The 1116145-nt window shown below is 43.5% G+C and overlaps 6 protein-coding genes and 4 long non-coding RNA genes across 13 annotated transcripts; 8 read left to right on the forward strand and 2 right to left on the reverse strand.

Moving 5' to 3' along the window:
• The first annotated feature begins 365 nt into the window (after positions 1-365).
• Positions 366-22736, forward strand: MAPK4 (mitogen-activated protein kinase 4). The gene is made up of 6 exons (XM_050912848.1): positions 366-1032; positions 11139-11283; positions 17312-17473; positions 19575-19776; positions 21628-22311; positions 22672-22736. Exons 1-6 carry the CDS (start codon positions 487-489, stop codon positions 22682-22684), a joined length of 1752 nt encoding a protein of 583 aa, XP_050768805.1. The 5' UTR covers positions 366-486; the 3' UTR covers positions 22685-22736.
• Positions 22737-48644: 25908 nt separating this feature from the next.
• ME2 (malic enzyme 2) lies at positions 48645-77767 on the forward strand. The gene is made up of 15 exons (XM_050912849.1): positions 48645-48762; positions 58312-58445; positions 59848-59997; positions 61929-62004; positions 62771-62932; positions 63462-63565; positions 63909-64018; positions 64128-64225; positions 65274-65387; positions 65478-65592; positions 66762-66904; positions 70503-70605; positions 71233-71303; positions 72032-72130; positions 72509-77767. The coding sequence occupies exons 1-15, from the start codon at positions 48655-48657 to the stop codon at positions 72656-72658; spliced, it is 1737 nt and encodes a 578-aa protein (XP_050768806.1). The 5' UTR covers positions 48645-48654; the 3' UTR covers positions 72659-77767.
• A 654-nt stretch (positions 77768-78421) lies between these two features.
• ELAC1 (elaC ribonuclease Z 1) lies at positions 78422-83621 on the forward strand. The gene is made up of 5 exons (XM_050913285.1): positions 78422-78468; positions 79060-79298; positions 79991-80168; positions 81566-82033; positions 82650-83621. Exons 3-5 carry the CDS (start codon positions 80012-80014, stop codon positions 83111-83113), a joined length of 1089 nt encoding a protein of 362 aa, XP_050769242.1. The 5' UTR covers positions 78422-78468; positions 79060-79298; positions 79991-80011; the 3' UTR covers positions 83114-83621.
• Positions 83622-90280: 6659 nt separating this feature from the next.
• Positions 90281-119602, forward strand: SMAD4 (SMAD family member 4). 3 transcript variants are annotated; one of them, XM_050913726.1, is made up of 12 exons: positions 90281-90343; positions 99949-100314; positions 101224-101398; positions 101822-101851; positions 103456-103671; positions 105461-105580; positions 105712-105822; positions 107653-107703; positions 110392-110575; positions 111557-111725; positions 112991-113129; positions 114369-119602. In XM_050913726.1, the coding sequence occupies exons 2-12, from the start codon at positions 100066-100068 to the stop codon at positions 114578-114580; spliced, it is 1656 nt and encodes a 551-aa protein (XP_050769683.1). In that variant the 5' UTR covers positions 90281-90343; positions 99949-100065; the 3' UTR covers positions 114581-119602. The 3 variants fall into 3 exon arrangements, with proteins under 3 accessions (XP_050769683.1, XP_050769684.1, XP_050769685.1); XM_050913727.1 differs by lacking the exon at positions 105461-105580; XM_050913728.1 differs by lacking the exon at positions 99949-100314 and having other exon boundaries at positions 90299-90343.
• A 7116-nt stretch (positions 119603-126718) lies between these two features.
• On the reverse strand, positions 126719-144763 carry MEX3C (mex-3 RNA binding family member C). The gene is given in 4 exon segments (XM_050913342.1): positions 126719-129841; positions 144089-144124; positions 144127-144393; positions 144742-144763. Coding segments are annotated over 4 exon segments (1551 nt in total). The 3' UTR covers positions 126719-128615.
• An 87112-nt stretch (positions 144764-231875) lies between these two features.
• On the forward strand, positions 231876-233325 carry LOC127027662 (uncharacterized). The gene is made up of 4 exons (XR_007767822.1): positions 231876-231948; positions 232918-233039; positions 233123-233201; positions 233287-233325. It is a non-coding gene; the product is annotated as an uncharacterized LOC127027662 (long non-coding RNA).
• A 9438-nt stretch (positions 233326-242763) lies between these two features.
• LOC127027552 (uncharacterized) lies at positions 242764-261374 on the forward strand. The gene is made up of 4 exons (XR_007767808.1): positions 242764-242871; positions 256981-257280; positions 260607-260826; positions 261209-261374. It is a non-coding gene; the product is annotated as an uncharacterized LOC127027552 (long non-coding RNA).
• A 114-nt stretch (positions 261375-261488) lies between these two features.
• On the forward strand, positions 261489-263937 carry LOC127027553 (uncharacterized). 2 transcript variants are annotated; one of them, XR_007767809.1, is made up of 3 exons: positions 261489-261621; positions 263147-263276; positions 263472-263937. It is a non-coding gene; the product is annotated as an uncharacterized LOC127027553 (long non-coding RNA). The 2 variants fall into 2 exon arrangements; XR_007767810.1 differs by having other exon boundaries at positions 263223-263276.
• A 105948-nt stretch (positions 263938-369885) lies between these two features.
• On the forward strand, positions 369886-950142 carry DCC (DCC netrin 1 receptor). The gene is made up of 29 exons (XM_050913130.1): positions 369886-369976; positions 583818-584138; positions 638428-638712; positions 652885-653035; positions 653406-653542; positions 720368-720522; positions 722094-722214; positions 769219-769375; positions 781736-781890; positions 798345-798493; positions 799717-799855; positions 808926-808975; positions 855012-855153; positions 857798-857908; positions 862986-863180; positions 878754-878849; positions 882800-883038; positions 887192-887330; positions 891917-892024; positions 894826-895020; positions 900131-900163; positions 909773-909838; positions 912184-912346; positions 918848-919074; positions 921555-921671; positions 925890-926054; positions 934436-934648; positions 947963-948105; positions 950053-950142. Exons 1-29 carry the CDS (start codon positions 369886-369888, stop codon positions 950140-950142), a joined length of 4353 nt encoding a protein of 1450 aa, XP_050769087.1.
• A 128109-nt stretch (positions 950143-1078251) lies between these two features.
• Positions 1078252-1085317, reverse strand: LOC127027712 (uncharacterized). The gene is made up of 3 exons (XR_007767830.1): positions 1085172-1085317; positions 1080868-1081083; positions 1078252-1078712 (listed from the first exon to the last, which is right to left on the reverse strand). It is a non-coding gene; the product is annotated as an uncharacterized LOC127027712 (long non-coding RNA).
• Between the last annotated feature and the right edge of the window lie 30828 nt (positions 1085318-1116145).

Consider the following 1116145-nt stretch of genomic DNA (forward strand, 5'->3'; position numbering starts at 1 on the left):
CCCACGGCGTGGCTGGCCAGCTGCCCTGGCACTGAGACGCCAGGGACGTGGGGCCAGGCATCTGGCTGCACCGCCAGCCCTGCGCTTCGGCATTGTCTCGGGGACATCGGAGAAGAAAAACAAGAAAGTGGCTGAAAAATGTAGCAGCGCTGATTTTTTTTTTTTAGTCTCAAGAAAAATAACCTTTCTGTTTTGCTAGAGATCTCTGGGCTGCGTTTATCCATGCTGCTTGGAAAGTCTCTTCCAACCCTTGATTTCTCACCCAGTTTAAAACATTTTATTTGTGTGTGTGCTCGCATCTATTTTCACTGCGTCTGCATGTCATCTTGAAGCAATGGGCTCAGAGCGGGGACCCCCCACCCCAAGCATCTGTAAGTAATAATGAGGCGCTTGATTTCAAACCACGTTTGTGATCTGGAAGCCCTTCGACTCTCCCAACTTTTCAAGTGACGAAGAGGAAAAAGCCAAAAGAGGACGGAGCCCGCAATGGCAGAGAAGTGCGACTGTATCGCCAGCATGTACGGGTACGACCTGGGCTGTCGCTTCATCAATTTTCGCCCCTTGGGCTTCGGGGCCAACGGGCTGGTGCTGTCAGCCCTCGACAGCAAGAGCTGCCGCAAAGTGGCGGTGAAGAAGATCACCATCGGCGACGCGCGGAGCATGAAGCACGCTTTCCGGGAGATCAAAATCATCCGCCGCCTGGACCACGATAACATTGTAAAGGTGTACGAGGTGTTGGGGCCGAAGGGGACCAACCTGCGCGGGGATTTTTTCAAGTTTAACATGGTGTACATCGTCCAGGAGTACATGGAGACGGACCTGGCGCGGCTGCTGGAGCAGGGGAAGCTCGCCGAGGAGCACGCCAAGCTCTTCATGTACCAGCTGCTGCGGGGGCTGAAGTACATCCACTCGGCCAACGTCCTCCACCGCGACCTCAAGCCGGCCAATATTTTCATCAGCACGGAGGACTTGGTGCTGAAGATCGGCGACTTCGGGCTGGCCAGAATCGTGGATCAGCATTACTCGCACAAGGTAGGCGATGCCGAATCGACGAGGCCGGTGCTGTTTCGGTGAGCTGCCGGCCGGCACGGGGAGGCTTTGAACACATGTAGGGTGAAGCGGTCGGACCGTGGTGGGTCTTCTCAGGAGAAACTGGTCCTTGAGGCTGTTTGGGCAGCTGTAAGCCCTGCCGGGGCGGTTGCTGCCGGGGCGGTTGCTGCCGGGGCGGTTGCCCTCCCTGCCCCAAGGCAGGATGTGTTTCCCGGGTATAGCCAACGGGTTGAGCTCTGCCAAGCGCGCCCCAGGGCTCTCCAGCGCTGCAAAGCAGCGAGCAGGGCACAGGAAGGGTTCAAGTGCCATTCAGGTATCTTTCATTGCTTTATATCATATAGATCAAATATATACTGATGTATTTTATTCCATCCCAGCAATGGACTGTGGGGAGGCGTGCGTTTGCTCGCTTTACTTAAATGACTAAACTCTGTGTTTCTTGCTTTGCTGGTTTTATAAAACACGAGGTGCCATTCATCCCCACAGTAGAAGCACGTGGAAAAGTACCTGGCTCGTCCGCAGCCACTCTGCTTGTCTTTGTCCTCACTTCTGTGCCAACCTGCTTCTTAAAAACCCAACTCTGTCTGAATTACACTTATTTAATCGTAGGGAAAGAGGAATGGGTCTTTGAGATACAGTCATATTCTTTCATCCGAGGTCAAGATCCAAATAACATATAAAATTTTTTGCTCTTTGGTACTTACATACTGTGTTATAATGCAGTAATAATTGTGAGTGGCTGGGTGCAGTCCGGGGCAGCCTGGCGTGCCCCACCGCTGCCCTGCTCGGGGCAGGGGATGCTCAGAGCCCTCTGGGCCCCCCAGCCTGGGCATCATCCCCTGCGATCCCGTCCATTGGTCCATGCACGCCTTCTTGCGGCAGTCTGGCTGGGATGGAGAAGGAGGGAAAGGAGGAATGAAGCAAAATGCAGGAAAACAAATACCTGCCCTTGAGTAGGGGAAATCATCCCCTCCTCGAGGGATCTTTGGGACTGACTCAGTTTTCGTCTCCTGCTGCTGTCACCAGCTCCTCTCCATCTGCCCAAGGAGGGCTGAAACTCCCCCAAAGCAGCACTTTCTACCAAGGAATTAGTGAGCCACAGGCTGTGAGCTCCTCCGCAAAGGGTTGCATTCCCAGGCAGCTGCCAAACCCTGCAAAATAATTTAAGGTACTGAAAACAGTTCTATACTCAGGCAAAAATGCAGCTGTTAAAGGAACTGCATTTTTTCCTCTAACAAATTTAATTCAGCATGGCAGTCTCTTGCAGCAAAACCCACCTGGTGGGGTAGCCCTGGATGTGATGTTCTCTCTTGGGACAGGAGGCTGGGGAGGGACCCGGCATCCCACGGCCACCGCGGCCGGGCTGCCCCTGGGCTCTCCTGTGCCCTCGAGAAAGGGAGGTTGGAGCTGGGAGCAGCTCGTGGTGGCTTCGCTGGTGGAGCCGCTCAAGGTGGGAGTGATGGCTGTGCTGACAGCGGGCAGGCAGTGTGGGAGGGAGGGAGGCAAGGAAAACGGGTGAGAAGTGTCTGTAACACACAGTCGTGATGCTAATGGATTTTCTGAAGGGAGTTGCAGATGTTTAATGCAGGTTGCCATCCAGGCTGGAGGTTTGGAGCAGGGAAGGAGTGCGGTGGAGGCTTCATCAGCTCGGAGATTCACGTGGTCCCAGGAGAAAGCAAAATATCGTGTGCTCTGCACCAGTAGATGTGATGCAGTCTGCAGCTAGTTTCTGGTTAAAGTTACTTTTTGGTATTGTAAGATAAGATAAAATCTATTTTCTTGAGCTGGATGTTTGTGTGGACGAGTTCAGTGTCCCCCATGGACCCGCTGTTGCGCCTGTGCCGAGGTTTAAATACACTTTGCGTTTACCAGTGGGTTTGTGCCCAGCGCGGCTCTTATTTGGGCACCGTTGCTTTGCGCAGGGAGGCAGGAAAGGGGATTGGGAAAAGGATGGTGAAAAGACGATCTCCTGATCCTGAAGCTGAGCCCTGATCTATTCTGGTTTTGAGTCTGGGGTTTGGGGAGAAACAGAGCCTGGGGAAAAGGAAGAAGGTTGCAAGGGACATCGGGGAGTGAGTGCGGGGTCCTTGTTACTGCTGCCTGCCCCTCCTGTGTTCCCTTCCTCACCGGTTATTTATTACCCAGCTCAGGAAGAGGCTCCTGGCTTTTTAAATGTGTGTTGTTTTGTTTGGGTTTTTTTTTTTTTTTAAGTCGTGTGCCTTCAGAGACTTTTCCCAAGGGAACATAACTCCCAGAGAAAACCCTTGCAAACAAGGTAGTCCTACATGAACGCAGAAAGTCACTGATTTAAGGAGCATCATCTTGTCAGAGACTGCGGGATCAGGGTAGGAGTCGTCTGTCTGTGTCTGCTGCAGAAGTATTGTTATTTCTAAGCAATTCTCCGTCGCCTTAATAACAGCCAGTGCAGTGGGAAAGAGCTGTCAGGAGGATGGCCAGGGCTGCGGCTTCGTGGTAGGACGTAACTTTGCAAGATGTCATTGCATGAGCATCCTCCGATTCCTCCCAGGGCTGGGAGGCTGGAGCATCAGCGCAAAAAACCGGCAGATCCCCACTGTGCAGAGAGACCTGGATACCGCTCCGGAGCAGAGCTGAAAATAGCAGCGTTGTGGTGAGCATCCAGCACCACAAATAATGTCAGTTATTTGTAAATTCTGGCGATGGGGAGGACTGTGTTTGCCGAAGCTGGGTGACAGATACTGCAAAGGCAGAGGTACGACAGGACGGCTTGGATGGGGCTTGGGTCAGTCCCGCCTTTGATTTCCAGCTCTTCTCAGATGACTCAGAAAAATCAATTCCTTTCCATATTTCTCTTTCAACCTCCGCTTTTCTCAAGGGCTCATACAGATTTATAAGCTCCTTGGTCTGTGCTCTCGCAGAAAGCATCAGCAAGAGGGAGAGGACCAGAGCATCACCGTGTCTGAAGCTGCTGAGCCTCCACCCTGCTGCTGACCGGCATTGAGCAGAACAGGGATCCTTACACCCCGAATTTTGGTGCTACCAGCAGGTGCTAGTGCAGAGCTGCCCAAAAGCAAATGAAATCCTGCTGTAAAGACCCAGCAGATCCAAACCTCTGAAGGCAGTGCAGAGCTACACCTCTACCGTAATGTTTTCTTGCAAGCCTTTGCAGTGAGGAAGGGTCGTCTAAAGCGCTTGGATTTTTTTCCCTTAGGGTGTTTTGTATCTGGAATATGCTTAGACTGATGGCTGGGTTCTGCTAACACAAAAAATTGCAGGTTGTGTGTTCTTATTCATCTAAAAGGTCACAGCTCTTCTGACCCGATGTTTCTCAAATCCCAAACCATCCTGCTGAGTGTTAAAATGGCAAATAATAACTGTGGTAGATTGCGAGCAGAGTTTTAAACACAGTTTAGTAATACATATACCACCTAAATAACAGCCTTTACTTGGCACTGTGTCTCGTTTACATGGCTTGCAGCAGGCAACCGTTTAATTAGGATAATTTGGTGGGAAAGGGAGCGTTCTCCAGCTCTGGGAGATGCCCTGGACCACAGCGGGGTGCTGGCCTTTACCAGCTTTGAAGCAAAGCAGCTTCGCCTGCATTTCTCCCGCCATTTAGCCGGTGTTTGCTGCTCATATCCCTTTCTCCATGTGTAAGAGCAGCATGGGGGCATCTGTTCATTTGAAACTTCCTCATAACAAATGAGATGAATTTCATGCTGCCAAGGTCACGTCCAGATCTGGGTCTGCACCTTCACAGGCTGCTTAGACCTGATGGCTTAAATTTTAGCCCTGTCTGAGATAAACATGGTTCTAAGCTCCCTGGGTGCTCACATACTTGCAAACATCTCTTTAGGGCACAGAATATCAGGTCTAGCAGGAGAGGACCCTCGGGAGATGATCCTGTGCGTCCCCCTCTCTCTGTCACCCTGTCCCTTCCCCGATGCTCTCACCATCCAGCCGTGCAGGCTCTTTTCTCTTCCTTCTCACTACGCTTTTTATCCCCGGGAGTTGCTAATCCTGCTGTTTATCCCTCTAGAACATCTCCACATTAATCCCTTTTTCCTCAGCCGCTGCTGTTTGTGGTCTGAACACTTTGCCGTGCCGCTTGGTGCCCAAATGGTGAGCGGAGGAGTGTTGGAAATGAAGATAAGGGGCAGCTCCGGCCTCCATGAGGTCCTTATCCTTATGCAAAACAGTCAAAGCCGAGGATTTCTCTTTTCATAAACCACCTCCTTATTGAATGCAAGCATCTCGCCTTCACCATGGGAGCGCTCTGCAATGCCCCCTCCGTCTGCAGCCTCGTGGTCCTGCCTGCCCCCCACCTCGCTGCCTTCCCCCCATGGTCCAGCCCCTGCCTGTACTTCTTCAGGGGCTGCCTGGGTGTGTTTAGCTGCCCATCTATCCATCCATCCCCACTCTTATGCCCTAATAAATATCTTTGGCTCCAAATGAGAGTCCAGATGTGATCTGCCCCAAGTTTGCGGTGGGGAAAGGAGTGTAAAAGTGAGATGCTGTCCTCCCTTGAGCACCCTCAGCTCGTGGTGGGCAGGAGGGATGGGAGAGCAGGGGAGACAGCAAAGTCAAGCATTAAAAATTGGGATAAATACCAATGAATGTCTAGACTTAAAAATAATAAATGTTTTGGAGGGCAGACTCAGCCCTGGCCGTGCATCCTGTGCGGCGTGTCGCCTGGCGCTGGTCAGAGAAGGAGCCATTGGGTTAGGTGGTCCTGTCTGGAGAAGACAACAGAAATGCCTGCTATAAGGGGATACGGAGACTTGCTGAATCTCTTTACTCGGGTGACGAGACAGCGAAGTGGGACACTCCTTAGCCTGCCTGTGTTGTACAAGATAGTCAGATTACCTTTTCTGGGAGTCTGGGGGCTCTGCCTGGTGCCCCAAAGCGCTTGGGGGTATCTGCATGGGGCTGCCAGGGGACCCTCTCTCCCTTTCCTTATTGTTGACATCAATTACAGAATTAATTGGCAGAAATTCCACACTAAGGGGGATGCAGCAGCCTTTTTAGGGGGAGATCTCATGGTAAATAGTTTCCAGAACACTTTCAAACCTTTGAAGTTCTCCCTTCATTTTGTACTTGCTGAGCAGTGCAAACATAATGGCTTCCAGTTCATCCAGTAAAATAATAAAACTCCCAGGTGGGTCATCAGGAGGAGGTCTTCAAAGGAGATGAGGATGTGGGACGTTGCTCCGTACTTGCCCCGGAGGGGACCACCCTCCACGTTCAACCCTCGGGCAGCTGCCCGTGGCCCCGTGCAGCCAGCACCGAGCCTCCCCGCTGTGACCTCGACTCGGTTATTCTCCTTCTGTGTCCTCTGATGAAGCACGTAATAGTCTGCAGTCCTGAAATAAATGCACTCTGTCACCCCAAAACGATGAGAACACACGTCACGTTGCTGGAGCCATGCACGACGACAGTTTTATTATTTTATTATGGAGCAACATTCCTGCAAACCCGGCATCTTTCCTAGCCTCTCCTAGAATTGCCCGACCTACCTTTTAAAAAATAAGCTTAAAAAGCATGCTGTGAAGAGGCACCAGCCTGCTGCTGCACCAGGATTATTCCGAAAGCTTGGGGTTGTTGCTATTTTGAGTCCCCCCCTCCTTGGCACTGCGGCCGCCTGCAGCAGGAGCTGACCCGGCTCCCATGGGTGCAGCAGCAGGAATCCCGTTCCTGGCTGTGGATGGAGGCACAGATACACAGGCTGTGGCTCGATTCTGCTGGCTTTCCAGTTTGTGGGCACCTGGTCTGCACCTCTGCGGCTTTTTGAGTGCAGAAAGATGGATTTTGGTGTGAAATATGCTCAGGAGAGGTTTTGGGCTGCAGTGTTAGGGGCTGCTTGGTTTGCGGTAGGTGGGATCCTGACTTTCGGCGTCTGCTTCAAGGAGATGTGCCCTTGGTCCCTCCAGCTCCAAAGAGGAGCTCCGGGCTTGGGCGACAGTTGTTTCGGAGCACTGGCGGGTCTTGCTGTGCTCCCCACGTGCTGCTGTGCCGTGTCCGCTTCCCTCAGCGTGCTCGGAATGCAGGCGGTCCAGCGTGCTGTGACCACTGTGATACCGGAATGCAGCAGCACCCACCCGAAATTGTTTCTCCTTCTGGTGTTACAAGCAACGCACAAAATCCGCGTTGTGTAAAGATTAGAAAAAGCATTCATTTTTCTTTGCTTTTCAGTTTCCTTGCTGTGCTGTTTGATAGAACTTGACGCTTATCCTACCTGTAGTGAATTCATCACCTTTATAGATTGCCTGAGCTGTTCCTGCGCACGCCACAGGAGCAGAGGAGAAGCAGGAAAATGATACTTGAAAATTGCAAAAAAAAAATAGCATGGGAGGGCTTGAGAGCAAGCCTTGGACTTGAAACTATTTCTGGTTTTAAATTAACTCCATTATTTTGGTTTTTAAAGAGACTCCAGTGGTTCTTCAGTTCAGAAGGGGCTGTGCTGAATCCACAGAATATTGTCATGAAGATGTATGTTCCATCTTAATTAGAACTAATTAATATACTTCTGCTCTTGGTCTTTCTGTCTGGTTGAATCTACATAAATGGTGAAATTCTTGTGCTAAAGCCCATGCCTTGTGTAGGTGATGGCTGGAAATTCTTGGGCTCTCCATCCTGGCACGGCTGCTGCCCTCGTGTAAGTCTTGGCACCGCGGGTAAGAGCTGAGCCCGTACCTAAGCCAGGTTTAGGTGGATCCTTATCCAAGCATTCTGCGGCTGTGCCGACAGCTGCATGATCCCGGCTCCCAAAGCTGTGATGATATTTCTCCGTAGGACTTGATAGTCCACAGGACTGTAGTTACTTCATCCAGGTGGTAGGACAGGAACTTATCTTATGTGTTTTATAAAAATAAAGATCTAGCCCGTGTTTTTATCCACCGTGGAGGCAGAGCAGATGTAGGTGTCAGGACTGGGGTGCTGTGCTGCCCAGCCAGGGAGCACCCCCAGCCACTCTTGCCAAAGGACCTTGGGCCAGGTCGGAAAAGTCTTGATTTTTCAAACCTCCCATCAGCCCTTCCCGGTATTTTCCCCCTGAGGAAGAGGAGGGATAACCCGGAGCCCAGCAGCGGAATGCCACGGGAAGCAAGGCGGGGGCCAACTGTATGGTCCACGAGTCGGTGGGATGGAGAGAAGCCGTAGGTTGCTCCTCTCCACGGGACCTTCGTGGGCTTGGTGGTGGGTGACCCAATGGTCTGGGTTATTCAGCAGGTGAAAGCAGGGAGACGACAGTCAAGTACACGGTGATGGGTAACAGAAGAGGGAAGCACAATGAGAAGCGCTGCTAATTAATTACCACCAGTAACCTCACACAACAGGGGAGGGGTTGAAGATGTTTCCAAAATATTCGGTGAGTTTTTGCAGGGCATTTTCTCCGATACATAAGAGATGCCTGGGGAAGAAAAGGATTGGCTTGTTGCAACATATAGATATTTGCAGTATATCGGTCATACATTTTGCATGGTGCACACACCCCCAAGAACTCAAATCCGTCTTGCTGTCAGAGAGGAGAAACGTATGAGGCAAGTGTTAAATCTCTAAGGAGAGTGGCATTCCTTTGCTGGGAAAGGGAAGAAATTGCTCCAGCCATTAATTGCCCTGGATCACTATCCCCAAAGTTTATTTTCTTAGGATTTTCCAATAACTACCAGCGTCTCCATTGTTGGGAACAATTGCAGTAGCTGAAAAGCAGCGGCCTGATCGGATAACGCCTGGGGGCTTTTGTGCCGGTTCCGATTCAGCAGCATTAGCAAAAATATAACAGCATTAAATGAAACTTCTCAGCTAATCAGTCTCTCTTACAACTAATCTTAAGAAGACCAAAATTAAAATATTCTTTTAAGAGCAAACCCTTTCTGATTAAAAACTCGACAACTTAAACGTTTGGAAATTGGAACAAAAACCTGCATTGGGGAGAGAGGAGCATTAGAAACCTTGTGATGGTGCACAAAGAAATTCCCCAGGTGCCGTGGGAGGAGAGGCGGGTGGGATGGCACATCTGCCGCTGCGGAGGGATGCTCGGAGAGGCCGGCCCGTGTGCCTCGGGAAACTAGAAGGGTAGAGAGTCCTGTTAACATCTTTGCTCCGGCCCTTTTCATCGTGAGCAATAAAGAGCAAACAAGGAATTGGGAGTAAGAATTAAAAAAAATTGACCTAGTTGCATCATTTCTGATGGGAGAATTGTGGTTATGTTGCAATTGAAAACAGTTTATGAAACTATATCGGTTAGGATGGAGTTTTTGACTGAGTTTTTATGCTCTTACTGCATTTTGATACCCTCCAAATGTTTCATGGCATTTAAATGCAATTCAACTTTATAATTTCATTTTATTTTGTCTTTTTTACTGTGTTTCAATCTACCTCGTTCTGTTAATGCGTTATACTTAATATAGAAAATACCACTTACGAATATTCCAGCGTTATCCTGATGAAATAACCATTCATGTCCAACCCCGGCGTGGCACTCGCGCATCCGGAGCTTGGCCGGCGAGCGAAGCCGGGGGCGCTGGGACATCCCTTACGATGCCAGCGTTATTTACAGGCTTGAACGCATCCCCTTGATTTCAGCGGGAGCTGCTGAGCGCTTGGCACTTGTGATAAATCTCCCGGGTGAGTTCAGGAACGGGAGGGCTGTGGTCCAAAGAGCCGACGGCGCTCGGTCTTTGTCCCGTGGGGTGCTGCTGAGGCCGTTTCCTTTAAAACCAGGTCAAGCATCCCAACCGACCATCCTCACTGTAAGCAAAGTAGGACGGGGGACGGGGAACGGGGACCTGCCCCATGCTACCCGGCTGCCGGAGGCGATGCTGGGGCCCCAGCAGCTGGGTGGCAAGGGAGGGAGGCGATTTTATTAGGCAAGACTCAGGCTCAGTGCAGAAAGGGCAGGGTTTCCTAGCTCTACATCAGCTAGCTAATCCCCGAAAGGGCTTTCCCACTTATCCCATGGTGTCTTATTTTCAAGAGCCTTGGCTAGGAGCCCTTGTGGGGCTGTGTTACCCGTTCAGCGATGCTTTAAGACATCTTGCTGGTCTAGGAGGCTTTCCTTCCACGCGGTAGCGATATTCCTCCCTAAATCTGTTTTTCTGCTCGTTGCCTTGTTTTCCTCTTTATTACGAGATCCCACGCCTCACCCCTGTGAGATGCCGCATGGGCTCATCCGCATTTCCCAGCACATACCCCAAACCGAAGCGGGGTTCACTGCAGCAGCATCCCGAGGATGCAGGCAGGGCGAACTCGCCTGGCTTCTGCGTGAGGCCGGATCCTGCTGAGCGCATCCTCTGGGCGCTGCCCGCTTGGGAGCCCCGTGCGCTCCCCGTGCCACCTCTGCTCCGGTCTTGTGTCCCCCCTGGCGCTCGCTGGGCTGACCCACGGGCAGCTGCTCTTGCGTGGGCTCCCCTGGGAGCTCCTGCCCTTTAAAAATTCATTTTCAGCATCAGTGCTGGGAGTTGGATCCATGGGAATTTGGCGCTACGTAGCTTGCTGTTACCGGCGGTTTAGGTGCTATGGAGGGACTATAGATACAGGCTTCACTAGAGATGGAATCAGCAAAACATTGCAAACTGGTAACGTTTGGAAATCCAAGCACTGTGCTTGCGGGTACTGAGCTGGCAAAGGCTTCCTTCACACACTGGTGGGTTATAGCTGGGACCCAGCAACGTACTTAAGTAATGTGCTTACCTTCCAAAATGTCTCAGATGGTCAAATTGGGATTTATATAATACATCTAAGTTCTCTAACAGTGACCTGGAATAACTTTTGCAGGTATGATCTGCAAATCTGTGCTGTTAAAGCCATCTATCCTTTGCAGAAGATGCTTCGATACCACGGTGAGAAACAGCAAATAAGTTTTTGGGGAGCAGCAAGTGCTTTGCCTCCTGGAGCGCCGAAGCATCTCTGTTTCCAGTGGTGTATTTCTCACCTCTTTGCTTCCTGCAAGATATACAACCCCAGCCTGCCAGAGATGCAACACAAGCGCGGTGGGCAGGTTTCTCTGCAGGATCCGATGGGGGGGCCACGGCGGGCAGTGAGGGCTGAGCGGGGCAGAGCGGAGGAGCTCTCTTGCAAGGTTGCTGACGTCTCTTTCTCTGCTTTTTCAGGGTTACCTTTCCGAAGGCTTAGTAACAAAATGGTATCGTTCCCCCCGCCTCCTCCTCTCGCCAAACAACTACACCAAAGCCATCGATATGTGGGCGGCCGGCTGCATCCTGGCCGAGATGCTGACGGGAAGGATGCTCTTCGCTGGTAGGTTTCTGGCTCCCGTTGATTCATTTTTTTCCCCCCTCTCTCCTTCCTTGCTCCCCAGTTCAAAGGCTTTTTAGCATGGCAGAGGGAGTTCCCCTCTCTTTGTAGCCAGCATCACTACAGGGATCCTACGGTTGGTTATTAGACATAAGAGCTGTCTCCAGAACAAACTTCACTTGCACAATCTCTGCTATTAGAGGGTCTTTTGGTTGGTGCAAACTTCCCTGACACAGGCAGGTCCTTGGGGAAGGAGAAGAGTTACCGTCTTGATTTTCACTCAGCCTTCTTGTGCTTGCCTGGGAAGGCACCCAGTGGGAAGCCACCGGCTGGTGGGGTGCCCGAGGCTGGCCGAGGTTGACGGTGCCTCTGTGCCGAGCCTTGCCGGGCAGGGACGGTCTGCTGCCTAAAGCAAAACCCCAAACAAAGAACAATTCTGATGAAACAACAAAACTTTTTTCTGTTTCTGGGTTTCCAACAGAAAATAAGACCTTCTTGTTGGGAGGGAGGATGCTAAAAAAATATCATAGGGTGGAGGATAAGGACAGGAGATAATGTGGCCCCGTCCCAAGAGGTTTGTACTCTATGCCGTGGATTTGAATTGTGATTGGTGTCTTCAAGGTATTCCTTTTCTTTGAGGGAAGACATTTGAATGCCAATACCCATTTTCAGCCATTTTCAGGATTCTCCTGTAAGTGAGTATTGGAGTTGTAAAGGTGCAGTGCAAGGTAAAGAAGACAAAAAAAGCACCGGCAAGGAGCGCATAATTATCAGTGCAGCATTTGAAGCTCAACTCTGATGTTCTTGAGAAGCAAATCTTTATTTAATACAATTCCAAAAATGCTACCGTCAGGAGCAAAGCTGTGCTTCCCAAGCTGGGACGTTTCATTCAGGAATGAAGCAGCCGCTCTCTGCCTGTTGAACAAGCTGCCTCCCTGCCCAAGGTCTGCAGCAATGCTCCTCCTTGGTTCTCTCTCCGTCGCCCATTCGTGTTTTGAATGACAAGGTCTAACGCATTTTGTGCGCAGCTGTTCGCAGAGTTGTGTAAATAAATAATTAGACCCATTAATAATGGAGAAGGACATTTTCTTCACGAATATTTCAGTGCACCGCAGAGCTCCGCAGCCGATGTTTGATTGCAGCTGCTGTGTCGCTCCCTCCCCACTCCTGGTTGCAGCTTCTGTATTTCTTTTGTGAAAGCTGAAAATTAAGCAGTCGGTATCATTTCGAAGAGATCATTAAAATTGCCTCCCTTTCCTTCCTTCCTCTTGTCCTCGGACTCCCCTGTCCAAAACTTTCAAGCCCAGGGACATCACCTCTGAAAATTATGCATCAGACCTGGCTGCTCCTGCCACCTCCTCGGGATGTATTCCAGGAGCAGGGACATCTCCACATGCCGCTTGTCCCTGCAGGCACAGGGTATTTTCTGGTCTCGCTGGGAGATGCTGCACGTGAGTGAGCTCCCGAGGCAGCTCTGCCAGCCACCTGCCCTTGCCGAGCCGTGGTTTTGCACCATGGAAGAGTCTCTGAGCTTTTTGGGAGGAAGCAAACTGGACGATGCCTGTCCAGGGCAGAGCTAAGGCTCTGCCAGTCCAGGGCGCCGGACCCAAACTAGCCCCAAGTAAACCAGAGCAGCAGAAGCAAACGCCAGCGCAGAAGGCAGGGTCCAGGTCCTGCAGGAGTTGCACCAGACCAGAGCAACGCATCGCCTGGTATTAAACTGGGTGTAGGTGGAGCCCCAGGGAAATCCTTTTGGATTCGTAAGTCAATCTCTCTTTTCCTATACTTGCTCCTCATGTCAAACAGCAAAATAAGAACGGCTTGTCCAGGTCCTTCTCTGGCCGGCCCCATCAGAGCACCCAAGTGCTCATCTTTATCCTGGTTTTCCAAACTGTGCTTGACCCCTCTCTCAGCCCCAGCTTGGTTTTCATTCTGTTTGTGGACCTCAGGCGTAGAAGCTACGTTGGCTGACACCAGCCATGTACCGCCTAGGTGTCCGAGCTGGTCCCTAAAGCTCCCTTCATGGTCAAGGCAGAAGCAAAGGCAGCTCCAGGATGTGATTCATCTGGCCTCTGTTAGCTGTCTGCCTTCAGCTGAGATTGTGCCTTAGAAATCTTTATTTTTCCACTACTGCTCATAAAAAGCATCTGAAGAACAAGCTGAAGTGCCCGTGCTGGTGTTGCACCTGGCTGCAAGTGAGATCAGTTCTGTCCCGGCTGCCCAGGCGAGATGCCCCGGAGAAGCCATACAGCAACCTACTTTGCGGGTTGGTTCCTGAGAGTCCACAGCAGGTTAGAGATCAGGAGATGGGATTTGGCAGATCACAGACTGGGCTCAGCTGGACAAGTGCTGCGAGCATCCCCTGCTTCTCTGCTTTCCAGTCCTGTGCAATCGCTTAATAAGCCCCCAGATGACGGCAGGGTACTTAGTTAATGGGTGGAGATCAAAACCGAAGCTCAAAATACATATTCCTTTTGGGTTGCTTTAAAAATAGTCTGTAGAGTTGTTACGGGAAGGTCCTGGCCCTGTGCCCTGTTTTCCTGGCCGCCTCCTATACCAGTAAGTAAAGAAGAGCCAGGGTGGGAACCTGGCAGCGGGGCAGGGTGCCCATGGTGTCCCATGCCACGTACCGTCTTTCATCTGCTGGTGTCCAAAGAGGAGAATAAAACCCAACCACTTAGAGTAACTAAAACTGGCAAACACTTGCATGACAGCATGGGTTCATCTTTGCTTTTGCTTTTCTCCTCTTTGCTTGGGAGAAGAAGTTTGCCCCCGGCCAGCTGCAGCCCCTGTTGCTGCAGGATGAGACTTTTGGCGAGTCCTGCGTCATCAGCAAACGCCCCGTGGGAAATAACAGCGATGTAGTTCCCAGAAAGTTGCAAACCTCCGGTAATTGCCTCACACTGGATAAATTGTTTTTTTGAGTATGCGTCAGCGGCACAATTTAAATTGAGTGCTTAGCATAAGTCAATATAATTAACTCAGTAGTCTATCTGGGGTGCTTAAGCAACGCGGTTAAATTAAGGTGATCGGTTATTAGGAATAGATGCCACTCACTGCTTTCATTCTCCTACACGAGTTAATGAACACCCAGCAGAGAGGGACGCCCAGCCCCCTTGCCCTCCCCGCAGCCCCCTCTCTGGGTGGTGCGGTGGCAGGAGCAGCTTTGGGTTTGGCAGAGCCCCAGGAGGACACAAGAAATTCGGCTAGCCCAAAGCTCACAGGAGCGTAGCATGTCTCCAACAGCTAAAATCTCGTTCGCAGACCTTTAGAGAGCTCCCCACCATGAGCAGCATGGAAAACAGGGAAGAGCATCCGTAACTGAGCGGCTACAGCTCCCTCCAGTGACTTTTCCACCCTCTGCTGCCGAAGCATATCCAAAAGCATCGCCAGTGGAAGCAAGAGAAAATAGGAGAAAAAGAAAAGCTGCCTGTCCTCGCAGATCTCCGTGGAGTTCACCAGTGGGGCTGTGCCTGTGACCAAGAGCTAGGAGGTGGCGCAGTGGCTTTTCCCATGGGATCGGTGCTTGCTCCCAGAGGATTCGGTAGCAGGGCTTGGGTCCTCACCTGGGACTTGGTTGTGAGCCTGGGGAAGGGTTCGCTTTTCCAAGACACGATGCAGAGCTCCTCGTTCTCCCCTCGGGTAGCGACAGCACATTGCGTTTATTCAGTCTGTAGTTTGTGTTTTTCTTTTCAGGAATTAATGCCTCCAGAAGGTCCCTAGGAATTACATAAATAGAGGATAACGGTGGAGAATTGGGTTCCTGAGAGCCATAATTCAAGGCTTCCAGCGTTGCATTAGCAGTTTCTTTGTGTGACTAAACACAGTGCCTTTCGGCTGCCAGGTACCTTCAGTGAGCAGCGGCTGGAGCTGCACTGAGAGGAGAACAGCCACGAAGCCTTTGTGACTTTTAATACCCTGTAATTTTGATCACAGTTTGGGAATTAGCCTGACTAACAAAGTGTTTGTTTCCTGATGGTCATCTTTAGTTTCTTCTGGAGCCATGCTGCGAACCTCTAGATGACCTAAAATTAGGTTTTCTATAGGAAAAACTAATTTGCCCAGGTTTGATATTCAGAGGGTGTCCCTCTGTCTTTTTTGCTTTTCCTATTGCTCTGTCGTCTTCTGAGGCTTTGTTCTGAGCGGCCGTGTGGTGTGATGGTGACGAGCAGTGCTAATGTCAGTGTTGCTTTGAGGTTCTCTAAGTTCATTGCCGTGTCCTGGCTCGGAGCTCTGCCATTCGGGATGAAAGTGGCCGCGACTGCATTGAACCAAACCTTCGTGGAGTGATGAGGCCGTGATGGATGGAGACCCTTTCCCAACCTCGACGTTTGGACCTACACTTGCCCAGGGAGGGTGGTTTTTGGGGTCAGCTCCATGGACGTGAGTCTGGAAACCTCCTGCAGACCCACAGGGAGCTCTGGGCTGGGGAGGGCAGCCCCTGCGAGGTGCCAGCGACCTCCAAAGGGACAGGGTTGCCTGAGGGTATGAAGCCAGCAATGGTCTCCACCGTCCCCTACAAGTTGGCCTCTCCATCCTCCCTGCAGACTGATCACAAGCGCTGTGCCGTAAATGAGGTTCAGTCCTCTGCCCGTGGATCAGCCGGGCGCTGCTTGCCAGTGAAGCAACCTGAAATCCGTGACTCGGACAGCTGGGACTTGGTAGCCCAAAAATCCCTGTTGGTTTGTCTGCCCCAGCCAGCTCGCTGTCTTAATGGATAGTCCTGCCTCTAACGACAGAATATTTACAACTGGCGTTTCTGGCAGACAGAAAATCAATAGTGCGACTCGCTGTTTCTGCCAGGCTGCTTCTCTGTACACGTAGGAAGCTGGAAATTAGCCGCGGAGTTCTTAGTCACATCCAATAGTGCGCTAAGGAATGGGATTAACGTTCATTAATGAGGTGGTTGGCTCCGCTCCACTGGCACTGCTGCTTCTCTCCTCTCACTGACTGGTAGCCAGTCCTGAGCGGGGGCTTAGGGATGCATGGATAAATATGTCCTGAAGGAAAAGGATTAAAAATATATGATTGCTCATAGCGGTTCTGGGGATCGTCACCATCAGAGCCTTGACTTGGTGCCCAGCAGGCAGCAGGAGCCAGTCAGAAAACATCTTCCCCGTCGGGAGAGCGCGGAGGTCGGGCACTTGCATTCATTTCAAGATGAAGCTTTGCGACCCCTGGAGCTGGATTCACGATGATCTTGTTATCGTTGGGGTTGTGGCAGCACTTTTTGTCGCTGCTGCGCAGAGGGGCTCTGCTTCTCGGCGTAGCACAGCACGTGGCAGGGACACGTGGTGACAGCATCGGGCACTGCCCTGCCCGGCTGCAGCCGTGTGAGCTGGGATGCTTCTTTTGGGGTTGTGAACGAACCCAGCCATGGCATTACTTAAAGAGAGTCGTCGGTTTTCAGGCCGTTAGAGCCGATATTGATCTCCTTCCATCACGCAGGATGGCGTCCACCAATGGATAATAGCTCCCACCTCCATGATTTCGGTTGGGTACAGTTTCTGCTCAGCCTGACAGCCTCAGGGTGATATGCCAGGAGGGCAAATCATCTAGGTTAACTCTTTCACCCTTAAAATGAGGTGACCCAGCTGGGAGTCCCACTGACACGAGTGGGAGAGGGACGTATGGGGGCTTTGGGAGCTGCACGGCCTGCGTGTGTGCAGATGGAGGCATCTCACCTGAAGCTCTGCCTCGGACGTGCCTGAGCGGTTGCTCCGTGTGCTGCTGTGTAGAGGGAGAACCAAGAGGTGAGCTCTCAGGCAGGAGACGGGATGGGAACAGAGGGGCAGGGAAGTGACCTGGGGACATCGTTGCACGTGGTTCATAAGAAGGTGGCGAGGACGTTCTCCTTGGAGCAAAGAGCGGTGGGTAATGCTGGGAAGCATCAGAGCAGAGGGGCTGGTGGGAGATGCGGTGCTGCGGTGACGTGGCTCATTTCAGAGGGGTAGCTGATAATACCACCAACCCTCCCCCCTGCAATTGAACTTCTGGGTCTCATCTCACTGCCTGTTTTCTGCCCGTTTAGGGGGTCACGAGCTGGAACAGATGCAGCTTATTCTGGAGACGATCCCCGTTATCCACGAGGAAGACAAAGAGGAGCTGCTCAAAGTGATGCCCACGTTCATCAACAGCACCTGGGAAGTGAGGAAGCCGCTGCGCAAGCTGCTCCCCGAAGTGGACAGTGAAGGTACCGTAGCGCCCGCTGGCTTCGGCAACGTCCTTCTCCTGGGACTTCCCCCGGCTGCCGTGTTTTCAGACCGGTTTCCCCAGGGGGTCACAGGAATCGTCCTCTAAGGCCAAGTGCATGAACGCTGGTGAACGGGATTCAGATATCTGGGGGTTTGCAGTGCATGCTCTCACCTGTAGCTCACGCGTCCCCACCACTGTCCCCCCCCAGGTCCTGCTCGCTGTCCCACTGGGGAAGGTGTGGGCTGCAGGACAGCATTCATGATGCAGTGGCTTTCTCGCAGGTAGCTCGTACAGAAGTAAGGGTGAAATAGTCTTCCAAGACACTTTCAAGGTGCATCCCTGCCTTCCTGTGCCTTTTTTTGAGCTGTAAGTGAGGGTTCAGCCCAGAGGTTATTTTCAAGCCCCGTTCATTTTCTTGCTGTGCTTTTATTGCATGAACGCAATTGTATAGTACAAGAAAAATAAATGCTTTCACTTCACAAATATCTGAACTCCGTGAGATGGTTGCCACAGGCAGAAACGTTGTCCACGGGCTCCAAGCGAATACCACTTCAGCCACTTCCCTCCTTTGGCTAAAGCTTAAAAAAAAATCAGCAGTGTGTTGTTGCGAGGGGGCTGCAAACCACAGGCTTTTGGACCTGACCTTTTCCCTGGAGCACCGTTGTAGGCAGCGAGAGCTTGCGGGGCGGCAGCCAGAGTTGAGCAGTGTGGACCAGGGCACGTCAGCTCTTCTGAGCTCCTTCCAAGGCTTAAACCGGGCTGGTAGACCTGGCCACCTCCTTTTGGGAAGACGTCAAGACCAAGCCCGGCTTATGTTCGCTGGCATAACTCTTCATTATAAGACGTCCGCTATATGGGCTTGGCAACCATCGGCCTGGGTTACCCAGGGACTGCGTCAGCCTCCGGCAAGCAGGAATGGATTTATTCCCTGTCGTTACGGCGAGAAGAAAGGTCACCTGCGCCCCTTACATAATTCATCGACATTTTCCTGCCTCTCTGACCCGTAATATATTGTAATATATAGCTCATAATATATCATTCCACCGTGCTTCTTGCCCGCAGTCAGTGACCTTATGAAGCTATTGATTCCTTCCTACTTAATTAGTCCAAGCAATGAAATAATCTCGTGGGAGACAATCGGATATTGGTTAATGTTTAAGTACTGAGGCAATAGGTATGGCCCGCCCTTTCTGCTGAGTGATTTTGCCCCTAAAGAAAGTGTCCCATTCACACAATTACATCTTTAATGGGGATATTTCTGAAGGTACAATGCAAAAGTTGTAACTGAAGAAAGGCATATTCCTGTTTGTATTATCTGAACTCTTAAGGGGCTCTTCCACGCACCAAGAATCAGCTGAATAAACAACATCTTTAATGACAGGATTTGATCCTTTCGCATAACGTCAGTAAAAGGAATCATCAAAGAAATCACAACCAACCCTCTACATTTAGATTTAGTTCTAGTCACTTTAATTGCGCTTGATTTCCTTCTTCCTCATTGCAGAAAGAGTTCATGCTCCACAGTGTTTCTAAAATAATTTTAGGCACTCGGAATTCTTTAAATATTAATGGATAAAATAATTTCATAGTGTTGGTCATGCCGAAGACTTTTAAAAATTGCACTTTAAATCTAATCCCGCTTCAGTTGCACATAAAGATGTGAAATCAGTTTTCTGAAACGCAATGTGCTTGTCGAATGGATCTGAGAGCGTGGAATCAAATAAATCCTGACACCGTCCAAAGGGATTTTTTTGGGGTATGAGCTTAGCGTTCTGGCCGGGGATCGCAGCACCGGGTACAACACGTATATGCTGTCCTGTGGAGGTGTGATGCTCTCACAGTCATTTCTCCTGCCTTGCTAGATGAAGTGACACCTGCAAGCTGCAGGACTGCTCCACTGCAAGCACACAGCTCCCATGGGCGGTAAGATGGATGCAGCAAGGACAGAAATGTCCGTTTTAGATGCACACGGGATGTGACCTTTAATTCCTTCCTTACTTCAAGGGGATTTGTTATGGGGGACTCACAAGGCTCAGCCTGGAAAGGAAGCTGGTATTGCTTTTGAGGAGTTAGTGAGCTTGTTTCTTTCTGCTTCACAGCTATTGATTTTCTGGAGAAAATACTGACATTTAACCCTATGGATCGATTAACGGCTGAGATGGGTCTGCAGCATCCTTACATGAGTCCGTATTCCTGCCCCGAGGATGAACCAGTGTCTCAGCATCCGTTCCGGATTGAGGATGAGATTGATGATATTTTACTGATGGAAGCCAACCAGAGCCAGATGTCTAACTGGGACAGGTATGGCACCCAAGGCTGGGCCAGAGACCAGATACTGGCTTAAATTCTTTAGGCAGAACTTGCCTGGTGAGTCTCTGACCTGCTCTTGATTGGGTTCAGTCACGCATGTTCCAGACCCACGAAAGACACCGTCTTTTCCTTCTTTATGCCATATTGTCATTCCAGCCCAAGCTGGCACCTTGCTGAAGCCAACAAGAGGTTCGTCATTGATTCCCACAGGGAGCAGATGTTGTGTCTGCACGTTCCAGTTACTGAGTATCTTTCTGCTCTTGATTTTATTCACAGCCAATATTGTCTTCATTTGAGTTAAATCTGTTTAAGTGACGCTACGGTTCTTCCCTCTGTCCTCTGGCCCTATAATACAAGTTCTAAAATAATGTAATTCTTGTACCTTTTGGGGACCAGGCCTGATTTGGAGCTCTATATTTATCACTTTTCAAGGTGCGTAAGCCCCAGAGGCCACAGATCTGGGGTCTTGGAGAAAATCCTTAATTGTGTTGACTTTTAAATGGTTTGCTGAAAGTTGTACAGGAAGTTTAGAGCAGATCAAAGCCTTGAGGTGAGGTCTCTCATGTCCTAGATGATTACCCCAGTTACTAGGCCAGTCCCAGTACCAGAGCAGGTAGGACAAAATAAGCAGCTAAGAATTAACTAGGTTCACTTTCCTATAGAGCTCCTTCCAGCTGAGCGGGGTGAGCTGGCTGAGGATGTCTGCAGCATTGTTCCTCTCTGCATAGCAATTAAATCCCCTCGCCTTCTTACTCCGCTATATTTCACCAGCATTGTAAAAATAATCTAAAGAAATCCCTTGCCTTCACTGTTATTAATCTCTTTGCCTGGGTGAACAAGTATCAGGGTGGAGGCTGGGGCGGACAACCAGGTAAATTAGGTAAAGAGGAAAGCTGGAAGCTTTTCTCGGGATATCTATCTTCAGTGTATCCCCACAGCTCCGGCATCCCTGCCAGTTACAGTCACCAAAGCAGCAGATCAGTTGCTGGACGTCACCTTGTCACCCTTTTATCTCTTGGCTTTTATATTTCTTGGCGCGACGCAAGAAGCCAGGACCTAGGCTGTTGGTCCTGCCGCCTAGCTGGGGATGTTTGCTATAGGGCCCTAAATTTTGCAACACAAGCCAAGTGTTTTAGAGACGGGAAATGATTTTGCCTGTGTGTTGTGGGACACCTGAAGAGCGTTTCATTGCCAGGACATAGAGCCCCAGTACCTGGGATAACATGTCTTTTAAAGGCAGCTCGGTTAGGAACCGGTAAATTAGATGTCACTTTGAAAACGGTGTCTAAGAACGGGTGTTGTCGGGTAATTGCAGTCGAGGGAGTTCGACTGGCTTGAGAAATTATCACTTAGCAAGGAGACCCTTCAGGGATGCTCTTGGTCCACGACGTCAGAGTAAGCTGGTGATGTCCAATCTCAGTGGGGATTTAAGCTCATCTTTTTGACTTTTATGGCAACAAAGAAGGAGCACTCACACTGCAGGTACTTGTCTGTGGGCTGAGGGACAGTTTGATTATTAATATTGTTAATCATTTTTTAATCCCAAGTGGAGGGAAAGTGATGAAGGGCTAAACAAAGGGGCCAGTTGGTTTGGTTGTTGGGCTTTTATTCCCGCTACTGGTCCCGCCTCAGACTCTTGATAAATTACTCATCCGCCCTGCCTTTTTTTTACACACAAGAAAAAGGTCTCTAATATTAATAAGAACTTAAAGATCTGTAGGTAAGCGGCATATCAGCAAGAAAAAGGTGAAAATAGCAGCAGCAGCGAGCATATCTGTTTGAGCATTGCTGTTTCTAACGAAGCCATCATCTGCGTGTCTAATAGCAACGTGTCTTTCGCAGGTATCACGTAAGCCTCTCCTCTGATTTGGAATGGAGACACGATAAATACCACGACATGGATGAGGTTCAGCGGGACCCCCGGGCGGGGTCTGAATCCATCGCTGAAGAAGCACAAGTTGATCCACGGAAATACTCACAAAGCAGCTCGGAGAGGTTCTTGGAGCTATCCCACTCATCCATGGACCGAGTATTTGACGCCGATTGTGGGAAATCGTGCGATTACAAAGTGGGGTCACCTTCCTACTTGGACAAATTGCTGTGGAGAGACAATAAGCCCCATCATTACTCAGAGCCCAAGCTGATTTTAGATTTATCCCACTGGAAAAGAGCAACCATAGCACCCGCAGCTGAGCTGTCGCTGGAAGAAGAACCATCCAACCTTTTTCTGGAGATTGCTCAGTGGGTGAAGAGTACGCAGGTGGGTCTCGAGTGTCCCAGTCCTCTTCCAGAGATTCAGGAACGGAGCCTGCCATCTTCTCCTCACCATCTCCACAAAGAACCCACGGAGGTGAACAGTGAAACAGACCCTGAGTTTGACTTGGACGTCTTCATCTCCAGGGCACTGAAACTTTGCACAAAACCCGAGGATCTTCCAGACAACAAGCTCAGTGACATCAACGGGGCCTGCATATCTGAGCACCCCGGTGAGATTGTACAAACAGAGGTGTACCAGAAAGAGCGATGGTGAGGAACCCGCACCCGGGAAACCCCGCTGTATCTCCCTGCTCCTCTCTGATGGTGTGGCCATTGCCCGAGGCTGAGTGGCTTCCGTCTGTCATTGAGCATCCGTTTTTTACGCTATACCGAATGCCTTTTTCTGAAAAGGCAAGCACAAACCACATGCCCCTTTTGATGCCTTAGAAATACCTTTAAGGGAATCAAGAGGTGTGAATGAAATACTGAGTTTCTTATACTGCCTTAACACTCTTGCCTTGCAATCTCTGGGACCTGTTTGAAACTTAAATGTACGAGGGAAAGGTGACAGTACATGGTAAGTTTACAAACAGAAGTCAAATCAACTTCTTTTCCTTTCTTTTTCTATAGCATCTTAAAATGACGAGGACAAAATCAGCATTTTCATTATGGTCAGATACGCTCCTGGTTTGACGGGTTCCCAAAACGCCAAACTTGGAGCTCCTCTGAGGAACCCGTGCGAGTACAGGCGGGACGGAGAGAAGCGACGCCAGGCAGTGTCCGTGGTCAGCCGTCAGTCAGCAGAGAATGGAACTAGAGGTAGAGTCTGGCCATCAGACAGAAAATAACTCTTGGAGAATGTTAACGGGGAAGGAATTCGACCTACAAAATATGGGCCGCTTGGGATTTTATTTTATTTTTTCCGATTGGAAGACAAAGTTTTTGCTAAGCGCATTCTCCTTGTTTGGTTTCTCGCACATAAATTCTCCCTGCTGTTGCACGGGGTAGCTCTGAGCTCTCCGAGTACTTAGGAGGCCCCATACGATGCATTTCAGTGTAACAACCTGGTGCTGCGAGCCCCGTGTCGGGCAGCTGCCCAGCAGACCAGCAGATTCCAGTGGTAAGGAGTCGAGAGCTAGAAACAGGGTGTCTCACGGCACGATGCTGCCTGGCACCACCAGCTACTCAGACTCAGCAAGGGCACCCACCTTTGCTAATAAAAAAAAAGAATGAAAGTACTACTATTTTACCTTCTGACAAAGATGATGTGAAGAAAACAACAGTTCCTGTGGCGTTAGATTCGTAACTGGCCACTTTGCTTGCAGCTTCTTTGGAAGATGCTGGCATCAGCAGGCAACCGAACGCGGTTTGTAAATAGACAAAACCACAACTGATCTACTGTAACTTCTGTTTTCATCCACACTTCTGAGCACCTTAATAATTAATCAGCTAACAAGAGTTTGTATATGGAAGAAATGTTCTATACTTATATTTAATCAAACTCGGCAGTTTTTTAAATGGAAAATCTGTAAATAGTGTCGTAAAAGCCAATCTCCGCTTTCCTTGCCATCGTGTCACTGTGCTCTCCAGCACGGCGGCGCTACTTTCCTTTGTAAAAGAGAAACTACTGTACTTAGTAACTCCAAGGTCCATATTTAACTATTGTTCCTATATGAATTATTTCTACCCTTTTAACAAGCGATCTACTAAATGTTCTGAGATGTGAAGAAAACTCTTGCGAGACTCGGATGATACCTAACAGCAGCATTTACTGTATTAACCCTGGTTTCTGTTCTTGGTGGGATCAGGTACAGGTTTAGCTGTAGGAGAACTTGTGCTAGGCATTGGCAAGCCCGAAAACTTGTTCTTCTTGTGAAGATCTCTCCTTAGGCTGATTGAAATGCCGTTACTCCAGCTGATTAGCAGCATAGGTGTGAAGGCTGCCGGCTGCGTGGATGGGATGGGGTGGAAGTCCTGGGGCAGGGGTGGAGAAGGCATCTGGGAAGGCAAAGCCATTGGAGAAGGCATCTGGAAGGCAAAGCCGTTGGGCTCTGGTCTTTGCTTCGAGTGTTTGGACGTCCCCCACAGTGGTTTAGAAAGGGGAACCAAGGGAGAAACAGAGGGTTGGTTGCCAGTGTGTTGCAGATAATTGATATACCTCAACTAAAGCTCAGCACTTTTACCGGTGGTGGGAGAAATTCAGATGCCGAAGAAGCGGCCACCCCTGCAGCGGAGCGGATCCAAATCCGGTCCCTGCAGCCCACGACTCACCGCCCGTGGTCCCGCTCAGCTTCACCCTGCGCCCGGCAGCAGCCAGCAAAGGCTGGGAACGGGATTGCCGGCGCTCGAGTGAGTGTGTGCCGAGAGAGGAGGAGGAGGAGGCAGCAGCGGCCGCAGTTGCGTCCCATCGCTCGCAGGTGCCACCCAGGAGAAGAGGAGCAGATAACGCCCAGCCTCTGATGGGAGGTGCACAAACACTGCAGCCGGAGGCATCAGCTGAAAATGAGATGTTTGGGAGCCGACGGAGTTTAAACCTAAAGGATAAGATCAGCAATGCGAGAGCTGACTTTTAAAACTCTCTTCTGACAGATTCAGCAACTATTTGCTACCGTTGGGTTAAACACGGAGACACGCTGACATGTGCAATCAGCAGCCATCAAACCACGCCAGCGTTTTCCTCGGCGGACGTCCGTCGCCACGTCCTCTGAAACCAGAAGCCATTTTCCATGGGTTGTTCGGACACAGGCTGAACGTCTTCACCAGAGGCTTACGGGACTATTTATTACGGCCATGAAAGTAACAGTTTTGCTTTTGAATATTGTCTTCTAAAGAGGAGTGGGAGCTTGAGGGCCCACAGTTTAAAGTGTAATATTAACTTCACAAGAAGTAAACGGGGCGTATTGCCGCTGCTCCGGATTTTCCATCTCTGTTCGTGAGCTGTTATTTAACGTTGTTCCAAAACCTCGGCGTCACATGCTGGGAAAGGGGGGGAACGAGAGGGGTGGCTTTAATTTGTTACCTGAGTGTGCTCAGCCGGTCACAAGCCAGATTTCTTTCTCATCTACAACAATAAAATTTAAGGCCTGAGCCTTCCTTGCTTGGTAGCGTGTAATTATTTTTTGCTTATTGTGAGACTTGAAATGTTTCTTCCAGTACTCGCATGTAGGCTTCTTCTGCAAATCATAGAATCATTTAGGTTGGAAAAGACCTTTAAGAATGATCACGAACACCTGCATTTGCACATGCATCGCATGAATATTTGCATTCTGGGGTCATTTGGTGTTGGGTGGCTTTTCACCGAGCTTTGCTTTGGCTGGTGCAGGCCGTCTGAGCGCTCAGGGTCACGGGGAGGGAATTTAGACCTCGTCGCCAACACGGTGACTTCTGCAAACTGCTGCTTCTTGCAGTTGTTTGAAGAATCATTTCAGTGCAAGGTTAACCATCAGGTATTTCAATAAATTTGCATGTGTTATTTATTTGAAAAAGAAAAAAGGAGCATTGCTATCGTTAATAGCACAGAGGGTGTGATGGGCCACCGCGGCCACGTGGCAGCGGGATGGGTGGACGCCCTGGCTTTAGAGATGTGCCGGCGTGGGTGTGCTGAGCAGAGGCAGGAGGGACGGAGGGAGCTCGTCGTGATCTCCAAGGCTCAGGAGCGAGCGATGTGGTCCTGTTTGGTGACGTGGAGAGGCACCGCAGTGACAACGCAGGGGACATCACTGACAGAAGCAGAGGGACTGCAGGCGTCTCCAGGAGGACCTCGAGTTTAGAGGCTGGCGTTTCAGCCAGTGATCAGGTATGTAAGTGCCCCCCCTGGGTCCCAGCCGTTATGGCCAGCCTTTAACGTGGTTTTTATTTGAAGAAGAACAGAGGGAGCGGCATCCCACCGCCCTGACCCCGTGGGAGCCGCTCGTGGTGGGCTCCATGCAATGGTCTGTCCTTCCGCTACGGCCACCCACCGGCCACAAGTTGGGGACTGGGAATCCATCAGGGAGAGAAGGGTGCGGCTGCCGGCTCTGCTCTTAAAAACACCTTTAAATGTCAGTGATGCCTCCAACGGTTCAGTTGCTGGCCCGGTGATTGTTCTTCCCCAGTCACAAATACGTGACTGGTTTTACTGCCATTTATTTTTCATCGTGTTGGGATTCAGCAGCTGTCACACCATCAGGGAGCTGCGTTAACCAGATCTTCAGAGCTTTACCATTAGAGTCATGAAAAAATCAGCTTCGCTTACTTTTACATACGGTTTTAGGGGCACCCTGGGAAGTGTTTCCTATGCAAATCACACCTGGATCCCAGAGTAAAGCCACAATGTAAGTGTCAATGAATATTACAAGCAGAGGTATTGGAGACTGGACTGCTAATGATCATTTCTGTCCCTTTTAACCCAGGACAAACACATATTTGAGCAATTTCATGCCATCATCTGACATTTTGGAGAGCTTGCAGTGAGAACACTGTATTAATGTGGCACGCAGTCATTTCAGGTCTGAAATGTTCTTTTTTTTTCCCCGTGGATTGTAAGAGGAATTGAAGAGGACAAATACACCATACGGTGTTTGCTCGTGAATAGTTGCCTTTGACATTTTCAAAGGCAGAGTTTGATTTTGAAGTAGTACAATACTCGGGTGAATGTAGTCCTCTCAAAGTGCATCTTCGCTTTCCGAGACCATGCTCATTTTGAACTGCCATCTGGCCGCTGTCGGAGCTGGTTTATAACAATCGCATTGCTAAATTCAAAGAGTAGGGTTTTATTTATCAAAAAAAGGAGAATCTGTCTTAAAAAGATGACCTTTTCTCACGAGGGCTTACTGTGTCAGCTCTTGGGTTGCAGCAGAATAGATTGCAACAAAAGGACCTCGAAAGGGTTGCTTTGATTAATCTTGCAGTGCAAATAAGTTGTTTTAGGAAGTCTGTATAAATTTTTATTGAACTTTGGAGAGAACATACCCAAGTACATCTTTGACAGGACAGACTACACCTAAAAATAGAATTCCTGTGATCTGTCACTGTTGCATGAAGTGTTTGTGTGTGCACACAGATAATATATTGTTTTAAGTTGAAGCAATATATAATATTCCTCCCAGAAAATGGCAATAGATGTAGGTAAAGGTGCTTCAAGGTGTGATTTGAACTCTCTGCTTACCCTCTGTGCTTCAGCGTCTGTGGGTGAGAACCACGCGGGGCACATCTGATGACCCCTTAGTGCTTGGGCGCTGGCTCTGTCCTCACAGGAATTCCTACCTAGGTCATACTGGTGGTGGTATAAATATCTGGGGCAAAATCTAGGGTAATTAATTAAACAAAACTTCGATAGTCCAGGCTGCAGAATGGAGCAGGTAAGAGTAACGGTGTGTGGGATTGGCTCTGTGATCAGGGATAGCAGAGGGAAGAGCAGTGATTTATTTGGGGGTTGGTTTTTTTTTTGAAGACTAAGGAGTTTCTCACGATACCCTATTTTTATACAGCTCTGCGCTAGAAGGACACTTTATAAAACCGATTTGAACAGCCTAAGTCCAGTGCCAAATCTAATGAAAACAGTCCGCAGCGGAGCAGCCTGAACCTCACAGCTTGGCTAAAACCGTCACAAACCAGCTCCTAAAAATGCAAAATCTTCAAACTCGGCGGAGCTTTCACCCCTCTCTCGCATCCCCCATTGGCACGGGCCGCTTGGGCGCCGGGGCTGCCACCTCCTCGTCCGTACCGCTGTAGACACCCATTAGCGACTGCCAGCTCTGCCCGGGTGCACAGGGAGCGGGAGGGAATGAGCTGGTGGTGATGCCCTGTCTTACTGCCATGGCCCATGCTTTTCCATCCCTCGCGGCCTGTTAACGGCAGTTCCTTCCATCCCTGCCACCAAAAACCAGCAAGGCATCGCTGGGCAATTGTTAAGACTATTTAAAAGGAGGTGGTCTACATTTCTTAACTGTATGCACACCAGCTTGGGTTTTGACTCACCAAATACGGGTGCAATGCCGACCGTGTTCACGTTTTTTTTTTCCCCTGCCATTTCTCCTCTGCTGTGCATTAACATTTCAGTGCAAGAAGGGCAATGCCGGGTGAGCGAACACCCTGGGAACGCCGCGCTTCCGGCAGCAGCGGTGAGCTGTGCGGCTCCGGGATGGAGCAGGCAGTGCCGGGCTGGCTGCTTCTCCGTGGTTATTGCAGTAACTATTTTAAAATCCTGGGGCACTTCTGTTAGTCCCGCTGGCACTTCAGGAGGGAAGTGGAGATCGATGGAACAGCTTGAACTCAGCCAGGTCCAATTATAACGGGAGGTTGAGCTCCGGGATGAGTAACCATCTGGCTGCGAATGGGGCTGGGCGATGGGACAGGCAGCACCGTCGTGTTTCTGTGCAGTCACCCCGCTGCTCTTGGAGCAAGACTAGGGTGGGTCGATGTCAGATGGATAGGGTGAAATAGGTTTTGGAATGACGATTTAATAAAGAAAAATTCCCTTTAAAAATATATGCTGTCTGCCTCCAAATCCTGCTGGCCACTGTTAACTGCTTCAGTGCCAGCAGGAGTGCGCAGGACAGAGCCACAGTAAAAAGCCTCTTGCCCTACACAAGTTTAGTGCTGCATCTCCCCGCGTGAGGAGGAGGACAGTGAAAACACGCTGCTGATGGGAGATGGGTTGGGGAAGAGAGCACGTGAGCATACAGAGGTGATAAAATTCCCCTGCCGAGCAATAACGCTCAGTAAGGGAAGAAAATGGTTTCAGCTCGAAGCATTTTTGCTCTGTTCTGCAAGGGACCTGTGCTCATGAGCGGCTGGGTGCCGGGAAGCCGCCGGTCATCCAGGTGAGTCCTTCTCTAAAACACTCAACAGCGTTGCAGGAGGTGGAAGGCGAAAAGAAACACGCCATGTGTGTGAACGGGGCTCAGCCAGGCACAGCCGATCTTCTGTGCGCGTGTGCACGTACAGAAATGCACGTGTTTCATGCGCTGAATGCCTGGGGGAGCCTCTGGATCAGGCCTCCGGATTGGAAAGGTTTGTTTCCATCCTTATAGTTCCATCTTTCCCTCTCATCACAAAGCTCAGCCACATCTCTTCAGCCTCCTTCCCCTCTGGAGATGTGAATTCCTTCTCCATGATGACAGCTTCTTGGCACTGTTGTAGGAATAAAAACACCAGGAGCCCGGCATACCACAAAGCAAATGCAGAGAGGATCCGAGCTGTCCACATACAAATCATCTGCTTTTTCAGCTTGCTGGAGGTGGTTGATACTTGAGTTATTCCAGCCCTCAGTGAGTAGCCCCTATTTTTAGGAGTTTGATGAGCCTAACCGTGTTTGTGGATGGGCAGCGTTCGCATCCTACCAAGGAAGACGCATCGGTCCCCAACGCAGTCGCTGCTGGTGGGGAGGAGACCTTCAACTGAGAAGTTCTCTTCAGGCTCGAGAGTCAATCGTTTGGCACAGCCGGGTGTGAGGAAGGCTAGGCAAGGCAAGAGGGATGTGCGGACTCCTGCCGTCTGTCCGGTGTAGATAAACAGTCTCCAGGGAGGTCTAGAAACAAGAGACAACCCTCCTGGAAACAGTTAAAAATGATTTGGAGAGGCCTCCAGCTTTTCCTTGTGTAAACCAATGCAACTGTCAGCTGTGAAAGGAAGGAAGAAGAAAAGCCTCTCTCTCCAGAGAAGATGGTATATGATGGTTATTCATCGCAGGCTGAAAAGGCTGTCACTGCAGCAAAACAAGGCCTTGCATTTGAGTGCTTCTGCCACTAACTCAGCGTGCGGAGCAGCTGGAGCCCTTTGTGGTCCCACCAACCGAGATAGCTCATTATTCTCTTCCTACAAAAGGATGCAGAGAAATTAGCTTTTCTGGCCAAAATTAGTAGTAAATCAGAGGCTCAGGCCGCCCGTGCGTGGTCCACGCCGTCTCTCGACTGCAGCTGCTGCACATCTCATCCCGCTGTCTGCTTCTGGAGCCGCACACCACCACCTTCCGAGTGCCGCCGGAGCCGGACGGGCTTTGCCTGGTCTGGGTGGGCTTCTCCGTCCTCCCACGGCAGAGGGCAGGCTTGGCTGGGAACAGAGACGGTGCTGGCACGTGGAGTTGTGGATCCGCAGAGAGCTGGCAGTGGCGGTTTGTGTGTCGCCCCTTAATCCTCAGCCAGGCTGCGCCTTCGCTCAGTCTCCGATGGAAAAACAAACGGGAAACTGAAGGCAATGGTGGCAAAAATGTCAGCCCGTGAACTGCTGAGCAACAAACTGAAACATTTAATCACAGAGCCGCTTACGGAGGGGCTGAACAGCAGGAGCCTTAGTTTCTTCCTTTGGCTGTGACTCCTCTGTCTCCAGAGACACTGACGGATGCTTTGCACCAACTGAACCGGCTCATTAAAACCCAGACACAGGCAAGACCTGTTTGTCATCTCTCCGCCGGGCCAGGGTTTGTTCCCGCAGCAGGTACTTCGTTGCTCTAAATGATGTTCCTCAAACCCACAAACACAGGAGCTGCCAGTAAATGCTAAGATCTTCCATCCTCTCGCCTGCCACTTTTGAGTTGTTCTCCCAGGAGCTCTGTGGTCTCTCTGTGCTGCTGCATCTTCAGATGAGCGTCACTGCGCACATACTCCGTTTCCATTAGCCAGCCCTTATTTCCCGACTTGCTGGTTAGGAGCAAGGCAGAACGTTGCTCTGGGACTCGCTCTGCAGCCTGCTCCTCCCTGGTCTGCTGAGTGCCCAGGGATAAAATCGCCCCAGCTCTGTGTGTGTGTCCTTAAGCTCACCTGTAAAATGGAGGGGACGCAAAAAAATGCTTGAGACTGGTTGACGAGAAGAGTGAGGTATCCTCTGGTTTTCTCCTCCGATCGTTAAGCTTTTATAGAAGCATAGAATGGTTTGGGTTGGAAGGGACCTTTAAAAAATCATCTAGTTTAGGGCAGTGACGTTATCATGAGTGGGCTGAGTGGCAGCCTGCAGGGAACTCACCTCCTGCACCAGCTCATCCAGGGCGAGGGCAAACACTGAGCCCACGCGCCCCAGCTGCTGTGACTCCGTTTCTGGCTGAGGTTCCTGCTGGACCTGCTGAGCTGTTTGCTCAGCAGCAGCCATAAAAGAGCCAGGATCTGCTCTTTGAGGAGATGGAGAGAGAAAAGAGAGGGTGGAGGGAGAAACCGTGGGAGATAGGAAGCCATGGGTAGGGAGCTGAGCAGGCAGATGGAACAAGTGGAGCTGAGTGGCGGATTCAGGGACTCCCAGCAGGTACTGGAGGCCTGTTTGCATCTGGGGTGTCTGGGGTGTAGAACTGCAGGCAGACGAAGGTCTCCTTCGAGAGGATGTCCCCAAGCCAGGGCTGTGGCTCTGGAGGACAGCTCTTTCCCAGCCACTGGGAAGAATTGGGTTTCCTGGTTAAAAGTCTGTTTGACTTCAGAGTTGTGCAGCTCTTGGAGCTGCGCGCTGTCTTAGGCGAGGACGGACCGCCCTCTGCAGGGGAGCTGATAAAAGTGGGGGTTCCCGGCCTTTCCAATTCACTGCCTGGATTAAACCCTACAGATCAACCTCACAGGGGACTCAAACTGATGACACCACGCAGGACGAGAGCCCCACCGTGACCTTACATCCTCCAGCAGACTTCCATTTTTACTACCCGGGATGTGCAGAAGAGCTGCAGGGCAAGGGTCTGCCAGCAGTTGGTGATATGACGTCAAGCTTTTCCCTCTGCAGGCAGAAATAACGGGATCACACCTATTTGGCATACGTGTGAGCAGCGAGGAGCGGCTGTGGGTCTAGGCGTGCAGGGTGGTGAGTGTTCCCCGCTCCTGTGAATGAAGCCAGGAGGTGCTTTGTCTTGCTGAATCGCATCTGGTAGGTTTTCTCCAGCAAAGTATTTAAGCACGTTGTCATCAAGCAGATCAGCAGAGTCATTTAAGTCCATGGGGATTATTCTTGCGCTTTGTTGCGTGCACGCATGTGGCTAAGCGCTTTGTTCGCCTGGGTTGGTATTTAAGTAACAGAGGTTAGAAGAGAAAAGGAAATTCTGCTGTTTCTGGTGACCTGAGTCCACACTGCGCCGGCGCTGAGGCCACTTGGATTGTATCAGCGTGTCTAAAAAATATAAATAATTCCCATCTTCAGCTTTGTCAGTACATTCACTGCACCCTCCGACAAAGGCGGCAGAAGGGAGGAACCTCTTCCCACGTGGGACTGAATGCTAGGTGTACCCGCTAAATTAGGTGGCTCTTAAAACCCAAGAGGCTCACGCTTCGTAGCAATATTTAAAAAATTATGTTGGAGACTGCTTTTCCTCTCAGAGAGAGAAGCATGTGATCTATCAGGGGAGCTCAAAATAAGAAGTCCACATCTTTCTGAACAGTTAACTTGGTGCTGCCACCAGTTTGCTCGTTAACTCTGCACTCCCCCCCAGATATTGGGGACAGGGGTAACGTACAGCTCACATTCACACGAGTTTATCAGCGGTTGAAAAAGTACACTGTTTTGTTGTTCAGGCCTTTGTATGCACTGCTGGCAAGTCAGGCAGTATCCAAAAAGCAACGCGTACAGCTGCCAGCCCTGTGAGTATTCTCCGATGGCTGCAATTTGGAGTCTGCCGGAGCTGCGGGGAACGACTGAGACTGAGGGAGAGTAATGAACTGACTCTCCTGGGCTCAATCATGCAACAAATACACACTGACTGCAGTCCCGCACGCCCGCTTCCAGGTCTGGCCACACGCTTTCCCTGGGGACTCGGAGGGAGCGCTGCGGTGAGGGTTGGCATCTGGAGGCTTTTGCTTCTGACAGCGTCTAACAGCTTCTGCTGGCGGTTTTCCGATTAGGGACTGCCAGCACCTTTTGTCTTCAACTGATTCCTGGAGCGGTGGGGGAGCAGCCCTGGGAGTGCATTAAATGAAGGCATTAAATAAAAGCAGGGGTGCAAAGGGACCCCAAAACCCTCCTTAGGACAGAAGGGATTGCTCGAGCCTGCAGGTCAAGCAGCCTAAGCTGAGGTCCTGCAAAGAAAAGGGAGCAAATCCTCCAGGACGCCATTTCCAAGCACCTGAAGTGGCTAAAGGTGGTCGGGGACAACCGACATAGATTTGCTGAGGGTAAATTGTTCCTAACAGCTTTCTGCGACGGCTGCCTGATGGCTTTCTTCTTTCAGCACGCTGCCTTTAGACTCTTTCAGCACGCTGCCTTTAGACCTGTGGCCAGCAGGCTCGGAGCAGAAGTAAGATCTGTGGCTTCTGCAGCTCTGGGTCATGCCATCTTTTATCCTCAAGTGCCTTTCGGCAGCGGCTTCATTCAGCCTCAGCCCACGTGATCCTTGGATTGAAGAAAATAAGCCTAAACTGGAAAAAACCTTGTTAGCTAAATAGGTCTGAATTTTAAAAAGACTCCAGTTTCCCTCGCTCTCAGAAAAGAGAAAAATCTTGTTTGTGGAAGCTGTCAAGAAGCGGAGACTTCCATTCACAGCAGTGCTGATGAAATCTTGATGGAGTTAGGTTCTCTGTAATTTAAACTACAGAAGAGCTTCTGAGTAAGTGCCAGAGCTCGCTTTATAGCAGAGGTTTTGTAGCTGGCTCATAACTCTCTATCCGGATATCTCATAACTCTCTATCCGGATATCTCATAACTCAGACGTCTGACACTGTTCCAAATCCAGATGTCTGCGCATTCGGGAAAGCGATACGATGCACAATACGATGTAAAGGATTTACGGCTTTCATTGTCTGTATGAGATGGAAAAACTCATCGTGTAATTGTTTCTCCTTGATCATGTTTTAGTATCAACCTTCTTCTGCAGGAGGAGTTAGATTTTATGATTCAGCTAGCAATACGTGGCCAGTGAGAGCACATGTCAGATGACAGATGACTTAAAACGCAAAGGAGTCGAAGCAGGACACAGATGTAACATCGTGGGTCAGCAGCTACCGCACTGCTTTAGCAGGGCCCCATGGATTGCTTTGCCTTTGGCAACGTTCAGCGGGCAAATGGTAGCTCCAAAAGCAAAAGCCGTTTCTCTTTAGTGCCAAGCTGGTGCTCTGCTTATCAGCTCATAGTCTCTTGTCTCACTTTTTGTGTAGGAAACTAAGTTGATTTGCACTGGTTAGGATGCTATCCTTTGCTAGCCTTATCGAGAAGTCAGGGTGGAGATGATGATATTGTGCTAACAAGTACAGAAAATTCACTCTTTGGCCTCTCAAGCCAGTACAATTTGGAGACCTATGAAGGTTAATGGATCTTTTTGGGCAGGTTTCTCTATTATTTTTGTCCGTCACTGCCATATGGAGAAAAAAGCACACTGTTCTCATTAGAGTGAGTTTCAAGCCTGAGACACCAGCGTAATGGCCTGGGAGCCCGGGCTGAAAGCGTGGTGTCCATCAGTTTAAAAGCAGAAGCAAGAGTCATTGAGTGTGTGTATGCTGATGGGACTCATCCTTTAACTTTCATGTCTCACCACTGGCTCTGATCAGTCCCTGCGAGGTCCATTCTCATTCTGCAGCACACACACACACTGTATTAGATGAGAGAGAGACCGAAAAGTGCCATATGCCGCTTTCAAGATCTTAAACCCAGATGGAATGTCACCAAACCTTTACTGATGGGGTTAGACTCTCCCCTGAGGTGTCTGAGTGACGCCTCTTTCCAGCTTAACTGAAGTCAGTGGGACTTCAGGACTGCTAAACTCATAGTGAGTTTAAGTTAAGTTTTTGGTGCTTTTTATACCCGCTTTGGTCAAACAAAGGCATCACAATCCCAACTTGGTATATACTGAGCGATCAGAAGAGGGCAGTCCTTCCCCTCCATACTTGCTCTACTTTATGCTTGAATTAAGAGTCTCAAAGCCCCAAGTTGACATTGCAGACTTGCGCTGATATGGTTACGGCGATCGGGGATGGGATAGATGCAACCCCTGAATGCCATTGCTGCGCTGGCGTAGGGCCCACCGCCAACACAATTCTATCAACAAAGCTGCACCTTCACCTTACTTACTATTTTCACTGCAGAGCTGCAAGGATGGAATATCTGCGAGGATTATGTTAGTCCTCAGCCCCTTCCCGGATAATTGCACAAAAGGGAGACAGAGTGATAAACCATTCGAGCCTCATGATGAAAATTAATTGGTTACTTCTGCGGTTAAAGGAGGCCCATTAAAGACATAAGGTTTCTCTCCTGAGCCTAAGTTGCCAGCCCTGTGTCCTTCCGTCCTTCCATCAAGACAGTTAAAGACCTCAGCCACTTGAGAAGAAATATAAGAAACGTGATGTCAAGGAAGATGATTCAAAAAGGCAGAGGTAGGGTGCTGTAGATGATCTCTGGAAAAAAGCTCCCAGTTATGAGGACGGTGTAGGAAAGGGTCACTGTGTGTCTGCACCGGAGCTGAGAGCTGTGACCACAGCACGTATTAATCTACCTGGTTTTAATGCAGCTAATACAACTGATGGCGGTGTAGAAGAGGAAAGGGTTTGCCCTGATTCCCAGCAGAAAAGTAGACTTATTAGGGGATGAAGGCACCAAAAAGGCTGTGGCTTCCCCCTGCGAAGGCCGCTCGGCGTGGTACCTGTGGTCTCTGCCCCAAGCGGCAGGGCAGGAGCTGGGCAGCCTTTCCTTTACATTGCACTTGCTTCTGGCCCCACCATGGTGGCCAGATTAGCTCCGGTACAGGTAAGTCTGTGCAAAGTGCAACTGTTATCTTCTACTTGCTGTGTGGCTCTATTAATGGAGCAAAAAATGAGGAGGGAGGAGATGGTCATTGGCCAGGATAAGTAAAGTAGCGTGGGGCAGTGTTGAAGGTGGACTGAAGAAACTGAAAATTGAAGGAAGCGGAGGAAGAGCCAGAAAAGCAAGATGAAATACCGCCTGGTTAGACCACCTCAGGTTTTGTCACCACGTCCCTGGCTCTTCAGGAGCTCAGCAGAGTAGAAGCAACTGATGATCTGAGGTCAAAGGGGTCACCAGCCTAAAAAGAGGCTCCAGATCAAAAGCAGGGAAAGTAAAACATCATAAAGTAAAAAGCAGCAAATGCCAGACCTGTTAGCCTACAATGACAGTTGTATCAGTCACTCACAAAGGAATTCATCAGAACTAGGGCGAGGAGGGACCTCTATCCATGCACACCGAAGCTCCCTAACTGGGAAGACTTACAGATGCGTATGTATATATGTTTAAGCAACATCATCCCTAATCAAGACAGATTTAACAGTGCCACAAAATGTCCCCAGGAGCTGGAGCTTTGCCATCTACACTGTTAAATCGTTAGCACAATCCCAGGCATAGTTCTGGATCAGGCCAGCTAGCGTTTTCCCAAACAATTGCTGGAGACAGTGTGGGAATTAGCACGCTGTTCGCAAAATACAGTCTGCATGTGAATGTTGGTTTGGATGGTAAAGCACTTCAATAGCATGGATGTGGGCTGCTCCCATGCGAGCTGGTCTCAGAGCCAGAGAATAGTCTGGACAAGTTTGATTGCGAAAACACTACATGTGAAATTTTAAGCAGAATAACTTTAAAAGATAGAACAGAATTACTAGGCAGAAGTAGAATCAAAATAATGGAAAGAGTGTAAAGGTAATTGTGGAGAGAAGTAATAGCTCTTAGTGGAATTGGTCTAATAAAAGATACTATTTTTCTTCACAAACCTTGCCTTGAGGTAACGATCGTCTTTCTTTACTGCCTAGTTCCTGCTATAGTCTCATAATGTAAATGAGAAGAGTCAGTAGGGTCATCTCTCTATACGAGGATTAGTCTAAACATATAGTTAACCCTCAGTGCTTTTTAACAGAAATAAAGAGCGGAAAGTGAAGATGCCAGTTTTTATCAAGCCACATAAATTTTCTTCCTGGGAGATGGCTTGTCTGCCAGTCCGTACTGTAAAACTTTCTGAGATTGGAGGTAGACAAAAACTAACATGACTGCTTCAATAATTATTTGTTCAGTAGCTGTGTATATATAGCCACATTATCAGTGTATTTGTGGGAGTGACAGTGTAGGTGTTGAGGCAGCACTATGGAGGGAAGGAAAAGAGCCCTGGATCTAGGTGAGTAGAACACAGAAGTGATTTTTTTCTTTAAATTTACATTAAGAATCAGTGATATAAAACCCAAGAACAGCGAGTACGGCTCTGATGATGTTGCTTTGAATAGGATATTTGAAAAACTGGAAAAGTTACAGAAAGGAGAGACAAAATTATCTCAAGGATGGGAAACCAAAGTCTTCTGTTTAATTTATCAGACAGACTCGGTTACAATCAGTAAGGTTTGTCATGAGAAAAATGAAACAGGAAGTATCCGACTCTGTGATCTAGCAAAGAGAGACAGAACCAGCAGCAAATGATCGAAAGTCCAGGAAAACTCAAATGGGAAATACAGCACGGTTTTAGGAGAGTGGAAGTGATTTGAGAAAATCACCCTGATGCACACCTTCAAACTGCGATCGGGTGACTTTTGGGAGATGCATTTTACTTCAGCACAAACCGCTGGCTCCCTCTGAAGAGGAACCCCACTAAAATGCAATGGCCTGTATATGCGGAAAATCTGCTATTCTAATCCAATAGTCTCCTGTTGTATTAAAAATTTCTGAATGAATTCGCGCCCTGTAGCAAGTGAGCTGTGAAACTGCCTGAGGCTGCTCCCGTACAGCCGAGAGAGAGAGAGCAGAGCCGTGACGGTTGGCTTTAAGGGGCTGAGAAATGCCAAGGGCTCCCAGTTGTTCTCTTGGCAACAGCAAAGCATCAACATCATGTGTGCCAAAAGAAACTCTTCTGTGTTGAAGACCAAATATGGTGATAAAAGTCCTCGGCAGGAAGAAGAAACGACTGCTGCTCTTCTTCTGTAGCACAGGCGGTTGCATGAATTAGCTGCAAACGGAACAGTCACTCGGTGGCTATGTGGCAGCGTGAGAGGAAGAACGGGCTTGAGAAAGATTGGGATGGGATTGCTGTCCATATAGATGAGCCGTAAAGCATGCCCGTCGTCTTAGGACAAGCCAAGTTTGGGTTATCAGGTAGTAGGCTGTAGCATGACACGTCGCCCCAGGAAGCTGCTGCCCACCTGTACAAGACTGGGGTTGTGTTAAGGCATGAAGCATGCTCCAGACCTCCTCTCCACAACGACCTGTAGCTTGAAAAAGCTTTGGTGGATTGGAATCTGGATTTGAGAAGGAATGTGACTGATACCAAAGAGCTGCTGGGAGAAAAAGCTGGTGCAAAAGTAGTGGGTGTGCTGTCTGGAAGTGAAAGCTCTCCCTCCCATTAAAAATGGTTGCTGGGAGTTTCACACTCTGCAGCCCTGCCAAATCCCATTCCCTGGGGTGGAGGTTTTTCTCTTCTGGGACTAATTACAACACAGCTTTCGAGACAGTCATTCTTTCACAAGGAAGTGTTACGCAGTATATTTCAGCAAGGCGTTAACTGTTCATGAGATATATTGGGCAAGATCCTCAACCAGTCTAAAATGACATGGGTTTACACCAATACTGATTTATGCTACTCGGATATGAAGTCCGGCGTTTTTAAATGCCTTCAATTTGGGCTATTTTTAGCCAGGCGCAAAGTCATGACCTTGCATGTTATTTTAGCAATCTCCTTTCTTTATAGGTGCAGCACCACATTATGCAGAAATGTTTCAAAGCCATCACGGTCGTGCTGATGGGGGGGAAAGCAGCAGAATACGCAGTTCATGACAGGCCTCAAAATCATGATTAGAAGAGGAGTTTTGATTAAGTGGGCTTATATATTTATTGTTAGAGTTACTATAGCAACTCTGCTTCTTTTAACTGCACAGCGCTCATTCGTACATCTAGCAATTTAAATCACGTTAAGTGCCAGAAGAGAATTAACAGCCTCGCAATTTGTAACGCTGGAAAACATCTTGGAGTTTGGGCTGGAGAGAGACGGACGAAGTCTCAGATGAGCTGAGCGGTCACGGTTCATACCATCGTACCTTCCCTCTTTGAACACTCTGAAAGCTTAGCTGGGGAGGAGTATCATTTCTATTAAGAAGGTGAGACCAGCGTTAGGACAAACAGGCCTACGTTATTACGAAAAGTGATGCTTTTTCAGACTGCGATTCTTTTCTGGGCCTGGCAATTTTAGTGCTGCCCCGCAGCATTAGCTGCCTCGCCGTCTTCTGCCAAGTCTTCTGTTTTAAGCCTATTCCAGCCCTTCAGGCTCTGTATGGCAACACACGAGTCAGAGGTGAACTCCTCAGTGCTGTTGCTCTGCGTGTTCTGAGGAGCCCTAATCGGTGTAAGGGATCCAGCCCTGTGGCCCTGGCCTTTGGGAAGCGGCGTCCATCTTGCTTCAAGTAACTATACCCGGGGGGACGCCGTTTCCCCGTCAGCAAGAGACCCGCTCTCTGCTACCTTCCTCCTGCTTTGCCTTTCCTGCCTCGCCCTCCTCCCCAGCGTGCCGCCCCTCAGCAGCCGCGGCCCCCCGCCATCCCGGCTGCCACCCTGCCGCCCTCCCGGTCCCGCTCCCGGTCCCCGTCCCCTCACAGCCCCGGCCGCCCTCACGGTCCCCTTCCCCTCAGAAGCGCCCGGCCCCTCCCGCACCCCCCTCGCCCCGCCCTCTTCCTGGAGCACCGCCCCTCGGCGCCGGGCTCCGCGCCCCGCTCCTCCACGCTGATTCGCTGTTGCGCCTGGCCTAATTAACATATAACAGGCCGCGCCCGCCCGCGCCTGGCCCGGTTTCCCCTCTGTCAGGGCGGGGAGCCGCGGGGAAGAAGGTTCATTGGCCGAGAGCGGCTGTCGGCCGGCCAGCCGGCTTCCTTTTCATTGGCTGCTCGCCTTGTCAGTCATGGGGAACACCCCGCCCTCCGGGGTGTCCCTCCCCGGTGCCTCCTTGTTTGCTCCATTCAGTGGCGGGTTCTGAGGCGGACGGAGCTCCGGCGGATGGGAGCTGCTGTTGCACAATAGAAACAGGTCCTCGGCCAGCATCACTCAGAGGGCAGCAGCCGCAGGAGGAGGTAGATCCCGTTCTGGTAACAATTTTACAATTGCAGTGGCGTACGAAAGGCCTCCGTCTCTTTACAAACCCGTATCTTGGGGGCGTTTTCTCCAGAGCCTCGACCCTTGCTGCCTTTCCTCCTCCAGTGCCTCCCCCCTTCGAAACCTCTCCCCCGGCCCTGCCGCCTGCGTGTTGCCAGGGTGAGGAGAGGGCGTTCGCTTCGTGCCCTGGCCGAGCGTGCCACCGAGCTGTAGCCGGAGGTGTGCGGTGGGCAGGACCGGGGCGGCACCGGGGCCGGGAGGGCCCGGGCGTGGGGCCAGCCCCGTCCTGCCGTGAGGGGACAGGAGGCCCACCCGGGAGCGGGGAGGGGGATGGAGGGAGCTCCGCGTCCCTCGGTCTGGTTCCCTCTGGGGCCGACTGAAGTCGTACCAAAGCAAGCAGCTCGACCCCCGTTTGTTGGGAGGCCCCGAGGTTCGGCCTGCTGCGGGGAGCCCCACCGGGGGTGGCCGAGGCCGCCTGCCTGCCGCGGCCCACTGCCCTCGGTCCAGCCGGCCCCGGCAGCAGGTGGAAAACACCGAAGGCGGCTGTTTTGCTTCAGAGGAAACGGGACGTGTGCTGCCTAAGCCGTGCAGGGGTGTGTGTTTACCAGCTGTCAAAATGGGTGACAAATTCAGCTGCCACCCGCCGAGGACAACCCCCCTCGCCGGTAGCAGCTCCTCGGGTCAAGCCTGGGAGGATGCTCCCCCAAACTCGCCAAATTCAGGGCGCAGCTGCTTCTGCAGCTCCTCAGCGTTGGCCGACGGTCCCCGTGCCGGCGTTCAACCTGCGGTGAACTTTTATGGCGCGGCCCGAAAAGCTAGAGGGTAAAAGTTGGGAAGTAGCAGAGCTGCTGGTGCGGTGTTGGAAGAGGAAACGCCGTCAGGCTGCCTGGTATTTTGAGAGCTAGTCTCTGCGGTCCTTGGGTTTCGCCTCGTGGCTATTTGGTAAAAGAAGTGGTGGTGGCTGTTTGAAATGCCACCATCGCAGGTCCCACGTTCCTCTTGGCCTCGCTACGCCATAACGTTAAATGGTACTAGGTAAGTGCTGGTCTCTGAGCAGCTTGGTGTGTTATTTCATGGCACGAATCTCTTTAACTGATTGAAGAAACCCGAAAACTTACAGCATGTTGATAAAGGGCTGATAAAAAAGGACGATCTTGCAGCCAAGCAAGCTGTTAATTATTTGGTATCTTTGTGTTCGCAATTCCAAAATGCTAGTAGTGAACAGCAAAGGGAAATTTTCTGTATATGTGTATATACACATGGATAATACAAAGAGCTAGGCAGGATATGAAACTGCAAGTAATCCGTGTGTGTGTGCAGCCAGCAGTGTCTAACGTGATGTTGGCTCTACTAGAGGTGATAAGGTCTGTAGAAATTTAGTCTGAGCTTGTATTTTAAGAGAAAGTGTGTGTTACAGTCTGTCGTGGTTTAACCCCAGCCAGCAGCTAAGCACCACGCAGCCACTGGCTCACTCCTCCCCGTTCCCTGGTGGGATGGGGAGGAGGATCGGTGAAAAAAAGTAAAACTCATGGGTTCAGATAAGAACGGTTTAATAACTAAAAATATAATGATAACTATAATAATAAAATATAATAATAATAATTGTAATGAGAAGGAATATAACAAAAAAAGAGAGAAATAAAACCCAAGAAAAGACAAGTGATGCACAAAGCAATTGCTCGTCACCCGCTGACCGATGCCCGAGCAGCGATCTGCCCCTCCCGGCCAGCTCCCCCCATTTATATACTGGGCATGAAGTTCTATGGTATGGAATATCCCTTTGGCTAGTTGGGGTCAGCTGCCCTGGCCATGCTCCCTCCCAGCTTCTTGCCACCTGCTTGCTGGCAGAGCATGGGAAACTGAAAAGGCCTTGACTTAAGATAAGCGCTACTTAGCAACAACTAAAACATCAGCGTGTTATCAACATTATTCTCACACTAAATCCAAAACGCAGCACTGTACCAGCTACTAGGAAGAAAATTAACTCTGTCTCAGCCGAAACCATGACACAGTCCCAGGACAAAACTTCTGATAATCCTGTGCGGTAGTGTTATGAGTCAGCAGCGTGAGTGCAGACAAGATTTGAAGCTTTTTCTTCTGCAAACTAAGAAAGAAGCTGTCAAAATGCATGGTAGTGTGCTGTGCTTGAGTGAGTACTAATTGAACGTTCATGTTTACTACTAGTGGCAGCACCTTTATTGCAACAGAAGGAGCACTTCGCTGTTGCTTGTGCTGGTAACTAATTGTGTATGGATAGTTTTTCAGATTCTTCTGTAATTCAAGCAGGATTTTTTTTTTTTTTTTTAAGTCCGAACTGTAGTGCACACCAAGGTTTATGAGTGGTTGGCAGGCTTATACTTCACCTGATCAGCACTGAATTAGCAAGCAGCTCAGTTTCTCCGTGCTTATTGCTGAGCTGTTGTCCCAGGAAGCATTCCCTTTTGTAAGTGTGCAGCAGTTGTTGAAAACATCCTTGTTTTTCTCAACTTATATCAAAAAAAAAAAAGTCTGTATTTTTGAACTGAAGAAATCAGCTCTAATACAGAGATGTACCAGTCCTCCAGAATAAAGCAACAGTGGCTTTCTGTTTATTTCTGCAATCTGTCTGAGGATTCTGCAGGATAAGGCCTTTGTCCTGCATACGTAGATGCACTGACCTTTACTACCGGTAGCCCTCCCAGTTAGACAAATGGAATACAATCAAGAATGTGAATACATCTTCTTGCTGGAGTAGGCCAAAAATACTGCTGCTGCAGTTTCTGTGGTACAAGATAATGGACTACTTTGATGCTTAAGGGAAATATTTAGGTTAGATCCATTAATGTATGAACAAATAGCTCTCTGATGTTGTGTGGTAAGAGCTTTTATGAACCAAGACTCCAATACCAAACAATTTAGTCCTACTTTCTAGCTGTGCTGTGAGAAGTTTTCTAATATTGTAAGTTAAAGTAATTCAGAGAACATACGCTCTTTTTACAAAGATGTTCTGAAATTTTTCTCATTTGAATTTGCCTAAGTGTTCTTTATTTGCTGAATGTTTCAAGCCTGAAGTTGTGAACTTACTTACTGTACTTAAGTACTTGTCCTGGTTTCGGCTGCGATAGAGTTAATTTTCTTCCTAGTAGCTGGTACAGTGCTGTGTTTTGGATTTAGCGTGAGAATAATGTCGATAACACGCTGATGTTTTAGTTGTTGCTAAGTAGCGCTTATCTTAAGTTAAGGATTTTTCAGTTTCCCATGCTCTGCCAGCAAGCAGGGGCACAAGAAGCTGGGAGGGAGCACGGCCGGGGCAGCTGACCCAACTAGCCAAAGGGTATTCCATACCATAGCACATCACGCCCAGTACAGAAACTGGGAGGAATCGGCCAGGAGGGGCAGATCGCTGCTCAGGCATCAGTCAGCAGGTGGTGAGCAATTGCGTTGTGCATCGCTTGTCTTTTCGTCTCTTTTTTTTTTTGTTATATTCCTTCTCATTACAATTATTATTATTATATTTTATTATTATAGTTATCATTATATTTTTAGTTATTAAACCATTCTTATCTCAACCCATGAGTTTTACTTTTTTTCCGATTCTCCTCCCCATCCACTGGGAGTAGGGAGGAGTGAGCCAGCGGCTGCGTGGTGCTTAGTTGCTGGCTGGGGTTAAACCACGACAGTACTTTACATCTAACTTTTCTCCTTGTTGAATTGGTTGCCTCAGAATAAGAGGGAAGAAAAGTAGTTTCAAGATGTGCTTCCAAAATGATCTGCTCACTACTGCTGAACATTTTGTCAGTAACATCCCCCCCATACAATTGTTCATTTTACTTTGCAGATCTCAAGGTACTTTAGAAATAACGTTTAAAATGATGGCTCAGGACTTTGCTGGAGGGAACCTGAAATGCTATTACCAGCATTTTCTGCTAACTTCCCCCAACAGCATCTGGTCAGCTCGGGGAGTCAGAGGTGCCGAGTCGCTATGCAGAACTGCGTCGCCCAGGCTCGTCTCTCTGCTCCTTCCTCCGCCCACGTACGCACTGGGGTGCTCCCGTTGTAAAATGGAAGTGGCCCCCTTCCCCCTTGATCTGCAAAGCACCCACCACAGTGCTGCAGGGTGGCAGGTGCAGGGAAAGCTGCTTTCTTTAAGCAAAGGTCTCACTGGGAGACGCATTTATAGTTGATACTTGCCTAATGTAATAATTTTAGACTGCTTTATCATTACTGAAGTGATGAAGCCAGCTAGTGTATGCCTGGTTTGTGTCATGCTTGGGTAGGCAAGGCTTGTCTGTTTATTTAAAAAAAAAAAAAAAGAGAATAGAGTGCAACGGTGCGTCCACACCAGACTGGGGATAGTGCAGACTCACAGGATAGATTGCTCTGTGTGTATAAGAGAAAATGTTTGTTGGCCCTAGAGCAGTGCTGCTTAAAAAACCAAAACCATTTCAGGCCAGAAAGATTGGAAACTCTGTGAGGCCTATATGGTCTTGAATTACTAATTCCAGCTTGTGTTATCAAAACCAAGTATCTGTTAGCACACAGGTCTTGGTAGTTTCTGTACATGAAAGAAATACTGGAACTGTTCATTTACACAGGATTTCAGGAATACTTGAAATATATTTATGTTTAGCCATCCTTCAAACTGAAGGAAGACTGCAAAGTCATCAAGCGCAAGTTGCTGTCCACTGAGAAATACTCCTTAGTATTAAGGTATAATGCACAAGTCAGGCAGCCTGTGCAGTAATTGAAGCAGACCTTGCTTTAATTGGCACTGAGCTTCCTGACTCTCTGAGCAATGTAATTGTACCTTTTAAAAGCATGATGAACCTTTCCCTTAAAAGTAGCTTTTGCAATTTAACAAATCCATAATTGCAGCAGCAAAACATTTGCTCCTAGATAAGGGCACTTGTGCAGTATTGGTAATTAGTTTGACCTGGCCAGATGCCTCCTGATAAGGCACAGCAGAGAGCTGTCATCTGGTATGCTGAAGAATTTAATTCTCTTAAATTGTGACACAGCATGTATGTGGTAATAAGTCAAAAATTACCAGTTGTATTGGATTAAGTCTAGTGGTGCACTGCAGTCTTGTTTAGTCCTTACCATTGTCAAGTACTGAAAGAAGAAAACAAATCCTTGTTCTGGTTATGCAGACACATGTTTTAGCGGGAATTTTATTCCTCTTTCAGTTCCTCTGCTTTCTTCATGATTCCTCCTCAGAAGACATTGTATAACCTCAGTCCTCTGTGTATGTTTTCACATCATGCAACCCCTCATTTTTCCCTCAGTTGACATCTTTCCCCCTTCTCTATCAGCCTCTACTGTCAAAATCATCTCTCCTTTTTCTTACAGTTAAAGTACCACCATCTCAAGCCTGGCCTCTTTTCTACAAAACCCATCATAAACCATTTAAAAACCTTCCCACAAAGCAGCATGACCCAACCCTTTCATCTCCTTGAAACCAGGTATCGGTTTGGGGACCTTTTTTTCCAGACCTGTCCTTGCAGCTTGCTGCCTGCTCCAAGTGCTTCCCAGAAACAGGGCTGGCAAATACGACCCACCGGGCATGAGACTTCGTGTCCCTTCTTCCTTTCCCACGAGGGCAGAGGAGAAACGGTGCTGCCCAGGGCAGCTTATGTACTGTCAGTTGGACCATGCTGCATCTAAAGTATTTTTATTATCTGGTGGTATCTTGCATCTGAGAAGCTGTTAGCTGTCATCCCAAACTCCTGGTGTGAGCTGTTTGTATGGCTACCCCAGTGCTGCATGTGGCTCAAGCCATCCTGCGAGCCTCGGCTGGGGGTGAGCGGAGTCAGCCTGGGAGCTCTGTTTTAAAAAGCATTAAACTACTAGTGGCACGTATAGATGTAGCCTTGATTTTTAATCGTAAGGGTTACTGGATTGTCCTGTGCATATATTCTTGAGGAGGAATTAGGACTTTTAAAGCAGAAGGACCCGGGCAGATGAGTGGCTTGTTCTTGCCAGGTTGGTGGCCAGCAGAGCTGGGAGGAGAGGGCAGGTGAGTCACGGAGGGCCACCGCCATGCGGGCGAAGCACAGGGCTCTTGGCACTCGTACAGAGGAGTATGGACAGGGGATGGGGAAGGACGCTTGCTTTGTGGCTTCAGGGTCGGTCATGTTAAGGTGAGTTTTGGAGGCAGATTCTTGCTAAAACATGTTTAAAAGTCTGCGAGAAAAGGAGTTAGAGGAGATGTGCGAGACGGGAGATGAAACAGAAATAGGAAACAATTAGAAGAGCAGGGGAAGGAGAGCTCAGGACTGAGTAACCAGTCAGGTTTTATGCTGGATATAAATTAAGTGGGATCGTATCTCTTGGAGCTAACCAGAGGGACTGAGTGGAAAATGAAGCTTGATTCCTCCCACTTGCTTTGTGCATCTGAGATACCTCCACCAAGAGAATCATTTTAGGTGCCGATATGGCACCTCAGAGGAGAGGAGCAAGTCTCCTCTCTCGCAGAGGAGAAGAAAGTAAGGTTTGAATCACACCCCTGAAAAGTCTCTTTCTCTCTCTCGTTGATTAGAGAGTTAATTGGTCAAGTTAGGAGAAATCTGGGCCACAATCTTGTTTGGTTCTTAAATGCTCATTAATTGCAACAAAGTAATTTAAATTTAATTAGAGTAAGATAAGATGTGGTGTTCGGCCTACTTTTTAATTCCTTGTTTAAGGTATTTGCTCATGACAAATTGAAGCTACCCTAACACCAGACTGATGGGATGCGGTTTGCTGTGACACTGTAATCACAGATCATTTTTAGCCTCACATGCATGAGGAGATGGACTCGCAATTGTGTAACGATGGCAAGTGAGCAGCCAGAATTAAAAACAGTTAACACTGAATTTGCCATTCCTAAAGGCTGGTTGTTTTGCAGCACAAATTTAGTTTTGTTTATCTGATCTTGATTTTCCACTGCCCTGAGTTCTGGCAGACCAGCTGTGTTTAGTCCACTGCTAGCTGATTTAGGGAGGAATTACCATGTTAAAAGCAACATTTGTTTGTAGTGCTGGCAAGGCTTCCATTCATCCTGTCTCCACACAGTAAATTTACGTTCTTTACCATGAAACAACTAAACACATGGGTTTTGAGTGGAACTTTTTTCAATTGCAAGGGCTAAACAAACAAATAAAGGGTGAGAGAAAGGGACCCTGCTGAATGTCAGTGCTGCTTTCCTCTACGCTTTATAATGGATAGAAGAGAAACTCGGGTATAACTGATGATGAAAAATATTAAATGTTTGCATGTTCTTTTAATGCTTGGAAAGATTTTGAAGAAAATCCTCAGATTGTAACTTGCAAGATCAGTCTGCCATCTTAAAAGCTGATTATGTGTAAATTTGATTATAGAAAGGTCTTCTGAAGTATTCAGGCTATATTTAAGATAATGAAGTTTTGTTCCTTAATCTAATTTTGGCTTCCATCTGGAAGAAATTAAAAATCCAAACCATGCATCATTTCAGTCCTTAAAAATGTCTCATACCTGCTGTACTGTCCTTGCGTGCATCTTGGATATGAACGTAGAGCTGGGCCAGGGGATGATGGAGCACCGGCTGCAGGGGTCCCCCAACCACCCCAGCTGCAATGGAGAGGGAGAAGGGTTCCCTGCCACGCTGATCCTGGACCTCTGCCTCCCTCCGCTGACTGTATAGGCCTGTTGCTAAAGGGATCTATTTTTTGCCTCTCCCATGTCAGGATTCTGCACGATATTGCATCAGAGCTATGTACGTCTGTCCTTTCTGGCTGGCCATCTTAATGTGTCTTCATACAGGCCATGGTCCTGTGTAAGGTCTTGCTGTGATTGCTGTTGTCTCTCTGTGTTGGTGAAGTAATGTTTAGAGACGAGTCCAGTACACATTTCCTGGTGGTACTGCGTTATACAAGCAGGTAATAAATGATAATTTCTGCTCCAAAGAGCTTGCAACTAATAGTTGACTAAAATGGGTTTGAGAGTGGTTATCACCTGGTGAGATTAAGAACTAAGATTTTCAGTGGTACTAACAAATTTTTTATTTCATTAGGGAGACATATCCTTTATTGAAAAGGATATATTCTCTCTGAAAATAACCTTTTTTTGGGGTTTGGAATTTAAAAGATCTGAGCATGGAATCCAGAGTTCAGTGAATTTTTGACCATTTTAATTCTACGTTTTGTTCTAATCTAGTTTTAATATGCTAATAGACACAGTTTCTTTCCTTTCTCTTGTCCAGGCCACAAGATTTCATTGTCAGAAAGCTATGGGAGAAACTCAGCTTTCTTGCTGCACTAGCCCAAGTCACTCTGTCCTCCCTGGTATTTGCACTGGTGCCAGTTGCATGGGTCACCACGGAAGGTTAATATTTGCTAATGGCAATTCTGCTCTGGGTTTATGGTGCAGTTGTAAGACAATACCTAGTGAATGCTGGCTGACTGCAACCCGCAGCATAATGCTAGCTCACGTTAGTATTCCCTGTATGTTCTCTCCACTCATTCATGCGCTCTCATTGTTGTAAAGCCTTCCTTCTTTTTCTTCCTCCTGGCTGCCACAAGGCAATTTTGGGTTATTATCACAGTGTTTGAGCAGAGAGTCTTATCTAGCAGGTACCTATTTCTTTTACAACAGATGGCCTACAAATATGAACATTAGTTCCACTGCCTCTGTATCTGAATGATTTTTTTTTTTTTCCTTTTCCCAGGTGCAGTATAAAAAAAAATGTTCTCCCGACTACGAGTAGCTGCCACTCCCTGTGCGATAGCATGTCGCAGTGCACATACGAAAGAAAAAGGCAAGCCACTGATGTTAAACCCACGAACAAACAAGGTTGGTAGTGTGTGATTATCAAAGATCTTATCTTCATCTGGTAATCGTCCAGTGGACCTTGTTCCAGGGTTAAACTGCCTCCAGGAGGTGTACTGGGCCACAGCCAAAAAAGGGTACAGAAGATGGAGGAGTCAGTGATCATTTCAGGTTTACTACCTGGACACCTACAGTACAAGGACTTCCAATAACACCTTCTGCTTCTGTCAGCCTGCGCTTCCCCTGGTTTGCTGTGGTTTACACAATCAATACTGCTGCTTCCTTGTGCCACATGGAGAGTCGCTGATTCTTGCTGATTACTGGCTTAGTTTTTGGGCTGGTTGAATTGAAGTAAAGCTTTAGCAGATAAGGAGTCGTATTTCATAGTTTGCAAAAGTTAATTCTGAATTCAGTCTTGCTAGTGATAGAAAGTGTTAGCCTCTATGTCCTAGTCCTGGCTTTTTCCTGCAAGACTGAATTGGGACCGAGCCATATCAGTAAGAAGCATCCCTGTGCAGAGAGTCGGACAGAGGGCATCTAAAAATAAGCCTTGAATGGAGCCAGCTGGGAGGTAGAGACATTGTGTTAATTCCATGCATTGGGAGGAACTTCTCCTAAGAAAGAAGGGTGTTTTTTCCTTCACAAAAATTTTCCTATTTCCACAACCCATCCCCAATCTCTTTTTTTTCCCAGAGTAGTAGTAGCCTTCAGGAATATTGAAACGGTTAATGTGTAAACTAAAACTAGTAAGAAATGAGATGAGCGCTTTTGGTAGCTGATCCAACATGTCTAAAGTGGCCAAGAAAGGTGACAAATCTAGCTGCCTCTGACAGGGTATTTCATGAGCAATGGAGCTATGGAAGCTGGACTTCCATAGTTTTATCCTATGTTTTTAATGTCTGGCTTTTCTCCTCTTCCCCATTCTCTGATTTTCTTTTTTTCCTCTCCTCTAATGCCTTATATTTCCACTTCACTGTAAATTTCCTTGCCTTCCTTTTCCGCCCATGGCCCTGACTCCTCTCCCTCTGTATTCCTAGCTCCTTCCCATGTACCCTGCCACTGCCTAGACGCAAAGAAGCACGTGCTGCTATAAATTGGCCAGCTGGCAAGCCAGACACATAACCCCGAGCCTTTCTCTCAGCAGAAGGGCTAGGCTGGCTCTTTCCTCTGCACAGCAAAACCTTTTGGTTTTTTTCCCTTTTCTTTTCTTTGTCTCTCTTGTCAGAATTAGAAGTTGGCCAGTGGGCTCAAAATATCTGGGGAAGATATCAAGCTAGGAACTGCAAGCTGCATCTCCTTGTGTCCTGCCCATAACTACAGGGAGAATTGCTCATGTTTCTTTTGGCAAAAGTGATTCCTGAGTGTCCTGAAAAGAAAGGAAGAAGACACAATGTAGACCTGCAGTGATGTTTCTTACTATTTCTTGTACAGTATAGCGTAGCATGAGATGCCTTGATACTGCATGAATGAAGGTTGTGTATGTAGAGAGCGAGCCGTAGAAGTTAGAGACTGGCTGACTGCAAAAATAAAATCGGGATTGCTGCGTTGGGGAAGGAGAAAAGAATAGATTGGTGTGATTTGTCAAGGTCAGATTATCTCGAGACTTTTCTGAGCTATAAACACTTTGACGTAACAGTGGAAATTATTTCAAGCCCTGTAAGCTTTTCCAAGTGCTGATTATGCAACAGTGTTCAGAAACAAAAACAATAGGTCATTTCTTATTGTTTTCCTAGTGGTAATATCTTTCTAATTTTTTTTTTTTAAGCCCGGAATTCTCTGGTGGACTGAGCACAATGCAGTATTTTTTATGGGATTTTTTGAGGAGGAGGGAAAAGCAGAGAGCTGCTTATTAATAGCAGTTGATTTTTTTTCATTTTTGAATGTCTCCAAGAAATGATACTTGTGAGAGGAAAAAAACTTTCCACATTTGTTCGGCTCTGTTGTGTCAGTCTGTCGTTAAGGCTGACACCTGTTTGAACGGATCTGTAAGCTAGTTAAGTGATACTGCTTGATATTGGATGCAGTATCTGTATAGAAATGTATTTTGGAAATTCAGCAGAGAAAGAAATGATTGACTAAATATGCAAAGTACTTTACCCTTTGTAGTTTTCTTGCCCACAGTTCCTCACGTGCCTATATATATCATGTGCATACAGGCACAGATAAAGGGCTTTATCTCTTGCTGGCAGCTTGTTGAGGTTTTATGACTCGTGTTTTTGTTGCTTATGTTTAGTTTTTACAGTCCCTATCAACTCTACAGAACATTTGGTCCCCTTTAATATGCGTGGGCCCTAAAATAAGAACTGCAAGATGGCAGCATCACTGACAAAAAACCACTCCTTCCCCTTGTGCAAATTAATCTGCTCTTGTTCTTTGCCATTGGAGTAGGTTTTTCTCTTACCATTTGTTTTTTTTCTTTTCTTTCCCATTCTTACCTGTCTTTTACAGGTACATACTACACCTACATCAGCTGGTTTGGGTTTTTATGTTTGAAGGCCAGCTTTCAAGTGTTTATTGTCAGGGCGGCTCAGAAAAGGTCAGGAGCTATATCAGTAATGCCCTTGCTGTTGCAGCCAAACAATTGCAGAACATACTGTATTGCTGGCATCCATGTATATTTATGATCTTCCATGATGTTTGATTTCTGCTCTGTGACAGGGATTCAAATTACAGTTAATTGGTGTCAGGACCTTTTATTCTGCTGAAGATCCCTGCTGTGCCAAGGCAGCATTTTAAGCTTGTTGGGCGCTTAGAACACCGTTAGGACAATCTCATTTGTTTAGTACTGGCAATTAAATTGTTATTTATATTGTGGTAATGCTTCGGATTCTCACTCAAGGGCCAGGATTTCTTCTTCCAGCACAGAACAGATGATGCATGAGTAGGTGAACCCTGACCTTGGCGACGTCCATTCTGCCATGTCGAGTGGCATCAGTACGTCTTTATCTTCACTGAAAATGCGTGACCTGTAACATTATTTGTATGTTTGCTTTCTGTGTGCTTGCAGCAAATTTGTGACTCTGAATAATTTGTGACACTCTCTGTATTTTAGTTGGTGATTTTTCTGCCTTGTGGCGTCAGTTCTTCTTGTTACTCTCTAAGTGCGTGACTGTATTTTGTACAGTTGATTCCATTACCCCTTTTTCTGTTACTCTGTTCCTCAATATTGTTTGGTTATTTCATTCTTTAATATCTTTCTCCTGTACTGACAATGCCTCTAAAATTTGTAGCTTCAGCAAATATCTTTAGGACATTGCATTAAACACACACATGCATGCACACATATTTGTATGTATGTATATGCCTGGGCACATGTGCGTGGGAATACATGATAAATCTTAAAAAAGAATTCACTGACGGTGTCACAAGTGGCAGTTTAATCCTAGACTGATTCCTGAAGAATTGTCCCAGTGTCTGTCTTCTGTATGGGTGGTCATCTTCTCATATGTTGTATTTAGCTAGACCATTAATCACAGTTTCATATGTATTCATTCCCAGCTTTTTCAGCCCAATTTATTTTCATCTATGCCTTACTGAATACTTCCAGAAACTCTGATAGATTACCTTTGTTTAAAGAATCAGTTTTCTTAACAAAGATGTATGTGACCTCATGGACTTCTGGCAAATACTGAACAGTATGTTTCCAATTCAGAATAAAAAACAAACAAACAAACAAAAACCCAACCCAAAGTTAAAGCTAGTTGGACAAAATAAATAGGATAGGACAAGAGAATGTGAAGAAAGATTGTATGAACTTGAAGATCTAAAAGCAGATGCTCCCTTCCCCTTCCACTGCCCTTTCTCGCCATGCTGTTTTTTGACACATTTGATTTCTTTTATTTTAATACTTTTTAGACTGTGTCAGTTGGGTTGAGCAGCCAGGGTGTAGAATACGCAATGCCCGTCTGCCTTCCTGGGGAAACCAGGATAAACAGGATGTGGAGCTGTACTGCAAATGGTAATTGTCATGTCGCTAAGAAATGCAGTGCTTGAAACACTACCAGCAGTTTCTGATCAGTCACGAAGAAAGATCCTAGAAGGCAGGAAACTGATAGAAACTCCTAGTTTCCTTGCACGCACACACACCCAGCCCAAAAGTCCCACCGCAAGTTTTGTGTCCTGCCCAACTGGTTTGGAGATGGAGGACTTGCTGGATGGAGGCTGCATGGCCATGCTTCTGCAGCTTTTATCAGCTTCCTTGAGATCTGCATGCTTTTACAGGGAATTAAATGTGGAAAGATGGAACTGTTTAATCTGTAACCAGCTTTTATCATCTCTGAAAAGGTGCTGTAAGTGCTAGAAGTGGTAGGTAGTATTGCACCTCATTTAACTTAGATCAGCTGTTCTGCTCAGGACTCGTGAGCTGCTGGGATGGCGGGTGCAGGAAGGAAGGAAGCTGTCTTGTTTTTTAATTTTTCCGATTTCTTTTTTTTATTGTAGGATTAGTGCCATTAAAGGTGAACAAAAGCAATGGCATCTGCTTAGTTAGAAAAACAGCAGTTTAATGAAATGTCTCTGAGGTGTTCAGTTGATGCTGTATGGTGTAGATGAACCATTTCAGTCCATCATGCTCATGATTTGCAATGTACAGCTTGACCATAACTGTTGATGCTTGGAAACAAACCCTAGAGAGGGTGGATGACTTTCTTGCCGGTGTGTAAAGGCTTTCTGTTTCTGACTTTTTCCCATTTTCTGCAGGGGAATGCTTTTAGTTGAAGCCACATCATTAGCAAATGAGAGCTACTGCGGGTTAGCTAAGTCTGGTTCAGCAGCCGAAGTGATTTACATCTGGTTCCACACATACGGAGGCGGTACAAGAACTGGTGGCATCTTTGCCTGCAGAGAGACTAAGGTCTTTAAAGGCTGAATAAGCTGGGGAAGGTCTGGGTCACTTCAAAGTTCACCACGCCTTCCAGTATATATACTATGCTGTTTCTGGAAGAAAAAAGATAGGAAATTGAGTTTAAAAAATGAAGGAGGAAAGAAATCAAAGGAGATTTCCATATTCTGCACTGTTCTCATAAACACAGAGAAACTTTGAATCTATGGTTGAGATAGCAAATACACCTTTGATTCATATGAGTGAACTTTATTAATTTGCAGTGGAGACATGTTGTGCAATACTGAACTTTGTGATTAGCAAAAGGAAGCAGAGTTAAGAGAAGCAGCCCATAATCCAATGTAAAATCTACTTTATTTTAAAAATGTTTATGATGCTACTTCAAAGCCTATGATATACTGCTGAATATGTTATAACAATGATGAGAAGTTACATGAAAACCATTTGATTAAATCTTCCCTGTGAAGTAGGCTAACTCATTTTTCAGACAGTGGCATGTTTGGATATATTCTGCATTTACATCTTTACCAGGGGCTTTGAGTGGGTTATTTGTTGTAAACTGTACAGGTTTTCAGAATGCTTGAGAGTATTTATGGTATCAGGTAAAAGTATCCCCTCCTGTATATATGCCTGCAAGACTTTGCAGGTGGGGAAAAAATTATCACCACTAGTACTTCTCTGCTTATAAACCTCTCGGTATTACCTACTCAGTGGTGCAAGAAAAATCATGCTTGCAGGATTCAGGTCTCCTGTTCACCTTCATGCAAAGCAGGCAGCTAGAATTTTTATATGCTGATATTTATAGCACCACTCGCTTTGTGTAGTAGAGCCCAGTTGTTAGGGCCGAAGTGAGGTCCCAGTGCCAGATAGTTTGTGGATTAAAGGCACAGTACGTGGTGATTCAGCGTGAGCTTGTCTTGACTAAGAAACTGTCAACACTTCATTTTAGTTGCCTTTTTTTTGGTTTGTTTTTTTTTTCCCATGACAGTACGTTGGTTTTGTTGCAATAAATTTGTCCACGCATATTAATTCGTTCATTTGTGGTCTTTGAAGCGTGCTGGGTTTTCTCCTAGATGTGCTCCCTGCTCTGTCTGTACTATCTTGGAAAGGACACCTGTGTTTTCTGAGCTGTAAAGAGGATTAAGGAAACTAATCTAAGTGAAAGTCAGGGCGTAACACTCAGAGAAAGGACACCTAGCACTGTGGGTCAAAGGAAACCAAAAAGTGACCCCTGTAACTTAAACCCAAATTATTACAGTATTTAGGTATTTAATCCGAGTGGAAACCAGAGGGACTTTGGCCCTTAAGTAGGTGCTGGGATCTTAAGTGCCTTTGAGAACATCAGTCCGGCTGCTGCGAATTGCTGAGTGCCTCCTGATTCACTGGGACCTGATCGCTGGTTCTGTCAAACTACTGGGTTTATAAAATGAGGGAAAAGGCTAGGAAATTTGTAATACTGCAGCTCCTAGGCACACTTGTTTAAGGAAAATCTATGTCCTGTGAGGTGCTGTATGGGGAACAAGCCGCAATCCCAAATCCAAAACAAGAGGCAGCTGACGGCCATGGACAAAGATAATGAATGGGAATACAGCAAGCGTTGGAAGGGCTCTGGGTTTTTTATAGTGCTACTCTGGACTAAACTTGTTCTGTTCTAGTTGGAACGAGGATTAAATTTCTGTATGGATGTTGATGGCATTCAGGTTCTGAGTTAGGCCTGGGCAGAAATGAAAGTGTCTTTTACTGCGGTAAGATCTAATTGTCACGTAAATAAACAGCTGGAAGTACTTAGTGCCACTTAAAAATTCATGGTGTTTAATGTTATTGTAACTCCAGATACACTGAAAATCCAGGTTGATATTATTAAGGACCCAGGTAGTTTAAGGTCACTGGTTTCACTGTACAGTGAAATTAAGGAAAAGCCATGTCCCAGTGTCATGCTAATAGTGGAAATTAGAAATAAGGTAGAGTTTATTTTTAAGGGACTTGAGAGTTTCTGAGGGATGTAGGTTTTGCTAGTGAGATACTTCAGCTAGTTTAGAATAAAATGTCAGTGTAGCTAGTATGGTACCACTGAAGGAATTCTGGCCTTTGACGTGCCTTGAACTAGTGATATTAGTGGCTTTACTGACCAGTGTTTATATATCTTCTGAAAAGAGACTAAGCTTTTTTTTTTTTGCTTCTTCTTAATACAGTAAATCTTTTGGCATGGTTTTTGTAGTGCCTGAAGTAACAGTCAAAATATTACAGATGTTTACCAGCTGTACTCAGGATTTTATCCTAAATCACTTGCACTGCAAGTACAGTTTGTGTTGAGAAACGGTTGTTTTAAAAAGGCATAAACTGCTGATGGTAACAAATTAGGGGGTAGTTAAGGAAAAGGGGAAGATAGCTGAGATGTGTGCTTGCATGGTTTGCTTCCATGCAACTTTGGAAGATGCATTTACATTCCCAGAGAATCTTTCAGTATTTCTTGTGAAGTGTGCAGAAATGAAACTAAAGTAGATTCTTTGCAGTATAGGAAAAAAAAATGGCATTCAGTGTGTTCCTCGTGGTTTGTTTCTCATGCCGGTGCTGCTTACTGGTTGTTTTCTCAGTGGAAATTTTGGATTATTCAAATCAGTTTTCAGAAAAAATTATCACGTGGCTGAAGTGACTGTCACACCCAGCAAAAGACCAGCAGCAAGGGTAAAAAGTTCAGGAATAAGCTGTCATCTGAAATTTATTTACAGACAATGTTGGAAGAATACTTGAGAAAAGCAATTACATTAGGAAAGAAAAAAATGGTTTGTGAATGACTCGCAGACAGTAGAAAAAGGATATAAATTGAAGTCATATTTAATGTCAAATCTACTACATGGAAGGTTGCCAGAAATATGAAGCGTCGATCTATTTTAGGGTTAAATACTTACAGTTTTTTGCAAAAAAAGTATTTTCAAGTGTTTTTTGCAAAACACTGAAGTTTTTTGTTCTTTTTTTCCTGGCAGTAGCTTGCCTTTTAACTCTTCAAATATTTTATTACTTTAGAATGTAGTATAGAATTAGTATGGAAAAGCAAGTGGACTACTTAAATCAGTGTAGTCAAAACAACTGATGTTAAATGTGATTTAAATAAGCAAAGAGAAAAATTACATAAAAATTATTAATAATTTTAATTATTTTTTTCCTAAGGAGTAGTTTTCTTGGTTATAAACCATTCAAGTATGCTGAATTACACTAAGTATAGCCTCTAAACTAGAGATTTTTTGTTAATGGGCATGCTTTCTATAAATACTTGTGAAAGCCTATTCAAACATAAGCAGAGGTGAAAATATACAATCTTAATTTCTGGTTTTTTATTCTAAAGTGGGAAAATATTATTTTTTTTTCTTGTGATTTTTCTAATTGCAGAAGGAATTTGGAATGTAATTACAAGGCATAGAACAAACTTCAGAAACCTTTTTGAAACCTTTTTTTTTTTAACTTGGCAGTAAGAAGCTGCTTCCAGCGTGGGGAAATTTGAGAAAATGTGCTCTTGTTTTTTAATCTAGCTGCTTTAGTAAACAAAGGAAGTGTTGTTTGTGAGCAAAACTGATGTTTCTTGTTTCCATCTCTTTCAAAACATTACAACTAGCAGACCTTTCCCTTTCTGATTCTGCTTTTGCTCACAGATCGATGCACAGCCTTGGCACAGCAAAGGCTTTCCTCCGTTTTCAGCTCCTGCACTCGCAAATATTGATTTAATCATTCACTGAACTGACCCAGTTGGATAAACTGAAATAAGGAAAGTTTATCATTGCTCTTTTGGAAGCGGCAAACTTAAAGTGGGGTCAGTTGTTGTCAGAAGTGGGGTCAGCACTTTGAGACAGGTTGGCTGTGAATCCGGACTCGGATCAGTTAACGTTTTGCAAAGTTACACCTAGGAGTTAACTGCCCCGTGGAGATGCCTGTCAGTCTCCGCTAGCAGGTAGCTCACAGCACGCTGTTTTGTGTACTAAGTGAAAAGCCAGTTTTATTGAATGTTATTGTTAAATAATTCAAATTAGTATTTAAATAACAATAAACTCTTCATCCACCTTGAAACAGAGAAGAATGGAAATGGCGGGAAATTTTTGCGGTTTCACTCTTCTGAAACGTAATTTGTTACAAATGAGGCTTTTTGGTAGTAGACAACTACAGTTGAAGACGAATAGATTAGTTCTAGCCCTAAGTAGAAGTGAAGGATTCGAGCTGAATTGTGATCTCAATAGAAGCATTAGGGCAATTCAGTAACTTTGGGATCTGGCTGGATTACCGAAAGTATGTAGAAAAAAGCGGCAAACGGAGCGATTCAGATAAACCTCTGTGGACTAAATGTTACTGTCTGTGATTGTAGGGACCCGGCTGGGTGACCCACATGTTCTTGGTCAACCTTATGTTCCTATGAAACAATTCAAGAAGCAGCTGTTATTTTACTTTTAAACCTTAGCCTGTCTGCAGTGGGATCTCTTAGTTGTTCTCCAGTTTCACAGAGGAAAAGGAAAATCTGGCAAAGGGCATGAGGACTCAGAGATGTGGAAAAGCTGTGGTCGAAAGGGATACCTACAAAGGATGAGGAGAACCCCAGCAGAGGCAAATATATCCAAACCCTGCCAGCTGTGGCACCTGCCATGAGAAAAGGATGCAATGGATAGTCAGAAATGGCAAATAGAAATACATTATAAACAGAAATGCTAGGCGAAGAACTGCTAATTATTTCTCACCTCTCTTGTTTTCAGGGTATGGCCTTTACATTACACGAACGACAAATGCTTGGGTTGCAAGGACTTCTGCCTCCTAAAATAGAGACACAAGACATTCAAGCCTTACGCTTCCATAAGAATTTGGCAAAAATGACTGACCCCTTGGAAAAGTAAGCACTCCTCTGCCCTTGTTTTGTCATGCAAGTGAATGGAAATTGCTGCAAAATATTGGATGGGGATAACCAAACAAGGTTTCTATGCCTCCACTGGGTTTTTCCATTGTTGGAGGTTATTTTCACTTTTGCACAGAAAACTGCTTTCATCAATCATGCATTCATAATGTGGCTAAATGAGGTTGGGGCGCTTTCTTCTTATATTCCATAGTCATAAGGTAACGAAAAAGAATGTGCACAAATTAGCCAGTAACAAAGCTGTAAACCTTGCTGTAATATGTAATATGTATTTCTGTAATATATGAGATTTGGGTGGCAGGTTGTTAGAGCACAGAACTATTGGGAGGGAGGAGGGGGAAGCTAGCGCATGCTAGAAAAATATGTGAGAATGAAGGTAAATTGAGGGTTTGATAATTAGGTATGAAAAACAGTGTTTGTCATACACAGTAGTTACTGCTAGAAAGGAATTACAGGGTTAGACTTTTGAGTCTCATAATGTGTAACTTTTTCAGATCAATCTTTTTTTTGTTTAACCCACTGGTTTGGTGAGAAAAAAGTGAAGGATTTCGATCTTTTTTTTTTTTAAAAGGCATGTTTTTAGCATCCTGTTACTGTTTTCATATAAGCTTATGTATATCTGCATGTAAAAATATGCAGTCTCCTAAAGGCGAGAGGAGCACTGGAATGGTTTGAGGCTTACTGGACCACATCAAATCTCTTTTGTCCTCATGAAAACCAAAAGATGACTTTTAAATCCACATCATGTCACTTGCTAATCTGAAACAGTCACGTCATCTGTATTGGCAAAGTGCTCGGTTGCTGTAGCCTAAGACGAATCGCTAATTCATTGTCTTTATGTTGTCGGGTCAGCAAGACGGAATATGAATTGGTAGACGGTAGATTGGTAGGTAAATTTGTAAAAACGCAGGTTTAATTTACACACCTAGGTAAGTCCTTCAAAATGAACTTTTTGTTAGGAGTTAATTTGTTTTACAACTGTGTTAATGTTAGGATTAACAAGACCTTACTGTCAGGACGTTACTTTTTTGGATGAAAAATTCTTTCACTGATAATTTTTTTTTTAACAGTAATGAGACTCCCAGCTGCATCCTGTAATAAATGCATGGGTTATCTTTTATCGCAATGCATGTTTGTGCATTAACTTGTTAGCGTGCATGGTATGTCATATCCAGTATTTTTATTTCAGCTTTTTAGTACTGCTACTCTCTCTTTTCCAACTTTTATTTAGTGCTCAAAGCCCGACTTGAGTGGAAGCAGGAATTTCATGAAGAAATAATATGAAGCAAGTTTGTTTTTTGCTTTGATGTTTTTCACATTGTTTTAAATAAGCATAAATGTGAAACAATAAGTGCTTTTTTTTTCTTTTGCTTAATTTCAGGTATATCTACATAATGGGAATCCAAGAGAGAAATGAAAAATTATTCTATAGGGTATTGCAAGATGATATTGAGCGGTTAATGCCAATTGTATACACACCAACAGTAGGCCTTGCCTGCTCCCAGTATGGACACATCTTCAGGAGACCAAAGTAAGAACAATAGATATATATTGCTGCTACTTTTATTATCATTTTCTCTGTATACTTGCCTGAGGTTTGGAAATGTTTTATTTCATTTTCATTTGGATTCAGCTACACAAGACTTGTGCCAATTCAGGGCAGTAAAAGTTCGTTAAATAAAATCTCAAGGCCCAGTTTATATTGTAAAACAGAACATTTGAAAACAGAAGTGGTAATGTGTCACATAAATACCACAAGTGCAGGGCTTCAGCCCCATTTCCAGCTCTTCCTAGATGCCATACAGTTCTTTAATTCCGAGAAGAGTGCTGTGGCTTTCTCCAGCTCTCAGAATCACATCTGTGAGTCTGAGGATCTGTATCAGGACAGAGCATTTGGAGGAAAGTGTAGCTTGAAAGGGATTTCTGGAGGTCATCCGGTCTCACCCTCTGTTCAAGACGGGTAACTTCAGGTAGATTCATTAGGTGTATTTCCCTGTGTAACCCAGCACGCAGCCTGCACAGAGGCAGAAACACGAGTGCACGCACGCCCGTACAGCAGATTTGCTGGAGGAAGCTCAGGCTAAGCGTGGCTCTGGCAGACTCGAAGCCGTGACCAACATGTTCCTGCTGGTGGCAAAGGGTGCCGGTGCTGGAGGGATTCTCACGATGCTCTGCAGAGCGGCACAGCATGACGTCTTGGGCGCAGGAGCAGAGGCCAGCGAGCAGTGTGTGAGGAGAGATGTTGGCAAAGCGGGAAGGGAGAGGCTTGACTCATGGTAGCTCAGCAGACTCCGTTGGGTGCAGATAGACCCCGTATTAAAGCTGTGCTGCTAGGAGTAAGCTTTCAGTTATTCTGACACAGTAAATACCCTTGGCTGGGATCTGGTTTGGGTTCAGCAATGCCTTCAAAACAACCATTCAGGTTATTTGCTCTGTGTTGAGGAAACCAGTTCAGACTGGCAGTCATTTCAGCTCATTTCCATGGTACTCTCACTGCAATTCAAAGTGTATTTCTAGAGTCCTCTCGCTTGAGGGCTTTATTGCTGTGTGGAGGAAGGGCTAATCCTTCGCTGCCATGAGGACTCGGCTGCGCAGTGTGGCTGCTGTGATAAAGACAGTAAGAAACTCATGGTTTTGCTCCTGATCTGGGGCAGGGGATGTGAAAAGATGTACTCTTCATTCTCACATACTTCCTTTCCTCTTCATGTCTCTGTATGTATTATAGACCAGTTTGAAAACTGTCCCCCTCTAGAAATTGTCTGTACAAGAAACAGCAGCATGGACTGGAACTTAGGATGTGCCCCTTTCTTTCCGAGAACCAGCACTTTCCAAGTGTTGGTAATTTATGTTACCACCTCTGCTGAGCCTTTCATGCCCCCTTTCCTCCTAACAACAGAGGGCTTGCTTGAGCAGAAGAAATACAGACGCTTCACCTCTGCTCCTTTGCCTCCCCTCCCATGTTCCCATGGAGGAGCACTCAGCAGTCGGAAGCACTGTTCTTCTCCTGGTCTTGGTGAAGACAGTATGCTCAGTCCTTGTCTTTCTCTTTCCTTTCTTTTCCCTCCCATCATCTTGTGTAATGTCGTGAACGGAGATTCGCTAAGGTAAAGCCAGGCTTAGGATCATGTTCCCTTCTCATATCCTTACAGGGGAGCGTAGATCCTGTCATGTCTGACGCTAACACCAGAGGTGTTTTGCCCTAGAGGAGTATTAAAGGTGAATATCTGTAGTAGTGTAAAATCCAGGTAGCGTCATGAAAAGTATTTTTGCTGTGTTCTTATTTTAGAGTGTCAAAGTAGCCAAACCTGTGTATTAGAAATTGTCCTTTGAGTGATTTATGTCAGTGATTGCAACGCTTTCAACTTTAAGAAAATTGTACTGTTTGACATGTAGTTTTACAAAGCAAGGTGAAATTTCTAATTGCCACCTACAAAATACTTCTGTTTGGTTTTTTTCTTTCAGAGGATTATTTATTTCTATCTCAGACAGAGGCCATATAAGGTCAATTGTGAACAACTGGCCAGAGAACGACGTTAAGGTACTACCACTGTATAATTTTTTTTCTAGTTGTTATTTAATCTCAGTTGAGCTTCTTAAGATTTGTTAGTATTTGATGGAAATGTAAATACTAAATAATGCATCCTTGGCTGTTTGATGATGATGGCGAAATACAGCTAATGAAGATAATGCCTATTTTGAAAAGCAGTGTTTTATCCTAAATATGAGGTTTCTGGTTTGAGTAAACAGTGATGATGAGAACTAGACTTGCCAAACCTTTTATTTTACTTCATTATTCCACCTTTTGGGGAGGTGTTGAGGGATGCATCTCTGGGTGTTACTCATTGTGTTACATAGCAGTAGGAGAGGTGATCTTGTCCTCAGATTACGACACAGAAGTGGTAGTTGAGAGGCCCAGATTTTGCCATTAAATCCTGTATGATTGGCAGCTGGGTCAAGAACCACAAGGGCAGATGAGGTGAATGATACTTATACAAACTTTTTGATGTCTGGATTTACAAGTGGAAATCATAAACCCCAGTTACAAGCTGCAGTTCCACACGGCAGCTTGGATCCTTCCCACTTCGCTTTCAAGGATTTGGGCAGTGGATTTCAGCAAAGAAAAAGGAGCATAGCAGATTCTAACATTAAGCATCATTGCTTCAAGTAAAATATCCCTTGTAATCTATTCTTTGTTTGGCTGCAAACATAGCTGAATTTTTGCCTGGAAAAAACCACAACTGGTATTGCTCTAAACTTTATAAATTTCAGTGATCATATACGGTTTCACCTGCTTTTGTTTTCAGGCTGTTGTCGTCACTGATGGAGAAAGAATATTGGGTCTTGGAGACCTAGGTGTGTATGGGATGGGAATTCCAGTAGGAAAACTGTGTTTGTATACAGCCTGTGCAGGAATACATCCAGATAAATGCTTGCCTGTGTGCATCGACGTTGGAACTGATAATACAGTGAGTTTGACTGAACTTTGTCTGCCATAAGTTATCCCTATGAAAAGTATTTATTTAAGAGTATGTAGTACTATAAGAGAAGATTTTTATTTGAGCACTTTTATTTAAGATAAAACCAAATATTTTATGTAAGGGTAAATGATTTGGAATTCACTATAGTGTTACATATCAGTGATTGAAAAACGCCAGTTAATTTGTCAGTGAAATGGTGCATTTGGAAGTAATTTGAATGCTGGAACACTGTAAAATAGACAGTCAGGTTGACCTGACTTTAAGAAGCTGGAAATGTGAATCAGATTTATTAAAGCAGTTTATTGTTCACGGTATTGATTTGTTCCATTTTAAAAGAACCCATCACCAACCTCAAGTGCCAGCTGAAATGACTGAACATTGATATAGACTGGAGGCAGTTACAGTGGCTATATAAATGCAGTTATCTTTGGTGTGAAATGTGCTACTGTGAACTCTGGAAAGTGTATATTGAGGAAGTGATTCATCCTGCTGCTGTCTTTGATTTATTCTTTTTCAGACACTCTTAAAAGATCCATTTTATATGGGCCTATACCAAAAAAGGGATCGCTCACAGGTCTATGATGACCTAATTGATGAATTTATGGAAGCCATTACAGACAGGTATGACACTGAATATTCTGCACGGAAGTATGGCCAAAACTGCTGGCGAAAAACCTCCATAACACACTGTCCTTGAAATAGTCATTTAAGGAATAAGGATAGGACTAGAAGTCAAGAGACATGGCTGTATTTCTAGCTCTGTAGTGATTTTCTCTGTGACCTGGAACACGCTGCTTGTAGTTATCTGTTAAATGTGCACAGAATGGAGATGGAACTGTTTTAAGCAGTGAAAGGCTTGAGGATGTCCTCTTTCCAAAGACAACTGATAACGTGCAGGATTTGTTTTAGAAGGATTGTATTTCTTTATGCGTCTAGTGACAGGAATATTTGCCATGTTCTGCAGGTATGGCCAGAACACACTTATCCAATTTGAAGACTTTGGAAACCACAATGCTTTTCGGTTTTTAAGAAAATACAGAGAGAAATATTGCACCTTCAATGACGATATTCAAGGTATACCTTTTGTTTGTGTTCCTTCATGTATATGCAGAAACTTTGCCTAAAACCATAATCTGCCATGTAGATCTGTTCAGCTCACCTTAGATTTGTGCTGCTTTTACAGGGACAGCTTCAGTGGCCTTGGCAGGACTGCTGGCAGCACAGAAAGCCACTGGTAAACCACTTGCAGAGCAGAAAGTTCTGTTCCTTGGAGCAGGAGAGGTGAGTTAAGGGCTCTAGAGCAACAAGAGATTTAACTATATATTTTCCGGTTCTGTAGGACTTGTGGAGATTCACATTCTCTGAATTCCATTGCAGAACTTTTTATATAAGGCCAGCTGAAATACATTAACAGAAGAGACTACCTGCTTAAAGATGACTATTTGAAAGGTGTTTAACATTTGCAAGGACTCAAGTTTTTCACTTCCTTACATGGACTTGAAAAAAGCATCAGGGACTTGCATGTAGTTGAAGGGGAATTTACCATAAAATTATGATTTAGTAAGAAAGAGGGTAAGAACATCTTGTTAATTTTTATAGCATTGGAGAGAAGTACACAGTGGTTTTCTCAGCAAGTTAAATCCATGGCTGTTTGCAGCAGACACTAATTAGTTACTGGGGCAGCAGTGTCAGGACCAGCACCGTGCTTCTTGGTATATCAGCAAAATTGCTTCTCTGGGTGCTGACAAAGTAACTTAATTAGCTGAAAATTTCTCGAACTGGGGAAGGTCCTGATTGCAGTAATTGGCCAATGTTGTGTTGTTGCCTGAGCGCTGAGCCCTGCTCTGCGCTTCCCTCTACCTTATTTCTCCTGCCAGACTTAGCAGCATGTGCAGTGAGCCAAGAGAAAGGACGTGGATGGAAGCACTGCCAGCATCTACTTTCTGCCCTTTGTCTGCAAGGCCTTTATCATAGGCAGCAGGAGCAGAGAGAGGTTTGGAAAGCAGTTGGGCACAAAACACTACGCCGTGGTTTCTTGACCGGAGGGCTGCAGCACTAACTTGTTCTTACTGTCTGGTTGGGCTGCTTTATTGTGGCTGCTGAACTGGTACAGGCATGGGGGCACAGTACCCAGAAAAGCTGCCCCTCTCTTTTGCTTGAAGACGTGACACTGTTGATCTCAGGAGTCTGCCCCCATCTAGGCAAAACTTGCTTGTGTTTCAGAGCTGACTTACTACATGATTCTTGTGGGGATCTCCAACAGGGTGGTGTTTGTGATGACAGACCTCTTTTGTGACTTGTTAAAAATCAAAGTCCTTTTATCCACAAGGCCGCCTTGGGAATTGCAAACCTCATTGTTATGGCTATGATGGAAAGCGGTGTTTCTGCTGAGGAAGCCTACAGGAGAATATGGATGTTTGACAAATACGGTTTACTGGTTCAGGTACGGGCGCACCATGCCTTGAAATACCACAGTACAGAAGGCCAGTGCTTTCCATGTCCATCTCACAAAGAATCAACTTTTTATCTATAGGGCCGAGAACAAAAGGTAGATTCCAATCAAGAACCATTTACGCATCAGGCTCCAGAGCAGATACCAAAGACATTTGTAGAGGCAGTGAATGTACTTCGGCCTTCAGCTATCATTGGTAAGTAAGGTTATTTTTGTTTCTGTGTTTCCATCATTTGGTTATTTGCTGCATTTAATTTGCTGACGTGGCTCCAAGGAGGTTGGTGACAGTGATCTGCATTTCTGCTGGTGTAAATAAGATGAAAATGTGAGGTCAGTTTTCTGCTCGAAAATATACTGAGCTGCAGGTTAGCTCTCAGTGCATTCTTCATTGCAGCTGCAGTGCTCCTTCTGCATCTTGTGTCCTTGTTAACTGCTTCCTCTAGTCCTTTTCCAGCTGGTGTTGGACCTTTCTTAGATAACTCTGAGCATGTTCTCAGGGACTGCATGGCCACAATGAACTGAAACTGTAATGAAGGGCACTAAGAGTCAGGAAGACAAAAATACAACCTTTTTTGCAGACGCATTCCCTACACCAGCAGCAAGGGTGAGAGCAGTTACAAACACCGCATTTTCTGCTTTACAGGAGTTCCCCAACTTGAGTAATTTTTTTTTTTTTTCTGACCTTCCTTCCCCCAGTTAGCTTCTCTGGCCAGAATCTGCCAGCAGCATGGCTTGAAGGAGCTGTTTCATACTGCAGATCACCCATACCTGTTAGGTCACTGACATATGTAGGTATTGATTTATAACTGTGGCTGTCTGCAGAGGTCAGGTGGGATTACAGGTATTTCCTGGTACAACTCTGCAATTTCCTTTGCACATGATTTATTTCGAAAAGAAAAGTTTTTCGGCTGAGTAGCTACCCTGAAGTTTGTAGCCGGTGTACAAATGTACACCATTTTTATGTATTTGTACCTATGTGTTTGGGTGTGGTCTGAAGTACCAGTATCGAGGGAATATACGTTGCACAGTTAACACCCAGCTAGGATGAATCATCTGGAAGAACATGGAGTTCCCACTTGCTTATCCAGGGCAGCGATAAGTGTTCTTTACACGGATCAATACAAAAAATCATGTAAAATAGGCTTTTGGAACACATTAATTAGATGTTCCTGTGAAAATGAGAATTTTAAGCAGCCACGAACAGAGCAGTGCCTGGTTTGCACCTCCTGCTGCTAGAAAAGCCTGCGATGCTTTGCTCTGAGTGGGAGACTTCAGGGGTGACATGAACCTAATCTACAGTCGCTGTCATCTGCCCTGAGGCAGTCAAGTATTGATTCTATTTTTATGTGTTTCCATTTACTTCAGGAGTTGCAGGAGCTGGGCGACTTTTCTCTCAGGATGTGATCAAAGCAATGGCCTCTATCAATGAGCGACCCATAATATTTGCACTAAGTAACCCTACAGCGAAAGCTGAATGCACAGCAGAGGAAGCATATACGTTAACAGAGGTATGTAACGTTTAGAAATGCTGACGTATTGACACTTAGCGATAGAACTGAGTGTGAGAATGCAAGAACTCAAATGATTTTATTATTACTTGGACTTACTGACATAATAATACAGAACTTTCTGTCTTCTGGCAAAAGTAAATGGAGGCGATTTGAAAAGAAGTCTTGATTTTTAAAGAACGACATTCTGCAAAGCTTAGAATAGCCTAAATCCTTGTTATTACTTTTTAAAAGAATGACTGCTACGTACTGTTACCCACTGTTACCCACCATGCTTTTTAGTTATTTTGGGTTTAAAGAAACATCTTATGTTAACATCATAGTAGAGACTACGTGCAACCTTTAAAAGGTAATGGCTGACTAAAGTCCTTAAAGCAGGTAATGTCCTTGCATCAATCCAGGAATTCTGCTTTGTATTTAGTCATTTCCTAGTGTCTGCAGGTCAGAACTCGTATCATTAACAGTGAGCCGTGAAGATTGGTGCTTCCAGTGCAGGGGTCGGTGGTGGCCCTCTGTCCTGGCGCTCCCCTCTCGCAACGTCTGTCTCTCGTACGCTGGCACCACCAAACGTTGAAATGAGTGAACCAAGAATAAACGCACCTCGTTCTGCGCGGTTACCTCAAAGCCATTACACTGTGGGGTGCTTGGGGGGGGGGGGGGGTTTGGAGGTTGGGGTTTTGGGTGGTTTTTTTAATAACGCTATCACCAGCACATCCAGACCTTGGTTTTGCCTTTAATGAAGCAAGTCTTTTATCCTTCTGCACAACTTTTTCTATAAAACTAATCATCTTTGAAGAGAGCCTGAGGGGAAGGAGGTGGGGGCAAGGGAGCATGAGGCAGACAGAGCGCTAGCTTTAACACTTTGAACTGGCTGGTAATGCCTTTCCTTTACATTGTAGACTCCAGCTCGCTGTGATCTCTCCCCTGTCCACAGGGCCTGCCTGCAGACGTCAGGGGTGGGGCTCATGAAAAGACGTCTTTTTTCCCTTTTTTTTCCTTTTTTTCCTTTTTTTCCCTTTTTTCTTTTTTCCCTTTTTCTTTTTTTTTCCCTTTTTCTCTTTTTTCCCTTTTTCTCTTTTTTCCCTTTTCTCTTTTTTCCCTTTTTCTCTTTTTTTCTTTTTCCCTTTTCCCCCTCTTTTTTCCCCTCTTTTCCCCTTTTTCCCCTTTTTCTCTTTTTTTCCTTTTTTTTTTTTTTTTTTCCCTTTTTTCTTTTTCCCCTTTTTTCCCTTTTTCTTTTTTCCCTTTTTTCTTTTTTCCCCTTTTTTCTTTTTTTCCCCTTTTTTCTTTTTTTCCTCAGTGGTGTTAGGTTCACACTGGGAAGGGTAGAACTCCATCGTCTCCAGCTGGCACCCAGATTCTCTTCCGTGTTACTGGGCCCATCAGCTCAGAGGAAACTCTTGCTACAGAGATTTGCAGGTCCAGAGTGAGCCCTAGGCAGGAATAATAGCCTCTAGACAAAATCTAGACCTTAGCTTTTAATAGTAAATGAGAACGCTTTTAAATGAAGATGGTTTAATATCTCTCGGATATCTTGCATTAGCCAGAATCGTGAGTTGGGCAGTGTTTCAGTATATAAAATTAAATTTGAATATCTTGGATAGAAAGTAAACAAGAGTTAGTTATACAGCCAAGCTTTTAGCTGGCATAAATAAATGTAAAAACTACTGGTATCTCTGATGGCTGAAGGAGGCCAGCAGCACTATTAGAGGGAGAATCAGCCTAATTTTTGCTTGCACTTTTTATAGAATATCAACAGAGCAATAGATGTTTTAAGGGAAGAGGCTCACTTGTTCCCCGTGGCTGTGCGTTGAGTCCCAAGGAGTTGGTCCTCAGGGTAGTTGTTGCTATTGGATGCAGAAGCAAGACAGTGCTGGTTAGATTCAGGTGTGGTAACATGTCTTCACTGAAGCAGCTGTGTGAGCATAGTGCTATTTAAAAAGTTTGTGCCAAATGGAGAGAGGATCTGTGGTTTTTTCCTGTATTGGATCCATATGTCATTTTATTCATGATTTTCCATAAGTTATTATTTATAGACATGGGTTATTTGGAAAACTAAATATTACTGGTCAGTAAATGAATGGGTGTAATTTTGTTCCAGTCCTTATTAATAAATTTTGTAATGTTTCTGGCTCTTTAGACTCTTCTCCATATCTAATGTTTGTTTTCAGAATGCTCTTTAGTTCTCTGAAATGTGCTCAGTTTACCCATAGCTTGCCCTTCAAAATGTATTTTTCCCTTCAAGATACAGTAATTACCTAGAAAATCCTCTTCAACTTTACTTACTTTGTCTTTTAACTAACGAACTTTATTGTCAGGCAATTAGGGGTCAGAGCTGTCAGCCCCATGTGTCTCCCAGCCTTGGGAATAGCCTAATCCTGGCTGGTGTGAAATCGTAGGCTAAACTAGGAAGTCAGTAAGGAAACGAAGATATCATCACTAACGTTTTATTCCTTATTCTTCTTCCACTAGATGGCACCTGTAAAAGCCTGACAATGCTTTAGTGCCCTCTGCCACTGTGTATTGTGTGGGCTTTTGTTGTGTTTTAATTTTCATTGTCTTTTGGTCCTGTCCTCAAATGCATCCATACGTTTTCCTCCCTACATAAAAAGGCTATTGTCATGGGTATCGCCCTAACATTCAAACATAGTTCCTGAGTCTTTAGCTTGTTTGGTAATTTGTTCTCAAATGTAGTGGTCCTGGGGAGCCTTAAATATTTTGAAGTAATGTTATTAAACCTGTTACTCAAAAGAAAGTCAAGATTTTTTGCTTACAGGAGTTTTACTGCTTGAGGAAAGGGTCATTTATCTGGAGGGTATATTTCATACTCCAAACTCTGGATTTGTTTTAATATTACATACTGATTAAAATCCTTTTCAAAAGAAGGATAAGGAAACTGCATTATTCACTCCTCTCAGAGCTCTCAGCAATGCGAGTATGATACAGCGGTCCCTCCCTTCACCCTCCCACCTTTTGTTACTGTACTTCTATTTCAGTCTCCTTTTGGAAGTGGCCATTGTTCAGCTGTCTTCGTACGGTCCCTACGGTGGTGGGTCCTGGCTTGTGACCATGGTTCCTGATACATGGTTACGGTTATAATAATGGTTAACACACAAGTACTTTATTTTGTGTGTGAGTAGTTCCTCCAAGTCATTGCTGCCTTCAAGAACAATGAACGATAAAACAAATAGATTGCTTCCATTCCTTAGAAAGCTGCACAATTCAATATGTATGCTTGCCTCTTTTGCTTTCCAGGTGTTTGCTGCAGAAACATTGCGTGTTCTGCAGTTGCAGAAACATGCAGATGCTTACTGATTCTTGTATCTCTTCCAGGCCCTACTGGAAAGGGTGGGTTTGGTTGTTATCATTCTGGGGTTGTCGAAATTGAGTCAGCAAGGGATTTAAGTATGTGCGTTGCATTCAGTAGTGCCGTTTGCCTTTTTGCATTTGGCTGTGTGCTCCAGTACCTTCCTGACTCAGTCCTAGAGCTGACTGGGAGCTGTAGGACTCTGGTGTCCCTGTATTTCATAATGACTGTATTACTCCATACTGTTGGCTCTTTAGAAGCTGCCTGACTGGGATTATTCCTCTGTTTTAACAGGGCCGTTGCTTGTTTGCCAGTGGCAGTCCCTTTGAGCTGGTGACTCTGAAAGACGGAAGAACCTTCAAACCAGGCCAAGGAAACAATGCTTATATTTTTCCAGGTAATAAATAAAATTGTCTTCTTTTAATCTTTAAAACTAGGCTATTAGCACCTCTTCTTGGGTTCCCTTGCTACATTAGGCACAGTTAGTGAAGCAGCATGAAGAGGTGTTACCAGCATTTAAAGCTGAGAACTCAATCAGAAGAATGAATGAAAGAAAATCAGTTAAGGATGGATGTTAGGCATGTGCAGCTACATTTGTGACATGCACACAGTGAGCTCACCCAACTGGATATTTCTAAGAAAACAAAAGGGTGTTATTAAAGGCTTTGAAAGCTGCTGCATTATGGGTTCTTCTGCTTGTTTTGGGGGGAAGGAGAAAAGGAGTGTCAATATGCTCCTCTTGAAGTTATGTCTGCACAAGTGAGGGTGCAAAAGAAGCACTAGGGATATTTCTCTGCCTTCCCCTTTCTCTCCTTTTCCTCCCTGAGCTGCTAAGCTCCAACCCCTTGTCAAAAGCCGCCTATTATGATAAATGACTAGCACACATGGTAACAGTTTCGCGATTGTGTGTAGAAGGCTATGGGAAGATTTTTAAAAATAACATTCTAGATGACTCGCAGCTTCTCAGCAGCAGGCTGCATATTTTAAAATGATGTGGCCCTAATTGGCAATAATTTTATTGTAGGCGTGGCTCTCGCTGTGATCCTCAGCAGTGTTCGACATATTAGTGATAAGGTTTTCCTAGAGGCTGCTAAGGTAAGTGTGGAAGCAGAGTAGGCTGTGGCTTCTGACACGATGGTGGATGACGCGATGGGCAATTTCTCAAATCTTGCTGAAACTCTATGGTTTCCTGTTTGATTTCTGTTGGATTTATCCCTCCCCAATGGAAAAAAATGGATTTTGATCGAACAAAATCGTGAAAAGTATCAGCTTCCGTTGCAATTTTAATTTTTTTCATCCAGAAACCAAACACCCAAATAGGAAATCTGTCCATCTGTAACTTCCTTCCCAGCCTCGTAGGTCTGGCAGCAGGCCTGCCTCCTCCTCCCGCCCCGCTCTGGGTTCCACAGCTGGCGGTGCGGCCAGGGATGCACGTGGCCCCCAGGCTCCCGTCCTCTCCTGCCTTTCCGTTCTGGAGCAGGAGCACTCTCCGCATCGGAGTAGGCAGTGAATCAACTGGCCAAACACATGGGCACTCCTGCAGGCATGTTGCGCTCTTATAACTTCCACGGTTATGGGTAGTTCAGCCTCCAAAAAAACCCAGGATCTTATTTTGCTAAATGCTTACAAGCAGAACTTGGTGATACGGGCACAGATTGAAGAGTTGATCTTTGAGAACACTGAGATTTTGACTGCCTTATTCTAGTGCTTTGGGAGCACTCTAGTAGTAAGAACACTGCAACTTGTTTTTCTCAGGTGTTTTAGCATGTTATTGATCCTATTTGGGATGCAGGAAATAGAACTTGTTTGTTTTTCTAACTCAGGCATTGGCAGAACAGTTGACCGATGAAGAACTTGCACAAGGAAGACTTTATCCTCCACTGTCTAATATCAGGGAAGTTTCTATTTATATTGCTGTCAAGGTGAGTATGAAGCATAAAAGTGGACTGTACTAGAAGTGTTTTATGTGTACATTAACCTGCTGAATTGCACGGTATGACCCTTGAACGCTAGGTGCTTGGGCACAAAATACCCAGTTCTTTGTGCCTTTAATAAGAGACACTTACAAAAATTCTGAGTTTGTTGGATGCTTCAGTTTGGCAGTGATGATGGGCCAAAATTATGCTCCTTTGATTTCTGAAATTAAGTTTTCAGATCCCTGGCAAGGCATTCGGAATTGTAAAAAGACTTTGGTGTTTGTCTTTATCCAGTTTGTGAGTCCTAAACATACCACAGTGGAAGCGTGGATGTTATGTGAATGTAGTAAAAGGCACAAACTGCATGGTGATTTAACTTTTCAGGTTATGGAATTTTTGTACGCGAACAACATGGCTTTCCATTACCCTGAACCTGCAGACAAGAACCGTTACATTCGATCAAAGGTTTGGACCTACGAATACGAATCCTTCATGCCAGATGTGTATGACTGGCCTGAATCTAAGGTTCACTGATGCATCAGAAGATGGCATGCCTCAGGCAGTATCTTCTACTCTGCAGGGATCCCTTTTTCAGACCAATTTAAATCATGATCTTTGAGTCCGGTAATTTATTTTCGCTCATTTTGTTGTCTTTTTTTCCCTTCTGCCCTGTTTTTCACTTGACGTAGATTTCTCCCCACTCTCCTAAGTACCTGATAAACTGTATGGACGATGGCATCCATCACAGGAATGAGAGAGCTCTCCAAAATTGATTTAAATAATGACATTGCATTTCTAGCTTAGAGCCGGCACCACACTAAAGAATTCCATTAATGATGTTTTAGATATGTGCGTTTGGTGGTGAACTATAGTTCTCTCATCACTGCTGATTTCCAGAATGATTTATTTCTGCTTTTAATAATCAGTCTTCTAATTGTCCTAGTGTTGTCACACTGCATTATCTGTGACATCACCAGAGAGCATTTGTCAAAAAAAAAAAAAAAAGGACAGCTTAAGACAAATTTAACAGTCTAATAGGCTTTCTGTTTTGTCTGATGTTTAGAGATGCCCATGTCCAGACTTCCTTGTGGCATTGGCTGCTCTGTTTCTTTGAATGTGCTTTGAGGAGCAGCGTGGTGTGCACACGTGGAATCTGCAGCAGTGTTTGTATTTTGTGTTTTCATCGTTGTGTGAAATCTGTTATCAGGAAAAATGTGAACTAGTTAAAATTATCCTTGGAAAGCCTGAAAATAATACTAATCACTTAATAGCTTTTAAAAACAAAGCTACACTGTTGCATAATAAATTCTATCACGTAAAGGCAGGATCTGAAGTAATTTACAGAAATCCTTTAGAGATTTTACAAGGAGATTTTCTGCAGTGGACTCCAAGGTGATGTACCAAAGGATTTTTGTTTCATTTGTTAATTTTTTCAAGGTTCTCTTTCTTCTAAGCTAAATTGTTTTCTCCCTTGCATACCCTTGTTCTCACAAAAAGACTTGTGTGTGATGTTTTCATGACATCGCTGACTCAAAAACTCCTAAGCGGACTCACTTGCCACTTCGAACAAACGCCCCCCAGGCAGCTGATGTAGCTGAAACAGAAAGTGTTACAGGCAGCTATCGACACACACATTTACAGAAGTTTGAATGTTTCTTGTGGTCTCAGTCCAGTATATTCAGTTCAGCTTGAATACAGGACTCGAAGGATCTGATGCTTAGAAGCTCTAAGCTGATCATTTTCCTCACTCCGTTTACAGGTTTAATTTGTCAGGGTTTTTGTGTGAAAACAAAAATTGCGAGTTGAATTTTTCCTTGCAATGAATAGTACTGCACATTTGATACAGATACCACAATGTGCATTCCTTTTCATTTTGTTCATACCTGGTTTGAGTGCCCTCCATTACTTTGTATTAGCAGGCAAGGACACACAGTTGATAGTTTACAGTCTGTGACTTCTCTAAATCTGGTCTGTGTGACAAGAACAATGGTATGTCAGGAACAGAAATAAATATTACGTGCTGTTCCACAGTTTGCTGCATCAAGGCAAAAAAGGACAAAAATAAAAAAAAAAAAGAGAGATGTAAAAGGGCTATACTGGCAAACTTGAAGCCGGAATCCGAAGAGATGAAGTAAAGCTTGCTCAGGCAAGCACCTCTCATATCCTCGTTTATATTGGAAAATGGAGGCTCCACAGAATAGGCCCAAAATAGGCCCCTTACCCCTTAGACATGGTCTCTGTTGCTTACTGCCTAGTCTCTGGTTTTAAAATTATGTTCATGTATTAGGTAAAAAGAACAGTAAACTTTGGGAAGGCTTTACCTAAGTGAGGAAAGAAGACTGATTATATAAACACAGAAAATAGTGATGTGGGGAAAAGACTGCGTATTCAAACTGTGGTAAAGTGCTGTCTGGTGGGGCTCGAAATGCTACGTTGCCAAGTTGGGCGACGTACCTGGTTTGCAACTTGTAAGTATATGTACAAAAAAGACCAACACACACATATGATGTTTTTACAAAGAATGCTTTTTTCATCTATTTTTGCTATGCCTGGTTTTTATTGTATTTAAATTTGTGATCTTACTGAAAGATTATTTATTTAGTGTACAAATTATTTTTACCTTCTGAAAATTCAACTCTAGCTGAAGCCTGTTGCAGTGTGTCAGTGGAGTTCTGCATCACTGGATTCAAGCATATTGGGAACGCACACTTCCTCACTTCTGCCAACATACTAATTAGGCAGATGAGTAACAAAAATATCTCATGCACTGATATTCTGTCCCGGCTGAGAATGATCACAGAGGCAGGGCAATCGGTCTGTAAATATGACTCTGACTTAGAAAATAAAGATCTGCATCCATCTATTCAGTCTGATTATTTTTTTCAGGCAAGAAGTGCAGTCATGGTCCATAATCAGTGGGCAGCGATAGTACTCAGGAAAACCTGGCGCTTGGGAAAACAGCGTTACCTGCGCGCAGCAGGAGTCTTGCTTGGGGCAAGAGTGATTGCGGTTCCCAAAGGGAGCTCCTGCGCGGGAAATTCGCAGTGGCTGCTGTCAAACGGAGGGAAGGTGCCTCTTTAGTGAAGTGCAGTCCTTTCCCTTCCTGGCACGGGCTCCCTGCTGCCTTTAAGCAGATGCCAAGAGGGATTGTTCGGAACTGGCCAGCAGTGGGATTTTCCCCAAGTACAACTGTTCTTGCATAATTTTTCTGGAATTCCCACTGCACAGGTGAGGAAAAAGCAGTCTTGAACTGACTCGGAGGCTCTGGTTACAAGACAGCCGTGCCCTGATGGGGCTGCAGATGTGTCGGAGCTCTAGAGTAGAGAAAGCCTGACTGTCTCTCTAACCTGTCCCAGTTACAGCAGCTAAGTGGTACCAGTTAGACTTCATCTGTGCATGTGCACTTGTGGACATGGTTTAATCAGGTTCTGTGGATCATCTGTAGCTTGCAGTATAGACGTGGCGGAATTTTACCTTTAATGTACAGCCATTGTTTTCCGTTAGCAACGTCAGCTCACAGAGTTTTAAGTGCATTTTACTCTCCCTTTCATCTTTTTCAGTTTTTTTTTTTAATAAAATATATAGATTCATCTTCAGTTTTGTGTATTCTTCAGATCTAATTAATCTTTGAATTAATTACAACTGCTAATCTTGCCACTTAGTAAGGAAACCACAGTATCCTTTTTCGTATTCCACTTAACCTGTTTTTTTCTATTTGCTGGCTTATTCAAAAGCATTTACAGTTTATCAATACAGAAAATTCTCTTACGCAGTACGCAAAGGGAAAAAGGGGTCACCAGGATGCATTTGGTAATGCTACATAGCGTAAGTTAAGCTTACACTGTTCTTTAAAAAAATCAATCACCTAAAGGATGATTAGTGTTCTAGCTCTTCACACAGCCCTGGTGACTTTTGCCCTCCGAATGATATAGAAGTCTGTCTTACATGTCTCTTCTGTGAGGATACTATTCTGGATGTACAGAACACTTCTGAGAGGATCGGAAACTCCTACTGAGGTCACTAGCTCAGTCTTTTCCAGGGCTGGTGCAAGACTTGCTTCCTTAAAATCAACAGGAGCGGGCCTGAGCCTATTGGCAGCAATGTATAGAAATGTCTAGGGGAGGAGAAGAAAGGTAGCTAAGGGAACGCAGCCTTTTTTTTGTAAAGTATGTGTGTTCTTGTTCAAAGATTTTACAAAGGTTTCTATGTTCCTGAAGCGTATGCCCACGTGCCAACAATTGACATGTAGAGGAAGACTGTTAAAATGTTGTATCTGATAGATTTTAAAACCCAAATGTGACTCCTCGCATAAGTTCTTGGTTATGTTTGTGAACAGTGATGTTTCATGATGTTGTGTTTGTTTTCCAAGCTTAAAACAAAGCAACACTTTACGTGCAGGTTGGTGTTTAACAGGTTTCCTGTGGTCGGTGCGTTGTCTTCTCTGTACTGTTGTTTCCAGCACGCTGTTTTGCGGGAGGGGGTGAAGTAACTCTTTGTCACACTCCTCTGGTAGTAACTGCAAAGACAAATGATACACCTTTTAGTTTTTCATTCGCGGCCCTATTTGGTGACTACTTTTGTAGGAGAGGATCACTATTGTACAGCTACAACTGTGAATTTTAGTTCAGCTGACTCTGGGCCTAAGTAAATCCGAGTTGTCTTTCATTTGGGGTTTGCTCTGGGTCTTCTTGACTTCGAAGGTGCAGATTTGAGCACCTCTTTCATTCGGATAAACGTATCCACGAGACTCTCCGATCGGACTGTGAGAACAGTACAGTTTGGACTCCAGTTCTGTCACGGCTATAAGTGCTATTCTTGAGTTTAAGAAAACCACTGTTGTTTTTGAACTCTTTTTAAGATGACATGTACTGCTATCCTGTTTCATAACAGCTGTACATAATAGGCAGGGACTGGTGTTACATTGAACACTGGAGCAAGGAGAAAATCTAGAGCAAAGCTCTAATTGCACCCACTTGACAGCTGAATTTGAGCAATGTAATTCAGTTGCCGCTGGTGAAGGGACATCTAATTCTGTATGGATCCACCTTGACCTACCTACCTGCTCCCAAAATACACATTACCATGGTATCAGAAAGCCTGCAGATGGTCTGGGTGAACCGTGAGGAAAATCCAGCCCGCTTTAGACGTCTGCTTCCTGCCCTCGCTTCCCGAACCGCCGCACTCGGTGAGGATGCAGCTTACTCGTGCGTGCTCCGGAGGGAGATGTGCAACAGCTCGATGGTACATGGGGAGTGCGGTACCTCGTGGCACGGTGGACCGTGGCTACAGCTCATGCAAAAAGCTCTCTTGCATCAGACGTTCGACTCGCGGTGCAGGAACCCTGTGGTGTGCGTTCATATTCCCCGCGCACGAAGTGGGCGCTGGATTGAACTTAACTCTCCGAGTACCTTTGATTTTACCCATCCTTTCAGTAGTTCCTTTCTAATGGAAATAAAAATACTTTTAGGACTACACAAACGTAAGATGGCCAGTTTGTTAAGAAATAAAATGTCGAAATAATTTACATTTATTTCTGTCTTAAACATATCTACCTGACACAAATAAACATAAGTCTATGAGAGTGCTTGTGAGAACAGTTCTAGCCTCATCTGTCTGGGGTTGACTTTACCTGGGAGGGTCATTGCTCAGCTGAAACTAAAATTGTATTTAAATGTGAACTGGTTGGGTTTTTTTCCTCCTTTTATTATAATGTAATTCTATTGAAATGTGTGTTCTGGTGTTCTATTTTCTTAGTAAAATGCATTCCCTTTGCCTAAATTACATTAGATTGTTTATTCTGAAAAAATAACGCTTGACCTATAGAGAATTGGTACGCAATTGCCTAAATCACCGATGTTGTTGGGTTTTTTTATTCCTTTTGTCCCTTGCAAACGATCAGCAAACCAAACCGGTACTTAGGCTGTAGGTAAAGCACGTACAGTTTCATCTCGAGACGGGTTTTCTAGAACACCTGGCTGTTCGACAGCCCTTTACAAAGGACCTTTAAAAGGGCCTTGAGGACCTACAGCCCGTATTTTGCCTTATTTTCCCTTACTTTCCCAGACACAAAAAACCTGAGTCTCGACAGCGGCTTGTGGCATCCCCTGGCAGAGCAGGGTCCCCTCCCGCCGGCCTCGCCCCGGCCCCGCCGCCCGCCCAGGCTGCGGCCGCCGCGCCTCGCTCCCCCGCGGTAGCGGGGCAGGGGCGGGCCCGCTGTTGTCCGCCCGCCCTTCCCGGCCTGCAGCGCCGCTTGGGAGAGCGCGGAGGCGGCCGGGCCGGGGCAGGCCAGGCCGGGGAGGAGCGGGCCGCGCAGCGCGGGCTCCGCCTGCCGCCGCCCGGGGGAGGTAGGCCGGGCGGGCGGGCGGGAGAGGCCGGGGAGCCGGCCTGTACGTTACGCGCTTTCTGACTAAACCCTGCCGTCCCCGGCACCGTGTCCCTCGCCGCGGCGTAGCGGCCTCCGTCCTCCGCGGCCCCCTCCCCGCCCTCGGGCCGTTCCCCACAAGCGCGCTCGGGGAGCGGCGGAGGGCCGCGGCCCAGGGGAGGGGAAGGCAGCGGGGCGAGGCCCGGCGCGGTCGGTCGGGCGGTTGTGAAGGGTTTCAGGAGAGGTTAGACCTCGGTGGGTCTCGGCGTTACGGCTGGCCCCACGTCCCAGCCCACGGACACGGATTCACGGCGTAAGGCCCGAGGCCGGTTCAGCTGAGAAGTTGTTGATCTGCTTTTACACTGAGGAATAGGAAGCAAAATGTTTATTTCTGCCTTTTGGGGGTGAGATGGACGTTTTTCCTGCCCCCCAAGGTCAGGTAATTACATGTTGCACCTTGGTGTGCTTGGGAGGACCCTGCTAGCACACCAGGGAAAAGGATTGCTCCCCTGTAGAAAGTTGTGGCAGCTTCTCTAAAAGCAAACTGAGAAATGGTAATTCTTTTGCTTGAAAGGTAGCTGAAGCTGTTGAGGTACCTGGAGTTTGAAATGAGGTGGAAATACATCTGAAAAGGAGGGAGGAACTGAGTCCGGCAAGACTAAGGCTGGAGAAAGCACACCCCGTAAGGCAAGGCAGCGTCAGTCGTGCACGTGGAAGTTCTGCTCCTAACGCAGCTTTGGGAAGGTTGTCCTGCTCCTACAGACCGGCCAGGCTCCTCATCTGGACAACATAGCAGATACATAAACAACTGAGGTATGGCAGCTGATTGTATAGATCCTTCTGCTGCAATAGATGTCCTGTGATCTGTCACACAGCCTTCGGGCTACGTAAAGGTTTAGTGGTGGTTAATTTTGCACTTAACACTGATGAGAAGTAAAACATCGATCGCTTTCTAGGGTGCCGTTGCAAAGGCAAAGTAAATGGGGTCGCTTCTTCCTCTTGTGGTCTCTGAAGTTGTTTTGAGGGGAGCGAATCTTTCCCCTCTGCGTTGCTGCGCTGCCCACTCCTGATGTCCAGTAACGGCGCTTAAATGTCAGCAGCGGCTGTTTGGTGTTAGTCATGCCGAAAAGGCTGTTAGAGGAAAGCGCATGCAGGAAAATTCAAAGTTTAAATAAAGTGAAGAAAAAGGAACAGTGGGTTTAAAGATTAGAGCGTTTCCAACTGGATAGGGCTATTTCCTTAGGTAGTGAACAAAGGTCACGTCTTATGTTTGGGCTGCGTGTTTGCAACCTTCCACTGCCATAAAAAGGAAATCTGCTGCTTGTAAATACTGTGTTGTCTGAAAGTCATACCCTACTCCAGGGAGGTTTTATTTTTATTTTTTAAGGGAAGGGGAATTTGATCCTCGCATTAAAGTACGTAGGATGCCTTCACTGAAAGCAAAAATGTTTCTTTCTTTCCCAGCATAAATACATATGTTCAGCAGCTCAAAATCTCTCTTTCAGGTACTGACATACATACTTAAAATGTCGATGGATATAACTTTCCTTGGCACAGGCTCAGCGTATCCCTCTCCAACAAGAGGAGCATCGGCGTTAGTGCTTCGCAGGGAAGGAGAGTGCTGGCTCTTCGACTGCGGAGAGGGAACTCAAACACAGTTCATGAAGAGCCGTCTCAAAGCAGGTTTGTGCTGTTGAAAGGTATTGTGATGAGGGAAGGGGAAAAGTTTCATGAGATCTAAACAAAATACTTTGTCCTCGTGCTCATGGTATTTGAATACGTACTAAACATGCATGAGCATCTGAAGGTGGTGCGTGAGGGTGGCAGTTGCTGAACCTGCTGTGCAGTAATCCTTGATTGCCCTTTGGTAAAGAATTGTGTTCGAGAACCAAACTCTCCTGAATTAATCTCTTAGGCTTTGTAATTTCAAACGTGGTCCGCAGACCAGCTTTAAACTGGCACAGTTTGTGTTTGTCTGAAGACAGCTCTAGACAATACCTGCTGAGAGTCTTCCTGTCAATAAATATTGTGCTTTTGTTTTCAAGTAAAGTTGTGTGTATTCGTGGTAACTTTTGCATTTTGGCAAATAAAGTAGAAACCGGACTTCCCTTCAGTTGCAGTCTACAGCGGCCAGAGCAGACTTCGGACTCTCAAGTTATAAAGATGGAATTATCAGTTATAAACAGAAAACCGACCTCCTGCTCCTCCAAAATCTGAAGCTATCAGGGGATTTAATGACCAAGTGAATAGACTAATTTTTACTAAATTTACTGATTTTTACTAAATTGTTCTTAAATCAAAACAAAGAGATTCTGTCCTTCCTATTGCTCGGTCCTAACAGATGCTGGAGAAAATGCCTTACTGCAAGGGAGCAGGAACTCGGCTAACAGAAGAGACTGAGGCAGCCTGAATGAAGTACACGTGTCTGTAGTGAGAGAAAATTCTGGGCTTTTTTAATCTAGCAAGGGCAGGGCCCAGTGCCTGAGAGCTGGAGTGAGACAAACTCGGACGTGAAACAAAGCCCAAATCTTTAAGTGCCATTTTTCATCTGTTCGAAACAAACCAGTCTGGAACCGTGGGGTTCTTGCCTTTTAAAAAACTTTGAAATCAAACCTGGATGCTGCTTCTTTTTTAATTATGATCATTTCCTGTGCTAAATTCAAAACTAGGAACAACACAAATTCTACTTTATGTTTCTCATTACAGTTTCCATGTAATGTACGAAAGCGCAACCACTTTGCAGCACTTCTTTGCGTTTTAATACGCAGATGTCGCCAGTCGATTCTGTTCCCTGCTTGTAGCACGTTTTGCTTAGAAGCAACTAAAACTTCTGTCTCGGCAGTCTTTTCTTGACAAATCAAGCCAAAATAAACCTTGTGTGGAAACTTATCGCTACTGTGGAAAAAAAATACTTTGTGGTTTGGGATTTATTTCTTAAACACTGGTTTTATTTTAATTTCCCTCCTTCCTTATTTCCTACTTCTTGCCAGAAAGTGATTATTTCTGAGTTGTTACGGTGTTCATTTATTTTCCTGTCTTTTTCTGGTTTGTTTTTCTTTTCCTGTTGTTCTGATCAATAGGCAGAATTACCAAGATTTTCATAACTCATCTTCACGGTGACCACTTTTTTGGACTTCCTGGCCTGCTGTGTACGCTTAGCCTCCAAAGTAGCCCTGACGCAAACAAACCATCTGTTGATATTTATGGACCGTTAGGACTGCGAAACTTCATACAGAGGAGTATGGAGCTCTCCCACTCGCAACTTCTCTTTCCCTACACTGTTCATGAACTGGTACCTACACGGGAGCAGTGCCCCGCAGAAGAATTTAAAGAGTTTTCTTACTTGGACGGAGATGAGGTATCTCCCCAGGGAGCACGAGGGAGAATACTTCACCTGGATCCAGTAGAAAACTCTTACTTGTTGGTTGAGGATGAGCAGCTGGTTCTGAAAGCATTTCGCCTATTTCATCGCATTCCTTCCTTTGGCTTTGTGGTAGAAGAGAAGCCCCGGACTGGTAAACTCAATGTACAGAAGCTGAAAGACCTTGGTAACTACTTTGACTTATTTTTCCTCTTTTTAATTTTTTAAATGCCAAAATGCATGTGTTCAAGCTGAGTAGCGACTCTGATTTTCAGCAAATGTAACAAAATTGGGTTCACAGGCAGCTGAAATCTTTTTATGACCACCTTTCTAGGGGTTCTAGCAAATACAGCTGATCTCACTGCAATCCATTTTAATTCAATTTTCCATTTTCTATTAAAGACATTTTCATACTTCATGCCAATGCAGCAGTGTGAATTGGTGTGTAACACTAGTGCCAATTAATGTTGCAGACCATTCTTATACTGGGAAGAGCAAACAAGTTCAGATGTTAAAGTTTAAAAAGCACAGCGTGGCTTTCAGGGAAGTGTTTGGCCAGTGTATTTGCATGACTTTATTGACTTTAGTATGAAGAATATAGCTTTTCTTCAAACACACTTCCTGCTAGCATTCCAAGCTCTTTATTTATATGAAGTATGTGAAACACCAATTGCTATTTATATTGAGGTTGTATTTTTTCAGTGAGACAGCTGTATATATAGCGTATCTCTTAAGTGATTTTTTTTTTTTTTAAACCTGACACTCATCATAAGACCTAGGGCTCTTTTGCTTTTATTTACCAGGAGTTCAACCAGGTCCTATATATGGGAAACTGAAGAATGGAACAGCAGTTGTTCTAGAAAATGGAGTAACGATTTCTCCTTCCGACGTCTTAGAAGACCCTGTTCCTGGAAGAAAAATTTGCATTTTGGGGGATTGTTCGGGGGTGGTTGGAGATGCGGCCATGAAGCTTTGCTGTGAAGCAGATGTACTGATCCATGAAGCCACGTTGGACGATAGCCAAGAGGAAAAGGCCAGAGAGCATGGTCATAGCACTCCAAAAATGGCATCGGATTTTGCAAAATTGTGTAAAGTTAAGAAACTGGTTTTGACTCACTTCAGTCAGCGGTATAAACCAGCTGCTCAGAGAGGTGAGGGCGATACGGACATCACCGAACTGAAGAGACAGGCAGAGTCAGTGTTAGATGGTCAAGAAGTAACACTAGCCGAGGATTTTATGACAATAGAAATTCCAATCAAAAAGTAAGAACAGTAGTGTTAGCAAGCTCTGTATGAAGACATAAAGTAGGGTGGTGTTGGATAGGACTTAAAAATAACGGTAGGGTTTCGGTATCCAAATTAATTCTCTTCTGTGGCACACGGAGAACCATTGCAAACTGGAGAGAGTACCAGGTACAGTTGGCGTTGCTTTTGTAAAGCAAGAAAAAAGGATACTCAAACATCTGGAACTTGGAATAAAGTCGGAAGTGATGGTTTCGGACACGTAGCCTCCCCAGAAACCGAACGTGTAGGCTGGCGCAAGCCATCACAGCCCAGGGGTTTTCCTTGGACCGCAGGTTCCTAGACCAGAGCACTGAATCATTTGGCTTAATGCAGCCCTCAGGAAGGTTTGTGTTCTGCACCAGAATTTAAGATATCTTGCCTGTTACAAGCTTTTGAATAACATCTATTTCAAACTTGTATACAGTATTTTGTAACTGTTATCCGATTTCTATGTAAGAGGACTATTACACTGAAACTAATAAAGTGTTTGTAACTGGGGGTGTTGCTGTGCTCAAGGTGAGGAGCTCTTACAATTCTCCCTTTGCTTATGAAGTTTTCTCATAAATAAATATAGTTTGGGCTTCCTGTCAAAAGTGAATCACTCTTAACAATTTGATTCATTTAAAGCTGTGACATGTGAGCCCGAAGTTTGCATACCTATTCCCTGCATCAGTAAAGTTTTGGAAGTACGCTCTGGAAGTCTTTAGGCAGATGACAAGTAGCCTTTCCTAAAGTGTTCCTCCAAGTGCATTTTCAAAGACAAATTATCCTGATAAAAGCATATTTGTGTTTGTAGAAATACCCCTACGGAGGAGTTTCACCTATGTATAGCTCAGTCTGTTCCTGCAGTGACTTTATTCTTTCAGTTAAGGGACATGTAGACCAACTTTATCTCCTTTTCTTCCCACCTCAAAGCAAACTAGAAGTTGGAGTTTCCCAAATTTTAGCTCAGTTTTCTGGTCAAAAGTAAAATCAGTGTTTTTGAAAAATCTACCCTAAATATGTTTTCCCCTAGCATGGATTCCTGAAAGCTGCAACACTTCATAGCTTTCTAATAAACACTGAAAACTCTGGCAGGTTTAAGTACAGCTGCTAGAGTTTGTGCTTGTACTTTTGTTGAGTTGATGGTGATACAGATGGAAAATGAATCGGTTTTAATCTACAATTTCCCTCCCTGCTTTAAATGTAGAATAACGAAGCTCCAAAAAACGAAAACGCTCCCACTCTTTCAAGATCTCTCCCTTGTAAATGGTGCACCGCTCAAAGGTGGTTTGTGTACAGTGGTAATCCTCACCCAGACCAAGCTGGTGAGATGAGGAAGTTAAATCCCGCAGCTAATTTTTCTATACTCTTCACGTTTTCTTCACTAAGAGTGTACGTGGCTGGAATTAAGCAACAGTCTGCAAAGAAAAAGAAAAGGAGTGTGATTTCCTGGTGTTGGACTAAATGGATCGAGTTGAATTTGATGACTTATCCCCACCACTCAAACAGACTCGGTCTTACCTGCAGTTACGGTAACTCCGAACTGAGTTACACCAACATTAATATTTCGTGCTGCAAATATCCTTCAAATGTAGAGGAAGTCTTTGATTTCTTTAAAAAAAAATACTGGGAAGAGTTGCAAACTTGAAGAACATGACTTCTGGAGCAGAAACTCACTGATCTCTATGGCTTCTCTCTTAAAAACGGTGTAAAGCGGGCAGAGTCTACAGATCAAGCAGTGGCACGTTCTTTCCCCCCGTAAATTGTTTTTCTTTTGTAAGATAAAAATTAATGGCAGGTGCAGAGATCTGGATATCACACTCAGCTTTACGTAGTCAAAAGCTGGGCAGACTCCAGCTATTCTATGTTTCACACAGTGAAAGAGTAACTTTGTTGTCCTGACCTGCTCTGCTACATCTGCTTCCACACTGGAACAACCGAAAATTCCTATTTCTAAGGCATTCACAGTTGTGACACGAAGTTCAGGGGACAACTTCAAGGCTTTGTGGAAATTCACTGGATACCACCTGCAAATGGCAAAATCAAAGGATGGAAATAATAACAAGGGACAATCCAAAAGCCTGTGCAACCTGAAATGTGTTCACCCACCGCTGCAGCTCATCTTCCCACGGTGCTGGATCGTGCTGCTCCAGAACTGGGTTATCCATCCCAGCGGTAAACACATTTTTACATTTGTGTGGTTAGTTAATCACTGGGAATTCAGGAATATCTTCGGTTCCCATTCAAACGACGGAGGGTGCAGGTAGATGTGTGAGATGAATCGATGGCACAGCCTCCCAGCGTGGAGCGAGCCTCGCTCCTCCGTGCGCCGCGGTCCCGGTGCCCCCATGGTCCGGTGCAGCGTGCCGGTCCAGTGCTTGCCTGGCTAAATAACCACTGGTTCTTGCTAGCCCAGAAGAAAACTGCCTGCTGGGCTAGTTTTCAGTTGAATTACTGAGCAAAGCTGTCTTGCTGCACGACTTGTACAAGGGCTGAATGAAGGAGGGTGCAGAAGCGGTTGGCCAGAAATGGGGACCTGCTTGGGACCCACCTTTTTAGCCGTAGCGAGCTGATACGTTGGGTCAGTCCCCTTGCCTAACTCCAGCCTAAATACGGTTTAGGATCTGAATCCTAAATAAGAACGAGTCTATTTTGGATAAAGAAGAGCAAGGGGAAGAGTGTTATCAAATCGAAGGAGCAGGCCAGGTCCCCTTCAAGTATTAGGTCGGAGGACTTTGTTGCACAGAGTTGATGTGTTAGTGCATTTTTTTATGGCAATTTATTCTGTATGGACAGGGGAGGCAATGCGTGTTTCATCTAAGCTGAGAAGAAAAGCTGCAAGCTGCCCGGTCTACATTGAACGCCAGATCAACTATATGGCTGTCATTTTTTAAAATGGTTTCTTTTTGGTCTGTTGGTGAATGAGGGTACATTTAGTGCTGGAATTACGTGAAATTCCTATATTTTCAATTTAATATACTTTAGTATTTGTAATCAAGTTATAGTTGTCTCTTTCTTAGCAGACCCATGTGTCTTTGCTTACCGTGGTCCACTCTTCTCTCTAGCTAAGTCTGGATACTAAATTACTTCATAAATCTGACTGCTAGTGAGACTTGAATTAAATTAATGGGAACATGTGTGCCAGGAAGGACAGAAAAATTTGGACCATAAATTGTCTCTTTTTGCAATGAGTTTATCTTTCCATTAACCATTTGTTAATTACCGGAGGACAAAATTCTTTTCATTAAAATATATCTGCCTGAGAGTATTTTGTCTGACAGCAGGAAAAGGACTCCGGTCTGGTCCTGTAGGGACCGGGAGGGTGTTTTAACAAGTTCTGGGTATGTAGATGAAGATTTTTTTTTTTTTTTTTAGCTTTGAATAACTTATTTTAAACATTCTTCTGCTTTCCTGGAAGAGTTCCTCTAAGTTTGGTTCCTTTTTTAGCTGGTACCAGCGGAGGGACTTGATAAACTGCGAAAGAAGCTTTTTATGTTACGGGAAAGAGGAGGGGGGGAGGAAATAAGACGTGAAGAGTTTTGTAACAGCAGAGATGTTCCTGAGTTTTACATGTAGCTGATGAGCATCGATCAAACAGAGTGAGGGTAAATCTTCCTTCTGCCGAGATCTGCATGAGCTTGCAAAAAAGGTTGAGAAATAAGTTACGTACGTGCTCTGAGCGTGGTGCAGTCTGTGTCGAGGATGGAGAGCCCGAGATCGAGTCTGGGCTCTAAATCCATCTGGGAAAGGGATCCTTGATGCTAGAGGTGGTTCAGCCTTTGGTATCAACCTCTCCCCATGGCCCACGGTGGGACTCTTCCTCTGTCTGTGTAGAAAAAACACGATCTTCATTTGGGAGCGTTTTTATTTTTTTTTTAAACAGACTTTTAAAATAATTTGCTCTTACTGAATTACGTTCATTTATAAGGAAAAGCGTATTAATTATTTACCTCGGATGGTTTCATTCTAGAAATCTAATTTCTGGCGAGGCTGTAGGACTGATCCAGGTCTCACTGAAATCGGTGGTTTGGCACGTAGTCACGAGAACAACTTAATGCATTTTTTATTAATAATAAAAACATATTGATTGGGATCTTGAGGTAGATACAAGTTGCAGAAATTTGATCAAAGTAACATTTTGGAGAGGGCGGCGGGGACGGATTGTAAACCACATGTTAAATTGATCCTGCTAGTACCAGCATTTGATATTTGAAAAACGTTTGAGTTCAAAGACGTTTAGGTGGTTGGAAAAAGTACCATTTTGTCGGACATGGTATCTCTGCAGCCTTTCAGAATCTCCTTAATGGCCCACAAAGGTCCTTCCCAGGACTAATTGTTGCTGGAGCTGTTTGGCTTTGGATAAACATAAGGCAGCAGCTCAGCATCTTCCCTGGTGAAGCACCTACCCGGTGGTCACCCCAGTCCCTTTACAGCTCCAGGTCAGTCCTTTCCCCGTGTGCTGGTGCTGGCTGTGGTGGGATTCGCCGCGTGTCCCCAACAGCCACCGCGCACGGAGGCTCGTGGACACCGCATCGAGCTTGGGACACCGGAGACTGACGCGGGCACCCGCTCGACGGCTTGTGTGCACCCCCAAATTCCACGTTTCACCATCCGGTTGAGCAGGACATCGCAATGATTGCTTTATGAACCTCAAAACAGACATATGTATAAACACAGAGTTACCGTGACGCGTGCAGTACTTTCAAGATACCTAATTCAGATCCTTTCAGATTTCAATACAACATTTACACTATGGAGGTGAATTAATCACACTACCCCATAACCCAGCTGCGGTGTCATCGCTGGGGATTTCCTTGTTGAATTTGCAGCTTGTTCCCACCTGCTTGTGAAATAAGGTGAAAGATTGCACCGAATTTCCCAACACCCTTTCATCTCCACTGTTAAAAACAAAATTTTTGCCTATAAAGACGGCTGCCTGTTGAAAAGATGTTTAATCCACTGTGTCAGTAATGGCAGTGCGCTGCATCCCAGCGGCCTAGGTGGGGCTCTGGTTCATGGTGTGCCTTGAAAGCAAACTAAGGCTATTGCCAATGGAAGGAAATTTAACATATTATATTTAGACTTCTTATTTGCCGTTATAAAACCAATGGGAAATCTGAAAATTATACTGCTTTGCGCTCAGCATTAACATTTTGCAGCTTTCATCCCCGTATTTGAGCAAATCGTCTCCCTGGATGAGGGGCTGCAGCTGGTTCTGCAAGCACAAGGGGGAAGAGACCGTGCTTACAAATTGCAAATTATTTAATGATTTTTTTTTTTTTTTTTTTAAATTATATACCTTGGAGAGGGAGGGGAAGCGCTGGTGCATAACTTGCCAGCAGAGAGGCTGGTGTAGGCAGCCTGTGAGCACGTGGATTTGCCGTGCCGTGGTCCACGGGTCCCGCACGGGACACGCTCCCCGTTGAACTGGAGCTCTGATCTCCCATCCGTAACACTTCAAAAACTCTAGAAATAAGATAATTTGCCACGCACTCAGCAAATCCTGGTGTGAAGAGGCTTCAATTACATCTACCCAGGAAAAGATGACAAATAGAGCAGCGTTTTACATTGCTTTTCATCACTAAGATCTTCTTAAGGATGTGGAAGTGACTATAAATGACTTAATAGTGTGAGCAGCAAATTTTGGTATGGCAATATAACAATTTAAAAAAATTTCCACCATTCTTAGTTCTTATCAGAGTAGCTGCGATAGCACACCAGCACCTTGCCAAACGCTCCACTTATTTAGCAAAAATATATTGCGTTTTGCAGTGGATATGGTATTTCGTGCACCTTTTCGCTTCTGTTTTGTGTTCTCATGGTGGCCCAATACCACAAAGGTAGAAAGATAGAACCTTTTTGTTTAAAAAAAATTAATCTTTTCCTTTTCAGCTGAATTTCTTTGGAGAGTTTGCTTTTGCTGGACGAGGTGATGAGGAATGGGAAAAGCAGTTGCATTTGCGGCCCGGTACATTTGTTGGGGTTGGATTTGTGGGGCTTTGCACTTTTGGAGGTTGCATTTGCAGGGCTGTGCGTTTGTTGGGGTGGCATTTGCAGGGCTTTCAACTTCTGGGGGTTGCATTTGTGTGGCTGTGCATTTATGGGGGTTGCGTTTGTGGAGCTCTGCATTTGCAGGGCTGTGAGTTTGTTGGGGTTGCGTTTGCAGGGCTTTCAACTTCTGGGGGTTGCATTTGTGGGATTTTGCACTTGTTGGGGTTGCATTTGTGAGGCTGTGCGGTTGTTGGGGTTGCATTTTTGGGGTTTTGCACTTGTGGGACTGTGCATCTGTCAGGGTTGCGCTTGCAGGGCTTTGCACTTATGGGGGTTGTATTTCCAGGGCCATACATTTATGGGGGTTGCAGTTGCGGGGCTATGCATTTATGGGGGTGGCATTTGCAGGGCTGTGCATTTGTTGGGGTTGCATTTGCAGGGCTTTCAGCTTCTGGGGGTTGCATTTGTGGGGTTTTACACTTATGGGGGTTGCATTTGTGGGGCTTTGCATTTATGGAGATTGCATTTTCGGGTTTTTGCACTTACAGGTGCTGCGTTTGCCGACCTGTGCATTTGTTGGGGTTGCATTTTTGGAGCCGTGCCTTTTTGGGGCCGTGCTTGCGGTCCCAGGAGCTCTGCCTGCCCCGCCCGCCGCGCCGCCGCCGGACGCCAACCACAAAAATAAACCCCGAACGCGCCCGCCCGCCTAGCTCTCCGGCTGCGGCGGCGCGGCAACCGCGGGGCGGCGGGCGCGCAGGCGCAGTGGCGGCGGGTGGCGGAGCGGGGCGGGGGGGGGGGCTGGCGGCGGCGCGGAGGCGCTCGGCTGTGGCGGCGGCGGCGGCGGCGGGGGGGGTGTGTGTTACCCGGATGTCGCGCATGCGCGGTGGCGGCTGGACGTGTCGGCGGCGGCCGCGGAGCGCGAGCGGCCGGAGCCGCGGCAACAACAACAACAACAACAAGAAGAAGGCGGCGGTGGCGGCGACGGGGGCGGCCGTCACAGGGCGGCCGGCTCCCCCCCTCCCCGCGCCGCGGGCCTGTGAGCGCCGACCCGGCCCGGCCGCAGCCCGGGGAGGGGAGGGCGGGGGGGCGGAGGCCTGGCCCGCTCCGCCGCACCGGGGCCGGCTGAGGCGAGGGAAGGCTTCCCCCCCCCCCCGCCCCCCCGCTGTCGCCGCCGCCGCCCCTCACCACAGCCGCAGGCCGCACCCGGAGAGCGGCCGCTCCGCCGCCGCCCGCGGCCCAGGTAACATCCGCTCTCGGCTCCCGCCCGCCCGCCGAGGCCGTCCGCAGCGCGCCCCCTCCTCCCGCCCGCTTCCCCCGCCGCGTCGGCCCGCGGGCGCCGCCGGGCCGCGCCGGGGGCGTGCCGGCTGCCGCTCCGGGGAGCCGGGGCAGCGGCCCTCCTCCCCCCCCCCCCCCCCCCCCCCCCGCCTCACCCGCCGCCCGGGGGCTTCTCCTCGGCCCCGCTGCGCTGGGTTCCCCTCCCCGGCTCCTTCCCCACCTCCCCCGCTTTCCCTGAGCGAGAAAAAAATATAATCCCTCCTCCCCCGCCCCCAAACTTTTAGTATTTTTTTTTTTTTTTTTGAATCTTGGTGCCCTTTCTAGAGGCTCTCCAGCCAGCCTGTCCCCAGTTAAACTTTCCTCCGCTGCCGTTCGTGCAGACCGCTCTCTTCGTGCTCTTTCCCACACGCTGGAAAATGCCCTGGATGGTTTTGTGTGAGCCGCTTCACGTTTAGTTCTTTGAAATCTGCCATCTTATTTGCAATAACAGAGAACGGTGCTTTTAGCTGATACTCAGGCAGCGCGGGGCTGCTCAGCACAAGGGGTGTTAATTAAAGATTATTCCTTCTTTACTGTTTTTCCTTCCCATCCCCGTTTCTGGGGGTGTGGGTTTTTGGGGAGGTTTGTGACTTGCTGCGTAGTTGAGTCTTATAGGTTTTACCACGGAAGGCTGGTTAATTTATGGGATAATCTAGTTGTGGGTTAGGTGTGTTATTACTTAGAGCCCAAATTGTACTACTGCAAACCAATTGTTGTCAAACACATACGGTCGGAGTAGGATCGTGGTGTCTTTTACCACCGCTTCTCAAATTATCTTGGTTAAGAATGGTGTGCCACTGTCAACAGGCAAGAGGGATTTCAGACTCGGCGATAGCTGTCATCTTTTAAATTGTAAGACTCTTGTACTGTTGTTACTTTGTTCAGTACTGTAGGTAATTCCATGCAAGGTTGTTGAAATAGCTGTACTGCCCTATAAAACTAAACCTGTTTTCGTACTCCAGCGTCATGATAAGTAGGCAACTTGTCCTTCTGGCCCTCCTCTTATCTTGGCCGGCTTGCTACTGGAAGGAGTTTCTTCTCGCTTTGCATTCATGAACCTCTTTTGATTTGCTTGTTGCCTAAGCATGCGTGTTTAATATTGATATAGAAACTTTATTTCAAAGAGCTGAAGCCTAAAGAGAAGCAGTAAGTGTCTCAAACTGATTAGAATTCCTTTTTTAAGTAGATGGCTCTTTACATAATGCATTCAAGCGCAGCTAACACAATAGGGATGTGAGTTTTGAGAGGTATCAACAGATTTAGTGGAGAACAAAGGTGCTGAGAGCAGATCAGTCGATCCTCGTTCGCGCCGTGCTGTTGTTAAGGTCCTGCTGGAATTTTAGGACTCTGTTTTCCTATGTTGTTAACCTTGTGAAAAACTCTACTTTTGGTTGGGGCTGGAATTTTCCATGCTTGCTTTGCCCAGAGGTGATTTTTTTTTTTTTTTAAGCTCAAACAAATGCAGAGAACATTATCCCTGTGCAGATTACAATAGAGAACAGATGTTATCTAATACACCTCTTGCTAGGGTATCGAAACATTACGTACAAGTGAAAAATCACAGCACTTCTGCCTGAGCAAGGTTTGACTCTTCCTTTTATGGCTTGGCATAGCCACAATTGTTTCCTCTGTTTGTGAGGTTTTGACAAATTACTATTTGTCCTTGTTGAAGGAAGCCTTCTGCAAGAAGATGGGTCTTGCAGGATACTCTGAGGAAGAGTTCAGTTCAGGTTTGTTCTGTTGTTCTACGGCAAAGACTTCCACCACCTTCTGCTTTCTGAACGTGGTCTCTCCTGCCGTTCCCAGGTTTTCAATCCCTCCTCACCCCTGGGTGCTAGGATGAGGAGGGGGTGACCTCTTGCTCGGTGGGACACCAAGGGTGCCCTCTCGGAGGTGAGGTAGTGCGAGGTGCCTAGATCTGTGTTGTGGAAATGGATCCAGTTGTAGAGGAGTTTACTGCCCTTCCCACTCTCGCGGTGTAATGTGCAGTGGTCTTCCTTCTCTGACCATACAGAAGCCTGTATTGAAAAGAGGAGTTGTTTTCAGCTGTATGCTTTCTCAAAAATAAAAAGTAAAGAGAGGGAAGGGGAACCAAAATGAAAAATGTAACTTTCTAGGATTTAAAATGTGTGCGTATGTAGTCACATCAGCATAGTAGCGCTACCTTTTTCATTGTGTCCTGCCCCCCACGCATTCAAAGACAAGATAAGGTTTTGGATGTTGTTTTTTACTGTTGTATTAGTTTCTTGAATGAGATTAAAAAACCTGGAACCTTGTGCAGCAGAAATGTTTGCTCTGTTTACAGGATCAGTCTGTTGCATTTGTAAAGTGCTTTTGAAAGCAGTTGAAGTGCACAGGTGGAAGCTGAGAGGAGTAAAGATGCTGAGAGCTGCAGTTGGGCAGCTACATCAGATCAGTTTCTTCCACAAAGAAATGGCTGCTCATACTTTTTAAGCGTGGATTTATGTTAAGATGAAAGAGTTGCCACTCAGAGTTGTCTTAAAACTCTTCTCCAGTTCCTTTTATGCTGTCATGTGTCTTAAATTTTTGTAGCTACTGACAGTGAGATGAGCAGAATTGATACTGATGATTCAGATGCATGCACAAAAATAGTATTCTGGGGAATGTTAGCTCTTACTGTACAGAACAGTGCGAGTGTAGTACCTTCTTAGTACTCTTTCTCGTGCTCTTTAATGCTAATTGTTCTTATGTCTACAAACATTTTGTTCCTGTTCACCCTTTGGGCAAGTAGATAATAGTCTAATGTGCTGGAAAGTATCTGCAGTTTAATCACTTATTCATATCTTCATCAAATCATGAGCTGCCTTTTGTTTTATTGGTTTATGGATTTTTCTTTATCATCTTTATCATAAAACTTCTACCACTGCATTATTAAACAGCAAAACTCTGTAGTAATGTTTTGGTGGTTAAAAGCTATCAAATGTATATGCTGCTTTTCTGACATCTTTGTGTTTGTCTAATTTTGGAGGCAACAGCTTATGCAAGAGCCTTTCTTGTCCTTTATTCGTGTGAAATGTTCTAGCAAGATGTCAATTTGTACGCTATTCTAATTAGCCAGTTCGTTAGCATTGCGTTACTGCCTGGTATCAAAATGCTGGAAATCTGTGACTGGGATGGCTGTTACTGGTAGATCGTGCTCCCAGAGCATCAGGGGCAGCTTCAAGCAAACAATTCTTATTTTTTCTTAGATACATTTTTCCAAAAATTACCTTCATCTTTGCAACTTGGAAATACGTTTTTGGTCATTAGGATATTTTTTACATTAATTCATTTCCCTCCTTGCCCCAGTATATGACTCCCCAGAACTGTAGGCTGTACATCTTTCTCTTTGACATCATACGGCACCATAGGCCTTGATCTGGCTGAGGTCTTTCTTTGTTACTGCAATATACGTGTTTTTTTTTTTTTTTTTTTTTTACTTGGAAGCTCAGATGTTATGAGCTTTTTTTTTTTTGAAGACCATAGTGGTAACATTCACTTAAGTCATGGCTCATCACAAAGGATATTCTGCCTGCAAATTTGCTGACTTGCTTAGACCCTTCTACAGTATGTTAGAATGGGTAACAGCCAAGTTACCTTAAGATTCGTAGCGTAGCTAGAAATGCTGTGTTGTACCTGGTGAATGCCATTAGGCACCCTTACTTGCCTTACGTTATCGTCTTTAGCATCCCTGTACGTGTTTGTAACGCCAGCCCTTACACGGATATACCAGTACTAAAAATTCTCAGGCATAATATTTGCGTGCATCATAGAGCATTTTTGCATAACTGCTGCTAAAAGTCTGTGTTCGTATTATTTAGAATGGAATAGTTCAGTTGGGAAGGGACCTAGAACGATCATGTGTTGACGATCATTTGAAATGCTCTAAGGTGACACAGGACCGGTATCTGCTCAGTTTGTACAAAAAGATGGCAAATCTCTCTCCGCCTTGCTGTTTAAAGGCTTCCTGAGCCCCGAATGTGTCATCTGATACTTAGCGTGTGTAGAATCTTTTTTCTTTGATTTTAACTTTGCAGGCTGGTTGGATTTCCATCACAACTGTTTGTTTCAGGCTTCTTGTGCATGCAGTTGCAAATCTATCTTGCATTCTCCCTTCACTTCTGATCTGTCAGTGTATGCTGCATGTTCCCTTGCCTCCCCTGTTTGGCATGTTTATCAGCCTTCCCCACCAGCATCTCTGGACCTTCAGCACCGTGTCTGTATCTGGAATCTCTTTTCTGAGCTGATCTGCAAAACTGCTTCCCTTTCTCCATCAACAGCTTTTCAAAGGGCCATTGCTGCCCTGACACCTGCAGGAACTATTTTTCCAGTTGTGCCAAGGCTGTACTATATTTTAAAACGTTTTTTTCTTTAAATACAGCACTTCACAATTCTTAGCATCTTAGTTTTTAAAACAAAGTGTTACTTGCCGACTCCTAATCACACTACTTCTCGTGTAATTTGTCCTGCAAACAACGAAGTCTCCAAGAGTCTCAAGTCCTCTCTTGTTTGGAAAAGATCTAGTTTGCTGTAGAAACTTAAGGAATAAAATATATGCCAAGAAAGTGACACGGAGAGGGTTTTGGCCTTTTGCCCATATCTTGAAGTAATTATCCAGTGGCATTTGGACTGTCACATTTTTAGACTGAGTTTCTTGGTGAATTTGATCCCTCCGCAGCTGCGATTGGCTTAAACCCTACTGTAAATGAATAGGGTAGTGTATCATATCAGCGTCGGGCCTGGATTAACCGTCTTGCCCAAGCTGTTGGATTGCTGATTGCCTGGATCGTATTCCCTTGGGTTATGTCCCTGACTTCCAGCTCCATCCATAACCGCCTGGTTTGTCTGTGTAAGCGTATTATTTCCTTGTCTTGTTTGGGGTTGATTTTTCTCCCCAAATTGCAAAGTGTGGCTTTTGTGGGAGGCGAGGGGGAAGATAAGTGACTTGTGAGTGTAAAAAGTATTCATTTAAGGTTGTTCTTAGTATGTCAAAAAGAGTGTGAGTTCTTTTTAAGAAATCTGGATTTGTAACTTCTCGGCAGATTTCAGCCGCATTAGAGTATTGGAAATGGCAATGGTTTGGAGGAAGGGATTTTTCAGATAAGTTTCAAAATTTGCTTGGCTGACTGGCTAGGGCACGTTGACTGGGGTTTAGGTGAAGTCTTTGTACTTTTTTAGCAGCCCCTGCCCTTACGTCTCAGTTGAGCTTCTGTACGACTGTAGTTGTACCTCTGTAAAAGCAAGGAAATCAAGTCCGTGTGTTTTTTCTAACCATGAAAAGCAGAAAAACTTTTTTCTCTGTCTAAAACCCTTGTACCTTCTTCAGACTGTGCGTGTGTGTCTGCCTACGTCTGTGTGCGTCTGCATGCTTTTTTGATGAAGAATTTCAAACTGAAATATACCTCAGCAACTCTCAGGCCTCGCATGAGGCCTTCCAAATGATCGTATCTCTTAAATACCTAGTATGCTGCCTGAAGAGTTGCTGCAAATATTTGGAAGTCATGGCTCACGCTGTTTTTGTTACCCTTGTTTTTTGGCATGTAAAAGCACTTGTTCTTGAGCCGTGCTAGCTTATAATACTATCTTGCTGGTGCAGCTGAAGGGATACTGGCAAACAAGGTGGAATATTAATTTTCTGTTCCGTAAATGCATTGATTATCCCTTTGGGTGAGATCTCATCTGCTTTTTGTACTTTACTCAGTTTTTTCTAGTTGAACAGGAGCACCTTGCTTCCACAAACGGGAATGCGCTCCTGGAGCTCTGAGCTAGCTTTTGCAGAAGATGCTGAACATTAAACCCGGTCTCCCTTTTGTAGTCATGCTAGTAAAATGATCGCTGTTTTGAGAGAGAGAATGTAGCTGTTGATCTGGGAACAGTGGAATAGTTGGAGTCGGTACAGTGCTTATTTTGCTTTCCTGCCCATAAGATAAATGTAAGTGCAATGAGGACACTAGTGTGAGAGCTCAGTAATGTTACTTCCACGTAGATAAGTCAATAATATATTTGATGTTAGTTGTATGAGGTAGCATACCATTATAGATGCCTATCTTTTTAGAATCTACTTATATTGTTCAGGTAACCATTTCTGGCAGAATTATCCATAGACATGAAAATGAGGCATGTGGCACCAGTGTTGCATTTTTAATTTTAGACAGCTGCTTCATGTTTTGAATTTCATTGCACAGGCTAAAAAGATACATCACCCTTCAGCAAGGCAGCCGTGGGGAAGCAGGATGTACGGAAGAATTATGGTGTTTGTTCAAGTCTGCATTAGTCTTGAAGGAAGAGTTTCAGTTAACGGTTACTTACCAGTTCTCTGAGATAGGAGCGCGTTTGCTACAGATCATCAAAGGTGTTTTTAATTATCTGGCAATTTGTCTTACTTCTTTTGTCTTTCAGATTTATCTCCTCTTCAGAGGATCTTATTCTTGTTCCACTATTTAGACTATCGCAGAACAGTAGTTGTTGTTCACTTGTTTTGTAACATACCTGTTAATACTTAGTTATTGAAATAAATTACTTTCTATAACATAATGAGGTACTTCTCTAACTTTGTAACTTGCTAGCATTTTACCTTAGCTTGTCCCATTTTTTTTTTCTTCTGTGTTCTGCTCGCAGCACCCTATAGCAAAAGGGAGAGAAATACCTTTTTGTTCCTTGGTAGGCGAAGCTGAGAGCTTCACTACAAGCGCTGTCTCCTGCTGCTGCTTTTCTCGTGTTCCCTGTCTCCTCTCTGCCCCTTTTCCCCCGAAGCGCTCTCTCGCCCACTGCTGTTTCCGTGAAATTCCTGGGTGGAAGGAAGTAAGATGATCTTTGCTCAGTATATTTGGCCCTGCCTATTCCACTGCAAATCTAAGCTTGAGCTGTAGTGTGGGATCACCTACTTGGGCGGGGGAGCGTGCTAAGGAATGAATTTGAAGTTTCATGCTCGCATCAAGTAAACGTTAAATCACACAAGCATACTGTTGTTTTGCAGAATATCTAGCACTCCATGTCTGAGGGCATGCTGGAACCTTATCTTCAAAGGCTATCTTCTAAAAATATAATGCATTAAGATTGCATTTTGCTTTTATTTGCACACATGAAAGTAATATAGTAAGAAAGTGTTAAGGCACCTCTTGAATGTGTGACTCAGTCAAAGATAGGCTTGTAGAGCTATTTTGTGAGAAGCTGAATTTGTGGAATGTAAAAACTTGGCTTGTCTGCAAAATATACTAATACTTCTGGTGCTTCAGAAGAAATACGTCACAGCTTTTATCAATATGTGCCAGATTAATAGCCGCTGGCCTCACCCCCTTTTTCTGGGGATCAAAATTGCGGGATTAAATACAGGATTTCTGTAGAGGGGAATTCTAAAGGGAGGCTCCTGAATTACCGTGCAATTACGCACCGGCAGTGTGTAACAGTATTCAAAATCCTAAACAAGTGGCCCGGCTTTCAAAAGTGCTGAACAGTCAGAAGCTCCTACTGAGCGCAGTGGCAGCTGAGGGGTGACTCAACATTTCTGAAGATCATTCCACTTAAATAAGGATTTATTTGCTTGATCCTAGTCTTCTGAAAGCCAGCAAGCAAAATTCTCATTCATGGTTTTAGGGGTGTAGAAGATAGAGCTGCATGTCTAATTTTAAGCATCTCTTTATTTAAAGCTCTTTTGGCTAATAGCTTTATCAAGTCACTTATTTATGATTACTTATGCATATCTATCTGGGATGCTGTTTTAAGGAAAATGATGTTCTATTCTGTTTTAGCTGGCAAGCTTTTATGGATTTATGCGAGTGCGAGTTGCCATGGAGAATGACTGGCAGGTTAAGCTTGACTTTTAAAAGAGGCTTATTGAGTTGAAGCACAAAAAAACCTAGCGTTGAGGGAGAAACTTCAATAGCTAGGTAAAATGATCTTACTCAAACTTTTAGGTAATTGTTTTCTTTTGGGAGAAATTAGGTCCAGGAATCCTTACAAAGGAAGAAGACTATTGAAAATGGAGGGGCGGGGGGGAGAGCATTTGCGATGTGGGTTTTTTTTTTTTTTTTCAAGTTGAAATTGGAGAAAATATTAAATAGGGAAGACTTTGTTTCCTTTTATAATTGTGCTGGATTTGTGTTACAGTGTTCCTTTTACAAGAAGGGAAGCCATGCATTCACACTGTAATTTGTGTGATGTGTTAACTTTCTAAATTAACATCCCACTCTTATTTTTGTGCAACGCATTTGTTTCCAATAAATAGCTGCTACTATTGTACCTCTAATAACATGGAAAATTCCAGTGCAGTAACAGGTCTTTGACTGGATGTGTTCCTCAGATAATGTGAACAAGCTTTTTTTCCTTAACTATTGAAATCAAATGTATTTTATTTACTTTTCTGAGAACAACACGTTAGTTTCAGAAAGGCTTATATTTTAAGCTTACTCAGAAAATGTAAATGTAGTAAAATCACTTACGTGTATTTGCTGCCAGTGTCTTAAGTCAGACCACGTAGTTGGTAGAATGGTGTTAGTGGATATAACCAGAGCTGCTTGAAGAACCAAAGCAGCTTTTTGACAACATTAGACTCCTTTTCTGTGAGTGTGCAAAACCTGCTGTCCTATGTTTCTGGATAAAGCAAGATAAAGCGTAGTAATTAGCCCATTCAGAATTGAGAAAGTCAGGCCGGCTCTTCTTCTAATTGGTGAATTAAAGGAAACTTCAAAAAGATGAGGTCTCCTGGCTTTGACAAGAATGACTTCATGACCAGAAACCGCTGCATGTTCTTAACAAATGGAGTTTAAAGGCCAAATGTGTTAGGTGGGACTTATTCCTTATCTTATATTTAGTGTCATTAAGGCAGTTCTGTTTGAGACAATTGGAAGTGATTTGATTTGTCTTGATCCAGAAGAAGCTGGATCCAAACAAGTAAAGAGAAATGTGGCAGTTGGGATTTTCATGTACAAAGATACACACAACACTAATTTACATAAATGTGTATTAAGCTAACAGCCAGGTACAATTTTTGCCTTTCTGATTAGCAAAGAGAAATAGAGTTAGTCTGAGGTCAGACCACAGCTGAACTATTTGAACAGGATTATTAAATAAAGATGACAGATTATTCTGGTGTGCATTCATGCTTCTTCACTATTCAAATTTTGTTTAAATCAATGTCCCTTGATTCCCAGTCAGTCTTTTCACTTGGTTTCATCCTACCAGTATAAAACATAGGAAATCATTGTCACCGTTCTCCTTTTCCTGATTCAGAGCCTGTTCATCTAATAAACCCTACCTTTCTATATGTACATACTATGTGTACATGTATATAAACTCTAATCTTTATTTAAATATTGTTACTAGGGGAAAAAAAAATCTTATATCTAAAACTGTGCAAGCAGTGTCTTAAGCATGTTTTAGCTATCATGGGACAAGCAATGCAGTTTTTTCATGTGCTTTTAATATCCTGCACTTAGCTTGAAAATAAAAGAAGCAAAAAGCCACAGACTTCCTTAGAAACATGATCTGCAATTTGTTAAAAACAATTCTAATGTAGATATTTTTTCCTCCTAGGTTTTACCAAGAGACAGTACATCTAACACTTAACTTGGATCATCTCTTGTTCATCAGCTTGAAAATCATAACAGCCCCCAAAACTGACATTTGATCTGAAAGAAAAAGCTGTGACAAATGGACAATATGTCTATTACTAACACACCAACAAGTAATGATGCTTGTCTGAGCATTGTTCACAGCTTGATGTGCCATCGACAAGGTGGAGAGAGTGAAACTTTTGCAAAACGCGCAATTGAAAGTTTAGTTAAAAAGCTAAAGGAGAAAAAAGATGAATTGGATTCTTTGATTACAGCTATAACCACAAATGGAGCTCATCCTAGCAAGTGTGTTACAATACAGAGAACGCTGGATGGGAGGCTTCAGGTTAGTACAAGTGAAAATCAGATGTTTTCCTCCTAGTGAAGCTGGAGCAAAAGTGAGTGACGCAGGATCCTAGAGTGTTGAGGAAGAGTAGCTCTTCTCTTGCATCCCCCCTCGCCCCCATTTGTAGGCATGTTTTGTGGCTGGAGCTCTGGACTGCTGCAGTAGTTGATTATTTTTTTTCAAAAGGAGCAGAAGGCGTTGGATCAGCCGTTCTAAACGAGTGTGTGTGTGGCAGTAAAAAGCAGGGTCACGTAACAAATTCGGCTGTTTATCCTGGTATTTTCACTACAAGCTTCTGTTAGCTCTGTGTTGGTCAGCAGTGTGAAGAAAGACCTATGATCCCTTGCTAAGGTACTCCAAGGAGTCTGCACTGAGGATTTATGTTAGCCTTATATCGTCAGTACTCAGTACCTGTATAGCTTGGGTTGCGATTTCCTTGTTCCAGGACAGATGTCATGTTTGCTGGCTAGCTTTCTGTCTACACTAGAAGCAATTTTTTTTTTTTTTTTTTTTTTTCCAGTATAATGGATTGGCATTCTTCTACTTGTAAATTCCTTATAGTGTAGCTTAGTGCCTCGTTCCTCTTCTTCTGGGGCAAAGCTCCTTCATCATCCATGGTGGGGAAGGTGACCATACATACTACATTAAGCACAAATTCTGCTTCTGCCATTTTGTATCCAGTATTTTTTCTTAAGAATCAGAGTGTTGACTTAACCGTAGCAAAACCCTAATAGAAATTTATTTCTGTTGAGTACAGAACTTGGGTAAACTGTACACCACCTTTTTTTTCATATTTTGATGATGGAGAGAGGTTGTGGTGGTGTTTGTCCTCTTCCAGCTTTGCTCCTCACTAAGTAAAGCGCAATGTCTTGCTACTTTCCCAATCAACTTTTGTGTCTAACTTTTTAGGTGGCTGGTCGCAAGGGATTCCCTCATGTGATTTACGCTCGTCTTTGGAGGTGGCCTGATCTTCATAAAAATGAACTCAAGCATGTTAAATATTGTCAGTATGCTTTTGACTTAAAATGTGACAGTGTCTGTGTAAATCCTTACCATTATGAGCGTGTAGTATCGCCTGGCATCGGTAAGTAGACTCTTGATTTAAAATGGAACAGTGGGAATAAAATGTAAAATGTTTTCCTTTTGAGTGTAGAAAATACAGGCCTAAATTAGAAACATTAATTTTTAATGATCTAATTATAAATTACTCTCATATGCTCTTGTCCATCTTCTTAATGGAATTATTCTTTTACCTTTATGCCAAATTTGAAAGAACAGTTTGTGGCTTTTGTTTAAGCCTTTCTGTTGGCTTTGCACACAGTTCTTAAGTTAATGTGTATCCTAGGAATAACTTAGCATTGAGACTTGTGTTGTGGTGGAGGGGGTATAATATGTAGAGTCTGTAGTACTAATTTGTAAAGGCTTATAAACTTAATGTTCAAACATTGTTGAAGATCTCTGTGTATATAATCCTCCACACCCCCTTTTCTTTTTCTTCTTCTGAAAGATCTCTCAGGACTGACACTACAGAGTTCTGGTAAGTAGTTCTGTTTACTATTGCATTGCTATGGGCACAAACTCTGTTAAACTCTTCAGTATGTACACAGTTTATTCCTGTGTATCGCCTTGGGAGGGAGTAAAGAGAGCAGATGGAAATGCATTTGTCTCTGTGGTTTTGGAAAACCAGCTAAGTAGCATATGAGAGGGAAGTATTGATAAATTCTTTAAATTGAGGCTTCAGCTCAGCTTGTAGGTATGTTCTGTTTTCATTGCCTGCAACTTATAAACCCCAACAAAAAAAAGAAAAAAACCTCACTGTTGAATGCTGCTAAGTAAAAAAAAAAAAAAAAACAAAAACCAAACACCCAAAAACGTGTGCACCTATATGATATACTAATTAATTGAATTGGGAATAATAGATGCTTATGATTTAATAAGTATTTTAACAAGAAAATAATAGAAATTCTGTAATTAATATGCAATCAAATGAAGCAGTCTAATATTCTTGCTCTCCCTGAAACTTCAGAGAAATTGGACATTAAATGTCCAATGAACATTATTCAGAAATCTGAGATTGTGCAGCTGGTAACTGCTTTATTTCAAAACTGAATTTTTTTTCCCTTCTAGAAGAAGTTCATAGAGAAGGAAATTTGGCTAATCCAATGTTTTTAGCACATTATTAGAGGTATTCAAGCAAAAATGACTTAAAAAAAAACCCCAGACAACCCAACAAACTGTTAACTTCACAAGCTTTAACTTGTGTGCTCATCTCTGCTAATTTGCGTTGTTACCTGTGTCTTCTGAAAAATGATCCTTTTGTATGGAAGCAAAGCTTACTAGCCAGCAGTTAAATACATAATAAGTGTTTCCTTGTTGTGCTACTTTTTTGCAGCAGGAAAACAGAAAATTACTGTCAGATTTTAATATATTTAAGGCTGCTTTGAAAATGAGCATGGGAGCTAATGTAGTGCAAGAGCTTTACTTGAACATGCTCAATAGGATATATAGAAATAAATTCTTGTAGTGGTGATGATAGTAATTTCCTTGCGCTGTATGTGGAATATTCTGAATTAGTGGCTACATTGTTAAACATAGAGTAGCGTTATATTGTCGTTGAATGTGAATTTGATGTTTCTAGTCAATTTGGATGGGAGTTGCTTAAAGTTACTTGAGGGATGCATGAAGTTTTTCAGGTGCTGTGTTTATGAATTACATTTTTCGTAGGAGCTTTATGTATGTTCTTGTACACTAGGAATTGGTTTGTTAGCTACTGCATTAACATATATTTAGGTGCTTGACAAAAAGCATGTTTTTCCCTTTTATTAACCATGTCCAATCACACAATGATGGACTAGAAAACAAAATGCTATTGGAGTCTACTACTGCGGGACTAAACTGCTTGTTTGACAGCAGTAAGCAAAATAAAGTTTGCTTTTCCATCCAGTTATGCTTCAAAATTTCCTGCTGCTGACTTGAAGTGTTTGTCATTTACAGGGGTGCTTTAGCAATGTTTATATAGGTTAAATCCTGCCCCCCAGTAGTTTTAATAGCATTGTTATTGCTTGAAAGTAGTAGTGCAATTTGTAGTTAAATCTTGAAAATAGATTTGCTTTGCATATTTAACCGTTTGCTTCTTCACAGCTCCATCAAGCATGTTGGTGAAAGACGAATACGTTCATGACTACGAGGGGCAGCCGTCATTGTCTTCTGCCGAAGGTCATTCAGTCCAAACCATCCAGCATCCACCAAGTAACAGGGCATCTACAGAGCCTTATAGCACCCCAGCCATGTTAGCTCCTACTGAGGCTAGCACTACCAGCACCACTAATTTTCCCAACATTCCTGTGGCTTCAACAAGTAAGATCATCGAGATTATGTGAAATACTAAACTGTGAAAATGTGAAAGCTCAAAGATAACCACTGATTTTTGCCAAAGTAGATCTTGCATTGGAACCGTGCTGCTGCCACGCTACATCGATAAAGTGTGTGGCAATATGATCTAGGCAGTCTCGTAAGTGTTAACGTAAGATTTTAACTTGGAGCGTAATTTGAGTAACTTTTCCTGGTGACCCAGTCTTTTTTCAGTGAGACTGACCCTACACGAGTGTTACAAGACTGTTTGGGATATGCCAAAGTTTTAGTCATACAATGTTAAAACAATTGACCACTGACAAAACATTATGGCTATTATTGGAATAATTGCTGTAGGTATGAAGGAATTTTATTATTTCATTACAACAGCGAGCGGGACAACAAACGGATATACTGTAAGGTGGCAATATCGAGAGGTGTTCAGACAATTCTTTAGTGTTTCACAGCTGACAAAACGAGTCTTCCAGTTTTAACTTGATTATTTTTATAGTGGCCCACTGTACTACCAAAGTGGCAGCCCTAATTAATATTTTCATGAGTCTGTTGGAGTGCTGCGTTGAAGTTTCTCTTACTTTTCTGTGGGTTTTTGGTACAAGTGGAAGAGTCTGGTTTACCAACATCAAACCTCACACTTCACTCCAGCAGGACAGTAAAGCAGTTACGTATGCGGTGTCCTGCAGCCCTAACGGAGGGAAACCATGAAGTTTGGAGGGGTTTCACATACTCTTTGTCACTTTGATATTAAAGATGTGTGAATATAATGGATTTCCTGTTATCAAATTTGAATTATGGTGACATGGTGTTTTGATCATGTTCTTTCATTTTAGCTGACAACTCTTTTGCTAAAACTAATGATGGTTTTGCCAAGCTGAGATACGATGTCTGTATTTGTCTCCAGCAGAGAAAAAAGGATAAACAGTTTAATTGTATTGCCTTTGCACAACAGTTTATAACTTTTTCTCATCAGTGCTATAATTGTTGGAGCCAAGTGGACAGGAAAAAAAGCTCGTTTTTAGGTTTTAGTTCAAGTTTTCAATGCATTAAATTCTGCTAGCCACACCGGTTTGAGAGTGCGAGTGTACTTGTGCAACTGCTGATCAGTTTAGTGTTAATGGCTGAGCTGAAGCCTTTTAAAATCAAATTCTGTTAACCTGTTCTGAAATATCTGTAGTTTTACTTTAAAGCTTAGACAATTCTTGAAATATTTATTTGGGAGAAAAAAAACCCAGCAGCTTTCTCAGGAAGGAGTGCAGTGATGTATGCAGCTCTATTCAAGCACTATTTTAAAAAATAAAATACTGTTCGATATGTTTTGGAGGAACGTGAATTTAAGCAAGTGTCCTCCTTAGGAACAGTGGTTATAACATGCTCAAAATAAGCAACTTATTGGACCTACTGTTGGCCTGTTTGGATTCATACCAAATCTACTCCAGCTATGTTATTCAATAAAACCTGTGACATCTCTTCTTCTTTCCTTTCAAACTGAAAAATGAGATGTGAACAAAACAAAGATGTGGTTGATAAACAGAGTTCTCTGCATACTTCTACTCCTAACATATTAAGGGTGTCAGAGTCAAAATTAGCTGATGCAGAGCATCTTGCTTCAAGTTTCCTAAGACACTCTGGTGGGTGGAAAAAAATACTGAAACCAAACTTGTAGGAACTGTGTATTGCAGTGCCCTTAGTTGGGTGTATTTTCCTACCCAGTAGTGCTGAGCTCTTCTTAATTAAAATTTTGGAACGTTCATGAATAGGTAGTGTGTTCTTTTACCAGGTCAACCTACCAGTATATTGACAGGTAGCCATAGTGATGGACTCTTACAGATTGCTTCAGGGCCTCAGCCAGGAACTCAGCAGAATGGGTTTACAGCTCAGCCAGCTACTTACCATCACAGTGAGTATATACATATGTGCACTCTTCTTAGTTTTCTAAAACCAGTTTCCAAATGTTCAGGAGAAATAGAGGATTAGAAGTGAGATGCGGAAAAACTCCCTTAAAAACCAACCACTCCTTTCTTTTTCTAGATAGTACTACAACTTGGACTGGAAGTCGGACGGCAGCCTACACACCTACCATACCTCACCACCAGAATGGTCATCTTCAGCATCACCCACCTATGCATCCTGGACATTACTGTAAGTAGTGCAGATTTTCAAATCACTTTGTTTTCAATTTTGTTGAATGGTGGGGGCTCATTTGTGATTATTCTTTACCCTCAGATCCTTTTTTTTTTTTTTCTCCATTGTAGAACTACCATTACTGTGTTTAGCATATTCTGACGGTTAAATGTAAGAGCTTGATGGACTTTCCTCCATTGAAGCAGCAGAGATTAGAATTCAGATAGCTATAGTGATACCATCTGTATTATAGATGTCTTACTATACCTAAGAAAACCAGCATTTCCTTTCTAAACCTCTGTTTTTAAAGCTTTGCAATCTTGTAGTAAATATTTCCTTTGTGGAAAAGGAAGTTGATTCAGAATGTGGTGTTTGGATATTTTTCTTTCAAAACTTGGAAGTTCCTGGCTGTTTTTATTTTCTAGAAATTTTGAAGTCATGTCTTAATGATGTAACAATCTACATTAAGCTTTGGAAGATGTGTGTCCATGTACACTAGGCAGTTTAAAAGAACTTTGTGAAAGCTCGTGCAGTAAAGTACTTGTCAATAAAGTGGTCTTGCCACAGCCTGATTCATGAGTACCTTTGGGACACAAACTTCAAAATCTTTTTCATCTATGAAATAGGACCACAACCTCTTGTTTTAAGGTACAGGAGATGGGAAGAAAAAAACAAAGTGATCAAACTTCTAGTGTGTCTGGCACAGTATATGCGTTATAAGAGTATAGTGCAAAAAAACCCCACCCAAATTAAAGTTTTTCTAAATTTTGTGGCAAAAAGCTAGAACAGTTCTTTATTTCCTAATACAGTACTTAACCAGATCACCTGTTCGCAGCAGTCGTCGTTAGTGGAGGGGAGAATATACTGCGAGTTACTCTTAGACTGACTTTTCAGCTTGTCTCTATCAAGAAAATTGTGGTTTAGATATGGTTATTAAGTTTCATTATTTTGTCCTGTTAGGATCCCACTTCATTTGTCATCTTATTTGCCAGAAATACCAGGATGTAAAAACTTTACTGGTGCTGTAGATACTCTATAAATGTTTGTCAGTGCGTGTATCTTTCCATAATTAATATTTGTAACTGGCTGGTGATACCACATAGAGCTTTTCTTGGCTGCTGCCTCTTCGCACTTCAGAAAGTCGCATGTTTTGACACCTACCAACGTTGTGCCTGTTTTGACATCTTGTTGCAAAAGCTGCTGTTACTTATAATGCTATGTTTAAGTCTTTCCTTCTTGTTCTCTGCTGCCTCTAAGGGACCCAGTTAGTTTATAAAAGTGGAGAGAATAAACTGACTGATACCAAGACCGTATTCAGTATTTTTTTCTTCAGAAAATGAGTTCTCTAGAGCTTTCTTCCATCTTCAGGGAGTGTTTCTTATGGTCAAGTCCACAGCGTGCTGGGCAACTTGTTCTGTGATTGATGAAACTGATGAAGTGTGGTTTCTGGCAGATTTATATCACACGCCTCTCTACAATGATTCTCTCCTTGCCCAACTTGGGGGCAGATGTGAAGCCTAAGTCCTATTTCTATTACATCTCCATGCTACATCTGGTTTCTGCTCTCTCCTGGAGCTGGGTCTGGCTTGGGCAGCATGCAGCCTTTCCTCCTGGGATCCTAATGGGGCTCTTTGCTCTATTCAACTTCTGAATTTTTAGGAAACCTTTAAGAGTGTAATTCTTCTGTGGGCATTTTTCTCTCCTGTCAGATTTGGCCAGTTGATTCAGAAATTACTGGGATTTGTACCATCTGGCATCCTCACAAGTCTTTTTTTCATAGGAAAACAAGTAAAGAAAGAAAACCTTATTTTTCCTCGTGTAAAACAAATTGCATGTTTTCTTTTAAAGGGCCAGTTCACAATGAACTTGCATTCCAGCCTCCTATATCAAATCATCCTGGTGAGTAAAATCTAACATGTAATACTAATATTGTGGAAGCTAATAACTTTCTGTTTTGAGTCTGATTTTTTTTTTTTTGGTGTGTCAAGTACTCTGAAATTTGTGAGATATGTATTCAAAAGGGGAGGAAAGAAGGAGAGGAACCATTTTGTGATAAGTCTTCTGAATTCGGGCATCTCTCTTGGAATGGTGACATAGGCTGCTAACTGAATTTAATTTAGATGCCTAAGTCAAAAATTCCAATCCTCAAACACCCGCTGAGCTGGTGCCTACCCTGGAGGTGTCTGAACTCTGAAGGTCCTCGATCCTAAACTTTGCAGGGTGCCTGAAGTTGTACTTTTTGCCTGCTTAGAAACATCATGAAGCTTTGGTCATGCCAAAGCCCTCTTGGATCCATGATCTAGAAGTCCATCATTACAGCCAGATACCCCGAAAGATAGGTATTGCCCTTCTTAGCATTTTGGTGCTGAAGTTCCTCTTTGGACCTTTGTATAGAAGCTTGCTCTTTCCAAGAGTCTTCATTAACAGTAGCAGTTCACGGAACCAAGGAGGTCTTGTCTTGCAGTACAAGCTAGCTCCGTTGCAGGTGCGAGGTGGTATTCTGTTTTTAACAACAGCAAAGCTGTTGCCTGCATAGGGAGAGCTGCATAGTTGAAAAGCCTAAGAGTTTAACTCATTTATTCATTGGCCAGTGACTAAATCAGTACCAGAAATAAAACTGTTGATAATTGCTGGCTGAACTTAACTGTAGCTAAATTGTATTTCATATTATTTAGTATGTCTCTCTTGCCCAATTAATTCACCTATTGATTTCATCCTATTCAGTGCTCAGAGACATGAGTATTTATTTGAAGATAAAAAAAGGAATTCAGGCACCTTGGTTTATTCTTTTCTAATAAAAACAGAACAACAGTTTCTTAAGACAAGTAGGTGTGCTGTTGGGTGCTGCTATTTGTAATGGATGAGTACCAGTTATGGCACTGGGAGACCTCTTTTTCCTGTTGGCTGATCAGGCTGCTGTGTTTCGGTCCTATCACGTTAGTTCTTCTGCTTCCCCTCTTTCGAGTACACTGTAGTGGTGATTTTCTTTGCCCTCCTGTCGTGGTTTAACCCCAGCCAGCAACAAAGCACCACGCAGCCGCTCGCTCACTCCCCCCACCCAGTGGGATGGGGGAGAGAATTGAAAAGAAGGAAAACCTCGTGGGCTGAGATAAAGGCAGTTTAATAGGACAGAAAGGAAGGAAAATCATGATAATGATAACAATAATAAAATGACAATAATAATACTAAAAGAATTAGATTATACAAAACAAGTGATGCACAATGCAATTGCTCACCACTTGCCGACCGATGCCCAGTTAGTTCCCAAGCAGCGATCCGCCCCTCCCAGCCAACTACCCCCAGTTTATATACTGGGCGTGATGTCATATGGTATGGAATATCCCTTTGGCCAGTTTGGGTCAGCTCTCCTGGCTGTGTCCCCTCCCAACTTCTTGTGCCCCTCCAGCCTTCCTGCTGGCTGGGCATGAGGAGCTGAAAAATCCTTGACTGAGTATAAACACTACTTAGCAACAACTAAAAACATCAGTGTGTTATCATCAACATTATTTTCCTACTAAATGCAAAACGCTGCACTGTACCAGCTACTAGGAAGAAAATTAACTCTATCCCAGCTGAAACCAGGACACCTCCACAACAAGCTGCCTAAGTGCCGGCTGTGTTACCCTTTTGTGGAAATGGGCCAGTGACTTAAGCTTATGGCAACTTTAGGTTTTAACATGTCTGAAGAGAGAAACTCTAGCACTTAAAAGCAGGCACAACAAACCGTGCAGAAGGCTTGATTAGCCAGTTGCTCCCAGGTAGCACACAGCAGCAGATACACAGATACAAAATCACTTTGTGTGCTTTGTCAGGTTTCCTCACTTACTTGAGTGTTTGGATTTGAGTAGCATCCTCTAGGGAGTCAGGGTTTCCCCTCCTCACATGGTAGCTTCTTCCAAGTACCATCTTTCCTTTGTAGCTGGTTTTTCTTTTTAAAATGGTATGAGTTAAAAGGCACCTCTTTGCTATTAAAACATGCCATTTTGTTCTGCTCCCTTGCTTAATACTTCCTCGTTTTATCCCATGCCTGACTTTCTTGTGTGCAGACAAGATCAGTATGTGATCTTTGATGTTTTTCCCCCATTTTCCTGCTTTCCAAATCCGGTTTGCTTTGCAGGGAGGATAGAGAAAACTGACTTCACCTAGGAGGTAGTTACTCTTGTATCTTAAGCCAGATCTGTTTCAGAGTTAGTTTCCATCAGCCTAGCCATGAATAGGCATATATGTATTACTTCTTTATGCTAAAGGAAGACAAAATCAAGCTATAGTCATAAGGTGCAGGAATGCAGATGGCTTACAAATTCTGACTGGAATTATAAACTGTACAAAGACTTGTAAGATCTTAACTACAAAAAAAACCCCTGGCATTGATGTGTGCTCAAATAAAAACGACAAGCCCATGTTCATTGTAGTACGTAGTATTTTTCTGTGCTAGCAGACCTGTCTTTGTCTATCTGAACTTGCTTATGTGAATGTTCACTCTTACTCTGAATGACAAATGCAGTTGCAGAAGGCTTAATTGATTGTCTGGAATGGGTTTTTAGGTTTCTTGTGCCTTTCAGTCGGTTAATTGTATGTATTCTTTAGCTCCAGAATATTGGTGTTCAATCGCATATTTTGAAATGGACGTGCAAGTTGGGGAAACATTTAAGGTCCCTTCAAGCTGTCCAATTGTTACTGTTGATGGATATGTGGATCCTTCTGGAGGAGATCGTTTTTGCCTGGGCCAGCTTTCCAACGTGCATAGAACAGAAGCCATTGAGAGAGCAAGGTATTCTGCAGATCCCAAAAGCTCCAGCTGTCTGTGGTATTTGATAATATTTTGTTTTGCCTTCAGTGTGTGCCTCCCTTTTGAAATGACAAGTGTGGTATGTTTCTTTTAACTGAATTAACTATAGCAGAGTGTATCTTTCTAGGCCACTACTGTAATGCATTCAAAATGTGAACTGTGCGACAAAGACCTTCAGTGCTTTGCAATAGCGCATTGCTTTTCACTGCTTTCAGAGGCTGTGCCTTCAAGGATAAAATAAGCAACTCGTGCCATTATGTATGCAAGCTGAATATTAGCTCTTCACACCACCGAGTGATGTGAGAATAACTGCAATATATAGATTTGTCAAAGGAGCAAAGGAAGGTTGATAGAGAGCTAGTTGGATTTTCATTCATTCTCACCATGCATGTGCTTGGCTTTGATGTGAAGGCATAGAGAACGGAAGCAATCTTGCAACTTTTTTTCTTCTTTGAAACGAAAAGGAAGAAAATGATTCCATGTCTTCAGAAATGTTGCCTTGTGACAATCAAAATGCTAGATGGCTGTAACGCGATCCAAACGAACATACAGTTCTGCATTAAAATGTGGCTTTGTATATGTATTTGAGTGGCTTTCTATACTAGAATACTTGTGGGATTTTACGCTTCTGAACAGAACTGAATGCGTTTGGTATCCTAGCTCTGTATTGTCAGTGAGTGCGGTAGTTGCTACTCGAATATCATTGCTTCTACATTCTGTGTTTCCCATAGATTTTTATATGGTATTACAGATGGTTTTTTACTTTACAGATTTTGTGTAACTATATACTAACTTACACCTAAGATAATAACTACAATTTCAAGTCCTTGTATGAGGGGAGTGTAAATTAAGGTATCACAGATGACTGTAAAGCTGGAGAATCGTTTATGGTTTATTTAGTAAAGGTCTGATTTATAGTATGTATGCACGCACAGGTGCATTGGAACTGTTTTTCTTTTTAAGGTTGCACATAGGTAAAGGGGTGCAGTTGGAGTGCAAAGGAGAAGGTGACGTGTGGGTTAGATGCCTCAGTGACCATGCGGTCTTCGTTCAGAGTTACTACCTGGATAGAGAAGCAGGGCGCGCACCGGGGGATGCTGTTCACAAGATTTACCCAAGTGCATATATAAAGGTTGGTTTGGTGTTCCTAGATGAAAATTGTGGGGGAAATAGCATACATTTGGTTCTTGTAAATGTTATGGAAGCTATAAGACACTGAAATAAATGTAACTTTCCTTTTGATTCTCCTTTAAAAAAACCTAAAGCTTTCCATTTGACAAGTCACTTAAGATGACTTCTTAAAGTGACTCTAAACTGAAAGTATCATCTAGGTACTATGAAAGTAGCTGATTTTGTATTTCGTCACATACAATCTTGATAGCAGTTTTTTGTGTTTTTAGCCTTACAGTTTTAAATTAGCTGCTACTAAAATTTTTAGCATAGGTTATCTGTTTCTTTACTCTCCAAAACAAGAAAAGTTGGGAAAGTATGTATAAATGCAGTAGAAGTGTAAAGTGTGTGTTAAAGTGTTATGAATGTGAAGTGATCCAGAGGACACAGAAAGTTGCATGGAAACAGATTATTTTCAGGAGATTCTTGCTTGGACTTGCCTCTGCCAGATGTGAAACTTTATTTAGGACAAGTCACACTTTTAAAAAAATCATTCTTGAATTAGAGATAAACTGCTTGAAGTTTGCAGGGATTTTTTTTTTTTTTTGAATCCTTAGTTTTGAAGGCAGGTTGTGTAATGAAGGTGAAAGAAACCACACCGGCCTCTATGTACGAGCTTTCTAATATGAGAACAGAATTCCTGTATATATTAGTGCCAAGCCTGATCACAAAGATACAAAATGCCACCAACCTGAAACTTAACTGCTGAAACTTCAAGCCTATCAATTATTGGTATTTCTTTTAAATAAACTAACACATTTCAGTAAAGCAGTGAAAAAGGATAAAGTCTGACAAAGTTAAGCAGGACTTGTTGGCTTCCATTTTTATTTATGTGCCTATTTTCTGGAAATCTTGGGGTTTAAGTAAAAAGTCAGCATTTTGTTAGCCTGTAGCATCCTTCAGACTTTGATCCTGCAGTCAGTTCCGCACAGGGTACTGCTTTAGCCTGCTCAGCTCAGCCAGGTTCTGGTATTGCCAGTGGTGGTAACGTCATATGAGGAGAGTCTCTAAGAATCAGCTTTAATGGATTATATCTGTTAGAAATTAAACTAGTCAGGGAAGGTTTGCGTTTACCCAAGTGTAAGGTAAGACTGTAGAAGTTGCTTTGGGAGAGCAGAGAGGTCCAGATTATTGGGGATGGGAGTTGAGGAATTCTTTCCTTCATTGATTTCGCTAAGTCTACATAGTTCGGGGGTTTTTTTTTGGTTTTTTTTTTTTTTTTTAAAGGTGTTTGATTTACGCCAGTGTCATCGTCAGATGCAGCAGCAGGCTGCCACTGCCCAAGCTGCTGCTGCTGCTCAAGCTGCAGCAGTAGCCGGAAACATCCCTGGACCAGGATCAGTAGGTGGAATAGCCCCAGCCATTAGTAAGTACATTAACTGCTTGGTCTCCTTCTTTCCTTACCTGAAAACAAATAGCACAGCTCTCCCTCATAACAGCACCCCCCACCCATCCACCCACTGCCCCTGCGACAGTACAAATGAACTTGGAACGAGGTAGCGGGATTGGGGCGAGGTGGGGCTGGGGTGGCATCCTGGTAAGTCTGTACTCATTCACTTTGTACCTGCTCCACACACCAGGTTTCGCTCTGTAGTCTTCAGGGAATGTTGGATATGGAAGTGGCTGCTTACTGTACTGCAAGAAGTGTGGCAGTACAACAGAAAACTTGTTATATACGAGGTCAAATAGCATAACGCTATTACTTTAAACAGAGATACTTTTGGCTGCTTAGACCCGAGCTTGAAAAATGATCTTTGAGATCTAAGCTCATAAAAATGTTACTGAAAACAATGGGGATTACTGGGCAACAAAGTCCTTGACTAGGTTTAGGGAAACTTAATATTAAGATTCTTGAGAAGAGGAAGAAGAGAGTGTGAGGGTGGTTTTCTCTCTCTTTTCTTTTTCCTTTTTTCTTTTTTTAAAGTTATTCTGGGCTAGAGTTTTCTCAGTTACTAAATTCTAGATCCTTGAAATTGTACCTAAGTGCTTTCAAAAGTATAAGCACTTACATGTCTCAGGCTGCTTTATGTGCCATAGTCTTTTCTGGATTCCTTGTATTGCCATGTGGCTCTTTCCAGCTATCCTACAAATTGCTGAAGGCATTTTGGGGAATGTATTTAACTTTTGTCCTAGCCTACTTGCAATTTGAAGTTTGCCAGCTGTATTCCTTTTTTATTTTATTAGATGTAAGTAGTGTAACTTGTTAATCCGGCTACCTGCAGGTGGTCAGTCTGAGTTCTTATGCTGAAAATACAGCATTTGGCAAACCTCAAGAATAAGTATTTTTTGACTGTATTTGCTAAATAAGGTTTACATGCATTGTATCACATAAGAGATTGGGTTTCATCATGTCTGCTTTATTATAAGGAGTTTTCTATTTCAGCACCCTTTCAAGATTGCAGAATGATGAAAAAAAATCTAATTGGAAGAAATGCAAAATAATTGCTGTGTTCATTATAGCAGAGATCTAGAAATGTGGATTGGCCTTGGCTGTGGTGAGAGGGAACTGTACATGAAGAAAGAGCCAAGCAAACAGGAATGGCTAAACAAACAGATGATAAAAGAACATGTCTGTGAACACTTACTTGAAACCTCTCCTGTTTAGGTTTGTCAGCTGCTGCTGGAATTGGTGTAGATGACCTTCGCCGCTTATGCATACTCAGGATGAGTTTTGTAAAAGGTTGGGGACCTGATTATCCAAGACAGAGCATCAAAGAGACACCGTGCTGGATTGAAATTCACTTACACCGTGCCCTCCAGCTTCTAGATGAAGTACTTCATACCATGCCTATTGCAGACCCACAACCTTTAGACTGAGATCCCTCTGCTGCACTGCTGTGGGCCATTATATTGTGAGGATGGTGGATTGTAAAATACAATTCTGTTTATAACCTGAAGATATATTTTACTTTTGTTCTGCTTAATCTTCTAAAACCAGGTTTTAAAAATGTGTTTGCCGCCTTGCTCTTAGCAGAAAGAAACTGAACATGCAGAATTTGGATTTCAGTTATTTTCAGAACTTAATTGTCATAACACATGGCTCAGGGCTTAAAGTGAAAGGTAAACGCCTTATAGAGACTTTACAGTATTGGGTTTGTTCCCTTTGAAACTTTCCTTCTCTATTATGGCATCTTGGTGATAAGCCTCACGGGAGCCTTTTGTACGCAGAATATATATTATATATATATTTATATCTGAAAATTCCTTCTAATAGTTATAAACATTTACCTTACAGCAACTTTAAAATTCCAACTGATTTGTGATGTTCTTTTTAGGGAACAATAGTTAACAGAAGACTTCTTTATTTTATTGACTATCTTGTTATGATTTTTCCAGATTAAAACGTAGAAGCTGCCAAAAAGTGAGGGATGAGACATACGTTGTTGGCATTGATTAAAAATAGCGAGGAAAAGAAATGTGGCTTTTCCTTCACTAGTTTTTAAAAAAGATATCTTAGATTTTTATTTATATAGACACGTGAGTTTTAAAACACTAAAGGAAATGGATACTTTCAGTGCTGGCACTCAATTTAAATATAACATGAAATACCCAGTCTGCAAAGTTGCCACTGAAATTGCATAATGAGTACCTAATGGCAGGAACATATTTTCATAACTACTACTGACTTCTATGATTTTACTCAAGTAAAACTTGGCAGGTATTTTAAAAAGTTGCATGACTTTTTACTTCCATATACCATTAAATCATGTGTAATACTACATCAGTATTTAGGATCCAGTTTTTGTATCTGTTCACCATTTCCACTCAGGGCAAGATGGCAAACTTGTTTTTATACCTCTCGGTTATTTTAAGCCCTATGCCATCAATGACCGTATCAATTGGCAATGACTTTGTATAGAGAATTTATAGTAGAAAAAATGCAAATGTATTGACTGTATGACAGATACAATATGTATGCTTTCTCTCTAGTTAATAGTATAAATAAAATTATGAAAACCCTGATTTTTATAAATTTAGTTTGCTTCTATTATGTAATTCTGCACCTTGAAACCATTGATCTTGAGTGATGGATTACTTTCCTTTGCAAGACCGGCGGCAGCAGCAGCAGCCAGTAGTGGTAGGAATTTTTGTTCGTTTAAACTTGCCAGGAAGCAAGGCCGATTTTTCTTACTTTCACTGCTTCTCAGTAAAAGCATGTCCTGAGGGTATCTCTCTTGGCTATTTGATGGGGTATGAAGAGGGAGCAGGAATTCCTTATTTTTCAGCATGCGTGTAGGGAGTTGGAGCTTAGTTAAACTGGCTTAGAAGTACGTAGACTCCGACTTAAGTCCTTCAAGCGCTGCCAGTTTGGTCTGCCTGCCGTGCTGTACTGAGCCGGCCTGGCAGCACAGCTGTAGTGGTTAACATAAGTAGAAGTCTTTGGAAGAGATTATTCAGAAGCTTTTTGCCAAGTTTCTTGCATAGTTTCAGGAATCTGTAGAGGGCTATGACACACGGTGTTTAGGTATTGCTTCCCCCATACTCTGAAATTCTTACGAAAGAAGTCAGCAGTCGTTGTTTCTGTCTCAGGCGTGGAAGCGCAGAAGACAGATGACTTCGGAGTGATGGCCAGAAATGGATGAGTTTTCTCTGTATTTTCATTAACAGTGTTGCCTTCTTCAGACTAACTTCTTAATGAGCTCGCTTTTTTTTCCCCTCTTATGTGGCAGCTTCTTGATGTTTGGAAAAACAGCGTTTGCTTTTCTCAAGGCCTTTAGTTTAAAACCTTTTTCATTTTCCTTTCTCTCCTAATGATCTAGTTTGTGCGAAAAGCAAGCTTCTTCAGATTCTTGACGAACGCTTTCAGTAGAGGATTCTGACTACACCCTCAGAGAAGCTTATTAACCAGCAGCTCGGTTACTCTTCATCCACAACAGAAAACTTGCTTCGGGGGAAGAAATGAAAAGCCTGACTACACGTTCTTCTTGCCAACCTCCCTTTTGAATTGTTGGCCCTGCTCTTACTGCTGGGTTCGAGGTGCCTCGGCTTTTGGGAAGCATCTGCCCTTCTGACTGATGAATGGCTTGTAACACACCGTTCATTTGATTAGGAGTCCATGAACTTACTCCCTGTTTAACTTTGTGGTTTTGCAAGGTGCTTATCTGGGTGGATGACTGATCTGTATACGGCTACTTCACAGAAAACCCTCTGTACCAGTTGCTTACCTTTTGATTGTGTCAAACTTTGATAAAATAGTGAAAGATTGCTTCTGCCTGTTGGTGTTCTTGCCTGTATTACAGTCTGAAAGAATTCAGCTGTTAAGACTAGGGTTTTTTTGCAGATGTTTTGCAAGTCTCCTTAAGTCCCTACCTTCAGTGAATGGTACCTACAGTGTAGTATTTACACGGCCAAAAACCTTCAGAATAGAACAACAAAATAATATCAGATGAGTTTATCAGAACCAAGAAATCACAGGCTCCACATCTGGAGAAGTCTGAACGTTGTGTGAGGCAGTAAAAATACTGAAGTGGCATTCATCTTATCCAGCGGGCACGTACCGATAAGATGCAATCGTAACTGTTCAAGGGCAAAATGAGAGACTCGCATTCTTAGTTTTTAATATGCCTTTAACTTAATTTTTGTACTTTTATTTCTTATGACAAGGCGCAAAAGGCAGCGCATAATGGATTGGAAACCCTTCAGCAGCAGCACATTGAATCTTTGACAGTCTTGCATTTATGTCTTTTTCTGAGATTCAAAAAAGAGCTACAGCTCCTTGGCAGCCGTGACGATCCCCATACGCACTGTAGGCAGGGATGTCAAGAATGCCAGAATCGCGTCTCCTCTTCAGCTCTGAAAAATCTCAAGTTCAGTGAATTCAACAAGTATTTTTTCAGCTAGCAATCTCTTCACGATCCCGTTCCCATGTCTGCTCTGCTTAGTTCTTTCGATGAAGTAATTACCCCTGTGTTTCTCACCCTCAGTTATGCGCTCCTCAAAAAAGGCATTGTGCTGGAGTACTTTTGTAATGTCGCTTCATGTACTGGAGAGCTGGGATTAGCACCGGAAGGTTTAGACGGCTTTAGCCGTGTTATTGTTAGTTTTGAAAGCGAGGGCGTTTAAAGTTAACAGGGTAGAGATGTAGGAGAGGAAACCTTTTCGCTGGAACGGTTTAAAAATACACAATTCGAACAGGAATCCCTTGGACGGAGCTGTAACGGCTAAGCGGTGCTGGTTAGAAACGGTTGTTCCTTGCGTCGCTCTTCTGGGCTTGATGAGGACGATGTGCTGAGGGAGCTGACCCCACTGGCTGCGATAGCAATCGCTTCATTAAGGGCTCTGGCGTACCGAAGACCTGGGAATTACTCTGGCTGCTTTATAGAGAGGGACCGAAAGCAGGAAGGAGACAGCGGTCTCCCCCAGTCACCCAGCAGGTCTGTAGCAGCAGTAGTCGTTGAACCTGTGTCCAACTCCTGTGCCTTACCTTTTGAGACCATCTTACTTCTCGTGACACTTTCCGAAGACGACCGTGTCCTCTCTGCGTAGCTCAGGAACGACTGCCTCAATTCTTTTACTAGGAACCATTAAAAAATTCCTATGCCAGTGTATATAGGGGGGGCTTCTGCCTCTGAACCCTTCAAATGTTGTTTACGTCTTGATGGTGGTCTTTATTGAGACATCTTTAATCTCTTCTTTGAAGAGTAAGCGCTTTAGAAAGGACTGTCTCCTTGATTTGCATTTTTACTCTGCTACGCGGAGTGACTGGGATCGCTGGTCACTTCTTTAATGCAACCAGTTAAAGACAGCCAGATGGGTGTTCCTCTAAGTGGGATTCAGACTTCATTTAAGAAATCCTCTTCCCCCCGCCGCCCCCCTTCTCCTGTCAGGCCCCATGCTACTCAACATCTGCTCTGTAAAATGGTAAGACGCTTAGTTGTCAGGTATTGTTAAGGACACAGTTTTTGAGAGGTTACTTTCTCTTTGTTTTCTAAAGTAAGACTTAAACATGAGAAGCGACGGTCTTGCCTGGTCCTGCTGATAACGGGAGCGTTTCCATGACTGCTGACAGGTTTTTGAGGACCGTGGCGCTGTTCTTGGGACTGAGATTTGCAAGTTGCCTGTCGTAGGGCATTTGCGTTATTCACGAGCACTAAGCTGCTTGCTTCTGCCCCTGACGCGGCTGCTCGGCACTTTGGTCCCGGACAGGGAAACGAAACCACTGGAAAGCACTTCTCCACCAGTCACGTAGGAGCTGGATGCTGAACGTGTCCTTGCGTTGTGTCATCCAGCTCCAAAACGCCCTTCTCGATCGTGCGTTTCTGAAAACGATCTGGGAGGCGCGACCGCGCCGAGTCAAAGCTGCCGCATACGATGCTGCTGAGGTCCCCAAGAACTGGCTTGGCGCTTCAGTGCTGTGAAAGCTTCACTTGGTGAGAGCTGGTGGAAAGCAGAACTGCTGCCGACAAAATCTCAAGAGGTTTTGGCGCTGTTGGCTGCTGTTGTGCCTTGTGAGTCATACATCGCTCCTAAATTTACAGGACTTAATTCTTTCAAGCTCACCAAAATCACCTAGCGCTTTCTTGCTCCAGTACCTTTTTCTGTGTCTTTGTGGTGAAGTTTGGTAGCACTACGAAGTTGTGATTCGGCTGGATTGAGAGCTGCGAAGTACCCGTAACCCAAAACTCACCGTGAGAGGGTTTTTTGAGCATGAAAGCCTAGTTAAGCATTTCTTCTTTTAGCCATTGCCTTTTGATAAGCGGTCAACAGAATTCCCAGTAGTTCCTTTGTAGCTTACTGTATGTTTTTCATTAGACCTAGTTTGTGGATAATATACTGTAGTTAACTTTCCTGAAATTCTGTAACAGAGTATGTTTTTGATTAAAAAAGGTAAAGATTCAAGTCTTTGGCTTCTTTATTTCCTTCAGTGGAGAGCTTTCACCCTGTTTCTGGCCGGCTATAAAAACTGCTAGCTGCAGTCTTGGACTGTGTCGTGGCGAGGAGAGCTCTCCGGGGCAGGACTGCGATTTCAGAGGATCCTCTTCTCGGAGTCCCGTGTGTCAGACACGTGGGTGCAACCAGCATCGAACCCAAAGCCAAGTGCAGCGTCCAGCGTGCTAGACTCTCTGGGCACCTGAAGGCACGCAGGTACCAGCCTGCCTCAAGCTGGTGGGGCACAACAATTTTGTGGGTGTTCATATTAATGGCAATCACTTTTTTTAAACCACCAGCCAAGCTCTGCGTGGGTGTGTGGTGGTCTTGGAGCAAGGACCAGAGACGAGAGCGAGTACCAGGTCTCTGCAGCCGTATGTGTCGGTGGGTGATCGCTATCCTGTGTTAAAAGGTGCACGGGAGAGCTCTGCTCCATCCGCTCCTGCAGTCGCCGGGCTGCAGAACTCCTCCCAGTAACCGAATAAAATACCAACCACCACAAGTCACGGGATGTAGGAATGAAGCAGGAGACAGGCGATGCGTTCGCAATGCTCTGGGTCTCTGCTGATCTCAGTAAGCAACTGCATCCCAAGGTGGAGAAAGGGAAGAAAAGGCAAAACGACCCTCTGAACCCCGATGATCTATGAGCAGGAGGCAGGGAGAAGATTCCTCCTTAAGCGCAGAGCCGGTGGCCTGTTTAGCTCCGAGCAGGAGCGGGTACGTCGGAGCGGCTGCAGTGCGCGCCCGCTCTGTCTGCAGCTGGGGCTTCACAGGTAGCTGCGGCGGGACGGAGGGCACCGGCGCAGAAGTCTTCGCGTGTCCTGAGGTGCCAGACTAATAACTGTAACGCAAATGGTGATACTTGTCCCCGAAACATCTTCCTGGATGTACGGAAACATCAAATACTCAAGTTCTCCCCGCAGATTAATGTCCTGTTGCCAAGACTCTCCTGTTCAGTTGCACAGTCCTTCTGTAACCTCATCGGTCGCCCCCTTAAACCAGTTGTAGCTCCTTACCCCTCCAGAAAGCTTTCCAGACTCGCCTTCCTGGCGCTGTTAGCAACCCTTTTGTAACTGCTGGCTGGTCGTGGCCAACGTAAAACCATTGCATCTGACACTGGTATTAGCCTCTAGAGCACTGAGCAACTATGTGCCGGCACACGATGCTGCATGTTTAACTCCCCTGACGTGACCGTGCGGCCGCAGGCTCAGCATAAATCCATGCCACAAAGCTAAAGCGAGACCCAAAAAGTCTTAGTCTGAGCACCAGCTCCTCCTGACCCGTCATCCTGCGGGTGAAGCGCGGGCTGCCCATTCTTGGCAGAAAGATCACGAGTCTGGATTGTATTTTTTTGTCTTTCCTTGGCCCGCACACACAAGCATTGTAGAAACACGTAGTTTTTTCCCCCCCTGCTGATGGCATGCACGCTGTACAGGGTGGGGGAGATGCTGTGCCGGGTGGGGAGGATGGAAGCACTGGGATTAAACTGCCTGGTACTCCCAGCTGAGCCCTGGCCCCGTTGCCAGCTGACGGTACAGCATATGCCCGCAGCAAAAATCCTTCTTTCAGCCTCATCCGTAGCCTTGCTGTGGGTCGATGCGGTTCCCAGGCCCTGCTAATGCCCTGCTTGGTCCCGCTCCCCAGCTGCAGCCCGGAGCTGCACAAAGCTGGGGAGGTTTGTGCTGGCAGATGTCACCAGCGCTTGAACTGTGACCCTTCCTAAATGGGCTCGTACGCTCACGGTGTTCGTGCTCGGCTGCGCCGGCAATTGGAGGCAGCAGATGGCCGGGGTGGCTGCGAGACCCCCGCGACGTCTCGGGGTGTTCAACAGCTGGGGGTGCACGAGTACACCCGGCTTTGTGCTTACCCGGCTGCTGGAGGGGGGGGGGGACCCCAACCCGCGCTGGGGCGGAGGGCAGGGTGGTGCCAGCCCGGCACGGTGAGCTGTGGCAATTTGAAATCTTGCAAAAACTAAGGGGTTTGGGGTTTGTTTTGGGGGGGGCATTGGTGGTGGTGGTGTGGTTTGGTTTTTTTTTTTTTTGCTTTACTTGCAGCCACACCACGGCAGAACCGGAGCTGCGGGCGTGCTGCTCCATAGCTGCTCCATAGCTGCTCCTGCAGCAGGGTGTGCGGAGATGGTGTCACGCGTGTGCGTGTGTGGTGTGTGTGCGCCCTTGGAAGCCTTTAAGGGACACGGGGCTGGTGGCTCCTGCGGCTGCCGGGGCCCCCTGGCATGGAAGTGCTGCAGCCGCTGAAGCTGTCCCGAGCTGACGAGCACGGCAGCTCCTCAGTGATACCCTGATGGCCGTGGCACTGTCCCACCTCGCGTTTGTACCTCTTGTCTGGGTCAAGAGGGCTTCTGCGCTGCCGGACGGGCTGGGGACGTCCCCGTCCCCACGCCAGCCCCCTGCCCACCCTGTTGCCTTTCGCATTCCCATGGCGGGGGCACTGGGGTGACCCAAGGGGAACAAGGCCGCCCTGCCGGGGAGCCTGGCCAGGGTGCTGCCTCAGGGCCATGGCCGTGCCCCGGCGGGGTGGTTTTTGGGGCTGCTGTGCGGTGCCGGACGCCTCGGGGCCTCCGGGGTGGGTGCCGCTAGATGTCCTTAGTGCTCCGTCTGCCACCGTGGGAAGCAGCTGCTGTGAGTGGGGGGAAAAAGGGGCCCGAGCCCACCCAGGGCCACAGCAGCCCCTCAGGCCCAGCCGAGGGGGCTCGCCGTGGCGATGGCGTTGCGGGGACCCGGTGGCTTCGGGAGCGGCGGCATCCCACAGCCGGTGAGGGCCACGTCCCCTTTCAGTCACGTTCTCCACGGCCATAGGATGTTAGCAGGGGATGGGGACACCCCCAGGTCAGCGCCTGACACTTTGGGGTGGTTTTGTTGATTTGAGGAGTCGGGGCGAAGCTCTTTCTCGCAGTAAATGCAGACAAAGCGGCGTTAAGCAGCACGGCCACGCTCAGGGCAGGCAAGCTGTCCCGCAGGCCTGAGGGTGACGGGTTTGGGTGCTGGGGCTGGCCCCGCAGCGCTCGGGGTGAGGCTGGCCCCCCCGGGCGCAGGGACGTGACCAAGGACACTCGGTATGGCGGTGGCAGAGGTGGGAGCGGCGGCGGGGGGTGGGGACCCATGGGGACACCCGGGCAGCCCGGGGCAGTGGCAGGCAGAGAGGAATGTGCCATCGAAACACCGCTCTCAGGTTAGCACGGGTTGCTGGAGCAGCCCCTGAGGAGGGGGCGGGCAGGGAGCATCCTCCCTGGGTGCTCCTGGGCAGCCGCCCCGATCAACTCGATCCATATATTTTATCTTTTTTTTTTGTTTGTTTTGTGTGGTTTTTTTGTCCCTTGAATTATGGACACAGAGTTGGTTGAGGAACCGATTTCACTCTTCCCCTGACTTCAGGCAGCCTGAAGTGCCCGGCTGCGCTGAACCACGGCTTCAGCCTCCACCTGCGCATCGTTCCTCCTCAAAGCATCGCGTTCAGAGAACAAAGCTGAGACTTTCCTTTTGCTTTTGCAGCTTTGCATTCCTCCCCGCCCCATCCCTTACACTCCCATGCTGTATTTCATGCCACGGAGCGGTCACCTGCCGGCCTCAGCGCGTGGGATTTCCTACAGCCCCTTGGTGCAGCTCATTTGCCCCTAAACCCGTTTGTTTTCTTTGCGACATCCTGCACCCCCAGCTCCTTCAGCTCCTTTTGCATTTATTATTTTAAATTTCACGCAAGCAGCTCCCGGAAACGTGCTGCAACTTCGGAAAAAATCGGGCCAAGGATATTTTGGGAAAAAAACCATGGCCCTGCTGCCAGCTGCCTGCACCTTGCCAGCACGACCCAACCTGCCACCCTGCCCACAGGTCCCAGCCGCAGAGGAAGGATGGAGCCTCTCCTGCAGCCTCTGCCACCAAAAAAATGCTCCCCGCCTTACCAGCACCGGCGGTTGTCCTGGTACCTGGTTGTCCTGGCAGCTCCAGTGAGCTGAACTGCTGCAGGACGGGGATTAGGAGGTGCCCGTGGGCAGGGAGCTCCTTCCTGGGACACCGGGCAGAGGCAGGAGCTCACTCACCCACGGGCGAGTTTCCCCCCCAAACTCTCCATCCCAACCATTCCAACCCCAAGCACCAGCTCAGCTCCTGCATCTTGATGCGTTGGCGGTCTCATCCCAAGGGAAGCATCGCCCTTCTACCTCTGCCAGAGCTACAGACGAGATAAGCATCCTCACTAGGCATGGAGAAGGGTGTTTTGGTTCCAAGGAGGGAGAGGATTTCTGAGTGCGGCTCCCTGCCCCAGTGTACCAGCCCAACTGCTTGCAGAAATGAAAGAACAGCATGAAGCACAAACGGGATTTTTTTTTTTTGTTTTTTTTAAACTTAAAGCATTTTGTTGCCAGCTCCTGAGCTGTACCTACTTGTCCCCAGCAGCAAGTTTAAACCCCGTGGATAGCTGAGCAGGAACAGCCTAACCCTGGCTGATTTTCAGGACCCAACGGGAGATGCTGAGCACGGGGACGTGCCGTTCCAGGCACAGCCTGCACTGCTTCCCACCCCGAGGTTCATACGACTGCTAGCGAGCAATATCTATCTATATCTGCAACACGAAGCAGAAAACAACCCCGAGTTCCTTCCCCAGCAGCTGGGAGAGCTTTCCCATCCCTCTTTCCCCCTTGCTCCCAACAAGGAGCCAGAGGAGGTTTCCCAGGGCAGGGACCGGGCGTTCGGACCAGCCAGATGCTGTTGCAGGAGGGCAGGGCTGAGAGACACCCTGCCAGATGAAGGTCCTGCGGGGCTTCTGCTTGATGCCAAACCAGCCTCGCCGATGCCAAACCAGCCTCGCCGATGCCAAACCAGCCTCGCCGGAGCCCTCCCTGCCTGGGGAGAGCTGCTGCAGGAGCTCCCGGGCCAGCGCAGAGCCCAGCCGGGAAAGCTTCAGGGGCTGAAAGGAAAAATTCAAGCTTAATGCTTCCTTAAAACTTCACTTTTTGAAATAAAATTGTTTAGCTCTCCTAACCAGCCCGGCTGGCAGCGGGGCAGACTGGCTCATGCCTGGTGGTGAGTGCTTTCCTTTCCATGAACAAGAGTTAAAATTCCAGGCGGGTTACTCACTCATCACAAGTGCTCCTGAGCATGGAAAAATAAATTCACGACAGCAAATTGAAGAAGTGGAGTTTTTTAAGCCCATGCCTGTCTTATGCAACTCCAAAGTAACCGCAGTGCTACTTGCTCTGCTAAATAAAACATGTTGGAGGGGTTGGGATTTAAGATGGTTGATGCACATCTAGAAGTAACGAGGTTACATCTCCCCGCTGCCTGAGGTTTTATGTCTGAGGCCTCTTGCTGCAACACTAAAACCGCCCCAAGACCCAAGTGAAGTAAATTTAACTACTCTTTGATCTCTTCCCAAGACTTACTATTAAAAAGGCAGTTAAAAAGAAATATTCTCCTCTCCGTCCTCCTGAAGAAAGTGAACAGAAAGTTTAGATTTGAGGACACGAGCTCCGGAGCGGTGGCTTTGAGGACCACAGGCTCCACCACCTCCGTATACCCCAGGGATGTTTGAGCAGTCAATGATGAAGGAGGGGTGAAACATCGCCCAGGCAAAGCGGCCCTCGGGCATCTAAAATCCTCGGCCAAGCAGGAGAAATTCACGTCAGTGCTTTTGTGCGTACTGCCAGGGAGGAGCAGCTATTTTTTTTTTTCTTCCCCCCAAAGAATAATCAGAAATAGGTTCTGGCAAAAAACTTAGCAGCACCCCATCGTTCCTACCCCGCCATCGAGACCCAACAAGGGTCCCCTTCAATACCTCCAGACCGCAGGAAACAGCATTACGAGCAGTATTTATAAATATACGCTTTTGAAGCCAGATGGCCTTAAAATGCCTTTTCCTATTCACTGCTGTCACTCTCCTCCATCCCAGGGAAGAGTCCATCAGCGGTCCAGGTGCTCTGCTTTGCTGCAAACCTCCTTCCTGGAGGGGAACTGCTCCCTCTCGTAGGTCCCCGTTGGTGACAAATGGGGAAGGATGCAACAGGGAGCAAGAATAAATCCGTCTGAGCATCACTAAAGTATCCAAATACATCACAACGCCAGCCAGCGCAAAACCCGGACTGAGGAGACCGCAGCAGGGCTCCTTCCAACGGCGAAACCAGAGTTGAAAGAGAAGGCGGCCCGTAGCGAAGAGGGGACATGATGGCTTTAGAAGGAAACATTAAAGCGCTCTGTACCAGGCACAGGGTGCAAACCTCCGTCGGACTGGGAGGAAACACAACAGGAGACCCATGCAACTTGACATCAGGAGGAGATCCTTTTGCAACACTCCATTGGAGCAGGTCCAGAGGAGGCCACAAAGATGATCAGAGGGCTGGAGCACCTCTCCTGCGAGGACAGGCTGAGAGAGTTCAGCCTGGAGAAGAGAAGGCTCCGGGGAGACCTTATTGCGGCCTTTCAATACTTAAAGGGGGCTTAGAAGAAAGATGGGGACAGAGTTTTTAGTAGGGCCTGTTGCGATAGGCCAAGGGGTAATGGTTTTAAACTAAGAGAGGGGAGATTCAGACTGGATAGAAGGAAGAAATTGTTTACGCTGAGGGTGGTGAGACACTGGCACAGGTTGCCCAGAGAGGTGGTAGATGCCCCATCCCTGGCAACATTCCAGGTCAGGTTGGACGGGGCTCTGAGCAACCTGATCTAGTGGAAGATGTCCCTGCTCATGGCAGGGGGGTTGGACTAGATGCCCTTTAAAGGTCCCTTCCAACCCAAACCCTTCTGTGATCAATTCCTGCTGCTGGTTGATGCTCGCACGTATGAGCGCATGGAGTTGATCCTGCAGCTGCACTGCAAGAACTCTGAAATGCGAGTTCCTGAGCATTGCAGCAAGACCACAAGCTGCTTTTTAAAGGCAGCGTGTAAAGCCAGAAATTAAGAGAAACCAAGATTCTTCGCACGTGAAGTCACCCAGCCACACCAAAGTCAGGTCCGTGGTGTATTAAGCACTGGGAAACCCCCTTGGTGGGTGGGAGGGAGGGAGGGAAGGAGGGGTGTCAGCCAGCCCCAGCCTCCACGGGCTGCTCCAAGTGACAACCATGAAGACAGCAAAACATTCAAGTTAATGGAAACAAGTCTTTATTAAGTAACTTTTAATATCAGAAAAATAAAACTCTTATAATTCTCTTTACAGCAAATATATAATATCAGTGCTTTGGCCATCATAAGTTAAAGGCCCTTTATCATAAAATATATGGTTTTTAAACTTTACTCAAATTGAATTTATAATCCCTATGACCTCCCTACATATACATAACAAAAAGTGTAGTAAAATTAGCAAATACTAAACTATATTGATAGTTTATCATTCTTAGTTTGTGGTTTATAGAAATGGTACACGCACCTAATGTCTGTCGATTCCTTGGCTTATTAGTTGCAGTGTACGATGCAATAAAATACAAAATACATGCTCGGTGAACATTTGTTCGTATCTACAAGACTGCAGCTAGAGATTAGGTTTCAATACTGACATGTAACTATTCTACAAGCAATTATAGCATTAAAGTTATGCAGTACATAATATGCCGTCAAGGCAACTCTTATACTGAAAATCATAAAATAAAAACCGTTATTTGTAAACTTTTATACGAAATGTAACTCTTCAAGTGGAAATAAAAAATAAAATTTTCTGTATATTTACTAGTTCAATACACATATAATTTCTTTTTGTTATACTGAGAAAAAAGCTTTGTCTTGTCTTGGGAAAATAATGCTTCAAAAAAAAATAGAAAAATCCACCAGAACTCCACTTTGTGTCTTTTTTTTGTTTTTGTTGTTTTAATATATGCCAGCACAGATTTGGGAACGTACTGAGGATGAAAAAGCTAGAAACATCCACAGGTTGAAATGTAAGAAGCGCATTCAAAAGACACTTTTTTTTTTTCCTTATGATTGGAAAGACAGTTTTGAAATGAAGTAAACTGATTGCAGGGCCACTGTCACAGCTGCTGTCATGAATAATACAAGGGCACGTACGCAACTCCCCCTTTTTCCTTTTCCTTACTAAAAATAAAATATATATTTATATATGTGCAAGACAAATATGGATTGAACATAAAAATGCTTCACATTTTGAACTATATACTCTCTAAAAATGTAATTTAAGAACAGCTTGATCGGACTAATGAACGGAATGTCAGCATCCTCACTATTAGTCGAAGTATGTGCATCCCAAAGCCCTTACTGAAATGGGATGAAGCCAGCCAGACTTTTCCACATTACATTAAGAAAAGCAGTGGGTAGGAATTCACAAATCGAGACGTTCCTGATCCTCTGAACATACTGCCCTTAACACGTCGGGCGAAATGGAGGCGCGTCGGGCAGCTTCTCTCCTCTCCCTCACCGTAATTTATTATCCGAACCTGCCAATAACACAATCCTTTTCAATAAATCAAACTATGCTTTTAAAAAAAAAAAAATAAGGTATTTGCAATGCTGAAGAATTAGGCATAAGTTGTCACACAAAGCAAAAATAATTTCCCCAAACCTGTTTTTCAAAACTGGCAGTGTAAAGAAGGCAGCATTGGAAGTGTTGTTTGATATATTGATAATGCCACAAACCCTCCACAGCAGACGAGCACTTCTGCGTTTAGGCGACGAGGTTCATTGCTGCCAGCACACAGAAGTCAAACGCTTAACAGAGATCCTTTAGAAAGCCTGTAAAATTTGTTTTTTTCAGTTGTGTAATTGATGAAAACTTCCCCTCGCTGTGCCATAACATCACACCAGATGTATCTCTGCTAACCATGCCATCTGCTTACACTGAACCGGACAGAGACCACCTAGGTTTAGTGTTACCGTAGCAGCCTTTTGAGAAAGTAGAAATTTATTAACAACTTCAGCCTAATCCCAAGAAAGCCCAACAGTCAGAATTCATTAGGAAGTTTACTAGAGGGTACCATTACACCCATGCCTTTAAGAGTTTTAAAAAGTCCATATATAATAATATCTATATATATTTAAGAGTGAATTTGGATTGCCTGAGTAACAGCTGTCTGGCAAACGGGACACGATGGCGTTTCCTTTTCACAGATTTTGTTGGCACACTCCATGCAGAAGAGATTGTGGCCGCAGGGGACCAGGGCCGCAATGACTTCGCTCTCGAAACAGATCACGCAGTCGTGCTTCCGTCTCGACTCGGGGGGCGAGCTGGACGTGGAGCCGCCGTTGGAAGAGGAATAGCTGTTGGTACCATTGGAGAAAGCGGGGATGTAGATGGGAAGGCCGGCTTGGTGGCCGGTGCTAGGTGGGTCGCTCCTCACTCTCCTAGCCAGCGGGTGATCCAGACTTTCCGGAAACGTGGGCGACAGGCGAGGAGTAGATGGCTGGCTCCCTCGGCGCTGAGGCTTGGCGTTACTAGCAGGGTCGCTACCAAAGCCAGAGAGCGGGTTTACAGGTTCAAAAGGAGTCCAAATGGTTTGGGAAGGCGTCGGTAAGGAGTCGTACGCAGGAGAGTCGACCGCAAGGTCTTCCGTGCCCACCGAAGGCAGCGTTTCTCCAAACCAGAAGTTGCCTGTGCTGAACGGACTCGTTGGGCTGAAGTCAGCCAATCTATTGCTTCCAAAATAGGAATCTGTGGAGCCACTTCCCAAGGAGCTGGAGCTGTCATTTCTATAATTAGAAATCATTCTGGTGCGGCTAGGAGGGACAGGATTAGAAGCAAGCCACGCAGACCCGAGAGTGCCTCCTTCAAAGCTCACATCCGTACCGTTGTAATGGAAGTCGTTCTCCTCGTTCAGCTCGATGTAGTTCCCGGTACGCATGGCTATATGCATCTCGATCTCCTCGCGCGCACGGTCGACGTTTTCGGGCATTCCCGTAACTTCAAAGACGGGCTCCTTGTCTCTGCTGGGAGTGACTATGTAGGTATGGGTCTGCTGCTGAATTCTTTTGATTGTAGCTCCTTTCGGTCCAACCACTAGCCCAACTACACGGTAAGGCACCCTGACTTGGACTGTCGTCTGACCCGGCAGGTTAGGGGTACATGGCAAGCCTCCCAGGGCAGGACCGTTCTTGTTGCGTGACGCTCTGATCATGGAGAAGTGTTCAGCAGCTGAGAGAATTTCCCTTTTGGCCATGGCTACGTCCTCTTTTCGTCCAGTGACAACAAAGATGGGTTCTTCTCCACGAACGGGGGTCTTAATGTAAGTATTTGTCTTGGCCCTTAGTGCTTTTATTTTGCAACCTGTTTAAAGAAAACACATGCAAGTTTAGCAAGACATCTAAGTTTAGAAAGCCACAAGAAAGCCATCTATTTTAAGCTGTTTGAGAGTTTCAAGAAACCGTAGCGTAAAACCAGAAGCAGCTGTTTTTATCTCTGCAAGCCACATTAGAGAAAGCGGTAACAACTTCTACCTATTATTTCCAAACAGACCTCTAACACTTACAGCCACAAACTATTTTAGCAACGTTTCTTGGGCTGGTTTAGCCCATCGTCTCCTCAATTGCTATTAGATGGTGAATAAACGTGGATGGCTTTTCCTCTACGACAGACACGTTCATGGTTATCCCAGAAATACTGCTGGGCTTATATTTCTTCCATTGATTTGGTCTCCTTCAGTTATTTCTAAGATCCTGCAAAAGGAGCAAAGGCTCACACATACACACACGTAAGTCTGCCGATAGGCTGGCCTTTCACTGACAAGCGTGACCTAAAAGCAAATTAAACATTTACAAGCGCGAGAAGGGTCGGTATCACAACCTGTGTAGGATATAGATAAAATTATTGATTTACTGAGAACTCTTCATTTGCTTCCTGTTATCAATAAGTGTTATTTAAACCTTACTCTTCCCTGTGGGATGAAGGAGCCACTCCTTGAACTGTCAAGCAGGAGTTCAAGCAGTTTGTTGCATGCAAATAAAGGCTTACTATGTAACATTACGTGCTTATGTGGAATTTCTCTCGTTAACTGGGTAAATACAGTCTGAAAGAGAAGCAAAAAGTTAATGGAACATTTGTCTTTGATTTTTGGGGACTGAATTACAAAGTTTGCTAGGACGCAGTGGCAGCAGGCTCTTTCCTAAGATGCTTAAGGTGCTTTGGCATGGTGCCTACAGAAGCACCTTTTGCCCATCACAGGACCAGAAAAGCAGGCAGTGCGAAATTAAGAGACACAAGCAGGTCCATGACACGCAAGACCGTCTACTGGATTCAGTCTTAACTGAATTTAGCCTACATTAAAACAAATCCAAAAGCATGTCACGCTAAACATCATTTTATAGCAAACCTCATCTTGAAACAACTATAACCAACATTTGCAGATCAAGTGTTTTAAGCATCATTTCACTTGCAGAATGAAATTTGTTCCCATTTTCCTCATTTACTTTAAGTATCTCATAACTGTCTGGATACACAAAATAGTCTCTTGAAATAGTGTTTTGTCAGTCCCTTGCACCCAAGGTACCACCAGCGATAACAATTTTACGGTTAGAAAGCCACTGAAGAGACGCACTTTTTTCAGGACTATCTACTAATAAAAAAAAAATATAGCAAATACGCAAATGCTGGTTGGAAGAGAGGAAAGGAAGAGCTGCTTCTTGCAGGGCCCCTGCACACAGCAAGGACAAAGGCTGAACACAACAGCCCTTTGTTTCCAGGCCACAGCTGGAGAGGAAGTTCATTATCTTCAACAGCTCCTCGGGAGGGCTCTCGGAGGCCCTACCTCCACCAGAAAGCGCAGGGAGCAGCACGGGAACGCTCCCGGCAAGGGAAGGAGTGAGGCACGGGCAGATCTGCGCAAAGGAGGGGATGCAGACCCGAGAACTGAACAAGTAGTTCGGCAAGAAGAGCAAGTTATCTGCAGGAGAGAACAAAGCCGTAAGCCTCAACCTCCCGCTGCAGCCCACCGAGAAGTGCACTAGTGCTCTACTAGATAAAAAAAAAAGGGGAAAGCACAGGCAAGAGATGCCTTATGGAAGTATCGAAGCGCGCATCCTTTGAAGCCATGCCATTTCCCTGCTCCTAACAGAGAGCAGCACCTCACTTCGGCAACTGGCCAGAACTGGCCAAAACTGGCCACTCTCTCCTCTCTTTGCCTTTCTCCCTGTAAGTAAATCTGCTCGCCCGTTCCGCTTCCCATTCCTTCACGGTTACTCACAAAAGATAGTGGGCTCAAATCTTAAGCCCACAAGGATCCCTAAAACGGTGCCGCTGAAGTTTTCACACCAATCAAGCCCTCTTTACTGGAACACCTAAAACCGAAGTCAGTCTCCTGATGCGTATCAATTATTCTCCAATTTACACAGATTACTTTCATTTACTCCATTCCACCCAAGCATATATCCTTATTTCCTAAAATTTACAGAGGCAGCATTTAAAGAATACTAGGAGCATCTAGCACAAGACATACACATATATAAATAGCTACACAATTCTTTATTATATACCACAGTTCAGAGCCTACTTAATCCTAGATTCCACAGTGCCTTACCAATTCTTATAGTTTACATTTTAGACAAGATTTTGCTGATGTTTTAGAAACTCAAATCAAGTTAGAAGTCTGCACCTTCAGCTCCATTCCCCATTTCAGCCACAAACTCCCAGAGATTGCTTTGCCAGAGCCACATTTCCAAACCATTCCGGCGTGAAGAAAAGCCTTCTCACCTTTCTTCCTCAGGCTGCAGAACAGCACAGACTAAGGTGGGCAGAGATCTTCTTTTAAGGTATGAGTCACATACCTAGAAAGCAGAGGCCAAACGCTGCCTCAACTCCCTGCAGGGACAGAACAAGACTTTTAAACATCGGAAAGCTGGCTTCAATGGAAAGCTGACTCCACAGACCGTCAAGGTCAATTCAAACTTTATCTGGAAAGTTAGAAAGAACTGAAGAAAGTCACCACATACGAAACCCAACATTTCTGAATGAGTCAGTCAATACCCACTGGGTTTTGTCTGCAAGGAGTGCTGGAAAACCCCACAACAGACAGTCATGTCAAAACACAAGGTCAGTAGCCCATTATACCACGCCAGCAGCATGATCTTTCTATTTGCTTTTACTCAGCTGCTCTGGTTTCCCACCCTCCTCCATTAGTCACTACCGAGGCGATGACATGAAGCACGGCTGATCCCATCCCCTCTCCGACAATTCACGGCATCCAGAGGCACTGCGGCCACGATGACACGAGGTCGGCCAGCTATGAAGTCTGTGGCCAAAGGATGAATCAAGAAGTTTCCCAGTCTCCTGAGCTTAGACACAGAAAGGCAAAGGAAAAGAAAAATACACCGCCCCACACTTTTGCAATAAATCATTAGATCATTATATCCAAGATTTTGAAGTATAGAGTTAAAAAAGCCTGAAGAGGGGACTTCTAGACTGGAAATTCAGTTTAATCAAACCTTTCAGAGTAATTTTAGTTTTGGTATGATAACGGAAGTCTATTCAATACAGGTTACCGTACCTGGTTCAGCAGTATAAGCATTCCTAAGCAGCACACTCAGCCATAAGTACATACTGACATAGTTAAAGCAAAACCCTTTAGTTTTGCTTTCGTTTAGGCAAAGATTTAGTACCTGCCTGCCCAGGTACCCGACGAGGAGCCAAGCCCATAGCGAGCCCTGCAGGCAGTGTTCATCCTGTGCCGGCTGATTTGTATCATTCTTCTCAAGCCTCCTCCCCGTTTTTCCCTTAAGAGGATTATTTGACTGAACATTTTAAACACACTACAAACATTATACTCCCCAAGAAACTTAAGGGTAGCTCTGAAGGAATTGTTTACCTCATACACTACCAATTTTAAATGATCAAATACTTCCTTATTAAAAAAAGGTGATAGGAAGACAGATTCTTTTTTTTCCCCCCTCCTTGAAGTGAGAGCTAAGCACAGCAGCCACAGCACCCACAGTCCTCACTCATCACGCAGCGACGGCCAGCTAAGCCTTCACTCCGACTTTCACCTTTCGTCATCGCAAACAGGACGAGATACATCAAATCCAGTCTCAGGCCATTTACTCCACGAGGGAAACTCCCCGACGGAGCCGGCAGAGCCAAGCGACCGCAGCGGGAACCCTGTGCACGCCTGCCTCGCACCACGCCGGCCGACCTGCTGCCGTGAGTCAAGAACCACCCGAAAAAGCATCCCACAGACTCCTCCTCTGCACAGCCACGGCGGTAGCCCAGGAGAAATAGAACCTTCCCCCCCCCGCCATTTCTTTCTTCTGCTGAATTCGCCTCAATACCACACACTGGGAATGGGACAAGGATTGATTTACAGATGAGGATCCCTTCGTTGCGTGGTCTCTTCCAAAGAGCTACACCAGGGGAACGAGTCCTTCATGCTTCTCAGTACCAACATGAGCAAAACACAGCCTGTCAAAGCAGGGACACACACCTCCTACCCACGTTCCTCCTGCAGCTCTTGCCAAGCGCCGTGAAACTGGGGTTCAGGCACGCACAGGAACCCAAACCTTCTTATCACCACGTCTGTACAACCTTGCCTCCCCAATTACACAGGGCTTGGGGAAAAAAAAAAAAACCCTGAAAAAAAGTTTATCTAAATAGAAGCCTGGAAGTCACGGTGGGTAAAAATTCAGCGAGCAGCCCCTGTGAACCACAATCAAATGACAATACCAGTTTGTTCTCCTTCCCTGCTCCTGATGAGTACCTAGCTAAGGGGATCAAAACTGAGAACCTCCTGCAGCTCTTTAGACATGCAAATCCTCTGGGAAGACACCAGTACTGCCTGGGCTGTAAGAGCAGCAAGCAGGCTGAAGTTGCATGAGCAGCAACTCATCTCTTATGCAGGAGGCAAGGCTGACGAGCAGCCCTGACCAAACCTGGCATCCTCCAACTCGGCCCCAGAGCAACCCCGGGCACAGCGGAGATCTCACAGATTGGCCTCCACAGCTTGTTAGCACTAAAGAGAAAGCCATAGTTCACAGGAATATATTTTTCAGTAGCTTTGCCGTTATCTGATGAAAGGCAATACTGTATGACAACCTCCACTCTGAAGCTGTCTAGCACTCTGACCACTGGTTTTGTAATATGCTGACACCAAGCAAGGAGGTGGCGACAGAATAATCGGTGACATCAACCAGTAACCATGAGCTGCTAGCAGAGCCATGGCTAATTCCTTGCCTAGAAAGTAAGGGCAGGGTCTGGCACAGCACCGCCGGGCATGCCAAGGAGAGAGGGGACTGCACAGGGATTTGGTGTCTGTGAACCTGCCACTGTTGCGTATGGACACAGCTTTAAAGGTGGAGTCCGTTAAGCCAGCACAGCCCTTATTTCATTGCCAGGTTGCCACAAGCTTTTAATTGGAAAGTGAGAACTCCTGCAGCTAAGGCAACAAAGGATTTGCAGAGACTGAAATACTGGATGTACCATAAGGCGAACAGCTGCCGGGTCTGCAAAGCATAACACTGCCCACCTGATTAACAAACAAAGAAAAATTAATCTACTTCATTAAGAATGGCTGCTCTACATATTTTTCAGAAGAGCTGTTCGTTCCCACTGGTGGTACAAGCTGCATTCTTTTGCTTAAACATAGAGTGCTTCCTCTCAGTTGTGACACAGCTAAAAATATCTATCCAGTTTGTGATTATACAGTAGAAAACTGATATATGCCCTATTTATTAAGCAGAGATGAAACTGCAATGGGACAGAAAATGAAATCCTACTCTGAACTGTTTAATGGTTAAACCTCCTTAAGCAGGCTGGCTACACAAGAAAATTAAAACCAGAACATTTTTGGCACTTCACTTGGTTATTAAAGTCATATGAAATACTACCTGTTGTCTGGTCAGTCGATAGACTGACTCTGGTTACTATCACCTTTCACCTAAGATCAATTAATTCGTCTCACACCTTGTTTTAATTCATGGACTGGAAAATTTCAACTCCTGACAATTTTTTTTTCAACTGGCTGTTGAATATAGTTAGTTGATTCAAGGAAGATGAAGAAAGTAATTTCTCTGCGCTTGCAAAAGATGCTGATCTGCACAAAAACCTAGATCTACATACTCAGGCAGCTATTTATAACCCCTCCAGCATTTTGATTTTAAGAATGGAGGCTGTAAAAATATTGCTTTTAAATTTTATTTTTCAACAATTTTAAGAGACAACCTAAACTTGGATAATAATTATCAAATAGAATTTTTTGAAAGCAAGTTTTCCTTTATTTTTATGCAGCTTTCTCTAAAGCCAGAGGTAAGCTGAGAGACACCTCACCACGGAGGACAGCATCCATCCTGAAGACAGGACCAGACCAGCCACCAACAGCTTTAACAGCTCCCCAGTAGCATTCTATAGTACAGATAACAGTCTGATCACTATTTGGGTTAATTAGCTTGTAAGATTAGGGCTCCCGTGTGACAATTAGACATGATACATGTCAGAGAACTAACAAATATGAATACACCAAGAGACAGGCGCAGCTTGCAGCTGGGATTTGCTCAGGCTCACAGGGCAGGTCGCTGGCAGGTTTGGAAACAGAAGATGACAGTGCCCAAAGAAGAAGAGAGCGGGCTAACCGCTATAAATGGGGACACGGAGGAACGCAGATTTTAAGCAACAGCTGTTTTGTTCACACAACAAACCACAGCAATCTCCTCCCTGGTGGTACCCAAGCTGCGGTTCCTTGGAGGCGGCCACTTGAAAGACACACGTAGAGTTGTGAGATCAATGTCTCTGGGCAAAGACTTTTCCCGCAGGCTGCCCAAGCGCTTGTATGTGCTCCTGCCCTTCATCAGGTTGCATTTTTTTTTTTCTATTTATCACAGCAGAGATGCTTCATAATGAGAACTCACCAAGCAGAGCTTCTTCTCAAATTTACGATCCAAAACGCCATACTGATACCATCACAACCCAAAACTTGGGAACAAAGTTCTAGCTCTCTGCCCTGGAGCGTGGCTGTATTAATGGTTTCAGCCAACGACTGTACCTCAGAAGTGCTGTACACAGGTAATAACCATCTTTCACTTCTAACTATAACGACACTACAATAAGCAATGCTACAAGTAGGTAAATTAGTGTGTAGAGGAGAAAAACTCAACTGACAGCCACTCTGATAAAAAGTTATCCCAAGAAAAGGAAAGATGACATACAAGTCTTTCTAGAAAAATAAAAATTAAAGCATTTTCTACCAAAGACATTTCTCCCTGCCTCCTGACCCCCTCATTAACTCACCACTGCAATCAAAGGCTTTTAGTTACGTGGCAGTTACCAAACCCCTGTGCCTGCCTGTGGAACATTTCAATATGACTCATGCTATATATAGCGACCGAGACTGCTCCCATTATAATTCCATCACGCTTACCCATTTCTGAGGAGCAACTGACCACTTACTTCGCTTTGTATTTTTTACATGTACGAATGCTAAGATGCTACATGACTTTCCTACTTGTCTTCATTCAGCTAGAACTGCAGAAGGGTTTTTAGACAAGATACTTTCCCAACAAGCTCTTCAAGCTTGAGTGCACCAGATGCTGGAGCCGCACGGGTTCGGGTTTGTCGAGGTACCAGGAAGGAAGACAACCTGGAGATCCCAAGTACCTTAACCAAAAGCCAAGGAATCACGGTCAACCACTCGGCTGTGCCAGCCACAGGGAGCAGGACTTTGTTCAGCCCTACTGCTGCCAAGCTAACGGATGGGAAAAGAGGGGAGCTTTAAGAGTCTCTGATGATGCTGCAGAAAGCTTCCCAAGGGAAGGCTGCTCTCACAAGCTCCGGGGGACATTTCCCTCTTCTGGCAAAGAAAAGCCCTGGTTCAAGAACCATGTACAAACTCTTTATTAAAGACTTCTTAGGTATGTATCAATTTATCAATTGATTTATATATCAATCCAGTACAGAATGAAGTACTCGGCCTGCACACTGTTTCCTTCTATATGTCAGGCTGGGACAATCTATCAAATCAGCAGTCTCACAGGCAGAGGAATACTCCAATTCTCAAGACAGATGGCAACTCAGTAAACAAGTTACATGCAGCAAAAGAGCCAGAGGGCAGCAACTCGTATTATTAATTACTTGCACTATGCAGCACCAGGACTAAGGTAGCAGCTGCTGAGCAAAATCAGAAAGATACAGTAGTAGAAAAGCAATAGTTAGAAGAGAGGGAGTACGTCCAACAAATAAAATAGCTACAGGAAAAAAGTTGTTTTCATTAAGAACATTGATCCAGTGAATGAAGTGATCAGTGTGAGCAACCACGGTGGGAAACCTGACCTGCACAAGGCAGATATTAAAAAGGACCACCATTCAACGTGCCACGCAGCATGCCAAGACGGCCAATGAAAGGAAGATTGCAAAAAAACCACGCAAATCGTCACCTACACCAAATCCCCGATTCAAAAATGCTGCTAGAGCTGTGGTTTTATACACAAAATTCCACAGTATATTGTCAAATGTAAAATGAACTAGAAAGTAAAAATTAAGAGATACTGTGTCTTTGTTCAAAGGAGCAGCAGAGAACTTGGTGCAGACCGCAGGATTACTGACTCACACCAGTGAAGGAAACAGAGATCTCGGACGCTGGCAAGATCTCATGAACTTAAAGGAATACCTGAAAGAGAGAGAAGAGGAAGACATTCTTAAAGAGTAACCAAAATTGGAAACAAATGCTTGATTTAGAGCTTTTTGGCCTTTTCTTTTGATTACATAAAAGTGTTCTAGTGCTTAGGAGCCTTTTTTTTTTTGTTACAGCAAGTTTGCAACTCTATCCCTGTTAAATTTTTTGCCTGCAATGGAGAATTGGCCCTGTGGGGTGGAGGTATTGCATCAAAAACAAATTTAAGATCGTTGAGATATCCAACACTTTGTTTAGAACAAAGTTTCTCTTCCAGAAATTCAGACCACAGTGTACTAGAAGAGAGGGTAACAGGGGCTAAGACAGGGAAACACACAACATCTGTTGACTTTCCTAACAGCTTAAAAAAAAAATTCATCACCGTTTTCTCATGCCACAGACAAGTTAATCCAGTGCAGTTGAGAAGCACATTAATCAGGATTTCTTTTTTATCTGTACGTTATAAACTTAAAAATACATACTCTTTTAGAACACAGCAATTTTACAAGAAAAACAAAAGGACCAGAGGATTAGAAATTAGCATTTTACATCGCAAGATTTTTATTAATTTCAGCTTCATCCAAAAAAATCTTACTTATGCAGGTATTCACTTCTGGTATTCATACGTTAAAATCTACAGAATTTCTGGCAGACTACACAAAGAGAAAAATCTCGCGAGTGTGCACTGCGTTTGGTGTGCTTCCCACCCGACAAACCAGACAAGAGCAGCATTTATGACTGAGGATTTACGATCCCAGCTGGAGAACCTGCACCCTTCTGACACACTCTGCAACTTGAGTTAGATCTTCGCACAGCACAAACGACAAATAGCAGAACTGAAATGATGTTTGTTATACAGTATCAGAGCAGTAGGCCACTGAAACTTCAGCAGCGATTTCAGACCGTGCCAGGCCACAGCATGCTCACATGTTTCAGCTCCTGGAGTTCCAGGCTCTAAAAGTGACGAGACTTCAACTTCTCAGAAAAAACAGCTTTTATACTGGATTTCAATAAATAGCTCAAGTTTTCTTTCAGTCTTTAGAACAAGCCATTTAATATAGCATTTAATAACCTGCTTATTATAGAAGATGCAAAAAAAAATCTGAAGTGTAACTGCCCTTTCAGCTTTCACTTAAAATAAGTTAGCTGAACCTGTGGTCTTTGTTGTCTGTGGCAATCAGCTGACACCGAGATATGTGATGACTTCAGTCATGCAAATTAAACTTATTCATGAGAGTGGAAACCTTAAGCATCCAGTTAAAAAAAAACAAATATGCAATTCAGACTGGTTAGCTATGCTTATGCTGACTACTTCTTACAGGTCTGCAATTAATAACCAGTCAAGGCTATGTAAGTGTCATCAGTAATTCAGTAACATTATCATCACAACACAGAGACATAAAACTAGACATATAGTTCTTTTTGAAAGGACTACAATTATCCTACTATAGGACATCTATGTACTGTACTCAGCTAACACAAGTATTTGCTCCAGGATTGTTTTAGCACTGTTTCCACTCCCCAAGAGTGATAGCTATTGTTTTTATTTGGCTGTTCAGCTACGCTAGACAGTTAGCTACCAACGTATCAGAATTATTTTTTTGTTTCAAGTTACAGGACTATTTTAAGCAAAGTAATATTTTGCTCAAGAGTCCACATTCAAAAATCAAAGAGCAAACAGGAGTCCAAGATCATTAAATATGCATAAAAATGTTATTTTAGTTGCAAGGCTGTCTCATGCAAAGCAGATTTGTCATTATCGATTTAATCAGTGAAATGGGATGATATCATTCCTCCACCTCTTACTCATCTGGGGTTTGGAGACTGCCCTGCCCGTTTCAAGTTCTGCAGCCATCATCTGAACTATTCTTACTGAAGAAAGAGAAGCATCAGGCTTTAGAGTTAAGTTGCTCCAACTCGAGTGATGTCTTAGGGAGAAAAAACACTATTGTCAGATTTATTGAGGATATAAACATTTGGAAAATCATGTTACTTGGACAGTGGAATGCATTAGCAAATATATTCCAACAATCATCATCTGAAGACAGTTAATACACTCAAGGATGAAGCATCTCTCTACAGGACAGACTTTTGTCCCTTCCAGCATCTTTCAGGTTCTCCTGTTCATGTTTTCAGACACCACCCCTCTTATTGCATTATTCAAAAGAGCTTTTAGTGTTTAAATATGTCTTTTTTTTTTAGTGTAAAGAAGGCAGCGGGGGGCACTGAAGACTCCAGTTACACTTGTCAAATCCTTCTCAAGGCCCACCAGACCATGGCAGCATTGCCACAGAAGGTCACCATCGTGAGCTTTACGTGTAAGAAACAGTTCTCAGGTGATCCGCAGCAGACTTTTACAAGTCCTTCACATGATTTAGAGATTAAAACAAAGCCTCCCAACTTGGATCTCCAGAAGTTTTTTTTAAGTCTGGATACACGCTTATATAATTTTGGGTATACACCCTATGCCAGCTTTTCTCAGGCAAACAAGGTCACCTCCTCAGCAATGCAGCTGTCTTGCTACCACTTCTCAAGAGCACTTTCTCCAACTTTATTTTTTTAAACCAATGCAACTTTGTGTACATGGGATTTTTAGCTGCTGACAGCAAAGGAAGTCACTTTTCTGATCAGCATGATGACTGGCCAACTTACCGAAGGTTGGATTCAACAGCCAGTTCAAATTCATACAGGAAGCCTGTACAATGCCATGAATGGAATCTAGTTTTCCTGGCTCCCAGTCACATGCCTTAACAAGAATAAAAGGATACAAATATCTTTTCCTTTGTTGTTCACCTTTGAGATTCTTCCACTTCAAAGACTACAAAGAATTATATTACACTACCCCACCAGTGTCTGTCAGCTTCATTTTGGGGGGGGGGGGCAAGGGGAATAAGAAAAGGTTGAGAACATTTAAGATTTAAAAAAACAACAAAAAAGCACAAAAGCCCGTCAGGTTCCAGAAATACTACAGGACTTTTTTTTTTTTTTTAAAAGAAGGAACACCTACTATTCATTAGAAGAAAATCTTACTTAAAACCTTTTCCAGTGCCTTTTACAGTGATGTAAATTTTTCCAGCAGCAACACATTAAACTACTGTCACAGTAACCCAGCAGCCTCCAACGTAGCTTCACGAGAAAACCACAGGGTACATTTCAGGCACTCCACACCTTCTATAGCTGCGACATCCCACATCTGTGTGCGGCGACCAGCACAGATTTGGTAAGCGCAGCTACCCCACGTGGGAACCTGCAATACAGCGACCTACAGCGGGGCCTGTGGGAGCACCACTTCACTGCCTGAAGTGCTATATTTATTTCTGAAACTTGCACATAATTGAAAAAAAATAAATGTTAAATGCAAGCGCCATAAGGTTTTTGCTTGTTTACGGCTCTCTTAGGAATCAGGAGCTCCTTCAGTCTGATAAATAGTGTCTGGAAATTCTCTTCCTCTGTGCAAAAAATTAAATTTGGATAAAGAATACCGTGGAATTCCGGTTATCATTACTCTTTCAGTTAGGGGGTTAGAACTTACAATAAACATGCTTTCAGACACAGCAGTGAGGCCTCCAGCAAAGGCCAGATCAAACTCAGCATTCCTGGTATTTCAGAGCTGATGTTTTTGGGCTGCAGACATTTCAAATTCTTTTTATACCTCACGAAGACAGCAACAGAAAGAATATAAACTTAATCTTCGTGAAAATCCATCAGAAGTAACATTCCAATTGCATCACCCTTACATAATTATATATATTAAAGTATTACAGCACAGAGGAGTCTGGCATAAAACTTAAGCTGAATTCGTTCAAGATAATGCAACCAGCTGGTTACGATGTGTGCTAGGAAGAGAATATGCAGCCTCTTCATTTTTAGAGAGAGCAGAACGATCAGCAAAGGATGCAGCTCCGGCCAGCCTTGCTCGGGGCAGACCAAGCTGCACTACAGCTGACAACACTTCGCTGGGCTAGAGCACAGACACACACAAAGCAGGTGGAGGAGAGAGCAAGAGCCTCTAGCCCATGCAACGAGCCAGCACGGCTCTGGGCCATAAAAGGCTATACAAGGACTAGTATTTCTAAGAAATCTGACAAATATTTAGTGGAACTAATACAACTTACATAAGTCCGTCTCTAAGCATACATCTCCCCCGAATGAGACTTTTGAAGGACCTCCTTACGCAAAGCTTTCACGCAAGTGCATTTGGTAACAATTTTTTTTAGCTCTCCCTCCACTCCTTCTGCTCCTTCCCCTTTTGTAGCCTTAATTCTTTTTATCATACAATCCCTCCCCACCGAGGCTAAATATTTTATCACAAGCCAAACAGTGTGACATCAGATAAGAAATAAAAGCAGAAGCAGCAAATGAACTCTTCAGGAACAATGATCCTATTTTCATGCAAACTCCATTATCTTGTTTTTAAGTGACTCAAAGTACTAAAAAATATACTACAGAGAACGATCCGGATCTGGTGGAGAATAAACACAGCAGCCTAATCGGTCCTCAAAGCCCAATAATTTGTATTTCTCTTTTAGAGGACTGTAGCAATAACTGTTTTCAGTTCTGTTTTCCACCTCTCCCCCTCCCCCCACCCACCATCCCCAATGACACATAAGCAAAGTCTTAAGACATTCAAACAGTATTTCTTGGAAAAGATATTTTCTGCTTCTGAACAGAACAGACTTCTCTGCATCAGAGGAAGCTACCTGCCAATTTCTGCAGCGCAGTCTTTGGTTCTCCTTTGACACACCCAGCAAAAAACCCACCCTTGACTGCGAGAAGCCTAAAATAAATGTAGGAAGAGAAAACAAAAGTCTGCCTAAGCATCGGTGCTCAGTGGGCATTTCTTTAGTACCACATTGGTTCAGACCGATTTTACCATTTCTTCCATACTCAAGAAAAAAACCAACAAAAGCCACATTGATGTAGAGAGACCAGACAGCATAACTGCTCGTTATCAGAGCCGATCAGCAAACGAGACACACCACCCCCAAACCAATAAAGAATAACACAGAAAGGGAAGAGGAAGAGAGCAACTTCATTGTCTGCATTTCCACACCTACACTTGACACTGCTCAGCGCTTCTCTTGATACATAAAAAGTGCTTTTAAAATTAGGTTCACCGACAGAAAGCTGGCGTGAAACGTCATCTTTCTAACTCCTCCAAGCACCGCTCCCACGAGACCACGTGAAAGGCCAACAACGAACGTGACATCACCGATATGACCTTATCCTAACGGCGTAATAGAGACCCACAGAGTGTAGCAATAGCGATCAACAGGAAGCCACAACCCGAGCAGAAAGACAAGGGCTTTCACACAGAAGAGGGCTGCACGTGGCTCCTTTCTCCATCTCGCTGGCTCCTGAGGTCCCACTTTGTCTCGGTGAGCGCCGTGGAAAGCTGTAGGAAGAGTGTCAGCCCACACCCTGCTCTGCAAGGCAAGCAAGTTAAAGTCCTTCACCCAAAAGTCTTTGTAAAACACGGTTCAAAGCTCCTACGGTGAAACGCAGCTTCTTATTGAAGACCACAAGCCAAGTGTCACTGAAGACCAAAGCCTGTGCCAACACCTACCTGTACACGGCCAGACTATATACTGTGTTTTACAGCTCAAATTAGCAATAACCGAAGGTCTGAGCTAACCCAGTGCTTGCTCTCACCTCTCGGCTTCTCAAGCAGGGCCGGCCTGGTGCCGGCACCCTGTCCGCTGTGGGGAAGCCGGGGTTTGGGAGAGGAGGCCCCAGGGGGCACGAAGCTACTACCGAGGCGAGGGGTTCCTCCCGCCGGCACCGAACGGGCACATCCCGGGGGTGTGCGGGGAGAGGCCTGCCACGAACCCCAGGGGAAGGGGCAGCAGGCCCAGGCCAGGCCGCTACACCGCACCGCCCCCCGCCCAGGGACTGGGGGGGGGTGTCCCCCCCAGCCCCGGTCCCCCACTCACCCTGACGGCCCACGATCTCGGCCACATGCTCGGAGCTGGCACGGGCACGCACTCGGTGGTGTTGACGCTCTTTCGGCGGAGCAGCGCCGCCTGCTCGCCGTTGAGGCCCGCCGCCCCCCCGGTGCCGCCGCCCAGGCCGCCGCCGCCGCCGTAGGCGTGGGACAGCATCGCCGCCATCATGCCCTGAGGATCGTCCGCCCCGCAGAGCGCCGCCGCCGCCGCCTCCTGCGCATCGAAGGAGGGCGAGAGCAGGACGGAGCCCAGCGCCGGCAGCAGCGGGAGCGGCTGGGAGGGCGAGGAGGACGAGGAGAGCAGCAGCACCGCGGCCGGGTCCTCCTCCTCCTCCTCCTCGTCCTCCCCCGCCAGCAGCTCCTCCTCTTCCACCTCCAGGTCTCCCTCGTCCCCCGCCGCCGCCGCCGCCTCCTCCTCCTCCTCCGCCCCGCCGGGCCCCGGCTCTCCGGGGGGGTCGGGCGGCGGCGCCAAGCCCGCCCGCCGCCGCCGGGCTTGCCGCCGGGCCGCCCCCACCCTTCCGCCGCCGGCGGGCAAGCCGCGGTCGCGGAGGCCGAGGCCGGCGAGGCGCTGCTGGAGCAGCAGCAGCGGCGGGTGGGGGGGGAGGCGCGGCGGCTCGGCGGGCTCGGCGGCGGGGGAGGCCGCGGCGGCGCTGCCGCTCGGCATGGCGAGGGAGGCGCTGCGGGCCGGGCCGGGCCAGGCCGGGCCGGGCCGGGCCTAGCGGCGCGGGGCCGCCATGCCGCAGCCGGGCACCGAGCGTGGCAGGCGCGGCCTGGGCGCTGGGGCCGTGCTCCTCAGCGCGCCTTTTGTCCCATGGCGCTCCCCTCGGCGGCGGCCGCGGGCGGCGGCGGCGGCGGCGGCGGCGGCGGCGGCGGGGGGCGGAGGGGGGGGGCGGCGAGGAGGAGGGGGAGGAGGCGGTGCGGCCCCGCCCCGCGCTCGCCGCCGCGCCATTGGGCGGCGGAGCCGGTTCCTGGGCGGGGCCCGGGGTGGGCGGGGCCTGTGAGGCCGGGGTGTGTGAGGCGGCAGCGAGGCGGGAGAGGGCGGGCGGTTGCCAGCGGCCGTTAGCCGGCCCTCAGGCCCCCTCAGCCTCAGGTCCTCGGAGACCCCCCCCATCCCGGGACGGGCAGGGGATCTGTGAGGAAAGCCAGCCTGGTCGGCCTGGGTTTAAATTCACCCAGCCTGGTGAAACGGTGTAAGCCCCAAAAAAAGGTAAAAAAAAAAAAAAATCAGAAGCCTGTGATGGATGCCCGCCTTCCCCTCATATTTTGTCGTGCGCTTCCGCGCTGAGGTGAAGGCTTTTTGATGCAGGAACTCGCACGAGTTAGAGCTGTGCAATTTCTCATATCGGTGTGTGTATGTTCAAGTCACAGGTGAAAATTTTCAGGCAAAACATGAAGAAACTTGTTTGAAAATGTGATTACGCTGTCGTGAAGAATCAGAAATGAGAAGGGACTTCTTGACCCTGAAGTGGAATGATGAGCAGGGAGTGAAGGCCGCTAGCTCCTCTTTCACGTGCCAGGGGAGAGAGCTGAGAGAGGAACACAAAGCAGAGGGTGACATGGGCCTCCACAAAAACAGGCTAGAAAATGGTCTTCAACAGCGGCCTTCAGGGTCGGTGTGAGTGGAGCAGGGGTGTTCTTGATACAAGCAAGGAAAGCCACGTGCAAATGGTTGAAATATGAATGTCGGAGCAAGAATTGGGGCGGCGTAGCTGCTCCCTGAAGATGTTACGCTGAGAAAAGGTTCTGGGGAAAAGTCCAAGTCTAGGTTAGAGATGCCAGTGTCGTTCCCAGTGCTGGCAAAGGGAGATGTCAGGGTAGGAGCATGGGCTGGCAGGGATGAAAAGTTCTGTATTCACCATGTAGCTGTGAGCTGGCAGACAACCATCAGATGCGAGAGGGACGGCAGATCTTTAGCTGGGGTAGAAAGGCAGAGCTCTGCAGTAGAAGGATCAGTCTGCGCACTGTCAGCAAGGGAAGGGGAGATTTCCAAGAGAAGAGCATGATTTACTGTGCCACAGGTGGCTGATGGGTCCAGGAGAAGGAGGATGGGTCTGGCAAGCGTGGCAAAGCCCGTAGGGTGCCGGGGTGGAAGACTTTTGAAAAGAAACGAGGTCTGAATCAGAGGAAAAGCTTTCCAGACAGCAGCAGTTGGACTCAGCGCGTGTTGTTCTCAGCAGCCAGATGTCCACGCCATTGCAGTCACCGGGGGTGTTGATCGGCACCCGAGTGGATGCTGCTGGCAGCGAGACCAAAGTCCAAATTGCCTTGCTGCTACCACTCCATCAGTGGGAGCCGACACTTGTCCTTGGAGGTCCTCCTTCCAGGTCAGAGCTGAGTGGAGCTCCTGGACCTTCGTGGAGATGGTTCTCTAGGTCACTGTGCTGGGGCATAGCACCCGCACTGAGCTCCAGATGAGCGGGGGCCTTCGTTTCCCCTTTTCCCCTCGTAAAAATGAGGATTAGATAATTGCCTGCTGGAGCCCGTAGTCAAGACAAAAAGTGTTCTTGGAAATATTTTTTGAGCAATGGGGGCTGAAAACATCATTCCTACCTCGGGTCAGAGGTAACAGCCCAAAACCCTGGATGCTGTCAGAGAGGCTTTTATTCCCCTGCTCACATTTGCTCCATTAGGCTACACAAATACTCAGTAAAGAGTATTTACTGACACCACTGTTAGACTTCAGGTTGTATTTCAAAAGCGTCACTAATAACCAAAGCTCTTGATTATTTTGAAAACCTCCAGTAACCTTTTCCCTTTGTATATCTTTGTTTCCAAGTGTAAATTACTGGAATTATAAATGCAACTTCATGAAACTGCCTATAATGGACTGATGTAATTGGCTTGAAACAATCCATACATTAAAATTGTTAATTGTGGTGAGAAGGGGTTCTTGTGCTATGAGGGAGGTGAAAGTAGGGTTGAGGAAGAGAGAGCATAGAGAGATTGCTGCAGGGATGAATCCTCCCCAGGCTGTTGATAAGGCTCACACAGGCTGTTATGTTCTTGTTGCTTCTTTTTCCTGTCTTGATAAAATCAGATGTAGAGAAAGGCTCAGTTGGGCCTTTATACTGCATGGAACATGTTGTGCAATGCCACCACTTATGCTTTTCTTAATAAATCCCACTCAAATTCAAATGCTTCCCTCTTCTATTTCATTCTAGGTTAAATTTGGTGTTCTGTAGCATTCATTTTTAAATCTAAAGTCAGGCTCCGTGGGAACTCTCCCACTTGTACTTAAGCACAAGTATTTACAGGCGTAGGGTTGTGGGGTTCAGGGGTGCACCCAGCCTTGGGTGACCTGCTGTCCTAGGGTGACCTCATGGCTGGAGCCTGGAACTCCTCTTCCGTGCCACGTAAAATCCTCCATTCCTGGCGTTGTCTGTTCTAGGTGACTTCAGATTTAATTAAAAAAAAAAAAATGATTTGTGAAGGAGAGAGGTAACATGAGAGGAAGGGAATGGTGAAATAAATGTGTTTTTCTTATGTTTCTCTGGGTGGGAAGGGCAGAGGTTTCAGGTACACGTGAGCAGAAGAACTCGGCAGTTCAGCTTGCCTTGAGCTGCAGATCTTGGAGCATCAAAGGGATGCCTCTTCCTCCAGCCCCGTGCATTAACATGCTGATAGTAAGGACACCTGCAGGGACCTTTTCTGGGGGGTTCTGGGCTTTCCACATTGTATTTTCAAACACTCCTTGCAGGTGCTTGGGAGGTGTCCAACAGCGCGGGGGGACAAGCAGGGCAAGACAGGACAGTTTCCTTACGAGGTTGGAAGGAAGAGAAACCAGAGGCTCCCTCTACGTGGTGGGTTTTTTCCATGATATACCTGACAGTGCTGATTTCTGCGTTGTCCAGACATGTTGCAGTGCACGGCAGCTCCCTTTGGCCTGTTCCCCCAGGTTTTCTTCCCGTGGGAAGGGGAGTGCTGCGGGGAGAGGGCAGGGAAAAAGAGGTAGTTGATGCATTCGTAGGTCTTGCTCTGAAAATAACATCACAAGGCAGCCGGGGCGTTGGCCCAAGCCGAGGAGCTGGAGAGTGTTTCTGGGTGCCCTGGTTTGGTGGTAGTCAGAGGAACCTGTTCAGCCGCTCCCTGTGCTCCCTTCTCTCCCCATCCTCCTTCTGATCCATCGGCGTGTCCCCTCCATGGCAGGAAACTCTTGTGCTGGAAAAAGTGCAACTGGGCCGTAACTGTACATTATATATAGTATTTCTTTGTGACTTCAAAGACTTGTTCTTAAGTGGAGTAAATGGCAGTCACGTTCTCTTCTGCAGACAAGCTCTGCTATTTGGTCATAGCTATTAAAACCCTCTCAAGCTGATAAATAAATGAAAATTTATTTTGGCAGCATTTGCAAAAACATTGAGAAGAGGATTAAATATGCGACTAAAGGGGAGCAGTAGAGTCTTCAGCTTTTGATGACCTGAAATGAAGAATAATGGATCTCTATAAGATATTTATACACGAATTACTAGGTTACAGTCGTGGTAACTGGGTGAAGTTCTGCGATTAGATTTGATGGCCTGAAAGCTCCTTTTTTCTGATGAACTCTGTCAAAGTTTCCGTGATTTCATCCAGTTCTGCCCATCACTGCTGGTTGGGAAACAAGTGAGGAGCACACAAAGAATAAGCGAAGACTCTTGTTGGATTGAGCGTTGGTTGCGCAGCAGTGGATGTTCTCCAGACCATTTCCTTGCTCTCCATCCCTCCTCTGCGCTCTGCCCATCACGTATTTTGACCAAATCTTTGCACTAGTGTTGCCTAGAGCTTTTTGGATTGGCTGAAGGCTTTGGGGTGGCTGTATTTCCAGTTCTCTGGAAATGTCTCTGGATATCGTGGTGACTTGTAGACAGTATTTTTCTTGTGTTGTTTCCAGATTGCATACCAGATGTTAGAGCTGGGCTGTCAAGCTGTTTCACAATGGTTTGCTTTCTGTTTACTAAACATTAATTTTCTTTCTGTCCATCCTAACTCACCAGGTAGGAGTGGAATCATAGTACCCTTTGATCTCTCACTGCAACATTTCCTTCACCTCCACTATCAAGACCCGCCAATTTGTCGAGCATCAAACTAATTCCCATCCAGAAGCTTTTACTTAAAAAAATCTCTTGGATCTAAATCCATTGGTGCCAGCCCCTAAATCAGGATGTTGCTTTCCCAAAGATGAAGGTTAACCTTGGTGACATCTGCCCAGATGTTGCTTATCTCCTTACAGAGGTGTGTTATTTGCCCTGCTAACAATTTTGCTGTTTTCAGCATTAACCTTGTAGCTGCCTCCCTGAAACCAGTGCTCAGGGTGCCCGAGGGCTCCTAGCCATGAGAATTGACTCCTGGGGGAAAAGAGGTTTCTTCTCCAGTTTCTGTGGAGCATCAAAATTGATCCCTTGTCTGTGTAGCTGAACTTTGCTTTTCGACTGGATTTATTAACTTTCTTACCTCCTGCCCCGACATGCTGTCTCTGGCTGCTCTTCACAAACTGTTCCCTGCTCCCTTCTCCCAAATTCTCCATGCTTTTTTCAGATTTCTCCATTTTTTCCCCTTCATTCCTCTACTCCGGTGGTTGTTTTCTCGGTAGCGCCGCAGGATGCGCATAAGGCAGGCAGCAGGGGGAGGATGCTCAGGTTAGAAAGCCCCAGTCCCACCGGCTGCCAAGGGCAAGATCTCACTAGCAGGAGGAGGAGATGGCCGGAGGCTACAAACATTTCTGCGGCGTAGGAAAGGAAGGGGAAGCTAACAGCTCGGGGCTGCCAGGTGTGCTTCGAGCAGCCCAACACTGATCGCATCCTCATCAAAGGCTTGGAAGGACTACAAAGCCGATGTCACCTCATTCTGTTCCTGCCTTTGTTTGGAGATCTAGGATGAAAATGCAATTCCTTCTCGGTGTTACCGTCGCACCCAGCGGCCGTAGCCCCGCGGAGGGGGGGGATGCTGGTGGGTTATGCCATAGGAGCCTCCCCTGCACGTGCAGAGGAGTGGTGGCAGGCGGGGGAGCCCGAATGGTGCCTCCACGAAGCTGCTCTCCAGAGCGTCTTTTGGACTGGAGGGGGGGGTGTCACTGCCTAGAAGTATGGGACACATGGGGGAAGAGCATTTTAGGATTGCACAAGACTTACAGGATGTTAAGAGGCGGAAACAAAGGCAGGGATCAAGGTGTTTTGGTGGGGAACAAGGGTGGGAAAATAGGATGAAAAAGGCTGGTTGTGTGTAAGCAGGTCGCTGGTCGGCACCCTTGGCTGTGCCCTGCGTGTGAGCAGTGCGGTCTGTCCTGTGCGCTCATTAAAATCCATTTCTAATTATTTCCCGGGTGAGGGACTCTCTTCTGTGTGTATGGGGGTCTGAGTGCCAGGACTGCAGTGGGACCACGGGTCGAGGGCATGAGCATGGGTATGCCAGCCAGCGTGGGTTCGCTAGCAAACACCAAGGCAGCCTGGTGAAGATACACCTGTATTGTATATATATGTATATTATTTCCCGCTAATGAGCCTTTATCCTGCTCAGCCAGAGAGGGGAACAGGATGAAGCCGTTGGTGCTGTTTTGTGGTCATGTGAGTGTTTCTGTCCGTGTGGATACGCAGGATGGCGGTGGAGCTCTGGGGGGCAATGGGAGCCTGCTGGGGCGAGAGGCGATGCCTCCAGCACGCGATGCTCTGAGCATCACCCCCTTCAGGGCGTCCCAGAAGAGGGGTGCAGAGGAGTCAGGAAGTCATTTGGAGTCGGCGTTGGAGGAGACACAGAGGAGCGCTTCTGAAAATTTGGGGGTTGGATGTTGCTACCTGGTACCTACGGGCAAAGCAGAGGAGGGATGGGGGTTACAGACTTTTCCAGCATCTTTTTGGCAGCGAAGGTTCAGGGACTGTGTGAACTTAAAGGAGCTGTGAAGCCTGTAGGGTGAGAAAACCGTTCCTACTCACTTCTTTCAGAAAAGAGGCAGAATTTCAGGGAGGTTTTGCCTTCTGAGAGATCTTGTGTGGGTATGAGGAGGGGTGAGCTCTTTGGAGCATTTGGGAAAGACTTTAAACTTAGTGGGGCTTCTGCATTTTTGAGACCAAAGCTGCAGGTAGCAGGTACCTGAGGAAATGCTAATGAGTGACCTGATTAAAAATACCTTGGTTGAAAGCCAGACCCGCTCCGCTGGAAAGAGAAGCGTAATTCTGGCTGGCTGTTGGTGTAAACATGAAAACCATTTGGCCAACCACCTCTCTGTGTGGATCCAGTTACACGGCCAGCAACCAAACTGGTTTCCTACCAAGTGTAGACTGGGATTATGCCTGGGAGGCAGATGGTTTCTTGTAGCAAAGAAAGAGCTGAAATAGCTTCATATTCTTCAGCTTGCAGATTTCCTTCTGCAAGGCTGCAGCACCAAAACTGTATTAAAAGAGCCAAGCAAGAAAAGAAATAAAAAGGAAAGAAATTGTGTAACATCGGAGCCTGCAATTGATTTCAGTGGAAAAACAGGGATAAAACGTTTATATTGTGTAAGTCAGCTGGCACCATTTCATCTCATCATCTCATTTGGACCTGTTGAAAAATTGTGCCTGGTTTTTCTGTGCGTGTGTCTCTGTGGAGGGTTGATTTTTTTTATGAACAGCGGGTCCTTAATTTTTTTGCCTGAAGATCTATTTATATACAAATTAATATCCGTTGATGAAGCGTATGGATTATTAAGGTTGATTATTCATCGTAGGTGTGATTTCTGTCACCCGGGATTGCTTCCTTTCCTGTATTGGACAGCTAAAGGTTTTATAGAGTTTATTAAGGTATAGCAAGCAATAAGCATGTTTAAATGCTTGCAAATGCAGGTATTTCCATGGGAAAAAAATGCTCTTTTCCAGATAGACGTGCAAAAACACATGCATCCCTGCAAGGGCTCCTAAAAAGGTGAATAAAAGAGATGATTCGAAGTCAACTGTTGCCCAGAAAGGAAAGCAGCAGCACTGTGGTGACTATGGGAGGCTGCTCCAGCGCGGGGCGATGCCTGCCCGCATCCCTGCTGCGCGGGCTGGCAGCGGGTGCGGGCAGCAGCAGCTCTCTGCGGGGACAGCGGGCTCTGATGCCTCTCTCTCCTTTTCTCACCCTCGGCATGATAGGAAAAGCAGCAGGTTTTTTGTTGCTGGGCCACTGATATCCTGGAGATGCACAGGCTGGGCGTTTGTCTGCTTGGTTTTCAAGTGAAAGAACCACAGTCACATCGCTTAACGTAGCCTGCCTGGGCACAGGGTGGGTCAGTAGGACAGGCAGATATCTTTTTCCATGATGTTTCAGTCAACCTCCAGAATTGGCTTAAAACCAAGCTCCAATTCTGGCTTAAAAATGGATGTGTGTGTGTGTGTGTGTGTCTCTTAAAAAAAACAGCTTTTGATTTTTCAGCCAAACTCCACCAGGTTTTGTTGAAGCCACTTTTCTGAGACTCTTCCTTGCAGGCTGTGCTGAGCCAAACCCCGTTTTGGTAAAAATACGGCTCAGATGGAGTTTTAGCTCAGCCCTGCGCGTTTGTACAGGGCTGAGCCTATTTTAAGTGCTTGATTAACAACGCTGTGCCCACCTTCTGTGTAGCCTGAACAGACTAATAGAGCCCACCAGTCAGAATATTTTTCAGGTAGTCTAATTCATCCTGAGCTTCGTTTTAGTCTACCATGTAAATGATGTAGAAGATATCCTGATACAGAATATAGGGATGACTATACATTTAAGCACACACCACTGATGAAAACACCTATTTTGGAGACTTCTTGGGGCACTGAGACAACATCAGTGCCAACTGAGGAAGAGAAAATGTTTTTTTCTGCCTTCAGGCGGCCGAGCATCTGAGCACGGCTTCCCACAGAGACGGTGACCTTAGGCGATTTTCTTTGCCATCCTAATGACCTGGGGCAGTGATGTTGTCTTGACATCACCTGGCATGGAAACAACTGTTATCTAATATATTTAATAGATTTCTGAGGTCAGAAGAGACCGTTACGATCATCTGGCTTGACAGTTACTACGATCAATTGTGATATTTTGGGCTCCAGCCAGCAGCCTGCGAGGGTCAGGGAGGACTTTTTCCCCCCAGTGCACAATCAGTGGGTATTTGCTGGGTTTGGTTTATGAGTTTGTTTTCCTGTTTTGTTTTTTTCTGGAGGCATCCGAGGCTGGTTGCAGCTGGAGATGGGGCCCGGCAGGGCCCTGTGGTCATGTACAGAAGCCAGTTCCCCCGGGGTGGTGATGTCTTCTCCTGGAGAGGCTAATGTGCTGGCAAAGCAGAGAAGCTTTTGGATATCGTTTCTGACCCCCCAGCTGCTATATTGACACATGACCTGGGTCAATCCCATATAAGATACGGGATCAGAACAGAGTTTTTTCCCAAATCAGATCGGAAGGGGCTTTTTGCTGCCTTCTGCAAGATGTGGCGCAGGGGGCCGGATCCGGTCCCCCAGGCATAGCTCGTGCAGCAGTGTCCTTGCTGGTGCAGTGGTCAGGCACTGCTGGCACTTCAGCCCGTCTTCTTTGCCCATAGCACCCAAAAGTTCAGTTTCTGGAGGATAAAACCAACTCAGCGTGGCAAGAATCAGTCACTGCAACATAATCAGGGAGGAACTGGGTGGATTACGGGGAATGGGAGATGAGGTTGGTTGATCTAATTGGCTTCATTAACCTGAAGGCTGAGAAATGACTGATACTGGCTGTATTATTTGACCTTCTGATTTATTCTTGGGCATTATGGAGACATAATTCTCATCATTAGAGTAAAACAGAGCAGTGGGGTGGCCTGCCAGCAGTGACCTGGGAAGGCAAGGAAAGCTGTGTACCACCCAGCTTGCCGGGGAGTGGGAGTTCGCTGTGTGTACTGCGAATATAAATAACTGGATCAGCCCAGAATCAACAGTTTTGTCAGCTGTGTACCGGTGCTGTGCCAGCTACAGACTCTACATATGTAATTTTTATTATAATCCTTTCTCTTACACCGGTCCCATAATGATCTTGTTGCATAAGGAGGGAGTTTTAATGGAGTTATAAAAGGGAAATATTTCTTCAAATCCATTGCCAGTGGAAGGCTTTGTGGAGGATGGACCACCCCGCTCCCTTCCTAAAGCCAAAGATTTATCCCTGTGTGTGCGCTCCTTCATTCCAGGTGAGTGAAAAAGGATTGCTGGAGACCCAGCCAGGAGCCCGGGCTCGTGTCTGTTTTGTGGCAGCGAAATAATGCCTTGTGCTTGACACTACAGCTGCTGTTTTACACCTCACTGGGTTTAATCTTATGAATAAACAGTATACTAATTGTTTCAGCTTTCAGGGCAGCAGGGTTTGCAAGGCAGCCTAGTCATGCCAGGAATTTAAGTTTATGTAATTCAGTTTTTGCTGTGGATTGCAGGCATGGCCTCTGGCCAGCCGAGGCGTGAAACGCCGTGCGTCGGAGATGCCCCGTGCCGGGCGAGAACCTGCTCGGTTCTTATGCCGCCAGAGCATCCTCCACGGGCAACGGATCCCATCGCACTGCGATGCCAAGGGACCAGCTCTGCCGGATGCCACCCCGCCACGATGCTCCTGCTGGGAAGAGCGCATGGAGCAGAAGCCAAAGCAGCTCCGACAGCTTTGAAAGCAATGCTTTCCAAGCAAATAAAAGCAGGGTGAGCTGTGCCGATGATAAGGGTGTGCAGCAGGAGAGAAGCACCCCGTGGTTGAACATACACTTCACGTTCGTTTTTCTTCCCACATGAGGTCCAGAAGCTGCCACGATGCTTCGTGGACGTGGCGTGGATAAAGATAGGGCAGAGGAGAGGCTGAGTATCTATATAACAAAAGGAAATTTGGGAGTGGTTTTAATGGTAACTTGTATGGATACAATCCAGACATGTCTGGTATTTGCCCTGCCCGACTGCATTCGGCGTGGTTTTAGTCCACGCTTGGGGGGGGACACACCACCCCACTGCCCGCCGGCCCCAGCGGGGATGGGAGCACCGTCTCTCAAACTGCCTCCCCTGCGCCGCCGTCTCCCTTCCTGCAGAATAAACCCAAACACGCTGTCTCCTTCGGTTTGCGTTTTCAGCTCCCCCTCCCATCTGCTCATCTCTCCTCCCCTGCTTCCCCGAACATCCCTCTGTGCTGTATGGTCCCTCTCTCCTCGCGTGCTCTCAGCAGCGCTGTCTGGTCCTCTTCCCCTCTGGGCACCCTCAACCTCGCCAAGCCCCAGGATTTTTCTTGCAAAGCTCGTGAAACTTGATGTTTTTAGTGATGTCCCAGCTCCTGTGATGATGGCTGGATTGCAGCTGTTTTCTTTTGTCTTCAAAAACAAAGTTTCCAGACCCAGGGCTTGCATTTGAAATGTTTAGTGCCTTGGGAGTTTTTAAACTGATCAGGTGGGATTTCTCCTTGATCTTTGAAACCCGCTAAGCTCTCTGGCTGCCTTTTTCCTCTCTGTTTCAGGGATATTCTCCGTTTACCTCATTCTTTTCAACCTTCTGCTGACCAATCGGATCTGCACTCCAGTTTGGAGTGGATTTTCCTATTTCATCTCCTCTTGTTATTTAGCAGCTAGGTAGGCGTCCAGCTTCTTCTGCAATGAAGAAGGACATTTTTACAAGCAGTTGGAGTAAGCAGGAGGAGGTAACGCAGCCACGCATCCCTGCCAGCCTGGGCCATGCCTGCTGGCGGTGGAGCCTCTGCTGCAGGATGGGCACTTCCATGGGAGGTTTAATTTAGAGGGTCACCGTGATGTGGCGTTGCCGAAGGCTTTCTTTTGATGAACACCTTTTATTGATTTATTTTGGGACATTTCCTATCAGTCTGGGACCAGCTCTAGTGCTGGTTAGAAAAACCCAGGTTGTGCCCATGGAAGCTGCGGTGCTGACAGAAGGAGATGGACAAAGGGACGACGGGTTGTCCTGTCTGCTAGGGCGTGCAGTCATGGCCAGATATTGAGGCTGAGAGAGGGATCCAGACAAGCCCTTCACGCCAAGGAAGTCAGGATTTTTGGCTTGTCCTACTAATATAAAAGTGTATATGCACAGTTGCCACGGAGTTATGCATTTTGAAGGCATTTAATCTGCTCTCGGACAACTGATTCAAAGGGAAGCCATCACACGCTGCTGCATCCCTGCAGGATAGTGGCCATCCCAAATCCACCATCTGCCTGCTTTGTTTGTGGATGCGGTGTCTTGTTTTTACAGTTACAGATGGCTTGAAAAGTTAAATCAACTTGACACAGCCATGGCACAGAATTTTTCCTTCCCTCCCACTCGTGCGTGTCAGTGCAGCCCGTTACAATCCATCAGCCATTTCGGTGGTGACGGATGGTTATCGCCAGCCAGCTCGGGATGCTGGAGTCAAGCATCCTGCAGCCGCATAGAAAACCATGGTATAGAAAGCAAGCTTCAACATCCTTATTTTCCAAGCAACATCTGAAAAAACATCTGCTTGTGTATCTTCATCAGTAAAAGTCCTAGATTTGGAGGTTTGGGTTTTTTTCCCAAATCTGTCTGGCCTAGAGCTGTGCTGGTGAGCAGACACAATCCATTGCCTGTGCAACCAGCAACCAGCAGAAAGCAACCAGCAGTGATCCAGGTCTCATCCCACCCTCACCGTGGTCTATATTGAACTCAACAGGAGGCTGAGTGGCTTCTGAATGAAAAAAGACCCCAAATCCTTCTTTTTAAGAGCAAATACTACTCAACTGCTTTTATTTCTTATTCCATATTACTATATTATTTCTTATTATTCCTATATTATTCTATATGATTTCTTATTCTGTATTACTTACTGTTTTTTATTTCAAGTCCGTGTGTAACCGTTTCAACCACGCTAGTTCAACTCTGGTCTCATACATGGAAAGAGCAGGGGATGGGGATGTCTTCTCGATCCATTTTAATTAGGGTGCCATCACTGCTAGGCAGAGAAGAGTCCTCACCTCCAAAAAATCATGCTCAGTCTTTGCTTTTGGTTTCCAAGTGGTGGCTCAGGGGGATTTGAATCCTTGGGATCCGGTCCAGTAAAAGCCACGTGTGCACAGTTATCGCATCTTGGCCTCCAGGTAGGCGACAGAAACCTAAAATCAAGAAATTCAGAGTCTGGCAATACACGGATTTGTGCCTACTGTGAGTGTAAATACATTCACCTCCTAATGCGTGGGGAGGTGAAGAGGTTAATTAGAGACAGCTAATCAAGTGCTCCACTGAAGCAGGCTCCTAGGGGTTGATTGCGCTGATACTTAATTGGCACCTTTAAAACAGGGGTTCCAGTCTGCCCTTAGAAACAGGGTAAAAATGAACTTAAATGGGCTATTTAAGGGAGTATATATACAAGGGAGTGAAGTGGCTGTGCAGTCTGTGATAAACAGGTGCTAATGTCCAAACGAAACCCATTCAGGGACTTATTACATATATTATTTCTATTTCTCCTCCCGAAAGTCCCTCTTGATACCTGCCCTCATCTTCAGCACCTGGAGCGGTGGTGGCCTGGCCTGCTGGCATGGCAAAGGGAGGTGGCATTGGGTCTCTTGTCCCAGCAGACACGACCCTGCCGTGGCGGTGCCCGAGGTGGCCGCGGGAGGACTCTGCCACCCGTCCCATGGCAATCTGCGTGGGGAGAGTCACCTCCTCGTGTCCCCAGCGTTCATATTGTTTCCAGGTGCCATCTTTCTACATCGTGTTTTATCCTGGTACGGATAAGTGGAAACACAGATAGGAGATTGATGGGATCCCACTGTAAATTGAGGAAACTGCTATACAGGACACACAAGTCAACCGGGTTTTCAACGGATAAGTAAAGCTTACCACCTCCATCCAAGATGCCATGAAGAAAATACTGCCTTGCCTAGGCTGATTGGAAATCTTTGATAAATGAGTTGTTTTGAGCCAAGTGCTGTTCATTAGTATGTTTGGGAGAGCCATGTTGAGTGGCTCGTTCCTGCTAAGGAGGACTTACGCTGTGGTGCAGGGGTGAGTGAGGATATTCGCGTCTGCATACAGGATTTTGAGCTAAATCCTGAGAATTACACCCTAATGTAATTATATACTTTTGAGATGTTGCCGGTATTTGCATAATTGCTCAGTTTTTCCCAGGTTGCAGGTAAGGATGATTTTGCCGTTAGCACCAAAATCCCAGGAACTGGCTAAAACTCTTCCCTCCGTGCTGTTGCATGAGGAGGTGTCGGGGTGTCCCAGCTGACCTGGCGCTGGTTCACTTGTTATTTGGGTTGAGAGCTTGAAACTCCCTGAGACACACTTACACGAGCTGTGAGAGGAGTCAAGCACATCTCCAAATGAAGAAATCCAAAGAATTTCTGAGCCAAACTCCTTTTGCACGGTGCTGGAAGAGGGAGCGCTTCTTAACAGCCTCATTTAAGAAGGCACTTACCCAAATCTGTATTTTTTTTTTCTCCTAAGAATAGAAAATTTGTTCTTCCCTAATATTTATGAAGATGCATAAACTTATGCTGCCTTATGAATATGCAAACTAATAACATCATGTAAACCGCGTGTAAAAGCGGTGATTTGTGATGCTGACTTTATACAAATAGTTTAGTTTTTAATGAAGACATAGGTCCAGTGTTGCTGTCTCCCTATTTTGCGTTGCTCAGCGGGGATGTCAGAGGCTGGGGAATAGGAAACCTCACTTGAAATCCTTTTTTAAAAATAGGAGAAAGAGGATCAGGACATTTGCGGTACGTGGGAGATGCTGGTTCCTGTGGGAGAACTCCCTCGGGGAGGCGACCACTCTGATTTCTGTGATCTGAGATGGCCTGTTCGTTGCTCACGTCCCCTCCTGACGCTGTCTTCAGGAGCTGGCCATGCTCAGCATACGCCGAGCTTGGAAAACACAGCGGTAATGTGAAATTATTTTGAGAAATGAAGTGGCAACCGGCGTGAACAGATGTCCCCGGGAAAGAACCACCAGGGAGATGGGGCTGGACCGACTGTCTTCTCCAGCAAGCACGTAGCCCTAAATAATTAACCCGCATCGCTGAAACTATTGCTATGGCTTTGACAGCTTTTTGGGATAGCTTGGTAGCTGCTTCAGCTCCTCGTAGGGGCTGATGCCAGGTCTGCTGGGGGAGGTGTAAAGATTCCCCTTGACTTCAGTGGGATCTGCACATCCCTGGGAGGTTTGTTGCATAACCCGCTGAAGTGATGGGACTCGTTCCCATGAACCCCGTGGTGTTTGGGTCAGATATCTCGTTTTCGGGAGATAATCATGAGCAAAATGAGTTCTGAGATAGGGATCATGCATTTGGGCACTGTCCTCTCTCCTCTCATCCAACAAAGCTTCCTCCTGAGCAGCGGCCAACATGGCAGAGGTGGAATAGCCTTCAGCAGGACACACATTAATCATAGAATCATAGAATCGTTTAGGTTGGAAAAGACCCTTAAGACCCTTATGGGCATCAATGTTTCAGTAAACTGTGAAACTTAATAACCAACAGCAAACCTTTGTTACTAAGTGTCTTCCAGTCCTCAATGGGAGACACTTATTTTCTTCATTGCCGTGTGCAGCCTCTTTGTAGATATTTTGGCCAATGCTAATGTCATTTCTTCAGTTGTTGAATTTCCCAGGGCAGAGGATGAGCACTGAAAAATATATATGTGAATACATCTCCCACGTACGGGAGGATTCAGCCGCGCACGGTGACTGGTTTTGGGTAGCGGATATAATGGTGAGGAGGAGGAGGAGCAGGCTGGGCACGGCCGTCTTAAAAGCTGCTGTTTTAAGAGTGAAAAGCAATTCTCCAGCTCCAGAAATGAGTAATAGCGTTTTCCTCTGCTCCTCTCTGGCGGGTGATGGGGGACGGCGTACAGAGCGTGCTCTTCTCCACGCTGCACCCCGAGGACGGAGCTGCTGGCGAGATGCTCTATACGCTCCCTACACGCTTTACGTGCTAACATGGTATTTTTATCTTTGACTTCAACTTTTTTCTAGTACATCTTTTCCATCTCTGGCTTCTCGACTGCACACTGCGGTGCCAGAACGGGCAGGAAAATAAATGCAAACCCTGGTACTGTAGTGCTTCCCCCCAGGTGAAGCCGAGCTGCAGATATAGCAATATAAATCTTACTTATTTTACTTATTAGGCTTTTACTTATTTGGAGTCCTTTGACAGCAGCCAATAAAGATGGTTCCAAACAGAGACAGCTGGTATAAAAGTGTGGTTGACAAGCATAAATAAATAAAATTAATTGAAATAGAAAGACCTTCTGCTTCTTTATGGTGACAACTGAAGGGCTTCACTAAAAATGGATCGACTGCAAAGAAGCAGAAAAGAATTAAGAGATGCTGTAATAAGCTGGGGAGGTCGCTTTCTCTTGGAAACTTTTTTTTGGTGGAGAAGTGGGTTTTCAGTCCGATTTTTTCACTGGCCACATTGATTTTCTGTAAAAGATTTTTTTTTCTGGAAAAATGTGAATGCCTCATGTCCTAAAAAGTGGGGTTTGGGGCTGTAATCTGGAATGTGGGAGGCTGTAGTTTGGAGACTCGGCTCTGTTCCTATACCTTATCTCGTGGTCACGCTTCTTTTGCTGGCACAAGGAAATAACTGTACCTTCTACTGCTTTATCTGAAATATAAAATTCTGAGCAACAAACCAGGCTTTCTCTCCTCAGACAATTGCCTCTGCATATCCTTGCTCTGTGTGCAGGAAAAAAAGATACACCGTAACAGCTGCAGATAACTGGGTGAATAAGGACAGATTTAAAATAAAACATAAATATCCTAAAAAAAGCTGTAAATATTCTATTCCTGACCTCTCTGCTGAATGTAGCCTCATCCTGATTTTATTTGCTTTGGTCAGGGGTAAGTTAAAGCCTCCTTATTTGGGCACAGTATTTTTAGATCCAAAATACAGAATACCCGTTGTGGGTAGTGGCCTTGCCCTCAATTTATTTTATTTTCTGTCTCCGTTGTTCCGCCGCACTATAATCATCTTGTGGCTTGTGTTCATGGCGTGCTTATATTTACCATGCAACATGCAAATTGGTATCTTGTAAAATACCCGATGTCTTTCCACTGCCTGTCACAGGAAGCACTTGGTTGGCTCTGGAAAATAGTGGGGCAATTAAAAACCAACCCTACTTATTTCATAATTAAACAGAAGCACCTCCTGTATGAATTTTGCACCGCTTTAAGAAGTGGGCGAGGACATTCTTGTGAGCAAAACGACGTGCTGGGTGAAAAGCGGGAGTAAATTTGCCCTCTCCTCTTACTTTTGCGAGTTGGCATCTTCAAAGGCAGTGTGATGGTGGCCAGGGAGAGCCGAGAGGGTGGTTGTCCCATCTCCAGGACCATGCCCGAGGGTTTCCACCTACCCTCGAGATGCTGGCCACTGCGTCAGCAAACCCACATCCTCCCTTGCTGCAGGGACAACTAACTCATCTTCTCCATCGCTGCAGCGCAGCCATCTCTGTACAAAGTAATTAAGCAGTTTGAGTTCTGACAAGAGGATGATAATCCCGTCCTGGAGCGAAGCTTCATGTCACAACATGTCTTTGCACGCTATCCAGCAGCTGGCTTTCCCCTTGGACATCAGACTCGTCAGCAAAGCCTACAATGAAACTGCTGTAGGTTCCAGGGACCCACAACCTGCGTTGTGCGGGGAGAGATGCAAGGGGCTCGGGTCAGCCCACCGGCACGGCCCTCGGGGCACGCTCACAGCACCAAATCCGAGGTGAAGAAGGCAGAGACTGGATTTAGCAACAGCTTAAGTAACGTCAGGTCCGCCCTGGCTGGTCTGCGCCAGGCTGGCGTTCCGGCCCGTGCAATGATGGGTAGTGCTGGGCTGCCGCGTCTGCCCTCGCCGGGAGCGTCGCAGGACCTCTCCTGCCTCCTACATCCCTGATTTAGGAAGAGATCATGTTTCGAAAGCAACCTGATGAGATTTAACCAGCTTTTCCTGGAGTGATTAATTGCATGCATATATTTTCTCATTGCACATAACCAATTTGTTTTTACTAAGTGTAAATATATTTACCTCCTAGCTTGCATCCTTGGGAGGCATCAGTATGAGTACGCCCAGTTAATGGTGGCAGCCTTCCTCCTGCTGTTCCCGAGGGAAATAGCCATTCCCACTGCAAAACAGAGATGTCAATATATATATATATGTGCTCACTCCAAGTTTCTAAATGATCCTGTTTCTGAACTTCCCCAGGAGAAAGGGAGGTGAGAGATAAGTCCGAGCCTGGGGACAGCCGCGCATCCTTCTGCATCCCTTCCCAACAGTGCTGATGCTCCAGCTCCTCTGCTCGGTAACCCGATGTCTGAACCAGGCATCTCAGTGTTTTTGAGACTCCTCCTTGTCATAGCGTGGATGGACCTTTGGGCAGTGTCCAGCTACAGCGTGTGCTAGGCCAGGATCATTGTCCTGGGTGAAATCCCAGGAGATAAGTCCTGGGATTGCTTGGGAAAGCACAGCTTGGACCTCTTCTGGAGCAGGGTGTCAGGGGGCTGAGCCCGCGTTCCTCCAGCAGTGCTGGGGGAAGGTCACGCCACAGCATACTGGAGGTTTTACTCCTGCTGCCTGCGTGTTCCTTGGGCTGTTGTGCTCTCTGGGAGGCGTGATGGAGATGGACTCCACAATCCTGGTGCATTATAAGCTTTTTTTTAGTAGATTAGCTCATTTAGAAGCTAATAACCTACAGGATGCTTTTGAGGAGCAGCAGTTTTGCTCCTGGTGCTGTCCCTGGGAAGAGAAGGACATTGGGAGCGAGGTCCTGTTGCACGTATCTGGCCTGACAGAGATGATGTCTTGTGGTGGGAAGGGGTCCTTGGGTGCCATCAAAATCTGCTCCTGGGAGGCTCCGAGGGCCACCAAGCAGCTTGCACCAGGTCCTGAGCTGCTGCTGCACCTCTGACGGCCGCGGTGCTGATGCACAGCTGGGTGCAAGGTGACACCTCCTGGGTGGGATACCTGCAGAGGGACAAGCCCCAGATCTGACATTTGACAGAAGATGGTTGCTCTTTTCTCCCTTACTCTGCTGGGAGCTTGAGCCCTGGAGCTGATTGCTGGGGGGCTGCACGAGACAGGCTGCTGGGAGCTTGTGGGCTTGAGAGATGAGGCGTCAGGCTTTACAGGATGCTCTCCAGCCCCCAAAATAATTCAAATTTTATTTTTTTTTTTTTTTAACATCTGCCTACTTGTTAGATAAAATTCGGAAAGAAACCTGCCAGGCTTTCTGGCAGAATTTCAATAAACCCAGTATGGTCCCATGTTGTGCTTTAACTACAGATACATTGGCAAGTGGAAAATAAATGTTTTCAAACCTTCCTCGTGGGCTCTACACTGGTGACTCACCACGGCGTTCTCAGCCAGGATGAGGTTCGACCAGAAAACCTCCCCATGCCACTGCATGGGAATGATGGCTAAATGAACTATTTTATCAATCTAAAAACACTGTAAGAACGGACTTTGCATAGGAGCAGAGAGAATATAGTCGCCTTTCTCAAACCCCTGCTTTGACTAATGATATGCCGATTTTCCAGGAAAAGGTGAAGAAGAAAAATACAACTTTGACCTTTACCATTTCTAATCACATGTGCGTATTTATCCACAGCACTTTGTACAAGCATTTATTTATTATTCTTTTTTTTACTGGATAAAGCTTCTTGCATTTCAGGGAAATTTTTGCTGCCAGCCCTTGGCATCAGGACAGGTCGTGACAGTGACATCCTTATGTTACAGGGATCCTAAGTCAGATCACTGCAGGATGCACTTGAGATGAGTCCTGGAGATTATGTGACCTAAAAGTGGGATTTTATGTTGGCTGATTACCTAATGAAACAGGTCTATTATGGTGTGGGGCTGATATGTGGCAGCCTGCAAAGAATAATGATTTCTGCCCATAGCTGCGTACGGGGAAAGCCAAACATACAATGTTGATGAACATCTTTGAAAGCAGATAAATGTACTTCTAATTTGTTAGCATAATTACCACGGCTTTGCATAGCACTCAGCCGGTAATTCCTTTCTCAACAGATTATAAGTCTTAAACAATTCTCCTGGAAGATTAATTCCTCCTCCTTGTATTTGGACACATCTCTGAAGTGTATTTGCAGAACTCAGTTGGGTGTCATTAACGTCCCTGGGTGATTGCTGTGGTCGCGTTGTGATCTATAAATGTCCCTCTGGAGCGGCTTCTGCGGATCCGAGTATGGAACATCAATCTTCCTTTTGTAATTACATCCTCAGGACAGGAGCGAGGCTTCATCTTCCCAAAACAACCTACTACCAATTAGCAGTTTTGGGTAGACACCCTGTTATCTGTCTGCTTGAAAACAGAGTCCGTGTCTTCACCCTTTCCAAATTATGGCTGTAAAAAAGAGGTACAATGTAGAAGATTGTAGATGTGGTCTCCGCACTGAGGGTCTTCACCTTCTTTGAAACTGCTTTTACTTCTCCTGCAGACATTTGTGTGTTGGAACAGTTCAATCTATGAAGCTCAGTATGAATTTTGGATCAAGAAACCTCCCTGAGATTTCTAGGCCTGTTTTTCTTCTTTTTTCTTTTTCTCATTCCCACTACCAAAGTTGCTATCAAAGCATTACCTGCTCCAGCTTCTCTTACATCAGTAGGAGAAACAACAAAGTCCCAGATCTGTGGTGGACCAAGCCCAAGCCTGGTCTGGGTTCTTCCAAAACAGAGGCTTAGAAATCTGGGTTTGAACAGCAGCCTTTTGCCGTCTTGGAGCTGCACTTTTAGTGCCGGGACACCACTTTAAAGCCAGTCTTGGATCATTTGTGTAGGCCATGATGGTCATCAGAAGAAGGTGTGCAACCTCCCGTGAGCAGGGAGTCCCCTGGAGAGACGGGACAACGTCTCTGCTGAGCCACACAGCGCAGTTTGCTTTCAGAAGGTGTTTTTAAATAGGTTTTCATGGGCATTTGCTTAGCTAGATGTGTGTATATAAATAAAATGCAAGTGTGAGACTGCGAAGGCATGTGTCACCATTACCCTTCTCCTTGAATTTTACAATACTTCTGCTCTCTTCCCCAATTTTACCTGCTAGCTGTGGACCTATGGGACAGCCTCTCATCCCGGACAACATTCGGATCAGCTGAGGAGGCTGATGGTTTATTTCCCTGGATGGTAACTGCTGACTTTAATCTCACCAATCTGGCTGTTCCCTGTTTTTTCAGCCCTTCCAAGACCTCAAGGTACCAGGTTTCTTTTCCTCAGCCCTTGGCCGCTGTTGGACGTTTGCCCCAGAGCTGCTCTGGCTTGCAGCAGGTGACTTGTCTGACTGATCCCAGGTGTCTACACTGGGATGAGAAACCCCCAAAACTCATTCCCAAGAAGTCTCTGTTTCTTTCTCACCAGCTATGGAGGAAGTTGGGGTGCCCAGTTTGGCTGTAGACGCTGATATGGTAGGCAGGGATGGCCTGACTGCTCCTGCTGCTGTTGCAGTAGGGTCGGTGAGCTGCGAGGATGCCTTGTGCTGGAGCTGAATTAATAAACCTGACATTTTTTCAAAGCAGGGTTTCATTAATCGAATCCGTTGCACCGTCTCTGGAGATGCATTTGCTGGTGGCACTCAGCTGCTGGACATGGCTTTGAGGCTGGCGATGGGGTGACACTGGAGGTGAGGGTGCTGGTGGCCCTACCAGACCATCATCCCAATTTATTTAAGAATATAAAAGCAAGTTGGGAGGATGCTCAGGGATCTCCAGGGGAAGGGATGGTTGGTGATGCTTCAAGAAGAAATGAGTGATGCCGACGAGGAAGGGGCTGCCCCTCTCCTCGCTCCTGCTGACCCTGTGCTGGGGCTCGATTCAGCCATGAAGCATCGCTGATCTTCCAAAAATGAATTGGGAAGGGTCTCTCTGGATAACCTCCTTCCCGCATCCCTGGCTATCGAGCTGCTTGTTATTTGAGGAAACCAGAGGCAGGACTGTGTGCTGTTTTGCAGTTCCTCAGTAGATGAAGCCTTTGTGTAGGATTTGATTGTTTCAAGCTGTAACTGCAGCGTCAGCAAGAGAGGTTTTTATTTTTAACAGTGTTACTGATTGCAGCCTTCCCTTCGAGGGCGAGCTGGCTCTGTGTGGCTGTTCCTCTCTCACACTCAGTAGCTGCTTTAGCTGTGTTAGAAATGGCTTTTTATTCTTTGCTGCTCTCCTTATGGTTCAGAGGATGCCCTGGTGCCACGCTGGCAGCCCTGGGACCACAAGAAACCTGCGGGTCCCATGCAAACCTTGCACAGCCGTGCACGACCATCATCACAGTCTTCACTCACAGAGTACGTCCATCCGTGGTCATCCTGGCGCCTGCTCAAGTTGATGGTGTAGAGGCTTTGGTTTGTGTCTCAGATCAGTTGTTGGGTCAGTGCCTGCAATCGAGCCAGCTCCCCTACGTCTCTGTCTCTCTCCTTTTTCTTCCCCATCTTCAAAGGAGGTGTGGGGAAGGGGAGTTTGCCTCCCTGTACCAGTTACCCCAGCTCAGACAGGTTTATCCTGCGTGGGTGGGACAATAGCGCTGAGAATTGGCTGTGGCACCCGAGAAGGAGGTTTTCCCAAGAGCATTGTCCCCACGCAGGGTTAGTGACATGAACCCCAGCCTCCGCCGGCCACGCTTGCTGCCGGACACCCCTCCTGAAAAATACAGAGTGGGAGTGACTGTGGTCCCTCTCGTCCCGATGATGCTGGGGGAGCATCTCCCTGCGTCCTCGTGGCCTGGGGACGCTGTGGTTGCCACCGTCCCCAGTGCGTAGGGTGCCATGGGGAGGCAAGCATGTGTGGACTTACAGTTGGATTTTCGAGTGAAGCTGGGTGTCATGGTTTAACCCCAGCCAGCAACTAAGCACCACCGAGCCGCTCCCCCCCGCCCAGTGCGATGGGGAGGAGGAAAAAACCATAAAACTCATGGGCTGAGATAAGAACAGTTTAATAACTAAAGTAAAATAAAATATACTACTAAGAATAATAATAATATAATAATAATAATTGTAATGAAAAGGAATATAACAAAAAAAAAGAGAAATAAAACCCAAGAAAAGACAAGTGATGCACAAAGCAATTGCTCACCACCCACTGACGGATGCCCGAGCAGCGATCCACCCCTCCTGGCCAACTCCCCCCCGTTTATATACTGGGCATGAAGTTCTATGGTATGGAATATCCCTTTGGCTAGTTGGGGTCAGCTGCCCTGGCCATGCTCCCTCCCAGCTCCTTGCACACCCGCTTGCTGGCAGAGCATGGGAAACTGAAAAGGCCTTAGCTTAGGATAAGCGCTACTTAGCAACAACTAAAACATCAGCGTGTTATCAATGTTATTCTCACACTAAATCCAAAACACACTGTACCAGCTACTAGGAAGAAAATTAACTCTATCCTAGCTGAAACCAGGACACTGGGGAGATGCTTAAACCAGTTCTCCAGCAGCAGCATCCTCTGCTTTGTGTGGTTTAAACAACCTTGGTGCCAGTCTGTGGAAAATGTCCAGGGAGGATGGCAAATGTCACTGATTTCACAACCGGTTTCATCAACTTTTTGCTTTTATTTTTTTTCCCTTCTGAAACTTGGAGATTCGCAAAGAAAATATTTTCTAGCCTTTGAAATCCAGCATAAAATAATTGGGGTTTGATGTTTGCGGGCACAGGGTTGGAGGTTGCACTGTCATCTGGCAGCACCCGTGTTGCGAGGCACGCTCATGGGGCAACCAGAGCCTGGTGAAGCTCTTGCTTTATCCTTATCTGGTGCTTAAAAAGAAGGAGAAAAGAGAAATTTCCCCAGACTAGATGCTACCTCTAAAATCGAGGTGTCATATTGGGATGTGCCTGGCTGAGGGACTCTCGGTCCCTGCTTGATGCCCTTTTTCGAGCTTCCCTTTGCATGGGGGGAGACGTAACGGGGCCCCGCGGTCCCACGGGAGCTGCCCTGGTCTCACCCCACGAGCCTGATTTCCAACCACATGAACAACCCCAGTGCAATGCCCCCGCAATATTAATTATTCTTTTCTCCACTTCCCAATAACAGGGAGGTTTTGGGTAGGAAATGCTTCTTTCCTTTCCAGTTTTCGTTAAGAGGTTGTTTCCAAGGCTAATACGAAAATTCTCATTGAGTGCTAAAATGAAAAAGATAAATCATCGGGATGGAGAGGAGAGCCGCTCTCTGGCAGTTTTCTTGCCGTCCCCTCACCACCTTCAGCAAATTTTTTCGTTTGTTCACCATATTAATCCTACTAAATCTTTTCCTGTTAGCAGTTGGCGCAATAATTCAAGCATGTACTAAGTGCCTGTAACAAATGTTAAACCTCACATCTGGGACAGAAAATATTAATTTTTCTAGTTGTAGGCAAAAAGAAATGGAGTGAAGGAAAACAGAGAGATGGCACCTGGTCGGTGATAGCACCCGAGCCCTGGGAAGCGTGTGGGATGCTCACAGGGCATACATGTATACGTTATATATATATTTTACATTATTACTATATACATTTTTTTCATTTAATTATAAAAGTGGAGGGCTGGATTTGACTTCAAAGTAAACAACTATAGCCGTTACACCTTTCAAGGTGCTTTCCTTATTAATTTAAAGCCCATGAAATGGGCTTGACAATATGGTAGGACAACATCTTGACAATAGCGGTAGGACCCGTCTGACCGAATGTGAGAAACCGAGATTTCTAGGTGCCATTTATCTCATCCCGCAGAAGACATTTAAAATAGATTCAGTGAATCACTCCCTAAAAGTGCCTGTTTCTCTTCGCTGACTAAAGGAAATGGGGGGTGATTAGCTCTGATGGAGACATCTACGCCGCAGATACCTTGAGTCAAGGGAGCTGAATCCTGCTCTGGCTGATGATAAAGCCTTTATTTTCCCCTGGGTCCCCACTGACCTTTTGGCTCAGCGACTTGCCTGAGCTCCAAGTAAGCAAACTGCTGGGAAGCAATAGTTCATTTGCGATAACTGATTTATTTGTAAGGTCTCTACTCCGCCGGCAAGCGTTAACGCGACGTTGGAGGCTGCCGTGGTCGAGTGTGCATCTGGCTTTTGTCTCCTGCAACTGTAATAAGGCATTTAATGATGTGTCAAATGGCAGTTTGGTGAGGTAAATAGGTCAGCGTGGTCCAGAAGAAAGTCTTTTAAGGTAGGGAAGGGCTGGGTAGGAAATTGCCATTGGACAGTAGTCATCAGTGGCTCCCCGTTGAAATGGAAGCAACCTTGAGTGTGTTTGGGGGTTACCCAGGGCTGTCCTGGGGTGGGCACTCATCTCTGCCTTTTGGGGGTGATATTGGTGGTGCAGTAACACGCTTATCAAATTTGCAGGTCATCCCAGACTGGGAAAAGCCCAAAAGGGCTAGAACTGGAAAGGATCTTGGCAAATCGGAGAAATGGTCTCAAAAATGATGTGGTGCTATTCAGTAAGGTAAATGCAACGCACGTGGATCAGCGATCCCGTGTGAGATGGGACGTAACAGGAGAGGTGAAGGCTTGGGGGTGTCATAGTCCCCAACCGAACCTTTGTGCTGGAGGTGACCGTCACCCTGGCCTGCCGAAACAGGGATATTGCGAGTATCCGTAACAACTCGGGGACAATCCTGCTCGTCTCGGTGCTGGTGGAGCCCCAGCTGGTGTCCTGGGTGTGGGGCTGAGCACCGGTCCGGAAGAGAGCAGTGAGGAGGAGCGGAGAAATGGGGTCCTTCAAGGAGCATCTTGGGGGCTGTGTGTCCTGTGTAACTCCGGAGGTGGTGGAGGAGAGACACGGTGGTGGTTTTGCAATGCACAGTGTGACGAAGGAAGGGAATAAATTGTTTTCTGTGGTTTTTTGTGGTTGGGACCTCTGAGTAATGTGAGCATCAGCGCAGGATGTGGTCTTTCAGCTGCATTGGGAATTGTCGCCCAGATAAGGGCTGTCCCTGCATGAGCCGGGCATGGGTTGAGGCATCCTTATGGCCCTGCTTTCCGATAGCCACGTGCAGTCGGGCCCCTCTGGGCATCCACAAAAGAAAGATAAAACGCCAGTGGGAAGAGCAGAGCTTGTTTCGTCCCACCCAGGAGCCAGGGCTGGAGCGGAGACGCGTGCGGTTCGTTAGCGTGCTTAGCAATCTGCATTTTCTAGATCTGCAGCTAACTAATCCCATCACGCCCCTGCAGGGGATGTAGGTGGGTGAGAACGATTATCCCCATTTTCAGATAACAGGATCACAGGGGTTAACTGATTTCCTAAGGCGCCTCGGTGGCTGAGCGGGGATTACAGCTCAGCTCCAAACTCCTGCTCTGTGCTCCCTTCCCTGCACCGCAGGCTGTATCCCGTCACTTCTCTCTATTTCCCCTTTAAACTTTCTGTGTTTACATCTGCAGGGTTGGGGTTTTTTTCCCCCCATTTTGCTGTGTTTGGGGTGATGGCGAGATGTATTTTTCTTTCTAACAAGGGCATTTTTTTCCTAGTGTTAGCACAGCATCGTTGACCCGATGCTTGACAACACGTAGGCCTGGCTGAGCTTTTGACTGCTGTGTTTTTAATGGCTCGACAATTTATTCGCCTACCATGGCAGAGCTGTTTTTTGAGCGAGATGTATGACTTTGAAATGTGCTGGTCTGGCAAGTCGACGCAATGACTGCTCTGTGACCGGCGAGGAAGTCGTTACCCTGCCACGCTGGGAGATTTCAATTGCTAAAACAGATAATTACTGCCAAGGATGAGCCGGGAGGTCCGGGCAGATGGCTCAGGGCTGGGGTCCCTGCAATGGTCCCCAAAGATGAGCATCCTGCCCTTGCCCGGGGCTGTGGGCTCTGGCTTAGCCCAGGCTCCCCCGGGCATCCCCTCCAATGTCCCCTGGAAGGAAAAACCCCAAATCAACCTCTTGACTCAACGTTGGCCTTCTTTTGGGCTGCTGGACTCGATGGAGACCACTCGGTTGCTGTAAAATAAGTGAAACTGGATCCCCCGAATGCTTTTCATGCAATATCTTCTCTTTTATAAATATATAAGGCCTGCCTTATAAGTTGTTTTCCAAGTATTTTCTTTTGTATACAGAAAAACTTGCCTTCTGATGTCTGTAATTTCCCTTTTGAGGACCTGTCACTTTGTCCAAGTAGGCAGTTGTAATGAAGGAATTTCTCTTTCCCTTCCTTCTTGAGCCTCGTAGTTTTGCTTCTCCCTCTGGTTTTGTTTCCCTGTTGCTTTGAAAAACACGACCCAGGTTATTTGCTTCTTTGTTTCTCTTCCCTCTTGACCCACCGAAGTGAGTGGTTTTTACGTCCTCACATGTGCTGTGTCGTAGTTGGGTTTCGCAGTGGGCAGATTTGGTAAGATGCTAATGGGAGGAAGCAGGTGGAGTGTCTTTTTATGTATGTATTTTATGTATGTATTTTGCATTTACCATAACTGTGGATCTTTTGACTCAGCAGCTTAGTCAAAAATATTTTTAAAAATTCTGTTTTGGTTAATCAAAACATCTCATTCAATCCTATGTGCAGTACTTCTTCGTACTGCACTTCATGTGTACCCTAAGTGTGTTGCTTCTTTGCATGGCTGAGCCTTTTAGAAACCTTATTTGCGATAAAGTGCATCCATTTCAGAATTCAAGTATCACCTTCAGAGAAAAACGAAACATGAAATTATTCTTAAAAATCTCTCTCCCCCCCCGCCCCCCGCCGGCTGCAGCTCTCGGTTCGATTTGCCTTAGGATTAAGCCTGGGTTTGGCCATCCTCCAGCTGCGCTGTCATGCTGGGTGGTCTTCCAGCCAAAATAACCTGCAAGTTCCTGCAGCCCCAGTGAGAGCATCTCCCCGTTAGTCGCCCTTCTCGTTAGTATTAAATCTTAGTGCTTTTACTTAAGAAGTGCCCAGTGCCTGGAAAATCAATCTCTCAGCTGCCCTCCCCGAAGTGATGTCCTGGTCTTGCCGTCCTTCCCAGATGATGCTCAGAGCGCCAGGAGAAACCCAAGAGGCGGAGAGTCCCGCTGATGCTCCCGTTAAGCAAGGGAAGCTGCTTCTCTGCTTTGGGAAACAGGGATGACTTGGGCACGAAAAGTTCTCATTTTGAAAAGACTGCCAGGCTGAGAAGCTTTCATGAAACCATTTCAAATGATTTTTTGAAACAGTTCTGACAGTGACGTTCAGGATTCATGTGTATGATGTGCACAAAGCAGCCATTTCCCGCAGTATTTCTGTTCCCGATGTGGTGGGAAACACCTTGCCTGCCGTACAGTTGTCACAAACACATACTAACAAAAATATTAAAGCCAGCAAAAACTAGGCGTACGCTGAGTTTCATCTCAGGGATCCTGAGAGGCTGGGTGCCAATTTGTGGATTTTACTGTTTTCTGCCGTTTTCAAGGTCTAGATGGCTGTTTTCAAAACCTCACAGGGCTTAGATGCGAGCCGTTTGCTTTGCACGGTCTGTCTGAAGGTTGCACCGATAAACTCCTCTGCAGCATCTCCTGGCGAGGGTGGTGGCATGTGGCAGGTCCGGTGCCCGCAGCGGGGCAGTGTCGGTCCCCCAGCGCTCGGGGCAGACTCCTCTGCGTGCCCAGGCTGACGGCACGCCGGGCTCTCGGCGAGTATAACAGCACAGACCGTCCCGTTGCAGTGCCTTGTGTTCCCTGGCACTGCTTCGTTCCCTGGCACAGACGCCGGCTTTGTCCCCTCGTCCCCTGCGCCGCCTGCGACAGCTCGACAATAGTCGGGCGGCCGCCGCGCGCTGCTTGTGATGCTCCTCACAGGCATCTGTTGCCTTGTGCTTCCCCATCTGCTGCTCAGATCTGCTCCTGTTTTCTGCAGAAATCACGGGGGCAAACGCTGCCCTTTCGTCGCTGGAGAGTTCGTCTGCTCCTGGAAGGGTTTTCACATGGGGTGGTGATTTCACTTGGCGAACGGAGCATCATAGAATCACAGAATGGTTTGGGTTGGAAGGGAGCTTTAAAGGTCACCTAGTCCAACCCCCCTGCCATGAGCAGGGACATCTTCCACTAGATCAGGTTGCTCAGAGCCCCGTCCAACCTGCCCTGGAATGTTGCCAGGGATGGGGCATCTACCACCTCTCTGGGCAACCTGTGCCAGTGTTTCACCACCCTCAGCGTAAAGGATTTCTTCCTTCTATCTAGTCTGAATCTCCCCTCTCTTAGTTTAAAACCATTACCCCTTGTCCTATCGCTACAAGCCCTACTAAAAACTCTGTCTCCATCTTTCTTCTAAGCCCCCTTTAAGTACTGGAAGGCCACAACAAGGTCTCCCCGGAGCCTTCTCTTCTCCAGGCTGAACAACCCCAACTCTCTCAGCCTGTCCTCACAGGAGAGGTGCTCCGGCCCTCTGAGTAATGGGCTTGTCTCTTGGGTATGCAAACACAGTCACACCTCCTGGGAAAAGGTCGTAGCAATGCTTTGTGTCCCCTTTGGAAGGGTTTTGCGGGGCAGGTGAGCATGCACAACCCAAGCAGAGAACCATTTCGGTTAGTCTGCACTTTGGGAATCAAGGCTCGGGCACTGCAGCATTTCTGCAGTGCTCAGATACCCTCAAAGCAAAGATGAGTATTGAACAGCTCCAGTGCTCTCGAGTATTTTGAGATGAATCATGGCATGCAGCTGAAGAAGAGGTCATAGCAACCCCAAATTTCCAGCTGGGCATTGCCCACAGGTGGCCAACCCAACTCAACCCAATGCATGGACAGGCTATCAACAGCTACTGGATGGTCTGGGCATTATTGCTGACATATGGACTTGGAGTTATCATTGACAATAACTCATTTAAAGCTTGACAAGGGCATTACACATGAAGACGACTGTATTTTTGGAAGAAGAGTGAGCACTGGTGTCACGGGTAAGGCCCTACCCAGCACTGTGACATGCTCTCTCCAAGGAAGGGTCTCAAAGGCGGGCTGTAATTGCATAGAATAACTTTACCGCTCCGTATAAATCTAATCCTGTTTTCTGTGCTAAAGCTACACCTACACACTGAAGTGCTTCTCATCAAGTATGCCAAAGATATATGTAATAATTAAGTAGTCTTCGCATATAATTTTTTTTTTCAGGAGATGTACTTTCAAGACGTTAATCTTTATGATGCTGCTAAAACTTGCATGTAAAGAAAGCAAGTGGATGTCTTCTGAACAGTATGTCCTTAGGGACAAAAAGTCCTATTGCAGTTCAAGAGGGCCAAACAGTTTCCAGCATAAGACCATACTGCTGAGCGGACAATGAGGTATGAGAAGAAGACAAAGGCTTTTTTGAGCTGTAGAGCACCTGGAGGCTGGTTTTCCTGGGGGAACTGGAGTGGGCTCAGTGCTCGGAGCTGCACACAAGGGATCTCCATGTTATTATTTCATTTTCTCCCTGATGATGTTGGAAGAAAGCAGGAGACATCCAAGCGGCTATTGTATGGGCATCACTCATCCGATAAAACCACTGGGTGAGGAATGTTTTCTTAAACTCATGGACATCTGCTACAGGCAGGTTAACCCTCCCTGAGTGTGTAGGGTTGGAAAGGGAAGAGAAAATGTTAGGTGAAACTTTCATTTTCACTTTAGGTTTCTAGCATAGCTTTCTGTGGCCATGAACCCCGGCCAGTGGGTGCAAACGGGTCGAAGCCACATAATTCAGAGGTTTTGCTCACCTGAGTCCAAGGGAGGAGGGGAGTTTTTAGTTTAGTCTCAGCCTTGAGATTAACGGGTGGATGCAGCATCTCTGCTTTGGGGAGAGCCAGCTTAGTCCCACCACGCAGGGGCCCATCATACCGTGAACCATCTTGTGGTCCACCAAACGGTGATAGGTATTGCAAGTCTGGTCTCCCATTAACCTCTACCATATGTCACAGGATAGAGTCCCTCAGGTCTCCAGGAAAGCAAGCTGTGTGCCAGGGAACTCCTCATTAACCAAGTGTTATTACACATCTGGCTCCATTTCCTCTTTTAAGGTTATTTACGCTTTTGTTTAGAGCGGTGTGGCTGGTGGGACGCTCATCAGCATCACAGAATACCGCCTGCAGGTAGGAAATGAAAGCAAAATTGAAAATACTTGTGACTGTCAATGAAAAAAAAAAAAAAAGCTGCCTCTTATTGTACTCCAAACTGCTTCTTACTGGTTTCATCCTCTGTCTGCGTTTGTTTCTCTCTTTCTCGGAAAGGAACTTGCACAATACCAGACTTCAGCACATCACAGGCAGAGAGAATGTATTTCTGGTGGGAAAGAAGTGCAAAGACCGTTTGCAGGGAGGAGCTTTTCCTCCTCTAGACTGGCTGAGAGAGCTCTGCAAAGGGCTGTTTAAGGCTCTCCCCACACAAGGATGGGTAACGCGCTCCTGTTTTGTAAGGGAAAGTATGCAAGGGATGCCGGGGTGTTAAAAAAATCACAAATCCAAGGTGAATGGGCAAAGGGGTGGGAGGGAGAAGATATTTTAGGCTCATTCAAGAAGAGCTAATGACTCTCTCTTCCAAACCCACCCTCACATTACCTAAAACAGCATAGTCGGGATATTTCAGGACTAAAGTGAAAACATCCGTGGTGCACCAAGTTTCTGGCTCCAGCTGCTTGACACTATCTTCCTTTCTAGCTGGAGATAGCAACGCTCAGTTTAGGGTAAAATTCAGCAAAAAGATAAACTCGCCACTTCTTTCTTCTTACTGCAGTCAGGAAAAGGGATTAGGCAGCTTGCCTAGCTGGTGAGACCACTGACACAGGTAAAATACGTATAGTATGTATATGTACATATAGCTTCAGTCGTGCGTCAGCTTGAGCGCTGCCATGGGCATAAAGCTGGGCTCGTGCTATCACCACATTTGGGAATAAGGACTTTTGGGTACGTGGCGGTAATTATCTCTTATGAACTTGGGCTGACAGCACTTTTACCCTGGGGCAGCAGGGCTCAGCGCTGCTCAGGGTCGCCCTAAATACACCCGACAGATCTGCTTGCCTATTTTTCCCCTGAAAATCCGACGTGCCCCGTTTAAAGGCAAGGCTTACCTGGATCCTTCTGCCTGTGATGCTGTAGGAAGGTTACTTAGCATGCAAAGGAGAAGGTAAAACATCATGGTGTGCTGTGTTTTGCCCATCGCTGCAGACTCGGCAGGAGCTCATGGCTTGGGCTCCCCCGTGTGGGACGGGATTTTCCCTTTAGGATAAATGCTGCCGGGGTTTTCCAATAGACAGGCAGCCAAATAATCCCTGAGACGTTGTACCGACAATATTTGTCAATACCCACCTGCTGCTGGAGAAAACCTGCAGCTCCCTCGACCGCTCGGAGCCTCAGTGCGATAGCAATAATGTCTATTTGCAAAGTTGGTGAGGGACAGGAAAGTATGTGTTTAATTTAGTTAATTAATACAAACGGCAATTCAGCCTGCAGCTCCAGCACAGATACCTATGCAGGTGGCTTTGCCCTCAAACTGCATTTTGAAAAGCTTTTCCCAGTTTTGGGTTTTGTAACTCTGGTGCCTCTCACCGCTCTGGAGGTTTGCTGTGAAATGTGCCTGACGGGCTCATTTCTGTTAGTCCTCTGCAGGGGAAATCAAGTATTCTCTTTCAGTCTGCAAAGATTTCCACTTTTTAAAGAAAAAAATGTGCACGCAGAAAGGAATTTCAAGGTGCCACAATTTTATTAAATGCATTTGCTAGTGTGATAGCATAGCAGGATGGAGCAAATAATTTACAGTGAATAACTGAGTCAATTAATTTGGCTTCATCTTTCTTGCCTCGCAATCTTTCTAACCAACTAATTATAATTATTATTTTATTTACCTGAAATTTTAAGCACCAGATAACTTCAGTGAAAAACCTTCACCATATACCTATTTTATAGCTATTTCATGTTATGGGCACTTAAGAGACATTAATTAACCTTAGCAGACACCCGTGTCGCACAATATTGCATCTTGTTTCTGAATGGGTTCACCTGGGGTTTGGAGTCAGCTCTCCACAGCAAGCAGTTGTGGATCCTAGTCTGAAAATGTAATTCTCAGCGACTTGTCTCCAATAATTGTCTCCTAAAATTACCTGTTGTTGTAAATATGCTCAACAACAAATCCACTTCCTAAAAAATACTCATAGAAAGCAAACCAAAAAGGGATGAAAATGTGGCTGAAGCAAATTCTGTAGGATCTTCTGAGTCTTTGCTGGTGCTTCCCCCCCGGTGTAAAAGAGCCAAGGTGGCCCCATCTCACGGGTTTCTCTCTGTGGGCCCATGCCTCTTCCTTATGGCCCCGTTTTGGGCTAGGGAGTTATCTGGTGTGATGTACGGTCTTCAGGTTTGCATCAAGAGATGAGAGCAAAGGGATATCCCCTGGGACATCCACTGGGAGTCATCTTAAAACATCCATTGGGAGTCATCTTAAAATGGAGATCCGAGCTGATGTGCAGCTGGTAGGGCTGATGGGCTGGAGCCATCCAGTCCTCACCTGCCTGGTCTGACCCCGAAACTGGGATTTCTTGGAGCAAATATATACCAGTTGCAAATATACAAATATACATCAGTTCCCAAGAACTAGGCCTCTCCAAAATAACTGCTCTCCTTCCTTTTCCTGCGGTCATGGGTTCACCATGCTGTCCAGGACAGCCCAGGAAAACCCTGATGGACTGCCTTGAACTAGTACAGCTCTCAAGGTGTGCTATAATAACTTCAGTAATCAAAGAAAGGCCACAATGTACACATTCAGCATTCAAAATCAGCATCAAAAATCATGAGTCATATGCCAGAAGAACTTGACGTTTCTCATGAAGTGTTTTTGTGTTGTTTCTGGTTTGGGAGCTTTTGGGTCACATTTTCTGGATTTCCCTTTGAGTCACAAAAGCGTGAAAACTTGTACTTGTTGTAGAGTTCCCAATTCTTATGATTTTGTTATGAATCTGCTGCGATGGGGCTCTTTTCTGTAGCTTCACCTCCTGGAGTCTGGGGATACTGGAGAATATTAGAAAAATCAACGAGTGAACCACAACTCAACAAAAGATTGATGGCCACGATGTCCTGGGGACTGTATCCATGTCCTTTGGGTCCCCAGGGGAGGGGGACAGCTGGGGATGGCTGGGAGCGGCATGGGGATGAGCCTGGCATGCAGCAAGGCTTCGGCTGTGGCTCCTGATATTCGGGGTCCTGCCGAGCCGCAGCTCCTGCTCTCACCCCAGACCTGTCCCCGTGCTCGTGTCGTCCCTTCTCAAGTCCCTTAATTGGGGAATGCACATATTATTTAAATTCTGAAAGAAAATGTGAGAAGCCTGAACCCTCCCTCTCGGCTCAACAGAAATGCAGCTCGGCTTTTAATGATGTTCTTTAATAAAGTAAATTCCTTCAGCCGTGATGGGGGTAAGAGTGAAGCAATAGGGGAGGGTAGAGGGTTAAAATCGCTTAGCTGGTGTGAAGTGAGCTGTGGGGAACAGGTCCCAACAGGCCCCCACGTAAGTAACTCGTTCTTCAGACTTAATCTTCCCTCTCAGTTTACACTTAAGCACATAATCCTTCTTGCTTTAATATTTCTACCTCACTCTGGCTTCTCTTTGTTCCACCAAAGCAGCAAAAAAAGGGTAAGACTGGAGTAAGAGATTCAGGTGTGTGTGGACCTTGTGGGTCCCTCTTCTTTTCTGGGAGGAGGTCCACTTCTGGTGTCACGGGGGGGCTTGGGATGGGATTACATAGCTCCAGGTCCAGGACAAACCTCCCTGACCCCATATGCCAAACCAGCTAAACAAATCAATCCCAACAATTTTCGGTGAGACATCATTTTGGAGAACGCTAAGGAAACTGGGACTTCACTTTACCTGCAGATGTTAGAAATATGGCCCTCCTGGGGGTTTTAAATGCCTTTGAAAGGACTGGAGTTGAGCAGGAGAGTACTGGAAACCAGACACCGTTAATCCGCGATCCAAAAACGAGCCAGTTATTTAAGGGTGAGCAGCAGGATGTGTCCCCCCGAGACTCCCCAGAGTCGCCATGTAGGATTTATGGGAAGCATTTGTTGTGCGTGAAGTCACGTTGCTGCCGTGGCAGGGACGGCCCTGAAGCTGTGAGCTCATTTTGCCATTCAAAAGAGCAAAGCGAAGTGAACCAAGAGGCAGAACTTCAGCTACGTCAACTGGCCTGCACCTGCGTATACATTTGATACAGCCCATATTCCTTCCATACTGCCTACACCTTCAGACAATAGATTTATGTAACTATTTTACAACCAATATGGACAGAAGTTTAGAGAATTACACATTTTTTTATGGACTGTAAAGTCGTTATACAAATCTATCACCTAAAATATGAGCACCGTGGAAAGAACTTGATACTCCTAAAGCAGCCTTTATAAAAGCTTTATTGGATTTTAATTTGTAGCATGGGCTATAAATTGTGCAAGCTGCAGTGCTTGTACCGTGTCCCTGACGTGGCATACATTGGGCTGCCCTTGAACCAATGACAGTGACGAAGATGCTCTTTTTAATAAAGTAACTAACTCCATGAGAGGTCTCCTTCAAACACTTTATTATGGTTGTATTAAGCTGTCCACAGCCAATTGCCTTTGCTTTTAGCGTGGAGAGGGTAGATGAGCTCTATTAGGGATGGTCAGATTGCAGATCTGGCAAAATATTTTTTGAGGGTTGACACCTTTCCTGCCTGTAGTTAAAAATGTCCTGTCTCTAGAGCTAATATAGGGCTCCTAACTCATGTCTTAGGGTGGTCCTTAAATCCCCTCACTTTAACTGGCCTGGATATATGGCATTGAAAAATTCCTGCGTGTGTTGCCTGCTTGTTATGTGCTAAATTCATTCTAGCCAAGCGTTTAAGCTGGGGCTTAATTCTGTCCCTGTTTATCAGCGTACCTGTGGCCAGATGATTGCTTTTAATATTAACAACAATAGGCACAAAGGTGGGATTTTCAATAAGCTGAAGTAGAAATCCATCTAGATGCATTTTAGGTGTGTAAATATTTTTAAAATACCTGTCTCAGAGCAGTACTTAAATGCCATGGGTGGCCAGTAAGGTTTAAGCAAATTGTAAAGGGCTCTGCTCAGTACACCGATGGATGGTGCATGTGGGTCTCCATGGAGGCTCTACCTTAGAGGCACGTACGCAGGCAGATAACTTGTTTTTCCGAAGTATTCTCACTGGCTGCCCTGGGCAGGACTCAGTGGAGTAAAATTAGTACATAGGTACTTCCAGGACTAGGTCTCTTGAAGACAAGCAAATACATATTTTAAAATCAGATGAAAACACTAAATGTCCACATGGAGATTTCAGAACGATCGTTTCCCGTAACACCTTGCCACGCTCCATGAACCGCTCGCGCGTGCTGCCAGTGATCTGGTGAGTGACTGGCACACATCAAAAGGCATCTTTCTTTTCATGTGTACGGTCCATCTTTTCCCATCATTACTGGTGCTCCAGTACTGTTGTGTGCCGCATGCCCATAGATAATGTCATTTAGGGACACAAGAACTGTTGCCCTGCAGCAGATACGGTACAACAAATCCATTTGCCCAGTCGTTTTTTTTCCTAAAACGGTGCCGAGGACAAAAACCATCAGAATTGAAAGTGTAAATGTACCTCTGTTGAAAAATATACAGTAATATGCCCGTAAGAAGTGTCTTGCTGACTCCAGTTATTTCGTAGTTGAAGCCTTAAAGACTTCAATATATGTGAAAACTATGTCAATCTTTATACACAGAGCAAGAGGTAGCTGTAGGTCTTATTCAGACAACTCAGCTGTAGAGCTTATTCGGGTCTGAGTAGATCCAGGAGTAGGTGCCCCTTGGGCTGCATCGCTTGGGGAGTTCATGAAGGTGACGTGGAGCCAAGGAAAGAGCAGCACCAGGTTTTTAAAATACAGGATGGTCGTGGACTCCTGAAGCCAGTAAATAAAACACCGTGAGAATTTCTGATCATGATAGATAACCATCTCTAACGGCAAAAGCCCCCGCTCCACCCAGCTGTCCTGCTTTGGGGACTGTGATGGAGGAAGGTGAAGTGACACTTCTTTGGGATTTGTTTCCTGCATCTGGAAGACATCACAGCCTAATTACAGTCACTAGAAATAAAGCTTCAGAGGGAACCAGCCATTCCCAGGAACGTTGTTCCGTGGCTCACATCTGACGCACGGTAGTTGGCCTTGCGCATCCCCCAGCACCAGTCACTGTGAATGCGAAAACTGCAATAAAATGAGGAGGATTGGAGCTGTGTTTGAAATTTAGATCTTTCTCAGACTTTTCTTTAATAAGACTCATTTTTATGGTGACGAGAATGGATTTTTGTAACCACCCAAACTCAGGCTTAAAGAGCTGTGAGATACAAATCGAGTTGTAGATATTGCCCTGAGCAGGAAATCTGGCAACGTAGCAGGAGGGGTAACACATCTGGAGACATTAAGAAGAAAGTTGAAAATAAGCTGGGAAGATATTCATCAGCCTCAAACTTGTAGCAATTTCAGTTTGCCTTGTGATTAATGATTTTAGATCATTTATTTTGCAATAGGTGGTTTGATTTTGGAACTTCTCCAGCCACTGCTGGTCCTGATATGGATCCTGGCACACAGCGCTGTGAGGGATACACCCCATGCTTCAAAGATCCTGATTTCCCAAAGCAGGGGAAAGTGATAAATTACTTTCCCTGGGAAGAAAGTATAAGCAAAAGGAGTAAATAAATCCTGGCTGTTCTTTAAGAGGAATCTACAGGATTGCCAAATTGTGCCTCTAGAATCACGGAAGGACACAATATTGTCTGCTCGCGAAGCGAAGGCCGTAATTAGAAATAAAAAAGTGCCATTCAAAACATGAAAAGGAATTGGACATAGCACCCGTTTTAATGAGAAGATATTAGTTGTAGAGATGGATAAGGAAAGTTTTCATCAGTGGGAAAAAAACCCCACTGGGATAGCAAAAGACAATAAGGAGTTTCTATCGAGTGTCCTGGGAAGATATTCCAGACCCAGCAAAGGCAACCAGGGAATTATTAATATGATGATGAACGTGAGGACCTTCCAGTAATTGCCTGTGTGCTGCCTTTTGAAAGAACCGGGGTGATTTCTTGCGTCACGTGAGGATGGCAAGGAAATTTCCAACCCGTTAGCAATCGTGGAAGATATTAAACACCAGCGAGCGGGGATGAGCGTGTCTAAATCTGCAAGGCTGGGCTGTTTGACCTGGGCAGGAGAGCTGGTTTGGTGACCACCCGCCGGTGCCCCTTGTATGAACATCCCAGGAGGAGATGGGGAGCGTTGCCGTGCCGGAGCGGCAGATGAAGGCAGGGCGGGCAGGAGGCTCCGGGTGAACATCGGTTGGGCTGCCTGACAATTTCTGGGTGAAAGAATGGAAAAGGTGACATCAGATGTGATAGATAAAGAATTAAAGCACAGGAGTGTAATTAATGCCAGTCAAAATGGTTTTATGGAAAATAGATCTTGTCAAAGAAATGCGATTTCATTCTTTGATGAGATAACACATTTGGTTGATAAAAGTGACTGTGTTGAGGTAATAGACTCCTCTAAAGCGGTTAGTGCAGCGCAGGCTGACACTCTGATTAACATTTATCGTGGTAAGCTATCAATAACGAGCGCATTAAATGGATGGAGGGCTGGCTAACTGACAGGTCTCTGAGAGGGGCTGTCAGGAGGAAATCAGCAGCAAATGGTGATATTTCCAGTGAGATTCCTCCGCCGAAATTGGTGCTGCAGGCACCCGTGCATGGTGTAAGGGGTGGCACGGCGGCTTTTAACCGTATCCCCAATCGCTGCCCCATGAACACCAGTTTCTGTAGTTTTATTTTATTCATGTAATGTAATTACCCAGTGGCTGAAAGGAGGGGGAGCATCCCAGTTTTACGGGCGTCTTGAACACCTGGAAGAGCACCAGCGAGGGGATTTTATTCAGGTTTTGCGCTTAAGGTGCGAAAATGAGAGGAGAGCTCGGAAGGGATATTTAATTGGTAACTTTTTTTAAGCACCTACTTCTTGGCATCCTTCATGGGCGATGTTCTGTAACTCTCCCGAAGACTGAACTGATGAAAGAAACTGGAGCAAGAGCACATGAAGGACAAAGCCAGAATCCAGATTTTAATGAAGCAAACATAACCTTTTACTGAGGCAAACTCACCCTGAGTTCGTCACAAACCTGCTTAAAGCCTATACAGCTAATTCAGTGCGGTGTTTAATTATAGCTCAGCCCACGAGCCCCCTCGGAGTTAAGGATTTTCAGGATTTCTAATAAAATTTCCCTTTCCTTCTTAGGTTTTTGGAGGCTTATAACTTATTTATAATGAAATACGCTTCAGGCTGAAGCTTGCTGACATAAAATGATAAGCTGGTTGGTGCCCACCTGAAAGTGAATTTGGGGGATGTCTGAACAAAACCCCCCACAGCTCTTTTTGTTTTCCTTGATTTTTTTTAATGTAGGAGACACATGGGATAATTTTCTTACTTGTAAAACTTTTCCGATCACCTTTCCACTACCTGACCCCGAAGTACAGAGAACATCGGAGAAGTTGAGAGGTTCACACCTGGGAAGCCACATTGAGGGTAAAAGCTCTTTTTATTGTGAGAAATGGGGTAGGGGTATAAATACTTCTTGTCTTTTCAGGTCCGAATGTGAACATTTGCAGAAAATCAGGGAAAATCTCCTGCTGCCAGCCGGGGAACCTTTTAAAACCTTTTCCTGGCTCGCGCTTGGGCTTAGGGGCAGGCAGGAGAAGGCAGCAATTTCGGGAGGAGGCAGGAGGAATCGTGACAAAATTATTTGAAAAATCGCTTCTATGACTTTTCCCATTTCTCCTGAGCTGGAGTTGCGGGATCGGGACCTTAATTCTACCCGCTTCAAGTTTATTGGAATAACTTCAAGACAGCAGCCACTTTTTAATTAAAAAGGGCTTGTGCATTTTTGCTTTAGCATTATTTATTTGTTAAATGAGTTTGCTGTGATTAACATGCACACGGGGAGAGGGGCAAAGCACTCTCTTTACTCTCGGATCCAATAAATCTTATGCAAAAATACATTGATTGCCTCTGCCGCCAAATTGCAGACCCTGGTTATTGCAGTGAGAACGGGTGTAATTGTGCACGTTAAACATCGTCTCCTTGCTCACTCAGCAGAATTGGCCACCGTATAGCTGCTCCAGGTCCTTCCTCCCTTAATACACTGATTTTATTATGTATGTCTGAAGTTATAAGCATTTTCCCCTCTGAATCTCTGCAAAAGTATCAAAGTAAACCATTAAAAAACCAGAAGTTTGATTTTTCTCTTGTTGCTGTGCTCAATTCACAACAGAATGTAGTAATAATAATAATAATAATAATAATAATAATAGTAATAATAATAAAATATTTGAGGGAAAAAGGCAAATCTTTCCCACCTAGTGAGGAGGTGAAAGCATCGAGTGCCCTGTTCCTGTGCCAGGACCAAGACCTGGGAAGCTGCAACTGGGTAGGGCTGGGAACAACAGTCAAATTTTGCCCCAAATTAATAAGGGAAGGAATTTCTTTCGTATAAGTACAAAAGGCTGTAAAAGAGTTGGTGAGAATTTGAAGTGATGTTCGGGGTAATTTGTTAATGCAAGGAAGCAGTGAAATAAATCCTAGCAGTCCTGGTAAGGGCTGAGCAGTGCTCCAACGCCTGCTTTTATCCAAAACGCTTTGCTTTGTGCTGTAGGATTTTTCACTCACCGATAGATTCAGAGGGGAAAAAAAAGCAGCAGCCTTTAGCATATTTTTTACAGCTGCAAGCCCAGAAGTGAAAAGGATCAAAAGAAATAATTTATCATCTTCTTGCATGCTTACAAAAATAAATGCACTTTCAAGTTGCAGAGACTTTTCCCAAGTTTCCCTGCATCACAGACTATTTATAAAGGCTGAGCGCTACTTACTTTCTGTGGAGGTTGGAATTTTTCACTTCAACAGCAGCTTCTATCCGTGGATCTCCAAAAACTTATGTAAATAGCAATGGGTGGTGGTTACCACTGCTGCTGCGGAGTATTAGCTCCCTTTTAGATAGCATGAGACAGGTATAGAAACATGATGTAGCTTACTGCAAGTCATGTCTGGATACTACTATAAATAGCCTTATGTGATGCTGTCTGCTGGCTATGATGTGATGGGGGTCTAAAAATACCTGCTCTGGGCTGATTTTGCAGCCTGGAAATTTGCTGGTGGGAACTAGGTCTTGGGCAATTGGCCACTGAGGGGCTCCCGCATGGTAGATCTCACATGCATTTGTTCACGGATTGCTTTAATAAAGCCATCCCAGCGTATTTCTCCAATTGCAAAGAGGTCAGACGTGGCAAAACGCATGGCACAAACTGCTTACAAATAACTGTGTGTCCCCAGTGTGGTGGGTACTGCCGTCTGCCTTGCACTGGAGCATCCCACGGGCCAGGCAGACGGCGATGTGCGAGCGAGCCTCCTAATTGTCTCCACATGATAGAATTAAATGGTGCTAAACGCATCCGTGGTGTTAGTTTCTGGGTGGTGGTCACGTTTCGCTGCACAGGGAATTAATTTGGCTATGTTAGAGAGACCTAAGAGAACAAATCTCCATCTCTCGCAATGTTGGGCGTGTTGAAGTTGAGGGGATCTATACGTAACATGGCGCAAACTATATTCAGCTTCCACGAGCCCACCTTGGGACAAGAGAGACAAGCTTCAAGGAGACAGACTGCAGAAAGATGCAATCCTTAGCAATTAAATGGATACTTAGCAATTCTGTGGCGGTTTACTTCTTCTAGTCTTGCCAAGATGAGAAGATAACACCTAAATCTAAGGTCTGGAAATCCCGGCTATAAACTGGACAAGTGTTACAGCTGCGTGCAAGGCGTTGGGGATGGGTACCGTGAGGCTGCCGATAGCCAGAAGGAGGTTTGAACCTGCTATGTTATTTAGGCAGCTGTTGGCTAAGAGTCTTTGTTCGAGTGCGTTGCTGGGGAAAGGCAGAAAGCAAAGCCCACGTCGTCTCGTGAACCTTTGTATGCACGCCTGCACAATCCATCATAACACAGAATTAAACCTGGGAAAGCCGTCGTCTCTTTTTTACATGGAAAAGGAAAACGGCTTTGTGGGGTTTCCCATTGAAATTCTCGCTTTGGACACTCCCACCCACAGCAAATCTGGTTTTGAAAGACCAACCTCAAAGCTTTTTTTCAGGTTTCAGGAGAAAAGGTTAGCGCTGAGGAATCACATGTTCCTGGAAAGAGCATTCTCCAGCTGAAATGTTTCATATTTTTGATTTTTTTTAATTTGAAGCCTTGGAAATTTCTAAGATGATGCTATGAAAATTTCCATTTTCTTCCCAAGGCCATGTTTTACCTAAAAGATCACACAAAATATTAGTTTCCTCAGCTGTAACTGTGAGCACAGGAGTTTTTACTCCCTTCAACAGCACCTAGGGCCTTATTATGTACAATATTGGGAAAACCGAACAAACCCCAGTGAATCTCATTGAGAAAATGAGTAGCCCAGACTGAAGCGTTGTCCTCCAACATCGTGATTCTCTGTCCATCTCTCGGGTGCTCAAGCCCGGGCGAGGTGCCTTTGGGAGACGGCCCTTCTCTGGACTGGCCCCACTGTTTCTCCAAGTCCCTGCAGTGGGGACCGTCTCCCATGGCTCTGGTCCCGGATATCCTCAACAGGGATTCCATGAAATATCTTCTCTGATGGTGAAGTAAGTGGGAAATAGGAGCTCGCCGAGCTGTGCATCTCACAGCTACTGCAGAAGTTGAAGGGTGATGAAGATCAGCTCTGAAGCCTGTCGGAAACGAGGAAGCCTCTCCTGGTGGGACCTTGCCAGGATAGTTACACCCTGGTAGGGAGCTGATACAACATGCAGCCCTTTGCAGTCCAGAATAACAAACCTTTTCTCTCTTTTCAAAGCAATACAAGTGCGATTAGCCAGCAACGGGCTGGAATGACTGCCCTGAGCAGCTTCTGAACGCACAGCCTGAAGTCCCACGCAGCCTGGCACGACTCCTGTGCTCCCAGAACGGACAAATCAGTCCGAAATAACCCAAGTAACTGTGTTTATACACAGTAAGAGCTATTTGCATTTACTGGAGGCTAGGAGGGGGTTGATAGGCGGCCGTACCCTGGCTTCTCATGCTCTTCCTGAGGCAGCCCGTGGTCTCAGACCGCCTGGAGCAGGCAGCAGCAGGTCCCTGCTCCGCTCCCGGGTACCGCTGCGAGAGCTGGGACTCATCACCCAGCGTGCCATGTAATCAGACTCATTGGCAAGTGCTATCAAATGGTAATTATTGCGATTTGCATAAATATAGGTGAGCTCATCGGCGGCAGCTGCTCCTTCCGAGCCCGGGCGCAGCGTGCACGCGTCTGTGCTGAAAGGCAATTTTGGGGGAAGAACGGGGGGAAACGGGGGTGGAGGAGGAAGCTGCGGAGTTGTGTGGCATCGCCCCTCGCTTGTCCAGGGAGCTGCCATGCCCCTTGTCCCTCCAAGATGCCCCTTTGGGGCTGAATTGCTGAGCAATAGATACGGACGTCCCCAGCCTCTGCACTCCCCCCCTGTAACCTCCTCAGGCAGATTTGGCGTTTCTGCACCTCTGCCCTCTCGTAGGGTTACTCACCTGCACCCCGATGTGCTGGGCAATGCAACCAGCTGGTGAAATGTTCACAGTGTCAGGGTGGGAATTTGATAAACCAGCAGCATTTTGCTGCCTACTCAACCCTTAACAGGCTTTTAAATCCACCTTTATTCAGTTTTAACCCCATTTGAATATGCTCTTGGTTTAAGCCCCTGGCTGGGGCGTTGCTCAGGGATGATGCTGAGACTTTTGAGCAGAGACAGGGAAGATTCTTCTGTCTTCTTGCTGTAACTGGGAACTTTTTCTTTTGCTGCACAGGTATCTGTTATGGGCTGTCGGTGACAGCAGAACCAAAGGTTATAGATGCGTGCAATTCTTTGTTTTATTTGATTTGGAAAAGGAGAAGAGGGAGGTTAAAAAAAAAAAAAAGAAGGCAGTTTAAGTTTTTAAATGAAAAGAAAAGGAACCAGCAATTCATCGAGTTTTGACAGAGCACTCCATCATTTGCTCCTCTTCCAGGAACAAAAGCGATATTGCAAAAAAATAAAGACAATGGGAGGTACAAACTTTTTCCAAAGGGAAACATTTCTCTATTGTTTTAACAAATGTGAAGAATGAGTGCAAACACACACAGACATCCCCGGTGCACTTCCTCTGAGCCATAGCTTTTCCTCTCCGTCTTCCCAAACGAATGCGAGGGCACGGACACGTGCGCGCCCTCTCCTCCCCATCCTCCACCCCACCAGCTGCTGGTACCTAACAGCCACTTCTCCTTTCGAAATAATTACTGTCTGTAGTGGTTTTGGAGAGGGCTGGGGTTACGCTTCCCATAATAATTAAGGAAAGAAAGGCGGTCGGTGGTGAAATCCTTTCCTGGTGGCACCAAGCATTTGTTACATTATAAAATGATACTACTGCATATACACCCTTGAGTAGGTATGTTTTGAGTGTTTTCTTACTGCATAAATACCCTGACTACATTAGGAAAGTAGCAAGAAGGTTTCCATAGGTTGGGCTTTTCAAAAAACCCCTGAGAATAATGATTTTTGCTTTGGCCCAGTTTCTTCCTGCTCTTTCTTCTGCAACAAGCGGCAGCTGGAGGACAGCATGTTGTCCATAGCACCTATGTATTAGCCCCTTACCGAGAAGTCTATGGGAGAAATGAGTTGTTATTAAAGTATTGGGTGGAGATGGCACTCAAAGGTTTTTTTGCCTTCAGCAAATCTGTGCTGATAGCGAATCCCAAGGCTTGGCAGCGGAGCGAGGCTGTAACGCGGCGTGTAACCCACGCGTCGTGCTGATGGATTAAAACTGATGGGCGATTGGATTCGCGGGATTGGAAATTGCATCTCAACGATCGTCACAACCATCCGGCTGCTCTCTAATGAGCTCGGCCTGATTGCGCTCCGTGATGGGCACGTGCTTTCCGGAAAAACCCCGACTTCTGCAAACGCCTCGGGGCAACGCTCAGGCTGAAACCCCAAAGCTGGTGCTAAGCTCAGCTAATTCTTGCTTTTCTAAGAGATGCTCACGTTAGATCAAGTTTGCCGCCAACCCGGATCTGGTTTTCAAGCGCAAGCTTTGTATTTTCCCCCGTTGATGAGAAATTCATGCCTCTGAGAAGTTTTGGCATGGCAGAAGGTGCAGGCTCTCAGGGTTTTGCTCTGTTTTCCTTTGAGCTGCTGGGTTCTCTCCAAGCCCACGTCGGGAAGCGGCTGTGGGAAAAGCACGGCTGAGGCACCCTGGAGGATTAGTGCTGGAGGCCTTGATAAGCAAAACCACGGAATATTGCTCAGCTCAGCTTGCTGGGGTAGTTTGAGCTTAAAAGTCTCCGTGAGCTGTGTGCTGGGCATGCTACAGGGCATCAGAAACAAAAATCCTTATGAGAGGCACAGCAAAGCTTGGTCTCTCTCCAGGCTATAGATACACAAATATTTTGAAGGGAATCAGAAACACAGCGGACTTTTCATAGCCTGTAACTAGGATATCCGTTCATTCCTGAAAAACATCCCAACTGACACGGTAATATAATATCCATTAATAGCTGCACGCTCATTTAACCTCCAGCATCTCTCTGTTGCCCAGTCCTCAGGGTCGGGGCTGGCTCTGGCTTCCCTCCCAGCCCGCCCCGGGGCTGCAGGCTGGCGTCCAGATGGACAAACTCCACGGCATAAAACATCTACAAATTATTCAGAAGCGCAAAATAATGAAATACCTATTTTTAATGCTTTAGGGTATTCCCAGAGTCAGTAAAAAAATTATAATTCCCATAAACAGAAGAGGTCCTGCAGCGGCTCTACACGATATCACTAAAAGGCAAAGAAAGCAGAGGTAACTACAGCCTGGGACCCCGCTCTGCATTTCACAACGTATATTTTCATACATAACAGTAATAACAGTTGTCATATTTTATTTATTCCGATAGCACAAGGTCCCCATTAACTTCAGGACCTGCAGGTAGTAAAGTTGCCCTTGCACGGAAGGCACTGAGGTGTTGTAGTTTGATCCACATTCATTTAAATGAGTGAAAAAAGGCATTTGGAGTAAATACTACCATTAAATTTAGCACCGTAGGCTGGGTGCTTGCCTGAGCCCACCCAAACCACCCAGCTCTGCCGGGAGGGAGGGCAAGAAGCACCGGGGAGGTGGAGGAGGGATCTGACAGACAAACTGCACGACTCATTGCCATGGGAAAATGGCCAAAAATGTATACAATGGGCCAAATTCCTGCTTCCCACGGACATCTTCCTAAAAGCCCATCAGCAGATGCTGGCGGTGGAGCCGGGCTGCTTTGCACGAGTCTAACTGGGAGGTGGATAAACCCGGCTGATATAAAATAACCGACTGCTGCTGTCAGCTGGGGCGAGCCTGGATCCGAGCGCGGAGTTCAGCAATATTTTTGCAGGAAGGGGTTATTTGGTCTCATTTCTCCCCAAATGGCAGAACCCCTCACAAAGTAAAACTCTGGATTACTATAAATGTAAATATGCGCTTTCGCAAGCTGTAATGGATTAAAAATGCTTATGGAGCTTTTATGAAGGAAAAATCACTATAATCATCATAAAAATCTCTACCTTACAGACATACTTAATGGAAATGTATTATAAGCACAGGGAACGTTTACTTACTCTTTTGCTTAAAACTGCTTGTGTGATGCAGAAATATTTAATGGAAATGTATATTATACACGGAATTCATTTACCATTTCACTTAAATAATTCCTTCCATAGAGCAGCAATTGTTAATGGCAATGTGCTGGAAAGTTGTTTATTATAAAAGATAATGTTTTCATGTTTTTCCCCCAAATGCTATGTGACAACCAACATTTAATAGACCTTTTTCTGCAGGGATCTTTGCAGGGCTGGTAGGAGTCACATCCTCAAACTATTTTATCGGTGACCACCTGGAAGGACAGCGTTCACCCCGGGAGTCGTGGGTCAGCAGTGCTGAACCGCAGGGATACAAAAATGAGTGAAAAGCCAATTTTTGCAGGGGTGAAGCATCACTTCGCTTTTGTTGGTCTTCCGTTTGCTCCAATGCAGCACCAAATTTCAGCTTTGGCGGCTGGGGGAGAAATCTGGAAAGCATAAAGGGCAAAAAGCCCCTGGTCTGATGGGAACCTGCTGCGACAGAGACCGGCCGGAGGAAAAGCTTTAAAATTTGGCAGTGGCTTCACTTGTATTTCACAGCCACAAGACTCCTGACAAGGTAAAGCTCCTCTTGACTCCCGCTCCGAAGACAATTCCCATTTCCTCAGCAAATGTGAGGAAAACAAAACCATTTGGAGTTACGTGAGTGTGTGTGACAAATCCCAGTACCGTGGCTCTAATTGATTTAACTTGGGGCTGGGGATTGAATTACTTGAAAGGAACTGGAAAAGCTGTTGGGTTTTTTTTTCCATCCGTAACTACTAGCTTAAATACACAGCACATGTAACAAAACAGCCCGGGCGAGCACTTGGTAGAGTGATTTAGATGATGCTCAGTAAAATAAAGAAGCTAAATTAAAAGTAATCATACGTAGCAACCAAACATGTATTACACCGTTAATACTCTTTGGACAGGGTGCAATTTTTTAGAGGTGAGGAAGACGTTAATAAGTGTAATACAAATATGCGATCATTGCTTTTTAGCGGATAATTGAGTGCAACAGCGTTTTCCTGTCTAATTTTCATGGAGCTCCATTTGTCTTTTCTCCAGCTCCTGAGCGCTTTTCATGCTTTGGGTCATGTTATCTCCATCAGTCTCAGCGTAACCCAAACCCTTGTTTACCATATGGACAGGTGTCTGCCTTCCTATAAGACACCGCGGTTTGGGGCATGCAGCTTGTCCCCCATCCCTCCCTGCCCAGCAGCCCCTGGACACCGGGCAGGAGAAGCCATTAACTGCTTTTTCCAGCCTGAAAGCTGGTGGGAAAGGAGCCCGGTCGCATTGCTGCAGCAATAACCCCATGTGTCCCTTGAGTTCCAGCATCTGGATCCCCGTGAACCTCTCCACTTGCATTTTGGAGTTGGAGACACATGCATGGAAGGGTCGGCACATGTCCTACCAGCTCTGAAACAGGGAGCAGAGGAAGAACTCAAAATGCACAATTAAAAAAGTAAAAAAAAGGTGTTATGTGCTTTTTTTTTTTCTGTGCATCAAAACTCTCATAGCAAAAATTCTCTGAGCAAAGTATGCTCTGGGGACGGAGAACGCCAGCTGTTTCAAGGGAAGTGGCGTTTAACAAGGGTGACCTGACATTGTACTTTGGAATCGGGCTCCTGCTTGGCCATCAGGTTGACTTCGTTGCTTCTAACAAGCTGATCCTGCTCTGCCCTGGGGGAATGAAGGCAGGGCCCAACTCAGCGCACATGGGTGTAATTAAGTCAGTTTATTTAATAAGAGTAGGGAGGGGGCATGATCTTCTTGTGTTCTGGAAGGCTGTGGTGGTTTGGTTTCTTCCCTGGGTTGGTGAGGAGCTGCTGCTTGCTTGCAAGGTAAGAGTGAAGAGCTTTGCAGAGGCTGCAGTTGCTCTGCACATTTCTCCTGCTTCTTTTATCTTATATTGTCACTGCAGGAGAAGGATTAACAACCTGAGTCTGGGTTGCATGAGTCTAAATTAATATCTGTGCTTCGGGCAGAGAACAGTTGGGCTCACTGGCTTTAGTGGAGTTGCTCCTGACTTACATGGGTGCAACTGTGATTGTAATAGATGCTTATTGACTTTTTTCCCCTTGTAATGCAGTATCTTTGGGCTTGAATTTCCTTCTGTGCTAGTTTTGTACCCTGGTGTTTTCCCTGAGCTCTATGGGTTTGCTCTTGAGGTGGATGAGTGTATGAGGGGGGAGTCAGACCATGGTCCTGGTTACTGAGGTATTACAGGCTCCTACTGGGAATACAGTGGCCCGGGTAAAACATCCATTTGCTCACCCTGCCTGTAAAGATGATTAATACTGAAAGTAGTGATATACGATCTAATGTTATTTTACATGACCTGTCCAAAAAAAAAGGCTATTTGCCTGGAGAAACTGCTGGGCAGGAGCAAGGTCCTCACCAGTTGTCACCTGGTGTAGCTCTGTGTAGGAGCTGAGGATCTGGCCCACAGAAGTTAGCACAAGCAATTTTCCAGTATCTTTCAACATACTCTTTCTGCCTAGTGCATGGCAAGCTTATCTTTTTTTCTGATAAGCACAAAACTGCAGAGTATCTCCGAAAGTTTTCCATCCTTGAGTGGAAGTATGGAAGAGATAAATAGGTGCTGAGTAATTGCTTGGCAGAACATAATTGTAAGAAGCACTTGGAGGAAAAGAGCTGCGGAAAACAGCAGGGCTGGTGGGGGGACAATGATGGCCCAGGAGCCTGTTTCAGCTCAGCTCCAGCCCTTTCCAGGAGAGAGGGTGAAAAAGAAGGATGGCGAAGAAGATGACTGTAGAGGTGGTGAATGACTGAAGCAGCGAGTGATCTGTGTGGGAATAATACCAATACTTGGGTTTTGGATTGTAGCAGGCTTACGGGCAGCACTTCACTGGTTTCCCAACTAGCAACCTGAAAATGGTGTGGTCTACTGGCTGCCTCAATGGAGAAGGCAACCTCAAGATCCTGAGCACAAAACTAAGTCAAACCCAGAGCAGCATGAAAGTCGTGTGTGACTATTAACAGGGACTGGGCATGTTCACATCTGAAAAGAAATCCAGTGTGGTTGGTGTGAGAGGCAGTGGGTGGTTGGTGAGGTGGGTTATGTGGTAGGGGAATAGTCTAGTGACTACAACTTGTTCGTAGGGACTGGATGAGGAGTAAGGATATTTTGAGACATGGTTATCTGCTGTAGTGTTATAGGCTGTTCAAAAATTGTGGCATGTCAAAAGGGTTTTTTGAACAGAAAATCATGGTTGATGTTAGTAACCCCAGGATGGGGTAACTGATACAGATCCATGGATCAGCTGTGGGGCAAGCTGACTGGCTGAACTCTTAGGCTCTGTCCAAAATAGGGGAATTTAATCTGAGGTTTTTATGCCACTTAAACCTGGGAACACTTGCTGGACCTCTCAGGCCCTCAGTGACAAAGCTTTCTTAGAAATCTTGAAATATGATGCTTTTCTAATGTGGAAATTGTGTACTGAACTCTGGATGATTGAATATTGACCTCATTTCAATAGACAAAAAGGTGATGACTGGTTGGAAATCTATCAGCTCAACTGGTCAGGTTCTATCAATGCTTCCTTTGTGCAGGAAAGAAAATGGCATTGACCACTGATGCATAATTTTGGGACTGTTAAAGGCTGAGTTACCTAAAGCCTTAAATCACTGTGGATGTGAGTGAATGGAAATTAAATGAGAAGTACTGGGGGGGGGGAACTGAACTGAGGAAGAGCACCCTACTGAGTGCCCCCAAAACCTTGAGCTTAATGGCAAATGTATGGAAACATTGTTATGGAAGTGCATAAAAGGGGAAAGTGGGATAAATGGTAACGAATGTGGGAATAGGTTCAGATCTCTGACATGCAGGAGAAGGTAAAGGGCACTGATGAAATATGTGGCCAATAGGTTATGATCTCCATGAAACAAATAACTGAACTACGTGGGGTCTAAACCTATAACTCCATGTGGACAGTATAGACTGACTGGGGATTGAGAAGTGATGGGAGTGTTATGGATGCTCCTGGTCTCTATCTGGATTGTAATGGAAAGCATGGGAAGAGGTGAGGAGGATTCAGATTAAGTCATATGCTTGTGTAGCAAAGGAGAGTTTTCCTGAGTTATTTTACACAGTATAGATAATATATGAAATCTGTAGTTTAAAAAAAGATAAACCCTTTTGCTAGAGGGCATAAATTGATCACCAGTTGCATTCTGGTTAGAGAGAGCAGAAGCTCTCCTGCGTGCAGGTGTTTGATATTGGTCCACTTGGCTGGTCTTGCTCATTTAAAGGGAGACAACTGTCACTGGTGAGACTTCAGCTTAAGGAACTAACCTCCACTTCACCTTTTTCTCCTGTTTACGTCTTGTTATCTCAGCAGTTGAATTCCTCTGAATTGCTTCCAAAATAACACAAAATCCAAAGTTGATTGCTCAGCTTATTGGAATCGGATCTGAAATGCATAGACAACAATAAAACTCATGAAACATCTGAGAAGCTTCTGTAGCTTAGGTTTTTACCAGAGGAAATGGTCAAATTTATATCGATGAAAACACTTGTAAACAAACTCCCCCAACTTCTGTCAACTTTCATCCCTGAGAAAGTATTTAGAGCAAGGCTGAAAGCCCGTTGCCCCAGGGGAAGGGGCAGAGGGAACTTTTAATGGCAGTGTTAACCCGACCTTATCTACAGAAGCTTAAATGTGCTGCTCTAACACTAGATACAAGCAGAGCGAAATGTCAATACCCATCAGTGTAATGCACGAGTGGTTTCTGACATAAGAAAGGAGAAGGATGGTTGATCTTTAAGCAATGTTTTTTGTATGACAGACTTCTGCTTGGCGTTTGACAGCTCCTTGCAGCCATCTTCCATCATCCCCTGTTGGGATCTTGCTGGCTTTTCTACATGCTGTGGAGACAGCTTGGCTGTTCTGGATAAGTTGGGTATGCCTGTGCTGTGTGGGAATAGGACTCCAGAGTGCTGCCCAGAAGAGCTTGTCCTGAAGAATTGTGTGGTCTTGTGGCAGGATGACAAGAGGTTTTTTGTGTGAGCTTCTGTTACCCAGATCATCTGCACCTTGGGCAGCCTTAAAGCTTCTTGCTCTGGCCCTGATCTTGCTTGCACCAAGCATGGCTGGGGTTTGTAAGCTAATTGATCTCAGCCTGAGTTTGTTTTGCCAATACAGAGAATGTTAATGCTTGGAGTCTGTTGTCAGGTGATCTTCAAGTGGTTTCTGGGACCAGGCAGCTCAAATGAGTGTGTTGTAGGTCTGGTGGCTTTTCTCCTTGGGAAAGGAGAGAAATAGGACTGCATGCCAAAGCTGAAGGTCGTCTTTTAATTCTTCTCTAGGCCCCAATGTATTTACACGGAAAGGGAAAGGTGCCTAAAGGGGTGAAGCCTTATGCCATTAACTTTCTATGGGAGAAGGGCATCTGCAGGTAGAAAAAGAGCTTGAGACTCCAGGGCAGGTCAAGGATGCACAGGACAACAGATCTACAGATGAAAAATTATTTCTGGGTCATCTCTGCAAAACTTCTCGTATTTAGGCTCTTCTGTTGCTGTTCCAGGAGCTGCTGGTACTTATCTGCCGTGTGCTTTTTGTGGCAAACTGGTGGAAATGTGTGTGTGAACACTAGTGTTGTTTCCTATTTCTAGTAAACCTAGTGCCTCCATCAGAGCAGATGCAATCTGCTCAAATATAAAAATGGTCTCTTCTGAAAATCACGTAGACAGGCTTGAAATAGCTGTGCTGTTTGTGCTATGAAAGAATAAATTCATTCTTGAGCTGAAATAAAAATTCCTGAAATAGAGTTGTGAGCAGAGGTGTATCAAGGCAGCAGTTCTGGCCAGGAAAGGTGGCAGCTGGGAAGGAAGATGTGCAGTTTGGTCTCGAGAGGGGGTCCCAAAATGGAGAAGGGGGTGTGAGAATTGTGTATCTTGCATCCATTGCTCTTGCCACAGCAACCCAACTGCTGTGTCCAGCCCTTGCTGAGTCCTGTACTGGGGCATACAGGGGTTTAGTTGTCCTATCCCTTAACCAGGATCTTCTGTGCCGGAGCATGAGGGCATTCTACCCTCCAGCAATGGGCAATCGCTGATTTAGTGACTGCTTCTTTAACAGTTACAGCACTGGTGTACACTGCTACACATGCAGTGGTTGTGTAGGGATAGGAGTATTTTCCTCCTCTCACCTTAAACTATGAGTTCACATTATCTTTATTAACCACTGGTGAAGAATGTGTATTTTCATAGTGGCCTTAGAGCTAAGTGACCCTGCTTTAAAAATCCAGCTATAATCTGACTCAAATGGCATCATTTCTTAGTGTGGTGGTCTCGAACAGCAGGCAGAAGGAAGGCTCCTTATTGCAACAGGGTTGTAGGAAAGGTATGGTTTGGAATGGGCAGCATGGGAAAGGCAGTTTGGCTTCACATCTTGCAGTGTGCTGCTTTTCCAGCCCTGAGGAACAAGGGGAGCCCCAAGACAGAGATTTTATAGACCTGACATTTAAAGTCATTAAGACTCAATTAGATTCTTGTTGAAATTATTTTATCCTGATTTTTGTCCCAGACTGATTATTGGAAATGATCTCATTTCCCTGAGAGGGGGGACTCCTGTCATGGGAAAGGCTCCTCCACAAGTTGTGAGTTTCAATATTCAGTAGAACCAGCCTCAGATGAATTTTTTCCTCCAAAAGAGTGGAGGAAAATGTACAGAGGAGAGATGAACAAATACCAGCTCAGCTGCTACAGACCTGTGGCTTTTGTGTGGTGGTACCACGCTAATGTAAGACATGGAAAAGGTGGTGGTGTGGGAAGGGATGTCTGAGTTGCCTTCATAGGCAATTTTGCTGCTGACATGTGGGAGAATCTGGCCCACAAACCAGGGTGGCTGATGGGGACAGTAGGGTCCCTCATGAGGTGACCTGCATGGGGTTTAGCTGTGGGTCCCCAGAGCACCCTACTAGTCTTTCTCCCTGGTTTTGAGCCAGACTGAGGGTGGGTAGAGATCACCAAGCTGATGAATCCACTCAAGTGCTGCAGTCCCTCCTTGCAGGATTTGGAACCACATTGCCCCCATTGCATTCAGGTGGTCAAAGCTATTGCTGCATGGTTGGTGCTGGCTCCCTTTACTGTAGGGATTTTTCCCTGCAGGTCTGAAATTTCTGTAGGTTCTTTATCCTGCTTACTCCAAAATCTTTATTCTATTAATGAAAACTTAAGTATTTAATTTTCCACCTGGTTTGCACTTCTCGGCTATTTGGCTGAAAAACTCTGTTGGGACTTGACTCCCTTCAATGGTAAGGTGTGCTTCTCTAGCACATGGGACTTGCAAAATGAAGAAGATGGTTCTAGCTTCCGTCCTTCTTGGAGGACAGGGCTTGCTTGATGTGGCTGTATTACCCAGACGGTAATAAAACCATATGACTCCTGTGAAGGCGGGCAGACCAACTAGGCTTTCTGTAAAGTGTGGGGTATATTAATTCTGGGATGCATAGTTTGGAAGAGAGAATGAGACTGGGACTACAACCTCCAGAAAGCATCGAAAGGGCAGGTTTTGTGGTTTCCTGAGTGTGGCACCTAACGGGAGAGCTTGGCTGTTGAGCTTGTTCAGATGAGGAACTGCAGCTACGGCTCCTGGAGTAAAGGCATTTAAGGTTAGGGAAATGCAATTTTGTGTTGAGATGACTTGGAACAAATTGTATTTGTTTCACTCTAGGAAACCAGGACAAAACATTTCAGTTTGAGGGCTTCTGAGATGTTTTATTTGGGATGAAAGGTTTAAAAAAAAAAAGATTTCTATGTATGTCTCTGAAATATTTTGTTGTGTTCAAATTGCCTCTTTAGAACTTGACTTATCTTTCCAAATCATGAATCTCAGGATGCTTCTGTATAAGGAAAATAACTTTCTCACCAGGCTTGTGGATCCGAGTGGGTGCCCCATTCAGTGATGCCATTGTGAGAACAAGACTTGAACAGATCACAGGACTTGGATCAGCCAAGGCTGTTACAGTAACACTGCATCCTCCTCTTGTGTCTGACTCCCAAAGGTGCCAGCAAGCCAGAAAGGGACCAAAAGAGCCCTGGAAAAGTGGTTTGTGCTCCATTAGAAAAAAGTCTGTTTGGTTTTCCTGAAAGAAAAAGATGGATGAACTTGGTTATAATCTTCCCAGGAAGGCGTAACTTCTAATGGGGACAATGCATCATAAAAATCAGAAGTATCACTAAAGACAAAGCTTGAAGCCAGTAATTTCAGACTAGGCAGAGGAGGCACTTATCATGCTGTGAGGGTAACTAACATAGGGAATGTCCTTCTAGGGTTGTGATGAGATTTGATCAAACCTGGAGCTTAATTTCTTAAAATAAATTCTGTAACTGCATCCCAAACTGTGGTGCAATAGAGGAATTGCTCAGCCCTATAAAATGTGGAAGTCAGTTTAAGTGATTACCAGTTTCTTTCAGCATAAAATCAACAAAGATTTCATCTTATGAGTGTGAGCAATATCACAAAAGGAATTACAAGGGACTGAAGAGAACCTGATGTTTGCCTGATGTGAGAGTGCCATTATTTTCCCTGCATGGGGAGTAAAAACCAAACAGACAAAATAGATTGGCAAGTATAAATTTCCATTCATTACAATACTGAGATACAATTTCTCACAATTTGTCCTGTTCAGAGCTTTAGATGTTGGAATCAATTTTCCGTTCAGGGGGATACTACAGGAAAATGAACATTAGAGTTTGTAGTTGTCCATGAGCACAAACCATGCAAACGCATAAACTGGACCAAAGAAGAAATTTGCTGCTTGAAGCACCTTCCTCTTAATAACTTTGGATAACTCTCTGCTATCCCCTCTCTCCTGTCCTTGGGGATGTGTTGCGCTCTCAAGGAGGGAGGCAAAAGCTATTTTTGGCTGTATGATCCAGCAGCCTTCCTCATGTCTCTACTACGTGGTGCAAGTTATCTGTCAGCAGGGCTGTTCTTCCAGTTTCTAATGTTGGGGAGTACCACAGAACTGGATGGTGTGAGGAAGCCAGCTTCAAGTTACTCTCCTGTAGAGTAAAACGTCTAGAGGCTATTAGAATTAATATGCTCCTGATAATTGCATTGTGTAATAAGTGTTAGATTGGGGTCTTGTATGAGGTTGAGGGGAAAGGGGAGGGAGTTCCCTTCTGAGAAAAATACAGAGGAGAGAGAAAGTTCAGAAAACAGGGTTTTTTGAAGGATTCCCTCTGAAATTCTAGCCCAGCTGCAAACACCCTTTGTACAATGCCATGCAGAAGATACTGGTGAGAAGGTTTCTTTCCCCCTTCTGGCTTATCTGCAGCTCCCTGGGCTATTTCCACCCTGACTTCACTGATCTGAGGGACAGATCTGGTTTAGTTTCTAAAGAACATTCCACCTGTAGGAAGTTTGGGGGTTTTTTGGAACCGAGGTTATGCCACAGGCAAGTGCTTACTGTGGTTCTGCAGTAATGACTGCTGTGCGACATAATGACATCCCAGGTGTGAGGTAAGCTGTACAAGGCAGAGACTGTTTCCCTCTCCTGGGGTGATGCTGAAAAATTATGGTCTGGCATAGAAGCACCATAAGAGGTCTGGAAGAAGTCAAGAAGAAACAGCAGATGCTGGGGCTCTGAGTCAGGTGTCTGGAGAAGCAAATGGGGATGCTGGTATGCAAGGTCATCACTGGCTGGACCCAAAAGTCCTTGTCTTGCCATCACCCTAGCCCTGGTACCCTCTTTTCTTCATGGGCAGCGAGTCCCTCCAGCACTTTTTGGGCTGCTCTGCTAGATGGTGCTGTTGTCCTGGTTTCCGAGAGGAGTTTGTGAGCTGGTCCTCAGCAGATGGTCCTCGGAGGAGAATTAACGCTTATTCAGTGAATGTCCACTGTATCAGCCGGAGCCTGTGGAAAACATGCTGTGCTCCAGGAACTGCAGAGAGCTGGAGCTGCTCAGAGCACGTCTGCGGCCAAACTGCCCTCCTCACCAGCCAAAACCGTGCTCTGAGATGGGCCAAATCTGCTGCTGGACTGGGAAGCTTTGCCGATGTGAGTGTACGGTCTCGTGTGGTTTGAACAACTTGTGCTGCTGTACAAGCAGCATCCTTAATCTCCTGGTATTAAAGGAACAAGGAAAAGCAAACTCTACGGGAATGTCAGGAGACTAGGACAAGAAGCAACCACTGTTGTGCAGCCATTAAAGTATTATTTGAGCTTGATTTCAACAGTAAGCTGGGAGATCTGAGGGAAAACTGCTTTTAAATTTTATCAGGCAGAAGTCAGACCTGAGTTATTTCTCTGCAAATCTGGAGGAACTTCACTGCACTTAATTATGACGGTTAATATTCATGTGAGTCCTTTCTTTGACTAATATCCCCGAACACTTCTTGAGCTATACAGGCAGTGCTAGGGAAAGGCACTCATTGCTTGGGCAGGGAAGACTAATGACTAATATGCTTCCCAGCAATTAAAGCGACAGCAAAATCTTCTTGGGGGACCGAGGTAAACATTTGAAAAATGTTGAGATCTTTAGGACTGGCAAAAAGCTGAGGCAATATTAGAACTAGAACTACTAAACATCCCTAAAACCAACTTTTTAGACACCTGAGCCCAGTATTCAGCCTGTAAGTGCCAGAAACACATTGCTGCTGCTGCTGTTTGCTCAGCCATCCAGGGTCTGCTGCAGGTAAGCATGTTGTGGCTGAACCCAAACTGGACCTAAATGAAGCATTTTTCTCCTAGCACAGCTACCATGAAGGCCAGTCAGGCAGACTTCTTGTATTTATGGGGCACAGAAGTTGTGTTTTTTCCCCTCTGTCAAATTTAAATGGTATCTTGGTGAACTCCAGCATTTCCCACGTGTGCGCCTTGTTCCCATGCATGCTCCCAGTGGGACTGCTGCTCAGTCAGGATAAACTAAATCCCATCCTGGTGCTGGGCTCAGTGCTTGTCAGGGAGCAAGTCGGGGTGCCTGGGTATGCCCCCCACGTTGTGCCTTTCATGATTCAGGCTGCAGCTTTGCAGGGTTCAGGCCTGCTGGGAGCGGGTTCTTCTGAACACAAGTCCAGGGCAGGAGGGATGGATGGAGGTGGCCTTTTGTCTCTCCTGGTGAAGCCCTTCTACCTCACCCAGCTCATTAAATATTAATTGCTGCAGTGTTGAACCCAGCTCTCCCACATCCCAGCTGACTGCCCTGCCTGCGGAGCTGGAATGCTGCTTGCTGGTCTGATAAATATTTAATTACCGCACAAAGCGGAGCAGCTCTGCTGTGCGGTGGCTGAGAGCGTCAGGTCAGAGCACTTTGGGCAGCGCTGGGGTGCAGGCAGCATCTGAGCTTCAGAGGTGGCCTCTGGCTGCACAGGAGGCAGGACTGCCCATGGTCGGTCTCAGTTAGATGAAAACCCAAGCAACCAGGCAACTCTTTCCTTGTGTTCTCCACCCAAAGCGGCAGGAAGGTCAGAGTTGGGGAATGATGTTGTCTTAGAGGTGGCCCAGAGATGCCAGGGAGCAGAGGATGCCTTACGAGCAGCTGAGCTTTCTGGGTCCCCGTTTGCTGAGGTTGATGTGGCTGGGCGGGAAGCAGCAGGGGACTCGGGCACCTTCAGCAGCGATGGAAAAATGGTTTTAAAGTCTGGGAGCGGCTGTTTTGTTAGCTGCCGACACCGGAGGGAACCGAGGTGTAGGTAGGCAGTGGCATCTTTCAGCAATGGGCTAGCAGGCTTGCACAGACCGACCTGTGTGAGGGCAGCGTGGCCTGGGCTGCCTCAAAATATGCCTTGGCGAGCCTTGAAAGACCTTACAGCCTGAGCCAAGGTGACTGCATGCACCTAATTTGGGTGGCACCATGGCCACTAATCCTGGGTGCCTGCTGCCCTCCTGCTTGGCAGGATAAAGGGCTCCAGGGGACTTGTCTACAGCCCCACAGAGTTTCCGTGGAGGAGCTGGAAGCTTGAACCAGCTTTACTGCACCCAACCTCATCAGCATGCCACATTCCTTCCCAGTGGTACTGGGCTTATGAGAGAACAGCAAGGGGAAATTTCAAGCTATAGAAGTAGGATACCTTAAGCGTTTCTGCATGCTATAAACTTGCGTGTAGGGGAGATGCATGGAGGACCTGGTGGTTTGCAGAAGAGTAGCTATTATTCCCTCGAGAGCCAACTTCCCTTGGCGCTTGGGAATAACACTGGTCCCCAGCAGACCAACCCCAGCCACCGTGCAACCGAGACATCGGTCTGCAACATTCGATTTAACAGGTACATTTATAGCAGGCTTAGCTGCAGACTACAGCGTCTTTGTATCAGATTTCCTTACATAATGGTGATGTTACAGCACCTCGGGTTTCTCCTAACAGCGAATTACAGCTAATTTCTCTCCCCCATGTGCCTGAAAGGAATGGGAGCAGCAGGCTGCAAATCTCTTCACAAGAGTAGCTGCAATGGTGAGAGCAGGGAGAGGAGTTACTGCTGGGGAGGGCAGCCACTTGAAAGCAGTCTCTGAATCTCAAGTGAATATTGTAACAATGCTCAAGTCCTAGCTCTGTGGATAAAATGGCTTAGTAATCATTTAAAAAAAAAAAAGCTTTGGACAGAAGTGTCTGGGAATGATAGATTGAGAGAATCTTGGAAAAATATTGGGTTTCTGGTGCCGTAGCTGATCTCTGAAAGCAGCTGCACCTTGAAAGCAAACCCTGCTATCTTAATTTTCAGAATAACTGTTTTAACGTATGTGTTTGCAGCATGTTTCTTTAGAAGCAACTAGTGTATTATGTTGAATTATTTGTGAAATTCCTGTTGAACTCAAGCCCCGAGCAAGCCTGTAGTGGGGTGGGCAATGGAATGCTATGTATTTCCCAAACAATCACCTGAAGTTCAGGAACCATGCCCTGGGGGGGGGTGAAAATGTGTTTATTGCCTGCTCTAAGGTAAATCAGACCAGAACAGGCAGTGGGTAGGATGTCAGGCTGATACAGGGATCGCAGCCTCCTTAGTAGCAGGTAGCATTAAGCATGCTTTATTAACTGTGCACCGGTACTTCTGATATCGTGCTCTTACGATTCCTATAATTTTGACCAATTAGTATGCCTATTAAATTGAAACTTACTTATTTAATATCAAGCTAATGTAATGAAGCCCGATTCACTTGTTAATCCACTTGCAGGTAATTGCAATGATAATAAAGTTGCTCAAGATTGCTGTTTCTGGAAATGCACCCTTCTGCATTGCCCTGGAACTGAGTGGTTTTGCTAATTTGCTCAAGTAGTGGTCACCTGCAGATTAGATGTGGAATGAAGAAGGCTTTTAAATAGATTCCTCATCTTTAGTATCCATATCTGTTTGCCAGCTTAAGACATCTAAATAAATAAGGAATTAATCTGATGCAAGCTTTGTGAAAACAAGTAATTTCTTAACAAGAGCCAAGTGAGTAATTCACGATGAATAATTTATCTGACATCTTTTTCTGCTCATGGAGCTTCAGCAAACAGATTTCTGCTTCCTTCAATTAACAGCAGAAAGCTTTTGACAAATTTGGGGTGAATGTTCGCAACAGGATGGCTTACTTGCAAAAAAGCCTCTCTCTCCAGGATCCAAAATTGCAGTTTCACAGCTTTTTTTCCTTTTGTGAGGAGCCATGTGCCAAGAGGGATGAGGACTGGGGAGCAGGGCAGAGCTGGTGGCTTGGGGCTGCAGCATGGCACCTGCCTTGATGCAGGAGGTAAATGGATTTTTCTAATTGCCCACTGTTTTTTTTCTTTTTTGTTAAAGCCAGATGCTGTTTAGATTCTGGAACTTTACCTGGGGTGTGTGGTATCATTGTTTTGAGTGTAGAGAGGCTGCAGTGATGGCTCTGGAGTGGGAGCTGCCTGTTGGGTTCTTCTGCCAAGGAGTCTCAAGACTGTCAGTTCACGGCTATTTCTTTGCAGAGGAGGGGGGAAAAAAAGGCAGAAAAACTGTACTATTTTCTCCACTGCTGTGTTGCATGGCTGTGAAGGCAAGCGAGGTGGGAGCAGCCCTGTGGTGGGCAGAGATCCTCTCCGTGGACATGGATAGCCCACCAGGAACTGGCATGGTGGCCAGGTCCCACAATCTCCTAGTCTTTCTCTACTTGGCCAATGACTTGAGTTTGCTGGAAGTGGGTCCCTTGTGTCACCAGGTTCACAAGCAGAGCTGGCAGGGCCACGTGGAGCTGTGAGAGGTTGGGCTGGCTGTTGAGGTCTTCTCTTGCAGCCTGTGAACTTTGAAACAGGAGTGGATGCCAGAGTGAGGTGTGTGATGCGCTCCCTCTCAGCTGAAATCAGGTGTTTGTGCTTGCTTGTTTTCTTCCTTTCTCTTTGCGTGGCGCACGTTTCAGCCTAATTGCAGGGATGTGCGTATCCTCCAAACCTGACAGGAGCAGAGCTGTGCTGCTGGCAGCTGTCTTCAGCCATGAGCTTGTAGATGTTGTAATCAACATTACATGAGTCACTCATTTTCATATGTGGCAAACCTTGACTAACGACTCCCTGTCTAGTGCTCCCTTGGCTTCCTCATTGGCGTCTCCCACGTGAATGTTGGACAGCAAAGAAAAGTTTAGTTATTAAGGCTGTTACTTGTAACACATTTTCTTCAAGCTAAAACAAGCTGTTTGTTTACAGAATAGAAAAACTTGCAGAAAGGAAAAGATTTGTCAAGTCCTGAAATATAAGAGAGCGTACAACCCTCCGTTTGAAGATGCAAATGAAAGCATTTGAAGTCCTGTGGTGGTTGCCTTAAGATATAGCCACCACGATACCCCAAAGAAATTATTTTAAGTGGCTTTTCCCCGGTTCTTGCTGGGAGCTCCTCCCTGCTCGTAGCAGCAATGTCTATGGATCTGTGCCTCTGTTTTGATGGCACAGCTGAAGGTTCAGCCTTGCTCCAAATCTGACCGTGTGTGGTCAGCACCTGACTTGGGTGCAAGCACTTGACAAACTGTCCCGTGTGTTCACCTTGCTTTTATTCATGTTTTGCCCTCCCATCTGATATTTATTTTCCCAAATATTTGAACATCATATATTTTAGAAGTCGTACTTAAATCCGTTGAGTTTCAGTGGATGAGGAAAGTGTGTTGCATGCTGTTGGTAAATCAAAACATGCCAAAGAAATAAATTGGAAACTGCGTTGGGAAGATACACGGCCAAGAAGACAGATGACTCTCTGGATGGTCTTCATTGCTGGAGCTTTGGGTCAAGTGAGACCCTACCATGGAAATTTGACTTTTCTCAAGCTAAACTCTTGCAATTATTTATTTGGATATTTTGTTATAACAAATCTTGATTGGCAACTTGTATTGGGTATATGAATTTCTCTTAACACCGAAGTGATGAGGCACTTACTTAAACCAAACTTATTCTCTCAGCCTAAATTTTGAAGAGCTCGCAGTGATTTGGGGTCATGTAGGCACCCTCGTTTGCCTGAGAAAGTTTGGGTGCCTCAAAGGGAATGCTCTGCTGTTCCTGAAAATGAGACTCCTTTGAATTGCACCAAAAATGGTAGCACTTAAATTGCTGGATACCTTTATATCTAATTTTGAAGTGAAAGCCTTGTTTTCTGACACATTTTACTGAGATTTAAATAGGCAGTAATTGTCTTTTAATTATTAGATCAGTAATAGGCTATGTATCTTAATCTGTTATGCTGTGATTCCTAAAACATATTACTATTCATCCCCCGGAATTGATTATATTTAACATGCATTAACTGTCTTTTTAAATCTCTGTAATATGTCTATTTAGGAATCTTAACTTATGCATTTAAATTAGATTTAATAGGAGAGGATTTTGTGAAGCTGAAACTTTGTCCATTAAGAATATCTCTGAGGCTGTGGAGAAGAGAGGTGCGCCATCGGCATCGCTAATTGCAGAGCCGGATGATCTTGCAGAGCCGGGTTGGAGGCTGAAAATGTCACCATAAAACTGGTGACTTATGCCAAGGACGGGTTCTGCCCTAAATCTCCCGTTTCATCCCTCCTCACACATGTACCTGTGGGGATGCTGAAGGACATGGATCCGGGGATGTCCTATGGTCAAAAAAACCTCTTTGAGTGCCCGATAGCCTGGCTGCTTTTGCCACCTAACAAATGTTTGTGGTGGGGACTCCTTTTAAAATCTCCTGCTGAGTAATTGTACATATTTAGGTCTGATTATGAACTGTAAACCTGCATTTGCAGGAGGTTAATGGGGAAAGTGTTTCTGACTTATTTCCAAAAGTACTCTGGGACTTGGCAAAGATGAGTCACTAAATTATTCAGTAGCAGAATGAATTTATTTTTAACCATGTGAGGAATGGGTCATATCACTTATGCTTTGAGATTTTTGGGTTTTTTCCCCCAAAGTCAGGTTATAAATAAATTTGCAACTTGTCAGCGACTTGTCTCTGTGCTACGTGCGTCTCCTTTGGGATAATCCTGGGATTTTCCTGTTCAGTTCTTGTTATATGTGGATTTTCTGTCTACCACTAAAAGGCATGTTAGGATGTTGTCCTGTGGGCCAACCTCAACACCAGCGCTAAGGGGCTAGGCAAGCATGCCTGAGCCCTGCTGGCAGTGTTTTGGGGGAGGATCACCCCAGCGCTGAGGCTGTCCCTTCTGTAAGGGGTTGGGCGCTCTCTTCCCTCTCCCATCTTTCAATGTATGCATGCATTTTCCTACGTGCTCCTTGCAGCCCCGGTGAAACCAGGCAAGTCCGTACATTGCTGTATGGCTTCCATGTAGAGCTGCTATACTTAACAGGGGAGAAAAGCCCGCATTTGTAGGATTATCATCTTTATGGCTTCTTTCCCTCTTTCTTCTGTGCATTGAGCTTCTTTTCCAATCCCAAATTAAATGTTGTTATATCAGGTTGTAGGAACCTAAGACATAGGGTTGGAAAACAGCATTTGTGTCTACTCCTGTATTGGCCAACACTGCTGCACAAACTGCTTTGTAAATTGATTGAGCTATTCCTTAAAGCTAATTAGGTTTCTTTTCTCCACTAATCTTACTGGAAGGCTGAACCAGAACCCAGGTCCTTTAATACTTAAATTTGTTTTAAAATCGGAAGACTTTGTGAATTGGTAGCAAGTCTACATCTTTTTCTTTTAGCAACTCTTTCTGAGCCAAAAGTGCTAATTTTTCCCATCTGATTATCATCTTTTGAAGTGTAATTGTAAGAATTGGTCAGGCATGTCCTGATATGTCACTCTGCTGATGACCAGGCTGAGTTTTTCAGCATCTACTGGTAAATACATCTTCTGTATGGCTCTGATGGATCTTTTGTGGGCTTGGTCCAGCCTGGATCCATCTCACCTGCACCAGGAGGGCCAGTTTGACCAGTGACTTTTCATGAGGGTCCCACCACTGTCTCTTACCATAGCAGGAATGCTTCCTGCAAGTTAGAAATACTGTGTGGATTACCTCTGATGTGCCTTAGGATCACGCTGATACTTTTCACAGGTGCACCGTGCTGGTGGCCTACAGTTTTCCTGGAGGAATGTGCCCATTGGTCTGTCTCCAAGAAAACTGTAGGCTGCCAAGTGAGATCCTGAAATACACTGGACAAGGTAGTCATTTCAATTCTTCTGTTACAGCTGGAATCCCTGTAGTTAATACCAGTTTTGCACATTATGCTATTAATTTGTGCCTTATTTTTCCAATTCGGTGTCTAATATTCTGAACCTTCTCCACACTGTTGATGCTTCCCAACTAACCATTAAAACTCATCCCTGTGCTTCTATTTTTTCCATTAAGTTCATTAAAACAAACATTAAATAGAGCAGTCACAGGTTGGCTTTCCTCCAGGTTCAGCTTTAGCCTCCATCCTCTCTTCCAGCACAGCCCATCGTGATAAACTTCCAGTTTAGTCCCTCTCAAAGTCTGTGTTAATCACTGTTTTTGCTGTCTTACTAATGGTTTTCCCTGTGACTACATATGAGATGCTTTATGTTTTCTTAAGCCTTGAGTGGTAGTATCTGCCATGTTGCTTTTGTCTTGGAAATAGTTTATCCTAGCAAAGAGCAGTATGGGGCTGGACTGGCATGATGTTCTTTTGGAAAAACCCACACTATATTTTTCTCGTGTTTTCCAGATACTGTCATGATTTTAATTGTTCTTTCTATGCTCTGGTGAGAGATTAGATTTGTTGTTATCCAGATCACACTTTCCTCCTTACTTAAATGCCTGATGTTGCCCACTTTACAATCCAGTGGTCTCGCCCCAGAGCTGAGACCGGTGTTGCTAGAGCTGAGTATCATGCGACAACTATTTTGGTATTTGAAAGCGGGGATTATCCATTCCTTCCAAAAGCTCAATTTGGAAGGTCCTATACATTGAATTTTCCTTCCTCTGGGGATGTAGTTCCGACTACAGCATGGGAGACTCATGAGTTCAAAGCTTTTCCTCTTCACCCTCTGCAGGAGTCCTTCCGTGCCCCCCTCCTGCCCTGTGTTTTGCATCTCTTCTGATTCTTCCTTTGCCATGATCTGAGCAGCAGCGGGATCCTCCAGTGCAGCCTGTGCTGCTGGCTCTGCTCGGGGTCCAGCTGGGATGGGAAGGGCCTGAGGGCAACACTGGGGTGATGGAGGTGGGAAGGGACCTGCTGAAATAGTTTTGCTGAGGCTGGTGCTTGGCCACTGCTGCCTCCTGGGGTCCTCAGGGCTTGAGCTACTGGGTATCCTGGAAAAGTAAAAAATGGAGGCTAAGGGGCTATCCAAGGTGAAACCAGTACAATTGTACGTTGCAGGAGAGAAAACCTTGAACCTGGCCTTGAAAACAGCCTGTCTCTTCTGTATTGCTCTTTTAAATAATGAAATTTTCAATCTGGGTTGATTAAATCAGCTGAGAAATTAAAATCTCTTTGCTGTGAGTCCTTCACACAAGTGTACTTGTTCCAGATGAGAAATTCAGGGGGTGCTAAGCACAACCACCTCCAGGTGGGTCGGGGGGCTCTGGAGCAGGGGTCTATGCATGGCTATGGATGCAGCACGACTGGCTCCTTCCCCCTGTGGCATTTCAATCCCATGCTGACTTGTTGCTCCGGCTGGTCTCTTGGATCCTGTTTCTCCAGGTTTATTTTTTTTTTGGAGGGGAAAAAAAAACCCTAAAAAGAAAATGCTTTTTTTTTTTGAAGGCACTAATGATGTGGCTGTAGGAAGCTGGAGATGCTGTGTGAGCTCCAGGGAATTTCTTGAAAAGCAAAATGAAAGGCTGTGTTTTAAATCTGGGATCTCCTGCCCTGGGAAGAGGGGGGATGTGCTTACAGCACTGAAGGGGGAATAAAGAAGGACCCCATTGTGCAGTCTGCAAAACAGTAAGCAGCTTGCAGATGGATCCTGCCTTTTGGTGTCTTAATCCAGGACTAAATCATTTAATGAGCGGAGGTCTTGGGAGCAAAGCGACTACCCACCAGGATAACCCCTTAGACAAGACTGGTGAATGGTGGTGGTTGGGAATGAAGGCACTGCCCTTGTGAGTAATTGTGTAAAGCAAGCATATACATGTGCTTGCAACATTTGCTTCCCCTTGCCAGGTGAGTTTTGAGCAGGGCAAGACTTTAGGTTAGATGTTTTTACTAATGACTGCCCTAACAAGGGAGACATTGAGTTTGTACCCTGTTTGTACCTTCATGGTGGTGTGGAGCCTTTCTCCTCCTTCGTGTTTAGCTTTTTTTTTCTGGAAAAAAGCACTTGGAGGCTATGCTTTGTATCTGAACACGGTGGGAGCCCCAGGTTGTCCTGGAGGGTTTAATTCTGCAGCAATTAAAATCTCTGGGGAACTTAGGCTGCAGCTATTAGCATCCCCTTTAGAGATCAATTGTTTTAACTTTCTCAGTTTCGATTTCTTTTTTGGGGGCTTGGCTCACCTCTATCCCTTGCAGTGGTGCTCAGAAAAACTGTACAATTCTGTTATTGGCAACGGGGCCTGGTTGAAAGCCTTGTCTAAAATGTGTGTGTAGGGGAAGAGTGGTTTGGTTTCAATTCCTTGGTATTTAGCCATTGCCAAATAAATAGCATTCTCCACAGATGCTCTTGGCTATAACCATCTACGCATTCTAATTATTTTCTGTTAATATTTTTAATTATATCAAAATACAATCAATTCCACTATTTTTCATTAATTCCTCAATAACTTCTCATTTTTCATAATTCAACCATTTTTCATGACTGATCATTTTTTCATCAATCGTTCCCTGTCACGTGTAGTACTAAGTGAATGAAACCGGAGTACTACATTGTAGCACTTTATTTTAAGGTCCTCCAAATATGCTTCTTGTCCGAGACAAATTAACTCCCGTTTCCCTTTGCATGGTCTGGCTTAGAGACAAAACCCTTAGAGACCTGCTTGACTGTGTCAGGAAAGCTCTTGCATTTTAGGACCCTGTAGAGACTGCAGCTTATAGAAAACACTTGCTTCCCTAGACCCCCACTGGTGCCCTGTCCTGACCTGAGATGGGAGAGCCACAGACCTTTCCTTCTTCATTTGTTCTCACCAGCTGCAAGTACTGGAGCTTCATCAGAAGTATTTGGGTCCATATATTATTTTTTTAAAGGCAAAAATGACTCCTGAAATAAAACCTGCGAAATTGGTGAGTGGTTTGGTGAAGTCAGTGGGGAACAGCTCATCACCAGCTTTTTTGACATGGGGATTAGGGGACAGCAGGTGAAATGAGTGGGTGATATGCTTAATAGGAATAAAATAAAGTGGCTCTCATTCTTAATGGGGTCTATCTTCTTAAAATGTTACCATTGCCATCAAGTGGTTTTTGTGTACAAGACGATGCTCAGGAGCCCTCGCAGAGCTGGTACATCTTTGTGTACAAGATGATGTTCGGGAGGTCTTTCCCCTCTTTATGTGCTTTTGTGTGGGTGCCTGCAACAAAGGTCTTGTTTTCACGAAACTCCCGCCACGCTGCGTGAAGCGGGGCGACTCCGGCCCCCAGTGATGAACAGAGCGAAGGGTTTGTTCCCTGTGCTCAAGGGTGCTGGGAGAAAACACCTCTGCATCTGAGCGGTGCCCGTCCCTCCCTGCTGCTGCGGAGAGTTTGCTCCACACAATTGTCTCGCTTAACCTCTTTGTTTAATATTTTTAATGACTTCTTTGGTCTGTGGATATTTGTAACATTAACATAATTATCTATCTTAACATACTGTATTTGCTGCCTGCTGGGGATGAAACATTGAAACTAACACTAGTAGCTCATTAACAATAATGCTACTAGCTCATTAACAATGTTGACCCAATTACATGTTGTGTGTCCCAGAGACAAATAACTGTAATTGCAACTCAAAAGTGATTTCATAAACACTGAGATTCTTTTTGAAATGCAAAGTAGGGCGCATTATTTGAATTTTCAGTATAAATACAGGTTTAAATTAAATAGAACCAATCATCCCACTAAAACAAAATTTCTGTCCGTGCAGACTTCTTAAAGGCCTTTTGCGAAGAATTGATCCACGGTGCATCTTGTTCGGCAGGAATGAAACCATTTCCATTTTTGTGCAAAAATTATACCCGTTATAGACAACAAAAGCCAGACATCTGGTAACTGGCAGCCACTCTGGCTATCAGCAGGTAGCAGTTTTCTTTTGAAACCATTTGGATTATGTGGTGCACCCAGGACAATAGGAATCTGATGAAGCCTTTGATATAATCTGCTAAGATTTTTTTTTTAAAGCTGCCTGGATGAAACAGAGCTAAAGAGATTTGCACGAGATGATGCCCGCGAGCTGCATGTGCAATGCTGCGCATGCAACCTGCTGCTGTGTGATATATTGTGAATGGAAGGGAATGCCTTTAAGTGGGGAAAACGACTGTAATCTAACAGTAGTGGGGCATATGGATCAGAGCTCGGGATGACTCGTTGCCTTCCCAGAGTCTGGCGTGGGATATATTAAGGGATGCTGGGGCTGGTGGGGAGAGCCCAGTTGCCATGGGATGGAGCTGAAGCTGGCGAGGGTGACTTCCCTCTCCATGTGTGCTGATGTCCAGCAGCGCTGCCACTTGCTGCTGTTGCTCTCTCATTAATATTTTCTTTGTAATGTTCTGCGTTTCAGGTTACTCCCCCTTTGATACAGGGATAAGGTGGCCTTTTTTCGGGTTGCTTGTTCGTCCTCGTTGCGTCCCCGGCGGGTTTGCACACTCAGCCATCCCTGCAGGCACTCTTCTTTCTGGAAGCGGGATGGGGTAAACTTGTTATGCGGACAAATTTCATTGAAGAAAAACACTCTGAGAAAAACAAAAGGATGTTATTTACTGGACCAAAACCAGAATATTTTTTTTTCTCTTTGTATATAACAAGAGGGCTCTTGCAAAGCAGAAACTTTGTGTTGCAGACGAGCAATTAATGCTCAGGCTCGGGAGCACCCGTTTGCAGAGCTATTTGCCCACAAGCTTCTATACTGCTGCCGTGGTCCTGGCCAATTCGTGGCATCGGGGCGTTTTCTTTTTTCCAGGATATTCCCCTATGTAGCTTGTACGGTCCCTGCTGGAACAGGGCATGAGGAATAAATAATTGCATCTTCATGCCAAAGCAAGGATGGGTAGGGAAGGTGGCAGACCCTTTGAGAAGAGGTAAGGAGCCCCCGACTCTTTGGGATGTGGGGCTCTTCACCAATGTGGTGCCTCGTCCTCTCATGGTTGTGCTTCTCCCTCAGCACTGCTATTTACTGATGGAGCGAGACTTACTTTTAAAAAGCAACTTCAGTGCCTCTGCCACAATATTTAATGACGTTATCAAGATGGCTAGGAATGGATTTTTAAGCTTGAAAGGAGATGACAACCTCATCATGTGATATGCCAGATGATGGGTAAATTGAAACTTCTCATCATTATTTATTGAAAACAGCTACTATAGCCTACCCAGAATTTTCAGCCTGACAGGGCTCATTTATTTCATATTTTAAACATTAAAAAAACAACAACTGTCATTAAGAGATCAGTGAATCAAACCATTGAATGAGGTAATTGTTCACCAAAGAGGAGTTAGCTGCATTTTTAATGCAGTGTCAGTGTGGCTTAGAGGTGAAGGTTGTTGAATTTACGACATTTTATATGCAATCATATCATTGGGAAATGTTGTATCAAAAAGGCTGGTCAAGTATCTTTACTTACCTCCAGCCCCCCAGATAATTCCCTGGTCACCTCTGGGTTGTGTGGCAATGCCCGATACGGCTGCGGGATCCTCTCTCGGTGTTTTGGTTCCCATCGTGCTGAAGAGCTGTTTGGTTTCTTTCTCGTTTCAAAGGCTTCAAGACTAAGGTCACATGCCCTGACCTCCAAATCTTACACACTGCTTTCTGAGAGAGACTCCCTCTGTGCCTAAAGGAGGGCAACCCAGGACAAGTCTTAAAGCAAAGCCCAGCTCCAGGTTTGCTAATACTAACCATGGAAGCAGTTCAAAGGAGGTATTAAGTCCCTTAGGTAGAGTTTTAATATATATTTTTTCTCATTCTGGCCCAAGAGCTGTGGTTGGAGCAGAGGCTCAGAAGAAGACAGGATAGGAGTCTTTAAAACCATGCTCTCAAAGAAAAGGAGCAAAGAGGTTGGACCTCCCTGGGCAGGGAAGCACCTCTTCTGCAAGCTCATGGCTTTGCATGGCAGATGAGGAAACCCCTCTGTTCTGCTGAAGTTCTTCAGCTGCAATCAAGGGGCTGATTTCCTGGGTAGAATCTCTCCTGAGCAGAGAGAGAAATTCAAGTCCTTGATGGTAGGTCTGCTAATGGCCAGACAAGCCTACGAGCCCCTATTGACATGGTGAAGACTTCAGCAAGACTTATGAAGACAGCAGCTACCATGTGCTGCACCTCCTGGGGCAACTCCTCAGCTGCCCCAGCTCTCCCCTTTGAAGGGGTACATTTTTTTAAGTCAAGGACACAGATTTTTGTATGTTCTTTGACTATTTCCATCCCCTATGTCAAAGTGAAGTGTCCTTGCAGGCAGCTGAAGCAAATACTCTCCCTGTCTTGCTATGCTTAGTGAGAGTCTGGGGTGACTGGAGAAGCAAAGGAAGACTTCTAGCTATATCAACCCCAAGAACCTTCTGCATCCTTTGAAATCATTGTTTTGGTGGCAGACACCGGTGTCTGCCAACTGCCCCAAGACTGCTTTTGCCCATTCCCTGGCTCTTTTGGGGCTGGATTTACATTGCTGCCTCTGCCCACCCAGCCCTGCTCAAAGCTCCTCCCAGGAGAGCTTATTCCAGGGAGAGTTTTGATCCTTCATGAATCTTGAACTGAGAGATGCAGTACCTGCCCAGCCTGGGGAGGGTTTTGTTTGGGTTTTTTCCCCAGCTCCTCCTGGTCTCTGAGGAGACAGGACACTTTAATACATTATTAGGCTCAGAAGTCCATCATTTGGGAAAATCTTGGGGTATCCCTTTTCTCCTCAGACCCTGTTGTACAGACAATGTGATGGGATGCATGCCCTGGAAGGATGGCTCCTCCTTTCTCGGTCCCAGGGCACATCCCTGCCAGTGTCGATGCTTCTGGACACAGGACTGAAGGAGGGGAGAGCTGAATCCGGCCCCCCTGCACCCCAGGTACCACCCTGGGGGTACACGCTAGTCCCTTGGGCCATGAGCGGCTGCAGCCTGGGAGCTCTCTGAGAAATTGCCTGTGGGCTGGGACGAAAGCTGTGCCAGGGACTGGGTTAATAACTCAGCAGCGGTGTCAGCTGGGAATATCGCTTGCCATGGCTTTTAATATGTGGGTACGGATGGAGCGGGATGGCTTGTGTATCTGTGGGCATCGTTTCCCTGCGTGGGGTGAAGGGCTCTGAACTTGGCCGCTCCGGGAGCGGTGGTGGAGGGAGCTGAGCTCAGCTTCCCGTGCCCTGTGGATGTGCTGGGATGAAGAGCGCGGTGCTTGAGCCGCTCCTGTCTCACCGGGCATACAAAAAACCCAGGCTTTTCCTTTCCCCTAGGAAAGCGTTATTTTTTCTGACCTAGAGGGATGGTTCAGCATGCCGAAATTGTGCTTTGAGTCTGTAGCAATTCGGCAGCGCCGGCAACAAGCTGAGTTTCTTGGTGAGGCTGGCAGGGCTGAGCTAACCTGACACAGAGCAATCCGCCCCAGCACTCGCTGCTCTCACATACTATGACTTGAGAACAGTGAAACTCCAGCCCTGAGCTGGGTTGGTTTGGTTTGCTGGCAATATTTCACAAGTTGGCTGGCTGCAATGTTTCCGAAAGAGAAATTTCACTGGCGAGCCTGAAAACGGGGCGTCAGGGATGTATTATCAGAGAGCCCTCTGGGGTGTTCAAGAAAAAACAAGAGGGGAGAGATTTGGGTTTTTTTTCCTCATGATGACAGGAATTTGGGATATGGGGCTCCTGGCACGGTTGGGCATTTGATGATGTTGATAGCAAAACTGCAGATTGCATGGGTCGCAAATAGGGTTTGCATGGCATCGCGTGCCACCCTGCCTGGTTTTGGCATAGGCACCAAGTTTTAGGCTCCAAGTGGAAAACGATATGTGAACTCAGCTGTAATATCTGTATGAGGAGGGGAAAAAAGCCAAAGTTGGTGGTAGGATGCTGCCCAGGCTGGTCACAGGTTTGTTGCTTTGCCCTCCTGCTCTTCAGGAGGTGAGAAGGACCTGCCAAAAAGGATGGCTCCTATTTCATATTGTCAAATGCAACCAGATGTGGGCTGGGGAAGGTGTTGTGCCCTCGCTGTGCTTTGACAGTGGGGCCTCATCTGCCTGGACTTTCATCCCATCCTCTGGAAAATGGGAAGTTTTGACTGTGGTGCTTCATCTCCCAGGGTTCAACCAAGTCTCATGCCATGCTCCTTATCTCCAGTCCAGGCCACGGCTGCGGTCACCAAGAGCCCCTCGAAGCCTGAGCGACTCCTCGGCATCTCCCTTTGCATCTTACACTGGAGATAATATCCCATTTAATCTGCAGATCCAGGGGTTTCCCAGCAGATCTGATGAGAGGATTTAGCCTTTAGAAATATTCAGATGAGAGATCTACTGCAATAGTCCTGGAAAAATGCAAATGTTAGCAGATCAATTATCTGTTACAAAGAACAACTATTTTAAACCATTGCTATTCAGCTAGTTTGCTCCAGTGAGTCTCTCAGCACCTGTGTGAATTCCGAGCGATTAGCAGAATAAAGTCTGCGATGCTTTTATGCTCTCCCTTTGTCAATGTTGCTATATAACCCGTGCTGCCTGAGTCTGATGGAAACCTGATAGGAACAGGGATGGTTTTAGTGGTGGTGTCATTTTGGTGCTGAAAAAAGGAAATAGCAGGAGAAAGCTGGGTTTTTGTTTAAAAAAAAATCTAGATAAAACTCTAGGTGTAAACCTAGGTATAGGAAAGTGTTTAACTGTCTGCACAGTGGTGGTAGTATCTTCCACCTTTTGCATGTGGGATTTACTGTGGCAAGCCTCCTTCTGGGGGAGCGATGGGAAGGGGGGGAGCGAAGGGAAGGGATGGTTTAAAAAAAAAAACCCCGACCAACCATGTCAGCAAAAGGGGGGACGACTTCTCTGTCCCCCTTGGGTGATTTCTGTCCCTGCCCGCAGAGCGAGCGGCTGGCTGGGGCCCGGTGTTCCCCTGCCAGGGTGAGCGAGGAAGACTCACTTAAAAAGGCAGCTATTGATTTACTGATTATTCCCATTGACAGGACATTCGCAGCCCGTGAGATCTAATCTATGGCACATCGAATTGCCTCTGAGCTCAAGGACCTGCTGGACTTTCCTTATTTCTCCTTTGCCTTTCCAGCACGGGCAGCTCTTTGTCTTTGTGTATTATTGCTGGTGTGTGCGAGAGCATGTCAGGAAATGAAAACTGCTGATATCCCAATTATTTTTTCAAAAGCCAGCTTTACAGCTGAACAAATACCATTTCGGGACCGTGGTAAGCAGGGGACCGGCCACGATCTGCACGAGTTTGTGGTAGCCCCGGCACCGGCGGCGAGGGGGCTGGCTCCTCGAAAGCTGCACGTGCAGCACATGCGAGCTGACAGCAGAATCAGCTGCCTGCCAATCACTCAGTTTTGATCAGCGCTGACATAACCAAGCGAGCTGGGAACAAAAGAGGGATTTTTTCAGAGTTCATGGTTATTTCATTAACTTATTACAGTTATTATATTCACTTATGACTTCTGAGCAGCCCCTGCTGCTGCGCTGCAGCGGGACAAGGCACTGCTGAAGCAGGCAGAAAACCTGGTGAAATAACATGGTTGGTTGTTTTTTTTTTTCTTAATATGACTTTAGTTGAACAGAGCTAGGTGTGGTGGGATGCTGCTGGGACAGGATCCTTTCCATGGGGCTCGTGATCCCCAAAGCTGCTGCGAAGGGCAGGCTGGTGTGTGTGTGTACCACGCAGCAAGAGCAATGGCAGTGCTTTTGCTTTGGGAAAATGCATCTGAGCTTTAAGTTATGTGTATACACACATATGTTGTCTTTTATTTCCATAGATGTTATGTGCATATATATTTTATGCATGCTATGAAACATCTCTGCTGGTTCCCATTGGCTCCAGCCCTTTCTGCAGACCCTGAAGATCACGATTGCCTTTCCCTCAACCGGTTAATTCTTTTTTTAAGCCTCCCCCTGCCAGAGACCTTCTTGCTGCTACAGCGTTTGGGCAAGATTGAGCTAATAATTACCTTCTGTTAGGAAAAACGATTTGGCACAAGAAATCTTCCTTGGCTTCTGCTGGTGAGCTTCTGAGAAAGGCTACTTTAATATCCGCCTTGGAAATTGTCACTTACCATACTGCAGGAGTCTGTGTCGGAAAGCGGGGAAGGGATTGTGACACTAGCGCCATTGGAAACCAGATTTAGAGTTTATTTTCTCTGTGGTATGAGGAGATAGCTCCAGTTAACAGTCTGAGCTGGATTATATGAACCTGGTCCCTGTGTAGCATTTCTTTTCTGGAGATCTGGAAGTAATTCCCTGATCTGGGTAAATAGGTATAATAGGTATTGCACAGGCTTCCCCGACCCCTTCCACAGGCATCCATCGTATTTGGGTCTCCTTAATGATAGCTCTGTGTTATAGACCTGGCCAAAACAAGCTATTCTCTGACAGCCTGACACGAATAACAAATATGGCTTTTCCAGCCTTGTGCAAGGTCCTTTGAAGAGTTTTGTCTTCATCCCAGTGAAGTCCACAATTTAACCTGGAAAGCTTGAAATGGTTCAAGCAAAGCGACAGCTCTCCATCCTTCCTGCTGGAGCAGAGGACAGCCTATTTAAGGGAATCACAGAATGGCTGAGGTTGGATGTACCTCTGGGGATTGTCCAGTCCCACCTCTGCCCAAGCAGGATCAGCTACAGCCAGCTGCCCAGGACTGTGTCCAGTTGGATTTTGAATATCTCCAAGGAGGAAGACTCCACAAACTTTCTGGGTGACCTACTCTGGTGCTTGACTATGCCCAGAGTATGTCCAATATGTCCCTGCCTCTCTCGTACTGGGGAGCCCAGACCTGGACCCAGCACTCCAGGTGTGCCTCACCAGTGCTGCGCAGGGAGGATGCTCATGTTCATCCTGGTGTCCACCAGCACCCTAGGTCTTTCTCTGCAGATCTGCTTTCCATCCGGTCAGCCCCACCAGGTGCTGGGGCATGGGGCTGTTCCTCCCCAGGGGCAGGACCAAGTGTTTCCCCTTGTTGAACATCACGAGGTTCCTCCTGGCCCCTTTCTCCAGCCTGCCATGGGTCCCCTGAATGGCAGCTCTGGGGCTCCACCACCGCTCTTGCCATAAGCGTCCCCTTCACTCCTGGCCAAAATAACCAAGCCTGTGTCTGCCCTATAGATTTAATAATCTCAAGTCTTGCTTCTCCTCTTGGCTTTTAACTCATTTGCCCATCACTTCATCAGTTTCTTATCGCTACATAAATGGGAAAAAGTCTTATTTACTTTTGCTGTTAACATTATTTTCACTTACTGTGCAGACTGCTGGTAAGTTTTATTAATATACTATTTGTCAGAGTGCTTAATGCATGTTTGTAAAATGGCTTAGAGGTAATTTGCTGTTTCTATTTAATTTTTAATAAGGTAGCGCTCTTCATTACGCTGTCTGCTGGAGAGGTTTTATTTAGAAATATCAAAGCTGTGACCATTGTATCTTAATTCTATAATCCATCCAGCCGTGCTGACAGCAGTGCTGCTTTGCCACAGATATCTCCTGTGCTTGGCAATTAGCGCTTGTGCTGAGGCTGCGGTGGGCGGCGAGCTTCGTGGCTCTCCTCTCCGGCTGCCAGGCTCTTCGGGGTGCTGGCCCCAGGGAGGACCTTACCTTCCAGGCTGTCACAAGGGGACCTCAGAAATGTCATCTTTGCCACAAACATTTCTATGAAGGGTTTGGGTTCGATGCACACTTGTTATCTGGTGTGACAGCATGGTCAGAAAAAGCTAGACCACCCCTATTTCTGGCCAAAAGTCATAATTCCCAGTTCTCCAGGAGGAGCAAAGTGGGGATGGGATCCTGCAGCCTCCAGATGCACTGGGATGCTGTCACTTTGCCTAGCTGCAGCTTACCCATCCCACCAGGCTGTCCTCCCAGAAATGTGTTAAGCCTCTAAACCTTCCCGCCTGGTCAGGGTGAGGATGTAGCGCTCACGGATGTGCCAACGGTGGCTGCTGGACAGCATGCAAAGTAGTGATGAAACGTGCAAAAATCAGCAGGATGAAGTCGTGCCTGGCACCTCTCTTTCCTGTTCTCCCTTCTATTTTGTTTTCATTCTTTAGTGAGAGGTTTGAAGGCTTCTTGGAGGGAGGGTCTGTGAGCAAAGAGCTTCCGTAAGGAGGAGGAGACCTGTAGGAGCTGATGTGGATTCTCACCGCTGGAGCATCATAGAAAGAGGCTGGGAGGGGAAGGTGGAAAGCACTGTGAGGATGCCTGTTTACAGAGGGCCCTTTGATACCACTTTCATTACAGAAAAGGCTTCTGCGTGTACAACAGTTAAGCCTAGAGTGTTCACTTATATTTTTAAATTGTGGCTGTGACCACTGAAACCTGTACTTGGAGAGGTCAAGCTTTAAATGCTCCATATTTTCAAAGGCCTTTAAGATGCCCGTGCTTTGCCACAGAGGTCTTGGCTTGTTTTATCAAGGCATTTATTGGAATTGGTCTACTGAGCCCTACCGAGAGCCAGCGGGTGTTGGGAATCTCTCCCCCACCTTAAATCTCAGCCCATTCCTGAACCTCAGCCTGTTGCAGTCTCTTTGCATGACATAGTAGTTCTGCCCTTATAACTAAATCTTATATGCCTTAATGATTATGCCTTTTTTAATTTATATGCAAAATTGATTCTCTTAATCAATACCCCTGTGGGCTGAGAACCCTGGGCTGCAAGTGGAGCTTGACTCCTGCTGCAGGAATTTTAATTGTTGCTCCTGATGACTATTTGAGCTTAAGATGCAACTCGGCTGGTTTCTTTTGTTGTTTGTTTCTTCTAAAAAAAAAAAAAGCCTGAATTTGCTTCAGTATCAAAATCTATAGTAAACAGCAAAGTAATTTTCTTCCAGAACCCCTAATAAAGTAGGATTAATCACATTTGGCTTCATCTCAGGTTTGCTGGAAATGGTATTTAACTTTGAAGCTCCTTCTAAACCTGTAGTAAGTTTGAGTGCGACCTCTTATATCAAGTGTAGAGAGCTCCTGGTTCATGTTCCAGCTCAGAGGGTTACAGCTGCTGCTGTTAAAGATGCCTTTGCATTTTTGCTTTTGGATTGCTGTTCAGACTGCCCTTCGGTTTTGATGTTGTGCTGAAAGAAGAATGCAAAATGGAAACATAAATAGTCAAAGGCAAAACATCCGTACACATCCCTGCCTGACAGCAGGGAGATGTTGAATGATCAGAAGCAGAGTCGAGCTTGGAGGTCTGTCTGGCTTTAACAGCAAACTCCGTAGTGAACTTGGATAAATCATATAATTGCCTTGATCTGCATTCATCCCTTAAATTGGCACAAATCAGTGCATCACCGATGTTTAATTTAGCAATAGCTCCCTCCTTAATGATCGCAGCTGATATGAACTGCACCTCCTGTCTTGCTAAAGACCCTTGTACTGCAGCAGGGTTTGTTCCAAGCAGGTTGATACATTTTCAACTAATGCTTTTGCGACAGAAAATGCTGAAGCTTGTGTTGCACATAAGCTTTGCCGAATTTTCCAATTACTTGAGCATTTTGGGAAGAGATATGTCCTATTGCAAAAGGCATTTCAAAGAAGCTCCACTCACAGGTTCAAAGTGACTCCCCCTCGTTGAGAAGCGTGAGCTTAGTTATTTCAAAAAGGTGAAAAATCAGTGCAAAAAATCTGAAGCAAAAATTTATTTTGTGTATTTACTTTATTAATACTTGTAATTTGGGGTTCATCCAAATAATTGAAATTTTTTAACTCTTCATCTCGGAAGGATCAATCCTAGACAAGTTTTGGGTCAAAACCCATTGCCATCCACTTACTTTCTGGTGCATTTAACAAATTCATTGCTCCGGCTTCGTTTGGGGTGTGCGATTTCTGCAGTGAGGGTGGCAGAGCCCTTGGTGGGGTGAGAGCAAAGGGAATGCTGCAGAGGTAGCTTGCTGGGTATGATGCACGTGGTTTTCTTCGGGACAGATAAGGTGCCTGGTGTCAGGGTTAGCATCGCTGCCAAGGCTGGGAAGAGCCAGCCCGCACAGTCAGCTGTGTAACATCATATGGCGTTCATCACGGACAATTGTCTTCAATTTTGACTTGACCCCTTGAAGCCCTTCAGGAGACACTTTAAGGCAAACATCTGACACTGTAAACTGAGGGAGAACAAAAACAGGCACCAGTCCCTGAAGGGTGGAGCTGTCAACGTCAAAAGCGTTTTGCAGTGCTGAAGAGTCACTGTTAGGTGACCCTGTGTTTTAAGTAGAAAAGATGAGAAAATATCTCATGAAGGTGGGGATTTGTCTGCACTGAGCCTCTCCTTGGAAACCATCCCACAAGGAGGTTCCTGCTGGTGGCCACCCCGAGGCACCGCAAACTCAATTTGCTGGTGGAAAATGTTTTTGCTGGGCTGATTTTGTACCAGAAAGTGTTATACTTGCTTAAGTATTGTTTTTCTCCAGTTCTTATCCTGGATCAGGTTTAATCTTCTCTCCAACTAGCACAAAACGCTTCAAGCTAGCCCCAGCTTTCCGCTGTTTGCTGTGAGCCGCTTGCCAGGGCACCCAGATCCAATATTAATGATCACGGAGCAGCAGCTGCGAGCCTTGGCTTCCCAGGCACAGCTCCATTTGGGAAGTTCAGAAAGAAAAAATACCCTTTCATACAGTCCTTTTCTCTCTCTGGAGCTGTATTTCAAGGGAAGCTTTAATTTTTTAGTTTTCAATGCAAATTAGAAGAAAAAGCATGTCAGGATCTCCTTATCGCCAGTGAAGTAGTTGCTGCAGAGCTCCTAGTTAAGGTGCTTGCTGGGGGGAATACAGGTTTGCTGGTTTTCCTGGAGCTGATTATTAATTGCCTAGCAGATTGTGAGTACTACGTAAATAATAGATGGGTAAGGATAAATAGATATCCCTTTCTTTCCTTGCTGTGTCTGCATTGTGCAATTTCAGTAAAGAAGCTGGACTTTTTAGCAACCATCGCTGCAAACTAAGGAAGCTGTTTCCCTGCCAGGCTCTGGAAATCAGCCCTTCTTTGCTTGGTCTCTCCATGCATATCCGTATTTTTTTGCTGTCGCTGATCCCAGACCGGCTTTGCTGCTGCCTGGCAGCTTGCAGAGCCTCGTGCCGTCCTTGCAGGTTCATGGGGTGAATGTCTCTGCTGGGGGGAGCTCCCTGGGAACCGGCTGTGCTTTGCAGAGGTGGGACCAGGATGGGAAAGACAAGAGGTTTCCTTCTAGCAGCAATCCCAGCATCTCAGCACTTGTGCTAAGGGCACCGCTTAAATATCTGCGTGGAAGTTGGGATCCTGAACGCATCCTGCTCAGCAATCCTGGTGTTTGCAACCTGGAATACTGCTTTGTACAAAATCCTGCTGTAAAGGTTGTGTTGCGTTGGTTTTTCCTCCTCTAGCTGTAACCCTTGATCTATTTATTGATCGCTAGCAAGATAATAGCTTTTGCTCGGGCTGTGCTCAGAAACGGGGCTGGGGAGTGTGGATGCAATGCAGTGACTGCAGCAACAACAGCGCTAATAAAAATATTCTGTGTTTCTGGTGAAGGCAGGTCGCTGCTGGGGTGGCAGGGGTGTTGGGGTGGCATTGACCGGTGAGCGGCCCCAGCCGATGGCAGCGGTGTGGAGCAGCCCTGCTGCAGGCATCACTGCTGTAGTGGCAGAGGGGTTTGGGGCTGAACTCTTGTTTCTTGTCTGTTGGTGTAAATCATGGAACGGTTTGGGTTGGAAGGGACCTTCAAAGGTCACCTAGTCCAAGCCCCCTGCCATGAGCAGGGACATCTTCCACTAGATCAGGTTGCTCAGAGCCCTGTCCAACCTGCCCTGGAATGTTGCCAGGGATGGGGCATCTACCACCTCTCTGGGCAACCTGTGCCAGTGTCTCACCACCCTCAGCGTAAACAATTTCTTCCTTCTATCTAGTCTGAATCTCCCCTCTTTCAGTTTAAAACCATTACCCCTTGGCCTATTGGTCATCCTTGCGGTCCCTGCATCTGTCTGTGTCTCTAAGCTGTTGCTGGTCTTGTTTTATTAATTTAGTCTGTTCACTGAGGCAGAGCTCAGCAACATAATGCGATGGCTTCAGGGTACTAGTAAAAAGCTAGTAACTCTACTGTATGATATTATGTTATAGAGTTTGCAGGAGGGATCTCAGCTCCTCTTTGGGTGCTTGGCAGCAGAAAATTCCTGGGTTCCTTTCAGCGTTTATTACCTTAGTTTTATTGCTGGGCTAAAGACACAGCTTCAGTGATAAGTGTTTGCTAGCATGCCGATGAGCATGCAAACATCCTCACGTTGGTGTGAGGCTGCCAGCCCCTGCTTGCTGGCACAGACTGGGACCAGCAATGCTCCGGGGTCACTTCGACTCTTCTGGCAGGACAAGCTCGGTCCCCATCGCTGCTTGGGAAGCCCTCTCCAGCTGGGATTAATGTTTCTTGCAGATGGATGGCAGTAACTGCACAGGTTTGCTCAGATGAGGTCTCTCTCACCCAGGCTATGGACAAGGGCGTAGCTTCTTTCCTCTCTTAATGGGAAACATCTCGGCTGCTGCGCCGTGAGCCTGTTTGCCTTTGCTCGGCGTTGAGCTGCGTTGCTGACTTAAGTTCCGCAAGTGCCTAAGGGACAGCGCAGAGCAGCCTGTGTCCCACCAGCTGAAACGGGGAGGGACTGGATGGTCCTGATGGCAGCTTTAAATATGACTTAAAAAAAAAGTATTCTTTCAGCTCTGTCAAAACCCCTTCAAATTCTCGTGTCTTTGACGCTGTACACGTAGTGGCATCTCGCCCACGAGCCTTTGTGGGCTGCGGGAGGGCTGAGAAGACTCTGCAGCACCGGCATTTTACAGGGAAATAGGGAAATAAAGGACAGTCCTGCCCTGGAGAGCTGTGTGGGAGTATGAGGGATAGAGGGTCAGAGGGTGACATTTTGGGTTATCGGGGCAGCGGGGAGGGGTGTGCAGGAGACAGGACCTGGTGCTCCCACCCAACTGGCCGGAGGGGTGGTGGACCCCCAAACACCGGGGAAGGAGGGTACGTACCTGTGAGGGTATGCTGCGGGGCCGTGCACACTCCTGTGCATATGTACACACACGCATATAGGTGCTATACTGCAGGCCCTTAATGGTGACCTGGTGTCCATAGGCTATAATTTCTGTAATTTCCTAATTTGTATTTTAAACTCCTAATGAAGAAGCGGGTGGAAAGAGGGGGAAGGTGAGTTTGATGGCTAAATTACTAGGTGCCTGTAAAGAGCTAGAAGATAACACGAAGGCCTCCCTTCCCATGGCAGGGCTCCCCAGTCCAGCTGGGGTTTGGGAATCGGCTTTGTTCCACACCAGAAAAGAAAACGCAGAAAATTCCCCCAGAGAGGGATGTTCTGGGTCACTTATAAAAAATGGTCTTGGGTAAAACCAAGCTGTTTCATTTCCATTTTGACCTTTCAGAAATGCTACTCTGCAATCATACTAGAAAATATTTATATTAAAAACCAGCTTAACATGAAAGGTCAACATCTTTTATGGAGAAAGGGCGGGAGGAGGCTTCTCCCCGACACTGCTGCTCCGGCGAGGCTGTGGGCACGATGGCCCCTGGCAGGTCAGCACTGCCGGAGGTCCCTTCCCCTCTCACCATGAGTTGGACCCTTCTCAGGTCACGCAGGGGCAGTGGGAGCTGCAAACAGATGTGAAAGCCCCCAGGAGATGCTTGCTGGGTGAGGGGCTGCAGGGGTCAAATACCAAAGTCATGGTGCATGTCACCAGTTTGGGGATGTTAAAGATGAAGTGATCCAGCCGGGATGAGTGCTGGCTGAGCCACAGCAGGTTTACAGTGAGATTGCAACTGAAATGAGATAGAAGAATACAAATAATACTGCTAATAATACATAATATCTAATAAATAATTCTAACAACAATACATAATACTAATTTGAACTTGTGGAGGGTTTTCCAGCTACCTCAAGACCCTTGCAAGCCGCACCAGCAGCAGTGAATCGCTTTGCTGGGGTTGGTAAATGCGGTGTCTTTTTCTGTGCAGTGGGTTAGATGGTTAGATCCCAGCATAAATAAAAGAATTGGGGGCCAGCATGGAGCAAGGGGCCAACAGCTGCTTTTGTCAGCCCAGTTAGATGCCCTGAGTTAGGGAAAATCAATATTGGGGGTTCACGGAGCTGAGTGCTCGCTGGTTGGGGTCCCATTGCCATCCCCTGCTATCCTCCATCCCCCTGTGCACGCAACACTGTGACTTTTATTGCTATTTTTTAAAGATCATCTATATCTTCCAGCGTAGGAACATTTCAGCCTGGCTACGATCCCTGCTCCCACACAGCATTCCGAACGCTTGGGGTGACCTCATGAAATTAATAGAAGTTGCACCCTAAAAAGAGAGCCCTGGATGGGAAAAGCTGGATGCAATTAAATCGGAAAGCAGCCCCATTGCTCTTGGCGGTTGGAAAGCAAAGCCCTGTGTGTTTGCTTGCTGATCGCCCCCGTGCAGTTTGCTGTGGCTCCAGGCTCAGAAGGAGGTACATAATGGCTTGTCCCTGCAATATGTCATGCTGATGGTCTGTCGGTCACTCCCAAACAAGTTTTACATGCAATTTTGTTTCCCTTCAGGGTAGCTGCTCAGCACCTAGTTGCTTGGGCTTATAATCGCTTCGAGGAAGGGACTGCCACAATAAATAACTCACTCGGTACTTGGAGTTGTTAGCTTTCGCTAACTTTTAGGACTTCTTTTATGCTTGCAGTTTTTCCTTCTTCACGGCTTCATGTATCTTTTGAGGGTGCCCAAGAAAGCAAATTGCTTGGAAATGAGATGCCCATATGTCTTCATTGCTCTGAGCGTGGCTGCGGGAGTGATACATTTGTACTGCTGGCTTTCTGAGCCGTGCCATGATCCAGCTCTGCCATAGTTTTATTCTAGTCTGTTTGTTACCGACACCCTAGTGAGGCAGTGTGATGGTCATGGCCTTCCCTGCCTGGTCTCCAAGGTGCGATGGCATCGGTCATAGGTGGTGATTTCTCCTTCGCTGCCTCTGCGGATAAAGTGTCACGATAAGGGATGTTGGTTTGGAGAGCAATGCGTAAAAGGAACTGGGAAAATGCATTCTCATCGGGAATAATGCAGCAGGTCAGCTGCATTCAGTGGAGCAAACCTGCGGTGTGGAGGTACCTGCAGGGTGTGAACTGGCCGTAAGGTATCCTACACGTACGTCCTATGGGGAACAGCCTGCAAAAGCTGTAAGCTGCCCTTCAGGTGAAGGTGGAGATTAGAAGACAAGTTTTGATACTGAACTGTATGTAGCAGATCTGGTAGGTGACTTGTAAATATATAATTTTTTGCTCCATTGCTGACAGAGCAAAGAATTGAGGTTCATTCAAGGCAAAGAATTCTGGTTCACTTCCACGCCTTTAATTTAAGCCTGCCTCAGTTTCCCCAGTATGAAGCTGGGCAGACCTTGCTTGGGGCTAATGCAATTAACTCTGAAGTCTCTAGACATGCACGTTTGAGTCCTTTAGAGTCTTTCTAATCTGGCAAGATACTTATTGACATATTCTCTACTGCTGTTTAAAAATGTCTTGCTTCCCCTTTCCCTCTTGGCAGCTCTTTCACCCTGTGCAGCCTCCCGGGAAAGTTTGCAAGTGCTTTTAATTGACTGAGAGCAGTTTGTGCTGCGCTCGGATCCCCGGGCACAGCCAACCGGCTGATGAGGCTTTGCTACGATACATTGCAGCAGCAATGGCTTTTTCCTTTCAAAAATCTGCTGTATTGGAAAAATAATTAATATGTTGTAAAATCTGGATTGGACCGAGCCGTGTTGATGAGGTTTCTGCGCTAAGTGGCTTTATCCTTGCTGAAAATGAACATTTCTGCCATAAAAACAGAGAAGAGCCCAAAGCATCACCCACTCCTGGGGTCTCCCCCTGTCTGGAGCCCTGGGGACATCCCAGCTTGCGGAGTCCCCCAGAGGTCACCTCTTTTCCTCGCTCCAGGCTTTCTAAGACAGGGAAAATCCTGGTCCTCCACCGATGGTGAGAGCAGCCTTGTAACGGTGAGAAACGATGTAATTACGAGGGATTCCCATTCCTTGTAATGGGAAATGCACGAGGATGTGCTGTCAGCTCTTCCCTGAAGACTGAACGGAAAAGTAGATCCAAACCCATCAAAAAAAGCCACAGAAACCATGAAGTAAAAGCAACTCCCCCAAACGATTACCTGCTCCCACATTTTAGATAAGAAATAAAGCCAAGAGCACTTAAAATTCCCTGCGCTGGATGGGCGACACTGCTCTAACACTTGACAACGCGTTTCAAAGCATCATCCGCTGCTTCAAGTCCCAACACTTGGATCAGCTTCTTCCCAAAGCTTTTGCTGCCTCTGCTCCTGGCTGAGGAAAATACGTATTCTGATTCCTGAGGGGATTTACATCCCCTTGTTTGTCGATTCTGAATGTTAATTCCTAATGTGAAACTTTTGCTCGGTCTTGCAGAACGGGCGGATTTGGTTTGATCAACGTGCTAGTGATGCCTTGTAAACATATAAGGCTAGAGTACATAATCCCAACAGTTTGTTGGAAAATTGTACTTTTTTTTTTCTTTTTTCCCCAGCAGAAATGAATTCAGACCAATCAGAGCATTAGATTAGTGAAGCTTGACCTGCTAAATTGAATCAGACAGTTATACAGCATCAAATGTTCACTGCATTGACCTTTTTAATGAGAAATAGGTCTATTAGATCTGTTTTACTCTCGGTAAAATATTTTATGAATCTGAGTAGTGCTTTCCATCACTTAGGTACGTATCAAGTTACAGAGGGTAGGTTACGAGGCGACCAAGTAAAATTAGCTTTTTGATGGCTTGTCCAGGTGGAACATGTCTAATTTGTTAACTTGCTGACCCCTTTTCTCCCTGTGCCAAAAGCCTCAAAGAAAGCAGACGCCAACGAACAGCCTTTACGAGGGGGAGGAAAAGGCGAAGGTGTCCGGCAGAAGCTGCTCTGGCAAATCTCCAGCAGCCTGTGCCCTGCCAAAAATAAAAATAACAAGGCAAAGCCCCAGGACTTCTCACTTTTGCAGAGTTTTGGGTTTTTTTTTTTTTTTGAGGGGAGGTGCCTGACTCCAGAGAAGTGGCTGCGCTGTATCGGATGCTCCCATCCTTCGTTCTCTCCCTCCTCATTTGATGTGAATATTTTAACCAGCTCAAATTAAGTAATTGCTTTGAATTATTTTTAACCAAGGTGCAAATTAATTCATGTGTGTCGTCTTTGGGGTTTGAAGTACTGAATGCAGAATGCATTCTGCACAAGTTAAGAGCTTGGTAAACCCAGCTTTCTTTAAAAGCTGTTGAGACGTTGGGCTATTTTAGAGGAATTCATGGGGATTCACCAATTTCCCCCACAGTCTTTATGGAGAAAGGAGGGTGGAGACAGATGCTGACCTGCTCAACACGCTTTGTGCTCTGCTCCTCGGCCTCTGCGCATCCTTGAGGTCAGATATCTGCATTGTGCTCCTGCGTCATCCATCAGACACTTTGCCTAAAATTAAAGGTGCTTCAAATCGGAGTCAACTGTCTAAATACAGGCGTTTTGTCCTAGTTTAGGTACACTGTGATATCCTCCTTAGCTGCCAGTTCCCACCCCAGGGATGTCCCCTCTAAATCCCCTGTCATGTCTGCCAACCCCTGTGGATGTCTTGGATGATGGGAGGTCACCTGAGATGCCAGCAGATGCTCACCACAAAACCGCTGACTTCTATCCATACATGAATATCCATGAAATCAGGGACTTACAGGCAATATCTGTTTATAAAAAGCTCCATTTACCCAGGCTTGCTCTTGACGTTGATCATTCAGTGTCTTTGGGAAAGACAGCTGATGCTATTAAATTAATTTTTATCTTTGTTTTTACGCTGCGCTCAAGTAAAATCCCTCACAAGTGGCATGTTCATGGTGAACTTCAGTGAGACCTTGTCTTTGCCAAGATGCAGTTTCCTCTTTGTTCCCTAAACCAGTTAATAGCAGTTTATTTTATAAAAATGGCCAGGTATAGACTTTTCCTATAATTTGACAGACATCCCTGGATGGGGACACAGTCCCTAGATCTTTTGTGACAAATAGAAGAAATTACCGTTTTCTAGAAAGTGAATAGTCAATATTTCATTTCATAGTTGCCATGTACAATTTTCCCCGTTATTTGGAGAAGATTAAATGAGAAAACTCAATTCATTATTACATTTTAAAATATGCATTGGATTTCTCTGGATTGTTATTTTAGGCCGGCTCTTCCAATGCTGTTCCTTGGCAGGAATAGGGTCAGGGTTTTTTTTCTTGGGTTTTTTTGTGTGTGTGAAAGATTAAGGACTCATTTAAGCTGTTATCATTGAAAACATGTGTTCTTGCTGATTCACACCGGGGTTCCTGTTAGAGTGTCATCTGCTGAAATGCTGTCTCCGCTTTCGGCACGTCGGGCATCAAATATCTGTTATCGCTCTCCAGGTGTAGTGGCCAACACGCTGGGATTTGAAAGAAGATCTCAGGCACGTTTTCTGTGGAGGTGGGAGGATTTCCCAGTGCTTGGAGGGAGCAAAACCAAAAAAGCTTGAAGGAAGCAAAAGCCAGTCACGAAGGCAGAGTTTCTCCTTGGAGGAAAATTGCAGCTTTTGACCAATTCTGTTCAAAAACTTCCCCATCTGCGACGGCTGCGCCTTCTCTGAGATCTTGTTGACTTTATGGCAGCTTTGTCATCCCAGGAGAAGTGTCGTGGGCCACCCAGCTGAGAAGACAAAGCTGCGCTGGGAGGTGTGGGAGCCCGGCTGTGCCAATCGCCTCTCCGGCGGGGCACCGGCAGACCTTCGACCATCGGCCTCTCCATGCCTGCACGCCTGCTTCCAGCCTGCCCATCCCCAGGAGTTAGCCTAAAAAAAAAAAAAAGTCTTTTAAAAAAAGGAATTTAGAGGGATAGAAATGAAAAAGCAGCAACTAAACCCATCTCTGTACACTTTTGCAACAATACGATGAAGTAAGAAGAATTAGAAATGCCCTGTACCTTGCAATCCTGGCTTTTGCAGACATCAGCTTGGAGCTGGATCTGCACGATCTACCTATCAACTCTTCTGTTATTTTTTAGTATGAGGGAGAGGGATATTTGCAGATGGCGAGGGCTAGGTCTGCTCTGTCCTCGTGTCCGTGCCATCCCTGTCCCTTGCCACCAGCTTTGCTCCAGCTCCTCCGAAGCCCTCCAAGAAACGCAGGAGGTGAACGTGGTCTCTGCAGGCTCCGCTCAGGTCACGCAGGGGCAGTGGGAGCTGCAAACAAGCTCCACTCTCTCCTGCTCGGCTGTGACCGGCATGCAGAGAGAAAGAAATGCAGCCAGCCGAACCCATGCGCAGCAATATGAATCATACCCTGCGAGCAAGGCGACAAACAACTTATCCACGTCTGATCTGCTAATACATATTTATTCTGTTAACAAGTAATTCATTCCTGAACAGAAAGCTCGGGAGTTGATTTATATCACAGTCAAATCAAGTCTGAAAAAGCTGCTAAATTCACCTATATAAATCACAACAATTTTGTTTTTGCTGTGGGCTGTAGAGAAAATGGGAGCTGAGCAAACATGACACTTTGTGACTGTTAATAATTAATAACAGTTAATGACCAGCATAAGCAATGCTCTAGTATTAAGATTATTAATAATACTGATTATTACTTCTGTATTACGACAGCGATCATTCATAATAATAACAACGATGAACGATAGGCAACTTGGAGTGCCCTCACCACCCCGAGGACGCAGGTAAGCCGCATGGTTGAATGAGCGTAGCAAAGGGTCCACGTTCCCCTTTGCAAGATGCTGTTACTCCTAATTTGTGGTGGGTGTCAGAATAAATGCGTGTGTGGGTAGAGGCTCCCCATCAGCATCGCCCCCGGAGAAGTAGATCAGTGTAAGTCATTCCCAGGTTTAGGTGTATTTACCTAAAACAACCATGTTGTTTGTGTGGGATAAATACACACTGCGGGGAACACGCTCAACTTGAAATATTCTGTGGACTAAAAAACTCAGTATTTGCTATATTTTTTATATCTGCATTATTTTTTTTTCCTTCTTATTAAATTAATTTTTCTTTAGAAGGTTATGTCTCTCCTGTAACTTTTGTGTATCTTCTGCCTCTGTACAAAGTAAAACTACTTTAGCTCTAATTTCTATCATTTTAACAAACAGCAAATAAAATGTATGTGGATTTCCTGGGAGGGCAAAGCGTTGGGAGCAGGAATTGCACTAAAGGTTTAAACTCCCTTCATTAAGTTTCCCCGAGAGTTTTAAGTGAGCGTGTTCGTGTTCAGATTCGAGTCAATCTACGGTTTTTCATCGACGTCACGTTTTAAAGCTCTAAATCCACGAAAGGCTTTTTTGAGCCTTCTGCCTTGCTGTGGCTGCCCAGCGACGGTGCTGAATTTAATGCGTTGATGATATATTCAACCCAGCGCGCTATAAAGAGTCGCTAAATATTCAGCAGAGCCTCGGCTGCCTCCTTGCACTGAGGCCCAACACAAGCTCAGATGGTGACATTTTCCTCCCTAATCCCTTTACTCCTCTTCCCGTGCAAGAGATTTTCAAAGGATGCTAAATGTCACTAAAGGCCCTTCAAGCTTGCAAAACTATTTAAAATTTGGGTTGTGGGGTTTTTTTTTCCCCAAAGAGGGTACAGCGTGTGGTGCCACCACCCTCTGGAGAAGAGCCTAGTTTTGGTGGCATCTCTTCCAGCATCCTTCCAGAGGGACGTGAAGGTTGCAAGCGTGCTGTGACTCCACGTCAGGGCGAAGCCAATGTGATGCTCAACTGAGGATCGCGACTTTCTTCTCCAGAAAACTGTGCGAGATTATGGCGTGATTAACAAAATACAGCCGCTTCAGGCAAACATGTAAACTAGGCTGAAGCTAACGAAGCTGATTGCTTCTGCGTCTTGCAGGCTGGTTGGCGCCAGCCTGAGTGTGAACCGTCGCTTCGGGGGAATGGCCTCGCATGGAAGAGGACAGGAGGATGATCTGGTAATGTTGTATCTGGTGTTTACTTCAGATTCTTGCACTGAAAGGAGGGGATTAGTGCTTTTAACTAGATACTTCAATTTTCTAGGATGGAGGTGGCCTCTGCACCCCAGTTCCCACATGCAAGGTGAGGCAGCAGTACTGGTTTACCTGCCAGAACCGACACGAGAGTAAAACATTAAAAATGTAGCTCTCGGAGATGGGGACCAGAGAGGTTTCTGTGGGATTGAAAGCCACAGCAGAGTCCATGGATACGGCAGTTATGGCCAGCACAGCTCCCCTACCCCAGCCAAAAATTAGTTTTTAATTCGTGAGGCTTGAGAGCGGTCCATAACGGGAGATGCTACATCTGTGCAAGGCTGTTATCTCAGGTGGGTTTTGAGGTGGGGAATGAGTATGAAGAGGAAAAGTGTTATAAGTGCAGCAGTTAGTAGAAGTAAAGAACCATCTTTCCATTCCTGCAAATGTTCAAGTTTTGAATGTTTTCCTGAGGTAAGTACGGAAAGAAGTTGAGTTTTGTGTGAACTGGCAATTTAAACCAAAGATGGCATCCGTCTGCATTATTTGGGCTGTTTCCATTCAGTCAGTCTGAAAAACATTTTTAAAACAACATAATCAGCTTAAATTGAAAACCAGTATTTCATTTTAAGGATATTGTAAAAAGAGTTTTTCAGCGTTTCAAAGCTTTTTTTACCAGGAACTTGCTGAAAACGGCTCTTTGCAATGACTAATTTTGGTTTTGATGAACAAGCGTCCTTAGACCAGATGAATTTTGCTGAAAAAGGCCGTCCAGCTCTATCCCCCACGTCCTGGCACAAGAACCACCTTGTCTCATGTCTCCTGGCAGCCGGTGAGCTGGGTCAGGGAGAAGGGCTCAGCTTTGCACCCAGCCTGGCACTTGGGGATTGCTCCGTAGTCCTCCGGTACAAACCAAAGTCAAACGTTGTGCAAAATGTTTTATTCTATCCTGCGTAAACATCAGTTTATGATGCGTAGAAAGCGATCACTGCATATATAAGAGAAGATTTTTTTTTTATTTCTTTTTTTAGGTTCATCCCAATCAAGTCTCAGTTTTTTAATTGTTTGTACATGGAGAAGGTTTATTGACCATATTTCTCCATGTTTCTTAATTGTGAGCACAGATGAATGTACTGAGCATAACATTTCAACTGCCTTATATGAGTTCATAACATTTTGCAATAACCCTTGCAATATTTGTTTAGATGAACACTTGAAGGACATCTGTTGGTGCCAGAAACAACGATGCGGGTTTTTGCTTTTGTTTTTTTAATTGCTATTTTGTCGGAGGAATAGGCACGCTTCTGTCACTTGAAATGAAAATCCTGCTAAGCGCCGACAAAGTCTGCTCCGTGTTACCCCCATCCCTCCTTTCCCTCCTTAACTGGTGGAATTGCAAGAACGACTGAAGGTAAAGTTTGCTAACACATATTTTGGAAATTGAGATCAATATCTTGCTAAGCCATATGCACGTCTCTCCAGGGGGTTTATTTAGCCAGTTAGTATTTGTGTTGATGATAGCACCATGAGTTCTGTTTGATGTCAGGTTTGAAAAGGTACGCAAATAAGCGACGGCGTGAGCACCGAGCTGGCGTTTGCGGGAGAAACGTGCTTCATATGCTACAAATCTATGAACAAGAAGTCGTGCAAAGGGCAACTAAAACACAGGACTCAATCAGATGGTCTGCATTTGAATCTAATTTTTGTCCCCAAGGTGGGGAAAAAAAAAATCAGCTAAAATTTTTGTAGGCTCTGGTCCTTTGCAGCAACTAAGCTCACTAGGGATATCCTTGCCAGTGCCCTCTATGGATCATGCACATGTCTGGTGGACCTGTGGGAGGTGAAGGCTACCCCTTCAGCTGGTGATGGAGATGTGTGGAGCTCCAGCAGGAACTGCAAACCCTCCTTGCCCTGGGGCGGTCGTGGATGCCCACCCTCCCTGGGCAGGGGCAGAAGGGGATTGCTACCACAAGCCTGGAGGGCTGCATCTGGTCACCTACACTTGGATTTCGTATCCACTGTCATGATTTATCATCCATGTGCTTTCAGGGCCTGATTCTTATTTTGTCATGTAAAACACGAACATTATTCCAAAGGAAAAAGATGTTCATTTTCTCAGCTCCCTCCCCCTATCCTTCCCTCCCTTCCTCTCTCTCTACTTAAGTAATAACATTGGGATAAATAGTTATACCTTTAACAGTGCCTGGCTTTTGCTATATTTGTCCTTCATTCGCAAAGCATGACTATACAGTTTCAGCCAGAGTGTTTTGTATGTGATGGGGACAAACACCCTAAAGCAAAAACAAGTGAGAAAGTGATGTCTCCATGGAGCAACCTATGCCAGCTGCCTCCCAAGGTGGCAGCAAACACCTCCTTGTTTAAATGAGGGGAAAAAAAAAACCAACCCTACAGATGCCTCCATCTCAGCCTGATCCACTCACATGCTTGTAGTTTAGGAGAATCTTCCCATTTCTGCATCCCCTGGTGATGGAGGTGAGGGCCAGGCAGGAGGCTGGGGGTGCCACCGCTCCCTGGGGAAGGATGGCTGAGGTGGTAGAGCAGACTGACACCCAAAACACCTTGGAATTTCAGGTCCAGTCTTTTTCTGTTTCTCCTATGTGACCTCAGGCGAATCACTCAGTATCCTAGTACCTCGTTTCCTCATCAGTAAAATGAAGATCATAGAGTCATAGAATGGTTTGGGTTGGAAGGGACCTTTAAAGGTCACCTAGTCCAACCCCCCTGCCATGAGCAGGGACATCTTCCACTAGATCAGGTTGCTCAGAGCCCCGTCCAACCTGACCTTAATCACTCTTTCTTCCATCACTAGGATATGAAGATGGATATACTGAAATCTGTGAGGTAATTAGCTGTTGTGGCATTGGGTCATCTAGTAATTCAAATGAATCTTGCAGGAGAGATTAAACACCATAACATCTGTTTCCTCTGCTCTGAACCAAGTAGGAAAATACTTGATTTTTGCAGGGAGAACTTCTGTCCAGGGTGACCTTGGTGCAATTCTTTTTCTGGCTGAATTTTGACTCTTAATGGCTTGGAAAAAATAGGAAGGAAACCTTAATATATTTCTCCAGGTTGTTAATTGGACAAATTGATTTGAGATAATGCAGGTGCTCTTGATGGCTTGCTCTGCATTTTGGTTCATTTTAATTCAAGTAACTAACGATGCAGGAGCTGGTCCTACCCTCAGCACAGCTGTAACAGCTGGAAGCGGTGCCTATGTTTTGCTTTGTGTTTTTGTGTGTCCGTAACAGCCTAAAAAAGTGATGCCTTTACCTTGGACTCCTTTGCATTTGGACAACGCACGGGATGGGGGTCACCGCTGCAGGCTGCGCAGGCTGCCACAGCGCAGGAACAAGTTGTCTGGCCCATCCCAATTTCCTTTTGCAAAGCAGGTACCAGGGATCATCAAACATGAAATCTGGGGACAGGCTTTTTAGTAGGGCCTGTTGCGATAGGACAAAGGGGTAATGGTTTTAAACTGAAAGAGGGGAGATTCCGACTAGACAGAAGGAAGAAATTCTTTACGCTGAGGGTGGTGAAACGCTGGCACAGGTTGCCCAGAGAGGTGGTAGATGCCCCATCCCTGGCAACATTCCAGGGCAGGTTGGACGGGGCTCTGAGCAACCTGATCTAGTGGAAGATGTCCCTGCTCATGGCAGGGGGCTTGGACTAGATGCCCTTTAAAGGTCCCTTCCAAACCATTCTGTGAGATCTAGCTGGGTGGTTCAGAAGCTCTTCTGAGATGCCAAATTGGTTTTGATCTTTGCCCCTGTGGCATCATCCAGCAATGTTAAAACTGAGGTACTCTCCCCTCCTGTGGACTTACCAGCAACTTCACTGCAATGCAGTTACAAGGATGCGTGAGTTGTGTAGCACAATATTGTTGGTGGAAAACAAAATATTTAGCGTAATTTTTGATGAGTGCTAGCACAGTTACTGCAATGGTAAATTTTTTTACCTTTAGAGACTGCAGGTCTGCTTGCCAGGTACTATTCAGAATATTACTTTGAAAGTACCTCGTGACTTTTCCCTAGCAAGCCATTTAGGAATTAGAAAACCCTGAATCATCTTTTTATTAAGTTTATATACTGGCCCAGCATGCATTCAGGCTGAACATTGAAAAGTTTGCCAGCCAACGAAATCAAATCAATTAAGCCCACAAGAGTTGCGATGCAGGTCTTTGGGAGTTTCGGGGGCTGGATTCGCTGGCCTTTTGCCAAGGGCACAGAAGGAAAAGGCATTTTTACCTCGGCTATTTCAATGTGCAGGTGGAGAGATGCATCACTGGGGCGAGCAATGTGAAGTGAGCTGGGAAGTTCTGCTCAGAGGTGTTGGGCTGCGGGAGGATTCATCCCCTGGTCATGTCTTGGGGGCTGCGTCTTTTGGGACAGATTTTCAGAGGGCCAGTTATATAGAGATAGATATATATTTGATTGAAATTACAAAGGAGGTGAAGGTATCTTGGGACGTACTGCCCTTGGCATCTCTGTGATAATATGTCAGAAAAATTGGGGCAATGATGCCTGCCTTCGGACAGGCGCGGAGTTACGGGCAGCATCGTGCATGGGCACGTTGGGAAGTGTCCTTTGAACAACTCCGTCATTCCCAAACCTCTGTCTTCTCCATCCATCCCCACCACCTCCACCTCCACAAGAGGCTGAGTTTTCCTAACAGCGATCCAGACGTTTTTCAGAATATTATCCGGTATCAAATGCGTATGAAAAGTAACCTGAAAATTGCCAAATTAGAAGGGTTAATTAATCATTTAATTATAACCAACTACCAGTAAGTCCATGCACAGTTTAACTTCTCTTTCCATGAGTCACCAAAAATGGTCAAACTTGAATGGTACTGGGCAGACGCAAAGTTACTTTATAAAAGAGATTTGTATGCCTATTAAATGATGAGTTTTAATGGAAAATAGCTAGTTGAAACATTATATAAAAGCATTGAATGGGGCAAGATACACGCCTTATTACCTCTGAGCGTATCTACATCTCTGTTAAGCTGACTTGGGCTGACCTCAGCAGGCAGGTCAGCAGAGAGCTGGCTGTGTGGGGAGGGGGAATTGTCTTTTTTCCCCCAAATGGTAACTTTTGAGTGGGATTTTACGTGACAGCCTTCCTTGTCTACTTCTCTAATATTTCCATTGTCATCGTTTTCTTTTCCTACACACAAATCGCCTCTGGTTGAAAGCCAGGTTTCCTTATTGTCATTGATCTGCTACGTGAATCTAAAATTACCTAAAGCTGTTCCTGTCACTCCTTCACATCCTGATATGGTTTGACTGCTCTCCCAAGTGACACTTTTCAGAGCTGCACTTGCCGTGTTTTCATTCCTTTAAAAAAATGCATCTTAAAATAGTTCTTGTTTCCCTTTGCAGTTTATCAATTACAGTCTGGCAATTTCTGGTCCCAATCTTGACAAAACTTTTGTGATATAGGGTTGATTATTAAGAAAAATTGCTGCTTCTCCAGCTGCTACACCTCCTTGCGTAGGACCTGGGCAACACTCGTGCTTCTTGCCAGGGAGAAATAATCAGAGACCTACAGAGTCGGCATAAAGGGAAGCTTTTAGTGAGCAAATATGGGCTTGTAAGAATGAAAAAATAAAGATAATACAGGTGCTATGTTTTGCGGAATGTTGCTAAAGCTCTCAGCGGGTTCGGTACTCTGGATGCGCTTCCTTATTCTTGCCTTTGTGTGTGCTGCACGGCACCAGCACCGGCTCCGTTGAGCCCTCACCCCTTTCAATGATCACTCTGTCAAAGGAAGGGTTTCACATCTCTGCCGTATTGCAAACGGATCGCGAGACAGATTCAATCTGCGCAAAGGAGGTAGAGATTCATCTGAAAAATATGCAGGTAATGCTCCTGGGGAAAGCGGTGCCTGAGGGATGCATGGGGAGAAGCAAGTTGTACCGGCAATGTGAAGGCAGCAAGGAATGGGGTGAAGATGCAGCAAAGGAGAGAGGGGCATCAGTAATACTGAAGCAAAGTTAAAGAGCAGCTAATTTCTCTGATGAATAAGTGCGTAAAGGAAGGGAATTAAACTCATAGACTGGGGAGTGCAAAAGCACCTCCAAATAAATAAAACAGATGGCTATGTGGAGGTGCAGAGCTTGTGGTGGTTATTGTGGGGCTTACAGGTGCTTGGCTCTGCACTGGGAGCCTGTAGTGGGACAAGAGGTTTAGACTGGATATTAGGAAAAATTTCTTCACTGAAAAGGTTGTCAAGCATTGGAACAGGCTGCCCAGGGAAGTGGTGGAGTCACCGTCCCTGGAGGTATTTAAAAGATGTGTGGATGTGGTGCCTGGGGACATGGTTTAGTGGTGGACTTGGTAGTGTTAGTTAATGGTTGGACTCGATGATCTTAAAGGTCTTTTCCAACCTAAATGATTCTATGATTCTAAGAAGAGCTGAAAATGGTCTCCAGGCTGAGGGTGGATGTCTTCAGGAGCTTAAGAGGCTGTTAAGAACTTGTTATGACATTTGAGGAAAGCAGGATCCCTCGCTGTCATTAGCAGTAAGGCCATTTTGCCCAGCGAGCAAGCTGAAGGGCATCAAAGTACACAGACGTGGGTGCTTGAGGATGCTTAAAAGCCTCTTCACTGTTTCGGCGTGGTGGAGTGCAGCCTGAGCTCCAGAGAGACTAAAAACCTCGTGGGCCAGATCTGCAGCTGGCACCCATCACTTGACGCTGCGGAGCTCATTTGCACCCGCGAGCACCCGAACTTACACCGTCATGTTAAACCATCCCAAATCAAAAGGTACAAGGGGATGCAGGAGTAATGGGGGACTGCGGGAGCTGCATGAAGAACAGTGCTCACCTGAGCCAGGCACGGCTGCTGCTGCAGCGGGGCGGTTTAATGTTAAGTAATTTCCTCATGTCAATCAAAGTGCAATGAAGAAAAGAATAGCAACAGGTATTTTATGGGGAATGGCAACAGATAAAAAGGCAAGGAGGGACAATCAAAGCTTTGGCGAGCCATGGGAGACGGCACAGGCGTTATACAGGATGGTATCGAGAGCTGTGATGGTGGAGCAGCCCTGGACGCAGCCCTGGATGGTGCGACGTGCGGGACAGGGGATGGAGAAGGGGCTCTGGCGTGCGGCACTGCAGCATCTTTGGCTTAAAATCTGCGGGGGGGCCGGGGGAAAAATCCTTGCTCGCTTGCCTGCTGCGGACTGCCCTGGCGCTCAGCAGAACTCGGGCTCCGTTTAACTTCATACATGGCAGTGGCAGAGGATGAAACGCTGCAAAGAAAGCAGTGAAACCTCTGCGTGCCTGAAAGCATGTCAATAGGGGAATTGCTCTGTTCGGCATATTACTGGGCTCCACAAACTGTAGTTTTTGGGGTAGTTTTATAACCCAGCGTGAGCCTGCCCCGAGTTGCCCAGGGGAAACGACAACATTTTGGGGGTACACAAGAGGCGAAGCATCCGTGTGGCATTTAAGACGTAGGCAGTTGTGAGCGAGGAAATTGATATTGCTGAAAGGCTGTGTGAATTGTGTCTTTGCTATTTATGGAAGAAGAGTAAGGTCACTTCCCCGGCCTTCGGGATTCAATTTGCTTTCGGAGAGGAAGGTGCTAGGAAGAAAAAGTGAAAAGCCTGCTTGTAACAGAGCAAAACAGCCAGTAAAAGCCTTAAAAGTTGGCATTGTTCTTTGAGCTGTGATAAATAATGTCCCTCGGACTGTGAAGAAGGGATTGAGAAAACCAGGAAAGCTTTCAGCATGGATTTTAATAGCACGGTTGGGTGTACTGTGGAGGCTGGGTATAGCAAGGCACCACGTCTTTAGCTTTTGTCCAAGTCTGTGGACTTGGAGCTGCTGGGGACCTCCCTTTGCAGGGCTGAGCTCTGGAGATTACACCCGTCGCTTCACATAATAAACCATTTGGGAGCTGTGACTTTGAGGCAGCGTAAATCAATCTCAAACCAAGGCCGTGCCGGCTCTGCCAACGCAACACTGTGAAGGCTTCAAAGCCGAGCACCCCAAAACCACAGTGTGACACCGTGAACGTGCCCCTGGGGACAGAATTATTATTTTTCTCTCGGGCTTTTCTCCAAAACTCATCCCAGTTGAGCTCTTCTCTGGCATTATTTACCTGCAAGGTGCCACAAAGGAGCGGGAGGTGCTTTGCCTCCTTCCACAGAGGGGGACTTTGGAAGATGCTGCTGCCAGGAGGACACCTAACCCTGCCTAACCAGCACCTAACCTGCTGCCTAACCCTAACCATGCCTAAAGCAGGGCTATCACGGCACTGACTGGGGCAGGAAGCCTGTCAGAGAGCCAGAAACCATCGTGTCATTAAATATCACATTAAAACCTTACAGAAAAGGTAGAGAAACTGTTATTGTACAGACCATTTGTCCTGAATTTCCCAGTCTCCCAGCAAATCCAAGTTTTCAGATATCCCGCCCTGTGCCGTCAGGTCAAGCTTGTTCATCAAGGAGACCTTCACAGGTCTGGTGAGGGTACCTCAGATGGCACGGGCAGAGGGTCACCCTCGCTGGGGGCTGGTGCTGCAGCAGGACACGTGTGGGCAGCAAGCACCATGCGGGAAAGGAAACCCAGATATTATATACCTATATATGCATTATACACACCCTCATAGCTGCTATCTGCAGACTCCAGTTTTATTTCTGAGTTTCCTAATGTTTTCCTAGAAGAAAGGGTGACTCCTGGAGAAGCCAGGGTGGTTCCCTGTGTCATGCCCCGGTGGGTGCGGGTGCACGGGTGACTCCGCTCACACACGCGTGGGTTCGATGCTCGGAGAGGTTCCCCCAGCCCCGTGCCATTTGCTGGCAGAAGCCCATCTGATGCAGCAGTTGGGGTGACGGAGGGGAGCGAGGGCTGGCAGGGAGCTCCGTGGCCAGTGCCGGAGCCCATGGCCCCACTGGGAAGGCATCTGCTGCTCTGCTCTCAGTGGCTGTTCAAGTTTTTTCTCAAGCATTTGTTGCTAACACAGAGCGTAATTTACTTCACGTGCAAAGGACCCAGGTTTTGCAGCTCTGGCTGTTTTGTTTGGGCTTTTTTTCATGCTTTTGATTGTTGTTTTGACAGTGACTGGGTTTTTTTTTTCTGTTGCTCTCATTTTCCCTTCCTCCCCACTCTGATAAACAGTTTACCTGGAAAGAAACCGGCTCAGGCATTAGGTTTGGCACTGAGAAACTTCTGATCACTTCTTACCCTTTTTCCCAGGCAAGGCTAAAGTAGCAGAGCCTCCCCAAAATTAAAAATGCTATGGGGGCATTCAGTGATCCAGCCTTAATACTGATGGACCTGTCAGAGGAGATGTAAAACCGGCATGCAAAGCCCTGGAAGCAAACGAAGTTCCCACCACAGCTCGTTTATTGGAGCAGGGTCACAAATTGCAGTAGCTGTAGGAAAATCAAGCCAGAGTGATCCTCCCTCCAGCTGAAAGCTCTTTCCTGCTCCCAGCTGCGTATATAAGTTTTCCCTGCCCTCTTGCCCATGTTTTGAGGGACTTTGTTCTCTGCTGGTGTTGCTTGCAGGCTCTCCCTGGGCTTGTGGTACACTGGATAAGAAGCTCCTGGTCCTGCTGGTTCCAGTGCACCCCAGGATGGAGGTTTTGACTCAAGATGGAGTGAAGCTGTTGGACAAGCGGGTATCTCTGATACAAAAGTTAAGTGGGACGATGCTTTCTATTGAAGTGTATATCATCATGCTGTGCTGTAAGAAATGTCTTTTACATCAGACTTACGCTTGCTGGTTGTAGATTATTGTTCATCTTGGCTGAAGAAGCTGCTTCTCAGGCTGCTGTGTTGTTTACTACTCTAGGCTCCCGTGCGCTAATCGGTGCTTATTTCTGAGTTATGCAGGGATTTGGGGTGGGTCTGGCTCTCACTGGTGCTTCAGGTGGAGAGGAAGAAGAGAGCTTGGAGCACATCTGTATGTGTGGGAGAAACTAAACAGGAGGGAATGACTAATTCAAATATCCTTTCTCTTCTGACAGTCTCAAATGAATCTTTGTTTTGGGAGCAGTTGAGAGATAGCTCTGTTTGGGAAATTAATAGCACTTGCTCTAAAGGACCCTTTGTCAAAGAAATGCCAAAAAAATATATGGTCTTGAGCCAGGCCATGCAAGTATTGAATGAAGAGTGTCAATACATGGTCTTCTGTTTACAGCTTTAGTGAAAGAGGCTTTTCAGACAGACTATGATTTGTACCAACTCCTACCCGCAATTGATCTCAAAAGGACCAATTTAATGCAGGATCTGTTTATTTTAGGAGAGTGCTAACAGACCTTTGAAAGGGTCAGCAGTGAAGCCAAACAGATTTTCAATATCTATATTACTGAAGAAAAGGCTTGCTCTCAGTTGTGCTCTCCAAAAATGGTGGAAGGCAAATACTAGACACTTATACCCCAATATTACTCTGTTACACAACACATTAGAGCTACAGGGCTTTTACACAATTGCAATTAATCTCTTTCCATCTGATTTCAAGGCTCTGGAAATTCAGGCTTATGCAAATTGTAGTAAATAACTTCACATGCTTTGCTGTAATAGGACAATTGCAGTCTTTGGCTACTGGTAGTCAAATACGAGATTTATTTTTGTTGAACAATGGCAAACATAATGTAAAAATTGCTCAAGAGACCAATAAATAAATATTCCTCCTTTGCTGGGAGTGAAGGAAAAATTAATGTCCAAGCAGAGAAAGCAATTTCTCAGTGGAGGAGCTGAGTTTCCTGATAAATGCACTCAAACTTGCACATCAAGTTTGGAAAAATGAAGCTGCTGGTCGTGCAGAGCTTCAAAAGCCCCAGTTGCCCCCGCACCCTGGTAGGAGAGGAGGAGCAGTAGCCCTATACCCACCCCAGAGCTGCTTGGGATTGACCCCCTTGCACAACCCTTCGTAAAATCTGAATTCTCATGCACGTCTGGGTGCAAGGATGAAGTCTCCTGCTGTCAGTCCCGGGTGCCACCTCGTCATTGTGGCGTGGATGCCATCTGGCCTGGGAAAAACACAGAAGTGCATTTTTTTAGACACGTTTCCTGGATGTATCCACTAAAGTTAAGGCACCCACAGTAACCCATGCAGCCCGTGTTTGGGACATGAAAGGAAGGACTTGTGTGACCAGATGTGGGTGTGCAGCAAAGGCTCCCTCTCTGCCACCCCAGTCCTGCCAGCGCAGGACTCTTGCATCCGTTCCCCATATATAAGCAGTAAGTCAGCACTGGGCAGGTCTCTGCATCCCAGCGCCTGCGATGGTGACCATGTGCTGTGTCCCCTTTCCTCACGCCCTCGTGCCCGCTGCCTGCTCAGGGAAATATCCAGCTAGCCCTTTGCAAACGCGGTGAAGACAGCGTGCAGTGCTCGGTCCCGACTGATCAATACTCTTCCTAAAAGGCTCTTCATCTTCCCCTCACCGCTGCCTGACAAAGGGTGCCAATATTTTTCCACTGGGCTGCTGGTCCCTACATGCATGCTGTTTATTAACCGCAGTGCTTGGCATGTAGCTGCCTTTGCCCTCTTGGTCTGTGGGCACCCCCCCTCCTTTAATTAATGCAGAATAAATATTTAGATAGTGGGATAAGGGTCTTATTCAATGTAATTAGTGTTTTCTTATGTGTCTGTTAGATGAAATATTAAAACCTTCATTGTTATTCTTATTTACTTATATTAAATTGTTGCGAGTGACTAATGATCTTCCTTCATACATGCATCTAATCTGTGAGCAGCTATTCTGGGAGGGGTATAAGAAACATTTATTTTGAAATAGTATGAATTGACTGGTTCAGGACCATGTTAGTGTATGTTGTGCTCATTTTGGTACTATGGATGAGTTTCGTGGTGAAGGAGAATGTGATGCTTGCATACTATGGGCCAGTAATTTCCAGGCTTTACCTAATTTTCATTAAGTCTCAGTAGGAATTTTGACTATCCTACCAATGCAAGATCTGGTTAGTTTGTGTGTGAGCCTGTAGGAAGTGCAAAAGTTTGTGGAGAGAGACCTGTTTCCACCTAGTCTGCAGCTCTTGTACCTGGAAGCTTTGCCAGGCTTCACCACAGCCCATCAATGAGTTAGGACATGTTCTTCTTCCTCACCTGCCTGTGGATCCTGAGCTGAGCCTTCTGCATCTGTGAGGGGCAGGAGCCTCTTTGGTGCAAGGAGCTTGGGCTGTGGGAAATACACATAGTTCCCCTGGGGAGAAACTTGCTCAAAGCATGAAAAAGCCCTTTGTTTTATGAAAATCTGTCTCCTTGTGCATATGGTGGATTTGGGGGGTTACTACCACAGCGATGCCAAGCAAGGCACTGAGCAAAGCCCTGGTAATACTCTCACCCGTTGTGTCAGTGCATATTCTCTGTAATGTTGGCTCGTGGAAGTTCTCGTCACTGTGACCACTAGAAAAATAACTTGGGTTACCACTGAGCTTTCAGCAACTTTGATTTACAAACATATTTAATACAGTACTTCTTCCATCTTGGTACCCCCTAAAACTTGCTTCCCGAGCAGTTCAACTTGTTAATTTTACATGGCTCAACCATAGCAATATATTTAGGTATTAATACAAAACAGTTATTCACCAAGGATATTTGAGCAGCCAGTAACCAACTCTCCCTGAACAACATGGAAGGTGTAAATGGCTTAGCAGCTCAAGAAGTTTCAATGCTTTCAATTCAGGAAAAAAAAAAATCTTGCTGGTAAAACTACTTAGCCTATTTGGTGCTAGTTTCTACACTCTGCTCTCTGCTAACAACATAATGGAAATGAACGAAGCTATGAGGTTTCTTACATCTGTCTGTAATTTTTCTTTTTCCTTTTCACGGCCAGGTTTTGGAGTGGAATTGCACCTTTTTTCCCCTCAAAGACTTGTGTTTGCTGATTATGCAGCAGAAAGCTTTTTCTGGTAAATGCCATGCTCCTTTGTGCTAATGGGGAACTGAGTCCGTCTGAAGATGGTCAGATGAATGTCTAAGGAAGAGATGTTGGAGAGACTGTTGAAAGAGTCTCACGATCCCCTAATTTCAGGCGTCGTGTGCTGTCATCTCAGTGAGATGAACAAGACCCATTGGAGAGATCTGGCTGTTATCTTTCCCTGCTTGTTCCACCCTTACGCTCTTCCTGCTGCTGAAGGGGTCTGTGGCAGAAATGCCTGAACACTGGAGCTGGCGGGGATGTGCAAGGCTGACGGCAACGCAGAAAGCGCTTGTCTTCTTGGGGAGCTGAAACCATTTGGGATTAATCAGGTGACACGTAACAGGCAGGGGCTACACACAAACCAAATTAACCAGGTTGTTTAATTACCACGTTTTAAAGCTGAAATATTTCAGTTTCACTTCTGTCGTCTTGTTTTCAAAAATGCTTCCAATTCTCACCCATTTATATTAAATAAGATTTTAAAAAAGGATAATCCCCTTATAAAAAGACTTAGACCTCTTGTTTTCTTTTGAAAGAACATTTTGTTCAACCACAAAAAAGAAAAGGGAAGGTTTTAAAGGATTTTCTATTGTTATTTTGGAGAGAGCAGCAGTATTCTCATTTCAGGTTAATCCCAAACTATATCTATTCTGAAATATCTTTTTGCCTTGGCAGAGCTATAACAGTGATTATTCAGACAGCTTTGTTTGCAGTATGAGTTCCAAAAATCTTTTAATTTCATTTATATCTTAATGGCTTCAGAAGAAGTATTTCACTTAGGGAATGGAGAAGAGAGGATGGGTGTGTGCAAGCTAGAAAAAATTAGGAAGCCTACAAAAAGGCTGTGGGGTAGAAGGGAATGTTCAGATGTGGGAGACGGGATCAAGTGAGCTGTAAATCTGTTGCATGTAATAAGAATAAAAGGAATAAGGAGGAAAGCACCAGAATGTAAAAGAACCGGTATCGGCAAAAGCAGAGCAAATGAGACATTGAGTTTGACGTGGATGGCTGGAAGAAACCTGCAAAGGGACGTGAGGAGGGGAGGACAAGGCTGGAGCAGCTGGTAAGAGCATGACGCTGTGCAAAGGCAGTGGTGCAGGCAGGGGAGGCAGCACGAGCCCTGGTGAGGAGAGGCGTAAAGGAAAGGCAAGGGCTGGGCAGAGGATGCCTTTTCACGGTATTGCTCAAGCGCCGAACAGAAGTTTGTCCATGAAAAAAGGACAGATGCCCCAGGTGATTGGGTTCTTGTATCCTTGTGGCTGTTGCTCAGCTCCTTTCAAGATGCCTTGAAAGTTTATAGCTTTCCTCATGTCAGTCCATGAGTTAATTTTCTTCTGTGAGGCAATTCAGTCCTGGGGCAAGGCACAGAGACTGCTTTCCTCCCCTGCGAGACTGATGCTGGCTGGTCCCAAGTCATTTATTCCTTGTCCTCTGCCTGGTCTCTGCTGGCCGTGTGGGCTGTGCTGCCAAGGGAGCAGAAGCTGCAAGCCGTGAGCATCTTGATCTCTGCCAGCCGATTATCCTGTGACAGAAAGGGAGTAATCTATGAAGATGGCTCTATAAACACATTTTCGCCGAAGTGATGTTATTACCGTAGTTTTGCCAAAAGCAATTATTTTATTGAATAAGTTCATTGTGCTGCCAGGGGTCTGGCTGTACTTTATGTGGCTTAAATGAGGTTCCTTGCTAAAGGAGACTTTCAGAGAGCTTTAATTCTATCCAGCCTCTGACTCATTAGCAGCAGTATTTCTCCTTGCAATTGTATGTCCCAGATAGAGGATGCGAATAAGGATGGCCAGCTCCCACGGCTGCAGTGCTCAGCACAAGGAGTGGAAAGGTGGCCCTCGCATCTCTGATAAGGGTGGAAGAACCTTTTTTAGGGGATATTTTCTGTTTACCAGGTTTGGAGCAGGCCCTGTGAGTTATCTGTAGGTGGTTCACCTAAACGGGCATGACTGGAGGAAATGATTCACCATGGCACCGGATGGCTGATGTTGGCTGGGTCTGATAAGCGGAGTGAAACACCGGAGCATTGCCGTCTCTGACAATAACCACCCTCCCTGGGGTTATCTCGTCGGCAATGCATTTTCATTTTTTTTCCATGGTTCGCACACAGTGGGATAGCCGAGGAGCTGGCCGTGAAGTGTGCCAAGGTTTTCTTTGTTGTCTTGATAGACCTTCTTGGGGTTGGTGTTTTGAGACATATGCTGGACTCTTAAGAAATGTGGGGTTTTTTTTCTTATTCCCTTCCTCCTCAGTCAGGTCAGAAATGTTTCTGCCACGCAATGGCAGTGATGCACGCAGCGACTGGGGCTGCTCTCTCTGCCATGGACTGCGTGGCTCCTGCTGAAAATAGCCGGTCAAGGGCAGAACGGGGCAATGCAGCACCCGTGACCCTGCCCTCTTCGTCCCCGTGTTACCCACCCCGAGGTTAAGGGGAGAGCAGCTATATCCAATCCTTGTCCATCCACGATGCTTCCCTGTGTGTTTGTTAGTTCCAACTCGTTAGCACTGAACTGGTACTCAAAGGAGTCTTGCAAGTGCTGTTATCAGCTTCAAGGTGACTTGCTTGAAGCTGTAGCTCGTATCGCTGTCTCCCTTGGACGGTGGATGTGACCCAACTGTTTTATCAAATCTCGTGGTGGGGGGGAAGAGGACTCCTGCCTGTGCTGTTTGCAGTAGACATGAAAATCCTTTATCTGATAACGTGATATTGTGGAATATTAGGAAATAAATTTATCTTCAACTGGCATTGTTCAAAGCCTTGGGAAGACAGGCAGAGATGAAGACAGGCAGAGATGAAGTTTTCTATCTCTCGTTTGGCACAGACCCCCAGGTAAACTAGAAGGATTATATGGTGTGTAAATGCATGCCATCTGGTTCGGAGGGATTAGGACCACGTTCAGCTTGTGGGCCAGTGTCCCTCGGGTCTTTTTATGATGGGCTGATGGTAGCAGTTTAAATTAAATGTGGAGATAAATGGTGTCCAAAGGATTTGTAGGCAGGCTGCTGTTCATTTGAGCAGGTTTGGATGCATTAGTACATTAAATCCAAATACCTGGCCAAAGAAATGCAGATTCCTCTATAAGCCACCCTCTGTTTTTTACACTGCTTTGGAGATAAGGTGACACTTCAGATAAGCCCTGGGCAATGCCTGTCCTTTCTAACCAAAGGAACAGCACTTGGTCTGGCTTTCCCTGGGCTCACTTTTTTTTCCAGTTCAGCTTTTTATATGCCATATCCTGGCTGAAAGCTCAATCTGCTGAATTCTTCCAAAGACTTTGCCCGTCTTCTGCTACTGTGTGCCACAAAAACACAGCGGGACTTCCCTTCGCGGTTACAGAAGTTGATCTAACTTCTCTCATGGTGCCTGTAGCTTTGCCTTATATATAGTTGGGTTAAGAAAAATCGCTGTCACAGAGGAGCCCTCTGGCAGTGCTCAGTGGTGGCACCTTTCTTCAACCTGATACCTACTTATTAGAGGTGATCCTGGGATACTGAAACCCAAATTTTCTGTGTAGATAATAAATCAGCAGCTCTGTGCAAATAACCTGGTAGTGGCTTTGCACTGCCTGACCGAGGCTGGGTTGTGTATGTCCTCTCTCCTGCAGTTTTTATCGGCTCCTGCATGTCTGCATTAGAGAAAAGTCTTCCTTTGGAAAAAGGACTTTAATCCAAAACTTGGATTTAGAGCCAGATTCAGTTTCTGGCACATACCTGTCATTTCAGTTAATTAAGTGGTTACGTGGAGAGCAGTTCGGAGAACTGCTGTGCTCCCTGTATGATTAATGGAACTAAGTGGTTTGGATCATTTTACGGGACCACATTGATAGGGCAGCGAGGTGCCTATTTCATGCTCATAAATCAAGTATCTAAAATGATGTGAATACCCTCATCAGAGCTTTATGCAATAAGAGGATCATTTCTGCCTGCTGAAATTCAACACTGCAAATAAAATGCACTTTTGAACCTGCTGCAGCAGAAGACACTGGGACACGTGAGCCGGGACTGGGTACGTCTTTATGGCCCGATAAAGAAGTCAAATTACTGATGCTGCAAACTCCATCCCAAGGTTACTTGCTTGGCTACGTGGCTGCTGTTAGGAGCCTTTTCCTGAGTCTTCTCAGCTTTGATGGCAAGAAAGCTCTCCCTTATTTTAACACTGCATGAGTCCCTTTCTAATTTAAATGCTGGTGCAGGAGCCTGTGGGTATTTTTACCTGACCGAGCTCTTCTCATCCCTGGTCCTTAAAGAGGATGCCAAACCCTTTCAGCTCTTGCCATTGCTAGGCTCAACAAGTGACACTTTTAGAGTTTCCTTTTGCATGATAAAGTAGGCTTTTGCCTCCTTTTGTAAGCCTGGGAAGCCTTCTCTGCACCTGTACAGGTTGGAATTAATCTCTCATGGTCATGAGGGACCTGAATTGTGTGTCCTGTTCCAGAGGAGGTCTTCCTCATGCCTTGTTCGGTGAAAGGCATTAACGCTTTCCTGTCTCTGGGGGAAGTACGTGGTGAATTCCAGAATTGCTTTGGCCTTTTTGAAGGCTTCAGAGAATTAATTGGGACTGTAATGTTGCAAAGAAAAACAAAGCAACAGTGACATGAATCGAGCTAGCGCAGCAAAAGGAACCTTATTTACAAACCGTGCTCGTTCTTCGGCATTACTGGCTTCGCTTTCTGATCCCTACTTCAAGCGCAGTGGTTGAGGACTGACAACTGCCACCTCAAAAGCTGTTTCAGCTTTGAGGAGCTGTGATTGCACCCTGTTAGCATGGGTGCATGGCGCTGGCAATGGTGCTGGTGAACGGCTGCAGACTGCAGGAGCGTGGCCAGCTCTGGATGCTATGGAGGGTGAGGAGTGGAGCAGAGCAGTCAGAACTGGGAAAATAGACCTGCTCCAGAGATCTGGAATAGCTGAGAAATTAATGTATTGCTGCCTTCTGCCATGGGTGCAGCGAAGCCAGGAGCCGCTGGCTCAGTCCTGCCTGCGCTGGAAGAAACCAGGCTGCATCGCAGAGACTGCGATGGGTGTTGCTAGCAGCGTCCTGTGGACAGGAACGGAGGGTTTTCACCGTGCACTTATAAATTATAACGGCAGCAAAAGCGACCCCTCCTCCCTGCCGTGGGGGTGAACGCGCACACCATTTCTGCAGGCAGACCGTGACGTTTCTGTACCGGGCAGCTGTGCTTGTTGACAGGTTATAATCAATTCTATCAAACCTTTTAAGTAACTTAATTCCCCAAAGCAGTGCAAGTTCAGTTCATAATCAATTCTTCTAATCCAATAATTGGAGGGCAAATTATTAGAAAGTGACAGCAAGGGATGTAGCTGGGAAAAAAAGATTCTGCCTCTTGCACTGCCCTCTCCGGAGGGGATAAGGCTCAGCAGCTCTCCTTGCTTATAGCACATATGTTGTTGCACAGCGGTCAGAAAAGTGCTGGCAGAAACAACTCCGCTCCTGAAAATGTCTCATTTCATTGCAAATGGTAAAAATGCATTGACTTGACATAACAAAAATGGTATTGCAGATGGGAGGGGTGGGCTGTGATGCCCCAGACTTCCCCTGCCACCGGGAACGGGGCAGGGGCAGGTTCCCAGCAGGCAGCGGAGAGCGGCAGTTCTGCCTCGCAGGGGTGTCTGTCGGCACATATCCATCAACGACTGAGAAATGCTCAAATACTTTTGTTCTGAGTTCCGTATAGATCGTGCTGATACACCAAACACAAGTTTTAAATCAAGCTCCACTTGACTGGAAGAACCTCAGAGCTGCAAGACTGGTTCATAGACTTGCATTTCCCCAGAGATCAGGAGCTTTCATATTTTGGGCTGTGGACCTTGCCATTAAGGGTGACGGGTGCAGCCCAGAGTTTGATAGTGGATAGTCCCAGAATGAGTTTTGTTCACAATAATTCAATCTTGATTTTACTGCAACTCTTCTCTGGCTCCTGTTCATGAAACATGTATCACTAGGAAAAGTTTCTATAAATTTAGTGAATATTCCCCCCAGTTTTGGGCAAATATGGAACTACTTGACGTTTTTTGCACTTTAACACAGAAAATCACTGAAATTTAAAACATGAAGTAATAAGCAACCTTTCAAGCACAAAGAAAATCCTCTCCACTTCTATCTTTTTCCATCATCTTTAAATTTGGATACAACCTACTGTGACCGAGTTGGAGTTTTAACATCAGAAAGAAATATTCTGTCTGAAATGGCTGAGACTGTGCAAAACAAGAGATCTTTTGTGTGGCTGGCATAAATCCCTTGCCCTGGCTGTTCTTTGCTCTGACCTAGGGTCAGATCAGCTTGTTATTTGGAGGAGACCAAGGTCCTCATCTATTCCCATGCTTTTATTGTGTGTAGCTGCTGCATCCGAGGTGTGGGGAGGTCAGAAATTCCTCACCTGAACTTCCACCGTGCTCATTTATTAACCTGTTGCTCATGTAATCTGCCGATATGTCTCAAATCTGTGAGATAAATATGGATGTTGGGCAGTTTAAGCCATAGTACGCTTTCCAATTAGCGTTAATGGGACTTGCACAACCAGAAAAATCCGCAGGTTATGAAGGTTCCCACCATCTGAGTTTGTCCCTGCATCCTGTATATCCTTTTTTTAATAGAGAGAAGTGCTGATGTACTGCACTTTTGGAGGTTAGTTTTTGACGACAGAAGTAAATATAACTCTAGCGCACTGGAGCATTGACTTCAACTTGCTCTGTCAAGGACTGGTTTGGCTCATAGTCATTCGTTTTATCTTTTGCACTTAATTATAACTTGAGGTCATACGAGGGCCTGAAACCATAGGTATCCTGCAGTCCTTAAGATGTACAGCTGTATAATTGGACCCATGTTGAGCATGGAAACGCTTAGCAGCAGCTGTGATACAGCCTCTGGATGTGGGCAAAGCAACCTCCCGGGCTGGGAGCCCTGCACCGAAAGTGCACGTCTGCAGCTCCAGCCCTTTGAAAACTGAGCTGTGCACCCTTGCGTGCCTCTCCCCGACATCAACTTCTGCTGTCTGACGGGAGCCAGTTTCTAGGGTAAGTGGCAACCAAGCCGTTGAGTGCTTTAAAGGTCATAAAAAGACCTGCAACCAGCCCGGGACGCTAATCGTGGCATCCCCAGAGGGTTGGGTTGCTGCTGCTTGCTGGACCGCCGGGCTCACGACGGCTGCCGCAGCACAGCTGAGCCCTCGCATGCAGCTCGGGGATGGGAGTAAGCATCTCGTGGCCTCACTGAAACAACAGATTTGCTCCCCATCCCCATGAGAAGCACGCTATATTAATGAAAACCATCTAAGCAAGATCTTCAGCGGTGGCTCGCGGGTGTCGTTAACCGTAACTGCGTGTTTTTCCTGGACCCCAATGCCGCCTGGCATCACAAACCAAGGCCGCTTGGGTTTTTACCTCTTGCTTGACCCAGGAACAGCCAGTGTGCAGAATTGATGTCAAACCCTTCATTACTGAAAGAAAACATCAATTAGTATCAGCTATGCTGCATTCATTATTGTTTCTAAAATTAGTATAAATGATCAATCAAGGCTATGCATAATGAGCAACAGCAATACCTGAATTATGAAGCGTGTGGAAATAATAAAGGTGACAAGCAGAAATAGCTTTCCTCTGGGAGAAAATATTAGGCTCACAGCAATAATTTACTACCTTCCTTTGTTTGAATACAGATTTGAATTTTACACCAAAATACTATTAAGAGCCATAGGGAAATGAAGTTTCTATTTTTGTTTGGTATTTCCAAAATAAAGGTGCTAACTTTCTTTATAAGGTCCTGTTCTGGTCATATAACATCATTGGGCTCAGGAAAACTAGTGTGAGTGTGCTGGGTTTTATTCAGTAATGAAAAATGTGTCGATGTAGCTATGCATGAAATTTATTTCAAATAAATATGTAGATGATAGTGATGCAGGAAAAAGGGAGGAAGTTCTTCTCTGGAGTATCTACTGTTGGAAAATTCAAAGGTTTAGTTTGAAACCTTGAGGGTTTTTTCTTTTTTTGTTTTTGTTTTTGTAACTGGGGAGAGGGGTATTTACTATTTGGACAAAACAAAGCTCATTTTGACTTATCTTCTGCTTGGGAACCTGTATGGAGATGATTACAGAGGCAAGAAGGAGTCACCTTTGCTGTGTTTCCATTCCTTTTGATTTCCAAGGGATGGGGGAAGTGTGGAGGGCCCAGAGGAGGTGGCAAGGATGGTCAGGAGTTAGTGACTGTGAGGAGGGGTTGAGGGCTGTTTTAGTGTGGTGAAGACAGAGCTAAGGGTGATCCCACAGCAGCCCACCAGCACTTGAAGGGCGGTTACGAAACTGAGGGAGACAAACTCTTCTTGGTAGCGTCAGATATAAAACAAAAGGCAGGGGTCACAAATTGTGACTTGGGAACTTCAGCTCAGATACTGGAAAATGCTTCTTGATGAGGAAGGTGACATAGACCTGAAGAGGTGGCATCTCTGTCCTTGGAGGTTTCCAGGACTCGGCTAGGCAAAGCTGCAGCTGCTGGCCTCGTTGCTGCCAGGAGTCCTGCGGGGAGCAGGAGCTGGGACCAGAGACCTCCGGAGTTCTCTTCCAACTGCTGTTTCTGTAATCCTTGGATTTGCGTGCTGCTGTGATGTGCTGGGATCCAGCAGCCTCCAGCTCAGGGGAGCGTAGCTAAGAAGAAACAGCAATCGTTCTTGACTCGTGGCAGGGAAAGGCAATGACTTGGGGATGTCAGAGCACTGCAATAAAAATAAAAAAAGGCATTCAGAACAAGATGCAGAATTCTAGCATAATTCAAATTCATAAGCAAATTCAAGTATAACCATTTCCCATTTTTCTCTTTTGGAAGCTGTGATGATCCATCCTGGGGTCAGGATTCTGGAGCATACTGTTTTCCAAGGGATTTCAGTCCTACGGCATCGTGGGTGCTGCAGATGCAGCCCTGCCGAAGATGCTCATACCTGGCGATGAATAAAACACACAGCGAGTGCTGGAGCTGTGCGTTGCTTCTGACGCCGCGGGTCGTGCCACCCCTGCGTGGAAACCTCTCTGGAGCAGACAGCAGCAAACCGCTGCTGTTTGTTTGCAGCTCTTCGCTGTAATTCTGCTCCAGGATGCCTTGGGATCTCTGCCCCGTGCCCCTCTCTAGCTGATCTCGTGTGCGGCTGGGGAAGCTGTGTATGTGTTTGATGGCTCTTGTCTGAATTTTGAGGGGGGAAAAAGCAAAACGAAGTTCCATGTTCCTGCCGTGACTTGCCTCCCACCTTGCCTCCCGCTGGCAGAGGGAAAAGGCAAAGGGTGGAGGAAAGAGCGGATTTTTCATGTGTAAATTCGTGTATGTGGTGGGGTTTTTTTTGCAAGAGGCTGAAGCGCAGGTTCTTCAGGGCTTTCTGCGTGGGGCCACGCACATGCTAATTCCCAGTTGCCCGCTTCCTTGGCCCCAGTGAGCGCTGCCTGGATGCGGCCGCTGGGTTCCCACAGCAGCCTGTGCGGGTACCGCCCGTTGCGCCTGCTGAAGCATCTGTTTTCTACACATTCAAAGGCTCGCGGAGTGAAACTACTCTCCTACATTAACACCACAGCCTGTTCTCAGCGTTCAATTTAATTGTAAGCCCTTCAATTAAAACAAAACAACCACCACAACCGTTGAATTACAACAGCTACATTTTAATCAGAGCAATGATTTCCCATCTAATTGCATCACTTCACAAGAAATATTCCCAGACCGGAACCAAATACCAGAAAAAATACTCTTAAATCCCTGGAACAGACTTGAAGTTGTTTCGTTTCAGTTGACGAGAATAATGGGTTTGTTTGCTTATAATAAAATTTATGATAGTCTTAAATATTCTCATTATGTCCTTACCTTTAAGTGCAGCACAGGTTTTGTAAATGTCATTGTTACTTAGCAACCTTGACTAGTTTTTGAAACACTTTTTGATTTTGGAAGTATAAAGAGGATACAAGCATGAATGGTATGTTTTTCATAGAGCAAAGCACGTATTTCTCCATTGAGGCAACTAATTTTAGATTAGAGGGAAACAACAATCACAACCGTGGAAAAATTCTCCAGCAAAAAGATCACAAAAATGAATGTTTTTAGCTTGTGAATCTGAAATGAACTGTAGCTACAAGATTAACTGGGAAGGGACAGTGGGTTATATTTAAAATTGCGATATCAATCAGGCAAAATGACATCTCCTTTTGGTTATGTGGTTGCATATATCACAGCAGGCAGGCTTATCAGGTCAGGAGGAAAAGGATGTGTGTGATGCCGATGTGTGTTATACAGAATGGGAACCCGAATTAATAAAAATTTGGGTATTCAGTCAAATAAGGGTACGAAGAGTAAGTATATCAGGCTTTGTGGAGGCTGTAAAAAGAAAAGAGGGAGTTAATATTAACACTGGGTGAGATAATTTTAAAGGGCGTTCCCTTGATATGTTGCTTTCTATATTTGTATATATATACACATATAAATACTCAGAGCTTTGCAGCAGAGGATTTTCTTTGTGTCAGTATAGAAAACCTGTCTCAGTATAGTCATTAACCAGATGGCTGGGGCAATTCTCTTAGACGTAGGAGACCTCATGATAAGATCTTGACCTGGATAAAGGTATAACAAAGATTCGTCTTTACAGCGGTGTCCCACCACTCCATTCCTCTGGGGTGGATCTGTCTGTAAAAAAAACCAACCAAACAAAAACAACCCCAAAACTCAAAGCCTTAGCTTTCTTGCTGAATAGGATACATTGATTTCTTATGGAAATCATCATAATTTGATGATAATTGTCATAATTATGTCTATGATAATTTAGAAAATCCCACTCTGTGTGTCTGTTTTTCCGTCCAGGCCTAATAGCTTTTGCTCCTGTTTGGTGGGAATGCTCGGATGAAGGAGAAGAGCCCAAGTGTGTCCGTAGGAGGAAGGCGACTGCCATCAGCCTTCAGCCCTTATCTGAAACCAGAGAGAACACGAAGGAGAAAGCCGCTCAGAATGAAAAGCTCCGGGAAAACAGGCTTCATGTATTTCACGGCTCACAGAATTACATGTTTTCAAACTTCTTTTTCTTCTGCATGAACAGAATTCCTGGTTTTTCAGCCAACTTTAATGAACACTTGACAAAAAGCAGAGAAAAGAGGCGACATAAAAGTAAGGCTCTTTGTCAAATGTACCAGTACGCTCTTATTGACTCCGGCACAGATCTTGGTAGCACTTTATACCCATCTTTTCTTTCTGTTGGAAAAAGGGTCTGTTTTCTGGAGGGGGAAAAAAACCCACCTCCCCTTACCATAATCATTATGGTGAAAAACATTTTGTCTACTGTGAAGTGCTCCTTGCCTTTCTCAATGTTTAACAAGCTTTTTTAACTCTGAAAAAACCTCAAAAAAAAAATTCTGAAGACCTACTTTTTTTTCCTTTTTCATCACTTATTGATATTTTACAAGTAGTTTTTATGTCATTTGTGGCAAGGTGCTTTTGATGAAGGTGTAATTGAGCTGTTTGCAAAAATTTGATAAGTTGGTCCTCTTTGGATGAAAATAGGAAACTGTTACCTTTTTTTTTTTTTTTTTTTTTTTGGTCCAATTTTAATCTGATGGGAATTCTCCACTCGGGACCATGGGCTTTGCTATAGGCTAATCACATTCCTTCTATAAGTTTGTGTTCAGTAGGGTTATATAAGAGATATATTTAGGTCCATATAGTTAAAGAATAAATTTAGAGAATCAATGTCCAGCTCCTAATCGGTGTCTAAATGGGAAGTGCTCTTCACAGTATTATCGTAAAAAAACAAAACAAAAAACCCCTCAGGGTTTTTCAGATTAACCCCCAAACTGTCTTCACTGCAGCTATGCGCAGCGCATAAAGCGAAGCAGATGCGGCAGTCGCTGCGCTGTCAGGATCCCTGGTACCGGGAGAAGGTCGGTGCGAAGAGCAGCATATACTTAGCGGTGTATTTATACCATCAAACTTTGGCTCTCGGGATCCCCCTGCCTGGAGCTACGCGACTCTCTCTGCTGACTGCGCAGGAGCTTGAATTACATGCTCGAACATGTGTAGGTTAGATGTCTAAGGCGAGAAAAGTTTTATTCTACCTCTTTGAAGATTGCTGCCTGTCCTCTTGTACTTGCTATTAATTATATCCTTATTTCCATTATACGTCTGTTCATTTGTGTCCCTGGTTCTAATCTTTTCACTTCCAGTCTCTCAAGAAGCCCCTCTTTCCTCTTCTGAATTGGAAAAACAAAAACAAAAACCACAACAGCTTTCCAGTTGAGGGCAAGACAATGTTTTTCTGGATGGTGCTTTAGCACTTCCACTGCTATTTTCTGCCCCATTTTTTGCCATAGCACTCTACCTGCCTGTACATGACACAGACCTTCACTGAACTGTGGTTTGTGTTGTTATTTGTTTGCCCCCCCCCCCTTTTTTTTTTTGGTGGAATGATGGCTGTAGCACGCTCAGCGTTCAGCAAGATGTGTGGATAGTATGGGTGGGGTCTTCCAATGCACGGTGTGTTTGCCAGAAATTCCCAAATCTTTGTCTGCATTTACGTGGTTCTTTCACCTAGGTCCCTCTTTAATTCTTTTGCTTTCTTTTAGGTAAGTGAAATACTTTGGGTCAGCTGCAGTTCTTGCCATCTTATTGTTTATTTCTCGTCTCGAATAATGAAGAATTAAAAAAAAAAACCAAACCAAAACAAAGACCTTACAACAATGCACAGGCAACCACACTGACAGAATTTACTTAGATTTTTCATAACACTGCAGTTCCACAGGCTATTTCAATCAAACCCAGCGATATATGGCATCAGTTTAGTCAGTATTAGATTACAATTTATTTATTGAGTAGATGAAAATAGCTGTGATAGGGAAATTCTCATCTAAAGAAAATGTTTCTCCTGGAGTTGTGCAGAAATGCATTCTTGATAATGTACTCCTAAATAATCGTCACTGATCCGCAGGAAAATACAAATGTTGCTGCGCATAAAGCGTGTGGGTTCTGCCAGAGCTGGGTGGAATAGTAAAAAAGGTGGCTGGGATATGACATCACCTGGATGAAGCTGGAGTTTGGGGTGGCAGAGGTGCCTCGGCAGTCCTGGACGAGCGTTCCCGGGGAATTGAGGTTCTCCTCTGCCGCTGGCAGTTCTTGAGGATGAATATCTAGGGCAGCAGCCTTCCAGGAGTGCCACCAGCAGAGCTGCTGCTGCCTTGGCACAGGGGGATGTTCCAGATGATTCCTTGATGTTTTGTGAAGCTTTCTAATTTATTTTCTCGGAATCAATGATTACCTCATTATGATGACTTCACATGCCTTAATTTTTCTGGAAATTAATGATCATTGTCTCTCGAGTTTCCTGGGGACTATTTCCAGGTAACTATTTATCCTGTTCTTATTCAGCTTCATATGTGTGACTGGAAGGGAATAACCATTCTGATTTTCATGATGCAAATATAAATGAACACACACACAAAAATGTATACATTCACATATGTATACACGCATATGTGTATACACAAGAACAATAATACTTCCCAATGCAAATGTTCAATTTTTTGGAATCTGGCTTTTCTAATAGATTTTTTTTTTTCCTTTAGAAAATATCAGGCCAGTTCTGCTGGCAGCTTTTGGTTAGATTAAAAAATTGAACATGTATTCATGCTCCTTGGTTTCTGTCTTTTAGCTAGTTTCTATGACAATACTTTACCTTTCGCCCCATGTCTACTTAGCTTCCTTAATAGCATCTCATGAGGGGAGTTGTCAAAGGTTTTCTGAAAGTCCGTGTAAACCATCTGTCCTGTTTACAGAGGGGTAGCTGAGAAAAAAAAAAAGAAAAAAGCAGGCAGAAAGGACGAATTAGTTGTTCAAAGCCAAAACAGCAGGTTGGTTTCAGAGAACCAGGGAAGGAACCCTGGAGCCTGGCTTCTCCTCAGCTGCTCATGGCATTCGATGCCACTTTCCCTGCAGAAACATGAGTGCACTAAGCCAAGCAAATGCAGGTAAAAAGGAGAACAGGATGGGTGATAAATGAGTAGGCTCATTAGTTCCTGGATCAGCAAGCTCCAAGCTGCTTTGGAACCCGCTTCCCGAAAACAAATCTGCCATTAATAAGGGACCTGCAGCTAAGTATATCATTAGAGTCAGATTAGCAGGAGTTTAACGGTCCGCGAGTTCTCTGTGTGCTGCGTGTTGTTCTACATAGAGACAGAAACCGCAGTGAGGAGCAGGGGAGGCAAAGGGAATTGTGGCGGAGGAGATGAGGTGCTGTTGGGGACTCGCTGCAGAAACCGGCAGCACTGCGCAAAGACGGAGGCCATGGAAAAGGGCTCAGGTGCACAGCAAAGAGCACACGAAATGCCTGGTTCCCGGGAATGAGCATTGATCTCTGATTAGTTGCTTATGTGACCGATACCAGCAACAAACTGACTGGGTCGCTCTACTTATCTTTCCGTGTGTATATTGTACTTTGCGTGCAGGTCAACACATCAGGCGTTGGGCTGGAGGAACCTCCCCAGGCAGAGATAGGAGGCTGCAGGACAAGCTGAAGAGAGAAGATCGCCTGGCCACTAGTATATCAGACTCACATAATTCATGGCTGAACACATATCTACCTGTCTTTTGATGTTTTCAAGCTGTGGGGAATGCAAGAGCTTTCTGTAAAACATGTCAACAATCACAAAAACCATTAACTGTCATGTATGTGATTTTTTTTTTTTTTTTTTTTTTAAATTCTGAGCTTTTGGAGTCGAGCGATTACACAAGACTCCTGTTATTAACCAGTGAAAAATGTTTCTAGCCATAAAGAAAAGTCAAAATGGCTTCAAAGCATGAACTCCAGAAGGTCACACACCAGAGAGCAGTACAGGCAATTCCCTGAGTCCTCGAGGTTGTTGAGGGTCTGTGGGGGTGGCTGCGCTGCAAGGCAGGATGACTGTGCTATGATGCAGAGGTGGTGTGAAAATCAATTAAAACTCATTAAATGGTTTGGAAAAAAAACCCCCACATTTTGAAAGGAATGCAAGATGAAAATGTATCTTTAGACTATCATAATTATACAAATATTTCCTTATTCTGGCAGAAATACATGAGTCCAAATAGATTCATCTCCTCTGATCTGACTGTTTAAAGCTCTTTTTCTCCATTGAATGAAGCGAGAGGAAGGCACGGAGAGACGCTGGAGCTCTGCATTTCACACTTGGTCTGCCGTCCTGGGAGGCTTGTTGGAGAAGAGCAGAAAAGCAAACATGAGGCAGGTTCCACGTCGTTCTGTTTATTGTGCCTCCACGCTTCTCTCGGGGAAGAAGAGGGACCAATTTTTAACCATCTTTTTGGCTTGCCTTGTCCTGCCAGGTCTAAATTAACGAGTGACTGGACTCAACGTGCGGCCAGGTTTCTGCCCCGTGAGGACTGGTACTGGCTCTTTCAAAAAGGCAAGGACTGGCAGTGACTGTCTTCAATATTCCCATGACCGGAGCTTTTCCTGGCACTAAGGTAAATGCCGGCTTCTGTCTGGTTTGGAAGATGAATTTTAACCTCCTCTTATTTCCTAGGAGAGTGTCTCAAATGCCAGGTCACTTTTTATTAAGTTTCCCTCCTTCTTGCCTAGTGATATTGTTTCAGATTTTAGGAGCAGTGGAGCTTTCCCTGGTTCAGACATGAGACTATATCTGTGCTGTTCAGGAGCAATCTCAAGACCGCATTTTCCAGCTGTCCAAACTGTTTACCCTCAGGAGGGTCATGGGAGCTGGATTTAGGACAAACCCCTGGTGCACCAGGACATAGGATGGATGGATGGGAGGAAACCTCAAATATATGCCCTGTGGTTTTGTGAGCATAGGAGCGTGCACCTTCCTAAAGGGCAGACAGGTCCTAGCACGCTCCATCTGCCCTGCGGTGCCATCACATGAGCAACACCATGTAGACAAGATGATCTGAAGCCATTCCTGACCTGGTCTGCTATAAGGTGACATGGGGTTTGTAAAGAGCCTGAAGTCGTCCTGTGGACCCTTCAGACCATTCTGAAAATAGCCCCTTTCAGATACCTTATAGGTGTAGCCCCACAGTCTTGCTGCCCAAGGGAGGTTGTTATTTGCAGAGGGGAGGGCATTGCAATCGGAGGAACTGCGTGAGGACCATAGCGCAGGGCTTACATTGGGGTCTAAGTCCCTAGCAGAACTGCCAGACACCTTGGTTTGGAGATCTGTCACAAACTGGCCAGGGATCTGCATTTGGGTCTGGTTTCCCGCCAGCCGTTAACACAAAAATGCTTTATTTTTGCTCAGTGCATCCTTAAGGTGATCCATGCGGACTGGAGCAAAAGGAAGGGCAGCGCAGTACAAGAGTGTACAACTCTCACAGGCAGAGGGATTGAACCAAGACCTACCATGCTGTGGGTGAACCCTTGGTAATCGGAAGCGGTTAGGAAGCCGAGCTATTGGATGCAAATGGGAAAACATTTACGGGAGCAGTTTTTAAAACACTTTCTTCTTTTTCTCCTTGTTTTTCAAGTTCAAGTTGTTTGGAAATGCAGCTAGAATCTCCACAGTTTTGGGACAGTTGGAACACTGTTTTCCAGACAAATATGTATTCACAGAAACTTGCTTGACTCTAGCGAGTGGACAAGAGGAGGACTTTTGCATGACACTTCTCTGTGTTAAGCACATTAAGGGAGCTCCCAAATGCAGCAGAGTACAGGACCTGGGGATTTCTCCTTCCAGCTGAAGCCCAGCCGGAACATAAGCCACAGGGAACATAAGTACAGATGGCCCAGACCCATCCTTCCTCTCCAGCTGATTGGGATTGAAGGAGAAGGGAGAGATCAGTCTGTCTTACTGTATTTTTAGTTGTTACGTATATTTTTCCTGTTCAAGTTTGTATTTCTCTCCATCTGCCTCCCCTCTCCCTTTGTGACAGGCTGCTCAGTCTGGGTGTGGGAGGGAACCACAAATTCAGCTCATCACCTCCTCCACCTTTCTTGACATGTGTAAATTTTTGTTCATTTTTGTTTGCTACCTAGGTCTGGAGCCAAGCCTCGCAGAAAGTCTTGGTGATGGGGCTTTAGCTAGACATCTTTCTTCTCTGCCTTTCCTCAGATGCAGCGGTCCTTGAGTTGCAAACCTGAGCAGAACAGCGCTCATCCCAACCAGGTGTGAAGTTCCTGCATGTTTGTGTCAGTGGGTCTGGTCCACTCACGCAGTCAAAGAGCCCAAGAAAGCAGCCGGGTTCTGCCCTCAGGGCAGCGATTAATTTTTAGATACTTTTCAGATTAAAGTTGTACATAAATTGAAAATTAAACAGGGTCTATAGAAATTCACTACTAAAAATACTGTATTGTCCTGCAGCTCGGCTCGCTGATGGAGGTGTTCAGATGGGAAGAGTCACTGGCAAATGGCAAACCACGCTGCCAGAAGGGAAGGGGGTGCCCAGAGTTGGACTGGAGACACCGTAAAGGCAGCGCTGTCTGTGCACCTCTGAGGTGGCAGGGAGCTGTGAGCTCCTCGCTCCGTACCTGGAAAATGAGCGTGTGCTGCCCCGAGGCCAGATGAAGGTGGTTGTGGAAACAGGAAAACAAACTAAAGCCGGACTGCTTTCACTGCTGGGCAACATTTTTTCCACCTCAACTCTTTCTGCTATCACATTGCGATCTTACAGGTACGTTTTCCCCATGTGCGTTTTTGGGGAGGATTAAAGAGAACTGATTCTTTAAATATGGCAAAGCTGTAAAAGCAACTCGCTGAGTTTTGCTTTGCTCTTTTTCTCTTTTAGCTGCCAAGTCATGTTAACCCCTGATAAATTTGCTTTTATTTCTGCAAAGCTGGTTTATTGTCTCGAAGCATTTTATTTTCAAAGTCGCAAACTATCTTAACTGCACTGCCTTTCTCTCATGGGTTGCACCAAAGCATTGGCATTATGATTCCTACACTAGGGACGATGCTTCGGCTCAAAGGTTGACTTGTTGAAGGTCTATTTTCTTTCAAAGTGCTTTTGATATGAGTGCAGCAACAATATGGTATATTTTAAAGCCATTTGGTCTCCCCAGATGCTCAAGCCTGTTAATTGTATATTTTTTAGATATAGCCTGCTAACAGCTAAATGGAGTTTGGGCATTACACAGTTTCTCTGAATCATATTTTCCTGGCAGCCAGCAAGAGTACGTGTATTTTTCTGGTTTTGCTTTTTAAACTGAAAGCTCATCTAGAATTGGACTTTGACTTTTACAGAAATGGCTTTTCACATTTTTGGAGCTGAGGGTCACTTATGAAAGCTAGCAAAGCCCCAGACCTCACTGAGTCGGAGCGGTCCTTCTCCTTTTCCATCCTTCTTCACCTCAGCCAGCTTTGGATTGATGATTTCCCTCCAACCTTTCTCTCTCCACCTTCAGCTGCTGACACCATCTCCTCTTGCTTTTGGCGTATTTCTTTTTGGCTTTAGCAGTACCAGTAAATTTGTCCGACTCCCGCAGACTGCCGGGAACCTCTGTAGCTCAGGAAATGCCATGTGGAAGCTGAGTCTCGGCGAGGCTCTCCCTTCGTCTGTGCACGGGGTGGTATGGCACCCATGAGGCCACCTGTGTGGGGTGCAGGAGGGGATTTCGCACTCAGGTTTGCTGCTAGAACCAGCACTAGTGTTGCTTTTTAGGTATGAACGTTTCTGATGCGCTGGTGAATTAGTCCCGCTCCTGCTGGGCTTGGTTTCCCCAAAGGCCAAATCTACCTCAAAGAGTTGAGATGGAAGAAGAGGCACAAAGATGCAGCCAAAAGATGCTGCAGGGTGCCCTGCTTGAGAGGTCATTTAGCTTCCGAAAGGGGAAAGCTCACACACTCCCAGGCCAATCAGATAAGAAGGAAAATCAAATTAAATGTTCTAAGGATGTTTTATCAAGTTTTGTAAAAGCAGATAAACACCCCCCCCATCTAATTCCGAAGATAAGTGCCAAGCGCCGCCTGTGATTCACCATCCCAGCACTGAAGTAACGGAAATGAGTAACAGTCCTGTAGCTCTGGATCGTAGCTGATTTTAGATGTTTTCTATAAATGTGCTTTTAAACAAATTGTGTTTGGAACCTATTTTTTTCAAATATTGACAGTTACGTGTCTTGCAGTGGAAGAGAAGACAATTCACTTGAAAAACCCAATTTAAGCTGGTCGGTTCACAGTTTTGCTCTCCATTGAGCAAACCTAGAGCTGCTTAGCTGTGTACCCTAGATGTTGAATTGCTGGAAGTTGATGAAGAGTTGCTTTCAGCTATTCACAAATATGATTCCTGTGGTTATTATGGGATGTGGGCTGGCCTAATAGTAACCTGAAAGGAGCGGGGCCAGACTGCAGCTGCAAAATGGGAAGATACTTGATCTGGCTGAGCCAAGTGAGGAGGAGGAAGGTCAGGGTCCTCAGGACATCAGGTTGAGGAGATGCTGCAGTGGTGTCATTCCAAAGCACAACTCACACCACCCTGTGCATTGTCCTGAGTCAGCTCACCTAAGGTCATTTTGGCACTGGGAGTCCTCGGGTTTTTGGGAGGCTGTGGTAAATGTGGCATAGCTGCTGCCTGGCTGCCCTGGGTGAAGCTCTCCGGGGGGGTCCTCCCCCATGCTGGCACGAGGACAGCTTTCTGAAAAGAGCTGCTTCTTCCTGAGGCGAGACGGGTCCTAGGGGATGGAGAGAGATTCATAAATTTGATAAAGCCTTTGACTGAAAATAGTTTTTGCTGGTCACAATAACATTGTTTACAAAGAAAGGAAAGAAACAAGAAGATCTCTTGCCAGATGTTTGCCGATTCCCCCTGAACGCACTACGGGAGTTACACAGGGACATTTCTTCCTTGAGAAAACATTACCCTTGTAGAGCAGCCAAGGTCACCGCCTTGCATGAATTAACTGTCATGTCAGCTCTGGTCAGGGGGATGATACGAACTTAAGCACCTGACTTCTCTGGTGATCTCTACATTTTGCCTTCACACCTGAGCATATCTTGCCCTTCCATGCTGCCTCCTCTCTACCTCCCCATCACTGTTCAGAACTGCATGTTGTCCTCACTCGTACGCAGACGGGATGGACCACATGGGCCAAACCCAGGGGCAGAGGCTGTGAAACATGGGAAGGAGCTCTGGGACTCTTTGAGGATAAAAATAAATGATCTGGCTATGAAGGCAGGCAGGGATTTAGAAAAGCTGAGCTCAGATTTTGCTTTGTAGGAGCTCCCTCTGTGACGCTTCAGCTCTCGCTGTGCCTTTGCTGTCATTTTGTACGGATGTGACAGTAACACTCCTGTGCATGCCTGGCTTTCCTGTGCCTGGACCCAGTGATGCTCACAGCCTGGAAGGGTGAGGCTTTGCACTGTAGCCGGACCTATTTAACTCCTTCCCAGGCATTTTGAGTCTTGCCTTCTGCCAGCCTGAATGCTCATTTGCCATCCTCAGTAAGCCAGTTCAGCTCACTAACCCAGCAGTAAGGGAGAGTCTGGGAGAGGAAAAAAGATGTTTTCTGCTGATTTAGTGAGTTGAAGGAAGAAGGGACATGTCCCAAGACACAGTAGGATTTCTCCTTTCAGCAACCACCTTACGGCCGAGCAGATCTGAGGCATCATACAAAGGACAGCATAAGGCCCGGAGGTTGTCCCAGACAGCAGAACAGGGGCCCTCCTGTTACCATCACCTCTTTCTGCACTGCTGTTTGCCCGTCCTGGGCATTGTCCTTCTGAGAGCAGCATCTGACCAAGGGATTTGTTTTGGTCACTCATCTCTGCAGGCCCCTCACCAAATGCAGGGGTGCTCACCCTTACCTTCTCCCCTGCAATGCCAAGTCTTTTTGTGGTTACTAATAAAAACATGGTGTGAACTTTGAAGGGGTTCTTGCTGTTAGCAAATAGGGCTCTAAACACGAAGCCACAGAGCAGGAAAATTAAAGGTAGGAAGCAGATGCAGGGAGGAAAAATGAAATGGTGCTACTCCAAGTGCAGTGCAAGGCTGTTTCTGGGCAATCCCGCAGCCTGTGATGCTGCCTTTCTACCATGGAAGCTGTCAGGGTTGGCTGGCCCCTGCGCACTCTGCCGGGCTGAAAATGGCCCCAGCCCCAGGATTCACCTCTTGCTAAAGTCTCTGGTGACCCTGTTCCTCCCAGCATGGTCAAACATCTGCATGGATCCTCACCAAGGTGCAAGGAGCCACTCAGTGTTGTGGCTGACCTGCCCTGGGGTTACTCAGCAGCAAAGCAAAAGGCACTCAAGTATCCTCAGATATCTTATGTAGGATTTTTCAGTGAGGCTCTTTCCTTCCAGCACGTGGTAGTCAAAGGTGGCTGATAAACCAGGGCAGCTTGCCCACGCACAGGCATGCTGAAACCCCATCTTCCCAGGTCTAAGGGCTCCTCCACCCCAGGAACACTCTCCCCATTGTGTGGGGGCTATTCCAATGCATAGAAGGCTCTGAGCTCCGACGACTCTTCATTTCCTAAATTGCAAGAACCTGATGTAATTCTGAGCAATCTCAGATTGCATTAGTCTTGCCTCAAAGTCCTGCCCAGTTTATTAGCTCAAAGGAAGGTAAAAGCCACATTTCTATCCCCTCTATTTTGTTGGCTTTATCAACAAACTTCAAGTGCAGAGGAAATTCTGCTCAGGAAATATTTTAATGTAACACTACATATATATATATGTTTATTTCCCAGGTTTTTGTTATTACTCTGTGCCTTTTCACAAATAAGGAAGGAGTACACTGTCAAGTGCTGCCAATTGCACTAATGTAAGAAGCAAAGAGCGTTGAATTTTCCCCAGGTTGATACTTGGGAGCAAATTCCCCTCAGCTGGAAGAGGCAGCCCTCTGCTTGTACCAGCTCAGTGGCCAGGTGTGTAACTGACATTTAGGGGATGCAGGGCTTTCTCTAAAAAGAGAAGGTGAAAAAATTAGGGGTTTCTCCTGTCCGTAGATGTCTTGTTTCAAGTGTGGCCATGAAGTCAATGTTCATATCAATATTTGTGACTAACCAGAGTCCATTAAAAAAAAAAATAATTAAAAGAAGAGGGGTGTGAGTGCCAGCAGATGATAGTGTGCATGGGGAGCTGCTGGGGCAGCAGGGGAGAGGGGGACCTTCCACCGGGGAGGCCTTGGTATGGATCCTCCCTGTCTCGTTGCCTGCAGCGTCACACCAAGGGGTGAAACATGACATTTTCAGGCAAAACTTAACCTTCCCTCACACCACTGTGGGATTTGGGCCACCTCCATTGTCTTCATTCCTAGTGGATAGGAGGGACAGGGGAGAGGAGCCTCTCACTCCTTTGAGGAGGATGCTCCCCGTGTGCTACAGCTGAGGCTTCGTCACACAGCGGCCTTTGTCAGCATGGCCTCAAATGCCCAGCGATGTGCTGGGGAGCCCCGGGGCCATATTTGAGGGATTTGTGGGGGCGAGCGTGCCTGCACGGCTCTCCACAACGGACACCCCTGTGATTGCCCCCATGTCACGGCACTGCCAGGGGGTGACCGCCTCCATGGGCCCCAGCATGGGGTTGCAGGGCTGTTTTCCAACATCAAACGCAGCTGGACCCAGGTACAAGCAAAACCCCAGCCCCAAGCCCCCAGCCGCACCCCAGAGGCCCTCCCATCTGCTTGCGCTGCTCCTTCCCGGGCCGGGCAAGGATCTTTCCCAGCTTCGAGACCTCCATTCAATTTTCACGCTTTGTCTTTTATTATGGATATAACCGGAATAAAATAAGATAGACTTTCCCCGTTATTATTAGAGGTGATAATTTGCAGCCTAAGTGTGTTGCCATGGAGATGTGAGAAGCCCCCAAAGAGGGAGGCCGGGAGTTGTGGCCTAATCCTGAGGTGATTTTCAATAGCACCAGCTGTCCCGGGGCTGAAAGGCATGGCAAATTACACCATTATTGGAGGGAAACAGGGAGGCTAAGCTAATTATTTGTGGGCTTTAGACACAGGTGTTCATAAAAGCGAGGCCGTGTGCTCCTCATCAAGGCCGGCTTGGGAGGGGGGAGGCCCGGCGGGAGGCCCTGGCCCTCATTTCAATCACAAATGGGTCGGCTGTGGGCCTGCTGCCGCCATGGGGCTTTGCTGCAGGTAACTGTGCCTTGGTGGTGGCGCTTGCTGCTCTCTGGAGAACTGTCTTTTTTTTTTTTTGGTTTATGCCCTTTTTTCCTAATGTTTTTCTGGGAAATGGTGTTGGAACCTGGTGCTTTGGGGGTGTGCTGGGGCTGAGCTTTGGGGGGGCTGTGTGTGTGTGGTGTGTCTGGGCAGTTGAGGCTCCTGGGGAGGGCCTGGTGCTGTGCCGTTATTGCAAAAAAATAGTTATAAATCAGTGTTTTGGTCTTTAAAACCAGGCAGATCTGCTGGTATTGCTTTTGGGGGCTTGGTGAATAACATGTGCATAAAACTCTGCTAGAACAGCTCATGCCCTTTTATCTAAACTGGTGTAACTTTGCCTGGTGAAAGCTTCGGTGTTTATTTTTTTTGCCTTCAGTGGATGTACTGATGAGTGCAAGATAAGCATATACAACCAAAATGTTTTGAGACTAGAAAATAAGCAAGCTTATTACAAGCAAAATAAGGAATCTGACGCAGGGAAATGGCATGGTTTCTCGGTGAGGAACATGCTTGTCTACATACCATGTTTACGTGTGCATATGAAAATATTTTTATGGAAATATACTGGCTAGGCTCATTATTGCTTTTACTGAGTTGTTCTGTGCTTGAGGTTTTAAAGGCTGCTTCTGAATCCTGAAACAGGATTTAAAGTACCTATTTTGGATACTGTAAAACTTACTTAAATATTTTGGGGCGTTCTGACATTGTGATATTAAAACATGTGAGGCTGGGAAGCTTGCAACTCCACTCTGCAGGTGAGGAACTCAGTAACGGAGGCTAAAACTCAGTGAAGTGACCCCTGTGAGCACACGGCTCAGCCCCTGCCAACGTGGGGGGGCCCTGGTGCTCCCAAAGGGGGAACTCGGTGCAACATCTTGTGATAGGTCCTGGACAAAAATGTATTTTGCAAGAATTCAAATATGGCCAAACCAAAATGTTGTAGGAACTTGCATCTATTTCATTGAAGAAGGGCAATGTTAATTTTGTCAAAACTGAGCATCTTCCTAAAGAAAAAACTTGAAACAAGCTTTTTAAAAGTATGGTTTGAAGTTTCCTTTGCCTTTAAAAAAAAAAAAAAAGCTTTAAGATTAATAACTTATGTTGATTTAAAAAATATTTTAGCAAGTAAAAAACAAATTCATTTTGGCTAATTGCCAGATAAGCTTTCTGTTTGTTGCAACCCTAATGAGTGCTTCCTGAAAAAAAATGCAGCCTCTTAAAAATACTTCCGAGAAAAATACGTTGTCTCTTGGTGCAATCTTGGCCAACAAAGCTGTACCTTACTCGATGTCTGACCAAAAATCTCTGGTGGCACAGGGAATTGAATCTGAATTTCCTAAAGCTGGTGGCTGGGCTTCTCTTACCAGAGGATCGTTGTTTTTCAGGTGTGATTTCAGCATGTCTGTGCTAGGTGGGGTGTGTGTTAGGAGTAAATGTGAATGTTTGCAGGCTGAAAGTTTACTGGCTTGCATAAACCTAGGAGAGCATCCACTGGAGAGCACAGCAAGGAGAATTTGCTCTGTCTCGGACAATGTGTTTACTGTGTAAATGTACTGTCTCTCTTGGCTACAGCTTTCAGATGCATGGAAAAATAAAGGATACCAGGGACTGGCAACATGCTTCAAAGTAAAAAACTTTTTTTTTTAATGTGGTGTATTACATTTTTTTTTTAATAAGATAACTTTATCAGAACACTGAATCTGTTGCTGTTGGGAAGAACCCATGACCATGCAAGTGTACAGTCAGATTGTATTGTAAGTTAAGTCCACATGGTATTTTATGTTTCATCTTTTTACTGTCTTTCAGAATAACACTACAGAATTGATGTGAGGTCATGTATCTTCCCCCAAGGTTAACAATTGAATTTACTAGTACAACCTATGATCATCTCTGATGTATCTTTTGAGGGAGGAATTCAATATCAAGTTCAGGATAGATTATTCAAACCAACAGTTGAGGCTACAATTTCTTACACTTTGTATTTTTATAGCCTTTTAAAAAATAAATGAAAACGTTGCATATTGTTAAATGTCAAAGTACCATAAAAAAGTTCACACTTGATAGCTTCAAATAGCAGAGTGTAGGCTGATATGGCCAATTACTTGTCTTCCAAATAATAATACCATAATGGATTCATTACCTTGCTGCTGTGATACAATGAGGAAGTAAGAACCGTTGTCGTTTTTATGCACTGTGTAACACAAATATATTAACAGTGCAATAAGATTAGTACTGGTAAATGTAGGCGTTTATTATATACTCGCATGCCCCTAGCACTTTGTGAGTAGCCTTTAAGCATTTAGAGCAGTCTCTTTTGTAACTTCTCAGACAGCACTATTGCTAGCTTCCAGAGAAGGGTGGCTGCTGTTGATGAAGTGAGGGAGATACCTGAATCTTTGAATAGAGGCTGTGTCTCGACGGTGCTGAATGTAGTTTTAAGTGTGGGTTTTTGCATGCCCCCAGTTGTAACTGGGACCTCCGCAATCCTTAATACTAAAAATAATGCTGAAGTTCCCAAATGGCCCTCAGCCAAGCCTGCCTGGGCTAAGCTTTTGCGAATAGTGCTGGCTTGGATTTTCAGGAAGGCTGTGAAGGAGAGCAAGTGAGATTTCTGGGTTGGAGGTGTGCCCTGTGTGTCAAGCTTTGCAGGCAGAAGCAACTTGCATATTTCTGTATCTCATAGTTTGGAGCCCCGTCAAGAGAAATCTTAGCTTATGTTCTTACTCTCTCTGTATTGTTTTCCTCTGAATTATTGGCTATGTGCATTTTATTAAATTGGGAACATCTGAAACAGGCAGGAAGAGAGCATGACATGAGCTGAGAGGAGCTAGTGGAAAGCTGTGTCAGGTGAGTTCTTGCAGAGTTCATCAGGACAGAGTCTGGGCTTTGAAGCCAAGTTCTTCACCATGGTATTGCTTTACTGCTGTGTCACATATGGGCACTTAGAGAAATAAGGGAAGGAGGATTTACAGCTGCTGTTAGGGTGGCAGATGCTCTTTTCCTGCACTCTTTTGTGTTTAGCGTAGCGTGTGCAGTTCTTATAATGTTCTTTTATAGACTTCGAGATGTTGTAGTAGATGCCAGATAAAATCATATGTTAAAAAGCAAAGGTGTTTCATTAGAAAAAGAAAGAAAAACGCAGTAAAAAGTGATGAGCTGGCATGTGGTGCTGTGGGGGGGCTGCGATCCCGTTAGGGGCTCACCATGTAACAACAGCCCACGCACGGAAACGGGGAATTGGCCCTTCCAGACGTGCACGGCTGAAGGGGCAGGATAAGCTGTGGCAGCTGGGACCCGGGGCTGTTCTCTGTGGGAAGCCCCTGGGAGGGCAGAGGGGTGCTGGAGTAGTGGATGCTGCTTTGGGGCAAGTCACGAAGCACTGGAGCTCAGCCTCACTGAGGCCCTTTGGACCCATTTGAGCCTTGGTGTGACGTATCACGTGCGCAGTGGTCTTTTAGTTCATGCTTTGGTCCTTCATGCTCTGGGTGGTGATGTCCAGGGATGGCCCCTTTTTGGGTGCCAGCCATCTGCTGACTTCAGCAGTAGTGGATTGGCAGGAGACTAATTCCGTGGCAAGAAGAAAAAGAAAAAATGCTTTGTGTGGATGATAAACTGTATTTGGTGCTGGTGAATCCCCAGGGCCTCGTCCCTGCAGGCCCCAGGCCAGGCTGCCTGTGCCTCATCTGTGCTAGCGTCGTGCCACCCAATTCTGCTCCGTGCCCAGCTGGCCTTCAGCTGCAAGCCCCGCATGGGGAAACCTAGGGAAGGCAGGGCTGCCGTTGCAAATTAGAAGGGTCCTGATGACAAATTTCTTTGCAAAGTGCAAAGCCAGCGATGGGGACTATTTTGTGGGCTCATCAGTGCGGCACAAGCTGCGGTCTGGCTTGGCGCTCAAGTGCCTGGGGAGAAATGAGGGGGTTCCTTTGAAACTAAAGGCCCTATTTAAACCCAATTCATTGTACTATTATTGTGGTTGCTCCTTATTATTGGGCCTTCTGCTGATTGCATTCAGCCTGATAAGCAATTATTGTTAAAATGAGCTGTGAGACAGCGTGCAAGTGATGAACGGTGCTTGCAGGTAGATGGCAAAGCTACAGTACTGGGCAGTGGTTAGCGTTTTATTTGTCTTTACTTAAATGTGAATAGCTGACACTAATCAGGAGAACATTCTGCCTCTAGATATGCTTTCAGTTCATTACTTCTCTGGGCGCAGCACAGTGCTGTTATTGTTTAAAGAATAAATCAATTGAGTAGTGTTGCTGGTGGTTTTTATCATTTTCTTCACTATGAGAACATATCTGAAGGGCACTGCTTTCTCTGCTTTCATATTTCAGCCTGATCTGGAAGGAGAAATCTTGTGAGATGTGATTCTCTGCAGTTGCGCAGGGTATGTATTTGCTTACTGCTTTGCAAGGTTGATGTGGAAAGCCGCATCTCTTTTTTATTTTTTCCTATTTGGGTAAAGACAATGCAGAACAGCAGCAAGAATCATGGGATTTGCATGCTAAATGCTACTTCAGTGCTAGTGGAAAAGTGAGAAAACCATTACTGAGTACTAATAAACAGAAATATAATCAGCCTTATGAGTGATAGAAGGCAAATAAAACCTAAAGCCTGGGAAACACATAGTGTGGTGACAGCAAAAGAGCAGGTGTTTGGAGGATCCTGGCTTTTGATTGTGGCTCTGACACTTTGTGTGATTTTTCTGTAAAGTACTTGACCTCCTCCTGCCTAGTTAACCCAGCTGGAAAATTAGGGAAAGAAAGCAGAAGCCTCGGTGAAACTCGGATAGCACATCTGATCTGAAGCCTCCTGGGAAAAGGGTTTTACAAAAACTGTGGTGATATTAGATGTTCATTCTTTAATGCTTCCTCACATAGTATTGCATGCCTGCGAGCAAGAGGTTAGACTCACCACGAAGAAACATAGAGAAGCAATTTTTAAACAAGCCGTCTGATCGGCTGTGGCTACTACATCAAAGTCACTACCTAGTTTTAGCTTGTAAGGATTTCCTTCCCTACTGAAGGGTGAGCCTCTGTAGGTTTTGTTTTAATGTGGGGTAAGTATATGCAATTGATTGACCCTGTGGCAGATGCTTCTTGCTGTCATATTTGACACAAGGTTGACTTTTCTCAAATTTACAAGTTGGAAACAGCAGTTTTCTATAATGCGCCATAGGCAAACATATATATCCCAAGACCAGCTGCTGCTGCTGTTAATAGAGGCCGACGTGTCCGTGCAGCCGGGTGCATGCGTACGCATATCCCCAGGGAACTGAAAAATAATGACAGCTAAACTACAATCACTGTCCCAGCGTTGCAGCTTGGCTCACTCAAACCACTCCCTAATAATAGTGTTACTTTATCTTGGACCATTTAATCTCATTTATAATTTTAAATGGGAATAGCTAGTTAAAGCCACGGTGTTCTCATTTGGTGGATGCAAAGCTGTGGTGAGCTGCTTTGCCAGAAACGCGGTATGGTGTGTACAAAAAGCTATTGCTTCTCCTACTGGAACCCAAGTGGCACATCCATATGGCTCGGGGCTGTGCTGCTTTTTGTCTCTTCCCATGCTGGTAATAAAACAATACCTAATTTGTCCCTGGTTGGCTTTCATCTGCAGCCTCATTGACATGAGACCTCAGAATGAAGTTGTGGCTTCCATTAGAAATAGAAAGGGCTCTTATGATGGATGAGGTGGAGACAACTTGAGAGGTAAAATTGTTTGAAATAAGCTCTTAGCCAGGTTGAAATAATTGTAGCAAGTAGAATGCTCATGGTAGGGCACCTCCTTTGTAATTTGCAAAGGACAATGACATTTAAATGCTGGGAAATACGAGTAGCCAAAAACTAAGCGATGGCACAATTTAGGCTGAAGCTGCTGGAATTGGTGAACAAATACAGTGTAAGCACGTTTCATGTGGCTCTGAAGAATACAGATGGCTCATAATTTTCCCTAGCTGCATCTAGAATCTACAGGATGTGTTTTTTAGCTTAGTTGTATAATTTTTATTCTCAGTACCAAGTTTTGATTATTGCTTGAAGTAGTACAGAGTCAAATAACTGAAATTTGAGAGGCTGTATCTGCTAAAAAAACCCTAAATTCTGAAGAGTGCTGGGGGGTGGAGGGAAGGTATCGTGAAGGGGCAAGAGGATGAGGGCTAAAAAAGCTGAGAAAGGCATACTGTAAAAAAGGGGTTCTTGAGGGATTGAGTGTATAACAAGTTTTGTCTACATAAGCAGTTACTGGAAGTATGGTCGTTCTGGGGTGGGAGTTTCATGTGTGGGACACTTGCTCCAGCATGAAAGTGCATCTTCCTGCTTATTTCATCTCCCTGTGTCCAAAAAAATCCTTTACTCTTTCTGGACATGGGAGTATTCATGTTTATATGAAAGTGATACTAGTAAGACAGCGTTGGGGTATAGCATGCTCTCTCTAAAGCTGCAGATAGCATGGAACAAAACGGGAGAAGGTTTTACTGGGATGTCCCTGTACATTAGTGATTTTTGAGCAGTGGGCGGTTGGTGTCAGCTGTGTATATTCTCACCATTATCTAATAACCCAGGAGCTCAAGCCCGAGGAAAGCACAAAAACGCTTCAAGAAGGACAAATGCCAATGGACCTTTCTGATGCCAGCTACAGCTGAAAAGCTGAACCTGCTCCTTTGCTGTTGTTTGAGCGGCGTCTCTTTCTTTTTTTCTTTTTCTTTTTTTCCTCCCTCCTTGTACTCACCAAAGCAAGTCTCAGCAAATCCCTCCTGAACTCACAGTGCTGGCAGGCTTTTATTTTATTTCATATTTTTCCTGAAACACCCTCTTTGTTTCTCTTGCTTAACTTGAGGGAAGGGCAGCTGATGCAAAGTAGGTTCAAAGAGGTCTCATCCTGCCTATAAGGTGTTGAGTATGAGGTTGATTTTTGGGTTAAGACGCTGGCCTGTCAAACACCTCTTATGTTCCTCTATAGTTACCGTGGTTTGTCCCTGCCAACAACTACAGTGGGTGATTTCTTTTTTCAACTAATAAGACCTCAAGATTTAGAGAATCATCCCCGCTGCCTCCCTCATGGGAGCTGGGAGGGCAGATGTGGGCAGAGCAGCCAGCGACATTTGAGTGTGTCAGGAGTCCCAGTGTGCAGGCGGTGAAACCCAGCCGCCGTCCCCGTTGTGGCAGTGCCTTCTCCCAGCTGGCAGCTTCTGGTGCTGCTGCATTCATGTTTGTGCAACGGATTAGAACACATGCAGGCAGGTGCTGGAGCCAGGCTAACCGGTGAGCTGGCTTTTCTGCATGTCGGCAGCGCTCGGAGTCGCAGAAGGCAGGAGTTTGTCCTCGAAGGATGTGGCTGACTTGTGCTGCATGCTGGACCGTTGCACTTGTACCACAGGCATAGTAGTCTGCTTCTAGAATAGAACAGTAGAAAGGATTATCCTTCAACGTGAAGTGTCAACCTGGAATATTCAGGAATAAAAGTGCAACTTTTTGGTGGGAAGGAGGAAGAAAAAAGGAAAACAGCATGTTTTTGTTTAAAAGCCTAAAAAAAAAAGGGAAAATATTACCTAGAAACATTCACAAAGAGGAATGTGAGCATAACTGAGGTGATTTTGTTTATAAATCTAAACAAGCACTCATGGAATTTCATTGCAGTATTCCCCCAGCTCTAGTTGTGGCTGACCTATAGGTTCACAATAATCATTCTGCAGTCAAAACATGTTTATCTAATGCTGAACTCCTTGATCTCGCTTGCTGAGTACGCTGGAACTCCTTATAGCGAATTAATCATTTCGGAGAGCAGCTTTGCTCTGAGAATTTCCCTGTTACAGGAATTGCATTTTATATGTTGCAACGCACAGAAATGGTTTAGGGTTTTCTGTTTTCTTGTATCACAAAGTTACGCTGTTACCTGCCGCGTTTGTTAGCAGTGCGTTTAGACCATCTGTGAAAGTCCCTCCTGTCCTGATCGCTGCACTGATCTGGAGCAGCAGTCTCTGCCACGCAGGCTTGGAAGACCTAAGCCTAATAGAAACAACAAAGGACAGGGAACAAATCTATGTTACGGTATTCAGTCCGTACGTTGTGTTAACTATGGCAAATGTTATGCAAGACCCACAGTTTTTTATCACGTACCTTGTTTTAGTTAAACTGATCAAAGTAAATGTACAGTCAGCAGCAGATCCCTGTCAGTCCAGCTGGCCAGGCTTCCATCACAGAACGGGGAAACTGAGAGCAAGAGGAGATGAACCTTTCTTGCAGTAAAAGGAAAGACTTAACCCCTGCTAGACAATACCTTGCCTGCAGAAGTTAAGACAAGAAAATGTTTAACCATCATCAGCATAGCAAAGTTTGTCTGTTTTGTCTGTCTTTTTTAATGCTAGGGTAGCAAGTTCAGGAAAAAATAATTATTTGTGCAGCATATGCTTAAGACTCATGAGCTGAACTCATTCATTTTACAAAATCTTACTGTAATTGCGTGTAATTTCATCAGTCTTCAACTGATTGCTAAAACTCTTCTGCTGCTAAAACAAGCCTCATGTGCTGCAGACTGGATTTTTAATGACTATTTCAACAGGAAGGATTTAGGCATTTGAGAATCATTTTTTGGGGGGAAAAATACCTTCTTTCATTTAATAATAATCTGCAGCTGGCCAGCAGATAGGATTTTGTGGTTTGTACTTGTTGTTGTTTCCCTGGCAATATCTGTTCTGGACATTAGGTATGAAGCTCTCCCAGGGAATCGGTCTCCATGTTAATGTATGAGGCTTTAGTAGCTGGAGCCTCTGAAGGTTTCACACTTGAGAATCAGGGGCCCGAGTCTGTTGTAGTCCCACCCAGACGGCACAGAAAGGGATTAGCCAGGCTGCTTGCCACCCGTTTCGTGAGCTGACCAACAACATGGGGAACTGCACTGGTGCTGATAAGGACAGCAGGGTGGGAACAGTGCTCTGGGGCATGGGTGTGATAGTGGGATCGAGTGGGCAATCAGATGGGAGGCAGCAGGGAGGAGATGTAAGGCCGGGGAAAGCAGAGACCTCCATAACAAGGAGCTGCAGGTTGCCATAAATCAAGGTGGGCCAGAGCTGAAGACATCAGCTTTGGTGAGTACAGGGCTAGGCTATCTACCCACTCTTGCCAAATGTGGAATTATCAACTCCTGTCAATAACTGCCTGTGAAACCCCTTGGGTACGTCTTGGCCTTCCCTCTCGTTTACCTCTGCTGATAACTCAGTGTCTTAGCCTGTTCTATGGAGGTACTGGTGTTCCAGCGCGGGGAATCCAATGAGACCCCCAAATCCTAGGAGACTGCATCCAAAATATATTTTTAAAAGCTGTGAAGTTACAAAGAGGTGCTCAAAAACTAAAAAGTGCCAGAGCAAATATTTTCTGGAAGACAAAGTTGGCTTCTTGCCAGCAAGCACTGGGATACAAGGTGGATTTTGTCTACTCTAACTCTACCACCCCCTTAAAATTTAGCTGTTTAGTCTCCCACTGTAATGGAGAAAAGTAGGAATCCCTAGAACATTATTAATTTTTTTTAATGGATTATAAATCGCCTAGGCAGCTAGTTAGACAGAATACCTATGGTGTGGATCGTGGGACTAGCAGCAGAAATCTATAGGGTTGCCTACGGTCCCTTTATAGTCAGCAGAGAGCTTGTTAAATTAATAGCAGACCATCTAGAAAGGGTCAAATGAATCGCTCCCTCGAAGTGCCTGCTTCTCTCCGTTGACTAAGAAGTTGACGTAGGAATGTGTCAGAAGGAGGAAGCTGAATCTCGGTGAGGCTGGCTCCCCCCAGGCTCTGCGGGACCACCTCGTTCTTCCTCCGCTGGGTGCCCGTCTCCCCTGTGCATGGGATGAAGGGGCCGGAGCCATGTGTGGCTGACGTCTATCAGCAGGACTCTGGCATCCTTTGTGGCCCTGTCAGAGACATGCGTTAAGTGCAAGATGCTTGCCAGGAGCAAATGGATAGCTTTGCGTGTGAGACTGGGGACTGCCTTGGAGAGATTGATCTTGTCCCTATTGCTGCTGTTGTGTTCAATGGCATGAGGGGAAAATTGTTTAAAACTTGCCTTTTATGGGTATTTTCTCCTTTTTGGGGTGCGTGTCCTGATTTAAGGCTGCAGGATCTAATTGAAGTGCCACGTTCCAGGAGCTTTAACTAAACTTTGCAGGAGCCATGATTCAGACACCCAAGGCGGTCTGTGATACTGGGGTATTTTGAAAAATTATGTCTTGGGCAGCTCGGGCTACATCCCAAAATAAAGCCAATTTTTCAGCTTGATCTCTCTACCTCAGCGAAGCAGAGATGCTAACAGCCTCTAGCCTCCTTGGTTGTTGTAAAACTAAATAATATTTGTGAAGAACTTAGTGTAGTCATGAGCATGGTGTAAAAGCTGTGAGGAAACTAATAATCCTGTCTTCAGGGTATTTAATAAAAAATGGAGAAAATGCTATAAATGGGAGCACTGCAGCTCAAATGCATGTAACAAACAGTGATAAACACTGCTTCATCCTAGAAACATTTCTCTCTTTATATTGTTTAATAACTGAGTAAGACATGGGCAACTTGAGTTGTGTTTATCACTACATATTTTACTCAGTCTGATTTTTTTGTTTGTTTTGTTTTGGAAAAAGAAAACAACAACAAAAAACCCCAACCCACAAAGGTATGCATGTATCGGTAAGTAGGAGTGTTAAGTGTTATGTGTTTTTGCCTCTGTCAGCTTGAGAATTACAGCTTCTGAAAGGTCAGATATAATGCGCTCCAGGATTTTGCCCACAGCCCGTGTTACGGTTTCAAGAGATGCCAGTCGTGCCTGGCAGCAGGGCAGGGGAGGCTGGGCTGAGCGAGGCTATGACCAGGAAAGCGTGTAGGCAGGGCGTTGGGAGTATCCCGTGGGAAAGGATCCGCTGGGACTGGACTGCGTGAAGAGTGGCACGGACTGAGGGGCACTAGTTTCCCAGGGAAATGCTCCCCATCTTTCCCTGCCTGTTAAAATACGCCTGTGGGTATCATAGTCATTAAGTAGGTGACCTGCCATGCAGATTCCTTCGTTATCTGGAGGAGGACTGGCATCCCTCACGAAACACTATGCCAAGTGGTTATCGCAGAAGTGGAGACGGCTTTCAGTCACTCGTGTAGGTTCAGAAAAATGGATCAGAAATCTGTAACTACTAAATGAGCACTCAGTTTGTGCGGAGAGGTCCTAGTACCAAGCTGGTGAGCTTTCGCGGCAAATCTGGAAGTGTTACTGAGCTGCTGCAGGTCTGATGGGGAGTGCTCCTGACCGTTTGGATGCTGCTATGGGAGTAAGAGATTTGCGGACAACTCCTTGGCAGGCAGTGGAGATGAAGGTGGGTCTTGCCCCACGATAACCCCACCTGGCTCAGGAGCACTGTGCTGTCCTCTTAAACTGGTGCGTGTTGACTGGAAATTCACTTTTTTCAGTTAAAAAGTATTTTGGTACTATCTCACATAGTTTGGTACCTTGTTTGCCCTTACTGCCAGCTGAAAATATTTCACACTGTTTGGTGCCTGATGCTGCTTCTTAGTGAGGAGCTGGTAATGTTCATTCCTGTGCTTCACTTCTCCCAAAATTGTTGTGTGCCACAAGGCAGCGGATGCAATTACCTCAGAGATGGCCCCGTTTCACAGCAGTTGCAATGGAGCCTGGCATATAGCTTGTACCTGTCTGTGTTTGTGGATCCTTTGAGCTATATTATATTTATATACATTTAAGAGCAGGTATTTATAGATGGAAGTTGATAACATAACTGACTAAGGGTAAAACTGCCAGAAATATTAAATTGCAGTTCAGACCACTGTGCCTGGTGTTCGTAGTGATGCTTCAGCTGTTGACTGACTTAGCAAAGATAAAACGGAGAGGCAGTGGTAGAAGTGCATTTGCAGTCACTCCATATCATCTTTACAGGTAGATGTGAGCAGTCGTAAGTTGGGCACAGTGCCTCACAAGAAGAGAAGATGAGTTGCCTGTCAGTGGTTCTCATTACCTTTTCCACTAGAAAATGACACTTCTGATGTACACTGTACGCTTTTCTGATGTGAGTATCTCAGTGCTAGAGTCTGCTCCCGGTGCGTGTTGGAAGGGGGACCTCCTGGGGAGTAAGGCGTAGGGGAGTGTGTGTAAAGGGAAAAAGGCTGATGCTGGAGGAAGGAATTTGCAATGTTTTTCTGCAAAGGGATTAATTTGAAACCGGGCAGTGGCATGGCAGGGTGATGGGAGGGTGTGCAAAAGAAGCTGGAAGAAAACTGAAGTTTGAGAGATTGCACAGGAAGTGAACTGGAGCTTGAGTTGGTTCCCCCACTGGTTTGAGTGGCTAGCCACAGTGGGTTTGTTAAGACCCAGCTTAAGATATTAAGTATTTGACTTCTTATAATCAGATCCACTTCTTTGAGCCCCTGTTTAATTACAGGAAGATGCACACCAGGCTCTGTTTCCCTCAAGGCAGTGGAGATGGCTCCCTTGCAAACCCACACCTATTGCTCCGGGAGGTTTCTCTGCCCCCGCATCATTTTCCTCCTGAGGTTTTCCTCTCCCTGCATGCCCCGGGGTGCAGTGAGAGCTGCTCAGTGGCATTCGAGCGCAGGCAGTGACGCAGTGCCCTGCGGCCACCCCGTGGCACTGAGCTTGGGGATCTCCCCTCCTGGCTCCAGCTCAGCAGTGGGGTGAAGAACCTTCCTGAGGGGTCACCCTATGGGTCTGTGCATTGTGGGATGAAAAACCAAGTTGTCCAAGCTCACACCAATGCCCTGTGTGCTGCCTCCCAAGAGGGCAGTTATGTTTAAGGGAATATTTATTAAATATTCATATACTTTAGGCATATGACTCGTGTAAACCAGAAGCCTCAGCTTGCAATTTGGTTGTCAGAAAAGATAGTCTTCTGAGTCACCTTCCAGAGAGCCTGCTTTTCTCCATGGTCTATGTATGGGCTCTGTGTAAATATATATATGCACATATATACATATATATGCACACATGTATATGTGCACATATACACACTCTGTGTGTATATACACATATATATAAGCATGTAATGGTGAACTGAGTTTGGCTGGGATGGAGTTAATTTTCTTCATAGCAGCCTGTATGGTGCTCTGTAAGGTTGTATGTATACATACGCGCACACACACACACAATCCTTAGAGATTTGTAAATCCTTCCTTTACTCTGAAAACTCTTGTTCTGTAACTAAATTGCTTTCCTATGGTCAAAAAAGGAAGAAAACCCAGATAATATTTATTTTAGAACATGGTTCTTTGAATTGGTGATAGTTAGAGGGTAAGAAGAGCCAACGCAGTGGTTAGATGTATAGCGCTTCGGTGTCATACACCTGATTGCCTTCCGGGTGCCTTGTGTCCCTTCAGCAGGCAGTCCCTGCTTGCTCCTGTGCTGGCCTTGCCTGGGGCCGTCCCTGCTGAGGGACTTGGGCTAAAGACAGGTCTTGGCTCCTCTTCCCCACTGTGTCCGAGGCTGGCTGTGTGGCAGGCTATGTATGTCATTCCCACAACAATTTAGTGAGGCTGCTGTTGAGGTACCCACAGCCTGGAAGTTTTATTGTCTCTGCATTTTCTATTTAGCTTAAAACTTCTTGCATGCATACACCTCAGGCTCCTGCTTTTCTGCTCTCCCCACTGCAGCTGGAGTGCCCTCTTGCCATGGTCACTCCGGGGAATCCCTGCTGGTCCTCGCCCTGCTGGCACATTTCTAAGTCAACAAGGGGAGGTTTAACCTTTATGACTGTATACCAGCCTTCTGTTGTCAGATCTGATTCCTCAAATATTTTCCATGCTCTTTCTTTGTAAAATGACCTTACAGAGCTTTAAAAGTACAGCTAAGATGCAGAGGACTTTGTGGCAGTTGTCCAGCCTATTACGCTGACTGTAATATTTTCTCATAACATTTAGAAAATAAGCTAGAGAACAGAGCTTTTGGTCTCTCTCGACAGAGATGTTTGTGTTCCCTTTCTTATGCATCACAGCATTTTTTACTTGTTAAATAAGAATGATTACTTTAGTCTTTCAAAGATGAGGAGGTGGAGGAAGAAGGGAACCATAAAGCAACAGAGTAGAGAGGAGGAACAAAGGGGAGGGAAATGCAAAAGTCAATGTTAGATGTGTTTAGAGCATGTTTTTTCATAGGTGCTATAAAACTCTAATTAAATGCAGTATCTTGAAAGTACTTTTATGGGTCACAACAAAAGTGTGGCGGTGAAAGCAAATGCTATTACTATATTATGTTTTACTTCACCCATGTTGGACCAATTTATGGCTTTACTTTCAGACTTAATTACTGCACCATGAATCAGGGGGAGGTCCGTCACCACTGATTGTTGTTACCCTGATGCAAAGCTGCAGTAACGGGGTTGTCTCCTATTTCTAAGTGACCTGGAGCTACAGCCTCCTATTTTAGCCACAATCGGTTACAACCCGAGTGTTTTTATGTGATACGGCTCTGTTAAGTTTATCATTGTCTAGGATAAAGAGTGACTGGATAGTTAATTTTTTCCCCACCCCTTTTAAATCTACAAATAACAGGGAAATCATTCGCGAATTTGTGAGTTAAAGAGGTTCTTTTAAAAAAAAAAACAACAAACAAACCACCAAACAAAAACCACCACCTTGTGAAGGAAACTCAAAACTGAAGAAGAAAGCCTTGACAAAAGATGTAATAAGAGCTGTCTCACTCATGTGAGTGAGAAAGTAAAGGTTAGGTTGAAGTAGCGGAGGCTGGCTGCCCTTCCTGACCCTGTGTGTGGTTTAGAAAAATCTTCACGTGGCCAAGCTCTGCAATGCACCGAGCTCAGCGAGGCAGGCAGTGAGCAGCCCCGGGTGGGGATAGCCATCGCTCCTCGGGGCTTTCCCTGCCCTGGGGAAAGGTGGGGCTGGGCGAGATGTACGGCTGGATGCCCTGGAGATCCCTTAGCTTGGGCTTGGCAGCCTTTCCTCCTGGGGACGGTGTTCGGGTTATTTAGCATCCCCTGAGTCATCATGGCCCCATGTGAGTCATGTCTTCCATCTCCCACATGCACAGCGTGTCCAACCTCAGGTAGTGTTGGCTGTTATCTAGCCCTGCAAACAGGATGCAGAGTAAGGAGCTAGTGCTTTGCCAAATAACAGGTAGGGAGATCTCCCTGATGGTTGCTGTCTTAACTGAAGCTGCTGGAAAAGCAGGAAGTTTTGCAAAGGGACTGCAGAAGATCTCGGGCAGAAAGCGAGTTGTTGCTATGTAAGCAGCACTGTAGGATTTGGGGTGTGTGTGTCATGTGGAGGCGGAAGAGCTGTCCCTGTGGCATGGGGAATCATTAATTATTTCCTTATCCGCAGGTCTCTGTCTCATCTGTCCCTGTGAGTTTGAAGCGGCTCAATGTGCTTTATACATTAGGACTGTTCTCGAGATACTGGCTCATTAGCAGGAATTACAATTACCGCATACTTTGAACTGATTAAACAGTCTAATGATCATTACTAACAGTAGTAGCTATTCTAGTTAAGAGTGCAATTGGTGCATCAAAGTCTTACATTTTTTGGAGGTGTAATTCTGCCCCTGGGAAAAAAATGTTCCTACTTCCTCCCAGGCACGACAGACCATACCAACTGTATATGGAAATGGCATGAAAAGGATTATTTTCCTTATCAGCATCAGCTATTGGCCATTGCAGAAAGGCCGTCGGATGGGCTGGAGCAGTGATTTGAACCTGTGTGGCAGGCCTAAAGCGCCTACATAACGCTGCCTTAAGAGTTATAGCGGTAAGTGATGCTGATGTGAGCAGGCTTGATGGGCTGGTGTCTGTGCGACAGCAAGGATGTGTCGGCATGCACAATTTGAAGAGACAGCACTCTGGAAAATCTATGTTGCTTTCCTCGGTTTGCTGTAAATGGAGTTTATTTTTGTTAATGATGCGTTGTTTGGATACCATAGTTTCTAATACACCTGTCTAAAATGTTAAATCTTTGCCGTGTAGATTTTTGGACTGATTTAAACAAGAACCACCCTAGAGCAGCTAATGTGCACAGGACTTGTATTATTTTCCGTGTAGGTGCCTGCAAGTGCATGCATGTTAATATAGCGACTCTGTGCCTGGGACTGCCAGCATTACTGCAGTATATTAGATATTAGAATTTTTGTCTCGGAATATTTACTTCTAATATTTCATGTCTGGATTAATTTTAGAGTTAGATTCACCTTGTGATGGAAGTCATACCTGTAATGCTATTTTTAGACGTTTATGTCTAGTGCCATGAACTGTTGCTTGTAAATGCTTCAAAGGGTGGACATGCCTTCCCTTTTAAAATGTCCTGGGCAGGAGACATTTGCTGCAAGGTCACGTGTCCTAAACTTAACTTTTCTTTCTGTCCCTTTGCACGTGTACATTTATTGCTTGGGACGTGAAGACAGTGCTTGTTTCTCATTGTTAGTATACTCATTTTTTGGTGAATTACTTTGTATTGCAATTCTATCTCATTCCGTATTGCTGTAATAAAGCCAGCTGAGATGTAGAATGATATCAAGTTGGAAAAATAGTTGAGCGCTACATTATGATACAAATGTAAAGAAAGCTATTTTAAACTGCTGAAGGTACAAGAGTTTCTAATATCTGCAATAATCAAAACAGTAAAAAAAAAAAGAACAATTTTCAGGAATAATGCGGCAGTTAAAATGCTTATCTTTGGATATGATGATAGTTAGCATTAAAGTGGTGTTTTTACATCTTTTAAAATGCTGTACAAATATTTACTGATTTGTGATACTATTAGGAGGAAGACAGGGCTGAGATAAAGGTAACATTCACGCTGGGTCCCTATGTGCTCCAGAATTTCTTTCATCATTAATGAAAATTGAGAAGCGCTTTTGTCAAATACTTAGGATTAGATCCAATAAGGATTTATGTATGTAAAAGGTGGGTGCCGTGATGCCCGTGGCTCATGCGCCTGACCACAGGGACCACTGGGATCTAGAAGTGTCTGTGGGACTAGGGGCTCCATATTCAGCACTGGAGGAGCTTGTTACGGTCATGTGAAATCTGGATGTTGATATTTAGCAGTCACTAAGTGCTCGCATGAAGCTCTGGACCCCTCTGCTCCCATGAACCCTGCGTGGTTCATCACTGTGTGCCCACAACAGTGGTTACAGCCCATGGAGGAACAGGCACGCATTTCAAGAGGGCAGGATTTTTTTTCCTAACAGAAAACCCAGACCAAGTATGTTGGTTGTTTTTTTTTCTTTACACTTGGACTTTCTGTTGTGTCGTGCGGGCTGTACCCGGAAAGATCTGCATGGAGGGTGAGAAACAGGCAGTCAGTATGCCCAGTGGCTGCATGCATAAATGCACTGCTACCTTTTGCTATGAAACAGTAAGGTTATTTTTCAAAGGCACCAAAGAACTCGGGGTTTCTGAGCGTAGCAAGAGCCTTAGATAAGTCCCTGGTTTGAGGCAGTGATCAGATGCAGGAGGTCAAGGGCCTGACCGCAGCTTTGCACCCGTGGGAAGTTAGTTATCTTTTCTAGCTCGGTGCCATAAGTTCTGTGCATACGCAGCACTATAAATAGCATTTAGCAGGATTGCGACGATCGTTTGAAGAAATGTGACATATTGCAGAGTGCCACATGGCAGTATGCTGTAATACCCTGTGATAATAATGGAAATATAAGCAACTGTGAACAGTCTATAATTTTAGTCAACGTACTTAATCGATAACGTGTTGGCTTCACCTGTGGTGAACCAAAGCCTGCTCCAGAAACAAGGAGGGCTTAGGAAGTTGTTACAACGCATGACTAGGTAATGAGGACAACAGCACCCAGCAAAAAGTTTATTTAGTGAAGATAAAAGTGCATCTCCCTGAAGTAACTTTGCTCTGTGTATATTTTTATGGATGTGTATGACAACTTTACTTTGCAGGAATCTCTATATAGTAGTAAAACCAGAAATTATGTTGCACACCAGGAGCTAAATTGTCCCATATATTGTCAGATGGGGTAAATGTTTTCAGGCTGCTATAATTTTCAACATATCCTATTTATTGCTGCAATTATTGTTTCACTGTTAACAATAATTTGGCTCAGGGTTTTGTTGCCAGGTACTTGCTTTGTTTAAACACCAGAAAATGTATTCCATAAAAAAAGCCTTTGTATTTCAAAGCATTTGCTTGCAAATTTGACAACCCTTAAAATACTGAAATGCCTTTTTTTTTTTTTCCCCTCTTGCCTTGACCTGTTTATGAGGAGAAAACGCTAAACCTTGATAAGCTCTTTGAATTCATCTTGTCCTGCAGCTTGGGAGATGCTGGAATGTTTGCTTCTCTCTTCTGTACTTGGGCAGGCCCTGTGAAAGTGGAGTGTGGGCCCACAGCCTGACCTGGCAGGCTCGGAGAGGTGTGCTAGTGAGCACAGCACCCCACTCCCCTTTCCCCCGTCTGTGTGCGTGGACTTTTTCTGATCCTGAGACTGCTGTGGTCTGTGACTAGGGGAGGAAAAAAAGAATTTGCAAGCTCCTCAGGAGCTCTGGAAGCCTTTAATCAAGCACTATTGTCAGTGCAGACAAACTCAATTTACATTGTTTCCCAGACTCAGCTTTGTGCTTCAGTTCTGCAATAATTTTGCAAACACTGTCTGTAGGTTAGTGTGACCTTCCTGCCAGCCTGGCTCACCCTGGCCGACGTGCCGTCCTGCCTGGGGGAGATTTGGGGAAGTTTTCTGTGAACGGTGCAGGTTTCTGGTGCGCTGCTTTTCTGCGCGGGCAGGGCCAGGACCAGCAGGCTGGGGCAGTGAAGAGATCCTATGATAGTTAAAGGGAAATCCTAAAAAATCAGCATCTGCGCACCGCAGCCATTCACAGGACCTAGCTACCCAGCGTCCTGGATGGGGGCAAGCTTTAATGCTCTCTGGGTCTTTATTGTATGGGCAGAGCAATGAAATCTCTCTGCTGTAGAGCATCACGGCTAAGATCTCCGGAAGGTGAGGTATGGAAAGCCCAGGCTGGGGGTGGGACACCGGGAAACTGCAAGCTGAACCAATACCTTTAATTTCACCCTGTCCCCCCCCGTCCCCTCCCTTGCGCAGAGGTGCCCTCCCATCCATAATTTTGGTAGATGGCCTTCACTCAGCCAGGGATATGTGGGCACGGGGACAGCTGCCTCTGTGGGTACAGGTCTTGCTGCTTCTCCCACCACCATGATGTAAGCAAATGTTTTGCTAGAGGTGTGGGGGACAGGGAGAGAGACCGTTCCTGTTCGTGGAAGGCACTGATACATTAAAAAAAAAAAATTACTTTTGGATATAGTTTCATACTAATTCATAATAAGGAGTTACTTACCAGTCCTGGAGTCCCTGGTATGAGAGCTGTCTGCCTGGAGGTCTGCCCCGAGATGCAGGTGCCGAAAAATTGGGCTGTCTGCCTGCCAAGTGAAGTAGCTATGGGGATGCTGGGAGCGCGGCTGGATAGGAAATTGGGCGGAAGCCACGGATGATACAAGAGGTCTTTACTGCCAAAGTTATCCGTCAGTAAAGGTCTGAGCTTTTGGGCCAAGACTGGCCTTTTCTAACTTTTCTCTCAGAACGTATCTGCATTAAAAGGAGGAGGACCTGCATAAGGCCAGCTGCATCGCTGCTTCTGTCGGCGACAGAAGAAAGGGCAAGCCTCGTCCGTTATTACCGAAGGTCCACGCTAACCTCATGGCCTCCCACCATGACGGGAGAGGCGATGCTGTGCACCCCTGTGCTGTGCCCCCTGCAAAGGGCTGTGCAGCCTGCTAGATATGGTGCGGTATCAAAACTGCGCTGTTAAGTGGTCTTGGCAAAATCAAAGGTCTTTGCAGGTTGGAGTCAGGTCTGTAGGGTGTTGCTTGCTTTCTTTTTAAAGGGTTTTCTCTTTCGCAATCTGTGACTGTAACTACCTAAGATCAAGGTGTTACTCTTTCACTGGAAGATGTTTCACTTCTACAGCATTCCTTTACAACAGAGTAGAGACAAGTTTGTGCTCTAATGATGGGCGCAAGTGTTTTAGAGAGGGAAGCTACTGTTAGCATAAAAATCATAGAATCATTTAGGTTGGAAAAGACCTTTAAGATCATCGAGTCTAACCATTAACCTAGCACAAAATGCTATATACTGTTGGCATCGAGTGTGTTACTCCCCCTGGTTTCTGAATTTTGTACTTCAGTGTGCAGATTCCTAGAAAGTCTGTGCACATGTGAAAATATTTAAATAGTGCATATTTTCCATAAGCGCTGAGAGGCACTGAACAGATACACTGTGATGAAGTTTAATGTTTTAAATATTCCTCACTGAATAAATAGAAGTAGATCACCCATGAAGGATGACTGTTTATTCCACTGATGAGAAGACCTTGTTCATATATTAATGAGGAGTATAATACTTAACCTTCAAGGGTGAGATACCCTATATATATGCAAAATCCCACATTGCCACACCTTGAACTTTGTATAACAGCCAGATACCTTTGCTGCACTCCTAAATATGTCCCGTATCTATTTGCCCCGTGTATGCCTGCACTTGCATTATAAGGTAATAAATAATGACGTCTGGGGGTTAAAGAGTCTTCGTAAGAGCTGCTCCGGATCGATTAATCAGTAACTATCGATTACCAGCATGTTCTATTAATTTCATTATGATGTCTAAAGGGCAATCCATAGCAATTAAATAAAAAGTCATCTGATAGCTTGCGGTAATTGAATTTGTAAATTTATTAGCTTATGTTCGTTCACTCCAAATACGAGTAATTAATATTTTATGCAACTGTTTTGAAAGTGAGAATTCTTTGGGGATTCCTGTAATTGGGGCAGGCAAACCTATTTCACTGGGAACCCCCAATACTGAGAAATGCTAATGATTTTCAAATAAAGGGAGGAACTTGTAACTAAGCTTCCTATGCACAGTATCTTCTGTGTACGTGCAGAGAAACAAATAGACCAATTACTGATTTCCAAAGACTTTTCTGTTACTGTAAACATTTTCTTACCTTTCTTTGTATTTCTCATAGGCTGCGTTCGATTTTAGTGTAGTGCTTCAGCTGTTAATAATTTAAAAAGGTTTTTTTTTTGTGGGAGGGGGCTCTGGTATGTGACTATGCCTTCTGATTTCCAATGCAAAACCAGCCTGAACTTTGAAATGAGGTGGGAAGGAGATGGGGAAACAGGTTTCTCCAAGTTAGATGGACATATATTTTCATGGACGTATACTGGGACATACATTTTCAGCATTGATTGTAACTTTACACAGTCATGCTGATCGCATGGAGAGAAGGTCTACTGTTTGGAGTAATTATTCCTTTGAATTATGCCATAAATACGCCTGCTAGGTGAGGAAGGAAGAGCAGTGTTTCTCTTGGAGCTTTCAAAAGCTTTCCGATTTTTGCTTTCCTTGGGGAAGCTAGTAACTAGTATAGAGACAAATGCAGACATTATCGGGCAAAATTAAGGTATAAATCACCAGAGAGAGAATCTCCGCGTCGCTCCGCAGCGGTCGGGGGAAATCTGATTTTGCACTCTGCATTCTGTCATGTCTGTAACTCTGTCACAGCCCATTTGTTTGCCATCCCTGGCACCTCGTTCTTCTCCACTTGAGCGTGCGGCTGATAATGACATACTGGGTTAAGGGGTATCGGAAACTCTGTCTGCGCTGGAGGAGGCAGCCATCGGTAACTGGCCCGCAGGAAGCGGGCTGCGGTCGCTGCCGGTTGCGTTGGCTTCGTGCCCACAGTTGCAGTTCAGGTGCAGTTTTTGCTCCCGTCGAAGCTTGTTCTTTGACTTGTTCTTGCGAGGAGGTTGCCATTTCTGTGTCCGGATGTGTTCTACCATTCCTCTTCGGAATAATTAAGGGTGGTGCTGGTCATCTAATCGTGAGGGCAGCGCTTCTCTTCTGCAAGGCCGTGTGCTGTCTGCAACCTTGTTATGGAGAGGAAGGATGGGACTGTGGGGCTGTTATGGCAAAGGCAATCAGGGCTTTCTTTTGAAATTGGAACAAATGGAATATTTTAGCTGAAATCTCTACTCCTTCCAGAGAGGGATGCTTACGTCAGCTTTGACAAGGAAGGCTTTCCATCCCCAGGATGGAACTCCTGGTCAGAACAAGAAGTGCTGCTGCTTCTTGTACAGCACTCAGGTTGGACACTCATCTTAGTATGGGAGGTCCAGATGAATCTCCTGCTCTGAATGAAATGGTGAACGGATGTGAATCTGGATCTTTGGCCTGCTGTGTGAATGCCCAGTCCACTGAGCTGTTATGGCTGTTCTGTGGCAATTGTTTCGGTGATACAAGTGGTTGCATTGTTTCTGCATCTGTGAGTTGGCCATGTTCACCACTGGACAATATACTCCATGAGACTGAGTCGTCCCTGACTGTCCAACTTCCATTATTCGTTTGGTGACTTCGGTTTGTAACCTTTCCTTGAACCGTCCTCTATGAAATGTAAGGAGAGAGACTCCTTTTGTGTCTTATGATGAAACGTGGTTACTAATTCCTTAATAATTATTTTTGTTCATCTCTATTCTTTTTCCAAACTTTCTCTTCTGAGTTATGGCTACCAGAGCTGCCTACAATATTGAAGCAGTGCTCCAGCTGGCTCTTTTTCAGGATTTTTCCCACTCACACTGAAAAAACAGCTTTAGCCTGGTGGGGCACCAGGTTGCAGTGTCGGTTCTTTACTCAAGCTGATGTTTCCTGCGCCGCAGGACGGACCGCGCTCCTCCTGCAGCCCCCCGTGCTGCTTTGGCTGGGCCACAATGGGAAATGCGTGCTGCACAGCTTGCCAAATTATCTAGATGGTGTTTTTTTCTGACCTCTCCTATTATTGCGCGCTCATTTCTGGTGGTACCTGGAAACTAGAGTTCCTGACCATTTTTTGTTCCTTTGTTCTCTTTTCCTCAGATTCCAAAACCGCTGAACAGTATGTTCCCAGGAATGGCCGATGTGGAGCTGCAGTGGGAATGCGCCTGCTCCACTGTCAGAGAGGATTCCCTTTCTCAGGTATGTCTTTAATCCATTTAGCATGGCCTAAGCTGATTTTCTTTTTTTGTGTTGTCCTCCTCACTGAATCAGACATGCACTACAAAGTGAAATGTTTAAGAAGGATATCTTTGCTGATAAATAGACCTTAATGCTGGCAAGATACTCTGGAAACTAAACACTAGTTTCTCTAAGCTCCTGTTGACAGGCATTAATAAAAGATGAAGTTAGGGTAATATGGTGTACTCTTTCATAGCTGATATTTTTACATTCCAAAAGTAATTGTGATGACGTTGTGTATTTCATCCTCTGATAGCCATATGTTGACTGGCTCTTTCCCAGATGTGGGATGTGAGTATTTGTTGAACACTACTGCCTTTTTCTATTATCAATTCTAGCACTTGTGTTTAGTAATGGGCTATAGTAATATGGATAAATCCACTAAATGGATTCATTTGCTAGTAAGATGTAGGTGGTGTCTTTGAAAAGAATAACATCCCAGATTGTTTCAATTATGTCGGTCACAGACTTCTTTTTATTGTCCTTTTACTTCCCTTATCTGTACTCTACAGTTCCCAGATTCTGTCACATATTGATTACCATTAGCTCCCTCTTGAGTTTTTGAATGATAATTAAAAATATTTGGTTTAGTTGCTTTCCCTTTAAGGAAGACTGGCAAGACTGTTATAAAGCAAAAATAGAGATGTGTTCTCCTTTTGTGAAACCGGTTTGGGGATCTAGGTGTGGTTTGTTTGTGGGGTTTTTTTTGTTGTTGTTTGTTTGTTTTTTTTAAAAAACACATGATAACAGAAAATAATTTCTATTTATAGGTTTTTTTTATCCTCACTGATTTGACTTATAATCATTTTGAGCTTTGTGAAATTGGCCCTTTCGAAGCTCTGTGTGTGTGATTACAGTGTAGACTATCCTTTCCTTTCACATAACAAATGTAATCAAGTCATGATCACTTGCACTCAAACAGCTGATTTCCAATTTTGTGGTAAATTCCTTCTTATTTGCTAAGAAGATTAACAACATGTGACTGTCCTCCTTTCCATACCTCCATCATGGCTGTAATATTGGGTTAAGAAATGCAAATCTATAAATTTTTTGTCTTTGAAGGCTCTTTTAATACTGTTACATGTACTTGAAATTTTTGCTAACTGAAGACTCCAGTGACAGTTGCATGGGCTGTGCTTTCTCTGTTAGGACACTGCTTCATAACTCAGAATTATTTCTGCTGTCTTGCTAGGAACTTGAACCAGCAATATCATTTAGGAGTGTCACTTGTCTTCCCTGCCAGACACTTTCTTAAATAGCTGTAAGCAGTGACTCCGTCTCTGCACCCATGGAGATCTCGCCACGCGGTGTCCTCGGTACAAATCTGGTTAGGACTGGGCTCCTGTGCGGCTCGCCTGCCCTCATGCTGTGCACAGACAACTGAGGCATGGGGTTTCCGTGGGTTGTGTGCTTTGTTGATTAATGTTTGTCTCGTGCTGTAACCCTGTGCAAATGACTTTTTGCATGGGTTCACTGGCTTCTGCAAAACACCTTTTGCTGTTTGCACGCTGTACGAACTGTACCTCCCTTCTTTGCTCAGAAGGGACTTGGCCTTTCCTCTTGTGCATCTCTGTTCTTCTTCCACTTCCTGGCTTTTGGGAAATCTAGCTGGGATATTCCTGTCCTGATTCCTGCTTTGCTTCTGGTGTGAGAGAGTCCAGGAACCCTCTGCAGAGCTCTTGGTGTCCCCCAAAGACCCTTTGTGCCCCCTGCAAGGTTGGGCTGGGGCTCAACCCTGCCTGCTGCAGGGGCTTCTTCCTAGCCCTGTCCCTGGGTCTGGCCCTTGGAAGCTTCCTCTTCCCCGCTAGTCTTTCTATCCCTATTTAAAAGATATGGTCCTCATGTAAAAGGAAGGAAGCAAAACTCAAGGATAAAGGGCCAGGGCTTCCCTGCCCCTTGGGAAGGAGGGTCCTGGGGAGTTGGGCTTGCTCTCCCTGCACCCGTTCTGGGAGCTGGCGGTCCCTGGGTTAGGTCCCCTGTGGACGGCTTTTCCCTCCCACTGTCAAGGGGAAGAAAAGCAGTGAGGCATTTTTCTGGGTTGGGAACTGCTGGATAACAGAGGGCAGGAGGGATGGAGCTTGCTCTGCACTTATGGATAGTATCAAACTTGGCAATTCTTCTTTGAAGCTTATATTCAGTGAAAGTTTTTATGCTAACTGAGGAAGGCAGTAGACAGAAGCCATAAAGATGAGCAGAAATCTTTCTCCCACATCCAACACTGCAATCTGGTCTTCTACAAAGTCTGAAAATACATAAAAAGAAAAAGTATTTATTTTGGGGATACAGGGGAGAAATGCGAGACTCTTCACAAGCTAAATTGCCAGGTCCTTGTAACTTACAATGCGTGTAGATAAGAGAGGTTTCTCTTTTCTCAAGGAAGTCATACGGCAAAAATTTCCTTTCACTTATGAAAGCAGCATTAGATAGTCCTGGCATAAGACTTAACAAGTGTTATCAACCCTACAGCCAGAAAATGTTTACCCTAAAGATTTGTCTATGAATTTATTTTTTCCCCTAGCATAAGGGTGCCTGGATAAGCCACCACCTGTGATCCATGCTGTCCAGGTCAACAGACTTCAAAGCGGTGTTGGGGGACAAGATCTTCTTTTTGCATCTATGCATACAGAGGCTGAGATTAGCCTATTTGCAAAATCCTTTTATATTCCCTTCCCTCGACTTCTCCCTCCCCTTTTCTTTTTAAGACATCTGTTTAAAACTCAGCATTTAGGCCAGACAGGGGTCTCTTGATTGCACGAGCATGCTCCTGCTCTCTGATTCAGCCAATTAAGGGCTCAGCTAGCTAACATTACCATTTTAATGCTACTTATTGGGTGGCACAATTTGCTGCATGTGAAGAATAGAGTTCATGCCCCGCTATGTGCAAAGTGGCTTATTTGGCACGTTTGTTGTTAAAGAAATCTTTAATTAACAGTGGTTGCAGTATTTGTTTTCTCTGACTGAGGTGGGGATGGGAAAATGGAAACAAGCAGCAAACACAAGGATTAATTGTCAAGTTAAACTGTTTATACTGTTTTGCTTAGGGTCTTGTTACAGTGCTCATCACTGGAACATTTTAACGGTGTTGCTGTTTTCTTGCATAGATTCTAGGAAAATATGGGGTCTGATACTGCTGCTTTTAATGTGAGAGTTAATCAGAATTAAGTAAGTTACCAGTTGAATTGTGTTGGGGTAGGATTGGCATAAGCTTTGGAAATAAAAAAAGGAGCTTTGTGTTACACTCAAAACGTTGTCAATAGGCAAAAAGGAACACACCCTAAATGCAGTGTTTTGAATATGTTAGTCTAATAAAAGTCTTAATCTTATCAAAATACAACTAATGGGTATTATTAGTCCAGTGACAATGATATGCACTTACAGTTCAAATCATCTAGTTAATATGGAAAAGGCTCATTAATAATAGAGCCAAAGGCGTGCTGTTCCTCGGAGGGCAGGGACAGCAAGTCAGGCCAGCTGGGCTTCAGTGCTGGAGGTGGAGGTTATTTATTCAGAATAGCTGCAGTCTTATTTATGCACTACATATAAAAAAGCATACTGTATGTGGGGACTTGGAAGAAAACTGCATAACTTGTAGCACCAAAGGGCTGGCTCCTGGGCTTGAGCAATACTGGTTAAATGTAAACCTGAACAAAAAAATACAGATAGTTGGACTTGAGAGCATGATAGCCTGCAAACACATTGCGGATGCCAACTCAACCTGTGTGTGGCTTGGGTTAGAGGTCTCAAAAGTATGACAGCCATAAGTAGGGGGGGGGAAAAAAGTGTGGGTTTTTTTCTTTAAAAGATTAGCCTGGATGTTGGGAACGTTAATGAATTGAAAGCGCCTTGCTGAGGTCAGGCTGTCGGCAGGTGCACATCAGCAGCTCTCCATAGGTGCAGCGATAATGATTTGTAACTACAGAAAAAAATGAACCCTGCCGGGATGCCGTACCCTAGAGCAAGGAACATGGAGAACAGGGGACGGTGCTCGGATACCTTGGTAACGGCTGTGTTGCGAAGGGCTGAAATAGGCTAATTTAAAAAAAAAAAAAAAACAACCCAAAACCACCACCCATCTTCCCCCCCCCCCCCCAAACATTGCCTGCATTTCTGCATGGGTTATTAGCATGCGTTAGAGCGATGTGTGAGCATTCACTGCACAGGTTGCTGTATGCCTGCATCCCATGTTGACGGTAGCTTATCCTGAGTCTTTCTGTGTGGCTCTGCTTACTCCACTTCGAAAGTGGAGCAAATGTACTGCTGCAGAGAGCCACTCCTGGTGCATATCAAGAGCATTTAAGTATTTTCTGTGTTTACTAGCCTTGAAACAGCTGAATAACCTCCCATTACGATGTCTTATTTATTTATTTTTTTTTTTTGCTTCGAAGCCTGTGGCTTGAAGCTGTGCTGGATAAAATTCTTCAGGGAGTCATTTAGAGCTGGCACTAAACTAAACCAGAGAAATTTATTAGCTTTTCTGCCTCTTATTTCTATAATTTTTTGGTCATTGCTGTTCATGAGAGTCAATGCGTAACATCTTCCCTCAGTATTGTGAGGGAAACAGCTTCACGCTTTTTATTTTGGAGAGGAGACTCTTTGTTAAGAGAAAGCCAAAAGGGAGGTGGCAGGGGCTGGCCTTGCTTGTGTAGAGCCTGCAAGCGGGGTCTTCTCTCCATCCCCCTTTGCTCTTCAGGCTGAGCTTTGGCACAACATGCGGCCTGTCCCCATTGTCTGCAGCGCCACAAAAGCTTTGATTGTTCCTTCCGCGGAGCTACAAAACGGTGTGCTGCACGCCCCTTGACTTGAACAAAGTCAGGCATGCAAGACCCGTTGCACCTCTCGAAGTAGCAATATCAAACGTTTATTCAGTATGACACACCATACAGAATTCATAAAACTTCCTAATAAAAAAATATATTGGTGATGCCAGACAACAGGGAGGATGCGATGGCGAGACACTTGGTGTTACGAAGCTTCTCGGCAAATTAAATGATCGGGGAGGATGTGGGGGAGGTTCACGGTTCAGTTGTTCAAAACAATGTGGGTTGATTACTTTTAAAGGGTTAACAAACCCTTAGGGGGGAAAAGGTTAGCAGCCTGCCCAAAAAGAGATGGAGGTAAAAACCAGGCAGTACAAAGACTTGTTTAAATGCAGGGTAGGCGAGAGGAATGGGGTAGGGGAAAGGCTTTGAAATTCGGAGAACGTACTCAAAACTGGTTTTGTGGGTATAAGCTTAGGTCGCAAATAACCGTCACAGGTGGGTGCCGACAAAGCTGGGGAAAGGCAGGAGAGCCATATGGGCAGCGTGACACGGGCAGGGACGGAGGGAGGGGGCTGATTTCTGTGCTCCCTTTTTCCATGTCTCTTCGTGCTGCCTTTTCTGCTGGTGCTGCTTGTGCCCATGCAGTGACCTGGCTTTGCAAAACGGCGTTCCTGCCTGCAATTCCCTGCCTGTTGGGGGCAAGGACACTTTGTTTCTTGGGATGCGCAAGTTCAAACCCAGGCGGGCCAGATCCAGCCCTTGGAGTTCCCGTGGTAGCTGGCTGAGGTACAAAGGCATGCATGTCCACTGAATTTTATGGAGGGCAGGGAAGGAAAATGACCCGCTGACCCATACCAGGGACATAAGGTCCAGTGGGGCGGTCAGGTACTGAATCTGTCTGACAGAGGTTTGCAACCGAGCTGGGTGACAGCCAGGACTTCAGGCATGTTGTTCTCTGCTGCTCCCCCCCCTCCCCCCCCCCCTTCATTTTCTTCTTTAGCTGTTATGGCACCCAATCAAAATACCACTTGGGTACCTTGCTTTCCTCCAAAAAAACAAGATTTGGTGCAAATTCCTGTAAAGATGCTGTTTAGATGGTCTTTGTCAGAAGCCCTTCCCCAAATTCCCCTACGAGGCAGGGGTAACCGGTGACGGTGAGTTTTGACTGCTCATATGAATTGATACAATGGGAAGCACGAGGGAAATACTTTAGAGAGCTGCATGTCTGTACCAGGACTTGTCTGTGGAAAGAACATCTGTCAAGCCAAGCTATAAAGCAAGAAACTTTCATTTAATTGAGAGCATAACAAGAAATAGTGCGAGGAAAGAAAAGCCCTGTAGTCAGAGCTGAAGCATCCAGGTAATGCTCAGCCCCTCAGAAAAAACAGCTGAAATGTGAGCCTTTCAGAGAAGTGGGGAAAAAAATACAGCTTGCTTTATTCTAGCAATTCATTTACTTTTATAGAACTATTTAAAAAATGGTAGCAGTGAATTACCAGAACAGAGCTTTATGGCAACAAGCTAATGACTTCAAAACCCAATTCATTAAAAAAAAAAAAAAAAATTACAATCACTGTTCCCTTGGGTTTGTTGTATATTTTATTTGGAATGTTTGTCAGTAAATTATTACTAATTTGAATTCATCCCTCTCCTTTTCTCTACACATGAGCAAGCAATGCCTATTTAAAAATGAGATGCTTCTAGAAGTCAGGCAAAAAGGAGTTGTGTCCTTCTCTCCCCCAAATCACTGACCCAAGAACTGGTGGCAGAAGCTCTCCGGGAGGGTTTGGATGTTAAAGACAAATCAAGGCAGAGATCTGACCTGGTTTATGAGCAAACTGACCTCCTCCTTGAGAGGTGCTACCCAGAAAGCTGCTGTGCTCCAGGGAGCTGGTTTCAGTGCTAGCCAGCATCAAGCATGTTGCAGTATGAACCCCTGGAAAAGTGGAGGAGGATTTCCCACCTCCAGCTACAGGATGCTGCAGGGGCGTTATTGCTTGCAGCAGTTTTTAAGGATCTCAGTTTGCCAATGCAGGCTGCTGTGAGAGGGTGAGCAGGGCTCAGACTCTCTTGGAGGAAAAGGACCCATGTAGCCTGGATGCTGGGAGGTAGAGAGTGCCCTTTGCTGAGCCACGCAGTGTTGCTCGGTGATGGAAGAGGTGTGGGATATGCTTTCTTCCCACCCCAACTCTCTCTGGGCTGTTGGGAACGTCATTAACCGTTGGCCAGTCCTGGCAGCTTCATGAATGTTTGCACCGACTCATTTTCTGCTTCCCTCCATAGCTCATGTCTGTGTTCCATCACTTCTTTGGTATGTCGGTCTAGGGCAATTGGAGAGCCTGGCTTATGGGCTCCTGTTGACCTGCAGAGTGTGGGTGTCCCTGTGCAGTTATTGGAGACACAGTAAAAGGTGACCTCAGTCACAACTCTGGGCCTCTATCCATCTGGTCACTGCTCTCCATTCCTCCCCCAAAACATTGCACTGTACCCTAAAGCTTACACCTGAGTGCGGATGGGAGTGGGATGAGGGAACATGGTGTGACAGTCCAGTCCCATGCCCCGACTTCTGCTAACGTTCAAGGATGCAGCAAAAATAAATGCTGCCATATTGCCTAAAGAGGACTGTAAATTCGAACCATAAATGTAGAATGAATGTGAGATTTATCTGTGCCCTGCGAGACAAAACACAGGACGTTTCCATTGAACTGCCTGTCTGACTGGACCTGGCTGAAGGTTATCTCGCTTTCTGGCACAAAAACCTCTCCAAAAGTACACAAGTGCCGAGAGCCACGGCTGGGGCTGGATCTGCCTTCTGTTGTATCGATCTGTAGCAGAAGAAGGATTTTCCCATGGAAAAACAGCTGTGCAGGGGGTGACTCTGCCAACTGTGGTGTGGGGCCAGCATGCATGCAGCTATACATGGAGAGTCATGTGCATCTATTTGTAGAAATGGCGTCTGTACAAGTGAAGGCAGTGCTGGCAGCCTGCTGAAAAGGATTTCTGAGAAGTTTGTACCACAGCTTGGTACTTGTTGTGCAAAAATATGCAGACTCTTAAAGATGCAAATAGGTACTTAAAGTCATTCCCTCTCTTTCAAGCCCCAGCAAAGCTTTCAGATACTTTTTTTTTTTTTTTGGAATCATGTCTATTCAGTTGTTTCCTGGTCTGCAGTTACAGTGTTGTTCATACTTCTACATATACACACATATATAATAAATGTATCTCTTTCTGAACAACATTTTGCATGTTCCTCTTAATTACATCCTCTTTCTCCCAAACCATTTGGTTGGAAATGCTGATGGTGGTGGATTTCAATCCTGCAGAGTCCCTTCCTCTCCTGGGGTGTCTGAGGGTCTGTCCCTGCCACCTGGGGCTTCCTTGGAGAATCCCGAATCTAGCTTGTAGCAAATGGAGGAGGAGGAGGAGGAGGCTGGGACACGTACCTCACATGCAGCACTTTTGGTCCTGCATCCTATTGTACTTGTCTTTTTACAGCACTGTGTCATGAAGGACACTAGAGTGGATTCAAAAGCATATAGCTGTGTTCAGTGTGTTGTATTCTCCTTGGTTTGTTTTTACTTTCTACTATGAACCTTATTTTCTCTTTGGTATTGCAAACTGAGCACTCCGATAGCTGCTTCTAGAATCTTTAAATAGTTGGAATGGAGTGGCTGAAATAATCGCTTGCTTTTCTAAATGAAAACAGTATTTACTTCATGAGGTTGTAGAATCTGCCGATGGAGGTTTTTAAGGATGGGTTAGACAAACACATACTGAATATGATTTTGCTTTAGATGAGGAAATGGAAATGCATTTAAGGGCTGGCTCTGTTTGCTAGGATTCCTGATAAGCAGCTATCTTCAAAAATTGTAAGTGAAGAGGGAAATCCCGGAGGACTGGGGAAAAGCAATGTATGCCTATTTTTAACTATCCTTACTGTTAGAAAGTTTTTCCTGACGTGTAATCTAAATCTTGCATCTGTAGCTCTGTAACTTAAGCCTGTGACTTCATATACTATCTGCAGAGGACAGGAAAAAAAGACTTATTGCCATTTCCTTTGCATCGGCATTTTCCCTATTTGGAAAGTTATTATGCATCTCCATAGATTTCCCTTTTCTGGACTAAACTACCTCTCTTCTCATGTGCTTTGTTTATGGGCCATGTTTTCTATATTTCTGTTCATTGCTGATTTTTTTTCAGTTGTCTTAGATGAAACTGGAGCATGCTGACTACTTTTACTGTGTTATTCACCCTTTCCATAACAGCAGAAACCTATTCCTGTTTGGCTGATGACCTGCTCTAATCCTTAGGTCCTTTTCTGCAGAGCTGGTGTTCAGTCTCTCATTCCTCATCCTGTATTTGCACAACTGATCATTTTTACTTCCATGCTGTACTTCCACTGCCACTTTGAATTGCATCCTATTTCTTTTTCTGCACTGTTAATGCAATTTGAAAAAGTAATTCTGAATTCAAATACCACCCTGCAAAAGACTTGTAGCTCTGTATAGCCTGGTGTATTCTTCACAGTTTGATAAGAATACTCACAATTTAATTGTTGCAGGCATTAATGAAACTATGAGATAGCTTGACAGAAGGGGAATCCCCCCTTGATACACAGTTCTGACTTTGCAGTGAGCCACTAGCAACTACTCTGTCATTAGGAATCAGATTTGTACCCACTTGTAGAAACTGCAGCTAGATAGTTTTCTAGGTTGCTTTACAAGAAAGTGTGAGAGGCAAAACTTTAAGGGTCCTGGTGTCTGGAGCTTTTCCCTGACTGCAGGGTTTCTTGTCACGGGAATAAATCACTGAGGTTCAAGTACCAAAGCTCCAAATTGAATTTCATTATACCCAGCTGAATAGATATTCTCTAATCTCTTCCATAGATTTGGTGGCAAGTTCTGTCTCCTTGTTCCAAAAGCTGCTATTAAATACCTGAGCGTAACCTAACCTTCCTCTCCTTTCATTTGAGTTTATAGTTTCTCTTCTTTTTGCCTTTTCTGTCCCTTACTCACTGAAACATTGATTATCTTTTCTCCTTTTGCCTCCTATGCATCTGCCATTACTCTGTCCTGAGGTAGTTTGGGTCCTCGATTCCTCTCCTTGCAGGACTTCCCCGCCTTTCCCTTTCTTTTTGTTCCAGTTGTGAAAGCCACTGAGGAGGTCCCTGAAGCTGCCCCGGCTGTCCCCTCCTGTGCTCTGCAGCGTGGGGCTGGCTTGCCAGCATGTGTTTCTGTGGCCTGTCCCTGCCTGCTCTGCTGCCTTCTTCCACACCATCTTCCCCAGAGGTTTCACTACCAGATTGTTGAATGACCCGAGACCTGCTTTTCGGCACTCCATTTTCCTTCCTTCCCTGCTCTTGCACCATTCTTCAATCCCCAAACTCCGTCGTCTCACCATCGCTTTGGCTCAAATTACCTTTCTGTCTTTTAGATTCCTAGCCAACCCTCCCCTGTCAGACTAGGGAGCTGTTTTATTGCAGGCTAGTCCAGCAGAGAGGAGGAAATAGACTGTTGAAACTTTTTTTTCCCCTGCCACCTGCACAAGGTAGTGCTGCCTTTTGCTGTTCTCTGTGGATTGCCTGTGTACACGCACACTCCGACTTAGAGAAGTGGCACGGAGCAGCATTCACGGGGCTGCTTAGTGAAGCAGGACAGCAGATGTACACAGGTCTTGGCCATGAACAAGTTGCTTGCATCCAAATAAATGATTAGAAAGCAATCTAAGTGAAAAAACTCCCTAACGGCAGAGGGCTGGCAGGTTTGTGAAGGAGGTAATATCTTTTGTTAGACCAATTGATACAGTTCAGAAAAACAGGAAAGCCTGAGGCTCACAAGTGGCAATGTTCAAAGCTAGATACAATTTGAAGACTATTGCTCTGAGTTTAACCAGATACGATAATCATTTGGACTGTGGGAGAGGAAAGAGATGCTGCTTGGAGCAGCAGTGGGGATTAGCAGGTGAGGAGGAATAACGTGGCTCGCTCTGAGATGGAGAGGGAATTTATTGCTATCAAAACTTGCGAGCCGAGTCTCTGCTCCTTGCCATTTAACATTTTAACTTGTCCTTACGTGTTAGGCCTTTCTGCCTCCCAAAAGACAAGGGGGAAAGCAAAAGCAATTGTTCCCGCTGTGGAAAGCAAAGATCTGCAGTTTGCCCTGCGTTAGCACAAACGGTCGTTCTCCCTTGACCGCAGCCCGCTGGAGCATCAGGGATGCTGCTGCCCGGGAATGGTTCTGCGTGGGACGTGGCTGAATGGGGCTCGTACACACGGAGCAATGCAGCTGTTTGGTAGGAACAAAATTCTCCCTTCTGCTTCCAATTTCGTATCCATATAATAGCTAGATTAGCCTCAACAGCCAGGCAAAAATAATGAGCATTTTGATTAAGACAAGCTGGAAAAGGGCCAGACACTAGTAAAATTAGAAAGAACCTGGCCTCTTCAAATTAAATGAATTGTCTGCGTAATGAGAAAAAAGTTTAAATTAGCTAACCAGTACCCCAAAATGAAGCATTAGTAATCTTTATTACTGGAAACCTGTAGAATCTGAAAACAAATTGTTCTATTTTTCATTAATGCTTAATTTAGCTGATAAGCATGGAGTTGCAAAATCATTTAGCGGAAAGAGTTATTACAGGAGCTATGTTGAGGCCTCCCTGTTGTCCGCTGCTGTTTTCTGGCGTGGCACAGAGTTTATAGCCCTTCCCGGGGAAGCGGTCCTTTGGGCTCCTTCCCTCTCTGCAGATGAGCATCTCCCTTTGCTCAGCGTAGGCTGGAGGGGGCTGGAAGTGCATTACATTATGAAGGTGGTTGTTGAATACAGCCCACAATTTCTTCTGCAAAGTTGTAGAGAACGTTAAATGTCTTAAACGCAAGCCTGCCGGGGGCTCGGTGCAGTGACGGTGGCTGTCGCTGGAGCTTGTGTGGAGCTGGTGGGGATCAGGGGAGCTTCATGGATCAATGGCACTCAGGATATGGGTGAAAGCAAGGGGAAAAGTCAGTATTTTGGATTAAATGAATGGAGCTCACCTCTGAGCAAAGCCCAGCTTGATGCCGTAGGTAGTAAGCCGGAGAAGTGGGAGCCTTGCTGCTGAAGGATGCTGACTTTGCAGTAGCTGGGAAATGATAAAGACTGTATTAAAATACATTAAAACATACGTGTTCAAACTCAGAGTCAGGTTCTGTCAAACTTATGAGGCAAGGCAGAAATTCACTGAAAGCAATTTGACATCTCTCTCTGAAGATATGGGCAGATTTTTATTTTTTTCTTTTGCCTACAGAGGAAAATACCCTTAAAAGTAGTTTAAAGACATCTATCGTGCCTGTAGTAGCTGTCAGTTTGATACCCTACCAAAAATCTACCTAATTCTAGTATACCGATAGGAAGCTGGTTTGGATAGAAACACATTTCTTCAACATTGTTGCGGCAAGGACTATAATGCTATTAGAGGAAGGGGAGGGCTAATCTAAAGACTCAAGCTAGTCCAGGCTTAGTAAGGTGATTACTGTTATTAGAGCTCTGTCTGAGTTGGACTTGCACCTGTAAAGTGACTATGGGGAAATGGCCTCTTTACTCAGCAGGTTCCCTGCCTTGGTGCGCTCAGAAGCGTCTCTGCTGTGGTGAACAGTAAATGCAACCATTTACTGCTTTTTTTTTTTTTTTCCCCCTGCCGTTTAGCCATGTTTGTTCTGTGGGGTGGAGGGGGAGAGCGAGCTGCGTGTTGATGCTCAGCCCTTGCCAGGTTCAGTGACTGGCACATCTAGCAGGCCCCAGCGAGCAGTGGGACTGGTGGGCATCGATGGATAGGAGAGGGAACGCTTTTCAGCTGCCAGCGGTGTTGGAAAGCACTGTATGTTAGAGAGGAGAGATTATGGCATCCCCACCCTGAAAGCCTGTATTCGCTGGGAACCAGCAGTCAGTGGCCGTCTCTTTCCTCTTCCCCAGCTGCTTCCCATGCAGTTGAGACCAAGCAGGGTTCCTGCCTCTGTACAGGGAGGCGGTTTCTTCCCCGCCTTTTGTGTAGGACTCCTTGCATCGATTGCAAAGTAACTTGTGTTCCTGAGTATTTTACACTCGCTCTGAAGTGGTGCAAATAGTCACCCAGGGCAATGGGAACATCAAGCGAGGCTCAGGTTTTGGCAGCGAGAGCACTGTGACCGCCAGCAACCCATGCCAGCCAGAATCATTGAGTAGTTTCTTTATATTCCCCATGTGTTTGTCACCTGCTGCTGAAACTAATAACTCTCAGGTGAAACCTCTTCGTTGTATAGTTGTGTAGCATTTAGTGACAGCAATGCCCCGTTTCCTAGCTGCTGCCCGGGTGTGTGTCCAGCCCTAAGCGGGAGGCATCTGTCTGCCAAGCAGAAGCGGCTCCTGCAGAGGTTTTACCTGCAGAGCCGCAGGTTTCTCTGGTTTTATGAAACAAGCCTTTACTGCTGTCCAACCTTGTGAAAACTGTTATCAGAAACTAGCAGTGAGTGCTCGGATTCAGACAACAATAGTATTGACTGCAAAGTGAAATGAGGTTTGATTTAGCTGCCAGGCAGCAATATAGCCCTCTAACAAATTAAAGTAAGATGATGTGACAGTTAAAGTGTTAAATCACATTTCTTGGGGATGGTGGTGGACACTGCTATCAGCATCTAACTTTAATGAATATTGCTTGTTTTCTTCATTATGTGGGTGGCGAGGCACTGGCACAGGTTGCCCAGAGCGGCTGTGGATGCCCTCTCCCTGGAGGTGTTCAAGGCCAGGTTGGATGGGGCTTTGAGCAACCTGGTCTAGTGGAAGGTGTCCCTGCCCATGGCAGGGGGGTTGGCACTACATGATCTTTAAGGTCCCTTCCAACCCAAACCATTCTATGATTCTGTGATATTTATTTTGTATGTTCTAGTTGGCGTTGGGGCTGCCTTTGTGAGCAGCATTGTTGTTTGAAGTGTTGGTTTCAATTTTCTGTGTCATTATATTGCTACATCTGCCACAAACCAGCACCTGAACCTGAAATGATGGCTTTGGAGTGGGAGAAATTTCTGTGCAGCTCAAAAGAGGCAAGAATGGCTGAGAACTAGAAAAATGTGTTCGTTACCAGCTGTCATCAGCGCCGTTGTCTGTTTCCTTAGATGCTTTGGGAGAATTTTACTTTCAACTGATAAGAGTTTTGCAGTATGTACTTCCTGGAAAAAACCTTCATGGAGGTGCATCTGTTTCAAGTCAACTTCTGATTAGAGCTTTAAAGATTATCATGGTACTTTGTCAACTTCTGTTTAATTCATCTGTGACTTGGCTTCCAGGTGAGGCTATTATTTGCTTGTTATTTGTTTTTTTTAAAATGTCTTTTGTTTGAGTTGCCTTTGAAATGAATGCACATTTTTAATTATGTTGTCTGTTATCTTTTAAATGAGGCAGGTGCTGCGTGTTGGAAACAGCATATGTGAATTTGGTACCTGGAATAGGGAAATAACAGATGTTGAGCCATACAGCTGTGCCTACAGGAGAACTGTTTTAACGCTTACTTTTACTTCTGCACAGTGACAGAAAGGCTAATCTTTCCTCTTCCCATTAGTTTAGTTCATCAAACAACTGGAAAAAACCTGAACTTTTCCCGCTTTCCTGATTCTTGTCTCCCCAGACTGTGCTCCAGGTTGTGAGGGAGCTCCGAAGACTTCCAAGTCGAACTGCTTATACCAGGTCGTGGGTTAATAACAGTGTCTTTAGCTGTGACAAGCAAATAAGGGACATGGCAATTAGACAGTGGCTCAATTAGATGTCATAATGCTAAGGATAGGGTGGTGGAGGGAGGTGAAGAGCAATGCCTCCAGCTATGTGGGAACCTTTACAAAAGACAGAGTTTACAGAAGACTCTCTTTTTTTTTTCTTTTTCTTTTTTCTCCTCCAAATAGACATCAGTTTATGTCAAATGATCAGGGCATTTAGTCTAGGCTGTACTAGGCAGGGAAGTCCTGAATATACTGCCCACCTGTAGCATACTTAGGCAGTGCTTAAATCTGGTCCCTGGTGGCTAAATCCAGCTGAAATCGATGGCTGGTGTGACTTAAGAAGCTGTTTAAGGGTTATTGTGGATGGGGATAGTGATGTGAATCAAAGACCAGATGCGTAATGCATTGGGAAACTTTTCATCCTGACTTCAGCTCTAGTACCTGCCATGGCACCTCTCAAAGATGGAGTGAGGTGTCTGTCACTCCCCTGCCCATAATTGCTCCCAGAGTGACCGATTACTGACTGAGAGGTGATGGTAATGAGCCCCATGCGTGAATCCCTGTTATACGATTGTATGCCGCGCGGCTGCTGATGGGTGGTACGAAATACAAAACGCATTGTGCGAAAGGGCATCGCGCAGGATTTGTGCGTGGCCCTGCTGGGCAGGAGGGTGTTTGACCTTGGGAAAGGTAAATGCCTTGTGAATAGCTCGCTCAAGTGCTGCAGTAGTTGGTAGAATGGTAGGAGGAGGACTGAAACTGCCTTCTAATTAAGTCAAGGAACAAAATAGCCTGAGGGGAAAGATTTTGAATTTAAATGGAGCCCTAAGGAAACCTGCAAGAAGGGATTAGATAGAAGAGCAAATGCATTCCCAGTCTGGGGTAGGCTGCTGTAGTGCAGCCTGTGGAAGATGTAAAGCTTGCAGAAAAACATGGTTTTAAACACACAGCTAGGTAGACATCTAAGGCTTGTGATCTTGGTGAGAATGGGAGAAGCTGCTTGTGCTGGGATCAAAGACAAGAAACAGCATCTGAGACCATGTTATCTGGATTTTGTAAATAATTCTGGATTTGGCCTGACTTATGTCAGGCTATTTTTCATTTGCCTTTGTATTTAGCAGTCTTTCTATCCTCCTTGTAGCTGGACTATATTGGAGGCGCTTTGCATCCTGCCTTGCTTCTCCAGGGCGCTGCAAGGCAGGAGGAAGCACCTCAGCAGAGGTGTGTGGGGTTGGAGTTGGTAACGTGGAGGTCTTCTGGCAGGGGTTGTCCTCCCATCCCGCTTACTATTCTTCTTTTCTGTCACGTACACGTGGGGACTGAGTTTCCGCCTGACGAAGGTTGGCTGTATTTTTGTTGGGAGCCTGTGGGCTGTGTTCATGCCATGGCGAGGAGGCTTACTGCAGCACGTGGATCTTGACTGCGAGTACTGTGTTTGCCCAAACTGTCCCACATTGTCCCCAAATGTGATTTAACTAAGGTTGTATCTTGCTGGTACAGTACAGGTGGTTACTCTAAATATGATGATTTTGCAAGATACGATGATTTTACCAAACGCTCCATTCTCTTCATCTTTGATGAAGAGGAGGTAACCTGGAGATTTTTGCAAATCTTCCCTCACATAGACCATCAAAATTATTCTGGAGGACTACTTGGAGTACTGGGTGCTCCTGCCTGTCGGGTGCTACAGGGTGTTATTTGCTGCAGTAGTGCGTGAAGGAAAAATAGAAATGCATTTCCTTCTCACTTCTTATTTTCCTGTCCTTTTCTGAAAGGTTCATTTCTCTGTATATACCTGGAAACTTTGGAGATTTAATTTTCCTTTTAATAGAAGTGCAAGCACGCACATCTTTCCTCTTATCTCCTTGCCGTGGGAGTTGTGTATAGATCTAACATGCTCAGATAAGAATGCACTCCAATGGATTCTGTAATAAAGTGAATTAACTTAATTTTACACAGTCATTTTATAAATAAATGAACGAAGGGAAGAGGCTAAACCTGGCAGGGCACTTCTAAGAGCAAGTAACATGCAGAACGTGTTAAATATTGTCTTCTCTTTGTGCTTCTGTTGGGGAAGGAAGCCTGTTTCTCTTATCCATTGTTGTTATTTATGTAGTAATGTTAATTAACAACGAAAGGAGCTGTTATTTCTTTACGAGTGTGGGAATATATAATGGTTGCTAGCATGTGTAGGAGGAACTCTTGTGTTTATTTCACTTTGAAGGCAAGGCACAAATCTGAGTGTCATGATGGTGGGTGCAACGTAACATGGCAGAAGCTGGTGGGCGATTGACTCAACCAATCTTTTTTTTCTAGTCGTGTCTGATTCCTTGGATTTGTCTGTAATTGTATACATTAATGCTGTGCTATGGCTTTAGAATTTACTGCATCATTAGTTCATGACTGCAGTTGAAAAACCTAGGAATAATGGCACTGTACCAGGCCAGGGAATTGGTGTTTTCTCTTGAGTGGCCGCTGGGAAACAGATGCTTTGAGAAACATTGCGATGAAGTAGTCAGTTAAATAAAACATTTACTGTTTGTCCCAAACTTCCAGAGGATATTTTTCTGGTAGATAAGCATGGATTTTAACTATTCAGATAAAAGAGCATCCTTAACAAACATGCTAAACTTAACACCTCTGACAACCCATCAGTCCTTTTCCCATAGCAAAGCTGAATCTCGCCACTTCGTTGGCAAAACATGGGAGAAACAACAGGTGGTGATGTTGGTGAGAAAAGAAAATAAAAGAGGATTAAAGCAAAATATATTTTGCTGCAGGGATTCCTACCTGTTATAAAAGTTACGTTCAACTTAATAGCACTTCTCACAGCTGATAGTACAGACACGCAAACAAAAGAGCTAAGTGCACTTGGAACAGCTTGAAAGGAATGTCGAAATGGCTTAAAATAGGGAGAGAATATTAACTACCTAGATTTAAAACTACAGGACTACACTGTGTTAATTGCTCAAAGTCAGCCTTACTGCAGCGTCAACACTGCCTGGCATTTAAAATGTCACAGAGGGAACCACCAGCGCCTCTGAATATCCAGTTTTCATTTAGGTATCTAACCGGGAGCAGAAATCTTCACAACATCTGGCCTCAGCCGCACATGCGGAGCACTTGAAAAACCTAACGCTGAGCAAAAGGGAGGCAAACATCCCTGGGGAGCTTCCCGGTGAGAAGGGAGTCTGTGCAACATCCTCCGGAGGTGTGAGGCATGCTGGTCGGCATAGGAAAATACAATGTGCTGGCTCTGTCGTGTAGGGCTGGGAGATGAGAGCGGTCCTTTGTCACTGCCACGGGTCTCCCGCTCCCTGCAGCGGTGGGCTGGGCTCCTGCCAGCTCTTATACAAGTTTTATGAGAGGTCTGTTCTGCCCCCACACATTCGGCGCACATGTAACCAGCAGGCAGGCTCTGGCCAGCAGGATTTGCTGTGTTTGCCAAAACCCGTGTACGGTTCTGTTCTGGTTTATACCACTTACACAACTGTAAGTCTGGAGACTCAGCTGAAAGCAGTGAGCTTAGCTGGGCTTTGTGCTGGAGATACAAATTTGGACTCTACTTGACTCATCAAGGGGATCAAAATACATTCACTCTTCCCTTCGGTAACCATGATGAAACAGGTCACCATGAAGACTTATTGTTCAGTGCTAATCACTGAAGAGATTAAGAAATTGAACTAAAGCCAAACTGAGCATATGGCAAGCTAGTCCCAACGTACTGCAGCCATGAGCTGCCGCTGTTTGGAGAAAGGTGTTTAAATAGAGTGTCTGGTTACAAAATATTTGGTATTAAATTGATCATCTCCAATAAAGCATGTCCATTTAAACTGACCACAGTGGTATCCTGGGTCCTTAGCTGCCATCTGTCCTGAGAGCAAGTCAAGAGCAGGAAGGGATGGACTACTGGGAAACACGCACAGTAAAACCAGTGCTCCTGAGACTATTCGTACTGTCAGCAGAGCTGTGCACCAGTCTGTGGGGCGAGCGAAGGGGCATGGCTGCAGCGTTAGGCATTTTCCCTTCCACAAAGGACACAACACTGAGCACCGTGGGGCTGAGTGGGGTACGCAGATCTGCCAGGGCTTTGCGCTCAGGTCGCCGCCTTCCAACTCATTGATTAGCAACTAGTGGTTCAAGTGAAAATGTATCACATAAACCCGCTAAAAATGTGAATGTACATTTATTTTACAACAACTCCACCAAAAAGCTCATCTTTTCGCAAAGAATTCATCAGATCATTTTCTGCATCTCAGAATTGTTTTTTTTTTTTTTTTTTTTTATCCACTGTGCTTAACAGTGGCAACGGGAGAGCTATAAACTTTGTTAGGTAAAGTGCTGAGCCTAATCTGTGGCAACTGTGCTGGTCAAGGCCATATACATTGGCTGAAACTCTTCAAACATTATTGCCTCCTTCATGTAAATTAGCATTGCTCATTAGAGAAACTTTGGAAAATGTGATTGTAGGGAGACCTGCCCCACTAACCATTAGCCTAGGTTCTTCTCCGTAGAGATTTATTGGGGGTTACTTTCCTTCTTCATCAAAATTCAGTGTCAGAAAGACGGACTTTTAACAGTGCATGGATATACCAAAATACCTTTACTTTGTATTCTTTGTGGTGTAACATCTTTTCTAATTGCGTGTTACTCTGTGTTGCCTCCTGAAAGGGAACAGACTTTTCAAACTGCAACAATTAGACTTCATATTCTTCTGTAATGCTTGCGGATAATACAGATATAGGAAACATGGAAGTCACTTTTTGATGCATTGACGCTATCATTTTTTCCTATATTATGTTTATTGGTCCAGTGTTTTGAGATATCTCATGTGAGGAGGTTTCTCTCTTTTGTTTCTGGGGTAGTATGCACCCACTTTTTATTATTGAACCTAAAGGTCTAATTCTGAGTGTTGACCCTCTAAGGGAACCTTCGGGTGTTTGAGACATTTAAGAGAAATGTGAGTAATAGCATGTGTGAGACCGAAGGAGATTTATCTGAAAGGTGCGTTACCAGGAGAGGAATAAGAGTGATATGAGACATTTATACCGTGTTGGGGGAAAAAAGAAGTTTTTGATCTAAAGAGAGTACTGGCCATGGTTAGCTGCAAACCCAGGGAGCACGGCTTCAGTCAAATGCTGCTCAATGGCTGTAGCTTCTCCTACTGCGCTGTCGAAATCTAGTGAGGGAAGGGCAACATGCAGATACTTAAAAAGCAAGAGGAGTATGGAGCAGAAGACACAAAAGGGCAAGAATGGCCTCTGGTCGATTCAGGGGCCAGGCAGCCACTGTGAGCAGAGCAAACGATGCTACCAGCAAGCCGGAGTGTGCGAAATCCATTTGCATGTATGATGCTCCCTTTTGTCAGATAAACTGCATGCGGCAGAGTAGCTGTAACAAAGAACGAAGAAAGATGATTAGGGAAGGCCCAACACATGGGCCTTTGAGCGTAGCTGCTTTCGCTCCAGACTTGGGATGAAAGCTTCACAGAGGATGAGCGTCCCTCGCCCGGTAGGAAACTGTCAGGCTGTAAAAGAAGTGAAAAGATGTGGGTGAGCAGGGAGGAAGGAGGCCTGCTGGCAAAGGCAGGCGAGAGAATTAGAGCTGGAGTGAAACGTGTGAGGACAAGCACTAAGGAAAAAAAAAAAAAACAGGAAGGAAAAGTTTGAGAGTGAATAGAAAACAAGCTATCACTTTAAATTTGGATATATACAACTGAGCTGCACAGACAAAAATAGGAGGAATGCAAATAACAGTCCAGACTTTAAGAGCGCAGCTCTCCGATATGTAAATAGAGAGAGTATGTGGGGGATTCAACTATATCAGTTCCTCCTTTTAGTCGTCTCCCTCATTGCCGTGACTTCCTCTAGGTTGCAAACCCTCTGTTTTGATAAAGTTAATTTCTTCAGTGCTGGGATTTCTTTTCCTGAGGTTTTCAGGCAGCAAAGTGTGTTTTGGATACCGAAGCTCAAACACACAAACATGATGTATTGGGTGGAAAGTAAAATTTGATGTTGGTGCTATTCTGGGCTGTTTAAACTGACTTTTCAGGGCAAAAAAATCTCTTCACTGATGTCAATGGAGCCAAATTAGCTACAGTAATTGAGATCAGAATCTGTCTATTTACCTTTCTTTATTGTTTGGAGCTCCGAATACAGTCATTCTACTGTAGAAATGCAGCGCCAGCCCAGCAGTTTGCATCCAGGTTAAATAACTTCTGCTCCTGTGGCAATTTTGTCTCTCCCTCGGAGGAATATGCTATAGAAGTGGTGCTGCTTCCACAGTGGCAGTTAAATGGGATTATAGGCTGTTGCTATTAGTTGCATTATTTTTACAACTTATTTTTTTCCTCAATCCAGATAGGTACTTATAATATTCTCCACCTCAGAAACACCCTTCTGCGTTACCCCAACCAGCATAAAGGCCTCTCGTTGCTATCGATCTCTCCCAGAATCCTGCTATTTCTAAAGCATTTTAATATGAGCTAACCAGAGCAATCTGCCAGGACAGTAACAGGCCAAGACGGGGGGCATACACCATCAGTAACTTGAAATGATAAACCTTACTGCCCACAGATTTTCCCAGCTCTTGGGCAACAGTATCTGACACCAGGAAGGTGGAAAATTGGGGTACAGGTGGGGTTACAGCTGTAGCGAACATGCTAAGAGTCCTTGTCCTGGGGGATGTAGAAACTGAGCTGGTTTTTGGCTGTGTCTTCCCACAATCCAACCCCAGCCACCACCTCTACTGGAAGGAGCTTTAGTGCCGCTGCCAGCAAGATCACCCAGTGCTTCCTGATGCTTATCGTTCCTCTTCTGTGGCTCCTTGTTGCTCTTGTAGATCATCTATAAAAACAGGGCACATTAGTGCCTGCTGACTAGTAAATCTTTAGAAGAATTAAATAATCATTCAGAGGTGACTCAGACTCATGGTAGTTTGCTTAGAAGAAGAAAACCACAATGTAATAGATTTTTGCGTGTGTCAAGAGATGGCCTCCAGCCTCACTGACCTTTCTGCTTGCTGGACTAAAGACAGCATAGGAGAAACATCAGTGAATTCCATTTATGTTGATGAATAACTGACAGTTATTTCTTTTCCTAAATCATTTCTGTGGTTTGCCTTGCTCTGTGCCTTCTAAATATTTACCTAGCTCCCTAGAAGGGGTACTTGAGAAGTTATTTTGCTTTTCCTATTTGTCAACTTCATGATTGCTCATCTATTCCAGTACTTCTTTGAATAGTCACTGGCTGTGTCAGGATAGGCACGCTCCTGTGGCTGTGTCAGGATAGGCGCGCTCCTCAGGAACAGACTTTCTCTTTGTGTCTCTGCTTCTGCAACTTAATTTACTATGAAAAAAACCCTAGCCACACAGTTGCATTTGCATGCAAATTTTGAAGTCTTTTGCCCCTTCAGAACAGGACTTTGGTTTGTTAATCTCCACTTACGACCTAAAGAAGAAGGCAGAGACTTAAGTAAATCCTTATTTTAAAATAAATGTAAAGAATCTTTGTTTCACAGATTCTTAGTCAAGTTTAATCTCTGTGAAAAGTGGACCTGTCAGCAATCCATCAGGCTGTCGGCTATCCTTGGGTACCTGGAGCAGCGAGATCCTGCGTAAGCCAGAGCTGTGCAGGGAGGGGAGATGCTGATATGAGCAGAGGTGGGAGCATCAGGCTGCGAGTCCATGCACGGAAGAGCCAAGGGCATAACCCTTTGCAGGGGGGTTCTCCCCTCTCCCATGTGGTAGTTTTCTTCTGCACGGACCTCTTATGTTCTGCTGAAATACAGCCCAGTCTACGGACAAACACCAAGGTGCTGGACCACATTCTTCCTAATTTTTACATTTTATTTTAATGTTCCTCCAATGTGGAATAAAGGTGATTCAAATGTATTCAAGGCACTTTGGGGATCTTTCTGACCTGACTGGGATTTCCCTCTTGTAAAGCTCTAACAGCTCCTTTGTCATCTGGACAGGAGAGAAGAAACACAAGTTGTCCTTCCCCAAACACAAAGGCTCTTTGTATTAAATAACAATCCCTATATGGCAGCAATGGCGAGACTGCAAGTGCCCGCGCTGTGTGCTGGCATGTGTGCTAGAGCTGTTTAACCTCCGCAAAGCAGAGCGCAAGGCGCTGAGCGGGCGCAGTGATGACCCCGATCTCCTCTCCTGCAGCTGCAACCGTGGTGATTTGTTTCCTGCAAAAAGGGTGAGATGCTGAACGCCAGGAGCAGATCTTAGGTGCTCAGCTGAGATCCAGTGTGTAGTCAACAGAGCTGTTTCCACCCTTTTGCATCTCACTGCTGCCTTTACAGCTGACGAGGAAAAGGACCCGACGACTGTGTTGCCCGCTGGACTGCCAGCAGATCCAGCTGGCAACAACCTAAGCGGTAGTGACCACACGGAAACTGGTGCCATGGCTTGTGAACCATGCTCTTAATCTGTGGTGAGACCTTCAGATTCCCGGTGTGGGGCTGAACCCAAACCACCTGTTAAAAACTGACTCAAAAGCACAGCATGAAAGAGTTTAATAGCTGGGAAAAAAAAAATCTCTTGATTCACCCAGAAGTCGTCATTTCTTGCAGTTTCTCTAACATACATATTGCAGATATTCTGTGTCAAAATCACTTATTGTCAGAAGTAGAGAAGTTAAAAGGAAAAATACACACTGTAATGATACTCCCACACGCACTTTTACAGAAACCAGCTCTTTTCCTGGATCACTGCACACCTTGAATAAATGTGTATTTGTGACACAACTGTTGGAAAAGCTACACGTTGGAAACAAGGCGTCAAAAGGGTATGGCCGTTTTTCAGGTCAGCTGCACAAACGAAGGGGAAGAATGTAATGAAGTCTACAAAGAAGCCCACATTCACAGTCTGACACCACGGGTTAACTACTGCTGCAAGGTTGACTTCATGTTCTATGGTGCCAGCTCCTTTCTCCCTCTTTCACTGTCAAAAGGCAGTGCTTTACAGTAAAGCAAAACCTTGGCATCATTTGGTTTTTTTATCTCTGCTATTGCTTAACTGTGTTTATGTATTTCATCTCATAAATATTGAAGAGCTCATAATATTAAAGTGTCTCATGAATTCTCAGAGTATATGAAAAACATTATTGAAAACTCCTTTATCTCATTGTACTGATCAAGGAAAAAAATGGCAAAAGCTTCATAATGATACTGATTCACTCAGACTGCCCTGTTTTGGACTGTAATGTCGTGATGCCTTCTCAGAAGATGTGCTTCAAAGAGGAATTACGGAGCTTATTATAGTGGTAGCCTGAAATCCTATGGCATGTGTTATACAGAGGTCATACTAGATGATTTAGCAGTCCTTTCAGGAAAATCTGTGTCTAACCAAAGTGTATAGATCCTCTTTGAAGACTGCTTGGATAAAGCACTAATCCCTTTTCCTACTGATGGATGAATCGGTGATATTTTCTGCAAGTGATCTGCAGCATAACAAAGATGGTCCAGCTTTAGAGAAACAACTTACTCTATAAACAGCTCCCTATATACCCACTCAGTCTAGGAGAAAAATGTATTGTCAGTAATTGAGGTATAGTATGATCAAGAAAGGAAATTTCAAAGTGAATGTTTTGGTCTGCATAGAAATCGGTTTGATCTTGCTCCTCCTAACTGAAAATACATTGAGATAAAATGTATTTTAAAATTTTGCTTTTGCTGGCTGAGAGAAGCCTTATTTTTGGTGAAGAATTCATTGCCCTTTAGAGCTCAACTTTTCTGTTCCGAGAACAAATCTAAACGTTTCTCTGAAATACATGACTTTTTTTTTTTTTTTTTTCTTCTCTCACCTTTCTTGCTCACTGTAAAACTTGTCAGGGGCATGATGGTTCTGTTTTGTGACAGATTTTTCAGCTTCAGGTTTGTTTGTCCGGTCTCAGAATGCCATAAAAGAACTCATGAGCATGTTGTGAACTGGACTTCAGTGACAGGGCCCGTTGCGTGGGGGGTGTATGCATGCTGGTTTCCTGCTCCATCCATCTCTTCCACCCAGTAGATTTCAGCAATAAGCCATGGTGGCCAGGTTTCCAATTATCCAGAAGCTGGTAACAAGCTTCACTCCAGGCTTTAGGAACTAACTATGCAGACCCTCTAATCCTGGCGTTAGCTTTGTTTGTAACACCTATACCACAAGGAATTACCGTAAGGCATATTCCTAAAAACAACAGAAAGACCCAGCACTGTGCAATGTCTTGAGACTATGACCTTTGAAGTCCAGTATTGAAACAGCAACGTGAGCTTTGAACTTCTAGCTCATTTCTGTGAGCTCCTCTCTCATTCTAGAGTTTACTAGGGATTATAACAGCAGGGACCAGTGCTGTTTAAGGTTACCATTGCCCTAAATGCCTTCCTCCTTCCTTCAGAGATAACCCTCTTGCTTCAGTCATGTTAGGCAACTGTAGCACATACAGGCGTTAAAGGATTACTGTAGAAGTCACCCACTAATACAAAACAGTTGCTCAACAGAATCCACAATTACCTACTCCCCATGCAACTCCACTTTATAGCTTTATTTTGCATGACAAAATGTTCTTAACTGATCTAATTTAGATTGACAGCACATGGGCCGCAATTCTTCACAGACGGAAAAATAAACGAGCACACGTTTATTTATGTATAAAAAGCAATGTGAACACCTTGTCAGTACTGCGACAGATCAGAATTCTGAAAATATATGACAGTTCGGCAGAGATGAGCCAAGAAGTCTGAAGCATCCCAAACGGCCACATACTGGAAGCAGAAATATGGCCTCGAGAGCAATGGGTGCTGCACTCTGAATCTTCAAAGTTCTGCAGAGCAAGACCTCGGTAAGGGCTGCCTCTCCTCCAGAGAAATATGCTGCACAAGTTGTTGAAGAATGGAGAGGAAGAGCTACCTTCCAGTGGCTGCTGGAAGCAATTGATCTCCCAGTAGCTTTCCAAACTGGCCAAAATCAAGCCAAAGCCTGGCTAATTGGCTTTGTGAGTGACTGCGTCTAGATGTCTGATTGGAGCTTTTTGTAAAACACAAAACTAGTTCAACGTGGAGCAGCAGGCAGGCAGGACTGTAGAAGAGAGCTTCTTTAGGAGCATGAGAAACAGAACCAGGAGAAAGTTGCAACCTGAGTGAGCTTGGATGAGTCACTGGTTTGGGCAAAACTAACGCAAAGCTATGTAAAGGATTTTATTATTTTTGTTTTCCCCCTCTTGAATGAGAACATTAGTGAATGAAGATATAACTGTTCTTTGGGCTGCAGAGAAGACACTGAAGTGGACTTGAGTTAGCTGACTTGGAAAAACTAAGTAGGCAGATTACCAAACTTGTGAAGGTGACAAACTGTAATTTAATGACTAAGGACTTCCCGCTGATGCGACTCACACCGGAAAGCAAGTAGCAGAATCCAGATTTCATCTCCAAGTGAACTATAATGCCCACGGCTGCGGGAAAGGGTCTTCATTCCTTTGTCAGCTTCAGCTCCCTGGGATAAATAATTTCCCAGTAATACTTCAGTTGGTCATTGTTAACATTTATCATAGCCCAACATATTCTTGCCTGGTATAAATTAGGGTAACTCCTTTAAAAACATTTGACCTATACTGATCTATACCTGCCATTGACTTGGCTCTGCCACCGATTTTAAATTCATTGCTACTTCTGACCGTTTTCCCCTGCTCTCTACTTTATTCTTGATGAAATTTTTTTCTCTGACTTTGTTCCCATCAGATTCTGTTTTACCCCTACAGATGGGTTCAGAAATGTTATGCTGTTATCCAGATTATGCTGGGCTGGAATCATATAATTCTCTTCATTTCTCCCCAGTTGTTCTTTAGTATGTCGGTACATTTGCATGAGAAGAGGATCTTTGTGATCTTTGTTCCTTAAGGGCCCATCTGCTCTTGCTGCTTATTCCCCCCACCTGAAGTCATAATCCTGCTTTTGATATGACAGTAGCGGGGAAGAAATTATAGTGATGTCACAGAAGGAGGATTACGGCACTTTCAGGTACAGGAGCAGATGGACTTTACACAAAAAAGGTGGCAAGGTTCTCACTCGTAGAAAGCAAAAGGAAGGGAGAAAATGCAAGAAATGCCTGTAAGTGTTCTGCCGAAATGGGTGTGTATGTTGCTAAATGGACTTTTTTCTTCCAAAACAATTATGATGCTTTCTTAGTTCTTGATCCAACGCTGATTAAAGCAGAATAATTATTCACAAGGCAGCTGTTTTATTAATTTCTGGAGGAACTAAGCAATCTCAAAAGGAAGTCAAAGCCTCAGCATGCTACATATGGAATACAGCCATGGTAAGAGATTGCCCCTGTCATTAAAAATTTGTGAAAAAAATTTAACACGCTGGTGAAAAAGAGTTTGTTTTGTTTTGGTTTTTTTTTTTTTTCCCCTCCCAGTGTGGTTGCTGAGGCACAAAGGAACTTTCAGGAGTCAATGGAGTCAACTCAGGGTATTGCTCAATATGATATGGCCTTTTGCTTGTACAGGTTGGTTGCCTTTCTCATGCACAGAAACTCAGGAGAAAAAGCCAGTTTCCCATGCCAACATCTTGATCTGCATGTATCTTTCTTCTCTGCAGTATGCATCCTCCTCATGTCTTACCACTGTCTGTGTGGAAGCAAATTCTCTCCTGACACTGATCAGAAGTTAGAAGAGCGATAAAATTCCTCCTAAACTTCGCTCCTGATAATTCAAGCTCTTGCTGTCCTTTAGTTGTCATTGGAGCTACCCTCTGCTGAGAGTATATATTCTTTTCATTCCCATAGTCTTGATCTTCTGGAAATGTTCTTTTTTATATTTATACACATATTTCATTTGTTATTGTGGTGCATTGCTTATGAACTAGCCCCAGAGCAATACTTTTGACAATATTTTAGGCTTTGATGATATTATCTGTTCCCTGAATAGAGAGAGAGAGAGAAAAGCTAGTGACTTTGATTTTGAAGGATAGCAACTGTATTATCCTGAAAGCACACAAAGGTCCTTGCTCCCTTTCTTAGACACTCCCTATGGTCATGGTAACATCTGAAATCAATGCTCCTAATTCATCCCTGACATAACTCAAATGATGGCAGCTGGCCTCACGCCCTGTTACACACGGATATCTCCTGTACTGTCTCTGCTTACAGAGCATGGAGAACTCACTATTTTGGAGTCTCCCAGTCCCACAGTTTCACCATCAGTAAATGCCAGTAAATCCTGCCCTCAACACATTTTGTTCACTCTCTTTTTTTGAAGTAATCAGATAACAAACAACATTTGAATTGAAAATAGACTAGATGGCAACAGAGAAATTTTTCACATGAGTAATACTGGCAGCTTTGGGAGGATAAAATTTGCGAGGCTCCATCCATATGCTTTGAGGCTTAAGACTCATTGCCAGACTCAGAGATGCAGAAGTTCTCCCTTAGGGGGACTCTATGCCGTAATTTTGGCAAACTTTAGGGGATTTGCTTCTGTTTGCGAAGAATCCAGGATTTGACATTGTTGGATGCAAGATATGCAAAGGATTATTATGGCAAATCCTGTGATCCAGCTAATGTGACTCCATATGCTTTTAACAGAAGGGTGGAAAGTTGTCTATTGTTGCCTCCAAAAAAATCTTCCCCAGTGCTAGGCTGAGCATATTTGCACGTTTGATTCATGCTGACACAACCCAGAGATCCGATCGACCCCTTCGACTCAACTTGCAGTGGTTTTGTGGACTTCTTACAAGCAGGGACTTTCTTAATTCTCTTATGTGAGATGGAAGAGGGATTTCTTTCTTGAGTTTTTGTGGTTGCAGTCACACGGTGAGCTAAAAGGGAATGGAGCTGTTTGGAAGGAGCTTTATGTAGGGAGGAATGACGAGCTCTGGATGTAGGTATCTGCAGCCTCTGCAACAGAAATGGCAGGAAATCAAAGGGAAAACTTAGGCTGAAGGTGAAGGCAAAGGGATAGTGTATGGTTTTATCAGTGGGGGAATGTTTCTCACGCAACAACCATTCCCCCACTGACTGCCATGCTCTGCTTCTTGACAGAGTGCTACAAAAATAAGTCTGGAGAAGGGGAGCCAGGGAACTGAAATTCATAAAGTAGTATCGACGGTCCTTGAGTTTGTAATAGAGAGAATGATTTTTATGATACACCTTAACTCTCCTATCCTATTGCTCTGCCCTGCCACGTCTGGTAGTGGACTTGTCAGGGTTCAAGTGCAGAGATGAGAACAGGGATCTGGGATTTCAGGAGTCCACTTCTGTTACTCACTCGTGGCACAGCTTTGAATAAGTCATTTACACCTCTTGGTGCTTTAGAGTGCGCTTGATTAAAATGGGAGGAGAGCCTACTGCCAGCCTTGCAAGACTGACTAGCAATGTTTTGTCAAGTGATGCTCAGGCAGGGTGCTGTATGCCTATGCAGTTTTCAGTGTGCAGAGGTTATTTGCCTTATCTTCTTGTTTTACCCTGGAAGGGTAGGGGACAGCTGGTTCCTTTTATCCGGGCAGCCCCTGCTGTTACGGGGTTTCTCGTGTGTGAGCAGTGGACCACTTTGAGACAGCTGTGATTTATCTGAATCATGTATGCGTGTTGTATCTCTTTTGAAAGCAAAACCTCCTCTAGGCATGAGCTGATCTACCACTGGAGGGAAGATACATTGCAGACTTTTCTCCTCCAGTTAATTTAGCAGCCATCCAAATTGCCTCACAGGCAATCCATGTCCCACTGGGTTGATATTTTCCAGCTGGAAAGATACAGCCTGCAAATAAAAATGGAAAAGAGAAGGAGAAAGAGAAGTTGGCTAAGCAATTACTAGGGTAGTTTGGGGCCCAGGCCTCTGTTTCTGCTGATCTTGAGTAAGTCACTGAGGCGACTGTAAGAGAGGAGCCAGTGTATCTATGTACTCTGTTCTTCCAGCTCACGTTCCTTGAGCACTGTCGTCTTTGGTTTTCCCTAAATTCTTCATTGTCCTATATAGCTTGGTCATCTTACACCTATGATGCAACTCCTTCACCAGCCGGTAAGGGAGCCAAGGAGAGTCTGCTGTGGCAAGGAGTCTCTGAACTACTGTAAAAACACCAGCTCCAAGTACACATGTCCATGGCTTAGCAAATGTGCAAGTACAAAGAGGAGATGAACCTCGTTCTTTAATGTACTCTTTAGGTCAGATTCCTGTAAAGCAGCTCCGAGGAAATCGATAGCATTTGTGTTTGTGTGCGTGCATGTAAGCACTAGCCACCCATTGCTCAAACTTAAATTTGAGCAAATGCCATTCGGTAACTGTGTTATTTATTGCTCTTTATCTGCAAAATCACTGGGTCTCTATCCAGAACTGTGCTAGGGAGAGTAAAGACGCTTTTTCCAGCCCTCCAAAATAGAGTTGTCCAAAATCAAAGACTACCTGGAGGAGAGCAAAAGAACAAGAGAGAGACTGAACTGAAGTCTAAAGATGAGTAGCAAGGTAGGCAGAGCCCATTTCTCTCGTCATGGGGGTAAATGGCCCAACACGGTTCATGTGCAACCTAATGGGAACAGCCCTTGTTTTCTTCTGTCCCTTGGATCCTGCTGGGGCACTGCTCCGTGCTCGTTTCCCTGGGCCAAAGCACTTCCAGGAATCAGGCTAACAGCTGAACTGTCTGGATGACTGCGGGTCAGTGTCCGAGTCTCTGCTGTCAGCCTGGTTCGTGTACTGCTGCAGAGGTAGCCCTGCATGATAAGCTGCTCTTTTATCTGCTGGATCGCATCCTGCCCCACACAGTCTCAGCAGCGAGCACCAGCCAACTTCTTTTGACACATGCTGATTCTTGGTGTACTCTGGCTGCTTAGCACTGATCTGACAGCACAGAGCAGCCAAAAATATGTTTAAATGGCTCTTGAAAATTACCTTTGTGCAAAGAGGATCTTGAGAGCATAATATTGCCAAAGCAGCTTTCTAGTAGAGGGGGAAAACAGGACTTGGCAGTAATCCTCTTGCCAGAGCACTTCCTTGGAGCTACAGCATCCAGCCATAAATCTGATTAATTTTCTGATTGCTCTAATTCATGTTGAGATGTGGATGAGTCCCAGTTAGGCTTTGGTGTAGGAGAGCCCACTGGTGGCTTTAACTTCTCACTCTCTGGTCAGCCCACCACATCTGGACACTGTTTGGACAAAGCAGAAAGTTCTAACTCTTCATTGTCTCCTTTCTCCTCCTGCTCCCACCCCAGCTGTAACCCTCCACTGTGGGAGTCTGCAGGTACCGGCTCTGCCCCGACTTGATTCAGCTCATGTGGTGATGGTGGGGAGGCATCTCCATGCCTGCCTCCGTCTACCTTGCCTAGTTTAGATGAGCCTTTTGAGACACAAACTCTCTTGTAAGTCCATCACGTAAGATACAGAGCCCCTGTGTTCTCAGAGTGCTGTAATCTGAGAAAGCCAACGAGGTATGCATTAAGAACGTAGGAAATAAACCAAATTATTTAACTTGGGGCTGGGGGGAAATGAAAACACTGAAAAATATCAGGTTTCCTTAGGAAAAATAAAATTCATCCTTAAATCACACCTTGTCAGAGGAATGCTGCAATCTCAATCTTTCAGCAGCAGCTGTTTCCAGTTCAGTGTAAGTGATCATTGCAGCATATAAACAAAATTGTCCACTAAAACTAACCTGCTATTTTGAGATTTATTTTTTCCCTCTCCTGTTGTAATACTTAACTCTACTTTCACCTTAAGTCATTCCCATGTTTGTTCTCTTTTATGAATAAATAGGCATAGAAACAGGTACCATGCAGCAGCCAGTGCCTGGGAAACTGCCGTGGCGGTTGCACGCTCAGGGCAGAGACCTGCAGGCTGAGGGAGAGGGGCCGGGATGCTCAGCCGTGCCCTTTGTACAAGGGGTCCTGTAGCAAAACAGGGATGCCTTGCCTTAGCGCCTGTGCCTGGCCTTCCCATCTCTTGGATGAAGTTGGAAAGTCTGTTTCAAAAAAAAGGAAAAGCGATGCTGTCCAGGTCTAATCATAGGTCTAAATCCTTAGGTCTAGCATCCTTATCCAAAATTAATGGCAACGACCTTCAAAATGTAAGGGAGCTATGGGGGAGCTGGGAGGAGGCGGGTGAGAATTTCATTGAAGAGATTTGGCACAGACACAGCAAAGTACTTCGAGCATATGTGTAGCTTCACTCATGGCTCTCATGTTAAAGTTCAGCACATGCTGAAGTGTGTTACCAAGTCGACACCTTAACGACGGTGATGAGTGGTGGGATGCCCTTTTCAGAGCAGCACTACAATTGCCTTTCTCATCATATCTAAGATGAAACTGGATGTTTGGTGGCAGACACTAAAGTTCCTGATGGCTCCTCTCAAACTTCCTCTGTTTTTATTTCTCTTCCTATAGAAAAAAACAAACCAAAAAAATCCTACTGTATCTGAAAGCATTTCCTAATTTGTAGGGTTTTTAAAAAAGCTAGGACTATTACCTAGCACAGCAAGGCTAGTGAATAAAAAGCCAGTGGGACTTTTTGTAAGCAAAGATCCCCCTTGGATGCAGTGTGGACAAAGATGCAGATTAAAGAAAGTCTGCTTTGTTAAAGGAGCCAATGCAAAACCAGTTTGCAGCGTATTTCGGTAACTGGGGAGGAATGCAAGGGAGTGAGCATGGGGGTGAGATGCTGTTTATTGGGCAGCTGTGTCTCTACTTAAGGTTTGCAAGGTACAAAAGCAGGTATTAGCACTGGGCTGTCGAAGGTGAGGTTGGCAGGGCTGCAAGTGTGTCTGGTCCAGCGGGGAGGTGCCACGGGGAGGACAGCTTGCTCAGCATCACCTCCGCAGGAATGTTATAAACCCACCTGGCTGCTCAGACTAAAGCAGAGAGATCAAGCTGACCTTTAGCTGAATTGATCCCCGCTAGATGCAACGCCCCAGGAGGAGGAGGGGTAGCAGGACCGGACGGCATGGCAGGCTGGAGCAGTTCCCGCAAGCGTGGGGGCTTTTTCTTTCTTTTTTTTTTTCCTTTTAATTTGCAGGTTTTCTCCTTCTGTCTTGGTCTGTTATCACACTTGCTGTGAGTCAGTTAACCCACCACGTTGAGACAACTGGACTTAGTGCACACTCGGCAGGGCCAATTCCAATCTTTTACTGTAATAGCATGTCCTCATAGGGTCAAGAAGTTTCTTCAGAGGCATTTATTCTACTTGTATTGAAATTAAAGACATAAATCCTATAATAAAATCAGTTTTGGATCTCAGACTGCTTCTTAATGGGTGAAGATGATGCACGGATATGATGTATGCTTAGGAAACAAAGAGGGATAGAAATTAAACCTTACTCTGATTTATTTTCTCTAAAGAGTTATCTGGATAAATCAAATAGTTCTTCCAAATGGACTGATGTCCTGTTAGCAGTGTCTTGGGCATGGGAAGATCCATATAGGATCAGCTCTGCTGTGTGCTGCATTGCTGAGGGTGGACTGATGGACTTGCTTCGTGGTTCAGAAGTGATTCGTTTGTATGAAACACGAAACTGGAATAACACTTTCCTTGTTTCTTTTGGAAAAAAAAAAGCTGTAAACTCTTCTTTTTACAAGTAAGCTTCTAAGCGCTTGGGTTAAGGACAACATTTTCCTGGGGGTGAGTTGGTGAGCGGTGACGTTGCAGCATCACTGCCACTGTTTGGTCTGACTCCTTGGGCAGGACAGAGTACAAAATGGCCACGGTATTATTTTTTTCTTCCAGTTCAATAGGAGTGCTGAGATGAAAGATGATGTTACAAAAAAAAAAAAAAAGTACCTATGCCAACAGAATTAATGTTGTCAATAGAGAACCCACCACAGTCCTTGCTAGCCTGGTCCCGTGGTTACATTACTGTCACTCTTGAAAACTTGTGCCATGCTTTAGGTTGGATTTCCTTTTGTGGCCAGAACTTCCAGCTGCTGATTCTTGTCACAACATACTGCACGCTAAACTGAGAAGTCCTCTATTAATTTTGAGTTCTCTGTAATAAGTTATCCTTATTTAGCCCTTAATCTTCTTTCCGACGAGCTGAATATTACAGCTTTTCTTATTCTCTAATTAGTCTTGAGGCTTTTGTTTGCATCTTCAGTAGTTTTCCCGTACCCTTCCTGACTGGTAGCACAGAGTAGGACACAGTGGTGTTACCCCCAGAGCCGTTCCCAAAGGTAATTTCACTCCTCCTACTCCAAGATTATTTAGTTTTGGCATTCTTAGTCATTCTTTTCTTTTGTTGTTCACTCCAGGGTCATACAGAGACCTCTCATTTAACAGATTATCCACCATGATCCCTTCCTAGGTCCTTCTAGAAGAGCTGGTTTGCAGGGGAAACAATCCTGCCATGCAACTGTATCCTGCAGTATTGGGTTGGATTTGTGGAAAATGGCTTTGTGCTGAGCCATTGGTCATGTTAAAGCATCTGTGCCCAGGTCACCAGGTCTTTCTGCGCTGGTGACTCGCTTCTGCCGCCGTTGACCGATTCCTTAAATGTTTTGTCAAAGGCAGACTTTGTCAGATACTAATGGGTATGTTTGGTTGGAGATAATAAATGTCAAAGTGCAGTTTAGCTGAGAGCTAGTTATTATAAAACCTTCTTAAAAACAGAAGTCAATGGGGTGAGCGATGCCCCATCTACAGCTATGCTGGAGAACTGTCGATGGGTTTATCTTGAATTGGTTTCCAAAGGCGACCTGGAGCTACGTGGGCACGTGAGTTCATAGGTTGGTCATTCCTGATGGCGACCGAAATCCTCATCATTAGTTACCCAGGGTCCTTTGTCTCCAGTCAGTGATTTGCATTTTGTATTTTACGTTTCATCTGTGCAGTTTCACCAAAAAGCGATGGGAGGAGGAGGTGGTCAGCCCAAGGCTGTAGCCGGCAGCAAGCCAGCAAACAAGCTGCATGCCGCCAAGTGCCACCCATTTTGATGCTCCCAGGTAAACGGTGTGACCTGAGCTGTGGCCCTTGCAGCTGGCTTCTGCATGGCTTCAGCTAATGTCGAGGTCTGACAGCAGCGACTGAAAGCCGATGTTCATTATTTAAAACACATAAAAAGCTACCGACATCTGCCTTGACTCCATTCAAGTATCGTGCTGAATCAGTTCCCGGAGAAAAGGCAACGTGTTGCTGAGAAGGAAGCGGGTGGTGACAACCCCGTCCTCCCATGGAATCCCTAAAAATAAGTCTTGTCTGACAAATCTGATGTAGCCGTCTGAGGGAATAAATGAGTTAATAGATGAAGGATGAACAGCTAATAATTTATCAACTGCATTGCTGAAAGTGATATAAATCCGCCCGGTGAGGATTTTTCTTTCCATTTTTTTGGCACATTTTAGGAATGTGAGACCGTGAGGGCTCTCCTGCTCTGCTGAGTACCCTCCCTTGCTGTCTCAGACTGTCACATAATCATCGTTTTATCTGCGCTTTTTTATAGGAGAAATTGAGGCTGAGTTAAATGATGCTGCACTTTAACGGATCCACACTGCGTAGGCGGTTGTTGGCCTGGTGGTTTTACAGACGACCTTAGCAATGGGACTCGGCAGAGTCCTGCCTTCAGAGCTCCCTCAGCTGGGACCATTTTCCACAGAGATGGGCAATGTCCAGAGCCTGACACTTGTCAGCTATGCAGCTTTTCATATTCCTGGTGTCTGTGAGCCTGTCTTCTCTTTTCTCTTTAAGGGTTGTACATGCATATCTGTGTATTTATGTGCATATTCAACCAAAAAAGACTTCTGTTTTGTACAGGGGATACAAAGGTGGATTGTAAATGACATGGAAACTGGAAATAAGGCACACATTTCTAACAGTGAGGGTAATTAACCATTGGAGTAACTTACCCCCTTTCAGAGTATCCGTTTCCCAAAGTATTTACTTGAATCTTCTCAAACACAGACTATAATTCAGTTAGCGGTTATTGGGCTTACAGCCAGGGTCACCAAGTGAAGCTCTGTGGCCTGTAGCATGGAAGAGGTCGCCCCGGGTGATGACAACCGTCCCTTCGGGCAATGATAATGGAAACCCAAAGAAGGTTGTGTTCAGGAGCCTGAGCTCTGCCGCTTGTTAGTGCAGCAAATGGAAATTGTGGGGTAGTTTTATTTAGATATAAACATGATATTTTTTAATGAACCAAATAGACAACTGGATAACATAATCAATGCTGTAGACCCTTCAATCATATTTGTTTTACTGTGCCGAACGCTTCAGCTTTCTCAATACGCCAAAAATGTTTGTATTGACAATTTATCACTGTGAAATCGCAGCTGGAGGTTTTGGAAGGGTAGAGACAGATGGGGTTTCTAACCTCTGGGGAGGCAATTTGAGATGGAAAAGAAGTACGTTAACAGAATAAATTCTGCTAAAATTATGGTTAAGTGACTAGCTAAGAGCGTTGACCTTTAAATCACCGTATTTAAGCTTTGAAGTCAACAAATGATCGGGATAAGTGAGGTGGTGCTGAAGGGAATGAATTATTGTTGTAGGCTGTCTGCAGACTCAGGAAGACAACGCAGTGTTGATGAGTTAATGTTTAAAACACTTTTATTCTGTCAAGTGAACACGTTTTTAAGACGACGCTTAGATCTGCGACACAGTGCTAGAAATTGCAATGCATGTGCAGGTAAGGTGAGGCAGCTTGAAGGAAAGGAAAACGTGCTTTGAATAACAGATGTGCAAAAACAGCAAAGGAAGGAGACTTAGGGATAAAAGCATGTGATAATTAGAAGGTAAAGATCCAAGTGTGTGCCAGATGCAAGAGAAGCTAATCAGGTCTTACTGCGAATAAGCAAGAGGATTAGTTAAAATCAGGAGAGAGAATGGTTTCATTATACAAAGCCTTTGTAAAACCTCATTTGAAATATCATGTCCAGCACTGGGCAGCGGGTTTAAAGAAGGATATTCACAATACCACCAGAGTGTAAAGGCAGTGTTACAAGGCTTATCGAGGCATTAGGAGGGCGAGCCCGGGAAGAGAGGCTCCAGGAGCCACCTTGACAAAAGAGGAAAGAGAGGACTTGATTGCATTTTGTCAGCAAAGAGGCTCAAGAGCCTGAGGAAGGAATCCCAGCACGCGAAGCTGTGGCAGCATGAGAGGTTGGTGGGTAATGAATGTTTAGGGCCAGCTGCACGAGGGATCTTTTCTGGCTGTAATGCAGCGGTATAAAGAGCAGGTGGGTCAAAGAGCCGGTCACCATCCTGTTGATGGTCACAACCTCAGCCTACCCAGGGTCTTTTGGAGACGGCGGATAGAGGGCGAGAGCCCAAGGCTTGTCTCGTGGATAGGCTTCTCAGTATTGATGTATCGAGGCCAGCTGTTTTAAAAATAGTCGCAGCCTCCCATGGGACAACCTTGAAAGCTGAATGACAATTAAAGCATAGGGTTGAGCAAGAGCGTAAAAGCACAAATGCCTGTAGAAGCACTGCTCCTGAACACAGGGCAAGCGTAGGCTGTTCATAAAGATGGGAGAGGAGCAGTGCCAGGACCAAACTCACCAGCGTTGCCTCCTCCAGCACTTTGAGAGGTGCTCGGAGGCACCGTCCCCCAGAGTCCTTTGCAGGTGGGAATTATGGCAGAGCAGGAAAGGTAGAGCTTGCAGCTATAAACAATGGAGGATTCAACACTGATTTCTGTGCTGGGGAGTGAGCTTGCCTTCAGTGATGAGAAATATGATTTCACAGAAGAAATGCGGTGAGAGGGACATCAGTGATTAATTCAGCTTGTGATTAGAACTGGTCATAAAGCAGAAACTCCAACTAACGTGTGCTTTACAAAATAATGTATTGGTTTCTCCATGGAAATTCATAAGCCAGAAAGTTGGGCCATGGTGACCCGGTGACAGCAACAAATAGGAGATATCCAGATCCAGTTTGTTGGACTGGGCATCAAGTCTGGTCACTGGTAAGAAGAAGCCTCATATAATTAATTGCTCTTCCTCTTCATTTTTTGAGGAGAAAGATATATATTTTTCTTTACTCCAGGGCAGAAGGCATAGACATTAAACAGTGCAGGTATGTCACCGCTCATTTCAGTCTTAATGCAAACATATTGGAATTTTGATTATGTTTGTTCATTGTTCTTCGAGCCCTTCATGCAACCTGATGGAATTGAGCTTGTTTATGAAGATGGAAAAGGAGGGAGAAGAATCATTATCATCTTTATGAGGTATTACAGTCCCACCGATCAGCAGCCTGTTCAATTCTGAGTGGTAATCGACACGCGCCTTTTATCTTTTTTGCTTTATGCTTTTACTGTGACCTATTGTCTGCCAGGCGTGGGCATGTAAAACAGAGAATGGGCAATTAATAATTTGCATTAGCTTGCATGCTTGCAGTATTATAGAAACACGCACGTGCATGCACAGAAAAAAACAATGCTCCACTGGTCCCCAGGGCATCCACCCATGCAATTTTTCATCCCTTTTCAAAAAAAATAAACTAAGCCTCATCTTTGAATCCCACGTGGGACAAAAGCAAAGGAAAACCTGGCCTATTAGAAAAGTCAGGAGATGCCTGTGAATAGCGTCCACCGTTTTTTAAAGTTACTATTTTTTATGCTAGGTACACAAAAATACACACAAATGTGAATACTCAGATTAATGAAAGCGTTGTCGAATAGCCTGTAAGATGGTGTCTGCTTGTTAAAACCTAGACTTTAGTGTGTGCTGAATTGAGGTATTCTCAAGCTATAACTACATAGAGCAGTAACATTTTGGGGGAGAAATTAGAAATCCAGGTAGGGCTGGTTCAGTCTAAGCCAGGACTCTAAATCATCAGAGTTGGAGTGCCTGCCCCAAGCCCAGGGAGGAGTGTGGGACCTCGTTCCCTCTTCCTCCTGGGTCTCCCTGGAATTTCGTGCCGGGGAATGATGCCTGGATGCTTGTGAGCTGTCTGATGGCAGGGCCTGCACTGCGTGAGGGCTGCAGCTCCTCGGCTCTCTGCAGGCTGAGGGAGAGACATTTCCCATCTGAGCAGCATCATCTGGATATAGAAATGCCAGGCAGCGGCTTCCTGGGACGCTGGGATGTCAGGAAATCTGCAGGATGGCCTCGTCCAGCAATGAGGAGGTGAAAACCTCCCAAGTGGGGATGGGGACATACAGCCGGACTGATAAAAAGGGATTTTCAAAAGAAGCCAGAGGAATTCAGTGTGTTTTAGAGAGGTGCCTTGGCACCTTGGCCTCAGCCCTCCCAAATTTTTCTCCTAACTTGGTAGTTCTGAACAGGAGCCACAGATTTTGTATTCAGCAAACAGATCTCGTGTTCAGCATCTTGTGGCACAGACCTGAGAGTGGGAAGCCATAAACACCCCTTGTAGGCGCCGGTCGCTGCAGAGCAGCCTGTCACTGCCAAACTAGCACCTCTTGCTGAATGCATCTTCACAAACACTGAAGTCACTTGCAGCGAGATCACAGGCCTTTGCACAGCTGGAAGTTTTCAGCAAAAGCAGTGCAATTTGGCTATTACAGAAGTATTTACAGCTCCCATTGGCGGCTGTTCTAATTCCCTCTCCTATCTCTTGGAGTTGCTCACGAAATATTCTCCAGTACAGGAGAGCAAAAAGTTTTCTTTTTTGGTAGGAATCTGTGCTTCTCCACTGCCATATAGAGGTGTGCATATAAAAATGCATGCTCATGAATACAAAAATCAGCAAAATAAAATACAGCGAAATGAAATACAGATCCAAGAAAAAAATCTCTTTTTCTGAAATGAAGGGATTCTAAAGGGCTTTTTTTTTGGTTTATGTCTATGAATACATCACAGAAGAAGATCAGCCTGGGATGATATACATCCTGAAATGAAAGGGGTTTTTGCACATTCATCTCCAGACCATGCATTAGAGTTATTAATCCATATGCTTTTAGGTGGATGATGCACCAAGCAACAAAGCATAGACTGGACTGGCAGATCCTTTCGAAGGGCCTGTCCACTGCTGGAGCAATATTTGGAGCAATGGCTCTTGCTTTTTCTCTCAAATTGCTCGAGACACTGCACCATACTGACTGCTCCTTTATAGCAGGATCAATGTGTAATACTTTAAAGATGCTGTTTCTTTTTACCCCTTGAAACACGAACACTGGCACTGTTGGCTTACCTCTGCAGTGGCGATCCCGTGCCTCTGAGACATGTCTCTGCTGGACCTCGGCCAGAATATATCCTTTGCTGTGTGCAGGCTGCGTTGCAAGACATCTTTATTTGGTTTGGCGTTGGGTGGACTGTCTCTTGCTGACGCCTGAGCTGCTGGTTTTGATGGCAGTAGTGGAGCGGTCCTACACTGGGCTTCCCAGTGTGGCATCCTCAAAGCTGAGTGCAGGGAGGAGGTGGGGGGGGACACACATGCAGAGAGAGAGGCCGTAATCTGCTGGGGATGCTCCACGTCCCTGCGAGCAGGGCGGCTGTTTCAGATGTTGCACTGGAGATCTGGGTGTTGGACTTTAGGGTCCAAAGCTGCAAACTGTTCTTTCTGTCTGTTTGTCGTAGAGTCGGGTGCTGTGCAATAGCAAACCAATCCCTTCTCTTTCCTCCAAAGCTGCTTACACAGTCCTCACTGCTCTAAGGTCTGAGGAATTCACTGTCTTTAAGGGAATTATCTGTGTAACTGTAGGGTGAAGCAGAAAGTGCTGGTTCTTCCTATGGTAGAGCTGGGATGCTCTTCAGACACCAGCTAGTGTTGACCTTTTGGCTTTTCCCTCCTCACCAGCATCAATTATCATCTGTCTTCCACTGGATTCCCATCTTCTCAGCCCTGGCAAGGGGGATGTGATAGTGGAGCGCTCCAGTCAATAGGAGGAACATGGTAATTTATATATCCTGCTGATGCTGGTGAATAGGAAAGTAAATTTATGACTTGCCTATCCACATCACTTCTTTGACAAGATTGGTAGGGCAAATAGAGCAAAACTCTGTCTGCAAGTCCAAGGACAGTGACTGCCTGGCCTGCAGCGTCAGGGACTGGAATAAGGCTGCAGCACAGAGAAATCATCATCTAGCTTGGTATCTGAGGATGTTATCCCAAGAGTAGTTAATGCATTCATGTTACTGCACTGTCTTCTATTGGATTCAATATATTAAAGTGTTACTCAATCTATTTTCTATTTAGTTTGCAGTAACCTCTGGTATTAACCTTTCCTTCTTTAGCATGTGCTGGAAGAACAGAACAGACAGCAAATAGAGACCTGCCTGAAATTAAGTGGCGTTTGCTAAGAATGTAAATCTCTTTGCCGATGTCTTGGAACAAACTTTGAGTGGGTGGAGTTAGCTAATAAACGATAATATTCATCTTTCTTGTCGCTCAAATAGTTGAATTTAACTTCTTGCTAAAAGCAGTTGATTTTATGCTGCATTCACCTTGGAATCCCTCATTACTATCAGGGAACTGAGGCATCAGTTACTAAAATGAATTAAAAGAAAATTTAATCGTTTGCTAATAAAAGAATTAAAAGAAAAATGTGCTCAAGTATGAAAGCCACAGCCTATGCTACACATGAAAGTGTGGAGACCCTGCTGTGAGTGGGAATATGTATCCGTGCTAAAAAAGCACTGCTCCAAAGCTGTTAGAATTTGGAGCCACATTAATCTGGAAATACCCAAATACCAATCAATTTTTGCTTTATTTGCTGGTTTAAAATAATTTCTTTAGGCAGATGAAGCAAATAATATCTATCCCCAGTAGCTCAAGTAAAAACAACTGGCTGAGAGCGCATTATTTTGTCAAGAAGTCATAGTATTATTGAAATATTGGTGAGGCAGCGATAGCCTTGAACAAGGTGATCACAGCTTTCTTACCAGCTCTCCTGATGGTTTCCCATTGTTCAAATACAATCCCAGAACCCTTCGGGTCCGATCGTAGTGACATCTGGCATACAGTATCAGAAACTTTTTTCCAGCTATAACTGTTGAAGGTAGTTTTGTTACTGGGGACTCTACCTTCTTTTTCAAATTATTTTTTCAAGTAAATTATATAATAATACTTTCCACCTAGAGTGCTGAAAATTGAATTGCAGAGAAGTGAAACTGAACTTTTTGTTGCATGCATCAATTCTGGATAATTATTGCTTTAGAATACGTATTTTCCTGCATTGTTGAAAAAGAAACTGTCATGGAAACTTTTGCAAGAGAAAATTTCATTATCCTGGAACAATGTAGTCGGAGAAAACAAAGAAAAAAAAAGAAAAGTGGTAATTAGTACAGAAACCTCACCAGGAAACGTTATGCAGTCATTTATTCTCTCCTACGCACCGTACACTGTCACGTGGTTCTTCATATTTGCCTTACAGACAGTACAATAGAGTGCCCTAAAAAAGAAACAGAAAGCTTGAAGGGCCAAACAGTGAATTTGGACGTGCTCCAAAATTGAACCTATGCCTATTTGCTTTACGGCAGCTGAAAAAAGTCCTTGCGGTTTTGATACCTGTAATTTTTCATTGCAAATCCTTCCCTTCTCCTTATTCCTAAAATACCTCATTACCAGGAACCACACAGCACAAAGGTGGTATTGCCAATATTTTTAACTAGGGGTTTCAAACAAAACTGTTAATCAGCCACCCACGACAAACCTCCTCGTACTGACAGAAGGGAGTTTGTTTCTTTCCCCATTTTAGACAAAAGCTCTTTCTCAGATCCAGGATCCAAGTGGGCAGGGTAATGCTACTGGGCAAACAAACATATGTTTTACAGACTTGTTGGAAACCTTCCCACTTTGTTCCAAAAAAATATTGTATGTTGGGGATACAAGAGAAAGTTAAATGTACCTCTAAGGGAGCCAGTAAATTCCTGTCCTGGGAAATCTTTGGGAAATGTTGCTGTTTGCTGCAATCTGTTCTGCACCCAGGGCAAGAGAAAAAATATGCTCTTTAGAAGTAGTTCTGCGACCCTCCGGGCTAAATCGTCACTGGCACTGATGAATTAGCGATATATTCAGACAGGGATTAGCATTACCAGAGGCAGGGAAATCAGCCCAGCCTTCCTTCCAATTTGGTGATGGGATTTTAAAAAGGCGTTTTAGTGAAAACACTGGAGGAGATTTCAGTTGCAGTAAAGTGATGACATTGAATCATGCAGAAAGACAAAATGATTCCTAAACTCCATATAAAAAGGGAAAAAACACCTCAAACCCAATGAAACGTTTTGATGATATTTATTCACGCGTATTACAAAACCCCTTGAAGATTATTTTGGCAAAAAGATGCTTTTGCCGTATTCTGACAATTTTGTCTTCCTGCTTGGATTTGGTGCTCATCCGTGCTGGAAGGCAGACGTCAGTCTTTGTCGTCTCAGACAGGTTCTCAGGGTTAAAGGGTCGAGAGTCACAGATTGGAAGCCAAAGCAAGACGAATCGAGAAAAAATAATGTGCACAATTTTAACAATGAATGCAATTAACTGTTGGGGTAATTTACCTCGGAGTATGATGGCTTCTCCATCACTCGAAGTCTTTAAATCATGACTTGAATGGTTGTCTAAATGATGTTGTGTAGCTCAGAATTAAATTATGTTGATGGAACGGTTGAATTTTGATATAGTAGGGAGTGATTATTTGTCCTTTAACGTCCTCTACACATGTGTACGTATATATAGAGAGAGACACATATACATAAATATAAATATAATACCCCTAAAAGGTAAAATGCATTGAGCACATCTCCCATGTTGGGAAAACATAAGGCTTCTCTGCTTGTAGTTCCAGAGTTATATAATATTAGCATAAAATTCACATCCTACCCACTCCCATACGTATATGCTTTCATTGTAGATTAGTGTTTTCCCCATAGAAAGCTGTTAGAGAATAGCTTAATCCAGGATCTGCAGTCCAGCAGATTTGCCTGCAGTAAAGAATCTCCGGTGTCAAAAAGCGGTTTTAAATTTTCATAGTCCTCACTGTAAAAAGAGTCTTCTCCTCCGCTACAAACATTTAATAAATATTGCTAAAATGCACAGTTTTGATTGAAGAACAAACTACTCTGCGCTGCTATGTGATGAAACGGGCCAAACTATTTCTTGCTGGAAGAGAAAATCTTAATTTTTCCTGAAAACTTGGCTCATATTTTAATGACAGGCATAGGTCAGGTTCGACTAAATTCACGACCTGTCTAGCTGCCCAGGTATTCGGTGCCACTGGGGAATCGGTTCATAGTGCTTACGCAGAGCCGCACTGCAGACGAGGAGGGAGCTCTTCTGCAACAGCTTCACCACAATCCCTCGTCTGCAATAGCTTTCCCCATATGTTCCTATTGATTCATCGATCGATTGACTCCACAGGGCCTGCTCACGTTTGATATTCGCTTATCTTTCCGGGCATCATCCAAATTTACTTCGAGAGGTGCAAGGGGAAAGTACAGACTGAGGGGCAGGGATCCTCTGCTGCCAAGTGAGCGACGAGGTATGTGGTCCCCTTCGTGGGAGCCTGGGTGACAGCTTCACTCCAATGCGTTAGGCATTTGTTCAAGAAAGACAAGGTACTGCTGACGCTGCAATTTCAGCATCGTCCTAAGGCTTGATTTTATTTGATCCTTGTTTGATGGGCTTAAGCATTAGGGAGTAGTAAAAATATTGCGGTCCTCACCAAGATTAAGGATCTTCTTACCCAAACATAGGCAAGACAGGACGGCTATTTCAGCCTAGGGTTTCCACTGACTGTTAAGGTTTGTTTGATGCAACTGTCGCTGGTTTTGCGAGGCTGCGAAATGCTTCACTCGAGAGTTTTTCTTCCTCTTCTTCACCTGCCCTCCTTTAATAATGTCACCACGTAAATATACATGTACATTACTGCCATTGACACACACTGAGGATTGGATGCAGAAGGTTTTGACAGCCCAATCCTTCATGGTCTGAGCTGGATAACTTGAGTAAAATGAGGTGCCTGCCAATCAGTTTGAATGAGCTGTGTATTGCAGCAGAGGCTGTCCGTGTTGTCAGTACAAGTCAGATCAATTACATTTGAAACAAATCTTTTATTTTAAGCTTAAATGATCTGTTTAGGTCAGCACCTTAGAAACTAATTCTGTGCCCTGGCTGTGCAGCGGGTCCTCACTGCACACCACTTACCCTTAATAAGAGTTTAGATGCATTTTTTATATTTGCAGGCTGAATGTCCTCAGCGTGCTTATGTAAAGTACCTAACTTTCAGATGATCAGTTGCATGCTAAAAAAATGCAGCTTCAGCACTTTCTAACTGTACCTAGCAGGTAGTCACTAGGGAAAAATACGTAGTTATGCTCAAAAGAGGATGAAAAATATTCTTTACGTTCCCACTGTTGCCACTTCATACTGTGGCCTGCAGGCGTATCACTTTCTTCTACAGCTGCTCTGTGAAGCAGCGTAAATCGGGATTGCCTCGAGGCTTGCGCAGGGATCCGGCCAGCCAGGCACGGGGCTGTGCAGGTGGCAGCAGGAGCATCTCAGCCGGTCAAGGGCAAGAATACACTGGGTTAGATCTGCTGCCTACCCAGTCCAGAACCCTTCTTCCACAGTGTTCAGTGCCAGATGTCGCAGAGGTATAAAAAAAAAAAGTTTGAGAGTTATTTTCCTTCTCAAACAGGTTATACCCTGAAAATCCAACCAGCTGGGGTGTTCTTAGCTCTTCAAGTGTCCTGTCCTCCTGTTGCGTTGTTTTAAATGTCTCTCTACTACAAAACATCTCCTGTTTTCTACTTGTATACAGCATTAATCACGGGGGCAATTTTATTTCTAATTTATCTTTATTGGTATAACAAAATATTTATAAGCAAATATAGCCTGTTAATAATACAGTATTTAAAATTAAATTGAAAAATTGAGGTCTTGATTGCTTCAGATGGGAGCATGTTTGGGTCTGGATAGTGGTGTTATTCTGATGTCCAGCTTTGGATAATCGCATTCCCCATGCCTGCTTTTCCTCTTCCTTTTGTGTTTGATTGGGAAATCTTCCCTGACCTATGCTAACTTGTGGATTAAAGTGTCTGAGATGTTTGCAGCAGTGAAAGGTCTATGAATAAACATTTTTGTCCTCCTTTGCTACGGCTGACAGTATTCTGGGGTCATTTGAATAGAAGCATAAGTTATTTTTATAGCTGGTTTGCTCCCGTGCATATGACAACGGCATATCACAGTCCAGTAGTCTGCGGGACACAGAGATCAGGTGGCCTCGGTGTTTTGTTTTTTAAACATCCCTGCTGTGTTACAGGTTGTATAATGCAAAGATACTTTTCCTACTTAACTGATTTATAATTGGAGGGAACCATTTTCTTGGCATAGGAAGAGTTACATATACGGGCAGCAGTGTGCAGAGGTTACTGTTTGTCCTTCCAGGAGGAAGGGCTTTTTGGGCACGTGCAGGTACCTGGGACGGATGTGTACAGACATCTCTCTCTGCTCTGCTGTGCTGTGCTCCCCGGTGCAGCGGGCTCCCGAGGCATTCTGCAGATCAGTGCATCCCAGGGAAAGCCATACTTTGTACAAATGCTGTGCCATTGCCTGTTTGACTGCGTGTCGTGGATCTCTAATAGGCGTGATGACAGAATGCTTTCTACCGGTTTGTTTTTTGTATCATTTCTCTGAGTAGAGCCTTTTAATATAACACAACTTGGTTGAACAGAGAACTGTTTTTACATTACTTCCCTCTATCTCTCTTCTGAGTCTCAGCATGTTATTTCTGGCTGAACTGACAAGTTTATTATGTGAGTGGGAGAGTGAGCATCCCTGGAAGAGCCCAAATATTTTCTCTTCTCCATCTTTAGCACCAGAGGCTTTAGCAAAGGGCATTTGGGGAAAGGATGCTCTGAGGGACAAAGACCTTTTTGCTCTCCTCTCTGCCCAGCTATGTAAAGAAACACCACAGAGCTGGGAACGGATATGAAAACACAACCTGCTCACCAATTTTACTAGTTTTTTTGCTCTTGAATTATGCAATTGCATCATTTTCTCAGTGTGCGTTTTACATGGCAGGTCTTTTGAACCTAAGAATTATGTTTGAGCAAGGTCCTATGGCCCCGCATGTGTGAGTAGGTTGTACATAGCTTTTATTGCAATATAGAGTTTCAGCATTGTTTCTGAAAGAAATGGCTTATTGGGTAAACATAAAGAACATGAGACCCAGAGCAAATAGAGAGAGCGCAGTAGTAATTCAAATATGAACAAACAGTAGCATACAAGACAAAGATGGAGCAGATAGAGGTGTTTACATACTTTGCTAGCAAGATAGCAGTATGAAGTTGTTTACGCTTCAGCTCGTCTCAGGGGTATTCAAGGGATAAGTTCTGGCTGCTGTTAAAGGGTATGGAGAGAAGTTCCTCCAAGTGGTGGCCATTTGTATTTCTCATGTGCATATTTGCTCGAACAAGAGGTATCCCAGGGAACTCACGGCATCAGTTTGTACCCTGATACTGGTTTTGAGTGAAAAATACTGCATTGTGACTGACATGACCTGGGGCTCCCAGTCTAGTCCCTGGGCAACAGGCTCAAGTCTGTGGCAGAGGAGCTTCATGGGCAGCAGGACCAGCCTGTAGAGTGAGACAGCTGGTGCTGAGGACTCGATCTTTACATTGCATACTTGAGGGAGAGCTTATTTCAGACTCTCTCTGCTCTGGTCCTATGGTCCCATTAGCAATCTGAGCTCATTTTCTGCTGAATTTTAACCAAAAAGACTCTAGTTTGCATGCCCTCCGCAACGAAAACCAAAGCTTGGTTGTGGATATGGCCAGAGACCACCTTCCTGCCCCAAACTAAAACACTGTTGTAACCTCCTGCAGGTACTGCCGTGGCAGGTTGGCCCTGGACCGGTGTCTCCGCTTGTTCCAGCACGGCAGGGTGCTGAGGGAAACCTGAAGCGCTCACCTGCTCCCGTGCACCGTTTGCTCAGGGAGCCCGAGCCTGCTCGAAAGGCCATCAAGAAGAAAAGATTTTCCAAGGATTAGTCCTGTGCTTCGTTGTCTTTTGCTGCTGTTGATGGCCTCTGGATGCTCTTGATGCTGCACCTGCCCGTGAACGTAGATGCAGTATGGCTGGATTTCACTCTGAGACCACGGGGGGACATCTGTGTCACCTGTCACCGGAGTTGCCTAATTTTTTCAGACAGCAATTGCACAGAGATGCAAAAAAAGACCTGTTCAGTTACAGCATCAAAGGCAACAGGAGGAAAAAAGGATCCCAAACTAAAACCTTCTCTGCTGACTCGTCAGACGAGACTGGGAGCGATGGCTGTATTCTGCACCTGGATGACAGGTAATCCTTTCAAACATAAAACGACTACAGTGACAAGGCAGCTTGTGTAGCTGTGTACAGTGCCAGAGATCCCTCTCCAGAGCCTGTGCAGGGGCTTGAGTAAAGCTGCAGTGTGTGCATATTGATAGCAAGCAGGTGAAGATTGTTACCATTAAATTTTCTCCCTTTGTTGACCAAGGAAATAAACTTGGTCCAATGCTTGCATGAGCAGAACGAAAAACTGCAGTGTGATTAATGGAGGCTCGTGATTATGCCTCATCTCTGCCATATGCAATATTGGATCCCAGACTGCGCTCCTCGGTGTATTTAGAGTAGTGGAAATCCCACCTTGCTTTGAGCAGGGGAGAGCAGAGCTGGACGCGTACTGCTGGTAGTTTCCAGCAGTGATTAGTCCCTGCTGTACGTTATTGGTGCTGTGCTCCCCGCGCAGCTTTGGAGAGGGAGGCAGAATATGAATTTGTCTGGGGGCCTGATCCAGAAATCTGGACTCACGTCCCTCCTGGATCCTCTTTAAATACCCATGTTTGCTGTTAAAATTGTCTCATATGCTGAAGTGATCTCACTACAAATGTTTGTTTAAGTGAAGGCTGCTTTTTCTAGAAAATATTTGCTGTTGGCGTAATTCTCCTGTGTTTGCGGGTGTCTTGTGAGCAGGGGTGAGCCTCCTCTGCCGGGTGCCCGTGCGAGCCGGGCACACGCCAGCTTGGCACTGGGGCCCAAGCAGCTGCGTGGCTGCAGGCAGTTGCTTGGCTGGTGGTACCTTCTTTGTGCTTCTTCTAGTGCCCTGCATTTGAATGTCACAAAGTATTTCACAAGATAATAACTACGGAAGTTTTATAAGTAGTTCAGTGAGGCAGCCGCTCTGGTTAAATGTTTTGCTGGTGGGTGAACTGCAAAAGTGCTGCTCCAGCCAAGGCTTGAGAAATTAAAGTGTGACGTGTTGCTGAGCCCTGTGAAACCTGGAGGAAAATAAACCATCTCTTCATCTCTTGGGAAGAGAAGGTGAAGAGGCCAGCGGCTTAGAGCATGACTAATCTTAAGGGCAGCAGAAATTAGATTATTAAAGTAATATTCAAATGAATCTGAAATAGTTTCACTTTCGGGGCTGTGACCTGAAGTCACAGAAGTTTTGACTTGGTTATTATATCGAGGTCTATTAGCAGTGTGAGAGGAAGACAGAGCACAGTCATCACTGAAGTCATGGAAGTGCAGGGGTGAGAATTAATAGATTAAAAGGGGAGCAAAAGCACAGGGTGCAGGGGGAAGCCTGAAGTAATGCACATCAATGGGACTCTTTGCTAGCCCTTGTGTCCTGGCCACGCGTCTTGTCTTTTTTCTCCTTGAGCCAGGGGCTGTGTCTCTCCAAGGTCTTCCCTTGCAAGCAGGTCTGCTGTGACAGATTTGAAACTGTGCTGCTCCTTCCTCATTAGTAATTTTAAAAGTTGTACCTTCCAAAGCAGCTTTTCTTCTCCTTCCCTATCTCCTCCTGCTCTGTACTGCTCATTATGGAGGTGACAAATGAACTAGAGGTGACTGAGCCATGGACCTTCAATTGTTCATTGACCTACGCTGTCTTTCCTCTGAACAGATCCTAAAATTACAAATTACAGATCTGCTATGATGCTATTTAGTTTAATTGGTATGTTCATTTTATGGAAAGAAGGCTACTGAACTCTCGACACTCTAGTGTCAAAAATCTACAAGCTCCTGACACCCAAATGACTTTGCATAGTGAAAAGAATAATCCACCATTACTATGCTGCTAACATTTATTGTTGCTGCGACTCACATAGCTCCTGAAACTGCGGAGTTAAAAATGATGAAGTGGTGATGGTTATGGTTTTAATGCTTGCTTCTTTGTAAATTGCTATCTGAAGTGTCACTGAAACAAATGATTTGTAAGCATGATGGTGCACTTTGCCAGCTGAGCATCTCATTAGCATAGTGGACTGTAAACTGCTTTATCACTTGCTATGGTTTATAAGTGCATTCTAATAGCTTCCTCCTCTCAGGGAGGTAATGTTTTGCTTTGTAAATGTGAGCCTATTATATATTCATGTTAATCAGCAAAATCAGTATTCCCTCTTGAGAAGTATGAAGATACCTGATTGAGAAAATACTTGCAGGTTCCCTTGTATTATGACCCTTTTCTCGTTGCCACAGGAGAGCAGAGTCAGATGTGCTTTGCATGCATCACTTTCCTGTAACTCAGCAGCTTGGTGGGGGAAGAACTTCCTAAAGTCCAGCTCTCTGTTATCACAAGCAATCATGTTGTATAATCCCTCGCTTTCCCCTTGACTTGCTCACCCTCCTCTCCATAACGTTTGGCTCCTCCAAGAAGCTCACGTGCTTGGCTGGGCCGTAGTTGTTCTTGTGCCAGCCTTGCTCTCTAGCTCCAAAGGTTTTATTCTGCTCAGTGCTACCCCCAGGGGCGAAAAATAGACACAGATTTGGGGGTTTGGTGTGTGCCTTGACTCTTGGTTGTCTTATTTTAGGGATGAAATTTTTGGCTTTGTACTTAGGTTCTCACTCTGCTCGTTTTTCTGCAAGCAGCATCATCTCTCAAGGCAGTTTGTAATGCCCCAGGAACACTGGGCATCTGCAGCCACTGTGGCTCGGCGGAGCTCACGTGCTGAGAATAACAGGAGACGGCAGTCCCTTCGATGTAATTTGGTGACAAAATTTCATTGACAATTTTTACATGTGTTATTTTTACTGAGCTGCTATAAGTTCTTTAATGAGCTTTCCATAAAAAAGATCTATTTATGTGTGCATATATACACTTCGCCTTTGTGCTTTTCGTCTTCGGACAGAAAATTACAGTTGTGTTGCATGCACTGACTTCTTTTTTCATTCTTTTTTCTTTTGCCTAATTATAGAACAAAGAGATGAAATACAGTCACTGAGAATCCTATGTGGTTTTTTAAAAAGTGGCATGAATCAGAACGAAGAAAAGTATGACTGTACAACTTACCTTTAAATGGGGTTTACCTTGGCTAAATTCCAGGCCATAAAGGAATAATCAGTGTTTGTGAGTGAGTTACCATCACCGCAGTCTTAATTCCATCACTCTGTTGGCACACAGAAGGCTTCTGCTAACGGCTCCATAAATTCTTCTCATTTTTATATTTGCGATAATTACTGTCATGTCATAAAGGGCTACGGACAACATTTCTAAAATCAGAAGCTTACCTTCAGGCCTCTCAATCTATATTTCAATGGACTGTTTAAGTTAATAGATAAAGTAAAATCTTAACTTTATCCTAAAAGTTAAGAAGTGAGACAGGTATCGTAGATATAATAGACACATTCAGTAATGCTTAAAACTCTCAGGGGCCTTGTATAAATGACATTTTTTCAGGCTTTTACATCGGTGCACTTTGGAAAAGAGCAGACCGAAGCACAATGCCACACGATGCACAAGGCAGTGAAGCACAGTATGAACATTTGGATGAGCTAAATGGTTGCCTTGTAATTGAACGCAGTGAAGTTTGGGGTACGCTAAGCCTCTAAATATCAGTCTGCTCTACTGTCCACAGGCTTGGAAGTATAACTTGAAGCATCCAAGCCTTCAAGGCTTGGATCCAAAAGCCCCATGTTTCTACTGCTGAATAACAGTCGATGTACGTAGGTAGGGAATGTTTGTATGTATGTCCTTTCTTCCTAAGTTAAATGCAATAGACAATAAAATGATGACTGAAAATATAATGACTAAAAGAGTTTACATTTTTTACCATCTATCATCCGTTGGCATCCCAAAGTGCCTCTGTTTGATGGCCAAAATTTGCTCTTGGATTAAAGCATAGAATTCCAAACAAAGTCAATGGGAGCTGGACACACACATGTGAGGACAGAAGTTGGCCCTACAAGCTCTACATATGGTACCACTGAAAAGCTGCCAGGCACCTTTGGGATGCAGGACAGAAGGCAGATGGGTTAATAGTGCATAGCAGGCTGCCTTGCAGCACGAGGAAAGAAAATGTTGGCTGAAGACCTTGGGGCAAACCCAATGTCACTACTGCGAGAAAGAGCAGGGATCTGGATTCACAAATGGCAGGGGACAGGGTCTCTCAGTGACATGTCCTCAGTGTGCCGAGTAATCCCAAAATCTGTCATAAGCATAACAAGGATTAACCCTTCATGGTGTGCTTCCCAGCTATTTCAATCAGCTTCACCTGGAGCCTGAGCGTACCCAGGCTGTGCCAGCGCACCAGCCAGCTTCAGGAGCTCCGCTGTCGAGGCTGGTTGGCAAAGTTGGTCTCAGCCTGAACGTGCTGTGTGTTCAGGGACCCAAGCGCTGCACAGCCGCGCGTGGGACCTCAGGGAGAGCTTCCCCCTGCTTTCAGAGAAGACAGCAAGTCTTCTCCACCGAATGAGTGAATTTATGATTTTCAAGCAATAATAAAGCTGAGAGTGCAAATGAAACCAAGAGCTGAAGCAGGAGTAGCTGTTGCGTTTGGTGCACCATTGGTGCTCGTAGTGGGAAACATGAGAACACATGGGCTTTGCGAATAAAACTCTGCTAGTGGTGGGTTTTGGGGAAACTAGTCTCTTTTGGAAACTGTAGCAGCAGGCTGGAAGTGGTATCCTACACAAGTGATTGGGAAAGTGCTTTGGAAGTTGATTTTTGGACGTTTCCTGTGTCATAGCCTAATCTGTTAAGTCACCAACTCTGATGTCAGGAAATTCAGAGAGGCAGAAGTGGATGCACGTTTCTCACTTGTGCTGTTCTGAAAATGTGACTGCAAATGCCAAGCAGAGCAGTTATATACTTCAATATAAATTACTGGGCAACTGCTTGTTTCTCCCGGATCATACTATTTTGAATGGACTCCCAAGAGAAGCCTGAGCTTTTTTGAAAGGTAGAAGAGGAATCTCTCACCAACAGATTAAAGTAGCTGTGAAGTGCTCAGGCCAAGGAAAAGGATTTGGATTTTCCTGGATTTGGTTTTTTCAGCTGTGGAGGAAGGGAAATGTTTCCGGTCAAAGCGTAAGCTTACATTTTTCCATTTTAAAAGCACTATATTGTAACAAGTATCCTGCCAGATTTGACATATGCATTCAAGGTTTTAGATAAGGAGGACATGATAGTTTTGTATGTGAATTTTTTGGGCAGATCTACTTCAGCAGAGCTGTGGTTGGTGGAAGGTATAGCGGGTTCGTGAGAAGAGAATGGAGACAAATGTGGCTCTAGGAAAGAGCTGATTTAGAACAATCTGGGCCCAGCCTGAACTAAATCCAAGTTGTCAGGTAGCAGCTGGTAGGAATTAGAGTTGAACCACATATAAGTACAATTTCTTCTTCTTTCTGAAAGGGCCAGAAAAGAGAAAGCAGGTGACTGGGGGCTCTGTGCTCCCCAGCAGAAATCCTGGATTTAAGGAAGGTTTGTAGTCAGTATTATGCGACCTGAGTGTTCCTGCTGATTTTTTTTTCTTACCCTTGGTCATGTCTGTTTAGCTTTTGATCATTATGTGTCAGGGATTGTCTGTGCAATAGGGGCTTGCTTTTCTGCTGAGTAGATCAGTAATATAATAACTTATTTTCTGAGCAGATGTGTGCATAGGAGAGGTTTCTGTTTTTTCAATAGATCTGTGTCTCCTGGATAGGATTCTCTACTGACTATTAACCTCTGACTGAAGCTTTTCTTGCTTTAATGTGGGCTATTTATAATATTTTTCTATTCTGTCAAATTCAGTTCCAGGGAACGAACATCTTAAAAAAAAAAAAAAAAAGAGAAAGGACAGAAAGACCAATAAATGGACTGTGTTCCAATAGTCCTTGCTTCCTTAAGAAACCACATTAAAAACATACAAAAGGATGAAATAATCTTCAATTGAACCTTTTCTATCAATTTACTATTTTACTGACAACACTTGAAAGTGAAGACCATTGCCAGCTGTCCAGGTTTTTGCACAGCACTGTGGTATGTGATTGCTGCACCTTCCTGAGGTCTGCCACAGCTTCATCTGAATATATGCAAATTGATTAACTAAGCGTTAATCCTAAATATGTCACATGAACTTGTGGAAGTCTTGACAGTTCTTCGGTTCTCTGTAGAATGAGCAAGTCTGGGAGAAAATTTGTTAGGACAGCACAAGGTCTTATCTTTTCCTTGGTATGCACGGGTACCCCGCGACAGGCGTGACATCTGTTGTGGATCTATGACCTGGGAAACCTTTCACTTCTGCAGCTCCTAACTCCCACCACCTCGCACATTGCTTCTCCAGCAGTTCCAGGTCAGCTGCTGGTTCTGCCCACGTGTCCCAGGAAGTCCTTCAGAATGAGTAAAAATGGCAGCAAAATCACACATGTATTCCTTGCATTGCCCTTTTCTGCCCAGTTGTTGCTCAGCTGACGCATTCCCCTTGGCTTTTTTTCAGTAGGTTTCCCTATCAGTACCGCAAATGTGCCAGTCCCTGTGGTGTCGATGCTGGTTTGCCAGGGGCTGGACTGGATGCACCAGGCATTTTTGAAAAGCTTTAGATCTACTCACCTTTGGGGTAGTAAAGAATTTAAATTACCACTGGCTGTGCATTTGGGAATGTGTTGTTAGACTAATGTTTTGCTCTGCTGGCCTTCGGACAGCTCTGGTTTTTATTTATTCTGAACCCTCTCATGCCGTTGTGAGGTTCAGCTGGGACATCTGTAATGCCTCAGGAGTAATCACACCAGCGTTTTATCTAGGGCTGTCGGTAGGAATGGGTGTCTCACTGGGAATAATTACGGGAGTCACAATACCTCCCTGCTGAAAGACATCCCTTCCTGCGTGGGACAGACCAGGTTTCTCTGGGTACTTTGAAGCAGAAGGTCAGCTCAAAGGGCATGGATTTTTATTGCCTGCCGATTTCCATAGTCCCAGATGAGAGGGCAGTTGCTCTTTCAATAAGTAGGAAATTGCATTCTCCAGGTATTTGTAACCAGCTATTTCACCAGTTCCAGACTACCAGAATTGCAGGTGGGAGCAGAGTTTAGATAATTCACAAGCAACCACCTAGCAAGAGTTTCTCAAAGATTGTACAAAATGTAGAATGGACCCCAAAACCAGAGGCGAAATCAAAACAGAAGGTAACTGGATATATTTCAGCAGACACTGTTCCAGCAACCAGTGATCTGATTCTCAGGTGGACAAGACATCTGTATCTGTCCAGGGGATGCCCAGAGGCATTATCTCCCCCGTCTGGTTGGGGTTTCTTGGTGGTGTTACTCTGCTCCAGGCCCCTTGGTTTGCAAGGACACCAAGCATCTGAGGCCCACTGTGAATCCACTGAGCAACTTCAGATGCGCACGGCGGCTGTCCTCACTCGCAGCTCTGCTGCGTGATAAAATGTGCCTCGAGAACAGCCTGGCTTTTTGCATATTCTAAGTTTTCTTTGCACTTGCTCAAGACGTTGCACATAGATTGTGCCCCGGGCTCTATGAATCTCAAGAAAATCCCTACCCTGAAAGCCACATTTTGTCTTTCAAATGGGTTTATAAATGATGTTGGATTTGACACAGAGCTTGAAGTAGGTCAGAAATAGCTGTGACTGTGTCATCTACCAGGAGAGACAGAGAGGCTGGGTGGTAGAAGAATGAGTAAAGTTGTTACAGGCAAATTTGTCAGACATGGTAAAGGATTCCCACATGAAAAACATCAGTTCCAGTTTCAGTAAATGGACTGTGTAAGCAGTTACTTCCTATACATGGGAGTAAACGGTCCCTCTTGAGACAGAGTCATGGGACCTGGCAGACCCTGTGAATGAAATTTTGGAGGCTGTGAGGTGGGCAGCTTCCTTGGCAATAGATACAGAGGGAGGAGAGAGGGACTGTGCCACCAGCACACTGTTTGGTTTAGCTGTTTGGTATGACAAAACCAACGCCGTGATTTGTTTGTCTGACAAAACCAAATGTCTGAAAGTTGCTGTTTAAAGTTTCTCCTCAGATCTACTTGGACTGGCCATGGTGTCTTTTGCGGCACCTCAATCGATGCACATCCTTTAAAATCTTTGTTGCTAATAAATTTTTCTAAAAAAATACTGTAATTGCATTTCTTCAGGTGTTAATTGGAATTCTGTACATAAAGGTGAAGTGATGCCTGAGGGCTAACGGGTTGCTACCATCGTGCTCCCAAGGAATGGTGAGAGATGTGTGAGCCTATAACAAGAAACTGGTTAGGTTTAATTAAGGGTTTCAAATACCACTAGTGCCCATGCAGATTTCATCCACTTCTTTAACAAGTGTGCAGGGGGGTGATTACCTGGGAGGAGTCTTTAGTGAATCAGTTGTGAAAATGTTGCATTTTTGCAAAGACCTGTAAGTGAAACCAGTGCTGTTGAAACTTTCTTGGATTTGTCTGCAGTCCTTCTGAGACATGACATAACCTGGAAATTCTTCTAAATACTGTTCAAATGGCCTTCTTGAAAGTTGGTTTGTGGAGGTGATTGAGATCCTTGAGGGTTACAGTACATTATGGGGAAAAAACCCAAATAGATTCCTGAATTCTTCATTAAAACACTGACAAGTGATCAGTGTGTTGGATAAAGTTCAATACGGCATAATCTTATATTTAAAATGGCCATGCCTAGCCTGGGTGCCCATCTGTCCTCTTAGCTCTTCTGGCTGAATGATGCTCCTCTGAAGTGCGATCTTTTAGAGGATTTGGATCTCTCCAGCAGCCTGGAGGGCAAGAGCAGGGCTGCCTGCCTCCCTGTGCGCACCAGCCACTGCCGCCGGCGAGGCCAGGCAGCGGCTGAAATACTCAGCTGGGTTCTTGGAGAAATGCTCCTTCAGTCTTCCCTGTTTGGGTTCCAGCTGGGAGTAAACACTTCAGATATAGAAACACAGAGCCGGGATGGGGGTCCCTGGAGCAGAGGGAATGTGTTCCCCCTGCTTTTAGCAAATGCGTCCTCACGGACAGACCACGTGGACCACGGCACCGCTGTTTTAAACATTAACCTGTTGTGTCCGGGGGATTTCTTTTTTTCCGCTTTCTCCAAATGGTACTTTCTCCTGTTTTCCCAGATTTAGTTTTCCCAGATTTAGTTATGTGTTTTGAGCCTCTCTGATTCCTGCTCTCCAACACGTCTGGCTGCTGCCGTAGCTCCAGGAAAGGCCATTGCGGTCGCGGGATGTAAGTGCGTGCCGGAGGTGGCAGGTTTTCTCCTGAACTGGGATGCTTTCTGAACGTGTCGCTGGTGAGCGATTAAATTACCCATTAAACACAGAACTGCTTGTCAGGCAGGATTACTAGCTGAGGTTTGGATTAGCCCAGCTTTATTTTTTAATGTACCATGGTGTGTAGTCACTTGCAGTCCCACTGCATTCTGGCAGGATTTAGTCCCTCGGACAGAATATAATTAGCATTTGAAAGCCTATAGGTCTCTTGCTAGTTTTACTGGTGAAAGTGGAATCCATTCTTATGTATAAATAAAGAGCAATTTGTTATCTCAAGACATTTTAGACCTCAAGGAAAATCTTTGACTGTATCGTTCTGCTCATTACAACAGGTATTATAATAGACTCCCATGGAGAAAAAGGCTTGGGTGATAACATTCAAAGGAAACTGATTGGAAAATCTACATGATTTATAAAATACCTCTTGGTAAAGCACATGAGAAGTGTAATGAAAGCATAATAGTAATTATATGAAATCCATACAAGGGATTCATGCTGATACGGCATTTTGCAACAAAAATGAATTCATGTGATGAAAGGAGAAATGAGACAAAGGAATATGGTTGTAAAAGACAGCGTTGGGGGAACCTGGATGTTCTGGAGAGGCTGGTGTTGACTGAAATAAAAGGTCAGTTCTTGGTTTTGTCTGGAGCTGGCAAACTGCTGAGCCAAGCTGGCAAACTGCTGAGCCAAGCTGTCGGAATTGCTCCGGGTTCCCTTGGAGAGTCTGCTGTGGGCAAGTAAAATCAAGCAAACTTTGCTAGGAACAGAACTGCTGCTCGACAGGAGAGAAGCAAAGCTGTGTTTGGGTAGATGGATGGGTTTCAGACACTCATTTCTGCCAATGGTATCGTTCAATTTTTACCACTTGCAGTTTTGTAGTGACCTCGATAGTTGGCTTTTTTTCCTTTTCCTAATCTTTAAGTGTTGCTGGGTAATTAGAAAACATATCAGAGAGCCCACAGCATTCAAACTATAGCTGAGGCAAATTTAAGTCCATCAGTATTTCTAAAACCTCTCATGTCATTTTTTTTAATGAAATTTTGCTTGAAAAGGTATTATATGGTTTATGCTCATATCTCTCTTATTTTGCAATGTGCACTGAGTGACAAACTAATAGACTAGTATTTCTGCCTTGGTATTGCTTCACGCATAGCTCTACTACCTCTACTTTATTTTTGCTCTAATGACAACAGCCTAAAAGTGTTATTTCATTTTATTGGAGCTGTTTTAATCCAGAAAATAAAGCAGCACACTTCAGTGAGCACCAACTTGCAGCTGCCCTTAAGTATTCAGAATACAATATTTTAACTATTTAATTTTAATGCTATACCATGACATCAAAAGACGTAAAGTAATTTTAAAACACATTATTTACACTTGTATAACTTCAGAATATAGGTGGCTGTTTTTCCAATACAAAATTTTCTATTTTGTCTCATGAGATTTTTTTTTCCTGTGTTGAAAACATTCCTTTTTTTTCAAAATCATTGCACTGCAAGGAGAAAAACAGAATGAGTTTCAGTAAAGAATTCTGTCTAGAACAATACCTTAGACCCAGCTGTTTTGTAGGAATGCTGTGAAAGTCCAAATGAGGCTTTGTATAGTCCTGTGAAGGGCAATTCATCTCGCCTTAGACAAGTTTTAGGCTACGTCAGGTGAATTGCCTTTAGAAGAACCTGTATCTGTGTGTTACCATTACGGAGGGCTACAGTGCTGAGCTTGGGCTAAGATAACTAATTTTCATATGCCGGATTTAGGACAGATAAATCCCTTCTTTAAATTTCTGCAGCACGCCTTGCTCTACTGTGCCGGTTCAACACACAGCGCAAGAACGGGGAGGGAATCAGTCCGGACCTGGTTACGGGCTCAAAACTTCTCGTACCCCTGAGACTATTTGCATCAAAGGCTGGGGCTGGAGCCACGTCCAGTAAAACCTTCCTTTCGGCAGTTTCACTGGGCCGTCTTTGTGAGATTGCTGCAGAAAATGTATTCCCATCTCGTTCAGCGGTGTGGGAAATCCAGCCTTCCCTTTCAGGCATTTAGAGAGAGGGCAGGACAGAGGCAGGATGAAATGAGGGAGTTTATCTTTTGTGTATGAGATGTGGTGCTGTGATGAGTAGGTGTGTGGGTTTTGTCTGTTTGTTTCTGAAGCGCAGCCAGTGTAAGTTATTGCCACGTTGCCGTTTCATAATTGGGAATCGGCGAATAAATAACTGCCGGCCGGTGAACGCCGCTCCCTGGCAGATACAGATTCCTGGCACTAAAGGATTAATGGCTTGAATAACTTTTTCAAATACCATTCTGCTGAGGCAGCACAAATGGGGCTCATGGTCACTTTTTGTCACCTAATATGAGCCCTAAAAGGTTCAGTAAATGACACTGCTGAAATAGAAAACCAGATTAGCTGTCCTATCTCGCCACCGAGCCCGCTGTGGGCTGCGGGGGAATGGGTCCGGGCTGACTTATCTTCCTTAAGCCACAACCAGCGCAGACCTTGTGGTCAAAATACAGTCTCTAATTTCTTTTTCTATCTTTAGTACATATTTATTTGTGTGTAGTTGAATGGTTTCCTTCATTCTGATTTCATTATGGTGAAGTAATTGATACTAAGAGGAGTGCATTGGGCATGACACGATTGCTGGTGCAGCATGTGATAACGCGTGTCTGGGACGGACAGGTCGTACGGCTGTAATAGCAGGCAGAGCTTTTCATCTCCGTGTCGGATTCAAATCCCTGACATGAAATGAATTAGGAGGATCAGTCTAGCCTGTATCCTAGTGGACTGATGCCCTTCACAAAGCACATTATTACTCTTGGTCCCAATTTTCACCTTTGTTGCAAACTCAGCCCGCAGTCCAAGAGCCTGAACAGACATGAAAACAGAAAATGAGCTTCCAGCTTTATCCCACAAGCTCTGGCCCAGGCCACTCAGGATCAAACAACATCAAGGAGAGAGTACAGGAAAGCTTCAATTGCTGCTGTCCTCGGTGGAAGCATGAAGAAGCTAAAGTCAAGGTTTAATTTCCCAGGAACTACCAATTCAAAAATTACAACCATTGAAATTAATAAGAAATTGCACTCCTATGTAGTTCTTTTGGTTTAAAATTTCCCAGGGCCTCACCTGGGAAGCCAGCATCATGACCTCATTTTACAATTTGCAATTGTAATTGCAGTTTTACAATTTACAGTTTCCATGGGGAAAGCAAGGCAGAGATGAAATGAGATATTGCTGCAAGGACGCGGTGCAGAGGTGATTATATGCCCCCGTTGCTGAGCCCTGGCCCAGCGCTCTGTGCGCTGGCTGTAGTGCAAAATGACCAGTAGTTTGGCTTTACAGGTTGCCCAAAATAATGAGTGTTCAATTCTCATGAGAAGACATGTGTTGCAAGATGTTAGTAGACTCTCATCTCCCAGATCCTTTGTACTATGCCAGAATCTTTTACGTCAAGCTTTTTGGAAGCAGACCTGTTGCTTTGACATACAGTTATATATGCCTGTTATAATCCCATCTGTCAGTTACAACGTTTACACAAGTGCATTCAGACACAACTAACTGAAGAGCTGAGGGTTAATTTTCTTCTGTTTAAACTGAAGGTAAAACTTCTCAGTACATCAGTGGAGCTGGCCCTTAACTGCTGGTGCCCGCTTCAGATAACGAAAGCCTGCTGTTTCTTCAGAGCCATCTGCAGATTCACTTCCAAGCTATGAGTTTGCACTCCTCCATTTTCATAATTGAGTAATCTGTTACAGTCCACAAGAATTTGATTTCTGACTGTCAGCACTATATAAATCCACAAGTTTCTCTGCAGATCTCTGAACGGACGTGGTTTCGTTTGGAGGGTTTACTCTAGCCCACGCCGGAGCCCTGGGCTGCAGCGCAGTCATGAAAAAGGGGGATTTGCATGCCTGCAGTGGGAAGAGGCAGAGATATTTGTGCTGCTCTGGTTATATAGGCTCCTCGAAACTAACTTATCTCCTCCTGAAAACAAAAACTAACCCTAACTGATGTTCAAATCGTTATAAAGGATCCAGATCCCAGTGGCCTAAATGTGGAAGTGGGATTCAGCATATTCACTGTGTAACTTGGGCAGGTCACTTAATCTCCCTGTCCCTTACTTTCCCCTTTCATAAATCTCAGCAAATTTGAGAGGTGTTATTTGGGAAGTGCTGTGAGATTTAGAGATGAAAAGTAGTAGCATTTGATGTGCCTACAAATACACATTATAATTGCAACATTACTATATAAAATGAATATTTAAGCAAAATATCCATATATAGATATCAAACTCTTAAATATCTCTTCTAAGTAAATTTATTTTGAGCCTATATGGAAACAAAAATGGACAAAATTTGCTCTTTTGCCTTCATCCCTAGAAAGCCCATTTTATTGAGAACATGCCGTATAGGGGCAGGGGGTCTCTCAATTTGGAGACAGCAGGTTTCCCTCAATGGTAAGCAAATAACCAAAAGTGAGTTAATTGCACAATGGAATGAAGGTACCAAAAGAACTTATTTTATACGCCAAAAAGAGGGGAAGGGAAGCAGAAAATAGGAGAAAATATACAATAAAATAGGTGTAGACAAAAGAATCGTAATTAAACAAATTACTACAATAGAAAAACGTCTACAGAGAAGCAACAACATAGGTAACATGCTAATTTCCAAAAGTGCTAGAAGACACAAATAAAACTCCATTTTTCCCAAGCAGTTGGTGCAATGAAAAATGTGTATTATTACATGTGTCTGGCAAAGGGAGACCTTGTGGGAAAAGAAGTCATCGAAGAATTATAATATGCCATTATTATGCCCTTGGAAACATAATGGGGAGCGTGCTCCAAGGAGCGGTTTGGGAAGCAGGGAGGAGGGTGTGAGTTATTTGCAGGTGTAAGTCCAGGCCCGTGGACAGAGCGGTCCCCCTCGAGGGCAGCGCGATGCAGCGATATTGGTGCCCTGTAACTTATGGAATATATAGTGACCTCCTGTAAAGTGGCCGGTGCCTGGCTGATCCCCTGCCCTCTGCCTGCAGTGCCTCCATAAACCCCCAAGCCAGGCACATACCACTCCGCACGCTGATTACCAGTGCTGTAGGTACAGTTAGAGATAAATAATGAGCAGCATAGTAATAACAGTCCTGATAAATAAATAAAATAAAACCTGCTTGTTGTCATAAAAATTGTAGGCTCCTGGGAATTAAAATCTGTAGCTTGTCCTGTACAGAACCTGTGCCTTTTTATCACTGTGCCCCAAGATGAAATGTCTCTTTCCTGCTTTTATTTTTTTCCAACGTTGCTCTTGGACTGCATGTAATTATTGCAATTTGCATGTTGCATGATGTGGGACTGTACCTTTCAAATGCCAGCATGTAGCTGTGAAGCCTAAGGGAAGCCTGGAGGAATCCTAGGAAGCACATGCTGACCCCGCGACCTGCAATTGCTGCAGTGTCAAATGAGTAACAGACTCATTTTTGGTCAAACTTTCCTCCAGTTGGCAAGGATTCCAGTAGAGGCCAATACAGAAAGCTTCTGAAAAAGCCGTTTCTAATTCCCACATCGCCCATCTAATTCCTCTGTGCTCCTCCAATTTCTGAGAGGGTCAGTCGTGCTGTGCCCTGGCTCTTCATTGAATGCCGAGGCAAACGGAGTTATCCCCGGAGACGTAGGTGGCAAAGGTTAAGAGCTGGAAAGGGGGTAGATGGCTTTTTGCTCTACCTGTTTCTGCATTCCTGAACACCATGTAAGTTCCTGTACATGAGCATGGTGGTAGCTCCATAACCCTGAACAACTCCCGGCAGTATGAACAGGAGCTACATTGCACGTGTTGTGTATTGTCCAGCCTGAGTTCCAGCTGAACCCTGAGAGCTTTTACTGTTACACACACACACACAATATTTTATTGATCTGCCAGCCATGGTTTCTAGGTCATTGTTGACAAACTTCACTTCAAAAGCCCAATGATTTGGTTGTCGGAGAAGGTTGGAGTCAGAGGGTCCCTGGGTGCAGCTCCAGGCGCTTCCTACCCAGGGAAAGGACTTGCCCGTGGAAATACAAGCCCTGTACCGTGCGTCACGTTCATCCCAGGAGACAGCGCTGCTATGACCATCACTCGCCATCTCGCAGTGATAAGTAAATGACATCTTGGGGTTAAACGTTTAGTGAAACTTCAAGTTTGTTATCTTAACAACTTTTACTGGCATCTGGCACCTAACACAGACGCATGAAATTTTGTTCAAGCATGCGAAACGTTAACAAAGCAAATTGCCTCTGCTTGTGTGTGTGTTTCAGAAGCCCTTATTCCACAGCTGTCCTACATCTTACACTATATATATGTACACACACACATATTTTTGCTGTGGTTTGTAAACTCTCTTCATGTCTGCATTTAAATAACAACCTCTGGTCTAACTAAGGGGGAACATTTCACGATGTTCCAAGCATTGGCAGTGACATTAAATGATCTTCTACAGCAGGAGAGAGGGAAATAAAAAACCAGCCTTGATAACACACTCCCTTAAAAAGCTGCATGATGAATGCAGACCACAAGGACCGCTCCGTTATGAAAAGTATTGTGCACCGTTGTGTATAGGTACAAACCATTTCAGAGAAGGAAGCGTGCCAAGTGAGCTCTAAGACTGACATTTTAATAAGGGAAATATCTCATTTTAACTGTGTATAGATTATTTCCCCCTGAGGCTGATACTTTTATTTTATTTTTTTCATATAAAGGAAACAGGAGAACTATCGGCAGCTGCAACCAGCGTATATGACATTTTAGGGCAAACTCCTATAGTATAGATCAGAAATACAGTATTTGCTTAACGTTGTATTAATAAATATGTACTTACTCATACATTCTCTGATAAGGTCTTCAAAAGCATAATGAAATATGGTGATAGAGTTCATATGAGTAGGAGGTTGGTGTAAACTCATGTGTGTAGCTGAAGAAAGATGTACCTTTATAAGAAATGGCCAAACTGCACTGCTCTTGTTCCTGGTGGGAGCAGTGACGTATTTCTGCCTATACTGGCTGGACGAGCTTTGCTCCTTGTTCTGTGTAAGCAGGCAGCGTCTCCCATAGATGTTCTGCCGGTAGGCAAGGGACCAACCTGTGATGTACCTCAGGTCCCCACCATCAGCCTTCTCTGCCAGGTTTCAGACTTCATCTCAACCTATGCTGTCCACCCTCGTGTTAATTCTCCTTCTCTTCTCCCAGCTGCTTCTTCCTGTTTCTCTGATTTTCCCTTGCGTATCAAGACTGCAACTCTGCCACGTCTTTCTGATAGCATCTCCTCGCTGCTGTGTACCATTGCTCTAAGGACTGGTGTTTTCAGAGCCAGCGCAGTCATTTTTCTGCCCAATCTCCAGTAAAATCGGTTGTGTTTCTAAAGCTGTCAGGAGACTGTGAAAGTTGTACCTGAGTCTTCAGAGCCAGCTGGGTCACAAGTTGTTCCTGCTCTCAACGGGACAGCATCACAGTGGTTTATGGTCCTCCTGCTCCTTTCCACCTCATCTGTCAGGCAGGATTTGGATTACCTCTTCATTCACTGCTGAGGAGCAGGAGACCCTTGGAGATAGGACCTGACGTCCACCTCTAGCAGCGGCCAGTACCAGTTGCTTCAAAGAACTGACTATTTAGCACAACTGCTACAAGTGCTGTGTGGTAATTTGGTCTTCCCAGAGTCCTTCTTCAATCCTCTAACATCCTGGTTTAAGACTTAAAGCAAAAAGTTCGAGGCATGCCTCTAGGCGTTCTTATTTTTTTTTTGATTCACTCTGTGTCTAGTCATGATCTCAGACTGAAAAGGGCTTTCTTGTGTATTGTCTTGAATATGTCTGCTCTGCTTCTGCACCATCTTAAGCATCTTACCCAAAAGCTTTTTCTTTCTTCCTGCCTACTCTTCAGATTTTCCTGTTACTTACTTTTTTGTCCGAACTCTGTAACTAGATATGATCAAAAAGTAGTGTTGGCAAAAAAACCAACCAGCCAACCAACACATAGAAGTTCGTCTGTTGAATTCATTTTCAATGCAAACTCTGTCAAAAAAATCATGCATTGGGTGTTTTGATATCAAGCATTCCTGAAGGAGGCAATGTATGTCATGCTATAGTCTATATTTCCACTTTTGGAGGTTGTATATTCTGTTTCAGTACACAGGTGTAGCACAAATGGAAATCCTGTACACACACAGCTACTGATAGTTATCCAGATTTCTGGAAGCTCACATCTCTCTCAACCCACTGTTTCACTCTGCTCCTGAATGTCAGCTGTTGCTGCATACATCCTTTTTGAGAGACATAAAAATCAAAAGCTCATCTTTAATATCGGTATAAGAGATGGATTTTTATGTTCTGTAGGTTTCAGTTGCTTACTCAGTTGTTATGCTCAGATATTCAGCGGTAAGCTTTTTATTGCATGCCACAAATTCCTTGAAAGTGTTACTGTTTTGTGATCTGGAAGATTTACAAAATACTTTTATTTGACATATGTCACCCCAGGACATTTCTTGTCGCCCCTGGCATGCAGGACTGGTTATTGTATTGACTTGATTATTGGGCATTTGATAAACCTAATAAAGCACTTCCCAGCATCTGTGGAGCATTAGAAGTAAGTTAATCCTGACATCAGGAGATGATAAGACTTTTTTTGTAGAGTGATTCCCTGAGATCAGCCTTCATGCTGGAAATAAGTGAAAGCTAATTAAAAACTACAGTTCTCAAGCAGGGATTATAGAAACCTTGGCCATTTAGCATGAATGACAGTACAGTGAGACATTTCCCTAGCCAGCTTTCACCGCCAGAGCTATAACTATGAGGCAGGGAGGATGATTTTCTCTTCTAAAGCAGAACATTCCCTTGTGCTGTACTCCTCTTGTCCTCTTGCTGGTTACATCTCTCAAACTATTATGGTACTTCCATTATATTCGTATGATAATTTGAATTAACATTAAAAGAAGTGGAGAGGGATGAGAAAACCTGGAATAGAACTTGATATGAATTGACATCTAGGAGCTATATTGATTTATATTCATTGAGAAATATAATCTAAATACAAAGAGAAAGGAGCTAACAACATGTATCGCTTCAAATAGGTTATAATATTATCTTTACCTTTTACTTCCTGTATCACTGCTGAAATTTGAAAGGCTCTTTTGCATTCCTGGTCTTCTCTTGCTGCTTGTTGCTTCTGGTTTTGGATGAAGCGATATGATCGATTTATCGAAATAAATAGAATAAATTAACAAATTAGAAAATAGTGGGTTTTGACAGAAGATGTGTAAGTGCTTGGATATAAGTTAATGAGTTTCACGTGCTTATCTACTTGGAGTATTTTGGCATCCATTTTGTAGCACTGAGACTGCAAGCTGTGCTCCGATGCTCCGACGGTAAAACAGTGATAGCACTGGGAACTCCCTTTGGTTTGCTTTGGTTCAAAGGCTCTGGACAGACTGAGTGTGAGAGTGTCCGTCTTAGTGAAGGACGTATCGCATACTTCATTCAGCAGCAATGTAATGTCTGGAATGCCGATTTTGAGAGATGTTAGGCAACTCGTGTCATTAAATTATGATTAGAGCACTCAGTATTTCCTAGGAATGGCCCCTGGGGACGGAGAGTGAGAGTGAAGATTCCCACCTCTATTTTAGGCAGCATTAGGCAACTAATTGAGTTGTGTTTGAACAAAGTCAGAAGCCTGATTTCCTTACGGAGCCAGTGGAGAAAAATTAGGTACCTTTGGGGATGTGTCTGATTCAGAATGTCAAAATGCTCCTAGAAGAAATATATCCTATAGAAAAGGGCCATTATCTGTAAAAGTCAGGCCTCCGATAGGTTTTTTTGGGGTTCCAAGATCTGTTTCAAGTCTCAAAAAACTTCTTCTAGGTAACTTTCCAAAAGTCAAGGAAAAGAAGTTTTAGCAGCAGTATTCAACCTCCAACGCCCTAACTCCCAGTGCCAGTGTAAGACACAGAAATGTCTTAATAATAAAAGATTGATCTAAAATATAGAAAAAAAAAAAGATCAGTTTTAGGAAGAGAAATGTTATTTAGCATGCTCTCAGGAGCATGTGGCAGATTTCGGTTGCTACAGCTGCCTTGTAGACTGTCAGCTGTTGTGTCTGGGGGGGAAAGTGTGGACGTCTCCTGCCAGCATGGAGTGACCAACGCTGGATAGTTACATGGAGAAACGTTAAACCCATGGCAGCCTCTGCTAACTGAGATAGCTGCAGGTGCTGAATTTATTCCAGCAATGGGAAAGTGTAACTTTGAGTAAGTGGATTGTTAATGACCGATTCTTTGGCAGCCCAACAATAGTACAATGAGATTAAACAGATGTAATGATAATTTGTCTGCAACTATCAGTTTACTTTCCATTAAAAAATATGGTAGCTTTTCAAGCTGCAACATGGATTTTAAAACAACAAGGGGTCTATAGGAAAAGGAGGTTTTGAAGTGGCAAATAACTACTGGCTAACATTTGGACTAGCATTAAGCAGCTTATTCTGTTTCTCATTGCGAGGCATGGCTCGGTTGGTGAGCTGAGCTGCTATGGGCTATTTTTCCTTTCATTGTAATTTTGTCTCATCTTGGACACAGTCCTCCTAGTAAAGGACTTCATATTTGAACAAATTGCTTCTCAGTCTGAACAGTCCAACACAGAAAAAAAAAAAAAAAATGACCAGATGCTTGTCTCTTTCCCAGAGGGAAGAGCGCAGTGCTCTAACCGTCAAGTTTGACATACCTAATCAGCAGTTCAAGCCCTGGCAGTCATTCAGTGGTAGATAATGCAGACTTGATATTTTGGCTGGGGACTGGATAGTGTAAAGAATTAGGCAGAGGCAAAACAGTTTCCAAAGGGAGGTGACAGGAGATGAAAACAAAATTTGTTCAGTAGTGTAATTTGTTGTCAGCATGACTGCTCTGAGTTCGCTGGGTGTTGAGACAGGTGTCTTCTGAACCATGACATGAGAAAATCCAGAGGAAGGCAGAAAAGAGGCTTAGCTCATGAAGCTGGCAGAGGGCAATCTGCTCTGCAGTCACACAGCCCTGGTTTAACCCATACTGAGCATTGCGCCTGCCCCAGCCCGGTCGGGCAACGTTTGCGTGAGATACGTGAGAGGATCTCGGTAGCTTTGACAGTCTGTAGTCAGTAGCAAGGAGTTTTCCCAAAGTGAGCCCTAAGTGCACCCTGTGACCCTGTGGTCCTCTGCCCAAGGCAGAGATGTGGCTCTAGGCACTCACTGCAGGGACCACCTCTACCTGGGGGTAGCTAATATCCTTTTTGATCCCATAATTACATACTATGAGTGCTGTCGCTTTTCCAGCTGATTTCCACAGGCACGGGTTCAAGGCCAAAGATACACAGCCAAGAGTAAAACTGGGCATGTGGCTTCACTTCCATTACTGACAACGTCTTGGAATCACTGATAACGCTAACACAGGGTTTGAAGTCATAGCTACCGTAAAGGTTTCGTCTCTTCTACAGGTCGGGTGCAAGAGGAGAGTGTGATTGTGCAGCCTCGCTCACAAAGATTAGATGCTGTCAGTCAGACAAGTGTGCCCTGAGGTGTCAAAATCAGTTGCTGCCCCAAGCAAAGGGACTAGCGGGCCACACATACAAGAGTATTGGGTCTGTCACAATTCAGCAGTAAGGTGTTGCCAATTATGAATTCAGCTGGATCTAATGGAAATCTCTTCCATCTCTGATTTATAAGAGTTGCAGGCACTTCCTTACAGAATTTCTGGCATTTAAATTTAGAGGTCATAAATGATTTTCTTATTATTTAATATTAGCTATAAAATATCCATATTTTAATATATTAGTGTAGCATTAGCTGTAATCCTCTGAGACCTACTATTGACTGAGAGTCTGATTTAGCGAAGCTTTTCAGCTCTTGCTTCCTTTTGCTCTTGTGACTAATCTGTTGACATCAGTGGGGCTTGTCTGTTTGTTCATGCACTTAAAATCAGACATGTCGCCGAGAGTCTTTTGGCAATTTGTCTACGAGTAACTTCTGCGCCCTGTTAGTTGTATAAAAATGGCTTTGTTTCCAAACAGAGGGTCATCTGGCTGAGCATGAGGGTCAACAGAAAGGATTAGGCTCTTCCAGAGTTTGGATCACCTGATCTTAAAGGAGGCATCCAAGAGTGATGCACTGAAACTGTGTTTTTTCACTCTGTTGACTGTAATGAAGAACCTCAGATGATTAGGTCAGGTGGAGATATCTGCATTTTACATGCCAAGAATTTAAGGCAAAAGAACATTGCCAGGATTGTGCCAGTACGTGGGGAACCCACCTTTTGCTGTCAGCACTGTCGCTTATCTCCCAGGGCAGTTTAGGACAACGGGTTAGTGATGCTAGAGTTCCTCCAGCACCTTCTCTGGGGAGCAGCGGCATTTGCTGAGGATGAGGATACAGTGATCAGGATTTGCTCTGAACTCTAAAAAACTCAGAACTTGAAATCGTGGGGGGGTGCCCAGGTTCCTGAAAGGAAATCAGTGCTTGTAGGGAGAGGTGCCTGTGGTGGGCAGGACTAGCTAGGGCTATGGGAGTCCGTCTGGAGGAGAGAGTTGGTAAGAGGAGACACTGTGGCTCAGAAAGCTTTGCTCCCTGGAGAGCAGAGTACAGAAAGGGCATCTGGAACCCAGGAAATATACTGAACTGGTTCCTGAAAGGTGTCATAAAATAGCGTAGTTTCCAAAATCATTAAAAATGAAGCAAATTCACTCTTCAACCTAACTCTTACAGGCAGCTTTCCCCTGTAAGCATGAGGATTTCTCAAAGGGCATGCTCTGATTTCAGTAAACCATGGGGGCAGGACACAGTGTGTTGGGCACAGGTAGACTTCAAGACAACCTTCAGGAAAATGCAGAGAGAGAAGCCGTGCCTTTTGCAGAGGAAGGCATGAATTGCTGATTTTTTGTAGCATGTGCTGACACAACGTACTCTGGACTTTTCCCTCACTCTCTTTAGGGAAAACAAATCTTTCCAGGAGACTTCAAAACTGCTTTAGGAGAAGAAACATCTTGGCAATCCATCAGAGAACATAATGCACCAGAGGCACCTGAACATCTGATGGTAAGTCACTGAGAATTTCACAGCTACATTTTACTCTGAAAGAAGGTCACTTTCATAAATTTATAAGGCTGAGCTGACTCCCACATGGCTTGATGTCCAGAAAAGTCCACAGTTCATCCAGCTGGGACAGGACCAGTACCCACTTGCGTAAGAACAGAAAAGTTGGCAGTTTTTGTTTGTGATCCTCTAGAGAAATGCCAGTTGTACCTTCATGTAATTTCCAGAAAGGAAACTTTTCCTAAGAAAATGCCCATCTGGAATTATAATGAGGATCAGTGAAAATGGAAGAGTGCTGACCTTGAGAAGAGCAGCATATGAGTGAACTTTGCTGAGACATCTCTCACTGCTTGTGCTTGATAACTTTGAGAGGATCTCGGCTGCTGAAGTCCAGGATCATCAAAGGAGGAATGACTGGCATCTTTAAAAGTTTGGATATTGCAGCAGACAAACCATTTAATCCTGTTTGTTACAGCAGATTTACTGTCCTTTTTTCAAGTTACAAAGTTGTTGTGGGAGGAAAGGGGAAGAACTCATTTATTTTGATGAAATAAGGGAGATAACAGGAAGGTCCAAAATACAGCTGCATCCCTATAACCTGAAAAGTGAACTCCAGAGAAGTATGGCTGGTATCCACAGATTGTGGTATCCTCTCTGCTGTTCCTGGCAGTGCAGCGGTTGCAAAGCCTGTGTGATAGATCAGCAATTACCCCTTGCTAGGTGAGGTTGCCCGTAAAGTCGGAGCTTGGCTGAGGGTGCATGGGATCTCCGAAGGGCTCTCCGGACCAGCATGGATATATGATGCAGGCAAGCGGTCACCTTCTCCCAGCGGTGAGAACAAGGGATGGTACCTGACTGACCGCGCTCAGCCGCAGGGAATTTAAAAGCACGGAGGATGTGTGCTTGTGGGAGGGCCCGACCACTGGCAGCAGCCCGGTGCATGGGCACCTTTACCTGCGACGATGTGACGGTTTTATTGCTCAGGATGGAGTTATTTCAGCTTAAGAGCTGTGCGGACACTTATTTAGAAGCTGCTTGGTGCACAGGAGAATGCGAACCAATGCAAGGACTCTGCAGAAGGGAAACAACATTTAGATTTACCAGCTTGACTCACAAGTGGCAAAACAGGAACGGTGATTAAACTCTAATCACAGGAAAACAAGAACTTATCATACAGCTGTCATGGTTTAACCCCAGCCAGCAACTAAGCACCACGCAGCCGCTCGCTCACTCCTCCCCGCTCCCAGTGGGATGGGGAGGAAGATCAGGGAAAAAAAGTAAAACTCGTGGGTTGAGAAGAATGGTTTAATAACTAAAATAAAATAAAATATAATAATAATAACAATAATAAAAATATAATAATTGTAATGAAGAGGAATATAACAGAGAGAGAGTAATAAAACCCAAGAAAAGCAATGCACAATGCAATTGCTCACCACCCACTGACGGATGCCAAGCAGCGATCCGCCCCTCCCGGCCAACTCCCCCCAGTTTATATACTGGGCATGAAGTTCTATGGTATGGAATAGCCCTTTGGCTAGTTGGGGTCAGCTGTCCTGGCCATGCTCCCTCCCAGCTTCTTGCACACCCGCTTGCTGGCAGAGCATGGGAAACTGGAAAGTCCTTAGCTTAGGATAAGCGCTACTTAGCAAAAACTAAAAACATCAGTGTGTTATCAGTGTTATTCTCACCCTAAGTCCAAAACGCAGCACTGTACCAGCTACTAGGAAGAAAATTAACTCTATCCCAGTGGAAACCAGTGTTAGAGCTAGATTTCTCAAGGCAGCAAATCCAATACTCTACTTTCGAGGAGGGTGAAGCCACAGATACACTGCTTCCTTCAAAAAACGTGCCAAGGCAATTGATGCAGTTGCTTGTCTTGCCAAAGCAAAAAGCATTCTCTCTTTTGCATGAAAACTAAAAACTCCTGCTTTATCTCATCTGTCTAATAAGTTCATTAATTGTAAGCCATTTAGTTAATTTAAGGTTCTTTGTAAGAGGGACTAAATTCTATTCTGAGGTATGTTGCTGTACTTCTGGAGTAACATCAACGTGGCTGTTATTGTGGCTACTTAATGCTTACGTTAAGAAAACTGTGAGCTAAACAAAAAGAACAAAGAAATTAAGTTAATTATAACAAAACAAAAAAACCCCTCTGTGAGATGCATTAGGTGGCACTTCGTAATGGAAAGATGCCACCGACATGGAAGAACATACACAGGATGTTTTGATCTTTAAAAGCATTCCTACTGTACCTGGTGGGAGAAGGTACACAGGTGGAGACGGCAGGTTGCCTGTGCAGTGACTGGGGCACTGGTAGGAGGAGGGTCACCAGGCTGACATCGGAGAGCCAGCTAGGAATGAGGCCCTGGGATTGATGGGAGCCGGCATCAGGGGGAGCAGCACATTGAGGGCTGGTGGGAAGAAGAACAAGTAGGAAAAGAGAAAACTTCGCTGCGGCTTAGTTTGACTTGCACCAATTTTCTAATTATGTTTAAAAGGCACTTCAGTAAGTGTGATGAAATTATGTGTTCTGATCTACTGCATAGTTGGATGAATTCATAAAGGTGTATAAAATATTCCTTGTAACAAATGAAAGGGGAGTGGTAATTCTGGAGAACAAAATTACATGAGAAGGAGGTAATTGCACATAATCTTACAGTGGATAATAGTACCTTAAACATGGTTATTGGGATGTAAAAGTCAGTAAAAGAAATGTTCAAGTTTTTGAACAGGTCTCTTGTGATAGAATGAACCAGATCCTAGAAAAAGTAGTAATGTGTTACAGAGTAAACTCTGCCTGGAATAGTCCGTTGAGCACTGCACATCATGGGGGTTAGAGAAGGAAAAGCCTACTTGTTCGTACCGGGTGAGATGTACAAAGGAAATCATACATGATGGAAAGCATCACTGCGGAGCTGAACTCCTGTGGCCCTGGGGCAGACTCCACGGTGCGATCAGAGTATCGGCTGTAGCCAGTGACCGGTGGATACGAGATTTTAATTTCGTGGACAGGAATGGAAATTCCTCCAGCCTAGTGAGTGCTTTTAACCCCTCACCTTCAGGGTCACGCTCACTCTTATAAGTTCTCAGCTCATGAATCTCTAGGTTTTTTCCTGGTACAGTAGAAGGGATGGGTTTCGGCTGAGGAAGGCAGCAGATTTTACTGGAGAAAATGTATGTGCGAAAAAGCCTGTTGGCAATAAGCCTAAAAGGAAACCCAGGGCTGATTTTTAATCTTCACTGCAGGATCTACTACAGTTTTTAGGATCTGGATCTGACTTGAAGACCCTTCCCAGGGCTTGGCTCTGGGGCGTAGGCAAAACAGCAAGACTTTTCCATAGCCTAAGGGAAGAGGGCAGCTGAGCGACTCAGGCAGTTGTCGCCCATCTTGCCACAGCAGGGTGCAGTGACTGACTGGGCAGTTGTTTGTCCCAAGACCCAGATTTGGCTTTACGGGTCGCTGTATCCCCTTACTTCCCGAAAGACCAGCGATGCTTACTTCCACTGATGTGGAGCCTGTTTGTTTTAAGGCACACTCCAGCCTTTTATCCCTCAGGATCCGCATTCAGATTGAAAGCAAAAAATGAGTTTAGTGGTGAAAACCTGCTCACCCATTTGTGAAGCTCATAAACCCCCAGTGCACAGCCCAGCACAATTGGCAGTCTGTTCCTGAAGAAGCTCAAGGCAAAAATAAGAGAGATCACACGTCAGACGAAAGCACAGCGCTTGCCTATTTTCTGCTTGGTTCACATCAGTTCTGTTTGTCCTCCACTAACGTTCGCTCAGAAGTTGGAAAAAGTACACAATTGCCATATAACTCTGCCGGACAGCTTGAGAGAGAACGGCTGCTTCTAATACTTTGTCTTTGCTCATTGTTTACTTTCATATGCAATTCACCAAGATTCAGCTGTGTTTTTACTACTAGAATACATGCAGAAGTTAAATAGAAAACCAAGACACGTAACTTGCAAATTGCAATGCAAAAACTCTCAGCGATGCCTTGAAGCAGCTCAGCTGCAATGGCATGGTTGTACCAACAGTCCTGTTTACTCTTTAGCCTTAGGCTGACCAATTCAAATTTTATATGTCTTTTTTATAAATTAGAAAATTTGCCTGCTTCGCCCTGACCACATTTTGCTCTTCAGGTTTCACATAGCACATAAAGTCATGTGCTGGGTGATAGATTCCAGTCCAGCTTGTGGTATTCTTGGTCACATAGACTTGCACCTGCGGATGTTCCCTGTGCTTTGAAGTCCATCGTGCCGTGTCTTACGGAGAGGTCTGCTCCCCAAAGGACTGGTAGAATCGCAGAGAGAAACTCCCATCTCAATGTAGCTACAAGTTGTAACTAAGATTATCGCCATATGTTGCTCTGCGTGTTCAAATAGGAAGGGTCTTGGCCACATACTGGCAGAAGTCTTGGTTCTGTTTAAAACAGAAGCCTGCGTTTGCTCAGCTTGCTATTTCCTTGGAGCTAAATCCGTATTTAGAGCTAAGGCTTTTTTGTATTTGTAAAACTAGGCTTTGCAGGATGAAAAGTGTTTCTGCTGCATGAGCAGGCACTCAAGGAAAGGCTGATTTTGGAAGGGCAGTTTTTAGAAAAAAGGTTGTGAAGAGCCGCTTGGAGCTCACGCTGAGAACAATGTTGCTGTGTAGCGCTGCAGCATTCCGGAATTGCATGTTGGAGCACGCCGGGAAAGCGGAAAGGAGAAAACCCATCCCCAACTACAAGAGCCTGCTACACATAGTCCTTTCCCTTTCCATAAGGGCTGCTCTCTTTTAACCTTCATACTAATGGACCAGATGCAACTTATCGTGCAGTTATCTCACATTGCAGAATACTTGCTGAGAATAGAAGATGGAGCGAGGCTGCTCAGAGAAAATCCCTTTGTGCATCTGTGGGAATCCAGAGCATGGAGGTGTCTGACCACCAGTAAGAAAGTCATCATCGCGAGAGCTGCGTTGAACACTCAGGCTGTAATTTTGGTGCACATGCAGAAGTAGCGATGGTGCTACTGAAAACAGAGAATAAAGCAGGTTACGGAGGAAGTGAGGAAAAAGAAAAGACCAAAATACGAGCAAAACCAGAGAACAGCAGAGGCAAGTTGCACGCAAACAGCAACAAGTGCCACAAATATAGTCTTTGCAGAAAGAGATGTCTCGCAAAGCCAGAGCAGAGAATTTGGTGTGTGAAAGCTCCTGGGGACCACAACGGGAGCACCCTTGAGAGCAGGGAATGGTGAGGGTGGTGGAGCAAGGTCAGTCCGTTGTGAGGAACAGGGTGGCAGGGTGCCTTCCCCAGGGCCCCTGCCCTGAAGTCTGGCCTGAGTAATTTCTAGACAGAAACCTTCCACGTGCAGAAGTCTATAGGCAGGTAATGAAGGCATTTCCAGAAGACTTGTGCCTGACCACTGGAAATTAACTCAGTCAATTAGTTGTCTGAGCTCCTCCGCTTTCATTTCCTACCCAACATGTGCTTTTTCCAGTAGCCAAAAAGTTACTGAAATGCGTGTGGCAGCTCGGTATGTTCCGCTTGCAGGAAAAGCGGGTGGAGAGCGGCCAAGTAAGCTGTACAAGGTTGGGGTTCCTTGGCTGCTGGCAATGCTTTTGCTGCTGTGGAGACCACAGTTTGACCTAAGGCATGACACGCTCTAATTAAGCCAAAGCAACGATTGCAGCAGAGCATATTGGTTTGCTGATTATTTTAGATTATTCTTGCATAAAGTCATGCTGAAAGTCAGAATCCCAGAAGAAAAACATCCGAGCTGCAGACTTCTTCCTGGGATTTGAATCCTGTTTCCCCTGAGGTGCACTTTATGTAAATGTTGGAGCTGTTGATTCTCACTCATCCAAAATTCATGCTCAAGAGAAGACACAGCCAGTGCCACCACCACGGCTGCGTGCTCTTTCTCTGCAGGAGAAGGCTGCCTGGCCGTGGCCCTGGCCGATGAAGTACGGCCTCCATCCCGCCTTCACGCGCAAGCACGTCCAGCGATGCCGCAGCACGCTCTCATCCCTGACAGCCGGCGACTGGGGCTGCTGCGGGGCTGCACGGGGTCTCAGCACCCGACTCCCAAGCGTTCAGCACTTGTGAACTGCGACAGGTTACCCTGGAACAGCCCGAGAGCGCCTCAAGGTCAATTTAACTTCTTAGATCTGGCTCGTTCACTGCCTGGTTGCAACTGGAAGCGCTCAATCCTTTTTTCTTAACGTTTCACCCCGAATTATGGATTTTCTAGGTTACATCGTGTGTATCCAGTGCTGTATTTGGGCTGCCATTCAGCCACCCCCTAAAGTTTAATATAGCCCTTTTAGCTGCTCCGGACCCTGCATCCTGAGCCCTGGTATTTCTTGCTTTGGAAGCATTGGTGCTGATCCTCAGCTGCAGGATCTTCCCAGGGCTCTGCTGACCTCAGGGCTGACTGCTGTGGTCCGAGCCTCCAGTCTCCTGGTTTTGCTTTCTGATTCTCTCCTCTTTAGGTAATTTTTTTATTTTTCTCAGGCGCAAAGTTAGATGTTTGGGAGTGTCCTGTCTTCCTCGCTGAAAACAATTCTCCGTCCTAGGAGAACTGTCTGTGTGGGTTTCTTTAACCTGAGCATTTGCGCACGCCTGTTGAATAGCTGTAATAACCCAGCTGCGATGGCTTGAGGTGTTTGGAGGAAGCTGAGAACATCCCGCGGGAGAGAGGAGGAGATGGCTTGGGTGGTGGGAACAGAAGAGGTGCTGCAGGAGTGGGGAACTGGAAGGAGAACAAGGAAAAAAAAAAAAAAATAATAAAAAAAAAAAAGCAAGGACAGCAGTAGAATTGCCCGATTATCGGGACAGAAGGAAGCGAGGCAGAGGTGGGACCGATTTCAGAGCTCCTGGCGCAGAGCAGCCCGGGACCCGCGGCGGGTTCTTTCTCTCCCGCAGCGGGGCGGCTGCACCCCTCCTGCCCGACGGGGCAGCCCTTTTCTGCCCGCCCCGCTCGCTCCCCGAGGCAGGGCGGCGGGCAGGGCGGCGGGCAGGGCGGCGGTTCCCCGAGCGGCCCCCAGAGGGCGCCCCCGCTCCCCGGCGGGGCGCTGCGGCGGCCGCTGCCGAGCGCGGCCCGGCCCGTCCTCCCGCGGCCCCCGCCGCCGCTCCCGCCGCCGCCGCCGCCTCCCCCGCTCCGCGCCCCGCCGCCCCCGCCCCCATGGCCGCCGCGGCTGCACGTCCGGGCTCGCAGGCTGCGGGCGGCAGCCCCCGTAACAAGTGAGACGCCGCAGCCCTTCCTCCGGCGGCTGCTTGCGGCGCTGCCCCGCGCCTGCCGGCAAGGAGGCAGAGCCGCACGCTCCCCGGGTTGCGCCGCTCCGGCTTCTTTCTACGCGTGCACCGGGGCTTCCCCCCCCCTAATTTTTATTGGGTTTGGTGTTTGGTTTTTTTTTTTTTTGTACTTTGCACGGCGTTGGACATGGAGCCGCCGCGACTCTTTTGATGCACGCCGGACGGCTTTTTTTTTTTTTTTGGCAGGATTTTCCTCTGTATGGTTTTCCAGCGGTGGGAGGACCCTTCCCCATCCTTCCCCGTCTCCTTGAGTTAGTTCCCTGCACGCTCGGGAGCCTCGGAGCCTCCTGGACTGAATGCAACTTTTTTTCCTCCCTCCGTACCCCTTCCCCCTTTGCTGATCCCTGTCAGCAGGGACCGAAAAAAAAAAAAAAGAAAAAAGCCCCGGCGAGGAGGAGGCAGAAGGGGCTGTGCGTGCATGTGTGGTTGCTGCTGGTGCCCAGGACCCGAATCTGTAGGTGTGTGTTGAAATATGGAGAATAGTCTTGGATGTGTTTGGGTACCAAAGCTGGCTTTTCTCCTCTTCGGGTTTACGCTGGCGAGCCTGCATCCTCGAGTCTCCGGTAAGTCAGCTCTGCCTTATTTCCCTTTGCGCTCCGGGGCGAGGGTGATTTTTCTCCGCATCCCAAAGCAATGCGCCTGTTTCTCTTGTGCTAATGGACTTTTCTCACCCTCTGCAAGCATGATTTGGTTTTTCGGGGGGTTTTGTTGTGGTTGTTGCTGCTCGCCAGTGTGAGCTTTTGCATCACTTCCCACAGATGGGAAGGGGGAACCGGGGTTAGAAGCGCCTTGCGCAGCCTTGGAGAGAAAGGGCAGCGCTGGAAAGAAGGAAATCCATGGAAAATGAAGGAGAAATGTGGCAGGAGGTGGCATAATAGGTGTGTAAGCGTGTGTGCTGTGGCGGTGGTAGGGTTAGTTCCCATTTTCTTTTGCACCTGATCCCGCTTGCGATTGGATATATTCGCCTGTAGCTTTTTGGGTCTATGTGCTGAAACCAAGGGAAGGGGTTGCCTTTACTGGGTAAAGGAATAAAAGCAGCAGATGAGTTAGCACGGCAGGAAACGCAGTTATCTGCAAAGCATCTTCCAACTCTATTAGGCTGCGATTCTTTGGGGCTGCACCTCTCTCGCCGCACTTGGCAGGCACATTTTCTAATTAAAAATGGCAAAGCCAGTTGTGTGTGGAACCGGGGTAGGGAGGAATGGAGGGAACTGACACAGCGATGCTCTGGGGCTCCTTGTGCGGGAGGTGGAGAAGGGCTCGGCGGTACACAGTTCTCTCATTCAAAAAGAAAGAAAAGAGAAATGGGAGCGTGAGCCAAGAAGTGTTAGGAACTAAGAAAGTGGTGCTTTGATTTGCAGGAGGCTCAGGGTCTGAGTGCATGGTGGAGGGAGATGCGTGCAAGGAAATACCGTTCTCCAGTGCTCATTTAATTTTCTCCAAAAGAAAAGGAGGAGCACTTCAGTAGGAGAAACCTTGGGAAGGGGGAAGGCTGGAAAATACAAAAAAGGATCCAAGCACACGTCTGTGCACACTGCTTTCGCAGCGGCGACGGAGGAACAATGGGAACCAACTCCCCACACCACGCACACCAGCACTAAAGCAGGTTTTCGTGATGGGGAAAGTGCTGCATACGAAGCGTTTTGCAAAAAGACCCTCGCTGTCTTCTGGCAAAGCTCGGGTTATCATGTATGCAAATGGCAATCGCCCATGGAGGTGGTGCTTCCTTTACACGAACGGGCGTATCTTTCGATTGTCCTGATTTTGGGGAGTTAGCAAGTAAACTGGAAGATGCTTCTCTGCCAAACCAAGAGGTTTATTTTGCATGCGCGTGTGTGCGCGCTTGTGCACGCGTGTCCCCAGCATTGTCCTCTGCAATTACTTGCGTGGAAGGTGGGACCCGGGCAGTGGGAGCAGGATAACGAATAGGTGTCTCTCTTGCCTTTCCAGCTTAAAGGCTGGGAGACATGGCAGTGATCCTCCTTCGTGAAAGATGATTGACTTGCAGGCTGCTTTGCTGCCAAAGGAGGGGATGGAGTGAGAGCCTCTGCGTGTGAGTGCCTGAGGAGCGAAGGAAGCTGTGTGCTGTGTCAGGGGCCAAACGTGCTGCAAACCCACAGCATCGGTATTGTTTTGTGGTACATGGAAGAAACAGGCTGTTTTCCAGCTGCGCGTATTGGTTGTGCGTTTCACGCCCCATCTATGATACACAGGTGTTTATTGCACTGATTTTGAAGGTGGCATCTTTGCGTTGCACCCAGTTCCTTGTGTCGCGCTTCACAAGCTGCAAATGGGCAAAGTTTTCCCAGCGTCTCAGCCCCGGGGGCAGTCGTGAGTTTGTGCTTTCCTGAGCATCCCTGTCGCCATCCTCAGTCAGCCTACAAAACTGAATAAAGCAGATCTTGTCCCTTTCGGGCAAGGCTGCGGCCTCTGCTCGCTCACCATGGTGTTTCCACTTCATCCGCGAGCTGGCGCGCTGTGGGCAGGAGGTGCAGGCAGGAGGTGCGGGCAGCGTGCTGTGCCTGGCACGGGTCCCCGCGCAGCAGGGCATGGGCAGGCGGTGAGCGCTGCTAACAAAGGACTCCTGGAGATGCTGCACAATGGGGCCGGCTCCTCTCTTGCTCCCTGCCCAAAGGCCGCAGCTGCTGTGGGCTTGCAGGGGTGTGTTCAAAACTTTGGTACCGAAGGGCAGCGGCGCATCCGTGTGCGGGCAGGGACACGCTGCTTCTGCGCCGGAGTCGAGTCCTGCGCCTGTCGTTTGCCATTGTGTGTGAGGGGCAAAATGTTTTGGGGGATGAGACAAAAAGTAAAGCACGACGTCAGACTTTTCCTGGTTAAAAATGTGTATACGCGGATGGAAGAACAGATGATGGGCAGTGTTTGCCATTTTGGAAAGAGACGATGGAAAATGTGTTCCTGATAAAGGCAGATGTAAATTATGTAGTGGTTGATCATTATGGTGCTGTACGGTTTGTTCTGTGTAGGTATTAAAGTAACCACAAAATACCTTCCCTTTTTTTTTGTCTGTAGGTGGGAATTTAAGTCAATCTCAAAGGTTTTTTGTGAATGGATTCTATGTTTGGTGTCTTTGACTCCCACTAGATCTTGGTGAGAAATTTAGTGTTAGTGCAGCATGTCAGAGCCCAGCGACGTCTGGGTACTCTGGCAATCACTTCTGTGAGTGGTGCAGTATAAATCACCAGTGACCTGCCACAGCATCCATTTCACATTTGCTGCAGTTGCCCTCTGTGTTACGAGGCGTGTGAGCCACCACGTGTATTATAGGAGTGGGGTAACCTCTGTGCAGTAACCTCCGTGCATTTGCGAGAGTATTTTTAAAAATGGAAATGAGCTGAGTTGAGGATGAGCACTTTACATTGGAATACTCTTCTTTCTATAGTTTGTTGAATATTTTTTGTATTTAGCTCTTCTTGTTTTATGTCTTTTTGTCCTCACTCCCCCCCTTCTCCACGTCCATATGGATACAGGACCAATGCTGACTTCAAATACACAGTCAGGAATGTTTGTTTTCAATGAGATTATGCCAAGAGTAATGATGTCCAGATTTCACACTTGGCACATTTATCCTTGACTGCTACTCCCTTGTCCTTCCCAATACAAAACTTAGCATGAAAGATCTGTTCCAGGGCCCAAGACATGGCAGCGCCGTCAAGATATTCTCCTTTTATTTCTGTGTTTGTCTGAACCCATCTTTGATTGCCTGTTTTATGCTGGGACAGTCGGATCTTTGGGGCAGGACTGTAAGTGCTTTGCTATGCAGATTCACAGCAGGATCGTGGTCCGCAGTGAGGGCTTCCAGGATCAAAATGATTAATAAATACATCTACACTTCTCAAACTTAGAGAAGAAAACCTGTGGGATTCCTTTTCCAGACGCAACTTGCAATCTAGACGTGTTCTTCACATCATCTGACTGAGCTTAAGTTCAGAGCTAGTGCACCGACCTTGCTCTTTGCATTTCCCTGGAGCAGCCCGGGTGGAGATGGAGGAGCAAGTGCTGCCTTCTCCCAACCCACCCGGGCTTTCACTCCGCTGCCAAGGAAGCGGAGAGCCTTGTTTTGCATCCCTGTCCTGTCTCACATTTTGACTAGCAAAAGACTGGTGCTGTACGTGGGCTGGTATTTCCCAGTAGCCTGTTGTTTAACACCATCCTGCAATAATCTGGATTCTGCCTGAGCTCGGCCCCTGAAGCGTGTGTTGTATGTGACGCCTGGGTTGGCCTCTTCGAACCGGAGACTGCTGTCAATCCAGTGACATGACAGCTAAAATAACTCTTTCAGAGTCATTCATCAGATGCTCAGCGCATGGATTTTCCACCAGATGTCCTTTAGAGGGCCAGTACTGATTTTTTAAGTGTTATTTTTATGAGATAAAATAACGCCACAAAATTGAGCGTTGCCTATGCGCCTGCTTGCGTGGCATATCCAGCTGCAAGGCTAAAACTCTGCAATGGGTTTGCACCTCCGTTCTTGGTGGAAAAGGTTGTTGTAGAGACTTCAGCAAATGTGCTAATGTGAGTAGGCTGTGAAAGAAGTTTGGCCTTTCCTGGTATTTTAACATCTTACCAGACTAAAGCTCACTGGTTCCCCTCTGGGCTAGCCTAAGAGAAGGCTTAGCTGTGCCCCTGTGCAGGTGTGGGGACACTCAGACCCGAAGGCTACACACAAGCCAACAGGTAGAGTCTCGCCTCAGGTTTGCTGTTGCAAATTCCTTGATTGATGCGATTTACAGAAGTTAGTCGCTTCGTGTATTGAAAGAAGCTGATACTCAAAGAGGGGACCACGTTTTCATGTGCCTTATTTTCCCTTCTGCTGAAATGCAGATCTGTAACAGCGTGAGTCAGTGCAGCCAGTCTCTTTGTTGTAATACAAATAGATGGGTATTTCTTAAAATGTTGGCCTTGCCTGAATAAAAAGTATACTAACAAATTCCATGGAGGCTTTCATGATTAATTAAGGCAAAAAAATTCACTTGCTCTGTTAAAATTATCCCTTGGGTGAAACATTGACCTAAATTTTTTATTTCCATTGGAATCCAAAGTAAACACGCCGGCCCTGTCCTTGTTTCCCTTACATCCCTCTTACCGCAGCCATGGTGCCCCGGGCTGGACGGAGGTGCTCCAGCCCGGGAGCGAGAGCATCGGCTCGGGAGGCAGCACCCAAGTCTGCAGGGTGCAGAGCGGTCCTTGCTCCTCTGGAAGGCATCCGCCACCAGGTGCTGTTTGCTATTCCCCAAGTCTCTGAAAACCCTTACTTTTAATTTGCCCAAGTGAATTCCTTTCTCCATGCTGGCCTGAAAATTCATCTGCCAAAAAATAGGGACCACAACGTTCCTCATCCGAACTGTGAGGTTGTGCCGCAGGCAGAGCTGAGCTCAGGTGGTTTGCAGGGAACTGGCTTCAGTACCGGTGTTTCTGCCATTTTCTGTCTGACTCCCTGGTGAATGTTTCTGCTCCTCACTTTAAAGAATTTCTTCTCAAATGTTTGTTGTGGGGATGGCTTAAATTGTTACTGGTTCTGGTCCTTGGGAAATAAATCTACTCCATGTGTCCATTACCTAACTTCTCCTTGCCATCCCCTTCTATGAACATCACAGACTCACCACTTCTGCTGTTGAAAAGCACCAGTGGTCTCCTCTGCAAGATAAAGGATGCTTGATGCTTGGGAATCTTTTTTTAGTATGGGTGGAGAGCTTCAGGCATTTGAGATTTGCTCCTTTGGGTCTTCTGCACAGCCTCCTGTAAGGAAAACTATAAAACTATGGAAAGCAATGACTGAAAGTGAAGTGTATCTCCTGATTTCTGACAGTAAATTCACCGGTAAAATAGAGTATATTATTCCTGAAAGATAACACAGCAGATAATTGTAAACCTAGCAGAATTGTTTCTTTCTGACAACGTTTCTCAATTTCAGCTTTGATGTGAAGGGCTACAGCTAAATTGGGCTAATGACAGAACATCTCGCTCGAGAGTTTGGAGATGTCTGCACTATAAAGGAAACTGTATTCTCAGAGAGGCACGATAAATGCACGGTTAAATGTCTCAATTTCTGTCTCGGTTGATGGCAGTCATTTGTCGATGGTAATGCCAATATGTGCTGTAATTTTATAAATGCTCTGAAGTATTCAAAATACATTGAAAACTACTTTAAATTGCTGCCCGAAGTTTCAGCAAAATATTAGTTGTCAAACAGAGAAGCTGAAGGAATAGTATCTTCTTGGAAATCACATTACTGGCTGAAAACTGGGTATCTTCTCGCCCTGCGAAGTAGAGTTTAAAACAGGGAGACTACTGATGTTTTGATGATTTTGTTTGCTTTTATGGGGCTTTATGAACAATCAGATTCACTGGATTGATCATGTGCACCCAGCCTACGGTCACGCTTTCCTGGGCTCGAGGGCTCACAAGGTGCCTCCTCTCGCAGCGTGGAAGCAGACGGTGAACAACCACCAGCTTTGTCATTTCCAAAGCTTTGATACCAATTTCTATCTGTTTTGGGAAACAGCGTCCTGACCAGCTGAGAAGTTTGACTTGTTGAAACAAATACTCACTGTCGTTTTCTTCTGGGGTCTTACAGCAAGAACAAAGGGTGACAAAAATAGATAAAGTGTAAAATAAAGATACTGGAAATTACACAGAGAAGCTCCTGTTCTGTGCACGGAGCTTCCTGGACAGTGAAACAACCCCAGCCACCAGTGCAGGTGTTTATGAAAACATTTATTTTAGTTGGAGAGGGTAGGGTAGTTGGAGGCTTACTGTGACGCTGTGTTACAAAACGCAGAACTTATCCAAATCACGGAGGTGGTGCTTGGCACGACATGGATGTACCATGGCATGAGGATGTACCGTGGGAGGTGAGGCTGCTCGTTGGGGAGTGGATGGAGAGCTTTATAAATTGCAGGGTTATGACTCTTTTGAGAGGCTCTGTAGATTAGCTGAGCTAAGGTCAGCTCTTCAATCACCAGAAGAGCTTTGCAATGAATGACAGTCTACTAGTTCATATTTTTATCATTTATATGTAATAATAGTTTCACAGCCTGGTGTCCACCTTCTGTATACCCTGTCAGTCAACGGGGGCTTCATATGTTATGCTGACAGGGACTGTGTTTGTCCTGCACAGGTGAGGAGCTACATTTCTGTGTTTCCGAGTTGCCTTTGCTTACTGCTTTCCCTTTTTCCCTCAATATCATAGCTCCGTTCTTGTCTCCTATTTCTCAAGTTTTTGTTTACTCCCACCACATACCTTGCGCTGTCTCCACAGTTGCCCCATGTTCTATCAAATCTCAGTGCAGCACTGCAAGTACAGGCTGTTTTAGTAGAAGTAGCAGCAAGGTTACTCTTGGATATATGGGTAGTTTCTACAGCGAAAGATTAAGAAAGTAGAGACATTATAGCATTACAAATTGGACTAAAGCTAACTATTATTTTAGTTCCCTGCTTGCTCTTGGGTACACTGAGTAGAGAGAGATTGTCATAAAAAATAGCGGCATGAAGTTTGTATCCTCTGCCTGGCTGGTCACAGATGTGAGTCTCAAGGCAAAGCAACTAAGGAGAAGTCCTCACTTGAGCCCTGTATATGATACACTTGTGCACGTGCTTGAGATCTTGCGGCCAGGATGGGAACAGATAATGTCACTAAAAGAGGAATCATTTCCTCGTTTAGTCTGTTCTGTGTATGGACAATCCATATAACTTCACCTATTTACCTGTGATGGGCTGGAGAACATTCTCCCTTGGCATATCTAATTGCATTCACTGGGTTGCTTTTGCCTTGCTTGTTTTTCCTTTGTTTCTCATTTGAATTTGCTTGGCTTCAGTTTCTTGCCACTGGTTCTTGCTGTGCCTTTCCCCACTAAATTCTCCCTGAGAAGGTATGAAGTACAGTGAAGGTACATCTTCATATCCTTTCTGACAAGCTGAACAGATTGATCCTGGATGGATGCTCCGGTGCTGCCCTGAAGGGCCAGGCAGCCTGATCTGCCTGTGCTGCTGCCCGCACAGCCGGAGCCTGCACCCGTCCCTGGCCCATCCCACGCCGATAGCTGTGCTGCTGGCAGGAGCAATCCTAGTGAGCCAGAGGTGGTTTTTGTTGGCATAGCTGAAGACCGACCTCATAAATATTTGTTTTAGAGGCTTAGTCCAGGTTCCTTGTCTCTTTTTCTTGGAGTGTATTTTGAGGAGGAACATAAAAGTACCCAGCAGCCAAATCTGGTTCAGCAAATCTGAGAAATCTTGGTTCAAAAAGTGTCTGAAGGTTCGTGCCTATGTTAACCGTGTGACCTGCAGCTGAACAGGTGGGCGTTTCTGTCTGGCTGTCAGGGTCTGAGAGCAGGAATTATACGAAACATGACAGCTCTGGACAAGGTCAATTGATATAATTGCATAAAGTGTTTCTTTCTAAAGGCAGAACTCCCCAAAGTGTCGCAGTTAAAAGCTGAAGGTTGCTTCCCCAGGAGTGGAGTTGACTTATGAGCGAGGAGTGGGCTATCTTGGGGCTGGCAGCAGGTACCGAGCAGAGTTGGGTGTTTCATCCTTAGTGCACAGCTACCCAAAAGGACTTGTTCGGTGCAGAGTTCATGCATGAACCTCCTTCCCCCTGAGTCTCTCTCCAATACTCTTCCCCTCACTAGCCAAAGACTAAAAAGCATTTTAAAAGCATTCTTCTGAGTTCCTATCCACAATATTCATTCCTTTTTTCCCCTTAGAAGCATCAGGGGAGGAAGACAGACTTTTAAAAAGGCCCTGAGGGGCCTTCGTCCATATTCCCTTCCTTTTTTTTTCTCCCTTCTCTGCCTTCTAATGCTCAGAAGAAGCGGAAAAGAGCCCTTAAAACTTTCCCTCTGCTCTTCCCTGGTGCTGAAGACACGCAACAGACAGCGGTCGTGGTGAGACCCAAATGCACCAACCTGTTGACTGCTGAAGAAGCCTTTTTTCTTGCTCGGGTTGAGGTTTTGATTGTTGTTGTCTTGGTGGCGGGCGCTTGTGTCAGATGCCAGGGAAGGACCGATGCAACTTTTCTGTAGGGCTGTAATTAGTAGTCATGGTTTTGTCTGAAGTTTGTGCTGAACCACCCGCAGAATGGCCTGGGCGAGGGCCATGGAGGAGGGTGGTCCAGCAGAGGCGGGGGTGTATTTTAGGAGATGGGTGTAGATGGCATTTCATGTGTGTATGTATATATTTCATGTGGTTGCGGTGATGTGGGGTTTTCCCCATATTCATCAAATACTGTAAATTTCATACCCGTTTTCCAAACGTCATGGTGCTTGTGTTTCTCTTATCCAAAGTAAAAATGCTTTTTCCTAGTTTGTCCCTCCTTTGTTGTATTACAGATGCTGCTGAACGTCCTATTGGCATGACTGGTTATCCTAATATCCTACATGTTATTTATAAATTTGGCAAAAAGGCCCACAGTCCCCCATTCTGCTTTGGAAGGAAGCTTCCTACATGGTTTTCTGCCTAGAAGATTGAAAAGGTTTAGATGAATTATTGAAGAAGAGTCTGTCATACATATGAAAGTAGTTAATGGTCTCAGATTTAGACTTTGCTGTTAAGAAGGACATTGGGATTTTTATGTATTTATTTACGGGGCTCCGGACCTTTTTATTTTCCCTGGACACAATGAATACCGTGTCCTGTGTGAGAAACAGCGTGAAGCGAGTTAAAAAAAACCCCTGAATCTGACACTCTTGTTTTAGCGTTCGTGATTAGGAGGATGCAAAACGGAGACACTTTCATACCTCTGGATAGTGTCAGAATGGCTTTTTTCAGTGTCCACAGAGATTTATAAACATAGAAATTTTCTGTGCCTGTGACAGAGACGCCCAAAGGGGCTGATAGCTCCCATGGTCCAAGTGTTGATAGGACATTTAGCAAACCAGCAGTATAAGGACGCTTAGAAAAAGGTACTCATGCGTAAGATTTTAAAGTGCTGTAGGACTGAGGGTGTTGTACATGCAATGCTTTCTGCAAAAATCATGCGGTTTCATGTTTTTAGATTTCTGGTGCTAATTGTTTTGGACGTTAAAAGTAAGGAGATAGTTTGTGGAAATTAAAACAACTGTGTGCTTTGGAATAGCAGGTGCGTGTTGTAAGAAATATATTCAGTTCTGGTGAAGACTGTTACACGTGGCAGTTTGCTGTGATCTCCCTCTCACACAAATGTTATTCATTCTTTGTTTTCATTAATCTGAAATAAAGGTCATCTGGATGAAAGATTCAGGAGAAAACTGGGTAAACAGCTGTATCTCCATACTGCCCACACAATTCTCTAAGCCCACAGTAATGGAGAATAAATCAGATTTTTTTTAATCCATCAAATTTTAATGATTTAAACAATTATAAAAAGAGAGAGAAAGGTCGTTTCAATACATTAGGCCAAATTCTCAACCTGAATAAATCTTCCCTGACTTCCGCGGAGACACCTTCACATCAACAAAATCCTCCTAAACATAATATGTTGTTGATCATTTGCATTCCTTATATGCTCACATAGACGCTGATTCTCTGCAACCAAATAGCTTTGCTATAGCAGGTGTATTGATATTAAAAGGGTTGTTAACATCTCTCCAGAGGGGGATATTCTGTTACCAGTAACTCTATCAAGCTTTTCCATCTGTGTAGGGAATTTGTCAGAAGCTGGTGTTATGTTATTAAAAGTATTAGTTGTCTCTTGATTTGCGTCTAATTGAATTACATCATTAATAGAACTCAATTACAATCAATGGAAAATGATATCACCGCAAGGACAGTGGCCACTCGAGGTTGTAAGTAATGCTTTGTGCTCAACCAACCAGTCACAAATGGGGCAGCACCATGGCTCTCTTAATGAGCGAATTTTCCGATCCTGACCGAGGGGAGGTTTCCTACTTAAATGGGCCCGCTGGCTTGGAGCCACCCAAATCCCGTGGCACCATTGCCTCATTGCAAATTGTTTTTTGTGAATCAAGTATGAAATGGTTTTAATCTCAAACATGCAATAAAATAATACTCTGGCTTCCCCCCCACCCCTGATGCTCCTTACATAAGCTTAATCTGTCTTGATCACAAATTCTTGAAGTACTGTGGAGTGAGGCCATCGATGAAGAATCACAGGAGGCATCCCCGTGTGTGCCAAGTCCGGGCTGTTGGTGTTGTGTTGTTACTCACATTACTCCTCCTTTTCATATCAGAGCTTGCAGAACATCCCAGGAATGACAAGTGCATCTGTCAATAACTACAAAACTAGCCAGCTTTCTAAAAGACACCAAACCCATGAGACTTGGGAGAACAAGCTCAAATCCAAACAGAGAGAAACCGGAGCAGAGTCCAAAGTGGCAGTATCAGAGCGGTGGATTTCCAGTTTCTTGCTGAGCTGGAGATACTGGCCATACAAATGAACCATTGCTCCTCAGGGAAGTGGAAAGAAAGGTGTAGACTCTTGCTTGGTTATTTAATTTGCTGCCCACCAGAGATGGACACTAACTGGTGGCAGCGAGACCTCTGGCTGCAGCAGAAGTGCGGAAGAAAGATACTACAGTGTCAGTACAGAACAAACAACATTATCCATCACCCATGAGACTCAGAGAGCTATACCATCAGGAGTATGTTATAGCAGAACCCTGGGCTATATTATGCCATTCATTTTTTTTAAAGTAATACTCTTGACAGGTTTTAATGGGAAATTCCACTTACAAATCAATGGTGTGATTCAGTCCTGTATTTATTAACACGTTCCTCAGATTGCAGATGAGTGAAACTACCTGAGTACAATTCAAATGGCCCTTAAATGTGGAGTGTGATAGTATTTGAGTGTCCAATAATTTATATTGCCAGACGCCGTCTCAGTAAATGAGATCTGTCTCTGTGCATTAATATGCCAAATACCTGATAGCAATAACTATTTCATTAGTTCTGATTGTTCCTGACGTCTCCTACTTCGTCAGGTGTTTCCCTGCATCACCCTTTGCTGCGCTCCAGGCTTTGCCACTAAATGCTCTGTTCCCATGTAGTAGGTAAATGGGTTGTGTCAGAAATAAGTAAACCTTTACACAAAGTCAATCTGGGTCATTGCGTGACTAAAAAACATCCAAAAATGTAGCCAGACACTCCTGGAGCTGGGGTTAACGTTCCCTGTTTTCTCAGTCAGGTAAATGAATGCTGATGCAGAGGTTTCCATCCCAAGTGCTTCTCCTTGGCTGAGCTGTAGAGCTAAAGGTCCTGTGGTCCTTCCCGTGAGTAAACCTGATGCTGAGGCCAGTCCCCTTTGAGATCCATTTTTTTTCTCTAATTTTCTATTAGGTTTTCAATCATACCAGTTCTAAAATCTCATTTTCCCAAACTGCTCTGTGATGCTGCCACAGCCTTGTAAGCATCCCGTTGCCGCTTCTCCACAACGTGAAATGAGGATGGGGAGGTGCTTATCAAGTTAAGGCTAAACAACTGCAAACACCTATGGAGGATGGTAAAACGCTTTGAGATTCCTGTAGTAAAAGGGTACGACACAACTGTAATGTATGGCTGTCATAAAATGCTGATCATCCTAACGCTAGCAAGCTCCAAATGAGACTAGAGTTAGCCTGACAATAAATTAGATTTTAAAAGGTAATTCAGTGAACGTATGATGAAAATTTGGCCTCTTAATATACGATCTGTCAGCAACTTATCTGAATTTGTTTCTTATTTTTTGTAGAACATTTCTTGATGGACTATATATTGCTCTGTAATAGAAAAAAAGCGAGCAGCTAACAGTTTCCAAAATCCAGCCCTAGGAATAGCCTATTTGGCTCCTGGGAGGAAGCTGGTCTTCTAAAATTATAATCAGTAAACATTTTCCCAAAAATCTTTGGCAGATGCCTCCCAAAACTATGACTGAAAAAAACCATATTCCTTCTTTGTGGTCATTAGTCTTAAAATGGTAAGTGCTGGTAAGTGCTGAAGGCCTTCCCTCACCCCTCTGTTACTACGTGAGGTTACTCCGTTCCTGGCATTTGCAGCCCTAATAAGCTGAGGAGGGGATGAAAAATACCCCTCTGTGTTCCTTTAAGGGGCAACAGGTGACTTCTTGGCATTGCTCGTGGTGTCATTTTTCTGCTCATTAATGGCCTTCCTCAGCAGATGCGTGGTAACCTCGCATGAAATAAAAATGGCAAGTCAACAGGCAAATAACAAAACTGGAGGCAAGTATCAGCTATTGCTTTACGATTTGTGCTTCAGAAATAACGATAATGTTTCCAGCCCAGGACTTAATTGTCAACTGTCGGGACTAGAAGGGCTACAGCTAATGAACACATCCCATCCTCTGCTTCTACCTTCTTGTAAATCCTGCTTTGTACTTTTTTTTTTTCTTTTGGTCCTGCGGTAGTTTTGTTCCTCATGACAGAAAGTCGATTTAAGCGGAGGAGAAGGGAGCAGGACAATACAGCACACGACAGCGCTGCGCTTAACGTGTGCTGTAAAGCCCGGTGAAGGCTGGACTCTCGATCCAGCCCCGCAGCTCTAAATGCTAGAACGGCTTTTTTGTGTCTTGTAGCTTTGGGCTTTAGTTTGGTGCATATCTTTAAATATATTACAAATCTACATCTGATATCTAGGGGAGAAAACTCCTTCAATGATCACGAAAGAGGCAGGTTGGAGGAAGAGTGGAGGAAGGGGCCATTGCAGTCCTGCTAGCATCAGCCCTTGCAGGTGCCTAGCTGCCGTCTTCTGCTCGTACACCCACAGTTAAAACAGCTGCCAGATTTGGGATCTGAAGGGAATTCTTCCGTAATGGTCAGATTGCCAGGGACTATTTTTCCCCCCTTTCCTGTAGAGTGGGGTCTGCTGAACTTCCTAGCATCTTGTGCGACATTCAGGGACATCAGTATCCCCACGTCTCCTCTGGTAGTTACAGTTTCTGGTCTTTATGAGGTCTTAAGAAGGGTGCCTGAAAGTATTTTGGGGGTTCATAGCATGCAGTGAAGCTCTGTGGACCTTTCTGCAGTAGGTGTCCGTTGTGTAGCTCTTCTGTGGAGTGGGCTTGATGACCTTGGTTGTCCCCTCCCATCCCAAGCCCCATGCGGGATCATTCCTTCTACATGTTTGGTCAAGTTGGAGCCCTGCCTGCTAGGACCTCCCCGCTGTGAGTACTACCCGGTGGGAAATAATCTCTTTTAACTTCACATTCCTGGAAGCTTGTCATCTAAGGCATAGTAACCTATGTTAATCTCGGGAGAAGAATAGTCACCCCCAGGTGGTGAATTGTCTGACCTGCCTTGATATCTATCTCGGGATAATGCTAACCTTCACAAGGTACCTACTTTATTCCTCCGTAATTGAAATTCATTTCTATGACTGTATAATATTAAGAAAACCTTAACATCAGTATTAAAAAAGACAGTGACTTTTTCAGCCTTGTGCAAATGATTTCTAATGTGGGCTTGGTGTTGAATTAACAAAGTGACCTTTGTGGCATTTACCTAGAGCACAGAGCACGGGCGAACGAGAAAACGGAGCCGCTGTAATTAGGGGCAGTGCAGACAGCAAGGCTCTTCTATCAGAGCTTGCCTTGGGGCATCGGATGCCTCAAGCAAGAACCTGTAAGTGGAAGCAGAGGCAAGGAAATGCTTATCATCAGAGGGTTAGGGCAGATCCTCTTGAAACTTTGTTGTCTACTAGATCACGCTAAAGAAAAGGAGCTGAACGTCAACAAACTCTCCTGTACGTTAGAAAAGAGCAAAAGGCAATTTCTTCTGCCAGGTGTTTTCAAGCCATTCCTGCAACACGGCTGAGAGTGACCTGTTTGCTTCGAGAAGGACACCCTCCGCATTTTAGGTAGTGAATCAGTCAGGGAATTTTCTTTTTTTTTAATGAAAGACTTTGTAAGTGTCCCATAATAAGAGATGATTTATTTATTTTATTCTTTTTGTAACAAATTAAATGTAAAATAAAGAGAAATATACTTTCTGCCAAACTGGACCAGGACATATCCCTCCTGCCAACGTCTAAAGTGAGACAACTTACTGCTAATCTTACCGCGGTAAGCGGTGAGTGTGGATCGCAATGAAGACAGTGTGTAATTAAAACACAAGCACGCAGATTTTCTCTCTCTTCTCTTCATCACTGAAAGGAAAAGTAATATTTGAGCAAGTCATAGCTGTCAGCGCCTGTATCCTCACAGTGCGTGCAGCCCTGGCTCCCACCCTGCCTTTCTCCGGCTGTTAGCGGCTGTCCCGGGCTGATGTGGATGGTCGGCAGTGGATGGCCAGGCAGTAGAGCAAAGCCGGCGGAGGCACTCGGGGTCTTTGGCAGCTCCCAGCCCTGGAAGGCGGCCTCACCCTGCAAGGAGTACGTTGCAGGCCATTTCTCATACTCCTAGCATGCAGCACACTGGTATTTAGTGTGTCAGGAAACCAGTTCTTTTCATGACCTGATGGAATAAATGGATGTTTGGATGACTCTGCACTTAAGCAGATTTAAAAAAAAAAAACCCAACAAGTCCTTAGCCTACTGTATAGATAGGTGCATAATTGTTGGCCATATGCTGAAGCTCCATGTCACTCTTAAAGCAGCTTGTAATGATTCCGAAAATGCTTGTTTTCTGGTAAGACCAAATGATGTACCAAAATACCTGTTCCTCTTCTGAGAATGAATGTGGCAGGGCAGATCAGCTCCACCGGCACGATCCAGGAATGACCACTGAGATTCATGGAGCGATGCCCCAGGCACCTGATTAGACAAAATCCTGCTTTAATTCCTGGTGTTCGTTAGGGGCCCGACAGTCCCTTCAGAGCGCGTGGGCAGCATTTTGCCATCTGTTGGCTTCTGGGGGTGCTGTGCACGTGTGGATAGGGGATGAAATGCAGTCCTGTGAATAGAGGTGCTTTAAATACTGTATATGGTGAAGTGAATATATATATATGTATGTATTTGTACATATGTAAGTAGGTATGTTTGCGTGCGCATTGCTGTACTTGTGTGTATTTTTGTATCTCAGATATACCTGGGTGTACATGTATAGGTACATAAGTGTACGTATGTGCACATACATTTATATAATGTATGTGCACGCACGCGTGTATCTACAGTGAGAGAGAAAATGCACGTTCTTAGTAGACTAGTTAGAAAACCAAACCAGCTTGCTGGAAGAGCTGAAAGAAAATAGTCATAACATTATTTGGACTTCTGAGAATCGGAAGTTCAGTGCCGGATTGAACACGTCCTAGCGATCCTTTGCCACTGTACACAGATGCTAATTTTGTAAACTGAAATAATAGCGTGCGTTGAAAGCCATAGAGATGGCCATCTCCCTCCCCCCCTAGAGAATTAGAAAATTTCACATAGTTTTGATCTATAGTGTAGATTAGGCCTATAAAGTGGTGCGCTACGTCTTCATTAAAAGAGGTAATCTTGAGACCGTGTAGCGTGATGGTGCGGGGTTTTCTGTTGTTCTTTTGTTGCTGGGTGGGTTTTTTTTGAATCGCAACTGCTGAATATTAGTTTTGCACTCATGCAAAAATATGACTTTGTGAGCTAAGTATAATCAACAGAAGCATACACACTGAAAGATGTGCTTTGTTAAAATATTGTCTATTCATGATCAATGCATGGATTCCTTAAAAATAATTTTTTAAGCAGAAATTTAATGTCTTCTCCTCTAAGTTATAATAATTAACAGTACCCAGGGACAGATTTTATAGGGATAAATCAGAATTATGACTTCATGCCACCTTTTGGCCCCCTGGGGTTTTCTATTTTCACTTCCAAACAGCGGTAAATTACGCGTTTTACATACAATTAATGTGTTTTTAATGAACAATTAGAAAATTGCTGTGGGATGAAATTACTGTGAGGTAAACTTTGACTTTTAAAGGGAAAACTACCCTCTGCATTTATACATGTGCCAAACTTTTTCTGTACAAGTTTTATCGTCTTTGCAATCTCTTTCAATGTTTTTCCTTGCACCTTTAAGTCTGGACCTCTGTAAAAGCTGCTTCTTACGTGATAGGAAAAAAGCTGTTGATGTTTTGAGGTTTCCTGTGTTGGAGCGGACTTTGGGCACGGGCTGGAAAAAATACCTTGGAAAAGCAGAATCTGTCGTTCCCTCCTGTTCCTGCAAATCAGTAGTCGCCTTAACCCAAAGTGGCCGCACACGTAGAAGTGCTGGGACAGGAATCAGGTGCCCGAGGCATAAATTCTGCACCGTGGTAAATCCCCGTCACGCCAATGATCTCAGCCGAGGTTGAATTTGGGATTAGGATCAGGGCTTTAGGCTTGATAGACACTTGCAGAGATTTCAGCTTCTGTCTAACATGGATTTATTCTATTTGATAGGATTTGATTCCACCCGACTTTTTGTAGAAATCAGAATAATTTTCTCACACCTGTGTTGCATGAGATGATTGACTTTATGTGAGCAAAGAAGGTAATTGTGGAGAGGGGAAGGAGAAATATTGATTTGTAATACATTAAGCCTGAGCTTTACATACGTAATTTGGCTCCTGTATTTTGTGATGGAAATGCCTGTCTCACAAGAATGTTTGGTTGTAGACATTCGGTATTTTCCAGATTGAAATTGGTGATGGGTGGGTTTAGTGTGTTGTATGAACATGCTGGTTAATATTCAGCCTGACAGTGGAGTTGCTGTAAGGAGAAAATCTCTTCCCGTTTTACTGTCCTGTAACTGTGAGGGTGACAACACGGCTGCAGCCGAGCAGCACTCATTGCTTTTGGTTTGCACAACAGCAGGGCTAGGTTTTCAAGCACTTAACATTCAGTTTGCACTTAAATTTCTTCAGTAGTTCAACAACCTGAAGTTCTGGCGCTTACAAGGTGAAACAAAGACGCAAAATCTCTCATGTTCGTGAACAAATTAAGCACTTGCTTAAATCCTATTCTGCACGACCCAAATCCTGCACAGGTATAAAAGCTTAAGTAAACGTCCCTTTAGAGTGCGCGAGCTGCAGGAGCGCCTGTGTGTGGTTAGCCGATCCGTGCCACGGTCGAGGATGCTGGCAGCGATTCAGGCTTACGTTGCAGTAAAGTAAAGTTTGCAATGCTCTGTCTTCCCACTTCTTCATAAGGATCTAAAGGAGCTTTCTTATGCCGTAGAAGCTGGTGTGCAAGTCTGCGTTTCCACCAGATTTGGCTTTGAGTAATTAGAAGGACAGAATAATTGATTGGTTATGTTTCTATTTCTGGGTTGCTCATTATTTTAAAGTGAACTACTGTAGATGGGCAATCAATATCAGAGCAAAGGTACATGACATCACCTTCTGTAACTGCGGATTTCTCTTCCTTTGTTTTGCCTTTTTGTCAAGTCAAAGGACAGGAAAACTACAGTCAAATGTCTGCCGTGACCAAACCTCTAGAAAATATCCTCTCTTGGCCTGAAGCCCCCCCGATGTGCTGGGGTCTTTCCAAGAATGGTGAAAAGTCCTTTGGCAAACTTGCTGGAAAGGGCTCAAGTTAAGTGGAGACCACATTATCCAGATTGGTTTCATCTGAATTTTTGAGCTCAGAGGCTCTTTTTTGATCAAATTTGACTGAGGGGTTAAACTGCCAGGGAAATGGGGTGTTTCAGACCCGTAGATGGTTATGAAGAGCCGCTCCAGGAGAGGCAGCAATGTCTGTACGCTTCTTGGGAAACAGGAGACGCAAAATCGAGACACCAAGCCAGGCTCCAAAACTTTGGCTGCTGCCAGATGTGTCTGTATTGGAAAAGAGTGGGAACAGCATCATTCAGCGCAGTACTCCTCTGTCCCAGCAGTGGCTGCACCCCTGAAGGGGCTGTTTGAACGTAGTATCAGCCTCAGAACAGAGCTGGGCTTCCAGCTCTTGCTCGTCCTCTGCTTTGCAGAAGACCTGGATTTGGTTCCGGCTGTTGCTGGCCCACCGCCAACACCAGTGGTTTATTTAGTAATGAGACGAATCAGACATTTGTTGTGCAACTTTACAAAGTTAATCACGGTAACAGCAATATCCAAAATCCTTAAAACAAGCCATTTTTAACTCTTTTAAAAAACAGGACAACGTGATCCTGTCCAGGGCCAGCCGGAGCGCAGTAAAAAATTTCTGCCAGCTCTTGTTGTCTCTAATCGAGAGCAATGATGTCTTCCTTCCCCCTCACACGGAGGATTTGCTGCGGCTCCCACTGGGCTGTTTGTATTAGAAATTAAATGCAGTCAGACCTGGTTAATCCCCGTCTTGCTCAGCCATATGCCTGGGTGACCAGAAGCCCTATGCAGCAGACACGGTGAGGATGCGCCCTGTGCAGGACTGGACTCGCGGGGCCAAAGAAGCGTGATGTTTACGCCAGTTTGGATTAACTGGGCTGGATGGAAATGGAACAGAGTCTCCCCTGCTCTGTTACTGAATAAAGCAGGAAGGCGACGGGTGTTTCGGTGTCAAGGCCTCTTCTCCATTCCGTGACTTGGGCGCTTTGATGGCTTTTGCATTGTATGAAAGGCAGGAGCGTGTCGGGGCTCTGAAGGACGGAGCATGGTTGTTCACGCTGGTTCTGCCCCAGGATGACTTTTCTGGTATTTATGTTCCTTTTCTCCAGGGAAAAAAATAACAGTAAGAACAGCAAAGACTGAATAATAAACATAATCTCCATTTACTGTAAAACACCTCTTCTTGAATATACCCTTCATTTCTTTTAAGGCCAAAAGCACTCAGACAGAAAGGTCCACAGAAGAAGGAAAGGGGGATTTAGTTGGCCTTTATATGCCCTGGTGGGATAGATTTGCAAGGAGGAGTATTTTCCACCCTGTGGAGGTGGGCAGGAGGTTCAGTAAGTGTTTCGCTTTTCCTTGATTCATCTTTCTTCAGTTCTGAAATTGGGTCGATCCTGTAGCATTTATCTGAGATGGCGTTAATTGGGCGGATCCTCTATAATCTGATCGTGGTGGCAGGTATCGGTGAAAGCTCTTCCAGAAAAACTTACGGGGGCAGTTATTTCTAAGTGAGTTGTTGCATGAGGTGCTCAGAAGAAAGGGAAAGAATTGCATAAAGAAGAAAGTCAGAGAGAAACTGGAGAAGAGATTTGGATGTCCGAATTAAATGCAACAGCAGTAAGTTTTAACATGAAAGAACCAATTTATAGGAAGCTAGTGAAGTGAGAAGTGAGGCGAAATAGTGAGAAACAAGGCAAATTGCAAAGCACGAGGACACTGCCTACGGAATGGAAATGTGCGGAGCGGCCTGGCAGGTTAGAGGAGCACTGCCTAAATGAGGAGGGATACCCTTGTGTTAATACAGTAGGAATGGGTGTGAATATGCATGTGTACATCGCACACTGTAGGCATTGTATGGGACAGAATAACCAGGGAACAGCTACACGTGTTACACTGAAACTGTAACTCCCCCGTTCTTAAATACAGTCCCTTGGACACTTCTGTTTCCACTCATTAAAGCACATACACATACACTTTCAGGTCAAATTCAAGGAAAACTGGTGAATAGTTTCAGCTGGAAAAAGTACATTGTCTGCATATTTCACTGTTGATTTTTTTTTTCCTTTTTGTGCAAAACCATCTTTGTCAGCCTAATGTTTGTGTTTGCATTCACTGACCCACAAAGCAATTATTTGCGCATGTCTACTAAGAGATCTCAATGACAGAACCTTTCTCTCCACCACCCCACACATACGTGTGCACACATGGGTATGTGCGCTCCATATAGCACGGGATTTCCAAATATACGTATACCCTGTGTATTTCTTTTCTGTAGAATAAGTTGGATTCTTAAAATATGTGCGCTTTCAAGTACTTCAAAGTCATATTTCCGTTTTTTACTTGAAACTTTAGGTTTCAATTAGTTGGAGGTTTTTCTGGTTAACACCCAGCTGAAAACAAGTGCTCAAAGCTGTTTGTCACTTGTTTCAATTTCTGGTAATTGCAAAGAGATTGAAAAGATTTTATGCAAATTTTTTTCTAAAAATTAATCACCCTCTGCAAGAAGTCAAAACATGATGTTTTTTAAGAGACCTGTTTTGAATCTTCAACCGTATGCATGCTGGGCTGCCGTGATAGATGAGCTCAGGGCTGTGCTGTGACTCCGAGCTCAGAGATCAAATGTTTGATGGATGCTCATACAGATGTCTGATGCCTAAATAACAAACTAAATAGCAAAAGGTTCGGAGTATGACTTCCAGAAATGACCAGTCCTGTGGGAGAGTGGGGACGGTGGGATGTGAATTAATGATCCGTCCCTTGTGCTGTTTAAGTCAATGAAAAGCCAGGACTGACTGACATTTACGTCCTGTTTGTCCATACAGGGAAAGGATTTCTAGAGGAGCAGTAGATTTTGCAAATGAAAATCAGGGTGCCTTTTCCAGCGGTGCTGTCACTGGTGATTAGAGGTAGGGAAGGATGTGCAGTAGGGATGCGTGCAAGGATGCGCCTCTGGAGCAGGGAAAGACGGTGGATGTTGTGTGCGGTACTGGACACAATACCAGAAGCAGAAAATGCTTCTTGGGTTGGTGTCGCTGGAGGACATTTATCTCACCAGAGAGCTGGCTGCGCGTCGTCCTGCCCTCCCCCGGTCGTGGGAGGCTATGTTGGTTAGCATGGTTTATCCAAGAGCTGAATCCAGCCCGAAATCTTTAAAATAAATACAGTGTCAAGTGTATAGGCATTTATCAAGCATGGGCAGATGTGCCTTTTGTTGAGGATCATGAACATCATACTCCTAACATCAATGCCGGGCCAGCCCAGAGGCTGAATTATTTGTGCTCTTGCGGGGAGCTGCAAAGCTTTTCAGTGCTTTACTGCAGCATAAATCCTGTTATTACCCTGATTTACCTGCGCTCTTTTGAAATGTGAAAAATATTTTCCCACTGACAGGAATATTTTCCCAAAAGTTCCCTGTTTATTGATGGTCAGAAGCGAAAAGTACTCAGTGTGTGATAGAGAGGTCTGGGGAAAGGAACGGTGCGCCTCTGAGGGGCTTGTGTGGTAAAACAGATCTAATAACTTTTCAAGGAGAAATTGCTTTGGATTTGCTTCCAAGGATGGGAAAGGATCAGGTTTTGGAAGGAAAACCAGTGTTTGGCTTCTCATATCTGAGCTGGACAGATACCAATCGCTTGTTTGTTTGTGTGGATTTCTTGATCCAGCTGTTCATTTTCTGTCGGTCTGAGGGCTGTTTTGGGAAGGGAAGGTTGCATCCGTGGCGCTTGTCTGTGGGAGATTTTTATGTTCGTGGAAAGCTTAAGGAGGCTTTTGAACATTGTCCCTCGGTTGACTGGAATGCTTTGGCTTTTTTTCATTTTTGTTGTTGTTTTAAAAAAGGTTTGTCCTTGAAGCCAGAACACAGAAATAATATATTTCAGTAAATCAAGTGCATAGTAAATATGTGCATGTAATTATTCCCACTTTACTTTCCTCATGAGTATTTGCTGCTATCTCTTGCAAAGTTATGCCTTAACTAAACGACATGGATGAGACACTAAACTATTTAAGGACACAGGTACTGGGTGTTCCCCCACCCCAGTACTCAGCTCCAGTTCAGAAGTAGTGCTGCCTTCTGCATTCACCCATGAGGATGTGGAGGGATGAGGACAGCTCTGTGCACTTCTGGGAATGGCCTCAGTTTTCTTGTGAGCATCATTTCTTTCAGTGTACGCTGCCCTTTTATGCACAGGTTATGATGGCCCAGAGTCATCCAGCCTAGCTTGTGGTGTCTGCCCGCTGTGGGAACACAGAGCCGGAGCCCGTCTGCCTCCCTTGGGTATTTGACCTACCCTTAAATACTAGGTGCCCAAAGGAACAGTCCTTCTACAGCAAATGCCTAAGCTCCCTCTTTAGTCACTGGAGAAAATGAGGTTACTTTAAAGACCTCCAGAGGAAAATCCTGTCTGTCACGTTAGTGCCATGAGCTAGGCAGGCAGGCTGGCCCCGCGGGGTCTTGAAAGGCTTCGGGCTGCTGACTCCTTCAGGAGCCACCAACATTCACATGCGTGCTAGAGACCAAATTAGAGGGACCGGATTTCCCTGGCAGACCCTCTTCTGCCTCCTGAGTGAGCGGTGGGTGAAGGAAGATGGACCCCACCAGGACTCGCTATTGATCCGACGGCCCCTCCGAAGGGGCCCTTCGCTCTCCGTTAGCAGCAGAGGAGCAGGAGGGGCAGGGCTGGTGAGCAGGCACCTCCGCTGGTGCCCACTGCTAGGTGAACCGTAAGGTCATGGTGAAACGTCTCACAAGCTGTTTAACTGAACCCGGCAGAGAATAATTGCCAAGGCAGATGATATGCAGTTCTCTATATGAATTACTGATGTACGTACGGATAAGGATTAGGCAACGTCTGTACCCTAATAGACCCTGTGAATGTCATGCATACCTGTGGCCCTTTATAGATGATTGAATCTCGCTGCTGAATGTCTGGATTTATAAACCAGCCTTCCCTAGGAGTGAAAAATCAGAGGTACAAGCAACTTGTATAATGCAAGGGACAGCATTAGCTTTAGCAACAAGCGCTGCGTATCTTTTGACTTTGAGCTTTATGTCATGGGGCAGTGTGGAAATCACGGAGAGCAAATGACAAGAAGCTAAGAATGATAAAAGAAAACCCATCCGAATCAATTCAATATTATTCAGTGAGTGATGGGGAAAGTATATGAGGATCCTAAATTTGTGTCACTTGTCTTATGAGAGTTTAGCGATAAATTGCTCTCCCCTAAGCAGGACCTTGATTGCAGTGATGGACAGGCGGGTGTGGAGACTGGAAATCAATAGCTGGGATAGATTCAGACAGGAATCATTAGTTTGCAGGCAATGGAGACCAAGATCTGCACGGCTCAGTCACTCAGAGCTCACGTGGCTTCAAGGGGACATATTTTCTTGCAAGAATGGCAGGATTTGGCCCTTACAATTTTCGTAAGTACTTTCCAGAGGATTTATGAATAAGCTTTGGGTCCAATTTTATTAGTAGTAATTGTATAATACATCAGCTTATTATGGCTGAATATTTCTCCTTCTAATGTGTGGTCTCGGGGCAGGAAAGCCTATTTACTGCGCAGCCGAGATGCGCTAATTTTGTCCATTAACCGAAGCTTTTGGTTCTCTCGGGTACCTCTGTCCTTCTCTGTATATCCAGGCCCTTTTGCTTTGTCTTAGGTCGAAAGATTCATGTGAGGACAGGACAGAAGGAGATTTGAATTTTGCTCTGGAAAAATCCCACGACTCCATTCCCTGCGGTAAAACCAGCAGCGGAGAAGTTGTTGGCAAGTCCCAGCTGGGACCTGTCTGTGCCGGGCGCTGGTTTGGTGAAGTGACCTCAGGAACTACTTCTACAGTAGAAAAACAGTAAAGAAAACGAGCTTTGCTGAGAGCCAGAGGTGAACCATCAGGTCCGTAACGGGAGCGCAGCCAGCCTGTTTGGGGGAACCCCTTCCCCCTGGGTCCACGGCCCTTGGAGCATCTTCCACCTTAACAAACTGCTCCTATCGACAGCTAGGGCTTCTCTGTGCCCTGGAGGGTTTCCGAAGTCGAATCAGATTTGAATTGGAAGGATTAGGCCAGAAAACATGCCCTTACTTAAAAAAAGCTAATTTCACCAAGGGACTGGGAGGCAGAAAGGACTGGTTTTCCCTTTGTATTTTTATTTTCTCCTGAGCTAAGTTCACTGGCCTCTGTTTGCAAGTGGAGATGCTCAGAATTAGCCCTCTGGTATTTGTCAGTGCCTGCCAGACCCTGTGTGGCACTTGGATGATTGCATTTATGAGCAGCTTGGTTAAAAGTATCTTTTTGTAACTTTATATTTGATTCAGAGCTATTTGGGTACAGATAAATAGGTGTAGGTAAAACCCCATATACATACACACACACAATTACACGCTTATAGTTATCTATAGATAGATAAGGGACCCTGGGGAGATTTTTAGATACTGGGTTACTATCAGAGGGACATAGGTACCAAAGTCTGATTTGTGTGAATAAATGTATAACTCAGTCAGTTACTGCAGAAGAGTCAGAATAAAACGAGAGGCTCTAAGAATGTGAAAAGTATTTCCAGAAACCTAAAGTATTTTTTTAGTCCAAGATGTGGTAATGAATAAGACAAATGATGGAGGACTTGAATTTGGCTCATATTATAAAATTTTAGAGTTTAATTAGTTATAGCACTTCTGTCATTTCATATTCAAGCATTGTATTAACTGAACAAGTGTTCAGTGATGATCTCCATATCTTGGGCTTAAAAAAATTAAATAAAGTTTTAATGCAATTTTTTCTGAGTAGAATTAACTGTAGGAGAATTTTGCTGCCAGAGCTCTAACATTATATCCAATCCTATAATAAAGTTTTTTTTTTTATTATTAACAAAATAATTTCACATATTCAGTATTACTCATCCTGGATATAAGGCTCTTGTATCCTACACAATGTTATTCTTTCACAGAAATTCATTTCCTGACCTGCATTTTTGGGACAATACGGCTTTAAATTCAGCAGAAAACCCCCAAACCCCTAACAACCTAGCTTTCAAGTTTATGAGTTTTAAGTTACTGTTATAATTTCGGTGGGTCTGGCTCCCGCTGAAGAACAGAAAGAGGAAGGGTTGCACTGGTATGTACAGAAATGCAAATTCAATCACAGGTATTATGCAACAGATAGTAATAGCAGATGTTAGTATTAGGTAGAAGCTATTGCGTACACCTCTGTTTAGTTATGTCTGTATTAAATCCTGTAGGTGTAACTGACGTTGATAAATGAAGTGGCTGAGCATCCTCACTCCCACTGTTCAGGAGAGACTGAGAGAAGTGCAGCAGAGCACGATCTCCGCTGCCCTTTCCCTGCTCTGAAGAGCTGCCCACTGCTCCCTGCGTGACCAGGGGGTTTTGCTGGGTCTCCGCTGTCCCTGCGGCGGCAGTCCCTGCAGAGCCCAGCAGCGCCGGGCTCCCCTCTGCAGCGCTGGGAACCCAGCACCCCCGTGCCGTCTGCCCAGACCCACGGAGATGCTGCCCGGGTCCACCGGCAGCCCCCCCATGGGTGCTCAGCCTGCGGTGAGGGGCTGCTCCCCGGCTCTGGTCCCTGATGGTGCCTGGGCCGTGCAGGAACACGTCTACAAACGTGTGCTGGATAGCAGGTTTTTTGATCGATCTAAAAGCAGAACTTAATTAGCTGTTGAGCGTTTTCTGTACTGTTTGAGATCATTACAGGATCCCGTACCAGATGTCTTTTGCAAAGTACCAGGCAGTGAATTAAAAAAAAAACCCAAACCTTAGTTAGTAACACTGAAATCAAGTCTCTTTGATTAATAACTGCAGATGAAATCCTGGCAATTGTCAAGAAATCATATTTATTTGCCAAGCACTTCTGTGTTGTCTTGAGTCTAGGGATAACAAAGCATGGCATAATTAAATTAATTTCACAGCATCGCTGTAAATGAAAATGCACGATCACTCTTGCTGTTTTCAAGACGGTAGCTTGGGGCTACACGGGTAAGGTTTTGAGATCAGGCTGCAGAGTTTTAGCTGAGAACCTGACAAGTGAATGAAGCCCTCGAAGAGAAGCCTGGCCAGCGCTCTGATTTACCAACCACTCCTGCAAGTCTGGGGGAAAAGGGGACTTTTCCAGGATCCCCTGGGGCAGAAGCTCCCCTTCCCTCTCTCTTCCCTTGTGCCCAGGACTGAGCATCTGAGGAGCTGCGTGCCAGGGGCTCCCCAGTATCCATCTCCTACGTACAACTCAGGTCGAGTGGAAAACTGCATAGAAAGTGGATTTTTGGTAGTAAATTGGGCCATAAAATAAAAAGGTTGGTAACTGACATGGGGAGGTTTCTTGGGTGCCCATTCCCACCCCATGGGCAGAGTCCCACACCCCATGAGTTGTGACAGCTGAAACATCAAGTCTTTTTGCCAGAAGGGTGAGATTTCTGGAAGGGAAGCAGGCTGACGGTAAGGTAGTCCTTGAATTGAATTCTCCAGGACGGTTCAGGAGACCTCTCCCACTTCTGCAGACACCGGGTCCCCATGCTACCTCCTCGCTAGAGCCCGTCCTTTCTTCCTAGAGAAGCTGGGACCTATTTTGGGGACTCTGGACTGATACAGGCTGTCACCGAGAGTTCATGTGACTTTTAATCAAGTGATCTTGGGGCAGGGGCAGTGTGAGTCTGGGTTGGATTTTCTGTTGGTATTTTGGATTTCTTCGATCGACAGTAAGGGGAAGAACTCATATTACCTGATATCCGTGTTCCCACAAGCCACCTGCCTACTGAACATGTGGTTTAATCAAAGTGACAAATCTGGAGCCAGTGAAATTGAACGAATTAATTGAACTCCGTGGATTCTCTCCCAATTTCACTTAGGTGAATTTAGACCATTAGGTTATTTTCCATTCTAAATCTCCGGCAAAATATCACAGGAAGCTAGACAGCGATGCTGGTCCCTGTAAGGAGAAGAATGAAACACAGTAAAAGCCTTAGGGAAGAGGGCACCAGTGTTTTCACAGCTAGAGTGGGCTCTTTGGTGTAAGAGGTAGTCACGTGTTTCAAATTCTCGTATTTCTATTGTAAGCCGCAGGGACTTCACTTGGACCTTCACCTTTCCTTAAGTTGTATTAAATAGAGTGTCTATCTGATATAATATTTATGCCTTTCACTTCACAGCTGAGATTTAAGTACTGAAGTTGTTATATCCATAAAAAGTGCAAATGAAAACAGAATATTTACAGATCATTGCAAACCACGGTGCATTTCCTTCTGGATTACTTTGGGGTAATCACCAAAGGGATATTTTATAACTTCTGAAATAGTTTCTTCTCATTACTTGGTATTCAATGCGATCTCCTTGTCAGCTTGTTACTAAACGATTTTACAGCTGAATTTTTGTGTTCGCAGACCATTTATTTTTTTAGTTAGATTTCACTGAATTCAAGGCTAGAAAAAGCTGGTGTGGTCATTCATTCCGGTCTCCCGTGGTGCCTCGGCCGCTGCATTTTCCCCGTGGTTCCTGATTGGAAACTTGTTGGTGGTGCCTGGAGCGGCAGAGAGGTTCTGCAGGGTGTTGGTGACGGCCAGATCGTGTGCCTTGGTGCGTTGGTGCATGGTGGTTCATGCCTCTGATGGTGCTTTGGTTTTATGGGGTAACTGAGAACGAATTTGAGACATAAGTGCTGTAAAATTGAAGGCACAACTGTATGGGCCTTGCAGCCAGTGGAGAGAAGGTGAGATAGAGGAGAGCGGTGACAGTGTGCATTGTGCCAAGTTGGTAGATGATCTTTCAGAGATGAACTGAAGGTGAATCTAGACATTTCACAGGGATTTCCCTGGATTCAAGTTGTGTCATTAAGTACTTACATGGAAAGAAACAGCAAATCCTTTATTTCCTGCAGTTTGGAAATAAGAGGCATTCAGACTTACTGGAAGACCGAGCTCTTGTATAAGCTGGGATCGGAGGAAGACACCAAGAAGGCAGTGCCGTCTCTTGGGGAGCGAACCCGCGTGCAGCTGGGAGAGGGGCTGCTGCCTGGGCAAGGGATTTCTGTTGAACATCTCTGACACTTTACCAGGTGCTTGAAAGAGACTGTCTGTGCCAGGACTCTCAAGTTGTGCCCAACCTGCTTGCTTGCGACTGCTGGAGAACAGCATAGAGTTGAGGTACCATGGGTGGCGGTGGGAGGAAGGGTCCCGTTGATGTCCCAGCCCACTGCGGCTTTGCTCAGTGTGGGTAGAGGCAATGGCAGCTTGCTAGTGGGGAAGTTTGCAGGCTGGGCTGGCTGTTGGTGAATGGAGAAGAAGTTAATTGAACTTGAATTGAGTAGCAAATACCTTGGTAATGCCTTTCCTGCTTATACTGAGATGGCTTTTCAAAGGTTATGTCATCTGCTGCTGCCTGCTAGCAGGAGGTGAAGTTCCTAGAGAGTTAAATGCAAATTGCTCACTTCAATATATGCAGTTCACTGGCACTGGGGGAGTTACACATTCTGACTGGAGTCAGAATTTAGCCGGCAATATGCATATTCAAGGCATTTTCAAAAATCAGAGTCCATTCAAGGGGCTGCTTTAAGGCTTTGCTAGAGCCGAGGCCGAATCCAGCGCAGCTGCCGCCCTCCCCGCCCCCATCGCAGCCGATCAGTAATTGTCGGAAACCCAGAAGCGAACAGGTAGGCACGAATCTCTGGCAGCCCAGGATGCACCTTGATTGACAGCAGGCTACTGATGTCTGTGAGATTACAGGCTCTGACTTCTAAAGAAGAGCTTAATTAGCTCCGCTCCAAGAGGTCCATTCTCCCCTTCGTACGCGTGCATAACTCCAATTGACATTAATGTGAGTTATATACCGGGAGGAGAATAGACCCAGAAGAACGTGGGGGAGGTGTGGGACAGAGAGAGACAGAAAACGAGATGGTGGGGGAGGAGGAGTGAGAGAGAGCACAATGGAAAGAAAATGTTGGGGGAGTAGGTGCATGCCCAGGGAGGAGAGGCGACCTGCCTCGCTGGCCGTGAGGATGCTGGGAGCGCGGGGACGTGCTCTTGGCTTCCCACTTTTCTTGCCCGGGGAACTAAGACCCTGCAGATGACTGAGGACTCTTCCCCAAGGGTAAAATCCTTGGGAAATCTACCTCCCTCGCCTCTTTTCCTTCAGAGACTCCAATTCCCATCTTGTTGCTCCGTGAAGCACATGACAAAATTCCCCCCTGGTTTCAGCAGCAGCCAGATGTGGGACAGCCAGATGTGGGATGGACATGTAGGGATTGGGGGATGGAGGAGAGGATATGCATGTGCTGCGGGTGGGGGGGCAGGTGGCTCCTTTTTGTAAGGGGGGGAAAAAAAAGGGAGAGGGTTGGATGTGTGAACAAAAGCTCCTATTTAAACTCCAGTAAAGACAAGAGAGAACTGAAATGGAATAAGACATAAACTATAGAAATGATGAATGGCCGCGTTTGGTATGTCTATATATGGGAAAGGAGCTGCTGTGCATAATTAAACAGTGGATAAATGGAAACGTACATGGTCGCTACTAACTAAAGAGCATGATAAATGAGTTATACTCTGTCATGTTCATATATTGCCTGCTGCAGGTTACTAGTGATGCATTTGTGCTATTTATTCTACTTTCATTGCTTCAGCCAACTTATTTGTGGAAGTAAACGAGACACGGTTTGATTCCTCTGCCCAACAGGTCTGCGAGTCGGTGTTCGTACAAAGTCTCTCTCTCTCCCCCCTGCTGAAACTCTCTCTGGGACACAGGAGAAATTAAAGGCTTTTCTCGAACCCCCTTTCCCCCCCCCCCAGAACTGAATAGGCTTTGTGTGCTCAGACTTAAACGAGGAGAATTGATGATAAACCTCCCATTAGGGAACATACTGAGATCAATAAAAAAATCACAAAGTGCAGCTTGCCATTGTAACCTTTGCCAGGCGCCTGGAACCAAGGTACTAATTTGAAAAGCAAGAAAGAGTCCCTAATTATTTTAAAATAGTATTTTAGCATGTGGAGTCCATAGATGGACTTTCTTTTTAGCGCTGTTTCTTCAAACCTCAGACAGTGCTGAAGCAGCTGAGATGTGGGATGGCAAAGCTGCTGCAGAGAGCTGCGGCCATCGCAAAGCCGCGTCTCTTATGCACTGGAATAGCTTGGTGATTAGCGGGGCTCACAGCTGTCGCGAAGGACGGACATCCGTGTCGATAGATGTCATCTTATCCCTTGCTGAGGAGCTCTCAGGGCAGCCGAAGCCATCATCAAAGGTGTTAGGTCCCGGTGGCAGTGGGATACAGAGCTACAGTTGGGCATGGACCTGCACACCTCCCTGGTGCCGTGCTGCCCACCTACCTCCTGGACACCAGCCTGGTGGTTCACCAACTCCCTCTGATCCGGAGGTGGACGTGGGAATTTGGGTAGTGCATGGGGAAAACGGGTGGAAACTTGAGAAGAGATTGAATACTCATGGCCGAATATTAGAGGAGACCACTTGATTCCCTCCTAAATTTGCTGGACTGATCCCTCAAAGCCCACGTAGAAGAGCCATGCAGAGGTTGTGTGCAATGGGGTGGGTCCCCCTTCCGTGTGGGGACCTGTGTGGGCCAGGGTCACTTGCTGGTAACACAATGCAAGTAATAAATGCGTATGACGCAGAGGAGCAACCCTGTGCTGCAAACGAACGGGCTCACTGGCTCCGTTAGGCTGTTCTCTCTTTGTGGTCTGCGAGCACGTGCTCGGAGAAGAAACAAAACAAGCCGAGAGCTGTAGAGACGGTTGTTAAATGTATTGCCAGATTTGAGAGCAGCGTCATTGGATTCTCATTCTTTCTTTTTCCTGCCAGTGAAAATAATATCGTGCATCAGGGCAGCTTATATATTATCAGTGTGTGTCCTGATGTATTTCGAATACCTCGAGAGATGCCTGAGGTAGTAGCATGTTTTGGTGGAGGTGGCTTCCTCCCACAGCCTCCATTCATTAATAATTCTGCAGAGTACCAAGAGATTAAATCACTGCAGTAAAAAAAAATATTTATGGGCGTTAATTAAGGTCAGAAAGATATTTGCCAACTAAGGGAGATGTGTCTGTATTATATTAAGGCCCCAAATCTATATTTTTCAGGTATTTTGACTTAGCTGCTTTATGACATCAACACAAAGTGCCTTAAGACCCAGAGGAAACTAAATTTAAATTCACAATAAAAATACATACAAATGCAGATTATATTGAGCTTTCCATCTTCTATTCTTCTACTTCTATTTTTTATTGGAATTTGATTGAAAAACACAATAAGTATATAAAGTGTCTCCTCAGAATAGAATAAAAGGTGGGATTAATTTGCACAGATAGCATTAATGGATATGTTTAAATAACAGATGTTTAATCATAATGTACAGCCCTGCTACAAACTCAAGTTGAACTTGAAATACCTTTACCTGTGGAAGAAAACCCCAGATAACAGTGACTCCAAAAGCCAAATTTGCCCATAATAGGCTTGAGAAACGTCCCTGTTAGGCTTTTTCACGTAGAGAAGTTGGCTTTGCAACTTAGGATCTGTGCATGTTAAAAAAAGCGTCAGAGGATTCACGGGGCTCAGCTGGCTTAGATGTGACAACACAAGCGTGACACGACATGACAGCACGGGCACTTTTGGAAGGGCACATGCTGTTGCTGAGGTTGTTTTTTAAGGCTTTGGACCTTCCTGCTCCATCCAGCCTCTTCACGCTGTTGTCATTTTCACCATTGTCCTTCCAACCAGAAGATGCAGAAGACTCCTTGGACTGTGCTTGCCCGGGTAGCGTTGCGGTGCTCAGCGAGCCGACCACGTCGCTCTGCCTGGCTTCACCCGTGCCCTGAGCAGGCGTTGGACCAAAGGACCTCCGCAGGCCCTTCCCAGCCTAAGTCTTTCTGTATGTTCACCTTGGATTAAAAGGATACGGAGCGATTGCTCCCAAGCCCAAGCCTCAAAGGTTGAGCGAGGAGCAATGCGGTAAGGCTGGGCTGTCTAGAGGGAAGTGAAGAGCCTCAAATTCCCCACGTAGCTTCTGGAGGCACCTTGAAAGATTGTGGCTGAAAGCCAACCTTCTTCGGCTGGGACGGGAAGCTCCAGAAGAAACCCTGAGCAATGGCAGGATTAGGTATGGGGCAAGTTTTGATGTTTCATTGGCTGTGTCTATGTTACGTTTAGATTCTGTAAACCAAATCTGAATATTACTTTCTTTTTAAAATCTAATTCCCTCTGACACAGGCTGCTGCTGCTGCTAACTGCAAAACCTCCTCCTTTTTGGCTAAGTCTGTATCTTAGTTTCTGAGCTTCACTGCTACCTGACAATCAAGATATAGTTCATTTTCTTCTGAGAACAAAATGTTATGAGGAGAATATGTTTCTCTTTTCTGGCTAAGATGAATGCACTTTTTTTTTTGGTAGCTGAATTCTGAAGGCAATAAACACTAAACAAGGGAAAGAAAGGAAAAAGACACATTCAAAACCTGCTCACATACTCTGTGCTTTCTGCTGTTATTACTTTGCATCAGGTTATAAAGAGTGCCATGGATGGGGACAGATTTTGAAGGGTGATCGACATCTACCAGCTCCTTTTCTTCTCCAGGTTTTCCCCAAAGAGCAGGACAGGACACGGTGGGCTCTTTGCAAATTCGTCTGCTTGCATGACTGCAGTGGAGCCCATGGGAAATCGGCACATCCCCATCTGTGCTCTCCAGATGCGTAACGGGAGCAGAGGAACCTCTCCGTTTTGATCAGGACCGTGATGCTGACAGTGTCCTGCACCAAAAGCGGGTCACTTAGCTTTACCGCCTTCATTTAGCCTGGTAATAATCCTCCCCTCTCTCTCCACCGCACCTTGCTGTGCCGAGGCAGTGCTGAGTCCCGTTAGCAAAGCACACCTTTCCAAAGACGTTTGCTGAGACACGAGAGGAATAGCAAGCAGCTGCCGCACTTCTGCTCCCTACCCTCTGAGCCCAGCGATGAAGCTTCTTTATCAAAACTGTGAAAGCTAAATAAATAAATTAAAAATTAAGGAAGTTATTCCCCCAGTGGAAGAATCAATCTTGAGCAAATGCACTGGTGAGCTGCGTTAGTGCGGCAGATAGATATCTGCCCTTTAGCCGTAGTGGAATGAGGTTACCACTGGGCTTGTGCAAAGAAAGGATCGTATTAGGGACAAAGCATGGCATTTGTGGTTTGTGGAGCTTATCACGACAATTCATTGCAATGGCATCTTCCAGGAAAGAAGATGTGGCTTTTTGGGTGTTGTAGGTGTCCTGTAGAAATGTGCAGGCTTTGAGAGCACCGTCTGGCTGTGATGAGGATCTTCTGAAGCCAGTGCAGCTTTCCTACGTGTTGCTTCCCAACTTATAAAGGGGACAAGATATCTAAAGAGTTTCAAAATCAACGAGGAGAGAAAAGAAATGCTGGGAATGCCACAAGTAAGATCTAGGATGCAGGTGATTTCAGGCTGATGCCCAGAGAGTTTCCCATGTGATCAGATAAATGGGATTGTAGAATCATTTCCTAATGTAAAATTGTTGAAGATCTCACTACAAGAAAGACGTTGAGGTGCTGGAGCGTGTCCAAAGAAGGGCAACGAAGCTGGTGAAGGCTCCAGAGCACAAGTGTTATGAGGAGCGGCTGAGGGCACTGGGACTGTTTAGCCTGGAGAAAAGGAGGCTGAGGGGAGACCTTCTCGCTGTCTACAACTACCTGAAAGGAGGTTGTGGCGAGGTGGGGGTCGGTCTCTTCTCTCAGGTAGCAAGTGATAGGACGAGAGGAAACGGCCTCAAGTTGTGCCAGAGGAGGTTTAGATTGGATATTAGGAAAAATTTCTTCACCGAAAGGGTTGTCAAGCACTGGAACAGGCTGCCCAGGGAAGTGGTGGAGTCAGCATCCCTGGAGGTTTTTAAAAGACATGTAGATGTGGCGCTTAGGGACATGGTTTAGTGGTGGACTTGTCAGTGTTAGTTAATGGTTGGACTCGATGATCTTAAAGGTCTTTTTCAACCTAAATGATTCTATGATTCTGTGATCTATTGCCTTGATCATTTAAAACTGAACACCAGATAATGGCAGTCTTTGAAGTAATGTTCAGGGTTGTCTCAGATCACTAGGTAGGGTAACCCTGCTGTAGCTGTCTTTGCACGGATGTGGGACCTCATGCGTGAAGGTCTGGGACCTGGTGCCCCATATCCAAGCTGGTGTCTGCCGTTGGAAATTAGTGGGATTGCCAGAAGATAAGAATAACATTATAGAATTGCCAAGATTTTAAAAAGGAGCTTTTTTCCTTCCGTGTCTGTCCCATAGCACTATTAATAAAAGGGAGCCGCATCCCGGAGTGGTTATTCAGCCAGGGGCTGCGCTGCCTGAACAAGGCTCGAGCGAGGTCCCTTGTGTACAGAGGAACGGCCGAATCTGGGCGTTTCTTCTTTGATTTTGCTCACCCAAAGCAGGGCCAGGCTTGTACTGAATTGGGCTGACACGCGATTGCTGGCTATCGTTTGCTTCTGTTGTTGGGCTGCCTAGAGGCAAGCACGGCACTGGTTTGTAGGCTGATAAAAAATATTTGAAATAGCGATCCTCCATGTAAAAATGTTGTGTGCTAAATCAGGCCGAAACACAGGCTGTGTCACAAGTGGCTGGAGGAAAGCAGGGGAGAAGAAAATGATCCGTTAGACAGGTAATAGCTGCACAGCAAGCAATATCCAATAACCCCACCGATGTGAAGCATTTTATTGTCACCATGGCAAAAATAACTTTTTAGGAGGGATTCAGTAAAGTGGCGGGAGCGGAGGTCCCAGGTAAACGTGTGCGTGTCATGATGGATGGCAGGGTTTGGGTAGATACTAGCTAATTTCGCTGAACTTTGGGCATGTAATTCACTGCGCTGAAATATTGATATTGCTCCACCTAATGACAGGAGCTCCACACTGGCAAATGTCTTAAGGTTTGTAGTTAAATGAGGAGCAATCATGTTAACAAAGGTAACACAAACCATTAGGAAATCTCTATGCCGCATCTCTGCATGGGGATGCTATTAAAGTGTCAACTCCGCATGAATACCAATATTAACAGTGTAGTCAAACTTTAATGATTTATAACAATAGGTGCTGTATCAGCACTGAGAGCAACCAGCAAAAGGAAAAGCAAAGCTGGAGGGAAACAAATGATGAGAGGAGAAGATAATAGAAGTGATGGAACTTGAAATTAAAGAAAAGCAAAATAGGGGCTACTGCAGTAGGGCAGCTGTGCTTTTGTGCGACGTAGTAGAGGATTTTTGAGCTGAAAACTTTTGAGTGGTACCCAGATGCTGGAAATTTTCTGTTCTTTTCCCATTTTGATGTCATAGCGCTGCTAAAATAGCATGTCACATGGCAAAGCACATCCAAATAGAAAATTTAAACATGGCCTAATTATTATTTAGCTGCGGGGATGGTCTGTCCATATGGGAAAGTTGTCCCTAAGACCTTGCAGGTTCAAGGCTGACCCTGCAGTGATGTCTGTGGCCATGTTCCTGCTCTGTCTGGCTTGTTCTGTATTGTGCCGGCGTTTATTTCTGGTGTGACTCCAGCTTGCTTGGCAAGGTAAAAGTTAGAGAAATGGGAGGTAGTGGAGAGCAGTGCGAGGAATGAGTTGTTAGGTCTCTGGTCTGTTTAGTTCCATCACTCATTTTAAATATTAATTCACCAACTCATGTTTAAGAGACAGTTCTCTCTCCCAGCATCCAAACTACACTATCCCTCCACTGGTCCTCAAGAACAAAAACAAAAGAAAAATTGTGTCTGGTACGTGCGTTTTTCGGAGGGGAGCTGATGAACACTGACAGCAGCTGAAAACTTCTACACCACAGTTTCGTTCCAAACAGGCCATAGCCATGCCTGGTGTATCACACACTGCTCAGATGACAGAGGGGGAATAAACATCCTCACTTCTGCTGGAACAACATTCTTCATTGCCATGTCCTTCCCATTTCAGGTATTTGATCTTCCTGTCCTCGCCGTATCAGGTTAACAAAGGGCTGGAAGATGTCGTGCAGTTCCTCAGCTGCAGGGGCAATCGGCGGTGCCTTTGGTGGTTTCTGGTGGAGAAGGCATCAAAGCCACAGCAGCACTTCAGCTTCTCACCTCCACATCTACCATAGGCCTGGCCGCTGCACTGGTTAAAGTTTTGTGCTGCTTTCTTGGTTGGGTTTTTTTTGCCCATAGAAGAGGTAAACTCCTCTGCAGTTTGCAGTAAAATCAATTTAGAAAAACAGCAAGGGATGGGGAGCTATAAAACATGTGGACAATAAGCACGGATAGTCAGCGTGCGTCTTGCCATCACACTGTGGCATGAGTGTTATTCCATCGTAGTCTGCCATGGGTGTTTCTGAGCAGTTTGTTATTTTGCTGTGTAAAATATCTAACAAACACAGCAGTTTCTTCCTTCAGATGCACCCATTCTTTTACAGTGATTTAGGATGGTGTTAGAGAGCTGTTTTGGAAAAGCAGGCGTGACATGAGGAAGTAGAGATATGAAGAAGGAAGAGATCCACAGCTTTATGGATCCCTAACTGGTATTTTTTGCCAGGATCAAGTGCGCTACCAGAGGATATATATAACCGATCTGGGGAACTCTGGGACACCCGATGAAGATGCAGAAATTGGGGGTGTGCAGGCTCCGCGGTAGCCCAGGGCGGTGATGGTGGGCAGTGCCGGCTCCCCCTCGGCGCTGAAAGGGAGCGGAGGGTGACTCAGCTCCTCGTCGAAGTGGCACCATGAAGTGAGGCGAATTACCACGTCTCTCATGAGTGACCTTTTCCACTTCTGATACCTTCCTGCTTTTCTCTCTGTTCATTAGCACTGCCTTCTTTTAGCAGCTCTCCACTCGCTGCCTTTGCAAACAGCCCCAGTGCCACGGCCATCCCGTTCTGCCTTGTCCCTGCGCCCAGGCTCAGCCCATGCAGTCCCGTAACGGGTGGTGAACGTCTTCCCCCAGCTTTCTGCTGGGGAACAGCCGCCTGGCTTCTTCCTTCCCTGCCACTTTCACAGCATCACCGAAACTCCAGCGTTTCTCTTGCTTTTCACTCTCCCTCTCCATTTACTTGACTCCGTAATTGCATTATTCAGCAGCAACCCTGCGAGGCATTTTGCGGTGGCAGTGAGAGGGCACGGCAGCGTAAGCAGCAAAACCGCACCGCCTCGCAACATCTGCATTTGTTTTTCCCTGTTGCAGTTTTAATAAGGGCTGGTGCTGCGGTTGGAGTCGCAGAGTGTCAGGAACCGTGCGCAGGTTGGAGGTGAAGAGAGCACATTTTATTCTGACTGAATAACTTCCTATCGTTTCTGATCGGGAGATTTATAACATCTGATTGTAGTAACACCATTACCCATGCAGCTGCTGTCTGCACAGAGTAGCAGAGCCGGCCAATTAGCTCAGATATTCTGTGTGTGTGTGTGTGTGCACGTGTGTGTATGTGTGTGCGTGCTGGCATCAGTAAGAGCCGCTTGTCAGCTCGGTTGCTGGACACGAGCCCTGAAGCTACAGCTTGCCCCGGGTGGGAATGCAGCTAGATTTTTTTGTTTGGGGTTTTATGCTATTTATTTGAAGAACAGTGAAGGGAGCTTTGCTCTCTTGTTGCTTTTCATGGTCATGGACTGATCCTGCTGCCCGTGGCTCGGCCCCACGTGCCTCCTCTCCTTCCTCCTCTGCTCACAAAGGAGCCCCAGTTTAGCCCCTTTCATAGAAAATTCCCAATTTTCCAGAAAATACCCCTAGAAGGCACATATACATGAAGTTACGGATATTTTGCATACCTGGACTGCTATCCTCCCAGCATACATTGGCTTGTATGTATAATCCAGTGGGAAGGGAACCTGGATTTTGGCACCAGCTGGCGGCAAAGCTGCAGCACTTAATGGATTGCGAGAGGTGAACTGGGACGGGAATTTGAGACGTGATAGTGATTGCATTTAGCGCTCAGAAGAGACTTTCCTAGAGTTCTTGGCTGGTGGTTAAAGAGCCCGCTGACTCAGCGTAGGTAACCGTGATTACCCTTTTTTATAATGAGAGGTTAATTAATAAATGGCTGAGTAAGGGAGAGAGGGATTTGCACATCTCTTCTCTCCGGTGGCTGCATCAGCAGGCGGGAGGTAACAGGTCTACCCAGGGGTGCTTCGCATGGGGCTGTATCCCTGAATCCGAGATGAGAGCTGGGAAGGGACGGACAGCTGCTAACGTGTCGCTGGTGTTCGGTGAGAAAGCAGGGAAGCAACGTCCCCGGCCCGAGATGTGCATGGCAGTCTGGTTAAAAAACGAGTCCCCTCTGACCATGGAGCAAATGCTGCGTTATCTAGTGTGTAACATAGCGATGGGGTAAAAAAGGTTCTTAAATACCACTTAGGGACTAAAGAACAACCCAGAGAGGTTTTTTACTGGCTTCAACTGACAATGGCATTGAAGATAGTGTATCAAAATAGACTGTAATCCAAGCAAACAGCACAGACCAGCGATGCAGATAATCCCCCTTCTTCCTCCTCACCTGCAAGCGCCAAGGGCAGCCCATATATCCTAAATCTGCTTTTATTGCTGAGAGCCAAACATTGGGTTGGGTTTAGATATGAAAAAGGTAGAGATAGAAGATAATCATGCCAGAAAGTTTGAAAATTTACTTCCAACATGTTGCTTTGGAATTGTGACCCATTTTCAAACTTCTCATTTTGCTCAAACTGGGAATTGTGTCTTCTGTGAACAGAGAGTATTTCACCAATGTAGTTATTTAATATGTTTTGGAAAAATGCATCCTGGCAGTGTCCATTTTGGGATGGGGAAGGGTTTGGTTTTGTTACTTTTTAAGGCTTTTGGAAAAAAACCCCTGTGAAACCTTTCTAGCACAAATATTTTAGTCTGTTCTGAGGATCAAGCCACTAACAAATGCATTTGAATATGGCATTCATTATCCAGCTGCCTGTGTTTGCATGAGCAAATGGGAGGTGGCGTCTCTGCTGTAGCAGCGAGCGGAGGAGCAGCCTTTCCCTGCAACAGTGTCTGGGCAATGTTTCTCACACCGAAGGCAGAACAAGCACCATCGATCCTAGCTATGCTCCAGAGGCTCAGAAGGGAAAAGTAAAGCAGCATTGATTTGGAAATAGTAGTAATGGAATTGGGGGTGTTGTTTGCTAGGAATGGATAAAAATGAGTGACCTTTCTGGTGCGCTCTATCTGCTTAAATCAAACCGTAATAAATGAGGCAGCATTTTCGGACAAACTAATCAATAGGCCAGCGTAGTCAAGGAACCTCATATCACATAAGCTAACTGGGTTGGACTTCATCATGTGAGTTATAGCCTTGTGTGGCTCTGCGTAGTCCTTGGAAGCCTCAGGAAAGCGCAAAGCATCCAGAGAAGGGAGGAAGGCTTCTGTGGGAAAAGCAGCTCGTGCCATGAGAGGCCCTGGGGAGTGTTTACTACAGCCCCCCGCCCCGCATCGCCTCTCAAATGACCAAGTGGATGAGGTGCTGCTAAGAGAGTCAGGACTGAAATCTCTTTGAGGGGATACTAGAAACACAGCTTTCCTGGGAAATGTTACTGAGGAGGAAAACATGCCGGATGGCTGCGTTTTCCTGATGTCCTGAGCATGCACACCCTGGATGCACGCGTGCTCATGGTCTGCACAGCCTACAAGATATTCTGGGGATTGGAGGGAGTCTGCTTGTTCAAAACCTGTAGGGAGCCGTGGAGAAAAAGCCCTTAAATAGTAATTATCTGTCTCAGTATAGGTGGAATTGACCTGATTATAGACAGGGGAAGGCTTGGAGTGGATTAATTGTGGCAATGCAGTATTTTTGTATTGAAAAGGTCTCAATATAGTTAATATTAATAGTTAATAGTTAACTGTCTTTACACACTACGAAGGTGCTCCACCCCTTCATGTGAAGTCGTCTCTCAATCCAATTATTTCTTTTTTGTGGGGAGTTCATTAGTGGATGCAATTTTGCTGTAAAGGCTTGCTTTTCTGGGAACTGGTTTGCTAGCCACAACTTTTATTGTACGATGTTTGAAATGTTCTGCACGATAATAGTAATAATACTTTGCACCTCTGCAGCAGTTCTTTCACACAAAGAACTGAGAGTACTTTAGGGAAATTCTCAAAGTATACGTGACAGTAAATCAAAGCTAGCTGTCGTATTGCTACTTGTGCCTATCAAAAATTCATAACAATTATTAGCCTGTGTTTTGCAGATAAAGACATTGAGAAAAGGGTCCAGATGATGCACACTGCATTAGTGGCTAAGATCAACTCTACTTTGCTGGTTTAGACACAATACCAGACGGTCTCTGAAAGGGTTTTTCTGCTAGTTAAGCTTAATTTATCCTTTTCTGTCTTGCTGTCTTTCTGCCTTTCTGTCTTTCTGTTTGTCTGTCTGTCTGTCTTTTTTCCTTTCTATCTTTCTGTCTGTGTTTCTATCTGTCTTTCTGTCTTTCTTTTTCTTTCTTTCTGTCTTTCTGTCTTTCTTATCCATTTCCTCTGTGTTTTTCTGCCTAATTATTAAGAGTAATGTCACACCCCTTTCCCCAGCAGCATTCTACATGCTGATCTTCACTGTAATTATATTTTGCACTTAAATAATAGTTTTCACTCAGATTTGAAAGTGTTTTACAAAGGTGGTAAAATTTTCTCTGTGCAGCCTTAGAAAGTTGCACGTGAAATGCCCTGAACGCAGAGATGAGTTACGAAGTCGGTGCTCCCCCAAGACGGGAGTGTGCCCATTCCAGGCAGAAACGGAGCTGCCATTTCACAGCTATTATTTCCCCTGCTTCCCTGAACAGGCCCTTTCTTTTACACTGTCATGGAAATGGGATCCTACAGTCTTCATTCTGGCTGCCCGTAGCTTACACACATCCTTTCTCTGTGTGCAGTCCTTTGGGTACCGCTCAGCCCCAGCACACATGCAGCAGCTGTAGCAAAGAGGTTCACCTACTCACGAGGGCTCCAGAAACTGGTCACTTCTTTTGAGTTTATCCTAAGGACTGCACAATTTGTTTTCCCCCGGTTTCACAGGCAAAACACCTGTCTGTAGGTATTTCTTGCTGCTGAGCACTGTGGGGTATTACAAGAGAGAAACCCCAGAGCTCTTCCCTTCCACACAAGTTGTCATCTGTTCTTCTCCGGCACAGGCAAGGAGTGCCAATCCATGGACCTGTGTTATTCTCTTCTGTCTCAGCTCCTAAATGGCCAGGGAGTCTCTCTTACGACTTCTAGTCACTGTTGTCAGACAAATTTCTGTTTAGTCTTATTTTGGACGTGCCTAAATCTCCACAGAAGGACTTCACCGAAGATGCGCTGTCCATTCACAAATAAATAACCGGGTAACTCGTTCCTAACAGAGCCTCTTTGGAGGAAATACATACTTGCCTTAAAATAGCAATAATAATGGGGAAATAATTCAATGTGGCAGAGTTAAGGTGTGATAAAACATTTATTCCTTCACACATGACAAGAAAAAATGTGTTTATGTTTATGTGGCAGCATAAGATTTATGATATCATTAACTATTCATTTCCCTGGCTTTAACTGCTTGGGGTTTCTAGATGATGTGATAGACAATTGCATTGCTTTCATTTAGCAGCCTTAAAAGTTAGGTTTTCTTTTTTAAATGGCATTTTGGGGGCATTGGATTTTATGAAAGGATAATTTACTATGTTGAGGAGAGAATAAACTTGCCTGAGGTCGCCCACTGAGTCAGGAACAGATCCCGTCTCTCCAACTTGCTGCGACAAGGATGTTGGGGACCAGTCTCCCCTTGCACGCTAACAGCAGCCTGATAGTTTCACCTTCTCCGTACATACAGCATAACCTTCATTTTTCCTCACAGTCCATTTTCTTCAAACCTCCCAACATCCCATGACTCTAATCCTTCTTCACACTGCTTTCTCCATGCCCCTTTCTATGCCCATATTGTACTCAGCAGGCGACGAGGGAAATTTTCCTCCTGGAGATGGGCTGAAAGGGTGAGGAGGGAGTTGGCATGGCTGCGTGCGTCTTAGACGTTCAAAGCATAACTCAGACCTAACTAATGCATTCGCTGCTAATTCAATAACGTATTTCACACCCCAGAAGTGCCTTTTTGTCAGTGCTTAGTCTCAGCACCTGCTCTCCTAAAAGAAGGCCTCTTTAATGTATATTTTATGACTGTCATGCAGCAAAGGAGAAGGCATTATTATTTGGAAATCTCTATGTCAGTACACATTAAATTGGGACTTAGTCATGGGTAATTAGCAAGCATTGACCCACACGGTGATTTATACCATATTTTGTGAGCTAAAAATAGTCATTTTCCTGAAGAACAAAAGTCCTGTATATTCGAGGAAGGACAGGGCTGGCGGGATGCTCAAGCTGAGCGAGAGCGGCTGAAGAGGGGTGGAAACATGATTGTTCTCCGAGCCCTTCAGGAGCGGAGACACAAACCTGAGCTGCAGCCCCAGAGAGCAAAACTCAACTTTGTTCACTTAAACGCAGAGGATTGCTAAAACCTTTTATCCTCTTTAAAGCAGGAGAGTAATAATTTACGTAGCGCTGAGATGTAATGAATTGCAATTAAACATGCATCATTAAGCAACTGACCTTCCAGACGTAGACCAAGCTGGTTGGTTGTGTCAGAAGGCTTCTGGGGGGAAAAAAAAGAAGGTGCGCAAGTATGCGTTTGTGTGTGCGCATGTGTGTAAACAAGCTGAAATGGTAATTATTGCGCCCTTGTGCCAGTCTTTTTTCTGTCTGTCCCACTGAAATCGGCAGGGAGGTGGATTTATTCTAATCCCGATACTTCAGAAGAAACAGGAGGGGAGAAAATCAAGGTGTGATGTCACTTCTATTAATAAGATTGTTTCTCTTGCCGTCACTCAATAAGACAGTCAATAGGCAAAAACACTCTGAGTGGCGATATACCCTAGCAAAATGTTGTGGTTGTATTATCCTAGCTGTGAAAATAGATGTAGGGACAGTATTTACACTCAATGCCTTGTGCTATCTATTGATGTACGCACAGAAAATCAAATGGAAAAACAAAATAGAGACTAAATTTTGGGGTTTTTTTTGCATTTGGCACAAGAATAGACACAAAGTCAGTCTGGAAATGCTGCGTTATCTGTGCCCATGGCCACCAGCAAGGAGTGGCATAGACAAGGTTTGCATGCCGGGGAAGTAAGTGAAGGTCCCTGCTACAGCTTGGTAGCAGTTTCTGCCCTTATACCTTTGGATAGCAACATATTCCTTTGAAGTAGAGCTGGAGTAAAACTTGGTCGCGGTTTACATGCCAGTGATAAGTTTCCCCGTCTAGGTTGAATGTAATCTTTAAAAATGAAGAAAAAATATTGAGGTGTCTTTTTGTATTCTTGATTCACCCGAGTCCAGAGTGCATTGGGTTCCTTCGACATCGTATCGTGGGCAAGTTTTCTTCCTGCCAGTTCCTTTGCTGGATTATGCATTTTAAGCACAAATTGATTCCTCTGATTTTCCTGAGTATTTTCTTTCTATCAGTGCGTCTCCTTTGACATTGCATCGCGCTCCTCAAAGGCAGCAGTATACAGTGCTGCAGCTGGGGGGTGATTACTAACAAGCAATTACTTTTGCAACATTGTTTCTTTCAGTGGGATTAGGTTGGTATTTGATCTAACCAGCCCTAACTCTTTCCAGCTATAAATGACGCTTTATTGCCAGGTTTGAAAAGAAGCTCTATGTCCTGAGTTATGGATGCAAAGAGCTTTCATTAATGAATTTTTCAACTTTAGTAACCCAGGAAATTGAAAATGGGGGAAAGAGAGGAGCAGAGAATATATTCTTGTTATGAAGCAAATGCATCTAGGATCCAGAAATAAAAGATTGTAAATTAGCTACTGGGTATTTTATGTTCTCTATTTTGACTTGTCTCTTTTCCAGCTTTTCATAAATGAGACTATCTTAAAAATTATAGCCCCATTCTTACAGTAACTGCTATGGATACCCGAACGATATGCCAAATATATCTGAGGGCTGGGAAAAAAACGGAGGCACATGGGTAGCAGATGCATGTAGCACTTTATTCTGGTCTTTTTGCAGTGGTGGGGCAGTGCCGGCAGCTCTGTCCTGCTCCGTGCCCGGACAGATAGGAACGGCTGCAGCCCGAAAATGAGCAAAGTCCCATAATTTTACTGGGAGCTTGTGACACCGTTTGGATTCATTCTGCTCTGGGCCTTTAAGAATTGTTGCAGGCTGGTTTTAGGTCCAACCCAGATGACCAAGGCTCCAATCGTGGTTTTGCCCAAATCACACAGTCCAGAAATCCCAGGCTGCGAAAGGCAGCGTGGTTCCCATTTCAGCTGCATAAAAAGCCCCTCTAAAGAGGAGCTGCCAGCCCTCAGCACTCCTGAGTTTATCCAACTTTTTGACACTAGAGATTGAAGAGTTTAGCCTTGACGACGTCCCTCACCGTACCGTGTGAATAATAATAATCATTCACTCAACGGGAAGGACTTGCTGGAATCCATCAGCAGTCAGTGCCTGGAAAGCCTGCAGAGCTGGAAAACAGCTGAAGAATACCAGGTCTATTTTTTATAACAAAATGAACCAACTTATGCTTTTCTCAATTTTAAATCTTATTTGATGAGGCAACAAAAATACTACTGCTTTTCAGTGATTTCACTGTAAACAGCAAATCTGTGGGTTTTTTCAGGTTATGTCTAAGGCGCAGGATTAAATATTGCATGCAGGGCATGTTTCCCCGTTCCTCGCCTTTTCACTGTTCCCACTGCAGGCGGTGGTGAGTTTTGAGTGGGTAAAGAGTGGGAGGTGAAGTCCCCTAATACAGGAGGAGAGTCCAACGTGGCTGATGCGAGCCCCAGGGAAACGCCACGGGGTCAGATCACCCAGGCGGGCTTGGTAAATTGTGACTCATTGAGTTTTGGGTTTGGTGTTACCTGTTGTTCCTCATCTTTGGTCCAGTATTTGGGGCCTCGCTGGTTTGTATGACTGGGAGAAGAAATTAAAGGTATGAGGTAAAAATAGAGATAAAGAAATGCTTCTTTGCGCAGCAGGGAAGGAGTTTCTGGTCATAGCTGCCGGGGTTGTTGCGGAGGCAGGTGATGTCGGGGGGAAAAAGGGGTTTAGACTGATTCATGGATGGTGGCAGGTCCATAAGCGAGTGGTAGGGGACTAGGTGGGTTGTAACCTCTACCATCACTCGTACAACAGTTGTGGGTGCTGAGGTGTACAAGGCCTGACTTGGCTTGGTCAGTGTCATTGAAATGTTGGGTCATTCGGTCTGACTCAGAGCGGGACTGCCATTAGCGGAGGTCCCCCCGGGTGATGGAGCCTTCGCCCTGCCCTGCCCCAGCCCCAGCAAAGGCTGGTGACTGCTGCGGTGGGCAGACGTCCTGGCTCCGGGAGAGCTTGTCTGCTCTCGGGGGAGAGGAAAGCTTTGCTACAGCAAAACCAAAATTATAATGAACAAAAATACTGAAGCGTGAATGATGTTTGTTTGCAGTTGAAGATCAATGTAGAAGAGTATATCTTATGTTTACACCAGTGAGGGATTAAGGTGTTTTCCTGAGAAGAAGGGAAAATAGATCAAAACTCTTAAGTAGCTTTTGCCAAAATCACAAGAAACTAATTTTTTATTGTTTTAATTTAGCTGTAATTAAATTGTTTACTTCAATTAAAATGCTCTGCTGAAGTATTTCACAGACAGTGGCAATTCAGTTCCCATGTATTGGCTTTTCCCTTCTGATGCCTGGGAGTTTATTATGGCTTGTATCTACCAGAACTCATCATTGCATGGACATGTGTGTGTGCCCAGACATCAGCAGGTAGTAATGCCTAACCTGGTAGGCGTTACTGTCCGCCGGCAATGCGAAATCCCCCGGGCTGTCTCTTAGCCAGCAAAAGACTCTAGTGAATGCACTGTTAAAATAGCCATGTGATTTCTTTACAGGAGGATCTTCCTTTAATTAAAACTCTGTAGACCGATATTATTAGCACTGAAATGCAAGCTGGTGTAAACCAGGGTCGATTGCTTCGAAGAGAAACGGCTGAAAAAAGGGTTTAAAAGTACCATTTGGGTAAAGACGCGAGTTTGCATCCCTAATGCCAAGTCCGTTAAACCATTTATAACGCCTTTTTTTTTTCGGCATGGTGGTTCTTTATTTCAGTCTGCAGCTTGAACTTTGTAAAGGTTGCCTAATCCTTTCCTGATTAAATATGTGATTGCAGGCCCTGATTATGTGTGTGCGCGCATGCTTGTTTGTGTATAATCTAGCTTTGGTGGCAAGGTGCCCAGAAATCGGTACAAACTAGGTTTTACACAGAAAACCTGCCTGACAGAAGAGGACTTCAACTGTAGCTGAAGAGTAAATTAAGAAGTGCTGGTACATCCTCAAATGTATGAGCACTTGTACATAACAGGCGCTCTCATAAGTGGCCCATTTATACCGTCTTTCCGAACAAAGCATGAGAAATGGCCGCGCTCTGTCCTTGCAAGTAGCAGCTAAATTTAAGCCCTAAATCTGAAGGCAGTCGGGGGTTACAGAGCCCCTGGTGCTGCCCGGACCCCCGGAGAGCAGGAGCTGCTCCTAGCAGGCAGCCCCTCGGCCGAGCGGCCGGGCAGACCCTCTCGCTTCCTTCTGCTTTACCGCATCACAAACCAGCTTAAGCTATTGCAGGCTTTTTTTTTTCCCCTGGGGACAATCCGGGCTCTGCGAGGCACGTGGCAGTGGGATTCACGATGGGTCATTCCACCGCTGCTATCCAGCGAATGCGTCCTATCAACGAGTTTATTCAAAACAGGAGTAATTCAAGGGCCTGTTTTGCAAGGAATGGATTTAAGCTCTATTGACAGAGCTGACTTTTATCTCTGAATTAGTCCCACATAAAATAATTGCATTTAAAAAGGACTCAGCAGGCTGCTGTTATCAAAACCTTTTGAAAGGTCTGTTCTGTTTGATATTGCTGTTTGGCTTTTTTTAGACAACATCAAAGAAAAAAAGAAAAAGACAAAAAAAAAAAGAAAAAGAAGAAAGAAATTGATAAGAGACATTGTAGTGCACACGAGCTTACCCATGTACCCTGCTGTTAAAATATGTCCGAGCAGGCTCAGGACACCATGTGGCACTCCGTACTCCGCTTCAGAGCGGTTCCGGGACAGATGCCGTTTGATGGCGTGCTGCATATGGAGCCGCGTGTGTGGACTGTATCGTAAGAAGGAATAACGAAGGTTCACCAAGAAAGAGATTTGTTTGTGTCTCTCTCCGTCTTTTTTAATGAAGTTCTTAGCCGAAGGATTGTCTGCTGAGAAGCATTTCTCCACCTGCTGACCCAAGGAGATGGTGGGTGAAGACGCATCTGTAGGTAGCCAGCACGGCTTTAGTTTTCAGGTTGGCCAGCTCTTGGCTGCCTGGGCTGACGAGGAGGTTGTGGGAGCTCTGTACTGGCGTGGCAGTGGGTTTGAGTCGTGAAGAACAATCAGGAAAGGGGATTGTATCAGGAATGAACTCCCACAGCCCTCCTGGGAGCGAAGCTTCTTCAAGCAAAGCCGGGAGCGACCCTGCGAGGTTATTCTGGAGGTGGAAGTGTACCAAAATTTGGGCATTTCTCTCCTCTGTCCATGTAAAGGTAAAACTGCGGCTTTGCACACAAAACAACAGCGTACACAGTATTGAGTGCCCAGGCCTCCTGTCGCACAGCCGGCTCTTCTGCGGGCTGCACGGTGGGCAAGCCGACGTGGAGATCACACCTCTGCCTGGCTTTGGTCACTGCTCTGGCTCTGGCTTTCCCTCTTGCAGGTATTCCCAAGAGCTGGCACACCTGGAGGAGGTATTTCATCGCAGCCCAGATCAAAAATTCACACAGATTTAAGTGCTTTCTAAAAATACTAGCAGAATAAGAGATGAAAATTGGAAAGATATCCTGGGTTAATAGGCACCATCCTCTATTGTGCCATACGGGGATCTCGTCACAGCAGAATCCACGGGGCCTTCTCCGGTTGGGAAGCGTTTGCATCACAACTGTCCTGGTTCAGCAGCTGAAATGGAAAGAAAAAGGGGGTTGGATCAAACCAGATTTAAAATGTATCTTTTTTTCTTTCCTGATAAAAATTAACATCTGAAAAATTCAATTAAAGTCAAAAGAAATTTTCTGCTCAATCCACAGCAGCGTATTACACTCTCAGCTTTTCTGAGAAATGAAGGACGGCAGAAATGACTCACTGAGGAGATGGGGAGAGAGCCGGTCCTTTTCATCTGACAGCCTGCGCCAGGAGCTGTGTGGTGGTGGGACACACCGAGGGGATGGGGTCGGTCCCCTACCCCATCTGGAAGCGCCCCAAAACCTCTGGGAGTGGAGGGGCTTTTGTGGCTCTTCCCACAGAGCTTTTCCATGTCTAGTTGTTTGAGTATTTAGAAGGGAGGGTAACTCCCTGTCCCTCTACTCGCCATGTGATGGGAAATTAAAGTCCTGGACTTGGGATCAATGAGTATTACTTTGCAGGACATCTGGCATTGCCAGCAGCACCCAAAATATCTCAGAGCCTAAAAATGATGACATTTCCCTGAGCAGGAGGCGAGGAGGCTTGTGCTCCCGTAGGCAGAGGAAGGAAGCCAGCACCATAACGGGACCAAGAAGCCTTGACATCACCTTCTTTCTGTTCTCCTTCTTTCTTTCTTTCTTTGCATTTTCTCCTTCAAATGCAGTAGGAAACACAAATTGTTTCCTGACTGCCCACATCGGCTTCTTTTTGGTACATTCACTGCTTGCCAACAGTTCCTCTTCTTTAGCTTTCTATGGACGTTTTAAAGTAATTAAATTGAAGCATTCAGTAGTACATGAGCTGCCTGGGGTCAGGCGGGAGTGGAGGGCTCCTGCCAGTGCTCGGTGACAAACAAAGCATCATTTGCCTTCAAACAGCCCATCCCCAGGAGCCCAGACCAAAACCTCGTCTTTGCACCTTATCACACCGCTCAGCGTTTCATCCGTCCCCGCTCTGTGTCACTCCTCTGCCTGCTCAGCTTGCTGCCACAATTGCCGAGTTAATAAAGGGTCGCTCAGTGGTGAGGAGCAAGCTGTTTTAAAGTGGATTTCACAAAGAGAAATCTGCTGAGAGTTTCCTGAGTGGCTCAAAAACTCAGCTCCAGAGCTGTGAGAAATGTGGCAAAAGTGTTTTAATGGAGCACCGGGTGACCGGGGAGGGCACGGCTACATTGAGGCTAGAGAAACTTGCATCACCTACGGTCCTTCAAGGAATTGTATATTCATTTTTATTAACTTTAATTATAGGAGCCCTATAAAATTTTCCCATTTTGTGTTGCATGAAAAATGCAGCAGTTAATTGCTCTTGACATTTCACTGGTTTGTGTTTCCCTCTAACGCGATCTTGTACTCACAATAGAGACGAGGATACCAGTTGGCTTGTTTTAGAGATCGGAGGCTATGATCACACCATGAAATTAGTATTTTTGCTACTTCTCTCATCAGCTTACAAATATGGGTGTAAATGTGTGTGTTTTAAGAGAGTGTTCTTAGATTTATGGTGCTTGGCTTGCTAAATACAACAGGCTTCCTTCGCTCTACCTACCCAGCCAGGTCTGCATTGTTTTTTTTTCCCTTTCATCCTTTCCTTCCTTTCTTTCCCCACAGATCTGTCAGTTTTTTCATCCTTGTTGTAGGTTTCAAGCCATCTGGACTCATAGCTGTCTTTATTTTTTTATTTTTTTTCCAAATGTCATCTCATCTGCTGTAAAAAAAAAAAAAACCCAAAAAAGGCATACAGCATCTGAATATTACCAGTTATAATGTCTGATGGCTGGATAATCTCTGAGCTCAACACGGCAGCCGTTCCCTGATCCCGGTGGCAGCCAGGCACTTTGGACTGCATCCATTACCTGTGATGATGTCTCGGGATCTCCGAGAGGGGAAATGATATGCAAAGCAAACTAACCTGATGGTGATTTGGAAAGACAGAACAATGCAGAGAGCAGGAGACCAACGGCGCGCCCGCTGCGCTTTGAAATGGAAAGTTGATCTGGAAGGAAAGAAAAACGTCAAACGTCGCCGCCGCTGCCTCCTGACCGCGGCAGAGCGGCACTGGCAGGGCCGGGGTGCTGGCTGGGCGCGGGGTCCGGCGGGAGCTGGCGGAGCACCCCTGCAGCAGAGCGGAGCATCACCTCTTGACGTGTAGACGTGGAGCTTAGGGACATGGTTTAGTGGTGGACTTGGCGGTGCTGGGTTAACGCTGGGACTCTGTGATCTTCAGGGTCTTTTCTCATGTCGGTGATTCTATGATTCTAAAAGAATAGAGGTACATGCCTAGCAGGCTGGTTTCTTCTAAGAATTGCCCAATTCAACTTACTTGGGTAAAAAATGTTTAAAATTAAGTATAGAATAGATTTGAGTGGTATCCGAGAAAGGTAATCACTTAGGTGTTTGTCTGTAACACAAAAATATTTTTCAACATTGTTATGTTAATGAGACGTTCAACCCCCCAGCTCCGTAAGTACAGAGGACAAAATACAAGGTGTATCTTGAAGGTTGTGAAGATGCAGAGAGAGATCTCCATAAATATTAATATTGTTTTATTTGTTTTTAAGGTATGGAGATTAAGACTAGAGAGACAGATAAACAAAAATAAAAGAGACAACAAAGCTGCTACTAAATCCATCTCTTATGCACAAATCAAAATCATCATGAAAACATGGATGTGAAGCCATGGAGGTTTTTATTGAGTAGAAGACTATACCCAGATAAACACCAAGATCTGGAATTAATCTAATGAATTAGCTGTTAATCCTACCATAATGTAAATTTATTCCCTTTGCATTTTCTGAATCTTTGCAGCTGAAGTGTACTAAATGCGACATTTTTAGTCAGGTCATATTTTCATCTTAGGCTTCAGAGGAGAAAAAAATTGTTGCTCTACAGTACTGTTGAGACCAGGAGAATATATATACGGAGTAGGTCCATGTAAATAAATAAATAAGTAATATTAGCACTGTGATGTGAAATGAAGGAAAAAAATGGAATGGTTATTGAAATGGCACTGTTTTCTGTATCATAAATTTCCTGCTCCCGTGGGTTACCGTAGCATTTCAATCTGAGCCGCGTGCTGGCACAGATAGCCAGGGAAGAAAGAAAAAAAAGGGGGGAAAGAAAAAAAAGAAAAGGCTCACACTCATCTTACAAACAATGTTGTAGAGAATACCAAATGCTCAGCACAGCACACCTCATCGGGATGAGGAACGTGCCCGGCTGTGGCTCGTCCGTGCAAGTGAGCTGCCAAAGAGCAGCGGGCGCGGGCTTGCGTTACGTGGGACGGCTGCTGGAGCCGGAGCGGAGACTGCCACTGAGTTACACCACCCCGAGAAACTGTTTCCTGAGGTCTTTGCGGCACTAATCCAGATAAATTACTCTTTTCCCCTAGGTGTTGTATTTATTGTAACACACGATAAGTTTGCAGCGTGCCTGACGCAGGCTTGGATGGAGCTGCCCAGAGAGGAGAGGCTGTGGCCGTCCTCCACTCGCAGCATCCTGCTTGGCCACGGGATCCCCGGGTACATCTTCTTTACGTTGCAGCTCTTCTGTCCGCCTTGTGTTACTTTCACTTTAAATGACTACAATTTCGGTTGCAAGTGAATTTTCTATCCTTAGTTCAGGATCAAATATTGAAATTTCTCAAGAGTCAAGCAAAAATCCTCAGGACTTGAGGCTTTGATATATAAATACATACTACTGGTAGTGTGCAAAATTAGGGCTATTAAAAGAAAGGATTTAGATAAGAACATCTTTCATTTTTCTGAACTCTCTCTGAAGAACAGCAATCAATTAAACCTGTCTGAATGAGGGGATTTGGGTGGGGTTTTTTTTAAGAAGCCATGATTGACTGTTTATGCAATAAAATTTAAATAGCTGGCAGCGGTGCAGGCTGCGGTGTTTTTATCTGTAGACCCATCGTATTGCAGAGAGCTACGCCGCGAGCTTCGCCTCATTGCCCTGCCAATGAACTTAGCCATGTATCTATTAAGAGAGTTGATTCACTCACCGCATTAACCTAGTTTTGGCCCTCGGCGGTGCCGATGCCGGTGCCTCCAGCTGCCGAGGGTTCTGCACCACACCGGCTGCCCGGCTCTGCGGCCAGGGGCCTGCACACCTTCAGATGCATTTTGGGATCCATTTTAGTGCATTTTGTTTTAAGTTTGTACTGTCATTCCCTTCAGAAACATCATTGTATTATATTTGTATACATATGTAGTTTATGGATTGATTTTTTTTTTTTTTATGATCAATAAAACAGAAAGAGTACATGAAGGACCCTGAGTATTACAAATATCCTCCGAGCAGTTTATGGAGTGTCAGTTTTCTCCATTCCCCAACTGCTTCTCTGAACAACGTTAGAAGGGCTCCAATCTCAGGCATTAAGGCTCTGCTCCCTGGGGGGTACAAGGGCATTTTTAAGAAGTCGGTTGCTTCAGAGCAGAAGAGCAAAATGTGGTATTTGCCCACCAGCTTGGGTGGGCTCCCTTGTGCTCCTTCCCCTCTAGGCTCCACCAAAACGTTGAATGTGTTTTGGGTTTATGTCAACTGCTGGGACCTTCGGCATTGTCGCGGCGATTCTTCAGTAGGAAGGAAACCAGACGGTGGTGTAAAGATCCGTTTTATTTTGTAATCATTTTAATGGTAATTTCTGTATGGAAAGTTCACAACTTTTTAGTTTTATAACTGCCGGACATGCCAAAATAGTACAATTTCCTCTCATTCTGGTTCATTCTGCACTTTCTGATGTTGTTTACTGGTGCTTCATCAAAATGAGAACTCTTTTCAAGGCTTTTATTTTCTTTGGTCAAAGCACATTGATTTTCTTACATTAAAAATTGAGGAATGAATCTCATTTTGATCTCGGTTCTGTCTGGTTTTCAGCTCTGAAACTGGCACTGGAGTATGACAGCGCGCTTGAAGCATGCTTTGGACGTTTCCTTTAGGTTAAATCTGTAACATGAGTAAAAGAACTTGGTGGCTAATCCATGTCACCAGCAAAATTTGGTCTTGTTTTAATCAGAACAGTCTTTGCTGTCGGGAAGAACCTTGGGTAAGCTACGTGCAGCCTGCCTTGCTCGTGGGGGTGTTGCGGCACAGCAGCCAGGAGGAGAGTTTGCTCTTCTGGTAGGAACGTGGGAATTTATTTTAAACGTATGCCTTGCTCCTCACTTTCTTTGCCTGATGCAGACAGGATTCATTGCACTCGCCATCAGAGATGTCCGAGGCAGGTATCGCTGCTGGAGATGTCCTCCTCAGCTCCTCTTGCAGGCAGAGAGAGCAAGAGCACCTCTGAAACTGTGTCTGCACCAGCAAATTAACCACACGTCCACTTGTCCTTTACTTTTGTACGGGCCTCTTTTGCTACTGTTTGTAGCTCCAGTAATTATTGTAGTTATAATAGCATCACGTTTGAAAACCCAGAGCTGTTTAAGGTGCACCATAACGCTCACAGTTTGCAGCGCTGGGCTGCATGTGTATTGCTCGAGTGTCCTGAGCTGATACAGGTAACGCTAACAAAAATGTCGGAAGGGCTATGAAGTCTCTTACTTTGGTTTCTAACGATTGTACCTGGGGATGAAGCAGGGATGGAGCGAGGCATCTTTGATCTTCTTCAAACGCATCTGCTCCTGTTGTCTGCTTCAGACGAGACCCTGGGCTGCGTCTGATCTGGTGGTGTAATTCCTCTGGGACTCTATCTGTTCCCACGACAGGGACAGTTACAGGAGACTGGAAATACTGTGTTAGCATAACAGGCCTGGATCATACTGACAGCATTTCTAAGGGAGTCATCGTAGGAGCCACATGAGTAACTGTTGCTAATGCCTACAGCCCGGCTGCAAGTGCATGGCGACTTGGATGAGAGTAAAAGGATAAAACTTGCTCCATGTGTCAACTCCTGCAACAGGTTTACTGTAAAAATTAGAAGCTGGTGGTTGTGCGTAGTTAGTATGAACATTTTGTTACTCATCTCTATTACTCATGTCTTCTGGTTGATCACTGGTTTTGTTTGTCCGGCTTATGTGGCTTGGAGAGAGGAAAATCTGTGACAAGCCCAACTGAGCAAGGAGAGAGCCAAGCTCTGTCATTTCTCTCCAGGCTCTTTCACCCCTTTCTTCTGTTTTTCACAGCAGGAAGGAATTCGTCCTCAAGGTTTTTATTTCATATGCAATGTCAATGCCAAAGTGCACAAGCTGATCTAGACCTGAATTCATAATTTATCTTTTTTTTATGACTTTTCCCTCAAAACCTGATTGTCTCAGCAAGGGATAGACCTGCAGCCTCAGGTGCTGTGAGCCAGTGTCAGCTCTCACTCCCCAAGTATTTTGTTTCAGATGTCAGCTGGCACTTGAAGGGAGGTGTCAGCACCATCGCTGCGGTGGTTGGAAACAGGGTGTGTGTGGTGTGTGTGTGTGTGTGTGTGTGTGTGTTGCCCTCTCTCTTTACCCCACAGCTGCATGTAGCATATTATATTTCTTTTCTTGCATCTGGACATCGCTGGGGCAGGGACTGATGCCCCTGGGCTGGGCTGAAATGGGGTCCCCCCATGGGCAGGGCTGGGGGAGGCCTGGGGGAGACTGGGCAGGGACATTAGGGCCAGCGAGTGTCCTCGGGGCCAGGACACCTTGCTTGCTTGCTTTTCCTTTGATCGCTCGCTTTCTTTGGAGGAAGGTTCAAGAATTACATTCACCTAAGGAGTAGATGAAAATCTGCACAGGTATCGCTGTACCAATGTAGCTATAGGTACATAGGCTGATGCATAGAGAAAAGACGTGGATCATATTCTAGGTAAATACCTGCTGTGAGTTGATAATTTCTCTTGAAAAAGAAAAAGAATTCTTCCTATTTGCAGAGAAACAAGCGAGTAAGTCCCCGGCTGGAGGATCCCCTCTCCCCCCTTCTCCCATCCCCCAGGCTGGCACATCCTTGCTCTGGTTTAATCCCTGACCTACATCCAGCATCCAGGCTCCCACTTCTCCTCGTTTCTCTCACCGTGAATATTCTTTTCAAGAGAAGTTGGCTGAAGGATTTCCTTAGCATATTACGAGACAAACAGAGTAATCTTTCACACTGCTGATCTGGAACCAGGAGAAAAACCCTCTACAAATCTCCCCACTGCTCATTCCTGTCACGTCCCTGCAGCTCAATTGTCTTTCCTCGTGTCTTGGCACACATCTTCACTTCTTCCTTGGCCTTGCATTTTGAATGCTACCTTCCTTATCTCCTTTTTTTATCCACATTCACTTATCTTTTGTCCTCTATCCACAAACCATCATCCTTCCATGAGCCTTACTACGACCGAGTGTGCCTCCCTGCATAGTTATTAGCCATCTAATTTTTCTGCTTGGTAACACCCAGAACCTTATTTAGTGGAGTCATTTTGTGAGCCTCATCTAGGCAGGAATTACTTTAATTAAAAAGCTGTCTGCTGTTTGTTGTTTTGGCTTCACGTTCCTTTTGTATTTAGTAAAATTCATGAGGAACATAAATCTCAACTAGTCTAAAGATAAGCTCTGCTCACTTACTTTTATTTATTTGACTATTTTTTAAGAGCAACAGAGCTTTAAAAATACCCCAGATAATAAAGCAAATAGAAGTGCCAGTTGGAAATCATATTTGACTGAACTACTCTTTGGAAGGTCTGTTTTAGACTGGGACTTTGTACTCACTGATAAGGAGGTGGAGAAGCAAACCATCTTCACACAGGTATGAGTAAGTTCACCTTTTTTCTTTTAATCAGCACACCGACTATATGACAGTAGGTGGTACTGTAGTCAAATAGATTTCCCAGATTGCTGGACTGTGCAGAATCGTATCCCTGGTGTTGTACGTGAAGAGGTCTCGATGGCTGCGTCTTGCTCTCTTGAGCGCAACGGTTACAGAACTTAGCAGCACCACCCTCCCTCCCTCTCCCCCCTTACCTTACACATACATGGGTGAAGAGCTCAAGGGACAGAGTGGGTAGTGAAGGAGGTTGGGTAGATGTGGAAAATATATTCCCTTCTTGTTCACGTAAACAGTTCTGTAAATAACTGTTTTTTCAGCCCACTTGCTGGTGCAGAGGGATGAAGGACTGAACAGTTGTTGGAACGGGAAATACTCGGCGTTTTGGTTCACTCCATGTGCAATGTTCCATTGGGCTCCAAATCAAATATTCAGTGAAAATAATCCAACAAAGCAATTAAAAGGCGGCAAAACTGCTGGAGGAATATCATTGCTTCTTTACCCAGTCTCTCCGTAGGCTACTCACTTTGGAGGCTTCAGACCAAGGTTCAAATTCCTTCTCCTGCTGGAGAGAATGTGAAGACACATCTCCCTCCTGCTGCGAGAATGGCCTAATTGCTAACCTGAGGAGTAGGCTGTGGCTGAGATCTCACCGTCTCCTTTGATGATGTTCCAGCTATATAAACTGTTAAATAGCAATAAAAAGAAGTGTCTAACCTGGCAGTTATCTGTATGTCTAAAAATACTTCTGGTTTCCTCTTAGACATCCCACTCGCTCCGTTTTCAGCTGTTGCAGTATTAGCCCGCACTTTTTGACCTCTGAAATGGTACTTTCTTTGCCGGTCCATCTCAAAATTATTCCATCTTATTAATTCTTTTCCTGAGGTGCTTATTTAACTAGACAGCTCTGGACACCCTTGCCAAAAGTATTTTCTCCTTTGTTTGCCGGGGATATACATTCCAGACAGCATTTGCACTTGGCATTTAAATTCAAGCCCTGCCTACATTGAAGTTCACAAGATCTTTAAGGGCATTTAGAATTGACAGACAGAAGAAAGTCTGTCTTTATAATGTTTTCTGTAGTGTTTTCTCTAAAGGAAAGATCTTTCTTCTGAAGATATTTCCAGTACAGCTGCAACCAGAGGAGATAAAGTTATCAAGGTGCTGTTGGAGGCTACTAAAGAAGATGGATTTGGCAGGGTCCTGGGAGTCTGTGTTGTCTAAGATGCTGAAAATGTTCTTTTTTTTTTTTCTCCTCTGCTTTTCCTGATCAGACTTGTGCATTTGTGTCAGAAAAAATGCTCTTGTTGGGTCATCAGAGGCTTTGACTTTGTTTGTTTGGCTTTTTTCTTTCTTTTTTTTTTTTTTTCTTTTTCTTTGCTGAGGCATCTTTATACCCTATTAGGGTCATCAGAAAGAGCTGTAATTGTCAAGTGTATATATATATTTTTTTTCATCTCCCGTACTCTTCAATGGTCCCCTCCTCTTCTGAGAGCTTCGTGGGACCTCCAGTCACTGCAGAGTAATGGAGATGCTCCCAAGCTGGTTTCTACCCGATGAGCAAAGACACCTACAGCCACAGGGACGCAGAGCTTGGCAGAGGCTGTCCAGAAAGCAGGGTTTGCCTTCCTTGGGCACAGTGCTGTCAGGCCGGGATGATTAGCCGGGCCGGAGCTGCTGGGTTGGTGTCAGTAACGAAGGGAAGGTCCCATTTCTGTAGCAAAGAGGTTATACCTCTGACTGAAGTTGTCATGGCCAAATGAGGGTCTTACAGAGGGTCCGACAGCGGGTGGAAGGAGACCCTTCAGAATAATTTCTGTGCAAGCTGTGTTGCTGGGCTTTTCTGGGGCTCTAGTTGTGATGCATCATTCATCCCAGGAATAACTGCAGTCCTTTGCCATATTGTTTCTTAATTTATCAGTTTTCTTTTTTTCCCAGCAAGTTGTCTGTACTCCTCAAGCTGGTTCAATCCCTTGGGTGGGAAGGGGACGTGGGTTACATGTGCCTTTTCTCCCTCTCTGTGCCTGGGGAAACTGCGCTGGCTGAGGTCCAGACCTTCAGCAAGATCTTCAAGTTCTGCTTTTGGGCTTTTCCTCTGGGGTTAGGAGAAGCTGTTTGGTTTTCCCCCTTGCCTGTTCCCTCTCACTCAAGATTAGGGAGGACAAGAGAGTCTCTGTGTACGTTACCGTCCATTTTTTGACTTGCATACGAATTAATCCAGGATCCTGCTGACAATGTATCTAAGTATCAAGTCTCCCTGCTAGAAGAGACTATGTTCCCTGGGAGGAAAGGGAAGCTTTTTATCTGAATCATGTGTTATAGGAAGCACAAAAATAATGTAGATATATGGAAAGGCTTTTGCTGTTAATGCCTCTGGTAGCTTTTAAAAGCTGATGCCTTAGCACCTGATTAGTGCCATAAATAGGGGGTGAGAACCCTGAAAGCTGAAACCGTCCTTACAGAATGATGAACTGTCTCGGTGTCATCCTGTCTGCATTTTGTAGCAGTGATGTTTCTTGTCTCTCAGATCACACCTTGTGTATCTTTCCAGCCAAAGCAGCACTACTAGGGACGTTGCACTGACTCAGGTGGGGAGTTTCTTTCCCATGACAGTGTTTGTCCTTTCAGTCTGTCCTTGCCTTGCTCACCATGAGCCCTCGTGCTATATCTAAAACAGGTATAGAGGTGTACTGCCAGGTGGGTAAGTACTGCTTTCTTTTCTGAAAGTTACTTATTTTCCTTGCCTCATTTCCAATGCCACTTTAAAGCAGAGGAGTAACAGTCTCCCAGTATTGTACAGGGGAGCTCTCCCAGGCAGAGTAGTCAGATTTAGACTGATGTGATGAAAGCACTGAAACAGATCCAGTTTAGAAAATACAGGAAAAGTAAAACAGGCTGCATGAAACCTTTGTGCATCATCAAAGGGTCAGTGGATTAGTTCCTCCTCAGGGTCTTTGAGTGTATTCAGAAGAGCAAAGGATTGGCACTTGGGGACTTTTTTCTTTTTTTAAATAATCAGTCTGATCTCATCTGCTGTTGTTATTGCGTAGGCAAAGGAAAGTCAGTTAAGTCCCAATTCTACATAAGGGTGATATGCATAGTACTATCTTAAGCATCCTTTCATGAAATATTTCAAGGTCTGGCGTGCAGAACTCCCCAGCAGGACCCCTGGGGTAGCTGAGGGAAGTTTTTGTAGCTTCTTGAAAAACAGGAAAAATGGAAATGTGGAGGTAATGACTCCTCCTAACCCCCCTTCGCTCCTCTATCCCCCTGTCCCACTCAAGGAGAAGTTTTCTCCTGCTTCTTTTGTTCCCCCTGCTCCCCAGCAAGGTGATGGCTGTGCTCAGACCTCAGCAGAGCATGGCTGCAAAATCAGGAGACAGAGTTTCAAAAGCTGCTGAGTAAATCTTATACTTTAGATTAAAAAATCTTCATTTTTCAATTGCATGTTTCTCCAAGAGAGAAATGGCATCTCTAGATAATCCACTTCCTCTATAAAGTATTTTACTTCCCAATAAATATATGACTGAGGAGCTGCTGCCTCTTTTCTGTCCTCGGTGGTTCTTGAATTGCTACGTGAAACTGCTGGCACTAATTTATCTTGTGAGTGCCGCTTTGCCGATTTGAGGAAAATTGCTAATTGTTATCCTTCTATGCAGACTCTTTCTAGGACATGTCTGCACTTTAATCAGTTCCATTGCATCTTTGATGATGATAGCAATCACTGCAAGATTCATCTACAAAGTGCTGTGAGTGCCCTTCTTTGCAGTAAACTGGTCCTGGCTCGCTTGGCTGCACAGTGGATCATAAAGATGCTTTTCAGCTGCAGCCTCGTTGTGTCTTATAGCTTCAAGTCCGTAGAGCAGCGCACAATCTCTGTGATTGTTTCTGATTTTTTTTGCAAGAACATCATCTAATTAGAATGGGGATAGTACACAGACAGTGATTCCTTCTGAGTTTGGATTACAAATCTCAATTCACTCCTGATGCCAAAGCTTCTCCCCCCGCCCCCATATTTATCGTCGGTGAGTCTCAGACCCTCTTCTGCTCCACAGCCTTTCTGATCTTTCCCATCAGTTTCCTGAATGATTTTTTTTGTCTCTTTTTCTAAGCCTTTCAAGTCTGAATCAGTGGTCTCCAAACATAACCTGCTGTGCCAGCTAGCTGCAGTCATTATAGTCTCGATTGGTTACTGCAGCGAAAGTGGTTAGATGGTTGCACAATGGATTTTTAGGCTCAGAAGGGCTCAAATACGTTTGAAGCACAGCAAGTAATAGCTTGGGCTGGTTGGGATGGCCAAAAATACTGTATTCACAGCTAGTATGGCTTGAGGGGAATTGCTGCGTGTGTGCATTTGCTTCCTTTACGTTCCTGTTTGCCAGATCCTGTCATTCATAGTTACTCGCTTACAGCGAGGGCAATAACGGTATGACAGTGACAGCTCCTGTCCAAAGCAGAACTGGCACATGAGAGGGAAAGGAGAGTGCGTTACACCAGGAGGGTCATACCCTGCTGCGGTGGTTTATGTTGATGTAGAGATCAGCGCGTGAGGCCAGCTCCTGGTGCCAGAGCCAGGGTAGCTTTGAACCAGCTAGTCCTGGTATTGCTAAATCCCAGGCAGGAGCCTGCTGAGCTTGTCCCGGTGCTGTGCTGCTGCTGCTGGGGCTTGCGGGGACCTCGCCGCCAGCTGAATTGGGCAAATCTACTCCTGTAGCTGCTGCACTGCTAGCCAGCGCCCCGAGTCGGCTTCCAGAGGTCTTGTTTAGAAATGGCAACAATCCGAAAGCTGTGGCTGCTCCTGCCTTTCCTTCCCATCCGGAGCAGTGTGATTAAAACTGGTGGGAATCCACTTGTCTGAGAGAGATGAGCCAGGTTTAAGTCCTGCCTTGATGCTACCTCGTGTAAATAGCACAGCTGGGGAAGGGCTGGGTGCCGCAGGAGAGCTCCGGAACAAAGGGGATCCTCTTGGCGCCGGCACATCTGATTTGATCATTGTGGCATTTAGCAGTCGTTGTAGCACTTTGTGTTATCCTTGTCTAGCATTTTTTTGGGTAATATTTATGATCCTTTTTCTTCCAGACACTGAGAGGATTTTCTGGAGTGCCTATGACATCAGTACCCTATTTAAATGCATGGAAAGCATTTTCATATGAAATGGGAGCGTACAAAGGAGAAAGAAAAGCCTTGGGCTCTCCTAACTGGGCAGATTTGCTCTCCATCTGATGCGTTTTGCCAGGGAGAAGCATATATCTGAATATCTCAAGTCACTTGATGAATCTTTTACTTGGCAAAACATGTGAAGGTGACAGAGACTTTGGTTTCCAAGCTCTCGTGGCATGGTCCTTTTAAGCTTTGCAGCAGAAAACATACTCTCAGCCCTTGACATCCCTGAAACCTAAGTGCATTTCAGCAGAGCATCGGAAATGTCAGATCTGCCTTTGTTGATTTCCCCTCTTCCCTGTTTTATCTGCGGTTCACTTTTGCTGCCCTGTTTACCACTTTTATCTTTCTCTCCCTGACAGGATGCTTTTTCCACTGCTGTCCAGGCTTTGAAAACATCGCATCTCCCGTTAGCTGATCCTTGTACCTCTCTTGAAATTTCCATTGACCACTGCTTATCTTCGATGTCTTGCATGCCTGCTTTTAATGTTTCTTTAGTAATGCATTCGCTCCCCCGATCCAGCCTGGAGATGCCCATGGGGTGCTAAAGTAAGATGGCACTGTGCCGTATGGACTCTGATTCCTTTATGTATGAGCACATTTTCTGTTCGGCCACAGACTCCAGGTGCTTGGTGCACCTTATTAGTCTAATGCACATGTTTTCCTCTGAAGTTGAAATCCTAACAAAATAAAACCAAAAAGTTTGGGTTTTTTTTTTTAACTTTCATCTATTTTCTCTTATCTAAGTGCCCTATAGTGGCATTTATAAAATTGGTCTTTCTTATTCTTGGGTATATGGCAGGATTTGGCTGAAGCAAAAGCACCGGGCTGCAGAGGTGATGGTGTTGCTTGTCATCTGTTGTGACACCAGAATAAATCCTGCCTTTGGTGGAGCACATGCAGAACAATAGAAATGGGATCTTGAGGGTTCCTCAATTCTCCATAAAGTCTTCTCATGTCCTTTTTGTTCTAATCTGGTTTTAGTCTCCACTTATTAAAGGCAAAAAAAAAAGTAAAATGCCTCATCTCTTCCAGACCCAGACAGCAGCACATCCAGAACAGACTTATTTGAAAGCCCGGGAGGCTTCAAATCCTTCAGTTCTTCCTGGCTCTTAGCTTCATCGAATGTCTTACCAGTTTAGATAGGATGGAGGTCATTAATATAAGCGCTGTGAGAGGTGGTGCAAGCAGACCTGCAGATCCTATGTGTCTGTATAAGTGCAAATCGACAACAACCACTATTTGTTATTAATCGTGACAGGTCAGCATTGAACTTTTTCCTCCAAACTTTTCCAGGCTTTGCAAAGATGCGGTGTTACCCGTTCCCTCATGCCCCGGTCAGCTTTGCCTCTGCAACTGTTATTAGTTTTCCTGCTGTTTGGTAGACAGATCCAGCTCATCCCACCATTCCTCTCCTAGCTGAGCTCAGAAGAAGGACTCTCTGACTTTTTCCGCGCCTTGCTGTTGTCATCTTAGTGTCAAGTAGCAATGTTGATGCTTTTTCAGTCTTTTCTGTAATCTGCTAACCTGCTTACCCTTCCCACTTAGAAAATTGCTGCTCCAAAAATTGTCTCTGCCAACTGACTGATTGCTTTTCTATACCGGAGCCTTCAGAAACTCCCTCTCCAAACTGCCTCTATCCATGCCCGCCTGTGTCTAAGTAGGAAAAAACATCTCTGCTTCATGAGGCTGTGTTCTGCAAAGAGCATCCATTGCACTCCCAGCGGTGGAAAGATTTGTTTTGTTTCTCTGCTGTTTTTTGACGGGTGGCAAAGGAGATAAAAGCACTGAAATAGGGAATCTCTGTTCTCTCCCTTTCCCTGGCTCCTGCAGCCCCGTTGGGTAGGGTCACGGAAGAGGCTGGGAGAGCTTTACGGCGTGGCAGCGCTGAGATGCCTGCAAAGCTCTTAGTTGTGATTCTGCAGACGAGGGAGTTGTTCCCCGTCCTACACCTGTAGCGTTGGGGAGAACTTCCCATTCATCACCGTAATGATAGCAATCCGCTTTGCTGGCTGCCTCCTCTTGGGCGATGCTTCCTTTCTAGCTGTTGCTGAGATTGATACTTGCCATTCCCTATGATCCAGATTATTTGGGTTACTGTAGACACATTATCTAAAATGAGTGTTACTCTGTCTGTGGGAGATAGAAGAGCTACTCCATTTCCCCACCTCTGATTACCATCCTGGCCCCAGCCCACCCTTTCTCTTGCGGCTTTCAATACGCTATTCGCATCACCACCTGAGGAGCTCTGTCAAAAGGAGATACAGGGATAATAAAAATCAGAGGCTTGCCTTTTTCTTTGCCAAGCTAAACCCATCCTTTGTTGGGGTAGGAATTTGAACTGTTCCTGTGAATCACACAGGTTCATAGAATAATAAGGAGTCGAGATAGAGAGGGTATTCTGGTCAGCTAATCTACTCCTCCCTACCTGTCAGCGCAGATTTTTTTCCCCATTGTGTGTTTTTCAGGTGCCTTTGTGGTGTGATATCCAATTCAGCTTCAGCTGTCCCAGGCAATAATGTTCTTCCTTCTTGCCTTGTTACGTATCCCAGCGAGACTCAACTTCCTTCAGTGAAACATGACCATTTACGTCTGACAAGAAATCATTTCTTTTAGGTAGAGGATGTAGTGCACGGCATAGATGATTAAAGCGCGCTGCTTTTTCCATCAAGATTACCTTGTTAAAGGAAACTAATCCAGGGCTTTTCTATTCCTTACACTTGCTGCTTTTTTTCTTTGCCTCCTGTTCCATTGTGCTGACGGTGCAGTCAAATGAGATGCAATCACACCTTTGCTTCATGCAAAATGAATGCAGCCATCCCGAAACACCCATCCTCCATTTCAGCTCCTGGCTTTAATCAGCAGAATCCTAGAGAATTCCTCCTGCGGATGGAGCTGAAGCAGATGTTGGTTTGGGTTGCGCAGAGGGCTGTAAAGAGATCCTTCTGCACCTCTGAAGCACAACTTTATTAATTTTGTGCATTATTGCACCCCTGCTTTGCTCACCGCATCTCTTTGCATGGGACCAGTCTGTAATATTCAGTAATCCACTGCAATCAAGTGCAGACTACAATACATAAAACCCTTGAAACAAACGTTTTTAATATAAAACACAGAAATGAGATCATTTCGGAAATCATAACCCTTGCTCAAACCGGTTTGCATGAAGTGCAGGCTAAGAGATCATTTCATATCAATAATTAATATGATGTGTGGCCTTGGGTGGAGTATCTGAAACCAAAGGTTATGCTTCCTGACAGCGCTCAGGAGACGGAGGAGCTCGTTACTTACAGGGCTTGTGCTCCTAACTGATTTAGGGATAGAGCTTTTGGCATCCCACTCTCAGTCTACATTTTTCTGCTTTCCTGCCTCGTGTCCTTCAATCCTGAAGAAGTAGAAGCCGAAAATACCAGACGTGATGAATTAATGATGAATTAGTCACTATAGTTAGATATTGTGAACCCATGGGATGCGCGGAGAAGCTCTTTGAGGTGGGTGAGTCCGAAGCGGTGGTGAGATTCATGGGCAGTTAATGGGCTGCGGTAAGCAGACCCGTGAGCGGGGCTGTTTGCTTGTGCTCGGGGTTTGAGTTATAGTGCTGACATTTAACGGCGTAGTCCATCTGTCAGCTGCCTCTCTCTGCAGAGAAAGGGAATTGTTATGTTGGTTTTGGTTTGGGCTTTTTTTTTTCCCCCTTAAAAAATGGGGCTGTTTCTGACCTGCAACATTTAGCAGTGTGCTTTTGATTTTGTTTTTATGTTACTGAGATTTCTGAGCTTTAAGCACTGTTGCTTTATGGACAGTTCAGGCCCTTCTGCAGCTGACAAGTCCTGATAGATTTATGGCAGTCATAATACAGAATGAATTTGCTGATACCTGTGTTTATAGTAGCACTGCTGCTCTAAGAGTATATTTGGGTTGCATGAAACAGTGGTAATACATGAAGCAGATCTGCGTGTGATACTGTCATAAGGAGACCGCGGAAGCGTGGCAAGATTTATTACGGGACTTGCATTGAAAATCCCAAAGCTGAACTCACCAAGAATATTACCGGGCATATGACATTTGGGTAGGACATTTTTGTGCGTTCGGAAGAGTGCTGCAGTGATCTGTGAGCGCTGTGACGGCTCGGGGGGACGTGCGGATGCCCTCGGTGCTTCGGCATCCTCCGGGGCTGGTGGAGGATGCTCTGGGTGCGGTTAACTTTGGTCTACGAATTTGGTTTTTCTCACAGCTCCCAAAAGAGTTCATATGAATTACTCTGAAAGAAGTGGGCCCTTCATTCAGTCTACGTGTGAAGCCCAGACAGCACCTTCAAAGTGTTTTAAAATAGATGTTTGTTGATAGAAACCACCAAGAGGTACTTATAGGAAGAAATGACTGCCTAATCTGCTGTTCATTTATAAACAACAGTTCAGGAGTCCATTAGCCGTGTTTAGCTTTGCTTTGATTGTTGGCTGAGGAAACAGCCTGACTGCTGATTTATTTCTTGGGGATTTCCCAGCGAATCGTGGGGTGGCAGTGCCTTGTGCCGGGAGTTTTGAAGCGAGTGCTCTGACCGCAGGAGGATGATTTGTCCAAAGACATTTCTTTGAAAGACCAGAGGTTCTTACCAAAATGCTGCAGGGTCAGAAAGGTTGGTGTGGGAGCCCTGTCGAAATGCCACGGACCCGTTCGGGAGGAGGAGTGCAACTATTGATCTGCCTGTACGGAGCCCGTTGCTGCACAGGCTTTTACCAAGTTGCATCCTTCCTTCTTGGCTGAATGAACTGCTGTTCCTTACTCCTTTTTTTCTTTCTTTGTTAAAAACAGTTAAATCGTCACTGTTTTAAAACTGCTTGTGCCTCACTAATAGTCGGAGACCTCCTAAACCAGTTATCCGCACTTTCATCTTATTTTTCCTCAAGAGACACATCTGACATCTTCTGCTAGCAGCATCTTTTTTGCATCTGCTCTTCACTGACATAATCAATGAAGTTAAGTTTCTGTCTGAGAGGGTATTTTTGTCTTGGTTTTGTTCTCCTTCTCCTTCCTTGACCTTAAAAACATAAAAAGAAACCTGCCTGAGTTTTCAACCTTTGAGGCAAGTTCATGTTTCATAAGGAACAAAAGTTCAGGATGTGTCAGGCCCGCAAAGAAAAACTGAATTTATTTCTCGACACAACAAGATTAGGAGGTGGTTCATAAATCCCAGCTCGCCCTCTCTTTCCTCTCCCTCTAATAAGTTCAGCATGCGGTAATGATACAGAGGCCTTCATCAGGATGCTGCCGGTGAAGGAGGACTTCCAAATTCTGCCTGCAGATGAGGTGGGCACCGTAAACCGTAGCCATCCATCACGACGAAGTAGTTTGTGCCGAATAAAAGGCTGGTTGGGCAGAGTCGATGAAAGGTGCGTTATTAGAGCTCAGCGCTCCTGCGTCCTTTGCTTGGGGTGAGGGGAAGAGGGAACCCGGCCACGGCACGAGACATTTATTCATGCCGTTGCCCTTTCCGAAAGCTAAGCCATAATGCAGAGATGGACCCGTCAGATGCAGTGGTAATAGCCTTTGCTGTAAAAAAGCCCTTGCCCACATTTTAGCCTATTATTGCTTTCAGCGTTCATTAAATGGCAAATGCTACAACTAAGTAGTGTTATATTAAAATCAAAGTTCATGGTCTGTTTGCTATTAATGCTACATAAGCCAGTGTTTAGAAAAACCCTCTGGGCACAGCGTGTGCTTCCCCATATCCCTGCAATGTGGCACGGCGTAAGCCACCCCGGCGAGACGTTCCTTTTACACCCCAGGATCTCTGCACGTGAGAATTAAACGGCCTCAGTCCCCCATTCGGCAGGTTGAACTCTAATCTGTCGGAACAGAAAATCCCAAGTTTCCTTAATGCAATTCAGTGGCATTATTCCAGATTTCCGCTGCTGCCTGAACCTGCTCTATGCACTTAGGTAAATGTTTGCCTACATTAAGGGGCCATGGGATTACTGTTGGTTTCCAGTGTAAAATGGGTCTTTCTGAAATATATGAAATATTATCCAGCTCCTAAAGTTGCTTTAAATGAGGGCATTTACTAATTCTCTCGCCGAGGATTGGCAATAGCAGTTTCCCTGCTCAGTGGGACTGGTTCATCTGCCGCCTCTGCTGCTACCCCAACCTGCCATGCTGCTCTGCAAACAAAAAATGCCGCGAGGAGCCGAAGTTAAAAGTCAAAGCAAGAAAGGAGGCTCTCCAGAATGTGGGATTGGAGTAAGGAGCACTTGACTTTCATTGAGAAAAGATTGATGAATTGTTGCTAAACAGTGCCAACAGCGTTTCTTCGCTTCAGATTACTCAGTGATGAGATAAAAGAACTAAATGAAAGATCCAGCTTTTCTCAAAGCCTTCTAATCTTATGTTTTATGCATCTTTCTTTATGTTTGATATTATGTTAAATTATGTTTGTTAACCCCCTGAGAGAAAGGTTAGAAAAATAGTTTTTTCCTCTAAAATAATAGGTAACATTAAATTATTTTTTTCCTATGATTTATTTGTTCCTGAACCTGGGGTCATATATTTATGTGGCATCTTGTACATCTATCAAAGAATTCTTCATGCTCTTGAATTTGAACTCCTGACCAGTCTTTACGATGGTACTAAAAATATTTGATGGCTGTCTTTGAGCTGTGGGCCAAACTGAAAGACAAATTACAATCAGCTAAAAGCAGTATGCATTTTATCCTAACATCCCACACAGAAACACCCCGTAAACAGCTCAGGACAGTAAGCTTCCATGCAAAGCCCCTCGGATGTTGGGTAACACAGTTAAAACAGGCTGTGCCTTCAGGAGCCCGGCAAACCCCCACGTTACTGCGCATCGAAGTCAGCACATTGCGAGAGTGCAAGTCCTGACTTTGTACTAACACAGGCAATTATTTACATTAACTTCTGCTGAGTCCAGTAAAAAAATCAGGTTTTAGCACTGAAAATGTGTGTTTCTAGCACTGTGCCAATTTTGTCTAACAAGCCTGTACCCAGAGCTGTCTTCCCCCTGGGGAGGCACCCGCGGAGCTTGCCTGCGCTCCACAAAGCACCAAAACCTGCCGAAACGGGGCAAGAGCATCCCGTCACGGAGTAAAAGTGAAATCCTAAACTCAGGAATTTCTGTCAAGCCATCAAGTATCGAGTGAGGTAGCTGGGACTGCCAAGCTCCAGGGCCACTGTAGAAATGAAAGCCCTTTGGGTCGAGCCGTGGGGCTGGGGTCTGGCAGGACAACAGGGGTTCAGCTGTCCCAAAGCGTGGTGGGGTCAGCGGCGGGGAAGGGGATGATGTGGGTAGACAGGGATGGTAGAGCAATGCCCTACTATTTGCAGGGCAGGGCAAAGGGAAGGGTCAAAGGAAGGTATGTGAATATCAGAGCCCCTAATACAAGTAATTTGGTCAAATCAGGCCAGGAAAATCAACCCGAGAGAAGGAGGGGGCTGGCAGCGGGCTGCCCTGATTTCCTTTGCCGCCCTTGAAAGGGCTGACTCATAAACGAGCGCGTTAGACCCGGCCGGTACTGGTGGTGCTGCCACAGGCACAAATCCGAGGTCGTTTGTCTCCCTCGTAGTTCAGTCAGGAACAAGCCCAGCACGATCGCGTCTCCCGGCGGAACGGAGGGTTATATTGCACACAAGGCCCAAGGAGGCAGTTGAATTCAGCTGATTGATTTTTTGGTTTCATGCCCTGGGAAATCCTTCATCCCGCTGCCATCCCCTGCCTGGCACGAGCAAGGCTTCGTGACTCCCCACCGTCTCCGGGCCTGGCCAGCGTCTGCGCCGGGTGACGAGGACCTTTACAGACTATTTAGCATCACCTTAAGGGCTGCTTGCTAAGACAAAATTAGGCTAACGCTTTTTGACTTCAGAAAGTATTTTTCCCCTTGGCAGTTCCGTGAGTGAACGGCCAAACTGCCGCCGCTGCAGCTAACGCATGCGGGCAAGGTGAAATAACTGGTTGGAATATGTGCAGCCAGTGCCCAAGATTGGGCTGAAGACCGTTAATGGAGTGAAAGCTGAGTATCTTCTTCGGAAGCACCTGGATGACAATAACATACAGAATTGCAAATTCCTTCTTCACCCAAGTTAAGTAATGCCTGAACTTTTAAATGCAATAATTTAGCCCAAGCTAAGTAATACAGTCTGGTCAGTAGTAAAAGAATGATTTAGTTCAAGCTTTGGTGGAACTGGATGCAAACATTTTTGGCACAATCACTATCATTTTCCGAATGAATCCTGGGATGTTGAACAAATGTGCAGTCTCTGCTACATTGTGGCTCATGAGGTGAAGCTGAATGCAGTCAAGTAACGTAAGGAGAACATATGCCAATGCATGGAAACAAATGACCTAAATTAACTTTATCACAGAAATCTCGGAGGAACGCCTTTGAACAGCCTTCAAGGGAACAACCTGCTCCAGCAACTGAGATGTTTGTTGCTCAGATCAGTGTAATATTGAACAATTTTAGAAAACCAGGTTTCCCCAGTGGTAGTTTTGCATGCTCAGCATTTATGAGCCTACGGGAGAGATAGAGAGGAGCATCCTGGAGGCCTCCCTGACTCCTGATTCATCGGCGTTAACAAACTTCAGTTAAAGTCAACAAGAATTTTGAAGGAGTAAGTGTTCAGCAGTGGCTGTGGATGCTCCTGCCAAGGAAAGGCTCATGAAAGTTTGTGATTATTTTAACTTTTCTTCTCCCCATGGTCTACATTTTGTTTAGAAATTTGGAAGAAAATGATAAACTGCACTCATGCTTTGAGGCTCTGATGATGAGATTTGTAAAAAAATTTCTTTTTTGATTTTATGGAGACATAAGACTCTCTCCATTGCTTTGAAAAACTGTATTTCAGATGAGGTGGAGTCCTTATTATTGCCCTTTTAAAGAACATCAACAAAAAAAGAGAAGTATTGACAAGGACGCAAGGCAAGAAAAGTATAGCCTGCCTTGATTATTACAATATCCTTTATAGCCTTCTCTTCCTGTTACGGCATGGTTTAAACGTACGGCTTTTTGCAGCCCAACCATAAATATCTTTCTTGTGCTTCTGATTGCATTTTTGATGGGATGACACACATGCCGCATGTCTGCTCTTGAGATGAAGCTGGCTGTGATATATCTACTTGCTTTCTCTGCTGCAATCAGTATTTTCTTTTCAGATGTTTATAATTCATCTTAGTTAAAAAGACACCATTGTGGCTGACAGAAATAAAACCTAACAGGCCTTAAAAACCACAATAAATATGAATTCATTCTTTCAATTGTTCCCCTGAGGCCTGACATTGCAAAATGGTGAGAAACTTGTATTCATACTGAAAGCAATGGAGACTCCATGAGCCACCCCTGCGACATGTTCTAATCTATGAAAATACTCCTCTTTTTTCAGTTAAATTAAAAAAAAAAAAAAAAAAGCTGATAGAAGACCCAAGAGGGAAAAGGTGGAGGGAGGAAGGTAGTTACAAATATATTTCAAATTTTCTTTCTATGAAGATACCCTCAGGCTGAGGACTTTAACGAATTGCAGTTTGATGGGAGCTGGGACAACGTTCAGGGGAGGTATTTCTATAGGATTGCCCTGTATTTCCCAATGTTGTTGATGATCAGAGACAGGGTGGGGGCTGGATGGACCTGTGATCTGCACCGGTGCTGGCGTCCTTCGGGAGTGTGGGTTATCGGAGATGTTACAGAGCGGTGATGACTCAAATGGACAAGACAAGTGAATAAACTTAGGGGAAAAAAACATAAATAAAATACTAACGAGTGTTTTAACTTCGGGATAACATCTTATCTCTCCTCAATGCTTTTTCTTTAAAGATAAATGGATGGATATCGTCAGGTAGTTACCAGCCTTTGCCATTATCTGCCACCTTGTTTCATGCAATTGCTGCCGGGAAAGTGAATCGGGATGAATTAGAGCTGAGGAAAAAGGGCTTTTCTGCCAACGAGTCCAGAAAAGCGATCCAGGCTCCGGAGTGCAGGGAAATGCCGGAGCGGTTTCCCACAAAACTGTGGTGGGTCATAAATGGCTCAGGGACCTCGTTGTCCTCTCTGTGGTGGGGCAACCCGGCCCCGCTGCAGGCTGCAGTCCCAGAGGCAGGGATGCTGCTGCTAACCTGCCGTGCAGATGGAAGATGTGAAGCAAGATCGTGGCTCCAAAGCTTTCAGGTCAGCGGTGTTTGGTAAGGATAGTGGTGGAACGAGCGCTCATCACTCATTAATCATCCTGCTGGGATTAACTAATAGAGGTTAGGAGCCGCATTCTCAAAACATCCATATGCGGCTTTTAGTTATGTTAAAGTTGTGTTTAGGGTATGGGCAATTGTTATGGTACTAGGAGCAATTAGGTGACATAAAAGGTAAGAGTACTACGTATATGATAAGCATGTATCCTTTTCCTTCAGTTATGCAGGAAATAAATTGTATATTACTCCCAACTTGGCTAACTCATATGGAATATTAAGACAAAATGAAATACAACACTTCTTTTTTCCAAATTTGCTTTTAATTTTTCAACTATGTAAAACATGATCCCTCTCCTTAAACTTTTCATGCAGATTAAAGTTAAACCTATAACATACGGTTTAAGTGTAGCGATGGAGCAAAGAAATGGAGTTCCTGTTTAAGTCCTTCTTCTGGTCAGAGGAAGTTTAGAGTCAGGATTTACCCCAAGGATGGAGAGGGGCCTCTGAGCGCTGGATCTGCGCAGAAAGTCTTAGGATAACAGAGCTGCAGCAGTCTTAGTGGGCAGAATAATAACAGGGGGATACTTGGCAATATTTCTTTCATTTCTGCTCATATCTGAAACAACGTGAAGCAGATAGGAAACTCAACTGGAGTCGGGATTATGACCATTTTGTCCTTCCCTGTGGTCTCCTTCACCCTAAAAAAACTTCTTGAAGGATGTAGGTAAAAAACTTTGTCATTTTCGTATATCGTTGTTCCAGCTTTGTTGCCACTGATAAGATATTTTATGATGGATTGGTGGTTATTATGCATTTGTGCCCAGGTACTGAGGTTTTGTATATCTTGCAGCATATCGCATCTCAGACAAAGAAAGTAGAAAAGAGTGTTTTAAGAATGTGAAAAGAAGTCAAAGTAAAAATTTAGATGAGGCAAGTATATAATAAAAATGCACAGAGAAGCTCTAGAAAGGTAAAATTAAGTCGAAATCATGATACCTCGTTAATATTTTAGTGATCAGATACTGATAATTAATCTATGCTGTGTTGGGCGAAGGAAGGGATGGATTGAAGGTTCCTCTGTCTTCACCTAGGGGAGGCCTCCGTCACTCTCTGAGTTTGTGAAATTAATCTCTTAATCTCATAGAAGAAGCAGAAAGAGCTTTTTGGAGACATGCCCCACTTCAGAGCAAGTGGGAACCAGGTATCAGAACATCGAATCTATTTTGACACAGTTTTGCCTTTGCAGTGCCAAGGGACTAATGAATTTTGTTTATTTGCCTAACCAAAAAGAAATAACACTATAGTAGAACTGAAATGAAATTTAGGAAACACAGGGTCGGTATAGTGAAATATTTAAAATTGAAGTAGTTTGATTTGACTTGCAATCTTTTACTGGCCCTAACACAGAGTTTATTTCATTTTGTTAACATGTTGACATAAACCCGAACATTTTTGTTTTCCTCTGTGCTGTAGGAAAGTGTGACATTTTGTGAATACCTGATGATAATCGCTGTGTGTGTTAACTATATTGCTTTCAAGCCAAGAATAACAATGCAGGATTGGAAGGACTGGTGTGTTGGGGAGGGCCAGGTCCCTGGAAATGCGAGCTTTTTGGCGCGGATGAGCCCACAGAGCTCCTCTCCACATCCCTCAGATACCCTGGGGCACAGGGCAGTCCCTGAAATGTCTGATAAACTTTGCCTCTATCATAAAAGACCAAAAGCCCCAACTATCTTTTGCTGCAGGAGAAGAGTAGGAGAGATTAAGAGCATAAAAGCACTTTGCTAGCATTAATAGTTTAGGTTCATGATGTCCGCTTCAGAGCAGGCGTATCTAGCTGTTCTGTGGTTAAGAGAGCAATAAAGGAACTTGGACACTTGACTGCCCAGCTTTTCTGTGAGCCCATGTCACAGGGATGCCTTTTAATCAATGGGTTGCAGTGAGATCCTTTCAAAATATTGGGGGGATAAAAAAGATGAGTGAAATGCAGTGAAAAAATGCAGTGAAATCCCTTCAAAATATTGGAGGGATAATAAAGATGAGCTTTGATGGCTGCAGCATGCCCAAGGGACTTTGTAGCATGGGTGCTCATGCTGTCCCCATCCCAGAGAGCTGCAGAAGGTTTCTCGTTGAGACTAAGGAACCCAACCCATAGCGCATCCGCCTTTCCCCCATTACATGGCATAATCCTGACAGAACGGGAAGCATAGCACTGGTCCTCTGATGTTTAGTGCTGTGTTATCAGTGAAAAAAGCTATCCCCCCTCCTCTGCAAGAAGCATCAACCCTAGAAAGCTTCCCCATTATTAATGAATAAATATGATGCTGACAGCCTCATCATTGCCAGCCATAAGATGAGCTGCGCTCTGTAATGAAGTCTAATGACATCTGCTCCATTTTCCACCGACGCTGCTCCTAATCAATGGAAAGGGACCCATTAAGCGGACATCTCTGTGCAACCCCTCTCTGGTTGACAAGGCGAGAGAGGCTGGAGAAGGAGCTGGCATCTACAAGATCGTTTAGAACGCTGCTAAATTAGAAGGCAGTGGATGATACGGTGTGCTCTCGCTTTTAGCCAGAGCTTTCTCCTAAGGTGCAGCACTTCACCTCATTGCCATACCTATTGCTGCTCACCACCGCCTGCCCCGTTAGCATGCAGATTAAGATTCATTGTTATCTTGGGAGTAAGAATTCAACAGCCTTCTCTGCAAGATGCCACTGATGGGAGCAAACGAGCTTTTTTTTTTTTTTCCAGGGGAGCTGCAGACTTCTTTAGGTGAAATGTTATCTTTTGGCATAATTAGCAGTTGATTTTTGATGTAATTAGTTGCTATTTCAGTCTAATGGCTGGGGCATGCATGTGGGATAGGGACAAGTGGGACAATTTTTCTGCAGGATTAACAGAATGGCATAAAAAGCTTCTTTCCTTTCTGTGAAATTTATTCAGGGCTGCAAAAATGCCTGCCTAATTAATAAGCAAGTCCATAATAATCTTATCTTGCAACAGAAAGGTTTTACATGAAACCATTAGTGAAGTTAAGACTTCGCCTTTTCAGCTGAACCCATCATTGCTGCTGGGGAAAACCTGCATGGTGATGGAGTGACGAAGAGTTGTTTTGTATTTTATCATTTGGAGTTGTCATTACAATTTCCACAGATCAGTTACACTTCTCCAAGGTTTATTAATGATCTCTTTATCTAACCTTAATTCCATAGTGCTGACGTATAAGAAATATATTCCGCTGTACAGGAAGGAGTTTGAATTGTCTGAGCAGAGCTCGTGAATGACTTCCAAGGAGCCATCTGAAATTCTGCAGTTGTGATTGATACATAAAACAAGTGTTGCATGAGACCAGATGCTCTTTGCAAGCCAAATTTGTATTTGAACGTATGCAGAAACCTTAGCCTCTACAAACAGCTGAGTATGCATTTTACAGCTTACGTCCACAGCATGTACAGTTGATGGAGTCTCAGATATGTCTGGGCAGGTCTCGTACGTGTACTTAATATAAATTGTACTTCTTTGCTCCGCTGTGAGCTGGAGTTAGTGCTAATATTTAGGTATATGACTACAACTGCAGCAGAGCCCAGAGACCTCATTAAGGGTCTCAATCCACTGTCACCAATGTACATTACACATTGGTCCTCACGTCAGAGAGGATACAGGGGTGTTCCAGCTCTTACTCAGAAGACTTAAATCTTCAGCTCAGATTGCAACATATTACTGCTTTTACCTCTGAAAATCCTCAGTTTAGTCCCTGACGTTTTGTCCTTGATGGCCATCGTACAAATGGCTGTGAACATACAGGCCCAGTACTTGAAAAGCTATTAAGTGGCAACTACAGGTGAGATTGCAAAAGAATACATAAAACGTGTGTGTGTTTGTTTTTGCATTTCTTGCGTTAAATTAATAAGATTTAACAAAAAAGATTTCTTTCCATTTTAAACCATTTGAATCTGTGCCTCATGAGCTGATTTCTTGCTTTAGTTCTGCAGCACAATTTTGTTTTTAGGAGTTGGACCTAATTTTGCAAAGCACAGTCTGGGCATAGCTGCAGGGACGAAGGTAATTCCATGCCTTCAGGGAGATAAAAACCACTCCAGGTCAGAGACACAGCTAAACTTAGAAGAAATGAGTTAAATTCCTGGGTATTTCACTGACCCTTTTGAGTCACTTCACTCTCTGCCCTCTCCTCTCTCCTCTTCTCCAGCAAAACCACTGTCTCTTTGGGATGGCACAGCCCTAATGCATCCAAGTGGTCTCAGTGGGGACATCTACTGTAGTGACACTAAGAAATTCCCACTTATGTTTTGCAGGGCCATGAATTGGCGTATTTAAATATACGTATCTTCTCCTTTGCCTGTTGAGGGACAGCTCTTACCAACCTCTGCTAACCTGGGGTGGCCGAGAGGATTGTACATGCAGTTGGGCTGGGTGTGGAGGCTCAGCGGTGTGATAGAGAGACTATAGGGTAAAAATACTGACAGAAAGACAAGGCTCGAAAGGGTAAGTATGCTGCAAGGAAAGTTAAAAGAAGGGAGATTTAAAAAATGACAGACTGAGAGCAGTTAAATCTGCATGAGAGTATGGAAACCAAATCCATGAAAAATGAATGAACAATAAGTGCATCAAGATACGAGTTGAATAAAAAGAAATGTGAGAGGAGGAAGTTTCAATGAGAGACACAACATGTTTCCTGATTTTTATGCAATGTTAATGGTAATTTTGCCTGTCTTACCCGTGTCAAATTCCAGAAATATTGTCAGCTACAGGAGCGCTTAGCATAGCACCATTTACTTGCTCTTTTTGGATGTGATGGAGCGATGCATGAGCGCTTACAGCTCCCAACAACCCTTTACACATGCTAACACAAGGATCTTGGTTTCTGTGATGTGGAGGCACGAAGGGCTCTGCAAGTCTATGTCCCAGCCTGCAAGGCAATGTCCCAGCCTGCAAGGCAATCCATTCCTGACTTCAGATCTACTGCAAAACAATAGATTTCTACCCCAAAACAGTAGATTTCTACATCAATTTTCATCTGAAAAGCTTCAAGGTCTGCAAATGTGTTATTTCAAAATAAATCTTTGGGAGCTGCACACAATTGTACCTTTAGCACTTGATTTTCATAATGGGTAGAAATCGAAAGTGACTTCGCATTAAATGTACAGACAAAGGGATGGAAGCAGCTTCTCACCATTGCATTGTCTTTATAAGTTAACTCAATTAGATTTGTCTTAAATTCTCCCTGTTCAGTAGCTAGCACAGCATCGTGTTACACCCGCATGTTTGAAAATGAAATGAGTTCGAATAATGTCATTTATTACCAGCAAAACTAACTGGCAGCACTAAAAAGTGGCAGAAGGATTTTTGGTTTGTGTTTACATGGGAAGCGTGAGCCAAACTCTCCCCAAGCAGGAGAGAAACCTGCAAATCAGATCCTGAATGTCCCAGTCCCTCTTGGAGCTCTGCGTTGTATGCGTGTGTTCATCCTGCCTCCGTGGCCTTGGGGTGGAGAACATGCGGCTGTTTGACTTTTTCGAAATTAATCTGATGAAGACAGCTTGCCTTTTGGTATTTAGAATGACGATGGCAAGCGATGCTATAAAAAACCCTGCTAAAAGTGACAGGGGAGATCAGGTCGTCATGAGGGCCCTGGGGATTAGTGATTGCTGTAGAAATGGTTGTGGGGCCTCAGACAACGGTGGATTTTCCTGTTCTTCGCTTCTGGCACCGAGTTCAGTCGCGTGTGGTTTGCGATGCTTTAATGTAGCTAAAATCTTTGGGCTTAACGTAGGTGTAAGTCAGTGAAACTTAGTGGTGTGTGACTACAGACCAGACAGTGTTAACGCTCCCTTGTCATCTTGAGCTGAAACTATGGAGAACTTTACTAGTTCAGTCCACGTAATTTCATCTGCTGCTGTAAGATTTCTTCATACAAGTAATATTCGCTCCTTATTTAATATTTTGCGCCTGTATGATGGCATCAGCACATGGAGGCTGGCCACCCTGCTCCGTGGAAAAGGAGTCGTGGGTGATGGAGACCCACTGCTGGAGACTAAGCAAGAGACGGTGGGTATCCCTTCAGCTGAACAAATTTTCACTGGATATTTTTGCATTTGCCAGATTTTCTCCCCCTCTTTTCATGCTTGAGGTGTGCGGAAGTGAACACAGTTCATTTTTTTCCCACTGTAGTTAGGCAATCAGATATATTACAGGGCAGGATAAGAAATTTCTGGTCTACAGGCTGAATAAAACCTGCAAATTCATTTTGCATGGCTCATGGCTGCCTGACTTCTTCAATGTTTTTTAACAGCATTTGGGATAGCAGTAAGGCGTGCGTTAACCTGCGCTGTGTCCCAGTCCTTCGAAATGCCTCTTCGCTGCCAGCAAGGGAAAGGCTTCCCACCTGTGCGGCGGTAGGAAGGAAAGCTCGCTCATCGCCATCGATTCCCTTTGCACAGGGCTACAGCCCAGAGGAGTCGTTTGGCGTCGTGAATGCCTATTCATAATAAACGTCAGTGAAATCTTTAATTAAAAAAAAAAAAAAAAAAAGACACAATCAGAGCAGAGAGAGTGGAAGAATTGGACCCCCGTGGTGCGGTGCGTGGAGCAGACATTAAGGGGATAAGCTGCGTTGCCTGCTTCGTCTGGCAGCTGATAAATCACCGCCGCAATCCCCGCGCCAGCAAGCAGGACGAAAGGTTTGACACCAGGATGCTGCGTTCGTGGAAAGTGCGGTGGGTGCGTCTGAGGCTTGAAGCGCCGTACGTGGGCCACCAAATGGGAGCTGAGCTCCTGGAGAGAGCCGTATGTGAACCTTCAGGGGAAGCTAGGGAATGCAGAGAGTGCTGCGAGATAGGGAAGGAATCAGCCTGTTGAAATTCGGGCCTCTTTGGTGGTGTTAAATTGAATTCTGGTCCATTAAGCAGGGAGTTTTAATTGAGTAATACTGCTTTGCAAATACTTATGAATAATATCTATTTTTAGTACATCTGGTTGGCAGAGTGGCTGAAGAACAAAGCTAAAACAGAAAGGCTCTAAAATGAGAAATCTTTTGTTTGTTTCTTTTTTTTTTCTGAATGCACTGTCTTGTTTCAATCTGTACGCACAATATTTTTTCTTGAATCTTTATCTTTTTAAATTAGAAGCATATAAATACAGGAATTACCGGCATTATTTTTAGAGGAAAGAAAGAGTATTGTACAAAACCAAACATTACTGATTTTTTTGTTGGTTTTGTTTTATGTTTGCATTCAGAAAATGGGATACCATTTCCCTAAAAAGAAATTAGTCCCCAACTTCTGTGCATAACAGAATAGGAGGGGGTAGGAGAAAGAGCTTTAGAAAGATGCAGCCTCTTCCTTATCGTGGAAGAAGAGCTTGTATTTGAGTGACTAACACTAGTAATGTATCCTAGATAATCCAGACTGTTTTTGTAAAGCACTACTACTCAGATACAATTACAACCAGTTTATCTTTTGGCAGAATTGCATAGCTGTCAGGATCCCTGTTTGTGTAACTCGTAACATTTAAGATAATCGAATGGATACGCCATGTGTAAAATCTTTGATTCAGCAGAGTTTCTGGACCTTTCAAAAAGCTACAGAAATTTTCTATTAAGGGTACAGCTGATGAATCCTGAAGGTAAGAATTGACTGTGTGGACTATTGGCTATTAAAAATGATAATAGGTTTTCTATAAGGATTTATGTCGCAGTGGTAGGGGATAAGTGAGATATATCTCACCTTTGTGCTCTGTGAGAGTGTGAGGTGTCTTGGAAATGTTTAGTTTGCAGCTAGGTCCCGAATTTGGCTCTGCTGTCATGCAAGCGTAAAGAGCCAGCTGATTTCAGTTCTCCGTATGCATATTTAATTTAGCAGAGTATAGCAAGGTAGGGGATCTGATAATTTTTTTATTAAATTATAGAGCGAAAAAATTTTGTGTGCGTGGAGCAAAACCAAGGATTAGTTTTTGCTAGGATGGTTGTGCCTTGCTCAGCCTATACTCTCTGACCTTAGCACTGTCTGGAGACTGAAGTATGGGATTTGATTTGTAAAGGTCTGAGATCTTGGGAAAACTCCAGCAGAGCATTTAAACACCTAACATAGTCTCATTAAAACAATCTGTTCAGATGTGGAAATGAATTTGCAGTGTTATCCTTGTCTCTGGGCTAAATACTCCTCTCCTACATAATGGTAAGAACGTAGACTCAGGAGCAGAGTCAATTATAGATGGACACGCTGTCCCCGGGGGAGCGAGGGGTTGTGGAGCTACCGAGAAAGCAGGAGGGCAGATGTCCTTTGATTAATGGGACACCCCATGTATTTTGGGCATCTGGCAGGCAGGCGGATCCTCACTGCTGCTACTTAGGGACTGCGGCCCCCGGTCGATGCCGTAATTGCTCGGCCCCTGGGTTACCACCCAGCCGCTTGCCTCTGCTGGAGGGGGAGCGGGAGGGCACGGCCGGCCCCGGTGCCGCGGGAGGCAGCTCTCGGTCCCGCGGCTCCCTGGGGCGCGGTGGGTGCCTCTTCTTTGTGCCGGGCAATGCCCTCAGCTCACGAGTCCCTCACCGTTGTGGTCAGTCAAAAGGATGGTTAAAGATATGATTTCCCTGGACCTGGCCATTGTGCAGCTCATAGGATAGAGAGTTGCGTGTCGGCTTTTCTTTGCCCGAGAGAGCAAAGGTGATGCAGACGTGGCCCCCCGAGCAAGCCGTTCCTCAAGGCACCACTTGCAGCCAACACAGGTCCAGGAGGAGTCCACAAGCTCACCCGGGCACACGCGGGGAACATTGGCTGCAGGAGGACGGGCGTTGTACTGCATCCCTGCACCACAGTTCCCATTTTTTCCCATTGCTTTCCTAACGCAGGTGGGTTTTGGTCCCCATAAAGAAAATGAGTCCCTCGTACTTAACCAAAATGCTGCTTCGAACAGCAGAAGGAAACGACACCGTTTTCTCTGGCTCCTTTGTTGCCCGAGTGAAAAGCTGGGGAAGATAGTTGGGTCACTCTGCGTACAAGAGGTGCACAATTACCCCATTTCCAATTTCTCTCTTAAAACATAACACAGAAAGGGAAAAAATGCAGATGCAGCTTACTAACACATATGTCAGCATTTACTTTAAAACTCTGAACATTAGTGGGTATTTTTAAATGTGAGCAGCAGGATATTAGCTTCCCAGTATTATGTATATGGAATTACTTACGCCGTTGTCTTTTGCTAGCTGACTCATAACTACCGACATTTTAGTATTCACATAATTAAGTTTTATAAATAAATAGTAGAGTGCTGTTTAACTTTTTGTGGTGTAAAAGGAATGGATTTAGGTCTTTGCTCATTCAAGTGATGTATATATATTTTTATATATGTGTGACTCGGGGCACATTGTGTTACACAATGAAATATATTTTTATATTCTAGGAAATAGTCCTATTTTCCTTAAATTTAGAAACACCAGGATGTAAATCCCAGCAGACCTCCCGCTGCTCTTTTGTACTGCATGCCCTGCGGGCAGGAGAGCCCCCGAGCCACGGCCGAGGGCGAAATAAATGGGGAGGACATCGGTGGTCTCGGCCGGGACGGCCGCACCACCACCGCGAGGGCTCTCGGGGGTCTCTCGGCGTGGGACCCCGCATCTGCCAGCGCCGGGCCGGGTCGCCGGCCCCCGGGGCTGCCGGCAGCTGCCCGCAGGTGCGGGGCCGGCGCGGGGCCACGCTGCGCTGTCGGACGCACACAATAGATGCATCTTGTCGATGGGAGGAGGTAGTTTTTTAAGCGGTCCCCGGGGGGAGCCGGGCAGACAATGGCTACCTAAAGAAGCCATAGGGGCTTTATATGAGAAAAAGAAGCATCTGTTTAAGGTCTAGTCCTTGGAGTGGCTCTATTCAACCCACTGGAGTTGGGCTCGTCCTTTTTAATTACCCCTCGTGTTGTTTAGTGGGAATGTAACACTTTCTGAAAGGGAAAAGCAAGGAAAGTTGATTTTTTTTTTTTTTTTTGGGTGCATGTGTCACTTTTGCTGAGCTTATATCCACGAGTTTTCTGCTCCTTAACTGCCTGCTGCTGTGTCCGACGGGTGTCTAATGCCGAGCTAACAGGAGGAACGCTGCAGGAATATCCAGAGCAATTTCATTTCTTTCTTGGCTGTCTCTGAACTATGAAGCTGGCTCTGTCCTGGACTGCACCAGCATAAATATGGACTGAACCCCTGGTAACTCTTCTCTGCTCATGCTATTGAACAGTTATTTGCTGGGCACTCTGGAGACCACAGACAGCCAGGTCAAGATCGGGCCCAACACATTTGGGCTTGCAGCAGCGATCAGCGGGAGAGCTGCTTTTTCATGTATTTGTCAGGTAAATAGTAAAATGCCCACTGACTGTCTGAGCTCTGGTTGCTCTTCATCAGTGCCCACCGTAGCGAAGCTGGGGCTGGGGGGACACAGCCCTGCGCGGCTCCTGCCACGTCGCAGGAGGAGCAGGAGTCCAGGCAGTGATCCTAAGCTGGGAACCTGGTTTTCTTTGAATCTTCTCCCCTGCTGCACTCAGGTACACCTTATTTCTCTTCCCACCCTCTCCCCGAGGTATTTCTTTGCCAGCCCTAAATCAGCATCACACTTAGGACATATACCCTTGTGCGCAAGGGGGATGACGGACGCTGAGGCGTTACACCAAAGCACTGCTGCTTCCCGAGGAGGTTTGGGATGAGCAAGGAGGCACCCTGGGACCACCCTGCTCCAAATAGCTCCTCTCCTTAAAGCTCCCCTCTGGGTTCCCAGGGTGGCCGGTGGAGCGAGACAAAGCATCTCCACCCTGTCCGATGCTGAGGACGGGTGAGTGCTGGAGATCTCCTGGGCCTGGTGGGCATGACAGGGGGTTTCTCCCATCCCAGCCTCCTCCTCGCTTCCTGCCTCTCTGAATTACCTTGTGTTCAGAGGCTTGAAAGCCCTTCAGAGGTCTATGAAAGGGCGCACCTTGGAGTGTATTGACATTAAATGAATATTAATTCCTATTTGCATTGTATCAGTAGAGCTCCACAAAGCTGATCGACAGCTCTGAAGACTTCTCCTGTTGCACACAAAAGGGTAAACCAACAGGGTGTGCTGGTGACTGATGTGCAGCCATACGGGTTTGCCTTCCCCAAAACAGCATTTCCTATGACGAGCATTGTCCCACTAAACAAGCAAAATTTAATAGGGGAAGAGAAGTGCAAAGAATTAGAGAAATTTTCCTGGGTCTCGTAACAGACCAACCTGAGGACCAAACTCAGGACTTTTCTATCTTCTTCTAGTGTCTCTCCTTCAGTGCATTGCATTTCTCCCACGTACACTGGCTTCTCACCATGATTAGCATATTCCTAAGCCACTTCATTTCTGTTCTGTACCTCCTGTGAAATACTACACATGCTCAGACCTCTTTGTGAGAAAGCTGTGTTGCTTTATTGTGTTTCCCACACTACTGTGGTTAAATAGAATGTATAAAAAGTCCCTTTCACTTTGCTAGGAGATAAGAATATTCTGCTCTAGTGGATGCTGCAGAATGCTGTTTTGAATATTTAATTTGCATTTTTGTTCCAAGCTTAATAATAATGAAAAAAAAAATCCCTGTTGCTTGACAACAAGAATTTCTTAGTGCTTTAAAGCATGCTGAGAGTGTAGCGAACATATTTATCGCTGATGAAGCAAAACAAGGAGCTAAGCACACACTTTGTGTTGAGGTTTGTTTGCAACAGGAGCTTGGGTTTTTTTTGGCCATTTGGGTGCTTTTTAAGTCAGTTGGTACATGATCCTTCCTCAAAACAAGCTCTGGGGATCTGCGAGGTATTTTTTTTGTTAGCCCTAAGTACTGACCAAATGGTTTAGCAGTTATTATTAAATGAGGAGGGATTAGGAAGTCATGCATACACTTCCCAACAGGCTGTCTGTCCTTTTGACTCCTTGCCTAAACGAAGCGCTGTTTCCTCGATGGGACTATTTAACTCTTTAAACTGAGAATGGAAATTCTTTGGCTAATTGGAGATGGACACTGGCACGAACGGCCTCAATCCGCTTACGCTCTCATTAACATGCAAACTGAGGTTTCCTCTATCACCAACAGCCTTGTTCCAACAAACAAGAAGGAGCTGAACTAAGCAGGGCTAATCTCACTGCCCAAATTAGCAACCTCGGAGCACAGCTGTTTGGAGGTGGACTGGAGATCAGATGCGAGTCCTAATGAAGAGTATAAAAAATTCATTGTCTAAACTTCAAAGGCGTCAGTTCAGAGTGAAAACAAAAATATGTTGTCTCTGTGAACTTCCAAAGATGTTTTTATCATGGTTCTCATGCAAGTAACGTGGCCAAAACCTGCTCGGTGTTGACACGTGCAAGGTGGGCACTCGCAAACCCACAACGCTGTTCTGCTCGAGTTTGGCAGATTTGGGAGTTAATCCATGCGTGTGAAAAGCTTCATCGCTTCATGGTTTTATTTGCAGGAGGCAGCATAGTTATTGCCAATACTGAAAAAAGCCTGGCTGTTTACCCCTGAAAATACAGAACGTATTTTTAGCCCTCGGAAATGAGCCCTCGGAGGTGCAACGCGAGGAGGCAGCCTGTCCTGTCCACGAGTCCCCCTCGCAGCTGTGGGCAACAGACCCCTTTCTCTGACCACTTGCATTGTGTTTGATTAGACCAGGTCTCTGAAATCTAAGAAGTTCTCATGGGTTTCATGAGTTGGGGCATGTTTGTCACCTCTTTATACCGTACGTAATGCTGGTATCCAGAAGGATGTCAAGGAGTTTCATGCATCTTGGGATAACACTTTGTCTTAGCACAAGGGTTCTCCAACAGCACAATTTTCTGTTTCTATTCATTTAGTCTGAATAACTTGTTGTAGCTCATTAGAACAGGTCCCTCTGCTGCAACAGGTAAAGACCAAGACCACACCTGGTGGGTATGGAGTGGTGGCCTTGATTTAGGGCTGTTCCTTCAGCCCATTGTGTTTGCCCTTACTCTGAAGTCTCTTGATTTCTTGATTTTAGGAGAGTTGGCCCTTGTTTTCACTTACGCCCTACGGATGTGAATCTTGTCTCCCTTACAACATTGTAAACCAGGAGTAACTAATGGGTCCTTGACCCCGCGTACTCTGATGAGGCTGGAGGAGGCTGGTGCAGACCGTGCGATAGCAGTTTTGGCAGCACCTCATATCTCACTTTGCTTTGGGAGCCACCGAGAGCTTCCCAATCTTGAAAACTTCAGTCATCTCTAAACCGCTTATATTCATCTCTGACCTCTTACTCGACTTAGGGAAGCGATAAAACAATTTTGGCTGAGGAAGTAATGCCATTACAACCTTCGAAATGATGCTAAGAACATTTAGGACTAATCTCGTTGAATCTTTGAGAGGGCTGACAGCTGGAGCCCAGCCTTGCGCAGGGGAGGGAACTTAGGCAGGAAAAAAATGGCTTCAACTTTCCATAGTTAAATCCTAATAGGCTTAGTAGGAGAAAATAAAAGCAATTCATTTGATGTTACACTCGTTTAAATGAAAAAGGAACAAGTGGGGACAGAGAAAAAGAGATCCAGCCTTTAAAATTAGCCAACGTTTCACGCCTTTTTCTCTTCACTGTCCTCATTTGCTAATTTCAGGCTTGTCAAAAGCATCGGTTTGGGCCTTCAATCTTGTGACAGCAATGAATTTTCATGGCAGTCCACGTGGCCTCTCGACACGGGGTATCAGCCAGGTCTCCTTCGCCGACGGGGCTCGGCCGGCACTGGCGGGGCAGAGGGGCCACCGCCGCCCCCTGCCCCGTGCTGGCCTGGGAGAGGCCAAATTAAATTTCAAACAATGAAAACAAGTGGAAAATTCAACTTGTCTGGGGTGATGGGGGGAGGACGGCTTGCTGCCGTGCTTGGCAAGTGTAAGTCTCTGATGGCTTTTCTTGATTGGCTTCTGCTCCGTCGTTATAATCCGACCTGGCTCCCTTAATTTGTCTTTGTGACAAAAATTGCTGTGCAAAATAATAATGTTGCTCCCCTTAATTAATCTGCAAGATAGCCCTGCACAGAGCGGGTAAATCTGAGTTCACGGTCAAGGTTGTATTTGTTGCCAAGAGATGATGTGGGTTTTCATTCTGTTTGTTGTTTAAAATAAATACGTACAATGGAATGGCATTTTTGCTTTATGGTGATTGCAAGCAAAATAAAAACAAATTATTAGCAGTGAGGTTAGGTATTCTGATAGAAAACTACTGGAGGTTTTAATTAGAGCAGAAAACAAAAGGCATAACAGTAAATAGTGGTTGTCATTGATCAACAGTTATTGTTACTGTGTCTGTTAATAAATGCTTCCCATTTTCCAACTAAGAATCATTAATGCAAACTTAACTTTTAAAGCATATTCTAATTCCCACAGAATTTTCTTTTGGAAACACTGCAAATTCTGCGGAAACCTGTAAACTCTGGAGAGACCCGCATCTTCTGCAGGTGCAAAGGCACAATTTTCACCCTGCTCAGCTGGAATGGGAAATAACTGATACCAGCTTTGGGGCAGGGGGGACACAGCCTGTCTGCGAGTTTGCCTTCTTTCGTTGAGACCACTACACATAAGTAATAGCAGAGTTAGGTAGTTATGAAATGCTGCTTTTCTGGTAATAGAGTAACATAAAATGATATATTTGTCCTTTGAAGTTAATGGCTTTTTTTGCCATTAACTTCAGCGACAGGAAGGTTTTTTTCTGTGGCACTTATTTTAAAACTCATTCATTTCTTCTCTTCTTTCACACCGTAATGAAGAAAGATAACACTTACCTACTAAATCTCTATCTTACCCACTTTGGAAGAAAGGACCTATATTTAACATTGCCTGAGTACAGCCTCCTGCAAGGCAGTAGGGTACTAGAATTCAGCAAAACCTTCCAAAATACCTGCTTGTTTTCCTTGCTTGGGCCTTCCAGTTCCAGTGCTGCTGCGAAACGCTGAAGCGTGATGTGAATTTCAAAAGAAAATGATGAGAAAAAATATTTGCGGTCAGCAAGCAATTAACATGCACAGATTTTTTCAGAGGGGGACTAATTCTTTCCTTTCTAGTTCATAACCATTTAGCATGCTGTGTTATAATAAAGCAATGTTGCTGCTTCCACCCGTTATAATCGACAGTCATTATCCTCAATTCCACAGTGCTTCAAATAGAAACCGAGTTCTCCACAGAAGATGAGAAACTACTGGGTCCACAGCCAAGTTGCGAGGCAGTAATTAATGATCTTCATATGCATCTCCTGAAGCAATAGCACTTGGGGCTCCAACGAGATTTTGTCTCTCAAGCTGAGAGACTTGTATCACTACTTGCATAAAAACTTCCCGGAATACCCAGCAATAAGTTATTAGCATTGCAGAAGGCACGCTCTGCCCTGATTTATTATTGAACTGGTGTTAGAAGGCTCTGTGAACGTTAGGAAAGTTTTAAATTCACAGGTTTCATGACTTCCAAGCACTAAGGCTCCTTGGTCATTTGCCCCCAAATTAGCAGTAGGTGTTACCTCTACCTGCCCTGTGTTGAGTAGATACTGGAGAGTTTTTCGTTTTCCAGAGGTGCTGGGATGCTGGGGTTCAGACATGGCAAACATATGCAAGCTGTTTCGCTCTGTTATTTGGTCGTTGTGCAGTGTGGTGTGGTCGGGGCAATAGTGTTTTCATCCTCTGGTTGAAGCATATCTGACTGCACGAGAGAAGTGCTGCGCGCGGTCCCCAGCTACCTTCAGAAGCAACGGTGGGGACTGCTGCCAGCCGTGCACCATTGTCATCCAGTCTTTGCACGATGTGCAGAATGTGTGGGATCACTGCATGGTAAACATGCAAGATGTTTGCCCTCTCGCTCTACAAAGCAGCTGGCAGAATTGTAGGGAGTGCTGTTTGTGACTGGCCATGGTTGTGTTTATGCAGAGATGCTGCAGAAATTGCAGGCTGATGGGAGCTACGTTACTCCTTTAGCGCAGAAGTCTCATCCCGCTTGTTCTCTTGACTATGTTGACAGAAATCTAAATTTCACTGAGTTTTCCCTTGTGAAATCCAGACATGCATTTGCTGGTAATTCAGTAAAGCTGTCAAAGACACGGGCATCCTTTGAACAGTCCTCACGATGCTTTATACACCCTGACAGAAGGGAAGAACAAATGGCAGTACCGAAATGGGGCTTCTTCAGCTCCAGAGGTTCAAGGTCTGTTTTCACATGCCATTGACGTTAGAGATAAAAGGATCACGTGGTAACTGTGGCACTTAAAATGTATAAATGGGTTCCATTTTTTACTTGCTTTCTCAGTTTTAGGTTACCTTAACTCTGAGAAGCCACTTTGAAGTGGTACTTTGGAAGGCCATTTTTGATGATTGACACAGCTCCCGTATCACACTGCCCGTTTACAAACTCAGACTCATCCTGTCCGTCCTGAGAGCTCAGAGCAGATTCTTTGCAGCTTAAACACTGTCGTTGGTGGTGAAGATGCTGCACGACAGACTCCATTAATTTTGGTGCCCGTATCTTCTTTACTGGTGGATCGTTCTGCTCGTTTCCTGGGCTGACTCTCAGCAGTCCTCACTTTGGGGAAGTCTTACTGTGATAAATATAATTAATGGAAGGGACAGCCATGGTGAGCCTTTAGCCAGAGCCCATTAAAGTCAGAAAAAGGTTCCTTTGGGCTCATGGGATGAGACCAGGACAGTGCCCAGTTAGTACCTGTGCAGCAGGACGGTGCCGTGGAGGAGGAGAGCACCGGCGGCAGTGTGCCAGTGCTGGGTACGAGGCATCCGTAATCACTGAGGCTGGATTGCAAAATTATTTTCCAGAAGTGCATGGTTGGATCCAATCTGTCTTCAGGAAATGCTGAAAACCAACCTTCTTTTCAGAAATGCTTTCCCACTGTTGGAGGGTGTGACGCTCACAACACAGCTTGGTTTTCCATCTTCCATAAAACAAACTATGGGACGAATTAATAATGCCAACTCAAAGCCAGCCCAGTTGGTTTTGCACCTCCTGCCTTCCAGAACAACAACTGTTCCAGAATTCAGGTCAACTACAGCTTATAGTTTGGCTAAGAAGCACATTTAGATATGGAACATAGGATGTAGAAAATACTCAAACTTACGCATTATTTTAAAAGCTTTAAAAGTTTAAATTTCACATCTTCCAATGAAACTTTTAAGTATTTCATTCTAAGCAGTGCTTTATGTTCAGTGGGAGAAAATGTCAAACATAAAGGTTAAATAAATTCAATGTGTAATGAAATACGCAATTTTGGGTGAAACAGAGCGTTTCACCTCAATGCAAAATAGACGTTTGAGGGACAGCAGTGGGAGGAGCTCATTCTGCAAAATGCTTCGAAGCTTTCCATTTCAATTTTACCAGAACAGCTTTTTTTCCTGTCATTTTAAACATTTTCCCAGCAAAAACTGAGAAGTCTGTTCCCTGGCCATCTCCGGGGCTGGCGAGAGGTGCACGCCGTGGCACACCGCGCTGAGCGCTAACGTCTTCCACCCGGCTATCCCCACAACCTGGACTTCATATTCTTCTCCTGCTAATTCCAAAATTATGTTTGCAAAGATTTTTTTTCGTCCCATAACTAATCCATTAAGCCAGAGTTGAAGGATAAATACCGACAACATGCTCTGTTAGCTTGAATTTGATCTTTGCTGTCCTAACATGCCTGCAGTGGAAAATCAATAGAGGAAATAGAGAGGAGCAAGAGAGACCCCCCAGCGTGGTGGGGAGTGCCTGTGTCTTCACCGTCTTTTGTTATTCCAACTATCCGTAAACTCTGTGTCGTGTTCTAGAATATTATAATTGCTGTTAGTCAGCATTCATGTTCTTGGGTACATATTTTGAATGGAAGAAACAAAAGAATGATGGTCTTTTCATCGCGTGCTGTTAATTAATTACAGAGTAGGACTGGTTCAACAGCTCAACACGTGAACTTCGCCTTTGCTATTGTGTAGACTTCTCTGCGAAAACCCTTTACAGCACAATGGAAAATAACTTCTTAATTTTTGTTGCGTTTACTGTTAAATTATACCCCTGCACAGAACTCCGTACTTCACAATTTAATAGCGTATATTAATTAAATTCTCAGTGTTTTCAGAAAGTCAAATTTCTGTACAAACTTAGTCATTTTCCGCAAACACTTACTGGCATCAGTCCCATCAGCTCGCTTTAGCCTTTTCTCACCGACATGGTTTTATCGGTAGGTTTTACCCCTGATTCAGCATCACAGGGACTGATCCCGTAGTATTTTGAAATGCCTGTCGCCGTCATCGGGACTCCAGCCCCGTTACGACTGCGACATCAGAGCACTAGAGGTGCACATTAGGTATCCGGTCGGGTGACGGGGCCGTCAGCCGTTGGGGAGGTGAATCCCTGAGGACACTGACTCAAGAGTGGGGAGCGCTTTATTACCATTAGGGCACTGCCCATTAACCTCCCTCACTGCAAAGAAAAGAATTAGGAGGAGAAGGGCCGTTAGGAAGGTTTCTAGGCAAGGAATCCCTACCGAGAGAGCAAGAGCAATTAGAAGAGAAAATCTTCTGACTATCTTTCCCTGTTGGTGGAATATATTTCTTACTTGCCCCTCACTGGGATTTTTTTCTCCGTCTCGCTCCATCTCCTTGTTTGTCTCCAGGTTATATGCCTCTCTTGACCTTTTCAGCAGCCAGGTATAACCTACCTTTGGATTGCTAGGGGTTTTTTTTTTTAGTGGTAAAAATGCACACAACCACATATAAAAAGGAGAGGCTCACAGTGGCTAAAGGCACAGATAGCTTCTTGGGGGAATACAGCGAGGAAGGGAAGGATGGAATGTCAGCCTGCTCCTTCCACCTCATCCTGCCTTGCACTGATTTCCGTTTCTCCCAGGCCTCTCTATAGATTTATATCACTAGATACATATACATGAGAATTATTTATAGTGTTATCAAATGTATCCAGTCAGTCAAATATGATGGAGTTTCTTCATTCCTACTCTAACAAGCACTGTAGCGGGAGGTGCCCAAAATCCGGAGGAGATCCAGAATCTGCAATTGCTGTGCGTAGCACCATTTAATTTTTCAGGCTGGAAATTAATTTCCAGTAGGCTGTATGCAATCATGGAGTATCATCTCAAGAGAGAAGTCCCCAGAGTCTGTCTTAAGAAAAGTCCTTTATCTAACCTTTATCTAGCTAGTCTGTTGGGGGCAGAGATGTTTTCTTTGCAAGCGCGTGTGCCGCGTGCCCACTTTGCAAAGGGATGCAGCGCAGGAGGAGCTGTGTTGGCGTAACCATCTGCAGGAGCCGCGAAGTTTCCAGCTTGGCCATGGACCAGCCCCGCCAGCTCCTCCCTGCAGCAGGGATCAGTTGCCTTAGGAGACAGATCTCTGCATCCTAAGAGACAGCAGCTTATCCTCTCTTTTTAAAAAAAAAAAACAACCAGAGCAAACAAAATCCTTTTGAGTTTCTGCATGCCAAAAAAACTGAGTAGTCACCTCCCACAGGTCTTTTTGTTTCCGTGCTGCCGAGGAAATGTGAGAGACTTCAAATTATGCTCAACAGGCTTAAACGCGAGCTTTTAACTTCTCCAGATTTCTAGCCACATCTTGGAAGAAAATTAACCTTCAAACAGAAATAAATAACAGTCAGACTTTGGGCTTTTCCAGTATTCTCTTTTACTTTATATTCTCTTTCACTGTATTCATCTTTTCGCTTTGAGCTTCTGTCCAGAAGCTCTGACAAGTACAAAAATTACCGGTTTTGTATTATTTGTAGACTTGCCAGAATTGAGAAAGTCTCTTGATAACCTTGTTTATAAGAATTTTAGCTAGGCTGTATAGGTAAATGCTGGATAACAGGTAGGGATCAGATAAATTTCTAAAAGATTTCTGTGTTTAGGAGCTTGAGACCCAAGGCTGTTGATGCTGAATATAAAAAAGTCCCAAAGCTAGTGGTGTCTCAGCTGTGTTGATAGCTAGGGATGATTTTGGAGCCTAATTTTCACTCTCTGTACTGAAATTCTTCACAAGAGGGATAAGAAATGGAAATAGCACTCCCTCTTTATGGACCTGTATATAGGCAGAGCACAGGACACAGGCAGGGTTGCAATGCATACATGTGTATTGGCCAGGGCAAAATAAATATTGGCTATAAAAATCATGAAGTTGTCTAAGGATATCAGAAACAGTGTAAATTGAAAACGTAGACGGCATCTGCCTGGGGATTGCTGGCCCTGCGTCCTGCAGTGCAGCGGGGGTTTCACCTGGATTAACCCCTCCAGACTGGGCTTGTCCATTTATCTAACATAAGTTGTGGTTCAGCTCTTCTGTGCTCCTTGTGGGATCCTGAGAGCTTAAGACATGATAGTACTTTTTTTCTTTAACTTCAAAGCCCTGCAAAAGGAGGCACCAGGCGACAGGGCACTGGAACGATGTGGAGCTGAGGCCTCGTGTTGCGTGACCTGAGATGCAGGAGGAAGGCACGTGTGGGAATGAGCATCCAAGGCATGCCGGGATAGTGTTGGAGGATTCTGGAGGTAGTCAGGGGGAAAAAAAAGGCTTTTTAAAATTTTTTTTTTTACCCTCGTGGTTATCAGCAATGATCCTTAGAGCAATTTATCTGCAGATCCACAACCAGACTTCATCTTGGAGGGAGTTAGTGGTTTCACTCCAAAAGAGTGTCCCCCAGTGAAGCAGCATCTCTGCACATGGCTGACCAGGGCCAGGGAATAAACCCAGGAGCTACGTATTTAATGGCTTGTAAATCCCCATCATATACAGGAAAACCTACTAGAACTGACAGAGCAGACTAGCTGCAGCAAACTAGCCCGAGCTCTGAAGTAACAATTGGTAGAAAATATGGGGAAAATCTCATTTTGCTCTCTACTGGATGGACCAGTTACACCAATGATATGGTGTCTTCTGCAGTTAAAGATGTGGGCAGTATTAAATACAGATTGTAGAGCGTAACGCAGCAAAGAAAAATCATTTTCAATTTAGGAAAATGTTGTGCTATGTGATTCTGCAAGACTGACCCCAACATGCCAGATATTAAATCACTCCCTGATTATTCCTATTTCAGATTACACAGAAATCTCAAAAGGGATTGTGCTAAAACCTCCTTTGCATTCGGCAGTGCAGGACCCATCCACCGATGGGCAGGAAAGCGGCTTTTCCCCGGGGTCTGAACAGACAAGCGTGAAGGTGCATATCAGTGGGGCCAGCTCCCGGGGCTCTGGGACCTTTCCTTGTTAGTTCACGGAGAAAAAAACCAGTATTTTTCTCTTTAATCATGGTGCAACGCGTGAGGACTAATGCTTTTACCGCCTGACCCACCGTCCCATGTCAGTTGGCTGGGCTAATAAGCGAAGACGTGTTGAAAGCCAGGTTCGTTATGGGGGTTGCTGGTCTGTGGCAGCTCACGTGCCACCCCTGCCCCTCCGAGGCTGCCTTTCGGCCATGGTCAGATCCTGCTGCAGAGGCACAGCAGGTACGTGTACCCTGTCAAAGCCAAACCCAAAGTTTTCGTCCACTTCAAAGCGGCCACATTAGTGCAAAGCTGCTAAAAAGGTCTTATCTCGGCCTTCTACAGCTTGAGAAGCTGCTTTTGTGGATAGAGACGGCTGTGGTTGACGTACATGTGCTGTTAAGTGAAAATGTAAGGGCTGCATATTCTGGTAGTGGTAATTATTTGCCGTGATAATAGTTCCATTCTCTCAGAGCACTGGAGATAGAGACATAGTTTTCTTGAGGACAATGTTTCTTCAGAAGAAAAGATCTTTCATTTAAAAGAAGCTAGGTCTAGCTATCTTGTCTTAGTAATTACCCTGATATATACTGTTACAAATGAGTCCAGAATCATCCCCAAAGGGAGGTGATTCAGAGACAAACAGCGATTTCAGCCTGCAGAGCCTGAGATCTATGGAGCACCTCCATCCAACACCAAATGCATGTGTGTATATATCCAAAAGCAAAAACTATGTTTCAAGGAATCTGACATTTTCCAGTATCCTAGATGAGATTCTAAATTACCAGATTTTATGAATTAAATTCTTTTTTTTCTTCTTTCTTTCTTTCCTATGTTGGCCATGCGTACTTGGACTTGAAAATCTTCTATAATAGGAGTTTCATTAAAGATTCATACTTTCTAGTGAGCATTTCTGATAGTGATATATTCACACTATCATATAAAAAGCATTTTCTAATGGAGAAGAAAAAAAAAAATCTGACACTGTTCAGGATACTTGTCTCATGACCAGTCATGCTACAGTACCAGCGGCTGCAGGGGCGGCGCGACCAGCTTTTGTAGCCTGAAAGAAATAAGGCCGTTCTGTAACTGCAGTGGGACCGAAGTTGAGACGGGATCTGTGGGCCCGCTCGGTGCTCTGTATTTTAATGACTTACCGCTGTGCCTGGTGAGAATTGTCTTGTAGTCAAGGACATCAACATGATTGTATTCGTACTATTTGTATTCTTTTTATTGCCTGGCAAAGGGCCAAAAGAAGATAGACTTCATAGGAAATTTGTTTCCACTCTGGATATTCAATCTGTTTGAATAAATAAAGCCGCTGGAGGAGTCCGTCTACATCCATTGTCTCTCGATGGTGCCACGTAACATTTGCTCTGCTCATGAGAAGCAGGAGCTGGGTTTTCATTTCCAGCCGCCGGCCGTGCACCCTCCCTTGTGGGACTGGATGAAGTCATGCAGTTGTCTTTTCTCTCCGTGTATTTTGGCCACTAGCAGATATAGATACAGTAAAAATACACTCATTTCTAAAGCTTTTGGGGATCTGCGGCTCATGTTCAGAAGAACAGGCAATTTTGCAAGGCTCCATTGCAAAATGCACGCTAGATACCTACTTATTCTGTACGTGCATTTGTTGTGATTGCATATGCTACTCACATATATATTTAGAAGCAGGCATCAGTTAGGTGTCCCATTTAGCTGGGAAATCTTATGCACAGATGCCCTATGCATATAAATGTATATTTATGTATTGCAGCACTTTCAGTACCATTTTAAAATTGCTTGAATGTATTCATTATTTTCTGGTATTTCAACTATTTCAAAGGAACGTCAAATTGAATAGATACACGAACTGTAAAAATAATAATTGCATTCCCTGTTCATCTTTTTGCATGCACAAGTTTTCAGATTCATGGTTTTGTACTTTGAAACCTCAGTCTTTTATACGAAGACGTTATTCATTCATGCAGTTCAGTCATTTAGTTGTCTACTAAACATGCATCCAGGAAAAAATTAAAGGGAAGTTTTTCAGAAACAAATTCAGTCTGGTTGCAAACATTGTTTTGTGAAAAGCTCTTTCAGTAGTGTCCTTTGAAGTTTCTGTATGTGCTGGGAAATTACGCAAGTCGGGAATTAAGATGCCAAAACATGGAAGAAATACCTCATCATGGGTATGCAAGGCTCAAAAAACCACTGCCTATAGACAGTTTGGGCTCTCGTGCCACAGAACCCGGGTGTAGATTTATTCATCTGCCAGAAATCCCTTCCAACCCAAATAATCAGTGATAGTCTGACCAGATTATTTATTGATGCCCTGTTTCCCATTTCTACAGCAGAGGTATTAAGTTTTACATCTTTCACTCGTTTCTTTTTTTCTTTTTATTAATGAGACTCTTGATACCGTTGCTATAACATCACCTGTTTCAGTCCATTATTTTTTCCATACGCATTGGTAGTTAGATATAATATTGTTATGCCTCTTAGGATATGTAAGATTGATGAGGAAAGTGGGTATTGCTTTTTTCTGTGATTTGCATACTGAATTATGAGGGTCATCGCTTCTTCCATGAAAGCATTTCCTTTTAGCAGCGATATTTACTGCAATTCATTTAGGAAACCAATAGCTCTAATTTTTTAGAGTGAGGTGTGGGGTTCCAACCGCGTGACTCTAATTAAATTCAATAGGAAACTTTCAATAATTAAAACCTATTTTTCATTGGAGTTGCACCTCCATTGCGGAGGGAGCAAAAAAACCTAATTAAGAAGAATCCTGATTCACTGAACTCTTGCACACCATTAGACCACTGATTAGCAGAGTTACAGCCATGCGAGCGAGCGAAACCCTCTTACACTGCTCTTTGCTGCCAGAGATAGGGATGAAAGGATAAAGTGAAGGCTAAAAAGGAAAGGACAGCTATTCCGACTACGTTGACATTTATGGATGAGCTAACCTGAATAAACCGATCATTTTGAGGAACACAAGACAGTGAATATTTAGCTGGATTGGTTACGAGGAGCAGAGAACCGGGAGCTTATTTAGATTGTACATACTTAATAAGTCTAACTGGCCTTCCAAGTTTTCCTTGAACTGCCATTAGAGTGATCAAATAAAGGCTGTGATATTTAATTGGAAAGACTAAACACTGATCCACATCTTTACTCTTACTCCAGTATTTCTACTTAAGGATATGTGATGCTGTAGAGGAGACTGGACGAATTTCGTTTATCTGGACAGGCGTGCAATGGAGTAACAGTTTTGTTCTTGCTGTGAAGGTGTGAGCCTCGTAATTCATGCAAGGGGTGACATTTTCACCATCAGTCGAAATGGCTTGTTTTACATTTGTACCAGAAGAAAATGAGCAGAGTGGCTTTAAAACCTTGTTAACCTCTCATGTAGGAGCACATTTCTGTTTCAGAATAATCATAAAACGTTATCCTCGATCCTTGGGAAGGCTGCAGAAATCCCAGGGAAAGAAAAAGACGGTCTCTTCCAGGCGGGTGATGGTCGGAGGATGTGATGGGAAGATGCGTGGAGCCAAGGCAGCAGGTCGCCTTGTGTACCCCCAGCAAGTAGCCAACGTTTTTTTTTCTAAGAACTCAGTGAATTTGGTCTCTTGGGGCCCAATTTCTGAGGTTTTAGTGCCCATGGAGTGATGACAAATAAATATGTGTATTTATAGATAGGAGGTTGAAAATTATTTCTGCCTCCACCTAGGCGGTGCAGGAAGGCATCCAGGTTTTTATGGCGAACGGGGATGTCCTCCATGGGGAGTGGGTCCGGGTGCGTGCCCACCCTCCTCCTTCCTCTCTCACTGCCCAGCATGAAGCCTTGCGGAGCCCTCTCCAGCCTGGCTCCCTAGTCCCCGTCGGCATTTCTGGGCTCGATGGGAGCACTGGGACTGAGAGCAAAGGACAGGCGGAGGGAAAGAAGCAGCGCCACATCCACATCTTGTTTTACCTATTGCTTTTGGATGAATTTCTGCACCAGTGAGCTCCTGAGCAAAGGTTTCCCCATGGCAGGAGCACACTGGTCCCACAGAGGATCCCAAGGCAATGAGATGGTTGTCTTGTAGAGTACAAAAATCGGCTTTTTGGTGATGACCCTCAAATGTTTCCAGGTGCTTTGGGTTTTACACTTTCTTTGGGTAACAGATTGCAGCTTATTTCTGTTATATTTGTCGGGAGGTGGATTATATAAGCGCAGACCCAAATCTCCTAACTGCGTTCATTTGGCATGTCTTTGGACTGCTTATTAAACACGAAAGCCCGCTGCCTGGCATTTCTAATGGTTGCCCCTTCCCCCAAGGGGTTTTAATGACAGAAGAAATCTTCTTGTAGTTCTGTAACCAGCCAAGGATTCCTTAATTTCTATGCCCAAGTCTGACTACGACTCCTTTTTTTTTTCATTGATACTCTACGAAACACATGAAAACCAGTCTGATATCTTTCATGAACTTTCTACGTCTCCTTGCTGGGAGGTGCAGGAGCCCAGGCAGGAGGAAGGAGCATCTGCCCCGTGCCTTTGTGGGAAAATATTGCCGGCTTTGATTCCAGCCTGTCCCGACGAATGTACGCCGCAGTCAAGAGCATCGCTGCAGCTAATACGGTACAGCCGTTATTGCTGTAATAACATTAAAAATATAAGCTGTAATGATGACACCTGTCATCTCTGCATCGCTAGCAAAGACCTGCCTGAAAATGACCCACATTTTCTAACAATCCAGGCTGACAAATCTAAAGCCCTGTGATCATCTTCTCTCTGTGACCTTATCAGGGGCATTTTTTTTTTCCCCTTTATGATTTCCTTTTATCATAAATTCAAGCCATTAATGCTGCTTTTTATACGTACATTTATTCTGAACACTGCAAATATTTTGACAAGGTATTATTCTTTCATAAGGTTTCTGTAAATACAATTAGACTAGATATAACTCAGCATGATGGTGGTCCTTCCAAGATTTTCTAGACTTCCCGTGGGTGCTGTTTAGTCCTTTAATTGCTTACTAATGTAAAAATATCATTGTTAGTATAGTATAAATCATGACAATTTTGTCCCACAAGAGGCTAAGAGCAGTGCAAGATGCCATAATTAAGATATACTAATAGATCCAGCAATTTATGTAACAGCGGCTTTTAACGAGGTTGAAAAATGGTCTTGCTCATATTGTACCGGAGGCAGAAAAGACAAAGAAGAGTAGTTCCTGTTTTGCCACAACAGGGTGGTTATCTGAGTTTCAGTACTTGTGGGAGACATCATCTGGGAACCATTAAAGCTGCACATGTGGATTTTTCTGAAGATACCCATGTGCGTTTGGCTTTGTAAGTCTCAGATATTCTTTAAGAGGTGCAGTGAAGACTTTCAACTAGGACCTCCTGAACGATGTCAAAATTATGCTGGATATCTCCTTATAGGTTTAGAAAATGTAAGCCTTGTGATCCACCTCAGCATTTAGGATCATTTGTGTCCCTATCAGGAAAGTTTCAACCAGCACCAAGAAGTAAGTCGCTTGCCACGGGAGCAGAGAAGGAGCCGAGTAGGGGGCTGGCATCTGCTCCCCTGCGGCTGGCAGACTTGCAGGGGTCTGCTCCCAAATTCAGCCCCTGCACCCGACAGGAGAGCCTGACCACATTTCCTGGCCCCGCAATAAGCACATTTCTTTGTCTTAAAATAAGCAGGGAAACCCGGGAGAAGAGCGCATATTGAAATTATGCCTCTTTTGCCCGAGGCCAACAGGCCCTCGACTGATTGCTGTTTGTGCTCCCTGCCCGTCAGTTGGGGGTTTAAGACCGTACTTTAGGCAGGAGAGCTCCAGACCCTCCCCGGGAACCAGAAACCTCCAAGAGTTTGGGAATCCAAACCGATTCCCAGCACTGCCCCGGAGCAGCGGAGCTGGGACGTGGTCCCTGTCCCCAGGCCATGCCCTGGCAGGCAGACCCGGCGGGGAGCCGAGCTGCCCGGGGTGCCCTGGGGAGCACCGGGGTGGCCGTGTGCCGTGCAGGGAGCCCTGGAGCATCCCGGGAGCCGGGTTGAGGTTTGCGGGGTGCCTCACGCTGGGGTGTGTGCGTCTCAAGTGGGGCTTAGGAGCCAGTATCCAAAATAGATATTAAACCCCCAAAGACCCAGGGTACTATAAGCCTCTATTCCCCAAATCTCTGCAGATTTCTACAGGCTGGACAGCTTGTCACTGGCATCACAACTACAAATTGCTTTTACAGTGTACCTTAAACTGGCATTTTATAAAAATCTATTAACAATTCCTGGAGCAGCCTTGGGACTCCCTTTTCTTTCCTTCTCTGAAAGAGGACTGCAGTTACACTCCAGCTCTCATTCCCTCTGGACCATCAAGTCTTGACATTTTTCCGTGCAAAGCTGAACGACTTCAAAACGCGGTTGGCGAGGGGCACTCACCCTTCTTACGCACCTCGGTCCGAGCAGCAGCCTGAGACCTGGGGATGCTCCTGGCACCAGGGACGCACCCGCCCAGCTTGGGTGACCTCCCCCCTCCAAGCGATACGCCTTAATCACTTAGATTTTTTTATGGATTTCTCTAGCCTAAATGATGGGGTTTATGGTGCATTGTTGGATGCCTTAATCACCATGAAAATATTTTACGACAACAAAGGTGGTAAAACACCAGCGTTGCGTGAGGTAGCAGTAAATTCGGGGCTGTAAGAGCGACTACGGAGAGTTGTATACTTTCATAGATGCCTCCCTGGGTGGTGCTCTTAGTCTGTGTACCAATAAGAGCAATTTTATAACGTAAAAGCAGTGGGAGTGAAGTGACTGAAGCGAATGGTGAATCTCTGACTCAGGACTCTCTGAATCAGTCCTGTAACAGCTCATTAAGAAACGCTCTATAGTTTCAAGGCAAGGACTGCAAACTCAACAAGGTTTTATTTGATTAAGAAACGGTTGGATTTTCTCTTTGGTTTCTGGGGTAAATGAAACTAGCCCAGCCAAAAAGAAAGTCTGGAGTCATGGGGATGATTTCCATGGTTGGAATTGTCGCATGGCCACGCTCTGTTTCGGTCAGCAGGAGCACGGGACAGCACCAGGATGGGGTTGTCTGATGAAGGTGATTGTGCCCTGTCACTCTTAAGCAGCAGCTTTGGTAGAGACCAGAGCTACCTGCCTCTGCTCTGTGGTGACCTGCAAGACCTCCCTGCGTTGCCTGCAGAGCTGCTTGGGGCCAGGTGAGGCTTGTCCTCCATCACACAGCAAGGATTTCAGGCAGAAACCTGCCCCAGTGGCACCTCTTCTGGCCCTGCTCTGCTGCCACGTGAGTATGCTGGAGGGACTCGTCCTGATTTATAGTCAAATCCACATTTGACTTTAAACTCCATTAGTGTTTACAATTTGTGAGGTCTTTAGTAACCTTCAGCTTTCACTTGTAATTGCTACAGTTTTGTTTTCTTACTGTTTTAAGGGATTTGAATCCCCTTGATGCAGTGAGGAGCACAGGAGAGAAAGCTACCGAGTGATGCTTGGAAGAACCACGAAACTGTGTGTGCAGAAAATCTGCTCAAATGCAGGAAAGCAAACACAGAGGGAGGTGTTTTCCCCTCTATTTGCTTTCAATTATGGCAAAGCTAGGTGTTATTTGTTCTATTAAGTTAAACAATTTCAGACCAACATACAGGTGATATTTAAGTTGAGGCTGTTCCTTTTAAGAGCTGTGTAAAGGTAAGAGATTTCATGGCAGCTTCAGAAAAGGACTTCTGAATGCAGGAAGGAGTCAGGTCACATAACGGAAACTAAACACATTGCCAGGTTCTTTGCTGTTGTGAATTAGTGCATGTCCATTGGCTTCAATGCAAGGATGTCATGTTGGACCAGAAGAAGCCTGGCATATAGTGGATGCAGAGCTGTAAGCCTGGGATACAGACCAGCAAGCCATGAAAAACCAGAGTGAACGGAGGGAGAGGGCAAGAAGGAAATTGGCTGGTTTATACCTGGTTCAGACGGTGCTTGGCACAGGGAGTACTGTCCCGTGCTCAGCATCTCCTTGCTGGTGGCACACAGTCTTGCCTGGAGCCCTGCACTGATTTTATTTGCAACACTGAGTAATTCAACTTCCAGTGTCCCTTGGTGAAAAAGCTTATCCTGGTATTTTAAGATTTCATGGTGGAAATAATCCTGGGGGCTTTGAGTCTCAGGGATGCGGAGGTATAAAATGTTCTCCTTTTTCAACTGCCTGGCAGTCTGATTTTAGAACATCTCTTGATGAGTTTATATGAAACTTAAAACCAGATAAGCTTTTGAGTGCATCTGCACGGACTGTGCCTATGAGCATCCCCTGCTCAGGCAGCGCAGGAGGGGGCTGCCGGGCTGGGGCAGGAGGGCAGGCTCGCTGGAGCCAGGACACGTGGAGGGATGTGCAGGGCTGAGCCTCCCTTCCCACTTCCCCCTGATTTTTTGCAGTGGTATTTGCACTTCATTTCACTGAACATGTATATCTGATTCATTGACATCTGTTAAGGAGGCAGTGGAGATTAAGCCGTGCATATGAAATTTCAGTGAATAACGTCTGCATTTCAATGAGCCGGAGCTGTTGTTACCTAGTCATTTATTATGTGGCCTTTGGGGCTCTGACAGGCAACACCCAATCTGTTTCTCATCAGTTTAAATTCCAATATTTACTTACAATTGGTTCACTATAAGGACTTCCCTTAAGGTCGTGCGTGTCAGCTTCATGGTGAAAATGTCTCCTCTCCAAACCCGGTCTGCAATTGTTTGGACATTTAGATATATCAAAGAGGGAGTAGCAGAGAGGAGCTGGAGGACAGAAGCTGATGCTGAGAGCCAGCGTGGACATAATTATGCTCTCTGCTGCCTCTGAAGACAATAATAAAGGGCCCACAAACTTCAGCAAGAATAAAGACTGGCCTCAGCAGTGGTAATAGGTGTCATCAGGTGCTCGGTGTATTTTTTAAATCCTGATCAAAGCCAACCATTTTAAACAGCTTTTTAAAAAAAAAAGAAAAAAAAGCAGTACACTTTGGGAGGATGTTATTCAAGGTGCAAGAATTCATGCTTCATGTCAGGAGAGACAAGAGCTGGTGCGGTGGGGATGCTCAGGGGTGGGGATACAAAGATGCTGGGGAGGCAGCGTGTGTGGCCAGGGTTCGGGGTGTAGCTGCAGCCAGAATAAGCCACTCTTGCAAAAAAGAGCAGGTTGGACTCTGAGATGAGTTGTGTTGTTTGGTCTGCCTTGTTCCTGAAGTATTTTCAGAGATGGCACTTGCATCCCTGTCCTAACTCATGTTTGGTGGCAACTGCCTGGAAATACAAAATCTGTTGAGCGTCTGTATGGTGTTTTCTCAGTTGCCCCGATGCAATCTGGCTCGAGATTGCAGGGTCGTTCCCAAGTACAGGGCTGCTCACACTGGTTTCCCACAGCAAAAAGAGTAGCGAGACAATCTTGAAGGGCGCAGCAAGCCAAAAGGTGCACAGAGCTTCCAAGAGGAGCCCAGGATTTCCAGGCAAGGAGCAGCTTAGCCCAGCGCCGGTCGCTGTGGATGTAACTTGGGGATCCTTACGGCGAAGAGGCATTTTGCCCTGCAGCGGTAGCGATGTACGTGAACGCTCTGCCGGTCTCCCTGGGACTCTCATCAGCAGGTTATGCTGTAATTTGCTTGCCATGGAGTTTCTTTCCCCTTGTTTCTTCTCAACTGGCAAGGACCGTCAGCTGTTGGAGGCAGACTGCTGCACGGGATGGGTTTTACCAGACCCGCACAGTCGATATTAAATTCCTATGTTGTATTTTTCACTAAAAGTGAAAAGCATTGCAATAACGCTGCGGGCTGGTAGCCAGACTTTCCATTGATGCTTTCGTGTCGGCTTGCCTGGGAAGGTGGTAGGTGGCCTCGTTGCTTGCGATATTGAAAAGTGGGCTGAGCCAAGAACTGGGGAACGTATGCCAGGGAACACTACTTCTTTGACAAGGGAATGGTTGTGTTGATGGGAGATCCCTACAAACACCTGCTCGCTTTACCAGTGATTGCCGCTATGCTTCAGTAGGAGATTTTCCACCTGTGATGTGTGCCCCATATATAGTGACAGTATAATATTAACATAATTGTCATTAGTTTTCCTGTCTCTCCGTGCTGAGGAGTATCATTGCAGGTGACAGAGAGCAAGTGTTCTGGTTGCCTTTCACCGGCTCAGCAGAATGACAACACACCTTTTATTTTCTCCATCCTACGTGCACAGTCGATGCCTGTAAAACATCCGCAAACAATGCCGCGTGGCATTCCTCTGGTAATGCATGGGTGCATGTGAAATATTCATGAATTACAAATGAAGACTTGGAACAGAGAATCTCTGACTAGGTAGTAATGGATTAGCAAATTAGGATGTGATTTGTTACATAGAAATTTGCTTCTTCCTATTTAATTTATAGGATTTATCATTTTGTGAAGGAGGCGCTGGCCCTTAAGGCCTAATGTAAAGTAAAATAAAAGAGAATGGTTTTACAGATGTCATGCGTGATACAATAATGGATTTTTGCCAGGGAAAATATCATTTAAATATTCTTCATACTATGAAACTAAAGCACCTTCAGACTCTTGAAGTTGTGTATAAGCTCAGGGACAGAATGTAATTGCACTCCCAGATGGAATTGCTACAGTTTTATGCCTGAGCAAGCGACAACTGAACAATGGGGATGCGCAGACTGGCATTTTCTGAGGTCTCTTTTTGAGTGTCATGCTAGAGAAATCTAAACTATAAAAGACTGTTAGAAGAAACAACCATAACTCCATTGGAAACCAGTTTGCAGGAATCCCACTGAGCAGCACTCGTAAGAAGGGGTTTTGAACATTTGGGACTGTATTTTCTGTGCAAGACAACGGGAGAGTTGGAGCCACATCTCCCGGCGGGCTCTGGGTGCTGTAAGCAGTGCAAGGTGCCGCTAGCTTTGGGTGACAAACAGCAGAAAGTATGGGCTGCGGGGTCTCTCCCAGTCCCGGAGAGGATTTCTTCCCTCGTCCTAGCTGGACCTGCTTTCTATCTGCATCTGGATCCAGTCCCTTCCATTTGCAGTCATCACATCTCCCAAGGCAGGGTTTAGGATGTCCTTCAGTTGCAGTGAAGTTTTCAGCTCATCTCTCCAGTTTGGAGAGGTGCTTTCCTGCCTCCTGCTCCAAATACTGGGTGCTGCAGCATGTGGTCTGTGTCTCTGGTTGCCGTCAGACCTGGAGATGGTTGTTTCTGAACTACCACAAATCCTTCCCAGCTTTTATACCATCATCCTAAAAGGAGGAGTTACTCCATTTACTCTGGATTATGAAGACTGTTTTTGACCTGAATTGTAGTGATGGAGTATTGCCTTTCGAACGGGATGGAGGGAGGGAAAGTGTGCTGCTCGTGTGAGAAAATGTCTAATTTGTGTTTGATACCATTAAATTGCCAGCAACAGTTCAAGTGAAGCTCAAGACTCCTCCAGAGAATTATCAGGCACTTGCAATGGCACTTGTTTCAGGGTTTCTCTGGCGTGCCGTGAGAGCCCAGGTACTAGAGAAGGAGGGTAGCACTGGAGTCGGGACTCGTCCCTCTTTGCCATCTCTGAAGCTGACTTGCAGCGTGGCTGCGGGCAAGCGATTTAACCTCTGCTTGCCAGATCCTCTTCTCAGAAGTGTTGTCAGCACTTAAGATCGTTAAATGCTCAGTGCTCTTGTGGGAGTGCATTATTGCCCTTGAAAACCAAAGGAAAAGTATTCACGGCTCCATTTTAAAGACCATATTTGCACCCTGTTTCCCTAGCATAGGATCTCTGTCCAGTGGTGGTTACTAAATAGAAACAAACCAAAATATAGTCACAACATACATGGGTCATCATATTAAGGCATATTTTCAAGGTGGGACTTCATTCATCTGTGGGCAGATGGTGGGTCCTTCTTGTCTAAACCCCTTGAGCTCTCAGTGGAGTAGGGGTTGGTGACAACCCTCCCTCCTGCCTCTTTATTAGACCTCACGGTCCTTTGCTCTCACAAAATATCATGTATTTTATGTAAAGCTAATGGTGTCCGTAGGAAAGACTAAAGACAACCTCATCCTTGTGACAGCTGGGGTGCATTTGTGGGTGACATGGGTATGAACACTCCCTGGCCCTGGAGAGCTCAACTGGAGGTACCCGATGTTCTAGGCAGCTGCCAGAGCCTTTGGGCTGCTGGAAAGGATGATGGGGCCAAGGTCATCCTCAAGTTAATCTAGTTCAAACTTTTGTGACGAACATGAATTATTTGGAAAGCTCAGCCCAATGATAATTTATTTACAGATAAAGAAGATTATTTAATCCAAGCTTATTATGCAGAGAGGAGGACAGAAAATACTGCCTGCTACGTGTAATGGCGTAATATTTTTGCAGCACACTTGCAGGGGCCTTACTGCTGCCTGGCTGCGCTGACGTGATATTGCCTGAAGTTTTATATGCGCAGCACGGCTCAGTACATCATATACTTCTGGGGAGGTATGGTGGGGCCCCAGAGGCACAAATTCCTACATATTCTGATTTCTGTGTTCCTATTAACCAGGCCTTGGGGAGATTTCTGAGCACCTGAAAATATCTTTCTTTCTCCATCTTCCTCACGGATACATACACCCTTGCTGTTTCATCCTCCCCGCTTTAATGGCAGACTCGTCTAGAGGTGTCTCCAGCAGCCAGGTTCATCCCTGCAGTAAGACCTTTGGCCTTCACAGTTTCATGCCAAGGATTCATTTTGTCGCTAGGTGTCAGATAATTAAGTGAATAATTATGTTATTGTCATTTCCCTTGAAATGGGTAGAAGAAAATTCATTTTTGTGGTCTGCTCTTTGTTGGTTACCAGGTTTTGGTGAGCTTTGTGCTTAATTCAAACTTCCTTCTGATGCCGACAGGTAATGTGCCTGTCGTGCAGTGCCTTTCTGTGGGAGTGCAGCTCTTTATTATTGAGAGTCTGTCATTTATGTAAATCCTTTCCCACATTATCATTTCTAAGCGGGGAGAGAGGATTCCCAGCTCCTGGAATCAGTATCGGGCGGGTAGAGATGATCCAGGTATGAAAGCGCCTGAGACAGGTGGGAATTCTTCCGCTTTTATCTACTCTTTGCAGCTGAATTTCTCCAGGGCTGATTCATGTAGGTCCAGGAGACTACGTACTGCTTTATAGCTAGGTACCGCTGTCAAATACTTCCTTGGCTGACAAGCTGGCAACTTCCAGGTTTTGAAGGATACTAAATTAAATTAGAGTTGCAAGATCCCAGTCTGTTCTCTATGCAACAGTGACTGCATCAATCTATCTGGATTTGAATGCTGTTTCCACTTGCACATACTCACGATATCCCTCTCTGACACTTTGCCAGCGTCTCCCCGGCTTCCTCTGATGCCTGCCGTTACAGATAGACTAGCGAATTTCTCAGCTTGCCAGCGGTAGATCCGTCAACCATTTCTTCTTCTTTCAGCCATAGAGAGAGAAAAAATAGCTGGGTGGCATAGGATGTACACAGCGGCAGTGATTGGGAAAAGGTTTCCCAGGAAGATCGTTATTTTGTCAGAAATCGCGCAGAGGGAATTTGTTTGATGTAGAGGCTGGGCAGGGGCTTCTGAGTAAGGGATTAATTCAGTTGCATAAACCTAGGGCTGATCTATGATACTTGGCTGCAGAAGGGATCTGGGGGGTTTGGGGTGCATGTGAATTGGTGGCAGGCCTGCAGCACGGTTCCCGAGCTCGCCCTCCGCTCAGCCACCCCGTCCCGTTCCGCTTGGGAGCCCCACTGCACAGCTCGAACGCAAAGATGCCAAAAAACAGTAACGAGATGTTCCTGAGCAAATACGTTTGACACATTACAGAAAGCAGAGAGCTGTTCCTCTCCAGCCCTATTCCATTAGTGAAGCTACATTATACACTCAAGATACGACATTAGGTTTTCGCAATCCTATATTAGTCATTTCTGTTTTGCTCACTGACCTGGAGGAAAGAGATTGGCTAACTTGGACGAGCACCGGGGCTGCTTTTGAGTGGGCAGCATCAGGCTTCAAGGTACCGTATGTGCACATGTAGGTAATTGCAGGCAATTATGGGCTATTCTGCTGCTGTACGAGTTTCTCCTTGTTCCTTCTTTGTCAGCCCGATAATTGCTGGTGGTTGTTGACTCAAGCTGTCCCTGACCCTCGGCGCCTTAGCACTGCCTAGTCCCGGGCGACACCGTGCCGCAGCGAAGGCGATAGGAGTATTGCCACCGCTGGGAATGGGGACAAGTTGCACCATTAACCGAAAAGGTGACATTTGCAAGAAGCCTTAAGATGTGCTTTTCCTCGGGGTGTTGTGTATCCCTACGGCAGTTAAATTCCTTGGGGTCTTTGGGATAGCCTGAACTATCTGGAGTTATTTATATATATATATATATATATATATATATATATATATATATATATAAAAGGAGATGCTGCTCCCTTGCTCCTCAGCGCTTTGGGCACTGTCCTGTGAATTGGGGGGCTTGGGTTCAGTCCCTAACTCCCTCTTTGCCCCAGGCGGGTTCCCTGCTCCTGGGATGTCAGACCTTCCTATGCTGTAAAACGGGATCTTTATAATATAGTGAGATGTAAGGGGAGAGGAGAGAGGGGGATGGACCTGAGAGCTATTGTTTTAAGGATCTGAAGAGCTGTATTTTGTTCTGCAAATTGGCCTGAGCATCAGAAATGATGTCCAACTGTTCCTCATTTTGAAGAAGGGGGGAAGAAAAAAAAAAATCAACAAAAAGAAAGAAGCTGTGAAACATCTGTGATACTTTAGATGGCTTGCTAATGCATATGCCAGTCTGTTAAAGAGGCCATTTATAAAAACTTGCAAATTTTGCTGGCAGGTAGGGTGGGCTGAGGCATAGGTACCCCCGCCCGCGGTGACCATGTTCACTTCTACAGCTTGGAGTTTCTGCAGAAACTGTATATATTCATGTGCTTGTAGCACCTTGTCTGATTTTTTTCTGGTCTTGCAGTCCAAAACTCCCAAGGGATGAGCACTAAGCCAATAGTCATAATCTTGCCATGTGAATAACTTGTCTGCTTTTATTTTATGGCATTAAGATTGCATAAATAACATTGATTTTGAAAGCACAGTGTGCAGTTCACAATGCTTCAGCTTAATGTTTCTCAATTTTCTGTTTCTTTCCGTGTGACACCTATACCAATCCCTTCCCATGGTGTGGTTTGAGTTCACTAACGGCTTTTTCACCTATTGCACTGAAAAATCTCCACTGAATAAGTACAGGCTGAATAAAAGATCCTAACATCTGTGCAATAATTATTAAATGATTAATGTGAATAATGTTCTCTGTAAGTGAAAGATTTGGAGGTGTATTATTATATTAGCAGTGTTTATAGCAAAACAGGTAATAGCATCCCAATTAATGTCACAGTGTGTGCTCATTAGGTTTTCAGCTGATCTTAGGGAACTTCATTCTTATGACAAATAAGAACTTTCTGGTGGAAGAATAATAATATTAATAAAAGAATTGCCCTAAATAAAGCCTTGACAGAAATAGTGTGTAGACTAAGAAGTATACATAGCTGGTCTTACTATGCTCTCTAATGCTTTAAAGATTTATGCCAAGGTATAAAATACACTAGGGCTTGTCATTTATATCAGAATAAATGAGTTGCTGCAGCCCAATCAGTGGAGTACAAAGCCCATAGAAACGAGGGGCCAAGTGTGAGATACTGCAAGGAGAGGACTTTGGGTTCTCCGCTGAGTTCCTCCCAGGTCAGGAGCTCGCAGGGTGGCTCGGTACCGCAGGGGCTTGGTGTTTGCACATTCCTGAGCTTTTCTTTCCCCCCACCGAGCAGGGAAACAGCGTAAGCAACTTGCCCGAAGGCTTTGTCAGCGACAAAGCTGGGAATAAAACCCAGCTCTCATTTTCTAAATGACTAGGAAAGTAAAATAAAAAGTAAGGTTAGCAAATCTGCAGGTGTCACCAGCCTGGGAAGAACCTGGGAAGGAAGGAGCCAGACTTGATACTGGAATGATAGCTTGGAGAAATGATACCAAATTGACAAGATAAAGTGAAAGAAAGGGGAGAAGATGCAGGCAAGAGACCCCCAAGAGCATGGGTACAGGTTGACAAAGGTTTGGGCTTGACAGCACTGTTGCCAGAAGAGGATCTGGGAGAGATGGTGGATCCCATAACCACAAGCATGATGCTGTCATGAAAAAGGCCAATGTTGCTGTGTTAACTGGAGTGTCACGTGTAGCAGCGCATGGAGGGAGTTATTCCTCTCCACTTGGCACTGATGAGGCCGCAGCTGGAGAACAGGGCTTAGTTTCGGGCACTGCACTTTAAAACTCTGCAGACAATCTGCGGCAGCCCGGCGAGTCTTTAGAGGTTTGGGAAACGGTGACCTTTAAGGGAAGGTTTAAACTCTGGGCTGGTTGAGCTAGAAAGAGAAGGTTGAAGCATGAGAAGATCTTACAATAAAGAAAATCTTGTTGTAGAGAGGATGTTATCAGTTATTTTCCATATTTACTGGGGACATTGCTGGAAGAGGCCAGCTTAATAACCAGCAAAGGTTTAAGCTGGATGCTAGGAAAAAGCTTTCCAAATAAAAAAACAATTACGGAAAAGTTTTCTTTGGAGGTTCTTAAGGACAGGAGAGGCAAGCATCGGTCAGGGGTGCTTCAGGTCTCCTGCTTCTTCCCAATACCCTGCTGAGGTGCTTTCTGCCCCCGTGTCCGTGTTTCTCCCCAGACCACCTCCAGCGCTCAGGGCGATCTCTATTTAACAACAATTTTGCCAGCCACTTGAGTGGCTGCACAGGCCAGGATTGATTGTGTTTGTCTCCGTGATAGATGCTTTTCAGCAAGTATTTTCATGAGGGAATCGGCAAATTAGACCACAGTGGTCTTTACGCTTTAAAAATGTGTCACGGGGAAGAAACCTTGGTGCAGCTTGTTGGTAGCAACCACAATTAATGACTGTGCTAATTTGTCATCTCTTCTTGCTCTCTCTCTAGCCATCGCTGTAACTTCTTGTCCCTACCGCACCCCCTGCATTTCAATGAAATATTCAAGAGCAATCACCGACGATAAAATGTATAGGTAATCTGAAGTGACAGTTGTTGTATGTGAATCATTGATATTTTAGATAATTGCATTTAAAGTCCAGTCTCATAATGGTTCGTATTGATTGGGGGTAGGTAGCCAGATGTACTGTGGAGCTGCACCGGCAGCTGGATTTGAGATAGCAGGAGAGCTTTTCCATCTGGGAGTGTTAAAAACGTGCCCCCCGGGGCTGGCTGCTGGCAGGGCAGGCTCAGCCGCGGCCCCTCCATTTGGGGCCTCCGCAGATCTGAGCAAGACCTGTCCCGCTGAGCAAAAGTTCAGGGATCCTCAGGGCGTTTTGTAAAACGTCCCATTCTTTTCAGCTTTCTGCGGGCAGCTGGCTCTGCAGCTGCAGCATGGGGAATGAATTTGCTGGTGGGCGAACGTGGTCAACAGGATGATTTTTGGTTGTCACACATTGTGAGCGTCTCTCGAGTTTTAAAGGGCTGTCATGAATGGATACACCTACGCTCTATGTATCCGAAACATTTTTGTTTAACTGAAAATGATAAATCTAATGGTTAAATGCCCTGGACTAGAGGACTGGTTTGCTTTTATTCAGTGGTCTGTAACTCTGCAATCTTAGCCTTCTCCATCAGCATAATGTAAGGTGATGCGACCAAGAGAGGTAGAAATTTTGCCAAGACTTTAGCATTTGCCCGTGACCGAGATTATAACAAGCTCAGGACTGTCTCATGGTCCCCGTGTCTGTCCCTTTCCAACCCCTGCACCATGCTGCCTGCTTGTCAGAGCAAATAAAAATTAAAGATGTCCGTAGCTCAGGTACCCTGACAAGCAACTGACTTGTTTAATAAAGTCTTTGATTGCAGTTCAGCTGTCTTCCTTTTTAATGCAAACCAATCAGGTTTAACTAATTACTCGCGTCAAATGTGTCAAAATCTGGTAAGCAAGAAGACGGGAAGTGGGATGTTATTTCCCCGTCGCTTTTTTGAATTTTCAAAACACAGCGAAGCATGTTAGTTGAGTGTTTGCAAATACGATGCTGTCAGGAGAGCGGGCAGCAGGCCGGAATGCAGAATGCGTGGCTGGTCTGTGTGTTGCTGGAACAATTAATACAGTAAATGGCAGATGAAGTTAGGGACACAATACAGCAAGCCAGCACAGGAGATGCTGCATTTATTTCCCCAGTGTTTTCTTTCTTATGTTACCAATAAGCATTGTTTTGGGATTATGAGCTACAAGAGAGGCTAAAAATTGAGTACTATAACATGGAAGTATGGGCAAGAAGAAACTAATGTCCTTGTGCAGATCTGCAGGGCTCCCATCTGCAGTCCCGGGGGTGAAGAGGGGTTTGCTGGGCTGAAGAGGAGTTCAGAAGTGTGATGCCACGTGGGGCATTGGTTTCTTGCCCTCGGGGCTCCCCCACGGGCACAGGCGTGGGCTGGGGCAGCAGTGCAAGAAGCTGCTCTGGGGCAGCTCTTGCAGTGCAGAGGTTTCTGCGATGGGGGTTTATTTGCTGAGCTCTGTACAGATGTTTGCCTCAGCCCAAATCCTAGCTGGACTGCGAGCCTGGACAAGATAAACGCATCCTCCTTTAGATACTTCCCATCGCTCCAGGACTGATTTCCCCCCTCCAGTTGCAGCAAGATCCTATCTTCTTTACCTTCTCCTTCATTTCTACCCCTTCTCCCAGGCAATGGCTATATTCCTGTTCTGAGAGTCTCCATCACGGCCCATCACTCCATCACGGTCGCTGGGGTTTTCTGCAGGCAAGATGGTGCAACGCATGTGCTGTGCCACGAGCAGAGGTTACCCGTGCTGGGGGCTCAGTGAAGACATCGCTCTGCCCAGCCTGGGTTTGGGAGCTCTAATGGGATAACCAGGCTCCGGATTTAAATCTCTGTGAAATGCCAGTGTCTCATGGAAATCTTAAAACTTCTTAAAACAGCTGTCGTGACAGAGTTGAGAAGGACACCTCATATGAGGCTTCCAACAGAGCACGCAGAGTTTTAGGTCCTATCACTAGCAAAATATCATTTTCATGCTTCTCTCAGGTGCTTGGGCTGCCTTGGACTCAGCTTAAAATGAAGATCTGGAAATACATTATATGCACCCAGGAGCTCCCTGTCTGTGTCCCTGTCCCCCCGCTCCCCGCAGCGCTGGGACGTAGCTCTGCTCGGCTACGGCAGGAATGAACCACCTAATTTCTCTCTTCCTCGATTTCCCTATCTGCCCAAGAGGATTAATAATAATAAAAGCTGCTTTTCTCACGGGGCTGTCCTGAGGTTCAGTTCATTAATGTTGATAAAGCGCCTTGGGTCCTCCAGCGGGACGTGCGAGGTGGAATGAGCAAGAGGGGAAATGAGGCATCTTTATTTTAAACCGTTGGTGGCGTGTAAGATGTCAGTGGCAAGAAAGAAGACTCTTTGTCTCTGTAACAGGCTCCGTATGAGAAAGAAAATGAGAAGAAAGGCACTTTTAGAGAATCACTTTTCAGGTATTAATCATAGTCTAAGTATTTACAGAGTGTCGCTGTCATATTTACTTTCCATCCGCAGTCTATCTTTTGTTCAAGCTGCTGATTAATTGCCTGTCTGGGTATCTGAAGTACTGATCAATTGATGACCCAAATGATGACCCAGAAATACTAACTAGCGTGCCCCCGTGCTTACATGCTTTTTTTATATGCAAAAGAAAACCCTCACCAGGCATATTTGGTAGGCAAAACTGGAAAGTTTTCCTCTGTCTTTAGTATGGGATTTTGCTCCCTGCGCGGATGGGCGAGGCGGAATTTTTATAAAACAAACTACCAGAAACGGAAAATCATAACCCTTTGGGTTCGAAACTCAAAATCTGCGTATGATATTTTGTTTTATGCAAAAAACCCCATTACTTAGTGCATTTTCCATTTGATGTATGACTCCGTGCCTCCGTGCAGCCTGTCGCCCTCCCATTATCAGATGTTAATCTCCTATGCCAGTATCGCAGGAAAAAAGCGGAGAGCTGTATGCAGAGCTACAGAGAAGCGTGACAAGGAAAAATAACTCTTAGCTAGGCTTTTATAATCTCCCCAACCCGCTCTCGTTCCCAAGGAGAAGTTAAAGAAGCAGCACTCGGGTGCCAACAGGAAAGGAGACAGTGTTTAGCTACTTCTCCATCGTTTTGGTCTCTCTTCTGGCCCTCCTTCAGGCTCCATGCAGGTTTCTAAAGTGGAGTCCTGGTGGGATCCTCTGCTGTAATTCTCTCTTATCGTGCAGTGCCTAAATAATGTAGAAGTGAGGAATGGAGATAATAGGACTGCTGACATCTGGCTAATTGCCATGCTGGCTGGGGGCTGCCTGGCAGCTGAGGGAGGCATGATTTGGGGATGAAGAACTTCTAGTGAACCGTGATGGAGAGAAGCCATCAGAGAGAGACAGACAGAGAAAGAAAATACATGGGGTTTTTTTCTCTCTAAATGGGTCTCAGTGGTAATGCCATCACCTCTGGTATCATGTGGCTTCAACCTATCAAAGATAACAGCTTCGAGGATGGGAAGGTGCGGGCACTGTTTAACAGTTGTAATATACTGGCTTGCAATTGTTGCAGCTGAATTTCAGCATTAAGTCAAGACACTGTCACATGTTTTCTGCACATTTTCCTATTGAAGACTGTAATTAGTAGTGGGGAAATTCAAGAAAGCTCCACTTCATTTTTTTTTACTGCTCTAAGAATTTGTTTTTTCCCCTTTCTAACATGCTTTTAGACCAAAAAAAAAAAAAAAAAGGCAAAAAGACCACTATGCTTTTATAAATTCACTACACACTTACAAATGATGACCATGGTTTGAATGACTGCCTTCTCCTCCTCTCCTATATTGTTCTCTTAGATTTGAAGCTCTTCCAGGTAGACATAATGTCTCTGTACGCATTTGGCCTCTGGAGCACGACTATGCCATTAGTATGAATAATCTTTCATTTTCAACTGTACGCATTGGCAGAAATACGTATCTTTAAAAATATGAGTTCCATTTACAACCTTCTGCAAAGAAATTGTAAAGGGACTTCAAAACCACGTGTGACTAAAGATAGTTATTTTGGGCACCTAGTTGTGCAAGGAGTTGGTTGAATGTGGCAAAATACGTGTCCTGTCATTGAATCTGCAAAATAAATTAGTTTTTCCAAATGGACGTAACTCTGCCAATGGAAGTAGAGGCTCTTCAAGATGAACAAGCTGTTTGGAGTAGAAATATTATATAACTTTTTTGGAAAAGATCCAAATTCTCTTTTATTGATTTCATTAATTTGGTCATTTCAAATCAACCCAAAACTTTCAGTACAAGCACTGAATTTATTTCAAAGGGAATAAAGATTCTGATACTGTATTCAGGATTTCTGACATCGCCTGGACATTAGATACTGTTGCTTGTGGCATAATTTGAACTCGCTATGTTTTTGGATGGCCTGGGGCAGCAAGCTACTTTTCTTTCTTAAAAATGTAATAGTTACCAATATCAATATTCAGTAAATAGGGCTAGATATAACATCGTCTACCATTTCTATTTACATATCATGTTCAGTGAAATACTGAAAATTTTCTACTCTTCTGCAAAACCTGTACATTTCTGAAGAACATTTTTGTACGGCAAAGATTGAAAACATCTGGAAAAAGCAGCAGTATTTTGCAAAGCGGTGGACATGTGTACCTGCAGCGCGCTCGCAAACACCCACTTCTACACACATACTGCTGCGTTGTAATTCAATGTTTGTGTTTGATGATGGTTAAAATTTTAATGTACGGTCTCCGAATATACAAAATGTTCAGAGGGTAAATCTAAACTATTACCTTTACATTATGAATGCCACTGGCTACATGTTTATTGTGCAACTTAATCTGGAAAGGTTCTTTCATGAATTTTCATCAATTTTTCAACAAAGCCCTGTTGCAAATGGTGAATTATGCATTAACATATGTTCATGCTAATTTATACAACGCTGACAGCTTTTAGGCATTGGATCAGTGACTAACATTTATATTGCTAAAGTTTATTTATTGATAATATCAAGGAAATTGGGACTCCACCTGGAGCACTGCATCCAGCTCTGGGGACCCCAACATAAGAAGGACATGGACCTGTTGGAGCGAGTCCAGAGGAGGCCACAATGATCAGAGGGCTGGAGCATCTCTCCTGTGAAGACAGGCTGAGAGAGTTGGGGTTGTTCAGCCTGGAGAAGAGAAGGCTCCGGGGAGACCTTCTAGCAGCCTTCCAGCACCTAAAGGGGGGCTACAGGAAAGCTGGAGAGGGACTTTTTACAAGGGCATGTAGTGACAGGACAAGGGGTAATGGCTTTAAACTAAAGAGGGGAGATATAGACTAGATAGAAGGAAGAAATTCTTTATGATGAGGGTGGTGAGGCACTGGCACAGGTTGCCCGAGAGATTGTGGATGCCCCATCCCTGGCAACATTCCAGGTCAGGTTGGACGGGGCTCTGAGCAACCTGGTCTAGTGGAAGATGTCCCTGCCATGGCAGGGGGGTTGGAACTAGATGGTCTTTAAGGTCCCTTCCAACCCAAACCGTTCTATGATTCTATGATGACTCCCATTCAATAAGAGATAAGGCATCTTTTCTTTGATTGCTGTTGGGTTTTTAGGCCAAAGTCATGAGTAAAGAACAGAGTCATGGACGCGTTTGTGGGTTCACAGTACAAACCATGGCTTTAACAGATGTCAGATGCGTGATTTATAAACCAGGTATCAATTGACAGTTTGACCTATTTAACTTCATAATGTTGGTAGTTTTGTTTAGCTAAGGAAGGTAATAGGCCTGTCAGTATAAGGAGAGTTTTGGTGCTTCGTGGCAGCGCTGGACACCACATCCCTGGATACAGCATTGCTCGTGCCTTGATCTTTACTGGGTTTTTCTGCCCTTTGCCACAGGGCTAATTGCAGTTTTCTGTAATTTTAGGAAGAGTACACAGAATTGCTTGTTTTCAAGATGAAAAATTCAGTACGCTGTAAGCTAATGGCAAAACATGGACTCGGCTGATGGGTCAGGAGGATTGGAAATGTTGGTCTTTTTGAAAAATATGCTCTTGTTTACTCTCATGCAAAATAGAAAGATGCATTTGGAAATAACAGGGTGGTAGATAATGGAAATTAAAAGCAAGCATTTGTGTCCTTCTAATGGGAGAAGAGCTAGAAAGCTTAGAAAATAGTGGATTATTTTTTTTTAACGTGTGCTTTTGCAATTTTTCTCATGATGAAGTTTCACTGGCCTGAGACATGCTAGGTCCAGCGCTAAAGGCTGAACATAGTTATTTTAAACTGTGTGGAGTATACATGATGGAGAAATTTCTGGTTAATCAAATAAGGGGCTACTGCTGTAGTGAAACGCCTTTAGATAATAAGATGGCATGTCATAAATATGGTAAGAAATATTCACATAGGAGACCAGAGGTACACTGAAATAAACGCCAGTATCAGGTATGCATTATTGTAGTCCATTCCTTAGCTGTTTTAATTTGATGAGTAGCCTCGTGAACCGCTGGATCAATGGATAGATTGTTTTGTTCATAGAGCCCAGTTCCCAAGCAGGAGTTTAATTTTTTAAACTCAAAAGTCTATTAAAAAAAGTCAATTACATTAACATTCATACATTTCTTTGGCTCCCTAATCTGTCTCCACTTAGACTCTCATGCTCTAAACCCCTTAGGACGTTCAGTAAATACCTCTAGGTAGGCACAAGTTTAGGGGCTAGAGGAAGAAATCTTGACCTTACCAAAAAAAAAGGGTAAAACATAAGCAGGCATTTAAGATGGAAAAATCCATGCTAGGATTTTTCCGAGGAGCCAAAGAGCAGCTTAGGCACCGCTTCCCGTTCCCTCTTCTTTCTCTGATATTTCAGAGCCTAATTTCCCTAGCTTCTTTGGAATTGTCAATTATTGACTTTAAACTGTGACCTTGTGCTTTTGGGGGAAAAGCACCATCCTTTTGTTTAGTGCTGTTGCAGTCTTTAGCGCAGCGAATTATTGGACCATTTCTCTTGGGTTTATAGACACTTGCCGCGGTACAAATGAATACATCCCAATCTCAAATTTAAATTTAAGGGTTTTGTTTGTTTGGTGCAAAGTCTTTAGTAGCTGCAATTTTTCCTCGACACCTTGATTGTATTCTCACACCTGTTTGTCTCACAGATTAAATATCTAATGGTTGCAATAGAGGTGTTACGGTTATTTGTCTGATGTGATCTTGTTCAAGGCTTCCCTGCTCTTGTACAACACCTCTCCCCCATCCCTCCCTTTGCCGGCTTGTACTTATTAATCTTTTCTACCACATGATTAGGTTTTCTATAAATACTCTATAAATAAACATACTTAATGATGCCACTAATGATTAATTGGTTCATAATGGTTTACTGGTCATGATTTATGGATGACAAGTTTAAACAATTATTAAGCTTAATTATACTTAATCGATGGGGTATTATTCCATTGTTTATCGCAGCATTTGTTAGCAATGTGAATGAAAATAAATGTGGTAGGAAAACCTGGAGTTCAGTAGTTGTTAAATGGGTGTATTAATTCTTACGTGTGTAACTAATTAAATGTACTAATGTGCGCTGAACACATGGCTGAAGGGGCACCGAGACTGCACCTTCCATAGCGTGTTTGGGCAGTAACAGGGAAAAGATTTAAGACAGAACAGTTTGATTTTGAGAAAGAAATTAAACTATATACTGTATATGTGGTGTATATATTATATATATATGTGTGTGTGTGTATATGTATCTGGAGATACATGTGTATGTATATATACATATATAAAAAAGTGACTGGCCAGTACTGATGCCACCTTTTCTTACCAAAATATGAAATGATATAGCCCTCCTGAATGCATACTGTTTAACCATGCATGACAGCGTCATCTCCTTGGTGGTCTGAAGGCCGTATCTTGAATAAATGGAGCACGTCGTAGTTGCCTTCATCTCTCTGAGCACCAAAGGCTTTGACGGAGCCGATGTTCCCCCCTGTGATACATTCAACAGAGCCTAAACTTACCTGAAAACTTAGGTGACACATGATGAATGGCCAACAAGAAGTGATAAGAAGTTTTCCTTTGCTTTGTTAGTGTAAGGGTTTCCATTGAGACCAGTATGAGCGTGGATTCTCTGTTATTTGTAATGCTCCTGGTGTTATGCACAGAGTTTGAAGTTACTGTAAAATACAGTGCTTTGTGCTTGCTTTGTAGGCTCTTCAGCAGCTGTCAGCTAATGCAGATCCTCAGAACTGTGCTTGTCATCATCTGATAAGGGTGACAGACAAATAAAGATGTTTGTTTATAACCGGGTTACTTTTCAAAAGTTGGATTTAAGTCAAAGAACTATGTTAATTCAGGCTGCAGTCAGAATGGAGGAAAACAGTTTGTTCGCCACATAACAGAAGGACAAATTATTTCCAGTGAACAAGAAAATGCTGCTGAAAATGTCTCTTTAATCTAAGCATTGGAAAAAAAATCCCCAGAACTTAAGAAATTCCTACAATAAAAATGTTTGAAGGGTAGGCGTTGGGGTATTAGAGGGGAAGTATCAGATCCATTTGCCCTGTTCTGTTTCCTAATGCCTGCTAAAATTGTCTTGCATTAGGTGCTCAAACGGTGATTTGGGTTGCTCTGCTGGCTTGCAGCAACAATTGGTATGGGAAGAAGTTTTCCGTGTAAATTATTAACACAGAATAGAAGAAAAAGAAGGAAGAACACTCAGCACTTGTTTGACATTTCAGGGAGAAAGGGTTTTATCTTCCTCCTTGTTATGCCATATTAATTAGTGGTTATTTCCATGCATTATCGCGGCATGACAAAATACTGACTCTGTATCACTTGATATTTCAGCGAGTGAACAGCTGACTCAGTAGGAAGGCAACTGTCCCAGTCATGAAGTTGAAAAGAGCAGAATTGCTCTACTTTCATCCCTGAATAAGCGTTCCTGATGTGGAGAGGTGTAAAATCCCAAAGGAGCTGGGCATGCCAGTGTTGCCTCGCAGGTTAAATCCTTGCTGTCCCCAAGGCGGGGTGGCGAAGGCCCCGGGAGGACGGCGGGTGCCGGCTTTCCCGCAGAGCTCAGCCCCACGTGTACAGGGCTGCCCAGGGGGATGGTCGGGCTGGGCGACTCTTGGTGGGTCTTTGCGTGGTCTCCCGTGGGTTTTCAACCTGGAAGGTGCCCCAGGAGCTGTGCCTGCAGGCGCCGTGGGGCGTGAGCCCCAGGGAAGGTCCCTGCTGCCCTAAATCAGGGCTCCAGGAAGGGGTTTGTCCCCTCCTGTGCCCACCTGAGCCTGCAGCATCACTGTGCACCAGCAAAGCCCCACGAGTGCCTTGTAGTGGGGGGTATCTCTGTCTGCAGAGGCATTTAGCTGGTGCAGCACGCACCCACCACACCGGAGCGGGAGGCAAGCTGTCTTATCAGGGGCTGCATGAAGGAGTTGTAGCCAATTTCATCGTGGAAGCGAGGAGATGATTGCAATCAATAATCAATCAAACCACTTGTGACAGTAATCATACATCACTTTTCAACATGGTGACTCCGTGCTGCTGTTTAAAATTATAGATGCTTCTCTTTAAGCAGATTTACTTCCCTGTGTTTTTCTTTGTGTTCTGGAAAATGCCAGCAGTCCTTAACTTTTAGGTAATGTTTTCAGCATTTCGGAGCGGCAATTAAGGGACTAACAACAAAGAAACTCAGTTGAATATAGAGCATCAGGGCTGGGCTTGCTCTGCCTTTGAGGGTGGATATCCTCTGTGTCAAAGGCAACCTTAGCACCTCGGGCAGAGCTGCACGGCAGCTCTTTGCTGCCCTCCTACAAATGATCCCTGTGTGTCACCGCACACCATTATTCGCAGCCTTAGTCCAGGGATTTTGCAGAGGGGCATGATTAAAATGGTCCCACGCATCCATCTGCATGGAAAGTCTCCGAGGTCTTCTCGGCGCTGGCGTTCGTCTTTGAGTTTGGGAAAGAAAAAGCCACACATCACGGTGAGCCTGCAAAATGTGGCATCTTGTCTCCTCTGTGTTGTTCCTCCAGCTGCAGGAAGAAAGCAGCGCTGGGGTTTCGTAGCTCTCCTTTGGTCTGCTGGTAATGAGACTGGATGGTAAACATGTTTGTGTCTTCCTTTCGAAGAAAAAAAAAAGTAGACTGGAATATTATTATTTTTCATTATACATTTTACAGTGGCAGGAGTATTTGGCTACAGTTTTCATGGTCCTGTCTCTTGAGTGCATGCAAGGCGCTGAAGTATTTTAGTCCCTGAGCACAGGACAGGACTGCCCTGGGTCACACCCGCTTTTTGGATGTGGGGTCGTGGAGTGACCCCTGGGTGCTGTGCTGGCGATGCCTGACCGCGGTCCCACCGCGGGGGAGCACGGTGCAAAGTCCCTTGTGCAATTATAATCCTTCTTTCATGAGAGCTATGTGTATAGGGGCAGCTATTTCCTTTTCATAGCTGGCATTCGATAGTATATGTTTACCATTGGGATTTGTACTCTGGACCATCGCTGGAAAAAACCAAGTGCCTATAGCTAATGTTAGAAAGCTCTGTTCTGATCTAGTCTCTTGGGTTCACATGTGCATCGCTTCCCGAGTCAATCCTCGCCGGATTTGAAATGCCAGTGTTTGATGTTTATTCAGACTTGATTATGCTGGAAAATTTCAAGGCAAATCCATCCAGCCTTCTAAGACCTGTGACATGGTCACAGGAAAAAAAGGTGGGGAAAACATTTTTCTCCTTTGGAATAAATAAAAAGCATCCTAAGCTCACATCCTGTCTAAAAGTTTGCAGATGAAAATGGACGCTGCTGAAAATATAAACTGGGCATTTATTATTAATTACTCCTAGTTTTTATTTATTCATACACCACTGCACGTTACATACAAATGAAAACCTTCCCCTTAGGAGTCCTAGGGTGCCTTAGAGATATGCATGCGCCATCATGTACGAAATGAAGACATGAAAAAAGCCTGGGAAGATGAATTTATACAAAAAAGGTCATAAGGTAACTCGGTGTCACCTCACCTCTCTGCTGTGGTTTCCTGTCTGGGAAATGTGTTCAGCTGACCCCTGTTCCATCAGAATGATGGAAGAATGAATTAAGATGGATTTTTCAGAGATGCTTGAGGAATTAATAGGAATTAATGAGAATTCTGCAAACTTGAAAACTCCCATCCCTAATTCTTGTGGGCGCTTTGAACGTGCGAGCTCGTAAAAAAAAGACAACTAAAATTTGTTCTGCTTCAACAACTTAGTTCTGCAGGAGCCATTTACAAACACGTGGAGATTTTCTTATTTTTGTTCTGCTCTTGGCTAGCCACGATACCAGAAGCTCAGATATTACTACCCAGTTCATCTTTCTAGGATTTTCTCTTTATACTGTGGAACTGGTCTTTGTCTTCATTGCCTAGAGAGGTTTTCTGGTAAACTAGATGTACTCAGAAAGTAAGAAAAATGTTATGGTAATAGTAACCAGAGCCACTTTTGAATGATCTCCTACTGATTTGAAGAAGCTGGTTTTACTCTTGCAAATCTTCCTCTTACAACGTTATGTATACCTCCATTTACCCTGTATGTACATTAGGACAAGACAGTAAAATTGTTAGTTTTCCTGTCCTGGGTGCTCAAATTGATTTGTGTGTATTGCAATTAAACCCTCCAAAATAAAGTTTCCTTTTGTGCTACTGCGAAGTAAACTGAGCTCTTCGTAGCGTCTGTATCGCCTGTGGGCAATGATGCAGCTAGCAGAAACCTTCGCCCATCTGTACGTCCGCTGGGACTTGCACCTCTGAGGCTTCTTGGGGGGCTGTTCAAGGCAGATATGACCTAAAACACTCTCAGTGTTTAGCTCAGAAGAGTTTAGAAATGCCTGTTTCTGCACTGTTTGGTTTTGGAAGCAACAGTGAGAAAGGAGGTGTCATGGTTTAACCCCAGCCGGCAGCTGAGCACCACGCAGCCGCTCGCTCACTGCCCCCCCACCCCTGGGATGGGGGAGAGAATCAGGAAAAAAAACCTCGTGAGTTGAGATAAAGACAGTTTAATAGGACAGAAAGGAATGAAAAACAATGATAATGATAATAATAATATGACAATAGTAATACTAAAAGAATTAAACTATACAAAGCAAGTGGTGCACAATGCAATTGCTCACCACTCGTTGACCGATGCCCAGTTAGTTCCCGAGCCGCAATCCCCCCTCCCAGCCAACTCCCCCCAGTTTATATACTGGGCATGATGTCATATGGTATGGAATAGCTCTTTGGCCAGTTGGGGTCAGCTGTCCTGGCTGTGTCCCCTCCCAGCTTCTTGTGCCCCTCCAGCCTTCCTGCTGGCTGGGCACGAGAAGCTGAAAAATCCTTGACTGAGTATAAACACTACTTAGCAACAACTAAAAACATCAGTGTGTTATCATCAACATTCTTTTCCTACTAAATCCAAAACACAGCACTATACCAGCTACTAGGAAGAAAATTAACTCTGTCCTAGCCGAAACCAGGACAGGAGGGGAGGCGGAGGTCCTGCCGAAGGAGTAGCTTTGCGTGATCACCTTTGTCTTGAAAACTGCACTGAGAAAAACAACTGCACTGAGGTACAAAGTCATCGATTTTAAACCCTTCATAGACTTTTAACCTCATGCGTCTTTTTGCTTCTGTATTTTAAAGTTCTTACAAGTGTGTGCCTTGCGTGAGCGAGATGCAGTTTTGTGCCGTACAGCCAGTGCCAGGCGGACAGATGCCCTGATTTTGGCCAGTGACTGAAAACGAGGACTGTTCCTCCCAGTGACTGATAGAAATGATGACTGACGGAGTCATGGCCGAGGCTCTCGGGCTCTCCTCCAGGGCTCGGGCAGCGTTCGGATTTCAATTGTCGTTTGCTTTGGCAGCCACTTGCCATGTGGGCTGATCTGATCATCTGTGGTTTTGGAAGACTTTTGCTCTTTGAAAATGATATACCTAGTTACACTTCTGAAGTGCTACAAGTCAGTTGTGTGAGAGAACAGAACCAGGAAAAGCAAAGGGAAGAAAAAGATTGGTTAATAATTTTAAGATATATGTGAGATAAGGAAAAAAAAAAGCCTGTTCAGGTTTCTGGTGCCCCTTGTGTGCCCCTTGTTTTGCAGGTCTCAGTCCTCAACTGGGACTTTAAGGAAGCAATTTCCCATTGACTTGTCTTTTAAAAAGTAATTTTAAAAAAAAGTGGTTCTTTGTCATTATTCTTTTCACAGCTGTGCTTGCTCATTTGTGATTCGGCTTACCAACACGTGTGCTGCACGAGCAGGGTGTGATTTTAATTAACTAGCTGTTTTGATCCTTGAGTAAAAGGTACTGCCATAATTAAATGTTATTTGCAATTGTCTGCCCCTGCTTTTTGATTTGCATTGGAAAAGATTATTGGGAACAGATCTTGAAAGAGAGTCTTCATTTTCAAGATTGGATATACCAGCAGCGATGACTTCCCAAACGCCTGAGTTGCCATGCTCGGTGAGCTGAGGAATCGCTGGAAATAATCCCCGAGAGGAACGAGACCTTTGCCACCAGTTCCCTAATCACAGTAGGAGAATAGGAGCCATCTCCAACTGGGTGCACGAGGAGGGAGGTATTTGGAAAAGAGAAAGAGTTGCCGAGGAGCAGAGAGGCGAGGCAAGGAGGAAATCGGTGACGGCTCAGGGCCGAGAGGGCTTTATGCAGCCGGTGGGGTGTCACCACCTCAGCGAGAGCCTCCGCTGCTTCCTCCTGCCACCACTTCTGCTCCGCACCCACAAACTCCTTAGCAAATTACTGACTTGCCCTCAAAACACATCCTTATCCTCCTGCTTGAGATCCAGTGAGAACAAGTGAAAACCTCAGCTTAGAAAGTTTATCTCCCCTAGGGCTCTGAGGCTGCTCGCAGCAGATCTGAGCCGGCCTGAAGTGCCCTTCGGACGTAGCCACTCATCCGAATATTGCCAAATATTGCATCGTGATCCATTCACTATTACTGCTAAAGGGTTGCAGAAAAATTATGAGAGCATTACAACTTTGAAACCTTCTTATTATCTTGAGTGTTTCTCCCATCCACCCCCAAGTTACTTATTTATTCAAGTGTTAACTCTGCTCGGTGATTTATTATTTGTCATTTGATTCGATCTTGATTAAAGCTGTAATATCACTATTTAAAGGAAATCAAATCAGTATTGCAATTCTGCAATCAATCATGAGTCTCCATGGGATTTTTTGCTGGCCTCTCTCCCCCACTTCCCATCTTCTTGGAAAAGAGCTTTCCATTGGTGCTTGTTTTTATAAAAAGCATTGATCTTCTGTCTTGCATGTGGCAATAAGGTATTTTTTTTAATGCATCGCCTAAATATGGGTAGGGCTGGTTTGGTTTTTTGCTTTTGTTTTTTTAAGATACAGTATTTTGCATTTATGTAGCAATTTCCAGCCAAGGACTTCCAAGTACTTTCAAAGCATAAATACATTCAGCCTTGCAGAAATCCAGGAGGGAGGAGAGGTAAAGGGGAAAATTGGTCTTCCATGGTTTTTATGGGATACAGAGAAGCCTGGGTTTTGACTAGCCAGAAGGACTGACACATGTATATTCAACTCCTGATACAGACTTTCTGATTCCAGAAGGCACTGAAAATACCTGTGAGACATTATACCAGAATGAATATATGGTTCTTTAAATTTGTACTTGGATGTATTCAAGCAGGAACCCAAAAAGACCTGGGCACCAAAACTGGAACTACGTTTCACTTCATACAGAAAAGCTCCAGAACAGAGCAACCCTTATGGGGGATGAACAAAGGTTCAGTTTCTTCATTGCTTTCTAAAAAAGTTAAACCCACAGTCTGGTCACCTTGCAGCATGTCTCAAGAGCAGGCTGCAGCTGGTTTTGCAGTGGTTTGCATGGAGCTTGGTGAGGCCAGACGCACGCCTGCGCTACACTGACAAAGCTGAACCTCTTTCCAGAAAAATATTTGTGGTTTGTTGAGCTACAGGCTTGGGGCGAGAGGAAAAACGACTGTTCAGACTGCTTTGGAGGGTGTGAAAATCTATTTTCAGTCCTCCTGTTTTGTTGTGTTTCGTTGTATACAGGATTTAGAGTCAGGCGTTGAAACCCATATCTTTCCTGTCCGAGTAAGTGTCCTAACCTCAAGAGCTTTTCTTCCCTCTCTCCGCTGTCTAAACCTGGATTATTTCCAGTAAAGCTGAAGAATTGTGATGCTGTGAGAGAGGGAATCACCCCGTCCTCGTGGGGCACCCCGGGATGGGGCAGCCTGGTAGAGCCGAGCCTGGGTGCTTCATAACACGAGATGTTTTCTGAGCTGCTGAATAAAACGGGAACTTCCCTGATTAGATCTTAAGAAAAAAATCAGGTTTTAAAGGGAAGAGCTTGGGGTCTTAGCTTCAGAAGAGAGTGGTGGGCTGCCGGTGGGACACAGCCATCCTGGCACATCCCTGAGATCGGATTTATTTCACGCTCACGTCAGCATTGCCTCTTTGGCCAGTTCAAGACAGCTTCCCGCTCAGTTATTTCACCACACATTGCATTTCTGGGATTGCATTTTCTGGCACCTTGCTCTCCCCTTGCAATAGAAAGAGATCTTGGTGCCTAACAAAAATGGTCTTGATTTTATTGTGAAAGCCAGGAATCTGAAATGGAGGAGATGCAAGACGTTGCCTTGTGGCCACAGTAAGAGGAGATGCCTGGGGATCCTGCTGACTAGTCTCGCTAGACTACATTTTTTGTCCTTACAAAACACAGTCTTTTCAACTAGTTTATTACTACTAAAAAGTTTTGCACAGCATTGGTTGTAATTCAGAGCAGTTCTCGCATTTAAACTCTGATGCTTGTACAGCTCTGATAGGGAAAATTAAGGCCCCCAGTGATGACTTCTACGGTGTTTTGGATAATGAGCATAACGTGGGGTGAGCAAAGCCTCTAACGACAAAGCAGCAGATGCGACACTGGGGAGGAGAGCTCCATTTTGCAGATGTGAGTGTGTCAGCAGTGCACGGCAATTTCGTTCCTGCAGCCCCTGCTGAGCAGCGTGTGAGGGTTTGGGGAGATGGACGCTTCCAGCTGAGGGCAGAGAGACGGCTCCTGGGGATGATGGCTGGCTCTGTGCTGCGGGCGAGGGGCTTTACAGCCGAGGGAGAATAGCAGCATGATCAGCGAGAGGCTATGGGGCTTGAGCATTCCTCAGTTTATCTCTGGATCCCGTGTTATGACCTGCTTCCCCCCCAAACATTAAAAATACATAAAGATGTGTCCCCACGGTGTTAGCGCAGGCACAGAGAGCTGGTGCCTCTTTCTCCATCCCCTGGGCGCCCACTCCCACCTCCTCGCTTCCAGCTCTGCTGCTGGGCTGCCAGGTTGGCTTTTGCTCTGCCTGTCAGAGGACCCTCTAGGAGCTTTCCCTCTTCTCCCGAGGAGCAGGCAGAGCGGCGCAGGCAGAGCAGCGGAGAGTAAACAGCTCTGCCAGCCGCTGGAAGCAGGTCCAGCCCCAGTGATACACGATACCTGCCCAGTCCTGAGGCTGGGGCAGTGGTCAGGAGATCAGTCCTCCCCTGCAAAGCCTCTGATGCCTGCAGGGCAATATTGTGCGTGTTTTCTCTTCTCTAGCTTTCCTCTCAGAAGAAGATGGAGGTCAAGGGCCTACACACTCATACCAGAGTCCTCCTGTACCCTCCATGCGGTCAAACGGACCCCATGCACTGGAGAGACCCGTATGGCTCCGGTCATCCCAGCACCAGTTCACTAGGCATATTTCTGCACCCCCCGGACACTGGGATGCCTCAAACCCAGCTCAGAGCACAGGTTCATACCTGGACTCCACCCTAACCAAGCCTCAATTTCTTCGTGAAAAATGCTACACTTGTGCAGCAGCACGGGCTGATCGAGGGCAGGAGTGGGACAGGCACGTGACTGCTGATGGCCTCAGTTCCTCGTGGGGTAAAAATAACAGGTTTTCCTCAGAAACCGTTCAGAAGTCTACTCATAAAAAAGAGGTCTTGTTGTTCTCACAAGCACATTGTCTGTTCTTCAGAGCTGCACGGCGTTAGCCATGCTAATGCACCCATCTTGAATAACAACTTTAGCAAATACAGGGGAAACAGTGTCTTTTAGGTAATGGCCAGAAAAGAACAAATGACCTGACCTGTATTATCAATTTTGTAATTAAATTTTCTGTGTGCGTATGATCAAGAGGGCTGACTCCCTGGTATTTCATTTCCCCATCTGTAGAAGGATAATGGCTCTTCTGTGCAGGAGAAGAGGCAGCCTGCGTTAGCTCGCAAAGAGCTTTGCACTGAGCAGATGAGTCTGTTGCAAAGAGAAGTCCTTTCATGCTGTAAATACCAACACGCCCGTATTTTTGCTGGGGAAGTTAGAAACACGATGGCTGCAGTACTTCTTGCGTACAGCGAGGCTGCCGCGGACTGCCGATGATTCGGCTGTCAGGACCTGCAGAAGGGGAATCCATCCCTTTCCCCGACACAAACGTAACTCCCTGGGATCTGAAGCAAGGCTGGGGACACTCAGAAAAGAGAATCCAGACTTTTGGTGCACGTCGACAGGAGGCTGGAAGGGGTGTAGGACAGGAAAAACATTTTCTATGGGGCCAGGCGCTGCAGTTTCTAGGTACGCAGTGTTTTTTCTGCTGCTCTTTCTTAGTGCTTTGTGGTTGGGTTGGGGTTTTTTTCCCATTTTTCCCTGGAGATGTCTGTGTCTGCTTGCTGCCTGACACCCTTAACCATTTCAGACCTTTCTTTTCTCTGCTTCTTTCTCCTTCGCATTTTATAGTATCTTTTTCTTTCTTCTGTCACTTACTGTCCCATGAGACTCTCAGGACCCCCTGTTAGTTTCTTTCAGCAAAGAAAGCTTTTTGACAGGTAGTCTGAGTCCTACTCAATGGTGTGATATAAAAAAGAAGCGATAATAGGCCGTTTTCTCCCATTTTCAGATCATTTTCTTTGGCATTTCCTTCTTTTTTTCTCTTCACCCCTTCATTTCAAGATGTTCATCTCCTGCTGAAGCCCCCCCACTGTGATAAGCTCAGGTTGTCATAAGGGTAACGCGTATCTGCAGGCCAGTCGGTGCGGTAAGCCTTGACACTGCTTCCCCTTCTGCTTTGTCACCTTCATTTAAGGGGTGGGAGAAAAAAAAAGGTCGTTTATTTTATTTTATTTTATTTTATTTTATTTTATTTTATTTTTAAAATTTTTTATTACAGAAGTATTTCTGTTAAAGAAATAAGTGGTCCAGAGCATCTCTTCACTGGCTTTTACCCTTTATAGGGGTAAATGAGTAGTTTTGTGGTAGCTGCAATATTACATAATTTTTTTTTTCCCAGCAGTAATTATCACAAATTTGCAGTATTGATACAGAATTTAGAACTGTACAAAACTCACCTCTGTTTTGGGGTTCATCAGAAATGTACAACTCAGAGGGTGCTAGCGGAGAGCAAGCATTTCTGAAGATGTGAGGCAGGAGATCATGGAAACTGGTCACGGCCAGGTAGTACCGTATTGCTGCCTTCTTTCATTGTAATGCCAGATAACACTGGGGGCTTTAAGTTGGAATTCCTGGTGAAACTTCTGAAGATGTGTATCTCCTCGCTTCCAAGCATTCAAAATGCTTCTCGTCTCAGACTGCCTGTGCACAGCTCAAACTCTGTCTTACCCTGTGTTTAAAGATTATGGCTTCATTTTGGTAGCAATTGGAGAGAAAACCCAGGGACCGAAGAATTTTGTAGTTGGTAGCAAGTTAAAATGCACACATCTCACTGTGTATGACTGTAGGTTTATTTTTGCACAGTTTTCTCTAGCAACTTTTAAAGGTGATTATCCAAAAATTTGGATTTCAAGTTTGTTATAAGTAAGCATGAAAATCCCCTCTGCCTACATGTCTGAACTGCTTGAAAATATGCAGACTGGACAGAAAATCTTGCAAAATTAAATTTTGGGCTGATATCCTTCTCACACTGCTTCCAGTGCTGTGCAGATACCATGAAGAGAGTCTTGCTCGCGTTATTTCACTATTTGCACATTTTGCTTCGGAAAGATATGGAAAGAAGGAACATGCATGGCTCCATTTTTAATGCAGCACGAAACCAGATAATGGTGGGAGAGTCTAATGTTTTTTAAACTGATTAATCCTACCTTATTTGAGACTGAAATTAAACAAAACGTTCCTGGGGGTTTTAGTTACAGGGGGGTGCTGGAGGAAAATAAATACTTAGGATTCCAATGGGTGATCTGTAGGGAAGATAAAGTCCTCAATTAAATTTAGCGAGCAAGATTATTCTTTCCCTGAGAATTATTTTACCCCTTCAGGAAATATTTTTTCTCTGTATTTAGTTTATCATATTATGTAAGATGATTAGCTGAAATTGGAGTTTGTTGCCTATAGAGTTAAGAGCCAGAATCCTGAATGACAATATCTAGGAATGGAAAGATAGCATTAAAATGGACTCGTAAAAAGAATATAAGAAACATTCCCGTAAAGACAAAAGAACTAGAATAAAATGGGATTTCACTGCTGTTGAAATGGACTGCCACACTATCATGAATTGAAATTTCTGTATTGCTTGAACTGTTCTCTCCCTACACAGACAGCCTGAAGCAGTCAGATCCACAGCAACAGAGGGCACAAGAAGATCTGATAGATGTGCATGCCTGTGTAATTTTTCTTTTGCTGTGTCTAATTTCCAGTTTCTTGTGGATGTTAAATATTGGTGACTGCTGTAGCTGTGCTGGTCAGGCTTTTCTCTCCACTTGAATACTGAAATCAGAAGGCAGCCAAGTGTCCTGCTGCTTGAAGTTGAAAATTTTCTGACAACTTTAATCTATAAAAATTGGATGACAATCGAAATGAAGCTTTGGTATTCTCTGCTAATGTCTCATTTAGTTTTCAAGGCACGGTATGCAGGAATTTGTAGAATTCTTATAAAAACCTTTGAATGTGTTTTATCTTTGCTAGTCTTGTATTAGTGAAGGAGAAAAACTTCACTCATTTTGATCACTAAAATGAAAAAACCTAGGAATACCAGGATTGCATCTTGTGTCTCTTCCATGAAATTATTTGGAGCTTTACCATATAAGCTACAGTTAGGTACAATGAAAAAGGCTCACTGTCCAACAGGTTCAAGCAATATGTTTATGTTAGTTGGGCAGAACGTCTTGGTCAGGCTTAGTAAAACTTACAAATGCATCTGATTTTACCCTCTTCTTTTAAGTTGACTTTCCATTCTGTAGCTGTTTGCCATTGCCCAAAGGAGGCCAAAGGAGACTTTGGAGCAAATGATGCAAAGTCTGGACAGCCCACTGGTAATTCAGTCACTTACAAAACACTTCGGAACCACGGAGGCTGAAGCTGGTGCTTCCTCTGTCACTGAAATTCTTTTCTTTGTCTGTTTTAGAGTACAAGACTCTTAAACATAGAAGCTGTTCATTTTACGATTCTATTATGCAAAATGATGTGAAACTTGGTGATTGAAAGCTCCTGTCATGCAATCATCTTGTCATACAAGATGATTCCTCAAAGATGGGCAGAAGAATGAGGTCTTGTGAAGGTCCTTCCTGACGGGCTATCGGGACAGTTCTTTCTGCAGTAATATTTTGGTTCCATGCATTGAGCAAGGAATTTTGGAGCTCAGTATAAGCTGTGCTATAAATAAAATATTTTATAGCATTGGGTTAGAAGAGCAGCATTATACATCTTTTCTTACAAAACGATATTGGCTGGAGTTCAGTCCAGAGTGGCTTGGATCTAATTAGAATGTGTTTTGAATTTTGAAATAATGTGTTTTGACGGTTGCATAGAAATTTGAAATTAGAAGAAATAGTTCTGGATTCAGCCCCTCTCTCTAATTGCGTATCTGAGATATTTTTCATCTTCTTCTTGCACTGTGTCCCCTTCCTGAACATTAATGTTTAACAGGTTACATTCATTTTGTCTTAGAGAAATAGTGAGCTGTAGAAAGAACGAGCAGGAAGAGCGTGGCTCAACAAACACTGTACTGAATGTTACATATTTGTTATAGAGCTTTACCAGTTAAACCATTTTTTTTCAGTGGTTTTAGATAAGCTTAGCCTGGCACGCCAGCTTGGACTCTGCTAATTTAATCGCTATTTATCAAACACATTTATTTAAACAATTCAGTTCATAAAATATTACGGGCTAATGATGAACCTCCAATTGTGTATCGACTAATTCAAGAGACAGTAATTGCACATCCTTTCCATTAGATTGGTAGTTGTGGTTTTTGGATAGTCTGTCCTGACGACGTGCTAAATGGTACTTACATTGAAATCGCTGATGGTTTTGCCTGGTGACGTGGAGCAGCAGTTACATGTACAATAGGAGTGTTCCCGTACCAGAAATGAAGAGAAGTGCATACCAAGCATCAAATCGATTTTAAATGGTACCGCAGTTTGTTGGTTCTGCATGAAATTTTAATGGTAAACAAGCTGTAAACAAGCTGTAAACAATTCTGTCCCTTGATATTTCTGAGGAAAATGTCTTTCTGAGTTTACTGATTCTTTGTAGTAGAATGGTGCAGAAAAATAATTAATAACCGTGATCTATTAATTCCTCCATACTGCAATTTATAATGACCATCTCATTCTGGAAAGGTATTAAGAATTCATACATGATCTTATATTTTAAAAAGTTTTTCAGTTTTTTTAAAGCTTTTTTTGAGGAGGAAGTTGATTTTAAGTAATTAAGCACTTAGAAAATTTCTACCAAAGAAGTAAAGTATCTTTCATTCCACATGTGCAGGTGGCATAGCTGCGTCGAATTCAGAGGAGCAACAATATGGGCGAAACGTAGCCCTCGTTCTCATTTTCCCTTTTATTTTGCATTTCACATTGTAAAGCACCTACTCCAACTTAGCAGAAGTTTTTTCTGCAGGCGTCTTTCTGCTGGAAAGCAAACGTCTCTTCTAAGAAATGTCAGCAATAATTGGAGACTGAAGGAACGGTAAGGTTGCCCACAGCATTGCTTGACTTCAATTGGCGTTTTAGGGATCTGAAAACTTTACTGTATTTCCAAATTTGGAACTGATCAAAGATGTATTTATCATGTTACATATAAAAGACAAGAGTCCAAAACCATAATTATCTGATTCCTATACAGTTGAATTTAGTGATTATTATGAGTGACTGAATAAAATCGAGGTGAATGTTGGGATGAAAGTCACGGAAATCACTTTCCTCTTCTTTGTTGTGCTGTTGATTTAAACTGTTGGCCTTTCAGCTTCGCAATGTAACACAGTACTAATATTTTCCTAACAGCACTGATTTAAAGCAAAACAAAATCCTCAAAAATGCTACACAGTATATGGCTGCACTGGTGTTCCGCAGAAATTGCCGAGTCTTGTACGGATGATGATTTTATACACGTGGTCTAAGCGTGGGTTAACATGGCATTCAGTTTGGGATTTTTCAACAGGAATGACTGCATTTCTGCTTAATAGGTTATGACATGAAGGCTAATTATATACAGTATGCATTATCAATTAGTGAATAGTTAGGAAAGATCAATTGAAGGAGCATGATCTTTTCTAGGGACACATGCGAAGGGTCATGCTCACATGGGGAGAACCCTGCATACTGTAATCTAGTATTAATCCCTTTGCCCTAGAGTATAAATAAATAATGTATGTCACTGATCCACTTAGCAACTGTATGTTTTTAATTAATGCATTTTCTTCTTCTTCCATACGTAATAAACTCACACATAAACATGTTTCTAATTAAAATCCTTGGAACTGGAACGTTTTCTGTTCTTACTATATCACTGCCGGCTGTAATCCAGTGAGAATATGTATGTGTAGTATTTCAATAAAACAGCGTATATTGAAATTTAGGAACATCCCTCCTTATCAAGGGTTTACTTTTGTTATTTTTTTGTTCTACACGTGTTCATGGTCGTGCTATTTGTGTGTGCTCATGGCCATCTTTCTGCTTTTTTAGGTTTTGTGAGTAAAGCTGTAGAAGTGCTGTTGATTTTTTGTTGAATCTTTTGTTGAGAAATGTTTCTTATTTCCTGCAGTGAATTTCTGCTCAGAAGCAGAGAGGGGGCATATCATTGAATCCATCTGTCATTGGCTTGGTCTGGGGTGTGAATTTTTTTAGGTACCAACCCCTTTCCTCCTAATTCAAGCGAAATTCTTGGACTTGGGTTTCCTCAGTCCTAGCAAAGCACCTTGACTACAATGGTTACTTTGAGATTTTATAGAGGCTTTCTTTCCTTTAGAGCATATCTTTGACAGATGATGTTTTATTTTGATTCTTTTTTTTTTTTTCCTGAAGCAAAGTGGATTTTTTTTTTTTTTAAATTGAAAACTGTTTCTGAGATAATAAAATCTTTTCTTACCCAGTTTCCCCAAGGCTTCTGGGGAGTATCAGCAATGGTCATATCGGCTTGCACCTGCAGAGTAACTATTATAGCCTGTATCTGAAATTAATTACAGGCACAGAAAGGTAGCACTGATATTTTACAGAGAAAAAAATGTACCTTTAAAGCCAACAGAAGCTATACAGAGGGCTATGTGAAAATCAAGTTCCTCAAGCAAAATCATGCTGGCTGCAGCAGAATTCACAACATCTGTACGGTTTCCAAGTCAATTTAGTTTTTTAGCAGTAATTCTTTCCAACATCTTCTTTTTTTTCCCTTAGCACCATTTCAACTCATACACAACCTTCTTCATAAATTGTTAGGCACAGCAATAGTTTCTAAAATCCGAAATGTGGAAGAGTTCAAGAATCTCAGGGAGTGAATTATAAAACTGGACAGATTTAGGTTTAACAAGAAATCTCATGGAAATAAATCTAGTCCACCAAGTCAGTGCTTTCGTGGATTTAGAATATTTCAACACTATAAAACTTTCAGAACTCCGGGGCCCTGGGAGTAGGGGATGAATTCACTGCAACAACTCTGTTGCTTTTTTTCTGTCATGGTTCACTGTGTTTAAAGATACAAACTGATAGTCAGTCATCTTGTCCTTTGCTGTCAAGAGGTAGGCTAAAGTTTTTTCTTTTGTGATGCAGGTTGTAATAGAGTAGACAATACATCACTGAAGAGCCACAATTTACTGACAGTACACCCTCCCCTATTTGAACAGTTTTACTGGCAAATATGCCACCTTTTCAATGAGTAAATCAAGGTGAATCTCGCCACGCTAGTAATAGGCTTCCTTTGGTAATAATAGTAGATATTTGTGCTCATTCACTACACTGTCTCTGCCTCTCTCTCTTGCATTATTTGTGTTAGCCACCCTCAGAATCTGTTATCAACATGATCACGTTTTAAGCTGGTGATATCTTCATTGATTCTATGGAGTGATGTACTTTTCTCTTTTGTTTCTTCTTCCTATTTGTTCAAGAGGTCTTTAATCAGTACTAAGACGTGGTTTTCAGGGGAGAAGACAGACACTGCTAGTAAAAATGAGGAAATTGCAGTTCTCCATATGGTTCTTTCTGACGTAATACAGACTGAGGTTGCTGTATTGGATTTGTTCCAACGGTGAGAGTTAGGTCTGCAGGCTCGGAAAATTCCTGTTAACTTCCTTGCTATACCTGGACCTCCTCTTCCTTAGTCATAGATATTTTTAGGCAGTGAGTAACTAGAATAAAATCCATGGCTGGTACTGGAAGCGGAACTCGGGTCTCCCCTCCTTACAGCTTTATACAGAGTAAAGCTCCTTCTTGCCTGCTCTGCCTCTACTCAGAAGGGTGCTGCTTTGATTGCTGTGCAGTTGTCCAATTTCACATGAAGGTATCCCGACGCAGAATACTCTGCACCAAGTAGTCTTCGTTCTGCTGTCTTTGGAAGTGGGAGATAACGAGCTAGCATTTCTGCAGGCTGAGAGAATTAATTCCAATGTTTCTGAAACATGAATACAATTTCTGACTAGCAGGCTATGCCACAAACAATGGGCACGTCTTTGAAAGAAGCAAGCAAGCAACCAATAATCCAACCAAATACTAGCAAACAATTTTGGCTGTACAATGCCTGCAAAACCGCTACGGCTGGGAGCTGTGGCTACTTCGGAAGTTGCCAGGAGCATTTGGGAAGACATGGGCAAGTTATCCTTGCCAGTGACCAATGTGGGAAGAGCTGAAACTGTTGTAGATGTCATAGAAACTGTTGGGGATGCTATTGCTGCAGCTGCTCGCCCTGCACTGAAATGCAGAGTTACGCAAAACTGGATGTGAGGGTTGAGAACCAGTGTAGTCAACATGGTCCTTTCTGGTTCCTGTAATTTCCAAAAGCTTACATCCAGTGACCTAGATACTTGCCTCTGCCTCGTGAGTGCTCATAATAAAAGTGGAAGGGAGAGTAAGTCGTTACTAGTTGTGTAGTCAGCCATAAATTCAAGATGGCTGTAAGACAGCCAGAAATTTGATGAGATTAAAAAACCTGTCTAGGTCAGTAGCCTGTCTGCTGGGATGGGAAGCAATGGGCAATTAAAGAAGAGACAAGAGACAAGGGTAGAGCGGTCTTGCCTTGGCGTGTCCTCCCTCCTTTGGCAGTTGGCATGCAGGAACTGACAGAGCTAAATGCTGCTTTCAGTCTGTCATGTTCAATAGCATCATCAGCTTGTCCCTCTGTGTTTGTCTCATCTCTTTTTGAACCATTTGGCTCCATAACATCCTGCAGCTCAGAGTTCCAGAATTTAATTATGCATTGCACATACAAATTATTCAGTTTATTTACTTAAAAAATTCAGCAGTGATTTCACTGTCTTCCAAGGAGTCCCAACCTGTTGAGTCCCTCCTGGGAATGAAAACCACACCGTATCTCATATCATTCCTGTCATCCTGCTCTAATTTCATAAAAGGCCTGGTTGCTCTTGTATCAGTGGTCACTTTGGAGGCAACATTAGTCATTAAAAGCATCTCGGACTCCCTCCCTCTTCCTGTTTAATCATCTCTGTTTTGAATTCAGATAAGCATTTCTAAGTGACTTATCTTGACCTCACTGCTCTGGTGGCTTTGTTGAACTAAAGATAAGGTCCTTTGTGCAAGTGTCATCTTCTGCAGGAAAAGAAAAGTGATATTTACTGTTGAAGATTTCCTGTCAGTTTTGTCTTAGCGATCAATTTTTTCCAGAAGCTTTATGTGTAACATACTGGGGGGGGGGGGGGTGAAGAGTGCCTGTCTCAACATAGTTATTAAGTTAACATTCAGTAAAGAGTTTTGAATCAGAGCTTAAAATTTTCCATAGGTGGACAGTTTGGAGACAGTACTGAAAAAATGTTGTTTACAAAGGCCAGTTTGGTTTCTGTGTTCACAAAGTGAACTTTGTCTGTGCCAGATAAAGCCAGTGTATTTATTTTACTCTAGCAGGATAAGATCTCTGTGAAAACAAACAACCCCTGAAATACATCCACTTACGAGCTACAAAAACAGAGCTAGTGTATTCCTACCAATGTACACCCAGTGCTAATTTCCATTAGTTACATCTCTGCATCCATTCCCACGTCCAAACCAGTATCAACCCTTTTCTTCTCTCACAAAGAGAAGATGTTGTTGACATGAACGACTGAACCTGTGAACATCACTTAAAAACACTGAGATGCGAAAGCTGTCTTTCATTATTGGTGAAGGTGATCCATGACAAACGTAAATGGTTTGTCCAACATTGGGCAGGAAATTTGTAGCAGAATCTAAAATAGTATGTAAGTCTCTTGATTCGCAGAGCCAAGCCTGAGTTAAAAGATGATCCCTTTCACTCTGTTCTTATTACATGATACTTGGTATTTTTAAAACTGCAAGAAAACAAAGGAAGAGAAAAATGACAGCCTGTGAAGCAGCATGGATAATTCTTTGACAAGGTAACATGAAAGATTGGGTTTTACAGCTTTGTGTCTTTCAAGGATAGCTGTTCTTTCTGATTTGCTCCGTAACGTGCACTGTCATTACGAAGACTTTATTTAGTATTTACTGTTGAAACTAAACCCTTACGAAACCCTTTAACACTGCCCGTAGTCTGCAGTTCAGAGAGGAAAGCAGAAAAGCATTGGTTACTCATCTTTTGGAGCACAGGCTCTGTGCTCTCCAAGGTTGGTGCAGACAATCAATTACGACTTACTCAAGTAATTATTGATACACAAATAAGGCAGTAATTATAGTTCAGAATTAATTTGCGGATGGAACAATGAAACAAGACTGCTGAACAAGGAACAAGAGTCCTGGCTCGGCAGGGTTTTTTCCAAGGGGAGGGGGAATAATCAGGATGTTTTCTGCTGCTCTGCTCTAGCAAGTGGTTCTGCTGAGTGTAAGAAAATGAACGGTGAGCATTACTTTAGAAACTTCTATCACAAGGATTGAACATGAACCTCTTCAGAGATGTAACTGCTGTTAAGGAAAGCAGTCAACCTTATAAGAATCAACAAGGTGGTTGGAAAACAATTGCTGTGTAAGTGCTGGGTTAAGGTTGTGGTTTGTGTCTGCAGCTCTAGAGAACTCCCAATTTCACTGTCCTCTCAGGTATAAATTTACATCCCCCAAAAACATGTATCATGCAAAAAAGCCAGGCTGATACCATTTTAAGCCAGGAGACGGTATGAAATAAACCCTCCCACTTTTATAAATAAATTAAACTTAACGTTGGGAAAAAATCACGGATAGATAGGTGGGGAATCAGGTTAACTGTATTAATCCTTGACATTCTTCCAGTTCCAGTGAGTCAGTAGGATAATGTGAGATATATAAATCCCCAGAGCCAGTTTAAAGAAAAAACATAGCATAACGGGCCTGAGTGATTGCTAATTCAGACATTTTGTTTCTGATTCTGCCAGGTGTATTTTGTGAGTCTTTGGATAAATCAGTTATGGTGGGATTGGTCTCATCTAACTTTGGCTTTGACTAGATGGCTGATAGTCTAAGCTTCCTCCATAGTCAGCAATACAGGTACCATGAAAGGGTGATTAATCCTACCCAGAAATAGATGGGAAGCTTGCCATATGGAAGTGCTTCTCTGTTAAAGATAAAGGGAATGTGCATAGCTAGCTTAGACTAAATGTACAACTTCTGGACAGTCCTTTTTGCCCTTGGTGCAGTGTTCACGCACATCTCATGCTCTGAAGCAGTGATTCTGCTCTCCACACTTTTATATTTAAAAATTGTCTTGTGCTCTAAGCACAGCGGCCATTTTGTTCTCACTGTGGCTCCGACTTACACTGAAGAAGACGCTCTGCTCTTTCGTAGTCTTTACATGCGTTGCCCTCTTCTACATCAGAGTTCACAGTACAGGAAAAATGGTGTCTTGTGTTCTCTGGATATATCATCAGAACAGGAGCTCTGGTGACGGCCATACAGGATAAAACAACAAAAAGCTCAAGACTCCTCTTCCATCCTCGCTCATCAGTGATGGGGTGTCAGCCCTTGAAAAGGAAGAGTTAAATGAGTGTTTATGGGAACAGGAAAAGTCTGAAGATTCATGGAAATGAGAAACAACAACTGAACACATTTGATCAGGAATTACTGCAAATATTCTTACTGTGAGAAGACATTCAAGAGTTGTTTTCTTGGGAGAAGTTTCAATCCCGAGTTTTGTTACAGGTTTTTTGTGTAACTTCAGCTTTTAAAATCTGCTTAGATACAATTGTCATTGATTCCTTTGAGGGTCTGCAATTTAGGTTCATGCTGCTGTTCCTTTCTGCAAAAGAAGTATAATAACATTTCACTTATCATGGGGTTATTCTGGCATGTCAAGTATAAATAAGAGCATAAGTTGAAATAGAAAAGAAGATATCTGTGCCTTAACATATTTCAAGTTGTTCTGAGGCACTGATGAACCCTTCTGAGATGCAGACTTGAAAGACAGAAATTGAAATTATTCGTACACAAAAGCTGTTTTCCCCAAGATAGGAGAGGTCCTTTGAATGTCCTTTCAACATCCAGGGACAGCTGCAGTCCCTGAAGATACTGAAATAATCGTCATTTATGCTGTACCCCTTTGGTCAGGATGCTTTGGTCCTCAAAAACGGCAGGGCAGAGGCAGAACGGTAACAATTACTTTCAATAAAAAAATATATGTAGTCAGTGGCACCCACTGCAAACACAGCCTTGCAGTCCTACTGAGTGACAGACTGCCGGGGAATTCAGGCTCGTATTAGAATTCTGCACAGTGGCTCTGATTAAACAGCAGAATCCTGCTGCGAGATGAATATTGAGAATTATTTTCATTTGAGAGATGAGAAAAATGGAAGCACGGGAAGGTCACTCAGGGTGACCCAGGGTAAGTCAGGAAAGCTGAAAAGAGAACCTGCCCTTCCAAGGCCAAACCTTGGTACTGTAACCAGGAGGAATATTTCATTATGAAATTTCTTAGTACGTGATCGTGAGAACTGTTTTGGCGGTAGATGAAAATAAAACACTTTCAATCCTTCTCTATTTATTAGATTGGCTTTACATTTTTCAGTTTCTGATTTTCATTACAGCTGTCTAGGAGGTGGCTTCATTACAGAGAACACAGGCTCTACGTTTTTATTCTACAGTGTCTGTCAAATGGTGAAAATGGGATATAGTAGGTGGGAGAAATGATGAAAATATGTTTAGGACATCTAAGCTACCTTGTAGGATTAGCACAACATAATGCCATTACAGCCGTATCAGGGAAACCCCATTTGAAATCATCTGACAAGGAGCAGGATAGCCATTTAAAAACTTTAGCTTGTTTTATTAATTTATCACAAAATAAACCACTGTTTCTTTCCCAAATCTGAAACATTTTAAATTTAATTGAAATGCTGCTGCCTGATTTCCCTAATGCCTTGCTGTAGCTTGATGAAGAAAAGCCTCCAAAGATGGATGGTTAACGAATAATGTTTTTTAATGCTATCCAACTAATACTGTTTGTGTTTTCATATGATTAAAAAATTAAAAAAAAAAAGCTTCTAATGAAGAGAAATACCCTGGAAAATGGCTCTCCAGGGCTTGCTTATAATACAGACTTAGCTTTCAGCGGGAGGCCGGACTGTGGCTCTGCCGGGACGCGGCGGTGACTGGCAGCTGGTTGTGTTCAGCAGCGTTCCCCGATCACTCTCTGGACACAATTTCTCCTGTCACTTCACAAGCCGGTACGCCATCAAGTATCCATCTGAATTTTACAGCCTGCTGATTCATCTCTTTTTTAAAAAAAAAAAAAAAAGCAGCAATGAGCAAAGGTGGGGTGTGTGTTGTGTGTTAGGGGGATGTCACCTCGGTGCCTGGCAGGAGTCGGCATGGCACGTCCTTTTTTAATACTGTCTCCTTTGCCGTACTACTTTTCATGTGTAAGCGGAGCATATTTCACCCAGCGCTCGTGTCAGCCGGGCAGATGATGACCGAAAGCTGGCTGTTATTTTTAGTGGTGGTGTCCATCTATCAATACAGCACATGCTAATGCGTGAGCTCTCTACAATAGGGATTTTTCTATAGGTAACTAGAGTATGTATTTAAAAATCTAAAAAATGGGGAATAAATAGGAAAGGTGGGCTTGCTTCTGACAAAATTACCATGCACCTGCTGTGCCTGGGGCCTGTTTTGATGGCAGCAGCATGGGCCAGAGCTCCCTGGGTTTTCCAGCACTGCAGCCTTTACAAATGGGACCTAGGAAAAGCACGTCTAAATAAACACAGAGGCGAGTGCTCTGCTGGCACATACCAAAATGCCTCAAAATCGGTAAAACCTGGCCAGCCAGTTGCCTGAAAGCAGTTAGTGCGCTTCAGCTTGGACATCTAATGCCATGCTTAACACAGGGCATCCAAAACATCTCTGCAGGGGGACACTTCAGAAAGGTGCCACCATGGCGCCTGGTTATAGGGAGCTATGGGGCCAGACCTGGCGTGTCCTGAGGTCCGCAGCCCCACACAGCGTGGGGGAACCGTGTCCCCCCAGAGAGCCAGGCTGGGCGCAGCTGGGGATGGCAGTGGAGCTGAGCTGAGCTGAGCTGAGCTGAGCTGAGCTGAGCTAGGCCCATGGAGCCCACCTAGAGTCCATGGCTGGCCCCAGCTGAAACGGGGCTGGGGGGGGAGCGAGGCCCAGGCGGGGCTGCTTGGGGCAGTTAATCCCGTTAGCGCTGTGAGGGCCCTCACCTGGTGCCATTTGAAACCCCCACTCTCTCACCTGTCAGCTGCTAATGAGCCAGAGCTCATTAATGAGCCTCACCCACAGCTGAGGTGTTTGGGAGGGAAGGGGTGACTGCCCCACAACGTGTGCAGGGGAGAGGTTGTTGGCTGAGCCTCGGCGCTGCTTGCGAAAACACAAGGTAAAGAAAAAAAGCTGCTTTTACTTCCCAAGTACTTTTATTTTAGCTTATTGTGATAGCTGAGAAGCGGTGAGGTGTCGTTGCAGTGGTTTTCTTTAGTTGTGGGTAAGCATGGATGAGTTAGAGGGGGGCTTGCAAGTTAATTTGCTGAGAAGTCAGCATTTGAACGAGGCAAATGTGTCCAAATGTTGTGTGGAAGGACTGTGTGGAGAGGAGAAGCGAGATGGACGTCTTTAAAATAATCACTGTGTGCCTGTTTTGGTGGTGGTGTAGCAGTGGGGGATTAAACATCCAGGTTACAGTTACAGGAGTGCTTCTGAGAGGGAGGTGAAATGAGTTGGGGAGAGAAACCTCGTCAGGTAAAAATTGGGGAAAGGGTTTGTTTGGTTTGCTGGAGACCCCTCATTGCAGAGCACTCCCCTCGGTCTGTTGATAGGATGGTGTTTGTGTAGGGATCGCTCGCCTGAGCCCACCATGAGCCTGGTGTCTGTCCTCATTGTGTTTTGGCTGATCATGTAAAAAGAGGCATTCTGTTCATATTGCTGATGATTATCATTGCAGGGAATGTTAAGGTATGCCAAAGCGGTTCGGTGAATGATGTTATAGTCTAATATGTAATGCTTTTTCTTTTTTTAAAAAAAAAAAAAAGGAAAAAAGGTAATATAGAGTAGGTAAAAGCAGGTGCTAGGCTGGTGGCCATGGCAGCCCGGGAGGGAAGGACAGGTCCGTCAGCCTGTGATGCTTGTTCACGTCTTGGTGCTGCTCCTAGCAGGACTGTGCTTGGAGGTGGTGGTCGGCTGTGGGATACCAGTGTGTGGTGGTTGTGATTTCACATTGGCTTCTGAGCCCGTGTGGATTTAAACGGTATCTTCTTATTGGTATTGACTTGCTTTGGAGCCAAATAGCTTACAGGTAAAACTGGTATAAAAATGTTTCTATTGACAGTGCTCTGAACATTCTTTTTGTTGGGTTTTTTGGTTTTTTTCCCCCTACTACTGTGTGATAGTTTCCTGCTGATGATTTAATCTAGTCTGGGAGAGAGGAGAAAAACTTACATTGCTCCTCCTTGTGCAGGTGTTCTGCTCCAGGTTTACACCTGCAGAAACCTCACAAGTGTGGTGCATAGGCTTTGTGTAGAAAGTGTGTCTGCCTGATCATGGTCTTGAAGCCTGGACAGATTTCAGTTGACTTCAAACTAAGTTACACCTACATAAAGATGTATTTTGGTCTTCAAAGGTACAGGTCTAAACCTGAATGAAGTATGAAGTATTTTATTTACACGCAGGAAAAATAATTGTGTAAATCTTTCCTTCAGTTTAGAGTTGGTCACCTGCCTCATGAAAATATTATATATACTTTTGATCAGCAAGATCTTGGTGTTTAAATGGGTCAGGTGGTGTGTCTGTTACCAGTGATTAGTGTAAGATCTTCAGCTGCTGTGGTTTCCACAGGAGGCAAAAAAAAAAAAAAAAAGAAAGGAAGAGTAGAAAAGTGTAGGTTTGGAAAATGAATGTGACCTGACACCTCCAGAAATACCAGCTTAAAATGTTTTTCATTAGGTCCTGACAAGAGAGAAATGAATTCACAAGAACAGAACCACAGATGAAACCAATTTCTGCTTTTATAAAATGAACATATAGCATTCTAGAGCTGAAGAGAACATAAATCTCTCCAGAAATGACACCAAAAACCTGCTGAGTGTTTGCAGCTGCTTGTCAGGTCCTGCTGAATTGTGGGGGCATTCATGAGCAAGACAATACGGGACACAGTATTTTGATGCTTCCTAGAACTGCACATGCATAATCCTCATTTACTACTTGTCACTATCCTAATCTGAAAAGTAAAGCAGGATAGTGTGGTGTTTAGTCATGCTTCTTAAATGTGCTTTGTAGACTACTTTGCTCTGTTCTACTTAATGATATGCTGCTAACATCCTACTAAAATGTTAAATACAGCTCTGAAATAAAAGGACCATTTTCATTTTCCTGTGTTTATAATGCCAATCAATTGGTGCCTTCAAGCCAATTATTGACTAATTAAAGACTATCTCGGAGAAGACAGAAGAAGCATTAGGAGCTCACATGTGGCACTAAACCATTTCATAATATTTGCATAGTGCCATAAATGGAAGAGCAAATAGAAATTTGTTGAAGCTTTTAGCAACGAAATTGGAGTGCTGGTGACCAGACAGAACAAATCTGTTACCAAAGTGGGAGCCCTTCATGCTTCTTAATCCTTTTAAATGTTACATACAAATGAGGTTTCGGCATTGAGGCTTGCCTGTGGAGCTGTGCAAGGATATACATCAGCTGATCATATATACTGCTACCTGCTTGTTTAATTTAGAGATGGAATCAAAACTCAGCCCTGGAATTTAATCACCCCATGGCGAAGGGGTACTCAGATCCAGGGCATGCAGTATGATCCTTTTAGAAAGAGGGAGGGAAAACCATGTGCAAAAAATCACCTGCTCATGTTGTGTGGCTTGTTTGGGTGCGGGCACAGTTTCAAACATAGAAGTTCTGAGAGATTTGATTTCTGGTGTCCTTTTATTATTATTTTTTGGTTTATGCCTAAGCTCTGTCTTTTACTACAAAAGATTCTCTAAACCTCCCTGACCTTTCAGACAATCATAGGTCATGCTTCAGAGCAGCCTGAGTTGATTTATTGAGGTTTTTTTTTTTTCTTCAAAATCATGTGAACTTCATAGCCTTTCAGAGGATAAAGACCAAATCCAGTGGTTTTCTTTTGAGCTTACGGAGTCAGTTGAACTGGCAAAGCTGAAAGCAAAAGTTAAGAAACGATAAAACCTTTAGATGGTCAAGAACCTATGAACAGTTTTTATAACTGCTTGCAACTCTGCTTTGTAAACATTTAGAAGTTGAATCCTCACAAGGATCTTGTGCAAGGAAATACATTAACATCGCTGCCGCCAGCATGGTTTGTGCTAGCATCTAGATGCCAAACTGAAGCCAAGTGCCTGTAGTCCTTCCGAGTATAATTCTTTGTGTGATATGTAGGCTAAAGTCTGTGCCTTGAAGAGTTTGATCTCTAAATCGACATAAGAGAAAGAGGATAGGAAGATAACTGATTATTTCCCTTTAATTATGGCAAGTGAAGAACAGGAGACGAGTGAGTAGCTCAGTGTTACTGTGGAAAAGCTTGTATCTGAACTTCAGTCCTTTCAGCCAGAGGGCAAGGTTTCCTTGTGCAACACCATTTTTTTTAAAATGGGTATTTATTGACTAATTCAGAGTTATTTAAGAATCTCACTGGAGTAAGTAGAAAGACATTTAATTCCCTCTCTAGAGACTAAGCCACCAAGCCTTCATTTCTCTAATAAATTACACATTCATTTTTTTCTTAATCCTTGCTCCAATTAATTAATCCCAGTGTCCTGATTAAAACACAGTTCAGTTCATTTATCCCAGTCTACTTTGAATGTCCCCTGTGTTTTCATCCAGGCAGGTGGAATCTGAATCCTTGCTTGGCTGCAGTCGCTGTGAAGTTTGTCTTCTGAGGGTGTTCTTTTCCTTTCCTATCAGCTTGGTGGGTAACTTGTGACAGTTTTAGCAGCATTTCAGTGGTGCTTCACCTGGTCTCTGGTGCACCTGGTGTGGTCTGATTTGAAGGTCTGAATTCTGGAAATTTCTATCTTTACCTTCAGTGTAGTTTTCCTGACTTACCCAGCTCTGTTTTAACTCGGATGGAGTTTGCACAGCAAAGTTCTTCTGGATGAAGATTTGCAACTTGAAAGTACTTTTTTATATATTAAAAATGTTTACGAAAAAGGTTTCTGATTTAACTTTTTAAACAGCTTTCAGAAGAAGATGAATAAGTGCTACACTTCTTAGATGCTCTGCCAGGCTCATAAGAACAAAAAAGCCTCCAGTTCTATTCTTTTCAGTAAGAAGATGCAAATACTAGCTTAGAAATCTAAGAATTTGTACCCAAGAGGATGTCTGTCTTTACAGAGCTACAGGCCTTATTATTAAAGGGTTTGTGTGCAGCTGCATGACTCCCTTTTTTCTTTTTCCTAGGAGTTCTAGGTAAGTAGAAATAAACACTGGAATAAATCTCTCCCTGGAGGCTACAAGAACAGTTGTACCAATAAGAAAACATATAAAATATGTATCCATGTTGGTTACATTTAATGTTGTTGGGGTTATTTAATTGTTTTCTTAATAATGTAATGCACAGCTGATTTGAGTCCTTAAATAGTCATTAATGGACTTTTCAGTAAATGAAACAAAAGCAATGAGAATTATAAATTATTCTTCATAATCAGTAGTCAGTCATTCCCAGACAGGTCACCAATTATTCACTCGTTCTTTTAATAAAAAGAATATGCATTAGACAAGAAAAGTAGTTTTACATGCTGGTAGAACTTGTTTTATACTTATAGATCTGATTTCGGAAAAGAAAGAAGAAAAAAAAAAGAAAAAATTGCTTTCCCTATCTTTGCAACATGAGGGACTTTTTTATTACTTTAAAAAGTCTTAGCAAATCTAAATGGTTAGACAAAATATCAGGTTCTGGAAAATGGACATGGAAACTTAACTGTCTCAAAAGGAAAATGTCACATACTATTTCCAGGCCTTTCCAGTTAATAAACTAATAGCTTTGAGGGAGGGAAGGGGAAAGCAGGAGGGGAAAAAGGGAAAGAAACAGAAACATTTGTGTTGCAGCCACAGGGTTCCTGGCATTGTGTGGCTTTAAGGTGTGCTCACAGTCTCTTTCCAGCCTATTAAAGATAAGAGACAATGAAATGCAAAAACGAGCTCATCAAATTTTAGCTTGTTCCATAACATCTGGAAAAAAAATTCTTCTTGTTGTGCGGCCTGAGCACCTGCCAGGGATGGAGCTGCTCCCCTGGGGTCTGCTTGTCCTGCCGGCTGCTGCCGGGCTCTGCCCCGGAACAGGCGGGTTCTCCTCCAGTCCTGTAGCGTTCGGTGTGCTTCAGAGTAAGAACTGTAGTCTCTAACTCCTCTTATTTGTAGATCTCCAAGTGCTTTTTAATAATTGGTATGCAATAGAGCTGTCCCTGTTTATCTCGGCTAAGGATCCGCCCGTTGACTGGGGTTCACGTTCCAAATTGAAGTTGACGAAGGTTGATGAAAGTCTCCACAGAGACCGCAGAGTCCAATTTTGCCTTGTTTGGCATTGCAGTAATATGAAGAACTAGGCGGCTCTTAGTTCACAGGCATTTTACTGGAAAACATTCCTTTAATTCTGGCATACTTATTTGTTAAAATCCTGCGTGGATTTTTAGCTCTGAAGTACAAATGCACAGCAGAGTAACAGATCTGGGATGCTGAAAAGAAACCTTTGGAGACCAGAAATTAGCATTTATTTTTACAATGAGGTCTTGACAAAGTACTTCCTGTAGAAGGATACCATTCAGATATTAATGAAGTTAATTTTTTAACTGTAATTAAGACCTACTTACAGAAGACTTTCTGGAAGTAGCATTGTCAGCTGACTGACAGTACTGCTTCTGAATGGAGCTGTAAAGTTTAGCAGCATTCAATTCCTTTTTTTTTTCTTGCTGAAGAATAATTTTTGTTGACCATGGATGGTGTATGGTGTGAGTCCAGTCAGGAGGAGCCCACTCAGGAGGGTTTCTTAGGGAAGCTGTCGTACAGTCCTGTCTGCAGAACTCCGGCTGGTTTTGCTGCAAGAGCCTTCGAGCACCTGCATCTCCCACGTGCTTTGCCGGCCAGTTATGATCTCGATCAGCGTGGCTATGGCTTGTTTGGATATTTTGGGGATGGGTGCCAGGAAGTCAGGGCTAAATGCAATTTCATCTACTAACATCAATTTGCTGTGGATGCCTGAGAAACATCCTCTGAAATTTGTGAGCAAATGAGGTTTCATCTCGCTGCTAACAAGGTTGTGCTGCCAAGCCTGTCGCTGGTGGAGGTGACCGCTCTGCTCCAAGAGGACTGTTACATTGCCTGTTCCAGCTGGTGCTATTGGCTGTTAATCAGAAGTGTTTATAATTTTTCATTCTCACTTGATTTCCACTTTCCCTGCTTGACTTTGTATTCAGAGTTGGTTCATTATGAAGTATATTGTTCCAACCCTGTCTTGACATTTCACTGTCAGCTGGCAGTGATCGGTCAATATTACTGCTGTCACTTCTCACAATGCAGAAAATATGCTATCACACCAATTAGGATGTTTACTCAATCTTATCTCTGCACTCTTTCTTGCTGGCAAATGTGGTTCAGGATTTTAAAACGGGAAAAGCATGTTAAAAAACCTGCTGGCTGGAGTTTCTGAAATAACTGGCATGGCTGCAGCATTACCAGCTTCTGTAGAGTGAGAAACAAGATGGTGATCAAATTCTGCTCTTGCAGCCTTGTAGGTCTGTAATAAATCCTCTGGGTTACATTTTGCATTCACTTGTGCTAAACATTATCTCTTTTCGTGGGGTAAGGGTAGATATTTACCTCATTGACTGGAAATTAAAACAAATTACAATGGCGTGACTGGGAATAGAATTTAATTTGTTGACCATAACGAGCAAGAATCCTGTTCCCTCTCCCCACTTCAATATCTCATACCTTATTTAATTAAACACACTGATTCATATCATCAGTGTGGAGGCAACAGAGACAGCATGTCCTCGTGGCACTGTGCAGGGCAATTTAGATGATGGAGCTGAAATAGTTTCCACGAAGTGTACTGAGGTTCTTGAGCTTTGGATCCCAGAAGTGTATCTTTTTTTGTTTGTGGTAGTAGTGAATTTGACCCAGACCTCATGTTCCTCCACTTCAGTTTAGGACATAACGAAACAAATGTATAAATGTAAAACATGTATGCATTTTCCTTCCCACTGCTGGGAAGGATGTGTGTAAGAGGCAGTGAGATATGTGCTGTGGATTACCGGGGAGCTGTTGGTATTGTTATGATTTGGATTTAATCTTCTCTCTTCTTCCTCTTCCCAGTAACGGTTGTAGGGTAGAATCACTAAACCTGAGAACAAGATCACTGAGTATTGCACTATATGTTTTAGATATTTGCAGTGAGAGTCAAAATAGCACATTTATGCATAAGGCTCATTGTGGAGGAAGTAGCTGACTGTCACGGCATGAGCTGGGGGATTGGTTAAAAATCTAACCAATGTATTTTAGAAGCAATCAACACAACTTTTTGTTCTCAGAAAATAAGCGTAATGCCTCCAATGCAAACCTCAGAGTTCAACTCTCTTACCAAAGCTGAGAATTGAGAGGCTGATCTCTTCCAGAGACTTGGTGTGACTCCAGCTCAGTTTTGAGGGCACCAGTCTGTTGCGGATGCTTCGGTCATACCGAATGTGCTGGCAGGGCTGGGCTTATCAGTGGTGCAATTCTGCTTTAAAACACTACAGATGGTGATGCAATCTTTCTCAGCAGTGGCATATGGGAAGACCTTTGTTAAGGGTCTTAGATCAGGGTTTTTTCTGACCTCTGTGTGGTGGCCTTTAGCTCTTTTAAACAAAATGAAGCTCTCTTAAACTCTCTTAACAGAATTAATTCTGTTGTAGTGAGGGGATGTTTGAGGAGAGGAAGAAAAGGGAGCGAATTCCCAGGAAGTGACTTGGTGACTTTTTTCCAGCCGTTTGTTCTCTTACTGCAGCTCGTGTTGGCTGCTGTGCTGAAGTACGTGCTGCCTGGCTGTCGGGATAAGGCACGTGATCTGTAGATTGTTTTTATTTCCTCTGCATGAAATTTTGATGAAATGTAATTGTTTGAATTAAATGTGTGTGTAGGCCCTGTGGATAGGAAACCTGTTTTTTTGTCCGTCTTTGCAAGCAATGCATAGTGTATGCTTAATTGCCTGTTTCAAAAAACTTAAAAAACCAAAAAAAACCCCCCCAAAACCCTGAAAGCCCAAAAGAACAAAACTGAGAAACAAATGAAAGATTGCTTCAAAAAGAAAATCCTTCATCTTGAAATGGAGAAGGAAAAAGGCAGGAGTGAACAAATATTGCCCTTGAAGTGGGAGAATAAATTTCATGCAAAATAAAATAAAACTTTCTTCAGAGGGTGTGCATGAAGCTGTATAATCTCTTATTTGCAAGTTTACCAACCTGGTTGTCTCATTCTTTGTTTACCCATCAGGTTATGAATGTCGTCTTAGGAAAGAAAAGCTTGTTTTCTTTTGAATTTTTAATTCGGTCCCTATTTGCAACTAAGCTAAACGGAAACTTAAGCTGTCACTGTTCAAAAGGCAGATAGCGATGTTTAGGTTTTTCTGTTTGTATGATCAAATGTAGCTCGTTAGACTAAGGCAAATACCGTGCCATTCAAAATAATGAGTTTGTTTAGTAAAAACCTGCTTTTTTCAATGCACGCTTTGTAGTGCAGTATCTCAAATTGTCATTGGCAGAGGTTGCTTTAAATTAAGTTGTCATTAGATTGTGCAACATAACTTTTGTCTAATAACTCGTGACAGTGTGCAAGTGTAGATACTTTTTGACTAGAAAGAAACTAATCGTAAGTTGTGATATGAAAAAGTTGAACTTTTTACTGCTTTTTACTTGTTCAGGTATTACTGAAATGGTGAGTAGCTTAGGACAATGAAAGTACATAAAAAATGTAGGATGCAAGTAATCATAAGCCCAACTCGATAGCAAATGGATGAAATGCCATAAAGCAGGTTCAAAACTGTGCAGAGCCACCAGCCTGCAGTGATGTGTATTGGCATTTCTATAATGCACACTTTATTCATAATTCTCTCTCTTTAACTGACTGCTGTCTGGCTCTGGTCTGTCAGATTCTAGTTTGCTTCCTCGCTCCAAATCTTTCACTGCTGTGTCTTGACTTGATTTTGGATGTCATACAGTGAATGTTACATGATTAAAGACATAATTGATTAGGGATAATGGGAGTAGTTAAATTTTAATCCAGCACTCCATCCTGCTGCGGTATCCTTCAGAAACCCAATCAATACAGTTGCTTAGGTCTTCTCTGCGGTAATGATATAGGTTGCCATCGGAGGTCAGGGCTCTTGTCTTCTAGCAATTAGAGAAAGGCTGCGTGGGAGTCTTGCAGCAGTTTATCATAGTAATTGTGATGACTGTGTTTTATACAAAATACACAAATGTGTATGTGGAAATGTGCCTTATATGGAAAAATAGAACTGTAATTATGTTTCAGGTAAGCTAATTAAATACCCTTTAAACTGCATTTAATATTGATTAGGAGCGGGCTCCTGTGCCATTTTTATCAGCATTATATGGTGCTCAGGCACAGTGTTTAAAGCCCCAAGTGGTTTAAATCTACTGAACGTATCTGCATAGCTGCCTGATGATCAGAAGCCCAGAACAAAAATGTGTATCTGAGAGCCGAGGCAGAGAGTTAGCGTCAATAGTTTATCTCTGTTAAAATCTGAACGTATTTTTCCTGCTGTCATGTCAGGCACACTTTGCTCACTCCTTGCCAAAATAATACAGACTATATGACAGTCCCTTGACAGGGTCTTAATTCAGCTACTGCTGTGTCTCTTCACTTGTTTTCTCTGCTGGGGAATTCATTGTCTTGTTTGTTTGTAATTTCAGCGATGTTCAGGCGGTTGTTGTAAGGTCACTTTACTGTAGCTTTTCAGTAGCCCTTATTTCAAGTCTGTGTTACCTGTTCTGGAAATGGGTAACTAAGGCAACATGTCCCAAGAAGATTATACTAATTTTGCTTTTAATGTCATGCTTGAAATATTGAATGCACTTCAAAATTGTCTACTTCTAATTGTTTCACTTTTCAAAAATTAGGTCATTGTGGAGGAAATACTGCACAACAGCATGTCTCTACAGCCTAGTTATTAGGGCTGGTTACAGTTTACTAAGTACCAACCAGGTGTTAGTAACAGGTAGATATTTTTTATTACTAGAGTTTTAATGTAAATCCTTAATTACTTTGCCTGGGGTTCTAGTATCATTTATCCCTATTTAAAGGTGAAGAAACAGACTCCTACAGAGATTTGAAATGTCATGCTCACGATCACCTAGCAGTGCGGTACAGAGACAAAAATAAAGAATGTCTTTGGAGGTTGTGAGACATCAGTAATTGGCATCAATAGCCAGGTCGTTTCTAAGGGCTTGTACGTGGCTGTCACTTCAACGTATGGTAGGCAAATAGCTGAAGAATGCAACTGTGGTCATCCGTCAGGGACTGTTTCACCACAGGCTAGTTCAGGCTGGGAGGGACCGGGAGGCCATCTAGTCCATCTTCTGCTTAAAATTCAGGGATTAACCAGCTGGGTCTTCAAAACCTCCAAGGATGCAGGCTGCCCAGCCTTGCTGCGTAACCTGTCCCACTGCCTGACTATGACTTCTGTTCTGAAAATTGCAGCTACGAGTGGCATCTATCTGCAAGACGAGGAAAGTGCTGAAACATGGAGAATTTTTAATGGTGCCTACGGTGCTGAGGCTTTGGTAGCCTGGGATGAAGTGTTATCATAAATACTTACACTGAGTTGCAATAATAAGAGTATGTGCCTGGATGAGAGACTTGCTTAGCATCCGTAACTTCCACTGGGGTCATCCAGGGCTCTGGGATGTGTCTTGTATTCCAGGAGTTACTCATTAACCTCTACTCCACTGGGAGCTGGTACTGCAAATTACTTGGCAGAGTTTGTTTTGAAACAAAGATTGAGTACCCAGTCCTGCGAATTGAACTTCAAGGGCATTTTCGTAATTGGAGCCAATTTTCTAAAGGGTTCTTTTTTTGGGATGCATGTTTGCTTACTGTTTGGCAATGTGCAATAAAGTACATTGGGTTCAACATTTACTAGCAGCATATGAATTATCTGTGTTAAATTCATGGCTGTACATTGCTTTACTTAATATTTTACCGGTATAGGCAATTACATAAAATACATATAAAGACACAACCCTTTTATTGCTTAAAAGCAACATTACGTGTCAGTTATTAAATATTGGTGGGCATAAGGAAAATTGGGAATTGATTACTTAATTCCCTTAGGTGCTAGTAAAAAAAAAATCAGAGTGGAAAATACTGTGTGGTGAATGTGAGGAAGAAATTTCTCAAATAAAATATTTTTGAAGAATATTAATAAGAACTCATCAGAAGACATAAAAGGCTTAAAAAAAAAAGGGAGGGCGGATTAACTGATAATGCTGAGCTTTCACCTCCTTATCTTAGGGAAAGATATGGATTCAGACACTGATTTCCTTTATTTTGACATAGCTTTAAGCAGCATTGGTTTTTTCCCCTGTAAAGCAAAACAATGTTTTTATATAATGATGGGAGAATACTTTTGCTTTTATTTCTTTATTAGAAGGTAATAATAAAGCTATAATTTAAAAATAAAAACAGTTCTCTCTTAGCAGAGCTGTAGGTTAGTTAAGTGGCTCTTTTAAGCTACCATGAAACCCAGGCAACTGGGGTGCCTCATCCTGTGCGGTCCTGCCTTGCCTGTGCACGGCTCTGAACAATCTCTGCTGCTGATTTCATTAAGAGCCGAGGAGGCTGAGTATCTGTCAGGAGCGGCTCAGTATCTTGAAGAATAGTCCCTTAAGAGCTAAATCCTCCTATCCAAACAGCAGGGTGGATCTCTGATAAGCAGCTCAAATGAAGGATTATCTTGGCTGCAACGCAGACAAGTTGATCTGCAGGATGCTTCCATGCTTCAAGTAAGGATTAAAGCTGCTTGTGCACCATCTCCGTGGTGGAATTGCTGTGGATTTTCACCTGTTGCATTTACGGGCCAAATTCAGATTAGAGTAACTAGACTGTTTAATTTGGTAGGGTTTCTTGTAGCCCTGACTTGCGTGGGAGTTCATATCAGATTTAATACTGTTGATTTAGAGGTCTGCTAACATGTAGCTAAAGGTCTGATATGAAATGGCAGTCTCAAACACATGGATCAAAATTAAACACTGAGGGGTTTAAAGTTTCATCAGGTCCTATTTGGCTTCTAATGGCAGTGGCCAATGGAAGATAGCGGGGAATAAGGCAAATAAATAGGAGACCATTAAGAAACAGAAATACCCATGTGGTTTGCTCATGTCCGCGTATTTGCATGCGATCCTGTGGTTTGGCAACAGACTGGCTCATGGCGTCATACCCTCCTAAGAATAACACGTTGGAGGACGCTTGTTGAGAATACATATTCTGACTTCTTTTCCCTTAGGGAAGGGTAGGGGCAAGAGTCCTTAAATGACAAGTGCTAGGTTTCAGGTCATTTTGCATGTGACTTCTAAAGAAGCAATAAGGGCACTTGAAGAGCAGCGCTCAGCGAGTGAGCAGCTCTTTCCCGTGCGCTGAATTACAGCCTGATGCAGCATGGGGCTGTAGCTTCACAGCTACTGTTTGTAAAATGACTGTGTGCCCACAAGTAGCAGGGCTGGGCAGACAAAGCAAACCTGGGGAGTCTGACCTTTTGAAGTTGGTGCTCTTTGCAGAACTTCAGTCCTAAATGCTAGCGAAGTTCATTACCTGCTGCCACAGTTATTTCCACTGTCTTGATTACATGCTAGAAGAGGGTTTTGCTATCACAACTGTGTGTCTATAGCCAATTCTACATCCACAGCTGTAGTCTTAGCGTGGCTTTTGAACCATTTTTCATTGCATATTAATTTTGAGTACAGCAGACTTTCTACAGCCCACTAAAGAAGAGGTAGTGGTGGTTCTTTTTTTTAATCTGTAAATTCTGTTTAATGTTTTCCCAATGCCTGTCATATTTACTTGCCTACTCGCAGCCCAGCTATAGTGGTTGAAGGAAAAAAAAATAATATATCCAGCAAATAGCGAAATCTGATGAAACTCAAGCTGGTTTACATAGATGAAAACCAATGTATTTACTTGCATCTTGCTTCTTTACATCCCTTCATACATTTGAGTCACTAAGATATCTAAACTTGGTGTAATGTAGTTCAGATCAGTACAACACTGCCTCGGAGCTGTTTTACAAGACTGCAAGCATGCATTATAGTATTATTACCCAGCAATATTGAGGGTGTTCCATGAGTCATTTTTATATAGAGAATAAATTCTGCCCTCAAATATGTTCAGCAGAAGTGCAGACCAATTGTGATAAATGAAGAGGAAGCAACTGCTGGAAAACTTCTACCAGAGATCTCTAATGGCCCTGCCCAGTGTGAATGGCAGTTGATGAGGGGCCACGGACGTTCCTAGTTAATTGCTTTTACGTTCCTCCTGAATACTTAGACTAAAATAAAAATTAGATTGGAGCAGCTCTGTGGTGATCTATGAAAACTATATTTCCACGGGGCTGTGGGGAATTTTTACTGTACAAATATATTGATTTAATTTGAGCTGGGTGTCAGGAAAAAACAAGTAGCAGGAGAAAGAACAGCTTAAAATAAACTGTTCTTTGGTGAGCACTAAAGTGCTAGTAAATAAAAGTATTGGATTTGTAAGATTTGATGATTTACACACACACACCACACCGCCCCCCCCTGCCCAATCCCTGTCCGACTCAAAACTGATTTTGTTGAGAAGGATCAAAGGGTTTGTGTGAAGGATTGATGTTCACAGGTAGGTGCCCAACTGGGGAGATCTCAAAATCGCAGGTCTGCTCTGGTTATTTTCTGGTATAGTAAGCATTAAAGGAAAATACAGATGCATAGATTCACCTTTGGTTTCTACTAAATGCTTCATTTTACTGTTAAAATAAATACTACTTTGCTTTTGAATGTTATTTTTGAAAGCAGTCAGCACTGATGAGATAAAAAGAAGAGTCAAAGATAGATAAATTCAGATGAAGAAGTCGGATTAGAATAGTTCATACGAGGAATACAGTATTTCAGAAATGTATGCCAGAAGTGTGAGAAATTGGAAAGATGAAAGCAATTTGTATTTAAAAAAATACAATGGGTGGGAGTCTGGGTTCTGTATGCGTAACAGTATGCTCTTAATACTGGCACTGCAATGTCTGCTGGAAAGTTACTTGTTGCTTAGTTAAGTAGAAAGTTGGGTTATGCCAGAATCATGTTAACATGTGCAATTACAGAGCAGACCTAGGATAAGGCAGGAGCTCGGTGGAAGGAATGGGCATGCCGCTGTAGTCGTGTATGGTGTTCCCAGTGGTGCTGGGAATGCTGCTTTGCTGGGACTATAGACTTAACCTGGGAATAGGAATGCCCGTTTATTTTTGCAGGCTACCAAATTTTCCTAGGCTGCGAAATGCCAGCGTTTCCTTCCATCGTTTTCCCTGCTTGTCTTAGCCATGTTGCAGAACAGCACAGGGCAAGAGGGGCCCCTTCGCTTGCCTGTGGGCACTCGCCTCACTGCAACTCGAAAGCCTGCTGCAAACAGTAGGGTAGCCAGAGCTGCTCAAAAGTAGTTGTTATGGCATTTTATAAGCAAAAGAGGTATGTGGTCTAATCTTCAGGCTCCCCTAATACAGTTTAGTACTTTCAAAGGTGGTTGGATGGGTGACTAATTTTTAGGTAAGGTATTTTGTGGTTTTTTTCTCTTATTCTCTTGACACTTTTTTTATTTCACTAGTTATATTCACAGTAGAATAGATCACTGCTTGTACTAAGAAGTCTTCAGTTCTCTCTTGTTCCTTTCCTCCTGTACCCTTGACACTCCTTTTTCCCTTAAGCTTGGATTACAAAGCTATATTTGTTCTAGTAGCAGAACAGCAACTGCTGTAAAAAAGGTTAGTATCATTTCTATGAAACACTTTCTAGAAATATAAACAGTTTGTACATGAAGCTTGAGGAGCTGTTTCAAAAACAAAGTTCTCATCTTTTGCAGAAAAAGAAAAATGTATACCCCGTTAGCAAAACTGGTGTGGTGACTGTAAGAGGACAAAAAGATAACTTGAAACTGAATCTCAGTTGCTCCTTTGATAAGAAAATGCAAATGTAGTAAGAACTCTACTAAGAGTTGTACCAACTTAGGATCTACACAACAGCTGCACCAGCATCCACGAGGAGGATGCTACTGAAATACTCTTTCTCAAACACAGGCTTACAGCTAAATAAAGGGATGAGCTCTGTCCTGTTCAGTAGAAAATGTTGCTTAATGTCAGATTTCCACCTGCCTGACAACAGCTTTCATGAAAATATAATGTAGCCCAAACACCACTGAAATGTCAATTCTCAGTTTAAAAATATCAAGGCTTTAGGAATAGTACATGTGTATTGGTGTGAAAGTTTGGCAGGGAAAGGCGCTTGCTGTCTTCTGGAACAGTTCAGATCTTTTGAAAGTCTTTCTTCACTATAGATGCGTGAAAGAAGTTGAGGTGAATGGGACTGATTTACCTAAGCATCTCTTTCTGTTGAAAGCTGATTTCTCTGGACCACTCACCTCCTATCTGTTCTGTTGTAGGCAATTGGCAAGTGATTAGTTTTTGGGGCTTTTTGTTTTTGTTCCCTAGTGTGACAGCAGGACAGGGTAGATATCTGTATGAGAATGCAGTGATGATTATAGTGTCATTATAGCTTTAAAGAAGGTAATACAGTTTAAAAATCTTTGTTCTAGTAGGACAAGATGTTCATTAGGTTTTGGATGACTTCAGTGAGTATTACATGAGATCTGAGATTTTGTCTGAGTAACTTATGAAGTTGTGGAACACACTGTTCTATAAATTTGTGTAAATTGTAAGGTGTCTATTATAAACAAGGGAGACCTGAGACTATAGGCTGTAAGTCAGAGTTGTAACAGCTGCTGGCCATTGAAGTGCAGAAAACATTACACAGTTGTGACCTTTAGACATTCGGGTGGTTGTGGTCAGCATCCTGAGTAATGAATTTGGAGGACTTTCTCAGGGTCATTAGATTTAGGATATCGTAAGGCATCTCCAGCGGAAGTAAAGTCCACATATGGGCAGCCAAACTGTGCTTCTAGAAGCTGGGCAATTAAATGGGTGTCTAGATCTTGTTGGGTTTTTTTAGTTGACTGTAATTGGAACTTAGGTACCTGGTTTGCATGCGGATGCTTAAGCTACACCCCAGCTTTGCTTGCCCCAGGTAAAGGATTCAAGCTGCCAAAGTCTTTGTTATTCTGCTGATGTTGCGATAAGTCAGTCTTCCTGCTAGTCTAAGCATCTCATTGATATTTTACTTGTTTGGATATTGAATTCAAACTTTTCACCGTCACAGCACACTTCTTGAATGTAGAAAGCCTGAAATGGAGGACACTGTGATAAAGACCCACAGTGAGAGGCAGAAGAAGAACAATGTCTGCAAGAGTACTAAAATACCATAAATTGCCTTATTTTGGGGGAAAAAAGCTAACTCTTCAGTTTCGTAATTATTTTTATTTACACTTTTAGCACTTTAAAATGTGAGGAGTATATATTGTCAGATAGTGATGTGCAAAGAGATGAAGGGCAGCGGTCGCTGTCTACCTTGGTGGATGGGGATCTTGATGGAGAGAGATCTGAGACTGACAACCTGCTGCTATGAGCAGGTTCTGCTTCTGTGCTATATGCTTTTGACGAAGACCGATGCGTAATTGTCGGAGAACAATGTATGTCAATGAACGTTGATTACAAGTAAGGAAGCAGGGGACTTGATGCCTGTGGCCTATTTTGGCAATGTTGTCACCTAGGAAAGGAGAAAACCCCACAAAATACTCCTTAATGATCAGCTGGGAATATAGTGCTATTTAAGGCGAAAAAAACCAAAGGGGGGAAAGAAGTGGTTTTCTGGGAACCACTTTTTGAGAGCGTAGGAAATATTCATTAAGAGCAATTAGCTACTTTGTGTACCTTTGAGAACTAAATAACTTAACACATAATAAAAATACCATTAAGAAATAAATGAGGCTAGGGAAACTATACAAAATGTGCAGAAAAGTGAGGATGCATTTGTATTGCCGCACAATCTTCCTACGTAATTGCTCTTGACTTAGAAGTAGTTAACATGGTAGTTGTCCATTTAGGGCTTTTTGTTTTAGACTTCTTTTTAACCGTCCAGTTCGGCAAGCTACAGCTGGGCATGTTTGTTTATGTGGTTTAATCTCATTACACAGTTCCTCTGCATAAAGCCTGTAAGCTAACGGTTTGTAACGGGATTACATACGTTGGCTTATTTTATGCAATTTTCTAACAAGGGTATTCAAGGATACTGTATTTGGATAGAAACTTTTTTGTAGCAACTCTTTCATTTTCCTTACAGTCAACCTTTCATTGTCATGTTTTCAAGTTTCTGTCTGTTTCCCTCACCTTTTTCTTCTTGTCTAAAAAAAAAAAAATATAATTTTCTTGAGTTTGGCAGTACAATGTATCATCTTTTCATTGCAAGACTGCTCTAAGGCTTATCGTAAAGTCAGGGAGGACAGTGGAATTAATCAGTGGTGCAGAAGCATGCATTAGGTACATGAGGGCGATATCCCCCTCCCCGCCACAATAAACCAACCGGAGGCTGCTCAGGTCATGCTGGCTTTTGTTGTTGTTGTACTTGAATTTGCTGGGTTTGCTCAGTCCGGCAGCAAATGTGTTGCAGCCTCCCATGGTCCCCAAACAGAAATTTCACTTCGAGGGCAACGATTTGGCTCTGGCATTAGGGGAAGGGAACACCACCCTGAGAAGCCTAAATCCGTGTAGTAAATTATGAATATGAAATTCTCCCAATAAAGCATTTTTAAGTGCTCCAGTGCAAACTCTGTTAAATGAGTGCGTCCTCGTAAATCCCAGCAAGAATTAAATGACTCAGTTGAGACTTGCATCCTGTAATTAAAACTGTGAAGGTTCCTCTAGACCTAAATATAAATTGACACTTCTATTTCCTTTTTTTATGTGCCCATATTTTCAGAGATGAAAGATGCCTGTGTGTATGGGAATGGGGTAGTGGGAAATAGCTCTCTTCACCACCAAGTGTTTCTCAAAATGAGGGCCAAAGGTCCTTAGTGCAATCCTAATAGCAATGACTTCAGATAAAAATATTTTTGTAACAAAGGAAGTGTGAAAGTGAAAATCTCTAAGATAGGGGAGCCTCAGGTCTTTAAAAGAAACAAGAAATATGATATTAGTATGGCACTGTTTGAAAGCCCAGGGATATTAGTGGTCTTTAGACTGGGATCTTAAAAGAATATGGCTTGCTGCGAAGGGCTTGGAGGGCAGAAATTGCTTTTTGTGCTCCTGGATAAGCAGCCCCTGGAAGCGCTGGAGCATCTTTGTTCCAAAGCTCCAGAAATGCCGTTGGTGTGTAACAAGCTTGACCCCTTCGTTTTGTGATGGGATTAATAACCATGGAGATTTGAAATAATCTCTTTTCTTATCAGCCGTTCGCATGCTGACGGGCTAATGATGGGTTTCATTCCTGACCCAGGTGCCACATGCGGGGTCAGAGGATATCTTGGTTACCATATACTCTGTGTCCTTCAGTCTTCCAAGGCTGCCTGCAAGAGAGCCGGTTTCTGCTGGTGGGTTTTAACGTTGCCAGTTGACTTCTGCAGCAACTTCTCTCTGCTGCTTGCAGCACGGATGGACGAGACAGGCTGCTGTTGCTTCCTAATTCACCTTTCCCTCTTTAAAATGATTCCAGCTTACAGTCTGTTGCCTTGACAGTGGATCTGTCAAAAGTCTAATTGCAGCTGGGGAAACCCCCGGCCACTTTAATTTGCAAAAGCTTGAATTTATTATCTTACCAGGCATAAATGTTTACCGTATAACCTGCCCTGATAACTCTGGTTTAGTGGCTGATTAAAACTCCATCAGTCATTACTGAAACCCAGTCTCCTTCTCTGTAGAGCTGTGCATCTTGTTTTCTGCTCAGCCTTCTGAATAATCAGAGGAGGTTCAAGGTGCCATTCAGATTTTTCAACTGGAACTAAGTCTTTCTGAAAAATAGTTAGGTATTTTAACCTTATTTATTCTCCTAAACTCCTCTGACAATAGGTTTGCTGCTTTGGGGAGAACATGCACAACTCTTGTTTTCCACATGTAATAGTGGAAACAGTAAAATAAAACCCTGAACTCTTTGAAACTTTGTCCTTCCTTGCACCTTCCTGAAGGCTGTAAAGATCTTGGGAAAGTTAAAAATGACCAAGTTGTTCTGGAGGTTCATTTAGAGAAACTGAATTGGACCACAGTAATTATGTCACATCATTATTTGGCTTTTATTTGGCTACAGTTCATCTACTATAATAGATGGTATTAAGTAGTTTTATTGACAATAATCTTGAAACACATTAAAAAACTGTTTCATTTAGTGTTTTGTATTTCAAATATATGTTTCCCAGATATAGTCTCTGATTTATGTATTTCATTAAAGAATGTGTTCTGAATTACAATGAAAATAATATTAAACTGAATTGTATTACCCATTATAGTTATCTATATCTGTGGATTCATGATCTCTCTGTACACTTCTGGCTCTATGAAGAAATATAAGAAAGTATACAGGAAATATGTCCTTAATGGTTTTGGTTTCAAAGAGCTCTAGAAGGCGTCTCAGCTTTATAATATCAATTTTATTACATTCATGGAACTCCAGAAGTTTATTTTGAGAGAATTGGCACCTAAACCCTTTACTCTTACATCTGAAGGACTCTAATGAAATAAATAGGAGAAAATCCCTGCTGAAACTACAGTATTTTACAATGCTTTGGATTTAAATTTTTGAAAGTATTTTTAGTAAATCTTTGCTACTTATTCTTTGGAGTGTGATCTTTAATGTTGATAGACATCTTTCAACATTGTAAAATAAACCTTAATAGCTTTCATTTTATTAATGTCAACGTTTTTATGCTAAAGGAACAGGACTCCCAAAAATGAAAAGTATGAAAGTTCCTACTTTTATCTTCAAATATTTTATGTGTTCTCTTGTATCACTAAAGCATATATATTTTTGGCTTATTTGTCTCAGATTACAGTAAACCCGCTTATTCGGTGATTTGGGCACACTGGTTAGTTTTTCAAACATTAATACTATTCATTTTTGGCTTTGTATCATACTTGTGTTGTGTTGCCTAGGAGGCTCCATCTGTAACCTGTGTTCTGTTGTGATAAGGACAACGCAAAAATACCTGGAAAATGACAGCATTTAAAAAAAAAAAAATCAAAGTGATCAAGTCAAATAAGCTGATAATAAAAAGTACCTGCTGGAAAAACAATTGTATCTTCCTATTTGGTTTTCATCAGGCTTCTCCATTACTGCTAGTGGAGCTATTGGCTGGCATATCTTCCTGAGCGAGGGATAATGTTTTCTCCAGACAGCTTCAAAGTCATTGAAAAATATTAGTTAAAGGACTATTGAATGAAGCGGTAACTTCTGAGCATACCCTCCTGAGTTCTTCTGATTCCTGAAACAGGCACTTGTGCGTTTTAGTACATCTGGTGAAATAAATGTCTGGAAACAGTGACTCTGCATTCAGCATTTCTTTGTTCTGCTAAAGATCCTTAAAGCACAGTTCATCTTATTCCGTAGATCCTCAGTACCCTTTGCAAAAGTTGTTCGTATTTTCTGTAAAGCTTTATGATTGATTATGCTCATCTCTCTATCTCTGCTTAACCATGCTGGTCTTTGTTGCCCTTTTCATTTCCTAAGCATAACTACAATGAATTTCAATTGAACTCATGCCAGATGTCATCTTAAATACAGAGTTTTCCATCCTCTCCATCTCCCCCCCCCCCCCCCCCCCCCCCCCCATACAATATAGCACAACACATGTGTGAGGAGTTGTGGTTTTGGAGTCTGAGCTCAGTCTTCTAAACATCCATAAAGTGGATCCTTATTCAAACCTTATCTGACCTTAATCCACAGTGCAGCTCTGGATTGCCATAGTCATGCTTTGAAAGAGAGTTCATGAGCTTGTGTAACAGGCCTAGGAGCACTTGGCACTGAGATGCTACAAGTGTGGTTGTGTCTGTGCTGTGTCGGTATGTCAGTGTATACCAAAAGCTGGAAAACAGGTTTCTTCAGAGAGTGTATGTGGTTTCCAAAGGAATTTAGTTCTATTGTGCCAATAATGTTCCTGCCTTTTTTCCAGTATAATTAATATATCTCAAATAAAATGCTGATTCTGCAAATACTTAACTTTGAAAATGTTTTATCATAATGCTTTTCTTCAGGTGTTCCTCCTCTGTTTTAGAAAGGAAGCATTCATGGAATAGATAAGGAATTAAATGGTGACATCAGTTTATTTCAGTTTGACTTTGTGACAGATTATTTTAGCAAGCTGCCTTTAAAATTAGGACAATATTTTATTTCTGCATTGTTTTTTCTGTTCTTGTTTTCAGACTGAAATCTGTGCAAGGCAGATACTTCTTTTTTTATTACAGGTGCATCCAGTGCCTAGTATGACCAGAATAGAATGACCAAACCAGCAATTAAAATACTGCATGTTCCATATAAATCTGTCACTTTGGGATGCTATACCCTTTCAGTTAATCCATAGTTTGTTTTCACTATTGAAACTTCTATTGTTGGCAGACACTTCTGCTAGGAAGAAAACCTTTCCTCTTGGGTTCTTTCTGGATGACTAACTTTTGCCCTTCAGATGTTTTCATGGGAAGTATCTTCTAAATGTCTTCATTAATTGTTAAGGGTTTTTTCCAGACCCTTCAAAGGCATCTGAATGATCCAGTAACTGGTGTGAATGCCAGTGTATGAATAGTCTAGATTGTGCAATGTTTGCAGGGAGTACTATCACTGGCTATAAATTTAATTTGATGGCTACTTTTCAAATTTATTACTGTTTGTCAGTTGCTCCTTTTGGCAGGATATTGTCACAAGCCTCATGAATAATGTGTCTAGTTTCCACAGTGTTTTTATGGTATCAGCCCATCAAATACCTGTCTGGAATTTTGCAAATACATTGTCAAATATATTAATAAATCTAGTAAGAAACCTATCACTGTATATATGGAGAGAGAAATAGAAACATGAACATTAAATGTTTCACACATGTGGTGGGGAAAATGATAGTAGACTGTGTAACAGTTCAAATGCCAAAGGTTTATTAGCACGTGTATTAGAAATCTAGTTCAATGGCTGAGCTCAGAACTTGGACAGGTTGTCACTGTAGGCCAGTGAACCTGTTTGAAATGTCCTGCTTTCTCTCTCTCGGATCTCCAAATGCTTTTAAGAGTGTTAGATTCAAATTTCACAGGCAAATAGGCGCTCATATTCTTCTTCCAGTTACGCCACTATAATTTTGCATAACTTCATTGTCTGCAACATAGCCTCGTACTTAAGTCAGCAATGTGATTCTCCTCCTCCAGTGAAAGGGTATTTCTGCATCGACTTCAGTTGTCACCCCTCATGTAACTTATGTGGTCCTAACCCATAATTTACATGTAAAAGGACAAGTGACTTGAGAAGCTCTGTGGGAGACCATAGTGTTTCAGAGCTGCATGTGTGTTTATTAATGAAGGGCTCCTTTCAAAGCACTTCATAGCCTTGTGCTGTGGCTGCTAGTCCATCCTATTGAATATAAATGGCTTTGCTTGATTCCCTCTGCCATTAATGAAACATTTAAGCTATTGGAAGATTTTAAGTCCTCCTGCCTGGCCTCAAAGAACACATAACCAATAAAGCCACAATCAGTGAGTCTTTCTTGGCTTTGTAGGTTGGGCTGTGCCAGACTTCCAGCCCTCGTAAACTGGATCCAAGGGGAAGAGGAGAACGTGCACGTGTGTATGTGTGCATGCTTGCCTGCTCACAGCTTGAATGTGCAGTGCCCAGGTAGATGCAGTGGCATCAGCTTCTACCTGGTTACAGAAGGTTGAAAGGCTTTGTTCCTGAGTCAGCAAGGGCAAATGAAATGTTGCTAGGTAATTTCTTTAATAAGTGCATTTCTGTTTTTCAAGGAAGTCTGTGTGATAAGACAACAATTTTGTTGTCTCTTGTCAGAGTGAAGCAGTAGGTGGTGGAACAATAACAGTGAAGTGTCTAAGTCCAAGTCCATGCAGAACCATCCTCACCCATCTGTTCTCTAGTGTTGTTCAATGCTGTCTGGAAAGACTGAAGATACAGGCTCCTCTTAAGCTGGAGGAATACTTGTAGCCATTCTTCCTTGGCAGAAGCTGATGGAGGTTCCTGGATGTAGAGCTCTTTGATACTCTGTGGAGCCACAATGTTTGAGAGGGGAAACATTTTTAGTGTCATGACAGAGGTGGCTGTGACCAGCCCACCATCAGCATTGCTGTGTAGCAAATTAAGTGTTAATATGCCCCTCCTAAATAGGGAGAAAATGGGACACAGAAAGGTTAAATGACCCAATGCAGTGAATTTGAGATGCACAAGGTACTGCTGTTTAGTTGAGTGGAGGATGGTGCTTGGAGTCAAAAAGACCTTGTTACAGTATTGATTTGTTGTGTGATTTTAAGAAAGACATTTCATGAAGCCTCCATGTCCCCATTTTTCTCCCTGGGGCCAATAATATTTACCTGCTTCGTGGAGGTGTTGCACGGCTTAACTAGATAATGTTTGTAAACTGGCATGTGTGTGAGGAAAATTAAGGCTAGGCAGTGGCAAAGGTGCCAGGTTATTACAGCCCAGTGATCAATCTGCTACATCGCATGGACTCGGGGACAATCTTTTTCTTCTGCTTGTTTCAGTCCTGACATTTCTTTGTTTTTTTCAGCTTACCGTATTTTCTGTCTTCCATAGAACTTGAATAGATGCAGCACTGCGTTGAGCTCAACTATTAGAACTTGCATATAAGTCTTCATAACTTTTTTCTTACAAGCTTTGCTTAGCGCTCTTTCATAGGTTCCGAATACTGTTGTATGGAATCTCTCCTGAGAATGATAATATTTTCTTCTTTCCTTGAATATTTTCTTTGGATAGTTTATTTCTAGTTGTCTTGTGCTCTTTCAGTGTCCTGAATTCATTGAAGCTTTTGTGCAGTGTAGGGGAATTCAGAGACTTTTTCTAATGTCTTCACAGTAAGACATGATGAGCATGCTATCCTTTTTCCTCATTTGTTCTGCCTTTTTATTTTGCAAATGTGAGTGGTGATTGTTCTAAACAACAGGAAATTAAAGAATAGAATCATAGAAGGGTTTGGATTGGAAGGGACCTTAAAGATCATCCAGTTCCAACCCCCCTGCCATAAGCAGGGACATCTTCCACTAGACCAGGTTGCTCAAAGCCCCGTCCAACCTGGCCTTGAACGTGTCCAGGGAAGGGGCATCCACAATCTCTCCGGGCAACCTGTGCCAGTGCCTCACCACCCTCACAGTGAAGAACTTCTTCCTTACAGCTAATCTAAGTCTATCCTCTTTCACTTGAAAGCCATTACCCCTTGTCCTGTCACTACCTGCCCTTGTAAAAAGTCCCTCTCCAGCTTTCCTGTAGCCCCCCTTTAGGTGCTGGAAGGCTGCTAGAAGGTCTCCCCGGAGCCTTCTCTTCTGCAGGCTGAACAACCCCAACTCTCTCAGCCTGTCTTCACAGGAGAGGTGCTCCAGCCCTCTGATCATCTTTGTGGCCTCCTCTGGACTCGCTCCAACAGGTCCATGTCCTTATGTTGGGGGCCCCAGAGCTGGACGCAGTGCTCCAGGTGGGGTCTCACAAGAGCGGAGTAGAGGGGGAGAATCCCCTCCCTTGACCTGCTGGCCACGCTTCTCTTGATGCAGCCCAGGGTAAATAAAACATTATTTAGGTACATACTGCAGGACTCTGTTTGGGGCCATCTGTTAAGAATAGCTTAAGTTTGAGGTCCCTAGAAGAGAATAATCTGCAAATTTTGTAATTCTGCCTTTGCACTTCTAGAGGCAAAGCTGAAAAGTGGCTATTAGAAGGTTTTAAAATTTCTCTGCTATTGCTGACTTTTTGATTGGGATGATTATTATAATGTTAATTGGGTGAGACACAGGAATTAAATAGCATGGCTTCCACCCTCCCCAATATCACTGAATTAAAGTACAAATAGTAATAACTAAGACTTGAAATCCATGGTCTTCTCTTGTGCAATGCTTGAGAGCAACAAGGCAACCACTAGAATTCCCATATGTGTTTGTGTAACGTGGCAATATGGAACTATACTTGAGCCGCGAGGTCCCTGCGTGCAGAGGTACAATTGCACGTTTCCACAATTGAAACTTTGATTATCTCCAGGACTCAAATTACTTTTTTGCTGCCTGGCCAGCAAGTTAGATTTGGGGATATTGTTTGCCTTCCCTTCTAATGCTGATCACAGTCTGCTGCCATGCACAACATAGTCTGTCTTGTTTAAGCAAGGTAGACTCTAGTGGGCTTTATTAAACCAAGGTGATAAAGTGTTTGGTTCATCCCAGTTCATCATCTGCTGCTATTAAAATATGGATTTATTTTAGACTCTATGTCAAGTAAAGTTTTTTCTTTCTTTCTTTTTAATAGTGTTTTAGTTACAATAAGGTATCTCCCAGTGAAGTTAGTTGTTAGACCTTGAATAATGCCAGTTATCTGTGGTATCTCTTGGAAATTAAAGTAGCATCTTAAGACTCGCATGGCATATAGGTTTTCCTGCATGGGTAGATTATACCTCATGGAAATACATATTTTTAAAATTTACTAGGGTCTTGCTGTAGGTTAAAACTTAGAGCAAAATAAACTTCTAGTGTTCTTTATATTTGTTGCCAGAAAACATACTGCATAAACATTCAATAGATTTTTACTAATCATGCACTTGCATAATTGTGTAGCATGCTTATGGATATTTTATCTTTAGTCCTTTTGCAAAGCATTTTAATCATCTAGAAACTCTGTTCCTTTGAAGTTTAAAGCATTATCAAACAGTAACGGTACTTCAGTCGCAGCCTGTGCTCATAGGTTTGTCTAGAGCTCTTGAAAAAGAGGAGAAAAAAGTGTGTCCTTTAGCGTGTACAGTTGAGAGCAGTAGACAACACATCCCTTCAAACCTCTCAAATCAGTGTTTTCTACTAGTCTAGAAACACGCATAAGAAATCTGCCAGCCTCTGAGCAATAAGGGATTTTTATGTTTTCTTTTGTTCAAAGCCATGGAAAAATCACTCAAACAAGGAGGAAAATCAATGTATCCAGTCAGTAGTGGTGTCTTGACAAATTTAGACTGCTTTGGTCTTAATCTGTGGGGTGAAGCTGAAGATGGAGATAGTTAAAAGGATGCCTACAGAATGCTACTCCGCTTGTGTAGAAGGTTATTTATTGCAGCTTAGTTGCCCCATTTAATTCAGAACTTGTGGTGGTGCTTGACACTCCGGAAGGGTTAGCAATCTCTTATATTTTGACATGGAAACTAGGAAGCATGTGGTATTATGCAAATTACCGGGCAACTAAATTGTCTGTCTATACGCCAAATCCTTTGCTAAGTACAGTTTGGCAAATGCCAGTGGCAACCTGTTTTAAAGGGATCCCTGCTGTGATCTCTGAAGCAGTAAGAGTAGAAAAATCCAAATTGTGTATTCTTAGGCTGAATAAATGTCAATTCCCAGGGTTTCTGTTTTACATCCAAAGGCACTCGAGTGGTTAAATGACCATGTCTATTGATAACCATGGAATTTTAGTATTAGCCAAGGGAGATATTTTTAAACCCCTTCTGGGATACAGAGCAGGCTTTTTTAATACATTTACTTTTGTGCTTAAATGATTTTGAATAAAGGTGTTCTCTTTAGAGATCTTGCTAGGTAAGCTTTTTTAACGTTATCTCTAAACATGGTATCAGTCTGTGAGGACTTGGGGGAAACATGAAATGTGCCTCACTTAAAAATCAAACCACCCCCACCCCCTGCGAACCCCAGACAAAACCAAAAAGCAAAACCACTGAGGATCTTAGTGAAATTTTACAAACAGGAAGTTTCCAGAGTTAACTTAGCTTTAAATGCTTTATTTTTTCTTATTCCTTTAAATCAATAAATTAGCTTAAAGTGAAAATTTGCAATGTAAATATTATGCTGCTTTTGTATTTTGTTTTTTTACTATTTGCTATTAACTTTTTACAAAAACTGTGCACCATGCTACCCTTGGGTTAGCGCTGTAGCTGATTCTTCCTTAGGGTATGTTGGAAAGAATCCCTTATGTGTTATCTTTATTGATGTAACTATGAATAAAATCACATTGTTGCAACTTTGGGGCCATACGTCATTAAACTTTTATTAGATGATTATTGCTGACTAGTTTGATAAAATACTGAACTAATCAGGTCCATTTAGTATCAAAATGCAATTCTGGGCGTAAGGTTTTCTGGAACATCACACAACATAAATTATGTATACAGTTCTATCCCAGTGATTTTTTCAGAGATGGCACCATCTTGTTTCCTTCTGTGTTTTGGGACAATTGCTACAGAAAGCAAATGAGGGTGTGAAGGAAGGAACAGGGAAGAAATTAAAAGCCAAGTGGTAAAGAAAACCCTATGTACAGTGAGACACATTTGTTGAGCACGCTCTTCAGGCTATATGTCAAGCGATTCCCATGTGACCTGCACTAAAACCAATCAAGCTGTGATGCATAGTTACGCATATGCAATTTTGGGTATTTCATCCTGTATTTGCAACTGACAAATCTTTCACTGAAAAAAAAAATCTCTCATCGCTTTCATGGGAAGTGTGTGTGTGTTCCTGCACAACTTGCTTCCTTACAGCTCATGCTGCACTAAGATGATGGACACGTACCCAGGGATGTGTTAAACGCTCTCCTCTCCTGCAACCAGTTGCCCATTACTGCCTGGCTCAAGCTTTGCATTTCCTCTGCCTCTTAAATGCAATCAGCCTTACTGTAATTGAGGGAAAAATTATGGTGGGGATTTTTACTGAAGGTAACGGCTAAAATGTTTCTCTTTCAAGGAGGCAGATCGAGTTTGTCTTGCACAAAAGAAAAACCCCAGGAAGCCTTCCCCCCCCTTATAATATTAGGGCAAACCAGAGGCCTAATAGTATTTGCAGTCATTGTTCTGTGAGTGATCATGCTCCTGGCTGTTAAATCTTGATGGGAAGGCAAGATTTGTCACGGAGGCTCAAAGAATTGTTCCATCTAAGACAGCCTCTTGAAAGTAATCCACAGCATCTGTAACCTGGTGTGGTGCAGAATAGGAAGACGGCAGCACCAGGGAACATTACGTCTGAGTACTCCCATCTGAACACTGCTTTGGCTCTGAGGATATTGAAGAGGCATGTCTAACGAGTGTCTTAGTTTTAATTATTTGAGCACTATTTATTATCTGTGGTGCTTATTGGAAGGTGTCGGTTCCTGAGGAAATCTGTCCCTTTTCCCTCTGGCAACTTTGAGGGAAGGAGGGAAAGATGTACATACCTCTTCGAGCGGAACAGGATGTCGTTTCTGAGTCTTGGAGAGCTGTAATCTTCCGATAACTGATCAAATGGGCACTGGCCTGATGCTGCAGGTGATGTAGTTCTTGGGTCTATCGAGATTCACCCATTCAGCATCACAGCACTTGTGCTGTTTCCAAGCTGGAGACAAAGCGAGATAGCTGCCAGTATCACAGAGGGAGCGAACGGCATGAGAAGCGTTTTGGGAGATACAAGAGCCTGTTGCCAAACCTGCCTGCATGCTGCTTCTGGACAAAGGAGGTTGGATCAATTTGGGAAGCCTTTTTGAAATGCCTAGCTCAGGCATATTCAGATTTAGCATCCTTTAAAAAAAAGTCCTCCTTCTATCCAATATTAACAATGATGTCTTTATTAGTATTGTGTACTTAATAGTGGGTTATCATTACTTTGTTGTTTTTACCATGGTAAACATAGTAGAGAGCTACAAGCCTGACTTGTGGGTTGGCAAAAAGGTCTGCAATGGACTTTTTCCAGTTCTCGGTGACTTGAGAGGCAAAATGATGACAAAAAGGAGAAAGTGCCAGAAACTAGCGAGTTCCTAAGCCTAATGCTGAAGAGAATGTTGGGAAGCAACAGCTGGAAGTTAAAATGAGACAAATGCAAATGATAAGCAAGATGGACGCTTTAAGAGAGGTTGGCTAGCTACAGGAACAATTGCCGTGCTCTCATAACACCTGCCTCCCTTCTTGTACAATATCCTTAGTTCAGAGCCAAGTTCTTGGAATTCATAAATCACTAATTGAATGGGCTTTGTTAGATAGCTGAACAGATGAGAAGATCCAACTGCCTCGTCCAGCCTTAGGGTCTGAGTGGTACCATAGTTATTAAATGCACTTGTTGATGGAAAATAGTGCATACTTCTATATATATATATATATAGCTATGGGTTTTCTCCTAGGATTTACAGATGCACTGGGGATGTACGTAGGTAAAAAAAGAAGCGAAGATGAGGACATATAGGAGTGAAACAATTTATAGATTTCAATGGCAAAAATCTCAGTGTAAACTTGGATTTGAATTTCATGCGATTTCTCCAACTGAGCAACTGTTTTGTATTTCTTTTTCAACATGTGAGCGGTTGTAACATCACATAGTTGTTCTCAGCTAGTTGTCCTTAGCCATTAGCTGGATTTTCATCTCTGGCTTACCTGCTCATATGTTATTCCACAGAATGGGTTCCTCAGCGTACAAAGGCAATCTCATCTCAAAGAATTCCATAAATTTAAAAAAAAAAATTGAGGGATGAAACTTTCCTTCTAAAACTAGCATACCAAATTTTGGTCACTACATTCAGTGTGAAATCCTTGAATCATAAACAGGAATCTGAAATGATTATTTACAGAAAATTGAACTTGAAATGCTTTAGTGACCATATTTAAAACTTTTGGATGTCTGATTTCATAGGAAGTTTCAACCCTTATTTTCTATTCTAATTAAAAGAAAAAATCAGATGGAGATTTCAGTTCTCTGGAAGTATTTTCTCAAGCAAAGCACCCTTACCACCTGTGCGATGAAACTGCTTATGTTGTTTATTTTGCAACATGCCATAAATACAAATCTGCCAGCCTTAAATCCTCCATGCGTGACTGCAGGAATAAATTTTCTGTGCTGTGTACTGGAATTGAAGCACTCATAAAGGGTGAATGCACCATGCTGAGCAGTTGAACCCTTGCCTTTTTCCATTAACCCATGTACCTCCTTTTCCTTTCAAACAATTACCTTGAGTTTTTTAAGGTTGATGCATTCAGCACTATAAATTAAAGCTCATTCAGCAGAGTTGTAGGTGATGAAGCAATAAGACCTCTTATTTTTCTTCTGTAAACCAGAAGGTTTTACACTCCAGGTGATACAATGCAGGAAAAACTTATTCAGAATTGTTAAGGTATGCAGCAGGAAAATCATAGCTCTCTTCTACTCCCCAGCCCTTCTCTCTCATTTAAATAACTTATGTGAGTACAGTACATGAGTATTCAGTGAAAAAGTGTCTCTACTGTAAGTGTCATGTAGTTATAAAAGAAATATACTTAAAGTGCAAGTATCATAATCTGAAAAGCTATTGTTATTGTAGGGGGAGACCAGAGCTGAAGTAACTGCTGGAGTGGGTGTTGCTGCTGGTTGAACCTTAGACCTCTGGGACTGAAGAACCGGGCATCAGCTGATTGAGCTCAGAGATTAAACCCCTCATTTTTCTGTTGTAATTTACCCACATTTTGTTGACTGGATGTTGAATGGATGTAGGAGGAGACATTTAGTACATATGAGTATCTTGTCGCTGATTATTATAGCTCTAGACTTCTGCTCCGAATTTAAACCTGATATGATGCTAGTAACTTCAGTCCTTGTTAGATAAGTATGTTCCTTGTTGTACACTTCTGAATCTTTTACAGTGAAAATAAACAACAGCCTTTATGTTCATTCTTTATCATTATGGTCTCCAAGCAACAGAGCTTCCTCTTAAATGACCTCTGCCACTTTGGAAGGTTTGTATCCAAGACGCTTTAAATAACCTTAATTCTTCTTGCTGTTTCTGAAACTTGTACAGAAAAAGGTTTGATTTATGTTTGATTTCCCAGGAAAAGATGTGTTATTTGCTCAGACTCTTGTCAGGATAAACCAATGTTTTTGTGTAAGACAGTTTCCAGAGAAAGTTGCTCACTTCATAAATGTTTCAGGAATTTGAAGGTAGCAGTTCTTACTAACTCAAGCTCATTTTCTGTTGATCGTAGACACAAATTCTGCTTGCAGCAGCTGGAATTCTGTCTGATGTGTTACTAGTGTAGGCGCGCTGCCTGTAATTAGGGTTAGTCAAAACTTTCCATTGTGGGATACTTTTTTTTTGTATTACAGTCTGTTAAACTCTTCACTGTGTGACTTGTGCTCCTCTATTTTGTTTTAGTTTTATTTTTTAACTTTGGCTTGTTTAAATCAGGCCTGAAATCAGAAAAAGACCTGAATCAGGCCTTTCAATAGCTTCCTATGCAAGTTTATTACAGAGCTCATGTGAAAATAAAATTTAGTGGTGTAAAACCAAGAGTAATTCTTCTGAAATACATGCATGAGACTATAATCAAATTATATTTGTAACATGTAATGTCACAGTTCTTAACAAGCTCTGGGGTTTTGGTGCTGCAGCTGCTGCCATGAAGAGCGTATGTGGCTCTATTTAAAGTAGGAGGGAGGCCTTCAGTCTATGGGTGGCTGTGAATTCTTTTTTTTTTTTTCGTATTGCATGAAGCTATTCTGAAAACTTTGTTTTGGAGGGTTAGTATTTAATCTTACTGAGCTAAGAAATATAGTAGTTTGGTTACCTTCAAGTAAGGTGATACAGATGCAAATCACAAACTTAAATCTGGAATAAATCTATTCGCTTTCTTTGACTTATCAGTACAGATGGGATCAGGCTCCTAGCTATTATGTCGGTTATACTGATTAACTGTAACTCGCAAATAAGGAAGGTCACTTTTTGATTGAAGAAACTATTAATTTAATATTTTATTTGCTCCTACTGCTGGTTTTAGATTCTTTGTAACGGAATTAAGTTAGTAATGCTAATGCTATGTAGCTGAGAGGTTTGACAGGTGAATTAGATCATGGTGATACTGGATGGACTTGGACTACAAAACTTCTTGGTGTCTCAGTAGGTTGACCAGGTCCCGTGTTCCAGTTTTATGCTGCAGTTTCATCATTGAAATCAGAATACTTTCGTGGGCTTAAAACTCTGATTCGGTAAAATACTGCATTCGTATGCCGAGATGCAGCTATTTCTAAGGTAATTCAACAATCTGCCATCATACCATCATAGTGGTAATTCACCACTATGCAATCCCCCAAATGGTAGGTAAGGAATACAGAAAGGAGTTGGTTTTGCAGGGGGTACTTATGAAAAAATAGAATGCAGCCTCAGTGGATTGAAAACATGAAGTAGGAGTCAAACGAGTGTCTCGAAACTTAAATGTTTTTGACGATTCTTAGAGGATACTAAAATACCACCTAGCAAACTAGTGCAGAATATATTGGGGTGTGGAATACCATGCTTGTTTAAAAGCAAACAAAATCAGCTAAATGTTTTTGCTATAAAGGTGGTTTTTTTCCTAACTAAAATTAGATTCACTTAGTTTTCTAGATGTGCTGTAACAGTAAAATCATTCCTATAAAGAATGGAGCAGGATCTTCAGCCTCACGTGTCAGGGAGACAAGTGCGACCCTGGACTATGCCAATACCTAGAGGTCCGGAGAGGCAAGGGTGGTGGTATTAAAGTACCCAGGGGCCCAGTGGCCTGGTCTAAATGCCAGGCTCATTTTAGACTTGCCCCTCAGGCTTGTTTAAAAGACTCCCAAGAGGTCCCTGTCGGGGTGGGTGTGGGAAGGGTTTCATTGTGCTTGCCAAAGCAGCGGAAGAGGAGATGAGCTCCATAGTTAGTGAGTAGTGGTGCATCTACTTACAGGGCTAACCCCTGGCAAATGCAAGGAGGAACGATGTAGTTGAGCCTGAAATGAAATAGGCTTAGGACCATTTATATAACCTTGTATTTGCTATAAACTAGGACACTCACAGGCAGCTTACCCTATGTCTACTGACATACAGAAACTTGTTACGTTTAGGGATTTGACTCTTGATCAAGTTACCCTAACTAGAACAAAACTTAAACTTGAAATATGGAGGGTATCTGCAAAATGAAAACTACCTTTTCTGCAACTCTGTAGATCAGGAAATGTAGAAGTAGGTTAATGGTGCAGGACAGTCGTGGTGAGGAATTGACGGCTACTGAATCCAAGTTATCCATTAAAGAAAGGAGGTTGGGTCATAATATACAATACTTCTGCGGTCATACAAAAGCCGGTAAGAGCTTTTTATTAGGTAACTACCTCGTAAATCAGTCCGATAGAACAAAGGCCTCAAAACTGAAATCTTACTGACACCTCTTCATTGCTATTCTTGGTGATATGACATGGGCCATTAGTTTAAGGGCAGAAAGTCTTCTGAGATGGTGCTGGTGAAGTTGCACTGCATGCATCTTCATCATGCAAATGTGAGTTTAAAAAAACAGCACACTCAGGAAGCAAAGGTGCAGCTATAAATAAACGAGGAAACAGCCACCAAGCAGCTGCTCTCTCGGCACTGCATGCTAATTAAATTCCTGACCTGCTGAGGTTGGCAGGTACGCAGCCCTGGCTCCGGCTGTGCTGAGTGATGGCATTACCTGGGAGCTCTGCCCATCTCCTGGCAAGCGGGGAGAGCGGAGGAGGCAATGTTCTCGTTTGTGAGCGCTGAGCAGCCTGTGCGGAAAGCCATTAATATTTGTAGCGACGTGCTCGTTGGCGAGGGAAGAGCATATGTAGAGAGAGAAGCTGCTGAATTGGGATGTTTCTTTGCTGTTCTGTAGTACGGTTATTTAACAAATACTGTTAAGTGTGTATGGTGATACCATTCACCAAGCTGGTTTTTGATCTAGGGGGAAAAAAGTAATTTGTTGACATTCCAGCAATTATAAAATACTTGCCTCTGAGAACACAAATGTAATGATATTAAGTTTAATTACATATAATTAATTCTACAAAATATTTAAATTGTTGTGTTGAATTGTGCAGCATTGGTTGCTGTACATTTTGTTAATGTGTGGAGCAGATGTGCATGAAAGAGTCTGGAAGTGATCCAGAAGTTGGCAATTATTAACTGGGTAATCTGATATTGATTTATTCTAACACTGGTTAACGTACCTACATAAATGTCTACATATGTATGGAGAGTGGCTAGATGTAGACTGTACAGGTAGAAAGGAGAGAATTCCATGTAATGATTTTAATTGCTAGATCATAATTAACATCGGTGTGAGTCCACATTCCCAAGAGCCGATCCCCCTTTTCTGTTTGCCAGTGCTTGGCATTATGTTATTTTTGGATGCCTGTCTAATGAGATATTTCATATCACAGGATTATATGACTATATCTGCAAAATAATACCCAGTGATAATTAATCCTATTCGAAGGTGCTGAGAATTTAGGTGACTTCTGTATTATTGGACACTTGTGTCAAGTCAGAAGGAGCTGAAACTTATCTCCTTCTGTGAGCTTAACCAAAGGTCTGTATAAATCAAATATGCCATCATTTAAATACCCAGTGAATTTGGGTTGTCAAATGCAGCCAAATGGCAAAATGTTTAACTGTAATGACCACCGCGGGTGATAGGGGAAGGGAAAGGAGGAGTGAAGAGAGGGCTCCCATTTTCCACCGTGCACGTTACCAGGTTGGATTCTGTGCAGGACTAAATGGTCTCTCATTTAGCACTGGTGGTATAATGAAGGAGTGAGTTTGGGCTGTATTTAGAGCCCTGTTACTCAATTTCTGATGCAATTAGGTTATGAGTCCTGCATCTCCAACTGAGAAAGGAACGGGGCCGGCCGAGACTGACAACCTTTTCTCCCCATGCAGTCTGAGAAGCAGCCGCTCTTCCTTCCTTCTGCTCTTACATTTACTCCCTTGCAGCTGGCTGCTGAAAGACTCCGAGCTGCCTGGAAAGCAGCCATGGCTGGCCACAATATTCATTGCCCTCTCTTCTTCTCTTTAGTATTTAATGTACTCTTGCTGTCATCCTACTTCTCTTTTTTCCCTAAGCCTCCAGGATGCTGTGAGGAGCATGAAAAAATAGTTTTGTTCTTCCTTTTAAACAGGAGGAAAAAAAAGCCTGCTTAGTGTTGGTCTCGTAATATAAATCCAGGATTGACCCTTGGGATGGATGGGCAGGCTGCTACTGGGAAGGGCAGTGACTGCGTGCCTGGGAAAGCTACTGGCTCCCTGCCTTGGGCAAGGAGAGGCGCAATCCTGTTTCGCTCTTCCAGCAGCATGTATCTGGGTGTCTGCAGCATTGAAGGCTGGGCACGAGCGGGTAGAGCTCATGTCCGCACTCCAGCATGGGGCCAGACCAACGTTCTTTCCGTTGCAGGGCAGCCATATATCCCTCTATCCGCTGTGAGCGGAAGAGGTATCTGCAAAGGGTTGTGTCCTTGCCTAGTGCAAGAAGAGTAGCTAAGACCTTTTTTCTGCTCTGCAGGCCTTACACTGCAAAGTGTGGACCCTTATTCTCTCTGTCTCCCTTGTGGTATGGCATGCTGAAGAGGTTCTGGTTAACGCTTTCTAGTGGGATGCACTTTTGATGCTGTGCCAGCTTCGAGCCTTTTGCTTTGTTCTACTGGATTGTGAAGCTAAGGAAGTTGGGTAGCGTATTTAAAGGTGGATATAGAGAAATGAAACTAGAACATCCCTTACAGCTATATCTTGTCTGGCTTTGGCAGCAAGGCGATTTCAGTGTTCCCTGCTGATAGCAGACTCTCCAGTCAAGGTGGCTTGCAGGGTGATTTGAGCAGGTCCCTAAGGCTGAGATTTGGTCCTTGAGACAGACTTATCATTGGCCTTTGCCTGTCCTGAGCAAGAGCTCATTTGGAGTGAACTCTCCCATTATATCACCCTTTCTCAGCAGGGTTTCTCTGAGCGTAAAAATATCTTTGCAGTTCTCAGTCCTGAAACTGAATCGGAGCACTGACGTGGTGTTGGACACTGCTCTGAAGACCTTTGGCTGGTCCTCGCACCGGGGCAGGCAAAGCGAGGTCTGCAGCTGAGCTGCCAATGGCAGCCCTGTCCCCACGGCGCGTGTGTGCTTCAGAGCTGGCAGTTAAGCAAAGAGTATTCATCTGCCTTGAATATGCATGAGGGTAAGGGCCTGTTTCAGAAATACTCGGTATGCAAACATAGGAATGTGAACTCAGCAGCTTGCTGTGGTAGCTTTGGGTAAATGGGACAAGCAAATGTGAAATTGTTGTGGGTAAGTGACTTCTTAGCGAAGAGGGACTGATAAAGGCTCACTGTTGTCAAGGCCATTCTGGAAAATGAAGTATATTGGTTATATGGCATGGATGTATGCATTGACTCATTTACCCAAGAAAACTTGTAAGAAACTATAATTAGTGGAAATACTATAGAATTAGTTCAGAATAAAAACCTTACATATTTGTAATATGTCCTTTGGAGGAGGTGGGTTCAAGTACTTAACTGATGTATTTTTTCTGAAATACACAGTGAATGTGAGTCATAATTAATGTTCTCACAAAGTCTAAGAAGGACAGGATGGCAGAGTCTTCATCACACATCTTGAACGATTTCACTGAGATCAAAGCTTATCTTCCATTTAACAAGACAAATTAATTTCCTGAAGAATTCTAGTGTCAAATGCCCTGATAACATTTAGATTTGTAGGCCTTATAGCAATATTAAATAATTAATAAGTCAACAATGTATTATCACTAGGGCAATGTATTTTGGATCTAAGTTATTACCGTAAAGAAACTAGATGTCTAGTGACATTATTCCATAATATCTGTAAGTGGATGCTCTGGGCTCAGATCTTCCGGTACAGAATCATTCATTCCATTCACAGAAAACAGTGGAAAATCAGTGATTAACCCTAATTTGGGGGGGGAACACCACAAAACCAGGCAAAAAATCCCAAACACTTTAGTGCAAGAAAAAGAGCCTAGAGGTTTCCATTTTCTGCCTATACAGGAACAGATCGCATTATAGGTGAAGAGTCCAATTTCAAAGTTTTTCTTTCCCTTCAAATTGTGTTGGAAGATATGATTTTCAAATCAATTTAGGGATTTTTCAGAAGCATTTTGAGCAGTTACCCCACTGAAATTGAATGAATTTGACTCTTCATTTCAGAAAGGGTAGATTTAGGCTAACTTGTGACATTAGATTTTTTGAGATTTTTTTTTTTTTTGTTAATAAAAGAGAGAGTTTGGTATAGGTTCCTTGGAATAAGGTGCGATATTCCCATTAATGTAGTGGAAATGTGGTCAGGCTGCTGGACAAAGCTGTGCAGCAGGTGGAGTTTTCATGAAGGACTTGATTTCAAAATCTGGCTTAATTTTAAAATATTAAGAAGCTAACATATCAAAATTCCCCACATACAAAAATGTTAAACACCTTTGGGATGATTTTTTTTAAAAAAATCATTTAAATATCTTGTATAAAACACCTTTGTCTTAACTCTGACTATTTTTGCCTCCTCCCTACAGCACAAAGCTGATTTCACTCTTCTGCCTACCAGCAAGTCCTTTTCCCTGCCAATAACTTTTCAATACGTCGTCCAATTTCAGCCAAACTTGACAGAGGAGCAGGTGTTTAAGAAATATTGAGTTCCTACAGAATTAATGAAGATCAATAGCTGAGTAAAAGAGAGATCCAAATGAGTGCTGCCCCTGAAGAAAAGGTGGGACCGAGTGTTTCAGTGGTGCTGGGGGACAGTAGCCGAATGTCCCCTCGACGTGGGTTTGGGGGGAGACCGTGGCTGGTGTCCTGAGCAAAGCCTGCTGAGGCTTTGGCAGGCAGCTGTGGTGCTGGCTGGAGGGAGAGAGCTGGGGTATTGGAGGTGACTCAATGGGGAGAGGAGGAATTAATGAGGTGGCAGTGTAAGAAAATGGGATGTAATTTATCAGGAAATTAAGTTTCTAGAGTTCTGGTGTGTGCGAAGCAATATGTTAATATTGTAATGATGTACAGTGTAGCTTTCCTTATGTGATGCAAAAAATACCCTTGAAAATGAAAAATGGAAATGTTTCATTCCAAAATGTCAGGACATCTTTTGATAGTGGCAGCTTTTCTTGGTCTTTTTCTTGTGAAATTACATTGATAAGTCTGCAAGACGTTTTGGGTTTGATGGGACTACAATACCTATGGAATACATGTAATTATAAAAACCCCAACAAACTCTTCATGGCTCTTTTTGAACATAATGTATGCATAGACAATGTGTACTGTACCTGTACAGTGTCCTGTGGACAAAGGGTGGGGAACAGGTTAACCTGTGCAATTTATTGCAGTTATTCCTTCATGCCCATCAGTTCCTAATAAAGTATTATTTTGATTGGCATAAAAAATGATCCGAAAGATCTGTATTCAAATTGTTATGTAGGAATTAGCAATCAGATGCAACCTGCTGAAGACTTTGTATCATGTTCTCAAGTCAAAGAAGCTGCAGTGTAGTTTACACGCTCCCGTTTGAGGCATTATGTACTGGTGTGCTGTGGGCAGCTAGTAGAGCCAGTAGAAAACTGATAATTTTTTTGTTTGTGTTTAAGCAAAGTTATGGGTGTTTTGGGGGGGTTTTGTGGGTTTTTGGCTGTTTTCCCCTGTACTATATATTTACTCTTGCTGTGTTTGGGAAATCCATGGGATGTACGATGAGGGGGAAGCTGATAAGTAATCTCAGGATATTATTATTTTAATCATGTTTAATTCACATTTTTGAGTTGTTTGAAATTTCACTTTGGAAAGACTTCTTGATTTATCTTCTGGAACTTTCTTTGTTATTTTAGTGGGAAGGGAAACTGAAATGTGGGGTTTGAGGGGTGAGGGCGAGATTTACTTTTGGCAAATGGGAAAGATTTTTATTTTTAAATTAGAAAAGCATTTCAAGGATGCTATATTTTGCTTTGGCCCCAGATTTCTTGGGAGAACCAAATTGCTTTTCGCTCTTCAACCTTTTTGCTTCTGTTCCTTCTGCATACTAATGTCCGTGGCTGTAGATTGCTAGTAATTTCCTCCTCTAGTATCTCTATTTTTAGCCAGGCTGTCTAGCTGTGAAGTGGTAGCAAGATGCAACGCTCTTGGGTCAGACTTTCTTTATGTATGCATGTATGAATCAGAAATGACTGTATTCAACTAACTGGGAGTGTAATGTTTTTATGCTTTGAAAGCTTTCTTCAGTTTGTAGTATAAAGCAGATGATTATTTTTTTTCTTCTGTTCTTATGTCTAATAGTTTTGGTTAAGCAGAATTTATTCCAGTTTACACAAGAAGTGGAGTAAACAAGTTGAAGGATGCTCATCTGAGCTATGAGTGTCATCCAGTGATGGTCTGAGTTCTTTCCTGTTCCCCTGAAAATTGTCTCCCAGAGGAGTAAATGATGTATTTTGGCTACCATTTTACATCTACTTTACACGTACTTTTGCTAGTTTGTTATGCAAGTGCAGCATCTTAGCAAATGAAGTACAAAATCTTTAGGTAAATGTGTTAAAGTCAGCTTAGAGCAATACTGGGTTTTGTTCCTTTTTTAAAAATTTCTCCTTTTTTAAACTAGCATCAAGACTGAACCCTACACCCGCCCGTGGAAAACGCAAAACCTGTCTTAAAAGCCATAGGCATGTGGCTCAAAACTCTGCTTAGATACATGTTGCAAGTTTTGAGACTAGAAATGGGTTATTTAGAGCTCTGTCCTGATGCCAGATTTTCTTATAATTTTTAAATTCCTATTCCAGAAGATGATTCTGCTAGATATCTGCAGTCTCGAAGGCAGCTGTGGGTATGTGTGCGTTTTATTATTACCATCTACCAAGCATGGTTAGGAGTCGTCAGGACAACACCCTGGCAGGAGGTAGCATTTGCATCTCTGCCTCTGAGCAGCAGTGGCGTGTCAAAGCTCATCTCGGAGCCCCCTCCCTCCGTTTGACAGTTGTGGCAAATAAGAACAATTTATTCCTGACAGCTTTAGTAACAATATCAACTAATTTATGCAGAACTTCTCCTGGGATAATTGGGATGCGGACATGCTCTGCATAAAAGCCAAGGGGTCTGAGGAGACCCCCGGCTTACCAACTGCTACTCCCAGGAAGAGGCTGTAGGCCAAGCAGATTGCCCCTTTTCAGTAGAAATTAAGGGTGATAAGGAGGTTGGAAGACAAAGAAGCGAGCCCTGGTCATCTGTCAGGAGCCCTCCATAGAGCCAGGGAGGAAACAATGGGAACCACTTCAGCTTAAACAATGCAACTTAGAGAAATGTGGGGTTTTAGTAGAAAAGGGAATAGAAATGTTGGCTCTCAAGCACTTTCACTGAGAAACACCTCATTTCCCCCTTTTCAATATAAAGCTCAAATAAAATTTACTGAGCAGAAACTTCCCTACCTCTTTTTTCTGTGTCTTGTTTTGGAAAGATCAGCAAATAAATTATTCAAATTGTGGCTGACAAAGTGAGGTTTGTGGAAGGAGGACATGCTGTGTAGATGGAAAAAGTGGTGAAGATGATGATGCCAGTTTTAAGGGATGATATTGAAAGTTAAAGGATCTTTTAAAAAGACACTAATTCCCTGAAAATTTTCTCTGATCTTTGGAAACATTAAGCTTTATATTTAGATAGCAGACACAATGAGACAACTTTGCCGTGATTTTTTTTTCTGAGAGATTGGGTCCAGATCTACAGATGGTAAATATTTGCATAATTCTGAAGTCTTAGGCCTAAGACTTCAACTATGCTAATTTACACCAGCTGAGACTCTTCTGCTTTTTGTGATCCTGGAAAAAAGAAAACCCAAATCAAAAAAACTAGACCATAAGAAATAAGGACAAGAAGAGACAAAGTTAAATTGAATTTCATATGCCATATCTGATGGGCACCTGCTGATTTGGAATTTGTAGAAGTTGTTCTGTGTTAATGATGTGTTTATTCCTTTGCTCATAAAGCTGAATCAGTCAGGTTTGACACAGAATTTCCTTAATGACTTTTGCACAAAGAATCTACATTTTAAGGGCATCTATGCAAACATAAGATTAAAAGGCAGGGAAAAGTTTTTGGAAGAATAAATACCCATGCTTTATTGTTATTTCATATTTGTTATTAATTCAGTGACCCCTACTGGGGAGGACTTAGATAAACAGAGTTGGGTATCTCTGTTTCTTTTTATGAAAAATAGTGTATTTTGGGCTGTATGATGAGTCTTTGTAAAACAAGATTAATAAGACAAACAATCCACCCTTTTCACTGCGTCTTTCTGATCCTAGGCCATTGAATAGCAATCTTTGGGGAAATGACTGTTGTGCCGGTCACACGAACTGAGTGACTGCGTCTGTGACCAATTACAATAGGACATTTATGGTAAAATGTAATATCTCCGACTGGTTCCTCTTGATTCCTTCTGATGAGCTGAGGGTCTTTGTTCCATGGAATATGCTAAGTAGGATTTCTGATCTGCTTTTCTATTGTATTGTTTCTTTTTCAAAAAACATTAAGGTGATGGCGTTTCTTCTTCTGAATGCTACTTGTCCTTACAAGGGGTATCATTTAGGTATATGTGCCAGCATTTATTTCTGTAAGCAGGGTATTTAAAGAGGAAAAAAATTCATAATGGAGAGAAAGGAAGGAATGAGTGGAAACTTCAAGTTTGTTTTCTTACCCTATAAATCCACTAGAATAATTTAACAATTGCTATATGTAATATTAAGTGGTTTTCTTACAATGTTATGGGAAAACCTCCTGTTTCCCTCCTCTACTATACAGGCATATCCAAAGAAACGTACGAAAAAAGATTGTTTTGAAGACTGAGCTGTCTTCTCGTGCCGGTTCTACAACAATTTCCTGTGCAAGCATAGGTGTGAGCAGGTAGTAGTCGGTGGCAGTTGTGACAGGCAGACCATGTGTGAGTTGCTCCGTGACCCTGGTCCGTGCTTGCTCCACATCTGTGTGCACGGAAGATTTGGGCAGCACTTTGGCACTTCTTGCCTCTGTGTGCAGGTAATAATTATCAACAACCAGCGTGAGAGGAACTCAAGTTTCCCAAGTGCTTTGCATTACCTGAGGTCAAAAAGGGTTACCTTGTTTATCTGTAGATTTATATTCGGCTTCAAAGCTGACCCAAAATACTGCTTTTCCTTCACCTCACCCCAAGTTGTAGGTCTTTACACTCTGGGGATCTGAGCAACATATATCAAGAGGAGACAGGCCAGCTACAAATGTGGCATTTTTGTTTGTTAAAACAGTATTTTTGTATCTGGAGCCTTTTGGGAAGCTTTTGCTCCTTCTTGGCCCATAGGGGAAAAACAATAATGTGAAGGCGACAGATGCTGGACACTGATATTGTGTAATCGCGTATTTCACGGCTGTCACTCGGTTGTCCCTGTGGGAGGAACGCATCTCACATCGGTGCGTGTCCGGCAGGTGAGATGGAGGGGATGCTTCAGCCTGCTCCCTGCCTGCACTTGTTGGGGGAGCTGGTGTCATTGGGGGTTGTAGCATCTGGGATTTATTGTTTGGTTTTTTTTTTCTTTGCCCAATGCTTCATAATACTCAGAGCCTGTTGTAGAGATGACTTTCCTTGGCCCTCTTCTGAGTGGCGGCAGGGCTTAAATGATAGAGATGTGGAGCTTATCAGCGAAGTAGAATTGTGGCACTCGCTTCATCTGTCTCCCCTCCACCCTTCCAGGAGAAACACTGGCACTCGAAGGGAGCTGTGAGCCCAGCTCAGCCATTTCTTCACTGTTGACCTTGTGGTTTTTCTGTGATTGATTAAATACCTTCTCCATAGCTGGAAGGGTGTGATGGCTGCCTCTTTAGAAGATGAAGCTATTATGATCCATTTTGAGGCTGAACAAAGTAGCTTGTGATACTGTGTTTGGATAGCCTTATGTGTTTGCATATGTCTGGCAAGAGAAGAAGGAAAGATCAGCTCTGCAATGAAACTGCATCCCTCAGTTTTGATTTTACACATGAGAGGTTCCTATTCAAGCATGCGAGAATCTATGAATGTTGGCATGTTGTTTAGGGAACAAAGTACAGTAATTTTCCCCTTTTTCTTCCCCTCCTCCTGCCCCGCACCTCTTCCAGCTCCATCGTGTACAATTATTTTAGTAGCAGGGGGACTCTATAATTTTCAAAATGCATAAATCAAGAATAGCGTTAAAAATTGATCTGTTACTGAAGATACAGTCAAAACAAATCAGAAGCTGGATTCAGGGTTTTTTGTTCTTAAATTGTCCTGTTTTCACTGAAATGGGATGACCCGCTTCTGTGCATCTTAGAGGCTTCTGTGGGTGCTGATGTTATTTGTATGGATTTCCATCCACCAATTGCTGTACCATGGTGTTTTCCTTGATCATTCTGGGGCAACTTAAATCTTTTTGTTTTCCATCATTTACAGGCATAGTAAGGGTGGTGAGGCTTGGCTGGAAGCGGGGCTAGAGAAAATACTGCTCCTGTGATGTTGCTCTTGACCTTTGAAGATGATACTGTGCAAGTTCACTATTTCTTCAGTTTATAAAATTGTGTTCTTTAAGCTCTGGAGAAGTAACTTGGCTGCTCTATCTGAACAGATTTATGCGTGCAGGTCTGCACAGATCCTTTCTGATAGCCGTAATCCTATGTTATAAGATTTCTGTTGTTGTTTAAAGGAAAGAAATGCCTCCAGTAGTTACAGACCAGACAGAAAGGGACATGTCTAGCGAGTAAGATTTATTTGCAGGTCAACTGCTATACAGTTGCACCACTTTACCTTTCAGAAAGTGAAGTGGTGATTTATTGTGGGGTGTTTTTGTATGCACCAAGTATTTTTGAGACTGGAGTCTCAGAAAAGGGCACTCTATATATTTACATTAGGAAAAGTGACTTCCAAAGTAAAAGTCAGCAGAAGATTTAATTAACCTTTTCACTATAAATCTAACTCCATTGATTGTCTTCTGCTTCCTCCTCCCTTTCCTTTCTTTCTTGTTCTCTTTGTGGTAGACTGATTTTGTTGCCTGTATTTAGATATTGCATGCATCAACTGCTTTTGCTAGCTCTAGCCCGTCTCTGTCTCTGAAACAACCTTATTTTTTCATCTCTGGGTCTCCCATAGTGATTTTGGCTGCTTTATTACTTCCTCCAGTCCTGATAAATTTTTAATTGAAAAATCAATATAGACCCAAGAATATAGGGTCAGCAGAGAAGTTTTGTAACCTACCAAGGATAAAACTTTAAAATATTAGTTTTACCTCAGGGCTGCACAATTTCCCTTGAAAGAATATTATTTTATGGGAGTGAAGGAAGAGAGAAGGTGTGTTCTAGCAATTGGAGTCCTGCTTTTGAAGGATAATCAGAATTACTTCTAGCATTTTGATTTGCTCCCCTATCTAAAAATATTTTAGATTCGGAGAGAGTTAACAAGGTAGCAAGACCACTTCTGCCATTTCTTCCGTACCTGTTTATACGAGCTGCCTGACGAGCTTGTGCCATCAGTGTTCAGCCAAATCCTTCTCCAGAAGTCAAGCTGGACCCAAATTAAGCGCTCACTGAGATCCAAACAATATTTTGATTGTTCTCTGTATTAACCCTGCTCTCCTCCTAGATGATGCTGGAAATAGAAGCTTGGAGAACTGGGCGATTAATCAAAGAGCACAGCAAGATCTGTGTTTTGCATTAGCAGGTTGAGCAGCACCAAAGCAACACAGCTGGTGGAGAGGGTCTGGTGTCCATGCTATGTGCGTTTGGGAGGTTTTCCTTGAAGAAGCTGTAGTCTGATCCCAGGGGCCTGTGGGATGCTTACAGCACAGCTTCAGGTTTAGCTTCAGCTGGGAGGGATCCAGTTTACGTGCTCGAAGACTGCTCCACCACATGGATCGAGCACAGTAGGTTGGAGATACAAGGAGCTCTGGAAAGTGCCATTGAGATCCAAGCCGAAATGCTAATATGGGTGCTTTCCATCTGTCCCTGAAGTACCATAATTCTGAGAGATCCCAGCGCTGTGAGATTTCAGCTGACTTCTGTATCTCCAAATTTCTGCAACAGATGAACAATGTTTTGATACAATATCGTGTATGTTAGGGTTTCGGTCATTAAAACTGTTTTGTCAAATGATAACTCAAGAAAAACAATGTTGTTTTCAAGATAGATCATCTCACTTCAGCGCACTTTTTAGAAGCGCTGTCTACAACAAATTGTTGGTCCTTTTTTTACTGTAGAAGTTTAAAATGGTATGACTTTGTATATATTTGCACTAATACCAAATACAAGAATCTACCTAGTTCTGCTAACGGTGACCAAGCATATCACAAACTCAACTATGTTGTAAACTCGGGTTAGTCTGATTCTTCTTCAGGCTTAGTAAAAGCTTCAGACATGAGCTGACTTACGGATTCCTGTCAAAACCAGGTGACACATGTGCAGGATTTTTTTTACCGCAATCAAAAATTGCAAAGTATGGCAATTCAGACAAAATAAAAGTAATGTCAGAAAGATGTAAAAAGCTTAGAAAGTGCTTTATATGTTTTGCATCAAAATTGGAGAAGATATTTTTTGGCTATTTGCAGTAATGGGTTATGAAATTGAGTACTGTTGGCAGTAGACAAGATGCTTAAACCTTACTGTTCATCTAGGAGGCTGTCCTTGAATAAAGCAGTGGTGCGTCTAGCTTGCCCTATTATTTCTAGAAATAAATCGGGCACATTTTGAAGTCTGCGCACAGCTCTTAGGGCAAGCTCCAGCTGGCTCGGTGTGAAGTGCCTTGGAAGGCCTTCAGATGAGTTCCCGTTGTTTCATTCTATTTAAAAGCCAAGAACAGGAGTTCTGGTGGTACTACCGATCCAGCTTCACTGCTGCGGGGAGGCCAAAGGCAGGCAGCCCTACTTGGCTGAGTCGGAGGCGAGTCAGAGCCCTCAGTGCCAGCTTGTTCTGTAATGTGATTAACCATCGCACGGGGGGACGCAGCTCACGACCGCACGCAGGGTGGAGAGCTGCTCTTGGCTTTTTCATGAAACCCACAGGAATGACAGTAAGTTAAACTATATGTAGTGCCTTTTTTTTTCTCTCTCTAGTTAGGCTGGAGTTTACTGCCTGTGCTTTCAACCAGTTTTGCAGTGACAGCTTTGAAAGTTGTAACCGGCTTTCAGATGGATGCATTCAGTTTTGTAGATGCTACTAACGTGCAATTAGTAAATACGTAAGAAGTAGAGCTGTCTGTGTTTTACACAGGTTTTTGAATTGGAATGTCTTGAACCTGAACTTATCTATAAGAAATAGTGCAATAGTACGAATTTAGTTGAAATAAAATTGCTGTGACTTGTTCAAACATTTCAAAGAACAGTAAATAGGTCACATCATTCCAGTGAGGATGCTTGGGACCTATTCGAAGATAATGATGTCAAGTTGTAAATTGTAAATCTTATTTTTCCTTAACAGTAACAGAGTTTTCTCTTAATATGCATCGCAAACAACTGTTGACCAATTACTGAATGGCTTTGATGCAGTTGTATACTCAGTGATGCAATTCCCTTTGCTGTGGGATGCTTGACTAGCATTTGAATAGAATTTCTGCTGTAAAAGATCCTCTAAATGCTGTCTTTTCTCATGGATCTGACAATAGTTTTTCATTCACCTGCAAATTCATTTGTGTGTGCCTGCATATTTGAGAATCAGGGTAAAGACAGTTATTCATGCTTGACTCTTGTAGAATAATCTTGTAGAGTAACACTGTGGTTTGAAGGAGAGAAAAAGTCTTCATGTCCAAGCGACAAGCAGGGTTTGGGTGGTGTGTGTTTGGTGGTACTATAACCAGTAATTTAAAAAATGTGACTGGTTTCTTCCTTAACTTAAATCTTTCATTATACTACTTCAAAGCTAATTTCTTTCTTATTTTCCTGAATGGTAACTTCCATTAATTTCACTCTAGGTAATGATACAATTATATGTAATCATTGACACAATTCAGTATGCAATACATCAGTTCCTTTGTGCAGCGATTGTGCAGCCTTTTCAGCTGCTTGAATTTGGACGGTTTCCATCTCCTGCGTTGCCAAGAGCAGTTCTGGAGTCTCTGACATTTTGTCTGACATTAGTCAAGACTAGTAAAGCAAGGTTCCTTGGCAGTGGTTCTGCAAACTTGTCCATTTTGTAGGTGTTGATTTGATGTTCAGGAGAAAGGGATGAGCCAGCTAAAACCCCCGTATTTCCCATATAAAGTAATGGCTAAAGTATTTATCTGAGATAAACAAGAACTCATCTAGGAAGAAGTCTCCTGGAGATGCAGGCGGTATATCTGTTTCAAGTGCTAATGACAAAAAAAATTCATATTCGTTCCCTTGAGCTATGCTTTTGAAAACAGAAAGTGAATATTGATTAGATAAATCAAAAACTTCTCTATTTTTTTAAATGCAGTCCATGTCTGCTGGCCTTACTGCATGAATGAGGACTGCAAGACTGGCTGCTCATTTTGTTTATCCGAGCCAAATTTTGCCGCTTATTTAAAATGAGTAAATCACTTATGTTTTATTTGATACGGATCTTTACTAATGTTACTAATCGGAAGGCATGCTGTTGAGCCCCAGAATCTTGACCTTTTTCCACAAGAGCAGGCACGTGAACTCATTGCAGATGCGTGGGTGTAAGCGGGATCAAAAACTCAGCCCCTGCAGAGGAAATCTCGGTCCTGCGGATTCCAGCGGTGCACGGTGATGCTGTGGGGCTAGCAATGAGATCAAGGTGTTGCTAAATGAGAATCAATAAATGCATGACTGTCTTGAGCTCCTTCAGGAATGCGAGTCGGGAATCTCCTGGCATTTTGAAGAACTCTATAAAGTGGCAGCGTTAGTGGCGTGTGAGCGCTGGGGAGTCTCAGGCGGTGGCTGGCAGATAAGGCGATAATGATTCCTTGCACTACGGGAACGAAGGAAACCGTAAAATCCATCTCCTTTTCTTTTCGCATGTTGTCTGATGTCTTTGATCATTCAATTTCAGTGTATTCCTCTATAAGGTTTGCCCCTTTTAAAGCTGCCTTTGATATGATGCTGTTCTATACTTCAGTGGAGTCCCTTGTACGCTACAGATGTGCAGGAGCCGAATTATCTGCCACCCACCTCAGCCCACAGGCTTGGATACCTCTGCTTTCGGTCGCTTCAGAGGTGGCTAGACCTCTATTTTCTAAAGAATTTGTTGGAAAATATTTTGCTATCACTTTCCTCTTTCCTGTAGGTTGGCTGTTCAATGCTGCTTCGTCCTGCCAGGTACAATAAATCGCAGCTTCAGCTGGGATGCATGCTGAGTGCATTGGGAGGGTAGGGGCAGGGAAGAAGTGGGCTGTGCTTTGTAACCCCAAATGTGCCATCCACCGAGCAACTAAGGCAGGCTTATAGAATTAGCTGTTAGTTAGGAAGAGATCTGCTTGCCTAATAAGGTGCTAGGTTACTTGCTGATAGTTGGGACTTGCTTTTTTTTTTATTGCTGTTTTTCCTGATGGTAAAAGCTCTGCGGTGGTTCCCTGGGGATAAGAGCCTTTCTATAGATATACAGGACTATTTTACAGAATTTAAGACCTTCTTTCGAAATAACTAACAGCAGCCTTCCCTAGCCTATAGAAAGGTGCTCAGTTTCTATTAAATTCTGCAAGCTTTTAGAATAACTTGAATGAAATCCTGTTAGTTTAGCTCCTGTGAAATTCTGTAGGTTAATTCCAGTTGGGCATGATGACTGATATTGTGCTGATTGCTGGTAAACTCGCACCATAAGCAAATTTGGTGCTTCAAGGCCAGAACAAACAGTCTGTAAGGAGCTATGGCAGCTTGTGCATTTAAGTGCAACATTGATATGCAGATTGGTTCCAGCTTTTCGACTTCTGCCAAACTCCTATCACAGCCCTCCTCTGTATGTGATGAACCCCCAGTTTTGGAGTTGTCTGGTAGGTACCTTTCAACTGTGTTAATCGGCTGCTAGCTGAGGTACATCCACCCTTGCCTGTGCTGCCTCTTCAGGAGTTGCATCTGCTTCGTCTTGCTCTTGGTCGTGACCAGCTACATCTCTCTCATGAACAAGTGCGGTGTTATCGGGGTTTGTTTCTTAAAAGGGAAGAAACTGGCTCCTTTCAGTAAAATTTTGGTAATTACTGTGGCTTCTGCCTGCCCCAGGTAATGCTGCATCCGCAGCAGGGGCAGGGGTTGGACCTCCTGGCATTCCTGAAAAGCTGCGGACTGCAGTGCTAATTACAGAAGAGACAATAGCTTCCTTTCTCTTTGCAATTAGTGGCCAAACAATAGGAAGCTAACTTGTGATCAGCTTGTGGAAGGAGTGCTTTGCTTTGGAGTGTTTATCATGGATATGTGGCTCAGATGAGATGGTCCTGGAAGTGTACTTACTTTCTACCAGTTGATAAAGATTTGTTTTAAGAACTTGAAACAAAATACAGTTTTACATTTATATGGATTCTCATCATATTTTAAATTGTTTTAAGCATTGAACAGAAAGTACTAACCTCAGTAGGACTGGTTTTGAGGTTATCTTTTTAAAGACAATATTTGCAGTCTTTCTTATGTGCTAGATGCATCTGACTCCCATTTAATGACAAAACAAAACCGAGAGATGTCTAGACACAGTGGACTTTCGTAGCTGTTTCTGTGCCCATGACCATGATGTTACACATCTGTGCAATTTCTTTTCTCGGTGCATTTGTATTGTGCTTTTTTGGAGGGTGGTTCTTTTTGTTTGGTTTGTGTGTTTTCCCCTCTCAGGGATGCTGCTGCATCCTTCTCCCCTCTTCCTCCTTAGGGGCTGGTTGGTGGTATGGGCTGCAGTTGTACTTACCTGCTAGTTATTTGTTTCCCCGTGCTTTATCTTTTCTGTGCATTTTTCAGTAGTTTTACTGTTGACAATCATGTGAGGAAGCATGGCTTCTCTCCCTGAGGCTATGGAGGGAGATTACAGTAATCAGGTGGGTAGATGACAGCCGGGAATAAAGAAGGGTTTGGACTGAGCCCCCCACAAGAGCCTGTGGAAGTGACAGTCGTGCGTGTCCCCAGGCTGCCTGGCTGCCTTTGGAGCTAGGACAGCCTGAGCAAAAACCATAGGCCTAACTCTGCGCAAGGGCAAGGGACACCTGAATTAGCAGAGGACGAAGTGGCAGCATCTCAGGTTAGTGTTTTGGGTATTGAAGCTTTCATGCCTACCGGTGGTCCAAGCCCCACTCCTCTGGGGAGAAGTTTTTCAGTACCAAGACTAAGATGGTAAGGGCTTATTCCTCCTGTGTCATATCTTTTTTGCTGCGTTGCTGTTTTTGATGGATAGCTTTGTTGCTCTAAGTAGCATCACTTGCAAAAATCCCTGCCGCCACCACTGTAACCATTGCTTCCACTTCATTCTTAGCTCAAACATGGCACCTGCCAAACTGCTCATCTTTTCAGGTGTGGTGTGATGCATGTAAAGTTTGATATTCTGGGGGAAGTTACAGTACAGAGATAAATTATTCTGAGGACAGATGAATCTCGCTGACTGGCATTTTACTGCTGGATTTGACTGTTGAATAATAACCTGGTTAGTAAGAAATGGGCTTGTCACTCAATAGGCTGCAGGAGTTTTCAACATCTCTAATTATGAAGAGAGAATTTCCTCCTAGCGAAATCAGCTTTCTGTAATACTTATCTTCTAGGATGTGTGGCATTTAGTGTATTCTACATATCCTTAACACAATGTTGTTTGGGCTTATTTTGACACTTGTTGCCTTAGCAAACCATGTATTTTCACTGTACTTAATTAAGAGAACTAATGGCCATTTGAGAACTATATATTTATTCAGTCAGTCTTATGTAAAGTAGCAAAAAAACCCCTCAGGTACTGGTAATAGGGAATTAATGTGAAGGCTGTAGCCCTGGAATAGAGAACTGTTCCTTTTTTAGAGAATAGTTCCTTTTTTAAAACTGAAGGATACTTTGAAATCGTATTGTTTCAAAGCAACCTGCTTTTTATTTGCCTTTAGAGGTACTAAAGCTTGCATTTTGCAGAAATGATGAGCGTACAGGTTTCCAAAGAAGGGTTATGTGTGAATTGCCATATATTACACAAATTTAAAAGATCACAATGCCCTTTTACTGTTGTATTTTCCCTGCAAATACAGGCCCTGGAGTGGCACTTCTGGTCTGGGATTGTGGAGGTCCAGACCTCAAACATTTGCTATGCTGTACATGTAGGCCAGAAAAAAACTTAGGGTCCTGCCTCAAGTTTTAATTTAAACCTCCTTTGATGTTCACATTGTGATTTTTTTTTTTTTTTTAAGATATTCTTGACTAGCTTCTCCTGTGGAAGCTAAAAGCTGGCAGAAATTTGGTCAATAAAGGCCAAATTTTAAGCAAATGCTGAATTATAAGCATATATTCCTAGATTTCTTTCCTCTTTCAGTTAATCAGCAAGCCCTGGTCTTCAGAGTATCCTGGTGATGTTCCACTCCTTACTTCATTTGGTGTTGTTTATTTAGAGAAGAAAGAGAGGTCTTGCAATTCAGCTAGCAGGAGATGGTGCCTTTCTAATCTGGGATAAGATGGTACCTTTTAGGCAGGCAGTCGTGGTGCCCCTGAGCTCGGACAGTCTGTGATTTGTATCTACAAGTACAGAAGAGAGATGTTTGTGAGACAAAGGGACAGCTGCCGCCTCATTCTATATCTGGAGTGGCTTTCACAGAAGCCACGAGTAAGGACTGGCTTCATGCTTTGTCATTTATCTACCTATCTACTTAAGCGGACCTCTTAATTAGTCCTGTCTAAACCCCCTTGCGTAGTTGACCACAGTCAGCTTATTCTTCAGAAGTCCACTAACACCTGCCCTGTTTGAGCTCCTGACATGTTTAAGCTGTAATTTAAAAACATTTTGCTTAAAAGATCTGAAGAATTGTTTCACTTGACAACTTCCCATTTGTTAAGTGACCACTTCTGGCACTTCATTTGCTGTTCCTGCCCTAGAGATTTCTCTCATCTGTCATTTTCTGTCTGTCCTAGGGCCTGCGGGTTCAGATTTCTCACATCTCTCTTCTTTAAGCAACGTGATAGAGATCCAGAGGTTCAATGGTCAACACATTTGGCAGGGTGCTTCGTTATCTGTTGGCTCCTGGACGTGTCTCAGAAGCAGATTCACACGCAGCACTATCTGTGGGCCACACAGGTTTTGCAGCCTCAAAGGCTTTCTTTTTTTTCTCGCCTCGCTGTGGAAGCAGAAACCTGTAATGTTTCTGTAGCAAGTGGTGAAATTCAGTCTCCATATTTGAGTGCAAGGTTTTGAGTATAATATCAAAGTATTCCAGGGCATAATGCCCGAGTGATCTTAAACATTATAAATTGTAGCCTGTCTTTTTAGAGAGCTGCAGACCATCAGTATCTGTGCTTTTTGCTGGATGGTTTTAAAATCCTGCCATAAATACTCCCTTCCCACTGTCCTACAGGTTGCCTCACTAAATCATACCAGATGCTGTGAGCTGGGTTCTCCAGTCCTGCCCCGCGTAGTCAATTCTACCTGTGTAAAGTGGGTGTCAAGCACTGCCAGATGGTGTGGTTTCATTCTCCGTGAGCCCGAATCACTACTGCCCTATATCTTTTGCAGTTGTCCACATCAGTGTGAAGCAGGTATAAAACATTACCAGCCATATATTATATTAAAGCTGCTTCTCCAAAGAATGATAAATGCATCAGTGGGAGGCAAGGGAGCCAATTACTCAGCATGATTAAAAGCAAACAAATGACCTATAATTGCATTTCATAATTAAAAATTCACTGCATATTAATATATTTTTATTATTGAGTTTATTAACACTTCATAAAACTGTATAACATGCATTACTAATAGCAGCTATATAATTGCAATATATTGTAAGTTTTCAGCTCTAAATGTTTTTGAAATGGGATTTAGTACAAAGGCAGATAGTGGTTTTGGTTAGATAATGTCTTATGACTGTGCGGCTCTTGCTTTTAATTCAGTGTCTGCCTATTCAAAGGACCCAGCAGTGAAATATCTAGTCCCAGACTCTGGCCATTCCTTCTGATCTATATCACATCTTTCTAAAAAAAACCTATAAGCACTGACTCATGAAAGTTCCTGGTAGTGACAAGACTGCTATATTACTTAACGTCTTTCTTCACTGATTGTATATCTTTCTTCAGTGCTTGTACATCCAAATATTGAATAAATGGGCTGTAGCAGAGCTGTGAATGAATGATATTGGTGACTTATGTGCTCTGAGGTACCTTAAATGCTGTAGGGAAGAAAAATTAACAATAGCAATGCAGAAAATAAACAAGAAATAGATCCGAAGTTTTGGAAAGAAATGTCCTGGGGCTTAAGATTTGAGACATCTGCCAAAGCAGGTTTTTGTAGATCTGTGAAAACAACGTTTAAGGATGCTCACACCCCACGCTGTGCATGCCGGGGACTTGGCTGAGGTAAGGAAGAGCAGCAGTTGTACCAGAAAGCTATCGCTGAGCTCAGGCTCATCCCGCGTCTGCGTGGGCTGCCCTGTTGGCCACAGCAAGCAGCACCTTGAAATCCCTGGGACCGCCTGGGGATGCTGCTGTAAAATCTCAATAGCCTTAAATTCAGAAAACTATTCAGCAAGCAAAAGGGTGCTACCTGTATGAATTATCACTTTTTTATGGAGGGATATGAATAAAGCTGAGTATTCTGGAACAAAATGTTTGTAAAACATGGATTGTCCTCATCCCAAACCATACGGGACTGAAAACTCATGTCTCCTCACCCCCTGGGATCTGGCTTGATTACAGTGATGGCACTGGGGAAGGTTTAAACCTGCAGCTGTTCAAGTGGGAAAAACATGCCTCTGACTGAGCTGTATTGAACATATGCATCTGCATATTTATATCCAGTTGAAGCTAAATCATAAACACAACGATAAACATTTTTGTGGTGTAAATGTTATGCGATATGATCAACAGCTACTCTTCTGAATGATTTTCCTTGAATTTTCTGAATTTTTTCTTGATAACTACAGGCTTTTCTAACTGAATTTTCTGACATGAGATTATTGTGTTACTTTGAAGTTTAACTTCAAACTGCTTTTACTCTTGCGTTCAAATATTTATATAACTGCAGATTTCATTGTCAGTAGATTTTTACTACTTAAAACATATTTCTGCGCAGTGAATGCAATTGCATTACAATAGCAGCAGTGACGCTGTGCATTTTGCTTAGAAAATACGCAGATTTATCACTTGTAGTAGCTGGGGAAGGAAAGGAAAGAAAAAATAGCATCTAGACACGTTTTCTTCTTCTGACATCCTCTTAAAATGGAACAAAACGTTCCTTGTTTCACTGCAAAGTGTCCTGAAAGCTAGCCTGAGTTACGCAGTCATTGCAAGCAGCCACTTCATCACCTGTGTGCTACAAATGGCTGTCCTGCTCAGCAGATGGTAGGTGTGAAGAATGGGTGATGTAGTGTGAGAGACACTTGTGTTGCGTCCTCCAAGGATTCCCTAGAGCCAGGCTGGAGCAGGAACAGATGGATAATCCATCCTCTGGAGCGGGATCAAACGCTCCCCGATCCAGCTTCTCCAAGGTTGATGTCCAGATGGGCTCTGACTTTGTTGCCTTGCTATAATAACCTGTCCTGAAAAACCAGCTGCCGAGAGGTCTGTTTGGTAGCTCCTGGAGGTCTGGAGCCTGCTGGATACAGACAGGACTATCAATACGCAAGCGGACGTGACAAAATACTCTTTTGCCCTCTTTTGGTATCCTACTTGTAGTTGCCTGTCCTACTTCTGCTGGTTGCTTGTGCTTGATTTTAAAAAAAAGAAAAAGTTTAAAAACCTGCAGGGTAAATCAATACTTAAATACTTTCACTAGCTAGTATTTTTACCATAGCATTTTGTATGACAGCTGAAATCAGTGTAATACAATACAGAAAAGACTAGGGAGGAAAACCAGAAGATGCATCCAAATTGTATAAGATATGGGTAGCTTTTTAATGTGACTGACTTCACAAAAGAAAAGGCGTTGAATCAAGTTTTTTGTCTAAAAGTCAGGTCAGATATTGAACAAATAGAAGGACTAAAACCTGTACTTGGAGGAAGAAATGCAAAGACTGAACGGATTAAATTCTCATCTGATTCACTGCAATGTGCACTCACATATCCACACTGGATTCCATTATGAAAAAGTTAAATTGAGGCAAAAAAAAAAAAAAATCAGTTCTACATGATGATTGTTTCAAACTTTGTTTGAAATGGATGGGGTGTCTGCCATAAAATATTCTGAAAAAATATTTGTGTACCAAAATGTAAAAATGAGAAACTAAATACCATTAGTCACTACAGAATGGCACCCTGGACTCCTAGCAAGCTGTCTATGCCCTCTTTTTGTCTCCGTAAGTAGAGACAAATATGTTTCTCTTTCATGTGGGTGTTTGGAAGGGGACCTGGGAGACAATATTCTTGCATGTAAACTGAATTCTTTTTTTTTTTTTTAAAACAAAGCAATTAAACTGGAGAACACAGACGCTTTGCATGCAACGAAGCTTTGCACAGAAATTGCTGTAATTCTTAAAGACAGACAAGCTATATAATTATGTAAGTTTGATTTTTTTTTAAAATTTTTTAAGAATTATCTGCAATTTCCATGGCATTTTTCTTAAGTGGGGAACAACTTCTTTTCCCTTGCCAGGGTTCTGCTTTAGGGAGCCAGAACCAACTCTTGATGGAAGCTGTCTTCTCAAACGGGCTGTGTCCATGCTGCACACGTGGTATGGTGGCTTCAGGAATATGTGAAATTAAAGCATACCACAGTATTTGGCATCCATAGCATCTTGTGAGCAGTCTACTCTTTGAAGGAAACTAGGCTGGGTAACTTTTCTTTCGGTTGCCTGTGGCAGACAAGACTTTGTGGGGCTTCCCCTGTGCCAGAAGCCACCTTAAGGTGGTATCCCATAGGTGGTCTGCTCTGGCTGCTTTGTCCCCCGAGGCTCTCGCAGCCTCCGTGGGGCTGTGCACAGCCCGTGTAACTTGGTGCGGCGCTGGGCAGCTCTTGGGTTATGTTGTCCCAGTTACGTTGAACCCAGATGTGTGTGTCAATGCAATGTCTGTCGGCGTACAACCACCTCGTACTACTTGTATCAAAGTATCTCAAGTCTCTGACTTTCTTAGGAGATCTTCAGGGTAGGTGTGGTGAAGCCAATCTCCTTTGTGGGCTCAGAGTTCTACACTGCATGACAGAGCTTAAAAAATAAAATAAAATCGTGTCTGGCTGAAGAACAAACGTACCGTGAAGGCATGGTCCTGTCTCAGCTGGGTGCCCGACATCAGGCTATGGTCACTGCGTGCTGCAGCGAAAGCTTGGCCAGCTTGAGAATCTGGCCAGGAGATGCTTGCCCCAGTGATGCTTGCTGTGCTTTGCTGCTAACGATTGTGTGTAATTTAAAATACAGCCTTTTGGGGAAAGATACAGTCTAAGTGGAAAAAATTTTGTTTATTATTACAGTGATAGTGTTAGTATTTCTAAAGAAGTCTCATCTGAAATTTGCTAACAGAACTGGGATTTTTAGGGGATACTTCTACTTAATTGTAGAGGAACATCTGTTCTCTAATAGATGATTCTTCCTGATCCAATCATTAAATAAGTTAAAATATGAGGCATGGTATTTGCTGGCTTTGAAGTGAGTACTCTTCTGACAGCGAGGGCAAAATACTAATTGGAAGTCATTATAGATGGTCAAATTGGAAAAAAAAATTCCTCTTGTACTTTTTTAATGTGGCTGCATCCATATTTAACACAGAAATGGCAATTATTTCCCGTCGCAGAGGAGCCCTGTGCAGACAGGTTTCTGTGGAGTGTGCAGGAAAGAGGCGACGAGGAGCGGTTAGGAACCATATGTGCTCTAACTGCTCCATTACACTGGCTGTCAGTCGGAGTATTTTGATGGATACTTATTAATGTAAATGGCTTTCCATTCTTCCTATCTTTGTTCGTAGAGAAACCAAAGCACCTCTATTCCATCTTTTTTTTCTAATTAATTGGCATAATTGGTAGAAATGGGCCATTTGGGAGTGAAAACCCCTTTAGTGCCTAACTGAAATTACTAAATACTGTTTATCTACACAAGTGCCAGTAATTTAAATTAAAATGTTTGGTCCTAACCTTTATTCTTTCCCTAGCAAGAGATTTTATTCATATGTTCTTTCTGTTATAGTATCCTCAAGTTTTTGTATTTCGTGTCTCCCACGTTCCCTTTTATATAGGAAGCCAGAGACCATCAGTATTTACATGCTTTTATTTACATATAGCAGTCAAGGAACATGGGGAACCGAGTCTCCAAGGGCTTTGCCCTCAATGTACTGGGCTTTGAGAAAGCTGTTGTGGAACTTACAAAACAAAGCAAAAAAACTGAACATTTAAATTTGTTAATTAAAGATGGAGCTTTTAAAGTGATGATGTTTTTCAAGAGCAGGCTCATGGGGTGTTTGGTATTTGCTCTTTCTTTTCCTTAATCCTGGGCAAAAAAACCCAAAACAAAACAGAGGAACCTGACTGAGCTGCGGTTGTGTGGACTCTGAGTTCTCCTCGCCCTGCTCGGTGGTGGTTCTTTTGACGTATGTTTCTATGTCAGAAAAGAAAAGGAATACTGATGGACTAATAATTTAGTTAAGTAAATGATGATAGTGTCTGAAATCATGTTAGTGCTGTGATTTCAAAAACATACAAGTCTAAACCTGTTTTGTTCTTCTGCTTTTAATTTGTGAATCAAGTTCAAAACAACTTTATATGATTAATTATGCCGTCCTGGCGAGGGAAGCACCGTGGAGTAAAAGACATCCTGATCTACTGATCACAGGAGCTAGATGCTCTTGGGTTCACCTAGTTTCTTTTTTAATCTGATTTTTCTTTTTGTTCTGATAAGTGTGAGATATTTCTCTACTTAAAGATTGTGATGGTTATGTTGATTTTTTGATGTTGTGTCCTAATCAGGTTATTCAGCACTTAAGAGTTTTAATAAACCTGCAGTGCGGCGTTACCCCAATATTCATGCATCGGGTGGATTTCTCTTTTCCTACTGGGGAAAGAAGACTGCCTAGCAGGAGGATGATGTGTCCTGTTTTTAAAGGGAGTTTTTAATGACCGAGTTCTACCGTTAGACATGCAAAAACAAAGTCAGAATGGGATGTTTTTTCAAGTGTGCAGCTCTAACAAGCAGACTAGCGGGCTTTAATTTCATTAATTGCCGTGGTTAGTGTAAACTGAAGTAGGCAATTTAAAAAGTTGCAGACTTGCACTCTGCTCTTGGCAGCTGCTTCTCAATTCAGCATTGTCATTTTAGTGATTTTTAGCCTAGAAGATGTCATCCCCAGTTGTACCAGTGCGGTGGTTTGTGGAGGCTGGGCTGTAAAGCGGAGTCGCAGCAATTGACGGCGAACAAACCTGCTTTTCAAGCAGAGTTTGTTTCAGAAAACTTTGGAAACTTTGCAGCCGGAGAAGACGTAGGGTGGGCTGATGCCCTGAGGGTTATTGGTATTCAGGGCAGCCAGGGTAATGCTTGTGGCTTTCGCTCAGCTGCGGAATACTGCAGCCCACTTTCTGTAGGAGGTTCAGTGAATAAGGTCCGTATTGTGCGCTCGCACAGCGCCTGCTACAATGGGCCACTGTTTGAGGGCTGCCGGGGTCTCGAGGTACCACTGCAGCCGCAGCGTGCGCCGATTTCACAATTTGCATTTAAAAGAAGCTGTTACCGATGGCAAAGGTTATGAAACAACGTCTGGGGCTCCCCCCCTGCAACTGTCTTGCTAAGTTTGTAATTGCATTTTTCACAACTTCACTGAAAACTATGACAAATGTTTCCTTCTCCTGTTAACCTGCTTCTCATGTAGCTCAGGGTTTGGATTTTTTCTTTTTTTCTTCTCTCCCCCGCCCCCCCCCCCCCCAAAAAAAAAAAACTGTGTGAATTGAACCTTTGCCCAGCTTGAATCAGGTGGAGAGCTGGAAGGTGCCAAAGAGAAATGTTAAATAAAACCCGTCTTGTCCCGGCTGGTTGTGAGAGTTTGCTGTGGGATATGCCCATGTGGCTTTCTGTAGCTCGGCCAGGATTTGTCTGAACAAGCAAACAGGGTGCAGAAACCAATTACGCAGCCTTAATGGCAAAAGAGATGTGTAGAAACTGTAGTGTAGAGTAAGAGAAAGCAGGTCAGGAACGGGTTGAGTGAGGGGAGGCAGAGACTGGCTGTTGTCTGTGAAGCAATTGGCACATTTGATTATGTGCTTAAATGCCTCTTATAGCTTATTAAACCACAGTTCAGTTTATAATATCACTGAAGTAAAGAGCCTTTCCAATCTGTAGTAGAGCTGGAGGAAATCCTCTTGCGTAGGGTCAGAGTGACGCTTTTTGCGCAAGTCAACTTCCTCATGTAAAGGAAAGAGCAATCAGAGGCAGGAATGGAGATCTGGGAAAAAATACTTCATTTTTAAACACTTTGACATTCTTTTGGGCTGCAGTGCTTCCTTTGGACCAATTTAGCAATTCCCTGTTTTACCTGGAGGATACGCACCATCTAGCCTGACGCAGGCTTCACCTCCCTGGTCTGTGCATTTGGTCTGGCACCTTGGACGAAGCATGTTTGTGGGAACAAGGTCTGCAAGGTTTTGTGTCTCTATGTTCTCGTGCCAGTGTGTGCTGGGGTGGTTTTGTTTGGTGGTTTTGGTTTACAAGGCTTGATTTGTTTTTATTTACTTTGATCCTGCTTTTTGTTTAAAAAACAACAAAACAACGCAAAAATCCAAAGCCTCGCAACCACAGCCTTGGTTTTTGATTTTTCCAGAACCTCAAACAGAGAAACAGGTCAGACATACGGCTACAACGTAAGTCTGAGTCCCTAGCTAAGGGATATAAATACTTTTGATATATAGCCTCCCCGCTGCCGCGCCCCCCCCCCCCCCCCCCCGAAATACTTGTAATCAAAAGGCATTTAGCTGCAGGGGTGGCCAAGAGCAGGCACAGCCTTGGCAAAAGGCCCCAAAGCCACTGCCCCATCTGCATAGTATTATCCACATGAGTAGGTTTTCTTCATCAAAATCAACAGGACCGTATGGCAATATTCAGATCTGAAATTATTTCAAATGGATTCCCATGTAGTTACAACTCCGTGTTTGCAATCTTAGCGATTTCAATTTGGAAACTCGTTCAAGTGAATAATATAATGTCGGACCGCTCCTTCTGTTTTTCCTTGGAGCTGGCAAACTTCTAAAAATAACTTTATTACGAGGAAACTTCTCAGGTTGGGAATAGGACATCAGGGTGTTTTGGATTTACTTGCTCCACTTTTAAAATTGAGTGGAAGTTACTATTATTGCACAGTGTTTTAATAAGAGTGACTGAATTTTGTGCTCTGACTTCCAAGCTTTTCCTAGTCTCAAAAGATGTATTTAACAACTGAGTTTTTTGCGTAGTAATTCTGTTATGGTTATATGGGTGAAGGACCTCTCTTCCTACAGGTGCTGTGCTGCTCCTCTTAACCTGATCGTTCTTAAAGCACGCGTTCAGCAGAATTGGAAATGAACTTGTACAATATCCTGAAGAACTTTATGTCCAAGGGTCTTGAAGAGTGATAGAGCTTTATCTGTTTAGTCATTACAGAAACGGGTGTTTCTGTAGTGAGGTGAGAAAACAGTATCCATGGTTAAACCAAAATTGCACAGCAAACTCGGCGTATGCCTTCCAGGCATTTTGAGCCTCAGTGCACACCAGTTCTTGGGCCAGCTTGCCCGAAGACAACAGGATGCTCTGTCTTGGTCAGAGTGACTCTGCGGTGATTTGACAGCAAGGTGTTTTCTTCAGCAGACCTGCCGTAGGAATTGGGCATAAATCAATGTAATTCATACTGAACCGCTTGGGCTCCAATCGAGCATCTTTGTGCAAGTGGCCAGGGAAGCTGGGTGCCAGAAGTCCTGCTTCTTGCATGGCCAAGTGACCAGTGATCCTGGCAGGAGAGGGGCAGAAGGGCTCTTTGTGTACTTGTTCCTGCCCCAAGTGTGTGGCAGATGCTGGGGTGGATACTTGGTGGTGCCTTGACTTAGCTTTTTAACTATATCTAGGCTTTTTCAATGCTTACTCAGTGCTTTGGTGGTAGGGGGACCTGAGGGAGTACAGTCTGATTCCTTTGTCGGACGTGGTTAGATAAGGGACAGAAAAATGATCTGGCTCTTGAGGGGTTTGAGGAGAGCATTCTTCAGCTGTTGCAAAAGCTTGGAGGGAGTATCTTCACCTTTACAAAAAGAGATGGGAAGAGGAAGAGAGATGAGTAAGGCACAGTGGAAAAACTTTTGGTTGGAGAGAGCCTGAGACTTTTTGTCCTGTGGAGTACAAGTAGCTCAGAGCAGAATGAGGAGAAGAAAATGTCCTTTGAGTTGAGTTATGACTGTTCATCAGGAGACATGTACACCAAGGAGGAGAGGGAGCAGTAAACCTTACCTGGGGGTTTCCTTTGTGCTCTTTGCTACCATTGAAATACTGCATATGTTCAGGGAGTGAACAGGAACAAAACACTTAATAAAAGCTATATCCTTTCTTACAATTTGATGAGAAACTTTGCAAGTGCATTAAAATAAATGTTGTAGCTAGCCCAGTGCAAGTGAATCCATTGTTCTAGCATGTCTTGAAGTGAGAAGGCTGGAGGGCTCATTCAAGGTGTTTCAATTCCTGGGCAGAAGTGGTTTCTTTTTTCCCATAGAAGCTTATTTTCCTTGAAACCTCACTACTAACAAGGAGAGGTGGCTGCTTGATTACAGAATAATCATTTGGGATTCCTTATCCCCTTCCTAATCCCAAGTGAGAATGACTTTTCAGTCTTTGCTGGAAGCCTGCATTGCACAGCCACCAAAGCCGAGGCTGATGAGTTCTGCTGTTTTCTGTGCTCAGTGATCAAAATTTGCTGAGTTGATTCCTTTTTTCTTTTTTTCTTTTTCTTTTTCTCCTTGTTAGGGAATGCACTGTTAATTGGTAGCTGGCAGAGAATGAGGCTTGGGCTTTGAAGACATTTCTGCCTGAAGGACAGGTGTGATGAGAAATACTGCTTACTGTGTGCGGGTTGCAGAAAGCCGATTTCCAACTAAAAACTATACATCCTGCAAGTAAACTCACGTTGACAGCTTTGGATGTTATTTGGACGATGTCTCTTCTAGGCTTTATGATATCTTTGAAATGCAGTGGTATTTAATACTTTTTCATTGGACCTTTGTGAATGACTCAGGATACGGATCTGCCACAAAAGCTGGTCCTTTTATTTTGTGCTTTTCAGGAAAAGCTCTCCATCATGTCATGTTGCAGACTTCAAAATATAGGTCCAGATGCTTTGTGGATGTAAATTAATTTAACATCACTGTCCAAGTCAAAATCTGACCCATCGTATATCGGGCTTGATCTCCAAAACACGCAGAATTCAAGTTTTAGTAGTTATGCTTATCCAGCAAAACAAAAATCAGGCTTCCAATGCTGGTGCAAAACTGAAAAGTAAAGGATATAGGGATATGCTTAAATTATAACGTGCTCCGTTGGAGACAAATCCATTGTCCTGGGGCTTGTGATATGTGACAGACTCCCAAAGGAGAGGTTCATTTTCTAGCCAGTGATTTTTTTTTTTTTTTTTATTCTTTTCAAGGTCTGGGTTCTTCCTGGGGTTGTGGGGGGTGTTGGCTTTTTTGTCTTTTTTGTTGTTGTTGTTGGACTCAGAATAGTTTAGGTTGGAAGGGACCTCGGGAGATCATCTAGTCTAGCCCCTCTATTTTTCTGCTACTGTAATTGAGACACAGACATGGAGTTAAAAGAAAGTAAAACAAGGAAACTGTGATTTATTATGAAACAAAATTGAGTGTTTTTTTTTCTCTGCTGGAAAGGCTGATGCATTAAGGGAGTGAGATGGGAGCAGTTTGATATTCATTGGTTATCCCTCACAACAGCAGTCTCGATTGCTGTTGGATGTTTTATGACTCAGATTATGCTCAGATTAGACTTTTTTATCTTAATTCTTTTGGGTTTTTCAAAAGCTGAAATGATGCATTCAGGGCACACAGTCCATCGGCTTTGCTGTGTGCTTTCATTGTGCAAAGAGGGAAGGGCTCTACATCTGCAGTGAAGTCCCCATTTGTTTCTTTAATGTTCACATACATTATTGTAGCACTGCAGTTTGTTTCCTTAATGAACACCATTCTGGTGTTCCCAGAAGCCTTTCACTAAATAGAAGTGGGAGAATTTTAATTTCAAGGATTGAACAAGAAACTGTCTTTCTCTGTTTCATAAATGGGAGTAGAGGGAACATTATAATTAGGATATTGTACGCACAGTAATGGGAGGAGGACACAACCGATCCTCCTGTTACCTTACCTTGGGCGCTGGTTTGCTCTATGCATATGTCAGTCTTGGGTATGAATAAGGAGATGCAGGCACATTTGTGAGGTCTTTTTGGTTGCGGAGCCCTGGGTGGTCCCTCTGTACCATGGGACCTGCCCTGGCAGCGGGGCACCCTATGACACAAGGCACAGCGGTAGCATCCGATATGTTGGAGATGCTTTAGAAGGCTGCTGATGAGAACTTAAGATGAGAAGCAGTCTTTGTAAAGTCATTGGAGTTTGCTGCTGGAGAGTACGCACGTGTTATTTTTGGCAGCTATATTACCCAATATGTGGACGGAGATAACCCACCCTGGGTCGGGTGTGCCAGGTCAGTCCCGCTCATCCTTCAGTGCAAATGCAGCTCTGGTTTCTGACAAACCCAGGAGAAAACAATTTGTCTGCGTATCATTAACATAATTGATATTTATTACTTTCTTTGTAATTTTCTGAGTGTTTTTTGGTTTTGGATGCCGGGTTTAAATCACACCCGCAACAGGCACTGTTGATGTGTTTGTGTCTATTATGTTGTCCTGATAAGCTTGGGCAGTGGCTTTCACCTTCCTGATGCGAGTTATTGAGATTGATTGAAGCTCTATGCTTGTCCTATCCAAAATGCTATGTAATTAATGTTTCATTATGCTAATGCATGCAAATTCAGTAGTATGCATTTGATGGGGAGGGGAGAGAACAAAAAAGGATTAAAGAGTTCACTCTAAAGTACAAATTAATTTATTGCATTACTAAATGGCCTGCAAGGAAGGAGGAATGCATTTAAGAAATGAACAAATATGAAAACAAAAAACCCCCTGTCTAAATGTTTTGTCTTCCCGAGAAGTGGCTTTATTCGGAGCGCTGCCGTGTGTGCTTGAGCATACTATTTGTGCTATAGGCTGTTCTGAGCTATAATGCTCTTAATTCAGCACAGAGTTCTCATTCATGGAATCTGGGTTTTCTTGTCTTTTTCCATCCCCCTCACTCTTGCTTCTTCCTCTGCTCTTTTTTTTCCCTAAATGCATCACCATCTCAAAAAAATCAAACTGTGGAAATACTGGCTTTGTTTTTGCTCCTTCTGCCTGTGTCTCTAGCTTAAAGCTCTTCCAAGGGATTTCCTTTTTCAGCAACTGATGTGTTCTTTTGATGTTTTAACTCAGTATCTCTCGCTCTTCATTATCTTTTCATCCTCCTCTTTATTCTCTCTCACCTGACTTCTTTCTTTCTCCTTTACATACGTTTCCATGTCCTTGCCCTCCTTTGCCCTTTCATCTAAGCACGGCTGTCTACTCTGTTGGCTCATGTCTCCTTCTTGCAGTCTGATTCTTTCCACAATGACTGGTTAAAAACCTGCATCTGGCCAGATCTGTGGGCCTTTTCTTGTTTGTATTCCACTCAACTCTCCCCTTTCAGCCCTTTTCTGCTTGGCTTGGATTCAGTGCCAGATTGATTTTTTTTCTTTCTTTTTTTTTTTTTCCCCTTTTTCGTTCTTTCTCCCTGCTTCTTGACTGTTCCTTCACTGCTGCCCTGGGAGATTTCCTCTTCCTTCTCATGCTTGGTATCGCTTACTGCTCTGCTGTGAACCCCTCATCCCGTCCCCATGCGTTTTTATCTAGGTGATTTAAATTAACAATAATGTAATCTAATAATTTAAGTGATTTTATTTTGTTTCATTTTCTGCCTCTACAGTTATATACCCCAAATTCTCTCCTCTTTGCTCTGTTTTATTTAGTCCCGTATCTGTAGCCAGGCACTTCTTGGGTGCCTCTTCTTCATTTTCTTCTGCTGGTCTGGACCATGAAATGCATCTAGAGGATGCAGCAGACTGAAACACTGGCAGAAGACGACTGGAGCTTTGAAGATTCAGTGTAGGACTACCTCTTTTGTAACTGACTAAATGAGAAGGTTGCACTGTAGGTCTCTGAAACGTGAGGGAGGGTGTTGGTAGGCAGCTTTTGACATACTGTAGCTGTCAGGATGGAGCTGACTTTTCAGCCTCGTTCTATAGGGCCACGCTCGGCTGACTCCTCAAATGCACTATTTTGGAAAACAGACCATTTCTGATAGGCAAACCTGAAATCTGGTATGTCTTGGATATGTATTTAACAGTTGTGAGAGTAACTTCTTTCATTGTCAGAAAGACAGAAAGCATCTGCTGGGGAGAACGCTGAAACCAGCAACACGCTGGTGTTGTAACGCACCTTGGTGAAGCGAACTTAACACAGCTTCTTCTCTGCTGGAGTCTTCTGCTGAGAGCTGTTTGAAAACTTAATGGGATTGTTCAAAATTATTGGAAGATCCTAGCTGGTAATACCACTTTTAGACACCTTAAATCATTGTTATTCTCCACGAATTTGCATGTTGGCTATGCTTTTACATTTCCCTAATCTTGAAAAGTATATTAAATCTAATATATGGGAAATATGGAAAGTACCAACAACGCTGTGCTTCTGTCTGTAGGTATGGTGCCATATCTTTTTTCTTTTCTCTGTGGAACTCCTTTGTACAAAGTGGCAGGTGCAGATACCGGTTATCTTGAGGAAAAGGGAGGAAACCCAGCAAATAATACGATTTTCTGATAATGTAATTAAAGCGTTTGAAACAAAAGCACGTAGGAAAAAATTGCACTGCTGAGTCAGTGCAATTAACCATTCAGCAGTCTCCTCTGGATGCTCAAAATGAAAATCCAGTTTGCCGCCTTCTCCACTGGAAGAAAACACCAGGCTCTGTTTGGGTTTCCCACAGACAGGGAGGTCTGCAGCGGCTGCTACCTGAAGTTCTGGAAAGCTTTAGACCAGAAGAGATGCTGTATCCTGCTGTGTTGTGCAATTCTCAGTCCTCCTCCAATACCACCCATACTTTTTTAATGTAGCCAAATAGCCTTGTGCCGTACATCCTCTGTGCCGTGCAGGAAGCAAAATGATTCTCTCATTTCGTTCCAGGGATTACTGGACCTTCTGAATTTGTTCCCGTGAACTTGTAACTTAAATCGATTTATAAGCCTGAAGAAGCAGTGTATACTGCCGGGCTTCTTGGCTGGGGAGACTAGATTTTGTTCATCAAACTGCATTGGCTAAAATTAGGCAATAAGATTCACTCATAGTGTTTTAAGGCAAGCCTGCCTACAGCTGACATCAGATGATCTCAGCTCTGAGGACCTGAGTTCTGTCTCTTCCAGAGGCTGCCATAGACTGCGTTTCACTGGGTGCATGAGCAAAGCAAGCAAATTGTGGGTGCGTGTAGGTACTTGTCCAAATAGTTTTATATAGGCTAGCCAATGTCGTCTCTGCCCAAACCAAATTAACAGCAGGCAGCTGCCAGAAGACTTGATCTCTTTTTTTTTTTCTTCCTCAGCCCTTGTCCTCCAAATAGTTGTGCTCTTGCCCTCTGCCTTGTGTTTTATGGTTCAGTTACAAGGAATCTGATCTGACTGAGAAGAGCGGTTTTCTTTTGAGGGTCAGTAGGTCAAGCTGGCTCTTGTGTTTTCCTGCTTGCTGGCGCCAAAGCGAGGGCAGCCCCAGGAGCGTATGGCTGGGGCTGGAGGAAGGGAAGCAGTGCCCCTTCCGCTGCACCGTGGTCAGAGATCAGCTTGGGTCAGCCATAGAGCTGATCTCCGAGTTAGCGGGCTATCCCAAGTATCTTTGGGAAAGGAGTCAAATGGGTCCAATCAATAAACAGTGGTTTTAGAGACCTCAGTAGTCAGAAGGGTAGCGGAAAGGAGCATCTGTGTGTATGTGTGCTCTCATCTCTTATCCCATCAGAGTTCGTTGAACATCTGCAGCCTGACTAAATCTGAGCGCTGAGTGTGTAAGGTGATGTGACAAACCCATCTGTTGCATGGGGTCATTTATTCTTCCTTTGGCAAGCACAACTACACATGAAACTCAGCTTGTTTGGTTTGATAAGGGGTTAATTTACTCTTTTTATATGACTGATTTTACACTAGAGGGATGGCTTAAAAGTGCAACAGAAGTGATGACGGATCTGCTCAGTGGTCTCAGACTTGGCCCGGATAAAGCCCTTTTTCTAGGTGTTGCTCATCAATCGCACCCAGCAAAAGTTCTTTAACTGATGTTTTGAGCACTCTGGATATAAGCAGTGGGGTACTGTGGTGTGGAGGCACTACCCTTAGTGATAAATCACCCAAAAAACCTTATTTTTATCAAACTAAATCTTTAAAGTAAAAATCAGACAGCCAGTCACTATGTGTTCCTAATGATTCATTGAATATGGAGGAGTTAAATGGAATTGTTACAAGCACTTTGAGTACAGTCTAAAAATCATGTGGTAGCACCACTTAAAAATTCAGTGGTTTGGAACATCGTGATAAAGTCCTGATAAAAAGTATATGTTCATTTTTATATAAAAATTGAACGATGCTTCCATGTACCACGTGCTTGTGTGTTGCATTGTACATTTCTTGGAGCAGGCATCTTTATTCCCACATCTGAACATCAAATGCAGGCATGAGGCTAGATTTTCAAAATTTCATAGAGCTGAAATGAAATATTTAGCACCTCAGAAGGCACATCATAAGTTATAATAAAAACATTAAAACAAGAGTTCTCCTTTTAATATATATTAAGCTTCGTATTAGTGTGTTTTGTGCAAACAGATAAAACTGTATCAAGTTTTGCTGTATATTCTACATTACCTAAGGATGTAAATAAATGCTTATTAGCCTGGCTATTAAGCTAATTTATGCAGGCCCTTAGATGAAGGGGGGGAAATCCTCTGAGAAAATGTATACTCTGAGTGTCCATAAATACACTTCATTGTAATAGACTTAGTTCAGCTACAGTGCTCTGCTACCAAATTTCAGTTAGACTGGGGGGTATTTCTGTATTCACAGATTTCAAATGGTCCGTGTGCAAAAGTCTTATTTCTTAATGTTTATTTCAAAAAGAAGAAAGCTCCAGGGGTGGCCTGGTGAAATGCTTTTGCAACTGTGACATCTCTTCCCTCTCTATAATGGAAGCAACTGATGCAGAACATGAAGGAAAAAAACCCACCCTGGAAGATTACATTTCACAAAGCTGGAACAGAAAGTGGAGGATTCAAAGCAAGGGTCTGATTAAGAAGCACATCAGAGATCATCTTTTTAAATGTTAATTTCTTCTGTGGCCTGGAGAATGATAACCTTGAAGTTACTCTGATGTTACCTGTCAGGGCGAGAAGCCCATTAGTTTTATTCCTGTATCACAAAGCAGGTCATCACATTGGGTAATGTCTTGGTTGCTAAAGCAGCAAGGGGCCAAGGATGGGGTCTTTTAGCTTCAAGTTTTCTTCTCCTTTATTTGGCTAAAGGACGTGTGGGCTATTGCCAAGAGCACTCTCCTTGACCTCAGAGCTTCAGATCTCCAAGCAGTGCTACAGGCTTGTTTGATGACATGGATGTGCTCAGAATAGCTGACACGGTAGCTGTGTGTAGGAGGTATTTAATCTTTACAATGCTTCCATTCAAGTTTTTAGTTAAGCTATAGATCTCATAAATCTGTGTTCGTAGTTATTTTGTGCACGCTATAGTCAGAGGGAAAAGGAAGCAGTAAGGTGCCCTGGACCCATCGGTTTCAGCAGCCTCAGGTTTGCAGGACTCTTTATTTCCTTTAAGTCTGTTTTCCTCAACTATGAGAGTGCTGGACCTCAAATGGCAGCATGCATGTAAAAGGTTGAATGTGTTTACTGCAACAGAGGAAGCAGTTATAACAGCACTTCCCTCTCTTGTTCTGGCTTGTAAAGCCTCTGAGAGGTAAAGAGCCTGGAAGCAAGTCCCAGGGAAGGCAGGGTGTCCCGAGGCAGCTGCGAGGATGTCCTGGCTGTGATGCGGATGATAGAAGAAAACGTTAACCGCTATGCGTGTAGGTTGGTTTTTGCAAACCGTACTGGGGAACATCAAACCAGAGCTCAGTGTAAATGTGAACAAGTGCTTTCTCCACAACCTGGTGACTGGTTTTAGCTGTTCAATGTCTTGGAGCTCTAAGGGATTGCAAGTAAGTCCAGATGAAAACTTAAGGGCACTAGCAAAAATGCCAAATAAAGGGGGAGACTCATTCCCACTGAGAGCAAAACTTGGAAACAGAAAACACAAGCATGTTTTACAGCAAGTTTTAGAAGAGCTCTTTATCTCTTATTTCTCCTGCCTGGCTGCCTTCTTTTTTTTTTTTTCTTCTTCCCTCCTTGCCTTCTGTTTCAGTTGAGCTATTGCAATAAGGATTAAATTGTAGGTTTAGCATCTCTGTTTTAAAATGAGTCCCCTACCCTGCTTATGAAAATGGCAAAGTAGCTTACCGTTGCAGCCGTTTCAGATACAAGGTGCTTACTGTAACACACAACAGCAAAGAAGCTGCCCGAGGACTAGGAGAGAGATTAAAGAACTTGTTTGTTGTCTTCACGTTTCCAGCTATTGAAAACCTGTGCAATAGGTAGCTGGAGAGACGGCTGTCTGTCTAGGCTCTGCTTTGCAAGCCTGATATTCAGGCTGGAGACTGAAAGGCTGCTCCTGCTTCCTTGGTTGCAGCTACTCGGGTTTCACCCTGGATTTCCACCACGCAGGGGTAGAGGCACTTGAGTGTTTTGGAGACAGCGCTCCTGCTTTTGGAGAATACAGAAAGAGAAAGCACGCTGCAGTGAGTGCCTCGAGAGGAAAGACCTCCATAAGCTGGAGCTTTGCTTCATTTTGGTCTTGTTCTCAGAGCAAGGGGGTTTTAAGCAGTGGAACCCAAAGGATCTATAGGAGCAGTGTAAGTAGGGGCTGTTCTGCCCCACTTTTTCAGCTGGCTTACCCTGGGGTAGCAGTTGCATGGGTGGCGTTTGGCTTAGGCTTGAGCGTGAACTGAAATCCTGACACTTTTAAACAGGATAGATACTATATAGGAGAAAAGGGATCCAGGGAAATGCTTTTGGACTCTGACTTAGGCCTCAAAGTAAATGTACCATTAAGAAAAGTTGCTGGAGAAATTGCACTCACTTGTGTTTTCTACAATGTCTTAAGAATTCTTTCATAGGCTCAGTTTTGTTTCGGGGGGGGGGGGGGGGGGGTGTATATGCACACATGTAAATACACGCTGTCCTTAGTGAACATACAATGAATACAGAAATGTTCAGACAAATTACATTCCCCTGGAAAGAACTCCCCAATAATAAGAAATGGTAAGTAAGCATTTTTTAGTGGCAAACTGTATTGAACTAGTCTTGTAGAAATTGGGCTGCATCTTGTGGCTACTTGTCCTCTACAGCGGCTGAAATTTCCATCAGCCTGGTTAGAGCATGTTCAACGGGCATTGCATAAACTGTGCTAGCAGAGTTAGTTTCTTATTGCAAGTAAAGCTTAAACCTTTTCTTAATTTGGTATGTGGATCTTGTGTTTCTTCAGGTGACAGTCCTTAGTTTTACGCATATAGAAGGAAGGCGTGGAGGTGTGTTGTGGTCTGATCAAGTCTGGGGTTTGTCTCTCCCTTAATTCAACAAAGGCTGAGTTTGTTTATCCTGGGTTATACTGTGAAATTCCTTGAATGTTTTCTTTTTTTTCCAGGTGCTGAAATAGGTTTAGGTATTAGATGTAGTGTATTCCTTCTTATAACCTGGTCTAGAGGAATCAGGTTTAGTGTTTGCTGCTTGAGGTAGAAATTAGGGAGAAAATTTTGTGGAAGTCAAGGGTGCAATCAGATGACATGTTATTGAGAGAGCTCTCCAGGCTGCCCTGACTTCAGGTGTAATGTTGCAGCTGGTCTTTCTAAACTAAGCTAATAGTTCAAATATGCAAATGGGTACTAATGAGATTTTCAAATACTTTTCTACCTTTCTCCTTCAGCACCTACATTTTACAAAAACATGGCCATTAGATTCTTATCCTTCCAAGTAATCTGTTCTGAAAATACATGGTCATTTTCTTCCGTTTTTAAGATGTCACCATTACTTCTATCTCCAGGAATAATACTTCCAAGATGATCTGAATTTTCCTCCTATTCAGAAAGCTTTCCAGGTTATTCAAGCTGTTAGGTTCCTTGTAGTAAAGCAATTTAGGTTAAATATGCCTTTTGCAAAGGATGTGAATAGCTGAAATGGCAACTGAACTGCAAGGGTAATTGCATGAAAAGAAAGTTAATCTTTGTTTAACTTCTGTAACTTCTGCATTTGCTGCACTGGAAGCTGTCATAACCCCATTTCTCCTGCAGAAGGGGATTATTTACTTGTGATAATAGCCACATAAAATCATTAACATGCTGTCATAAACAGCTGTGTTAAACTGTGTTATAAGTGTTGGTGACATAAATAAGATGTCCAACAAGAAGCTGTGATGTACAAACAGAACACAGTTGCCTTTGGGAGAAGGGAAAGGAACACATGTTTTTAAAATAACTATTCTTTCATGCATTGTAAATACACCTCTCTAACGTTACCCATGATCGATGGCAAAAGGGCCCTGTGCCAATGTGCAGCTTTTGGGCCTAATTCTGATGTGCTTCCTCCAGTAACTGAAATGAGAGCATTAAGACAGATGAAAAACGAATCAGGATTTGACTACTCTCCTTGATGTTATTAGACAATACGTTTTATTCTAAGTTCTTATGGTGCTATTGCTATTGTGCCTGAAATACTCTACAAGTTGAGGCTTCCAACTCTTGCCTTTTCCCTTGCTAAATTTTATTAATTTTTTGAAGCGACAACTTTTTTGTTTATATCCTTTGAAGAAAAATCTGGTACTTAGCTACTTCGGTTAGTGTACGGGTGGAACTAAGTACTTGACAATAAAATTAATTTCTGTAAAGAAAATGCCAAGTGGCTGTTTATGCGTTGTTATACATACATTCATAGAAAGCTTTGGTTTGAGGTATAAAATAGAAATAATTAATCTTTCTTAGGACTAAAAGGTTTTTTGAATCTCTTTTTATCATGTAAGTCTTTGTTTTCATTTTCTCTAATGAGGTGAAAGCATACATTTGATGAGGAAGAAAAAAAAGCCATTTTTGCATTCATACGCAGCTGTTTCAAAACTCCATTCCACATGCACTGGAGCGCAGAACGGCGGCACTATCGCTGGCACGGAGTTTGGTGGAGGCTGGGGAGCAGCCTGTCTGTCTGGGAACCAGAGGTCTATATCTAAACCTGGAAGCACTCAGAGGTGCTGCCCCTGGACAGGATGGGATAGGCAAGCCAGTGATGTGTCAAACTTTGATTTTATTTTGATATAGTGGAAACTACTCTGATACTTTCTCACTGAAGTATAGTCACTGAGACTTGAGAAGACTGTGTTGTCTAAAAATACAAGTTGTATGTGCTTTTCCTGTTTATAAATTATTAGAAAATGCTTGATGCAGTAGAGAAAAAGGACTGCGTTATGTTATGTTGAGTTGTGCCCTTTGGTGTAACTGCATCCGCATGTTCTTAAGCATTCTAATGATTTTTCTACTCTTTAGTAGACCTCATATTGTAGCTCTGCTCTGAGAGCGTCTCCTTCTGCCTTTACTGTCTGATGTATCTCCTAACTACACAAAATTGGTTGGCGTCCTGTTACCGAAGTGACGTGTAAGAATTTGGCCTCTGCGTTCTTGCAGCAGGTGGAAATCTCAGGTCTTTGGTGCCGTGGTAGGGATGGTGTGCAGCTTGCAGAGTTGGCACTCTCAACACCTCCCCTGCCTCTTCTCTATACAAAGGACATGCTCGTGTGGTTTTTCTCTTGCTGCCTACCGGAGAGCAGTGGCCAGACTAGTTGGTAGTGAGGAGAACGTTGTTTTGGTGAGGTGGAAGGTGATCTGCCAGGCTTAAGGTTTGGCAGTGTTTCTGATAGATGGTCAGACTGCAGCCTTGCATGCTTTCCTCCCACTTGTTTGCTAACAGCAAACAAAGCGAGGCCCAACGCTGGTTTTGTGCTTGTCACGCTGAAATGCATCTCAGTGCCTGTGGCCAGAGGAGGTCCCGTAAGCACTTTAAATTCTCCAAAGAAACCTCAAGAGGTATGGTGGTTTTATGCTAATCTCCAACTCGGGCGTCTGTAGTTGTACAGGTTTTTAGCTTTGCTTTATCTCCATGTTTTACATATAAAAGATCTATTTATCTACAAATATTGTTTTTGTAGTGATGGGACAAATATAATTTATGCTTGTTTTTTTGTGTGTGTGGTAACAATTTGCAGAGAAACATAGCGTAATTTCTTATAATGTTTGCCAGCCATATCTGTGGTGCCTCTGGGGGTTGTATGGTAGCTCCTTATACTGAGTTTCTGTATCTAATATAGTATGTTTCTTCCTCCATAGAAATATATAACCAATATTTACTCCTCCTCTCATGGTTTTGCTGTTTCAGGTTCACAGATCAAGACTTTTACATCATTGAGGTTCTTGACTGAGCCTTCAGATGCTGTCACCATGCGTGGAAGCAACGTGCTGTTGAACTGCATAGCAGAATCAGATCAAGGAGCCCCAGTTATCAAATGGAAGAAAGACGCAGTCTTCGTAAACCTGGCGGTGGATGAAAGGAGGCAGCAGCTGGCCAACGGATCACTCTTGATACAAAACATAGTCCACTCCAGGCACCACAAGCCAGATGAAGGTCTCTACCAGTGTGAAGCATCTCTAGAAGGCATCGGAGCGATCATCAGTCGGACAGCTAAGGTCATGGTAGCAGGTAGGGAGAAACATTCCTACCTTTTGGATTGCTGGAAATACTCCTTGTGAGAAGCTGCTTTGTTTAAAAAATAACAGCAAAAAATGTACATAAAAGCACTTCAAGTGCTGTGGGTTTTCATTTTTTTCCCCTCTTCAAAAGTAAAGCTAGATATGACAATTCCGCGACAGTAATTTATTTCTGACAAGGTGGTATTCTTGTTTAAATATGTGTAATCACCTCTTTGTTGCTTTATCTGCTGCATATTTATTGTCTTCAAAATAGATGAAACCTCTGAAGTTGGAAATTAACTGTTTTTCTGATGAATTGAAGATTCAATTGAAGATCACAAATAAGCGCCAAACTTCTGTAGGGCACTGAATGTACAGATTTTTCTGGTTTAGGAACTTTTTCGTAGACAAGAATTCATTATGCAGTTTATTGGAATTGGCAGCCTCTTTGTATTTCCTTTAAAGCACTTGTGTAGGTATACTGCGGAAGGAACAGAAGTTCATTACCAGGCATCTGAGAACACTTATGGCTTCTCATTGACTTAACAAATACCTTTGTGAAAGGTGTTTGTCTGAAGTTTTAAAGGGGTCTTTTGCCTCTTCATCAGTCTGCAGAAGGATGTAGCGAGTCCTCAATTGTCTAATTATTGGGGAAAAAATTGTTTGGAAATCCTTCAAATAAAAGCTACAAAGGAACCCAACATCACTTGGTAATTGATACCAACTAGAATGTGCTAGAGTTCAGAATAATTTTCTTGATGATCATTATTTAAGAATTCTGCCAGTTCTAAGGGGATGCTTTTTGTTTCTGCTCTTTGTGTGGATGGAGCTACCGTGCATTGCTGATCGCTCTGACTTAGACCTCTTAAAGAATGCCCTGGTTGCCTTGCCTTGGCAAGGGTTGAGCAGCCATCCACAGGTGCTAACTTAGTAACCTTGGGAAAAGAGGATAAAATATTTTTTTGTCGGGGAGAGGACTGATGCTTAGGGCCTTTAGTGCACAGGCGAGCAATGAGGTTGCTCAGGCGCATTGGTTATGTAAAGGAGCAGCTTGTGCTTACATTAAGGAAGAGTTAAAAGGCGGGCTGTGTCGAAGCTTTTAGTCTTACCTGGCTGTGCTCACATAGTTTGTCAGGAGGAGATGCATTTTTGTCCAGGTCTCCGGGCATCCAGTCTATGCGCTACCTAGTCTTGCTGTCCTGCCACGTTTTGAACAACATGGGGATGTAAAATAAAACCGAATTTCGATCCAGTTCAGTCCAGGAGCTCTACAACTTTTTGCCATCCTGTGTCTTCCTAAACTCCTACCAGTTATACTGGGAGGGAGTCCAGGCAGCTCGCTTCTCAGCTGGTCTCTCCAGTGTCCCTCAAACTTGGTGCCTTTTCCAGTCTTAAGGTCCTTTAAACTGCAGACCACTTCCTCTCCTCCAAACCCTTCTCTATCAGCTAGAAAAGCTGTGTTTTCTCATGGTGTGTGATTAAAACAGGTAATAGTCTCGGCTCTTTCCTAATGTACCTCCTCCCCGCCACTTTTCTGTCTGAATCTCTGGTCATTTAACCTCCCAGCCTCAGCAGTGTATGTACTCCTGTGCTATGATTCCTACCGAAAGTGATGGAGAGCCCCACAGATGCGAAGAAATTGGTCATTCTGTATCAAGTCACCCTCAGAGGGAGCCTGCAGAGCCGCTCTTTGCCAAGTAGGGCTTTTTGCCAGTTCAAGTTGTTATTTGGCCTTGATCTTGGTTGTTGGCAACCACTAACTAATAAAATCACTCCAATTATTCTTTTTAAGTGAATGCACATATGTGAGTATTCCCTGTTGCGCTGTGCCCAGCTCTGTAATTTTGAGCTTTTCATAGGAAGAACTGTGCTTTGCGTGGCAGATTTTGATCTCATATCCCTGCAGTGATGGTGGGAAGTTTGGGGGGGGTGTGGGCTTACTCTGTTTAAGAATGATTTGGCTGAAACTGGAAGAACTGATAAAGATTTCTCAATTGGAAAGACAGTGAAAAGGACAAGAGGCAGTGTGCACAAACTGAAATACTGGCTATTTGTTTAAACATAAGTGTTTTTCCTACAAGGGTGATCACACAGTGAAATGGGTTGCCCAGGCATACTGTGGAGTCTTCATCTTGGAGATATTCGAGACCCAGTTGGATGCAAACCAGCACAACCTGCTGGTAGCTGCCCCTGCTTTCTGCAGGGCGCTGGACTTAAACGATCTCTGTAGGGGCCTTCTGACCTTGGTGATTCTGACTTTTTTTTGGGGGGGGTTGTGTGAAAATGGTTCCTGTTATAACATGGAATATAAGGTGTACGGCATTTAAAATTGGTAACAAGTTCTTCAAGCAGAAGTGGTATTTTGCTCTCTGAAGGACACATATTCCTGAGCGAGCAGAATTTTTGTGGTTTGTGGTTTTTTTTTGAGGGAGTCACTGTGCAATGTTGGCAGAACATCGTTGACTTAAGGCACTGGCAGATGGAAACACAACAGAGTAAGGGAGAGAGGGCAAGAGGAGAAATGAAGGTCTCGCGCTCCAGTATGTTGTGTGAAACATTGCTTGGCAAAGCAAATAAACTTCCTATGTTCAGAAAAGCCTCCTTTTATGGAGGTGAGGACTGGGATAGGATAGAGCCATGTTTAGTATTACAACGCTTGAAAACCGAATCTTTCTGATCCGTCGTATGATGTACAAGGTATCGCTGCTAAACAGACTGTTTCTGGACAGCCTGATGCTCTCATCCAAAGGAGGAGATGATGGTATTTGTGACTGCACTGTCCTGATGAGTGGAAGATTGTGTTCATGTCAACAGTACGTGTCCTCATTTCACTTAGTCTCCCATTTCTGTGCAAGATTTCATTCTTGCAAGATTTTAAAGGAAGGATCATGAGCTGTAATATTTCAGGCAGGTTTTAGGAAGAGATTCATCCACTGAATTACAATCTAATCTTGGGTAGTGTCACTTTTAAACTATAGGTCTGTTCACAGCATTTTAAATACTTACTGTGCTGTTTGGCAACATAGAATACATCAGCATTTATGTCTTTGGAGGTTAAAATTGCCAGACCACTGGTATGCATAAGGGGCATATATCTTTCTCGCAGTAAAGACTCTGAACGTGATTTCACCACGCTTTTTAAAGTATTAACAGTCAATAAAGCAGTCACCGCTAAAAGGTAACAGTCAGCTCTGTGTGGAACAGACTGCTCAGGGGTACTGAAAGTATATTGCCCTTTTAAAACCCTTCCCCTTATACTTTCAAGGCTTAAAGTGCTTTCAATAAAGAAAATGTAGCAAATGAAAACTGTTTTTAATCAGTTGAGAATTTTATGCATGAAGCCTGCCATGTATGGGGAAAATACACGGTTTCTGAGAACTTCTCAAGGATCCTTATGGCCCTGATGTGCTCCAGCTGTAAAAGTGTTCCAGGCTGAAATGGAAATGAGAGCGCTGGAGAGAAACTAAGAGCTGCTTCCTTCTCCAGCATCTTACTGAAACTGTAACAGACTACTGATTATTGGTATTTCTAGTAATTGGTGGGATTTCAGATAGAAACCACGCTACCTTGTCTTATGTCTCTATTGACTGTTGCAGGATCAGTCCTTCACGGGTTCTGGCTTTACTGTTAATCTGAAACATCGATCTTTCAGAGGATGATAAAAAGTGGAATCCAAGGTTACTTTATAGGGAGATCCCACATTTCAGCATCCAGCCCCTTGGTGAAGACCAGCTCTCTGACGTGATGAGACAGGAATTTTTTGTGTGTGCTCATAATGATTTATAACTAGGAAATGATTTATGCTGAAAGTTATTTATAATAACTTTTTTCTTTTAAAAAAAAAAAAAACAAAAACAAACCAAAAAAAACCAACAAACCTAACCCAAACCAACCAACCAATGGATAAGCTACATCACAGCTATGGATCCATTTAGACCAATGTCTTGGCTTTGGTCATCACCAGTAGCAGATGTCTAGAGACTATAGGAACAGTGTATATCCATATAGTTCACCTGAATACTCTGTCATCAGTTGTCAATGTGGGCTGTGTGTCAGTAAATTCTTGAGTCATGAGTGTAGCATTTGGACACTTAAGTGCCTTTTAATTTTTTTTTTTTTCTTCAATAGATTTATCTTCCTTAACCCATATATACTTTCAGCACTCCATTCCTTGCATGGGTATACTGCCACTGATTCAGTCCTGGCTGAAATCAGAGGTTATTTTGGAGGATGGAGGGGGAAAGTCTCACTAGTCTGACTGAGGGACAGTCTCACTAGACTTCTCTTTTATTGTGGAAGGAACTTTCTGATTGTTCTGGAGGTTAATATCCAGGGAAGAAAGAGGGGAATCTCAAACTGCTGTTGCAACTGTGTTTATTCTGGGGCTAAACTGTATGTGGTGAGCAAGTACCATGGAAGAAACAAAAAACATTTGTCATATTTCTCCTTCAGCTGAAAGTCAGCCCATATGCTCCCCCCAAAGTGTCAGCAAAGCAGCGACTTATTTCTTCAAGAGCTTTAAATGATTTAAAAGATATTTTTAGATGGTGTTTGACACCATCAGTGTATCCCTCAGTGTTGAACATGAGACTGCTGCTGATGCCACAGTGTTTTAACAGGTTGCTTCATCAGTATTAGAAAAACTAAAAAAAAAAAAAAAAAAATCCAGGGAGTGTTCTATAATTGCGCTGGTGAGAATCAAAACTTTGCTGTGTACTTGTCTAGACAGAACCCCAGCAGTTTCCAAAGAGACAAGGTAAGTGGACTTAAAAATTACAGCCTCGTATTTATTGCGATTGCACCTTGTGCTGTGTTGCTGTTTCTGTAATGGCACTGCCAGACTTCACGTAACAGAAGACTAGTTGCTAGGACAGCTGTCGAACCCAAGGTTAAAACGTTGCAGCTGCGAAGAAATTTTAATCCCCACTTAGTGTTACAGCTTCATTGTTTTCCTAAAATATTTTTTGAATATTATAAATCCACTGGAATTCTAAAAGATCTGTTTAAGTGCACACAGAATGGCTAAGAAATTATGAACTATAATGTTAGGTACTATTGCTTACCAATATTTTGGGATTGTAATGAACTGAGGATGAAAATGAATCGTTTGGAGTGACACAAGGAGGGATCGCTTTTAAGAAACTATGGGATAAACACAGGAAACCTGCTATACTAAAATATAGGAAATACTATATTGGACAGAGTAAACAAAACATGGTCTAAAGTGTTGCATAGTTCTTGTTCCCTGATCTATGATTGTCACTTCCTTTTTTTATAAAGGAAGCAAATTACTTTCAGAAATTAATCGTTTGGGAGGTATAACTTGATTTTAACAATTAAAATCAGCCAATACTGACAATCTTTTTTTATTCCTACCTTTTTTGATTCCTAATCACAGGAGATTTTTAGACTATTTAATGTGAATTCATAAACCATAATAAAAGTAGTGAACAAAACTAAAACTCCACTTCCCTCCAAACTCATTTTGGAGCTCCAAAAATTGGTTTTCTTGATAAATGGCAAGATAAAAAACAAGTCTTAATAACTGTAGAACAGGCATTATAGCTGGAAAACTTCGATTATGAGTATCACCCCTTGACAGTGAATTCAGCAAAATGGATGGATGTTTATGAACTTTCGGCCAACAGGTTTTTCTCTGATATGCCTTTTTATATTTGCATTTTATATGAATACATACAGCGCACAGTGCGTACTGGTGCATAGGGTACCACGTAGCACTCTCTCAGGAATTGGTTAAGTCCGGTGTTTAAGGACTAGCTAGTCAATTTACATTTTTTTTCTTTTTGCTACATGCCATAATAACGTATGCCTGTGGGACTGCTTTTTACATCACTTGATGACCTATAGTGCTTAATAGTCTTTTTGCTTAATGGAACGGACGATTCCGAGTGCTCGCTCCATGCTATCACTGCTTAATGTTCCTGTGTTGTATTTTTAAGATCCACATGCACCACTCATGCACAAAGGTATACTGTCATGCCATTAAAGCTCATTAGCACATTTGTATTTAAAAACAGATATGAAATGCGAAAGGAAATATCAGGAAATCAGAGTGGCATGTAGAGAGTCAAATATTTACCTGTTTTGGTCCCAATTTTTTTTCACTGTCTTGTGCATAAGATGCACCTACTTTTCTCTGATGTAAATGGGGGTGCAGGGAGGTAAGCAACCAAAAGAACCCCAAACAAAATGCCCAGCATATCCAGTAAGATAGTTGTCCTTTTGATATGGTCACTGATTTTTTTTTAAATGGTAATCTTCAATGTTTTTCACTGATTTGACCATATAAGGTGAAAAGCTATGGGAAAGGTTTGCATGTTCTGCATGACCGCTCTTGTGCAACAGGCTTTGAGTTTCACATCCGTTAAAGCTGGGACGAATGCACAGAGGAATTAATCTTATGGAAGTTAAGTGGCTCCTCTAGATGCCTCGTGTACAGAGCTGCTGCAGGTCGCTCTACTTTTCCCTGGTGAGCTGTGGTGGGATCTCTCATTGCAGGACGTGAGCTGTAGGTGATGGTTTTACTTCCTTGGGAGTAACTTTAACCTACGGAAGAAGGCCAGATACTCCTGCCTTCCCTGCTTCGATCCTTAATTGACCATTGAATATCAGAACACTTTGATCTCAAATATCCACTCCAGTGAAAATTCAGGAATAAGTAACTGGCTCCTCTTGGTGACTGGCTGTTCCTCGTAATCACAGTTACCGCTAGGCACCAAGTGGTTTTCAGGAGAGTTAGCAGCTTTTCATGATGCATATCTAGTGCCTTCTAGTGCCAAGAGAAATGTGGCAGCCAGCTTCTGCCCCATCACTTAAAATACCAAATTCTTCATTTTGAACGGGTAGAAGGAATAAAGACGCTTTAGAGTATTTGGAGCCAGTCATCAAAGCCTGTTGGGTGAAGAATAAGACAGAAAGCGGGCCCAAAAGGCAAGAAGTAGAGAAGGCTGAGCGTTATATTGGCTATTATTTAGGTACAGTATAGTCTAGGTACAGTACAGCTAATCAGATGTTTTGCTTAACCTTCACTTTAAACATGCTACTTAAATATTTAAAGATAACAAAAATACGACAGTTACTTAGGTATTTTATTTTGCTATAAGTAATGATTAGAAGTAAAGCCTCTTCAAATGTGCTAAGAATCCAGCGACTTGGGGTCCCTTGGAGATGAGGGCAAAGAGACGCTTGTCTGTGACAGCGCCTACGGTGTTCAATTAACACACAGCTCTGGCTTTCGCTCGTTTCTCTATTCCAACTCTCTGTACATCCTCCCTACTCTTCATTGGTTTTCCTGGGTAGGGTTTTTTGTTGGTGTTTTTTTTATTTCCACAGAAAATCAACCTTTCTAACACTGTACCTTTCCAGTAAGCAGACTGACCTGATCCCCACCAGTCTGAACTGGGAACAACTCCACCACAATATTCCACCGGTTTTAAAATAGCGAGTGAAGTAGTAGGCCATGTCTGAAGATATGTGTCTCTGCTAATATCCCGCCTTATGTTTAAGTACCTGAACACCAACACAATAATTAGCAGAAACACTTTCATCAGCTTTTAATTTTACTTTTGTTGTTGACTTTAAAATTACTGTAGTGAGTGACTTGGGAGCAGCAGACTCCCGAGGACCGCTCCAGCCACACATCTCTTGATGTGTATCCATGCGCGTTGCTCTTGAGTGTGCTTTCTGTCAGGAGGAGGAATAATCAACTCTACATTAACACAAAAATAAAAAGCTATCTCTTAATCTGCATTAATGCTGCAAGTCCTCCGGGACCCCCGAGGCAGCGGGTGGAGGCATACCCAGGCGCTGGCCCCTGTTCTGTCACTCCAGCAAAGGTGATTCTGGATTCATAACCGTCAAGGCTCTGCTCTGTGTTCCCCTCTGCTCCCCTCTGAGGACTGAGCAGAGACCCAGTGCTGGGTAACAGATGCTTTGAGCCAAACTTACTATTTCATGTGCTTATTTGCCACTTTTGGCAGAGCAAAGGGTATTCAGCAAGCTTCCATCAGTGCAAGTGAAACACCATGTGTCATCCTGTTTTGCCTCTCTGGTTGCTTAGTGCTATCTTCTGCTGGCTTGGGCAGTTCCTCCCCATGAGCTGTGCTGCTGGGACATCGCGTGGCCAGGGATTAGAGCTCTGCTGGGAAGGTGCCACCAAGGAGGTGGCCGGACAGCCACAGGGCTGCTGTTTCCACAAGCTTGAATTGTAACCGCATGTATTTTGTCTACCAATATGCTGCAGTCCGTCCTTAACACCCTCCTTTGCAGCAAGACGTACGAGTGCTGAGATAATGCTGAAGCAAGTGCTCTGAAGCGATGCTCCTTCTGTTGCATGGTATTGTCTCATTGCTTCACCTTGCTCTCTTACCTGCCCATCTGTGTCTCAACTTTTATAATAGGAGATATCTTTGGACAGAAGCAAGTTTTTTTATTTTGTTTTTTTATGGCCTCTTCCAAGACTGAGGCTGTTGTTCAGTACTCCTGTTCGTCATGCTTGGCATCTCTTGACTGCACGGTGTGGATGTGCCTTTATTCCTGTTCATGGTGTTACACCGTTTCTGCTGGCTGCTCTTCTGCAAGCTTCTGCAGTACAGGCAGTGAATGGCAGTAAAGCCCTGATGGCAGCAGCCCTGCGAGGGGACTGCCTTTCTTTTTGCAATCCCGTGTTCTCATATTTTTAATGGCAGGATTGCTGATACTTATGACACCTAAATAGCTAGGATAAAATGGGACCTTTGTAATTTTTTAAATGGACATCAGTGAGCCAGAAATTATTTTGCTCATAAAAATGGAAGTTTGAAATCACTAGCTAAAATTATGAAATTTGTGTCAACACACTGATTCTTTCATCATTTTAATTTCCTGAGTTTATCAACCTGCAGGAGAGCGACATTCCAGAGTAAAAAAAAAAAAAGTGTTTGAGAACTGCATTGCTATACAACACTCTTTTTTTGGGTGCAAAGTGACAACAGAAACACTGTCTCTTCTGCACTGTATTCCTTTCTACTATCAGGTTATTGAGAAATCCTCAGTGGGAATGCATGCCACCACAATTCCTGCACTTCCTACCCTTGTGCTGCATAGAAACATGACTTTAAGCAAATTTCATTTAGGAAAAAGGTTTTGCTTTTGTTTTTAGTGCCTGGCAGAGATTTACTTAGACTGAACTTGAGGAGATTGGATTGAATAAGGAGCAGCCTTGGTTAGTGAGGGCATGCAGTTTCAGTGAATTAAAATAATGGGGTGTAATAGATCATAGGCACTGGAGGTGGCCATCAGCCTGTAGATCATCTGGCCAGTTTACCTTCCAGGAGAGGCTTGTTCCCACACCGTGTTTGCTGATCATCTGTCTGCTCTGGTTTTACGAGCCCTAAGCGATAAGACTCCTACAGCCTCCCTTGGGACTGTGTCCTACTGTCTAATAGATCTGTCAGGATATTTTTTTCTGGAAATTAAACCTCAGTTTTCTTGGTGTCATCACTTTGTCGTTTATTGCGCAGGACAAAGGTGCTGTTGGGCTGTAATGTTCTAAGCCTGAAAACAAAGGCTTGACTTATAAGTTCTTTTGGGGTATAAACTAACTTTTTGGGGTTTTCTTCCTGATATAAAAGTACCTTTTAAATCGCTTGTGTTCCCAGGGCTCCTGTGACAGACCAGGTGATAACTGATGCAGTAATTTTTGGGGGGGGGGGGGGGGGGAAAGCCTTTGTGATTCTAACCCTCCCAGGCCTGGCTGCTTGTCTGAGACTTGCTGAAAACCTTTTTACTCTTTGCTGCTGTTTTAGTGTCTCGACTCCTCCTCCCTCAGTCCATCTCCCAGCAGCAGTCATTTGAGTGAAGGAGGACCTACCTGCATTTAGTTCCCGGTGCTGTCAGCTTCAAGTTCAGTCTTTTGGAGGTAGTTTTTCATTTAGGAGCATTTCTTCTCCCTTTCCTTTGCTGCTGTGAAGAACCCCCCTGCCCGAGGCCGGTCTCCTGCTCTCGGCGGGCAGCTGGCAGGGCAGGCTGTGCTGGGTCTGAGCAGGGCAGCAGCGCTCAAACTTATGGCACTGTTCATGCCTCTGGCCTTGCTTGCCTCCAATTGTATAATCTATGCTTTCAGGGGCTCTGGACTTGCTATTTTTTTAGGCAAAAAGGATTTTTTTACATTAAAAATTGTAGTTTAAAATGTCTCTTTTTTTAATGATCTCTTTTGTTTTCTGCAAGTAGCAATACTCATACCTGAATTTGCAGGGGTCAAAGTCCTCCTCCTGTGTTTCCTATGAGCCTTTCTTGGTGTGATATACAAGTGCTTCAGATGTATTTGTCAGCCTATTGCTACAGAAATAATGCTATCGGAAACAATGCTACCCCAGTTTTACAAATGGAATAGATTAAGAAAAATGAGATGAAGGGAAGCTTGCTTCTATTTAGATGCTGCCATTTAAATTTGCTGCCCTGAAATTCCTGCTCAGCTGCTGTCTGACCGTGGAGGCAATTAAAGCCCAAAGTTACGGTGGTTTTGATCTCTGCGTTTCCTCGGTGTCTGGTTGCTCCATCCTGTGCATGTCTGCTCAGCCCTGACAGCACGCAGGAGCCGGGTGCCTCTCTCCTTTCTTAGCTCCGTGGGAAAGGAGGCATTCACCTGCCTTTCTTCCCTGGATACTTACGGTGTGATGGGTAGTCCCAGCACGCCTTGTCTGTGCAGGCAGGATCAGGCCCTCTGTGGGAGAAGTGATGGGCACCAAAAGCAGGAGGAGCTGCCCCTGCCCTTCTGTACAGTGTTCCAGGTATTACAGTACTCAAAATGATAGTGGAGCAATCAACGGCCTTATCCAGCCTGGTTTTGTTTCAGTACACTAACAGATTTTCTCATGTCCAACCTACATCTTCGCTAATATTAAGGAATCTGATCTAATCCTTCTATTTATGACCACCAACAACAGAGGGATCATCATTTCTTTAATTACAATCTAACGCATTAAAAATCTGTTGAACCTCTTGCTCAGAACCCTCATCCTTACTCTTTCTGGACGAAATAAACCTGATTAAACTGACACATACATCATCTTCCCGAGTATCTTGCTGGTTTTGTTGCTTGGTTGGATGTCCAGATTATACACGCTTATGTAACAGTAGGGTCATTAGTGTCTTATGGCACAAGGTAGCAGGAAAGGAGTGAAGGATATTTGTATATGCTTGAACAATACATGTTATGGGGAGGTTCTTGAAACTTCTTCTAGGCGATGTGTAGCGCAATTATTACTTACAAGCGTTAAAAAGTAGACATCTTGCATGCATGACTAATATAGAATAAACAATCAGGACTTTTTCCTGGGGAAAGCCTAGAGTGTAAAGCCAGTAAAAATGGATAATTTTATAGCTGTATTTATCTTATGAGATTATGGAAGAACAAAGAGCTATTCCTTTGGAAAAGCTTTGGCTACATTTGCTGAAATGTGTTATTTTCTTAACCATGAGCAGTTCAGTGTAATTTGATAGTTACACTTCAAACTTGGTGTCATGTAGTTTGGGGTAGTTGAATATAATATCTGGAGTTCACAGTGAAACTAGACTTAAATTGCTCACCCTGCATATCCTGAACATTAGGGACCTGGCTCTGGGAATAGCATTTATAATGATGAATTGGATCCTAAGTGTCATTTACAGTGAATGGGGAGAATTAAATGCCAAAGAGTGAGATTTGTAGGAGCTGGCGTGCTGAATGCCAATGTCCGCCGAGGAGGAATGTGTCTGCAGTCTCATCTCCTTCCTTTACTGAGCTCCAGAGCTGGAAACTACCTTCTGTACTTAAAATAGCACACCCTTGGGCATAGGGGGAATGATCTTTCTTGTTATAGCATCGTTAGAGGAAGAAGTAGCCATGTTTATTTTGTTGAAGTTCTTGCAAATGAAATGGGAGATTTGAGTTTCAGATCCATTTTGGTGGAGAGGTGTGAACCCGTTGCACCCATTCTTCAGGAGAATATTTATTATCCTTCCTGTGAAACTGCACCACAGTCCAGCCAAAAATACTAGTTTGCAAGAGCATAGGATGGGGCCCATTTTTATATGTTTTTAATGAAAGTGACTGTAGAGCACGTTGGAGACTGTCGGATGTTTCCTTGCGTGCCTGGAAAACTGGGTGGTTCTGTGAATTTTGTCTATCTCAAGGAGCATAAACTCATAAGTGTTCAGAGAGCTGGGTCAGCCAGAGCAGAAAAGCTTTGGGATATACTCGGCAGTATCATTTTAGGTACTAAAGTACATTTTCTAGTGACAATTTAGTCATCTATACCACTTCATTTGCTTAAGTGGGTCCTGCAGAGTGTTTTTTGGCTTGCTCTCTTTCTAGTTTAGCTGACCAAGTTCTGAGTAAGCATATTCTTTGGATGTCTAAGTGCTATTTTGCCTGTGGTGGTGTTCTGATCCCTGTTTTGGATGAGTGTGCAATGCATTTCAGGATGAATACAAATGCAGCAGATTTTAAAATGTGTCTCCATGTGATTTATTTGCTTTATGCTGACATCTGTACTGGTAAAACTGCAGCAATTGCTCATGAAAAGTGAATGTGAAACATAGAACAAACATGATCAGGTGGGGGGGGGAGGAATTAAAAAGTGGCAAGGCTTTCTGGGTAGCTGGTGCTTTGCATCTTTTTTTTCAATAGGTCTTCTCCTATGTCTTGATTTTACTTTTGTCCCTAATAAAAGTAATGAAGATGTAGTCACCTTCAGGGATTTCTTTAGGTTAATTTAATTTTCTGACTTGGAACAATCTTGTGACCACCTTGCTTGCTCTCTTGTTTCCAATTTAACCTTTCTAATGGTTTCTTGACCTTGCTTACTCGAAATCTATACACGTTTCTGAAGTGATGTTTAATAAGATGAGAGAAGCTGTTTACAACCCTCTCATTTGTCCTTGATGACCTCTGTTGGGCAAATGAGAAATAGGTCGGTTGTGATGCCACCGTGTCACTATAGGGGAGAGAGATTTAAATTAGCTGGGTCAATCGTCAAGTTCCATAAAACATATCGTCCCAGCAATTTAATTAAAAGGGGTCGGATTTCTCTACCCTAGTTGGTGCCCGTATCTGACCGAGAGAAGTAGTTGATGTATGCGCTAGTTTGGGACTTGATTGACGCGCAGCAGTGCAGAAATGTAGGTTTCCAAATTTCTCTGCATGCCGCGATTGATGTAGGATGATTATGGGTTTACAAGCTAACATGTATAATTCTTAAACCTTCGTATTCCATATTTACCAGCGGATGATACAATCCAGCACTGACAGGGGATTGAAGGGATGCCATATAGGTCTCTTCCATCTCTAATCTTGGATTCTATGCAGACCTTTAGAATGTAAATTGGAAGCATGTTTTATATTCGTAAATGCAAAAATACTCTTGAAAAGCTTTCGCTTTGAAAAGATTATAATGATTAGCATTTATTATGCTGTTGTCTTCATGCAAAAAAGAAAATCCTGCCCAGATTTTACTCAGATTGAACTTTTGTGCCTTGCATAATAGCCCTGCTTTAATTTGAATAAGATTCAGAATAAAGTGGCCAGATAGGAAGTTAAACACTGTAGAGAGAAAAATCCTAATTTAAGCTGCTAAATGCATGTGTTTTAATACACGGACAAAAATGAGGATGTTTACAAGTAAGTGGTATCACAAAGGGCACACCAGAAAGTCTGGGGAAGAAAAAGCAATTTAGTGGAGAGCAAGATGTTAAGTTTCTTAATTTTCTCTACAGCAATAAAATTTGGTAAAACGAGGTGAGTGATTGCATTCATTTTATTACAGTGGTTCCCACTAGTGTAGCTGTAGCTGAGAGTCTGTCAGCATTTCCATTATAAACTCTTATTTTCATGGGTTTATAATTCAGTCCTAAAAGCTCACCTGGGCTGATGTCTGGCCATCCAAGACCTTAAGTCAGAAATGAGTATTTCGCACACTTGGAAAATAACGTGTTTGGCTAGATCTAAATTAAGTAGGAATTTTAAAATGGACATTGCCTCTCTTCCTTAGTGCTATGCTTGCGATCTTGTGGAAAACTTTGAATACCTCGTTTTTGAGTCACTTTGTTGTTGTTAGTGACTAAGGTTACTGGTGAGATCTTATACAAGAAAAATCAAGGGAGAGAATCATGCCTCAGGTTATAGAGTAAGTAATGAAATCAAAAGTTCAGCAGGGATATTTCAGTTTCCAGCCTGGCTTGTTTTTTCTCACTTTCTTTCCCTCTTTAGCTCATTTAAAGCCAACTCAGACACCTTTTATATTGCACTACGCTTTGCGATGCAATTTTACCTACCGAGGTGTATGAAGGGAATGACTCCAGCTTCGGGGCTGGACAATGAGTCATTGAGGTTTAGACTCTGCTCTGATGCTCTGCTCGAGCAGAGAAAAATTAAGTGGTCAAGATCTAAGAGGATTCTGCCCAAAAATGTTCAGTAGCTTGGGGCGGGGGGCAGTGACTTGGAAGGCCAGGCCAGGTGAAATTGAGTTCCCGGAGGGTAAGACCTCTCATGTACTTGAAGGTAATAAGGACATGGACTTGCTGAGTAAAGAAGAGTAATCACAACTTCCAGTCTGCGCTCTAGCAAGACCTACCTAACGGATTTGATCTGGATTTCTGAACTGAATTGTGGAAGACAGAATATTTTAGCTGGTTTTGGGAGGCAGAATAGGGACATAAGTTATTTGCTTAACTCTTTCTTTTGCCTAACTTCATCCAGAGAGCGTGTATATGCAGAGTCCTTAAATTAATGAACAGAAGGTGTGTGTGCCCTATCACGTTTTCAGATATTTAGAAGGTAAACATTTGAAAAGTTTAAAATATATAGGATGTTTCCAGGAACACCCAATCAGACAAAAAAGTTTGCAGCTCTCTGGGATCTGAATACAAAATTACCTGGTTGTGAGTAGCACGCACCTCCTCCTGTGGTGCTCTGCTCAGACATTAAGCAATCGTTGGCTGGACAGCAAAAAGCTATGAAATTGGCTTTAAAATATGAAATCTGGTTGAATGCTTTTTATGTGTTGTCTGGCTTTGGAATTGGACATGCACTTGTTTCAGCTTTTCCACAGTTGGTAAGACTAGAAATAATTGATTTTGAGAGAGAGCAGAAAAGAAAATGAAGCTGTCCTTCAAGTTCTTGTTTCCAGAAGCTGTTTTTTTACATTTGGACCAGAACTAATGAGTAGCTGTTTTGCTTGGTGAGTGTAGATTTTTTTAATTGGCATGTTACACTGTAATCAAACATCAATTTTTTTATTTTATGAAGAACAGTAGTGACAGCATCCATAGCTGACTGAAATGAATTTATTTCCACTGTAATCTGTCTTTTCTCTTGATAGCGTCTGAGATTCAGAGGAAATGTTTCTATGCTATTGGAAGCGACCAGCAATTTGGCCAAATTGTCTTATGGAAAATGAATTTTTTTAAAAATTATTTTCATCATCTTTCCATCTCTGAAATGTTTCCTCTAATTCTCTGAATTTGTAGCCTGAACTTTAACACTTTTGTGTGTCTTCATCCTTTATTATTTATGGATGCAGCTTCTCGAATCGGATTCAGCCTGCGAGCTTGTTCGTTAAGTGCTTTTCAAACACTGAGTTTCCCTTCTACGCTGCAGGATGGGCTCTACTTAGAGGGAGACGTTACAGCAAAGAACTTTTAGGCAAATAAAAACGATGTCAGGCAGGACTGAGCGCTTTATAGCCTGGCAGTCCCATGTTCACAGCTATCCTTTCAACAGGGTTTCATTTTACTATGATTAAAACCAGCCAGTAAACCACGAATATCAGGAGGATGATAACAAGAGGCCAGAAAGGGTACGTGGTGAGAAACAACTTATTCTGAGAGGACCCAGTTAAAGCTGTCTCTGTGGATTGCTTAACTTTATGGCAGAAACGATATAGCGATTGGTGTTGCAGTTTAATGGTCCTAGAGCCTCAAATTTGTGTTCTGGAGTGTGGATCCAAGGACGACCCTCCAGGCTGAGCTGGTGGTGTGTGGGCTGAAAGCAATCCAAGGTAACCCACGAGGCGGGGTGCTTGACCAGCGAGGGCAGGCAGAAGCCTGCCCGCCTCGGTGCTGGAGGAACGCGATTCACAGCAGAGCTTGCTCTGTACCACACCGCAGGAATGCGGCCGGTATCCAGACCGCTGTGGGCTTGTCCAAATTTTCACGTTGGCGTGGGACTCTCCTTGCTCTCCAGGGTGGTAGCTGCAGAGGAGGGACCTCAGGGGAGCTGATGCTGGAATCCGTGCATCGCTCTTTCAAGCTTTTCCCAAATGATGGAGCAAAGGCATGTTTTTCTGCGTTTCCTTTTCCTGGGGGTAAATTCTTGTATGTACCAGTTAAATAGGAAATGCTTCACCAGCCTGTGCTTATTAGTGCAAGAAAAATCCTCTGGATATGGGATTGCTTTTGCCCCAGCAAGATGCTTCTGGTTCATTGTTTGGAAGTCTGAAAAAATCCTTGGAGTAGGATGAAGGAGACTTTAAAGGAATGGAAGGAATTGTTAGTAAGGGATATTTCCTTCCTTTCAGGGCTACCTAGAAAAAAATCCTGATTAAAAAAAAAATCAACGTCTTAATAAGGATTTTAAAATTCTTATTCTTAAGATAAGCAGGAACTATGTCATGACATCCTACACTACGATGTCCTTTTGCATGAATACCTGATGAAGGCAGAAGCCTGGCAAAAGGATCAGATCTTCAGTATCTAAAAAGAAAATACAGAGTTAAAACAGAGCTGCCAAAGGTAGAAATCTGTTTACTGACTGTATTTTCTGTGCTGCAAACCAAAAAGTACTTTGTCAACACAGGAAGCCTTTATATCAATGCTTCTCGAGAGCAATATTTTTGAAGTGCATCTTTCTTCACGATTAAGTGGTTGTGTAAAAATGATACTTTCTGACTAAACAGCCATGTTCTTTATAAAAGTTGGGAATTATATCTTCAGTGACAAAAATAAATGTTCAGTCCTTTCTATGTACTTTAAAAGTGCGAAGCTAAGGAGGAGTCCTTTCTGTTATGCGCATGTAAACTAGTAACAGTAGCGATGCGGTGGCGTGTATCACTCAGTAGGACTTGGGTGGAGATGGTGGAATGATTTAAGTCCTGAGAGTAGGATTTAATTTGCTGCTTGATGATGTCATCACGAAGGGACAAGAGACCTGGAGTTTGCTGGGTGCGTTGGGACCTGCACAGACTTGACCGTGTAATGTTGCTCTGATGTTGTGGCAGGTAAAACATCTTTGTACAACCCTTGCCGCTCGAAGCAGTGCATATTGCTAATGAAACAGGTGATGCAGAAGGAGGAGAGAATACAAGTTGACTTCTCATAGCTCCTGAGTGACCCAGGAGATGCCAAAGCTCATGAGTTACCATGACAGCTGGTTTAAAAGAAGCCTGTGGCCATGTTGGGAAAGCAAGTAACTCTTTCAGGTGGTAAATCTGAAGTAAACGCTTCGTCTCCTCTTAGGTCCCTTTGCGCACGAGAGAAGCAGTGTTTCCCTACGTGCCACCAGCACTGCTTGTCTTTGGGATGAATGTTTTTTCCCCTCTGTGTGCAGCACTTAGCGCCAATGTTTCTGATTCATGGTTAAAGCTTTGAGTCGCTATGTAGTACAAATAAGAGGGTATTTTCAAAGGAGAATATTTCAAAGTGGGAAATCCAGTACAGACCTTCACAGTTTAAGGTACATCTTATTTCAGTGATGGCTTTGAGTGCAAAACTACCTCTCAATATGTTTGGTGTTTTGTTTTTTAAAAAAAGTTTACAATTTTTATTAATTGCTGAGCAATTTGGCGCTGCTGAGATAAATGAGTCCAAAGTGTAGTGGTGTAGTAGGCAATGAGATGTAAAATTAATTTTATAAAGTCTGTTTCTCAGAGGGTATGAGGTTTTTTTTTGCCGTGTCTTATCTGCCAGCATAACACAAACACGGGCTGTTCGGAGGCCGTGAGTATGGGAGAGCTCATCCGCTCTTCCTGTGGTGCCTTATGAACAAGCCAGCGACTTTTAGCATGGTGTGTCATACGCATCCTGGCTAGCTTTGGAGTTCACAGCTGATTTCCAAGCAGGCAGAGCGCGATGCAAGGAAAGAGCATTTTCTATGTGAAGTCCAACAAAAAGGAGATGAAGCAATAGGAGTTGCTGTGTTTGGCGTTTTTTGTTTGTTTGCTTATTTACTGCTTAACTTGAGAAACTGAGGTGAATAGTGGTGAAATCTGGTCGCCCTGTTTCAGCAGGGCTGCAATATATAACTCCTGGAGAGGAAATGTTTTTAGAAATAATTTCATTAGGGATTTTGAACCTGTGGCTCAAAATTAATTTGGTAGGTGATGCTTTGCATTTATTGCTAGTGATTTTATAAGAAAATATTATTCAAAACAAGCTTCTAGCTGCAGTAACGCTGATTTTTGGTAAAATTGTCCTTAGATCAGTTATTTTATAATTCAGCTCTGGTCAGAATGCTAAAGGCTCCTAAGGCAGTAGGGGAGAGCCTCCTTAAACTCTCATCATTGTTGGGGTGACCTGACCCCGGGTTTCCCATCCCACGGTGGCACTGGGCAGAGCATCACCAGGTTTCTCTTTCCTTCCAGACCCCAATGAATAAAAAATGGAAGCTTCTTTTTTTGTGTTCTGTGATAACTAAAATATTTTCTTTAAAATTGACTCCTTGTTTCACTGTGTGTGTGGAACATACCAGCAGTTTAAACTTATTTTCTTCCTTATGTTCAGTACAGTAGTAAGATGTTCAGTACAGTAGTAAGGTTGTGCTCTCCAAGGCCCAGGGCATGGTCCGCGGGTGTTCCTGGAGGACACCAGGGAGGACAGGCAAAGTGGAGCTGAAACTCCGCAATTGCAAGCACGTGCTGGTTCCTTGCGGCATGCTCCGAGGTTTCTTGTGGAAAGAAATGGCTTGTTATGTACCCGGTAACAAGAAGGCAAAGTGAACGTGTTAGGAGAGATGAGGAGAAGCAATGCAGAGGGGAGAGAGAGCCCTAATTGCGGCAAAGCCTGCAGGGCAGCCTGGTGCTGGCTTGCTGGTGCTGCGCTTGCAAATCACATCGACAACAAAATGAAGCCCAAAGACTGTGTACTTGCAGTCTGTGCCCCAAAACAGATTCGACAATGCACTTATTTAAAGGAAAAAATAATAAAAAATGAGGATAGTTATCCTCAAAGTGAGGTAGCCTTTTTTTGGTGTGCTGTCTGTGATAGCATACATGTGAATTTGATAAAAGCTCTTTGCCAATATTGCCAGATTATCTCCAGGCTCACCCTGCGAGGAAGGCACGAGGCTTCATTAGCGACCTGACGCTGGCTTCCCAAAGTGTGCCATGGAATTGTGAGACTGCCGGTGTGATGTTTTGCTGTGATCTCGGGGGGGAGGGAACCAAAACACCAGGAAAACCTCCCAACAAAACCACAACAGCTCATCATAAAGCTTCGGGGATAAGTGCAAATCTATATGTAAACATACATATGATAGAAAAAGTAGCAGTTAAAGAATAAAAGGGAGTGGGGAAAGTGGGAGTACACTACACTTATTCATGTTGAGGCGTTTCTCTCCTGGGTTAAATGACAGTATAACCCCATTATAAACATCCTCTTAGGAGGAGTGGAGTCCCTTTGTAAAACAGTGTCGTTTCAGTAGTAGGTTGGTTGATGTTGCTTGGGGAAACCATGATGCTGTGTGGGTTTGTAAAAGTAATAACAAGACATTCCTTATCTGAATTTTAAACACATGTATAATAACAGGCTATCTGTAGCAGCCATGCCTGATTATTACAGTGTTTAAGATGAGTAATTTTATAGTTAAGGATTTCTATGTCCTACATATGTTATGGATCAAGTGCAAACTGCTGCTTTTTTTCAGACAGATGTGACAGTCTGACACTTTGATCAGCCTGACACAGCGCAGTCATATTTATGGGCTGGCAATCATATGTATTGCAGCAAGGGCAGGGGAGGGAGGGGACCAGCTCCGGCAGTAAAAGGCACATCAAAGTGCTGATATCAGCTTAGGAACAGACAAGCGAGGGGGGAGAAAGGCAGAGATGCTCCAGGCTGCGGGGAGAAGTGGAAGCATTATTATAACGTTGTCTCAGAAATCTCACTTTTCATTAAAATCAGTCAGAGAAAGTCAATTCCCCACCATAATCCTCCCCTCTGCCTCTGGAGTAGTTTTGACAAGATCCGTAATAATCCCGGAGCACTGTGTAATTTTACAAACTCTGACACAAACAAGTGTTTATCCCAACCTTTGGTAGGCTCTGGGTTTTAATATAGGTGCAAGTTTAAGAGTTTAATGTGAGGGGTTTTTTTTATTATTTTTTTTTCCATTAGTGGTTAAAGGCTCATCCTGTTATGTAACAACTATTTCTAATCTTACTTAGTATGAAAAAAAAACCAAAAATGTTCCTCTTAGATGCATCTTCTAGGCCAATGTGGGACTGCCCCAGTTTTTCTCCCAAGGCAGAAATATTGATTTGATGCTGTAATAAAATAGCCAAAAGGTCATTGCATTACGATTCCCATGGCCACTAATGCTTTGGGTTGCTAAAACTCTCCCTTGCGCTTTGTGGTTGGGAAGTGACTTGTGGCCCCCTCGTTATGTGGTGAACGGTAAGTCCATAAACAGGGCTCAGGAGAGACGGAGCCGCGGATCCCAGCGGGAAGCAGGCGGCAACCGCAGTCCTTCTGGCCTCTGATGGCGATTAACAACAAAGTGGTGTGTCAGACTAAAGCTGACCATTGAGGTCGATTAAAAGTTGAGGAATTTATATAGATACACACAGACACATATTGTATTGGAATAAAAACTTGTGGGAATACCAATTAGAAGACAAAAAAAGCCAATTTAAGAGAATCTTCTGTTTGGGAGACCCCAGTGGGCAAGCGTGTTGCTTTGGGTAAGAAAAGATGATGGTTTATAAAAGGAAATTTCCAGGAGCAGCATGAAATGTTGAAGTGGTTTGGAATGAGGGGCGGCGGGTGGGGGAAAACAGATGGCATTTGACTTGTAGAAATTGAATCTCATTGGTTTTATTGCCAGTCGGGATTTTGCAGAAGGTTACTCGGAGGGGGACAGAAGCAGCAACAGGTCAGGAGCAGAGAGGTGACTGTACATCTGACCACTAAATTGTGGATGCTGCTACTGGAATCTGACATTCAATAGTCACACTTTTAAAAGTTGTGAAGTTTGGGATAGAAACACAATATTTAGAGCTGAAAGAAATGGAGCATAGCCATAAAAAGCTCTCTGTTCAGTTCATGAAGGACTGTCATGATGATGAGTTTTCTGCATCCGTGGAAGCAGAGTTGGGTGGGTGTCTCACCATCCCCGTATCCTCGTGTCTCACCACTCCAACTGCTATTTCTTCCATGAAAACTGAGAAAAGTGGGTAGGTTGGGTGAACAGTTTGGAGAAAAGGAGGCCTGGAGCCAGCAGGGAGGAGGAGGGAGAGAGGCAGACAGTACCGTGCTGTGACACATCAGCCTTGTTGCTGGAGCCTGTGTCTGGTTCCCGGGAGCGGAGGAGCCAGTGCAGAAGAGGGTCAGCATGTTGTGTGCGCAGTGAGGGGCTGCAAATGTTGTGCTTTGGAAACAGAAATGCTTCAGTATGAGGAGGAAGATGGAGCTTGAGGTTGGTGCTCAAAGAGGGGCTGAGCTAGTGAAAACATCCGACTTCCTCGGTCTTTGCCTAATGAATCGAAGCTTACCGCTGGGCATTGGCCAAGTGTGTGTGTGCTGAGCAGGGTGGGTGCTCGCACTGTGCTCGTTAAGCATTAGTTAATGCCGTTTCATCCCACTTGGATCAAGGGGATTTGGAGAATTGGTGTTCTGATGAATTCTTGAACATGTCTTCCAGGAACAAATGCAAGATACGAAATACAGTTACTGAGTTTCATTGTCAACTCTTTGAGCAGCTTGATTAAAGATAAACTTAAATGTACTGTGTATATGGCGGGGGGGGGAACCCTTAGTGTTCTAGTTTAAAAAAAATAACCTTTATAATGGAACTACAATAGCTAATTTGCAAAATTAATGAATACTGTAGGTAGCACAAGCAAGATGCATAGTACTGATTTGGTGAGAAAATGTACAAGTTGGTACTAATTATGTCAAGTAGAAGGCTGTTAAACCATTTAGTAGTTCATTGAAAAGGGCGTGATCGATTTTTAATTTGAACCAAACAAAGAAACAAAAGAACCTGAAAGCTGGGAGATGGGTTGGTGAAGAATCGTGTTGTGCCTTTGCTCCTTGCCATGTCCCACCTGCTGTGCTTGGGGTCCCAGCTCAGCCTGCTGTTGTGGTAGCACGCACACACCCACACCCCCCCCCCCCCCGATATGTAGCTTTATTTTTTACATGAAATAAGTGCATATTCTTAGAGCTAGTAGATGTAGGAACTTTTTCCTGGTGGAATATATTTATACGGAGGGAAAGTATTTTTGTTCAAGAAAGCTTAGAAAACTAAAATAAAACTTCATCCTGAAATACTGAAATGTAAACGGAAATGTTTTAATTAGGCAGTATTACTTTAATGCCCCTTTACAATTACAGTATAGGGTATTCAGGCTACGGGTCTATAAGCTAAACTTACTGACCAGACTTTGTTTTGAGGGACAGTATCCCGATAATTGAATTCCCAAGATCTTTGATTAGGGGGTGTGATGGGAGATGTGTCTCATATACTAGAGGAGCTTTTGTGCAGGGGGAAATCCAAATGTAGCTCCCATGAAGCAGCGTAGTAGGATGTTAACATTATTTTTACTGTCAACCAAATGCTCGATGGAACACTTTAGTCATCTAGCTTCTTATGAATGTTTTGAAACATTTTAATATAATTTCTGAAAAAAAAGTGGTACTTATTTGCAGAAGGAATTTATTTAGTCAGAAATTAAATTTTCTAAAGAGAAAATGTTTTGGTGGGAAGGTTTTTGTCCAACCCTGGTTATTCTCATTGTTTCTTTGGAGCTGTCTGGAACATCAGGGTTTGACAATGCCCATGATGATGTAAAAGAAAATATTAAAACTGCCAGCAAACATTAATTTTATTGAAAGTTCTGTGGCAGGTTCATTGCTTTGCTTTGTCGGAAAAGTGAGGACCTAATTTTTTTCTGTAATATTTTTTGATCTCTCTGAAGACATTTAGTCTCCTTGCCTTGTGGAGAATCTTTATTTTCTTCCCAATGCATCATTCAAGAAAGGAGAAACATTGCAATCAGCTGCGTATTCACTATGTGAAGAAATAATATATCTAAAGCTATACTGGTTCACCTGAGTGAAAGACTTAATTAAGAGGTAAAAGCTGCATTGCATTTGAATTTACTGTCAAAAAGAAATGGTAAAGAAATGTTGCCATCTGATCTCTGAGCAGGTGAAATGTACCACAGTTTGAGGCTGTAGTTTTTTTGATGTTGCAAATTGGAATAAGAGTAGTATTTAAGTGCCATTTAAAAACAACAAACCACAGCACAAATGTGTACAATACTTAAATACTTGAGAGGCTTTTTTCCTTTAGTATAGTTGCTTTATAGATAAGCAACATAGTTTAAGATTGTCTGAGCTGGACTGTAGTAGATGAGAACACGTAATTCTGGAGCAACTGGGTAGCACGTTTTCTACCTTTGAAGGGAGAGAGAGATTAATTTTCAATGCCAAAGTTCAACTAAACAAATTTTTGCATGTTCTGTGTCGCATGGCTTTCGTCAAGTAATGGCATGTGGAAACATTATCTGTTTTATCAGAATTATTGTGAGTGTGTTTCCATTCTGCCTGTTTCCTCTTACGTTAATTGGTGTAATCGTGGCTTTTCAGGAAATATTAATTGAATGCAGTGGTCAAACTTTTTTGTGATTGTCATCTCATTAAATGATTTTTTAGATGCAGTGCTATATGATGTTTCAAGTGTGAAGCTCATTCGTTATTTGCAAGTCTTAAAATAAAGTTACTTTATATTTTTGGACAAGGTAGGTCTTTAAATTTAAAGATACTTAACACCTAAAATGTATATTTTGGTCATGGATATTCAGCTTCTTCAGTGTCCTGTAATCTTAATCAATTTCGTGCATAAATCCCCAAATGTTTCAAAACAAAAAGCAAAACTTCTAAATATTCTAGTGATGCTTGGAAGAGAGGAACTCTAGTGCAGCCTAACACACTGCCATTGTAGGTTAAGCCAAATCTTTCTTCTCTGGATGGAACTGAAAATTAATTTATGAAATAAGAATAATAATCAGTTTAGGTATGTAATTGCCTGCATTAGAGGAAAGTAGGAAGAAGCCTGAATTTTAATTCTCTGTGGTTTTTTTATCTGTTGAGCCAAGTTCCTCTCATCTTTCCCTAGTTATTAGTAAATACTCCAGCAGTTCTAAGCAGTCTCTGAAACTCTCCAGAACTTCAGAGGAACTTCATATAATGAACTGATGTTCCACAGATTCGATATAAAATTGCTAAGACAAAAACGTAACGCTTGGGCTCTGTAGTGCCGGAACAGCAAGCGAGCAAGTCGGGAAGTTTCAGCACGCTGCGTAACAGCGACGTCTCGCTTGCAGCCGAAGTCACATCTGTGCTGTTGGATGGCATCCGTCACTGCTGGATGTGATGGCAATTTCTACCCAAATAAATTCTTCGTAGATATTGGATAATAGCTTTTAAGCTTCTCTTTCCTCTGAGTATATAGTGTAATAAGTAACAACTGAATTAAAAAGCTCATTGCGCTTCTGACAAAACACACTGGAGATGTGGGGAGTTTGTAGGATTTTTCTAATGACCTCAAAATAATTGCAGTTATTCGCACAATTTTATATTTCAGTGAGCTTCAAGTTTATTAGTTTCTAAGGTTAAAAACAAACCAAAACTGCACTCTGTTTTCCTTAATCATAATTTATCCCGTGGGTCAATAGGTCTCACTGGTCTTGTCCATGTTTGTCAGTTATGTGCATGTTATTTAAAATACACAATGACTACTATTAGACAGCTTAAAAAAAAAATCACTTCTGACAGTAGAATTGTGACTGATGTACACCCTGAGTGGGAAAACAATGCTGGTGTTCGGGTAAAAATACCTGGAAAATAATGTCCTTACACTCTAGCTGCGTGAACCTACTTGACGTATGTATACATTTGTGTGGAGGGAAGCTCCTCCTCCTATTTCTATATTCATTACTGAGAATAAGATAGAGTAAGCATTGGTGGCTTTGATATACGAATCCCAGAAGAAAGTTCTGGTGACTTTCTATTCTCTTGTATTAATGTCACAGGCTGGCGGCTCTGGGGATTGCACTGCAAAAGGAATATTGTTGTGTTACTTGATGTGTTCTCATTAAACTGCAGATGATGACAATATGATGGAAAATTGGTAGCATGATGAAATCTGTATAATACAGCATTGCAAAAGTCGCAAGCATTTACCAGGCACAAAATCTGCTTGTCTGATTTTTCTTTCCTGTGATGGTTGAGAAGAATGCAAACAAGTAACTACTGGCTACTGATCTACTCAGAAGAGTTAGTTGTCATGTGTAAATAGGCAAATGTTGGTTTAGGGCCCTTTTTCTGCATTCAAGCCCTGTTTTAATATTGTTTAACAATGAGGGTGCTGTTCAAGCATTAATGTGGGGGTATCAGGTAACATACAAAGTAGAATAGTACAAGCTGATAATGGTGTTAACCTGTTGGCAGATGTTCATGCCCCCACTTTGAAGTGTTTTGCTGTAGGCAGAGTGGTAACTCCTGCTTTAAGACCCTAAATTCTACAATATGTACTTTTTTAGCTTTTTCTGTGTGTGAATGGTATCACAGGGATTATTCACGCGTGGGAAGTCAACAACTCCTCTCTTCCCTCTTCCTCTGCCCTTTGCTATCTTGGCTTCACTTCTGTGATTCTCATCCCTCTCTGTCCCTGACTCTTTTTGCCCTTTACTCATCAGCTGAACTCTCACCTCACGGTCCGTACCCCGTGTGCCTGTTCTTGCAGGATTTATGACTATTTGGACTTCTCTGAAATTATTTTCCTATTTTAAGGTTGTCATCATCTAAGCAAAATGATTGACCGTATCCCTTTAACTTTCGTGTAAAGGTCCAATGCCTGTCCTTTTCTTAACTATGTTGTTCTTCAAAGTCTCTTTTTCCCTGCAGCATCATCCAAATCCTGATCATCGCTCCCTTCTCTTTTCAGTGACCTTTACAAATGCAGTCTTGCTTGACTCGCCACATCACAGTAGAGTTGCACAAATAATTTTTTTGCAGCCTGTGGTTTTGGTCCCCAAGATCCTCTTCCTTTCTGCCTCTTGTCCAGGGGCTGCTGCTCCTGGAGCTGTTAGTTTTGCTCTCAGGGCCTTGTCTCCTCCTCTTCCACTGTCAGAAAATCTGCTCCGCTTCTGATCAGACTGAAATGGGCTGGGTGCACCGCAGCAGTCTAGCTCAAACTCATGCTCTTGAAGTGGATTCTGAATTTTACCTCGTGATGATGGCATATACATGTATGCGTATGTAAATGTGTATATGCACACAGAGATGGTGCTTCAGGTGGGATTTAAAGGTGGGAGATCCATGTTATGATCTGACAATTGGGCTGCTCTCTGCCCTGAAGGCATTCCCTCAGTGCCTCATTTACCCCCAGTACTTCTGACTGTCCTAGGCTGCTTTTTTACCCCCTCCCAGTGAGAATCTGGAAATTATTGTTCCCCTACCTATAGTATCTACTCATAGCATATAGAAGTACCTCAGTGTGCCTGATTGTTCCATCTTGTTCAACACCATTAGCTGGTGTAGAAGATGCTGCTACTAGATGCTCTTTGATTTTGGGCATTATCAAGAACCAGCACCAGACCAGTCATCTGCCTGCTTCCTTGACGGTGTCCAACCCGCCCTGTTCAGTGGTCCCAGCCTGTCCCACTCCTTTGTAGCATATATTCCTTTTTTTCCTGATTTCTGACCATGGTTCTTAACTGTGCCCTTTGGATTCCGTGGGAAGAGTAGCAGGAAGATCCCTTCTCCAGAGCATGTCCCCTATCCCTCCCCACCAAGGTACCTGGAGGTCGCTTCTATGCCGGGCCACAGGCCGCATCTCCTGCGGGTGCCCTCAGGTACGTGGATGGGAACTGGCCCGTGTGTTTGTGTGTGGTGTTAGCCCCAACTGCAGGTTTTCCAGCTGATGCCCCACTCCTTTTGGTCTAGGAAGCTGCTCTTCTCCTTGAAACTTGTAGGATCTTTTCTCTTTGAGCCCTACAACTCAGACTTGTTGACAAGTGGCCAACTTGTCAAGTAGCCAATGAATCGGCTGTTGGTTAAAAGTGGGATGTTTGGGATTTGTGCCTGTTCCTTGTGCTAGGATGTATTTCTAGCTGACAGTTTTTCCGTGAAAGCGATGTCTTATCCTATGAATCAATCAATATCAAAAATCCACGTGGTGTTTACCTGAAAACATCTGCTATTTTGCTACCAGTCATATCACAACAGAGGATTAACCTGTATTTTGTGATTCCTAACCAGATTGTTTTTTAGTTTGAGAGAATAGTTGTGCTTTTTACTTGTCTCGTTTTGAAGTTTTCCAGATTAAAATATTGAAGAACAGAAATCGGATACAGAAAAATCTTTTTAGAGTGTATTATGAAGCGCAACGCTCAGCTTATGAAAACACATTATGTGCTGTCTCTGCACGTTTGGAAGATGAAGCAGATTTTGGAGACACTTTACTGAGGCAGAAGTAATTCTCTAATTATTGTAGGGTCGCTTAGACATGGTAGGCTCAGGTTGAGCACTCCCACTTTCTTGAGTGGGAGGGAGAAGTTGGGTTCAGCAGAAACCAGATGTTAAGCGAGTGACCGTGGTTAATGCCCACAAGGCTGCGTGTGCTAACAGGATCCTGTCTGAGTCTTAATACGTCTGAGTAACAGACAGGGAAATCTTATTTAAAAATGTAAACAAGCAAAATGAACCAATCTCTTAAGGCTCCTTTTTTAGCTCCTCTTGGCTTTCAGCTTTTCAGTACCCCAGGAGGAGATTTTACGAAGCCGTATGTGATTTTAGCAAGTGGGATATCAGCCCTGTATGGCAACAGACTCTCCATTCACCTGCAGGGGAACCCAGCAGGGATTTCAAAGCCTATTTTGTAAGAGCGCAAGCGTCTTTTTGCTGTCACAAACAACACTGAATAATTTATTTGGGGGAAAATCAGCAAGATACCTGCTTTCCTAACGATGCTATTGTTTATCAGCCATCAGTCCCACTTTCCCCGAACACTTTTCTGTTCTCCCTTTACCAATCCTTGCTAATGGGATGAACCAACATTTTTTTTTTCCCTTCATTCAAATCTTGCATGTCCCTAGGATGTCGCAGGAGATGGGTGCGTGCATGCTGTAATCACCGGCTACTGGGATGTTCAGAGCCCTTTCCCTGCTGCAGCCTCTCTAACAGCAGGAAGACTGCAGTGCTTTTTCTGTTTTGCCACAGCTTGATAGGTTTTGGAGTCCCTTTTTGTTCAAGGACAACCGAAATGTATATTTAAACATGGTTTTTGTAAGAACAGGAGTTGTACCAGAATAACATCTCTTGGACCATAGCCCGTCTGCCTTACTTCCCAGGTCAGTGCCCCTAGCAGGGGAGGTGAGGAGGGTCTCTTCCCACAAAATCTTTGCCAGAACAGAAGTGTCTTTTCGAAACATTTCTTCTCTGATAAAACAGTCTATTGCAGCAAAATGCTGTCTACTGTCCTTCTGGGCCGTAGCCCTTGGGTTTGCAGATCTCTGACCAGCTGTACAGCTAAATGTATCAACAGGAATGTTTTGTGCTATTGCTGTTTTTATTGTTACTTGAGTTTAAATATTACTGTATGAAATGCAGGGGTGTTTTATTATTTTCACATTGGCCAAATAATTTGCTGGCTGATAATTTTTGATGATTTGTGATGTAGGCAAATTTAAATTGCCTGCCTTCGTGGCAGCCCCAGAGCAAACCTAAACCCTGGGGTTAATGGAGATCTTGTCGGGAGCTGAATTTAGCCCTTTTTCTGGGGTAAGGTTAATCCACTGCCCTCTGCTTCATCCTAACAAGGCAAATACCTGTGGAAAGCAGTGCGGTGCTGACACACACAAGCTCATTTGATCATGTCCTCCCCAACTTAAGATGGAAAAAGTGGACCATGGTGTGGAGCTTAAACACTGCTGTAGAATCAAGTTTGTCTGGTATTGCTGGCAATAAATGTGTTTTTGAAGAAAAGCTTTAATGCAAAGGCAAGCGGGCAGGGTGCTGGAAAGAAGTCTTTTTTTGGTATTTAATACGTTGGAAGGCTATTCACCCATATAACCTTTGTAATGCTGCTGGGCTTGGAGAGACCTGTTGTAATGCAGTGTAAGTGCTGGTGAGACCAGCTTTAAACACCTGGGGGCAAATACGTGGAGCCAGAGGGTGGGATCTTAATGGTAATGTTTAATGGAAGATACCAAGTAAATTCCCAGTATGCTGGTGAGAGAACCCCCGAACTGTTAATTGTCCATGGGGATGTTTTAATCTCTTACTCCTTCTCTCTCCATTTCAATTTGGGCACTTCTTCATGACGTGGTTCCCAGGATGCACGCAGAAATACCAGGGACACAAGATCCTTGTTAGCTGGGAACTAGCTCAGTGATGCTGCTAGTCTTGTTTAAGAGCTGAAAAAAATCCAAAATATTGTTAGCTGACAGTAAGGGTGAAATAGGCGTCCAAGTCATTATCCTTGTACATCAAATCAGATAAAACACGGATACTTTGAAGGCACCGTGGCAGAGCAGATGGGCAGTGAAGCTTGGTTTCATTGCTCAGTGGCGTCGCTGAAAGCCAGCAAGCGCAGAGAGCTGGTGACTGCTTCATGCTAGAAACAAACTCCCTGCGAAGCTGGTGACGCATAATATGAAGTTTCTGTGCGTACATACTTCATAAAGGGTTAATGAATGGTTAACATCTCTTTAATGAATAGTTAATCAGCTCTTAGACTATTGGAGTCTTGCAAATTAACCAGATGCTTATAACCATCTGTAATACCTCTCACTGATGAATTTTACAATAATCTGCTACATGTTCTTCATATTTGAGTAGGTGACTGGAAGGTGTTATCAACACTCTGTGTTTTAGAATGTAATTGTTGTAAGTATCACTTCAAGAAAAGTTTGACCGAAATGCTTGGATACCATAGGGAAAGCATACTTCTGTGTTTAAAATGAAGAATAAATTGTGCTGTCACACAAATATAGACTTTAAAAAAGCCTTAAGTGTTGAATACATACCATCTGGTGAAAAAATACAGCCATGCAATTAGAACTTTCAAAATACAGCTTATTAAGCTGAGAAACTTCTTTTTTTTTACGCAGTGTAGAAGGAAGTCTTTCTAGCATGAATTACTCTTAATTTGAAGCTCATTCATAAACTGAAACTATGAGAACTGAAGCATTTACTCTGTCTGTACCCCGCTTCGGCATCCTGTCACCAGCAGCGCCAGCGGCCCCGTGCAGAGCGGTGCACCTCCGCAGGGGACTGAGCCTTGTGTTCCTCTGTCAGCTTGCACCACATGTGCTGTGGGGATAACTGGGAAATCAGCTGTTAATCAAGTGGTAGCAGGGGGTCAGAGGTAAGGGGATAGGGCCAGATGGCCAAACAAAATAGTTAACAAGTAATTTCATATGTGGTGATGTCTTGTATAAATATAAATCTGTGAGAGACCACGGTGAGTAGGAAAGATCTGATTTACCTGCTGGACTAATGTTGAATTATTTTGAAGAGATCAAAATCCTGTTGTTTGATATATTGGCCCGTTACTTGACCTACCAGCTACGGTCACCTGCTCTGTCGCTGTAAATGGCACCAAAGGATCATCTTTCCCCAGCTTCTGCTCCATACATCCACATCCTGCTGCTTTTTCCTCTCAAATTTTTCACCATTCCATTTAGCTCTTAAACTCCTTAGAGCTGCTATCTCCACCCAAGTTGCCCTCCTCTCCTGCCTTAACCTCTATGGCCGCCCTTGCTTTTAGTCCGCCAGATTCAACAGCCTTTTTCTCCGGTCTGCAGGTTAGCAGAGAAAATCTTCCCTTCTTTTCAGGTTCCCCACTGGTTCTCCCTGTTTTTTCACTAGCTTGTGGAATTTTCAGCTTTCAGATACTTTTAATATCTCTACTACATTTTTACACAACACTTTATTAAAAGAATAGTTTTATGAACTCATACTCTCTCATTCTTCAGATTCCCTCTTCGTGATTCATTGAAGCTATAAGAAATCAATTTATGAAGCTATGACGGGGAGCAGCCCTAGATAGCTGACATAATAAGTATCATACTCATTAAACTGAAGGAAACGTATAGGCGCATACAAGCACTTTTTATACCCAGTCACTTTTGGATGCCGCTTGTTACTTTGAAGCTTGATTCTGCATTAAATTTTGAGGTTTTTGTTCGACTAATGTGATTCTCAGATGCACCTAGCATAGCAATGGAGTCTGTCTCTTCATTTCTGCTTGTGTGGTTTCCGGCACAGCATTATTCCCAATAAAGGCGTTTGTGTCTGAATCAATATATTATTAGAATTTTTAATCTGCGCCTTAGATTTGTCTTTTACAAGGTTTGTCACTTGGCAATGCTGCGCAAGTTGTAGAGCGGAGGGCGGGAAGGATGCTGCTGCCGCTGCTCTGGTTTCAGGCTCTCTGAACCAAAAAGCAAAGGTTTGGTCATCTTGGGACCCGATCACCAAGAGAATTAGTACGTGGAGCACACAGGCTGATTTTCTAATGAACTCTTCACTAATTCTGAAAGTATGGAAAACGGAGCATTCCCATAAATATGCCTGTGTTTTTATGCTGGTGTCTGCGAAGGCAGAGGGTGTACCAACAGGAGTACAAATACAGCCAAAATGACTCGCTGGTTCCTATCAAGAGCTGCTGAATCCTTCAAAAATCCCAGTTTCAGATGTGTAGAGGGGATTCTTTCATGAGATGTGACAGCGTCATATCCGCAGAAATGCTGGTTGTATGTCTCGGCTGGGTATTGGTTATATTGGTCTCTAAACAATTTGTGTATATTTATGTGTGTGTGCATTTATGTTTCCTTATATAACTTAATGCAAATACTATATCCTAACGTAATGATCTTGAAAAGCAAATTAAAAATATCACTAGATACGGCTTCCTCTCATTATTGCTTTTAATGGTGACTAAAGTTTATTGGGACCAGAAAATATATTGTGAAGAACCATGGGATGTTAAGGTATTTGATTCAAATTTTATCCAAAAATGAAAATGCAAAGAGAATATGGAAAAAACGCAAGTTCTTCTGGCTTATCTGAATTCCAAAAGTAAAATTGTGGGAAAAATAAATGAATAAATAATTGCAGATTCTAGTTGTGTGATTTATCTGCTGGTTCCAGCTTAACTAATCAAATAACTGTGTAGTCTGACAGCATTTGTGGTCTGGATTGTAAGCTGCTTTTCTGGGTTTTTTGGTGGGTTTTTTTTTTGGCAAGGGAAAAATATTGACTCAGTAGCTTGAGGAGCTAAAGTATCTTACCTCGCCTTCCAAATCAAAATGAGATAGTTGTTATTTTATTTAGTGTCTCATTCTTAAGTTTTATTCCACTGAGCTTAATACTTTCAGCAGTCCTGTTGTGTAGCACCTGATTTACAGGTTTTTTTGTCCTTCAGTGTGCAACCTTACTGTGCAATAGTCTTTTGTACCCACGCTATGATACTTGGGGCTAAATATGCACATGCACCTCCTGTTTAAACTTAAACATATAACTGCAGGTTTTGCCTGTCTTGTTTCTTACGTGCGCTTTACTAAGTAGTCTGATACTGCCTTTCTTCTCCTTACCCCCGAGAGAAATTGTGCAGCCATTTGCTGATGCTGTCTGAGATACAGTTATTAAATCTGGAAACCACAAGCATAAAGCAGCTCATGCAAACATTTTCCTAATGATTGAACAAAATAATACACTTAAATATAAATGAGTTGAATACTGTGACTGACATTTAAATCACCCAAAGCATTACAGGTAATATAGTATATTGCTTTTTGTGCGTTGGCTCATAAATGGTGCTGTTATACCTTGATTAGGCAGTGGAAAGTCCTCTCTGCTCCTTTACATTCCTTTTTGCTCCATTCCTTTCTTTCCTTCTTTTTTCTAAAGCACAATATTTTTATTACAATATTGCATATGGGCACAGGGGCCCCCCACATGTAATGCCAGAAGCAGGCGAGCGGGTTCGACGTGGCACGCAACCTCGCGCAGAGCGGGGACGTGCTCCTGCGACCGCCACCGGCGTTGGTCCCTGCTGCCTTTATGGTGGTACCAGTTAGAAGGCGGCCTTTGGGAACTCCAGTATTAGTGAAACAAAATCAAATTAGAGGTTCATTTAGTGGTTTGGGGGCTGAAGGAGTACTGTTTACTAGTGAATTCACGGAAGTTGCTTTTGATGTATATAAACTGTGCTGTAGTCCTGCTGACACAGTCTGGCTTGAAGTCAGCCAACTGATGTACCCAACGCCCGGTAGCTATGGCATGGGTTGTAAGCTGCTGGCAGTTTGGTACTTGTATATCTATATGCTTAGCTATGCCTAATTTCTCTGTGCTTTTAATTCCCAGTAGTCCTCCCTTCCTGGTCCCAACCGCTTGCCTGTGTGGGATATCCACCTCCATCATTACTGGATCCCGTGGGGCTCTGCTGGGTCTGGTTTGGGATGCTCTTGTCACACCTGTATTTTATTTAGCTCTTCGTGTTAAAAGTTTGAGTTAGTGAGTAGTGATGTGAGACTGTTGTGCCTGGCACTTATGTCTGTGTTGAAACTTAAATTATGAGAAGGCATCTCTGAGATCGTTGATCAAGGAAGGAATTTAGGTTGTATTTTCTACGGAAGTGCAGCCGTGTTTCTTTGCAAAATCTGGAGGTACTGCCAGTTCTTAAGGAGGACAGTTAATTAATCTAGGTACTCACCACTTCTATAATTCCTAAACATAAGTAGTCTTTAACTTTAAAATCTGTTTTGAAATTATATTCAGAGTAATATTTTAACTGGTTACTCAGTCAAATGATGATTTTAAGACTGCATCAGTAGACTTTCAGAAATCTTCTTTAGTAAAGGTCTTTAAAGAGGAGTCATTTCATTAGGATGACTTCAGAAATACACTATTTTATTTTGTCTAATGCATGGGCAATAAATTGTCATTTACTGAGAGTAAACAGATGATTTTGGTACTGAGCAGGAAGGGTATGGATATGTGCATACACTGCTGTATGCCAGGAAAAAGACAAGGATCCTCATGTTGAAACAGCTCTCATCCCTTGAGTACAGTAAACTTCTGAAATTTGATAACTGAAGTTCAGCACAAGTTCACATCTTCATAAAATTAGGACTTGATACATCATATTAAAATTATGAGGTAGAGTAAGCACTGGGCCCTTAGCCAGATACGTATTCAATGTTAGACTCTGTTATCAAATGTCTTTATTTAGAAGATCCAGTTTAACTTCTACTTCATAGTCGTATCTTTCCAAATTAAATTCTTCCCACTTCTCTTGTACGTCAGCTTGTGAAAAAGTTTCTGGTGACTTTTTCACTTGTTTCTACAGTATCCAAGAGCTCCAAAATTATTTTCTAGCAGAGACCGGCTTGGTGCTTTCAGCACCCAAAGCTCAGATATTTTCTATAATAGCTATACAGGCCTGAAAATATCAATTTAATAAATATAGGAGAAAGACTGTTTACAGAAAATATTAATGTTCTGTAGATGTTCCATAAAATTGTTTGGTAATGGAGAGGGTTACTAGATGGTGTTTGAGTATAAAATGAGTTTCCAGTGTAAAATTAGAAAAAAAGAAAAGAAAAAAGTAGGTGCCTTTAAAATTGTCAGAAGGCATGACTATTGCTTTTTTGGTAGTTGTAGGTAAAATAACATTGATGAGAATGACCCACTTATTTCTCTATTTCTAAACTACTTGTGGTGATTAATATCTCTGTTTCCACAGTAACTTTGTTCACATACTGCCTTTCTGGCATGACATCTGTGTTTGGTTTGGGAAGTAAATACATTTGTTGGTATTGTCAGAGACAGTGAAGTAGAAACAGTAAATAATGTTCTTGAAGGAGCGCATCTGTGAATGGAAGGGGATGGCATGAAACAAAAACCACGGGGTGGCAAGTCCCTTTCTGCGATTTTTGGGTTGGCAGAGGAACGGTAGTGAGCAAAACCAGCTGGGAACAGAAAGACCGAGACCTGAGGTGTGCCGTTAACATTCAAGATGTGTCACCTCCAGCAGTGGAGCAGACCTTGTGCTTGGTGGCCCCAGAGGAGATGCTTGTGCACCTTGCGTGCTCATGGTGCTGGCACCCTCTTGGCATCCGCGGTGCTCTGGTTGTGTTTAGTAAGTAATTATAATTCAGCTGAAATTCCTGACTCTGAAAAACCTTCTGCACCAAGCATGGTAGGGACTGCTTTATTTTTTTAATTTAAAAAAAAAAAATTTTTTTTTTTTGCTAATTATGGACAGTCACACACAGCAAAGTCCCTTGGTGGTTTGTGGCTGAGAATCCAGCTGTGGATGCTGGCTGGCCCTGGCACCAGGAGGCACAGACATCATCGTAATGACACTTACTAAGATTTCAAGTTTTCCTTCTACGTCTATGATGATGAATATTTTGACCCAAATTTTCATTTGCTTGCCTCCTTCCCTGACTTTTAAGTCCCTGCCCAGGTTGTCTGTTCATACTTACCTATATGTTAAATACTTGAACCATTTCAGGTGCTTTAAATTGCTACCTTGGACCCTCCTTTTTTCATTTAACTTGAGTTGGCTTTTATTTTTGCCTTCAGTGCAGATTTGTTTGAAAAGAAACTGACGGTTTGATGACTTGGGGGATGACAAGGGGGAGTTTCATCTTAATTAGCTTGGAAGAGTCATTAATGTTAATAAGCTGTTTGGTTTCTGTCTTCCTTTTTTTTTTCTTTTTAATAGAAAATAGTGAGTTAAATATAATGCCAAGGATGAAAAAAGTGATCATGTAAAACTAGTCTTGGCACTAGTTTTCAGTAATTCTGGTAGCATTGTGAAGCCCAAGGAATAATGTCTCCCAGGCTTTCTGGGAATGTCGTGGGTGGAGGCAAGCTAGCGAAAATACAGGTCTCATCTCTTCACAGTCAGCCCCTAATCCTTCCTTGATCAGCAGTTGCTAAAAATGCCCCTGGGCCATAAGGTAAATGCATCCTCATTCAACAAGTGGTCAATGAGGAATAAAATAACTTGTACTACTTGATAACAAATGTACAGATCTTGTCTATTCGAACACCTCATGCTGAACTGCCACTGCTGAGGGTAGATTTTATTGGCTTACAGAAAATAAATTGTCTCCAGAACAATAAAGCTAGCATTTACTATGTTTCTCTAGATATTCTGCCACCTTTATTTCTGTAAAGTATTAATCCTCGCTACAGTGACTTCAGTGAGACTACATAAGGGATTAAATTATGTTCAGTATGTGTAAGGACATTGGAAACTATTCCCTGTGAGTAGTTGCAGCATTGTTCTCGTATTAAAAAACTCAGAATATGAACCACTTCAGAATTTGAATAGTATATTCTCTGTGTTTTCTTCCTAAGGACCGCTAATTTAAATAAAAAGTCTTGTGAGAAGGCGGGGGGTAAAATCCATGTTCTGCTGTAAGTAGCTATAGGGACATAAACAGTGCTTGGGCAAAACAAATAAACCAAACTTCACTGTTAAGTTCTGGTGATAATATGAAGCTGTATGATGTACAGATGTGTTATGGATGCAGATGGAGTTGTAAAACTGGTTTTAGTGACTTTTCTTACAAAATATTGGGATGATAACTATACTAACAAAATTACTCTGCAGTTTTCTGTATTTGTTTTTGAAATAGTAGATATCATAATCTTAATATATACTCCTGCAAAGACTTTGGTACGTGATTTGCTGCCTCTTAAAATATTTAAACCCATAAGGCAGAATTCTGTGAACATCCTGGCAATGATATGGTTGGAGGCATTAAGAAGATATAAGCTGGATGGAGTTAGACTGTTCTTGCTAGACACTTCTGTGATATATTATATAATTAAAATCAAACGCTGTTGTCTTAAGGAGCCACAAATATGAAGCATGGCTGATGTCCTGAGCAATCACTAGGCATGATGAGAGGCAATTTGTTTGCAAGCTCCTTCCGTAACCTGCTGTCTGGTAATTTAGTGGTCTGTCTGTGCCTTGTGATGCCCTGGTTCCCTATGGAAACACCTGCTATAGGGGATGCTGAGGGCTGCGCACCCTTCATGGGTGTTGAAGGTGCTGTGTGTACAGCTTTTGGGGGTAGGCAAGTCTTGTCTTCGAAGTAGAGTAAAAAATTTTACTAGCAAAGTCATCAAAAAGGTTACCAGCTCTCTCTGAGATAAAGAAAAGTGATTAGAGCTCTAACGAGCCAGATGAGTACCAATAAGAAAATAATAACAATCTTGTAGTTAACGAACTAAACATTGATTGTAAGTAACTAAATCCTTTTTATATAATTTAATATATTGTGAGATGTATTAAATATATATTGGAAGGAAATAAACTAATATTTTAGCTTTTTCTTTCAGGGAAGAATTAACTGAGTCTTCTGAAGTTTGATTCAGTTGGAAAGTGTTGTGATCTGTTAAGTTGTTATAGTCCGGTGAAATACAGAAAGGTATAGGGAAGTAATTTCTAAGGTGAAGATGTGCCATCTTGCTAGATGCTGAACGGCATGTATTCATTTTTTTTCTTTTCCTAAGGGAAAGACATTCCAGATCTGTTTTTCCTTCCTCCTGGTGACTTTTTGGCTGATTTAAACCTAATTTGACAGAACGGTAGTGACTTTAAAGCCTGTGAAACTCCTATGACTTTTTATTTGGCTATAGAGATAAATGGTGAAATACAAGTAGAGATTTCTGCTTCGTGAACATTAGACCAAGGGGAAACTAACAGGAGCACTGTTGCTTGGCGAGCAAAGTTGGAAGTGCAACGATATATGAAGGAGCAGGTATTTTGTTGTAACTCCAGGAGGCTTTGCTTATGGCGGTCTCACCCTTGCCTGTGTGCAACATTGTAATTTCCAAAGGTAAAGTAAAAAAAGACGTTAAAGTAAATCAGTTTTCAACTTTACAAGCTGCAGTTCTTGACTTGCAGGGAGCAGGGAATGCAACTCTAATGCCTTAATGTGAGAGTCGTCGTCAGAGCCACCATCTTAAAGCTTTCTTTTTTATCATCTTCTAGGGGATTCTGGCCCTTTACATCAGGGAGACGGAGGTATTTACGTTCCTGGTTTTGTACCTTGCTTCTCCTTTTCTGTTAACTACAGTAATAACTTTGTGGGCTTTCAGTTCTCTTCCTTTTAGTGTTTCCTGATGAGGTGAGACAGCTTTGTAAGGACTCATGGTAGAGAGCTTGCACTGTGGGCTATCAAAGGATCATTTTTGGTGTAACACAAGACTAGTGTGGGTATATTAAATAAATTTCTCAATGGAGTCAGTGGTTTCAGGAACACGCTGATTTTTTTTTTTTTTCCCCACCCCAAGGTAATGATTTATAAATTAAAAGCTAGAGATTTAGTTCACAAGATTAAACAGCTTTTTTCCAGGTAGAAGAACGGGTTCAAAAACACAAATGCGAGAGTGCTGGAAGGAAGCAGTCAGGAGGATGTTTTGACAGATAAGGGAGCTGCAAGAAGGAGCTCTGCTGTGGTAAAGGCAAGAGGGTGTACGTGTATGACTTGGGGGTTAGTGATGGGGAAGGAGTTGGGAAGATAAGACAGCCAGAAAGAGAAAGGTGGGTAGGTGACGGATCTTTAATCTGGGTTATGGATAGCTGAAGTTATGGAGCAAGGTCTTGCGGCTCTTTGTTTTTCAGTAGTTATAACCACATATTTTCTGGACTAGGAACCTGTATCTGCCAGACCTAGCAATTACACGTATATTTGAACTGGCATTAGAACAACATAATCGTACTTCTTTTCTTAACTCAAACCTGTGGCTATGTTGCATATTCATAGTAAATGAGCATTTCCAATTGTAAAAAGATACTTTTGGAAGTTGGGATATACAATTACGTTTATCCATCACATGGTGCAGAGTCACAGAATGCTGCTTTTGCATATCCTTTCTGGGTTTTTAAGATGAAGATCGAGGCAGTCTACTGCAAAATGTGATTGAAAATGTCAAGCAAAATCAGTTTCCTGCAGATGATACAAGTAAACTCAACTGGAGGGGTATATGTGTGGGGGTTTGCTTTGGATTTCCTTGGTACTACTGAACAATATATTTCTCTGTCTCCTGATAATGTGGTCATGCAGGCTGCAAAATCCTGGCAAATTGTATTATTTGTCAGTAAAAAGTAAGAAATTTTGTATAATTTCCGAGTTGCTTAAAGAGGGTCAAAGTCACTCTGCTAGAGTGGGCCAGCAGGAGTTATGTCCCATAAACTCTTTGGTTTTGCAACGACTCTAGGTGAATTCGGAAAATGTAAAAATATTGTTTCAGACAGGAGAGAAGCAGACGTACTTCTTTCTAACGGGGATCTATATTCTAGAGCAAGGGAGGCTTTTAAAACAGGTTTACAAAGTGCTTGGTTCCACTTCAGTAGCTTCGACCAAGAAGAGAAAACATGGAGGGCACAAATGCGGATCTGAGGCCAATTACTAGAGGCAGGGCAGGTAAAGCAGTAACGTGGTCAATCTGGGGGCAATATTCTGAACCTCTTCTGTTGGCAAAACCAGATTTGACATGTCTTTGAGAGCCCTCTTCCGTGCGCGGGCTGGATACGGCGGCTTCAGTGAGCGCACGCTGTTCGCTCTGGTCGGGTGAGTCGGCTCTCGCTGCCGGCCAGGGTGGGATTCCTGCCAAGAGCAAATTGGAAGCAAATTTCCCTCTTCCCTGTGTCCATCGCTACGGCTTTTCTGGAACGTGGAGATTTCTGTGTTCTGGCAGGTGCCAGTAAACAGCATGACTGTATTGGCATGTTTCTGGCTTTTAATTGCAAGTAAATTGTCGCACAACAGGCACCATCGTTCAGCGGTGACTGGGAGGTAGCTACCCCGTGAGTTAAGCGTCTTAAATGGAAAATCTTTTTTTCTTCCTTTGGTTTCAGGATAGAGGTAAGATCCCCTGAATCTTAGGTAATGCCTTTCATCAGGAGATGGCACAGCAGTTTATCAGCGAGGTTCCTGTCCTTGCTCCCGGTTGTGCAGAGGAAGAGCACGAACCACAGAGAAGTGACTTCCCTGAAGTCACCTCCCAAACCAAAAAGGGAAGCTAAAGTATCATGAGTGCTGCAAAACATCAGCCCACAAAGCACCGGTCTGTGCAGGGAATGCTGCGCTGGGAGTCCACCTCCCTCTTGCCCGTGTACACGAAGAGGTTGCTGGAGTCGATGCTTGTAGACTTGTGATGTTGCGATATAGGAGTCCAGGGGACACGCAGGGTCTCTGTCTTGGAATAAATTGCATGACAGGGCTCAGGTATCGTCAGCCCCACAGCTCCCGAGCTGCCTGCGAGCTGTTGGGCAGGAGAGCTGACGGGAGCTCGGCGCCGTCCGGGTCTGTGCTCTGCAGAATCGCCACTGACCAGGTGAAAAATCGTGATGAGAAACCATCACGCTGAAAAATTCCCAAGCAGCTCTCATGTAATATAAATGGTGTTTTTACTTTTTCTCCCAGGGGAAAATTGCGAAGCTTCATGAGTCAATTAACACTTTATAAATTATTTTGAGATCAGTGGATAAATAGCCTTGTGTAAATGCATCGCGTATTACCTGCAAAAGCTAAAAAGATGCCGCCATGCCTTTTAACTGCTCTCATCCTGTTTTCACTCTCTGATTTGATTTATTTGCACTTAACATCTTTTTTTGATGTTAGAAGGCCGATTTTGAACAGCTCCTTCCGAAATGCTGAAATTCCCACTGGGGGAAGGAAGGAAAAAGACTGCTTTTCACATGTTATATGATTTTCTCCTCTGACTTGACAAGGCCACCCGAGTTGCACTTGGGGCAACTTTCTTTATTTTGCACTAAGTACCTCTGGTACCACCGCAATATATCCTCGTCTAACCCTGACATACGGAGTAGAGAAATGCAAACATGGAGCATATAGTATTCTCTGTATGGTCATAAAGAAGGAGGGGAAATGAGGATAACTGTGCAGAAAACGTAACACTGCGGCATTCGCTGGGGAAGTTTGGTTTGATGTAACCTATCCTGTGCTACTGATAAAAAGCAAACTTGAAGTTGGAGATGCTACACTATAAAATATTCAAGTTACTTATTGGTGCTGAAGGCTACTGCTGATTTATCTTAGATTTGTGGTAAGGCATGACAATGCTGTAGTATTCAACCACAACAGAGCTAGCAGGTTGCTGCATTTTAATGGACTTTAGTTTCCAGTGATGTTGTTACTGTTATCATTGTTATCTTTTTCTTTCAGAGGAGAGCTAAGCCCTGTCAGAACAGACCATTTTATCAGCAGAGGTTTGTTGGTGCTATGGGCAAGAAAATGGCCCGTGATGGAAAGGAGTGTCCCATTACAGTCAGTAGTGCTTAAGTCATTGAGGCTGTGTACATAAATAAAGCAGGATTTGACTCCTTGCATACAAGACTTTCAAGAGGAGCCAGTGGCTTTTGCTGGGTGCCAGGACAGTGTTTGATCTCCTGAGACAGAGCTTGCTAGACCAGGGCCAGGACAGTATGCAGCATGTACCGTTTTCTGGCTGGATCCCACCCCTCTCTTCCTCGCTGGCTCTGCGGCAGCGCAGCGCAGTCGGAAACGGGTATGTTGGTCACTCCTGTTTGCTAAATGGTTTTGTGAACTCAAATGGCATACGTAGTAAAGCCTGAGGTAACCTTGTTAGTCCTTAGTCCCTGTAGAAGGAGGAGGGAGAGGATGCTGTGTTCGAGGACACGTGCCAATGGAAGATAAAGCGTGCATGAAAGCCGGGAAAGCATTGGGGACCGGATTATTCTGCAGTTTATGCATTGGTGTTAGATGGTTTCTCCTGGTATAATTTTAATACTTTTTTCTCCTACTCTGTTTCCAGATTTTTTTCCAGGCTATTGCTAAAATGTCTGTTTCTTGTCTTCAAGGCAATGCATCTGTAGGGCTTTGACTCGCTGCTTCTGTTTTGTCCATGCTAGACAGACCTGCTTTGGCAAGTAATGGCAGATGTGAGCTGGAGAACAGTAAGGACCAGTTTCTGGTCCTTTCCAGTGAGCTGGAAAACAGTAAGGACCATGGTCTGCAGCTGTACCTGGTTGTGTGAATCATTTGCCTTTCTGCCAATGCATGATCAAACAAGCCAACTTAAGCAGATGAGTTTGCTTTTCCACAGGTAGGGGCAAGGAGAGCTCCAGCAGCCTGGGAGGGGTGGGAGGAGGTTGAAGAGGCTGTTTTGTGCCACCCCACAGCTGATGGAGAGCAGCAGGTTGCTGTAGAGGAGGAGGAGCTCCCGGCTTCCCGAAGGGCTGAAGTTTGAGCTAGAATCTACCATCGTCCAGAGCTAGCGGCTGATGTTCAGCAAACTAGGACACAGAGCTGGGCTCAGATATGGCCTAAAGTGGCAGCGTGGCATACACTTTATGCATAAATTGTAGGATAAAATGGGGAAAATATGAGCAAATAATGTCCATATCTGAGGATGTACAGCTTCTGGCTATTTTCTCTCCCCAGGCCCGGCTCTGGCATTCGGTCAGGAGCATTTTGATGGCGTGGTGCTACGTTAGCCGGCAGTTCTCACCTCCCTTTCCTTGCACCTTGCTCATTCTTTCCACTTACATGTGCAGTGCCCCGTGCCTACGCTGCATTGAACCGGTCCTGTGTGTGTGTTTGTGTGTAATAATGGGAAGAACAGAGCCGTAACACCCACTGGGGCTCCTGGGAATTGCTGTAACACAAATACCACTGCTGCTAAATGGTTGCTTATACACAACGATAGCCGGTGATTTAGGGTTGCCTGCTAATGTTCAATAAAATGCCAATTGGGTCTGCATTTCTCAAGTTGGTATTTGCCTCTGCCTGCATTTCTTCCAGTTTAATGGCCATAGAGAGTACGCCGTGCTCAGTTAATTCATTTATTGCGCTGTATTTCAGGATTGGACTTCAACATGCTTTTACCAAATTTGTCTCATAAAAAGATACGTCACATGATTCAAACGCTTTACTGGCCTTACAGATACATTAGTAAATCTGTCAGACCCAAATTACTAGCTGGTTTTAGTTGCTTTCCTGAGGAAGCCACTGATTTCTTGGGGGTAGAGGCTATAGTAATTTTGCTAGTTTTAATGATTAGGAAAAGAGGGTGGAGGCTGAATCCTAATGTGTGGAAAAGCACATTTAAATAGATCTCCCATAAATAAATAAATACTATGAGCTTATGAGGAATTGATTATTTTAGAAAAATATTGCTACCTATAATGGTAAAACAGTTATAACCTAATTCTTATGTGTTCAGCTGTGTAGTGTGTGATGCCTTCCCTAATATGGATTATATGCTGTTGCAATTTGTCCTTGAAGACAAATTAAAAAAAAAATCTTTTAGCCAATACATTTTTTTTTTTTAAATTTAACCAATTCTTGTATTTTGGGCACAATTCTAATAAATTAGCATGGGGGTATTTTGTCCTTAACCTTTAGCTTTCTGATCTTATCATTAGAAGAAAACACAGGATTTATACTATAAGGCAAAGAATATAGCCAAAATGAAAGATCTTAAAAATATGAAACTAAGTTCAAAAGTGTTAGCCAACTGAGAAAAATCATTTAACATCCCATTTAATGTCTCATTTAGGTCTTACATTATTTCTGATGTGTGGTTTGCTGCATGACTTTGAGTTTTTTGGATGGGCACCATAGTATCACGTGTAATCTCTCAGAATTGCTTTTCCAATTAATTTGTTCTCTCTCCTTTTCTCTAGTTTTTTTGCTGTCAGGTAAAATGTCGTGTGGCTTATATCCTCGTATGAAGAGGATGTAAGAAGAGAGGAGTTAGGTTATTTGAGGCGAAGAGCTGTCCCGTGGGTGCATGGCTGAAGCACGCTGTCTCCAGATGCGTTGCCAGTCCCTGTAGGACCGTGGTCGCCCATTTTGACCATGGGCTGAGAGGAATTCCCACCTTTCAGGGATGAATAGTCACGTTCGTGATACTCGGATCGCGCTGTGACAAATCCACTGGGAAGCGGGTACGATAAATAAGTTGGTGGATATGCTTTGAACCTTCTTGGTGTCTGGAATGAGACGAGACAGAACTAAAGCACGTTTTCATGCAGCATGTCAGATAATGGTCTAGAGAAAAGAGAAACTTTTAGGTTTTTTTTTTTTTCCTCCTTGTCTTTTGAACTATGTTGCAGCACTTGAGAGAATGAATACCTCCTTTGGCATAGTTAAACCTATCAAGGATTGAGCTGCTTCACATCCCGTGGGTTTGAATACAAAGTCTAAACATCCTGTTGGTCTCATCTTTATTAATGATGTAAGATATTCCTAGCCCATGCTTGTGGAGTCAAAGGCTTGATGTGTTCATACTCTTGGAATTTTGTCCAAAAAAAGTTCCCTGACCTGTAGTGTCCCTTTAATCACTAGTGGCATGTCCTGCCCCGAGGAACTGCAGCCAGCTTTACCAGAATAAGTGGCTTTCAAAGATTTTTCACTAGGCAAGAGCTCTGAAAATGGATGCCCACTGAAACAAACCCTAAAAGCATCTAATAGCTGAAAGTAAGTAAAATGGACAGCAGCCAGAACTTCTCAGGTGCTGCATTTGCATCTTCTACTTCAGTGGTCCCCATCTTCATTTGTTTGTCACCGCCTTGCACAATCTTCTGCATCTTCTCCCAGGCAACTCCAGTGCTGGGGCTGTCTGGCCTCTTTCTCTGCGTTCAGGCATTTAAGAAAGAGCCACATATACCTTGCACACTTATATATCACACCCTGTGTGTGTGAGGTGCCCTATGCTTGCACTCTATGAGTTAAAATAAATTTCTCCTTGTGCTTGCAACTGAAGCTTCTGAAATCTCTGATTCTTTCTTCTTGCAAGAGTTTGCTCCATGGTCTGTCCCAGTCCTTGAGAAAGTCTGGTCTTCAGCACAAGTGAGATGAATGTCTGCTGAAGATGAGCAGTATTTGACAATTGAGAGTTTTAAATTGATCTTTTCTTTAAATAGACATAATGAGCCCATGCCATTAAGTGCCTTAAACTAGAGGACTGAGGCCTTGAACTTGATTTGATCTTCAATGGGTAGTTGGTGGAGGAGGGAGCAGAGAAGCAGCTTTTTGCTGTGAGTTGCATTAGTAGTAAATTATATATGTTCTGGCTCTTCAAAGCACTGTAGAAGGATAGTCCATGAACTGGATTAGAGGAGGGGAAGGGAATATACATAAACATCTTTGCTGCTGCCTAGGGAGAATCTGTTATTCATGGTAGCATGAATAGCTACCCCTCCTTTCTCTGAACAGGTTGACTTTCGATATGTCAGAACTGGTGTGTCACATCAGAGACATCTACTGCTATCATTGGAGAATAAACCACAGTTCACGTCACATTAGGCATTTCAGATTTCTGGAAGATGAGGCTCAAAGCAGACAGCCGGATTCAGAAGCCGCAGTGGATGGGGTTTGCATGATAGAGAGAGGTTTGTGGTAGTCTTATAGACCACACTAACGCTTACTGCGTCTGCTGGGGTAACTAGGGCTGTCACGCTGTGCAAGCTTCACTTGGCTCATGGCTTGCCTGTCCATTCGGCTCCAATTCATCAGGGTTTCAGCTCTGGCTGCTGTTGTCCCATGGTACCGCTCAGCTCTGTGCTGTTGGTGGTAGTCCAGCAGCAATCCCTGCTCGTTGGAGGCAGGGGCGACTGCATTGCTTGTTCTTTCTTTCTCTGGAGCCGGGGATGCCTCTGTCCTGCTTGAAGACTGTGTTCTTTTATTGGAAGGTGTGGCTGGAGTTACACCTAATTACTCTGAAGATCTTTTCAAGGTGGTTCTGAAGTACTTTAAACGAGGCAAGTCACAAAAATATCATGTTACATTTATAGACTGTTACATCAAGAGATTGCTGGTCCGCTCAGGGCTTCTTTATACTACTTCTGCAGTGCTTTATGAAAGCAAAGTCACTGCTTGAAGTGCAAGGCTTTAAATATAATGGCCTAAACGATGCTAGCACCAGCAAACTCCCAGTGCATGGCGCACAAATGAGAGAGCCTGTGTTTTTTATTGTTTTAATTAGAGATTTTGAAATATGGCCCTTGTTAGATTCTTCAGCAATAAAAAATGGCCTATTTTCTTCTTGCTTATTTCCTGTTTGAGCAGCAGATTTGATGATTTCATTGGCGACTGGCGGGAAGCCTGTTCTGCTCGCTGGCTGCAAGCCACAAGTGCTGGCAAGAGCCGCTGACAGGAAGATGAAGAGATTTACACCCTCTGATTTGTGCATTAACAGGGGCAAAGCAGTAGGTGGGCTTGTCGGTGGATGATAAAAATTTAGGGTAGTATTTCTTTTCCCCACACAGGTGTATTGTGCTACTGGGAGTGACAGGGAGTTACACTCCCAGCGATTCAGTGTATCATGTAGGCTTGTTAATATTAGCATGGTTGTTGCTTTCAATATCTACTCTGCTTTCGGAGTAGATAGAAGGAAAAAATTGTTTACGCTGAGGGTGGTGAAACACTGGCACAGGTTGCCCAGAGAGGTGGTAGATGCCCCATCCCTGGCAACATTCCAGGTCAGGTTGGACGGGGCTCTGAGCAACCTGATCTAGTGGAAGATGTCCCTGCTCATGTCAGGGGGGTTGGACTAGGTGACCTTTAAAGGTCCCTTCCAACCCAAACCCTTCTGTGATTCTGTGATTTTTTTTTTTTCTCCTTCTCTTTGAGAAATCAGCAAATAGTCTTAAGCTGCAAGCTGTTGGCTGTATCTTGTAAAAATTGTGAGAGAGGAACTAGATCCAACCCACTGACTTGAACAGCCGTAGAGGGCTACGGGTGGGAACTCTGGAGATTCGTGTTTTGCCTGTGGCTATAAGAAGGTTGTCGTTTCAAGCCATGATCTTGAAGAATGACAAACTTGGCTCTCATGAACTCTGAAATGCTGACAAATCTGTAGAATGAAGAGAAAAGCAATCTTGAGGGTTGTACTTGGATGATTCGGTTAAAATTGAAATTTCTGTTCTGAACGTATCCTGCATGTGTGGGACATTCAGGCACAACAGCTTTGTGCTAGTGCTTTGAATCAGAAATAAAGATCTGCGAAGACTAAGTAGAACTGACCACGAAGCCATTGAATCCTTGATGAAAATCCCCCTACAGCATAAATATGTGGATGGAAAAAATAGATTGTTTCCATGTGTTATGCTGAGCGAAGCCAGCAAGCGAGCTGCATAAAAGGTGACAAGTGAATTAGATTTTAAAATTCTTGCGGTTTTGATAATCTGAGCTGACATCAGTAACACAGGTTAGGGAAAAGTCTTTTTCAGAATAAGAAGTTCATTTATTTCCTGTGATAGGTAAGAGGCATCAAAGGGCGGATCCTGGCTTCATCTTCCTTCAGCTAGCCTTTCCTGGTGGAATTAGATTGCTGCCAAGAATTGGTGCTATAATATTTGTCATGGACTGTACATGCTGGGAGAGAAAATTGCTGTGCTGGAGGAGACCTCGATGTGCCCCCGTACTAGAAAAGGAGAAATTTTCTTCCTACATGGGATGTTCTGAACTGTCTGTTCATGAGTTACGGTTTCTATCTCATTTACAGCGAGTTCAACAGCACTTGTGTGAACGTGTCCACGTGAGGGTAGGGCTGATGGAGGAATAGATGGCTTCTGACCTTTCTCTCCATGTGTTTAAGAGGAAACTTGGTGGCTCTCCTGGCATTTTATGAAGAACCTGACCTAACAGTAAACTATCAGGATTAAAACCTCCTCAAAAGGTGAGGATACAGGGGGAACTGGGGCACTTCCATGGCTAAGTAGCATCAGGCTTGCAACCCAGCTTCGGTGTTCAAGCCTAAACTCTCCCCTAAATCCTCTCTTATATATCTATTTATATATAGACACTATTGCTTTTACAGTCAACTATAAAATCTGTGCCTTGTTTCTTTGATTTCGTTATAAGTTGACCCGGTACAGAGATTCCCTCCGGAGCTGTGCTACTATTTGAGGTCAAATAATTATTCTCGTCCCAAAAGGGCTGCAGAGAGAGAAGTGCAGGGACTGCCCCTTTTGGTCTTCACAGTGGAGCTCTGAGGGCTGTGTAAAGAGTAGAGGACTTCACAGCAAGAATGCCAAGATGCGTTTTCCAGTATGATAGTTGAATGCTAAATACAAGTTGCAGAAATAATTGTCTCGCCCTTAAATGTGTAGGCTAAAAAAGCTGTCACAGTTTGGTTCTCCCGAAATGAGGCCAAATGCTTTGTTTGGCTTGGAGTTTGGGATGAACCTGACTGAAAACATCTAAGCTCCTTTCACTCCCCTGGCACAAAGGAGGATGAGTCACTCCTCAATCCAAAAGCAATGAGACATGCTAAGAGGACAGCAGAAAAGCATGTGAAGTAGATATTTTTTTTGACACTTGTTCAATGAATATTAAACATAATAGTGTCTGTTTAAACTCTTGCTTTATTGTTTTATTTTTAGGGTATCTGGTGATGGTGGTCCCTAACTTTTCTTTGCAGGAAGTACATTTTCAACCCCTCTTCAGTAGAGCCCACAGGCCTGAATGGTACTTTAAGCTCATTCCCTTACGAGGATTTTTCTCCTTTCCGCTGAAAAACTGAGAACTCAGCATGAACCCAACCTTCCTCTCCCTCCTGGGCTGTCCCTGAACTGTATTTCAGTTTGTTTCAGTTTGTGGGTACCCCAAAAGAAACTCCCTCTCAGTTTTATAGGAAGGCAAGAAACACTGGTATATTTACAGGAGAGCTCGGGAAGGCCTCCTGGCAGGTTCAAACCCCTGCTTACCTTGGATTTTTCCTGTGACCTTGAGCAAGCCAGTCAGTCACTGTAGCATCTTCAAAAGTGCCTAAAAAGCCCGAGGAACTCTCCTCAGTTAGAAGCTGCCACATTTTATAAGCTAGTGGGATGCCAGTTTCTGTGGCTTTGCTGCCTTTCAATATTTTAACCTGTATCGTAGACTTGGTTCCTCATCTATGAAATGGAAATGATATTATCTCTTGCTTACATAAGAATGCAAATTAAAGACTGTGATGCACTCAGATTTTTTTTTAATATATATAAACACACACACTTATATAACAATAATTGAAATAATTGTGTACATAACTATGTAACTAGCTGTACTTCGGTTAATCTGGAGCTATTTGGACCTGCCTGCCACTGTGCTTCATAAGTAATTATTTGCATCTCAATACACAATTGTAATGCCAAGCCCACGTCAATCCTTATGTCCTGCAGACAGGGCCATAGACCAGAGTCATCCTTGTTGAAGTCTGACTTCTTAAATCAAACTTCCAGACTTTAAACTGTGTCTGTTCTCCCTTTGGTTGCAGCTGCTGGGTGCTCAGCGGCACAGACAGCTGCATTTTGGTATCTCCACAGGGCTGCGATGGTGGGTTGCTGCAGAAATAACACCTGAGACCCAGGGAAAACAAAAGATAGCAAATTAGAGTTGTATAAGTTCATTTCTAAGGATGCTGCGTCGCGCTCTTTCTCTGAAATTCTCAGTTACTTTTCAGTATCTTATTTTTTGATGGAACAGTATAGGATACAGTTGATGTGTGATGTTGACTATGTTGTCATTACCCATAATTCATGTTCTTTCAAACAGCCATGTTAACTTCTACTTAAGTTTGCTTATGTGCATCTCCACAGTCAGGAGAAATCAAGGCAATCGTATGTTCACATCATAAATCACAATCGGAGACCTGCATATTTCCCTGTTTCACGGTGTGTTTGTATGTGATGTGATCTACCAGCGGGGACCGTGTCTGTGCGTTGCAGTCGGAATTGCAGTACTTTGTTCAAAGGTGAAGTTTGACAGGATTTAAATATGCTCTGCGTAGTCAGAATACTGAGTGTGGTTTGTATTTAAAATAAGAAAAAGAAAAAAGATTTTCCTGCCGTATTTGTAGTGGTCATGAGCTCTTAATTGATTAATCCCATCTGGGTATTAATACTATTAACATGTGGTCACCTAATTTAGGTAAGCCCCATGGGTTCCGCAGCCAGGTGAAGGCAAGAGGGATTCCTCTCCTCTGCCTAAAGGAAAGCCCCACTCTCCACACTGAGTACATAGACCGCACATCTCCTGAGGCTTCCTAATTTAGGCGTAAAGGACAAATGCTCACACATTAACGCTGTTTATTTTTTTTAGCTTGGACCTGTGAATTTGATGAAAATTGAGTGCTAATAAGAGGAGATCATCCATGGTCTCTTGTATACCATGCCAATGGCTGAAGCAAAGAGAGCAGCTGGAAACTGGGACTGTGGAGCAAATTAGCATCTCCTTGCTAAGATTTTGTGTTTCTTCTGGCATACTTTGAGTGTAGTCCCAGCTGGTGGTTGATAAGTGTTACTTGAAATATTCAGCTCCTAGCAGGATGAAGTATTTCCAATATCAGACACAAGTTTGAGGAGCGGTTGAACTTTTCTCCTGTTGAAAATAGGTAATAGTAAATAGGCCTATGATTACTTGATGTGTCATCTTCTGGCCTCATCTGCTCTTGAAACACCGGGCAGGTTTCCATCCTCGGCTTCTCAGACAGTAAGGCTCCTCTCCTTCACTTCACACCGAGGTGCCCTTTGTGGCAAATTGGTTTAACTTCCATCTACATAAACCTTAACTGCGCAAATTTCATATATAAAAAATGCAAAGGCATAAAATATCTTATTTAGTATTCATTTTATTGTAATATTAAAATCCTTCCCTTTGAAGCCTTTTCCTTAGGCTGACAGCCAGTACTAGGAGTGACTGCCTGGTACCGTACTGCAGGAATTCCCCAGCTGGCAATATTGCTGAATGCATATTGGTAACTTGATTTCCCCCCCTCGATTAGTTTCTTCTAAATCAGAAATCTGAGTGTCCAGCTTTTCATCAGTTTTATCTCCTCTGAGATGTACGGCTTCCAGTCCTGTAAGATGGGATTTGCAACAAGAAGGGGAACAGTTTGTTTAGCTCCTGTTTGTGTGAACGGACCCGAACAGCGTGTCTGTACTTGGATGATTTGGTGAAGTCTGTAGGTCTTGTTCTGATACTTCTGCTGCATGTTACTTGGTGCAAATCTTTTCAGAATTGTAAACTAGAGCTAGCAAATGAAGAAGAACATAGAGTAACTAAAGTATAGCACCTTTTTGGAAACGAGCATGTGGAAGAGAGAATTAGACAGCAGTTTCTAAAATATTTACATTTCCAGATTCACTCACCCATGCTCTCTCTCTTTTTCCTATTTTCTGAAGCAAGCAGAAGGAAATCACTCTATTTCATTACCTTGGTTTCTTGCCCTTCAGCTATTATGTGAATTGAAAGTGGAAAAAAAGGTCTTGTCTTGATGTTAAGTAACCTTGCAGACTTTAATTTGAAACAAACAAAGCATTTAAAGCAGTTCTTCTCTGGGGGATTGTACTGAGTGCTACTAAATTGCTGAATATTTAATAGCTAAACATGTTCCAGACCCTGAGGTCTGTCCCCCAAATGATAAGCCTTTTTATTAAGTGAACTTTAATTGCTTAATAATTGGGTCTTCTGTAAGGAAAGATGGGGATCCTGATAGGCTGCCAACCAGACTGCATGGTAAATCGGAGTTGGGTACCGCTTTCAATTAAGTTTCCCAAGTAGGTTTGGGTATAACGCAGGGAGGTGCGTCTGCGACCCTTTGGCTACAGAGCGAAGCATCACCGAGGAGCTGCAGTGTTTAATTCCAGAGTCTGTCTCGGAAAGTGACTTTCTCAGAATGTATTTGCTGGTCTGTTCCCTTGAGCCAGCTCCCGACAGTCCAAACATCTGTGTAGCTTCAAAATCTCTTTAAAATAAATCAGCGTAAGCCAGGAGAGCTGTAAAGACCCAGTGATAGTTTTAAGATCTCATATATTATGGTCCTGCAGAGAGATGAATGAGTTTTGAACATAACCATGGAAAAAGGTAGTTAGTCTCTTTTCACTGGGACACAGCAAAAGGTTTTTTGCAACATCCTGATCTGTTATGCATAGATTTTATTATGTTTTTTTTAAACTTTAAAAGAAAAAGAGTTTGGATACCTGCAGAAAGGGAGACGGTGCAGAGACGGGGCGAAGCGTGAGCTGGCTGTGTGCGGGGGCATGGCAGGTACGGTGCTGCCATGGCCAAGAAGTCCCTCTGTGGCAATTGTTTTAGTCCTAGTTTTTACAGTAAATTGTTAGATTTAGCTGTCTTTCCTCCTGGAAAAATCTGCAGTTTTCAACAGCTTTCCATCACTGTTCACACAGTGTTTATCTTCAAAAAAATTTTTTTTTTTAATTAAAGCGTTGAACGCCTCTGTTTTTCTAGCTTACACCAGCTTTGCTGGGGGTGAAAAGCTGTTACTTGTGCGTCTGTGCCAATAGCTCTGCTGGAAAGTAACATCCTCGCTGTAACGGGGAGGCGTGCGAGGGTGCAGCGGGTGGCAGGGCTTGCGTGGATGGGGTTGGGAATGACTGCCTTTTCTTCACTCCCTTTGTTCATAGGGATAACTTGTGAACATGGCAATTGGGAAATAACCACTGCCCGCGCAACCGTAGATTCACGTAGGCTCTTTTTCACGTGTGGAAATGCCGTTAGGAAGCCTTCACTGAGCCAGTTTCAGTCTTGCTAAAGAATTTCCCTGCTTCAGCTCATGGCAGCGCTTCACTCAGGTCACAAGATCTCATCCTTGCGGATGCTCTGTGAGACAGGAGCAACGTGTTTGAGGAGAACAACGGAGACAAGAGATGGGGGGCCAAAATCACACCAGAAAATAGGTGTTTGAACCGGGGAACAAATGTGGGGCTCCCACTCAAATGCCTTTCCAGTACACGGTCATTCCCCAGTACACTGATTTGCTGCCATTACAGGTGGCATTTTAATGCCTAGAAAATTGGGGTCTTTATTCTTTGCTTCCTCAGCTTCTTAATAGCATTTAGACAGCTCCGTTTTGAAAACCTTCACTGTATACTGGCTGACATAATCTAAAAGATACTTGTTTCCTATATACTTTTTGGTGGCTTTTAGTGTCATCTTTTAAGTTTTTTTTTTTTTACTCTGTCAAACACTCAGTGCATGTTTGCACACACTTCGGAGTGATTGTATTTACTGGTATGGCTTCAAATAGTGCCTGCAGGCAGGCGAACGTGCCCTGCCGGGTTGGTGGCCAGTAGGGTCATTTCTAGGGACTGGCCAGGACTGGAGCCAGAGCAGGTCCCCAAAATATGTCCACACCATCTCTAGCACATCCCTGATCCAAGCAGTTGCTTCAGCCTGTCTTCTTGATTTGTTGTCTTTATACTTGGCTGGAAAGAGGGCTGATTTTTTTTTTTTTCCTTTTTTTTCTTTTCTTTCTTTACAAGTTTATCTATGCTCTTTGTAAAGCAACGATGCTTCCAGGTAATAAAGTTCATGATCATGACGTCATCTTTCATTTGCGCTTTGAATCTTGCAGACCCTGTCCTGTTCTTGCGGGTTTTTCTTCTGTAGCGCGTGAAGGACGTGGTCGTTGTGTTTTTGTACCGAGTGAGGCTGGGGCATCGGGGGGTTGTGCAGTTAAAGCTCCCAGCTCTGCTCTCCTGCCCTTGCGAGTCAAAAAATGTTTCATGGAAAAACAGACACAGGCCGTTCCCTGTTTGAAATATTTTGATTATGTGACCCAAGTAACTTATTTAGCAGAGGCTTTTTAGAGTATTCTTCCTTTTATTTGGAGGGAAGGAGAAATACAGCAAGATGCAACTGTAACAGTTTCCTAACCTTACGTAGGTTTAGTTGTGCTTTCCTTTGAATGCCACCCTGTTCTGAGCAGTTAGGATTGCATGACAGCCTATCCGAACTTTGTTCAAGTTGTTCCTGAGTGGGTTTGTAAGGAGCAGGTGCAATTTGTTACTCTTTATGTTGATAACACATCTTTTTGTTGCTGTTAATGAATGTAAATTACAAAGGAAAGTGTTAGTCACCCCGCCACTATAGCAATCTCCAAGTAGTTTTCAGAGTATCACATAATTTTTTTTTTTAGTCTGGATTGTTAACAAAATCCAAATCGGCATGGAAACAGCGTGCGACTTCTATTTTCAGCAGCTATATAATTGCTTGTTTTGCTTGTGTTTGCAGGACCACTGAGGTTTCTTTCCCAGACAGAATCTGTCACGGCTTTTGCAGGAGACACCATTCTGCTGAAGTGTGAAGTTGTTGGGGAGCCCATGCCTGTGGTGCACTGGCAGCGAAACCAGGAGGACTTGTTCCCGAGCCCGGCCGACACGCGGGTGGCCGTCCTGCCCTCCGGAGCTTTACAGATCAGCAGGGTTCAGCATGGGGACAGCGGGATCTACAGATGCCTGGCGAAAAACCCAGCCAGTTCGAGAACTGGCAATGATGCGGAGGTCAGAGTTTTGGCAGGTAAGAACCGGCCCCTTCTACACCGCCTTTTGCTCTTGTCTGGTCATGTCCTTTGGCTCTCTGAAAGAGCAGTCGCTCCTCCTGGGGCAGCTAGGCTGATTTATCCCACCTTCATTCCAGTTACTTTTACAAGCTTCCAAGTTCTTCACATGGAAGAGCCTGGAGACCTTTAGAAGCAGTTGGATGCGAAGGTGAGGAGTTGACACCTTAGGAAAGTATTCACGCTGCCTAACTTCAAGTACCAAATTTAGATACGTATGAAGCTGGTCTCTTTTATGTGGTCAATGGAGAGAGAGAGAGAGAAGTACTTCCCATCTCACGGTGTTGGTGAGAGCACTGGAATTATTTTCCCAGAGCACTCTCTGGAAAAGCTCCTCTCGCCCCATTGACTAGAAAGGCAATCTGTTGGGGCTAGCTGCTGAATTTACCTACTTAAAGTTAGGTTGCTTGGATACTTCGGTGCCTGATGTGATCCACCAAGTTGCCCAGAGCGCAGTTTTGGGATCTCACACAGTTTAACTGTGACAGGTAATATTCCTAAATTTGTGGCCAAGTGAGCATCTTGCTCTCCCTCTTAGTAAACTCATCAGCTAAATAGATGATTACCACTGCGGTATAGCATCAAGAACTGAGCACCAGAAGAGCGGCTTGAAAAAGAGATTTGCTGCAAAATCTCCTTCCCTTCTAGTTCTACATGCTAACATGTAACCACTAATTAAATGGGACAGAGATGTTGTATTTTTAGAAATTTTTTCGATATGCATTTTCTAGACAAATGTTGTTGGTTGGCATGATTTCTCACTGAGAGGTAACTGAGCAGGATTCTCAGACTTCTGAGATGGTCCAAATGCTATAGAAATCAGGAAGGCCAGGATCCGTCTAGTGTCCTAACACAGGTGAAGCTTGATGCGTTCATCCTCACCTCGAGGAGTGGGATTTATTTACTCTGGGATTTATTGCTGTGGAATTTGGGGGATTACAGTTCCTTCTTTGTTTGGGATTTGACACCAAAAAACCGAACCGCCCTCCCCACCCCCAACCTCTAAACCTAGGCTTACAAACCAAAGCCCATGTCCTCACTTTCTGCTACCATAGTAGGTATTGATCCTTTTTGGAGTTGCAAAGCAAAATAACAGCCGGAACGGCCGGCAACAGGGGAAGACCACATCACCTGGAGTCCCCTGCGGGTTTTTCCCTGTCTTTTTGCAGACCAGAGCTTGCACCTGACCTCTGTAGCGTGGACCTGTTCCCCATCGGTTTGCTTGTCTAACGGGCTGCCCCGGGATGCGTGCTCTTGGGGCTTCCAGGCTCACCGTGAGCCTTAGAGCCTGTGTGCTGTTCCTTATGCATTGGGCAGCACTGAGGCAGTCCTGCCTCTGGGGTATTAATAGCAATGAGATCCATGGGGGGAAAAAAAAAAAATTTTTCAGATGTCTAGATTAAAATTAAGAAAATCACAAAACTTCGTATTTTAGACAGACCTGGAAGATTTCTCTCAGCCCCTCAGAGTGTTGTTAACTTGCTGTGCATCTACATTTCTGATCGTTTGTGGATGGATTGATGTTTCTTCCTTTTCCCAGTTTGTCGTTAACATCCTGGCTCAATGGCCTCTCTCAGGCTGTCTATAGGAGAGAGAGGAATTAATTTATCTCTTCCTAGCATGTTAAAATTTTATACCAGGGAGACACTGGAGCAAATAATGAGGAAAATAAATAACAAGGAACTAGTGGAGTCCGTCAGACTTTGGCTTAGGGCAAGCAGCACAAGGTCTGATTTCGGGATAATGTGAGCAGACAGCAGCTCTTGTAAGAAATGAGTGGTGCTCCTGAAACAAAAATTCAGATCTTATTGAGCCTCTTGGGAATCTTGTTCTCGTGTGCACGCTTTGATGGTTCAGAGCTATCTGATACTTTGCTGCTAATTCTGCCTCTCCTGTTTTTGCTTGTTGGTAGAAATCTGTATTCAGTTGCAGCTCTCCTCTTCCATAATTAGTGAAGGCAGAATACTCTTGTTGGCCTTTTTCTCCTGGTTGGTGAGGAGAAAAAAAAAAAGAAAAAGTCTTAAATCCTATTCAAAGGAATAGGCAACAAAACAAAAAAAAAAAGTGTAGGTAGTATATCATAATTCTGTATTTTTTAAAATGCTGCTTCTTCCACAGGTAGTGGTTGTGATTTGTTTGAACACACAGCATATCTGTCAGGATTTGTGGCAAAACTGACCCCAATCCTGGCAAATAATTTCTAATCTTCTCTACAGCTTCCAAAGAGAATGCAAGAAAAAAGAACGCGGGATAAACATCTTTTGTCATTTAGTTTCTTTAGTCGAAGTGCCTGTGGCTTAAATATTTGATTCAACATTATGGTGGGTCTGGAGATATCTGTATGTCCTCTTGATAGAAAAATTCATCATCCAACACGAATACAGGTTAGAAAAACAAAATATTTGGATGAAGGAATTGCTGATTTCCTGGACCGAAAAAGTAAAATTCACCCTACCAGAACTCGCTGTGTAAATGAAGGAGTAGTTGAGCCTTCAACCTCCATTAACAAAGAGCAGTAGTTCATAGGTGCGTAATGTGTCTAAAAGGTGGGGCAAGGCACCGAGCATGAAGTTTTTACTTTGATAACTAAAAGACCCTTTACAAGCGACCATTTGCAAGCGTGTTTCCTACGTGCAGTTTGATTCTGCCTGGGGAGGTTCTGGAAGGGGCTGATTCTCCTCCCAGCCCATCAATAAACACAGTTTACAAACAGCTCCAGCCTCGCTGAATCCTCCATCCGAAACCATGTGCCTGTAGAGGTACACGGGCCATAGGAGAAGAGATTTTGAAGAGCTTTTATAAAAAAGCCCAACAAACCTGAGTGAAACTCTTGAGGAGTTTTTAATGTGTCAGGTTTTATCTATTGCTCTTAATTTTAAGAGTAGCCATTGCAGCTTTTTGCAGAAAGCTCATTTCAAATGCACATTTTTTTCACCTTTCTAATTGAAGTGCTCTTCTTTTCCAGAAACTTAATCCCAGGTGAAAAGTTTCAGCAAATACTGAAAACATGAAATACATATTCAGATGATAACTACATGCACTCACCTAATTAGAGGGAATAATGCTACCGTACCAAAAAAGGCAAAAGATCTTACACAAACCAGTACTAAAGGATTAATCCTTAGTTGAATTCATTGCTTCTGTAAATTAATGAGTAAGTTTCTTTGGGAGGTCTGTACACTTCAGAAATACAGATGATACTTTATAGGCAAAAGTTGAGTAGTTCCATGCCTGAAAGCTATTAATTCTCTATTTATAAATAATAATCCTACATTTATCATTAGCCGTTCAAGTAATCTGCCACTGTACTATTGTCTATTATGGAGGTTCCTTCTCTGTCCCTGAGCTTGTCTGCTGAGCTGCAGTGCAAGATAACGGTAACAATATCATGTAATTCCTTCATATTTAATGCGAAAAGAGTTTGGTTGCTGCTGCGTGATTCAGCTCCTTCCTCACGGATGCGCTTCTGAGGAGAGAAGGATAACAGCAGCAAAAAGGACCGCACAGAAATGGATCCCACGAGAAGGAATTAGGAAGGAGAGGTTGATTGGTTGTGTTTAAGTAACTGCATGCAGCAGAAGTTACCTCATGAGCCCTGGCTTGCTTTGATGCTTAAGTGACTCCACTTTTTTTAGAAGAAAAGCAATTGCGGTGTTAGACTTATTCAAATACAGCGTAACGTCGTGGTACTGACAGCGTTTTGCAGTTACCACGGTCTTAGCTTGATTTTGAATAGTCATGTTAATACAGGAAGCATCTTGTCTGAGGACATCTGATTTGGTAAATGTCTGTATGGGAAATGAAAGGGGTGGAATATACCGAATTATGTTGTTTGGTATGAGTTTGGTGTTTAATATGAGTTTTCTGGTTAAACTTAGTCTTGAGGAAGGTCTGGCTAAGCTGAAGCACGCAATCTCTTTGAAGCTCAGCCATCAGTTCCTCGTGCAACACACTGAGCTTATATCAGGTGCAGAGATAAAGATTTCTTCCCGTCTTTTATACCCTGGGAGGATCCCTGTGTTGATGTACATTTCCGAACAGCCACTAATTGTCTAAGTCAAGTCTTTACCTTATTCTTAACCTCAACAGCTAGTGCTTAACAGTGTTTATTCTTAGATGAAAACAGATTTCCAACAGATGTGGCCCATTTAAAATAAATACTGAGCTTGTGAATTTTTTTTTTTTAAATCTAACCAATTTCACATTTATGTTCTCCAGTGCCTATTTCCTCCAGGGATGCCTTGCCCTAATTCTGATTAGTACATATAAAAACCAACCAAACAACAAATAACCAAACAAAAGCCCCAGCAAAACCAGTGTCATTTGTAGATGCCCAAATTGCGGAGGTGATGCACGATACTAGAGATGGATCCCCTCCACAGATGGATCCAGATCATGGTATGGGCTGAACTCGTTTGCACCATATGTATTTTGATGCTTGATTACCAACGAGGTGATGCACGCGAGTGTGCAAAGCCTCTGTTTAGAGCTGAGGATGCTTTGGAAGGGATTTCTGTTACATGAATACCAACTACATATGAGCTTCCAGTTTGAGGCGGTAGCTGAGGGAGTGAATGTTGATAAATTAATAATAGTTCAGAAAAGAATTATAGTGTTTACTGTACATAGCCTGTCTTTTGGTAAACACATGGGAAATTTTGCACTTTATCCGGGAGATCTTTATAGACTTGCTGTTAGTGTGCTCCGTAAGCACTTACTTGGGGGAAGAGGCTCTTTAATCTGCAGTTTATTTATAAACTACATGAAAAACTAATGACTAGAAACCTGAAGCTATATTCTTGCAAGCAGAAAAAAGTTAAACGCTTAAAACCAGTAACAGCCATTGGAACTGTTTATTTTTGTACTGAATTTTCCATCAATTGCATTTAAATCAAAGCTGGTTTTTTAGTCACTGCTGCTCCTGCCTTTCCAACCGAGCAACAAACTGATCGAAAGCCTTGTCCTGAGCAGCGCACCCGGCATAGGCATCACTTGTGCTGCTGAATTGGGATAACTTCTAGTAAAGGTTTCATTTTTACCTCATTAGGAGAGAACCATTTGGGTGGGGTATGCCCTGTCACAGAACATGCCGTGTTACTTAGCAATAGCATAATTATTCTGATTTTTAAATTAGTAGTAGTATTTGGACAGATTGGGGGGGGAAATATTTTCTTGTTTGGTAAATATATCCTCCTAAGGTGTCATCTGTTAAAGTCGAGTTTGAAAACAAGGCAGCAGTGTGAGAGTATTCACACGTGCACATGTGCTATCGTCTTTCCGCGTGTATTCTTACAAGGTAAATTCCTAGTCACTAAATATCCATGTAATAACTTCCAGTATCTGCATTATCCCTACTTGCAGCTGCCCAAATGAATACCATTGCTGAGGTCGCTTTATAAGCTAGCTATATTCTGACCTTTAACAAAAACAGGTTAAATTTAAAATGCTTATTAATAATCCTGGGGAATGAGCTATTTTGCCTCTCTCCCCTAGATAAATCTGATTAGTGCTTAAGTAATCTCTTCCATAATGCATATAAATATCAGTTTCCCATGTTACGGCAGCTTGCCTAGTTGGAAATAAAAATGAGCAGGCAGAGACGTACTTACAGTCAGTGTGTCCTCTTAGCGAGAGCTGATCTCAAGATCAATGCAATCACAAGAACAATAACTAATATCTACTAACGAGCTGTTTGCTCAACAACTCCCTGGCTAGTTGCCAGATTAGTGTGTTTATGAAATATGCATAGAGGTTTTGGTGATTGCTCTAAATGGAATTGGTTTTAGGACTGACTTGAAGCACAGATTGAGTTCGGAACAAGGACCTTAAGAATATTATGTCATTTATTTCTGAATGTATTTGAAAGCGTAAATTGTTATTGGAAGGTTCCTGGTATATGATTAACCTTATGAAATTGAGCTAGCTTGAGGATGCTGATACTGTCAACTAGTGGACCATAGGCTGGCTTGCAAATCTGGGTATACAGAGAAGAACAAGGTGGTTCACTTCAAATTTGTCACTGATTCTGCTCTCAAAATGCAGTCCCCAAAGAATCCCAAACAAAAGGGAATTCTGAAGTGGTGGAACAGCCTTTGCATTCCTGCTTTGAGACTTGTTTTATACTAAACAGTGGCACTAGAGCTTTAATATGGAACATTATTTGATACTACTAGTAATTATAACTAATAACAACATACTATAAACTATTAATGACTATGACTATTACAGATCCTAAACATCTCTGGCTTTTTATGAACTTGCAGGTTTTTGAGGTTTGTTGGGTTTTTTTAATTGCATGAAACACATTGCTTTCTTCTCTGGCCATGAACCCAATTTGCTAGCAAAACACAGACAACTGTCTCATCACTGCTATATTTCATAAAGTTATCTCTGAAACCAGAAGAGAATTCCCCTGTGCAGGAGTCAAGTTAGAGGGCAGAGAGAATTTGAGTGGAATGAATTAAATGGCTATTGGAGAATTGCAAGTACATTTTATATGTATAATACAATGATTGTATAACATACTGAAAGAAAAGGCAGTCTTAATTGCGACCTTAGTGCTACCCCCAGCATTTGGTTACAAAGAAATCAGAAAAAATTGAAAATTGGAGCAAGTAATCTGATAATAGTAATTATGAATTAAAAAACAGAATTTGTGGAGAGTCAAAGGAATCAAAGACACGGAAGATATCAAGAATTAGTAAAGTTCAGGGTACAAATGATTTTCAAATATAACTGAAACAACATTACTATGAGTGGGTGAAAGCGGTAGAACTTGTTTCAATATTTATAAGGCAGAAAAGTAAAAAAAAACCCAAACAACAAAACCAAAAAACAAACAAGACAAAAAACCTAGTTTTTTAAAAAAGTGCTTGTATGTATGGCATTGATTATTGAAAGATATTTTTATATTAAAAATAAATAAATTTAGTACTATCTTGACATGAGTGGCTTAAAAAGCTTGTCCAAAACCAGGTGTTTTCAGGTCATTATATCCAAATAAAAAACGTAGCTCCTGGAGGAGCAGAGAAATTCTCAGGAGCATTAATTCTTGCCCATAAATTTTGAATGCTGAAGATTCCAGTGGTCTGGAACAAACCAGCCCTTGAGTAGCTGGTGCTCTGTCAGGCTGGCGTCTTTGAGACCCAGAATAATGGGATGGTCCCTGCAATTAAAACCAGTCAATATCAGCGTATGAAAACAGAAGATGTCAGCATAAATTTTTGGTGATAATTTATATCGTTATAGTAGTTTTCTGGGAGGATTTCTTGCCTAAGAAATTAGAGAAATTGAAAATAAAGATTGTATCTATATGCTAGATCAGATTTGTAGCCATCAAGTCTCCAAGTAGAAATGGTTACTGAGCAGATATTTTCTAGTGGGAGTCCTCACCAAGAACCAGGGATATATTCTTGATCCTGTACTCTCTAATATACCATATAACAATAAAACTGTAATTGAAGGCATATGCATGCATCACAGAGGTAGCAAATACTGAAGAATGTGGATCCACTGCTCCTTAATTGCTTATGTCTTTGCATCTCAAGGACAGCGTACGTCTAAAATAATGTCTGCCAAAGCTCAGCTCAGCTGAAAGAGTGTGAATGTGTTGCTACTTTCTCACCTCAGCTCTAGTCTCCATTTTCAGGATAGAAGATAATGTAGTTGTGGAGCAGTTCCTCATTCTGTTTCAATTTTGCCTCTAAAACTTTAATGGCTAGAGAAAAAGCTTCATCCTTTTCTCTTGTAAATACAAACCAGCAATGTCCCTTCTCTACCCCTGCAGTAATAAATTCTATATTCTCCTTTTACCTAAGGATCTCAAAGAACAAGTCAAAGGCCTATAAATATTTTTGTCTTCATTATGGATGAGGAAACTGAGTGTCTCACAAGAAATCATTATTAAAGCTGAACGTAGGACCCCTGATGTATAGTCTCACGTTCGAGCAGCGACTTGGCACAGTTTTCCTTGCACTTTAGTTAATGTATTTTGAAGTTACTACAGTAAGAAGAATGTCTTCAAGCCCTGATGCGTGTCGGTGCTAATGATACAATCTTTGTGTGTCCTTATTACTTAGATGCTCGTGGTCATGTCACATCCCAGAGCTCTGCTGAGCCGGGCTTGCATTTTTGGGGAGGGGAGGGCAGAAGGACTGAAGCAGAAAAATGCTAGCAAGGGGATTGGGAGGTGGAGGCAAAAAAGCAAAATCCCAAAGTAGTAACTGCATTCTGGTTATACATTTTAATGCATTCTATATATTGAGAGATCGGTATCATTTTAATGACAGATTTCTCTAACGCTGTTCACACATAACCCTTGCTTTCTCGTGGGATTAAGTGTTCAGCCTCTAGGCATGATGGTGAGATCAGGTTGGGGAATTTTGCTGGCCTTTCTTCACTGACAGCAGAGAGCAAAATTGGGTTTTATTTGGTATAAATCTTTATCTCTTTTAATCGAATTTAGGAATGTGACTATGAACACTTAGAGATAGTCTGTCACATCAGTGTCACACTAAAGGCATCTCAGTTCTGTAATTTGCAATATAAAAACTACTGCAATAAAAAAATAAAATTGTACTGTCAAAGTACAGTATTATCCAAATATGTTCAGAAAAATTTTCATGGGTGTGATATGATGGGAGTCTTTCGTCAATTGAACAACACTTACAAGTGCACTGTAGCACAAAGTAGCTTAGCACAGTGAGATGCTGTACAACAAGATGCAACGCACTTTTATGAAAGCCTTTCCTTTTTTTAAGTGTATAATGTAGCTAAAATACTGCAGTAACATTTTTCTCCTCAAGCGCTGAAGAGCTGCATCTGTATTGCTGAATCCAAATGAACTGCTTGCAACTTCATTTTCCTTGGAAGACAGAAATAAATTTCATTGTCTTGAGTTCCACTTGCTTAAGACCAATTTGGTATGAGAGTGAAATACATCCTCAACTCTTATCAATGCATATTGACACAAATCTGAGGGTTTTTGAGAGAATGATCAGTGATTGACTATAAAGTATGCTGGTAACATGTGGCAGAAGCTGTGCCTTCGACATAAGAATGAGGAAAAAAATTAATTTGGGACCTTTCCCTGCTGCAGAATACCTATATGTCCTTAGTGACATCACAAAATATCTCAATTACTCCATTAACCATCTATAAAAAGGAGATAAAATGACTTATCCTGATAAGGCTTTGTGAAGGTGTAATATATGTTTTTGCAAATAGTGTGGTATTCTCAGATATCAGTGTAATGGGGACTATTGAAATCACATACACATTCGCAGATCCTGTTTGTGGTTTTGAATTTCAACTATGTGGCATTGATTTAACGAGCGTGGAAAACATGTGTCTAGCTGTACCTCATTATTACACATTGTGTGCTCAAGAAAAATGCTAAATATGAAACGAGAGGTTTTGCTTTGTTCAGGGAAAATAAATTCTTACAGCTCACCGCTTTATAATTGGTTTTAGGGGTCTCTGTTCATTCTTAAACGTTAATATATAGAAATTTGTTGAAATAAAATCAACACATGCCAGGAACGTGGTAGGTGCTCTGCAGGCCTGGGAAGTCAGCGTAGCCCTTGCTTGCGGCTGGTCCAGCGTCAGGCTCCGAGCCTGAGCGTTGTGAGCGCAGGCAGCGGTGGGGCTCTATGGCCCGTAGGTGGGAGCAGCTTGCTCGGCGTAGTCCCCATCAAGCAGTTTGCTTGAAAAGCTAACACTGCGAGAAGGCCAAGAGGTGTCCTGTCGTGTTCCCCATGGATGGGGGCATCGCAGCTGTGAGCTCAGGCCACAAATGATACGTTGGTGCATGAGAGATTAAATCATGGCTGAAATGAAGTCAATGCCTCCAGTGGAGCCAGGGCTTCACGCAAAGAATTTCTCATCTGCTAAAGCTAGTCCATGGTTGGTTGATTATGTGGGCTTGATTATGGCATACAAGTACCTTGTCAGGGAGAATACACTGAGTGCTCTTTAATCAAGTGGAGAAGGGCATAACAAGACCTTGGATATCTTTATAATCAAGACTGGATGCCTTCCTGAAGAATGCACTTTATTCAAACACGCTTTTGAACTCAGGATGGGTGTGATTCTGTGGCCTTAGACAAGAAACAAGATTTAATGGCCCTTTAGTCTTAAAATCTCCTCACTCTTTTTTCTGTTCTCTCTAATGTAAAAATCTAATTTGATGGACTGATCTCTTTTATTTCTCCGCTGGCAATAACTGGTTGCAGTGGTGCAACAGTGAGGAGTTTTATCAGACGAGTCTGAATCAGATGCTGGAATTGCTGCCTGCGCACTAGATGCGTACTGCTTCCTTAAGCTCACAAAAAGGCCTGAGTTCCTCGCAAGGTCTGTTGTGTCACTGATGTATATTTTTGTAGGGTTTACTCAACATGTTTAGCGATTATTTTTAAATTATTTTTTCCCCTGCCAAGCCTAAGTGGGTGGAGACTGTACCACCTTCAGTATAACTGCTGCAGAGGTTTGCAGTCTGTGGTCCCACAGACTTTTTGGTCAATGAATTGTTTTAACGTCCAACACCATGCCATTGTTCAAGGCAGACAGCAGCTCTTTGAGAGGAAATTGTGGATGTCCACCCTAAGGAAAGGGTGCCTTGGGAAACTCCTTGATTCCTTGTAAGGTTATGGTTAAGTAATTGTAGCTTCAGATAACACTGCCTTTCATGTCCTGGTTACTGAGCTCTGGTTTTAGACCACCTCTGTTTTTCGGAAGGTGGCACAAAGCCAGAGGTTGTGATATGCCAACTTTAATAGTCTGTGATAGCATGTCAGTCCTCCTTACTAACTAGCATTTCGTATCGTGAAAGCTGTGGTTTTGCTTCTTGATGCTTCAACAAAAAGTGTTTGTTATTCTGTCCGGACCCCTCTGGTAGTAAAACATGATGCCAGCCTTTACCGCATGGATGTAAGGGCTGACTGCAATTGTGATTTGTCTGGGCTGTGTTTGGTACAGTCGGTGCTGACTGCCACCCGTGATGCCCGAGGGCACAGGTACCACCTCCTGGGAGGCTCAGCCCTCGCTAGGGACTTGCCTGAATAATGTGCAAGTTCTGATCTTCGTGGGTTTGAAACCACAGCTCTCTCCCTCCTCTTATTTTCTGAAAAGAATAAGATATTTTCTTCTTTTTTTCCTTCCTGTAACAGATATTTTTTTCAACTCTCTATGTGGCTTTAAGCTGTACTCTCTGTTCAACTGGAAATCAAGGAGCAAAACGTTGCTTCACAACTGACACATTTGGTTTCCATCTGCTTTTGAGCTGTCTTTCTGGATGAAAGAGGGATGTAGAGAAGATGCTACCTTTTCAGCTAGCAGCTACATCATTAGGGAGTTCAGAGAAGGTCAAATACAAGCTTAGGCTTCTGTTTGTAAGTCTTGAACGGGGCAAGAGGTGGAAATGATGAAGAGCAGGTGATAGCAGTGCCATGGCAGAGCACGGGGCCCTCTCCTGCCTCCAGGCGATGGTGCATTTCTCTGCAGAGCAGGTGAGCAGCAGCCAGCCCACGGCAATGCCACGTTACAGGCACAGTTGGCTGCTGGAGGCAAAAGGAGCCATCCTAAAAGAGAATAAATGTTGGAAAAGGGAGCTAAGCAAGAGACGAGAAGATGATTATTAAATCTAAGCTTTAGTGGGGATGAAAGCAGAGATATGTTACAGGGATGTGTAGCAGTGGTATTTTCTCATGCTGAAATTATATGTTAGCTACCCATTAAATACAAAACTAATTTGAAATACATCTTAGCCTAAAGCATTTTTGACAATTGTAGGTTAATTAAGAGATCCTAAAATACTTACCTACCTTTGAGCCCGTCCTCTGTCACCTACCATTATTGTCTAACGATTTGAGTCCCAATTTGGTGTTGGATGCTGACTTTGGCCTTCCAGTGTTCAGCACTTTTTCATGTTGGTACCCTCTTAGTTAAACCTTGGGCTTGGTCTAGCTGTCTGCCTGCACACCTTAATGCTAACAGTTTTGCTTTCATTGGGATGTTCGTTCAATTATGTCCCTCGGGAACATCCAAAATTTTGCCAGGCAAATTACAGGAGAGAGGACAAACCCCAAATAAAATACTGTTGTGTTTCATTTTGGTTGAAGTATGGTGTTGCTTTAATCTATGCTAGTTATTTACTGATCTTCAGATTGTTGACAGTTACAATGAAAACATTATTTTAATTGGAGAAGTTAAGACAGCAGTGATGTCTCACTAACGTTGTTTCTAGTCTCCAGTACAACAAAAATGTATTTCATGTCACTGTGAAATGTGAATGTGCTATCCTGCTTTTTTCCAAGTATGGAAGAGTAATACCTATCGAGTTACTTTTGTGTAGTTTAGGATTTTGCAGCTTTGTCTAATATCCAGCCTATACCAGCTTTGGAATTCTATTTATTCCAGATGTATTTGAAGAACTCTCTCAGCCAAATGTATTTTATTAAAGCCTATGGTTTCAATTATCAATCATCTCCTAACTTCAAATTTAATCTTCGTTGATGTAATTTTCCCTATATTTTTATTGCTGCGCTTCTTACTGCTGCTCCCATCTTCCATCCTAACCAGGATCATTATTTTAATCAGATGACCTCTTTGTGGTTTCCAAACTAGTGCTTTTGAAGGGAAGGAGACACTCCTGTATTCAGATCTGGATGCTATTTACAGATTTGGTTTGCTTTCTGGTTTTGCACGTCTGTTTTCATCTTTGGACAACTGACTTTAAAAAAAAAAAAAAAAAAAACACAAACAAAAAAAAAAAAAAAAAAAAAACCCAAACCAAAGAAAACTAAAGAAAAAAGCTTTGGTTTTCTGCTAGTTAGCTACCATGTATTTACTTGCATACGTTAAGGTAATATGTGTATTTGTGGTTATTGCAAGAGACACCGTGCGATTCACAGGCCAAAGGCATCACTGTGATCAGCTAAGATGTCCTCACAGATTGAAGCTGTTGAGTTGTGTGCGACAACTTCTGCATCAGTTGCACTTACTGAGGGCTGGAAATTGCATGTCCCTCTGGTTACAGTAAGAAGTTGAAATATGCTGTTGTTGTCAATCCATAACAAATGCACGCAGCTAGTTACAGTTTGTTTCTACTTGTATGGGAGAACCAGCTAATTACTTGGAGATGATCCTGGAAGATCTTGTAGTTGTTAATTTGGTGAGAATATTCATTTGTATTGTGTAATTTGTATGTTTGTGTCGGGAAACAAGGAGTAATGTTTAATGGCTGTAGTCCAGCACATTTGTTTCAACATCTGTGATAAGAAAATGAAGTCATTTTCAAGAGAAGGAACAGACTCATTTAAAAAGCAAACAAACCCAACTGATTTCCTTGGCGTATGGTTCTCTTTGCTGGTATTTCAGGCACAACGGGTGGGATTTGGGTCTGGGTTGTCACCTGAATGTGGGTTGTCCCCTGGTCGGTGGTGATCCACCCATGGCAGTCAGAGGCAGGTGTTTAGCTGATCCTAAAGCAGGCACCCTGAGCTCGGCTCAGTTGCCCACAGGTAGGTGTCTAGGGCTGCCTGAGACGGCCTCCGACACGTGGGAGGTCCGTGTGGGCACCTTCGGTCAGGCAAAGGAGAATTTGGGGCACTAAGCTTTCTACTTATGCCTTCTCAATTCGGATTTTTCAAGTTATTTCATTCTTCATTTTCTGTGTTTCCTTGTCTTCTCTCACCTGCCATATTTATGAACTTCCCTCTTGCAACTCCAAAATAGTGTCGTTAATCCAGTACCACTCTTAACCTTATGTATATCTCTGTCTCTTCTTGCCATGACTGTGCCTTTTCCCGGGGCTTTCCAGGACCTGACTTTAATACCAGGCTATAAACAGTCCTTTCTCACTTTCCCAAAAGCTGGTATTTTTCTGCCTTCAAATTGCTCCCTTGGGTTCAACCTGTAAGCAGCTCGAAGATTGCCGTTTGAGTCACTTCTTATATGTCTGTACTATGATTTTCTATTTTTCCCATCAGAAGGAATCTGTGAAAGCTGTGGTCTCTTGGGTCCATTATTGATCAGTCATTTTATATTCCCCATTCCCAACAAAAAGAATGTTGTTTTGTTTTGCTGGTTTGTTTTTTTTTTTTTTTTGTGGATAACTGTCTCTCTTGCTCTCGTAGATCCAGGTTTGCACAGGCAGCAGTTTTTCCTGCAGCGTCCATCGAACGTGGTGGCCATGGAAGGGAAGGATGCTGTTCTGGAGTGCTGCGTTTCTGGGTACCCCCCTCCCACCTTCACGTGGCTGCGAGGAGATGAAGTGCTCCCCGTCAGGTAGCTCAGTCCTTCGTGGGTCGCGTATCTAACGCTACGTTTCCTTGAGCCAAGTACAGGCAAACCACTGGGTAACCTTTTAAATTCGGGGGGGGGGGGGGCGGGATTTGGAGGCCATGAGATTTTTCCTCCTAAATAATAATGAGACTGGATGTGTCTCTTAACCTGCTGCTATAACTCATCTCTGCACCAAATCCGAGGGTGGAATTTGATCATAAATGTCACCTGGCTGGTATTTAAAATGGAAGTGTAAAGCTATTAACAGCAAAAATCACAGCTGAGAATTACTTACAGCGTAATTTACTATGTGTATTTTCTAGATAGAGATAGCACCTTAACGCACTGAAGACATGTGTTATCAATGTTTCAGGTCCAAAAAGTATTCGTTACTGGCTGGCAGTAACCTACTCATATCAAACGTGACTGACGACGATTCTGGGACATACACGTGTGTAGTCACCTACAAAAATGAGAACAGCAGTGGCTCTGCAGAGCTGTCAGTGATGGGTGAGTACATGAACTACGCCCACTTTGCTTTTCCAAGAACACTTTTAATTATGCCCTTTTCCAGAATGACTTAATTTTCAGAACTCCAAATAACTGCAAACTGTGCGAGTCCCTTCCCTGCTTTGATCAGGTATTCACACCCGTGGAAACAAAGGCCTGTAAATGTTTGGCTGCCCCCACTGTGCCCGGTAGCCTTGCTGTTGCTGAACATCTTATGGTATCAGATGCTAATAGCTACTGCCTTCTCTGTGTGGTCCTTTCCCTTTATTTCTCCTTCCTGAGGCCTTATTTTTGGCATTGCAGTGGATGTCCCTGTTGTGCATAATGTCAAGCACAGTGGGTTGAAAATCGGGTTTGTAGCTGCTTTTTTTTATATATGTCATGAACAGTCAATATGGTGAGATAAGAAAAATCAATGTATTTAGCGTCTCGTCACCAAATTAACAAAAGTCTGAGTAAATTCATGGAAGTCCTCACTCAGCAGTGATGCGCTGGGGGTTCCCACTGTTAAATCTTAAGAAAGCGCCCTTCCGACAGAACCTGCTTTCCCCCACGCTCCTTCCCCATGGCAAATATTAATGGAATCCAAAATACATTTAAATCTAATAGTTGCCTTTTTTCTTTTTTTTCTTTATTTAAACCATTGAACAATAGCAGAGTACATTAGTGTTATTCAGTCAGATCTAAAGAACGACATCGTTAATACTTAGTCAAACAATAACATATTTCAATGTGCTGTTCATTTTGCATTCTGGCTTTAAAGCTTATGTGTGAAAAATACTTTCATTAGTGAATAGAGCCTTAATTTGGATTATGGGATATTCAGTGCTTGTATAACAATATCCTTTTATCAAGCCATAACAAAATATAGTAATTACTGGTGATGGAGAGTTCAGTTCTATTTCTTTAGGTACGTTAATGTAATACATTGTTTTACTGGATAAAAATAAAAATGTGGCTTTATAGTTGTGGAAGCTCATTTATTATGGAATTGTTTTCATTATAAGGAATCAAATATTGAAGAGGCAGGTAAGTTGTTGGGCAGTATACTTTATTTGCCTTACTGAAATGTTGATTTCAAATCTAGTGTGCAGTAGGTGACTATTTGTTGTTTGAGAAGTAGAGATAAATTACGCTGATAGTTTTCCCCAACAATAGATGGCAATATCTATAGGTAAGAGCAACTGTGGCTGGAGGATCGTTGCATAGGTTATTGCAGAGATCATTTCTGACCATGCGGTTCCCATGGAAATTAGTCGGAGTTTTGCATCTAAGTGCTTTGTACCTTTTGATAAATTTATTCCTGTCTGCATTCAGTCTGTGATGCATCTAGCTTTGGCTTCATTATGCCTTCTGCTGTAAGTGTGTCATGTGGAAATTAAAGGTACATAAATTTTCATGCACATTCAGAGGTATGTGATGGCAATATGACTGTAAGGATGAATATAAGATGATGAAGATCTCCAAGGGAAGAAGACAAAATGCCAAGATAGTGCTAAGCATGAAACTAGACCGACACAAAGATGAAAAATGCCACAACTGCTGACTCCTTGCAGTCTCAAGGGGAAACCAAAACTGCATTGCCGTGGCACAATGCAGTTGTATTCACCCTGTTGTAGACCAAAGATTTCTTTGGTAAAGTTTCTGTTCTCATCTGGAATTCACAAATATGGAGCAGATGAAAAAAACCCTAGAGCTGTAACTTAGGCACAATGTTGACGTACGTTTCTTATTTTCGTGAGTAGATCACTCATTTGTGACAGACTTAACTGAAAATGAAGCATCGTGTTCATGTGTGTTTGTATTAATAACAGAAAATGTTCAAAGGATTCAAAGGAAATTACATGACTAAACTGGAGAGATGATGACAGCAATCCCCTGATATCTGTCTTTCCAGAGCAATGTACCAGGGCTACTAACTTGCTCAGAATCTGTTTATTTGTTGAATCCATCCTTACCAGTAGGAAACTCTCAAATGCACTAAAGTTTCTCATGTAATCATTATATCTCATAAACAGAATAATTGATAGTTTTTTCTTCTTCTTTGGCTACATACAAATGCAGATATTTCTGTGTTTCCTTGGAGTTAATATGCGTGTTTATTTAACAAACTGTAAATTGCTCATCAGTATTTTGTTGCAAGACTCGCTTTTTTAATATTGATGTAATCCTTTAATTGTTAATGTATCTGTAGCGTGAAGAGGGATAAACAAGACATTTGCAGTCAGAGTCCAATAATTATCTCCTCTGAAGCCTGAGTAGACGACATCAGATCAAAGTTAGTTACATCGCATGGTAGCAAGATGCTTTTGATCTTTTAAATAATGAGGCTGTTTGCAAGAAAGAGTTTCACAATGGAGTTCCTATTAGCTCTTTTAAAAAGCTAAAAATAACCCCTTCTGTGTTGGGCATAGGCGTAAAATTGCAAGAGGTGAATGAATTTGCACGAAGAGATAATATCTTTTGCTACATTTTAATTTTGTATCATGGCCTTTTAGCAATATTTTTGCCACATCTCCCTGTGTAATGAAAATTGAAAGGTCCGGTGCGGATTACCTAGTTACTATATAAATCATCTGCATGCTCGGTAGCTTTAGAGAGCTTAGTGTTTAAACAAATGTTTGAAGATGATTAAATGTGTTAACCAGTGTCAACTACAATTATTTTCTAAATATTTTCTAGCTTTCAGAAGTGTATTTTGGGCTTGTTCCCTTTTGGCCTCTGAGGGCTGCTTTTTTTTAATATAGCTTTTTTGTTTCATGTTTTGTTAAGCGAGACTGAAAGTCTACCTAGCTGTCTTAGCAAAGAAACCCCCTACCCCAACTCCCTAAGCGTTCGGAAAGTGACATAAATCTGGAAAAAAGTCTTCCATACCCTATACCTACTCGTGGGATCTCACTCTGATTGCAGCCTGGTTTGGTGGTGGCATAGATGCCTGGGATTTCAGGTCCTGGTAGAGATCTTGGAGAGATCTAATTCTACAAACCCAGTTTTCTGTAGGTGATCATAACTGAATTGATAAGATTTGCTGATATGCTGTCATACATCACTTCTTTTTTTTCCTGCTTAGTATTTGGAATGTCCCTTAATTGTATCAAGGAGCAAACTATAATTGTACTGATACAGTAGGGGAAGAGCATCGCATCTTCTGAAAGCTGAGAGATTTATCAGCTGTTCTTTGCATAATAATGTATATATTCAGAGTTACACTGTCAATGCCCGTGAATCAGGCAGCTATTTTTAAATGGATCAAGATTGAGGTAATATATTTTTTTCATTTTCTCTTCCTAAGATGTCCTTAAGGAGGAACAAGAAGGGAACAGTTTTCCAGTAGTGTTGGGTCAGGAACGCTGGTTAGAGATTCTTCTAGGTCACTGACTAAAGTAAGAGCAAGTAGTAGCAAAAAGCAAAAAAACCCTGGATCTGAAAGATAGTGTTTGCAGAAAAACACTGTTGTTAACTTTTACTGAGCATCCATATGTATAAGCTACAAACGACTGCAATTTGGAAGCATTTTTTTCGATGCAAATGCCTTTTACTAGGGAGTTTTTTAATATGAAGTGGCTTTAGCACTAGTTTTGTTTGCTATTGCGGAAGAAAAGCTACATCAAAGGTAGAACCATGTGAGACAAGTGGCTTATGGAATCACCTAGGTCTTTTTGACAAGAATGAACGATTGTAAGCAGTGTGCATCTTGGTCAAATCAGTTTTACTTCTGACTCCGCTGCGTAAATTCCTGTAGCAAAATGGTTATTCAGAGATCAAGGTCATGGGAAGTACCGAATAAAGCAGGCGTGGATCACGTTGTTGTGTGTGAATCACTTAGGTAGAGAGGAGTATTAAGAAGGAAGCCTGCATCACCATAACATGGTTTGACGCAGCAATGGAAGCATGAAAAATGAGAAGCCTTCTAACGTTTCCTTTGTGAGTGCCGCTTAAGCTGATCTCGCCAGGCCTGAAATATTTACAAAAGCCGTTATAGTCTATTGCTAATGTTCAAATTCAAACCCAGTGACGTGCCCTATTGGTATATACTGATTGAAAAATAATTTCCAAAATACAGATTTTGGAAGATTACCCACTAGTATAAACCTGTAGAGAAGCAGGCAGATCTTCAGTGGATGGTCATTGCAGCAGCTCTGCAGAAGCTGGTGAACCCAAGAAAATCTGAGTAACCTGAGAATATGTTTATCTGTGATCCCACGCTGTGGGATAAGTTAATTTTGCTCATGTCTGGCTATCTTTTTGAAGAAACCAAGCACAGAATAGACTATTTAATTATCTTCTGCTCTGAGTTTACAGTTCTTTATAGAACCGGGCATGTGTATATGTGAGCTAGCAGGATAAAGCAGCACAGTAATCTACGGTAAATCTCATGATAGTTTACTTTAGGCAAAGCTGAGACAAATGAGCATTAAAACCCGATCTCTCCCCAAAGCAAAGACTGCCTCTCTCCCATTCATTTTCCTGATAAGTTTCAATACTGAAAGGTTCTGTGTCAATGGAAACATTGATACCATTCATTGTATTTCTTGCAGGCGTAACTTTGAGTCTGTGACATGGCAACGTAGGTTTTCCATCCCTACAGCTCCTCTGTCAAGTCAAGCAGACAGAAGTGTCCAATGTGGTGTTCTTATGCCCCTTCCCAGAAGGTTGATGGAGCTGAGATATCTAGTTCTCGCTGAGATGAGAGAAAATTAATGGTACTGTCACCTGAAAACAGGAAAGTGAAATATTTAAATTAGGCTTTGGGAAGAGGCTTCTTTTTCAGGGTATTGATGCGGGACAGGCAACCCAAACTGTTGGAAATACTGGGTTTACCTGCTGAAATGTAACGAGGCTTTCTAAGATGAAGGGGCTGGACTAGATTAGATGGATCAATAACTCTTTCTGCGTTCACTCCCCTCTATTTAGAGAATTTGAAAAATGTACTACCTAATCAATAGCGTTCAGTGGCTTCACAGAAGCCAGTTATATTTTCCATCCAGGAAAAATACATTTGGAGAGCGTTTAAAATGAATTTTATGCAACTGAAGCTGAAACATTTCCCTTTGAAATCAGTTACCTACCGTTGCATTGCTAACAGAGAGCACGGTATGGTCGCATGGTGCTAAATACAAGTAGTGACAGTAAAATAATGTTATGGGGGTACCCTGTAGCTGATCTCAAAACGCTAGCTACTCCCTTCAAGGATTTTTTTTCTTAATAGTTAAGAAATTAAAAATGACAGTACTAGCAGAGCTGCGTAACCCTATGACAGAAATGATGAATTCTTGGCACTGCCGTGGGTCTGTGCTGGCATAAACAGTAAACTGCAAAGCACCACGTAGTGCCACGGGTTTTCTATGGCAAAGCTGTCTGAGCCCTGACAGGTTTTTACTGGAAGTTCCTCTGTTTCTCTTGATCTCAGGTTTGTTTTGCCTTCTGGAGGGGTGCAATTGAAGAGAGGAAAAAACATAAGGCTAGCAACAGTTTCAAAGGATGGTGGGGGGAAAGGGGCTGTCCTTGCTGAGTCTGATGTGTGAAGAGTATTTTATTAATAGGACACTTGAGGATGGGCTACAAGATAGCATATGCATAGCTAAATGCCTGGCACTTGTGCAGTCATGCTGAGTCAGTGCAAGTATTGGAATCAGAGGAGTTTTGCAGAAATTTTTGCAGTTTTCCTTTTACGTGTGAACATGCTCGACATTCTGATGCATTTTTTTAATGTATCTTAAACTACATAAAGCAGTTCAGCCAAGCGGTCTGAGCAGAATGAGTGGCTTATCCAGCACCCTCCATGAGTCAAGAAACTCATGTCATGACTGAATGCCCTTGAGACAGACAAAATATTTGACTAGCCGCAAGTGCTAACATCACTGCTGCAAATTTAAAGCTGATGAAATTATTTATTTTTCTCTTTTAAACAGTGTTGTATTAGTCTGCGGAGCTTCCTATCAGAGTATAGCATTGGGACCAACAGATTTGTAGTTTGATTCAAGATTTGGCATTGTTTTATTGGATATGGGCGTATTGAACACCAAAGAAAATAGGATTTCAACAGTCTTTTCTGTGTGTCTGTGTTTTTATATAAATAGACAGAAGATACATGTGTATATGTATGTGTGTAGATATATTTGTGTGTGTGAGCTTCATGGCTGACTTAATCCTTTACAGGAAGAAGCATCCGCTTCTATATAATACTATAATATAATAATTATTATATTATAAGCATATATTATTCTGTACCTATTTACCAGAAAGTTTCTCCCAGCTTATTCTGATGCTGTTGATACTGGTGAGTACTGGCAGTGAGGCTGGACTGGAATGAACAGCGGTCTGATCTTTGAGAATTTCCATATAGGTGGGGTTTTTTTTTTTGCCAGTCCTGTTTGATATGTTATTTTGCTTTTAGAGCAGTTTGAAGAATTTGTTCTGAGTGATTTTCCTTTAATGGAGTCTGTGAATAATGAGGTGAATGCCTACTTGCAGGTAAAGGGAAGCTCATCCTGGTAATGGTGTGCTATTTGAAGGACAGTCAGCTAATTTTTATTGCCATGGATGGAATGGGAGTTGAGTGCCTAATTCAGACCATTTTGGAAATGTGATTCTTCTCAATGCATCATGAGTATCAAATACTTATTCAGCACCTGACAGTTGTAAAAAGCACTTGGGTGAAACTCCAATGTTGCCATTTTCTGATAATGGTATTTCAATTCAATCCTATTAAAAATAAATATACCTAACAAGCTCTGTGATACCAGTGCTCACTTGGCTGATCATAGGAAAATTGCTGTGTCTGAGTATGATCTACAGGTTTATGTTTAAGGGAAAAATATTCATGCCGAAGCCCCTTTGAATCCACAGGAGGATGAATGTTGGAAAGCTAACTCTACCAGATCTATGCATAGTCTGATTATTAAACTTTTAATTTTGTGGATCAGCCTGCAATAAGTTGCGGAGATATTCTGCCAAATAGCTTGCTGAAGAAGCTGTTTTCTCTCTGACGAGGGAGCTTTGCTGCTGCCGGAAACACCGAGCACGGTGGCATGTTCCCGTGCGGAGCCATCGCAGTGACCGTGGGCTGATTTCCTCCCGGGGCCATGGAGGGAGTTGTGCCGTGCACGGTCCTGCCGGTGTAGCTCTTGAATATGGCATGGGACCAACGGAGATGTTCTCCATCCCAACAGATGATGGCACGGTGTGCTGCCCCAGCTCCCTACTTCAGCCATCTCTAACTGAAGTTTTCTATTTTGACTCGAGGCGTTGTAGGATTTTGCACGCATTCCCTAATTGATTTTTTGCTTATGGGTATAGGTGCTAAATGAGATTTAGAGAAGTGCCTAAATAACTTTCGGAGCCAATTCTGATCGTGAGCAATGCTGCGAAGCTACTTACCCTTTGGAGACAGAAATATTTTTATTTTTTTCTGTTTGCTTGCTTGCTGCTTGGTTTGTTTTTTAAATATTACCTTGAGCTGAGCAACGTGCAGGGGAGTCGTGAAGCGTGTCTGCAAAAGTTACTGTTGACATGGACTCAGTGAAGAGTCTTCAGCGTAAAAATGTGGGTTAGCTGTTGTGGGTCAGCTTGACCTTCAGGGAGGTTTGGGAGCTGAAGTGCCCGTTTGAGAATCTCCTTCGTAAGTCCAAGGCATTTTTTTTGAAATTTTACCGCTCCTTTAAAATTGGGTTGTACAGAAGGGTTCTGAACAGTGTTGAGGTGTAAAGCTCAAAGTGGAGGATGTGGATCCTTTGCATTAGAGGTGGTGGGAAAAGCTTAGCTTCAGTGATAGGACTGAGCCATATATGATACCAGAAGACCTAGAGGTGCTGTTTCACCAACTTCTAATGTATATTGGTATTAAAAAAATACGTATTTTCTTTATAAATTCCCCGTTTTTCAAAAGCACTAGCCTTATTGCTTTATAACTCTGTAATTGTTGCATAAGACTAGTTACTGCATTTTGGTGTTTACGTTTAAGTATGAATTTAAGTCTGAGCATTAAACAGGGTAACACAAAACACAACGAAGCCTGGAGAAGTAGTATATTTTCTTTCACTGTGCAGTTCCTTAGCAATGGCATCTGCTTGTAGCATTCAGCTGGTTCTGTGAACGTCTAATAATAACGCTAGGAATCTTTCATAGTATGGTATTATAATTAATATATTAGCACGGTTCAGCACCATGCTATTTCCAATAAGGAGAGCATGTTATATACTTTCCAAAAAAATTGAAAACGACAAGTAAAGATGACACAAATGAAATGAGAGTTTCCCCATATTGCTGGCTGGATTTAAGAAATAAAAAGAACAGATGTCTACATACATTTTAAACAGCTTGTTTTAAACAAAAAAAAACCCAAAAAAACAAAAAACAAAGCTTTTTTTTAAACTAAATGTTTTAAGCAGAAAGCTTCCTCCGAGAGGAGTGGTTCCCAATGCTTAACCTGACCCTTGGCTGTTCAGCTCTGACTTTCTAGTTTGTCTCAATGGAGGGAAGAGCCTACAGCTGGGTTACTTCTGAGGACCATCTTTTATCTCTTGTACTATAAATTGAGAACTGCGTGAATATGTATTGTAACAAAAGAAGTGGTTTCTCTTGCCCTTGGAGTCGTTTGCTCTCTATTCCCGAGCTCTCCAGAGTACTTTCTGCAGCAAAGTGCTTCAGAGTAAGCCACCCTGGTGCTTTCATGAGACAGTCTACGTATGTAGATCTCATTGCAAAGCACACTCATGTCATTTAAAAATAAATAAATTACTTTTTTTGTCTGTGTATTACACCTTCTTTTAGTTTACAAACACGTGTGTAGTTTTTAAGAACAGGTTGCGTGGGCAGTTACCAGGCATGTTTAAATGAAAGCGGATCCTGCTGTGGGGCAGTGGGGTGGGCTGCGATTTCTCAGGGTCCCTTCCAGCCTGATTTTTGTCATTGTTAGCAGAGTAGTTTTGTTGATGGAGGGCAGAATCTTTTTTTTCCAAAATGTCACATCTTTAAAGTCAGAGTTAGGGCAGAGTTTCACAGGTAAGAGGAAAGTTGGCATCACTGTGCTTACATGCCGTTGCAATTCCCTGCGCTCTCTATTTATAACACGAGATGAATGGCAGCGTTCATTAGACCTTTTTTTTTTTGTTCCCTTTGCCTTCTGGCTCTGGTTTGATTCAGCGTGACAAGAGTGATCGGCCATCGGTTTGATTAATGGTTATAAAAGGTCCTAAATGAAATGAATGGTGAACTGCACTCAGTTATGGAGTAGTTCCCATTAAACTACATAGTTAACACGAATTAATGCAGCTGCCAAAATTCAATTATTAAAAAAGAAGGCAGGAGAGTGTGCAAGACTGAAAAATGTCTGTTACTCATAACAAATGTATCTAGCGCTATTCCCATGACTTTAGCCAGCTTTTGCTATTCTTCAGATTCCTAAAAGTGTTTTATGTTGGCTTCAGTGGTACGCTTGCAGCTTGCTGGGAAGGTATTTACAGCTCACAGTACTGGCGATCCGTTAAAACCACTTGGGACTTTGAGACTACTCAAATTCAGCATGTGAAATATGTATATTCCAGTTGCGAGGGAGAGGCTCTCAAAAGTCTTTTGAGCAAATGGTTCCGATTAGTTTAACTAGAAAATATTGAACAGAGCGTAGAACAGGCTTCCTACGAGGTGGCTGGGTTAATATGTACATTTATTAGCTTAGACAAACAGTTCGCTATGCCGGGGGAAAGAGCGAACTCAATTTAGACACTGGCTGCATCATCGTTCATAGGGACTGCATAAACAAGCTGGCACTGAATTCGCTATGACTGCTAAATAATTGCGGCTTTTGAAATAACAGGATTTCTTTTTTTCCTGCTGCCCAAGGGAGATGTTCAACACAAGCACAAGTTCTTTTTCATAAGTATATTTAGATATATAGTTATGCAGTTAACAGAAAATTACTTTTGTTGTTCTTGTAATTCCGTATCTTATTGCAAAGTGGGACTGTAACATGGTCCTGGACTCTAGAAAAGCTGCTGAAGTGGCAAAGTTCGCCAGCGGAGAATGAATGCAGCCAGACAGTGCATGGGGATAGTATTTACCATATATATACCCGCACAGCCACTCAAAATTTCTGTGAAATGCCAACTTCACTGAATATTAGCCCCAGCAGCAGAGTGATGTTGAGGATCCCGACCACATCACCCGAGTAAAGCTTGCTTTATTCTCAGCTATACAGCAGCTACAGATATTTGAAACAACTGCTGCCCATTGCGTGGGAAGGGCTAGAAATAGTAAAAGCACATGCAGTCAAAGCCAGATTTTAAAATATGCAGCGTTTCTGATGTACTTCATTTAACTTTGACTTTAGTTTTGAAGGACTTGTCTGGCTGACATCTGTGTTTTTTACTTCCTTTTAAACCTTGGAGGTGTATTAGATGTGCACAGCATGGGGTTTGTGAGCAACATTTTGTCACAACTTATCTAATTAAGGCATAGCTGTAGGCCAATTAGACACAACCATCAGTGTTCTTAACCACCTTTTTACACATAAGAGAAGAAATCATGAACTTGAATTTGTTTTCATGGAGAACATAAAATCTTCCAAATGAACTGCGAGGTTTGTAAAATGGAGTTGAAATGATATTTAAAAACGCTTGGAGCTCTTTATGTTTTGGAAGCGGTTGATTTCAGTGTCTTGTCACAGATGATACGCAACAGTTGAAGGTAAATCTGTGCAGAAGCTCCTCTTTTGGGCAGTTTGAACCTGAGCTCTGGGTCGAGAATGAGCTTGAAGTAAAACTTCACTTCTAGTGTTTGTAAAACTGGACTGAGAGGCAAGCCTTGAAAAAATGAATGAGTCAATAAGCTTGCATATTTGGGTTCTCCATGGGTTTTGCAAACTTGTGAATGAAATAGCACAGACTGCTGAGATGCGTAGTGCTGAGATTCACACAGGTTTCGGGTTTGGGATAAAAGGACGCGGACCTCATTGCTGTGATGATAGTCTATCTACATAATGTTTTTCTAGGGCCTTTTGTAAACAGCCAGAACAAGAGAAAGAGGAAGAAGAATATAAATGTTTCATTCAAACCAGTGTCTTTATTTGCATGCAATTTTGGGGAAGAAAGAAGAGAATGGAGATGGGGAGGAGCTCTCGCTGCAATTTTTAAGCTGTTTCCCTCTGACCCTGGTAGACAACCATGCACAGAAAGGAAAAGTACGGCAAAACCAGAAAATGCAGCTTTTCTTTCCGGTTCTGACCTGTACTCATACCCTCTCTGGGTAGGACCGTGCTGCTCTATCCATCCGTCGCTGAGACCCTTGTCCAAGGGTGAAGCTATTTTAAAAAAATACTTATTTTAGCTGCCTCTTTCCAAGCAGAAAAGATCATTAGAAAAGGTTGGCTGTTCGGCCAAGTTGCACTTCTGGAGGGAGGGTGGAAGGAGGAGGGGGGAGGCTTGAGGATGGGCAAAAGCAAACCCGCAGAGGGTGAGGAAAGACCCACAGCACTTTTGGTAACGCAAGATCTGGTTTCTAGGTGGTGTCTGGGATGGAGCGATGTGTCCTCTCAATATTCAGGGTATTTCTCAGTCTCCTGGCTCGTTGGCATCATTCTGGAGCTGGAGGCCATGGGGAAGGTTAGCACACTGGCATTTTCCCCATGAATCCAATCTTCCTTCCCAAAATAATATCTTCAAAATAGATCAGTGCAATAATCTGCATTTCTATTACTCTTTCCACCAAATGTGGCTTAGTAAATTGTCTGTCTGCAGTCCTGTTTACCAGAATGCAATTAGCACGGTCTCACAGCGCTGTGAGCTGGGCTCTTTTTTGTTTAGCTAATTTTCATTTGTTTATTTAACTTTTGAACCTGCCTTTTATAAATTGCTTATTGTATAAAAAAAAAAAAAAAAGTTGGACTTCTACTGCGTTGAGCTGCTTGAAATGTAGGTCTCCACAAAGCAGGATCTGTTTGAAGTCTGCAAATTAATCATTTATTAATAGGTGCATAATAAAATTGTATTAATTTCAGCTAATATTTTTTGTTCCAAATGGAGAAGTCTCGGAGGCTGCAAGTTGATTAAGTTGGCATGGGGTCTGTGGCAACTGTACTTCTTTTTCCCTCCGCTATCTTTAAATGTTGGAAAAGTGTATTCCTTCATGTTGCAGATGCTTTTGATACTTAAAGCAAGGAAAGTTTTAAAACTCAATTATATGAAACTGTCAAATGCTGTTGAGCAGCGTATCTTTTTTTAAAATAACGTTTTGAATATTTTTTCAATAGCTTTTTGCTCAGTTGGTTCACCCTAGTCATCTTTTTTCCTTTCTTTTTCCTTTTTTTGTTTTTATGTTCCTACCCATGTATCATTTGCCTAAATCTTCAGTCTCTAATTCACCCTAATTTGCAGCATGGGAAGATTTTTTGGTCATTTCTATGTACCAGCGCGTGGACATCTTTCTAGTCAATATGCTCTTTATTGTGAAGTTATTTCTTCTGCGACCTCTTCAAAATCTTTAGTTAGTTAACTTCCATTTTCCTGTTCTTCTTCCCACCGATTTGTATGGATTAACTGGAGAAGAGTTGGCTATTATGTGCAAAAAGGTTACTTTGTGAAGATAACAGAAAATGATTCCCTTTAAAGAAAAATGGAAGTAATCTTTTTTCCTGTTAAATCAGGTTGCTAGGAAAAAGGAGGTCAGCCTGTGGGGTGGGAGCGGGTATGGCGGTAAGTGCCAGACCGAGCAGGCTCCCGCTGGACACCTCGTGTGTCGTCTGCTCTGCGAGGACTTTCTGAACTCCAAGGATGGCAGGAGAGGCAAAGCCCTTCAGAAGAAAGCTTGATATTTATTGCATGCAAACGCAGAGGATTGTGAAGCCAGCGATTGTACGTAGTCAGCTCTATCCAGACTGTTACTGTGCCTTATAACTAGGGAAACTACAACTCAGAAAAATCTCTTTTCGGTGCCTACCTACGCAGATCATTTCTTGAGAGACTTCAGACAAGCCACTGCTCCCTGCTGTTTCCCCATGTGAAAACCTGATGTCCTTTGAGAAGTGTAAGATGCTCCTTATTTTGTGAGTACGGCTGCTGTAATAACTCTTCTCCGCTGATAAAACGGTAAAAGAGCTTGGTCGTTTTCTTTTGCAGACAGTAGCTGTCTGAGGTGCAATAAGATGTGATCTTTGAGCCCTAGGCTGGAGCTGGAGGCTGCGGTGCTGCCCCAGTGTGAAGCATTATGCAAATGCTGCTGAACCGCTGTCGAGGCCAAGCTCGTGTGTCGCGGGAAGGTTAGGAGAAGCATCTGAAAGATGCATTTAGGGAATAATTATAAAGATAGTGGGAACCGGGCGAGAGCAGGGTCACGGAAACCACCGAAGGATGAAATTTCCAGAGGAGGAACATGGCCGACAGTGCTGGAAATCATCGACAAGATCTGTGGGCTAGAAATAGCTTCCACCTTCGCTTTTCAGTAAACACTAAAGATTTTAATGATTCCCCCACTATCTTTCCTCCTCCTCTGCTGTACAAGTAGCTTGTTTATTGCAAACCATTTTTTCTTTTTTTTTTTTTGCCTTCTGATTTCCCATTAATAGTGTCAGTAGAAGAGGAGTGAAAAGAAAAACAACCCTGTTGGATAAAGGGTTAAAGCTACGCTGTTCCACACCAATTTTTGTCTTCTGGAGTAACGCTTCCTTCTGCAGACGCTGTGCCGCAGCGCCTGCGGTACACCGCAGCGTTGTTTTGGGCTTCTCCTCTTAAAAAAACCACAGCACACTTAGATAATTCACAGCTTTAAGCAGTCCCTGTCCTGGAGGCCATCAGTTAATGCTTAATGGGGACAACTTGTCCTTGCTTATGTCCTTTTCTAATATTTCTGTGGATAAATAGAAGCATTTTCTAATTTGAGCATTAGGTGCACGAGTTGCCTGTTGAGTTCTGTTTGCCAAACAAGCTGGGACTTTCCCTTTGGTACTGTAGGTGCCACTGCAAAAGATAAGTATTTCTCTGTGAATATCTAGTACGGATCTGTTGCGTAAAAACAATGCCAAAGGTAGGTGTTGCAGGATGGTGGGAATGTCCATGCTGGGGACGGAGGAGCTTCGCATCGTCTTGAAGAGAGCACGAGCTGTGGTAAATGCACTGTCTTGTATAGCAGCCGTAATATTTACAGGTAAATACCTTTGTTCCATTTAGGACCTCAATTTGTAAAATCATGTAAAATGGCCACGAGCTCTCAGTTAATGATACAATTTTGGTTGCTGTTAGAATCCATATTTACAAATGGATTTGGCAGGTGGGGCTGGCACAGAGACAGCCTTGCCTGCGGTATGTTTTCGTGCAGCGTTGTTGCAGACAGCTGAGATGATTGCATCTATTAAATAATGGTGCTTTTATTAAAAAAAAAAAAAAGCCACACAATTTGGACTTTTTTCCTGGAAAAAGTGAGATGAAATGGTTTGCTTAGAAATACATATTTTAAAACCAAGATTTTTGCAAATGAAATTAATGTATCAAATTATTTAGGAAACTAAATGTGTTTCATATCAGACTGTCTGTATGATATTTTGAACACATGAAATGCTTTCCTAGATGTATAAGTTGATTTGCCTGCACCTTGCTCTGGTGTTTCCAATAGAAGAGGTCTTCATATCGACTGACAAATATGAAGGGATTTAGCATTTTTCCCAGTGAGGTTTTGGATTTTGTTTTATTTCTTAAACTTACAACTGTGAAACCATAAAAAACCATCTTCTAAAGCAAAAAAATCAATGGTTTTGACATGGGTGGAGAATGTATGGGACTAAGGTTAGAACTAGCCATTCCACTCATCCTTCGGCTTTGGCTGTAAGCTATAATAGTTAAAATTTGATGCAGGTTAGTAGTGATGGGACATCCCTAGGATCTTGCATCCAAACGCTGTATAATTTGGTAGTGGAGGGAGGAACTGCTCCTCCTCATGGAGCAGTGTCAGCAGGTCCCCTGAAGGACTTGGGGCTGACCCTGCTTTGTGGGTGCTGGTTGTCGCTCGGCCTTGGGACAGCGGGTGGGAAGCCTGTGAAGCTGCCTTGCTGTCCGTGAAAGGCTTTATTTAGCACCATATACAAGCGCAAGTCATGTCTGTAAAATAAAATCATCCTGTGAGCATGTTTATGGGACTGGTATACTAGTACGTTACTACTGCTAAATGTAGACAGGGATAAGTCACTATTTTTTCTCTTTTCTGGTGGTGGTCTCTCTTGGGGGAGTGGAATGGGGGCATGTTGTTTAGTTTTTCTTTGTCCCAGAGACATTTCTTTAATAGCTTCTACTGAGAGAACCGATTTTCTGTACTAGACTTGACTTTTAGCAGAGCTGGTTCAGATCTTTTTTTGTATCTACTGTTGTATTTATTCTGAGCTCTCCATTTAAGAGCCTTCATGTTCCGATTGATTAGTCGATTTACAAGGTGTCGCAGTTTTGCTGCTCCCCAGCTATCCGTTGGGAGTTACTGACCGTGTCCCGAAACCCCACGGGCTCAGCACCACTGGAACTGTGGCCGGTTTAGCACAGGGCATGTCCAGATTCCTCTGTTTCCCAGTGAGCTTCTAGCCGTTCCCAGGGGAAACCCTAGAGAAGCGTGGTTTGGCTGACTCCTGAAAACAGAACATATTCCAAGGAAGTCATCTGAGAGAGATCACACCGCATCCCTATGGTTTTACACAACCAAAATATCCAGAGATCAGCGGGAGCCTTGTTTGTATCAGACCCGCAAGGTTTGAACCTTTATCTTCAAGCAAGGGTTGAATCTTTATCTTGAAAAGAGAGGGATAAAAATTCTGAGCAGCTTATATATGTGTGTGATAAGAGCATCTTTGTTGAGGGGCTCTTGGATAAAAGCTCTTTTTCAGAGGAAACCACAATCTAGCATAGTCTCTCTTCCCTTTTTCCTGCTTTTCTGTTTTCCCGTCCCCCTTCACACAGCATCCTCTTTGCATTTGCCTTTGGCCCTGGTAAGTTCTTCTTAAAAGCAGAAATGGTATTTATTCAGCGTTTGTAGTTAAGTCTGCTTTGTGTCTTTGTTGTGCCACATTGGATTCAATGATGCATTTGAAGATAATGTTGAATGTCTCTTTGGCTGTATATCTTTTTTTTTTTTTATGTGGGGCAGCAGACTGTTAACTTTGCGTCATCTGCATTCAGAATGAAATGAAGCCGAGGAGGAAGAAGGAACAGTTCAGCCGAGGAGAGAAGGATTAGCAAGCAGGGCAGTGCTAAATGCTGAGGCTCATACTTTTCTCGTCCCTGCACATCAGTCCTGCGACTCGAATAATACTTCACAGGACTGCTTCTCTCGAGTCCACGGTGTCAATTGACTAGTAAATCGGAAAGAACAGGTCCTAAATGTTCTGGTTAGGGGGAGAAGAGACATCCCCACCTTATTCCCTGTCGTGGTTTAACCCCAGCCGGCAGCTGAGCACCACGCAGCCGCTCGCTCACTGCCCCCCCACCCCTGGGATGGGGGAGAGAATCAGGAAAAAAACCTCGTGAGTTGAGATAAAGACAGTTTAATAGGGCAGAAAGGAATGAAAAACAATGATAATGATAATAATAATATGCCAATAGTAATACTAAAAGAATTAAACTATACAAAGCAAGTGGTGCACAATGCAATTGCTCACCACTCGTTGACCGATGCCCAGTTAGTTCCCGAGCTGCGATCCCCCCTCCCAGCAACTCCCCCCAGTTTATATACTGGGTGTGATGTCATATGGTATGGAATATCCCTTTGGCCAGTTTGGGTCAGCTCTCCTGGCTGTGTCCCCTCCCAGCTCCTTGTGCCCCTCCAGCCTTCCTGCTGGCTGGGCATGAGGAGCTGAAAAATCCTTGACTTAGTGTAAACACTACTTAGCAACAACTAAAAACATCAGTGTGTTATCAACATTCTTTTCCTACTAAATCCAAAACACAGCACTATACCAGCTACTAGGAACAAAATTAACTCTGTCCTAGCCGAAACCAGGACATTCCCCCAGGGCTTAAGGTCTTCCTTGTCTTCAGGGTGCTGGTGGGGAAAGGGGGGATTTGGTTTTCTTCTTGCTGCCTTTCACTTCAGGGAGAGAAAAGGGGAATTGCGCCCTGCATGTGGACCTCTGCTGAGCACTGCTTGCTTCGGCTGGTGGGAGGGTGGTATGTAATAACTGCGTCGTGTCTGGAGAAGCAAGAACTGCTTCTAGGTCGTGTCTGGAGAAGGAAGAATACAAATTGCCTAGGTGAATGGATATATTGAACTTGTGGTTTAGATTTAATATTCCTATCTTTAGCATATTGGATATAGAAAACGGGAGGAGTACTACAGATTCTCCCTTATAGAACAGCATTTTGTCCTTTTACTCTTAATACAAGTGATTGCCATGATATCTGGGCATATAAATACCAAACATTATAGCATCTGGATGTCAAAAACAATACTTGAAAAGTTCATAAAGAAACCTTTTATTTTTTAATGCTTCATCTTTGGTTCAAGGATCTCAGCCTTTTATAACACAATTAAACCTAATTAGCAAGTCCTTAACCTTTACAAAAAAATAATTACTTTTTTCTAAAATCATAATTGTAAGGTCATATTAATTATTTGTGGATTTATTAGACCTGAAAAAATACTTCTGCAATAACAGAGATGCAGAAAAATTATTTACTTATGAGAGTTTTCTCACTTCAAAAAAAAAAAAAAAAAGTTGAGCCTAACAGAGCTGAATGCTTTGCAGTTTTTTTTCTCCACTGTGTTTCACACCTTGGAAAGGGCCCTTATTTTTACTTTTTGTGATAGCAAATTCATTACTGCTTTAGCAGCAGAGATGCACGTGTGTGTAACCGCATGCTTCTTGACACACCGTCCCGCTTTTGTTAGTTCCGTGCTATTGCTACTGTTGCGGTGATTTGGTTTTTGTTTGTGGCTGCTGTTGCATATAATAAAACAAAGAGAAAAATGCAGTCTAGCCCACAGATATCTAGAGGGAGAAAAAAAAAATAAGGAAGCTTTGTGATGCCGTAAATTTTTCTTCAACAGGCAGCTACTGAAAACATCATCTCTCAATTAGCAAGTTGACCAGAATAAATTTCATAGGTGCCATGTTCATCTTCCAATATTTTGCAATAGTTTTCTTTATGGATTGTGAGTAACAGGTGACCTTTTTGCATAGTGTGCTGGCACTGCGCAGCGTGTGGCGCTATGGAAATGAGCGCATGGAAACATCAGTCCCTTTATTAATAAAAATAATAAAAGCTGGATTCAAATCGGAAGGGCTGCTAACAGGTTCGTGCAGTGGCTCCTTGTGCTGCATTGCAGTAAGGGCAAGTGGAGCCTTCACTTTGCATACCTGGCTGCCAGCTTTTGCTACAGGTCAGTACAGGTTTCCCAAAGGTCCCGCGCGATATTTGCCCACATCTCGAATAATTTTGAATGTTACAGATTGTCCTGGTTTCGGCTGGGACAGAGTTAACTTTCTTTTTAGTAGCTGGTACAGTGCTGTGTTTTGGATTTAGTGTGAGAACAATGTTGATAACACTCTGATGTTTTAGTTGTTGCTAAGTAGCGCTTATCTTAAGCCAAGGACTTTCCAGTTTCCCATGCTCTGCCAGCAAGCGGGTGTGCAAAAAGCTGGGAGGGAGCACGGCCAGGACAGCTGACCTGAACTAGCCAAAGGGATATTCCATACCATGGAACGTCATGCCCAGTATATAAACGGGGGAGTTGGCTGGGCGGTGCGGATCGCGGTTCGGGAACTAACTGGGCATCGGTCAGCGGGTGGTGAGCAATTGCATTGTGCATCACTGTTTTGTTTTTTTTTTTCTCCCCCCCTCCTTTTTTTTGTTGCATTCCTTTTCATTACTATTATTATTATATTTCATTATTACTATTCTTAGTATTATATTTTACTTTAGTTATTAAACTGTTCTTATCTCAACCCACGAGTTTTACTTTTTTTTTTCCTTTGCTTTCCTCCTCCTCACCCCACTGGGAGGGGGAGGGGGAAACGGCTGCGTGGTGCTGAGTTGCTGACTGGGGTTAAACCACGACACAGATGATGCTTGATGCCTCTGTTTAAATATGTGATTCCCACCCTTATTCATCAGCAGAATTTTCCCTAAAATGATGCTTGTTGCATTGACTCTCGTTTACACAGAAATGTATGCCCTACCTGTGTGAGTCAACCCCCTGCCCAGGGTTCCAGTTTGAATACTACACTTTGACCCGGACAATTGCAAATTAAAGATAGCTTCAAGGGAAGCAGACAGAGCCCCGCTTTACCTGCTCAACTATTCCCCCTTGATTTAGAAACAGGAGAAAGAGAGGTAGCCTGGCACTGCACCATGGCCACAGCTGGGGTACGGGCACTGGCATGCAGGCGTTGAGCTCTGTGAAAAGGGATATATATTTATATCCAGCATGCCGTGTCCCATCCAGAAGGACAGTATTAATTTTTACAATGTCCTCACTCCATCTAAAGGAATGTCTAATATCAGCAGACCGAGCACAGCTCATGTTCAACTAGGTTATTAGCTGGTGTATATAGTTTATATTCATCTAAATAAAGTTGTGTCGTGTTGTTAAGCCTCCACACAAGCCATGTATCCAGGGCAAACAGCAGTGGATTATAGCTGAAAAAATCTTCCACCGGAAGTTGACAATCCAGGTAGATGGCAACTTAAAATATGCAATAAATCGCGTGCTAGTATCTAAGCTTTGAAGTAGCTCCCTGTCTCGCTCACTCTTTATATAGAGAAGAGGTCTAAATATTGCAGCAGTTTTCCTAGAGCAAGTACCAAAAATGCCGGTCGCTCCCGAGGCAGCCTGGCCAGGCACCAGGAGGATGCTGGGGGGTGGCACCTGCGTTAGGGGTGTCCTGCGGAACGTGGCGGTGTCACGTGGATCTGAGAGAAGGGGGAGCACCCATGAAAAAGCTATTAAAATCTCCTTGGAAGGAAGTAAAGGTTTTCTCATCTTTACATTGGTAGGACAAGGGTTTCCAGTTCTCTGTGGGTTGGCTGAACTAGTGACGGGGAATTCAAATTACTAGGTTCCTGGAATCCAGGTGTCTTTGAGATGGTAGTTTTTAAGTTGTCTTTCAAATACTTCAATTGGGGTTACACAAAAAAGACCAAAGTTCAGTCCCTGAGAGGCAAATAAGGGCTGTGGTGGATCTTTTTTCTTTCTTTTTTTTTTTTTCCCCTCTTGACCCACCTAGAGTTTTGAGTTTTTAATTCGTGTTACATCCCATAAAGCACAAAGCATTTCTGAGGAAGAAGAATGTGGTAGCTTGCTGCATGTGGAAGTGTTCAGAGTAATAGAAGGAGTTGCGCTTTGCCTTTGTTTACATCTGATTTAGGTACAGAATTATGGTTTCAGGTATTTAACGTGTTGATCATGTGTGGCCAGTTTTGTGGGAAACCTGAAATATCAGCAAAATGCATGCGGATGTGCGTGTCAACAGACTACCCTGCAGCAACACGCATGCTTTTTAGATATTATGTAGTAACATTTCCATTAATTTGAGTTAAGTAACTGTGGTTTGCACTTGCCAAACTTGTTTGAATGTAGCACTGTCTAAAACCTTACTCAATCAAATGTTTAAAATCAATGAAAAAATGACAAGAGCAGTCATCCTTTGTAACAGAAATGTCAAACAGTGACCTAAGGACAAAAAAGTTTAGAAGAAATGCAATAATAGGCAGTTTGTTAATATAAACACTTCAGTCCACCTCTGAACCAAATACCTTGGCTTTTCCAGCACTCAGGTTCAAAGGTCTGTCTTGACTGTCAGGATTTTACGCTAATGAAGAAACAAATATCAACATGATGTGAATTCTCGCTCGTCAGATTCCCATTTGAGTCTGAGATTGACCAAGGAGAGATTTCAGGCTCTTGAGTGTTGCTTTGCTGAATCTTCTTCTCCTCTTAATTTTTAAATCTCAATACTGGCAATTACTACTTTGTCATTCTCTTGACTAAAAAAAATACAGATGAACATTGCTGCTGGATTTGAAATTAAAAATACTTTGCTGGCTGGGGGGACGTGCCAGGAGAGCTCTGGGTGCCCTGCGGAGGCAGGTGGAGGGTGAAAGCACCACCTCGACAACAAGCTCTCTTTTCCCTGCTTTGTCGTTTCAGAGCACCCCAGCTAGAAATCGGGTTTCCAAATTGGCAGCTCTCGTTAGCTGCTGGCACTGTTAATTCTTTGGGTTTGGTTTTGGGCTTTTTACCCTTTTCAGTATTTGCCAGGGGAAAATCTGGTGAAAAATGAACTATCGTGAAAAAGTGTAGAGGTGAAACAAAATTCAGAATGACATCTGCAAGTACTAATTTAGATATCAAGCAAGCACTGCACACCGGGATCTGAACCATTTCTCATCCTCTGTGCAAATCTGCATTAGAAAGGGTTTTAGAATGAAACACTCGTTTTCCAGATATTCCAGAAGTGCTAAACAGCACTGTGAATATTTCCATAGGCTCTTCTGTGCTTTAAAGTGTGATGCCATCAATGTGTGTAACACTGTTACATGCTGTAGGGTCTGCGCGTTGGTTAAATTTAGCATTTTGGTGCTTCCTGCGTAGGATTTTGCCTGGGACAAAGTAATTGATACCTATGGGTGTGTTGACTTTTCTTTCTCAGCTTGGCAGTAAATCCTGTAGTTTTCTGGTGTATGGGACTTTTGCAACTCCTCTGTTTCTTCAAGACCACTTCTATAAACATGACATCGTCTCCATGTCATGGAGGGAGGTAGGCAGGGTTTGTTGGTGTAAGGGTTTTCCCCTGGCTGTGTGATGGGTGGGGGTTTATTCTGAGTTGTGATTGTCGAGTTCCTTAGAGGTCGGTGGGTAGTTAAGACTGCACTGTCAGAAATAAGCCCTTCAAGAGCACTTCACGTATTATTATAAATTTGAGCGTGACTCTTACCTTTTAAGTACACTAACTCAGCAGGACACATCTGAGCTTCCGAACATTACAGAATTTATAGAAGAGGGAAAAAGAAAATTAGGGAATACTCAGCACAACTTCTTGTCAATGCAGGTTTGTGGATTCTCAACCGAAAATGTAATTTGCCAAAGATGAGTTGTAGACCTTGGCTGGTGAAAAGGCTTTGAGAATTTCTAAGATGCCAAGCTCAAGCGCGCAAACCAAAGGATATTTATTATATTGCATCTTCTGAAAGTAAAAGAAACAGGAAGTAATATAAATAATTGTTGGGGTGGGAGGCGCATATATGTGTTTGGGCATGTGGGTGGGTGTGCATATTTGTGCATGGAGCCGGCTGGCATTCTGCCTGTTGTTTATTGGGTCATGCGTAGTCTTTCCAGATCCTGCTTTAATGGGAAAGTTCAGAGCGATGACATAACTGTGTAATACACAGAATACTATTAAAAATATAGATTTCAAATGTTCTGAAAGGAATCTTATTGCAGCATCTGTAGTTGGTTTTATTAAAAGCAGTTTAAATTCTCCTGCCTGGAGCAGTGTGGAATTACAGAGATGGGCTGCAGAAATTTACATTTTAATTGAGGCAGAAGACAAAATAGGGCATGGCACAGCATTCGCACATTACGAGAAAGAATAAATAAGATATGTATCAGCTGGGAGAAAAGAAGTGGCTGGTTGTTTTTCACTGCCTCCTGTGCTATATTTTCTAACGGTGCAGTGAGCAATACTGGGCTTGTTTTGTTTGCTCCATATCAAATTGCAGCAACTAAAGCTACCCGTATTAAGCAAGATGTTTATTTAAAACACGTTGTAAGACTATAAGTATTCTTTCAAAGAACACCACCAGGGACCCAGCAAAAGGTAAAGGGATGTGTATGGGATCTGTCCACTGATTCGTTTGAAAGCAGGAGGCTAAGAGGAGCTTCTCGTATGGTCTGTGCAATCTGGACAGTTGACTGTAATTTTTGAAGTCTGGTTTCTAAAATGTTCAATCTACAAAAAGCTGCTCTGATGCTAATGGGAGCTGGTGCCTGGGTAAGTATGGCTGGATTTATGTTGGGCTTGGTTTGGATCCTGAGGATGTTTTTCATAGTAGCTGGAGGAGAAACCATACTGTTTCTGCTGATGACTTTTTAAAAACTCCACTGAAGATGCACTATGTTTAACGTTACTGCTAGCATGGTAGTAGGGCCTAGCAGTAGTACCTGAGAGTAATGGCCTATTATACTCTATATGATATATATGTGAAAAATGACCAGATGCAATCTGAATGTTTTGTCATTCAGACTGAGCAGTTAAAAGCTAGGGAAAAAAACGTGGGCTTTGGGTGGTGGTGCCAGAACCCAGCTCTCCTGACCCCACTGCCGCAGCTTTCCCTTGAGCAGGAAAGTTTTCCCTCAACTTGCACTATTATTTTGAATCAATTGACAAAGCATTGTTGCTTGAACTTCCTTTTTAAAAATATCTTAACGTATTCTTTTTATTGGTTTCAGCTGTCCAGATAGTAAGTCATGTCAGATTCTTGGTTTTTAACACTGAAGCATAAACTTAGTGGACCTACTGTGTTTTTGTACGGTCCATGTAAGGTGGACCCCTTAGGGCGCTCTCATAGTAGTAACCTCTGCAGAGAAGCCGATAACGTATTAGTCTAACAGGCAATGTCCAGGGTTTTATTTCTTGCTATCTGGAGAAGAAGGAGAGATGGTCAAACACTTCCAGAAGGCCCTCCAAGTTCTCCCCTTCTCCAAACAAAAAAGCAGTTTCTACCCATGAGTGGTCTTATGGCTTCTGACCCCACGGAAACCTCTCTGCAGGCCTCGTTAGCAGGACAGCACAAGCCATGGGGCAAATCGGTATAAACTGCGGATGAACAACCCATCTCAGGTCCCAGCTCTTTGGCTGCAACTCTCCTCACTCTTGATAGGCAAAGCTGGGACTGCAGGAGGTCCAGTCGGTTATAATTTCCTGGCATCATTAAGGAAAGAGAAAATGAGGATCCAAAAGTGACTCCTGTTGCTTTGGGTTGGATGACTCCTTTCTCTCTCCTACAAAAACAGTGGGATGTCTACTCCTGGCCACCGATGTGGGAATAAAGATGAACTTGTGAGACTGGAGAGCCTTCCAGCTCTGGTATGTGGTGTGTGCCGTGCAGGAGAATGGAAGGCATAAGCAGGCTTTGCCGTTAACACATTCCCAAGTTTCTAAATTGCAGAAGGCTTATCAGGCTGAACCAGAGAGTTATCTGGATGCCCTGGAGGAACCGACACAAGTGTCAGCAGTGTATGGCATGGATCAACTCCCCTTTCCCCAGAGAAGGGGGGAATCATGCAAACAGGACTATGTTGTCACTATGGATGAAACCGCGAATGTGTCGAATATCGGTCCCCTGCCACATGGATACATGGCATAGCATGTGCATTTTCTGGGCTGCTCTTGAGAGGGAAATGAACAGATGAAGGCTCGAGAAGCTGGCAAATAACTTCCGCCATGTGTGTATTCCTTATGCCTGCCCTAGAAATGACTAGATCTTACTCTTTCGGATCAGTGGGAGTGCTATATTTAAAAAAAAAAAAAAAAAAAAAAAAATCGGCAATCCTAGAGATTTTTCTTCTAATCCACCATGTAGATTATTCTTCCCTCTTCCAAAAAAAGCATATGAGGAAAAAAAAAAATTGTCCTACATATTTGTCTTGAAAGGATTATTTCTTTTTGATTAAAAAAAAAAAAAAATCCTACTTTTAAACCCCTGAGTTCTGACCTTCGTTGTCTTTGATCTAAACAGCTAATCCAGTGGGAATTTAATTTTGATGTGGTTTCAAAATTTGGCTTCCTGCTGGTTTCTAAGTGGTTAGTGTGAAACATGACCAAATTTCCAGCAGTATGGTGCTAATTAACATCATCCGAACATGCTTTTTCCTCCAGTTAAGCCCAAAGGCAGCAGCCAAATCCAAAGGCAATTGTCCAAACCACCTACCTAGGTCATTGCTTGAGGCTGCGTTATTCTCATCTTTATTTAATTACAATGGGTTGTCTCCATCTTTCAAATGAAATTACCTCCAGCGTTCTGCACGATGATGTCTCCATCTGCATTGTTCGGCCCCAAAATATCCTATTTTGTCCCTTTGTTGCAATAAAGGCGCCAGGACACTCAGTTAATTTCTGTAATTCTTCTCTTTCTGGCTTCTTGCATACATTTCAGCACACGTCCAGCCTCTGTGGCTTCAGCTCCATCTTGCAAACTTACTTCCTTTGGGGAAGCTGGAAAAGCAAACTCAGGGTGTCACTGCAAGTTCAATTCCCTGAGTAACTTCAATCATTTATTGATACATTTATTATTTTACGTTTCCCTTTATTCTCACCTCATCTTTCTCTGCTTTACAGATTAGTAGTTAGGACGACCCGAGTACGAAACCATGCTAACAAAGAGGTGAGTCAGACTGAATTTGGGTTTGAATCTTGTTTTAAGCTGTATTGACATTATTCAGTTGCCGCTATGCCTGTAGTATATGTTCTTTTCCCTTTGGAATAAAACAAAGCAAGAAGATTTCAAAGCACAGATTTTCAGTGTTTTGTCTTTTTTTTTTTAAGTGATCTAGTGGTTCCCTTTTAGTCTCCCATTTCTTGCAAGACATCTATTCTTCTTTTGGCTTCTTTGCACTTACGCAGTATGGTTAGTTTTATCTAATGACTATTTAGAATCCTATCTAAGCGGCCAGATAATCTGGTCCTGCTGTAAGTAATACCAGGATCTTCTCTGGGGGCGAATGCTCCTTTAGAAGATACCAACTCTGAGTTTGTTGTTGCTTTAAACCTTCTATTTGTTTTTTTCCTTTATTGTGAAAGATTTGTCCTAAGATCACAGTATAAAGGAAAGATTTGTTAATACATTGAATTAAATTATTATGTGTCCCCAAGGATAGGTATCTTTTCTCATCTGGCTTGATAAGGAATGATTAAGAATAAATGTTTCTGGAGCCAAACGTAATTGTTTTGTGATATGTACTAGGGAACACAGAAGTTAGCACAAAGGAATAGCATGAGACTGGATGGAGCAGATAAAGATATGATGTCTAGTTTTTCATCCTTTAAGTGATTCTCTTCCTTCCTTTGAGAGATTGCGTGTTGGGTCTGAAAAATGGGGAATTGCTTGACCAAAGGTGCTGGAAAAGTTTTTTGAAAACTTCTGGAGTAGCTTCAGTCTTGGGGTTAAAATGAGACAAACGCCACGATGACAACGTTTGGACAATAGCTGACGGTTTACAACCTGATGCACTCTTGGCCTGATGGACCGTGTTGTCGGAGCAGGTGGAGACTGGAGGTTTGTTCACTTCTGTGGTGGACACGGGCTATACAGTTAGCTTGCGTCTCGTCGTGGTGGTCTGCTCTTGGGGACTGGAGAGTTGCCTTAGCCCTTGGGACGCAGCACAGATCTCCACTGGGAATAAATCGAACAACTTCTGCTGATGGCTGCAATGTGAAACAAATCTGTGAGCCGATTTTTGGGAAGGTAGTGGTCCTTGTACTCCTGTAGACAGGGTCATTGGAGTTACGCTTGACCTATCTTTGTGGGACAGCAAAGAAGATTAGTGTTTACAGTCTAGTTTGCATAGCATCGAGTGACAAATTATGATCTAGTTCAGCACCTTGATCAATGATGGCACAGAAATTGCTGGTTAGAGCAATCAACATATTGCTTATGTACGACGTGGCTTCAAATTGAAATTCTGCCTATGATATGTTGTCAGGGCTTATCTAGATTTTAATGTATGAGATGTAAATCTGTTGCTGCCTCGTACTAGGAATTCACGGGAAAATCAATGGGAATTTTTGAGCTGTGCTGCCCGTTCATTTTCTAAATAGGCATCTAGATTCTTACAGACAGTACAAAAGAGCAAAGTATCAAGAAAGAACATTCTTCAGTGTCTGTGGGCGATTTTACTCGCCTGAAAACTACTCCTTTTGAAATGACTGTTATGCTGTAGGAATTTATGAAAGGTACTCGGGATGTTCCAGCTGAGGGGATGTTATGTCCGTTCTTGTTGAGACCTAATACTAACAAAAGGATTCTTATGACTTAGGTATTTATGTTGGATAACATACCCAAGAGAAGGGTATTTGTCTTTGCAAGCTCTTTGATATTGCAAGATGAGGTTTTGGGTCTGACTCGAGCTGGAGTTATTCCTGAACGTTCAGAATAGCGTTTCTGCAGTGTTCCTAGCATTTTGTTTGCTTATTTTTTCTCTGCTTCCAAAAGACTAATGCTCTCTGCAAACATGCTCAAAATTTAGGTAAAGCTAATACCAAGAGCATATGTTTTGTTTTAAAAGCACATCCTGGATGTTGGATTTTTGTTTTTGAGTTGATGTTATTGGGCTTTTTCTTTTTGTTTTGTTTTCTTTTTCTTCTAGGGAATAGCTGTAGTACACCACTGGAGGAAAACATAATATGGATGTGGCTTTTTTTTTTTTTCCCCATCAGTGCGTCTTTTCTACAAGCTCATGTTTGCTAGAATTACTGAAGAATAAAATGTTTGGTCTGTACCACACAGCTTATCTTAAACTTTCTCTGGCAACATATTTTACTATACTTTTTTACACAAGAATTTCATGCTGTACTTATTCTGATGTATCGGAAGTTATTCGTTGTACGCTATTTTCTAGTTAAAGCTGTAGACATCCTCTTAGAAGGCAGAGCCTAAATAATTCAGGAATTCAGGCATGTTAGTAACTTTTATGTTTTCCGAGTGCTGCAGAGCCGCATGTTAAATGACAGCAAGTACCAGTTACTCTGCTCTTCTGACAGTGCCTTTAGTCTTGTCAAGGGAAAAGCACATTTCCCTCATAAGCAGAAGTCGTGAGCGCTGACACGGGCCCCAGGAGCTCTGGAGGACTCGATAGCTTCTCCTCTGTTGGGGTTTGATCTCACGGATAATTTGTAGGGAACTCCTGTTGGATAACAGGTACGGGAATGAGTTTTGACGTGCAGCCTGGGCTGTCAGCGTAGGCACAGACCGTGTTGTACGGGAGATTGTTTTGGAACCGGGGGGGAGCGGACACCTGAGTTTCCTGACGCTTCCCTGCGGAGGAGGAGGTCACTCTGGCCCTGCTCTCGCCTTATTTCTGTTTCAGCCACCTGAAGCCCAAGAAGAGAAAAGGGAGTAATGTGCAACAGTCCGTGCAGCTACTTAAAGCAGAAACAACTCTGTTATAAAATATTTCCTTGTTGCGTGTGCATCTGGACATGGTGAGCTGCTTTCTTAGCCGCTGCAGTTGATCCTCTGTCCTGTCAAAAATTTAGGCTCAGTTTTATCCTCCACATATTCCTGTGCGTATCTGGAGAATTTTTGTCATGTGTACATGCAAAAATCATCTCTGCTCATCTATGATCTGCAAAAAAAAAAACAACACACCCCTACTTGTAATTTATTTAAACCATTTTTTCCAATATTTGGTCTCAGTGGCTCTTACTGCAAGCTTGCAGTTTCTTTTATCTCCCTGAAGGCTGCAGACAATGCTTTTAGGTTTCCAGACGTTTCCAATCAGGTATAGTTCTCTTGTTCTAACATATGAAAGGTGAAAAAGTGTCTCAACCCACCCAAAAACCTGCCTGCCAACAGGGTGAGCTAAGCCCATGCCTTATTTTCTTTTGCGTCATTTGTTGACTTTTCCTCTGAATCCATGCCAGGGATTTATTGAAGAAATGATCATATAAAAGGTCTGAGCTGCTACTATTTTCTATTTGCTGTATTTTGTTTTCACACATTTTTATCGGAGTATGCTTAGTATATAAAGAATATGGAGGAGTATGTTTTCAGGCTGAAAAAAAAGTGAAGACTAACATTCAGCACCCAACTGTGTCAAGCAAGTGCTGTATTTTAGGCTGGATTTAGCTTATTCTTACTCATGGTGCGTGCTTCCTATAGCTTGTACTATGATACGTTTCCCAATAGGCTACTGATAACCAACGCCTCTCTTTTAGAGAGGAAAAAATATCCACTGAAACTCTTTTGGATGTTTTGTAATATTCTGTTTAGTTTTCTTTTTTTTTTTTTTTAATTTAAAGTTCTACAGAGAAAGAATAAAAGGTTCTTTTGGATGTCGTAGTGATCTGGATAGATGGAAAACAGCTATCACCAGTTAGAATTCAAGTCAATCTCAGTATTTCTTTTTCCCTTTAGAGTAAATAATTATGATCTCTTAAAAAATAAAACAAGAAATCATGGACCTTTTCTAAATAAATGAAAATTTGGGGTCTGCATGTCCTGAGAATTCCCTGTTACTTTGAATGGGAGCCACTCTGAATCTTGAGTTTGAGTCTAATCCAGTAACAGACTTAGATGCTATCCTGCTGAAAAGCAGCTTTTAGGGTTCTTAGCTGAACCTTACTGGTGTTAAACATTTTCTTTCAAATATAGCCATGATTTTTGCTCACTTTACAGAGCTCAGACTTTGACTTGTGGTTTTTTGGAGATAACTGGTTCCTTCCCAGTTGAAAGCAGAGGGTTGAAAGAAGTATACATGGTGTTCAGAGTGTAAGCTTTAATTTTATTAACAGAAATTTTACCCTCAAGTAAATGTAAATTAATTATCTCTTGTTCTGCTAGTTCATAGCTGAGAAATTGGTGCTTTAGTGCATTTTGCCGTTGTCATGAACATGTAGGGTGTTCAACTAAATAGTGATTGACAGCTCTGCAAGACACTAAGAAAGTCTTAGATCGTGCTTCATCGTGTTTGAGGAAAAGACGCCGTATCTTTACTGTATCAGCTTACAAATTTCGGGCCACAGTCAGTTGTTTACTTTGGATGCTCAACTGGGAGATCAGACTGCCTGAAGTAGGGATTCCTGCTGTGCCCTGGGCTGCGAGGCATTTTACCGTGCAAATATTCAGATACCTCTTGGCTCTAACATACAACCAAGCGAGACAGATACAAGATACGGAATTGAAGGACAGCTGTATATATATTCATCTTTTTACCAGTGATAGCCAGGGTACAACTCAAAGGGAAGAAAATATCAGTCTGATAAAAACATAAAACATTTTTGTTTTTAAAATGTGTACGTTAATTAAAGCTTTTCAGCAATGAGAAGGTGCAACCCATTAACCTCTCATTTTTGGTAGTTTTGATGAAGAATTTAGTATTAGGATATAATACCAGAAGAGTGTGTGGCCAAAGATTCCCAGTATAGGTTTGGGCCTTTCCCGGAAAGGGCGAGACTCTGAGTAGCACTCAAAATTGTCTCGGATTGGGAGTTCTCATGGAGGTACATGAAGAGAGGAGGTAAGTATTCCCTTTTGGAAAAAAGCTTTCTCCTTGTGCATGATTCTCCTAGGAAAAAGAGAAGCGTCTCCTTTGCCTTCATATAGGCAGCATTTCTCCTTCTGAGTGTATTTAATTCTTCTTAAAGCATACAGTCTTTTTCCCCAGTGACCTACAGCTGTTAATGGCAAGAGTGAAGTTTTTGTCCCAGAAAAATAAGCAAGGCAGGATGCTATAGAATAGTAGGGGGATGGTTTAATTTTATATATCTCTATATTAAAAGTCTTTAAATGGTGTTCTGTTTTTGTAAAGATGCTATAAAGTTATCCATGTTGTATGCATAAATAAATGTATTTTTATATATTGTGATAGTTGTAGCTATAATAATTATAGCTCTGTTGCATTTATAATTCTCAATGAGTTTTTTATTCTTAGTAGTCATAATATTGTTATTAGAATTGCTCTTTGGGGAAAAAAAGACTAATTTGCAGACTGAATGACTTGTCTTAATGACTGCCATCAGTCTAAAGCTGCCAGTATGCATTTATCTCCGTTTCCCCCCATATTTATTCTTTTCTGATAGTCGTTTCCTTTTTATTTATGTCCATCATTGATGAATTTAATTCCTAATACACTCGCATGCGGGAAGGCTGCATACATTCACCCTGCACTTGAACAGTGCAATTTTTCTTGTTTGTCTTGACGTTTTACCTCTAGTTTGAAAGACGGGCGTATGGCTCCTTTCAGGAGGGAACCTAAGGGTCGCATAGATCCATATAGCAGTAGTGCTGATGTAGGGGGACAGCCAGCAGACCTCTCATATCAATGTGTTTATGCTCTACCCAAGCACCTTGTTCTGATGTAGATCCCACCAAGCCCAGCCTTAATCTGCTGCGCTACATAATAACAGAGAGACTACAGCTCATTGCTGTGAGGAACTCAAGTGTAGATATTAAACTCGTGTCCATACTGACGGTGCACCTTTGCACCGTTCCCCTCTTGCACAAGGCACACGTTTTAATGTGTCAAAGCTACTATTATCTGTTCATTCCGGCTGAGAGCCCAAGAAAAGACTCCTTAGACTCAGCAGAGAAAAAAAGACATTTTTTGGGGGGGGGGAGTTGTATTGCCATGGGTGGTTTATGATTTGTATAACAGATGCATATGTGTGAGTGTGTGCGTGAGGGAGTGTGACTTTGAAACCACGCCATAATCCAGGGTTCGTTTAAGACGGTTACAGCTCTGAGATTGCTGCCAGTAGGCAGTGAACTGGTGAAAAGCCGAGATCTCGGCCTTTGGAGCCCGTATTTGAGACTTGGATGTAGAAACCAAGAAGACACAAGATGAATACGTGTGGTGCTGGACTTGATATTTATCTAAAAATACATTAAGCTGATGGTCTCAGCAACGCCAGTCCAAAACTGTGCTGTAGTAAATCAGCTTTCCCAAGGGTTTTCCTTGGCATCGTGAGAACCCCATGCCAGTTGTTTGCTTTTACTAGAAATGCTCCAGATAATCATTAGTTTAATATTTGATTCTTGAAAGCAAGCCATTAATAAATGATTGGAAAGGCTGTTAAACAGCAGGGGCTGCGGCAGGGGAGTCTGTTTTGCAGGAGCTCGGTCTGGGGCTCACACTCGTGACGCAGGAGGTGAAACCACTGAACTCCCACCTTTCTTTTAGGCAGTTAATTGCGGTAGGCAGAGTCACTGCAACTGTTTTGGCCATTTTGCCATACTGTAAACCTACTAGATGTTTTTTCAAGATAAAGGAAGACACTCGATATTCAAACATAATTTCCTGCATTATTTATTTGTAAATTAATGCCTTTCTCTTCCAATGAGTACTGAGAATACTTGCAGAATGGATTGTCAGTGGCAGACTCCATTATCTTTATCAAGGACATATCTCATAAATACATGGAAATTTAAGGTCAGGAGAAGCATTTAATCTTCTGACTTTCTGCATAGCACAGATCATGGTATTTCCATTAAGTGATTCTGTGTCAAATGCACAACTTGTGAAGGGGTTAGAATAAACTTGTTAAAAATATAACCTAGCTTGAATAAGCCATGTCACGAGAATCCGATCCCCCTCTGTATGTAAGCTGGCATGAAAGCTGATAACCTGTGCTTAAAAATAAGACCTATGCTTTGTGGTCCACATCAGCCTTTAGCACTTGAATATTTATTCTTCATTGGTCATGGTTTCCAATTCTATGAAAAAAAAAAAACCACCTTGTCCTACTTTGGTTTTTTTGCTTAAAAGAAGAAAAGGACTAACAGAGCTGTTGTACTGTTTCTTAAAACAGGTTAGCCTGGAGTTATGCAAACCCACAGAATCCCACTTGTATTGGTTTTCATTCTAGTCAAACCATTTTGCCTCTTTCTGTTTGTTTATTGGGTATTTTTAAAGTTTAACAAAGGATATCGTTTCAACCTTGACATGCCTTTTGCAAATATCTGGTTCAGTAAGTAGCTTCACAATCCATTGCAGTCGTCTTCAAAAGATAAAGGTCGTGAAAGAAATGCAGTCTCTGTTTCAGCTCATCTTTCTGGTGGCCATCCAAAGCTTGCTGAATGAAAGAGACCGTTTCATGTAGAGATATAAACAAAAACTGGTTTGGTGAAGGAGGACAGTAAGTTCTCACTGCTTTTGTGCTGAGGGCTGCTTTGTTGTTGTTCATTTAGAGTTTACTTAAAAAAAAAGGGGGGGGGGGGGAAGAAAAGCTAGGATTCCTTAGAGGATTTTCAAGATGTCCCTGCTGCCGGTAGGGACAGTCAGGAGATGGTTCTGCTGGAAGAGGATGGGCTCAACCCCAGCAAACAGCAAGACAGAGATGTACTTCACTGGTGGTTTTCTTCTGAAACTGGTCTGTGGTGATCAAAATACAGGAGAACTGAGGAAAAAAGGCAGCAGAAAAGGGGCTGAGAGGAATGTCTTTTGTCTGAGAGAAGGCGTGATTCTTTGCTTTACATTTCTTCCAGGGTCTGCCTTTGAAAAATTCTCAATCTATCCCCCTTCCCACTGTAACCCCCCCCAAACGTATCTCAGGCAGACAGGCTGAACACACAAAAACGAATTTCATGGGAAGTTCAAACACTCAAAAATTGTAATTATGGTCATCATGACCACGCTAATAAATTTTGCACTGTTTTTTGCTAGGGTTAATTAACTTTTGCACAAATCTGGGGGAAAGAAATGATGCTTATGAATAATAATCTTGTTTGTGGGAAGACACTGAAATAGAGATCTCAGTGTCATGCAGACAAAAAAAAAGAAAATAATCTCTCATAGGTGATGTTCCCAGACACATTTCCCTGTAGAGCGAAGCCTGTTCCCAGTGACCAATGGCTACATCACAAATGAATGTTGGTCAGCAGGAGGCAGAACAGAGACTGTTTTGAGTGCGGCCAAGATGTTATGCACCTGAAGATAAAAAGACTGGAGCATCGGACACAGTCTCGCTGCTGTTGGAATTCAGTAAACATCCACAAATGAGGAGAGAAAGGCCTTTATGCTATTATATGCCTATCTCTGTTTACACCTGTTATTTAGAAAGATGATGTGTTTGGATGGAAAAGGCCAGAAGAGAGCTAGCAACAGAGGAATGAAAGCTTTTTGTCCCAGGGCTTCCTGGCACTTAATGTACATCTTAAGTCCTGCTGAAAGCAGAAAACAGCTTTAAAGCACTCTGTGGCTGGTTGTTTTTTCCGCTGTAAAGTGGGTTTGGTGACTCAGAAGGTGATCATTGCTTTCATAAGGTCCGCTGCAGTTAGGCGTGAACGTTCCTCCTGGCAATGAAGGAAGCAAAGCGACATGGATGCTGTCCCACCCTGTAGCTGTGTGGTGGACCTGCCGGGCAAGGATGGAGGATGCATTGGGTGAGGTAGGGCACCGTTACGCTCTCTATTCTCCTGCGTTGGGTTTGCTCTGACTCTAAAAGAACCTTGCAAGTTGTGGCTGGCAGCCCAGCAAAAGGACAAAAGCTGTCCTTCGCCCAGGGTGACTTCTGCCTTCAGTGACAGCTTGCTTTTGTGCTTTTTGGGGGCAAAAAACCCAGATGTTTTGATCTCGCTGTGGTTCGTTTGGCATTTTTTGTTTGTTTGGGTTTTTTATTGTTTGGTGGTTTTTTTTTTTTAAATGAGGGTTGTTACAGTAGACACCGCTGGTCTAGCTTTCAGACAAGCGACTGCAGAGACTTCCCCCAGTGCAACACGACCGCTGATGTTCACACTGCTTTCGTTATTTCTCCATTGGAGGGCTCTGTGCTTCTCGTTGAAGCAGCATGATTATTTTTCTCAATCTTTTCATAATAAGTGCCAAGAGTGCTTCTTGGAGAATGGGCTTTGATCGGCTTTGGTATGTGGTGGTGTGAGCTCCTGCCATGGTCATGGGGTGGGCTGCGAGGAGCTGCATCTCCCCATTACTGCTGCTGGGGGTCTGGGTGGCTGCGGTGGTGGTGGCCTCTTGTTTCTTTGACAGAAATTTAATAATTGAATAAAGCAAAGTGTTTCCTACTGGTGGATCTAAATGCATTTTATTATTTAACAAAAGATTTGAGAGGTGGATGTGTGCGTATTTGAAAGAAAAGCACAGTTTGAAACGTGTTGTTCAGATATTATCTTAATGTGTCTGAAGCTTCATGCTGAAAACCTCATTTATATTTTCCTTGTTTTCCAACAAGGTGTTATTTCCAAACTAGGGAGCAGTGTCAGATACCTGCAATTCCCACACCATTGCTGGGGCACTGCTCTTTGCTGGTTTACGTTCTTAATTACCAACCTACGCAGTCTTCGATGTTTCATATAAAATGTCCTGGGAAAGAAAATCATACTTGAGCCTTCAGAAGCGTTTGGATTTGAGTTGCTTCGTGTCTGTTTCCCGCTGAAATGTAGCTTTTCATTTTCTTTTCTATTGAGGTCACTAATCACGTGCAGCTTGCAGAGGTTATTGTTTCACTTTGCCCGCCCCCACGAACAAAGCCCAGCGTACCTTAAATGTCAGCAAGGAGGAGGGAAAAATCAATGCCATTCCCACGGCATCTCCCATTGAGGCCACCGTTCAGTAAGGGAAAGCCCGGCTTTGCTGGGGGAGACGATGGCGAAGTCAATGGGAGTGCAGCGAGGTGAGCTTGTCTCTGGGGCTTTTGCTAGGGCTTTAGCGCATCCTGCTTACGTTTTCCTTCTGCCAAGGTAGAGGAATGACTGTTTCTGCCTGCCTTAGCACTGTTATCTCTTAGCTATTTTTTTTGAACACCTGAGACCTTTTGATGACAAACAATATAAGGGATATCCGTGTTGGCTGTACTAAAACTGATCATCAGCCTCTGAGGTGCTTTAAATTAAGATCTGAAAGAAGATGTTTGTGGGTTTTGGTTAAAGTTGACAAATGGGGTTCTACTAAATAACTGTAGACTTGCAAGCTATCCTGGAGCGTGCTCCAGCCCCTACAATTTCCCAGATCAGAGCAAAGGAGAGGTGGCTTGAAAGTTTCCTTAATGAAATCATTTACATCCTGGAAATGCTTACCCCAAGAGAATGACATTAATCTTCTCTCGTATGAGAAAAGAAAGGCCCAAGCAAGGTAAGAGGGTTTTTTGAAATAAAAATATTTTAGAGCCCCAGGGAAAGGGAAGTGCACAGAGGACTAAACTTCACCAGAAGATGTGAAATGAAGGAACAAGTCTTTGTACTATGTGTACATCCCTTTAGTAGATGTCATACTTCTCTAATGAGTTTGGTATCCAGAGCCTGCTCACTGGAAGTTGCCTAAAACTAGAGCAATTCACACATAAAAGATGTTTTCTATTTCAGAGGAACTATATTGGAGAAGTAAAGACTGCTAGCAAAGCAGTCTCATATAGCAGCGGATCTGGGCAGCTAGTTTAGCACCAGCGAGCTGCTCTGACCTTGTCAGCTCTGGTGAGGAAAGGTTTAAGTCATGGGCGCTGTCAATAAATATCCGGCAGCTGGTTCAGTTCAGTCAGGGCACGACAAGGTCTCCGTAGGTTTGTGCTGTGCCCTAACAAATGATAATGACCCTAGAGAGCCGGAGGAATTATTTAGCAGCCTTCAGATCACCACGCTCTCAGGCTGGATGTATACCAACAGTGCCTTCTTGATTGCTGGGTATACTTCGGTGGAAATGTAGGATTATTCCAGAAGGACTACAGAAATGAACATGGATAGAGGCGAGCGAGGTGTCTGCTTTACACGGGGATGCTGCAAAAATCATGGTATTCATGAAAAGAGCATGTTGTACTTCAGCTGCCTGTTTGCAAAGAGGCAGCAAGATTGGACTGTGTGTTAATCTTCAGGTACCGGAGAAGATTTAGATGTGAATATAATAATTTAAAGCCGTGAGGTTGCTGGGGTAATAGGAAAAATTGACACTGAAAAATATGAGAGCAAATCTTCAATAAGGTCAGATGTGGATGTCATCAGCTGAATATGCAGAAGGCAGGTACGGCGTTCCCACTGGAGGCCATCAATTTGTTTGCTGTGAACTGTCAGTTGTATCAAGAGCCGGTTCCATCACTTGGTAAAAGCTGGGAAGTTAACGAAAGAATCCATCAAGGCATGAGGAGCTGGTTAGAAAAGGGTGATGGGTGGAATTTGCGAAATACAATTCAAAAAGCGAGAATAAATTTGGGAGTCTGCCTTAGCTGATAGTCTTCAAAGTGGAAGCTACTGAAAGAATGGGAAGCCAAAAGGCCCCAAATGTGACATCACTTGTGAATTTTTACTGTTGTTAAAGGATTGTGGTACAGTGCAGCTTGGGAGCAATGACAACAAATCAGCTGCTATAAAACTGTCTCTGTGCTGATGTATGAGATGGAAGAGATCAGATTTGCAAGAAATTTAAATGAGGCTTATAACATGCAGCACTGGCAAATGGAAATTTTTGCATCCAGGAAGCGCTCCTGGCAAGAGCCAGCGTTGCTCTTTGCTGGGTGGGAGGCAGCAGGGATCCTCAGGAGGAGGAGGAGGAGGATCTCATTCCCTTCCTCAGGCAAAGGCAGCAGTGTGGAAGGGGTGAGGGTGGGGAGAGGCAGCGCGTGTCATCTGCAGCCGCTGCCTTTGCTCCTTGGTGTGGTGCAAAGGGTTGGAAAGACGTTGTGTGTAGGAAAGGTGGGGATTAGGCTGATGTTCACTGCCTGGATGGTTTTAGCCACAAGGCACTGAGCAAAAAGAAAACCTGCTGTGACTTGCTGCTGGGCTTTCCAGTTTCAGCCCCAGTGCGATCTTTCTTATACTGGTATGTTTGATTTTCAAAGCTGGAGGCTAGGCTGGAAGGAGAGTTCCCTTTTCTTGTCAATATTGGCAAGCTGCCATTTGTTTTCGTTGTGTTCTTTACTCATCCATCATCCTGAAGAATTTGATTTGGGAATTAAAATGCCACTTTTTCTGGAAGCTTCAGTGATTCCCTGGGGTTAAACTGTGCTGGTCCTTGGCACAGCACCATCCAGTGAGGAAGCGTGTCCCTGAGGTTGTCCCTGCGTTGGTCTTCCCTCCATCTCCCCCAGCGCACCTACCCTCCTGCCCGACAGAAAGGCTTTGATTGAAAGGCCATGGTAGAGAGTAATGGAGACACGGGGTAATCGTAAATTTACTGCTGCTCTTTCCTGTTAGTAAAATATCTTGGAACTGGCAACTAATGTGGTAAAATTATTTTTTTTTTCCCCTTATGCATGAAATTCCCAAAGTTATCCAGAGTATAATAAAAACAGAGATGGCATTGTCACGATAACACTTTTTTCCTCCTGTATGGATGGACAGAGACATTTACAGACATTGCTCTAACAGTTTCATTTGTTCTTTTATCACCTTTTGACACCATGGGCTATATAGCTACAAGGAGAGATTAAAGTGAAAGAAAATCAAAATCATCACGAAGGTACTCCTTTACAGTGGCATAAGTATTGCAATTTGATGACAGCAATCTAGTCTTAAACCAATATGAGTTATACGTGTACTCTAAGGGCAAGAGAAACTACATTGGGTTTGTGTTGGGCTTATTTTAATGAAGAAAGTAAAATACTCCCAGTCCTCCAAAAAATCTGATGGGAGCCAATGTGTGTCCTTATATGATTGTTGAGCAGATGAATATCTTAAAATGTCAGTGCTGTTGGCGTTGGCATAATTTGAGCTTCCCCACAGTGTTTTGTTTTTTTTTTCTCTAGTGGGAAGATGCAGCAAGGCAGAGGAATGTCTCTTTAAAGTATGTGTGACAGATGTTCTCTTAATCAAATATATCAAGTATTACCATTTAAAATTTGCTTAGAAAGTGATTAGGCCCAGTTGTGTGATATTGCCTCATACTGGTTTAGTTTTGTTTTGTTAATGTTGCAATTAATCTTAGCAAAAATCTAATTCATCCCTGGGCTGCTTTCATGCCATGATCAGTTTGTCGAAATCTAATGCAACAACCCCCCTGTCTAATCAGATACGTTATCTTGATTTAGAGTAACAGCAGGTTTATGGAGTTTTGTTACAGAGTAATAAAATTATGTCTTTGTGAGTTTGGGATAATTAATCTAATTATTGTTTTGAAGAATAAGTATCTAATAAGGCAGATACAGTCCTTTGTTACTTGTTTTTGGTCTTATTTTGGGGAGTATGGAATAACATGCACTTCACAGCACTTGTCATTGCTCTGCTGTAAGCACTTGGGCAATGGATATGGGCTTTAATGAATAATATCTTCAACTTTGACAAAAAGAGCAAATGTCTCTCTTGAATGAACTAGTAGAATAAATGCAGCCCTGACATCTAATTATTACTGGTGCATGAATAAAACCTTTTACATTTGCTATGTTTTAGGTGAAATAAGGTTGCTTGGCATTCATCTAGCAGCAGGAATGCGCTCCTGGAGTTTAAAAATGAACCCAAGTCAGTAACTAAGAATTACACAATTAGACTTGTCCTTTCCCACACGTTGGCGGATCACCGCGTTGGTTGGACACTGATCTGTTGCTGATCAGTCACAAAATCGAATCCTAAACACCATTTTAATCCTTCCCAGCCCACTGCTATTGAGCTCCTCCTCTCTCCTTATCGTGGTTGAGCCCTGGTCTCTGTTGATACCAACCTACAAAGATTTTTCCTAACTTCCTTCCAGTCACAAAGGGCTTCATGAAGAGACAATAGAGTCTGGTGTTTAATGCACTTAATTCAGGTTTGAGCTTGTTTTGACAGGAAGCAAAATGCAGCAGCTTAGGCGGGGTGTGCGTGGAAGGGCAGCCCAGCCGTGCTCGCTGCTCAGCGTGGGGACCACACAGCATCATGTGCTGTAGCTGCACGTGAGGCAAAACTTGGTCGCATGCCTTCTCCAGCAGCATCCAAATAAATAGTGTGTAATAGCATCTCTGCAATCCTTCAAGTACGAACCGTTTTCAAAATGGTGTAAAAAATGTCAGCCAGTTGCTTAAGATGGGAAGAGTTATCAGTCTTCTGGGCAAGCCACAAGTGTTTTAAATATAGTCCCTCTTCACAGTGATGTAGTCACCTCTCAGCATTTTCAGTCAGCTGAAGACATTAAACACAAGGATCCTCAGCTTCTGGATCATTTTTATGGCCTTCCTTTGTGCTCCCTTGGTCTGGTATCTCCATATCTCCCTTGAAGCAGGTACCAGAACTAGGCACACCGCTGTAGTAGCGGTCTCAGAAAGGCTACGTAGTCAGGCAAGATCAGACCCTTTCTTTTCCTTGGCGTTCTTCTTTTTAAACATCCAAGGCTTACACTAGCTTTTTCAACCACCACGGTGTACTAAGAGCTCACGTTGAGGCTCTTTGAGACCTCTGAACGTAAGTGCGTCGTCTGAGGTCACAGAGCAAGCAAGCTGCTGTGGTCATGTGGGATATCAAGGCTCTTGGCAAGTCTTTGGTCAGACCACCCTGCTGTCTTTCAGAATACCCTTTTAAATGCGTGCCAGTATCTCATATTTTGTTTTCCCTTGTCTTGTGCTTTTGCTTCACTGTCTTAAAAAAAACCCAACCCTGTGTGGCTTTAAAGTTTTAATAACTGTGGTGGAACAGGATAAATGCATTAATAGGCTGGATTCCATATATTAAATGACTGTAAAAATGTCACTATTTTGAATAAAATACACTAAAAAACGTTTTGGAAAGACTTCCTGTGAAGGCCAGGATCACAGCATGAAAAATAACACAGTATATTTGATGTAAATAGATTGGTGGATGGAAGGCATTTCAATAATTCAATTTGATTGTATAACATATAATCTGTGGGAAACCAATAACTTGCCACTTAAAGAACTACTCATTCCTCTGAAAAAAAATTCAATAAACATTCTGTTTAGAAACAATTCACACTTTATGTTCTACATTTTCTTCTTGTTTTTTTCTTATTTTTTTTATACTTAACAAATCTGGATGAAACCTGATGTTGTTTTCCACATTTATTTGCCCATACTGCTTATCTCACACCCGAAGTTATAATTCTCGGTTCATGAAAATGTGATTGCTTTAAAAGCGATGGCTTCTGATAGCTTAATGGTTTCTTCTTCTTGCAGTGGAATAAACTGCTACAGGTAGGAAATACCTTTCAGAAACAAAAAAACATTTTCAGATGGGTGCCATTAATTAGAAGGATTGAAGGCGAGGCAGGGAGGGGACACTTGGGCTATGGGTGCAAGCACTTTGCCTCGCAGCTCTTGAGGAGGTGACATTTCCTTGGGGCTATAGCACTCCTGTAAGTGGGTGCGTAGGCTCATGTTCCCCTGGAGTGAACAGCCTGATCTCTTCTGAAAAGTGTTTGTTTATTTTAATTTAGAGGAGGGTGATGTTTTGAGCCGTTTGCTGCATTTTAATGATAATTTAGGTGTGGATTCTTGTTGATCAGATATGTCCTGACACTGATGAAACTGAGAAATAGGTGATAAATGTATCTGAGGGATGGGCCACTCCATCCTTTCTGTGCCTGTTCCGTGCCATTGCTACTGGGGTAGATCTTCAGACCAAACCAAGTGCTTCATCTCTCTCTCTCTCTCCACCTCCAGCAGTGTATTCCTGATTGCTTCTCCTCCAGGTCTCATCCTGCCTCAGTTGCCTGGCCAGCGTATAGATACGGTCTCCTCATTGCAACTTTTGCACCCTTTCGTACTCTGTTGTAGGTTGTAGAGAGTGCTTAGTGCGTTAGAGATAAGTGCTGCATCTCAATGCACACAGCAAGGCATGAAGCTAATTCTGCACAGATTGGTGTGTCTTTGGTTTGACAGTAACAGGAACAAAATTGGGCTGAGGATCTGCAAACATCTGTCTTGCTGCAAGCTTTGGGATGTAGTGTCTGTGTGTGTCTTCCTTCTCAGAGGAGAATTTGTTTAATAAGTACCACGGGGGTATTTTCAAAATATTTGCATGCAAACACTAATAAATAGAAAAATTTGTCTTCCCGTTTATCAGATGGGAAAAATGGAAGTGCAGCGTGGCTTAGGGTTTATTGCTGTTCTGATGCTGTGTCCTGTGGGAGGTAAACAGGAGCTTAATCCAGAGCAGTCCAGTGCGCTTTCGTTCGTGTGAAGAGCCGGCGATTCGTGCCCGGTGCCTGCCTGGGCTCTGCTGAGCGATGCCACGGGCAGAGCTTGGGGTGCCGGGTGGCGCTTGTAAAGCGAATTGAATGAAAGGTGTCACTCTGAAATTTCATCAGCATTGCTGGTTAGCTGAGAAACACCTTTGGCTGATTTATTTCCAAGCAGCAGGATTATCCAACTTCTAGAAAAATTGGATGAAAGCCTGTTTTTATTAAACATTTGATTGACTGAATGGGGCGTTTTGGGGTAAAGGGTAGAGGTTAACCGCTTCTTCACTGTGAAAAGCAGTCTGTTTATCGCTTGCAGCGTATGTTTTTAGTAATTTCTGGCTTTACTAGTAGCTTTCTGTGGATCCTATAGTGGATTATAATATTTAGCCTAATGAAAAACTGTATGAGGTAAATCTGTCCAAAGAATTGCAAATTTCAGGTAACCAACTCTTAATTTTCTTCTGTTGTGTCCCAAATTACAAGCTTCATCTTACTCTTAGAGGTATTATTTGCATAATGTGTTTTATTTTTTTTCTTTGAAATATGACTGGCCATCAAAATATTTGGATTATGGAATTTTTTCTTTCTCTCACCATCACATTTAAAGTATGGTAGACCAAATTATATTCTTATTATTTTAGTTGAATTGTTTAGTTGGCATTTAAATCAGAGGAGAATTCCATCTTGGATTTTACTTGCCAATTTTATCAGTGACCCTCCTCTCTCTATCAACATTTTACAATTGTTTTCTGTTTACAACTTATGTATTTCCAGTGTATTAGGGGAGTATCGCCTCATTAAAACTTAAGAGTGCTGCTCTGGCCCCTTTAAATCTTTAAAGATGGGCAGGAAGCCTTACAAGAGATAGCTGCTCTTGCAAAAATATTAATAATATTTTAATCACAGCTGTTTTTTTGTTTAGTTTTGCTTGTTCTTAATTAAAAAAAAAGATGGAACAGCCTTTCTGCATTTAGTCCCAGCATCTGCTTGCTAGAATTACTAAGCTCGAGCAAAGCACATGGTTAGAAGGATGCTTAATTGTAGGTGTATTTGGGAGATGTGTGTGTGCATTTATTTTATATGCTTATATAAAACATAGACACACACACACATGATCTTGAAGTTATTAAAATCTGAAGTTACTGCAGGAGAGTTAGGTAGATTTTCACATCCTCGTTGCATGTCCGTGGGAGACATGCCAGCATATTTAATTAAGAACAACTTCCATTAGAGTGGAACCTTGACTCCTAGATGACAGTAGTGTTTGGGTCAGCATAGCTACCGCTGGGGTAAAAACCCAAACCTGTTCATTTTAGCTATGCAGTACAGCTCCCACTAACGTGGATCCCCTCCTGCGGCTATGACTCAAAACCCGCTTGTTTCTTTTTTTGGGCTGTGCACTATCCTTAAGGAAATACTAATCCTGACGGTGGTGAAGCTTTAGCTGATCTTGTGGGTTCAGTTGTACACAGGAAAAATCCCAACTGATTCATCAAGAGTTGCAGGATTTGCTCCCATATGTTTTGGTTTCTCTGGGATGTACTCATTACTTTTGAGAGGAATTGTCAAAAGTGTGAGCTAAAATTTACTTTTCCATTTTGAGCTCTGTTACCGACTTCTTGTCCGACCTTGGGTAATTCATTTAACATTCCTGTAAGGTTTTTTTCCCCCCGTGTGTAATGTGGTTAATAATAGCTGTCTCAGAGGAGCATAGTGAGATTTAATTTATTAGTTTTTTGTAAAGTACTTTGTGATTCTTAAATGGAAAAATGCCATAAAAGTGCAAAGTATTAATATAATAAATTAATGTGCCAGCTCCTTTCAAATTAATAGCCAGATTGTGAGCCATATACTCACACTGAAAAGTGTCCTAATACTATGAGTAGCTCCATTGAACAAGACAAGCTACGAAGGCAGGATACATGGGCAAAATTTAGAAGAAGAAAGAAATAATATTGCTGAACTGGGCTTAGGGGTGCTAAGACTTTAAAAACAGCGTTGTTGGGAAGGCTGGTCAATATACAGCACTAGGAAGAAAATTTATGACACTTTTGAGATCAGGGCAGTCATGTTTTTAATTATTCTAATAATAGTCCTGCTTGTTTCAGGCATCTGGAATTATTTTCCCACACAGTGATTTCCTAAATGAGGTTTCAGTTTTCCAGATACTGTCTTCCGGATCTAGAACCCACTAGACTTATTTTTAAGCGTACACTCCGTTAGGTTGGGACTGGAAAGAGTTAATTCTCCAGTATTCATAGCTTTTTGATTTCTACTGTATTTAAGGCTGTCAAGGTACTGAAGTAGAAAATATTAGGGTTCTGCCTATTTTTTTGGACTACAGGCGTTAACAAGAATAATATTGTGCTTTGATTTTATAGCACTTTCACAACATGTATTTTGAAATCACTTTATAAAAAAAATAATCAATATGTACAAACTGAAGCAACAAATGCCCAATAAAGTGGAGTTCAGAAGAGCAAAGCTATGGATTCCCCAGTAATTGCAACAAGCGTGTTGAAACACGCATCGAGGTGGGCAAGATTTAAACTGTAATTTGGATTCTGAACCTTTGGTTAAATTTATCAATGAGTTCTGCAGTGGGACCGTTGTGGCTGAACGCTGAGAAACCCTGAGGGCACAGCAAAAGGCGGCGTGTCCTGGGTGATGGATGGCAGGTTTGGGACTGAACATTAGCTACTGCAGGCTTGGGCATCGGAGAGCAGCCAGCTTCCCCCAGCTGAGCTCAGGAGGAGCCACGCCAGCTGAGGTTCAGGCCTCCAATTTTAACTCCAGTGGTAAAAGCATTTAAGTGCCTCTTGCAGGGTTGCAGATCTGTTAACAAGAGCAAACTGTCTAATACCTTTCCTAAAATAGGCAGGGGAAATGTGGAGAAGGTAATTAACCTGAGGCCATGCAGGCTTCTCTTGCATCGCACGCTGTGTTCCCGCTCCCAAATAAATGTGGGATTTCCATGAGCGGCAATAGTGCCTGCCGCGAGGGGATGCTGCCTCTCCCGCGGATCCCAGCCACGCAGTAGTTAATTGCCATGTCAGGGTTTTTCAGTCCGGCAGGTTGCAGCTTTTGTCTCCTTGCAGCTTACAAACCATTAGTGAATCAGAGTCGTGGTTCTCAGTGGTCTTCCAGCCACTGTAAATACAGTTTCTGTTTGATGCAAACAATGACTTCCAAAAGGTCAAAGCCTAACCTTTTGTTTGCTAGCAGAAAGGTATAAATGGTTTCTTCCTTTCTTGTGTCTTGACAATCTCAAAGACAACTGATCTGTGGGATTCGCAAGGTTCCCCAATGCTTTTTTTACCTATCTGTTGGAGATGACGTTGAATGGATCGGTAGTAGTCATTTGAGGGAGCAAAGACATATTCAGCTGGACGCTCCCTAAAAAAACCGTCACAGTAATTGTGGTTATAAAAGGTCCTCAAGAATTAAGGGTAGGGTATAGGTTGCTAAATACGCTGAAATACCTAAATGCATACCCATGAGTATAAAGGGTGGATTCTTAAACTTAATCTGAATATTTTGCAACCTAGGGGTGAGCATGCTTGCCAATGGACGTCAACCAGGAAAAAAAATTGCCTACGAATTCCTGGCTGACATTATATTTTGCAGTTGTCACAAACATTGAAAAGATTTTTGAGTCTCTTCATTCACCTGAAGTTTGTTCTAGGTTTTCCATCTTCAGTATAATGATTTTTACTTATGAAATGGTCTGAAAAAGGTGACAGCAGTTCAATATCAGACTGTTTCCCACAGTTGTTAAAAATTTAGGGATCTTTGCTCCAATTCTTCTCTACAAGAAAAGGTTCCTATCCTATAACTCGTGGACTTTCTTTTTCTACTGCAATTTCCTGCGCCTGAAGGACCATCCCTGTGGAAATGTGCATGTTGTCCTTCCTTTATGAGGTTGTAACCGAAGATGATGGAGATTTACTTTTGGCTTTCGTGTTTAGTATCATTTGAGAAGTTGGCATGATGTATGCAAATGAAATGGTTTTGTAAAGCTGTCATTCATGAAAGTAAATCTTACCGAGTGGGTAGGGTGGAGTGTTGCCATCTGCTTAAGGATACACCAGATTAGGAACACCCTAAGTCAATGTGTTGAGCAGAGAGCTGGAAGAGGCGAGAGATTGCCTCAACGTTGGCGGTGGGGTATTTAAGACTCAGCATTTCTTTTTCTGAAAAATAAACGCATTTGAGTGTTTGCACTCTGAAAATACACGTGCTCCTCTGATGAGATCTTTAAAGGCAAATTATGTATTAAAGGTCACATATTCCCTCTGACTCAAGGGGTGCTGACCTGCTCATGGTGAAACGTGCCGCAGCCTGTGTGCCCGGCGGTTATTCCGCACACCCCAAGAGAAATTGCATTCTCTGGTGATTGAACTTAGAGGGTGAGGAGTAAGTTCAATAAGAGACATGTTAGGAAAATGTACAAGTCATTATTAAAATACGAATTTTCCAGAAATACAAAAGTATGAACAGTATTCTCTTTAGTATTGTGTCTATTAGTCATTGCAGTCTACCGGTGTCGAAAGATATTTCTTTCAAGCAGCATGAGTGCAGAATATTCGGTGTTCCAGCGGATGAGGATCAGATGGTAGATATCTCTTAATGATTGCCTAAACCACATTTTCCTGGACAAATATTTGATCAAGTTGGTGTTTCTTTTTTTCCTCTACTTTATTGCCTGAATCTATGCAAATACAGTTAAAATCAAATAAGTATTAATATTTTACATAAAATTCCCTGGGTAAAAAGAAGGCAAAGGAGACTTAAGGGCTTTTCTCCACGTCTTTCTCCTCTTCTGCTTGAAGGAATAGCGAGAGTGAAATATTCCCAGTACTTTTCGTGTTGAACTGAAGCAGTCTGTGTAGTCTGATTAGGACAGGCAGTCCTACCTACCATCTCATGGTTCCTGCTTGGGATGGGCAGATACAGGGGTTAAATTGAAAATTAGGGGCCTTATTGTTCTTGCCTAATGATGAGGGCAAATGCTCAAGTGAGCTAGAAGGGAAGGATATCTCATGGCATTTCCAGTAGCATTTTTCATGTATTCTTAAGAAGAAAAAATCTGGAAGGGGAGGTGTATCTGAAAATATAATGTAAAAAACTCAGGGAGCCAACTCCTATTAATTTAAGGCAGATCAGTTTTATCCCCCGAGCAGAACAAATAGAGTGCTGCCGGCAAGGGTGTGTGTCACTGCAAGTGCTCCCTGAAGGGCTTGGTTCAGCTGCTCTGCGTGGTGGCATGCCACCTGAATTTTCAGGGAGTGTTAAATTGGGTCTGAGTGGTTGGAAATTGGTTGTCAAAGTACTGCTTAGGCTACAGAATTTCTTGGGTAGCATCAGCTATGACTCTGAATAATAATTTCCATATATAAAAATGAAAGGTTTTTTATTTATACATATGTATTGCTAACATTTTAATACCAAAACGGTGTAAGTTATAGTGACAGAACATAACTTGGCTAGAACCAGTCAATACGAGAAGTTAACTCTGGTAATGTCTAGTAACCTGTTGGTTTCTCATTATATTCCTTTTTGGTAGACCAGAGCAAGGCAGTGGATGTTATAAGTCTTTCAAACCCATTTACTAAGTTCCCCATGTAGCAGAGAGACTAAATTTCTGAGATGAAGTTTAGAGTTCTGATACTAAGTCACGGTAAAATTGGACATTGTGTATAAAACAGAGCTAGCACATTGGAAACTGTAAATAGTAATTCTACATGAAAATATCATGAAAGTCAGTCATTTACTTGGGAATTTGTACGTATAAATTTAATATATACAGATAATTGCATATACTCAATAAAATGGATGGAAAGAGAAGTAATTAAACATTTGATTATATCAAATTTGGACTAATGAGACAAAATGAGGGTCTTACGTACATACAGAAGATTTTTGTGGCTTATAATGTTCTCCACTCCAGTTTGGAACCTACTTTGTCATCAATTCCAATTTTGTGTTTAATGAGAAATAATGCAACCACATTTAGAAGGTTTTAGGCTTCATGGTTATTGGGAAAATTGCATGAAAACATACAGTGTAATATAGACAAATGTGAAATAAGTCTGGAGGCAATGAACCAAGCTACAGAGTACATGTGACTATAATAGGAAAATCCTTGAGGCCATCATTTTAGCTTTTTGATAGAGTAAAATGGCAAAGATGTTATTGAGATCCATCAGCAGAAGGGAATATAAATCATTAAAGTCACGGGAGAGTGGAGCTGATGCTTTGTAGGAGCTCAGGGCCATCCGGCGCAGGCCGCCCCGGGGCTGGGAGCCGCGCTGGAGGAGCCGCACGGCGCTGCTGCAGGCGTTGCTTATGCGAGCGCAACCTGTACGTTTGGAAGAATTGCTGTGCTGATGTTCCTTTGGTGTGGGGTTTTATTATTATTATTATTATTATTGGGGTTTTATTATGTTTTTGAGGGTGTGGGGTGTTTTTTAAAAGGGTTCCTAATTCCAATACAGTAAGTCATTCAGAAGATATTTAAAAATTAAAGTTAACATGCTAAAATAAAATACTTCAGATGCAGAACAGAGAGGATTGCTGCCATCGTATAGCAAATTGTCATGGCTGCCTATCAACAATGAAATATTTTCCCAACTTTATTAAAGCCTCGAGAGAATTGCAGCGCGAGGTTTGGACACAAGCTCATATTTGCTTGTCTTCTAACCCAATCTCTTCATTTTTCCCAACTGGAAGTTGGCCGTCAGAATTTTCCAGACAAACGGCAAATTCCCTCTGATACCTGTAAAGCTTTGTGTGTAACATCAGATATTTTCCTTTTTCCTTCATCTCAGCTTTTAATTTTCAATGAAAAAGCTTCTCAAGTTTTTTTTCACCAAGGTTTTTGGCCTTCAGCTTATTTTCTGTTACTCTCTACCTTCTTTTAAAAGGTTTCTGTTTCTTTAAAAAAGAAAAAAAGGAAAAAGAAAACAAAGACTTAAAAAATGACAGGGAAAAAGAGAACGAAAGGAGGGTTCATTTAATAAAGTAGCAGAAGGAATATGAACTTGTATATGGGATTCTTTCAAACCTGGTTTTCAACTCTGCATTAAGGCCCTAAAAGGTATTTGTTAGCAAATGCTGGAGATCTTGTTTTGCCAACTTCAGACAGGAGAAAATGCAGGGGCCACATTGCGTGTGTGTGTGTACGTGTGTTTTGTCCTGAGACGATATATAATTTTCCTCAGAAGCTCTGTCATCTCTAGGAAAGGGGAATAGTGATTTTCTTGGGTACTAAACACCTATTAAATGGCAGAGTACATCAGACAAAACAAGTAGCTATATACTATTTCGCAAAACCGTGGTGAAAATGTCCTGATTCCGGGTGCAATAACATTATCTACCGGAGGAAACGGAGCCATGGCTTCAACAGTGAGCTGAGTCAGGCTTTCAGGAGTAGAATTAAAATAAGTATAGCTCGACTTCAAAGCTTTTACTTCATTTTCAACACCTATGCAAGAAAAGTGATGCTGAGGATGACTTTTCAGTAGAGGTTCATTTTCTTAGTAGGCAGAAAGTGAACATACAGGAGTGAAACCTTGAGTCTCTGCCAAGTATATATGCAATATCTCCCAATAATACAACAAGTTCTGATAGAAGTAATTATTAAAGGGAACAAATAGGAAATAGGAATATAAAAAGGAGAAAAAGGCAAATAAACCCACAATGGCTACTTAGCGGGTTTGCCCTGGTGAGTCCTATCTGGGTGCACAGCCAGAATTGCGCAATTTTTGTGTTAATTGTGGGAAACGGTCTTTCTCTTTTCACAATGATTTGCTTTCATTGCGTGAATCTTTCTTTCTCTCTCTCTCTCTCTCTCCCCCCACACTGACCATTGCCTGTCTTCATGATCTAGTTTCAGAAAGCATGTCTTTAAACCAAGAGTTTTCGGTGAAAATTTGGTTGCCATTGAGGTTTCTTGCAGGTTTGCTCCTACCCAGCAGAGGCAATGGTTTTATGTTTTGTTTACTCTGTGCCAAGTGTCTTGTTGCAGTGGGATTCAGCGTGGTATTTCAGGGAGTAATTGGACTTCAGCAAGGCAATTCGTGTGGTAGGAGAGTTGCATACATGTTCTGAATTAGTTGTATGAGTATGTTTTCCTACCTCAATAAACGAAACACTCGAGTAAGAATCAAAACACATTTCATAAATTGATAAATTGTGTTCCTTACATCCCCTGAAGTGCAGTGAATTTTGATTGATACACATAATTCCTTAAAACTCAAGCTGGTTTTTACTAATAATTCCATCAGCTTTTTCAGCTTTTCTTTTTTTCTTATCTACATTTTTAAAACTGTAATTTTCCTGAGACTTTCCAGGGGCAAATCTTTGAACTCTTTGTTACGGAATAAGCCTTTTTATTTGTGTGCTAGCCTGGTTTCCCTTCAATAGCTAAATGTGTTAAGTGGTGATGGGAGGAGTGACAGCTGTCAGAGCGATTAGTATCACATCTCAGCAGCTGAGTACTTAAAGTAGATGAAAATTTTGACTTGTGCATAAATTAAGGTATGAGCAATCGCATGGCGGATGGGAGAAGCAACCCAGCACCTCCTTCCAGTCCTATTTTAAAGGTAGCCTTTTCCTGTGAAAATAATTACATTTCTTCAAAAGGATGCTCTTTGGATGAAATTCGTTGCTTAGCAGAGAGCCTGTGTGTCCGTCTTAGATTCTGTACAAACCCTCAAGGAAATAGTCGTGCTTTGTGTGCGAAGGTGAATTTTACCCACGGTCCACGAATTAGTGGGCTGCTTGAACAGAGGAGATGAAATATCTATTATTAAACAGGGGTCAAGAGCATTACTTACAGTAGTAAACACTAATCCTAGTAATACAGTCAGAGCCTGCAGGTTTGGGATCATACTGGTAAGACCTTAGGGTTATAGATTATAGCTTTTATTTCTTCTGTAAACTGCTGAGAATACAAGAGGTGTAAAAATGATATTGCAGTGTGCACCAGTGCTTGTAAATATTGTATCTGAAAAAACGAGATAGATATCTATGTGGACAAGTTTAATTCCTCCTGCTGATATTCATTCAGGACTTTAAAGTTAATGCTGCCCTTGTGAAAAAAGGTGCTGCAGGTGCTTTAATCGTCACCAGTAATGGTGAAGGCTTCACTTTTAATTTTTAATTAGAGAGACAGCGCTCCCAGCAGTCCAGTGTCCCCACTAGCGTGATAGAGCATTGATTTAGTAATCCAGGGAAGAGTTGCTGATAGAGACTGAAATTCAGCAGCGTGACCCTAATTCAGCAAAACACTTGCTTAACTTCAATCAGATGAGTTACTTCAGCGACGTTAATGGAAAAGCAGCACTGTGAGTGGGTTAGCACCCACCTGGCAGAGGTGAAGAGGCTGCCCGTGGGTGCGTAGGATAGCGTGCTCACGCGTCTTCGTGCTCTGTTATCCTTTTCTGTGGTGCAACGGGTGATCTCCATGAAGATCCACCACCGCTGGTGAACCAGCACTTGCTCTGAGGACAGCTCGAGGTTGCGGGATGTCCAGTTCTGCTCGACTTAACTTGAAGGCCTCTTCTGGCACCTCACCTGTAGAAGCAGGCTCAGCTGCAAGCTGGTTTTACATGTGGAGACAAAGCTTAGCTTATCTGGTAAATATAAGGACTTCTCATAGCTCTTTGGTATGCTGAGAGCTTTTAAAGTCACAATAAAAGGCCAAGTTGCAAATGCAATAAGCTGTAATTAACTAATATTATTTCCTGATGCAATCATATGCTGAAAACTGCGGAGATTATATTAGGAGAAAATAAGGGGTCAAAATAGCCAAGGTAGTGAGATAAAATTTGAAAATGCTTTAGTGACGCTAGACTGTGATTGTTAGAGACATGAAAGCTGTGTGACTCTCGTGGTTTAGCCCCAGCGGCAACTAAGCCCCACGCAGCCGCTCACCCCTCCCTCCTCCCAGTGGGATGAGGAGGAGAATCGGGGGAAAAAAAAGAAGTAAAACTCGTGGGTTGAGATAAGAACAGTTTAATAACTAAAATAATAATAAAAATTATAATAACAATAATACAAATATAATAATTGTAATGAAAAGGAATATAACAAAAAGAGATAAATGAGACCCAAGAAAAGACAAGTGATGCACAATGCAGTTGCTCACCACCCGCTGACCGATGCCTGAGCAGCGATCTGCCCCTCCTGGCCAACTCCCCCAGTTTATATACTGGCCATGACATTCTGTGGTATGGAATATCCCTTTATTGTGTATATTGATGTCTCTATCCTACAGCGTATTGAGGTGGGTCACATAGGAGAACACTGGTAACTCAGATAACTGTCAGGAAAATATTGGGCAGTAGTCATAATGAAATGAGCAGCTATATTTTTGAAGAGTCACTTTTGGTTTCACATAAATAATACCTAGAACATAAATAAGACTGTGAGCTGGGGGAAATACATGCTTGTGTTTGTATGTATATATGCGTATATTTTAAGAGTGGCTTCATCTGCAAAAATTCATACACGCTTGCATACACATATATAGACCTGAATTGAATTGGGCAGGAAGTAATCTATTGACCTCACCGTAAAACCGTAGGGTTGTATTTTAATTTTATTGTTGTTTTAATGCTTTACTTATGCAGGAGGCTTGTATTCACCTGAGCTTTCTTCTGGTTTTTCAAATACCTCATGCACCTATGCGTTTTGACACCAGCTCATTTTGGGAGAGGAAATGTGGTTGGAAAATACGCCAGTGCTTGGACACTTCGTGCCAAGTGCCGATCATGAACTCGCTATCCTGACGTTGTGGCGTGGGCTGTAATTCTGTAAAGTGCTCCAAAGGAAGGATGGGGAGGAAAGTGGACATCCCTGGAGGAACACTTTGGTCCTCCCTCTGCCTTGTTCCCTCCAGGCTGTGCCAGCCCTGTCCCAGATGGAGGGATCCACTCCCCTGTGTCAAGGCAGCAGTGTCTGCGCAGCCACTAGCACCTGCCTCTTGGGTTGTTTTCTTCTTTTCCTTTTCTGGCACGTGGTGCTAATTCCTAGAGCTTGGTGAAGCCCACACTACAGACCATTAGAACACTCTCACAAATGCGTTAGAGAATTTACTCATAACTGCCGTGATCGGAGAGTAGGGGAATGGAGATGCTCACCCTTACTGCTCCCAGCATGAGCTTACCTCTGCGGAGGAGACGGAGCAGATTTAGGAAGCCCCTCTCTGGCCCCGCTCTGCGGTTTTGATAGTTCACGAAAGGCAATCGGAGGATATCACTACTTCTGCTACTTTTTCGGAGGCACTTAGGAGAGGTCACAGTGAAGTTCTTGATCCTGCGCCTATTCAAGACCAGTGAAGAGCTACTCCCTTCCTTAACTTAAAAAGGTGTTAGTGCTGAAAGCTCTATGGGGACAGTGAATCCCATAGATATGGAATACACACTTGATGCTTAAAAGGCTTCAAATTCATGAAATTAAAGAAAATTCAGAGGCCAATCAGAGAGAAGGAAAATGCCAATGATAATTAGGGACTTCATTAAAGCTACGCTTCTTTCCAAAAAGCCACGGTTTCACAGTGGGAGAGCAGGTTTCTGCTGCAAGCTCGAGAACACCTTAAACCATGGGGCTAAGTGTTACTGAAGCATCATTTTAGACGTACCAGCCCTGAGTGAGCTGCCATGTCTGGCAAGGACCGCGGGGCCGGTACACTGTTACTGGCTCAGTCTCCTGCCTAAGCCAGGGCTCGCAGACAGGACTAGTTAGCCTGGACCTATGCCCCATTTTGAGAGGTGGGTTATGGTCTGGCAGCTCCAGTATTGTGCTCAGATCTGCATTTTGCTGGACCGTATGTTTATATACGGTAGTGTTTTAGTAAAGCTGTGGATATGCAGATATTCCATGTGATCAGAGGAGAAGGTGGGTGATGTATGCATCAAGGGAGCTTCAGTAAGAGTTAAACGGTAGATCAGGAAATTCTAAAAGAAGTACCTAAAATAGACGTCTTCAAATGTCTAATTTGAAGTTAGCCTGTCTAAATATGTTGTATTCAAGAGCTTCAAAAGAACTGGTTGAAGAAGTGTCTAAATTATAAATGTTCCTTCTTTACTAATTCTTGAAATAGTGGGAAATTGTGGAATACTGGAGGGGAGCTGCTTGTGTGCCAAGGTTTGAAAAGGCCAAGGGGACACCTCGGTGGTTGTGGGCTCCACATCGGGTAAAATATTTTTCTAATATTTTGACCTGTGACCTGAAAGAAAACAAAGTTCATAGATAACACAAGCACAGATGCGTTATTTTGTGAGAGCAGGAATTAAAGGAGAAAACATGTCACTGATGGATCTAATCATCAAGTAATTAGGGGAGCTCAGCACAAGCAAATGCTGTTTATGTGGTTGTGTAGTCTGGATGAGAGGGCAGCTGTAGAGACTGCAGGCTTTGCTGGGAGATACAGGCTAGGAAAGTCTTTGAGGGTCAAGGCTGCCGAGCAGCTGAACGTCACACCCAGCGCAATGCAGCAGCCAAAACTGTTGATGTGATTTTTTTGGGTTTTATGAAAATGGGACCCTTGGAGAAGCCGAGCACCTCTGTACCTGGCATTGGGGAAAACCCTGCTGAAGAATTGCATCCGTAGTTCAAGAAGAAAGTTAAAGAAGTGATAAAGGCATCCAGGGTGAACCATGACATTGGTTAAAGAATTGGAAAAGATACTTAAGATGAAAGAGCCCCTTTTATTTATTTAATTTGTCAGAGAAGGTTACAGAGTGGTTTGATCATGGTCTGTAGCTATCTGTGCAAAGAACAGAAATATAATAATGGAGCCTTACAGTCTACCTGACAAAGATATGAAGAACATCCACTGTTGAAAAAGGACAAGCGTAGACTAGAAGTAAGATAATACTTTTTTTTTCTTAAATGAGAATAATTAATCAGTAGAAGAGTGTACCAAGGGCCATGGTGTATTTTGTGTCACTAGGAGAAAATGAATGAGTTTCCTAAAATATACACAGTAATTCAAAAAGTGATTAATTCAGGGAAGTCCTGTTCTGATTTATACGTTAGGTCAGACTAGATCATCATAACATACCCTCCTGATTTGCTAAGTCTGATCCACGTGCTCTCATTTTTCCATTGGTAAAATGACAGTGAGGTGTCAATCTCCTTCACTTGGGTATTGCAAACCCATTAATATCTACAGGTAAAATGTGTCATAGCAATTAAACTATTATTACTTTTTGCATCAAAGGTTAAGGCAGTTGGAAGAACTGAACTGCCTGTGACACTGGCTGACAGTAATTCAACTCGCTCGATCCATTCAAGCTACATTTGTGCAGTTTGTGGTATATTAACGTTGAGATTCAGAAGCCGCGCACTAAAGGACATTATGCAGACACAGAATACATGCTCCTTTAGTCTGTTTAATTTATATTGGGTTTTAAAAATTAATGCGTCTTATCCTGGGGAAGCAACTGAATGAAGCACAGTGTTTTCTAAAACCTAGATCTTTCTCAGTTTTCATTTATTCCCCTTTTCTGGTTGCTCTCTGAGCTGTGCAAGTGTGTTTCAGGAGGCAGCATCCTCCCTTGGGGTGCGGGGCTGGGCAGCGGGAAGCACGCTGGCTTCGTCCTGCCCTTCTCCCTGCTTTGTTGAAGCAATCTGCATTTTTTTCCCTCTATTTTGATGGTTGCACACAGGGAATCTGGGGAAAGAGGGTTGTAGCAAGGCCTGTATGGCAATGCCTGCAGGACAGGCGATTCTTCACCCCATTTCATCTTGCCGTATGGTCCCAGAGCTGTCAGCTGCTTTAGTCCTGCCTTTCGGGTGAATTAATGGAAAACAAAGAGTTATGCTTTTGGTTCCTGGAGTAGGCGACTTAGCTGCTATCAAGAGAATAGCTGTCTGATTTATATTTTGGTGAACAGTGCATGTATACCTCAGTCACTTTTATTCTCGGTGACCTTGGATTCTTTAAAAATCATTTGACGTTTTTGCTTGCTAATCGAATTAGAGCCTGTTGATTCCTTTCTCTTTGATCAAAATGCAACTGCTTCACCCAGAGCAGAAGGGGGGTCGTGTAATGGAGTGCCTGTAGCGCTGCAAGGGCCGCTTCGAGTCCCTTTCATCTATCTGCACTTTACTTTTAGTGCCGAGAACAAAGGTCATCCCGTGGCAGAGCGGCCGGTGGAGAGGGAGGTTCGCGCCAGCTGCACCAAAAGCATCCTCAGTCTTTTCCATAATTCATATTCTGCCTTTGCTCACATTTTTGTACTCAATTGGCAGGTAGGACTGTTAACCAAATAAACCAAAATAAATCTGCCTAGTGTATGCTGTTATTTTTTAAACTAAATGGGGCTTTTAGATGCTTTCATTAAGACCTAGCACTCGCTAGCTATTAGCCTTATCTCTACAAGGAAGATGAAATGAGTTTTTATTTATTTAAAGGCTAGTATGGACAGACAGCTACACATCCACTAACTGGCCTGACATCTAAAACGAGAGCTGGTGTTAGTCTGATGTAGAGTGGAGCGGAGTGTATTTTCGTTTGACTTCTGAGCGTGATAACCTGGCAGTGACCAGCATGGCTTCCCGACTCTTCCTTAATTATGAGTGGGATAAAAGTCATATTGTCGGTTTAAAAAGGGCTTACTTTGTTCACCTGGCTGGGATGAGGAGCTGCTCCTCCTCAAAGGAGATGAGCGCTGCAGTCAGGAGCCAGGTAAATGAGGACTGGGAGAGCTCTGGCACCGCACCCTGCAGACGGCTGCTATCTTGTGCTTTACCTGGGGGCTGCGGTAGTTCGGAAGCCAGCAATTCCTCGTGAATATTTCTGGGTTTTGAAAATGGAATTGGAAGTTTTTATTACTTTTTGGCAGTGACTTCTTCATTCTCTGTGTTCTACGCAGCTGAGTTTGTAAAGCCCTTCATGCACGGCTCAGATCTTTGTTTTCCAAGGTACTCATTCTGAGCATCCGTCCTCAGTTTGTGTTAATGATTTTGTTTGAATGGGATAATGTAAAAGTTGATGTACTAGCCTGAATAAATGACATGAGAATCCACCCATTAACTTGCCAGGTAGATCAAGGGGTCTGAAAGCATAGTAAGCATCATAACAGACTGCAGTAACATGTCCAATATTATATATACTACTGTAATATATATTCTGTCTTATCTATTTGCTCCTCAGTTTCTCATTTCTCTTTCTTTTAAGACAGTGTGATAAAATGAAGATTGAGGCCATACAAATAAATAGCTCAAAAATAAGTACCTTTTCAGTACACTTTCTCAATATTTTCCTCTTGCAGAGTGGCACACTGTTGCCAGTCTTTAGTATTGGACTTCCTCCAGGCAAACTACACATGGGGTGATTCAAGTGGATTAACAGTTTAATGTACACTTTGGGTTGTTCCAGAAACCAGCTTGCATACTTCTGTAAAGGTTATTGAAATGTGATCCATTGGTGATTTTTTTTTTCCTTATGAGATAGTAGTTTGGTGACTAACAGAATGAAATTAAAGAAAGGAAAATACAAGGGGGCTGCCATACTTTTTTCTTTTTAAAAAAATACTTTTCTTCTTTTTCTTTATACTTCCAAGCATGGTGGAGGCTCTCAAGGTAAGAGAGTGGTTTCCTTGTTCTTTTGAGGTGTGATGATGAGCCTGAGCAAGCACGGATCCCTGCTCTGCCCGTGTGTGGACCTGGCTGAGTTACTGAGTGAATCCAGTGAGCTACTGTCTGTACACCTTCAATTCTTGAGAGTTTTATTTGGCAGTTCTGCTACTGAATTAAACACAGCATCGGCCAGGATAAGCTTCTAAAGGCACCTTCTGTGAGCAACTCCCAATTAGTTGTACTTTTGATGGGGTGTCCCCCCCCCCCCCCATCACACGCACTTTTTATCTCACTGGAGTCTCATTTCCCCAGCCTGTTGCTATGGGCTTTGCAGCCCTCGGATATCATGGAAAAAAATGAGGGAACACTGACAAGAAGTGGAGGTTAATGGCAGGAGAGCTGTGGCGGTGCCTTGTCCCTGGCTGTGCCATCACGTTCCCTCTGGCCCCGCTCCTTCCCCCCAGGGAAAGCCACAAAATGTCCCTCCACACCAGCACTGCATTGCAAAAGTGCAAAAGGAATGCGATTGTGAATAACAGCAACAAAAAAGCCTTTATTAGAGATCAGGACTGCTACAGAGAGGGTAATAAACTCATACAGTGTTCCTGTCGCTTCTACTGTATTTTTATCTGTTTTCAGCCTCTCCAATTTTCTTTTTGATGAGGTTACAGCAGTTGCTTTTAACCTTAATGAGGAGTGTTGGGGGAGGAGGTGAGCTGTATGGAGCAGGGTGGTGCTGGCTCATTAACTGACCCGCTCGCAAACCAGAGCTGGTCCCCACTGCCCAACGTGGGGCTTGCGAAGAGAGCGGGCTCCTGCTCCGGTGACGGCAACCTCCGGCTGCTGTGACTTTACTGGATGCAATCCCGGCGAAGATGTGCAGATCCTGAAAATGATTTTCAGAGAGAAAGTCCAAAAGTAAACCTGGGAAATCTGTACTGTGAAGAGGCAGCTTTCTCTTCCAGCTGGAGAGGGAAGGGAGTCTTGGATATACAGAAATCTCACAGGGACATCTATTAATTACACTGGCTTTTAATTATCTGTCACTGATAAGTTATATGACCTTGAGCAAGTCATTTACTCTATGTATGTGTATCTATCTGTGAAATGCTTGTGAATTATTTAATGTCTACATATTGCTTTGAGATCCTAAAATGAAATGCATTATAGTCGCAATTATCAAGTCTGATAGCGTGGTGCATGCTGGTGTCAGCCCGAATCTCGGCAAAGAGCTCTGGAAAAGATCCTTTGCTGGTCCTTAACATACCGTGGGGAACAGGAGAGAGATCGTGCAGCACCCAGGATCAACAGTTATTTTTCTGTCCAACCACAAATACGGCCTCTTGCACAGGTGCATAGGAGGAAAGGTTGTAGAATATTCTTCCATTTTTGTTTTTTCTTGGGTTTGCTTGATGAGGTGAAGGTTGGTGCCTGTAAGTACTTATCCTGAGTTAAGTCACAGTGTCTGGATGTTTTTATGAAGGGAAAGAAAGAAAAAACACCAAGTATGCCTTCTGAGACCTTGGAAAGTCTTTGTGGCCTTACGTTATGTTTCAGAGTTTTGTCTTGCATTAACTTAATACCCATTTAGGCTATCCTTAGGCAGACAGGCAAAATATTATTTAAAAAAAAAAAATCATGCAGATAATTCAGCTCTATCTGCAGCTTTCTTACAACCTAATTTTCTCTTTCGTGTTATTTACTCAAAATTTAGCTAATTGTCAGTATCATATTAGCCTTGGGAAAGCCTGTTCCGTGATGCATGTGTTCCTATTACACAGGAGTTGACAGAAATAACGTTAATGCATCTAAAGATAAAGTTTGACCCAATACACAATTATGAAATGCTCGTTTGTTCCCAGGGCAGATGGTATGCGGTCAATAACTGTTGTCTGTACTATAAGTCATAAAGGCAGCAATAAAATAAAATCTTTAGGTAGTTATAAATTGACAGATATCGGTGACCTTAGTTTTCTCGTCCCAGGCTGTCCATTATCGGTGCGTTACATAAAAGGAACATCTATTAGCAGCCTGCTTCTGTGGTCTCCGGCCAGGCAAACCCATTCAGGAGCTGGACCAACATTTTTACCTATTACAAGGGGCAGGGATGCTTTATTTCATCTTTATGTTGTTTTTAGCTTGGTGGTGATACATGAAACAATGCTTTAATGGGGAAAAATCCTCTCTCCATGCCTAACTTCTCCCCTGGTGATGGGGAAGTCCTTGTATTTCACAAGTCCTCTAGAATATTGTTGTTGAAATAACATTTTAGTATTGTGATCCATTGGAAAGACACATGCTCCTGATTTGTTTATAAACTCAGAAATTTACAGGCATTTACATTAATCCTGAAATATTCTACACTGTGGTAGAACATGGTGGTCTACAAGGCGGCTAGGTTTTATTCAATACTGCTCATAGAAATTACACAGAGCGTCCTCTACAGAAACTTGTAGGTGAGCGTGCGCGCGCGTTCCCTACCCAGACCTTGAAACTTGCCCTCCGTTGATCTGGTTTCAATACTTGCTAACTGTGCAGGCTTTTTCTGTGAGGAAGAACACGTATAACTGCTGCATCTGCTCCTCGGTGCTGATGTTGCAGTAGCCCAGCAGCAGCCAGATGGAGCTCCCAGCAATTTCACAGGGTCATTATCAACCTTGCTGAACTTATTAGGGCCTGGCTACCAGGAGGGCAATAAAGTGGGAGTTGTTATTAGCCACCTGACCATGCAAGCTTCCCCCAAAAAACCCCAAGAGGGTCTGTTTTTTGGGGTTTTTTTGTTTGTTTGTTTTTTTGTTATGGGACACAGATTATGCCCTTGGCAAGTTTTTAAAACTAGTTTTTAGGAAAAAGGCAAATGACACAAAGTGGCAAAGTCTATGAGGAAGTAACGTTTTGTGATAGGAATTTCTTACTTGATTCCCGACCTGTGAATGAAATCTTTGTTGATGTGAATTACCAAGAAAGTCCTTTTTTCTTAACAGCCTCTTTATACTCACTTATCGTTGAGGTACGGTCCTGCAGCGAGCCTGTCCTTCACCGGTGCTCTGACCCTATCTGAAAACTTTACAAGTAATCTTATCCCTTTTGAGTTTTCATAGGAATGCTGCAATTTGAACCAATGCAGAGACAATAGTGAGTTTTCCTTACAGAAACAGTGTCTCCTTTTCCTCTGCACTGGGGTGAGGGACTGGCTCCTACAAATCCATGAGAAAAAGTACCCTTTTATTTTAGGTAAGATCAAGACTTTTAGCTCTTCAAGTACAGCACGGGTCATCACAGCATTTCAGAAGGATTTCTACCTTTGGAAACAGAAGCGGGAGTGAAGTTAAGCTTTGCTTTTCACTGTGTTTTCTGGATGTAATGATGAAGAATCTTCGTCGTTATTTATAAAATTGGAATTGTATTTTTCCTTATGCGTGTCATCAGTCCACTCATTAATAAAAGTACGTTTAGTAATGTAGTCAGTGAAAATAAAATCTCTTATTTTGATTATTTTTCATTTATATAGCGCTAGAGTGGAAAGATTAGCAGCTTTTCAGTTGGCTAAAGCTTGCCGTAGAAAACGCAAAGTGGGAAACAAGTGCTGTTTTCTGTCCTCTCCCGTCTGGTGGATATTCTGCGTTCTCAGCCTCTTCCCCCCAGTCTCTGCTCAGCTCCCAGTATTTTACTGTACGGATGCGTTTGAAACCATGTGCAGCTTTGGAATTTAAAGGCTGCTCCAAGTTACGCCGAGGGACAAGAATACGTTTTGGTTAGCTGCAGAACTGGAGCTTCAGACTGATTAAAATGCCTTTCTAATACATTCAGTACAAAGTGGGATGCGTGTCTCGGGTGAGAACGCTTTGACTACAAAAGCCCTGCTCTAGCTGCGGGAGTTGTCTCTGCGTCTTCTCCTCTTTCATGCCCGTGGGATTGCGATGATGTGTCATTTGGATTTTTGGTGGCTCAGGTTTTTTTTTCTCTTGGGAACCATGAACTTCTGCTGTTGTGCAGTAATGGTATAAGGTGACCTTCATGCTGAGGACTAAAGAAGCGTGAAAATAATCTAAATCATTAAATAAGACAAGTAATACCTTTATTTAGGTGAAGAATGAAGTTTTACATAGAATAACAGCTTCATTTTTCTTTTCTTTCTTCAAGGCTGGTCTGAGGGGAGATACATTGAGATCATATTGTCTTTGCCTGTCAGGCATAGAGTTTAGAGTCAGACAAGATACAGAGCTGTGGTAAGAGATAGAAAGATAGTAATTTTAATCTACTATTTTTTGAAGACACGTTAGTGGAGTTTTAGTTTTTTCTGCCTCATACTCTTTCCAAAGAGTTGTGCATTGTAACACCCTTCATAGTTTTTTCTTTAACTTCTTGCAATAATAACGCAGTTCCTGAATTACCATATATAAGAGAAGAGTAGTAAATATATATATATATATATATATAAAAAGTTCATATAAAAATCCAGTTCTCCTGTCATTTTTAGATCTAGAGGAAGTCCATTGGCTTGGAGTTAGATTGTCCTAACTCCCCTTAAGGCAGGCACAACCTGGCACATTCACTTGATGTAACTTTATTTTAAATTCACGGTTTGCGCAAGTTAGCAGTGAAAAGTACAAGGGATTTTTTTAAAAAAGGATTTGAATCTATGAGATGACAAAGCCACCCTTTAAGTACATGCAATTTTAAAGTCTTCCCATTCAGAAGGCTGACAGGGTTGGGCACTTGCTGACAGCGGTTATCTTTCTTGGGTCAGTAGAAACACATTCCTTATTCAAACATGCAAAGAGAAGACACTTTGCATTAGGAAATGCTGACATTTCTCCCAGTTAAAATTGTTTCCTCTTGTCGCAAGATCAGCTGTCATCTCGCAAAAGGTATTTCTAGAAATAGGGAGGTCATCCCAACACACAGCTCTCTAAACTAGCTGTTTCTGCTGGCAAGTGTTCGATTAGTCCTCGAGTCTCTGCTACAGGCTCATTACAACCAATCTTTGACATTTTTGGTAATAAATGCAGCCGGCTGTGGTCCTTAAAAGGAAAAGCCCATTTGTTCGAAGCCAGTGTTTGACACCCGAGACCCAGACCCGCACCCGCTTTCTGCGGCATCGCAGAATTCCCACGCAGCCTTTCGAGGAGTTATTTGGAAGACCACACGGAATGACAACCTGCTTCAGTACTGACCTGCAAGCAGGGCAGACTTTAGAGCACGTTCTTTATCTGAGGGACCTTCGGGCAAGCGGAGGTCAGGGCTGTAGCGTGATCTTTACGGGAGTATACACATTAAATATAACTTTCAAATTGGCTTTTTTCTTGCATTGCGGAAAACGAAGCACTCTTCCTCTCCCAGAGGTGTCGGGGATCTGCTGGCACACGGATAAGTTATTGCATTTTGAATCTCAGAGCCTGCGATACCGTGTACTGATGTGCTGTCTGCTGGGGGACAACCTCGGTAACCGAGCACCCACCAAGTGCATTTTACAGTGAACTTTAAACTTTTGTGTACACTTTTATACAAAACTATTTAGCTGCAAAATGGCTCCTGTCCTGTATTTCATTTAAGTTACACCATTCACACGAATAAACATCCTCCCGAGTCAGTAGGGTTGCACACTGGGGTCTGTCCTAATCCTTCATCCGAAGATGTTTAGTGAGGACTTTGGTGCTCCTTGCTGATATGAATTCTGTTAAATCCAAAATCTCGTGGACATCTTTTTACAGATTTCCATTAACCTTTTAGGTTTTTTTCCTCCCTAGAATAAAATATCCTCAGTCTGCGACTAGGGCATTTTGATAGGGCTGGGTTGACATGAAGTAATGAAAATGAGTGTTTAGAAAAGTGCTTTCATCCTGATATGGAATAAGCGTAACCTTCTGAGATGTTATTTTAAATTATTTTTATCTGAAGATAGAATTTTAAGGCTTTCACCCAGAGCTGAGTACGATATAAGCATCCTACAGTGCAAGGCTGTTCTGGAAAAATCTCACTAAACTCCCACTTTCCAATAATTCACAGACATTTTCTGGAAGAAAAAAAAAAAATTCTGTGAAACATGGTAAGTTTTTGGGGAAAAAAGTCTGCAGTTTGTTCAAGCCTTTTGATATTGCCACAATATAATTAGAAGGAACATGAAAACTGTATGTATTTTTATTTCCTTTGCAACCCACCTCACCAGCCTTGTTCACATATGCATGCCTTTAAAATATTCAGTACTGAGAAAAAAAACCACATAGAGAGCAAATATGGCAGTGCTTGACATTTATTGATGTATAAAATATTTATAGAATGTATTTTTATAGTGCTTGACACTTTTTATATATATATATGCATACATATTTCCAGTCTAAATGTGTTACATCTGTCTGCTTCAGGGTGTTATGTTGTCCTTATTTGTGGTGTCTTACCTGTGTTTAATACTGCATAATTTCCACCATAGTAATTATGCAAATTACTCACTTTAACGGTGTCCTTAAGAAAAATACAGGGCACGCTTACCCCACTGTAGGAAAGGTGTTGGTGAGTGTGTTATAATTGTTAAATACGTCCATTTTGCATGAAACTCAACACCCGGATATACATATACTGAACATAAACCACAAAAAAAAAAAACAACACATCAAGCTTTCTAGTGGTCTAGAAAAATGCCAGCAATTAAAAAAAAAAAAAAAAAAGGAGCAACAGTTCTGGTGGAGGGAATGAAAAGCTGCAGGCAAGCGGGGTCACGGTCCTGGAGCGTGTGTGTCGTAAAGAATAACTGGCGGGAATCTGTGAATTAGAAGTCTATAAATTAATTGCAGGCTTCTGGTGACATTGCAATAAACCACACTAATGAAGATTGAGTAGTTTATGATTTTGTCAGAGCTCTGAAAAATTATGTGGTTTATAAACTACATAGATACTGGTGTTTTTATGTGAGTTTGTTGAATAAATTATCCTAGGACTCTAGTGTAAAACAAAAAAGTGTTAAAAATTAACATATGAATATGGTTCTGTCTTAATTTTTTTTTCCTTCAGGTTTTTCTTACCCAAAGAGCTTTTTTCCTTGAGCCCATACTATCAATGCTGATTCTTCATAACTCGGCCACTGAATTGTCTTGTTCTGTGTATCTCTAGTGTAAGCGATACTATTTTTTTAAAAACCTCTTGATCAGCATCCTAGTTACCGGTGTTCCCTTATGAGTGACGTTTTATTTGAAAAATAATCTACAAAATCTCCTGCATTGTGGCTGCATGGTCTGGAGACCCTGATTTATTGTCTGTATGGCCGCAGAGCACGAAGAGCCCAGCCTGGAGCGTTTCTGATCCGAGCACATGCATCCGTCTGAGCCTTTTTGATAGGAAATTAGGCAGCTAAGTTAATCAGGACACCTCATCAGTTTTAATTTGCACGCGTTGGGTTTGATCTGAACTGGATTGGGAGCTTCTAGGTATCCTAAATTATTAAATATATGGTAAGCAAGAGACCAATCTGAAAGAGGAATAGAGAAGATGGGGCATGGGAACAGTGCTGGAGGGGCCCAGGGCAGATGCTTATTTAAGCGTAGGTAACTTAGCTCAAAAGCAGAAACAATTGGTGAAATCAAGAAAATGCTGACATAAAAACTTTGCGGTCTTACTTTGATCTGCTGGGTTTTATGTATTATACGCAGCTTTTAAACAAAATAATCTTATTTTCTCAAAAGTATTTCTACCTCACTGTGCACACAAGTTTGGAGAGCACTTGGGATTAATTGGGAGCGTAGGATTGAAGAGGTGATGAAGTCTAGGACTCTGCCTTCATTTATTACCAAAGCTGGAAACTCTCTTGTCAATAAGGCAAAAAGAAGAGTTTTGTAGTTAAGGTGATGAAATGCAAACCCTGAAGAACACAATTTTATCTGTACGCCTGCCATAGTATTCCTACCAGCCACAGGTTTGGTCACTTATACCACGTGTTCATATGTTGCACCCATTTTCCTCATTTTCTGCATCCCCAATGAGACCTTTTGGACTGATGTGCAGAAAAACCACATTAGTATATTGAGTACTGTGTAACGGAGACTGCTCCAAATCATACCTAACCGGACAAGAAGAATGAAGGGGGTACTCTTGCCCTTTCACTGGTAGCTTGGCTAGTAGCACCTCTTAGTGTCCAACTCCAAGTTTAAAAACATTTGTGGATCACGCAGGTATTGTAGAAATAGGAACCAGAGAAAAAAAATCCCACTGGGAAATTAATCATTTTGTTTGCAGAGAAAAGTTTGAAAACTAGAAAGCATGAAGCCACGTACTAAATAGGAAGCTTGAAATTAAATCCTGAATTGCTCTTTCGATGAGCGGGCTCCTCCTGGAACGCCGAGGGAGGCTGCGAAGAAACAGAATTTGATCGTGTAATTGAGGAGCGCGCGGTAATCCTTGCAAACCTGGGACCTGAGTTAGGGATGCGAGGGCAGCCTCGGTTCTAACATTTCTTAGCTTCTGTGCAATTTATTTTATAATCTTCACCTTTTAATTTAGAGGGTTGTTTTTTTTTTTTAACATTATGGCTTTATAAATATTATAATCAGACATTGGGAATGATGGCTCAAGAAATACAATTGGATTTTCTGTCTGAGATGATAAGTCATGGAATGTACTTAGAAATTAATCTATTCTGGCTTCCTGGCAACTATGGATATTCAAAACAGAGACTGTCATTCCCCTACAAAAACTGACAAAATGTACGTGGGCTGCTGAGTTCTTGTGTGTATTTTTCAGTATGATGGGGGGGCGGGGGGGCTTATTAGAAATATGATGTTATTAACAGTTTTCCTCAAATTGCTAATTTCCATCATCCTAGTATTACAATAATGATGAAATTAAATTAAATTAGCATATCATAGCATACTGAAAAACTGTGAATACATTATAGTAATACAAGGCAACAGATAATTGCTAGCTTAATAAGAATTCTTTTTCAGCAAAGATAATTCAACCTTTTTCTTCTTCCAATCACTAGGGACAGTTTTCCTGGTTATTGATTATCTCCTCATCTTCTGTAAACCCAGTCAGAAGTCCTTCTTGGTTATATGAAAACATCTCTAAATATTTCTAATTTTGTATTATTTGTCAGTGGACTTGTCTTGTACCTGTACGTGCCTGTCCATATGTTGACTTGTAGGACCTTGTTACATATGCAGTTGGCATCTGATCCTTTGAAATGAGTGAGATTTTATTACCCCCATACTCGCTTAGTGAAAATCATATATATATATAGTTATACATAAATCTTACATGTCTTCTAAATTGAGGTTTTAATTCTTTCTTTTGGCAAAAGAAAAAGTTAACATCAACTGTTTAAGTGTATTTTCCAGAATAAATGCTTTCCCTAGTATTTAATTTTTTAATAGGCTCAGGGTTAAAGAGAATAATTTGAATTACAGATACATTTTCTATTTATGTCTAATATTTTTCAGGCTTATTGAAATGATTTACTTGCTAAGCCTTAATTTATATCCACTCATTGCCACTTTCATTTTTTCCCCATCTTTTTTGCAGTTCCACCATGGTTTTTAATTCGCCCTTCAAATCTTTATGCCTATGAGAGTATGGATATTGAGTTTGAATGTGCCGTGTCTGGTAAGCCTGTTCCTACCGTGGAGTGGATCAAGAATGGAGAAGTGGTCATTCCTAGCGACTATTTTCAGATAGTGGTAATTATCTGGCTTTTACTTATTAGAATTACTCTTTCTTTTTTCTTTTTTCTTTTTTTTTTTTTTTTTTTTTTTTTTTTGAATGAAGTTGTGAAATGTATTCTGGTATTTGATCTAGTCATTGCCTTCATAAACTTATTGGGTCTTCCCGAAGCAGACAGAAGAAGAAATTTTATTTTCTATACAAATAAGGCACATTGCATTGAGATGTGTTAGGTCAAGTACGTTGACGTTGTCTCCCAGTTTTAGTGATATTTGAACAAGGTCTTTTCATGGAGAAGTAACAGTGTCAGGTCATTATTCTGAGTTGCTATTAATATTGTTGTTTACCACGTGTTAATGACTTCCCTTACTCGCCATTGTCCTTTGTGAACAAAAATAATAGATCTCTTCTCCAAGGAAATAGTACTCAGACATGGGGGGTTAAAAATGGTAAGGGTCATTTGACAAAATTACAGCTTCTCAAAGAGAATTGTTGTGCACCCTACCCAAAGGAACATCCCCAGCCAGGACTCCAACCTCTTCTAGTTTAAATGTCACTATTATATGGGGTAAGAATTTACGCTGTGTTTTCCAAAAGGGTTGATTTAGCTGGCCTCTCTTCAAAGTAGTGTCACTTTTAAGTGAGCTGAGATGTTGGGGAGCACTCCTAAAAACTTCAGCCACTGTGAAGAGGTCCATAGGCCACGAGGTGTGGCTTCTTCAGAGATGTGGCTTGGTCAGCTCTTTCTAATTTTTTATCTTGTAACAAATAAAATTAGTTATGATCATGTCTTTCAATTACCTATCACAAAAAAAAAAAAGTTCTTTCTCATGTGGTTTTCATACAGGATAGACTTACTCTGCCATATACAATAGCAAATTCAACCTTTTTTTATACATCGTTGCTTATTAGAAAGCAGCCAGAAGCTGTCCAAAGAAAAGACAGCTCTATTGCTGTTATGGTTGTGTGGTGGAGGTGGTGGAAAATTACTTCACTTAATAGTTAACGGAAGGTACATTCAGCTAGAGCATATCCCTCACTTGAGATATTTTACCCGACATAATTGGTTTCTGCTTGTGCTAACAGAAGTTAAAAGTTAAATCTGTTTCAAATGGAGTAGGCATAGAGTGACCTTTTCTTGAGGATCTCCAGGCCTCAAGCCATAAGGAGGGTTTGACCTTCAGAACAGTATTTGTTCAAAGATGCAGAGTTGAAAGTTCTTTTAAATCTTCCCTGCAGCAAAGGGCCAAGATAAAATTCAGAGCGCTACTCGAGTGATGGCTGTAATTTGGAGCTTAAGTCTTGAGAAGGGTGTTGGGTGGGCTCTGTGTGGGAAAGTGAATTCATCCTTGGGCCATAGGCACCATCAAACAAAATGCAAAGACCACAAGGTGTCAAGAGATTCCTGATGAAAGGGCTTATCGTTACAGCCCTCTAAGGACCAGGGCTATGTGAGCTGGAGCTGAGATTACATACACCGTACCATGTTTCACAGAATGGCTGTTCTGGAAAGGTTTTATAATCCACATTCACTTTGGATAGTGTTTTTCTAATTAATTCTCTCCACTTCCTTTCTTTCTCTTTCTAGGGTGGCAGCAACTTACGGATTCTGGGCTTGGTAAAGTCAGATGAAGGTTTTTATCAGTGTGTGGCTGAAAATGAAGCTGGAAACGCACAGGCCAGTGCACAGCTAATCATCCCAGAGCCTGGTAAGATGCAAAGGACATACAGAATTGTAGATGTAATTAACGCTATTAACATAAAAATCCCAAATGAGCAGCTACTATTCTTTACTCCCTCTTCCTTATCCAGCTGGCTGTAGTTAAAAGCATGTCCAGGCTATCAGATAGTTTGAGGCATTTTGTTCACTGGGGCAATTACAAATGCTGGCCTTGTCCTAGAAATTACTCTGGAGGCCACCTAAACCTGCATGAAAAGCCAACGGCAATGTCTTACTATCTATTGGTGGGCTTTATCCCGCTGAAATGCGAGCAGGTGATCACGAATGGGTGAGGCGATGGAATAAAGTAGTCCATAAGCAATAGAGAATTTTATTGTACATAGTTCTGCATTAAGCTGTTGTAGAACGTTTGTCTCGGGGAAAGGGAAGAGAAGAAAGAGGAGAAGAAAAAGAACAGTTTGGCAGTGGGATATCAAGTGCAGCCAACCGTTGAGATCAGGTTTGAGTCTACGTGCTGGAAGGATGAATATTTTGTTGTTGTTGTTGTTGCTCTGAAATTAATAGGTGTTTGGTTTTATGGACTGCACTGTGCAGCAGCATAAGTGTTTACTGCTTTATGAGTTTTTAAGTAACAGAAAGATGTCTTCATCTTAAGCTAGATGATATGTAAAACATGGATAAAAGCCTTTCAGAGTTTCTGGGTTGTAAATGATTAATGACCTGCACTGGGCTGCAGGTTACGCTTGCTACTTCTCACGTATTACGGCAGTAAGCTGAGAACAAGAGAACATGCTGAAGCGTTGTTCGTTCTCTGATTTGGACTGGGAAGAGCAGAATCTTGGTAGCCTGCAAATACTCAGTCGAGACAGTCCTTCTGAGATCAATTAACCAGTCTGATAGTTCATACCATAGAATTTCTTTGGGAAATTCTTTGAAAAGTTTCCACGTAGCATCAGTGTGAAGTTTTAAATCTTTGCCAAAAACCTCGTCTTCTGGAAACAGAGAAAGTAGTATGGCTATGGTCCGCGTTCTTGTTAGCTGCAGTAGCCTAACTCTTAAGGACTCCTGTCTGAACACTGAGCAGGAATGTTTGCTGGGATCCATCAAAGTTCAGTCCTGTAAGCTGTTGTGTTATGAGCACTATTATCCAGAGTGGTTCCAGGCAGCACAGAGGGAGGCGGCAGTACCACGTGGCTGGAGCTGAGATCATCTGGTAGACAGAAGTGAGGAGTAAGCACCACTGGAAGCCTCAGATCCCCAGTTTGCAAAGCCCCTCCATGCAAATACTTAAGGCAAATGAAAATGGCAACAGGGCTAAGGCTTCTCCCTCTGTTTTCTGTCTTGGTCCCAAATGAATGGCTGAACATGGATTTTGCACATCTTTGAAGCTCACCTCCCTCTTACTCCTCCTCCCTTGTGATTCAGCATCTCCTTTATAAGCCTGTTCTCTTTCTTTTCTCTCCACTGCCTGAAAGCAACTCCAGTAGCAACTGGGGAATTGTCAGAGACCTCTCAGTCCCTCTCCTCTAGATGCTCATGCCACAAACACTTCGCAGCCATGAAACTATACGGCTTAGTGGGAGATCCGTGAGGGGGGTAAATGGAGAAGAAATGTAACGTCCATAGAATCATTATTATTATCTTCCTCCTGCTAGCGTGACCTTCCAGCCTGGGCTCCCTCCTCGCCCTGCTCTGCAGGGCCAATTGGCTAACTGAGGCTGGTGGTTGGGGATCGAGATCGAGAGGCAGATATTTATTTGGGTTCCCACGTTTGTACATGCCCTCCACCCGGTGCAGTGCAGGATCTTGCCAGGTGAGCGTTTCCCTCTGTGCAGTCACCAGAGGTGATGACGAGGTTGTCTTCCCTTAGGGATGAATGTGGAAATGAGAAGGCACTTACAAACTGGATTTCACTGGGAGAAAAAATGTCTATGTGATATTGAAGGCAGCTGGCTGGGATCATCATCCTGCTCAGAAACAACCTGCTCCACTTCAGATCTCACTGTGGGGAGATGCGCAATCGTTTTGCCTTTGTTTTTTGTTTGTTCTCTTTCTGCTTTCCTTTAAGCTGAATCTCACATTCAGTTCGTGCGCTCGGATTATATGCACACGTGAGAACATCTGGAGGAAACAGGCCGTCTCCTACTGTAGTGGGGTTTAATCTGGTGCTAGGATCATCCTAGGGGAAACTGGATAACTCATTGCTGCTCCCAGCTAGTCATTGCAAGTGAAATGCTGTCCGTAAATTTTACGCTCTGTGTTGGTGATTATGATGTTTGGCATTGGATTAAAATTAAAATAGAAGAAAATAAAAAGAAAATCCTAAAGAGCTACGGGACACCATTGTAAACTGTCTCCATTTCCCTTTTTAAGTGATGGATTACTCTTTTCTGGCTATTTAATCAGATCTTCAAACAATGCCACGCCAATTCCTCTGAGATGAAGGGAGGCCCAGCATGCACAGATGGTGGAGAAGCCAGTTATAAATACAAATGAAGTGGTGGGGCTGGCCGGGGCGGGAGGAACGTAGTTCCCTCTGCTTTGATGTTGTTGGGCCACGCTCAGCACGTGTCTGGTGCTCAGCTTGAGCTCCGCGTGGCACCACCGGGTAGCTGGGGTCTGGCGGGGGGGCTCGGGCAGGGGCTCCCCCCCTTCCTGGGGCAGACAACGACCCAGCAGAGCCCACGCTTGCTGTTGCTGTGTTTTTATGAGAGCCCAATGAAGTTTCAATATATTCTTTAATAGCTATTATCCCTTTCTGGAGCCATTAATGTGGAAGGGGCATAAATGGAGACATGTTGAAGGCTTATCTGAGCTTCCTTTTTCTGAAAACCAGGGTGAGATAAACCCTTTATTGAACTAATAATGATTTTAACCTAACAGTGATTTCTACCCTAAGCTTACATCAGGGTAAAATAGTAACTATTTTACTATTTTTTTTTGGTGATTCGTAAGAATACAGATAACTTTTGCTTTAATTTTTGCAGATAATTTGGAACATTCAGTGGGTTAAATATGTTGTGTATGTTCTGTGGAGGGATTTTGGGAGTTTTATTCAGATAGAAAGGTAAAATCAGTCTGCTCCTACTACCGTTGTTGTTACGTGGACATGTAGATTCACATCCGTTGCTGACCACCATTAACTAGAACCTGAAGTAGCAGCACGTAAGCTGGCATTAAAGCAAGCATGAATGAGCTCAGATTGAGACCAAGTACACCCCTTGTAAATGCTGTGATGCTAAATTGGAATTAGACAATGCTGAAATGAGAAGTGAAAGCCAAACGGGCTGTGAGCTCACGCAGATAATAGCTTCCACTTTTAGTATTCCAGATGTGGCTATAGGATGCTCAACACTATTTCGATATGTGTTGCTTAGACTATAAAAAGCCAACGAGCTCCCTGAGAAATATAAAATTTCTGTCCTTTTAAACTGAGATTATGACTGGAGAGGCATTGTACTTCACAGTGCATTATGAACTAGAGGAAAATAAGTGATGGTAGATGGTCTGCAACGCACATGTTAGTCAATAAATCAAAGTACACTTGTGGATTCCAGCACACTTGGGGAAAAGGTGCTTGGGATTGTTTCTTCTCCTTTTTCCTTTCTTTCCCATTAACAACCTTAATTTTATCCTCTTAGAGATTGCTCACCAATTTATAACAAGAAAAAAAAAGCAACTTTAAATGCTTCTTATTTCTGTAAAAACCAAAGCAATAAATGAGTGAGATTTAAGGATTTCGGTTCTCTCCAACACACACGTTCTGCATTTCTCAGGCCACTCTGCTGCTTGGCTTCCTTTATTTCTGCTCCCTAACTCTGCTAAAGGATGATGGACGTTAGACGGTCTATGGGAATGTGAGATCATATTAAGCAGGTACCAGGAATAAAGCCTACAATATGTACTTCTGGTTACATGTGCTGAAAAACAAATTCTCAGCAAGAAAAAGCAGATGAAAGAGATCTCAGCTGACTGCCTTATTTTTATAGCTGTATAAAACCTGTTATTTGCACACCTAGAAAATGAATAGAGAACAGCATGGTGGTGAGTGATGGACATGCATAACTTCAGATGAGGAGAGTGTCCCAGAGGAAAATCTTCCTATAAAGAACTCCCAGACAGTTATTTGCTTTTATGCTGGTGGCTTCTCCCAAATCCATCCTGCAGATAATCACAAGATGTGTGGAGGGATTGTTTTATTATAGCAGATGAAAGATCAGATAAAGACAGCCCTGAAATAATCAACTTGTGTATACGGTAGGATAATTATTAACTGTGTTCCTGCAATAAATTCCTTGCTAGAAAAATCTTCAGCTTAGGAAGACACCTTCTCCCAGAGTCTGGTAAAAGCGCTATAAATCAGTCTTCACTCTTGGCATTATAAGCAGTAGCTAATTTGGCAAACAGCAACAAAGAAAACGATCTCTTACACGGCATAACTAACCAGTACCCGGGCTGTGTGTGCTGCCGCGCAAGGAGGGGACACAGCGCCAGAATTATTTGAAGAAGGGATTGTGCGTGATGGATGACCTCCAGATGTTTGAGGATGTCCAAAGGTGGATGGTGCAGGGAGACAGGGAAGGGTACAGAGAGCTGAAGCTCATCGGTGGCCTGGTCCTCGATGACTGGTCCCCACGGAGCGGGTGTTTAACTCCGAGCCCCGCTGCTCGCGCTCAGCTTTCTGTGCCACTCACTTTGTCATTTTTGTCACGTACTTTTTCTTTCTTTTTAATTCCTCTACTTACAAGTTGCGTAGCTGCTTCTCATGTCAGATTTTCAGCTTAGCAGCTAGCAGATTTAACATTTTTGCATGCGTAAGATCTTTGCAAAGACTTTGCATTTCTGTATAATAAGACTTAGATTGGGAAACCTGTGAGTTACTTTTCTTTGCTAAAGAAACGGGTTGACTCAAATAATTTTCAAAAAATCTTCCTCTGTCCCTGAATTCCTATTACAAGAACATTCTGTGAGGCACCATTTCTCTTCCCTTTATCATAAGTATTATTTATAATTACTTATTCCAATACTTATATTACTTATTACTTATTATTTATAATTATAGTATTGTTTATAATTATTCCCCCATTAAAAAAAAACACCACAAAATGAAATCCATTTATATGCTAAGAAACTGAGCTTATATTAGCATTAAAACTTCAGATTTTTAGTCCTTGCAACTCTGTTGGAAAGCCAAACCATGTATGTTAATCCTGCTTATGGTTAACCTTAACATTAGTCTGAAATAAACCCCATGATTTCAAATATCAGGAAAAACAGGGTTTTGTTGTTTTGGGTTTTGTTTTGTTTTTTTTTTTTTTTTAAACAATTGGTAAAACAGTGAAAAAGTAGCGATAAGGAATATTCTTGATTGGAAATTTTAGAAGGAGGTTGGGCAGATGTATCGTTGTGCTACTAATCCTGATCCTGCCTTCACAGAGGAAGCTGGAATGTGCCGTCTCTTCAGTCTGCTCTTTGTGCCCTCAGTTAGAAATACCAAATTTCACAGAGCTACTTCGCATTGTGTAGGCAGAGACAGAGCAGAAGAAAGAAGTGAGAGACTCTTGCAAGATCCCACTCATAAATTTCGGAGTAGAATTCCCACCCCCCACCCCCCACGCAGAGAATGGTAGTTCTGCTGGGATGTGGAAACATATTTATTTTCTGAAGGCTTATTTAGTCATGTGGTGCAAGTTATACCGACCGTATGGACTTCTGCTAAATAAAAGAGCGTGGGGGCAAATTCCTGCACTGGACGAGGGACCCTTCACACCGCCGAGCTGACGGCTCGCTCCCTGCCTCTGGTTTGGACATTGCCAGGTAGCTCTTGGCTAGAAAACTTGTGCATGGCTCTGGGGTGCTGTTCCCGAGGAGGGCCAGGGAGATGGTGTGCAGTGTCACTCTCCATCGCACGTGGTTCTCCAGCACCATCTGAGCGGACTCAGCGCCCTCGAAGTCTGCTTCTAGCTGCAGGAGTTTCCCCTGACACATCCTATGGCGTGCAACCCATCTCTGGTTTTATGCTATAAAACCTGTGCTCTACTGAGCTGCAACGCAGCCCCTGAGTATTTAAGACGCTTTGAAATGAAAGAAATTATGCAAAGTTGTAAATATACCTTAGGGTTATGAGGTGTAACCTTCCATGGGATGCAGCTCCAAGGATGAAGTGTGACGTAGCCCAGACATGATCATCTATGGAAGGTGAGGTGACAGCCCCAGGCAGTGGGGGGCTGTGCCTGGTGGCTCTGGACCCCGGAGGAATGTAATGTGCTGTATCATCATCCTGCCTGGAGCCCCACCAGTGGTGATGGCCAAAGAGGTGCTTCAGGGGAAACTGCTGGCAGCAAAAAGCGGTAAAAACACCTGATGCCCAGGGATGGGGAGAATAACAACCTCTTGAACCCCATAGTGTCAGGATTTTTTGTGTTGAAACAAGAGATTTAACGTCCTTATTTTGGTATGCACAACTGGTAAGCTGTTCGCATTTATTGCACCACATAAGCAGTAATAATCAAAATAATAGTAAGAATAAATTTTGTTTATATGGTTTTATGGTGGTCTTTGCCATAATATTATGACACCTTACTGGGGATTTATAACAGGTGTATGCAAAAATGCAAAATCAGCAAATATTTTTCTAGTTTAAAAAAAAAGCTGGTATATAAAGGCCATCCTAAAACCAGCAGAGGTACTTGGAATGCATGTCTACATAGACGGACTGCCAGGGATTATCTTGGAGGATTTTTGGAGCTTCCATCTTTGCAGGTCTTTAAGAACAAGTTAGGTAAACATCTGTTAGGGATACTTTTAATCCGGCCGTGGGGTGTAGGAAAGGATTAGTTGGGTTCATGAGATCATGTCTAGTTCTGTTTTCCAATGATCTAGTGAACATTGCTGGAAACTTTGGACTGTAACAGATTCTGGAAAGATGCGGTTAGAGATGCTTGATCTTGTCTTAAAATATTGATATAAAAATTGGTGGCTTTGTTTTGTGAGAGCTATAATGGTTTAAAACCCTGGCAACTGGATTTCTACACCACCAGTCTCCTGTGAAGCTCAGGAGATGAGCTTCTGTGCTGGAGTCACTCTGCTTTCCCCCAGCTGAGTGAAATTGCAGTGCAAGCAAAATTTTGAACATTTGGAGAGTCGGGGAGAAATTCAGCAAGAGGGAGGCCCTGGTCTGGGGAGAGGGGTCATGTGAGAGTGTGGTGAGACCAGGAGATGTCTCCTGGTCTGAAGTAGGATGTCTCTCGTCGATGGATGTGTTCCTATGAAATGTCAGGTATTTGGGGGTGAGATGTTTCTCAGCTGTGCTGCAGCCGCCTTGCTGCATGTGAAAGACCTGGGTAAGGTGAACAGGACGAGTTTTTATAGACAGCTTCAACAGGAGAGAGGAGAGTGCAGCCTAAAATTAATGGTCCTGTCATAAGTAGGAGGGATGTGCTTGTGGCTTTTACAGGTCTAAGATAGGAAGCAGTTGGACCTGGATGTTCCACATCCCTGTGGAGTGCTGCTGATGGGTGGCTGCTGTGTGACATGAGAGACTTCACTGCTTTCGCCTTGGGTTTTGGGTTGCATGTCTCTTTTGGTACCGCTAACGTACCCCCGATGAGATGGGCAAACGCGCCCGTGCCTGGGGCAGGCAGGGAGCTCTCAGGATTTGGGTGCAGGTTTGTACGACCAGGGAGGGAAGTTCAGGTGAGCCAGGAGCTCCTGGGAGAAACTGGAGTATTTGGGGAGCTCTCATGCCTTCAGCAGTCAACAGCCAGATGAGTGCAGGACTGGAAGATTGACGTTTTAGAAGCCATTTTTGAAGTTACTTTAGTCACCTAAGGTGTCAGACACCTAAGAACATTTGTGCTTCCTGAATTGTTTACAAACATGTTTGTGCTTTCTTTAAAAAAAAAAAAAACAAAATACACAATTAAAAAGTGATCCAAGCGCAAAGGTTCTGTAAAGACATGATAGAATTTTACAGAAAATACTGTGAAACGTATTGCATGTAAGAGAGAAAGAGCTGTTGTCTATACTCTAATGGGAACACAACTATGTATTAAAATAGATTTAGGATAATTTGAAAAAAAGACAGAGAAGGGTAATAATCTCCTGTAATGCTATTAACCATTTAAAATCCAGCCTTACCATGATTTTTTTTGTGTTGAATAAAGGATATATGTTGATAAATAATAATCATGGTGAACTGGAATACAATTAGGGTTTAAGTGGTGTTAATTAAAATATCACTTACTGTATATTGACTTTACATGGTAATGTTAGAATAATCACAAGATGGAATGAGTAACTGCACAATTAGTTCTAAGACTTTAAGATCCGTTAGAATTTAATTTGTCAGAATAGCAGAACTGAAATGACTATGTTATAAATATGGAAAGTGATCTGCTTAGTCCTATCTGAGTTTGGTGCAGATAACTGAATATAATGACTTCATATAGGAACTCTTACTATGAGTATTTTAGTGGGTTTGTGGGGTTTTGGGGTTTTTTTAAACCTTGAGAAGGAGATTTTGGTTTTCACAAGTATTGTGTGAATGACTAGGCTTGCATACCAGAAAGCTTCGTTTTTCCTATAGGAACTGGAGTGCAAAGAAAACAGGTTTTCATGAACAGCTCATTGAAGAGTTGCTCATTCAGGTTTGGCGTAACCTCAGCGTTGTATGTTTTCATGAGAGCAATGCAACGTATTACACAGTGAAGTCATGCTGCCGAAAAAAATCCATAAAAGGTGCCGAGTCAAATTCTGAAGAAGCTCGAATCCAAGGTGAGGTCAGCTGAGCTGGAGCTGGAGCTGTGGGTGTCTCCTGACGCCTGGATCTAGCGCTTGTGCATCTGCTTCCCCTCGGCTCTGCGTGGAGCAGCCCCTATCTTCTGCTCTCCGAAGGCCGGTGGGTTTGTTTTCTTCCCTGGTTTGCGAACGTCAGACTCCTCGCGGCTTGAAAGAAGCTATGAGTGTCTCTGTAGAGCCATATATCTATGTAATTGAATTTCATGCACACAGAGGAAGAGTCGCTGTGCATGTGGTCTACGTGTGAAAGTGGTTTGGTTTTTTTGGTTTTGTTTTGGTTTTTTTTTTACATACAGGTCACTTGAGTAGACAGTGAAGCTCTGATAGCGTGTTTGTTTCTTTATTTTAAAGGTATCAGACAAGAATTTTAAAGAGACCTTAGATATATTAATGCACTCAATTTAAGTAGTAAAGAGAGCATTGGTGGCAGCTGATCTTGCAAATGTGGGGGCAAAAAAAGAAACCAAATGAAAATTGAGGGATGCTACAGACTGCAGCTCCTGCAAGGAGGCCTGCTGTGACTCTACCAACACCGGTAGAGGGGGATTTACTGTCAGGAGAGGTGACGGCGCAAGTTTCAGAGAAGCCATGGTCATTCTTGAATGTGTGTGGTCCCGCGTAGGTTGTGAGGGTTGGCCGTAGGCCAAGGTCCTTCTGCTCTTATTTCCAGGGAAATACCCGTGGCCTGAGTTTCAACAATTTAACACTAAGTTGTAAGGGGGCTTTACTGGACTTTGCAGCCTGTGTGGGCTTAGACTTCCTTCCTTTAAACCCACCTCTAAGGAGGGAATTGGGGGAAAAATATGGAGAAAAGCCTTAGAGAGGAAAGACAGACCAGTGCCTAAACTGCTAGTCTGACCCTGGTGTGACAAAGGTTTTGCCACAGACCTCCCTGTAACTCACTGGGATGCCTACTGATCAAATGAGTTCAATAGTATTTGCCTGTTTATCAAAGGTGTCCTAAAAATAAACACGTTAGAAAGCATGAGGTGTTCACATATTCTGTAGCTGGACACTGGCTGGGAATTTAACTTATTGAAGAGTTGTTTGCCTCCGTACGGCTCGTGTCCTTCTAGCCGTGTTCATTTGGCCACGTATAGCGGGGTGTTTCATCCCTGGCTTCTGACTTCGCCTGCTGCCTCGCAAGGCAGAGAGCACTTAATTTTTAAGTCAACTCCTCTCTTTGTCATCTATTTTCGTGCTTTTGCAGGTGCTCATTTTTCCCTAAACATAACAGTTTCCTTTAGAAGCGTAGATGAAGTTACACTGCAGAGTTCAGGAGTAATAAGGTCAGGAGATGCATTGTCTGCAGTCCCGAGCACTGATGGGTTTTTATATGTAGTGCACTACCTTGTCACCTTCCCAGCAGAAACCTATTTGCTGAGCTGCCATTTGATCAACGATAAGACAGGGTAAGAAATAGCTGAATGTATTTGGTTTATAGGGAAAGAGCAAATTAATCTTCGGGCATATTGGTCAGTGATACTAACTTCGTGTCCTTGCTCTCTGATGGAAAGATTTAGGGAAAACAACCCCCAAACGTGTAGAGACTTACACATGGTCCTGTTTAGGATACTGCTAGCTATTAGATTAGTTTTGCTTTTATTCATACTTGGGGCCAATGGTACAGGACGACACACGGAGCATGTGCATGAGATACAGAAACGTGCTGCCAATATCACTCTGAAGACTAGAATATATTGATTTTATTAGCACCTGCAGCTCCAACAATAAAAGCCTGAGAGCTTTGCCATCCGTGTGTACACGTGTTTGCGTGTGCTCTCCTATGTGTAAAAAGTGATTTTTCAGTGTTGCAAAAGATGAGTCTGGGAAAGAATTAAGAGAGGAAGGGCAAACTTTGGCTTTTCGCCACCTGGAATAAAATCCATTTAATTCACCCTGACTATCCTTGTTATAGTGTTAAATATAGACTAAATAGTTTAATATGGATTTATGTAATGAGCTCACAAATTGATTTTGCAGCGCAAGCTTGGTTTAGAGTTTAGGAGCAGACAGTCTCTTGTTAAGATCAAAGCAGTGCTCCTGCCTTCTGACACTGCTGAGCACAGGCTTGGGGGCAAAGATGATGATTTTATTTTTCCTTTCTTTGGGTTCTGATGTTGATTCAGACCTATTAGGACTTTCTCTGTTTCTATGTTTATTCACATCTGCGGGGTCAGAGAGTAATAAGGGGTAAAAAATAAAAAAAAAAAAAAAAAAATCACAAAAAACCGCCTTGTGCGAGCTCCTAAGGGAGGAAGCAGGCACATTTCTTCTAGGAATGCAAATGTCTTATCTGAGTGACAGGAGGGAAAAAAAAAAAGCAGACTTCTCATATTCTCCCCTTCCTCTCCTCCATCCCTTCCTTCTCTCCCATTCCACCCCCCCCACACACACATTTAGGAATAATTTCATGCCCCTTGTTTAAACATTAATTATTTAGCTCGAGTGACTTGCTAATGATTTACAGAATGATATTTCTTGGAAGTTTGGGAGATGAATCCCTGAGATGGTGCATCTTTCATCCACCCCTTCCCCTGTCTGGCTTAGTGGCCTCGGTTAGATGTAATTGTAATTGGTGTCTGGGTTGGGATGACAGTGTCAGCCTATCATTTCAGGGTTTAGAGCTGTACATTGGATAGCCAGATTTGTAATTATAATGTGCTTTACTCCTATTTATATGCAGCAGCATTCTCGCCTTGCTGTTCGTTTCCCTGGGAGTGGAAGATTGGGCTGGGGAGGGGATGGCTTGAAAGCAGTGAGAGCCATTATTTGTTCAGAAAACACCCTGATTCTCTGAGGAATAGGGGCCAAGGTGAGCAGGCATCAAAAGTTACCGTTTACTGTCCTGGAGCACGTACTCTGAAACTGGTCCTGTCAAAATTAAATGTGCTGGCCCCTCCAACAGGAAAAAGCAGAATTTTCCTTGCGTGGATTGCTGGAACGGCATTATCCACGCTGCGAGCCAGCGCTGTGCCCCGGTCAGGCTGCTAGGCAGAGGATTTCTCTTACGATGGCCTCGTAAAGATGATTATTTAATGGTCCTGTTTTCCTCAAACGTGTCCGCTTTCAACTGTGGTTGCAGGACCACAAATAGAGATTTGCAGAAGTCTACAACTTGGTACCGCTGGAGCGGAGATCAGGATCAATTTCTGTATCTACTGTAATTTTCCTTGCAAGTGCAGAAGTTAATTTTGAAAAGGTCCGAGGGTTTGATTAAGTAGAAAAAGTCCCGCTGGCCTCGTCAAACTGCGGCTTGAAAGCTGACAGCGTGTGCCTGGCCAGGACAGCACTGGTCTGTGCGGCGTTTCAGGCGATCACTTTGCTAGCAAACACTTAATTTTCGTGTTTGGGATATTATCCCTTCAGCCTGTTTAATATTTTTCTTCTTTCAATTTCATCACATTATCTTTATTCACTTCGAAGGATTTCTCTTTCTCATGGGTCTACTTTCTGCAAATTCTTTCATGTAATTATATTTTCCCCAGAATCGCATCTGCAGCCATCGCATGCAGTGTACGGCAACGCTGTCTTCTACCTAATGGGATTTGAACCTGTAATCCCATGAGAGGTGTCCTAATCCTGCTGCGGATTTTGGGGTGAAAGGTGTTTCCAGTTCGTTTCCTTTCATATTCATGGGGCTCCTCCTGTCTGCAGAAAGAAATGGTAGTTAGAGCAAAGACTAGGTTCAAGAAATTCATGCATTTCTCCATTGAATTCCCTAAAGCCTTGCTAAAGAGTTATTCCTTCGCCCCTGTTCTCTGCTTTGGTGAGGAGGTAACTATTTTATGCTACTTTATACATGGGACAGCTTCAATGTGAGGATGAGAGAGTCCTCACCTCCCAACAGCGCAGATCTGCTCAATCCACGGCAAGCGTCCGAACTGACGTTGCCGAAGTTCCAGGATTTCATCTATCTAGCTCTTTTAATTAATTTAAAGAAAATCTCTTTAAAAAAAAAGGTGGGGGGAGGTGAGAGCTCTAAAAGCTTTTAAAGCATGTACAAGAAAATCAAGTTTGTTGACATGAAGAAGAAAAGAATATTTTGTAAAGAGAAACTGTGGAAAAGAATTATTTCCCCCTCTCTCCTTTGGTCCCAAACTAAAAATATACGTATTTCTGTCCTCTCCATCCTTCTGTTGAGAAAGTAGGGAGGGAGGAGGGCATACACTTGGTCTTTCCGTACACTTTCTGCTTCTCTCAAGCTTGTGACATCTCTGCGGGCAGAATCTTTTAAAAATCTTCAAAATACTCTCTGCGGAGCACAACTGCTTTGCAGTTACCTTTGGCACAAAGGAATCTCTGATAGCCAGGTGATCGTTCAGAGGCACGCTAGCTATTTACACATATGCTGGGAAATAAAGGGAGAACGAGATTTGGGGACGTAGTTCCCAGAGCGGACACAGGACGTGGTGTCATTACTGAAGGGCGATGAGCATCTCCATGGGCACCCGCAGTTATTTCCCCCTCTTGACCCGGGCCCCTCGCCTGCTTGGGCCACCCCGAGGGCTCCTCCGCCAACCTGGAGCCCCCCCGGTGTGTCCCTCCCGTCTTCAGGAACAGAGAGGGACCCTTTGCTCCCTACCAGACCTGAGCATCTCATGGCCTAAGAATGCTGGATAAAGTATTGTACTGTCTGCTATTCTGGGCATTAATTTCATGTCCCACATATATAGATTTTTGGCTTACCTATGTGTGGTGGTTTAACCCCAGCCAGCAGCTAAGCCCCACGCAGCCACTCGCTCACTCCTCCCCGTTCCCAGTGGGATGGGGAGGAGAATTGGGGAGAAATAAAAGTAAAACTCGTGGGTTGAGATAAGAATGGTTTAATAACTAAAGGAAATATAATACTAACAATAATAATAAAATATAATAATAATTGTAATGAAAAGGAATATAGGAAAAAAAAGAAAAAAAATAACACCCAAGAAAAGACAAGTGATGCACAACACAATTGCTCACCACCCGCTGACCAGTGCCCGAGCAGCGATCCGCCCCTCCTGGCCAACTCCCCCCAGTTTATATACTGGGCATGGCGTTCCATGGTATGGAATAGCCCTTTGGCTAGTTGGGGTCAGCTGCCCTGGCCATGCTCCCTCCCAGCTTCTTGCACACCCGCTTGCTGGCAGAGCATGGAAACTGGAAAATCCTTAGCTTAGGATAAGCGCTACTTAGCAACAACTAAAAACATCAGTGTGTTATCAGTGTTATTCTCACCCTAAGTCCAAAACACAGCACTGTACCAGCTACTAGGAAGAAAATTAACTCTATCCCAGCCAAAACCAGGACACTATGTTGACCTTAGGTGGCTGTATTCCTCATTTACAACGGCTGCCTGGGAATGAATCCATCTCCTTGCAGGACCACAGCCACGGTTAAGAGCAGTGCCTTGGTCTACTTCTAAGGAATTCAGACTTTTAATACCTTTACATTTATCTTTTTTTAAACCAGGATTAAGGGAATCTTAGATATCCTTTGTTTACCTCTTTGTTTTTGCTTTGGGGTTCTTGGTGGGTTTTTCCCCCTGTTATTTGTAAGTTAGCGTACATCGGATTTCTGAGCTGTTCAGAGATATTAACAATTTCAGAAACAGTTGGCAGGATTTTCCCTGCCGAAAGTTAGTATCTGTCCTTCAGGTAGCAACAGCTGTTCACAGTTGTTGTCAGTTAAAACATCTACAGCAGCGGTTTCAGTTGAATAAAGCAAAATTTTGCTAATCTAGCGGTGTGGAAGAACAGAGAAGAATTTTGAAGCATCTGTCACAGCTGTTAACCCTGGAAAGAAACAGGAATTGGGTAAAGAGGCTGAGAATCAGGTGAGGATGGGTGCCTTTTTGTAATTATTACAAGAAATAGGGCAATTAACGACGTGGTTTGCATGGGTAGGGCACAGAGAGCCTGACCCTGCATCCCCTGTGCTGGTGATGTGAGACTCTATTTTCTCTTTTATGGGAAATAAGCACTGTGGGCCAAAACATTATCTGTCACGCTGAGGTAAAGGCAGATGGAACCTACTGAATTTAATGGCTTAATTAGGACAATGTTTAATTCTATAGATTCCGTTCGGCGGCTGTGATTTGCCCTCAGCAGTGCTGTGTTTGGGAGATCTCCCCGCACACCAGTGGCGGTGGGAACTCCCCTTATTCTCCCCACAGACCTGGAGCCCAGATGCGTAACGTGAAGCAAAGTCAGTGTGACTATCAAATCCGATCATTTTTTCAAGCCAGATTATGAAACAATAACAACTAAGTTAGTTTCTGTTATCCATGACCAGATAAAAGTATGTATCTAAAATCATAAATTAAAATGAATCCTTCTTAAAACAGCTTTGTCTGAAAAAGCCAAATAGCAGTGTGAGAAGCGGGTATGGTTGGCAAGATGAATGAAATACTGTTTGCTCTAGTCAGCATTGGCCAAGCCTCGGGATGAAGTCCGGTCTCCAGTTTTGAGCCCTTCGCTGAAGGGACCAGGGAGACACCGGAGAGGAAAGCTGTGGGAATTATCAGAGGGTCATAAAGAGGAGAAAGACCAAAAGAACTGGGAGACTTTAATTTAGGTACTGAAACAGATGACCGAGAAGACACAGGATCCCACTTTGCAAATTTACAAGCAGAAATGGAGAAGTCAAGAACATCATTTGCTCCCCAAACCCCACTGCAGAAAGCAGGATTCAGGGTACCGAGTACCACAAGGCCCCAGCCGTTCTGATGGTGAGGGCAATGAAACATCGATGTGTTCATGATGCTTCAGGACACTCTCTCTGAGAGGTTATGGCATCTCCATCACTAAATGTCATTAAGAGCAGATTTTTGACAAATATCTGCCAGGGGTCCATTGGTATAATTGTCTGCTGGAGGGCAGATGGATGGACTTAAGTAAAATCCAGCAAAGAATCGAGAGGAGAAACCAAAAATAGTAACAGGGGACAAAAAAGATACCGTTAGCCGGGTCTGTCTTTCATCCGGTCCCAGGACCCTTTGCTATATGTGTTTCTTAAAAATCAATGACAACGTGTAGCCGGTCTACCAGGAGGAATTATTCTCCTTTCTGGCTTGAATTATTCTGATGTGAAGTTGCTCAAAATTAAAACTCTCTTGGATTTCAACTACTATGTTCCTTTTTATATTAGAATCCAGCTTATTATATTTTACTGCTGTTGGTATTTTCGCAAGACTATATTACTGAGCTACCTTTGTGACATTTATCTTTGTGTGTAATTGCCTAACTCTAGTAAAAAGCAAAATCAACTTGCTGATATCCCAAAATTAAGATATTTTTCTAGCACGTTGAGGGGATGCTTAATAATGCCAACTTTAAACCAAGCTTTTTCACGGAAATATAAAGCTATATCAAAATTAATGTTGCATATGTAATATTGTATATTTGCACTACTGTAGTCATCCTGTGCCTTTCAGTACTGAAATCCCGTTAAGCCTTGCCTTCAGTGTGCAAGGGGCAGCTTTATGTTGAAATCTGTAGATAAACAAGAAAAATACAGTCCAAGTGTTATCCTCTAAAGACGGATCAGTTTAGCCAGCGGTTTAGTCACTTCATCTGGTTTTTGTTCATAATTAGTGTGGGATGGAGGGAAACGAATCGGTTTGTGCTGTGACGGGTGTTTTCCCAAAGCGAGGAGCTGCTCTTGTCCATTGGCTTGTCCGGAAAAGCAGAGGAGCAAACGATGCTGTTCAGCCCGGCGGGCTTTGGGAGCGGAGCTGTGCAACCCTGACGGTAGCATGTCAGTTCAAAGAAGACAGTTTTAGCAGGAAAAGCCCCAAGTTTTGCGTGTGGCTATGGACAGGGATGGAGCAGGCGCGATTTATTTTGCTGTCTCTGGAGCAACACACGTCCCCTTGTGCGTGAGCAGGGAGTGATCTCTTCGCTCCCTTGGGCATGAGGCTTTGGGCTGACAGTAGTCCTTGTAGGAAATGTCTGACGGGGGGATGCCTGTCTGCTGCCTCTTTTCCACCGAGGAGTTTCTAATGTTTTATTTTGTGGCTTATTCTAAACCGATCTTCTCGCTCTCGTAAAGTTTGCAAGTTGCTGAGCGGTGCCGGGTGCGATACTGTGCCCCACAAAATGTTTGTCATGGAAACCAACCCTTTTTTTCCTGTAAATGATGCCAAGTGTAGTCCATATTCACCTCTGGGGCTGCAGCCACAGGGAGGGAACGGCAAGCTTGCAGAGCATCGTGCGCGTAGCGCCCCGTCCCTGGCTTCGTTTACAGGCAAAGGGGGTCTCCTGCAATGGCAGCACCGTCTGCGGCAACAAGCTATGGGAGGACATCCCCCGGGGCAGTGCCCGTCGGGTTTGGAGGGAGGAGGTGGCCGTGCCATCGCCCTGGGACCACAGACACCCCGCAGCTGCAGTTACGGCCGACTGACCGCATTCATGGGGGCGATGGACTCCTGTGATTTTCATTTTTACGCACCATGATAAATCTTAAATGTGGATTCCCAGTTCTGGGCAGGGGAGGAGGGCATTACCTGGCATACCCGTCCCCTCCGTGATCTAATATCTGCAACCCTCCGGTGGCTGCGTGTCGTGGTTTAACCCCAGCCGGCAGCTGAGCACCACGCAGCCGCTCGCTCACTGCCCCCCCACCCCTGGGATGGGGGAGAGAATCAGGAAAAAAACTCGTGAGTTGAGATAAAGACAGTTTAATAGGACAGAAAGGAATGAAAAACAATGATAATGATAATAATAATAATATGACAACAGTAATACTAAAAGAATTAAACTACACAAAGCAAGTGGTGCACAATGCAATTGCTCACCACTCGTTGACCGATGCCCAGTTAGTTCCCGAGCCGCGATCCCCCTCCCAGCCAACTCCCCCAGTTTATATACTGGGCATGATGTCCTATGGTATGGAATAGCCCTTTGGCCAGTTTGGGTCAGCTGTCCTGGCTGTGTCCCCTCCCAGCTTCTTGTGCCCCTCCAGCCTTCCTGCTGACTGGGCATGAGAAGCTGAAAAATCCTTGACTGAGTATAAACACTACTTAGCAACAACTAAAAACATCAGTGTGTTATCATCAACATTATTTTCCTACTAAATCCAAAACACAGCACTATACCAGCTACTAGGAAGAAAATTAACTCTGTCCTAGCCGAAACCAGGACACTGTGTCAAACAGCAAACCAGCTGTGAACGCCGTGGGATGTGTTTTCTCACCCTCCTGTTTTTCCTTCAGCAAAGTCCTCCCTGGCTTCGGCAAATCTTCCGGCTCCAGCCGCCACTTTGTTCTCCTTGTTTGCACAGCCAGCATCGCTGTGGCTGTTTGGCTAGACCAGCCAAAAGAGCTGTATTTGCTAAATATGTGCTTAGTGTCCCCATCGCTTTTCAGGATGCCTCTGTGTGCCACCGCTTTTCCACCGCCGTGTCCCCGGCATCTCATTGTACTCTGGGTCGAGGCCTCTTGAGCCTCCTGGCTTAATAACTTCTCTGCTTCACCATCCAATATTATTAAAATATATTTAGTATTCAAGGATTTAGATCCTGACCTTCTATAATTATTGACACCTATTTAATTTCTCCTTTCATCCATGGCCAAGCCTGGTACAGCTGCTATGGCACATGTATATACATCATTGTTGCCAGCACAAGCTGATTGGCATTCATGCTTGAGTGTCTTTTTATTTTCTCCTTGGATGCTGGGAGCAGCCTGAGTAGCTCGGAAACTAAAGAGCTTCATCTATTAGGCGTGACAGATTTGTATTCAGCGGTAAATGCCTGACCTTGCTCAAACTCCCTCATCCATTCCCATCATCCCCTCCCAGATGAAAGATTCTGCTTAACTCCTGCTTCCTGTCTGTCACCTTGGAAACGGGGACGAAGCGATGCAGCCTGAGAGAATAACTAATAAGAAAATATCTCTGGTGTAAGAATAAAAACGCATTGTGAAGAAAGGCGCTCGCCGCAAGCCGACAGGCGAGGAGCTTTCAGGAGAAGGCCTTTAAAGGCAGACGTGAGGAACATAGTTGTGTTACCCTATAGTGAAACAGGCTAATAAATGGGCTGAAATGCCAACACCCTCCTGCTGTGGAACAATACATTTTAGCTTTAAGTTTCCGTGTGGGTATGTAACAGAGTAGAGCCACTTGAGCACTAGAACTTGTGTTTTGGGCTTTGGTGCAACATGAGCAAGCACGGGGGAAAACGCGGTGTGCCCATCGCCTGCCATCGCTTCCCTGCCCTGCCCTTCTCTCCTTGTACCGCTGTGGTTAGCGTACCTCTTAACCTCTCGCCATTTCTGGGTTTCAGTGGTCTCCCAGGTCAGAAAAAAAGTTTGGACTTCAGACCGAGTCTGAATTTAACCTGGAAACTTCTTTAGATTCTGGTTTCTGGAAAAGCTGCTTTGGGGTGATTTGCTGCAATGGGAAGAGTCAGCCGTTGAACATCAGAGCAAACAATTTTCCTCCTGGGCTGTAACGCTCAGTTGCGTCTGCAGTCATTAACGTGTGCATGCAGTATATATCTATGTACATTAACAATACCCTGTTAGATATCTACAGAGGTTGGTGCGAACTTACTGTGCTGGCTGTCTCCAGCGTTGAGCCCAGTATTTTCAGCTCAACTGTTGCACTGGATTTCCTGTCCTGAAGAATCCCGGGTAATAGGCGGTAGGTTTGGGTATGTCTGTTTTTTTTCCACCAGATTTGCTTTATTGCATGTTCTGTATTTGCTGAATGTGATTATGCACTGAACTGAGGTCAGGAATCTCCACCAGTTACTCCTGTGTCAATCTGGAAAATGTGCAAATAATATACAAATATATACATATACACAAACACACACAATTTCATCACAAATTGAATAGTTCAGTCCATTGTATCAGTTGATATATTTTATCTTGACTAAGGTTGTATGAATTCGTGCAGTTCTCAGAAGCGATTCCTGTTGCACATGGACAAACAGTCCACACACCGTAACTGAGTACCCACGGCTTATTTGGGTCATTAGTGGTTTTTGGGGACGTTGAGGGAGTGCGGGGCCCTGGTTGTCTCCCTCTGGGCAGCCCGCAGCAGTCGCTGGCAGGACAAACGTCTGTCCTGGCTGATAGATCCGACGGTGGAAGCTCTTCACGATGGCTTTGAAATGGGTTACTAAAGCAACGCAGCGCAGTTGTATGAAATACCACACATATTTTATTATTCTTGGGGTCTGTGCCACTCTTGTTATGGTCATGAATGCAAAAGGAGGAGATGTGGAAATTTAACGTGTAGCGCGCGCTGAGTATAAGAGAGAGAACAGAACGATGGAGTGGTAAATAGCGAAGGGCGTTGAAGTCCTCTAGCCAGTGGGTTTGATACTGGGGAAAATCTGTTGAAATGGTTTTTGTGATGTTAGAAAAAATATGTGCCGTACTTATCCTGCATTACAATGTGTGCTCAAGATTCTAATATTGAAATAAAGAAGCAAAAACTATCAACGGTCACTTTATCATACAGTGTATTATTTCCGATGGTTTCATTCACAAAGAAATATTGTAAAGTGGTAAAAGTAATTAAAACATGGCTGAGAAAAATTGCAAGGGAGTAAAGGAAAGAAAGAGTTAAAATGCTTGGGAAAAGAAGGAAAATATGACTGTAGACTTTTATTGCAAGATGATGTTCATGATTAAATAGATTCTACATATATAATCAGGTAGGAAATACTTAAGATGAGTAGCTGGGTTGACAGAGTTTAGAAAGGGGCGAAGACGGATCATTTGAAGCAGGATAAGAGAAAACGTATATGTAGGTTTGCAAAGAAGCAGGTTCTTTGCTAACATTGACGCGATCGGTTTTGGAAGGGAAGGAGAATGTGCTGGGAAGGAAAAGAAAACAGAAGGGAGTTTTTATTAAAAAACCCCACCAGTTGATCTTAAGTGTCACTAGCATGAAAATACTAAAAGGAGAGAAGAAATTAAAATACCTGCATTTGACAGGATATAAGCAAAACAACATAATATTGTGTAAGGCTTTAAGCTCCTCTTATCTTCCACGTAGGATTTCTGGAGGGAAGCTACAGGTGGACTGAGCAAACAGCAGAATTCATGTAGTGGGGAATTCATATATTTCAACACTTATTTTCAGCCTAAATCTTGAGTGAGGAAATGGAAGCTGTCTAGAAATGAAAACTGTGAACGTATGTATTGCTCTGCTGATGTTAAAAAATGGCAAGTGAGCAACTTCTGAAAGTATTAACCAACTTGGCTTATACTAGCAAGAGGGACAGGGGGAGGCAATCCAACACAGGTATCAGTTCATAATGAATTAAAAGAAAGGAGACATAATAGCTGCAGAGAGGTCTCTGTGGAAAATGATGTCTTGAGAAACCAGCCTGCTCCCCTTCCTTGATGTGATTGCGCGTTTGATCGATGGAGAGCACCCCGTAGGCTCTGGTGCATGGAAAGTGCTCGGCTGGAGCTGCCTGATGTTCTCATTCAAAACAAACACCGTTCACTCTCGATACGGCATATGTTTAATGGATTAAAAATGGTCTCTTGCCTTGGGAATCATCACTGGGTGGGTATGTTGGTGGTGGCATTGAGCAGAGATTGTCATTGGGCCTGATGCTGTTCAACGCCTAAGAGCAACGACCTGAAAACAAATATGAACTTCTTATTACTGGAGTTAAATGGGTTAGAGACGGACACGCAGAACGACTTGGACAGTTGAGCAAACTAAGCCTATTCAAATGACGTGTTTTAACTATAGCCGATTACAAAATAATATATATAGGAATAAGAAAGAGGGCAATACCTAGAGAAGTGCTGTGGAAAGCAGTTGCCCTGGAAAGGATGGAGGAGAAACAATGCATTCAAACAGGAATCCCCATGAGTGCTATGAAGAAGAGGGATAATGCATTAAATGCATTAATTTGGGTGTCTGAGCGGAGGATTAGTGAGCAGGAGGCGGGAGCTGCTGTGATGCCTCCCCACAGCACCCTCGAGACCCCCTCTGCAGTCAGGGCTGGGTGTCTTTCTCCGAGGGGGGGGGTGTTCAGCTGGCTTTCTCCAAGCTACCTTTCAGCTAAACACAAGTCGTTTCAACACGATACTGGGCGCAGAATCCATGGTGAGTCCAGTGTTATACCACTGCAGAGGTGCAACCCTGAGAGCTGCCTGCTGGGAATCTAAACTGTGTTTGGAAAGTGAGCTTGGCCCAGCAGAGAGAACAGATGTCTGTCTGGTGAGAGAGAGTACCCAAAAATGTTTTACTGGGTTGATTTAAGCTAAAATACTTTTATTTAGTTGGCAAAAATTAAATTAAGTTAAAATGAAATGAATAAAAATTGAATTTTTTTCTGAAGAAAAATGAAAAATTTCAAAAAAAAAAAGAAGAAAATTCAGATTTGTGGAGATTGCTGTTTTCGCTGGAACTGCTTTCAGACATTAAAATTCGTTCAGCCAGGTTTTTGGAGAGAAGGTGTGTTACTGGTGGAGGGAAAGGTGTTTTCTTTTTCCAGGAGCCTTAGTGGGATGGCTAAAAGGCATATTTTGCTCTTCCTGTGTTACAACAAAATTCATTGTTTGTCTTGATAGATTAAACAGAGTATACGTAGCTGGATTAGACAGAATGCATTCTGTGAGACCAACTGTGTGGAGGAATGTGATTGTCGCATTTAATGAAGTGTAGTGTACTCTCATCTATATGATTATTATTTTTTTAAATGTGGTACTGAAGATGCCATTATAGAAAAGTCTTCTATTATGGAAATCTCTGAAGACAGAGGGGAAGGAGCTATAGTTCATGCTAACAGAAGGGAACTATTGAAATAAGTAAGTCCTACTAAAGGTTTAAATTAAAGGAAAAAAAAAATCGAGACGCACAAGTACATTTGCAAGTCTGTTTGTAGACAGCTGTTCCTTTACAGAAGCTGTAATGCAAGGTCTTTGTAACCTTGACAGAATTTGCTGGGGCAATCTCTGTATGAAGAGGAAAACACTTTTCCAGTATGTTAGTCGCACCCTGGCTTTCCTTCAGCATCAGATATGCATGAGTATTTTCCCAGCGTTTTCTCTTTTGTGAAAACTATTGGGCTGTATTCTGCTCTACACATGACTCGTTTTGATTTTTTACCGGGAGCTTTGTACATCTTTTTGCTGTAGCAAGGAAAGGGAAAAGAGCCGTGTCCTCTGCTGAGCCGTTTCAGATCCGTCTGGGCTGGTGATATATTACGGATACTGGATCCAAAAGCACGCTTGTTTGTTTTGGCTCTGCTTTCAAGACCCTTGTGCCACAGAATCAATATTGTTTAATGTCAGTCTTGCCAGCTCTTCCTTTCTTTTGGGAATGAAATTAATTTTCTTCAACTTGGCATGTATAGGACAACAGCGTCCCCCCTGACCTACCGCTTGAGCGTATGCAATTATCCTAAGAGTGGAGGTTGTGAAGGAAACAGCTTTTAAAGCCTTAGACCATGGCATCTTTAGGACATTAGCAAGCACTAGACTGAGGCAGTTCTCCCGTGATACTACCCGGTTTCTAACCTCTGTTGGATAGACCAAAGGTAGGTATTTTCCTTTCACTGAAGACTTTGTTGGCGTGAAACCTGCACTCAGCTGGTCCTTCGTAACTGATGAAAATCCCCTGGCGTGTCAAGACTCCTTCGACGTACCACACAGGGCATACCTGAAACGCATGGTTTTTATCCGTGATTTGTTGGCTTCATTACATAGAGTATGGAGTTTGTAAAGTCTAGAAAAGTAGCATTTAGGATTTTTTTTCTTGTAATCTTGTAAATTATCTGTACTTGATTAGGTGGAATGTTTAACATGCAACATAAAGCAAATGGATTGCAAGCTGACCCTTAAAAAGCTGTTCATAATCCACCCCCCTCCCCAACTCCTCTTAATCTGATCTACATCTTGAGTATCAAAACTATTCTCTTGCACCTTCAGTAAGTTATATGTTTCCATCGCCAGCCCTGGAGTGGTGGGGTTTTTTGTTTTGTCTTTTCATTTTAGTGTGAATTGCTTGAGGTTGGAAAACACAATGCCTTTTTGCTGTAGATAGATTATTTTCTTATCAGTCTCTGCCGATTTCTATTCTAACGCTTTGTTTTTTGCCATCGCACCAGACTTGGGAGAATTATTCTAGTGTGACCACTGTTTGAATGTACTCTTTGGTCTCCTCCCGAGTTTTGCCGGAGGCAGTTTGTCTGCCTGCCATTTCTTACATTACCCCGATGACCTGAGAAAGAAAGCACAATCTGTAAAGCAGAAAATGGTATACTGTTTAAAGGAGTGTTTTGCATTAAGCAAGTCTTATCTTTTTTTTTTCTTTTTTCAACTTTATTTGAAAAAATAAATTTGAAACTATATCAAACCACTCACTTTTCATTTAGGGAACATCACATAAATCCAGGCAGTTGTCGCTATGCTGAGGACTTTGTTGTTTTCTCCTGCTATGGTATTTCCATTCATAAGGAAAGAGGAGCAAACATTTTCCATTATGTCTTTTCCTCAAGAGAACTGAGTGAAGTTTGCTATGACTTACCTGGAGTAAGACATTGTATCCAAAATACATTTGGTGTGTTTTACACCCCTCAGGAAGGGAATACAGGAACAGAGCCCCGGTTTTCTCTGTCCTGTGCTGGAGCTCACGTAGAGCCGGTCTTGGGCCGAGCGAGCCTCAGTGATTCTTGCTTTTCCTTGTGCCTGTCTAAATAACCCAGAGTGGCTGCAACAGAGGATCCATCTTGCCACTTACCAAACATTGCTCAAGTGTGTCTTTCTGCTCATTTTTTCTACTGCCTGCACAGGTTTATTTTTGTCGCTACATCGTTCTTGCCACATCCTTATATTGTCTAAGATTGCTGTCAAAGCTATATGTAGGCATACGAGGGGTATGTTAAGTATGGCCATGTGTCCGGTCAGTTGTTCAGCTCACTGATGCGTCACTTCTCCACTTTCTATCTGTTAATTTGCCAGAAGTGACAGCAAAACCTGGAACTCCCTTTACCTGTACTGGTTTCTGCGTTCCCTACTGAGAATTAATTGACAGTAGGCAATTAAATGAAGGCATATTAATCCAACATAATGCAATTAGGAGAAGCCTTATCTCTTTAGCTTCTTCCTAATAAATTATTAAAGGCGCATGGCTTAATATTGTGTTGCGAAAGTCTCTGTTGATGGCCGCTTTCTTAAGCTGGGGTAGGATGCAATCCTTCTCTGCCATCGGAGTGGGACTTTGTTTCACTGCTCCTTCAGCTTGCCTTTCACCATTGCAAAAGGTGCACCATGCCAGAAGACTCAGGGGCAGTAGGTGCGTACAACAGACCTTGACTACAATTTAAAATCCTCTTCCGATCTCACTTACAGATGTCTCTGGCTGCAAGATGTAGCTGTGTTACGATATCTGCCTGAGATACCGGCTGGGAGAACCAGCACAGATAGCAGTGCTGCTGCGTGGACCCAGGTCTTTGCCTGGGCTAATGCAACCTTCTCGCTAGTTGAATAAGCAGAAGTGGATACTATAGTAGTGTAGTTATTTTGCTTTGAGTACGTTGAGGATTTCTATGCAGCGCTGTGAAGGGTAAACATCCTTAAGTGGTTACGGGATTAGGCCCTTTGCAGTGTGGTGGCGTGCTTTCTGTGAACTAGGCTGTATTTCAGCACTGCAATAAGAAAACGCAACGTGAGTATATAGTTAGTGTTGTCCTGTGTCCCTTTGTGATGGTAACAAACATAATATATTCATTTTCATGTGGATTTGATGACTTTCAGCCAAATGTGCATTAACAGCACCAGTTGGTAGGATTTATTTCAAACCTTGGCAATGCCGTGTTTGAAAACGATACCCGTTTTTAATGAAAACTTCCCCCTTCCCTTATTGCTGCATATGAGCGATGCCAACAGAAATGGAATGAGATTTAAATGGCTGTTTTCTGCTTTGTAGAAGATGGTTAGCATGCAAAAGAATAGCAAATGTTTGCCAGCAACATAATGTGTTCCCCAGAGAACCAGCTCCTGCATAAGTTAGCAGTCTTCACATGGAAAGGTAATTCCATGTAGTAAGCAAACCAAAATGATTTTGCTCTCTTGCTCTGGCTCTTATATAGGACAACCTGGAGCGGGTGGAGGGCAGATCTATACATCACCAGCTGAGGAGGTGCAAAAATCCAAAGCTCCTTTGGAAAGGAGGTAAAAAGGGGAGTTGTGTGGCAGCACCGTGATAGAGATGAAGCTAATGGCTCTTTGGGGCTTCAAAAAGAGCAGCAGCCTGTCATTGTTTCACGCCCTCCTGGTGGATTATTTACATGCAGATCAGCCTAGGCATGCTGTGCTGAATTGCTCCTGTATAGAATAACTCAGGCCTTCAAATCACTTTGAATAGCTTGGGCTGGAGCTATAGATTTCTGCAGGCCTCTCTGCTTGATTACATTTCTGGTTGGATTCACAAATTTATAAAAATAAGTCAGTTCATTTATTTTGGGGCAAATGGAATAGACGTGAAGGAATTTTATGTGTCTGATGGGAAAAAAAAAAAAAAGTGTTCAAATGTAGTGATTACCTTGAATTTTGAGAGCTTAGACCCGCTGCAGTCGGGACGAGCGCACGACCCCGCGCTGGGTCTGGCCTCCACACGAAGCTGTGCTGCTCATTAACCCCATAGTTCTCATTTACCTTGGGCTTGGTGCGTATTTTTTGCAGGCTTTCTTAAGGACAAGAGCACAAAATGGTTTCTGTACTTAGATTTTGATTTAGTATTCTCGTGATCAGCCCCAGATAATTTCCTGCTTAGAAACCAGCACAGTAGAGCTCTGGAATCGTGGGGCCTCGCCGTTTCCAATCATATGGATGGGAATTTGTTCTTTTTTTCTTGTTTTTGTTTGTTTTGTTTCTGTTTACAGGAAATGTTGATTTTTGGCTCATTTTTCTCTATCATCATGCAGAATCATTCCTAAATATCGTTTCTACATTTTTGCTTGTTTCTTTATCAAAGTATTTGTATTTAGTCAGCGAGACCAACATGAGCTGTTATCAAAAGATGAGTAATAGCGTGAGCTGCAGGACACATGTAGACTCCCTGTTGTTTTAAGCCACCTCCATGAGTCGTGTCTCATGTCCACTCCCCAAGTGCTGGACCAAGTCCTGACCAAGCCACCTCCCTTGATGCCATGTGAACATCTCCTAAAATGCAAGTCGTGCACTGTATTTCTTGCTTTTCTTAGCAGTCATCATTCCAACATGTTAGGTGGCTTTCGTCAACATCTCCGAGACGTTTTCTGGACGTCTGTTGTCATCCTTGTTTCTTCCTACGAGGAGAACCCCAGGCTGGAACTGCTTAGGGAGGCTCTGACTGGCAACAGCTCCCAGGGAGGGACTGGTCTCCCGCTCATGACACCACCTTTGCATTTCCCATCTGCGGTAGCAGGGAAAACTTCTTGAGCAGTAGGAACCTCCTCAGGCTCCAGCAGGATGTTCTTCTATGCTTGTAACAGCCACCAGGATGGTATTTACTCTCATTATTAGACATTTTTTCTCTCATCCTTCCCTGTCTCAAGGAAGCTTGAGGGCTAGTGTCTTTCTCCCTACGCTAAGATATATTCTTCTCTTTCAAGCTGTCTTATTTTCAGAGAACACAACTCCAGTTTTCTAAGGCTATTGTCTGAGGACGATGGATGTGGCTCCTTCTCAGGAGTGACTTCCAATGGAGCAGGTAATCACCAGCGTGTGCTTCTTGCCTTTGTTCTCACAGGCTTCCAGTTCAATGAGACAAATTAGCTATTCCTTAAGGTTACTAGTTGCTAGCCTGACATTTCCGAGCATGTGACATGGTATGACGTTTTTACATTATGACACATGATAAAAGCTTATTTATGGGTCTTGAATACCTATAAGATATATTTTGCACTTTTTCAGCTCCTCAGGACTTGGCACAGCAATAAATTATTGGGCATTTGTACAAAGACCCAAGAAGAATAAGCTTTCTTTATTTTTCCTCATCTATTCCTTCAACTCCAGGGTTTGTACAGACAGTTCTCCAAGTCTCTCTTCTTTCATGCTTACATGTCCATACCATACATGTGCCATATCACTCATACTGTAATGATGTTTGTCATCACATGCTGCAAGGAGTCAATGAGTTTTTAAGAAGTTTTTTTTTTTTTTTCTATTCTTTTACATGATGCTTCCTTTTTCTGCATAAAACATGTTTCTTTTTCCCTTTTACATAGATGGAAAGACAACGCATTTTTTTTCCTTTTTGGATACCTTGCATTTTCATTAGCTTAGCTTGCTGTGCTAGTAGCACTTGACTTTCCAGAATTCAATATCAGTTGTAATTTTTAAAAATACAAATTCCTGATTTATATTCTATCCCTCTTATTGTATGGAGTCATGGAATTCAGTTTTTTCAGCAAGATCCATAAAAAGATTTTCTTAAGTTCTCTGAGTTCTTGAATCCTTTCAGAAATGTGTTTATTGCTTTCTCCTTTCCAAAAAAATACTCATCTCACTTTAAAGTCTGAGTAATTTGTGTCTCTTTGTAAATAAAACATGAAAAGTTTAGTATCATTTTAGAAGCAAAAAATCTATTCTCAGAACTATGAAATCTTTAGGTGAAGAAAATTCCATTATTCCCTTAGTCATTCAGCCAGAGAATTTCCATTTTACATCATGAAGCTTGCAGAAAGACAGAGAAAGAAGAAAACTGCAGGTTTCATCCATATTTCGCTGGGCATCCTTTCCCACATTGCACAGCAAAGTTTCAGACTGACTTTAAAATTTCAAGCCAAGATTAAACCTCCAGAAATGTCTGGACATCTTAGACAACTTGTTTTACACACCAGCTTGCACTGTGGAAGTGAGTTACTTTTGGAGAGGTCAAAGATTTCGGTGGCACAAACCGCGCTGCTTTGGGTTTGAGGTGTTGCAGTCTCTGTTGAAGAGCGCTGGCAGTGAAATATTTAGTTCCATTTTCCCATCAGCGAATAGCTGGAAAATAACTCTGCTGATGGGGTTGGTGATTGTTTACATCTGACTGCAATCTTTGGTGAATCATCTTTCGTAAGTACTGTGGGGAAAAAATTATTTATTTTTCTGTCATCTTAACTGCAGCTTGAAATACCTCAATTGAAAAACTTTCTTGTTCTTGAACCAACTTAATCATGTTTTGTTCCGTTGCTTTGTTTCAACTTTTCCCGTTATAATGTGCACTATTAATAAGAGGAACGTATTCCGCTATTTTCCTTCTCCCCTGATGTCTCTCCAGTTCCAGCCTCGCCGTTAACGCTCCGTCTGGGGCCGCCCCTTGTTAACGACGGCAGAGCTGATGCGAGTTGTCCCTTTTCTGAGAGCGTGAGAGGGGACGCGAAGGTAGGATGCTCGTTTTGATGGGGATGATGGAGCTGAAGGCTTGTTCTGATGAGGGGTTCTCCCACAGCTCTGGGCAGCAGCTCCCTCTCCCTTTCTCCTTGAAAAAACTAAAGGTCTTGGGCTCATCCGAATGCAGAAACGTGTCTCTCTCTCTTTTATCTCAAATTTCTTCTCAAGACAGGAAAACCACTTCTGTCTGGCTCTGAATAATAACGTGGAGCATGGAGAGCCCCGTTGATATCAAAGCGTTCGCAGCGTAAGCACGGTTCAGTATGAATAAGGCTGTCATAATTCATCCCTCCAACATCAAATGTTTTACTGTAATTTTTAATTCTTTATAGATTTATATGGGCCTCCTTGTGTACCTTTGAAAACAGCAAGGAGCTTGCCCTTGACTTAAGGCCAAAGAGGTGCCGAATCATACCTGAACAGACTATTTTAAACTGAGCTGTAGAGGACTTAATTTTTTTTTTTTTAGTAAGTAGTTTGTTTTCTCTGCTTTTGCATGTTAGAGGACTATTCCCTCTGGTAACAAACTTAAGGCAGGGGAATGTAATAAACGAAAAGCGAATTAACGGTGTTATTCTAAATTCTCTTTCCTCATACAATCAGTCTTGTAGTTTTCAAAGGAAGCAGTATAAAACTTGCAAGACTAATAATCATAATTATTATGAATAATGAATCCTGAGATGTTATTACACAATAAAAACACACCCTCCCATGCTGTGTCTTACTGTTCAATTATTTAAAGCTCCCTGACAATTATAAACTCGCTTTAAGTCTTTCGTCTTATATGATGAGGAACCGTAACCCCAGCCACAGCAGCTTTCTTTTATTTTTATCATTGCAGTTCAAAATAAAATTGCATTTAATATTTCAAAAGGAAGGATTCTTTCTCTAGTCCTCCGATTTTTCTGCTAAGAAATGCTATTTTATTTCAAAGCATTATCCAGCAGAAAAAGAAAGCAAGCAACATTTCAAACCAAAGCGGGGTGATTATGTTCTGCAAGGAACAGAGCTGGGGGAAGAGGATTGTGTTGTCAACTTCTTAAAAAAAAAAAAAAAAAAAAATTAACTGTGCTAAAAATCTGATTTATGTATTAATATTTGCCAAAGTTGGTAAGAATTCTATTGATAGAGCTTATAGCAGCAAGCCCTCTGTAGCCAACTCAAACTACACCATGTCAGAGCTGCTCAGCTTTCCAGCGCTGCTCAGCCCTGGCCAGGTGTTGCAGGTATCTCAGCAGCCCCACAGGCAGCATCTCTCCCCAATTTTTCGAGACAACCAGGGGTGCAATAGCTTTCATTATTCAGAAAATGTTTACTCTAGTGGTGAAGGGTCTGTCTTAGAGGGTTTTTTTTTAAAAAAAAAAAGGGGGGGGGAACTTTACGTACAGGTTGTATGGAGAGTTGTATGTAGAGAGTGATTTTAGCTGGTTCTCTCTACCATCTATTCTATTACATTCCATCACCTCCCAGTCCCTCAGAAATCCCCTGAGGCTGTGCTCCCAAACTTCATCTCTCTTTCGCTCTGATCCTTTTAAGGTCTTTCATGGATGACTTATGCAACTTGCAGTACGCAAGAACAGACGTACTTGGGCAGACCGAAGCCTGTCCTAACAGCCCTTAACAGGATGAGCGGGGAGATGTGTCAGATCAGGGCAGGCTTCCCCAGAAGACGCTGTCGTAGTTGACCGTCACCCATCGCTTCTCTCCTTGATGGTGCCCATCCGTGCCGTCCCGCATGGGAGCTCCACCGGAGGTTCCTCTCCCTGCCCGCCTTCCCTCTGCCCCTTGCGGGTTTTGTAAACTGTTTTGGGTGGCACCCAGCGTTCCTCGGCCAGGGGTCAGCCTCGTGCACGTGGGGGACATCAGGGTCTTCCTCACTGGCACCTCTCACATGCTTATAGTGCCCGTTTGTCCAGGTGGAATGGGATTTTTCTTCAATGATGTGTAACTTTAACCAAAATAATTTTTTCCAGACGCCCATGTGATCGTTCAGTAGGATTATTTCCAGATCAAATTTTGACTTGGTAGCTCCTATATGAAGTAAAACAGATTCAATTTTTTTTTCCCTCTGTACTGAGTAAAATATTTCTCCCATTAGATCCCCCATATCCTTCTCCTCACGAAAGACTAGTGGGTGGTTCTCCACTGAAAAATTGCAACCTAATAGGTGAGAAAAAGGATGAAAATTACAGGTGATTGAAGAGAGAATTAGAATGGCAGAAAGCCAGCAATTTTTAAGATGCTACCATAACTACCACTATTATGTATAATTCTTTTTAAGTCTTATGGCAAAGTAGATAATGTTAACAAAACTATTAGTATGACTACACACTGCTATAAATATAATTCCTGTTGTCTCAGAGTAACTGCTTTTCTAATGGGGCACAGTGAGTTTCATTAATGTATAGATTAGTTCTGGTGGTTTTTTGCTTTTATCTGTAAATTCAATATCCTGGAAAAAAACTTACCTTAAGAAATATGTAACATATCACTATATTTTTTTTTCAATGCTTTCCACCATGATAATGGTCTCAGAATCAGTATTCAACCCATCTGATTGCTATTTTTTAAACTCGCTTAGGTGGGGAGATAATTTTTACAAAGGAGAGGGCACTAAAATCTCTGCTGACTCTTTTTTTTTTCTGTGGCAGTGCAATTTGCCGTTGGGCTTTCTAATAGGTTTATTATAGATTGGAGGCACTAATTCTCTCAGGTTGGGAATCCTCTTAATTACTAATTTTGTTACTCGTATGGCGGAACAATTGTTCTGGGAGCACCGTAACCGATGAAGCCCGCTGTCTTATAGACTTGCGTCCTACCGAGCCTGTGCCTCGAAACCACAGTCATCTTCGCCGGGGTCCTTTTCTGACCCCTTCTCCCACCCCTGGAGCACGTCCTGGGGTCCCAGCAGGTATAAATGCAGTCAGCCCCATCGCTTTTGATGCCCGTGGGTACCACGTACCGAGAGGCAGCTGATAGGGGAGCACGTTTTTGGTGCCAAGCCCATACATCAGGCTGAAGAGTCACTGAGTTCCTCTTGAAGCCTTTTGATCAGTGGGGACACCGCACCCAAGAACTGATTTTCATTGAACTTGTGATGACTTCCTTCATTTGAGATCCCTAATCTCTTGAGAAATTTGGTTAGAATTGGCCAAAATGCAACAGCTGCCATAGACAGGCAGGTGGGATGATCGTTAAGCTTTCTTTCCTTAAAAAGCAAAGTTAAAAATATAAAATGGCAAAAACTGCCATGAAAGATGATTTCATACAGGGGTTTCAATCTAGGGCTTAAATTTTTGGGTTTAGGGGTAAGGACTTTTACCATTTTTGTGCCTGGCCATTCCGATAGTCAACGAAATATTTAATTTTGTGTTCAGTCTCCCTTTAGGACCAGGTAGGGTCAGTGCTTCAGTCTCCTGCAGTTTAGCAGCAGCTGTAATTTCACTTCTCAAAGCCGATGGAGCCCGGAGGACAGATTAAAACCAGAAACCTTTTGGTGTTTTGCCTCTCTGGTGTCCATCAGTCTTTTGAGTCCTGGACCTGCTGGATGGGCAGCCCACCACCTCACTGGGGCAGTGACTGCTTCAGTGGTTGTATTATATATTGTATAACAGAGCTGAGACTCCTACGGCACTGTCCTTCTGTCCCCTCCCTCTGCCTGCCCCAGGCTTGGTGTGGACTTTGCATTGTTGTGTACTTCTGGGGAGAGAAATGCTGGATGTTGTGAATCTGGTGCTGTAGACATATTGAATAGGATGCTTTGGGAGCAGACTCTCTCCAGCGTTAGCCAGGGCGAGGGAGTGATGCCATTTTCCCCCACTGTTTTAGTGAGACCGTTGTTTCGCTACATATTATATTCTATGGAAATTGAATTATTTTCTATTTTTCTATGACTCCCTCTTCCTCCCAGCACAGCCGAAAACATCCTTCCCATCTTACCTCTGCCCTGCTTCTAGCTTAGGAAATTGTAGGAAATTTCTATGGAAGAAGAAACAGCAATTAGTGCCTTGTAGCCCTGAGGCTTTGGGGTTGTGAAGTACACGTTCAGCTTGTTCAACCCTATGTGGAATAGGGGTGGCAGGCTGGGAGGGGAGGCCCAGCGTACCTGTCTTCCTAAAGCTAGCACACGCACCAGGACAAGTCTAGTGAGTTTATAGGACTTTTGCTGAGCTATACATGAACGGAGCCCCAGGTCTGTCTCAGCAGTAACAGATAAGCCTTTCATGAGCTCCTGAAGGTAGGTGCGTGGCGGGATGCTGAGCGTGCAAGCTTACCTCAGAGGTAACGGCCAGGTCATCTGCTGATTGTGAGAACCTTTTACTGTTAAAAAATTACATCTCCACAAATTATTCATATGCTGGGCACAGTCATATGGTTTATTTTTAAGAGCGTGGAAGGTCAAAGTAACTGCAAATCTTTCTCTCTTAAAAGCGCTATCCTTGAGATACCTTGGTGTGCAGCACGCATCACGCACAGGGCACCTGGAAGTGTTCCAGCTCCTGGATGATTTTGCTTACTTTGAAGATTCACAGGCTTTATTAAACCAGTCATTTCTATGACACAGGGAGAGGAAAAAACCACACACAGGTCTCTCATCCTGGTTAGGCATTGCCTTTCCTTTACGTTAAACACGTCCTCGCCTGTTAAGGCTGCTGCTCTTTCGTGGCAGGCTTCTTGTCTCCCTCCTGGAAGACGCCGTTTGAGCTCTCGGTGCTTTGATGAGCAGCAACGTAGATCCCAGCTGAGCTGTGGGATGGCACCGGGTGTGCCGAGGCACCGTGGGCATGCTGATGCACCGTTGCGCCGTGATTGCCACCCGGCTCTCTGCGCTGTCACATTGCATCACGGCTGCACTGGCCCTCGAAACTGGTTTACACTGCTGGCTTGTAGGCTGGTTTAGGCTGCTGAAGAAATAAGGGTTATGTGAGTGTACCATCTGGGTGTTCATCTGTCTGCCTCTGCCTCTCACATTCCTTCCTCTCCTTTTTAGTTATTTATTATCAGTTCGGCAATTTAAAATACTTATAGAAAGGGTAAAGATCAAAGATTTTGAATCCCTTTAAAATACTTACAGAAAGGGTAAAGATCAAAGATTTTGAATCCCTTTAAAACTGCCAGATGGGCAGAGAAGGGCCATCAGTCAGTCCCGGAGGTGCAGGAGGGAGAGCTGAGCTGTTCCCACATCCCAAGGTGGTGGGCAGCTGTGGGAAAGGGAGGGGGGTCCCTCCAGGACCCCTCCGTATAGCTTTGCTATCAAGCATTGGAAACACTGGGGGGACGCGGAGCTTTTGGAGCTGCACCGTGGGCTGTGCATCTGTGAGTTGTTGGCTGGTTTCACGGCTGACCCTGTTCCTCTGCTGTTCTCTCCCAGCGTCTCACTGAAGGTGGTGGCACATGCCTCACAAAAAAAGAAAGCGTTCAAGAGCTGCCCAGATTATTTAAAATCTCACTTGGTGCTTTCCAGGACATTTGGACTTAGATGTTTCTCTTCTCATTGTTTATTTTCAAGCTGGGTAGTAGCATTTATTTTATGCAATTTTATACAGAGCATACAATAAAATGATGGGCCGAATAGGAAATTCAGAGTGACTGAATTGATGTAATTCCTATGTCAGGAAAAAGGTAGTGGTAAGAGCAAAGTAGTCGTGGCACCTGGGCAGTTGCAGATGGAAAAAGACCTCTTAGATCCTCATTAGTTTTTCTTGATACTTTTATTGCTGTAAGATCTGAGCGTTTCACGTTACTGAATTTACTTACACATTGACTCCTGTCTCAAGCTAAGTGATTTGGGAGCTTATTTTATTGCCTGCCTGAGGAGCGCTGTATGTTGTAATTCATGTCACAAAAAAGCAATGAAAAATAAGCATGATTATTTCATTGCACAGATGGGAAAAGATAGGAGCAGCGTAAGAGAGATGCTCTGCGTTATGCTGAAAATCTTGCAGATCTAGCAGCTGAACCCAGGACACCTATAATCCAGGCAAAATACCTTTATTACACAGCCATCTTTCTTTCCTGTCTCTGGTTTGGGCTGTGTGGTCAATATGTAGATGGTTTTGGTGCAGGTCAGAACTGGTCCTTTTCAGATAAGTAGTGTTTGCAATAGAGCAGCTCGTGAGTTCATCTTGGCTCTTCCCTTAGTTTTCGTGTGGCCAAGACATGGCAGATGCTCACTAAAGCAAAACCACTTGGCAGGGTTTTGCACTTTAACGAGAGACCGAAGAAGTGTTGTGGACCATGGTTCCACTGAGGAATTCAAAATACCTTCTTGGGAAAATTGCTGTAAAAGGCTTGATTAATTTATTTATTGGTTCATTCTGGTGTGTAGCCATAGAAGCGGGTGCTGTAGGGGTTGGTTAAGATCAGATTCGTCACAGGGAGCTGCTCCCTGAGCAGCATTAGTTAACCGGGTCTGGGAACACGCTTGTTGCTGCCAAGGCAAGTCGTGGAGATATGTCTCCTCTCTGCAAGACAGAGGTGAGTGGGAGGCTGAGGCAGACTGAGCAAAGTTTCTTGGGGAAAGAAGAATAATGAACAGCCAGTGAATTGAGGCGATAAGCCTTAGCAGACATATGCTGGAGGAGAGGGACGCTGAAGGAGATGCTCCGAGCCCACGCGGCGTTGGAGCCTCAGTGTGGTCACCCGTGCGGAGGCAGCACATGGCTGTTCAGGGATTTCCTTCCAAAGGCAGGTAATTTAAAAGACTGGGAGATCCAGTATCTTTCCATTTTTTTCTTCAAAGCCATTCTGACCGTGTACCAGCTTTCAACGCCTTGTGCATTTAGGAAGAGTTGCTGCAAGAAAGTTTGATTTAACTTTGGGGAGGAAAAAAATCCAGCTTGCAGGCTGCTACCTCATGACGGCATGGTTTTGCTCCTGATGGAAAGAGGTCAGTTTGCCAGGCTATCCACAGGTATTTTAGTGAAGTATGATAAATTCCTGCTGTTGCAAAGCACGCCTTGGAGTTGGCCTCCTTGACGCTTCATGGCTGCCCTTGCAACTGTAAGGTCCTAAAGCTTCTCACTGAGTACAAGATGATGCTTCAGGAGTGGAAACACTCCATATTTTGTATTGTTTTCCAGGTTTAGCTTTGTCGTCTTGTTCCTTATTTCCTTCATGCTGTTTAAACCCTGCTTTGAAGATGGTGTTAATTTTTTTCCTGGTCTTTTCTCTGGTGCTTGTTACCAGAGTGTATGAACCTCTGTGCTACCATGAACATGCTTGGATTCACAATTTTCCGTTTTTCAGACGAGGAGGAAAGGTGCAGAAAGATTCACCTCAAAAGCATCCCCATTAGCCATGCATGGCTGCCCTGCAAATGCACACTCGTGTCAGTGATTTTGATAAATAATCTGCTGAACAGATCAGGTAACATATGTCACCTTCTGCCAAAACTTTGAGTAACATTGAGAACTAAAATAAAATTTAAAAAAAAAAAAAAAGGACTAATGTGCTTCGTGGAAGCCTGAGCTACAGAAAAGGACTAATTTTTTGCATAGTATTTGAGAAGGATTAGGTGCCTGAGGAATAGGAACCACGAGAACTAAAATACTGAGCAAATACGCACCTCATTTAGCCACAGCAGGGGAAATGCTGTTGAGAAGAGAGCGATGCTGAAGCATTTTGTTGCTTTGCTTTACTTGGGATTCTTAGCTTGGAATTATTATTAATTTTTTAAATCAACTGCAAAATACTTTATTGACACAGACAGAGGTACCTGTCTTGTCCCACTCTCTGAAAGCAAAGGGTTTGGCCCAAATACTAAAGGCAGCAGCAAATTTTTAAATGGTACTGTCAGCCTAGGCCAGGTTTGGTGAGGAGGCTCCATCCCTGGAAGAGCTGCCAAGGTGTGCATGAGCTGAAGCTTCACACGACTTGACCATGTCAAGACTTGGAGGCTTGCATGTGTCCATCAGCAAAACCTTATGGGAGTTGAGTAGCAGCAATGAGTATGTGTTCGGTAGAATTCAGAGATTTTACTTTCTTATACATTTAAATAGCAGCTGACTGAAGACCTTTGAAGGTCTCGTTGGTGCTCGGTGTTGGACTTGTATGGCCACATGCTACTGTGAATGTTACTGGAGGTAAAAGAGAGATTGAGAGATGGATCTTCATTGAAATCTCTAAGTGTGAGCAAACATTTTAAGTACATAGTCTGCCTCCTGGAAAGTCCCCCTGACATCAGAGTGCCCAAATCTCAAATGTTGGCAGCAAATTGAGGTCCCCTGGGTTAGGTGCTCCAAGCTTACACTCTTTCAGGGTGCTTTAAGGAACAAAGACAAGGGGGCGCAGTTTTGATTCAAATACAATCCCGGTATTAAAAATGAGACGATATTTCAAAATCAAAAGTCAGAAAGTTTCAGTGAGAACAAGCTGAGACATACCATAACGTTTCTTAAAAGAAATGGTTATTTCTCAGAATGAGAACATCTCAGTTTGTCATGCTTTCAGAATTTTCCCTCTATTATTTTTTTTTTCCCCTTAGCAAAAACTATTATTCAACTTTGTTACATTCATGAATAGTTTGAAACCCTTCAGGGCTCAGTTATAAAGCAAGTTAAACTTTTGCTAAAAAAAAAAAAAAAGCCACGCACAACGCGCTGTTGCGGGAGAGCTGATGGTCACAGGGAGGAAGAAGAGGACAAGAAGCTGATCACGAACAGTGGGAAATAGTTGACCTTCCAGTCGCTCTCCCTATCGTTACTAGAAACAGCTGCTGCACCGCTGAGTTTCACTTGCAAAAATAATGAACGTGCTCACGCTCTCCTGCATTTTGAACACCAGAGATGACAACATTTATGGTTGCTGTTTAACACTGTTGGTATTTGACCATGAAATGCCTTCCAAGTCCCTTGGCTGCTTTAAAAATCTTTAGTTTATTTCTGCTTTTTCCGTGGGCGGCAGCTATTGTTCAGTGGGTTGGAGATGGCTGACTAGATTAACTGACCAGCATTTCCTTCGGGAGCATTTGCGGGTGATTGAATTTCTTGCAATCAACAGCCCATTGCCCCTCGCCCCCCCATTTTTCTTGGTGACTAATTGATGATGACAGATGTCACCGGCGCGGTGACGCCAGCCCTGCCTTCACAGCTCCAAGGGGGAGAGCAATAGCGCTTCTCTGAACACGAGAGCTGATCAGTGGTGGGTTTGCCCATTATTTTTTTAATTTTTTTACTTTTTTTTTACAGTGTAGTGTCAGTTAATTAATAAGATCTCTTCACTGCCTGAACGTAAGCAGCCATTAAGGCCATATTTGCCATTGATTTTTTTTTTTTCCCTGCAAATGTGAATAACAATTTTCTCAGCTGTAAAAAGAAAGAAATGGAATATAATATGCAGACAGATGTGCATACAGGCATGCCTCTCTTTCACATGCACGGGAAGAGAGAAGTGCATGCATGTATCAGCCTGAGTCTCCCCTTGGAGAACTGCTGGCCAAGCTGTGTCCAAAACAAGTCCAGGTACGAAAACAGAAATATCTCAGATTTCCTGCAGGTAAAGAAATTATAAGAAAGTAGTTTGCAGCATTTATAGGTGACTTTTTTTTTAAATAAAATAGTGGGTAGTGGCCGTGCCTGTGCTACAAGTGCTGTTGCTGTGCTGGCAGAGCCGTGATGGGTGTGTGGCTGTAGCGTGTGTCCGTGGAGGGCTGCAGCTGCCAGCCTGGGGAACACCAGCTCTCCAAAAATAAGTGAAACCATTAAAATGTCTCCTTTTGTGGCGGAGCTGCAGTCACACCTGGAACTTTGCTGGAATAGCGGCGCCAGGCAGCTCTTCACACCCAGCATCCTTAGACCTCGGTCAGCAGGACTTCATCTTCATTGTCTTGACCCAGCCTGGTTTTTTGCGTAGCGTAGCTCTTAGGTGACAATAGTTAACGATCTGAGAAAAATAAAATCGCTTTCTTCTAACTCTGACCAAGCAGCTTTACTGCGACAATGCCAACACTGTCATCCCCGTAGACGCTCTCCTCCTTTCCACCCCTGCACAAAGCTCTTTGCCTTTCCTGCCTACATCCTGCTACAGGTTCAAATAATTATTCTAAACTCCCCAAAGGGGCCACAGTTGTACAAGGTGTTGTTTTGCACATGTAACAGCAGAGAAGTGTCTGGGTTTACATCTTCCTTAAAATAGCTTTCGGTATAACTGTCGGGCAAAACTGCCCTGGCTTAATTGGAATTATGGGGTCTTGTAGTTCTATATTGCACTGCTGCATTTCAAAGTAAACACAGACAGCACATCTTTTGACTCTTATAGGGGATCCAGACAAATTATATTTTAACCTGTGCTATTCCTTTGCTGGTTATTGTAGCCTTCTTTGGCCTGACCATCCCTTTTGCCTCTCTGACCACATGACGTGCTTTTCCCCAGACTTTCCTCCTGGCCTCTCTTCTTGCTCCCCACCTCAGCACACCTCAGCTTTCAGATCTTGCAGTGGGCATCCCATTTCCCAGCCATTTATCCTTTTCTTGTCTTCCGTATGCTTTTGTCACCCCTTCGGGGGCTCTCCCCCGTGGAAGAGGAGGAAAAAATGAAAGCTGTTGACTCTTTTCTGGGAGAAGTGAAGGTGCAGCGTGATGGTCTTCTCCTTCTGTCTTCCCTCCGGTGCCTGCCCACGCACAAAACAGGGCTGGAGGTTGAAAGAGTAAAAGTTTGATGCGTGTTCATGTTGGTTTTCCACCTGCTACTGAGAGGTGGTCAGACGTTGCAGTAATGAGCGGAGAATAAAACCCTAAAATAGCACGGCTGGTTTGCAGGCGTAGGCTAGAGGGCAGTTACGATGTCCTGAGTTTCACGGGGATGGGGAAGGGTCTGTTGGTGCTGGGTTTTGTGGCATGGCCCTCTGGGCATTTTTTCCTTCACTGGCTGTGGTTACAGCTGCGGTCTCTCGTGCTCCATCCTGGAGGCAGATCCTGCATGCTCCTCTGCGAGTGTGAGCAGCACCTCCCTGTCAAGAGGAGCATGTAGGAGGAGATGCACTGGCTTGCTTTTCGTGGAGGTATCCCTGTTTACTGGTTTCAGATCACGCCGTTTAGCAGATAACTAGCCTCCTTCCTCCCCCTATCACAACTTGGCAATTAAGCTGTTATCCTTCCATACATCTCTCTTGCCTGTATTTGAGAAAATGACGCTGGAGAGAAAAGAGAAGCACTAGTGTGTATTTAGCTTCTGCTATGGTTGTTATTGCATAGGCTGGAACTATCAAAATCTCCCCAGTCTCTGTGAGATTTTGTATTTCAGATATGTACGTGCTGCTTCTAAAGCGTTATTGGCCTAATCCTGCGAGGTGCTGAGTCAGGAGTGAATTCCTCGTACAGTAACATCAGGCGTTGTTGACACACATGAACTTCAGTGATTTATAGCAAGGTTCGTAATGTCATAAAAGAGGCATAATAAAAATTAGTACTGCATGACTTGTTTCTAAGAACATCATTATGGCACCAAGCAATAATGAATTACTGTGCAAGAAGCCAGAAGGGAGGAAGTATGTATGGCAACGAGGACAGATCTTTTATTTGGTAAATTAGTATCGCTGCATATGGGCTGAAAATCTCTAAACATATGCTGATGTACCCTCACATCCTGGCATGTGCTCCGTGTCGTTGGTAAAACCTGATGTGTGTGAACACGTCGAATGTAGATGGGTGCACTCGCATATGAGCTGTGCCAACGTGATCTCTGCTGGCGTTTGGAGTAGATGGATTTGAGCACACGATGCCTGAAGAAATGCTTTTTGAACGTGACGCTTTGAAACCGTGTTGTATGATTAATCGGCTGGATGAAAACTGGAAAGGCCAAATTGTGTAAATGGTCCCCAGGAATGGTGATAGGAGTTGCTTGTGCAGAAAAGAGCATTTTGTTTGACCCCAAGTAATGAGCTACTAGTGACTTGTCCAATCTGATACTTATTTGGGACAGTAAATTACACCTATTTCATATCTCTATAAAGGTCATCTGATAGAACGTCTGCTTTTTTCCTAGCTGTTGGAAACAAGACCAGAATTTAATTATTTAATGATCGGACCAAAGCACTGCGATTCATTTGGTTCTTCACCAATTCTCACCCATTTAATGGCTTAACGTGGGATGATGAGAGCTCCTGTTTCCACACCCCAGGGCTTTTCCGGCGAACATCCTCCTGCTGCAGATTAGCGTTGGGTTTTAGAAGCAGCATGGAGGATGGGTGACGAAATCCATCATTTCATTGTGAAATTTCAGATGAATATTGTTAACTACCCGTGTGAAATGCAGAATTTTTCCTTGCATTTCCCTCTCAAGGCATGTGTGTGATGCTTTAACATCGGTGGTGCCTCCAGACAGATGGGCTTCAGGCCCCAGGATCCCAGCATCAAAGGGTATGCCTCATACCGAAACCAGGTTCTTTAGTGGCACAAACCCTCCGTCCTTGGCTGTTTTCCTCGATCTGGAGGAAAACAGCTCCTGGTTACTGTCCTGACCTGCTCGTGGGTGTATCTGGAATGTGTAAGTCATGGATTGCTTTTATATTCCGAGTTCATCAAAAATGAATCTTCCACTGTTAAAGTAACTCTGTGTAAAAATACAGCTCCTCTCATCCGCAGATCCTCGGTGTGGTCTGTTAAATTAGAAACAATTAGTCATGTGTTAAGAATTTAATATAACTGCAAATTCATATTTGTATGAGAGCAAGTGCAAGGTAAAATTAGGCGACTCATGCTCTACACCCCAACTTTCTGTTTTGTGTAGAGTTGTTCTATTTCTTTCCCTAATGTATAGGAATATTGATTTTTATTTTTTTTTTAAAGAACGTAAATTAAGACTTTTTTTTTAATCCTCTTTTTAAAACTTAATAAAAATTTTAATTAAATTTTTTAGTCCATCATTGCCGTATGGATGCCAGCCGCTGGTCTGTAAACCATCTCTGAGGCTTTCCCCCAGGAATGATTGTCGACCCCTCAGCTTCCTGAGCTGCCCACAGTTCTGCCGTTTAATGGCATAGCCCCGTTAAAACAAAGGGGCATTCTGTAAAATGAAACGGGAATGATTCTTTCAAAAGTGTCTATGTTCTAAAAAATGACGCATCCACCAAAATTGATATCTATAACAGATCTTCTTATTTAAGGATATTTTACTGGAAGAGTGCCTCGCTTTTTCAGGTGCTAAGTGTTACATATGCAGCATCTCTTGAGTTACAGATATTCCTGCAGTGAGCTTTTTTCTCACTTATAACTTTCACAGTTTGCTCTATGGAAGGTGTAAGATGGGTCAAAAAGGTTCTGCATTAAAAAACAAAACAAAACAAAAAAAAGACTAAATTCTCTGAATGCAGGAGCGTAACAAAAGACTGGATTGACCAGGCTATGGCTGTACTCAGCAACACCCAGACAATAAGCATGTATTTGATGTTATTTCTGGAATTAAAATTCCATGTAAATTGCTTTTCCTTTTAACACTGAGGGTTTGGAGATGAGAACAGATTCATGTTCTTCTGTCATACTTGAAATTCATGCTGTACGAATAACCGATTTAAAGTGCTAAACCCAAGGAAAATATTGTGGGGGAGAGCGGGGAAGAGACTTGAATTAATCCAAAAGGTTTGTATTTTAACTTGAATAAAACATCTTTTCTGTTTTTTTCTGAAAGGAAATGCTTAACTTAAAGCCTGAATGTTCCTTTTATGTTTAAGTACGTTCAGTGAAATTTTCAACAGTCTTTTAAAACTGAAATAGAGAAAAAATTCATCTATTAAAAAAAATTCAAATCAAGGAATTGAAATAGTTGTTAGAAGGCATAAAAAATATTTTGAGGTAGTGTCTTAGCTGAAAATTTTCATTTGATGTTGTGAAATGTCATTTTGGCATCAGAGTATGTGGGTTATTTAGGGAAAGTGTGATTTGCAGCAGGAGGTTGAAGATTGTAAGTGTGATCGTTTTCTCATTTTTGCTGAAAAAGTATCGAGTTTCAAATCTTATCAGCAAGCTCTAATTGACAGTATTTTAAAAGTACAGATAGCCTATCACAGATGTTCTTATTTTAACGGACTCTAAGTGTAAAACAATGGCAATTGCTTGAATAGTCTTTGCTTAGGTAAGGTTATAATTTAAAAAAAAAAAGAAAAGGATAATGTCATGAAAATTAACCACTTTCTCTGATATATAGATAGATCCTATATATGGCCCAATTTCTTTCTGTATTAATTTATCCCCCTGAAAAATGAGTATAATTTTTAATTTAGGCGTGTGGCAACATGGTATGGATATAACAGGCTTAAATGTTCTATGTGAGTTAAACACGAGTAACTAAAAACATGCAAATTTTAATTGCTTTAAAAGCAGAAAAGTCAAACTTGTCTTTATCAGTTCAGGTCTTGGTCCTCAATGCAGATTACCAGGATAGCTTTTAGATCAATATTACTGACATCCAAGAGCAACGTTTTCTGTATGCACAGTAACTTCTCAACTTATTTTACATCTTAAACTTACAACTTCTTTCCTTAAACTTTCCTTAAACTTCTTTTCCTTTTCTGTCAACTTGGTAAATATGTGGGAAAAAAAAAAAAAGGGCAAATGAATATTTTTTGTACAGAGGCACAAAAACTGTGCTGAGGTCTGGGTATATATTTATATATATAAAAGTCCCTGTGAGCGCTCAAGTGAGAACATGAGAAGTTTTATAACTTGGATTTAGAGGATTTGCACCCGTGTCTTTTACCAGGAGAGGCTCATGAATAAACCCATGCCATCTATTGCCACCTCTGCTTACCAATAATATCTTCTTGATAACAAACCCCTTGTGGGATACAATTACAAGGTGGGTTGTTGGGGATTTTTTTTATTCATTCATCATCTCTTCTTGTATATCCCACATAAGCTTTTGCTGGTCTCTAAACAGGATCTCCTCCCTACCTGCCTGCAGACATGTACATATATGTTAACCCCCCCCCCCCAACCCAAAACCCAAACCTATGAAAAGTATTAACCGCCCCCCCGCCTGTCTCTTTGAACTAGGTCTCGTATTCCTATTATTTTTAACTACAAACAGCCCGTGACTGCTGTGTATGGGAAGCAGTGGTGAAAGGGGATGGCACTCATGATGTTTGCCTTCAGTTGTTTTAAAACCCCCTAAATAGTTGGCTTTGCGCATGTTTTATAACTGGTCTGTGTTTTACCAATGAAGGCTGTAAACAAGCAGGCCCTGAGCACCGACATCAAGCATATTTCTGCATTTTTGAAGAACGTTTGCTTTAGGAGTGCAAGGATGGATCCTACTGGCAAAATAATCATAAGGTCACAAAAATCACAGCTGATAGTGGATTAAAAATAACAGGGGATTTGGTTCTGAATTGGAGGTACTCCATTTGGCTTCCTAAATGGAAACATGAAGATCAGGTCTTATCAGGCCTATATTCAGACCTTCTCTGTTGATTGTATAGTCATTTACACAGGTGGAAAATGAATCAGTCCAGTTTTATGCTCACTTTGTACAGAGGTAGATGATTATTCACACTGCCACGAGAGCAGAGAAAGATGCACTTTACAAGGAGTTAATATAAACCACATCGGGCTAAAATCAGAGCCTGTCAGACTCTGATGAAGATGGTTTAACCAGTGGTGGATTGATCTTGTGTAGTCATATGAGAGATTGAAGGATTTCAGACATTACTTGCTGAGATAATTTCAGGTTATGTGTCTCTCTGTATTGTACTATTGTACTGCATATGTTTGCTGTTCACTGCTAGCAACAATAAAAGTGAAATTGCTTTTGTCAGTGATAGGTCTACAGAGTTTACTGAAAGCCAGAGTAAAACACATGCTTAGTGGACTTGGAGCTTCAGTCCCAATCTGGCTGCTTTTCACCTCCGTTTTTCACTATCATTTTCATAAGTTGACACCTAGCAGGTCAGCCGCCACCGCGTCCACGGGCATGAGGTCACGAAGGGTAAGGATTCACCTCCAGACTTTAGATACTTATTCAGCACGTTTAAAGGTAGATACCACTGTTTGGTAGTTTGAGTAGCTCTTTGGGCTCCATCGTCTGTGTTAGGTAGAAGTCCTCATTTTCTGTGGGGGAAGCTTAGATACCTGTATATATAATGTAGTCATGTTTGCGTAGTTACCTAAATGTACATGCGTGGACTTGGGGCTGATCATAACGCAAGTTTCTGAATACTAAACGGGTTTTGATGGAAGACAGGTACCAGACTGCCATGCTCTGCCGGGAGGTTGGATATTTGGTGGAGGAACCATGGATGGGGGTGTTTTGTGGGAGAACTCAGAGTTTCTACAGACCCTCAGGTGCCAAAATAGTTAATAACAGGGATTTTTTCTGAATTGCCGTGTTTAAGTACCGTAACTCACCTGGAAAAGCCTCATAGGTTTGGCTGTGTGTTTTTTTCCAATCTTGCCTTTGGTACTTCTCTAGAGATGTTTACCTACCACAGCCCTCGTCAGAAGACAATACATTTACTCTTATAATACATAAGTCAACATATGGAATAGACTAGAAGCCCAAATGTGCTCGCTCTGACCGTGAAGCAAAATAGTCGTGTCGTCGTAATATAAATGTACACAGAATTATACTTTAGCCTTGTGTTTGCACATTATTTAGATCAGTGGCCCATGACTAAGGACGCTAAACACAATCTCAGTGCAAATAACGGATCACAACTTTGCAGCCAAAAGAGCTGAGACTATGGCTTATTATTTCTTTCAACACATCATTACTCTGGAAATGCCACTGGGAAATTCCTTAATTCCCTTTTGGATTTTGGAATTGGTTTTGGATTGATCACAATAAGTAAGAGGTAATAATATTTGTTGTTAATAATAGCAATATTAATGGCTTTTAATAATAATTTAGGGATAATAAGAAAATGCTAAGCTAGTATTCAGTGAACATCACGCTTTTTACATAAAGCTTTATAAGCTGTTTAGAGAATACAACACTGTTAATGATCTCACAGTAAATTAATGCTACTAATATAGTTCACAGTGTATGCATAGGGACTGACTAAAAAAGATTTGCATTATTGCAAAAATAAATCGCTTTTTGGTTCGATACCAATGGTGAAAACCTGCTTTTCAGGGCCAGTGTGACCTGCGAACTCGGACCTTATACATCAGTTTGCCCTCAGAGAAGGTTAGGTGACTGTGGATGCTCCGTAAGGTGCACGTGCTAAATCAGGAGGCAGCTGATCACTTAAAGTATTGTTAAAAAAATAAATATTTTTATTTATTTATTTATGTTGGCAGGCCAGCTTTCACACGGATTTGGTGGGCAACAACCAAACCCTTAACCTCTATCAATAAGTACTGTTCTAAAATGAATTTTACTGCTTGAATTTGCAGTTTAGGCATTTCTGGGTTTTGCACATAGACTGAACACTTTTCCATGGGGAACAGGGTTAAAAAAGGCAGTGAAACTTAATATTATTTTCATTTTATTCCTCTTTGAATCAATTATCTAATAAGTAGTGTGCTGAAGCACCCTACTTCGTTTCTGCTCTTCCCAAACCCATCTGTTTGTAGGCTTCAGGCTTTCAGTTGTCAGTTATTGCTTGTTTATGAGGTTAAGTACTTCTGCTGCTTGGGGCACAAGAGACAAAACCAGTGAAATAGGAGTGAACAAAGGAACGAATTGTACTAATCACTCGTGCAAGAAATAATTTCCAGGTATCCCGAGGAATTAGCCTACTGAAGTTATACGTGTTACTCTTCACTTTAGAGGATGGTTCAGGATGGTGTATTTTAAGGTGTGATTTTACCGTTAGTTTTTTTCTCTCTCTTTCATCCCCTGTTATTTTATTCACGCTTATTCCATGCCACCTTGGCCCTTTGTTCCGTAACACCTCAGCTGTGGCCACCACGGCACCTCCCGCCCGCCCCGACACCCCCGTGCCACCGGCCTCTCTGACTGACTCCTCTCCTTCCCCTCCAGCTGTCCCAAGTTCCAGTGTCCTCCCCTCTGCCCCCCGAGATGTGGTCCCTGTTTTGGTCTCCAGCCGATTTGTCCGTCTCAGCTGGCGCCCACCCGCAGAAGCCAGAGGCAGCGTCCAGACGTACACGGTCTTCTTCTCCAGGGATGGCGTCAACAGGTAGGCGTGCGCCAACAGACCATGGGTCCCCCTGGATGGGGGGGATAGTCCTAAGAGCATCTGAGGTCTTTACAAGTATCTTGCAAATGGTTCTCAACCTTGTGTTGTTCCCCCCGTGGTAAAGAAGTGTGAAGCTAGAAATGCCTTTCGTTGCTGTCTATTTTTATAGACATCATATCAACATTTATATAACGGTGCTCGTTGTCTTGGTATGAAGGACCATTTGCGTTGACAGCGATGTCTGTGGATCTTACCTCCTCCGGCTATTTACTTGACCGTCTAACATAAAGTATTGTTAGCTCTGTATTTTACCTTTCATCTTCCTCTGAAGACGCAGACTCAAATGTTCTTTGCATCGCTGGCAGAGGTGAATTTGTTGAGCCCTAATCAACCAGAGAGGAGGACTGCTTTTAGAGCAGTGCAAATGGTGTAAGACCTTGAAAACAGCCAGGGAGCAGGTTGTGAAGATTTTACGTGATTGCAAATACCATGGACCAGCCTGGGCCGTTCTAGCCACGTGGATTAGAGCTGCACAGCAGATAGCTCTTTTGTGATAATGGCACTATAGATGGTTTGGTGTTTGTGTGATTCCTCATCGTATGTGTTCATTTCACGCTCACAAAGGTACTGCATATTTACTTGAGTTTTGTTTTATTTTCCTAACTTCATAAATGATTTTATGCCTGAGAAAAGTCTTGTGTTTTTCTCTTCCTGTACATCATTATGGAGAACTCACTTGAAGTATCCTGCATTTCACTGCACTTACGATACACTTCAGCTACCGGCTGGTGACGAGTAGTTGTGTGTGTGCTGATGGCAGCTCAGCTTCTGAGGCGACTTGAATAGGAATCAGTATTTAATTGAAAAATGAGCGGACGTGTATTGGATTCGTGAGAGCTAAAGAAGTGGGACCCCACAGTTACTGAAGTGAGCTCCCCTCTGCCGCAGCGTGGGCTTATCCTTCATCCGAAAGGGCTCAGTCTTGCAGTCAAAATTTCCTGCCCCTGCCTGGACATTCACAAGCTTCTCGTCTTAATCTCCAACAAGGTCCAGTTTTCTTTTACAGCCATTTCTGCACGGAAAGGGTTGTCAAGCACTGGAACAGGCTGCCCAGGGAAGTGGTGGAGTCACCATCCTGGAGGTATTTAAAAGATGTGCAGATGTGATGCTTAGGGACATGGTTTAGTGGTGGACTTGGCAGCGTTAGGTTAATGCTTGGACTCGATGATCTTAAAGGTCCTTTCCAACCTAAATGATTCTATGATTCTATATATAAGGTGTTCTAATTTGTTTCAATGCTTGCAGACATTGATAGCTGCAGCAGCAGTACCTGCTGCAAGAGGCAGACACTCCTAAAGAGAGATGTGTATCCATCTGGTCCGGCTGAGCAGCCTGAAAGGACACAACACCCAAAGCACTTGGGATGAGAGTGTGAAACACACTCTCCCTCTGTAAAAGAAAGCTCTTGAATTCAAGTTGGCATTTCTGAGGCCGGTGCTGGAGGCAAGCAACTTCGGCAGCAGGGTGTCACTTGTGGGATAAACGGCACATAGGCAGGGGCGAGGGTTTGTGGCGAAAACACAGGGAAGGAGCCAGGCTTGTTGGGTTTGGTTCACAGCTCAGACACGGGCATCTCACCTTCCACAAATCCCTCTGAGCCTGTCTGTGAGCAGAGAGGGAGAGACAGGAGCAGAGTGTCATGGTTTAACCCCAGCCGGCAGCTAAGCACCACGCAGCCGCTCGCTCACTGCCCCCCCACCCCTGGGATGGGGGAGAGAATCAGGAAAAAAACCTCGTGAGTTGAGATAAAGACAGTTTAATAGGGCAGAAAGGAATGAAAAACAATGATAATATAATAATATGCCAATAGTAATACTAAAAGAATTAAACTATACAAAGCAAGTGGTGCACAATGCAATTGCTCACCACGCGTTGACCGATGCCCAGTTAGTTCCCGAGCTGCGATCCCCCCTCCCAGCCAACTCCCCCCAGTTTATATACTGGGCATGATGTCATATGGTATGGAATAGCTCTTTGGCCAGTTTGGGTCAGCTGTCCTGGCTGTGTCCCCTCCCAGCTTCTTGTGCCCCTCCAGCCTTCTGCTGACTGGGCATGAGAAGCTGAAAAATCCTTGACTTAGTGTAAACACTACTTAGCAACAACTAAAAACATCAGTGTGTTATCATCAACATTATTTTCCTACTAAATCCAAAACACAGCACTATACCAGCTACTAGGAAGAAAATTAACTCTGTCCTAGCCGAAACCAGGACACAGAGTGAGACAGAGGGGACAGAGGTTCAGAGTTCAGATCTCCATCCTGCATCAGATCAAGTCTCCAGTTGTGACTAGTGTGTATGAAGTGAGAAAGACACCTCGGTGGAGCATCAGGAACGGGATATAATGAAGGTTGTAAGGCACTCAGGGAAGATATTAATTGGCCCTAGAAAAGTAACTGATGCAAAAGGGGCGATGAATGAGTTCAGCGGGAAGTGAGGATGCCCAGCAGCTCCCTTGTCACTCCCAGTTTGGGTACCAAATCGAGGTTCACATGGCTGAATCGGGTATTTTTGCACATATGGGTCCTAACGTTTGTCTGCAGCCATCGCCATCAGTAATAAAGGAACAGGGTCCTGCGCTGTGCTTGGAGATTCTCATCTGCTTATGTTTATAAAGTGCTTTGAGATTTGTTGATGGGCTTGAAGCGCCCATGACGTGGCAATGCCGGAGGGCACTGTTGTAATCACATCTCATTTATTTTAACTGTCTTAAAAACATCAGAGCTGCCACACGCAACTGGATTAAGCCATATTCTGACTCAGCCTTTTAGTTTAGCATTGAGGAGAAAATACTAATATTCTTATATGAGGCCTTTAAATAGTGGTGTTTCTGAGATGAAGAAAGATGTAAAAAGATCTCATCCCAGATTCCCTTATACTTCAAAATAATTTCTCTCCAGAATTTCCATGGTGCTGCTCAAAGTCCTGAGTACCGGAAGGATGCCTTAGTCCCGTTCCCAACTAAAGAGTCTCCTGCAGAAGGCTGTGGGCTCTGTGTTAAAATAACTAAACAAATAAATAGATAAAATAAAATAAAAATTGCACTATGCTCCCTCCAGCAAGAGACTCAAAATACCACCTGCAGTTTAAAACTTTTCAATATGTACCTGTAGTCTTGCGAACTTTCAGACAAACTGTGAGATAAAATTAATGTAGTTTTCCTTAAAGGAAAAAGGAAGAAGCTTCCGTGGAATTTTTGAGTTGTTTATTGTTTACACATTATTTTTACAAAAGAGCTATTTTTCTGTTTACAGAAACAAATATTGGATTTGACATTAACCTCAGGGATGCGAAGGAATTGTCAGAGAAATTACTGTAAGTCTGGAGTGAGGTGATCTTCCCGGCTTTGAGAGCAGGGAGGATTTGCGTGACAGCTGGCAGCCTCACTGAGGCCAACACGACGCACAGGGCACACGGCCATTTCAGGGACCATTCGGAAAAATAGTCTCCCCTGTTTTGAACTCTCTCGTAAGGGTTTTTCGGCTCAGCCCTTTCAAAGAAACCCCTTTTGGAAGTGATTGCACTTATTGCCGTAGCGTAATCACCAGAGCCCTTCTGATGGGATGCTCTTTAATCTTCATGCTCAGCTAGGCATCCTGCGTGGGATCAAATGGGTTTGCTTGCTGATAAGGATGATTGGAAAGAGCACTTAAAGGTAAAAGGCAAGTTTCTCGGAAAAGGATAAAACAAACCTTAAATCTATTAGGAAATAAACAAACAGCCAACCAATACACCTGCACTCAGGGAAGTTTCTGGCTGAGATAAAAGTTCAGACGTAAAAGTGAGATATTCTGTAGCATTTGCTGATAATAGCAGGCTGTTGATGAAAAAATGAGCAGAAATAGAGGATTTCATGTATAGGATCTGTTAGTAGATATGTAACTCTTACTATTTGTTTGATTGTGCTTATTTTCCATTAAAATATAGTGGAATATAATAGTAGAATATAATGCATGCATTTCAATGGATACCACTCTTCAAGGTATGGACATGTACACACACACAAAGACCATAAAAATCCATCCTGCCTCGCAGGAGAAGTGTTCCAGAAGAGAAAGGAGCTTGTTTAGGTTTCAGTTGATGTTATAAGCTCACTGAAAAAAACCCTATTTTATGTGCAAGTAATAAGGTCATCCAACAGATTAAAAATGCGGAGTTTACCAACGTAATGGGTAAATCTCTGCCTTTTTGATTTGTTTCCCATTTTACTGCTGGGATGCTGCCCAGATGGTGAGCTCTTGGGTGCTGCGAGGGCGGAGGTGATGCTGCATCTCCGGCATCTCTCACATCTACAGGCTGTTGAAACTTTAATTTTAATTAATTTTTATTTATTTATTTATGTTAGCTAGAGGTGGTCTTCAGGTGGGAAGCATTGGAGCCATCTCCATCTTTAAACCCCTTGCAAACCAACAGCATTTGTGTCTGGACGTTGCCCACGTTTAATTGCAAACTGATTTAGAGTAGCAATTTTTTGTTCAGAGCATTTGCAAAATGGGCCAGATTCGGTGTTTCAATCCACAGACAGGTTCAAATTTTGATCTGATTTCGATGTTCAGATTTGCTTTCGGGCTCGCTGTTTGTGCCCTCTTCTCATCGGTCTCTGCTGGTTGGCTTGTCAATGAGCGAGCATTGATTCACGCAGGCATTTGATATTTATGTGGTAGTGTATTAGTCACCACAAAGAAAGAGACGTCGTTTGTTTTTGCTGATTTGCTCTTAATCTATCTCTAAACCAAAAAATAACTCCTCAGACATAATCTCAAGACATATTTAATTACCTGTGCATAGTTTTAAACGAATTCTGCTTTCCTGGTGAGAATTTACATCACTACATTTAAAATTTAATTTACAATAAAAAATTCACTATATTTATTTATAAATAATGAGAAATATTTATATGCTAATATATTTCTGTTTAGCATTTTAGATGAGACAAAGCCCAAAAATACCATTCAGTTTCTGATCGCAGCCTTTGCAATGTCAAGTTGGCTTAAATAGCGGGTCCTGATTTGTAGCTGTCCTTCTTTTTTAACTGACTGTTAGCAACCGTTTTTCCCAATAAATGAAATTAAATGCTCTGATCTTAAAAGAAAAAAAAAGGGGGGGAAGAAAATTACCCTGGAAATCAGCAGTATTACAGCAGAACGTAAAACCCTTCGACGAAGGAGTCTTCTGCAAGACTGGGACCAGTTTTATTTTTAGTTGAACATTCACTAGAACTTGTTTTCAGTAACAAATTAATAAATGCATAAATAGTCACAACAAGCTAATAGATCTCCCAGTTTAGCTTCCTGCATGTTGCAGACTGAAGAAATTAATCAAGGGACCACTTAATTGAATACAAAAACTTATATTTGATTAAAGCCTATCTTCAGAATTCAGCTGAAGTTCTAAAATACCATTCCCAGATGATCTATTTACATTAGTTTTGAGGTTTGCTTATTATAATCAAGGACTTTATGTTATTTTGTGGGAGAATGATAATGGGAGATAAAAAAGAACTCGAGGTAATAAAAGTCCATCCATTTTAAAATTAATAGTATTCATTTCACAGCAAGGAGCATTAACATGACTTGTCTTACTTGAAGTAACTAATTAGGTGTTTGAAACATTATAAAAGCATTTGTTACACACCTAAGAGATATATGGGAACTGTAATTATCTTTTTTTACATGCTGATACCGTAATGTAACATGATCTTCAGTCACTGGAAATGACATGTCGAAGCCTCCATTTTACAAGAAAGTGGATGACTTTAGTCAAGGTCTTTTATTTTTAGACTGTAATTTATGGCCAAGATGGGTTTGAAAAAGAAAACCCCAAATGTAAAGGTGCCCGATTCAAGGATGCGTGGTGCTTTTTAGATTACTCCTGCATTGCTGTAGCATCTGTAGCACGTTAACCCCTCGCTGGTAAGCAGGAGCACACGCTGGATTTTTGTACGTGGGTGACACTCATCTCGCCTAACTTCAGCCTGAGCGCGTGCCAGTGGGGCAGGTCACTGGAGCTCAAGCGAGGAAGGCAGCCACATTGTTTTACAGAGTCCATCTGACGTGTTTTAGACATCTATTTTAAAGACAAGTGTAGTGTTGTTATATTCTTGAGGAGTTTTTTCTCTTCGCTAGCTGGAGGGTTTAAGGCGTAACAGAAGATGTCGCTGCCCGGCGTGACATTGGCAGGTGGCCCATTTAAACAAAAGGGATCATTTTTTCTCATGGCTCATAATTACATTGCCACAGAAACCAAAAATAGTGGAGTCGGAGATTTGACAGTTTGAGGGAGGCGGACCCATTTGGGTGTCTGTGATCGCCTGGGTGCTGAAATTCCAGAAACCTGTGAGCAGGAGCTCTATGCCAGGAGAATAACCAGATATTTCCATCCTATGCCAGGAGAATAACCAGATATTTCTATCCTGGTTCACTTATTCCTCTAAATGTCCGTTATCTGGCTGCTGCCAGGTTGTGAGATGGGGCTGGGGGTGGGCTGCTGGCTGTTCTCGCATCTCAGCCTGCCCGGAGGGAAACCTCAGCCCTTTCTTTTGCTTTATTTCTCTTGGTCTCAGTCCTGGGGTGTTTGCTTGATTATTATTCAGTCTTTACTTAGGAAAACCTGGAACTGCTTTTTATACAGTCCATTTCTTACTTTTTTTTAAGTTACAAGGTCTTGTACTGCCCTATGGGCTTCTGGTGTTGCATTTGGAAGATACTCTAGATCTGATAGCTAGAAAACCCAAGCTATAGGAAGTAAAACATATACAGGTTTAATTTGCTCAGTGCTTTCCTGAGGTGCATGGAAGGAACACGGTGGCTGGCCAAGAACGGGGAAACTTCCCTCTGTGATTTTTCAGCGTGGGCTGGGGACAGCCCAGAGTTTCTGCTATTCAACGCTGCTCCCAAACTGGAAACCATCAAATTGCCGGAGCATAGGGTTGGACTCGGGCTAATCAGCCTTGGAAACGATGTGTGAATACTGTGAGATGGAGTGTGCTGCGGACACCTCCAGCCACTGCCAACCCGGGGGCTGTTTCCAGTGGGAGCAGCAGAGTTTTACCCAGACTTGCATTTATCTAGGAACAGACTGGCCCATCACTGCAGGCGATGAGCTCGTTGGGTTCATCAGCTTGAGAGCACTGACGTACTTAGGTGGTTATACAGCTCCTGCTTTGCACAGAGAAGTGTCCTGGGAGACGGGCTTTAGTATCACCATTGAAATCCGATGGAAGCTGAACACTGAGGCTGCTGAGATTGCATTTGAAGATGAGTGCGTTAGAGTCTAATCAAAGCACCTGCTTGGATGTTTCCAAACAGCTGAGGCTGGGATGCGATGCAGCAAAGGCAGATCTGAGAAGAGGAACGGCAGCCCTGGGTCTCCTTGTGCCTCTGTGGCGGGGCTGGATTTTATCCATTGCTCTACAACCTCAGCATCGGATACAAAACGGGCTGTGTCAGAATTTCACTCCTCATCATAGCACTTCACACCTACATCCCAGCCTACACGTGATGAGAGAGTTGTGCTCATTCAGCCCCTGTCGTCTAAAATGCAGATTTGGTTCGGCTCAGGAAGTCACTCAATGGCAACGTGAGTGCTGAGGGCACCAGATATGAGTACTTTTTTTTTTTTCTCCTTCTTTCTTACTAAATAAAGGGGAAAGACTTACTGAAAGAACGCTACGAACCATTCCACCTTTCCGGACTTGCATATACGTATCACCACAGGTACCACTGTGGCAGAGAAGTATTAAAACAGAGATCTGAGTGGAGTTTTCTTCTATTGCTTCATCTCCTTTTTCTTCTCTTGCTGCTTTACCGCTGTTTTGGGATTGAAAGCTGGTCTTGTTGCTTCTTTGCTGTTAACAAAAAAGATGTATGCAAGGAGATACAGTTGCCGACAGTCCCGTCATCCTGCAGGTAGGAAGTCACTGGGCATATTTTGTTTTCTCTCTTACTGCTGTGGGTTCCTGCATCTTAAAGGGTTTATGTGAATATCGTAGCTGTTCAGTTCCGATGTTGCTGGCCAGCTGACCTCCCTGCAGTACCGCTGCTTTCGGAGTCGGTCAGTTGGTTACAAATCCATTGGAGCCATTTTCAGTGCAACCTGATTCCTACTTCTGCAGCTTGCAAATAGAAACCAGAGAAAAGAGGCAAGAGAATAAAATTAGGCGAGTTGGTCAAGCACAGCTCAGCTTGCACAGTTAGAAAGAGCGAAGGCTCTGCCTGCCAGCGTCCTCGTCGGGGAGCGGCAGCCGTCCACAGCTCTGCTTTCGCATTGCCAAGTGCAACAGAAAACCTTTCTGCTGGAATAGAGGCATCAAACTCCCGTTGTCTCTGCTTGAGGGACGATCCCGACGGTTTATCCAAAGGCAACATTTGCCCAAGCTTTGTTCAGTCAGTCCTCAGAGGGCTGGAGCGACGGTGGAGCCTGGCGCTCGGAGGACAGGACCGTTCTCTGGTTTGAGCAATTTCATTTTGAGGAAACGTTCCCTGAAGGAACAATAATCTCCGTTCTCTGAATTGCTTCTCTGCCTATTGCAGCCCAGAGAACCACAGCAGCGCTACACAAAGTTTGACAATTAGTTGATTCCGTCTTAAATGATTTTTTTTCTGCAGCATGAAATCTACCTTTTTGTTGTTGTTAGCTTTTCAGAGGGCTTCTAGTAAAGGAGAGGAGCGAGGCACGCCACCCATAATAAATCAGTTACAAAAGCAATTTTACCTACTTCTGTTTGCAGATTGTCCATGAAATGACTGTGATTTCATCCAATTTAAACCCTGCTTTACTGTTTAGGGATTGTGTTTTTCCCAGATAATCCCACGTTAATGACTCTAGGTCTGTATCTTCCTCACCGATCGTTTTCCCTCGCCGAGCAGCGCAAAGCCACAGCGAGGCAGAGCTTTGCGTGGCCCGGGGCAGAGACGCCAGTGCCAGGGTGCAGATGCCCCTTTAGCTCCGGGTGCTTCTGGTGCCAGGAGAAATTACACGGCTCTTGCCCCGATGGGAGGATGATGTCCTGCATGTCTCCCTGGCCAGGGGCTGCCACCTCCCAGTCTCTGGGCTGTATCTTTGCTCTGGGGACCACCACTGGCCAGTTACCTCGGGACTCACCCCTGGGAGCAGCTGGTGGAGGGGTATCAATCGCATTTTTTGCCATGGCTCAGTGATAGCAAACTGCTGGTCAAGTTGGGCAAAAATAGAAACCTGGCAGATGCAGGCAATAGTGAGCTGCAGCGTTTCTTGAAATTAATTTGGTGCTGGACACAAGGGTGGGCTCAGTGTCACCACTCAGGAGAAGTACCTGCTGCCCCCATGCACCAGTTTCCCAGCAGCCGAGGGCCAAGTTTGCGTACGTGGGCTGGTGTCTGACCGTCTTTCTGCGTTAGGAGAAGGCTGCCCCTGAACTGCCTGGGTGCTCGCCTTGCCAAGGCGGGGCATGGTGCAAACTCCACAAATGGGTTTTCATTTTAGACCTCCGAAATGGTGCGTGGTAGCCTCATCTGAGAAAAAATCCTGCGTGGTCCCTTTGCCTGTGAAACAGTTGGGTGGTGGCGGTGGTTTTGCAGGTACAGCTGTAGCAGGAGCACTGACAAGGGCTCGATTTCCAGAGCAATCCAAACCCAGTTTTCATTAGCTGGATGTTTACAGTCCAATATGCATCTCACTTGCTATATCAAAGGTATGTTCCTTTATTGAATAGCTGTTTCTTTCCATCAATTTTCCTTTTTTGTTATATTAAGAAAGGCAAAGAACCAATATACTATATACCTTATGAAGTGTTAAAATACAAGTCTTTTTTGTAGTGCTTGCAGCATTCCCAGTGGGCCCCATTACTTGAATTAGGCATTTTAAAGTAAAAATAAAAAAAAAAACCCTATAGACGAGCAAGTCTCAAACTGAAGTTTGAGCGTTAGGTACTGTGTGTGGTCTTGCTAGAAATGAAATGTAACCCTATAGCATTTTTGGTTTTTTTAATAGGAAACTAAACCACATAATTTTTGATAACCATATTGTTATTGCATCTAACAACCTACTTTCTTACATAGCTTAGTAGGACATCTATCTTTTTCTGTTTACATCCCATAAAAATTAAGTTTAATTACCTACCCAGTCATGTTGCTGATGCAGTGTAGATGTAGCTGTAGCAAAAGAGCAGGTATTGCAGTTCCCAGTAAGGGTCGCTGTCTCTGGTCAGCACTTCACATACCACAAACTCCAGGCAGGTGAGAACACTGCCTGCCGCTCCTCCGGCCGCCTTTATGTCTGCTGGTGGTGCGCCCCGCCCCTTTCACAGGGGATTGTGGGAAGGGTGGTGGGCGGGGCCTGGGGTATATGAGCCGCAGCCTCTGCTGCAGGAGCTCATTCTGCTCCCGGGCTCCTGCTGGTGCTGGTGCTCTGCTGTTCCTGCAGTCAATGGCGGTTCTGGAGCTGAGCTCTGTGGGCAGGTGCATGTGTTGGCGTTAGAGAGGTGGTGGTGTCTGTCCGAGGTAAGGGCTTCGGGACCAGTCAAGGTTCAGCAGCAGAAAGTGCGCTTGTAGGCAGGTCGTCTGTCTGTTGGTTTGGTTGGTTTGTTCCTTCTCAGGTCAGTGATGTTGTATGGAGGGGTCGGGCTGCTAAGGGGGTTTAACAGTGTGCTGCTTTTTTTTCTTTTGGTTTTAGGTGCGGTGTGTTTTCCTGGAATTCCTGACTTTACTGGGGACGGAACCTTGTTTTCTGCCCTCCTGTATCTGTCTGTGACGCGAGTTTTTCCCCACGCGAGTTTTTCCCCCCCCACGCGAGTTTTTCCCCACGCGAGTTTTTCCCCACGCGAGTTTTTCCCCACGCGAGTTTTTCCCCACGCGAGTTTTTCCCCACGCGAGTTTTTCCCCACGCGAGTTTTTCCCCACGCGAGTTTTTCCCCCACGCGAGTTTTTCCCCACGCGAGTTTTTCCCCACGCGAGTTTTTCCCCACGCGAGTTTTTCCCCACGCGAGTTTTTCCCCACGCGAGTTTTTTCCCCACGCGAGTTTTTCCCCACGCGAGTTTTTCCCCACGCGAGTTTTTCCCCACGCGAGTTTTTCCCCACGCGAGTTTTTTCCCCACGCGAGTTTTTCCCCACGCGAGTTTTTCCCCACGCGAGTTTTTCCCCACGCGAGTTTTTCCCCACGCGAGTTTTTCCCCACGCGAGTTTTTCCCCACGCGAGTTTTTCCCCACGCGAGTTTTTCCCCACGCGAGTTTTTCCCCACGCGAGTTTTTCCCCACGCGAGTTTTTCCCCACGCGAGTTTTTCCCCACGCGAGTTTTTCCCCACGCGAGTTTTTCCCCACGCGAGTTTTTCCCCACGCGAGTTTTTCCCCACGCGAGTTTTTCCCCACGCGAGTTTTTCCCCACGCGAGTTTTTTTTTTTTTTTTTTTTTTCCCCACGCGAGTTTTTCCCCACGCGAGTTTTTCCCCACGCGAGTTTTTCCCCACGCGAGTTTTTTCCCCACGCGAGTTTTTCCCCACGCGAGTTTTTCCCCACGCGAGTTTTTCCCCACGCGAGTTTTTCCCCCTCTCTTGGTTACTCTGCTTTTCTTCCTGTCCCTATTTTTTCCCTCTCTTCATCCCTCTGTCTTGCTCTATGTTTCCTCCCTCTCACTCCCCCAGCATCCTGCTGTGCTACCCATCCTTCTCCCTGTTGATTTTTTCCTGCTCCCTAGAAGTGTTTTTTTATTCTCTGTATTTCTGTTCTTCTGCCCATTGCTATTTTTTCATTCTTCATCTCTCTTCTGCTCCTCATCCTTTCCTTTGTCATTCTTTCCTCTTCTCTGTATCCTTGCATCCCACTTCCTCCTTCCCTCCGTCTCTATCACAGTCTTACTCCCCATCCTTCTCTTTTTCTTTCTGATGTGTGTCCCCCAACCCCTGCCTTTTACGTGTCCCGATCTTTCTCTCTACATCCTTCTGTCATTCTCCTTCTCTTGCTCTTCTCGCTTTTTTCCTCTCTTCCTGGCCCATAGCCACAGGCTGCTCCCAAACTCTGTCCTCGTGGCAGCAAGCTGCCCCTTGAATAGGCTTTATTCTCCATCGATGCAGGTCCCGTTAGCATCAGTTCAGGGAAAGAGCGGCGTCTCCAGAAGCTCCTGCGGAAGGAGGGGTTCCTGCCTGAGGAGAGCCACAGTAATCCCTGTGGATAACAGTTGCTTGCTCTTTCCCTCTCCCAGAGGCAGCGCTGAGGACTCAGTTGTGGGTTCCTCTCCGGGGATAATCGTACCTTGCAGGCTACCAACTGCGTAAATAAGTAATGCTTTAAGATCCAAATGCATTTTGAAATGTTTTCTGGTTTTTTTTAGGGAACGGGCAGTCAACACATCTCAGTCTGGGACACTTCAACTTACCGTCGGCAACCTGAAACCGGAGCAGACCTACACCTTCCGAGTGGTGGCATACAACGAGTGGGGACCAGGAGAGAGCTCGCAGCCCGTCAAGGTCGCCACGCAGCCAGAGCGTGAGTGTCCGCAGGAACGGGCTCTTGGCGGGGGCGGCAGCAAGAGCTGTAGCGCTGAACTGCAGCTCTGCGGTTCTCATAGTGCCTTGGTTTAAGGTTTTCATATAGCTCCTCTTAGGAAAATATGGCCCCGTCCTTATGAGCGGTAAATAAAACCTTTTCTCGGTTTGTAAGAGTTCTTGCAGAGCATCTAGCTGCTCAGTAGCGGCGTATTGCTAGTTTGTGTCGTGACTTTGATGATCGCACATCCCATCTTCTATTATGTGACAGCGTAAGTGATATCAAAAGCTATGCCGTGGTACATAAGGAGTTGGTTTTTTTACAAGGAAGCATGATAAACTTCCTGAAAGATACAAAAACTTCCCACTGGAGTAAACGTTTTGGCTTATTCGTGTTTAAAAGCAAATATTTTCTATTAGGTAATGTTTAGCAGTAAGTATGTTTTATAAATCTTTGGAGCAGGTGGAACCTTTCAGTAGACACTTTCCTTTTTCTGTATGTCTCATTTTATTGTAAATATTTGCACACGTCTGGTCTCCAGAAAGCAGAGAAATTTCTTCTGGTTGAGTTTGTCCTGTTGCAGTTTTTCTCGCTTGGAAGGTCCAGGAAAGGCTGTTGCAGAGAGAGGATTAGTTAGTGAAACATTAGTTGAGCCCTTCCATGGCAAAATTAATTATTCAGAAGAACTGGCCGTAAAAATGGGCTTGGTGCCTAGTTCTTAGCCCAGAGGTGGGTGCTGTGTCTCATACTGATGGGCACTGGGCTGCCTTGGTGAGCCATAGGGGTGTGACGGTGGGATGCTGAGCTGCCTTGATGCTCCGTCAGTAAGCCCCTGCCAGAATACACTCTCCCTCTGTAATAAGGCGGGAAATCTAACGCCTAACGGAAGCGCAGAAACTGTTTTACATCGTCACACGTTGCCGTGCACAGAAATTTAACTGGAAGGCGATATTTGTCTGAAAACCCTTCGTTGTGTGAAGATAACAGCTGTGCTGGAAACCCCTGCAACGTGTTTTCTTGATTCATTGCCGCAGGTGACTTGTTGCTGGGAGCAGGTGGAGGAGGTGGGAATGGCTCTCCGCAGGGGCTGGAGGAGGAGGAGAAGAGCTTGGAAGCAAATCCTGTGATAAGGCGAGCCTCCGGAGGTGGCTTTAGGCAGTTTTTGAACTGTTCGGTTCCTTTTGCAGCTAAGCTGAGCCCCAGGAAAGGTGTCTGTTAGGGCCAGTGAGAACATGTGCGACGTCCCCTGACCAGGCAAGGGATGTTGTGAACAAGGGGAAAAGGGACCTTTCGACTTACGTTATTCTGTGACTTTGCATCTATAGCTTTGTTTATCACGAAACATGAATTTTCCTCCCTGTCGTCACTTCCCAAAGCCCCAAGAGCAGTGATGGGAGTGAAACATCACCCCAGATACGTCGCTTTCTCTTTTTCTGGGTGGCCTTGCATTTTGGATGTGTCTTCAATTCCTGCTCTGAGATTGCTCTGCCACTTATTGCGCTGATTCGCAGTGACGCAGCCGCCATGCGCAAACATGAGCAAGGTTGTATCCCAGCCCTTTTGGGGGAAAAAAATGCTTGAAAGTCAGTTTATGAATCTGAGCCTTTTGAAAGTAAGGTGTTAAGTAACTAACCGTCAGCATCATTTATCTATTAGTGATTTACCTCTAGTGCCTAGACACACACACGCACAAATGTGCGTATACACCTTTCTGTATATGTTTGTTTTATATATATAAAATATATATATATTTACAGAAGTAAAATAACATTTCAATCAGGAAAACGCCTTCCCCCCCCAGCAAAGCCCCAGTGAAAAGCAGGCACCGCTACCCCCTGCTGTTACCTTCAGAAGCTGCCACGGCGCAGAGTTACCAGCTCCGTTTAATGCACAGCGTAGACGTTTGGAATATCTTTCCTATTTAATAACTTCAGGATTTCTCTAAAGTGTCAAATTTGAGCACGGAGAAAATATTGCTTTCCATTTTTCTTTTTGCTTTTTACTGTTGACCAAATTATCTTATCATTTTGAAACAAGCCTCTCTGGTCCTGGGAGGCAGTCAGCCTCTATGTGGCTGGCTTTTAGAACACGCTGTAACTATTGTACAATAAACTACGCGGCTGCACAGAAATTGAATTTCCACATTATTTGAAAATATCAGAAGTATTATGCAATCTGGCATTGTTAAAGAAGTAAAAGCTGATGAAAAAGGACATCTGAAATTCATGTCTGTCAGTGCCTGTTTCTAAAAGTGCATACATTTGCTCAGTAATCAGTTTAAAAGATCAACAGAACAAGTTCCAGCTTTTTGAAATAATCATCCAGAATATATGGGCTGGATTTATATTGAAGGTTTTTGTCCCCAGATTAACAACCCCCCTTCCTTTTTCTTTTTAGTAAACTACAACCCCTTTTTCTCTGCCTTTATGGTATATAATTTCACTACAGTATTATCAGTCCGGATTTAAATCCCTGCCTGCTTAAGCCATGTCTAATCTTTTCATACCACATGTGGAGACTTTGTGAGTTATTATTTTGGCTCCTCAAGATGCTGTTAAAGCAGCTTGGTAGTGGAGAATAAAGAAACGCATCTATTCTCGCAAGAAGGATTGAAATTGTCCGTCCGAGCTTTGAAAGCTGTTCCCTGCTGTGGGACCAGCTCACTTCTTTTCACAGCCCTTATGAATTAAAACCAGTCTCCTAATAAATCTGTGTCTCCCTGATGTGTGTATTAGTTGATGAAAGAGAAGATGAATCGGAAGGCATGTTGGTGTGCCCCAGAGAAACTCGACGGCATCACTCCAGCCTCGTAAAGTCGCCTCTTATCATCTCCCTTCCAGTGAAATCAATTTAGCGTGCACTGACATCTCAACTTCTACCCGAGCATCTTTAAGGGCTTTATAAGGAATAATTAATTACTGTATCCTTCTGAGGTAGGGAAGTAGTATTATACCTGCTTAAGAGAAGCCCAGCTGCGTCCCCATATGTCTCCCCCCTCCTGTGCTGTGCTGCGAGGAGCAAAGCTCTGACCCGCCGTGGCTGCCGCCGAGGCGGGGGGCAGCCGGGAGGAGCTCTGCTCCCCACCCCAGTGTCCTGCAAATGGAAATTCTGAAACGGCAACGGAGATTTGGAGCGGGTTTCTGTAGCGAGTGGGGCATTTTGCAGCAGCCGGAGGGTGATCTTACTTGCATAGGTGACTTTGGACACCGAGATCCACATCTGCCTATATACTTTTGTAATTACTTTCAATTCCCATTAGAGGCTGGTGCATCTACCCTCAGAAATCGGGCCCGTTGTCACTTATTTTTTTTAATTGCTGACTGGCTGCACCTGAATTTTCTTGCTAAAACTACCATCAATACTGCATTAAAGCAATTGCACCAGAAGCTATTAAAGTTTTTGGGTTTGGTGGCGGCTTTTTTTTTTTGCTGCAAGTTTTTCAGTGGAGACAATATTCTTTGACGTTATTGCACAGGAAATGTTAAAAAGACACAGACAAAATTTCAACTGCTATCTCTTTTAACATACATTTCTTATACAAATGTCAAAACTGTGTAGAAAATTAAAAGGGCATTAAAATTAATGCAATGAAATTTCACATGAAAAAGCAAAGGAAGGCAGGGATGTCTTTAAAGCCCACGATGACAATTTTATCAAGCAGTAATCAGTTCCGTATATGTTGATCTGCACAAATTAAGTTTGCAGAATAAACATGTGCTGGAGTAATTGAATTTTCTGAAGACTTCTATCAGACCCATGCATTTTAGACACCAGTGCAGAGACGGTGCCAGATCGTCACCTCTTGGGGCTGGCGAGGGTCCCCGAGCAGGGCCGACCCTGCCGCTGTCGGATGCCGAGTATTTCAGAGGGCACTAGTGCTGCCTTTGCTCCCTACTCAGCTATTTTGGGTACCAGTTTCAGTCGCGATTGTCGCTATAAGTGATGCTAAATGATCTCATGATAGTGCTGAAATGAGAGCCCTGCGATGAGTTTGGGCAGGCAAAAAGCCTCCCACCAAAGTGGGTTTGATCAGGTTTCTGGGAACAGGGAGATGAGAATCCCCTTTCTCCAGTGCAAAATGGCCATGGATCTGGGCGGAGAAAAAGCTGAGCTTGTGTTTTAGAAGTTGGGAGAGCTGGAGCCAAGGCTCTGTGGCTTTGGGCAGATCATTGAAGCCTCTTGGTTTCTCCATCCAGAGAATATAAATAAGCAATGTTGATGAAAGGTTGGACCAGATGATCTTCTGAGGTCCCTTCCAACCTGGGCTATTCGTTGAGTCTATGACTTTTCCTCACGCCCAGGTACAGGTCTATCCATGCTGCTTAAACAATATCCTTCGTGGCAGGAATTTCCCTTTCCATCATGTACTGATGTAACAAAAATTAATAATTTTTAACAGACCTGCAACTAGTCCCATCTAATGAGGGAGCCGCGGGCTCCATCAGGAGCCTTCTCTGCTGCAGCCCGTCCTGCCTCGGCTGTCGCAGTGATGAACTGAGGACATGGCGCTCCTGCTCTCCGTCCATCGGTTTACATGCATATATATGCATTGCATTGCATGCATGCAAACATTACATATATTATTTTAAAGTAAAAAAAAAATTCTCAGTCTGAGTCTGCATTCTCACCCTGCCAAATTTTGTGCGTACAAAAAGATTCGCAGAATAATGAATGCCCGCTTTGGTTTTGGACAGTGTCTGTTTTGGAGGTGTAGGGGTATTTATATATTTATATATATTTCATATATTTATTGATCTATGAAGGAGCTGGGGCAGGCAGAAATGTAAGCATCTCCAGCGTAGTGCCTGCGTAGTGAATTTTTCTTGTCATTTGGTGAAAGGGTGAAGCAGTACTGAAAAATGTGTTCTGTGGAGTCATTAATATCCTCCTCATTTGTGTGTATTCTTCCATAATGGCTCAGTAAAATACACCCTGGGGTAACTTTATGCCATTCTTGCATGGTTCTTTAATTTTATGAGTAATTTATGTGGAGCATTGGGGGGGAAGGGAGGTTTTCAATCGCTTTAAATTTTAATGAAACGTATCTTCCTTTGAAAAGTTGGGCAGACCTAAAGGAAAAGATGGTGGTGTCTGTTTTTCTGTCTGTCTGATTCCTGCTTTTGGCTTCCCATCCACTTTTTTTTCCTGGGCTTTTAAGGGGTTTTTTTTGTCTTTTTCTTGAGAGAGAAGAGTTGCTTCAGTCTCAGCTCTTGGAAGGTGCTCCACTTTGCAGAAGGTTGCTGCAGGAGCAGGATGAGGTCTCGCTCTAGCCTGGTCATTAGGAGACTGGTGTTGTCCCCAGCACGGGTCTGGGTAATGTGTCTGTCCTGGCCCTGGTATCCTTAGTGCTCTCTTGTGGAAATAATTCATATTCTCAATTCCATTGAGAAAATATGAATTCAGATCTCCTGGACACATCTGTGGTATGAATTTTGTCTTTTGTTTCCTGTGTTTTTGTTTTTACACTAGGTATAATTTCAAATAAAGTAGAAATTTATTTTATTTTGTGGGGAATCTGAGCCTTTTTCCCATGGCAGGCGATCTGCCCGCTCCCGTTCCCAGCTCCCACACTCCCCGGCCACCTCTGCCGCGTCGGGGCTGGGTCTGTGCGTGCCGCGGGGGCGGTCAGGCCAGCTTTTGCTTTTTAGATACGTTTAAAGTGGAGTCAGGGCTGGTTAATAGAGGCTGTTAGCATTGATAATTGAAGTTAAAGATCACCTCATGCTGTTTTATTCTTCAGACTCTGGCTAGCTTTAGTGCCATGGCCTTTTTTTTCCTTTTTCTTTCTATTTCCCATTGAATTTCTAGTTTCTCTTGTGGAACAAAATGCAGGACCTTAAGCTGGATTCAGTGACTCCATCTGCCCTTACCTGCTGAATATGTGGTTCCCTGTGCGTCATGGGGAGGCTGATTAAGACTTTTGTAAAGGCCGTTTACAACAAGGAGGGATTAAGTAAGAGAAAAATGAAAGTTTGTGGTGTGCTGCTTCCTAGAGACTTTGGAAAAAAGTCGCAAAGGAGAGGAAAATATTCTGCGCGTCTTTCTTGAAGCTTAGATCGATTCTCCCCTCCTGTTTAAGCAGCAAAAAAAGTGACCAGGTAAGCGTGTGGTCAGTTCTTCCAGTATTTCTGTAAAACTCGCCGTGATCAGATTCTTAAAGATATTTACTCAGTTGAAAAATTTCCGTCTTCCTGAGACATCTTCATTTCTGAGTGTGTTTCCGCCCCGCATCTTGCCCCAGCGGTGCTGCCCCATGGCTGCCTTGCCCCAGCTCTCCCTCTCCTGCACTGATGTGCCACTGAAGCTGTACAGGGACCTGGCGAAATACTTGTTTAGTTCTGACCGATCAGTAGTGCTAACTCCAGAGGCTCTATGGAGTTGAGGTTTACAGCTGGCTCGTGCGATGACACTGAGCAAGGTGTTTCATTCCTGCACGTCGTCATCCCGTTGTTTCTAAAATGGGCACGATGGTGAAGTCATGCTGGAACCTTAATCCTTTGAAGAAGTCATGGAAGCCGTTCTTTTCTGTGAGTTAGGAGGGCAGATTCGGCTTATTAATAGTGGGAGAATTTGTTACCACCTTGGTAGACTTAAGAGTTAAAGTGAAAAACAAATCAAACCTGGAAAGTAAAATTGTTCACTGTCAAATTGTCTTGGGTTCAATTTAAAGAACTACAAATTGCTTCCTGTTCATCATTCATCTTAATTAACTGAAATAATGCAGTCAGAATCTTTTCTTTTGGGGGTTTTGGTTGGTTGGTTGATTTTTTTTTTTTTTTCTGACTAGCTCTTCTGCCTCCTTTGAAAAGCGTCAGTCTGGTTAGAAAGTTGCATTGCTCTCTGAGATATTGTAATTAAAGCGGAATTCAAACGCCTTTGCATCCCCTTTATGAGACCTTCTTAAGTCTTGGTGTCCTCTGTTGTACAGAGGAAGAAACCCAGCAGATGAGGAATGCATATTATATCAGACGTATACACTGAATTCTTCCTATTGCAATTGTGAGGAGGTATCTCCATGGCTTCATGCTTAGGGCAGAATCGCTGCTACATTCAACACATGGAGAATCAGTGCCAGGCTCAAGCGTTCTTTTCCTTCTGATTACTGAGGTTGTCCCTATACCAGAAAGACTTTACTTTCTGAGACACATACTCATCTTTTTATACCTTCTGGAAAAGAAAATTTAAAAAAATCCTTTGGCTTTGGTAGATTTGAAAGTACCTCTGACCCTCATCATTCCTGAGAGGTTTCGAGATGTTCTTTCAGAGGTCTCTGAAAGTCCCAGCATCAGTGGCTGCATCCTCGGTGAGAGTTATAACAAAGACAGTAAAAGCAGTTGCATTTTATTTCCTGGTGCTCCGGAGGAGCTGACCCGAGCAAGATGCTGAAAGATCTGGTCCCATTTCCCACTATAAACCCCCTGCTCAGCCGAAGCCCTTGCTCTCGGCACGGTCTTGCTGCCTCTGTCCCGGAGCTGCCCTGCGACACGCAGGGGAAACCTCCTCCTCCTCCTCCCGTCTGCTGAGCCTTGGCCGGTCTGACAGACTTCCCTGCTGTGCCTCCCGCTGCGGAGAGCCACCTTTTCTCTGGTGAGGGGTCTTACAGAAATTTCCCAGGGATTTTAAATAGTCTTAAGTATTTTTTCCTATTGTTTTTAACAGATCTTCTCCTCTCCTCACAATAGCGTCTGCCCATTTTTTGTGAACTTGAAATTTACTTTTGAAAGAATAGTGGCAGTATTTTTTTATTAAAAACATTTCTCTTTATGCTTGCTGCTTCTTTAAAACTATCTTGTGTTTTTCATCAGACTCTTTAAATATAAGTTGAGGATAGCAGGAGTAGGGCAAGGACCAGAGGTTTGAGGTTCGCAGGAAATTATGATGCTGGAGGCTCTTGTATTTTGAAGTACAGCGAAAACAATTCTTGATTGCTTTTTTTTTTTGCTTTAATGAAACAATATATTTCATTCTGTCATCCAGTATGCAAAACTTGTGAAAAGCTTACACCAAAATCGGTGCAAGTAATTTAAAAATAATTTAGCAAAGAAATACTTTGGTTTGAAAATGTCATTACTGGATGTTTCAGCATTATGGAATTACTTTGCTTCGTTTTTCTTGCTAAGCAAAAATTGTCGGTATTTTTTCCAAATGTTTTGATGTCTGTGAAGACCATGTTTACCAGAAATAATCTGCTTCAGTGAAAATATTCCAAATGGTCTAAATGAGAAGAGGGATTTTCCATTTCTGAGGTTTGTGTACGCCACGCACTCCTGCCTTTTAGTGGTTCGTGGAGGTGGTTGATATGAAGAATTCAGTGCTTGTCACCTAATCATTGCTTTTTATAAAAAAATAAGCCTCGCTGGCTAGAAGTATGCTGCAATTCTGCTCCAGGTTTGCTGAGATGCAAAGGCACCGTTATGCCAAGTAAAATACTTTGCTTTGACTGACTTGCCAAGAAGAAGCAGAAAATTAAAGCCACTTTTATCTGAAAAAAGAAAAATGCAGAACAGATGAGCATACCTTAATCAACTATGCAAATCAAGGCGTTGCAGCATTTGCATGAAATCTCCATATTTATAGGTCCCTGATGCGAACGGTAACGCAAAGGCACAGTGACCCTGCCTGGATCCCCCTCAGCCAGGAGCGGTGTAGGACAGACGGACCACCCTTGGCACCCCTCGCCAAGGCAGGATTTACCCTGCGTGCACAGAAGGTGGCAGTTCGGGGGTGTGGGTAAGCACTGAGAGGCAGTTGACAGTGAGGAAGATGTCACCTTACCAGTAAGAAATATGTTGCATTTGGAAGCTTTTGTGCACTAGGGTGCGTTCCCTTCGTCCTTAAGATCCCTCAAAGGAGCCTTTTGATGCTGCAGTCCTCGGGCAGCGTGGCCGTCTTTTCCACTCACTGCTGGTGAGACACGGGGCAGTGTTTCACCAGCCAGATTTGGCAGTTAGCTTTGGCACCATCTGATCTTTCTCTGGACAGGAGCACTGATGTGTCACTTTGCTGAGATTCATCCAAAAATCTCTGCTGAGCCGCAGACCACTGGGATGTGTTTGTCTCCCTACAGCTTTCCTAAAACAATGGCGACTGGGGCACTGGTAATGAGCTGGAAGTGAAATAAACTTCACTGAGCCTGATTTGGGCACTGGGAAGAGACCTGCTCAGTGCCTCCAGCTGATCCAATGCCACCACATTTTACTGGCTGGTGGTACAAAGCTCTTCTCAAACCTTTTGATCAGAAACAAAGCTATCTCTATGGAGAGACAGGTTTTATTTGTAGGACAGCCGTGTCTAGAGACCTAAATTATGATCGAGGCCATTTGTGCTATGATGTCTACAAATTTGACGGAGGGACTAGACCTGAGACAGAAGACAGACTCTTGAACCTCTGCAGTTGAGCGAGGGATGCACTACTGTTCCTGGGAAGTGCCAAGTCATTTAAACAATTCAGGTAGGTCCATTGGCCCCTTCCGTATCGGTTGTCTCTGTGGGATGCCCGAGCCCATCACTTTGTCACAGAGGTGTTTGATAAACCATCCCGCTCAGCTCCCATCAGGGACCCGGGTGCTGCCATCACCGGTCCTGCCTTACTGGGGGTTAGCGGGGTACGAGGTGCTCAGCCATAACCGCTCTGGTCCTCTGCAGGAGCAGTAACACAGCACCATGAGAAGGAGAAGGTCGAAGAGAAGATGTTCTATAAAACGGGCTGCTGCCGAGCATTTCTAAAATAGCTTTGGATGTAGGAATTGAAATTCTGTCTCAGTTCCATTTGACATACCTTCATCTTTGTTTTATCTGGACCTTTCTTCCTACCACAGGAATCTTGCAATATAAATAGGTAAGATAAAGAATGGGTAGGAGATATATTATTATGCCACTTTATGGGAAGGAAACTGAAGCATAAAAGCATTAAATTATTTATCCCAGCTCCCTCTGGAAGTCTGAGCCAGAGCCAGGATTGCTGTAACCTATCGTTCTGAGCGCTGTTTCTCAAAATAAAAGGTTGAATTTCTGTCCCCACTGAAGTCAATAGGAGTTGCTTTTTAGTTCTGCGGATGCTATCATTTCACCTAAGTGCATAGCGGGGCCTCCAGCCGTTGTAAATGCTCTTCCATTCAGAAAGGTTTGCCTTCCATTTTTCAGACCTCAAACAAATGCAGGGCATGTTTGGACACCCAGAAGCAGATGGATTTTGTAACAAAAGCTTGTTTTCTGAATGAATTTATCTTACTGACTGCGGACTATTTCTTCGTTGATGGCATTATTTTAGCGTTCATGTTTGCACCCCATATTTGCTTTCAAATAGCTTATTGACATTAGTGAAATCTTAATAGATTTTGATTCACAGAGAGATTTTTCTCCCCAGTGCAGACGGTTACAATAGACTACTTCTTCCTCCATCTGCAATCTTATGGCTTTCCTGCCACAAATACAGCCCAGCAGTACAGTGTAAAAATAATGGTAGGAAACCATTTAAAACGTTGTTCTCTTTCTGAGTTTAGTAGCAGGGCTAACAGGTTGGTTACAGCGGTTCAATTCCCAGAACTGTGTGCTGTGATACGTGCTGAAGTGTTTGAAAGTCAGGCAAAATAAGTGTGGGAGTGAAAATGCTGGGTACTGAAGATACTTTTTGAAGTTTCTTTATTAATGAAGGGCCCGTATAGGTGTTGAGCTGCTTCTGCTGCCGCTCTTTTACCCATTTCTGGCCAAGGATTTATTTGGCAAGAATAGCACAGACTAGACTATTTCAGTTGGAAGGGACCTACAACGATCATCTCGTCCAACTGCCTGACCCCTCCAGGGCTGACCAAAAGTTAAAGCATGGTATTAAGGGCGTTGTCCAAATGCCTCTTGAGCACCGACAGGCTTGGGGCATCGATCACCTCTCTAGGAAGCCTCTTCCAGGGTTTGACCACCCTCTTGGTAAAGAAATGCTTTCTAATGTCAAGTCTAAGCCTGGTGCAGCTTTGAACCGTTCCCACAGGTTCTATCGCTGGATCCCAGGCTAAGAAGATAACACCATACTCCCACCTGCCTCTTGGTCCAGACTTTCTAGAATTTGTATTGTGGTATTGTGCCCCACTGGCACATTCGGGGTCTCTGGCGATGCACAGGTCCCCTGAACTCCCCGTCTTCCCCCCGAGCCCCGGGGCCTCTGCCCCTCCCCAGCAGGAGGGTGGAGGAGGACGCGTTTCCAAACCTCCTCCGTTAAAGGCAGCTCCAAGGAGGCACTTTCCCTTCGCTGCAGAGTTCGGAGGTGAGCCGACTCCATCAGCTGAGCTTGGTGGTACCATCTCTGGTCCTGTGTTCTTTAACAAATCGAAGAATATTAGATTCACGCATCCATCTGTGGTGCGCAGCTGGGCACCACGTGCAGAGTTAAAGGGCAAAGTAATGAAAACCAGAAGACTCTGTGAAAATATAAATGACAGCTACTTCCAAAAGCTGATTCCAACGCCAGCTCTCGTGGATAGCACTGGAGGCATCCGGGGCAGTCCTGCCAAGCAACTGTCATGTCTTCAGAGCGTGTCCGGCGCGGGGAAGCAGGTTTCACTGTGTTAATAATTACACTGCCTGCAGGCTCTCTGAAGTTGCATCTTTCCGTGCAGCATGGAACCAGATTGTAATGAAATATTGTTAAAGCTGTTAACTACAGAGAAGGAAAGGGGGAGGGGGAATCAAAGGCGCAATCAAAGCATGCACTCTATTATCAATAACTGCAAGCGGCTTCATAAATGTTTTATGTTTGAAATGTTTTCAGTGCAGATCAGCACAGAACCAGCTGTTTAAACGAAAAGTGAAATGTAATAACAAGAACATTTTAATCATTGCATCTCATTATAGAGAAGAATGAATCACGAGGAAAAATGTTTTTAAAAAGCAGCTTTCATGATGGAGATGGCTAGCCTGACACAGAGCTGGAGACCAAGGAAGCCTAACTCAGGATTAACAGGCATATTCCTTTAAAAAAAAATTGAGTTGGGATAAGTGGGTTTGTTTTTCTTGTGAAAGCATGGTGGTGGTACGTGCTCTCTCCTGGGAAGGTTTAATGCAAAAGTTTAATGCTCTCGTCTACCTGAAAGGATTCAGAGCGTGAATGCCTTGAATGGCACGCTCGGTGCAGGAGCATCGTGGCCGTGTTAGGCGGGAGGTTGGTTTGGACTATAGGCAGCAAAGTCAAGACCCCTGGGAGCAGAAGGAGAGAGAAAAGAAGTAGGACCGTGATCCTTTCGCCTCATATTTGGGCATTCCAACTTCAAGGTGGTGTTTAGGGCTCTGCTTTCTTGTCCAAAGGCTGCCGTTGCATAATTCTGCATCGATACACCTTAGAGCCCAAGGCTGGAGCCCATCAGTACCCCTGAAAGAAGGTCAGTGTCTTGTGATAGAGCTTAAGGCAACAGTCTTGGGGTAACTAACTCTTTACGTGCCAGAGCTGTGCTCAAGGAGTTCAGGTACTCCTCTCCCTGCTCTCCAGTGGGGCTTTGGTTTGAGCCAGATTTGCACTGGTGCAGGCAGGGTGGCTCTGAGGTGCAGAAGGCAGAGCTTCGGAAACTTCTGAAAATGTCAGATTTGAGAGAGATATTTAGCATGTTTAGGCAGTTGCCAAGCAATTTTTGACGTCGTTGCCTATGTTCCTATTTTAGGCACTTGTATCTTTCTTATATCTTATTAACTGTTATTATCAGAAGTTTAACTGAACAATAGCAAAGAGGAAGTCTCTGGAAGAACAGTGAAGGCTCATGAGAGTAGAAATTGTGTTCCTGCAGGTTTCGAGGAGCAGTTGACTATGTGGACATCTGGTTTTATGCAACTGAAAATGAGCTGGGTCAATATCAGAGTCTCTCAATAAGGAAATGCTTTCACTGGCATACAAAGACGCCTGTCCTTTCTGCTCCTACAACAAATCAAACTTGCAGCGTTACTAGAGGTCTTAAAGCCCTCATACCCTACAAGTGCCAGGTCTTCCCAGCAGCTATTGCCCACTACAAGCTGCGAAGCCCTCCTGCTGAGCTCCTCTGGGTCTGCTGACCTCAAAGTCAAGCTGCGTTGACTCAACTTATACTCTGGAGGTATGAATCCGAGTGTTGTTTCTCCTGCCAGAGGCTCCCAACTTGCCCCTGTGTGTGTGGTGCATCAGCGGCCGGGACGGGACATGGATGTGCAGCACTGCTCTGTAAGATGGAGGGGAGGGAATGAGTTACGGACGTTCTCTGGAGGCACTTCACCTACTGCCAACTGCACGTGTGAACCCTTTGGGTTTATACAGAGTGCTGGCAGGAGGCTAGCTCCAAAAATAGCCCGTAGTCTGTAAGATTTGAGAACTGCTGGAAGATTAAAAGCAAGACATACCATTTACGGAGAGGACAGCCCTCTTTGCTGGGGCCAGCTCAGATCAGAAGCACAACAATACTGCTCTGCAATGAGTATGTTAGGAACACAGGTACTTATTTCTGGAATAATATGTACCTAAAATCGAAGTACATATCACGTGCCTATGGTAAGTGTCATCTTTCAGCCTCAGGAACATTGGCTTTTGGGGCAGTGTGAGGCACATTCTTACAGCACAGCGTGGATACAGCTATTCACCCCGGTAATACAAGATCATCAGCCGCACTGACAGCTAACATTAGCAATAACAGAAAGGCAGTCAATGCATATTCCTAAAATCAGCATTGGGGGGAAAAAAAGCAAAGCATTTGACCATTTCTGGCTTTGGACTTGATTGCTTTTACTGTTACTGAATAGGAGTAATTCCACCAAATAACCCCAAAACTGGCAGTTGTGAGAGCAGCATCAAACTCTTTGCAAGCAGTTGTTGTAGCTTGTATTTATGAAACAGTCTGAGGCGCTGAACCAATCTTTTATGGGAGCGGAAGGGCATTCTCAGAGGAACGGCGTTTTTTTTAATATATTGAAGCGTTATGTGGAGCCCATGGTAAAAGAAAGCGCATCAGTCATCTGCCTGCCCTCTCTCCCTTATCCTTTTTTCTTAGAGAAAGGGTGCTGTTAGTTGTAAAAGACTGACTTTAGAAGAAACACGATTTAATGTCTTGTTTTAATGGAATGTAAAGCAGTTCTAGGGCCTCTCTGCTATTTAGAAAAAGAAGAATTTAGGAAAAGATTTAAAACTTAATGCAATTTTCATGAGATTATTATTTGACAGAAGGGATCAGGAGAGATTATTAAATGCTTTGTGTGCTGAAAATACTGAGACCTTAAGCACATTAGAGTGCCTGTCAGAAATATTGAAATAGAATGAAAAGGAAAGCTGGGCGGAGGAAATAAAAATATATTAAATGTATCTACGCTGCATCTAAACCTGAAATTACTTGTGATCAAGGGCTATCTGTGTTTTGTTGATGACGTGTCTGGGCGCCTTTCTCCAATGCCCAGCTTTGCCATCCCTGTTCTTGCGGAGAGGGACGGATCCAGGGAGCGCAGGGTCAGGCGCTCCTCGGCTATCGCCGCTCACCGTGCGCTTAGAGATTTACAAAGGAGAGCTGTTAGTGTGAAACTGCCTTGTAATGGGGATGTAACTTTGCGGAAAGCCTGTTCTAGGAGCTGTAATTCTGTTATCTGCCAGTTGCACAATAGCTTCTGAGTTTGTTTTACGCCACAGCACACTCCCTGTTGAAAGTAAAAAGGTGCCATTTGGTGTTGAAGATTTTCAGAAATAACCTTCTGCTTGACCTTTACCTGTTTTTGCCCCAATTATCATTCGTTTGTTTTTTTTTTTCTTCCAGTTTTGCTTGAGTTCGAGATGAAGGCACAGATAAGCTATAGATAGCCTCATCTCCAAACATCAGTTGTCGCTGGGGTTAGATCCAGCAGAGACGTGCAGGGAGTGATTTTCTGGTACTGCTGGTAGCTACAGGAGTTTATTAAGCTTTTTTAGCTCTTTTGTTTTAATAAGTGATTTAAGCTGACATCCAAAAGCCTGATGTGGTTGATGTGTGATAGTTTGCATTCAGGGTGAAATTGGAGCACTTTAAGATACAGTCTGTGTAACAAGAGGTGACCTAGTATGGTTTCCTTAACAATTACAAGGGATTGTTTTGTGTTGTCATTCGAGGAGGAGTTGTGTGCTTCTTCACCCACCAGCATGATCTAGTGTCAAGGCAATCTAAATTTTGCATTTCAAATGATCTCTGCTTAAGGCTAAACCTATTGCAAACCTCTGTATTTTCAGAACTAATCAAACCAGATAATAGTTTCAAGGATGAGATATTTTAACACTTTTATTGTCGTTATTTGGCTTAATAAGATGAGCTTGTTACAGCCCTGCAATTTCTGTAAGTACTGGGCACCACGCAAACACGGGAATATTATTTAAGAGCAGAACTGGGGCTACATCTTAATATTGGAGCTCATACTAGTGAGGTCTAACTTTTAAGGGCAAATTAGGGTTTGCAGATGATGAGAGGTCTGTGGTCCAGCCCCTGCTCAAAGCAGGTCAGCTCCGAGATCAGCCCAGTCACCCAGGGCTTTATGTGAAGAGCTGTATGATGTTTTCTGACCAAATGCATCACCTTGCTCCGTGCTACCAAGTTTCTGTGACTTTGCAGGAGTAGTTTCATGCCACTGCTAAATGGAGGGATACCAGCCTAGAGCCCAGCCTTTGTGGGCTCCCTTGTTCATTAGAGCGTGCCAAGGGCTGCCCTTAATGCTTCATCTGAGCCGTCGTCTGTGATCCCTCAGGCAGCTAAAAGAGAGTGAGGGATGCATAAAGGAGTTTAAACAGATAACATAAACAGGTACATGCGCACAGTACGTGCAAATGGTGTAAGTAGAAGCTAACAGAGGGGTTTTGAAGGCTAATTGCTTGCTAAAAGAAACCAAGGCCTGCTGCGGTGCACCAAATCAATTTATAATTTAATAGCATCAAGCTGGTACATACAGAGCTGGGACGGAAACACACACAACTAAGCGGTGCCTCGCTGGAAAGCAGCTTTAAGCTCACAGTTAGTGTGTTTATGAGATGACTTTGGTTGTGTCGGGTGATGTGTTGGTGTTTGCCTGTGGGTTTTTCTAATGGCAGTCCTTCGCTCGAACAGGTCTTGGATGATCAGATTTGCGTGTCTCTGATTTCCTACTACCGCAAGGTAAATTCATCTATTGCGTGCATTAGATATGTGTGCTAATTATTTCCCAGAAATTCAATTTTAAGATGAAGTCCATCCTCTGAGCCACAGGCACAGAGATGTAGCCTAGATGGAATAACCCTTTTGAGTATTTCATGTATTCACAGTGCTAAATCTGCAACGGTCTTTCCGCAGCGTATTTTCCGTGGGTTTATCATCCCTTTTGTATTTTGTCTGGAGTTTCTGAGGTGCACAGCGCTGAAGCAGTGCCGTTGCAGGCATCCCTCGGAGGTGTGTGCTGGGCTGAGTTGTGCCGGGGACCCGGGCGATGCCGGAATGGGATTTTCATGCCGTCCTTTCCTTTTTGTGCAGTGCAAGTTCCCGGGCCGGTGGAAAACCTGCGGGCTGTGTCTACCTCACCTACTTCGATTCTTGTCTCCTGGGATCCCCCTGCCTATGCAAACGGCCCCGTTCAAGGCTACAGGCTCTTCTGTACGGAGATGGCGACGGGAAGAGAGCAGGTGAGTGGTGACCGGAGCGGCTCTGCTCTCCCTGTGAAAAGGAGATATTTGGTGTAGGCATCTGCAGGTCTTCAGAGTGCTGTAAAGGCTCAAGAGCGAGGGGTGTTACGGATTAATCCCCCAGGTTAGGTAGATGTTGCACAGACCAGTGGTAAAAGAGCAAATCAAGCAAAATAAATTTCCACCAGTATAAAACGGGTTCAGGAGGTAAAGAGGCAGCCTATTATATATCAACCATTCCTCAGCTTTATGCTGAAATTGCAGAATAATGCCAAAGAGCATTTGAAGACCCTTTAGATGACTCCTTCACATTGTGCAAAACCATCAACACATTAATGGCAGTTTGTACACATGATCTTTGTAGAATATGTATTTTTAGTTGCTTCTTGTAACTTCTTTCAAGTAGGAGGGTAAAGTAATATGAGTCCAGGCTAGAAATGATGCATTTTCTCTCCAGACTGACAGATACTTATAGTAAAAATTGGTGTTGATGCTGTGCACTTAATTGCACTCCTAACTCTGCCATGAGCACGTGCTTTTGAGTGGCAAACAAGCAACCTTGCCTTCTGCAGGTTGCAACCTGCTCAGACGCTTCCCACGGGCCATTTAATAACCAATATTTGACAGGAGAGCAGCAGTAGCAGTGGAGATGAGCTGTGCGGGTAGAGTATGGCCTGAATAGGTTTTTAGCAAAGAATAGGGCAGGGAAGAAGGCAGAGATGTCTTTTTCTGACCTGATAGCACGTGATAATCACAGGCATCAGCAGTCTTGTGGCAGGTGCTTCAGTAGTCTTACGGGAACTTTTATACCATCCCCATTTTTTCTGTTCTTGATTTTATTTTACTTAATTCTTTTCTCCCAAATTCCCCTTTGACTCTTTGCCTTTATTTGCTTCTTTCCGTGTCACGTACCTGTGAAGTGGCAGTAACTGGCTTAACCAAAAAAAACCCTCCTTTTCTCCTGCGCCCTAAGTAACTAAACACAGCTCTGAGGTGCTGAAATCCCCTCCAGCCTGAAGCCGTGGGCAGGGCTGGGGATGAGTGCCGAGAACCGAGCTGTAACAAGCCACTCTGTTACAAATTGCCTTTGATATCAACTTAAATAAGGATTTAGCTCTACTTCTCAAAGAGTGAAAAAGCTCTCCTCTAATCCGCTCATCCCGCGGCATGGCCGTGGCGCTGGCTGTCACGTTTCCCTTTGGTTTGTCGTCTCTGTGTGCTAGAACGTGGAGGTGGACGGGCTCTCCTACCGACTGGAGGGGTTGAAGAAGTTCACCGAGTACACCCTGCGCTTCCTCGCCTACAACCGCTACGGCCCCGGCGTCTCCACCGAGGATGTGACGGTCACCACGCTTTCGGATGGTGAGCGGGAACGGAGGGGCCCCGGGGTGGGCAGGTTGCGTCTATCGGTTGCAATCGTCAAACTTTTTTTTCTGCCACTGTATTTCGGAAGAGGCAGCAATGAAGCGAGGAGGTTATTGAACACGCAGGACAGAAATCAGAGGTTTGGTACCTGCCTGCAGTGGTAGCCGCGGAGCTGGTGTTCATCTCCAAGGATAATTGGTTTGGTTCATTATTCCTACGTCTTAGTGATAAGGATAGTCTACTTCTCTCTTTATTTCCTCTTTAACTTAGACACAGGGGTATCCTTTCAGCTTTTCAACAGACACCATTTTATTACAGCTGCATTTGAAGAGCCAACTGCCTGGGTCTTCCTTGTGCTTTAAACACAGGGGTAGCAAATGTGCCAGGGCTTCAATCTCTGCTCGCCACAGCGGCTGCACCAGCATCCTTCCCCAAGCTCGTGCTGTGCTCCTGTGGCTCGCAGGCTCCAGGAGATAAATTGAATTTTATTTTGCATTCAGAAGCGCTTAGTTGTGTCTAATATCACAAAACTTATGCGCGCCTGGGTCCTCTTGAAGTCGCTGAGCCTGATCCCCACACCTGGCTAAAACAAGAATAACTTCATTGGAGTCATTTGAGCTACAAAAGTGTAAAAACCATAAAAATGAAGGAAAAATTCTTTCAGTGAGGTTGGTGAGAGTTCATAAAGCAGAAGCCAGAGCAGAGGCAGGCTCCAGAGGCTTCAGGGATGTGCCAGCTCCTGACCGAGCCCTGCAGCCAGAGGGGCTTTTTCCATACCAACATTTTGTTTAAAGATGACATAAGAGGTGTCACCTAAGCTTTTAAAGTGATATTTATAAACAGTTAAGTTTTCCTTCTGATAAAAATTCAGACAGCTTCTTTTTCATTCATGCTAGTAAAGCAAGGTATGGGAGTTTGGGTGGTCCTGGCCTGGGTTTGGATCGCTAATTTAAGGTCATTTTCATGGGGTAAAAAATGTTTACTTCTACATGAGAGTATAAAATCAGGGAGTAGGCAAGAAGTATGTTGCCGTGGGCTTCAGCTAGGTATGTTAAACTTGCTGGGCTTTTCTGCCCTCAGAAGTGTAGCAGATAACCTGTGCTAATGAGCACATTCAGCAACAGCGCCTGGCACGCACCTCAGTCGCATAAAAATTTCACTGTTGTTCCTTTCCATGCCGTAGATTGATGCTAGCGAAAAAAAATTGAATGGAGAACCAGGGTGACTGAGATTTTTCCCTTTATATTTACAAATACTTAGCTAGTTTTATTACGAAGTTGATAACTCTCCCTTGTTATTCTACCCAAAACAGCTGAAAATTTGTACGAGGTTAGAGAATGGCCATTTTCTGTCTGTCTGGTAACCCAGTTGCTTCTGAATGCTACACCTGATCAACTAAAAATATCAATTTCTGAGCTGGTGAACCCCAGCGCTGTTTTAATCTGCGTTATTCCGGGCTGTATCTTCAGCAGGATTCATCCACGAGACCCGCAGCTCGGTTGGCACTGTTATTGTACGTTTGACACCTCTGCAATATTTTTTTTCAAGTGCTACTTATGTCTACCCAGCAAATTCAGTTTTCCCTTGTAATACAGGCTGGATCTTGGCAGAATAAATTACTTCACACTTATAATTATAAAAACAAAAGGAAAACAAGTGAAAATGAATATTTTGCATAATATATGTAGATTTAATTCACACTGTGAAGTGCAGAACTGCGGCCCTGTACTCCACTTTGGTTTTAAATGTCACCGTAAGTGAGAAAGGGAAAGATTTTTATTCATGAGTCTGAAAATTATCCTCTGCAAGTGTTTCAAACGCTTCACCTGTCTGCGAACAAAAATCATTGCTAACGAGAAGGTTTGCACGAGACTATTCCAGAAAACAGGAGCGTGCATGGGTGCCCTTGTGTCAGGAATCTGGAAGAAGACAGTATTTATTTTTCTCTTTATTTAAGCAGAAGTCTGTTCTGCAAAGAAGTCAATTGGCTGCAACCTTCCCGGCCCTCCTCAGGTTTTTTGGAGCAGGAGTAAAAGAAGAGAAAATCCGTTTAGGATATCTTTTCATCCTCCTTATTCTGGGTCTGCCTGAAACCGCTTTGGTCTCTTGCATGAAGAAGAGCGGCCAAAGGGCCGCAGCGAGAGCCTGGCTTTGGCCAAGCCTGGGCGAAGGCGGTAGCAGTGCTAGCTGTCCCGAGAAGGAAAGGAGGGAATGGAGAGAGCAAGTCTGCAGCACCAAAACTTTCTGCAATTTCTTCTTTTATGGTACTGCGCAGAGACCTTTCCCAGGGTTAAGGTCTCTTCTGCTAGAAGGCTGTGCAATAAAACAGCAAGAAATAACTCCTCCATGGGTGAGCTAACAGCCTATGGAGAGGAGGGACAAAGACATTTAATCTGTCCTGTTTTATAGGTGAGAGATAAAGGAAGGAGAAAGCCTGTAGTTGCCCATATACACATCTGGGCTTTGGGCAGGTTTTGTTCCTACGTCCCCTGCCACCACCATGGAAGAGAGCAGCTCCCCAGGCTGCCCCGCTATGCTTTTTGGATTGCAGCCCCAACTTAAATTTCAATTTAGCAGCCTCATCAGTCAGGGACCGCCGCTGTCAGAGGGACAGGAGCCTGGACACCTTTCCCCGCTCCTGCCCGATGCTTTTGTCACCGGACAAAACCATAACGAGGAGCACCTTGCTTGTCATGACCAGCTCCCTTTGGTCTTTGCTTCATGTTGTCTTTGCATCTCAGTCCATGTAGTCTCTGACAGTTTATTTTCGCCTCGGTAGCCAAACCCAGAGGGCAGCCCGTGGGCAAGGAGCCGGGACGATCTTGAAGGGCAGCGACTCCCGCGCTGCTTTTCTGAAAGCTGGTTTGAAACAGAAGTAAACAGAAAGTCAGAAATGGGAGAAAAGTCCTGAAGGTTGGTCTGCCTTTCCTTTCCTCTTGTAAAAATGACAGGATCATTTTTAAGTCTGCCTTCCTCTTGAGAGTGTGCGTGCTTCAGCAGGTTATTTTTTCCATGCCAATCCTTTGCTGTATGGTGTACGATAGGGTACGTAGTTGCAGGAAAAAAAAAAAAAAGCCTGTGCTATTAGCTCCTGCAGGTCTGTAGGCAGAAATTTTCCATGAAGCTCTGGGGTGTAATCTGTAGTCTGAGAAATGCATCCCAGTCAAAGGGGATTTAGTGTGGCATCTCCAGCTGCAGGAGCTACAGACCCCAGATAGCATTCACCAGATCAAGGAACATGCTGTATCTTTAATGCTTAATTTTCAGTTTAAAATACAGCTCAGATAATATTTGGCCAAGCTGCATGCCATTTCAGGAATGCTTTGAGCTATCATGCTCATGAATTTATCAAAATGCATTTAATCTCAGCAATTGGCAGACAGTATTATTTCATGCTTCCTGAGTACTTGATTTAAATATAATTTATATCCGTAATTATAATATGAATGCTTTTTTTTTAAAGTAAAAATTGGAGATTGAAGTTCAAATCGACACAGGAGACAGCCTATGAACTTTTTCAGATGTCGGTAGCCGTTCCTGTGTTTGCATAAGAGCTGAGAGGAGGGCGAGGAGGAACGGGCTGCGAGGGCATTTACGGGAGCGTGAGCAGAGCCCATCGCTCAGAGCCACGAGCGTGGATTTACCGGAGGTGAACCGTGTCGTGGCTGTGACCCTGCTGGGGACCGAGTCCCTTCTTGTACCACCCCAGTAGCCCAACCTCTTGGTGTAGTGAATTCCCCTAAAATTACCCAATCCATCTTTATCTGTTCAGAAGAAGTCCTGGGCCGTTTCCTTCCCCCTCCTCTTCCCCTGCAAGAATTACGCAGGAGTTGCCTGATGCAAAACATTTTTTTTTTTTTGGTGTGTCAGCCCTGAAACCTTTTGGGGAAAGGTGCAGGCTGTAACGAAGCATCTGTGGGAAGGTTTGGTGGCTGGAGTTCGTGCCAGCGCCAGCAAGGCCTGGTTACCTGGGGTGTACACCTTTCTGTCTTTATTGGATCAGGGACCTGGGTCTGTCCCTCTTGCCTCCCGGCTCGCTGTCCCCGGTTAGTGCCTCTGCTCCTCCTGTGCCTCTCCCAAAACAGCAGCCTGGGGACCCGGGTGCTCTCTGTGCTGCAGGGAAACACTCAGGGGGCTTGCTCAGCCATCTCGTTCTGGGCCATTCTGCTCTACGACTAAAGAACAACAACCAACCAGCAAAACCAGAAAGGACATGCGTTCATCTGATGGGCAAATGAAAATAGATTTCTTTAATTGCACCAGTTAGAAACTGAGAGCAGTCCTGCGGAGAAGGACTTGGGGTTACTGGTGGATGAAAAGCTGGACATGAGCCAGCAATGTGTGCTCGCAGCCCGGAAAGCCAACCGTCTCCTGGGCTGCATCCAAAGCAGCATGACCAGCAGGTCGAGGGAGGGGATTCTCCCCCTCTACTCCGCTCTCGTGAGACCCCACCTGGAGCACTGCATCCAGCTCTGGGGCCCCCAACATAAGAAGGACACGGACCTGTTGGAGCGAGTCCAGAGGAGGCCACGAAGATGATCAGAGGGCTGGAGCATCTCTCCTATGAGGACAGGCTGAGAGAGTTGGGGTTGTTCAGCCTGGAGAAAAGAAGGTTCTGGGGAGACCTTATAGCAGCCTTCCAGTACCTAAAGGGGGCTTAGAAGAAAGATGGGGACAGAGTTTTTAGTAGGGCCTGTTGCGATAGGACAAGGGGTAATGGTTTTAAACTAAAAGAGGGGAGATTCAGACTAGATAGAAGGAAGAAATTGTTTATGATGAGGGTGGTGAAACACTGGCACAGGTTGCCCAGAGAGGTGGTAGATGCCCCATCCCTGGCAACATTGCAGGCCAGGTTGGACGGGGCTCTGAGCAACCTGATCTAGTGGAAGATGTCCCTGCCCATGGCAGGGGGGTTGGACTAGATGCCCTTTAAAGGTCCCTTCCAACCCAAACCATTCTATGATTCTATGAAAAGAAAAAAACAACCAACAACAAATCTGAGTAGCTTGCCATATGAACCTTCTTCCCATCAGCAAGTCCCCAGCAGTGAGGCTCACCTCACCTACCTTCAGGCACCTGGTCCAAGCAGGCAGCAAGGCTCCTCCAGTATATTTGAGGCTTCTTCCACCGCTGAGTCACCCCGTGCCGAGACAAAGGGGCCGAGTTATCCCTGGCTGCATCTGTCTCTGTTCATTGCTTATTGCATAGCTAACGCTAGGTAAAATGAGTTCTGCTCTAATTTCTAATGGTATAATTAAGCTGTGAATAATAAACAAAAAGCAAATTTTACCAGGTGCATCCAATTTCTTTATTTGATCAAGATATAAAACTGGAGGAAGTAATTGTAATCTCGCAGGCGCTGGGTTTGCCAGGGGAGCTCTCTGATTGTCATGCAGCCTGAGATATTAAATCAGCGTCTCTGATTTGGTAATGCAAAACGTCTCCTTGACTGAACAGCAAGCAAGGAATAAAGACACCCAGTATTGCTGGGGAAGCGATTGAGTTCGATGCTGGGTCGGATCTGGATTTATTTCTCGTTTTGATTGAAAGTCTGGAAGAAAAGAGAAGGAGCGCATCAGTTATGTTCATGTACGCAACAAAATCGGGAAATATGACAAGCGTTCACTGAAGAGAAATAATCGAAATAATAGAAAGATAAACAAATAGTTAAAAAAAAAAAAAAAGAAAAATGAAGAGAAGTTTGTCCAGCAGGGAAATAATATGAAGTAGCACTAAAACTTGAAAGTCAGTAGTGAGAGGGAAAGGTTTAAGGTGGCAATGGCTAACTGTCGCAATGAGCCTTCGCTGCCCACGAGAGAGAGGAGAGAAAAGAGGAATCACGTTTGAGAAACAGGGGCTCTGAGCAGGTCTGCTTTGCTCTCAAACAAGGTCAAATATTCTCCAGTGAGAGCAGGCTTTTCTGGCAGATATTGGCGTTTGCCAGATCGGCTCATTCAGAAATGTCCAAAAATATCTCACTTTTCTTTTTCCTTGCAATACCAAGTACGTCAGAGAGACGGTTTTCTGTCTGATGTTTTTCCAAATGAGGGGAGTGTGAGCAGTGACATCTCCTCTGTATTAAGGGAGATGAAGTGTTTCACGTACCGTTTGCCGCTGCCGGTACCGTTGCAGCAGCAATGCCTTAGATCAACTTTGCACTGTCATGGGCAGTATGGAAACAAATAAAGAATAGTCCCTGCACTTGAGAAACCAACTAGTTTCTAAAGCTGCTAATCTGGAGAGATACAAAAGAGACTGAACAGGGAAAGACTTTGCGTGCGGAGCCCCGGTAGGTCAGGGCAGAGCTGAGAAGGGGGCTCGGGTCCCCCAGCCTGGTCTGTCTGCTCTGATGGAGAGGCAGGTCGGGGGGGGTTAAAATGCACGATGTCAGGTTAGTTTTGTATATTCCTTGAATGCATATATTCAAATCAAACTGTGGCAGGATAAACAAAAGGTCCAGAGACTCAGCTGCTGGTTTTGGGAACCCCCAGCTGACTCGGGCTGGTGCTTACCCTGGACCTTTTCCAACAGGGAATCTCTGTGACTTGGGATCCCCAAGCTGAGGAAGAGTTTCTGTATTCCTTGCCGCTCACTTTGCTCTACCTCTGTCTCCAAGCAGTCTGAGTTTTCAGATTATTGTGATTCAAATGCATCTTTTTTCTCTTTTGTGGTTTTTTTTTTTTTTTTCCTTTTTATGATCCAGAGAGCCTTCATGAAGGACGCGGTATTAATGTGGGACTTCGCTGCAAGCGGGTCCCTCCTGGTTAGCTATTGTTACTTTTGCTCTTTTGTAGCCTGTATTTAAAATATTATTTTCTTATTAGCACTGACAAATGACTTAGCTCTGACTGACTTAAATCCTTAAATAGCAGCATGCACTGAGGATGCTACGAAGTGCTACACTTTGGGGATTTGTTTATTGAACGTAAACGTGACTAGACAGAGTCCGGCGGAGGAGCTGTCTGATCAGCGCTGCTTAAAATAATCTGGGCAAAGTATCATTTATATGATTTGCTGCCATCCTTTCCTTTAATGATGGTACGGGAGTGTTTCTTCCCATATTAGTGCCTATCACATTCTTTAGAGATTCGTAGAGGTTAAGGTCAGAGGCGAGTTCTCACTGTAGATGCAGCCTGCCTCTGCCGGAGTGCTGACCTCGAGCCAGTCTGCTCATCTCTGTGTGCCACAGCTGGCAGCTTATATGGGCAGTATAGACTAGAGAGAGAGACAATATAGACAACAGCCCCCGTTATGTCCGCCTCTATCCAGTACATAGAATTTCACCAGGGCATTCTGGTGAAAGTTTTGGCCAGAATAAGTGATTTACAGAAATACTTACGTATACATTTTGCTTGGTGATGTCTGTCCCACACTCCTAGACAGCAATTTTCAGTGAAGACTGAAGAAGGTGAAAAGAAAGGTACGCCTGATTTCTAGTGTAGATGGATTCCAGCTCGTAGCTCTTTGCCTATTAAATTATTCTCTACAGCCAGAAGTCCTTTCCCCATTCAGATAACAACAGATAATAATCCAAGCGCTTCTTAACACTGCACTTGTTTAAATAAGATTAATTTATTTGATCTCTAAGATGTTTCAGGTCTCAGATCAGTCTTGAGGATCTTTGCTGAATCAATTCAAATATGTGGACAACTGCAACGAGAATGATTTTGCCCTAGCATTCTTGTTAATATCATATAAAAATGTGTTAAACAACTCTTCTTTGACTTGATATATTCATACCTGTACACTGAAAAGTCATTTTCTCTCATTTTCCCTAATGCATCGCATTGCAAACTGTTCTTAAATTGGATATTCACCACGATCCTTTTTCCGCTCGCTCTTTGCAAATTCAGGGCCACCTTCCTGTAAGCCTAAACTGCATCTCTGCTTTTCAACTGTTCGGTAGCCCAGGTTAGCAGGCAGGCATTATTTCTCTGAAAGGAAAATAAAGCTTCAGGTTCACATCAGGCAGTTGATGCATCACCAACTACAAACTTATTTTTAAAGCTCTTGGCTCCTCAGCAGTTGAATGAATATTTGCCATCAGCTGGAGGCATATACACTTGAACCATTGTTGCACAAGCGTATTGGAAACAAATATACAGATACGGAGTGGAAAACAGGCAGAAATTTGTCAGTAAATAGTTAGTTGCTAATGGCCTGTCCAACCGTGCAGATGCTGAGCGTTCACCGATATCCACGCTGTGTCTCGGTGGTGCAAGCCCGATCCTTCACAGGGAGGGAGCTGGCAGGACGGATAGGATAAATGAATCTGCACCATACAGGTTTTTCCTATGATTATAGCTAAAGAGAGCGTGAGATTAAGGGAACTTTTAAGATGGAAAAAACCCCCTTGCGTCAGAACCATTTGTTTTGTTTAAAGCTGTGGGTGCCGGACCCTCTCATTAATGCCTCGTGAAGCATCTTTGTAAGACCACGTGTTGAATAGCTGTCAGCCCCATTTAAGAATTAAAGTATATTTATCAGAATGGATATAGCAAAGTTTAGTTGTATAAAACCAAGTATGGATTATATTACGTATGACAAGGAGACCCTAATGAAAACACTGTTTTTTAAATGATATCTAAAGACAAAGTTTCTTTTCTCTTTCCCCCTTAGGCATCCTTGTAAAAAGAGGTGCACTGGTGCCACTGAGAGGAATACCCTGCTCTGTCTGTATATAATGTATTCTCTGAAATGCACTTTAATACATAAAAGCCAGAGAAATTGTGGCATGTTCTTGTTTATTTCTGACCAAGTTTATAACAAATAACTGAATTCAGGTAGTTGGTCTCACTGCAGGGAGCCTGCTGACTGGCTGTTTAAAGGGCTTACTAATAGGTCTATCAAAAATGGGAAAAAATGAACAGATGCATTTGTTTTTCCTCTCCCTAGGGGACCTCTGAAGTGCCACCTGGATTAGCTGCATGGTTGTGATCAGATTATAAACTAGGTGTAAGAGCTGCACTCTTTTCTTTCCAACAAGAGAAATATTCGATGTAACCTCTTCTGCCTTAGACACTAATGGCAATATTTCCCATTTCTTTTTGCTTTTCTTCCCTTTCAGTGCCCAGTGCGATGCCTCAGAACATCTCCTTGGAAGTGGTTAACTCCAGGGTAAGTCTGCCATGGGCTCAGCACCTCGTGGCCAGCGATCACGGGTATTCGTGTAGCTATTCCTACTTTGTGTAGCTTTTTCATATACGGAGAGACCCAGTCTACCCCTTGCAGAAGGTTCCCTTCACTTGTCCGGGAGATCATGGTAAAATAAGAACTGAAACACCCAAAAAATGTTTTAGAGAGAAGCAGTGATTTTTCCAGAGAGGCTTCAGCAACACTAGTATCACTTAAACTTAGGTGAACAAGCAGAAACTGTTCCCTGATTGCAGATTAACATCTGCAATAAACGTAACTGCGCTTTGATTAAATGGAACAATCTCGGGGAATAATGAGAAGCAGAGCTGCTCCTGGGGAAGAGGTGGTGTGGGAAAGAAATATTTTATTGGTAGGTTATATGCACCCCGTGCAGGTAGGTCTGTTGTCATCTTGCTTATTCCGACAAATATATCTGTTTTCTGAAAGGTGCATTTCTTTCTCTTAAATCCAGTACTTTCCTCCTTGAAAAAGTCTTAACGTTTCCATATCACTGGTGAAGTGGGTTGATATTATTTCATAACATAATATTGTACATAATAGGTGTTAATTATGCTTACTACTTGTTAAGCGCTGTTTCTGAATATATTTCGAAAAATGTTTGAGATTGTTCCCTTTCTTTTTATTCATTCCTTCCATTTACTGGAACTACATAAGCTTTTCTTCTGTAGCTGATTTCAATGACAGGCCCATTTGGACATGGAAAAGCTCACACTTTAGAGCGTGAAAGAAAGGCGCAAAACCCCCACCCGTTGTGTCTCGTCAGGTTCTCCCCTTGGACGTGATCTTTGGAGATTTCCATTTGCACAGCTACCGAGGAGTAGGAGCCCCAAGCTCACTGACGAGGATAAACTGCAGTTTAGGGAACACTTATATAATCCCTGATTTGCTGGGAACACCGAGTACCTGTCAGTTTGATCTTACTCTTCTACTGCTCGTTTTCACGACCTCAAACGCATATTCTGATTTATTTTTATTTTTTTTAATGCACCCAGCTCCAGTTACTTTTAAATTTCTCTTACACATAGTGCCCAAAGGGCATTGATGTCTTGGCACATCTTGTTCCAAACCTTTGTGTTTACTTTTTCTTGCTTATTCTCAAGGTAAAATGTCACAGAGCAATTGATCATGTTTTGTGACCTTTTGTGGTGATCATTTACATTTCAAGTCCTTAGAACAAAAATAGAAAACAAGCTGCAGGGTGCAGTGCTGCATTGGGAGGGTGTGCGGCTGCTCCTACCCTAAGATGTGTTATTGCGTTGTTAGTACTTATAGTGCTATTAGTACAGATGGAGATAGTTTGTACGGATGGGGGAAGAGAGGATGGGCTGTGCCTAAATCTTGTCCCTATCTGCCATCATCAGAGGTCGTCAGTACGTTCCCAGTCTCAGAGTACTAAATGGTGGAGGTCTTGATGGGATGTTAATTTGCAGATATAAGTGCTGTGTTGGGCAAAGACAGATTTCAATGTTCACCTGAGTGTTTGGCTGAGCTGTATTGTGCAGGGCTGCTGTTTCGTTATAGGCAAAAGAAATGGGTCTCGGTCCTCCTCTACGTGACCACGTGTGAGGGTTGGAGAGCTACACCGGTGGTAAAGTGAGGATTTCTCCATCTGCCGTAGATTGAGGCAAGGGTGGCCGTGGGCAGCTGGCGTCTGCCTTTACCTCCGCTCCAAAACGCATCTTCTGTGCAGACGGAGATCTGAGACCTTCCAAAGCATCCCTCTCGCGATGCAGAGTATCAGGTTCTAAGCTCTCAAGCTGGTACCGTGTGTACGACATAACTGTGTAAAAAGGTATTTGAAGGGTGTATGTATGAAATGGGGATCTTTATCAGAGAGAGAGAGAGATGTGGAACCGGTTGGGACTCTTTTGGGCTGTATCCTACAGGTAATGCGGACACGGGAAGGAACAGATACCAATGTATTCCAGCAAATCTTGGTAAAGCTTGAATGCAATTTTAATGTTTACATCTAGGTAATTTGAAACAACAAATACAGAAATGAAGTAGACTCGCTAAATCTTAAGGAATAAAAAGGTTTTACAAGTAGAAGAATCAGCTTCAAAGACCATGCCCCAAAACACCCTTGCCCATTCTTTTGCAGTACAACTCCTATGGCGTTTGTGGTTGAGGCACAACTAAACTGCTGACGTTGTAGAGAGCTGTATGCAGTCTCCTGCTCTTGTAAAAGGCTGCAATAACACGGAATATTGTATTTCTGCAGTCCGTTTTTTTTATAATGTTCTTGCTTTTCTTCTGTCTTGGCAGCAGTCAGAATTAATTTGATTAAACACTTATAATTCACAAACTGATTAAATCAAAACAAATAACTAAATAACCCTCATAGTTTGCTAAGTGGATTTGAGCAGTGCCCAGAGGAACCCAAAGGCAGGCCTTGGCAGTTCCCAGAACTGTTTAAAATTTTATCTCTAGTTTAATAAGATTTCTGTCTTTATGCTATTTTTCTTTGGCGGTGGCACATCTATTAATTTAATAACATAACGGAGATGGCCAAGCAAATGGAAGATGCTTGATATGAATTACTATTATCATGATTATTGCTTAATATTGATGGTGTTCTGTGACTGGAGACCTCAGTCGGATCAGGATTGATAACGGTGAGGACTGTGACAGAAATACAGTTCCCTGCCTAGAAGAGATTTCACTGCAAAATGCAACACAGAAGTGGCTGAGACAAGTAAGGGGGCAATTCAATATCAGAAGCTGGCAAAGTGCATAGGGTGCTTGCACGGACTTTTAATTAGAGATAGATGATCTAATAAGAAATAAGATATTTATTTCCGACTTCTTTTGTTTGAAAATACCCTGCTTTGCTTAAGGAAAAGGACATGTACAATGCTTTAATAGGTGAATAGAGTTTTGTCCAAGGAATATCTGCATCAACAGCTTCTCCTTCTGGCAGAAACAATGCGGCAACTGCCAGATTTTGATCAGCAGAGGAGGTCAAAAAGGGGAAACATTTTTATAGCAGGCTTTTGGAGAACAAAAAAAGTTTAAGACCTGCAATTCTAAGCTAAACTAATTATCAAAAGTTTTGTCTTTTAAAAGAGAACATTTTTGTTAAGCTTTATTCTGTAGAACAGGGAGATCTGCACTTTGCTGTAGCTGTGGGAACAAAAGAAAAAAAAAAAAGATATTTTGGGGGAGATCCGGTGGATCTGCACTCTTTTGAGCTGGCATACAATTTCTGTGCCAGCCCGACTGTTGCTTTAGCTGGGCACCACAAGCTGGAAAGCTGAGAGTTTGCTCCTTTTGTCTTTTATTTGAGGAGATTTTTTTTTTTCTTCCTTTGGGCTTGTTTCTTCCACCCTTTTCAAGAACCAGCGCGAAGGCAACTGTTTGTGGCTACTTATGTATTTGTTTACTTCTTTACTTCCTTGCTGTAAATATTGGTGTGGTTTTACTTTCTGTAATTTTTTAAATACTAGTTACTAATTAGCAAATCTGAAGTGCATAAAAAGCTATAGATTCATCTAATTAAAACTGTATGTAGCTTTATTTCTTCTTCCCATTTTAAAATACAGAGAAAAGTGAAGAAATAATTGGAACTAACTGTAGAAGCAGAATTCCTTTGGTCGTATTTAGTAGTGATTTAATTCCGGGATGTAGTTCCACTTAGACGAATAGGGATTGCTTCTGGGATAAGATTTTTCATAGGGTCGTTAGGGCTCTGAGAAGTTAACTGGTAACGTTCTTCTGGGGAAAGTTAGTAGACACATAATGAATCTGGGTTTTTTGTCATTTCTTTTGTGTGTGTGTGTGTTTGTATCTATACCTAAACAAACCTTCATGGTCGTTATGCCCCATAATGTTTGCAGAATCATCCTGCAAATCAAAATCTGTGCTGTTCTTGAGATTTTAAAAATACCTATAAATAAACTGCAGGAAGGGTCATCTTAATCATTAATTTGCATTAATAAAATACGGGGTTTTGTATCAAATTTAACAAAGGAGAAGGTGGCTTAAGCTAGTAATAGCTGTGGATTGTAGACTTGAATTCCACCTTTGCAACGCTTTGCTGAGGATTATCCGTAGCTCTTTCCAGTGTGAATAAATGTATTGTTTAACATTTGCCAAGCAAAACTCTCCCCTTCTCTTTGCCTCATGTAGTCAATTATTCCTAGCAAAATCTCTGCAGCTATGGAGAGCGTATTTTACTGTCAAAAGAGGTAGGCTGGTGGGTATCAGGACCTCCACCCCTAACAAATCACTTAATTTCACACTACTTAAACACACAGATGCGTGCCTTCTGGAGATGCTCCATATTCATGGCAACTTTGACCTGCTCAGGGCTGCAAGGTGTTTCTGCCGTCGGACCAAAATTCAGCGGCAGAGCAGCTAACCAAGCCCGAGCCCGGCGGCCGGGGGTTTAATCGCAGCTGGCTGGCGTAAGGCTGAGCTTGACTTTGGGATCGGCCCAGACAAGGGCAGGTTGTGGTCAGCGGCACGTCAGCTAACTCCATTTTTAATTATGTTCAAACATCTTAATGTTTTGTAATGGAGAACCATGCCTAAGGTGGTGAGTGCTGCCGAATATCTTAGGGTAGACAGGTACTTTGGAGCTAGCTATACTTTTTAAAGTCACATTGATATTTTTACGTTGTTTCTCTGTCCTTTTTCTAAATTATTTTATCCAAAGGATTTAGGCACTTGAAGTTAGGCATCTGGCCGCCTGCTCTCATAGGCGCTCACCTATGGGATGTTTTACATTCACCCAGTCTGTGGCCAGAGAGGATTTGCTGATGGGACCTGAAGGAAACAAGGCTCTTGTCGGGCATTTTACATCATCTGCACATAGGTCTGCCACTCAGCTGGAAAACATGTAGCTGTCTCCAAATTAAAGTCATCACCAAACTCTCAGCTCTTTGACAGTCAGTGGATGTCGTGGTTTAACCCCAGCCGGCAACTAAGCCCCACGCAGCCGCTCACCCCTCCCTCCTCCCAGTGGGATGGGGAGGAGGATCGGGGGAAAAAAAAGTAAAACTCGTGGGTTGAGATAAGAACAGTTTAATAACTAAAGGAAAATAAAATATAATACTACTACTAATATAATAATAGTAATAATTGTAATGAAAAAGAACATAACAAAAAAGAAAGAAAACCCAAGAAAAGACAAGTGGTGCACAATGCAATTGCTCACCACCCGCTGACCGATGCCCCAGCAGCGATCCGCCCCTCCCTGCCAACTCCCCCCAGTTTATTTACTGGGCATGAAGTTCTATGGTATGGAATATCCCTTTGGCTAGTTGGGGTCAGCTGCCCTGGCCATGCTCCCTCCCAGCTTCTTGCACACCCACTTGCTGGCAGAGCATGGGAAACTGAAAAGTCCTTGGCTTAAGATAAGCGCTACTTAGCAACAACTAAAACATCAGTGTGTTATCAATGTTATTCTCACCCTAAATCCAAAACACACTGTACCAGCTGCTAGGAAGAAAATTAACTCTATCTCAGCCAAAACCAGGACAGTGGAACAAAGCCTTCACGATTTTTAAGCTGTCAAAGTAAAACATTTTTAAGTTTCTCCTCCTCCCCCTCTGATTTTGGTCCCCACGTTGATTTCTGCTGTTGAGAAGGATGCAGGCACGAGGAGACGTGCCTTGGGATGCTCCGTGACAGATGTGAGGCGTGCAGGAGCCAGATGTTGCCACTGCAAAAAATGTTTTTTTTTTTTCCTTGCTTGGCATCTGGGTCTGGAGGCTGCTTTGCACTGACGGCAAGTGATACGCTCCAGCACGGCCAAAGAGATCAGCCATTCTGTCAGATTGCATTTAGCTCAGCTGCTTAAAATTGCTCTGCTACTAAATGTACATTAAAATGTGCTATAAATGCATCCTAAACCTTCAGAGGAATTGTTGCTGAGCTGTACATCATCCCCGTGTAGTGCCACTGGCTCACTGGAGGATGAGGATGGATTGGGCCCTTTATGATAAAGCAATATCAAGAGAGAATGTTTCTTTTAAGGCTGGACAGACTGCTTGAAGTAGGTGCAATATATTCTGTTCAGCGTCTTTTATCACATGTGAAACATTTGGTTGGCGTGGGAAGTATTTTTCCCCCGAATAAGCATTATTTATAATGCTCAGACTTGACATTAGAAAGCATTTTTTTACCAAGAGGGTGGTCAAACCCTGGAAGAGGCTTCCTAGAGAGGTGATCGATGCCCCAAGCCTGTCAGTGCTCAAGAGGCATTTGGACAATGCCCTTAATAATTTGCTTTAACTTTTGGTCAGCCCTGGAGGGGTCAGGCAGTTGGACGAGATGATCGTTGTAGGTCCCTTCCAATTGAAAATATTCCAATTCTCTTCTAATTCCAATTCTGTTCTATAATTATCCCTTATCTTGCCAATGAAGTATAAAACTGCCTAAGAAAGCAGCAGGGCGTGCAATGGTCTGGTCCGGGGTGGAGGAGCTGTCTCCCATCCCACTGGCGCGGCTGATGGGGAGCCCCTCTGTGCCTCTCCTCTGGGTGAGCTTCGCAAAGCACCAATCCATCCTTCAGCTCCAGTCGTGTCGGGTGCTGAGTTTCACAGCTACAGACCGGCGAGGAGCAGAGCTCGTTCTGGACCTGAAACACAGCAGTTGTCCAACCTGCTGGTAGGAGCAGTTATCCCATTTTACAGACAGAAAGACTGAGACCTGAAACACTTTTTCAAAGTGTGAAATACTAACAGAATTCCTGAGTGATGAGACACTTGCACATAATGAAACAGTTCTTCTGGCGGTACAGTTTATTTGGGGAAAAATTGAGGTAATATAGCTGGTGGGTTATACTGTCAAACAAACTGCACCTTCAGTATCAAAAAAAACCACCTTCCGGCAGGGTTGATGAATCAGTAAGTATGAAAAAGCCACGAGAGCTCAACAGCAATGACAGCCAAGTAATAAGTTTAAGTGCTTACTTGGGCTAACCCTGTGCACGAGGCTGCCCTGTGGTATTTCTGTCTGGCATTTCATGGCAAGGATGAGGGAACAGCAGGGTAGTTAAGCTGGATTTTAACAAGGTATTTGCAAAGTGTCAAAAACATAGTGATTTATTTAATTACCTAACGTTTGTAAAGCACTGTGGAGGCTGAAGCTCTCAGTTATACATAAATGTTGTGGCTGTAGGAAAAGATGAGCTGTGAACTGGAAATTGAGATTGGATTCCTCATAAAGGAATCGATATCAAATAAGTAGTTTAAAAGAACCAAAAAGTAAAATCAAAATGGCTGTCACCGCTGTTTAGAGATGTGTCCTCTCGAAACAATGTACGTAACCTTTAAATATATTACTTATGAAGAAGACCACAGAGAGAGAGCTCTTTAACCTTTAAATCTATTACGTATAGGAAAGGATAGAAACAAGCATTGAGCTTAACCTTTAAAAGGAGAAAACTTGCTGAAACTTGTAGATCAATACCTTCTGATTCTCACTTTTAATTATACACACTTCTGAGACCAAAACTGTTTGTGGGTCATTCTCTTAAAAAATATCCCTTGGAACTAATCCTGCTGGAAGATGTGTCATAATCAAGAAAGCATTATAATCGTGCGCTGCAAAGTGCATCACACAAGTGGAAAGAGCTATTTATCTTGAAGAGTACGATAATTTTTTGTTGCACTTTAAGGGTATCGTCCATGTCCGACTCCTCGCTGCTGAGTACACATAGAGTCTCAAAGGTTATGGTGTCAAAACGGGACAGATGCAGTGTGTTATGGGATTTGATTAAACCTTGTTCAAGGTGATGAATGTTCTGGCCACCTTTCCATTTAAGATAAATTTAGAGATACTATTAAGCCACTTAATGCACCCAGGCAACACACAGAGTAGGAGCTCTGGGCAGTTATTTCTTAATGATAAAGACTCGGTAGCTTCTGAACAGTGTAGCACGAGAGGTTTACCCAGAGACCAATAAAGCAAATTAATGAGCTATGACACTGATTAGTAGAGCTATATGTTCCTGGGTATCTCTGAGAGAAACAATAAAAAGACTGGGGAAGGAGAAAGACAAGGTCAGGAGGAACGGGCAGGGGAGCAGACAACGCGAGCTGCTCTGCCCCTCTCCCTGGCGCCTCCGACCCAAAGCCAGGAGGAAGGAGATGCTGGGCTAAATGCTGGGATTTTATTTTCCATGCTCAGGATAACGTGATTTCTGCGGGTCTTTGGAAATAAACAAACGTACCAGGTTAAAGTACCGATATCCCTTCTAGCACCAGCAACGCGGAAAGCTTCTGAGTCAAACTTTACTGATCACGAAGGGATTTTAATGGTAGCAAAAATATTCAGCCTACTGACCCTGGGAAATGATTGTAACTGCTCTACCTAGAAGCTGGATATCAGGAAAAAAAAAAAATTATTAAAATTGTCGTCTAGCATGCCTCCAGGCGGTTGTCCCTGGCCGCGGTGGTGGGCTGTACCGCGGGGCAGCCAGAGGCATCTGGCTGATGCTGAACCAGTGTTTTGACAGCTTCTGGTGTTTCCCTCGGGACTCCCAGCCATCACAGCTTCCAGTATTATTTTGGTCATTCTTTACGCTTCCTCACGTGCAACTTTTGAATCTTTTCCTGCACTCTGGGAGGAGGCTGTTTTGATACAGTCTATATATACTAAAAGTGCACAATATCTTTATGTTGTATTTTATGTTTTTATATTTTAATTTTACATCTATGGATTAGATGTAGTTAAGAGTCATGGTATCAAGAAGGCACTAAATATTAGAAAAAAACAGCAAACAAATACACGACAAAGAATATACTTCACTTCCAGATTATGAGTAAAAAATGAGTTTCAGGATATTAAAAAAAAGAATTTGGTGATTTTCCTAAATCACAAAAAATTAATTTGAACTTTTTTTTTCCCCCCAAACTTTTGCACAGTGTGGTAAGGGACTGAAGACAGCTATTTCCAATGCTCCGTGCAGTTGTACCTAATGTTAACGTAGCTTGTCTGGTTGAAAACTCTCCCTTTGGCATAGGACGTACACAGGGCAATGGTTTCAGTCAGAGTAGATTTGGGTTTTTGCTTGAGATGTATGCAGCAGTATTTTTTGATTATGAGGCTTCCAATACTAATGAGAGGTTAAAAGTTTCTCTTCGGTTTAGGATGATGCCAAAAAGTGATTTTCACCCGTGGGCACTGATATACCATGCCCATGCGCTTGGCCATCACAGGCTCCATCCAAAGCGAAAAGAGCGAGGGTGTTTAATGCCCACTGAACTGGGGAAGCTGGCTGCTTTGTGTTTCTATCTGGAAAAAATATTTTTGACCTGCAATATTTCCTTTGAGCAACTGAATGATGGTTTTCTTCAAAACCTGATATTTACACAGTCAGTAAAACTCCAGGCTTGAGCAGGGCTCTCCCATTTCTTGTCATTATAAAAACCTCCAAGGTCTCTCAGCCAGTTGCTGCTTGGGCTGGAAAGAAGGAGCAGAAAAAAAGATACCTTAGAAAAAATGCTGAGACAATAAAAAGTTTTTCTGGTGCTGTGGCCACCCTTCAGTCTGTCCCGTGGCCATCTGTCTGTCTGTCTCATGCTCTTCCAGGGGCGTGCAGTTGTCAGCTCCGGCTCTGCTCTCTGCTTCGCGCAGACATAGAAGGATTCAGATCCTCCCAAAGAAAACCTTGACTTCATGAAGGTCTTTGTGTTGTGAGAAGTTCCTCAAAACCCGTAAGCAGGTTGGCACAAATGCCTCTGTCCCTGCCAGGAGATACGTTTGGATGCTGCGCATCATTCAGTTGTTCTAATATTTGCTTTGACTCCCTTAAGAGATCCTTATCCTTTTGCAATTAGGCAGTTAGACTGACAAAATAATTTATAATCATAACAACCAAAGCAGTGCAAATCTGTTCCTAAATATATTTCTCCTTAATTTGATGTGTTGAGGTAAACAGTTTATTCATTTATAAATACGTACCTTGAAAATTACTGGCATAATGTTAGTCCCAATAAGCATATTGTTTTTAATATCAGACAAAGCGACTGAACTTAGCAGAGCTGCCTCTCTTCCCGGCAAAATTTATTTTTTTATAGATAGGTATAAGCGCGATGCTTTTAGTTGAGAACTGGGAGCTGGTAGGTCTGTGTTTTAATCCCAGCTGGTTTAGGAGAAAAGGTTTAATTCTGTGGGTTGGTTCCATCTGTCTGTGGCAGTGCCCTACTTTCTCTTTCCAAAGTTTGGAGCTTGATGAAGTCCTCTTGCATTTGGAAGTTATGTAAGCATTTTCAAAATATTTTTGTCAGTGTTAGCTTTCTGACCCCCCTTACAGTTTGGCCTTGAATTAGGGATTTAAGTGCCTTCCAGAATTGCATCAATCTTTCAAAGCGCTCATTCTGTCTCGGAGCACGATGTTATTTATATTATTTACCGTGATCTGGTGAGTGGCTTGCTCTGCCCAGTACAGCCGTACGGTGTGCACCGTGCTTTCGCGCCATTTCAGGGCCACAGCATTTGAGCGCAGACATTATCTGGTAGAAACCAGACTCTAAATGTAGCCGTCCAAGTTGTCATCATTGAAACGCTTGCCCCGTAAGAAGCAGACATAATGCTAGGTGACCTAGCGAGAGAATTTCCATCAGCCTATATATTGCATTTAAGGGAATCATGAGGAAATGTGTTTTGTTCAGATTTCTTGAATGAGTTGGAGGAAACAACAAACTTTTCCTCGTTTGCGAGCAGGCAAGAAGACAAATTACTCACTGTAAATAATTCACTCATCTCTAATTCTGGTTCGCTCTGTTTTAATTTTGCAATACTGCCAGATTTTATTCCACATTGCTTTCTTTGGTTTTCTTTGTTATTTAGTCCTCTGTGCTCTAATGCCTTTTCTGTAATTGTTTTGACTAGGGAACATCTTGCAATTAAAAGAAAAAAAGAACAGCAGGGTTGTAAAAGAGAGTAACACTACTATTACAGCTGAAGAGACAAATAAGACCGAGCATCCTAACACAGGCAAGGCCAAATGAAAATAACATACCAGAACACGACCACGGCGGGGGTCGGACTTGCTTTTGGCATCCAGTGCTGCTCCGACTTCCTGACAGCAAATTAAGGGCACTGTGGGGTTGTGGATTTGAAGGTCAATGGGCTGTGCTTGAAGATTTTGAGATATAACATCAGGAGCAAGTCAGCATAATCCCAGAGCCCTGCTAGAGACAGCAGCCCCATGAGCTGCCTGGTGCCGGCAGCACGCTCGCTAACCTGGGGCTGGTCCCGCTTGTCAGTGTTGCAACTTGATTTGCTCCTTTTTTTTAAATGAATTGAGGTTATTGCCCATTTAAGGGAGCAAAGAGACATTAATGAAAGTTGTAAGGTTAATGGACATAAATTAAAGGGCGTTAAAACCCCATACAGATGCTCTCAGTCGGATGTAAAGTTGTGGTTTCAGTGAAGCATGAGCCTCCTTGAAACACCAGAAATAAATTGGCCTTCATTTGCCGAAGGAGGGCATCCACACCCAGAGTTTAATGCTCTTTAATTTATGGGTGTTAATGTCGCTCTTTAAAATAATTCCTTTTGCTTTCTTCTGTTGTCAAACCACAGAAAAGCAGCTCATGGTTGCTAAAGTGGTCTCCCCTTTCATAAACAGATTTTCATCTTCCAGGCACTAGAATGGGGGACTGACATTTTTTACGATGACGTTCAGACCCATGAAGTAGGACCGAACTCGCTCCCTCAGCTCCGTGCTCTTCCCATCCCCTACCAGCTGACGGGCAATAACAGTTTGCGGTTGTGTCTGTACATTGTCGCTTTTATTATTATTTCCATGTTAGAGGGTCCCCGAGCGCTCCTGCCTGTCTTCAGCATCTCATCCTGCAGCTAACACCACCCTAAAGGCTGCCAAGAGCTCTCTCCGCGCAGCTCTTTAGTATGGAATGTCAGCAGAGCTTGAGAGCCTGACGCTTTCCCAGCGTCACGGATATTATTCTCTGCTCGGTCATACGCTAATTCAATCAATTGCTGTGAACAAATAAACATAGCAAGAAACGATTGATAATATTTCAGATGTAATCTAGATCTTCTTAAGCTGGCTTAGAGTGCAAGGCTTCCCTTTCATCCCCGTGTCCCTAAACCCCTCTTCTGCACGTTTCCTTTTAACAGCCAGCCAGGGCTAACTTGCCCTACCTTCATATGCTACTTTTATATTTGGCCCTCTGGGTTTTTTTAAAGGGGAAGCACATAACATGCAAATTAACGTCATTTTTTTATAATCACATGTATTTATGTAGATTTCTTTGGCTAAAGTCCAGTGAGTAAAATTGGTGGCCTTGAATGACCTTATTTAAAAAAAAAAAAAAAAAAAGGCAGTTTCCTATTCAATGTGACTGGTTTGTGGGCGAAATTACTATAATCTTCTAAAATTGTTATTCATAGGAAGGACTCCTGAATTATTTCAATTTGATTATGTAATCTAGCAGCCGACCTTTGATGAACTGCCATAAAAGGGCCAGGTTTCCCATCTGAAACTCGGCACCTCCCTTCGAATAGATGTGCAGAACATGGACATCTCTGCCGAGGGGCGGCTCGGGGACGGGCTGGTCCCTGCAGCGAGCCCGTTCCCTCTTCTGCAGCGGTGAGTGCCTGCGGGTCGGGGTGAAGGGATGCTCTTTGAGCTACTGCGTTTGCGGGTTTTAGAGGAGAAAGAGAAGGGATGAGGTGGGGAAAAAGGGGAATCTTCATTTGCGTTATCCACGAGATTTCTACCTTGATGGCAACATTGGGTTTATAGTGTTAATAAATAATAAATAGGTAATAAAAAGCCTGTGAAGGAATGCTGCATGGCTGGGGCAAGAGAGTCCACGATGGGGAGGGTCAGGTCTGGCAGCATTCAGGACCTCAGGAGATGCGCTCGGTCTTATTGCGGCCTTTCAATACTTAAAGGGGGCTTAGAAGAAAGATAGGGACAGAGTTTTTAGTAGGGCCTGTAGCGATAGGCCAAGGGGTAATGGTTTTAAACTAAAAGAGGGGAGATTCAGACTAGATAGAAGGAAGAAATTGTTTATGATGAGGGTGGTGAGACACTGGCACAGGTTGCCCAGAGAGGTGGTAGATGCCCCATCCCTGGCAACATTCCAGGCCAGGTTGGACGGGGCTCTGAGCAACCTGATCTAGTGGAAGATGTCCCTGCTCATGGCAGGGGGGTTGGACTAGGTGACCTTTGAAGGTCCCTTCCCACCCAAACCATTCTGTTTGAAAGCGGAGACTGCACTTGCCTTTCACGATACGGCATGCAACAACCAGCAGACCAGATTGAAGCAAATTGGTCCAAGCAGCGTGATGATGGGCTGTGCGACATTTGGCTGATAACTGTGGTAAATCTGGAACAAAGGCACTTTTCCAGCCCCGCGCTGCGGGTACCGTTTCAGCTGTTTGCCGCGGTCACAGGCGCGCACACGGTTTCTCCAGGCAGATAGCAAAAGCGGTGAAACAAATTGGCACAATTTGCCACTTTATTTCTGAAGGGGTGACTGGAATATAAAACAGAAAAACCGGAATGGTGATCCTGTACGGGACTGCATGGGAAGCGAGGGTAGAGATGCTGTCAAAGTACCTTCTCGAGGCTACAGTATGACTTCTGGCGGATGATTATCTGCAAAAATGTGAACAACAGGAGAGATTTTCCGCAGTATTAAAAAAGCTTCCTCTTTGAACATATCTACGCGTATATTGGAGCAGTGCGGTGGTTGAAGTGCAGAGGAGAGAAAGCTCTGCTGGAAGAACACGCTGGCTTGGTGGGGAAAAATAACCGAGTAGTAACAATTAACTTTCATAAAGTGTTTTTCATCTTCAAAGTGCTTAACAAATACCAACTAATTAATCCCTGCAGTTCCCTCATGGGATGTTAGCATGGTTTCATGCATGGGAAGCAATTAGCTTTGGAAAAGTGCTGCCTCAACAATGAACCCCTTTAGGAAGATGATGCTATCTGCTGCTGCAGACACCAACTGAGGCCTAACGAGGCGGTGGCCGATGGCTGCCGTCCCGCTGCCGGTCTCAGAGGGCTCATTTTAAGGAAAAGCATGAAAAACTTTTTGATTGGCTTCCCTAGCCCAAAGCTGTCTATGCTGCTGAGCACCCCCCTCAAGGCACTATATATGCTGTCTGTATAGCGATCTATATAAAATTAGATGTGCATGTAGCTCTGCTGGGGAGTAAACACGAGTTTGAATAGTCAAAGACGAAGGGTGGGATGTGACTTCATGGTGAAACCTTAATTGATTCCCTCTGCACATGTCTTAGGACACAGAGGTTCAGCCTATGTCCCTTCACATGTTTTCCCATGGGCGTCTGCCCCGTGCTTGGTGCAGAGCATGCCCTCGGGGTTTGGAAACCTCCGTACCCATGTTTGCCAGTGGCCATCAAATGTCATGCACAAACATGCATAAATAAATGGAGCCAGAACGATGTGATAATACCTTAAAAAGTCAAATCCTCCATCCCTGATGCAATGGTTTAGACTTTCCTCCTGCTGCCACATCTCTTCGAGATATATGACTGTAAGGGTGGATTGCTAGTTGCCTCCACATCTTGCAAGGCTGTGGTCAGCTTGTGTGGAGGTGATTGATCACTTAGAGTTTCCCTGCGTGTGAACAGCAGGGACCGTTGCAGAGTTTGACCCTGTGGTTACGAGCTGGTTTTATTCCTGCCCTTGGTTTTGTACTGGGCTGGTCAGTCTTTCAGATGTGACCACAGTAGTTGCTGCCTTCATTTTCTGGTGACCAGCTTGGGCTGGTAGAAAGCTCCCATTTTCAAGTATTGAGCAGACACAATTGCAAAGCTGATAGAAGCGGTGGTTGGAATAAATAAAGGACTCCAATACAGCTAAAATCGGAGCAAAATTGTTAAAGAATTGCATAGTAAACAGAATAAAGCACCCTAAAGTAGAGGAACTTAATCTTTCTCAGTCAAATGGAAGAAGGGGATAATGTCATCCTTTCCACAGGAGTGCTGTGAAAATAAACTCATAAACAAACATGTAAGTTAAATTCATTAGTGTTTGCAAAGTGCTTGTGCTATAGAAATCCCAGGAGGAACTTAGTAATTCTATCTCCTGACTAGGTCTGAAAAGTAAGTTGAGTGAGCAGAGTGAAAACAAACTAATGAGTATCTTTTAGTTAAATCAGATTTTGTGCAATGAGTCAGGCATGGGAAAGGCTGCCCGGCATTTCTTAACTGCTACATCTTGACTTTGCAGGATGATGACATTTCAATATGGTTTTTACAAAGGTTTCCTAGCTTATTGAGAAAATAAATGGGGAAAAAAATAACTCCATGTGGGTATCACGTGACAAAATTTGTGTTCTGTAAACAGGACGAAAGTTTTTAGCCCCATTCTGCAGATCTCTGCCATTATATCAGCTAATAATAACCACAGTGCTTAGAGCAAAAGTCGACTGCGATACAATCTGCATCCAGCCTGCTCCGTGGTGAGTGCCTGGAGTCCTTTCTCATGGTGGTCCAGAGCAGAGATCAGGCATGAACACATTCAGTGTGGCTGAAATCTCACGGGGAAGAAAAAATATGCGTGTGTGTATATATATATGGTTGTAATTGCCACCAGACTTATAAATGGGTTGGGTTGTTTTTGAAGATTTCCAGGTTGGCAAAAATGTTGGATGGCTTTCCATCCAGCGTGGATGAAGCTGAGTGGGAATAACAAAGGGCACGTCCCCAGTACAAACACAACCTCCTGCAACGTTTCCAGGTGCTGCTCACAGGATCTTCAGGTTGGGACAAAAAACCCTTGTACCAGAATATACCTATATTTTTAACTGGAACAGAGTAACATTTTCTGTACTTCAGTCTTAGAAGCAGTTGAAATTTTTAATTGAAATTTTCTGGAGCGGTTCAGCCAGAGGCAGTTATCTTCACCAGTAATGAAGGTAATTCAGTCCTACAGGTTTTACCTGCTTCAAAATTCGCTGTTGCAGAGGTTTCACTGCCTTGTCTAAGGGAGTCATCGCTCCTCCAATTATTCCATCGTCAAACGGATTTCTTTTAATCTAAAAAGTCACATTTTTCTGCTTGCTGTCTGTTTCTTTACCTTCCATTTGAACATTACTGCTCCCCTCCAATATCCTGGAACAAACTTTGGTAAGTCTCATGCATATTCATAAGTTTATTTTCAGCACGGATGTTCTGCAGCTCCTCTTACGTGTTAATTATATTCAGCATCTCTATAGAAGTTCTCAGAAGTTTCCAGCTGTTTAAAAACCTTGTCAGAGCTGCTATGTGCCACAGTTGAATGCAGAGCCTAAATATGCTTTCAGTGTTGTAAAAAAGAGGCAAAACATCATTGCACTGAAGTACCAACATAACGTTTCCTGTTTGTTATTTGCCATAAAGAGGAACAGAACCCAAACCAGAGTGAGAGCACAGCAGAAAAAGGAGTTTGCCAGAGCAGCTGCTGTGCTGGAAAAGATCTTAGAAAAATGTTATTTTCTGAGTTATTGGTCGGGGCTATCTGTACGTCCCAGGTAAAGATTAACACTGCCTGAAAATGAATAGGCATGCCACGTCTTTTGTCCCTATTTATTTTTTGAGATGGGTTTGCTGTAATGAAGCATGCTGGAGGCAGTAAAGGGAAGCTTCGTTTTCCACCGCGTACCGCTCTGCGCCGTGCTAAGGCAGGGGCTGGGAACACCTCACGGGCACGGAGGGGCCCATCACTGCAGCTGATGGTGCCAGGCACCTTTCACCCTACTCATCCTTTGAGCTTACTAAGTTTTTAGAATTAATTGAGAATCAGGATTAATCGTAGGAAGCAAACCTCTTGGACACTGGGAGAATATTTTCTTTCAGGCACAAGAGAATTAAGTTGACTCAGTCAAATATGGGGACCTGTAACCCCAAGACCGGTCAGAAGCTGATGGATAAGTTAGGTATTTTCTTCCTTTAGGTCTTCTCCAAAGTCCTCCCAGGACATTGGGAGAGCTTCCCTGGCTTCAGCAAGCACCGCTTGCCCCCCGTGGATCACTGCAGCAATTGCCGCTGGTTTCAGCATTTCACTGTTTGCAAATGCTCTGTGTTGGCCACCGAGGCAGAATGATGCTCATGTGGACCTAAAAATTTGGGAAGTTTTGGAAATTGTAACATTTTCCCTCTTGAAGGATGTTAGTCTTGCTGACGGGAAGAGTATTGTTTCTAGAAAGGCGTCTTCCAGAAATATCACTTTGGTGAAGGGTACTTTAATGGAAATCCCTTACTTTTGCGTGCTTAAAGGTAGCCAGCAGCTGGTGTAAACCAGGCTGCCCCTGAGCAAAGGGGCCGTTACGGTTTTATTTATAGGTTTGGATTTGCAAGGGCTGAGGGGGAAGGCTGTCTCCAGTAGCTTGTGGTGACTGGTGGCAGCCTGGATTTATACACCCACAAGACAGTCAGAGCTTGTGCATGGCTTGGCCTGAAAGGGTTAAAAGGAAGGACTTTTTAGAAAAACCTTACATGGCTCTTCCTTAGAATTGTAAGCATCTTAATAATTTTTTCTTTTTTTTCTACAAATGAAAAAGCTACTGGCGGCTGTTGGCTGGTTGTGGTTTCCTCCTGCACTTCGCCCCCAGATCTGTAACTCCACTGCCCGTGGTGTTTGGCTCTGCAGATGCTCTGCAACGCCAGCCCGGCACACAGGGAGCTGCGAGCAGGGTTTATAAGGGCGGCGCTGGATTATTCCTCCCAGCATTTTCTCATTTCCTATTTATTTTGAAAGATGTTATCTAAGCCTCTTATTGAATTTATTGCTAATTACATTAAAAAAGTAAAACTGTATTAATACAGCCAAATTCAATGAAGACTGACAGGCATGTTGCTTCTGAGGAACCGTGATTTAATCATGCCAGCAAGCAATTTGCCTGGTGCAGAGTTGGTTAGCTGCTGTTATTCAGTGGAGAATACCTTTGAAAAAATGCTCATTAATTTCTTTTGACGGAGCTCAATATTTTATGATTTTTGCATCCAAACTGTGGAAGTTGGGATGGTTTGATTGACTTCCAGTTAAAAACTGTTCGAGATAAGAAAAAAAAAACTGGTACAGAAATAGAAGCAGAAAATGGTATTTCATTTGGGGGAAGTTCCATTCAAAACTGGATTTTGCACATCTCCGTGCTCCCCCAACCTCTTTAGATCTGGGAGTCAATGTACCCTGTTTGCAACGGTTAGACGGGAGGATCTGCGATGAGCCGGCGTGCCGCAGGGAGAGGACGGCACAGCACAAATATGTATTCCTGGCGCTAACTCCTGTGCTGTAGCACTTGCAAATTCCTGCTTTTTTCCCCATTCATATCAGGAGATGAAGCATATGGAACAAGCTCAGCCAAAATGATGTGTCCTTTCAAATAACTGGCTGCATCCTGCCGCCTGAGTGTTTATTACGAACAGCTATTTCTTCACTCGTTAGGACAAGGATCTTTTGTTCCACCAAAACACAATAAAATGAGCCATCAGAAATTTGGGAATTGCTTGTCATAAAAGTTTACCGAGTCAGGATCCTGCTGTATGATCGAATAAACACAGAAATAATTCGTTCTGGGGCTTGGTCTGAGCACTCGTGGTTCAAGATGTGAGACAATTTGGGTGTCTGTCTTCCTTTGATTTCCGATGGCTCGTAATGAGTCATGAGATTTCTGCAGCATTGGCAGAGTTTTTTAATTGGATTTTATTTTTATTGTATTATTTAGTATATAAAAAAAAGAGACAGTAAGTGCTTGTGCTTCCCTCATTTTCTTTAGCATTTCTTAGCATCGTATTTTAATTGCCTTTTGTGCAGAGATACACACTGGCAATATGTTCTTTTATCATCCTCAGATATATTGGCCTGATGCCATTTATAAAAGAAAATTTCTCTTCTGCAGTTTGACAGTAGAGTGTACAGATTTATATGATTTTTGACATTTTCCATAATTATTTTTTATTACTGTAAAGAAGAATGCATGCAAAAATTAAAAAAAATAAAAGCTGCTTCGTAGTGGTGAAACTCCTCCTGTCCTTCAGGATGGCAAGATCATTGTTAGAGGCACTTAGGAGTGTTTGATACCATTTACCCTTCATGTTCTCCTCTGTCTCCAGTTCCTTACATGTAATTTTTTTGCTTAAAAGTACCTACGATACAAGGTCATGAGATAACGCCAAACTGTTTTGTTTTCTTGCCCGTAACATCAGCAGTTAATAGCAAATGGTATGGTAATATAAGGGAAAATTATTTTAGAAATGCCTGGAATGCTGGCAATCCTCATCTCTTGGGAACACTGAACACTCTTGAGATGCCATATACAAGAAACTGCTGAGCAGAAGGTACCGGTCTGTTACGCAGGAGTTAAGCAGGACATTGCGTGTGTCATGCACACCTTTCCGGGGATGGACAGGCATATTTTGTTGATCTGAGTTTCCATTTCTCAAAGTCTGGGGTGCTCATAGAAGCAGACAGATTTATTTTAGTGACACAAGCTGGGGGAGGGATGGGTGGATGCGGAGATGTAGTGTGTCATTAATGTCAACAACTCTGAATGGGTAAGACAGTTGAAACCCGTCTGTTACTACTTATTTGCCCTAAAGCTGGTGGATGTACAAAGCAAATCTCTGCTGTCGAAATCTAAGTACCACCAGAAGTACACAGTGCTGCAGGCAGGGCTCTCGCTGCCTTCTCGCTGCCTGCCTGCCCGTGGGTGCGCCCGGCCAGAGCCTGGGGGAAGTACTCACAGCAGTGAGCCTGGGGTCGCCGGTGAATTTGTCGGTGTGGCTAAATGATAGCAGAGGACGGCTGTAGACTTCATAACATTTAATGGAAATTGTTTCGTATACCCTTCTTCAAAAGTATTTGGCGCATCTTGGAAAAGAGAATGATCCGGGAAGCTGCGGGTTTTGGCAGGCGTCTCGTACCTAATTGCACGACTGCAGAGTAGCGGCTGTATCTGCTTGAGTCGCAGAAAGAGCAAGATGATGTTGCGTTCGGAAAGCTACGGATTCACAGATTCAAGTTATTTGCAGGCAAGGAAGCAGGGACTGAAGCGCAGGGCAGGACATGCAGGCAGTCATTAGGCAACCAGGAGCAAACTTCATTAGGCTGCAGCATCCATGCTGGTGGGGACTGCCTGGGCGCTCTGCTTTCCTAGGGAAAATGAGCTGCAAGTGTCTGTAAAAGTGGGAGCTGTCTGCTTTATCTGTTAGTTTTGCTTTCTTGTGTGTTCCTTCCATCTAAAAGGAAAGAGCCCTGGAAGTCTGTTTGTAAAAAGCCTGTTAAAACTGCCATTTTTTTTTCTAGAAACTTAATTAAGGGAATAAAAAAGGTCCAATCCTAGGAGACAGATTGCTACTCCAAGGTTCGAGGTGGCCTTGGATGCCTTCTGCACACCCCAGCGCTTCCTCGGTGCTTGGCAATAGAAATGGCTGATACAAAATAAAACTGAAAAATGCAATACCTGACTAGAAAAGAAAAAGGGAAGAACTTCCAATTTACAGGTTGCGTTGACTTTTCCCGGAGCTCCAGTTCTCTGACTGAGCTCCTTGGGAGAACGTTTCCTAAAGACACTCTAAAGATGGTTGAAATATTGAAGCAATAACAAGTGGTTGCATTAAATAACTGGCTCTTAGCTTATAGCAACATACAAGCCGACAGGCTGTGGTCAAATTGAAATTAGAACTGTGAAGGTTACAAATACCCTGTTTTAACTATGCTCCTTTTTTTATAATTAAATTTGAATGCTTTCCATCCCCTCACATTTTCTGCTGAGCTCTGAGCCTGGGGAGTCTGCAGTGTAGCCACAGCACATGGTTACACATGCACAACCATCTGACTAGGTGGTTTTAGTCACCAAAAGTGGATAATTCTTGAAAAACAGATCTGTGTTCGCAGAGACTTGTTCTTTGCTGTTTTATACATTGTTTTTCTTTAATTTATAAACTAAACAAGTTTAGGAGCGTTTAATATTTGGCAATATTTTAATATATCGCATAGAATGAAGAGATGCCTAAATGCAGCTAAGAATGTGTGTTGCGAGGTGAGCCGTGTTCCTTCATAGCTCTTCTGTTTGCTGGTGTTGCCGTTGGGACGTTCCTGTTGCATTTTTGGGTAATATTGGGCTTGGTAATTTAAGTATTATTTCTGTCTTCTGTGTATGTGTACCTTCAGCCAGACGCGATCAGCCTGTGATGATTACGTGTCTTCTATTTGATGAGAGAGGTCAGCAGGATCTGTACGAAGACTCAGATATCTGATAACAAGTTAAATTAAAAAAGCAAGAAGCGAGTCAAAAATGGGTGCAAAGATGGAAAAATTGTAGATTAGTGCAAGACAATCGTCCGTACCTGGAAGAGGGCTGGTCCTGCAGCAGGGGCAGCTCAAGCGATGGCCTCGGTTTGCCCTTGGATGGACAAAATATTTGGGAGGATGGGGTGGCCGTGGCTCCTTGGTGGCCCGGGGAGGTAACTCCAGCACTTCTCCTGCTCGGCTGCGGGGTGCACACCAGGCACGGCCGCGGCTCTGCTTGCCCTCTCCTCCATGGGTAGTATCACAACACCATTAACTCCATATTGATTTTGCATTCAAGAAGAGAACTGTAATTACGGAGAGTTTCTGCGCAGAGGTGCGGGTCTTCTGTCCACTCGCATAAGCTGTATTTTGCAGGTTTTATGTCTCTATTCCAGCCCAGTTCCTCTGCCAGGTTTTGTGCCCATGATTAAAAGTTATAGCTTTGTTCTGCTGGTACAGTAGAAAACATCGAGTAAAAATATTCTCTCGTTCACCCTTGGCTGCACGTGTAACTGTAACGAATGGTGCATGTTCCCAGCTCGTAGCTGGGGTCAGTGGTGACCTGACTCAGCTGCTGCTATTAATTTAAGAGAGATGGTGAGAGCCACTGTCTTGGGCTTGGGTGAAGGAGACATGCTCCCCCCCCCCCCGCCCCCTTGGTAAGAAACTAATTGTCATGTGGCTCTGCCTATAAGCTCAATAATTTTATTAGTTTTTCAGGACGGACCAGGCGGCCAGAAATGAAACGACCGCATCTTGCAGTGCAATATGTGCCCAGGACAGTTAACGAAATAGGAACATTTCTCATACTCAAACGATTGGAAGAGATTGGGCTGTGTCAGTAAAAATGTGGCCGTATTGGCTTATTGTCTTCATGTATTTTCACTGTAGCATTTTAATTGCTAGTATTCAAGAGAATTTTTCCATTTATATTGGCCTTCAGAAGAAGAAAATTGTAATCTGCGGTAATACAAAAAAAAATTGGGAATAAACTTGGAGGGGAGATTTTTATTTGTCATTTTGGTGATGAAGTTATATGCTCATCTGAACCTGGCTGTAACAGAGGATAAGGGAACTTGTATCTGAGGTTAACTGAGTGCATCTAAGAGGGTTGTTTTTACGGTCGTGGTGAATCAACAGATAATTTCTGGGTCAAGGTTTCCCCTACAAAATGACTGAAATGAGAGTTGGAAGGAGTTGTGTCCTCTGGTACCACTGCTAATGCGCCGCTAGTCCCAGCAGTCAGTTTTATGGGTTTGGTTTTTTTATTTTCCTCTCCTCTACCTCTCTTCCCCCACCTCCCCCGTGTACTGGTAAAGCATTTCAGTGCTGGTGTTTTCCCCCACGTTTGCTGGGGGATTGTTCGAGTGTCACTGTCATACGTCTCACCGGGTATCGCTATTTGTCTTTCCTGAAACACCCTAAATTTTCCCTTTCTTAATGTTATTCTGCTGCTTCTAGTTACGCCCCTGGGTACCATCGTGAGCGATGCCTTGCCATTGACATTTATAGTTTGTATACACTTTATGCTCTTCTTTTCCCCCCAGTACTCATGTGCCGAGTTCCCTGAGGGACAGATTTTCATTAAAATGGGCAAGGAAAAAAAAAGTTACATTACTGCACGCAATTACTGCAGTTGCTGTTGTTATTACCTTTATTAATGTGGTATATATGCTCTCTAGCCATGTACAAATACAGGCTCGAGACCTCACTGTGCTAGACAACAAGACAAAACAACACAATAACAGCCTTTGCCCCAAAATTAGGGTCAGAGGGATTTCTGGTAGTTCAGAATACCTGTCTGCACGGCTGCTATTAAGATATTTGCAAATAAGCACACATTTTAGTTCACTAATAATTACTGCCATAGTCATTTTCTGCCTTCTGTCTAATTTACTACTTCCCAGCCTTTCTGTATCTTGCATAATACACAATATTATACACTTTCTTGTGTTTCAGAGCTCAGTAAATAGTATCACCAATGCTTGAGCTTTACATACGGTCTCCAGCTAGTGAGCAAGTTGGGCAGGGAGGTGATTTTACCGGTCATCTCGCAGAGCATATAGCACTGTCAGAGCGGCACAGGCAGTAAAGTCCAGCTTGGGTTCAACAGGCGTGGTGGAAGGAGGCAGGGAAGAGGAAGCACGATGGGGCATGTGCAGCGTTCTGGTGAAAGAAACTACCATTTTGGTGCCAGAGGGGATGGATCAGAAGGGCATCTGTGCCTCCCTGGCACCAGGAATTCAGGCCAAGTTGTTGAAGCCAAGTCTCCTCCGAAGTGCCCTCTGGAGTGCTAATCAGAGGTTCTGCCCAAGGTTTTAGACACGACAAAACCCACCGTTTTCTGATGACGCGGATGGGGTCTGCGGGCCAACAGCTCGGACACGGAGCTGTGTGCAGAAGCCGTGATTCATGATTCTGCAGCGGATGGGCTAGCACGGCATCCCGAGAGGGGAGCGCGGCTTTCTCCGTATCGATGCTCGCAGCGTATGCCTCAGATACAGAATTGTCTCAGAGCTTCGTTGCTCTTCGCTCAAAGCAGGACGAGCGACTGCTGCCACGATGAGAAGATGAGCTGCAAAGGTCGCTGGCACGTGCTGTTGCTGTTTGTGCTGCATGACCCATCTCAAGATACTACCCATCTGGCCTAAAATAAGTATCGTTGTTTGCATTTCTGGTCTCCAAAATCTGATTTTAACTTTGACTTCTAGCTTAGACCACATCCTCCTGTTATGGGGAAGGAACCTCTGAAAACACGTAAGAAGGCGATGTTGCCATATGTGTCTTGGCTTGTCAAATCCAATGACATGCAAATTGAGATATTTCCGTATTTGCTTGGCAATATTTCAAGAGACGATGCTCTAACGGCACCTCTGTTAGAGGTGCTTGAACCTTGAGGAGATTTGTTTCATTTGGAGAAGACTCCTTTGTGTTTCAGCCACAGAAATAATTGTTGCCAAGTTATGAAAAGAAGGTACCCGGAGCTCAGGTCCCCCTGTGAGAAGTGCTATAGCAGCCTCGTTGGTTTGGCCTGGCTGAAAGCTCCTGCTATATCTGTAAAAACCGATTTCTTCTTGAACACAGGCAACTAAAATAAGTACCTGAAAGGTCTCTAAGGTAAATTTACCCAGGAACAAGATTTATATGAAGAACTGTCTGTAGCTTTCTTCAAGATGATTATTGGGGGAAAGTGAAAGATGAAACTTTATTTCCTACTCGTTTAAGTTTTGGAACATATAGGCAAGATTCATAGAGTTCATTTGGGAAAGGAAAATCAGGTTTATACTAAAAATGAGAGATGGATGGACGGATGGTGGGTGGATGGATGGATTCCCATGGAGACAGAGAGTGCATAGCAAGCCTCGGTGTGACTTGTCTACCTGGGGCAGAGGTGATACTGAAGCGGGGAGCCGCAAGGCTGCCGGAGCACCCTGCTTGCCTCGAGTATTGCACTTCATTTCTCCTGGTGCTCTCTCGCCTTAAGGTGTTTGTGCTGTCTGTCAAGACAGAAAGCCCTCTGGGGCAGCGCCTGCGGCTCCGGCTGTGCGTTCACCATGGTCAGACCTTAATTTCATTTAAGAGGCAATGTAATACAGTACAGAGAACAGTCAATACCACACTGCCACCAACTGAATTATATGAACTTATTTAGTGACATCTGAATTTATTATTTTTTTATTATTAGGAAACAGGTTTTGTTAGAGAGCTCATGGGATAGTCTCAAATTCTTCCTTGGGACTCCAATTTTCTGCATGGGGTGAAATCTCTCAAACCATCTAGTTTTGCATTCAGCCTAATATTTAAGAGACTAAATGTTGGGTATGGAGGCTCCTAAGTGATGGAGAAAGTTCATCTCTAGAAAAAGTAATATAATGAAATTCACAGAAAGAGTTAACCGGTGAAAACACTTAGTTTTCAGATTTTACAGGGCAATGCAACTGGCCCTGGTGTCTTCTGAAGAAGCTCCAGAGTGCCAGGAACAGGAGTGAGATCACAGGTGTGGAAAAAAAAAAAATCTATTATCCCATGATGTTAGTGACTGTCGGTTTTGCTGTCCTATAAAAGACTTCATTTGGACTATTTTGGACAACATTTCACTTTGAATATTTTAATTTTTTAAATTTTTTTTAATCAAGTCCCTGCACTCCTCAGGGCAGATGGGGCTTGTCCCTGTTTTCTTTCAGTTTTATCCTTCTGTTGAAGGATGGTTTAGAGAGAGATTGAGCCATATTCATTAATACGGCATGTTCGGGTATGATTGCTCTGTAATAGCTGTAAACACTGAGGTCTTTTCCTTCCTTCCCATCACATCTCTTCTAGCAGCCAGTTGGATCATAAGGATGAGGTATCTGTTTCCCCATATGTTACGGAACATAAAGTTTTTAAAGGAGCCAGGGTAAATACTAATAATTATTTAAATTTTCCCTGCATTTTGTCACTCTCTCATTATACACATATGCTAAGCCAGTCCTTAAAAAAGAAAAAAAAAACAACACAAAATTTTCTTATTAAGAGTAAAAACATGAGGTGCCAAAAACTGTGTGATTACATTGTTAAACATGTGCAGTCAAAGTCACAGAGGGGGAAAGAGAAGTGTGTTTAAGACTTCAATTAGCTTGGCTAAACTGCATATAATGTACACTTTAAAAGAGGCATTTAAGGCATAAATAAATTAGCCGAGAAAGAAGACTTTGCACTGCAGAGTAGAAAGGCTTTGTGATTACTCTCAGGAACTTAATTTTTCCCTTTCCTTATTCTGTGAGATCTTATCTGTGCAGATTTAATGTTTCACTAGCAGCATTTATTTGAATTTTTTTTTAATTAAAAAAATCAGCTTACATCTTTTCTGTATAAATAGAAGGAAATATAGATGGTGTAATAATACCCTACATGCCTCCAGTTACGGGATCAGCTGCGGTTTTTTTCCTTCTCATCAAACTTTATCACATTCATCCTCTTCATCTGTCCTTCAGGATTTTCACTTACAAAACTTCCTCCTTGCTTTCTGTAAAATGCAACAACATTCATGTCTGGGCATTGCTTCTGTCACCTGAATAGCAAAAAGGAGCGTCGCTGCCAAGGAAACCTGGGCAGTCACTTTAATTTAGGATGCACCATTCCTCCTGTGTTATCGCTGAGACTTTAAAATGACATTCGCGGGAATCCTAACAGCAGCATTAGCTGACATCGTATAGCAGTGAAAATAAAGGCGAACATTTCTCTGGTCTTAGGATCCCAGTGAAATGAGGATGAATGAGCAGGCTGTGTGGATCACCTTTGGAAAAAAAGGGCAATTACCCTTTATGGACTGTTCATCAAGTAATTTCCACTAGAAATGCATTTTTTTGAGACAAAATATAAAAGAATAGACTCCATTAATGAAGAGTTGGTCTCAGCAGAAATGTCATCTGCAGGACAGGCTTCAGCCGCCATGGGAAGTTGGAAGGAAAAAATATTACTGCTTCTCTTACTGATACTTTGGGGCCAGATCCAGTAAGAAGCAGTGGCTATGGTGTTGACTGCAAAGCTAGCTCCAGAAATGGGATGAAAATAGTCAGCGAAGCAGAACCAGAACGTTTCGTTGGACACACATAAAATGGAGCTGGGTTCCGTCCCCCTTGGCTGGTTCCCGGGGTGCAGCAATGCCTCCCGGTATGCTGGTACCCAAAGCCCGGGGGACTGGGACGTGGGCAGAGGAGGGTTTGCTGCTGTGCTTTGGGGTTCAGCTAGACGTTGGCGAGGAGGTCATAGGATGTGGCTGGTGCTGGGGTTTCCAAAGTTGACTTTGGAGTCCACTGACACTTTCACTTAATTTGTCTGAAATTCCATTTTAGGCGCCTAAAAGATTTATGGCTTTGTCTCTGTGGTCGCAATGTTAAGATAATATAATTATCTCCCAGATGGAGCAAGTATTTGGTTACTAGTGTGACCGTTGATATCACTGTTGAGACATCTTCCCTTCCTGTGTCTTGACTCAAGCATTGGGGTTTTGCTGTTTGTGATGACCAGTCAAAGCGAGATGAGACCCATCATCTCATTCTTTCATAGCTCCATCCCTGCTGCAGCCCCCTTCTCTCTGATCTGCTCGTGTGGGTGCCCATGTGGGGTGCAGAGCAGGGCCCCAGCGCTGCCCGGGCTGTCCCTCTCCCCGTGCAGCCTGGGGATGCTGCTGGCGTCTCCTTTTACTGGCAGGAGCTGCTGGGGTCATCATGCTTCGTTTGGTTCAGTGGAGAAATGACATCTAATGAAATGAAGAAAGCATCGCACTTTTAGTGAGCAATTATGAAATTTGGCCTGGATCTTGAGTGCAGTCAAGAGCTGTAGGGCAGACTTTTTGATATGTGCTTGGTCATCTTGTCAGACAGGGAATACGTTTTGGGTTTTTGTTTGGTTTTTTTTTTCAGTGGGTCTGTAAATCGGAATACACTGTCTGGATTTCATTCTTGCATCCCTCAAAACCAGCGTGGATGTCTTGTAAAGTTTTAAACCTTACAAAGTGCTAATAAAACGCATGGGCTGGAAAGCCCCTTGTTTTTGGCACAAGGGCGGGAGAGGGATGGCTTGTCCCCGCTACGGGGTGCCCAGCAGCGTGGGCGTCCCACACCCAGCACCCACAGAGTGGGAGCAAAGGCATTCCAGCACCTACTGTATCTTGGAGCCTTCCCTTGTAGCGTTGACTCAGCCTGACTTGCTGGAGGGTCCCATAAGACTGCCGAAGATTTGGAAAATAAAATAAAACTGTTTCCAGTAGATTTATTATCCGGTTTCTATTTATGCAACCGCTGCTTATGCCATTCTGGGAGGATGAAGGTACCTGAAAAGAGTTGTAAATTTACTCTTGCCTCCTTGAGGTCTTTTTGCACAGCCAGAACGGTTGGAAGATTTCTCGGTCTAAATGAAAATCAGGACCTGAGGTTTCTTTCTTTTTCTGTTTAATGACTTTTACGACTTTTTATCTTGATTATATATAACCTAAGGGTTTTTTGCTTTTCTGTTGTTTTTCTTATTCCTTGTTGATAATGTGTATATAGCAGTGGGAATAATGTTTCTTGTTAATTTATGTTGCAGAACCAATGCAAAGGGAAGCCATAAAAGATTTTTGTATGTTATAAAATTAGCCTTGCCTAATAGGATTGGTGTGTTAGGGGGTGGGAGGGTGGTTAGAAACAAAAACCTAAGACCAAAATTGGCTGCCTAAAACCAAAGTTTGGATCCCATAGCTCTACTAAAGCCAAAAGGATATGTGCGCCCATCTTTAAAATCCACAAAACAGCCTCTAGAGATTAAAACAATTATAAAACAGCCTATTTCTGGGCTTAAATTACATGATATTTATGGAATAATTCATACCAGAATTAGCTTTGCTTCAGAATTTTGAAAGTAGCCGTTAACTCCCAGAGTGCCGTTTTAATGCATGATTAACTCTTTTCACGAGCTTAATGTTATCTTTCACAGAGAATTTGGAAAGTGTGTGATGAAAATCTGTATTTATGCTCTAGTAATGTTCTCCAGTGCTCTTCAGATTATTTGGTGTTTGTTTTTGGTTTTTTTGGTTTTTGTGGGTTTTTTTTTTCTTTAAACTAGGTGGCAGTAGGAGAGAATTAGTTTATATGTATTTTTTTCCATTCATTGGGGCTGAAGTTGTCATAACAGTATCTGAGTTATTTGAGAAGCATTCCTCTGAGTAGTGTCCACTGAGTAGATTATCTAATAAAAATTGTAAGGAACAGATTTGTCACCTGCCTTCTAAGTGATCTTTGAGATGCTGACGATTGCATCTATACACACGTATAGGATTTGACGGAAGAATAGATGATGCTGATTGTGTGCCTAATTATAGTTTATGGGCCCAATCCAGCATCTGTTGAAACTCAAAGAGAAAAAATCTTCTTGGCTTTAGGGAACTTTGGTTCAGGAGATGTGAAGCAGAGCGCTGTGGAGTGCTTATTAACCATGGTTTTTCTTTAGATGGTGAAGAAAAATGTGGTATGTAAAATCTGATACTTCTACAGAACCACTTTTTCGAAGCTGTAGTAGTTTGCAGGACTCATCAAATTTACTAAATACAGAGATCAATACTATGTTATTGTTTGAATAGTGAAGGCAAATGATGCTGGGTATCTCCTACCTCACCTGGAAGAAGGAGGAGACTCCATCATCATCTGCAGCAACAGTTAAAGCACTTCGATTCAGTAAGTCCCTTCTGAACTGTGTATTAAATACTGTTTGGCTAACTAAATATCTCCAAATCTGCTCACATCCTTTGTATTGATTTATTAAACTGTTTCCTATATTTCTATGTACACTCTAATATATTTACTTCTGATCTTTTCTGTGAATGCTTAGTCTCCTGTGTTCTTTCTCTACTGCCTTTTTATTTTCTCCTCAATAAGGATTCGATTTACACGCAGCAATACTCTTCACCTTGCTTCTTTTGTCCAAGTTATTTATTGAAATGGAGTTCATGGAGCATTCAGCAGGAGAAACAGCATTTCTGTGGACCAGGGCATATGCTGCACATCCTCATGTAAATCCTGAGCGTTTCCACAATAAGTGTTGGCATCTGGGGCATGCCAGAGGCACGGAGATAAGGAGTGGGGGTTTGGGGTGAACAGTGCTGATGGGTCACATGAGAATTTTAAAAGAAAAACTCATGCAGTATCGGAAAAAGTGTTTACCTTACACAAAGACTACTCCTCGGTGCATGTTATTAGGGGGTTGGTATTTATTTGGTTTAGTTTTCAGCAGTGTTTTTCTGGGTGCGTGTGTATTAATTATATTAAATGCCTGCTATTTTCACAACCTTTTTCATCAGGAAACAAATGCATGCTGGTGTAATACATAGTTGGATTTAGCAATATTTGCTCTCAGCACTGGTCAGTAGCTATGAATAAGAGGAGATAAAGGCATTTAACCAGAATTACCAACCTTTGGCAAAGCTTTGTTGTTCTGGTACGTACTGTGCGTTACACTGTGCCGTCACATATGTGAAGTTAAGGTTTGATCCTGGCTCAAGCATTTATGAACACCGAGGAGATGAAATACAGCTACAGATTTTGCAATTTGGACCCCTCTGCACTTGAGACCGTTTTGCCAGTTGATGAGGCTATTAAGTCTGCTGAAATCTGTGTTTGTAAAGTCCCATATTAAGCCCAACTGCTGACTGCTCTTTTTGCACCTTCGTTGCTTCATCTGTAGGGTGTGAATGACTTCACCTGCATGGCAAGACTGAGCTGTGCTCTTGAGTGAAATTTGCAGGATTTTTGGAATAATATTTTATTTGGACTGTTTGGCTTTGCTGTATAGCTTGCTTTCCCATCAGATAAAAACAGGACCAAAATACTTACTTATGACACAGTAATGGCAGCCTGGAATTTCTAAGAGTTGACATCTGGTGTAATTTACTCAAACTGGAAAATCTCTGAAATTATTTTTCCACAAGCAGTGTGCGACAAAGGTTTCTAATTTTTCAATGGTTGCTTTCTTCTTCCTGTAAAGTTAAGAGAAATTAGCAAAGTGATATGGCATTGCAAAGTGAAAATTTCCTTCTTTATCTAGTGGATGGTACCCAAGTAATCATGTGCCACTTGCAAATGAAATGATATGGTAAAGAAAAGAAAAAAAAGAAACAATCACGTTCACTCAAAAGAAGACACTAACATCAAATGTGATCTTTATTTATTGTGACTGCAATAGCTGCTGCTTTGCTCTGCCTTTTAGGAAAGCTACCAGAGGTCAGAATAGGCAGGCCCTGGTCCTGTGTCTTTCCTAAGAGGAAAATTGTATAGGATGAGTGTCGTGGTTTAACCCCAGCCGACAGCTAAGCACCACGCAGCCGCTTGCTCACTGCCCCCCCACCCCTGGGATGGGGGAGAGAATCAGGAAAAAAAACTCGTGAGTTGAGATAAAGACAGTTTAATAGGACAGAAAGGAATGAAAAACAATGATAATGATAATAATAATGACAATAGCAATACTAAAAGAATTAAACTATACAAAGCAAGTGGTGCACAATGCAATTGCTCACCACTCGTTGACCGATGCCCAGTTAGTTCCCGAGCCGCGATCCCCCCTCCCAGTTAACTCCCCCCAGTTTATATACTGGGCATGATGTCATATGGTATGGAATAGCTCTTTGGCCAGTTTGGGTCAGCTGTCCTGGCTGTGTCCCCTCCCAGCTTCTTGTGCCCCTCCAGCCTTCTTGCTGGCTGGGCATGAGAAGCTGAAAAATCCTTGACTGAGTATAAACACTACTTAGCAACAACTAAAAACATCGGTGTGTTATCAACATTCTTTTCCTACTAAATCCAAAACACAGCACTATACCAGCTACTAGGAAGAAAATTAACTCTGTCCTAGCCGAAACCAGGACAATGAGATATGATGGTAGTGTTTATGGAGCAATGCTTTGCTGAGTAGAGATGAAAGCAGCTGAATACGACTCACCGTGCACCATTTCTCAGTGTTTATAGATATTTTGCTGGAAAGCGCTTGATCCTTCATTCCATTCAGACGAACTCTGGTGAAGGCTGCTGGAGGCAGGCTCCAGTCCCACCGCCGCGGTGGCTTTCCACCGCCCAGCCCTAAGCTCTTAAATGGCATGAGTAAAGGTGTAGAGCAGCTTCTTTCAGGATCTCCTCCTGTGAAGGGAGGATGTTACAGCAGTCCGATGTAATAAAACGTACTTGCTTTGAAACCAGTCACTTAATTTACTTAGTGAACAAGTATGTTGTGCACAACACCATGAGTTACTTGGTGAATTCTGACAACTTTGACTTTTTTAGGATTTCGACAGTTCTTTTCCCTCGAGGGCCTGAATATCGTGCCCGTGATAATGAGAGCAGGCGGGACTCAAATAGATCACTGTCTTTGTAACTCTTACACTGCAACTTTTTCTTTGAAAGGGCTATAGCCCTAAGGGTCAAAACTGCCAGAAACGCTACCTCTGCTATTCTGAGACATTTCTTTTTAGCAGTCTCCCTGACTGGGGTGGTTAATTGTGATCATCAGGTGGAAATTCACCCCTTTGTTAATGTAACAGGTTATTTTCTAAAATCCATTTTTAAAGGTTGCTGTATTTATTACCTAGTCAAAGAATAACAACCGGGTGCTAGGCTATTTAGATCACTGCATGCTTTACTTCGGAGGGCTTTGTTCAGGACTGTAGCTGGGATTATTTCTCATTTTTCTTGACAGCTCTATTGTGCCTTCCTTTATTGGTAACATTATGACATTAAATCTTCTGAAAGGAAAATAACTTTTTTAATGTAGTGGCACTGGGCGGCAGGGCTGTAATCAAAGTTTGGCCAGTCACTCATTCTGGCGACGCTGTGCAAGTCTCTCTCTTCCTTGAAAGTACGATAAAACTTCCAAAATATAATAAAATAAGCCATTTTTGTGTGTTTAACTGAACAGAGCTGTCCCCTCTCCCAAGGTCAGGCAAAACCAGATTTCTCCTTCATCCCGTTCAGACAAGAATTAATCCAGAGGAGGCTTACAGACTCTGTTACACCGGGCAGGGGACGGAGGGGGCGGTCGCAGAGATCCCTTCTGGCCTGTGAAGCTACGAATCTGGGCTCTGCTTCCAAGGAAATAATGGCTAAAATACTAGCTAAAAGGCTTGGTCCCTTCCTTTGGGAGGGCTGGAGGGTGCAGCGATGCCCAGCACGTGCAGCGCTGAGCCTAAAGACGGGAGCTGCTGGATGGGAGGGCTGCGATGCCCCCAGAAAACTGAACTAAATAGTTGTGCTCATGCTCTTAATTCAAGATAACGAGGCTGCTAATGAGGACTGGCACTCTCTAAAGCACGGTGTGGGCTGCGGTCTCTCATTTTGGGAAGCGTCCCGTAGCCATCCGCAGCAGGACACCAAGTCAGCCGGGTCCCCACAAAACACGGGGGAAATGTCCATGATGCTGGTTGCCTTCGGAAACGTTGACCATGATGGGTTTTCTCTGAACAAGTGTTAAATCAATACTTGGGGGTTGGAGATGATGACCCCCAGAGGTCCCTTCCAACCTAGACCATTCTGTGCTTCAATGGCATTTCTGTTGCTCTTCATTGCCATTTTGATATTAACTTCTCTTCCAAAATGGTTCAGATGCAATCCAGATTAACGGAGTGCCTGACTCGGATCATGCCACCTAAACTTAGGCACTTAATTTAGTCACCTGAAATGCAGCACCCAAAGTGCTGCTTGTTTTAGTGATGAGGTGCAGGCAGCTCCTGAAGGGTGGTTCAGACAGACGATACGTCCTTCTCTGACCAAGTACTGGGATGCTTCAGCTATGTACATATATTAATTGGGATGAACCCAACCTTGAATGTCCAGCAGCAGATTTATAACAAAGTTGAACTTTTCAGCTCTAGTAGTAAACAACAATTGAGGCTGGACTGGATCCAGTGTCCTTCAGTGTAGAAGAATATCCTTCTGCAGGTCTGTATATCAACTAAGGTACCAATTATAAATACACCTAATAGGAGGTCTTCAGGAAAAGACTTTCAAGCCTCAGAGATTTGTCTTAAGCTTATCACTGATTGGTAAAGTTTCTGGGTGTCCAGAGAATTAGGCAAATCCCATTGAACTCTGCAAATTCAAGCTCATTTTTTGGGGGGAGAAAAATCATACCAAAAGTGTCCCAACAGCAGCTCTGATGCTGATTCAAAATGTCTAACTGCAGGTCCCTAAAGCAAAAGTGCTTGTTAGAAGAACTAGAAAATAGAAAAAATATTTTTATGTCTGAGTGGATGTTTTCTGGAGCCCCGCTTAATGTCCATAGGGAATGAAAAGTCTTTAATTAAACAGATGCCAATGGGTGCAAAATTTAAAGGCCTATCCTGAATGACCCTTGTCATTAATCCTAAAAATCAATATAATGTGTTCGGTTGTCGAGTGACTTCCAGTCATTTACCTTTCCCAGATGAATTTGGCATCTGGGTCCCATGATAATTACAGGGACTTCCAGCGCTTCAAATTTGAAAGAAAAACATAATTAAACCAAAAATTGTGGAGATAAAACCAGAAATAATTACTGGAGAGTATGTATTTTCGCAGCTGGCTGGAGCTAGGGTTATTTAAGGTGACGTGCAATACCTGGACTACCCTTGTATTTCAGCCAGTGTTTTAGAGACTTGGAAAGCTGGAAGCAGAAGCACAGACAATGTTCAGTCAGAATTAGTGAATAAGATCAGCCTTGGGGTACAAAATGGGGAGGAATTAAGCAGTGGGCAGGTTTTAAAATGCTAAGATAATAAACAAAGGCTGAGGAATGGGGCCCTGGAGTGGGCTGCCCTTGGTCTCTAGGGCGGATTAAGTATTCTGATTTACCCCAGGGGAAATGGCAGAGCGCCTTCATTTCTCATGAAATGCCAAATTTTACTTTTTCATCGGAGATGTGAGCCGTGAGAAGTGCCTCTGTGTCCGTTTAGATAACCTAGCCGTATGTGTGAGAAGCCCCTTATTTTGAGGCTGCATTTGAGCCTTCCACCGGCACCTGCCTGGGACGTCGGAGGAGTCGCCGTCCTGTAAGATGCAAGGTCTGGGTGCATTATACCAAATAAACAAGGAAATAAAGTTGTTTTATAGCTGCCACAGAAGCATGCGTATACAGTTGAAGGCAGCATGTAGTCATGGCACGCGAGAGGTGAGCGTAGAGAATCACAAATTAGTTTTGATGAGTATTTGTTTGAATTTGAAAGTCCACCTGTGGGTCTTCACGCTCCAATTTTGTTTTCGATTAAGCTTTACAATCACCAGGACCCGGCCGCTTGTTTGATAACTAACTTAAGAACAGGGCCAGAACCATCCCTTCTCGTTTCATTTGAACTTCTCCCAGGGACTTAATTGGAGACGAGGTCAGTGTACATTCATATTTCAGGTCTTGTGGTAGTCATAAACTTCACCACTACATGGTCATTAAAACACAGTTTTACAAAACCGCATTTTATTAGCATTCAGGCCCAAACCTAGTGATAGGAGATAGAGTTGTATAATCAAAAGGAAAAGTAACACGCTTCTGTGAATAAATGGATGTAACAAAGCTTAGAAGTACTTCAAAGTGCCAATTTTCAACAGGGCACAGAAAATGCATGCAATTCAGGGTTGTTGCCAAAGAAATTTAAGAAATAAAGTTTTGTCAGCAAAACTTAAGAAGGTATTTCATGGGGTATGTTTTTGTTACAGAAAGAAAAGAGAAAAGAAATAACTCTGTGTTACACAGCCATGTAGTGATGACTCTCCCCATACCTGGTATCTGCATTTCTTGACAGGGGGCTTTCCTTCCCCTGGCTACTGCTCTGCAGTGCTCTGCGGTCCTGAGAAGCGGTACGGGACACGTCCTAGCCTAACCTGGACATTTACAGAGGCAGAAGTGTTTACCTTTAAGATCCACCGCCTGGCGAATTGTCCCTGCATCTTCTGATGTCTTGTTTCCCTGGTCTTTTTAATAGGATTATTCATCATCATCTTTCATCTTTGAGCAATTCAACAAAAGCTTTATACCCATTTGTAGAATTTACCTCTTTTTAGCTGTTTGCTCACGATCCTGTCCAGCTCCTTTCCCAGGCCTCTCTCAATGCCCACGATTGGGCTCAGGGAGCCGTTCCAGTGCACGACGCATGCTGAATAGCACCAGATGGTTCCTTTCTCTTCAGAAACTCACGAACTAACCTCTGTACCCAAAATAGTGTCTTTTCTGCTACCGAATTAGGCCTTTAAATCTGAGCATTTCTGCTGGGAAACTACCTTTGTGCTTTTTACATAAGAGACCCAAAGAGATGCTCTCCAGGCTAACAGTACATCATGAGAAGCAGATATGCTTTGCACTCCTGTGTTACCTTACCACAGTAACCTCCACGCACATTAAGACTCGCAAACCTCTGTTGCAGTTAGTATTTTGGTAGTATTGTTATGAAAACGTGTAATTTGCAAAACGGAGGGCGTCAGTGGCTTTATAAAAAATTATACAGAGAATAAGCGTCAAGGTTAAGACAGGCTCTGGCACTCAGGTTGTGGACACTGGAACTCCGTCAGTCTCCAAATGCAGCGTGCACCACTCCGTTGCATATGTTATAATGGGAGGAACCTCCTTTACTGCTGCAGGAGCATAAATATTTAATAAACAGGTTTGGGAATGTAGTATTTTATTGTGCTTTTTGGATTTCCTCCTTTCGTTGTTTGTGGCGGTGATGGTGTTCAGTCGTTTGTGCTGATGGGCACCTAACACCTTCCTCCAGAGAAAGAGGGAGTTAGCTGCCTTTGAGGGATCTCTGGGCAGCTCCTGATATCAGCACAGCATAATAAGGGCGCATGCATTAACATTATTTAAAATGGAATTTTTTTTTTTTAAATATTCTTGAGATTTTGATTTTAATCTGAATCTTAATAGCCTAATTATTTTGAAATTATTGTGCCCTTTGCTTTATAAACTCTTAATCACGAGGCTCTCAAGCAGATATCGTTTAAGTAATCAGTATCAGTATAATCAGTAATTAAAGTGATAGCCAACTACAGGTGCGGCTAAGTGCTAATCAATTAAACGTGTTTGTAATTGAAAACTTGATTGAAGTATTGATAGTTGCTTTGATCCCTAGACCTGTAAAGTTCCAGTTTGTTTTCTTATAGTTGACTGAAGCCCTTTACAAGTTTGCAATATTTAGCAGGTGTTGCGAAGGAGGGAGGTGAAATTCAACCTTTCCTTGCCTGGCTGATAAGAATAAAAGTTGTACTGTGGATCAGAAGCGGTTTTGTCAGCTATTTGAATGACTTTAAAGAGTTTGTTTGCACGTTGACAGGCAGCTCTCTGCAGGTGGTTTTGCTGCCTCCATACATCCGACGTTGACAAATGCCGTACAGGCAGCGTTGCCTGCAGTATAGGCAATGCAGCAGCCGTTGAACAGGGACGACCTGCAAGGGATGCCGGCAGCATCCGTGTCCGTTTGCTGGTCAGTATTCCAGGGGTTCGTGACTCCATGCGCCCCGGTCACTTGAAACTAGAGCATCCTCAGCGGAGGGAGGAAGAGCCGAGAGCAAATGTTCATTGTGAGTAATTGTGTCATTGACACAAGAATGAGTTAAAATGAATAGAAATACATCACTACAGCTATGGAAATATATTGTAGATGGGTTTTCCCATTACAGGAGTTTTTTTCTTAATGAAAACTTTCTAGCCCAAGTTTGAATGAGAAGTCAAAGCTTTGAAAATTCTCATGAATACGATGTTCTTTAAAAATAAAGAGCATTTCAAGTTAATGGTATCTCTTAGTTACTTCAAAAGGGTTTTTTTTCAAATATACTTACAAAATTAGTACAAGTTAGTCTTAATTGTATAATGAAATGTCTAAAAATGCCCTAAAATATCTAAAAATGGCTAAAAAACTAATAAGCAGTGACTCTCTGCTGCTTAATAAAATGAGAAACTGAAAGCAAGATTCACCTGTCCTAACTTTGACTTCTAAAAGTCAGATATCCGTGGCTAGGCCAGCTATCCCATGCAGTCGGGGGAAAATGGGCAATTCCAGGGGCAGGCACCAGAGGTGAATTTCTTTGGATATTCCTTTTTCTCACCGTCAACTATAAAAAGAGCCTGACATGTTAATTTGAAGTGTCTAAACTTAGCTCAGAGGAATCTCACCAGTTTTGAAACATTAAAATTGTTTTAAATGTTGGTCTAAGCATACTATTTTGAAATGTCCATATGTCACCCAGCTAAAAAGCACTCAGTTGCACTATGCATGATTATTTCCCAAGTCTTTTTTAAATATATAGAACAAAATTTTGGAAGCAGTTGTGCCTTAGAAGTTTCTACATTTGCAGAGAGAGAGAAAATTATTACTTTTTTTGTTATTTGTTTTCAAACCTCACTATTTTCTGTTTGTTTTGTTCCTGTGCCACCATAACCAAGTATTTGCCTGAGGTTCCTGACTCTTCTAAGCCTTGTATTTGGTTATGTTTCATCCTCTCTTCTTTTCAAGTTAGTGAAGACACCCAGAGGCATTTTTATCCTTAAGTTTTTTTCCCCACTATATCATTACTATCATTTCCTTTTTTTTAAGACTCTGGTGATCAAATGGTTTAAGTATTTGATCATGCAATTTTAATATAAGAGCTGTTTGGAGACGTAGTTCAGAAGAGAAATACCCTGAGGAGATAATGCCGGCTGAAAAGGTCTTCATACCTTAGCAATCCTCCCAATTTTTTTTCTTCTTCTTTTCTTCTCTTGGGGCAAAAAAAAGTGGTTTTATGAAACACCACGGTTGGGGACTTTAAAATTGCTCGTATCCAAGGCAACTGCCAACGGCCTCAACATGTATTTGTAAATTAATTTGCAGCTTACACGTTGGTTGTAGAAGGAGAGCCCCTTGCCTGCGGGGTGGTGGGAGTGGAGGGGAGCAGGTCGGCGAGCGGCAGGAGGGGCTGGGAGAAATACAGTTTTTGCATTAAGTGCCTTCCTCTGTCACTCAGGCACGTACCGTAACAGGTCTGGATGCTTGAGAAAACAGGCTCTCTGGTGAGTACGGCTGTAGTCTTACTGCAAGCCCGGGAAATAAAGCAATCTATTACAGCAACCGCATTTCTGAGCCCGGGCGGAGTCCAGGGCTGTGCCCGAAGGCATGGGATCCCAGTCCAGGAATCCCGTGGCTGGAAAGTAATTCAGTAAGGGTCATAAAAGAGCAGAACTGGTTGGAAAAAATGGATCCAAACCTCATCCCTTCTGCTCCTCAACTTGCAAATCAGCACGAGAAAAGTCCTGTCTTTGACCACCAATGCTTTCAGACGTTTCTAGCAGGACTTTGGGCGTTTGCAGCACATACTGTGAAATGCTCTCCTTTTTCTTAAAATTCCCCTAGGCCTCCTTTATTTTTGCAAGGCACTTCTGTGTCCTACACGGGTCTAAGCTAACATGTCCGCAGCTGGGAGCCTGAACCACATTGCACGCAAATACACGTTAAACTGTTGATGGTCAAGATGCCATTAGTTTGTTCTCCCAGAGCATTGAAAATATTGACTTAAAGCCTTTCAAAATAAGACACCCGTATTTCATAAAAAAATCATCATACTGGATCTCTGTAGGCTCCCTACGTCTGACTTCTGAATAGTTTTGACTTTCCCTATAGCACTAGGGTAATATGCCACACGCATACTATAGAATAAGTGTTTCCTGGGAATTTGTCTGCTCTTTCAGGAGAGAACTCACACGTAGCAAAACACCAGTATAGTACCCTTTACTTCACCTCGGGATGCTTAATTTCTTGGTGAAATCTATTATTTTGCAGTCATGCCAGGCTTAGCACATCTTACTGCACAAATGACGCATTGATTTTCGCGTTTTCTCAAGCACTAGCCTGCTTTAAAGTACACCTGAGGATTAGACATATTTTTTAAATACTGTCCTTTTTAAGTCCCTTCTTGAGTCCTGCCTGTTTTTCAAAATGTACCTGATTTGGGAGATAATACGTGTTTTCTATGAGCTGTTCAGGTAGTTTTGATTTAATTGTTAGCAAAAATGGAGCCTGAATGCCTCTGAATGTGCACTTCACCCAGAGGAGATTGTTGAGGCCAAGATTAATAGCAGTTAAAAACGCCACAGTTAGACATTCCCATGAATTTTGGCAAGCACAGAAAGGCTCCTTCTCAGAGGCACGGGACAACTTCGGAATGCTCTCGGAGATCATTAGGAGCCCTTCTGTGGGATGCATCGCTGCATTCGGTGGTGACCAGTCTGACGTACGTACCCAGCTCCCAAGGGTTTTTTTTTTTAAGAATGAAGGATGAGTCAAACTGACCGTGAAACTTTCTATTCAGTGTCCTGGGGGCTTGTAATTATTTGCAACCACGTCTCGGGCAGTGTATTGTGGGTTTGGCTATAAGCTTTGCTTCTGACAGGTCTAGCTTATTTATGCTAGTATTTAAATTTTAATTTCTTCAAGCCTGTAGTCCTATTTCAGCTCACAACCTTAGGAGGGGAACACTTGCCCTCTGGGAGTATTGAAGCCACTGATACTTCGGAGGGGCTCTAGTGTTAGGGTTTTTTTATTTATTGCTGTTCTTGAGAATATTCAATGTGTGTCACTACAGCATTTGACAGACCTTGGGTATCTTCAGTGCCCATTGCTATTACTAATAAAAGCTAAACAACGCCAGTAGGAGTACATAAGATGTAAAATAGCTCTGCAAAGTCTCAGAACACTTTATGAAAGTACCTGAAGGTTATTGCTGGTTTCCATATAGAAGGAGCGTTTGGTGTTTCTGTGAGATCATTGCTCAAGTCCCTCGCCGAGCGCAGAACACACCTGGCTCCCAAATCTGCTGTCTGACTCGGGAAATTAGTTTCAAGTCCCAGCTCATGGATGGGTCATATTTGGAATGAGAACTGTGCTATTTCTTACTGCTGGCCATGTATGGAGAGCAATAACCTGTTTTGTTGTTGCATGAAATCATCAAGTTATTCCTTTTTTGAACTTTTTCCAACTTTTTAGAAACAAGGTGAGTGTGTTCTAGCTGCTTAATCTACATAAATTGACAGCAGACTCTCTTATTTTAGCTTTATTTCCCTTCCCCTACCTTGCAATTGTTCAGGCTTTGCCTTTTAACCTGAGTTAACCTGTGTTAACTCAAGCATCCGGTATATAGTTCACCATCAGCTGGTAGATGGGAAATTTTAACCCACAAAATTTCTTCCAAAAAAGTGAAATCTCTAATGGGCTTTGATCCTGGATAGTGCCTGTTGTACCCTTTAAAGGTGCTAGGAGCTCTGTGAGCCCCATCCCATCCCATCCCATCCCATCCCATCCCATCCCATCCCATCCCTGTGCTCTTTGGCAGCTCATGGTGTGCCCTGGGTGGTTTTACACAGATGTTATTCCTGGTTTGATTTAGTTCGGCTCCGCTTTTCAGGCAGAATAGCCCACACCCTTAAGGCAGGTGATTGCCTCTACTTAAAATCTTAATGAGTTTTTGGAGTTTTCCTCCAGCATATCGCTTCAAGACTCTATTGTATCAAATACTTGATTTGTGTATCTAGCTGGTTTGATTGTAGATAATTGGACTTCCGTTGGAAAAAAAAAAAATCTACAGAACGGACTTAGTAAAGAAAAAAATCAGAGGAAAAGCGTATGTGCAGAGACAAAGTGCAACAGAGGGACTTCATAAAGCAAGTACTAGTCATCTGCTACCATAACTGAATGAATGTTTGTAAATATCTGTTAATGAATATTTATTTCCAGAGGATTATTATTGACTAAAATAAACTGACAGATGGTCTTTGCATATCCAGAAACTTTGATTTGATAAGATTAATGAGATTTCTGATGCTCCACATTTCCAATCAATGTAGAGATAATATCTCAGCTTTTTCTTATTCTACTAAATAATCATGAAAATGGGACAGGAAAATATCCTATGGTTTTGGAAAGATGTTAAAGGTTCAGCTCAGGTTTGGTTAGATCTGTTGGGGCGATGTCTGTTCTCCCTGAAAAGGTTTATCAAATATGGTTGAACTAGGAGGGACCAAGCCATGTAGTTCGCAATCTGTAAAGGGCCGTTTTGCAACGTCCAGGGCGTTTGCAGCTCTGAGCGAGGGCAGTGCTGGGTGTCCGAGCTCACGCGGAGCTGCTCAGGGCGATTTCCTAATGGTGCAAGGACGGGACCACGCTCCCATTGAAGGAGGATCGTTTCAGCAAATGGAGGTGGCCAGCAAGCTTTTACAATACCTTCCCATGTTGTGTTCCAACCAGGACTAACAGGTTCCTAAAATCCTCTTGAAGGATAAACCTTCATTTTATGGTTTCCTTAGGAATCCTGGTATAACAGAAAGGAAATATTTTCTTTCTGTCAAAGTGTGAAGGATTAGAGCACTAGTCATTACGGCTCTCTCTTAAGCAGAAGAAAGGACAAGAAGCCCGTCAGAACCTTAGTCATTGATTTTCCTGGAGCAAAGGGTCACATGTTAAGTACTATTGATAAAAAGCATCGTTGCGGTGTCCATGGAGACCAGGTTGAGGTGAAAGTGAACTGTTACTGTTACAGTGACAGCTTTAGGTGGATCTGTAAAGAACCTGCTTTTTCCTCTAATCATAAGGAAGATCTTATTTATTCTACCTTGAGCATTAGATCAAACCCATTGCTTCTGTAAGACCTGCTGTGCAGGGAGATGCAGTCACTGTTAACTTCAAGGCAGAGGAGGGGATATTTGGGGTCTCATAAACACTGCTCAGCGCTTGCAGGTGTCGCAGCTCCAAGTGCTTCGATGCTTCTGCTGGAACTCTTGTTTGTCTTTTTTTAAATCAAATTAGTGTGTCAAGTTCAGGCTAGAAATAGTACGGCTGCAATAGCTCCTTATATCGCTAAAAACTATGCATGTGTAAATCTCACAGGTAATTGTACAAATGTAGTACTGTGCCTGTGTGCAACAGGCTTTGTCCTCTGCTGTGTTTGGGCAAGTGCTTGGAGAACATGCTTGGACACTGTGACCCCTATGCCAGTGTGCCCTTCCTTTGGGAGCCTTCTAGTTTTCTCTGCTCAGAAAGGTAGGACCAGTGCCGCCTGATCAGGGTCCCGCACGGAGCGCCCCAGGCTCGTGCAACCTTAGGATGAAATGGCTTGAGAGAGACTGCAGCCACTCCTGCTCCAGTTCCAAAATGGTTATACCATCTATAGGTCTGTTAAATGATTGCTGACTGGCCCCATCGAGGGGTTAAACCACCCCAATGGCAGATCCATTGCTTGAGTATTGTTCCATTTGCAAGAAACTCTTTTCTTTGTTTGGGTGGACACTGGCCTGGAGAACCCTTCCTCTGAGCAAGCGTAACCAACACTATGGCTGCCTCTCCTAGAGGGCAACAAATTGTCTGGGGGCCTCCTAGCTGTTTTGGCTCGCACGCAGCGCAGCAATCTTTTTTTGTTTTAAATAAATTGACAGAATGGAGCCTGCGGTTTGGAAATGATGGTGGGCCACCCAAAGATCCACTCAAAAGTCTTGGGTCATCGGAAGGTCTTCCAAATTATGGGATTTCTTTCAAAATTCAGTTGTGGTTTCTATCAGCTGATTCAGTTCTAAATTTTCTATAAGCGGCATCTTCGGGTAGAAGTTGGTGTTACTGCACTTTCCAAACTGAGACACCAGTGTGATTTGTCCCTTCTGGTGGGATTTTTCAATCCACAAATCATTCCTGTAACCATCTAGCTGCATGAGCGGTGCAAAAGGTCCCTGAAAGCATTCCTGTCCCTCCACTTCTTTATTGTTTCTTCTCCATATATTCTTTTTTCCTGGGATTTCAGAAGAGCTTTTCTTGTTGCTCTTGGAAGGGGCAGGGGAAGGATGGAGTTCTTCTTTCTTCCCCTCCTCTGAGAAAATATCCAAATGCTCTGCTTTCTTCTCTACCTGAGAAATGGGGCAGTCAAAATGTCTTCTCCTTGTAGCTGGGCTGGAATATACACAGATGCCGAGGTCCCCATGATGAGAGCGTGGCTCCATGTTGTGCAGAGATTGGAAGAGTTGGGAGTGCACCAGTATCAAACAATGAGTTACCTGTAAACATCCTCAGAGCTGTCAACAGAAATATGTTTTAAAGCCGCTCTCTGGGTGTTTGCATTGTCCCATAAACATTTTATATGTAGGCAATTTCAATATGCAAAGTGACCAAATCTGTTTTTAAAACAATCGCTCTCTGGTTTGAAAAATGGAGTTTGTTCTGCCCTAATGCAAAAAGCTCAGCGTTATTTCACTCAGCAATGAAAACCTGAAGTATTGATTTTGAAATGTATAATTGATTGTAACAATAAATCACTGGGCAGTATATGTGCAAAATTGATTTTTCTATTGCAATAATTAATTTGGTATGTGCTATAACATATTTATGCAGGGACTAAGCAACTCAATAATGGTAATAAATTGTATTTAGTCAAAAACTATCCACTGTGATGTGGTTGACTTTCCTCTTTGTCTAAAAATTTGTAATACAGTGCTGTATGAGATAGTATAGATACAATTGTGCAATTGAGAGGCCTTGCTCCATGAGAAACCCTTAATACCCTGAATACCTTGTATCGTGCTGAGTAAAAACACTTGAAGGATTGGAGACTTGCAAGGAACAGCTGGCGCCCAGATTGTTTTAGCAGAGAAATGTTGATGTACAATATCAGCTCTGTTATCGGTCCAGCCCAGTAAATCTGGCGGTTTTTCCTGGACGAACTGATAGAAACTGTAATAAAAAATAGAATGAATAGACATATGGATGAACATGATATGACGAGGAGGGATCAATACAGCTTTTGTGGAGGAAAGTCCTGCTTCACATGCCTATTAAAGTCATCTGAAGGAATCATTGAGCGCCTGGGCAAGGAGATCCACTTGATATCATTGGCTTGGGTTTCCTAAAGCCTTTTGATAAGATCCCTCACAAAAGGCTCCTAAAGAAATGCAGTTGCTGCAGTGTAAGGAAAAAGATCCCTTTGTGATAAGCAACTGATGTGATAGAGAACAAAGGACGGAGAGAGGTGTCGGCTTGTCTCGGTGAGGGGTGCCGGCAGTGGAGTTGCCCAGCGATGCGTGCTGGGGTCCACGCTGGCCAGCGCACAGGATGGAGAGTGAGGAAACAAGGGTTAGCAATTTAGAGTAGCAAAAGGGAAAGCTGATTGCTAAAAATCCTCACAACGCTGAGTGACTGGGAGATAAAAGAGTAAATGAAATTCCGTGTGGTTAAATATAAAGCGATGCAGAGAAAACATGCGTACTCACTGCTGTGCGCTGAACTCGCTGCTGCTGCTCGGGAAGGAGGTCTTACTGTTAAAAGTCTGGAAGCACCGTGGTCTGCGGCGGTAAAAGCACCGCTGAGTGTTGGGGTTTATTGGAAAATGAACAGGGTTGAAAAGAAAACGATCACTGCAGCGCTGCACAAACCTGCCGTGCGCCTTCCGCCAAACATGGGAAGGAAGAAAAGGTACAAGAGAAGGTGACAGGAATGGCCAAGCACATGGGCTGGCTTCTGTATCGCAGTGACAAAATTCCTTCAGACCTTTCTCCAAGGAGAGGGGTGCCGGTGACGGGTGTCTGGCCGTGCAGGGATGTGTCGGGAGCCATCGGGAAGGGACGGTTTCAGTTTGGGCTATTAGGCTGAGATAAGATCCCTCATACAATCTAGCAAGCAACATTTAGAATAAGTGATTGGTCTTGGTTAATTGCATCGCTGCTGACTCTGACAAACCGCTCAGCGAAAATTCTCTTACGTGTCGGGATCGGCAATAAGTTTATTCCAAGAGGTTTGACTCTCTTTACATTGATATAATGAAGGTGCAGTAACGTCTCTGTGAACGTCTGTGGAATTAAAATGGCACAGAATTGTTAGAACTGCTCAGGGTGATATTTGTATCCTACAGTCAAAAAGAGGCAACTTCGGCACTTTGGGCTGAAAAGCGAAATGAGTTGCAGTGTCTACTCAAGCCCAGAGCTGATATTTCTAGTACCGTAGGTATTCTAATGGCCTGCTGAAATGAAAAATTCCTGAAAAGGGAAAAAATTTATTATATAAATCCATTGTCTATGTAGCCATCCACTGCTGGAGAATGTACAGTTTTCTTTATGCCAGTGTGAATCTTTTTAGATTTGATTTGGTTTTCTTCTCAAAATAATAACTTAGTTGAATACATGTTGTTATTAGAAAAACATAGCCTTTTTCTTTCTCCTTTTTTTTTTCATTCATTTTATGTGCTTTATTTCTGTCATTTCTTTGCAAAAAAAAAAAAATCAACAATAATCTCTCTTCTTTTACAGAGTATCAAAGTTAGCTGGTTGCCTCCACCACCAGGTACTCAAAATGGATTTATTACGGGCTATAAAATCCGACATAGAAAGACTACCCGCAGGGGTGAGATTGAAACACTGGAGCCAAACAACCTCTGGTACTTGTTCACAGGTCAGTGTTCACATGGTACAGCCTTGCAAGGTTTTGATGAATTAAATGCTTTGGGAATAAAATATACTTTCACTTCAAGGGAACATTGATTTCTTTGCTGGCAGGTAGCATTTATTGTGTTGTACAAAGACAGTCTTTATGGTGGTTTTTTTAAACCAATTTTTTCCTTAATGCTTTTATCATATGTTTGTCTCCCAGATTTTATCATTAATGAATTTGAAGCCACATTTCTTGTGTCCAATGTCTTAAGCCTCGAACGGTTTTTTAGAGCACTTAGCCAACATCTCTTTTCTCATGGGTGCAAAAATATCGATTTCCCTAGTTTCTTTTCAAAGATTTTCAATGGAGAATAATTCCTCACAGAATAAAAAGTGCAACAGTAGATCACAGCAAAACTATAATTGCAATGAGTGAAAGTAGCCGGATGAGTATCGTAAGGGTAACAGTGAATTCTGGTGGGTGAAAATGAATTTCACCTGGGTTCCTGCCTTGTGCCCAAGACATAACTGAGAAAGCAGCAAAGCATCAAGGGAGAAAACTAAACTTTGTCGAAGTCAGTGGCACCTTTGCCACTGAATTCAGTATAACCATCATTTCACCTCAAGTGACCTGCTTTATGTTTACTTTCACATGTAAAGTGTAATCTGTGAGGATCAGAAGTAATTCTGAATTGTATATTTCAGAATAAACAATATCATTTTGTGTTTTGGAAGGAAGAGCAGTATTTTATTTCAAAATTAAATACAAGCAGAAGTGGAACATTTTTACGAGGAAGACCTTAAATACTGAAATCTCAACTTGGTCATCTAATCTAGGCTCTTGACCAAACTCCCCACGGGACCTCTTGTGAAGGCTACGTAACTAATGGCTGCACAACAAACAAGTACTTTCTGGGGGAGACAGCAAGTTAAGCGTGTTCGACAAGTTGGAAAGGCTCTATTTTCTGGGAGATAAAGTAGAAATAATGATGAAAGCTGCTCAGATGTTTGAGTTGCTGCTGCTCTGATGGCTTAGAGAAGAAAACATAGCGATGCAGTCAAAGTCGCGGAGCGAAGGCACGCACCTCCGTAGCTCCACTACCGCCATCCCTGCGGATCCCATCCCTGCGGATCGCACCCTCGGCGAGGGGGAAAGGCCGCGGGAGGTTAAAGCCGCTGTCTGCCGCATGGGAGCAGAGCAGATTAATCTCTGTTGCGGTAGATCCCCGTGTCCTGAGCAAACTCTTCCTTGGACATGAATTATTTTTCTGCCTTGGACATGAATTATTTTAGGCTTGAAGAGCTGCGGGAGTCCTGGTGGGACTGTGGGCTGCAGGCAGCCCCAGCCCTCCTGCCTGCCCTGGCTGCCGACGCCTCCGTGAGCCCAAAGTGAAGTGCTTTGTTTTGCGGAGCTTGGGGATACGTGTTTTAGAAAGCAATTAAGAAAAATATCCAGATCTCATTATTACTTTCTGCATGCATATGTTGTGATTGCTGGAGACTGAGCTATGTGGCTTTTGTAAATGGACGTTTTAAATATTAACATGTAGGCACTTCACATCTTCGCTGCAATCCTATTTGGTAGGCAGGTGCTTTATGGGATAATAAGAACATCTGCAATAGCAAAGGAGTTCAGAGTTACAATGCAGGTTTTTAAATAGCCGCTATCAATTTTAGAGTAGGCTTCCATGTCAGCTAAATGTTAAACTGCTCTTTTTAATTATGAGCATTCTTCTCCAGAGAATGTTTGCAATTAAACGAAACATTTTTTCCTGTGCTTTGTGGTCAGTATAGACTGAGCAAAAAGATAAACCTGTATCCCCACCTCGGGGACTTGGAAGTCTTGTGGCACATTCAGGAACGCTGCAGTAATTGTTTTCTGATGGCTTTAGCCACGGAGGAAAACGTCTATTTCTGAATTCGTGCTTATTTCATAATATTGGTAAGACTTTATATTTTTTGCCTGAACTGTGTGCTCTGAAGTTAATCAGGAGCACCGGAAAGCAAAACACTCTGCAGTTGCTAACCTCGTTCCTAGCCTGCAAATTTTATGCATAAGGAGAGTGTACCTGCAGTTCCCTGCATGTTAAAAGCAGTGAGCTGGTTTTGTTAAGTGTGCGATTAATGGCTTAGTTATGTAAAACAATTCTTCATTTTTCTACTATTTGGACTTCCATTAATTTTGTATGTGTGAGCGCAACCGATGGAAATTACGACCCAAACTAGTCCTGGGCCGGTGCAGCCCTCATTCAATTTTTGAAGCCTTTTCTTTTGGTCAGAAAATCTCTTTTCCGACATGAATGACGACCTCCCCCCAGAGCCGTTCGGCTACCCCCCTGCCCAGGTACGGCTCGGAGCGTGCTGCCCCTACGACGTCCCCACGTACGTGTGCCATAGAGCACAGTCTGCAAACCGGGCAGTGAGACACTGCGTGGGGCTGCCGTGTGCCGGGGGAACGCGTTTCTATATATTTGCATGTATATTTTCATATATGTGCATTTCTATATATTTCCTTACATATGGCAAATCCAATGGACTATTACTAGAGATTTCATTTTACACCAAGTCTATTGCACACTCTGGTATTGCCATTAATTTGTTTTTTTTTCATCATCTTCTTTCTGTATGATTTTTATTTGCTTTTTTTTTTTTTTTTTTTAAAACAGGACTTGAGAAAGGAAGCCAGTACAGTTTCCAGGTGGCTGCCATGACAGTGAATGGGACGGGACCCCCCTCGGACTGGTACACAGTGGAAACACCCGAGAACGACCTCGACGGTAAATGCATCTCTTTTACAAGCTGTTGTCTCCTAAAGCCGAGGTGTCACTGCAGTTGTCACCCAGGCCGAGGTTAGGGTGAGATGCCCGGGGTCTAAACACCCACCAACAGAGATTTTCTTATACTCCTGGGTCCCCTATGCCTTGGGTTGTGTTTCTCTGTCGTCACCAGGACCAAGGAGACAGAAACCTTTGTTAAAATAATTCTGTGCCAGAATTTAGCTCCTAAGCATCATGGCCATTTGCGATAGTACGGTGAAGTGAGTCTGTAACTTCAGAAATGATAAACCTAATCAATCAAAGAAACAATGAAAACGATGCCAACAATCCTAACAATTCGCTAAGCAAATATTCAGATAGGTCAAATCCCGTTTCCCAGCCTTTATTTGCAGATATTAGAAATGCAGGTTGGCAACGAAGCTGAATAGTTAGTGAAAGATGACGAGATGCAGATACCTGAAAACTGTGGGCTGTATAAATCAGTGCAGATGCTGACACAAAAGGGAAGAAAACCACTGAAATGAAAGGGTTAGATAAAATGACTGGAATATTTGAAGTAGCAAAGGAATAAAAGGAGAGTAATGAAAAAGTCTACCTAAAAAAAATTAAACAAAGTGCAAATCAAATGGAACAAAGAATCTGACAGATGGAAGTCACAGCAAAACTACAGACAATCCATTAGATGCAAATATGTGGTAAAAAGGAGATAAATAGAAAATAAAAGGAAACTGATGAAAATTGCTATGATTTTTAAAACAAAATAAGTCACCTAAAAAGGATAAAAGGCAACTGGATGAAAGAATAAATAAATAATCTGTTTAAATGCACCATAGTGCTTGATGTTGCCTTTCTTTTGACTGGCCGGATTTCCGTATGATCTCAAAATCAACCCTTGCAAATTGCAGAATTTCTGCCTTTCCCTATGTCCAAATGCAATTTTCCAGCAAATCGGGAGTGACTGCAGTGCATGGCACGCAGAATGGGAGAACCAGTAGCTGTGGTTTCTCATCAAGGTTTTAAAGAAGAGGTGATGCTTCTAGACGTGGTGTAAACTAGACCAACAGATCACAACATGCCGTGGTGCATGATGATATCTTTCTAATTATGCTTTGGCTAGACAGCAATTTGAGAAGTGATGTTGTTAAGGTATAAACAGCTGACTTTTCACGGGTGAGAGTAAAAGGTAGATTCTGAACACACCGCAGGATGCAAAAAGAAAGCAACACATTTGAGCACATTCGTTTTGATTTGCATTTAGTACACGCTACCTTCCTTTGAAGTTTTTGTGCCAAAATACATGTGTGCATGCAAAGGTGCTAATCGAGTAATCACAGGAGACACACGATGGAAGTGGGTGCATGCAAAGAAATTCAAGCAAAGCCATTTTGTTAACGTATTGTATTTACATGCATTTGCATTTGCAGTAGTGATGAATTATCCTCGTGAAGCTGCGGCAGCCTGCTGCTGGGGATGCACCGCGCTGCATACTAGATACAAATGCTCTGATAAACCCTGGCAGAAATCTGCTTATTATTGTAGTTATGCAGAGCCCTGCAAGTGTCAGCTAACCAGGGAAGAGCTGGAGCACGGGCTGGTAACTGCAATTCCCTCTCTGCTGCTATGGCTAATGCAGTTTCTCTTGCTTTCGCTGGAAGCCTGCTTGGCATCAGCAACGCGAAGATGAACAGTATCCTGGAGAACGGCGTCAGCTCCCAATGGATATTCTTTTTAATTAGTGTCTTTTTTTAAAGTGATTAGAAATCCAAACATAGCTGCTTCTTCAAGGTTCCCTAGAAAGCTCGCGTGCCTTTACTGACAGCGGGGAAGGTTTTAAATATTTATTTTAAGCCTCAAATTTTGTGCTTTAAAAAGAAGAAAAATAGAAATTGAAAGCAGTGCTTTCCCTGAAGGGTCTGTTTTAAATAGCGTGAGTAAGGGTGCAAGAGAATCTCTGATCAACTTAGCAAAGGTATCCTCCAGGAAAATGGGTTTAGGATGCTTGGTTTCTGATTACTGCATTGAACAGATGGAAGCTGTTATACATATTAGATAGTGATATAATTTAGCTTCAGCTCTAAATCAGTCCTTTAAGAGCATGACAAGCCAGACTGCTATCATATTGTAATTTATACTGAAAAGTGATTGGGGAAATATGTGAACAAAATGGGATGAGTAAAAAGTACCCTGACTTTGTAAAACATACATCTTTGAATGTCTAAGAAAATTGCTAAAGTGACCCAAATGTAAAGCATTTTTCAAGCTTGACAGTGGAATTAGGGACCTTTAAGTAGCACTAAGTGCAGTATTCCCTGGATGGAAGTCGTGGGCGCTCAAGCCATCACATAGAAGCACAGCGAAGGACTCAGAGGCACGTGTGAGCAAACGTGGCATCCCAGGAGGAGATGTCACACCAGGCAGTGACACAGAACTTCAGCTTCCATTTCCTGGGAACCCAATAGTCCGTAAGGGAAGAGAGTACGAAACACAGCACCAAGAAATCTGCTTTCATGGGCACATCTACTGAGGAACTCTCCTCCGGCGTGCCAGATGCTGGTCTGTGGGGCTGGCTGACATCCACAGCTCGTGTGTCTGAGCACAGCATTTGCTTACAAGTACCCAAAGATTTCCTCACCTGAGAGGAAAGTGATAAACGCTTGGTGCAGTTAAGAGGGGGACTGTAGATTTGGCTCATTTGGGACGTAGGATGAAGAACTCATTTGGCACTTCATGTTAGGAGAACGGGATCTCAAGGTTGCTTCTCAGAAGTAGTTCTGGCGTCATGTTCAAGCTCAGGAGGTACAGAAGTAAATGCATTGATCTAGAACTGCAAGGAAATGGCCTGATAAAGAAAGCAGAAATATGAGATACATGTTTCAATAAGAGTTTTACTCCTGGGTATCTGAGTGCTGGGACGCTGAAAATCAGCAGAGCCATGCAAAGGCTGGATGGTCCAGTTTCCTGAAGAATTGGTGGATTTAGATGTTTGGCTGTATGTTATGTTTGGCAGAAGTCCTTACTGTGGAAAACATGCTTTGTTGTAAAGAGAACCAAAAAATGTTTTGGTTGAGGGGGAAAAAATAGTCGATTCTGACATTTAACTTTGTACTTTGGGATGTGAACTACATGACACAAATTCTAAAATTCAGAGCTGTTTCAGAATAAGAAAAATGTTTTTTCCAGAAAATGTTTGAAAGTAAAGCTAATCAAAATGTAATTAAAATTGCTTTATACAGAAAGCTGAAGCAAAAAAAATGCATCTTCGAAGAATAGCTGTGTTTATGAAACTTCAATATTCGAAAAATAGTTAAAAAATGTTGTTCACCCCAGCTTCATTTTAGAGACTTGATTCACAAGAAGGGTACAAGAAGTTAAACTGCTTTTTGCTTTTTGAAACAAGAAGTCATGATTTTGCTCTGAAATGCATGAATCGCATATTTGCATTGTTTGAAATAAAGAATATGATATGTTTGAATAAAGTAGTTTTAACCTAAACGGCTGCCTAGAGGTATCTGTACTGCAATTGAAATCTCTGTGTTGTGTCAGATGTAAAAATTATCGTTTGAAGGCAATCGGTTCTCTGAATGCTCTGATCTCCTTTGCTGCCTGAGAATTGCTACTTTTAGGAAGTTTGAGGAATTGCAGCATTGCTACGTTATCCACCTTCTCATTTCAAGGCATTAAATTGTTATTTTATCTTTGGGGCTTGTAAGAAATGCTTCTGTCATTTGTTTTTCAAACAGCACTATTGAGGAATAGCTGCTCCAGTAACTTTTGCTTCTGCATTAAAACAAAGTTTGGGAGTGGAGTTGGGGTAAATGGCAACTTAACCTGATTTACAGTGGCACTACAGGTGCAATCTGTTTCTTCTTTTTGTGAGTAGCTACTTTTCAGTGAATTTTCTTCAACCTTTAAACAAGAGCCAGGCTTTGCAATTTTAGGGAGTTGAATGCAAAGGACTTCTAAAGTTGCTAGGTGCGTCAGACTGGTAATGTACCGATCAGACTTCCCTGAAGGTGCAACAGGTTTTCAGAGTACTCTAATGTGTTCCTAAGAAGTCATCTGAAAGCACATAAAATACCAAGGACACACGTATGGGACTGGTTATTGAAAAGTGTTAATTCTTCTTTTTATTACCTTTTCCAAGGTTTACAGTGGGAATGCTTCACAACTGTGAAGTGTCTTTTGTTGGAGTTTACATCATTTTATATTATTACTGTTTTTTCTACCCTGTCCTTGTTGCCTTCCATCTAAGCTTTCATCTATTATATTGCAAGCCTTTTTATTGGGGAAAAATAGTAACTTGTCTCTTTCTGCTCTCAAAAAGACAAGCTACTGTGCAGCTCCTCTGAAGAGACTTGTGATATGGTAGTTGTTGGGTAAACTCAAACAAAAGGCATTTACTCATCTAACCTTTGCAGTAAAATCAGGCTTGTAGAAGGCAAATAGACTCCAAGTGATTAATTACTACTTAAAGTAATGAATTTTACCTGGGAATACCTGTAAATAAAATATCTCATTTTATTATTTCATTTTTGAAATGTTGGTGTATTATTTAAAGCAGCTTCAAAGTAGGAGATGCATGTCCAAGAGTTAAATTAATTTCTTGTTTTCATGGGAAAGAGACAGATTATTGCCAGAATATACTAGTATATCGCTAACAAAGTAAACCTTTTTGTTAAATAATCTGTGAGCACAGGACAACTCATGCAATCAGCTGTCAGGATCCTGCTGAACTTGCAAATAGACCAGGGAAGAGAAAAGTTGTCCTCCTGGAAATTCTTTTGCGGGTCATCTTTCATTTTCCTGCATCATTTTAAATCTCTCTTGTAGCCTTATGCTAAAGGTGGAAAGCACTAGGAGATACTCTGTTTAAAACGGGATGAGGCATATCGGTGCTGTTGGAAGGGAAGGATGTAGCTCAGAAATGAAATTGCATGTAAGCTCTGCATGTAACTCTGGGGCACCTGGTTGGTTGGGGTTTTTGTGCAAATATTTTAATCTGAACTCAAACCTTGAGTAGAATACTAATTTATAGTTTTATCTTTTTTTTTTTTTTTTTTTTTTTTTTGAATCCCAGAGTCTCAGGTTCCTGACCAGCCAAGCTCTCTTCATGTCAGGCCCTTGACAACAAGTATCGTCATGAGTTGGACTCCACCGCTGAACCCAAACATTGTCGTCCGCGGGTACATCATCGGCTACGGCGTAGGCAGTCCGTATGCTGAGACTGTGCGGGTGGACAGTAAACAGCGTTATTATTCCATTGAAAATTTGGGTGAGTAATTGTTTTCATTCATTTCATTTCATGAAAAGAGGTTCCTTTGAGATGACGCTATTTTTGTAGGTTTATTTTCAGGCTGTCACCGGTGCTTCCTTTACATGTTGCTTTCTTAGACTGTTTCTGCATTCCATTTTACGTTTGGTCTTACCTTCAAAACTCTGGATACTCTCAAACATGTCAAATCTCTTTGATCAAATCCTCATTTTATTCAGGAGATGTTATTAAGCCGTGTGCTCCTAATACTGACTCCCACTTGTGCAGAGAGCTGGACCTAAAGATGTTATTCCCCGGGCTGGCACCCCCATGTTTGAATTTAATGACAATCGCAGAACTCCTATTTTGTGTCTGTCAAAATGGTACCGAGAGAGAGGTGGTTATTCATTATTCATGGCACAGCCTCTGTGACAGTTCATCTAAATTCTCAGCACGGCACGCAGGGACCTGGATCCTTCCAGTGGTGACGGACCGTTCTCCTAGCACTGGGAAAACAGTTGAAAGTTTAAAGGAAGTCAAAAAGTTTAATGGTTTCCTTGTCATTTCTTCTGTAGCACTTTTATTCCAGGTAAAAATGGTAAGTTAGTAATCTGGGAACAATGAGATATTACAGGAAGATTCATTAACGGGTGCACAGCTAGACTAGTTATCTCAATTTTATAGGGCCAAAACTCTTGGATATCTGGGGACACTTTTCTTTGGAATATGTGTTTTATAGCACCATGAAACTGCATCGTCCAACCTTTTTGCTGTTTCCTTGGGGAAACCTGGAGAGTAGAATAAACTGTTTTTACTGTTACTTCATCAAACAGCTTCTCAATGTCCAGATGTCTATTTCATGATGAGGTATTTGCAAAGAGCCATGCATAAACACTCCCAAATATTCAGTGGGTTCTACAGAAAAAGGCAGATTTGATAATGTTTTGTGCAAGTGCAGAGTTATTACGCAAAATGGAAAGATGTCTGACTGGACTGTGGAAGAAATTTTGTGGAATATAAAGATCAAAGTTATTACTAATGAATGTGTGTGTCTAATAACTAATGGTCAGGATCAAATGCAAAGTATTTTTTTTAATTCCAAAAGGGATTTGAATTCTCCCAAGCCTATTTTAAGTTGTTTCATGTCTTTAATGAGTTTTCAGTCGAGTCTTTCACCACTGTTGACCTGGAAGTACTAGAAAAGAAAATTATATGGACAGAGCTATCTAGGGCAATGTGCTTTGGCTTTGGCGAAAGCTAAGGAGATGCCTGCACAGCTCAATTTTACAGAGTTCCGAATGGTCAGCTCTCACTAAAAGTGGAGACAACTTGAGAACTAACTGGAGAAATGTCTTGGGTTTTGTGAAGCTTTAGTGTTTGTTTTCCTTCATGTATTAAATGATGAGTGAATATATTTGCTCATAGGACCTCTGATAGCCACTACCATCAGGTGGAAGATACGCTAGGAACCACTTGCAGATACAAAAGCCTTCTCGTAGAGTAGCTACACTTGGTATTTGTGGAAAGTTGATGGTGTACTTTGGCTATTAGAACTGTTTCTGCGGATTAAAAGGGTTCTCCTATATTCTTGGCTCTGCTGGCAGGCAGAAGTACGTACAAAGTCCAGCGAGTCAGGGAGAGTGTTTCACTAATATACTTTAATTAGAGAAGTAGCACTCAGACATCTAGAAAATGTCAAGAAACTGTTGAGCATATCAAATATTTAGTTATAAATAATTTGGTCACTGAAATCAGGGTTGGGGTTTTTTTGCTGAAAGTCCTCCAACAGACTGAGGTTTCATGAAAATTATTAATTATTCAAATAGAAAGTATCTTTTCATTGTACATTTTTTGGTTTGATTGCAAATACTCAAGATGTGAGCAGTGTAACTTAATTGTCATTGTCCGGATAAGCCGCATGCATCTGGTCTCTAACTGGATAAGGATACAAGCACTTCGGTCACAAGTCCTGACGTGCACATTTTTAATTCGACTTCTCTGAACATTCACATGTACAACTTTGAAAATCAATTTCTGTGAATAATTGCATTCATTAAATTCCATCATTTAAATATCCACAGAAAATGAACCCCAGAGGGATGTGACCAAGGGCCCAGAGAAAGCTTTTAAAAAATCAGAACAGTTGCCAACACTTCCTACATTATTCACCCACTTTATTAGAAACCATTACAAGAAAATTACACAAAATGATGAGACAGAATTCTTTTCCTAATAGTTTTAGGAAACTATTTATTTATTAAAAATAAAAATAGTTTTCAATAAGGTTATGAATCAAAATGTGCTGCTGGCAGGAATGAGGGGAAAAAATATTTTGGAGATGTTATGTGGACTCATCCCACTTGTTGTAAAATTTCCTATGAAACCTATGCACGAAGAGTATACGTTATCTTAAAAGTACTATGCGAAAGCAACAATGAAGTCTGATACCTAAATAAATGATGAACTTCAGTGAGTTTTTCTCTCCCCTCCAAAGACCTCATCCCTTTTGATCCTCGTGGCTTTCAGCGATTGCTTCCTCTTGGCTCCCCAGGTCTCCTTTTTCTCGTTAGACAGAGACTGCGGAGAGGTCACCCCACTTCGCCTCAATCCAGTCTGTGATGTATCTAGCTGAAAAATTGGGTTTTTGCAGCTTCCTGAGGTTTACTGCAGTTCTTCTTTTTGTTGTTCCTTTGTATGCTATTTTGAAGCACACTGCAAACCTATGTATCGTTTAGATTCTGGAGCGGTAGATACTTTCATTAAAGAGCAATCAGATTTGTTTGACATCAGCTGCCTTTCAGAAATCCTGCCTGACTCTCATTTACAGTCATCATTTTCACACACAGATGCCCAAACCCAATAATCCAGGTCCATGTCAGGCATCATTTTACTGCTATAAGCTTGTGCTGTCATCCTGAGAGAAACGACGGTGAAGAACTCCTCTGTTAGAACTAGTGCTGCGCCGGGTTGAACAGGGATGCGAAACACCCTGGCACCATACGCGTGTGCGTATACATGCATGCCTGATCTTTTTCCTGGGAACAATTTTCTTCTCTCTGTGTTCAGACCTGCACAAAAGCAACTCCTGGACATCTTTCCAAAGACCTTACAGTTGAGAGATTGAGAAGAGGGATGCACGTGGGTATTGAAGCTAACAGCCCCCAGGCTGGCTCACTGGCTTTATTCCCTTCCCAGCATCTGCGATACGGTTGCCCTGGAAATTCCTGCCTTCGTCATCCCCCTTAGTCTGGCGGTTCCTGCCGTAGATGTGCAATAGGGTTGCTGTAGCAATTCCTGCTTGTCGGATATGTAAGGCTGCAGTTCCTCGTGCTGGTATTTGTGCGGGTTTTGTTCCTCCTTCCCTAACTTGTTTGTGCAGCCGCGGGTCATTGTGGGCCACCTGCACGCGTCATCCTATGAGTAAGGATGGTTGGGTACCGTTGTTATAAATGTCTAGAAATACAGTAATTTGTTGTAATTTGTATTTTTATGTGAAATTCTATAATTCTAAAATCTAATCCTAAATATTGCTTCCTACTATCATAAGACGAAGTTGAGGCAGAGTCAGAAAGAAAACGTAGCCCATGCTTTAAGCTCAGGACTGTTTATCTTCTCTGTGGCCAGGTTGTAGAGAAGATGGTAGCTTCACTTGTGGTCACGGTATGTCAGTGTTCGGTGGTGAAACCTTTGTGATAAGACAGAATTAATGATAAACTCTCTGACCTACTCTCTAGACCGTTTATTTATTTTACCCAACTTCAGATGTTTAACTGAGTCACCTGAGTTTAAGCCATATCGGCCCATGTTTCTTTTCTAGTCCATCAAGCAGGAAAAGACAACAGCAAGGATAGTTCAGCCCATTCAACAGCTCCATCATCTGACTTTTTGTCCCTGTTGACCACGGTGGATGTCCGTAATGGTAACTTAGAGCCACGGCGTGCATTGTTACACATCAGCATTTGCCATTCTAGAGCTGATGATGAAATTCCGAAGATCTTTGCACCCTTCAGCCTGCTGCTAATGATCGACTAAAAATGCTTTCTGTGTAGTACTTACTGGTTTTGGATGGGAGTCAGATATCGAAGTCTCTTTAGAAATCATATTAGACACTTCACTGCACCTTCGTAACCCTAAGTACTTTTAAAACCCTGCTTGAAAGTAGAGGGCTCGGAAGCGATGGACAATCTCCTTAAGTAGATCACCCCTCGGGGAAGGATGGAGACCTACCCGCTCACAGACTGGCCTGCTTTTTAATTCCTTCCCTCTTGATAACGCAAGTGTAACGCCAATATGCACAAGTCATATGACAGCTTTGCATCACATTTCAGGTACTTAATTGATTACTTCCTTCAAGCAAAACTTTTTCAATGCCTGAATCGGCCTGTACCCGAGCTGTTACAGCACTTGTCTGAGTAGTACACTTCAGCTACTGAATAAATCACTTCAAAAACATGAAGAAAAGTACTCAGTCTTTCATAATAGTGATGGAGAACTTTATTCTGTGTGATGATCATCTTGAATACAACTATACAGAGGTAACACTTGTACTCTAAAATGAATTAGAGTGATTTTCTCATGACTGAGTGGTCATATTGCCTTGGAGACACTCTCCACAGGTGCAGAAGAATATAAGAATATCCAGAGACTTCAGCTTTGTCAGTGAAGAATTTGTTGTATTTTCTTTCTGCAGTGTATGATGTCAGTCTCATAAATTTCAGGAGCAAGCATCCCCTGCTCTCATTCAGCCTTTTCTGTGACAAAGAAATCAGTGCTTGACTGACTCTCCAATGACTAATTCTAACAAGGACACCCACGTCTAGTGAGCTACTTCATTTTCTTTTTTTTTTTTTTTTTTTTAATATTTTTTAATTCTTTGCTTCTGATTATAAATGACAAGGTTATTGGCTGATTAAGGGTGGTTTTAACAATATTGGAAAATTCACAGACGCCAATTCTGATCTTTTACACGTAAGAAGTAACAATTTCTGTACTGATCCGACTCCGAAGGCATTAAGCATAGTAATGAACTGGCTGGGCTCACGTCCATGGAGCTTTGTATTAAAGCTTACTCATGAAATAAAAGTTTAAAAGCAAAGGGAAGAAGTATGCCAAGGAGATTTCCGTTTACTGATTCTGCAAGCATAAACCCCAAAATATCTGAAACACCACACTAGCTGTAATAATTTGCAGAAAACTTTTAGTACATCATAAAGCTGTATTTTTAATTAATGTATTGGAAAAATGAAACACGGTAGCTTTATCATAGCGTATTCCAATATGTTAACAACATATTATGTCATGCTGGGATATTTTGATAACTCATTCTGGGATATTTTAATAATTTACTGGAATAAGGGAAATAGGTAGGAGGCTGACAGGAGAAGGGTGCTAGGCTGGGCGTAAGGACACCCAGAGGATGCCTGTTCTTTCCCAGTGCTGCACGGTGAGGCCTCTGCCTGTGCTCTATGTTAGTGACATCCCAACAGCAAAAATGCTTTAAAAAAGCATTTGGATAGTAACAATAAAATAATTCTGCAGCTGGTGACAGGGTCTTTGCACCACGTGAGAGAAAGCAGAGAGATGCAGATTTGAAAACCTGAGACTCGGTTTTAAGCTGATCAGAAAAGGTAATTCCTCTGGCGTCCGTAACAGTATTTCCATCTGTAAGATGCCCTAAGTCTTTCCATGAGAAAACGTGTATAAAACTGACTATTTCAGAGATATTCAAACCATTTAAAAACTAAACATGATGGGAAAGCTGTACCAAATTCCAGAGTCTTACGGAAATGTGGACTTTCTTCTTCAGAGCACATCCCTTCCTCCCCGCTTATGTATGTGAGAACAGAAGAACAAGGCGTAATTTTAGAAAGAGTTTTTAAGTACAGTTGCTTTTATGTGATCTAAGAAAAAGCTACATTCATCTCCCCGAGTGTGTAGGAATTCGTACGCACCCTCTTGAAAGAGTTTGATTGGGAGGCTGGAGTGCACGTCTTGAAATACTATTTTCATGTCTCTCTTTAACTTGAACCTTTGATCCTCCTGGCCCAGCAATGAAAGCAAAGTGCATAATATGCAGCAAAATCTGGCAAAGACTTTTCAAAGTTACTCCCTCTCCTCCCATAAAGCCTGAAGCTACACACATCCGAAAATGTTAAGCTCCGAAGAGAAAATCTAATGGATGTGAGCAATTTCTGCTTAATTAGTAGTTTGGAGATTAGAGCTACCATATGAATAATATGAACATATTAACAACTCATACCGGTAAGTAATTTTATAATGCTGGAGGGGGCTGCAGGGTTTCCCCTGCTCTATACGGACAGGCGCAAGGGGCTCTACACGGCACGATGAGAGGTGGGCAGCCGGGGTGGTCTTGTCTTTGCGCACCTTGATGCAAGTGTTACTGTTTGGGCGGTGCGCTAGCGTTTTGGATGGCACAGATGTTAAACTTTATAGATCCCTGCGTTATTCAAGGAATAAAACTTTAAATAAGATCGACAATTACAAGTGACAAGAAATGAAGATAAAGCTTTTAGATCTGAATTTATATTTTAACAAACACACCAGTAGGAATACAAAGGGTTCCATCAAATTCACTTTCAATCTTAACTGCGGATCGGGGAGAGAAAGAAGGTTCTTCATTTTCATTAATCTTTGCAGATGACAGTTGTGGATTATAACAAAGACATGAAAGGGAACAAAAAAGCTTTTAAATGTAGTTTTGGGTTGTTTTCTTCCCTCTGCATTTTTGATACAAAATGGAGCAGCGAAAATCAAACAAAAATATGTTAAATTTTATGCGTCTCACTGTTTCCCTCACAGATCACATTAAAGCACAACACTAACAAGTAAAGGCATTTCGAGGCTCCTGGGACTGTTCATTTTCTTTCTTGCCTTTGAAAACTGACTCTCATTTAAAGAATGCTGCCATTTCTGCAAATACTTCATGCAACAATTTTCTTCCATTTCTCCCTGACTTTGCTTTCTTACAGAGTATGGAGAAATTGCTCCCAAGCAAAGGGTCAGTTTGTGATCCATGCACTATTTACATTACGAACAGATCTTGCATAACTCCCCCAAATCAGAGATTGTGTGGATTTTAAGAGTGTCTTCGTGTCAAAGTGAATTTTAGCATGCCCATATACCTACGTGTAGGAATCTGCTCATACACTTCGCTCTGGCTGACTTTCTGTAAGGCTTTTTCATTTGTTTATGCCTCAGTTCTCCAGCTGTAAAAAATAGGTAAACAGGCTTCCCTGACGAAATGGTTGGGATCTATTGACAACAGATGGTACAGAAGAGCTGAATATTTCCCTTCTTCACTGGTAAAGAACAGAATGCCTAAGAATAACTCTTAATCCCAAATTATAATACAAATAATACAGATAGCCAAGAATATTTTTTTCTTTATATTCATTCATCAACCAAAAACAAAAGGAAGCTTTGTTGCAAGGCTTAATTTTCAGGGAAAAGGACAGCTACAACACTGTGCTTTGCCTTCTGGAGTGTGACTGATCTCTCAGTCGCGGATGCCAAGGAGATCAAAACAGCGAAGTGACCCAGGCTTACAGATGCACATTTGCTTGGATGAAAGACTTATTTTTTGCAAAGGAAAACACAACCTCCCCTCATGGCGCAACTTTCATTGTTATTTTTTGTGTACGAGTGCCTGAAGAAACCTTGCCCGCACACAAGTTAACCCTCCTGGTACATTAGTGGCGTTTCCTCTGACGTCGGGAAGCATCTCGAGTCACGGCTATTCATTTTTTATTCATTTGTCCGTATGTCTTACACTTCATTTTCTGCTACGCTACTTTACTTCTCCTGAGTTTGGCTGCATTTGTAACATCTATAACAAATGTATGTGATACGCATCGGGATTTTTTTGTTGTTTCACATCCCTACCGACACAGAGTGCACTGAGCTTGCAATGCACCACGGGAGTTGTAAAGGTTCACATCTCCGCAGGAGACAAGACCTATTTCTAAGCATGTTCAAATTACAGTCTTTGCTTAAAAAAAAAGCCCTGCACGCTTTGTTATAATGCACACAGGACATAGCTCACAAGAGAAATCAGCAAGCAGGCATGATATATGATGAGATGACATCTTAAAAACAACTGTAAATATGGATTTGCTGTTCATCTCCTGAACTACATTAAAATAAAAGCACTTAACAGATTCTCATTATAAATTCTCTTTGCTCCGTTAAACACTTTCCCTAGCGTTTTAGAAGTTAAATGTTTCCAGAATCAGCCCGAGTACCTATAAATATGCAGGCACCCCCAGAACAGTGAGGCACGTCCTTGTCATCCAGCTGCAGCAAGATGTTTTGATGCCCTCGCCTTCACTGGTTCACTGCAGGGTCACGTCCTCCCTGCGCTGCGCGGCACGCTCGCCCAAAGGCACCGTGGCTCCAGGTAGGTCTGTGTTGACTTCTCGGGATGATTCGCTGAGAGATGTCTTGCCAAGGACGCAGGCTGTGAGAAGACAAGGAGGTCCCGTTGCTGAAGGATGCTGCTGGAGCTCACCCTGCAGCAGAGTAAGGCAAAGCCCCAGGTATTGCTACCTAGCCGAATTTTTGGAAGATGACTGGAGTCCTAGTTTATCATCCAAAGAGCCAGGACATGCCCTCAACAGTTGTAACAGATTCAATGGTGACATTGGATTAAAAATTACAGGTTAGGTTGTATTTGTTTGAAATGTAGATGTGTAGGACCCCCCTCTGTCGCTCGTCCCTCGCATCTCTGTGAAGCCGATGGGCAGAACCGCGCTCCTCAGGGGCAATTTTCAGTTAGATATAGGAAATATTTTAAGCACGTCTGCATATTAAAATATATTTATTATTTGTGCTACAGTAGTGCCCAGAGGTTTGAGATGAAATCGGGGTTTCGTTGTCTAGTTAACATAGGAACACATTGCAAGACTCTAATTCAAAGAGCTTATAGGCAAAAGACTAAGGGAAATAGGAAAAAAAAAAGTTAATACCATAGGGACTGAAGACACACAAAAAATGGTGACTTGTCCCTCATTTCTCGAGACGTTTGTGACACTGCAGATGTGAATCCAGGTTTCCACTGTTCTCTATATTCACTCTCAAAACAAATGTTTTTGTCTAAAGAGGGCTTTAACACTCGGGTGGGAATTTTCCCAGGCCAAAAGTTTCAGATTTTGATACCTCAGTCAGCAATCTGCATTGCTCTTTTGGATCCTAAACGGAAGGAATTGATTTTCAGGAGATACCAGTACTCCTGATGATTAAAAAAAAAAAGGGAGTTAGCTGACTTTGTTTAAACATTGGATGAAACCTTTTGGCATGGAAAAAATGTGCCACATTTCCAAAATTTACATTTTGTGCTTTCCATTCACAAAGAAGATATTAGGCCCGTCCTCTGTAACCTGGGAAAATGCATTCTTGAATTTTACAGCATTTGGTAAGTTTAACTTGATTGAACAAAGTTCTTCCCTGTTATTATGGGTTGTTCAGTTTACCAGAAGATGTAAATATATGCTAATTGTGTTGTGTTAGAGAAAGGATAACTTACTGGTAGGTCTTTTGTTTTATTGGAAGCAATACATGAGCTCTTTATCACCCATTTTAGCCTTTCTGATAGGTATTTATAGTTAAATTTGCTAATATGATTAAAAGATTTTTTTTTTTTTAAATGTGGATATAATTTCCCTAGATTGTGCTAAAAGCTGCTTCTGAGCTTTGCTCTCCATGGCAAGTGTATGTTGTCCAAGAGGTGGAATACATCACTTACTGTTTCTTTGAATGGCATTGAATCTGCCGGCTGTTAGGTGCCCAGTGGATCTTTGTAAAATCAGAGTCAAGGTGCCTTTCTTCTTGGTCGATGGTGTACAGTCCCTTGCTTGAGGGTCATTTCTGCACAGAGGAGGCCAAATCACCCCCTGGGCTTCTGACCCCCAGGCAAGACACCACTGATGCTCTAATGTCGTATGTGGCACGGTTTATTATGCCTGGATATCTAGCCCTAACACCGCAGCGCTCAAAGCACAGATTTCTTTAGTAGTCTGCTAAATGCAGAATGTTTTCTCCAAGGTCTGACCCAGGCACCCTCCCTTGTGAAGAGATTCCTCCTGAATTTGCAGAGAAACCCCTCCAATTCCCTCCGAGCTGTCTCACGCAGCAGGATCTCCAGCAGGAACTCCACCTGCTTTGGGCTTGTTTGTTGTGGCACTGCTAGCTGAAAACTTTATTGTAAAGTGTGCTTTGGGCTTCTTAATGCATGGGCTCCTTAATGCATGTAGGGTGGTTTCCATTTTCCTGGGAACGTTCCCCAGCCCTGGCAGTCTGAACAACCACAGCCCTGGCTGCAACCCTCCATTTCAGCTTGCAGAAGTACACTACATCTGACTGTGATGTTGGAAGTGCTCTTCTCTCTTGATTTCTCAGAATTCAATAACCCTTGTCTGCAAGAGTTTATACTTCAATTTGACATTTGTCCTATAGGTAGATTACCTTTTCCTGGCAGTGAACGAATGTTACTAGGTCTAGGAACTGATGCTGGTACTACTGATTACTAGGTGTAATGTTTTCGCAAACCCAGACAGGAGTAAATGCCACTGTTCTCTGGTTGCTTTTTGAGATAATTGTGAATGATGGCTTTTCTGCCCTTTAGAGGGTCTTTCAGCATCAGTGGCAATGGCAGGACACGCAGGGCACAGATCTAGTTCTCTTGAAGACCTTTTCTCTTTTAACAGGGCGTTTCCTGCAGGAGTTACTCGGCTTACAACAAAATCGAGCATTTGTGTTTCCACTCCTTTCATTGCTAATAAAGAGGAGTCAGTATGCTTTTGGTGAAGCCAAGAGTGAGAGGAACGGAGAAGACAGAAGGGTCCTATGTCAGCAGCTGGCTTAGGACTTCCTCCTCAGCTCGGCATCAAAGCCAGGTTCCTGCTCTCAGCATGTTTGTGTAAGCAGGTATTAATTAGCACAGAATGTCTTAGGTTGGAAGGGATCCCTCAAGTCCTATGGTCCAAGTCTTTGTTCAAGGAGGGCCAGCTTTGAAGGTAGCTCTGGGTCACACCAGCGTCGTCTGCAGCTGACTTCTGAGCACCTTCAAGGATGGGTGTTCCACAGCCTCTCTGGGCCCCTGCCTCAGTGCTTGACAACCCTCGTATTTATTTCTTTCCTAATAACTAATAGGCATTTCTCTTGCTGCAATTTCCACCCTGTCCTTTTACTGCAGGATATTGTCAGACCCCATCTGTTTTGACAAGATATCTTTGTTTCCACTTTGTCTGCGGGGAGGCTGTAGCTCCTCATGATGGATCCCTTACTACTGTCTCTGCCATCCCAAGGGTAGGCTTCTGTAGCCTACAGTGAAAAACAGCTTGGTAATGGGGGGAAAAAAAAAAGCGCAAAAGATGGCAGCTTTCCTCCTCAGCAAGCTGGGTCAGCACGAGCACGTTATTATACTGTACTCATAGATTCACGCTGATGCTCAAGCAGAGTAAAAGGGATCAGATCTCAACGAACTGCTACTTCACTTTTGGTTAGGATCAGGAAAGGCACTGACAAAGGTGTTGGGAGAAGATTATTGAACATACAACTTATCGTTATTGCTATATTATTGGCTACGTTGCATTTGAAGAAATTCAGGTGTTTTTAAGTGCAAGACAGTAGCTCTGAGTGGTATAATGGGATTGAGCAACGTTTTCATGATGATCAGGAGACCCCATCTTAGCTTCGGCTCTCCCAGGGTGCCAATCTGTAGAGCACTCTGCAGGTCCCTCAGGTCAGGTAATTGTTACAATGGGAAATGAGAAGAGGACTTGAGAATGAATTTTTATTTGAGAGAGAAAGGAGCTGATCTGGAAAATCAACTGAGTGCACTACCCTCTTTCCAACACTGTAATTTAAGGCGAGGAGCTTTCCTTGGATTGGAGTTCACATCTAGTTGTCAAGCATTTATTTTATATTTATAGTTTAAAGAGAAAATGAAATTATACATGAAAACTCAACGTTTGTCAAAAGACCCCATGTAATGGCTATAGAGATGTCACAATTTTACTCTTTTAAAGAAGAAAATAACTGTGGTATCTTGAATGAGTTGGTATTCGTTGATTATTTTCTTTCCAGTAACAAAATCTGTCAGTAGAAGAAATCGATTTTGTTCGTGCTTAGTTTGAACTTCTTGTCCTGTTTTTTTGTTTTTTTTCATTTTTTTTTTTAAGTTGAACTGCAGAACACAACTTTATTTCCAGAGCATGTTCCACACCAACACTGACACGGGGATTCTTGGCTGATGCTCTAATTAAAGCTGAATTCTTTGCTCAGCTTCTTCAAAGGCAAGAAGGATTTCTTCTGCCAGGAAAAAAAGCATATAATTCTCTGTTGCTCCTGCTCCAGAATAGTAAATACAAATGGTAACATTGTTATAGAGTTGTGTTCCTTGCTGTGATGAATGGGAGTCAGTGGAGAAAAGTCCAGAATTTACCTCTGAATTCTTGCAACTGCACTGCGATCGTCATCTCTTAATCCCATTTCTTTGTTTCTTTGCGTTGTTTCTGCCAGGAGCGCTAACGACCCTTCCGTTCCATTAGCTGCTGTGCTTATTAGTAGGTTTACACTAAAAAGCTTTCCTCATTTGAACTCCCACTCCAGTCAGTGGCATTTTACCAAAAAGAGCACCAGAATGACCCCGTAAGTGTTACTAATACACAATGCAGTTCAAAAAGCAACTGTCTGCCACATCATAATTTTAATGCTTTTTCACTTTTTCATTGTATTGGACTAAACTGAACTGTAATACTGCGCTCAAACACTGTACCGTGGCAAATTGCCTTTTTCCCTCTTATCTAAGAGGAGACTCAAGCAATTATTTATTGCTCCAGTTAGCAGCAGCTCAAATTAACCACCTGAATTTTTCATGTTTTTAACAGAAAGCTACAGATCGCATCCTGATCCCAATCTGAGCTCATTTTTGCAAATGTAACCTTACCCAACCTAGTTATAAACATAAATCATATGTCAGTCTGTTCCATTTATAAAATTTGATGGACTATATATTGTGCTATATGGGCAGTTGTAATGAAGTATGTGCTATATAGTCTCCATTTTTAAATTTCCCATGAACTGATCACATTTTTCCACCTAATTTATCAGTTTCGGTGAGTATATTTTTCATGATCAAATTAATAGTAAATCACTCATTTTGCTTATTCATTATTGGGAAGTCACAATGTATTTTGATTAGACGTGACAGTTCTGTGGGGCTTGGGGGGTTTTGACAGTAATTTCTAGAATCAGGTTTCTCGAGTAATCTTTCACATTTGAAAAATCAGTGTTCAGGGTGACATTCTTTTCTGACTAATGTGTTGTTATTTAAAATTTAAGCCAAGTGAAGGCCAGACATCTGTGCTCTGGCCATAATCAGTGGAGATATGTACCAACCCTTAGAGGCTGATTCATCTTGTATTTCTTAAAAACCTATCTTAGCATGGAATGAATTGTTTTACAGAGGTGCTTGTCTCTTCAGTCACTATAGGGACAGCCCTTATGAACTAAACCATGTGCCTAACTTATAGAAAGCAGTAAGATTAATCCACAGTAAGATTAATCCACTGTCTGTCTCTATATGTCCTCTTCAATATAGTCACCGAGTTCACTGCTGGTAATAGCAAATACCTGGTACGTCTCAAAGTCCTGAAACTTCATCTTTTGGTATTCTTCCCTGCGTTTCCCAAAGTCTACCCTAGTGAATGGTCTGTATTAAGCCCTTGCATCACTCTGCCAGACGTCTTTCAAAATTCCTAAATAGGCACAGCAGCTGGGACATGGGTAGAAAGAAGAGATGGAGTCAGTCTAGACTGTGCATATGAATTTCTTTTTCTTCTGCAGAAACTGCTGAATGTGACGTTATTAAACTCTCAGCTAAATAATGACTTCGTGTCTCGATAAATAAATCTTCATGTGGAATCTGGAGAGTTACAACACTTAGTTAAATTAGAAATTAAAAGTAGTATGCTAATATATAGTGGAAATCATATGAAAATATATACTGCATCTCTGTGAATACAAAATAATTTCCTTATGACTAATGATATTACAGTGAGTACCAACTGAATTAATAACCGTACAATACTTAGCGCAGGGAGTTATTAATGTACCAGTCATTCTTTTGGCAATTTTTAAAGTTTAGCTCTTGTATGATAGAAGCACAGAAGTCACCTGAATATTAAACAAATATGTCACTGTTTCTTCTGGATGTAAAATTAAGTACAAAGTACGAGGGTGGAAAGGATATTAGTAACGATATGCAATAGGTACTTAAAGATTATTTACTCATTTCAGATTCACTGTAATAGTATTAATCATGCTGAGCTGATTTGGTGTTAATGTAGATGAAATATGTAATTCTGCAGCAGGTCTTTTGCAATGTCACGTTAATAAATGCCTCCTCACGTACAAACATTTGTTATTTTTTGGTAAAGAACTTTGAGGTGGCAGTTCCCATCTCTGGCAGGTGTATGAGCACCCAATGTATTCACCTGCAATTTTCTTCTGTACAAATGGAATTAACAGCTAAGAAAAAAAATACGGCAAGGGGGCAAAGCAATTCACATGGAAAAAATCAGGAAAATGGATTGCCTTGTTTTTCTCAGAAAACAGTAGCAAAAACCAACGTGGAACTGACGTGCTCATTTCCCTTTTTTTTCATTTAGGGGTATATTTAGAGTAGCCCTGTGGTAAACTAGGACACGCAAACCAGCGCAGCACATCCGCGCGCCCAGAAGTTAATTCTCCTGTTATTTGTTGTCTGCCACATCCTTCGTATTTACAACATAGCGTGAGGAGTTCTCAGCGAGGTAAAAAATGGTAAAATGGCTATTACCGATGTAATGCTGACATCAAGAAATTAGGGAGGGAGGCTTTTTGCTCAGCGTCCAGAAAGTGGTTACAGGAGTGCATGAACTGTTCTGGGCTGGGTTCAGGAGCACGAGTTCCACCCAAGCAGCGCTGGAGAGCTGGACGCCCGCAGTTCTCTGGTATGAATTCAGGATCCCAAGGCAGCCCATCGCTGGTGACCCTCAACCGTCTCTTCCCACATCATCCCTGGGACAGCAGCGCGTCCCCGTGAGGGGCTGTGCGGGGCTGGATGCCTCCCTGCCCGCCGGAGCTCAGCACCGCGGCCCCGGCTCCCCCAGCTCCATCCGGCAGCGTGCCGGGAGCCGGCAGGAAGGCGCTGGCACCTCACAGCATCCCTCGCCTCCGGGTAGCACTGCACGTAGCACCACGTTTGAGGTGTCCTCTGCTCAGAGCGATGGGTCAGGGGTTACGGCCGATGCACAAAGTTGGTGCCAGCTTTCTTATGCAGGCAAAGCTGCAGGTGATTTAAAGGAGGACTTCAGCTGGTGAAGATAGCCCCAGGAGATTGAGATAAATAAAGCCTTTGGAAGGGAAACAAAAATGATGGGCAGCAGTTGTGCTCATCGCTTACTTTGCACAGGCGTTTGCTTAACTTTGTTTTCTTTTTTCTTGTTTTTTCAGGAAAGCGCTTGTCCATTCTGCATCCCAGATCTGACGTTAACAGTGTGTGCTTTGTTTTGCCTTATTTGTTTTCTCCTGCAGAGCCAAGTTCCCATTATGTGATTTCCTTAAAGGCCTTTAACAACGCAGGCGAAGGGGTGCCTCTGTACGAAAGCGCGACCACCAGGTCGATGACAGGTGAGTTGCAAATGCCGGTTCATAATCTGCTCCCCGTCAGCGAATGTTAGCCTGACAAAGGGGCAACACTAGGCAAAACATTTTGGTCAAGGCAATGGAAGAAAAGAGCTCCGCAACCTTCAGGTCCCTGCTAGAATAAATCAGCTTGATTTTGCACTTTGTTGTAACTACACAGATAGAATGAATTATTTACCCTTTCCAGAAATTGGCTGTATAAATTTAATGGGATGCTCACAAGTGCTTGCTCTTTGGTGCGGGTTGGCCTGGGAGAAGCATGACTCCCAACCAATTTAAATATTTAAAGATCAGGGCAGAGTAGTGGTGAATCGCTTTGCTGAATTAAGCCCAGATGAAATTAATTTTGTTTCCTTCATTTTTAAAGCCGTTTAAATTAAAATGAATTAGTTAAAAACACACTGTCATCATGCACATCTACAAAAGCGTGTAGAAGGGTTGCAAAAGGTGAAGGAACGTACTGATGAGATTTTCCTGGCAGGAGAAGGCTCACAGAAGGGATTACCCAGCAGTAATGGAGCAGGGTGCTTTTAGGCAGCTGTTTTTCACAGATGCATTGTTGGGATGCTAGCAAAGTTATAAAATCAGAATTATTCTTATATAGCACCATCTTCCAGGCTGCCTCGTGGTTTTTCTGCAATCACTGGTGTGTGGATGGGACTGACGAGGGGCTAAAAGAACAGAACTGAGGGGAAAAAAAAAAACAACTGTTTTTCCTCTGGAGTGACACCATCATTTGGCGAAGTTTTTTCTCGCGTTTCACCCATGGTGTTCAGAGCTGCCTGGAAGGGGAGCTGTGTCACTGAGAGCAAACCCGATCACTGACGCTGGCTTGGGTGGATCACGAGGAATAAATCAACCAAATGGCACTTCTGTTGGCTCTACAAGGAAAAACAGCTTTTATCCATATGGTTTTGTGAAGTATTCCCATAAGAAATCTTGGAAAGTCAGAAGGAGAAAAAAAAAAAAAAGAGATTAATTACACAATCAAGGGTAACCGTAACAAGCTACATTCGATATAATAAGTGTCAGGGAACTTCTGGCTCAAAATTACTAATCTTTTTTCTTGTCTGGAGACTACAGAGATCATTCTTGCTGAGTGTGTGTCTTGTAAAATCTTTTTCCAGTGAGTTTGCCTCAGGATCCATACGTACTATACTTTTATTTTAAAGTTTTTTGTTCCCTGTCGATTCTATTTAAAAATCACCCGGCTGGCCTGGGGGATTCAATTTTATGTCTATATATAACCTCTCATAAATAAAACAATATCCAGGTATGAAAAAGGTAATTCAGGCTTGGGCTCCGTTGTGGTGAACTGACTCAATGATCGTCTGCGAGCAGTCCACCTCGGTGCTTCTCTCTTCTTGCTGAGAGGTGTCCCTACCGGAGCTTCCCACCATCTCCCACCCATGGGATGCAGCCTCTGAAAGGAGCCGGTGGCCTGGTTCGTTCATGGAGGAACATCTCAAAAAAGGCTTTTAGCAAAGCAGGAAAGCACAGGAACTGTGTTCCCCGAGCAACGGATGAGCTGACGCACCCTGGGCACCAAAGGAAATCGAAAACTGTGTCTTTGTGTGTCTTGTTTGGCATATATATAGACATACTTTGGTGTCTGCTTGTGTGGATATGGTGTGCAAACTTAAGTTATGTAACATGCAATATTCGCAAAACAACTCCAAAGAGAGCAAGAAACTATTTTCTGTCAAGAGATTGCAATTTCCAAATGACAGATGTCCGCGCATAAATAATAGCAAATGAAACTTTGGTGGAAACTGGGGGCAGTATTTAGGGACCTATTTTCAGCCACCAGTGGATTATAGACATTTCCCTCTTCCTCAGGTCAGTGGTGACGTGTTTCAGAAACTGAATTATCTTGATTGATCGAGTCTGACCATTTATTTTGCTAAACCCAGCCTCCCTTTATAATCTCCTCCATAGCAGGACTTCAGTTTTCAGCATGGGAAAGAAAAAGAGAAGGAAGTGCAATATTTGCTGAAATACCAACTCAGCTGCAGTCACATCAACTTCCATCATAAGTTTGTAAAAAACCCCAACAGAAACAGGTGTTGCTCACCTTCCAAAGTTTACAGCCAATTCTTTTGGAAAACTTCAGTTCAGGAAAAGAAACTGTTAACTTTCAACTTGCAGAAGCTTGATTCACCAGGTTGGGGCAAAAAAAGAGATTCAGCTGCCCGTTCCTCCCCACGTGGATCGTGTGTTTGAGTTTTGGATGACTACAGCACCAACTGGGTTGCTTCGTTTCCTTCAACACTCATATTCAAGCTTCTTATAAAGCAGCTTTTGATGAAAGAAGCGACACAAGAAGCATGTCGAACCTAATGGCTTATCATACATTTTAAACATCCTTGTCTCTTCTGTTTTTCCTTCTGAAGGCTGTGACCTCCCGAAGTTCTGAATAAGAATTACAAAACCGTAAAACAGGAGTGATCAAAGAGCATCAGGAGCTGGAATTGCACATGGAGCAGACAAACTGCAGCAACTGTCAGTGAGGAAATATTAGAGTAATTTATACTTTGATTAATTAATTAGCATATTATTTTAGGGGAAAAAAAAAAAAACCCAAGCAACCTTTTAGCGTGCTTTTGCTGCACTTTACCCACTGCATTTTGAAATTGTATTTAGAAAAATCACAACTGGTAAATAATGAGTCAGTAAGTATAGTTTTAAAAGATAGGCCAGAAGTTGTCTGGGTGCTTCAACAAGGACAGAGGTATTTAAACCAAGTAGAAACGGTCTCTGGTTCCCATGTGGGTGCCATCACCGTGCAGCCCCAAAGGGCAGAGGCAGAGCCCCAGAGAAGCCAAGAGCGTGAATGTCATCGGGGCCGAACCGAACACTGATCAGGAGAGGAATTCTGTACACGGGTAGTTGGTGGTTTTTTTCCCGTGACTGTAACAGCAGTAATCTGCTGCTGACCCAACGTCTGGTTCCTTTCTCATGCCACCATGGCTCAGAGAAACCTCCTCTGCAACAGAGTGGAAGGGGAAGCAAGGCCACAGTAATCTCGACAGCCTCAGTTAACTGGATGTGTCGGCATGCCACTCAGATCTGAACTTTTGGAAGCGAAATGAAACGTGCCACTGTCTCGATAATTAAGCCAGCCAGAATTTTCCTCTGACATTGCGTAGCACACCGCCGTGGCATGCACACGGTGCTCAGCGTCTTGCTCCCCAAAGACCACCCGATCGCAGACACATGGGAAAGGAACGGTGCTTGTTCCTTGAGGAAGAAGCCCACTTGAAGATAATCCACGTCTCCATGCCTGGATGTGCGCATTTAACACGCTGACAGTATTGAACCAACAACTGCAAGATCTTCACTTCAGCAGTGAAATTGTTATGTTCTGTTTTGCCTAGCAAACGTTTAAGCAGATGCAGAATGTGTTCCTTTCAAGAGCCTAAAACAACAAAAGAGCCTGAAAGAGGCTGCCAAGAGAGAAAAGCATAGGTAACTCCTACACATGTGAGAATATGTCATGTTTATAAATCAGGTTCGAAGATGACATGCTCTCCACTTTGTAGGTGTTTCCAATAATGTATCATTTAAGTGATTCAATTTTTTAAGAAAATGTAAATCATTTTAAGGAGAGACACTGTGCATTGACTTCATCTCGTGTGAAGAAAACACAGCATACCTGGAAGTATTTAAACAAGTCATGAAAAATAGCACTTAGCGCTGGTTAGTTTTGTTGTAGTGATGTAACTGAAATGTTGCTGATGCGTTCTCATTTTGCATTAATGCCTTTCTTTCTGTTCTCCTCATGTTCCTCCTCCTCATTAATGCCATGCATTTAACCCATTGTGATGTGTGCCCCTTGGTGGCTGTTTGTGTTTTGGTTTGTTTTGTTTTCTTTTTCTGTTTAACTTACCTATTCATTTATTTTGGAATGCTCATTTGGTGATGTATGGACCCAGACCCCATTGATCCATTAGAAGTTGATTTTTATCCTTTGCTTGATGATTTCCCTACCTCAGTCCCAGATATCTCCACCCCCATGCTCCCACCAGTAGGTGTCCAGGCTGTTGCACTTACGCATGATGCAGTGAGGGTCATCTGGGCAGACAACTCTGTCCCAAAGAACCAAAAGACTACGGAGGTTCGCTTCTACACGGTCCGATGGAGAACGAGCTATTCGACGAGTGCTAAGTACAAGGTGAAATTTTAACACGTAATGAATTCATGAGCTATTTCTTCTGTTCATATTTTATTTGCAAAGACTCTGAATTGGCTTTTGTGAACTTCCCTCGACCAAAATTCCCATTTCAATCAAAAGGAAACTTGCCTGAGTAACTACTGCTTCCTAGAAACCTATGTGTTTAGTTGGATGAAAATGCCGTAGTTTAATTCCACATGCCAATTGTTGAAAGTTTTGATCTTTGATCTTTATCAATCAGATATAAATTAGTCGCCGATCTGGTAGCACAATAGTGTAGCTTGAATAGGAAGAAATACCAATTGCAAACCCACCCACATGGTATGGGAATTCCACCCACCCATATTACGTGTTCCCAAATAGGAAAAAATGAAGGTCAGTTTATGAGAAAACTCAGTTTGAATGGATATGACAGCAGCATGCTACTTTCTGTGTGAGAATTTCTTTTCAAGTCCTAATGAAAGCAGAACCAAAACCCGTGTGGTACAGCAAAGAGGTACAGTGGGACAGGGAATGTGAAGGAACAAGCACAGCCTTTAGGCTTTTTTGTTTGCTTGGTTTTGAACAATAAGCTATCTTCCCCCACTATTGTCAGCTTATCTATTGCATCTCATGTAACATACACCTTCCCCACGATGAGCACGTCCTTCCTCCCGTGCCCTGCCATGATAGTGTTTTTGCTTGCCTAAAGGATCGTATTGATCCTATGGATGTGTTTTTATACTGCAAGGGGATGCCTCATTTTTTACTGTTCTCTGCCCTAACAAAAGCAGCCTTGCACAAGTCATTTTTACAAGGACTGTGGAACGGGCCATGCTCTAGCCAGCACTGAGGCTCCTCTGATTAGAGCCTGAGTGATGGGTCTGAATATAGGTTGGCCTTTCTAAACCTCAGAGGATGGCTCTCCACCTCTTTCAGGTTTGGGGTACGCCTGTCCTACAGACTCTAATCTCGAGATCTTTCCCAGGTAATTTTTGGAAGACGTGGGAATGATGGTGGAGAAGCCCTTGCCTTCAGTCCCTTTTCTGAGTGTGATTTTTCAGCTCTACCTCTTACACATCTTCATCCGAATTTGGCTCACTGGCACTCGACTGAGTCCGTGTGCCACCGCGAGCTATCCATTTCAGTTGCGTTACTCCCGATTTGCGTTCATGCCAGCTGAGTGGAGACTCAGGTCACCTGGCTTTTTGCTGCATGTGCTGACCCACTGTAAAGCTTTGAAATAATAGCACATCTTTACAAGGTATAAAAGTCCATACCTTGCTTTTACATCTGCTGCCATACTTCTGGCAACCTCAAATGCTGACATGATGATCTGCAATATTAGACCCAAATTTAGTATGTTCATGCAGTTGTAACAAGCTCTTAGGTAATTAAGGGTGCCAAAACGATGCATTGTAATGTTTTGAATGCCCTAGCTTGATCTGACTCCAATGTAGGGATGGATTTCCATGCCCAACAAAATGAGGACTATAGCACAGGGAAGCACAGCGAGTCCCACTTTGCAGCTCTGGTGATGAAATCAAAGCTCCAGAAAAGACAGCATTATGTTTTGCCACTCGCAGTCAATCATAACATTTTCTCTAGTTTCCCAATGCACACACTGAGCTGCACGCAGTGGAAGATGGTGGGTGGCAAACCAAAATGATTCAAAAATAGCCCTGTTAATCCACTGTGCAGAGAAGCACGTCCTGCTTGGAGGTGTTGAGCTCGTTGGCCTTCTGCTAACACGAGCAGGTGGACGTCTCTCTGAGAGCCACCACGCAGGGCTCCGTGAGCCGTCGAGGAGCAGGAGGCTGAAGAGGAGAGGAGCGAGAGCGAAATTACCTTTTTTTGCCACCATCTCTAGTTTGGCCAGTCTGTGGGTAACATGTAAAGAGTCGGTCTGATTCATTTATTCCAGTTCAATCACCCAGAAGCAGAAACAATTAAAAATCTTTCAAGAGGGTCTGCTTTCTTGAAATAACCACATTTTTTTCAAGGAAACAAGATAAAACCTATTATGTTATTCTTTGAAAACAGTGGGGAAAACTTCCGTTTTCTTCCGAGGGGCTTAGATCAGGCTCACAAATAGGTCCCCAAAGCATGTGCCTGTGCATTGGCATTGCATTTCCAAGTCTTTTGAGATTTTCCCACTAAAGTCTCCCATTGCTTCAAAACTGTATATCAAACTTAATATAATGAAGGGTTTAGCCTTTCCCATTGAAGTTGGAAGTTTATAAATTTAACTTTGCCCTGGCAACTTTACTTTGTACAAACTGTCCCAAACAGGCACGGCATGGCATTACTAAAGGTACTTGCTACAGTTACACCCCCTTCATCTCACTGGGATATTAACTTCAAGGATGTTTCGACTATTGAAATGCTAATACGTAGTATTGAGCGAAACAGTCAAAGAAAAACACTCAGCTGGAGACAAATAACTTTCTTTTTACAAAAAAGAACCCAATGTCTTTATGTTCCACTAAAGACTGTTTTGTCCAGGAATAGGTTCAAACCTTATTGTTTTTTCCATGTGAATTTTTCCTGATTGTGTGTAATATCTGAGGACTTCCATGGTGATAGTTATCAGATTTAGTTACCCTCAGTCATGCTGAGGAGTATTTTGTGCCATAAATAATTTAATTTCTTCCAACACCTTTTCTGGGGGAGAAAATTATTACTCCCTATATTGAAATCCAGCGTTTTGTCAAAGAATAATTTGTATAAACTCTAGCAGGTAGACTTTGCCATCTCTGGCAAGTGGCTGAGTAGTTTATGAACATATAGGTTATAAGTGATGTCTTTGTTTCAATAAGACTTTTTATAGAGGGAGATTCTCTGCTGGAGTAAACCCCTAGTACAGATAAGTTGCAAAACTACTGATTTCCAAGAACTGGGAGTTTTAATTGAGTATGAAGATGATAAAATCTGCTATAGCATTAAGTCTTCCTATTAAGTAGCACACAAAACATCTGTCAGAGCACTTGTGATAAAACAGCATACCATGTAGGCGTATGTAGCCCATTCATTAACATCTCTGCAAAGTAAATTTCTCCCGCTCCCCTTGCAATATTACTGCTTTATTCTGTGGTGTGCTGGAAACTTGATGTCCCATTTTTAGTAAAGGTCGATTTATTTTTGAATCATCTGATGATTAGCATCAGAATGGCATTACTGCCGCATGCCAGCAAGATGGCTTGTTGTGAACCGCTTCCCCAATGTGAACGTCAAGGTAGCCTTCTGACGCAAAGTCATAGGTATGTTGTCCTTCCTCAGTAAACTTTAATCCATAGGCATTTAAACGTGTAAAAGCGCACACCACGTTTACTCACTGGCCTGTAAGTTGTTGACGCTGGAGGATTGCACACCAGGCTCTGTAGCTTGAAAAGCGTGGGAATTGATTTTATTCAATTGTCACCAATTTGTCCGATAATTTTCTTCGCGCTTGTCTCCTTTGATACTAGTGCTGTTTGGTTCAAATTGTTCCTTACTGCAGGCTGAGGTAAAAAGCTAAATCAGCTAAAAATAAATGAACAATTTAATATTCACATCAACATCAATATGTTTAGTTGTTCGTAACATATCACAGTAAGGCAGATCAATAATATGTTTCAAATATAATCTAATATATAAACATATTATATTTAACCAAGGAAAAAGTGTGTTTTATGAATACAAAAATGCATCTTTATGCTGGGGTCCTGGGTCATATTTCCATCTCTATCATAAATATGTGTTAACCCCGGGAACTGGGAAGCCTTAGTCAGGACCATTCTAGGGGTAAAAATGCTTTCTGAGCCTCCGCTGAAAAGCAGTAGATATTAAAAACTTTTGGGTTTTTTGGAAGGAACCTGTCAAAGAGGCTGGAAATGAGTGTTTAAGTTCTGGAAATGTCCTATTCTTTGTCCTCATATGGGCATAGATGAAGGACATAGGGTTAGCTTCCAATTTACATCTGAAGAAAATGTATGGCAATTTGCTTTGTCTGGGGAAAGAGAAAGCATCGCAGTAATTTATGTAACTGCCTATGGTACTAAAAATACTCCCGTTAAGGTACTAAGTAGCAACAGAGCTGTTTTGCTTGAAAAAGGAATCCGTTGTAACTGTGTTTTGCTTGGCTACCAGCAAAAAGAGGGGCTTTAAAGACGTTCTCCGCTCCATCTCTTTGCAGTCGGCAGATACGACCGCTCTGAGTCACACCGTGATAGGTCTGAAGCCAAACACCATGTACGAGTTCTCCGTCATGGTCACCAAAGGTCGGCGGTCCAGCACCTGGAGCATGACCGCGCACGCCACCACCTATGAAGCAGGTACGGCAAGAGCTGCTGGAAAGGCTTGCTTTGGTTTTTTGTCATCAAAAGCTTTGTTCAAGTTCATCTTAACTGCATAAACCAACAGTGTACATATACAATTAACTGTATTTCACTTTTTTTCATGGGTAGCAAAGCAGAGCAGTCTGAGCTCTGGTGTCACTGCGAGAAGTTAGGAGATGGTAATACGTGTGTGTAATACTTTACCCCATAATATAATATGAGTATCTGTGACTTTTAATGCTAATGATTTAAAATACTTTTCACTTTTCAAAGAAACCCAAGATCAGGTGAGAACAGTTATTCTTTTATTATTAGATGATGATTTTGCTACTTTAAAATTTTGACTTAAGAAGTTCTGTGTGGTTTTGTCTCAAGTTCATGACTTCCCATCTTATCCACTTAGTAAAAAGGACTCAATGCCTGCTTCTATCTAATGTGCATCCTTCTTGACTCAAGGTCTTGACTCACAGGTCTGGTCATAATATTATGTGGACACATTTTAGCTGTTTGCTGTGCACTGTGCTGGTGACCAATGCATCAGTCCAGCCAAGACCTACAGTCAGAGTTACAGCGACTGAAACCGTGTGTGCAAAATTAGAGACAGAGACAGAAACAGGACAAAAAAATAATAGCCAAGTAAGCAGTCTTTTTAGCTTGCACGTTATTTATTGTAAAGACACAGTTATCTACCCCTTGCAAAATGTTGACTTATATAAATTCCCTGCTGACAGTTTGATAAGGTATCTCTTCTATGCTCAGTGTTTTTATACATCTGTATTTCATTTCCAGCAAGCAGCCATTGTTAATATTAACAATATGCTTATAATAAACAAATACACTTTGAAGGCTTAATTTGGCTGCTCTTCTCAAGCATTTGAGTGGTATTTTCCAAGCAGGAAGCTATGACCTGAAAGATACTTCAGATTCTGAAGGGGACTAAATGCAGTTTTGATAACAGACAGCAGATACATATTATATGTAACCCTATTTCAGTGGGATAAAAATATTTGAAAAGGGATGGAGACATAGTGATCTCTGCAGATAAGAGCATCATCTCCAAAACATAATCGTTTCTTCCTCTTTTGTGTGCCTTCAGTTAACCACATGTCGTGGTTTAACCCCAGCCAGCAGCTAAGCCCCACGCAGCCGCTCGCTCACTCCTCCCCGCTCCCAGTGGGACGGGGAGGAGGATCGGGAAAAAAGTAAAACTTCTGGTTTGGGATAAGAACAATTTAATAACTAAAGGAAAATAAAATATACTACTAAGAATAATAACATAATAATAATTGTAATGAGAAGGAATATAACAAAAGAGAGAGAAATAACACCCAAGAAAAGACAAGTGATGCACAACGCAATTGCTCACCACCCGCTGACCAATGCCTGAGCAGCGATCTGCCCCTCCCGGCCAACTCCCCCCAGTTTATATACTGGGCATGACGTTCCATGGTATGGAATAGCCCTTTGGCTAGTTGGGGTCAGCTGCCCTGGCCATGCTCCCTCCCAGCTTCTTGCACACCCGCTTACTGGCAGAGCATGGGAAACTGGAAAGTCCTTGGCTTAAGATAAGCACTACTGAGCAACAACTAAAACATCAGCATGTTATCAGTGTTATTCTCACCCTAAACCCAAAAAACATTGTACCAGCTACTAGGAAGAAAATTAACTCTATCTCAGCCAAAACCAGGACACCACAGTAGGGAAATAGTATGCCTGGGCTTTACTTCTAGTTATCGGGTAGGCGTTAATGGCAGCACGTATCCTGATCCTTAGGCTGTCTTTAAACAAGGGCGGGGTCTTTCCTTAAATTTGCATTTCTTTTAGAATAAGCTATTGAGCCCCTCTTTTGAAACTCCTGAGAAGATTTGCTTTCAGATAACTCTACTGAACTGCAGGAGGCTGTACACTGCAGAACTACTAGATTTTCCGCATTCTTTATGATTGCCTATATATCTTGATATAGTCCCTTGTCCATAGATAAGAATGTCTGTGGATTTGCTTGAGATATTTTTCTTCTTCATCTGTTGTAGACAGCAATATGTACATTTGGACACCAACGTAGTACATGCTGTATTTTCCTGAGGGTGACTGGTGGCCTTGGAAACGCTCTAGGTGCCATTACAAATTGGTTTCTACCAGCAGATACCAAATGAAGTGTGCTGGTAAATATTGATTTGTTGGGTTTTTTTTAAATGAAAACCACAGTACACACCAGTTAATTAACAAAGGGAAAATAAGAGGGAATATATGTGTCCTTAGATTTTCCCATGTGATTGCAACGCAATTATCTGAGCTTGATGGAGCAGCTCTGTTAATTAAGGGCATCCTGCACTACTGATCTTTATTGCCTATTTTGTACCCATTCCGTATGTTGAATTTCCCATAATGATATTAAAGAACGTACCTATCCGCATCGATACAGAATTCACTGGAGATTACTACCATGGCTAGGGAGAGTTGTTATGCCCGGAATTCAAAAGCAACTCTCAGAGCCAAGTTCCATCCCCAGCTCTGCCTACACAAGTCTTACTGGTATGAGGGGTGTTAATGAGTGCTAAGGGAAACATCTGAAGCTTTGATTTCTCTCATGATATCTTATGTTCACAATCTGCTGAAAGCAGAGCTCAACTTCAGCTGCTCAGCGGGACTCATGTGGTAATCACCAGCATGGAAAGCCTAGGTTACAGGAGGGGGCTTACCAGCTTTACTAGTTTAACCTCACAAAAGACAGAAAGTCTAGGAAGGGGAAGGGTTAGTTCATGAAAACATGCCAAAAGGGTTAATATGAGAGAATGGAAAACAGTGGTTAAGCTAAAGATCCTGTTGCATACAGAGAGATGGATGCACTTCAGTAGAAATACAATCATTTTTGTGGAGTTGGAGAATATTGCAGGATAGGCTTAGCAAAAGTGAAGAGAAGGAAAGTTTTACTTCTAAAATCAAGTATGATTCATTTATGAAAAGGGTTATCTCTTGCAGTTCCCTGAAATAGCAAGGCAGTCTAAGATGTTTCTTCTAGTACACTGTTTTTAAACTGATGAGCCAGTGTCCCAAGCTGGTTACAAGCTGAGTAGCTTTTAAATGCAACACAACCCTCTCAAGAAATAATTAAGAAGAAGAAGAAGCAGCAATAATGACAATAACAGTTATGCAAACTTCCCTAGCAGTGTGGGAGCTCATGTCATGCTGGGCATTGCTGAGGATTAAGAGACTTCTCAAAGATCTGTGAGCTTGCGTTGTGGCTTGCCTACTTCAGGCTAAGAAAGATGTTTCCAGCGAGGAGCAGCTAATGTGACAAGACTGAAGTGAAACACTGTGAGTCCCATTGGTGCTGGCTCTGGACATATCAGACTGAAAGTGTTGTTCCAGCACATATAGCAAAGAGGTAATCCACCATAAATCTGCCACAAAGAGCATCAGCTGGCAAGTAGTCACCTGCTCAGTAATATAACAATGGCAACAGAAACTTTTGTTTTCTGTGTACCGATTTCGTGGTTGCTTTTTGGATCCCACTTTTGAAAAGTTCAGCTGATGCAAATACTATGAGACCATCTGCTCGGTGTTATTTCAAAGGGATCAATTCCTCGTGACCAGAGCCTGTACGGCAGCTGGCTCTTCCCTTCCTTCTTCTTGTTTAAGACCCCTGAGTGTTCGTCACCCTGAAGATTTGTGTCTGTGCTTTAGATCAGGCTGGTTTAGCTCAGCGTGATGCAACAGATTTTTAAAGTTTTACCTCCTAAAGTGACTTTGGAGCCGTTCTTCGCACATCCAGGAAAGTTGTTTAGTGGCGATATGGGTAGGGCACAGATGATGGGATGCTCGTACACTGTGTTCTCCGTGCTGTTATGCTATCTATATGCTCTAAGTCATCTACAGCCTGTATCAAAACTAAGTAAACGAACACTGAGCTCAGTGCCAATGTATTTACTCCTCTTAACTATTTTTTAATAATTGCCTATTTTTCCTTTCTCCTCCAGAGTCTTACGATACGATTTTAAAATATCTGAGACACTATGCAAGACCTCGTGGCCAGCGTTAGTAAAGCAGGTGCAAAGCAGACACTGCAGGCCCAGAAATCCAACCTTCCGTCTTTAATGAAGTGGAAATAGAAAACCCCAGAATTTTCTGTCACATCTAAAATGTCCCAAGCTGAGCATATATTTAATGAATATACACAATTGTATTTGTTTTATACCGGTACATACCTACAAATGTTCCTAGTAGAGAAGCCACAACATTATTACTGTTATTAAATGTATAGGGCTCCCAGAGTATATTAGATGTTCTTGGATACCTCAGTGGTTGTTTCGCTGTAAGGACCAATATTAACAGTAGGAGGATAAGAGCTATGCACCAAATCCTAACGTATCCACACGTAGTGTTTTGTACAATTGCCGCTATTAAAATATCACTTTTAGACAAATCATATGTTACATGTTTGAAGTGCATCTAAGGACACTCGCATTTGAAAGGATCTAAGAAAGCAGTAAATGCCTGCTGAGTAGTTCATGCCTGCTACGGTGTGTAAGGAATTCAAAAGAAGGTGAATAACTTCTGTTTCCAATTATTTTCATTATTTTCAGCTCCAACCTCTGCTCCCAAGGATTTGACAGTCATTACACGGGAAGGGAAGCCCCGGGCCGTCATTGTCAGCTGGCAGCCGCCGTTGGAAGCCAATGGAAAAATTACTGGTAAACATTTACATTATCCTGTATTCTCCTTTTATTTACTGTTCTGATCATTTGCTGCTTTCACTCCCTATCTCTGGGGGTGGGGTGTTTTTGGGATGCTATTTGATCTGACATTATTTTATTTTCTCTTACAGCCAATTTGGTCTAGGATTCAAGGCAATGTTAGGGATACTGCAAGATCTAGAACTCAGGGGATATAAATCTTTTATTTTTAAATGCTAAGAGCAGTAATATAAGTTAAAAAATGCAGCACTCGAAGTGAAGGTTTTGTGCTACGTGCTGCTCAATGATAATTAGAAATGACTAATAATAGGTACTTTGTTTGGCAATAATGCAATACATAATACCCATAATGATAGGTTGCTCGGTGCAGCACATCATGGGAGAGTTTATTGGTAGATATTTAATGTTACAATAACAATTTAAGGCAGTGATGATCAGGAAAAAGCCCTAATACTGACTGACAAGAACTGAACTTAATGGATGCTTCACAATGACAGATTTTATTTTCCAAAATACTGCATATAACCTTAGTGCCTAATTAAGAAATCCATTACAAACCTTTAATGTTAATTTCGTTGGAAAAATATAGTAGAGTTCTATCTGAGATTTTGCATTTAAATGATCATTTTAGGCTGTTAATAGACATCTCAGAGGCATATAATTATTAGGAGAAATATTGCTCATCTTCCAAAATGTGCACATTATGGTCACATTGCTACGAACAGTTGGGTTAGACCAGTTCTACAACATATTCTCGTGTGGGAGAAAGTGTGCGCATGTCACCGTTACTGCTAGCAATCCCGGCTACGCCCTGCTGAAGCGTTGAGACATATAAATGTAAGAGGAAGAACGCTTCAGAATGACGTCCCGGGTGAGCCATTAGCAGCAAAGAGCACTGGGTCGGATTTTAACAGTTGTAACTCAGCAGGGCTTCACTGGCATCAGATGAGCTGTTGTGAGTTACACCGGGAAAGTATCCCACTTTATGTTACAAATAAAATAAGGATATATTTCCGTGTGGACATTGCCCAGCAATACCGATTCCTAGGCTAGACCTGCATAGCTGTGTATGATTTCACTCTACGTTATAATCAGGACTTGACAATCCGTGACCGTGTCCGAAAGGAGAATGTTTTGATGAAATGGCTCTGCTTACACTAACCTAATTTAGCTATTAGAGAGAAGAAATGATCATTCTGATGGACAACACACTGCAGGGGGGTTGGAACTAGATGATCTTTAAGGTCCCTTCCAACCCAAACCATTCTATGATGATTCTATGATGATGCTGAAATGAGTACTAATGGTCCTGATGCCCCAGTGACTAAAAGACAAAATAAAATAAAAGCTTTCCTCACTTCCAAGGTGTGAAATGACTCCGTGGTAGCAACTTTTATAGAGTTTTTCCATCGACAGCAGCATTCAGACCTAAGAGCAGACTGGGTCCCCACAGAAGTCTGCACAAACTTCTCTCTTGTAGCACTTGGTTGAAGAATGACTCTCATAGGGATTTTTTACTGCATATGTGGTCAAATGTTTCTCAGACATATCAAGCAGAGGAAACAACTCCTTGTGGAGAGTAGAAATGTCCCTAACAACCAAATCTTCGTCCGTACAAATGCTTGAGCGAGTGTATTTGTGTTCATTTGAGAAACATGTATATATTTTCATAACTTTATATATATTAATTCAAATGTCAAGGTCAGAGAAACTGCTTTAGTAACCCCAAACTACAAGCCTCTAAATAAAATCCTGTAATATAAAACAAGCAAAAAAAAAAACCAAACCCCACGCAAAAACATATTACTTCCATCCTAACACCGCTTGTCCATGACCAGTGTAACCGTTCATGTGGAATGAGTTTGGAAAAACATCTTTGTTTCAGAAAAGAATAGGGAAATAGCAATAATAAGGCTTACACCATCTTTGTAGTAACTTTGGATCCAGGCACAAAGATGAAGTCCAGAAGACCCGCTCGGCCTCTCCCCGCTCCAGCAGCTCACTCCTGTGGCATGGCACTTAAGACTGGACTTAGAGTGGGTTTTTTGCCTATGACTAATTTGCCAGCAAGCATTTCAGGAAAAAAAAAAAGATATTTTCAAAGTTAGGCAGAGATTGGTGCTGCAGGGTATGCTAGACCTCTCAGCCTTGCTTACAGGCTTTTTTCTTCTTCCCAAAATTTCATTTGCTGGCAAGGTAATTCCTACAAACTATTATCGTTTCCTAACGTTGGTACTTCTACTCTCTAACTTTTAAGTTTTATTCAGTGGTAAGGAGTTATTGTAGTACTCTGAGTTACCAAAATTCTGAGTTACCAAAATTTTTAATTCTTCATTCTTTGCCCCAAAATACTTTCCCCTATAGTTGCCAAGAAACATTGCATGGCTTCCCATAAGCACCCAGTAATTGATGTGTGTCATTAATGCCGTTTAGTTTTATTTCAGCACTGAAACGCTAAAGACTTACATCGTATGGTTTATGGCAGCTATCGGACTGAATGGTGCACCTGAATTTGAGAAATGCACTTGTAACAGCCTTTTAATGTGTGCTACCTGGTTTTATATTTGTTAAATCTCTATTTCTTACAGTGAATACTGTAATTGTGGTTTTGTTCTAAAAATAGACAAATGTGTATTTTCATAACATTCCTCAAAGCTATTTTGATCGGAGACTTGCCATCCCTGCTTTTAAAAAGAAAACTCTGATTTTTAAGAACTCTGAATTTCATCTTGTTTTTTCGTAACAGAAACACGTTAAAATTTGGTTGAAGTACTAACTGAGAGACTGTGTTTATTCAGCTTACATCCTCTTCTATACTTTGGACAAGAATGCTCCCATTGATGACTGGATTATGGAATCCATCAGCGGCGACCGGCTCACCCACCAGATCATGGACCTCAACCTGGACACCGTCTACTACTTCAGAATCCAAGCTCGCAACGCCAAGGGAGTGGGGCCCCTCTCCGATCCTATTTTCTTCCGGACGCTGAAAGGTTTGGATCTGTGTCATCTGCATAGTAACGATACATAGAATTTTCTTATGCCTCCGTGGGAGCTTTGCAATTAATTCCATGTCAGCCAGAAGAGATCCTACTACTTGAAACCATGATTGAGAGAGAAAAGCAAAATGCTACGTACAGTAGTTGACAAAAGTAAACCACATAATGAGGCAGCAACTATATTTTTAAATTCAGTCAGCTGAGGGAAAGCACTCTGACACCACCTAACTTTCTACCATCAATAATAGAGCTAATTGGATCTGACTGGAGTTCTCTGGGGAGGTCCCTTTTCATTCTGGATCCTCCGGTGACGGTAGGAACCTGTAATGACTCACTCCTATCAACAGAGCAGGCGTGCAAAATTATGATTAAAAATCTCAGCAAACTGAGAGGCAACTTAGCTTTGCATGGGGAAAGTTCTTCTAGGTATTTTTCAGTAGCTGTTATTAACAACAGACTAATTAATACCTGATCCCTCTCCCTTAGTGACCAGTGAGAAGGAGCAGGCAAAACAGGGGCACGTATTTTTTTTGGCTGGTATTTCAGCGCCAAGGTGTTTATGAGAGCAAAGGACTGCACTTGTATCAGACTCAATTTCAAATTAACATGGAGAGAGATTCCTCTTCTCTCTTCCCCGCTGCCTGTCTGTGTGAAGCCCTGACATAACCTACCCAGAAATTATTAGTTATGAAGATGTAAGCAATATTACCGTGAGTGGGAAGCAGGTTGCTTGCCGCAGCTCTGCTCCTTATATTTTAACTGTCACTCATTCATTTGCACAAAGGTATGAAATTACTTTTAGAAAGACGTGTAATTAATGAAAAACTCAAATGACATAAACAGCGAACCTATTCCAGGAAAGAAGCGTGGCATATGAGAGAGCACGTTATCGCTGTGTCTTCTCTAGAGAAAATCCGGGGATTTGTATATAAAAATAACATCTTGACAGAAGGTAATTCGTACTGGACGCAGGCTGGGCCTGAGAAGTCACGACTGGAGGGAAATAAGGGAAATGCAGACTCAAACCTGTGCCTGAGAGGCTTGGAATTAGCGTTCACACTCAAGCCTCTTTTTAATCAGTTATAAGTGACTTCATTTAACGCGAGCTGTACAAAGGCCAAGCAGAATGGCTGCAGGGAAGGGGTCACACACCATCCCCACATCATTCCCTTTGGGGGATTTGTTTGTTTCTTTGGCGAGAGCTTGTATTTGAGTTCGTCTTTCAGCAAACCTTTGTGAGAATAGCAAATTTTTCTGCTGCCTCTGAGGGAAGGAGGGGAAACTCCACTTTCGGCCATTAAGGAAGGCTTTCGATGAATGAGCCGGTGTCCTCAGCAGCACTGGCAGAGAGCTTGCCCTTTTTCCTTCACTGATATCAGTGTCTCTAAAGCATGCTATCGACCATTCAGGCTGGGAGTGAAAAGCCTCATACAACAGTTTTCATGAATTAGCAAGAGTCAGAAAAAAAATGAAAAATTGTATCAATTTGTTCTGAGCTTATCACTGCCTGCCCAGATTTGCAGGACTTCCTTGTCCAAGTCATGTTTCACTTTGAATGAATTATTGGTAGGATCCTGATTATTCATTCTCCACTGCCATGAAATGTGAAGAGATAGCACTTTGCGGGTGCTTCATCTCTATCAAGCGGATGGTGCCAACTTAATTTCATGCTCACAATTTGTGCCAAGCAGAAGTCGTCTATTAGACTGAGTTTAAAATGAGTCAAGGCATCAAAATACAATAACCGCAGACTAATGAGATATGAAAAGATATAGAGACCCAGATATCTAACTAAACCAAAAGATTAATGCACTCGATATCACCTACTTTGTAATGTTTACACAAAGTACCATAAAACTCATTTGGGAGATGAGTTTTATATCAGACAGCATCAACAGATACCAAAAAGATGAATTTATACATTTGTTACATCTTGTAATAGCCTACGAGGACTACGTCTAATACCCTGCCATGAATACTTAATGATATCCACCCTAAATATGTCATGTTCAATACTATTCAACTGGTTTTTTGACAAATCTATCCCTACACTTGAGGTGAAAAGACTTTCTGAAGTCTTGAGTGCATTCTGAATTATGCAAAAATGTTGGTTTCCTGCCCTTAATGATTATTAACAGAAGATGTGTATGTGCCATTTGGTAATGTGTGCTCTGATGGCAAATCTATGTCCTGATCAGAGGAAGTTTTAAACCACGAGGAACTAAACAAGCATCAAAGATCCACTAAGTCACCCGCTGTCTCGTTTCATATATTATAGCACATAAAGCTCCTCCAAGGAAACCAAGCCATTACTTGTGTTGTAATTGCAATGTGAGTTTTTGTAGTGACTTTCCTTTACTAATGAAAATGTAGTGATCTGTGAGAAAGAGATATGTTTAGTAGTAAATAACGCTACCACGGAGCAATGAGTTTATATTCTTCCACCTCAGCTCCACTGATGATAATATACAGGCAAATGGGCAAATCCGGAGCTTATGTAAGTTGTCGTTACACTGTGAACTTCAATCAAGCTACAACAGTTTACATCAGTTGAGGATCTGCTGTTTTTATGCTCTGGCTGGTTAAATTTGTCACTTAAAGCATGAAGAATCTGATACACACATTCTTAGGGACCTGGAATAGAAGGATAAAATTTGATTGAACATCCCACCTTTTTTTTGCGATATAATTTGGGCCAAAATTTGAGGTCATTACTAGGATTTTTCTTACTCCTTGCTGAGTCTGGATGACTTCAGTAAATATTATGTATACATATATATGTATATGTGTTTATGGAAGAGAAGCAGAGAGTGCCCAAATAGTATGTGCGTTTTGCAGCCTTTCACAGTGTATTGTCACAGATTGCCCCTGAAGTTAAAGTCCAAGTCTCAGTGTTATATTGCTTTTATGGCGCGCAAATGAATCATTTTCAGAAATTCATTAAGTTGCAGAAGTAAATAAATAGTCTGAAATTTACTCGCAGCTGCCCAGCGAATCATGCCGACTAAAGAGTGAATGAATGAACCGGTGGCAGGCGGAGAGGAAGGAGGATTTCCTCAATCTTTTAAAGAACTTGTCAGAGATTTGTTTTTTCATCTGTTACAGAAACAAGCAAATCTCAGAACTGCACTTACTAAATGTGCTTCTGCTTTCTTCTGCTCAGCCGTACCTATTCTGGCTTTCAGCCGGCGTTTACAAACAGACCTTCCTTGTGTGCTGAGCTCCTTTAATTAAAGAAAATGAGAGAGGAGTATTCTGCTTATCAGAATCACACAAAACATTACGTCAATACATATGAACTGAAAACAGTTGCCTGTTAATGCACCTATAGACAACGTCAAGCATGACTAAAGCACGGGATCAGATGTGTTTTTAAAGGGAAGAGTGGAAAGGGGGAGAGAGAGGGAGAAAGAGGTCATGGGCTGAGCTTCATAACACTCTCAGGTATTCCCATCGTGCTGAGATCAGCAAGGAAAACTGTATTCACGGGCTTTTACAGGACACCAGATTAAAAGTTGCCACTGTACCAATTCTAAAAGAGCCCTGAAATTGCAGATGACGCCCGTTCCCCCCCCTTGAACCCCCCCTTTTGGCAAGGATGGGGGGGCAGCATTCCTAGCCCTGCAGTGCCCTCTAATGCTGCCTCGGCGGCGTGGTTCAACAGCGCATCCCCAGTTCATAACTGGCACCAAACCCGAACCCCCGCGACCTGCCAGAAGCAGATATCACCCACCCGGGCTGCAGCATCGCACGGCACTGGAAGTGTCACGGGTTTCGCCTCCTCCATCGCTTGGAGAAGGCAGCAAACGCCGAGCGGTGCCAGGGCAGCGTCTAAGTGGCATCAGCGCTTGGATGGAGGTCACTTGAGCTGCGAGCAAGGATTCGTGTTTTCGTGAATGTATTTGCCCTAAGGGAAAGGTGATAACCCAGGCATGGCTCAGTGGGGAAGCACAGGCTCACAGATTTCTAGAAAGTTGGAGGCAGTATGCTCCATATAGCCCTCTTCTTCTCTGCATCCATGTGAAAAAGTCTGAGAGGGGGGAAAAAAAAATTAACTGAGGGTTTGGGGGTCATCGAAGGAGCTATTCCTCCTCTGCCATAAGCATGGAGCTCATAGATGTGTCTGTAAATGTAAACTACTGCTAGTTCAGTACTTCCATTTGTTCCTAGCACAATGCCACGATCTCGAGGAGGTTTTGTAGTGATTTTAGCAGCGAGGGGAGCAGCATGCTCTGCACCTGCAGGCAGTGGTTATTTGACTTCCAGATTCACGTGCCAAATCACTTCTTTTTCCCCCAATTTCCTGTACTTAAGATTCTTGCATAATTTATTAAGCAGAGGACTGGTTAATGCTCTACGATGGTAGCTACTTAGGAATCCAAGGAAACTTTAATTCCCTCAGCCATATCATAAATAGTCAGAAGTTGTAGCTGTGCAGGAAAGCTTTTAATATACCTATTGAATTTTGAAGTCTTGTCTGGTGCACTTCAGATCACGCTGTCTTTTATGGTTATTATGCAAAAACATGTAAATAGTTTTAAACCCCTTTTGTAAAAAGCTGAAATAATGATAAGTCAGACTGAGCTTTCAACTTGTAGGTGATTTGACTGTAATTATTTAAAGAAGCAGTATATCTCTCTCTCTTTCCCTTCTGGCTTGATTAAACTTCCCAGATCATACCGAGAATGAAAAAATGCTGCGGTAAAGGTTTCACATTTGGAAGAGCTTGGTGAAAATATCTGATATAAGGCATGGTTCAACCTGCGCTCGGAGTTCAAGGAGCGTCCGGACGGCGCTCCTAGCCGTATGGTTTAGTTTTAGGTAGTCCTGCGAGGAGCAGGGAGTTGGACTCGATGATCCTCATGGGTCCCTTCCAACCGGAGATATTCCGTGATTCTATGATTCTGTGTTTGTCCTCTCGCTTCTCCAGGATCTCTCTGGAAAAGGGAACGGTAAAACTCCTCCTGTCCTCCTGCACCATCCGCCCGCGGTGCGGGAAGGCAGCAGGGCGCTGCGCCGGCCCGCTAAGGCAGTAGTTGATGCGATGTGTCGGCTTACCTGCCAGGAGCTGTCAGCCTCTAATGACGTTGTCTCTTTCTTGCAGTCGAGCACCCTGACAAAATGGCTAATGACCAAGGTACGGTGCCCTCAATCTGTCGCCTTTTCTGCCGGAGCCTCGGGGGCACGCCGGGGAGGGGGCCGCGCTTTTCACCTGGGCTGCGCACCTGATGAGGCAGACGCCGGCCTGATAATTAATCTTGTTAATGAAGTTCTGCTCGGCTGAGGCTGCTGCTTTGATGGGGAAGATGTAAATTTTCGGGAGAGGAAATTGTTTTGTCTCTTTTCTGAAGGACCAATTAAAATGTCAAGCTTCTTTGTATGAAATAAATTTTTAGTCTCTCTGCTGCACTTCTGAATAATTCACATTAAGTATAATTAAGCTCAGCATAATTTCCAGGCTCCTCTTGCACCCTTTCGTGGGTTATAGATTAAAGTTCAAAAGCCTCGCAGTGAGAAATCATAAATCATCTTTTCTCTCAAACCAGCAGCTCCTGTTTAATAATAGCAAAGTTTAGTCAACTTTTCAAGGCATTATCGTTACATTTTCCAAATATGAATATATGTCTGATTAGTCACAGTTCCTCTGCTCCTGTCTCCTTTCGAATACTTGTGAAGTCTGTTGCTAGGATATTTTTTCCTTTTTTTTTGCTTTAGACCTACTTATTCCTAAGTATTTCTTTCAATTACAGCTAGAGCATTGTACATTTATGTGACATCTGCCCGAGGGAACAGTCACGGTGACATTTGGAAAACTCAGACCTGATCTTGGGAGGTTTATTTGGATTTGAACTCTTACTTCACACTAGTTTAAAAGGCAAAGTGAGGTGTAAACCTCAAACCTTGGCTTCGCTTAACAGCTACTGTCTTACCCCAATTTAGTAAGTTGAGTTAACCTGCAATAAATAATTCCTAGGGAAGACAAGAAAGCGTTATTTAGAAGATCGAAGTCAACTCTAGGCCCTTTCATAGGTTTTACTTCGACCTGGAGCATCCCTGGAGGTTACCCAGAGCATATTTCTTCACTAGGATTTTACTTTGTACCAGGTACCACGTAAAGTCTCACAGCAAGGTAGCACATTGGAGAGACCTGCTCTCAGCCAGTTTTGGAAATCCACCCTCTGATTTCAGCATATGATTTTCTGAAAGAAGTAGAAGTATACAAATTACAAAATTAAAAGCTGGTTTGCTCAGGATGATTTTTTTGCACCACAGCACATGCAAATTGAAAATGTCAGGTATGAATAGATAAAAACTATTTTTAAAGGGTAAAAGTGTTAGGTTACAAAGAAGCCTGAAAGTAAATTGCCAGTATATTTTTCTCAAATTTGCATTTAAAATGTTTTCAGGCAGGTTTGGAAAACCTAGGAGAGGCTTCGGCACAAGGTATCACCTGGTAAGCAGGAATGAAAAAGTGTCAAGTTCAGTTTAAAAAAAAAAAAGGAGGGGGAAAAAGTAAGGCTGGATGGAAAGCAGAGTTTGTGGTTTAGTTCTTCACTGAGCGTGCTGCTCTGTTTCAGCATAACTGTATGGTTGTATGGCCATACTGTAGTGCTATTTAATGGACCTCAGACTGCCGCGGAAGAAGAGAGGTCTGGGTCATTTGCCTTTTGTGCATGGTGTTCCTCTGGGAATGCTGTGCCCCTTGCTAGGGTTTTCCTTGCTATGGAAAAACTGTCAGCAGAATAATTCACTGTTCTTGAACAGCCTGAACGGTGCTTGCAACCTATTTAGTGAATGATACTCCATATCGACTTTAAAACAGGAAAAATTTCAGCCAGTCTCATGTAACTACTTGCAGCGTGATGTCTGGCTGAAGCATATCCCCACGGTGATAACTGTGTTGGGATTGCAGCCGTAGCCTGCGAATTCCCAATCGCTTTGGGTATGGTGGGGTTTTTTTTTGGTTTGATTTGAGTCAAATAACTTACAAAAATGAAACGAGGTTAGTGTGTGTTTAGCAGAGAGCAGGTATGCACAGCCTGAGTTAAACACAGTCACTCCTAGTACATAAATACTGCCTTTTGCCAGGGTAGTTGAAGTACACTGCGTTTGCGTTTTTTAGGATTGTAGTATATAAGGAGGAGAAATTCTCAGCCTTTTGTTGTATCTTCCATAGGCTTGTTGATACCTGAATTCAGTTTCCATTTTTACATGACCTCAGTGATGAAGCCTGAGGTCTTCATTTGCGTTCAGTGGATGGTGCCGGGTCTCACTGTAACTGTACTCCAAGCACAAGCATTAAGACAAACAAAGTCAAAGTTTCTAGAAGCTCATTTGCCTTAGAAATCATCAAAGCTAATTCTTTAATCATCCTGAACCAATGCCTGCTGAAGTCAGTGGGAGCCTTTTAAATTACTCTGTGCTTTGGACAAAGCCCTTAGGGCCATCTCTGCCACAAATGCAATTCTTATTGAGTGACATGAATTAACTCTGGTAGGTCATCTGTCTCTAATGCCAGCTCATGGTTCCCGAGTTCAGGAAGCAAAATTAACTTACGTGGCAGCAAAGCAGCGTTGGAGGGTGTGGGATATGTGAGGGGGTTTGGGCAGAGACACCGAGGTTTCGGGCGTGAGGAGATGGAGCTTTGAAGATCCCAGATGTGGGATCTGCTAGAAGGGACGGTACAGCTGCTACCATCCTTAGGTGCCAAAAAAGGAGGTAGGGAGGAGAGTAGAGTTTAGGGAGAACTTCAAAGGTTTCTTGGTCAGAGCAAATGTGTTCCCTGTTGCTGCAACTCCCTGGGAGAGCAGAGACCAGCCGCTGCAAGAAGGGGTGACCACTGACAAGAGGAAGGAGGCAAGAGGGTACCCCACTTCCATTACTTCATTCTCGCCCAGGAGTGATGGAGAGAGTTGAGCCCGTCCCATCCCGTCCTGTGGAAGCTTTGGTCTGCAGCTGTCTGACAGAGGATGAGAAGTCCTGTTGATGAAATGCAAATAATGCTCCCAGGGTGCAAACTCTGTTATCCGAAGGGCAAAAAGAGGAGCATCGGCATCTAGAGAATCAAATCACACATTTCCCAAGAGAGCCCTTAAATCTGAAGTGGGTGCCAAGCCCGTAAATGTGCCAGCTTCCTTTCAGATTTTTATTTTGTCTGTGTGCAACTGGTAGAGCAGGAAATATGCAAAGGTAGTAAAAACGGTAATACAAAAGTAAGAATAAAATTACAGTTTCAGATGCTCAAGAGAGAATTTTTGTCACAAACGTTATGTATGTGGGACAGGGCCGGCTGCTTTCAGATGAGCTGTGGTAGAAGCTTCCTGGAGTCTAAAAAACGCTATTTACGATTTTCATCTGAAATATATAGAGGCAAACTGGGCAAAGAAGAGATTAATTCATTGCGTTTTATCTTGCCCCAGTTTTCATTTGATAAAACAATATTAGATTCTTTAGTCCGTATTTTGTCAACATAGGACTTGTCAACAGTTTTGTGTTGCCATCGGAATTAGATCTCTGCAAGAGCAAAAAAAAGCCGATTTCTGCCTTTGGACTACAAATGTTTTATAACATCCCCTGTAAATTTTGATAAAAGGAAACATACACAATTTTGAACAAATGTTTCTCCTTATCTTAGGAAATTTCAATACATTTTGATTGTTCAATTGTTTTCTGAAAACATACCTCCAGTGAAATGGGTCATATGAACTATCTAGATAAATTCATTTATCACTATGGTAGACTGTTACCTATGGAATACAGGTATGATTTTTTTTAATATGACATTACTCTTTTTAAACCATACACTGGATATTTACAAGTTCAGATTTAATGCTTACTGCCGTGGTGAGGCCAGTGGGAAGTCTCCTGTTCCCATGCCTGGAGCAGGGCCAGTGACCCTACCCAGGACAACAAAAAGCCCATGGGAGAAGATCATCCGCGACAGACATCCACGGCTTTTGTTTCCAAATCCTGAGGCAAACGGTGGTCTGCGTTGTTTTGCATCCAGTCCGGAGGCACGTGGAAGGGTTTCCAAGTGATGCTGGGGGACTTTGCCTCTCCTGAACAGGGGATGAACACTGGGTGCTTGGCCCCACACCTGCTATTTTAATACCTCGGTGCTCTGCGTCTCATGAGTTAACAGCGCACCGCTTGCTTCAGCTTTCAGAGCAAGAGGGTTTGATGCGCTGTCTAGTCACGCCTGGAATTTGGCTTTCTGCAGTTCAGCCTTTGCCATGTTGGATTATCACAGGCGTGTTGCTGTTTGCCCATTTGAAACCTTCCTCTGCTCGTTTTTCTGCATACGCCTTCCTGCGTGAAAACGGCTGCCGGTACATCTACAGCCTGATATCAGCCCCTAAACAGTCACATCGTCTCATACTGTGACTGCAGAAGGCATCAAGTTTGCCTCTTTATTTTTTTTTTCTGTTAAAGCTTTTGATGGCTCCGGGCTTTCAGTTCTGAAGCTATTTTGCAAACTCTGAGCGTAGCAGCAGTGAAAGGATGAGCAGTTCAGGTGTTTTTCAAAGAGCTGCTTCCTAAGCAAATAATGCAGTGGTCTGTAACGCTCTTTGCTAGAGAAAAGAAATAAGAAGTATCCCATTTATCAGAATAACACCTTCTGGGGAAAAAAAAAAAAAAGCCTTTTAAACTCTGTCATCTGGCTATGTTTACTAAGCAGGTGTAGGAACTCTTTCTTAAGGTCCAAAAAATGGAAAGCATCTCAGAAGACATGCTTGAAATTTTAAGAAGGGTTGTTCCTGCATATGGGTTGTGTTTCCTGCTACACTGAGACATAGTTGAGACAACTACCTCCGGATGCGCTTGAAAAAGAAGCACTAGAAAGTCAACAGGTGACGTGGCATCTGTTCACCTAATCTTGCATTTCTGCCCCAAGCCCCAGCATCTTTCCAAGAAGTCTGCCAGTTTATACTTGCTTACAAGCAAATTTACAAACACCCCGCCTTCGCTGAGCTCTTCAGCTGTCACCAGGACAACGTGGGTGTCTCCTTCGTTATCAGGTGCTGACCAGAGATGGGAAGAAGACGCAAGTCCTCATGCTCTGACTTTGGTGATGGATGCAGAACCTCAGCGCTGAAGGCTAATATTGTACATCTCGAAGTCTGACAGTGTGGTCACTGGGGAGAGGTGGGTACCTTCCAAAAGCAGCTTTTCCCATCCAGGATAAGCAGGTTCAGTCGTGATTGTGAGGTTTCCTTCTCTCATCACTGACCAAAGAGGGAACTTGTGAATGGCTGTGCACATGGAGATGGATCCTCACCTCGGTGCTCTCTGAAGTCAGCGTGTGACCCACCGCTCCTCCTCCCAGCTGGGTGTGCGAATGCGTGATGTGCCTGCGCAGCATTACCCATCTCCGGCTGAACTGGTGTCCGTCTTCCAGGATGAAGAGCAGCCTCTGGAGTGATACTGAACTGCATAACATGTATTATTCACGCTTTCTCTCTTCTGACTTGTATTTCTACCTTCCCAGAAGATGATGCCGAATTGGAACAAGGTGCTAGGGGGATGCTTTCGTTTTTCTCAGAAGTCCGTGTGTCTGCTCTGGGCAGAAGCTCCCATTGCCCCTTTCTCTTCAGCCATCCTCCTTACTCTGTTTTCACCCTGCTATGTCTGAGCTTCCTTATTCCACCAGGTTTCTAGGAGGGCTGCAGGTCAGCAGCGAGCTAGAGCTGCCCCCGAAGGCAACTTGCTGTCTGCTGCTATCTTCTGCTCAGGTTTCCAAGTGCTCAGCGCCATAACTACCTTACACAGGGAGCTCACCTCTTCTGTGGGAACAGAAGAGCAGCTTTTCTGATGGCACCATACGCCTGACGGCTTGTGTTGGCTGTGAGAGCCAATGACTTAGTTTGCATGCTTGAACCTTCCAGTGACTTAGTTTGCATGCTTGAACTCCCAGTGACTTAGTTTGCATGCTTGAACCTCCCTGGGGACACCCATGGGGCAGGAAATATCACTTACAGTCTCTGCTGTCTCATATGAGAATATTACTCAGCTTATTTTCTCAGTATTTTGGACTGTTTAAGGCAAAATACAGCAACAGCGGTAGTGCAGGGCCGCGTCTGGTTCAGGGGAGCCAGACGACAAAACAGCAAGCGTCATTCCCCCTCCAGCTCAGGTCGTTGGCTTGCAGTGAGCGTTTTGCAAGGAGAGAGCAACACAGCTCCATTCCCTCAATGTCTACCAATCTGCCCATGCTGTGCGGGGATACCTGAAGTTTGCAAATAAGGAAGCTGCTCGAGTAAAGCATGGAAAAGGAAAGAGATTTACAGCAAAATGACAACAGAATTTTTGGCTGATTTCCAAGTGCTGGAGACCTGAGAGGATGAAGAACTGTTGTTGTCACTGACAACTTGATTTTTTTTTTGCCTTGACAAGACCAAGTTGAAATGTTTATTTCATATAATGGTACCTGAGATACAGTTGTGGGAGAAGGATATGCTTTTTCAGAGAAAGACTCGAGTTACTGAAACATCTGAAAGACAAACCCGGGGGAAAACAGAAGTTAAACAGAAGTGAGAGGTGAGAAATGATATGTAGGTTCATATGGATGCAGGTTTTGGTACCTCTGAAAGTATGTTACCACCTTTAATACAACTCATTAAAAAAGTAAGAAAATCAAGTTTAAGACTGTTTAACCTCCATTTAAAAAGGCAGTTCTCAAAGAAACAGCTGAATACTCAAGATTTTATAATGGTTTGTTCCAAAAGATGGAATAATACAAAGGAAAAAAGCTCCACTGGAAACTGGTGAAAGTTGAAGAGAGAGTCCATTGTCTGACCCGAAAAAACCCCAAATGAGATCTGGACATATCTGTTGAGTTATGCCCACCTTGTACATGACTTTCTGGCTGACACTGAGGGTTTACATCTACACTCAGTGGGACGGGAGTTTTGTACTTGTCTTCTGTAAGACAAGAAACCCACTGGTGGATTTGGGAAGGAGGTGGAGAGCAACAGCAATAGTGAGTATGGTGCAGACCGACGAATGCAGTAAAGATATTGAAGGTGACGGTTAAGTGGAAGCACACAGGTTAGCTTACTTTTTAAATTAGATTATTATAAAGATAGTCGAAACCTGAGGCTTTGAAAGTAAGTGCGGCAATAGCCTCGAAGTAGCAATGGTCTTGCACATCATTTGAGGTTTTTAAAGGGAAATATGACCTAAACTGTTGCCGAGTGACAGCTAGAGATAGAAATGATTCATGGAGGTGTGCTGGCTTGGAACAGAGCATGGATAATCCTTAGGGGTTTAAGCCCTACCTACCCTTTAACATATAGAACCTTACAATGCATCAGAGATTTACCTCCCATCTCCTAAGTGCTTAGATTTCCCTGTTTGTTTATCCAAATGTTGAATAATGTTTGTATGTCTTAATAGCAGAACAGAGCCGAATTACCATAAATTCAGTCTTGGCTGTCCCTGACAAAGTGTTGTTGAAATACTGTTTGTTAAGAGTTATTTGCGTTCCTGTCGCTTATCAGTGAAATTGCCTCTGATTAGAAGCTCGGCCTTTTGAAAGAGTGGCCCTCAGTGAGTAAAACTGGAAGACTCCGCTGCCTTGGGATGGTTTTAAAACTTAAAGCATTTCAGAAATGTTTCTAGCCCAAGAACCCCCGAGATGGACGGTGTAGCCCAAGCCTTTCCCCGGTTGCTGCCTGGCTGCCTCCGTGTTGCAGCCATCCCAAGTAAATGGCATCTCCAGGTGCCAGTCACCATATTAGAGCCAGAAATGAAATGGGCAGCTGTTTCCACAGATATTTTTCCAATGAAAATGTCATGTATAATGCCTTGAAAAGTGCTCTTAGGTTAATTCAAAAAGTACTAAACTTCAGCGTCAGGCATGCAGGGTTAGGTTTTTTAAGTCCCCGATATCCTAACTAAATTTTCTAATGTGCTAGGCTCCCGCTAAGATGTTTCCGTGTGGGCTAAATATAAAAAATAGTAACATTTAGCAATCTCCGATGGAGATACCCATGTTTCCTAAGCACAATATAACCCCGGGTTCACAACATATTCACATGCTGCAGTGTAGTACTATGAATAGGACTGCTTCAGAGTGTCATCTTGGTAAACGGAATTACTGTATACCTTACATTTATCTCTATTTTGTCTGCTTTTACAGCTAAACATTTTGCAACCTTGCTTTCTTGGGATCAAGTTGTTGTAGCTGTGCAATTATGCTGATTGAAAAGATGATTACATTGAAGTCTCTTCTGATGATAATCATCTTCCGTTTATTTAGGGCCATTCATCACAAAATACTTTCCAAATTGGTAGACAAAGTTGTGCACGTGAATTTCTTCGCAATCCACAGAAATACGAGTACCTCTGGAGAGTAATATGGCAGTTGTTTAACAGTGCACAGCAGCAACAAACAACTGCAGGAAAGTGAGAAAATGTGGGGGGTTTTGCTAATCTGCCAAGAGATCTGATGTAGACGGTGGTTGGTTGATGTAGAAGTTATCTGCAATAGTCCCTAGTCATTCTCTGCCCTGCAGTAAGTTTTCAGAATTTCTACGTAATCCTTTCACCAACCAAACCCCACCCTCAGGTACTATTTGTCCGACCTAAGGGATGGCAGAGCCAAAAAAGATAGTGCCCAGGGGTCTTACAGAGTCGGTGTCGATGCACTGCTCCGGCAGCCTCTGCCTGTCTTGGGGGAATATGTCTTCTCCCTGAACCACTGTCCCAGCAGAGCACTACTGGCATCAGCTGAGACCGTGCCACCTGGGAAGGTTCATTTGACTTAAATGAAAGAATAATTAGCTGTGGAGGAATGAGATGGCCACATTTTGGGCTTTGCTATAGTGCGGTATGCCCATACCAAGAGCAGGCTGTTGGCATAAGGTTGGTCTTTGCCAGAAGAGCGGCTTTTACCCCAAACCACTTTTGCCATGGACTTTGACTGCTCGCTCTCATACCAGTAGAGACGAAGAGAAGCTTGGTAGGACTTTACTAACCTTTGCGATTCTCTTTCTGTCGGACATGAGGAAGCAGAGATGCTGGTCTTGACAGAAACATGGACATACCATCACAGCTATTTAGCCCAAAGCTGATAAATAGGACAAAATAAAGCAGGGAAAAAGATGAACACCTCAAATTTTACTATATTAATTTGGAGTGCAAATACTACTTCAACAGCCAAACCATTTTTGGAATAATAATCATATCCTTTCTTTTTTCTTTCATTTTTTTTAATGTCAGGGTTAGAAAAGAGGCAATCTTTTTGGAAAAACCAAGCAGTTGTGGAGTTGTATTTCCACAAGTATGTTTCCACAAGCGGGAAAATAAATTAAAGAAAGCTTGCTTAATCGTGGTGGAAAGCCACCTGGCAGGTGGAGAACGTGCCCGCGATTTTCTCTGCAGCACCGTGCCTCTGCCACGGTTCCAGCCGCTTGTGTGCAAAAGCAGCTGTCTGAATTATTCCCGTCACCCATGGAGGGGGCACAGATGGATGCTGCCATCACACCTTAGTTTGTCACTCTAATGAGCACATCTGGAGGAGGGAAAAAACCCAACAGAACAAGGCAAGCTGCTCAAAGGGCTGAAATTCAGCTTGCTTTCGAAAGCCTACTTTGATGACAGATTTTCCCCAGCACATATGGGATGACTTTTCCCGCACTGTTTAATGGTTTAAACGTTGTCAGACAGGCGCTGTCTCAAGCAACAAACTTGACTTTGCTGGTTGACCTGTCACGCCGTATCTGATGCATTTTTCTGCCAACAGGTCGTCACGGGGATGGCTCCTACTGGCCGGTGGACACCAACCTGATTGACAGGAGCAGTCTGAACGGTAAATACAGGCTCTGTCCGTCCATGCTCCATAATTAAGTGCAGTTTTGGTGATAACCTCCTACTTTTCTTCTCCTTATCGCTCTTGCGTTCCTCTCTCTCATGGTTTGGAGGCCACCCAATGTGCCCACCGGTTGCACGCTCACTGTTGTGTCGGGAAGAGTTATCTCAGCTGTTGAAAATCCCATCCACTGTGCAAAATATCTGCTGCAAAACAGGCAGTAGTTTTAACCAGAAATGTTGACAAAAGTAGGGTCAGGACACCATATATTCTGTTTTGGCTTTCTTAAAGCTGATCTCCAAACGACCTGTCAGATTTCCAGCTGACGCAGTAATCCCAAAGGCATGTCGCTGGATATGATCATCCCATCGCAAGAGATGCTTTAGATATATCTCAGGCCATGGGAATGCCTCTAAGAAAATAACGGCTTAAAAAGAATTGTAAAATGCATTTTTCGTTATTATACTTCAATTTAAGCTTTCTGCAGAAAATATGATTTTTTAAAATTACTTAATCCTGCCCTAAAATAGGACGAAATGAGAGGAAACCCCGTGGATTAACAAAAATTAACTGAACCTAATCAGTGCCAGCTGGGGTGTAGATACGCTATCAATAACTCCTTATTCCTGACCCCATCTCTGTTACCTAATGAAGCATTGTCATCTCCCATTATTGAATGAAACAACAGACGAGATTCCCTCAAATGTGGTATCGAGTGAGGTTCGAAAGTACCAAATAATTACAAGGCACATAGCTGATTAACTCACGCTGATTATTTTCCTCAGCCAAGACAAGGAAGGAATGCAAAATTCTGTTACCTTTTCTGTCCTGCTTCGCTGCAGCCAACACACCACTGTTGTGTGTTTTCCGCTTTCCTCCTGCTCTTCATAGTAGTTCATCATAATTATAGGAAAACTGACTTTTGAGAAGTAAAGAGAGCTTCCAGGGACTGCAATAAAGGGTAGGGAGTGAAAACTTTTTGTTTTTTCTTGATAGCTGTGGTATTTTATGTGGTATATTCCTTCAATGCCTTTTACTGAGCATGGAAATGAAAAAGAAACCTAACCCCAAAATCTTCGGGATTTCTGTACTAGGCCATTGTAATGCCGAAAAGATGGCACTCACAGCTGCTTATCTTATTCAGTTGCCTGAGAAAAGCTATGAGAAAAGGGCAAATTATTTAAATAGCATGATTAGTTAAGTAAAGAAAGGATATTAGGGCAGAAAATCAAGGCAGAATATTACAATTAAATTACATCTATTGCTAACAAAAACTGTTATTCGGAAAGATTTGTCCTTTTTTCCTTTCACATTCAGTTGTACTAAAGGCAATATGAAATCCCAGTCAAGTATTGTTTAGTTTATACGTGGGAGGTTGTGGGGATGATGCCATATGAAAATTCTTGAGTTACTTCTCTTGTGAAGAAAGTACATTCACGCTATAGCACAGCTCTTCCTTTTGCATCCCATTGCACCGAATATTTAGTTTTTCTCCAAGCTTAAGTGGAAAGATATTTTGGGGTTTGTGATTTTGTAATCTTATAGGAAGCCTATAAGATTGCCTTAGCAGACAGAGCAAAAGGATTACTCACTGTTTTGTGCAGGTGTCCGTAACATATGGCCCAATGCTGTGTAAATATAGACATTATCCAACAAGATTATGAAAATATAAACTATACTATTCCCACTGCAATGGGAAAATATTGTCGAAAGCAAGGGACCAGTACTTGAAGTCAGTTTGACTGGGACTTGACACCAGAAATGATGTTATTTTCAGTCCCATTCTTGCTGCTGCATTGAAACCAAGAAGCTCATCACTTCAGAAGATTGAGCCCTTAACCTGCTCAAACGTTGCACGGGGATCTGGTCAGCGTAGCAATAAACGAAATATAATGCGATGTGAGGCTGACTGTGGGGTGAAAGCAGTACTGGCAAATGAATCAGGCATTCGGGTTGGCTGATGCACAAGATATGTATTTGCCTGTAAATACTGAGAAAGACTATACGGGCCGTAAAGAAAAAATCCATAGTCCCTGTATTTCCGTTTTCAGCTGATAATAGCAAAAATGAGCTGAGAGTTATTGACTCCCAACACCAGGCTGTTAACACTCAGAAAATGCAAAGTCGTTACAGCTTAAATATGTCCCTGTTTGCTATACCACTGAAATGCAGCGCGACATAAACTTCAGCTCTTTGTGGCACCCTTCTGCACCCTCCGTCTGCTTTTTCAGAGGAATTCATGCCACCTGACAGGCTTTATGTGTTTTATTTTGTGGGTGACTCCTAAAGAGGGAGGGGAGCAAATCCAGCGCTAACCATCCCCTCGTTGTCTTATCTTCTTTCAGAGCCTCCCATCGGGCAGATGCACCCTCCCCACGGCAGCGTCACGCCCCAGAAGAACAGTAACCTCCTCGTCATCATCGTCGTCACCGTCGGCGTCATCACCGTGGTGGTGGTGGTGGTGGTGGCCGTCATCTGCACCAGGCGCTCCTCAGCACAGCAGAGGAAGTACGTTCTCAAATCACGGGACGGAAGGAAAGGGCAGCGATGCTCAGCTTCAAAATAGATACGGGCAATAACATTCATACTGTGGAGACGGGGGTTCTGGGGCTGAACTGCATTTTGGGGCTCGATCTTTTGTTTTTGGAAGTGTCGCTCGTTGCTGGTGAGTGGAAAATCTCCCCTGTCCCCCAGGCTGTAGAGTAAACCATGGAGAATAAGTACCCCTGATGTGGCGAGCCTTGAAAAACAAGTCTGCCATGCACACCTCTCTGTTGTTTATATTGCCAAGTATAATTCAGACACAGGAAAGAATCAATTCCATTGATTTAAAGGAAAAAAAAAAAAAAGTATTTGTCTGTGCCTGGTGATGCTGTCAGACTTTCTGACTCTGTGGTCCTGCACCTGCCCAGCTGAGAAACACAGGCAGTCCTGCTCACTTGCTAACCTTTGGGAGGACGTTATCCTCTCCAGACAGTCTGTCTCCAAAAGTCTTCCAGTACAAAGCATCCAGAACTGTTTCTCCAGGTATTTCTCATATATTTGAAAAAAAAAAAAAACCAGTCTGTAGCAAATTACGGGGAAAAAATCTTTGGCATTCCTCTGAAAGGCTATAAAAGGGCAGCAGCATAAAGCACAAAGCTTTTTTCAGTTTTTATGAGAAATTAGAAGTGGAGTCAATGGGTTTGAAACAGAGCTGGGTTTGATGCATTTAATGCATTGAAAATTATTACACTGTTATTTTACTATTAATTCATTGTATTATTATACTATTTTGAAAGACTGGACATGAGGAAGTGAAGTTTAATCATAGTTTGCCCACAAGAATGATAAACGTTTGCACGGGCCAGACATTATTACATTGATTTGCACTGATGCTTAAAAAAGGGTGGCACGATGAAAGAAGGGATGGTCAGGGTACCAAACAGCTCCCGTGTTTGCCGAAATCAGCTTCGGGCTGGTCGAGCATGGGCAGATGGCAGCTTGTAGTGTGTTACAGTCACTGGGGCAAGCGCTTCCTCTAAAGATGGATATTTGAGGGTAGATTTTTTTAAATAAGAAAGCTCTCGTTTAGGCAGAAAAGTAAGGGCCTATGCTTTTGGGATGCTGGGGTAGCTGAATGATGAACTGATTTGAAAATCTGCTTCTATTGTGAGTCTTAGCACCTGAAAATCAGGCCATCATCTGAAGGCAATGGAAATTCTTCTGCTGAGTAGGGTTTGGTGAATCAAGGCTAAAGGTCTCTTGAGTTTCTAACAGGGAAAAGGGAATTACATGAGAGAGAAACAAACAGATTCATCTGTCCAGAATTAGGTGTCTAAAACTTAAATATCCAAGTTTGAGTTAATCAACCTTGACCTCCTCTGTAGCCCCTGGGGAGGAACAGGAATGTTCAAAGAATCGTTCATCTTATCCTAAGGCACCGGAAGACTTGTCATCTGAAGATGCTTATTGCTGTCCAGTGATTAAAAAAATGTGAAGCTGGTGGGTTTGGATTTGCTGTTTAACTTCTAAATGTCTATACTGTGGGCAGGTGAATCTCACCCAAGTTGCCCCAAACCAACCATTTCTGCACTGAAAGTGGGCAAAAAACAGGGCAATAGAAATTAAACAACGGATCTTAAATTTGGCACAACAGGAAAAATCCCGGATTTCCTCAAAACAGAGGTTGTTGGTGGGAATGACTTTGTTTCTGACCTGCCTGGAGAGATGAACACTGTGACAGAAAGAGTTTAGATTCAGGCTTTTATTGGCAGCTGGTTCTTAGTTTAAAATCACCAATGAACTACAGAACAAAAGGACTGCAATAAGGGTAAAGGCCAAGTCTCGTTGGATAATGCATGTGTCCTTCCCCAGAGCAAAAACTTGCAGGTGATGGAATAATCTCCTGCAAGCCTTCAGTGGAGGAAAAGTCATATTTCTTAAGTTAATTAAAACTTGGCTGAACAAAGCACAATAAAGCATATTATACAGAACAACGTGGTACTGACCTAGGTCGCTTAGTAGGTATTTTCTGTCTCTGCCATCTAGGGAAGAATGAAATATCAGCCGTACAAACCCAGTGACAATTTGAAGCCAGTAAAAAATAGGGGAGAAAAATGTAAGTAAAGATTCAGGTGCAATAACTTACCCAGTTGTGCGTAAGGGGAACGTATGGCTCCTGCAGTAATTGAGATTCATACCCTCACCGTAATTACATCTTCCACAGCACGAGATGCTCGCTGTCCTGCACTGGCAGTGTCTGCCGATGTGGTGCCAGGGAGGATGGACGATGGGGCCACCCATCAGCTCTGTCCTTCAGTGCACTCCTGCTCCAGGCAGGTCAGTTCAGAGCTTAAGCTTCGAGAAGATGAATCCCAGCTGAATCTTAAGATAAGGGAAAATATCACTTTGTACACCATACACCCGAACTGCAGGACCTGCTTCTTCCAGGAATTTTTTTGAGGCTTCAAGGTATAACAAAAATTTGTAACATGCCAGAACAATTAGCCTATGGACTGGTAACACGAGGTTATGACTGCCGCAGGAGAAAAGGTGAGGGCGGACATCTAGTCCGAGCCTGGTAGGTAAATTGTGCATATTTAAGCCATTAAAAATGAAACATGGTCTTGAACAAGTGCCCAACCGATTAGTATGCTGGGCGGGGGAGCGGTGTAAAAAGAGGCTGCAAAAAATAAGCTAAGACTAGTTTAAGTCCTATGTAAGTAACAGGGATGCGTCAGCATACATCTGGGAAGGCTCGGGGGAGGCATTAACCAAAGCGTAATCAAACTCAAACTAATGGGGAATGAGTTAGCAGCCACTAAAGAGCCTCCATATTTCACTGCCGTGTTGCCTGGAGATGCTCCTGGTTTTCCGCGTGTCCTCCATGCTGGGCTAGCTCGTGAGCTGTGGCCTCTGCCCCATCTCTTGCACGGTGGCGTGAGGCTGGATCTTCCCTCGGAGGAGAGGACCATGAAGCCAGGTGATAGGAGAGACGGGTACTGGTTTTGGCTTTTCAGGAAGGCTGGCAGGAAATAAAGAGGCCAAAATGAAAGCATTTTTCAACACTGGGGGAGATTTTCTGGAGAAAGAATTGTTTTGTATTCTTTTTTTTTTTTTTTTTTTTTTTGTACAGGACCTCTGTACCAGTTGAGTTTCCTTTAATACAACCCAAAAGGCAAAGTGCACATTTTTGCCAGGTTAAGAATAAAGAACAGAAAGTATAAAATATTAACTTATGCATCAGAAGGATAATTAAGTTGAAGTAATGTTCACATTACTTGCTTCGCAAGCAGCAGTGCAGGAGGCTCAGGGTTCGTGCGGGAGGTGGGTTACATCTTATGGGGCCATTGCTTCTGTGTCCTGCCTCCGAGCCTGTCCCTGCTCCATGAGAAAAGACATCCGATCAGACCATGACCGGATGGTTACCCATGGTTTTTTTACAAGCAAAAACTTGTTTTGCCCAGGAGAACAGTTTATTTCTGAGATCTTCAGATAGAGACATCTTCAATTGTTGTTAAAAAAACAAACTAGGCTGAGCTGTTAAAAGCTTAAGTGTTTTCTCTGGGGTAATGTAACTGTAAAACGAAGGCAATGAAGAGTAATCTCACTCTGGAGTACTTGAAAAATTATCCTGTGTAGCATGTGTATATTGTTAGGAGCTATATGGGTGTGCTGTATAATGGCTGAAGTCACTGCCCAGGCGGTGTTGTGCTGGAAACTATAGAAATAGACAACGAGAAAGAGTTTCCTCTCCCAAGAGTTTATTTATTTTGAAAGTACAGCTTACGTTCTGCTGTCATTATTCAAGATTGCATGACCATAATATATATTTTAAGGGCAGAGCTGACCTCTGTTTTTGTATCCATCCTTAGGAAAAAAATATATATCATTATGGTATGCAAGCTGGATGCATTTCACGTTGTAAAATAATTGAACAGCAACAGAAACGCTGCCATCTGAGATCAATTTTTCAATTCCAAACTCCTTGTCTTCCCAATCCCTGCTCCAGTTATAAAATGGGTAATGGACTAAATTTGAATCCCACTGTAAATCTCAACATGAACTTGCAAAGCATCAGTTTCCATTGCTGCAGCTGAGGTTTGAAGCTGATGTTGAAGCTGTTGTGACTGTCTTCTATAGATATAAAGTGCTTGTCTGGTGCAGCAAAGGTCCTGCCTCCCCCTGAAATTGAGGGTAGATGCATTTTCAGAAGCCGAACCTCAACTTCTGCATTGCATAAACAGAACATTCCAGGGGAGGATTTATTTTCATTTGTTATTGATGACCTTTTCGTATGCACTCCTGGCTCTGATTCAATTTGCTACTCACGGGCTGTCAGAACATCAATAATTTGTGAGAAAATACAATGCAAACCAAGCTAGATCATTGCATATATTTTTAAATGATATCATTGCTGTAGCGGTTTTGTAGTTATGGTTGGAATGACACATTCATTATAACCTCCTATTTTGAGTTGTGTATAAAATTACTTTGGGGCTGAAATTTCTCTTACCTAGCTCAAGCCTGGAGAAATGAATTATTTTCAATTGAAAGTGACAAAAAAGCTGCTGTATCCTGAAGTGAAGAAAGTAATTCCTTGTTTAGAACCAAAATTATGGTCTTTTTTGAATGAGACAGAAAGAACAACTTTACTTTTTAACTTCAGGCAGGTCATATGTTAAGGTTTGAATGAAAGTGCTCATAATTATTCTTGTAGGCGTTAATCAGGATGGTACGAGGGTCTGTGCAAGAAGGTATTAAAGAACTGTCTTTATTCCATGTTCTTTATTCCTGTTCTTTGAAATACTGTCATTTTAAATTACTAAGTTCTGGCAATTAGCAAGTAACAGACTAAACGTAGGAAATAATTATGACCAGAAGCCAACACTCCTATTTCTTGTGGGCTATAAACAAAAAATCTCTCAACAACCCCAGCCTCGCCTCCACCGCTAACTTTCCAGATCACGTTTTAAAATTAATCTTTTGACCCTTGAAGAGCTTTTCGCGTACTGGCCAGTCAAAGGACCTAAAACAATTTCTGCTTTTAAGGGTGGCAGTTTGAGGACTGGGATATTTCTGCTGAAGTAAAATGTCATTGCCATCAGCTTCAGGGGATGAGACAGGGCTGTGCCCGCAGTGACATTTTAAATTGTAGGATATGTTTGTTCCTTCTCTTGAAAGCACAACATTTGGTGATGCACACAGTCGTAACACGCATCTCTTGCTTTCTAGACCAGGCTGAGAAAATTTAGCAAATCACAGAAATTGATTCAAACAATTGGAATTTCTTAAAGTTTATAATTTCCTCAAACTTTTTTCTGGTAAAATAACCCCATGCCACCTTCTGCAATACCGCCTGCAGCGTGTGATAGGAAGGGCAGTTATCTGAGCACACCTACACAAATGATGCATGAGTGTGAGTCCTAGGGATGCCAGTGAGAGGTTTGGCATTGCTTTCCGTGGATACGGGAAAGAGCCTTCCCTTCGGAGGTGCACAGCTATGTTTTGGGGTGAGCGTATGACAGGGGTAATGAGTAGCTGAGAGCGCTCAGTGCCCATGGAAATCAAGGTTTTCTTTTTTTGTTACCTAAAAGCGCACATGAATTTGAAAATATTTGCCTGCAGCTTTTTGTATATCACAAGTATTTCTGCTTTTCCACTTGGGGCAATAATATTACTTGCCTTTCACAAAGTACTTTGAGATGTACAGAGGAAGAAACCAGAGGTAAGAGTACTTTTGGATTATTGAGCAAAAAACCCTAACAATAAACCAGAAGAACTGCTCTTTCAGAGTTATTTAAATTGATAGATTTCTGATAAGACTTTCTCTACAGCTGTAAATTAGACATTGTGCTCCATATGTAAGGAGCATATCTTTTCTTTAGAATAGAAAAACATGCGTATTTTGTTACAAATAGCCTGTGTAGTCGAGGGGAGGTGAAAGCTGGAGAGCAGCGGAGCAGTACCATCCCCTCGTGGCACGGTGTGCTCCCCAGAGGAGGTGGCCCACTGACGTGAGAGCATATTGTAATACCTGTGCATGAAGAGAGGAGAGTTAATGTTGCTCTGGGAAATGCTACTCTGGATTTGTGAGCTTTTCTGTAATAAAAATACTGCTTTAGTGTATATTTAAAGAAATGCTGCACGCAGTTATGGAAGGTATAAGATGTGCATCGCTTGGCGGACGTGGGTTTTGGTCGCTGTTTTTAGATGCAGGCGCTCCACGAGTGCTGCTCTTCCCGAGATGAGACTGGCCGCTTCCCCTTCCTCTTCCAGGAAGAGTGGTTTTCCCCAATTTCTACGTCAGGGGCTGAAAAAAAGTGACCCACCCTGCTGAGCCCCAGGCCCATCCCCTGGAGCATAGGGTCCAGAAAGTATAGGACCGCATCAAGATAACTGCTGTCCTTTGAAGGACACAACCAGAGGGGTTCCTTAGAAAGACGCCAATGAGGAGGCATCACACTCTTGGTCTTATGAAGGGGAAAAACGTCCTTATGTGACAGTTTTGATCTTTCTTTCCTGCAGAAAACGTGCAACCCACAGTGCTGGTAAAAGGAAGGGCAGCCAGAAGGACCTGAGACCCCCAGATCTGTGGATACACCACGAGGAGATGGAAATGAAGAACATCGAGAAGCCGACGGGCTCGGACCCCGCAGGAAGGGACTCGCCGATGCAGAGCTGCCAGGACATCACCCCCGTCAGCCACAGCCAGTCGGAAACGCAGCTGGGCAGCAAGAGCACCCCGCAGCCCGGTGAGGGGCTCCGAGGGCAGGAGAGACAGAAATCGGCTGGGTTTCACTTGTAGATTTGGGGAAATTAGAATCATAGAATGGTTTGGGTTGGAAGGGACCTCTAAAGGTCATCTAGTCCAACCCCATTCCCTGTACTCCAATTTTTTTTTTTCTCCATCACCAGCATATAAATTTTCTTTAAATTAATTTGATACTGGTGGTTAGTGACCTTAGCCCAGCACGTGGAGTCTCTAACAGAGGGCGAAACCTGGCAAGATCCAGGAGGAGACTGGCAGAATTGACAGCTCTGCTATGGGTGCTGGGAGAGATGTTCCTAGATGATTTTTGCAGTGGTTTGGGGAAAACCCATCATTTTTGATTTTTACACCATTCTAATTTTTTAAGTTCAGGAATTCAACTGGAAGTCAAATGTTATTAAATTTGCATACCGTGCTAAAAAAAAAAACAGAGAGGCAAAGGGGGGCATGGAGAAGTAAGTGGGGAAAAAAAGAAATGAAAAATGGAGCAAAGGGAGAACATGATCGGGAAGGTGGTCAGCGGCATCACCGGGAGCAGAATTTGGGCCAGGCAAACTGAGAAAACTTACAGATATGAAGAAAGAAATTCTGTAAGAGAAATGTAGTTTCAGTGAAGTTTCCTCCTCCTTTTTTTAACCTTAGTGCACACCGCACATCGCAGGTTTCACTTCGGCTGATAACATTTTTTCCACCATAATAGAAAGTCTTGGGAGAGGCAGGTGGTGTGTGCAGAGAGGGACGGAGGGCGAAACACAGCACAGAAGTTGAAAACATAAACATATTTGTCTTGAGTTCGTCGTGAACACGTTGCTTGTGGGTGACAGAGTGAAATAATTCCAGAATATCGGTTGGGGCTGTAAATAACGAAGGTGACTTTTTCGGATGCCTCTGATGTTTTTATCTCTTTTTCCATAGCTCTTTTCTTGCAAGGAAAGAGAAGTTAAAAAGGAACAGTTTTCAAATTTCTAAATGGATCTAATTTTCTTTTTCTGACATTGTGTTTTGGGCTGATAGCTATTTAGAGGATAATTGTGACAATGATTTCTGTTGTTTTTAATGCAAAGGTCCTCGTTATATTAGACATTGGGAAAACATAACCAGAACATTCCCTTTGCCTGAACAGATATTGCTGATGATCAGGAGAGCTGATCCAGGGCCCAGAAAGATCAATGTGAGAGCTCCATTGATTGCAGTAGGCTTGCAATCGAGTGCATGGTAGGAAGTCATCACAGCGTATGAGCAAGTTAATGACAAAGGCTGGGCTAGGTATTTTATGTGTAAACGCCTTGGACCGTAAATAAATGCCTTTATGTTTCTTCCCGTTCTGTAATATACAGTTCAGTGCGACTGTCCCTGGCTTTTCACTAGCAATTAGGTCTTTGAATGGCCATCGACAGAAGACTTGACATTTCAGTCCTGCAATTCAGAGAAGAGTGATTTGGGAGAAAAATAGTCTTTTCATGCAAATCTTTTTTGTCATCTTTTTCAAGGAATCTGTGTTTGCTTGGGTACATCAGAGATGGATATTCTGAGTGGGTATTAAGCTTACCTGTAGGACAGTATTAAACTGATTTCATCCATGTTTTATTAAAATAGCAAAAGTAACATAAATATAAGGTTCATGTGAGACGAGGTATGAAGAGAGAAATACAGCTTTTATTTCATTGCAGTTCACTCCACCAAACATCCAGTTCCAAGCACACTTTCTTTCTGACAAGTGTATTCCCTAGAATCTTTGAATACTTCAAATATCCTATACTAATGTGACTAAATTACAGCATCCATATTTCAATACCTAAACAGAGAGTCTAATATATATAGCTGCTGAGACAGTTTTGAATTGGATTGGGCATTAGGCAGCGTATCTCAGCTCTCTGATCGAGGTAGGTGTGCTAGTTGTGATCCAGGACCAAATAAGGGGAAGCTCCAGGCACATCTTTAACTTGCCATGGTTGCTGTAGAAAAAACAAGATGCACAGGCTAGAAGAGCCACCGTGAATTACCGGACAATCAGGACGTAGGACTTCATGGCATCTCACAAGGAAGGTTGTTTTCATCCTTCAGACGTATTTCAAAGATAATTCTTGGCTGCCAGGTTTTGTAGGTACCTGAATTGATGCAGCCTTTTTCTGGTCTTGATACTTGAATTTTAAAATAAGTTTATAACAGGGAAGTTACAAGAAAATTGTCATATTTTTATGAAGTGGATGGGGTTTTCAAGATAATTTCAGAGTCAAAGAGAAAGGGACATATCTTAATTCTCTTGCAGAAAAATGCTAACAATAATTTTATACAGAAAAAGCAGCCAAAATAGTCTGTGCAGCTCTTTGCAGGTGGTGATATTTAATGATCGGTTAAAATAACTGAATTCTAAAAAAACCTGATTTTTCTGCTAGTTGTAAGGTGAAGAGAAACATTCATTTACAGCATTTTCAACTAAGCTATTGTGGTGTTTTTCTCTAGGTCCAGAGACAGAAGATGTTGGAAGCAGCATGTCCACGTTAGAGCGCTCACTTGCTGCCCGCAGAGCCACCCGTGCCAAGCTCATGATCCCCATGGATTCACAACCAAACAACCCTCGTGAGTACCAGGACCTTCCCCCAGCCTCCTTCTGCACCCCGCAAGCCGTGCTCACCCATCGGAAGATCTCATACGATCTTTCCAATATGATCTAGTTATGCCTCATAAAGTTAAATAGCATTAGCAATGTTTTCTTCATCTAAAAAAAAAAATAAAAGGCCTGGAAGCTTGCCAGGGCTTCACAACGCATCGCTGGAAAAACTATGAAGAGAATTCAGAAATCATACTTCTGCTAGACTCAGCCCAGGCTAAGCCTAAAGAGTCATCGTTTCTATTTTTACCAGGTGGACAGTGATGGATAAATCCCTCTGTCTCCTTACTATAAAACTTTAAAAACAGGGGTAAGAGTTCAAGCTGCCAGAGCAGAAGGCTTTGCAATACACAGATGTAAATTGTGATATTAGTAGTAGTATCAATAATTATAATCAGCTGGACATTATTGCAGTTTCTGCTCTATTTTCTTTTGTCTGTAGTAGTTGGCCATGCAACTATATGCCTTTTTAATATGGAGCAGCTCTCTTACAAGGCCAAGTAAATGAGGAGAAAAGATATTTTTAATAGGTGTTCAATTTTAGTGACCACAGTGTTTATCATTGAACAAGTTCCATAGATGAAGTGGATCTTTTTCAAAGCAGCAAAGTACACAAGAAAGACAGGAAGGCTGGAGAGCATTAGATAGGTTCTCCCATCCTGCGGAACTTCTTAAAATTTCTGAAGTGACCTTGTTTCACCGCTGAGCAAAGGAAAGGGGTAAGTGAGAGCCCGCAGGCACCGGAGAGAGGGTTTGGCATTGATGAAGTTCCCGGTGGAGGATGAGGCTTTGGGTCTTCACCTTTCCTCTGAGCAGCCCTGTGATCAGTCTCTTGGTAGCTCTCAGCTTTTAGCTAGAAGTTCTACCTTTGACCTCACAAAATAGATCCGATCAAAAATCTATGGGAATTGGTACATCTATGTAAATAGTCTGAGTTAAGAAAAATGAACACATACTGACAGAAATCTATTTCATCACAAAATTTCTTTCTAGCTCTGATGGTTAAATCTAAGTGCCTATTTGTAGGCTTGTGGAAGGGCACATCACAAATGATATATTAAAAAAAAAAACCAGAAGGAACTGAATGAAGGAGAGGAGAGGGAATAACCTACCATGGCTTTGTTCAGTAAATTACTTAGTAGGAGCTAGTGTTGATTCCTGTAATTTGTGTTCATTATGGGTGCAATTCAGGTCATGCTGCTCAGGCTCAGTACCCAGCCCTTATGAGGATAAACCAGAGGTGCCCAGGGAGAGACTGAATTCCAGTTCTTCATGCCTTGGGCTGGACATATCACCACATTTCAGCCTCCACCCTCTTTATGATCTGGAAGAAAGACCTCTGGGTTGAGGCGGAGAAAGCTCTTACACCACCTGGCCGTGTCCTGGGAAATATTCCCATCTTGTAACCTCGCTATTCTCACAATCGGGCAATTTGCCCTTTTTTCAGTGGGATTCCTCCTGGGTTGGCCTGGCTTGAAGGAGGGCAGCAGTCCAAGAAAATGGATAGGCTTGGAGTGGTGTAAGCAAAATCGGAACCAAATCAATTGTAATTACGATGGGTCAATAGCAGTGTTAGTTAAGTAAAAGTCAAGTCAACATTATTCTACATACAGCTTATAGATAAAAGTGCTTTTAAACATATTTAGGTTTTTCAGTCAAATGATGCATTTTGAGGAATTATGTCCTCTTTTCTATTTATTTATATTTTCAACAGTATCAATCTAATCTACAGCGACAGCATATTATGATTGTTTGCAAATAATTAAACTCAGATTTATAAAAGTCTTATTTGTGCATTTGTGCAGGCTGAGTTATGCTGAATATGTTTTTTTTTCCCCAGAAGATAAAATTGAGGCTCTGTCAGATTAGATGCTTTAATTCATTTCTCTCTGTTTGCCTGATACTGAAAGAAATTGTCAGCAGTCAGTGATTAAATAGATTGAAGAAGCAACATCGTAATTCTGAAGTAAAAAACCCATACTCTTAATTGTTAAATACCAAATCTGGAAGTAGTCACGCTCATCTCAATAATCAGTATTTGCAGTCTTTGAGAACAAATATACTCCGTAATGCGCCTTTGCTTACTGAAGTGGAAGGAGCGTAAACCAGATAAATCTGATAAGGTTTTAGTGATATCTTTGATGGCTCTAATGCTACTGAAATACAGGCAGTCACAAATACCAAGGCTGTTGTATGGAGAGGAGTATTTACAGGGAAAAATAATTGAGAAAGTCTTTGCAGGGTATCACATTCAAGTATCGTACCTGTAATTCCCCTGTTTTCTGTTTGTAATCTTTGCTTATGGAAGACAAAAATAAAATGCTCACAGAGTAAATCAGTTTGGCGAGAGATTTCTGCTGTGCTTTGTGGGGAGGTTTTTTCTGTTTATCCCACTCCCTAAAACTGCAGAAAATCGCAGCAGTTCTTTTTTTCAGGGAAATGTGAACATGTCAACTCCGTTGCTTTGGCAGCCTCTGGGGTGCTTGAATACAATTCAAAACGTCCTACTTTGTCATTTCTGTAAGCTGTTCTTGGGTGCTGGTTTTTTTACATGATACAGTACATTTTAAATGTAGAACAGTGTTTAGGTAGCTCCATGATTTGGTCAGGGAATTTCTGTTTTCAGTGTCTTAGTATATCAGTATTAAGTGCAAATTCAATTGCTGACAGGCTATGACAGAACAGATTTGTTGTCATATCTGCTTGAAATTGCAAAGATTTATTGAAAATGTTTGATGTTACCTTTTCTCCAGCTTCTCTACAATAGAGCACTGCAATGAATAGTAATCCTGTCTTATTTTAAAAATGAAAGTGCTAGGTATCTACACCCTAAAAAGAAATGAAGGAATGGACTTTGAAAAACAAGTTGTTCTTTAATAGAATTCAATAAAGAGTACTATTTTTCACTGCAGCAGCAATGTTGTAAATATTGTCAATAAAAATGTCTTATACAGACAAAATGAAATGTCTGAATAGTAGAAATTCGCTTCTAAGAGTGGGTGAATTGAACCCAGACAACTCTGAAGCTCAAATCACCCAGGTTAGCATTGCTTCGTGAGTTTTCTTCATCTCCACACTTGTCCGTTACCTCTGGAAGTGCAGCGTTGTCTCGCTGAAAGCCGTGTGCTTAAAAATACCCTCGTAAAGCCTTGGCACCGTCATGGCTTCTTGTGTGACCTGGGGGGCAGCCCAATTCGCCACTCTGTGTAATGGATGTAGTAGGAGCTAGAGGTAACTGTAATGACTATCTTAAAGTTTACAGCATTGTTTATGATTCGTGTGCGAAAGGTGCTAGATAAGCCAGACCTTATCATCAATGAGCCAAAAATCTCTGCTTATTGTTTAGCTGGGCAAAACTTTAATGTGAGTTTCAATGTTTTTCCAAAAAGCTACCAAGAAATTTATGATTTATATAGCATTATTATCACCCACTCTTCAAGCATTGACTGTTGAAAATAAAGGAGATAACTCCCAGGAAAGCCTGAATTCATCATGCTGTAATCCCGGTTTTCAAATCAAAGCGTTTCACTTAAATTCAACTCAAGAACTCAACTTCAACTTCAGACTTTTAGCTACTGGTTTGCTGGCACATCTCACTCCTGTTCCTTACAGGCTTGGACATTCCTGAGTGGGGAATAATGCCCGGACAGCCTCAGCTGATGGGTAAACCTGGGGGTCCCATGCCACTGGGGACATCCAAGGGCATCAGGGACACTGGTGTGAAGCTGGCAGACATAATGGAAGAGTTGCAGGAGCCCACACTCCTCCAGAGCGGCGGCTGAGGGCAGCAGGCCCTCCTAAGGCATCAGAAATGGCACCAGGGACCTGTGCTTAGGCAACTGAAATAAGCCCTTAAACTGCCTGATCCGTTCCTTCTCACTTATTTGTCAAGGGATATAAAGCACCCCCCAAAACGTGGCTGAATAGCTGGAACGCAGACAAAAAGCTATTTGGTTTTACAGATAAGTAATTGCAGACTGTACTTGCAATTATCCAACGTGTACCAGAGAGGCATATTTCTGTATACAGAGGTGGCTTCTGTGGGCAGAGGCATGTTTTATAGCGAGCGTTTGGGTACTTTGCTTTGGAAACGTGGTTGTTTCTGGTTCCCTACTGACTCTCTAAGGACTTCTTCTTTCATTTTCCAAAAGCACTCATTTAATCTCTCTCTCCTTCTTTCCTTTTAGCTGTGGTCAGTGCCATTCCGGTGCCAACACTAGAAAGTGCCCAGTATCCCGGGATCCTGCCGTCCCCGACCTGCGGATACCCGCACCCGCAGTTCACCCTTCGGCCGGTGCCGTTCCCGACCCTCTCTGTGGACAGGACCTTTGGAGCAGGAAGAAGTCAGTACAGTGCTTTTCTTCTGCTCGTTGCTCTTAACGTGCTTGGAAATAAGTTGCTTTCTATCAATGGAATGTATAAGCCAATGCAAATCATGCTGCCATGCTTTTTGGGAGCCAGGGTAAGTCTGGTCTGGTAACAGCAACTGGCTGCGGGCTGCCTCTTCTCCAGCAGCGGCTCCAGTTGCAATTTCCAATCTGTACTGAACACCTTAAAAGTTAAAAGTTGCTGCATCTCTAATCCAGTCCTGCCTTTTCTGCAGGTCTGTCAGTCATTTCACTGTACTTTAATTTCCTTTGCTTTATTCATAAGGATATTCCCAGAAAAATGCAGGCTTCAAGAGCTCTTCTTCATCCCAAGGCAGAATCTGGTATCATCACTCATTAAAATCATCCATGATAGCACTTACACGACCTCTCCACATAGTGTCTTCCCAGGCTTAGCTGCCATCACTGCTAGAAACATTTTCTTTAATATCTAACTTGCTAAAATTTAAGTCAATTGTTTTGTGATTCGATTAGAGCGGGCATAGAGAACAGTTTATTTTCTTCCTTGTGCAGATCCTTTTATACATGTGGATGCTGTTATCCCATCTCACATCGCTCGCCTCTTCTCTGGAGTGAGCTCTGTATTCATATTGGCTCCTCTGCAGTAATAGATTTGCGGTTTGTGTCTTCCCGTAACTATTCTTCACCTTATCGCGATCAGGGGAAGGCGCACGCATGCAGCGCGAGCCCCCAGCCTCACCTTCACAACTTACTTGTACGCCTCTGCCGCGCCGCCAGCCATCTGTTCTTTGTTCAAGCCTAGCGAGCGTGCTCTGGCATATTAATTATGGTTGGAGGGCTGATATTTTCTTATAATTCTCCCTTAACTCTACTGCATATCAAGTCTGAATTATTGACAGATTAATGTCAATCTGTTACACATAATTTTTTTTCACGTCGCAGAGAGTCTGTGCTGCTGGTCCACGGGGAACTCATCTGGAAATGACCGATTTTTTCCTCCTATTTGATTGTTGCTTTCAGTCAGTTCAGACAGGTCCTTGGGGAGCGGTGATTGAAATCCAGTGGTGGGATTGTAGATAAAAGGTGGGTTCAGGTGTCCTAGTCATCACCCTAATGCCATTCCCCCTCTCTTCAGTGCGGTTGCTGAGGTCCTTTCAAAGCTAGATGGCAATTTCCTCTGCAGGGCCTCGCTGGCATAATCAGGTTTTGATCTCCTGCTTAAATTAATACCAAACCCACCACAAATGCAATGCACAGAAACAAAGTAGATTCAGCTTCTTGCTTGACATATGTTAGATGTTGGGAATAAAAATAAAATTAACTACCCTGTGCCTGATCGTGGAGATGGAAGAAAAAAAAATTGAAGACTGAATTGTTTGCTCAGCCGTCATCATCTCGACCTACTCATAAAGGACCTGAGCATCTTCAGTCCTCAGATCCAAAGTCCAGCCGTGAAAGTCAGGGAGGTTTCCCTAGTTCTGCTGATGCCTCAGGGATGCAGGCAGCTCAGCTGGTAAATGCCATAGGGACTGGTGGCTGGGACACAATTGCTGAGGGATACGTTAGGCACAACCCCCAAGATCGCACATCCCTGGTGCGTTCAGCTCCTGCCTGAACCAGCCACTAGATTTACACATGTAGTAGTCAGGAGACGAGATTTTCAAAAAGAGGAATGCGTTTGAAATCCTCTTGGATCCAATGGCAGTTCCCAGGGGAAGGTCTGTATCGAAAGGTATGGGTTTGCCCAAGTCTTTCAAGCGCGGCACGCTTGAGAGTTGAACAGAAGAGTGCTAATACACAAAAGTTCTCTGCAAGAAGCTTGAATACAAAACAGCTTTAATTATTCAGAAGACCTGATGGGCCTTGAAAAAGCTCAGGCAGTGAAGATTTCAGATAATTTGGGCAATTTCCCATTAAATAATTCAAAAGCGGTAGACATAGCCTTGTTTGGATAATGGCTATTTCAGATTATTGAGGTCTGGGTAATCAAGACTGCGTGGTATTTCGAAAATTATCTAAGCCCGTTACAATGTGCAATGACAACGTATTATAGCCGTTGCGGTTGTGCTCTCTGGCAAAGGCTATTGACTTCCAAAGCTCCCAGATCGTACAAAATACCTCCAAATGAAATATTCTCTTCCTTCGCTGTGCCTTACGTTTTCAGCACCACGGCAATGAAGCGAAGGCACAGACAAGGACGTGGAAATAGTGTTTGTTTTCTAGTGACACTTGACACTGTCAGAACCAGCCAAGCAGTTCACTAGGTTTATATAATGGCAGTGTTCATTACTTTTCAGTCAGAGGAGGGATGAAGGGATATAAAAGTATATTTGTAATATGATGCCCGAAGCTCTTCGCAGCACTGGTGCCGTTGCTGCCGGACGCCAGGGCTGGCAACGTCAGCCCGTCTGGAAGAGCGGTCAATCTCCAGCGCAGCCGACTGAAAAGCAGCTGCTTCATTTGTGGCTCACCTCCCACTGCCTCACCGACCACCTCGCTGCAGCGGAGAATGTGGGGATAGAGCAACGAAATTACTCTAATGCTTTGAGTTTGTTTATTTTTTGGCTGTTTTCTTAATATGATCATGTGGTCGAGAGCAACTAGCAGTTAAAGAGACTGTAGAGACAATACATAAAGCTTTTTTGTGTGTTTTATCCCTCAGTGAAAAATTCACTTGATACTTGACCAATTGCAGCTGTGTCTGAAAAAGAAATACCCAGCAATAATTCCTCTGAGACAGAGCCTACCTGCGGTACTGCATGACCGAGCACCCTATTGATCAAGATGTAGCAATCCCTGAATAAATCATATGCCATGCCATTAGCGACGGTGTTGCTCGACGTCCTGCCGTACCGACAATGCTCGAACACCTTCTTCTGTTTCTGAAGGCCTTTTTCATTGACCCGAAGATTCGAGTGCTGCAACTTATCTTTAGGACAAATGTTCTACTGAAGAGGAAACTGAAAAAAATGGAAGGGAGAGTCAGGCCCCAACTAGAGCTTGAATAATAAGCTGTCTTGCCTGTTTGACTACTGCTGATGACACTACCAGCCATAAAATACTATTGCTAAATACCAGTTTTTCCAGACAGAAGACATCTCTGAGCCATAATAAAGTGACTGTTGTCTGGTCAGCAATCCTTCTCATGGCTTGGCCTTCTCCTCCAGGCTCCTCCAGAGCTCTGTCGTGCCCACTGCCTACGATTTTATCAAGACAGGTAGGAGAAGATGCTTTGTAGTTTGCCGTGTGTTACAGAAGGAAGAAGATGCTCTTTTTTTTTCCTCTGCCACAGCTATTGGAGATGCTGAGCTGTCGCAGTCTCCAGTAGGGAAAGAGGAGAGCTGGAGGAAACCATCTCCCACTTGGGAGGTACTGAGGTGGCCCCGTCCCCATCCACACGCTGGTCAGCATAAATAGGCTGTGTTCTGGTCCCATCCTGATCACACTTTTACAGGAGGCAGAGTACTTTTCTTCAGGCTAAAGACTACGACTGGTCTAACAGCACCATTTTTAGAGGGAGCCATTCATCAGTGTGTTGCCCTAATAATCCACATGGTGAAAACTTGGAGATGTTCAGAAAGTATGTTTTGTTAAAAATAAAGACATATTATTTTCTAGTATTAAAAAGAAAGATTGAAAATTGTGTAAACCAGAACAATGAAACAACAATTATATTAATAGCTTGAGATAGCCATAGAGAAGTATTATGGAATGGAGATAACTTTATGTACATTAATCTGTTAAAGTGAGATGCACTAAAGCAAATATTTCCTGAGCACATTTCCTCTTGGAGCTGCCTTTCTGGCTGCGAACAGTCAGCTCTGCAGTGAGCTCATCCAGCTGGGAAGCTTAAATCCCTTCTATGATAGAAGCTGCGTTCTGGACTTAGTGGAAATGGTCATTTTTATCCAACAGTCCGGTTTGGGTTCAGCAGGGATTGCAACATCTCACAGAAGTGGGATGAGAGCTGTACTGGAGTTGTGGGTAAGGTCCTGCTTAGCCCCTCACTTCCTTTGTTTTCCTCCAGAAAGTGAATCATCAGCAAAGCAGTTTGGTTTTTTCAGTACATAGTTCTTTGGATGTAACCACGTATGATTTAAAAATGGTTCTGCTGTCTTCCCATGATTCAGCTTTACGATTCGCAATTTTTTAAAAGTATTCCTCAAAAGTATTCTTTGGATGTACCTAAAATTGCATGAGAGTAGTAACCTGACAATAATCATGCTAAAAAAGTGTTACTGCTTGTGCTACAATAACATCCAAAGATCCCAACAGGAATGAGGCCCAGGTTTGTCAGCATTACACAGGTATATAGTCTTCGTCACATGATATTTACAACCTGTATAAATTCAAAAATACGCAGAAAGTCATTAGCAGATATGGAATAAAGTTCAGTCATTTTAAGTCCCCATCTACCATCACATACTTTGAATTGTTATTACCTTTTGTTTTCAATCCATATTGATTTTTTCATTACCTCAGACTGTGGCAGGGCCAATACCTACAAATCCAAGTGGGAATATTTCCAGTGTTACTTCTTAGTAGAAGATATACAAAGTAAAAATATATTCAGAGGCCTAAATTCATTGAACTGGTTAACAGCATTGTACCAACCAACAATTATGCAAAAGCAAAGGGAAGATCAAAAGACTTTGTATCAGATATTTGTTCTTCTGCTTGGTGAGACCTGTCCATGGCTATTTGAGTTCAAAGCAAGTTTATTCTCAATGTTCCTCACATATAAAATTAATGCAAGTAGGGCTTTATCCAAGGTTTCTCCAAAGTAATGAGACCCTAATAGGTTTTACTGGGCTTTAGAACAGATCTTCATGTATAGCATAATACTTTCTTTACTCTGCCAAAATATTTTACTAAATTCAAGAGCAAAAGATCACAACTGGAATGCAGCATGGTGTTATCTGCTTCATCTTAAAGGCCGATTTGGAGTCTACTTTCTGTAAAAAAAAAAGGTAATAATTGGATCAGTAGAAATAATCAGAATCCTTGGGCGCTTCTGTTGCGGTGTATGAAGGCAAATATCTGGCTGCTAGGCAGGGGATTGATGTAGGTGATGTAGGCAGCAGTAGCGATGTGCTCATCTTCATCCATCCGTCAAATAAACAATCCATCCTCTCTTCCTGCAGGGACTTGAGTGAATTGCAAATTGATGGTTCTCATTATGTTTGCAAGCATGCACATCTTACTTTAGATAAAAGTCTTCTCAAGCATGAAGCACCTTCATTAGACCACTTACCTTCAATATTTAAATCCCAGCTCTAGCTTCTAATTTTAATAGAGTCATCACACCTTTCTCTTCAGTAATAGCTGGAGGATACGCTGAAATCTTTTATGTAATAATGGTTATGTAGGTCTCCAGATTTTACAACTAAATCTTTAAGATAAAACATACCCATACAGTAAAGCAGTAATTTAATAGCCTTTGAATGCAGAGACCGTTATGCTGATGCTAGCTGATAAAGCTTTGTTATCTGAGAGCACCACTGCAGAAAATACCAAGAAGGTATTTGATGGCGAGTAGCAGTAAGTGTCTGGTTTACTTGTTTCTCCAAACAGGTCAAGAGCCTCCCAAAAGAGCTGTCCTAAAGGACACGATGAAAAGTGTTGGGCTCCGTTGGAAGCTCAGACTTTGACAAACATGTTGAAAGACATATTGAGGCTAAGAGCATAGACAAAAGGCTTTATTTTTACTTTAAGCAAAGACCTCGCCAAGGCTTTGCTCCAGAAAGCATTGTAATCTCAGATGTATACCTCTGTGAGACTCACATACTATTTTGCATCTTCCTTGACTAGGACAGGGTGAAGGGAGAGAAGAGCCTAATGCCCATGGTAGCCTAGAGCAGCAACACGCTGTGACACCTTCTTGAATGTGTGGGCAGAGAGTAAGGGTGGAATGAGCTAAACTATCATTCCTGCTCTGCCCTGTTACAAATAACCTCAGTATCTCCGGCCTCCTTAAGGAGAATTTTAGTCCTCAGAGAAGAAAAGAGAGGGGTCCGCTGGGCAAGGAGGGAAATGGAAAAGCAGAGCTAGGGCAATGGCATGATAACGCAAAGAGCCTTGAAGGTGAAAACAAGGAACATGAGCCACAGATGAGGCAACTTTTACAAACCGTAGATGATTTTGACCTTGGTCTGATCCTGTAGTTGGGTTCCTATCCGCGGTGTTCAGTTTTGCCAGGGATGTCTGCAATATTGCCATAGGAACAAGCAATGGGGCTGTGGAAATGAGGAGAAATCCTCATTTTCCATTTTTCAAAATTGTTTTGCCACTTAGTAGGTTGTAATTACTTATATACTTTGACATTAATTATTATAAAATGCCTTGAGATTTGACTTGGCTGTGTAATTGCATGTTATTTGTACAATGAGTTCTGGTTGTTGCAGCAGGCTTTGAAAGAAACCAGATCCTCTGGAGCATTTTGGGTCCCAGTATAATAACTAATTCTGATATGTATGTGTCAGGAAGGTTGTTTTCGTCAGTAAAAGATTGAGCTTTTCCTAGATTTCTGTTTCCTGCCACAAGCTGCATGATTAACTGTTGTGCTGTGAGCCATCCTGGCTGGCACAGATACTGTGGAGACACCGGACGACACAAACATGCTCCAATTAAGTAAGTTCCTGTTGTGATCAGGCTCTTCACTAACCAGGCTGCTTCCTTCCACTGTTCTGCTTGCAAATAATGTCAGGCCTTGCGGACACTCTCGCCAAGAGGAGAACTTTCTCCAGTGCTGCTCCTCGGGGCAGCGGGGCGGGAGCTGGAAGAGGGGCCGGGAGAGGCCATGGATCCGAGCTCTGGGGAAGCCTCAACAGCACTCGTGATGCGGGATTTGGAAAAGAAGACAAGAGATGGTGTTTCCAATTCAATTTGCTTATCCTTCTCCTGCAGTAGGAACGAAATAGAAGTGGCAGGCTCTTTCCTGTGGCATGGGGAAATGAACTTCTTGCTGCCATCCATAAAGCACCACAGCAGACTTACACTTATCAGTCCTTGTAATTAATTCTTAATTGGTTTGGCTTGTCACGGTAGGCATAGTGGTCAAGAAGAGATTTTAAAGATTTTGAAGTTTTTAAAGCTTTAAAGATTGTTGTTTATTCCAATTACAGTTCCCTTACAAGAACAAAATAATCTGTTTTCTTTGGAATTCTTTTTTCTGTCTTTGTTTATTTTCTTAAACTTCTGAAAGTCTGAATAATGTGGTACAGTGTTGTGTCCCGGTGTAAACAGCAGCAGTGAGTTTCTCTTCATGACCAAGAGTCAGTGTTATGTGAAGAGCAGTGCCATAAATCTGGGCAATGCCATCGAGATGTGTGAGTGTGCATCCCGCCTCTTGCTGTCTTCTTCTATCCCTCCTTCTACACAACATCTTCTTCACTGTACACACTCCACAGAAGATACTCTGATTTTAGACTACATGATTAGAAGATTTTGCATCCAATAGGTTTCAAGAGAACTCAGTTCACAAATCACCTTTTTCTGCATTCACGGTACTGGTGATGTCGGACAACGCTGTGGACTGTACACATCCTGAAAACTCCTGTACAACCATAATCATGTTGTGATTTATAGCTTGGGTACAACATGCGTTTCTAGAGGGCCGTAGAAATAAAGGGCTTTTCTCTTTGTCTCAGCCTTTGTTTTCATTAACACTTCAGCTGTTTGCTTCTGTTTTCTGGCATGGAAAGTCCATTTCAGAGCTTGATACTGAAAGCTTCTTTTAAGAAACACTGCAGAACGTAGGGAAGCTGTCTTTTATATTAGAAGGTTGACAGGGAACATTTAAATCTCTGAAGAATTGACTTTGAATGTAGGCTCATAAAACAGCAACCTACTGCTTTGGCACACTAAATGTTACAGCTGTCTCAAGGAAGAACAATATTGGTGATTGGTTATGTGGAAATTAATTAAGTCCTTTCTTTGTCTCCAGCTTTTCTCTGCTGTGACTAGAACAGTACCATCATGCTGAACATAATGAGTTTCCATAGTCATAGCTTGTTTCAATCTCCACATGATGGAGTGTTTTTTGTGTTTATTGATTTTTAATATTTAAAAGCACATAGAGAGGAACGATAGAGAGAAGAAGATAAAAACATCATGCTTGGTTTTGGTTTTTGTTTTTTAAAGGAAGATGTTTTGAGCTTCAAATGGCACACGGCCACTCTGAGGAGCATCTGGTTTTTAATTCGTCTGCCAATAACTTTTGATGGAACTGTTTACACATTTCCTGCACCTTCTTGGAGGGTAGAGGCTAATGCTGTCCCTTCTGTTGAAAATGACCATAAAAATAGGAAATGGGACATAAAAACCACATCAATAATAGTCCTTTGGTTTTTCTTTTTTTCTTTTTTTTGACTGTTCCTTTGCAGCTGTTAACGAAGGACCAGCACCACAGCAGCCGTCCTTGCTACCGCAGACGCAGCCTGAGCACTCCAACAACGAGGACGCCCCGAGCAGAACCATCCCCACCGCCTGCGTCCGCCCCACGCACCCTCTCCGCAGCTTTGCCAACCCCTTGCTACCTCCGCCCATGAGTGCAATAGAACCGAAAGTCCCTTACACGCCACTTCTGTCTCAAACAGGTAAGAGTGACGGGGCAAAAGTCTCCAGTACCACTCATCTGAACCATTGACCTTCAATTCGTGAGAAAATAGAGAGCACAAGATTGTCCCATACCTTGAAGAAATATCTGTAAGTGCTCACAGAATGGAAAGTGGATATATACAGTTTTATGGTAATAATCCAGTATTTCATTCTGCCAATCTGGAATAAAAATTCAGGAGAAGGCAATAGCTTAAAATCAGAGTTAACAAGTAAGTGATAAAAATGAATTAAATGAGATGCCAAATTAATCACTTGGTCTTGTTTCCAGTCTCCTGTTATGCTACAGTAACTTGAACCAGTGCCAAATGCTCGACTCTTGTTTCAAGGCTTGCCTTTTTGATAATGAAAGGACTATTTATGTATGCTGGAAAAGAACTGACTGCAATCCACTCCAGTGTGCAAACTACTTAAAAATTACATAGGAAGCGTGCACGGAACAGAAAGAAAATTATTATATATAAAAGAAAAAGGCTTTAGAATAGTGCCACTGTTGAATGAAGCTGTGGGCTGGTTTCAGGGTTAGATTAAACGGCTGTGTATGGCCGTAGCGAAACATTGAGTCATGGGTGGGGGGCACGGCAGCGTGGGGCATGGCAGAGCAAGAGGGAACGGTGCCTCTCCAGCTCATTTCTGGGTTTGCTTCCAGAGCAGCACCATTTCTGGAGAGCTGTTTTAAAAATTCACCCTTGGATCAATGAGAACGTTTGTGTGATATATCCGGTATGTGCTTTGTTCATAAAGTAGGCCCAGTGCTAGCATTGTTCTTCACGTGAAGTGGTATGATTTGAGTAACTCTATTTGCCTTGGTGACCCTAACTACTAGAGCGATTAAGGAGGAGAAAAAAGGGGTTGCGGACTGGTATCTCATTTTAACTGTTTGCCCTCCTCCTTTAGCTTGGATAATCTCCAGTTTGGCTCAGACAACCTTTGAGATTTCAGCTTTACCCTTTTCTGTTCTAATACTGCTCTCCGAGCATAGCTTTCTTGCCATACAGCATATGTTAGGTCGATGTTTGCAACAAGCAAGCTAGCAAAACATCTCTGCATTTTTACTGGAAGCACCTGCTATCCATCAGCAAGTAATCCAGTTTCTGACAGCAGACAGAAGTAGATAAATCCTTATTTATTGGAGAACTGCTTTTGCCAAATAGTGCTGCTGAATTATTTTTTATATATAACAGAGTCCATTCATCTTTATGTAGTACTGCATTTTAGTTTATGAGGATCCAGTTCTAGTTGTCTTACTCTAGCGAGTAAGCCTGGTTGCCTCGAAAGGACTATTTGTTCTCTAAGTCAATCAGAGTTTACATTTTAACCATTATAATTGGGAGGCGTGGTAAAGAGAGAGGAAATTGGGGCATGTTACTTATCTTCATAAAGAACCCCGTCATCCTGAAAAATAAAATTGCCTTTTTTTGAGTAAGTAATCTCACGTAAGCAGATGCAATGTTTCCTACAAACTATGTGTAGAACTTTGTTACTAGGCAAAATTCAGAACTGAAAGTTTATGGAAATAATCTGCCATAAAGCAATGGAAATAAATAAAGCAAATGCTAAGGCAACGAAAATATCTGTTTTTCTGGACTCTGTCACATAGACGAAAACATGTTGCTGGGTTATATATGGCATTCAAACTGTTGTATTCACTGTTATACTGAAACCTCAATTTTTACTTTTTAGAATTGTGTATAGCTTCATTTCTCATCTGCCTCCAGCTATTTTGTGGTGTTGAGGGCTATTTTTTTCTCTCTATGCATGGTTTCTCTTGCTTTTCTCAATGTACTTGTCCTCAGAGTCATTAGCCAGACTGATGTTGTCTCCTTTACCAATTTCTTGTAGAAAGGTTTCCTCTGTAAATGTTAACTTCTATTTGTGCCTCTGGGCAGCAGAGTGTGCAGAACTGATCCTGGTCCTGCACATGATCCCTCAAAACTAGGCTGCTCTTTCGGTACCCACTCCTGAATCCCACTCCTCTGGAACCCCCATCTCTCTCCTTTTCACTTAAAATGGGAGTGGAGAGAGAAAGCATTGAAAAAGAGATGTCTAGAAAGAGCGCTTCATTTCACCAGCAATTCTGAGTATTTAATACTACCCATGAGCATGATATCTCAGCCATAGTTAGATACCCATGAAAGGGAAATTTTGAAGACATTTGTGACTTTACAAAGCTTGTGATGTATTTCTCTCTTTGAACAAACCTCCTGGAAGAGATGGCTGGCACGTCCCTGCACGGTCGCTCCTCCCTAGTGCCCACTGGCAGAGCCAGGGTGGCCGAGCTCTCTGCAGGCCAGCTGAGACAATTCCCTTATGGACCACGTCTGCTAATTATACCCCACTTAGGGACATCTCAGGTTTAAAAGGCTCTTAGCAAATTCCCATGTTGGAATAACTGTTACTTTCCTTAACCTGATAGATAGAATTAATTACATTTTCATTACGTTTTTCTTAAACTCAAGACATTTTTACATGTCCTATGTAATAAAGCAATAGGGCAATAAGTAATGGACTCATCGTCACTTAAACCAATTAAACAACTCTTTGCTTTGCTGTCCTATTTTTTAAATGCATGTCAATCAGGTGTCTTATCCCTTCAGACAATATATAACTAAGGGAACAATCCTGCAGAATTCGGAAGGGGAGAAAGCAGCAGAGAACTGGAGAGATTGATCCAGAGATTCCCAGCAAAGACTTTAAAAAGCAGGAACCTGAAGTTCAGTGGAGATTTCCCTTGAAATCCCTTCATCGCTGGTTTGCAGACTCTCCTCCCTCCAGCCCCATGAGTTTTATATCTCCTTTTAAAGAGTAGCCTCTATGGAACTGCCAGGCTGTGGTGTCCTCTGGTCCTCAACCAGCCCCACCGGCTGCCCCGCAGCCAGCCGCATGCTGAAGCTCCATATGTATTTGGATATTTAGATTATAGTCCTGGAGCTGATGTCTAACGCTGGCCCTCATGCAATATTAGTATCGAAATTAATTTTTGGAGCTTGCCCAGAGAATAGATGAGCACAGGGCTTTTTCTTGGCTTTGATTGACCTGATGGTAAAAGGAGGTGTCTCCTCTAATATTTTATCTATTCAGTATATCTCTGTAGTGGCATTATAATTAGCTGTTAAACTCTATCATATGGTTCATAAAAAAGACATACAGAGATCATTATTCAGTTGTGGGGGATTTTGCCATGAGGATATGAATAAATATTTAAAAGGCTGTGCTCCTGGTTTTGGGTCATGGCATCAGCCTAATCCAGAGCTAAATCTGCCATTTTTCTCCTTTTTTTTTTTTTTCTTTTTCTTTTTTACTTGAGCCCAGTAAATCTGAACTCTTTACATTAAGCCCTTCCTGTTGATATTTTATAGGAGATCTCACCTTTTCATCACTGCTTTGTGATGGAGCACTTGAGGTTCCTAATACTTACTCTGAAGGCGTGAGAATCGCTCCATGGTATTTCCAGTCCCCACTGTGGCTGCGCTTGCTCCTCTTTGCAAATCATATGCATAGGCATATAAGTGATTTGACTTAGTCCCCTTTCAGGTTAAATAGAAAATGTTTGATGGAGTGTTGAGCTTATTGCATTATAGATCTGACATAAATTCCGCAAATGGACAGGAAAGATATATTTTTTTTACCCTCACAAATGAAAATTCCTTTTAGGTCTTGATGATCAGCTGCACTTTAAATGAACCTGAATTAGGAGGTCATTTTTCTTCTGCAGAAGCAAGTGTGAGGTGATGGAAAATACCGCCTGTGAAGTGGTGGGTTTTATATTGTGTCACAGTTCTAAAACTTCAGCCTTTTCAGGCTCCTATATCTTTTGTGAGATTGTAAAAACGCTGCATTTTTTCTGTCCCTACTCCACCAAAAAAGTGAAGTTGGAAATCCAAATCATCATCTTCTCGGTCTTCCCGGAAACACTCAGTGATACCCCAGAGCTAAAAACCACTTAATTGTACAGCAAAATTGAGCTTGATTTTCCTTCCTCCTGCTAAGCTGTAAGGTATGCCCCAAACTGGCTATGGGCTGGGAGTGCAGGGGAAGGGTTGCCCTGCAGATGAACTGTTCAAGATTTATTTCTTTGCCTCTTTGGGGAAAAAAATCTTGTATTTTCAATGTTTGGGGAGTAAAAGTGAAGAGTGAGGTGAAGAAATCTGGCAGTAAACATCACTGTGTAAAAAGCAGCAGCTGGATATTGCCTGGACGTTAGTACAAATCCTTCCCATATCCAGGCTGACCCACACACTGTTTTCGTTACCAAGTGGGATAAAAAAGCCTGATAAGAAAATGAGCTCCATGAGGTGTTTTTTGTGCTGCCTTTTTTTTTTTCTCTATAGCTATTGTAAGAAAAGAATCAGAAAAACAAGATAAGAGTGAAGGTTTGCAAAGCCAGTGTTAAAACCGTGAGCTAACGGTCAAATAAATAAGGGATGAAATCAAGAGGAAAAAAGGGTATATGGGTATTAAGCAGTGACTCCTGGGCCATAATAATCTCAAATAGCAAGGGTTTGGGGCCCCAGTAGCTGCTGAAATGACAGTGATCCTTAGAAGAGTGAATACAGAAAAAATATAGAAAGAATTTTTGGTCGTGCTGATAATAGACTGCTCCTCACAGGAGCATTGGTACAATCACTGTGACACAAGTGTCTTGAATATTGGATCTCAGGTGGCGTGTTTAGAGATGGAAATTCCAAGAATAAAACTTTTGGCTGCAAATTAGGCAAATTTTGGAGACATGAACTTAGAACTCTCTGGTAATAGATTTATGCATTTAATTGCTATCCATTTTTTAGAGTGTTTAATCCCCTCTTGTGCAAAGTGGGGAGCTAATTTGTGAGAGCATTTATTCTGAACAATCAATTAGCTCTAATTAATTAGCTATACAACCTTTCTGGGTCCTTTTTTTTTTTTTTTTTTTGAAGTTTACCATTCACAATAAAAAAATCCCAGTGCCAATGTAAAACACAAATGAAAACCTATTGCTTCTAATTTGAATTCAGTCATTGAATTTGAAGGCAACTAAGAAGTCTTTTGTTAATAGGGTATAAAAATCTTTCTGGCATAGGGGTTTTTTTTCTTATTTTAATGATGAGTGTAAATGTGATTATGGACTTCTCTTTATCGTAGTCTACAGTAAGCAAGGTCTAGAAATTCACTGAAAATATGGGAATGATTCGTTCTTGAACCTTTTATTCTGAAATCCTACGTTTTTGCACTAGTAACTCCCAGATTCAAAGGAAAATTATTCTTTTATTTCATAAGCCTTTACCTGCCCCCCCTTCAATTTTGAAATGTTTTTTTCTTCCACATTTCTTTTTATGAAGACAAGCTTTCTCCGTTCAACTGGGAGATATATTGACACAGAAGTGTCATGAAAGGGTCAGTCCTGTCTATTAGAGAAATCTGTCCCCAGTCCAGCAAAGTTTAATTAGCACGCAGATAACTTGAGACAGCTGAGTTGTCTTATTAAAATCAACGGGGACTACTGGAAGGTGTAAAGTGAAATGTGGATTTAGGTGCCTGTCTGGATAAATGAACTGATTCCCCTTTGATATAAATGATCTATTTCAATACAAGGCAGCAGTCAAATCATTAAAAAAATATTTATCTGGATAATTATACTGTAAATCCATAGGAAGATTTAATGATGGGCCATTCTATCTTCCTGTGTTTCATAAGCAGAGAAATAAAACTTGTACAAAATAAAACGTGTACAATTTCTCCATATTAATTTGGGACTGTGTGTGTTATCACTGAGCAACTGCAGCCAACGAGTCACTTTTGCCCTAACACTTGTTTATCCCACATAGTATTTCCAGCAAATAGATGAAAAACATGAAGAGCATCTGAGAAGACAGAGACCAAACCTCTCTCCTATTTCCACGTATTTGAGCAGTCTCTGTTGTTTTTGTCTTGAAGTGTCCTTTCCAAACTCACTGTTTCTATCCCTATTTTGAAGCTGTAGCATGTGAAAATGTGTGAAGTTCATCAATGCTACTTCAAAAGCCTCCCCAATAGGCAGTCCCGGTACTTGCTTGGTACCATATTCTGGAGAGTGATTAAATGATCTCTTTCTCTTTTGTGTTTTATTTCTCTTTTTACTTTATTTCTCCTGCTATCAAATATTTCTAAATTAAACTTTGCCTCTTTCTAGAACAATTTCCCTTGCGGAATGAGCCAAGCCTCCGTTGATTATCACCTCAAAAATCATTTTTAGAAACTCAATTTCTTGATGAAAAATATTTTTTCCCACCTGTAATGTAAAACAGCTGAGTCTTCAAATAGTATTTTTCATATAGTTGCATATTCTATTCCCCTGAGAGGCACCATCTTACTTAAACAGGAACATCCTGCCACGGAGCTACAAGTAAGCTCACTTCTACATGTTATTTTCCTCTTTATGTTTCAACTTTTAAGTCATTTAAACTGACACTGTTTTTACTGGTGGAAACATCAGATAACCTGTAAGTGGCATTTGATCCTTTTGTGATTTTCTGTTGTATTTTTATGAGAAAATTACCTCTTCATACGGCAAGATAAGCAGTATACCCCACCAGCTTTGATTACTTACTTAATAGGGAAAACATCTGGCTTTGCGTTGCTATACAGCCCTCCTTCCCCATCCTTGAAGTTCAGGCTGCCAGTCTCCTCACTGTCAGAAGCATCTGGGACAGATGAAATTCTTAAATAATTTTAATTTTCCAGATGGATCGCTTTCAGTTTTGCGAGCTGTGACATATCTCTGTGGGAGCATCCTTGCAGATTCCTCCAGTAGGAAGCAGCTCTAGTTAATGATACAGATAGCTATTGTCTGTTGTCCTGTTGGTTAGAAAAAGCTGTGGAAAAGGTGTGAGATGCAGGGCCAGAAGAGAGTATCCTCATTTAATTACAAGTCTGACATTACCTTCTGATTTCTGCAGCTTATTTTGTCTTTTACAGTCTCATTATACAGGATTCATCTTGGTACTCTTCATCCTCCAAGAATCCTCTCGGTTCTTATGAAAAGAACGGCTTGTTTGCATCCCAGTAGATAGATCAATTTTCATCTGCCTCCTCAGACCAGGTGATCTTCAGCTGCAGATCCCCTTCACGTCTTTGATGTATGCCCTGTCTTTTGGGCTATTGGATATAAGGATATATCTGTATCCCCAGTTTGGAAATTTTCTATTTAAGTTTCCAAATCGGTTTTATGAGACATGCCTATAAATACCTTACCCGATGCAAAATATTTTTTACTTTGTTGAAAATCCTAAACCAACAACAACAAAAAAATCAGCTTTAGATTAATCGAATATTGAACAGAGCATTTTGTCCAACGCTGGAATCAATAGACTAAAATGGCTGCAGGTTGAAAACTGGAACCAGAGCCCATATACAACACAACGTATCTTACTGCAAAATCCTCTTTTCAGAGTTTCTCCGGTGTCCTCTCTGCTGTCACACATTGTGTTTGATGCTGGTTGTACGTGTTTACCAAGAGCAGAATATTAGGAAGATAAACATTTTTAAAGATGCTAGGTGTCCTTTCTGTACCTGTGGTCACTACCTGATGTTTTCGGCTGGATGCGTCCTTCCTAAGGCCAGCTGTTGGTGATCTCTGCGAAGAGCATGTTGGCATTGCGAGCTTGAGCCACGTCTCGCTGAGGTTAATGGAAAGACTCCTATTGCCTTTCAGTTTTGCATTACCGCCCAGTGAAACCAAATTACCGCAATCTTTCTGAGAAGCGCAGGATTCGCAGGCAAAGCTGATTCCATCACATTTTCTGTTCCATATATAGATTATAATATAGACTCTTCCTCTTTGTCACTGGCAGTTAGTAAACTCCTCTCAACACTTTGTGCAGTTCATTTCTTCCTGCGTGCAAGCCTTCAGGCTTGTACAGAGCTTTCCAGATAGGATCTCCCCGATGCTTTGTAAAACAGCATTGCTGTTTGCCTTGCTTCTGCTAAAAATTTCTTCCCTCGTACATGCAAAGATCGTAGTTGCCTTCTCTGAGACACATACCCACTTGTAGGCTTGCAATCAGAAGCGTGCAGGCTTTTCTCTTCCCTCATTTCCTTCTCTTAGACCCAGCAAGAATTTGTGGCAAAACTTCCTGTTCCTCCTTCTCGGAGATATGACTCATTCCTAGCTAATTTTAGATTTCCGATGAATAGGTGTCTGCTCTGTGCCAGTCACATATGCTCACTGTGCGGCCAAAGGGGGAGAGAGGATCTTCTCAAAGACAACTCATCCAACCTCTCCGCAGACTTTGGATGGTGCTTCTTTCCATAGATGATTGAGGGAGATGAAAGAACCAGCAGAGACTCATCCCTCACTTTTAAACAGCTGAAGCGATGTGAAATTCAGCTGAAGGGATGTGATACACAGCCTCGCCTCCTTGCTGTGAAAGTCTGAAAGTTTGCCTGAGCAGCAGATAGGCAGAAAGGTCCCTGCAGTTCTCTTCGTGGTAACTCCAGCTCCAGCTGTATTTCCAAGCTTTTGCTAGTCATAGATTTCATAATCACACACCTATTGTATGTATCAAAATATTAAGAGTTGGTCCTAGATCCAGATTTTGAGGAACTCCACTGGTAGCCTGCCTTCTACTCCAGTATTCTCCATTGAGCATGATTTCTTGCTGTCTCTCCATAAAGTAGCTCCTTTCCATTTTTGCATTCATCTCCATTTTCTCCACTTCAACTCTTTTTTCCCATGTCACTGCTTTGCATCATCACCCGGGATGCCTGTAACCCATGAACCAGGCAAGGATTTTTGGTCTTCAAGTTGGATACAGACCCCAGACCCACTGAGTGCGAGCATAGCATTTTTTTGACACTTTCTGAGTTTCCAGCTCGCTGTCCTCCCTGCAGCTAGGGACTGGCCTTTGGAAACCCTGCAACACGAACAGCAGGAACCCTGAGCCCTCTCCCTGAAATGAGTTGTTCTCACCTGGCTGAGTATGTCATCTCATGTCCCATTTGACATACCTCAAAATAAAATAATGCCAAGTAGCTTTCTCAAACTATTACTATCACGAGGATGGATGCTATATTGGTTTTACTTGGTGTCCATCATGATAACGTGTGGCCTGATAGGCACAAATGCGTATAGAGTTAGAAACCTGCTGCTTTTTGGCTCGACTCAGGATCGCACCGATGTGTAGTGCTCCTGAAATACCAAGGATGATACTGCAGTGAGTTCAGCGTGGGCCTCGGAGAGGCGGCGGTAGCCAGGATTTGCACCTGGTAGCCACATATTATCTTACTCATAAGCCAGTGAAGTGTTTAATAACCCTACTGAGAAAATAAAACTTTTAAACAGTAAATCATGCTGGGGCTGCTCAGAGTTACACCTGATCGGTACTGTCATCTTCTGCCTCTTGTGGCCTCAGATCCAAGGTTTCCTCTTTTTCACTTGTGAGACTCCCGCTGAGTTGGAGAACATTAGAAACCAAAGCGATTTTAATTTAATTAGCTACTCATTTGCATAAATTAGTTTACTTAGCATGTCAACCTTCTGCGTCCAGAATTCTCTTCAAGAGGCCTGCTTGGTCTTTTTAACGTCCTTTGGGGGAAGAGGGCTCAACTGTTGTACTAATTACATATTACAGGCATTACCTTGGAAAGCGGTCACTGCTGTAAAACATTTGCTGAAGAACTTGAAATACGCAGCTATGCATAAGGAAAAGCTTCTCAGTTTCATTTTAGTTGTGAGCATTACGATTTGCCTGTTGCTTTTGTGAGCTAAAGGGCGAAACGATGCACAAACTGAACTTACTAATCATCCTTATGGCTTCTCATTAACAATATCCAGGAGGGAACATCTGTCTGTGCAGAAGAGTGGATCTTTATGTCCAGTTATGACAATTAATGAGTTAAATATGAGAAACATGATTTTTACCGCGGGATTTAGAGGGTTACAATAGCAACATACTCTGCATTTCACATGAGCTCCTCACCACCGCATCAAATATTTACTTCTCCACCAGCCCATGAAAATCAAACAAGTCGCAACGCGAAGTCACTTGTATAAGAAAAGCCTGCTTGGGTCCATTATCTAACCAATAAACGGCACGGATGCAATTTTCCACGGTGGCCGTATCTTATCGTTTATTCTTCACCTGATAGGGATATCCCAGGATGCAATCCAGGTTCCCTGTAACAGGAATGGGATAAATCTCTCTTTAGCAGGGCACGCAAGCGCTACTAGAATAGAAATACCGCCCCAGCTGCCAGCTGCAGGGGCCGTCGCTGCAGTCTCCTCCTTTGCTGAGCGCTGCAGGTGTTTTCAAAGCGCTGGGGAAAAAAAAATGTTGAGAAGCTAAGGTCTGTGCGGCAGGCAGCTTAGAGTTAATTTGCCTGTGATGGTGCTACCTTCTTCGCTTTGTTTTTTACATTCAGGCTCTTGCGTTTCTCAGTGTGTAACTGCTGGGTGCACGTTTCGAGTGTCAGTGTGTGAATATTCCCCCCTGCGCTTCTTTGGAAATAAGCTTTTTTTATTAAGAAATGGAAGTGAAAAACATTTCCTTTTTTAAAAAACTGATTTGAATGTGCAGCGCTTAGAAGATTTGATCTCTGGGGATAGCTGTATCTTCTACTCTTACTCTGAGATACAGGGAAGTCTGAAGGCCCAGTTATTAAAGAAGTCTTTTAGCTATTAAACTGGAGCTGGAAGAGTGAGGGTATCTTTGTGGCGATCTCTTTTAGCTTGTATTGAGCTTTCACACGTTCATAGCTTCAGCTAAACGGGAGTTATCTGTGATTCTCAGCCTTACAGAGAGGGTGTTTGTGAGTCTTTCCCTCTCTGCCCCCATCTTGCAGCTCTGTACTGGAACTTACTTTTAATGAACACGGTGTTGGCGGCTCGCTTTCGGGAGGGATTTTGTTCTCTCTTCTGCTCCACTGTGTTTTCTCTGCCTTAAACTAATTAAAAATGTAAACACGATTCTTTCAAATACCGGAAAATTAATCTGCAACTCTTGTCTCCTGGCTACTCGCTGGAGCTGTAAGGATCCAGAGAGCTGTCATGACTGCAACGATGCGGTGGGGTTTGGGGAGCGGGAGCAGCGGCTGCTGCAGCTGCAGCAGCTGCCTGCCTGCCTACGCTGGAGCTATTCTCCCGGCAGGGCCGCTCTGGGCTCAGGAGCATTGCTTTCATGAGACGTTAATGATCTGTAAGAAAAGAGAGGTAATCAGGGGGGAATCTAGCGATGAAGAGAACAAATGGGTGGTTAAACCTAAGATTCATGAAAAGGCGGTTTGGTTTTGCATGGCAGTTGCGTGGGTTTCTGATCTGAGACGTGGGTTTTGGAGTGAGCCTGTGTGCGTCCCCTGGGGATGGAGACATCTCCCCCGCTCCTGGTCCCGGCGTCTCAGCTCCAGAGCCACGCGCGTCCTCGTACAAACCTGTCCTGTGGCTCATCCCTGGGACACCCCTTCCTCTACGCACATTTTATGGCTTGAGTGTCTCAAGACCTATTTTTCTGGGTCCAATTCTGATGCAATGGCCGATAGCCTACTTGATTTACTGGGGCTGATGCCTTTTAATACCCCTAATAAGAACAACTAGCTACTAAAGCGATGGCTGTTGTTACTATCATTATTATAGTACACATTTTCTTAACAGAAAAAAAGGCCGAGAACTTGCTGAAGATCATAGTGGAGGAAATATATAGGAAAAAAAGCTATTTATTTATGATTCATCTTCTTGATTTCAACGGGAGTTAAATGAGCAGAATAAAAATTGTGCCCAAGTCCCATGGGAGATGGAAGCCTGCCCTGTGAGACTCCACAGTGATCCCCTGTGCCAGAGGGGATCTGCTGTTACCTGGTGGGGATGGCTGGGGGGATCTGACAGTCCCTGGTACGTGATGCATCCTGCCAAGCAAGTATCAGCCTGGCGATTGCATCTTTAAAGATACGAACATGAAACTTGCCTTAGGGCACAAGTACACATCAAAGTGGTTTAATGTCGATAGAGAGAAAGTGGGAAGAATAAATTTTGGGGACCTACGTGGCTGAAAGAAGTGCCAAAGCACTCACTGGAATGAGTTTGACCTTACGCAGGTCGTAGGGATGTTTAAGCCGTAGCTTCAGGGGGAGCAGGATTACTCTGGCAGCAAGCAAGCTTGAAATTGCCGTCCCCATTTTTGGCCTTGAATCTATGATACGTGAGATACATGAGCTCAGTTTGGCAACTGGAATTTTAAAACTATCCCGCTGTACTTAAAATCAATGTCTTGTGTGCCTCTATTTCAACTGACAGCCCTTGTGTCTCCAGCAGAGTCTTGCATAGAGCCGGGCACCTTGTGCTGAGTGGAGGCAGATTGTCCGGGACAAACGTTTTATTCTTTGACGGTTTAAATCATTAAAAGAGACAAAGAATTTTTAATTTCCTCTAGAAATGTCCAACTGAGACACCTCAGTTGATGCCTCTTTAAAGGGCAGCACTTCAAACAGTGCTGCAGCTGCCACCTCTTGTGCCAAGCAGCAGTACTGCGGCTCGGAGCGGTGGCAGGAGGAGTTTCAGCAGAGCTGCATAAAAAGGGGAATCCCTTTCTGTCAAAAAAATAAATCTATTTTGATTTTTTTTTTTCCCCTCCTTCCAAGCTGGGATAAGAAGTCAGAAAGAACTTTTTTTTTTTTTTTTTGAGAAAGTTGAAATACAATTTTTATTTTAGCTTGTTCAGTGACCCACCTGGAGGGCTGCTGTCAGCTTGAGGGAGTTAGGAACAAAAATAGACGAGAACCATGGAAATAACTGCCATTCCCCCAGCCTGGCCGCTGCTCTCTGCTCTTCGGCCTCACTTTCTGCCTCAAACACAACATCAAACTGACAGTTCCCTGCCAGGCAGGGGCCACGGAGCCCAGGTTTTCATTATCTTTCTGGAGTACCTGGTTTGTAGGTATTTCTCCCAGGAAAAAGTTTCTGTGTGTAAACTTTTCTTTTTGCAAAAGAGCGTGCTTCATCAAAAAATGACGTCAACAGAGAATCGCAAACCTGCTGCAATCTCGCGGCCCTTCTGCGGCACGCGGCAGCCTCAGCCGTCGGTTCTGCTGAGTGCAGCAGCGGGGTTTGGACCTGCGATGCTTGAAACGCAATCGAAGAGTTTTTAGAAAGCATTTGTGTTGGCTCCGGTGCTCTTCCTGGAAGAAGTAGCGTAAGTCTGTCTGGGGAGGAGACCGTACGTTTACAACCGAAAACACAAGCAGCAATGATAAAACCAGCTGCATTTTGCCTATAATCCCCAAATTTCACTGCAATCCCCTCTTTCATACCTGCAGGTTCTCAGTGGGACTTTTGTTTCTTCTTCTTCCAGGGCCTAACCTCCCCAAGGCTCAGGTTAAAACAGCATCCCTTGGTTTGGCAGGAAAAGCCAGGTCGCCTCTGCTGCCCGTCTCGGTGCCCACGGCCCCGGAGGTCGCAGAAGAGGGCCACAAGCAGACGGAGGACTCCGCGAACGTAAGAACCATCTTGCAGAGCCAGCCTTCTTGCGAGGCTCATCGCCATTGAGTTATATTCTCTAATCCCCAATCTGCACGTTAATTTTTAGATAACGATCTGTCCCTCCTTACCTCAGGTATTACGCTGCAGCTGATAGCTATTAGAAAGCTAGTAAAAAGTTCTGGCAGCTGGTAAAACTTTTCTGTTGGCTTTAATGGACTTTGGCACGTGTGATACAGGGGAGAAGCGAGTGCTTCAATTCTGTGTTAATATTATCCACGGGACAACTGGCACAGCCTCTCCTGAGCGCCCTGAGATATCAGGAGAAGAGAACGAGGGGGTGAGAGGTGCGATAAGGGAAGAAAATAATTTTGGCAGGAAAAATGAGTATATAGCAATACCAGATAATGGTGAGAAAAATAACATTGAAGAAGTAGATAAGTGAAACTGAAAAGATGGTGAAATTAGAATAATCTTTTCACTCCTATTAAGACTCTGTTAGAGAAAGGTCTCATGTGATCCAGAAGACGAAACAGTGCAAAAGAGAAGGAACAAGGAAAAAAAGAAATATATGAAATACATCTTGTATATCACCTCTTTTAATCTGTTTGCACAGGAGAATTTTTTGCTAGGCACTATAGTAGTGATTTGTCCAACATTTTGTTAGTGAATCCTTTTATGTTTTCCACTTGGCTAAAGGGAAAGACAAAAGATTTGCTTTAGACGTATGTATGGAGGGTTTGGGTCTGCCGCCTGTTTAACGCAGGCCAACAGCGTTTGATTCCTGCTCGTCATTATCAACGGCATAAAAATATACTTCTGCATATAGTCACAGAAGGATTCTCGTGTTTTGCTGGGAAAAGGGGATGCAGGACAATGTGAGATACATGGAATCTCCTACAGGAATGGGAATGGGAAGGACAGTGCCCTCCATGGTAAAATTGCTGGCATGAGGAGTAATTTAACATAGGACATTTGGTAACGCAAAGTGCAATTTCAGCTGTCAATACCTTATTTCATCACAGCAGCACGATTTAGCTCTCAGGAGAGACACTGCTCAAGCTCCACAAGCATGAGGGCAGTTACAGGCAATAACAGTGCAGGCAACAAGCTCCTCGGGTGGCCAGAATTTGGGGAGAAAGGCTAAAATTTGGGGATGATTTTTTTTTTAAGCTTGACTGTGCAGGTGCTCTTTTAAGCTGCTGGCTCCATCCCACCTCAGGGACTGCAGAGCTTATACAGCACTGTCAGATCTTTTACTGGGTAAAACCCACCCAACTAACTAATGTCTGAGCTCCCTCTCAGTGCCTGAAAGCAGAGGATCACTCCTCTTGCTCTTGCCTTGGTAATTTTTGAGTTCAATGGTTCCCAAGAATAGGTGCAGTGCTGGTAATTTTAGGTTTTGCTGCAGATTCTCAGTTGACCATACCCCAAAGGATTACTTTCCTCCAGCCCAGTTAGGCGCTTCTGAAAACTGTTCCCAGTCCTCTGCTCCCACTAAAGGTGAAGGCAGAAATTCCCAACCACCACCAGCAAGGGCTGAGAAGTTCAGCTAATTGCTGGACAAACTGTTGCAGCCCGTCCTAGGAGAGGACATGTTTAGATGAGCATTTGTGTCTCTGGTGGGTGCTAAAAAAATGTTTTCATAGTCCCCCCAAGCATGGATGCATGCAATGCAAGGGAGGGAGCTGGGGAAACGGGGACTCAGGGAAGGGTCGTTGACATTTAACATTGCTCTAGCATGGTCACCCTTAGTTTTCAGCTCCCGTGTTAAGCCCGGAGAGGCTTTGCTATCCAGCCTGTAAGCGGCAGCCCATCCTTGAGCGCTCCCAGTCCCTGAGGACCATGCGGGGAAGATGTCCCGGTGGGGGGACCCCAGGAGGTCCATGTCCTGGGCTCCTGCACAGGGGGCTTTCGGTTCCCATCCCGCTGCCCGCTTATCTGTGTGTGTTTGTTCACTCGCAGGTTTATGAGCAGGATGATCTGAGTGAACAGATGGCCAGTTTGGAGGGGCTAATGAAGCAACTCAACGCTATCACAGGCTCAGCCTTCTAACAGCTCTTGATGAAGCGATAATTATCCCGGAGCATTGCAGCATACCAGGATTTCACGCGTACCACCCACGTACACCACCCCATAAAATCATCTTGTGCCCAGTACCACTCCTTCAGTGCAAGGAAGATTCCTGCAAAGTCCTAAAAGGAACGATAAAAAGAAGAAAAAGGAAAGAATAATAATGGAAATGTTACAGAACTGTAGATCTGGCATCTAAAGTGATGGAAACATGGCAAAGCGAATGACGTCATCACCGCGGAGTCGTAGCTGATGCCACCGAATTGCTCATTTTGATCTACTAGTCTTCGTAGAGCTCAAGTTGTCATGACTAACTCATGTTTTACTCCGTAGAGGTTTGTAGCTCTTTGTATAGATCTAGTCTTTCCTCATGCAAGTATGTTTTTAAACATAGACCATGCCATTAATGAGACAGTGTTGTAGGTCACTTGTTTGTGTTTTTTTTTTTTAAATACGTGATTACTGACTACAAAAACACCCATAGCGAATAATCACACCGCCACACCAAGAATTTGGAAGTTTTCACAACAGCACAAAATGCAAAGACAAATTACTAATTTCTTTCGTCGTCTCCATCACTCATCTTGCACGAGTGGTGGGGATTAGCGAGTTGCTGTAAAATTCAGCCATTTTAGCAGGCGTTTGTAAATCCTCCCACAGTTAATGTTTTATGTATGGCAAACAGAGAACCAGGAATGTAAAAAAAAAAGGGGGGGGGGGAAGAAGAAAGTCTCATTGGTGGCCTGCTGCCGGCCAGCCAGTGTACACTTGCAAAAAGAGGACATAATATGCAATCTTCTCTGACACGCAGTCATTACGTGCTTAAGCTTGTAATAAAACACGTCTGCGTATGGGTGGCCTCTGTGGCAGACCGCCCTGTGATGACATTGGGAAGCGCGGCTGGGGCCGCCGCGAGCCGGAGCAGAGAGAAAAACAGAGCTGAAGTTTCCCCGAGCCTTTCCCATCCACCCCGCATCCCCCGGGATGGTTCCGATCGCAGGATCCGTCCACCTGGGATGACGATGGGCAGAGGATGAGGAGGGCAAAGGGGTAGCAGGCGATGGGTGCTTCCCACGGGCGGGACACGAGCCTGGGGGAAGAACCACAGAGGCGGGTAAATAACTGATAAATTAATTAGGAGGGCTTTTCTGCAAGCGTAACGTTTCCCGGTTGGGATCGGCAGTGCTCCGTGAGAACAGCAAGCAAAGAGCGGAGAGCAGCAGGACACCGTGCACCATCTTTAGGGATTCCCTCTCCTTGTCCTAGTGCTTTAGCTGCGCATTACAGTGTTTATTGACAACGATAACTGGTTGAATTGACTAAATTTTGTGTGCATACATTTTATTGCTAAATTTTCAGCTGCATTCAGCGTTAATCCCTGTTTATGCAGCTGAATCACCAAAAGGGAACTAATTTGCATATTTCTCAGTTAGGAGGCTGCAAAACCCAATAAGAGAGTTTCAGATGAATTATTCCATTCAGCTCTGCCTTTGATTTCAAGCTTGAGTGGGTCATAATTTTAAAAGAGCATGGAAAGGATAGGATCTTTACAACCTAATAGCTCCTTTTATTAGGTGGGTAATTATATGTGAATCTCCGAATAAAATATTTTGAGTAAAATGGCACTGCAACAGAAGTAATAATTCAGATTATTTTCTACGGCCCTGTGCTGGAAAGGAAATCAGATGTCAAGGAGGAATTCAAATGCTTCATTAGGAACTCTAGTGTGTTTGTGAAAATGCTCCTTTAAAAATGCCTTGTTATTCAATTTACGAAGATTTTAATGAAATATTTCTCAAGAGTGAGGAAATCGTGTTTGCATGGGAAGCTGAGCTTTCCAGTTCTGAAAAATTTGTAACCAAAAACCTCTACTAAAAATAAAATGCACAAATCTTTCCCGATGAAAACCCAGCTCAGCTGTTAGACCCTATAAAATCACTGTCTCCATTTTAACTCGAAAAAAGAAGGCTTAATGCAGCTTTTGAATAGCTCCCCGTCCGTATTTGCAGAGATTGACGTTGTTGAAATAGGAACATAAGGTCAAATGTGTCTCTCACTTATCGTTTATGAAATATCTTTTACCCCGGATTTGCAGCAGGATAGCTGGGAAAAGAAACTGCCCCAGGCCTTTAAAGAGCAGCACTGCACCTTTTTAATCATGGAATACTAACCCAGGACTAAGCGTATAACAATCCCAAATTGCCTAAAATAAGACGAGCCACAAAGAGGTTTGCAAGTTGGATTTTGTTTGGTTTGGACACAAGCATTGTAGTGTCCAGGCGCTTTGGTATTGATCAGCCTCTTCGTTTTGTTGAAGCATCTCTCTTCGACTTAAACGCTAAGCCCCTGAAAGTCTGCAGATTGATCTGGCACTCCTGTGAGCGCAGCCTTTCTTCTGCCGTTTGAAGCGTATCTATTTCCAGGCTCAGCCTATTTAAATCAATAACACTTACAGACCAAGGCCAAGGTCCACGTCGAAACAAGTCCTTGTGTACTCAGTCCGCGGGAAGGAAAAACTCTTATCGGCTCAGCCCAAGCATAAGACAGCCGCTCCCCACCCCCTTTCTAAATAAATTAGTAAGAAATTTCTGCTTCAATTTAAGTTCAGCATATGTCAGTAAAAAGAAATTATTCAATATAAACACTGAGTTTCAGGGTTGGTTTGGTTTTTTGTTTGTTTTTTTTTTTTTTTTTAAATTTTCCTTCAGACCTTCCCTTGACAGCCAAAAAAGGGCTGTACCCTTCACCTCCCCTGAGCCACATGACACTACATTTGGGTGTCATTGTCCTAAGGAGCCTTGGAGACATTCCCAGCCTTCATTTAAGGACGATTTTAGTACAGTACCTAACTAATTCATAAGCAGGCATTTCTTTTGAAATTTCACCTTATGTGTGAACTTGCAAAACTTGCAAAACTCAAATGTTTCAGCACAAAACTTCCACATTATATTCTGCTGACGCTCTATTTATTTGCAGTGAGCTTGGCTGAGAATTTCTTTGGATTTTGACAAATTCCTCAACTGCCAGAATATTTATAGCCCGTGACTATCTCAGCCATGGACACTCCCAGAAAAATGTAATGAGAAATCTGTCAGTCCATGACGGGCTTGTGAAGCTCGATGTTACCATGGAAGATCATTAGCTAATCAATACAACAGGGCTGCCATAAACAGGTGGAAAAAAAAACCCAGCAGCCAAAAAAGGATATATTTTTTAGTTTTTCTTTTCTTTTTCTTCCCCCCCCCCTTTTTTTTTTTGCTCCAAGACCTAAAAATGGAGGAATATCAATGGTTCAAAAGGCTGAGTGCTCCCTAGCTCAGCATCTTTGTGGACTGCTTAGATGTTCACGTCTGGGGCAAAGGTTCAGTCACTTTGAGAAGCTATTTAATTTTTGGAGGAGGGAGGATAATCTGCTTGTTCTTCTTGCATGTGATCTTGACTATGCCATGATTTGGGGCTGGACATTGATACTGCCAAAACTTTGCCGTAGGGTTTGTGGTGTCACTTCTCAGGGAGCGAGGACCATCATATCCCCTATACTGGTCTGGCTGTTTGTGCACCCTCCCATTCGGGAACTGGTAATTCCCAACTAAAAGGAAGCCAGAAAGTGGAGAAGCACAGAGATAGTCATGTAGCTCCGAGCAGGATTGCCCACTCCACAGTTTCCTGACATGCACATGCTTCGAAGGTTGGTCCTTGTTCTCCCCATGGCACCCAGCCCGCCGCCAGCGGCAATGCACATCCCAGTGTGCTCTTGCAACTTTGCACTGGTAGGGAAGGAAATCTCAGCCACGAGGCTTCTGTGCGGCTTGGGACGTCGCGTGTCGGATGCTGTAATAAGATTCTGCTGCAAGGTGGCTGTTCTTTGCATCGGCACTCCTTGAGCCTCTTCTCTTAGTAGCCATGCCTTTAGTTTTTTACAGGAGCATCTCTTCACCAACCTTTTCCCAGAGCCAGCTCCTTAAAAGGTAGGACTGCTGCATGTCTGGCCTGATTCCCTCCTTGACATTTTTAAAGACCAGATGATTTCTTTAAAACGTTTCTCCAGAGCTTCTGGGCTTGTTTGCAGTGCCTGCTCGCTCGCTGTGACATCTTCTGCCAAAACACACGGTGCAACCCAGAAAACACCAGGCAAAACGATGGCAGCGCTTGTTCAGGCGTGGAAGGATGGGAGTGAGTTAACAGTGAGGCCATCTCCGGGTCCTTCCAGCCTTTGGGAAGCATCAGATGTTTGCTTCTGCAGTCAGAGCTGATGGTGTAATTCCTGCTGCAGCTCACCTCGTCCTTTCGCGGGACGCCCTCTAGCTGGCACCTAACGCTGAATCCTGCAAATCCCTACGCAGATGCTCGCACACGCTGCCCTGAACAGGCACGAACCACCGTTAGCCGTACCAGTGGTAAAACCAGGTGTAAACGTTTGCAGGGTGAGAGCCGGCAGCGTTACCCAGTTGCTCATTAAATCCCTAAGTAGATGTAGGTAAGGGATCGCTCTGCAGGCAGCGCCAGTGGGAAGCAGAAGGCGATGAACCTGCAACCCCCTTGGCCTCATTTCTGAGATGGGTACCTGGCAGCTGGATGGAAGAAGGGGTTTTTTTTAAAAAAAATCATGGCTTCATAGGTGATCAGAGATTGTTTTTCCTGTCGGCTTTGTTTCCCCGCGTCCCCGTTAGCTGCTCAGTGTCCTGTCTGGTGTCGAATTGGATTCTCGGAGGCTCCATGACCTTTTTTTTTTTAACGTTCTCAGCAAAAGGCATTGAACGCATCCTCATTCTGGTCTGGGTTGGCTGGAGAACACAGTACAGCCCCCACGTCGCGAGGCGGCACGAGCCAGCGTGCTTTGCTGTATGCTGTACATGTATTTCCAAGTGCGAGGAAGCACCGTCGGTAGGAGAAGGAACGATGCTGTTTTTATTCTTGTAAAATAGACCTGGCGATTCCTACGTTTGCGAATTGCCACCGTGTTTGGGATGGGGTGGTTGGGGGGGGAGGGTGTACTTTTTATAAGTAATATTTAATTTATTATTTAGAGTGTTTTCTTTTGGATAATTTATGATACAAGGGATACCTGGCTGGAAACCTAGAGCAGGCTGTTAAAGCTGCAGTGTGCCCATGTCCCCGTGCGCTGGGCTCCGGCCCTGCGTTACGCACCCCAAGCGTGAGGATTCGGGAGGGTCGGGCAGCGGGACGGTGCCACCCAGTCACCGGTCACCGCCACTGTCACACACACCCCACGGCTGCTGTGAAGCACCGGCTCCAGCCTGCTAATTCAATGTCCTGGCACTGGTGAATGCCAGTTAAAGGGCTTTGCAAGGTAATTCAAAAATTCTTAGGATACTAGTGATATGTTTATCTGATAGAAATGGGTTATACTACAGCTTTAACTAGCCTTAGTTTAAAAAAAAAAAAAAAGAAAAAAATCTTGTTGTTACAAAAGGCCTAAAGATGGCATTTTGAGCCTACAAACAGTTTCTTTAAATTGTCAGACTCTAGCATTGTTAACCAAATTAGAATAGTGACTGCAATATTTAAGTGTAAATCTTGTTCTATGAGAAAGGAAACTTGCTTACAGTTTAAAAATAAATGACTGTTTCTACACACAATCTTGTATACTACTACATGAAGAAAAAGGGGGTTTTGTAATGCACTGTAGAACAGTCTCATATTCATTTTTTATAGAAATGTTATTCCAATGGTGCATTTTTTTGTTTAATAAATAAAGTTTTGATACAAATTCTCTCTCCGTCTGGTACATTGTACAACAAGCTCTGGGTATCGGTCCCTGCATCCCAGGGCAAGCCCGCGGCTCCCACCCCAGCACATCCCATCCAGCCCTGCAGCATCTGCTGGCTCCAGCCCCGCTGCATTGCTCCCCTCCTGAGCCCCAGGTAAATGCAACTTGCAATTCGGGGCTCGACTTAAGGTGAATATCGGGGTACACTCTGGATGCTGCAGGAGCTGTGTCGGTTTGGGGAAGGCTTTGGAAGGGAAGAAGAAGAAGTCATCTTACGCAAGAAAACATGATGCCACTGTGCAAATGGTGTCCAGGAAGGTAATTTCACACGCTTGGGAATCAGCTCCCTATCAGTAGAGAAATGCCATGCTGGGCTTGACTTCTCAATCCCACCAGCAAGCCGAGTGCTAAAGCAGCCGCGGCGGCTGCTCGGCAGCAGCTCTGCCCTTGGCCGTGCTCAGGCTGTGCTGCACGCCCGGGAACTTTAATGTCCGGCACTTCCGATGTCCTGCAGTTGGGCACGAGAGGTTTCCGAGACGCCCCGCCAGCTATTACATTTCACAAACTATTTTCAGTCTGCCTGTAGTGAGCACCCGGGATTTGGATTTATTTCTGCTCCCGCCTCTTCCCATTGCACCTTGATCCTGCTGTTGTTTCCCAGCGCTTGCTGAGCCTACCTGCCCTGCCTCCCACAGGCGTCATGAGTTAGTAGTGAAGTTATCCAAAACAGTGTTGGGTGATGTGAGCAACCTCAAAACACATTAGTTTTGAGCTCTAAGCACTCAACACATGGATTTTTCATAGCTATCCTACCCGGCACCTACCTGTGAGGACCCGCAGGAGGCAGCAGCCAAGAGAGAGGGTGCTGCCAGCATCTCCTCTGACACCGTAGCCCAAGGACTGCACACAGCAAATGTTCTCCAGACCCTGATGGGTAACTAAGGCAGCCGGTTCGGTCTCTCATTACAATTTACAGCCTTCTTTCCTCTTATGCCCCGTTTCTGTTGTTGCAATTGTTGTTCCTCCTTCCTCAGAGCGCCCTCGTACTTTGGTACCGGAGTCGTGGGCGTTTTCATTGCTAAGCCACCCTGGCACTGCATGCAGCCAACAGACCTGAAATGCTTTCTACGTCTCCCGAGGCTGTGCTGCAGACAGTTTGCAATGCGGACTAGGTGGGAAGGGCACATTTTACATACGTTATGCCCAAACCCCTCCTGTCCCCCACTTTCCCATATGGGCGCTGAGAACGGGCGGCTTCTCGTCTGACCAGAGGAGACAGGGGCAAGTCCATACTCTGAATAAAACACAATTAGGGCAGCTTTTGACCTGTGCGAGTTCTGAGGACCTGGTGCCCGCCGCTGCAGCCCCCGTGGCTGGCATCTCATCCTCCTCGGTGTCTCTGCTTCCCAGCAGAATCACTCCTCTTGTTCAACATCGTGGCCAACTCCCTGGTGTGCACATATTTGTTTTTTCACACAAAGCTTTTCTTTCTCATCTAATTTGGAGGATTCCGGGTAATGTGAACATTTGAGGCGGGGGTGGTGTCTGCTTTTTTTCCCCCGTCATTCTCAACTTTTAGGGCTGCATAACAAAATATGACTCTGTGGAAGGAATTGCTTTTTTTCTCTTGCTGTTTGCTCTTTCAAGGTCTTGTCCAAAGAAAGAGTGTGGTTCATGGGGCCAGAGCTTTCATGTTTATTTCTAAAAATTAATACCACTTTATGGACGCTGAAGCCCCTTTTATGTTCTTGGCACAACCTTTTTCAATATCAAAACTCCTTTTATTTCTAAACTCCAAGCGGTGGCAGGTACCAAATCATCACATCAAGCGAGCGGGAGGATTTTTGTGTTTGAAGACTGAGATATAAAGAGAAATAAGAAGCTATCTCTGTAGTGAGATAACGGTATTAATCCTGCTTTTGAAGCAAGTCAAAACCTGACAGTTGTGTACATCCGCAATGTCGAAAGCGACAGAGGCTGAGCGAGACCGGCTGGCCGTGGGCTGCCTGCCCCACGGGCTCGCCCTCTGCCCACCCGAGCACATTGCTGTCCGGGCAGGAGCCGGGCACTGGGGACCTCGGTGCTCAGTGGGGACTCTTGTCGTGTGCCCCAGGGCCGGGCTCAGCTCAGCACCAAGGCAGAAAGCGGCCGGGGGCACGTCGCCCATGTAAGCATTTCACCCAAGCCAACTTGCGCTTTTCTTCCAAAGTTTGGTTTGGAAGCCGACAAGGCCGGCGGCGGGGCCGAGTGTGGGAGCGGGTACTGGGAAGGGGCATTCTAATGAGGTGAGACTTGTCATATTTCCAGATATTTCCAGGGAAAGGGAGACATTAATTTCATTTTTTCTTCAAGAATTACTGCATTTTAGAAGATGATGTGAAATAAAAGTCAAAAGTTGAAAGCTCAGAAAACTGTTCCAAGGACCCCAAATGCAAGCGTTGGGGGCTTTTGCCTTCATGGCACTTTGTAAATGTTAGGTTCTCCTCTGTAGGAAGGGAAAGCCCCCTCAAATACCTTAATAAAAGAGCTCAAGTTGACACCACAGTGGGACTCTCCTCCAAAGAAGAAGGGCATGAGCTGCCTGCCGTTTGGTTTCTTGGGCTGAAGGCAGGGCTGCTGCATCCTGCTGAAAGCAAAGGTGGGTCGTTGTCCCAAAGGAGGATCCAGGAAAAAAAATCTGGGAGGGATCCCTAAACCGCTGCTTTTGGTTTTGTGCTGGAGTCCTTGAAAAACTCTGTTTGGGGTTGTCAGTGGGGATTAATGGAAACCCTTTCTATTACGCCACGTTTAAGCACAGAGAAATATGACTGTAGGGTAAACCAACCCCTGATGAACCACATGCGTTGAGGCTTTAGTTTGAATTTTAAATGGTGGCATTCTAATAAATTTATCATGGTTCAGGATTTTATTGGTCAGGTGGGAATATTTTGTTTCATGCACAAAAAGTCATCAACCTCTCTCAGGGCCAATAAATTAAATCTATTTGAGCTTTTCATAGAACAAAATAATGCTAGCGTAGGAAATGAATCAGTGGACGGTTTAGGAGAAAATATTGTTTTACTTTAAGTCAAACTGACTGCCAGATCCGTGTGGTTTGGTCTGAAGACCTTTGCCTTCAGTATTTGCGGTCGCAGTGTGGGTTTCTTGGGGGAAGCTTTGCAAGTCCGTCACCTTGCTTTTCCTGGTGTCTAGAAGAAGAGGCTGCAGCCAGCCTGTAAATATTAAACCATCATAATAAATGAATGAGAGTCTGTGGCTGAGATGTTGTTTTCCAAGCGTGAGTGACCCGCAGCCGTGCACGGGAAGGTTCGAGCCCTGCATTTGGTGGCTGGTGACTCTGTTGCTTTAGCAGTCTGCTCGCGACAGAGGCACCACGGAGGAGTCGGGTGCCGCTCGCCTGGCTGTGAACAAGGCAGTTAGTTAGCCACAGGCCAAAAAAATAATCATAAATCCGAGCTGACCGTCAGTGTGTTTTCTTTATTAAGTAATCTGCAAACAACCTCCCGAGAGGCTCGGCAGCTCACCGATGGCTTTTCCCTTACAATTTCTCCAGCTATGATTTCATGATCACTCCACAGGAGGATGCTGGAGCGCGTGGCTACAAAATGACGTCAAACGTAGTAAAAACAGCTGGTGGTTTGAAAGGAGGTGCAGAGCCTGTAGGCAAAAATCACTGCTCCCTGGCCAAGCAGCAGCATGGGAAGCAGCTCAGGGGAGCACTTACACATTTTGTGTGTGTGTAAAAACTTCCCCTTAGCCCAGTCCGTAAAAGAAGCAAACCTGGGAAGCGCAAGGAAGCAAATCTGCTGTGTGCAAAAGCACCTCGCAGTGATTTTGTATTGTGGCAGTTGCACAGGAGCACGCCGGAGAGACTGCAGTGGAAGAGGAAAGGGTTGGGATCCAACCCAGCACCGTCACTGGAGTTACGCCTGGGCATGGAGCATTTCCTCTGCTTTTATTCCCGGCTGGTTTCAAGCAGGGTGACACACTGGGAGCTGAGGTACCTGCAGGAGCAGACAAAGTCGTTGCTGGAATATATAAGCAACCTCCAACCCAGGCACCCGAGGGTCATAGCTGGGGATGGCTGAGCGGCATTTTGGGCTGGGATTGAACAGAGATACGTCTCTCTAGACGTCTCCTGGTTTTGCCAGCTCAAGTACACTGGAGTAGCAAAATCTTTTTAATAAACATAATTCTGTTCCTTGGGGGTGGCTTTGAGGGCAGGCCTCCAGACAGAGAAGCTTGTAAGCAGCAGGATTGTCTGGGAGGCTTTCCCGAGGCTGGGATCTGCAGAGTCTCATCTTGCAAAGAAAGAAAAGAAATGAACTTAGACGTTTTCTAGCAACAGGCACTGCCTTATGGAAGTCCTCTTTAGGAACAGGCAGGACTTCCATGCATAACTACACCTCTCTAAGGAAGTTGTTATTCTATTTTAAAAGCAGTCAGTTTCCCCGAGCTGGGGAGGCAGAGCCTCACGGTCACACCAGGCTCCGACTGCCTTTCTGCTGAAGTCCTGAGCCACAATGCTTTTTACAAAGTGCATTATAGAAATGGCCTTTTTTTTTTTCCCCCCTTTCAAACATCACAAACTGTTGATTTGAGACTATCCAAGTATTTCACTGAAACATATTGTGTTTTATGGAATATGCTCAGGAAATTATCACAACGTTTTATTTTAGTCTTGTTTCAATGTGGCAAAGTATTTGGCTGTGCTATAAATATTTTGACTTTTTTTCATGTATCATGCTTTAAAGCTACATATGTTCTGGCTGATATTGTAATACAAAAGTCCAGATGTAAAAGTCGGAAGAAAACATTCTGACTTTGCTGAAATATAATGCGAGTAAATCAAATACCTGCACCATATTTCCTTTTAAAGAAATCTATGAATTATTCATTTTTCACCCTGGTTTGGGACAAAAACAGGTTTTGGCTCCATTGTGGAATAGCAATTCAATTTGCTAGCAGTCTTAAACCAATATGCTCCTCTACGTCTGCTATTGCTGGCACCCCAGGCAAGACAGTCCGTCTGTAGCAACCAAGTGAAAAGCAACCAACCTTCCTAGCGTATCGTGGCACCCCTGGTTTGGTGGCATGTCCTACTGTTTGACAAAACACCTGCAGATACCTGGGCTTCATCCTGAGACCCCAAACGTCACTTGGACAGGAGATGTTGTGCCCTGGCTGGGGGTGAAGCTCCAAGCAAAGCGGCAGATTGAGTTTCCTTACTCTTGGATGACAACTGCACTCTCCCTTCCACGGCAATCCAGCTGACCTGGCTGATTTGTTCAAGTCCCTCAGACCACGATGAGATAGAGTGGAGCTTTTATCATCTCATGAGCTGTAAATCGACTTCAGGCCAGGTGGGAACAAGCTTTTTGCTCTACCTGCGGAATTTATCCATTTCTTGAGGTTTGTGTGCCCGTGCTTTCAGCAGGCAGGGATGTCAGCTCTGGGAGCCCACCAGCCCTTGTGCACCCTCTCCCTCTTGTCTGGGACCGGGGGACAGCGTAGCAGTTAATTGCACATTTCTTGCCATGTGGGAATTAATGTGAGTGCCTTTCTCGTCAACAAACTGAGCAAAGAGTGCAGTCAGAGCAAGCGGATCAAGTAGTGCTGATGCGTTGTCTGTAAATGACTGCTTGGAGGATGCTGGTGGGATCGGGAGTGGGACCACGGCACGTGGCCTTGGGCAGTGCCGTGAGTGACGGGATTTGCTAACGTGCGCGGTGGGAAACACGTGGCAAATGTCTGCTTTAAGGCCCAAATGCGTCAGCAGACACGTGGTGGCACGGGAAGGTGGAGAGTCTGAGCGCTGTTCTCGGTGTTGCCTTGAATCCCCGGTTGCTTTTGCTCTCCGCTTTTGACTCGGAGGAACTTCCCAACCAAACTGCGTCTTGCTGAGAAATGCTGATCCGCGAGTCCGAACAGCAAGTTTTTCCGCATGGAGTTCCAGTCAAAACCAGTCAGAGAAATAAGAGAAAGACAACAGTCCTGTGCTGCTATTGCAGACATTTACTGTGGCTGTTGGAGAGCAACGCCATGCCTTGTTTCGGGCTGTGGCTGCTGTGGGCTACGGATGGCTCTGCAGCCTCCCCGCGGGGCACGCAGGGCTCTGAGCCATCCCCACAGCCCCCCAGGCTCTAAACATCACCCCACGGCTACCCCAGTGAGCTTTTCCCTCTCATCGCCTCCTTTTCCGTGAAAAACTTCTAAGGCAGAGTGGGAGCAACTATAAAATCATGAAAATGTTTGTAAGAAAAGGGAAGTCATTCCTCCAATGTAATGACAGTGTGGGTTAATGTATATGTTAATTTTAAGTGTCTGGGCATAATTTGAAAGAAGGCATGGTTTATCTGATTTAACAAATTACACCCTTTCTCAAATCTGGAATGAAACGCTGGTTCTTTATTTGGGCAATATCAAATTTAATTTATAATGTTTGGACCATGCAAAAAAAAGAAAAAAAAAAAGTAGGCATGTAAAATTCAGTATCACTTTATTATGACAATGTGCTACCCGGCCTCCCAGCACCCTGCGCCAGACATGAATATTTTAGTAACCAAGGAGGAGCAGCGTGAGCTGGAAGCATAATAATCGGTGTAGCCTAAGCACGTCTTTTAGTGCCGGCTCGGGAGGGTGTCTCTGCTCACCGGAGCAGAGCCCGAGAGGGCACCCATGGGAGGGTGCGATGGGGGATGCAGCGGGAGCCCTTTCCCAGAGGATGGTGTCCCCAGCACTGCTCTGCCAGACCGTGAGGACACCCTGCCCCGGGACCAGGGATGGAGAGATGATGCAGCAGCAATGGTGGCCCTCCCACCACAAACTCCTCTGGTCCAGCTCCCTTTCCAGATCTTGCACTGAGCTGGAATTTCCCCAAATAAGCAAGAAGAGGTGTTTGGCCTTCCCTCCCGCCTGGGCACGGCGGTGTCCATCTGCGTGTTAGGCACAATAAGACACTGTTTTGCGGACACGGTGTGATGTGCTACAGCCACCAACCTTGGTCACTGCCCATACCAGGAGGCTGCTGCCACCACCTTTCCCTGCTCCTAAGGTTGTTATCCCTGTTCCTGGTCCCCTGCTCCAGGGCAGTTGTCCCCTGCCACCGCTGCAGTTGTCCCCTGCTCCAGTGTCACTGCGAAGCCACCGAGAGCAGAGCATGTCCCCTCCTGGTATGGGTGAGACCAAGGTGGGCACCCAGGACCTGGTGGGAGAGTCCTCCTTCCCATGGCGCCGGTGCTCAAAGCTAACTGGAGCCCGAGAAGTCAGCAGACTGCAGGATCAGGTCATGATGATCATGAGATGATCTACAAAATTAGATGCCTTTGATCGGTGTTTGTAAACACAAACATTTAACTTTCCAGATCACCAAGTTTCATTAAAAAAGAAAGCCTGAGTTAGTAGAAACAATTTTATATTGATGCTAATGAAATTGAATTAAGATAATAGGGTCTTGTCTGAATCATTACACATTTCATTTGCAATTTTTTTCACAATTTCGTTATTCAAAACTCTGGATATTTGCCATATTCATTAAAAAAAAGGGCAAGAGAAACAACCTTAGCACTGAAAAGAAAATAAACCTTGTCGTGAAGAGAGATATTTTTACATTGTAAGAATTGTTTTCCATGCTTGGGAACCACGAGATACACTTGGAAAAAAGGATTTATTGGGTCTAGAAACAACTCTTTCTTCTATCTTGCCATCTAAAGCAGACGCCAGTGAAACCCCACAGGCATGTGGGACTGCTCGAATTAGCCACCTGGCAACACAGGCAGTCTCCTCGCCATCCAGAAACAGTACTTAAAAAGAAAAGTATTCCTCAGAAAGGTCCTTAGCCTAAATTAAATAATTTGCACACAGGAGAACCAAGGATTCGAACCCTGCTCCTAAGGCTGCTATTGCTGTTCCGTCGGCTGCTCCCATTTCTCAGATACTAAACTGCTTTGCGATCAGAACCAATATTATTATAGTTTTGGTGACATTCCCTTCATCCAATTAAAAACCTTTAGTTTAATTAAACTAAAACTTAGTTTAAAAAAAAAATAAAATCTTTAAAGAGTTAAATTCAATTAATTACATCTAATGGAAAACTTTCTGAAAGTTGGGAAAAAAATCAGTACTCAGAGACTGGGCTCATATTCAGCAAGAAAAGGTGGTGGTGGCCTGACTTGTCCCCCCCAGAGAGCACCAAGAGCTCTGACACCAAACCTGCTCTCTCTTCTCTTACTGAAAGATGCAAGATGCTGAAAAATGCCAGCACCACAATAATGACTGGGGGGCTGGAAACGGTACTTTTCTGTGCCTTAAAATCCTCTGTTTTGTTAACTTTTCGAAAAAGAGGCTCACAAGGCGATTTGATTAACAGTACACTAGTACTGCGACCTAATGACTGTTAAAGGTAGCAGAGAAGGGGTGGCAAGGACCATGGCTGGAAGCTGAAGTCAAAAAAACCCCCAAATGAGAAGTGATCCCTATGCTTGTAGCAGCAAGTGTAATTAACCCCTGGAACAAAAAGCTCATGGGAGGGTGGAGTCTCCCAACATCCTCAAAACAAACCAGCCTCCAGGTAAGACTGGTTGGCTCTGAAGAGCACGTGTTAACAGAACAGATGGAGAGAGTTTAGCCCACGGTGGGATGTGCACGCCTTTTTTTTTTTGTATTGTTTTCCAGCCTAGGCAATACGCCCCTGGAGCGGTGGGGGGATGCGTCTGTCGATACCTCTCGAAATCACCGGACGCAAGACTAAAGCTGTCCAGCTGAACCCACGCGAAATAGCTTCCCGTAGCCCGGGATCAGGTGCAGGCACACGGAGGCTTAATGTACGTCAGGTACAATTTTACGCTGTTATCCCTATTGTCATGAGGAAGAGCTTATGGGGAGTTAAGTGAATGTATTCCTAACTAAAGGTAGCAGAATGGCTCCCTGAAGACTGAGTAACTCCTTTTAGTCACAGTGGAAGTACCAAGGGCAGCAGCAGTGTAAGACGAGATGTCTAAATTCAGCCGTAATGCTGGAAACGCGGCTCGGTTTCTATGGAGTGCTCAAGCCCTGGGTTTAGCAATCCGCTTGGCACTGGGGTACCACTGGGCACCTCTTGGGCACGTAGGCTTTGTGTGGTCCTGTAGACAGAGGGGCAGTACTGAGAATGAGTACCGGTCAGTATTTGCTGGTCAGTGAATGGCTCCAGGAGAGGTGGGGTTGGAGATACCACTGTGCTCAAAGGGCACCACATGCATGGCTATGGCTAAGCAACCAAACCGAGCCTTAGTACCTTCCCCCCCAGATTAGAATGTGGGATTAGTGGCTGTGAAAGAGAAAGTTTAAAAAAAAAAACCCACCAGAAAAAAGTACAAAGTCCCTATATCTCAAGAACCTGTAGGCTGTCAGGATGAAAAGCCTTTCTGCTGTGCACCTGAGAGGACCAGTTAACCTTTACCTGCACGACTCGAACCAAAGAAATGGGTGGTCACAGCCACTTTGAAATGCACATTCAAAACGCTCAGACATGTCACTGCTTTAAAATTAAAGCAAGGTGTCGGTAAGGATTTTGATTTACTTAAAAGCATGCCGCTTGTCACCTTGCATTTTCAATTTCCTATCAGTCAACTTCCCCCAGTAAAGATTTAACCTTGGGCTCCCCTTGAAATGGTTTCCTTTGGACTTTTGTTGTGTTTCCCCCTGCTCTATCGGCTCAGTTTCTGCAGTGTTAGGAAGCAGCTGTACATTTCATGGCCAATCTAAAAAACGTGTAGATTGAAAAAGTGCTGAGTAACGTGTGGTTTTTTTCAGAGCTCTTAAATACCATGCAGATGATGAGCCTATGTGGGGGTCTTGTTCTATTGTATTGTTTTGGGGTCTTGCTCTAGTTATTCTATTCTGTCCTATTCTATTTCTTTTTCTGTTTTATTCATTCTGGTATCTGAGAGTTAAATCTATCACACCTCGTGTAACAGGTCACATAGGCTCTAGTAAATATATAGCTAGGCATCTTTAGTGGGGAATGAACCCCTTTTTAACTGGCCTCTGAAGGAACCTGTGTCTCCCTGTTGATGGGGGGAATGCACCCAACTCCATACACCTAACCTAACTAACTCCATACCTGCCACTGAGGTTCTGCAGGCAAATAATAACGGTCATACAGTTCAATACTTTTGTTCTCCAAATTTGCTGAGAAGCCCACTCCACCAGTAGAGACCTACATGCGTTTGTAAAGGAAACCATTCCTGGGGAGAAGGATGGAGGAAAGGAAGAAGGGAAGAGCTACCTCTGTTTCAGGCAGACCCTGTTTGAACTGTAGGTGTTTATCAGAGCTCTGTCAACAGGAGGGATGAAGTTTTAGACACGTTCAGGGGCAAGTACCTAGTGATTAAGCCCAGAGTCATTCAGTGGACACGTATTTTACAGCTGCAAATCATTCCAGCAAAACCAAAGGTGAGGCTGTACCTGAAGATTCCCTCAAAATCAAGCCAGCGCTGTCAGGAGGGGGCTTGACCATTTTACATCATTGACATTTTGCCTCTCAGCCCCGCTGCGGCGTGGAGTCCTTCAGACAGAAAGGTGGAGGCATCTCCCGTAGCTCTGAGCTCTGCCAGCTTTGCAGGTCGACTTTCAGACCCGCAGCCTGAGGACTTCATACCATTTCGCTTCTCTTAGTGACTGAGAGTCGTTGTGACTCCTGGAACGGTTCTTTCTGTCACAAGCACAGCCGCTCTGCAGAAAACATCAACCAACAAGAAAATGAAGCAGCCGGACGCTGATCACGGAGAGGACAAAAGTATAGTGCGATATAAATCAAAGCCCTGCTTTTCCCTTCATATACGTGCCGGGCCCTGCAGCGCGGGGGGTTAAAACTTGATGATAACCTGCACTTTTATGGCGTGGCCTCGCCGAGTCTCCTCGTGCTTCGGTTGCAAGGACTGCACGACGGGCACGCTACAAGAAGGCAAACGTCTGCCACGTCTGACAGCAGCGGAGAACACATCCGTGTCTTTTCTGTCCATCTTCAAGTCTCACAGGGCGAAGTGGGCTATAGCTGAACGGTGGGCACGTGCCGAGCCACGCACAACCCTCCTTCGACGGGAGGGAGAGGGGCTGTGCTTCGCTTCTCTGAAACCACATGAACTTTTTATTATCAATAACTAGAGTTATTGTTTTTGTTTTAAATTGGCTGTAGTAGCTGCAATACATTAATGTCCAGCTAAAGGAATGGCTAACGCACGCATAAATCTTCTGAAATATTTACAGCATACATGTCTCAACATGTCCTGTATTTATAGGCAAACCATTTAAATGAATATCTGACAAGGAAAAAGACTATTAAGTTAACAAGAATCTTCCCTTCCCAGCAGGGCTACAATGAGTATTTGAGCAGCTAAACAAATAAATCTGCTTGGCACTAATATATCAGTGCTGTACGTTCTATAAACTTTCCATGCAGGAGAATATAAATATCTGACAAAGAAATAATCCTATTAAAGAAGAAAATGGACTGCAAATCAGAGCCGTATGGATAACAGGTCTTTGCAGTATTATCTGCTGGATCTTTGATTCTCTGTCTTTACTAACTTTTTTCCCCCCTCAACCTTAGGGAATCTTTTCTGAAGACATCTCCATTTAAAGCAAAGTAGCCAGAAAATCTTCCACAGTTCTAGAAAGGACTCTCTAGCCAAGGAGGGATTTCACATAGCTTTAAGGGCTGAAGGGATTATTTTATATGTGTAGTTTGACTTTCTATATTGCACCGATCAGTGACTTAGGCAGCAGTTCATGCATCAGTTTTATTACCTGGATGGGGGGTGCTGATGCGTTTTGAAGTAGCCAGCCTAAAGGCATGCGAGGGGAAAAAAGTGCATTTGCTCCTCCCTCTGGGAAAGCAGCCAGGTTTTGAAGCTCAGCACAAACCGTGGCCATCTGCAAGCCACAGGCAGCAGAAAACAGAGCTGGTTTAGGTACAGCTCCAACCAAAGCGTCAGCGCTTTGGTGCGCATCCAATGCCTTTGCATTGCACAGGGGGAGCAGGCATCCGAGCTGCAGCCTGCGCTTCAGGTAGCCCAAATTTCCAGGAACGTGTTTGAAGACTAATTCACTCGGGGGCACTGCTCAGTTTTAGTCACAAGCAAAGGATGGGACTGTTTGTGGCCTTCTGGGTTTTGTTTTCATAACTTTTCGTAAATTCAAGCGTGACAAAACATGCAGCGATTTCGTAAGCCCTGTAAAACAACTTGTCTTCAGGCAAAAGCTAATGGTTTCCACTGCTAAATAAACGGACAGCTCCCCTCTCTGCCAGGGATTCACGTGTGCTAACGTGTGGGTCAGGGTAGACTGAGAAAATTAGAAAACTCACAATACTGTTAAATAAAACTGGGATTTTCAAAGGCACCTGAGTGTAGTAACTGAATCTTAAAGGATTTAAGCAACCTCATTCTTTTCTGAGAATCTGAGTGGAAAATAACGTGGTATACATGCTCAGAAAGTTTTGTATTAATAAAAAGCTCCCGTTTGGTGGAAATTGGAAGTGATGAGAGCCAGAGAGGAAAGGGAGCTGCTGTGTTCCCACGGGTGAGTAGCACTGGGCAGCCTCCGTGCCTCCCCTCCCAGCACGTGGGTCAGGGGCTTGGGGCATTTGTTTCCCAGCCAAAACATTTGCATTCAGGCACAACCAAAATAATTATTAAAGTGCAGAATGAGCCTGCTTCTGTGCATCATGATATACCCAAATAAAAATCAATACCTACCCCACAGGATTAGTTCTTGCCCCAGGATGTACCCTTCCAGCTATCGCAGGAGTTTTGTGTTGGGCTTGTTTTTCAGTACCCTTTATAGTCACTGTGCAAAGAGCCATTTTGCTTGTGTAAAGCTGTCCCTCTTAGGGCTGGAGGGGACTCAGGCAGTGTAAGGTCCTTGCTTCTGCTTCCAGTGCTGCCTGTCTCCACTTTATCCCAAAGCACTGCTCACGCACAGATTGCCTAAGTAAAAGTTCTCCTTATTTTTGTGCCCCTTAAGCCCCCACTGCAAATTGAACTGCATAAAAACATTGCTCGTGAGGAGTAGGAGGTGCTGCTGAAGGGGAAGGATGCTCTTCCAAAACATGCTCAGGAATAAACTCATTAGAAACAATTTTGTTTGCCGACATCTCTCTTGAAGGCAAGTTAATTTATGGGGAAGAACAGAAGTTGCAATCTGGCAGGGAAATCTTCCCAACGTCTTTGGCAATCCCACAGAAGCATAAATCTGGGTAGCATCCCCTCCTACAGCTTGACTCCCTCCATAGCCCCCGAGAAGCATCACGGTGTGCAGGGAAGGCTTGCTGCGGTACCACTCAGCCCACGCGCTGGTGACACGGAGGGGATGGGCTTCCCTCGCTGCTCTCAGAGCTGCAGACACCACAGAAGCTCTGCTCACCCTCTCCTAGAAGAGCATGTATGGAGGGAGCAGCAAGAGTTAAAGGCAGAAAGAATGATTATCACCAGCAAATAGGTTACCAACAGGAGCTTCTCTCCAGTGATTCCATTGAGGTCTTCTAAGCAGGCTGGTGCAGCACCCAAAACCAGTGAGCCAAAACCAATGCATCAGACACTGGTTAGCAGGAGACAAGAAGTACTTATGTAGGCTTGGAGACTGTGGATTGTGGTGTGACGAAGAGGCAGGAGGGCAGGGCAGGGCAGGGCAACCTTTGGAGTCAGCATCCCCTTAAAATGAAAGCCAAACCACTCCCTGCGACAACAACCTCCACGGGCCTTTGTCATCTGGATTTTTCTTTTTTTTAATGACACCAAACCAGAGACTGGGGACAATGTGACCTTTCTTTTCTTTCTCTGGCTTTGTCTAAGTCCCATATGACTCCTATAACACAAAACATATCAGTGCTGCTGTGAGCTTTTCCTTCCGGTTCTATTTCTTTTCTTTGTATCTCTCCCTTCTTGCTTTCCATGCAATGAGGATCTGGTTTGGCCAGCCAAGGTCACTTTTGCAGAACAAAGGCCCTTCATAAAATTGCTGCAAGCCTGCAACCAAACAAGGCAGCCAGGTGCAAGAGATCCCGAAGCCGCTGCAAGTTTGCAGGGCTTGGGATGGCTGACAAGCATGGCCCATGGCTTTGTTCTCCAGTGGTGAAGGTGCCTGAAGAGTCTGGTTCAGAAATAGAAAAGGACATTTTCTAATTTTGCTGTTTATTCTCTTCCCCTTTTATGCATTCATTAGTCTTGGTTGGTATGCAGGGAAGCAGCCCAGGACTTCGAAAACAACTGCAGTAACAAGCACTCCAGCTTGTTTCAGGAAACTTTTTTATTTCCCATCTGTAGTGCCATCCAAGAGATTGTCAAACAGGATTTTTTTTTTCTTAAACCCTCAGTATTTAAAGACAAAAAGAATAAAGGATATTGTTAATATGCATGCCTTTGTTAGTTCTTTATTTTTCAAATGCTTTAACTGTTTTTCTTCTTTTCTGGATCTTTAATAACAGATTTGAAAGATGTAGAACATCAGTTGTTTGCCAGAGGCCAAGACAGACCCGGTCTTGTCTTCAATCCCCAACCACGTTCACCTGCCAAACGCCGTACAGCGGTGGGGACCCAGCAATAGTTTCGAGCCTGTTTTTTCCATGTCATGGGAAAACAAGACTAATGTTACCCTCCTGTTGATGCCCAGGCTTCCCACAGGCTCAGCTCATCGCCCGTGTGACTCCTGATTCAGTCACGCTGTGACCCCAGGGATGTCTCAGTGCAGAAGCCGAGGGGCTCCCGCAAGTCCTCCCCCTCATCGGTGCCACAGGCACACGAGGGATGCACCTCCAACTCCTGCAGGCACGGGCACTGAGTCCTTCATTGCTCTGGGTATTTTAGGACTGCCTCAAATATAAAAGCGAAGGTTTTCCAGACCTTATTAACACTTGATGCGGATGAAAGGGTTCATTTCCTCTGTTTTGTTCTGGTGAGATCTGCATGAATGTCGATCCAAACCCAAAATATTTTTCAATATTTTCAGCGGCTGAACTGGAAAAAAAAGTGATTAGCTCTCAGCTCTGCTTCTTGTAGAGGTATCTCCTAGCCCGTGTTGCAAAGCTGTAGTTGAGTCCTCAGGGATCTTCTGTTTCTCCTTATTTCACATCCTGCCAATCCCCCTCCTCTCGTCTGCAGCTCGGCAGCAGCTCTTGCTGTTGCTCACACAGCCTCTCTCCTCCAGTATCAACTTTTTCAAACATAATCTGTTTTTTCTGGCTTAGCAGACTTGCAGCATGGGGCAGGCATGTGGTTTGGGTTACGGAGAACACAATCACCCACTTTTCCATCTATTCCCTTGCCGGTGCTTTCCCCGGAGAGGCTGGAGTGCCGAAGATGCAGTGCCCAGCCACAGGCATGCCCTGGTGCTGCAGATAAGCGCCGATGCAGGAGGACTCGCTGAGGGACGAGCATGAAGCAGGTACTGTCCAGCGATGCTCGAGGAGCGCAGCCTGCACCAGCAGAGCCACCTGTGACCTTCCACAGCAAGCACACGTACCTTTAAAGAAAGCCACTAAGGCGGTTGCAGAAGTATTGCATTTTGGAGCAGTTAAATGTCGAGCAAATGCTTTTGGGGGGGAAACTTTTTTCTGTGAGTAGACAAATAGCAGAGGTGAGATGTCGGAGTCCCACTGAACATACTTTCTCTAAGTGGGCTTTTTTGGTTCATTTTGGGGAGGGAGGGAAGATGGGAAGAGATAACGCTTTAGGTCAGGCATGTGAGAAGCTCCGTGCTTCTTGGTTTTGTTCCTTGTCTGCTGGCACAGCACTTGCTTGTCTTGGATTTTTTTTCACCCGCAAACCTTAAGATTTGAGGCTGTGTTCCTTGGCTGTGTTCCAGGGTCAAGACACTCGGCCTGTAGCTTTTCCCTATGGGCAGTGTAAAGCCAGGCTTCCCTGCCCTTGTGTCTGTCTGACAGGCGGCCCCTCTGTTCAGAAGCACCACACACCCATGCCCCCATCCCACGTCCCACCACAGAGGTCCCCACTCAGGGCATCCCACATGTCGCCCATCTCCTCCAAGGGCATGCAGCGTAGAGGTGATTTGACTGCAGCTTTTGAGGGCCTTTCAACAGAAAAAGCAGCAAAATATGTTTTTTGCAATGAGAAACTTTGGAACTGCCTCCAGTCAGGGGTACCCCACAGGTTGCTTTTAGGAAGTGAAGGGGATGAAAATGGCAGAAAGCTGAGAAGGACATGGACAAGAGCTGGCTGCAACTCTTTGCCAAGGTCCTTCATGAGGTCCACAGCTGAAATAACTCTGATACCCTTGCTTTAAATTTTAACAACCAGCTCTGTGCTGCTAACAACAAATCATCATTTTGAAATGTTCCCTAAGATTAGGAACTGCATGCTTGATTGCACTGCGGATGGGAAGTACATGATGAAAAATGGAAAAAAGAAAAAAAGCACTCATAGCTTGAGAAGCCCAAAAATAACGATCAGGGTGCAGGTGTTTTGTAGAAGCAAAAAAAGGAGAACCTTTAGACTAAAAGGACCGTGTGATAACTCCACAATGAGACGGCAATTTTAAAAAGTGAGCTAAGCATCTTGCCTGAGAGGGAAATCTCCTGATGAATTCCCACTCTAGCTGGCTAATGGCTTAAGTGCACAGTTCAACAAGGAAATAAAATTGATCCAAAACAGACATTCCTGTTCCAGACCTTGGACGGAAAGTCTTGATCCTGCTTCTAACAGAAGTTAGGATCAGCTTTCCCATTAACTTTGGTTAGGAGAGACAGTAGTTCAAAAACCTTTCACGAATACTTTCCAAAGGTAAGTGATGAACAGCAGCAGTTGTGGAAATGTCCAAACAGAATAAGACAATATAAATGTAGACCTTGATCCAACGAACAGCCTGTTGAGGTGTTTAACTTTGAAGTGAAAGGGCTTCTAAAGCATGCAAAATTAAATACTTGCATAAGTCACCTCCTAGGATCAAAGCTGAGGTGGGTGACAACCTGGTCCTCAAGCACCAGAAAAGGAATTTTTTAAATTAGCCAAGAGAAAGAGGCTGAGACAACAAGGGGAGGAGCGCAACCAACATCGTCCGCCTTTCTTTGGCTCTGTTGCAGCTCAAAGACACACAGTGTCCAAAAAAGGTTTGGCTTTTGTGAAGGTCAGGTAAAAGGTGCTGAAGTTCTAATTTGGAGAGAAAGAAAGCCTGGAAGTATCCCAAGGGGAGAGATGAAATCGGTACGAAGTAGAACGAAGACACAGCTGCACAAAGACCTGACAGAAGGGAAGGGCACAAGTGGCTGCTTATTGCAAAGGAGAGACAACTCCAGCCTTCCTTCTCTAACAGTTAATACTTAATCGGCCACTAAATCTAACATATGAGGGAATTGTTTGGGTGGAAAAAGTGATACAACGCTTATATATAAATTTTTGTGTATTTATTATGCTCCATGGTAAGCTCCAAAGCAAGCTAGGGTATCTGCCACCACGATTCTCACTGGACAGCCCATCTCTTTGCAATACGAAGATATTTAAGCAACTGAATAGATGTGAATCTTTAGCTTTTATTAGTGCTGAGAGAAACTGTGATTGCATAGCACTCCTAATAATCAAGCAATTTCTTTAGAGCACTCTCGTTTACAGAATCATATTTATTACGTTACTGCCCAATGGTCTGCTAAGAGTAAAAAAAAAGGAGTATGTTGCACTAAGTTTTGCACATTTTTAAATAAAAATCTAACCAGAGAGGACAAATAAAACTGAGGTGAGGAGATGATACAGAAGCAGAATGAAGAATGACGATAGCAAACGTTACTTTCAGCAAATCTCTCTGAGGAGGAGACGGAAGAGATGTTAACCACATATTTTACTATGGATTTGGACATAACTAAGATCCGAATGCTAAATTCTTGTTCCTAATATGTAGTTACCATAGTCACCTGTATTGTATATGTTGTTATTATTTCTAATGCAGTTGGATGGTGTTTGTCACTAGTCTTTGAGCATTTGAGCAAACGAATGTACTTCTACTCTAAATGCACCTGTGTTGGATGATAGCACAGCCCCTGCTGCTAGCTCTACAGCCAATGTTACACCCAAAGTCTTTTTTATAGGCAAAAAGGAAGCACAGTAAATAAAGAAAAGAATTTACTGCTAGTATAATTTGCAATCTTAACACTCTATTAGTTCTAATTGTTACAGAAAAAGACAAACTAGTACAGTTAGAGTATTTTTACACCGAGGAAGTCTCAATGAGAGCATTAATACGATTTTATTTGTAATATACATGCTTCTTACTTTCTATCCCTTTTCCCTGGTGCTGTGCTCACATTTCCATTGCTCATCCAGGTCTTAGAGTCAGTAGCTTCAGAGCTACCAGGGTTTCCATCTCTGAAAGTTGAGCATTGCTAATGGAGCATCCTGCACCCTATGTTAGCTCCTGCTTGCTACCCCAGCACGGGCACTTGGGTGACGAAGCACCAGCAAAGCTGTCTAGTGCTACAGAGAGTACCTCTGGGGATGCAAAAGCAGCGGGGCAAGGACCATCCCTGGGAGCTCACAGGCCTGGAGGGACAACAGCAGGGAAAAGGTTGAGCCTGAGGTTTGAAGGCCCATACGAGCATCTTCATTCCCATGCAAAGATGAGGGGGAGCCAGTGAGTGGCTTGGTCAGTGCTAGGCATTCAGGCAGAAACAGCTATCCATGTCATTCTCCGGATTTACTAAAAAGTAATTATTCCATTAAATGTGCCTCTCAAATGAGGTATTCTGGCAGTAACTTCTGGTTTCCAATTCTCTGGAAAACACGAGGCCGTGCATTCCTGTACAGTACGCGGTAGCCAGCTGCAGCGCCCGATGATTTCCAGCTCTCGGGATAGCAGAGTGCAGCATGCACGGGAAAGGTTCAGTGAGCAGGCATCTCATTTTGACAAAAACAAAACAGTTTGACCAGAAACTGAAGATGTGCTTTAGAAAACACAGAAAGTAGCTGTCTGTTCTATTAAAATGGGTAATAATAATAAGAAGAAGAATAATAATTGTTTTAGGTGGCTGTTTCTTTTTCCCATAATCCTAACAACCATCATTTATATTGCACCAGCCTGCGGCTACTGCCAGCTTGCAAAAACAATGTGAGATGAGACTGGAAGGAGCTGTGGCTGGCTCTGCTTTCTGCTCACAGATCTTTTCCCAGGTGTCTCATCAGAAATGCATCGCAGTGGTCAATGTTGCAAAAGCCTGACCTGCTGTCCTGATCCTCTGACCAAACCATCTGGGCAAGAAGCGGGAGCTTTTTAAAGATGTCAGGAGCTGAATTATTATGCATTATTCGTTAGAAGCGAACCCAGATTTGCATAAAGCACTTCCAAGAGTTAAATTCAAGACTGATCAGTGACGGCTTTAGTTAAAGCTTCCTCATAACTGTTTCTTCCACTTCCTTGCTTGGTCCTGGGGTGTTTCCCAGAACCTGCATGTGATGCACCGCTCCTGCTGGAGACAATCAGGGTGCTGATGGTGCACCATCATCATCATCATCATCACCATCACCATCCACAAACTAATATCAATATCCTGTTTTACCAAAGGCAGAGAAATACAATTATACCTTTGGAAAACAGTCACCAGAGTATTCCTGGCACACACAGATAACCTGAATTCAGCAAGGTTATTCTGACAGGTATGAGCTTCTAGTGAATTAAACCCAAGCGAGTTTCAGGATTGCATATGAGGACTGAAACCCACAGCCAGATGGGTAAATGCCTAACAACCATTAAAACTGGTTGTTCACCCCACAAGCAAGATAACCCACAATGGTAAGGATTCAAAACCATTCATTCCTAATGGCTTTTCAGTAATGTGTATGAAATGTACAGCTCCCAAGGGAATACAGTTACGTTATTTGGCACTAGTAACTGCCTTTGCTGGCAGCTCCGGCCAGAACAAGCACATTGACAAGAAGGAGGTCCTGCTTCGGCTGCTCTTCCTCGGGGTCTCACTTGTTCCTGGCTCGAGAGCTGCTGGATGCACTGCAGGTCTGCAAGGCCAAGGCTTGACATCTAGCTACGTCCTTCAGGGGTGCAAAATCAGCATCTTCGCACCCGCTCCGCAATTCATGATGGAAACCCACAGCAGCTGTGTATGGGGACGGAACAAGGGGCTGGGGGTGAGAAGGAATTATGTGAAATATTTCATATTTGCATGAAATCCTGTTATACATAAAACATATATTTTAAAGCCTGAGCAAAATGAGGCACTGGGCTAGATTAACCTTTAGTCTAGCTCTTCTTACGTTCATGCATGCTGGATTATTTGGTCTGACCTTCATAGCAGAGGGCATGTAATTTCATCCAATTACCTTCATACCTGATGAGATGCGTTTGACCGAATTTTACCTTCTGGTAAAACATATAAACTTGGTGTGAAAACTTTGACCGTCAGAACTAGAACAGTCAGACCCATGGTCAATGAGGTCCTGTCTCAGGAGCAGAGCTTTGCGGGTGAGCAGGGGGGTGCTGGCACCTCCCTGCAACACAGACCTGGCCTCCGGGGGTTTGCAGCTCATGGACTTCCAGAGACCTGCAACCCACTTCTTCCATCAGCAGTTCATTCCACCAGGTGGTAGCTTCAGTTAAGGAAGTGTGAAAGCCAGTGGAGCCGTTTATAATCCTCATGCCTTTCTTTGCTGTTGTTGCAAAAGGAAAAAAAGAAGAAAAAAATCAGCAGGGAAGAGAGGGGTTGTGTTTCTACTGTTAAGAGCTCATAAAAAGTATGTATTGTTAAATAAATTAATTGTTCATTCCTTTCCCATGGAATTTATTTTTTTGTTCCTGCTGATTTACAACTCTTATTTGCTTTGATGTTAGAACAGGGTGGGACTGCAGGTCAGGTCTCTGGAGGGACTTAGATTTAACAAATTTTGCTTGTAGCCCAAAGAGGTGATTAAGACAAGTTATAGGAGTGTTTTCTGGCCAGCTTTGTAAATATAAATAAACCAATTTTGAAAGCATTTTAAGAATCATCCATCACGAGTAATCTTTGGCATGGTTCTTCAGTACATATTAGCATGGTAGAGATGATACCTTAGGATTGAAAATATCAGTTAAATCAGTATCTCACAGCCGTTTGGCATGCTTCTTCCCTGAGATTATAGTAAGTTGAATAAGTTGCGGAAGGTCTGCAGGACTTGCAGTTCCCAAGTGAAAAAAAGACAAAACAAGACTTAAGCCCTTAAGCTTTTGTTGACTTCAAGGGGTTGCACAGTGTGACAGAGGAGCGTCTTTATCTGCTTCCTTGTCTTTGTATTCACAAAGATCGTGAGACAATACAAAAAAAGTCTTCTCTACGGTCTTCATAAGCACCAGGCAGTACTGGCTCAGCTTTCCTCTTTGCAACCCCCAGAGCAATTTCTGCTGGCGGTAACAGTCCAGAGGGCTTCAGCCTTTGCAACTGTCTGGCCACAGCAATAGGCTTGGAAAGGCTGCCAGGACTGTGCTAGCAGGCAAACACAGCCAGACATCAGCATGGTAACAGGCACTTTCATGACAAGCTGTTCTCTTTATTTCCTCAAATATACAGTGGTGCCAAGTGAGAGGACAATGGGGGCAACCTCAGTTAGACGCGTTCATGCCGTCTGGGAGATACTGATGGCATGGTCTGCACGTTAGCCTTTATGAAAGAAAAAACATACTTGGGCATTACTGCCTGTTTGTCCCAGTGCAGGTTCTCCTGAGGCTATTAGAATAAAATTTTTTTATAAGTCTTGATCCCATGTCCATGGAAGTCAACATGACTCTTCTGAAGGACTTGAGAGATTTCAGACTGCGTCTTCAAAGCACTATATTGTGCCTGTTAGTGCCTCCTTTTTCCTTTTCCCATTTTACATTCATTCTTCTGTATTTTCTTTACTTGTTCATTTGGTAGATTGGCAATAACATTCCTGGACTGGAGTTTGGAACCAGATGAAGGTTGCTTAAGTTACTTCCAAAGTATGGTAACCCATTTCCCTGCCTCCTCTCTGTGTTTGTTTTCCATAAATGACTTGACACTTACATTGCAGTAGGAGATCATTACCAGTTACAACATTTATTTTCAACGACATTATTACTTTGATGTTTCATTTTCATAAAAAGGAATCTATTTATTGCTGCCTTGTGGAAAAAAAAAGTCAGCGATTTAATTAACTAGTAACTCTGTCCTGAATATTTCATGGGACTCTGGCTGTGAATTCCTGCAAAGTGAATGTTTTCAGACAACTTGCTTAAGAGCCTACTTTCAGACGCATGTTAGCCGTGTCAGAAATCGTTCCACTCTTGCCCTACATGGCAGCTGATTTTTCCATTCTCTCCCAACATCAGTATTTACAGCAGCACCTAGAAGCCTCTGATGCCACAGTGAGTCCTGTGGGATGGGCACATAAACACACATTTAATAAGAGAGAGTCTCTATTCTGTTTCCAACCTAGACAAACAGTGCAAACCAATGACAGGAAGAAAAAGCCGGGTAAAACATGTCAATGGGATGACCCGCTGGGTCATCTCCGGAGCCGGGAATAGAGCCTGAGTCCCCAGGTGTGTGTTCTGGTGCACTTCTTCCTAGTCTTTGCTCTAACAGTCTGTCATCCGGCAGCTTTACATTCACTTTATATTGAACCTTTCCCACGTCTACTCGCTGTTTTCAATACAGCGACAGCCAGTTCTGTTCAGAGAGCAGAGAACACAGGTAAAGAGCAATGATTTCTCCCACCAGCGTGAGAAGTGTATCTGCAAGAGGAAATAGGACTCATTTTAATCCCATCTCTCTCATCCGTTGTTTACAAAAGGAAAAAAAAAAAAGATACAGCTAATTACGGCTAAATTCACCTACCCAGGAAGAACCCTTTACCCCGCCCAGGACTTACTGTATGGGCAGAGTGTCCTGGCTGGCTGGGTCAGGATGCCACCAGTGACTCCAGTCTGAACAGGAGGTAGAAAAGGACAGGCAGGATAGTTTAGTGGATGGTAGCACTTGGTCCTAAGAGGCCTGTACTCTGCCTCTGCTGCGTCCAAACCCACCTTGCTGGGCATGTGCGTTATTGGTCCGAGCCATCAGAGACCTGACCAGTCCACCCTGTACACCACGCTTCCCACCGCTGCGGTGCAGCCTGGCCACACTAACCCAGGTAATAAGCCTGGACTCTTGGCACAGCACAGTGCTTCAAGAGCAGCAGCACGCCAGCATGTCCTGTCTATATGTGGACTGCAGATAGTACTAATCCTGGGGCAGATACAAGCAAACTAAGCGGGGAATGGACACTTCTCTGGCCCTCAAGCCAAATCCTTATTCCTACCAGTGCCTCCTATCTATTGCCCATCTGTAAAAACAAGGCTATCATTTCACTACTCCACAAGAACAACTTAAGAGTAAAGTTTTTAAACATTAAGGTATTGCCTATAAATGGGGAGTAATAAATAGGGGACTATAAAATATGATAAAAACCATGGAAGCTATGATTTCTTTTAGCCTCTTCCATTTTCTATTGTTCCTGAAAGTAAGTTTAATACAGACTAATTTCCAGTGCTGCAACGTAGAAAGAAAGTCAATCAGGGAAGCAGATAAAGACGTAACCATTAATATTAACAGTCCAGAACTATTAGCTTTCACTGCCTCAGAATAGAAAGCAATCCCCAGTGCACAAGCTGGCTTGCCTCCTACCAAATTTAGTTGGAGATTTATCCTTCAGTGTCCTTTCTACTTTTTGCATTTTGATGGCAATACATCTAGCAAGGAGCATCGTTTGACCCAGTGAGTGAGACGAAGGTATAGAAAGCAAAGATGCCTAAGCCAGAGACGAGCAAAAGACATTCAAAGCCTCCGTTAAGTATCTCACAGGGAAAGCAGCAACACTAAGGACTTCAAAACTCCATAGGGAGCACCACAGCAGCAAAATCCTGGTGATTAATTGCAGCAAACACCGGCAAAGGAAACACAATTAAAAACCAAATCAAAATGAAAACAAATACCCATCAGGATCCCACAGAGCTTTGGGAGTCAGGGAGAGGCACCATACACTGTCGATCCAGCAATCGTCCCACACAGCAGCTGCCAGAACACTGACTGGAAAAAAAGGGAGAGGAGATGAAGATTGGCTCTCATAAGTGGTGCTAACAAAATAGAACCCCCCTCTTAAAACAGTCAGCTAAATAAACTAGAGCGGCAGAGAGCAGGCACTGGCACAGCTCTACACCAGCTTCTGTCCCACTTTCCCCAACCACCCGGGAATTCTGTTATGCTTTCTTTAACAAGTGGAAATGACAACTATAACTGCTGTGTGAGTATACATCCACAAACAATTCGAAAACCTCCCCTCTTTTCATATACTAATCCAGCTAAACTGTTAAACTGTAAAGTCATATAGATAGACGAGAACAGAGAAATGCAAAGTTGTAATAGTAATCTCACTGCCCACCTTCGTCTTATTTTAGGCAACTGAATCAGATAATCTCATTCAGTTGTTATTCAAGCTTCATCTGGAAAGTAGGTGAGCTTTCTCCTTTCTGTTACCTTTATGGGAAAGCTGTTTGAAAACTTCATTGCTTACAAAAGTAAAAAAAAAGGTTTAATTTCAGTCTATGTTCATTCAAGGCCAGTTGGCTTTTTAGAAGGGACATGAACTCTCACATTTCAGGACAAAGCTTCTCAGTGATACAGCCACTGCCTTTATGTGGGTTATCCCACCTTCCGCTGGTTTCCCTTACCTTGATCATGGAGGAAAGCAAATACCAAACTGCCTGACTCCTAATCTGAATCAATAAATAAGAGAATGGATGGATATACCGGTGTATTTATAAGAAACAGACAAGCATGCAGGTCTGAAACTGAGCAGTAATCTTCAAAGCGAAGAACAATAGTTCTGAACTGAACTCCGTATCTTAATCAGTTAAACCATCTGAGAAGTGATTGGTACCTCTGAGTAGGAGGAAAGGCTGCCAGCCAAGAGAAAGACAAAATCAAAATTGTTCTTGGAACAGCTACGAGTTAGAAGAACAGTGTTAGATGTACCTATGTTCATTTATTAAATTAAATTAGATTAAAAAAAATACCTATTTAAATTTTCCTCTGAGCTTGCTCAGCAAAGATAGTGTACATGACCAGGCAATTACAACGCCAAGCATGAGATATTATATAAATTAGAAGAAGACACGTGAGGCGCGTAGAACAAAGGGCTCAGAGGACAACAGTCTCCTGAAACCCAGAGGGAAGAAAATAAATCCCAGGAAAATGAGCTCAGTGAATTAATTGTAATTGATAAAGAAGACCATAAAGAAGGGTAAAAATAACATAGAAAGAACAAGAAACACTGGAAGTGGAGCAGAGGGGTGTCAGGCCCCAGTCCTGCAATTTGGTATATGCAGCTAAATTGTTCTTATGTGATTATAAAATAAAAAAGGAACAAAAATTTGGTCTGTCAAAAATATCACTGAGGTTTTCAGTAAGTACAGGTGTTTGCTCTTATACAACTACACCAGGCACTGGTATTACACAAAAAGCCCGTCTCTAATACATGCCCCCTGCTCCAAGTGGCCCGTGGTACATCGCAGGCTGGTGACAGAGCAACCCCAGCGTTAGAAACATTTAGCTGCCAGAGCTGTGCAAACTATTGCAACGTATTAGCTGGTGCTTAGTTGGCAGAAAAAGATAGCACTTGTTAATTGGTACATCCCCAAGTGGTATATCTCTGATATTCACAGGATATTTACTGTCAAATGAAGCACGGGTTTCACAGACAAGACAAGACACTATAACATAGGTAAGAAGCCTTCGAACTTGACTGTAATGTCTTCATTTGGGAAAAATTGGCTGCTTTTCATAGCAATTTGTTTGAACTATAACTTGTGGAAGACAGATCCCCTTCTTGGGTCTGTACTCTATTTAAAGCCTGAAAAAATACAATGCATTAATATGTTACCTCTCTGCCTCCTTAACACGGAACTGTATTTTCTAACTATGCCCATATGGCCCTTGTAAAGAATGCGAGTTCGTTAGCCAGCACTCACAGCTCCAGCTATCAAATCCAGGTTGTGGTTTTATGAACCTACTAGATATAACATGATAACTCCGACTCACTCTGCCAGCTTCCAGCTGATGTTATTCTTAAATAAAATTAAAAGCTGCAATGCAGAAGCAAGGCACAATGGATTTGCCAGCTGGTTTTATCATGTTCATAGTGTGAATATAGGGCCAAAAGCATTGTACAACATTATTTATAAATGTAACTGAAAATCAGGTGTTTGATATTTTTTCCACCGAGACATCATCCCTCCTTTTCATCCCTGCATGTCTGTCATTCCTTGGCTGTCACTGCTTTTAATGCTTATGTGATCAGCCCTGGCATGACTGGCCATGGAGAGGCTGAGGAGACTTCTGCAGATATCAACCACTGGAGTTGTTCTTTCGTCCAAAGCATGAGGAGGGGACTTTGGGAAAAAAGGTCAGAGTCCTGATCCTCGTCCACAGAAGCCAGGTTTGATCCTACATTGTCAGAGCTCACAGTGCAGCGGGTCCAGGCCTTGGGCAAGCAGTAAAGTGAGACCCAGTCTCCAACCATTTATCAGCTCACACTGGCCTTTCCCCGTGCTCGTGGTCTGCCTGTGCCTCTCTGTTCCCCGTACACTTGTACCTACATACTCAACAGCTACGTTACTATTTGCAGATCGTCTCTCATTGCTTTATTGTAGTTCTGATATTACGCTAGATGTTGCCAAGACATTCAAAAGCAGATGTCCTCTATTTCATGATGCTCTCAGTCCGCAAATAGACAGTAAATACTTATTTAGCTAGATGAGGATAAAGTCAATGCATGGATTTCTCCACAAGCAGAATGGCAAACTGGAGTCTGAAGGAGGAGATGACACTGATATCTTCAAAGAGTCTGGAGCAGGTCAGAGGGTCAGCACAGAGCAATGCGCAGGAGGAATGTATCGAAAGGTTTCGGACAAAGTACAGGAAGATGCAGCATTGTGGAGTAGAGCAGAAAGCATCACAAATTGTTAATATTTTGTTATTCCATCACAGTCTGGTGTCTGAGCTATCGCATGGCCTTTCTGTTGGCATTCTGTGTTCTTCTTCCTCCCTTACCTTTGTACCTTCTCCCACATGCTCCACCTTGAAGTGAAGCTATTGCCTGTTCTCCTGCACCACGTAGCTAGCTGCTTCTGAACTTACCCTTATTCTTCTGAACATCTCCTTCCTACAGATCCTTTCCTCACTGACAGCCAACCTCTGCAGTACTACCATCAATTGTAGCAAAGGGACTTTCGGGTCCACATCACAGATAATGGTAGAAATCTTTCCAACAGTAGAGTTTAGCCCTGGAATGGATTGCTAGGGGAATCACCATCACTGAAAGTCTCTAAGGACAAAATAGAGAAGCTCTGTTAAATTATGGGTCTTACATACACTGGATCATGCTTTGGAATACCTTCTTTCCAAGAGATAGTAAGAACAGACACATCACCCAGTCTTTGACCTAACTATTAATTTTCTGACAGAGACCTTGGCTGCACTTCCGCACATTAAATCCATTTGGTAGGAAACAATCCTTAGAAAATCTAGATGTCCATGCAACAAAAGGAAGATCAATATTCACCCAAATATGCAAGATGAGGAAGAAAACTTTCCTGATGGCTGCTTGAGCAAGGGAACATTTTTTACAGCATTATCCACTGAATTAATTTCATTTGCAACATTAGCCTTATTTCTTCATTGGAAAGATTTCCACATGACTTGCAGTGCTTTCTCATTTGTCTGTACGTCTTGTCAGGATCAGACTTAATTACCTTTCCTTTCAATGTTTTAAAAACTAACCTGCCCTCCAGTCTTGCATGAAAGTTGTGTTGGCATGGTTACCCAACCCATTACTTCATGAGTATTGATTGTATTACTCGTACGGCTTGAAAGAATTCACTAACTAATACTATCTGTTGAATTGAGAGTTGGAATTATAGCATAAGAAATAGCTTCTAACTCTAGAAATCCTGTCCAAAAACGAGAATTGGGAATCAGCTAATACAACTTTTTAATGGCTATTGCAAGAAATATCGAAATGAGGGGAGGCAGTGCTGAAGGCCAGCACACAGACCTCACATTTAAATGCAGATGTTCGAGCGATGTGCAGAGGAAATCACTCAACTGTTTGCATTTAGGAAAATGAGAGCAAAGGAATTGTCGTACAGAATCAGAGCAGAGCCAAACGTGACGCTGCATCCGTATTTTGACACTTGTGTCAGAGCGGGTCTGACTGCAATGGAGTAACCTGCCCCTGAGGCCTTTTGCTAAAAATATGCTTGAACAAAGGGCTTCCAGGACTAAAAGTTTAGTAAAGGATGCCATCCCTTAAGCTAGAGAAGACCCTATGCAGTGCTGTGGAGCAGACAGTCCACAAACCTCTTCCCACAGCCCTACCAGGCTGTGCTCGCCGAAAGCAGTCGCTCTACCCCTGACTCTTTCCTCTTGAGGTGCCAATTACAGCTGCTGGCTGCTTCCTCTCTGCTTCTTGCTTTTGTTTTCCAGACTAGAACCTCATCAAAAAACATCCTGAAGGGTGAAAGGCTAATGTTCTCATTGCACCACCATGTGTCAGCTCACAGCAAGAAGCTATGGTGGAATTAACCCTCTGGTAAGACAGTTCCCATGTGCAAGAGGCTTTGCTGCATAATCATTCTTGATTGCTATTTAGTGGTTGGAACAGAGAGCTGGTAATTAAGACTCCTGGGTACTATTTTCAGCTCTGTCAGTCACTTCATCTGTGACCTTGGGCAAGCCACTTATCCTTACTCTCCCTGTCTATGCCTCATCTTACCTATCTGGAAGACAGCAATAACACTTAAAAAAAGTTGCTGGTGAAGTTGTGAGACTGATCCGTAACGGGCTCTAGCGTGTAAGAATCTGCCATCTGCAGCCACCCCTATATGACTGATTTACTTCAGCCCCACACCGCCCACTCCATGCCCCTTGCAAAACTGTGAGGATAGACCGCTGCATTGCGGAGTCCCTGGTGTGCGGTCAGAGGCAGCGGAGACGTACGCCCACCATGCTGTGCCCAGACGGGTGGTGCTGGGTGGCCTCTGGAAGCCTTGGTCCCTTCCAGCAGATGCTCCAGGCAGGTTGCTGCAATATTTCCCGATGTCAAAAATACCCGGAGACACAGATGCATTTCTTCACTGCTCAGCACCCTGGGCATCTTCAGGACTCTTGGCTTCCTTTTTCCTTGTAAACACGTCATACAAAGCTGCTACGGACATCTCATCCCTCCCCACATCTCGACCTCACGGAACAGCTGCAGTGGGCTCAATGCAGGTTCATACAGCTAATAATAGCAAATTCAATCCAGCATTCCCCACCCAAAACATAGCTACTGCCCAACCTTGAAGGACCTCTGTCCTGAGCAGTTCAGCCCTACGGGGTCCCCTGCGGAGGGGTCTGGCTGAGCAGCGTTAGATTTTGTGTTCTTCACAGAATTTGGCACCGTACTTTGGAGTCCAAATCTGTTACTGGATGTGGATCCCTGAATCTCCCCTCTCTTTTCCATTCCCATAACAGATCAGAGGCAATCATCTGGAACAAATGTAGAGGCTTCGCCTTGCTTCTCAGCTTGGCTCTATAGTATTTGCTCAGAAACTTTAAATTTGTGATGCTGGAAACCTGATGATGTGGTTTAAGCCTTTAAATTGTGATGTTTTGAATGCACGATTGTTTTAAATATTTATCCTCTTGGCAACTTCGAAATGATTAGCTGAAACAAATGTATTGACCAAAAGGCCAGGGCTCTTATCCCATATCAGAAGCAGCCAGCACACCTGATTCACTGAAACATTTTGATAAGGCAAGAGCTATTGCAGTGAAATTATAATGACTAGATAAAGACTCCAGTATAACATGGTAATTAAACTGCAGCAATTTATTATATTGTCAAATATTTTATTTTTCTTGAAACTTGTGAAACTTCTATTTTACAATATATTTCCCTTCCATTGTGGATGCTCCCTAGCATGCACTTTCTAAGTGAGGGTCACTATGAGTAAGAACCCCTTGAAGTTTCATGACCTGGCAATGTCCTTATCTCCTGTGGGGCTCATTGAAGACCCATTTGTGGAAATAAGCAGTAAAAGGTTTCACGAGCAATTCCTTGGCCCAACCTTTGGTCTCACCATCTGCTGCAATATCTGACATTTGGGAGATGAGAGGACGGTTTTGCAAAGAGGCAGCTGAATGATGTCAAAGCCAGCTGCAGTCAAAAGCTGAGTCCAATTTTCAATACACTTTTTAAATGAATTTTCTTTCAAGGAAATAGCAATTATACACCTTCCTCCTCATGGGAGTACCTGATTATCTCCTGCCGCTGATGCCTATGTCATTTTCCCATCTCCTCCTCAAGAGGGAATAAAAGGTAAGAAAGTTTATTTAATGGAATATGAAATGCTGGTGAGGTTTGTTTCTAAACTGTAGGCACTAGCTGGTATTGGTATTACGGCAGGCAGGTCAAAGAAGTACCCTTTATGCTTGGAGCACAAACCAGTGAGGTTTGCAGCGGTCATTCATTCCTGCTGAATATCATCCCTGAGCTGGCATCAGCCCTCCGAAAGGAAGGTCTCCTGCAGAGAGGACCTTTACCCTTATTGCAGAAAGCTGTACTGCTCTGAGAAATCAATAATCATTCTCAGCCTTCATCCAGGAACTTCAGTAGATATTTTAGTACCTTGGACCCGGACCATTATGGAAGTTGAAGATAAAAACTGAGATCCTGCACTTGATTCAGTACACCCCAGACACATATTGAAGTACCAGTGGAGGGCAGGCTGACTTATTTTATTTATTGACGTCTTGCATGGAAGCACTTCCTTATTAATCAGTTTCTGAGTGACTGATAGCTTGAACGTCCCATTGCTGAAGCTCAGGTGAAAGAGGTGAAAAGATATGTGAGAGATGGTGAAAAAGGTATGTAAGAGATGAGGTGACATTTCCTCGGCAAATGGAGAGGACAGGAGTCATTTCAGATTTTTAGATGAGAGCTTGTAATCAGACAGAAAACGAAGGACGCTTCTTGGACTGAACTGACCGCTTGTCGGTTTGTAGCTTCACCCAAGCTACACAACGTCAGAGGATCATACTTTACGAGTGTTTACCTCTTTAATGAGGTTCACTTTTAATCGGCTCTTTTGATCCAAGCTATCTTCACACAGAGAGATGTTGAACAGGGCCAGAGAGAAAGTGACCTTCATGGGCTTCAGAGATGAGAGTCATAATGCTGAAGATGCATTTTTCCATCGCTGTTCTTTGAGAGCATCCCTTGTGGAGGAACAGCAGCTATTCCTATAGCTTTTCTGGCACTCTCTCAAGTGGGAGGTAATATCTCATGGCTGACAACGTGAAGGGCTGCAGGGAGGTCTAAAATAATGAAAATGTTTACTAACAAGAGGAAATCATCCATCATTGCCACTAGAGCTGTTCAAGTCTGAATTCCAGCCGGAATCCAGAATGTGCCAAGTACTAGATATTAGGTTCAGTGAGATGAATTTGTATTTAATCTTTTGACAGATTCTGCACAGATTTTGCACAGGAATAGCAGGTGTGGCTCTGGAGCAACCGTAGGGAAGAGCTGACGTACCAAGGTTAATTCCTTCAGTGCTGGCCATGACTCCATTTGAACGAAAAGGAAAGAAAAGTTTATTTTGTTAAATAAGCCGTTGCATTTTCCGGTCAGGAATGACAGCAGCTGCTCGTGACTCTCTGCATCAGCTGGGAAAAGCAGGGTATTAATCACATGTGTTAGGTCAAGAAGCCTCTGGGCTGTCCAGGGCTTTTTGATGCTTTCTGACCTCAGAAACCCTGGCTGTTTGATAAGATGCTGTGGGCACGATCAGGGTTATAGCATTTTGCCAAACACTTAGGAGAAAAACAAGGAGACAGCCATCGCTGGGGTTTTTTTAGGAACAAACCATGTCAAACAAATCTAATTTCCTGCCATGACAGGGTCATGGCCTTGGAGATAAGGAAGAAGCAGGAGATGACTGCAAAAACACTTAGAAAGGCTTTTAGCACAGTATCACCTGCCAGTCTTAGAAGAAAGGGAGGCAGAATGGTCTCGCCTGGGCTCTGCCTCGTGTCTGCTCGAGCCTGAGAGGAATTCAGGAAAAAGACTTAGAGAGTGATACTATTTTATTTCTGTGCACTTTTATCTAAAATGCATATGCTTGAGAGAACTCAAACTGCAGGTGTAGCCTTTCTGGTGCGTAGCGCAGCTATACATTGCTTTACGCTTATATTGCAGCCATTTGCTCTTTCAGCTGGAGCAGGTTATGATATTGATACCAAGCACAGTTTTGCCATCGCTGCTGCCTCGGCTTAAGGTATGCTTTACAAATAGAGTAAAGAGGCTTTCCTGTAGCGAGGAAAAACTTAGTGTAAGCTGGGCCTCGGAGACTACAGCTGTAGTCCTGGCTCTACCATGTTATAGTAGCGGAAACGCATCATTCTTGTGCTCTCAAGACAGTATAATAGTAAGCTTAATCTTGAGCAGGGCGCTCCTGTCCTTAATTGTACTCTCCTGCATAGTTAACACTTTAGTAAAACACCCGGTATTATTGTCATCCTGCCTTTTTACAGAGGGCGCAGAGCCACCACAAAGTTGGCTCATTCAAGGTAATGCAAATCAGGTTAGAGCTCCTATTCTGGGCTCCCCGGTTCTGGCTCCTGCTCCCACCATGAAACACCCCCTCATGAAGACTTCCAGTCCTGATTTTAACGTGATATATGTATCACTTGCACCCTCCAGGATTTGGTCAAAACATGACATCCAATATTCCGAGCAGCGAGTCCTCTATTAAATAGTGAAATTTGCTTTACAGCTGCGAGGACAAAGTTCCTCAATGTTTTTTCCAACTGGTTACCTGCTTGGAAATGACATTATTTTTTTTTGTGGCTATAAAGTTTGTTTTATTTCCTGGGATAGCGACATATACAGTTCATGGGGTTTTATGTATTCTTTTATAAAATGTTTTGTGCTCTGAACCAGCTAATGCATTCTATTTTTGTCCCTCTTTTAGGAAAAAAGGACAGAAAAAGTTAACGGTACGGAAAGATGATCTTCCTATGTAATGATGACTTTTTTTACCAAAGTTTCAAATATTTAATGGAGTTGTTTACTAGCTATACCAGGCCTTCAGCAAGGTGAATGTCATTTTCTCAATCCACCTTTAAAAAGTGCTTGGATTTTTTCAAGTTTGGGTCCAAGATTACACTTGGATAAGTAGATTTAGATAAATCAGAGTATACTTTCAGTACTGAAGAATCACAAAAAGCATGCTTGAATTTCCTTTAAAATATTTCACTTAGATCTAAATTCAATTAGCTTAGAGAACCTCATAGCAATGTATTTATCTATATGGCTTTTGTTACTGCAGCTTTTGACCATCTCATAAATTTTTAACAAGAAAGAGACAGAAATAGAGAAGAGGTAAAATTGGAAGAAAAAAGGAGAAAACGGAGAGACTTTGTAGCCTACTTTAAGGCACATAACTTTGGATTGTAATTTCTTCTTCCAGAACTTTTTAGTTGTGTTAAACGCACAAGGATAAGATACAGTCAAACCACAACACACTTGTTTCACGTGTTAAATTTGGACCGATGATACCTTCTTCTTAGACAGTCGATGGCCAGACAACTGAGTCTCCCAAGACCTCAGCTAGTCCCCTTATCATGGGCAATCTTTCTTGTCAAACTCTTAGAAATCATCTGTGGCTGTGTCTACACTGGCCGGTTGTGTTGTCCGGTCGGAGAAGATCTGCAGAGCACAAGGGCTGGTGCTGAGGCCCTGATGCCCCAACGCCTTTCCAAGGGGTTTTGGTTCAGCCTCGCGCTGGTCCAGTCCCATGGGCTGGTTGCCACTCGCAGTGGGAGAGCACGAGCTGTGCTCCAGGAGCTTGGTTCCACCTGGAGAAAGCCCAGCTCCTGTGCTTCAGGACTGCTCCTCAGCCTGCCAAGGCATGGCAGGCGGAAAGACTGGGCTCTCAAGCTGGCTTGTGAGCCAGACAAACCAGACCCAGCAACTTGCCTTATCTGAATCTCTGCACAATAGCTGCATACGCAAAGCCAGGGCTAGGCTTTACTGGGCAAGCAATGCCTTGTACAACGTGCGTACCAGACTGACTCCGGGACAATGAAAGAATAGTCTGGATTTAGACAGATTTTTGAGCTAAATTGCATTGATGTAAATCTAGCCTAGTGCCATTGATTTCGAACAGCTACTGCAGACTCTTACTTGTAACGTTTATATTAAATCTAGCCTCAGATATACAAATTAACCCACCTGTAATAGGTATAAACAATTACCCTTCTTGAAAATGAAGTGTGTCTAGCATAAAGAAACATTCTTTCTTGATGAAATATTTGTCAGCCATTCTGTGACACCCTTGGCACAAAAAGCCTTCGTAGGCTTCAATATTTATAATATTCAAAGCTTCAACTAGGCAAATACAATCAGGTGGTTAACCTGATAAAAACAATACAAATAACAGTAATTGCACTTCCAAGCTCTGACTCAAAAATGAATGCTCAAAGATGATTATTTCCCACTTGGCTTAATAAACAAGCTAGAAGAAGCTTTTTGATCTTTCCTAACCTGATTTAATAGACAAAACACCTTACTTTTGTTTAGCCAGGGTATTCCAAGCGCTGAACACAAATTTTTATTTATGCTCTTGTCCCTAACAAAAACATCTTATTCTGAATAACAATAGAGATGTGGCTTCATAACTTAGCATGAACAAAAATAATTCTTCAGTTATGTATCACAGTTAAACCTAAATCTAGATTTATTTCGTCTAGCTACCTAAAATAAGCATTTAACAGAGCTAGAAGCGTAATTGTTGTGTGTTACCTGTTCCGTTAACTGAGAGAAAGAGAGACATTTTTCTCTCTGGCCATGAGTCAGAACCAACAGTGACTAAGTAACCCCACGAAGGTCTCTTCATTGACTGCAGTGGAAGTTAGAGGGGTCAAACCAAAGCTGTCGTCCAATATAGTCTACTGGCATTGTCTATATTGCCTAAGAATCATTTATATCAGCTGAGAATCATGTTAGTTAGTTATGTTATATCTCTTCTCCACTTGTCAGTCTTGCCCCAGGTAAGTACTTGCTCGACGCAGTGTCTCCCTGGTCCTCAGTGAGGTACTGCTGGAGCTCAGCAATGCTTCAGAACCAACTGAGGCGAATTCACAGCTAGTGAGGGGCTGCTTTGTGAGTAAAAGGGGTTTTGTAGGCTTGCTAGAGTAAAAAGATTGTTCTAAGGGAAAACAGAAAATTCATGCTGATAGTCCGCGCCAATGTTTATCACATATCCTGTATCAGAGAAAATGTTCAAGAGCAGCTCATGTTTCTTTCTGAATTGGCTCTGGGAATAACACACGCAAGAGAAAGCTGCCTGCAGGCAAGCTGAAATGAACTGATTTTTAACTTATTTATTTTTTATTTTTTAACTTAGTCGTTCAGTACGCTAATTTGAGACCATTATTCCTCCTTTCCCAAACTCTCCACCCTACTTAAAAATCTGTGCATATAGTCATTATGTAAGGGGCTTATATTTCAATGTTTGATTAAAAAAATACCTAGAGGTAATTCTGGTTTGAAACAAGTTCACAGAACTGTTTTCTATCAGTTGCCTATTCAAACAAAATGAAAATTAAATGTGCATGAGAATTAGGCATCAGTTCCCTTAAACTGCCATTTTATGACTGTATCCTTTAATTGGACATTGCAGATAAATCCTTTTAAAAAGCTTAAAAACAACATTTTCATCAGCCTAGAGCAGCTCATATTTTGTTCCAAGCAGCTGAACAAACACATTGGGTTTCTTCTTCCTCAAAGGTTTTTAAACCCTGCTCCGCTCCTAAACAGAGCCGGCACATTACATGCATGAATTAGGCAAAGCAGATTCATGTAAATTGTATATTGACTGAAATGGAGTATACATAATTTCTTGCAGAAGGGAATGGATAGAGTATGTTTTATTTGTTGAGGAAAAAAATGCAGTCCCTTTTCTGTTGCTGAAGCCCCATGATGTTAAAAAGCTTGCATTACATATAACAGCAATCTTCCACCTCTTCAGCTGAATCAAGGAATACTATCAATTTTTACCTGCACCGCACGTTCCTGGACTAGCCACTACGAAGAGGCATTTGCTGGGCAAAGGAAACAAATCAAATACATGGAGACACACAGTGGCTGACTTGGGTTTGCAGAGACTGCTGCAGTTAGCATCGCAAAACAGGGGACAAGACGTTCTGCATCACTGAGGCCGGATCCAGTTGTCATAGGCAACTGCAGCGTTATAAACTCATTGATGTCCATCTCATGAGAGGGTTGGGGTGGAGGGTTCCCTGTGTCTGCTGCTCCTCCCAAGTCCTCTTCCAGAACCTCGCTGCACTGATGTGCTTCTCTGGGCACTGATCCAGTGTGGAAGGACTTTCTCTCCAGATCACTTTTACAAGTGATAGTTGCAACCACTGGGGAAATTTTTTATAAGGGATGGTGTCCGACTTGCTGTCAGAAAAACAGCAGACAAAAGGGGCTGTGTCTAATAGGGTGAGTGGGCATGAAGATCCCTCTGGAGTAATACCATAAATCAAAAGTCAGGTTGTTTGCAGTCAGGGAAAACAACAAAGCACAAGAAAATCAAGTGACGTGTAGGTTCCCTTGGTGTTGGGACAAGGACTGCTAACTGTGTTGTGGGATAGTATTCTGCTTTGGGCAAGAGAATAATTGGACAAGACAATCCAATCTGCAAGTCGCAAAGCCCAGGTGCACCCCTCCACTGCTGCTGCTTTCCCCACCACGCTCTTCATTCAGCTTCACAGAGTGAAATGCAACATATCCTGTATCAAGCTGCAACTATTTTGATTTATTTTCCCTCCTGCACCCTCCTTTACTAATTATCCAATACGAATACAGTATTGAGGATTTATTTGTGTATTTTTTCTGCTATGCATTTCAACCAAAGCACAGTGGCTTTAATGAATTATGTTGTTTATGTTCAGCCCTCCTGAATATAACTTACCTAATTTTAATCGGCTACCATGAAAACGTCGTTATCTGCATTGGTCGCCTGGTGTTCTGCAACGGCAACAGAAATCCTGTGCTAGAAATGCCTGTTTCCCTTCACTGGAAGAGGAGTCTAGACAGCTAGTTCATATCTGGACATACCCTACTCTTGTGATTCTCCACCCTCCTCCCTTCCAAATCAGTCCGAACTTAAGCCATCCCAAGAAGTTCAGACTCTTGAAGGAAACAGTAAGACCCGTTTTCAGCTCTGCCTGATTTCCACTGTTTCCACAGTGCAGACAAGATTCTAGGAAATGGAAGTTTTAAACAGAACCCCCCCATCCCAACGCTTAGTAACGCACCAGCTGTATGTAGGACGCAGAACTTACGTCTCGGTCTACGAAAAACTCTAGATTTGCAACACTGTGTTTTTCACCCAGTTTTTAGACAGCTAGACACAGAAAAGAATCAAAACCCTAGAACTAGGTACTCAGGCTTTCTATATGAATTACAGATCAGCTTAGGAGCTACGTATTAACCAGCAAAATGAATAGCAAATCACATAAGCTATTCAGTAGGAAATGTCTAAATTGGTAGCTTCTTCCAGACATGAGCTTCTTGCTCAAGGCTTGCTCAATTTTCATATGGTTAAAAACCTAGTCTTGCACACTTAAAGGGTGTTTAAAAAGAGATTAGTCAAAGTGTTTTTAAATGGACCTGACTAGAAAATAGTACTTCTGCTTCCACAGAAATGTCTTGTATTTCTACATTTGATATTTTTCCAAAATTGAAATAAGATTGTCATCATGTAAATTGCAAAATATCAGGATACAGAGCGCTGCGACCAAAGAATGAAAATTGCATTCCTCTGCGAAATCAACACATTCATTTTTACAAGGTCAGTTTAGTAACAAAAGTCAGAATGAAAAACAGTAGGATAAAGTCTAATAAAACTATTTCAGTTTTGCATATTTTCAAAACTAACTTCTTTTTTTTTTCTCCAAATAAGTGTATCCATACGGAACATTTCAATTTAGCGAACAGCGGTTTTATCCTTTTTCTTGACCAGCCTTACTTACAGGCAATATTGGCTGGCAGATTAGATGACCTAGTAGGATTTTTTTAATGTCTAACTTTGATAATCCATGAGTGATGACTATGTGAATTTGGCGGTTAGAGGATTATCCTTCCGTGATATCGGTCTATTCAACCCTTCGCTTCCAATCAAACGATCAATAAGTCATTAGCTGACACCTATTTAACTTCAGAGCAGCAAGGAGTTGATGTCTCCAGTAAGGAAGCACATAGGCACATTCAGTAATGGTTGCAGACCTTCAAATAAAAAAAAAAATTAAAGACATTAAATTTAATTTTATGTAACAATTTACCTGCTGTTTGATGCAGTACCACCTTCTTACCAAAGACCAGAATTTTGTTCAGTGAGTCGTAGTGCTTAAATCACCTCTTTGTGACATTTGAAAGTCCCAGAAGCTGATGCTAAGTGATCATTCTTACTTGGACACTTGTTTATTCCATTCCAAACCAATATGATCTCTTTATCACCTCTTCACATATTTTTCTCGAGCACTTCTCACTGATGAGAAGCACTTAGATTCCTATTCCCTTTTTTTAACTGCAGCAGTGAACTTGATTTACTTAGAGGATCTAAATTCTGATTTGTTTTTTTCCTAATTACACAGTAAGCTTTGCCTGTATCACCATTTCCATAGGGAAGACCTATCTATATAAGTATACGCACCTCTTCAGTTCAGAAGAGCTTGCTGTATTTGCAAAGGGTGGTCTAAAAACCGTATCATTTATGAAGCATCTGTTTTTCAATTCTACCGGTCCTCTGATCAAAGCCAGCAGCATTAGCATGTGCAGATACAACGGTATAGCTTTTATTTCAATTCTATTGACTCTCTACCTGCCTTCTTTCCAGGGAATTATTACCTTTTGGTGATATTTTCTCACCAGGAGGTGGAACAAACAGCAGCTCAAGTGAAAGGGTTGTGTGCATGTGTTTGGTTTTGAGACAAAAATCTCATATTACTCCATCTTCAGTAAGCCACGCTTTCAGGCTACTGTGTTACTGTGGTTCTTCAGCATATTGAGCACCACCACCACTGCAGTTACAGAAATTGCTCTGTTTAGCAGTGCTTGTGCAGCTGCACAGAATCACCCTTTAGCACCAGTGCCACAAGACGACCGTGACTTGGCGCTGAAGAGCTGAATATACGAGCGGACCTAATCTCCAAAAAGCAGAGCCAGCAATTCCCCAGACACTCTCGTGCGCCGGTCTAGATTGTGCTGGATATTTGAGAACTAAATGGGCCATTTCAGAATGACTCCCAGAAGATTTGCTCAAATTGTTGATAGCAGTCACAGCAAACCATCCCCATCCCAGCAGATATCTAGCAATAAAGCTTTGATTCAAAAAAACCACCTTTGATTCAAAAGATTTGGAGGTTGTTTTACAGGAAACTCATGAATCTCACAATGGCCCCAGGGTACTGGTACATCCACCTCGACACTGTCCTCAGCTTCTGTTCTTATTGATGAGAAATTCGATAATGGAAAAACCTATAGCATCAAGGTATAGAAGTATGAGAGTTACATGCACAAATTAAACCCCACTACATCTTTGTCTTTTTATGCTTCTCAGTACCAAGCAGAGAGTGAGTAGGAAGTGACCAGGTAGGAATCAGGTGTACTTTTGTGTGGATAATCTTGTAGGAATATTAATTTTCTTCTCCGTAGTCACAACAGCTTGATTGCTCGTTTCATGCGAAATTCAGAGAGTTCAGCATGATAAAAGAAGAGAAGTAAATTATTGTATAACATTAAAAATAACCAGTATTTTAAACAAGAAATACATCATTATATACCTACTTTTTCGGAAGTGTCTTCTGTGGCCTGTTAGGCCAAGGTAGGTATAGAACTAATATGCAGATCAATGAAAGAAATATACCTAGCAAAGATAAATAGCATGACAGAGTGCTTTGCTACTTAATGCCTAGACCAAGTCTTCTTAAGCAAGGACAAAACCGAGGGAATAGATCAGCCATGTGGGGTTGGTAGTTGTATTCACAATGTCATGTCTCAGCTGTAGCTAGTTATTTGCCGTTCGATGGGGATTACGCTCCTGGATAAAGTATTCTATACTAAGAGTATATTCTATACTCTTAGATACTACAAGAAACCAGGATTTATCCAAGATTTGTTCCAAACTATGGACTTTTCCAGCAGCTTTCTTAGCAGAATCTCATGCTAATAGGAGCGTGACAAGAATCCTGGTTGCCTAACAGAGCCCTTATTTCCCAATCTTTCCTCCAACTCCATGTACTTAGTTCAAAACGAAGCACTTGCTGGGTGGTGGCCAACTCTTACAGGCTCTGCCATGCCCTCTCTACAGTATGTTCTCCAGCCTTAAGTTCAAAATCTGGGTTCATTTTCCTTGCGATGGCAAGGAGTCTCCTCTTCCTGCAGACTTCTGCCTCCTCTGACGTTGATCTCCCATTCTCCAGTCAGGGGAAGGCTGAGATTAGAAAGAAATGGGATTTGCTGCCATTTCCCAAGGCTGGTAGGATTCTGATCTGTGTAGAGGTTTAGTACACCTTCGCGTCACCAAGATCTCCTGCCTTTCACAGCATTACTGTGGGGTGGAAATGCGGAGCCTTGGATGCTGTAGGGTGATGTTGGATCTCTGAATGTATATCGCTTCCAAGTGAAAGAGATTGAGCTTTGCTGTCTAAAATATAGAACCTTCTTTTCCTTTATCTGCAAAGTTGTGTTTTCCTCTCAAGTTATCTCAAAGCCTGAGGTACTGCTGCAGCCCCTCCGAAAAATAAAATTCAGAGGGCCAAACCACCATTTTCATTCAAGAGCATTCAAGAAGCAAATGTCTGCCTTGATGCTCTGATCACAGTTATGATTGATAGTTACATATTCTTCTTCAGAATTGGAAATTTCCTTATTGGAGGCTTTCTGCAAGCTCATCCTTTTTATCCCTATAGAGAACTTCTGGCATATGTACTTCCTTAGCAGAACACCAGCCTAAATCCTCTTTCCTTGGGAGAGACACTTGGCACTACCACCTCTTGGATCTATTTTTTTTGTCAAAAGTGTTCCCACTGACACTCAACAGCAGTAGTGCCCTTGAATCATCTTGAAGCCGCGTGAGTACTTGAGAGATGAGGTTTTCAGTTAATTAGGTTTTGCTGCCTAAACTGTGAACTTTTTCATCATTTTCCCTTACCGTCTTGGCTTCCAGCTTAGCAAACTTTGCAGAGATGCTAATTTCAATTTCCTTCGGGAGGTGGTGATGTAGAGAGTGCCTTGCTCAGCATTAATCTACAGCAGCTTTCCTCCAACCAAGGGTGCAGCCCAAGTCACGCTACTGAAAGTGTATGCTGTTGTAAAAACCCTAGATTAAAGTCCTAATGATCAATTTAATTCTTCTTTTAACTGGCTATGTTTGGCAGTTTGTTTTTACTGCCTTGAAAGTATTTCATTTCACTGGAAGAAGCAGGGCTACAGTTAATGGATTTGAAAATTCCACCCTCAATTTCTGCACTTTGGTGGAAAAAGATAGAAAGCCAGAGCTCAAAGAAGATGATGCTCTAACTTACCTTTGCTCTTCTCGCCTTCACCTGCTTTCCACTACTTCTCTGCAGATGTGGAAAATCCACAGAAGCACACTTAGTATGAAAAATAAAAGTATAATTCTCTGCAACAAACATTGATGATGTTTTCAAAACTAGATGTTGCATTAAATAAATAGGAAGAAAACATGCATGGCTGCTAGAATATACGTAGCTGTTAGAAAGGTGAATAGAAACATGTCATATTGGTTGACATTGATTTTGGGGAGAGAAATGTGCAGATGAAGGGAAATTACAAACCTGCCTCGAGTTGCTTCAGCATAGACCATTTCTCTTAGCTTGACAGTCCACGCCTACTTCATTGGAAACACTTCAGGATTTTAGACCTACTACAGTAGCTTTTAAGCACCTCTTGTGGTCACTGTTGTACATAGAAACTATGTTAAGAAATACTAAAAATGCTTTTCTTGGTTTCGATGTAGTAAGAATCTCACAAAGGGCATCTCTCATTTACCCGCAGACTGTCCAATTAACCATGATAAAGCGTATATCAAGTCTTTGATAACACAGCTTGCTGAACCATCCCCATACCTTTTCTGCCCGTCAGCTGACCTATCTGACTGTGACAAGTATCCTTTTGTTTCCCATTAATCAACAGAACAGCTTGCTTAATAATTTCCTGGCCTTTGGTCCTGTGATTTAGGCCATTTAAGGTTTTTTTCTTTCTACCATAAGCCTGATGGGCACATTCAGGATCATGATGAAGAGCAAAGCTCCTGACAAATGGGAGCTATCTTGTGAACTTTAACAAGTGAGTTTGCAACCGTGATGAACAATGAGGTGCAGCTCTATTTAAATCAAATGGAGGGAGACAGTTTCCGAAAGACCAATACCAGCTTCCAGCAAGTGTTGGAAAATGTGCCAAGGACAGAACACCAAGTATAATGGTAAGTTAGCAAAAACTATTTCGAAAGCACATTGTGTACATGGAAGTGCTTTTTGAGAAATTTTTTTGCTTTCACCTTTACTAAATTCATACCTGCTCGTCTCTTCCATGAAACTCATAACCCCAAACTTCTAGCACACAACTTGCTGAAGAGGAGCATCCTCCAGCGAAACTTATGGCTCTCAGTATAAAACTGCAGCTCTCTTTCTGGAATTATTAGCACCAAATTTACAGTACTGATCGCAGGGACGATGGGTGCTTCCACACCTCTATGTGTCAATTTTAGTACATCTTAGCCAACAACGTTTTTCTGTTAACTAAGGTTGTATATATTATTTATGGGGTAATGCCAGATCTTTTTATAATGCTTTTTATCACTGGGATCCAAACGCTTAATAAGAGAGTATTGTTATTATTGTTATTCCAGTCTTCACACAACAAAATTAGAGTCAGAGAGGTAGAATTACTTAGCCGATAACACTTGGCAAACCAGCAATAGGATCAGAAATCAAACCCAGATCTCCTGAAAGCACTGCTTCACCTGGGAAGGAAGCCAACCCTATGCCTGCTAACTACAGGAACCCAGAAGAGTTTACATATTGATTATGAGATCCCCGAGTAAAAAACTATTAATTTCTGACTTTACCACAGTCAGCTGTTGCAGGAGCTAATCACAAATTTCCTGTAGTAATCTCATCATTTGATTTGTGTCTTTCAGAATGTGATTACCTGATTAATTGGCAACCCAATTTTGTTGTAAATTCCTTAAGTTATTGAATCAATTGTGACCTTAATCTGGTAATTACACTGGATAAGTGCTAGTTAGTTTAGTAAAAGTTTTTAGCCCGTAATGTTTACACTTCTGCAAGAAATGCCATTGATTCTTCATTTGCTTGTTTACCAATTTATGCTTAAACTCACTATAAGCTCCACAGAGGCGGTTTTCTTTTAAATTTCAGGATAGACTAGTAAGCCAAGGCACTTTTAGCTGCGGTGGTTACAGAGGTGTGGCACTGTTTCTAAATCAGTACCTTGTTCCTCACCCGACTAGAAAATAAAGCTGATGGTTCCCGTGGTGGCTCCTGCTGCCTCGCAGGCACCCTCAGCCCTGGGGGGAAGGAGCAGCACCCCCGGGGCTGGCGCTGAACCGTACCTGTGTGATGCTCCCTTGCCTGGTTTGCAGACCAGAGGGAAGGGAGTTTCTCAACCAATGCACTTTTTCCCCAAGCAGAAGCACTAACTCTTTTCTGCTAAAACATGAGTTCTCACAAAACTTCTTGCCTTTGAAACTTCCATCCTTCTGGCGTGTTTGGTTGACACTGGTCAGTGCATCAAGGGTGCTGGGCAGGCAGAGGGTCTATCAAGCCACGCCGTTGCATACGCTTCGTTTCATTGAGCAACCAGGAAAAATGTGGTTCTCCGTAAGAACTGCATTCACAGGCTGTAATGCAAAGTTTAGTGACTTTCCTTTGCATTTATCTGGCTTTGGATCAAGTGTGACATGTGCAAGATAAAGCCCTGCTCCCATAAAAACCTCGTACCCTTGCATTTGCTCCTGTGTGAAGGCAGAGTCTACCTTTACCACTTTCTCCAGGACTGCCAGGAAGATGTATCTGCGGGAAAGGACATGAAGTTAGACGTAGGTTACAGACTTGCTGCTTTCATTTGTACGAGGCCTTGCCCAGCTGGCAATGGAGCTCATCTGATCTGGGGGAGAGTCTGAAGTCTGCACAGAACCCAAAATTTCGTCGACTCCACCGTCACTACGCTCAGTCAGGAGCAGGGAAGTTGTTTTAACACTTGAGTTAATTCCCATTAAGCATATTGGCTTGTCTCCTTAGTGTAAAAGAGCATTGATTCCTTGGATTGAAGAGTATGTGGATTCATGGCCATTGGAATTCTAGTTAATGTCAAGACTAAATATTTAAAATGAAGTACTGCATAAGCTTTTTAAAGAAGTCTCCTTAAAGTCTCCTTCCTTTTTAAGGAAGTCTCCTTTTGTCTCAAAGTCATATGTGAGTACAAACACCAGAAAACCAGATTATTTTTTTTTATCTGCTTCTGCTGTCATCATATGAATTTAGTCTCAGTTCTAGGACTTATGCTCTGCATTCATTTTTTTGTAAAGAAGATGAAATTGAGTAATCTGCCTAAATCATATTAAGGCTTCTCAGCTAAATCTTAAACTTAAACTAGGCATAATAGTCAAGAATAATAATCAGAGTAATACAAGGGAATGCGTAACAGTCCATAATATCCCCTACTGCAAAACACAGTGGAGAAGTGAGAGTTTTTATGCAATATTAAATGCCCTGCAAGGATAGCTTCCCCCGTTAACTGTCCTGTTGTCATCGTTGTTTACTATACGTGTGCGCAGTGGGATGTGAAGGGAAGCGAGAGGTTTACTGCAGAGAAGCATTCCTTCACCTCGTATCTCCATGGACCTTCAGCTGCAAAACCATTACGGCCAGAAACAATAAAAGATCTTTTTAATAACTTTGAAATGCTTGGCCCCTTGAGTAGAAACCAAATCCTGTGGTAGGCAACTCAGCTTCCTACACAATATGCAAAGAAATCTGGGAGCCTCGAACAGAAATGTAAACCAAGTCTAGGCTGCTCCAAGGGGCCATCACCTTTATCTCATTTCGAAAGCTAGCCCCTTATACAGGAAAAAATTAAAGACTCCTGAGCCTGGCAGAGAGCACAAAGGAAAAATACGCCTGGTTTTCAGCTCCGGTTTGGCTGAGGTCAGTCTATACCTTTCTTCAGGGATTGACTCCTGGCAAACATAAGCCTGAAGGAAGAGGCCAGATGCCAGGGATCCTTTTTTGAGGTATTTTAACTTTTAGGCAACCAGTTATAGGTCCTTCATTACCCCTTGCTGGAGTGGCCTCCTCCTACGTGATGCTTTGCTTCAGCATGAGAGAAGCGGCTCAAGGTGCGCTCCCACCCACCATATACCTGTATCAACACCTTTGTCTGATGTTCTGAATTCCTCCCAGGAGTGGCTTATAGCTGTCTGTAAAAAAGGTGAATTGGGATGTGAACGTCTGTCTTCCCCCACCTCCTGTGATGGTAGTCTAAGTCTCCATGGAAAGAGGGTCTACATCCTTTTACGTGGTAGTTACAACCTTTTGGCTTTATCATCTGTGCATAATCATCTGAGAAGCCTAACACACTGCACGCCCCTGGCGACTTGGGATAAAGCCCAGTTATTTTTCAGCACGTAGGATCAAGCTTGGCGTGTTCACAGCTTTGGGAACACACAGAAACAGGGAGAAAACTTCAGATGAGAAAAAGGTAACGCAGCACTGGTGTTTGATGACCTACAGGGAGCGGCAGCAACTTTTCTAGCACTGTTTGGGATACAGTATGCCTAAAATGCTGCCTGAGTCCTTTATCAGATTTAGCTTGACTTTCATTTGTATGGAGATTTGCCATGAGGCCACTCTTTCATCCGGCAGGGCCTTTGAAAGCTAAGGTGTTGCCAGAGCCCACAACAACACCGAAATTTTGTTCTGCATTGAACTGCAAAACACTGTTTTTAAATATAGCAACTATTATTTAAAGCTTTTTGTTGTTGTTGTTGCTCAGCAACTTGTCTGTAATGAAGGATGTACTGCTAGCGGGCTTCCTTGCAGATGGAAGCCTTAGCATCAGTCAAAGCAGCATCCACTGAGGTGTATGCTGGCCAAGACAATGATGAATTATATGCCAATCTGTTTTGATATATTTAACATCAGCGAAGTCAGCGGTGGTAGAAAGCAGCGGCAGCGCAGCCGTTGTTCTGCAGCATCAGACTAGTCAGAGTATAAAAGGCGGTGACTGGTTCACTGATTCTGAATTAAAAAGGGAACTGTGGCATGAACAGTTAAGCAGATGTTGCGTGTAACGATTCACTTCTGGACCGCTGCCACACCGCCTGCAAGCAGCCCAGTTCGCATCGAGTGCAATGGTTTGGGGCCACAGGCTGTGTCTTCTCCCGTCACAATAACACAAGATACTGAACCAATTGTCAGCTGTTGGGTTAACTGACTGAAAGCCTACGTTTTCTGTTCAGAGGAAACATCTTTTTTTGTTTTTCAGCAAGGTTCCAGTCCAAATTTCAGACCAAATCCAAGTCTGCCTATCAAACAAAATTTATCTACAATCCTTCCAAACAAGAAATTCAAGATAAAAGTGTTGGGAAATGTAAAAACATTTTACTTCCAAAGCAAAAGATCCTTTCCATACACTGCTGTGCTTAATACCTGAATGTCAGCTTCACTCTTCAGCTGATATTATTTCTTTTTAAATCCAAGAATGTGGATAATTTCCAACCTTGAGGTCAATAAAACTCATCTTCCTTCTGAAGGATGTTCCAAACATCTTCCTACACTTCATCTTGCAGCAGAGGAGGACTTTCATCATGAGGGTTTCTAAAACAGAATCATAGGGCACTTTGGGCTGGAAAGAGCACCTGGAGGTCATGCGGTCCTGCTCAGGGCCATGTTGCATCCAGTCTTAAACGCCTCCAAAGGTGGCGATTCCAGGGTCTCCCTGGGCAATCTCTTCCAGTGTTTGGCCACCCTCATGATAAAACATTTATTCCTAACATCTAATCAGAATTCACTCTGTGCCAGCTTGCATCCACTGCCTCTCACCCTATAGCCACTCACCTCTGAGAAGAGTTTGGCTCCATCATCGCTGTGTCCTCCAAGCAGGTAGTTGTAGCTAGCCATAACATCTCCCCAAGCCTTCTGTCCTCCAAGCTGAGCAAACATAGTCATCTCAGCCTCTTCTCTTAGGTCATATTCTCCAGCTCCCCAACCATCTTGATGGCCTCCACTGGGCTTAAACCTGGATATCAATGCCTTTCTTTTGATGGGAAGCCCCAAACTGGAGACATCACTCCAGGTGCTGTTTCCTACGTGTCCACCAGAGAGGAAGCATTCTTCACCGTGACATGCTGGCTGTGCTCTGGTTAATACAGCCCAGGTTGCCCTTCCTTTACTGCAAGGACCCACAGTTACTCCATCCTTCACTCTCTGGCCTCATCCAAAAGTACAGACCTCCCACTCGCCTCCAGAGACCCACAGAAGTCAGTGGGAGATCTTACCTTCGTTATGGTGGGCAATGCTGCTGAGGCTGAGCATCAAGATTTGGGAACAGACAGTAAGAAATGGCTAAAAACATCTTGGCACTGGTTATATTGTTACCAAGGCAGCAGCAGGTAAGCCTAAGCCAATTGGACTGTGATTTTTTCTTTTCTCTTCTACTTACAAAGTCAAAGTTTATTTTTCCTAAGCTGGTTTCAAAATCAAATCAATTGCAGGTGAATCAAAATTTAATTTTAGACAGAAAATGCATCTGTGATGGAAACAGAACATCAATCACTAAACCTCCATATTGTGTCAATAATCCATCTGTTTGCTAAAAGTTCATGTTGGCTGTAAGAAATGTGACATTTACCACACAAATTTTATTGCTTTCTCCCCATTCACCTCTTGCAATAGAATTGCAGGGTTTGTTTTTGCTATAAATCATCTCTAATTTGAGCCTAAAAAGAACTCCATTCTAACAAGCTGAGATTTCAAAATAACACATTCCGCTGTTCCTCTTGCAAAAATAGTATGCCGTTTCTATGGAGCAGCCTCGTAACATCCCTTCTCTGTCACTAAGTTGTTGCCATCAAGCACAGGCTGAGACAGGCAATTTCCTTCTAAGCACCTCTTGTCTGGCAGTTACAACTTTCCGAAAATTATTCTTTAGGCCACAAATCCTCATGTCTCGAAACCTGCATTCCATATTTTAGGATACTTGAGCGGGAGAACAGTCCCAACTATTTTATGCTCATCAGCATCTACACGGTCCTGGTTTGTGATTACGTTGGCGATGCCCTGGCAAAATTCCCGATCAGGTACACGATTTTACATCCTTTTTTCTCAGCCACGTGCAGCGTCATGGCACAGCGTGAACCTGAGCAGACGCTGCAGTCTGCTGAAAGCGCGGCTGCGTGGCAGTGAGGAGTGCACGGGGCTGCACAGAAGGCATCCGCCTTACAGCAGTCCTGTTTATTGTGCTTTCTGCAAGAGGGCCTGGAGTGAGAAAAGAAGACAGAAATCCATAGTGCTCAGCTCTGTGCAAATGTGAATGAAGACTCACTTCATAGCTCTAAAAAGAAAAGGAAAAAAAAAAATCTAGGTACACATAACTCTGTCTATACCATACAAGTAAAAAGTGCTTTAAGAGCCTTCAGTGAAGAGCTGTCATCACCACATCGTGTCACTGCCTTCATCTATCTACACATGAATCTCCCCACTTCTCTATCTCTGTATGGCCCAAGTGGTGCTCTGTTTAAGCATAGACTTTTTTGGGGAAAAAATTATATCAAAAACAGTCGCTGCATGGAATAATTCATAATGAACAGAGACAAAGTTAATTCCCGAGCACCCCGCTGAACGGCTGCGCAAGATTCATCTCATCAGAATTGGAGAGGTTTTCAGCAGAACTTCATGTGCTTTTTTTGGTAGACTTTAGCACTGCTTTGCTTTCAAAAAAAAATTAATGTGTGCTTCTCTCCAGCCGTAAAATACGCCCATATAAATGTGTTATCTGTCTATTAGTTTCTTAAGTGAAAAATGTATTGGAATCTCTGATTAAAAGCGACAAAGATATCCCTCATTGGTTTTGACAGGTTGGATATTGCCGAGCAGCATCTTCCCCTCCTCTGCCAGCAGAACAGCTATTACGAAACCAGGGCACACCCTCATCAATGGATGGGCTGCACTACATTTTAGTGGGTTTTTTATTTTATATTTTTATTCCTCTGGGAGTGAGCATCAGTATGTCCTGGTCCTCATCTTACTTTACTCCAGTGCAACCAAATTGAGGTATAAACTCCAGTGTCCCATCTCTAAGAGGGCAATTCCCTGCTGCAAGCGCTGCTTTCCTGGCAAGGGAGACATGTCCTTCCACGGGTCTAGATGGCTCTGGAGTCATACCCCTGCATAAAAGGGCTTTAAATAACTAGTGTGTGAGTTACCCAATTTAATAAAAGACAGTTAATAGTCAAAGTTATCCAATGGGAAAGGTGAATTAGAAAATTTGGCCTGGATTGACAATGCTTTAATTCTCCCCACGACAGGCAACCGGGTGTGAAGCACCACGCAATCAGCGTGCTGCTGGCGCGCTCTGCTACCTCCGGGATAAAGCAGGGTAATGGAGAAGCAATCTGCTTTCCCTCATAGCTGTCAAGCCTTTGTTCAATAAAGTCGGCTGTTGTCTGACAAGTGCGAGTTTTGTTTAGGAAGGCAGAAAGGAAACCAAAGCTTCGGTTTTCGACTTCACCTCCCAGCACCTTGGCGGATGGTGTAAACGGGCCATTTGGCTATTGTGTAGGAAATAGGCTGCAACAACTCTAACAAACCCAACTCATAAGAATTCAAGGTTTTCTTTCAAAGCTTTCACACTCATTTTAAATTCCCCGACCTGTGAGCTAGCTCGCTGCCATCTAAGAGTGCATTGTTCACTAAATGAGGTTTCAAGCAGCCATGGGTTTTTCATTAGCAATCTGATGATCAGGACCATCCTATTCATTGCTAAAGTTTGTGCCAGCATCTTTTTCAAAAGCTTCTGTTGGATTACGTTCCTCCTGACAATAGACACATTCCTGTCGTTTTGTTCCAAGTTTGCTTGGTGGGTTTTTTTGTAGTAGATAGTAATGAGGAAAACCTGTAACAAAAATGCTTTTTTAAAAACTTATGCTCTGACAGAGACTAGTGCCTTGTAAAAACTGGACTTAAACTAATAGAGACCCAGCTCTGATTCTAAATCATTTAACTGAGGATGGTCCAGCGCGTGTAACAAAAGACAGACTCAATTTACAGCTATCATTTAATCACAATTTATTAATTGCCTTCCAAGATATCGAGATATCCTCCAACAAGATCAGATCCTTTCACCATCACTAACATTACGCAGGAAGAGAAGTCTCTAGAGACAAGAACAGCAGTTTAGGAAGGGGAAAATACTAGCTTAGGGAAAGGAGAAAATAAATGTTTGCCTAGGAGACAAGGTCAGTCAAATGATATAAAGCAGAAGGAACTGTCCTTGTCATCCGGCCTGACTAGACCATTTGGAGACTTTCACTGTGTCTTTCAGGGACCTTCAGAGACCGGCTGCAACGCGTCATCCTCTCAGGCAACGGCTCGCGCTGCTCCATGCCGAATGCCAAATGCCGAACTGTCCCTGAATGAAGCAGATATCTGTCCAGCTGTCTGGCTCCAAGGGACTGTCAGGCGGTGGAGCCCAGCTCCTCACTGTCACGAGCATCCACATCATATAACAACATTCATAAAACATCAAAGTCCAGCTTGTGTTTCCTGCCTTTATTCTGCTTCCAGAAAGCCGTTCCTGAAGTTTAGCCCATCAACGGCTGGCAACCTTCTCCTAATTTCCACACTAGATTTGCTCACGACTAATGTTATCGCTGTGTGTTTCTCTAAATTGCCCTCCAGCTTGAAGAGCTCTACAGCTAAACAAGTTTTTGTTGTTCATAATTCCTCCTCGCAATGAAGTTAATACTCCCATATGTAATCAACACACCGCTCAGGTAGCTGAACTTAAACTAAAGAGAATAAAGTGGAATTACTCAGTGTGTTGAGAAAAATAAATGTAGCTATTTAAATTTTGATTTAAAATTGATTTAAAACTAATCCTCCTTAGAATTCAATGACAAAATTGCTATAATCTTCAGTGGGACCAGAATTTCATATCACAACATATCCTGGGGAGCACTGAAACACAAGTGCACACTGCCAGACAACCTTCTACTCAAATCTTTTCCATTCCTCTAACTTACCTGCAAAAATCTATCAAAAAGTGTCTTCTGCAAAGTGCCTAGAAGTCATAAATTTCAGGTGATTTTGAACCAGAGATGGGAAGAAAATCCCAGAGTCCTGACAACCAGGACCTGACTTAAACATCTCTGATGACGACAGATATGACAAGGAGATATGAAGAGCAAGCTGACATTTTCTTTATTTTAAAATGCCATCGAAACATTGGCAGCAGTGCAGACAAAGTGAAGGCTGATGGAGTGTTTCTGATACTTCTGCAGATTTGGCTGGAAAAACATCCTCTCCACCTTTCTTTACATGAGTCCAAGATGTGCACGGCAGCAGCAGAGCTGTAGGACTGGGGCAGGGACAGTCCTGCTAGGTGAACTGATTTACTAAGCATGCTGCAGTGCTGAGTACGGCTGGGACTAAGGGAGAGTTTATCAGTAGGGTGTTTTAAGTGAAATTTTGCACATTATTTTTACAGCACTGTAAAAAACCTGAAGGCTTAGCAAAAGTGTTTTTAAGTCGAACCTAGCAGGTATTCATAAAAGGCAATTAAAAAGATTCGGTAAATAATTTTCTTATTCTGTAGGCATTGTCTTACAAGAAATAGATTATAATATTGGAGTTTTGACGGGGTCACAGTGAATGGCTGACACTGGATGGAACAAAGAGCTTGACTTTTCAATAACAAAACAGCTACACAAAAGTTGGAGGTTTCTGCCCTTTCAGATTGCAGCCCAAGAGGAAATGATGCTTTGACGCATAATGTCCTCATTGCTGCTACACTGATCACAGCTTCTCTTAATGGTGAGTATTTAGGACATGTCAGGTTCTCGTCACCCTCCCAAAATGGAGAAATGGAAGGACTCCTCTACTGGCCTTGGCTCCAAGTCTCTGAAAGAAACTAGACACCTTAGCAAATCCAGAACACCATCCCAAACCCACTTTCCCAACGGCTAACTGATGTGCCTGAACTCTACACAAGCATCAGTTTTTCACATTAAAGTATGAATTCCTCTTGGTTCCCTGGAACTGCCGTTGTACCTATCTCAAGGCTAAGTCGCCTGGATCAAGAAAGCAGGCGCTGTTCTGCTTCTCCTGCCAGGGGAGCTCCACTGTGTAAAGTACTTCTTTTATTTGCTCATACACCAATCTCACTCCTCTCCAAACTGAGGAGTCCTTTTTTTATTCTTTTCCTCCTCCCCTCGTAAGGCATGTCCTTCATCCTTTTCATCATACCAATCACATTTTAACTTCTTTATCTCTATAGCTGGTCTTATATACCAGAAGAATGACACTCTGACTTGCTATTCAAAGTATGTATTTTATATACTATAAACCACAGTTCTTTGTTCAACCTTTTTTACTATTTTGAAAGACAAATTATCCATGACTCATTCTGGAGAGACAATGCTACAGAATATTTTTTTTTTATTTAGTCAAAGCTTTAATTTATTCTTAGCCTTTTAAAGTTAACTGTCTTCACACCTTCTTCTGTAATCACTGTAGAGTGGCAGACCCCCAGGCAGCAAAGCCAACCACTTGTTCTATCACAGGATGGAGTAACATGCTCTTTGGAAGAGCTTGTGTCCTCACCAAGCGCAGAGGGAGCCCAGAAACCTAACATTTCACCCTACTACTCCAGCACCTCTTGGACCATAACAAATAGTGCTATTCACAAAGCAACTACTTCACTTTAGTGAGACTCAGATCAGTTAATCTGGACTTGCTGAATCACCCAGGCTCTGTAATTTCATCTAGGTCATCCTTCACCAGGTCAACACTAAAATAAAATGTCAAGGCAAGTACCTAAGCTTGAGCTGAAGAGGTGATCATGCCATTGCAGTCCATGGAAGTTTGGTTCAACGGTTACTCAGTTTCTCAGTTAAGAACTGGCACCTCATTTCTGACTAGAATTTATCTAGCTGTGCATTTTAGTCATTTTACACTTTTTGCTGAATAGAGTTCTTATACCCTGTGATCACTTTTGGTAAAATGGAGAGTTTTCCACATAGGGCACAATTTCTGGCCTCCAATCATTTTAGTGGTTTGTCTCTGTACTGCTTTCACTTCTTCATCATTTCCCTCATAACACAGAGCCAAGAACTGGACCCATTTATTGTCTTTACAAATGCTACACAGAAGGCAATATTCATTTTCATGCAATTCCTCCTTTTAGAAATATATCATCCTGCACTTACACTGTTTAGACACCATTTAATCAAGCTACTACACAGGTATTTATCTTCTCATACACTTGAATCATAAATAACTACCTCATCCATTCATCATTTTTGTTGCTATCCTGTGAATTTACTGTAACGGACTTCCCCAAGAAGGGCAGCTCTACAATTGCACACAGTAGCCAGGTGGTCTTACCCAGACACATGTTTAGATGTCTACAGTTCTGAAAGGTAAGGAATAACTGTAGGTCACATTTTGGAAGAAAAACATGTCATTTTTATTGACATGCTTCTTTCAAGATTTTCTTCTACATCATAAATTCAGAAGTCAAAAGATGCAATTATAAGATCATTCATTGCTCCTATTAACTTCAGTCTTGGCTATGGAGTGTTATGGCTCTTAAATGCCTCTTATTGACCAGTAATGAAGAATGCAAATGAAAAATTGTTATACGGTGCAATGCATACTTAGATTATCAAAACGACAAACTCTTCGTAACAGCACCATCTTTTTCCTATACCTTTATATAACATGATGGAGAATTACTCCATGATTCATCCAAGCTTCTAGTCTCTATGAACACATAAATAATTAATAACAATAAGCAGTTAATTAATTTTCCAAGTAATGATATTGTTACTCTTTTGCCACTTTTGGGTAGGCACTAGAAATATTAATAGATCAAGGCGATGGGCAAAGCAAAGAACAGTCAACAAAGCGGAAGATTAGACCATTCCCGAATAAAGCACAACTTAAACCGCTCTGCGGCAAATTGATTCATATGCGAGAATTCAGACAGGGTATGTTGGGAAACTAATTATTCAGGGGAAATCGGTAAGCCCTAGAGCTCTGGTGGGAACAGCCTGTGATAATCTACATGTAGCCACTCAGGGCTGTATGTTTTTCAAGGGGATCGCCACCTGTGCGATGCCCCTATTTTGAAAAATGCTAATGGCTTTTTCAGAGTACACTCGGCACACAAAAGCCGTAAAATCATGCACATCTACCTCTGGGTGACAAGCGCGCATGCACGAAAAGCAAATCAGGCTTTGCTGAACTCAGGTCAAAATTTAAGGCTATTGTGGTGATTTCTGAATCCTACCACCCTTCTACTCTCAGGAGAAGCTCTCCTTATTCTCATAACATCCTTGCGCTTCCTCCAGTATCATAAACATTTTTATTTCTCTCTGTACTATGCTGCCCATGCTTTCTCTCAGAGGCAAATGGTGCTCATGTGCTCTTACAGAAGTGTAACTCTCAGCAATGAGCACATCCTTTGGCCACTTGCACTAGTCAAAGATCACTGAAAGCATATTAGGATGAAAAAGCAGTGTCTGAGATGCAAGACAGCCAAAGTACAGTGTTTGTCGTTAACCAAGTACTTAAATTTGAGCTAATGTCTCTTCTATAAGTAGGCTGCTGCAAAACAAAGGTAGGAAGTACAGAACAATAGAAAGATTTCCTTCAAAGACAAGTGCCTACCTTTTCCCTACGTAATCACTCGTAAGTCTAAATTTAGGTGCCTCGTGTAAACGTCCTACTACCATAAGTGCCTAAAGTACCTCTCAAACCAGTAGAGAAGGTTAGATGCCTCTGAAGGCATCCGAAGACATCTTATCCCCAGTGTAAAGCTGAGGGTAGAAAGGTTGGATCCCAACCTTAGACATCCAATGTCCAGTTAGTAAATAGTCCACATACTCTGCATTATGGGCTTGGGTCAAAGGGACTTGCCAAAGCCAGGGGAAATCAGTGGTCCAACATCGAATGACATCTTTATCTCCTAACCTCCTTTCCGAGCCCTTGAAAATCATGCTCCCTACAGCCCCTCCAAAAAAAGTCCAATGCCCTGGGCCTGATGAAGTCGGTAAAGAAAGTAATGGAACCATCAACATATTTCTGCTTTTCATTTGTTGTTGCTAACTAACAGTGAAAAAATCTTAATCATTTCTTCCTAACCTTCTATAATACAGAATTAGAAACTTTAAACACAAGATCATCTTCTGTTACTGCCCAAAGTAGCTTCTTTTCTTCTCTTTGAAAGTGATTTTCTCCCTACCCCGCTGCTAAAAGCCCACTTCACCCCTTGGAGTCTTTGTTATTTGTGAAGGCTCTCAGTCATCCTGACAAACATTGCTCACTAGGACCACTTGCCAATCTCACCTCGCAGGTTTTCCATGACATTCACTCCTTTTCCATCTTCTTTACTACAGCCTGATATTTTTCAAAACTGTAGGAAAATGTGACTTATCGATAGGCACAGCTCGTGAGAAATCCAGCTGCTTTTGATGGGATGTTCCTTGTTACAAACGCATTGCCCTTCCACTTATCTCCAGCAGTGGACTGTATTACCAGATAGGCAATTTATTTATGTGCCATCTCGCTTGTAGCAGCGTGCTATAGATCACATAACTTCCCTTCGCTATCAGGTGTGACAAGTGGGTATGACAAAAGTGTGACATTAAAGGTTACAACACTCAGATGCTTCTCCCAAGAGTAACCCAGTCCTGCCTTTCCTGCAGGACTCTGCTTCCAGGCCAGGGTTAGCAGCAAGAAGATGGTGATGTTAGTCCCACGTTCACAGCCTGTTTTTCCGGGACATGCTTTACCCCCGTCACTACCCTTTCCAGCATGCTGAATTCTTGCCAGGGTTTTAAATCTAGGAGCAACAGTTGTAGAGCCACAGCTCTGGCTTTGCTTCAGACTCTTGATCAATACAGCTCTTGTTCATGCTGCTTCTGCAAATGCTTCTGAGGGGGAATTCATTCCGGAGGAGAGGGTTTGCAGAGAACTTCAACAACATGGTTATCTTCTGGTTGTGTTACAGCAGCAGCTCAGGGCCCCATTAACCAGACTCTGTACAACGCCCTTGTCTTTCAGGGCAACAGGCGTACAGTATCACAGGAAAAGGATTTCAGCGGTGCACATGTGAGATGTTTTATTGGTGTCCATGCGAGCATAAATTTCCTCTCTAGTTTTTGCTAAATTCCACTATTATCTTTTGCTCAGGGGATTTTTTGCCTTTATCATAATGAACTTGCAGCCATTTAAAAAGTGCTAAGAAAGCGACCATAAGGATTAGTGATCTCATCTGCAAGGATACTGCAACAGGAAAAAACAAAGGGAAAAATCCCTCCGTTATACAGAAAGAGATATTAAAGGCAATTTTCAGGTGGAGTCTAAAGGTTGAGTAATTCCACATCTCCGCACCTGATAACCCTCTCACATGCGGAACAAAGGCAGGGTATCTTGTGAGTTACCCATTATCTCTGTGTTTCAACCTTCTCCCTCTAAACTCTCCTATTGTCATCTCTAAATTAAACTTCTTCAATTTCAAGGCTTTGAACAACTCCACCTCAGCTCGCATCTGTGTCAGAAAATTAACTCTTCTGTAACTGGCTGCCTCATTCCTTTCTCTTAAGGAGAAGTACAACCTGTTTCCTCTCAAAATCCACCCACAGGTCCCACGTATGCGTCTTTGCAGATCAGACGATCTCTGAAAACGTGCACAAGATGCAAACAGTCAGGTGTAGGAGTAGTTGGTGTATTCTGCCCACCCCTGTTTGCTGAGAACCAGAGCTCCCAGTACAGAGAGAGATGTTGCATACTGGGAAGGATTTCAGCAACTTGACTGCTCTCATCTCACTACAGAGAGCATCCTCAGTGTCCGTCCTCCTCCCAGCAGTCTCACTTCAGCTATGAAGCATCTCCACGGATGCCACGGAGCCCAGAAATACCCAGGGACACCTAAAACTGGGTTCAGCCTCGGACCAGAAATGTTCAGATTCGACTTGCGTGCCAAGCCCCAGGATTTCTGTGGTGCTTTCTGCTTCATTTCACCCCATCCCTTGCCAACACGCTCCAATTTCCATGTCCCTGTATGCTCATAGTTTTCCCTTTTTGGAACTGTTTGTACTGGCAAACGTATTATTCTTACATTATTTGTTAAAGATAAGGGATAGAATTATTGTCCAGGATGGGAGACAAGACTATTACCTCTTTCATTGCAGTAATGTTTTTTATTCTTTGTTTTTAAAAGAATGACCGTAGTCTTTTCAGAGTATTAAATTTTGTTTTCTTTTTCCTGTAGGACTAGCAAAGAAAAGAGATTGAAGTATAAAAAAAAAAAATCTCATGGAAGGGAAGTTTAACTTTAATAACAACTTACATATTTGTTTGCATTTCTTGATAAAGCTTAATTACAAAGCCTTCATAGAAGTAGCTTAAAAATAGACATCTCATGTAACAGCAATAATGATGCTGCTTATCTCTTTTTTTTTTTTCCCTTTTAAGAGATTGGAGTCTGACAAAGACTGGGATAACAAAAAAGAAATTAGTTACAGTTAATTTTAATACAGTAAGGCAGAAAAGAACAGCAGATATAAATCTTTCAATACAGGAAACCCCTAAGCTTTCTTCGTCATCTATGCAGATATAGCTGAATTGATAACCCTGTGTTCATTAATAAATTTAATGTCAGACATCTTCACTGAATTAATCCTCTCCAGATATCATCATTCTTCCAACCAAAGCCTTTTGAGAAAAAATATCCTAAAAGATGCTTTCAGTTGGGAAAACCAGCCAAACTTTGTCACTTCAGGGATGGAAGGGTTTGTTCCTTACCTTCTCCCTTTCCCTTTTCTTTCCCTCCAAACTTCCCCCACAACATTTTCCTTATTTTTTTAAACCAGTTTTCCTTTGTTTTATTTTAGCACTGAAAAGGAATTAAGAGAAAGCAGGGCAAAGCCTTAAAAGAATGGCTCAGTAAAACTTTGATTCTTCAAGCAGTTCCCACCAATATATCGACATATCCACGTGTCTCAAGGGTAGCAAACATCCCCATCTCCTACAATAACTTTTTCCAATAGTTTGGAAGGGAGATGCTTATGGACTTCAACAGTTCTTGAGCAGACCAAAGAAAAACCCAGAACGTATACAATTCAGTAACCTAAACTCTTCACCCATGCTAAGTGCTTCTGCCAAGTGCTTTGAAGAGTCTCAGAAAATGAAACTACCAAGGGACTAGTCCACATAAAACAGCGATAAAAGGGACTTAGGTGGGATTTCTGCTCTCTGCCTAGGACTTGGTGTAAGTGACCACTGTCAGCTGGGAAAGAGAAGCCAAAGAGCGCGGCTGAGGACTTTGTCACCAGCCATCACAACGTCCTGCTGAGCCACCAGGACCGGCACAGTCAGAGACCAGAGGTGTCCTTTTCTCTTTTACTCATCACAACAGGTTCACCCCTCAAATGTAAGTTTTAGGCAAAGATACTTAAACAAAACTAAGTGCTAGCTTCTTTGCAAAAATATTTCTTACTCGTTCTTTCCTGGAGACTTCAAATTTTTCAGTTCCTCAAGGTTTCAAGCCACATCCATCATGACAGCAGCGACGGGACGCTGCCGCAGCTCCTGCCTGATGTGACAGCCTGCCTGCAGGTTGCTGCACCAGCCGCAAAATATCGACCCCCAATTTAAAACCAAAAGACTGATGTTTGTTATTGTTCATGTGCTCTAAGCTGTGTAATGGCATTGATTCTCTTTTTGGATAAATAAGATATCTTTAATCCCTAACCTCCTTCCACTTTCTGGGTGCTTTCTTTCACTACAGCAATTTGCACAGTAGGTAGGAACTCGAGCCATATGCCCAGGAACATCCATTGTGGATTGGAAGGGCTTTGCTACCATAACTTAAATAGCTTGCCCAGGCAAATTTAGATTACAGCCTTAACGTACAAATAGACACTGGGAGAAAGGTTCAGGGAGGGAAAAATTAGCCAGACCATTCCTGTTGCATAAATGGAGAGGAATTCTCATAAATTCAAGATCCTAAAATTACAGGAGAGATTCTTGCAAAGCATTAGATATTACAGCACTTAGCTTCACGTTCTGAATACCCTTGGTATATCTCTTCCTGGTTTTTGCCCTTTTTTATTTTAACTGATTTTCAATTCATCAGTATAAGAGAGGGAAAATAATTACACTGAGGCAGTAGATCATCTTTTTTAGGAAAGATGAGGTGGTGATGAAGTTACATGGTGAGATAGAGATTGAATAACTTGATTGTATGTATCATCCAAGTTGATGCGGACGTAATTTTTTTCCCTGTTCCGACACTGTGTGGCATCATTTTTCTTTGGAGCCTTTAACATTTTCAGAAGAGAAAAGAACATTAAAAGAAACTTCTCGTGTTAAAAATCCAACCGTCATGCAAGTTCTGCAAGTCAAAAGCTGAGCTGACAATATGGACAGCCTGAAATCACATCCCCTTTTTGATTTAAATGCTGAGTTCTCACATTGCTACTGGAACTTTATAAATAATTGCCTACTCATACCCGTTGGTAGCTTTTGCCTCCTGGTAATTTTTACTGTGCTTGTAGCACCAGGCTGCAAACTCATTCCTTTTGTTCGGGAAGGAAATACCTGTAAATTGAGGCAGTTCCCTCTGCGCAAGACCTCACAAGGGCTTTGGGTGGTAGCCTCCGCTATTTCTACCTGTTTTGCTACAAAAAGTAGCATCATCCTCTCCTGCCACGTTCAGAAGCACGCTCCGAACACAGGGACCCGACACGGTGCAAAATCACCTTTGATAAAAGGCAGCACCGGCACCTCCCAGCCAAGCAAAACCTCCAGCACGACAGAGCGCAGGGACACACGGGCCAGGAAAACTTAATTTACTGATGCTAAATAGTGCTGGGATGCCTCTGAAGGAGAATTTCAAACTGCTCTCACAGACGAAAAAAAAACAAAACCAAAAATCTTACTTTCTGAGCTTATTGTGCCTCCAGAACCGGGCTGAAATGTGAGACTGCGAGATACTGATCGCACTAGTAATTCTGTAAAATGCAGGAGCATCTTTCTGGGTCCAACCTCTCCTGAAAAGCAGATGAGCCACGTTCTTCACATGTTGTTCTTCCTCATCCATATGCTGATGAGTACACACTGAAATATTTGTGTTAAAATACAAAGTCAACCTAAAATTTACCATCTTTACCTCCCTTTAAGGCCACTGTATGTAATCATTTCCAAAGATGTCTACTAAGGCAAGAATAATTCCTAAAGGCAAGAACACATTTTTTTTTAAAAGAAGCATACTTTTGCCCCAAATGTCTTTTGATCTAGAAATAGCCACGTAGTCTGATATTTTTGCTTAAAATGAAGTTTCAAGATTATGAAGTCGCAAAATTGGGAAAGAATCCATATAAAGTCTGATTAAATGAAGAAGTGGTAAATATTACACTGATCTAGAATCATCTGTGCACCTCAAGCCCTAAGAAAAGTGACTACCAAGCTAGGTGTTTGTAATTAATAGAGGTTTGGTTAAAAAAAAACCCCAAACCAAACAACAACTAAGAAAGCTTTTTGCTAGCTCAGGATCCAATCACAGTTAAATTAGCAATACGTACTGTTAAACAGTATCTTCTAAGCAGTAATTCCTCACGTCTGAGGAAATATACATTTAAAAAAGCCTGAGAAACCTCAAAGGAACTTCACTAAAAACTTCATGAAGCCCCAGGAGGGGGAAGACAGAGAGTGACATCCCCGGCCAGGGGCGATGCTCGCTCGGGGAAAGCACAGGCGTTGCACGTGCTTGTGAAACGCAGCCGGGAAGGATGGCAACAGCAATGCCTGTGGCAAACCAAGCAGCTACGTGCCATGTAGCATGAGATATCTGCACGTGAGCATCAACCCTTCTTTTGGAGCAGCAACAGAAATGCCTTGCCATGTCTGCTGGGTGGACCAGACCCCATTGCCCCACCATCGCCGGGCAGGGACCTCCTCGGGGGATTTTCCCGAAGAAAGAGGTAAGGAAGGACTGCAGGAGGAGAAGAGATGAGCCTGGGCCATTTTCTTTAACAAGAGTTTCTCACCACCTCTCCAGCACAGCGGTTGCACAAGCACTGCACGGTCCATAACGCCATCCCGAGAGGCTCAGCCCAGGAACCCCTGTAAAGGTTTATTGCAGCTGTGGAAGCAAGAGCAAACTAAAAATCACCCACTAGCATCATCCCATCCAGCGAAGACACACTTTGAAGTCCTCTAGCTGGTTCACAGCCATTCCCGGGTGCCTGCTTTGTTGTACACCAGGGAACTCATTTTCTGATAAACAGAACTTGCTACTTGTTTTTAAAAAGGGTAAGCGTAACAACTTCATTAGAGCAGCCAGCATTTTGATGATACTTCTCATAGCTCACCTCAGCCGCCACGTCCTCCCTCTGATAGGAGAAGGAACAGCAGCCATTTTATTTATTTATTTTGATAGGCAGCATTTTTCTGTAATCAAGTATTACATTTTAAGAAGCTGATTTTGTGAAGCATGAAATGGGTATATAAATACAATTCCATGACCTGTAACATCCAATTTCAGAATCTTTTATCAAGCAACAGCTATCTAACAGGAAACTAGAGATTCTCATTTCTTGGAAAGTTAAATGTAAATATTCCAAAGCATTAATCATGCAAAGTGAATTTTGGAACCTTACATTTATTTCAGATGTTTTGGTTTATTTGAATAAATCCAAAATGCAATGTTTTTTTTCCAAAGCCTGGGCATGTGTATCAAATTGCTTTTTCACCCCCTTTCTTTCTGCATCCTGCACAGACATAACAGCAGATCAAAGACACCGCTGATGCCCTACACCCCTGGGGAGCGAAGCTGCCATTCCTCCCACCTCATGAGAACAAGGGCTCTCCAGCCGGGGAGGTGGAGTATGAGCATCCGTGCTAGGACCTGAAAGATGGTGAACTATGCCTGGGCAGGGCGAAGCCAGAGGAAACTCTGGTGGAGGTCCGCAGCAGTCCTGATGTGCAAATCGGTTGTCCGACCCGGGTCTAGGGGTTTTTCCAAAAAGGATTGTGGTGGGTTGACCCTGGCTGGACACCAGGTGCCCACCAAAGCCGCTCCATCACTCCCCCTCCTCGGCCAGACAGGGGAGAGAAAATATAATGAAAGGCTCGTGGGTCGAGGCAAGGACAGGGAGAGATCACTCACCAATTACCATCACGGGCAAAACAGACTCGACTCGGGGAAAAAAATTAATTTATTACCCGTCAAATCAGAGTAGCATAGTGAGAAACACAACCAGATCTTAAAAATACCTTCCCCCCACCCCTCCCTTCTTCCTGGGCTTAACTTTACTACTGAATTCTCTACCTCCTCCCCCCCAGCAGCGCAGGGGGACGGGAATGGGGGTTTGGGTCAGTTCATCGCACGTTGCCTCTGCCGCTCCTTCCTCCTCAGGGGGAGGAGGACTCACACTCTTCCCCTGCTCCAGCGTGGGGTCCCTCCCACGGGAGACAGTCCTTCATGAACTTCTCCAACGTGAGTCCTTCCCATGGGCTGCAGTTCTTCACGAACTGCTCCAGCGTGGGTCCCTTCCACGGGGTGCAGTCCTTCAGGAACAGACTGCTCCAGCGTGGGTCCCCTGCGGGGTCACAAGCCCTGCCAGCAAACCTGCTCCAGCCTGGGCTCCTCTCTCCACGGGGCCACAGGTCCTGCCAGGAGCCTGCTCCAGCGCGGGCTTCCCACGGGGTCACAGCCTCCTTCGGGCATCCCCCTGCTCCGGCGTGGGGTCCTCCATGGGCTGCAGGTGGAGATCTGCTCCCCCGTGGACCTCCATGGGCTGCAGGGGGACAGCCTGCCTCACCATGGTCTTCCCCACGGGCTGCAGGGGAATCTCTGCTCCGGCGCCTGGAGCACCTCCTCCCCCTCCTTCTTCACTGACCTTGGTGTCTGCGGAGTTGTTCCTCTCACATCTTCTCACTCCTCTCTCCAACTGCAATTGCTGTTGCGCAGTTGTTTTTTTTCCCTTTCTTAAATCTGTTATCCCAGAGGCGCTACCACCGTCGCTGATGGGCTCGGCCTTGGCCAGCGGCGGGTCCGTCTTGGAGCCGGCTGGCATTGGCTCTGTTGGACACAGGGGAAGCTTCTAGCAGCTTCTCACAGAAGGCACCCCTGTAGCCCTCTCGCTACCAAAACCTTGCCACGCAAACCCACTACACTGATATTAGAGGTCCCAAATCCTCACTGAACTGCATCAGACCTTCAGGGACACGGGGGTTCGGGGTGCAGTCCTGTCTCTGCAGACAGAGCTGCTGTGCTTGGGGAGGGCAGGATCGCACTGGGGGTGCGAGAGGTGCAGAGGCACCAGACATGGATTTTAGCGCAATGCAAAGAGTCTGTGCCAGGAGTCAGAGCACAGAGCTCAGCTGGTCCTCGCACTGGGCTCTTGCCCACACTCACGTTAATGTTTTTCTCCTAGATCAAAACATCCCTGTTTTATAGTTCTTCCAACAAACTGTGCTTTGCTTTTTCCAGCTAAACGGTGCATTGCTTTTTCTCCATCTTCAGGCTCAGAAGAGCCTGTTTTCCCATGAACAGACTGATTCCCCAGGCCCTTACTACTGGTGATTATTATTTGGATTGCAGTGGTCTGTAGCAGTCCCAGGCTGCGATAAGGATCTCTGTGAACCAGGCTGATTGCATCCTGAAATACAACAGATAAAGCACTTATTTCTGCATATCATCCCTCCTAAGCGGAGGTGCTCGTTTGCTAACCCAAATTGTGGCGGTGTTACAAGGTTTCAATGGTTCTCTTCACTGAATAGCACTTTTAAAATTACTTGAAGACCTAGTGGCATTTTCCGGTCCATCTCTACACGGAAACCCATTGCCCTCCCATACTGACTGGCACTGGGTGCCGTCCTGGCTCTGCAGTAGCTCTCTGGAAATGCCTGCGGCCAGGACAGCGCTGCTTGAGAAATCTGGTGGCTGAACGAGCATCCCAGTTAAAGGCAGTCATCAGGAGAGGGCAGTGACTAGCAGAGGGCTAAACATTTGGGAGCTCAAATATTTGCACGATCACAGGCTGACCTGGACTACTAAATGGATCTGGAATACCAGTAATCACTTTTCTTGGGTCAAAACTGATCTTGTGTTGATAGTTGCCCAATCTTGTTTATCTGATGATACTGCTGCTACTGGGCACTGCAAAAGAGGGAACAACATGCAGGGCAGAAGGTCTTCATCTCCTTAAACCAGTTTTATTACCTAAAGAAGTGTTTGTAAAACTGTATCCTGTAGCCTCTTACATAGGTTAATTGGCAAAAAAGAGTTACAGAGTACTGACCTAAGCATTGGAAGGACATAAATCTGCAGCTTACCGAGACGGGCTCTGCTTTGACACTCCTTATCAAGCCAACACTTTGCACAGGTCCACATTTAAAAGATAAACAGTTATTTTTCTTTAATTCTCCAGCATCTGTCCATTTTTGTAATTCTATACGAGTATAACAGGCCAAAATTAACAAGGGAACCCTGGAAATGTGGAGCTGGAGTTCAGTTTAATTGTGATCCCATTAAAAACTCAGCAGCGGTAACCCCACCGATTTCAATAGGCTCCAATTTGACCCAATTGATTACATTATGCCAGGCAGAAATAAAAAGAGACTGAGCCACTATGCCCAGTGCGGCGGCAGTGGGCACTGGTGCGGTCCCAGGTGAGAGTGACTTCATCCAGATGGGAAAAACAGGCACACTCGTTCGCCCCCATGATAGAGCGTCCAGTTTGAGGTCAGCCATACGTGTGACAGAAAGGAGTTCTTTAACACCACCAGTGAGGATGCCTGCGTGACAGTCACCTTTCCAGTCACGTGAATAATCATCGAGCACCAGCTGTTGTACAACTCGCGGTATTGCTGTGGGATGAGCAGACCTGGAAGAGCCGATTATAAACATTCTTCTTCAGGAGTGCAGTAATGGGAGAAAATGCTAATTTGGCAGGAGAAAAAGACGCGTCGCTTCAGAAATGTGAGCTGCCACTTTAGCGTTAGAATTATTGCAGCTCTCGGGAGAACAGGACTGTGCCCAGGAAAGGGTGAAGAAGAGCTTCCTCTGCATGACAATTTGAGGAACCTTCTTCCTTTCATACATCCTCTGCACCCATAGAAAAAAATGCATACAAAGGAATCTTTTCATTGAGGTTCTGGAGGATATATTGAGGGAAGAGAAACATAAAATCTCTTTTTGTTGGAAAAAGAAGGGAGAGATTTATTTGGGCTCAATTAAAATTAATTAGCATAGCAATACAATTTTGGCTTTGTAAGCCTTCTCCACAAATCTCATCTCTCTGGCTACCATGGAATTAGAATTGCTAGCAATAGATGCATGGCGTATATGCACATCATTTTCTATTACCGTGGGTATTTCAGTCTGTGATACTGGTACCCTAACACATAGTGGGGAACTAGAATGCTAACTTGCACAATTTACACCTCTAGTTTAGATTCAAGCTTTTATTATTATTATTATTATTATTGTTATGTGGAGGCAGGAATCATCTTCAACCCCCTTTGCAAGAGAAGAAACTGTGGTATCGAGGAGAGCCTCATCCCTGGGCTGAGCTCAGAGAGAAGGGCAATGGCAGAAGGGGGAGCACAGCTCTGCTCATCTTGCTGTGGAAACCCTTCATCCCCTCGGTTACACCTAAAGCCATGTCCCTTCCTTCCCTCCCCACTCCAGATAATGTTCCAGAGAGGAGGTTATTTTTAATAAGAAAATATTGCAAACACAACCATAATAATTTGGTTCAAGCATTTTCACTTTCTCGTATCACTAAATCACAAAATGCTTTGTGCTGGAAGGGTTTCACAGGGAGGAACGCATCTGCCCATGCTGCTGGGATAATAACGCCTCAGGAAAAGGGAGGGCTTGTGGGAACCGTCAGAGTGATCAAGCCTTCTCCTGAGAAAAAAAAACCTCATCTGTGTCCTGCTGCTGACTAGCTTGCTTTCCAGTCCCACCAGTCATCTTATCGTACAGGCAAAAGAAAGTGAAGGGTAACAGGGACTGATGTCAAGAGCTCAACTGGTGCTCCAGGAGAGACCCCAGATGCACGGCTGTGCGATGACTTCTGTCCTCCGAGGGCTCTTCAGGGTAAGAAAAAGCCAGGGAAAGATGGAGCTGCTTGGAATTGCTACGGCACAAGATGAGTAGACAAGATATTTTTGCCAATTAGCCAAATCAATCAGTAGATTTTTTTTTTTTTTGGTAAGAAATTCTACTTCTAAGCCGTGCTGGTGGAATGCCAGTGCTGTTGTTCTCCTCAGGTTTTGGTGGGGTTTTTAATTTGGGGTTTTTTAGGAGTCGGAAGGATATTAGTGTTTGTTTTTCTTTTTCGACATAAGTGATGCCAAAACACAGAGGTCCAAGACTCTTTGCAAGCATCCTTCATTACAATGAAACATTGTCCATTTCGATGGATGTTTCATTTCATAAAGGATAGAAGCCAAAAGCTTTAGTAATCTGAGCTTGCTGCCTGTGCGTGAGGCATCTGAACCTTCGGAGTCTGAATAGCAGACGGGGGATTTCAGAAGTGCTTTTCCCTCCACCAACTCTGCTCACACTGAATCGATGGCAAAAACTCCTGTAAAGATCCTACCCCTTATCCTGAGGCACTAATAAAACTATCTCAGCAAAGCAAACAGCACAGTCACTGAACTGTTTTAAATTCAAGCCACAGCTTAGTCAAAAAGCTGTTGATGGAGACAAATTTCAGTGTGAGCTAACGGGCTGTGATGAGCCACTCCATTCCTCAGCATTGTTCACATTATTCAGATAAAAACTCCCACTTCGAGGAAGTGGAAGACAGGGTAGCCTGGGACAGACATTTTGTGATCACACTAGCTTGGGGAAAATGGCATACAAGCTTTATTTAAAACAAGGTTTTTAATAAGGCTGAAAAATACTAATTAAAGAAAAACACCACCAAAAATCTTCCATCATTTTAGCATACGCAAATCAAAAGCAAGCCCTGCTATTTTCTCACACTCACATTAATGCCATACAGAACAGAATATGATACACAATTTTTGTTATTTTTTTTTTAACTGGAGAGCTTTATCACCTGCAGCACGGTACGCATTACAGCAGCACAAGAAGGCTGTGGGAGCGATCAAGAAGAGCAATAGCCTGCTCCAGAAGCCCCCAGCCTTTCAGCAGAGTGTTTTCTCTGTGCAGAGGTGCCAATTTAACAAAATTCATGTGTTTTTACAGAAGGCACACACATCTTTTGTTGGAAAGCGAGCATGGAGTCTCCCACCTGCTGCCAGCCCTCCTCGGGAACATGCTCCTGGTCTACAGCAGAGACTGCAGCAGAGCAGCATAGCCAGCACCTGGGGGGAACCCAGCTGGAAACCTCAGGGATTTGGGATCTCCAGACCCATTTTACCAACATACCTGAGCTGTAGCTTGCAGCAGAGGAGCCCTAGTAAGTTCCTCCAGGCTCAAGGGAAACTACCCATGGTGGTATCTGCTCCAAGATAAATAGCCTGTCTGCGTGCCTGGCCGTAGAAGCTGTGTCCCAGCCCATTTATTTAAAGGTCACGGAGGCGCCTATAGCACACACTGCCAGTTTACCCTCAGCAGCTCCTGCATTTGCAAGCATTAATTTATCAGGGATGAGGAGGCTTTAGCAAGCTTGCCATCCCTTCTTCCATATCGCCTGCTGAAGGCACGAAGGAGGTAATGCCATCTACAGGAGGAAATCTTTTACGCCCTCGAAGGGAATTGTTTGTCTGGTAAAATTCAACAAATATTTATATATATTTATCCTGTTCTCTGTTTACCTGCATCCCTTTAAGAAAAGAAAACAAAGGAAAAGCAGCTGTTTTTTCCCCGGGTGCACAAAATAATATTCAGGAAAAAACAATAAATGGGAAAGCAAAGCATTTTACACTCAGATTTACAGGATTCTATCGTCTGGACAGAGACAATTATGATCTTGGATGACATAGGGAGGGATCCTGCTAGAAGCGTGATGAATCTGAACCAAGACTTGGAATTTACAGGGCTGTCAGGGTTATTGCTTACTCCTCATTTGCTGTTTATCTTAGAATAATGCATTACCTTTCCTCTGCCTCACTACTTAGGCCTGAAGCTGATACACTGACTTCAATAGCATCACTACTGCTTTACAGCAGTGTAAATGAAACTCGCCTGAGGACCAGAGCATCTCACGGTATGAAATGTGTTTTAATATGGTTATCTATGCTGAGAGAAAGATCTCTAATACCAGCTCAGGATGATATTTTTAATAATTGAGCATGGTACGTGTTAAAATGTTGAAAATTTTCCGACTCACAGGTACAGGGAAACGAGTTTTAATGGTGCAAAATTTATCTGTTCTGCAACATGGACAGTGCTTCTCTCCTTTTCCCCAGCAGCACGCAGCCGGACTCGAGAAGGAACATCGCTGAGCCAAGCTGGAGGCACTGCGTGGCCGGGCTGGCTGGGAGGAGGCTGGTACAACTCCAACTGGTGGACTCCAAACAAAACATTGGAACTGAATAAACCTTAAACGTTATTAAACAGATTAGGCCAAGAAGGGCAAAACCAGGAAACATCTCCTTCTGGGATTAGTTAATGTGTAAGGGTAGCGGTGTCCCCAGCTCACGACGGGGAGCGGTGCGGCTGTGTTGTACCTAAGTACCACCCGGCAGGCATCCCGAGAGGGATGCTGGCATCGGCTCCGGGGCAGGGGGGTTTCTGCCCAAAGGAGAGGGCTGCAAGAACAGGGAGCGCACAAAACAATGGAAATGGGATACATGAAGAAGACGAGGTTACTTGAAATGCAAGGGGTTGCTACCATTTCTGCACATCTTCTGTCTGACGCTGACCCTGGATCAAGTCGTCTTCAGTAGTCTAAGCTGGAATTAAAGGAATGAGAAACCAGAATTTATCGAGAAACACAGGCCTGATTTCAATGAAATTCAGGAGCTTCTCTGTTTTCAAAGGAAAGCATTATACAGAAGCGGTCTGTATTTTTCCGTTTGGAGATGTACTTGTGTCCTGGTTTCAGCTGGGATAGAGTTATTTTTCTTCTTAGTGGCTGGTACAGTGCTGCGTTTTGGATTTAGGGTGAGAATAATGTTGATAACACGCTGATGTTTTAGTTGTTGCTCAGTAGCGCTTATCTTAAGCCAAGGACTTTCCAGTTTCCCATGCTCTGCCAGCAAGCGGGTGTGCAAGGAGCTGGGAGGGAGCAGAGCCGGGCAGCTGACCCCAACTAGCCAAAGGGGTATTCCATACCATGGAACGTCATGCCCAGTATATAAACTGGGGGGAGTTGGCCGGGAGGTGTGGATCGCGGTTTGGGAACTAACTGGGCATCGGTCAGCGGGTGGTGAGCAGTTGCATTGTGCATCACTGTTGTTTTTTTTTTTTTCTCCCCCTCCTTTTTTTGTTGCATTCCTTTTCATTACTATTATTATTATATTTCATTATTACTATTGTTAGTATTATATTTTACTTTAGTTATTAAACTGTTCTTATCTCAACCCACGAGTTTTACTTTTTTTTTCCCTGATCCTCCTCCCCATCCCACTGGGAGGGGAGTGGGGGGAGCGGCTGCCTGGTGCTTAGTTGCCGCTGGGGTTAAACCATGACAGCTTGTCAACAAAATCATTGGGGTTTTTTTAATATATATTTTCGAATATTTTTTCCTTTCCAGTGCTTAAGTATTTCTGAATATCACTCATGGATACTGTATTAGACAGGTTATTAAGAAAAACCTATTAAGAGAAACACACATCTATTAGTCATTATCTGGTAACTGTTTAGACAAAGAGGGGCCCACTCATTTTGCCTAGCAGAAATAAAGTTTTCCCTTGCTTTGAAACAAGGTGCACAATGTGATGAACAGCCTAACTCCAAAGCTGCTCAGACTGAACTATTTCACTCCAGCTTAGTTTAGGCCAGACTGTTCAGCCAAACTGCGTTAGGTGCAATTAGCTGCGTAGTGGTAGAGCGTTCCAGTGTAAGTTATTGCTTCGTTTAGACAGAGAAGTCAATCACCTGGTCTTTTATTAAAACAATAACAACAAAACCAATGATGGCTTCCCGGTGGGAAACCATCTTGTCAGATTTAACAAATCATCTTAACACTCTTGCCAGGGGATTTCAAGATACGTCAACTTTTCCACCCTTTGATCTCCAGCTACTGGAGAAGTTCAGATTTTTGCCAGTCTGTTTCTTTTTCCCATTTATTCCTTGATAATCAAGTGATTAAGTGACTAACCACCAGCCAAGATCGGAGCAGAATGGAAGTGGCAGACTGTATTTAAGCAGGGAGGCTGGATGGATGAACAGAGGCTTTAACAACTGGGTCTACTCCAAGGGAATGCCAGGAATAATGTGTTAGCTAAAAATACACAAGCCCTCACTCTCGTCTTCGGTCCATTGTGGCAAATACTCATTCCCCCGCTCACACAAAGTAGTTTCTGAGAGTTATGCCTGCGCTGGGGAAACTAAATGGCATCAATGAGTAAATTCCATATGGCACTCCCTGAATTGTTTCAGCGAGTAGCTGGGTAATGGGATTGGGGTCTGGAGGCGGAACAGCAGGCTGTGCCTCGGCTGGTGCCAACAAGGATCACCCCAGTAAGTTAGTGGAAGTCTGCTGGTGTACAGTAATATGTCAGCAACAGGGGAGCTGGGCCTGGGCTTTTGAAAGATGGAATAAAGAGCTGTGAAGGTGTGATCAGTGAGGCTCTCGCTTGCTGCTCCTGCTAGTTCAGCACCCAGAGTAGAGAGGCAATTCATATTTCCCTTTCAAATTTGGGTTGAATTCTCTGCACAGTGTTCAAATGCCGCAGTTCCCTTTCGTGACAGCTTGTGAAAGTCAACATTCTCCTGCAACGGCTTTGACCTTTTCAGCGTTCCCTGATTTGATTAGCTGACTATTCATGTTCTGCTCTTTCACAACCTTGATATCCTCTTGGAGAGAAGAAGGGGAGAGGGAGGAAAGCGCAGCACGGACAGCTCATTAAACATGCACGGAAAAGTCAGGAAGAGTCACACAACTGAATTTGGGATGCCTGCCTGGAAGACACATGCGTTACAAGCTCGCTGGCTCTGTGCATCCCTTGCAGCCCTCCAGCCAGCGATTGAGCTGTGGGGCATGCAGTGACAGCCCAGTTTGCAAGGACTTCATACTGCTGCAAAGCATTCGAGTCGGGACTCAGATTTTAATTTCATCCCCACTTTCAGTAACAAAGTGGCAAGGGCAAGCCCAACACAAGAAGTAAATAATTACAATGCTTTATTTCTCTTACTTAGCATTTAAAGGGGTTTGATTTCAGGCTCAGATCTTGGCAACTGCTTAGCAACTGATCTATTTTGCTTTTAAATGGTTCTTACAGCCAAGACTCTTTCCCCTCTGCAAGGAGTGGCATGCACAGTAATTGCTGGTTTATTGCAGTTTAATCATTGCAGGGTTCAGCTTCCTTCAAGGTATCCAAATAAATTTAGGATTTCTTGTACATTATATATGTATGTGGGTATAATTTGGGTCCAGTCTTGCCATTTACTTGGACTGAAGCACATCGCACTGAATTCTACAGACAGCTTGATATGGTAAATCTCTCATTGCCTATAAAGTATCATTAATATAGTCACTGGTAATATATTGGTATGAAAGGTCACACAAGTTACAAGTGATTTATTATAAGAATTTAGGATGAGAGTCTACATAGAAAGTGTTAAAATAATCAGGCGGTAGCCATACCAAGAAAGCTGTTAGCAAAATTGTCATTCAAGAGGTCTCCCAAGGGGCAGTTCTCGTTGAAGTTCATTTGGTCTCAGTTCACAACACCTAAGTTCAAGTACCTAGACCTGTGCCTTGTTTCAGAGCACGGTCATGTTGTACAATAAATGGAGAGAATGGATGCTTCCACAGACAGATTCAGACCTCAGGTGGCCTGGATTGCTCCTTGAAAGTGCCTGCCCCTAACAAATTTCAGCGTACAGATGAAGACAGCTGTAGTCCTAGCTCTGATCCTCACCAATGTGCTGGAAGCTAGGTGAGGTGGAGCTAGACCTCAACATTGCAGAAAGTTTGCACAGGTGGGTAGTTTTTCTGGCTGGAACTGGAGTTCTTACCTCCCTGGCAAAGACCCATTAAACGCAGGGAGGAATCTGGGAGCCTTGGTGTACCTACTGCCATTGGAACTAGGAGGAAGAATTTGCCTGCAAGCCATGGGTAGGGATGTCTTGGAGTAACAAGGAGTGGATTACCTCCAAGGAGTCAGGTGAGCTGGTCTAAAAGCAGCCAGTTCCCACAAGCTCCTGCCTGCGAATTAGTGAAAGTTCCATCAAAACTGCTGTATTTTCTGCAAAATATTTTCATTTCAATGAATCAGCATTTGCTGACGAAATCAGGTCAAGCAACTCAAGTCCATATTCCATCTTCACAAGCCTCTGTAAAAGGATTATTTTCAAAGGTCATATCCACCTGCTTCGTAGGTCTTCTAGATAAGGGAATAATTGAGAGTCGGACCAATGTCTACACTGAGCCAAGCTAAAAGCTGACAGCTGAACACGTCTGTCAGCTCGTGAATCTTAGTTCATGGATGGGTTGCCTGAAGAAATCAGGTGGAAAAAAATCCATGCAAGATCTGACAAACATTAGCTACAGGGGCTGCTCTATCCGCTATATGCCCATCAAACATTATATTAATCTACAAAATTTTGGTCAATACCAACAAGAATTCTACCTGCATGTGTGCAAGGAATACAGACCTTGGTCTAGTCATACACTGTAGTCAGGAACGTAAGGGGGTTTAGGCTCCTGAATTTAGTATAAATCATTGGCAGCTGAATTCCTAAATACACAAGAATCTGAAGCTATGGCTTTCATTAGGTGGACTTAGCTTCTGCTGTCTCACTCTAATTGGATGGATAAAACCTCAGCTTTTGCAAAGACCCTGCTTAGTCTTTCACCAAACTTTTAGCATTTGTCACCCGACCAGCTCACGTCCTGCCTCTCTGCAGATTCCAGTAAGAGCTAAAGAAATTCTCATTCTGTAGGCAGTTAAGTGACTGTGAATGCCAACTTCAGGATAATAAAGTTGGTGACATTTTTTAAAGGAATGTCATTTTATTAATTATTAAGAATCCTTGCCCATTTTTTCTTAGAATCAGGTTAAGTGGTATATTTCTTGACAAAAGTAATTGCATTACTATAATAAAAAGTCCAAAGCAGAACAGGTACTTCATAACTCTTTGATAAATGTGGGGTGGGGTGCCAGAGTAGTTTGCGTACTAGGTTTTTCCCTTTGTACTAAGGGGCGAAATGCAAATTCCATGGATTTCCCCTCCACCCACAGTTAGTAGATGGTGTCCTCATCAATCCTGTTGGGTGATGGGGAGCTGAGAAAATTCTATGGTTGCTTCTTGGCTGAAAGTGAGAGAATTCACTTTCCTCCAAATTTTCAGAGGTCTGCAAAATGGATAGAGCATGAGAGGATGTGTACGTACCTGTTAGGCACTCTAAGAGATTTCCTAGGGAAATGGTAGATCATCCAGCATTAGAAGAAGCTTTAGGAACAGAGCAAATATTAGTCAGGAATGATATAAGTGTAACAAAAAAATCATTTTGGCCCATTTAGCCTCTGAATCTCATATTTTAGCAAGAGCAAAACCAAAGCATCGTCCATTCTACGTGGCCTCTTGTCTAAACTATATGAATTTTGAGCTGGTTTAGTTCAGTTAGGTTCATTGTAGTTCATTTAGGTATTCATCAGGTTATGATTTTTTTATTTCCTCATCAAACTAGACAGATTTTTTTCTTCTTAGTTCAGAGAATTTGGAATAGGGTCCAATCAACAGAGTAATCACAAATCTTTGTCACTTTCTAGAACTCATTTTTCACTATCAAAATAAATGAATAGTCCAGTCTTTTTGAAATGACACATATTAGAGGTAATGCCCTTCATAAAATGTGGCATGTAACTCACCCATGATCACTGGATGCACAAGAACTTTATTTTGCATTCTGACACAAACAAGAACTGCTCCTCAAGGGATTTGCTAATAAGATTCTGTGTTGAAAGGAGTTGATTAGGCACAAAGATAGATATTGCTAAAGAGATTTTAAAATTAAATAATACTCTTTCTTGAGTAACAGCTATATAAATAAATTTGAGATTAGTACTTTGGGATGGAAGGGTCAGCTAGGATAATATAATAACAAAAATATCTAAACTTTTCTAAATCAAATAAGTTTGCATGTGGAGAAACTTCAATTTTTTTTGACATCCCCCTGCCACCAAGTGCCTATTCCATTTCAGTGTCATGGCGAGAGCTTTCCCTCGGTAAATCCATGGTAAACTGCTCAGGGCCATGGTCAGGGCCTGAGTGCCGGGCGGATACCCATGTGCTCACCTCGCCTTTGGAAAGCTCTTTCGGAGGCAGAAAGAGTGAAACCAGTTTTGATTGAGGAGAACCTGAATCAAACCAATCAGCACTGAGGAAGTGGTTATATAAAAATAAGTGACTAATTCTAGGCATTCAAAATGTTGCACTTTATCAGTATGCTCTTGACATATGCCACTTGAGTATATTGATTTCTAAACATCACGATCTTCTGCTTGAGTAAAATCCCCAGTGTTCATTGGCACTGTTCATACTGCGAACACTTACTGAACGATACGGATAGGTCCTTTGGTGGTGGATTGCACCACCACCACCCAAGAGTGTTGTTCCATCCATGTTGTGTCAAACCAGCCTGATATAAAGACTGTAATTATCCAACAACTGGATAATTATTGCTGAGGAAGGTTGAGAATAAACTTGTCAATGGCTGAAGGCGCTAGTAAGTTTGCCCAATGCTCCTCTCTCTGGCAGCTCAGATGTTTCACTCCATTCGCCTCGTGTAAGAGAACACTCCGACATGTTCATCTACTTGTTTCAGATGGCTTTTTCTCATATTTTTCCAGCATAACAGTTCATTGCTCGCTGTATTTAAAGACACTTATCACATTGCCAGCTCTTGTCTTTCATGTAATTATGTCCCTGAACTTAGTTTGTATGTTTTGTTGCTCACCTTTGCAGTACACATTCTTCCTTGCTACCACAATTTTCTTTATGGCTTCACAGTTGCATGAATTGCTTTCTGTAAGTAGTCTTTATTTCTCTCAGCACTGAAAATACATTCCTTGCCTTGAGGCTACTGAATATTATCTTCATCTCAAAAAACATTTGCTATCTACACTGATTTGTTAGTTTATCTTCAGAGGTATCTCATGTATTACTTATTGCCCTCTGCTAAAAAGAGATGTTGAACTGAAAGGTGGATTAGTTCCTCTGCAGGCTTCAGCAGAATTCCTGCAAGTGGATGCCCAAGTACCTACTACAGGGAAGTGAAACAATGCATCCACATCTTATTTTAATATAGCTGATTAATATTTTTTTTAATCCGCAGGAATTTTTGATGAGTTGGTCTGGCTTACATTAGCTTGATTGCAGCATTTTATTATTCTGATGGAGGTCAATATGATCCTTTCGAGCATTTAGGTCCTCAAAGCTAGAGTGGCAAAGGGAATTTAGGCTCTGAGTTGTATGAATAGAGAGAGTACATAGCAAGAAGCCAACCAGCAGTCTGACAGTCGTGGCCATGGACAACCTGATCTAGTTAGCCCTCCTAGTTCCCCTCTGCTTAGTGGAGGCTGGACCATATGATCCCCAGAGGTCCTTTCAGCCTAAATTATTCCGTGGTTCTTGGAGTGAGGTGGTGCCAGGTGGCTCAGGAGCTCCAAGACTTCCGACCTGCCTGCAACGATATATATAATGGTGCGGCTTCGGTGTTCTTGAACCTGATCTCCTCTGTATAGAGGAGATTCCAGCACTTCCTCACCTGGAATGGTTTGTGAGCAGAAAGGATTTGTGTCTGCTGCTGAACAGAAGCGACTGAGGTGAGGGCTGACATTCCTTGCCTGTCTGAGACAGCCTGCCCCGTGTCTCACACTGCCCGTGCCACAGACGGTTTCCAGAGCAGACCTGGTATGCAGCTGGCTGACTTGGAGCCTGGTTAACAGGAAGATATGCCCTTCAACCACTGGTGTGCCTCCAAGAAATGAGGACTAGTTTCAAGATGCCACGATGAATGACTACATTTCTCTGCTGTGCTTGTTTGTCTTCCCTCTCCATCCTCTTGCCTCTATGAACTGAAGTTACCTGGGGTAATATAACTACCAGACAAGTGTGTTGGAGCTCTGCTGATGGCGGCGGGTGAAACTGTAAGAACAACGACAACAACAAAAAAATTGTGCTGCGTCTTCACAATATATTTTATATTTTCCTTTTCCTTCTAAATGTAACTAAACTAACTGTCCTGGCTTACCTGAGAAAGCCTTAAATATCTCTGGGTATATTTATTAGTTTTTATTATATTGTTTATGCACTAAGCACAGGAGAAAGGGATTTGAGAATCTGCGCAGTAAAATGCAGACTAAAATCACAGAAAATTGTGAAGACTTATAGATTATCTTATAGATTGTCTCTTATAGACTGAAAAGATGAGAACACTTACAACAGCTGAATTGGTCACAAAACCCCAGAGCAGCCAAGAATGAAAAAGTACTGGCATATTAGGACAGCATGCAAGTGAAAAGCATTTTATAAATATCCTGAGATCAAAGTTAACCTACAAGTTGCAGAGAATAAACTACATGCAGATTGAAGAGCTGGCATTTTGTCCAAGGGCAGATGTAACAGCATCTCCATTCGTGCTCTCCACAGGGATGTGTCCTCCCCAGTTACCTCTATGGTGATGGCTTTGCTTAACTACCGTCATACGAAGAGTTACTGAGCCCACTCTTGTGCTTCCAGCCTAGATGTGTGGTAACTGCATAAGTCAGCTTTATATCTAAAATCTGCTATATTCACAGGTGAGACATGAAGATCACAAAATTGCTACAGCTGACTGGAGTAGAGGAAAGTATGCAACGGCACTCAGCTGAATCTGGTATCTCCTTTAGGCTAACATTTAGTTCTAAATTAGTGTAAAACCAGAATGAGTCTTCCTGACTTACTCTGAAGTCACAGTGATATAAGACAGAGAGAATCTGTCCCAGAAAAATAAAAAACAACAACAAGAAAATAAAACAAACAAAAAAAGATTTTAAATAAAAAGGTAAGAACTGAAACTAGCAAGCAGTACAAGAAAAGGGGGAAGAACATAAATTAAATATTGAAAAGACTTTACATTAGGCTATTTTTTTTTCTTGTTGAAAGTCAAGCGTCTGATTTGGTTCCATTCCAGTAGTAATATTTAAAAGCAGCGGTTCTGCATTCTGCCACAGTCCCCCTCTGCCACTGCAGAAGTACTAACCTTCTGTGACTGCACTGCTTAATCTTTATTCAGGAGCCATAAAAGACTCTATAATCTCTGGTGTTTTTCTGTGATCCCAGCCTTCTTTTGAACATATACAATGTGTCCCATGACAATACAAGCCATGACCTTCTCGGGTGACATAATGAGGAGGACTGAACGAATATAGGTCAAGAAAACAGCAGTAGCCTTGCATAGGGGAATTCTTTTGCTAGGCACTGCTGTGGAGGCGCAGCAAGGATTGCTTGGCATGCCAGTCAGGTCTAGAGACTCCGAATTGGCTTGGACAAAGCAAGAATGAAATATGAATCTCTGCGCACATTCTAGTGCAAAACCATCACTGAGACAGAAACAAAAAAGTTAATGTTTGGTCAATTTAAAAAACAAAACTTCCCCTTAGCACCCGGGATTTGCATCCTTGCACAGGCTGATGACAGCTGGTATTTGCTAATATAAATGAAGGCACAAAGGCACACAGGAGCACACGGCAAAGCTAAGGCAAATCAACTAAGGATGATTACCTAATCCAGTTAATCCACTGTCCATAAATATTTCTGTCCATATCTCACCAGTTTGGCTATTAGGGTACTACGGCAAGCTGTGCTGAGCACTTTGCTAAAGGTATACATGGTGAGCTGCTCTTCCCTCATCCATAGAGGCAGTCAGCTCATCATAGAAAGCAGCCAGGTTGGTCGGAAACAACCTCTTCCCAATCCCCTTCCTGTCCTTCAGATGCTTTGAAAGGCGGCCAGGAGGATTTTCTCCACAGCCTTCCCAGGGCCTGCGGACAAGCTGACAAGGCCTGTGCCTCCCAGATCCTCTTCTTGCCCTTCTTGAAGATGGGTTTGAATTTTGCCTTTTTCCAGGCAGGAATGTCTCCCAGCCACTATGTGGTTTCAAAAATGACAGACAGAGGCTTAACAGCCGTATTAGCCAGCTCCTTTGGCAACTTCACGTGCATCCCATCTGGTCCGATGGACTCTGATGTACACAAATCACTTAGGTGGTCCCTAACGCAGTCTCTCTCTTCTGTACAAAATGCATCGCTTTCCTAGGCTCTGTCTCTAAGGGAGCTGGGAGGCTTGAGGGCAGAACTTGTCAGTAAAGCCTGGGGCTTATACCTATAACTGACACTTGCTGTATATAGTTTAGACATATCATATTCATATAATGTTTGTGCATAGAGTATATACGTGTATGGTTTCTGTGTTTGAATAGTATACTACATGCGTTGGTCTAATGAAAGTGTTCCCTTTTCCTACATGTCCTTAATTTACATGCATAGATTTCACAAATGTAGCCGGTTTGCTTCAGCTATCTTTGCATTTACACAGCAAAAGCTTCCAGTGGTCTGATTGTCCTGGCAATGTGGTTCTTAAATATTGATTGCTGTGTGCATAACTGTGCATGCCATTAGCTGTGCATGAAAAAATTCTGTTGAGTTAGAGACTGCCTTCTCACTTAAACAAAGTCCTTGATTTTCAGTTTGTATCCACTTCCATCTGCCCATTTTTCTCTAAGAAACAACATAACGATAGAAAAGTAATAAAAGGCCTAATCTAAATACAGAAATTCAGGAAAGGCTTAAAGATCCACAACAAATTCTGTCCCTACAGGATTTCTGTCCCTCCAGGAAATGGTGATTTGGCTAAGAAGCTATACACAATGCTTGCTGAACCGAGACACCAGAAGTTCTGCCTCCCTAAACTTATCTCTGTGGTATCGCAGGCATATTCAAGACAGGTTTTTGATGTGGATACATTACTCATGTCCATTACCTGATTGCGAAAGGGTAGTCTGTCATCTGTATTTCCTCTCTACTGTTCCTGAGCACAGACGCAACAAATGTATGCATGGAACCCATACAGGCAACTTCTGTTTCATCTTGTGTCCTTCATTCAATGGCAAGGTACAGCACTGCAAGACAGTAGCCAGTTAACCTGCCTCTAGCTATTTACTAAGTAGGAATGTTGAAAAATGTTTCAGTCTTTCTCCCAAGCATACGTTTTTTGGTATACATTAAGAAAAATGTCATTGCATACAAAATTTTCTGTCACCTCATATACCAATGTTTGAGCTTGTCCCATATTGTCTCCTGCAATGTCCTTGATGGATTTGGTATTCTACTGCCATGTTCCACAACAGCATGGGCATGACATCCGTATGAAGAATCAGACGTCGTTTCCTAATGGTGATATTGCAGCTTTTGCTACCAGACACGTTCAGCAATAAATGATGCTAATCTGCTTTGCACCTTAACAGATTCTGCATCCCTCACACCTCCCCCATTTCCTGCAAGAACATGTTTCCACTTGATATTCTCAAGTGCCCCTGAACTCATCTAATTTAGCACAAATGGGACACCCAAAGTGAAGAACCATAAAGAGATCAGTGAATCAGCAAGACACTGCTGTCACCAATAAGGGATTTCAGTATTATTTAGGATGTCCTGGTCTAACTGACCTCATTCATATTTATGGTTGTTGACAGCAAGGAAATAATTTTCACATAAATAGCTGTGAATGTACAAGTCAGGAATTCCAAGCTGGCTGGAGGAAGCCCTTCCACCTGACTAGGTACTTGTTCATCACACTTTCTGAATACAGACTAAACTCCGGCTTTGGTGAGTGAAGGAGCAGAGAGGTGTATCTTGTTTCCATGAAAACATTTAATGAAGGCACACTCTACGGTTCCTGGTGGGAGTCAGAGAAGGTTCTGGTTGGTGTCCATCACGCAAGAACCTAGAGGGGGAGAAGTGCACTTTGCCAACCTGACGCACTTAAGAAAAAAGAAGCAAATTTAAAGCAGCCATGCTTAATACTCTCTTGGTGACACCCTTACTTTTGGACCTTAAACAACATTTCAAGAGCAACTTCCAGCTATAGCAAAGCTATATTTGAGCTTCTTTGCCTGTGTTTCTGTTAAAGCCTTCAGAGCTAATATAGCCAGTAGGGTGTGAGTACGAGTTTCTTCAAGTTTCACTAGTCTAGTTTAATTTATAATAGCTATTAGTGAAAGACATTATGACCTTTTTGTTAGAAGTCCAGTGTTCTCCTCTCATCAGAATGACAATAAAAAGGAGAAGCTCACAACAATGTTGTCTCAATGACTCTTCCCTAAGGTTGTTTTTTCAAGGAAGGGACAACTGAGACTGTGATTATTTCAGCAAAGACCTTAACAAGAAGAGGAGAGAGCTCTTTTAATATTATTCAAGGTGACCTTCAGGCAACTTGGTTGAGAAGATTCTACAGCAAGATGATTTTTCTGCTGAATAGGTTGAAAATACGAGCACTGCACCAGAATTAAAGTCTAGGACAGTAAAGCAGATAACATGCATCATTAGGAAGCACAATATTCTCACGCGCTGAAGACAATCAGAGACAGAAAGTTGGAAAAGCAATTTTGCCAAGTCCTCTCTTTCATAAATGCAAATTAAAACCATGGTTCTGAAACTATGAACAGTTTTGCTCTTTAATTATTTATTTAACGAACTGCGTATGCTCTGTTTTAAGGCAGGTTTAGAAAAAATGTTTCAAGCTGAGATTTTCAAAATATTACAGATACAAATTCTGATGAAATTCTGGGGTTTTTTAGGATCCTACCTTTTAGATTTCTTCAAAATCTTTGTCGAAAATTATATAGCTGGCATGAAGTTGAAATCAAACCTACCTTACGTTGTCAGTATCAATCTTGTTCAGTTAATAAGTGTGCATCTTAATTCCCACACTTCAGTCATAGCAAGCAAGGAATGCATCTAGGAGCCTCAGGGAAAATCTGAATTTGAATAATCCGGAATAATGTATTCTGGTTTTGATCACATACTCCACTTTTCATCATGCAGAAATCCACTGATAAGGCCCAGTGCCTGGTCAAGACCTATAAAATATTATCTGTTAAGAGGTAGAACTGATCACAAAATATACCCTGAGGCATTACAGTTTAAATCTGATGTCCAAATATTTTAATCAAACAGAAGTGTGGAACTCCATCTCTTTGATGACTAGTATAACCTCATTTGCTATTCATGAAAAATTTTCTTCTTGTTGAGAATCTTAGGTCAAATATATATTATAAACGTGTTATTTGCCATCTGATACTTGTTGCTCTCATTTTAAAGCTCTCATTTGAAAAGTTTTGTTCATGCATTTAATGAACAGAAAAGATACTCTGTATGGTGGTGGACATGACCACCTACTCTGCAGAGAATCTGCATAGACCTGTGAGATCTCATCAATGAATGAGAGGCATATAGGAATATAGGATGCAGGGACCATTGGATTTGCAAGTTCTGGACTTCACAGCTACCAGCAAATGTCAGGTAGTTCATGGGTGTTTATCAGATGTCCATGTCACACCTTTCCATCCACCACTGTTTACATATTCTGCAGCTCTACAGAATCACAGAACACTTTAGGTTGGAAGGACCTCTGAGGATCATCTGGTATGGGATTCTCTGCTACAAGCAGGGCCAACTTGAAAGTTAAATCAGGTTGCTTAGGAAAAACAGGTTTGAATATGTCCAAGGATGGAGATTTCATAACCTCTCTGGGCCCCTAAGCCAGTGTTTGACAATCCTCACTGTGAAAACTTTTTCCCTAATATTTCTCTCAATAATATCTTAACAAATAATGAACCATAGAAGAAAAAAAAAAAAACAAACCCCACAAACAGGCACGGTTGCAACTTGCCACAGGAAGAAACATCAATAGAAATTATTGGCAAATCAATGGAAATTATTTCCTTGCATAGCAGGAAACTTATGAAATAAAACACCCAGAATGAGTCTTGGGTATGGACCATGCCCCATGCTTCAGCAGACGGCAGAAAAACCTACGCTATGATTCCCAAACTGTCCCTTCCTGATCTCAGATCAAGCAATTGGTTTCACCTTAAGCAAGGAAGTAAATCACCCCAACCATAGTAATACCAGGGATATTAATACCATGAGGAGCTCTGGTGCACCCTGACGTACCTTCTATCTCTAGGTATGACTACTCTCCACTAAATCACACAGCTCTCTTCCCTCCTCCTCCCTCCTCATTCTCCCCATTTCACAGGTCAAAGAAGGTATGAGTATGGAAAAATATTCTGTCCAGCTTCTGCAGGAGACCAGACCAAACCCCACAGTGTATGATTAATAGAACTGAAATGATGTACAAACAAACAACAACTGAATCTTTAAATAAAGATGCCAGTGAATCTGCTGCCAAATGATGCAGATCACAAGCTTAATTTTCTGTCTCTAGGAAAGCTCTCACAGAATTGCCTTGATAAACATAATAACCTCCAGCATAAAATACTTTTTCCCCACTAATGTGTTTGAAGGCTTGTTCCAGAACTTTACACCTCGTGTCGTTAGAAACCATCTAATTTCCAGTCTTTCATAACTAATTTACATCCATTTGATCTTATGCCAGAATTAGCTTCCAGTTTAAATCATTTCCTCCTCCTTTGATATTTATATCCTCAGTAATTGATACATTTGGGCTGGCCACCAATGGACATGGAAATACATGCGTAGTCCCCCTCCCCTGCTCTCCAGAGGGATAAAACAAGAGTTGTGACACGGTTCAGATGATGGAGAGGGAAAATGTTCTTTGTGACGTTGTTCAGAACGGGTCTGAATAAAGGCAGAGTGCTTCAGTAATCAAGATACAGGATGAAGATCGCTTGAACAAGGATCTGGGAGCTGTTATGCAGAAAGAATTGGCAGGGTTTAGACACATCCTGGTTGTGAGGAGCTGCAGATCACAAAGATGATGCCAGGTTACCGGCCTGAGTGACAGGCAATAATATTGGGCTGCACACAATGATTGAAAAAGGATAATGGTATTAATAATGATAATAGTAACCAGTTCTGATAACAACACATGATGAACTGATTGTTATAATAATCTTTGGAGACCATTATTATTATTCTAAAAGTCCACATCTGCAGTCACCATTTAAGACTATCTATTTATATGCTCTGACAAACATTAAACTAACTGTGAGGCATTCTTTAGTCAGGGATTCAAAAAACAAGCAATATCATGAAAATGACTGTTTTTAAGTTGTGTTGCCTAAGCAAACCTAAAGATAAAACTCTCTTGACCCAAAGGTGCTAGGAGAAATACAATGAAACAGATGATAGAGAGAAAAATGCTCTCTTTCCCTAGCAGTGCAAACAGCTAGTGCAAACGTGTGTCTGGTGCCCTGGACGTGCAGGTGGAAACGCTCGAGCACCTTCCCCGGCACCCGGAGCTGCGCTGAAGTGAGCCGAGTCCCGCACGACGCCCACATCCCTTCACAAGGCAATGGCCCCAGGTTTGGGGCTTAGTTCAGGTGGCACTTTGTCAGCAAAAGGTTGGGAATGTCCCACCGTCCTCCCTTCTCCGCGGCCTATCCTTCTTGTATTTCTGCAGTCCTTCCATCTCATACTCCTGTGCACATACTGGTCAGCCGGAGCTCCGAATAGATAGTTTCATTCTATTTTGCTCATTGGAGCAGTTGGACAACCAGAATGATTTCGTTAATTGATGTATCTCCATTAAGTAATTCTGCTAACAACATTTTAATAGTGTTTCAGATAACAGTCAGGACACTTTTGCAGTTTTTCTTTTCAGCATTTATCTTCATTTATAAGGATCTGACAAGTTGAGTGGTCTACAGTTGATTTCAAATGACTTATTGTAATATACGACTAAAAATGGTAAATTATTTTATTAAAGTGTGACCTCCTTTTACGGGAAAAGCTATTCTGATTACCTTGTAAGACATAATTAATCAATTTTGAATGTCCTGAATATATTTATCTTCGACACATAACGTGAGTATTCACAGTGCAAAAGGAAGCATTCTCTGCTTTATTTACTTTCTAACTTGATATAGTTCCTGTTCTTAGATATAAAAAAAAAAAGATAGAACAAAGCTAAGATACATTAATTGACATATAGAGCTAGTTTAATGGAAAGAGTAAATGACAAATCTCTTGATCATACACAAAGACATATGTTACCAGATAAGGGAGGAAAGCACGATTCTCACAGTAAGCTGTGTACTTGTATAATTAAAACAATTGCTTAGATCAGTAGAATTACTTTGTTGAAAGTGCACTGATTTATTAACTAAATTAATTTGTCAGGAAAAGCGTTTCCTTTTGATAGGCAATGTATATTTTTTGCAAGAATCTCAAACACTGACTTATTGTTATTGTTGTTTTAGGCTCAAACCCAAAACTTTAGATTTGGAAACCTCTAGACATTTTCTTTAAACATTCTCAACTGATAAGCATGCTATTACAGTCCTGAATAATCATGTTTTTTTCAGTTTGACTCAACATTATGGCACACCCTCCTGCCTCGCTCTAGTCCCTCGGGAGAGCTCAGGAATGTGGTGGTCCCACTGGGTCCTGCAGTCTCTGCCCTTAGCCTGTGCCTGAGCAAACATCTGAGCTCCAGATCTTTCTTGATGTGCTAGCGTAGGTCGAGTGCAGAAAAGGCTCTGCTGCCAAGAGACTGCACATCGAAATCCACCTGCGGAAGATACCTGAAGAGGGGACTGAGAGATAATGCCCCTGAGGGACAGAAAAAGGTGAGCGTTACATAAATCTGACCCAAATCAGAATCAACCGAATTCAAAATGACAGAGGAAAATACTGCCTTGCACATCAGCGGATGACTAGATATTTTCATTTCCATTTTCCCAAGAGAAATGTTCAATTCTTGGTAAAGATTTTGGAGGACTTTTTAGAAAGAAGACAAAATTTATCCTAGGACCCTGTTCTCTTCTTGACCTCTGCGAAATGGAAATGAGGAACCAGCTGTAAACGCTGCAAGTTTTACAGTTGAACCTCAGCTGCATTCCCTCCGCCGATGACCACGTCCAACCCGTTTCCCCCTGTGTGATCTAATAAAACCAAGCCACCGCCAGCAGGCTTTTGGGGAATTCCTCCCCTTCCCTTCCCCTCCTGAGCACTGCTTTACAAATCCAATGAGAGCATATGCAGAACTTCTGGCACTTCTCCGCTTACTAACAGCTACGAACGATGCACCTGCTTGTAGCACATACCCAGCTGCACGTACGCCAGCCAGCAGCAGCCCCTCCATCTGCAGAAGGCTCAAAAGCCCTTTGCTTTACTTGGAACGCATCACAGGATATAGGAGAAAATACTCAGAGTTTATCTAAGATCGCATTTTCTCCCCATTTACTTTTATTTCTCTTCTCCTGATATTTTGAGAACTTTCTTTTCACTCCCAAAATAACTGTCTACTAAGGTAGTAAATTAAATGTAGTTTATCACCCTTAATGCTTTAGATTATATACATTATATAGAGAGATTTATATGTATATAGTATACATATGTAGTATTTGTATGGATTTTATATGCATGCATGTAAATAATCAAAACATGAAAAGTATGATTTGTAAAAGAATATTTCAGTATAAAAATTCGAGTAAAATTATAACAAAAATCAGTTACAGTAAAAATAAATTCTACAAAAGCCATATGTAAGTGAATTTTGAGAAAATATAATACAATGTGGACTCATACTAGGAAACGTTATTTTCAGACTTTGGTGGTATTCATGTCAATGAAGTGGTGTGGTGCAGGACTGGGCATTGCAGCCGTACAGGGCTGTGTTTTCTTTCCCCACAAAGCTCAAGTCTCTGTTCTGCAGTTTCACATCCCCTCCGATGCCCCCGAGTGTGTATCTCTGCAGTATTTCTCTCCTGGATACTATCGTTTATGCATCATGACCTGTCACTCGTTCAGGAACCCATGGCCATTCCTGACCATCCCAGGCTGTGTTTGACCCTGTGTCCTGGTTTCGGCTGGGATCGAGTTAATTTTCTTCCTAGTAGCTGGTATAGTGGAGCATTTTGGATTTAGTAGGAAAATAATGTTGATGATAACACACTGATGTCTTTAGTTGTTGCTAAGTAGTGTTTCTACTCAGTCAAGGATTTTTCAGCTCGTCATGCCCAGCCAGCAGGAAGGCTGGAGGGGCACAAGAAGCTGGGAGGGGACACAGCCAGGGGAGCTGACCCCAACTGGCCAAAGGGATATTCCATACCATAGGACGTCACGCCCAGTATAGAAACCGGGGGGAGTTGGCTGGGAGGGGCGGATCGTTGCTCAGGAACTAACTGGGCATCGGTCAGCGAGCGGTTAGCAATTGCATTGTGCATTGCTTGGTTTGTGTATTTTAATTCTTTTAGTATTATTATTGTCATTTTATTATCATTATCATGATTTTCCTTCCTTTCTGTCCTATTAAACTGCCTTTATCTCAGCCCACGAGGTTTTCCTTCTTTTCAATTCTCTTCCCCATCCCACTGGGCGGGGGGAGTGAGCGAGCAGCTGCCTGGTGCTTCGCTGCTGGCTGGGGTTAAACCATGACACCCTGCTTCTCCCCCGGGCCCGATCCTGACCCCCACCCACAAGCTCCTGAGGGACCCACCAGCCCTGCTACACCCTGCCACCAGCTCCAGAGAAGCAGCAGCTATCTCGTTGCTGTGTGTGACGTGTGCTCTTGAATGCCCCTCAACACGTGCCCAAACCTTGCCAACCCAAAAGACTCTACCCCAAAACGTTCACCTAACCCCGCACTGAAATCCTAGGATGCCTGAGAGGATGCTAAAGCCAAGAAGGAAAATACAAGCGGAGCTGGGGCCTCTCCAGGTCATAACTAGGAAATCTGTCGCCTGTGTTCTAGTTTTGACTGTATTTCTTTTGGATTTGGTTGACTCTAGCAAATGATATCAATCTTTTGGGTGTTTGGCTAATTGTGTACAAGAGGAAGTATCCCTAGCCTCGCACCAGTGTACAGCTCCTTCAAAACTGATTTACACCTGCGGGAGTCTGACCTGGGACATTCATCCTTGTGAGCACCATCCTTGCCAACCTTAACGAACAGCTTTTTAAGACTGTTCAGGAAACAAGGGAGAAAAAAAACATTCGATTTTGAAAACCTTTTCAGATTATTTTGCTTATAAACTCCATTTATCAAGCAGAAATCTGTGCTGTGAGGGGAAAGTGGGTCCAATCCTACGGGATGCTGAGCCATTCCTAGGAAGTGCTGAACACCTTCTGTCAGGGGGCTAGACCACACTAGAAAGCATCAAGCCATTAGTGCCCGAGCACCAAACAGAGGTGGCTAACAATATTGACAATATAGATTCCTTCCCCTTGAAGACAAACTGTTTTGATTATAAATGATTAATTGAAAAAAATGTCCCTCAGCAAATTTTGCTGAACAATAGTCTTCTTTGAGAGTAAATAATTCAGTAGACTAATCCACTACTGAGCTATAAAACTTCCTGAAATTTCTTGCTGTTACTATTTTCAACCTTTCTAAAGACCTTTTAGGGTCCGCACCAGTAGATGTCTGATTTAATTGTAACTTCACAGGTCAAAATCAAATTGCAACATAATTCTGGGTAGATGAGTCAAAGACAAATCATAGGGGTCTCATGTAAGTTAAAGGGGATGAGGGTGAATCAGAGGACTAGAGCCCAAGGGGAACTAAGTTGTTCTTTTGTGATATACACACTTTCAGCTCTTTCCTACCATAGGCAGAAACCATGGATTTAGAAAACAAGCGTAGTACTTTTTATTTGAACTACATTTCTTTAGCCGTGTCACAAATCAAATCTTAACCTCTTAGTATTGAAAAAACTTTACAACGTGTTTACTTTGCTTACTTTTTAACTCAGCATTTATGCTCGTTTTTTACCCTTCAGTATTTTCCTTAGCTTGGACACTAGAGCTATGTTACCTCTTCCCTTCTCGTTAGCTTCCAAGCAGCTGTACTTCATGTGCTAACAAAATGCTGCAGTGTTTGGATCATTCTCTCTACTTACAGGCTTGATGAGAAAATTATTTGGTGAAGTTTTTTGGCCTAAGTTTGAGCTGATCCCTGTGGTCCTTCCAAGCCTTACAGCCTGTAAATAAAAATGATGAATAGAAGATATTTATTTAAAAGTCTCTGATACACATGCATGCGCTCCAGGATCTACAGACAGACAGAACCATTTCCACTGTAATTAAAAGATGCGCACAGGAACCTTTCTAGTCATCTTAGAATAAAAGCTTATATTTTCTGAGTATCAAGGTAGGGACAAAATTAACCTGACATTTGTATTTGACAAGGAAGTTAATGCTGTGCTAATCCCCTTTGGGATGCAGCAATTTTCACCTGTCAGAGATGTTGCAGTCCAAAGGGAATATCACTCCTGTCCCTTTCTGTTCTATTTGAACTGAAGAAGAAGGGGGGGAAAGAAAAAGAAAGATGTTCATTATCCTGCAAATGCAAAGGAAAATGGTAAGCTTGCCTCTAAAGAACCCACTGAAGGTGAGCATAGGTGTTTACGTGGCTACGCCACAGCCACAAGGATCCAAATTTGGGGGTTGAATATCCAGCTGGTACCTATGTGATTTTCTGGATGTGGCCAGAAACCACACATTGCAATAAACTGTCTGTTTAAATGCTCTTATTTTCTACTATCCATGATTTAAGATACACATTTATTGGGAAAAGGGACTGTGGAAGGATCTGGACATCCCAGTGGATACCTGAAAAGAAGAAAATACCTGACTATAGGGAAGGTGGAAACCTGCAGAAGCTACACCCTGCCGAGCAGCAGGCTGAGAACTTTGCCTCTCCAAAACTGGCGAGGTGGGGAACTGGGGTATATATATATCTAATTTTTTTTAACATAGATATAAATAAGTTTCACTTGAGACTCTTAATTGTTAATTAGTCCACTTTAAAACTAGATATGTTAAATTCATTACAGAACTAACCCAGTTTGAAATGCATTAGTATTCATCTTCAATGCTTAATCACTACAGTATTCATTTAAAATTCTTTCAGTAATCTAGTCTGCAAAATTTCAAGTTGATGTAAATGTCAAAAGCAAAAGACAGAAATGTCTAATTAGCTAAGTACCTCGGTTGTTGCTATTTCTTGGCAAATAATAAGTGAACTTATGTAATGCTTGTTGCAAGAGAGTACAGTATTTGATGGGAGTCTTTGAAGGAAACAAAGAATAGCTTGTGATGACTGATTGCCTTTGTGTGCCTGTAGGCATTATTTCTGTCTAGTGGGTAGAAACAGAAAGCCCCGTATGGCCCGTTCATATAGAATTTCTATTAATCACATATCTGTTTGCAAGGATGGGATTTCCATCCTCAGAAATTTTGAAAACTCAGCTGGACAAGCTCCAGAGCAATATGATTAATTTTAAGCTAGCTCTGCTCTGAGCAGGGCATTGGACCAAGTAATGTCCAGCAGTCTCTTCCAACCGAAGTTATTCTAAGATTAGAATCAGAGGTATACTTAAAGCAAGGCCAATTAGTTCAGATTGCTTGGGGCCTCCATCCAGGAGAGTTTTAATCGTCTCCAAAGAGATACATCCCACTGCCTCTCTGGTCCCTCTTCCAGTATCCGATTCTTTGATTCTGGTGTTATCTATCTCCTACAGTTAGACCATCCATGGAAAAAAAAAATCTGAATTTTTCGATTTCAGATTCCTCAAAAAAAAAAAGTTTGTTTTTTTTTTAAACACAGTTCAAACTGATTAAAGTGGGAAGGATTTTCTTTTTTTTAAATGAAAGGGGATTTTATTTGTTTACATTATGGCCCAAGGAATGTATACAAACTGACTGCAGCACCATATAGGTTAGTTTGTGTAACTATTGTTTTCACATCATGTCTACTCTTTCCTTCCTTGTGGCTAGCTTTAAACTGAAAGTGTAAATTAGATCAGTCTTTGAGTGTATAAGATCTTCAGGCAGGAAACATTGTATATTTGTTTTGGGGAGGCAGAAATTATTAATAAGTATTAATTACTACTACCCACTAATGAATTCTGGTTTTTTTTCTCTTGTTGTTAGATGTTAGTCGAAGTCTAAAGCTCCTTTATTTTTCTTTAGTGAAATTACTAACCAAACATTCTGGAGAAAGAAAATTCATGACCTCATTAAGTGAGAGCCATAGACCTTTCCTGGTTTTGTTTTTGTTCTGTCTGAAATTATGATGCCCGCCATTAAAATGTCAACATTCGCCACGAGTTACAACCCCACAGAACACAAGGTGCTGCAATTAGTTCCTCCTCTTGATCTAAGAAGTGCTGAGAAGTTTCAGATGCCAGTGTAAATGATTTTTTAATGGTGACTGCTGTGCCTCAGGCTAACATCAAATATCTACTAGCAGTGATACAATGCCAGCAGGGATTGTATCAGGAAAAAAGGTGTTTGTGGCCTAATTTCAAATTCCTAGAAGCACAAAGGAGTTTGAAGAGTTGAGTCCCCATTGCAATCAGCTAGGTTCCCATTCTGCTAGGGAAAGGCTGAATATTGAGCAAAGATATTGGAGTAGAAAATGATGAATTAAAAAAAAGTGGAAAAAGAGAGATGAGAAAAAGGGTAAAGGATAATGAAAAGCCAAACAGGAAACATGAATTGGCCAGGAGATACTAGTGATTTTGGCTAGAAATAGCTTACCTGGGACTTGTTTTTCAAAGCCTGTCTGGAATCTTTCTCTTGACTTTCAGAGTCGCTCGGGGCTGAGAAGCGAATGCAACCCGAAATTACCAGTCACTTTTGTGAAGAGCTTGTTGGCTAGCCTGCAAATTGCGTCTGTGGGTGGAAAAGGTTCTTGCGTGCCCCGTTTCCATTTTACCTTGATGGATCCCTTGAGCCGCCTCCTGCTTTTACAATCCTTTCTTATCTTGTGTTTCTCCTGCTGTTGTGATCTCTATTTTGTATCCGAACTTGTAATCAAATCCATTGGGAAGTTCCCTAATGGTTTGGTGATCTCCTGCTGCAGTCTTAGCGCCTTAGATTGAAAGCTAAGGACACTGAACACACCAGTGATGCCATAGAAATATAATAAGTAATAACAAACTTACAGACCATGGTTCTGTCCTTTGCTAAAGAAAAAAAATCATACCCGCTTTGATTTAAAACATAATGGGTTTTGGAAGATAAAAAAAGAGTAAGAACTCATTTGGTACAAACTCACTCAGCCCCAAGCACTTCAGTAGTTTTACTGAATTAAGTCAAGAGACTTCACAAAATTTGAAACCCTCTGAGATTCATCTGACCAGATTAATCAAATTCTGCTGCACTTATATTGCAACTCTTTGTGTATGCCATGATGGATTTATTATATCATTGAATTAAAATTCAGTGGCAGCCTTTAAAATCTACTACATTGATCTCTACATGAAGTGTCTCACTGTAAGTCACATTTAAATAATACTTTGTTAATTTTAAAAAAAAGTAAGAAGTTTTGTGTTACAGCAAAATTCCTTAGGGAGAGTTCTGTAAAAGCAAAAGAAGAGCCAAGAAAGCAATGGTAATGTGCCTAATATGAATAATTGCTTAGGGTAAAATGAGAGAGGAAGAAGTAATTCTGTACTATGAGAAGCAAGCTTTTCAAGAAATACAGTGCCACAAACAGAGAAAACTAAATCATTCATGATATTTAAATAAAAACCTCTGGCATAAGTGTAGAGACCAAAAGACCATCTCTGTGATCCCAGCTGTGGCAAAATTCTTGTTTATTCCTATGGAAATAGTTCCTCCACTGAAGATATGAATCACTGCTAATGGCACTTACAGGAGGACTCAGGACAAGAGAAACAAGCTGTTCGGTCTAAACTGCTGATTAATGAGTGATAACGAAACGTATGAATAAAATCAGTGTGCACCTAAATGTCAGCTGGTAGATAGGTGGGGAGAAAGGGAGGTCTAAGAATCACTTGGGAAAAATAACTAAGATCCAGTGAACAGGACAGACATCTTCATAAAATTCACTATTGAAAGCAAAATATGGCTAAAGCTAGACTTCTATAAAAGGGAACAATCTGAGGTGAAATACAATATTTTTTAGGCTTTTTCTAGTTCTTAAAAGAACAGAAAATTGTAGTTGTAGCCAGGCGGTTTTGATTTTTACCTTAAATGCTCTATTTATATTCTCCCCCTTCGTCCCCTGAAAAACTACTACTTCTGAGACGCGGTCTCATGACAAAGGGTGAGTCAGCTGCCAGAAAGCAGGATTTGATCTCTTTGGAGAGGTGATCAACCACAGCTAATGGGCTCCAGCTACTGTCCTCCCTTGGCATTATGTGGCAGCAGTTGTTACAGAAGAAGCTTTAGGGAAGCAAAAACATGAAAAGCTTCCAGCTGAGGTTGTATACATTTTGGAAGCTGAAAAATAGACAGTTTAGTAGGAAATAATACAATGGGATGCTCAAGAATGCTTCTTAAAACCTTCAGGTCTATAGAATAAATCCCCAACCGCTGTCCTCCAGTCTACTTCCACCAACATCAGTGACTACCCCTGTGTACGTCCACTAAGAATCCAGCCCATAGCGTTAAACAGAAACCCATGCCTGCTAAGGAGCAATTTTTTTGAGCAGACCTATAGAACCTTACTGCAGGGGATATTGTTTGTACTACATACTGCTGGGTGGCACAAAATTCCTGTGGATACTGTTTGTTTGGTGGTCTGTCCGTCCTACCTAGGTCTTTTCTAGAAGAGAAAGAACGAAGCACAAAAATTAAGCTATGAAGTCACTACTATCATTACAAAAAGAGGTTTATGTTTATTCCTAACAAGAAGATTCACCATCATAGAATACTAGAGTGGTTTAGTTAAGTAAATAATGGCATTTGGCAAAAATGGGAAAATTAAGGTACTCGGATTTTTACAGACTTAATATGCAACATGAAGTTATAAAGATATACAGCTTTTCTCAGAAAATCTCAGGGGGACATATAAAACATATCATACTGAAAAACAGGACAACAAAAGAAATAATAAAGATTTATTAAGCTAGAGGTTAACTGAATAAATCAAAGAAATGACACTCATGGCTACCTTAAATTCAGAATATGAAGTTAGCAAAGGGAAAGGACACTAAAATTGACTCTGAATCTGTGTCAGACAGACATACAGAAAATCCCTCTTCTAAGAAATTTTAATAAAGAACTTACTAACGCCAAAATAATAAGTTCCACCAGAGAGGAATTATGGCTATATATAAACAGGTCAATAATCACAATGAAAATCTCAAATCAGAAAGAACCAGCTAGAAAGGAAAAGAGGGAAAAAAGAGATCGATTTGATATAAGCTGACTGCCGTTGGCATTTCCACAACTGGACTGTGTCATTCTCCCACCTTGCGGTCAGGATTCGGGAGGGAAGTCTGTCCTCCTGGACAGAAGCCACCCCAGCTCCAAAGCCCTTCAAGTGATGTTTCCCACCTCGGATGGCAGCACGAGAGCAGGGTTTCACAGGTCCCTTTCAATTCCCCATGCTGTTAAATGCTCAGTGACAACTTACCCTTTAGTCATCTGATTTTAACACTGCCAACCCCACTTCCTCTTATTAATAATGACATTTTACTATTATTTTCTTTATAGGTAGAAGGGTCGGGGACCTCAGTCCTCACTGCAGTGCCTTCACACTATTTCTCCAGCCCAAAGGGGCCTCAAAGATGGTTTGGTAAAGTCCTTGCTAAACTGTTGCTTCGGTGGAGTTTGCCAGAGAACTGGATTTAAAAAAGAATAAAGGAAAGACCTCAAGCCGCATTAAAAGTGGAAGAGATGATTTCGCCAGAGCTCTCTTGGGTTTCCCATTCCCACCTGAGGACACTAGAAGAGGCGAGAGAAAGAGGGAACACGTGGCACTGTGCTCAGAATGTTTCTCGGCCTAATTTGCTGAGATTTATGAGTGCATAACAACAGAATTTATCAATTTTTGTCACAGTCACCATTACAGAATAAGCCTATGTAATATGCAGTCTGCTTTGTTTTATGGAGCTTTTTATAGAATAACACTGTACTTGCACAGATGCATGCATCTGTTTACTCTTGCTGCAGCACCAGCAAGACAAATCAAGTTCAGAATGCAAAAGATTTACAGTTAGGCTGAATAACAAATATTTCAATTAAAAGAACACTGACTTTTTCAAAACACTAGACTAAAAATACGGTGGTTGATAGGCTACTGGTGTATTGAGATCGTTAGTGTTTGTGTTGTCTCGTGTTTTTCTATGACTTCTTAACTGCATCTGTCCATCTGCTAACTCCTATATTTAGACTGTAAACATTTGTTTGGTTGTTTAGAGCACTTGGATCTTTTGGTCCTGATCCATGACCGATACTCTGAGATACTGTTGTAATATTAAAAGTAAGTACATTACAGCAAATCAAAGCATAAACAATTTTAACATGTCTGAGCAGTCTCTGGTGAATTAAAATAACCATCTGTTGCAACAACACAAAGCTAAAACCTTTCCAAAACAGAAGAAAAATGTAATTGTATTTTATTTCCTCTCCAGTGTTTTAAATGTGGATAATATTAGAAGCTAATCAATGCTGAGCCCATAACATCTGAACATCACTGTCATTTAGCAGAAAGGCTATTCTCTTATTTATCCTGTCCAGTAGCCTGAGCTAGCAATCAAATATTTTTTTAAGCCATTAAATATTGCCAAAAAATTCCCCCCTATAATTCTCCAGAGCTCAGAATGGCACTGTTTACAAATAATATTATACTTCGATTCAATAACCTTGTAATTTGTCCCCATGTGCAGAATGGCGTTCCTTGACATTTATGTGAATGAAAGAAATAACGGTATTCTGGTTATTTTTTTTAGCGCCTGATTTTTTCCTTATTTTTCCAGTGTAGAAGGCACTTGAGCCAAGTAAGTAGAAGTTGTTCTATTTATCTGCTGTTGATATTCACAGGAGTGGCAACTATACTGCAGTATTCAAACATTTATCTATTTTCCTCTTTGAAGTGCACTAATTGACTCTTACTGGCTTATTGATATACACTTGTCTGAGCCTGGTCTACGCAAAAATCTATCGTGCACTCCTTCAAGTTTCACATACATTGCAGAGGAACGTGCAGCCCGCCCCACTCTTGATAGATAAGGTTAGACTAAACTACAGAACGAAGGAGAAATTGCTTGTGAAATGTCTTTTCCCCATTCTTTCCTTTACGTGAGGTATTGCACATCGCGTGCTGCCATAACAGTCAAATTGCACATCTAGAGAAGAAAATCTGACCTGATATCCACATTCACTGGTACACGTCTGTGTGTCTTAGTTTGTCTCAATTCCTTAGGCATAGGGAATCTATTAAATACGTATAACAAAAGCATTAGAAATCCATCTCACTTGAAACATCGTCTTCACGTGATGACAGAGCTCTCTGTCACCCTTCCCTGACGTTGCCTCAGGGATGCGCATCCCTCCTCCTCTCCATTGCTGATCCTACCCTGAAGGACCTCACCAGAGAGGCTCTTCTCTGTCACGAGACACGGGTTGCGACGAACTCACCAATTAATTACATTTCATGCTTAATGACAACACCGACAATTCATTTCGCTCAGGGCAGAGAATGAGAAGGCACCAGCGGCACTTCAGAAGCAGCCTGCTGTAAGACCGGCCTCCCTTGTCTTCATGAAATAGCCCCACGTTGAGCAGACTGGCAGGAATGCGCTCTGCAGAGCATGGATATGTGATGTGCATGCAGTCTAGAAGGAGGATTCTTCAATGTCTCATGCTTCCAGGAGTGGTAAGATGATCCAAATAAGCTGACACAGCACCAGCAAGCCTCTCTTCTCCTGCAGGAAAACATGCTGGAGGAGGAATGGGACGTCGATCTCGTCCAGACGAGAAGCAGTGGACCAAACAGTCCTGACTCACCATCACAGAACTGAAGCCCATGTGGCAGAGAAGGGAACAGAGGACTTTCAGTTCCTCTGACCAGGAGGAGCCTGAAGCCCATCTGCAGTTCAAACACCGAACAAGGACGATGTGGGATTACTGTAATGCACAGTAACGAGAAAGATTGCTAGAGGGAAACGCATGGCTACAGCAGGGATGCAAAAGAGGCAGGTTAGTGCCTTCGGTTCGTGACAATATACACGGCTTAATCACAACAGGCTTTTCACAAACGGTCCCTACCCATTCGCATTCACACAATAACAATCCCTCCGTGCTTCAGCAGGAAAGGATATTTGCCATCCAGTTACACCCACTCGTCCTCTTACTCCATGCTTCCACTGTCTTTAATACCATTGTTGCTTTTCTGAGCGTATCCAAATATCATGTTGACAGATTTTGACCGGCTGGCTCACAGATGGAAAAAGCATGCAGTTTGTGAGCAATATGACACTCATATTTTTGAAAATTATAGCTAAAAGCCGGGGAGGAAGAATAGCTTGTGTTATGCTTTCTCAAGGCTAGATCCTTCAAAATCATTCTCTTCCTATCACCAAACTCCAAACATGTGGGAAAGCTGGTAAAGAGGACTCTGATCTGCTTCCTCTTTTAAACTCAAAGAATTCAAGAGAGGGACCAATTTAACAGAACAGTTGTTGCAAACAGCTGTTTCGAAATGTAGATGGCGATTTACATAAATTCATATTCAGATCCCTCAGCTTTTCTGTACTATAAACAAGAAAGTTTTGTCAAGTGCCCAGGGATAGCTTTGTTGTGATGGGTGCTAAATAAATACAATTTGTTGTGGTGGTGATTGTTCCTTTCTCACAGGCTGCTGGAGGCTATTACATGGAGCACTTTCCTTCAGAAACTCGTTTTGACTGAAAGCTCTTTTTGAGCTAATCCTCCACAGCCTCTGAGAGCTGTGAGAAACACGTAGTTAGGAGATAAAGTTCCAAAACATGTACAAAGGCTGCGTTTGCAGAAGTGAAAGGTGTCCACCTCTCAGAAACATCAGATTTGCAGGGCAGATGTGTATGTGGAAGTTGCAAGGCTAGAATTTACTCCTTAGACAGTGCCGCCAGTTCTTCAGCAGATTGTAACTGATAATAAATGACTCGTCTGCATGGTCTGATTTGTAGAACATTTTGGGTTACTCTGCAAAAGCTGCCTTTCAAGGCATTTCTTTGAAATATCTCTCTTGCAAAGCTGTGTTTTCCATCCAGGAGTCTGTTTAGACACCTTTGCAGCCATTAAAACACAGTACCGTGTTGCTGAAGTGGCAAATTTGACTGCACGCCATTTAGCTCTGTCTCTGGAAATCACAGCATAGATGGCAAACAGCAAAATTAACAGTACTGTGAAGCTCTAATCAATATCTTTTTAAACTAAGTGTTAACTGTACAAAGCCTTTTGCAAGAACGCACTAAGCTGCTGGAGATTTTGCCTGTCCAGCGGTATGTAAAACCATGACTACAAGAGCGTATGTTGCAGTGGGCATCCCCTCTGGGGAGGAGGAAGAGGAGGAGGAGAAAGTACAACTACTCTTTCTCCCTGCTAAATCAACAGCTCTTAAAGTCCGCTTAATTAAGCCATCTCCGTGTAACAAAATGTCATCAATTACTTATTACAATAAAGAGAAAGCCATTCAGCCGTTCAGGAATTAGGTTGGCTTACATCTCAGGACCCTGGTCAAGTGACTGAAGCTTTACAAATGAACATGCATCTACAGTCATTAGAAGTTAAATTAAATCACACCGCTCTGCCTTTGCTAACAGATTATAAACAGGGATCCAGATTGTTGCTATGGCTCCTCAAGCTCCACAGGGCTCCTATGATCGAATCTATGAGTTTTGATTTCTTCCCAAGCCTGGAACTATTAAATTGAAAATACATAATTCCTCAAAGACAGAAGTGAGTCAGTTCTAGTGTTTGAGTTGGGAGTGAGGTTCAACGCTCTCTCAGCCTCTTAGGTTGTCCGTTCTTCCACGGTTTCGGTCTCAGAAGCAGCAATGGTGAGCCAGTGCTGTCGTGACATTTTCACCAGTCTGGATAATGAAAGACTAGTCTTTACTGAGAGTCTCTGACTTCATCCAAACGCAAACCAGAACATAAGTGCCTTCTAGATTAAGTTTTATCTATTACAAGTGATGAAAACTCAGAAAGGGATTTCCATAAGATCTTTTAAAATCCATAGTCATTTGGGGAACAAAATCTAGATTTTTCTACATTTTTGCCAATGCCATAAGCTATGCTATGAATAAAATCCCTGCATTTGCACTATGATAAAAATATTGCACATACATTTATGTTATTTTTACACCTACACTTAAGTCATTAAACAGACAAAGCTCATAGCAGTATTCATTAAATTTCAACCTTAGGACACATAAACTATTCTCCCACGCATTCTTCCCTGTTCTGATGTTATCTAAGAGTTACAAAAGGCCATTAATATTCTGAAATGATTTGATGTAGAAACCAAATTATCCCACAAAAAAAAAAAAAAAAAGCCTTGCTTACTTATTATAGACCCCGTTTTGCATTCCTGCAAAGAAAGTGGGAAACGGAATACTAAAGCACAAAAGAATGAAAGGAGGCTGATGAGTTATAAGAATATGGCAGAAATTTACAACCTCATGAATCCTTTCTGTACTAGAACTTTGATGGAATTGTCTTTTTTGCTTCAAAAATACCTGTGAGGATAAAATAAATGCAAAGTGATGTATAGATTGTTTCTTGTTTGGGCTGCTGCTATTTTTAAATTAATTTTCCCGGGTTCCGCTTTCTTTTTTTTCCCTCAGCAGTCTGAGAACAATGGCATCATGAAACAGCCCAGTTCACAACACTGTATAAAAAGGCTCATTAAAATGCAGCCTCATTAATTACTTTTGAAATTAAGTTATACTGGCTATCACTATCTCAGCGCTTCAGATTCTTCAGGCATACATAAAAGAAAAGTTATTATCTCACCTCCAGAAAGTGTTTAAAGAATAATAACAGCAAGAGGCTAATACCAAATCCTATACGAGATATATCATGACACAGAATCAGTACATATATTTCTTCAGTAAGTACCGCCTCATTTGCCACCCTGGTAACACAAAGTCTTATACCACCATTCACGGTTCAGGTTCTGGCAAGATAAATTGAGTTTCCAAACTAACAAACCGCACGCAGGGCTGAGTTATCAGTACTGTTTAAATCCACCATTTGTGGCCTCGTGGCCGATGATATTCCCCTTCCCAGAAACATGAATTTTCCAAAATCAGCTTGCTGAAGCAAGGGGTTTTCCTTTTTTTTCTCTCTCAAGTCCTTGAATGTAAGACCTCACCAGCAGCATTATCTAGCTAGTTTTCCTACACTGCACGCTCCTGTCGCGATAGGATTGTTGTAGCTTTTGATTACAGGGAAATACAGACTCGGAAAGACCCCCCCAAAAAATTCTATTTGTATTCAAAATACTGGGCGCAAGTAAAAACTTTGGGATACTTGCAGCATGGATTTGGTTTCCAGCTTCAATACATCAGATTGACAGCGCTGCCTTATTTCTGACGTATTGGGGATATGCTAAGGCGGCAATGTAGGCGGGTATTCCAGTGAAAGACTCATTAGATTGTTTTGCGCTGATTTTTAAGATGACTTTGGAAAGAAACCTTTCAGTCTATTTACTGTGGGATGCTGATACTATTATGTAGTGGTTATATAGACTTGTCATTTGACATGGTGATGATTCCTGTGTTCTAAAGGTTATGCAGATTTGCCTAGAACTGTTTTCAAAAACACTTTTGTAAACTATCTGGGAATGCAAGGCTTTGTGACACTTAGAGCTGAGCATGCCCGCTAAAAACAAGATCCTTTGCCAGCTCCTTGACTTTCAGAAATGGCTGCAGGAGCATCCACAGGAGTGTCTCACGCCTACTCTGAACGTGACAGATGCCGAGTTTAACTAATGATTCCACCTAGGATTTCATCAGGATCCTTCGCAAATACATAATATATACCCTCCATTTTTCAACTCGATTCTTATATTCTTACACTAAAATGCATCACTGGAGTGACAGCATTTAGAAATGCACATCATCAGAGCACATCTTTTCTGTGATATATTGCACCAAACACTATTTTAAGTTTGCTCAATATTCTTCTGAACCAGGGAAAATCATTACTAAATCATAATTAAAAATAAGAAATTATTTAGAACTAACAAACACATGTATTTAGATGCGACTACAGGAGATAACAGTGTTAGTGACTTGTAAAAAAAATGTTAGATTTCTGTTTTTATTGGAAGAAGCTATGCTGGCACAAGGACACAGGAATTAATGTATCAGTGTTAGGCTGCTTCTGAGGAATGGGAGAGTAGCTTGCAGACTTATCTCCGTCTCCCTCATGTAAATTTACATCAGTGCATGAGCTACACTAATTATTTAGCTTTTCTTGTTAAGCCCCCAGCATATTTAGTATTTTGTCTTCTAAAAATTTTGAAGCTACATTTCCCAAACCATACGTACACAACCGTGCATCTGTTTCGCATGAGTGAGTATTGCTGTTGTACTTCCAGTGCAGGCAACCGGGCCAGTCATCCCAGCTCCTGCACGGCGTGTGAGTGCAGTACCTCGCACGTTATGATTTCAACTTTGTACCAAATGAGGCGAGAGAGGATTTGTATCTGGGAAGGGAGGGGACTTCAGAAAAAAAACCACAAAAAAACCATCTCAGCTTCTTTTTTTGTTTGTTTGGATGACAGCTAATAAGCTTATTTTCAGAATTTCTTTTCAGAAGTGCTTGATTTTATACATGTCCAATCTTATTCATACATCAGAGAAATTATAACTAAATCCCTCTGAAATATCTTTATCTTAGCCTATTTGTTATTGGTATTACGCCACCACTGCTGTGAAGTCTCTTATAAGACAAAGGTTGAAATTCCATCTCAACCTCTTGACACGGTCGTGGGTTATTTCTGCAAAGCCTACAGTAGATCACTCTGTAGAACAAGACAGAATTTCTCCCTTTCTTCTGGGCTTGGTCTGTTTTGCCTAGTTAGAATGTCAGTTATCTGGGGGCAGAAACCTTTATTTTACTGCAAGTTGTGCTGTTAGCACCATCAGCTCTTGACCTCCCAAAGATCCAGGAAGAAACGTTTCGTCTGTCAGAAGCTGGAAGAGATTTCATTCTTTCACTTGCAGTAAGTGGGGGAGCTGCCTGGATTTAGGGCCCATGCGGAGTTTGATGAGAGGGAGCTACAAGGAGCACTGAACACGGACGTCACCCGCTCATAGTCCACTCTTTTTTTTAATGCAGTTGTACTTTCGATGAACAATACTGGTGGTGTTTTCCCAGATTGTTTGAGAGATATGCAGGATCCATTTTTCCTTAGATGGGAAACTTAAGTTGCCTCAATTGTTTCCACTAAATGTATTCAGGCATATCATAATGAATTTCTTACAGGAAAAAGAGACAGCTAAATGTTAAGTGGTTTACAATTACAAAAATGTATTACTTGATTTTTTATCAATAATTTAACTGCCTGTAGTTTTAATTTCACACGCTATCAAGTTCTCTTGCAACACAGAGAATCTGCATCTTAATATATTACATGTAAGAAAAAATGCTATAGAATTATGTTTATACAATTATATGAATTGTTTAAGGCCATTCTGCTCTGCTTACTGTTGTGTTAATTTTTTATTTCTGACTTTTTCCTCTACAAAAAGAAAGTAAAATACCTTTACACACTTAACTCTGGCCTTAATTAAATCTCAGTGCTGTGTAATGAGCTAACAACTTCCTAGTGGGCACAGAGACCCAGCATGGCCGCAGGACCTGCTGCAGCTCTCAGGAGTGAAAATTGCTCGCGAGAGGGATGGGGAGAACCTCCGATTGTTTTAGTATCTTTCTGCATTAGTTACCTTGTGTTCACGTACATATGCTTCTATAGCCTGAGAGAGAAGCTGAGCATTTTGTCCTGTTATGGAAGAGCCGAATGGCCCCCGTGGATTTTGATGGGCACCAGATCAGGACTGGAAGCCACGTGCTTCTGCTTACTAAGGGAAACGGTTAAATAAGATGCCTTCTCATTGTTTCCTGCACCCATTTGAGGTTAGCCAAAATCTATTTTTCCCTTTTTACTGATGGAAAACTCATTCATTTACTTCTGTGTTTCTCCATCTCCTGCAAATACTGAAAGCAGCTGAGAGTTCTCACAGTTTGCATCAAAGCTAGTGAGAATCACTTAGCTAACCTATAGCCCCATCAGCATTATTTTGAAGGCCATATGTCTTTAGATACCAATCTCCCCTGACCCAGGTACATTTTTATGACAGCAAGAGAAGAATGATGAAAGACGCAATTATTCATGTCCGTGTTCTTATTTGAACAGTAATCAGGAAAAGAAATCACTGCCATAATCTTAGAATGCCAGGGCTTCATCATGTATTGTACCTCATGCAAATGTGGCGCTCAAAAAAAAAAAAAAAAAAGAAAAAAGAAATCAATGATCCTAAGGATCATTTGCTTTGAAATTAATATCAAGTATGACTACAACAGTTCCTATAAATATACATCACATAAATGCATGGGTTTATAGAGTTCATGAGTTGGGCAATGGTTTTTCATCACTCAAAATCAGAGCGGCCAAGGAGCAGCAGCCAGCAAGCTTCTGCAGACCCGTGCGAGTGGACAAAGACATTGCTGAGTACAGGATTTTGCTGATGATGATCTGCGCTGCAGTTGGCGATGAGACATGGTCAGACAAATCGATGGCTAAGAGGACTGACAGAGCACCAATTTTTCAGCATGTGTTTCAGCCTATTGGTTTTCACGGTTAGCTACCAGTACAAAGCTAGCATCATGCTAACGTCAGACTACTGTACCAGCACAGTCAGCGTTGCCTGCGCTGGCCAGATTCCAGCCAAGGCAGACGTAGGTTGGGATTGTAAAATGCACCAGGTCTGTAGAACAACTGTACAGCCATGAGTGATCAACGCAGTACCTGACCTTGGACAGTAAGAGCTTTCCGAGCCTATGAAAACCATCGTGGTTATACACGGAGCTCCAGCAGCCGTGTGAGGAGCAATAGTAAAGTCCCACATAAAAACAGCTGGTTTGGCAAAAAAGAAATAATTCTTGTATTGCCCCACTGAAACATGAAAAATGCATCAGAATTGTGAATTTATTTGCCACTAAACCATAAAAGTAAGGATTCAAATACTAAAGGTGCTAAAAGCTATTAGTACAAGTGTCGGCTGTGTACCGTTAGGTGAAATGTAGGGCAAGTACGTTTTCCAATTAAAAAAAATAAAAAAGCAAATGTAAACTGCTGATGGTCCAGATTTGTTCAAGTGGCAAGGGGTGATCTGTAAGGACACTTTGGCACTTGACCCTTTGTTGGAGTGACACAACCTTCTCAGAGCAGTAGCATGACGTGCAAAGCTGGTTCGTTGAGACAAGGAGGCACACGAGCTGTTAGCGCATTAATTACATTTGAAGAGCAGGCAAGCCTTCAGACACTTCTCATTGCATAAAATAATTTAGCCTGGGATTATTTTTCTTAAAAGCCTGGATAAAAATGTACCTACTGAATTATTTTAGTTTTAAGTGAATGACTAAGAGATACACAAAGAAATTTGGAAAGAAAATCAAGTTCTCTTGCCCAGCACCTCCATCTCAGAAGTTGAGGCTGTGCAGTGCTTAACTTGCTTGCAATGTTCTCAGCAGAGTATGTCTTCACACATTTTTAAATAAACAGTAATAAAAGAAGTTGATATCTTCGTTTGATTCTTTAGATTTTGGCTAATCATTCAAGTAAAAAAGAATAACGTTACTGAAAGAGTGTTATTCTTTAACATGGACTGGAATCCAGGGAGGGGGACTGAATTTGGATCATTGACGAAAGGAGGCAGAGGCAGTGATGAAGGTGTTTACAGAGATCAAAAGTGGTCAAGGCTGTTAAAACAAAAGCAAAAGTATCAGACAAAAATCAAGAGCCAGTACTAAATGGAAAAAGCCACAAAATAAAACCAGAGCTGGAAGCTTCTTGAAAGACACTGAAAAGAAATACGTCTCGCTGTTTAGAAGGGTAAAATGAAGTGATCAGTAATGTGACTGACAAGAGCAGGATTGCTTCCTCAGCAAGGGAGAGCAAAAGCTTTGCTCAAACCAAGCAGTAGCAGGGAACTGTGCAGTTCTCCTATGGAAAGTCGGCAGGATGCAGAATTCAGAGAGTGGCAAGACAATCCATTTACTACAGTTTCTTGCACTATATGCAACTCCCTAATGTCCAGGGGAAGACAGGAGGCTGTTACAATCCATCTGTTTCCATCTGCTGTAAAAATACTTCCCGGGACCTTCAGTTTAACATTGCATTCTGAATATTTGGGAGGATGGGGAGAAAAAGTGGATTCCAGGAGCAAGAGTCAAGTGTCAGAGGTCTACCTAAGGTCAGAAATCCCTTTTCCAAACCCAGACCCAGTCCTGTGCGTGTTTAGTCTGAGCAAAGCAAGAATCAAGAACTATAGGAAGGAAAAAGGGAACTCCTTTTCTTTCTTGGCAGAACCTCTAGAACTGTGACTCGGGCGTAACTTTACATTAAGAGGAGACTCAAGATCAAAAGGCAATGGCTCGGTTTACTGATGTTCAGCTGGGCTGGGTTTCCAGGTCGGGATTATCAAAGGTATTTTAGGAGATTGTGGGTTTTGCCACAAAGAAGAATGGCATACAAACCAGAAGTGTTGCAACTTCCGTGCAAATAGTTAAGGAAAAGGTGTAAACAGCACTTAAAAATATGTAGGGCAGCTGCTGACTTTTACAGGCTCAATAGCGTTATCATGTATGACAAGGGCTTCTTTTCTGCAGCTCTTCCCATCAGCTCCAGGCAGGTGGGTCTGTTAAGGTATTGTCTGATCCTGAAATGTTTCCTCAGGCGCTTCCTGAACTTCTCAGGAGAAGCAGCAGGAACCGTGCTGTTGACAGGTCTCGAAAGGTTTTGAAGGCAGGCTGATTTTGCAGAGTTGTGGACATGCGTATGTTGAAAAACATGGTATTCAGGCACACTGCTTCGTATTTCTCTTGGCTATTCTTTTAAATCATATTCTATTCTTTTTTATTGGCCATTTGTGAATATGTGCATACGAATGAAAGTTACTTTGCGGAGATCTTTGAGAACGGCTGCTCCCCACTGGAACACATCAGCACTAATTCCCATGCAAGCCTAGGTGTTCAAAGAATTTTCATTATTATTCATCAATCACTATCCATCATTTATCTTCCTGTTTAAAAATGTTTGCCTTATTTATTCAGAGAGAAAGAAAAAAAATTGATGTAAGTGGTGACACCTCTTAAAAAATAATGAATAGCTCTGCAAAGCACCCCAGGCAGAAAATGCAGCTTTAGTAGGTCTGTAACACACACACACACACACACACACACACACACACTACTGAAGATAGGCATGGATTCTTCTTAAATGCTTTGCAGAGGGGCAAAATCCATGAGCAGGTTTTACAGCAAATAATTTCCCTAGCCCCCCCCTTAAAGTCGGCATCACAAAAGGAAGGCTCCCCTCCTATTCACAATTCTATTCGAGTTAGAAATACTGAAACAGCTTCAGTCATAATTTTTCAACAGTCCACATATTATTCACCAAAAAAATTAAAGGCTATTTAGATAAACAAACGAACAGTGAAAAGTGGACCTGAATTCTTCATCCATTCCTTACACGTGCAGGTCTCAACAAGGCGAAGGAATTAACTTCACTGAAAAGATTAAGGAGGTACAAAATGAATTGACGCTACCCAGACTCCATGTTCGGCAGCACCAGAGTTGAGGATGATAAGTTGCCACTGACAGGTTCATATAAGATGGAGAGCTTTAAGGGGCAGGTACATATTAGCCTGAACTATATCTTGCAAAAACAAACTGGAAGTTTTAATACTGTTTCTGCTTCTCACCAAGAAAGAAAATAGGTTTCACTGAAAGGAATTCAATAAGACACGTAAGATGAAATTAAATAAAAAACCCGTTTCTGATAACTAAGATACCAACTGGGCTTTTCAGTATGGGTTGTAGGTTTTTCCCCCCCATGCTGGGGGTGGTTTGGTTTTTGTCTAATCTGGAATTGCACCAAGTATCATATTGAAAACCAGGAAATTGGTCAAAAGAGTGTTTCCTGAAGCTCTTCAACTACAGAAATTTCTCAAACCTTTTCCCTTTTGAATGGTCCTTATAGGTTAATAAAAATTTAGCTGGTAGAGGTTTATAGTTCAACATGATGTTAAAGCACTTTGAGTAACATTAAAAACCCAGAACAAAGCTAGACATTCCTGAGAGTCCCCATAAAATAGTGATGGGGTAATGAAACTATTTACTTTTTAAAATAGTTCAGCACAACCTCTTCCTAGTGAGTATTTTTCACTGGTGGAGATTTCAACTGCAATAGCTGTATAGGAATGACACAGCCAGAGACGGTAGAAGCTTAAAAGGCTGTTAGGTCACCTAATCTCCTGCCTAAAATCTGATTTAATTTCTTAAAGGGGAATTCCTAATAAACAAACCAAACAAAAAAAAACCAACCCCAAAACCACCCACAACCCTTGAAGAAAGTGGAAAAACCTGAAAATAAGCCTCCTGTGCCGGGGTGTGTGATTCTGAGATCCTCGCCACTTGGGTGTGGGCATAGCCTGAACTGCTGCTTGGTACATCAGGAGAAGAAATCTGCACAAAGCATATTTACACCCAACTAAGAACCCATGAGTTATCATCTTTGCAGGCAGGTCTGGATGGATTGCCGTTATTTACAAAGAAGCTCCGTGTAGATTTTCTGCAGACCAGCTGCAATTGTATTCACGGAGTGTGGCATGCATCCATATCCCTCTTGAGTGGGAAGTATCCCTACCCATACATTATTAGTTCTCAGGGACTGATAGGATTTCCAAACCATCTTTAGGAATTTAGGTGGTCACTATCCCATACACAAATAGAAAAGGAATTTAAAAATCTGTGATGAATTTGAACACCTCATTTCTGCTTTTAAAAAATAAGCATAAAAGTCAAAAAGCAAACATTTAATTACTTCTCACTGAAAGTATCTTTTCTTCCTTCTTACAGATTTGTATATTTTTGTTATGTCTCTAGAGGGAAAAGAGGGGAAAAAAAAGAGGTCAACATTGATTGAACATCAGGCTAAAAGTCAGAACTAAGTGTAAGTTATGCTTCTTTTACAATCAATGGAAAGAAATTGGTACTGCCAGAGGGCAAATGGGGTGGACATCTCCTGGGGATGCCTCACCCTCCTCACATGCCTGTTTCCTTACACTGACTGTAAAATGAGCAGAGTGTGATGAGACAAGACAAACACCTAAGATGCCCAGCTTCAGATTAAGTGAGATCCATCTTAAATCTTAAAAAGTTATTCAGCATGCTATTCCATTGTTCTGCAGTACACAAGAGTCTCTTGCTTTTAAAACATCACTGTTGCCACTTACAGCTTAACAATACTAAAATTTCTTAAGAGCCAGTGCGCCAAGACTGCAGAGAAATGTCCATTTTTTATCCTGTCTCTCCAGCAAAACTAACCTGTTAATGACATGCAAAGTGCATTTTGGTAGGTTATGCTTGTAATACAGTCTAGAAAGCAAAGCTTAGGCCTCCGGGAAGTCAGGATCATAAAGGCAAAGTTCTGTTCCTTCACTGGTTACACCTTCCCCCTAACTATCTGGAGCTCAAAACAGTGTAAAAAGAAGAGCAAAGATAAAAGCCACAGGCTGCTTATAATTCTGTGGGCATTCCCTTGCAATTCAGTATAGATAACAGCAGATGGACATAACAATTACAAAGGCCCACTAACATGTATAAATTCTCACTGAAGAAGGCTTTTACAATATTTTCCAAGCACTCCATGTCTAAATGTATGTAATTCTCTTGCAAAAGAGAGTTATGGCTAGTCCAAAGCCATATGTACACAACCCCAAAATGTAGTACCTTCTGGTTACTTCCAAAAAGTATATTAATTTTTTTCTGCATAAGGTAGGTAGACATGTATCAAATTCAGCAGCTTTTCTAAATTTCCATCTGCACATAGACATTTTCTACCCTCCATTCCCCCTTTGAGAGGCTCAGCAGTGACAAGCAATGGACACAGTCCCTGCTTTAAAATACCTTTTTGTTCTCATTAAAGGAAAACCCAAAACCATTCCAATCTTTTTACATTTTTGCCTAAACATCTGTAACCTCACACAGCTGCCTGAGAAAACTTTTGTACAGACGGTCCAAACAGAGTAAAAGAAAATATATTAAATACTACAGGCAAAGACAGAATCACAAAGTTGCTGAGGTTGGAAGAGACCTCTGGAGATCATCTGGTTCAATCCCCTCGGCTCCCCCAGCTCAAAGCAGGGTCAACCACAGCAGGTTGCTCAGGGCTTCCTAGCTCATGGTTTTCATCCTAAGGCTTGCAGACGCCAAGAACCTGTGAATCGCTTAATTATTGCTCCTCCAAGACGGTTAAGAAAGGCAAAGTCACAGTTGCCAGACTTCAGTCTATATTTATGCTGTTTCTGAAGGTGTTTATGCCTGGAAAATTTCTAGGTGTTCACAAATCAAGAAAGCTTTCAGTCCTCTGATGCAGACGGAGAGATCTTTACTATTTATTGTCAACCAGAAGCTGCATTGCTTGCAGTTTTCCAGTGACTTGAGCAAGAATCGCAGAAGAACAAGTCACAACATACCATGTACTCATTACTATAACATGGGCTACAGCAGAGAAAGTGTCCATGAACTGCACATCAAAGGTTTATCCCACAAGTGAAAAAGCAATGATTCCCTAGGAAGTACATCTGAGTAAAAACCTTTTCTTCCATTTCAGAAGCAGATAAAAATCCTAGGCATGCTCCATCTCTACCATCAAGCAGTGGACAATGGACCCTTTCAAGCAATCTGGACAGCCTGCATCTCTTGTCTAGATTGGGACACCCTGATTCTAGCTCAGCCCATAAGCTATACAGGAAAAAATATTGATATTTTATTAGAAAATGAATTAAGTAGAGAAGAAATGGGCAGTATTCTACACACAACTCATTTCACCATCTTTCTTAATAGCCTCATATATACACACACATATATAGATGCACACACACACACAGCAGAAACCCGTAAGAATGCGTTACAAAATAAGATTTGATTTCTATTATCATCAGTGTCTCTGCAAAAAAAAAGAACTGTGCAAACAACGCAAACTGCACTTCTGGATAATGAGGAATATTTCCCAGACCTTCTTGCTACGGTGCACGCTAACAGAGGGTTACTGGAATCTGGAACTGTTGAACTCCCTGTGTCTGTGTCTATTCCAGGAAATTAAATGTCTCCAGGCACAGGAACTTAATTGCCCATATGGTTAGCTGTTGGCGCAGTCCCTGGCTCAGCTCTATCCTAGGCCAACTACCACTTTTCCAAAAAATTTCCAGGCATAATCAGGGAGTTGGCATCAGCCAAGGACCGTTCCCAACACACAGCTTGCATGAAGCTGTCTCGTTTTGCAGGCCAGAGAGTTTCACAGCATGGATGCACGCTGTTCCACACCACCCGGCCAAAGACCAGAGAGTGGTTTCAAGCACTTTTAGTTTGCTGGTGTAGACGTAACGTGGACTTCTGACAATTCAGCTCTGTGATCTAGTTGTGCAGGTTGGGGTGAGAGATGGCTCCTCTAGGCTTTCTTAGATGTCTGAGACTGTTGAAAATGGACCTCCTATGGAAATTTGGACTGGCAGATTAGGTTTGTGGCATAAACATCTCCTTGGTCTGTAAGGAAAGGAGGCAGACCCATGGAGAAGCAGCGGACCAAGTAAACAGTGGGCACAGCAGAATCTAACTCCGGTCAGAGTAAAATAGTGTTATTTCTGAAACACTCAATACAGTCAGTGTGGTCCAAAATACATAAATATGTCACAAAGATATAGTCATTACTAGCATAACACATAGACTAAGTGATGACTTACCTACCTGGAACAACCTCTTGCCTATCTTTCCACAAAAATGTTTACAAATCTTTGACATCTCTTCAAAAAATGAACTCAAATACACATTATTAATTTAAACTATGTTCCTTGAACTAAACGGCTATCTGGATTGTAATGATAATGTACCTCTGCTAATGGGAAGGAGGAATCCCTTTGAAAATAACATGGGTAATGTTTTGGAACTGACACTTTGAAAATGTTATGCTCATAGACATGTTCTACCGGGACTTCTGTTTTTATTCTAGTCTTGTAAGAAGATGCACTAAAAGTCTCCAATTTTAGTTTATTCCCTTCAATATCTCCAACAATCAATATGCATTTATTCTTAGCTGAAAATCAAAACTCTTTAAATGACCTAAAATTATCTTTTCAAAACATGGTGAAAAAACTATTATGGCCTGTGTTACAGACAGAGAAACTGGTGCAAATACAAGTCAGTACCCAAATTTTCAAAAATGACCTGTGATAAGAAGCTCCTTTATTTTTCTTTGTTTACCATGAAAACTAGCAAACAGGAAAGAGAACTTCTCGACTTCACGTTTTGGAAGAAACAGTAAAGAAAGCCACCTTCAATTGAAATTGCAAAGCAAATTTAGGGAGGCAGTCAAAACCAAACCCTTCCTCACCAGGAATTTGTGAAAATTTGGGGAACTCACCCCTGTAAGGTTGATTGCATCTGTCCATATAAAAATGCCTAACATATGTAACTGGTTTATTTTCTGAAGGCTTGAAAGAGTATTTTAATCAGCCAATAGTCCCCAAAGAAACTCAGGTTAGTGGAAGGGCCTCCATTCAAAGAGGATTTATGCCCCATTATATGTCATGCTTTGATTCTCTGCAGTGCAGATACAGCCTTAGGGATATGAGCTTGAACCTACTCATTAAAGCTCAAGTGTTTGCTGACCCTGGTTTTTAATGTAGGGTATGTCTACACCAGTTTTAAGCTTAGGTTGTGAGTCGCCTTGTGTTTTGAACTCAGACTGCTGAGCGTTTCTGTCAGTCACTTACCTCATTTCTCTCTCTGAATCTAGTTAAAACACTAGAAGTGCAACAAAGCAGAGGAATCATTATAACTCAAAATCTAATTCTTCTCAAATAATAAATACCATTTAGGAACGATGTGATCTACAGGAGAAACTAAGATGCAATTGGGAGAGGCAGAATAATGTTCCCTCTTCTCTGTATACAATGGAATTCAAAGGATCAGACACATGTTTAAATAACACACATGTTCTGTGTGTCCTCTTCCTGCCACGGAGGGTAAGTGTGCTTGAAAATAAATCATGAAGTCAGCATAGCTCTGCCAGAGTGCTCATGGGGCTGGAAACAAGACTCAGGACATTCTTTGGCAAGCAGGTAGGATCCAGATGGCAAGAAATCAAGTGCTGCTTCCTCAGCTGGACAGGACAGAGCTCAACACAGAAGAAAGATGAGTTTCCATTCACCAGCATTCTTCCAAATACTCTGTTGGGAGGCACTGTAGGAGGCAAGGATTCTGCATGACTACAGGAAACAATCCAGAAGGTCACTATTTGGCCACGTTAAGGTTCATAACCCAGAGTCCATGCAGACTAACCACATCAGTCAAGCATCCAGGAGAAGGGATTGCAGGGCAGGCCATGAGTGTGGTCTCTGGCAAGTCCTTTGAGTTGTTGGCTAAGCCCTGCTGCTCCCGCTCAGGCCCTCCTATCCGTTCCCAGCGTGACTGTGGAGCTACCGAGCACTCGGCCATTGTCAAAGTTGGAATAGATTCCTCAAAACACACCAGTGTTTTGGGAGTCACTCGTCATAGTCAATCGGGCAATCCAGCCCAAGTCATCACAGCCAGCAGTTGAACTTTCCATGTCTAGAAGCCAAGCTGAACCCTGGTCAGATTCCCGCTGGACTCTTACAATAATTTACAAAATCTGTATGCTTCAGAGAATTATTTTACACTGGTTCTTTGTTGATATTATTTTAGGGTTGAAATTCAGTCCGGGACATAAAATAGACTGGGAGGTGGGTAACTTGAGCACCACTTCGGCTGAGATCTCTTAAAAAAAATACCAATCTTTTGAGTAAGAGGATGGAAGCGCTGGCATAGCACAGCTCGGGTCCGTTCACACGCTAAAAGTGCACTGACAGCTCCTCTCAGCCTCTTTTGTATTACATAGCAGCAATGTTATGAGTTGTTATGAGCTACACAATGAGCTACAATGAGTATCTTGACTGTGTAGCTCCCAAAGTGAGCTGAAGTCCAACTGAAGTTTGGACTTGTGGGAAGTTTCACAGGAGCTTCTGAGAAAGTACATGGCATCCCTCAGCAGCAGATGCCCAGAAATGGCAAAATCCCAGTGCCAAGTACTTTTCCAAGGCACTGCCACTCCTATTAAACCACCGCCAGTAAGAGGAGGGTATTTCAGCAGTCTAATTATCACTAGCTTTCTGTCAGATGGTTCATTAACCTTCCTCCAAACATGCAGACATACCTTTAAATCAGAATGATTTGTTATCTTTCTTTTTTTTTTTTTTTTAATCTCAGACAGCTTACCATAACTATTTGGAAAAGAGTATCTATTTTTAAAAACATAAGCAGCTCCATTTCTCTGAGGAAAAATAGCAGTTACAGAACTAAGTCATTATTTAGAAGCACTTTTATCCCTTCTAACAAATGGAAAATTATGCAGCTTTTGTTTCTACATCTAAATTACTTTAAAACTTGTGTTTGAATTTAAGCAATTAGGAATCAGTGCATTTCCTCTACATCTGCGGATTGCATTAAATAAATTGGAAACATTTTGGAAAGGGCGATTGTCATTCTTAGTAATTAACAGCATTTCTGAAGTAACTATCTTGCAATTCCCCTTGTTATTCCCAGATAATCAGACCCTTATGTCTATGTTCCACCCAGCTCATCTACCCTGAAGTTAGCAGGGGATGCATGCATCTGCAAAGCAAATGTGGAAGAAGATTCTGTGATATTTGCAGAAAGGCCTTCCAGTTGGTCCTTTTCTCCCAGCAGTGAGGTGGCTGAGATTTAAAATAAACTCCTGATGGTACATGAGTGTTCATTTTTGAATTAAGCATTTTTCATTCCACAAAGGCCTCTGATGTAGCAGCTCAGGCTGAGCAGAGAAGTCCCAGTGGTGGCTCTGCAAGGAAGGGAGTCCGACGTGTATGTTTGCCAGAATGAAGGCTCAGATTTATGTCACCTTAGTTCACATGGCTTCAGAGTAACTCCCCCAGCCCCCTACTCCCATCAGCTCGAACGCATGTCTGCACCGCTGCTAACCGCAGTGCCGTGGGGCTTCATTTCACTCAAGGTATTTCCCTCTTGATCCAGGTTTTTCTTCAGAGATGGGGGGGTGCTTCTTGCTATGTGTGCATGTAGCTAGCTCAGGCCACGTGCAATCAGAGAAACCAATCTGAATATGCATTCCTTCCCAGAGTCCAGAGTTTCAATTGTAACTGGTTTTCCAATGGAAAGAACACAAATGCACAGTACATCTCATAACTGTTTACTGTAGGCCAATAGATAGGTCCCAGATTCTGTTCTCAGCTGCCATTCAGCTGCCAGATGACATTCAGCAAACAACTTTGTCTAGGTGCTATTTCTCTGTCTGTACAGCAGGAGTAAAACCAGTTACTCTCTGCTGGAAAGTGTATTGAGCTCTATGGTCGAAAAGTGGAAGAGCTAAATGATTATTTATTAGATATATTCATACTTTGACGATGTTGCTTCCAGCATCCTATAAACCACAATTGTCTTAAAAAGACTATCACTTTTGCATGGTGATGGTCTTTGGGCTGTAAACATCCAGCATGTACAACACAGACTCAGTGGGAGCAAGAAATGGCATAGGAAAAGTATAATGTACAAATTAGAAAAGAAAAAGTATTAAGACTTAACATAGAGTTTGTATAAGCAAATGACAGACTGTCTCCTCTGCATGAATATAGTCCAATACACAGATGCCTAGAGAAAAACAACTGCTAAAGCTTATTACCATCAACTAAATGTGAATATCATCTCATATTCTGCTTTATCACTCCAGCAGAGCCCATGTCCATTATGTTGGCAAATGGAGCTCTCCACCTATACAAATCAACCCACATAGGGAGAAAAAGAATTTCAGTAGTACGCTTACTCTTATAAATTAGGTAGAGATGTCTTAAAATTGTCTTAATTATTCAGCTTTGTGACTATAATTGATCATGATGCTTTGCTGTTCATTCCCATCTGCCCCAAAATGAAGCATCCGTTAGAATAACACACATCTCATTTACCGTATTAGTTTTCTAACTTCAGTGTATAAAAGAAAACACAGGTAATAACTCCAAGTATAATATAAAGATTTACATCTGAGAATAATAGAGCCAAAGAGCAAGGCTCTTTGTATGGTCATTTAGAAGGCAAGTGAATACAAAAATGCCCTCACTGCTTGAAACCTACATAAAATTCATCTTTAATAGCAATAATTCTGATGTCAAAGTGAGCATAGAAAACAGCAGCATTTTGTGCGGTGGAGAATAAGCAACCTGCAAAATTCAGTTGGTTCTGATTTCACTTAACTCATGAAACTAACAGCTTTCTGTGCTAGCACTGTTTGAGAGTCCACTTTCTATTTTGAGCAACCTGACCTAGTGGAAGGTGTCCCTGCCCATGACAGGGGGCTTGGACTAGATGATCTTCAAAGGTCCCTTCCAACCCAAAACCATTCTGGGATTCTATGAAACTTCTAATTCAGATGACTGGTCACCACTGGATTCCTTTGTATGGTCTTTCTTTGTGTCTGTAATCTCATATGATGTAATATCTATTAGTCCTTCCACCGTTCCTGGAACGTCGTACCAATTCTTGTTAAAGCCAGGAGAGGGGAGGAAAGGAGATCTTGGAGTTTTGGACTCTCCGAAGTGCTGATCTATTTCTAACTCAGATATGAGCATATTTATCTCCCTGGGTTATTTCAACTAAATCATTTTAAGAGCCATAGACAAAGGGTTAATTTTTCAGTCATCTGTAACACAAAAATAAAAAAATAAACTCAAAGAACATGAGCTTTATAGGAACTTTATGAGGAAAGAAAAAATGCAGTAAGATGAACAATGTATTCCTGTTTATCCTGTGACCCCCAGGATACCTTTAACTGCCTGCAAAACCTCCATAAAAAATTAATTAATAAATATAAATAAAATGAGATACAATACTCAATTAGCAGAGTGCTTCCCTGTGCACTAATAGGAATAGCAGCTAAAAGGCAAAGGTTCAAGCCTGCCTATAGTATTGTTATTTGCCAGTAATCTATACGCTCAGTTGTAATTTGTTACACGGACCCGCAGCATTGGCATTTGTAATGTATGTGCCTGGCTCCTATGTGTATATTGCAGCACTGTCTTCTAATGGTGACTGTGTTCAGAAAGATAAATAAGAAAGAAGGGGGAGGGGGGCAATGAAAGTGGAAAGGTTCTGTACACCTCTCCGTGTCCGTGCCCTGTGTGCCCTGGCTGGAACACATCAATCTTGAAGTTTATTACATTAGAGACCTTTTTTTGATTCTGTATTTCCATCTAGCAATGGATGCATCAGAATAAGGCCATGCATAGCCACAAAAAAATCTCTCCTTCTAAATAATGCCATGTTTTTGTATACTCCTTCTTATATTTAAGAACTTTGTCTTTAGTACAGAAAGGAAGGTAAATTATAATAGCTTTGCACAAACTGAATGCGAAGCACAGAACTGTCAAAACCCTTTATTATAATGTGACAACACCAGAAGAGGATTAGCATAATTAGCAATGGTAGCTAATTATTTTCTTTATCAAAATAGCATTGTTTACTTGCTGCAGAGTGCATAGCAGCAGGCTGAAGCTGTGAAATTATAAATGGCACGGAAGGATTTCTTTACTGGAGTGTGCGTCTGCAGCCAAAACGAAAGAATACTCTCAGCACGATGCAGAGACCTATTCTGTAGCGAGCCACTTCAAAAACGCACAGTCAGTAACACGGCGTGGAAACCCAGAGGTTTTTCCACCTAGGGGGAAATTTTGATTTATTTTCCCCCCCCACCTTTTGTAAGCACCGTAATCAGAATCCCCAAGGAGGAACGCGCTCACTGCAGCCGCCTCCTGTCGCAGAGGCAGAGGTCGAGCCGGGAACGCTTCCTCGAGGACCCCGAAGGGCTGCAGCTCTGCGCGCGGGAAATGCACTGGCAACGTCCAGGGGAGGACATGACCAGCACTGAAGGAGCAGGCTTTGCTGGGGTAACTGGGATGGGGCAGCCAGGGTGATTTATTAAGAATTAAATGACATTTTAGCGTAGTCAAACGTTACCGTTAACCCTGCCTGATACCCGAAGGTGAAAGCCTGCATGAAACAACTCTACCGTGAAGGGTCAGTGTAGCAAGGTTGCTTAGATGAAGCCAGAAGGAATTCCTGCTGTTTTGGTGGGATGACTCCATGCAGAGCTGCAGGGGCCATCCCAGGAGGGAGCCTGGTGACATCCCTGTGCTGCATAAATTAGTTTCCTAGACTTCAGGAAGAAGTTCAAGCTGGTATAATTTAAGAAAATTTAGTAGGAGCCTGCAGTTACCAGGGATGACACTTCTTTTCTATTGATAACAAGTGTCTGAAAATTTAAATCATTAAATATTATGAAATACAGAACAGCAAAATATTTAGGCATAGGAATATTGGGATTTTTGTTTTCTTCAATTAATATGTTAAACACTGAGAAAGCAAGTCCCTCGTGATGTACTTTTACTGAAATCCATTCTTCCATTCAAAAATCATTTACACAGAAAAACATCAAACAATCTTACTAGAGCATACAGAAGAGAGGATATCCTCCTATAGACAAAATGAATTAAAGGAGAAGGAAAAAGTCATCCCTAGTATCACAGTGAAAGAACACATGTTTGTCAGCTGAATGCTGCTAGCAAAACCCCAAGCACAGGCTCTCGAGATGGAAATCCTGCGCACCTTGCACAGCCAACCATGATCTTGATTTGTGTAGCCCAAAAGATCAAGTGTAACCATTATAGGATGTCCTATTTTTAATCCAACCCGAGCCGCCACAGCTATGCTGCTGCAAGTAGTATTTTTTTTCCTTTGGCCATTCCTGTGATGTTTTTGCTCTACCTATGCCCCCAGATGTCTTTCTGATGAAGTGTTCCTCACTGTATATTTGTCTTGTGCCCTGCTTTAGTATTCCATCATAAATTATAATTAATGAGGGTATGATTCCTTCTATGTGTGTCTTCTCAATGGCCTAACTTTTTTGTCTCTCTCCTCGTAAGACTCTAGTCCCTGTTCCATGAATATTGTACAGCAACAGCTAACATGCCATCTGCTCAGTATTCAGCTATTAAATGATTAATAATATAAGCAATTAAGGGCAATTTACTTTATTACAATAACATGAGTACACCTAGGAAAGCAATGGAGTGAGGCATGCAGTTAAGCTTGTAAGGAGAGGGTTTCTTAAAAAAAAAATAAAACAGATTCTTCTTGTCCACTTTTAGTGTGTTGTTCTGCCCAATTACTTATCTTCTCCCAACTCCAATCCACAGTCTACATGAAAACAAAATTCAGTGCATGCAAAGTAAATCACAAGGTGCAAGGATAAATAATATAGGGTTCATTACCAATCCTCTTTATCAAAAAGAATATGACCGTAACTGCATGTTCAAATGGAGTGGGAATAGGGAAAACCAAATTTACCTGATGTATTGATTCATATTGGCCCTGAATCCAAAACTCCATTTTACACTAATGCTTTATTTTCTACTAGTACGTTCTCTTTAGTAGTTTTTGAGAAGTATACAGCAACAGCGTGCTTTTCGTAAATGTGTTTTCTGACAGTGAGGAGACTCTGCTGTTGTTATGCACAAGAATATGGTTTGGCTGGCTTAACAGAGCACTAACAAACCACCGCATAGTTGCTCCCAACATAAAATTAACTTGTCACTACTGTGTGCAAGAATTCCACAGAAACTATTCAACGGCAGGAAGTTGTCCAGACTTGAGCTTGACCTATTTACTATGCAGACAGATTAATCAGTAGCTTGAAGATCTTGAAAATTAATTTATTTGTTACAAAGTTTTAATATTCTGTAAAGAAAGTGTTTTCTACTAATTAGGAGCTGTATTTAATTAAAAAAAAAAACCAACAAAAACTCGTCTGGCCACTGAGACCATGCATCTTGGCTACCATTTAAGAATGTAAGCAGGGTTTAAGGACCAAACCCTACCCAACACTTCCATTCCTACTTCTGTTACATCCCTTGTGTTTACAACCATAAGAAAAATTACAGCAGTTAGGATATAAAACACAGCCTATCCCTGCTCCTCAGAAACATAGATCATTGAGAGGTTTTTCTTTATTTATTTGTCCCACCTCAAAGGGTGGGAGCACAACTGCAGAGACATTTTAAGTCCAGCCGTGGGACTTTCCACTTTAGAAAATTGGCAGAGCCCTGCAGCTGGAGCAGGTACGACTGGGTCAGGGGGTGTAACGAGAAGGGTTTATAGGATGACTGTGAAATCAGGGAGAGACTTTAGGGAACAGATAGATTTCCGATTATCTTCAGCACATCAGAGATCTCCTGTTGGGGACTTGAACGCTGAAAGACTGCCTGGCTTGCTTTACTGAACATTTCCCCAGGAGCTCAAAATGAAACCCAGAGCATACAGCTTATACCTTTGACACAGCAGAGCCACTTTTCCTCCTTCTCATTCTCCAACCTTGGGGAGATCAGAGAGACATGGTTATAGGCATAGGCTGAGCAAACACTTGAAGCAGAAGTACTTGACACAAAGTTGAGCCCATATAACTTCAGAGGCTGCTGGCACCACTAGAAGTGACAACATTAGCATTAGGACTTATGGAAATGTTGACTTTAAGTGCCAGCTTTCTCCCTGCATATATTTTTGCTGCAAGAAGATATATAGTGTGTGTTTCATAGATATCTCAACATATTTTATGCTTAATGTTGAAAAATGTATTCAGGTATTTTTAGCATTGCATTGCTGCCTTTCCTTCTTGGGGAGGGATAATATACAAGATTTAACAGCCAATATGGAAGGGACCCAGAGACAGCAGTAATTCTTGGGGTTCAGCTGACTTTTGTGAACCTCTGGAGCTCAGCTGCTCTCATGGTTTATGAGATGTGCAGAACCACTTGAGGGAATTAATAACCCACTACCTGTCTGGAATGAGAAATCTCCTTTCTTCAATCTAGATATAACATCTGCCCATCTCCCCTTTCTACCTCTTCCAACCATTTTTCCTTCTGTGTGACTGGGGTACTGGATGAGGGGTTTTTTTCAGTTTTAATCAGGAGAAGAGAAATCGTGGAGTACTTGAAAATTAATCCTAGTAACAATCTAATTACGGGCTCTTGAGTTCTGTTTTGGAATGAAATTCAAAATTGACTGACGTGGGATAGACATCAAGTGCTCAACTTCATGTAGAGATCTAGTCAGAATGCCCGTAGAAATCAGTATATCTTAAAAACGGATGCAGAGCCTGACCATCTCTGTCAGAAGCGCAACCACTTACTTAAGACACTAATTAACCCTTCCAGTTTTGTTCAAAGTGTTTCAAACAGTGGTGGACCTGCACCTGGACTGGTGCTGCGAGAAGCCAGCTAGGAAGCTGGCATTCGGATCCATTCCCCTGAGATGCACATCCCGCCTGTCTCCTGGGACCTCAGGGGCTGTTTTTCTAAGGAGCTAAAGCAGCCAGTTCAGCCACATCTGTAACATATTTACTAATAAATACTTCCATAAGGTCATAAATGCACATGAGCATCCCCAAACATAGAAACAAGTGTATCTTAGACCTAACCAGACACATTCTAGATGGTTAAGTAACCAGAAATCACAAGCAGCAATCTCAGACCAATATTGTCATCGCAGTACTAAAAAGCTTCATTGGGCTACCACAATAACACCATTTTGACAAACCCTAGTTTAGGGCAAATTATTTGGAGTAACTAAAAAACTGCATCTCCACACCCTTTAGATGAGACATTCAGGATATATTCCTTGCATGGGAATGGAGGTTGCCAAGAGAAGGGTAGAAATGAGCCCAGGGAACTTATTTACATTAAATGAGAAGGAATTGTCTCCTGGAGCTGTTGCTAGACAATGTGGCAGAAAAGCTTGTACATGGCAGCCTAGCCTTACTGTGACCCTTCAAAGTCCTTGTTTTTTTAGAAATCTTCACTTGACCATACTCTGAACTTCCTAGAAAGCACAGTTTACAGTGGCTGAAAACTGTAAGAGGGGGACTTTGAGCAGATTGTACCCAATTGCTGGCAAACCTGTGCAAAGTTACATTGCGTATTCCCCCTCTTCACTTAAATATGTATTTAAAATATCTCTGAGGTAAGTGAATTGGTCAAATAATTGCAAACACCAGTTGAAGCAGTAGCAAGTTGTCGTGGTTTAACCCCAGCCAGAAAATCCAGTTTTAACCCATGGTTTAAGCCCCACGCAGCCGCTGGCTCACTCCCCCCGCAGTGGGATGGGGGAGAGAATCAGAAGGGTAAAAGGGAGAAAACTCATGGGTTGAGATAAAGACTGTGTGATAGTAAAGCAAAAGCTGTGCACGCAAGCAAAGCAAAGCAAGGAATTCGTTCACCACTTCCCATCGGCAGGCAGGCGTTCAGCCATCTCCAGGAAAGCAGGGCTCCATCGTGCCTAACAGTGACTTGGGAAGACAAATGCCATCACTCTGAATGTCCCCCCCTTCCTTCTTCTTCCCCCAGCTTTATATGCTGAGCATGACGTCCTATGGTCTGGAATATCCCTTTGGGCAGCTGGGGTCAGCTGTCCCGGCTGTGTCCCCTCACAACTTCTCGTGCGTCCCCAGCCTGCTCGCTGGTGGGGTGGGCTGAGGAGCAGAAAAGGCCTTGGCTCTGTGTAAGCACTGCTCAGCAGTAACGAGAACATCCCTGAATTATCAAAACTCTTTTCAGCACAGACCCAAAACCTAGCCCCATACTAGCTACTATGAAGAAAACTAACTCTATCCCAGCCAAAACCAGCACACAAGTCATATGCCCTCCTAATAGGAGTGGGAAGCAAGGTGTAAGGTAAAAGGGAGTAACCCAGGGACCACCAGAGTTCCCTGACATTTAGCATGGGTCGTCAATGAAGTATTCATTTGCATGTCTCCCTGGGAAGTCAGCATCATCATTCCCACTTGTGGGAGGAGATACATGACAAGTGTAAGCGATTTCCATAAGGGATTCCTGAGGGGGAGCTGGTGGGGTAAAGCACTGGCAGAAGTCAGGCAACGGTCTCTCTGTGTCCCTGGTGGGTACATGCAATAATTCTGCCTGAAAACACAGGATCCGTCTACACGAGAACAGTTCTGTTTAACGACAAAGGGACAGAGTAAACACAACCGGACTGCTCTTCACTCTTCCGAGGCAATGCACCAGCAGGTTTTACCATACGGTTACACGATGCAATACTGGGCATGGCCTGTCCTTATCCAAAGTAAGAGTGGCTCTATGCTTGGTGTGCAACAGACTCATATCCTCTTAAGAAGTGCAGTTAACATAGTCCAAATCCTTAACAGATGTGCTCAGGTGTTAAGGCATTCTGGACATTTCTAGTAATAACATTCATCATAAGACCGAATTCAAAGCAGCGAGAATCGCTAATGCTTATCCCAGCTCCTGAACTGTCTATTTTTCTTTTACAATTGGTTGCTAAAGCTGGTGCTCGGCTCTAGGCACTGAAACCAATGAATCAAATATAATGAGTCTGACATGTCACCTAGCAAAACACTGGGAAGCTTTAGCAAAAACACCCTTGGTTCCATGCCATTGCCTCCCTTAGATTCAGAATTCGAGTTTTATTGTTTTGTTGCTATAGACTTCGCAGATGAATAGCCACATTGCTTCCAATAAATGCCTTTCTTCATACCTTTCTCATCTCCACAGCACTTTCTGACACAGAAGATACTCCAAGGGTATTTTAAGAGCTAGCAGAAGCAAGGAGTTTTGGAAACAGGATTAGTTCAATATACTTACTGTATGTACAGGTGTGAGTACATGACTATGTTCATCTTGAATATATGTAAATAAGTTAAAAATGAACAAAGCAAAAGTGTGAGCAACTGTCACGCATTTGAAAGTCTGCTGTGCAGATTCTGCCACATGAAAATGCAGTTTTTCTCTTCCCAGTGGAGATGGCTCATCTGGTCGATGGAGAACCCTATACCTCCAGGCTCCTAGGACACACACCTTTTCTTTGGACATCCTCTGTTTGACCAGTCCGGCTGCATGGCCCCTTAGGAGCATGGGCAAACACGATCATGTAAAGCAGAAGAACCTGCTGAAAGTTTTAACAAGAATCAGCTCAAAACCAAGAATCAGCCCAGGCCAGAATTGGAAAGCTTTGAAGTGTCTTAGACCGAACCATTGACTACTACCTTACACTGCCTTGGCTGTCACGGGGAATCTAATCACCTTGTGTTAAGGTATTGGACTCAGATGTCATACATCAAAAGTATTTCATGCCTCTGCTTTAAGCTAGGTGGAAATCTTAATTATTTTTTCCCCTTTCAGCTTTAGATTAATTAGAACTTCTAATTTAAATAAAAGCCAAATGGTGCAAATTATTCTTGGGCTGTTGCACCTTCTTTGGAAGTAAAGCAACTCATTTATTTGCATTTCACTTTGAGCCTGAAAATGCTATCATTTTCACCAGAAAAATATGGTCTAAGTGTTTCCTGTATTTTAAACAAATGCATTATCCACTCGTCTATTCTGCCATAACCATATTTATACCAATAAGCAAATTATATTTGCCTTAAATGTCACCAAAAATATACACAAATAACATCCCCCCACGTTGTGTGAACCCAACGTTATCTGCCCTGTGCTGATGGGAAAGTTGGTTTACCTGCTTAGCCACTATCCCAGGACTCAGGGAGAGCGGTGCAGCCATCTCCTCTGCCATGTACCGCCTCTATTGTCTTCATCACAACACACACTTGCTCTTTTAACTGCAAACATTGAACATCCCAAAGCCCGTATTTTGCTTATATAGCCATTCATATTTTATTTAGTGTTTGAATAGCATAAAGTACTGGTATAAGCACATCCTTCCCTGTCTTATACTTCCCCAGGTTCTTTAGCTTTCCTGCCTACTAGCATTTTTTCTTTGAGCAAAGTTCCACATCTGATATTTCCTCGTTCTACTTTGGAACTAAAGGGCAGGAACTCAGCCAGACTCTGTTCTTGACTTATTTCTTTCCACAGAAAAATAAATCAATTTTTTATCAACTCCTGATCACAGAGGCTATATCATTTCCTGGGTTTCATTAGTAACTGCGGAGCCAGAGAGACTGTGGATGAAGACTGGAAATATCAAATGGACACAGCCACTCTGCTGCCCTGCTCCACCACTGCACTCTAGAAGTAGTTTTCCAGATGCGCGCGTCTAAAATCGCTCTTGAGTTTTGGCAGAGTACAAAATCGTGAGTCACAGCCTGGTTTTTATTTCTCATCATCTCACTCCCAGTCCTTCAATCACTAAATGTCATTTCATCCTAAAATGCTTTAAGTACGGATAAAACAAGAGTATATTGCTATTATTACTGAAGTATTAGGTACCTCATCTAAACCGCAGCCAATTTAACTGGGGTAAAAACACAAGCAGAATTGATCAAAAAACCTCAGCCACTTGTCAAGTGGCGTTTGGTTGGTTTATGAAGGAGTTACGCTGCCTACAGTGACGCAGCCTTAAGCTCTTTCCAGGACTTTTCTCCCAGCCATGTTTCTGTCTTTTTTGTTTACGCTTTTTGGTTTTTTAACTTCATTATTCCAGCACAGAGGGAACAACTGCAGAAGTGGGCCTAGACAGATGGATGCTGAAGAACTGGAAGCAGAACTGTGACCCCACCGCTGATCCAGCAGCCTCTGCTTCTGCCTTTGGAGGACAGAAGCGATTTCTCTGCAGCAGAAACTATCTGTGGTGTTGAACTCCCTCCAAGTATGTGTTCTGCCGTGAGACACGGGAACAGATAGAGAAGAACTACACTGCAAGCAAGAAAATCATTACCTTCATTATCACGGGATTAAAGCACCTTGCTAATAATAGAAGCAATTTTAAGTATGTTGCTTCTGCAAGCTTGCTAAAGAGCTCTTTATTCCCGTTAGCATGGAGGACTGTACATCAGTCACATTCAATTTGCTAGCAATTTCAGAATAAAAGAATAGTTAGTTTGGTTATATTTAACTAATTAAGATTTATTCAAGAAGCTAAATCCCAGCATATGGCATATGTTACTCAGTATTTAGTATGTATAATCATTGTGTTCTTCTGTAGCTCCTTACAGCATCCCAGAAAAGAGAAAGTAAAGAGAAAAGTATTAACAGCTATTTTACACATGAATAGCTGTGGTTAGGTTCACTAATTAGCAGCAATGATAGCAAATAGCTGAATATCCAGAATATGGTCACAGTTAAGGCTGACAATGTCTTACCCCTTCTAGGCTTTTCTGCACTCAAACAACCCCTTCGTGATCCGCAACTTGGCTGTTGAGTTTCTCCAGTGCAGGGCAGATCTCCAGCCGTAGGGTGAGGGTGCTCTAACTGCCAGGGTGTTAACGCCTCTCTTTGGACCGTTAAATCGTGCAAAGATGAGCAGCTCCAGCTGGAGGACCCATGCCAGAATACCGGCTCTTCATTCACAAGATGTCCTGTGAAGTAGAAGATCTGGGTTCAGTGCAGAGAAAAATACATTTGAACCTCGACATCCCTCTTTCCCTGACCTCGGGGCTGCTCTGCACCACATGCAGGTAGAGGTTGTAGGGAAGTGTTCCTGTTTTCAAGGTATTTTATCCAGTGGGTTTTTTTTCAATGCCCTTTTTTTCTAAATTGATACATTCCTCCAAAAAGTTGTGGGTTTTTGGGTTTTTTTTTTAATCTGTAGTCATCTTGTAACCACAACCGTTTCGATCAAAAGCTTCCCAAGATGCTCACAGTGAATAGACTAGGGGAGCACGTGTGAGGGACCAGCAGCAAGAACCAAGCTGCTGCGGAAATATCCATTTAAAGTGCAAATGTATTCTGTTGGACAAAAATACACAGATTCAATGCCATATGAAGAAAGGATGCTGTGCTAGGATTTCTAAAGGAAGATATATATAGAACTTGGCTTTTTAGTTCACTGTATGTCTAACTGCACACAGGAAAGGTGCACTGATATTTTCAGCAATTATGGAGCTTAAAAATCAATTTGTTCATTGGTCCAGGTCCTTTAACTCACGCACTGCACTACCATGTGTGCAACAGAGAAGTAAAGAGAAAACTAGGTAAGATTTTAGAGCCTGGAGAACACAATGAGAAAAGCAAGGAACTGGAACATGAAGTTATGATCTGAATTGTGTGTTTTTAGAAAAGCTGAGGAAGCCTAAGGGGGAAGTCAAAGCCTGAATAGGCTGGTACAACTTCTTGCAATGTTGTTTATGTATAGATCATTTTTTTTTTCCCAAACATGAAATGCGTCTTCCTAGCTTTGGTTGCCTTTTGATGAAGAAAGCCCATCTGATACCAGTGACAGCACTGGGTAAAACATGTTTTTCAAGCCACGGTACAGGAAGGAAGAGGATTTTTAGTAACTAATGAAAGCAAAATAAAGATAATGCACCCTACTTATCTAAATTCCCAAACCTAATGCCTGTACAGTCAGCAAGCACAAACACAACTAATTTCGCACCAAGGTTCTGTAAGGCAGAGATTTTCCAGTGGGAAAAGTCATCAGCAGGGAATATCCCTGCAAGAAAGCCATGTCCCACAGCTGCGATAGAAACAGCTCCACAAACCATACAGGACCCTAACCCGTCTGGCATGGGGTGGGAGTCACAGCAATAGTTTCTCCAGTTAAGTGTTTTTCTTCTGATGTGCTAATAGACCTCAATTAATGCTTTTCTTACATCCTGGTTTCCTCTATACCAGCTCAAAATCTGCATCTCGGGCTATTAAGTGAAATTTGGGGGTTGGGGTTTTTTTTAGGTTTCAGGAAGTGTAAATTCTGTTGTAAGTGCAACCGTCTATAAGCATTATCTCCACCTACCCCCTCTGAACCCCCCTCAGCACTTTTACATTTGACATGAGCCTCCCACGTATCGGTCTGAACTGGAGTTACCTAGATCCTTTATCTACGGTACCCGCCTTCTGCACATCTCAAAGGCAGTCCCCAGCACATAGTGACGGTGCAGGCAGCTGATGCTCTCTCAAAAATAATGCCTGTACAGAGTCTCACAAGTACATTTTCAGTCTAATAGTCTCATTGCTCACTCAGCCACCAGTGACTCAGCCCCTTATATGCTGATTTCTCCATTTCAACATTAATTCTTCATCATCGTTGACGGCACATTGTTAATTGATTAGCCCAGCCCCACTTTCTCTGACAATAGCAACAGCATTGCCTTTGACTTCAAGAGGAAGCAGAATCCGGCTTGTCATTAGTAAACGATTTTACTTTGTCTTTCTGCTTGGTTAGTCATGAGTTCCGTGTAGAGGTAGCCTCATTTATGGTCACTTTCAAAGCTTTATTATTTTTTAATGGTGAACCATAATATTTCTTTACACAGGCTAAACTGGAGGAGACAGCCAGCTTCCTTTGATAGCCAATGAATTCTGAAATGACACCTGCGCTCCTCGCTCCATGCTGTAGGAACACATTATGCACATCTAGCAATACCATCTATATTCATTAGTTCCTACAAACAGCCTTGCAAATACTGATGCTGAACCCAACATGTAGTATATTTCATCGATCAAATTGTGCAAAAAAAAAAAAGAAAAAAGCCTGAATAACACCATCTGTATTTGAACATAATGTTTACAGCTAAAAGGTTCTGAAATAACAGACATTTGGTAGTTTGAGAAAACTAATTGATATATTATGCAGATTAGATTCTCAATTGTTACACTAAACCCCGGAAATGCTATATGCTACATTTATTTTTAAGCATGCTCTATTTTCAGTAGTTTTTTTCATCTTCTAGTCTAGTATTGGATAAGGAAACACAAGCACTTAACCAAGGAACTGGAACAATGAATTCGGAGCCCAAATTCTCTGTACTATAGGGCTCCCTCCTTCCACACAACCTTGTTCAGATAGAGGAGCCTTTAAGGTACATATTATATGCATTGTTGTAATTCAGTTCAGTGGTCAAAAAAATTCTAAAAAAAGTTAAAAAAAAAAAAATCAAGAGGCATTTAGAAGAATATCCGCTGCACTACACAGATGCAATGACTGAAAGCTACATATTGTAATAGGAAGAGCCGTAGACACCACTTCCCAAGAACTCAGACAGGAGAACCCATCTGAATCAAGACAATTCCTTTAGGGCAAACAGCTTATTATTCCATGTCGCCACTTTTTTTGATCTGAATTCTTTGGAAGAATCTAATATAAAGTGAAGAAGCACAAATGCAAGGGAAAAAAGGGACTCAGCCTGCAAAATGAAAATGTCAGCTCCTTTCAGACAGCAAAAACACCCTCAGAGTTCAATCCGGAGCAAAATAATATGCCAACAGCGTTAAAGTAGATACACCTATTCATTATGAGTTCAAATACACCACACAGAAGTTAGAGAGCCAAGTTGTGCACAGAATCAGCTGCAATTCACAAAGGAGTTTTTCAGAAATTAATTCAGACCTGTTCTTCGTTAGTATATTTTAACCACTATAATAGTTGTACGAGTCCTGCCTCCTGAGCATGTGTCCTTCTGTTGACGTCAAGCAGTCACATCTTCTAGCCCAAAGGTATCTTATGTTCCCCACGTATCCCGATTAAACCACTCAGTGCCTTTTCAGATACTTCTGAGCACCTTGTCTGCCTTCGGGCTGCTACCCCAGACAGCTCCAGCTCTCCCTCAGGTCTCGTCTCACACGTACCACCGCTGTGGATGGCTTCAATACCCCAGAGCACGCCAACCAGCACCAGGTACCTGCCTGTGAGCAGCTGAATTGAGCAAACTCCGTCAGAGGGAGGTTGTGAGCTCTCCGGCTGATGGGAGCTTACACTAACCAGAGCTGGAATAGCTCCCCAAGCTCCACTGCAGCCATCAATACATCTCCATCAAGGATGTTGGAAGTTTAGATACTTAACTGCCACGTATGTAGACACATACATTTAGGCGTCTTCATCTACAAACTGAAATCAGCTCTGGATTATTGTTCACTTTTATTGTTGGAAATTTACTTGTAATGACGCTAGCGAGAAGTACTGGTGAAATGTAACCTTTACAACATATTACACCAAGCAAATGAATACAAATGAAAGTTTACAGGACCTTCGTGTCTATTATTTCAGATTTAGAGAGGCATTCCTCCTTACTGGCTCCACTCATGTAGCTATGCAAACAAGGAGAGGACTCCTGCCCACCTTCTGGGTAACTGAGAGAAGAAATCCCCCATTTCCAGGTCAAGCCAGCATGCCGGATAAAAGATACATCAACAGGATTATTCACTAGATTAGAGAACAATCCCGTCAACTCCCCACATTGTACCTTGGCAGTGCCTGAGTATTATCAGTTTTCCTATAACACATTTACCCATCCAAGAATGAAAAAAACCCAGCAAACCACAGCATTGCTAGCAGTGTGAAAATTAGGTGTCTTACATGCCTACAGTTAAGCAAATTCTCCATCTGCACAAAAAAACATGTTTCCTTTTCTCGCTATGACAAACTGTTAATGTTGGAAAGATTCTGACTGCATCCTTCAGGATGTTCCGCTATTAACCGTACCAGTAACTTTAGCACTGTTGACTCTACCTGGATTTCCCCACACTAGCAAAGGCAGATTGTAGGAAAAGTTCCTGGCCCGTAAACGTTGAAATGTACTTGCACGGAGGAAGATCCCATCGAGCCAGATGGAGTCAGTTGTGTGAACGTTCAAGCTGGCCAAAAGACAGAGCAGATGTTGCTGATAAAGACTACACCATCTACCACTGGTCATACTGCAGCCCATCCTGACAACACCATAACTAGGCAGAGGTTACAGCCATTTTCCCCTCTTGCTTGCCTTTTATTTGCTAGTGCAAGTGATTCTTACTGACGGAAGTCCTGACTTTAATCAAAGACAATATGGGTTTTCAAAGCAAAGAAGCATGATGACTAATTAAGTCACTCTACCTCTCCTAGTCATTCATTTTAATAATCAATGTCCTTATCTCTAACACATGGGAACCCTTAACAGCTTTGTTCACTTGTTGTCATTATGTGCTGGAACCAGAATTCAGTGCTTGCCAAAACCAGAAAAAGATGTTACTGATTCCATTGGGTGCCCCATCATGAGTCACTTACAAAGATAAATGATTATAGAGAATAAAACACTTATATAGCCACCTCTCTGGCATTAGAATGCATTTGAGACTAGTACGGAGCATATCGGGACATCCCCTATCCTATGTCTTTCATTCCCGATGCTGAGAATTTGAAAACTTTGACTCTTCTTGAAAAAAATCACTTGTAGCATCTGCAGGGTATGATAACCTGACAGCTCAAAAGCCTTGTTCCCAATGCGTGGGAATGTCAGAATTCAGCTTATGCCAATGATTATTCATGTCGAACTCAAATTCTCCAGATGACATAACTGGCCGTCAATCCATTTTAGCAACAATACGTTTATTTCATGAGTAGGTATAATGCTGTAGATCGTATATATCACCTTGTCCGCTTAAGTAAACACACTGGCTTTTGTGCACTTAAATTCTTGAGCACAGCCTTGCAGTAATGTTGTGCTGGGCTGCTGGGTGTTTTTTTTTAATGGAACAGTATTTTGAAGTGATTTATTTCTTAGTTACAGGATGCAGATAAGGATAACGCTGTAAATATTGTAATGTGTAGAAGAGAGTAACTCAGGAAGATCCAGTCATCTATATAAACAAGACATACTTTATTACTGCCTTTGCTGAGAATTTTGTGCCCAGACGCTGAAGCATGTTTCCAGGTTTGTTGTATGCGAGTTAATGGACGGAGTCGGATTCCCCCAGTGAGATTTATTTAGGAAGATATCTGGTATTTGACCTGTGTTTGGACAAGTCTTCAGAATTAGCACCTATGCATTCAGAACTGCCAGCGTATTAATATTTTATGTACATTGATGGTCCAAATATAACATCATGGTTCACGTCTTTACCTGGTAGGAACTAGTTTATCATCCTACTGACAGTCTGGCTCCTGCACCATGCAGCTGAGTAAATGATTTGTAACAAAGCAGTTCTTTTAAGGAGAACAGGGTTTTTTTCTGTTTGCACATTGCATGCGAGGACGTGGCAATTTTCTCTAAAGTACTTGCTGTGGAGGATTATCCACAAGCACGATCTGATGGAAAATTAAGTTAAGTATCAAGCACGGTGGAAATAAGTTACATACAGCCTTTCTGCAAATAGTATCCATAGGGTTGATACTCATCCCTTGCACTAATGATTCTTCAGGTCAAGGTGCCGTAAGATCAGTTTGCATGTGGTCTGTTATAAAAAATGGTCAAAGCTGCTCTGATCGGACACTGCAGGTCACAGAGCTTTGTTCTGTCATCTTGCTTCACGAGGATGAGCCTGAACCAAGTGGCTCCAAAAACGGAGCTGGTAAACGATCAGGAAAAAAGAGATGGAGACTTAAAATTGACGAAAGAGCACTAATAAATTTGGGTTACAAGGAGAGAAAGTTGGGCTGAGAGGAAATGCAGAGTAAAGAAAAATTATAATAACTTAGCTGGAAAAACGCATTGTTAGTTATTTATCTAGTTTATTTTATGAACATGGCAAGAACAATAATTTTCTTTAACTATGATTACAAAAATAACTTGTCAGAAAACTAATAGACCCCAACATTTTCAACATACTCACCACAATATTTTAAATATTGCCCCCCCTTAATATTCTTTGTTCAAAGGACTTCTTTCCAAGGAACTTTATTAGTTATTGAAAGGTGCAGTATTTTGTGGGCTTTTAGATTAGGTTTCTAAATGTCCAGCTGTGCAAGAAAAAGAAATATTTAATTATAAAAATTGGATCTCCTGCAGTCCTTTCTCTTACAATAAAGGTTGCAGGATAAAGGGTTGTTATAGAGGAAAAAGTCTGAAACAAATTCATTTCATTTTCACTTTTCCATATTAATCGTATTCATTCACATATCTGGAAGTAATTACAGGCAAAGAAGAGGAATCAAGAATTTAAATAATAACTATTAACTTTTTCACTAGGTACATTAATTTTATGACAAGTCATTTGCCTATGATAATTAGTTTGGTGATACTGATGTACTTTCTTAATAAATCATACAAAATAAATGGACTTGAAAGTTACATTATTTCAAATTAGAAGTAAGGTTTTACATGTAAATGGTGAAAAATGGTGACTTCTGCCAGATCAATGGGAATGAGGACAGCATAAAACATTAACAGGGAGAGTTTTGTACTGTTCTTCGAGGGTCTCAGTCTGACGTTAATGTTTTGGAGTAAACAGAATTGTCTTCATATTGGCCTTGCTCAATGGAAACCGTCTTCTTTGAGCTCCCATAATTCAGATTTTCTAGGGCCAAAGGCAATTTTAAATGCCAACGTGAACAGCGTAAGCTGGCTGAGCCCTGCCCCGTGCAGGGCACGGGGGGGCTGCCAGAGCGGGTTGTCCCCTCCATCACCATGGGATCCGTGGAGATGGGGAGGTGCTCTCAAATCAGAGACTGAAATACACGCACAGAAGAAAGCCACTCTCCAGGGTCGGTATTAAATATTTTCTGGCTTCGCACCTCCACAGAGATCCAAGCTCAGTTACGAAGGGCAGCACATCCCGTCTGGGCTTTACCCGCGCAGAGGCTGGGAGCCCTGGCTGTATCTTCTGGGTCCGGCTGGAGACGGAAACCCCCAGAATGGAAAACTGCTTGCACTTCAGCACTTTGTGATCAAACAGCCCATGAATTCACCACAAGTTATTGGAGGAAGGATGTTCAACTGAAGATAAAAGTAGTCAGAAAATTAAAAATTTAATGCAGGTAAGAGAAAGCTGGGAGAAGGAGAAAGTTATTGTGCCCTTATCTCACAAAAAGGAAAGTTTTAAAACAATTCTGGAGGTAAGAGCTGGGAGTTTTTAGGGACAGAAAGTACTTGAATCAGAACTTCATCTAACAGGAGTTTGGTGGGCTTTTTTCTTCTCTTTTATTTTTTCCTGGGTTATTTTTATCTTGTGTCTACATGAGCTATTTATAAATCATATAGTTCATATGCCCTAAGGAAAGCTTATGGGCTAGAAGTGTCTTTGCTGAATTTTGCATTGCTTTTTGCATTTCATTTTTTGCGTCTGTGAGATCCATGAATAAAAATAAGGCAAATGAAAACAGACATTTAGGGAATGTGAACAAACCTATTTACTCTGTTTAATTTGCTGAAGTCCAGTTATCAGCCCATTGCATATATAAAGACACTACATCAAATTTCTCACTGGTTTACCAGTAAAATTTAGGGTTGATTGTTACTTCTGACTCAGGCTTTATTTGATATATTTACGTACTTGTATTTACAGATGGGTAAAAGACGTGGAAATTTTTCGTTCCTCTTGCACCTGGAAATGAGCGGAGTTCAGCTGGGCTGGTGCTGTGTGTGTTCCACGACACATGTACAATTAAATTTTACTCTCACAAATGCCCAAAATAAAGAATTTTAATATCTCATGTGCTCCTTTGGCACTTTTCCCTTTTGTTGATGAAAAATTACTATAGTCGCTAGAATACAACTAGCTAATCCAGCTCAAATGTAAACGTTGAATAGCTGTGGTGCGGTGGCCTGCTTGTAATCAATCCTTGGGAAAGGGAGGGAAAAGGAATATTAAAAATGTGCAAGGCAAAAAAAAAAAAAAAAGAATTAACAAATAACTCAGGAAATCCTCCATTTGGCAAATTCTCCATATATGGCAAAGGGAACTGTATTTATCAACTGCATGCTCATTTAAAATTATTCACTTGGTCCTACTTTACAAAATAATAAATGGTTGTTACATTTAAAATGTCTCCAGATATATAGATATCAAAATGCAAGTTCCATGCCAAGCTTCTCAGAACCAAGTAACCATAAATAAAGGTGCAACACAACGCTGTGGTTTGAATTGCCGACTAGGGTGTACAAGGAGACAAGCAGTGGCCGGTGCACGCCACTGTATTCACTCCCGCTGCAGCATATCAAAGCTTGTGGATCAACGTGCCATTCCGCTGCCAAACACCTGCACTCTGAATTCCACGGTCAAAACCCCACCTCAACTGAAATAAAAGGCAAAATTCCCCGTTTAATTCAGTGGGTCAGGATTTGATCCTGTATGTTTTACAGGAGTCAAAAGAGAAATGCAGCAAGTGCACTTTAATATACCTCCCTCCCTTGGTTCGTCCTTTTCTGTTTGAATATGAGCACTGGTATCTTTATTTAAAATTAAGAAGCCACTTTTTGTATCCACAGAGGGAAATAAATTCTCTTGGAAAAGGGAGAAGCAAATGTATCAAACACTTTACACAACTGGAAAAGCCTGTCTAGAGAAACAAGCCTGGGCTGGCCCACAGATGAAAGCAGGGGAGAAGTAATCCCGCAAGGGCAACAACATAGATGCTCTTCCATTTCTTTAGGAAATCACCATCCCTACAAAGCAAACTAAAGGGCCTTTGTTTCAGATGGTAAAATAGGATTTAAAAATGTTATTTTCATCTCTAAAGTGATGTCTGGCTCTTTGTAGAGATGCCATATATCCCTTGTCTGACTGTGCTGGCACATCCACGTGTCACTGTTCAGTGCCATGCAAAGCCACTGGCTTGGAACAAGGAACAATATAGTCACATTAGTGTAGCATTTAATCCAGCCTAATAAACCGAGTCACAAATCCTTATTGCAGCTTTACCGCTTCTGGCTCTGGACGAAATGATTCAGAGATGGTTCAGGTATCTGCAAATGGCTGCTTTGCTCCTTTTAGATGTACCACAACTGTCCCCAAACCACAACTAGCAGCAGGTAGTAATAAGCACATAATATAAAATAAAATTAGACTGTTACAGCAGCCACCTTCACCTGATCTATTTTTTCAAAACTTCCCCTGACCCACAAGAGAAATTGGTGTAGCAAAACATTTTCCTAAGCCACAGAGTAGAGGCCACTGCTTTTACAACATGAAAAAACCCTCTTTCAACAAATATCCAAGAAGCGGGCAGGCGAGACACTCAGTTGCAGTACAGGATGACCCGCATCAAGCATGCGACCTGATCGATTTGTAGACATGATGCAAAACCAGCATGGAAAAGAACTTTGTGCAGCAATACCATGTGCCCTCCTGGCTCCTCTTTAGTCATTTGTGTTTGGCTTTCACGGTAGACGTACCATGAAACACTAGTAAATTCTTCCCAAACCCTCCCCTTTTTCTTTTTACCTGTGGCTTTGCCAGGCGGATGGGTATCTCTGACAGACAGAACTGTTGGCACGTTCTGAAATGTGAATTGCGGCAGGGAAGTTCCTGCCACGGGGGAGAAATGGAAGGGGAAAGAGTTCCTTTTACCAACCCTTCTTAAAATGGAAGAAAGTTAAACTCCATAGAGAAGGTCAAAGCGAGCCATGGGAGACAATGAGTTAGGGAAAGGGAGCATTAGGCATGGTGGGGCATTTCATAGCTTCCCTTTTCATGGCGTGCAGCAGACTGGGATGGAAAACATATCTCAGAGAAATGCAGAACGAGGCATATGGGAAAAGAACAGGCACAGAGGCAAAGATTTTGCAACAGTGGACTTTCTTAAGAAAAAAAGCAATGGGATTTGGAATATCTCCTTGAAACCTTTCACCTAACTAGCACCAGACCTCTCAAAATTCACTTATGAAATAAGTAAACCAAGTCCCAGCTAGAAGCAGCATGACCTAGTCTAGCAAGGGAAAATGAGACAGAGTAAACTCAGATGATGGAAATTCTGAATTAAAGGAAACATGTGGAAAAGAGCATTTGATGTAGGAGTGAGAGAAGTAATTTTTATTTTCCCTGCAACAGAAAATGATATGGAGAATTGAACTACATTGATACACAGCAAAGAGAGTATTAAATAAAACCCTAAAAAACTAAACAAGATAAAAAGCTTTGGCATTTTTGTTCTCACTTTGGCAGCCGTGCCCTTTGTAACCTCTTCCTTGCCTGTTGCTGCACGCGCTGCAGAGAAAAGCAATTGAAAATTGCTCCAGCACAAGCATGCATCGCAAGGACAGGTGTCAGTCAGGGAGAAAATAGCAGGCACCCAAATGAAAGGCTGGGGAGAGCTCTAATTTGCAGCAGACATTGCTGAAGGTGCACGAGGAAACATGGAAATCAACATATTGATTTGTTGACTGGGGCATCAATTTTTACAGATCAGAGCACAGTATCCAGCGTAGCACAAAGAAGGATAAAACAAGAAGTGCAAGTGAAGAACATGATGTACTGGCAAGTTTACAAGGAATGCATTTTGGTTGGGCCTGAACATGATTGGTAAAGCCAGGTCTGGCTTAGGAAACTCAAACTGAAATGGTTAAGTTTGGTTTTTTTTAAATGGTAGCCTTAGTGCTGAATTTAGACTAGACAATTATAAGCTTTTCTGCTATGGAGAAGCTTGGAACTGTATCATTTTTTAAAACAATAGACTGCTCTGCGGTTATTAATCTAAAGTAAATATTGGAGCCAAAATACAAATGATCAGAACAATATATTGTGTAATAAACCGTGCAAACCGGATGTTGAGTAAGCGACGTATCATTTTGTTTTCAAAGCACGAGGATTGAACATTAACTTGTGACAGGAATAGAACAGGCAATATGAGGGCAACACTGCAGTCAATCCATTTCTTGAAAGAAGCACCTTGAAGTACTTTTGTTTCGTGGGTTAGTGGGGGTAGGGGACTTATCTACTTTTGGGGTGGTTGTTTTTTAACAGGATTTATGATAAGGTCTTAAAAAGGCTAAAGACAAAGGGGACTAGGGCGCTCTCTACTTGAGGAGAGTTAGGTGTCTCAGGATGGGATCCAAAATTGCCAGCTCTATAAGACAGCATCACCCAACATCAGCAGCTGGCTTCATCTATTCTGCCGGTGATAAACCCCAGATAGAGGAGAGGCTTAAGGCCCCCAGACTAAGCAGGTTGGATTACCTTATACCTATGCTGTCCAAATCTCAGGATTCTTTGAAATAACAAATTGCATATGGATTGTGTCCCGTGCAGCACTCCCATAAGCCCATTGCATCTAGACAGGACACCTCCTCCATAGGCTCCATTCCTAAGTCTTCTGGGAGACGTAAGGTCTGCGCGGATGCCCTTGGAGGCAGTCTAAGTCAGACCCGTCACGGCTTGCATCCGTGCAAGGCTGAACCCTGGTGCATATTAACCTCTGCTTCTGCAAAAAAAGGAATTGCTTGGTTTGGCCCTGAAAAGATCCCCAGTACGAGTTATGGTGTAGGCACTGGGGAGAAAGTGGGGACAAGAACCACAGAGTTTCAGTTTCAACGGGCCTGAGCACATTGCTTACACCTAACCCCAAACCGTGACAAAAGACTAAGAAGACAAGTGCTCAGACAACTTAGACCGACTTGATTAAGCCAGAAAATAACTGAGCTGGGAAAAGAAGTCTCTCAATGCTTAGATGTATATAAGGTCCTGTAGGTGGTATTTTCTCCTACTCAAATAAGTTGCTTTTGTTTTAAAGAATTGCAATTAATGTTTTCTGTCAGCCTGAAAGGAATGAGTCTGAAAGCACCTACCGTTGGCGCATAAATATCAGTGACTGCACTCAAATGCAGCTCACTCCAGGCTAATTCACTATTCTGCTAGCAGTTCTGTATTTAGTTTTTCATTGCTGCTGGTTTTTACTGCAGAAAATATACTATTGCCTGGATGCTGGATGCTATTTAATCGACACTGAAAAGGTGGCACGTCAGGGGAATAAAATTTTTTCAAAAAACTTTGCCTTTTGAGAGCTGAGCAATAAAGACTTTATGGAAGAAAAGTGACAAGTGAATTATTTTTTAGTGCTGGTAAAAGATGCCAACCCAATAGGCCTAAAAACTGACCTCTTCAGTTATCCACGGTCGGGAGAGTCTACGGTCCAGAAAACAAGGAGAGGCTGAGAGAGGCTGTTTATTCAGCCTTAGAAGAGGAGGTTACGGGGAGACCTTGCGGTCTTCGGTTACCTAACGGGAGTTGGTAGAGAATGCAGAACCAGGCTCTTCTCCAAGGTGTGCAGTGACAGGAGATGAGGCAATGGACCCAAGTTACAGTACGGAAAATTCCAATTAAATGTAATGAGAAAAATTTTCACCGTGAAGGCGGTCAAATGTTGAAACATATACTAGAGTGGTTGTGGACTCTCCTTCTTTGCAGATATTTAAAAATCGGCTGGCCAAGGCTTTGAGCAACTTGATCTACTTGGAACCCTCTTTGAACGTGAGAGTGAACAAGATGACTTCCAGAGGTCCTTTCCAGCCTAAATTATGTTAGAATTCTATGGTTTTGTGCCACCTACCCAGCAACGGGATTGGGACAACACAAGAGGACTCAAAAGTACCTGCGAGCTTAAAGACACGATTTTCAGGCAATTTTGAATAAGGAAATTTCAGCAGTGGAAGCACTAGCCTTTCGCCACCCAAGCTAACACCACGTCAGGATGTAGATGTGGCAGAACTGCTGTCTCTCTGCTCCAGCCACTACAAGCAACACTTCCCCACCTCACCAAGCTCCTCACACAGCTGAAATAAGATCTTGTCAGGGCTGAAGCTGCTGCTCTCAAGCAACTGAAAAGACAACTTACAAGGAAACACCCTGGGAAAAATTTATCAGGATGGTTAATTAGTTACGCAGTGCCATGGTAACATGTCTACAGCACTTCTGGTGCTGACCTCACACCTATATCCGTGTAAAGCTCTACTCTTAGACCTTTAAAAGAAAACAAACACAAAAAAGTGTTTGCCCCCTGAGGCAAATGGCTAAAATTAGGCAAAACAGAAATGTTTTTCCCCTTGAGGTTTGGCTTATGTAGGGTTTAGATGCTTTTATTCACGTGCAAGTAATACAGCAAAATTAAGCACAATTTTAACCCTGTAGTTATCACATTGACTGGCCAAAGGACTCATAATATTTTTTTTTTATTTAATGCGGACCACCTGAATTTGCAGAGTTCCCAGGCAGTCTAAAATGGGGCGATAGGCTGCCATTATTGCTACTGATTACAGCCCCTTCCACCACACAGCACCGCTGCAGTCCCTGTTCCTTCGTTCTTACTTATGTTCCTCCGGAGAACGGTCTGACTGAGTGAAACTGCAAATAAATGGCTTCCATTCACAGTACTTTCTCATCGTCCGTGTTAAGGATAACCCTGACAGGGCAGGCTTTTTGGAGAATAAGTAGCCAAGATCCAAAACCATCTCTGGGCACGACACAGGCAGCCTCAGCCTCACTGTCCCTTTAAACGCTGGTGTTATGTGACAAACTCTTACCACTGGCATTTTCTGTGTCTGTGTGTGTGTGGATGGCAAGGTGGGAGCTTTCAACATGTAGCAATTCAAAGAGAAGTTCAGCTTTCCCGAGTTGTGAAACCTTCACTTTTCTTTCCTCTTTCCTTTCTGATCAAAGCAGCCACTTTTGTTCCCTCCTACTAGCAAAAGGGCTCATGATCTCTCCTTCCTCCATTGGTGTAAGGATGCAGATAAACAGGACACATCTTTTTGTTCTGTGTCCTGTTCTGACAGTCAGTCCTCAAAGCCTTCCTTTTTCCTCCTGCCTTTGGCAGAAGAGCCAGCCTGGCTGGTTTTATGGGAAGAACCCTGCATGATACACGTCTGTTTTGAGAAGCTTATACTCAGTCATAAAAATTCCAGGCAGGATTTTGTTCCCATTTCTTTTTTATTAAATTTTATTTAAGTGCCTCAACAGTTACAATGCAAAGAGAAAAGAAACATAAGCAAAGGTGTCACCAAGTACAGATCTTAAAAAAAGCAGCAGACTATCAAGCACTATAAAATTTTCTGGTGGTCCGTTATCACTTAGGTTCCGCTCCGTCCTACCTCATTTACTCCAATTTCGTGCCTCAACCATGAGGAAGGTGGCATTTTCTTCCTCTGGGCCTTTTCTTACCTTCTTTTCTTTGTCAGAAAATTCAGCCCGTTGGCTCCCTTTGCATTTTGACTGGGCCATAATTTTGCTACCACCAGAGTAAAACTCCAGATGAGGAAGCTTCTCTGGTATCCTCAATGTCCCTTCCAACAACCTTCCATCACTCCCTCGTCCCCCAGGATAACAGAGGTCCCCTACTCCCTGCTTTGCCTTGTCCACAAGTGAGTTGTTTAGAAGCCAGTCATGTCTTGATGTCTTACAAGCATTAATTCAAGTGTGGCATCTCCATTTTACAAAATGTCTCTTTTTGAAAACTTTTTCTCATCTGAACTTAAAGTTACGCCAATCGTAACTAAAAATGCTCTGTGTATACCTGGCTGCAATAACAGAGACCTTGACTTCTGCATCTCTTTCCCTGTTCTCCTGCACTTCACTGTGGCACGGATGTGAAGATAAAAGCCCTTGGAGGCACGCACCTTGCATCGTTCGTATTGCAAATCTGGGTGCTTTAGAAAAATCCAATTAATAATAATGGGCTTTTTATGAGTTTATTAATAAACTGATGCAAACTGTGTGTGTAATGAGTCATTTAGGTCCATGACACTTTCTTGGATTAATAATCCAAATGCCTGAATTAAGATTTATATAATGAAACCTTAAGGGGCCTGTTACTGTCATATTTGTTAAATAATTTTCTTCAAAGTCGTACGAATAAACATGTTTTTTGCATACTAAAACCTAATAGCTCCTAAGAAACCATTACACTCATCTGTGAAATAATATGCATGTTTAAATGCATCTAAATACATTTGTAATGTATTTGTGCTATTCCAAGGGAGACCATAATGTCTCTTGTGCCAGCAATAACGGTTTATTATGTCGATTTTCATATATGCAAGCTTTTTTTTTCCTTCCTAGTACAAAAGCAGTAAGAAATTAAGCCATAAAATCTACACTCAAGCAAAATTATAGATATCACCTAATCCCACAAAATACAGGAAATTAAGACTATAAAATTACTGGGTTTTTAATCCCTGGCTCAGCTCATTTTGCTTGTAATTAAAGCAAGGTTTGCTCGAGGAGGTCACAGATTAGAAAACCTGTTATTAACTCTGACTAGGACAATTAGGATACAAGCCACAAGCCCCTGCCTTGACCCACTTCTGGGCTCCCCAGTACAAGAGAGACATGGACATACTGGAGAGAGCCCGACAAAGGGCCCCAAAGATGATGATGGGACTGGAGCTCTCTCCTACGAGGAGAGGCTGAGTGAGCTGGGGCTGTTCAGCCTGGAGAAGAGAAGGTTTGGGGGGATGTTATCAATGCAGATAAATACCTGAAGGGAGCGTGCAAAGAGGATGGAGCCGGGCTCTCCTCAGTGGTGCCCAGTGACCGGACCAGAGTCAATGGGCACAAACTGGAACACATTAGGTCACGAGGGTGACCGAGCACTGGCACAGGTTGCTCAGGGATGTCGTGGAGTCTCCATCCTTGGAGACATCCAAAAGCCTCCTGGATGTGGTCCTGGGCAACTGGCTTTAGGTGGCCCTGCTTGAGCAGAGGGTTGGACCAGATGGCCTCCAGAGATCTCCTCCAACCTCAACCATGCTGTGATCCTGCGATCGGCAGACCCTGGCAGGTGCCATGGGCATGCAATTTTAAACAGCATTACCTCAGAGTTGCCAGTTATGGGAAGTGTGTTGTAAGGGGTAAAATAAGAATAGATTGATGCTTATTTCAGAAACAGTATTTTAACCATCTGAAGTTCCACTATTTCTATTCCCGTGCTGAAAATGTCAGAGACCGTGGCAGTACATGGGGAATCCTCCAGGAGAGGACCACAAATAACTCATGCCGTGACAAAGCAAGGATTTAAAGTGCAATGCAGTAACATAAATTCAGCAAGTGGGCGATTAAAACACCGTGGAGCTAAAGTCCAGCGAGCATTAAACACACAGCAAACCTCCTTGCTAACGAGGTGGAACTGGAGGCTCCCGAGGCTCGGTGGCAGCGAGGTAGCAGCCATGGTGAAGATGAGCTCGGTGACTTCTCACCTCAGACGAGAGGGTTTTATAAATGCTAGCCACCCGACCAACGAGCGGCCTGTCCAGTAAAAGCTAGAAAGAGAGGAAACTCGTTAGCAAATAATGAAGAACCCCGGAGCCATCCTGCATACATTTTTTGGTTGTCTGCGTTGTGTATCCTGCTCTCATCCCACCCTGGTCTGTGAGCTGCTCTGCAGTCACACCAAGAAGAACCAGACCTGCCTCATACCTTCATTTATACACTCCTGTATTAAACAACGTTGATCCACTGAAATAGAAATCTATTCATCTCTCTGACGTGTACCTGTGACTAAATGATTCATCCCTGTCGTTAGGCCACGGACAATAATCCTGAGACAATAACACGGTACTCGTGCCTCCTGCAGCGTCAGAGCGTGATTCATCCCACCTACCCAGGACGCTGTTTCAGGATGATGCAGTCGTAACTGCGAAGCCACCCAGCTTTTTCCATCCTCTGCAGAGGGAGAGCTTAGTCTGCCTGTGTCAAGCCTCCTTTCACCTAGTCTAAAAGCTGCATGCTTTAAAATATGCTGTAAAGTAGGATTTTAGTAGACCTCCACTTAACCAAAACACAGTTTAATTGTCTACTTTAAAGACAAAAAGGTGTTTTGCTGTTATCTCCGTGTTTATTGCTAAATTTACTTGCTTATATTTTTCATTGAGAATACCCTGTTCTACACATTGAGTTTTTAAGAGTTCAGGCACGGGATGTGGTACACGCACACAGCCTACCAGATCTTCATCAGCCTGGTGTTCCTCATCACCTTGCACCATTTGCCCCTTTGTACAAGAAGTCGCATTAGAAGGTCGCTGTGGTTTCCAAGTCAGGGGCCTGAGAATTGGACCATGACAGAACTGTGTTACTGTCGCTAGTAATAGATTTTTATATGTTTGCACATCTGTTAATAATGTATACTTTCTGGTGCATTAAAGAAAATCCACATCTTCATTCCTCTCCACAGCAAAATCTCTTGCTGTAATATAGCTAATGCTGACATTATTATTCCCATCAATAATTCACGTCAACTTGATTATATTGAAATTCTTTGTGCCAATTTTACTGCTGCTCCTTGCTCATTCTTTCCTGCAGTCAGACCATGGTGGTTAGATTTCTGACATGGTCTAAAAGCACTAATTTCCAGAACTTGCTCATTGTGAAATACTATACTCCTCTGTGCTAAGGAGGCTGTGCTAATCATTGCTATTCAATACCAGAACAATTAAGAAACCTTGAGGAAGCCACAAAACACATGGGATATGAAGTGAATTACTGTGACTACGTCTCATGCCTTTCATTTATTGTTTGGGGTTGTCTTTAAGCAAGAATTATGGAAAATATCTTCTATTAATGATCCTAGCCCCAGTTCTTACTTGCACTGTAGTTCTGTAATCCCAGAGCATCCTCACAAAGTTCCATGCCTTAATGAAGGAAAGTTTCTGAAGTGTTTAACAGATGTACTTAGCTCCCACTGCCTTTGTGGGACTGAACAAATGTAATTAAACTGAATATTCCATATCTCACTCCAAGCCCCTCAGATGCTCCCCTGTGATTGTTATTGAATCTTCTTTCACCAGGTCCGTACATAAAGAACTGTGTTCACTTAGAAAGGATAAAATCAGATGCACTATATATGAAGCCAATTCAAGGCTGCCATTAAGTGGTTTCCAAGTCATTCTGTTGAACATGAACATAAAACCAAATTTGTTTCTCCTTCAGATATACTATCTTCATCTTTCAGTCAAGATGTCCTTATCTCTGGTGAATTACATTGAAATAACAGAATCAAGAAATTATTTGTGTCTGGGTGAGTCTTGGTCCTATTGCAATGGAAGCAAAGGACAGATATTTTAAATGTATGTATCATTCAGCTGAAGAGGAAAGCCATGCAATTAATCATCATTCCCCTTGCATTCCCGTTTCTGCTGTCGCCTGTACCTAAACGCCACAGTTAAGCACAGGGAAAGGACGTGCCCAAGGAATACCTCCTCATCGCTCAATAGAATAATGAACAATAAACCAAACACACGTTAGCTTCCCCCAGCAGCAGTTTAGGTCAGTGAGAGCTAAATTATGGTCTGGCCCTTGATTTTAGGGAAGAACTTCTCCCCTCACACCGATGTAACACCACGGAGGGCAATTGTGTGTGTAAGTGCAAGGGTAAGGTAAGAAGCAAATCAAGATGTTATTCTTTTCAACTTGGAAGCTGAGAGAAAAATAAAGAATTTTTATTTTAAAAACATGTTATAATAAACTAAGCAACTGCTGAGCATACCTGATTTATCTTTCAGCTACAGCGTATACATTTGCTTAATACTTCTAAACCTTTACTTAAAAAAAAAATAGTCACAAAGAGACTTGACCTGCTTTTAGGTCAATTGCTAGTTTTCTTCTTTGACGTTTAAGTCTGGTTTTGTTTTCCAGGACTACTAAGAGAAAACAGAGCCACTAACAAAGAAATCAGAGGATGAAATGAATGCCACATGGACAAGGGCTGAACTCCTTTAGTAGGTGTCTTTGATTACAAAAACACATTAAAGAATGAATGGACGATGAGGAAGGATGAAAAACCCTGACAAATAACCCGAGGTAAGGAGTAGGTGCTCTGGCAGAGGCGGACGTGTGCCAGTCACGTAGCTGTGAGACGTTCAATAGCATCGCAAAGGTACAAGATGCAAGACGCAGTACTCACGCTGTGACACTGGGTGTCCTATAAACACTGTTAATAGATTGATTAGTTTGGATAGACAGCATCCTAATTATGAGAATGTGAACGTATTACATAAATAGGAAAGCGCTAGTAATTGCTGTTGGCACAAAGCATCCCGTGTTATAACAAGTTAAGGGAGCAGCCCGAGGTCCCCAAGCTGCTCGAAGAGGGACCAGGCAGGCTTCCCACCATGTGCTCCCACGACGGCGATGCGCAGCGTTCCCCTCACCGCCCCCCACTCCCCTAAAAATCGCCCCTGAGACAGGACTTTCAGCACAGTAACGGGCGCGTCAGAGGAAGAGGCATTTCTGCCCAAGGAGGTAATGAATGTCCTTCCCAATACAGAAAAATAATGTGAAGGGCCATCATGGTTTAAGGGATCTGAATGGCGTAGAAAATAGGGGTGAGGCAGATTGCTGCTGCTATAAACACACATACACACCGGAGCAGGACGAGAGTCCTGGTGCAGAGTCTTTGTTATTGTCTGCAGAATTTATCCTAATTCTGTCTGCAAACACTTCTATGTACTATGAAAGCGACAGTTACTGATTTCCAAAGTTAACTCGGTTTCCCAGAGCAGACCTGTGGAGTATTAAAGCATTCCCCCGCGGAGCCCACAGTGCTCCACCACTGACATCTATTGACTTTTTTTTTACTTCTTGTTCGCTCCATACCTTGACCAGTGCCACTTTTGAATCAACACAGAGTCACATCCCTGTTGTCGTATCCCGACGAGCACAAAGCACACAGGAACGCAGAGGACACACTGGTGCCGTTTGGGCATGACTCCCCTCCCCACCGTACCTTCCTCACTCGTTCTCACAGCTTTTTCAGAATAAATTCGTTTATTCGGGACAGATACCTGACAATGGGTACTCGCCAAAAGCTCACAAACGCAAGCAGTTATTTCATATTTGCAGTGTTCGACATCCTTTATCTGCCCCTCGACAATCCAAATTCTAACGGCTATGCCGAACACCTTGTTAAAACTTTTAAAACTGCCACGAAAACTGTCAGGGGAGATAAACAATCTTTAAATCAGAAAATAGCTTCTTGCCTGCTATCTTATCGGCCAATACCACCTACTGAAACAGAAAGCGTGCCTGCTGAACTGCTCCTGATGGAAACACGTTTGCAGAAGACCAGGAGCTGGCAGAACAGCCTGCCTCTCTTTTTTTCAAATTTACAGCCTCTTTCCAAGAGCCTTTGCCCAACCTGATCACTGTCACTTTAAAACCAGCCACTCGCCATCAGGGGCCTTTGCAAACCTCTGCCTTTCACTGCCTCCAGCTCCTCCTTTTCTCCAGGAAAATTGCTTTGTGCTTCCAGGTATTCCTTCTCATCCTTACATACACACCTCTGCTTTTGTTTCCTGCACTTCTGTTTTCTTCTGGGCTTATTTATTTATTTACTTTTTCCTCTTGTCTTTTTTTATTTTCCTTTTTTTCTTTTTTTCTTTTTTTTTTTTTTTTTTTTTTTTTGGTAAGGCTTCTCATTTGGGGGCGGAAAAAAAAAATCCCTTATCCTACTTTAACTCACATCTTCCTTCTCCCAAAGCTTGTTTTCTGGGGAAGAAAATGCATCTCTCTTCCTTTAACTGCAAATTGTGATGCTCATCTTTTTATAACTCCTGATTCAGACTGTCTTTTGAAAAATAACTGCTTGGCTGTCCATCAAAATATCATCTAAGTCTGGAAGCTGCAGCATAAACTGCTCTTGCTGGTAGGAGGAATATTTCAAGCCCAGTCACACAAATAACAGGAACAAATGTATATAAATAAATCATTCAAAGCAAGGTTTTCTTCCCTTGCTGATGGTAGTGACTGTTAACAGATAGAGAAAGGAATATATTTTAGCTACTGAAGAGAAGAACAGATGCGCAAGAAGTCAACGCTTTCAGATCCGCAGCCTTCCGAGGTGAGCCTGGGTCACAATTTTCAAGATCAACTGGCAGTTTTGAGCGTCAAAGGAATGATTATTTCGGACACCACGCTCAGACTCGTTGAGCCTCATGCATGCCCACTCTCAACGAATTACTCAGCGTCTTAAAAAAATGTATTCAGAGTTTTAGGAGCAAAAGCTAAAGCCTGTACTTGGAAAAAAAGTAGTTGTTAAACCTCTGCATCCCTGTTCCCTTTCCACCGAGCACTGAGCAGCCCTGATCTCCCTCCTAGTGGTGGATGGTGAAAGAACAAACCCAGAGATAATTAGAAAAAACCCACAAAACATTGATGTTTCTTCAGAAAACTCCGTAGTTCAATCCTTTATATTTTCACTGTAGTTACAGAGAATTTGAGTGCCGCCAGTGAGCAGAGGGAAACTCCATTCCCACCAGCGCTAGCATTATCCCCCTTGAAGCCAGCCAGGTATTGGAGCAATATCGGGCACCAAAACACTCGCGTTGCCCCAAGTCTCTTTCAGCACTGATAAAAACTGAACGAGTCCTTTCCCCATGGGGAATGGGGATCCATTTCAGAGACGAATCAAAAGGAGAGGCTGCCAGCCAAAAAAAAAGGAAAGTTGGCAAATACTAGCGTGGAAAATAAACATGACAAATGAGGTAACGTGGTCTGATGGTACACGAAAGAGAGGACTCAAGGGGGATACGGGAATTGGGAGTGAAGATCATGATGATAAAGAAAAATCTAAAGGATTTAGATGTTACAAATGAGGGTGAGGTAAGAAAACAGACATTTGGGCTATAATTACAGGGCAAAGTTCCTCATGCAACTATGCGATTTTGAATAGTTGCCTGAAGAGTAGTAGATATAACAAAGTGGTGGGGTGGGGTCTTCTAACAGGGCTGGATGTAGCTCTAAAACATAACAGAGGACTCAGTCCTGTAGTATCAGGTGGGTGACCTGACAGCCTGCCATCTCTAAGGGCTTTTCCTTACAAAAGAGTTTAACATCCCGCTGGAAAATGTCCAAGATGCCGCTGTAGGAGCAGCAGAACATCCATAGTCAAATGAGACGAGAAAGGGACTGGTCTTGTGCCCGTTCCAGACACCCCCTTCATTCTTTGTTTTTCTTCCTCTCTCTGTTTTCTCTTTAAACAGCTGGGACATGCCCGGCTCTTCAGCCAGACACTCGTGTTTCTGTAAAGGCACTTTTTCCATTCCCTTCTTCCCTTTTATGAAACAGTAAAACTTTCAGAAAAGTTCTAAAGCACTTTAAAGCCTATAACCTTATAAAGTTATAAGGTTCTCCTGTCCCTAAGCTATACTGTAAAATAAGTCCACTGCACAAGCTCATTTCATTTTTAATAATTCTATAGTTATTGCCCCATAACTTTCCTGGTCATGAACTCCAGGCATAAAATTGAAAAGAACAAGAAATCTGAAGACTCGTTAATAAAACGCTCTCACACAATTTCTTCACACTCCCTAATTTAGGGACAGATTCACCCCTTGGATGGATGTGAACAGATCTTGTCAGCGAATGGCACTGTGGACATCACCGCTGGATTTGACCTCAGAAAACTCAAGGTGAGATGTGACTGCGGTAAAATGTTCTCTCTCCCGTTACTTTTAAGAGGACGTAGGATTGCAGATGCATCATGCACACACACAGGTCCACTCTTGAAAACGCATCAAAGGGTAAAATCAGGCTGTGAATGCTGAAGGAATAAGATATTGTCATTGTCAGGAAAAAAAAGAGCGCTTTGTGTAGCTTTAAATACGGGGAGAAGTCTATACGATTCAGCGCTGGGATTCAAACAGTCACGCAGAAGAGCCGTCTTTACCAAACCCTGCAGTGCAAATAGTAGCAAGGACTACCGGGGGGGTTCCAATGCCTGACCAGTTTATATCCCAGAGCAGCGACATCCTGGGGGGATGCAAAGCCACCCCACTGGCGGCGTGTCCTGCGTGGGACTCGGGCACTGCCTGGGCGAGGGGGCACGGGCCGGCCCCTCTCCGCTTGCCCACGTCTGGGCGTGCTCTGCCGTGGGGCACCCGCAGCACAACCGCACCTCCAGCTGCACTTCTGGCCTGGCCTGGCCTGGCCTATTCTATCCTATTCTACTCTATTCTATTCTACTCTGCTCTAGTCTACTCCTATTCTATTCTACTCGATCTATTCTATTCTATTCTATTCTACTCTACTCTACTCTACTCTACTCTACTCCTATTCTACTCTACTCCTATTCTATTCTATTCTATTCTATTCTATTCTATTCTATTCTATTCCATTCCATTCCATTCCATTCTATTCTATTCTACTCTACTCTACTTCACTCTACTCTACTCCTATTCTACTCCTATTCTATTCTATTCTATTCTATTCTATTCTATTCTATTCTATTCTATTCTATTCCTGTTCTACTCTACTCCTATTCTACTCCACTCCTATTCTATTCTATTCTGTTCTGTTCTGTTCTGTTCTATTCTCCCCCTATTCTATTCTATTCTATTCTATTCTATTCTATTCTATTCTATTCTACTCTACTCTACTCTACTCTACTCTACTCTTATTCTACTCCACTCTACTCTACTCCTATTCTACTCCACTCCTATTCTATTCTATTCTATTCTATTCTATTCTATTCTATTCTATTCTATTCTATTCCTATTCTACTCCTATTCTATTCTACTCTACTCTACTCTATTCTATTCTATTCTATTCTATTCTATTCTATTCTATTCTATTCTATTTCTATTCTACTCTACTCCTATTCTACTCTATTCTATTCTATTCTATTCTCGTTAATAAAATGAGGCTCCAGAACGGATGATCTGTAACCTCCAAGACTTTCCTTTTGAAACTCCATAAGCACCAGTCTAGAATAAAGCAGAAGGGATTAAGTCCTCTACTAAATTTTGAATCTGGGTTTTAAAAAACTGCCCATGAAAGACATTTCTGAAGGGTTTCCAGGGGTTTCATTGAAAAAATGTTTTTGCACACCCATAAAAGTGTCATTTTAAAAATTATATTTTACATCATAGCGTTACAAAAATTGCATTCACACTTATTGATTAACCAACTATAAAACCAACTATAGATTATAAAAACTCTATTGGATTTTCCCATACAAATAAATGTTTCACATTATTCTGTGCTGGGAACAGAGAGTTTCTAATGACATGACCATAACTGTGAGCACTGACTGAACAAACATCAGGTTCATAGCAAAGATAATTTATTATATTAATTACATCTTGCTTGAAACTCATAGAATGAGAGATATTGGAAAAAGTTATTTTCCCTGGAATTGTAAAACATTGACAATATTGATTAATTTTAAGTGTGGTGATAAAAATTCTTCTCTCCCCAGAAACCTGTTGTGCTTCCTTCTCTTTTTCTTTCCCCTTATCTTCTTCGCCTTCTGATTTTAATCTTCTCATTTTAATTTCATTCTTCTATTAAAAGCAAAAAAATTTAAGTTGCATTTGTTATGCCCCTTATGGCCCAACCCTTGGAAAAGCAGAGCTCGTTTCTTTAATGCTCCCTGTGAAGGCAGCGAGGTTTGGGTGTGCTCATGCACTGGGAAATTTCCCAAAATAGATGTGCTGGAATAATTGTTGGAATAATTGTTCCCTAAGAGTTATTTCGGTATACCCCTGCATGAACTCTCGCAATCTGCAATCATTAATTTTTCCCCATCTGGAGGAGGATTGAGCTATATATGAAAAAACACTCATTACAATCTGGAATAAATTTCCACAGGGGGCCTCCATTGGAATAACTTTTCGGGAATAATTAGTCCATCCCTGGGCTGCTGGCGAACTTCCAGGCGCAGACAAGCCTTTATAGAGCGTTATTGAACTTCTTTGCCGAGCACCGCGCCGGACAGGGGCACAAGGGGACCGCAGGCGGGTGATGCCCGAAGGGGCTGTTAGGTTTGCCCGGATGGTGGGGCAGCCCCCTGCCCGGGGGTGCACCTGAAGTCCCTGCAAAGCAGCAGCCCCCGTTAGGAGATAATTCAGAGTGCTTTTATTTGGTTCCTGCCCTCATGCCTCACCCACACGTGCTTAATTTTCTGCGGTGGCTGCAGAGGGAGCCGGAGGGGACTCGCCGCTGCGAGGAGCCCAGCACCGGTGCCGGCAGCACGGCCAGAGCAGCATCGTGCCCGCCCTGGATCTCTGCGCTGTCTGGGACTCCCAACCACCGTTTGGGACGTGCGTTCTGAAGTGCTTTAAGGATGCAAACTATCGCCAGCGATTTTAATTGTAAAGGCCAAACGCTGCTACTTTTGGACTCTCACTGCAGTAATGCCTCTATTAAGCACTTAAAGAATATCTTACATGGATTTCTCCACTAAAATAAAGAACAGAGCAGCTGTATAACATCGCAGCAGGTCAGACGGGGAAAGGAAGGCCACCTCCTCTGAGAGACAGAATTTTGAGAAGTAAGAGGCACCTCTTCACTGCTGCTGGTTGTTCAGAGCTGGCTGTATAGGGGGCTGTAACGCGGCACCCCACCTCGTCACCCACCGATGCTGACTTCTGCGGCAGGCACGTGTTGTCGTTTGACCCCGGCCGGCAGCGAAGCGCCAGACAGCCGCTCGCTCGCTCGCTCCCCCCACCCAGTGCAATGGGAGGGAGAATCGAAAAGAAGAAAAACCTCGTGGGTTGAGATAAAGGCAGTTTAATAGGACAGAAAGGAAGGAAAATCATGATAATGATAATAATAAATAACAATAATAATACTAAAAGAATTAAAATACACAAAACAAGCGATGCACAATGCAATTGCTCACCGCTCGCCAACTGATGCCCAGTTAGTTCCCGAGCAGCGATCCACCCCTCCCAGCCAACTCCCCCCAGTTTCTATACTGGGCGTGACGTCCTATGGTATGGAATATCCCTTTGGCCAGTCGGGTCAGCTGTCCTGGCTGTGTCCCCTCCCAGCTTCTTGTGCCCCTCCAGCCTTCCTGCTGGCTGGGCATGAGGAGCCGAAAAATCCTTGACTGAGTAGAAACACTACTTAGCAACAACTAAAGACATCAGCGTGTTATCATCAACATTATTTTCCTGCTAAATCCAAAATGCTGCACTATACCAGCTACTAGGAAGAAAATTAACTCGATCCCAGCCGAAACCAGGACAGCAGGTAACCCCGAACACACCAGGTACTCACCAGCCCACCATGCTCACCTTCTACAACCTCCAGCAAGGCGGTCTGGCTGAAGGCCAACAAGGTGGCCAGCCTTCTCTCTGCAAAACAATTAAACTACCGGGAAAGAGAGTTATGGGCCACTGCGGTGACGTGAGGCTGGTTAAGAGATGCTAGGAAGCAAGAAGGCACCATAAGACGAGTTCTTGCTAAGCTGGCAACTCTTGCCATTTAGCAGAAGCTGCCAGAGTTTCTGGGTTGAAATACGTGGGATCGGGGACCATAAAACTGCCAGAGATCTGGAATCCTTTATGAACACAGAGTGATGTTAAATTATGCCTCGAACTGCTGATCTCTGGATTTGAGGAAGCAAATCTGAGGAGCTTTCCTGCACGCTGCATTCTCTGGAAACCTTTGAGAAGAGGACATCGCTGACAGGGGGGAGGCAACTGCTTATTTTTTTACTACATATTTTCCCCGGAGACGAATGTCAATATAATCATTCAGAGACTAAAATCCGTCCCGAGACAGGAATCAATACTTCTGTTTTAAGCCTCATTCACAGAGAACGAGTACATGCTAAAATAGTCCATAACGGATTGGGTGTTGGCAGTTTATCATCTGTCAGCAAAACATTTCAGAAATATTTCTCTCACACCCCGTACAAAGATATGTATGAGATCGTTGTTCATTACATAGGTATAAGACGACTCTTTTTACTTTTTTTAAACTTACAAAACAGATGAAGAAAACCTGAGGATCGACAAAGGTTATTTGCTGAGCTGCACGTGCACTCAGAACTTTGTTTTGTATCATTTTACACTGCAGTAAACATTATTCCATCTGCAGGATACGGTGTGGGCTGGATTGAACTCGTCCTTCAGTCCTCAGGCTGAAACTTTTCCGAGCGCCTTTGGGGACGCAGGCAGGGCAGTTCCAGAGGGAAGCGCATGGGAATCGCGCCTTATTCAGCCTCATGCTAATGCAATTCCCTTTTTTGTTACTTCCCAACTTCAAGTTCAGCTGCCCGAGCAGGTATTAACAAGTCAAAAATATCAAAACCATTGAAGAGCCGGCATGCCCGTTTCACTGTTCAGTGCCTTGGAAGAAAGCCGCGGGGCTCCAGCTGAAGCTGGGAGCAGGGACGCAGAGCAGGAACGGCTGGTGGGGTCAGGTCAGGCGGAGAGAAACTTGTCAGCCCCAGGGGTACGATGCATCAGCGAGAGCTCAGCGAGCCCAACCACCAAACCCCATGAAAGGCATTGCCTCCCTGTATTTCAGACTCGCCACAGCCGAGATGCGTGATACATAAACGCCTCAAGGTACGCTTGCTTTACCAATGGCTTATTTTCCACTACTATTTGTAAATCACGGAGACAACTCCTTGGTCCTCAGGTTGTTGTAAGAAGGTGCACAGCATTTCTGGCTAAGCTGGGCTTGGAAACTGCCCTTTTAAGTTCTTTTTAGTGCTCCTACCTCCTCAGAGGCATCTAAACCTGCAAAACAGATCAGCAGGATCTCGCTCTTCAGCGCAGGTAACACGGTGGATATTGCCTCGGCGCTGATCGGGGTTTTCTCCCTCAAATAATCCACCGTTGCAGTCATCCAAGCAAATGCATATTGCTGCCTAATCCCAAACTGATTGAGTTTCCATTTTTCTAACAGCCTTGTCTATACCTGAAGAATTGGCTGGTATTCTCTCTGCTTAGTGCAGTCGTATTTTTAAAAAGAGCATTTTACTCGAGCGGAACGAATACCAGGGACCTGGCAAAGCCCTTTCTTGGGCAGCCTTAGCAGCGCGGGGCTGAAGGGAAGCGGAGCACGTGCAGGCAGGGTGCAGGCAGAGGTAGGACAGACGGACACGGCGCGCACCGGCCGGCGGGGCGGCCGCAGCGGGCTGAGCGGAGCGGAACATCTACGGATAAGCCTTTAGCTCATTGCATTTCTGGGAAGGCAATGAGGTAATTGCAGAAAGGTTTAGGTAAGGTAAGTACCATAAAACTACAGAATAATAATTGAGCAGAAAAAAGCATTTTTAAAGAGGGAAAAAAGCCCCCAACATTTATAGAGCAAAAATCTTTACAAGTATTTTGTTTATGACAAACTATCATCAGAAGCACAGAGAGCCATATGGGTACAGGGAAAAAAAAAAAAAAAACCAGAAGAGTCTTTCACATGCAGGTTTAGGGTGGCTGAATCTGTGAATTTGGTTAAAATTGGAGAAATATCACTGGGTAAAAGAGAGGAGAATTTTGGAGATACTGCATGATTCATTATGATATTTTTAACCAATTATTCAAAATCTTCATTCAGAAGAGATTTCATCTTTTAATTTAGCTTGGCTAAACTTTGTAAAGAGCGAAGCCACCTGGAAACAAAATGTTTTGGAGTAGAACGTCTATTTTTCAAGCAAGAAAAATACGTTTTCATTGTGGGTCTACTCCACACGATTTTCCCCTAACATTTCCGTTTACTCAGCGAGCAGTTAAATCTGTTTGCAGAGGCTCAGTGAAGACTCTGGGCATCGGAAAACATTAACCACCTACCCTTTAAAATACAGCGAGTGTAAGACACTGACTGCGCCAGTTACCTTTGTGTTGTTGGCTCAGGTGCAGCTGAACTCCTGCAAACCTCAGCAGATAACTAAATACTGACCGTCAGGACGCTCACATTCCTGCAGCTCCCTGCAAACTAAAAAGACGAACTAAAAATAACTCCTGCAGAAGCGCAGATGTGTCGCAGGGGCTCCTTCCAACTGGATGTGCCAACGAAACGATGAAAATCTGCCCGAATCCTGGCCATCCGTCCTGTTACATATTCATGGTGTCAGTCACCGGGCAGTTGCATGAGCAGGTTTTGAATGTTAAGTGTTACATTTTATTAGTATTATAGCTAGGATTTAATGTGCAAATAACGACGTGTTTACGGCTGTTTTCACCGGCCCGCCGTGGCTTGCTTCTGCAGCGGAGGGCGGGCGGCGGGCAGCCTCTGGCCCTGGCCAGCCGGGAGCGGGGAGGCAGGAGAGGGCAGGGTGCTGTGCGAGGTGCGGGACGCGGCTCTTCGGAGGCGTGCTGCGGCTCGATTTAGATCGAGAACTGCCTTGCTTTTCCAATGACTTGAAAAATAATCTGGGCTGAAGGCTGTTAGAGTCAACAGATTTTTTTCCCCTGGATTTCAAAGGGCTGTGAATCAAACTCTCTGCGTACCGCGGTGTTTAATGGAAACAGTAAATCCTTGTATTTCTCCAAACATCTCTATTTTTAGACCTCAATGTACTTTGCATCAAATTCGCCAAAGGGCCAAGGTCCTTTAGTGGAATTTCAGCAGAATGGGGACATTTAAGCCCAGAGCTGAAGCCTTTGGTGTATCCGACCATCTGCCTACCATCCTCTCTCCTTCGTGTACGCTTTTGCAGGGACCTGGTTGACGGCTTTCCCACCTCGTACTCAAGAACGCGTACCGCAGAGTGATGCTAGAGCAGGATCACAGCTTAATTTCTAGAGCTGGATTTATACAGCATGTCCCGGGATAGTCAACACGCAGGTCACAAAAATCTGACAATCGGAATTCTGGAAAATACTGGAAAAGGGGGGTGTTTAACACATTTGTCTTCAGCTCTTGCTGCCATCCAGTACCCGGTGCTTCTCCATGGGCCACCCCTGGGAGCAGCTATTCCTGCCCTGTTTCTGGCGCTCCGGCTGCGGGTGCTCTGCGGGCAGGATAAACTCTTTCTCTTCCCAAGGCTTTTTCAGATCCCCGGCCCTGTCCCAAATGAATCCCACGCCGGTGGAAGGATTGCTGCGAGCTCTGCCTGCAGCAGCGGTGCAGGCAGGGCGGGCATCAAGCGCTGCCCGTCGGAAGCCGGAGACGAGCGCTGCCTGCGCTGCCTGCGCTGCCGGGAATGCGGGCAGCAGCCGGGTGCATTGCTTGAGCTGCACCGACCTCTAGAGGCTTCGGCCCCAATTGCCTCGGCAGCGCCCGGGCCGGGGGGCGGCAGGGATCTTCCTCGGTGAAGGGAAGGGATTGCACGGGATGGAGGGGGGGGGAAAGATGCCCCTTCCATCTTCTTCTGCTTCCCCTGGCCTCCTGCCCAGCCCCTCTCCCCGCAGAGGCCTCAGGCAGCGGGTACGGGGCTCTGCGCCAGCCTGCAGCAGCAGCGTGCGGGGAGGTACGCCTGAGTTTTGTCGCGCGCGTTGGGAAATCTGTAAGATTCCCCTCGGGAAACCTAGGGACAGTCATCTGCCCGCGATGCTGCACGTGCCTGGACATCTTGTCTGGCCTATTTATTTGTATCCTGTTGGGAAAAATAGGCACCATCCCTACCCGGTCCCAGACAACGTGTTGCCACACATCCCTTTTTTAAGTAGATCTCCAGTTTAGACTACTTGGTCATTGGCATTTAATTGATTTCAGGACCAACGCACGAGTGCAGATGTTACGAGGGAAGCTGGACCTCTCATCCAAAGCTGTGGGAAGTACCCGAACAAAGCTGCTAACGCTGGAAGTGCACTGAAGATGCAACCAGTGATGCACCAATGAAGTGAGCTCAGCTTTAATGGAGAAGCCGTTAAACTTTTGACATAAAAGTTAGGAAAAAAGCCAATCTTTCCGGTGTAGATATAAAAATGAAAGCATGTACCTAGGTTCTTCTAAAGTCAATGAAAAAGCAGCTGCTTATTTCATTGAGGTGTATTTTAGCAGAGAATTTTAGCACCCCCAAAAGACTACGGCATTATTTTTAAGCAACATCTGCCTCAAAAGATACGCGACGCGGAAGACGATGCATACTCATGCACCAAAACATCTCCTGCATCCCTAACACCCATCCCTTTGTAACTATGCTGTTCTGAGGGTTCTCCGGAGGGGCACACAGCATCAGTGGCATTTGCTCCCTTACCCAGCATATGCTTTTTTCTAGAAGGCAGCGACGTATTCTGCACCACGGCGTTTCTCAAGCTGGCTTTTGGACTTAATCTCCAGCCAAATCCCACAGGAAGGAGAAGGGAGAGTTGAGCATTTTGCTGCCTGAGAAATAATTCCACCTCCCTGAGAACAGAAAGAACTACTTACATAGAGTATCTGATTTTGTTTTGGTTGTATTAAAGAGGCTGCTTCAGATTTAAAGACTATCTTAATTTCTCTTTAAAGGTGCCCAGTGAATCTCTATGGTCTGCTCCTGCAGAGTACGTACGTACATGGGAAGTCTGCAGCCACCCCTCTATATGAAATGCAAACCACTTCCATGCACAAAATACACTGTAAATATTGTATGCAACACATACAAGACGACAGTGATTGCCTAATTTAGACTGCTTTTGAGTTCCTCCGATGACTAAATGTGAAGGCAGGTAATGTAAATGAAATCCAAATAACCACGGAGGGGAGATGTGGGTGAGCTGTGGTCGCAACCAGTTCTCTGGTCAGCAACCTCCAGTGCTTCCAGGGAAGAACTACAAACAGAAGATGGAGGAAAGTGTTTAGATCCTCCTTCATTTAAGGACCCTGACCTAAACTGCTGATCTCACATTAAATATAGGTATTTCATGAAGGTACCTTTAACGGCTTACTTTACAAAGCAATCCTTGCTGAGGACCAGGGAAGAGACAGGAGGAATCCAGTGACTGATGAAGGGAACTGACTCATCTTTTAAGGAACTGTAGCAACTAAATAACATGCATGAGTTGCAAATCATATTTATTACCAAAAAGTTCAACATAAACCAGCATGAGAACACGTCCCTGCTGGAAAGAAAATCAGAAATGAGCGTTGTACTGTGTATCCAGCAGGCAGGTTCAATGCTCTGGGAGGAAAACTCTGCTTGCGCAGAGATGCAATCACTCACGTGCCAATGGCTGGCAGAAGTTTGTGGGCAACCTAATCACATCCTTCCTTTCTGCACATGCTTGGTGGCAGAGGCAGAGAGAGCTCTACAACGAGAGAGGGAGAAGGGACAGAAAACTTTCATGAAGCAAATTTAGTGTTTGCCAAGCCTTTAATGCTTACGGTACGCGAAGGTAATTGCAGCTGGCGCGATGGGATTTCCAAATCGCCGTCTGCATGCAAGAGACGTGCTCTGCCTGATACAACACGATCCTGGAGTTACCTTAACGCTCAGAGACGTCACTGCGTTCCTCATAACACAACACGGTTGCGGTGGCTATATGGGAGAACGCAGCAGCTTGTCAAGTGAAACCAGAAGTTCCCTTTCCCACCCCGCTGCAAATAAAGGAGCTGCTGAGCCCTTGGCTCAGTCGTCTGCTCTGCAGATGAGAAGAGCTCATCTTTGGATCCAAGCGGTGCTGTGGGTGTTCTGTTCCAGTGAATACCGAGAAAATAGAGAAAAATAGTGGTTTCAAACTAGTTGTGAGTTTGTTTTTGAAAGCGGCTGGCAGACCTGGGAGTGTGCGCAGGCTGGGTGTCAGAGCCCTGGGTGCTGCGAACTTTCGGAGTTCGGCAGGTAAGAATGGCTCCTTCCAACAGGAACCGAATCATTCATATTTTCTGGTTTTGACACCTGCTTCTACAGGAAAAAGTGCATTCAGGATTTCACATAACTGCAGCTTATGGTGTTTGTCAAATTTATTCATGACAGTATAAAGCTAAACTACACTAAGAGTACTAAAACATTAGCCAAAATTATGCATAATCTATTTTTTAAGGGTCTAAGAGAACGATAAGGGTTGTTAATGATAAATTCAAATTCAGTTGGACTAAGACGAGGTACTGTAGCGGGGAGTCTGCCTTCCAGCACCCTGCCCGGCCGAGGTCTGAGGGAAACAAGCTCGCTCGCGGCAGCAGTGAGGTGGACGAGGAACCTGCCAAGCCTTTTCCCCTTCTCTCTCCTGCAGCGACAGACTGCTCTAGTTAGCACGGCAGGCAGGACAGGTAAGAGCACTCCTTTTTCATGCCCAGAGGCAAATGCCTTTAACCCATTTTTTTCTAGAGTTATTTCTCTCTCTCCCAGAAAGAGAGACGACCCAAAAAAATGGTTAATGATTTTTTTGCGACCAGTGAAGGAGCAAACCATACATCTCTCCTTCCTTCCCCCTAACACTCCCGCAGGTTCCCGGCAGCCCCTCAATCCCAAGTCCCTCCAGTCGCAGGGAACGACCCAAACACGACGCTACAGCGTGGCACGCTTTCTCTCTGGCCCCAGAATTCGCTATTATTTTCTCAGGAGTGGAATGGCCTTAGCTGGGAGCCGGAGGAACATCCCTGGGCAGTGCACGAAATGAGGGGTAGCACGTACTGAGGGGTGGGGAGGTGTCACGATGTAGAATCCCCTGTCCTGAATAACCTGTAACCACCACCCTCCCCAGCACCAGTTGACCAGTTAACCAGTTAAGCCTCTGTTCAAAAGGTAAGAGCAGCAGTTGCCCAGGACAGGTACACTAGATCCACCGGGGTTTGGAGCCATAGGCTAGCGATGCCCTTCCCTCTCGGTGGTCCTGCTGATTTCCAGACAGAAAAATACCATTAAAACCAGAAAATCATGCCATTCTAAGCCGCTCCAAGGATCACTAAGCCAGCACTATAGTGGATTAAAATCTTTTTAGTGCCGAAATACCGCCTTACTGCCAAGAGGTAAAAGGCAGGCTTCTGTCAGAACCACGATTTTGACAGAAAGGTGATGAAAGCATTAGTGGAAAGTCTTTTGTCAAATTTGAGTCCAAACTTTGGAAACTTCTTGGGTTTGAATATAAAGCTTTCTAGTTTTGACAGAGAACATCTTTTCACTAAAAAAGAGAGGCATTTTCTTCCCCCAAAGCTTTTCAGCTGCCTTTAGTAAAGGTGGTTACTCACTAAAAAACAGCGATGAGATTTAAGAAACGAAACACCACCACGTTAAATAGCGTAGCAACATCTCATCGGAGCTACAACAGCCGGCATGGCTTTCTGCACCCGCCTGGGAGGCCTGAAGCACGACCAGGGACAGTACCATCCGGACGCACGGTACCAGAGGTTTTGTACGCAAGACCAGGACAACCCCCCTGGCCCCAAGGGCATTAAGCATTAATATTGGTGTAATAAACAGCAAAAAACTACAAGGCACAGTTAAACAGTTACTATTAAGAGTAACCTTTCTTCTGGAAGAGCTGTATCTGCTTTTTGCTCTTACATGAAATACTTTAATCGGTAAGAGCCTTTTAAAGCCACTTCTGTGCTGGTTTTATTGCACTTTAACATACAGTCGTGTGAAGAGTAATGTCCTGGCATTTTCATCCCTAAAATGAGACCGCATTGTACAGCTACACAGGAGAAGTCGCTCACATCCCCGTTAAAGAACACTTTGATCAGTAATTACGCAATACAACTCTGGAATTAGAACAAGTATAAACCGTTCTTAAATTCAACTAATTATCAGTGGTGATGTGTTTTCACTCATCTTCACTCAAGTTCTGAGTTTTACCTGTCAAACCCTTGTGTTCTGAAAAGTTACTAGGCAGTGCAGCGTACATACATTCCCAAAAAGCAATCTCCACGAAATTCACTGCATAACGACAGTTTGTTGGGAATGTTTCCAATTTCACAGCAGCCGGGGAGTAACAGGCTCCATTCCTTTCTTGAGGAGAGCGTTTGATCGCTCCCTAGTCTGTGACCAGGCTGCAAAAGACCAGATGCATTATTCTCTTTTATTCTGCCCAATTATAAACTGAAGGAAGCTCCTGCAGAAAAATGACAACTTGTCTGGATTCCCAGCCCGCACCCATCCCAGGAAACCCTGCAGTAAGATCACCTGTCTCTCCGCCTTCCCGCTTGTGATCAGTATCGTGTAGGCAGAAGAGAGACTCCGGAGGCGAGGGAAAAGCTCCCCCACCGTGGGCTGCAGAGCAG

This window comes from Gymnogyps californianus, chromosome Z, assembly GCF_018139145.2.
Source record: "Gymnogyps californianus isolate 813 chromosome Z, ASM1813914v2, whole genome shotgun sequence".
Taxonomy (NCBI): Eukaryota; Metazoa; Chordata; class Aves; order Accipitriformes; family Cathartidae; genus Gymnogyps; species Gymnogyps californianus.

Coding starts and splice junctions, on each gene's coding strand:
- ELAC1 (XM_050913285.1), top strand. CDS start 80,012: ATGTCGATGGATATAACTTTCCTTGGCACAGGCTCAGCGTATCCCTCT. Junction 80,169..81,565: donor GAAGAGCCGTCTCAAAGCAG/GTTTGTGCTGTT, acceptor TCTGATCAATAG/GCAGAATTACCAAGATTTTC. Junction 82,034..82,649: donor ACAGAAGCTGAAAGACCTTG/GTAACTACTTTG, acceptor TTTATTTACCAG/GAGTTCAACCAGGTCCTATA.
- MAPK4 (XM_050912848.1), top strand. CDS start 487: ATGGCAGAGAAGTGCGACTGTATCGCCAGCATGTACGGGTACGACCTG. Junction 11,284..17,311: donor GGGAAGGATGCTCTTCGCTG/GTAGGTTTCTGG, acceptor CTGCCCGTTTAG/GGGGTCACGAGCTGGAACAG. Junction 17,474..19,574: donor CCCCGAAGTGGACAGTGAAG/GTACCGTAGCGC, acceptor TCTGCTTCACAG/CTATTGATTTTCTGGAGAAA.
- DCC (XM_050913130.1), top strand. CDS start 369,886: ATGGAGAATAGTCTTGGATGTGTTTGGGTACCAAAGCTGGCTTTTCTC. Junction 781,891..798,344: donor GGTCGCCACGCAGCCAGAGC/GTGAGTGTCCGC, acceptor CTTTTTGTGCAG/TGCAAGTTCCCGGGCCGGTG. Junction 887,331..891,916: donor CGCCACCACCTATGAAGCAG/GTACGGCAAGAG, acceptor CATTATTTTCAG/CTCCAACCTCTGCTCCCAAG.
- SMAD4 (XM_050913726.1), top strand. CDS start 100,066: ATGGACAATATGTCTATTACTAACACACCAACAAGTAATGATGCTTGT. Junction 103,672..105,460: donor CATTCCTGTGGCTTCAACAA/GTAAGATCATCG, acceptor TTCTTTTACCAG/GTCAACCTACCAGTATATTG. Junction 105,823..107,652: donor TATGCATCCTGGACATTACT/GTAAGTAGTGCA, acceptor TTTCTTTTAAAG/GGCCAGTTCACAATGAACTT.
- ME2 (XM_050912849.1), top strand. CDS start 48,655: ATGTTCTCCCGACTACGAGTAGCTGCCACTCCCTGTGCGATAGCATGT. Junction 70,606..71,232: donor CAATGCTTATATTTTTCCAG/GTAATAAATAAA, acceptor ATTTTATTGTAG/GCGTGGCTCTCGCTGTGATC. Junction 71,304..72,031: donor TTTTCCTAGAGGCTGCTAAG/GTAAGTGTGGAA, acceptor TTTCTAACTCAG/GCATTGGCAGAACAGTTGAC.